The 1,153,433-nt window shown below is 37.1% G+C and overlaps 5 protein-coding genes, 2 non-coding genes and 1 pseudogene across 9 annotated transcripts; 3 read left to right on the top strand and 5 right to left on the bottom strand.

Annotated features, from left to right (window-relative positions):
- Positions 1-9,037: 9,037 nt before the first annotated feature.
- Positions 9,038-10,270, top strand: LOC113893004 (annotated as a pseudogene).
- A 44,885-nt stretch (positions 10,271-55,155) lies between these two features.
- On the bottom strand, positions 55,156-262,706 carry LRRK2 (leucine rich repeat kinase 2). 2 transcript variants are annotated; one of them, XM_027542585.1, is made up of 51 exons: positions 261,526-262,705; positions 261,156-261,241; positions 256,704-256,813; positions 253,223-253,311; positions 250,062-250,196; positions 247,154-247,288; positions 241,420-241,551; positions 238,807-238,926; positions 238,041-238,180; positions 237,868-237,947; positions 236,127-236,233; positions 221,814-221,943; positions 218,969-219,093; positions 212,966-213,078; positions 200,644-200,788; positions 200,372-200,511; positions 197,904-198,032; positions 197,659-197,829; positions 188,510-188,768; positions 182,445-182,633; positions 177,431-177,549; positions 176,417-176,486; positions 175,513-175,730; positions 171,319-171,569; positions 170,887-171,035; positions 166,360-166,453; positions 160,832-161,018; positions 159,559-159,740; positions 153,920-154,149; positions 153,376-153,503; positions 151,568-151,786; positions 148,050-148,251; positions 147,385-147,473; positions 130,140-130,327; positions 129,111-129,265; positions 127,853-127,999; positions 127,521-127,712; positions 124,619-124,765; positions 121,069-121,169; positions 118,121-118,311; positions 108,334-108,494; positions 82,961-83,131; positions 81,450-81,550; positions 75,214-75,408; positions 73,458-73,651; positions 71,916-71,988; positions 70,676-70,860; positions 60,236-60,388; positions 58,789-58,997; positions 56,875-56,946; positions 55,156-56,023 (listed from the first exon to the last, which is right to left on the bottom strand). In XM_027542585.1, the coding sequence occupies exons 1-51, from the start codon at positions 261,677-261,679 to the stop codon at positions 55,902-55,904; spliced, it is 7,584 nt and encodes a 2,527-aa protein (XP_027398386.1). In that variant the 5' UTR covers positions 261,680-262,705; the 3' UTR covers positions 55,156-55,901. The 2 variants fall into 2 exon arrangements, with proteins under 2 accessions (XP_027398386.1, XP_027398388.1); XM_027542587.1 differs by having other exon boundaries at positions 55,286-56,023; positions 218,969-219,090; positions 261,526-262,706.
- Positions 262,707-402,192: 139,486 nt separating this feature from the next.
- Positions 402,193-402,272, bottom strand: LOC113893868. Its single transcript, XR_003511388.1, has one exon. It is a non-coding gene; the product is annotated as a small nucleolar RNA SNORD19B (small nucleolar RNA).
- Positions 402,273-402,998: 726 nt separating this feature from the next.
- On the bottom strand, positions 402,999-403,075 carry LOC113893859. The gene has a single exon (XR_003511382.1). It is a non-coding gene; the product is annotated as a small nucleolar RNA SNORD19 (small nucleolar RNA).
- Positions 403,076-408,767: 5,692 nt separating this feature from the next.
- SLC2A13 (solute carrier family 2 member 13) lies at positions 408,768-932,761 on the top strand. Its single transcript, XM_027542584.1, has 10 exons — positions 408,768-409,587; positions 504,372-504,531; positions 533,939-534,147; positions 643,936-644,044; positions 759,818-759,981; positions 767,956-768,076; positions 817,612-817,737; positions 918,119-918,240; positions 918,367-918,519; positions 927,596-932,761. The coding sequence occupies exons 1-10, from the start codon at positions 409,032-409,034 to the stop codon at positions 927,820-927,822; spliced, it is 1,947 nt and encodes a 648-aa protein (XP_027398385.1). The 5' UTR covers positions 408,768-409,031; the 3' UTR covers positions 927,823-932,761.
- A 28,820-nt stretch (positions 932,762-961,581) lies between these two features.
- On the bottom strand, positions 961,582-969,498 carry LOC113893001 (uncharacterized protein C12orf40-like; the record flags this gene model as incomplete). Its single annotated transcript, XM_027542583.1, has 2 exons — positions 961,582-962,394; positions 969,391-969,498. Coding segments are annotated over 2 exons (564 nt in total), but the record flags the coding sequence as incomplete, so codon positions are not given.
- Positions 969,499-987,459: 17,961 nt separating this feature from the next.
- C5H12orf40 (chromosome 5 C12orf40 homolog) lies at positions 987,460-1,027,764 on the bottom strand. The gene is given in 11 exon segments (XM_027543474.1): positions 987,460-987,515; positions 988,475-988,530; positions 990,221-990,290; positions 990,495-991,018; positions 1,010,636-1,010,751; positions 1,013,484-1,013,672; positions 1,018,648-1,018,696; positions 1,019,173-1,019,305; positions 1,023,623-1,023,761; positions 1,026,479-1,026,518; positions 1,027,691-1,027,764. Coding segments are annotated over 11 exon segments (1,446 nt in total).
- Positions 1,027,765-1,048,898: 21,134 nt separating this feature from the next.
- Positions 1,048,899-1,145,301, top strand: ABCD2 (ATP binding cassette subfamily D member 2). Of its 2 annotated transcripts, XM_027542580.1 has the most exons (10): positions 1,048,899-1,050,157; positions 1,051,615-1,051,795; positions 1,061,498-1,061,619; positions 1,064,382-1,064,550; positions 1,065,262-1,065,356; positions 1,073,017-1,073,162; positions 1,109,926-1,110,071; positions 1,122,270-1,122,354; positions 1,131,380-1,131,505; positions 1,141,918-1,145,301. In XM_027542580.1, the coding sequence occupies exons 1-10, from the start codon at positions 1,049,222-1,049,224 to the stop codon at positions 1,142,135-1,142,137; spliced, it is 2,226 nt and encodes a 741-aa protein (XP_027398381.1). In that variant the 5' UTR covers positions 1,048,899-1,049,221; the 3' UTR covers positions 1,142,138-1,145,301. The 2 variants fall into 2 exon arrangements, with proteins under 2 accessions (XP_027398381.1, XP_027398382.1); XM_027542581.1 differs by lacking the exons at positions 1,061,498-1,061,619; positions 1,064,382-1,064,550.
- Positions 1,145,302-1,153,433: the final 8,132 nt, after the last annotated feature.

The raw sequence follows: 1,153,433 nt of genomic DNA, 5'->3' as shown, positions 1-1,153,433 counted from the left end.
GAGAGTGCCTTGGACTACAAGGATATCAAACCAGCCAGTCCTAAAGGAAATCAACCCTGAATATTCATTGGCAGGACTGATGCTGAAGCTCCAATACTTTGGCCACCTAATGTGAAGAGACGACTCATTAGAAAAGACCCTGATGCTGGGAAAGAATGAAGGTGGGAGAAGAAGGGCACCACAGAGGATAAGATGGTTGGATGGCATCACCAATTCAATGGACATGAGTTTGAGCAAGATCCAGGAGATTGTGAAGGACAGGGAAGACTGGCATGCTGCAGTCCATGAGGTCGGTTGCAAAGGGTCAGACACAACTGAGCAACTGAACAACAGCAACAAACTACACTAAACACACACACACACACACACACCTGTTGTAAAACTGAGAAGAAAGTAATCTAAAGCCTCTATTTTGCTTACCACATAGCCCAGCTCTCCATCCTACCATGGAAGTTTCCTTCTCAGCACATGCTTTCACATAGTTGCCTAAAATTGTACACAGGCAATCTTGGCTATTTTCACAAGTACAAGTGTATTTTTTGCATTCCTTTAAAATAAGAAACAAATTTATATTATGAAAATATTCGGAACAGGTAAACTGGTATAACAAATCAGTTTATAGCCACTCCTCTTCTGGAAAATATTTTGTCCTTGAAACTTTTGGAATTATTTTATGTCTCAAAATATGCAAATTAGCAAATCAAATATTAACTGAGTTTTCCAAGAACTTAGAGAAACTTATTCAATATTTTCCTCATGTGGGGTTATTTTCTAGTCCCTCTTTTTTGAGTTGGTATATCTAACAATTGAATAAAGTAATATAATCCAATTTAAACTTAAATGTATGTGTTAATCTACTGAAAATGGCCGTTATTTGAACATTTTTAATATCTGATGCTTCTTTTAGTATTATAAAAATATTTCTCAAAAAGGGCTGTTAATGTTAGACCTTCACATACCTCATGATATGGTTTAGGGTCCACAATTGAATGGCAAGAAGCAAAAGGACCACTCAAATCAAGAAGAATTCCACAGTGCCTTTCAGCAAATCGTTCTGGAAGAAAATTAATGCACCCAACACTAGATTAAATACCATAATTTTTTAATTAAAAGAGAAAGTGTAGATTTTTAAAACTATACTCTGCTTTGTGTCTTTATTAGAACAATTGGTTTTTAAAGTGTTATGCTATAATTTATCATGCAAAAAAAACATGATATAATAATAAGAAACAAATCTTCATTAGCTTTGGACTTTTATATTAAATCAGTTAACCTTTTTCTAAAGTGCAATTTCTATATAAAATATGAATGAGGGAACCAGATTATTTGGGTAACTTTAAAGTACATATTTATGTTAAATTATGAAAGGTTGGTGCTATCACCCCAGAAGGTCAAATCAGTGTTTACCATTATCAATAATTAAAATACAATAATTTCACTTAGCTGCTTAACTGATACTTGGCAGATTTATCAATAGTCTTCTGTTAAATTAATTGAAGATAGAATTCACAAAACAACCATTTAAGTTAAAAATGTTTTGCTCGGTGGTTTGCAAATTCTTAAGGATGATGATCATGACTAGCACAAACATTGCTAGAATTTTTTTTAACTATTTGCTGATTGACTTTTAAAAGTGACCATCACCAAGAAGCAATCAAGGACAATGACTGAACCTATTAAAAGGACATTGAGGCCAATTATTCTTAAAATTCTGATAAACTTGCAACCAGGTATCAATGCTTTTGTGTAAATATTACTAACATCTTATTATTGTTTAATTTTCTGCATTTTATTTTATTAAGTTATATTTAAAACACTGAAAATTGAAAGAGTTATTTACATATCTCTCAAAAGTGTTAACATATAGTCTGCTTAACATAAATTGGCTTGGTTTCTTGTGAGATGTATATCTTTTTTTTTACCTATTCTCATTTTATTTTCATTGCAACACCCACAAAATAAAATAATGACAAAACCTTGAAATGTGCATTACCATACTGATGTTAATGCATTTATCAACTCATCTTTTAAATCAAAACAAATAAATGAAACTTCAAAAGGAGTCACTTTAGTAGTTTATAAACTGATTAGATATTTGTTTCAAGTAAGCAGATTAATTAAGAAATAACAAAATAACATTTCATTATAATATATTTTAACTTACCTTCCATTGCATTCCATTATTTATGAAAGAAGCAACATAAAATGAAGCATATATTAAAATCAATGACACTAGAGGAACATTTAGAGAAAGACTCGGACTCAAAACACTTGGATTACACCTTATATAGAACACTCTATCTAAATCTCCATATCACCATCCACATGAATGGGAATAATAACCTCATCCACATCCTTCACCACTCTTTGTAGAAATAAATTGAATTATCAATAATATGTATGAAAGTCCTTGGTAAGCTAAAATGTCAGCAGAATCATATAAGGGTACAGCTTTTCCACTAAAATCTCTATTTGGGGGGTTGGTATAACTAATATACATGATGGCAGTGGTTAGGAGACTGGATGTAACTACAGCTGTACCGCGAAGTGTCTCAACAATTTGGGTGAGTGTTGCTATTCAAAGAAATGATCCCTTCTACAACTATATAAAATAGAAATAATAAAAAGAAGTGATGAGTGAAGTCTCCTCTAACCCTATCATTTTAAAACTATGGAGAAAACTGTATACAGAGGAAAAGAATGGGTAGAGAAGACAACAGTGTCTCTTCCTCCCTCCATTCCCGAATGAGAAGCTTGTTTTCTAAGAGTGCCATCAGCTAGTCAAATTGTTTCTCCACTGTTCCCTCTAAAGCTGAAAAAGTTCACAAACACTAGCTGAAAAAGTAGATTATCTAGTAGTTTCATATTATTACCAGAATAAGTTTATAATTCCAATAACAAATATCTAATTACAGAGTTTGAGGTTCAATAAACATTACCTTTTTCTATACTGATGCATGAAGCAGTGCTAGCTTTAGGACAAGGCATCATTTCCCAAGAACTAGCAAATGCCTGAGATGTCTTTTCTAATATGTTTTGACTTGACATGAAATCATCCTCTGCTCTGTTGTTGTGGGAACCACAGAGTCCTGTAGAAAGCACAGAACAAATTTTAGCATCTTCTCACCTTTGGATTCATATTCAGTTCTTTGCTCAAATCAAACCACGTATGAGCCACATGAGAGTATGTTTTGGTTAGTCTTTATACATTTAAGTAAAATTTCATGACACATCAGGTTAATACTGCCATTTATAATTCCAGGAGCACTGAAACACCATTTGACATGAATATTGTTTTCTTCCTGTTTGTTGCTGTAACTTAACCTCCTTTGACAAGGCTTTAGAAAACATGCCTAAAGTAGAAAGTTTATGACTACACATTTTTAGTTTCATTGTGAAGAGTTGAATCATGTTAAGAGCTACCCGCTTTTCTTCTCTGGACCATTCTGACCCTTGAATTACATTTTTTTTTTGCCTATGTATAAATAAGTAAAAAATGTTCACTTGTTAAGCAAAAGTATCTTGCAAAAACTTAGATGGTTTTAAATGAGTAAACGTGGAATTTGCCAAGGTTTCTTTGTTTTGTTTGATATTTGTGGCAGTATGTAAAAACTGATTTCTGTGATAGAAAACCTCAGAAAAACAGAAAACCTCAGTAAAAGAAAGATAATCTATGAACAGAAAGACAAGTTGTAATACAACTTGTTGGAATGGATTTTCAAAAGATGTATAATATTTTCATTTATTCTTCCACAAATCAGTTTTAGTAACATATTAGCAAATTTATATATAGCATATATTATCAAATCTCACAATAAATCCTTAATTTAAAAACCTTAAGATGTTTAAATTATTGAAAACCATTATGAAAATAGATTTTTTAATAAATAAAGCTATCTATACTGTATGTTAGGTTATTTTACTGAAATATGGAAGGAAAGATTAAGTAAAAATGTTTTACAGTCTACTATTAATGGAGACAACTGAAAATTACAACAGATGGTTACACTAGTGCTTTGGAAATAAAAACATATCTATGAGGTATCATCTCATGCCAGTCAGAATGGCTTCTATCAAAGAGTCTACAAACAATAAATACTGGAGAGGGTGTGGAGAAAAGGGAACCCTCTTATACTGTTGGTGGGAATGCAAACTAGTACAGCCAATATGGAGAACAGTGGAAATTCCTTAAAAAACTGGAGATAGAACTGCCATATGACCCAACAAGCCCACTGCTGGGCATATACACCAAGAAAACCAGAATTTAAAGAGACAGGTGTACCCCAATGTTCATTGCAGCACAGTTTACAATAGCCAGGACATGGAAGCAACCTAGATGTCCATCAGCAGATGAATGGGTAAGAAAGCTGTGGTACATATACACAATGGAATATTACTCAGCTATTAAAAATAACTCATTTTAGTCAGTTCTAATGAGGTGGATGAAACTGGAGCCTATTATACAGAGTGAAGTAAGTAAGAAAGGAAAACACCAATGCGGTATATTAACGGATATATATGGAATTTAGAAAGGTAATGATGACCCTATATGCAATACAGCAAAAGAGACACAGATGTAAAGAACAGACTTTTGGACTCTGTGAGAGAAGGCAACGGTGGGATGATTTGAGAGATTAACATTGAAACGTATATATTACCATATGTGAAATAGATGACCAGTCCAAGTTTGATGTATGAAATAGGGCACTCAAAACCAGTGCACTGGAACAACCCAGAGGGATGGGATAGGGAGGGAGGTGGGAGAGGGGTTCAGGATGGGGGAACACATGTACACCCATGGCTGATTCATGTCAATGTATGGCAAAAACCACCACAATATTGTAAAGTAATTAGCCTCCAATTAAAACAAATAAATTAATGTAAACAATATCTATAGGACTTACCTACAGTATCTGTGAATTGGTTAGGTGGCATAGAAACATACAATTGCATCACAGGAAAAATTTGAATTTGCATTTTTCCATGAAAGTATGTTTCTGCTTGAAGGTATGAGGAAGATGCATTGAAGATCTGTATTTTGTCTGTTAAAGTAATAATTTATATTAATAGCAATAATTAATATGTTAAACAGTTTTTATTTCTAAAAATGCCTGTATACTGAATATATCTTTTAAAACAGAAACATTTATAACATAGTTAAAAATGGAATAAAGTAATGCATTTTACATTTATAATATTTTAAGTGATATCATTAAACTTACCTGAATAATAATAACCAAGATTTCCAAACTTGTCATTTGTGACTGTTCCATCTCTGTTGAACACGTATTTGTCAACTTGAACAGACTAATATTTAAAGCATATTGTTAGTTCATATTAATTTTCAATATGAATACATCTAAGTATAATATTAATAAATGAACCTAAAATTTTTCCCATAAAGCTTCACTGTAATAGACTAACTTATAAATGTCTAAAATAGTAAACATTTTTAAAGCATTTCTTATATCAATTCTTAAAGGAGGATTATAAAGGACTTTTCAGCCCTGATTTGTAGACGAGGAAACTATGACCCAAGAAGATAACTTGGATTTCCAAAGGTCAACCCACTTATAAGTAGCAAAGATCAAGCTAGGTACTCTCCCTCCCTATGTAGGTCATCTCCAATTAAAATGGTAGTTTCAAATACATGAAATTCTAAGCAAATATAACTGTCTTCTTAAAAGGGCCATAGATTTTAATAATCTAGTAAGTGGAAAAGGTTGACCTGTAATTAGCACCTTAGTTATGTGCCTATGTTAATTTCAATATTCGTAAGGATCCTTAGAGGGCTTCCCTGGTGGTTCAGAGGTTAAAGTGTCTGCCTGCAAGGTGGGAAACCGGGGTTCAATCCCTGGGTCGGGTTCAATCCCCTGGAGAAGGAAATGGCAACCCACTCCAGTATTCTTGACTGGAGAATCCCATGGACAGAGGAGCCTGGTAGGTTACAGTCCATGAGGTCGCAAAGACTCGGACACGGACAGGACTGAGCGACTTCACTTTCACTTTCACTTTCTTTCAAGGATCCTTAGAACTATACAGGTCTTCCAGAGACTTTATCAATCTCATTTATGGTTTTAATTTCATAGTAAAGCCTCTCTTTTTCCACCTCCAAAATTCTGAATTTGTAGAGTAATTGACTCAAGTTTGCTTTAGGAAGCTGATAACTTACCGAATTCAAGAGGAGTGTAACACTATTTAAGCATGTTCCTGACTGACCACTTGGACATGGACGAAGCTCAACACTAATAGACCAATCTTTATCCTGTTAAAAAAATACATTTATTAAATGCTTATTAAAATGTAATTGAATATATGCTATTACTATGTGATTCATTCGTAAAGCATATTTTCATTTTTAATATGCAAAAGGCTTACATTCAACCACTCTGCTTTGAAACTAGAAACTTAGTTCAGTCCATGGGACAGTCTAGGATTGGCCAAGAGTTTTACAGATGGTCCAAGTATTTTGCATAAATATAGACTATCTAAATAGTCTATGATTGGTGGATTCTCTCATTAACCTTTTTTTTTTTCTTTAAGCTTTACTTTTCGTCTTGTCTCTATGGGAATTGTGCTGCATTATTGAGTGTAATAGGACTTCGAGATAACACAGCTTGTTTATTCTCTGGAAAGTCCATGATGTCAACTTAAATCCAAGGAGAGAAGCATTTAATTTATAAACCCATAATATAAGTCATGTCAAATATTGACTTCCAGTTCTTATTTCAAGATTTAGGAATCTCTAATCTATATAAAGCAAATATTCTATATATTTTTGTGTATTTCCCTCTCACTTTGCCCATCCCCTATCCTCATGGATTATATGAAGAGTATGCAAAAAAGGAAAGGAGATTCGGAAAACTAACTTTTAATAACAGTAACGACATTTTTCAGACACCAGTCCCCATCTCTCACTTCAGGAGTCACAAATTCTACTCATCTTTGTTCCTGACCAGGAAGATTAAGTAAAATTGCTTATTCTCATGCCAGTTAAAGGCACAACCTACAAAATGGAATCTGTCTTTTATTGAAATTTAGATTATTTAAAATTTTAATATTGAAAAGAGTTTAAATGTAAGGATAACCTCTATCATACTGTTATAAAACTAAATATCATTATGAAACTAAAAATAAATGTAAAGGAATAATGAAAAAAGAGGAAAATACTTTATGGAATGTAAAAGTTAGTTTCATTTGAAGCACTGGTGAACACATACAAAGAAAAGTAGAAAAGGAAATCTTTTCCTGATATATTTAGAAAATTAATAGTAATAAAGATTTTGATTGTTTTAGTTTTAGCAAAGAATTTCTAAGGAACATGGGTAATAACGATTGTCAATGTCAACATGTGACACAAAGCGGATACTGAAATACACAACCAATGATTGAATGGTTGTTTGTTTGTTTTAAATAGTAAATAGAGATGAAGACTGTGTTTTAAACTAGTAAGAAAAAGCTTGGTGTCTATATCAGTTTTCTCAAGTGTTGCAGACTATTACATACATGGATGGCCAAAAAGTGACAGTTTCCAGGATGGTTGTATTTAACGCCATCAAAGGTGGTAATCAAACTTCCTTCTATCTTACATCTTCCAGGGCATAATGTTTTAGTGCACGACCACTTTGCTTCTTGGCATGTGCTGTTAAAATGCAATGGTCATGAAAATGTCATCAATTACATTTTCTTTATGATAAATAGTACAACATAAAAAAAATTCACAACTTAAACTAAGACATCTAGTTAAGTTTCATTACACCATCTTCGTTCCCCTTCCAACATCTCAGCCTTGATAAAATGTCTTTCAGACAATGGTATCCTAGTAATTTCTTTTGTACTATTTTTTAGTCTCTCAGTCATGTTTGACTCTTTGTGACCCCATGGACTGTAGCCTGCCAGGCTCCTCTATCCATGGGATTTTTCCAGGCAAGATTATTGGAGTGGGTTGCTATTTCCTTCTTCAGGAGATCTTTGTAACCCAAGGATTGAATCCATGTCTCCACACCTCCTGCACTGCAGGAGGTTCTTTATCATTGAGTCACCAGGGAAGCTCTAATTCCATTGAACAAAATAATAACTTCCGCCTGCTCTGCCCAGTATAATGTGGTCTTCCACATTGCAGACAGATTCTCTACTATCTGAGATACCAGGGAAGTCATAAAGAGACATATAGCTATTGATTATGTGAAATGTGGCTTGTCAGGACAGAATGAGATCTTCTGTAAATGTAAAATACACGTAGACTTCTAAAAATTAACACTGAAAATGATGGTAAATTCTCTCAACATTTCATAATAATTTTATTCTGAAATGATAATATTAATATTTGCATACGTAAAGTTGTGTTGTTTAGTTGCTAAGTCATGTCTGACTGTTTTGCAGCCTCGTGGACTGTAGCCCGCCAGGCTTGTCTGTCCATGAGATTTCCCAGGAAAGTATACTAGGCTGGATTGTAGTTTCCTTCTCCAGGGACTCTTCCTGACCCAGGGATCAAACCTGCATCTCCTACATTGGCAGATGGGTTCTTTAAAACTGAGCCACAGGGGAAGCCCATATGTAAAGTACATGAATATAATTAATTCGATTTGTTTGTTTCTTTTTGCTTTTTAAAAATAATCAACTGAAAATGTTAAATTATATATGCAGATCATATTTGTGACTCACATTATATTTCTCTTGAACAGCAAAGCTATACACATTCAATAAATTATAGTTCTTGTTTTCCATAATTATTATTAATATATTATTATCAGACTAACAGTACATTGCCTATTTACTGAGAAAATATTACAGTAAAAATGATACATTAGTTTTCATTGAGTCAGATTATTCCCCCACAAGGACAAAGTACATTTCTAGAAAGTCTCTTGAATTCCTGCAGATATTTTGAGTTCCAGAGAAAAATCATAATGAAGGATAGGGAAAGTTCTCTGGTCAGCGTTTTGTTCCTGAACTTAAAAGTAAGAATCGCTTTCTTTCTGCCCGTGGATGCCGCCGAGAAAGCATCGGTGAAGTCTTTCCTGCCTCCACTGCCGTCATGTCTAAATCAGAGTCTCCCAAAGAGCCCAAACAGCTGCGGAAGCTCTTCATCTGAGGATTGAGCTTTGAAACAACCGATGAGAGTCTGAGGAGCCATTTTGAGCAATGGGGAACGCTCACAGACTGTGGTAATGAGGGATCCAAACACCAAGCACTCCAGAGGCTTCGGGTTTGTCACATACACCACGGTGGAGGAGGTGGATGTGGCCATGAATGCAAGGCCACACAAGGTGGACGGAAGAGTTGTGGAACCAAAGAGGGCCGTCTCAAGAGAAGATTCTCAAAGACCTGGTGCCCACTTAACTGTGATAAAGATTTTTGTTGGTGGCATTAAAGAAGACACTGAAGAACATCACCTGAGAGATTATTTTGAACAGTACGGGAAAATTGAAGTAATTGAAATCATGACTGACCGAGGCAGTGGCAAAAAGAGAGGCTTTGCTTTTGTAACCTTTGATGACCATGACTCTGTAGACAAGATTGTCATTCAGAAATACCACACTGTGAATGGCCACAACTGTGAAGTGAGAAAAGCCCTGTCTAAGCAAGAGATGGCTAGTGCTTCATCCAGCCAGAGAGGTTGAAGTGGTTCTGGAAACTTTGGTGGCGGTCGTGGAGGTGGTTTTGGTGGGAATGACAACTTTGGTCGTGGAGGAAACTTCAGTGGTCGAGGTGGCTTTGGTGGCAGCCGTGGTGGTGGCAGATATGGTGGCAGTGGGGATGGATATAATGGATTTGGTAATGACGGAAGCAATTTTGGAGGTGGCGGAAGCTACAATGATTTTGGCAATTACAACAATCAATCTTCAAATTTTGGACCCATGAAAGGAGGAAACTTTGGAGGCAGAAGTTCTGGCCCCTATGATGGTGGAGGCCAATACTTTGCCAAACCACGAAACCAAGGTGGCTATGGTGGCTCCAGCAGCAGCAGTAGTTATGGCAGTGGCAGAAGGTTTTAATTACTACCAGGAAACAAAGCTTAGCAGGAGAGGAGAGCCAGAAAAGTGACAGGGAAGCTACAGGTAACAACAGATGTGTGAACTCAGCCAAGCACAGTGGTGGCAGGGCCTAGCTGCTACAAAGAAGACATGTTTTAGACAATACTCATGTGTATGGGCAAAAAACTCGAGGACTATACTTGTGACTAATTGTATAACAGGTTATTTTAGTTTCTGTTCTGTGGAAAGTGTAAAGCATTCCAACAAAGGGTTTTAATGTAGATTTTTTTTTTTTTGCACCCATGCTGTTGATTGCTAAATGTAATAGTCTGATCATGATGCTGAATAAATGTCTTTTTTTTTAAAAAAAAAAGTAAGAATCAAGTTATTCAACTAAAAGAGAAATAATCTACACTATCTTTGACACATTAAAATCCACTCTCAATCAAATATAGCTTCACCAATGTAACCTCATATAAAAATTATTTGAAAAGGGTTGTTTGTAATTGTATATTTTAAAAATATTCTTGAAAATTAGCATAATTATTGTTTCATTATTATAACCATAATTTTGTATCATTCTTTCCTCTGTTTTGCAACCACCAATTGGTTTACTATTCAAAACATTATTTCAGTTCCTAAAAAACATTATCTTTTAAAGATACACAGAAATCTAATATATTTTACATGAAACACACAAAAATTCCTCAAAAAAATGCAAGAATATAAGCACAGAAAATGCCAAGAGGTTGAATTTTGTTTCTGAAAAGTTTAAGTGTGGATTTAGGGAATTATTTCAAGTTACGCTAATACGTTAAATTATTTCACTATCAATAAAATATAGACAAAAGACACACACATACCACAGAGAACCACAGGAACCTTCGCGGACTTCTCCTGACTGATATACCTTTCCATTAGACTCACAGGGACAGTCAGACTTCAACACACATCTCCCTTTCTCTCCAATATCATCCAATAGATAACCTAGAGTACATTATATAAGATTAATCTCAACACTATACTAACATCAGTAAATTCTCAAGCAATGTATTGAGAAATCATTTTTGAGGTTGTTCTTTCAAGTGTAAACATACACTTAAAATTATCATTTCTATTTAAAAAATTTGAAAACTGGCAAGGGTATAGATAACTTTCAGAGCCACAGAGTAGTCCTATTGAGCCCAGCATAGGACTAGGAGATCATCTGTGTAGTATTATAGAGATAGAAATGTACATTAACTTTAAAAATATCTCTACCCCTCCCTTCCTGTATGTTAGAAGGATCGATTATGAATAGGTGATAATTTATTCAATAAATATCTTGTTAGAAACAAGATCTCATTTTGACTGTGTAACTTCATTTTCAAATGTTTTACCTTCTGGGCAGGTGCAGCCACTCACACATTCAGTGTCTTGAAAAGGAGCCACATTAGAACAAGTTGCAGGATTTGAGGGACCACATTCTTTGTAGATATGTTTTTCTGGGCAAATAGGTTTTTCTGGAGAAATATAGAAATATGAATACATAGAAATCAGAGGAAAATAAATGTGATAAATATATAACATTCTAATGAGTATCTTTTAGAGTAGGAGTCTAAATTTCAAGATATAGGTCAATTTTTAAAGATACTCAGTAAGTTATGCCAATTTCCTATGCATTACTTTATGATACAATATTTAATTTGAAGAAAATATATATTACATAGTATCATTTTGCCTTACTTTGACATTGATATTGTATTTATATTTTAACTTATTAAGATTGAACTAAGTATAAAAGAAAAGTATATTCAGATTTAATGAAACTCATTTAGATTTTCTAATTTTCTGAAAGAAAATACTTAACCAGTCAACATACTTTTGATAACTTTCTAGTTATTTTTATGGAGATTTAACAGAGTTTCACAAAATTATTTATTTTTCCCAGTGACTTTTACTAATTATAAAGTCTCTAATTATATATTAACACAAAGCACTTATGACAAGTCACTCCACAAAAATGGACCTCAATTTCTTCACAAGTACATGTCAGAGACAAGACCTTTCTTTCACCCATGAGGTTCCTCCCAGGAGTTACAGATATTTGAGAAAATTACTTTGAGACACAGCTCAACTTTAAATGCTATAGAATCTTCTTGATTTGGAGTCTACAATACATTTAAAACCTACCACAAACCACATCAGGATCATCTCTCCAGGATTCAAAGGTGCCAGGACCATCTGAGGCACAGAGGCGGGACAATTCTGAGTAAGTGTCACACGTGGATGTTCTGTCTCTACTTTGGCAATACTCGTCAATACAGATCATTTTGTAGTCACTGGATAAAGTGCTAACCTTTCCACATTTCTCAAAATAGGTTCCAATAATTTTGTTACAGTACTGCAAAATAAAGCATGAAGTTTTATTACAGGAACAGGAAAATGAGGAATAAAAGGAGTACTTAGGGAAAGATAAGCTCAGAGAGGGGGTGTTTGTACAATATCCTGTAGCTTTGAAAGGGAAAGTTCTTGAACACTGATTTGAAATGGGGAGTTTTGAATTATTACAGTTCCTATAGTGACTGCTAAGTGAAAATTTCACCTCTGATAATATGTAGTGACTTAAAAAATTGTACCTAATTTCATCCAAAATTTCTCTAAAGGTGACATGAAGTTCAGAACTCAAGAAAATGGAAAATATGAGAAAAGAAAAGATTGTCCATGCCAGAGACAGGGATAATGGATGATTGAAACCACAACAGACAGAAGGGTATTAGCCCTTTAGCTGTCAGTCTGCTTATATAATATTTGATGAGCAAACAAATAAAATAGACTGATTCTGGGCTTTCTTGGTGGGGGTCATGTGAGCTGCTCTGGAAACAGCATATTTGTTCTCATGTTGGTTAAGGAAATAAAGACATTACTGTCAAACAAAAAATTTTTTCAAAAAATTTTTGCAAATTTTAACATGTTTTAATTAACACATAGCTGTTTTCTATTTTAATTATGTTTGTTTTCAGAAAAATACAAAAGCTGCTGCTGCTGCTGCTAAGTCACTTCAGTCATGTCCGACTCTGCGACCCCATAGACAGCAGCCCACCAGGCTCCCCCGTCGGAGTGGGTTGCCATTTCCTTCTCCAATGCATGAAAGTGAAAAGTGAATGTGAAGTCGCTCATTCGAGTCCGACTCTTCGCGACCCCATGGGCTACAGCCTACCTTCTAGCTAGCAAATACACAATTTCCACCAAGTAATCCCCAGGACAACTGATAACATTCTTCAAGTGAGGTATAAAATTAAGTGAAATGAAATCTCAAAGACTTTTTTTTTTTACGAACTTTGGTTGGCTAAAAAGTTTGTTCGAGATTTTCTGTAAGATGTTACAGAAAAACCCAAATGAACTTTTTGGCAAATTCAGTATTATTCTTTGTGTATCTTTCTCACTAGGTAACGGGCTCTGAAGAATTGATGCTTTTGAACTGTGGTGTTGGAGAAGACTCTTGAGAGTCCCTTGGACTGTAAGGAGATCCAACCAGTCAATCCTAAAGGAGATCAATCCTGGGTGTTCATTGGAAGGACTGATGTTGAAGCTGAAACTCCAATACTTTGGCCACCTGATGCGAAGAGCTGACTCATTGGAAAAGACCCTGATGCTGGGAAAGATTTAGCGCAGGAGGAGAAGGGGATGACCGAGCATGAGATGGTTAGATGGCATCACCAACTCAATGGACATGGGTTTGGGCAGACTCCGGCAGTTGGTGATGGACAGGGAGGCCTGGCGTGCTGCATGTCATGGGGTCCCAAAAAGTAAGACATGACTGAGCGACTGAACTGAAATGAACTGAACAGGCTCCTTTAGAGCAAAAACTAGAACTTTGTAATCTCTAGGCTTAACACAATGTCTCATACATAGTCTTTAATATAACTTTATATACTTATTCCAGAGAAGGCAATGGCACCCCACTCTAGTACTCTTGCCTGGAAAATCCCATGGACAGAGGAGCCTGGTAGGCTGCAGTCCATGGGGTCGCAAAGAGTCGGACACGACTGCACGACTTCACTTTCACTTTTCACTTTCATGCATTGGAGAAAGAAATGGCAACCCACTCCAGTGTTCTTGCCTGGAGAATCCCAGGGACAGGAGAGCCTGGTGGGCTGCTGTCTCTGGGGTCGCACAGAGTCAGACACGACTGAAGCAACTTAGCAGCAGCATATTCAGCTAAAACATTTGAGCAACCAGGAGTAAGTTCTCACACACTGTGCAACTACCACAACAGTAAAACGTAATAATACTACTACAGAGCTCATAATCTCATAGGAAGCATGTGAGAAAAGCATGAGGCATTTTTATAGATCATAAATTCTAATGATCAGCATTGGGTAAAAGAGAAAAGAGGAAGTAATTCTAACTGCAAAGATCAAGGAGCACTTCACAAGATAGCAGATGATCTTATACAACATTATGGCTTAATTTGCTTTGATAGAAGCTGACAAGGTGTTATAAATACAACATCCATTGTCAATAAAACATGTTTCTTCTACCTATACAGTGCATGCATATCTTGATCTTGAGAATTTTATTCTAGATTGAAATATGTATATGTGAAAATTCCTTCAGTCATCACATGAGTGCAATCTACCAAGTTCAACATTCAGAGAATCATGTTAAGTGCAGAAAATTAAAAGCAAATGATGAATATTTTCAACTGGTGTAGTCAAAAAATGATCTGCAACTTTTTCAGAAAGATGATAAAGTATACTGGAGATGACAATTCAGACTTGCTGTCTGGGGCAAAAGTAAGGGAGAAAGAGCAGAAAAGTAGTTCTTAGGAACACATTACAGAATTTCTAAACTGTGAAAGTCAAGCCAGTCCCCACTGAGATAATTATGGAGAGGTGAAGCATGTCAGTTTATAGGCCAACTAAAACACTGTTCAAAGGAAATTAGAATTATTATACTAATATATAGTAAGTATCATAATGTTACAGGGAAAAAATACTTATTTAAGCATCTACAGCTAGACTATAAGCTGAGAAACAGACCATATGGACATTGGTAAAGAAGCAGTTGCAGAATTCTAATAAGGTCTGTGTGTTAAGAAGAGAATTTTGGCTATTTAAACTGAAACCAAAGGAAATATTGCTGAAGTCTGCTATTAGATGAAATATAAATTTATTACCTGTACTCCATCTTCACAAACTTCATAGCTTTTACTAACAGCCTTCGAACAATCATCAGGAATTTTACTATCGGCAATGTGCTCATTGATATCATCTCCTTAAAAAGAAAGCAATGTTAACTTCAAGATATAATTATATATGTGCATTATTTTCAAGATAAATATAGACGACAATATAAACATTTATGTTAACAATTAATCATTCTTTATACAAAGGCAAATTATTAGCTTTAGATTTATCCAAAATCAAATAATTGTAATTTCCTTTTGGGAGGGAATTTTCTTAGACAAATGCATTGAGATCCTACCTGGAGTGCTGTTGAAGTTACCACAAAGACCGCAAGTTGGATATTGCTTGTGAAGAGTGAGCTTTAAAAAAATTACATGTATGTTTATAAAATATTGAAAATATCTCAAGACAAAATTTAAACAAATGGAAAGACAGAGCCTCTTCATGTTCATTTTTACCTAAGCTGGTTACTTAGTAATATACAACAGAGTCTTTTCTAAATCATCTGAATTTAGAATTTGCAAAGATCTGACTTCACCTCTTACTGACTGTGTCTTTGGTTAGATTATTTAACTTTTATTATCCTGAATTTCCTGAGTCCTATTAACTGTAAAATAAGATTATTAACATTATGTACTTCAAGGTATTTCAAATATTAGATTATGCTTAGTACTGTCCTTGATACATACAGATTTCTCAGTAAACCTTATCTCTTATTTTCCTTGTATTATATTATTTTTATAACTGTAAGTAAAGAACAAAATGAACAGGACTATAAGAAAATCATAGGTGGACTTACTGAGAGTTTGTTGTTTTTGTCCCACATTAAAGACAGGATTCCTCTACGACTATTCAGAACATTATGTTCTCCATATTTTTTAATATGAATCAACTTATTGTTATATGGTATCTGCACACTGAAAAGTATAAAATACAGTTACACATAAAAGATAATAACAGTATTATTACATCAAAATTTTTCTGATAATTCATGTTTCTATATTTAGTATCATAAATAATACTTCTGGTAAATATTAAAGGTTTTTCTAGTCATTTCAGAAGGGACACAATGACTATTTTTCTGAATTTGGTAAGACTTTTAAGAAACAATGAATAAATATTTGGGGCTCTGGAGAAATGAACAAGAAGAGACTGGTTCATTATAAGAATAAAATGATTAATTTGAAATGTTCATAAGTAGCCTATCATATCTCATTTTCTTATCCTGAAAAGCATTCAAATACGTCATCCCTTCCAAACATAAATTGCTACTTCTAAAAATAATGGCCTAAGTTTCAGTGTATTGTGAAACCTCAAATTTTTATTTGGCATTAAACATACAAATGAAAGTTGAAATATTCTATTAACAGTTTCGTTGAATATGCATGTTGCCCCAAATCTAGACTCAAAACAGTCAAACAACAGAATTACTCTTTTTTTTAACCACCTTATTATAGGAATAAATCCCATATACAGCGAAGTCTTACATATGTAACAAGATTTTTTTCTAAATGTCAATATGAGCACAAAAATAGGAAAAGAGTAGTGTATCTTCCCCAACCTTTTTCTCCCCTTTTTGATCAGGTTACTTCAAAATATTCTACATACTTTATTCAAAACACTATGACATTTACCTTTCACCATTAACTAAAAGTATATCACCAAAGATAGAGACATCATTGTTGTCAATTATAACTGTTATTTTTTCAATCTCACTATCATTGTTTCGTTTGATCTCAATATTGAAATCTCCTCCCGATTCAACACAGTGACGGCAGAAAGTATATGTGCATGAAGACTCAAAGGAAAAAACACGGCCGTTGAAAGCTTTATATGCTCCTTTGCCCCAAGTAGAAGCTTCACCTACAAAATATTTAGGGTCAAATATTCATTATTATTTAGAACAATTAATGTAGCTTCCATTTTTTATTTTTTAAGGGTTTATGTACCAAGAAAAAAATTCACTGAAAGGTACTAGTCTCACATCCATCTTAAATCTATAATTTTATTTCCTACATACTGCAAAATGTGTTAAAAGTAATACCTGAATTCTTGGAAATACCCAAAGTTGGCTATTCCTGCTAAAACAAAAGAAGAAAAGCATATTTTTTCCCCGTGGGAAAGGGAAATTGTCTCTATTGTGGGAGAGAATATATGGAGGGAGGCTGAGTTCTGTTTGTTTGTTTGTTTGGCTTTTTATAGAGATAATCTTTCTAATGTTGTCTGAGTGGGTTACCATTAATATTGGATGTATCACAATTTAAAAAATTTTTTAATTAATTAAAATGTGAAAAAATATTAAATAAGTGTAAATAAGTATATTCTTTCTATACATATATATGTGTATGTATATATATGTGTATATATATATGTTTATCTGTATGTATGGTGTGTCTGGGTATATAAAACAGATAGATGACTGGAAAATTTTTTAAACTAGTTTCAAATTTTCTTTACTTTGAAACCTCATTAGGTAGTGGCTGATGGACATATAAATACATATACAAATTAGAAATAAATCTATTACTTACCAATAATTGCATTTGTCTCAGAGTATTTTGGCGTTGCTTCTGGAATATGGGATCCTTTCTCTATTCAATATAATAAATAGATTACTTAAATTTCTAATATGTATTGGCTTTAAATATACAGAATATTTGGTCTTCTATGTGGGAATTTAAAAATTGGTATTGAAGACTATCCAATGGGTTTTTTATCCTAAATATATATTTTCATTTTGTGATGCTATGATTTGCCAAAGTCATATGCATGGTTATCTACAAAGCCCATATTTTTTCTTGTAGCAATCAGCTACAGTATGTTCAGACATCATTAACAGTTTATTCATTTTGGGTCATGGACAGTTAATAACGTATGCTGCATCCCTTACAGAATTATTTTTTAAACTTCAAAAGTAGAACTTGGTGGCCTATTTTTATTGGAAGATACTACCCAAACAGGTCCAAGATAGATTTATTAAACCAGTCTACTGTCTAATACTAGTAACTCAGTTATCCATATATTAAAAAATCAATTATCCTGATCAAAGGGAAAAATTCATAACCTTGAAACTTGGTTTCCCATAATCCTTTATTTCCAATGCACTGACTCTTTTATATGTGACCAAGTAAACACATGAAATCTTAGAGCAAGGTCTAAAAGCAAGCAACATAATATAGCAACAATTTTAAAAAGTGAACACTTTGGTAGAATTTTAAAATATTTTTCACAGTACCACTTATTGTATATCTTGAGGCCACTTCTCTTTATTACAGGCTGTCTAACCCAAGTTAGGTGAAAATAGATTAAATTCTGAGTTTATTTATAAAATAAACCTTTAAATACTGTATCTAAAATGATAAATGGGAGGTTGTGTTGTTTTATTTAGGATCTGTTAAGATACAATTGAATGTTTCTTATTCAAAACTTGTTTCAAAGATCCAATTGGTCATCTAAATTATGGTATTCAAAGAGAATAACCACTTAGAAGTTCAATATTGCATGAGAAACATTTAATAATATCAAGTTCCAGCAAATCAATAATCAAGAGAGCATCTTATAAATACATTTTAAAAACTGAACATTAAAAATCAAACTACCTGGAGTGCTGAGTGGTCCAGATGTACTGTAGTCAGATGAACTTGTGATACCTAATTAATACAAAATGATTAGGCCATTTCTGTTTGTAATTTTATTTGGTAAAATATGAAAAGTATATTTTAAGATCTGATATATATATATCAAAGATCTAAATTCATCAATGGTGATGATAGCAGACTTAGAGCCACATGATGCTATATAAGAAAAACATTTTTATCAGCTTAACAACCTACTGGAGTAACAAAATTATAAGCCTCACTAATAAATGAACTGATACCAAATTAATTTATTCCAGATCAGTTGCTTAAAGCTTGTTCAGGTAAAGAGAAAAGGGTTGTATAGACAGAGTTCCAAGTCTGCTTTTCCAGTTTCAACCAAACTTACTCTCACTGTGAATTCTTTCACACTTGGGAAATCTAGGTACCATTTCAAAATGTCAAGTGCATAAAGGATTCAGCATTCATAGAAACTGGAAGTATTAAAATTACTAATCTAGATGAGCTGAGATGTTCAATCTCAAGATGTCTAATGTCAAGAGACATTAATGTCAAGAGATCCAGAACCTGCCATTTCAAAAGCATTAGATTTACTAGCATTAGATATGCTACTTGGGAGACTATTAATTAATAAAAGTCTATCACCTAATTTGGAAAATTGAAAGCAGTTGAAAACTGACATCCAAATAGCAGAAAAATCTCAAATGGGCAACCACTCCACAATAGAATGATAAGAGATAATTACCTCTTAGTACATTGCTCAGGAACAAAACCTAATAAGTTTGAATACCTAGGCTAATGGCAGCAGGTCTGGGGTTCAGAATTTCAGTGTCTCTTTAACCATTTGTATCAACTGTACTTAAGCAAAATCAGTGACAATAAAGAATGAAAAATTCAAATATCTGAGTTTCACTGAAGTTTTGACCCCAAAATGTGTGTCCAAAGATTAAGAACAACCCAAAATAAAATTATTATTTCTGTATGACCAAATTCATTAATAGTTGGCTCTAACTGAGACCAACCATTACTACACCGCACTATATTTTTTGCTAATTATATTTTATTTTTTAAAAAGGTATTAACCTTAAATTTGAGTTCTAAGTATGAATTGTATTTTTCAGATACTCACTGCTAACTTCATCAAAATAGTTCCCATAGCATATTAAGTGTTACTTTAACAATATGCAACACAAATTTCAATACTATTTAATCTCATGTTTCCATTAAGTGGAAATAATAAATTTTATGAGATTTTCAAAAAGGATGGATCTTATTTACTCTTCTCAGGAATGGACCTGTTAAAAAATACTTTAGCCATCAAGGCCAGATGCAAAATACAAAGTTCAAGCCCAACAAATCAACTGCCACTCTTCCACTTATGCAACTCCAAATCAGTTTCACATAAAGGCAACAAAAACTATCTCACACCAATATATTCATAACCACAAAACTAGTTCCACCTTCTAGACCAACATATTAAATTACTTTCATCTGATATCATCTAAAGATATTTCATCATTTTAGGACTTTGCATTGCTTTTTATATTTTATTAAGAAAAGTTACGATTTTCACTATTTTTTTTTATAATTTACGTTAGAATCCTGCCTTTTTAATTAACAGAAATAAACCTCAATTCTCAAGTCAGGGGAACCAGATCCAATAACATCTTTTCCAGCATCACAGGTACCTGTACTACTAACGCCAGTTTCATCAGATACGTTTTGTCCAGAGGTACCAAGTCCAGCTTCACCCTTGTTTCCTTCACCACTTCCAGAATTAGAAGACCAAATGTTTCCTCCTAATGGAAAATCAAGATGTGATTAAAGAAATAAAGAAGGAAGCAATTAATCTGGATTTCTTGGGAGTAGAATCCAGGTTAAGATACCTGAGCCACTGACTTCAGATCTAGGACTCAAGTATTCAGCCCCAGCAGATCTACCACTACTCTTTCCATTCGCACCAATTTACTGACTCTAAATCCCTATTGGTCAGATGACTCCAAACTGAATCCTGAATCTTCAGAAATGCCACTAAAATATTCAGCCTCATTTCTTGCATTCTTTCCAAATACAAAATGATGGTCAAAAGAATTATTTCAAAGCATATCGTGATTTAGAATTATTCCATGCAAAGACATTAACCATCAACACCTATAGCACTGGAACTAGAGTCCAAAGAACCACCTACTCCATTTCTATCAGTCTATACCACTATGATCACTGTCACCGAATCAATGTGAACCAGAATCGCCAAAACCAAATTGAGTTCAGCCCTTCTTTTCTCCATTTCTAAAGCTAGAAATCCTTCCCTCTAGTGGAAAAATTAAAATGTTATTTTAAAAAATAATGAAATTTTGAAATGCATTTCAATTTTACTGAAAAAAATCCAGATTAGGAAAATGCCTGAGTCATGGGCATTGGTCCTGAGATTCATGGATCCAGGTCCAATGGACATTGCCACCCCATTCTATCAATCTGCTGCCTCCAAATTCCTTTTCACCAAAGGTCAAGCATCAATCCCAAATTTCCAAAATTATCACTACTTGTTCATCCCTACTTCTTACACTAGTACTCCTATCAGAATATCACAACTTTGTTACCAGAATATATTTAATAAATGTTATGATTCAGAAAATTTTTTTCCAAAACTCTTTACTTCAAGTCCAAAATAAAAAGATTCACACTTTTGAGCTAGCAGAAAAAATCAAAATATTATAAAACAATATAATAAACATTTGGAACTCAACTGGATTTCTCAGGAAGGAGACTGAGAGGATACCTGAACTACTGGCATCAGAGGCAAAGCCTTTGAGTTCGTCCTCAACAGATGCACTGCCACTCAAGCCATCCCCTCCAAGTTCATTGATTTCCAATCCCTGTTGACCAGAAGACCCTAAATTGGATTCCAAATTTTCAGACCTATCACCAACATCGGTACTAACACTTCTCAAACTGGTGTCACCTGCAGAATATAAAATGGTTGTCACAGAGTTTATTGAGAATATTTTATGATTCAGAAATTTATACGTGCAAAAATGAGATATCAATACCTAGATCACTGGAAATGGATCCTTCAGATCTAACCACTCGATTTCCTTCAACTGTTTTGCTACTAAAGTCACTGTCACCAAATGAACTTGAACCAGAAGCTCCAAAATCAAATGCAGCATTGACCCTTCCAGCTCCAACTTCCCAACCAAAAGACCCTGTTTCAACTGATGAAAAAACAAATCAAGATATTATTAAAATTTAATCTTTAATAATTAATTTATTGTGAGATATTATTTAAATGAAAGTGTTTCCACCACTTAATTTAATTAACTTAAAATTTTTCAGAATGAATCTTGATTGGAATACCTGAGCTACTAACATCAGACCCAAGATCTTTAAATCCAGCCCCAACAGATGCAGTGCCACTCAAGCTATCCCTTTCAAGTTCATCGATTTTCAATCCCTGTTGACCAGAAGACCCTAAGCCAGTTTCCAAATTTCCAGAGCTATCACCAACAAAGGTATCACCACTTCTCAAACCGGTGTCACCTGTAGAATACAAAATGATTGTCACAGAGCATACTGAAACATTCTATGATTCAGAAACTTGCACACACAATAATGATATATCAATACCTAGATCACTGGAAATGGATCTTCCAGACCTAGCCACTTGATCTCCTTCAACCGTTTTGCTACTAAAGCTGCTGTCACCAAATGAACTCGAACCAGATGCTCCAAAAGCAAATGCAGCATTGCCTCTTCCAGCTCCAACTTCCCAACCAAAAGACTCTGTTCCAACTGGTGAAAAAATAAAAATGTTATGAAAATTTAATCTTTGTTAATTAGGTTGTTGTGAAATTTAAAGAAAAGTGTTTCCACTACTTAATTCAATTAACCTAAAATTTTCCAGAATGAGTCTTTATTGGAATACTGATGACAGCAGACTAATGACAGCAGACTAATGACTAATACCATTGTCAGCTAATGACAACAGAACCAAAGCCTTTAAATCCAGCCCCAATAGACATACTGCCACTCAAACTACTCCCACCAAGTTCATTGATTCCAAAACCCTGTTGACCTAAATTGGAATCCAAATTCCCAGAGTTATCACCAACAGAGGTATTCAAATGTATTTTAACCAATTAATTAATTTAACCAATTAAACATTTTTCTGGAATGAGTCTCAGTTGGAATACCTAAGTCACAGGCATCCAAAATCTATGGATTTACCCCCAGCAGATCCCTTACTGCTAATTTCACTCCAGTCAGCTCTACTGATTTCCAATTCCTTTTGACCAGATGTCTCCAAACCAAATGCTAAATTTCCAGAGGCATGGCTACTAAATTTAGCCCCTCTTCCTATGCTAGTGCTGTCTGCTGAAGTTAAAAAAAGAGACTGTCACCAGGGAATATTTAAATACAACTTATGAATCAATACTTTTTATACACAAAACCTAAATAGTAATATTTAGATCACCAGAACTTGATTTTCCAATGTTCCTATTTTTTTAAGACCACTGACACCAACTCCACATGAACCAAAATCATCAAGACTAAATCCAATTTAACCCTCTTTTTTACCATCAAATCTAAAATCAAAAGGAAAATGGAAAACTAAATGGAATATTAAAATGTTACCAGGAGAAATAAACAAAGGATATAAATCATTTATGTTTTTTCTTAATAAAGTCTGAATCAGAATACATGTTATTAAAGAGAGAGCCAAAGCCCATGGATTTATGAACAAACTTCTTACCATTCATTCTATTTCCATCAGTGTCCACATCTTTTAAGATAATTTGCTCTGACACAAAAAATATCTATATTTACTGTACTTTAATTACCTCAGTTATGTCAATGACTTTAATTTCCAAATATAAATGGATATTTATCTACAACTTTTGATTATTGAAAATATAATAGAAAACAATATTGAACAGCATTTTGAAATAAAAATTACTGTAACAAAATTTAGCACTTTGTTTCGCTTATCACCTTCTAATTCTTGACCATAGATATACACATTTGACAGTTTCAAACATTCTGACATTCCTTTCAGGACAATCAGTTCAAATAAGAGTAATAGAACTTAAAAATTCAAAAAATCGTACAAAAACATGAGACCAAAAAGTTTTTGTTTCTTGTGACAAAACTTGGAAACAAGAGAGTTTAGGTGGCTTTCCCAAAGTCCACAAAAGGTTCATAGGAAAGACTATATAGAAACGGTATTTCTTCATTCCAGGTCCAAGCCACTTCATAAAAGCATTCATTCCACTTGCCTCTTCACTAAAATGTTTAAATTGATTTCTGTTGATGAAAGCACAGATCCTTTAAGAACCAAACGTAGTTTAAAAATCTAAGCACGGAAATTGAAACTGTAATCAGAAATCTTTGAGCAAACAAAAGCCCAGGTCCAGATGGCTTCACAGATGAATTCTACCAAAAATTTAGAGAAGAGCTAACACCTATCTTACTCAAACTCTTCCAGAAAACTGCAGAGGAAGGTAAACTCCCAAACTCATTCTATGAGGCCACCATCACCCTAATACCAAAACCTGACAAAGATGTGACAAAAAAAGGCCAATATCACTGATGAACATAGATGCAAAAATCCTTAACAAAATTCTAGCAATCAGAATCCAACAATACATCAAAAAGATTATACATCATGACCAAGTGGGCTTTATCCCAGGGATGCAAGGATTCTTCAATATCCACAAATCAATCAATATAATACACCACATTAACAAATTGAAAAATAAAAGACATGTGATTATCTCAATAGATGCAGAGAAAGCCTTTGACAAAATTCAACATCCATTTACGATAAAAACTCTCCAGAAAGCAGGAATGGAAGGAACATACCTCAATATAATAAAAGCTATATATGACAAACCCACAGCAAACATTATCCTCAATGGTGAAAAACTGAAAGCTTTTCCCTTAAAGTCAGGAACAAGGGTGCCCACTTTCACCACTACTATTCAACATAGTTTTGGAAGTTTGGGCCACAGCAATCAGAGCAGAAAAAGAAATAAAAGGAATCCAAATTGGAAAAGAAGAAGTAAAACTCTCACTGTTTGCAGATGACATGATCCTCTACATAGAAAACCCTAAGACTCCACCAGAAAATTACTAGAGCTAATCAATGAATATAGTAAAGTTGCAGGATATAAAATCAGTACACAGAAATCCTTTACATTCCTATACACTAATAATGAGAAAATAGAAAGAGAAATTAAGGAAACAATTCCATTCAGCATTGCAACAAAAAGAATAAAATACTTAGGAATATATCTACCTAAAAAAACAAAAGACCTATATATGCTGCTGCTGCTGCTAAGTTGCTTCAGTCGTGTCTGACTCTGTGTGACCCCAAGGACTGCAGCCCACCAGGCCCCTTCACCCATGGGATTTTCCAGGCAAGAGTATTGGAGTGGGTGCCATTGCCTTCTCCGAGACCTATATATAAAAAAAACACTGGTGAAAGAAATCAAAGAGGACACAAATAGATGAAGAAATATACCATGTTCTTGGATCGAAAGAATCATTATAGTGAAAATGAGTATACTACCCAAAGCAATCTATAGACTCAGGGCAATGCTTATCAAGCTACCAACAATATTTTTCAGAGAACTACAACAAATAATTTCACAATTTGTATGGAAATACAGAAAACCTTGAAAAGCCAAAGCAATCTTGAGAAAGAAGAATTGGAACTGGAGGAATCAATCTACCTGACCTCAGACTATACTACAAAGTTAGAGTCATCAAGACAGTATAGTACTGGCACAAAGACAGAAATATAGATCAATGGAACAAAATAGAAAGCCCAGAGATAAATCCACGCACATATGGACACCTTATCTTTGACAAAGGAGGCAAGAATATACAAAGGAGAAAAGACAATATCTTTAACAAGTGGTGCTGGGAAAACTGGTCAACCGCTTGTAAAAGAATGAAACTAGAACACTTTCTAACATCACACACAAAAATAAACTCAAAATAGATGAAAGGTCTAAATGTAAGACCAGAAAGTATAAAACTCCTAGAGGAGAACATAGGCAAAACACTCTCCAACATAAATCACAGCAGGATCCTCTATGACCCACCTCCCAGAGTAATGGAAATAAAAGCAAAAAATAAACAAATGGGACCTAATTAAACTTAAAAGCTTTTGCACAATGAAGGAAACTATAAGCAAGGTGAAAAGACAGCCTTCAGAATAATAGCAAGCAAAGCAACTGACAAAGAATTAATCTCAAAAATAGACAAGCAGCTCCTGCAGCTCAATTCCAGAAAAATAAATGACCCAATCAAAAAATGGGCCAAAGAACTAAACAGACATTTCTCCAAAGAAGACATACAGATGGCTAACAAACACATGAAAAGATGTTCAATATCACTCATTATCAGAGAAATGCAAATCAAAACCACAATGAGGTACCATTTCACGCCAGTCAGAATGGCTACTATCCAAAAGTCTACAAGCAATAAATGCTGGAGAGGGTGTGGAGAAAAGGGAACCCTCTTACAATGTTGGTGGGAATGCAAACTAGTACAGCCACTATGGAGAACAGTGTGGAAATTCCTTAAAGAACTGTTAATAGAACTGCCTTATGACCCAGCAATCCCACTTCTGGGCATACACACCCGAGGAAACCAGAATTGAAAGAGACACCTGTACCCCAATGTTCACTGCAGCACTGTTTACAATAGCCAGGACATGGAAGCAACCTATATGTCCATCAGCAGATGAATGGATAAGAAAGCTGTAGTACATATACACAATGGAGTATTACTCAGCCATTAAAAAGAATGCATTTGAATCAGTTCTAATGAGGTGGATGAAACTGGAGCCTATTATACAGAGTGAAGTAAGCCAGAAAGAAAAACACCAATACAGTATAGTAACACATATATATGAAATTTAGAAAGATGGTAACGATAACCCTGTATGCGAGACAGCAAAAGAGACACAGATGTATAGAACAAACTTTTGGACTCTGTGAGAGAGGGCGAGGGTGGGATGATTTGGGAGAATGGCATTGAAACATGTATATTATCATACGTGAAACAAATTGCCAGTCCAGTTTCAATGCGTGATACAGGATGCTCGGGCCTGCTGCACTGGGATGACCCAGAGAGATGGGATGGAGAGGGAGGTGGGAGGGGGTTCAGGATGGGGAACACATGTATACCCGTGGTGGATTCATGTCAATGTATAGCAAAACCAATACAATGTTGTAAAGTAATTAGCCTCCAATTAAAATAAAATAAATTTATATTAAAAGAAAAACCCAGACAAAACAAAAAAAAATAATAAAAATCTCTCCCATGAATTCCTCTAATGCTAAATCAGATTTGGTCAAAAATAACCATCAATTCCTGCTTTGCTAATTGATTGCTTTTTCTGTCAAAGAAGGAACTAAGAAACAACCTAGATTTCTGTTTCACTTGCAGCAAAATTAGAGCCAGCTAATCCATTTACTGAATTCACAAAAAATCCATTTTGGCCAGATGCACCCCAACAAATTCTATTTTTATCTGAAGCAGTGCCACTAAGTTCTGTACCACGAGAGACACTGTTCGCAAGACTATATGCTGAGCTGGTTTTCTTTACCATACAAAAATAATCATTATCAGAGAGAAGTTGCCTTCATTCATACTGTAAAAGAAATCAATCTACACTCACTGCTTGAACTAGGTCTTCATTATTATTTTGAATGTATCATCCCTTCCCCTCCACATATCTTTCCATATATAATTATACACAGTATAATCAGAGGTGGGCATAGCAGCCAATTTACCATGAGGTTTGAGAGAATTCCATAAGAAAAGTGATGCACTGGCTTCAGAGTTCATTTAAGATAAAGTTTCAATGTGATCTATAGAACATGAGCAAACAATTCACACCTCAGTGTTGTAAACAAGAGCAAATTTCTGTGTTGATTTATTATTCATATTGAGATTGTCAATCCTAAAATAGATGACTGGACAGACAGGAAATGTTTGTGTCTTTCCTGTGGCTATTTTAACCACAGCCCTACACCTAAAACTGCTATTCCCTTTTTAGTTATCACCACCTGGACTCAAATATTAAATTTTAATATAAAATATTGAAGTTATTTTCTTCACTGGATCTCCTTCTTCGTGACTTTTGCAGAGATACAAACTATAGAAACTTCAGGGAACAGGTAAGTAAAGTAAAAGTTTGAATCAGCCAGAAGGAAGAAGTGTATTGAATCAGAAAACACATGCCTAACTTAGAGAAATTTAAATTTGTTTCTGATCGAACCAAAATTGAAGGCCACAAACTGCCTAAGAACCCTACTTTATAACATTATTACTTGGCAAATTGAGTATGTAATTTCACGAGGAATCTTGGTATTGAAAATGGATTGTGGTTGCAGACAGAAACATGAGTATATGTGGGGGTGTGTGTGTGTGTGTGTGTGTGTGTATGCGCACGCACGCGCATGAGTATGCGCTCCGTCGTGTCCAACTTTGCGACTCCATGGACTATAACACACCACGCTTCTCTGTCTGTGGACTTTTCCAGGCAAGAATACTGGAGTGGGTTGCCATTTCCTCCTCCAGGGGATCTTCCTGACCCAGGAATGGAACCAGCAACTCCTGTGTCTTATGTGTTGCAGGCAGATTCTTCATCACTAAGCCATCAGGGAAGCCCAAAACATGAGAGTTTGCACTAAAAATGGGTCCAGGAAGCATTTTAAATTATTAGTTTACAATTATAAAAATGATTGATCATCACGATAATACTAAGAAAGATAGTTTAAGAAAATAAAAATCATTAGGAAGAATTTAATGTAAACTTTGCCAAGATTCTCTTAAAACAGAATTCATTACTTTCATTGGCACTGGAATTAGTGTCTTTAAGGCCATATGCTACAAATAAAACAAAGATTATTAGATTATCCCAACTGGGAAAAAGTACTTCTAGGTCAGTATTTTTCTCCAACAGTACCTGCTGGAATGTCTTTTGACTCTAAACTATTAACTTCCCAAAGTTCTCTGACCTGTCTGCAGCAGTTCCTTGAGTGCTAAATCCAGTGTTAAAGAGTGAACCAAACAAGAGATTTCTTTCTTCTGTTTAAAGTCACCAAAGGATGAACTACTGTGCAAAAAGGGACTTACTGTGAATAACAGACATTTTTATATGAAAACAGTATTGCTGGCACAATAAATGTGATTAGATTACAATACTATGAAAAGCCATATATTATTTTGTGTAAGCACCTTTATTCTGGTGGTGCTGGGAATGACATACACCCCTTATTAATTTAATTACCATGTCCATATCTTTTTGTCATAGTGGTAAGACCTCAAGAAATAGATGAATAAAGTTGTAAAGATTTAATTGATATGTACTAGAAATTCTTCCTCTCATGGACAGGGCAGAAACCTCCCCATCTGCTTCCTTCTCCAGTACTAAGCTCCGAGTTCCAGTGGTCAACCTTCTCCCATCATAATACTCTACCATGTTGAATTCACGCTGTCCTTGGTTTAGTAACAGCTTGTAAAATTAAAATAACATACCTGATTCTCTTTTCTGTATTTCTGCAAAGAAGAAAGATGAAACCATTTACTCATAAATTAACATTTGCTCGACTCCTTCAAGAGCTAGTTTAAATGTCATTTCAATGAGGCATACTCTGACAATGTAAAGTTGCACCCCCCCCATTTTAATCCTCCTAATTATCATTATATGACTCTAACTTATTCCATAGATTTTATCACCTTGTATATACCACGTTTACTACTTATAATGTTTATTGCTTATGAAGTGTCTTCTAGATTTAAGCTGTATAAACTTAATATTTTTTGCCTGTTTTATTCACTGAGGTATTCCAGATGTCTTGAAATGTGCTTGAACCATAGAGGATACTCAGTTAATATTTATTTAATAAATACATTAATCAACAAAGGCCTTTTGTTAAGGTAATATATACTGTATAATATAAGGTATTATTGAGGTATTAATATACTGTGCTTTCTATACCATTTCTGTTTTTTTCTAATCTCTGTAATAAAATTGAAGAACTTTAGAATTAGTAATGCCTTAATAACTACAATATTATTGTAAATTCATGGAAGACATGCATTTTGGTCACTGATTAGATAATAAAATGCATGATTTGTAAGCAGAACTTAAAGACTACGTAAGAGCAAATACAAATAATAGTAAGAAACTTAATTCTCTCTGTTGACAATAAGGGAAGAGAGACTCCCCTCTTTTTTAGATCATTTACTTTAGAAAACTTAAACTCCCTTCCTTTCTCTACCTCTTTAATATGTTTTTTCATCTTTTTAAAGGTTATGTAAGCAACTCAGTAATGTTTCCTTAAGGGATTGGTGACTATCTTTTTGAAACGCTATCATCAAGGGAGAGAGCTCCTCTGTGTCCTGGGTGATATGAACATAACTTCAGCTGGTGTCTGACTCCAAGTGCAAACTTCCCTCCTTTATGATTTTAAAGATACAAGAAAGTATTTTTTCTTATAAAGGCAACTAGCAAACACAGGTGGCTACCCTAACTACCAAGCAAACTTAGGACAAATCGTGTGTGATGATTGGTGATGTCAATTGCTCTTATTTGAGGACAAGTTATTGTTCATCTTAAGGACATGTATGTAGTGGGTTTTATCTTCCTGGCTGTATAAAAGGGAAATATTTCTTTCTGTTCTTGCAATCTCTCCAGCTGATTGTCTATGATGTGTATCATACTCAGGTTTAATCCTTATTCAATAATAAAACTGTTTTCTTTCTCTTCTGCTTTTGTGAAGAGGTTTTCTGGGGTGGCAGAAGATTTTGTTTTTAATTACATTTCCCCATCTCCGATTTTTGGACTTAACCATTTTGCATGTTTTTCGCAAATATATTTTTCTATAGCAAACAATATCCAGAAATAAAATATTAAATTTTTGAGAATAGCAATGATTTAGTCTACTATTTAGTTGGAGGAAGAGATCCTTAACATTTAAGACATAATTAAATTATAATAATCACTTAATAGTGTTTGGTTTGAGATGAAGTCAAGAGTGCTTAGATTACAGCCAATTTATATTATTATGTTATTAAGTAACCCTCAAAATACTATCACTTTTACAACACTTCTCCATATACAGCGTTTTTTTCTCAACTTGCCCTAAACCTGTCCCACTTCACTATACACTCTTCTCCCTTCCTCTTTTATCTTCTCTCTCTCTCATTGTCTTTCTTCACTTCCATGTACTTTTATAATTGCATCTTGAAATCTAAATATCTTAGTTTGATGGCAAAGCAGAAAGAAATAAAGCCATATTCAGTACAGTGGGAAATTTATGAACTTTTGAGTCAGACCCATCTGGACTCCCAGACTTGCAATCAGAATGCCCTTTGTCAATACCTCTCTTAGAGAGGGGGTTCCTACTCTCTCTAGCCACCAAGTTTTACTCTGGCCTTCCTTGAGCCATGGTCCTTCTTAGAGGTCAAAGAATACAGACACAGGGTCAAGGGTTTATGCTAACCCGGAGCCAGTTCCATCTTCCCTCCCCCATTGTAGATCATACTATGCCTCAAATAATCTTGAGAGAGATGCCCATGAAGATTCTGGTAGAGGGATTGGGACAGCAGGGCCCTGGGCACACATATAATAAGCGAGGATGAAAAATATCTGCTTTATAATGTGTGTGTGCATGCTCAGTCACTCAGTTGCGTCTGACCCTGCAACCCCATAGACTGTAGTGCACCAAGTTCCTCTGTCCATGGGATTTTCCCAGGCAAGAATACTGGAGTGGGTTGCCATTTCCTCTCATTATATTTCACATATTTAATTCATGGTAAGTGTGCACTGTATTCATTATATCTCTCCTGAGTTTAACGCCACAGATATATTAGATCCTTCATTTTGTTAGACAAATGTTTCTTCTGAATTTATTCATTCTGTTATTGAAATGAACAGCCTTATATCTTAGCCAGTGTGCCATATTTGTTTCTACTATTTTATCCTTCTCATATTTGATTATGTAAAACTTGCTCAGAAATACAATGCCACTCGGGTCACAAGTAGTAACGGCCAGTATGTTTGTCGTATGTATCACATCTTATATGTGGTATGTATACCTTAATCTACAGTCACATTTTTCTCATAGGTTTAAGAGATTTTTATAAATCTAGTAACCAGAGCAGTTTTATATTTTAAAGGTTACTACCTTCATCAGTACTGACTAGGTATTAAAACAGTTGTCCCAGATTATACTAGAACACACTATGGTATGTTTGTATTAATAAGAAATATTTCAAGTGTTTTAACAATTTTTCCATGGAAGACATGTCCTGTCTCCAAAGAAAAGCAGTTCCACTCTATTGTTATTTAGCACAAATAGCATAAGAAAAGAAAACAAAGTAATTTACCTGATTTTCTTTCAGCTATTTTGTCATCTGAAGAAAAAGAGAGAGAATTGCTGTCATTAGTAGCTTTTTTGATAGATTTGCCAATAGAAAGTGAATCTTGATTGCAACCAATGCTTGTGCTGTGAGACATTCCCACATCTGCTGACCATAGTATCTCAACACCCCTCTAGACCAGCTCCACAAAGGAAATGGCTATACCAGTCCTCCAACCAGCTAACAGAGTCAGTCTAGACGCATGAATTAGGACACAACAAAACATAATTCTTAGATGACTGAAAAGCTGTTTCAAAGCATTAATTATTATTCTATTGGCAAAATGTAGATGTTTTAAAGTTTTTCATGTAACAGAAATAATGTATAAACTAAAATTAATTAATGTGAATCAAATGAGTACAATTTTTATTTTACAGCTGTATACTGAAATTCAAATATATACAACTTACAGATAGTTCCAGCATTGCTATTATTATGAATCAAGATGAACTTTAAATAAATAGCAAGCTTGTCAAGCCATAGTAAGTATGGGTGCTGTGCTTAGTTGCTCAGCTGTGCCTGACTTTTTGCAACCCCATGGATTGTAGCCCGCCAGGCTCCTCTGTCCATGGGGATTCTCCAGGCAAGAAAACTGGGAGCAGTTGCCACATCCTCCCTCCTCCAGGGGATCTCCCAACCCAGGGATCAAACCTGCATCTCCTGCATTATCAGGCGGGCTTCCCTGGTGGTTCAGCTGATAAAGAATCCTCCTGCAAAATGGGAGATCAGGATTCGATCCCTGGGTTGGGAAGATCCCCTGGAGAAAGGAACAGCTACCCACTCCAGTACTCTGGCCTGGAGTGTATAGTCCTTGGGGTCACAATGAGTCAGACATGACCCAGTGACTTTCACACTCTTTACTACTGAGCCAAGGGCATGAACTAAAACAAACATCAAATAAAGCCAGTTAAAAGATAAAGGGCTTCCTATGTGTTCTGATAAATTGTTGCCAAAACTAAATTGTACATAGTTACACACACACACACACATTTAGCCAAAAGATAAGAAAAAAATGGTTTACAGATAGGTTTGGGGACTATTTGTCTCTAAAGAAAAATCATACAATAACATTCCCCATATAGGTTTAATATCTGGAAAATTCTATCTGAAATGTAGGTTGCAATTAAGAGTCATCCCCAAATCCGCTTGCAACAAATAAAGATGTCAAAAAACCATGCATGAACTTTTCCCTTCTCGAAAAAAAATTCTGGGGTTTCACACAGAATACACACTATTACAACATACACAAGGGTGATGAGCTGGGACCAAAGGTGCTCTCGTCACAGGAAACTGAAGGCAGTAAGTAGGAATTAAAACTGAGTGTTAAAAGCAGATACAATGATCCTATAAAACATAAAACTAGATATTCAACATAAGTCAGGAGAAAGAAAGGCAAATTAAGAACAAACATAGAAACTCGGAAACTATCTCCAGAGTAGAGCCCAACTGTCGCACACATATCAGTAAATCCCAAGGGCAACATTCCATGGTATTTAATATAATTCACATTCATTTTTATGTTCTCAAAATAAAGTTAATCTGTGTTCAGAAGTTCCATTTCTTCTTGGGTATGTAGATAGGCTATCTGTGGTTCATTTCAGTAAGTTTACCTTTCAGAGAATTTGGTTACCCTCACATAGAAAACTTTTATATGTAGAACATATAAGATCATATAAAAAATATAAAAACATATCAATGATCCTTAATTATTTTATTCATTCAAAACATATATACTGAGTGTCATTGCACCCATAGATCAAAATCCCACCCTTGAGTAGCTTACATTTGTGAGATAAACAGTGAGGAGTCCTCGTAATTCAATAACAAAATCAAGTATGTATGAAAATTAAATATATCAATTTTCTGTATTCCATGTTGATCAGAATTTAAATTGGTACAGCTATTATGAAGAACAGTATGGAGGTTCCTCAAAAAAATTAAAAATAGCACTACCATATGACCTATTAATTCCACTTGATTATGGATCCAAAGGAAATAAAATCACCATCTCAGAGAGATATCTTCACTCCCATATTCAGTGCATAACTATTCACAACAGCCAAGACATAGGAACAAAATAAGTGTCCATCAACAGATGGACAGCTAAAGAAAGTGATATATGTTACATACAATAGAATACCGTTCAGCCATAAAAAAAGAAAATCCTACCATTCATGGCTACATGGATGGACCTTGAAGGCATTATGTAATAGGAAAGAATCTTTTGTATCTAAGTTAATGACTTGTAAGTTTAAATTACACATAATGACCTATCTCTGGGAGCCATGCCTCCCAGGTAAATGTGCATTAAGCTAAAATACTTTTGCTTAGCTCACGGGAAACATCCTGATCAGGACCAGCTGTGAATGACTGCAGGAAGATTCCCTCCAGAGACTAATAGGAACCAGGAAATAATTTGATTTACTACCCCCCACCTCCCTCTACACACATACTTTTAGTATAAAAGAGGCCTGAATTCTAATTCAGGCAAGATGGTTCAAGATGGTTCTTTGGGGCATGAGTCTACCTTCTCAGTTTGCTAGCTTTCTGAATAAAGTTGCTGTTCCTTGCCCCAACAACTCATTTCTTGATTCATTAGCCTGTCATGAAGTGAGCGGTATGAGCTTGAACTCTGTAACAACTACGATAAGTGAAATAAGTCAGAAAAAGACAAATATTATACAATTTCCTTTTTATGTGGAATCTAAAAGTATCAAACTCATAGAAAAAGAGTAGAATGGTGATTTCCAGGAGATTGAGAATGGGAGAAATGGGAAGATCTTGATGAAAAGTACAAACTTCTAATTATGAGATAAATAAGTTCTGGGGATTCAATGTTTAGCATAGCGACCACAGTTAACCATATTGCATCATGTACTTTAAAGGTGCTAAGAGAATAGATCTTAAATTTTCAAGTCACACACACAGATACACATACAAAATAACTGTGTGAGGCAATAGAGGTGTCAAGTAACTTTATTGTGGTAGTCATTTTAAAAATATATGTACACCATCAACTCCAGAAAAATAAACGACCCAATCAAAAAATGGGCCAAAGAACTAAATAGACATTTCTCCAAAAAAGACATACAGATGGCTAACAAACACATGAAAAGATGCTCAACATCACTCATTATCAGAGAAATGCAAATCAAAACCACTATAAGGTACCATTTCACACCAGTCAGAATGGCTGCGATCCAAAAGTCTACAAATAATAAATGCTGGAGAGGGTGTGGAGAAAAGGGAACCCTCTTACACTGTTGGTGGGAATGCAAACTAGTACAGCCACTATGGAGAACAGTGTGGAGATTCCTTAAAAAACTGGAAATAGAACTGCCTTATGATCCAGCAATCCCACTGCTGGGCATACACACTGAGAAAACCAGAAGGGAAAGAGACACGTGTACCCCAATGTTCATCGCAGCACTGTTTATAATAGCCAAGACATGGAAGCAACCTAGATGTCCATCAGCAGATGAATGGATAAGAAAGCTGTGGTACATATACACAATGGAGTATTACTCAGCCATTAAAAAGAATACATTTGAATCAGTTCTAATGAGGTGGATGAAACTGGAGCCTATTATACAGAGTGATGTAAGCCAGAAGGAAAAACATAAATACAGTATACTAACGCATATATATGGAATTTAGAAAGATGGTAACAATAACCCGGTGTACGAGACAGCAAAAGAGACACTGATGTATAGAACAGTCTTATGGACTCTGTGGGAGAGGGAGAGGGTGGGAAGATTTGGGAGAATGGCAATGAAACATGTAAAATATCATGTAGGAAACGAGTTGCCAGTCCAGATTCGATGCATGATGCTGGATGCTTGGGGCTGGTGCACTGGGACGGCCCAGAGGGATGGTATGGGGAGGGAGGAGGGAGGAGGGTTCGGGATGGGGAACACATGTATACCTGTGGCGGATTCATTTTGATATTTGGCAAAACTAATACAATTATGTAAAGTTTAAAAATAAAATAAAATTAGAGGAAAAAAAAATAAATAAAAATATATGTACACCAAATCATCCATCACATTGTATACCTTAAACTTAGGTCAATTATATCTTAATATAGCTGGAAATTTTTTCTTTGTTCCAAAAGTGGGCTCAGAATACACCTTGTTATCTAAAAGTGAAGATCAATTTCTGAAAGATACTGACCTGAGTTTAGCCTATAAAATAGGGCTTCCCCATCTATAAAAAATTAAAAAAAAAAAGGTGACAACAGTTAGATCATTTTATACTTCTATATAGCATATATTTTAAAGCAATCAGGATAATTCTATCATTTCCATTCTTCTTTTAAATTCAATATAAGCAATCTGCTTTTCATATCTAATCACTGTTATTTCAATGTTAATTTATTACTTTGGATCTTTCCTATTTAACAAATCTCATCTATATAGATATATGTAGTATATTTACCTATCAATATACTTAAAAGTTTCATTGTCAGCACATTCTTGGGAACATATGTAGCCAAATAAATTAAATTCACACATTACTATTAACCAATGCTTTATACCTTTTCATACTAGCTAAATGTTTTACAGCTGCTAACATGAAGTTTATTTTCTGATCTATATTTCACTCGATTTTCCCTAAACATTTCCTGGTTAATGTGTTAATAAGCAATGAATTAGACCAAAAAGGGGAAGAAGATAATCAATTGTACAGATTTTACTCGAGAGGACAAAATAGTCTGGGAATAAGATAAGAATTGATTATCTTCTTCATGCCAAATCTACTGAAAATTTTTTCCCACTTAGCCAGGGAACTGTTTATTTCTTTCTATATATTTGTTGTTGTTCATTCACTCAGGCATGTCTGACTCTTTGCGACCCCATGGACTGCAGCACACCAGACTTCTCTGTCCTTCATCATCTCCCAGAGCTTGCTCAAACTCATGTTCATTGAGTTGGTGACACCATCCAACCATCTTATTCTCTCTTGTCCCCTTCTCCTCCTGCCTTCAATCTTTCTCAGTATTAGGATCTTTTCTAACAAGTCAGCTCTCCGCATCTATATATTTATGGTTGATTTAACAATAGAAATATTTCTTCTGCCTGATTCTATGGATGTCTTCTAAATATCTGCTTTCTCCAAATTGTGGTCATTAATTCCTTACCATCCTGTAACCTACTGAAAATGAAGGGAATCTGTTTGGATCCTGAAACTCATTGACTAAGAGCAACAAAAATTCATTTTCACTAAGGCACGTGGAATTTCTTTTTTCAGGTATACTCCTTACTTCTCACTGTGAACTTAAAAAATTCTTGAATTTTGTCAGTCAATAAGCAGCCTATGGAAATCCTCTTGAAACATTTGTAATCATTTACCAGAACTATCATGGAGATCTAGGAATTTACTTTAGAAATACTCTCCAGTTATCTGGTCAATTTAATATACTTTACCAAATACAAACACATTTTGTTGTGATATATCATTTATGTTTTGAAAATGAAAATAATGTTTCATGATCTATTACTTAAGATATAAGAAATACATTTATGCAAACATAGTCAAAGAATATTTATATTTATATAAAATAGAAACAAAGATTATAACAAAATGCTATGTTAGATTATGAAAGTCTCCATTACTTGAAATAACATTTTCTAATGGTCTATCTAAAATTTCCCAAGTAGCCAGATTAAGAATAAGAATGTTTTCTCTTAATCATAGTAAATAATTGTAGTTTTCTTCATTATAATTTCTCACAGAAAAGTAAAATGTGTCCTACTCCTAAATTTATAAAATTGATTTAAAATTTCAATATATAACTAATCTCTCTTTTGCACTTTTCTCCTTATGTTTAGATGTTACAGTTTTCCTATACTTTTCAGAAACAAACTAAAGGATGAGAAATACATTTGTTTCTAAATATTTTTATTTTGTTTTGCTCATTTTTTAAAAAAAGATTTATTAGCAATCTTATCTTTCAATAAACTCTAGAAATTAATTAATTGATTTTCTAAAATATCCATGAAAGTTTTAGTTTAAAAAACATTCTCCTTATAAAATTTTTCTTTGATGATGAGCTAGTCTTTTAACTGGGGATACTTTTATGATTTATGAAAACTGAAATTATTGGTGTGGGTCTTTAGTTTTGAGGTAGATTCAAGTTCAAAACAGAGTCATCAAAAATCTGTTCACTAATATCTCTAAGCATATGGCTAACAGATAAAGATATTCCCTTAAGTCAGGCTTGTTAAAGCTGAAACAATACATAACAAAATTAAAATCTAATTTTCTTACTTATTATCCTACTCATGGTGCAGGAAAGATTTCCCAGAAGAAAAATATTTGAAATATAGAACATGAAACATTTCAACAAATATATGCATGGATCTATCAAACATGGAAGGATTCTTTAAATTAGTCACTTACTTTTGCAAAAGATGCAAAGTGCCACAACCAAACACAAAAATATTAACTTCATGGTGGTGATTGGGACCTAGAAACGGAAAACAGTCATCGTGGAGAATCAGATCCATAGGGTTCCTTCTACCTGGAGTTTTTATACTCACTCATACCACTATATTTCATCATGGGCTAGGTGTGGTAAGCTTAGTGCTGACAGGGCAAAGGTAAATATCATAGCTCACCAGAGATGAAATCCACCTCAAGTCAGTTTAGTGTCTTATTTCTGTGACATCTTCTATCTTGAATTAAGTCCAGCTCACACCAAATGCAGACCATGCCTTCTTGCCACCCTAGGCAAACAGCTAAGGCAGGAACTAAAAGTCCCAGATTAAAAACCAAATATGCCAATGATGTACATTTATCTGTACTCTATTAATCATTGCAAAAGTCCTAATACCTCAAGAAACTCAAATACTATGATTAAATATTGTAATTGTCTCTCTGTTAACAACGAAATGTATTTTAAACATTAACCTACCTGGAGACAAAGAACTCTTTTCTTAATGATATATGAACAGGTATTTCCTTAGAGAAATATGTGACTATCACACAGGGTATACATATAGACATATGGGCGTATTTAAGTGCTCCATGGTTATAGTAATTATTACTCACAAGGATACATAATTCTCCAATAATACACATTTTACCATGAAATTTATAATCAGGCATATAAGTAAGTAGAAAATGTATGAAAGCAAGACCATCAGAAAAAATGTTTCTGGCCAAAACTTGAATACAAAATGCCAGCCATGAATTATATATGTAGATGTTCTGGGATAGAAAAATCAAGCTCAAATTAGGATTTAGGAAGAGAAGATCCAGTCTTGGCTGAGCAGGTAGAGAGGGTTGAATGCCTGATACTGGTTGATTGGACCTAAAAAACAGAAGGGTTGACCCCATGGCTTTGATGATGCTTTGATGTTTTTCATGGCTTTGATCTGCTTCTCATCTGCTCCCCATCACTACCAAAGAAAAACTTCAGAGGGAAAACAGTCTTCAGTTTATTCTCTACAGAAAAGCAGAAGAATCCCAAGAAAGGGAAAAGGTGTAAAAACCTTCCTTTCCTTCCCCTTTATTCACTCATGTCTCCTCTAATTTCAAAGAAAAAGTGATGCCTGCCTCTTTTGAGGGCCTCCTCATAACATACTGAGTGCTTGTGCTCCTGGGCCCCCTGCTCCTCAAGATCTTGCTGAATTCTTAGATCATTTCAACAGGGGGCAGAATTCCACAGATTTATATACTTAAAATTCACTTTCCTATTCAAGGTAACACATTTATTGAAGGCCAGGAATTGAAAGTACCAGATTTTTACCTGTAGAACAGAGACCCAGAGAGAGGAACACAGAAACCATGGGGAGAAGGCTTTCATGCCACAGAGAGGGAGGTAACAGAAGACCACTTCACCAAGCATAATTTTTTAAAACCCAGCTCTGATCCTTTCAATAACTCACAAATAAAGACTGTATGGTGAGAATTTTTCTCCAACACAGAAAACAAAAGTACAATTCAGAGAGAACATTGCCACCATTAAATACTGCCACTTGTGATGTTCTTTTCTTTAAACATACACTTTCTTGTGGAGATTTCCTCCCTTCACATTATCATTGTGATGTAATTATTCTTTCATGTGCTTGACTGTGGGCTTAGGCATGTAAGAGACCTGAATGAAACATAAAGTTACTTACAGGCTTTTGGGGAAAATAAGAATACATGAAAGACAGAAATTTTCTATAAGTAGAGTTTAGTACGCAACACTATCGAAGTAAGAAAGACAGAGATTTTCTTCACCTTGAGAAAATCAGGGAAATTTTCATGGTTTCATAGGCTAAGGGCTGGAAAAAGACTTGGACATGCAGAATCAGAGAGATTCCAAGTGGGAAATGCATTAAGAATAAAGACAAATGCAATTTCAAAATTTCAGTGTCCTCCGTCTTTCCAGATCACTACTTCTAGTAGTCTGATTATAACAATCCACTGATTCCCACTCAGAACTATAATTCATTGAGCCTATTTACCTTGCACTCATTTCATGGCAGGAGTGAACATCAACATTTTAGGAATAAGTGAAATAAAACGGACTAGGAAGTGTGAATTTAATTCAGATGACCACTATATCTACTTCTGCAGTCAAGAATTCCTTAGAAGAAATGGAGTAGCCCTCACAGTTAAAATGCAGTACTTGGGTGCAATCTTAAACACGACAGAATGATCTCAGTTCGTTTCCAAGGCAAACCACTCAACATCACAGTAAAACACCCTGGTGCTGGGAAAGACTGAGGGCATGAGAAGAAGGGGGCAACAGAGGATGAGATGGTTGGATGGCATCATTAACTCAGTGGACATGATTTTGAGCACACTTGGGGACATAGTGAAGGACAGGGAAGTCTGGCCTGCTGCAGTCCATTGGTTCACAAAGAGTCAGACATGACTGAGCAACTGAACGACAACAACAAGAGCCTTTCATTCACCTTCACTTCCCTCAACAATTAATGTACTTTCTTCCTTGGCTTGAAGTCTATGATCAACTATTATCAGTATTCCCTGGCATGAATCCCCAATTCCCTTGACCTTCTCTATACTTGCTGGGCAAAAATACAACCATGGCTTAAATTAAATTTTTCTCTATCTATACTAAGCAGATAATCATCACAGGGTAAAAATACATGGTCATGCTATCCTATCTCTCTTAAATTCACTACCCCAAGTGGATCCTTAAGACAGTCAGTCAATTATATTTTGTAGTCTATTTGCTTTTTTCTCTTTCTCATATTTTTTCTCTTTCCCAAAAGCCAATGTCTCCTTCCCAACCTCCCTGTCACATCAATGACCTTACTTCCAAATTTACTAAGAAAATAAAAAACATCAAAAGAGAACATCTACAGCCACGCATAAAGACATCTTTTACTATTTGTACCCTGAACTCTGCAACTTTCTTATTAATACAGATCAACACTGTGTGCTGCCACCTAAGCTTGGCCTCCCCATTTGTGTACTGGATGCCATCCAGGAACATCATGCCAGTAATTTGTTCATCTCTATCCATATCATCAAGTTTTCCCTCCTCTTCTGGATTATTCCCAACAGTATAAATACATGGTTTTATTTGTCTTTACTAAAAGAAATGAATAAATATAATAAAACAAACAAATTTATGTATCTGAACTATTTCTCAATGAACTTGTTCTTTTTTAACTGTTGAACTCACTTCCCTCCCAGGTCTCTTACCACACTTCTCCACTGCCCTTGCTGGTTAAACTTCACAAGGGAGTTTCTTATGCTCATTGACTCCAGCTCCTGACTTCTCGTTGTCTCCGGAACTTATTAGTTTCCATTGTTTTCTCTCTAGCACTTCACACAATGTGCTCTTGTCCAGGACATAGGTGATACTCTTTTGTCAATCCAATGGTCAGTTTTCAGTTCTTATTTTATTGACCTCTCAATAATATTTAACACACTTAATTCTTTCTTGACACACCTGACTTATGCAATTTCCAGTTTTTTCCTTCTTCATTTCTTACTCCCTCTTATCTTCTGCTGATTTCTTCTCATTTACAAGCCCTCTTAACAAACGGACTAGAAGCTTAAATTTGGATCTCTTTTTCTAAACCCTTTACTTCTGTGGTAACTACCCAAGCTCTATGGATCTGCAAGGCCCTATTCCATTAGTCCCAACTCCGATCTCACCTCCTACCAACTTGCTCTCTTCAAGCTCAGAGGCTTCTCTGACTTTGGTGAAGCTCATCAGATAGAATCAAAGTCTTTGCATTTGCTATTTCTCTAACTGAAATACTTTCTCTTTGGCTATCCACTGAATTTGCTCACTCACCTCATTAAAACTTGAGCTTTAATGACATATTTTGCAAAAAGCTAATGACCTGGTTTACATGTTATAATTATTTTCCTCCAAAATAACTCTTTTCAAAGCTATAATTAAACATTAGCTTTAATGAGTTAAAGCCTCTCTATATGTTAAAGATTAAAATTATATTAGATAATTTATATATATTTTAAATAAATGTCCAGGAGATAGTTAAATAGCATAAATATTTGTCACTATATCTCTATACCCTAATGTTTTATTAAAATTAATATTTTAATTTCAAAGCAAATTAAAAGAACTTTTAAGTTTCTTTTAAAGTCATTGTATACTTTTATGCAATTACTAATGCATCCCCTAAATAACAACCCCTCATCTCATATAAATCTTTGCTCAAATAATACCTTCTCAGAGACACTTTCTCTGAATATTTTAAATTGCAAACTTTACCCCAAGGCCCTTCTTCCCTCTCTCTGCTTGACTTTTTCCTCCATAGCTTTCACCACCATCGAATGTATGCATTTTTATTTAATCTGTTTAATACATGTAACTATTATCTGTTGTTAGTTCTACAATGCAAATTCAATTAGGACAGGTATCTTCAATGTGTTTTGTTCATTGCTGAGTCCCAATACCTAGAAAAGAGCTTGGCATATACTAGATGCTCAGTAAATATTGAATGGATGATTTAATGAATAATTTTTATTGGGCTCAAAAATAAGCATTACATTAAATAACATGGCAATAATAATAATAATAGGTGTTAGTACTGAAGCTATTCATGTTAACAGATTTAATTCAACATAATACAGTATCACTGAGTTAGACATATTGTACTAAAACAGAAAACATATTGATAGTAAGAAAAGTTTCCCACTATTTGAACTTTCTAGTCCAGATTTAGTCTCAATTAATAACACAGGGAAAATGCTCTACTAGCAGTATTAATAGTAAATTGTTAGCATTTATCAACTCCGATTTGCCTAGTAATAAAAAAAATTGTTACAAAGTTTTAATATGTTTCTTAGAATTTTTTCACTCTAAAGTTAATAACCATAGATCAAATGAGAGCAGGTGAATACACAAAATATGGAGATGCTAATAAATATATTTATTTAATTTAAAAAAAAGTTAATAACCACAGATCAAATTTGGTTTACAGTGGTGCTAAAAGCCAAGATGACAATAAAATGCCAGTAACTATATTTATATTTGTGATCTTTCTTTGAGGTTTTTTTTTTTCAATTTTCATTGTAAACCAGATAATTCACTGATTATGCAGGAAAGCATGTAAGCTACAAACCGCATTTGTTTGACCCAAGTGCCTCTCTCCTCAACCACTCGTTTCAGGATTACACTTCAGGTTATTCTTTTTGACCTTCTAAGATTTCAAAGTAACCATCATTGGTATTATAAAAGGAAAAGTATTTTTAAAGGAATTAAAACTATCAACTTAGCAAATGTTAAATAGTGTCCGTAAAAACAATTTTTCTAGGAGGTAGACTCACTTTTGTTCTGGAATTTCTCATTAGGTAGCTTGTGTTTACAAGGAAATTAAGCACTTTACCTCTTTTGTAATGGTATATTGTTTGGATAAAACCATCTAATAATACTAAAACATACACTGCATAACTACGGTACATTGCTTAAAACACATCCATCAAAAAGAACAATAGCTAGATGTTTCCTTCTTGATTTAAAAGGATGTGGCTTAAGTGTCTGTACACATAATGATATACTGGTGGAGGAAAAATCAACATTTGAAAGAACAGTGACATTAGAATGGGAAGATCGTTTGTTTTATCAATACTGTTTGCACCAGAAGCAAATACAGAAAATGTTAAACAGTGTCTGTTTGGATTGCAGAACCAAGTTCCCTACTTTCATATATTATGATCTGAAATTATGTTTGAAAGTTGAGTGTCTGGAAATCAGAACCTTTTTGCTGTATGGGAAGCTTCATATAAAAAAAAATACAATTGAATTTTTGAATCAATATTATTTAAATTTATATAAGTAATTAATCATATTTAACATTAGATATAGAAAATGAATAATTTTCTACAGTAAATTACCACCTCCAATTTAACTTTGCCAAATGTTCTTGAAATATTTAGTAAGCAGAAGAAATTGGTAATATAGGAACAGACTTTCAGAGAGTGATTTTATAAAAGAATAAACAAGAAACTTTCTCAGGGTTCTGATAAAGATATTATAGTGGCCTTGATACATACAGCTATTCAGTCAACTTCTTTGAATAAAATTTTAAGAGGAGTTAGAACATTGGCCTTCTCTTGATAAAGAGGTTTATAGTAGCTATATCCCTCACTAAACTTTGTCTTCTCTCTGCCCTGGTATCATTGAAATCGTTTCTTGTGCTCAACGTAAGACATATTTTTAAAGATCACTCTATTTGTCTTTTAATATTACCCTCTCACCCCATGTATTATATTGTTCCCTCTTTCCAGCTTTCTTCTGCTTCTGAGCATTCACTGCTGTCTTTTCATTCATCCTGCACTTTCTTAGTTAGGCATACTTCTCAAACCACTTCCATTGGCCTTCTACTCTATAAACTGAGTTCTCTAAATGGTCACCATGGACAGCTTAATCACCACATTTATTTGCATTGTTATTTAGTCCAGATAGATCCTTATCGAACATTCTGACACTTTTGATTCCATTGGGCATCTTTAAGCTGTCTACTCCTCAGCCTGTTCGCTTATATCTCTTCTGAAGCCAAATGTGCTCCAGCGCCTTCTCCAGTATGATCCTCTTCATTGGCCATCTCATATTCTCATATTTTAAAATGATGGTTTTATAGAATGAATTGTGATCCCTCAAAGTTTTATATGTTCAAGTCTTAAACTCTAGTGCCTCAGATTGTAACCATATTTGAAGGTAGGGTCTTTAAAGAATTAAATTAAAATGTCATTAAGGTGGGACTCAATCCAATATAATTGTGTTCTTATAAGAAGAGAAAATTTGAACAGACGTGTATACAAAGAAGACAATCTGGACACAGGGAGAAGATGGCTATCTATAAGCCAAGGAGAGAGACCTAGAGCAGTTTCTTCCCTCACAGCCCTCAAGAGTAAACAGGCTTGTCAGTGGCGCTAGTGGTAAAGAATTTGCCTGCTAATGCAGGAGACATAAGAGATGTGGGTTTGATCCCTGGGTTGGGAAAATCCCCTTAGAGGAGGGCATGGCAACCCACTCCAGTAGTGGGTTGGAATTTTGCCTGGAGAATCCCATGGGCTAAGGAGCTTGGTGGGCTACAGTCCACAAGGTCACAAAGAAACAGACACAAATGAAGTTTCTTAGCACACATACTGTTTAACCACCCAGTCTTCAATCCTTTGTGATGGCAGCACTAGAAAATCCCATGGATGGAGGAGCCTGGAAGGCTGCAGTCCATGGGGTCGCTGAGGGTCGGACACGACTCAGCAACTTCACTTTCACTTTTCACTTTCATGCCTTGGAGAAGGAAATGGCAACCCACTCCAGTGTTCTTGCCTGGAGAATCCCAGGGACAGGGGAGCCTGGTGGGCTGCTGTCTATGGGGTCACACAGAGTCGGACACGACTGAAGCGACTTAGCAGCAGCAGCAGCAGCAAACCAATACAGATGACCTCTCAAAGGTCACTTACAGATCTACCTTTGACACATTGTTTTTTCTGAGTCTTGGATCAGCACTCACAACTATCTACTGAACATGCCCATCTGCATGTTTTACAAAAAGCAAAAATAAATGTCAAAATGAAATAATCATCTGCCCCAAACCTGCTACTCTTTTCTACTTTTCCTGGAGGACCAACCCCACGCCCAAGGATCCATGGCTGTGCGGGCGCAGGAGGGCCTAGAGGAGCTATCCCACACCGAAGGTCAGGAAGGGCGGTAGTGAGGAGATACCCCTCGTCCAAGGTAGGGAGCAATGGCTGCGCTTTGCTGGAGCAGCCGTGAAGAGATACCCCACACCCAAGGTAAGAGAAAACCAAGTAAGACAGTAGGTGTTGCAAGAGGGCATCAGAGGGCAGACACACTGAAACCATACTCACAGAAAACTAGTCAATCTAATCACACTAAGACCACACTAACTCAATGAAACTAAGCCATGCCCATGCGACAACCCAAGATGGGTGGGTCATGGTGGAGAAATCTGACAGAATGTGGTCCACTGGAGAAGGGAATGGCAAACCACTTCCGTATTCTTGCCTTGAGAACCCCATGAACAGTATGAAAAGGCAAAATGATAGGATACTGAAAGAGAAACTCCCCAGGTCAGTAGGTGCCCAATATGCTACTGAGATCAGTGGAGAAATAACTCCAGAAAGAATGAAGGGATGGAGCCAAAGCAAAAATAATATCCAGCTGTGGATGTGACTGGTGATAGAAGTAAGGTCTGATGCTGTAAAAAGCAATATTGCATAGGAACCTGGAATGTCAGGTTCATGAATCAAGGCAAATTGGAAGTGGTCAAACAAGAGATGGCAAGAGTGAATGTCTACATTCTAGGAATCAGTGAACTGAAATGGACTAGAATGGGTGAATTTAACTCAGATGATCATTATATCTACTACTGCAGGCAGGAGTCCCTCAGAAGAAATGGAGTAGCCATCATGGTCAACAAAAGAGTCCGAATGCAGTACTTGGATACAATCTCAAAAATGACAGAATGATCTCTGTTCGTTTCCAAGGCAAACCATTCAATATCACAGTAATCCAAGTCTATGCCCCAACCAGTAATGCTGAAGAAGCTGAAGTTGAATGGTTCTATGAAGACCTACAAGACCTTTTAGAACTAACACCCCCAAAAGATATCCTTTTCATTATAGGGGACTGGAATGCAAAAGTAGGAAGTCAAGAAACACCTGGAGTAACAGGCAAATTTGGCCTTGGAATACGGAATGAAGCAGGGCAAAGACTAATAGAGTTTTGCCAAGAAAACGCACTGGTCATAACAAACACCCTCTTCCAACAACACAAGAGAAGACTCTATACATGGACATCACCAGATGGTCAACACTGAAATCAGATTGATTATATTCTTTGCAGCCAAAGATGGAGAAGCTCTATACAGTCAGCAAAAACAAGACCAGGAGCTGACTGTGGCTCAGACCATGAACTCCTTATTGCCAAATTCAGACTGAAATTGAAGAAAGTAGGGAAAACCACTAAAGCATTTGGGTATGACCTAAATCAAGTCCTTTATGATTATACAGTGGAAGTGAGAAATAGATTTAAGGGCCTAGATCTGATAGATAGAGTGCCTGATGAACTATGGAATGAGGTTCATGACATTGTACAGGAGACAGGGATCAAGACCATCCCCAAGAAAAAGAAATGCAAAAAAGCAAAATGGCTGTCTGGGGAAGCCTTACAAATAGCTGTGAAAAGAAGAAAAGCAAAAAGCAAAGGAGAAAAGGAAAGATATAAACATCTGAATGCAGAGTTCCAAAGAATAGCAAGAAGAGATAAGAAAGCCTTCTTCAGCAATCAATGCAAAGAAATAGAGGAAAACAATAGAATGGGAAAGACTAGAGATCTCTTTAAGAAAATCAGAGATACCAAAGGAACATTTCATGCAAAGATGGGCTCGATAAAAGACAGAAATGGTATGGACCTAACAGAAGCAGAAGATATTAAGAAGAGATGGCAAGAATACACAGAAGAACTGTACAAAAAAGACCTTCATGACCCAGATAATCACGATGGTGTGATCACTCACCTAGAGCCAGACATCCTGGAATGTGAAGTCAAGTGGGCCTTAGAAAGCATCACTACGAACAAAGCTAGTGGAGGTGACGGAATTCCATTGAGCTCTTTCAAATCCTGAAAGATGATGCTGTGAAAGTGCTGCACTCAATATGCCAGCAAATTTGGGAAACTCAGCAGTGGCCACAGGACTGGAAAAGGTCAGTTTTCATTCCAATCCCAAAGAAAGGCAATGCCAAAGAATGCTCAAACTACTGCACAATTGCACTCATCTCACACGCTAGTAAAGTAATGCTCAAAATTCTCCAAGCCAGGCTTCAGCAATACGTGAACCGTGAACTTCCTGATGTTCAAGCTGGTTTTAGAAAAGGCAGAGGAACCAGAGATCAAATTGCCAACATCCGCTGGATCATGGAAAAAGCAAGAGAGTTCCAGAAAAGCATCTATTTCTGCTTTATTGACTATGCCAAAGCCTTTGACTGTGTGGATCACAATAAACTGTGGACAATTCTGAAAGAGATGGGAATACCAGACCACCTGACCTGCCTCTTGAGAAATCTGTATGCAGGTCAGGAAGCAAGTTAGAACTGGACATGGGACAACAGACTGGTTCCAACTAGGAAAAGGAGTACATCAAGGCTGTATATTGTCACCCTGTTTATTTAACTTATATGCAGAGTACATCATGAGAAATGCTGGACTGGAAGAAACACAAGCCGGAATCAAGATTGCTGGGAGAAATATCAATAACCTCAGATATGCAGATGACACCACCCTTATGGCAGAAAGTGAAGAGGAACTAAAAAGCCTCTTAATGAAAGTGAAAGTGGAGAGTGAAAAAGTTGGCTTAAAGCTCAACATTCACAAAATGAAGATCATGGCATCTGGTCCCATCACTTCATGGGAAATAGATGGGGAAAGAGTGGAAACAGTGTCAGACTTTATTTTTCTGGGCTCCAAAATCACTGCAGATGGTGATTGCAGCCATGAAATTAAAAGATGCTTACTCCTTGGAAGGAAAGTTATGATCAACCTAGATAGCATATTCAAAAGCAGAGACATTACTTTGCCAACAAAGGTCCGTGTAGTCAAGGCTATGGTTTTTCCTGTGGTCATGTATGGATGTGAGAGGTGGACTGTGAAGAAGGCTGAGCACCGAAGAATTGATGCTTTTGAACTTTGGTGTTGGAGAAGACTCTTGAGAGTCCCTTGGACTGCAAGGAGATCCAACCAGTTCATTTTGAAGGAGATCAGCCCTGGGATTTCTTTGGAAGGACTGATGCTAAAGCTGAAACTCCAGTACTTTGGCCACCTCATGCGAAGAGTTGACTCATTGGAAAAGACCCTGATGCTGGGAAGGATTGGGGGCAGGAGGAGAAGGGGATGACAGAGGATGAGATGGCTGGATGGCATCACTGACTCGATGGACATGAGTCTCTGTGAACTCCGGGAGTTGGTGATGGACAGGGAGGCCTGGCCTGCTGGGATTCATGGGGTCGCAAAGAGTCGGACACAGCTGAGCGACTGATCTGATCTGATGTCTTAATACTCAACACTCTAAGCTTAGAAGTTCAGAATTATTTTGTGTGTATAATGTTAACTGTAATGTTAAAACTGAGTAACGCAGTGTGCAATGATGTTAGCTAGCAATAATAATTGATATTAGATCAATTATAATAATAATTGATAATAATTGCTAATAGCTAGCAATAAATGATACATTTCCTTATCTAGGGAATGTTTCAGAATGATTTGTTCCCTATCAAACCATATACCCTACTAAAAAACTAAATACAAAGAGATAAGAAGAACTACAGAAATTTGAAACATTTTTTAGCAAATGTCTTCAGGACAATTTACTTCATTCAGTGCAGGTAAATTAGTATGATCTCATTTTTAATTGAAAGATGATATGAGTAAGTATATAAAATGTAAATGTATAATTTAGAAATTTTTATACAACCAAACCCCACCTAATCATCAATGTTTTAGATATAAAACATTTTCCAGCATCCTAGAATCCCCTACCTGCCTGATTGAGAAGCAATAATTCCTTTCCTCTTTTATAAAGATGATCACTGTCTTGACATTTGTAATCACCATTTCTTTACTGCTTCTAGTTTTGCCATGTATCTATGCATACTTAAACAATAGAGCTCAATTTTTGTTTTAATTTTTATATGAACAGAAGCAAAATGTTTATTCTTTATGTTTGGCTTTAATTGCTCAATGCAATGTTTATGAGATTCACCCAGGTCTTTTATTTTATATTGTGTGTCTATGTGGAGCTATCTTTTAGTTCATCCTAATTTAAATTCTCAAGTCTTCTTGTATAAAGATTGCTATCTTTTATCAGTTCTAGCCATTTCTTAGCCATTGTCTCCTCAGAAACACTTCTCCCCTATCCTTCTTCTAATAGTCCAACCAGAAAATTGAAATTCTTACCCCATCCCACAGGATTCTTGACTACTCAGCATACATGATTAATCTATTTTGCTATACCTGCTGCACTATAAAAAATATCTTTTGACTTATCTTTAGGTTCACTAACTTTTTGTTCATCTAAAATGCTATTAAACTAATCTATGACATTTTGGGGCTACCCCACTGGCTCAGCAGTAAAGAATCTGCCCGCAGTGCAGGAGACCCAGGAGATGCAGGAGACACAGGTTTGATCCCTGGGTCATAAAGATCACCTGGAGGGAAAAAGGGCAATCCACTCCAGTATTCTTGCTGGGAAAATCCCATGGACAGAGGATCCTGGAGGTCAGTCCACGGGGTAGCAGAGTCAGACACGACTGAACATGGCTTGCCACATGCATATTTGCCCCCAAAAGTAAGTCAACAAAAGATTCAATTTCACTGCGCTCTCTGAATGCAAAGACAACAAAAAAGAAAAAGATGGCTTCTTTTAACTATAGCTATTGTATTTCTCCTTTTTAGAAGTTTCACTTGGTTCATTTTCAAATCTCCTTAGTCATGCAATACTTCCGGTTTCCTGATACCTGAAAAAATGTTCAAGCTTATCTTTTTTGCAGACTCTGTTTCACAGTTCTAATATTTGGACTCTTCAGTTCAGTTCAGTTGCTCAGTCGTGTCCGACTCTTTGTGACCCCATGAATTGCAGCACACCAGGCTTCCCTGTCCATCACAAACTCCCGGAGTTCACTCAGACTCACGTCCATCTAGTCAGTGATGCCATCCAGCCATCTCATCCTCTGTCATCCCCTTCTCCTCCTGCCCCAACCCCTCCCAGCATCAGGGTCTTTTCCAATGAGTCAACTCTTCGCATGAGGTGGCCAAAGTACTGGAGTTTCAGCTTTAGCATCATTCCTTCCAAAGAACACCCAGGACTGATCTCCTTTAGAATGGACTGGTTGGATCTCCTTGCAGTCCAAGGGACTCTCAAGAGTCTTCTCCAACACCACAGTTCAAAAGCATCAATTCTTCAGCACTCAGCTTTCTTCATCGTCCAACTCTCACATCCATACATGACTACTGGAAAAACCATAGCCTTGACTAGACGGACCTTTGTTGGCAAAGTAATGTCTCTGCTTTTTTAAATGCTATTTAGGTTGGTCATAACTTTCCTTCCAATGAATAACCATCTTTTATTTTTCTATTATTATTATTTTTATTTTAATATCACGGCTGCAATCACCATCTGCAGTGATTTTGGAGCCCCCAAAAATAAACTTTGACATCGTTTTCTTAGATGACCTCTTTTGCTCTGAGTTGACCGTGAAGCTTCTTTCTCATGTTGTCATCTTTACTAGTAGGTTTTGTATATTAAAATGTACACTTGTCTTTAAAAACTTATGTTACTTGAGAAAAAGGACAAATATCTATTCCTTCAGAGAAGATGTTAAGTTTTTTTTTTTTTTTTTTTTCTAGGCATCTAACCAAAACAACTTTCAATAGTCTCCTGATGTTTTTTGGAAACACATGTGATGTTAATTTGATCTGTAAATCAGTTGTGAATTAAGAGCTACAGTGTCTCAAATTTATTCAAGTCTCCCAGATTTATTCAAGTACACAATGGCAACCCACTCCAGTACTCTTGCCTGGAAAATCCCATGAACAGTGGAGCCTGGTAGGTTGCAGTCCATGGGGTCGCTAAGAGTCGGACACGACTGAGCGACTTCACTTTCACTTTTCACTTTCATGCTTTGGAGAAGGAAATGGCAACCCACTCCAGTGTTCTTGCCTGGAAAATCCCAGGGATCGGGGAGCCTGATGGGCTGCCGTCTATGGGGTCACACAGAGTCAGACACGATTGAAGTGACTTAGCAGCAGCAGCATTAGTCACATAAAACTGAAATTACCTCATTTATGTTATAATTTCCTCTTATAAGAAGGGACTGTCCAGAAATTTTTAAGAAATTAATAGATGGTTTAGAATGCCAAATTAAATTTCCCATATATGATTATGTTCCAGGGGTATTGTGCTAGTCTGTAATGTAGCTCAGACATGGTGGATATGAAGCAGATAAATTTTTAAAAAACCTATATTGTAGCAGGGGGAGCAAAAAGGGATTGATTGCAATACATGAAAGTTACCTACAAAAAAAGTAATTCTTTGCTAAGGCAGAAGAGTTTTTACTGGATGATCTTCAACCTCAACCCTGTTCTCTACTCCCAGTTACCCTCCCGCTAATAACAAAGAGTCTGAGCATTCTCACTCTACCCTGTAACACAAAATATTACCCAATTCAGAACAGGGATGTACCATCAGGAAACAGGCAGCTGCAGGCAATTCACTGGAGAAGAGAAAATCGTAAATCCTATCAGTCACACTGATTTTCATATTAAAAAATTATGTCCATAGTGAACACCACTGACAGAGTTGCACTTAATATGTTTATTTCAGTAAGTGCAGAAAAAAATCCTGTTAACTGTTTGCAGCTACCACTTTGTCACAAGGAAATCCCCTTGCTATAATAGTCTGACATGGAATTTAGACCAATGTAGGACATGGCAACCCACTCCAGTACTCTTGCCTGGAAAATCCCATGGACGGAGGAGCCTGGTAGGCTGCAGTCCATGGGGTCGCTAAGAGTCGGATATGACTGAAGTGATTTAGCAGCAGCAGCAGGACATAAAAAGCAAACCAGTAAGCAGCAATGAAACTGACAAGAAGGCCATCTCTTTTGCTACCTCTGCACTCTTTCATCAATATATATCTTACTGTCTTGATGAAAAATAGCTAAATAGTTCACACATAATCAATGCTTGCCAGAATTAGATTTATAGGGGCTCCTTTTTCTTTACATCTAAAATTCCCATGTAAAAGTATATTTTTAATTATGGTAAATACTTATGTTTTGATAATGGTAGTAGTGTTTTTAGTGTTCCAAATAGAAGAAAAAAAAATTAATGACTATTTTTTTAAATAAATCGGTCTTATTTTTTGTATAGTACTCAAGTGAAAAATTCTTAAAATTTCTACGAGAATTTGAAAATAGAATATATTATGCCCACTGGGTTATATCCTGAAATTATATCCTGGATTATATCCTGAGATTATATGAGATTATATCCTGGTTTATATCCTGACAACTGATTGTACTCCAGGAGAACACTTCAGTTAGCAACTCCTATAGTGGAATGTAACATACACAGATTAATACAAAGTTTAGATGGATTACAGACTTACATGTGAAAAACAAAACAAAGTTTTAAAATTCACAAATGTGCTTTTAAAATGTTTATTACTTCATTTAAATACAATGTTCATTTTTTATTTCTTCATAATTATCTTTTGGAAAAACTGGCATGTAAATACAAAGTAACAATGAGAAATATCACAGGAACAAATAGTTCCATTATTTCTGACTTTTTTTTTTTTTAACTACACAACAAATAAAACATAGATCCTTTTGAAAATGGAGAATCAGGGTTAAAAATACATAAATTACCATTAACATAAATTTAAAGGCTTCATATAATAAAATTCTCAGTTTTGAGTCTATTAAATAGACTAGTTATCTATTATAGGCTTCCCTGGTGGTTCAGATGGTAAAGAATCTGCCTGCAATGCAGGAGACCCAGGTTCGATCCCTGGGTTTGGAAAATCCCCTGGAGAAGGGAATGGCAACCCATTCCAGTATTCTTGCCTGGAGAATCCCATGTACAGAGGAGTTTGGTGGGCTTCAGTCCATGGAGTTGCAAAGAGTCAGACATGACTAAGCAACTAACAGTTTCACTTCACTTTCATCCTATCACAGGGAATAGTTTGAAATAAGAAATTTTGGCCAGGGCCAACAGATTTACCATTCCCCACCCTCCAAATTTCTTTTAAAGCAGAAATGACACTTAAATGGTTACCTAGGTACTTGACCCTGGCACTCCTATTATGAAGGGAAGTGAAGTGAAGTGAAAGTTGCTCAGTCGTGTCCAACTCTTTGCAACCCAATGGATTATAAGGTCCATGCAATTCTCCACGCCAGAATACCGGGGTGGGTAGCCTTTCCCTTCTCCAGAGGATTTTCCCAACCCAGGGATCGAACCCAGGACTCCTGCACTGCAGGCAGATTCTCTACTAGCTGAGCCACAAGGGAAGCCCAAGAATACTGGAGTGGGTAGTCTATCTCTTCTCCAGCAGATATTCCTGACCTAGGAATAGAACTGGGGTCCCCTGCATTGCTGGCAGATTCATTACCAACTGAGCTATCAAGGAAGCCCAACACTCCAACTATAGGAATTTATTTAAACAGTTCAGGTATAATTTAGAAGACTAGGTTAACAGGTACCCATCATAGCTAAAGCTCCTTTCTGTTTCAGCAAACTGGAATGTTACATTCTTACCCCATGGTCTTAGTGGGAGTTGTAGAATTCTATAATTCTGAAAATAGTTTCTATTTTGACTGATGTAGAATTTGCAGGTCACAAATTAAGGAAAAAGATGAGTACTAATATTTGGAGTGAAGAAGATTGGGAACAAGTAGTCAGTGGTGTGGTTTAGCACTTAAAATCAAAATTAAAATATAACAATATCACTTGAAAGACTGAACATTTTATTTACACCAATTATAAAACTTTATGATTTCATATTTGAAGACAGAGTTGCAATATAGGAAAGAGAATAGCTACATCTTTCTTGGATAGGAGGATTTTGACAACATGTTAGTTTCTTATCAGCACATTTTATGGCATTTTGTTTTAGATAAAGTTGTATGAGATGCATTGTTTACATCAGCAACAAAAATAACTCATGTTCCAGCAAAGGGCTTCATTAGTGCAAATTCAATGTCTATTTACAAGTATATATGATAACTGCATTTTAAAGCAATCTAAGAAGGAATGTATTAAACTTTTCTATTTTTATTCCACTTCACAGAATATATAGATGGTAATCTAGCAATAGACCTGTCTTAATCACAGAATGCAAAATAAACATAACCTTCATTATGAGTAACAAAACAAAAAATTATCCACTTTGTAAATTTCAGTATGAGTACTACAATCAAGTACTTTTTAGATTCCCTTTTATTACTTAATCCATAAACTTAATTAGGATATATAAGAAATATTACATTTAAAATAGTTCTTTAAAATATATTTTCACTGGTAACAATTTTGTACATTTTTACAAAATAAAATCTATAAACATTCCTTCATATACATATAGCAAACAGCAAGTAGTGGAAATTATTCTTTTATACATAAACATTTTTTAAAGATATTTATAAGAGAAGATAACCATTTTTCTATCCAAAGATAAAGATTTCCAATATCTCTCTTATTCAACAGATGTTCTTCTCATTTTTTCAGCTAATTCTTTTCTTACTTCAATATGTTTTTCTAAATTTTGCACTTCATGTGGAAGATTGATGTCCCAAACAGACAAGCAAGACTGTATCTCTAGAAAATCAAAAAACAAATCATGTTACAAAGATCTGCCATGAAACATTTTTATCTTTTGTTAATTTATATTTAGCTGTTGGACCAATGTGTATGTGTGTATATATTTATGTGTGTGTGTGTGTGTGTGTGCTCAGTCATGCCTGACTCTGTGGCCCCATGAACTGTAGCCTTCCAGGCTCCTCTGTCCATGGAATTTTCCAGGCAAGAATACTGGAGCAAGTTGCCATGCCCTCCTCCAGGTCATCTTCCTGACCCAGGGATGGAACCTGGATCTCTTAATTCTCCTGCACTGGCATCTAGGTTCTTTACCATTAGTGCCACCTGGGACTACACACACACACACACACACACACACAATATACACATATGCATATAAAAGTAACATACTAAATTATTACCATTTATAAGAAATTATATTTGGAAAGTGTTTTAAAATACATTATAGAACTAACTACTAAATTTTAACAATGGACCTTTAGTAACATAAAACTTCATTTTCTGAAAGAATAAAGCTTTTTCAAACACTTTTCAAAATCAGACTATGATTTGGATAATACGGAGTAGGTAAGATCTAAGGAAAAATACCCATGTTGGGTTTGAGCTAGTTCTCATTTAATAGTGGTTGCTAGCTCTACTTCACCAGAAAAATATATTACACTGCTAAATCACTAAAACTTAATTTTGAAGATTTATTTCTAGATTATTTGAACTATAAAGAAGCTATCAATTAAAAATGCCTAAAGTTGTATGCATATGTAATATTTACCTAAATGTATAAAAACATAATATGTTATAATCATTCATGTCATTGCAGTCTGCTTGGAACACAGTATCCTATTAAACATTACCTTTTTGGTGTTGTGTACCTTCAGCACTTTTCCGGTTATACCCCAAAACCAGCATGACATTTTTAAGGCTTCCTTTATTAAAAAATAAAAGAGTTCTGTTAAAACAATATAATAAGTTGGACTTTAAAGAGTACAACAGTTCATATTTTAAGACACAAAAACCTTGGAAATTAACTTACAATTCCACTACTTAAGAGATCCCTCAACTGAGTTTGAACAAAAAATACTCTGTAAGGTGATGAACGAAAAATACTCTGCAAGGTGACCAGTACGTTTTTAAAGTTAGAAAATTTGATCTACCTTCTTGTTATGATTCTTATTGTGTGAATCTGAGAAAACAGCTTAAATTCTCTGCAAAATGGGCTCAATATTTATATATTACTCCTCCAACAAAAGCTATATATCAAAGAGAGAGTGTAAGTTCCTTTTAAAGGAATGTATTAAAGAGAGACAAATGGAGTTTTATGGTCTAGTGATGAGATTAGTTACTAAACAGTAACTAAGTTAACTACGCAAAATGAAACAGCACACACAAAACTTTGAGGTAGGATGAAGCATGTATTTAAGAGGGGCTGAACTTTCTTCTGGAGCAGAAAGAGCAAAGAAGAATACGGCAAAAGACAAGGGTGAGAAAACTGAGGTGAAGCTAGATCATGCCATATATTGTATATTATGTTTAAATTATTTAAAAAATCAATTAAACCCATTGAAATTGCCCTTTAATGTCAGTAATGAACAACCATTTGGATACCAAGTACATACAAATTAAAGGATACAACAACCTTGGTGAGTAAGACTAGAGAGACAACCCCCCATACACCTACTACTTTGCTTGCATGAACAAGTGTCCTGGCAGTCGTTAGTCACTGCTGCTGCTGCTGCTAAGTCGCTTCAGTCGTGTCCGCCCCTAATTCTAACTTTCCTGCAACTCTGACACCTATTCATGGAAAATTTGTGAGACTGAAGAGAAACATTGGTCTGTCCTTAATACATTCCTGTAAAAGGAGTTTACTGTTGTCTTCATCCTGTTCCAACATTTTTATCATTCATTTGCTAAAGTTACATCCATTGATGTTGTTTAGTAGCTAGGTCATGTCCGACTCTTTTGTGACCCCACGGATGGTAGCCCACCAGGCTCCTCTGTCCATGGGATCTCCCAACAACAATACTGGAGTGGGTTGCCATGGTCTCCTCCAGGGAATCTTCCTGACCCAGAGATCAAATTCACGTCTGCATTACAGGTGGATTTTTTTTACTGTAGAGCCACCAGGGAAGCACCAAAGTTACATAAACTCTAGTTTTATAGAACTTAAGCCCATTTTTGTGATCAACTATGTATAAATACTAAGTCTATTCCCTAAAGCAAATAACTAGTCAAAATAAGAGTTAAGTGTGAGCATCATGTGCTATCATGATTTCTTCATAGTTGAGTAGAAAAGTAGGAACAACAGAAAACATAAAGTAAATAAAACATAATGATTTCCCAATATTTGTATATAGATTATGAAGTATATATTGCTATAAGAATATACACTGGTAGCAATATATACTGTACAAAAATATAAATTTATTTACAGAAAGAAAAACTAAATGGTATTCCTTAACAAGGGTAGAAAGTTTAAACTAAGATCAAAATAATCATCTGCTTATAACATTATATATTTTTTGCCTTAATTATAAAGAAAAAAGAGAAAGTAAGACCTAAATTTAGTGTTCATTTGAAATACCTGCTTCTCTTATGGGACTAAAAACATCTACTCACTTCATGCTTATAAGGCCCCTATTCAAAATATATCTTGCAAAATTTCACTATGAATTTCTGAGACACTTCATACAATGTTGGGAAGTGAAGAAAAAACATATTCTTATAGTCTTAAGAGAATATGAAAAAAGATTTAAAGGAAGTAAACTTGCCTAACTGTGCAGTCATCATGACTCTAACAGAATCACAAAAGTTGTGAATTATACGTATAATCCGACGAGTTGAAAGATCAAGGAGTAAGATATGGCCTCCTCCAGTTCCTATCCAGAGAGCAGTGTTCTTCTGGAGGCAGAGAGTCTTCACTCTCCCAGAATAAGACATTTTGTGTTTCAATTCCTTGCTTACTCTGACCAGTTCCTCCCTAAACCATAAAGAAAGCATGCATTAATCCTTTTTGTTCAAAAATAAAGAGATAAAATAAATGTGACTATATATACAGACACACACACATAATATATATATACAACATTTTGGATTATGAATACATGACAAGAATCATTACATATCATTAAAATTATATGAAATTTTGCTAAATATAGAATGTCAAATTTTGCTAAATATAGAATGTCAAAGAGCCACATTTTGCTACTTAAAGCATAAATTATCAAAGATAACACAACAATTGCCTCTCAACTTCAAGAAACTCTGAAATAAATAAGATGGATATAATTTTTATATATAACAAACCTATACAATGCAGCAAAAAATGAATAGTATCTGTTCAATATAAAGAAAAAAAGCATTACTTTCAACATTTTTTCATGAAGTTTAAAAGTTATAAAAGAAAATAAAAACTATAATCATCTACATGTAAAAGATATGAATCCAAATCACTGAATTTTTTCCTGAGCTAATGAATAATTCATGACAAAAATGAGGTATCCAGAAGTAAAAAATTCCAATAATTTTAGAACTCTAGGAAAGGACTAGGCAGAACTGTCAGGTCTTCCAAACAGAAATCTCCTCACCATCCAGAGAAAAACTAAAGTGTTAGTAAACTTTGAAATCTCAATTTACAGATATGGTATATAATCAAAATGTTCTCTAGAAGATAAAAAAAAAAAAATTCTATACAGTAAAACCAAAATAAAACTATATAGTAGCTAGCAAATAAAACTGGTGATGGTCCTGGACGCCAGCGGCAGCACACAAGGTGTGCGGGTGATGTGAAGTCTCCTACACACTTGAGCCTGGTCAGTCTAGCACATTTTCCACCCAGATTTTATATTGTTTTGTGACTTTTTCTTTGTAATACTTTGTAATAGACATGTAAGAAACCATGTCTATTATGATTCTATTTTTTTCCAAAGACGAAATTTGCTGGATACCAACAGATGGTGCCAAAAATTATTAACGATTTTGTTTCTAAATTTTTTTTAACATTTATCTATTTAGAAGTATAAAGGAAGAAAAATAAGCCATAATTTCTCCCTCTGTGAAATCTGAAGGGTAAGGACAGTTCTTACAGGCATGAAATAAAGAAGCAATGACACTGTACCTACATTCAACAACACAGTGCACACTTAAACATTTGTTAAGCAGACAGGTCCCATAGTACTCTTTCCACAATAAAAGAAATTAAAGAAAATATTAATTTACTTTAAAAAGTGCACACAATCTATTAGTTCACAGAGTTTTTCAGTCTTCTTATCCCACACTTCCACAAATGGGCTATTTTTCTTAGCAACATAAAGAGCCGTGTCTACCACCACTGCTATGATGTTGGAATCACAGAAAGATGCATAGGAAAATCTAGAGGGAAAGAAAAGAATGTCATTTAATTTTTTTTTTATTATTTTCAAATGTAATACAACTTCATATTAGCTCTTAATGCATATAAAGGATTAACACTATTTTGAAAAAGAAGCAATTATTTCATATTATCCCCTAACCATTCTGAACAGAATACTTTGATACTTCACCTACTTCTGGTTACTTCATATTTCTTCCTTGATAATAAAATTTAAATTTGCTTCCTATTTTATTTTCTATTTTATTAATTTCAGTTTTATCTGGTTATTTATAGAATATTATTTTATCTGAATATGTAAAGTATCTTGATGTCTAAGAAAATCATCATAATATCTGTAACTTTATAATACTGAAAAAAAAATCCACATTGTCAAGAATGACTGGGATATTAAGGGTCACCCATTTACACTTAAAATCATAAGACCTTTAAATCCACCTTAGTGGCAGTCTTCAAATATTAAAATATATCTGCCTCAACACAAGCTAGTCAAGGTATGGGGGAAAAAAATCCACACCATCATCCAAATATTAGAATGCAAATTGTCATTTTTCTTTCCCCTTTGAAAATAAAGGAAAATGACAGACATTTTTAAACATCTACCTTCCAACCTAGTATATTTGGCATTTCACAAACAGATTGGCAACCAAAGGCCCCATCTGCATGGCAAACTCCAAGTTGTACTTCAAGGCTTAATTTAAATGTCAGCTCCTCTCAAATTCTTCCCTGACTTACTGAAACAGACCAGTCATTCCTTTTTCCATAACTGATGCATTAAATATAAAATATTAATCTATAATGATATTACAGATATTATTAAATATAAAATCATATTCATTAGTATGTCCTGACACTACCCTGTCTGTTTGCCATGGTATCTTCCTAATTGGAGAGAGATATTAGACAATGGGTGACAACTTCTGAGAAGTGTCTGTGATATTTCCAAGTGTCTGTGAAACTGGGTCCTAATCTCTTTCTGAAAATGAATATCTTTGAGAGCCTGATATTTATGGCCATTCTATCTAGTAAAGCACCTATATTCCAAATCTTAAAGGGAATTTAGGGGGCTAATTGATACCATGACCTCATAACATTCTATGTAAAATACAAGAATGCGGGGAGGGGGATGCTTTTCTTCTTATATCTTCAGGCCTGTTTAAGTTGGTTAAAAGTGGAAATTACAGAATAAGAATGTGCGTGTATGCTAAATTGCTTCAGTCATATCTGACTCTTTGCAACCTTACGAACTATAGCCCGCCTGGCTCCTCTGTCCATGGGATTCTCCAGGCAAGAATACTGGAGTGGGTTGCCACTTCCTTCTCCAGGGGATCTTCCCAACCCAGCAATCAAACCCGTGTCTCTTACATCTCCTACACTGGGAGGCAGGTCCTTTGCCACTACCGCCACCTGGGAAGCCCAAGTGAGAATACGTTTAACCAAATATTTACCACATGCTAGGAAACAAATCTCCGGGAAAAAAAAAACAACAGAAAATCCTCATGCATGAGAACTTACCATATATAGCAGTGTATCTGAACTCTGACCACACTTTAGAATCACTTGAGAGTCAAACATAAATACAAACATGGGGGACCCACCCCAGTCTTAATTCATCTGCTTTAATTGCTTTGAGGCAGGTCTTGGGCATCAGATTATTTTTAGCTACCTAGTGGCTTCTAATGTGCAGCCAATTAAGCAGTATGTCTAGTGGTATTGAGAAAATTATTTTTAAAAGTACATTTATAAACTTTTGTGACAGCTATTATGAGGGGAAATAACAAATACAATGGAAGAAAAAAAATCTAAGGCACCTAATTGCCACAGTGGGATCACAGACAGCCACTCAGAAGTGACTCTTAGACTAAACAGACAAGAGGCATAGTAGTCATCCAGAAAAACAAAGAACCATATGTAAAGACTGGAGTGAAAGGGAGCATGCTGTCTTCAAAACTGAGACAAATTCATTTTGGCTAAGGCACAGAGGGTAAGGAGGTTGCAAAATATGAATCTACAGAGATGAGCAAGGACTAAATCATGAAAGTCTGGTAAGTCATCTCAAGGAACTTGGACTTCATGCAAAGGACATTGGAATATCACTGATCACTTCTCAGCAGGAGAGTGGCATCAGCTTGATTTGCATTTTAGAACAATCCCTCTGCCTGAATGTTGGGAATGGATTGAAGGGAAGACAATCAGAGGTTTGAGAACTCTCTGCTATTGTTAAAATGGCCAGGCCTTTGATGGTAGATGGCAGCTTGGCCCATGGTAGCAGCAAACAGTAAGAAGTATACATATTTGAGAGTCAAGAAGAGCATCAACTGGATAAAGAATTAGAAATAGAAGAATCAAGGATTTTTCCCAAGTTTCAGTCTTGGGCAATTAGATGGATGTTGAAAAACTAGGATATGCCCTGAGATAAAGATTTCTCACTTAAAGCTAATAATAACCATGATAATTATCTAACATTTATTGAGAGCTTACCAAGTGCTGGATCTCATATCAAGTTCCTTATATTACTTTTTATTCTTTAGTTTTTCAAGTATCTCTTTGAGACAGGGTACATTACCACCCTCAGGTTAGAGAGGACTGAAGATTTGAGAAGAGCTTGCCAAGTTCACATAACCAATACATGACAAAGCCAGATATGAACAATCTATGCTCTTATCCAAACCCTACACTGCTTCTCACTGAGGAATATGATGAATAAGAACCAACTGCAATGCTTTCATTAAAACACAATTTAAAAAACTGAAACAACAAATTGGAACAAGGTTTATATTTTATTTTATTCTGCTTGAAATTGGTATAACTTTTCTTTTGAGGAAATGTCTGCATAATTATCAACTCTAGAGAGGACTTAATTCCTAAGGTTCATTTCCTACAATCAATAGTTAAAATTATCCACAGGGAAAGTGTGCAAGATAAGTGGAGGAGAAGACCCTGAGCCGACCTCTTCTCACAGGCACACCATCACAACTATTTGAAAAACAATCATAGATTAAAAAAAGACTAGAACCTACCAGAAAAGATCTTCTACAACCAAAAATACAAAGAAGAAATCAAATTGAGAGAGGTAAAAGGGACTGGGCCATGATATAGTCCAATCCAATACCCCCAGGTAGGCGCTTCACAAATGGGAGAATATTTACAACTGCAGAAGCACTCCCAAAGGAGTGAGAAGTTCAAACCCCACTTTAAGCTCTCCAACCCAGAAGCCCTGCACCAGGAAGATGAGCCCCCAGGGCATTTCGTATTGAATGGCAGTGGGGCTTGCTTTCGGGAGTCCCAGAGGGCTGAGGAAAACAGAGAATTCACACTTAAAGGGCATACACCACATAGTCTGGACTAGAAGGCAGAAACTGGGTTAGGAGGCAACTGCAGCTCACCCAGGGGACACAGACACGGGCAGGCCAACACAAGCTTCAAGAAACCAGAGGCCACACAGCCAGATATTTCAGGAACCAGTCCCACCCACCAACAACATGCTCTGGGACTCCTTAGCCCTGAAACAAGAATCCAGGACTTGGTTCTGCTTTCCAGTAAGCCACACTAGCTCCATGACCTGGTTTTATCCATTGATGGGCAGGCAATAGCCCCTGGGTCTCCTGGACCCTGACTCCACCCACCAGTAACCCAGCAAAAGTCCAGGGCTCCCCAAAGTTCCACAATCAGATGCCTGATAACCCAGTACCACAAACCAGAGGTCATCTCAGCCTCCATACAAGGCAAGATTGAGCAACCAAATGGACCAGCCGACCAAGTTTAGCAGACTGCTCACATAGTCCGTCAGCTGCAACAGAAAGACCCTTGCAGCCCTCATGCGGGAAACTGTAGAGAATATGGCACTGGTGATGAGAGGGGAATACACTGCTGAGAACAAAAGGTGTCTCCTGCAAAAGGCCAGTTCTTCAAAGTCAGAAAACATAACCAACCTACCAGATAAGTTAATATAAAAAAGCAATTTAAGCAAAATTAAGTGACAGAGGAACATGTTTCAAATGAAGAAACAAGATAAAACTCTAGAAGAAGAGCTAAGTAAAGTTGAGTTAGGCAATCAACCTGATAAAGAGTTCAGAGTAGTGATCATAAAAATGATCAAAGAACTCAAGAGAATTGATGCACAGAGCAAGACATTAGAAGTTTTAACAAAGATTTATAAAATACAAACAACAACCAAACAGAGATAAAGAATATAAGTGAAATTTAAAATGTACTAGAAGAAATCAATAGTAGATTAAATGATACAGATGAATGAATCAATAACCTGGAAGAAACAGTCGTGGAAATCAATGATGCTTAACAGAAAAAAAAATAATAATGAAAGACATGAGGACAATTTAAGAGACTTCTGGGACAACATCAAGCCCAATAATATTCACTATAAAGTGAATAGGGGTCCAAGAAGAAGAAGAGAGACAGAAAGAAAGGAGCTGAGAGCATAATAGAAGTTATAACAGATGAAAAATTCCCTAACCTGGGAAAGGAAATATATAAATTCAGAAAGCAGAGTTCCATAGAGGATTAACTCAAAAACAAACATACCAAGACACAGTATTTATTTATTTAATTAAAATTATTTAACTAAAATAAAAAATAAAGATATAGAGATAATATTATAATAAAAGAGAAAAACAACAAATAATATACAAAGGAATTCCCATAATGTTATCAGCTTATTTTTCAGCAGAAACTCTGCAGGCCAGAAGGAAGTGGTATGGTATATTTAAAATGATGAAAGGGAAAAACTTAAAAACCAAGAATACTCTATCCAGCAAAGCTCTCATTCAGATTTGATGGAGAAATCAAAAACTTCACAGACAAGCAAAAGCTAAAAAAGTTCAGCACAACTAAACCAGCCTCACAAGAAATGTTAAAGTAACTCTTTAAGTGATAAAGGAAGGGCCACAAGAAAATTGAAAATTATAAATTGAAAAACTTCATCAGTAAGGGCAAACTGGTGCTAAAGATAGGAAAGCATCCACACACAGAGCTAGTAGTAAGGGTAAAAGACAAAAGTAGTAAATTCCTGTATATCCACAATAAGAAGGTAAGAGACATGCAAAGAAATTATATGTAAAATATGGTATCAAAAATCATAATTGTGAGGGGAGGAGAGTACAAATGCAAGGTTGATAAAATGTATTTGAAATTAAGAGATCAGCAACTTAAAACAGTTAAAGACTATGCCTGCTATGCAGGAGACCTGGGCTTGATCCCTGGGTCGGGAACATCCCGTGGAGAAGGGAATGGTTACCCACTCCAGTATTCTCGCCTGGAAAATTCAATGGTCAGAAGAGCCTAGCAGGCTACACCATGGGTTGAAAAGAGTCAGACACAACTGAGAGATTCTCACTTGTATTTTTTTCCATATATATTTCCACATGTAAAACTCACAGTAGTGACAAGCCAAAAGTCTATAATAGATACAAACAGAAAAAGGAATAAAGCACTAAAGATATTTATCAAAATACAAGAGAAAAGAACAAAAGAAGAAAGGAACAAAACGCACCTACAAAAACAAACTCAACACATTTAACAAAATGGCAAAAAGAACATACATATGAATAACTATTTTAAATGTAAATTGGACTAAATGCTTTAATCAAAGACAGAGTGGTAAAATGGATACAGAAACAAGATTTGTATATCTGCAGCCTACAAAGACTCAATTCAGATATAAAACTGACTGAAAGTTCAGGGACAGAAAAAGGTATTCCATGCAAATGGAAATTTAAGAAGAGCTGGGCAGCGATACTTATAACAGAAAAATAGATTTCAAAACAAAGACTTTTACAGGAAACAAAGAAGGACATTACATAATGATCAAGGGATCATTCAAAAAAGATATAACAATTGTTATATTCACCCAACATAGAAAAACCTAAATATATAAACCAAATATTAACAGAAATAAAGGGAGAAATCAACAGTAATACAGTAATAGTTGAGGACCTTAACACACTACTTACATCAATGGACAGATCATCCATACAGAAAATCAATAAGGAAATACTGGCCTTAAATAACAAATCATACCAGATGAATTTTACACATATATAAACTGAAGCACATTCTATTCAAAAGCATTTGAATGCACATTCTTTTCAAGTACACATGTAACATACTCTTGGATAGGTCACATGCTAGACCAAAAAATAAGCCTCAGTAAATTTAGAAAATTCAGTTCAGTCCAGTTCAGTTCAGTCACTCAGTCGTGTCTGACTCTTTGCAAACCCATGAACTTGAGCACACCAGGCTTTCCTGTTCATCACCAACTCCTGGAGCCTACCCAAACCCATGTCCACTGAGTCGATGATGCCATCCAGCCATCTCATCCTCTTCCATCCCCTTCTCCTCCTGCCCCCAATCCCTCCCAGCATCAGAGTCTTTTCCAATGAGTCAACTCTTCACATGAGGTGGCAAAATATTGGAGTTTCAGCTTCAATATCAGTCCTTCCAATGAACACCCAGGACTGATCTCCTTTAGAATGGACTGGTTGGAGCTCCTTGCAGTCCAAGGGACTCTCAAGAGTCTTCTCCAATACCACAGTTCAAAAGCATCAATTCTTCGGCACTCAGCTTTCTTTATAGTCCAACTCCCACATCCATACATGAGTACTGGAAAAACCATAGCCTTGACTAGACGGACCTTTGTTGGTAAAGTAATGTCACTGCTTTTTAATATGCTGGCTAGGTTGGTCATAACTTTCCTTCCAAGGAGTAAGCGTCTTTTAATTTCATGGCTGCAATCACCATCTGCAGTGATTTTGGAGACCCCAAAAATAAATTCTGACACCATTTCCACTGTTTCCCCATCTATTTCCCATGAAGTGATGGGACCAGATACCATGATCTTAGTTTTCTGAATGTTGAGCTTTAAGTCAATTTTTTCACTCTATATTTTCACTTTCATCAAGAGGCTTTTTAGTTCCTCTTCACTTTCTGCCATAAGGGTGGTGTCATCTGCATATCTGAGGTTATTGATATTTCTCCTGGCAATCTTGATTCTAGCTTGTTCTTCTTCCAGCCCAGAGTTTCTCATGATGTACTCTGCATATAAGTTAAATAAGATACTACACATAGAAAATCCTAAAGACACTGCCAGAAAACTAGTAGAGCTCATTAATGAATTCAATAAAATTGCAGGATACAGAAATCTGTTGCATTTCCATACACTAACAACAAACAATCAGAAAGAGAAATTAAGGAAACAATTCCATTAGCAACTGCATCAAAAAGAATAAAATAACAAGGAATAAACCTACCTGACCTGCCTCTTGAGAAAACTATATCAGGTCAGGAAGCAACAGTTAGAACTGGACATGGAACAACAGACTGGTTCCAAATAGGAAAAGGAGTACGTCAAGGCTGTATATTGTCACTCTGCTTATTTAACTTATATGCAGAGTACATCATGAGAAACGCTGGGCTGGAAGAAGCACAAGCTGGAATCAAGAATGCCAGGAGAAATATCAATAACCTCAGATATGCAGACGACACCACCCATATGGCAGAAAGTGAAGAAGAACTAAAGAGCCTCTTGATGACAGTGAAAGAGGAGAGTGAAAAAGTTGGCTTAAAGCTCAACATTCAGAAAACTAAGATCATGGCATCTGGTCCCATCACTTCATGGCAAATGGAAGGGGAAAAAATGGAAACAGTGACACATTTCACTTAGGCTCCAAAATCACTGCAGATGGTGATAGCAGCCATGAAATTAAAAGACGCTTACTCCTTGGAAGGAAAGTTATGACCAACCTAGTAGCATATTCAAAAGCAGAGACATTACTTTGCCAGCAAAGGTCCGGCTAGTCAAGGCTATGGTTTTTCCAGTGGTCATGTACAGATGTGAGAGTTGGACTGTGAAGAAAGCTGAGCACCAAAGAATTGATGCTTTTGAACTGTGGTATTGGAGAAGACTCTTGAGAGTCCCTTGGACTGCAAGGAGCTCCAACCAGTCCATTCTAAAGGAGATCAGTCCTGGGTGTTCATTGGAAGGACTGATGTTGAAGCTGAAACTCCAATACTTTGCCACCTTATGCGAAGAGTTGACTCATTGGAAAAGACTCTGATGCTGGGAGGGATTAGGGGCAGGAGGAGAAGGGGACGACATGGGGTGGCAAAGAGTCGGACATTTGGACATGACTGAGCGACTGAACTGAGGTGATAAAAGATCTGTACTCAGAAAACTCTAAGACTGATGAAAGAAACAAGAAGACAGAAACCAATGGAAAGATATACCATGTTCATGGACTGGAAGAATTAATAATGTCAAAATGACTATACTACCCAAAGGCAATCTATATATTCAGTGAAATCCCTACTAAAACACCAATGGAATTTTTCACAGAACATAAAATTTGTATGGAAACACAAAAGATTTAAATAGTCAAAAACAATCTTGAGAAAGAACGTAACTGGAGGAATCACAGGCTCTGACTTCAGATTAGATTACAAAGCTATGGTAATCAAAATAGTATGGAATTGGCACAAAAAAGACACACATATCAATGAAATACAAGAGACCAGAAATAAACCCACTCACTTATGTTCAATTAATCTACAACAAAGAAGGCAAGAATAAGAATGTACAATAGAGCAAGGACAGTCTCTTCAATAAATGGTACTGGGAGAAATAGACAGGTATATGGAAAAGAATGAAACATAGAAGAGTCTCTAACAACATATACAAAAATAAACTCAAAATAGATTAAAGACTCGAATGCAAGACTCGATATCATAAAACTCCCAGAAGGAAACATAGGTTGAACACTTAACATAAATTGTAGCAATAAATTTTGGGGGGTCTGTCTCCTAAAGCAAAGAAAATAATAGCAAAAATAAATGGGAGGAGCTAAGTACACTTAAAAACTTTTGCACAGTGAAGGAAACCATCAACAAAATGAAGACAACCTACTGAATAGAAGACAATATTTGCAAATTATGTGACTGATAAGGTGTTAATATCCAAAATATACAAATAGCTCCTATAAATCAACATTAAAAATACAAAACAAAATTAATAAAAGGACAGAGACCCATAGGCATTTTTCCAAAGAAGACATACAGATGATCTATAGGCACATGAAAAGATGCTTACCATCAGTATCATCAGAGAAGCTCAAATTAAAACCACAGTGAAGTATCACCTAACACCTGTCAGAATGGCTATCATCAAAAAGACCACAAATAACAAGCATTGGCAAGAGTGTGGAGAAAAGGGAAACCTCGTGCACTGGTTGTGAAAATGGTGCAGCCACCAGGGAAATAAATTTAGATTCCTCAAAAAACTAAAAATAGAACTACCATATGACCCAAAAATTCCACTCCTGGGAATTTATCCAAAATATATATATATATATATATATATATATTTGAAATGATATAAGCACTCTAATAATAAGCAAGATATGGAAGCAACCTAAGTGTCCACCATCAGATGAATGAAAAAAGAAGATATGGTATGTATAAATATACAAGAGAATAATACCCACCAATAAAATGATTGAAATTTTGCCATTTGCAACAACATGGATGAACTTAGAGGTTATTATGCTAAGTGAAATAAGTCAAAGAAAGACAAATACTATTTGATCTCACTTATATGTAGAATCTAAAAAATAAAACAAACTAGTGAATATAACAAAATTAAAACACACTCAAAGATACAGAGAACAAACTAGTGTTTACCAGTGCAGAGAGGAAAGAGGGGAGGGCCAAGATAATGTTAGAACATTAAGAAGTACAAATTACTATGTATAAAATAAGCTACAAGGATATACCATATAACACAGGGAATGTAGCCAATATTTTATAATAACTATAAATGGAATACAACCTTTGAAAATTTCAAATCCCTATGTTGTATAGCTTAAATTTATATAATAGTGTAAATCAACAATATCTCAATAAAAAAAGAAAGAACAAAGAAAATTATCCAAAATATATGTGTAAAATTCATATCTTTAGTAAAATAATGAGTTGATTGTCTTTCAAATTCCATGTTTAATTTGAAATGGAGATAATGAAAATGATAAAAATTTAAATTGATAAACACTACAAAATTACCATGGATTTTCATATTCTATCCCAAATGTGATTAGACTGGGTGATTTTTTTAACGTTCCTGTGCTTTCTAAGTTTCATAATGAATATTTACATTTACAACAGAAAAATAATGTATGCATTTTGAAAGATTTTTGTTGGAAATTACAGACAGTATTATTGACATGATTACAAAGAATATACAATAAAATGGTAAATTAGCTGCACAGAAAGGAATAACTCACCGCTGATTTGTCCTGGTCTCAATGAGTTTCTGAATGGTGAAATCATCAGAAAATGAGAAAACTTTTGTACCACATCCTCCCCACATAATGTTTTTTTCAGTTAAGTTCACAGATTCACTCAAACACATCAGTGGAGTGCTGACATTTCCTATGTTGAGTATCTTCAAAGGAGTGGCTCCTTTACACTTCGCCAAAAAGAGAAAACACATTCAGTAAATTGAGTATCTACAGAGTGAAACAGTGTAAAATTTGAGCTTCCTAAAAACTACTTTTCCTCTTAAATGGTTGCTGCTGCTAAGTCACTTCAGTCGTGTCCGACTCTGTGCAACCCTATAGACGGCAGCCCACCAGGCTCCCCTGTCCCTGGGATTCTCCAGGCAAGAACACTGGAGTGGGTTGCCATTTCCTTCTCCAATGCATGAAAGTGAAAAGTGAAAGTGAAGTCACTCAGCCGTGTCCAACTCTTAGCGACCCCATGGACTTCAGCCTACCAGGCTCCTCCGTCCATGGGATTTTCCAGGCAAGAGTACTGGAGTGGGGTGCCATTGCCTTCTCTGCTTAAATGGTTAGAGGTATAAAAATAAAAATCCAGGATAAATTTTTCAAATGGCTTATAAAAACAGGATTTAATTCAAATAGTATTCAATTATCTTTGTAACCAATCTCTTCGCTTCTCCATGCAAAATTTGTACAGCAGTAACCTAAAAATTCTACTATAATTATTTGTCTCTCATTAGATAATAAGCTTTTTTGCTAACAAAGAGTATGAATGGATAGGATGTTAAATGACTAGATGGAACCACAGATGAATGAAGGGTGGAGAAATCAATGCTTTAATGATAAATGTGAATCTTAAGAACAGAAAGTCAAATGATTTCTTCAAGATTAAAGAATAGGTTGATAGCAAGCCCAGACTTAAAACTTGTTTCCCTTATCTTTTCCACAATACAGTTATAAGAAATTATCTACTTCACTTATATAAAAATGGAATTATTTCCATCACTAAGACTATTATAAATCAGATCTCATTTATCAATTTTTCCTTGGTTCATTCATATACACAGTTAATCAGCAAGTACTTATAGAGAATCTATTGTGTACAAGACTTTCTGAAGCAATGAAAAGATAAAAAACAGAATACATGATCCTTGGTGTCAAGGAGTTTATAATCAGAAGGAGGGTGTTGATGAATAAACATGAAACAATTTAAATTTTGATGCAGAATGTGTTCAATATTTACCTTAACACTTTTATCTTCAAAAATCGCTAAGTTGCCATCAGCAGTTCCCACTAAAAGGAAAGTTTTTTGCTTGCTAAAAGAAAAAATGTCAAAATTGTTATAAAAAGAATGATTATATTGACCAAGATGGCTTCACATTCCCCCTAGCTTAACTAAACTTTAGACAGGTTTTTTTCCTGGTTGTTGGCCCTGACCTCCCTTTCCTTACAGCATTCACTTGAGAAAACATAAATTATAACTTCTTTCTTGGCCCATTTAAAATGCAGATCTTCTCCTAGACCCTTGCAAGTTTTATAATCTAAGAATGACTTTCTCAAAGATTTGGGAGCCGTCTCTGAAATGTCATCAGGAAGGATGATGTGCCTTCTCTTAGTCTTTGTAAGACAGTAGGAGCTCAATTTCAATAAGCAATGATCAGCAAACACAGATGGCCTAATCACATTGACCCTCCTCCTCCCCCAAAGTCCTTCAGCACTTTTCCACTAGCTCGTTAAAGGGTTTAAAAACTCCCCCATCTTTTATTTCAGCAGAGCTGAGTTCAATTCCTCTCCCCTATTGCAATTATCTTAAATATGAAATCTTCCTTGCCTATTTGACTTCCTCTGATGAAATTTTTGACAGTATCCAACAATAATTTTTGGATCATTGCCAATGGAGTTTATAATTCAGCTACCAAAACTTGGACTTCACATTTTTCTAATACTTATTTATTTTCTGGTACTGACTGAAGGATATGACATATAATCTAAATGCCTCATGGAAATCATACCGCCCCAAATATTACAGCAACTAATCTATCACTCATATCTGAAATTCTCTCATTTCAATAACGATAATGTTTAAGCCATTTTCACCTATTAACAACTTATGAATTCATTTACTGAAGTTTTTGTTTTTGTTATTTTTTTCAATCTGGTAGTTAAGTGCTATGCTTTAGAGGCATATAACAGATTATCGATATACATGCATTCAGACAAAGAATAAGAACTCTTTTTGGTAGAAGCCCTACGAAAGTAAATTGCTGTCATGAGTTGTAAAGCGTTAGAGCCATAGTTGAGGTCTTGTAGGGCCCCCCCCCCCCCGCCGCCACACACACACACACACACACACACACACACACACACGGAGAACTGACTCCGCCAGCCCTAGGGGCTCTGCGGGATCAGAGGCCATGCACCCACATCCGGGTGCTGGGCTGACAAGCACATCCTGGCCAGCAGGCACCCAGCCCTCCTCCCCAGCGTCTCCTGAGGCCGCAGCCCCGACTCTTCCCGCCTCCCTCAGGTACTTCCTCCAGCCTGCAGCCCTCTCCCCACTCTGCTGACAGGCGCCCTTGACTGACCTATTTTTAAACTGCTTCAGCCTGATCTGTATATGGGAAAACACCAATATCTTTGAGGCCTCCTATAATTGCCTTTAATACATGCAACCAATGGGAAAATGTTAAAAATTTGCATGTGCTGATACTGTAACAATTTTGCACATAATTAAGTCAACTAAAAGACAGGTAATGCTCCTTCAAGGTCAAATTCACTGTCTTACCTTTGCTTGGAAAAGGAATTGCAATACAAGCAAGTAACAGAATCAGTCATCTTTTCAAGGGTATGCCTCTTTCTCCCATCTTCAGTATTAATAACGAGGAGCGTGCCAGACTGTGTTCCAGACACAATCCAACTTTCCTTTTCAACAGGAAGATACACCAAGGCAAGGCACAGAATTCTACTATCAGTAACTTCCTAGTAAGAAAAGAAAACACACTCTAAAGGACTTTGGTCTACCGTAAGTGGCTAGAATTTGTACAGAATTATGTAATTCACATATTTAACTTTTTATCTTCTTGCTTTTAATTTTAAAAACAGTGACGATTTTATTTAACTTGCAACAATAAATGAGTTAACTGGCAAAGGAAAAAAAAAAAGGTCTGTCTAGAATGTACCTGAAACTAAAATTTAAAAACTGAAAATTATTTTCAGTATCATTTCTCACTCAAAATAACACAAGAACACTGTTCAACCTTAAGAATAATATTTAGGCATAACACATTTCAAAGCAACTATCAAAATATTAAATTTTTTAAGTCTAGAAATTTACCTTATATTTCCCAATACAATTAGTGACCCATCTTGTAAAAGCCAAGCCCAGATCTCCTCTATCAGCCACCCTCAGGTGCTCTGAGTGTTGGCTACTAAGAGCTCAAAGCTGCACCCTTCATTACCTTCAGCCCACAGGGAGCTGGCTTGTTCAGAAGTGGCTGGGAGATTACCCCACTCCTACCATTGGGCAAATTGTGGCTAATGACTGACTGATAAGTGGGACTGACATACCAGACCACTTGCCTGGTGAAAGAATTAATCTGTGCTGTTATCACATTCCAGAGTTTCTTGTGGGTGATGACTGAAAGTTGGAGGGCTACATACAGTACATGGTGTCGAAAGATTGAGCATGAATGCACATACACAAAGCTTGAAGCTAGACTTCCTCAGAAACTGCATTTTGCTGAGCTTCTTTCCTTGACCTATGTGGCTTCCCATATCTTCTTTAAAGTTTCTCTCTCCTTGTGCGCTCTGCTTAGTCATTCAGTCATGTCTGGCTGTTTGAAACCCCAGGCTCCTCTGTCCACGGGGATTCTCCAGGCAAGAATACTGGAGTGGGTTACCATGCCCTCCTCCAGGGGATCTTCCCAACCCAGGGATCAAGCCCAGGTCTCCTGCATTGCAGGCAGATTCTTTGCCAGCTGAGCTACCAGGGAAGCCCTCTCTTTCCTTAAATCACTCATATAAAATCCTGTTTCAGGCTCTGTTTCTAGGGATCCTGACCTAAGACATACATTGTGGGTTTTTTTTTTTTTTTTTTTTTTTTACATTGTGGTTTTAAAACAAAATACATACCACTTAATTTCTTGTGAATGCACTTGTTCTAACATGAAGCTAATTTAATACAAGTCTATATTAGCCCTTATTTAATTTCTTCCTAAGTAACTTTTTTTTAAAAGAACCAGTTGAGTTGCTGCAGTTCCACTTGAAAGTCATGGTTAGTGTCAAGAACCTCTCAGACCTCTTTCTTGGCTAGGCCCCAGACAATCACTTTCCACCCGGCAGTCGGACACAGATAGCTCTGTCACTGTGTCCCAAACCAAACACCGTGCCCACAAGCCCTTCCCTGGCCCTGGCCCCAGCCAGATACTTCACATCTATGCACTGAATGCTCCCAAGTAACTTTTTAATTGGCACAAGCTTTAAAATAGTTCACAAAGTGAGTTTTCTAGAATATCACTAATTTAAAGAGCATTTGGATTTACCTCAGAAGTGTATCTTTCTGTATTTAAGTCAAGAAACGAGAGCTGTCCTTTGTCAGTGTGTCCACAGCCCAGCCAAATCCTCACATTCTTGCTGTTATGATTCGTAGCAACCATGCATTCAACAGTAAAGCTTTTAGGTATTGATATACGTCTCATCAGACAGATTAACTCAGCTGAATTCAAAATGTCAAAGACCTGAGAAGTTTAAAAAACAACACACATCAAGTTAACACATGTCTGTTTGAAAGATTATGATGGTAGTTTAGTCGCTAAGTCATGTCAGAGTCTTTGAGACCTTATGGACTATAGCCCACTATGCTCCTCTGTCCGTGGGATTTCCCAGGCAACATTACTAGAATGGGTTGCCATTTCCTTCTCCAGGGGATCTTCCTGACCCAGGGATCAACCCTGCATTTCCAGCTTGGCAGGTGGATTCTTTACCACCAAGACATCTGGGAAACACCTTGAAAGATCATATCATTATGTATAATGTTACAGTTAAATGTTACAGTTTCATCAAGAAAAATCTAAATTTGTTATTTATACTGTGATCCACCCAGAGCAACAAGATTAACAAACTAGAGATAAAATTACATTAAAACAATACTTATTTTTAAACTGCATGGTATACACACTTTATTATGTAGGGTGTGTTTTGTAACTGAATTCTTTGAAAAGAAATCCCCAAAGTACCAAATTAACAGAAAGTTACCAGAATCAGGAGCTATTCTTCATTCAGTTTTATACCGCAGAAACACATCATGTTAAAGACAAATATTCGAACCAACAAGAGACTAGAGCTTCTACCAGTTGAAGGGAAATGAAATTTTGATCTTTGGGAACAAGCTTCCCTGGTAGCTCAACTGGTAATGAATTCACCTGCATTGCAAGAGACCCCCAGTTCAACTCCTCAGTTGAGAAGATCACCTGGAGAAGGGATAGGCTACCCACTCCAGTACTCTTGTCTGGAGAATTCCCGTGGACAGAGGAATCTGGCGGGCTACAGTCTATGGTGTCACAAAGAGTCAGACACAACTGAGTGACTAAGCACAGCATGGCAACAAACTCACAAATCACCTCCAGATTCTGTTTCTGTTTTTCCTTCAAGCACTAAAGAACTAGAGAGATGGCATAAAGCCAATGTAAGGAAACAACCAGGAGTCAGGAAAATGGAATTAGAGTCTCGTGTCACAGCCACCTGCCTGCCATGCAGGAGACTCCAAGAAAGCTCCTATTCACCCAGTGCCTCATCTGACAAAGGTATGAGTTCACCTATCTTGCCTAGCACACATGGTATTTTAAACAGGTATGAGAAAGTTTTTGAATACTGTCATATGCTACGAGAAAAAAACCCTCAAGGTGATAGGTAAGCTATAAAATACAAGTGAAATATAAGTAAAAATTTAAAAAAGAAAAAGTAAAACAATAATTAAGCTTTGGAGAATATCACCAAGATATTTTTTTTTAAGTCTGTGTGATTAATACTGGTAGCAACCAAAATTAAAAAGTAAGACAAGTAGTCAACATGATTATAGGTTGTCTGATAAAGGTAGTGTACATGTCCTCAGCTATTTCTCAGTAAGAAACTGAACAAAAATTTTTCAATTAATTGTTGTACAAAATTGAGAGTCCAAAATATAAAAACACCTCTTATTTTGATATATTAAATGTTTTATTTAAAACATAGTAAGAGGGCCTTCTCTGGCAGGCCAGTGGTCAAGACTTCCACTACAGGGGGCGAGGGTTTGATATGGTCAGGAAACTAATATCCTGCATGCCATGCAGTGTGACCAAGAAATAAAATCAAAATAAAATTTAAAAAACTATAAGAGTTCTATTTCCAATAATATGATAGAAAAGGTTATTTGGGCAAGAAATTCAGACTTAAATTGAAGAAAGTAGGGAAAACCACTAGACCATTCAGGTATGACCTAAATCAAATCCCTTATGATTATACAGTGGAAGTGAGAAATAGATTTAAGGGCCTAGATCTGATAGATAGAGTGCCTGATGAACTATGGAATGAGGTTCGCGACATTGTATGGGAGACAGAGATCAAGACCATCCCCATGGAAAAGAAATGCAAAAAAGCAAAATGGCTGTCTGGGGAGGCCTTACAAATAGCTGTGAAAAGAAGAGAAGCGAAAAGCAAAGGAGTAAAGGAAAGATATAAACATCTGAATGCAGAGTTCCAAAGAATAGCAAGAAGAGATAAGAAAGCCTTCTTCAGCAATCAATGCAAAGAAATAGAGGAAAACAACAGAATGGGAAAGACTAGGGATCTCTTCAAGAGATACCAAAGGAACATTAAATGCAAAGATGGGCTCAATAAAGGACAGAAATGGTATGGACCTAACAGAAGCAGAAGATATTAAGAAGAGATGGCAAGAATACACAGAAGAACTGTACAAAAAAGACCTTCACAACCCAGATAATCACGATGGTGTGATCACTGACCTAGAGTCAGACATCCTGGAATGTGAAGTCAAGTGGGCCTTAGAAAGCATCACTACGAACAAAGCTAGTGGAGGTGATAGAATTCCAGTTGAGTTATTCCAAATCCTGAAAGATGATGCTGTGAAAGTGCTGCACTCAATATGCCAACAAATTTGGAAAACTCAGCAGTGGCCACAGGACTGGAAAAGGCCAGTTTTCATTCCACTCCCAAAGAAAGGCAACGCCAAAGAATGCTCAAACTACTGCACAATTGCACTCATCTCACATGCTAGTAAAGTAATGCTCAAAATTCTCCAAGCCAGGCTTGAGCAATATGTGAACCGTGGACTTCCTGATGTTCAAGCGGTTTTAGAAAAGGCAGAGACACCAGAGATCAAATTGCCAACATCTGCTGGATCATGGAAAAAGCAAGAGAGTTCCAGAAAAGCATCTATTTCTGCTTTATTGACTATGCCAAAGCCTTTGACTGTGTGGATCACAATAAACTGTGGAAAATTCTGAAAGAGATGGGAATACCAGACCACCTGATCTGCCTCTTGAGAAATTTGTATGCAGGTCAGTAAGCAACAGTTAGAACTGGACATGGAACAACAGACTGGTTCCAAATAGGAAAAGGAGTACGTCAAGGCTGTATATTGTCACCCTGCTTAGTTAACTTATATGCAGAGTACATCATGAGAGACGCTGGTCTGGAAGAAACACAAGCTGGAATCAAGATTGCCGGGAGAAATATCAATAACCTCAGATATGCAGATGACACACCCTTATGGCAGAAAGTGAAGAGGAACTAAAAAGCCTCTTGATGAAAGTGAAAGTGGAGAGTGAAAAAGTTGGCTTAAAGCTCAACATTCAGAAAATGAAGACCATGGCATCCGGTCCCATCACTTCATGGGAAATAGATGGGGAAACAGTGGAAACAGTGTCAGACTTTATTTTTCTGGACTCCAAAATCACTATAGAAGGTGACTCTGGCCATGAAATTAAAAGACGCTTACTCCTTGGAAGGAAAGTTATGACCAACCTAGATAGCACATTCAAAAGCAGAGATATTACTTTGCCAACAAAGGTTTGTCTAGTCAAGGCTATGGTTTTTCCTGTGGTCATGTATGGATGTGAGAGTTGGACTGTGAAGAAGGCTGAGCGCCGAAGAATTGATGCTTTTGAACTGTGGTGTTGGAGAAGACTCTTGAGAGTCCCTTGGACTGCAAGGAGATCCAACCAGTCCATTCTGCAGGAGATCAGCCCTGGGATTTCTTTGGAAGGACTGATGCTAAAGCTGAAACTCCAGTACTTTGGCCACCTCATGCGAAGAGTTGACTCATTGGAAAAGACTCTGATGCTGGGAGGGATTGGGGGCAAGAGGAGAAGGGGACGACAGAGGATGGGATGGCTGGATGGCATCACTGACTCGATGGACGTGAGTCTCGGTGAACTTCGGGAGTTGGTGATGGACAGGGGGGCCTGGCGTGCTGCGATTCATGGGGTCGCAGAGTCGGACACGACTGAGTGACTGATCTGATCTGATCTGATCCATATAACTACAATTTAAAATGCTGAAGAAATTATTTTTTTAACCTCTTAAAAACATTAGGGATCTGACCACACTATACAGAATTATCAGGCCAAAATATTAATGAAAGGCAGAATCCAGAGAGATCAGATAAGCCCCAAAGCCTGATTTTCCCTTAAGGCACTGATCTAATGTAGTAAAACTGATTTGTGGTTTTGAATTCCTTGTGGGGCTGGTGGGAAAGAGTTAAATCTAGGGATGCCCAAAGTGGAGAATGTAGTAACAGGATAAAACTGGGATCCCAAAAGGCCACATATTCAGAATAAATGAAAATTAGAAATAAAGCCATGCTCCACTCCCGCTGGTCTATAAGGAAAGTAGCCTTGGGACTTTACAGACACAGGGTGAAAGAGCAAAAGAACCCCGAAAAACTGTTATTCATAAGCTTGCTCAAGATTTGCAAATAAGATTCCCATCACCTAGGTGGTTCAAAAACATCTCAAGCCAGGAACTGAGTTTAAAGCAATTTATAGCAAAAAATATCCAATAAAAGATGTGCAAGACCTGTATGCAGAATTGTAAAATTTTATTGAAAGACACTTAAGACCTAAACAGAGAGACAACCCACATTCAAGAATACAGTGAATTAATATATCATAAGGCTATTGCCTATAGATTCAGTGCAAGTCTAATCCAAAGCACAATAGAATTTTCCAAAAAAGTTAACAAAGTGATTTAAAAACTTTTTTGGAAAAACTAGACTAAAGAACAGCTAAGTCATTCCTAAAGGATAACAGTTGCGGGGTGGAGGGGAAGACTATTAAAGCTTCAGAATTAAGACAGGACTGTACTGGAGGAAAAACAGGTAAATTGACCAATGGAAGAGAGTATGTGTGTGTGTGTATCTTTGAGAGTATATCAAAGAGTGCAAAGGGGAAAAAAAAAATCAATGGAAGACAAAGAAAGAAACAATTTCATAGAAGAAACTGGAAAATAGGTTATCCAAATGGAAAAAAGAAAATTGGATATAGATAAAAATACAATTCCTGATGAATTAAGAACTTTATCAAAAGCAAAACTTTTAAACTTTATGAAGAAACCATAGGTAAATATTTTTGTGGCTCTGGGAGAGATAAGGGCCTTTTAAAACAAGATTCTAAAACTAATAGCTAAAAAAGTAAGTACTGTTAAGTTTATCTCTATTAAAATTAAGCAATTCTGTTAAGCAAAAGGCACTCAGTAGGAAATAAAAATGCGAACCATGAATTGGGAAAATAAATTTGCAACATACGTAACCAACTAAGTTTTAGTATACAATGTAGAAAAGAAAGAAGCTGTTTTTAAATTTCATTTTTATGCAAATAACCTAATAGAAAAATGGGCAAAACAATGAACAAGCATTTTCCAGAAGAGAAAACATATATATTACCAATGAATATATAAAGAAATGCTCATCCTTATTAGTAATTAAGAAAATGTAAGCCAATGTACAAAACTGAATCCATTTCAAAAATATTAAAAAGTCAGATAGTACAATATTTGAGGAGAATATATTTTAAAAAACAGCTACAATAATATACAGGTGATGGAACTGTTAAGCTGGTACAATTTCTTCAGAAAATGACTTAGACGTTCCCATATTCCATGATTCTGCAATTCAACTCCTAGATATATAACATAAAGCAATTCTTATGCAATTTGCACTAGGAGATGTACAACCATGTTCATAACAGTACTGATAATAGCATAAAACTAGAAAGAATACCCACTGATATGGTCATGGGTAAATACATCGTTGTGCATTCAAACAATGTAATGGAGTAGCCGGGAAAGGAATCAACAGCTATGTTCAACATGGATGAAGATCACAAAACAATGTTGGGATAAAAACTGAAAAATCTCAGAACAGCATGTGACTGATTCCATTTTAAATAAATTATGAATACAGGAATATTAAACTGGGTAGTGAAACCTTAAAGAGGAAATAAAAATGATTATCATGAAAGTTAGGAGAGTGGCTGCATTGATAGGGAAAGAGAGTGATGCAATCAGAAAGAGGCATCGGTGCGTTTCTGGGATGTCTGCCCTTGGTTTTGTGCCCAGGGTGGTGAGAGGATGTAAGAGTTTGTTTTAAAACTGCTTTAAACTGTGAGTGTATTTATATGTTTAAGTGTGTGTGTATATATATATATATATATATTTTTTTTATAAATAGGTAAATATTTTATGTTCTGCACAAAATACTGATAAATTTTAATGATATGAATACCTGGGCAGAAGTGGGTCTTTCTTGAGGATTTTCTTTCAAACATTTTTTAATTAACTTCTCAACCATAGGCCATGGGGCACAACCATATTCTTTAACTGGATCTAAAACATTAAAAAACATATCACACTAAAACACTGAACAAATCAGAAAGATTATATTTCTTCTCAATGTGTATGAGAGGTCCAGACACTGCAAAGGAAACATTGATCTCTATAATCCCACATTTATTATGAACTGCTTATCACTCTTCAAGCTAATTTTGTTAATTATCTCCACTAGAAACATCAAAAAAGAGTCCTTGATTTTTACAGTATAAAAAGAGACACAAATACCAATTGAATAAAAATAGATTTTCATTTCATACCTTCATTTCAAATAGATTTTGAAAACACTTTTGTTCGTATATTAGACTTTTTTGCAAATACTTTTATTTTAATATTCACAGTAGACAAGCATTCAGTCCTCATATGCCCACAGTCAGTTTTGGAACATTTGTTTTTAAGTATGCCATTTTTCTGGTCGGTGTAGAATAGAGACCTGAAAACTTTTCCTGGAAAGCTAATTGATAAAATGAGGGAGATGACCCAGATTGTGCATGAAGTATTTAGTCAAATAATAATTGATTTCCTTCTGTTGGGAATCTTTAAAGGTCCCCAAAAGGAGATAGTTATCTTCCCTGTAGCTGGAACACAGTGTACGCTCAGAATTTTAAGTGAAAAGCAGAAAATATGACAAACAACTAAATATATTTAAAAGAATATTTCAGAATGCAAACTGAAGTAACAGTTAAGGAATGAAAGAAAAAAGTCCTAGAATTTCTTTAAAGCATGAGTAAAAGTGAAGTCACTCAGTCGTGTCCGACTCTTTGCGACCCCATGGACTCTAGCCCACAAGGCTCCTCCATCCAAGGAATTTTCTAGGCAAGAGTACTGGAGTGGGTTGCCATTTCCTTCTCCAGGGGATCTTCCCAATTCGAGGATCGAACCTGTGTCTCCCGCATTGAGGGCAGACACTTTACCGTCTGAGCCACCAGGGAACCCCTTAAAGCATGAGGTGACCATTCAAAATAGATCTGATCTCATTAAGCACTCATTTACTAATTCTTGCTAATATTTACTACTAAAAATTATTATAGTAAATAATTTGTTTTCATTCCTGCATAGAAATTACTTCACTCAAGAAAATGAAAATACTCCAAGCTAATGGACACTTAGTAACTCTTTATGAGAAGAAAAGTCACTGTACCTGAACTTCTAATAGTATTTCCTTTCCTGAGTATTCTTCTAAATATAATACCTAATATATCAATATTTAGAATACTAAGAAGAAACCCTGTATCTTCTATGTTTCTCATATGATTTATATTAACATCACAGAATTTAAGACTATTCATGCATTAAACAAAAAAATTATCAGTTGTAAAATGAATTAGTATATAAATAAAATTAAATAACTTAGAAATGAAGCTGCTACATTAAAATATAATAATCTTTATTGTAGACAAAACTTACCGGGTAATTTCCCTTGTATTGCCAATTCATCAAACTCATTTGGAAACTTCAAACCCTCTGCTATTCTACCTCCAGTTGTCAAAATGTCATAAAGTAGCAAACCAAATGAATAAACATCAGCTTGTTGGTTATAAATAACATTTCCTCTAGCAACTTCAGGTGCACGAAAACCTGAAAGGAAACAGACATATTAATAAATATACTCAAACCCAGGGCTTATATACCCAAAGAAGTATATATTTAGGCCTGTATGCTGATGAACAGGAGATGAGTCTAAACAGGCCATATCATCTCTAAATGGAGATATCTTAAGTCAGTTAAGAGCCATGTCCCAAGACATTTCACCCATGCTCAATTTTGAAGAATAATAAGGATAAACATGCAATAATAAATTATTTAGTAATGTTTCACAATTAAATAAAGCCTAAAAGGGGGAAAAACTACATCCTTCTTAATAATAACTATTCTCAGGGTAGTATTTCAAACAGAAGAGGAGACAGGAGGCAGATTTGCAGATTTTTTTATACCAAGTCACTTTAACCTGGCTGAAATGTTAATGGACTTATTATTTCAAGAACGTGTGACTCTACTGCTTCAACTCAGTTGAAAACTAAAAAGAAAACCACAACTAAAATGAATAAAAGCCCTCTATCTCAAATGAAGGTTCATGCCTGAAATTCTTTTATAAGGAAATAAAACCTTTCATCTCACAATAAAGATAAATCATTTTAATCACTTGAGAAAAAGAGAGTAATTTCAACATTACCTATAACAATAAAAATATTAACAATCTAAAGAAATCCAACTATAATGAAAATAAGTTAAATACTGTACACAATGCAGTAGCTTAAAATAATTTTTAAGATGTTATAATGTAAATGAAAAAAATGTATAATATAATTCTGAATAGATAAAATTATCACCTGAATTAATTTGCTTAGCTGTGATAATGGTACGGCTATTATGCAAGCAAACACCCTTACACTAAGAAAATACTAAGAAAATACATGCAAATACATTTCAGGATGACACAGCATGATATCTTCAACTCAATTTCAAAGACTCAAACAGAAAAGAAAGAGAACAACAATGTGGCAAAAAGTTAATAATAAAATTATGTGAAGGGAATATAGGAATATATTATACTATTCTTTCAACTTTTTCATAGGCTGAAACATTTTCAAAATAAACAGTTAATGGGAATATGCAAAATTAAAACTACAAATAAATATATCCAAATGTAATAACAATTATTTCCAAGTACAGAAATTATGAGTAGCTTTTATTTTCCTTTATAAGTTCAAATTTTCCACAATGAACATATATGATTGCTATGGTAAATATATAGCCAGAAAAATATAACAAAGTATGAATTCATATCCTTCAAGAAGTAAACGACTGAATTGAGACACTGTTTTTAACAATACTTCTCAGCGAAAGACAAAGCTCATCAACGCTTCAACAAGCTAGGAGTCAAAAGGATGGAGACAACAAATTTGAGCATGATAACCTTTACTGAACTAACTGTAAACATTCTCTCATGAACATTTTGCCGCATTTATTCCTCTTCTCTTTCTCTGTTACCATTTCCACACATTTGTATCTGTGTGTGTGTCTTCTTCCTTCTCTGTCACTCCCTCTCACTCTTTTTCATTCTCTCCTTGTCTTTGTGGATGTACATAAAATATTTGACATTATATTAAGTTGAAGATAAAATATTTCAAACCTAAGTACAATATGTATCCTTAAGATAAGGATACATGGGGATCTTTAGGCAAGAATATTGGAGTAGGTTGCCATTTCTTTCTCCAGTGGACCACGTTTTGTTAGAACTCTTTTCTATGACCCATCCATTTTGGGTGGCCCTGCATGGCATGGCTCATGGCTTCACTGAACTCATGCAAGCCACTTTGTCATGACAAGGCTGTGATCCATGAAGGGGATCTTAAGAATCCTTTGGACTACAAAGAGATCAAATCAGTCAATCCTAAAGGAATCAACCCTGAATATTCATTGGAAGGACTGTTGCTGAAGTTGAAGCTCCAACACTTTGGCCACCTGATACAAAGAGCTACTCATTGGAAAAGACCCTTATGCTGGGAGAAATTGAAGGGAATAGGAGAAGGGCATGGCAGAGGATGAGATGGTAAAATAGCATAACTGACTCACTGAACATGAATTTGAGCAAACTCCAGGAGACAGTGGAGGACATAGGAGTTTGCTGCTGCATCACTTCAGTCGTGACTGACTCTGTGTGACCCCATAGATGGCAGCCCACCAGGCTCCCGCATCCCTGGGATTCTCCAGGCAAGAACACTGGAGTGGGTTGCCATTTCATTCTCCAGTGCATGAAAGTGAAAAGTGAAAGTGAAGTTGCTCAGTCGTGTCCAACTCTTAGCAACCCCATGGACTGCAGCCTACCAGGCTCCTCCACCCATGGGATTTTCCAGGCAAGAGTACTAGAGTGGGGTGCCGTAGGAGTTTGGCATGCTACAATTCACAGGATCACTAAGAGTCAGACATGACTTAACAACTGAACAACAGGATAAGGACATTTTCTAACATAGCTATAATATAATTCTCACACCTGAGTGAAAGAATTATATAAGTAGCTAAGATAGTTCTAAAATAGATCCCTAATAAACTGTACCTATGACATAATGTATATATATCACAACAGTTTCTAATTTGTATCACTATAGCATTTTACACACACCTTCCTGAATAGGCAGATGAGAACTTTCCATTTTACAAAGAACATAATCATCACGAAAGTGTTAGATGTTTTCCTAAGGACACACAGAAAATAAATGGTAAAGTTAAGACTACTTAAAAATTGTGGTTGGGTGTCACAGCAGGCTGGAGGTCAGCCCTACTCACCAGCATGCCTCAACACCAGCTGCAGTTCTACACAACTGGAGGGTGTATACAGCCCACACAGAGGATACTCTTTGAGCACCTGCCTCTGGGGGCCATGTGGGACTGTACTTCTGATTCACAGAGTAGATCTCCTTAATAAACCTACTCCTTCAATAATAGGAGAGATCACAGACTTACTCAATACATACAAACAAACGCAGAAAATGAGGCAAATGAGAAGACAGAGGAAACCGTTCCAGCTGAAACAACAAAACAAAACTTCAGAAAAATAAAAACAGTGATAAGAAATACTCTTCATGAAGCATTCAAAGTAATGGTCATAAAGATGCTCAATGAACTTGAGAGAATAATGAAGGAACACAGTGAGAAACTGAACAAGGAAAAAACATAAAAATTCTAAAACTGAGTTTATAACTGAACTGAAAAATCACTAACGGGGCTCAATAACAGATTAGATGAGGTAGAAGAATAAGTCGGTGATCATTCTAAGATGATGGAAGACAGAGCAATGGAACTCATCCAGATAGAGAAGTAAAATAAAAATACTGTTTTACATGGACATACATTAAAGTACGTTTGTGACAGCATCACCCAGAATAACATCTGCATTATAGAGTTTTCAGAGGGAGAGGAGAGAAAATGGCAGAAAAGTTATTTCAAGGAATAGTGGTAACAGTCTATAACAAATATAAACAAAGACATCACTTTGCCAACAAGTCAAATCTATGGTCTTTCCAGCAGTCACGTACAGATATGAGAGTTGGATCATAAACTAGGTGGGGTGCTGAAGAATGGATGCTTTTGAATTGTGGTGCTGGAGAAAACTCTACACACGGACATCACCAGATGGTTAATGTCGAAATCAGATTAATTCTATTCTTTGTAGCCAAAGATGGAGAAGCTCTACACATTCAGCAAAAACAAGACCTGGAGCTGACTGTGGCTCAGATCATCAGCTCCTTATTGCAAAATCCAGACTTAAATTGAAGAAATTAGGGAAAAACACAAGGCCATTCAGGTAGAATATAAATCAAATCCCTTATGATTATATAGGGGAGGTGATGAATAGATTCAAGGGACTAGATCTGATAGAAGAGTGCCTGAAGAACTATGGACAGAGATTCAGACCATTGTACAGGAGGTTGTGACTAAAACCATAGCCCAAAAAAACAGATGCAAGAAGGCAGCATGGTTGTCTGAGGAGGCCTTACAAGCAGCTGAGAAAAGAAGAGAAGTGAAAGGCAAATGAGAAAGATAAACTCATCTTAATGCAGAGTGCCAGAAAATAGCAAGGAGAGATACGAAAGACTTCTCAAGTAAACAATGCAAAGAAATAGAGGAAAACAACAGAATAGTAAAGATTAGAGATCTAGTAAAGAAAATTAGACACCAAGGGAACACACTTCATTAAAAGATGGGCACAATAACAGACAGAAACAGCAAAGACCTAACAGAAGCAGAGGAGATTAAGAGGTGGCAAGAATACACAGAAGAACTGTTGGGAAAAAAAAAGAAAAAAGATCTTAATGACCCAGATAACCACAATGGTGTGGTCACTCATCAGAGCCATACATCTTGGAGTGTGAAGTCAAATGGGTCTTAGGAAGCATTACTATGAACAAAGCAAGTGGAGGTAATAGAATTCCAGTTGAGCTATTTCAAACCCTAAAAGATGATGCTTTGTAAGTGCTGCCCTCAATATGCCAGCAAATTTGGAAACCTCAGCAGTGGCCACAGGACTGGAGAAGGTCAGATTTTATAAAAATCTCAAAGAATGGCAATGCGAAAGAATGTTCAAACTACTGAAGGTTGTGGCTGTGAGCCGTGTGCTACACTGGGATTCGCAACCTCCGGAAGAAAGGATTTCGAACCAGACCCAGAGATGAGGCTTGACCACTCAGAGCTTTTTGTGTAGCAAAGTTTTATTGAAGTATAACAGAGATAGGGAAAGCTTCTGACACAGACATCCAGAAGGGGACAGAAAGACTGCCCCATTGCTAGTTTTTAGCAAGACAATTTGCGTTTGTTAGTAAGCTTCTAATCAGAGGAGAGAAACGCCTCAAGGCTGAGGGAGTTTCACCAGGCTCTTCTCCCACAATATGCACTTTTGAGATCGTGGATATATTGACACAAGGTATGCCATCCCCAGCCATAAAACAATTAATATGAATACTGGTTTGCTGAGCCATTATCTGCACAAGGTTTGAGGAAAAAAAAAAAAGTCTGCCAACTGTAGTTTATTCTTTTGCCACTTGGGGAACCTCGGGCCTTCCTACCTGTTACCCTCTCACTACTGCACAATTGTGCTTATTTCATATGCTAGCAAGCCCAAAATCCTTCAAGGTATGCTTCAACAATACAGGAACTGAGAATTTCCAGATGTACCAGCTGGATTTAGAAAAGGTACAGGAGCCTTGTCGTTAACTTATTCAACATCTGCTGCATCATAGAAAAAGCAACGGGAATTCAAAACAAAACAAAACAATCTAATTCTGATTCACTGACTACACTAAAAGCTTGGACTGTGTGGATCACAACAAACTGAAAAATTCTGAAAGAGATGGGAAAACCAGACCACCTTACCTGCCTGCTGAGAAACCTGTATGCAGCCCCAGAAGCAACAGTTAGAACTGAACATGGAACAACAGACTGGTTCAAAATTGGGAAGGGAGTACAGCAAGGCTATATACTGTCACCATACTTATTTAAACTATATGCACAGAACATCATATGAAATGCCGAGCTTGATGAAGCACAAGCTGGAATCAAGATTGCTGGTGGAAATGTCAACAACTTCAGATATGCAGATGATACCATACTAATGGAAGAAAGAGAAGAAAAACTAAAGAGCCTTTTCATGAGTGTGAAGCAGGAGAGTGAAAAAGCTGGCTTGAAACTGAACATTCAAAAAACTAAAATTGTGGCATCTGGTCCCATCACTTCATGGCAAATGGAAGAGGAAAAAAATGGAAACAGTGACAGATTTCATTTGGGCTCCAAAATCACTGCAGATGGTGACCGCAGCCATGAAATTATTATACACTTTCTCCTTGGAAGGAAAGCTATAACAAACCTAGATAGTGTATTAAGAGCAGAGACATCAGTTTGCCAACAGAAGTTCATATAGGCATAGATACGGTTTTTCCAGTAGTCATGTATGGATGTGAGAGTTGAACCATAAAGAAGGCTGAGCACCAAAAATTTGATGCTTTCGAAATGTGGTGTTGGAAAGACTCTTGAGAGTCCCATGGACTGCAAGGAGATCCAACCAGTCCATCCTAAAGGAGATCAGTCCTGAATACTCACTGGGAGGACTGACGGTGAAGCTGAAACTCCAATACTTTGGCTACCTGATGCGAAGAACTGACTCATTGGAAAAGACCCTGATGCTGGGAAAGATTGAAGGTGGGAATAGAAGGGGACAACAGAGGATGAGATGGTTGGATGGCATCACCGACTTGATAGACATGAGTTTGAGCAAGCTCCAGAAGATAGTGAAGGACCAGGAAGCCTGGTGAACTACAGCTTATGGGGTCACAAAGAGTCACATATGACTTAGCAACTGAACAACAACGAAGACTCTTTAGAGTCCCTGGGATGACAAGGAGATAAAACCAGTCAATCCTAAAGGAAATCAACCCTGAATATTCATTGGAAGGACTGATGCTTAAGCTCCCATACTTTGGCCACCTGATGTGAAAAGCTGACTCACTGGGAAAGACCTTGATGCTGGGAAGGACTGAAAACAAAAGAAGAGGGAGGCAGAAGCTGAGATGGTTGGATAGCATCACTGATCAATGTTCATGAACTTGGGCAAACTCCAGGAGATAGTAAGGGACACAGAGGCCTGCCATGCTGCAATCCATGGGTTCACAAAGGGTCAGATATGACTTAGCAACTGAACAGCAACAACAAATGGTTGAAAATGTCCCTAATCTGAGGAAGATTTCCCTAATCCAGTCCCCAAACCTCTAAGATAAACAAAAAGAGACACACACCAAAACACATAATCATTAAAATGGTAAAAGTTAAGGATAAAAGTAGCAAGCAAAGCAACATATTACATATAAGCGAAATCCTATGAGACTATCAGCAGACTCTTCGGCAGAAACTTTACATGCCAGAATAGAGTGACACGGCATGTTCACAAAGTGCTCAAAAGGAAAAAAAAAAACAAAAAACCTTCTAACCAAGAATACTCTACCCAACAAAGTTATCAGTGAGAACTGTAGAAGAGATTGGGAATTTCCCAGATAAACAAAAGAAAAAGGAGTTTACCACTTTTTCACTGTCCTCTTTCACTTTCACCAAGAGACTCTTGAGTTCCTTTCTCTTTCTGCCATAAGGGTGGTGTCATCTAAATATCTGAAGTGATTGATATTTCTCTCAGCAATCTTGATTCCAGCTTGAGATTCATCCAGCCCAGCATTTCGCATGATGTACTCTGCATATAAGTTAAATGAGCAAGGTGACAATATACAACCTTGACGTACTCCTTTCCCAATTTGGAGCCAGTCCATTGTTTCATGTCTGCTTCTGTTGTTCCTTGACCTGCATACAGATTTTTCAGGAGGCAGGAAAAGTGGTCTGGTATTTCCATCTCTTGAAGAATTTTCCAGTTTGTTGTGATCCACACAGTCAAAGACTTTAGCATAGTCAATGAAGCAGAAGTAGATGCTTTTCTGGAAGTCTCTTGCTTTTTCTATGATCCAAGGGCTATTGTCAATTTGATCTCTGGTTCCTATGCCTTTTCTGAATCTAGCTTGAAGTTCTAAAGCCTAGCTTGAAGAATTTTGAGCATTACTTTGCTAGCATGTAAGATGAGTGCAATAGTGTGACAGTCGGAACATTCTTTGGCATTGCCTTTATTTGGGATTGGAATGAAAACTGACCTTTTCCAGTCCTGTGGGCACTGCTGAGTTTTCCAAATTTGCTGACATATTGAGTGCAGCAATTTCCAAGCATCATCTTTTAGGATTTGAAATAGCTCAGCTGGAATTCTATCACCTCCATTAGCTTTGTTCATAGTGATATTTCCTTTTTTTTTTTTTTTTGTGATGCTTCCTAAGGCCCATTTGACTTCACACTCCAGGATGTCTGCCTCTAGGTGAGTGATCACACCATCGTGGTTATTTGGCCATTAAGATCTTTTCTGTATAGTTCTTCTGTGTAGTCTTGCTACCTCTTCTTAATCTCTTTTGCTTCTGTTAGGTCCATACCATTCCTGTCCTTTATTGCATCCATCTTTGCATGAAATGTTCCCTTGGAAGCTCTAATTTTCCTGAAGAGATCTCTAGTCATTCCCATTCTATTGTTTCCATATCATGGCTACTTTAAATAATGCTGCAATGATCATTAAACCGCGTACGTCTTTTTGAATTAGTGTTTCTATTTTCTTCAGGTAAATGCCCAGAAGTAAAATTGAAGGATCACACAAAATTTATATCTTCAATTTTTTGAGTAAGCCCCACCCATATAGTTTTTGGAGGCTAAATTAAATCATCCAATTATTTATTATTCATTCAAAAGATTTATTGTGTATCTGTTACATCAAGGTACTATTAAAAAACTTAAAACCTTTGGCATTTTCCCACTTGACTGTTAGAAACATTAGGATTAGACTTGTAAGTTCTTAGAGTAGGGAGAGACTTGAGGGGTCACTTAGTTTAAATTTTAATCTATGGCACATAGCTTTTTACATTAGTTGTGTTTTTTTTTTTTTTTTATCCCTTTAGATAGCAATCCACAGATCTTATGGCTGCACAAAAGGTTACAATTTTTCTCAAAATTAGTCAGAGACAGTAAGGAAGATAATTTTGAGGATACAGAAAGGAATATTTACTTCAATAAGGAAATGGTTTCAACCTTCTTATCTCCCCCCTTTCAAAATATAAGTATCTTCACTGACATAATCCCCAGTAGGAGAATGTAATGCCTACTTATATAGCCAGGAATTACCTCAATTATTATAAAAAAAAAAAAAAAAAACATGCACTCTTAAGTGCTTCTTGAAGTTCAACCAATGTATTTCTAATGATTCTATTTCAACCAATGAACTTCTAATGATCTTATTTCTTGACCATGCTAACAGTTTCTTCTAAAGTCATCTATGGAAAACAGATGCCTTTAGGAAAAATCTCCCTCAAATAATAAACTCTAAATGATGACAGGACTTTAATCCTTCTGATGGACTGGTATAGATTAAACATATTGTCATAAATAGCAATAAAATGACATTAAATCAAAAAGGTATATGGAATAACGTGAAATATACTATCCACAACTATATCTTTAAATACAAAAATGCATAAAGCATTACTATAATTCGTTTCTCTGAAAATGATAAATCTACTTGAAAATCATTAATTTCAAGAACTCTGAGTAAATAACACTTTAAATCAGACTGTCCTACAAAATTACATACTTAAAACATTGATTCCTCTACCCAAGCAGAATGACACAGCACTGAAACTGAATGGCGGACTTAGACCCAAACATGCAGGAAAGATGTGACAAAGGTGACACTCAAAGTAGTGGAGAAAAAGACAGAGTTAAATAAATGATAACAGCATAAGTTGTTTGATAAAGAAAAAAGGAGTAGCTACATTATTCAATACAACTAATAAACTCTTGATGAACCAAAAGTTTTAACATAAAATGTATATCTACATTTATGTGGCTGATTCATGTCAATGTATGGCACAAACCACCACAATATTGTAAAGTAATTAGCCTACAATTAAAATAAATTAATTAATTTTTAAGTACTTAAAATATTCCAATTAAATGGATAATACTGGAATTTAAAAGGCCTCCCTAATCACTCTATCAGAGATGGGTGGAGTAAGCCAACAGGTTGAGAACTGGGGAATACATTGTCTATGGAGAATTTTAAATATGCAGCTACCTGCACAGGATAGTTACTACTGACCCTGCCTTTGATATATCACTGACTAAACATGTCAGGAAAAAGTAAAGATTATTTTGTCTAAAAGAATCAGACTCAGCAATAGCATAATACCATAAACAAGTAAAAGATAAACCCTAAACTGAAAAAACTCTGCAATACATGAGAGACAAAGAGTCAACATTAACTGAAATCAGCTTTACAAATAAGTAAGAAAAGTAGACAAATGAGTAAAGACAGAAAAATATACAAAACATGAAAGGAAAAATACATGTCCTATATATAAATAGATATTTGAAAAATAAAAACATTAAACTATCACTTTTTGACTATTAACTTCATGAAGACTAAAAATAATAACAAACCCAGAATGGAAAATAGGTATTATAATTCAAGTATTGATGGAATTTGAATTGATAAACCTTTCCAGAAGGCAAGTAGTATTTCAAAATTCAAAATATGCCTATCCAGCAATATGATCCTTAGAAACCTACTGTTTAAAAATTAGCTTCATAAATGAAAATTTTTTAATTTACAAATCTTTTAATTAAAGCTTTTTAATATTTCAAAAGGTTAGAAAAAATAAATAAACATCAAGATAAGATATAGTTAAGTGAATCACTAAAATATTATGTAAATGCTGAAACTGATATTTAACAAAGAAAGATTTCCCTGAAATAGTAAGTAGAAAAAGAAGATAAAGAAGTAGAATTTACAATATGTATATAAACCTCTTAAGCACATCTAAATCTAGATATATCTCTGTGTTACCAAAGTGTTATTATTTCACTAATTTATGAGAAATACATCTTTCGACCTGCTCAGTATCATTCACTGCTTTCACATCAAGACCTTACATTTTTAAAATAAAATCTTAACTTAAAATGACTTGCTTGAACTACTCATCATGGAGTCTTTCACTTCAAAAACAAAAATGGGGAGAGGAGGGGATGGATGGCATTAAAACCTAAGCTACCAACATACCATTTGATTATCAATCTAAACCATAAGATCCTCCAAGCTACTCTACATGTATCCTTATCACTGATGACTTCCCTGGAAGAGCAACTGCAATTTCTTCAAAATTTTTTGCCTTGTATTTAACTATGCTGGTGACCATAGTAGGAACAGGAAAAATAACATTTCAAGCTATTCAGTGTATCCTCACTAAATTTAATTTGGGATGAAAATGAATATTTTTAACATTGTTTGTCATTAGAAGGCTAGAAATAGAAACGCTTACTGCCTGTTTACAAAAGGACAACGTTGTCATCTGATCTAACACTGCGAATGATCTATGGTGGGTATAGACTGTACTACTGTACCACATGGACACTCTGTTTAGCATCAATGACCCTCAAAAACTAGAAAATTCAAGCACTTACTAAAATCCTAAATATACATTGTTGTATTAGGCTGTTCAAATAAGTCATTTGTTTAAATATGTGTCACTTCTACTTCTAGGTAAAATGGAACTAGGGACTAGACTTACTATCCTGCATAAAACAATGAAATAACTAGACAACAAAGACGAAATTCTGAATACTGGGAAAAGAAGACAGTGATCCCTGAGAGAGAGCGAGCAAACAAGGTGGGTTCTCCGAATGCCTTTCAGAGGACTGGAAAAAGGGAAGGCAAACAGAGCTGGGCCCCTGGTTAAGAAGACAAAGCAGAAGCTGGGAAAGCAAGGGCAGATAAGGAATGTGCCAAGTGTGGTGCTAAACCCTTTATATGAATTTCTCATTCCATTTTTACAACAATCCCTAAACAGATACTATTATTAGGTACTGCTGTTTAACCAAAGAAAGGAATTGGGTGATTTCTCCAGCCCCGGCTAGTAAGTGGTAGAGCAAGGATTTAAACTAAGACACTCTGACTTCATAGCCCAAGTTTAATAGAATCTATTTAAAGTAATTCACATTTGCTTCATTTTTGTTTGAACACAAGTCTAAATCCTATACTCACTCTCTTAACATTTTGTTTATATCACAGGCTCACACTCTCAAAATCTAGAGTAAATTCTAATCATCTTATAAAAAAATTTTTTACAAATAACATTTTCCCTAATGAGAAAGGTACCAAAATTTGACCTGCCTATCTTATAATTGATTAATATAGGCAATGACATTGTTTATATGATGCAAAGACGGGAATCACTTGGAGATCATTTAAATAGCCTTGATGTCTGGGCTCCGTGGTGACTCCATGGTAAAGAATTCACCTGCAATGCAGGAGACCGAGGTTCAATCCCTGGGTCAGGAAAGAGAAGGAAATGGCAACCCATTCTAGTATTCTTGCCTGGGAAATCTCATGGAGAGAGGAGCCTGGTGGGCTACAGCCCATGGGGTCACAACAAGAGTTGGACACCACTTCGCAACTAAACAACAAATGTCTGGGCTCCACCCAAACTAGTTAAATCAGAATCCTGGGACCCACACATTTGAAAGTCTTCCAGAAGCTCCAAACATGTGCCCACACGGAGGGCTCCTGCTCCACAACTGTAAATGACACAACCCCAGGGGAAACATTCTTAAGCCTACATGCTATCTAGTTACAGCCAGAATTAAAAACACAACCAAATAATCCTCCATCTATCACTTAGAACACAGGGCATTTCTTGCACAAATTATTTCTACAATAGTACGTTTTGCCTGAAATGTCTCCTCCTGCTTTTCTATCAATATTTGTTTATTATTTTCTTAAATCTCAAACTTCTCCTTTAAGATGTAATTTCAGAATCACCTTCCTCTATAGGAAGTCCTAAAGACCTATGGCTCAGTTATGGACTTGCTCCTCTGGACTATCACTGTGCCTTGAACTCTATCTCCTGTTGAAACTGACACAATGTTTTATAATTATTGTTTATAGCCCTATTTTTCCTGGCAAAATGTGTGCTTCTGGAGGAAAAATTTCACATTTATTCAGGCACATTCTCCAAGTTCACCACTAAAGCAACTGCTAACACACTTGGAGCAACTGCAATATGCCAGTCCTTCTCTATGTTACTTACATGGATTGTTTCATTTTATCCTTACAATAACTCTGTTGAAATAGGCATTATTTTTCTCATCACAATTTACAGAAATGAAAATTGAGTCCCAAAAAATGAATCTTGATGAACACCACACAGCTATGTTGCTGCTGCTACTGCTGCTAAGTCACTTCAGTCGTGTCCGACTCTGTGCGACCCCACAGACGGCAGCCCACTAGGCTCCTCTGTCCCTGGGATTCTCCAGGCAAGAGTACTGGAGTGGGGTGCCATTGCCTTCTCCGACATCTATGTTAAGTAGTGTTAATACTTAATCTGATGTTAAGTAGTAACACCAGATTGGTATTTGGTGTTTATAACATTCAATATATTATTGCCAAATGTATGAATAAATGAATAAAAAATAAGAATATTTTCCCCTAGAGAATTATTATAACAAGTACAATGTTAAAATAATTGGGAAAATATGATTCGTCTAGAAACTATATTTTTCAGATAAGGCTGCATTTTTACAAATGGAATGAATTAAGATCCATAAATCAAAGATACAAGAAATTTATAAATTAGGTCTGATTATATACGACAAACTACACGTAAACATATACTTTCTTTTTACTTTCAGAAAAGTCTGAGTAGAGCATGTTTCATAATTCCTATCAGACGATAGGTATAACCAGAGAATACCATTTTTGTTTACCCGAAGACTGTTGTATTTCTATGGATGTTGACTGAGTGAAAGCCATCGGTCAGTATCCATCTCAGTCAATAGCACATCTGTCATAAGGCCCAGAATTAACTGTTAATACCAGCCGGATATAATATAAACATAACCAACTGACTGAGTTAAAATTGAATTTCTTTAAATTATTTGAGGTTGAAATTTTCCATCCCATAGTTACCTTTCAAAATGTAGACAGACATGGTGCTGTGGTTCTTGCCAGTAACTGAATTGTTAACACCTTTACCCACAAGCTGTGATGGTTGCTGGTTGGCGCTGTGCTCTTAGGAGGCACAGGTTTGTATCCTGTGTAACCCTAGACAAATTTTAATAGTCCCTAAGCTTTAGTTTCCTTATCTCCAGACTAGGAGTAGTAATATAACTTATGTCAGAGGGTCATAAGGATTAAATAAGACAATCAAACCATGAAAAGGGCTAAGTGTGAGACAAGCACCTCTGTTAATGCCTTGAAAGGTTTGCTCCCATCACGTCCTTACCTGAGACAAGAGTAATGAACCCGCACTCACAGTCCACATGGGGTGAATACACCACAGTAAGAGTTAGTACAAAAATATACAAGAGTTTAACAAACACATGGTCTTCTGTTTCTCTAAAATTTCTAAGTTAAACGTTATATTGTTTCTCACGAAGTTTCAAGTATAACATTAACAAAGAAGATTCATCAAAAAGGAAAAGAGAAGGAGAGAACTAAAATCATATGAGTGGTAATGATCTTCCACTCAAACGTAATTGCTCTGGGGAAGGAATTATGATGGTGCTAGCAGTGGTAACAATTACTGTTATTTAAAAAGTTTAAATTTGAGTTTAGGGCTGATGTGATTAAAAGCGTTCTAACAACAATAAATACAGTAATGATAAAGAGAAGCTCTAAGATACAGCTAGGAAAAATGCTTACTATGCAGCCTGGGGAAAAAGGGGGCAGAACAGAAAGGATCAGGCTCTGGGTTTTCCTGTCATGATCTTTCTCCTTTACCTGTGTTACTGCACATTGATAAAACAGATTAAAAGGGATCAGGAACAAGTATCTGACTTGATATGAAAAATCAGTTGGATATTGAACTACAGGCAGGTTTTGACCCAAACCAGGAAGTAAGACACTTAAAATGAAGGGTCATGAGTTGGAAGAGAGTTGAAACAAGCTGGCTCCTGGTAGCCCAGGCCACCGAGGGAGCACAATCAACAAGGATCAGAGAGATCCACTGCCAAGTAGGGGGCTGAGGCTTCGACATCAGGATCTCCTCTCCATGAACAAAGTGACATGGCTCAGGGGAGGAGGAACAAATTGCAGGCCCCAGATGAGTGGCCTGGCCCACCTTCATGAGATATGACAGTAATGACAGATCTTCTAAGAGAAGTGCACTGTCAGGTGCCTACATCTCTAGGTGGGTTTCTGAGGCCTCTGGAATCCCATCTTCAGTACTTGAGATTTATGATCCTATCATTTTGCTTTGTTTGACTGGATTTTTAAACAACTAAGATTGATCATGTAAACCTCTGTTAGTACATGTTACAGTTGTATGTGATCCAGGGTAGCGACTATAGGTATACCTTGGAGATACTGTGGATTTGGGGCCAGATCACCTCGATATAGCAGTAAAAAGTGAATCACAGAAATGTTTTGTTTTTTCTAGTGCATATTAAAGTTGCTTACACCGTTGTTGCTTAGTCGCTAAGTTGTGTTTGACTGTGACTCCATGGACTATAGCCCACCAGGCTCTTCTGTCCATAGGATTTCCCAGACAAGAATACTGGAGTGGGTTGCTATTTCCTTTTCCAGGGGATGTCCCTGACTAAGACATCAAACCCATGTCCGCAGCTGAATTCTTTACCACTGAGCCACCTGGGAAGCAAAAAAAGGCAAATAGCTGTCCTTCCCCACCAACCAAAGCCTCTCTACCTTTTCTACATTACATAGAATATTTTACCATACAAAGAGCTTGCTTTGACTACAAAAAGGCAAGTCTCAGTAAAGATTTGAAAATATTCAATCGTTGGATTCTTTCAAGTAAGAAGTTTTATAAAGGGTTAGCACTTGAAAGAAGCAAGACACAGCACACCAGCAGCTGTTTTCCACATTAAATAAAAAAGGAAAATATAAATAAGATATTATATCAGGAAAACTTCTAATATTATAGGATGAAATACTTTAAATTTCCCAAGAAAACAATTTTAATTTCTCCAAGGCAGACACTGGGTAACAGCATAAGTCACACCATACTGCAGTTTATTAATAGCAACAGCATTATGTCTAAAATTAACATACATACCTTAAAGATAGCTTATTGCTAAAAACTGCTAACCATCATCTGAACCTTTAGCAAGTCATAATATTTTTGCAATAGTAACATCAAAGGTCACTGATCACAGACCACCATAACAAGTATAATAATAATGAAAAACCTTGAAATACTGTAAGAATTACCCATATGTGACACAGAAACCCAAAGTTAGCAAATGCTATTGAAAACTGGCTCTGAGAGCCTGGCTTGATGCACGGTTGCCACAAAAATGCAATTTGTTTAAAAAAAAAAAAAAAACTGCAAAGCACAATGAAATAGGTATACCTGCTGCTGCTGCTAAGTCGCTTCAGTTGTGTCCGACTCTGTGTGACCCCAGAGATGGAAGCCCATCAGGCTCCACCGTCCCTGGGATTCTCCAGGCAAGAACACTGGAGTGGGTTGCCATTTCCTTCTCCAATGCATGAAAGTGAAAGATGAAAGTGAAGTCGCTCAGTCATGTCCGACTCTTAGCGACCCCATGGACTGCAGCCTACCAGGCTTCTCCATCCATGGGATTTTCCAGGCAAGAGTACCGGAGTGGGGTGCCATTGCCTTCTCTGAAGGCATGCCTATATAGATTTAAAGCCCAAATAGCTCTAGATTCAATTGTCATTTAGATTGAGCTTTATCTTGGCCACTTACTGCATGACTTTGTGCAAGTTATACAATCTCACTGAGCCTCAGCTTTCTCATTTTACAGATGAGAAGATAAAAGCTAACTTTCAGCCCTGGCATGAGGATAGGATCACCATGTGTCTAATGTACCTGGACTTGAGCCTGGGATATAGCAGGTGCTGGAGAGATGACAATTATCTTATTATTATTTAACAATCCAGAGACACTTGCAGCCAGAAAATATACCTTGAAATATTTATGAGAATGCACACTCTACTTCCAACAGATAGCTATGTAAAATGAAAGAGAGGATATGTATATAAAAAATAATAAAACCAGCCATTGGAAGCTGGGACCATTTGCTTACCTAAGAACATAAATTGAGGAAAGGAGAGAGGGTAGGGAACAATTTTGACTACTCAGATAAAGTATTTTTTTCTGTCTTAGGAATATGTTTTAACTGAGCTGCAATCACCAAGATGATGTAAAGCCACTTGCAATTTTATTTACAAACAACCATGTAAGATTTCTCTAAGGATAGAGTTGGCCCCACTAAACAGATGTAAACCCTTCAATTTTCTATTCCCACTCAAACTAAAATCTGAAAGACAGGATGTCTATACAGATCACTTGTCCTGTGACAGTTTCATAATAATGAATCTGAGACAAGAAGAGGAATGAGATCTGAGAAAGGGAGAGAGGATTTCATGCAGAAAGAACATGTCTAAAATCATGAAAACATAAGAACACAGGAAACAGGATTTTTACTGGTATAAAGTCAGTTAACAATTAAAGTAACAAGAGTATTACAGTAGGTTTGGTAAAAAATGGCTAGAGATGACCCTTAAAAGCAACATTAACTGATGATCTTATGACCAAGTGTTTTAAAATTTTTCTTACAAACTTCCCAAATATCAAATTTTAATCAAAGTTCTTTTGACTATCAGCTAATTTTGAGATGCTTTAGAGGGCCCTTGAGGCATATCAGAGAAATATTAACTATATTATTCAGTATGATAAATTACATAGAGAGCATTATCACATGAGCAATAAATCTACCTTAAAATATACTGTATGAATGAATGCTGTTTATACAGACATTCTAACATTATATGATGTTTCAAAATTTGGATATGTCCTCAGTTCAGTACAGTTCAGCTGCTCAGTACTGTCCAATTCTTTGTGACCCCATGGACTGCATACGCCAGGCTTCCCTGTCCATCACCAACTCCCAGAGCTTGCTCAAACTCATGTCCATTGAGTCAGTGATGCCATCCAACCATCTCATCCTCTGTCATCCCCTTTTCCTCCTGTCTTCAATCTTTCCCAGCATCAGGGTCTTTTCCAGTGAGCCAGTTCTTCACATCAGGTAGCCAAAGTGTTGAAGCTTCAGCTTTAGCATCAGTCCTTTCAAAGAATATTCAGGACTAATTTCCTTTAGGATTGACTGGTTTGATCTCCTTGCTGTCCAAAGGACTCTCAAGAGTCTTCTCCAGAACCACAGTTCAAAAGCATCAATTCTTCAGTGCTCAGCTTTCTTCATGGTCTAACTCTCACCCATACATGACTACTAGAAAAACCATAGCTTTGACTAGGTGGACCTTTGTTGGCAAAGTAAAGTCTCTGCTTTTTAATATGCTGTCTAGGTTGCTCATAGCTTTTCTTCCAAGGAGCAAGTGTCTTTTAATTTCATGGCTACAGTCACCATCTGCAGTGATTTTGGAGCCTAAGAAAAGAAAGTCTGTCATTGTTTCCATTGTTTCCCCATCTGTTTGCCATGACATGATAGGACCAGTTGCCATGATCTTAGTTTTTTGAATGTTCAGTTTCAAGCCAGCTTTTTCATTCTCCTCTTTCATCAAGAGGCTCTTTAGTTCCTTCCTCTTTCTGCCATAAGGGTGGTGTCATCTGCACAACTGAGGTTATTGATATTTCTCCCAGAAATCTTGATTGAAGTTTGTGCTTCATCCAGCCCAGCATTTCACATGATGCACTCTGCATATAAGCTAAATAAGCAGGGTGACAATATACAGCCTTGACATACTCCTTTCCCAATTTGGAACCAGTCCATTGTTCCATGTCCACTTATAGCTGTTGCTTCTTGACCTGCATACAGATTTTTCAGGAGGTGGGTAAGGTGGTCTGGTATTCCCATTTCTTTAAGAATTTTGGGCAGTTTGTTGTGATCCACCCAGTCAAAGGTTTTGGCATAGTCAATAAAGCAGAAGTAGATGTTTTTCTGGAATTCTTTTGCTTTTTCTAGGATCCAACGGATGTTGCCAATTTGATCTCTGGTTCCTCTGCCTTTTCTAAATCCAGCTTGAACATATGGAAGTTCTCGGTTCATGTACTGTTGAAGCCTCACTTGGAGAATTTTGAGCATTACTTTGCTAGTCTGTGAGATGAGTGGATCTGTGCAGTAGTTTGAACATTCTTTGGCATTGCCCTTCTTCAGGATTGGAATGAAAACTGACCTTTTCCAGTCCTGTGGCTATATCCAAGTATAATGCTATAGTTCTATTTGTTATGTTAAAATGTTATATGTCATAACAGTAACCAAACTTCTTTATTAATTATACTGTAATAAAATATTTAAATATGATTTTAAGTCTTTTGTCACTTACAGACAGTTATTATACTCTGATGCTCTTACAAAAGTGCTTCATCTTCAAAAGGATTCATAGGAAGGCTACAGAGGCAGTAACAACAGTTCCATACCAAGATGATGGCTATGCAAAGACTCCAGCCCATATCCACACCAAACAAGAAGCCATCCTGTCCCTGAGGCCCCTAGATCAGGCATCCAGAGATCTTTACTCCCTAATAGACAGGGTTGACACCCCTACTCAGCCCTGAAGCATCTACAGAAGATAAACATCACCCATCCACTTCCCAGTATATAACAGGAGTAAAATCTCTGAGGGAGTGATTGAGACAGGGAGATGGCAAGGTACAATCGTTAAAAGAATAACATAGCCCAAGAACATGACATAAACTATTAGAACCAACTAGGTCCAAGATGGCCGATGAGTTGACTTTCACTAGACCTTGAGCCTCAGTATACACTCACTGTAACACATCAGCAAGCTAACTGACACACTCACAGGCAATATGATAGTTCCAAGGCAGACCAAAAAGGTAAAAAACTGGGCAGTAGCCCAATGCCTAGAAACCTCCTCCTCTTTCCCAAAATAGCTGGAATACTCCTCCCACTCATCAGCCAATGAAATTATTCACCCCTATAAAAACTTACCACCTTCATGGATCATAGCCTTGCTGTGGCAAAATGGCTTGAGTAACTCAATGAAGCTATGAGCCATGACCTGCAGGGCCACCCAACATGTACAGGTCATAGTGAAAAGCTCTGACAAAATGTGGCTCACTAGAGAAAGGAACGGCAAATCACTCCAGTATTCTTGCCTCAAGAACCCCATGAACAATATGAAAAGGCAAAAAGAAATGACACCAGAAGATGAGCCCTCCAGGTTGGTAGGTGTCCACTATGCTACTGGGGAGTGTGAAGAGGCTGGGCTAAAGCAGACATGACTCTCAGTTGTAGATGTGTCTGGTGATGTAAGTAAAGTCCGATGCTGTAAAGAACAATATTGTATACGAACCTGGAATGTTACGTCCATAAATCAAGGTAAATTGGACATGATTAAGCAGGAGATGGACAGAGTGAACATCAACATCTTAGAAATTATTGAACTAACATGGACAGAAATGGGAGAATTTAAATCAGATATCCATGATATCTACTACTGCGAGTAAGAACCTCTTACAAGAAATGGAGTACCCATCATGGTCAACAAAAGAGTCCAAAAAGTGGTACCTGGGTGCAGTCTCAAAAATGACAGAATGATCTCTGTTCATTTCCAAGGCAAACCATTCAACATCACAGTAACCCAAGTCTATGCCCAAACCACTAATGCCAAAGAAGTTAAAGCTAAACAGTTCTATGAAGACCTATGAGACCAACTAGAACTAACATCATCAAAGATATCCTTTTTTCTCATATGGAATTGGAATGCAAAAGTAGGAAGCTAAGATTTACCTGGAGTAACAGGCAAGTTTGTCTTTGGAGTACAAAATGAAGCAGAGCAAAGGTTAAGAGAGTTTTGTCAAGAGAATACACCGGCCACGGTAAACACCCTCTTTCAACAACACAAGAGACGACACAAGAGATGACTCTACACATGCACATCACCATAGGGTCAGTATCGAAATCAGATTGATTTTATTCTTTGAAGCCAAGTTGGAGAAGCTCTACATAGTCAGCAAAAACAAGATCTAAAGCTGACTGTGGCTCAGATCATCAGCTCCTTACAGCAAACTTCAGGCTTAAATTGAAGAAAGTAGGGAAAACCACTAGGCCTTTCAGGTATGAAATCCCTTATGATTATACAGTGGAGGTGACAAATAGATTCAAGGGATTAGATCTGGTAGACAGAGTATCTGAAGAACTATGGACAGGGATTCATAACATTGTACAGGAAGCAGTGACCAAAACCATCCTAAAGGAAAAGAAATGCAAGCAGGCAAAGCAGTTGTCTGAGAAGGCTTTACAAACACCTTAAAAAAAAAAAAAAAAGAGGAGTGAAAGGAAAGGAGAAATGGAAAGATATACCCATCTGAATGCAGAGTTTAAGAGAATAGCAGGGAGAGATAAGAAAGCCTTCTTAAATGAACAATGCAAAAGAAAAATAGAAGAAAACAATAGAATGGGAAATACTAGAAATTTCTTCAAGAAAATTGGAGATACCATGCAAAGATGAACACGATAAAGGACAAAAACAGTAAGGACCTAACAGAAGCAGAATAGATTAAGAAGAGGTGGTAAGAAAACATAGAAGAACTATACAAAGAGGTCTTAATAACCAGTGATAACTGGATGCAGATAACCAGGATGGTGTGGTCAGTCACCTAGAGCCAGATATCCTAGAGTGTAAATTCGGGTGGGCCTTAAACAGCTTTACTACAAAGCCAGTGGAGGTGATGGAATTCCATGTGAGCTATTTAAAATCCTAAAAAGATGATGCTGTTAAATACATGCACTCAATACATCAGCAAATTTGGAAAACTCAGCAGTAGCCATAGGACTGGAAAAGGTCAGTTTTCATTCTTATCCCAAAGCAGGGCAATGCCAAAGATGTTCAAACTACAGGGTTTGCTTGTACAGTAAGGTTTTCTTGTACTGCAAGGTTTGTTCAAAATCCATCTCGCTAGGCTTCAGCTAGACATGAACCAAGAACTTCCAGATGTACAAACTAGATTTAGAAAAAGCACAGGAACCAGAGATCAAATTGCCAACATTTGCTGGATCATAAGAGAAAGCAAGGGAATTCAAGAAAAACTTCTGCTTCATTGACTACACTAAAGTTTTTGACTATGCGGATACAACAAACTGTAGAAAAAGTCTTAAAAAGATGGGAATACTAGATCACCTCACCTGTTTCCTGAGAAACCTGTATGCAGGTCAAGAAGCAACAGTTAGAACCAGACATGGAACAATGGACTGGTTCAAAACTCATAAAGAAGTCAAGGCTGTATATTGTCACTATGCTTATTTAACTTCTATGCAGAGTAACATGCGAAATACCTGGCTGGATGAATCACAAGTTGGAATCAAGATTGCTGGGAGAAATATCAATAACCTCAGATATTCAGATGACACCACTCTAATGTCAGAAAGCAAAGAGGAACTCAAGAGCCTCCTGATGAGCATGAAAGAGGAGCGTAAGAAAGTTGGCTTGAAACTCAACATTCAAAAACTAAGATCATGGCATCTAGTGCCATCACTTCATGGCAAATAGATGGTAAAACAATGGAACAGTGACAGATTTTATTTTCTTGGCCTCCAAAATCACTGCACACCTTGACTGCAGCCATGAAATTAAAAGACACTTGCTCCTTGGAAGGAAAGCTGACAAACCTAGACAGCAATTTTAAAAGCAGAAATATCAGTTTTCTGACAAAGGTCTATATATTCAAAGCTATGATTTTTCCAACAGTCATGTACAGATGTGAGAATTGGACCATAACCAAGGCTGTTGTTGTTTAGTTGCTAATCGTGTCCAACTCTTTGCAACCACATGGACTACAGCCTGTCAGGCTTCTCCATCCATGAGGTTTTCCAGGCAAGAAACTGGAGTGGGTTGCCATTTTCTTCTCCAGGGGTTCTTAATGACCCAAGAACGGAACCCATGTCTCCTTCATTGGCAGGTGATTTCTTTTACCAATGAGTCATCAGGGAATGAAGGCTGAGCCCCAAAGAATTGAAGCTTTCAAATTGTGGTGCTAGAGAAGACTGTTGAAACTCTCTTGGACAGCTAGATATTTTTTCCAGGTGGTGAGCGTGGTAAAGAACCTCTTGCCAGAGGAGGAGACACAAGAGATGCAGGTTTAATCCCTGGGTCCAGAAGATGCCCTGGAGAAGGGCCTGGCAACTCACTCCAGTATGCTTGCCTAGAGAATCCCATGGACAGAGAAGCCTGGTGTTCTTCAGTCCATAGGGTCGCAAAGAGTTGGCCAGCAAGGAAATGAAACCAGTCAATCCTAAAGAAAATCAACCCTGAATATTCACTGGAAAGACTGATACTGAAGCTGAAGCTCCAATACTTTGGGCACCTGATGCGAAGAGCTGACTCACTAGAAAAGACCCTGATGTTGGTACAGATTGAGGGTAGGAGGAAAAGCAGGCAAGAGAGGATGATATGGTTGGATAGCATCATTCACTCAATGAATATGAGTTTGAGCAAAGTCTGGAACATAGTGAAGGATAGGGAAGCCTGGCATGCCGAGGTCCATGGGGTCGGAAAGAGTAGGACATGACAGCGACTGAATAGCAACAACAACATAAAAACTGACAATCCCGCACCCTGGTGCCTCTCTTGCCTTCCAAGATGATCCACACTCTGTCTGTGGAGTGTGTTTCTCTCTGAATAAACCTTCTTTCACTTTAAAGAATAAAAAAATGCTACATTGAAACATAAGGTAAGAAAATGATGCTTGTGATTTCTGGAGATCATAATATGCCAGTATATGCATAATATGATATAATACGCAGAATGGATATGTCTCATTTTACATAATAACCTTGACTCATATTGTTTTACAGGGTCAAAAAGAGACACTACAAAATTTTTTTAAGTATTTAAGTGTTAACAATCAATAAACTATGAAGAAAGAAAAATGAAGTTCAGTAGTTAAAGGTTTAAACTCACATACCAATCAGAACCCTCCTACAGTGTTGGTGGAAATGTAAATGGTACAACCACTAGGTAGAAGAGTGTGGAGATTCATTAAAAATACTAAAAATAGAGCTACCATATGATTTACCAATTCCATTCCTACGCTTATATCTGGAGAAAATCATAATTTGAAGAGATACATGTACCCCAACGTTCAGTGCAACACTATTTACAATAGCCAAGACATGGTATCAACCTAAATGTCCACTGATGGACAAATGGATAAAGAAGATGCAGTACATATATACAATGAAATATTACTCAGCAATAAAAACCAGAATGAAATACAGCCATTTGCAGCAACACCAGATGGACCCCAGAGATTACCATACTAAGTCAAAGACAAATGTCATATCACTTATATGCGGAATCTAACTAAAAAAAAAACCACAAATGAACTTATTTATTAAAAATAAGTCAACAGAACTTATTTACAGATATCAAAAACAAACTCATGATTACCAAAGGGAAAACGTGGCAGGGAGGGTTAAAGCAGGAGCTTGGGATGAACATACACACACTACTATATGTAAAATAGATAACCAACAGGAACCTACAGTTTAGCGCAGGGAACTCTACTCCAGTAAAATTAAAAATTTTTAAAACTTAAAAACATTTTAATTAAAATTTAATTAAAAATTTTTAATTAAAAAATTTATATATGCTATGCTATGCTATGCTATGCTATGCTAAGTCACTTCAGTCATGTCCGACTCTGTGTGATCCCATAGACGGCAGCCACCAGGCTCTGCCGTCCTTGGGATTCTCCAGGCAAGAACACTGGAGTGGGTTGCCATTTCCTTCTCCAACGCATGAAAGTGAAAAGTGAAAGTGAAGTCACTCAGTCGTGTCCGACTCTTTGCGACCCCATGGACTGCAGCCTACCAGGCTCCTCCATCCATGGGATTTTCCAGGCAAAAGTACTGGAGTGGGGTGCCATCACCTTCTCCGAATTTATATATATATATGTTAAAAAAGAGCAAGAAAATATGCTTGTATCAAGAAGAGTGCAACAAAGAACTCCAGCAGCACCAAAGTCCTTATCTGAAACTCTTGGAGCTACAATTATTTAGAGATTTTATACTTTTTAATATTTAAGAAAGTAATAATGATATAACAAATTATACCAACATTCAGTGGGATCAGAGCCAACACCCTATACTCAAACATGTTTCTATTTCTGCCATGAAACATACCCATTCACAGTGAGTATGAGAAATAAAGATCATAATGAGAGTCAATTCCATTAGGCCAAATTTCACCATGAATTCAGATATTTAAAAAAATCTTTGGATTTTCAAAGTTATTTGGATTTCCTAGTTACAAAAAAAAAAAAAAGGTTTGTGATCCTAAATCTAGTTTGCCTCATTTTATGTAAGTGTTAACAGTAGCTAGATTAAAACTTTGTGCTTCCCTTACCACCTCTGTAATAATTCAATGTTTTTAAGAAATCCAACTTTTAGAAACATAACTTGACATCAGACATACTCTATGTTTTATAATTTGACTTTTTCCCTAGAAAATTACATCAGTTGATTTTTTGCCCTACTGGATACAATGATCAAAATCACAAATATACTGGTCACGATTATAAATGAACATCTGTTCACAGCGTGATAGGCTACAGTGTTCTCTTGAGTCTCCTGAACTCACAACTGAGGGCAGTGGTTATCCATCCTGAAGAGGGAATTATCACACAAAGCTTGTCACCTACCTGGAGTGCCCTCTGATGTTTTTATCCCCATTCTACAGCAGTACTGAGCAATCCCATAGTCCGCAATCTTGGCGATGATGGCAGCATTGGGATACAAGGTGAAAAGCAACACATTATGGGGCTTCAAGTCACGGTATATAATCATGGCCGAATGGAGGTATCTGCCATAAAATGCACAGGAAATTGTATTAAAATGTGATTATATCATAATATATTTTGGCATTATTTTTTAAAATATACATATTCACTAGGAAAAGCATCAAAATTCTGTGCTGTTTTACCTTCAAAGTTAAAAGATACTATAGAAGGAAATCAAAATATGTAAGCCCTGTTTTACAAAATTTATGCATTTAAAACAAACTAAAAGACATGTTAAATTCTGATAAGTGATTTAAACTTTAAGGCACAACCACTTTAAGCAGAACATGTATTTTTTTGAGACTTCTTTTCTGTATACTTTAATAATCTCTACAAGGAATTCTCAATTCCCTCAATATCATGTAAATATTTTAATTGGTTTAAAATGAAAATACATTAAATAAGAATTGATAGTATTTTGTTATAACTCTCATTTATTTAACAATTTTATAAGTTCTTCATAGCCTTTAAAATTCTATCTCTCCTTTGATATTAATTTTTTTCTGAAAAAAATATTTCCTAATTTTTTGGAAAATGTTTTCTACTTTTTCAATAGTTAACAAATTAAAATAAAATACTTTTTGGCTATTTGTACTGTATCATTTGAAGATGCAATCTACTTTAAACCCAGATCTACTATGAATGATCAAAGAACAACTTGAACTGAGAGCTGGAATGAGTAAACCACTGGCTTAGGAAAGACGATGTGGGGAATTTTAAAGTCTTTCCTTTTAGAAATTGATCCATTCAACCACTGGCAACCAGAGTTTGACATTCACTGTAGGTGAAGAATAAAAACTAGCTAATACAAAAAAACAAAACTAAGTTTTCCTCTCAACCAGATCTTGTCCATTTTAGAAACATGGCCAAAGAGCTATCACTAGTCCTAAAACTCTATTAACTTTCCTTACCCATCTAAAAAATTCAGATTTTTCCCCAGCTCTTTTTACCCTACCCCATGACATCAAATTTGCCATAGTTCTGCACATGACCTCACAACTATATTATGTCCTACCTTGAAATTACAATTTTTCACAGAACTACAAGGCTGTATATTGTCACCTTGCTTATTTAACTTATATACAGAGTACATTATGTGAAATGCCAGGCTGGATGAAGCACAAGCTGGAATCAAGATTGCTGGGAGAAATATCAATAACCTCAGATACACAGATGACACCACCCTTATGGCAGAAAGCAAAGAAGACCTAAAGAGTCTCTTGATGAAAGTGAAAGAGCAGAGTGAAAAAGTTGGCTTAAAACTCAACATTCAGAAAACTAAGATCATGGCATCCAGTCCCATCATTTCATGGCAAATAGAAGGGGAAACAATGACAGACTATTTTCTTGGGCTCCAAAATAATTGCAGATGGTGACTGTAGCCATGAAATTAAAAGATGCTTGCTCCTTGGAAGAAAAGCTATGACTAACCTAGACAGCATATAAAAAGCAGAGACATTACTTTACCAACAAAGGTCCATCTAGTCAAAGCAATGGTTTTTCCAGTAGTCATGTATGGATGTGAGAGTTGGACTACAAAGAAAGCTAAGCACCAAAGAATTGATGCTTTTGAACTGTGGTGTTGGAGAAGACTCTTGAGAGTCCCTTGGACTGCAAGGAGATCCAACCAGTCCAGCCTAAAGGAAATCGGTCCTGAATTGGAAGGACTGATGCTGAAGCTGAAACTCCAATACTTTGGCCAACTGATGCGAAGACCAACGTATTGGAAAAGACCCTGATGCTGGGAAAGATTGAAGGCAGGAGGAGAAGGGGACGACAAAGGATGAGATAGTTGGATGGCATCATCGACTCAACGGACATGAGTTTGAGCAAGCTCTGGGAGTTGGTGATGGACAGGGAAGCCTGGCGTATGCAGTCCATGGGGTCACAAAGAGTAGGATATGACTGAGTGACTGAATTGAACTGAAATTACATTTTTTCACAGAACTTAAGAGAGGTAAATTTAAATCCTTTGTTTGTGTCTTTTGGTATAGGCTCACTTTATATTAATAAATATTTGCTCCATTACTGAGTACTAATCACTGCTAGAGGGATTAGGAGCAGAGAGGCAGAAATATCCTGAACTTCCCATTGATTGATGACCTAGAATGTATGTATCATTTAACTTCATCAATAGAAGATTCCTTCTCTTCCAGGATGTAGTTAGAACATTTGACATTAGGCCTATTCCTTTCAGTAGACATATTTTTGGCTGAAAGTAAGAGAGATATACTAATGAAGCTGACCTTAACAATAAGTAATAGGCTTAAAAGAAAAATTTACTGAGGGCTTACTGAAAGGCCATTAGCTACTCTTATCCTGTTGAAGAAAAAAGCTGGGAGATTAAGAAGAAAAAAGTTAAAGCCAAGTCATACATTATTGAATAGCATCCAAATCCTTCCTATTGCATGCCTCTTTCAGAATATTTAAAGACTACAGACTCTCTCAAAACACTTTCCAAAGGTTAAAAAAATTAAACTTAATTTTAAATAATGTCAGTGGGAAGGAAAGACTATCTGGATTAGTTAAAATGTTCAATTATAGAATTTAATCTTAAAAGCATAGTTTTAATAGCTTTAAATAGCAGAATAACTTTCAAAACATAATAAGTACAGATGTTGCCTTAGTAAGAATAATTCAGCCATAATTATGTATTATATGACAATGATCATTTTCAAATATTTTATTAAAACAAACTGGCTAAACTCAATTTAGTTATTTTTAAATTGTGACTGTTATTAATGTTGCAAAGAAACTTCTTTGTAACTTACAGTAAACCTTATCTCACCCTAAAGAGAATTATTCTAAGAACAGAATATCTTCATTCATTTAACAAATATATATTGGGCACCTATGAGAGGCAGTCCCTGGGGATATAAAGCCATCCTCGTCTCCCTGATCTTTAGGGCCACAATCGAGAGGGAGAGATGGGTATTCTAACAAGACTGCAAAAATGTGAAACTTCCCTAGCATTTGGTACTACTTCCCTCGTAGTTCCAAAGCAGACTCTCCCACTAGACTATAAGTTTTTAACCTTGATAAGAGCAATATAATCTCTATCTTTCTTTTCCCTCTTCAGCAGCCAGTGTAAAGTCCTGCGTGGAGCAGAGTCAAAAAACATGTGTTAGCCAGGGCAACTCTTCATGGTACAGTCAGTCATCACGGTGAAGACAGTATGTGAACAAATTCCAGAGGAATATGAGTTTTGTAGGCGGACGATTTTTTTGACAAGACAGGAATGACAAATGCAAGCACAGACATGGATGCCAATGAGAAGTCAAGCCCTTCAGCATGGTTGGAACGAGGGCAATGGAATGAAAGGAGTCTGGAAAGGCAGGCAAGAGGCACACATAAAGAGTTCTGAGGCTATGACAGGAATTTAGATGTATTTTCCAGATAACCTGAAATTCTAAGGAGTTTCAAGAATACTTAAATTTTTATTTTGGAATGATATATCAGAAATATTCTGATAATTACCTATAAATATCAGACCAAGACAGCAGTAGTGGCATAAAAATAAACTAATCAAGGACCTTCTGGACAAAGGAGTACTTACTTTTGGGGGAGAGGGAGTGGTCTGGATGTGACTATAAAAACCTTTGTTGCCAAATGGGATAAAAATAAAAAACAGATTTATGGTGAAACAAGAGAAAATAAATTCAAATTTTGAAAATATTGAAACACAAACTTATAGGAAATATAGGTTACTATACTTCAAAGGTTCAGTTCAATTCAGTTCAGTTGCTCAGTCATGTCCCACTCTTTGCGAGCCCATGGACTGCAGCATGCCAGGCCTCCCTGTGTATCACCAACTCCCAGAGCTTACTCAAACTCATGTGCATTGAGTCAGTGATGCTATCCAACCATCTATACTTTGTTGTTCCCTTCTCCTCCCACCTTCAATCTTTCCCAGCATCAGGGTCTTTTCCAATGAGTCAGCTCTTCGCATCAGGTGGCCAAAGAATTGGAGTTTCAGCTTCAACATCAGTCCTTCCAATGAATATTCAGGACCAATTTCTTTTAGGATGGACTGGTTGGATATCCTTGCAGTCCAAGGGACTTCCATGAGTCTTCTCCAACACCACAGTTCCAAAGCATCAATTCTTCAGTGCTCAGCTTTCTTTATAGTCCAGCTCTCACATTCATACATGACTACTGGAAAAACCATAGCCTTAACAAGACAGACGTTTGTTGGAAAAGTAATGTCTCTGCTTTTTAATATGCTGTCTAGGTTTGTCATAAGGCAAAAAGATAGGACACTGAAAGATGAACTCCCAGGTCAGTAGATGCCTAATATGCTACTGGAGATCAGTGGAGAAACAACACTAGAAAGAGTGAAGAGATGGAGCCAAAGCAAGAACAACACCTAATTGTGGATGTAACTGGTGATGGAAATAAAGTCTGATGCTGTAAGAGCAATATTGCATAGGAACCTGGAATGTTAGGTCCATGAATCAAGGCAAATTGGAAGTGGTCAAACAGAAGATGGCATGAGTGACCATCAACATTTTAGGAATCAGCAAACTGAAATGGAATGGAACGGGTGAATTTAACTCAGATGACCATTATATCTGCTACTGTGGGCAAGAATCCTTTAGAAGAAATGGAGCGGCTATCACAGTCAACAAAAGAGTCCAAAATGCAGTACTTGGATGCAGTCTCAAAAATGACAGAATGATCTCTGTTTGTTTCCAAGGCAAACCATTCAATATCATGGTAATCCAAGTCTATGCCCTGACCAGTAAGGCTGAAGAAGCTGAACGGTTCTATGAAGACCCACAAGATCTTCTAGAACTAACACCCAAAAAAGATGTCCTTTTCATTATAGGGGACTGGAATGCAAAAGTAAGAAGGCAAGAGATACCCGGAACAATAGGCAAATTTGGCCTTGGAGTACAAAATGAAGCAGGGCAAAGGCTAACACAATTTTGCCAAGAGAAAGCACTGGTCATAGCAAACACCATCTTCCAACAACACAAGAGAGGACTCTACACATCGACATCACCAGATGGTCAACACTGAAATCAGACTGATTATATTCTTTGCAAGCAAAGATGGAGAAGCTCTATACAGTCAGCAAAAACAAGACCAGGAGCTGACTGTGGCTCAGATCATGAACTCCTTATTGCCAAATTCAGACTTAAATTGAAGAAAGTGGGGAAAACCACTAGACCATTCAGGTATGACCTAAATCAAATCCCTTATGATTATACAGTAGAAGTGAGAAATAGATTTACAGGACTAGATCGCACAGAGTGCCTGATGAACTATGGATGGAGGTTCGTGACATTGAACAAGAGGCAGTGATCAAGACCATTCCCAAGAAAAAGAAATGCAAAAAAGCAAAATGGCTGTCTGGGGAGGCCTTACAAATAGCTGTGAAAAGAAGAGAAGCAAAAGGCAAAGGAGAAAAGGAAAGATATATCCATTTGAATGCAGAGTTCCAAAGAATAGAAAGGAGAGATAAGAAAGCCTTCCTCAGTGATCAGTGCAAAGAAATAGAGGAAAACAATAGAATGGGAAAGACTAGAGATCTCTTCAAGAAAACTAGAGATACCAAAGGAACATTTCATGCAAAGACAGGCTCAATAAAGAAAAGAAATTGTATGGACCTAACAGAAGCAGAAGATATTAAGAACAGGTGGCAAGAATACACAGAAAACTGTGTATTGTTGACTCAGAAAGATCTTCTTGACTCAGATAATCATGATGGCATGATCACTCACCTATAACCAGACGTCCTGGAATGTGAAGTCAAGTGGGCCTTAGGAAGCATCACTATGAACAAAGCTAGTGAAGGTGATGGAATTCCAGTTGAGCTATTTCAAATCCTAAAAGATGATGCTGTGAAAGTGCTGCACTCAATATCTTCAAAGGTAGTTGAGGATTATAATAAAAAGCTCAAAGCAGCAGACAATTTAGAGATACAAGTTAATAGCTGAATACAGAATATGTAAAAGATATGCACAGGATAGAATATGTAACATGAAGAAAGTTCTTAGATGTCACTCTAAACAGCTCCATCATTTAAGGGGCTGCAAAATCATGTGACTTTATTGCCTATTTCTATCTCTGTAGTTATGACTCTATGCTAAAAGATATTTGGGAAGACAAACCCTAATGCTGAGTTTTTTAAATACACTTAGTGCTGGTAGAAGATTGTTAGCTATTAAAATCTATTAGCCTTTTATGGCACAGAACCCAGAAGGTACATTGGCATTATGCTGAAAACAAATCAGACAAATTAGAGGAAAATATGCTGAGATCATTCACTTTATCAGAAACTGCTGGACTTGTTATTTTAAGTAAGATCTCTAAGAACCAAAGTTCTTAAAGCCAACATCCGCTGGCTCATCAAAAAAACAAGAGAGTTTCAGAAAATCATCTATTTTTGCTGCACTGACTACGCCAAAGCCTTTGACTGTGAGGATCACAACAAACTGGAAAATTCTTCAAGAGATGGGAATACCAGACCACCTGACCTGCCTCCTGAGAAATCTGTATGCAGGTCAATAAGCAACATTTAGAACTGGACATGGAACAACAGACTGGTTCCAAATCAGAAAAGAAGTACATCAAGCCTGTATATTGTTACCATGCTTATTTAACTTCTATGCAGAGTACATCATGAGAAATGAATCATGCTGGATGAAGCACAAGCTGGAATCAAGAATGCTGGAAGAAATATCAACAACCTCAGGTATGCAGATGACACCACACTTATAGCAAAAAGCAAAGAAGAACTAAAGAGCCTCTTAATGAAAGTGAAAGAGTAGAGTGAAAAAGTTGGCTTGAAACTCAACATTTAGAAAACTAAAATCATAGCATCCAGTCCCATCACTTCATGGCAAATAGAAGGGGAAACAATGGAAACGATGAGCAACTTTATTTCTTTTGGGCTCCAAAATCACTGCAGATGGTGACTGCAGCCATGAAATTAAAAGATGCTTGCTCCTTGAAAGAAAAGCTATGACCAACCTAATCAGCGTATAAAAAGCAGAGACGTTACTTTGCCAAAAAAGGTCCATCTCATCAAAGCTATGGTTTCTCCAGTAGTCATGTATGGATGTGTGAGTTGGACTATTTAACAAAGCTGAGCATTGAAGAATTGATGCTTTTGAACTGTGGTACTGGAGAAGACTCTTGAGAGCTCCTTGGACTGCAAGGAGATCCAACCAGTCAATAAATGAAATCGGTCCTGAATATTCATTGGAAGGACTGATGCTAAAGCTGAAACTCCAATACTTTGGCCAACTGATGTGAAGAACCAACTTATTGGAAAAGACCCCGATGCTGGGAAAGATTTAAGGCAGGAGGAGAAGGGGACGACAGAGGATGAGATGGTTGGATGGCATCACCAATGCGATGGGCATGAGTTTGAGGGCTCTGGGAGTTGGTGATGGACAGGGAAGCCTGGTGTGCTGCAGTCCATGAGGTGGCAAAGAGTCAGACATGACTGAGTGACTGAACTGAAGAACCAGATAAAGTTATATGAAAGATGAGATCTTTCAAACAGTGATGAATTTTTTTAAAAATCAATTATTCATTTTACAAATAAGTACTTTGGGAGAATCATGTAGATGATTTGGGAAAAAATCAGGACCTGGAGTAAGTTAAATTAAGGAAAATGACCAATACAGGTTTTGAAATAGATAAGACATAGTTACACTTTTCCTAGATTAATTTAGTACAAGGTTCCCCCTGGTGTTCAAAAGTAGATACAGCAACCCAGATCAAAATCTGCTTTTATGTTTGGAGGGCTTCCCTAGTGGCTCAAAGGGTAAAGAATCTGCCTGCAATGCGGGAGACCAGGGTTTAATCCTTGGGTTGGGAAAATCTCCTGGAGAAGGAAATGGCAAACCACTTCAGAATTTTTGCCTGGAGAACCCCAAGGACAGAGGAGCCTGTCGAGTTACAGTCCACGGGGTTGCAAGGAATCAGACACAACTGAGCCACAAACACATTTTTGGTAGCTCTGACAGTAAAGAATTTTCCTGCAGTGTGAGAGACCCAGGTTTGATCACTGGGTTGGGAAGATCCCCTGGATAAAGGAATGGCTAGCCACTCCAGTATTCTTGCCAGGAGAACTCCATGGACAGAGGAGTCTGGCGGGCTACAGTCCATGGGGTCACAAAGAGTAGGACACAACTGAGTGACTTTCACTTATCTTATAATAATCTGTTTTTCAATAGCTTCTGGACTTTTTCAGGAAAGGAAATCTACTTATTTTATTCTCCTATTATATTCCTTATACAGTGTTAATAGTTAAATCCCACATATCAGTAGTTTAGTTTTATTTATTTATGAGCAGTGTTTGTTTTCCTTACCATCCATTCCATTTAAGTTTTCTGGATACTGCTCAAAAGGAGCAGACACTATTTAAGAAGTGAAGGAAGAGAAGGAAATTTGCATCCACTCTGAGGCTACTACGCTCCAGGCAGTCTTTCCTTCCTCTTTCCCGGCTCTCTCCTCAACGCCAACACATATATTGAGGATGTGGTATTCTTGGCGCTACAGTACAACTGTGAACAACCTGAAAAGTCCTTATGTCATGGCACTTAGATTGCGGTGGCATAGACAGACAATAAAACTTTTTAAATGAAAATATAAAGAATACTAGGCAGTGATAATTGCTACAGGTGCCCGAGAGACATGAGGTAGTCAGGGACTTCCATTCTGAGGAATGTGAGTGAAATAAGTGAGTCAAGAGGCTATCTGCAGGTTAGACATTTCTGGCTGAGAGAAGAGGGGGTACACAGCCCCTGGTATATTCCAGAAACCTCAGGAGGGGTGTGGCTGAGCACGGTGACCAGACAGTGTGGTGGGAGAGGTTTGATAACAGAAGAAAGATGTGATCCAGCTTCCATATTAAAACAATCAGTCTGGCAGCCATGAGAAGGATGACTCCAAGCTGACTGGAGTTGGGAAGGGGTGGAGAAGGGGGGAATCAAGACTTTAATTTGGGATGTCTTCAATTATTACAGACAAACTCGGGACACTATAGATTAAGTATTAGACACAGTGTAGAGACTGCAAAAAACAGAATCAGAGATTTAAAATACAAAAAACAGAGAATTAGAGAAATAAAATCAAAGGAAAGTAAGTACATTAAGCAGTGATTTATTCCAGTCTCTATCTCCAAAGGCCATAGTCTTTTCTCTCTGCTGTGGTGCCTCTCCAAGGCTCTGTCTGGGTACCATCCAGCTGCAGGGCTGGTGTACCTCGGAGACACACCATGGTCTTTCAGGACAACCCAACTTAAATAATTCGTCCCTTTCAGAAATCTGACTTCATCTCTCCTCATCAGAATTATCCATGATAACTGAAACTTTCCTTGATACTTTGAAGCCTCACCTACATGTTTTTAGGGGAGGGAGGTCAATGCCTGGTTAAGATCATGGGCTCTGGAGCAGGACTTCCGGATTCAAACTCTACTTCTGTTAGCTATGAGGGGGGCATGCTTTTCTTACTCTTATTTTATGAAATTACAAAATCTGAACAGGGAAATGGTAGTTTTACACTCAAATAGTTTGTGAAATATTACCAGGACACATTGTTACAGGGAAGCGCTGTCCTCAAAGTCTGAGAGCAAGTTTGGGCTCATATGTATTATGCACTGAATAGAAAACAGCATGACCTAATCAATTACCTCAAGCCATCGGCCACATGTAGCACGATTCTGTGCTGCAGCGTTCTGGTAAGACTGGTTTTGTCTTGCTGAAGCAGGCGGTCCAGGGAACCCTTGGAGGCTAATTCCATCACCAACATTCGAGGACGAATCCCAGCTGCCAGCAAAGATATTAAGCTGGGATGGTGGAGGTGGCAGAGCACCACCAGCTCCTGCAAAGTCAAAAATCATTTAAGAGTAAATAGACCATCACTTCTTACCCAAATACCTCCTTCCATATGTCCATCAACACTTGGAGAACAGTTTTCCCTGAGTTACCGGATTACAGCAAACTATCCATTTCTTCTTTGAGCTTATTTATATTTTCCACGTTTTCAGAATTAAACCACTGGTTTTGCAACTACACTGTGAATTAAACATTTAAGTTCTCCTTTTCTGTTTGCTTTGCTTTATCAGAACATTTAATGCTGGGACAATACATACACTGTGGCAACATTAATAGTTCATGTCAGTCTTACCTACTGAATCTTCCTTAGCCACAGATTCCTGAGCAGCCACTACTGATCAACTGCACTTGGCGTCTGAGGAACCGCCTGCCTATTATCTCTGGTTTGATGACTAGAAAGTTTTACAGAGAAGAGTATCTATGTCTACAGAAATATCTGGCATTGCCCCCCATCTAAAAACTCTCTGTTGACTTCCTGTTACTTTTAGATTGAGATCCCATGCACTTACACAGCCTTCATGGCCTGACCTGATCTCTCAAACCTCATCTCCTTTCCCTTTCCTCCTTGTTCACACCTGTGTTATTAGATCCCCAAAGCCCAATCCCAGCATACACCCAGCTCCTTCCTTTCAGCCTCAGGGTATTTGCCCTTGCTGATCCCTCTGCCTAGAAATCTCTTCAATCTTCACATAGCTAAAGTTTTCTTGCCATTCAGACCTTAGCTTAAAACTCTTACTTCCTCAGAGTGATCAGCCCTGGTAATCTCTCTAATCCAAGAAGTTAGCTAGAACAGAGAGGTCTCTATCCTGATTCTAGGCCATATCACATGAGACTTTATAATCTCTTTCATGATATGGTTGTTTTTGAATTCTATACACATATTATTCTGTATATTTCACTCTACTCTGAAACTATATTTACTTGAAATTTATAGCTTCTGTGGTATTAAATTAATTCATGTTTTAAACTATGGTTCAGCAGCAGCTCTGCTTCTTAACAACTGGCTTCAAAGATGGGGAGTATCAGTGCCAACTGCATTTATCAGGAAACTGAAGTATGAAGAATTCTGCAAGCTGAAGAATAAAGGCTCAGTGCCCTAAGAGGAGATTTTTAAGAACACAGGCTTCAAACTGCAATCATACCTCCAGAGAGGATAAAAATCTTTTTTTTTTTTTTCCTTCTATGTCTGATTAGCTCAGTTGGCTAAAATTGATGAGAACAAGTCAATTTAGCTCTGTTTTCTTTCATAAGCACAGACAGAAGCCTAATCCAAATTTCCTATCCTAGAAAAACAGCTCACTGATTGCAGACAGCAAGGAGCAAAAGACTGTAACAGATCAGCCCTGATTCATAACCACAGGTAGAATGACCCTCAAAATGTAGCATTGAACACTGAAGTGTTTTTCTTTTTTTTTTTTAAAGAAACACATTACATATACCATTTTTCTATTTCTATTATTTCCTTGGTTCATCTAGCTGCCCATACACTAATCAGTCCAATATGCTTTTCTAGTGTTCTGATTTCCAACAAGGTTTCCTGAGCACGTTACTTAAAATTTGAAACATGTTGAAGACTAATGATCAAGACTGAAAAAGCAATTTATACAACAAACTGCCTACAGACAGAAAAGAGATTGTGCCCAGATTTGGTTCACTGACTTACAAAATATTATATACAGAATGTGTATTAATTTATTCCTAGAGCTACCATGTAACTTTTGGTACTAATAATTAAAATTACTCCAGGACATTTTACACAGACATGAAATGTTTTCATTATTCACAGTAATTAATATATTGCAACTGTACTTTTTGTTTACGTTAGTTATTTAGATTCAGATATAGGCACTTTTTTTTTAATAAATCAAGAAAAATAAGAATGAATAGACTCAAAAATACAGTTGGGTTCTGGTGTAAGATTGCAGAATCCACACTGGATTTTATCTATCTTCACTGTGTCTCTCTCACTCATCCCTACTGTTAGGAAAGACTCAGAAAAAAAGAAATAAATCCCCACCAGTATTCAAAACAAGAAAGGGCAATGGAGTGACTACTCTTGGTTATGCATTCAATCAAATTTCATTCTTCCTAAGAGTATCCTGGACTTTTGCTGTGGTACCCAACCCTCACCTAAACAGCTGATGAACTTTAAGAGGAACTGATTCCAATCAGTTTAAGGGGAACTGATTCCAATCAGTCCATCATGGACCCTATGTTGCAGTCCATAGGGTCGCAGAGTCGGATACGACTGACTGACTGAACTGAACTGACTCCAATCCCAGCTTCAGGGAAAAAGGGGAATTAAAAAAAAAATACCCTGCTCATTACCACAGTGATTGGTTCAACAACACAGGCCTATGCCAGTCAGCAACAGCACTGCCCTGAACATTGGTGCTTGCTGAAAAAAGAATATGTGACTTAACTGAGTCCAGGAGAAGTTTTCAAATAGACTACTGTCGTATGGATTTTGGTTCCTTTGAACTGCAAAAATGCAAAAGAGGTGCCCTCTTTTCTTTTGGACTTGTGAAGCCTAGAACAAGAATTCTCAGAATACTGTCTTTTGTTTGTTTTTCAACAAGAGAAACAAAACAAACCTATTTCACTCCATAAGGAAAGGACAAAAGTGGGATTTTATAACAAAACTCAACTTTGAAAACACGGTCAATACAAGCAAGTGCCAAACAAGGGTTCCAGAATATTAACAATGTATTATTTAATGTAATAATATTGTTGCATTTCTTACTTGTCTTAACAGCCTAAGTGATGTATGTTTATTAAAAATCTTCACAGCCACTTCTTCTCCTTCATAGGCTGCTCGATAAACAGACCCAAAACTGCCATCACCTTTCAAAAAGAAAGTACAAAGCACTTGGGTTAATCTGTGCAAGCAGAAAAACTCAATAAATTGTATCTTTTGTAATTATATTTGTTTTGAAGAGAAATCTGACCCATGAGTTTCACTACATCAAGTCTTCTTTAATGCTTGCTCTTCCTTCTTCTACTCCAGGAACCAAGATGCAACTAAAGATTTTGTCTCTAGCCTTTCTATCTTCCTTTTATACACTTCCTACTCAATTACCTCATACATTCCCTAACTTCATCTATCTCTGTATGCAGAGAATTTTCACATTTAAATCTGTAGTCATAGCTACACCTGAACTCTACCCTATATTTACAGCTCTGTGTTGGAGATAAGCACTGGCGTGCTCTTCTGAATCTCAACTGCATTCCATCAAAAGTCCCATTCATTATCTTTTCTCCAAAACAGTTTTTATCCTACCTTTCATATATCTGATAAAAACAAAATAAAACTCTCTTTGTGGTCATTCTGGAGTCAAAAACCAAAAAATTATCTCATGCCTCATAAGAGAATGTGCCTCATGACAGCCCCACAGCTGCCCAGCTCTACTGTGCTGCCTCTCTTATGCCCAAGCCTCCCTTCCCATTTCCACTACAATTGCACCCTCTTGGTACCTTCATGCTTTCTGCCTACACGTGGGGGCCTCATGACTTCATTACCCCTAACTCATTCTCTCTCTCCTGAAAAATTAGCTCTGTAATTACATTTTGATTATGTCATTCTCTTGCTCAAAAACAAATCATTCTACATTGTCTACCAAATGAAATCCAAAATCAAGTTCATATTCATATTGCAGCCCCAAGTTCCCTTTGTGGTTCTCCTCCTGGTTCTACTTCTTTCTACTCTCACTCTCTAGACTCTGGGCCAGTAGTTCTTCTCCTAGATTTGGCTTCACAGTACATCCAAAGAGCTTTTTGAACACAGGAAAGTCTGAATCTATCCTCAAAGATTCTTACCTAATCAATCCCAGGAGGTACCGTTCATCAGCTGGTAACAGCATAAACCACCAGGGTTGAGAACAACCGATCTAGCAAGCTGGAATAGTCAAAATTTCTTAAACATGCTTTCTATCTTCAGACCTCCATCTCCTTGTTATGCCATAATTTACAGAGCTCTTGTTTCTCCCTCAGCTCAACCCGTACTTCTCTGATTGTAAAATGTTTTTAGAATAATTTATCTGGTTTGTTTAGGTCAGTGGTTCTCAATCAGGGTGATGATGCGCCTGACCTCCAACCACCACCCTTGACAGTGTTTGCAAACATTTTTGGTTGTCACATCTGGGATGGGGTGAGATGATATTACTGACATCCAGTGGGTAGAGACCAAGGATACTCCTAAATACCATGCAATGCATAGGACACTCCCCCCAACAAAGAACTATCTAGTTCCGAATAGCAAAAGTTAAGAAACTCTGATCTAGACTGCTTTTTGTAAATAAACATAGAACTTATGAATTTATTGGAAATGGGGTCAGAGTATAAGGAGTACGCATAAACATTCTCCTATCTCCGTGAAGTGTGTGTGAAGTGAAAGTCACTCAGTCATGTCTGACTCTTTGCAACCCCATGGACTGTAGCCCACCAGGCTCCTCTGTCCATGGAATTCTCCAGGCAAGAATACTGGAGTGGGGAGCCATCCCTTTCTCCAAGGGATCTTCCCAACCCAGGGATCAAACCCAAGTCTCCTGCATTACAGGCGGATTCTTTACTGTCTGAGCCCCTGGGGCCCCACCTATCTGCTAAATAAAAGCGTATAAAACATAGGTGCTTTTGAAGGTAGTCAAAAGGTACAAACTTCCAGTTATAAGGTAAATAAATACTAGGTATGTAATGTATAATATGATTACTATAGTTAACAGTGCTATATAATATATATGGAAGTTGTTAAGAGAGTAAATCCTAAGAGTTCTCATCAGAACAAAATTTTTTTTTATTTTTATATTTTATATATTAATATATGCAAGGATAGATGTTAATAAAGTTACTGTGGTAATCATTTCACCATATATGCAAGTGAGTTATTACACTGTACATCTTAAACTTATACAGTGCTATATGTCAATTACACCTCAATAAAATTGGGAAAAAACACAGGTGTTTCAAAAAATGAACTTTTTGAACACTTCTACATAACATTGTTCAAAATGTGTCCATTAATACAACACACATCTTTTAGTGCAGTAAAGAGGTATATTTGGGAGAGCTGTATGTGATGGCTTGAGACTCTTTCAGAGAAAGAAAATAGTATGCCTCGTACTTGACTGTATCTTTCAAATCACAAGTCAAGTTTGGTGTTGGTTAAGATCTAAGATTCAGTGTTGATAATTCAGCATTTTGTGTTAACTTACTAGTACTAATTGGAGACGGTGATGGCACCCCACTCCAGTACTCTTGCTTGGAAAATCCCATGGATGGAGGAGCCTGGTAGGCTGCAGTCCATGGGGTCACAAAGAGTCGGACACAACTGAGCGACTTCCCTTTCACTTTTCACTTTCATGCATTGGAGAAGGAAATGGCAACCCACTCCAGTGTTCTTGCCTGGAGAATCCCAGGGACGGGGGAGCCTGGTGGGCTGCCATCTATGGGGTCGCGCAGAGTTGGACACGACTGAAGTGACTTAGCGGCAGCAGCAACTAGTACTAATATATTCACTTCCAGAATTCTAAGGTATTTAAAATCATCCTAAATTTCCCAATGTAAAAAATAAAGGTAAAAAGGAGTTTATTTACTCCTACATGTCATATCCCAAATTTTAGACTTGGTTTATTAATAATATTAATATTCTGGCATATATTTTAATCATCCTCTCTGCGAAAGTTTAATTAAAATTAAATGTAAATACTCATAACAGCAACAAATATTCCACAAAGTAAAGTCAGAATTGTCTTTAAATACTTTACATTAAATAAATTTAATACTCTTCTCAGTTCCCAAGGACTCTTGGGAATGTTTAGAACTTGAGTACATCAGCAATCTAATACTTTTGAATTTTTAAACCCAAATTGGTTTTTGTGACTATTTTAATGAAAATTTATGATTGTTATATAGAATAACATAACTGCCACTATCACTGCATAGAGGTGTTCCTCCTTTATTTCTTTTTGCAACTGGAAAATGGCTGAATTACTCCTCTGAAAATTTCCTAACTGCCTTCCCTATCACTGACAATCGAACAGTTAAAACAAATGCAAGGACGTGTTTCATAAAACCTGTGCTTCCACAGAGGTGGAAACCTAGAGTACAAATGTGTGTGAGCAAAGCAAATTCCAGATTTGTAACACATTACTTTAAAATATATTATCCCAAAGGAAAAACATTACAAAAATATATGAAGACACTAAAAACTATGACAATTAAATTATATGTGAATATTTGCTAGATTATAAATAAAAACCGTACCCTAATTTTTATTCTCAAACCAACAAAACAGTTACCTAAGAGAAACTCTGGAGCTTGTTCAAATTCCAGTTCATCATTATTCAACATAATATTTCTAGGCAGATCAGCCAAAATCAAATCAGGAGCAATCTGAGATATTGGAATTGTGAGCCTTGGTTGATCTGGATTTACTAGGAGGTCTCCTGAGAAGTACATAAAACATTTTTTTTAAAGATAAACCTTTCACCATTGCAACAGAAAGAATAAAATACTTAGGAATATATCTACCTAAAGAAACTAAAGACCTATATATAGAAAACTATAAAACACTGGTGAAAGAAATCAAAGAGGACACTAATAGATGGAGAAATATACCATGTTCATGGATTGGAAGAATCAATATAGTGAAAATGAGTATACTACCCAAAGCAATTTATAGATTCAACGCAATCCCTATCAAGCTACCAACAGTATTCTTCACAGAGCTAGAACAAATAATTTCACAATTTGTATGGAAATACAAAAAACCTCGAATAGCCAAAGCGATCTTGAGAAAGAAGAATGGAACTGGAGGAATCAACCTACCTGACTTCAGGCTCTACTACAAAGCCACAGTTATCAAGACAGTATGGTACTGGCACAAAGACAGAAATATTGATCAATGGAATAAAATAGAAAGCCCAGAGATAAATCCACGCACATATGGACACCTTATCTTCGACAAAGGAGGCAAGAATATACAATGGATTAAAGACAATCTCTTTAACAAGTGGTGCTGGGAAATCTGGTCAGCCACTTGTAAAAGAATGAAACTGGACCACTTTCTAACACCATACACAAAAATAAACTCAAAATGGATTAAAGATCTAAACGTAAGACCAGAAACTATAAAACTCCTAGAGGAGAACATAGGCAAAACACTCTCCGACATACATCACAGCAGGATCCTCTATGACCCACCTCCCAGAATATTGGAAATAAAAGCAAAAATAAACAAATGGGACCTAATTAACCTTAAAAGCTTCTGCACATCAAAGGAAACTATTAGCAAGGTGAAAAGACAGCCTTCAGAATGGGAGAAAATAATAGCAAATGAAGCAACCGACAAACAACTAATCTCAAAAATATACAAGCAACTCCTACAGCTCAACTTCAGAAAAATAAACGACCCAATCAAAAAATGGGCCAAAGAACTAAGTAGACATTTCTCCAAAAAAGACATACAGATGGCTAACAAACACATGAAAAGATGCTCAACATCACTCATTATCAGAGAAATGCAAATCAAAACCACTATGAGGTACCATTTCACACCAGTCAGAATGGCTGCGATCCAAAAGTCTACAAACAATAAATGCTGGAGAGGGTGTGGAGAAAAGGGAACCCTCTTACACTGTTGGTGGGAATGCAAACTAGTACAGCCACTATGGAGAACAGTGTGGAGATTCCTTAAAAAACTGGAAATAGAACTGCCTTATGACCCAGCAATCCCACTGCTGGGCATACACACTGAGGAAACCAGAAGGGAAAGAGACACGTGTACCCCAATGTTCATCGCAGCACTGTTTATAATAGCCAAGACATGGAAGCAACCTAGATGTCCATCAGCAGATGAATGGATAAGAAAGCTGTGGTACATATACACAATGGAGTATTACTCAGCCATTAAAAAGAATACATTTGAATCAGTTCTAATGAGGTGGATGAAACTGGAGCCTATTATACAGAGTGAAGTAAGCCAGAAGGAAAAACATAAATACAGTATTCTAACGCATATATATGGAATTTAGAAAGATGGTAACAATAACCCTGTGTACGAGACAGCAAAAGAGACACTGATGTATAGAACAGTCTTATGGACTCTGTGGGAGAGGGAGAGGGTGGGAAGATTTGGGAGAATGACATTGTAACATGTAAAATATCATGTAAGAAACGAGTTGCCAGTCCAGGTTCGATGCACGATACTGGATGCTTGGGGCTAGTGCACTGGGACGACCCAGAGGGAGGGTATGGGGAGGGAGGAGGGAGGAGGGGTCAGGATGGGGAACACATGTATACCTGTGGTGGATTCATTTTGATATTTGGCAAAACTAATACAATTATGTAAAGTTTAAAAATAAAATAAAATTTAAAAAAAATAAAAAATAAAACAAACAAAAAAAAAAAAAAAAAAGAAAATAAATTAACTTAGTTAAAAAATTCTTTTATGTAGAAGAAAGAATTTTAAAATGTAGAAATGTGCATTTGATATGAGATAGCAAAATGTTAATCATCTTTAAATGGTAAATAAAAGGAAACAAAAAATTAAAAAAAAAAAAAAAAAAAAAATAAAGATAAACCTTTAAGATTGTACATAAATTTGTCCTTTTGATTTACAGAAATAATCACATATTGTCTATGCTTTCCAATCACTCTTACGTTCACTTTCCAATCTTATTTTTCTCTAGAAAATTTGAGAATGTTTTAAAAGTTGAGTTACTCTCTATTTGGAAGTTTAAGAACTCATTCCTAGGTTCACTTACTAGAAAGTAGAACTCAGAACTGCCTAGGCTATTTATATATGCCTAGGAAATTATATATTCTTTACTTTCACAACATTCATGGAACACAGCATATGGCTGACATTACTAAGTTACTTCCATGTATCATCTATTTCAATCTTCATAACAATTGTATGGCATAGTTTTGGTTAGTAATCTCACTTCACAGATGACATAACATTGCCCAGGAGCCAGTATTCAAACTCTCACACCAACATTTTTTCTGAATCTAGAGTATAAGATCTTACTGGCAATAAATATATTTTTCTGAACTATTAACTATAATTGAATATAGTATCCTCTAACTTATCCCTTATAAATAAGAGCAATCAATTTTCACATTTATTTCAAAACTCACTTCACAAATATTGAAAGGATCATTTAAAAACATTTGTAAGTTGTGTCAACACATACATACCTTCTTCCGCTTTCTTCATCAAGTGGTCAAGCAATATTTTTTGATGCTCTTCACCATCATTAAAACTATATAATGCCCATTTCTTCAGCAGAGTTTCTCCTTCACCACAAATATCAATCTCCAATAATCCAGGAAACCACTCTTCCATGAGAGAATCAATGTGGTCCACAACTTGGCCCAAAAGAATACAGCCTATGTCATCCAAAGAGAACTTGATTAACATCCCAGCTGAACCTTATCCTGTCACAAACTGAAAAGAAGAACTATAGAGACTTTTTTAAAACTTTAGATTTCTTTAGTGGTACAGTTCAGTTTTGAATTAATTTCCTTACCTTTTCTACAAGAGGGAACTGTAATTTTTAAGAAACTCTCTGGGTGATGATCTAAAACTTCAGATCCTACCAAGCAGTAAGCTTCAGGAGACCAATTCAAGTAGATGCCTTGCCGCCAATACATCCTGTTTGGGCGAAGTGCTCGTTCTGAAAGAAATTTCGGTTCAGTTCAGTCGCTCAGTCGTGTCCGACTCTTTGCGACCCCATGAAAGAAATTTAAATGAACCCAAATATAGCTATTAGTTATTTGTTGTTGCATAAACTGTAGGGGAAAAAAAAATCACTGCACATATTACAAGTGACAGTAACAGAGATGTATTTGTTTTGAAGGAAAGTACTGGAATTGTTAATGATATATTATCTGTTAAATATAATATTACATATTTTATCCTCAATTTTGAAATGAAATAAACAAATGCCCAGTAGATTACCTACGACAGATTTCAGGTTCATGGTGTGAAGCAGTTTAACATATGTAATAGATGAAAAAGAGAATCATAAACAGATTCCCATAACTTTTAAAAAGAGGTTGGTGGTAATGCTAAAACCAACACTTTGATGTGAGGTAACTATCTATATGTTGATTAACTGCAAGCAAGATAAGGTTTATTTCAGAATACAGTACCATCTACATAAAGCTGATTTTAAGCACAAAACAGAAAAATTATATGTTCCCCCTCGGAGCATTAGGATCTCTCTTTCTTCCAGGAGGAAGAGCTGGCATTGTAACTTATAATTATAGCATGATAAAGTCTTTATTCTTTTTTGTAAACCCCCCAGGGACCATGCAGCAGAATAGAGCTATTGTAGTCCCCACAGAGAATGGTTAGGACCTGTTACTCTATTAAACAAAACTCCCTGACTGAAGGGGTGGTCATTTCTAGCTTTTATTTCTCCACGCACGCATGTGCATTTGTGTGTATGTGTAGGGAGATAGGTGTTTTTACGCCAATGACTCTGTAATTTCATCTTTTAAAATTGCTGCTTCTAGTCTGCTTTGGTTTGCAAAGCAAGATAGTCATACACATCGTAAATGTGTCTAAAATAAGTACACATGGACTTTGAGGAATTTTATTCTTAACAAATTTCATGAATTTATCCGTGTATATTTTTATATTGGCCATGCTGAGGTCTTTTGAGCTTATTTCCTGATTTTCAGCTGCATTATAAACCAGTAAACTCTAGGAAAATGACATATTAATTTTAATACGCTTTCTAACTATCTTCTCCAAATATTAATTCTTCATTAAATACATACCTCTTCCTGAAAGCATGTAAGGTGAAATTTCAAGCAACCGATTGATTAATCTCGACCAAAAGCCCATTGGAAAATAAGGCATTTCATACAGTCGAATGATAATTTCAGAGTTCTCACAATGGGGAAGCTCTATTACAGGCCTGTGGTCAGACAAACTAAAGATAAAAGCACAGTATCATTATATAGCTTCAGAAAATGCCCAACCATTTTGACCAGAGTGCTTTACTACTTGAAATCAATGAACTGATGATGATAAATATTCTAAGCAATTTTATCTTTTAGTAATGTTATTTTGCTACATACTCTTCCTACTTCAAAATTTAATGGTTAATCAATTCAAATCATGCTCAGATATAGTGATATATAAAAATTTTTCAGTAATCCTGTTTACATTATAAATAAATTATTATAGTTAGTTATGTATAAAAAGTAAAGGGATTATATAAAACTTCAAAAAATGCATGGCCTAGAATCAAGTGTATATCTGTGTTTAGAATTAGTTACCATCTATCAATCAGTGCAATTTTCACTTTTCAATGTCATTTACTTTATAACATTTCCCAGGTTTTATAAGGCAGTAAGAAAAATTTCTACAACACAGGGCTAGAATTTAGGCCTCCTTGTGTTGGCCATATCCTCTGAAAATTCAGTCATAAATTATTTAAAGACTGTTGAAAACTCACCATTTCTCCAGAATCTGCCTAATAATTCCTTCAATATCATATAAGGAACATACATACACACACAGCAACACACACACACACACACTCTAATCTCCACTATTAACCTTTCTTAAATAAACTGAGCATTGTCAAATCAAGTAATAATTATATAGATATAAAATCAGTCATTTACATCTTTAAAATGTCAAGTGTAGTTTTCATCAAAAGAAAATGTTATACTCCAGTACAAAGTTTACACAAGAAAAAAAAAATTAGTACATTCATCATAAACCAAAGTTACTTTCACAACTAAAAGAATATATGGTAAATTTCCATAGGGTAATTAAATTTTTAAGTTTTGGCTTACCTGCTTGGAACCAGTAAATACTCTTCTCCAATTGGCAAGGCAATCTGGAATTTTTCTAGGAGTTTAAAGTACTGTGCCATGTAGTTCTTTGGAAATCTCTTTTTCTTTGAAAGAAATTTTTCCACATCTCTACGTGAAATAATTCCCTTAGGATGTTTTGGAAAGCCTTCCACTTTCACTGTCAAAATCTGAAAGGTTTAAACTTATACATAATCATAGAATTCGTTTTCTGGGAAGTTCTGAATTTAAAGAATTTCCTTTGCTCAGTAAAAATGATCAAAACAATTCTAATGTTGTCAAGTACAACACAGGACCTAATTTCTCTACCTAGCAGCCACGTAAGCCTAGCATCTTTCACACACCTACTTACACACAGAAATTATTAAAATAAGTGAGTGAATCCAGATCAGAAACGATGGAGATCCTCTGATACCAATGAACCACAAGCCTTCCCCAGTTCAATTAATACATCAGTCTTTTGCCCCACATGCTTATTACAGTCTCATCAATAATATATTCTGGAGGAAATTATCTTCCAGGCTGTTATCACCACAGATTTGCAACAGAAATGCTGCTTTACATTTATACAACTGGAAGTGGGTTTCCATTAGTGGAAAGAGAGGCAGCTTAGTAAATTAAGTGATTCTCAAACAAGTAATCACTGAATTTCAGTGGACTCCATGCAGTCTGAGTCATAGGTCAGGGATAAAGCTTGAGAATCTACTTTTTTAACAAGAAACTCTGAAGATTCTAATGTGTAGACCATAATTTGAGCTTTGATCATCATCACAGCAATTAAAAATATGAGTTGAGAAGAATTCAGGTTCAAATCCAAACTCTACTGCCAGTTGTATGACCTTGAGAAAGGTATTTAATTTCTTTACCCACAGTTTCCTTCTTTGTAAAATGAGAAATAAAAGTAACTCTTAGACTGCCATGAGAACAAAATAAGATAACATACATAAAACACGTAAAATACATATCACTATTTTTAGCAAATAGGAAGCCCTCACATTTTACCAATCCTATTTACCTATTCCTATTTATTTTACTTGGATAAACTAATTTTAAAAAGAGATTTGTGCTTAATTTTCTTTAGTAGATCTATAATATTTAAGGGATTCTTAAATAGAAACACGGGGAAGGAAATGGCAACCCACTCCAGTACTCTTGCCTGGAAACTCCCATGGACGGAGGAGCCTGGTAGGCTGCAGTCCATGGGGTTGCTAAGGGTCAGACACAACTGAGCAACTTCACTTTGACTTTTCATTTTCATGCATTGGAGAAGGAAATGGCAAACCCACGCCAGTGTTCTTGCCTGGAGAATCCCAGGGACGGGGAAGCCTGGTGGGCTGCCGTTTATGGGGTCGCACAGAGTCGGATATGACTGAAGCGATTTAGCAGCAGCAGTAGCAAATAGAAACAAACACTGTTTGTATTATTATCATCATGTGGTTGGGTAAAATACTGGATTGTAAAATCCTCAGGTCTGAGGACATGTCTTACTCAACTCTGTTTCTAATTTGTATGTATAATGTTATTGAATCAGTGAATAAATCATTAAACATAAAGCAATGTATAATGGGTCATTAAATAATTAAAACTATAATTTGAGACTTCTCCTATATTCTGTTCTTTATAGCCCAAACTGCTCTTAAAGTTTAGGTAGTGAGGAAAACTGCTGTTTTATTGTTTCTAAAGTTGCTAAGTCCCTGCTGGCCTGAGTCCTTTTGAAAGAGGTTCCCTACCATAGTTTGGCCTCAGGCCAAACTACAGGGAGGGAACACAGCCCCACCCTTCAGCAGAAAATTGTTTTAAAGATTTACTGAGCTTGGCATTGCCAACAAAAGAAGACCCAGTTTTCCCCACAGCCAGTCCCTCCCATCAGGAAGGTTGCACAAGCCTCTTAATCCTCATCCATCAGGGAGCAGACAGAATGAAAACCACAATCACAGGAAACTAACCAAAGTGATCACATGGACCACAACCTTGCCCAACTCAGTGAAACAATGAGCCATGCCGTGCGGGGAGACCCAAGACGGAAGGGTCATGGTGGAGAGTTCTGACAAAACATTCACTGGAGAAGGGAATGGCAAACGACTTCACCATTCTTGCCTTGAGAATCCCATTAACAGTATGAAAAGGCAAAAAGATATGACACTGACTGTGAATATTCCAGGTAGGTAGGTGTCCAATATGCTACTGGAGAAGAGCAGAGAAACAGCTCCAGAAGGAATGAAGAGTCTGAGCCAAATCAGAAACAAAGCCCCATTATGAATGAGTCTGGTGGTAAAAGTAAAGCCCGATGCTATAAAGAACAATATTGCACAGGAACCTGGAATGTTAGGTCCATGAATCAATGTAAATTGGAAGTGGTCAAAAAAGAGATGGCAAGAGTGAACATCAACATCTTAGAATCAGTGAAGTGAAATGGACTGGAATGGGCGAATTTAATTCAGATGACCATTATATCTACTACTGTGGGTAAGAATCCTTTAGAAGAAATGGAGTAACCCTCATAGTAACAAAAGAGTCCAAAATGCAGTACTTTGGTACAATCTCAAAAACAACAGAATGATCTTTGTTTTGTTTCCAAGGCAAATCATTCAATATCACAGTAATCCAAGTCTATGCCCCAACCACTAATGCAAAAGAAGCTGAAATTGAATGGTTCTGTGAAGACATTCAAGACCTTCTAGAACTAACACCAAAAGAAGATGTCCTTTTCATTATAGGGGACTGGAATGCAAAAGTAGGAAGTCAAGAAACAGCTGGAGTAACAGGCAAAATTGGCCTTGGAGTACAAAATGAAGCAGGGCAAAGGCTAACAAGAGTTTTGCCAAGAGAACTCACTGATCAGAGCAAACACTCTCTTCCAACAATACAAGAGATGACTCTACACATGGACAACACCAGATGGTCAATACTAAAATCATTATATTGATTATAATATATTATAATATAATATATAAAAATGTTATATTATATATAATATAATATATATAATCTAATTTATATAAAAATATTATATATTATAATATATAAAAATCATATATATTGATTATATTCTTTGCAGCTGAAGATGGAGAAGTGCCATACAGTCAGCAAAAACAAGACCTCGAGCTAACTGTAGCTCAGATCATGAACTCCTAATGGCAAAATTCAGACTTAAATAGAAGAAAGTAGGAGAAACCACTAGGCCATTCAGGTATGACCTAAATCAAATCCCTTATGATTATACAGTGTAAGTGACAGGAAGATTCAAGGGATTAGATCTGACAGACAGAGTGCCTGAAGAACTATGAACTGAGGTTTGTAACATTGTAGAAGGCAGTGATGAAAACCATCCCCAAGAAAAAGCAATGCAAAAAGGCAAAATGGCTATCTGTGGAGGAATTACAAATAGCTGAGAAAAGAAAAGAAGCAAAAGGCAAAGGAGAAAAAGAAAGATATACCTATTTGAATGCAGAGTTCCAAAAGATAGCAAGGAGAGATAAGAAAGCCTTCCTAAGTGATCAATGCAAAGGAATAGAAGAAAACAATAGAACGGGAAAGACTAGATCTCTTCAAGAAAAATAGAGATACCAAGGGAACATTTCATACAAAGATGGGCACAATAAAGGACAGAAATGGTATGGACCAAACAGAAGCAGAAGTTAAGAAAAGGTCGAAAGAATACACAGAAGAACTAAACAAAAAGATCTTAATGACCCAGATAACCACAATGGTGTGATCACTCACCTAGAGCCAGACATCCTGGAGTGCAAAGTCAAGTGGGCCTTAGGAAGGACCACCATGAATAAAACTAGTGGAGGTGATGGAATTCCAGCTGAGCGATTTCAAATCCTAAAAGATGATGCTGTGAAAGTGCTGCACTCAGTATCCCAGCCAATTTGGAAAAATCAGCAGTAGCCACAGGACTAGAAAAGTTGTTTTCATTGCAATCCCAAAGAAAGGCAATGCCAAAGAATGTTCTACCTACCACACAATTACACTCATTTCACATATGAGCAAAGTAATGCTCAAAATTGTTCAAGCTAGGCTTCAACAGCATGTATACCAAGATCTTCCAGATGTTCCAGCTGAATTTAGAAAAGGTAGAGGAACCAGAGATCAAATGGCCAACATCCCTTGGATCATACAAAAGGCAAGAAAATTCCAGAAGAACATCTACTTTTGTTTTATTGACTATGCTAAAGTCTTTTAGACAAAAGACAAGACTGTGTGGATCACAACAAACTGTGAAAAATTCTTCAAGAGATGGGAATACTGGACCACCTTACCTGCCTCCTGAGAAACCTGTATGCAGGTAAGAAGCAACAGTTAGAACCAAACATGGAACAACCCACTGGTTCCAAATTGGGAAAGGAGTACATCAAGGCTGTATATTGTCACCCTGCTTATTTAACTTATATGCAGAGTACATCATGCAAAATGCCAGGCTGGATAAAGCACAAGCTGGAATCAAGATTGCCGGGAGAAATATCCATATCCTCAGATATGCAGAAGACAGCACCATTATGGCAGAAAGTGAAGAAGAATAAGAGCATCTTGATGAGGTTGAAAGAAGAGAGTGAAAAAGGTGGCTTAAAACTCAACATTCAAAAAACTAAGATCATGTCACCCATTCCCATTACATCATGGGAAATAGATGGGGAAACAATGGGAACAGTGACAGACTTTATATTCTTGGGCTCCAAAATCACTGCAGATGGTGACTGCAGCCATAAAATTAAGAGAGTTGCTCCTTTGAAGAAAGCTATGATAAACCTAGATAGCATATTAAAAAGCAGACATCACTTTGCCAACAGAGGTTCTAGACGTCTAGTCAAAGCTATGGTTTTTCCAGTAGTCATGTATGGATGTGAGAGTTGGACTATTTAAGAAAGCTGAGTGCCGAAGAACTGATGCTTTTGAACTGTGGTATTGGAGAAGACTCTTGAGAGTCCCTTGGACTGCAAAGAGATCAAACCAGTCAATCCTAAAGGAAATCAATCCTGAATGTTCGTTGGAAGGACTGATGCTGAAGTGAAGCTCAAACAGTTTGGCCACCTGATACAAAGAGACAACTCATTAGAAAAGACCCTGATGCTGGGAAAGACTGAAGGCGGAAGGACAAGGGGACAACAGAGGACAAAATGGTTGGTGGCATCACTGACTCAAAGGACACGAGTTTGAGCAAGCTCCAGAAGATGGTGAAAGAGAGGGAAGCCTGATGTACCACAGTCCATGGGGTCAGAAAGAGTTGGGCATGACTGAATGACTGAACAACTACAAAGTCACTAAGACCTTGTCTGACAACTCACTCTCCATCCCCAACCACACTTGAAGCTTTCTTTGTAGCAATCTGTACCACAAAACACATTAAGTATTCTTGCTTTGGTTGTTTCCTCCCATTTGAACATCAACTCCGTGAACGTAGAAACCTTATTTTCCCTACTGCTATATAGCCCCAGTACCAGAACAATATCTGGAACATCATTAGATTCATAATAAATATTGTTGAATGTGTGAATTTTGGGAAAATAAAGTTTGAGCATTTTATCATAGCATTAGGCTTTCAGGCACTAGAGTCAAACCACTTAGTTTAAAATCCCAACTCTAATTCTCCCTGAATATGAATAATATTACATTTGCTGCTGCTGCTGCTGCTGCTGAGTCGCTTCAATCGTGTCCGATTCTGTGTGACCCCATAGATGGCAGCCCACCAGGCTCCCCCGTCCCTGGGATTCTCCAGGCAAGAACACTGGAGTGGGTTGCCATTTTCTTCTCCAATGCATGAAAGTGAAAAGTGATTTATCAGTATGCAATTTGATAAATTATTTAACCTCTCTATCAAGTTCTTCATCTTCAAGATGGGCACTCAAATAGTACTGTTTAAAAGAGTTGTTCCAAGAATTAAATGAGATAATCTTTGAAAAGCATATAAGTAACCTCTCATATGTTAGCCACTATTACATATTTACTCTATTTTACTTAAGACAAACTGATTTTAAAATAGAAGTTTGTGCTTGATTTTTTAGATCTATAGTGCACTACCAGTATTTGGAAAAGATCCTGGTGCTGGGAAAGATTGAAGGCAAAAGGAGAAGTGGGTGGCAGAGGATGAGATGGTTAATAGCATCACCAACTCAATGGATATGAATTTGAGCAAACTCTGGGAGATAGTGGAAGACAGAGAGGCCTGGTATGCTTCTGTCCATGTGATCACAAAGGAGTCTGACACAACTTAGCAACTGAACAATAATCACTACTTGTAGCAGATAGTTTCCAAAGATGGACAAATTAATCTTTTTCTCTCCCTAAGTATGTAGGTTGTTTAATCCTTCAAGATATAAAATCCATACATTTTCCCTTAAATCCAAACAAGACCTGTGGTTGCTCTGGTTATCAGAACATGGCAGAGCTAACATTTTACCAGTTCTGTGCCTGGCCTATAAGAGGTCTACATATGTATGAGAGGTCACATGAAGTAGAAACAACAAACCAAACTGTGAATATAGCCTTCCTGGAATCTCCAGCCCATCTTAATGAGGAAGTCAAGTGAATGACCCCTGCCAATGCCATGTGGAGCAGACCCACTTGGCTGAAACCAGTAAACCCACAGAATAGTGAGAAACAATAAACTGTTGATGTTTTTCTCCAATGAACTGTTGATGCTTTTCTCCAAATTTACTTTTGTACTCTAGGTTTGTGGGTATTCTGTTACATACTCATAAAAAAACTTAAACCTTTTCATAAATTTATCATCTTTAAAATACCTCCTATTATTCCTTCAGCTTGGCTATTTCTAAGGCTAACTTAGGCTCATATGCAAGGAAAGAGACTCTTCCAAATTCCTCATACATTTTATCAAGACTAAATCACCATGCAAGCTTTATAATAGTCAACACAATTGATCCAGTGAGTCCCTTTCATATTTCTTTTATCATATAGTTAGTTGAGTTTTGCAAACTTCTTTGTGTGCTGATGGAAACTTCTTTAATAAGTTTAGTGACCTAAAAGCTCAGGGCACAGAGAGGGTGGATGGGCTCATCAGAGCTTCTGCACCATAAATTATTTCTGCCCTTGCCTTGAGGATTCATGGAGGTGAATACCTCTATTTATTTTTACTGATTTAGTGTCAGGCAAGTCATTCTTGTTTTCACTTGATTACTTATAGCCGTCATTCTCTTTAAACCTTAGTAAAATAACATATTTCAATATATCAGCATAAATAAAATGATTTACATTAATAAGAAATTTAAATCACTTTACTGACCCTTTAGATCCATCTTTCAAAATAACTTGAGCTGTTCAAATTCCTAACAATTTTCAATTAAATTAACATGCTTATAGTATAACTAATAGTATAAGTAATGAGAAGAACTTTCATGGAGTTTCCTCTTAATTACTCCATAGCATCTGCAGGGATTTTATTTAGTCATGGTGGAAATTTGATTTTGTTAAAAGATAGTGATTTTGATGCAAACCAATTCATTATTCTATTGAATATGATGTATCCACCCTAATATCCACATGTGTGCAACTTTAAATATTCCCAATTCATAAGGAAACACATGCACTTTTGAGTGCAACTTTAGCCTTTTCTTGACTGTACGGAGTTTAGTTATTTTCTGATAGAATGTGCCACCTAGGGTAACAACTCTTCAGGGTATAAGTAAAACCCCCTTTCCTACACAGAATGCATATACCTACAGTATATTTCTTTTTATTTATTCCATTCCTGGCACATTTTTTCAAAAATACATGAATACATCTTCATAGTTTTGATGATTTTTTTTTCTGACATAAGTATTTAATTACCAAATGGGTTAAATATAAAATTTCACTAAAATTTATTGCTCATTTTTACCAAACTACAAAAGCAATGTAGGAGATAATATTGTTATTATTGTTATTTTACAAGGGAAGAAACAAAGGCTGAAAACATTAAGCAATGTCAAAGTTGATAAGTATTTAGGAGAAATTTGAACACAGGTTGTAATGACTCTAGAGTTTACGCTTGACCACTGTATTTTCTGGCTTCATTCTCATTGAGTAGATAAGTAATATCACACTTTCCATGGCTTATTGCATTAGGGTGAAAATCTAATTTTAAAATATCTACCAGAATATTAGCAACTGTCCAATTACAATTAATTGCCAACTGTAATGTTTCAATATGTTCTCAGGTTCCATGGTATAGGGTTTAGCACTAAATGAGTTCCCTCTTTAAAATAACTTTTTTCCTTAGATGAAATTTAGGGGGGCGGTCCTAAGATAGCAGAGTAACAGGACGGGGAGACCACTTTCTCCCCCACAAATTCATTGAAAGAACATTTGAATGCTGAGCAAATTCCACAAAACAACTTCTGAATGCTGGCAGAGGACATCAGACACCCAGAAAGGCAGACCATTGTCTCCAAAAGGAGGTAGGAAAAAATATAAAACATAAAAAGAGAGACAAAACATAAAAAGAGATCCAACCCAGGAAGGGAGTCTTTAAAAAGAGAGAAGTTTCCAAACACCAGGAAACACTCTCACTGGCGAATCTGTGGAGAGCCTTGGAATTTCAAAGAGCAACATAACCGGGAGGAAAAACAAATAAATAATTAAAGCCCACAGATTACATGCCTAAATGCCCAGCGGAGAAGCAGTGCAGACACTTGCATCAGCCACTAGCAAGCTAGCAAGCCGGGACTGGACAGGGAGGCATGGGCTGCTTAGGGTAAGGACCGGGCCTGAATACCCTGAGGGCAATCTGAGGGAACTAACTAGAGATAGCAACCCAGACCCTGGGATAGCTATCCCACGAAAAGCCCTAACCTAAGACACCGTCAGGCCCAGTCACAGAACAAAGGACTGAGCAGAGCTAGCTGGCTGCAGACCGGCCCATCCCCCTCTGGAGACAGGCAGGCGAGGGCAGCCAGAGCCGGAAGGGGGCAATCGCGGCCCCAGAGAGGTATCATCTACCAAACTGCAAGCAGGCTTCGTTGCTAACCAAGACTCCTTGGAATTCTGGATGGTCGACATCCACCAGGAGGGTCGCAGCCAGAGATCAGCTCCCCAGAAGAGACACAAAGCACACCTGAGAAGGCACACCAGGTTACACCCAGAAAACCAAGCAGCAGGAAAAGGGAAGGTGATAAGACAGCAACTGCACTCGCCAAGCCCCTGGTCACCTGAGCTGCTCAGACCAGGGAAGGGCACAAAACGCAGGCCCACTCAAGTCTGCGCCTTTGTGGAGTACCGGAGAACCTGAACCTGAGTGGCTTAGACCTGGGAAGTGCACTCAACCCAGGGCCTGCCTCAGACATTTCCCGGCAGAGCAACCTAGAGCCTGAGCAGTGCAGACTGGGAAAGCACACACACTGTGAGCCGGGGCAAACCCAGTGTGGCCGAGACACTGGGAGCACTCCCCACAGACGCCAGTGATATTTGTCTGCAGTGTTCCTCCCCCCCCATAGCACGACTGAACAAGTGAGCCTAAAAGAGTGTCCACCACTGCCCCCTTGTGTCAGGGTGGAAATTAGACACTGAAGAGGCCAGCAAACAGAAGAAGCTAAAATAAACAGAGGGAACTGCTTTGGAAGTGACAGGTGCAGTAGATTAAAACCCTGCAGTTAGCACCGACTACATAGGAAGGGGCCTATAGATTTGAGAAGTGTAAGCCGGATCAAGGAACTATCTGAAAATGAACTGACCCCACACTGTCCACAACAACACCAGAGAAAGTCCTAGATATATTTTTACTATTATCATTTGTTTAATTTAAATTTTTTTTTATTTTAAGTCCTTTATTACTCCTTTAATTTTCATTTTTATAACCTACTACTACTTTGCAAAAAAAAGACCCAATTTTTAAAGCAAACTTCATATATATATATATATATATTTTATAATTTTTGTGACTGTTTTTTCCTTTAATATTGTATTTTTGAGACTATAACCTCTACTCTAGATTTTTAATCTTTGCTTTTTGGTATTTGTTATCAATTTTGTACCTTTAAGAACCCAATCTTCAGTACCCATTTTTACTTGAGAGCGAGAATACTGGCTTGACTGCTCTCTCCCTCTGTGGACTCTACTTTTTCTCCACCAGGTCGCCTCTATCTCCTACCTCCCCCTTCTCTTCTCTTCTCTACCCAACTCTGTGAATATCTTTGTGTGTTCCGGGTTGTGGAGAACACCTAGGGAACTGATTACTGGCTGGATCTGTCTCTCTCCTTTTGATTCCCACCTTTATCCTCCTGGCCACCTCTGTCTCCTTCCTCCCTCTTCTCTTCTCTGTGTAACTCTGTGAACATCTCTGAGGGATCCAGACTGTGGAGAGCACACAGGCAAATGATTACTGGCTAGCTTGCTCTCACCCCTTTTGATTCCTCCTCATTCTCCTCCTTTTTCTCACCTCTATCTCCCTCCTCCCTCTTCTCTTTCCCATGTAACTCTGTGTACCTCTCCAGGTGTCCCTCACTGTGGAGAAACTTTTCATCATTAACCTGGATGTTTTATCATCAGTGCTGTATAGATGGAGAAGTCTTGGGGCTACTGTAAGTTTAAGACTGAAAACCATAGGCAGGAGGCTTAAGTCAAAATCCTGAGAACACCAGAGAACTCTTGACTCCAGGGAACATTAATCGATAGAAGCTCATCAAACGCCTCCATACTTACACTGAAACCAAGCACCACTCAAGGGCCAACAAGTTCCAGAGCAAGACATACCACGCAAATTCTCCAAAAACACAGGAACATAGCCCTGAGCTTCAATATACAGGCTGCCCAAAGTCACACAAAACCCACTGACATCTCAAAACTCATTACTTGACACTACAGTGCACTCCAGAGAGAAGAAATCCAGCTCCACCCACAAGAACACAGATACAAGCTTCCCTAACCAGGAAACTTTGACAAGCCACAGGTCCAACCCCACCCACAGCTAGGAGCCTCCGCAATAAAGAGGAACCACAAACTGCCAGAATACGGAAAGGCCATCCCAAACACAGCAATATAAATAAGATGAAAAGGCAGAGAAATACCCAGCAGGTAAAGGAACAGGATAAATGCCCACCAAACCAAACAAAAGAGGAAGACATAGGGAATCTACCTGATAAAAAATTCCAAATAATGATAGTGAAAATGATCCAAAATCTTGAAAACAAAATGGAGTTACAGATAAATAGCTTGGAGACAAGGATAGAGAAGATGCAAGAAATGTTTAACAAGGACCTAGAAGAAATAAAAAAGAGTCAATATATAATGAATAATGCAATAGATGAGATAAAAAACACTCTGGAGGGAACCAACAGTAGAATAATAGAGGCAGAAGATAGGATTAGTGAGGTAGAAGACAGAATAGTAGAAATAAATGAAACAGAGAGGAAAAAAGAAAAAAGAATTAAAAGAAACAAGAACAACCTCAGAGACCTCTGGGACAATGTTAAATGACACAACATTCGAATCATAGGAGTCCCAGAAGAAGAAGACAAAAAGAAAGGCCATGAGAAAATACTTGAGGAGATAATAGTTGAAAACTTCCCTAAAATGGGAAAGGAAATAGTCACCCGAGTCCAAGAAACCCAGAGAGTCCCAAACAGGATAAACCCAAGGTGAAACACCCCAAGACCCATATTAATCAAATTAACAAAGATCAAACACAAAGAACAAACATTAAAAGCAGCAAGGGAAAAACAACAAATAACATACAAGGGGATTCGCATAAGGATAACAGCTGATCTTTCAATAGAAACTCTTCAGGCCAGGAGGGAATGGCAGGACATACTTAAAGTGATGAAAGAAAAGAACCTACAGCCCAGATTACTGTACCCAGCAAGGATCTCATCCAAATATGAAGGAGAAATCAAAAGCTTTACAGACAAGCAAAAGCTGAGAGAATTCAGCACCATCAAACCAGCTCTCCAACAAATGCTAAAGGATCTTCTCTTGACAGGAAACACAGAAAGGGTATATAAACTTGAACCCAAAACAATAAAGTAAACGGCAATGGGATCATACTTATCAATAATTACCTTAAATGTAAATGGGTTGAATGCCCCAACCAAAAGACAAAGCCTGGCTGTATGGATACAAAAACAAGACCCCTATATATGTTGCCTACAAGAGACCCACCTCAAAACAAGAGACACATACAGACTGAAAGTGAAGTGGAAAAAAATATTCCACGCAAATAGAGACCAAAAAGAAGGCAGTAGTAGAAATACTCATATCAGATAAAAAGACTTTAAAACAAAGGCTGTGAAAAGAGATAAAGAAGGACACTACATAATGATCAAAGGATCAATAAAGAAGATTTACATAAATATATATGCACCCAAGACAAATGCTAACAAGTATGAAAGGGGAAATTAATAATACCACAATAATAGTGAGAGACTTTAATACTCCACTCACACCTATCAATAGATCAACTAAACAGAAAATTAACAAGGAAACACAAACTTTAAATGATACAAGAGACGAGTTAGACTTAATTGATATCTATAGGACATTTCACCCCAAAACAATGAATTTCACCTTTTTCTCAAGTGCACATGGAACCTTCTCCATGATAGGGCCATAAATCTAGCCTTGGTAAATTCAAAAAAACTGAAATCATTCCAAGCATCTTTTCTGACCACAATGCAGTAAGATTAGATGTCAATTACATGAGGAAAACTACTAAAAATTCAAACATATGGAGGTTGAACAACACGCTGCTGAAAAACAAATCACAGAAGAAATCAAAAAAGAAATCAAAATATGCATAGAAACGAATGAAAATGAAAACACAACAACCCAAAACCTATGGGACACTGTAAAAGCAGTGCTAAGGGGAAGGTTCACAGCAATACAGACTTACCTCCAAAAACAAAAAAAAAAAGTCAAATAAATAGCCTAACTCTACACCTAAAGCAACTAGAAAAGGAAGAAATGAAGAACCCCAGGGTTAGTAGAAGGAAAGAAATCTTAAAAATTAGGGCAGAAATAAATGCAAAAGAAACAAGAGACCATAGCAAAAATCAACAAAGCCAAAAGCTGGTACTTTGAGAAGTTAAATAAAATTGACAAACCATTAGCCAGACTCATCAAGAAACAAAGAGAGAAAAATCAAATCAAAAAAATTAGAAATGAAAATGGAGAGATCACAACAGACAACACAGAAATACAAAGGATCATAAAAGACTGCTATCAGCAACTATATGCCAATAAAATGGACAACTTGGAAGAAATGGACAAACTCTTATTAGAAAGGTACAACTTTCCAAAACTGAACCAGGAAGAAATGGAAAATCTTAACAGACCCATCACAAGGACGGAAATGGAAACTGTAATCAGAAATCTTCCAGCAAACAAAAGCCCAAGACCAGACAGCTTCACAGCTGAATTCTCAACATAATAAAAGCTATATATGACAAACCCACAGCAAAATTATCCTCAGTTGAAAAATTGAAAGCATTTCCCCTAATGTCAGGAACAAGTCAAGGCTGCCCACTCTCACCACTACTATTCAATATAGTTTTGGAAGTTTTCGCCACAGCAATCAGAGCAGAAAAAGAAATAAAAGGAATCCAGATTGGAAAAGAAGTAAAATTCTCACTGTTTGCAGATGACATGATCCTATACATAGAAACCCTAAAGACTCCACCAGAAAATTACTAGAGCTAATTAATGAATATAGTAAAGTTGCAGGATATAAAATCAACACACAGAAATCCCTTGCATTCCTATACACTAACAATGAGAAAACAAAAAGAGAAATTATGGAAACAATTCCATTCACCATTGCAACAAAAAGAATAAAATACTAAGGGATATATCTACCTAAAGAAACAAAAGACCTATGCATAGAAAACTATAAAACACTGGTGAAAGAAATCAAAGAGGACACTAATAGAGAAATATACCATGGTCATGAATTGGAAGAATCAATATAGTGAAGATGAGTATATTACCCAAAGCAATCTCTAGATTCAATGCAATCCCAATCAAGCTACCAGCGGTATTTTTCATAGAACTGCTGCTGCTGCTGCTAAGTCGCTTCAGTCGTGTCCGACTCTGTGTGACCCCACAGACGGCAGCCCACCAGGCTCTCCCATCCCTGGGATTCTCCAGGCAAGAACACTGGACCAGAACAAATAATTTCACAATTTGTATGAAAATACAAAAAACCTCTACTACAGGCTCTACTACAAAGCCACAGTCATCAAGACAGTATGGTACTGGCACAAAAACAGAAATACAGATCAATGGAACAAAATAGGAAGCCCAGAGATAAATCCACACACCCATGGACACCTTATCTTCGACAAAGGAGGCAAGAATATACAATGGAGAAAAGACAATCTCTTTAACAAGTGGTGCTGGGAAAACTGGTCAACGACTTGTAAAAAAATGAAACTGGAACACTTTCTAACATCATATACAAAAACAAACTCAAAATGGATTAAAGATCTAAACGTAAAGCCAGAAACTATAAAACTACTAGAGGAAAACATAGGCAAAACACTCTCCGACATAAATCACAGCAGGATCCTCTATGACCCACCTCCCAGAGTAATGGAAATAAAAGCAAAAATAAACAAATGGGACCTAATTAAAATTAAAAGCTTTTGCACAACAAAGGAAACTGTAAGCAAGGTGAAAAGACAGCCTTCAGAATGGGAGAAAATAATAGCAGACGAAGCAACTGACAAAGAATTAATCTCAAAAATATACAAGCAACTCCTGCAGCTCAATTTCAGAAAAATAAACAACCCAATCAAAAAATGGGACAAAGAACTAAACAGACATTTCTCCAAAGAAGACATACAGATGGCTAACAAACACATGAAAAGATGCTCAACATCACTCATTATCAGAGAAATGCAAATCAAAACCACTATGAGGAACCATTTCACGCCAGTCAGAATGGCTGTGATCCAAAAGTCTACAAGCAATAAATGCTGGAGAGGGTGTGGAGAAAAGGGAACCCTCTTACACTGTTGGTGGGAATGCAAACTAGTACAGCCACTATGGAGAACAGTGTGGAGATTCCTTAAAAAACTGGAAATAGAACTGCCATATGACCCAGCAATCCCACTGCTGGACATACACACCTGAGGAAACCAGAATCGAAAGAGACACGTGTACCCCAATGTTCATCGCAGCACTGTTTATAATAGCCAGGACATGGAAGCAACCTAGATGTTCATCAGCAGATGAATGGATAAGAAAGCTATGGTACGTATATACAATGGAATGTTACTCAGCCATTAAAAGAATACATTTGAATCAGTTCTAATGAGGTGGATGAAACTGGAGCCTATTATACAGAGTGAAGTAAGCCAGAAAGAAAAACACCAATACAGTGTACTAACACATATATATGGAATTTAGAAAGACGGTATTGATAACCACGTATGCGAGATGGCAAAAGAGACATAGATGTATAGAACAGTCTTTTGGACTCTGTGGGAGGGGCGAGGGTGCGATGGTTTGGGAGAATGGCATTGAAACATGTATATTATCATATGTGAAACAGACTGCCAGCCCAGGTTCGATGAATGATACAAGGTGCTTGGGGCTGGTGCACTGGGATGACCCAGAGGGATGGGATGGGGAGGGTGGTGGGAGTGGGGGTTCAGGATGGGGAACATATGTACACTCATGGCAGATTCATGTCAATGTATGACAAAACCAATATAATATTGTAAAGTAATCAGCCTCCAAAAAAAAAATAAATAATTAAAAAAAAAAGAAATTTAGGAACTATCACTCAGATTATCTGAAGGGATTTAATTAACATTGTGGTTAATTAGAAAAGAGATTTCTAATGTAAAAAGATATATTTTAGTAACTATAAATTACACTTATAAGAAAAATAGCTTCCAGTGAGTACACATGCTGAAGACTCCCTCCCTAAGCTCATTTCAATTCATGATTAATCCAGACACAGTCGTCCTCCCCAAGGTGATTTTGTACTTCCTAAAATATTTGGAAATTTCTGGGTACATTTTTGCTTCTCATACTGGGAAAGTACTAGAGGGTAGAGGCCAAAGATGTAGACGCCATACTGGCGTCTAGAGGGTAGAGGCCAAAGGTGCTGCTATCCTCCTACAATGTACAACAAAGAATTACCTGCCCCCAAATGTCCATAGGGCTGACATTGAGGAACCCTGAGCTAGTGTGTTGTTTGAATGGTTTTCTGTGGCAAATCTACAGAGAGGATTATGGTAGCTAATTAATATAAACTCATTGGTAACTGATTATTATTGATAGAAGAAATTTTCCATATGAAATATAGACAGCCATAACTACCACTTTTCAAAATGCTAAGCATTTAGAGTTTTATATTATATTGAAAAGTCACAATTTCCTTCCTTATTGTCTACACAGAGGTTTCACAGCCTTATCAATCCAATTATGTCTGCCAGGCTCCTCTGTCCATGGAATTCTCCAGGCAAGAATACTGGAGTGGGCAGCCATTCCCTTCTCCAGGCCGATCTTCCTCACCCAGGGATCAAACCTGAGTCTCCTGCATTGCAGGCAGATTCTTTACCATCTGAGCTACCAGAGAAGCCCAGAGTTTTATATTCCACTGAAGAGTCAAAATTTCCCGACATGTTATAGACAGAGGTTTCACAAGCTCATCAACCCAATTTTCTTATACTTATTTACTCCACAGATTTTCACAAAGCTTTCATTCAACTAATTATATCAATAAACAAGCCAAAAAACTGTGAATATAGAAAATGGTAGAACAATTTGTGAGAAGACTGCATAAAGAAAAACTTCTTGGATCTAGAAAGGTACTATGGAACAGAGTGACACAAACACCTGTCTATGAATTGAAAACAAAGACATTAAATTCTAAGATATCTTCTCCTCTTCCACAAAGTTCTTATTTATGCAATCTTCTACAAAAATTGTTCTACCATTTTCTATGTTCACAGTACTTTCTACCTTCAGTCAGTTCACTCAGTTGTGTCCAACTCTTTGCAACCCCATGAACTGCAGCATACCAGGGCTCCCTGTCCATCAGCAACTCCCAGAGTTTACTCAAACTCATGCCCATTGAATTAGTGATGCCATCCAACCATCTCATCCTCTGTTGTCCCCTTCTCTTCCTGCCTTCAATCTTTCCCAGCATCAGGGTCTTTACCAATGAGTTAGTTCTTCACATCAGGTGGCCAAAGTATTTGGAGTTTCTACCTTAACTAAACACAAACTCTATAAACCTCAGTACTCTAGGTGTTACCCCCATGCCTCAGAAGTATAATATACCAACCTGTGCCATGACTTTACAAAGCCACTTGGGTTCTACAAAATATAAGTCGCTTAACTGCAATGCTGGGTCTTGAAAATGAAGAAGGACCCCTGTAGGAAAAATCAAAAGTGAAACATGGAATTTGGAATATGAAAATATCAAGGGGCTTCACAGAGAATCTAGCCCAGCCTCCTCATTTTACAGATTAGGAAACTTCAGCATCGTTGGGGTCAGAGCTGAGACCAGAACCAGTGCATCCTAGCTTTCATCTCAGTCAACCATTGATTCTCCAAGTGCCAAGTTAAACCATCACAATAATAATTCTCCTGCAAGTGTAAAAATAACTTCCACATACACTAAATTCACTTGATACTATGAAGGATATAGCTTGAACTTAGAGTCTCACAGTTCCTGAATACTACAGTCAAGCTCTAGAATCCACGTGTTTTAACTCTGGCTGAGAGACTTTTTCCACTACTGTCCTTAGATAATTTCTAAATTTTTCTCTTATGACATAATATATGATTCCACATCAGTACACATGATGATCTTTCAAAAAGAAAAAAACATCAGCTACCTATTAAAGAATTTTTCAATATTCTTTTAAATGTAAATTCTATACAAGGTTCAGATACATTTTCACCAACTCTACTGCAGAGCTTTGAAAAAATATGTAATAAACAAACCTGATTCATTTAGAAAGTGAACTGCATGAGGAAGCTCATTTTCATCTAACTGCAGCTGATGTTCTCTCACAAGTTGTAATAATCGTTTCCGGTCAATTACAGGAAATTCAATTGGCACATTTTTACGCTCTGATAAAATGATTTTCTCAAGTTCTACGTAGCAGTCTGGAATCAGCTGCCCAACAACAGGCTGATCTCGGATCTATGAAATTACAGATGACAAGCTGTAAAAATCCATTTTATACATCTATGTGTCAGGTGGTTGGTAAATTCTGTGCTAATCATTCAGAAAATGATTATTTTTAATAAAATCAAGATGCAATGTAAGACTAATTAAATCGTGAGAAATAAATAAGATTACCTTAAAAAAAGAAAAAAAAAATGAACACAGAAGCCAATTTGGAAAGAACTATCAAATAACATTGTATGGAAATAATTATCAAGGTATTCAGAAAATCCATGGCGAAATCCAGGACAAATCATTAACCTTAAATAAAGGACCTACTATTTTCTAAGACATTAAATCTACAGGCAATAGATATGCTAACATAAAGGTCAGGATTGTAAGAGCTTTTGGACTTTATTTTTTAGATGAAAATATCCACATCCGAAAGTAAAACTAAATTTTGTTCTTGCTATTTGCAAAATGTAATATTAGTGGGATGTACATATCAACAGTGAAGTCTGGAGACAGACATGAAATTTCCTCACCAAGCTATGCTTTTTCATGGAGACCTGAACTTGGAAAAATAAAAAAATCATCTAAACCCCAATGATTCTATACGAGAAGATGATTTGGGGTCTCTTACACTTAGAATCTAATTAAAATCAAAATTTTAATAGAATGACCTTATGAAGAGAGTTTCTGTAATAAAAATATTTCCAAACATTTTTTCTTAAAAATCTAATTTTAAATAGAAATACAACTTTAATAATAGTAAATGCCTTTGCAAACCACCAGGTGGCAAACTCTCCTCATTTCTCAACCCATGAATATATTCTTGACAATAAAGAATAAAATTTCTACTTGAATTCTTCAACTTATACAAATAGAAACTGGGTTTATTATACCTGCACACACGCACACACACACACACACACACACATAAACTTTATACTTGTTCTTTTTCTACTCTTGATCCTTCAGGAACCTGATTTATAGCAGCTGTAACTGCTATAAATATATAAATATGTAAATTACTTACATATTTACTTCCAAACAGTCAAGATTGTTTAGACATACCCCTTGAACCAGAAAATTAAATATAATTTCACTAATCTCCACTTTTCATATTCCCTCTCTTCATCATTTATAAATTAAGATAAAACAGAACTTCAGATTGAAGTTTCCGTTTAACCCAAGAAGGGAAACCTACATATAAAAGTAAACAAGAGTTCACATAGTAGTCAAGTAACAAAGGGATGGATTTTACAGGGCTGGATTACAGGGTGAGCAAAGGATCCCACTCTGCTAAGGGGCTGGACAAGACCGAGAGGGACATTGTTGGCACTGATTTCTATTTTGTCCTACTTCCTTTATCATCAGGTCACCAACAGTCAGAAGCAGAAAGCTTTTATTCTAAACTCTGCATGGACACATGTTAATAAGAGTGAGACACACAAAGATTAGAAAAGATCAAGATAAAAGGAAAAGATGAAAAACAAATGAAAGGCCAAACAAAAAAGATTTCTAAATAGATTAAAAGCTGCTGACTGAATACAGGTTGAGGCACCTCAGGGAGGAAAGAATATTCAAGTTGGCAGGCGTTTTGTTTTGGGGTCATCTGCATCACTATTCTGCAAAGCAGCCAATTGAATTTTCAAACCAACATAACAGAATGATGCATCCATTTGCAATATATACCCTCCTTCAAATAATACTGCCGTTTCTCAAAGCATTTGTTGTTAACCTCCTATCCGGTATTGCCTTCAGAGTTCATGTACAAGTGCAGAAAGCAGACTGGTCTTATTGCCAGTAAACTGGTCTAACTTGCTATTAGCCTAAAGTAGTACTAGTCCAGCTTGATGAATCAACTACTTTATTCATAGACTTCTCAACTAAACTCAGATTTTCTCAAAACAAACTCATACTTTAAGAATTCTTTTTTAAAATATGATAAATGGTCTGATATCAATGATAAAAGAGAAGCTATTAAAATATTATAAGTAACAGCAAAGTTCTGTAAGTACAGAGAGTCTCAAAAGGAAACTCCCTGGGTAAAGAGGATATTTAATTGAATATATTAATTTGATGCATTTGTTTCATAAAAGTCATGTCACTCTTTAATCATATGTCTCAGAAAAGAGTAGCAAAAACTAGAGATAAATGATATTTTATTCTTCTAACATAAAACTCCATTGACCCACATTTGTAAAAGCTTTTATTGATTGTGATAAATGTGTGGAAAGATATAAATGTGCAAATTCTCTATCTGGGCACCACAAATACGGGCACACTTACAAATGGCTCATTAAGTTTTGGACAGAGCATAATCTGTAGAAATGGAACAGAACTAAGCTAACTGGACAACGTGCTATAACCAAGGTGACCGTATAACTTATCATCCAAACTGGAATGCTTCTGAGAATGTAGTGAGACACAATAATTACACTGGGACTTTCCAGGCAAAACAAGACCCTTGTTAGGAGCCACCGCTTTGATCATTAGTACTAATGAGCTAAACCAATAGAGACTAACAGTGAGATCCACTATTGTGTTTGTCATATTGAACTATTCAAAGTGTTTTCCAGTACAGTTTACCCCTTGCTATCTGTAGAGCCCAGGTAAAATTTCTTTCTCTTTCCAGTATTAAAAACAAGCATTTGTTAACCAATTTATTTGTGTTTTATGAACTCTATGAACTATATTTGTCTTACCAGAAATAAAAACTTTGTAAATCAAAAACATAATTCTTAAAGTTTGTCTGAACTAGAATATGGCTTATACATTGTTGAAAACCAAATTAGAGACCATGGTGACCAGATGAAAGAGCCTTCTCTCAATATTGAAGGGGAAAAATATATATATTTCAAAGGGGGATCACAGTGACAAAGACATGAAGGAACAACAAAGACCAAGATGAACGTAAAACAGAAACTCCAAAAGAAAGGAGCAGATGGAGGAAAACCAGTCGAAGAAAAATACAAGAAAGATAACTCCAAGATCCCAACATCCATCTTTATCCTTTTGATTGAATCAATACTATAGGATGTTGGGAGAGAAAGGGCATCAGAAACATGTCCCAGATTCTCTCAGGAACATTCTCTCAGCCTCTCAGATACCCTTTTCTCTCAGGATTCTCAATTATTTTTAATTTCTAATTCTATGAGTTCAAAATTAAGTCTAACATAAATAATTTTAAAATTAAAAGTACTTGAATAATGCTAACAGATAAGAAAAAAACACACTTTTAAGATAGTTGTTCTCAAGACTGCTGATATTTCTTAGCAGTTGCAGAATGTAAGAGTTAATAAATTATATTTATCTACCACCTAGGGTAGGCAATGAACCATGTTACCTTGAAATTAAGGCTCTCATTGATGATGGTTTTCCGAAGTTTTGCCAAAGCATCGGATTCCTCAGTGGCATTCACAAAGTGGTAATCTCGTATAGCAGGAAACCCTCGTTTGTTCAAGAGTTCCTTGGTGATTTTACTGATACAGGCTTTGCGCTGCTTCTCATCAGTAACATCTAAATGTGTGCCAACTAGAATCACAGGGGAAGAAGAAGCACGGGCCTATGGGGGAAGATACAAAATACTCTTGTGTTTGTTTTAAAATCAACACTGCTTATATTTCCATTGATATTCACTTTCTACGAAATTCACTAGAGTCGAAATGAGAATTCAAAAGACTTCAAGAAGAAAATGACAACTGTCTTCCCTTCCTTAAACCTAAGGAAACAAATTAAACTTAAGAAATTTTTAAAAGTCATTTTTATGCTCCTTCTTAATCTAGTTATTGTCACTTTTCAGGCAGCCCATGTGACAGTAATAGCACATTTCTTTCTTCTGTGCCTAAAATGGGTTATTCTTTAAGTGTGCTTTAGGCTTCTAGATAAAATAGTATTTAATAACACCCAAATAATATCAGAGTAATAATTTGTTTTATATTTTCTCTTCCTTATCTTTGAATTAAACCTTATTAATTCAAATTATAGTAATTCAGTGTGGCTTCTACAAAGAAAAAACAAGTCACTAAAGTAATAAAAGCATTTGGACAGTAATTTGAAGTAGAGGATTTATTTGGCAAAAACAAAACTATGTTCAGCAAAGTGGAACTGAACATTATTTTTCATACAAAGTTAAAAGCACATTGTATTTCCTTCCTGACCACTTGCCCAGTCCCCGTCTCTTTGAGAGAGAAAAGCTTCATCTAAATTATTTCATCTGATTGATGACTGTCATTTATAACTTTATTGCTACTTCTGTCTTGGGTATTCCTTTGGAAAAGGTGTATGGATTCATTACATATTCTAATGTATTATCTATAGATTATAAGATAAAGTCAAGCATGTATCTGCTGATACTTTTTAAGTTGACCTGTCTTTATACTTAGAAATGTCTCTTAATAGTAGGCTTCCCTGGTGGCTCAGATTTGCCTCACAGAAGAGCCTACTAGAGCATTATTCAATAACCATTCATTTTTACTTTAGTCTCAATTCTAAAAAGGCACATATTTTTTAAACCATATATACATGAAGGAATATCTAACAGTAAGAGACAAAATGGAAAAGTTACAAAATTTCAAATATAATATTCATCTGGGACCATTTAAAACTGTAAGTCCTACAGGGCTTTACACTAAATTGCCTCTGAGGACACAGTTGGTAATGCATAGATTGCTTCTTTTTCTTACTACAGTTTATTTAAAATTAAGGAAATTCATGTTATACATAAGTAATAATACCAGGGAGCTCCCTGATAGCCTCATGGTTAGGATTTGGGGCTTTTACTGCCATGGTCCAAGTTCAATCCCTGGTCAGAGAACTGAGATCTTGCAAGCCACACAGTGCAGCCAATAAATAAATAAAATAAAATAAAAAAGAATATAAAAATATAGTCTAACATATATTCTCATTTTTAACAGATTAAAAGGGCTTCAAATTTCTATATCTTTCATTAACATAGAACATACTATTTTCATGTCACAACTTAATTACTCCTAAAAATTTCCTAACTCAAAGTTTAAGTTCTTCTAACTTTCTTGCAAAAAAAGTATTTGAAAAGTCTGTTTGATGGTACTATTTGCCCCAAATAAATCACCTTATATACAATAAGAAAACCCATGAACTATTTTCTATTTTCAAATTATTAGGTCATATCACCTTTATATTGAAAAGCCAAGGCTTCATGGCATCAACTTCTGCTTGCCCTTTGCTGAGGTCATAGACTGCAAGATACAAGGCTCGTTGGGTCATAAAGTGGGGATGAGTGCTGTAGAATTCCTCACGACCTAAATAAAGATTGGAGAACTTTTCAGTCTTCCAGAGAATAGACAAAAATCCTCTTCTTCAAAAATAAAGTTAGATGGCACTACCCACTCTTTACCATACAAAAAAAAAAAAAAGAGAGAGAGAGAGAAACAATCAATAGGTAACAGCTACAAGATTACACTGGGTTTTTACTAGGGATTGACAACTTCTTGCTTATGTGTCAGCTATGTAGCTTCAGCTGACACGTGCTGGTTCCTAACATTTCCTTCCATGGCTTCTCCATTCTGGTGGCAAGGGAAGAATTAGGAGAAATAAATGATTTTGGAATAATTCCATATGATCCATCAGGTCTCTGTAGTATTGAAACAGAAAATTCAGTTTTTAATTCCCTGTTTTAAAAAAGATATCTGAATAAAAAATTTAGCAAAATAAATACCTGCAAAATCCCATACATTCAGAATGAGGTCTTTCTTCCCTTTGCCTCTTATTTGGATGGGCCAGTCTTTCACATCAATGCCAACTGTGGCACCTTGCATCCCAAGATCTGATTTCTTGATTTTCATTAATTGCTGCAATAAGGTGGTCTTGCCACTCCCAGTATTTCCCACAATCATAAGTTTCATTCGGTTATAGGGCACAGCCTTTTTCAACCGCTGCTGAAGAAACCTGGTATTTGAAAAACAAAAATAAAATAATAACCTGCTTAACAGCGTACTTAGGCTATAGGTGAATTCTTATGCACTGAATTATTTTAAATATCAAAATGTCATAATGTACAGTATGCAAAAGAGCACATAACTCATACTAACTTAATAATGCATGTGTCTTTCAATGCATTGTTAATACATCTACTTTGTTAGTGATGTTGGTTGGTCTAGCTGATAATGATTAGAAGCCTCATCAAATATGATGACACTAGAAAGAATCTAAGTATCAAAATGTTTATAATACTCATTAAAATTTTACATAAAACACATACACAATTTCTTCAAATACCACAAATAAAACTCTAAAAATTATAAAGCATAAAATTTTACAAAGCCCATAGGATAAAGAATCAAGGTAGATCAATGTTTAGTTTTTTTTGTTTGTTTAACAAGTTTTATTTTATTTTTTTTTGCTATTGTTTTTTTTTTTTTAATTTTAACTTTACAATATTGTATTGGTTTTGCCATGTGTTAAAGAAGCTCCATAATGTTCTCCACAGTGGTTATACCAATTTGCATTCCCACTAACAGTGTAAGAGGGTTCCCTTTTATCCACACCCTCTCCAGCATTTATTGCTTATAGATTTTTTGATGATGGCCACTCTGGCTGATGCGAGGTGATACCTCATTGTAGTTTTGATTTGCATTCTCTAAGAATTAGTGATACTGAGCATCTTTTCATATGCCTTGTGGCCATCTGTATGTCTTCTTTGTAGAGATGTCCATTTAGGTCTTTCACCCATTTTTGATTGCACTGTTTGATTTTTTGATATTGAGCTCCATAGGCTGTTTGTATATTTTAAAGGTTAATCCTTTGTCTGTTGCTTCATTTGCAAATATTTTCTCCCATCCTGAGGGTAGTCTTCTCATCTTGTTTATGGTTTCCTTTGCTGTGCAAAAAGCTTTTATGCTTAATTAGGTGCCAATTATTTGTTTTTATTTTCATTATTTTATGGGATAAGTCAAAAAAAGATCTTGCTGTGATTTATGTCAAAGAGTATTTTTCCTATGTTTTCCTCTAAGGGTTTTACAGTTTATTTTTTTTTTATGATATTAGGTAGAATTCTAATTTCATTCTTTTACATGTAACTGTCCAGATTCCCCAGCACCACTTACTGAAGAGGCTGTCTTTTCTCTATTGGACTCTTGCCTCCTTTGTTATAGATCGAAGGGAAGTTGCTCAGTCGTGTCTGACTCTTTGCGACCCCACAGACTGTAGCCTACAAGTCCATGGGATTTTCTGTCCCATGGGATTTTCCAGGCAATAGTACTGGAGTGGATTGACATTTCCTTCTCCAGGGGATCTTCCCAACCCAGGGATCGAACCCAGGTCTCCCTCTTTGTAGACAGACGCTTTACCATCTGAGCCACCAAGGAAGTCTGTAGGTTTATCTCTGGGCTTTCTATCCTGTACTGCTGGTCTATATTTCTATTTTTTGTGCCAGTACTATACTATAGTGTTTTGATTACTATAGCTTTGTAGTATAGTTTAAAGACAGGGAACCTGATTCCTCCTGCCCCATTTATCTTTTTCAAGATTACTTTAGCTTTTCAGGGTCTTTTGTGTTTCCATACAAACTACAAAAATTTTTGTTCTAATGCTGTGATGAATGCCACTGGTAATTTGATAGGAATTTCTCTGAATCTGTAGATTGCTTTGTGTAGTATATTAATTTTCTATCAATTCTTTCTCTATCAATTCTTCCAATAGAAGAACATGGTATATTTTTCCATCAGTTTGTATCCTCTTTGATTTCTTTCATCAGTGTTTTTTAGTTTTCTGAGTATAGTTTTTTTGCTTCCTTAGGTAGATTTATTCCTAGGTAATTTATTCTTTTGTTGTGATGGTAAATGTAATTACTTTTTTAATTTCTCTTTTTACTCTTTTGTTGCTAGTGTATAGGAATGCAAGAGATTTCTGTGCATTAATTTTGTATCCTGAAACTTTACCAAATTCATTGATAACATCCCAGCAGTTTTCTGGCAGAATCTTTTGGATTCTGTGTATATAGTAACATGTCATCTGCAAACAGTTTTACTTCTTCCTTTTCAATTTATATTCCTTTTATTTCTTTTTCTTCTCTAATTGTCATGGTGAGGGCTTACAAAACTATGTTGACTAAGTGGTGAGACTGGACATCCTTGTCTTGTTCCTGATGTTAGGGGAAATGCTTTCAGTTTTTCACCACTGAGAATGATGCTTGCTGTTAGTCTGTCATATATGGCCTTTATTATGTTGAATAAGTTCCCTTTATGCCCATTTTCTGAAGAAGGAAATGGCAACACACTGCAGTATTCTTGCCTAGAGAATCCCAGGGACAGAGGAGCCTGGTGGGCTGCCGTCTAGGGGGTCGCACAGAGTCGGACGCAACTGAAGCGACTTAGCAGCAGCAGCAGCAGCAGCAGCAGCATGACCATGTCTGGAGAGTTTTGATCATAAACAGGTGCTAAATTTTGTCAAAAGCTTTTTCTGTATCTATTGAGATGATCATATGATTTTTTAAAATTTGTTAATATGGTATACCACATTGATTTATTTGCATGTATTAAAGAATCTTTGCATTCCTGTGATAAACTCCACTTGTTCATGGTATATGATCCTTTTAATTTGTTGCTGGATTCTGTTTGCTAGTATTTTGTTGAGGATTTTTGTGTCCATGTTCATCCGTGACATTGGTCTATAATTTTCTTTCTTTTTTTTTGTAGATCTCCCCTGGTGGCTCCGTCTGTAAAGACTCTGCCTGCAATACAAGGGACCCAGGTTTGATCCCTGAAACGGGGAGATTCCCTGGAGAAGGAACCTTTTTTTGCAATATCTTTGTCTGCTTTAATTATCAGGGTGATGGTGGCCTTGAAGAACGAATTTGGGAGTGCTTCTCCTTTTCCAATATTTTGGAAAAGTTTTAAAAGGATAAGAGTTAGCTCTTCATTAAGTGTTTAACAGAATTTGCCTGGAAAGTCATCTGGTGCTGGACTTTTGTGTGTTGGAAGATTTTTAATGACAGTTTTAATTTCATTACTTACGACTGGTCTTTTATATTTTCTAATTCCTCCTGGTTCAGCCTTGGACCAATCCCACTGCTGGGCATATACCCTGAGAAAATTATAACTCAAAAAGACACATATACCCCAATGTTCATTGCAGCAGTATTTACAATAGCCAGGACATAGAAGCCGCCTAGATGTCCATCGACAGATGATAGGTAAAGATGTGGTACATATATACAATGGAATGTTACTCATAAAAAGGAATGAGATTGAGTCAGTTGAAGTGATGTGGATGAACCTAGAGCTTGTCATAAAAAGTGAAGTAAGTCAGAAAGAGAAAAACAAACATCATATATTAACACATATATATGGAATCTAGAAAAATAGTACTGATGGACCTATTTGCAGGGCAAGAATAGAGACATAGACACAGAGAACAGACTTGTGGAAACAGGCAGGGAAGGAGAGGGAGGACGAATTGAGAGGCAGTATTAACATATATATATTACCGTGTTTACAACAGCGAGAAGCTGCCGTATAGCACAGGGAGCTCAGAGGACAACTCCGTGATCACCTAGATGGGTGGAATGGCAGGGGGAGGCTCCAGAGGGAGGGCATATATGTATACATAGAGCTGCTTCACAATGTTCTACAGTAGCAACTAATGCAACATTGTAAAGCAATTATATTCCAGCAAAAAAAAATCAAAACCATCAAGGTAGAGTATACAAGCATACTGTTATATTCATCCTTGATAGTAAAGTTCTATTTGGTACATGTATTCATACATGGTATACATAATGTATATATTCATATATATTGTACATGCATACATATAATGTACATGGAAAGGAAGAGCATATTGGTTAAACTACACTGATACACATAAATGATTTTACTATCGGCAGATAATATGTTGCTATTCCTAACAATATTAATGCAAAAGTAATTGAAACTTACTAGAAGTGCTACCAGTGGCTAACAATACCATCTTTAAATTAACAGAACATGTAAATGTTCTTAAAAATAAAATGGATACAGAAAAATACATTTAACTATGTTAAAATGCTGCCACAGTTCAAAATTAGAATAGTGAACTAAATCATAAGTGAATCTTAGGGAATATTAACTGATTCATTCTCACAATTAATAGGACTTTGAGGAACATTCTTGATAATCTGCATCACCAATAAACAAGAAAATCAAAGTTCCAAATATCTATTTATTAAGACTTCACTATTCTTTGTCATTCTTCAAAGAAGCAAGTGAGAACTACAATTTCTAAATTACTCCAGGTCTATGTACTCTCTAAAAATGTTTAAAAGGTTTAAAAATATTTAAGTTACATAGTAGCTTGATAGCTTAATACTCTGAAAACTTCTTACAACTAAATGTTTAGTAAGAATTGAACAAATTTTATATGAGCATCTTTTCCAGTTTCAGAAAGGAAAATCATGGGAAATACTTATGTAGGATGAGGGGTAGTCATGTTATTTAGCATAACTGCTCACAAACACTTTGATCATAAAATAGACAGAAAGTCAAATGTAAATTATGAAAATTTAAGGAAGAGAATTGGGTAACTAGATAAGTAGGTAGTTAGGAACTCCAAGTTCACTGATAATGCAACAATTATTAACTGTATGCCAGACTCTGTGTTTGGTGCCACGAATGAAACAGAGAGTAAACACAGCAGATATTATAGGCAAGTCAAGGATCCATTGAGAGGTGATAACTGAGTTGAAACCTATAAGATAAATATAGATAGGAGCAGTTTGTGGAAATAAAAACATGATTTTATGGGTAGGTAACAAGACTAACATGCTCAAATGGTAACAAAGAATAGAATAAAGTTCATTATTAACTTGAAGTTCATAAAGTATAAAATCAGAAACAAGCATACTTGAAAGTTTTGGTGGTTTCAAAAATGATAAGGTTGAGTAGGTTATCAGCTTCATAGGCAAAACAGAAGTAATTTTATATCCTTTAAGTAACTATAATGCTTTAAGATAGAATAGACATATGATAAATACTTCCTACATGAAACCCAGATTGAGAAGCCATTATATTCTGCTCTATTTCTTCAGATTGATAATTGGTAATAAGAGAACAAAGATTAATAATTTCCTTTTAGAGTCCATTTCTACTGAAAAGCATAATAAGGAGAAGTAATTTTCTCAACCTTAACTTGGCCAGGAAGAAATTAAAAGCTCTGCAGTGGCACCATTTACTAAGTAAAAGGCAAATGACATAGAGTACATCATGCTAGATGGTCCTATACATTCTTTTTTATGAATTGTAACTATATATCCACCAAAGTAACCAGAAAAGGACATCGGAAACAAATTCAGTTAAAAAAATAAAAATAAAAGTATCTAACCTTATGATGTCTTTGGCTTTACATCCTACATGTTTAAAATCAAAATTAAGATGCAGTTCATCCAAAGGAAGATCCCATATTTTGCTTAATTTCCCCATTTCATTGGGAAAGGATCTCAGTTCCAAGTTGTAACTAACATCAAGAGATGTCAGATTTTCAAGACAGCCAATCTCAGGAGGAATCTTAATGAAATAAAAAAGAGCAAACGCTGTTGGTGGGAAGGAAGAAAAGTGTGCTATCAAAAAACAAGATGCTACTAGAAAACAAGAGAGGCTCCGAGACTCTATGAGCAAACTGTACAGCCTTCCAACAGAGTTCTAAAACTTTCCAAAGGTTTGTCATAGTTCCCATCAAAAATGTTTGAAAACATAAATATAAAGGACTTACCCAAAACAATCTACGGCATTTGTTTATAATCTTTTAAAACCCATTTTCCCTTGGAAGCATATTTCATTGCTTCACAACATTGAAATAAAGAAGTTTTTTATATGTATCCAAATCCAATAGTCGGTGGCTTCAGGCTATTCCCTCTCACTATGCTCTTCAGCAAAACCAAAGATCTAATCATCACAAATTTACATATAACTTAACATTCTCAAAATACAACTAAATGTTTAAACCTTAGGTGGCATAATAATTGCAATATTCCAAATTTTTAAGTAATACTCATTATTTTTATAACAGCAAACAGTAATCTGATGCAAAAAAGCTAGGTACCAAAATTATGCAGAGTTATTCTGGAACCTCATGGTTTCAGACGCTTTACTCTCTTTGGCTTTTATAGACAATAGGCTTGAAGCTGGGATGAATGGACAGTTAATTTCAGATTTATAATAAAGACTGGTCCATTTGGGTGAGGGGGTGAGGGAGTATGATGGAAGAATACAGAAATTTAAGAATGTGGAAAACAATGTCAGCTGAAGAACAAAGGCTATACACGGCCTGGTGAAACTTGAGAAATGCAGCATGTCTGAGAGTCTGTTAACAGATCAGAGATTTCATGGTAAATTGACACAATTAAAGCATTACATGTATTTGCAATCAAACATATATAAATATATAGATATTCAAAATAAAAGAGAGTACAAAAGGCAATCTTTAAGGAAATTAAGCATGTTAGTATACCCATTTACCTCAGGGTAGGATTAGATCTTACTCAAAAAGTAAGCAGTATCAAATAACAGATTTTGAAATGATCATCTATGATAACAGACATTACAAAAGCACATTTTTTCAAATTGGCAATAATTTTAAACAAATATGATCTCCTTACCTCTTTCAGTTTATTATGAGAAAGATGTAGTTTCTCTATTCTAGACCATGCACATGCTTTTTCACTCAAGTCCAAGATACTGATCTGATTATGACTAAACAAGAGTTCCCTTAAATTCAAAGATCTCCAGTGCACAGGACCTGGTAGATATCGAATATCATTGCTGCTCATATCTAAGGACCGCAGGCTGAAACAATACAATGTCGAGAATAAAAATCAAGTGAGTATTTCCTAAATACATGAAATAACATCACAAATAACTTTCAGCAGAGAATAAGATATAATTTTAAAACTAATATTTATTTAAGTCAGTCCTAATGAGGCAGATGAAACTGGAGCCTATTATACAGAGAGAAGCAAGTCAGAAAGAGAAACAACAACACTATATATTAATGCATATATATGGAATTTAGAAAGACGGTAACAACAATCTTAAAAAAAAGGCAGCAAAAGAGATACAAATGTAAAGAACACGCTTTTAACTCTCTGGGAGAAGGCAAGGGCGGTATGATTTGAGAGAATAGCACTGAAACATATGCAATACCATATGTAAAAAGATGACCAGTGCAAGTTCGAAGCATGAAGCAGGGCACTCAAAGCTGGTGCTCTGGGACAACCCAGAGGGATGGGGTGGGGAGGGAAGTGGGAGAGGGATTCAGGATGGGGGGACATATGGGCACCCATGGCTGATTCATTTCAATGTACGGCTAAAACTATCACAGTATTGTAAGTAATCATGCTTCAATTAAAAGAAATTAAAGAAAAGAAAAGAAAATTAAAAAAAAAAACATATATGAGTACACAGGTGTGGTTTTTTGTATATGTAAAGGTATATGTGGTAGGAAAAAAAAGGCATGTCTTAATAGGAACATTTAAATAAGGCCCAATAAAAACTAAATTGAGGTCTAATTTCCCTACTTCAGAAATATAAAAATGTCAATCAGAATGAAAGATTGTATTTTACATTTACAATGCATGAGAAATCATAATTAACAAAATTAAAATTCCTGCCTTCTATACAAGATTCACAAATATGTAGCTTCCATTTCTCTCTTCAATCTCATTCAAATCTGGATGGATTTTTCAGAGGTCAGGTCCTCAAGTTTATTACCAGCTTGTCTCAGTGTGATATACACCATAACACTGATCATGATATCTTGTGTACAGTATGCCTTCAATGAAAATTTGTTGCTTTCATACAGGAATAGCTACCCAAAAAGAAAATGAAGTGCTCAGTCATGTCCGACACTTTGTGACCCCATGGACTATAGCCTACCAGGCTCCTCCATCTAAAGGATTTTCCAGGCAAGGGTACTGGAGTGGGGTGCCATTTCCTTCTCCAGGGGATCTTCCCAAGCCAGGAATTGAACGCCCAGGTCTCCTGCACTGCAGGCAGACGCTTTACCTCCTGAGTCACCAGGGAAACAAAGTTTGTAAGAAACAGCAGGAAAACACATGTCACGTGTAAGGTTACATGTGTAGAAAAACTAAAAGTAGCAACTGTGGTATATTTGACTATGTAAAAGGTTGCCTGGACTTTTACTACTGTTACTGATTCTTTTCACCCAGCATATTTGAAGCATGATAAATTAATTCTAAGATCTGCTAGACCAAGATTCAGATCTATAAAGCAACATTTTTGCTCTACTTTGTTAGATATTGCTCTATTAGATTTAGATTTTGCTCTAGTTACTTTATAAAAACAGTTGAAAGCAATAAAATTTATTTGACTATATGAAAGGCAAGACACGTATGTGTGACCAACAATGTGACTGAGACAAAATTGACAATTGTAAAGTTGTTCAAAGGCAATGCCTCTTGGCTTTAAGACTAAGCTTGGAGCCTAAAGGTGGCCAAGTACATGCTCATTTGTGAAACTAGAATAAATTTAAAGAAATACATATAAACACTGGAAATGTACACCTGAAAATGGTGTCTGAAGGTACAGTGTAATTCAGTTCAGTTCAGTAGCTCAGTCGTGTCTGACTCTGACCCCATGAGTTGCAGCACGCCATGCCTCCCTGTCCATCACCAACTCCTGGCGTTCACTCAAACTCACATCCATCGAGTCAGTGATGCCATCCAGCCATCTCATCCTCTGTCATCTCCTTCTCCTGCCCCCAATCCCCCTCAGCATCAGAGTTTTTTCCAATGAGTCAACTCTTCGCATGAGGTGGCCAAAGTATTGGAGTTTCAGCTTTAGCATCAGTACTTCCAAAGAACACCCAGGACTGATTTCCTTTAGAATGGACTGGTTGGATCTCCTTGCAGTCCAAGGGACTCTCAAGAGTCTTCTCCAACACCACAGTTCAAAAGCATCAATTCTTCAGTGCTCAGCTTTCTTCACAGTCCAACTCTCACATCCATACATGACTACTGGAAAAAACCATAGCCTTGACTAGATGAACCTTTGTTGGCAAAGTAATGTCTCTGCTTTTGAATATGCTATCTAGGTTGGTCATAACTTTCCTTCCAAGGAGTAAGTGTCTTTTAATTTCATGGCTGCAGTCACCATCTGCAGTGATTTTGGAGCCCCAAAAAGATAAAGTCTGACACTGTTTCCATTGTTTCCCCATCTATTTCCCCTGAAGTGATGAGACCAGATGCCATTATCTTCGTTTTCTGAATGTTGAGCTTTAAGCCAACTTTTTCACTTTCCACTTTCACTTTCATCAAGAGGCTTTTTAGTTCCTCTTCACTTTCTGCCATAAAGGTGTTGTCATCAGCATATCTGAGGTTATTGATATTTCTCCCACAGTCTTGATTCTAGCTTGTGCTTTTTCCAGCCCAGGGTTTCTAATGATGTATTCTACATATAAGTTAAATAAGCAGGGTGACAATATACAGCCTTGACGTACTCCTTTTCCTATTTGGAACCAGTCTGTTGTTCCATGTCCAGTTCTAACTGTTGCTTCCTGACCTGCATACAGTTTTCTCAAGAGGAAGGTCAGGTGGTCTGGTATTCCCATCTCTTTCAGAATTTTCCACAGTTTATTGTGATCCACACAGTCAAAGGCTTTGGCATAGTCAATAAAGAAGAAGTAGATGTTTTTCTGGAACTCTTGCTTTTTCGATGATCCAGTGGATGTTGGCAATTTGATCTCTGGTTCCTTTGCTTTTCTAATACCAGCTTGAACATCTGGAATTTCACAGTTCACGTATTGATGAAGCCTGGCTTAGAGAATTTTGAGCATTACTTTACTAGCGTGGGAGATGAGTGCAACTGTGCGGTAGTTAGCGCATTCTTTGGCATTGCCTTTCTTTGGGATTGGAATGAAAAATGGCCTTTTCCAGTCCTGTGGCCACTGCTGAGTTTTTCAAATTTGCTGGCATGTTGAGTGCAGCACTTTTACGGCATCATCTTTCAGGATTTGAAATAGCTCAACTGGAATTCCGTCACCTCCACTAGCTTTGTTCATAGTAATGCTTTCTATGGCCCACTTGACTTCACATTCCAGGATGTCTGGCTCTAGGTGAGTGATCACACCATCATGATTATCTTGGTCGTGAAGATAATTTTTTGTACAGTTCTTCTGTGTATTCTTGCCATCTCTTCTTAATATCTTCTGCTTCTGTTAGGTCCATACCATTTCTGTCCTTTATCGAGCCCACGTTTGCATGAAATGTTCCGTTGGTATCTCTGATTTTCTTGAAGAGATCTCTAGTCTTTCCCGTTCTGTTGGTTTCCTCTATTTCTTTGCATTGATCGCTGAGGAAGGCTTTCTTATCTCTCCTTGCTATTCTTTGGAACTCTGCATTCAGATGCTTATATCTCTCCTTTTCTCCTTTGCTTTTCGCTTCTCTTCTTTTCACAGCTATTTGTAAGGCCTCCCCAGACAGCTATTTTGCTTTTTTGCATTTTGTTTCCCAGGGGAATGTCTTGATCCCTGTCTCCTGGACAATGTCACGAACCTCAGCCCATAGTTCATCAGGCACTCTACCAGTTCTAGGCCCTTAAATCTATTTCTCACTTCCACTGTATAATCATAAAGGATTTGATTTAGGTCATACCCAAATGCTCTAGTGGTTTTCCCTACTTTCTTCAATTTAAGTCTGAATTTGGCAATAAAGAGTTCACGATCTGAGCCACAATCAGCTCCCGGTCTTGTTTTTGCTGACTGTATAGAGCTTCTCCATCTTTGGCTGCAAAGAATATAATCAATCTGATTTCGGTGTTGACCATCTGGGAATGTCCATATGTAGAATCTTCTCTTGTGTTGTTGGAAGAGGGTGTTTGCTATGACGAATGTGTTCTCTTGGCAAAACTCTATTAGCCTTTGCCCTGCTTCATTCTGTATTCCAAGGCCAAATTTGCCTGTTATCCCAGTTGTTTCTTGACTTCCTACTTTTGCATTCCAGTCCCCTATAATGAAAAGGACATCTTTTTTGGGTGTTAGTTCTAAAAGGTCTTGGAGGTCTTCATAGAACCTTTCAACTTCAGCTTCTTCAGCATTACTGGTTGGGGCATAGACTTGGATTACTATGATATTAAATGGTTTGCCTTGGGAACGCACAGAGGACTGTGTAAATTTCTAGCTCTCTAGGAAGAAACCTTCCTTATGACATTAATCTCCTAATCAATTTTTACAAATAAATGGTCTCCAAACACATTTTCAGCAAAGCATTATGTTTAAAATATAAGACCATCTATATTCTATAGGTGCTTGTATGTCAGAATTAAGAGTCTGAAATCAAACTACCAGTGTGGTGGTTTGAACTATGACTTTGGGCAAGTTACTTCCTCTTTTAATGAAACAGTGTTCTCATTTTAAAGTAGAGATGATAACAGGAAGTACTGATATTTCATAGGATTATTAGGAAGATTAAAGATATGACACACTGTTAGGCAGTTAGAACAGTGTTCCACACATTTTAATGCTAGTTTTAAATTGACTACTATATATCTGTCTCACACCTTCCATTGTTAAATCATAACTAAGGATTATTTGCCTGTATATGTGTATATATATATATATATATATGCACATGTACCTTTATGGATTTTGCTTATAATATTTAACACTAGTAGAATAGTTATTTAAGATGACAACACCTTTGAAAGCCATTTAATATCTGAATTTGCAGTTAACAGGAAACTTTATTTTTAATGAAATTAACTAAAAATATTCCCAAATACCTGAAACTACAGAAATTTTCACCAAAAATGTCATTCAAACATAACTGAAATATAATTTCAAAGTTAACAGTGTCTTAGCAACATAACCCCCAAAGCAAGTGAAATTTTAAAAGTTAAAGTGACAGCCAGTACAATCTCATTTGATTATAATAATGTAACCATTAATTACTCTTAAATTGTTTCTATGCAACAACACATTAAATTAAAAGTTTAAAAGTCCAAACAACAACTTAGGTCTTTTGTCTAATAAAAATCAAACATTCATAGATTTTTAAACATTAAGCTTAGTAGGTTTAGAAATCAGTTACATTTATATGTCTAAGTTAAAACCAAGTTTCTGAAAGTTCTGTTTCAGCTCATGTGGTTTTTAAAATTAAAATAATAAACTTACTGTGGGAGATGTAAAATTGCTTCTGGGACACACGTGAATCTGTTTTGAGATAATTTTAGGCTTGTGATAGAAGAAGGCAAAAAAGGCATAGTAGCTAAGAGAAAATAAAGGTGAGTTAATGGACATTTTAATCACTTTAACTAGATTTCTACCAGATTCCACACTAAGACAGCTATCAGTGATCTGACATGAAATTTAATTTCCATTCTTACCCTGACAATAAAAAGTTCTACTTCTAAAATTAGTTAATACTACCACAAAATATTAAAATAATACACCATAATTATAAGAATCTTCTAACTTGAAAGCTCTACAAGTGTCTAAATATAAACTCTTCTAACGTCTGCACAAAGGAAAAATCGTTAGAATATTCATTTCAAAGTATGTGTGATATTATGTGACATATACTATGCATGCGTGCAGCGTGCTAAGTAGCTTTCGTCCTATCCTACTCTTTGCAATCCTATGGAGTGTAGTCGGCTAGGCTCCTGTGTCCTTGGAATTCTTCAGGCAAAAATAATGGAGTGGGTTGCCATGCCCTCCTCCAGGGAATCTTCCCAACCCAGAGATCGAACCCATGTCTCTTATGTCTCCTGCATTGGCAGGTGGGTTCTTTACCACTAGCAACACCTGGGAAGCCCTATATATATTATATGTTAATTCAAATTACTGAAGTAAGTTTAAAAAACCATTTTGGAATAATTTACTAATCCACAGCATGATATAAAAATTCTCTTTAACACCATCTTATAAAGAATATTCTATGGAATAATTATGAAAATGAAATTGAAAGTGAGAGTTGCTCAGTCGTGTCTGACTCTGTGACGCCCATGAAATGTAGCCTGCCAGGCTCCTCTGTCCATGGCATTTTCCAGGCAAGAATACTGGAATGGGTTGCCATTCCTTTCTCCAGCATATCTTCCTGACCCAGGAATCGAACCCAGGTCTCCTGCACTGCAGGCAGATTCTTTACCATCTGAGCCACCAGGAAAGTCCATTGAATAATTATGGATGTTACTTAATAAAAGTATTCTTTGATCATATGATCTTCAGAGAATGGGGAAACATTAGGCAAAATAAAGTGAAATATCTCAAAGCTGTCAACACCCAGGTCTCCCACATTACAGGCAGATTATTGTCTGACCCACCAGGAAAGTCACACCAAAGCTGTCAACATTTTAACGTATTTTATGAATTTCCAAAGGGAAATACAGTATTAAAACAAGGTACCTCCAAGGAATAAAATTCTATGGAACATAATTTTGAAAACTAAGTAAATCACACTGCCTGTTTTGTCATCTGTAAAAGTACACCTAAATCAGATGAAGTCTGAAATTGTTTAGCGATCTGAAAATCTGTGGTTCTGTGAAAGTGGTTTGAGAAATTATTTCTTAGCATTTTCAAGGTTAATAATATGGGTTATCCTTTATCAAGAAAATCTTCAAGGGTCAAAATGTTCTAGGACATTACTAGAAGTTGTCTTCCTAAGAAGCAGAAACTTACATGCTATACCTTACCTATTTCCCAAACGTATTTGTAGCAAAATAAATTAGTATAATAGAAGTAATTCCCCACTTAGGAATTAAGAGTCTTTGGGTTCAGAGATTCTTGAGCTTTCTCATTCTATATGAGACAGACTCATAAAATCAAAGAACTGAAACTTCATTTCACAGAGGAATTTTTAATGGTTAGGGTTCTACTGAGGTTATCACCTCCATAGGGTGTTTTTCCAAATAGAAGGCCATTTCTACAACTATTAAATTTGTGTCGTGTAAAGAAAGCAGATTCCTGAAACAACTAATAAATTAATTCTATGTTCCTGAACATTTCACACAAAAATCTCAGTACTTCAATTTCCTCAATTAGTCAAACAGAGATCATACTTGTCCCACCCTATAGGATTTTTGTGAGATTCAGCTGAGTGACATATTGACCATATGCTAGCTTTAGGGACCCTCGGATGCTCTTTTTTCTAGATCTAATTAAATGCAACAAACACAGACACTTCCGTATTTCCACAATTTAGATCGGATCCCCTTGAGGTATCCTCGTAGCATCTCGAAACTTATCATCATAGCACTTAGCATAATACACAATTACATTCATTTGTTCCATCATTACTTACTGTCTGTCTTCTGAACTTAACTACATGTTCCTTAAGGACAGAGTCTGAATTGCTTTGCTCATTAGTGAGTGAATAATTCTATACCCAGTTACAGGCTCATGGTAAGAACATGGTCAATATTCAAGAGGGTGAAAGGAAGGGAAAGAGAAGGAAAGTAATTTTATGTAAATTAATATGGATTTCATTGTTAGTAGTTTCTCAAAAATGTATAAAAATAAAATATTTTAAAGTAAGTAGTCAAACTATATTCTTCTATTTAATAGAATTAAAAATTATTTTACCAAGTCAGGTATAGAATAGGCATGTGGGTGGCAAGGTATGTATGTATGGCCTCCATTAAGGAAGCTAAAATAGGGGGAAAGTTCCCATTTATTACCATAGAAGTATTTTGTTCCTCAATATTAGAATTTGCAGACAGGCTAAAGTGAACATAAATCTTGGCTGTCTCACATGCTAAGAGAACACAGAGTACTCCAGGATTTTTAACAAAAGTGGCAATCACATAGTCCGTGATTATAATACTTTGAACAGAGCAAGAGCTCAATGAATATACATTAAGCTAACTAATTTGAAAACTTCTAAATGATTAATTTGATTCCTGAAAAATAATAATAGCACATATACTCCAGAAAACTGCTGAACAAATTTCAGTAGGAAATCCAGTATTTCTGCTTCAACCATCTCAGGCAGCCATATTGAAATTTTAGTATAACCACAGAACCACAGATTAATGACTACTTGTACTCCAAGATACTGCAGTCTTCGGCTTCCCTGGTGGCTCAGTGGGAAAGAATCTGCTTGCAGTGCAGGAGACCCAGGTTCAATCCCTAGGTTGGGAAGATCCCCCTGGGTTGAGGAGGGAATGCCAACCCACTCCAGTATTTTTGCCTAGAGAATCCCTTGGACAGAGGAGCCCGGCAGGCTACAGTCCATGAGGTCACAAAGAGTTGGACACAACTGAGCGACTAACACTTTTCATTAGATATTGACATTTTAGCCTATGACAACAACAGCATGTTAAATAGCATAATATAATTTTTAATATTTTAGAATTTAAAAACTAGACTAATTTTTAGAGCAGCTTTAGGTTTACAGAAAAATTGAGAGGAAAATACAAAGTTCTCCCATATTTACCATTTCCCCTCACCACCAGCAGCCCACACACATACATCTTTTCCCCATTATGAACACCTAGAATAGAATGTGCTGTTCTTAGTTGCTCAGTCGTGTCCAACTCTTTGCAACCCCATGAACTGTAGCCCACCAGGATCCTCTGCCCATGGGGTTTCTCCAGGCAGGAATACTACAGTGGGTTGCCATGCCCTCCTCCAGGGAATCTTCCCAAACCCAGGGACTGAGCCCAGGTCTCCCACATTGCAGGCAGATTCTTTACCATCTGAGCCACCAGGGAAGCCCTAAAGTAGAATAGTTTGGTATATTTGTTATAACTGATGGGCCAATATTATTAAGTAAAGTCCACAGTTTACAACAGAGTTCACTCTTCGTTTCCAATAGAGTTTACTCTTTGACAGGGCTTCCCTGGTAGCTGAGCTGGTAAAGAATCCACCCGCAATGTAGGAGCTGCTGCTGCTACTGCTGCTAAGTTGCTTCAGTCATGTCCGACTCTGTGCGACCCCAGAGACGGCAGCCCACCAGGCTCCCCCGTCCCTGGGATTCTCCAGGCAAGAATACTGGAGTGGGTTGCCATTTCCTTCTCCAATGCATGAAAGTGAAAAGTGAAAGTGAAGTCACTCAGTCGTGTCTGACTCTTAGCGACCCCATGGACTGCAGCCTACCAGGCTCCTCCATCCATGGGATTTTTCCAGGCAAGGAGACTCTGGTTCAATTCCTGGGTTGGAAAGATTCCCCTGAAGAAGGGACAGCCCATCCACTCAAGTAACTTGGGTTTCCCTGGTGGCTCAGATGGTAAAGAATCTACCCACAAAGCAGGAGACCTGGGTTCAATCCCTGGGTTGGGAGGAGCCCCTGGAGAAGGGAACAGCTACCCACTCCAGTATTCTTGCCTGGAGAATTCTATGGACAGCCAACACTCTCTCCCTCACTCCAAGGTCCTGGAAATTTCTGGTTGCTAGCTTTGCCTTTCCCCAAATGTCATACAGTTAAAATTATACAGTGTGTCATCTTTTCAGATTGGCTTCCTTAACTTAGCAATATGCATTTAAGTTCCCTCCACATTTCACGGCTTGACAGCTCATTTCTTTTTATCACCAACCTGCAAACTTTATATTTCAAACTCTAGCATAATATTTAACTGAAACACCACCTTTAAATCCCCATCTAAAATGCTCATACGAGGCTCATGTGATTACTTTTATTTGTTCCATTTGACCCATATAACACTCAAAATAACTGAAAAGAGAAATCTCATAAAAAGCACTTACCAAGAAAATTCATTTTGGCACTTAAAATCTCCACTTTAGGACAAGTCTCAAGGAAGTCCTCTGATAAAGATGAAATGTGGTTTTTACTAAGGTTTAAAATCTTCAGTTCCTTCAGGCTCAAAGGGGAACATATTTCTGATATTTTATTTCTAGTCATAAGAGACAAAGTGAGGATTAAATTACATAAATTCACAGGCTTTGAAGAAAAACAGTCAACCAGCTTCAAAAAATAGCATCAAAGCACATTTATTAACTTTTAAATTAATTGTAAAAATTTAAGTCAACTGATAGAAGCTATATTATGAATTGTCTCAGTTGTTTATCACTTTACCATGTAAAACTCATTACTATGGAAACAATGTCACCGTGTGTCAACCTTATGAAACTTCAGTGTGAGGCAACCCTTTTGTCTTCAATGAACTCCATGCTTACCCTTCTAAAATGAGCTGTTCCAATTTCTCTACCACATCACCAAGGTTCGCAGGAAGAGAAGATATCTGATTATACGACAAGTTAAACTGTTTCAAGGTCGGGCACTTCACAGCAGGGTCCAAAACTACCGAGGGTCCAATGTCATTTCGAGAGACATCAAGGTTAGCAATACAATTCATTTTCAACAAGTAAGTGGGAAGCGATGTAAATTTATTACTATGCAGATCCAAATGTGTTAAACATTTCAGAGTCTGAAAAGACAACATTGTTAAATTTTTAAATGAACCATCTGAAAAACTTAAAATCTAGCTAATATTTCTGTCTTCCATACCTCTGGTAACTACAACCATTAAGACTTTTTCAAAAAAATTGAAAATACAATCGACAAGATAACTTCAGTATACTCACTAGTCCTATCTGCTCTGCTATAAGATGGGTAAAGACAGGAAAAATATTAATAGGTGGACAGTCAAAAGCAGGCTCACAAAATAAGGTTTAGAGTTTAATTCAGCTTTTGTGGTAAAGTATTCTTGCAATGAGTAAAATGGAAGAATAATAATAGGCTCCAACAAATACTTGAACAAATGACTTAATGAATAAGCAGTACAACATAATCCTGGGAATATATTTTTCTCTAGCTTTTACATATTGCTTAACATTTTAATATAAGTAAGATATAACCATAAAGTAGTCATGTATATAGTACATGTGTTATTTCACAAACCCCTCTTTCAAATGAAATATTTTGTTTTAAAAGTCTATTTTCTATTTTTAATATATTATATAGTTATTATATTACTAATAATTATATATTTGTTATATTTCTAATGTCTATACTCTATCATTTATTATATCCTTATATATTAATTATATATTTAGGCATCATAAATATATTATAAATTATATATAAATCTTATAAATTTGTGCTATAGACAATTATTTTACAAACTATGCATAATATATGAATTTTAAATATATAACAAGTTACATGTTATATACAATATATATTATATAACATATTTATAGTATATATAATGATATATATATTACATGCTGTATATACAATTATATAATACTATCTTATAATTATAAAATGATAATATATAATATAAAACATGTTATTTTATATATTATATATAATTAATGATTATAAATATATATTTTATAATTTATACAATACATATTATAATCATAAATTATATAGCATATAATATATAATGTGTGAAATGTTATATAAATATAAACATTATTTGATTATATATAAATGATGTTTATAATTATATATTTATATCATATATATTTATGTGATACAAATATTATATGTTTATATTATGTATTTCCTAGGTGGCACTAATGGTAAAGAACCTGCTGCCAATGCGGCAGACATAACAGACATGGGTTCAATCCCTGCGTTAGGAAGATTCCCCGGAGGAGGGCATGGCACCACCTCCAGTAATCTCACTTGGAGAATCCCAAGGACAGAAGAGGTCATAATATTATATATAAGTATGTAATTATATACTTATAAGTATATAATTTATATACATAAATATATAAATTTATATTATAAAAATACATTTTAATATAAATAAGAGTTAACCATAGAGTAGTCATGTAATAATACATGTTTTATTTTATAACCTCTTCTTTCAAGTTAATTTTCCAGTTTGCTCTGATTTACACAGTCAAAGGTTTTAGTGTAGCCAATGAAGCAGAAGTAGATGTTTTCCTGGAATTCTCTTGCTTTTCTATGATCCAACAGATGTTGGCAATTTGATCTCTGGTTCCTCTGCCTTTTCTAAATCCAGTTTGTATATCTGTAAAGTTCTTGGTTCATATTCTGTTGAAGCCTAGCTTGGAGAATTTTGAGTATGACCTTTCTAGCATGTGCAATGAGTGTAATTGTGTGGTAATTTGAACATTCTTTGGTATTGTCCTGCTTTGGGATTGGAATGAAAACACCTTTTCCAGTCCTGTGGCCACTGCTGAGTTTTCCAAATTTGAGGGCATATTGAGTGCAGCACTTTAACAGCATCATCTTTTAGGATTTGAAATAGCTTCAGCTGGAATTCTATCACCTTCAGTAGCTTTGTTTGTAGTGATTCTTCCTAAGGCCCATTTGACTTCACACTCCAGCATGTTTGGCTCTAGGTGAATGATCACACCATCATGCTTGTCCAGGTCATTAAGATCTTTTTTGTATAGTTCTTCTGTGTATTCCTGCCACCTCTTCTTAATATCTTCTGCTTCTGTTAGGTCCCTACCATTTCTGTCCTTTATTGAGCCCAGCTTTGCATGATTGTTCCCTTGGTATCTCTAATTTTCTTGAAGAGATCTCTAGTCTTTCCCATTCTATTGTTTTCCTCTATTTCTTTGCATTGTTCATTGAGGAAGGCTTTCTTATCTCTCCTTGCCATTCTTTGGAACTCTGCATTCAGATGGGTATATCTTTTGTTTTCTCCTTTGCTTTTTGCTTCTCTTCTTTTCTCAGTTATTTGTAAGGCCTCCTCAGACAACGCTTTTGCCTTTTTGCATTTCTTCTTGGGGATGGCTTTGGTTCATACAATGTTATGAACCTCCATCAATATTTCTTCAGGCATTCTGTCTATCAGATCTAATCCCTTGAATCTGTCTGTCACTTCCACTGTATAATCGTAAGGAATTTGATTTAGGTCATACCTGAATGGCCTAGTGGTTTTCCCTACTTTCTTCAATTTAAGTTTGAATTCTGCAATATGGAGTTCATGATCTGAGCTACAGTCAGCTCCAGGTCTTGTTTTGCTGACTACAGAATCTTTGAATGTCCTAATGTATAATATAAATATTATTTATAATATGTAAATAACATTTATAATTATTTATATGATATATTTATATATAAATATATAATGCCATGTTCTCTTCATATTTTCTTTGTTTTAGCTGGGCTAAACTCTAGATTCCTTTACTTACTCTTTAGTAAACATTTATTGACAGTCAGCTAAGTGACAGTCATTAGTGTCTTCACAAATTACTTTCAGTAATCATCTATACAGCCTCTACTATACTTACCAGGCACCAAGGGTAGACATGAACAGGCTGAAACATTTTCTGTTCTCAAGGAGTTTATAATTTAGTGAGGATAATATACTTTAGATTCAAATTTATAGTGTGAGCATTGGAGGAAAAAGACTGGGTGCCATGGAAATCCAACCTAGCCTGGAGATTGAATCTAACATGGGCCCCTGTAACTTGGAAGATTTAGTCAGGTAAAAGGAGGATAGAGAGGGACCATATTTTAGACATCATGGTAGGGGTAGGGATCACCTTTCTTTCTTCTCTCTCTTAAGATACACAAACTTTAAGGGAAAGATTTCACTTAAATATATTTAAAAATCATACAATTCTGCTTTTAAAGTGTCAAAATTATGGTAAATTTTATAAGTTAGAAAAAGGGAAAATGTATTTGCAACAAAATTAGTTTTTTTAAAACATATAATTCTTTATCAAACTTTGCAGTTCAACCTAAGAATTCATTTAATAATTTAAAAGGCAGTATGATCATTTTAATTTGTAAGCATATCTTTGAATTCTAATCTATAGTACATAAAAATGATGAACAAAGTAAGTAGTCAGAGGACTACCCTATCGGCAGATTACTTTAAAATTTAATTGCTATAAAATAGGAATTTTGAGCATAAAAATCAATTTTTAAGGAGCATATAATTTTAAGACTTGATTAATGCCTTGTGGGTAGTTTAGTTGAGCCTCTTTGTTTTGCAGACAAGAAAATGAGGGCCTAGAGCAGTCGAAGTGATATGTTCTTATTGTCATACAGTTGGTAGCTGAAGAAAGTCAGGACCATCATACCAGATCTAATTGAATTTAAACAGTTTAAGTTGTCTTACTAGAATTAAATAATTGAAGCATAATCAACATGCAACCTTGCCAGACTTTAATACATACCATGAATCATCAGGACAGAACCTAGAATTCCTTTTAAATCAGATTTCCATTTCCACTGTCTACCCCCAAAGATGCATCAGAAAGATCACATAAACTAAGATACTTGTGTGACAACCAGAACAATGGAGGAATTACCGTCCAATGACACAAAAGTAGAACCTTCTTTTTAAAGATTTAAGCATACAACTTAGATACAAAAGTAGATGCTCTTGAAATATCCTGAGAATGATAAGGATAAATTAAATTTACTTCACATAGTTGTTGTGGAAAACTTGTGAGTGCATTCTGGTGAAGCTCCAGCTTTTCAAGATGCTCCAAATGACCACTTATACAGGAGTTCTGGCTCAGGGCATCAACATCTTTTAGTTCATTTGCTGAAAGGTCTAATGATGTAATATATTCTCTCTCAGAAGGCAGGGAAGACATGCTCTCTGAATGCTTCATATGGGACTGGAATTTTGATGCTCCTTTTGTCAAAAACAAACAATGGAGATATAAACAAGTCATTTAACTTTACTCAGCAAATGCTTATTGATCATCTACCATTGTCACTGGTTCTCTATTCCAAAATGAAACTTTTATTCCAATGTCAGACATGAAAGTAAATAATAAATATTAAATCAGGTAGTTTAAGTAGTATAAAAACAACAGACCTAGAGAAGAACATTAAGAGTGGCACTGCTGGAGGGTATTATTTACACTTTAGGAAAACAGCAGCAAGGATAAAAAGTGTCTGACATAACATCATAAAAGCTTAAATTTTAAATTTATAGTTGTGTTCCCTGGTGGCTCAGATGGTGAAGCATCTGCCTACAATGCGGGAGACCCAGGTTCAATTCCTGGGTTGGGAAGATCTCCTGGAGAAGGAAATGGCAACCCACTCTAGTATTCTTGCCTGGAAAATCCCATAGACAGTGGAGCCTGGTAGGCTACAGTTCATGGGGTCACAAAGAGTCGGACACAACTGAGCGACTTCATTGTCACTTTCATTTTTCTGTAGAATGATTTCCAGAGAATCACCAGGTAAATAAAATTTGAAGGTTATGTATGATGAAATTGGTACCAAGAAAATTTGAATAATCAGAGGAAATTCACAAAGTGGTATATTCTGCTCAAAATATCTATTTACCTATGATTACTTTCAACTACTTACTGAGTGAATCATCTGATGAAAATATTTTTCTTTTTCTCCTTATTAAATCTTCATGATCAAAAATGGGTCCCTATTAAACAAATAAACATTTATAATAAAATTACCATCACTGTTTAGAGCAAAGAGAACATTTTCCTAGCTGATTTCTTTAGGAGTCACTAGAAGATTACTGGGCTTCCCTTGTGGCTCAGTTGGTAAAGAATCCTCCTGCAATGCAGGAGACCCTGGTTCAATCCCTGGGTCGGGAAGATCCCTTGGAGAAAGGAATGGAAACCCACTCTAATATTCTTGCCTGGGAAATCTCATGGACAGTGGAGCCAGGCAGGTTACAGTCCATAGGGGTGCAAGACTCGAACACAATTTAGCAACTAAGCCACTACCACTGTAAGATTATTATTAATAGCTAAAGTATTCATGCAACTAAGCCACACCATACGACACAGACCTAGCCTGTGCTCCACAGACATGGTGCTCTACAAAGAAAAAAGAATATAACTATTTCAAAGTGCACAGAGCACATATATGCCCCAGACATGCTCAAAAGTCTACAAACATAAATTCAAAATAGCATATGCACGCATGTACGCAGACACACACGCATGTGTGCATGTGTACGTGTGTGTGTGTGTGTGTGTGTGTGTGTATATATATATATACATATATATGTATATATATATATGTATGTATGTATGTAGTGGCTCAGCTGGTAAAGAATCTGCCTGCAATATGAGAGAGACCTGGGTTCAATACCTGGGTTGGGAAGATCCCCTGGAAAAGAGAAAGGCTACCCAATCCAGTATTCTGGCCTGGAGAATTCCATGGACTGTATAGTCCATGGGATCGCAAAGAATTGGACACGACTGAGCAACTTTCACTTTCATATACATACAGAGAGAGAGCACTTTCACACATTAGGGAATTTCTGTATCTAGCTTTGACACACAATTTCAGTTATTAAAAGAATGTCAAACAAGATATACAATATTTAACTACAGTTTGTACAATATAACTTACCAATGAACTGGAATGTCTTTGCAAATTTGGTGAGCAACGCTGCAAGGCAGGATCTTGGTAAAATTCTCCTACGCTAATTGAATTTGATTTTGTTTTCACAAGAAATGAGCCTTCACTTCCTATTTTTAAATAATAACATAAAGGCAAGTAAAAATGCTGACCTAATCATAAGATTTTAGCATTATAGTTCAACCACAAAACATTTTTAAGCACATTTTCATGAATGGAATTTACCCAATTCCTTTTGTAACATCTTTAAAGTAGAAAAAATGAACTATGCTGGCTTTTCATTTTCAAATTCAACATTTTTTTCATCCACAACTATTTTTTGAATGGCTGTCACAAGACTAGAAGCTGAGTAAGTGCAGGAAAAAGATAAACAGGAAAAGTAATCCACTTAATCCTTAAGTGAGCTCACAGTATGGCAGGAAAAAGCCAAGAAAAAAAAAGTAGTATAGTTACAAGTGCTAAAATTAATACCTGGAAGCAGAGAAAGTTTATACATAAATCTGATCAGTGTTATTCTTTTCTGTTTCTCTGAATTTTTCTTACAAAATTTTCAAATCTTGTTTTAAATATTGGAATCACACTTTAACACTCAGCAAGTTTATGTACATTTTTATTTAATTACATATTGTGTAGTTTAATTTATGAAATGGCATTAAATAAATACAATGAGTTTAGCTGGTAGTATTGTTTTGAGAGTGAGGTGAGAATTGCTTTTAAAATTATGGACTTTCAAGAAAATAAGGATCAATGCTAGCAAGTTATATTTTAAGGATAAATAATGTAGAGCCACTTTTGAGAACCACGCTATTTTAAATTCTATCACTCTTTATCTTTGAAGCATAAAAACTGTGTCAAAACAAATTGTAAAATTTACCTAACCAAAAATCAAGTCATTTTTGCAGTTGCATTTCCGATATTATCCTTTATTTAAAAACACTTAAAGAGAATTCTTCTTTCAGCCCTGATGATATAACAAACACTGAACTTAACTTCCCCACAACAAATAACTAGAAAGTTGGGCAATTTTTAAAAAATAATTGGTTTCAGACATGGGCTTCCCAGTAGCTCAGTGGTAAAGAATCTGCCTGCCAAAGCAGGAGACGTGGGTTTGATCCCTGGATTGGGAAGATCCCCTGAAGAAGGGAATGGCAACCTACTTCAGTATTATTGCCAAGGAAATCCCATGGACAAAGGAGCCTGGTGGGCTACAGTCCATGGGGTCACAAAAGAACGAGACACAACTTAGCTACTAAACAACAGGCTAACTTAGAAGTGTTCTAGAATCAGCTGGATGCCTATGGTTCCTTGACCAAACTTCCTCTGGGCTCCCCAGGTGGTGCCTGCCAATGCAGGAGATGCAAAAGACACGGGTTCAGTCCCCTGGAGTAGGAAATGGCAACCCATTCCAGTATTCTTGTCTGGAAAATTCCACAGACAGAGGAGCCTGGTGGGCTACAGTCCATAGGGTCACAGAGTCGGATACAACTGAGTGACTGACCACACACACACACACAGATACTGGGCTGCAGACAGTGGAGGACTGTGTAATCCCTGAAAGAATGAAAACAAATTATGTGAACCTTTCAGGCACCCTAGCTTCCTGCCTGTAGGCAATTTAAGGGCTATAGGAAGTGAAAAGGAATTTAAACAAAGCCCAGTAGCTTTCCTGAGATGAGAAAATGGAGATCAGTGTTCATGGAGATTAATTTAGATGAGAGTTCCAGGGCAGACTCATGGACAGAAAGGAAAATGAAGCAAAAACCTGATTCTTTGAAAAAGATCAATAAAATTGATAAATCTTAAGTGAGACTGAAAAAGGGAAAAAAAGAAAGACAAAAACTATCAATGTCAAGAATTAAAGATCAGATATCAGTAATGATCATATAAGCATTAACAGGATAAGAAGAGAATTATTATAAATATCATTAAACAAACTGATAACATATAAAGAGGACAGATTTCTTGAAAGTTTCAAATTATAAAAACTGACAAAAGAAATAATAGAAAATCAAAAGAACCATAAATTGATTACTTTTATAATTAAAAATATTCCCCCTCCGCACCAAAAATATATTCCTAACATACAAGGCTTTACTAATGAATTCTACTAAACATTCAAAAATTAGACCTCTCCTATAAAAAACCTTTCAGAAAACAGTGGAGTCAGGAGCAATTTTCAATTCATTTCAAGAAGCTAGCATTACTCTCATAGTTACAAGGAAACAAAACTACAGACCAATATCTTTCACAGACGCTATATCCTTAATGAAATTTTAGAAAATCAAATAATATTTTAAAAGAAAAATACACCATAACCAAGTGAGATGTATCCCAGAAAAACACATTTGTTTTAACATGAGAAAATCATGGTAATAAACTAAATAACAGAATACAGGGAGAAAATATGCCCATTGCAACAGATGTAGAAAAGCATTTTCCAGCACCCATTATGATAAAAAGTCTCAGCAAATTATTACTAGAAATTTTCCTCAACTTGATGAAGAGTATCTATTTAAAAAAAAAAAAAAAAAAACCAAAATGATAACATCATACTTAATAATGAGACACTGAATGCCTTCCCTCTAAGTTTGGAAACCAGGGAACAATGCCTACTCTTACCACTTCTATTCAACATAATACTAAAGATGCTAGCCAGTGCAAGAGGACATGGAAACATTTTAAAAGACAGATTAGAATGGAAGAAATAAATCTTTTTTAGCAAATGTCATTATTGTGAACATAGAAAAAAATCTATGCAGTCAACAAAAAGCTGTTAGAACTCATGAGTTTTGCAAGGCCATATAATACATTAATGTATGAAGAAATCAACCACATTTCTGTAAACCAGCAGTGAATGAATTATTGGAAATGAATTTAAAAACAATACTATTTACAATAGCATCAAAAAACATGTAATACAAAACACTGGAGGGAGAAATTTAAATACAAATAAACAGAAATAAATACTACATTTATATCTCAGAAGGCTCATTAAAATATCAGTTCTCTCGTTTATTTATAGATTTAATCTAAAGCAATTTTTATTGATGCTAATTCTGTATTATATAACAATAATATAGTATTTATACATTAATTTTATATTAAATGTAGATTTAATTCTAATAAAAATCCCAGCATAAAATTAATTGATTCAAAATGTAATATATGGAAATGCAAAAAAACTAGTATAATAAGAACAATTTTCAAAAAGAATACCACCAGAGAACTTATACTACCAGATTTCAAGACCTCCTATTAAGCTAAAGTAGTCAAGAGAGTATGGCTTTGAATAATGATCTAAATCAATTGCACAGCATAAAGAATGCAAAAATAGAACAACATCTATATGGTCAATTAAATTAGACAAACATGCCACTAACTCAACAAGGAAATAAAGTATATTCAACAAATTATGTTAAAACAACTGAATATCTATATGGAAAAAAGTAAACGTCAATTCTTCACTAATACTATATACCAAAATTAACTTAAAATGGATTATAGACCTAAAGGTAAAAGCTAAGATTTTCATACTTCTATAAGAAAACACAGGAGAAAATATTCACACATTTGAGATAGGAAAAGATATCTTAAATGATATAAAAACAACACAAATCAAAAAAGAAAAAACTGAAACACTACACTTTTTAAAATTTAACAATTTTGCTCTTTGAAAAATATCAATAAAATAAAAAAGACAAGCTATAACTGATAGAAAATATTCATATATCTGTCAAAGGACTTCTGTTAAGAATATATAAAGAACTCTTATAATAACATAATAAGACAATAACACAATAAAAAATTAACAATGATCTGAACAGACACTTTGCAAAGAAAATATATGAATGGTCAATAAGAACATGAAAATAATCTCAATATCAGTAGTTTCCAGGGAAATGAAAATTAAGCCCAAATGTGCTAGGACTACACCCTCAGTAAAATGGCTAAAGTTAAACTGACATACAATACTAAATGCTATAGTGTGATGAACATTTAGAGAAGCTAGAATTTTCATATATTGCTGATGGGAGTATAACATGGTATAACCACTTCAGAAAACAGCCAGAGATAAATAGATATCCCATTTATATGAAAGTTGAGAAAATACTAATTTAGTATACTGTGACAGATAGCAGACCAGCAGTAGGGGGCAGGTTTTTTGTGAAGAGGCATGTAAAGGGACTTATTCGGATGACAGAAATGTTGCATAACTTAACAGTGGTGATGAGTACATGGATATATAAATGAAAACATACACTTAAAATGTGCATATTTTACTGTATGCTAATTATGTCTCAATAAAGTTAGTTTCTAAAAATACTTGAGACATGAAATTTTTGGAATAATCCTTACTTATCACCTTCTCAGATACACTTATTCTATGACCCAAAGTTTTCAATCATACTAATCATAATATTTTTAAAAAATCACCTCACCCCAATTTTACCAAACTGCATTATGTTAAATGTCAGCATTAATCACTGCCATTAATAGCTCACCATGTCAATTTTTCATCTCATGAGTTATTAAAATATTATTTTTAATTCTAATAAACATAAAAATAGTTATAATATACTTCCTATTCGCAAGCACTCTCTCAGACACTTCACATACATTTTTCCAAATTCCTATAAATAATCCTGGAAGGTTAGCAACACTGCCTTTAATGAGGGTAACAGGTTTACACAAACCACAAAAGGTTCTAGGCAGTGATGGGATATGAAATCCAATTCAAGTCTGAGGCAGTGTTTTCACTGCAATAGCCACCATTCACTGATTTGGGGGAGTACAATAACACTTAAAAAGTGCAGAGATATATTTTCTTCATTGCCTCAACTAATGGTTAAGAAACAGTAAGCATTAAGTAGTGAATAGAGTTTTCCTCAACTTTTTCTAAATGAAGTAAATCAGGTTTTTGTCTCAGTTTCCATTGTTCCATGCCAGTGTGTGTGTGTATATATATATTAGAGCATAAAGGGAACAATTGTTTTGAAAGAGTCACCTTCACTATCCAGGTCATCACTTTGACCAAACACACTGTCAACGTAAGACTCAGGAACGAAGGTCCATTCATCAAATTTATCAACCATTTCTTCAGAAAAATTCCCATTGCTGCCTGAGCCAGCTTCTTCCTCCACAGAACTTTTCATCTGATATCTGAGCACCATCCTTGCCAGGGTGGATCCTATATCTAAAAATAAAGATATATCAACAACTACTTAGAAATCAGTAATTACACAAATATAAACATATCAAAGTTCCTTATATAGTTTCATACTTTTAAGAGAAATTTTTATTCTTACTTTCAAGTCACTTTACAACTATGCTGCTGCTACTAAGTCGCTTCAGTCGTGTCCGACTCTGTGCGACCCCATAGACAGCCCACCAGGCTCCCCCGTCCCTGGGATTCTCCAGGCAAGAACACTGGAGTGGGTTGCCATTTCCTTCTCCAATGCATGAAAGTGAAAAGTGAAAGTGAAGTCGCTCAGTCTTGTCCGACTCTTAGCGACCCCATGGACTGTAGCCTACCAGGCTCCTCCGTCCATGGGATTTTCCAGGCAAGAGTACTGGAGTGGGGTGCCATTGCCTTCTCCGACTTTACAACCATAACATTGTATAAAGTAGCAGGTAATAAACTTAAATTTTTTAAAAGTCATAAAAATTTACACAAAGCTTTCATGTAGGTGATGAAACTGAACCATTATAAAACTAACTTGACTCATGAAGGGGCCTGGACTTTGAAGCCTGACAGGCCTGTGTTCAAGTTACTTGCCAGTTGTACAAGCTGCCTGAGTGTCAGTGTCCTAATTGGGAAGTGAAGACAACAGTACACACAGCACAGGTTTACAGAAAAAGTTAAAGAAAATGATGCACATAAAGTTTTCAGAATAATACTTAGGACACTGCTGCTGCTACTAAGTCGCTTCAGTCGTGTCCGACTCTGTGCGATCCCATAGACGGCAGCTCACCAGGCTTCCCCGTCCCTGGGATTCTCTAGGCAAGAACACTGGAGTGGGTTGCCATTTCCTTCTCTTAGGACACAGAAGATAATAAATGATATTCTTATTTTTATAAACTATTTGAAAAGTGATTCATTCTACTAAGAAATCTGATAAAATTTCAAAATTAACTTGCTATTTTACTGAATTTTATATTAAGTGCTATAATGAATAAATAAGTTGACACAGTTCTCATTATCCTAAATATATCCTGGAAATTTTCTTCAAATATTACTCTTATGGCTCACATTACAACATGTGTACAAAATTCAGTCAAGTACTACCTGGAAAATACTTTAAAGCTTTGAATTCAAAATGTTTTTTACTCAGACCAGCTGTCAAAAAACTTAAGGCTATGCCCTGAAATATTAGGAAAGATTCGTCAGTACTTGCAAAAAATTTCATACAGAACCAAAAGAATACACTGAATGTAAATCTCCCTTCATATCTTCAAAGGGTCCTCAATTCCTTACCATTAGAAAACAAAGATTAAAGTTAAGCAGGTTGTTGGCATGAGACTGGCTGAAGTGACAAAACATGGAATCTAATCATCTCTCATTAGTTCCCAAGGTCCCCAAAGGCAATCAGAGAATCCATTTCTGGATTTTTTTTTCCGGACATACTATTCTCATATTCAAAATTTATGGCTACAATATCCCAACTGTGTTTTCACCACTACTATTAATTAAAAAAAAAAAACAAAAAAAAAACGCTATTCTCTGCTTGTTTTTCCCCTTAAGAATACATTCTATCTCTGGACATTTGGATTTGCAAGGTGCTTTTCTCTCAGTGATTGCAGAGCATTACACTGTATGAATATATCAATTTATTATTAATTTGAATAGTTTCTTTGGGAAATATTTTTTGTCATTATGAACAATATTTAATGTGCATCCTTGAACATTTTAAGAATGCTGTATCATGGATTTTTAGCACTACATTATTTGATTAAAAAAGTACATTTGTTGTTGTTCAGTCACTCAGCCATGTCCCTCTCTTTGCAACTCCATGGACCGCAGCAGGCCAGTCTTCCCTATCCTTCACCACCTCCCGGACCTTGTTCAAATTCCTGTCCATTGAGTCGGTGATGCCATTCAACCATCTCATCCTCTGTCGTCCCCTTCTCCTCCTGCCCAGTCTTTCACAGCAACAGGGGCTTTTCTAATGAGTCACCTTTTCGCTCCAGGTGGGCAAAGTATTTGACCTTCATAATCAGTCCTTCCAGTGAATATTCAAGACTGATTTCCTTTAGGATTGACTGGTTTGATCTCCTTGCACTCAAGAGTCTTCTCCAACAACACAGTTCAAGAGCATCGGTTCTTTGACACAGCCTTCTTTATGGTCCAAATCTCACATCCATGACTACTGGAAAAACCATAGCTTTGACTAACAGACTTCTGTTGGAAAGTAATGTCTCTGCTTCTTATTTAATATTCTGTCTAGCTTTATCACAGCTTTTCTTCCAAGGAACAAGCATCTTTTAATTTCATGGCTGCAGTCACCATCTGCAGTGATCTTGGAGCCCAAGAAAATAAAGTCTGTCACTATTTCCACTGTTTTGCCATTTTTTGCTGTGAAGTGATGGAACTGGATGCCATGATCTTTGTATTCTGAATGCTGAGTACTAAGCCAGCTTTTTCACTCTCCTTTTTCACCTTCATCAAGAGGCTCTTTAGTTTCTCTTTGCTTTCTGCCATAAAGGTGGTGTCATCTCTGTATCTGAGGGTATGGATATTTCTTCTGGTGATCTTGATTCCAGCATTGTGCTTCAACAAGCCTGGAATTTCACATGATGTACTCTGCATATAAGTTAAATAAGCAGGGTGACAATATACAGCCTTGACATACTCCTTTCCCAATTTGGAACTAGTCCATTGTTCCATTTCCAATTCTAACTGTTGATTCTTCACCTGAATACAGATTTCCAGGAGGCAGGTAAGGTGGTCTGGTATTCCCATCTCTTGAAGAATTTTCCACAGTTTGTTGTCATCCACACAGTCAAAGGCTTTCATGTATTCAATGATGCAGAAGTAGATGTTTTTCTGGAATTCTCTTGTGTTTTTATGATCCAATGGATGCTGGCAATTTGATCTCTGGTACTTCTGCCTTTTCTAAATCCAGCTTGAACATCTGGAAGTTCTCTGTTCATGTACTTTTGAAGTCTAGCTTGGAGAATTTCACCTGCTACATTGCTAGCAGGTGAAATGAGTGCAATTGCGCAGCAGCTGGAACATTCTTTGGCATTGCCCTTCTTTGGGATTGGAAAGAAAACTGACCTTTTTCAGTCCTGTGGCCACTGCTGAGTTTTCCAAACTTGATGGCATATTGAGTGAAGCACTTTCACATCATCTTTTAGGATTTGAAATAGTTCAGCGGGAATTCCATCACCTCCACTAGTTTTGTTCATAGTGATGCTTTTTAAGGCCCACTTGACTTTGCACTCCAAGATGTCTGGCTCTAGGTGAGTGATCACACCATTGTGGTTATCTGGGTCATTAAGATCTTTTTTTTTTTTTTTCCCCTAGCTCTTCTGTGTATTCTTGCCACCTCTTCTTAATATCTTCTGCTTCTGTAGGTCAATACCATTTCTGTCGTTTATTGTGCCCATTTTTGCATGAAATGTTCCCTTGGTATCTCTAATTTTCTTGAAGAGATCTCTTAGTCATTCCCATTCTGTTGTTTTCCTCATTTCTTTGCACTGATCATGGAGGAAGGCTTTCTTATCTCTTTTTGCTAGTCTTTGGAACTCTACATTCACATGGATATATCTTTGTCTCCTTTGCCTTTCACTTCTCTTCTTTTCACAGCTGTTTGTAAGGCCTTCTCAGACAATCATTGTTGTATTTCTTTTTCTTGAGGATAGTTTTGATCACTACCTCCTGTAAAATGTTACAAATCTGTGCGTACTTCTTCAGGCACTCTGTTTATCAGATCTTATCCTTTGAATCTATTTGTCACTTCCACTGTATAACTGTAAGGTATTTGATCTAGGTCATATCTGAATGGCCTAGTGGTTTCCCCTCTTTCTTCAATTTAGGTTCAAGTTTGGCAATAAGGAGTTCAACATATGAGCCACAGTCAGTTCTCAGTCTTGTTTTTCCTGATAATATAGAGCTTTTCCACCTTTAGCTGCAAAGAGTATTATCAGTCAGATTTCAGTATTGACCATCTGGTGATGTCCATGTGTAGAGTCATCTCTTGTGCTGTTGGAACAGGAGTCTGCTATGACCCGTATGTTCTCTTGGCAAGCCTCTGTTAGCCTTTGCCCTGCTTCATTTTGTACTACAACACTGAACTTGCCTGTTACTCCAGGTATCTCTTGACTTCCTACTTTTAAGCATTCCATTCCCCTATGATGAAAAAGATATCTTTTTTTGTCTTTTTTTGGTGTTAGTTCTAGAAGGTCTTGTAGGTTTTCATAGAACCATTCAACTTTAGCTTCTTCTGCATTGGTGTTTGGGACATAGACTTGGATTACTGTGATACTGAATGATTTGCTGTGATTACTGTGATTACCATGCTATTGAATGGTCTGGACAGCAAAGAGATCCAACCAGTCCATCCTCAAGGAAATCACTCCTGAATATTCATTGTAAGCTGAAGCTGAAGCTAAAGCTCCAATACTTTGAACACCTGATGTGTAAAACTGACTTGCTGGAAAGGACCCTGATTTGGGGAAAGATTGAAAGTGGGAGGAAAAGGGGACAGAGGATGAGATGGTTGATGGCATCGCTGACACATGGACATGAGTTTGAGTAAACTCCGGGAGTTGGTGATGGACAGGGAGGCCTGGCGTGCTGCAGTCCACAGGGTCGCAAAGAGTCAGGCACTACTGAGAAACTGGACTGAAACTGAATGATTTGCCTCGGAAATGAACAGAGATCATTCTGTCATTTTTGAAATTGCACCCAAGTACTGCATTTTGGACTTTCATTGACTTTGAGGGCTACTCTGTTTCTTCTAGGGATTCTTGCCCACAGTAGTAGGTATAATGGTTATCTGAATTAAATTCACCCATTCCGGTGCATTTTAGTTCACTGATTCCTAAAATGTCAATTAAAAAAAAAATTACTTGTACTTTATTAAAGTACTCGGACGTACATTTAAAACATTAATGTTGTTCAGTCACTAGGTCATGTCAGACTTTTTGTGACCCCTTGAACTGCAGCACGCCACACTTCCCTGTCCTTCACTATGTCCTATAGTTTGCTCAAACTCATGTCCATTAAGTCTGTGATGCCACCCCCTCCATCCATGGAATTCTCCAGGCAAGAATACTGGAGTAGGTAACCATTTTCTTCTCCAGGGACTCAATTCAGGACTCAAACTTGGGTCTTCTGCATTGCAGGTGGATTCTTTACGATCTGAGCCACTAGGGAAGCCCCATAACACTAACGGATATTGCCAAATTTTCCTTCCAAAAGGACAATTTGAATTTATATCAATAATATGTGACATGTCTGTTTCCATTTATGCTTATAACATAATTTATAACCAAATTTTTCTATTTGAAATGCACTAGTATAGATACTAATGATAATTAACATACTTACTACATACAAGACCTATATTAACTAGAAAACACATCCTTAAGTAAAATGCAAAGTATACTAACTTGAAAATGCAAAATACATATGTATATTTCTATACATATATTTTAATTCATATGCAAGTGTATAGCAAGTTCACAGAAAAAAATAATCTACATTGATTACCTATAGGTAAAACAGGTAAGTTACTGTTATTTTCTTCCTTATATTAAGTTTTTCTATTTTTAAAGGCACATAGATTATTTTATAATAAAAACTAAAATACTTAACAAAGAAAAGTAACCTCACAGAAAGATCTCAGTTATGATTTATCTTTATAAAATACGAATTTGCTGGGTCATAAGAAACTTAAATATAATGTCAATTTCAAGCATTTCATGATCAAAAAAAAAAAAGCCAAGCCTTCACAATATTTTTGACTTAAGTTGCACCAAATGGAATGAAAACTAAAAGAATAGTTATTTTTAAAAATACTACTAAATTTAAACCTTCTATAAAAGTTGCTTGGAAATCCTTACTTGTCTCTTTTCTTAAATAAGATGTCTTATCTGGAAATAAAGGACCAAGCCAGGAAGGGTCAATTTTTCCCATACAAAATCCTCCAAGACAGATGCTATTATTGGCCAGATCCAGGGCAAGCCTCCTCAAGAGTAAGCTGATTATTTGGCTGTTGCCTTTCCCAATGCTGATTGTCAGAGCTTTCCGAACATCCTGCTCACGAGATCCACTATTCAGTAACAATTCTACCAGTTTGGGACTGCTTGCTTTCTCACATACCTATTAAAGAAAAAGAGAAGGTAAGCATATATATTTTTTTTAATCATGTTTCCTTTATAATCCTGGTAATCAAACTTTGTGTGACTTTCCCCTACATCATTAAATTTTCAGTTCAGTTGCTCAGTTGTGTCTGACTCTGTGCGACCCCATTGACGCCAGGCTTCCCTGTCCATCACCAACTCCCGGAGCTTGCTCAAATTCATGTACATTGAGCTGGTGTTGCCATCCAACCATCTCATCCTCTGTCAACCCCTTCTTCACTGTCTACAATTTTTCCCAGCATCAGGGTCTTTTCCAATGAATCAGTTCTTCACTCAGGTAGCCAGAGTACTGCAGCTTTAGCATCAGTCCTTCCAATGAATATTCAGGACTGATTTCCTTTAGGATTGACTAGTTTGATCTCTGTGCTGTCCAAGGGTCTCTCAAGAACCTTCTCCAACACCACAGATCAAAAGCAGCAATTCTTCAGCACTGAGCTTTCTTTATGGTCCAATTCTCACATCCATACATGACTACTGGAAAGACCACAGCTTTGACTTTATGGACCTTTGTTGGTAAAGTAATGTCTCTGCTTTTTAATATGTTGTCTAGGTTGGTTATAGCTTTTCTTCCAAGGAGCAAGCATCTTTTAATTTCATGGCTGCAATCACCATCTGTGGTGATCTTGGAGCCCAAGAAAAGAAAGTCTGTCACTGTTTCCATTGTTTCCCCATCTATTTGCCATGAAGTGATGAGACTGGTTACCATGATCTTAGTTTTTTGAAAGTTGACTTTTAAGCCAGCTTTTTCACTCTCCTTTTTCACTTTCATCAAGAGGCTTTATAGTTCTTCTTCGATTTCTGGTCTTTAAATTTAGAATCAAACAAAATAAGGCAAAACTCATTCTTGAAGTAAATTAGGAAAATAAAGTAAGATTAGCATCATAAGTATCAGAGCAGCATAAATTAAATCTGCCATGTGAGAGCCCATTACCATGAAAAAGACAACATGATACGAAGTAAAACTCATAGGGTTGAAGTCAAAATACCTGAGGCTCCATCAATTTACACATTTCTCACACTTTCTGGACTTGTTTGCTTATTGGACCATATCTGGGAAACTGATACCTTAACATAGCAAATGCTACTTCATTTACTTGGCAAATGCCTTCCCTTCATTTGTGACGTAGAATAACTGTGTATATAAATATTATTAAATTCACCAATGTCACATGCAAAGGACAGTCATCATTCACTGGATTTCCGGGACAAGAATTTGAATTTCTACAAAGATATATGTTGTCTCTCAGTTTTCTACCTTACCCTGAAAGTTATGTTTTCAGAGCATGTCCTCAAGGTGGGTTAACATGGTAACTGCTACAAAAACTAGAGTGACCACGGTAAGCAGAGAGAAGCCTTAGCAACCTGCAGCACAGCACACTGGCTCAACCCCAGCTAAAGCTTCTGAAAGGCAATGGAATCTAACGTTATCAACTACAAGAATGAAATCATAAGTAACAAAATTAGGACGTCAGGTACTATGCTACCTTCTGTAAAAACATGATCTCCAACTATTTTTTAAAAACCCTATGCCATAAAAAGTATTACTCCCATTTTATAGATGAATATTTAGGAAAAATATGTGATTTGTCCAAAATCTTAGAGCTACTTAATAATACACTTGGATTTGAAATCACATCTGCAGATTCCAAAGCTTGGGTCCTTTCACAACCTAATATTAATGATTTAAAAAGAAATATATATCTATTTAGGTTTTCTGCCTATTTTTTAACTGAGTGGTTTGTTTTGATGATATTAAACTTCATGAGCTGCTTTTGTAAATTTTAGAAAAATGAGCAGAAGACCTAAATAGACATTTTTCCAATGAAAACATACAGACAGTCAAGAGATACATGAAAAGATGTTCAGTATGTTAAACTAATATAGAAATGCAAAGCAAAACTACAATGAGGTATCACCTCACAACAGCCAGAATGGCTATCATCAAAAAATCCACAGAAGATGACTTCCATGGTGGTTAAGGGTTCAGTGGTTAGGAATTCACCTGCCAAGGTAAGGGATGTGGGTTTGATCCCTGGTCCAGAAGATTCCACATGCCTTGCAACTAAGCCCATGCACCCCAACTACTAAAGCCTACATGCCCTAGAGCTCATGCTCTGCAACAAAAGAAGCCACCACTACAATAAGTCCACACACCACAACCAGAGAGTAGCCACCACTTGCTGCAACTAGAGAAAGCCTATGTGCAGCGAAAAAGGTGGCCAAAAATAAATACATAAGTAAATATATATGTATTTTTTTAATCCACAAACAATAAATGCTGGAGAGAGTATGGAGAGAAGGGAACCCTCTTACACTGTTGGTGGGAATGTAAATTGGTGCAGGCACTGTGGAAAATAGTATAGAGGTTCCTTAAAAAACTAAAAATAGAGCTACCATATGATCCTGCAATCCCACTCCTAGGCATAAACCCAGAGAAAAACATGGTCCAAAAGGATATATGCACCCCAAAGTTCATTGCAGCACTGTTTACAGTAGTCAAGACATGGAAGCAACGTAAATGTCAATCAACAGAAAAGTGGATAAAGAAGCTGTGGTACATATACACATTGGAATATTACTCAGCCATTAAAAAGAACAAAATAATGCCATTTGCAGTAACATAAATGGATCTAGAGACTGTCATAGAGACTGAAGGAAGTTGGACAGAGAAAGAGAAATATTGTCTAATATCATTATATGCAGAATCCCCAAAAAATAATACAAATGAACTTATTTACAAAACAGAAACAGACTCATAGACTTAGAGAATAAATTTACAGTTACCTAGGGAGGAGGAATAATTAGGGAGTTTGGTATTGACTGTACATATTGCTATAGTACTTAAATAACTAAAAAGAATCTACCATATTAAAAAAAAACATGGAGAAGGGACATGAGAATGATACAGACAAGATAAGATTAGACATGTATTGATAATTCTTGAAGATAACTGATAGATTCGTAGGGATTGATTACACTACTCCTTCCACTTTGGTGTATGTTTAAAATTTTCTATAATAAAGTTTAAAAAAATAAAAATTAGTTAAAAAAGTGATTTTTTTTTTTTTTTAAGGAAGGAGCAGAGATTAATCAGAGGTGATGGTTCCTGTGAGCCAAAACCTGTCTCTTCCCATCCCTCTAACTACAAGAGAAGCCAGTGGTGGGACCCAGAGACTGGCACCATCCAATGTGGTCTATGTGTGCCTAGTCACTCAGTTGTGTCAGACTCTTTGTGACCCCATAGACTGTAGCCCTCCAGGCTTCCCTGTCCATGCGAATTCTCCAGCAAGAATACTGGAGTGGATTGCCATGCTCTTCTCCAGAGGATCTTCCCAAACCAGGGATCGAACCCAGGTCTCCCACACTGCAGGCAGATTCTTTACAGTCTGAGCCACCAAGGAAGCCCAATGTGGTCTATTAAGCAACTTGAAATTTGCTGTAAGTGTCAAATGAGCTGTAAGAGTAAAATACTCACTGGAATATTTTACTCCAGTGAGTAAAATACTTCAAACACAGGTTTGAAGGCCTGGTATTTTAAAATATAAAATAGCTCATTAATAATCCTTATACTGATCACATGTTGAATATTTTGGATATATCACAAACTCATTTAATAATATTTTGAAAATATTGATTAAACAAAATATATCATTAAAAGTCTAAATAAATAAAAGGAAAGATCTTAATATTCAGGGTACCAGGTCGGGGGAAAAGTTGGTTGAGGGAAATTCCTGAATTCTTCAGAATTAACGTGTGTCCAAACACATTTGGGGGCTCCATAATTACTGTAGATGGTGACTGCAGCCATGAAATTTAAAAATGCTTGCTCCTTGGAAGAAAAGCTATGACCAACCTAGACAGCATACTAAAAAGCAGAGACATTACTTTACCAACAAAGGTCCATCTAGTCAAAGCTGTGGTTTTTCCAGCAGTCATGTATGGATATGAGAGTTGGACTACAAAGAAAGCTGAATGCCAAAGAATTGATGCTTTTGAACTGTGGTGTTGGAGAAGACTCTTGAAAGTCCCTTGTACTGCAAGGAGATCCAACGGGTCAATTCTAAAGGAAATCAGTCCTGAATACTCATTGGAAGGAGTGATGCTGAAGCTGAAACTCCAATACTTTGGCCACCTGATGCAAGGAACTGACTCATTTGAAAAGACCCTGATGCTGGGAACGATTTAAGGCGGGAAGAGATGGGGATGACAAAGGATGAGATACTTGGATGGCATAACCAACTCAATGTACATGAGTTTGAGCAAACTCCGGGAGTTAGTGATGGACAGGGAAGCCTTGCAAGCTGCAGTCCATGGGGTCACCAAGAGTCAGACACGACTGAGTGACTGAACTGAACTGAACATGTGTCCAAGAAGTTTGAGGGGACAGTGCTCTGGTTTGATGGAACCAGCTAAATGCCCACCAGCCTTTAAGGAACACCCCCATCTTCAGTCTGTTCTCCCGAGAACCACTATAGTACTTTTCTAGTCTAGATATAATCAAGTCATTGTACTATTTTAAAATCTTCTAAAACCTTTCTGCTCCAGGACACTCCCTCATAAAACAACATGCAATTTTTCAAACCTCATTTATGCTATTTCTATTGCCTCCAATGTCTAATTTTGTTCTTCTTCCAGAAAAAAAAAAAAAAAAAAAATCATTCTTGAAGGAATAGCTTTAAAGTCTCTTGCACTAAGTCCTTGCTATAACCTCCCAGGCTGCACACGCTTCCTCCTCGGGAGTCCATCCCATTTTGTTTAACACAGCACTTAGCACACTGAACCAGACATGTTTATCTGTTTGATTACTAGAATGAAAGGCATGGATGCTACTGCAATTCAATTTGTACCTCTGTAACCTAGCACAATGCCTACAGAATATATTTAATTTAGCAAACTACTAAAATCCGCAGGAGTCTGGCTGGCTACAGTCCATGGGGTCGCAGAGTCAGACACAACTTAGTGACTGAAAAATAACAAAAAATCCAGTAAGGGCCCACAGGAAATTTGAAAGGAAGGAAGGAAGGGAAGAACGGAGGGAAGGAGAGGCCCAAAAAACTCATCACAAATGCCTTCTCTTGGAGTCCCGCAAAGTTTTATCTCTAAATTATGGTATTTATTGCCTACCTTCTATTAAGGTGATTTATGTTTTACTCCCTTAACTCCCAAGAGACACTTTGAAACTACCTTGAAACAGTTTATATATATATATAATATATATATTATTATATATATAAAATACCTTTTATATTCTTTACTAATTATCTAGCACTGTGCTTTCCACAGAGAAGATGCTCAATACATTTTTATAGCAGAATTCTCCTTGGGGGACCCAAACTATCCAAGATGATTTCTGACATATGGTGACATGAAAAGTGAAAGTGAAAGTCACTTAGTTGTATCCAATTCTTTGCGACCCCATGGACTATACAGTCCATTGAATTCTCCAGGCCAGAATACTGGAGTGGGTAGGTCGCCTTTCCTTTCTCCAGGGGATCTTCCTAACCCAGGGATCGAACCCAGGTAACCTATGGTGACATGAAGAGAGAAATATTTGTCTTTTATACCAGATAGAAGAAATAAAATAAAACTAGGAAAATAATTCATGAGAGGGAAAAAAAAAAATACTGCTCAGATACCCTGGTGCTCAAACAGTAAAAGAATCTGCCTGCAATGTCAGAGACCAAGGTTCGAGCCCTAGATCAGGAAGATCCCCTGGAGAAGGAAATGGAAACCCACTCCAGTATTCTTGTCTGGAGAATTCCATGTAACCCTGGAGGGCTACAGTCCATGGGGTCTCAAAGAGTTGAACATGACTAAGAGGTCAACACTTTCATACACAGTTCTGTATTTTAAATGGGGACAATTCAAATATATATAATCAAAGTGCAACTTTCTATCTTTTCCCATATTTTCTCTCATACTCTAATTTGTAAATAATGCAGCTCACAATCAAAGCCAAGTACTTTAAGCTAGCATTCAAGAATGAATGTACAATCCTCTCCCCTACCACCACCACTATCATGAATCTGTTATGTAAACAAGAGATTAAAGTAGGCACAAGGGAGGCTATAGTTACTCCTCAGGCAAGTTACTTCCTCACATGCCTAATAAGATAAATACTAGGAGTACTCCTAAGGTTGTTGTCAGGATTAAGTAAAGGACTCAGAGCAGGGCCCAGGTGGCAATGAATACCACAGAAGAGCTTGCTATTATTTTTATTCAGAATTCATTATACTTGCTCTTCCCACCATGACCTGATAAATCTTATTTTCATGTCTCTATTCATGCATTTTCATACCCAATATTAATCCTCCCAAAGCCTAATAAGATTAACTCCACCCTTAATAATGCAACATTGGTACCTGGATAAGTCTTTACTATGCTACTTTGTACAAAATAAGGTGTGTTCAAACAGTCTACCCACAAAAATCAATGTTTACTATTTGTTAGATATAAATAATCTCTGACAACCAGGATAAATTCTTTACATTTAAAGATCTGATTTTGTTTTAAGAAGAAAATATATAAATAAGCACATTAAGTTCAAAAGAACTTGGGAAGAAGAAAATAAAAAGCCTTCTGTGCAGAAAGATTTGAATAAATTGAGAGAAAAGTAGAAAGCAGTCCCTGTGCAGAATGTAGAGTAACTGTACTTAAGGGCTTTTAGGTGTGTTGTTTCTCTAAGAAAGACCTGGAGGAAGCTCCCTTTCAGTTCTCTGGCATATCCAAGTAACATTAACACAATGATCTGAAGATCACACAAAAGAAATACAATAAAAACATTACATTATTGAAGGAAATGATTCAATTACTTTTAATAACAGAGAAGCAACTATTTTCAATGTTGCCTGCTAAGATGAAATTTGGCTAAATTTAAATAATTTGATTATGTATTTGGTTTTAATGAATAACTTAACTGTGCATGAAAATGAGTTATAGGTTCAATTTCTTTTTATGTAGATTGCTAAGTAGTACTACCTTAATCTTACAGTTGACAAATTGATTTGAACCCTTAGGTGAGCAGAAAATTAAATAAAGTGAGGCTTTAGAAGTAAGTTATTGAATAACACAGCACTCTGTTGGTTATTTAATAATGCATATTGAGTTCAGTTCAGTTCAGTCACTTAGTTGTGTCCAACTCTTGGCAACCCATGGACTGCAGCACACCAGGCTTCCCTATTACCAACTCCAAGAGCTTACTCAAACTTGTGTCCATTGAGTCAGTGATGCCATCCAACCATCTCATCCTCTGTTGTCCCCTTCCTCTCCCACCTTCAATCTTTCCCAGCATCAGGGTCTTTTCCAATGAGTCAGCTCTTCGCATCAGGTGGCCAAAGTTTTGGAGTTTCAGCTTCAGCATCAGTCCTTCCACTGAATATTCAGGACTGATATCCTTTAGGATGGACTGGTTGGACCTCCTTGCAGTCCAAGGGACTCTCAAGAGTCTTCTCCAACATCACAGTTCAAATGCATCAATTCTTTGGTGCTCAGCTTTCTTTATACTCCAACTCTCACATCTATACATGACTACTAGAAAAACCATGCCTTTGACTAGACAGACCTTTGTTGGCAAAGTAATGTCTCTGCTTTCTAATATGCTGTCTAGGTTGATCATAGCTTTCTTCCAAGGAGCAAGCATCTTTTAATTTCATGGCTGCAGTCACCATCTGCAGTGATTTTGGAGCCCTAAAAAATAAAGTCTCTCACTGTTTCCATTGTTTCCCCATCTATTTGCCATGAAGTGATGGGCTAGACACCATAATCTTAGTTTTCTTAATGTTGAGTTTTAAGCCAATTTTTTCACTCTCCTTTTTCACTTTCATCAAAAGGCTTTTTAGTTCTTCTTTGCTTTCTGCCATAAGGGTGGTGTCATCTGCATATCTGAGTTTATTGATATTTCTCCCGGCAATCTTGATTCCTGCTATGCTTCATCCAGTCAATAAGGGATATTAAATCACTACATAATTGCTTTGTTGGAAATATTATTATTTAGAAAATATACATAGGGCTACCTGAATACTACTGCAAACTAAAATTTATACAGTGAAGACAAACTGGAAATGACATGTAATATACTCTGATACTTAACTGAATTCCTACTGTATGTACAACAGTGAGTTAGATATTCTGAATGATACACAGATGAACACTGTACATCTCTACCTTTATACAACTCACAAACTATAAAAAAGTGTACAAAAATTGTCATGGATTTACACAGCAAGTAAATCTTTATTTTGTATGGAGGTCAGGAAGTGTGGGAAGAGCTTTATTGAGGACAAATAATTTGGTTTATATTTTGAAGGCAGAGCAGAAGCATTAGATAGATGTGTTTGCACAGTGCTTACGGGAAGGGAGAGAAGGAAGGCAAGACCACAGTGCCACTGTACTGCAGGATGGCCCATAGAAGGGCTGTCAATGTGAACAGGCCCCAAAGTGCACAGTGCACAGGCTACGAGGCCACCTGTGGTAGCCCTGAAGGCAGAACTTTCTAGACAGACAAGTTGAAAACAGAAAGAAAATACTTAAAAGATGAATCGAAAACAAAACATAACTGTGTGGTGTGTTCCTGGAGAGTGATTCACACAGAGATGCTCAGTAGGAGACACGTTTAAAAGTTATTTATCATCTCAACAAAGTAGGTAAACATGTAAAGGGAATGATTAAAAGATAATACCTACAGAAATACCCTATTTCTAAAACTCTATGAATCTAAACCCTACTACAAATTACAAGCAATTGGGCCATAAACTGATAAATTCTGTAATGAAGAATCATACGATATAGGTGAGAGCTATACAATAGCAGGGGCATACAAAAAAGACAAAAGTGAATCTTTGAATATTTACCTGACAAATCAAAGAAGTTGCTTCTTTTGCTCGATTGGCATCTGCTCCCAACAGAAGCAGGCATTCAACCATGATGCTGTTATTCTGATCACATGCTTTCTCCAGCATCACACTTTTTAACTCATTATCAATGGCCAACTTTGCAAAGCACTTGCAACAAAGGTTTAGAAACTAAAAAGAATGAAAATGAGGATTAAAGTCAGCGAAATGTGTAACAGTCATAATACAGGTAAAAAACATTGTACCTGTTGATCCTTTTGCTCCGTGATACTGGAGGACAACTGATGGAATATTACTGAATCAAAGGAGTAATGCACCAGTAGCTTGGAAAAAGACACTGACAATTCCAGCATCGTCAAGACTGTCTGAAATCCCTGAAAGTGTGACCAAAATTAATAACAACAAGGTAATTATGGACAAAAAAGAATAAACAAATGATATAAAAGAGAGACTGTATACAGTACTTAAAACTTGAGGTGTTCACTTAGCTAAGTAGATACATTTATTGGGCTTGTACTTTAAAGCTGTAAACTTTGAAACAATGTAATAAATACACCTTGCTCTCTCATTACTAAGAAATAAGAAGATGCACACAGAGAATAAGATGCTAAACTCTCCTCTAGCCAAACAGGAAAAAAACCTAAAACACCTAATTTACCAAAATTTGGCTTTTAAAGATTCCTTGCCTAAAGCCATACCTACAGATTGGAAGTCAGATATTAATCAGGATTAGACAGCAGAGTCAGCAGTGCCACAAACCCAAATAAATCAGTGACTTGAGTTCTTTAATACAAGACTGCGGATCAGGTTCTATAGAGAGCCTAGCAATTCTCCCAACAATGTTTTGTGCTATCTTCTGAAATTTTAATCTCAGACAAATGTGAGCTCCTAGACTGTGTTCATCTTGAGAACATTTTAGAAAAGCTCTAAAAACACTCTAAGGTTTACATCCTTTTAGCAAATCATTTATAAGGAACTGATCAGACACACCATTACTTTTTAGAACCACTGAAAATGTTGTCTACGCTCTATTTATGTGATGTTTTAAAGAAAGAATGAACTTCAGACTTGCCTATTCTATACCTTGGGTACATTCACCAAAGATCAGTTTTACTTTTAAAATGTTTATCTTTCCAAAATATATTAATGAGATCATCTAAATGTTAAAAATTATTATTTTGAGCTTTTAAGACGCTAAGTTTCTATAAATGCTTCCTAACATTTGACAAGAGAAGCAGTCTGAGGGGCATGTGGTCCACCCACCTCTAGAGCAGAAGTCCCTGCAAACGAATGCAGCGGCAAAGCAGACAATACACATACAGAGAAGGCATACAATTCAAACTCAAAAACTTACAAGCACCGAACTGGTCAAATAAAGTATGTTGGCAGGCAAAATTTAGCCCACTGGTTAACAGCTTACAATCTCTACATAAAAATCTTAAAATTTATACCTAGATGAATAAATACTGAGTGAGAGCTTCATACCTGCACAAAATAATTTACCTCAGATTACTTATAATCAATTCTGTCTTGGCTTTAGTCAACCTAGCTTCAGGCACATTACAGAAAGCAGATATATAAAGCCCATTGTTGGCTCTAATCTAAGAATGCTATATGTTCAGCACTTTATAATTTAAAATCTTACATGCATTTTCCCATTTACTAATAATATTTGTGCAAAGATCAGAGCTTAAGACATTTTCACTCCTGGCCAATGCTGTCATTTTTGAAAATATTTGCTGAGTGTGGTTTATGAAAGTTGTAAACTTCATTACCAAAAACACCACAACCAAGGTAGAAATTCTTAAAAAAAAAAAAAAAACTTGTTTTGTTAACACTAAAATAAAAGTACTCTGAAACAATTTACTTCATCTTCCCTGAATTAATCCTAAACCAATATCTTGGATTCCTCATAGACAGCTAATATAGATTGCATTTTAAATTTTGCTTAATGAAGAACATTTAAAATATTGTTTCACTGCAAGAACAAGATTAAGGGGAAAAATTACTAAGCAAGCAGCTCAAATAAAACAAAGGGAATGACAAACTTCATAATAATTGCAATTTTTATTTACCTAAAATCTAAGCAAATAAAAGTACCTTGGACAGGAAGGGGATCAAACCAGTCAATCCTAAAGGAAATCAACCCTGAATATTCATTGGAAGGACTGATGCTGAAGCTGAAGCTCCAATACTTTGACCACCTGATGCAAAGAGCTGACTCATTGGAAAAGACCCTGATGGTGGGAAAGATTGAGGGCAGGAGGAGAGGGGGTGACAGAAGATGAGATGGTTGGATGGCATCACTGACTCAATGGGCCTGAGTTTGGGCAAACTCCAACAAATAGTGAGGGACTGGGAAGCCTGGTGTGCTTCAGCCCAAGTCCATGGGGTCACAAAGATTTGGACATGACTGAGGAACTGAACGACAACAAAGAAAATAAAGCTCAGCTAGCTGAAATTTCTTTAGCATATGCTCTCCTTTTTCACAGAAAAGACAAACGTACTAATTTGAGAGATTTATTAATGAAACATACGATATTTTGAAATTCAACCCAGTTCTCTTCATCTACTATAATAAAAATACTATGAAATGATAAACGGCTTTCAATTAACTAGAAAATACCCATTAATGCTAAGCAGGAGTTACACCAGCTGCTCTGAAAGAGAAATCTGTACAAGATCTCGATTCCCTTCAAGATAATGCACATACTTTTATCTGTACTTCACCAATATCCTTAAATCGTTGTAGGGTGGAAATCAGAATTTTTGCCAGCAGATTCCCAGTTCCCATGCATAAATTCTTCTTTGTAATCAAACATCCTATAAGACTTAAACCCAGACACTGAATTTCTAGAAAAATAAAAGAAAAAAAAAAAGAAAATGTACTGTTTTAAATCTCAAAACAAAAGAAAAAATTTAAACATGTTCAACTAATAGCTAAAGGCCTATAAAAATCTAAATCCTGACTTCAGTTGTACCAACCTTGGTCATCTGGATACATCTGCAGTGTATGAAGCACTGAATCAATAGCACCTTCCAGGGATAATACCTCTAATGCATCAGGAAAATGTATTATAGACGATATTACTTTTAATCCACACTTCTGAATCCCAGGATTTCCAATGAACTAAAAGTCAAAAGGATAATTAAGAAACTTTGCTGTGTTAAAAAATGAATTCTAATACTTACCTTAGTTAAAGCCAGCTTATAGGCTGATGAAACATAAACTAAGGAGTCCAAATAAAATTACCATTCTTGATTCTGCCTTGTATCATGAATTACTTTTATGTATTATTAAGAATAAGAGCTAACATTTTTGCACTTATTAAGTACCTCTTCTTCACCAGGCACTGTACTAAATAATTTCACATGCTTTTCTTTTCAGAGCATCCTTATTAAATATATACTAATATGATTCCTATTAAAAGATGAGTTTATTAAATGTAGACTGTACACTGCTGAGAAGATACCAAGTCAAAGACATTTACTGTCATGACCTAAACTCTTAAACATAAAAATGCAATGCTATCCCAAATCATAGAAAATACTGAGAATTTACTCTTTATATGTTTACATGCTATACCTCATTTATTCCCCATCAAGTTTCATACAATAGGCTCACCAACTTTAATGATGCAGGAAAAGGAGCTCAAGTCACATAGCTAACAATTGTCAGGACTGGAACTTCCCTGGTCGCTCAAACAGTAAAGAATCTGCCTGCAATGCAGGAAACCTGGGTTCAATCCCTGGGTCAGGAAGATCCCCTGGAGGAGGGTATGGCAATCCACTCCAGTATTATTGCCTGGAGAATCCCCATGGACAGAGGAGCTTGATGGGCTACAGTCCATGGGGTCACAAAGAGTCGGACACGACTGAGCAACAAAGCGCAGCACAGTCAGGACTAGTACTTTAACATAAATGTTCCTGCCTTAAAAGTTAAGAATCTTAATCTCTTCCAACCTTTTAAATTCAATTCTTCCAGAATTTGATATTATTTGACAGGTATTCTAATAGAAGCCACTACTTTTCTGAGGCCATCCTTCTCATTGACTAAGAAGAAAACAATCAACAACACACTTTCCAATCATGTGACAATCACAATCACACCTCCCCTCTTTCAATGTCCGTGACGTTTACCTAACTCTTACACTTTTCCATGGTGCTCTTCATGATGTTCTAGGTAGTCACTCACCTAGAGCCAGACATCCTAGAGTGTAAAGTCAAGTGGGCCTTAGGAAGCATTACTACAAGCAAAGCTAGTGGAAGTAATGGAATTCCAGCTGAGAGATTCAAAATCCTAAAAGATGATGCTTTTAAAATGCTAAACTCAATATGTCAGCAAATTTGGAAAACTCATCAATGGCCAGGGGACTGGAAAAGTTCAGTTTTCATTCCAATCCCAATGAAGGGCAATGCCAAAGAATGTTTAAACTACTGTACAATTGCACTCATTTCATATGCTAGCAAGGTTATGCTCAAAATCCTTCAAGCTAGGTTTAGGCAGTATGTGAAACAAGAACTTCCAGATGTACAAGCTGGGCTTCAAAGAGACAGAGGAACCAGAGATCAAATTGCCAACATTTGCAGGATCCTGGTAAAAGCAAGAGAATTCCAGAAAAACACCTACTTCATCTTCACTGACTATGCTAAAGCCTTTGACTGTGTGGATCACAAAAAATTGTGGAAAATTCTTAAAGAGATGGAAATACCAGACCACCTTACATGTCTCCTGAGAAATCTATACATGGGTCAAGCAGTAAACAGCTGGAACTGGACATGGAACAACTGACTTGTTCAAAATTGGGAAAAGAGTAAGACAAGGCTGTATATTGTCATTCTGTTTATTTAACTGCTATGCACAGTACATTATGTGAAATGTCAGGCTGGATGAATCCCAAGCTGGAATCAAGATTGTCAGCAGAAATATCAGCAGCCTCAGATATGCAGATGATACCACTCTAATGGCAGAAAGTGAAGAGGAACTCAAGAGCCTCTTGATGAGGGTAAAATAGGAGAGTAAAAAAGGTGGCTTGAAACTCAACATTCAAAAAATTAAGATCATGGCATCTAGTCCCATTCAGTTCAGTTCAGTTCAGTCACTCAGTCGTGTCCAACTCTTTGCAACCCCATGAATCACAGCACGCCAGGCCTCCCTGTCCATCACCAACTCCCGGAGTTCACTCAAACTCATGTCCATCAAGTCGGTGATGCCATCCAGCCATCTCATCCTCTGCTGTCCCCTTCTCCTCCTGCCCCCAATCCCTCCCAGGATCAGGGTCTTTTCCAATGAGTCAACTCTTCGCATGAGGTGGCCAAAGTATTGGAGTTTCAGCTTTAGCATCAGTCCTTCCAATGAACACCTAGGACTGCTCTCCTTTAGGATGGACTGGTCGGACCTCCTTGCAGTCCAAGGGACTCTCAAGAATCTTCTCCAACACCACAGTTCAAAAGCACCAATTCTTTGGTGCTCAGCTTTCTTCACAGTCTGACTCTCATGGGAAATAGATGGGGAAACGGTGTCAGACTTTATTTTTGGGGGCTACAAAATCACTGCAGATGGTGATTGCAGCCATGAAATTAAAAGACACTTACTCCTTTGAAGGAAAGTTATGAAAGTTATAACCTAGATGGCATATTCAAAAGCAGAGACATCACTTTGCCAACAAAGGTCCATCTAGTCAAGGCTATGGTTTTTCCAGTGGTCATGTATGGATGTGAGAGTTGGACTGTGAAGAAAGCTGAGTGCCAAAAAATTGATGCTTTTGAACTGTGGTGTTGGAGAAGACTCTTGAGAGTCCTTTGGACTGCAAGGAGGTCCAACCAGTCCTGGGTGTTCATTGGAAGGACTGATGCTGGTCCTATTACTTCATGGCAAATAGAAAAGGAAAAAGTGGAAGCAGGGATAGATTTTATTTTCTTGGATCCAAAATCACTGTGGACCATGACTGCAGCCATGAAACTAAAAGACACTTGCTCCTTGGAAGGAAACCTATGACAAACCTCTTCAGTTTATTAAAAAGCAGAGACATCACATCCCTGACAAAGGTCCATATAGTCCAAGCTATAGTTTTGCCAGTAGTCTGGTATGGATGTGAGACTTGGAACATAAAGAAGGCTGAGTGCTGTAGAACTGAGTGCTTTCTAACTGTGGTGCTGGAGAAGATTCTTGAGAGTCCCTTGGACAGCAAGGAGACCAAACCAGTCAATTCCCAAAGGAAATCAACCCTGAATATTCATTAGAAGGACAGATGCTGAAGCTGAAGCTCCAATCCTTTGGCCACCTGATGTGAAGAACTAACTCACTGGAAAAGACCCTGATACTAGGAAAGATAGACAACAGGAGGAGAAGGGGGTGACAGGATGTGATGGTTGTATAGCATCACTGACTCAATGGACATGAGTTTGAGCAAACTTTGGGAGATAGTGAAGGACAGAGAACTCTTCTGTCCACTGGGTCAAAAAGAGTCAGAAACCACTTAGCCACTAAATAACACCTTCACTATAGAGCTGAAATAGCTTCTAGTCAGACCTCAAATTCTGACATAGCCTCTTCAACAAAAACCTACTGCCTTCCAACCTGTTTCACTTCCCCCTATTGTCACTGAACAGATTTTCATTCATTTCCCAATCTAGTCCCCCACTACCTCTCATGTGTTTTTTATTTGCATCTTTCTTGATATAGGTTATGGACAGAAGCATTATTTTCTCATCTTGTATTGTCCTCCTCCAACACTGAACTGCTCAGCTCAGATATCATTTCATCTATCATTTCAACAAGACACTCACATCCTTGTCTCCCTTGGCAATTTTCCCCACCATTATTTCCATCTTATCAATTCCTTGAGTAGTAAAAGTATATCAGCTTGGAGCCAATTAAATCTGGGTTTAAATTGTCTCATCACTTAAAGAGTTCCATGAATCTCTGGGCCATTAAAAATGAATGAAATAACATTTACTGAGAAGTGGTATTTAGTCAGAAGGTATTATTCAAGAACATAAAGAAATTCAAAGTGGTACAAAGTGAAGCTGGAGGGATGGCTCAGTGTTTGCCCAGGTTTCCTCACTGCAAAAATGATTCTAATAATGCAGTGTTGTTATGAGGGTGAAATGAGATAAATCATCACCCATGCAGTGAACACTGAGTGACGGCATAGTTCAGGCCTTGGAATGAACGAACACTCTTCTCAGAAGTGACAGACTTCTCACTGGGAGAGAACATCCCTAAATTGATCTTTCATTCTATCAAGCTACCACTCCTCTTTCATTTCTAAACTTATTAATAGACACGTCTACACCCACTTCCTCTACATTCTTCCCACCTCTTAATTTCACATAATCAGGCTTCTGTCCTAACCACTCCAAATTAAAACCATTCAAAGAAAAGAGTTCTTTAACAACCGAATTGCTGCTCTTTCCTCCCTTGATTTCCATGACACAGTAATCTCCCTAATTATTCTCAAACTTTAAAACTATCTATCTCATTTACAATCACTTCTTTCAACTCCAAACTTTGTCCAAAGAACTTTACTTAAAACTCTCCTATTCACGGATGGAATTCATATACCATCATGGCTTCAAGCCACCATAACAACAATAGCAACAACCACAAGGATAACCAAAACCTAAGGAGCATTTGCTATGTGCCAGACAATCTTTTAAGCACTTAAATGAGTTAAGTTAAGTATTAACTCATTTAAGTGCTTAAAAGTACTTAACTCATTTAAGTGCTTAAAAGAATGTCTGGCATATAAGCACTTAAATGAGTTAAGTATTAACTCATTTAATCCTCACACTCACCCTATGATGCAGACACACAATTATTATCCCTGTGTTATTGGTGAAAAAAAATTGAGACACAGAAACCTTTGAGCAGATAACTCAAAGGATTGGGGGCAGGAGGAGAAGGGGACGACAGAAGATGAGATGGCTGGATGGCATTACTGTCTCGATGGACATGAGTTTGAGTGAACTCAGGGAGCTGGTGATGGACAGGGAGGCCTGGCGTGCTGCGATTCATGGGCTTGCAAAGAGTCAGACACGACTGAGCGACTGAACTGAACTGAAACTCTCTTAAGTTCTAAGTCCATATTTCTCTTTGTTTGACACTAGTATCTTGAACTTAGATGTTCAAAGTTAAAAGTTTATTATCTTCTCTAAGAAAAAAAAAGACAACTCAAATTGCCATTTTGAACTTTCTGTTTTAATTAACAGTACCACCATTTCTGCGTCCTAGGGAGGCCAGCTTGAGGAGTACACACATGTGCAGTAGCACAGGTCCCTGTGTTCAGAAGGGCCCCAGACCTGGTTTAAAACTCTGCAGCCACCACCTTGAAATTCTTAATAATTTTAAACACAGGGTCCTGCATTTTCATCTTGTACCGGGTTATGTAGCTGACCCTGCTCTTAACCTCAAAATGCACCCATAGGCTTATTTTTATGCTAAAATTAAGTCAAATTGGTACCTGATGGCTCAGACAGTAAAGAATCAGCCTGTAGTGTGAGAGACCCAGGTTCCACCCCAGGGTTGGGAAGATCCCCTGGAGAAGGAAATGGCAACCTACTCTAGAATTCTTGTCTAGGAAATCCCATAGACAGAGGAGCTTGGTGGGCTACAGTCCATGAGGTTGCAAAGAGTCAGACACAACTGAGCGACTAACACTTTCACTTTCACTTATATTTATAAAGTAGCTGTTCTTGTCCTTAATACCATCACCTCTAACAAGTTTCTACTCAACTATTGGTTCTGCTATCTTGAGCTTCCCTAATCTCTATTTCAGGTGCAGTTTGATGATGCACCTGATTACTAGCAACAGGAAACCCATGATTTGTCTATGTAGAAAGAGAATGCAGAGTATCACATTATTATATGTGATGGAGTTCAAATAAACTATTTGATGATTTTAAATAGTGATATCTGATTTTGACAGTTTCATAAATTTGAAAAGTAAATATCATTATGTATATATGTATATATGATATTTACAAGCCTATAATGGGCTTTCACTTACTGAACGTTCTATCTTGAAAATAGTGATTCATAACACTGTTATTCAAATGGGGATTGAAATTAATTTACTAGCAAGTGTCCACATGAAATTTTTGAAAGTACCAATGTTGGATATCTACAAATATTAATTAGAAGCATCCTGTTAACTATGCTTCACAATTTCCCAAGTTTTTTCAAAGACTACAAAAACAATCAAAATATTTTCTCTAGTGAGTCAGCTAGCCAACTCAAGGAGAAAATGCCCACACCAGTCTCTTTCCTAACTGCCAGCCAAGTCAAACTGCAACTCAGAAAAACTTTCCAGAAAAAAAATTAATGTACGGCTAAAAAGAAGATACCATTATCCAGGACTAACACTGAGATATATCCTAATAAAGTAGATTCTAAGAAAATGAATCCTTTGGGCATCCAGATAAAAATACCAAACCATTTAAAAATGAGAAAAGAATTAAATTGGTCTCAGACTGTTCCACTAAAACATTCTGTACTACAAAACAGTGAAAAGCCTAAAAGGCTTTCAAAGAAAAGAAAACAAAACCCCAATACTTTGCAATCAACCAGTTTTTTCAAGAGTCCAAATATACAGACAACACAAAATGTTCAGGAAATTAATCTTTTTTTAAAAGAAACAGACAACTAAAAAATAAATGGAAGAACTGTAGCAAAAGAGCTTGCAGTGAACACTGTCCACATGACTGTAGGAAGAAGATGAAAACAACTTATTAAGTATGGTTATAGAATTGAATATAAATATTTTAAAACTTGTCAATGTAGAATTAATGTATTTAACAAAAGTTGGTTAGAAAATAGGTAAAAATAGGAAGATGGTGTGAATACTTCAATCTTCTCATCTTTTATAGCCACAAGTCAAAAGATAGTTTTGAATCTAATAGTAATAATATTAACTAACATTTACTGACTGTACACCATGTACCAGGCATTGCATAGAGTACATGGCATGAATTATATAATAAAATTCTTCATAATAACCCTAAGTGAAAAGCCATTTATTATCTCCATATTATAGATACTGTAACGGAGGCTTTAAAAAACTTGTTCAGAATACATTAGTCTGTAGATGGTGAAGCCAGATTCAAATACAGATATCCTGATTCCAGGGGCCATACCCATTAGAATACGTTATACACTTAAAGATATAAAACTAAAGACCATATAATCTGCTTTAACTGAGTGATACAGGGAAGAGAGAAGATATAAAGAAGTGAAAATATACTAGTTTCACCATACTTTTGGTATGTGCTAATGTACATGATGTGCTAATATATGTGAAGGAAAAAAATGACTACCTGGGCAATATGTTTGTCATATTCATGGAAAACTGTACATAATTCCTTGGCAACACATTAGGAATCTCACCAAGCTGTTTTTAGTTTCTACATAGAGCTACACAGTTTCAAAATACTATAATTTATTTTCTTAGGATCTATTGATAAGGATTGTATTGTCAGGACAGACTAAATTAACCTGTAGTAACAACTTCAAAATTACATAAACTGGAAAAAGAAAAGGTTCAATTTGTATTCATGTCTCATATGTGTTATAGATCAGGAGGGAGCCTCTACTCAGCACAGCCACTCTGGGAGTTGTGCTAACTGAGCAACCACCATCTCAAATATCGTAGGTCACAGTGCCTGAGAGAGTGTTCTATAAGATGCCTCACCAGCAATTAAATGCTTGGTCCAGAAATCACAAATGAAACCTCTACTTACAACTCTTTGGCCAAAACCACTACATGATTCAATCCAACTACAAAAGCACCAATAAATACAATCCCAGAATCACCAGACGAGGGCAAACAACACTAAAGATTACCATGTAAGCATTTAGTCTGCTGCCACATTCTTCTTACTACAAATAATGCCACAATAAATAGTCTTGTTAAAAAACTTTCTGCACATGTATACACATATCTATATTATAAATTCTTAGAGTGGAATAGCTGGTCAGAAAACATGTCCATTTTAATGTAGATGAGTATTATTAAATTTCCTCCAATAAGGTTTTTGTTTTGTTTTGTTTTGTTTTTACATTTCTTTAATAATGATTGTGGGCTTCCTTGGCAGCTCAGACAGTAAAGAACCTGCCGGCAATGTGGGAGACCCAGGTTTGAGCTCTGGGTCCGTAAAATTCCCTGGAGAAGGGAATGGCTACCCACTCCAGTATTCTTCCCTGATTGAGAATCTATGCTAGATTCATTTTTACTTTTAAATCTCATTCACGTGAGATTTGATTCTTTAAACGAGTAATGTAAATACGCAGCTTCCTTTGCTTTCTCCAGATGGCCAGAGAATTAGCTGATTCAGTACAAGTTACTGAGCCATCTATTTTTCCTTGCGGTGGTTGGGAAACCATACACTAATTGAACATTTGCATTTGAGTCTATCTCCTAAATCACCATTATGTGATACTGATCTATCGCTAGTGCCAATGTCACACCAGTATAATCACTAAAGTTTTATAATACATTTGATCATCTATTAATACTAGAGTTAGGCCATATTATCTTCTTTTTCCAAATTACCTTGATTATTCATGTAATTATCTAATTAATTTTCTCAAATTTTTACATTAACTTACCTAGTTCCAGAAAATATCATTGTTATTTTTATAAGGATTCATAAATGTAGATAAATTTTCATTTTTAAAAAATTAGTAATTTTATCAAAACAGAGGGTATACATTTTCCTATGCTTAACTCTTTCTTTGTACTCCCAGTTGAGTTTCAGAGTCTTCTTTGGAGTAGTTCTATAAATTTTTATTTACCTTAGAAGTGAAAGTGACGTCGCTCAGTTGTGTCTGACTCTTTGTGACCCCGTGGACTGTAGCCCACCAGGCTCCTCTGTCCATGGGATTTTCCAGGCAAGAGTATTGGAGTGGGTTGCCATTTCTTTCTCCAAGGGATCTTCCCAACCCAGGGATCAAACCTGGGTCTCCTGCATTGCAGGCAGACGCTTTACCCTCTGAGCCACCAGGGAAGCCCAAAGTGAAAATGAAAGTCGCTCAGTTGTGTCCGACTCTTTGTGACCCCACTGACTGTATAGTCCACGGAATTCTCCAGGCAAGAATACTGGAGTGGGTAGCCTTTCCCTTCTCCAGGGGATCTTCCCAACCCAGGGGTCGAACCCAGGTCTCCTACATTGCAGGCGGATTCTTTACCAGCTGAGCCACAAGGGAAGCCCAATATTTCTTTAAGCCCCCTTTTTTGGTGGGGGGGGGCGGAGCAAGAATACTGGAGTGGGTTGCCATTCCCTTCTCCAGGAGATCTTCCCGACCCAGGGATTGAACCCGGGTCTCCCGCATTGTAGGCAAATGCTTTACCATCTGAGCCACCAGGAAAGTGCTATGTAATTTCTCTTTGTTTTTGTTATTGCTGTTGCTTTCACAAATCAGCTCTTGCTTTCACTATATATTAATCACGACTGAAATAGTATCTTCAGTATTTAAACTGAGTACATTTTGCTTTAAGGTTTTTGAGAGGCACACAAGCTCTTTGATTTGTGTACGTTTAATGAGAAGATTGGTCTGACTTCGTAAGTTTCCTGACTTAAGACAGCAGCAGTACCACTGCACACAAAGCACAGATGTGAGCAAAATGCTGAGAGCTCTATTTTCTACTGTGTTCTCCAGAGACAATACTGGGTAAATAGATCTCTCTGGAACAGATGACTGAAAGTTTTCATGTGTAGAAAAAGCTAAAAGGATCAAGCATAAATGCAATGTTAATGTTTCAGACAGATTTAACTTCAGTCTGAATGTTACTGGATTTATGTACACCTCCAGACATTGATTCACTTTAATAAATACTTTTAATAATTTTTGCATTGTAAATCTTAGTTGAATCACAAATTCTACCTTATTTGGAAGTTTGCTATCCAAGAAAAGGCTTATTTTTAATGGCAATTCATTTTACTGCATCAACAGTATTTGGATCCAAAATCTCTGATGCCTTGTAACATTTACTCAGAGTGACACATGCAATTACGGGGTTTTAGAACTAAAAAAAAAAAAAAGGAAAAAATACATTCATCTTTTAGAGCATTTTTTTTTTCTCAACCATGGAAAAGAATTAGGGGAATTACACAGGGGAGATTTTTAAAAATAAAACAGTACCACTTCTGCTTCCCCATGACCTTAATCCCTTGCCCACAAATGGCAGTCACTATTTAGTGAGATGCTGTGTCATTACCCAGGTGTGGCATGGAAAATAAAGAAAGGGGGGGGAGGTTCTCGGGTTTCCCTGGTGACTCACAGCAGTAAAGAATCCACCTGCCATCCAGGAGACCCTGGTTTGATCCCTGGGTTAAGAAGATCCCCTGGAGGAGGAAGTGGCAACCCACTCCAGGATCTTTGCCTGGAGAATCCCAAGGAGAGAGTAGTCTAGTGGGCTATAATACATAGGGTCACAAAGAGTCAGACACAACTCAGTGACTAAACAACAACAGGGAGGTTCTCAACCACTTCTCCTGGGATTATATAGCAAAAGAAAGTAAGACTTAGGAACACGGTGATTTTCTTGGCATCACAGTACTGACGGCAGTAAGTACAATACTTCTCCCTTGACTGGCAACTCCTTCCACTCTATCACACCTGTATTCAATAATGTTAGGAAAGATGACATAACCAGAATCAAAGTTACCAAAAGGCTTTTCTGGTACCACTTGCTTTTCACCAACACACATCATGAATAAAATTAACTATTCTTTCCTCTAGTAGTGAGCTTCTCTGTTGGCTCAGTCGGTAGAGTCTGCCTGCAATGCAGGAGACCCGGGGTTCAATCCCTGGGTTGGGAAGATCCCCTGGAGAAGGAAATGGCAACCCACTCCTGTATTCCTACCTGGCAAATCCCATAGACCGAGGAGCCCGGTAGGCTACAGTCCACGGGGTCCCAATAGTCAGACATAATTTACCGTACCTTAAGTACTATTCACAAAACTAGTGCAGCTCATAAGTACTAACACCCAACAACTTCATGTTGTTTTCTGTTTTATGCATGGCTGTTACTTCCCCAGACAGATGATGAGATCCATTACAGAAGGATACAAAGCATAATCATTTCTGTCTTCCCAGCACCTAACACAGTTCCTTCCACATTCTTATTTTCACCAAGTATTTCTGGAATTAAATTCAACCCAAAGCTATATTCAAGGATCATATTAAAGTCTGAGTAAAAATGACTCAAATATATCAGATAATTACATTATAAAGTTCAGTTTAAAATGAATGTTTGAAGATCTCTCTGCAGGCTCTTCTATTTAATTTGTGAAATTTTTCAAAGTACACTAAATCAGAAGGAATTATGTCCATTAATTACTTTGACTACCTTTTCCTTTCATAAAAACATTAACCTAATCTTTACATCTTTACCTTTATATCTTTTATAAAGAACCAATTCATCTTATGTTAAACTTGCAAACCATCTTAATTCCATCAATACCTTTTGCACTGCACAATATAAACATAATTCTCCTCTTCTCTTTTTTCAGACTTAGTATGATTATTAATTTATTAATTATAGTACATCATTGCAAATGTACATAGTTATGTGCATGCTCAGTTGCTAAGTCGTGTCCAACTCTTTGCAACCCCACAGACTGTAGCCCGCCAGGCTCCTCTGTCCACTGGATTTTCACAGAAAGAACACTGAAGTGGGTTACCATTTCCTTCTCCAGGGAATCTTCCCAACCCAGGGATCAAACGCGTGTCTCCTCCATCTCCTGTATCACAGGCAGATTCTTTACTGCTGAGCCAGCAGGGAAACCCAGTGTTTGTAAATGCCTAATACTAGGAAGAAACAATGAAAACTGAGCTATTTCATAGGTTTTCTCTAAGTAGTACAATATAAAAAAGCACAGGGAATGGAAAAAAAAAAAAACTTCAATGTTGCTCCCTGTGTGTCTTCATGGACCGAATCTTTCAGCATGGGACCAGAAAAGAAAGACCAGGAGGACAGAAAGAGAAAACAGCAGCCATGGCTCCTGACATCACTATGCGGTTAAGGTGAACATCCAGAGTTCTCTCTCTGACTGAATTGACTCAAATGGATTTATCAAAAGAGCCTGTTAAAATCTGTAACTGACAGTGCACTTCTCTTAGCTGGAATGGTACATCTCTTCACCCTCTTACATCCCTACTATCATCTTATGTTTCTAAACAGATAACTTCTTACTATCATAGTAAACAGAACATGGGAAGCTTAAGCTAATAAAAGCCCCCATACATCCCCAAATTTCATATTCTACTTAAGAGTATAAAGGCAGAATCTTATATTATACATACCCTGTTCAAAGCTGCCAGGACCAATTTGTGAATATCATTCCTGAAACACTGCTTTTCAATCATATTTAGCTTATGCTGATATTCAGTATCTTCCCTGTATTCTTCCGGGATGCCTAAATGCAAAATAAATACACATCATTTTCTCATAAAAGATTTAGGCTGAATAGAATGTCATTTATTAGGAATGATTATAATTAACCCAACAATACATATGTTGTACATTTTTCTAATACATGGTTCTTTATCAAAGAAATAACTCTAAAGTTTAAGAAATTTCTAAAAATTGTTCATCACTGAATATAAAATAAATACACTGTATGTGGATGTTTACTGAACTTAAAGTAGCAAGAAGTTACTATGGTGGAGCAATTTTATGGAACCAACAATCTCTTTTTTGTGTATTAACAAATAGTCTGTACTTACTATAAGAAGCTAGATTTTTATGCAGTGGTGGACAATTTGAAAAAAAGTTCAAAGTTATTTGGACTCTAACATAAAAACGTCAGATATGAAAGGTAGACATAAGAGAGTAGCAAGAATAACAGTGGAAAATTCAGCATTATGATGGTAAAGAACATGTAGTTTTATCAAAAGTCCTCTAAGGCTGTATAAAAGTATTAAGTAACTTAAAACATACTTTATTAAGCTACATTGTAGCTGAACTATCCCAAAATGGTTGAAAAACAGGAAGTCAAAAAATATTGAACATATACAGAACATATAATAGAACATGTAAATAAAATAATTGTGAACAATGTTTCTAAAATCTATGACTATAAAAATAATTATTAATAAGCAATACCTTATAATCTTGCACTTCAGTAATTTGTAGTAATAAAAGTAATAAGTTGGCTGCATATAAGTTTTCATTTACTTAACAAAAATTTAAATGCCAACAATACATGCAAAGGATTTTGCCGCATGCTGAGAATACCACAATGAATTTGACAGGCATGATCTTCACCCTCCTGGAACATTCAGTGCTCATTTTAAAATTTATTCAAATAGGTCCTGACATTTACTACAGCTGTATGACCTTGGACAAGCCACTTAAACTCTTAGTGTCTCATTTTCAGTAACCAAGACCACATTAATTTCTAAAGCTGCCTATTATATCACAAGGAGATATAACCATTAAGAGCAGTCCTGTTGAAATGTAAAAGCTTCATGCTAAATGTAAGGAATCTTACTAACTGTCTTTCTTACATTAAGACCAAATGAACACTCCCAAAATTTCATCTCTGGTCTTTGCCATATCACTTGAGGTTCTACTATCCAGAATCGATATAATTTCCTTACTAAATAACAGTCCTTTAAACTGTTTGAACTGCAAACTTTTTGAAGAGGGGATCCATAACCTAATCATCTCCAGATTACCAAGAGTTCCAAGCACAGCTCTTTAGGTATAACACCTGTTCAATAGCCACTTGCACAAATGTGTCTTTAGAAAGCACCCATTCTGATTCAGGCTGGTGCCGGTGCTAAGTTGCTTCAGTTGTGTCTGACTCTCTGTGACCCCCAAGGACTGTAGTCTCCCAGGCTCCACTGTCCATGGGACTCTCGAGGCAAGAATAATGGAATGTGTTGCCATGCCCTCCTCAAGATCTTCCCGACCCAGGGATCGAACCCACGTCTCTTAAGTCTCCTGCATTGGCAGGCGGGTTCTTTACACTACCACCACCTGGAAAGCTCCTAACTCAGGCTGCCTCGGGTGAAAACCTTCCATTATATAAGCTGTGACCTTAAAAATCTTTGTATCTTATGTCTCAGTTTCGTCATTGGTAAAATGGGGGCGGGGTGGGGGGAGGAGCGGGTAGAATCTGACTGATGGGTTGCTATGAGAATTTTAAAATTTCATATGAAGTACTTTGAATAATGCCTTACACATTTGTTATTAACTAAATATAAATGAATGGGCTTTAATATTTTTATAACCTCTTGAATTATCTCCTCTGCAAAAGTAAACAAATTCAGTTTCTCCTACTGTTTGGCTTTATATTCATAATCACTTTCCTCTATACACTTCCCAATATGCATATGTCCTTTCCTAAAGAATTTTGCAAGACAAGAAGGAACAAGTCAAATGATATTTATTAAAGTAAGTAGGTCTTTAGTATTATTCTTTTAAAGCACAGGCTCAATCACTTCAATAAGTTATTGTTATAAAAAAGGAGGAAGTGAACAGTACCAGATTGAAAGCAATTTAAGTGACATAATACTAGATACAATATGTGCTCCTGAATTAGATACTAAATTACACAAATTTGCTATAATGCACATCTGTTACAATTAATAGTTTGAATATGGTTTAGTTAATAATTGTATACATGTACATCTAAACATCTTATAAGTACCTACTTCAACTTAACATGTCAAAACCATAATTATATTCAAACTTAAAACTACTGGGGTACTGATATTATAGTTACTCACTGACATACTGAATCATATGCTATAGGATGGTATATGCTCAGTTGTTTCAGTCACGTCCGACTCTGTGCGACCTCCTCTGTCCATGAGATTCTCCAGGCAAGAAGACTAAAGTGGATTGCCACGTCCTCCTCCAGGGGATATTCCCAATCCCTAACTACAGGATGGTATAGTATGGCATAATTACAGCATGATAGAATATGGTTATTTGTGTGGCATGCTATGGTAATACAGTATGTTATCACAGAGTGAAGTAGATGATTAAGCCTTTACCTAATAGAGAAATGTATTTATATATTGATATGCTTATAAGGTCAATAAAGCAGAAATAGACCTTATAAGCATAGTTGATTGACTATGCCAAAGCCTTTGACTGTGTGGATGACAATAAACTGTGGAAAATTCTGAAAGAGATGCGAATACCAGACGACCTGACCTGCCTCTTGAGAAACCTATATGCAGGTCAGGAAGCAACAGTTAGAACTAGACATGGAACAACAGACTGGTTCCAAATAGGAAAAGGAGTATGTCAAGGCTGTATATTGTCACCTGCTTATTTAACCTCTATACAGAGTACATCATGAGAAACGCTGGGCTGGAAGAAGCACAAGCTGGAATCAAGATTGCCGGGAGAAATATCAATAACCTCAGATGTGCAGATGACACCACCCTTATGGCAGAAAGTGAAGAGGAACTCAAAAGCCTCTTGATGAAAGTGAAAGAGGAGAGTGAAAATGTTGGCCTAAAGCTCAACATTCAGAAAACGAAGATAATGGCATCTGGTCCCATTACTTCATGGGAAATAGACGGGGAAACAGTGTCAGACTTCATTTTGGGGGACTCCAAAATCACTGCAGATGGTGATTGCAGCCATGAAATTAAAAGACGCACACTCCTTGGAAGGAAAGTTATGACCAACCTAGATACCATATTCAAAAGCAGAGACATTACTTTGCCAACAAAGATCCATCTAGTCAAGGCTATGGTTTTTCCAGTGGTCATGTATGGATGTGAGAGTTGGACTGTGAAGAAAGCTGAGCACCAAAGAATTGATGCTTTTGAACTGTGGTGTTGGAGAAGACTCTTAAGAGTCCCTTGGACTGCAAGGAGATCCAATCAATCCATCCTAAAGGAGATCAGTCCTGGGTGTTCCTTGGAAGGACTGATGCTAAAGCTGAAACTCCAATACTTTGGCCACCTTATGCGAAGAGTTGACTCATTGGAAAAGACCATGATGTGGGGAGGGATTGGGGGTGGGAGGAGAAGGGGACAACAGAGGCTGAGATGGCTGGATGGCATCACCGATTCGATGGACATGAGTTTCAGTAAACTCTGGGAGTTGGTGATGGACAGGGAGGCCTGGCGTGCTGCGATTCATGGGGTTGCAAAGAGTTGGACATGACTGAGTGACTGAACTGGAACTGGATGCTTATAAGGTATATCTATTAATATATATTTTCATATATAAAGTATCACCATGAATTTATAATATTATTTTCAAGGGCACCTGTTTAATATACCTAAAAACATTATAAAACTATGATTTATCATTTAAATAAATAATTTCATACATCTAAATTATTACTATCAATGTCACTTCAAAATCATCTCAGAACAATAAAAGAAATTCTATATTCAAAACTTACTTCTTAACTAAAAGAGTATTATTTTATTAACAGACAATTCTGAATGTCTTTTGGTTATCTTTAAAACTCAAATCCACTCTCAGAAGAATAAAGTTGACATCTTTAAGGACAATCAAAAGGATTTTGTTTGCTTTTTTACAATCTATAAAATTTTTTTAAATTCTCAATAATATCCAAGCAAAATTATGTCTGTTAAATTATATCTCAAAAGTTATTTGACAATTTGAATGGGACATGATTCAATTCAAAATTTACTGAATTTTTGTCCAAGTTTCCAGGGGATTTAAAAAAAAAAGACATGACTAAAGAAAGCCCTTTCCTTGAAAAATTCTATACTCTTATACTCAGAAATATAAATACCAATATGACTACAGAAAATGGTAGGTTTAGGAAGATTTCATTTAAAAGGACCAAAAAAATGAACTTCAAAAGTACTGAGACTCTCACAGAGCAAAATAATAATAACATCCCTGATATTCAGTAGTCAGAAAATCACATCAAAGGTGCCTCCTAATCACCTCCCACATGCATCCTCTCCTGCTTTCTTGGCTGGGCTCCCACTATGTCTCATCTGGCCATCACAGCCTCCAGCCTAGTCTCCTTGCAGGAGGCTCCCCCTGCAAATCATGCTCCACACCATACTACTGCTGTTATAAGTGGCAGCTTTAGTTATGACACTGCAACTTTCAAACACCTTTAATAAAATTTTTGAATTGACTTGCATTAAATAAAGCACAAACTGCTCAGCCTTCTGTTCAAGGCCCTTCCCTCTCAGCCTCTGCCCACCCTTCCACATTCACCCCCAGGCACTGCTCTCCTCAACACCATGCTCCACTCATCCCAGACCATGTGTTCTTTCTCTTTCTGCTTGAAATGTCCCTCCTGGCCTTTTTACCAGGTCAGCCTGACTCACCCGTCAACTGTAAACATCACAATTTCTCACATACTCTTTTGAATAAACTATTTGTGCTTCCATCAATATTTTCATAGACTTTTATAATGTGAAAGTTTCTCAGTCATGTCCAACTCTTTATGACCCCATGGACTGTAGCCTGCCAGACTCCTCTGCCCATGGGATTCTGCAGGCAAAAATACTGGCGTGGATTGCCATGCCCTTCTCCAGAGGATCTTCCCAAGCCAGGGATTGAACTCAGGTCTCCCTCATTGTAGGTGGATTCTTTACCATCTGAGCTACCAGGGAAGCCCCGTAACAGGCTCTCTCAGCTGTCTGGTAATTAACTATCTGTCTCTGTACCTCTAAGCTCCCATAAGTAGTACAATCCTATCTTTTTTCATCTTTTTTTCAGACCTGTGCAGTCATCACAATGTATAGAACATAAGAGGCAATTAATAAATACATGATAAAGGAAAGGAGGAGCAGGTGTTTTAAATGGGTTTGGAGGACAAATAAAGTCATAATAAATGTAAGCAGGATGTAAATGGGGTACAATGGACACTATTGTAGTTAATGAGTAAAAGCCACATGGTTATATTTGAGAAAGATGCATTCAACCACAGAGTAGAAGGAGGACTGGAAAGAGGCAAGAGAGGAAGTGTGAAAATTAGTTAGCTATTATTACAATTAAGACAGAAAACAAACAAAAAACTTGAACTCAGCAATGTCAACAGAAATACAAAAGAAATAGCAGAGATGACACTATCCTTGGAGTTGAAGCACCACACTATGTTGCAGTTATCTTTCTGTAAATAAACTATTGATGCTTCTTATTAAATTTTAATGTAAATCTGTCTGACTCTTCTATCTCATCATTTTCCCTCTAGTTTTATTTTTGGGCTAGTGCAAAGATTTGAATTTGGTTGGCAGAAACCAGTCCTTTAATTTTTGCCTAGAAAGTTGATATTTCATGAAAAGTCAAAATATTTATTTACAATGACAACTCTTCCCACAATCAACTATGTAACTTACCTGGAACTATAAAATGTAACATAGCTCGAAGTGCTTCCAGCTGCACTGATAATGATGTCTCATGACTTTTCATGACTGTTATTATTTTGGGAACCACTGCTGCCATTGTATCCAGGGAAGTGCTACTGGAGATATAATATTGAAATGCTTATTAAAAGTCCAACCTGATTCCAATACAAACACCAATTTGAAACAAGTACAAGAAAACAGAACTATTTTATCAGAAAAGGCTATGTGAACTCAGTGATATGAGCAAACACAATTTAAATTCTTATTCGATTAAACTTTGACCTCAAGAAGTTACATTCACAATAAATTGGGAAGTCTTTTACTTAGTTTCCCAGAACTAACAACCTCCTTTTGATCTGTACAGGGTCACTGGCAACAACTCCTGGAAAGAAGGTATTATTTGCATTTTCTAGGTAGAGAATTTAGGCTGATAGAGGTTAAACATCAAGGTCATTTCACTGGAACATGACAGAGCCAGGGCTGGAATGCAAACTCTGACCGCCAAGTCCAGAGAGCTGTTTACAGCATAACTACCGGCCCATTCCTGATTAACACCACTGGACTTCTTGTATGGTAGTCTTAATTAGTTTTATTTGCACCAAAGTCTTGGTTTCTCTAAGGCATTTTAGCTAGTATTTAACATACACACAAATGTATGTTAATCTAAACATAAATGTAGATGTCAGTAGGTCCTACCAAATTTAATAGAGGCAACCCTTGCTTTTACATAGTACCATACTCACTAAAACTTCTGCATATCAGATCTGGGTCCTCACTTTGCATGGGTCTATGGTTACTGACATATAGTCCCTCTTCACCATCTTAAAGTCCCAGTTTAAACACATCCCCTCTTTGTAGCCTCTCTCCTTTGGTCACCCTAGCTTGATTCACCAATACCCTATGATTTTACACATCTCTGTCATTGAATTATCACACTGTATTGTAAATATCTGCTTAAAAATGAGATTTTTAGGGGCAGGCACATTGTCATAGTCAATTCTGAATCCCCAGAACTAGAAATTCATGCATTTTACATATGAGGAAACAGCCAGAAAGATTAATTGCCCAGAATCTACAACATCTTAAACTGTCCATTATTCCACTGTATTCTTCCCTCCTTATAAACGTTTACACACTGACAGAACCATAAACAATCACAATTTAACATAAACTTTTAATTTAAATGTCAAGAATAACATTTTAAAAAGAGAGAGATTGTTTAAAGTTATGATATATAAACATAAATAGATAAGCTGGACTTATTAAATTATATTAAATTATTACATTTATATTACATTAAAAACAATGTTTTTTTACATTAAAAACAATGTAATGCCGTTCATTCTAAGTCTGTAAACACGTTACATACAGTTTATCATGCTACATGCATTTCACTTAGTCATATTTGAAAGTGAAAGTGTGAGTCATTCAGTCATTTCTGACTCTCCGAGACCGCAGGCTCCTCTGTCCATGGAACTCTCCAGGAAAGAATACTGGAGTAGGTAGCCATTCCCTTCTCCAGAGGATCTTCCCAGTCCAGGGATCAAACCCGGGTCTCCTGCCTAGGAGGCAGATTTTTTTACCATCTGAGCTAACAGGGAAGCCCTATTAATATTTAATACCTGTTAGTAAAAACAGTTATGTTTTACTGGGGGCTTAAAACACACCAGTCATTTTCCTAAGTCTTTTGTTCAAACTTATTTAATCCTTACATTATAAGCCAAAAATTTATGAATTTGTTATTATTATTCCTCATCACCAATGAGGATTCTGAAGTTTAGAGTTCAAATAGTTGACTCAAATTAGTGGGAAAACCAGGACTCAAAATCAGTTTTTACTGCAACATCTGTGCCATTTGACACAGGAGAGTTTTTTAATGCTCTTTTTCTGTTTGAAATGTATTTAGACTATGTCAAAGTTAGCTTGCATTCTTTGACCTAATAAAGTACAAAAATGTGCTGAGCACATCCTTCAGGAGGAGATAACCCTCTGTATTTTTTTTTAATTTAATTTAATTTTATTTTTTAACTTTACAATATTGTATTGGTTTTGCCATATATCAAAATAAATCCGCCACAGGTATACATGTGTTCCCCATCCTGATCCCTTCTCCCTCTTCCCTCCCCATACCATCCCTCTGGGTCGTTCCAGTGCACCAGGCCAAGCATCCAGTATCGTGCATCGAACCTGGACTGGCGACTCGTTTCATATATGATATTATACATGTTCCTCTGTATTAACTCAGTTTTAGCCTTTTAAACAAATTTTAGATAGATTTCACTCCCCTTTCCTCCCCACCCTGCCACTACTTGCCATTCTACCCCAAACCTGCATTATCCATTCCCAGATAAATGATACTGTCTCTCTGTGCCACAAACTAGACATATAATCTTAACATCTCTATGCTTGAACTAAAAGTGATAAAATGCTTCCCCACGTAAGGAATGAGAGCAGGAAGAAAAGACAAAGCTAATTCTAATGAATGAATTTTGATAAATATTAGTTGTGAGAAAGCAACAATTAGAAGCCATATCCTAATTTTACATGTTATTTCTTCCACATAACAAAATTTTAAAAACTGTTTAAGGTTATGTGCTATATAAGCACCATTTTTCAAAACACAGTCAATACCAATCATAAAGCACAAAAGCAAATTTTCAACATATTTCTATATATAAATAAAATAAGTCTATGTATTACTGACATGAGATTATGTTGCAAAATGTTTCCATCTTCAAATGCCTTTTCTTTTTATTCTTACAATTATGCTCAAAATATTGATATTATACCTGGTCCAATATTATATATTCTACATAAATTCATAAATATTTATTACCTTTCTTCGAAAAGATGATTTAGCATTTTACAGCCACTTTCAGCCACTTCAGGAGAATGCATATGCTTCTGCATTAACTCCAATACATTCAGATATATTCCTTTTGACAACAGGATCTTTCTAAAATTAACTACAAGATTTTTTAAATGTTACTTGAATAAATGAAAGGACATTTTCATAATCTTGCAATAAGACAAATACTATTAAAGATAATCAAAGTTCATCAGAATGTATATACAACTATATATTAATTTATATTTCAGTGACAACTTAAATCGGAGAAGGCGATGGCACCCCACTCCAGTACTCTTGCCTGGAAAATCCCATGGATGGAGGAGCCTGGTAGGCTGCAGTCCATGGGGTCGCTAAGAGTCGGACACGACTGAGCGACTTCATTTTCACTTTTCATTTTCATGCATTGGAGAAGGAAATGGCAACCCACTCCAGGGTTCTTGCCTGGAGAATCCCAGGGACAGCGGAGTCTGGTGGGCTGCTGTCCATGGGGTCACACAGAGTCGGACATGACTGAAGTGACTTAGCAGTAGCAGACAACTTAAATATCATTAATTTTTTTCTTTAAAATATATACTATTTCCAATGTTTTCATATTTATTAACCATTTGAGGTTTTAGTGTGAAAGTTTCATTCACAGAGAAAACTAGGGGAATGTGATTACAATTCTTGTGAAAAGAATATTTTTGAAGAAACACATTTTTACATAATGCCCTCCAACATAAGAATGAAAACTAAATTTCATTCTAATTATAAAGCAACTTCACAAAATAACTGAACTGATGTAGAGCAGAGGCTCACTGGTGACCTGGGAATAAGTTATAGATGAGTGAAGATCCTATCAGCTCTTAAGGGATGGAGGAAGTAAGACTGAAACCAGGTTGGGTTGCCCTCAGCCTTCTCCACTTACTCCAGTGGACCATGCAAACATTATCATTTCTATCTGTGCTATGATACACGAAGTTATGAAAAGCACTAATAAAAAACATATAAAACATAACTATATATTTTCACAAAATAATAACAAAGCTTAAGAAACAGACTGCTTTACAATTGACTTCACAGTATCTGTGGAAAATGATTATGAAATAATTTTCCTCTTCATAATAAACTTTCTTCAGTAAATGCAAATCCAGGGTCTTGAAAGTTTCCATAATACCTTAAAGTTTCCATATAAATACCATTTATCTTGAAGCCTCTATATAAATATCAATTCCAACATTATAAACTATATTTTAATATTGAAGGTGGGAGGAATGAAACTGAGAGAGCTTTAAATACTATTTTTTTTTAAATTTGTTATGCATCTGAAATTGAGAATAAAAGAAAAGATCAGACAAAACTTGTAAGTAGAAGTAATATATGTATTCTAAATTACTGACAAAATCTGAAAACTCATACTTTTTCAAAATCTAAAAAATCATCAAAATATGGTAAGAAGTTGGTTATTCAAGTGTTGATGAGGAAGTAGATAAAAGGTAATGAAAAATGGTACAGTTGCTATGGAAAACAGTATAGAGATTCCTTAAAAAACTATGAACAGAACTACCACATAATCCAGGTATCCCACTTCTGGATATTTATATTTTAAAAAACATGAAAATACCACTAATTTGAAAAGATATATGTACCCCTATGTTCTTCATAGTATTATTTATAATATCCAAGATACAGAAACAACCTAAGTGCCCATTAGCCAATGAATGCATAAAGAAGGTATGACATACATATATGGTGCAATACTACTCAATCACGAAAAAAGATGAAACCGTGTCATTTGCACCAACATGGATGGACCCTGATGGTATTATGCTAAATGAAATCAGTCAGATGATGAAAGATAAAGACTGTATGATTTAACTCACACGTAGAATATAAAAAACAAAATAAATGAACAAACCAACCAAAAACACTGTGGCAGTTACCAGAGGGGAAAGGGGTAGAGGTGGGTGAAGTGTGTAAAGGGGATGAACAGTATGGTGATAAATGGAAACTAAATTTTTGGTAGTGAGCACACTGCAGTGTATATATAAGTAGAAATAAAATGTTGTACACATAAAACTTAGTATAAACAAATGCTAGTCCAATAAAAAAACTTTACTGATTTTTAATTAATCAATTAAAAAAAGAATAATTTGATTATTTTTCTCAGTCAAATCAAAAGCTTTAACAGCTCCTCCTAAAATGGCTAAATTCTAACTAAGGAAATAATTTACATCATAGGAGTTATTCTAGATCAGCAGTTCCCACACTTCAGAGTACACAAGAATTCTCTCAGGGACTTGTTAAAACAGATTGCTGAGTTTCAACTACACAGTTTATGATGCACTGGGTCTGTATGGGGCCCTAGAACTTACATTTTTAAAAAGTCCCCAAATGATGCTGCTGGTCCAGAGACCACACTTTAACAATCACTGTCTTGGACATGAACTCAATTTGAGATTTGAAAATTAAGAACAGAAATTTCCTCATACAGTACACCTTGGATAAAAAATTACAGCATGGAGTCACTTTAGAGTTTATAGAGTTTACATCTCATTTACCAGCTCTCTACACAATACCCATGACCTCTTCTACACCATTTTAGCAATAAATTATCTGTTATAAAAGACCAATAACAAAAAGCAACTTCCTTCAGGCCTTCACTTCAACAGTTACCTTGCTTCCTCACTGCATAGTCACAATTTCATCACCTCTGAACACTAACATGTATACTTTTTCTTTGCTTCATATTTTTTTTTTTTGGCTTCACATTCTTTGTAATACAGTCAAGGTTCACATATCATATATATCAATTAGCCTTTTTACTTATCTTTCCCACTAGAGTAAAAGCTTCATGAACCTGGGATTTCTATTTATCTGATGTAGCTCAGGTGTCTAAGGCTCAATAAATACTAATTTTATTAACTAATCAATTAAATGAATAAAATGTCACACAAGATGTTTGAACCTTGACCTGGGAACCACCATGACAAAACCCAGTTTTGTTGACCACCAAACCAATTATTTCCCTATAAAACTATATCCAGCCCTTCCTATGCAATGTTCCCAAGTGTCTTTCAATGGAGACTGGTGAATGAGCTGCTTAAGTTCTTACTATTCTCATAAGGCAGAACTCCAAGGACTATGCAAAGGGATCCGAGGAAAGTTAACATGGCTGGGAACCAAGAACAAAGAAGTATGAAGTCAGAAAGACCAGATAATTGAGTCTGAACAAAGAAATCAAGGTTAATTTCAAATGTAACCAATCCTGAGGCACCATAGTAAGAATCAACCCTTGATCAGGGAGTGATCAAGATTGCACAGAAGATTCTTCTCAGGGAAAACCCTGAACTCACTTCCTCCCATGAGCACACCAAAATTATAACTACTTACAGTGCAACAATCTATGAAAATTATCTGAAAACTAGCAGAAAAGATATTCCACAAGTAAAGATATAAAGAAGGAACTACATGAGATGACAGGAAGGATGGGGAATGTGATACAGTGAACACCCACACTACCAAATAAGCAACCAATAAACAAGAGAATAATCAAAGAGGTTATTTACAGAAGTTCTCCCTATGAATCAAGGGGTCCAAGCACCTCATTAATCCCTCAAACCTGGAGGTACTGGGCTTGAGCCCCTAGAACATTTGGCTTTAAAATCCAGCAGGGCTTGCACAATGAGAGAGCAAGAGGGCTATAGGAATCAGAGACTTCACTCTTAAAGAGCCCATGAAAAGTCTCATACACTTGGAAACCTAGCATGCAATAGGTTTAGAAGAGTCTGGATCAGACCCACTTGCTATCTTGGAGAGTCTCTCAGGGAGACAGAAGGCAACTGGGACCCCCTTGGGAGAGTCACTCCAGAAGATGCCGCTGACAGCCATTTGATGTAGCATATTTTACCACGAGGACATTGGTACCGGCAAGTGCCATTTTTGGGTTCTGCATCTATCCAAGCATCAGCTGTGCTTACCAGCAGGTAGGCACCAGAACTGAAAATCCCCAGGGCCCATAGTCAGCTGCCCTGGGACTCCCAGGCTCACAGCCAGCTAACCAGGGACCTTACGCTACCAAGCAGCATGTTAACTCCAGCTCCAAAACCCTGTGTCTGCAGTTAACTGCTCCAAGACCTCCCAGACCTTAAGTCAGCCATGCCAAGACACAGCTCCACTTACCCGTGGGATGGAACCAGTTCCAGAAACCCCTAGTCTGTGCAGTCAGCCATACTACGACCCTGTCTTGAGCACCAACGACCAGCAGCCTCTACACAAGGAGGTCTCGGCAGCTAACCCACCAGAAATGGGCCCCACCTACACAGCACCACAACATTCAGTGGCCCACTCAGACCATGCAGAGGGCACCACTAGATCATACAGCTCTGTTAGCCAGAAAGGAGTGTACTATAAGGACACTCCTGTAAGATTAGGAAACATAATCAATCTAACTCAATATACAAACAAAAACAAAGAATTATGCAAAATGAGGCAACACAGGAATATGCTCCAAATGAAGGAACAAGATAAAATCTCAGAAGAAGAATTAGCCAAATGGAGATAAGCAATCTACTGACATCAGCTCAAGGTAATGATCATAAAGATCCTCAACAAACTCAGGAGAAGAATGATGAATATAGTGAGTTTATCAAAAAGCTAGAAAATATAAAGAAGAATGAAACAGAGTTGAAACAGGATACAAAAACCAAAATTAAAATTATATACAAAAATCAACAGTAGATTAAATGATATAGAGGAATAGATCAGTGAACTAGAAAACAGTGTGATGAAAATCACACAAGCTGAACAAACAGAGGAAAAGAAATTTTAAAATATGAGAACTCCCAGACAACATCAAGCATACTAACATTTTCATATAGAGATCCAAAAAGGAAAAGAGAGAGAGAGAATGGTAGACAAATTATTTGAAGTGATAATAGCTGAAAAATTCCCTAAACTTGGAAAGGAATAGATATCCAGGTCCAAGAAGTACAAAGTCTCAAACAAGATCAATAAAGAGAGGTCCATAAAAAGACACATTGTAATTAAAATGACAAAACTTGAAGACTAAGAGAGAATATTAAAGCAAAAAAGAAGCAATAGTTATATACAAAGGTATTCCCATAAGTCTGTCAGCTGACTTTTCCATATTAAATTTTGCAGAATACCAGGGAATAGTGGGATCCATTCAAAATGCTGAAAGGAAAAAATAGTCTATCCAGTAAGGTTATCATTCATCTGAAGGAGGGATAAGAGTTTTTACAGACAAGCAAAACCTAAAAAGAGTTCTGCACCATTAAACTAGCTATTAAAAAAATGTTGGAGAGACTTCTCTAAGTGGAAAAAAAGAAGCCCACAACTAGAAAACAAAATTTATGAAAGGAAAAGATCATTGGTAGAAGCAAATGAGAGTAGCAGATCACCCACTTAACAAACTAGTAGGAATAGTAAAATTATCAATGTCTACCGTAAGTATACATAGAGATAAAACAAAAAGATGCAAAATATGATGTAAAAAACATTAAATGAGACAGTAGCAAAATTTGACTCAGTTGTATTGAGGTGGATGAACCTAGAGCCTGTTTTACAGAGTGAAGTAAGTCAGAAAAGAATAAAACAAATATATACTATCACATATATATGGAATCTATAAAAACATTATTGATGAACCTATCTGCAGAGCAGGAATAGAGATGGAGCTGTAGAGAACAAATTTGTGGACATGGAGAGGAAGGTGAGGGAACAAACTGAAAAAGTAGCATTGACATATATACACTGCTGCTGCTGCTAAGTCGCTTCAGTCGTGTCCAACTCTGTGCGACCCCGTAGACAACAGCCCACTAGGCTCCTCTGTCCCTGGGATTCTCCAGGCAAGAATACTGGAGTGGGTTGCCATTTCCTTCTCCGATGCATTACTATGTGCAAAACAGATACCTAGTGGGAAGCTGCTATAAACACAGGGAGCTCAGCTTGGTGCTCTGTGACAACCTAGAGGGGTGGGATGGTGGGGGTGAGAGGAGGCTCAGGGAGGGGATATATGTATGCTTATAGCTGACTCATGCTATAGCACAGCAGAAACCAGCACAAAATTATAAAGAAATTATCCACCAATTAAAAATAAACAATAAATTACAATCAAAACCATAGAAATATAAAGAATCATAAGAGATTACTACAATTACATGACTATAAAATGGACAACCTAGAAGAAAAGGACAAATTCCTAGAAATATATAATCTCCCAAGACTGAAGCAGAAAGAAATAGAAAATACAAACAGACTGATTGCCAGTAATGAAACTGAATCAGTAAACAAAAAAAAAAGTAAACAAAAGAAAAAAAAACTCTCAGCAAACAAAAGTCCAGCACCAGTGAGCTTCATAGATGAATTGTACCAAACACTTAAAGAATAGTAAATGCCCCTACTTCTCAAACTATTCTAAAAACTGAAGGGAAAGGAATGCTTGCAAACCCATTCTGCAAGGTCAGCATCACCCTGACACAAAACCAAAGATATCACACAGAAAAAAGAAAATTACAGCCCAATATCACTGATGAGCATAGATGCAGAAATCCTCAACAAAACATTAGCAAACCAAATTCAACAATACATTAAGGGAATCATACAACATGATTCATCCCATGGGTGCAAAGATGGCTGAATATTTACAAATCTGTCAATGTGAAACACCACACTAACAAACTGAAGAAGAAAAACAGCATATGATAATACCAAGAGGCAAAAACAAGTTTTGATAAAATTTAATATCAATTTATGATAAAAACTCTGCACAAAATGAGTTTAGAGGGAGGATATCTCAACATAATAAAGGCCTTATATGAAAAACCTATAGCCAATATCATAGTCAATCAGGAAAGCTGAAAACATTTCCTCTAAGGTCAGGAAAAAGACAAGGATGCTCACTCACTTCATTTCTATTCAACACAGTATTAGAAGTACCAGCCACAAAAGACAGAAATACAGGGAATCAAAACGGGAGGGGACTGAAACTGTTTGCAGATGACACGATATATATAAAGAAAATTCTAAAGATGCCACCAAAAATACTAGAACTAATAAATGAACTCAGTAAAGCTGCAGATGCAAAATTAATATACAGAAATATGCTATGTTTCTGTATACTAAGAATGAACAGTCAGAAAGGGAAATTAAGACAACAATTCCATATACAACTGTATTAGATAGAATAAATCTAACTAAGGATGTAAAAGACCTATACTCAAAAAACTATAGACACTGGTGAAAGAAAATGAAGATGACACAAACAAATGAAAAGCTATACTGTGTTCATGAATTGGAAGATTTAATACTGCTAAACCAACCAAATTATCCTAGGCAATCTACAGATTCAGTGCAATCGCTATCAAAACATCAATGGCATTTTTCACAGAACTAGAACAAACCATTCTAAAATTTGTATGAAAACACAAAATACCACAAATAGCCAAAATCTTGAAAAAGAACAAAACTGAAGGCAGCATGCACCCTGATTTCAAACTATACTACAAAGCTACAGGAATCAATACAATACTGGCCAAAAAAAACACCAGATACATAAATCAATGGAACAGTTTAGAGAGCCCAGAAATGAAAACTTAGATGTTCATTTAATCGCCAACAAAGTATGCAAAAATATACAATGGGGAAGACAGCTTATTCCATAAATGGTGTTAGGAAAACTGCACAACTACATACAAAAGAATCAAACTAGATTTATTTTCACATGATATACAAAAATAAACTCAAAACAGATTAAAGAATTAAATGAAAACCTGAAATCATAAAACTCCAAAAATAAAAGAAGCAGTGTGCTCTTTGACAATGATCTTAGCAATATTTTTTTTTCAATCTATCTCCTCAGGCAAGGGAATGAAAAGTAAAAATGAATAAATTGGACTACATCAAACTCAAAACCTTTTTCCCAATAAAGGAAACCATCAACAAAATGAAATGACCACCTACTGAATGGAAGAAGATATGTGTAAATGATATATCTAATAAGGGGTTCATATTCAAAATATACAAAGAATTCATAAAATTCAAGATCAGAAAAACAACATAGTTAAATTGTGGGCAGAAGACCCTATAAACATTTTTCAAAGAAGACTTGGGGATGGCCAACACACACATGAAAAGATATTCAACATTACTAATCATCAAGGAAATACATATCTAATCCATAAAAATTTATCACCTCCCAATTGTCAGAATGGCTGTCATCAAAAAAAAGCACAAATAACAAATGTTGGCAAGGATGTACAGAAAAAGGAATCCTCATGAACGGTTGGTAGAAATCCAAATTGGTGCAAGCATTATGGAAAATAGTATGGACACAGTTCAAAAAACAGAACTACCGTATGATCCAATGATTCCACTCCTGGATATTTACCGAAGAAAACAAAAACACTAATTCAAAAAGATATATGGTCATACTAAGTGAAGTAAGCCAGACAAAGAAAGACAAATACGGTATTATTTATGTAAGGAATCTAAAAAAGTGAAACAAATGAACTTATTTTCAAAACAGAAACAGACTCACAGACATAGAAAACAAACTTATGGTTACCACAGGGTGGGGAAGGGATAAATTAGGAGTTGAGGTCTAAAATATACATACTACTATATATAAAATAGATAACCAACAAGGACCTACTATATAGCACAGGGAACTATGCTCAATATTGTATAATAACCTATAATGGAAGAGACCGTAAAAAAGAAAACATATATATATATATATGTGTGTGTATGTGTATGTGTATATATATATATATATAAAAAACATATATATGTAAGTATAATTGAATCACTTTGCTGTATACCTGAAACTAACACATTATAACTCAAATATATTTCAATAAAAATTGTTTTAAAAAAGAAATAAGGTATATAGACCTATATGTTCATTGTAGCATTATTCGCAGTAACCAAAATACATAAGCAACCTAAATGCTCATTGATAGATGCATAAATAAAGAAGATGTGAATATTACTGAGCCATGAAAAAAAATAAAATCTTGCCACTTGCTGCTGCCTGACAGACCTTATGCTAAGGTGAAAGGGAGTTATGCTAAGTGAAATAATTCAGACAGAGAAAAACACTGTATAATTTTACTCCTATGGGGAACCTAAAAAGCAAAAGAATTGAACAAACAAAACAGAAACATGCTCATAGTACAGTGAACAAACTGGTGGCTGCCAGAGCAGAGGACAGTGGGGGATAAGTGAAATAGGGGAAAGAACTTAAGAGGTACAGACTCCCCATTACAACATAAAGAAGTCATAGGGATGAAAGTGCAGCATGGAAATATAATCTTAATAATGTACTATTTTTTGTATGATGATAGATGATAACTAGACTTATCATGATGACCATTTTGTAATGTACAGAAATATCAAAGCACTGTATTGTGAACCTAGAAATTATAGGGTGCTACAGGTCTGATGTTGGGAGGGATTGGGGGCAGGAGGAAGAGGGGACAACAGAGGTTGAGATGGCTGGATGGCATCACCGACTCAATGGACGTGAGTCTGAGTGAACTCCGGGAGTTGGTGATGGACAGGGAGGCCTGGCGTGCTGCGATTCATGAGGTCGCAAAGAGTCAAACATGACTGAGCGACTGAACTGAACTGAACAGGTCAATTATATTTCAAGAACAGACTAATAGAAAAAGAGATCATATTTGTGGTTACCAAAAGAAGGGTGTACTGAATGAAGGTGGTAAGAAGGTACAAACTCCCATCTATAAGATAGATAACTAGGGCTGCAAAGTACAACATACTTCATATGTTATACTGTTGTATGTTATATATGAAAACTGTTAAGAGAGTAAATCCTAATCCTCATCACAAGTAAAACATTTTTTTGTTTTTCTTTCACTTTGCATCTATATGATATGACGGATCTTCACTAAACTTACTGGACTAATCATTTCCTGAGGTAATTCAAATCATTGTGCTGTACAGCTTAAACTTATTTTGTGATCCCATGAACTGTAGCCTACCAGGCTCCTCGGTCAATGGGATTTTCCAGGCATGAATACTCGAGTGGGTTGCCATTGCCTTCTCCAGTGTATCTTCCCAACCCAGGGATTGAACCAGGGTCTCCCGCATTGTAGGCAGATGCTTTACTTTCTGAGCTACCAGGGATGACCTCATACAACACTTTACATCAATTATACTACAATGAAAATTGAAGAAAAAAGAACAAAAAAATTTTTTAAGTAAAAACTGTACATCTTCTAAGTAAAATACCACTGTTTTGCATGAAGCACATGGAGCAGGACAAGCTTTCATCCGGGGACATATCAATGGTACCAGCTAATCAGAGCATGTGATGTCTACCTGGTCACTATAGGCTCCTTATGAATTGAACTACCAGTATAAAAAAAGGGATTAAGCTCACAGCTGATGCGATTGATCCATTTACCAAGAAGAGAGAGGTTGCTACTACACAGTGGCTACAGGAAGCCTGTCTGAGATCTAAAGTAATCTTGAGGAGCCTCTTGATACCTCCATCCGCAACAGTAAAAGTGAACTGAAAATTATAGCAACCGACACAGTACTATATATAAAATAGATAACCAACAAGAACCTTCTATACAGCACAGGGAACTATACTCAATAATTTGTATAATATGTTGCATTTCTATCTCACTATAATGGAAAATTATTTCAATTCCTAAAAGATGATGCTGTGAAAGTGCTGCACTCAATATGCCAGCAAATGTGGAAAACTCAGCAGTGGCCACAGGACTAGAAAAGGTCAGTTTTCATTCCAATCCCCAATTGCACTAATCTCACATGCTAGCAAAATAATGCTCAAAATTCTCCAAGCCAGACTTCAGCTGTACGTGACCTGTGAACTTCCAAACATTCAAGCTTGTTTTAGAAAAGGCAGAAGAACCAGAGATCAAAGTGCCAACATCTGTTCGATCATCGAAAAAGCAAGAGAGTTCCAGAAAAACATCTATTTCTACTTTATTGACTATGCCAAAGCCTTTGACTGTGTGGATCACCACAATCTGTGAAATATTCTTAAAGAGATGGGAATACCAGACTACCTGACCTGCCTCTTGAGAAACCTATATGCAGGTCAGGAAGCAACAGTTAGAACTGGACATGGAACAACAGACTGTTTCCAAATAGGAAAAGGAATACATCAAGGCTGTATATTGTCACCCTGCTTAGTTAACTTATATGCAGAATACATCATGAGAAACGCTGGGCTGGATGAAGCACAAGCTGGAATCAAGATTGCTGGGAGAAATATCAATAACTTCAGATATGCAAATGACAACACCTTTATGGCAGAAACCCAAGAAGAACTAAGCCTCTTGATGAAAGTGAAAGAGGAGAGCGAAAAAGTTGGCTTAAAATTCAACACTCAGAAAACGAAGATCATGGCATCTAGTCCCATCATTTTTAATGGCAAATCAATGGGGAAGCAGTGGAAACAGTGAGAGACTTTATTTTTTTGAGCTCCAAACTCATTGCAGATGGTGACTGCAGCCATAAAATTAAAAGACGCTTGCTCCTTGGAGGAAAAGATATGACCAACCTAGAGAGCATATTAAAAAGCAGAGACATTACTTTGCCAATAAACGTCCATCTAGTCAAGGTTATGGTTTTTCCAGTAGTCATGTATGGATTTGAGAGTTGGACTATAAAGAAAGGTGAGAAGAATTGATGTTTTGAACTGTGGTGTTGGAGAAGACTCTTGAGAGTCCCCTGGACTGCAAGGAGATCAAACCAGAGCATCCTTAAGGAAATCAGTCATGAATATGGAAGGACTGATGAAGCTGATTGAAGCTGAAGCTCCAATACTTTGGCCACCTGATGTGAAGAACTGACTCATTTGAAAACACCATGATGCTGGGAAAGATTGAAGGTGGGAGGAGAAGGGGACGACAGAGGATGAGATGGTTGGATGGCATCATTGACTCAATAGACCTTAGTTTGAATAAACTCCGGGAGCTGGTGATGGACAGGGAAGCCTGGCATGCTGTATTCCATGGGGTCGCAAACAGTCAGACACGACTGAGCAATTGAACTAACTGAACTGATGCATATATGTATGTATAAAAGGCTTTTCACGTGTCAGTAGTGGTAAAGAACCTGCCTGCCAACGCCGAATTCATGAGACATGGGTTCAATCCCCAGGTCAGGAAGATCCCCTGGATGAGGATATGGCAACCCACTCCAGTATTTTTGCCTAGAGAATCCCATGGACAGAGGAGTCTGGCAGGCTACAGTCCATAAGGTCACACAGAGTCAGACACAACTGATGCGACATAGCATACAGCATATGTATGTCCAACTGTGCTATATACCTGAAACTAACACAACATTGCAAATCACCTATACTTCAATAAAAACAAAAACAAAGAAAAAAAAGCACAGCAACCAGAAAAGGCAGTATGACTGAGGACTTTGATCTTTCATGGGTGAAGGTTTGGGTCACTCCAGAACCAGGAGCCACGCAAGTTCCAGTTGAGGACAAGGGAAACATGGAATGAGGAGATGAAGACAGAAACTATAGATACTAACTTTATATATATACACACACCAGCTGTCACCTGGTGACCAATTACAGAAATGAGTACTGTAGTAGCTTTGGCTAGTCTCTCCATGACTGTTACATGTATGTGTCTATTTGTATAAAATAGTCCTTCTTTAAAAAAAAAAAAAAAAAGCAGAAGTTTAAATCTCACAAAATCATGGTTGTTTTGTTGACATATCAAATGTTCCCATGGAGTTAAGAACCACAGCACCAGCACAATGTGTTTTGTACATGGTAAAGGTTTGTCTACTCTCCGCTGCTGCTAAGTCACTTCAGTCGTGTCCGACTCTCTGAGACCCCACAGATGGCAGCCCACCAGACTCTGCCGTCCCTGGGATTCTCCAGGCAAGAACACTGGAGTGGGTTGCTATTTCCTTCTTCAATGCATGAAAGTGAAAAGTGAAAGTGAAGTCGCTCAGTCATGTCCGACTCCTCTCGACCCCAGGGACTGCAGCCTACCGGGCTCTTACATCCGTGGGATTTTCCAGGCAAGAACACTGGAGTGGGGTGCCACTGCCTTCTCTGGCTGTCTCCTCTCTAAGGTGCCTCAACAAAAGCAGCAAAGTCCAGTGTTCATTTTCAAGAGTGAGACCCCTACACACAGCCCTACAACCCAGGCCTCTGCACAGCAGAGGAAGGGAGATTCAAGAAGAGCAGCTCCCCTTTCTGCCACTTCCACTGACTCATTATCCTTTGAGAGCAACCCCGATCAATCTCTCAGGGCTTGGCCAGCCCAAGCCTTTTATGATGGCCTTTTCAGTGCCATCAGAGATGAAGTGAGAAAGAATGAAAACAAAGAAGTGATTTTCCTCTTGATCTGACTTAAATAACCGTGTACGGAAACATGCATGAGGAGGCTTTTTTCACTCTACTCGGGTTCTCTACTAAAAGCTGATGCTAACACTGGTCTTTTTTTCCAAGCTTTCAGTGTTCTTCTGTATTTTTTCCCTTCAAGAATATCCTTCAAGAGCTGCCAAGTCCTAATGCTTTTATGATTAGTTTTCTCCCAAGATTTTCTGGCCGTATTTCCTATTTATTAGGGCTGAGCCCTAATAAGAGCAGCCTGAGCCTCAATTCTAAACCTCAAGAGTTCTTCCAAAGGTATAACAGCTATTTTTCTCTCCTAAATAATGGAAAGCTGTAAGATTTACATGTAAAGGACTATTTTTTTTAATTTTTATAATGGACAATTTTAGAATATTTTATAATGGTGACTCTCTCTCTATCCACTGCATTCCTAAGAAAAAAACACAGGAACAGTGTATAAAGACAACTGGGGTGGAAAAGTGACCATTTGGCTACTGTTACAAATATTCAAAACAAGACCACTGGACACAAGCTAAAAGTCCATGCATAAGAAACTGGAACATAAATGAGGACATAGGTGTGCATTGGGAAACTACACAACCATCAAAAATGGTAATGTGGGAATTTATATTAGCAACATAAAAAAAAGAAATGTAAAATTTGGTTATAAAAGATTATAATAGCATTCCATTTCTCCAAAAAACATAAAATGTATTGTATATGTCATGTGTAAGTACATACACAGAAATCCAGAAGAAAAGCATCAAAATCTTATTTTCTTCTTTCTCTTTTTTACCTATTTGTCAATATATCTATATGTCAGATATATATATTTACATATTTGAAGTTTTTACAATTATCACTTTTATAATTTTAAAAATACCACAAAACATGTTTCAGTATACTAAAAAATATGGTGTACCTCTTACCATTTTGTTCTAACAGAGTTGACAAAGCATTTGCAGATGCCTGGAAGACTTCTTTTGATGAAGAGTGCATCAGCATGGACAGCATCACTTCCCTGTGAGCTGGGAACCTTGCACAAATTCAATCACAACATTAATAGTAATCGCTTTAATAATTAACTCAAATATTCACTTACTGTTATCTAATCTAACAACCAATAAGGGCAGATAAACAGTGTTTTATGCCACCTCTACTCACAGGAGAGCAGTGTTCTATTTACATTATATTCAAATACATTAACTACTAATAAAGTAGCATTTCTGTTTCTTCAAAGTAGATAAGCAGTAGAAGGAGAAAGTAGAAGACTCAGTAAATATATAAATAGGTGCTAAGAGTAAAAAGATTAAGTGAGAAAAAGGAGATGATGTAAGCAAGAAAGGAAAAATTAAGAATCATAAAGAAGTAGAGTGAAAAATTTTAATTTAGAGCTTAAATATGTTTTAATGATGTATTTATTTTAACAATCTCCTGTGAGTTTTAAAGGATTAGTATCTATGAATTGAAATTTTTATAAATTGCAGCATGAACCAACCTTAACTTCTTTAAAAGATTGCTCAAAGCATATTAGAAGGCTGGTTTAACACATATTTTTCAAAATTTACAGTTTCCATTCAAACTAGAGACATTTAAATAAATAGAATCTGTCATTAACTGCCTTCTAATTGCCAGTTGATCACTATGGAAATGAGGGCATCCCTGATAGCTCAGTTGATAAAGAATCTGCCTGCAATGCAGGAGACCCTGGTTCAATTCCTGGGTCGGGAAGATGCCTGGAGAAAGGATAGGCTACCCACTCCAGTATTCTTGGGCTTCCCTTGTGGCTCAGCTGGTAAAGAATCTGCCTGCAGTGTGGGAGACCTGGGTTCAATCCCTGGGTTGGGAAGATTCCCTGGAGAAGGGAAAGGCTACCCACTCCAGTATTCTGGACTTGAGAATTCCACAGACTGTATAGTCCAGGGGGTTACAAAGAGTTGGACACGACTGAGAGATTTTCACTTCACGTCACTATGGAAACAGGCTGTCAGAATTTGAGGTGCAGAATAATACTATTCAAATTTCCAAGGTAAGGCATTCAAAATTTAAAATTGAGAGGCTATGCAGAGCCAACAGTACAAACATAAGCAGTTGCTCATGGACATGAAACAAATCAGACATACAGAACTCCTGTTTGCAATGTGCATCTTTGTCTGGTCTTATGATGTTTAAATGGAGCTCCCATAGAAAGCATCCTCAAGAGCTGACAGTTATACAAATAACCCTTTCAAGAGAAGACAGGTTAATACCACCACATAAAGTGGGGAGTCACTAAAGGAGGCTTCTAACCACATCTAATTACTGATACTGACAACATCCTGGCTAGTAACCACAATAGAAAAGGTCACAGACAGCTCTGCAATTTCTGTCAGTTGAGAATAATTAGTACTTATAAATTATTAGCCAGAAAACTGAAAGGTTCTTTCTTGATGATTCATAAGTTACTGAATGACTCTTGATTCTAAATCTCTCCATAATAACTCTCACACAAAGAGAGTTTTACTAACTATTGAAGACAATGGGCATCAAAATATTATATATTCACAAGTATTTTATGGCAACACTTAATATAAATACCTATATCAAAAATATTTCAAACAATAAAAATTTCAGTGAATTGATTAAAAATATGACTAAAATTTTCTATCATATAAAATCAAAACTACTCACTGGCCATCTTCATCTCCAATCTTCTCGTGTAAACTGTTTTGATACATAAGGAGATTATTCAGGGCCCAACAGGCAGCCTCCTGGATTCAGGAAGGAAAAAAAGAAACCTGTCAAAAAATAAACTATTGAACAAAAAATTTTGAAGGACTATAAAATTTATGACAGAGTCTAACCTGCACATGCTTGTTCTTTCTATGCCAAGTTAATGCTTTGTAACAGGCTTCCAGCCAAAACAATTTATCTTCTTCATCATCGTCATTCTCCTGATTCTCATTCTTTTCCTCTAAGTCTTGATTTAAGAAAATGGTCTCAGCTTTGGAAAAATGTAAACATATAACTTATGTATACTTTCAAGTGACCAACTCTTAAGACCATTATTTTCAAACATCAACAGAGCACTGGTTAATTAAAAGACCTCTTTAATATATTACACACTATTATTTTGCTATTCCATGTAGATAAGTCAGATGAGGGAGAGGGTACCAAACAAAACTAATAGACTAGAGGAAGATTAATTAAGAAAATGAACTGCTGATAATAAAGCTAAATCAAGGATGTATTCACTGATATCTGAATTGGGATATTTATCACAACTTTATTTATTTATTTTTTCTCAGTTTCTTTTTTTTTAATTTAATTTAATTTTATTTTATTTTTTAACTTTACAATATTGTATTGGTTTTGCCATATATCAAAATGAATCCGCCACAGGTATACATGTGTTCCCCATCCTGAACCCTCCTCCCTCCTCCCTCCCCATACCATCCCTCTTATCACAACTTTAATTCCCTTGAAAGTATCCTCCATGAGAAAATGTGTCACAGTAGGAAAAGAAAAAGCATTAAGGGTTCCTTCTCTATATAAAACTTTCTTGTTATAATGTTAACATTCAGGATCAAACGCGCCTGAAAGAATTTCCTTGTTAGTGAAGTTACTTACTGAGGAGTGCTAAGCAGCTGAGAGCTGCGATCTGTAATACTGCATTCTCTGAATACTGCTGCACAGCTTTCACCACAAACTCATGTACCTCATTTAATACCAGGATATTAAAAAAGTTACCTAAAAGTTAAGTGACATATTAGCAGAATTCTCATCCATGGGACTTATATTACCTTTAATTATGTAACAGTATTTAAATCAACATATTTGAGTAGTGATAACTATTCTTAATTACATTAAAACATATTTACTGTAATTAAAATCACTTAATGATTACATAAAGAACTAAAAACATTTCATGCATGCATTCAACTATCTTGCTTAGACAACAGAAATGACTGGGCCAAAAAAAAAACTGTTATATAACTTGCGTTGTTTGATTCTGTCTCATGTCTTGTTGCTGTTGTTTATTTGCAAAGTCTTGTCCGACTCTTTTGTGACCCCACGGACAGTAGCCCGCCAGACTCCTGTCCACAGGATTTCCTACATGATAATACTGGAGCGGGTTGCCATTTCCTTCTCCAGGGGACCTTTCCAACCCAGGGATAGAACCCATGTCTACTGCATTGGCAGGTGAATTCTTTACCATGGAGCCACCAGGGAAGTCCCCCTCTTGTCATCATATAAAAACCACGAGGTGGAGACTTCCCTGGTGGTCCAGTGGTTGAGAATCTGCCTTGCAGTGTGGGAAAGGGTTTGATTCCAGGTTAGGGAACTACAGTCGCATATGCCACAGAGCAACTGAACCGGAGCACCGCAACTACTGAGCCCATGTGCCCAACTAGAGTCTTTGCACCACAGTGAAAAACGCCTCGTGATTCAGTGAAAATCCCTCAGGACACAACTAAGACCCAACACAGTCAAATAACTAAATATTTTTATACATGGCACTACAATATTCAGTGTACAAAACAGCTTAATTTTCCTGTCTTCTAAAAGATAAGGAAAAAACCTCCTTGTCATTAAATGCTTTTACTATAACTCACTAACAATTACCACATTTCCTTGTAGGAATAAGAATGAAACTTCTAATTAGCTATATGTGTAATTAGATAATCCCTAAGATACACAGCCAGAATTGGAAAAGATCCTATACCATTAAAAGCCTAAAGCCCATACTAAATATTAATCAAAGTTTCAAAATCAAAAAGCAGATTAGTGTAACTCTTCTGTATCAGCATCTTTCTATGTTCATACCTCTTCCACATTCATCCATTAAGCTGACATAATCCCCAGTCCTTAGTCTCTAGTTTTGAAAAGTCATTTCAAAAAATATTCTCTTCTACTTTTACTGGCTTATCTCAACTTCAGCTGTCTCACCCCCTTTTCCCTACTATTATTTCTAAGTCACTGACAACAGCTGCTCTACCACTGACCAACTTTGTGACTCTAAACAAATACCAGTGGCCTTATCTTATTTTCAGACAATTTAGGTGAAAATACATTATGTTACAAAAGCCGCCATAAAAAGATAAAAAGACAGCTCAACATTTTCAATACATGTAACTGACCACCAAAACATTATTAGCCAGAACTATGAATCATTTTTTTAAAAAGACAGAATATACTATGGAAAAACAGAAAAAGGCAAATCAGGTATTCCACAAAAAAGAAAGCACCAAGAGCAAAGAAATATTTGAAAAGATATTCACCTTCCTTTACAATTTTCATGGCAATACAGATGGTAGTAACATAAAACAAGAAATAAACCAATGTCCATGGATAGGAGAATGGATAAATGGTATAAATGGATAAATAGTGGTATACCTACATAATAGAATACTACATCCAACAATGCCATGCTTCCCAGGTGTGTCAATGGTAAAGAATCTGCCTGCCAATTGAGGAGATGCAGGTTTCATCCCTGGGTCAGGAAGATCCCCTGGAGGAGGAAGTGGCAACCCACTCCAGTATTCTTTCCTGGATAATCCCATGGACAGAGGAGCCTGACAGGCTATGGTTCATGGGGTCACAAACACTCAGACACAACTGAGACTGAGCACACACACTGCACATACATACAGCTATATGCAAGATATTCATGAGTCTCAGAAACACAGTTTTTAAAAACTTGCAGAAGACAACGTTCAGCGTGATACCATTTTTACTAAGCAATAACAAGCAAACATTAACAATTTTATTTACAGAGATATATAAACACAGTAAAATTTAATTTAGAGCAAAAGATTTATTAACACAAAACTCTGGAGAGTGCTCACCTCTGTAAAGAAAGTGGTGGAAGGGCAGAGCCCAGAGTATCTTTACCAGCGCTGGTAACGTACTAATACTTAAATTTGATGAGGCGTTCTTTTGCATTGCACTTCACATTTTCTAAATGTTATGTTTATTCTTTTGTATGCAATAAATATTTACATAATAGTACTTCAAATATAGCATTAACAATAAGATGAGACTTCTCATATTGCGCACATTTATTTTTGCCACTCCTTTTAAAATTCTACCTAAGCATGGCATGACAGTTTGCTACTTTACAATATTTCCATCCAGGGTATGTTGATTGGCTACCTATCCACCAACATACAACATATGTATGCTATATACACTTACATCATATAGACTGTGATAAAAAATTAACCAAGAGTTGTAACTTACCTAACGTAAGCCTATGGAGCAAGCAGCAACTTACTTCTTGAATTTTTTCACTGATAGGGAATGCTTTCATGGCTTCTACCACAATATTATAACACCTGACATTGCCACTCATGAGGACTTCAACATTACTACCTAAATTTAAAGAAATCATAATTATCAATATGGCAATAATTTTCTCCATTGAAATATGCATACAAAAACATCTCATAGAGATTTTAAATACACAGAAGTATAATGGCTACAATACCAAATTTAAATGTCATTTTCTGTCAAATAGCTATAAAAATACTGTTGTTCATTGTTAATATAACAGAATTTAGAACTCATTTCTAGGACTAAGGGAAAGTTGCTTTATTCCTGTATCTTGGCTTAAAAATGTAAACAAATAGGGAAATCTGAAAAATGCTTTTATGTAAGTCAAAATATGTAAAGTCCTGGCCATTAGTTTTCAAATAAATGAATTTGGGGCCTGTTTCCTAATGAGGCAGTATTCCATTGGATAATAGATTTTAATTGTTCTTTTTTCTCAAACTAATAGAAAGAAAAGCAAGATTATATCACATAACAGAAGAGCTAGAATCAGCCATGATCTATTCCTATTCATTCCAGAAGGGCAGCAGAATAGCCAGTGTAAAAGCCACAAAACCAAGCTTCCTGAAGGCTCTGCCACAGACAGGGAAAAGAATGGATGAAGGTGAGAGAAGAGACAGAATATTAAAATATATGACTAAGAGATAAACATAAATGAACCACAAGGAAGGAAAGAATTCACTGGAAAAGGCAATTAATCAATAGAGAGAGTATGTGAAACCATGTGGAGAAAATTAATTTATATGTCTCAATGAAACATTTACTATTCTTAAAACAGACAGAAAAAGGTGTGCAAAACAATTTTCTTTTTTTGGGGGGGGCACAATCAAACTAACTTTTTTCCTAAAATTACATTTTTAATGTTCAAATTGTACTTTAAAAAATACTAAATATGAAAAAAGCTGTAGTAATTAAAGAAAATGGCCTCTTAAAACAATTACCTGCTTTTACTCAGAACCGTAGATATGATTTGCTCTAGATTCAAAGGTAGTCTAAAACGCTTGCTTTTGTATTTTTAGTTGCCACTTTCTTTGACCTTTTCATTATGAATCAGCCCATTTACAGTGAGGATACGTCAATGTGGGTGGAAAAAAATGAATTTCAAAAGAGCCAGTACAAAACAAATAAATATATAGCCAAGGAAAGGCAAAATGAAAAATATATTCAGTTTGTTGGTAGGAAATGACTCAGAGAAGTTTAAATTCTATTTTCCGGGCGCAGTCCAATGATGGCAGAGGAATAGGGTGGGGAGACCACTTTCTCCCCCACAAATTCATTGAAAGATCATTTGAACACTAAGCAAATTCCACAAAACAACTTCTGAATGCTGGTGGAGGACACCAGGCACCCGGAAAGGCAGCCCACTCTCTTCAAAAGGAGGTAGGACAAAATATAAAAGATAAAAAGAGAGACAAAAGAGTTAGGGACTGAGACCCATCCCAGTGAGGGAGTCGTGAAGGAGGCGAATTTTCCAAACACCAGGAAACCCTCTAACCGGCAGGTCTGTGGGGAGTTTTGGACTCTCAGAGAGCAACATAACCATGAGGAAAAAAAACAAAAAACTTTCCAAAACTGAACCAGGAAGAACTAGAAAATCTTAACAGACCCATCACAAGCACAGAAATTGAAACTGTAATCAGAAATCTTCCAGCAAACAAAAGCCCAGGACCAGACGGCTTCACAGATGACTTCTACCAAAAATTTAGAGAAGAGCTAACCCCTATTCTACTCAAACTCTTCCAGAAAGTTGCAGAGGAAGGTAAACTTCCTAACTTATTCTATGAGGCCACCATCATCCTAATACCAAAACCAGACAAAGACGCCACAAAAAAAGAAAACTACAGGCCAATATCACTGATGAACATAGACGCAAAAATCCTTAAGAAAATTCTAGCAAACAGAATCCAACAACATACTAAAAAGATCATATAGCATGACCAAGTGGGCTTTATCCCAGGGATGCAAGGGTTATTTAATATCTGCAAATCAATCAATGTGATGCACCACATTAACAAACTGGAAGATAAAACCATATGATTATCTCAATAGATGCAGAGAAAGCCTTTGACAAAAATTCAACATCCATTTATGATAAAAACCCTCAGAAAGCAGGCATAGAAGGAACATACCTCAACATAATAAAAGCCATTTATGATAAACCCACAGCAAATATTATCCTCAATGGTGAAAAATTGAAAGCATTTCCCCTAAAGCCAGGAAGAAGACAAGGGTGTCCACTCTCACCACTACTATTCAACATAGATTTGGAAGTTTTAGCCACAGCAATTAGAGAAGAAAAAGGAATAAAAGGAATCCAGATTGGAAAAGAAGAAGTAAAATTCTGTTTGCAGATGACATGATCCTATACACAGAAAACCCTAGAGACTCCACCAGAAAATTACTAGAGCTTATCAATGAATATAGTAAAGTTGCAGGATATAAAATTAACACACAGAAATCCCTTGCATTCTTATACACTAACAATGAGAAAACAAAGAGAAATTAAGGAAATAATTCCATTCACCATTGCAATGAAAAGAATAAAATTCTTAGGAATAAATCTACCTAAAGAAACAAAAGACCTATATATAGAAAACTATAAAACACTGATGAAAGAAATCAAAGATGACACAAATAGATGGAGAAATATACCATGTTCATAAATCGGAAGAATCAATATACTGAAAATGAGTATACTACCCAAAGCAATCTATAGATTCAATGCAATCCCTATCAAGCTACCAATGGTATTTGTTCAGAGAATTACAACAAATAATTCCACAATTTGTATTGAAATACAAAAAACCTTGAAAAGCCAAAGCAATCTTGAGAAAGAAGAATGGAACAGGAGGAATCAACCTGCCTGACCTCAGACTATACTACAAAGCTACAGTCATCAAGACAGTATGGTACTGGCACAAAGACAGAAATATAGATCAATGGAACAAAATAGGAAGCCCAGAGATAAATCCACACACCTATGGACACCTTATCTTTGACAAAGGAGGCAAGAATATACAATGGAGAAAAGACAATCTCTTTAACAAGTGGTGCTGGGAAAACTGGTCAACCACTTGTAAAAGAATGAAACTAGAACACTTTATAATATCATACACAAAAATAAACTCAAAATGGATGAAAGGTCTAAATGTAAGACCAGAAAGTATAAAACTCATAGAGGAAAACATAGGCAAAACACTCTGACATTAATCACAGCAGGATCCTCTATGACCCACCTCCCAGAGTAATGGAAATAAAAGCAAAAAATAAACAAATGGGACCTAATTAAACTTAAAAGCTTTTGCACAACAAAAGAAACTATAAGCAAGGTGAAAAGACAGCCTTCAGAATGGGAGAAAATAACAGCAAGCAAAGCAACTGACAAAGAATTAATCTCAAAAATATACAAGCAGCTCCTGCAGCTCAATTCCAGAAAAAGAAACAACCCAATCAAAAAATGGGCCAAAGAACTAAACAGACATTTCTCCAAAGAAGACATACAGATGGCTAACAAATACATGAAAAGATGCTCAACATCACTCATTATCAGAGAAATGCAAATCAAAACCACAATGAGGTACCATCTCACGCTGGTCAGAATGGCTACTATCAAAAAGTCTACAAACAAAAAATGCTGGAGAGGGTACAGAGAAAAGGAAACCCTCTTACACTGTTGGTGGGAATGCAAACTAGTACAGCCACTATGGAAAACAGCATGGAGATTCCTTAAAAAACTGGAAATAGAACTATACGACTCAGCGATCCCACTGCTGGGCATACACACTGAGGAACCAAAATTGAAAGAGACACATGTACCTCAGTGTTCATCGCAGCACTGTTTTCAATAGCCAGGACATGGAAGAAACCTAGATGTTCATCGGCAGACAAATAGATAAGCAAGTTTTGGTACACACACACAATGGAATATTACTCAGCTATTAAAAAGAATGCATTTGAATCAGTTCTAATGAGGTGGATGAAACTGGAGCCTATTATACAGAGTGAAGTAAGTCAGAAAGAAAAACACCAATACAATATATTAATGCATATATATGGAATTTAGAAAGATGGTAATGATGACCCTATATGCGAGACAGCAAAAGAGACACAATGTAAAGAACAGTCTTTTGGACTCTGTGGGAGAGGGAGAGGGTGGGATGATTTGAGAGAATAGCAATGACACATGTATATTATCATATGTGAAATAGATCGCCAGTCCAGATTCGATGCATGAGACAGGGTGCTCAGGGCTGGTCCAGTGGGACAACCCTGAGAGATGGGGTGTAGAGGGGGGTGGAAGAGGGGTTCAAGATGGGGAACACATGTACTCCTATGGCTGATTCATGTCGATGTATGGCAAAAACCACTAAAATACTGTAAATTAATTAGCCTCTAATTAAAATAAATTAATTTAAAAATAAATAAATAAATTCCATTTTCCATTCTTGTTCAGCCCCATCTACTTTAACAGTTTAACTTTCCATGAATAAGATTTTATAACCATTACTAAGAAAGAGCATTCTTTCACAAGAGTTTTTACTGAAGTCTCATATCTGTAAGATTCCATGTCTGAAATCATATGTTTATTATATATATTTACTATGTATATATGAGATACAAAGTATGTAGTAATACTGTCAAAGTTTTAACCACACTTATTATATTACATTATCAGGTACTACTCTACATTTTTAACATTATTTAACTGATTTAATCCTCACACATGTGAAGACAAAATTATTACCAGATAAATGCATGTGTAAATCCTGTACAAGCCCAAATATGTAATAAACGAAATGCAAAATGCTCAAGTGTACTTATAAAACAGAAGGAATTGAAATCTTTAGTAATAGAAGCATTCACTGGTGGCATACAGACCAAATTAATTTTTTTGTACTTTTTTATTATAAAAGTGGCTAGATTTCAAAGCATCACCAAAATGCGAACCAAGAATCACAAAATAAAGTTCAAACTCCTTCCTGTGACTTTTCAGACCTTTTAGCATCTGATTATGTCTCCAGCCTCATCCACTAATTCTTACCAAGCCCTTCCCTCAACTCCATTAATCAGCATACAAGCAGATGCTCAGGGCTCTGCATGTGCATTTCACACACACATGCATCCACACACTTACAAATATAGCTTACTGAGCTACTTTTATCCTCTTGATATTTCTACGCTTTCTTGCTCTAGGATCTTTACACTTTAAGATGTCCACCCTTGGGTTACTGCCTGCAGCTCTACTTCATCTCACATTTTTCTGCACACAAAGCTGTCCTCATCATTCAAGACTCTGCTGAGAGATCTTGCCTCGCTCCCTGTTTGTTCTCATAACTCTAAGTACTTCTGCCAACATTTGCCTTATAATACTCTGTAATCTCTTCTGTGCTTATCTGTATCTTGTGCAGTACTATGGGAATAGAAAAGGCAAGACATTTATATTTTTGCTACTATTTCCCCAGCACAAAGCCCAGAGCCAGCAGCAGTACTAAATCAATAAACAAAAATTAATCAGATGAATATACAAATGAATGGCTTTATCACCTACAGGTTTCCAATAAAAACATTTTTGAAACACACTCAGAAAGAACATATATTGTAATTTTCAGGTTCAAAAAAGAAACCATGTATGCAGGCTACTTACAAGGAATTGCTAAGGAATGTAAACAGTGCAGTACATGGAGCACAATTTCCTCTTCATCTTCAAAATTTTTTAATGCACTGAGCAATATCATATAATCTTTATTCTCAACAAATTCAGTCAGTTGCTCCTCTGAAACTAAAAAATGAAAGACAAAATACTGACAGAGCTGAAACATGATTTAAAAGTTTAATTACTCAAAAATATACTACTCATGATAATTCATGATAACATAGTATATACAACAGACATAAATTAAAGACTATACTTTAGCAAATATCCCTTCCTAGTAATTTTAAAATAGGAAAACAAGCGATTGAGGTAAAATAATTTTGTTTTGACCCATATCAGTTACTATTAGTTACTCCATGTTTTGAAATGTAGTGACTAGTTCTCAGAAAACCAAAATTATTTACAATTCCATTTGAAAGATTCTAGAGAAAACTAATCTATGACTAATAAAGATGGCCTATTGAAGTGAACATATCACAATACTTAAAACGGAGTGGTTAGTGGTACACTGTTGAAGGGCAGCTAAGCTAAATGCATCAGTTTAAGAGGGATGAACGTCAGCAAATGACAAGTAATGAGACTGAAATACTCTATCTTAATGGTCTTGATTTCATCAGAGAACAACAAAGTTCAGTTCAGTTCAGTTCAGCGGCTCAGTCGTGTGTGACTCTTTGCGACCCCATGAATCGCAGCACGCCAGGCCTCCCTGTTCATCACCAACTCCCGGAGTTCACTCAAACTCACGTCCATCAAGTCGGTGATGCCATCCAGCCATCTCATCCTCTGTTGTCCCCTTTTCCTCCTGTCCCCAACCCCTCCCAGCATCACAGTCTTTTCCAATGAGTCAACTCTTCGCATCAGGTGGCCAAAGTACTGGAGTTTCAGCTTTAGCATCATTCCTTCCAAAGAACACACAGGACTGATCTCCTTTAGAATGGACTGGTTGGATCTCCTTGCAGTTCAAGGGACTCTCAAGAGTCTTCTCCAACACCACAGTTCAAAAGCATCAATTCTTCTGCGCTCAGCTTTCTTCAACAAATGTCCTCATTAATTTTCATAATTAGTCTTTGGATCAAGCAGTGAGTTTCATTTAGAGTCATTTTATTGGATGGGAACCTCAAAAACATGTATAAAAATCTGGTTTATCTGGCCTGAGAATAACACTGACATAAATATTAGAAAATGCAGCACTCTTCATGATCAACATTAGTTTCTGTTGTTCAACTTTATACCAATAGTCCATGTAGTATAATGTGAAATTGATTGGGTTCTTTTAATAAAGGTGGAGTGTCACCAAATCTTCTCATTTTATGGAACAGTTTCCAGAACATAGTTTTAAATTTTGAAAATTCACTTTACAGGTGTCACTAAGTCCTGGGGAACCTGAAACTCTTCAAAACTTCAGAAGTGTTTCTAGTCTACATTTACAATCACATTGTTAGCGTTGATCTTTCTATCACAGTAAGATCTTCTTTTCAACATTCCTTGGTGCCTCTTTACAGGTCTTGGATCCCACAACACTGGAGAGAATTATGTTAACCCTTCTTTCATGAATAATGATGTGCCCTTAAACTGCAGCACAGACGATTACAAGCTCTCAAGACAATAACTCCTCAAATTCTATTCTGCCCAATTCTTATCAAAAGCTTAGTTGCCAGATGTAACATTTAGAGAAAATAGCCTGAGAGACATGCACCTCCTCCATTCCTCTCCTCCACCAAGCCCCTTCATGAGAGAGCTGAGGCCCAGGCCCAAACTGTGCTCTTTGATAGTCTTTCACTGAAATGACACTGCGTTCCTTACAGAATGTGCGCATTTTATCACCTCATCCAGGGAGACTCAAGGAGGATTTTCCCCAAGTCTCCCATGATTGCTTCTTCTGATTAATGGGTTTACTTTTATTTCAAGTAACTTTGTAATCAATGTTTCTGCCTCTTTCCTTTGCCTGATAGAAAGCAAAGTACCGAATTTCTGGTCCATCTCTCTGCAAAGATACAGGATCTGAAGCAATAAATTTAACCTAGCATCATGTTTTCCCTTCACCCATTTCCTCATTCATTTTTCCCTTCTAATGTATTATAAATATCTATAAACTATTTTAAGTCTTCTTAGAATAAGGCAGGAAATTAAACAGTATAAGGTGATCTATTCCATTCCTGGATCCGCCAGAAACTGGAATAGGCAAACCGGTATGGACACAGGCCCCAGGAGGTTCTTCTTATTCTAAACCCCGACCATTGTTGGCTCTCACAATGACATAAAAGGTGCTCTCAAAAAACTTAGTCAAATGAACTGTAATGGAGATAACTAGCTGTGTGCCTTCAGGCAGGTTACTCATTTCACTTCTCTGTTCCATTTCCTCATCAAGCCAGTGGAAGAACCAAAGGTTCCAACTAACTATAAAATTACATGGCTATCTCTGTCATCAATCTCAGTGTTATGTGATAAAATACATATTAGTCTTATTCCTAAGGGAAACTTTGTAAACTTTCTGTTCTTTAGCCAGAGCCTTGAGCAACGTCTAAAATCTCTGGTGATGACTTAACATCATAAACCCAAATTTAACCTGTGCTTGACTTCATAGTTTTACTTTTTTCTTTTTTAACTCCTACACATCCGGTTTACAAAGTGAACCTATGCCTTGTTAAGCAATGGAAAAAGTTTACTACAATTACATAATTTATAATCCATGAATGAAATTTATTCTGTAAAAAACAAGCAATATTTCTGAATTAACTCCATTATCTATCCTTCACTGACAACTCAAATTTTAATAAATAGTACAGTTTTAAATATCTTCTTATCATGATAATTAATCCTACTTTTCCTACTATAAATCCTTATAAACCCTTTTTTCTTATATAAATATCAATATAAAGAGTTTGACATTTTTAAATACCTCTCTCAAACAGCACATGTAAAACTTTACATCCAAGTTTCTGGACTTCATCACTGGCTGAAAATGTGCGCATGGCATCGAAGATTAACAAGAAAATATCATTTTCTTCATCCAATATCAGCAAAGTGATTTTACCTATTTTGAAGAGAATAATAAGCTCCAAGTAAATAGCTGCTTTAACATTTAATGTCTTAATTTTTACATGAGGGCTATGATGGTTTGTGAACTTCTCTTTTTGATGAACCACTTAATTGCCCCAGCTGTTAGCCCTATCAAGATCTATGGTCTTTCTAAATGAGATAAATCCCTAGTACACTTTCCTATAACTTTATGATTCCCAATCAATGACCATTACCAAGACCTCTTGCCCCAAACTCCTGAAATATTTCTGCCTCTTAAACAACATCATCTGAATGCTCCATGGCCACCCCAAACCTCACCTACTCCAATTGCATCTCTTCATCAATGATACCACCTTGGATCCAATAGTTACCAGGGAAATTTAAGTCATCTTCCTTCTTTCATTCTCCCTCTTCTCATTCTGCCCAACCAAAGAATCAACTCATACTAAGTCCTTCAAGTCTAACCTCTAAATATTTCAAAAAGTCCTTTTGAACTAGGCCCCTCCATTTCTATTTTGTTCTGGACCCCATCCCCTCTCACCTAGAATGCAAACACAATTGCTTAACTGCTCTGCTTGGTGCAAACTCCTACCTAACTAGTTGATCCCCTGCACTATATTTCTATAACATAAATGTGATCTATAATTCCCTTTGAAGTCTTCTAAGACATTCTCATACTCCTCAATCTGACAAACGAGACACTTCACAGATTACATGTATCTCATCAGCCTCACGTCCCTCCCTGAACTACTGACTCCAAACACGCTAAGCTCTCTGCTCATCACAAACACATTTCCTTTGATATAAATTTTTGCATTTGTACTAGCTGAGTGGAATGCCCTTGCCCTTTTCTACACCAAATATAATGCTACCTTAATTCAAGGCATAACATAAACAGCACCTATTCAGTCAATAAAAACTGTAGGAGGGGTAGTCATAGCATACACGTGTACAGCACATAACACATCAGACTTAGGTTGAAGCACTGACAGTTCACTCTAACATGTGTAAATCACCACAGCCCCACGAGACAGATGCAATCCTCATGTCAGAGATGAGAAAACAACCACAGAAGTGACCCAGTAACTCTGCCCAAAGTGAACAAACAAGAGTCAGAGCTGGATTAAAATTTAGACAGGTCACGGACATGCCCTTAAATCCCACAAATAAGCAGAGCTTCTCTCTGTGTTCCTATGGTAGTTTTCTTCCTATTTCTGTTATGGTACTTTTTTTATTAAACTGAAATTATCTCTTTAAATGCTTTTTATCTCTTTGTTGGGCTGTTCAATTCTGTAGCCACTAATCGCATGAGGCTACTTAAACTCAAATTTAAATTAAGTAAAATTAAATAAAATTAAAATTTAGCTCCTCACATTTCCCAAGTTCAACCACCACATATGGCTATGAGCCATGATTTTAAACATGTACAGTATTTCCTTCATTGCAAAAAGTTGTATTAGACAATGCTGCTAGACTGTGAACTTCTTCATTGCAGGAACTCTGCCTCAGCTGTCTGAGAGTTCTCTAGTAGCCAGCGTAGCAGTAAGTGCCCAATAACTAGCACATCAGTTAACAAATAAGCCAAACAAAAAGTGATTCATAAATTAGCCTCTAATAAAGTATCTGAAATGAACTCTAAAACACTTTACAAACTTCCCTAAAAACTCAAAATTCTCAATGGTATAGGGAAGAAATTAACTAGTCTTTTGCAAAACACATATCAAATTTCATAACTGTCTGCATGCTGCTAATCTCAACATATTCATATTGTGAGATTTTTCAAATTCATAAACCACCTGTCCATCGCCAAATGCAGAATAAATCTTCACATACTCCCAAAAAAGACTCCCAAGGATGAGTTTAAGATAAATCATGATTAAGACTAGTTTGGAGGAGGAAATGACAAACCACTCCACTATTCTTTCCTGGAGAATCCCATGGACATAGGTGCCTGGTGGGCTACAGTCCACGGGGTCACAAGAGTTGGACAAAACTTGGCAACTAAACCGCCAAGACTAGTTAGCAAATTCTATTACATATTGTAATAAAAGGCTCTGGTGAAGTGGTGAGGACCTTCAGACCTTTCCTATCCCTCTTCTTTTATTCTCTGATCTTCACCCTCTGTCTTCCTTTTTCTTTCTCCTAATGGGCCTTCATCACTTGGCAGGGATTATGAAAGCATTTAAAATCTTACCACCCACACTTCCAGCTCCTCTCATGCTCTCCTCCTAGACCTCTGCAATGTTGCAAATGCTGTTCTCTTGACCTCAAGCACCCTTCACACGTTGAAGGAAAGCCTCCCTATCCTTTCTGATTAGCTTCCCTGTAAGCAGTCTTTCTTCTTAGAATCTTACATCACAGCAAGTGTCCAGCACAGCAATGATCACAACGATTGCACCACAGCAACTCTTTGTTTCCAGGTCCATTATCCTTCAAGCAGAAGTTTACTCAGGGAAAGAACCTGACACGTGAAATAAGACCTGTTTCTACTGCTTTTTGCTGAGGCAATCTCTCTGGTTTCAGGGTTCACTCAAGGGATGTTTTGAGGATTATGTTTTTAAAAGCATATGAAGTATTTTACATGTTAAACCTAGCATTTAGCAAGCACAAAAGAAGAAAGGCTATATATTTTTATTATGACATATTACTATTGTCATACTCTACATGTTTTATAGAAAATACATTAGAGATATAACGGAGAACAAATACTCATGACAGGACACGTATGGCTAACAAACTAATGGGAATATGAGATGCGGGACCAGATCAGAGGAGCAAAGCTGAGGACAGAAATTAAATTTGGGAATAATATACAAGGTGATGTTTAAGGCCAATATGTTGGGTGGTATTTTTGAGAGAAAAAGTTTAGAGAAAAGAGATAAGGAGAGAAAAGGAAAATGGATACACAGAATTTTGGAAATCATCAATATTGAGGTTATAATATTATATTTTTTAAAAAAGTTAAAATATATTCAGTAAATGGTTTAAATTATTTTTTAACTTGTGTCAACATTAGAAATATGTGTGTATATATACTACCTGAAGTTAGGAGAAGATCTAAGGCCTTCAATCCAACTGTTGTCAGGTTGACACTGGCATTATGAACTGTTAGCGTTTTAAGAATCAATCTGTAATTAAAAACAAAAATCAAGATCATCCTAGATGTTTATTCTTTTAGATATTGTCTCTTACTCATCTACATTGTTATTTATCTCATTGCACTTCATTCCCTATATTGAAGCTAGTGTGTTTTTTTCCCTATAAACCTGAGCCAGGCTTACAATGATTAACAGGGAATTATGAGTCTCAACAGAAAAGTTATAACTTTTTCCTCAAAATATTTTCAATTATTAACTATTTCACTCAATTCTATATTCAAAATAATACAGAACTAAATGTACTAAGGGATTAGTCGTTTTATATGTGATACAAACTTGTGAATATTATGTGACACATATTTATGTATTAAATTATAGAGATGTAATTAAAATGTTAGCTTGTATACAAAAATTAAAAACCATTTGAATATTTATATTATTCACTTTTTATTATTTTTAAAAGAGAAATTGATATTATAGAAAGTGAACCTAGTATATCAGTAATATTGTCAGTTCAAATACATTTGATTTGAGCCCCTGAGTTATTAATTTTAAAATATACAGGCTGTAGTCTATTTCTACTCAGGGCTGATTAATTTTAAAAATACAATCTATAGTTTATTCCTACCCAGTGCTGCTTGGCTTTCTATTGTTAGAAAATAGAGCTTCCATGGCTTCACTTAGATTCAAGAAACTCGGCACATGGTCTCTAGCGATGAGGTAAGGAATTGAGAGACTCCTTCAACTCTGTTAATTCTCCTCCTACCTACACTGCCCCTACCTCTTCTTGAATCATTCCCACTATTCCTGACTTCATTACCACACAAGAGATTTCGCCTTTAGTACTGTAAGCCTTTAGGGAGGAAAAGTCCTTGAATACCAGGAGATATGTTTCACAATAACTATTGGCTGGAAATGATCTAATATACTCCACTATAGAGAAGAGTGTGTCTATATTGTTCACACTACTTCTGGCCTAAAGGAGGGGTGTAATAAATACCCGATGAACCGAAGATGAATAAATGATGAGTAAGCAAATAAATGAATGAAAAGAAACTTCCTGCAGAAACATTCACGTAAGTTAACTGGAACATTCAGTTTGTACTAAAATATGACTAAGTATGTTTTCCAAGTCTCCCTAAAGTTACAGATTACAAACCTTTGGGGATTTTGGAAATTCTCATCCAAACCAAGGGACACATAACATTATAACTATTAATTGCAGGCATATTTTGCCTAATTCTTCATTAAATGCTGTATTCCCTTGAGTTAATACTTTTCTTGTTATAGCCCATCACACTTTTGCCCTATAGGAATGCAACTTTATCTAATGCTTTTGGAGGGTGGCACCTGACTTTAGAACAATCACCTTTAGAGAAAAATAAGTTTTCTGAAGAAAGGGTCATAAAATGTTAACAGGCCTCCTGGCCAGAAGATGATGTAAATCACCTAAAACTTTTGCATATGATAAGTTTGCAGAAATAAAGCCTGGCTTCGATAAGGATCAAGGACTGCTGACCTTGCATGACTATACCCCTTCCCCCATTATCCTCTGCTGCTGCTGCTGCTGCTGCTGCTAAGTCGCTTCAGTCGTGTCCAACTCTGTGCGACCCCATAGACGGCAGCCCACCAGGCTCCCCCGTCCCTGGGATTCTCCAGGCAAGAACACTGGAGTGGGTTGCCATTTCCTTCTCCAATGCATGAAAGTGAAAAGTGAAAGTGAAGTCGCTCAGTCTTGTCCGACTCTTAGCGACCCCATGGACTGTAGCCCGCCAGGCTCCTCCATCCATGGGATTTTCCAGGCAAAAGTACTGGAGTGGGGTGCCCTCTATGCATAACTTAAGGTATAAAAACTACTTTGGAAAATAAAGTGCGGGCCTTGCTCACCAAAAAATAAATAAATAAATAAATGTTGTATTCTTTATTATTGACATAGAATTTCAGGGATTAGTTTGGAGATGAGAATATCTATTAATTGTAAACAGTCTCTTTGCAAAGCACACTCTTTAATGCTAGAATCTGAAAAACAGCAACTCATATTTATCAAAGATGGAAAAATACACAAGCATAGGTATACTCGCCTATGAACAAACAGCTCTTATTTGTCTAAACTTGCAGCCACGGTTAAAACTAATAGAGATGTAAAATTTAGTTTTGCATTAATTATGTTCTCCACAGCAATATATCTTTGGAAATTAAAGTATTCACTTTTCTGAGGTAAAGAAAAGTCACTAAAGAACACCTAAACTTGGTGACAGAAGATATTTTATTAAATGTCAAGAAACAAAAAAGTTATCCAGCAGTTATCCAAAGTTATCCAAAAAGGATTTTCCTGGAAACACAGAAAAAATTTTCTTAACTAATTATGGCTAAAGAAGTAGTTTCGAAGTCATTGTGTTGAAAACTGCAATAACATAGCTAATAAATAGCTATCAAGATTTGGCTGCAGATGTGCTGAAAGATAATTTCCTCTTTTTCCTTCATTTTGAAAGCTGCATTTAAGCTCATTAAATATATACATATGAATATACATAAATGTGCTTTTTAAAGACAGTAAAGCATACATTTCTAAATTGCGTGGAAAATCCCATGGACGGAGGAGCCTGGTGGGCTGCAGTCCATGGGGTCGCTAAGAGTCGGGTTCGACTGAGCAACTTCACTTTCACTTTTCACTTTCATACATTGGAGAAGGAAATGGCAACCCACTCCAGTGTTCTTGCCTGGAGAATCCCAGGGATGGGGGAGCCTGGTGGGCTGCCGTCTATGGGGTCGCACAGAGTTGGACACAACTGAAGAGACTTAGCAGCAGCAGCAGCAGCAGCAGAGAACATTTTAGTTTCCATATGTTTGTTTTGAAGAAGTAGTGGTTTGTGTCCTGTGTGTGTGCTAAGTCGCTTCAGCCATGTCCTGCTTGGTGCAACCCTATGGACTGTAGCCACCAGGCTCCTCTGTCCGTGGGACTCTCCAGGCAAGAATACTGGAGTGGGTTGCTGTGCCCTCCTCCAGGGGATCATCCCAACCCAAGGACTGAACCCAAGTCTCTTCAGTCTCTTGTATTGGTGGTAGGGTTCTTTACCACTAGTGCCACCTGGGAGGCCAGTGTTTTGTGTCAATTCTACTATTAAAAAGTAAAAAAAAAAAAAAAAAAAAAGAAAGAAAGAAATCTATTATTCGCTTGAATTCATAAGCATTCATCAACAATCTACGATTTAATCAATTGTATAACTATTATTATATTAAAATAATAACAATATCTAACATTTTACCTCAAATAAGCTCTCTATAAATGTAAATCATTGATTCAAGGAAAACTACATGTATTTTAAAGGATTTTTATCAGTTTGGCTTGAATTGCAAATACAATGTATCAAGAAAAGGGCTGTCATACAGATATTTAGTGCAGTATATTTTTACATACTTACTGGTGAACCCCAAGGACTTCCCAATCATGTCCAATATCATGGGGTCCCATTAAGCTTTGCATTGTATTTGGACAGATTTCTATTAATTTGCATAAAAGTGACCAACCCACCTAAAAATAAGAAACAAATATTCACATTTTAAAACAAACACACATATATTGAACATATTTAGTCAAAGAATCTCTTCATTCTTAATAGACTAGGTGACTATTATTTTAAAATAGTTATTTTAAAACAAACTTATATTCAAAATTATACTAAAAGGAGTATAACAAAATTATACTCAAAAAGCAAGTCATACAATTAGAAAACATCTTTCTCCAAAAATCTACTGAAAGGGCATACAAAAAGTAATATTTCTGAATGATGAAGGAAACAAATTGCTTATTGTCTAAATAAAAAGCAATAAAATAAAACTTAAAAATTAGTTTTAGAGGACATACCAAGACTATGACGTACAGGAAAGGCTGATCTCAGGGCTTTGTACTTTTTAAGGCACATCCACCTGACAGAATTTATTTTAGATATTTAGGATTTTAACTAAAAGAAGAAATGAAGTAGTTTGGAATGGAAGATTAGGAAAAGCCAGAGATTTTGACGGCCAAGTGTAAATTATCAGGAAAGACGGCTCCCCAGATAATAAAGCTAGGACAAATGGCAAGAGAAGCAGCACTGTCTGATGACAGTGTAACGTCTTTCACAGGAAGAAGAGAAAGGCACTATGAGATGGAGAGCAGGCAGAACTTTTCAATGGACTCCACTAGACTTCTTCAGTGTACCTAAATATGGGTTGATGAGGTCGAGACATCACAAATGTCCTTTAAGTCTTTCATATTTCCAAATGAATTATGATTTTACTGATGCATTTTAAATATACCTTCATTCACTTCACTTATACAAGTGATGCCAGATTGAGTAAGTTGCTCTTTACTTCTAAAAAATACATTTTTAAATATTAATGATACTTTAATTCCAAACTGGAGATTAACTCACTCTTCCTGCCATATATTTCTCTCCAAATATAAGGACTCTTCAATTCTTTTTACTTTATTACAAAACTACACTTGATATGGTCAAAAAAAGAATATGCATAGATATTCAGTTCTACAGATTCATGGAGAAGTGCCTAACCATGATGTGTGATAAATACCAATATAACATGAATTTTGAAAGCTGGATTCACTGTCAGCTAGAGTTGCTCAGGGAAGAATATAATACAGAAAAAGTGTGATTTGAGTCAGATTTCAAAAGAACTATAACTTTGTTCACTTAAAACAGTGCAAGGGAAACTTCTAAAACTGATGAGCTGTGAGGAAGAGAAGTAAGATTCTAAATAGTCCTCAGGCTGCCAGAGAGGGGTCCATTGCTAAATGTGACTGAATGTGTGAATTGGAGCTGAGTGGCACAGAGTTGGATGACCAGGGGAGAAATTTCTATGCATCTGAAGAGGAATAATGGCACACATTTCCTAATTGTTTACAGGAATAAACAAGGGGTATTTAATATGATAAAAGTGTTTATACAAGAGTTATTTACAAATACTATTTCCAGATCTTTTCTGGATTAAGCATGAATTGCTTTACTCTGTCATTACTTGCTCTTACACAATTTCAAATTCCTTGAAAAGGAAGCAATTTTTGACAGCTATTTTTACCTATATTTGAGTAGACATCCTCCTCCACGTAAGCCGAACAGATATTGACAATCCAGATGCCATAGAAACTGGCTATTTCTGTGCTTTCATAAAATATATCAAGATTTTTTCAACTAAGTATTTCAAAAGTAACATTTGGAACAGTTTCTGGAGGGAAATAAATCATAAATCACACAGAATGCTATACTCATCTCTGCACCTGCATGGCTGACTCAAGGAAAAACCCTGTTTTGCTTTGGTTGGTGAAATAGCAGCATCAGTAAAATTGCTTTGCAAAAAGACCGAAGTAACTGAGCTTCTATGATTAAATAGAATCGCTAGCTGCAAAGTGGAGGTAACAAATGATCCATTAATGTATTCAATTAAAAGCTTATCTTTCAAAAAGAGAAACCTCCCATCTTGGACAGTCATAATACAATTGGTAGTTTCACTTCATTATAATTATTCTGTAAACTCAAGTTATCTAATTAATGCACAATGGGAAACATCTAGGGTTTAAAGAAAATTTTAGTCACTTGCATATATTTCACTCACATCAAAGATGGAAACTGTGTGAATAAAGTAATGTAAAACTGAAGAACACAGAGAAATGTTCAGATGATTTGCAGGAAAAGAAATTTGTAAGACAAAGAGCCTAAGTATCAACTGTCTAAAGACTGTGATTATTAAGGAGAACTAATAAAGTATGAAAAGACATTGAAAATAAAAATTCAGAGTCAGGAATGTCATGTTAAATTCTAAAAACAAACCTTGATGTTTATTTTTGAAGGGTAATTTAATTCCCTAAATTCATCAAGTGCTTTTATTTCAGTACTTTCAGCTGATTCAAATGTATAAAGCTTTAAAGTATATCTATATTAATTTTACCAGTAATATGCATAAATTTGAAGAAGACAATATTTTCTTTTAAGTAGAGTATTAAAACATCCCTTTGATAAGATCAATGATAATTTAAATCAATAACGTCAGTAGGCATAGCATGGCCACAATATTTGTACCAAACCACTATACTCTTTAGTTATACAAAAAGCTTGTGAATTCAGCACCTATTGTATTATGAAAAAAGATTTTGAAGGTGTGTGAAACTTGAGTTCTGACTCTGTTACTTGCTCTTTGGTCCTAAATGAGCTATTTACTCTGAGAAAAAAATATTCAGTGAGATTTCTGAAAGGGAAGCAGATTTCATCAAGAATCAAATGATAACTACACAAACATAATGCCTTTTGCAGGTTAATATACTGCGCTGCAACTAGTAATTCTATTCCATTAAATCACCAAATCAAAAGACAATTCCTGATTTTCTTACATACTCTGTCTTTGGTACCTACTGGGCAAGGATATTGAATGACATTCATAACTACCCCAAACAAACATGTCTGGGCTCTGGCAGTTTCTAAAATGAAGAAAAATTAGGAGGTGGGTATGTTGCAGACTCCCTTGGATTCTCAAGTCTAGCACTACCTCCTCTGCAGACCAAGCCTACCCAGGGCCCAGCTGTTCAGAGTTGTACCTGGCAGAGGAGACTCTACCAAAAACAGAATCCAAGGAATGGAGTGTGACAAACAAGGCAATTTTGAACACCAAAGCAGAGGCAAGTAAGAAGGATGATGTGGGTGGAGAGCAGCAAGCACAAAAGGCCAGTGCGGGAGAGTGAATCATGTTTCATAGGCAAAATTTCAGACACTGGGTGTTAAAAGAATAGTGTCTTTATCATGCCTCCATTTTTTTCTTGATCTTATTTACTAACAGCCTGAAAATCAATAGTCAGATGGGATATACTTCAGTTGAAGAAAAAGAAAAGTACCCGTTTATCTCACATATATAGATCTTCATATAAAAGCTAGGTATATGGTTCACCCAAGCTAGACATAGCTGGACACAGAGATTAAGCATAAGATAATTGATACAGACAGAGATTCAGATAATTCTTACATAGGTCTAGCCTCTCAAGTAGATATTAAGAAACACTGCACCTAGATAGAGTTCAAAGTTCAATTCTCTTTCCGTTTAGAATCTAACATGCAAATGAGAAAACTTATGTCAGTTCCCTAAATCTCAAAATCTACAAAGGAAGTTAACCTTAAGCAGTAATTTTGTTTTGACGTAATTTTCATCTTAAGGCTCCTTTTCAAATATATCTGAGATATTTAACAAATTTCTGGGTTTCCTACGATACAGGTTCTAAAAGGTTCACTTTTACATTCATTTTATATGAAAACAGTTGAGAAGTACAGATTTAAACTTACAAGGGAATCCTAAAACATTACTCTCTTAAGATAATACAAGGTGTACTACAACTAAAGAAGGCTAGAAATCTGTCTTCAAGTTTAAAAAAGAAAACCTTAAACCTATGAGAGTTTGCCAGTAACTTCAATTAATTAATTATTAATTCTATTATTGTTCATTATTCCTCTTTCCCAAACTATTCACAATGATGTCATCTCTAGAACATGCTGTACATTGGGAAGAATCTTAGAATAATTTCATTTAAACACTTACGAACACATCTAGCCAATGAAAGAAACCAAACCTCAACCCATTATTATTCCCCTCCCATCACCATCCATATTCTGTCAGTTAAAGTTACATCTTAATGATAATTAAGGAGCACAGAGTAGGCCCTCTTACACCGTTAACATTTGATAATGATTTAACAATGCTTCCATCTTAAAACCACAGACAGTGGTTTGTCAGGACAAATCTCAGAAATAACCCAGAACTCTGGGTACAAAGTATCAGTAGAAAAACACCTATTTCCAAAGAAGGGGAAATGGGCGAAATGAAAGCAACTCTTTTACCTGCTGCACACTAGCGACTCTCATATAGGAGTCCAAGACGATCAACAGAGGCACGTGGACATTTTTGTCTTGAAATAACTTGGAGGCTGGAAAAGAAGGGGGTTAAGGGAAAGGAGCAAAGTCACGATTCATGGCACCCCTTTTAAGTCTGAAAAGGAGGGAGAAAGCAGAAGAAATGAGCGCAAGACTTTCCTAGAATTGTCGGCTCTTTTCTGCCCAAAGGAGTAGAGAGCTTTCGACTTCTCAAGAGTGCAGGTTTGTGTGGCCACAAAGTTGGGAGGAGAAAGTTTGTTAAAAAGGCCTGGGAAAGCGGCGGGGGGTGGAGTGGGGGCGGGGGGCGGTAAGCAACAGTTTCCCGACAAAAGATTACCGTGATCGGCGTAAGTAAACACCAGCATATCCTCCAGGATTTGAACCAGCGTCTCTATCTGTTTTCCTTCCTGGACATTGTTCAGCCTAACTATCAACTTCTTCAGAGATTCCTCGTCCTCCTCCTCGCACCCCTGGCAGCTGCCACTGGCCATGACCGACCCTGCTCCAAACTGGCCGCCCCTCCTGCACTAAGGCCGAGAGCTCCGGGAAGGAAGAAGACGAGCCCAGCTCACCGGCCGTAGCCAGCACTCACAGCCAGCCGCATCAGCACCCACGCCCGCCTATTTATGCAAAGGTGGCGGCTCCCCGCCCTCTCTCGGAGCCCTCCTCCTCAGCGTCCTCCTCCCCCACCCAAGGCCAAAACCCCGAGCAGGAGCCTGCAGGAGAGAAGGCCGAGGTGTGGCCCAGCGTAGAACCTTGCCGGGTGGGCAGGGCTAGCGAGAGCGGCCCGGCCCGAGTGAGGCCGCGCCCGTGTCCCCCGCGCGGCCGAGTCGAGACCCTGGGCGGGCGCAGCCTCCCGGGACCGGATCCCGCCCGCCCCGGTGGAGGGGCCGGGAATCGCGCAGGAAGAAACCGACTCAGTGGACTCCGCCTAATTGCCCAGGCCCCGGGCACTTCAGAGGCCGAGGAGGCGTGTGGTCCTCATCCCGGGCCACCCCCTGACCCGCCAGCCTGGTCTCCTGCAGCCCGCGGAACCTCTGGGAACTAGGAAGAAGAAAAAAGCCGCCGCAGATCTCCAGATCCAAGAATAGAAATCGGGGCCTTGGGAAAAGAGAACGCCGCCCAGTTGGCCCCTTTTAGGAAAACGTTCTCTTTGGAGTTCCCCCTATTGGGAGATGAGGAATTTTCCCCCCGAGGATGGACATAGTTAAGCAACCAAAATGTGCTTTTCTATGGTTGCTACGACTTGTTTGTAGGAAAGGAAATAAAGACATTTTCCTGTTAACTGAGGCTCTGTTGGCCAAAAGGCCACGAAAATTAGCTTTTGAAAATTTGAGTTTGCACTAGATAAGATTCTGAAAATTGGGGCACACCAAAAAGTAATGGATTCTCATTGCAATTAAAACTAGAGAGAAACAAACACGTGGTAAATGATATGAACAGGTGACAGATACAAACCTAAACATTGTTCTGTTGATATTCAAAATTACTACAGTGTTTGAAAAAAGTATTATAGTAATGTATTTTTCAAGAAGAGAAGCCTGAGCAAGAAAAAGAAAGACAAGGCTGGACAGAGATGACCTATTGCCTTCAGATCTGTCCTGGAATACGGGTGAAGTCATTCACAAAGAAGAAGATTGAACTGGAAGTTAGTACTTGACAATTTAAATCCTTCTATTTCACTTCGGTTACCCAGTTCTGACGACAATTTTGAAATGGTTAAGACAGCTACTTACCCTTCTTTTACTGATGAGGAAATGGAGATTTAGAGTGGGGTCGCTAAGGGAAGCATTGTTGGTATCACAGGGTTGGGAAGTTGAGTCAGGACTTAAATACAGGTAGATGTCTTAACCTCAAACTTAAGGTTCTTTATACTCTACCACTTTAATCAAGTCATGGCAGTGTTTACCTTAGGGCTTCCCTCATTTGGTAAAGAATCTACCTGCAGTGCAGGAGACTCCAGTTTGATTCCTGGGTCTAGTTAACAGAATGAAAAGGCAAACTTCAAGCACAAATTCATGATAGAAGTAGTGGTCAGTGGAAAATCAAATGGTGCTGGAAGAGTTCACTAGCTTCCTGGGAAGAAAAAAATAAAACAGACATTGCTAATTGCATCAAATTACCAAAACAAATTCCAGCTGGATTAAAAAGTTACTGAAAGTAACTAAAAATAAAATGTAAATTAACAGTTATTTAATCTTGGTATGAGGAAACATAAAAACTAAGAAACTACAGACTGATACATGTGACTCCATAAAAATTCAAATCTTCTGCAATCAGAGAAAACAACATAAAACTAAAAAGCAAATGGCAAACTGAACAAAAAATATTATAACACATATGACAAAAACAATCAGACTTAATCTTTCAAAAGTTGTTACAAATCAGTGGGGGGAAATCACACTCTACAGGTACCCCAGAAGAAAAATGGATTAAAGTTTTGAGCCAGAAATTCACTGTGAATGGGAAATAAGCATAAGAAAAGTATATTCATAATTATACAAAAATTGTAACATATTTGTAAAATGTAATTTTCTGTGTATATGAGTGTACAATAATAAAAATGAGGGAGAGAACCAGGAATACATTCCAAAGATATTTTTAAAACCTTTATGAAGAAATTATTAAACTATATTAAAAGGCGTTGCACCCCACTCCAGTACTCTTGCCTGGAAAATCCATGGACGGAGGAGCCTGGTAGGCTGCAGTCCATGGGGTCGCGAAGAGTTGGACACGACTGAGCGACTTCACTTTCACTTTTCACTTTCATGCATTGGAGAGGGAAATGGCAACCCACTCCAGTGTTCTTGCCTGGAGAATCCCAGGAACGGGGGAGCCTGGTGGGCTGCCGTCTGTGGGGTCACACAGAGTCGGACACGACTGACATGACTTAGCAGCAAAAGGCATTATTAACAAGGTATAAATAAGTGAATAGGCCATATCAATTAATGAGTTTAACTACCAAAAAGATGCAAATTACCCCCACAGAGTAATAAAAAACAGACTAATGAAAATCTAAGCAAGATAGCAAGTTTGTTTTTTTTTTTTTTCAATGAAACGGACGGGCCTAGAACAGAAGAGACACTTTTGGAAAAGGACAAAACAGAATTGCCCAATTAGACATTGATTCAGGGCGTCTTAACAGCCTTTATCAGTTTCCTAGTGTGGAAAAAGCGCCTGACAGTGTCTTCCTGTGAATTAGAAAAATGTACACCTCCTTCCAGGCAGACACAGTTCTGTATCAGGGTGCACAGAGGCATGATTTGGACTTCAGACTCCACTCATCCTGTCATCCTGGTGTCCTAATGCAAGGTATATGAAGCAATGTGTTGACTGTTATTATGTTGTAAGAGCTAATCTGTGCAAAAAGCCAATGAAAGAGTATCTGGAACCCAGAAACATACCTTTACATATTTGAAAATTATATGAGAGATGTTGCAGTGTGTAACAGTGAAAAGAGAATAGATTATTTATTTAATAAATGAATCTGAGACTATTGGTTGTCGGAAAAAATATTAAAACCTTTACCTCAGACACCATATTAAAAAATAAATTCCATTGAGCAATTTTATATGAAAAACATAACTAAATGTTTTGAAAGTTTTGAGGGGGAATGACATTTTATGACATTAAGCTACTGAAAGGTAAGACATAATCATAACAGTTCATAAAGGAAAAGATTAAATAACACAGGGAGCCCAGTCCAGGGCTCTGTGACAACCTAGAGAGGTAGCATGAGGGGTGGGGGGTGGAAGGGGGACTCAGGAGGGAGTGCACATATGTATACTTATGGCTGATTCATGTTGTTGAATGGCAGAAACAGCATAACATTGTAAAGCAATTATCCTCCAATTTAAAGTAGAAAATAAATAAAGGAAAAGACTGTTAAATTCAAATACATTAAAATTTTAAAATGTATACAAAGACCCAACCAACCAAGTTAAAAGATGACCCCAAGCTGGACGTTTTTTGCAATGCACATAACCAAGAAAATGTTAATAAGAATATGTAAAAAACTACCATAAATCATTAAGAAAAAGATAGTCTAGTTTATGTGTAAAAGACATAAAAGACATTTACAGAAGAGAAAATGCCATTTAAGTCTATCAAAGATGCTCAGCCCCACTAAAAACAGAAGCACAAATCAAAGTCATAATGAGATATGATTTCACACCCCTCAGATTAACCAAATATGTAAAGTTTGATAATGCCAATGATTTCCTAGAATATGGAGGAACTGTAAGAACTATAGAAGCTTCCCAGATGGCTCAGTGGCTAAAGAATCCTCCTTCAGTGCAGGAGATGCAAGAGACTTGGGTTCAATCCCTGGGTTGGAAAGACCCCCCTGGAAGAAGGGCATGACAATCCACTCCAGTATTCTTGCTGGAGAATACATGGACAGAGGAGCCTGGCAGGCTTCAGTCCATGGGATGGCAAAGAGTCAGACACAACTGAAGCGACTTATCATGGACATAAGAAATATAGAATACTTATATAATACCTGTGAGACTGTAAATCAAAAAAATCACTTTGGAAATCTATATGGAAGTATCTATAGTGTTGACAATGTGAGCATCTTATGACCCAGCAGTTTCTAAGGATATTCCTTGGAGACACTCTCACATATGCATAGGAAATTTGTATTAAAATGTTCAGTTTGGCATTCTTTGCTTATAATGAAAATGAAAACCACTTGAATATCCATCAACACTTACATTTCATTATGTAATAGACTTACGTAAATCTGTGAAAATTACTGAACAAGAGCTTCATGAATGCATGCATGCTAAGTTGCTTCAGTTGTATCCAATTCTTGGTGACACTATGGACTGTAAGCCCTCCAGGCTCCTCTGTCCATGGGATTCTCCAGGCAAGAATACTGGAGTGGGTAGCCATGCCCTTCTCCAGGAGATCTTCCTGACCCAGGATCAAACCTGCATCTCTTTTTTCCCTGCATTGGCAGGCGGGTTCTTCACCACTAGTGCCACCTGGGAAGCCCGGATCAACAGAACTTAACAGCAAAATATATATTTATATATATTACTGGGCTTTTTAAAAGTTGCAGTAGGACATATATCCTACTGGGATATCAATACTCTAATACTAAACATGCAAAGTTGCATAGTAAAGGTATAAAAATTATGCATGGGACTAATAAATTCTAGCCAGTGGTTACCTCTGGGGAGAGGAAAGTAGAAACGCATCCAGGGAGAATACATTGAAGGCTAGAATTGTATCTGTAACTTTTTTTCTTAAGCTTACTTTTGGATACATGAATGTTCATTATATTGTTATCTATGCTCTGTATTCCTAACTTATTTCATAATAAAAAAATTAAACGTATTTCAATTTCACTGGTGCTCAAAGTAATAAATTAAAAAATAGATTAATTCCTTTATTCACCAAATTGGCAAAGAAGTCCTTGAAATTTGTTTGGTAGTTTGTGTATGAGGAAATAATAAATTATTCATAATATATAAAAGTAAAACATAAAATAGCAGGATTTTGATCCAAATTTTGCAAAAATAACCAAAAAAGGACATGTCTAATGAACTACTGAAAGTAGATAAGATAAACACATGTGTAACAAAAATTCTCATGAGGTCATAGAAGTAAAAGCTGTTTTTATGTGGTATGCATTTTTCTATATTTTTCCAATTTTTCACAGCAAATAATGTATTATAATAAAAAATGGCTTCCCAGGTGGAACAGTGATAAAGAATCTGCCTACTAATGCAGGTGACACAGGAGACATAGTTTTGATCCCTACGTGGGGAAGCTCCCTTGGAGTAGAAAATGACAACCCACTCCAGTATTCTTGCCAGTAAAATCCCATGGACAGAGGAGCCTGGTGGGCTATAGTCCATAGAATCACAAAGAGTTGGACATGACTGAACGACTGAGCACACATCCACATTTATAAAATACAAACTTTATAAGTACAAAACTTATTTGGAGAATATAACTTACTACACTAATAAATATAAAATATTTTATATGGCACAAGCAAAATAGGAAAATTCAAATTGAATTCTAGGAGATTCACTGAATATATGCAATAATTAAGACTACATAGCCTACAAACAATAATCCAGTAATGTAAGCTTGTTTTCAGAAATATTTCACTGATGGCTATAAATTCCTTAAGAGCCTCTGGAGCCTTATTCTATACCCACACGCCAAAATGGTGCCTGGCACAGAGTAGCCATTCCATGAATATCTGTCACTTGGATGAATGAGGAGTGTAAATGGAAGACCAGAGGAGTAAAACAGTCTTTCCAAGTCATCACTAAAAGGCAAAACTGAACTGTGTGACAGGGAGTTCTCAAACTCTCAGCCCAAACGTTTCCCAACATTTTGTTGTTCTTATGTGAGTTTCATTAAACTAGATTAGGGCTGTCTAATTACTGAAACTGTACTCCCTTTTACCATCTACGCCTTATATATACAGATTCTGCAAGTATTGTTTTTTCTGGTTTCTGAACTAGAGATAAAAATTTCAACTATGCTTGTGATGTAATATTATCCCCTTATCAGTTGAAATAATCTCTCATCAAAATCAAATGCAAGTTACTCTGAGATTAGAACGACAGAGTATCCACAGTCTTCAAGCTTGGTTTGCTCAGGAAATTAGTCTCCAAATTTATATGCTAATATTATATTTTAGTTTAGAATTTTTAGACGTGCATACGTATATAAGAGTATTATGCAAAAATAAAAGCAATATCATAGAAAACCAATTCAACATCTATCCCACCCAAAATAGATCATTGCTTTTGTGTTATGGACATATTATAGGTGATCAAAAATATTTCTTGAATTGAAAAGAATAAATTACTATTCACAGTACCTCTGTTGATAAAATAATATTAAGAACAAGAAAACTAAATGATGCATCTTTTTATTACATTTCTTCATTAGAAAAAAGTAACTTGAAATTTCTTTTTAGGAAAAACATTATTTTTACAACTCAATAATTAAATGGTATGTTTAAAACATGGTTTCATATCCCTTCAAAGGGTAGTTATAAAATAACGATACATACACACTTAAGTGCCAAATGAAAGGATATATATCAATGATATCTTTCACCACTAGTACCAGAGTTTCTAGGAAATTTAGATGACTATCGTAGGTGAATGATTTTACTTAATTAAGTCTTTCATAAGCATACATCTTTCTAGACTATTTAAAATTTTAATTGTTTAATTAGTTTAGAGTGCTTTTTTGAGATTAATAAGAAGATAAATTTGAACTATAAAAATAAATATATTCTAGGATATTCAATTATTAAGTCAATAGCTATTGTGTATCTACTGTGTTTGAACTCTGCTTTGTATGTTAGGGACCCAGAAGATAAAGTCTCTACCTAAAGTAGTTCACAGTCTAGTGAGACAGATATTCAAACAGTTATGAAACAAAACAGCACAGTGAAAGTGGAAGAAGCCCAGGGGGTACAGGAAGCGGGTAAGAAGGAGGAAAGGGAAGAATGGAGGCAAGTGTGTAAAAGAGGAAGTGTTTACCAGTGAGGTAAGAGCAGGAAGCACTGAGAAGTGTGCTCTGGTTTGGGGCACTGAGAGACCCTACTGACCAGGGTTCTGAGCAGGACAAGCCCTGAGGCCTGAGTGCTCTGTAAATGGAAATGAGTGCTTTACAAGCACAATTAGTCTTCAGGTATTTTTCAGATCTTAATGAGGTGTTATTTTTCCCATTTCGAGCATTGTGAATCTACTTCTTGTTCCTTACGTCAGTTTTCTGCAGCGAACAGTTGGAAAATGTTGTTTGTTTTATTGCAAACCAGAAAAAGCCAAGAGAGAAAAATCTTAATACAATCCTTGTTGTTATTGGCAGCCAAATCATGGGAATTATAGGAGTGAGTTACCAACCTCCACAAGAACTTGGGGGAAAAAAATGAAGCATAAAATCAACAAAAGCAGATGAGGCCAAAAATAATATATTAAAATCACTTCAAAGAGACACAACTGCACCCATGCTGGCAACACTATGTTTAACTAATTAAATACATTAACATGTCTAAAGAATAAATATATTTATGTGAAGGGGATTGGTAGACAACCACGAAAAGACAGAAAAAGAACAAAAGAGGCAAACGAGTAATGCAAACCCAGGAGAGGTTCCTATTAAGATGAAATTTAGTAGAGTGGACCAAAAGCAGACTGCACTGTCGGAGAATGTGTCTTGGCCATTGGATTTTGGACCTTCTGATGAAGCTACCCTATTATGAATGAATGAATTTAACATTTGTTTGTTGAACCTCTGCCAAGCACTGGGGATATGAAAGTAAACATAAAGTTTATAGTCTGGGGATGTTATAGTGCTGAATGTTAAGTGCTATACTGAGGAATATGTAGGTTACTATGAGAATACATTGAAAAGGGAACTTTGGGGGATAAGGAAATAATGAGAGAAGCCTTTCTTCTACTCTGGAAAGCACCAGCCTGGAGGTAACAGGGAGCCAGACAAACATTTTAGAAATTAAACAATATTCAGTATAAACAGAGCCAGGAGTACAAAACAGAGTTGATGCACATTGGATTCCTCAGAAAGCAGATTCTGAGGCTGAGATTAGTGTGGGGGAGGGCTATTAGAGAGCATTCTTTGCTAGGGAGTATGGAAGGTTAGGAAGGAAACAGGACTGAGCAGAGAGAAAAGTTGGGCTGTGATGCAGTGTCAGCAGAGGTCTCAGCTAAAGCCACAAGGGCTCTGAAGCTGAGATGGCCCTCAGAGAGTTCCAAGTTGAGATAATGGGACCAGGTCTTCATTTCTCCATGTGGACCAGTCATTGAATGAAAGTATTTTGGGGAATGGAGAATGGCATGACTTTGTATGAGAGAATTCTCTTTAGCTAAGGCAGTTCTGAAAAGGGATGACAGCTGAGGGCTATCTGCCAACAATAGTCCCAGGAGCTAGCAAAATAAAGCTACAGTCTTCAAGGTAGATCTGATAGCTGACTTACAGTACAATTACATGACAGGTGGAAGATAAAACAAGGAAGGTGAGCCAAGATCACATCATGAAGGGCATTGTAAGTCATTTTAGGGACTTTGGATTTTACATAAGGAAAACAAGGTGGCCAGTGTGGAGTTTTGCTTAAAATAGTGACATATGAAGATTTGTGCTTTCACCATGGCAGGAGTATTGTTCAGGGTAGGAAAAGAAATTGAAAGGACAAAATTGGAGGAAAATAAGATTGCATTTGGCAACTCTTGAAAGAATCCAGAAGAGAGATGGCAGTGACTTGATTGAGGAGGCTATGGCAGTAAAGATGGAGAACAGCAATGGATTTGAAATAAAGTTCAATCACAGAATAAAATGAACTAGCTTACTGATTTGATTGAAGGTGCAAAGGAAGAAGTACAAAACTTACCAATTAAGTGATGGTGGTGTCATTCATCAAGCCAAGAACCACCAGAGATGTTACATATCTGTGGTACATACAAGTGGTAAGTGGTTACATCTATAGGTCAGGAGGAAAGGGTAAATGTGGACCTCCACATTTTTATTTTTGCCTCCAACTTAAAAATAATAAATCATCCAGAAGGAAAAGTGAAATCTCCCATAGGACAAAAAATACTTGAGACTATAAAGGAGGAATCCAAAAAAGGTGCCAAAGGAAGAGCAGCCAAAGATTCAGGAGAAAAACCGATGGAGAATGATGAGTAATACATAAGGGAGACAATGAGCTCAAGGGGAAAATTTGCCACCGTGTCTAAACATTCCTGGTGGAGAGATTGGGGGTTCCCTTGCCAAGAGCTATACCAGGAGAGTAACGTGGATTGAAGCCAGACCACAGCGGACAGGAGTCAGTGAGTTGAACTCGAAGTTCAACTCTAGTAAGAAAGCATATACCCTGGAGGTGGTATTGAAGTGGCATCAAGAATGGGGTATTCTGTATTGTTTAATGACAGAAACAGAAAAGGCCAGGAGGAGATAATTTATTGAAGGAGCTCCAAGTGGAAACCTTGTGCTCATAGGATCTGGAGTATAAATAACAGGATTGGAATTAACCTCAGGGAGGTTTTGGAGTACCTAAAGGAAGGAGGAAGAGTCATTACAGAGGCAGTTAAGTTTGTAGGTAGAATAACGAAATAAGAAGAGTTCCCATTGTAATGGTAGGACACCTGTGAGGTTGTCTGTGAGGGTGAAGGATGGGAACATGTTGGGGTTGGGGAATAGAAGAAAGAAAGTTTTGAATTTGTATTGAATGGGAAAAGACCTTAATTGAGTAGCTTGTTGCTTCTAAACATTTAAATAATCTAGTCACCTGATTTCATGCTCAGCAAACCACTAGTGTTTATAAGATGATTTCCCTGTAGTTTTCTCAAAAAGTTTTAGTTATTAATGTGATTGTTGTGATGATTACTGAGAAGAACTGTACTATGCAGGATGGTACATGAATTCTGGTCCTCATGGCAGTTATATTTCTTATTGAAATCAGTACATTAACATTTTGCATTGTACTACTTGGAAGGATAAGTTTGGTTTGTGTGAATGCCCTTGAATAAGTTCAGTGTGAATGTGTTGTCCATATAGGCCAAGTATCTGTACCATCAAATTCAGGAGCACAGGGCAACATGCCAGCTTTGCCATGCACTCTGGGAGAAGGCCCCCTTGGAGGAGAGCCAACCAGATGCTTCTGTCTTCCACTGTCTTGAATTTCATATATTCTTTTAAGCTCTCCAGTATCAATTATGGGACACATCCAAAAGCAGAGCTAAACTAGGAGAAGTAAATTTGAAAGCATTGCAAAAAGATAAAGAAAACAGTTTAAGTCAATTACAAAATAATAGAGTCAGGAAGGGAAAATTTTGACAAAAAGTAGAATAAAACTTCTAGTTTGTTGACAAAGTGACCATCTTCTTCTCTAAAGGCATACTAATTCATTCCTTCATTGACTCATTTAGTTTATAAGTATTGATTACCCACTGCCTACTGGGAAGATGGTTATAAGCAACTGAGATTAGCTCCTTTCCCTACAGTATCTACTGCCAAATACTGCCAAGATGAACAGTGTGCAGAGGGAATAACAGGATGGAATAGAATAGAAAGTGTACTTAGCTATGTGAATCTCTCGTGATAAATTTCTTTGTGATTCAATCCAATTATTCAAAAATTGACAAAGATTAACCAAAAAAGCTTGGTTAATTTCATATTTCATAGAAAATAATATTAAGGTACTAAAACATCTTTTAAAAAGGAAAGAGTGTTGCTTGAAAAGAAAATCAGATAAGACATTAAGGGATCATCACCTTTATTTTTCTAATTTGAAGAATAAACAGAAGAGAATGATAGACAGCATTTCTATTCAAGTTAGTACAAATGTTTCAACTGAATGGTAAGTCTCAATAATAATAAATAATAAGTTAATATAAACATCCAGAGTAGATTTTGTCATTAAAATATATTACGTCCTTTAGGAATATAGCAAAGTCTTTAGCACAAGGTCTTTAGAATACTTAAAAAGCAAATCACAGGGGTTCCATACAATATAAAATACATACTTCACCATATTCTGTAACATAGACCTGACAAGGATAAGAGAAATAGAGAAGGTAGAATATTATTCAACCATAAAAAAGAATGAAATAATGCCATTTGCAGTAACATGGGTGGACCTAGAGATTATCATACTTTACTAAGTAAAGGAAGACAGAAAAAGACATATGCTATGGTATGGCCCACAAAAAAAATATGATATAAAATAGAAATACACCCACAGACATAGAAAACAAAATTAGAGTTACCATAGGGGAAAGTTTGGGAGGGGGATAAATTAGGAGTTTGGAATTAATATATACATACTACTATACATTTAAAAAAAAAAAAAAAACAGAATGGGAAAGACTAGAGATCTCTTCAAGAAAATTAGAGATACCAAGGGAACATTTCATGCAAAGATGGGCTCAATAAAGGACAGGAATGGTATGGACCTAACAGAAGCAGAAGAGATTAAGAAGAGGTGGCAAGTATACACAGAAGAACTGTACAAAAAAGAGCTTCATGATCCAGATAATCACGATGGTGTGGTCACTCACCTAGAGCCAGACATCCTGGAGTGTGAAGTCAAGTGGGCCTTAGAAAGCATTACTATGAACAAAACTAGTGGAGGTGATGGAATTCCAGTTGAGCTATTCCAAATCCTGAAACATGATGCTGTGAAATGCTGCACTCAATATGCCAGCAAATTTGGAAAGCTCAGCAGTGGCCACAGTACTGGAAAATGTCAGTTTTCATTCCAATCCCAAAGAGAGGCAATGCCAAAGAATGCTCAAACTACCGCACAGTTGCACTCATCTCACATGCTAGTAAAGTAATGCTCAAAATTCTCCAAGCCAGGCTTCAGCAATACGTGAACCGTGAACTTCCAGATGTTCAAGCTGGTTTTAGAAAGGCAGAGGAACTAGAGATCAAATTGCCAACATCTGCTGGATCATTGAAAAAGCAAGAGAGTTCCAGAAAAACATCTATTTCTTCTTTATTGACTATGCCAAAGCCTTTGACTGTGTGGATCACAATAAACTGTGGAAAATTCTGAAAGAGAAGGGAGTACCAGACTACCCGACCTGCCTTTTGAGAACCAATATTCAGGTCAGGAAACAACAGTTAGAACTGGACATGGAACAACAGACTGGTTCCAAATAGGAAAAGGAGTACGTCAAGGCTATATATTGTCACCCTGCTTAGTTAACTTATATGCAGAATACATCATGAGAAATGCCGGGCTGGAAGAAGCACAAGCTGGAATCAAGATTGCTAGGAGAAATATCAGTAACCTTAGATATGCAGATGACACCACCCTTATGGCAGAAAGTGAAGAGGAATTAAAAAGCTTCTTGATGAAAGTGAAAGTGGACAGTGAAAACATTGGCTTAAAGCTCAACATTCAGAAAACAAAGACCATGGCATCCGGTCCCATCACTTCATGGGAAATAGATGGGGAAACAGTGGAAACAGTGCCAGACTTTATTTTGGGGGGCTCCAAAATCACTGCAGATGGTGACTGCAGCCATGAAATTAAAAGGCACTTACTCCTTGGAAGGAAAGTTATGACCAACCTAGATAGCATATTCAAAAGCAGAGACATTACTTTGCCAACAAAGTTCTGTCTAGTCAATGCTATGGTTTTCCAGTGATCATGTATGGATGTGAGAGTTGGACAGTGAAGAAGCCGAGTGCCAAAGAATTGAAGCTTTTGAACTGTGGTGTTGGAGAAGACTCTTGAGAGTCCCATGGACTGCAAGGAGATCCAACCAGACCATCCTAAAGGAGATCAGTCCTGGGTGTTCATTGGAAGGACTGATGCTAAAGCTGAAACTCCAATACTTTGGCCACCTGATGCGAAGAGTTGACTCATTGGAAAAGACCCTGATGCTGGGAGGGATTGGGGGCAGGAGGAGAAGGGGATGACAGAGGATGAGATGCCTGGATGGCATCACGGACTCAATGGACATGAGTTTGAGTGAACTCCGGGAGTTGGTGATGGACAAGGAGGCCTGTCGTGCTGTGATTCATGGGGTTGCAAAGAGTCGGACACACCTGAGTAACTGAACTGAACTGATACATAAAACAGATAAACAGCAAGGACCTACTGTATACATAGGGAACTATACTCAATGTTTTTTAATAATCTATAAGAAATAATCTGAAAAAAACATAGATATATATGTGTATATATAACTGAATCAATTTGCTGTATATCTGAAAGTAACACATTTCAAATCAACTGTATTTTATACTTGGAGAAGGCAATGGCACCCAACTCCAGTACTCTTGCCTGGAAAATCCCATGGACAGAGGAGCCTGGTGGGCTGCCATCTATGGGGTCGCAAAGAGTCGGACACGACTGAAGTGACTTAGCAGCAGCAGCAGCAGCATATTTTATACTTAAAAAAATAAACACATGAAATTGAGAAGATGAAAACAGTAACAGAAGTTCTGCTGGCAACATAAGCCAAGTAAGTTTTTTATTGTCATGCATTCACACACACATGCACACACGTTCTATCTATAAATGATCCCAAAGAGGACTAAAAAATCTTTAAAAAGCTAAGATCTTAATGCCCAGAACACTTGCTAGAGCAGAGAGAAGAAAGAGAAACAGAAATCACAGTTTGCTGATGTAGAACTAGCTATGAGACAGTGACTCTGCTCAAGTGTTGGTTATTTCTTCGTACTTCTGGTTCAAAGACATTATGAAAACATCCTGGGAAAAGCTTAAAAGTTATTTTCCTCCGTATTGAGCAAGGCTTATGTAGTGCATTGCTACATAAATTTCTTGTCACAGATGGGAATAAAAGAGTGGACGGGACACTGGAAATAAAGGGACACAAAATTTACTGAGTACCTACACATGTGCTTGCCAAATCACTTCAGTCATGTTTGACTCTTTGCGACCCTATAAACTTTAGCCCCCCAGCCTCCTCTGTCTATGGGATTCTCCAGGCAAGAATACTGGAGTGGGTTGCCATGCCGTCCTCCAGGGGATCTTCCAACCCAGGAATCAAACCTGCAGGAATCAAATCAAATCAATACAGGCTTTTCCTGCATTGACAGGGAGGTTCTTTATCACTAGTGCCACCTGGGAAGCCCAAGCACCAATAAATCCTACTTTATTCATGACATTTTACATATGTAACAGGTTTAAGTTCAGCAACCCTAAGAGGTAGCTATTACTCCTATTTTTCAAAAATAGTGTTAGAGAAGTAACACCATCAGTTCAGTTCAGTTCAGTCGCTCAGTCATGTCCGACTCTTTGCGACCCCATGAATCACAGCACGTCAGGCCTCCCTGTCCATCACCAACTCCCGGAGTTCACTCAGACTCACGTCCATCGAGTCAGTGATGCCATCCAGCCATCTCATCCTCTGTTGTCCCCTTCTCCTCCTGCCCCCAATCCCTCCCACACAAATGTAAACTCAAAATGGATTAAAGGCCTAAATTCAAGACCAGAAACTATAAAACTCTTAGAGGAAAACATAAGCAGAGCACTTGATGACTTAAATCAATTCAAGATCCTCTGACCCACCTCCTAGGGTAATGGAAATAAAAACAAAAGTAAACAAGTGGGAACTGATTAAACTTAAAAGCTTTTGCACAGAAAAGGAACCTATAAGCAAGGTGAAAAGACAATCCTCAGAATGGGAGAAAATAATAACAAATGAGACAACGGACAAAGGATTAATTTCAAAATATACAAGCAGCTCATACAACTCAGTACCAGAAAAACAAACAACCCAATCAAAAAGTGGGGAAAATACCTAAACAGACTTTACTCCAAAGATGACATACAGATGGCTAACAAACCATACACAAAGATGTAAAGATGCTCAACATTGCTCATTATTAGAGAAATGCAAATCAAAACTACAATGAGATATCACCTCACACCAGTCAGAATTGCCATCATCAAAAAGTCTACAAATGATAAATGCTGGAGAGAATATGGAGAAAAAGGAACGCTCTTGCACTGTTGGTGGGAATGTAAATTGATACAGCCACTATGGAATACAGTAGGGAGATCCCTTAAAAAAAACTAGGAATAAAACCATAATATGACCCAGCAATTCCACTCCTAGGCATATACCCTGGGGAAACCAAAACTGAAAAAGACAGATGTATCCCATTGTTCATTGCAGCACTATTTTCAATAGCTAGAACATGGAAGCAAGAATATAGATGTCCATTGATAGATGAATGGATAAATTGTGGTACACATCCACAATTTTCCAGTAAGTAATGGAATATTACTCAGCCATAAAAAGGAACACATTTGAGTTATTCCAAATGAGGTGGATGAACCTAGAACCTATTATACAGAGTGAAGTAAGTCAGAAATAGAAATATAAATGTCATATTCTAATACATATATTCAGAATCTAGAAAAGATGGTACTGAAGAATTTATTTACAGGGCAGCAATGGAGAAACAGACATAGAGGATAGACTTACAGTCATGGGGAGAGGAGAGGAGAGGGTAAGATGTATGGAAAGAGTAACATGGAAAATTACATTACCATATGTAAAATAGATAGCCAATGGGAATTTGCTATACGGCTCAGGAAACTCAAACAGGGGCTCTGTATCAATCTAGAGGGGTGGGATGTAGAGGGAGATGGGAGGGAGTTTCAAAAGGGAGGGGCTCTATGTATACCTATGGCTGATTCATGTTGAGTTTTGACAGAAAACAACAAAATTCTGTAAAGCAATTATCCTTCAATAAAATATAAACAAATTTAAAAAATAGTGTTAGAGAAGTTATAAATTCCTTAAGTAAGACATGGAGCTGGGGTTCAAATATATAACTGTGCAAAATGCTGGACTCAATGAAGCACAAGCTGGAATCAAAATTGAGGGTAGAAATATCAATAACATCAGATATGCAGATGACACGACCTTTATGGCAGAACTTGAGGAAGACGTAAAGAGCCTCTTGATGAAGGTGGAAGAAGAGAGTGAAAAAGCTGGCTTAAAACTCAAACCATTCAAAAAACTAAGGACATGGCATTCAGTCTCATTAGTTCAATTCAGTTCAGTAATTCAGTCTTGTCCAACTCTTTGCGACCCCATGGACTGCAGCACATCAGGCTTCCCTGTCCATCACCAACTCCCAGAGCTTGGCCAAACTCATGTGCATTGAGTCTGTGATGCCATCCAATCATCTCATCCTCTGTTGTCCCTTCTCCTCCCACCTTCAATCTTTCCCAGCATCAGGGTCTTTTCTAATGAGTCATTTCTTCACATCTGGTGGCCAAAGGATTGGAGCTTCAGCTTCAGATTCAGTCTTTCCAATTAATGTTCAGGATTGATTTCCTTTACGATTGATTGATTTGATCTCCTTGCAATCCAAGGGACTTTCAAGAGTCTTCTCCAATACCACAGTTCTAGAGCATCAGTTCTTTGGCACTCAGCTTTCTTTATGGTCCAACTCTCACATCCATACATGACTACTGGAAAAACCATAGCTTTAACTATATGGACCTTCAACAACAAACTGAGGTCTCTGTTTTTTAATATACTATCTAGGTTTGTCATAGCTTTTCTTCCAAGGGGAAAGTGTCTTTTAATTTTATGGCTGCAGTCACCATCTGCAGTGATTTTGGAGTCCAAGAAAATAAAGTCTGTCACTGTTTCCATTGTTCCCATCACTTCATGGCAAATAGATGGGGGGGGGGGGGGAATGGAAACAATGACAGTCTTTATTTTCTTGGGCTCCAAACCACAGTGGATGGGGACTGCAGCCATGAAATTAAGAGACGCTTGCTCCTTGGAAGAAAAGCTATGACAAACCTAGACAACATATATAAAGCAGAAACATCACTTTGCCAACAACGGTTCATCTAGCCAAACCAATGGTTTTTCCAGTAATCATATACAGATGTGAGAGTTGGACTATAAAGAAAGCTGAGCACTGAAGAACTGATGCTTTTGAAATGCGGTGTTGGAGAAGACTCTTATGAGTCCATTGGACTTCAAGGAGGTCAAACCAGTCAATCCTAAAGGAAATCAGTCCTGAATATTCATTGGAGGGACTGATGCTGAAGCTGAAGCTCCAGTCCTTTGGCCATCTGATGGGAAGAGCTGACTCATTAGAAAAGACAATGATGCTGGGAAAGATTGAGGGAAAAGGGTAAGGGGACAACATAGGATGAGGTGATTGGATGGCATCACTGACTCAATGGACATGAGTTTGGTCAAACTCTGGGAGATAGTGGAGGACTGGGAATCCTGGCATGCTGCAGTCCATGAGGTTCCAAAGAGTCAAACATGACTGAGTGACTGAACAACAGCAACAACTGGAAGCAATTTTCAGTAGGAAGGACTGGGCTGTATACAGTCATCACTCTGTATGGTCAAAAAGGGAGAAACCCTCAGTGATAAGACAGATCTGGGGCCCAGATCATCATTGCTATCATTGTTAGCATTTGCTTTGGCTGAAAGCATATCAGAGTCTAAGAGCCTCTGTGACTTTGACTTCTGATTTAGAGTCCACAAAAGGAGAAGATTAGTTTTAAAAATTGAGAGATAAATTTGGGTTTCTACACAGTTAATTTACACATCATAAAATATAACCTGTATTTTATTGGCCACACCAGACTAGGGATCAACAGAGTCAAGCATCAGTTCTCTGGAGCTGTCATCCCCTGATTTGGGCCAATGTCAGTTCCTTCATTCTCTTCCAAATATGCCTGGAGCGCCCAGGATGTATATCACATGTGTTCCCCAAAGTATTCTTTTGACTACCAAGTAGAAACTAACTTAATTTTTTTCTTTTCTTCCTTGGTTAGATTATATACTCCATGATACTCCATGAGTTGTTTTCACCCCTGTGCCCACAGAGTTTAGTCTTTTTTTTCCACAAGGGAAATTGTTTTCTTTATGGAAAAACATTTTATTTTATATTTTATTTTATTTTTCAGCATTTTATTTTAAATTTAGTGGTGTGCACATGTCAATTCCAAACTCCCAATCTAACCCTTTTAATGGCTGAGTAATATTCCATTGTATATACGTACCACATCTTCTCTATCAATTCATATTTATATTTATATTTAGGTTGTTTCCATGACTTGATTATTGTAAACAGTGCTGCAATGAACACTGGGATTCATGTCCTTTCAGACCAGGTTTTTCTCTGGATAAATGCCCAAGAGTGGGACTGCAGGATCATATGATAGCTCTATATTTAGTTTTTTAAGAAACATTCATGGGATTTCCTCCTAGGCGTCTCAGGTAAAGAATTTGCCTGCGATGGGCTATGCTTCCTGGGTCAGGAAGATTCCTGGAGAAGGAAATGGTAACCCACTTCAGTATTTTTGCTTGGGAAATCCCATGGACAGAGGAGCTTGGTAGGCTACAGTCCATGGGGTTGCAAAGAGATGGACATGACTGAGCAACTGAGCACAGAAGGAACCTCCATACTGTTCCCCACAGTGGGTGTACCAAGCTACACTGGCACCAGTAGAGTGTGTGTGGGGTGGGAGGAGGGTTCTCTTCTCCCCACACCCTCTCCAGCATTTATCATTTGCAGATTTTTCTGTGATGACCTTTCTGACCAGTGTGATGTGAGGTCGTTTTGATTTACAGTGTCACCTGGCCAATTCTACGTCTTCTTTAGAGAAATGTCTCATTAGATCTTCTGCCTATTTTTTGACTGGGTTGTTTTGTTTTTTTTTATATTGAGCTGCATGGGCTGTTTATAAATTTTGGTGACTAATCTTTGTCCATTTCATTGTTTGCAAATATTTCCTTCCAGTCTATGGGTTGTCTTTTCCTTTATTTTTATTATATTTATTTATTTATCAAATACTTATTTTTTAATTGAAGGATAATTGCTTTACAGAATTGTGTTGGTTTCTGCCAAAGATCAACATGAATCAGCCATAGGTATACATATGTCCCTTCTCTCTTGAACCTCCTGCCTACCTCCCTCCCTATCCCACCTCCTAGGATGTTACAGAGCCTATGGGTTGTCTTTTCATTTTGTTTATAGTTTCCCTTGCTGTGAAAAAGCTTTTAAGTTTTAATTAGGTCCCATTTGTTTATTTTTTGTTTTTATTTCAATTGCTCTGGGAGAGAGATCAAAAAAGATTTTGCTGTGATTTGTGTCAAAGGGTGTTCTGTCTATGTTTTCCAATGCTGTCTTGAGAAGGAGAGCTGGAAGAATCAGGCTCCCTGACTTCAGACTATAATTATGAAGCTACAGTCATCAAAAGAGCACGGTACTAGTGCAAAAATGAAACATAAATCAGTGGAACAGGATAAAAAGCCCAGAAATAAACGCATTTATGGCCAATTAATCCACAATAAAGGAGGCAAGCCTTTTGCAGGCTTGGACTAGGAGCAGGACCAGAAAACTGGAGCCCATTCAACCATTTCCTAGATCACATATAAAACTCTGTGAAAGTCGCTCAGTTGTGTCTGACTCTTTGCGATCCCATAGAGTATACAGCCCATGGAATTTTCTAGGCCAGAATACTGGAGTGGATAGCTGTTCCCTTCTCCAGGGGATCTTCCCAACCCAGGGATCAAACCCAAGTCTCCCGCATTGCTGGCGGATTCTTTACCAACTGAGCTACCAGGAAAGCCCTATAAAACTCTGATTCTGTGCAAAAAAAAAACTGCAAAGAAGGATCCAGACCCTAAATGACAGAAATTTAATGCCCTGCCATCCAGTGGAACAAACCACTTATAGTTAGAATTCAGCTATGTTAAAAAAAATAAATAAAGATAGTGAAAATATTTATATGATTAAGTGTGCCATCTGAGATTTGATCCTGCTATTACAACTTCTAAAATTTTAAATGTAAAAATTCTTTAATGTTTCTGCAATGAACTCATTCATTTAGCATATACTTACTGAAGGACTCCTAAGTAAGTGCCAGGCATTTGGGATAAAATGATGAAGAGGAGTTATATACCAAATCTTTCAGCCTAGCAGCAGGATAATCTAATAAGTGAAATTAAATACAGTATGCTAAGAATAATGATAAAGTAAGAGAAACAGAAAACATAGAGGAGACCACCTGACTCAGAGATTCACACAAGAGAATGTTCCCCCAGGAACAGCCCTGAGAGAAAGAATACACTGAATACTGGAGAAAGTGAGATAAACATGGTGTTTAAGGTGGGGAGTGGTGAGAACGAATGAGCCCATAGAGGCCACCCAAGTCCAAGTCACTGAAGGTCTTGAAAACAAAATTAAAGAATTTGGGCATTTAATTTGTTGCTCCAGCTTTTCCTATCTACAAATTTTTATCAAGTTTCTAAAGAAGTTTTCTTTCTCTAGTTGCCTTTCCATATATACCAGTTACAGCTATTTATTCAGAAGGAATAGCCTCTCCAATGTGTAAATTTTCTGGTTAGTATTTCCATTTGTGGAAGAGCTGTGCCATGCAGCAGGCAGTAAGAGAAATCTTGAGTCACAAATGTTTTTAACCAGAAAAGGGCCATTTCCAATCTGGCTATTATCTGAAGATGAGCCCTTGTTGCACAGGACTCATTTATCTCTGTTTCACTTCCTTTGTTGCAATATCAAACAGCCCCATGATTGCAGCAGCTCAGGTCCACTTCTGTTTAAAATAAGGAAGCGGAAATATACTTCTACTTTCATTTAGGTTTGTATCATCACCTTTTAATATTTCACTTCTGAAAATGAGGCTACCTTCCAAAACTAACCAGATTAACTGATTTACCAGGTTAGGCAGAAGTCTCACAAACCACCCAGAACTACACAGGGTCAGGCAATATGGAAATAGGCACTGGTGGGTGGTTTGCTCAAGGGTAGGTACACTGAGCCTTCCTAAAGTGAAAATTTTATATGATCATATTTTTAAAAAATATTTCAACTATGTCGTTAGTATTTGGAAAATTTAAAACAGTTTAAACATTAACTTTGTAGTTACTGGTTCAAATGCAAGAGGCATTAGCTTAATAATAACTAAAAATTTCCATTTTCCAAAGGCTGGAAAGATTCCAATGGATACCCTACCTGTTCAGGGCAGTTGAATGAACAAATCATTGTTATTTAGCTGAATTTATATGCACAGTTTATAATGGAGATGTAGGTTACAATGTAATGAAAGTTACAAACATTATTAGACAAACAATGGATCCAAAAACATCTCAAACCTTTTTGTATACTCCTGAATGGTATGAAGCAAATTGAACAAAAGTCACCTACACAATAACCTCATAGCCAACCAGAGACTGGGAGAATAATAGGCAGAAAGGCTAGGGGCCCCCAAATGGAGGAAATAGGCTGTGTGTCAGATGTTTTTTATCTCTCTCTTAAGTGGCAGGAGGAAACAAACTACAAGTGTCAGATTTTTTTCCCCTTCTCTATACAAAATTTAAAGGAGGTTTCTTTTAAAATTCTGTGTTGCCGTGATGACACCTGGTTCCACCTGAACTTAACTTTTCTCAAAACTTGAGCTAACCAATGCGTTTTTCTTATGGAAATGTTTTTCTTAAGCTACGTTAATGAACTATGTATTTACCCTAGACTCTATCTTTCTTAGAGTTGGTTCTGCCTAAGACTCAGAACCAATAATGGATCAACAAACTAGCATGTTTTACTCATACAAATGTTCTCTTAAGCTATATCAATGAGACTATGTATTTGCTTGGAAATCCGCCTTTCTTCAAGATTCATGCCAATCATTTTCTGGCCTGGGATGACTCACCTTGTGCCAATGTTATCTCAAAATGCATGTTGTAGGTGAGGGGCCTGCCACTCTTTGAGTTTTGAGACATTCCCTTTCTCTAATTAGCAGCCTGCTAGGAGGTCTATAACTTCCTGCTAAAGACTAGCAGGGGGGCAGTCTTTCTGCCCCCTTCTGATGTCTATGTCAGAAGCTTTCTCTATGCCTTTTATACTTTCATAAAACTTTATTACACAAAAGCTCTGAGGAATCAAGCCCCGGATTGAATTCCTCTCCTCCAGAGGCCAAGAATCCCATTGTTCATGGCTCAGCAACAACCTTTCAAGACTAAAATTAGTTTATAAAGTGATATGCTTTTGAGCTCACTTAGCTTGACAATTTACTACTTTGTTATATTGAATTTAGCTTGTGTGAATTCTACTTGGGATCCATGATATGGGATACTACAGAGTTTATGTAAATGCCATATTTTCCCTGCTCTGTAATGTACAATAGTGCTGTCCACCAGGTTCTCGTGACATAGGCTGATATTACACAGTGGTATCTAAAACTTAACCATGTAGTCTGGTCTTCTGTGAGTAACATAGACAGCCTTTGTCAAGGGGCCTGCATGGCCATAGATGTTTTTATCAGTTTTAGTCCCTAGTCCTTGAAAGCCAGTAAATATGCAGTTTGGTTGGAGTCACTGACATAATTTACCAACTCTTTAATTTCAATTGTGTCTGTGAAGTGGGAGCCATCATACACTCTGGTCATCTTCCAGGGTAAGAGATGAGACCAAACATTTAATGATTCAGCATTGCTGTGTGACACAGGAGAAGCAGAGCTTTAATCCACAGTTACTCGGGATTTTATTGTGATTCTTTTAATGTCAGACATATTTAAAGCCAGAGTTTGAGCAAATTGTGTCTTTGTGACCTCTTACATTAAATAAGCAAAGGGAAAAAAACCTTTCATTCCAACAAGCTTGTAAGCTTTAGAACCTCTAGGCAAAATAACTGGAAGTTAGGGGTTATAGAAAAGTAAGCAAGGGAATTCCCTGGTGGTTGCACTTCCACGTGTGCAGGTTCGATCTTTGATTTGGGAAACTAACATCCCTCAAGCCCTGAAGTGGAGCCAAAACAAAAGAAAACAGCAAGTACAGCACCAGGAACTCTACTCAATATTATTGGTAACCTATATGGGAAAAGCATGAATTATACATATATATGTATATTCACTTTGCTATGGACCCGAAACTAACACAACATCATACGTTAACTATGTGCTGTGTGTTGTGCTTAGTCGCTCAGTGGTGTCTGACTCTTTGCAATCCCATGGACCGTAGCCTGCCAGGCTCCTCTGTCCATGGGGGTTCTCCAGGCAAGAATACTGGAGTGGGTTGCCATGGCCTCCTCCAGGGAGTCTTCCCATCCCAGGAATTGAACCCAGGTCTCCTGCATTGCAGATGATTCTTTACACTCTGAGCCACCTATATGTCAATAAAAACTAAATAAAAATTAATTAATTATTTTAAAGTAATCAATTAAATTGCTAGACTTATAGTAGAGATTAATGCTATAAGAAAACAAATTATAGTGTTGGAATATTATATTCATTTGAGTTTTATTGGAAAGGAGCATTCTTTCTAAAGTTAAAATATAAAGCTTTTGATTAAACCAAGCTCAACAAATGTCCTGAAATAAGATTGTAACAAGGGAGATCAATATAATATACTAGTCACAATGTGTCTCTACCACAGCTGTCTAAAACATATACATTATTTTAGACTGAATACATCATAGCAAAGTATACTTGTGTGAATAAGCACCTAGTAGCTTTCTTTTTATTGGCATAAATTCCTACTGTAAAGTTTACCCTAAAAGGAACATGCAGATCATTCAAATTTTAGTGAAACTAATCCTATAGAAATATTTTACTATCATTGTTGACAATTTCTACTCTTGAAACTAGGGAAGATTTTAGTAAACATAACTTAAAAAACGAATATAAATTAATGAATAGAAAGATGCACTTTTAATGTGGTTTAGAATTAACGGGGAAAGCTTAGAGACATTCCAATTCACATAAATAAGTTTATTAATGAAATAAATATTTACAGTACACTTCTTTTATTCTAGGTATTGTGATAGGTGTTAAAGACTAAAATGAAAAAAAAGCTTTTGGAAATTTTGGGTAGAGCATAAAATAAACAGAAACAACAAAAAAGTAACTATTTGAAAGAGATTCCTTATTTGCAAGTGATATATACATGAGTTTATAAAATCTGAGTGAGTGATTGCAAATCTTGTAAAATTAAAGAGTTTACTACAATGACAAAACACAAGGCTTATGTTTAAAAAGTTCTTCTGTACATTCTTGTCACCTCTTCTTAATATCTTCTGCTTATGTTGGGTCCACACCATTTCTGTCCTTTATTGTGCAAATCTTGGTGTGAAATGTTCCCTTGGTATCTCTGATTTTCTTGAAGAGATCTCTAGTCTTTCCCATTCTGTTGTTTTCCTCTATTTCTTTGCATTGATCCCTGAGGAAGGCTTTCTTATCTCTCCTTGTTTATCTTTGGAACTCTGCATTCAGATGGGTGTATCTTTCCTTTCTCCCTTGCTTTTGGCTTCTTTTCTTTCCTTAACTATTTGTTAGGCCTCTTAGAACAACCATTTTGCCTTTTGGCATTTCTTTTTCTTGGGGATGGTTTTGATCACCACCTCCTGTACAATGTTACAAACCTCGGTCCATACTTCTTCTGGCACTTTATCAGATCTAATCTGTTGAATCTACTTGTCACTTCTACTATATAATCATAAGGGATTTGATTTAGGTCATACCTGAATGGTCTAGTGGTTTTCCCTCTTTCTGCAATATAAGTCTGAATTTGGCAATAAGAAGTTCATGATCTGAGCCACAGTCAACTCCAAGTCTGGTGTTTGCTGACTGTATAGAGCTTCTCTATCTTCAGGTTGCAAAGAATATAATAAATCTGATTTCTATGTTGACCATCTGGTGATGTTATGTGTATAGTCATCTCTTGTGTTGTTGGAAAAGGGACAATATTATATTCAATTGAATTTTTAAATGTTTAAATACTGTGCATACAAATACACTAAACTTTTACTTGGCAAAGAACAAACAGAGGGAATATATTTGCAAAATATATGGTGGATAAAAACTTAATATTCTTTCTTCTTTCCCATTCTTTCTTTCCTTCAACAAACATGTATTAAAATTCTGATTAGTCCTGTGTAAGAATTGAAGATGCAAAGGCAGAGAGCATAGATTCAGTCCCTGTGGCTGCTGCTACCCAAAAGTTACTGTGTATGGGAAGAACTGCAGAAAAATGTTCCCATGATTGTTGCAAACTGGGGAATGATCTCAGCTCCATGAATTCTCAGTTGATGCCTGTGGCAAGAAACATGTACAGCTCTGTTTGGGAACTCTCCAGTTCTCCTGCCAAAGCAGCAAAAATGTCAAGTGAACATTACTTGTAAGCAGACAAGGCAGAAGAGATTAGAGGGAACTTAAACCTGAGCTGAGGCTTTAGGGAAGATAGCTGGGAGATGTGGAAATTAAATTGTAGGAAAATGTGCATAATTTACACAGAGAGACACAACAGTGTAGGTGCAAAAATAAGATTCTCATTTTGTAAAGGGCTCTTCTAACCAATAAAGAAAAAAAAATGGCATCACAATATAAAATTAGGCAAAATACATTGTAATTCATAAAATATTACTCAAAGACCATGAAAAATTTCTTGTTCTCCCAAGTAATCAAGGATATGTAAGTTGAACCAGCAACTGAGATGTCAATTTTTCTATAAACTTGAGTTAAAAGCCCTGAAAGAACTTATACCCTTTATTAAAGTAATTCCACGTCTAAAATTGTTATATCAAATAAAACAAAAATGATAGAAACACAAAGACATGTGTAAGATTACTCATTGTTAAACTTTGTATATGCTATTAAAATCAACTGATAAAAAGATAAACAAAAGGTAGTGTATCGAATCCAGTCAAGTCTGACTCTTTGTAGAGTCATGTCAGACTGAACTGTAGCCGACCAGGCTCCTCTGTCCATGAAATTTTCCAGGCAAGAATACTGGATCAGGTTGCCACTCCCGACTCCAGAGGACCTTCAGGATTCAGGGATCAAACCTGCGTCTCTTGCATCTCCTGAATTTCCTGCATTGGCAGGCAGATTCTTTACCACTAGTGTCAGCCCTGTGTATCCAATAGAATAAAGTTCTAACACATGCTGTACCATGGATGATCCTTGAAAACATATGCAAAATGAAAGACGCTAGTCACAAAAGACCAAGTAAAGGAGTGATGGGTGCTTAGAGTTAGGCACTGGGGATGAGATGGGATGGGTGGACATGGGAGTGGTAACTAAAAAGCGTATGGTTTCTTTCAAGATAATTAAAATGTTCTAAAATTGACAGTGGTGATAGTTATACATATTTGTAAATATATTAAAAATCATTGAATTGTATGCTTTATATGGATGAATTGTATGGCATGTGAATTATATCTCAATAAAGTTTTTTAAAATGGTATGTATGATAGCAAATAAGAAAAAAGAAAGAAAAAAAATTCTAATGTCCAAAATATTTTAAAATAGTTAATCAGATCAGATCCAATCAGATTAGTCGCTCAGTCGTGTCTGACTCTTTGCGACCTCATGAATCGCAGCACGCCAGGCCTCCCTATCCATCACCAACTCCCGGAGTTCACTCAGACTCACGTCCATCGAGTCCGTGATGCCATCCAGCCATCTCATCCTCTGTCGTCCCCTTCTCCTCCTGCCCCCAATCCCTCCAAGCATCAGAGTCTTTTCCAATGAGTCAACTCTTCGCATGAGGTGGCCAAAGTACTGGAGTTTCAGCTTTAGCATCATTCCTTCCAAAGAAATCCCAGGGCTGATCTCCTTTAGAATGGACTGGTTGGATCTCCTTGCAATCCAAGGGACTCTCAAGAGTCTTCTCCAACACCACAGTTCAAAAGCATCAATTCTTCGGCACTCAGCCTTCTTCACAGTCCAACTCTCACATCCGTATATGACCACAGGAAAAACCATAGCCTTGATTAGCCGAACCTTTGTTGGCAAAGTAATGTCTCTGCTTTTGAATATGCTATCTAGGTTGGTCATAACTTTCCTTCCAAGGAGTAAGCGTCTTTTAATTTCATGGCTGCAGTCACCATCTGCAGTGATTTTGGAGCCCCGAAAAATAGAGTCTGACACTGTTTCCACTGTTTCCCCATCTATTTCCCCTGAAGTGATGGGACAGGATGCCATGATCTTTGTTTTCTGAATGTTGAGCTTTAAGCCAACTTTTTCACTCTCCACTTTCACTTTCATCAAGAGGCTTTTTTTAGTTCCTCTTCACTTTCTGCCATAAGGGTGGTGTCATCTGCATATCTGAGGTTATTGATATTTCTCCCTGTTCTATCTAAATCTATCCATCTAATATTAACATTGGTCATTCAGCTTTTTCTGAATGTTGGTATTTTAGGGTGATTTTTATCTCTTTTTGTCTCACGAAAACTCTTCTGTAGATGAGAGTGAAAGTGAAAGTCATTCAGTCGTGTCCGACTCTTTGCAACCCCATGGACTGTAGCCTGCCAGGCTCCTCTGTCCATGGAATTCTCCAGGCAGGAATACTGAAGTTGGTAGCGGTTCCTTCTCCAGTAGGCATCTGACTATTTTTTACAATTGAAGGAAATGACACATTAGAGAAAAAAGATTAAAATGAACTTGTAAAATTTAAGAAAATGCTCAAAACAAAACTTCCGAAAGAAAAATATAGGACCTAGAAGTTAGAAAATTAAAAGTAGTTCATTGGATTTCTTTTTCATTGGTTCTCTTTTTTTAAATTGTGGATAATATTTTACACAGTTAACTTTATGCCCTACACTTCCTGTGTGAGCCACAGCTATTTTAAACTTCATTTCTCTCATGTTAGTCATTCAGAAGAAAAAGCAAGCTGTTTGTAAACGATATACAGTTCTAAAAATTCTATGTTCTTCTTGAAATTTCAACATTTTAAAAGAGAATGATTCAGTAATAAGATTTCTAAGTTGATGATTGACTTAGAAATGAAAAAAACATAAATGACTACTAACAAAACATTTAAAACTATAACATACATTCCTCTTGAAGTATACAGTTTAAACCACTTAGAAGCAATCTTTTCTAAAATCATCTTCACCATTTCAAAATGGAAAGAACATATTGTGGTTATGCAAGGAAATATATATAAATTTTAGAAATTTTTATGTTGGGGTGAAATAATACAATGTCTATCATTTGCTTTGAAATATTTCAGCAACACAAAAGAAAGGGGAAAAGTGATGGATTAAATATACGTGGCAAAACTTTGAGGATTCTTAATTTTGACATATTTATATATTTAAGCTTATTTTTTGTTTTGAAACTTTTCATAACAAAATATTTTTGAGTGGAAAGGACTTTTTAAAGTTCTTTAAAAGAATATAAATAGAATTAAAAAAAACAGAATAATAAAATATACTGCACATAGAGGAAGTTTATAAATCTTAGTTAATATAAATATGCTAAAGACACAGAAATTCATTTTCTGATTCCAAACATCATTTTTCCAAATGGAAAAAAGTTTAATTCTCAGTTGAAATTAGAAGAGGTATGAGGCTTTCTGTATATTGTTTGTCCTAAGAGGTAAAATTCTGACCAAGGGATATAAAATAAAGGAGGAAAAATATTCCATAGATGGACTAGATGGCCTTGGGAAGTTGTAATTTACTACCCCTGAAAATGCAACGAGGCTTTCCTTCTCTCAGAAAGTCAACTAGAGAAAGACTTGAACCATCAGATATGGGGTTGGACTAAAAGTTCTTTAACTTTGTTATTCAACCAGAGAGTCAGTGAGGCATAATAATAAGCTGGTTACAAGGTTTATAATTATCAGGCCAATCATGCTCAACCTCTGGAGACCTACGACAGAGTATCCATCTCAGGGTTGTTGTGAGGATTGAATGATAAAATATTTGTAAATCTTTAGAACCCTGCCTGGTTTATGCACTATAAAATATTTTGCTTTTCTAACTCAAAAATATTAAACTTTATGACAATGATGATTAACATCATAAGCTTTGGAGTCAAATATCTGGTTTCTAACTACAGTTCCACCACTTACTATAATCTCCCTATCTCTCTTATTTAAACCTCAATTATTTTACTTTTCTTGGTTTACTGTTTTCCTTTCTTTAAATCTTTCCATGCTAACCTCTAAATAACAAGTGTTAAAATTCAATACTAACTATTGAATTTTCCACTTTATTGTGATCCACACAGTCAAAGGTTTTGGCATAGTCAATAAAGCAGAAATAGATGTTTTTTCTTGACATCTCTTGCTTTTTCTATGATCCAGCAGATTTTGGCAATTTGATCTCTGGTTCCTTTGCCTTTTCTAAAACCAGCTTGAACATCTGGAAGTTCATGGTTCACATATTGCTGAAGCCTGGCTTGGAGAATTTTTTTTTTTTTTTAATTATTTATTTGGCTGTGCCGGGTCTCAGTTGTGGCATGCAGGACCTTCCATCTTCATTGCACCATGTGTGATCTAGTTGTGGCCTACGAACTCTTAGTTGTGGCACATGGTATCTAGTTCCCTATCCAGGGATGGGACCCTGGCACCCTGCATTGGGAGTACAAGAGTCCCAGCCACTGGACTACCCGGGAAGTCCCCAAACTTATTCTTTTGAAGTTCTGTGTTTTAGAAGTCCAAAATGGGTCTCACCGGGCTAAAATTAGTTGGTCAAGCCTGTATTCCTTTTGGGAAGTTTCTAGGAGAGAATCTGTTTCCTTGCCTCTCCCAACCACATTCCTTCGTTTGTGACCCTCTTCATCTTCAAAACCAGCCGTGTTGCATCATTCTGTTACACAGTTGATCTGACCACAGCTGGGAAAGATTCTCCATTTTTAAGCATCTATGTGATTAGATCAGGTACATCTGGGTAATTCAGAGTAATTTCCCCCAACTCAAAGTCCTTAACTTAAGGATTCCTGCAAAGTCCCTTTTGCTATGTAAAACACCAGAAACACAGGTTCCAAAGATTAGGATGTGGACATCTTCGGGAATTGTTACTCTGCCTATCACAGTATGTTCGGGCATACTTTGTTAAGTGATTTTGTTTGCTGTTACAAATGCAGTGTACCATCTTTCACTTCGTAATATAATGGGGTTAGTGGCTTGGAGAATTTTGAGCATTACTTCACTAGCGTGTGAGATGAGTGCAACTGTGTGGTAGTTTAAGAAATCTTTGGCATTGCCTTTCTTTGGGATTGGAATGGAACTTTCCAATCCTGTGGCCACTGCTGAGTTTTCCAAATTTGCTGGCATATTGAGTGCAGCATTTCACAGCATCATGTTTCAGGATTTGAAATAGCTCAACTGGAATTCCATCACCTCCACTAGCTTTGTTCACAGTGATGCTTCCTAAGGCCCACTTGACTTCACATTCCAGGATGTCTGACTCTAGGTGCGTGATCACACCATTTTAATTAACTGGGTCATGAAGATCTTTTTTGTACAGTTCTTCTGTGTATTCTTGCCACCTCTTCTTAATGTCTTCTGCTTCTGTTAGGTCCATACCATTTCTGTCCTTTATTGAGCCCATCTTTGCACGAAATGTTTCCTTGGTATCTCTAATTTTCTTGAAGAGATCTCTAGTCCTTCCCATTCTATTGTTTTCCTCTATTTCTTTGCATTGATCACTGAGGAAGGCTTTCTTATCTCTCCTTGCTATTCTTTGGAATTCTGCATTCAAATGGATGTATCTTTCCTTTTCTTCTTTGCTTTTCACTTCTCATCTTTTCACAGCTATTTGTAAGGCCTCCTCAGACAGCCATTTTGCTTTTTCACATTTCTTTTCCTTGGGGATGGTCTTGATCCCTTTCTCCTATACAATGTCATGAACCTCTGTCCATAGTTCATCAGGCACTCTGTCTATCAGATCTAGTCCCTTAAATCTATTTCTCACTTCCCCTGTATAATCATAAGGGATTTGACTTAGGTCATACCTGAATGGTCTAGTGGTTTTGCTTACTTTCTTCAACTTAAGTCTGAATTTGGCAATAAGGAGTTCATGATCTGAGCCACAGTCAGCTCCCAGTCTTGTTTTTGCTGACTGTATAGAGCATCTCCATCTTTGGCTGCAAAGAATATAATCAATCTGATTTCAGTGTTGACCATCTGGTGATGTCCATGTGTAGAGTCTTCTCTTGTGTTGTTGGAAGAGAGTGTTTGCTATGACCCGTGTGTTCTCTTGGCAAAACTCTATTAGCCTTTGCCCTGCTTAATTCTGTACTTCAAGGCCAAATTTGCCTGTTACTCCAGGTGTTTCTTGACTTCCTACTTTTGCATTCCAGTCCCCTATAATGAAAAGGACATCTTTTTTGGGTGTTAGTTCTAAAAGGTCTTGTAGGTCTTCTTAGAACCATTCAACTTCAGCTTCTTCAGAGTTACTGGTTGGGGCATAGACTTGGATTACCGTGATATTGAATGGTTTGCCTTGGAAACAAACAGAGATCATTCTGTCATTTTTGAGATTGCATCCAAATACTGCATTTTGGACTCTTGTTGACTATGATGGCTGTTCCATTTCTTTTAAGGGATTTCTGCCCTCAGTAGTAGATATAATGGTCACTGAGTTAATTTCACCCATTCCAGTCCATCTTAATTCACTGATCCCTAGAATGTCAACATTCACTCTTGTCATTTCCTGTTTGGCCACTTCCAATTTGCCTTGGTTCATGGACCTAACATTCCAGGTTTCTATGCAATATTGCTCTTTACAGCATTGGACTTTACTTCCATCACCAGTTACATCCACAACTGGGTGTTGTTTTTGCTTTGGCTCCATCTCTTCATTCTTTCTGGAGTTATTTCTCCACTGATCTCCAGCAGCATATTGGGCACCTACCAACCTGGGGAGTTCATCTTTCAGTGTCTCATCTTTTTGTCTTTTTATACTTTTCATGGGGTTCTCAAGGCAAGAATACTGAAGTGGTTTGCCATTCCCTTCTCCAGTGGACCACATTCTGCAAGACCACTCCACCATGACCCATCTGTCTTGAGTGGCCCCACACAGCATGGCTTAGTTTCATTGAGTTAGACAAGGCTGTGGTCCATGTGATCAGATTGGCTAGTTGTCTGTGATTGTGGTTTCAGTCCGTCTGCCCTCTGATGCCCTCTCTCAGCACCTACCATCTTACTTCGGTTTCTCTTACCTTGGACATAGGGTATCTCCTCACAGCCAAGGCTCCTGACTTTGAACATGGGGTATCTCCTCTCGCCTGCAGCTCCAGACCTTGGACATACGGTTGCTCCTCTTGGGCACTGCTCCTGACCTTGGACGTGTGGTAGCTCCTCTTGGCCGCCACTCCTGACTTTCGACGTGGGGTATCTCCTCTCCGCTTCTCTTGGGCCATTCCCAAGAGATGGGGAGACCAAACCACCTGACCTGCCTCTTGAGAAACCTGTATGAAGGTCACGAAGCAACAGTTAGAACTGGACATGGGACAACAGACTGGTTCCAAATAAGAAAAGGAGTACGTCAAGGCTGTATATTGTCACCCTGCTTATTTAACTTATATGCAGAGTACATCTGAAGAAACGCTGGACTGGAAGAAGCAAGCTGGAGAGAAACAAGCTGGAAGAAAGATTGCCAGGAGAAATATCAATAACCTCAGATATGCAGATAACACCACACTTATGGCAGAAAGTGAAGAAGAACTAAAGAACCTCTTGATGAAAGTGAAAGAGGAGAGTGAAAAAGTTGGTTTAAAGCTCAACATTCAGAAAACGAAGATCATGGCATCCAGTCCCATCACTTCATGTCAAATTGACAGGGAAAGAGTGGAAACAGTGGCTGACTTTATTTTGGGGGGCTCCAAAATCACTGCAGATGGTGATTGCAGCCATGAAATTAAAAGACACTTACTCCTTGGAAGAAAAGTTATGACCAACCTAGATAGCATATTAAAAAGCAGAGACATTACTTTGTCAACAAAGGTCGTCTAGTCAAGGCTTTGATTTTTCCAGTAGTCATGTATGGATGTGAGAGTCAGACTATAAAGAAAGCTGAACACAGAAGAGTTGATGCTTTTGAACTGTGGTGTTGGAGAAGACTCTTGAGAGTCCCTTGGACTGCAAGGAGATCCAACCAGTCCATCCTAAAGGAGATCAGTCCTGGGTGTTCATTGGAAGGACTGATGCTTAAGCTGAAACTTCAGTACTTTGGCCACCTGATGTGAAGAGCTGACTCATTTGAAAAGACCATGATGCTGGGAAAGATTGAGGTCAGGAGAAGAAGGGGACGACAGAGGATGAGATGGTTGGATGGCATCACCAACTCAGTGAACATGAATTTGGGTAAACTCTGGGAGTTGGTGATGGACAGGGAGGCCTGGCATGCTGCAGTTCATGGATTTGCAAAGAGTCGGACACAACTGAGCGACTGAACTGAATTATTGAATGTATCCATGACACAGTATAGATACACAACAAATGATGTTCATCTTATTACAACAATGGTGACATTCTTCCTCTCAAAAATTGTATAATCCCAAGATAAAGTAGATGATACTAATTATTTTAATATTTGATTTCCTATATTTGTTAAAACTATTATATACTGTGCTTGAAATTTACTTTAAGAATACAAAACTTACTGCAGAGAAAATTTACTTAAAGACACATTGGTCATTAGCAAAGCTGAGGAACCCTTTGAATGTGCTGCCTCGAACTCCACCAGAGTTCATCCATTCACTGACTGGTACCAGTGTAATTACAGATAAATTATTCTCTCCAGAGTATCCATATCCTATCGGCGTATCCATATCCTATCGGCAGGAGACTCTTCCAAAAGTAAAATCTCTGTGGTGTTTATGACTTATTTCAAGATCTTTGGGATAAACGTTAAGAAACATAAAATATGAGCATTTAACATATTTAAATATGCTGTTACAATTTCATCAGTATCTAAGGGGAAAAAACTGTATTTATCATTCTGATTACTGACTGCCATTCAACAACAGTTTAAGATTTACTAATTTGTTGTTAAAGAGATATTTTTAAGTAAAATCTGTATAGTTCTCTCCATACCCCTGTAACTGAAGCAGAGTCCAAAACTGAGGGCACTTTGATTTAAAATAAGAAGCGTGCAATTGGGAATCAGCACCTAGCTTAATGTTCTTCCTATGGTTAGTGCAAAAAAAAAAAAAAAAAAATGTGAAATATAACTGAAAAATGTCCAAAATATATGGCCTTTGCAATTTAGCAATATTAAAGATTTGTGTGTGTTAGTGCACAGGCAATTGTGTCTGACTCTCTGCGACCCTATGGACTGTAGCCCACCAGGCTCTCATGTTCATGGAATTTTCCAGGTAAGAATACTGCAGCATGTTGCCGTTTCCATCTCCAGGGTATCTCCTGACCCAGAGATTGATCCCATGTCTCTTGCATCTCCTGTGTTGGCAGTCAAGTTCTTTACCAGCTGAGCCACCAAGAAAGCCCATATTAAAGATTTACTTTGGAAAAGTATGCATATAAGGCTGAACTCACTGTATCAAGTAGTTTTTTTTTTTTTTTTTTTTAACTCTGGTAGAATTTATATATGTATATATATATAGAAAGAGAAAAAGAAGATTTTAAACATCTTACCCATTATAATATCAATACATATTAACTCAGCATTAAAGTAAAAGAGAATTATGACTTCCATGTTTGAACTATATTATCCATCATGTTCTGTCTTTCTAGATTTTGTTCTTAGAGCAAACTATTTCAATTTTAGATGAACATTTTCTCTAAAAGTTTTTCTGACTGTAACAATTCTGGGTAAAAGAGATGAAAATTTATGGGCAATTTTCTTGAAGTAAAATAGAAAACCTACATCGAGATATTAAAATTAATTTTTTAGTGGGCACACTTTTAACTAATAGATTAAAATTTTCTGTTTAAACTGCAATCTATCATTACATATTGAAGTTTTAAGATTTAAATTCTCTGACACTCTGCAATATGTCAGCCTTTAGGTTACTAGTGAATGTCAAGAACCACTTAGAATTTGAATCCCATAATGGAAAGAGGCCAAATCCAAAAGTAATACCCAGTTAGGCCTTGGTGATGCCAAGAGCTGACCTCCTCTCACAACTAGGCTTTGCTGGTCTATGCAGCCTAAAATTGCATAGAACATTAACATCAGGCAAGGCCACTCTGTCACTGTGACAGATCAAGACAAAAACTAGGACACAATGCAATCATGTTTGAAAATACACAAAACCATGAACTTTGTCTATTCACAAAAATGACCAAATATTCCCTGTCCCAGCTGCTATAGACTGATTGAATTCATATATTGAAGCCAAATCCCCCATTGAATTAGAAGGTGTGGGCTTTGGAAGGTTTAGGTTATGAGGGTGGAGCCCTCATGAATGAGATTAATATCCTTACAAAAGAGACCCCAGAGATACCTCCCTTGCTCTCTCTGCCATGTGAAGATAAGCAAGAAGATCCTGTCTGAGAACCAGGTAACAGGCTTTCATTAGATACAGAATCTTGAACTTCCAAGCCTCCAGATCTCTAAGAAATAAATTTCTGTTGTTTAAGCCACTCAGAATAATGGTCTTCTACTAGAGTATCTTGAACAGACTGTTGGGGTCCAGCCCTGGTTGGATCCAGGGATTCCCTCGGGAGAACAGCATTGGCGAAAGACTAGATAAAGAGATAAGGAAAGAATTTTGCAGTTAAGAAAATAGAGGAGAGAAAAGAGGCTGATATTCCTTGGTTTACGCAGAAAGCCAATAAAGCCCCAGCACGGGATTTGCTCTGTTCACATAGGCCGCAGGCGCCCTCTCGAATAGCTGAAGGTGCCCCACCTTAGGCACCTTCTCTAGTGGGTCTTAGAAGCCCAGGCAGGAAAGTGAATGCAGAGGGTCCCTGCGCTCCAGGAAATCAGCCTGAAAGGGAAAAGGAAAGAGAAAGAACGACACGGGGAGACCAAGCCTGATGAGCAAGGCCCGCACTTTATTTTCCAAAGTAGTTTTTATACCTTAAGTTGTGCATAGAGGATAATGGGGGAAGGGGTAGAGTCATGCAAGGTCAGCAGTTCTTGATCCTTATCGAAGCCAGGCTTTCTTTCTGCAAACTTATTATATGCAAAAGTTTTAGGTGATTTACATCATCTTCTGGCCAGGAGGCCTGTTAACATTTTATGACCCTTTCTTCAGAAAACTTATTTTTCTGTAAAGGTGATTATTCTAAAGTCAGGCGCCACCCTCTGGAAGCATTAGATAAAGTTGCATTCCTATAGGGCAAAAGTGTGGTGGGCTATAACAAGAAAAGAATTAACTCAAGGGTCCAAGGTTACAAACATTAAAGCTACTACTTACATTTCTATACACCAACTATATTAATCAATACACTCCCAGGGACACAGTAGGTAAGGGATATGGAAACTTGGCAGCAAGCATTAGCTCAACAAAGAAATCCTCTACTAGTTCTATTTTAACAATTTTAACTCTCTGAGAAGCTCTGCATTGTTAGAATATCTTAAGCTTCCTGTGCCTCTCGTGGTTGGGAGGCTGTGAATCTGAACAAACCTGTCAGGCAAGCTAGAAAGTCATCAGAGGGGTTTGAATTGAAACACTCCTATTATGTCCAGGAGACTTTTTTTTTTTTTTTAATTAATTTTATTTTATTTTTAAACTTTACATAATTGTATTAGTTTTGCCAAATATCAAAATGAATCCACCACAGGTATACATGTGTTCCCCATCCTGAACCCTCCTCCCTCCTCCCTCCCCATACCATCCCTCTGGGTCATCCCAGTGCACCAGCCCCAAGCATCCAGTATCGTGCATTGAACCTGGACTGGCATCTCGTTTCATACATGATATTTTACATGTTTCTTATTAACTAGAGTTTTAAGTTGATTTTCTTACAGAGAAATGTGGTCGGGGATAGCACCCCATTAACGGCAGAAGAGTTGGTGAAAGTCGTAAAATAGTAAAACAGACAGATTTTGGTTTGGGGATAGATGCTCAGGCAGACTAGGGGGGTGCCCCTCGAGCTCTGACTCACCTTGCCCATCAGAGTTCTCCCGCATGACCTTGTCATGAGTGGGGACTCCCGTGCTGGCTCCCGGCAACAGACTAAGACACTGGTTAACAGGAGTGATTGCTAATTCTTTATCAATTCTATCTTTAGCTTGTGCTGTGCTAGGCTTAGTCACTCAGTCTTGTCTGACTCATTGCTACTCATTGCTACCATGGACTGTAGCCCGCCAAGCTCCTCTCTGTCCACGGGGATTCTCCAGGCAAGAATACTGGAATGGGTAGCCTATCCCTTCTCCAGGAGATCTTCTTGACCCAGAAATCGAACCAGGGTCTCATGCATTGCAAGCAGATTCCTTTACCAGTTGAGCTACCAGGGAAGCCCGTCTTTAGCTAAGATCTAGCCTTTTCTCCTAGAAGAAGCCAATGGCACCCCACTCCAGTACTCTTGCCTGGAAAATCCCATGGGCAGAGGAGCCTGGTAGGCTGCAGTTCATGGGGTCTTGAAGAGTCGGACGCGACTGAGCAACTTCACTTTCACTTTTCATTTTCATGCACTGGAGAAGGAAATGGCAACCCACTCCAGTGTTCTTGCTTGGAGAATCCCAGGGAAGGGGGAGCCTGGCGGGCTGCCGTCTATGGGGTCGTGCAGAGTCAGACACGACTGAAGCGACTTAGCAACAGCAGCAGCGGCCTTTTCTCCTAGGGCTTCCCTGGTGGCTCAGGAGTGAAGAATTTGCCTGCAATGAAGGAGACTCAGGTTTGATCCCTGGGTCAGGAAGATCTCCTGGAGGTGAGCAGGGCAACCCACTCCAGTATTCTTTACTGGAGAATCCCATAGATGGAGGAGCCTGTCAGGATTCATTTCAAAGGTCACAAAGTTGGACAGGACTGAAGTGATTGAGCATGCAACCTTTTCTCCTAGCTGAGATCTATTTCATACCATCCATGGGGTTCTCAAGGCAAGAATCCTGAAGTGGTTTGCCATTCCCTTCTCCAGTGGACTACATTCAGTCAGACCGCTCCACCATGACCCATCTGTCTTTGGTGGCCCTCCACAACATGGTTCATAGTTTCATTGAGATAAACAAGGCTGTGGTCCATGTGATTAGATTGGTTAGTTTTCTGTGATTGTGATTTTCAGTCTGTCTGCCCTCTGATGGAGAAGGATAAGAGACTTATGGAAGGTTTCTGATGGGAGAGACTGACTGAGGGGAAAACTGGGTCTTCTGATGGGTGGGGCCATGCTCAATAAATCTTTAATCCAATTTTCTCTTGAAGGCAGGGCTGTGTTCCCTCCCTGTTATTTGACCTGAGGCCAAACTATGGTAGAGGTAATGAAGATAATGGCGACCTCCTTTAAAAGGTCCCATGCAGGCACTGCTATGCTCAGTGCCCCCAACCCTGCAGCAGACCACCACTGACCCACACCTCCACTGGAGATTCCTGGGCACTCATGGGCAAGTCTGAGTCAGTCTCTTCTGGGGTCACTGCTCCTTTCTCCTGGGCCCTGGTGCATACAAGGTTCTGTTTGTGCCCTCTAAGCTTCTGTTCCCCAGTCTTGTGTAAGTTCTGGCAGCTCTATGGTAGAGTTAATAGTGACCTCCTCCAAGAGGGCTTATGCCATACCCAGGTCTGCTGCACCCAGAGCCCCTGCCCCTGCAGCAATCCACTGCTGACCAGTGCCTCCTCAGGAGACACTCAAACACAGTTCTGTCTCAGTCACTGCAGGCTCTCTGAGTCCTGGTGTGCACAAGGTATGTTTAAGCCCTCTGGGCATCTCTGGTGGGTATAGGGTTTGATGCTAAACATGATTTCACCCCTTCTACCATCTTTATGGGGCTTCTCCTTTGCCCTTGGAGGTGGGGTATCTCAAAGTAACTCCAGTGCCACACAGCCACTGCGCTAGCATTGTGCAGCCACTGCTCCATTCAATATCACAGTAATCAATATCACAGTAATACAAGTCCATGCCCCGACCAATAATGCTAAAGAAGCTGAAGTTGAAAGGTTCTATAAAGACCTACAAGACCTTCTAGAACTCATACACACAAAAAATATGTCTTTTTCATTATGGGGACTAGAATGCAAAAGTAGGAAGTCAAGAATCACCTGGAGTAACAAGAAAATTTGGCCTTGGAGTACAGAATGAAGCATTGCAAAGGCTAATACAGTTTTGCCAAGAGAATGCACTGGTCATAGCAAACATCCTCTTCCAACAACACAAGAGAAGACTCTTCACATGGACATCACCAGATGGTCAAAACTGAAATCAGATTGATTATATTCTTTGCAGCCAAAGATGGAGAATACCATCTATACCATCTATACCATCTATACCATCAACAAAAACAAGACCAGAAGCTGACTGTGGCTCAGATCATGGGCTCCTTATTGCCAAATTCAGACTTAAATTTTTTAGGTAGTTAGGTAGTTAAATTTGTTAGGTAGTTAGTTAGGCTCAGATCATGGGCTGCTTATTGCCAAATTCAGACTTAAATTTGTTAGGTAGAAATTTGTTAGGAAAAGGAGTCAAAAATGGCAGTGGCTAAAAGACAAGGAAGGGAAAAGACAGCGAAAATAGAACAAAGGAAGGTCAGAGAAAGGTCCGAGGACCAGAGTGAGGGCTTCAGGTAGAACAGCACTCCTGTCTGAGCCCAATTTGCATAAAGCAGGCCCAGGGGGAAGAAAACATAAAAGGAGGAGCCAAGCACTCTCTCTCTGTCTCTACCCCCCTCCCCCTCCCCACCCACCCCACCCCCCCTGCCCCGGATGCACTAGCATGCTGCTCCTCTCTCTTCTCTTCTTCGAGAATGGATTCTCCTGCTATCTTCTAAATAAAATAGAGTTGTAACACTGATTTGTCTAAGAGCTCTGACATGGTTTGTTCAAGACCTGAGAGTTGTGATGCACCAAGGGCTTTAATGTCCGTCACCCCAAATCATTGTTGTGATGAGATAAGAATCGAGAAACATACACTCAACTGACAAATTGAAGAAAGTAGGGAAACCCACTAGACCATTCAGGTATGAACTAAATAAAATCCCTTTCAATTATACATTAGAAGTGACAAATAGATTCAAGGGATTACATCTGATAGAGTGCCTGAGACACTATGGACAGAGGTTCGTGACACTGTACAAGGAGGCTGTGATCAAGACCATCCCCAAGAAAAAGAAATGGAAGAAGGCAAAATGGTTGTCTGAGTAGGCCTTACAAATAGCTGTGAAAAGAAGAGAAGTGAAAGGCAAAGGAGAAAAGGAAAGATATACCCATTTGAATGCAGAGTAAGAAAGCCTTCCTCAGCGATCACTGCAAAGAAATAAAGGAAAACAATAGAATGGGAAAGACTAGAGATCTCTTCAAGAAAATTAGAGATAGCAAGGGAACATTTCATGCAAAGATGGGCACAATAAAGGACAGGAATTGTATGGGCCTAACAGAAGCAGAAGATATTAAGAAGAGGTGTCAAGAATACACAGAAGAACTGTACAAAAAAGATCTTCATGACCCAGATAATCATGATGGTGTGATCACTGACCTAGAGCCAGACATCCTGGAATGTGAAGTCAAGTGGGCCTTAAGCATCACTATGAACAAAGCTAGTGGAGGTGATGGAATTCCAGTTGAGCTATTTCACATCCTAAAAGATGATGCTGTGAAATGCTGCACTCAATAAGTCAGCAAATTTGGAAAACTCAGAAGTGGCCACAGGACTGGAAAAGGTCAGTTTTCATTCCAATCCCAAAGAAAGGCAATGCCAAAGAATGCTCAAACTACCACACAGTTGCACCCATCTCACACACTAGCAAAATAATGCTCAAAATTCTCCAAGCAAGGCTTCAGCAATATGTGAACCATGATCTTCCAGATGTTCAAGCTGGATTTACAAAAGGCAGAGGAACCAGGGGTCAAATTGCCAATATCCGCTGGATCGTCAAAAAAGCAAGAAAAACATCTACTTCCGTTTTATTGATAATGCCAAAGCCCTTGACTTGTGGATCACCACGAACTGTAGAAAATTCTTCAAGAGATGGGAATACCAGACCACCTGACCTGCCTCCTGAGAAATCTATATGCAGGTCAAGAAGCATATAGAATAGCAGACTGGTTCCAAATCAGGAAAGGAGCATGCCAAACCTGTATATTGTCACCCTGCTTATTTAAATTATGTGCAGAGTACATCATGAGAAATGCTGGACTGGATGAAGCACAAGCTGGAATGAAGATTGCCGGGAGAAATATCAATAACCTCAGATATGCAGATGACACCACACTTATGACAGAAAGCGAAGAACTAAAGAGCCTCTAGATGAAAGTGAAAGAGCAGAGTGAAAAAGTTGGCTTGAAACTCAACATTCAGAAAACTAAGATCATGGTATCTGGTCCGATCACTTCATGGCAAACAGATGGAGAAACAATAGAAACTGACAGATTTTATTTTCTTGGGCTCCAAGATCGCTGCAGATGGTGACTTCAGCAATGAAATTAAAAGACACTCCTTGGAAGAAAAGTTATGACCAACTTAGACAGAATATTAGAAAGCAGAGATGTTACTTTGCCAACAAAGGTCCATCTGGTCAAAGTTATGGTTTTTCTTGCAGTCATGTATGGATGTGAGAGTTGGACTATAAAGAAAGCTAAGCACTGAAGAATTGATGCTTTTGAACTGTGGTGTTGGAGAAGCTCTTGAGAGTCCTTTGGGCTGCAAGGAGATCCAACAAGTCAATCCTAAAGGAAATCAGTCCTGAATATTCATTGAAAGGGCTGATGCTGAAGCTGAAATTCCAATACTTTGGCCACCTGATGTGAAGAACTGACTCATATGAAAAGACCCTGATGCTGGGAAAGTTTAAAGGCTGGAGGAGAAGGGGACGACAGAGGATGAGATGGTTGGATGACATCACTGACTCAAAGGACGGGAGTTTGAGTTAACTCCAGGAATTGATGATGGACAGGGAAGCCTGGCATGCTCAAGTCCATGGGGTCTCAAAGAGTCAGACACAACTGAGTGATGGAACTTAACTGAAGATCTATTTAGATATAGAATCACAGAATCTTTACCAATGCTATCCTCTTCATGTTCTCCTTTCTCTCAGCATATAAACTTTTGAAATAACACTTAGTAAGTACTTTCCACATATTAGCTTCCCTTTCGTCTTCACACATGTCGTCTGAGGTAAGCCCCCAGAGGCACTGTGAGATTGAGTAATACCTAGCTGATGAGCAGCCTAGAACTCCAATCACCCCAGTCTGGATGAAGAGCATGTGATCTTAATCACTACAGTAACTTGCATCTTATAAACAAAACAATGCATAAGCTGGACTCCATTTCTCCTTTCTGGTTCCATCTCTCATTCTTTGTCACAGTTGAGCTTTGGTGTCCTTGTTGCCTACCTTCTCTTATTCCCATAGGCAACATCATCAGAGTGCTGTCTCCCATGCCCCACATTTTACCAAAACCACCACCAACCTCAGAATGGCTTGAAGAGAGGACAGGCTTTGGAATCATACAGACTTGAATTTAAATCCAAGTAAGTTATTTAATGCCTCTAGTTTTCATTTTTACTTCATGCAGTCCTTGAGAGATCAAAAAGGATAACACATACAAAATACCTGGTGCATTATTAGCAATAAAAATAATAATATATTAGTGTTTCTGACTAATCAGCAGCATTTGATGTTGTTAACTACTCCTTCTACCTTGAAACAATCTATGCTTTTGGCTTCTTGGAGTCCATCCTCTCTTGGAATTCTCCCAATTTTCTAGAAGATCCTTGGTCTATTTCAAAAGATTAATTTTATTTGCTTAAGTCACAAAAATATTGGTATGCTCTAGAGACTCATTGCATTCTTCCCTTCTTGCTTGAAATCTTGCTAAGTTCTCAATTTTTGTGTAGAGGGAGAGGGATGGAAGAGAACCTAAAGGACTTTTCAGAATTACTAGAGGAGTTTTCAAACTATACACCTTCCATCCTTGACCTAAGGGAGGTTCTGATATATTCCTTCAGGGGGATAATACACTGTGTTTTAGTTTTTTTGTGTGATAATTAGTCTACCTGGGTTTATGAATTTTTAGTATTTCTTCGTTTTGTGGCATACATAAAAGCACATCTAAAAATGTTAATGACATTGTAGAGGCAACTTGTCTCTTCTTTTCCTTACATTCCTTTCTTGGATTAGTCATAGAATAGGTACTATCACTAATAGTTCTAACCTTTCAGGGGGTGATAGAGATTTTCATTCCATACTTAACTGCCCTTGAGGATGTTCTGGGGAAGAAGCTGCCATCATTCTCTTACTCTTTTACTAGCTCCTTCCCAAGAGAAGAGGAGAGAGTTACTTGATTGAGAAAACTGATGAGACTGGAATACACTAGCTGATGTTTGTTTACTGGTCAAGTTAATGCATTAAAAGTTATTGCCCATAAGTCATCTTATTTCTTGGAGCTAATTTTTTTTCTGACTTTGTTCTTGAACCTTGCATACCTTGTGAGAAGTGTGTGTGTGTGTGTGTGTGTGTGTGTGTGTGTGTGTACCCTTGCAAGACTACACGTGCTCTTTCCCGCTTTGAGGTAGTTAATGCCACTTACAATACCCTACATGAGAAACCTGTAATTATCCCAATTCTCTTCCGGTATCTAGAAGGTTTGTTGTTGTTGTTTAGTCACTCAGTTGCACCCTCTTTTCTATCCTGTGAACTGTAGCCCACCAGGCTCCTCTGTCCTTGGGATTTTCCCAGTAAGAATACTGGAAGTGAAAGTCATTCAGTTGTGTCCATCTCTTTGTGATCCCACAGAGTATACAGTCCATGGAATTCTCCAGGCCAGAATACTGGAGTGGGTAGCTGTTTCCTTCTTCAGAGGACCTTCCCAACCCAGGAATTGAACACAGGTCTCCCACATTGCACGTGGATTCTTTACCAGCTAAGCCACAAGGGAAGCCCAAGAATACTGGATTGGTTGCCATTTCCTCCTCCAGGGAATCCCCCTGACCCAGGGATCAAACCAGCATCTCCTGTGTCTCCTGCATTGTAGGTGAATTCTTTACCACTGAGCTACTGGGACAGCCTAGGAGGTTAAGTAAGTTCAAACCATGATGAGAGGTAGAGGACCCAGCAGCATTCACCCATGTAGGGACAGTGTCATGAGAAAACTGTTTGTTTTTTTCCAGGTATTTTTCCAGTAACTTGGCTCTTTATTCATTGTGCCTACTCTGTCAGGACACTAGAGGAGAGAACAGGTGAGCAATGGTCAGCAGAGCAAAAATAAAATTAATGCATCATATTCATTATTGCATGCATTTCTTTTCACTAAGGGAATGTGACTTCCTTCTTATGAGCTGTTTTTTAGGTAACTGAAGACTACAGAATCCCACAACTCTGAGCTAAGACCACTAATTGAGAAGATTTTCTACATTTGACCACAAAAGCTGCATGATGTACTGCTTTTCAAATGTGGCCCACAACTCATTAGTGTGTAAGAAAAAGTTTAACAAATTATTACCAGGATTTTTTGTTGTTACTGTTGTTAATGAAAAAGAAAATTTTAGAAATTATTGAGGTTTTCTTGGAGGGTGAGAGCAAAAGAGAGAAAAATAATTTCAGTGTAGTTAACAGTCTTAATATTACATATCTTGTAAGTAGCAAAGTAGAGATTTGAATTGAGACCCTCTGAATCCATGACATGTGCTTTTGGCTGCATGATACATCTCAATTTTACTGATTTCCAACAACTTACCTAATTTACTCAGCTGATTGTCTTCTTAAACATGAACATGGTAATTAAATTCAGAGTTCTTGAGGTTCAAACCCCAGCAAGTTACTTTACTTCTCTGAGTCTCACTGTAGAGATAACACAGGGAAAGGGTGTTAGGATTCCAACACAAGAATTTAGCCTGTAACAGAGTCTTTTCTAATGAGTCAGTTCTTCACATCAGGTGGCCAAAGTATTGGAGTGTCAGCTTCAGGATCAGTCCTTCCAATGAATATTCAGGACTCATTACCTTTAGGATTGACTGGTTGGATCTCCTTGCAGTCCAAGGGACTCTCAAGAGTCTCTCAAATGCAGTTCAAAAGCATCAATTCTTTGGCACTCGGCTTTCTTTATAGTCCAACTCTCACATCCATACATGACTTCTGGAAAAACCATAGCTTTGACTAGACAGATCTTTGTTGGCAAAGTAATGCCTCTGCTTTTTAACATGCTGTCTCATTAGGCCTTGAAAATACCAGTGTAGAGTACTCTTTGGTCAAAGGAATCCATAAAACACCAGTTACTTTTAGGAAGGAAGCAAATTGTGAAACAAGGAGCTTATCTTATTTAGTTACTTTAATACGTGTCTTGTCTCAAAGACATTGAAAAGAAGTTATGAGTCAAGAACCTTTAAAGATGACTTAACAAATCTGGAGAAGTTAGAGAAGTCTACATAATTAGAGTAATACAGGAAGTAAAGTGACTTCTGTATGAGAAAATACCTATGACGGTTTCTTCTGAAAAGATAAAATAAAGTGAATCAAAGTTCATAATATGATCATGGGTTTACACAGGGCACATGTAGATTCCCTCACCAATCACTGACTTTTAGAAAGGAAAGGACAGACTTGACAGAACATCAGGACTATATAGGAACTCAGAAGTCATTCTAATCCAACTCCCTTATTGAAAATCAGGAAACTGAGATCTTGAGAGTGCAGTGACACTCTGCTGGCAATAATAGAGCTAGAACTAGGCTTTTTTTCTCTCTCCAACCACCTCTCAACTCCATTCAGAGTCTTCTTACTGCACCCTGACTGGTAAATGATGCCTACAAAGGAATTCCTTTCAGGCCAGTTCAACTCATTCTTGCTTTGCAGTCCTGAAGTAGAAAACAGATAAATTTATTCTAAGATGAAAAGAACACAATCTGTATGCTCTACCTTCTCTATGGATTTATTTTTAACATATATATATATAAATAGAAGTAAAGTGTATTTACAAGTTATCTTAGTTTCAGGTGTGTGTATAGATGTAAAAATCTCTATATATACATATATATGTATATACATATAATATATACATAATGTATACATATGTATACATATATACATTTTTACATATATTTTTTTACACATATATATAAATTGAAGTAAAATTTATTTACAAGTTATCTTAGTTTCAGGTGTGTGTATATATGTAAAAGTCTATATATATGTATATATAATAATATTATATATATATATAGTTTTTCAGATTCTTATAGGTTATTACAAAATATTGAGTATGTTTCCTGTGCTACAGCAGGTCCTTCTTGGTTATCTGTCTTATCTATAGTAGTGTGTGTATGGGACTGGACATCCCTGGTGGCTCAGCTGATAACGAATCAACCTGCAATGCAGGAGACACAGTTTGACTGCTGGGTCAGGAAGATTCGCTGGAGAAGGGATAGGCTACCCACTCCAGTATTCCTGGGCTTCTCTGGTGGCTCAGATGGTAAATAATTCACCTGCAATGTGGGAGGGCTGGGTTAAATCCCTGGGTTAGGAAGATCCCCTGGAGAAGGGAATGGCTACCCACTGCGGTATTTTGACCTGGAGAATTCCATGCACAGAGGAGCCTGGTAGGCTACAGTCCATGGGGTCACAAATCTCAATATCCTAATTTATAATTCCCATAGCACTTTCCTCTTTGGTAAACCATCAATTTGTTTTCTATGTCTCAGGGTCTATTTCTGTTTAATAAATAAGTTCATTTGTATCATTTTTTTTTAGATTCCACATGTAAGCAATATCATATGATATTTGGCTTTCTCTGTTTGGCTTACTTCACTTAGTATAATAATCTCTAGGCCCATCAATGTTGTTTCAAATGTCATTATTTTATTCCTTTTATGGCTAAGTAATATTACATATGTATGTATACCACATCTTCTTCATCCATTCATCTACTGATGAACATTTAGGTTGCTTCCATGTCTTGGCTATTGCAGATAGTGCTGCAGTGAATACAGGGGTGCATGTGTCTTTTTGAATTATATTTTTGCCTGGATATATGTCCAGGAGTGGGATTGCAGAATCACATAGCAACCCTATTTTTAGATTTTTGAGGAACCTCATACTGTTTTACATAATGGCTGCATCAACTTACATTCCCACCAACAGTGTTGGTGGTGTTCCTTTTTCTCCACACCCTCTCACACATTTTTTATTTGTAGATTTTTAAAAACTTTATGGCCATTCTGACATCAGTGTATGGTGGCACTTCATTGTAGCTTTGATTTGCATTTCTGTAATAATAATTAGCAAGGTTGGGCATCTTTTCATGTGCCTATTGGTCATCTGTATGTTTTCTTTGGAGAAACATCTATTTTGGTCTTCTGCCCATTTTTTTTTTTTAATTGGATTGTTTGTTTTTTTTGTTTGTTTGTTTAAGAGTTGTATGAGCTGTTTATATATTTTTGAAACTTATCCCTTTAGAAATTATTCAGTCACAACATTTGCAAATATTTTCTGTCAGTGCAGAAGTTGTCTTTTTATTTCATTTATGGTTTCCTTTGCTATGCAAACACTTAGAAATTTGATTAGGTTTCATTTATTTTTGCTTTTATTTCTATTGCCTTAGTAGATTGACCTAAGAAAACATTTGTATGATTTATGTCAGAGAACGTTTTTGCCTGTGTTATCTTCTAGGAGTTTTACATCATCACTCTTTGATATATGAAATTACGTAACCTAGATACCAACCAGGTTCTGCTATAAACAAGACAGCAGGCTCAAAACAGAGTCAGATGGGAAAGCTCATGTCACCAAACTGAGACTGAACATAGTCACAGTTTTGCTTCTCCCAGAAACAGAATCTTAAGCTAATCAATCAGGAATCACCTAGTGAGTACTGGGTAAGTAATCTGCCAAATGCCAATGCCTATCAAAAGAGTAACCTTTGGATAACCAATCTTGCCTAGTAAAGCTTCCTTCTTCCTGCTCCAAATCTCTTGGCTTATATAACTCATCATATTCCTTTCAGTCTGCTAGACTGGATGCTGCCTGATTAATGAATTACTGAATCTTCAAAATCTATTCAGTTGAATTTTATTTTTTCAGTTTTGGTAGTAACAGTGGAATCCAAAGTTTCAGAGGCACTAAGAAATGCAGATGTTAGTACCCACTGAATACTTTGGGTTCTGTCTTTCTTGCTGTTTCAAACAGTCATGGATAAGTTTCTCTCAGATTCTAAACCAGGCTCTCACTATTTTTGACTTTCCAGTCCCAGGTTAACAGATCAGTCTAGACTGACAGAAGGCTCTATCAGAACACCAGTCTTTAGAATTTGGTTAGTCTACAATTGCTGTCCAGGGATTAACAGGTTAGCTTGACCTGGCAGATCAGTCCACCTGGATCTAGCCCTTGGCCATTCCACAGTACCGTTTCTTTGGTTATTGCTGATGTCCATACTCCTGCTTCCTCAGTTACTGTTATTACTTTTAATGTGAACATGAGGTAAATGAATAATAGATCCACTGCTGATGGGAGTCTCAGAAGCCAAAGTTGCAAAATTGGTGGGTATAAATCAGGCATTTAGAAGCTATCAGAGCATTTGCCACTTAAACCTAAGACTCTGGTGCTAGGATAAATTGGTACCCTGGAAAACACCACAAAACTCTCAACCCAGGGACACATTCCTCTTAGGTACTAATTTAATTCTGACAGACCCAAGGCTTATCTAGAGAAATAGGATACTCAAGTCGCAAATAATTGAGTCCTTCACCTTCTAGAACACCTACTTATTTTTAAGAACTATGATCCTGGAAACTGTAGATATCTATAATGACAGCAAAATCTTACTAATGAGTACACTGGAAAGCAGTGGTTCCCAAATCAAATAAACAAAATGGGATATCTATTTTAATTGGCTATAGAAGCCTCCCAAAACTTTGAGATTCTAAAATAGCTTCATTGCAGTTTTCATTGCAAAAAGCTATTAAAAAATTAAAGACACACCAGGTACTCCCTCCAAAAGGCTATAAGATTAACATGACTCCTACTGCTTCACTCTGTGTTATCTGAGTCTACTAATCCTCTGTCTGAATTGCCTTTCTACTCTATTGTTGTTGTTTAGTCACTCTGTCATGTCCGACTCTTTGCAACCCCATGGGCTGCAGCATGCCAGGCTTTCCTGTCCTTCACCATTTCCCGCAACTTGCTCTAATTCATGTCCATTGAGTCAGTGATGCCACCCAACCATCTCATCTTCCGTCTCCTCCTGCCTCCAATCTTTCCCAGCATGGGGATTTTCTAATGAGTCAGCTCCTCACATCTGGCAGCAAAGTATTGGAGTTTCAGCTTCAGCATCAGTCCTTCCAATGAATATTCAGGATTGATTTCCTTTAGAATTGACTGGTTTGACCTCCTTTCAGTCCAAGGCACTCTCAAGAGTCTTCTCCAATACCACAGTTCAAAAGCATCAATTCTTTGGTGCTCCGTTTTCTTTATGGTCCAACTCTCACATCCATACATGACTACTGGAAAAACCATAACTTTGACTATACAGACCTATGTTGACAAAATAATGTCTCTGCTTTTTAATATGCTATCTAGGTTTGTCATAGCTTTTCTTCCAAGAAGCAAACATCCTTTAATTTCATGACTACAGTCAAACCATCTGCAGTGATTTTGGAGCTCAAGAAAATAAAGTCTGTCACTGTTTTCCCATCTATTTGACATGAAGTGATGGGACTTAATGCCATGATCTTAGTTTTTTGAATGTTGAGCTTTAAGCCACTTTTCCACTCTCCTCGTTCACCTTCATCAACAGGCTCTTTAGTTTCTCTTCACTCTTTGCCATAAGGGTGATGTCATCTGCATATCAGAGGTTACTGATATTTCTCCCAGCTATCTTGATTCAGTATCCAGGTTGTTCTTCATCCAGCCTGGCATTTCTCATGATGCACTCTGAATATAAGTTAAATAAGCAGGGTGACAATATACAGCCTTGATGTACTCCTTTCCCAGTTTTGAACCAGTCCATTGTTCCATGTCCAGTTCTAACTGTCGTTTCTTGACCTGCATACAGGTTTCTCAAGAGGCAGGTAGGTGGTCTGGTATTCCCATCTCTTTAAGAATTTTCTGCTCTATAGAAAGTGTTAAATAATTATGTTTTAAAATAAGACTATCTCTTGAATAACCACCTTCAAATATCTTTTAATTTTGGGTTAAAAACCAAGCTAAGGGCCTCAGTTAAAGAATTTCCTAAACCTAGAAAGGATTCCCAAAAGTTTTCTAAAGAATGTAATTTTCCTCAGGGCCTATGACTCCAGACAGGCAAATCTTAACTACCTTCTACACATGCTGGTAAGACCTGGTGAAGCCCCACAATAGGTGCAGGAAGCAGAATGGCATAACCCCAAGACTGATATTGAGATCAATATCCAACAGGGTCACCTTATGAACAAGAAAATATCATGAAATAGCAGCCAATATTTTATAAGCTATTCCTAGAGTTCCCTGCCCACACTGATTGGCCTATTATTCAAACCTGCAAACAAAAGAAAGATGAATCTGTGCCAGACTTTAAAGATAATCTGAAAAGTTTTTTCCTACAGCATGAAGGTAGGACAGGTATGCAGGGACATGCCTCAAGAAAAATATCCTATGTCCCAATTTTTGCTGAGTCTCTGGGATTCTCCTTATTCTCAGCAAAACCATTGGAACCTTGGAAACAAAAGCTGTCATTGCTCTGCCTTTTCCTAGAGTGAATGTTTGCTTTTAAATTTCCCTTCACAAGTTTACCTTCAAGAATGTTACTGTTTGAAATGCTCCCAGGGTGTATAGAAAAGAAAGGAATAAAGCCAGACTATCACCACTTAAAAGTAGTTTACAATTCATGCCCCAAAGAGGGGAAAAAATGGATTACTGCAAAGACAGAATGAGTCATATTCAGTCATTGAGACTAACTGTATGCTTAAAGGGGTAAGGATCTGTAGCAAAATGACCTCAACTTCTGAGCCTATTGTTAAAAAGAATCTTGGGAGCATCCATTCCATCAAACAGAGTTTGAGGAAATTAACTATTATAGACAATTTACTTATTTTTTTTAAATATGTATTTATTTGGCTGCACTGGGTCTTAGTTGTGGCACATGGGATCTTTGACCTTCATTGCATCATGTGAGATCTTAGTTGAAGTGTGTGGGATCTAGTTCCCTGAACAGGCATGGAACCCAGGCTCTCTGCATTGGGAATGTCATCTTAGCTACTGGACAGCCAGGGAAGTTTCAAGTTTCTTTACTTAAATCATCATATACCTAAGCATTATTAGTAAAATTTCTAGCAAATACTCTTTTGTTCTAATACCCTTAAACAATTATCTTGTAGGGGAGCATAATTTGCCACCCCAAAATGTTTCTTTGGTATGTGAATCATTTTAAATTGAAACAATCAAGGGCCACAAAGGCTCAAGAAGAAGCTTGAACTTTCCTCTTTAATATCTAAAAAAATGTACAGGTAGAGGACCTTGTCCAGGAAGGGAGTTATTACTATGAATAACTATAGTATGAACCGAGTGCTTAGACAGGAAGGAACCAAGCAAAGTCTGTTTGTTGAAATTTCATGCTGTGTCTCATTGTCTCTGCACAACTAAGCACATAGCTGTTCACCAAACTTGTTTTTCCGTAGTCATGTAAATTGCCTTCCTCTCCTTGAGTTCCAAATCAATTCCCCCAATATCCCTTTTTTTTTCTTTAGCTGAGAATTGTGGTTAAGTAAGGGTTTTGGTCCTTTTGGTGAGTTACTCAGTTTTTTTCTGGAACTGTCCAGTGTGTACGTGTTATTAAAAGTTAGTTTGATTTTCTACTTAAATCGTCTATTATTAACCTGTCTCCACATCAATTTAATTCTTAGGCCAGCCAGAAGAACCTAGAAGGGTAGAAGAAAAACACTTCTTCCTCCCTGACAATCTCTATACTCACTTTTATTCATCTAAGTATACATGTTAGAGATAATCCCAACAGATGATCTCATTTGTCCTCTCATATTGAAATCTTCCCAAAGTCAAGAAGAGTTCTTATTTTTAAATATTCAACTGGCTTTATCAAGAAGTTTGTGAATTTTCTTAAACTTTACACATAAACATTCTTACTTGCTTCATTTGGAGTTTATAAGTAAATTGTTATGTTAAAAATAGTTCACCAAAGAAAATCAAGATGATAGAGAAGGAAGATGTTGGGCTCATCTCCTCTCACAAACACATCAGAACTACAACCGCATAGATCAGGTCTCACTGAAATCAACCTGGGGACTAGTAGAAGAGCTTTTCTATAACCAAGCCTATAAAGAAAGATCCACACAGAGTCTGGTAGGAAGGAGAAAGAGGCCTGCATCTACTCAAGACCAACACCCCTTATAGAGTACACAGAAAAGGAGGGGGAAATCACAGGCTTGGGGATCTTCTCTGCAGATCAAGGAATTCAAGTTACTTGTTAGGCACCCCAGCTCTGAGGTCTAACACTGGAATAATGAACACAATTGGCTAACTTAAAAACCAGTGGGGCCTACAGGAGGATTGTAGAAACGAGGACTCCGCTCTTAAGAAGCAAACACACAGACTTGCTTACTCCTAGTCACAATGTGTAGGCAGAAGATTGAAAACTACCTGAGGCTCTGGCCAGCTTGCCAGGATTACAACCCTTGTGCCCCCAGACCTACTCAGCCCATATGAAGATCCCACTCTAGATCCTCTTGCTTCAGTACTACTCCCTGCTAAGGCAGTGGCTACCATTGCCAATGAGAATGTGCATATGGAAGGAATAGAACCAGTTCTGACCTAAGTCCTGCTTCTGACCAAGGTAGAGGAAATCATTGCCAGCATGGAAGTTGAGGCACACACTCGGGGAGGGGGGAGGGGGACAAGACTAACTCCAGGGAAGAGACTGCCAACATGAGTGGCCATCAACATGCACCATCAAAAGGGAGCAAGACTAGCTCCAGGGTAGAGACTGCCATCGCCAGAGCACCTGTCGTTGCACACACTCAGAAGGGAACAAGCCTAAGTGTAGGGTGAAGAACGCTTAGTACATGAAGAATGAATAATGATGCTGCACATAAGGAACCACTTTCAAGAACAAAATACTAACCATTTCACCCAATTTTACAAAGACAAAGTTAAACAAATATGATTCAAATTAAAGAAAAAGGAAAAAAAAAAAAAAAAACCCATGAAAGACCATAATGATACAGATAAAAGTAATTTACCTGATAAAATCTTTCAAATAAAAAACATAAAAAGCTAACTAACCAGGGAAAAGAATAGATGAACACTGAGAATTTTAACAAAGAATCAGAAAGTATAAAAAAGAACCAGTCAGAGCTGAGGCGAATAACTGAATTTTTAAAAAATGACACTAGAGAAAATTAAAAGCAGTCTAGATAATACAAAAGAACATATAAATGATCTGGAAGATAGAACAATGGAAATCACCCATTTAAAACAGCAAAAAGAAAAAAGTAATTTTTTAAAGATAGGAATAGCTTAAGGCATCTCAGAAACAATATCAAGCAATTAACATTTATATTATAGGAGTCTCAGAAGGAGAAGAGAGAGAGAAAGGGGTAGAAAATGTATATGATGAAATTATGGCTGAAAACTTCCTGAACCTGGAGAAGGACAGATATCCAGTTATAGGAAGCACAGAGACTCCCAAACAAAATGAATCCAATGAGTTCCAGACCATAACGCGATTAAAATAGTGAAAGTTAAATATAACAGGAAAATTGTAAAGACACCAAGAGAAAAACAAAGAGTCACATGCAAAATAACCTCTATAAGGTTATCAGTTAATTTTTTAGCAGCAACTTTGCAGACCAGAAGGGAGTAGTATGATAACCTGACGCAAACAGTCAACTCATTGGAAAAGACCCTGATGCTGGGAAAGATTGAAGGCAGAAGGAAAAGAGGGTGACAGAGGATGGGATGGTTGGATGGTATCACTGAGCAATAGACATGAACTTGGAAAAACTCTGGGAGATGGTAAGGGACAAGGAAATCTGGCATCCTGCAGTCCATGGGGTCACAAAGAGTCAGACATGACTTGGTGACTGAACAACAATAATAATATCTCTCATGAGAACAATAATAATATCTCTCAAAGAGATATAAAAACTCTTCAAATATTAACAAGCAGAATCCCAAAATATATTAAAAGGATCATATATCATGATTAAGTGAGGTTTATTCCAAGGATGCAAGGATGGTTCACTGCTTATATATCAATGTTATACCACACTAAAAAATGAGGGATAAAAATTACATGATCACCACTGTAAGTTAGAAAAAGTGTTTGACCAAATTTGACCCTCATTCATGATGAAAACTCTCAACAAAGCTCATATAGTAGAAACATATCTCAACATAATAAAGGCCATTTGTGACAAACTCACATCTGATATTAGTCAGTGGTGAAAACTAAAAACTTTCCCTCTGAAATCAGAAGCAAGACAAGGATGCCTGCTCTCACCATTTCTACTTAACACAGTATTGGAAGTCCTATCCACAGCAATCAGACCAAAAAAAGAAAGAAAAGTCATCCAAATTGGAAGTGAAGAAATAAAACTCACTACTAACAGATAGCATAATACTATTGGGTTGGCCAAAAAGTTTGTTTGTTTTCTGTAAGATGGCTCTAGTAGTGCTTCAGATCAGGTCAGATCAGATCAGTCACTCAGTTGTGTCCAACTTTTTGTGACCCCACGAATCGCAGCACACCGGGCCTCCCTGTCCATCATCATCTCCCGGAGTTCACTTAAACTCACGTCCATCGAGTTGGTGATGCCATGCAGCCATCTCATCCTCTGTCATCCGCTTTTCCTCCTGCCCCTAATCCTTCCCAGCATCAGAGTCTTTTCCAATGAGTCAACTCTTCGCATAAGGTGGCCAAAGTACTGGAGTTTCAGCTTTAGCATCATTCCTTCCAAAGAAATCCCAGGGCTGATCTCCTTCAGAATGGACTGGTTGGATCTCCTTGCAGGCCAAGGGACTCTCAAGAGTCTTCTCCAACACCACAGTTCAAAAGCATCAAGTCTTCGGTGCTCAGCTTTCTTCACAGTCCAACTCTCACATCCATACATGACCACTGGAAAAACCATAACCTTGACTAGACGGACCTTTGCTTAGTTCTCTTTAATTTCATTCAAAACAGTTTTGTTAGATTGTTTTGTGACAGCTGCCATATCAGCATGCAGTTTTAAAAAAGCTTATCAAAATTGTTGAATTTTTGTGTAGCCAATTTAATAATTAAGACGGAAGGGGGAAAGCAACATTTTTTTCATATTATGATTTATTATTTAAAGAAAGGTAAAAATGCAACTGAAAAACAAGAAGATTTGTTCTGTGTATGAAAAGGGTGTTGTGACTGATTAAATGAGTCAAAAAAGTGGTTTGAAAATGGGCTAAAGAACTAAACAGACATTTCTCCAAAGAAGACAAACAGATGGCTAACAAACACATGAAAAGATGTTCAACATCACTAATTATCAGAGAAATGCAAATTAAAACCACAATGAGGTACCATCTCACGCTGGTCAGAATGGCTGCTATCAAAAAGTCTACAAACAATAAACGTTGGAGAGGGTGCGGACAAAAGGGAACCTTCTTACACTGTTGGTGGGAATGCAAACTAGTACAGCCACTATGAAGAACAGTGTGGAGATTCCTTAAAAACTGGTAATAGAACTGCCTTATGACCCAGAAATACCACTCCTGAGCATATAATCTGAGGAAACCAGAACTGAAAGAGATACATGTACCCCAATGTTCATCACAGCACTGCTTACAATAGCTAGGACATGGAAGCAACCTAGATGTCTATTGGCAGATAAATGGATAAGCAAGTTGTGGTACATATACACAATGGAATATTACTCAGCTATTAAAAAGAATGCATTTGAATCCATTCTAATGAGGTGGATAAAACTGGAGCCTATTATACAGAGTGAAGTAAGTCAGAAAGAAAAACAGCAATACAGTATATTAACATATACATATATATATATATATATATATATATATATAGAGAGAGAGAGAGAGAGAGAGAGAGAGAGAATTTAGAAAGATGGTAACAAAGACCCTATATGCAAGACAGCAAAAGAGACACAGATGTAAAGAACAAACTTTTGGACTCAGTGGGAGAAGGCCAGGGTGGGATGATTTGAGAGAATAGCATTGAAACATGTATATTACCATACTTGAAATAGATCGCCAGTCCAGGTTTGATGCATGAGACAGGGCACTCAGGGTCAGTGCACTGAGATGACCCTAAGGAATGGGATGGGGAGGGAGGTAGGAGGGGGGTTCAGGATGGGGGACACGTGTACACCTGTGGCTGATTCATGTAAATCTATGGCAAAAACCACTACAGTATTGTGAAATAATTAGCCTCCAGTTAAAATAATTTTTTTTAAAAGCGGTTTGGGAAGTTTTGCACTGGAGATTTCTCACTGGACAGTGCTCTGTGGTCAGGTAGACCAGTTGAAGTTGATAGCAATCAAATCAAGGCATTAACAAAGATCAACATTATGCCAAGTGGGAAATAGCTGACATACTCAAAATGATCAAATCAAGCATACAATGTCATTTGCACCACCTTGGTTATCTTAATCGCTTTGATGTTTGGGTTTCATAGACGTAAAAAAACCTTCTTGACCATATTTCTGCATGTGATTCTCTACTTAAGTGTAACAAAAAACATTCTAGATTTAAAACCAATTATGACAGTTATGAAAAGTGAACACTGCACAATAATGTGGAAAGGAAGATACCATGGGGCAAGTGAAATGAACCACAACCAACCACACCAAGTCTGGTCTTTATCCAAAGAAGGGATTCTTGCCCACAGTTGTAGATATAATGGTCATTTGAATTAAATTCATCCATTCCTGTCCATTTTACCTCACAGAGTCCTAAAATGTTGATGTTCACTCTGGCCATCTCCTGTTTGACCACCTCCAATTTACCTGGATTCATGGACCTAACATTCCAGGTTCCTATGCAATATTATTCTTTACAGCATTAGCATTTACTTTCACCATGAGACACATTCACAACTAGGCATTTTTTCCATTTTTACTCAGCCTCTTCATTCCTTCTGCAGCTATTTCTCTGTTGTTCTACAGTAGCATATTAAGTAGCATGACATTACAGTAGCATGACACCACCCTTATGGCAGAAAGTGAAGAGGAACTAAAAAGCCTCTTGATGAAAGTGAAAGTGGAGAGTGAAAAAGTTGGCTTCAAGCTAAACATTCAGAAAACTAAGATCATGGCATCCGGTCCCACCACTTCATGGGAAATAGATGGGGAAACAGTGGAAACAGTGTCGGACTCTATTTTTCGGGGCTCCAAAATCACTGCAGATGGTGACTGCAGCCATGAAATTAAAAGACGCTTACTCCTGGGAAGGAAAGTTATGACCAACCTAGATAGCATATTCAAAAGCAGAGACATTACTTTGCCAACAAAGGTCCGTCTAGTCAAGGCTATGGTTTTTCCTGTGGTCATGTATGGATGTGAGAGTTGGACTGTGAAGAAGGCTGAGCACCGAAGACTTGATGCTTTTGAACTGTGGTGTTGGAGAAGACTCTTGAGAGTCCCTTGGACTGCAAGGAGATCCAACCAGTCCATTCTGAAGGAGACCAGCCCTGGGATTTCTTTGGAAGGAATGATGCTAAAGCTGAAACTCCAGTACTTTGGCCACCTCATGCGAAGAGTTGACTCATTGGAAAAGACTCTGATGCTGGGAGGGATTGGGGGCAGGAGAAGAAGGGGACGACAGAGGATGACATGGCTGGATGGCATCACTGACTCAATGGGTGTGAGTCTGAGTGAACTCCAGGTGTTGGTTATGGACAGGGAGGCCTGGCGTGCTGCGATTCATGGGATCCTAAAGAGTTGGACACGACTGAGTGACTGATCTGATCTGATCTGACCTCAGGGAGTTAATCTTTAAGTGTCATATCTTTTTGCCTTTCATTCGGGAATAACATAGAATGTAATTTATAAAAATATTTAATCACTATGTTGTACATCTGAAACTAATATAATGTTATACATCAACTATAATTCAATTTTTGAAAGGGAAGATCTTTTCCATCAAATAACTATCCTATAATGTTTTTGATAATGTCAAAATCTTTTAAATTAAGAAGCAAAAAGTCATGTACTGTTACTATCTTCAGCAGAAACAAAATGTGGTTACGTTTGCAATAGGATTTCCAGTAAAATGCATACATGATATGCTAAGCACTCATGAAGTGCTCAATAAATATTTGCTGATGACTGATGCTTTGCCTTACAGGCAGAAAGTGCCACTTGTTAATAAGAATATGAGTACTTTAAAATGGAAAATTTTAGGAACTTGAAGAGCCAAATGCCACTATTTGAAATAGCACCATCAAATATGTAGTTGATCCATTAACTCTTGCTTTAGTTCAGTTCAGTTCAGTTCAGTTGCTCGTGTCCGACTCTTCACGACCCCATGAATTGCAGCACGCCAGGCCTTCCTGTCCATCACCAACTCCTGGAGTTCACTCAGACTCATGTCCATCGAGTCAGTGATGCCAGCCATCTCATTCTCTGCGGTCCCCTTCTTCTCCTGCCCCCAATCCCGCCCAGCATCAGAGTCTTTTCCAATGAGTCAACTCTTCGCATGAGGTGGCCAAAGTACTGGAGTTTCAGCTTTAGCATCATTCCTTCCAAAGAAATCCCGGGGCTGGTCTCCTTCAGAATGGACTGATTGGATCTCCTTGCAGTCCAAGGGACTCTCAAGAGTCTTCTCCAACACCACAGTTCAAAAGCATCAAGTCTTCGGTGCTCAGCCTTTTTCACAGTCCAACTCTCACATCCATACATGACCACAGGAAAAACTATAGCCTTGACTAGACGGACCTTTGTTGGCAAAGTAATGTCTCTGCTTTTGAATATGCTGTCTAGGTTGGTCATAACTTTCCTTCCCAGGAGTAAGCGTCTTTTAATTTCATGGCTGCAGTCACCATCTGCAGTGATTTTGGAGCCCCAAAAAGATAAAGTCTGACACTGTTTCCACTGTTTCCCCATCTATTTGCCTTGAGTGATGGGACCGGATGCCATAATCTTTGTTTTCTGAATGTTGAGATTTAAGCCAACTTTTTCACTCTCCACTTTCACTTTCATCAAGAGGCTTTTTAGTTCCTCTTCACTTTCTGCCATAAGGGTGGTGTCATCTGCATATCTGAGGTTATTGATATTTCTCCAAGAAATCTTGATTACAGCTTGTGTTTCTTCCAGTCCAGCGTTTCTCATGATGTACTCTGCATATAAGTTAACTAAGCAGGGTGACAATATACAGCCTTGACATACTCCTTTTCCTATTTGGAACCAGTCTGTTGTTCCATGTCCAGTTCTAACTGTTGCTTCCGGACCTGCATACAGATTTCTCAAGAGGCAGGTCAGGTACTCTGGTATTCCCGTCTCTTTCAGAATTTTCCACAGTTTATTGTGATCCACACAGTCAAAGGCTTTGGCATAGTCAATAAAGCAGAAATAGATGTTTTTCCGGAACTCTCTTGCTTTTTCCGTGATCCAGCGAACATCGGCAATTTGATCTCTGGTTCCCCTGCCTTTTCTAAAACCAGCTTGAACATCAGGAAGTTCATGGTTCACCTATTGCTGAAGCCTCAGCTTGGAGAATTTTGAGCATTACTTTACTAGCATGTGAGATGAGTGCAATTGTGCAGTAGTTTGAGCATTCTCTGGCATTGCCTTTCATTGGGATTGGGAAAAAAAACTGACCTTTTCCAGTCCTGTGGCCACTGCTGAGTTTTCCAAATTTGCTGGCATATTGAGTGCAGCATTTCACAGCATCATTTTCAGGATTTGAAACAGCTCAACTGGAATTCCATCACCTCCACTAGCTTTGTTTGTAGTGATGCTTTCTAAGGCCCACTTGACTTCACATTCCAGGATGTCTGGCTCTAGGTGAGTGATCACACCATCGTGATTATCTGGGTCGTGAAGATCTTTTTTTGTACAGTTCTTCTGTGTATTCTTGCCACCTCTTCTTAATATCTTCTGCTTCAGTTAGGTCCATACAATTCCTGTCCTTTATCGAGCCCATCTTTGCATGAAATGTTCCCTTGGTATCTCTAGTTTTCTTGAAGAGATCTCTAGTCTTTCCCATTCTGTTGTTTTCCTCTATTTCTTTGCATTGATCACTGAGGAAGGCTTTCTTATCTCTCCTTGCTATTCTTTGGAACTCTGCATTCAGATGCTTATATCTTTCTTTTTCTCCTTTGCTTTTCACTTCTCTTCTTTTCACAGCTATTTGTAAGGCCTCTCCAGACAGCCATTTTGCTTTTTTGCATTTCTTTTCCATGGGGATGGTCTTGATCCCTGTCTCCTGTACAATGTCACGAACCTCATTCCATAGTTCATCATGCTCTGTATCTATCAGATCTAGTCCCTTAAATCTATTTCTCACTTCCACTGTATACGGGATTTGATTTAGGTCATACCTGAATGGTCTAGTGGTTTTCCCTACTTTCTTCAATTTCAGTCTGAATTTGGTGATAAGGAGTTCATGATCTGAGCCACAGTCAGCTCCTGGTCTTGTTTTTGTTGACTGTATAGAGCTTTTCCATCTTTGGCTGCAAAGAATATAATCCATGTGATTACGGTGTTGACCATCTGGTGATGTCCATGTGTAGAGTCTTCTCTTGTGTTTTTGGAAGAGGGTGTTTGCTATGACCAGTGCATTTTCTTGGCAAAACTCTGTTAGTTGTTGCCCTGCTTCATTCCGTATTTCAAGGCCAAATTTGCCTATTACTCCAGGTGTTTCTTGACTTCCTACTTTTGCATTCCAGTCCCCTAAATGAAAAGGACATCTTTTTTGGGTGTTAGTTCTTATGATGAGTCAACTGAATAGGACAAAGAACCTGCATTTTGAAAGTTTTTGAAAAGGGGTTCATATTTTGTCAAGTTTGAGATTTCGATAAAGCAACAGAAGTCATGTTTCCCCTCATTTTGTGTAAGAATACCATTTTAATAGGTTTTGCTTTGTATAAATGGCTTTACCCAGAGGAAAGTTGCTCAGTCATCAACAAATGAATCTCTCCATTGGAAGCACATGATAGAACAAAAGAGCATAGTTTGAATTATGGTACAATTGGGCAGAAATCACAGTACCAACATTTATAGTTGCATGTGATCAATGGCAAATAACATGTTTGAGCCTTTATTCTCCTTACGTGAAAAATGGAAAAAACAGCATTTATCTTTCAGGATTGTTATAGGGATAGTGATAATAAATGCATAATAAAATATGCATTACATTTTAAAATAACTATTATCAAAATTACAAAGAATATTCCAACTTGAGAAAATGCTTTAAAATAAGACAAAATTATGGAATAATCATTGATCTAAAAATAATAACATTCAAGACTACATTTCTGGATATGGAGCATAATACAGAACCTAAAGTAGTATTTCCTCTTCAATATGTAGTACTCTTGCCTGGAGAATCCCATGGACGGAGGAGCCTGTTGGGCTGCAGTCCATGGGGTCGTAAAGAGTCGGACACGAAGTGAGCACCTTCACTTTCACTTTTCACTTTCATGCATTGGAGAAGGAAATGGCAACCCACTCCAGTGTTCTTGCCTGGGGAATCCCAGGGATGGCAGAGCCTGGTGAGCTGCCGTCTATGGGGTTTCACAGAGTCGGACACGACTGAAGCGACTTAGCAGCAGCAGCAGCAACAGCAGCATACTGTTTTTTATTTTTCTATTTGTATAAAAAAAGTCAAGCTTACAGAAAAGTTGAAAAGTAACATACTGAATCCTGCATACCCTTTACTTAGTTTCAACTGTTGCAGGGCAAGAAATTTTCCTCTACTCTTCTAGGTTCTTCTAACTGGTCTAAGAGTTAAATTGACTTGAAACAGATTAACAGGAAAATATCTAACAAAAATTTAACAACATGTATACAGAGATGGCATCACCCACTCAATGGACATGAGTTTGAGCAAACTCTGGGAGATGGTGAAGGACAGGGATGACTGGTGTGCTGCAGTCCATGGGGTCACAAAGAGCCAGATACCACTGAGCGACTGAACAACAATAATAACACAGGGGATGGACACAGGAAAACTGAAGAACTTGCTAAAATGGCTGCAAACCTCACCTTAAATACCATCTTCAGCTCAACACAAAAGAGGATATTGGGAGTAGAGGTTTGGAACTTAAAGGGGAGAAAAACAATTTACAGGAAGATAGAAAAGCAAATGATTGGTAAACAAATATTTGCTGAGTCATCTAGAGACAATGGAACTCAGAGGGCATGCACTATGTTCTCTAGTCCCTGTGAAGTTTCCCACCCACCATATTTAGCCCATATTAATCCCATATACCTCTGGTGATATTTCTATTCTGGCAACAGGACCTTACCTAAATTCTTTAGACAACTAAGGGAGAAGGAAAAAGACTTTTTTTTCTTTTTTAAATCTTCTCCTTTGCTCTGAGAGCTGTTCTGAAGAAGTAAGGGAGGAACCAGAATACACAGGAATTTTTGCAACAAGGATCGAGTAGTCAGAATATCAAAAAACTACTGTTAATTAAGGAAAACCAAGGATCTCAAGTTGAAAAATTTAACACTTTTCAATATATGGGAAGGTGCAAGAGTCTGGGCTCCCTGGAACCATTCCTTTGATAAGAACCTCAGCTATCTGTGGCCAGTATCGTGTGTTTTCCCATTCTGAGTCTCCTCAGGGTACATCTTTGGAGGTGGCTGCTGTGCCTGACCACTTGATGGTGGGCATCCTGTTTGCATCCTGTTTCCTCACCATGTTGGGGAGGGGAGGCTGTAATGTGATGGTTTGATGGCTACAATAACCTTTGTTTACTGATATGGCAAGCAACATTTTTTCATTGACGCTCGCTGCTGACTTTTGTCTAGTTTTTGTTCTGCAATTTCTCCAGACAGTAACTCCACTGTGCCGGGTTAAGTTTGTTACACAATATCCATCAACCTCAGAGAACTGTCTAAGAGAAAGGCACTTTTGCAATATTGCTTTTTCCCCTCATCATTATTATTGACTGAAACCACTCACCCTGGTCGGGTACCATAGTAACCATTTGCACGAATTGTTTTACCACAGGAGCTCCTGGTAAGGAACATGGAACTAACAAGCCACCACCAACTGGAAGAATTCAGAAAAGATCAAAAGGAGACACCACATGTCCTACCAACCTCCCAGAATCCTCCTCCCTGGTATCCATTTTGGCTGAGTAATGTATGCTCCACCAGGAGGGACCCAGAGTCAGACTGATTAGTCAAAGGCAATCGGAAAACTAACCCCATCACCATTAAACCCAAGACTGATGTCCTTTAGGATTGACTGGTTTGATCTCTTTGCAGTCCAAGGGACTCTCAAGGGACATCTCCAACACCACAGTTCAAAATCATCAATTCTATGGCACTCAGCCTTCTTTATGGTCCAACTCTCACATCCGTACATGACTACTGGAAAAACCACTGCTTTGACTAAACAGACCTTTGTTAGCAAAGTAATGTCTCTGCTTTTTAATATGCTGTCTAGGTTTGCAAAGAGTCAGACACTATTGAAAGACTAAGCACACACTAGGTTTATCATAGCTTTTCCTCCAAGGAGCAAGCATCTTTTAATTTCATGGCTGCAGTCATCATCCACAGTGATTTTGGAGCCCAAGAAAATAAGTCTTTCATTGTTTCCCTATCTACATGCCACAGTTATACAGTGGAAGTGACATAGAATGCTTACTATATGCTTAAATAAGTATAAGCATACTTATAAGTATAAGCATTAGACCACTAAGATCTTCATAAATTTTATCACACTTAATCCTTTCAATAGTCATATGAGATCTTATGACTCCTGTTTCACAGATCAGAAAACTAAGGCACAGAAACAAAAAGTGAGAACAGCTGAGGTTCAAACTCTAGTATTGTGGCTCCAGAGGCCACAGTCTTAAACATTACACAATATTGCCTATATAAACCTTAGTTACTTTGGGGAGACCCAGTCATACTTTTTGATCTAGGCACAAATAAATTTACCTCCTCCTTTGAGTTTCATCCATTTAACAACCTGATATGTGCATCTCATTTTCTTTTTCTTTTCCTCCAGCTTGCCATCTAAACTATCAGTATTTCTCCTAAGGAATCTTGTATTTCTTTGAGCTCTGTCAGTAAGCCTTCATTCATTTTTGCTTCAAATTCTACTGTTTATAGAATGATGACTTGTCACTCATATGATCAACCTAGACAGCATATTAAAAAGCAGAGACATTGCTTTGCCAACAAAGGTCCATCTAGTGAAGGTTATGGTTTTTCCAGGAGTCATGTATGGATGTGAGAGTTGGGTTATAAAGAAAGCTGAGACCAAAGAATTGATGCTTTTGAACTGTGGTGTTGAGAAGATTCTTGAGAGTCCCTTGGACTGCAAGGAGATCCAACCAGTCCATCCTAAAGGAAATCAGTCCTGAATATTCATTGGAAGAACTGATGCCGAAGCTGAAGCTCCAATACTTTGGCCACCTGATGAAAAGAACTGACTCACTGGAAAAGACCCTGAACCTGGAAAAGATAGAAGACGGGAGGAGAAGGGGATGAGAGAGGATGAGATGGTCGGATGGCATAACTAACTCAATGGACATGAGTTTGAGTAAGCTCCAGGAGTTGGTGATGGACAGGGAAGCCTGGCATGCTGCAGTCTGTGGGGTCAGAAAGAGTCAGATACGACTGAGCAACTGAACCATCTTTCATATCTGACTTATCTTTGACATTGTGCCCATGAAATATACATATGCATATTTACATAAAACCATTTAAATTATCTAAAGGAATATGATAAAAATAAAATTTTCACAGTTATTAAGCAACATGGCTTTTTAAAAAAAATGTAGGTATTTCAACTAATTGTTCCTTTTATTTCATACTTTTCTTACAAGGGCTTTAACAATGTATCTAAAATCTCATCAAAAAATTCTTTTTTAATCTCTGTGGAAATCTTAAGTAAACAAGTATATTTGCTGTGCAGTCAGTCTGTTGAAAATATAACAATCACACACATAGATATGTGCCATTTCTTAGATCAAAGAAATTCTTTCAGCCACTTTATTGTACAAATGTCACTTTAAAACAAAATTCTATATACTTTATTACAAAACTGAATCTGGTCTTTGTCCAAGTCCTTTAGAAAACCACCAAGTCCTGGCAATTGTCCATATTCTGATATTTCCGGTGCACTCATGTTGCAGTTTTTCTTAGTTGAGAAGAGGCGGGTTAGGAAGACTCTAATTTTGGAGTCAAACTTCTACTTCTACTTTTAAAGTTATTTGTAAGGAAACTTACACAAATTCTAATCATTCAAATAATTATATTTCATAGTTGGTGCATTGTACAAATGCAAATAAAGCTATCCACTGTGTGATAAATCAGAACTCTTTTATGGCAGTTGTTTTTTGAAGTACCTTTTAATTAGCACCTTAATAAACATATAAGAGGGTAAATTAATGTAAACTAACAATGAAGTTGTGGGAAGGTGCTCAGAATAAATTATATAGTCCAGTTTTACCTGAAACCTATAAGAGAACCATGCTTTTCAAATGAAAATTATATATCTTTTTCATTAACAGTTGAGTTTTTCCACAAGCAATATTGCACAAGAAAAAATAATGAAGGTATTAAATTATGATGTAAAAAGTAACAAATATCACAAGCTTTTAGAATTTTCTGCCTGGGTACTAGAATTTGATTTTTATTTCTCTTTCAATTTCCGATTTCACAAACAATTTATATAAAGTTATTTATTGTATCACAGTAAAAGAGCTCCCAATCTAAGTAACTTAAAACAATAAATATTATTATCTTCACAGTTTCGGTGGGTGAGGAAATTTGGGAATAGATTAGCTGGGCAGTCGTGTCTGGGCTCTCTTACAAGATTGCAATCAGAGCTGACAAGGGCCACAGTCATCTGAAGGCTTGACTGGACTAGACGTTACACTTCCAGTCATAGGGCTGCCAAGCTGTTGATGGTTTGGTGCAGGAGTCCTTGGTTTTTCTTCATGTGAGCCTCTCCACAGGCTGCCTGAGTGTCCCCATGAAACAGCAGGTGACTGGTTTCCTCCAGAACAAATTATGTAAGAGAGAGAACAAAGTGATACTCCTTTCATAACCTAGACTCAGAAGTCACACACTGTCACTTCCACCACTTTCTAGTTGTTAGAAGTCAGTCAGAGTCTAGCTCACGTTCAGAAGGATGGAAGTTAGGCTCCATCTTTTGAAGTGAGGTCTATCAAAATACAGTGTGGACATGTTTTTAAACCACAAAGAGTGTTTTCTACTTTATTTTTTACTTATTATAAAGAAAGTTTAACAAAAACCTAAAATTATAGTAATAGAGAATTTATCTAATTCTCAAATATTTCCCCAAATTTTTTTCAACAAACTTACTTGACAGCCCTGTATATCCTGAAAACTTTTTCTCACAATTCTATTGCTGTTAAGCATATAAGCTTGTTCCTACATTCACCATCAGTACAATGGTGGTTAAACATGAATACTTTGATGTACTAGACTGTGAGGTTCTTATCAGGCTTTGAGATTTGAAACTTTCTGTTTTTCATCTACCCTGAAGCCTCTGATTTTGCATTATGTATGTATCCTGGCTGGCATTCAAAAGTTTGGTAAATAAATAAATGAAACATCTATATTCCTTAATTGTTGGTTTAGGATTCTTGGATCTAGCATTTCCCATCATATTCATAAAGTAAAATCAGAGATTTTATAAAAATATTGCATTTTGGACCCTGAAAAGTTATGGCAAAATATGTGTCATGACTTATTTCATAAGAAAATGAAAAGTCATAGGGAGATAAAAGTATTGAGAAGAAACTGGTATATCCATCTGTTCCTCCCCCTACCCCACATGTGTGTGCACATATAACCTGAGAAGAAATGGAAGGGAAGTTTTCCAAAAAATAAAACCCAATTTTTAAAATACTAAAATCCATTAAAACCCTGAAAAATAGGAGGAAAGAGTCATCAGCATAGTCATCACCTGAAAGTGGGGCCAAAAATTTACAAAGGGAAACAAAGGAAAGAAAGAGTTATTTTGGAGAGTGGAAGTGTAGGGGGACATAACAGGGAAATTGTGGCTCAGATGGTAAAAAATATCTGCCTGAAATGCAGGAGGGCTGGGTTCCATCCCTGGGTTGGGAAAAACCCCCGGAGAAGGGAATGGCTCCCCATTTCAGTGTTCTTGGAGAATTCCATGGACAGAGGAGCCTGGTGGGCTACAATCCATGGGGTCACAAAGAGTCTGACAAGACTGACCCACTACCACTTTTCACTTTTGCAGGAGACGACAGTGCCACACAGAGGTCCTCTTAAAATTAGTAGTCATGAATTTAAAGTGATAATAATCAGAATGATGATGTGTTTTTTTCCAGCCACTTTCAGCAGCTTGGGTACAGGCAATGAACAGAAAGGGATTGCAGTTGACCTATAGTTGGAGTTTTGCCCTAACTGAAGGGAAAGCAAGACAAGAGATAAGTTATGGTACACCATGGAATCTAAAATGGGTAATAAGATGCAAGGACAAGACAGAAATGATGAACAGTAGAAAGATGGTAGAATCAATGGATTGGAGGTCCACTGGAATTTAGGAATTTGGGATACCGATTTTAGCTGGAAAGACAGGGAAAATGGGATATCTGAGACTACAGTGTCTAAGCCAAGACCTTAGAAGTGGGTGATTAGCATGATGTGAAGGACAGGATCACCAGAGAAGTAAAAGAATTAAGAAACCAGGAGATGTATACCTCAACAGAAAGGTTCTGAGAAAAACAACTGAAACTTAGAATGTTTCCAAAGTATCGATCCAATATGGGCAAAAATTGAAGAGTTTTTGCATGTAAAAACTTGTAGAAGATAACATCCGCATGCTATAAATGAAAACACTCTAGAGTGGAATACAGGTAAAATCTATAACCCCCCCAAAAAACAAAGTGGTGCCTAAGAAATGCTAGCTCCTATATATAAAAGTGAAGAAAGCTGGAAAATACTAAAAGGATCTGTTATATTCGGACACTTAGAGACTTTTCCTTCAAATGGAAAAATTTAAATGATATAAAAATATATTAAATGACACAATATTATATTTTCTCTTTTCTTTTACTCTGATCACACCACATATCAGTGTTATAGCAAGTTCATATCTCTCCAGTTTGCATATAGGTAAATTACATAAATAGAAATCTAATAGGCAATTCTTATAAAGTGAGTATATGAATAATAATTATAGTTATAATAAAATGTAATCACAATTTTTGACAGTGCAAAATAATAAAATGACTAAAAGATAATCAAAGAAGAGAACTGGAAGGAAAGGCAAGGTGGAGATTTAATTTCTTCATCTTTCATGTCAGAAAGTGGTAGATATTGCACAAATCAATATAAATAAGGCATTCAAGTGTGTTATTTCAAGCAGAACTAGTAGTGACACTATATATAACAATTTCAAAGTGAAACTGAAATAAATTTCTCATACTTCCTAACAGAGAGATAAATGATTACAATATATGGGTATAAATATAACCACAAAAGAACAAAAACAAAGTTTTGATTGCAGTTGCCTAAGGAAAATGAAACAGCTTAGTATTTGGGAAGAGGAATTACTCATTTTCATTTTCTGCAATCTCAAGAATGACAGAATGATCTCTGTTCATTTCCAAGGCAAATCATTCAATATCACAGTAATCCAAGTGTATGCCCCAACCAGTAACGCTGAAGAAGCTGAAGTTGAACGGTTCTATGAAGACCTACAAGACCTTTTAGAACTAATACCCAAAAAAGATGTCCTTCTCATTATAGGGGACTGGAATGCAAAAGTAGGAAGTCAAGAAACACCTGGAGTAACAGGCAAATTTGGCCTTGGAATACAGAATGAAGCAGGGCGAAGACTAATAGAGATTTGCCAAGAAAATGCACGGGTCATAGTAAACACCCTCTTCCAACAACACAAGAGAAGACTCTACACATGGACATCACCAGATGGTCAACACCAAAATCAGATTGATTATGTTCTTTAGCCAAAGATGGAGAAGCTCTATACAGTCAACAAAAGCAAGACCGGGAGCTGACTGTGGCTCAGATCATGAACTCCTTATTACCAAATTCAGACTTAAATTGAAGAAAGTAGGGAAAACCTCTAAACCATTCAGGTATGACCTAAATCAAATCCCTTATGATTATACAGTGGAAGTGAGAAATAGATTTAAGGGTCTAGATCTGATAGATAGAGTGCCTGATGAACTATGGAATGAGGTTCTTGACATTGTACAGGAGACAGGGATCAAGACCATCCCCATGGAAAAGAAATGCAAAAAAGCAAAATGGCTGTCTGGGGAGGCCTTACAAATAGCTGTGAAAAGAAGAGAAGTGAAAAGCAAAGGAGAAAAGGAAAGATATAAGCATCTGAATGCAGAGTTCCAAAGAATAGCAAGAAGAGATAAGAAAGCCTTCCTCAGCAATCAATGCAAAGAAATAGAGGAAAACAACAGAATGGGAAAGACTAGAGATCTCTTCAAGAAAATTAGAGATACCAAGGGAACATTTCCTGCAAAGATGGGCTCGATAAAGGACAGAAATGGTATGGACCTAACAGAAGCAGAAGACATTAAGAAGAGGTGGCAAGAATACACAGAAGAACTGTACAAAAAAGATCTTCACGACCCAGATAATCACGATGGTGTGATCACTGACCTAGAGCCAGACATTCTGGAGTGTGAAGTCAAGTGGGTCTTAGAAAGCATCACTACAAACAAAGCTAGTGGAGGTGATGGAATTCCAGTTGAGCTATTTCAAATCCTGAAAGATGATGCTGTGAAAATGCACTCAATATGCCAGCAAATTTGGAAAACTCAGCAGTGGCCACAGGACTGGAAAAGGTCAGTTTTCATTCCAATCCCAAAGAAAGGCAATGCCAAAGAATGCTCAAACTACAGTACAATTGCACTCATCTCACATGCTAGTAAAGTAATACTCAAAATTCTCCAAGCCAGGCTTCAGCAATACGTGAATCATGAACTTCCTGATGTTCAAGCTGGTTTTAGAAAAGGCAGAGGAACCAGAGATCAAATTGCCAACATCCGCTGGATCATCAAAAAAGCAAGAGAGTTCCGGAAAAACATCTATTTCTGCTTTATTGACTATGCCAAAGCCTTTGACTGTATGGATCACAGAAACTGTGGAAAATTCTGAAAGAGATGGGAATGCCAGACCACCTGACCTGCCTCTTGAGAAATCTGTATGCAGGTCAGGAAGCAACAGTTAGAACTGGACATGGAACAACAGACTGGTTCCAAATAGGAAAAGGAGTACGTCAAGGCTGTATATTGTTACCCTGCTTAGTTAACTTATATGCAGAGTACATCATGAGAAACGCTGGACTGGAAGAAGCAGAAGCTGAAATCAAGATTGCTGGGAGAAATATCAATAACCTCAGATATGCCCATGACACCACCCTTATGGTAGAAAGTGAAGAGGAACTAAAAAGCCTCTTGATGAAAGTGAAAGTGGAGAGTGAAAAAGTTGACTTCAAGCTAAACATTCAGAAAACTAAGATCATGGCATCCGGTCCCATCACTTCATGGGAAATAGATGGGGAAACAGTGGAAACAGTGTCAGACTTTATTTTTCTGGGCTCCAAAATCACTACAGATGGTGACTGCAGCCATGAAATTAAAAGATGCTTACTCCTGGGAAGGAAAGTTATGACCAATCTAGATAGCACATTCGAAAGCAGAGACATTACTTTGCCAACAAAGGTCCGTCTAGTCAAGGCTATGTTTTTTCCTGTGGTCATGTATGGATGTGAGAGTTGGACTGTGAAGAAGGCAGAGTGCCGAAGAATTGATGCTTTTGAACTGTGGTGTTGGAGAAGACTCTTGAGAGTCCATTGGACTGCAAGGAGATCCAACCAGTCCATTCTGAAGGAGATCAGCCCTGGAATTTCTTTGGAAGAAATGATGCTAAAGCTGAAACTCCAGTTCTTTAGCCACCTCATGCGAAGAGTTGACTCATTGGAAATGACTCTGATGCTGGGAGGGATTGGGGGCAGGAAGAGAAGGAGACGATAGGATGAGATGGCTGGATGGCATCACTAACTCGATGGACGTGAGTCTGAGTGAACTCCGGGAGTTGGTGATGGACAGGGAGGCCTGGCGTCCTGGGATTCATGGGGTCGCAAAGAGTCGGACTGAGCAACTGAAGTGAACTGAACTGAAGGCTCTATTAATAGATGAACAGATAAAAAAGATGTGGTGCATATATATGTGTGTGTGCATATATATATGGGCTTCCCAGGTGGCTCAGTGGTAAAGAATCTGCCTGCAATGCAAGAGACACTGGTTCAATCCCTAGGTGGGGAAGAACCCCTGGAGAAGGAAATGGCCGCCCATTCCAGTCTTCTTGCTTGGGAAGTCCCATGGACAGAGAAGCCTGGCATGCTCTAGTCCATGGGATCCCAAGACAGTTGGACATGACTGAGCAACTATATATATATATATATATGCATATATATGTTTGTGTGCATGTGTGTATATATATATATGTATATACACACAGTGTTACTCAGTCATAAAAGAAAGAATGAAATCTTGCCATTTGAGGTAGCATAAATGGACATAATGAAGTAAATCAGATAGCGATAGATAAATATCATATGATTTAATTTGTGTGTGGAATGTGAAAAACAAAACAAACATAAAAAGGAAACAGACTCATACATGGTGAGAATAAACTGGTGGTTGTCAGAGGAAAAGGGGCTGAAAGTTGAGTAAAATAGGTGAAGAATTATGAATCTCCCATTACAAATAATTAAGCCACAAGAATGTAATATACAGCATAAAGAATATATGCAATAATATTATAATAACTTTGTATTTTGTAATATATAAAAAGTTACACTATGTTGTAACCCTGAAACTAATATAATATTGCAAGTAATTATACTTCAATAAAAATGAATACACAAATAGAGAAAACCTCAGAAAGTTGAAGGATTGGGGATCTTATTTTATTTTACACTTATTTAAGTATATTATTGTGAAGTTTTTGAAACCTCAATGGAACAATAGACAGAATAAAGGCTAAAAAGCAAAAAATAGAGTGTTCTTTTTCCCCATAACTAATAAACCACTGACAATATTTTATTTATTTAATCTGCCACAGTACCTATTCTGTGATTTGCACACAAATTACCACTCAATATGTAGTTTTTGAGCTCATTTGGACAATTGTAAGAATAACCATCAATACTTTGTAATTCCTCTCAGAAAATTCTTATCCAAAATTTTCTGAAAGGTGCATTAAAATATTTGAAATGGACTTAGAAGGCTATGTGTATTTGTATATTTTTCATTTAAAAAACATACCTACTTCACTTAATTTCAGGTAACTATAAATTTAATATCACTGGTCCAGGTTCTGAAAAGTAAAAAGAATTTCTGGGAGAGGTAAGTACAAGGCAAGGAATGAGAATGAAGATGGTTCTAACACCAGTGATTCTAACAGGAAAAGGACAGGGAGAAGTCAGAAGACAAAGCCAATTATTGATTCATTCTCAGGTAAGCCACCTAATGTCTATAAGCCTTATTCCTTTTGGTTGCTTGAATTTTCTGTAAAATGGGGGAAAGTGGGAGACATGCTCTGCTTGCCTCATTGGATGATAATGAGAATGAACTCTGCTAGGGTATGTGAAAGCTGTACAGGCATCACACACTGTGATACACCATCATCCTCATTACCGTTGTGACACTAGACAAGAGCACACTGTGTTCTGTGTGCCCTTGTACTTACCTAGCTCTAACTCTGTGCAATTAAATAATCGCTTTCCTTCATTTTTTTCTAACTCCAGAGAACATAATACAACATATTCCAAAACAAATCTCACCTGCCCTCAGTCAGGCCATACACAGACACACCAAGAACTGCCTCAGTAGGGACCTTCAATCTTTGGGATCTTGGCCTTCAATCTTTGAATCAGGAATTGAACTGGCTAGAGTGTAAAGACTTTAAGTAACTTGTAATTGTCTTTTTCCTTGACTATGCATGTGCGAGTGCTCAGTTATTTCAGTCATGTCTGACTCTTTGCAACTCTATGGACTGTAGCTCATCAGGCTCCTTTGTCCATGGGATTCTCCAGGCAAGAATACTGGAGTGGGATTCCAACCCAGGATCAAACCCACATCTCCTGCATTCCGGGCACATTCTTTACCCAGTGAGCCACCTGAAAAGCCCCTGACTATGCACAATTTTCCTATTTAAACTAAAGTGATACTTTGAGGATATATTTATAAATGTGATATTCACAATCAAATCAGTACATACCCTGTTTTGGAATTTAGTAAGCTCATCAGAAAGGGTCAGAGTTAAATCCCCAATGTTTAGTAAAAAGCGCAAAGAAAATTCACAACAGAATAGTCTTCCTATGTGGAATTCATAAAAGAGAACACTATTAGTGTGCTATCTTTATATGAAAGAAACATAAGTGTGAATGATCACTTGCTAAGCATACTATAATGAGAAAAATGCTAAAGCTACTAAACATCTCTTAAGTCTCTGTTTTCTTACTTATGCAATGAAATTAGTACCACCTGCCTTATCAAATTGCTGTAAAAATCAAATTAGGAAAGGCTGATTAAATAAGAACATGGCTTCCCAGGTGGCACAGTGGTAAAGAATCCACCTGCTAATGCAGAAGATGCAAGAGATGCAGGTTCAATCCCTGGGTCAGGAAGTTTCCTGGAAGTAGGAAATGGCAACCTGCTCCAGTATTCTTGCCTGGAAAATTCCATGGACAGAGAAGCCTGGTGGGCTGTCCGTGAGGCTGCAGAGTTGGACATGACTGAGCACACATACAAAGTACATCATACTCTTAGTTTCCTTTTTTTTTCATCTTCGCTGAAATTTGGGTTAAAGCAAATCTTGCTTCAAAGGACCATGAGTGTGTTTCCCTCTCTTGAAGCTCATTTCTGGTGAGCTTCTGTTCATTCAACTGTGTAATTATACACCCCCATATTCTTGCTTTAAATAGAGGCCTCTGTAATTTGCAGCACTTCTTTCTTACCTATAGATTCTCTAATTCCAGATCTCAGACTCTGGCTCTTTCACATGAAAAATATCTTCCATGTGCTCGCTGCTTATGTATACTTTATCACCCTCTACATATCACCTGTATAGGCAGAAACAGTAAGACTGCACAGTGACTTTATTATCAAGGATCCTCATTCTACCCCTTCTATCTTAAACCTCCAACCAAAGCATAGTGCATTTTCAACTAACAATAGAAAGAGAAGAGATATTATTTATCCAGAAAGAGAAATGTTATAATTTCAGGTTGCTGATACAGTTTTTTAAAATTTACTTTTGTTATTCACCTGGCTTATGCATAAAGCAAAAACTGAAATGCAAACAGATGAGACAGTGATCAGTATGTAAACATAACATATGCCATAGTAGAACTGTTGCTGCAGCTATCCAAAGTTATCTGGATTATCACTGACAAATATTAGTAGCTTCCCGCAGAACAGAAGAAATTGACAGCCACTTGCTCCTTCTTGCCTGGTGGAGTGAAACAAACTTTATCTTCTACTGACTCTGCTTAAACTGTGCATTACAGGTGATCCAAAGCCACTCTGCCAACTATTCAAAAAGAATGACTTCACTCAGCAGGAGGACTCTACCTTGCTAAAAGAAAGGAAAAGAGACCGGACAAAATGTTTAATCTAAGACCATCGTTGTATCGTTTGATCAGAATGCAGGTCAAATACTTTGCCAAAGTCATAAAAGTTAGTTAGTTGTAAATACAGAGTGAGTAAAAACCTTTCTTTTTAAATTAAAGATTCTTTAAGGAAGGCAGCATAACATACCATGGTTTTATATAAATATATATAAAATATACACATATGTAATATACATTAATATATATTATATACAATATTATATATAATATACATTAATATATATAATATGTATTTTAAAAGCACAGTACAGTACTGAGGGCTTCCCAGGTAGCGCTAGTGGTGAAGAACTGCCTGCCAATCCAGGAAAGGTAAGAGACACTGGTTCTGTCCTTGGGTCTGGAAGATCCCCGGGAGGATGGAATAGCAACTTATTCCAGTATTCTTGCCTGGAGAATCCCTTGGACAGAAGAGCCTGGCAGGCTACCGTCCATAGGGTCGAAAAGAGTCAGACACAACTAAAGTGACTTAGCACCCACACATGTACCAGTACTGAGGGAGACTGTTTTGGCTTGTATTATAATTCTTCAATTATATACAAGCTACCAAGTTAACCTGTAGGGACTTCGGTTTTCTTGAAATTGTCTTACAGGGTCATTGTGACGAGTACATGAGACAATCCACATAATACGTAATTGTACAACATATAAATTAAACACATGATGGCAACTATTATTATTATTATTCAATGGGCCAGAAAATCTAAACCTGTTAGGGCCCAAAACAACTTAATATCTTCAAAAGAAGGGATCATCTTACATTCAATAGAAATGTAAAGTCACATAAACTTCAAAATTTTAAAGTTATGTCTACATCACCAGTAATTCAGTCCCTTTAAAATTCTCTTTTCTTTATATTTGGAATGACTATCCTACTAAGCTTTCAGTAAATTCACCTGGCCCAGAATCCACATATAATGTGGATTAAGAAATAAAGGTTTTTATTTTTGTCTAAAACTCATTTGAGATCTTAAACCAGATTCTAGCTATTTTATACAATAAAAGATAAAGAAACAGAATTTTTTAAATATATGAAGTATGAGGAACTCTGCCTAATTTGAGCCTTGAGCCATGGTTTAAATATTATTTTAAGGAAAAACCTCCTTACCCATTTATCTATTGATGGGCTTTACCTTGCTTCCATATCCTAGCTATTTTAAATAATACTGCAATAATATAGAGGTGCATATACCTTTTTGAATTAATGTTTTTTTCTTTGGGTAAATAGCCAGGAATGGAATTGCTGGATTAGTTAGTTCTATTTTTAATTTTTAAAAAAAATCTCCATATTGTTTTCCATAGTTGTTTAGTCACTAAGTCACGTCCAACTCTTTTATGACCCCGTGGACTGTAGCCCACCAGGGTCCTCTGTCCATGGGATTTCCCAGGCAAGAATACTGGAGAGGGTGGCCATTTCCTTCTCCAAGGGATTTTTCCAACCCAGGGACTGAATCCACATCGCCTGCATTGCTAGTGGATTCTTTACCACTGAGCCACCTGGAGAGTCCCTTTTCCATAGTGGCTGCATCAATTTATACTCCCACCAATGGTGCACAAGCATTCTATCTCACCATTCTTGCAAATACTTGTTATTTGTTTTCTTTTTGATGCCAGCCATTCTGAAGCATGAGAAGTGCTACCTCATTGTGGTTTTGACTTGCATTTCCCTGACGATTAGTGACACTGAACATCTTTTCATGTGCCTGTTGGTCATCTGTATGTCTTCTTTGGAAAATTGTTTATTTGAATTCTCTGCCTATTTTTCAATTTTGTTGCTTGTTTTTTGATGTTGAATTATACAAGTTCTCTGCATATTTTGGCTATTAACCTTTCTTTCTTTTTCTCTTTTTTTAGGGGGGTCATCACTCCACAGCTTGTGGGATCTTAGTTCCCCTACCAGAGATTGAATTTGCCCCTGGCTGTGAAAGCACCAAGTCCTAACCACTGGACCCCCAGGGAATTCCCTGGCCATTAATAGCTTATCAGGTGTATCATTTGCAAGTATCTTCTCCCATTCAGTAGGCAGTCTTTTCATTCTGTTGACAGTTTTCATCACTGTGCAAAAGCTGTATAGTTTAATGTGATCCAATTTGCTTATTTTTAGTTTTGTTTCCCATGCCTGAGGAGACATATCCAAAAAATATTACTAAGAACAATGCCAAATAATATATTTCCAAGAAAAGGATCTAGATGAAAGAGTAGTGGTATGGGGGCTCACCTCCCATCATGAACATATCAGAACTACAACTGTATATACACTCTTGCTGAAATCAACCTGGGGACTAGCAGAATGCCTCTTCAACAACCAAGACTGTAGTCAAAGATCCACACAGAATCTGGTAGGAAAGGATGAGAAGTGGGCTGGCTGGGATCGGTGTCTGTTAGGGAACACAAAAGAGGAGGGGGGTATATCACAGGCTCAGTGACCCTCCTTGGGGAGTGATGGGCTCAGTTCTCATAACAGACACCCCAGCCCTGAGGGTCGGACACCAGGAAGACAAAATATCTTAGCTTTCTTGAAAACCAGTGGGGCTTACTGGAGGACTGTAAGGGAAACAAGACTGTGCGTTAAAGAGTGCAAGCACAGATTTGCTTAATTCCAGTCACGGCACAGAGGTAGCAGATTGAAAACTTACCTGAGGTTCTGTCTGCCTTGCCAGAACTGACCTTGTATAAAAGTTGTCGCTATGTCCACCTGCAAATATGGGATGATAAGTCCTTTAGGTGAGAATTAAAGATCCAGGAAGGCATAGATTTCTATGAATTTAGTAAAGAAGGTTGTTCTGAATTTAACTCACCAAATAATAAGTCCGTTGGGAAGTTGAGAGATACAGACCAATGAAGAAAAAAAAAAAAAAAAGATAACAGATTGATAAGATCTGGCACAAACACAGAAGTACCAATAACAAACCTCATTTAATGTAGTTTTTGGTAAAGCTTTGGGTACTCGGCAAAGTTGGAGAAAGAGCTTTTAAGAATCGTCAAAAAACATGTATGAATGTCAAAGAAATACGTGAGTCAGAAAGGGACAGATATTATTGTCCCCTTGTATGTGGGATACCTAGTGTGTGCATGCGTGTGTGCTAAGTCACTTCAGTCATGTCCGACTCGGTGCGACCCTATGGACTGCAGCTTTCCAGGTTCCTCTGTGCATAAGATTCTCCAGGCAAGAATCCTGGGGTGGGTTGCCATGCCCTTCTGCAGGGGATCTTCCCTACCCAGGAGTAGTCAAATATGTAAACAGAAAGTCTGGTAGTTACCAGGAGTAGGAGAGAAGGGGAAGTAGGCTTGTCTAATACGTACACAGTTTTAGTTTGAAAAGATGAAGAAGACACGGATATGGATGGTGATGATGGTTACACAACAATGTAAATGTACTTAATGCTACTGAACTGTACACTTTAAAATGATTAAAATGGCAAATTTTAGTTATATGTATTTTACCACAGTTGAAAAAAAGAATCATCGGGAGAAAGATGGGGGAAACTGACTAGGATAATGCAATTGAAATGACCATGAGAAACTAAACGTGCATATCTACTTACTGATACCAAGTTTCCTTATCGTAAAATTTGTTTTTACCTTAAAATGTGTAGAAAATCTCAGCAAAAGAGTGCCCCCTTGTGGACCTCTGTGAGGAGGCAAAATGCGTAATGAATAAATTCTCTAAACACACATTTCTTCTCAATCATGCATTCCAGTTACTCCTACTGCTGCTGCTAAGTCACTTCAGTCGTGTCCGACTCTGTGTGACCCCATAGATGGAAGCCCACCAGGATCCGCCATCCCTGGGATTCTCCAGGCAAGAACACTAGAGTGGGTTGCCATTTCCTTCTCCAATGTATGTAAGACTTATTCTTGCATTCCTTGATTTCAGAGAACTCAAACATCTCTCACAAGTTAATTCAGAGTTATAAACTAAAAAAATCATGCTGATATGTTTTGGAGAGATTCTTTTTCTTAATTTCTTAGTTAACAGTCAAAAGAATATTCATTTCTTTTTTATTTTATTTTTTTTAATATAAATTTCTTGAAAGTTTTAAAGGTTCAAGTTTAGTGGCTCTAATGCTAATTGTAACATAGGATATTTAAATTGGATTTCTGGAAGAAGTTTCTCTAATGGTAAAAAAAATATATTTTGTAGTGGATTTTTTGTAGGAAGAGAAATTAGAGATTAAGAGGCAGAAGAGATTAAGAAGAGGTGGCAAGAATACACAGAAGAACTATACAAAAAAGATCTTAATGTCCAAGATAACCACAATGGTGTGGTCACTCACCTAGAGACAGATATCCTGGAGTGTGAAGTCAAGTGGGCCCTAGGAAGCTTTACTGCAAAGCTACTGGAGGTAATGGAATTCTAGATAAGCTATTTAAAATCCTAAAAGAGGATGCTCCTGAGGTGTTACACTCAATATGTCAGCAAATTTAGAAAACTCAGCAATAGTCACAGGACTGAAAAGGTCAATTTTTATTCCAATCCCAAAGAAGGGCAGTGCCAAAGAATGTTCAAACTATGAGATAATTGAGTTCATTTTGCATGCTAGTAAGGTTATGCTCAATATCCTTTAAGCTAAGCTTCAGCAGTACATGAACTGAGAAATTCCAGATGTGCAAGCTGAATTTAGAAAGGTTAGAAGAACCAGAGATCAAATTGCCAACATCCATTGGATCATAGAAAAAGCAAGGTAATTTCAGAAAAAACATTTACTTCTGCTTCAGTGACTACATGAACACTTTTGACTATGTGGATCACAACAAACTGTGGAAAATTCTCAAAAGATGGAAATACTAGACAACCTGTCTCCTGAGAAACTTGTATGCAGGTCAAGAAACAACAGTTAGAACCTTACATGGAACAAGTAACTGTTTCAAAATTGGGAAAAGAATACAACAAGGCTGTATACTATCACCCTGCTTATTTAACTTATATGCAAAGTACATCATGCAAAATGCTGGGCTGGGTGAAGCACAACCTGAAATCAAGATTGCAGGGAGAAATATCAATAACTTCAGATATGTAGATGACACCACCCTTATGGCACAAAGTGAAGAGGAATTAAAGAGCCTTTTGATGAAGGTGAAAGAAGAGAGTGAAAAAACTGGGTTAAAACTCAACATTAAAAAACTAAGATCATGGCATCCACTCCCATCACTTCATGGCAAATAGATGGGGAAACAATGGAAACAGTGACAGACTATTTTCTTTGGTTCCTAAATCACTGTGGACGGTGACTGCAGCCATGAAATTAAAAGATGCTTGCTCCTTGGAAGAAAGGCTATGACAAACCTAGAAAGCATATTACAAAGCAGCTACATCACTTTACTAACAAAGGTCCATACAGACAAAGCTATGGGTTTTCCAGTAGTCATGTATGAATGTGAGAGTTGGACCATAAAGAAAGCTGAACCCCGAAAAACTGATGCTTTCTGACTGTGGTGTGGGAGAAGATTCTGGAGAGTTTCTTGGACTGCAAGGAGATCAAACCAGTCAATCCTAAAGGAAATCAACCCTGAATATTCATTATTCTGAATTTCTAACACTGAAGTTCTAACGCTGAAGTTCTAACACTTTGTCTACCTCATACGAAGAGCAGTCTCATTGGAAAAGACCCTGATGTTGAGAAAGATTGAAGGCTTTTTTGTGTCCGACTCCAGCAGCCCCATGGACTGCAGCCTACCAGGCTCCTCCATCCATGGGATTTTCCAGGCAAAAGTACTGGGGTGGGATGCCATTGTGTATGTAGAACACTGAAAATGTGGCAGCATCCTTCTCATAACATCAAGTCAGAGATGCTTGATATCAACATGACTTGTCATAAGATAACCTTGATGACTAGGTTAAGGTGCATGTTTGCTAAGTTGTGGAGAAGGCGATGGCACCCCACTCCAGTACTCTTGCCTGGAAACTCCCATGGACAGAGGAGCCTGGTGGGCTGCAGTCCATGAGGTCACGAAGAATCAGACACGACTGAGCGACTTCACATTCACTTTTCACTTTCATGCACTGGAGAAGGAAATGGCAACCCACTCCAGTGTTCTTGCCTGGAGAATCCCAGGGATGGCGGAGCCTGGTGGGCTGCCGTCTATGGGGTCGCACAGTGTCTGACACGGCTGAAGCGACTTAGCAGAAGCAGCAGCAGCAGTGCTAAGTTGCTTCAGTCACATCCAACTATTTGAAATCCTATGGACTGTAGCCCACCAGGCTTCTTTGTCAATGGAATTCTCCAGGAAAGAATACTGAAGTGAGTAGCTATGCCCTCCTCCAGGGGATCTTCCCAAGCCAGGGATCAAACCTGCATCTTCTGTGGCTCCTGCTTTGCAGGCAGATTCTGTACCACTGAGCCACCCTGGAAACCCTAGGTTAAAGTAGTGCTTGCCAAATGTTTCCATTATAACATTGCTGTATTCTCAATTTTTTCTTGTTGCTATTCTTTGGGAGGGATCACTATGTCCAACCCACGCTGAAGGGGAAGATAATTAAGCTCTACCTCCTCAAGGTGGGTGGGGTGGGGACAGTGTTTGCATATGTTATTTGGAATTTTCTTTGAGGAAGATTTGTCTCTTCTCTTTCATTTATTCAATTATTTCTTTATATCAATATGGATTCATGTGTCTTTTATACTTTGGGTTATTATCTAGTACTATTTATTTTCTTGCCCACATTTTCCAGCTTTGGCCATTGAGATCTCTTTCAGACATGTTCTGTTGCCTTTTGATATGCCCCCATTGATTTTGACCCATGCGGCAGACCCTGCTGTTATCTACCTAATCCACTCTTCTTTATTCCTCAAACTTTAGGGGTAGAAGAGTGTCCAGTTTAAAAATTTTCCTCCTCAGACTTTCTTTAAGCTAGGGTCACCTTCATGCAATCTAGTTTACCACATGCACAAGGAAGCCTGCTGGGTACAGCTTATGCAAAGACTATTCTTTTCCCAATGAAATACATATTTTGTTCTTCATTCTGTTCTCATTCTATCATCTTAGACACATGATATATGGAGGTGGAGCAGCTATCTTATGAACAAATAGAAAATAGCCATAGACTAAAGGTGCAGAGCAGGAAGAAAGAAGGATCCTTGTTTAATGAGTTCTCTAAGCAACTACATCTAAAGACTACCTACCTCCAGACTCCTTGTTACATGAGGGAAGCTATGCAACTCATATTAAACTAAACTACTATAGCCTGTTATATGAAGTTGAACAGTCTTAACTGATACAACCCATTTGGAGTAAAGGAAGAATAACTTTTTTTTCTGTCTAACATGGATGATATGTTATTGCAATATGTGCCATGAAATACTAGCCAGAGCTGGTTTGTTGTATCACATTTACGTATTGAAAAGCATAGTCAAGTTTTAAGGGTTGATATGCAAAAAATTTAATGGTATTAGGCCAGCAAGTTTCAGGATAAGACAAAGGTTCCTCCATATATACTATGTAAGGGAAAAAAAACTCTGAAAAAAAGGAAATTGTATAGGACCATGAGGTCATAAATTAGCTTCATAAGAGACTGATTTACAGGATGTGTGTCAATATCTTAGGAATACAATCCAAAGATTTTTGGTATGGCAGGAGGGGAATATGGTGAAGGAAGAAGGGGAAGCAGGGAAGTGTCAGAGTTCATGGGAGAGTGTGCAATTTGAAAATAATCATATTTGCATTATAATGACTTTGATCAATATATTTAATTTTCTTTGAAAATTAATAATAATACTATTAATCAGATCAGATCAGATCAGTCAGTTGTGTCCGACTCTTTGCAACCCCATGAATTGCAGCACGCCAGGCCTCCCTGTCCATCACCAACTCCCGGAGTTCACTGAGACTCACGTCCATCGAGTCAGTGATGCCATCTAGCCATCTCATCCTCTGTTGTCCCCTTCTCCTCCTGCCCCCAATCCCTCCCAGCATCAGAGTCTTTTCCAATGAGTCAACTCTTCACATGAGGTGACCAAAGTACTGGAGTTTCAGCTTTAGCATCATTCCTTTGCCTCATAAAAGTATTATAACATTAACTTGTCACATTAATACTTCGCAGTTAGCTACTCTTAGTACATTTGCTTAAAAGATTAGGAAACAAGTGTAGAAGCGTAAACTCACATAACAAGTTCTGACATTTAAGACCAAATACGTCTGGTTCTAGGACCTATGTCCCTACTCACTCACTGAACTGTTTTCTTGTTTTTGTTATTGCTGTTTTTCAGTTGATCAGTCATGTCAGACTCTGTAATCTCATGGACTTCAGCATACCAGGTTTCCCTGTCCTTCACTATCTCTCAGAGTTTGCTCAAACTCATGTCCTTTGAGTTTATGGTGTTTCCTTGCTAAATAACATTAAAGGAAATTATAGGTCTCTTACTTTATCAAATAGTACTTTATAAAAAAGGTTTTTAAAAGTTGAGTAATGTTGTTTCACTCCTAGTGAAAAATGAAAAGGTGTTTTTCCTAGAAGTACTGATAGGAGTAAATCACATTGCCAAATTGACATAAGTGACATATTCCTAGATGAATATAACAATTTAAACTGGCGGTTGATTCACATGAATCTATGACCTTAGGTCATTACAGTGTCACTAAGAAATCTTTTCTCATTTAAAACATAAAAAATGAGGTATATGTGTTTCATATAAATTTGTTGTGAGAGGAATATGTATAGTTCTACTACATGCTCATAATTCAATTTTGTATGAGATATTTTGAATCATGCTAGAAATGACAGGCAGTTTTAATGTCATTCTGATTTAGGAAATGCTAGTTATTTGGGAACTTAACTGAAATGCATAAATTATGACTTATGAAAGATTTTAGAAGGAATTTTTATCATTTTTTTCTATACATAGTAAATGCATGTGATTGAATTCTTAAAAATTATTGCTTAAGAAATTAGGAATTAGAAATTTTTACTGAAATAAGAAGAAATACATCTTCCAACTTTCAAAGTATATATTTTTAGTAGGCACACTGCTTTTTTTGTAACACTACCTATAACAGATTTTCACACTACTTAGATTAGCTTGGCAACCACTGGATATTTCCTTATGAACATAAAAACATTTGTGAAGACCTTACGGCATTTTTAAAAAAATTTTTATTGAAGGATAATTGTTTTACAGAATTTTGCTCTTTTCTGTCAAACCTCAACATGAATCAGCCATAGGCATACATACATCCCTTCCCTTTTGAAATTCCCTCCCATTTCCCTCCACATCCCACCCCTCTAGTTTGATACAGAGCCCCTGTTTGAGTTTCCTGAGCCATACAATAAATTCCTGTTGCTTATCATCTATTTTATGTATGGTGATGTAAGTTTCCATGTTACTCTTTCCATACATCTCATCCCCTCCTCCTCTTTCCCCATGTCCATAAGTCTATTCTCTATGTCTGTTTCTCCATTGCTGCCTTGTAAATAAATTCTTCAGGACCATTTTTCTAGATTCTGTATATATGCATTAGACTATGATAATTACCTATCTCTTTCTGACTCACTTCACTCTGTATAATAGGTTCTAGGTTCATCCACCTCATTAGAACTGACTCAAAGGCGTCCCTTTTTATGGCTGAGTAATACTCTATTCTAGATATATACAACTTCTTCATCGATTCAATTGTCAGTGGACATCTAGGTTGTTTCCATGCCCTAGCTATTGCAAATAGTGCTGCAGTGAACAATGGGATACATGTGTCTCTTTCAGTTTTGGTTTGCTCAGGGTATATACCTAGGAGTGGGATTGCTGGGTCATGTGGTGGTTTTATTCCTAGTTTTTTAAGGAATCTCCATATCATCTTCCATAGTGGCTGTATCAATTCAAATTCCCACCAACAGTGCAAGAGCATTCTCCTCTCTCTACACCCTCTCCAGCATTTATTGTTTGTGGAGCTTTTGATGAGGGCCATTCTGACTGGTGTAAGGTGGTATCTCATTGTAGTTTTGATTTCCATTTCTCTAATAGTGAGGTGATAAGAACAATAAGAATTGATGCGTTTGAACTGCGATGTTGGAGAAAACTCCTGAGAGCCCCTTGGACTGCATGGAGATCCAACCAGTCCATCCTAAAGGAAATCAGTCATGAATATTCATTGGAAGGACTGATACTGAAGCTGAAACTCCAATGCTTTGGCCACCTGATGCAAAGAACTGACTCATTGGAAAAGACCCTGATGCTGGGAAAGATTGAAGGCAGGAAGAGACGGGGATGACAGAGGATGAGATGGTTGGATGGCATCACCGACTCAATGGACATGAGTTTGAGTAAACTCTGGGAGTTGGTGATGCACAGGGAGGCCTGGCATGCTGCGGTCCATGGGGTCGCAAAGAGTTGAACACGACTGAGCAACTTAACTGAACTGAACTGAATAATGAGTGATGTTGAGCATTTGTTCATGTGTTTGTTGGCCATCTGTATGTCATCTTTGGAGAAATGTCTGTTTAGATCTTTTTCGCACTCTTTGATTTGGTTGTTGGTTTTTCTGGTATTGAGTTGTATGAGCTGCTTGTATACTTTGGAAATTAATCCTTTGTCAGTTGTTTCATTTGCTATTATTTTTCTCCCATTCTGAGGGTTGTCTTTTCGCCTTGCTTAGTGTTTCCTTTACTGTTCAAAAGCTTTTAAGTTTAATCAGGTCCCACTTGTTTACTTTTGTTTTTATTTCCTTTACTCTAGGTGGTGGGTCATAGAGGATCTTGCTTTGATTTATGTCATTAAGTGCTCTGCCTATGTTTTCCTCTAAGAGTTTTATAGTTTCTGGTCTTACATTTAGGTCTTTAATCCACTTTCAGTTTATCTTTGGATATGGAATTAGGAGGTGTTCTAATTTCATTCTTTTACATGTAGCTGTCCAGTTTTCCCAGCACCATTTATTGAAGAGGCTGTCTTTGCCCCATTGTATATCCTTGCCTCCTTTGTCAAAAATAAGGTACCCATAGGTGCATGGGTTTATTTCTGGGCTTTCTATCTTGCTCCATTGGTCTTTATTTCTGTTTTTGTGCCAGTACCATACAGTCTTGGTGACAGTAGCTTTATAGTACAATCTGAAGTCAGGAAGGTTGATTCCTCCAGTTTCATTCTTCTTTCTCAAGACTGCTTTGGCTATTCAGAGGCTTTTGTGTTTCCATATGAATTGTGAATTCTTTTGTTCTAGTTCTGTGAAAAATGCCATTGGTAATTTGATAGGGATAGCATTGAATCTGTAGATTGTGTTTGGTAGTTAGTCATTTTCACAATATTGATTCTTCCTACCCAGGAACATGGAATATCTCTCCATCTGTTTATGTCATCTTTTATTTCTTTCATTAGTGTCTTATAGTTTTCTGTGTAAAAGTCTTTTGTCTCCTTAGGTAAGTTTATTCCTAGATATGTGATTCTTTTTGTTGCAATGGTGTATGGGATTAATTCCTTAATTTCTCTTTCTGATTTTTCATTGTTAGTATACAGAAATGCAAGTGATTTGTGTGTATTGATTTTGTATCCTGCAACTTTGCTAAATTCACTAATTAGCTCTAGTAATTTTCTGATACTATCTTTAGGATTTTCTATGTACAGTATCATCATCTGAAAACAGTGAAAACTTTACTTCTTTTCTGATCTGGATTCCTTTTATTTCTTTTACTTCTCTGATTGCCGTAGGTAGGACTTCCAGAACTATGTTGAATAATAGTGGTGAAAGTGGATGCCCTTGTCATGTTCCTTATCTTAGGGAAAATGTTTTCAGTTTTTCACCATTGAAAATAATGTTTGCTGTAGGCTTATAATATATGGCCTTTACTATATTGAGGTAGACTCCTCAACAATTATGATCCTGATTTGAAACTTTACACTTCTGCCAGCCATGTATAAGGATTTCCATAGCTCCATATCATCATAAGTTGATAAACTTATCATTTCTTAGTTTTTAAAAATCAAATAGGCATGTTTTTACATACCTATTTTATTTTTTACAAATAAAATTTTTTATAGTTTTTACAAATCAAATATCACTCTTTTCCTATAATTGTAGCTTCTTGATTACCAATGAAGCTGATTATATTCTTTTTCTGCAAGGAGTTTTTCAGATATTTTACTCATTTTGGGTTTTTTTTTTATCTTTTTAGTATTGGTTTGCAAGTTCTTTGTGTATTGTAGATATTAATACTTTAAATTAAATTTGTTTTAAATATCTTCTATTTTGATTTGTTTTTTGCTTTTTTATGAATGTCTTAGTTTTAATGTAAATGCATTTATCGACTTTTCCTTGATAACTTGTTTCTTGCTTGAGAATCTTTGTTCTGTAATATTAAAGATTCTCATAGATTGTCTTATAAAAGTATTATAAAATTTTCTAATTCACCTATAATGTATTTGTGTGTTTGTGGTTGCAGTTTTCCAAAATGGCCTCCAACAGTCCCTTCCTGCATTACTCTTACCCTTGTGTATTATCCCCTTACAATGAATAAAGCTAACCTGTGTAATAAATAGTATATGTGGAAATAATGATTTTTGATCTCTGAGTCTAGATGATAAAAGGCATTGCAGTTTTTGTTTTGCTCTCTCTTGTATCACTAGCTATGGGAGAAAACAGCTGCCATGTTGTGAGGATGCTAAGCAGCCCTATGGAATATTCCATGTAGATAGGGGCTGAACCCACTTAGCTAAGAGTCAGTAAGAAGCAGGTTAACAACAGCCATATATAAGTCACCTTTGAAGTCGATTCTCCTGTCTCAGTCTTGCCTTCAAAAGACTGAAACATCTACTCCAAGACAGAACAGTCAAATAAGCTGCACTTGTACTTCTGATTTGCAGAAATTATATGAAATGCATATATACTGTTAGCCCTAAGTTTGGGGCCAATATATAGCGCAGTATAGAAAATCAACACATTAGATACATAAGATAGCATTTAGATTTCATAATTTTTCACTTGCATAATCAGTTTTTTCCAGCATAATTTATTTTAAATGTTCTTTTAACTACAGCTATCTGCAAAAGTAGCTCTGCCATAAATGAAATTTCTACTTAAATGTGGATCTGACTCTGGATTTTACTGGTCAATTTGTTTATTCTTGAGTTAATTCTTCATTAGCTACTAAGCTATATAATTATTCATATTTTGATAGTGACTTCAATCACCATTCACCAATACGCATTAACTTTTTGTATATATTTTAAAATTTTTAATTGCAGGATAATTACTTTACAATGTTGTGTTGGTTTCTGCCATACAACAACATGAACCAGCAATAAATATACATATGTCCTCTCCCTCATACCCTAATTTTTTTATATTTGATAAAGTATGTTTCCAATATTCTACAAGAAAATCTTACCTATTTTCAACTCTTTGATCTTTTATGTGTACAGTGAGAATCATCTTATCATTCCTATAAGAAAACCTATTGAGTCTTTTAGTATTTTAGCATTTTGAATATTTTAGTCTGTGTGTATCCTTTGGAGTTCTTTCAAGCAAGTATAATGTCCTTAACAAACAGCATATAATTTTTTAATTTGATTTATATCTAGGCATTTCAATTTTATAAACCAGCACGGAGTATTATAAAATGGAACATTAAAGATGATACCATTTAAAGTAGCATAAAAAGCAACAAATTGCTCATACTATATGCCAGAAACTGGCATAGTATGCACTCCATAATATTTTAAAGAAGATTTATGAATGGATAAATGGTAAATAACTGAATGGATGACCATCTACCATTTATTTTTGAAGTGACAAGTGTGCCTACCTCTAGCTTATCTATTTCAAATGCCATTTTATTTAGGTACTCAGTATTATTAGGGGATTTTCACCCACAATGGAAAAACTCTGATGTTTCTGGTTCTCACCTCAGTATGGCACCAATTCAGTGATACAGGATCTAAAGGAATAGCTTCATATGGGCATAAGACAGCATATAACATCAACTTGTCTTTTCTTTTTCCATGATTTCCTTTTCTTCTTTATAACTTTTGACTTGTGTTACTGAGCTCTTCTGCTCAGTATATTCAGTTCAACTTTTGTACTTTATTGAGGCCTTTACAGAGTTTTTCATTTGTCAGGATAACAGTTATATATTTTTCTATACTTTACTTTGTTAAAGTAAATAAGTTAGTTTTTGTTGTTTTCTTTTGTTTACTATAAAAATTACTCTCTTATTCAATGGAACAGTTTTCAAAATTATATCATCATTATTATCTTTATTAGTTCCACCATATGTGAAATTTCTAAAAATTTCCAAATTTTCAACCCTGGACATCTTTCAGTGATATTTTTTAAGTCTCTTAGCTATTCAGCAATTTAATAACTCTTTTTTGTTATTTTTTTCAAAATCTGAAGAAAAAATTGCATATTGGACTTGAGCCAACAATATGTGTTTCTCTCTGTGGATAAGCAAAATTTCATAAGAACTAAGATGATTCAAGCAGATGTTCATGATGTAACTGCCAGAAAAAGCACTGGGAGTCACAAAGACAAATTCAAATTCAGTGCTTGGAAATTTCCCAACCGAATGCATTGAAACATGTATAATATCATGTATGAAACGAGTTGACAGTCCAGGTTCGATGCACAATACTGGATGCTTGGGGCTGGTGCACTGGGACGACCCAGAGGGATGGTATGGGGAGGGAGGAGGGAGGAGGGTTCAGGATGGGGAACACATGTATACCTGTGGTGGATTCATTTCAATATTTGGCAAAACTAATACAATATTGTAAAGTTTAAAAATAAAATAAAATTTTAAAAAATAGGTAAATAAAAATAGAAAAAAAAAAAACAACAACAAAGAAACATCCTCTGACTTCCATTCATCTCTTACAGCAAATTAACCACTTTATCTTTTGTACTCTCTCTCTCTCCACTTTAGGCCTTTCTATCATGGTACCTATATTATTGTTTTGGCTTATTTGAACTTGTGGCTGTCCCTGGGCAACCATAAATTATTTGGAGGTGAACATTTTATTGTCCACTTTTGAATTACGGTGGCTCAGGCAATAAAGTATCGGCCTGCAATACAGGAGACCCGGGTTCAGTCCCTGGGTTGGGAAGATCCCCTAGAAAAGCGAATGGCAACCCACTCCAGTATTCTTGCCTGGAGAATCCCATGGACAGAGGAGCCTGGCTGACTACAACCCATGGGGTTGCAAAGAGTCAGACACAACTGGGCAGCTATGCACGCAGGAGTATCTGATTTGAAGTATGAATTCAATAAATTCACCTTAAAGAAATGAATGAATGAATGTCTCTACTTCCATCAGTGATTTAATACTTAACTAGTAAAGATTTTAAATTTTATTCTCCCACATTTAAAAATTCTGACTTGTATTTAATAAAATCACAGGCATTCATTAGACATTACTTTGTCCTTTTCATTTGTCCCTAGCACATAGTAGATAAATAATCTCCACAAATGTTGAGAGAACATATTGTAATGTGTTGTAGCATAGAAAAGGCATATATAAAACATCACAGTGCAGGCACTTTATTCCAATGTTTGACGGAATGCTGGACTAAAACTTAAAAGAATCTTGAAAAGAAGGAATGCCTAAATAAGGATACCATTATAGTGTATATTTATATGCTTAGAACTGTAGCATATTCCTTTAATAAGTTGATTCATTTAATGTGTACAACTAATCTATAAGATTTATGACTGCTTTCCTCATAGCAGATAAGGAAACTGAGTCTCAGAGATTAATTAAATCCCCCAAGGTCACACAAACTGACTTTGACTCTGGTATTTCTAAACTGAAAGCCCATGAATTTAGTTGTCTTTTTTTTTTTTCCTTTTCTTTTTTATTGTGGTAAGAACACAACATGAGATCATCCCTCAATACATTTTTAAGTGTACAATACAGTATTATTACTAAAGACACAATGTTGTACAGCAAAACTTTGGAACTAAATCACCTTGAGTAAACTGGAACTTTACACCAGTTGATTAGCAACTCTCCATTGCCACCTAGCCTCTCACAACACCTTCACACTCTCTACTTCTAATCATCTATTTTATTTATTTTTAATTGAAGTATAGCTGCTGTACAGGTGTACACTATAGTGATTCACTATTTTTAAAAGTTATACTCCATTTTGGGCTTCCCAGGTAGCTCAGATGGTAAATAATCTTCCAACAGTGCAGGATACCTAGGTTTGATCCCTGGGTCAGAAAGACCTCCTGGAGAAGGGAATGGCAACCCACTCCCATTCTTGCCTGGAGAATTCCATGGACAGAGGAGCCCGACTGGCTACAGTCCGTGGGTCACAAAGAGTCAGACACGACTGAGCCACTAACACACACATGTACTCTGTTTATAGTTATAATATTTGCTACATTCTCCATGTTGTACAATATATCTTTGTAAGTTATTTTATGCCTAATAGTCTGTATCTCTTAATCTTCTACCTCTATAGCCTCTCCCCATTTCCTCCCCCCACTGGTAATGTCTAGTTTCCTCTCCGTATCTATGAGTATGTTTATTTTTTTGTTATGTTTGCTGATTTGTTGTATTTTTCAGATTTCACATATAAGTGATATCATACAGTATTTGTCTTTCTCTGACTTATTTCACTTAGCATAATGCCTTCCATGTTCATCCATGTTGCTACAAATGGCAAAATTTTATTATTTCTTATGACTGAGTAGTATTCCATTCTGGAATTAAATATATATATTATATCTTCCTTATCCATTCATCTGTTGATGGATGCCAAGGTTGCTTCTATATCTGGCAATTATAATAATGTTGCTTTGAACAGAGGGGCACATATATGTTTTGGTGAATTAGTGGTTTTGTTTTTTCTCTGAGGCATGTCTAGGAATGGAATTGCTGGGTCAAATAATAGTACTAATTTTAGGTTTTTGAGAAAACTCTATATGGTTTTCCACAGTGACTGTACCAACTTGCATTAATCCACCAACAGTGTACAAATGTTCCTTTTCCTCCATATACTCACCAATAATTTGTTGTTTGAGTTCTTTTAGTTGATAGCCATTCTGACAGGTGTGAGTTGATATTTCATTGTGGTTTTGACTTGCATTTCCCTGATGATTAGTGATATTGACCATCTTTTCATGTGCCTATTAGCCACCTGCATTTCATCTTTGGGAAAAAACTATACTGTTTCATGCCCATTTTTAAGTTAGGTTGTTTGTTTTCTTGATGTTCAGTTGTATGAGCTGTTTATATATGTTGCATGTTAAACTTTACCAGCCCTATCATTTGCAAATATCTTCTCTCTTTCAGTAGGTTGTCCTTTTGTTTTGTCCATGGTTTCCTTTGAGGTTAAACATCTTTTAATTTTAGTTATGTCCCATGTCTTTCTTTTGCTTTTGTTTCTTTTACTTAGAAGAGAGATCCAAAAAAATATTGCTGTGATTTATGTCAGCTTTCTGCCTATATTTTCCTCTATGAGTTATATAGTATCCAGGTCTTTAATCCATTTTGAATTTTTATATAGTGTTAGAGAATGTTCTAATTATTAGAGCTTATCAATGAATTCAGTAAATTTTCAGGATACAAAATTAATATACAGAAATCTGTTGCATTTATATACACTAAAAATGAAATATCAGGAAGAGAAATTAAGGAAACAACCCCATTTATCATTGCATCAAAAGGGACAAAATACCTGGAATAAATCTGCCTAAGGAGCGAAAAGATATGTACTCAGATATGTACTCAGATAACTATAAAACAGTGAGGAGAGAAATTGAAGATGACACAAACAGATGGAAAGAAACACTGAGTTCTTGGACTGAAAGAATTAATATTGTTAAAATAAACGTACTACTCAGGCCAATCTACATATTCAATGCAATCTCTATCAAAATACCAATTGCATTTTTTACAGAACTAAAACAAATAATTTTAAAATTTGTATACAAACAAAAAAGATCCCCAGTAGTTAAAATAATCATGAGAAAGAACAGAGCTTGAAGAATCATACTCCTTGACTTTAGATGATACAACAAAGCTACAGTAATTAAAAAAAGAAAAACTGGTATGATACTGGCACAAAAACAGACACATAGGTCAATGGAACAGTATGGAGAGCCCAGAAATAAACCTGTACAATTAGTCAATCAATTCAGAACAAGGGAAGCAAGAATATACAATGAGGAAAAGATAGTCTCTTCAAAACGTGATTCTGGGAAAACAGGACAACTACATGTAAAGAAATAAAAGTATTTTTCTACTTTAGAGTCATCATATAAGTTAAATCATGCAGTATTTGTCTTTCTGAAAGTCTGTGTTTTAATTTATTAGTTATCGTATGTAACATGTTAACATTTATGAACAATGACTATATTTGTTATTGAAGTGTAACTGACTTATAATATTGTGTTAGTTTCTGGTGTAGAGAAAAGTGATTCCAATATCTATTTTTACATATTTTATATATTTTTATGAATCTTTTCCATTATAGGAAAAAATATCACAAGATATTGAATCATGCAGTATTTGTCCTTCTGAAAGCCTATGTGCTATAAGTAGGACCTTGCTGTTAATTTTATATTTATTAGTGTACCTCTGTTAATCCAAAGCTCCTAACTGATTCCTCCTCTACCCTTTCCCCACTGGTAACTATAGGCTTCTTTTCTATGGGTATGAGTCTCTTTCTGTTTTGTAAATATTTAAGTATAGAGAAGGCTGAACAACAAAGAATTGTGGTATTGGAGAAGACTCTTGAGAGTCCCTTGGACTGCATGGAGATAAAATCAGTTAACCCTAAAGGAAATCAACCCTGAATATTCACTGGAAGGACTGATGCTGAAGCTGAAGCTCCAATACTTTAGCCACCTGATGTGAAGAGCTGACTCATTGGAAAAGACCCTGATGCTGGGAAAAACTGAGGGCAAGAGAAGAAAGGAGGCAACAGAGGTTGAGATGGTTGGATGGCATTACTGACTCAATGGACATGAGTTTGAGCAGATTCAAGGAGATAGTGATGAACAGAGAAGCCTGGCATGCTGAAGTTCATGGGGTCACAAAGAGTCAGACACAACTTAGTGACTGAACAACAAAAAAAGTTCGTGTTTTTCATATTTTAAGTTCCATATGTAAGAGATATCATATGATATTTGTCTTTCTCTGACTTACTTTACTTCATATGATAATTTCTAAGACCATCCATGTTGCTTCAAATGACATTATTTTATTCTTTTTTATGGCTGAGTAAGATTCCATTTTACATATTAATGTAATACCACATCTTCTCTATCCATTTATCTGTTAATGGACATTCATGCCATGTCTTGGCTATTGTAAATAGTGTTGCTATGAACATTAAAGTGAATATATCTTTTCAAATTACATTTTTTTCTGGATATATGTGCAGGTGTAGGATTGCTAGATCATAAGGTGATTCTATTTTCAGTCTTCTGAGGAACATATACACTGTTTTGCATAGTGGCTGCACCAACTTACATTTCCACCAACAGTGTAGGAAAGTTCCCTTTTCTCCACACCCTCTCCAGCATTTGCAGACTTCTAAATGATGGTCATTCTGACTCGTGTGAGGTGGTACCTCATTGTAGCATTGGTTTGCATTTCTCTAATATTTACTGATGTTGAGCATCTTTTCATGTGCCTGCTAGCCAATTGTATGTGTTTTTGAAGAAATGTTTATTAAAGTCTTCTGTCCATTTTTATATTGGGTTGTTTGGTTTCTTGTTGCTGAGTTGTATTAGTTGTTTGTATATTTTGAAGGTTAAGTCCTTGTCTGTCCCATCATTTGAAAATATTTTCTTCCTTTTTTTTTATGGTTTCCTTTCCTGTGCAAAAGTTTGTAAATTTGATTGGGTCCCATTTGTTTATTTTTGTTGTTATTTCTATTGCCTTCAGAGACTGACCTAAGAAAACACTTGTACAGTTTATGTCAGAGAATTCTTCACCTATGCTCTCTTCTGGGAGTTTTATGGTGTCATGTCTTATGTTTAAGACTTTAAGTCATTTTGAGTTTATTTTTGTGCATGGTGTGAGGATGTGTTCTAACTTCATTGATTCACATGCAAATGTCCAACTTTTCCAGCTCCATTTGCTGAAGAGACTGTCTTTTTCCCATTTTATATTCTTGCTTCTTTTGTCAAAGATTAATTGATCATAGGTATATGGGTTTATTTCTGGGCTGTCTGCTCTGTTCCACTGATCCATATATCTGCTTTTGTGCCAATACCACACTGTTTTGATTTCTATAGCTTTGTAGTCTTGTCTGAGGTCTGGGACAGTTATAACTCCTGTTTTGTTTGTTTTCCCTCAGGATTGCTTTGACAATTATGAAGCTTTTATCATTCTATATAAATTTTAGGATAATTTATTCCACTTCTATGAAAAATGTCTTGGGAATTTCGATAGGGATGACATTGAATCTATAGATTGCTTTGGGTAGTATTGCCACTTTAACAATATTAATTTTTCCAACCTAAGAGCCTAGGATATCTTTCCATTTCTTTGAAACCTCTTTAATTTCCTTTATTAATGGTTTATAGTTTTCAGTGTAAAAATATTTCATCTCCTTGGTCAGGACAATTCCCAAGAATTTTTTGGTGTTATTTTAAAAGATATTGCTTTTTTATATTTACTTTCTCATATTTCATTGTTAGCATAAAGAAATGCAACCAATTTTTGAATGTTAATCTTCTTTCCCATTATTTGCTGAATTTATTAGATCTAGTTAGTTTCATTTGGAGTCCTTAGGGTTTTCTATATATAGTATTGTGCCATCTGCATATAATGGCAACTTTACCTTTTTCCCTGACAAATCAAATTCTCTTTATTTCTTTTTTTTTTTTTTTTGATCTGATTGCTGTAACTAGGACTTCCAATATTATGTTGAGTAGAAGTTATGAGAGTGGGCATCCCTCTCTTGTTCAGATTTTAGCAAGAAGGCTTTTAGCTTTTTACCACAATTACATAGGCTGTGGATTTGTCACAAATGGCTTTTATTATGTTGAGATATGTCCCCTTTAATCCTACTTTGGCAAGACTTTTTATCATGAGTGAATGTTGAATTTTGTCAATGCCTTTTCTGTGTCTATTGAGATGATCATGTGGCTTTTGACTGTTCTTTCATTAAAGTGTTGTATTACACTGATTGATTTGCAAATGTTGAACCATCTTTGTGAACTTGGGATGAATCCCACTTGGTCATGGTATATAGGCTTTTATATGTATGTTATATTTGGTTTGCTATTAATAATATTTTGTTGAGAATTTTTGCATCTATATTTATCAGAGATATTGGCTTGTTATTTTCTTTCTTGGTGATGTCTTTGTCTAGTTTTGGTATCAGGGTGACTGTGGCTACATAGAATATCTTTGGAAGTGTTCTCTTCCATCTTTTGGAAGAGTTTGAGATGAATCAGTATAAGTTCTTTGTGTGTTTGGTAGAATTAATCTGTGAAGTCATCTGATCCTGGACTTTGTTTGCAGGGCGAGTTTTAAATTACAAATTTTATTCTACTTCTAGTGATTGGTCTGTTCAAATCATCTATTTCTTCTTGATTCAGTTTTGGTGGGCTGTGGAAATTTCTCCATTCCTTCTAGGTTGTCAAATTTGTTGGCATATAATTGCTCACAGTATTCTCTTATGATTTTTTGCATGTCTGTGGTATCAATTGAGATTTTCCCATTTTTATTTCTTATTTTGTTTATATGGGTTCTCTCTCTTTTCTCTTTGATGAGCCTGCCCAGATGCTTGTCAATTTTAGCCTTTCCAAAAAAACCTTATTGATATTTTATATTTGTTTTAATCTGTATTTTATTTATTTCCTCTCTGATCTTTATTATTTCCTTCCTTTTGTTGACTTTAGGTTTTGTTTGTTCTTATTCTAATTCTTTTAGATATTACACTAAATTGTTGGCTTGAAATTTTTCTTGTTTTTCGAGAAAGGCCTTTATGGTTATGAATTTCCCTCTAAGAACTGCTTTTGCTGCAATTCATGTATTTTTTTTTTCAACTGTTTCCTCATTGTCATTTATACCAAGGTACTTTTAATTTCCTTTTTGATTTCTTCATTGAGTTATTGATTTTTAGTAGCATGTTTTTTAGTCTCCACGTAGTCATGTTTTCCTCATTTCTTTCCCTGTGGTTCATTTCCAGTTTCATGCCACTGGAGTCAGAAAAGATACTTGAAATAATTTCTATCCTCTTAAATTTGTTAAAGTTTGTTTTGTGTCCTAGTGGGAAGAGTTGACTCATTGGAAAAGACTCTGATGCTGGGAGGGATTGGGGGCAGGAAGAGAAGGGGACGACAGAGGATGAGATGGCTGGATGGGATCACTGACTCAATGGATGTGAGTCTGAGTGAACTCCGGGAGTTGGTGATGGACAGGGAAGCCTGGCATGCTGCAATTCATAGGGTCGCAAAGAGTCGGACACGACTGAGTGACAACTGACTGAACTTACTGATGTGGTCTATTCTAGAAAATGCTCCCTATGACTTTGAAAAGAATCTGTATTCTGAATTTTTTTTGTCTGTAATGTCCTGAAAATATCAATTAAATCAAACTGTTCTATTGTTTCATTTAGGATCTCTGCTGCTTTACTAATTTTCTGTCTGGAAGATCTGTCCATTGATGTAAGTGAGGGATTAATGTCTCCTACTATTATATTCTCATCAATTTGTACATTTATGTCTGTTAGTATTTGTTTTATGTATTTAAGTGCTCCTGTATTGGGTGCACATACGTTAATGAGTATAATATTCTCTTCTTGTATTGATCCTTATGTCATTATACCAGGGCTTTCCTGGTGGTTCAGACAGTAAAGAATCCACCTGCAATGCAGGAGACCTGGATTTGATCCCTAGGTTGGGAAGATACCTTGGAGGAGGGCATGGCAACTCACTCCAGTATTCTTACCTGAAAAATCCCCCTGGACAGAAGAACCTGGTGGGCTACAGTCTATGGGGTCACAAAGAATCAGACATGACTGAGCGACTAAGCACAGCACAGTGTCCTTCTACATCTTTCTTTATGGCCTTTATTTTAAAGTCTATTTCATCTCATATGAGCATTGCTACCATCATGTTCCTGCCATTTCTGTTTGTATGAAATATCTCCTGATTTGTAATCTGCGTGTCCCTCATTGTAAAGTGGACCTCTGGTAGGCAGCATGTTGTAGGCTGTTGTTTTATTATCCAATCTGCCATTATATGTCTTTTGACCAGAGTATTAAGTCCATTGATATTTAAGGTAATTTTTTATAAGTATGCATTTATTGCCATTTTAAACATTTTTTCCAGTTGCTTTTATATTTCTTCTTTGTTCCTTTCTTTTTCTGCTTCTTTTCCCTTTCGTGGCTTATGGTTTTATTTTAAGTTATGCTTGAGTTCTCTTCTTTTTGGTTTTTCTGAATCTGTTGCATGTATTTTATTTGTGGTCACCCTGATTTTTAACCATGTTAATCCATTACTCTATCTACTTGCTTTAAACAGAGAGTCAAAAAAACTCAAACACATTCAAAAAAAAAAAAAAATTCTACATTTTCTTCCTCCCTTCCCAAACATTTTATGATTTTGATGTCCTATTCTACATCTTTATAGTTATTCTTTGGCTATTTATTGTAGTTCTAATTGCCTTCACAAATTTGGATTTTTTTTTCCTTATTCTGTGTACTGGCTTATTTAAGTGATCTACAATCCTTTCATATGTTTGCTTTTCCTATTGTGATTTTCTTTTCCCTATATATTCTTGCTTCTTTTCTATGTAAAGAAGACCTGTCAACATTTCTTTTATGATAGATTTAGTATTTCTATATTCTTTCAGTTTTTTCCTACCTGAAAATTTCTTTATTTCTCCTTCTATTCTAAATGATAATCTTTCTGGGTAGAGTATCCTAGTTGGCATTTTTTTTTTCCTTTCAGGATTTTGAATATATGTTGCAAAGTTTCTTTAGCAAAATCAGCTGATTGCCTTATGGGGGTTCCTTTATAACTAAGTCTTTGTTTTTCTCTTATTTCCTTTACAACCCTCTCTTTATTTTTAACAATTGCCACTGTAGTTATAATATGTCTTGGTATAAGTCAGTTTGCATTCTTCTTGTTTGGGACCTTCTGTGTTTCCTGTATCTAAATATAGATTTCCTTCTTTAGGTTTGGGCAGTTTTCAGCCATAATTTTTTCAAATACATATTTTATCCCCTTCTGTCTCTCTTCTCCTTATGGAACCCCTATTATGTGTAGATTGGCATTATTATATTATTTTATCCCACTGTTGTTAAGTCACCATCACATCCAACTCTTTGTGACCCTGTGGATTGCAGCACACCAGACTTCCCTATCCTTCATTATCTCCTTCATTTTTTTTTCATTTGTCTTTCTGCTTCTGTTCTGATCAAATAACTTCCATTATCCTATCTTCTAGATCACTTATTCACTCTTCTGCATTATTTAGTTTGTCATTTCCCACTTTTAGCTCAGTTTTCATCTCAACAATTGAGTTGTCTGATTTTGATTGGCTCTTCTTTATAGTTTCTAGTTCCTTGTTACAATGAATGATCTGCCTTTCTTAATTTCCCATCATTTTTATCATCCCCTTTTCAAACTAGGGGCCAAATAGCCTGGAGAAGTTTGTTCTATTATTTGTTCTTTGAGGAGACTTTTCTTGTTCTTTCAACTTGGAGTGATTCCTCTGCTTCTTCATTTTACTTCTTTTTCTCTGTTTCTATGAATTTATGAGAAACAGTTATCCAGTGTGGCCTTAAAGAGCTGGTTTTATGTGGGAGCATCCCTGTGTAGCCTGTATGAGTCCAACAGTTTTGGTGTGAGGGTTGCTTTTAGTATGAATACCTTCCACATCTTTCCTCTGGATGTGCTGGACATTATCCCCTTTATTGAAGTTGTGATTGGTGTTGTGGTGGCCAGAGCCTATCTTGGATGTTGGTCAGCACCTCTTCTTTGCTCTGTGGCTGTTAGCCTTCTCAGGAGCAGAGTCTGCTCCCCAGTTGTTGCAATAGAAACCCCTAGATCCAGTTATAAGCTGCAATGTGAAGTAGGCTGGACCAGACTGTTGTCTCAGGGAAAGAAGCCACCAAGTATTCTTCTGTAAGAACTGTCTGCTGGGAAGTGCACACTGTGATGTCACCTGTCACATGTTGTGTGAGCTCACAAAATACACTTGGTATTACCTTTGGCCCCATCTCATGGGAATGCTGGTAATTTTCTCAGATGTCCCTCAGGTACTGTTCTCACAGTGCTACTAGCAAAAATCTACTTAAGTCCAAGACTTGAACCTGCCATAGTTGTACCCCATACCCACTGTGTGGGTTCCAAGAATGAACCCAGAATCCAGCCCTACCTCCACATGTGCCCACCCACAAAGCCCACCTCTGCTGATGCTGGACCCTCCCCCATGAGAGTGCCAGTAATCCTCCTAGATGTCTGGATGTTCTGTAGGTGCTGCACTCACAAAGCCATCAGGGGGGATAAACCTGCCATTATCACTCGACTGGCAGGAGTTGACTCAGAATTTAGCTCCACCTCCACATGTTGGCAACCTGCCTGCTCTTATTTGCTCCCAGAGCTTGTAGCAGCAGATTCAGCTCCCTGCAAGCACACTGAGAATGAGAACCCAGGCTCCATTCTGAGGCCCCACTCTGAGTTGTGACCCAGAGCACACTGCGTGCCCTTTGGGCTGTCTCTGCACAGCCAAACTGAGTCCTCTCCTTGAGTCTGTCTGCCGAAGCCTGAGTTTCAGCACCCAGCTGCTGCACACAAGAGTAGGTGTGCATCTGGAGCTGGGAGTGCAGCAAGGTAGCCAAGACCTTCTGTGCTGGTCTCTCTCTATTTTGCTGCTGCAAGTTGGCTGCTGCACTCTCCTTTGAGCCACTGAAGTGCCTTATCTGTCCTGGTTGATATCCCAGCTAGTAAAGGGAGTTCCCAGGGTGACGGAACCTTTATTCTTTCACGACTCCCTCTCAGGATTGCAGGTTTCATCCAAATTGCTTTTGTTGTTGTTGTTTGGCCCTACCTGGTTATGTGGTGATCTTTCTTGCAGCTTTGGTTGTATGAGACCTGCCAGTGTTCAATAGGCATTTTGTGAAAATCTTTCCATGTATAGATGTATTTTTAGTGTTTTTGTAGGAAGAGGTAGGTGCCATGATTTTATGTTTCACCGTCTTGATCTCCACTGAGTTGCTATATTTTTTAAAAAAAATTAGGAGAGCAACATAGTTTTACACGTCACCACCAATCTCCTTAAAATGTTTGAACTATTGAGAAGCACTAACTTCATGTTGACAGCTACACATTTTCCAAAATTTAATACTTCCTTTAAAATTCAAAGTTTATCAGGCAACAAATACTGTCAGTTGTTTCCCCTGAAGTAGCAAACTTGCTTTGTGCATTTTCAAAAAAAATTTTTTTGCCCAATAGTCAAATCTGAATAGATATAGTTTGTCAGCATTCCTTTAATGATGTTCTGTTCAAATTTTTTTTAAAGCCTGTTTAACTTGCAACTCACTTGCACAAATGCTTTTCTTCAAGACAACTATTATACGTCACAAACAACAGAAGAGCTTTAGGTGTGCTTCTCATTTCATCACACAGAACTGTTTATTAACAAGACATGTTCTTAAAGGTTGAGATTTAATAACACTAATTTCTACTACTTCATCAGGGATACAAAACTTTTATTGATGGCAGAGTTGCAGTTGTAGAGAATACTATGACACTTAGTAGAGTTTGGTGCCACTATCTTGGTTCATGTTAAGTTGACAGCAGTGTTACTTAGCATTACTTTTGCACCATCAGTGCATATGTCAACAAGTGAAAAAGGCAAATAACATCTTACTTATCATGAAAATAGATTTGACTTTATGGATTTGTGAAAGGATCTCAGTATTTTCCTGGTGTTCCTTGGACCACACATTGAGAACTGTGCAACAAGACAATTGTCACAGCTTCATATTAGCCCTTCTTTATCTTTTCTCCCCCTAACATTTTAAATTAGATCATGTCACCCTTCTGTACAAAACTACATAAACTCATTTCATGTAGAGTAATGTGGTGTGCTCCAATTTTTCCAATTTCATTTCTTACTACTCTGTCAGTAACTCACCTTCTCAAAAGTAGCGGCCTCCTTATTCTTGAACATTTACCTAAGTTCCTTCTCAGTAGGTCTTTACATTCTCTATTCTTTCTGCACAGAGCATTTTTTTTCTTTTTTTAAAATTTAATTTTATTTTTATACTTTACAAAATTGTATTAGTTTTGCCAAATATCAAAATGAATCTGCCACAGGTATACATGTGTTCCCCATCCTGAACCCTCCTCCCTCCTCCTTCCCCATACCATCCCTCTGGGTCATCCCAGTGCACTAGCCCCAAGCATCCAGTATTGTGCATCGAACCTGGACTGGTAACTCGTTTCATACATGATATTTTACATGTTTCAATGCCATTCTCCCAAATCTTCCCACTCTGTGGGACTTCCCACAGAGTCCATAAGACTGTTAGAGACTTACATGAGTCATTTTCTCCTTTTATTCAGGTCTTTATTTCAATACCACCTGGTGGAAAGGATCTCCTTTGACCACAGTTTCAACTGTACCTCTGTCATTCTGTAGACCCTTGGCTTGCTTTACTTTCCTTTTTGCCACTTACATCTTACTGTCTAACTTCCTCCATGATAGAATGTCAGCTCCATAAAATCAGAAATTTGATTCTGTTCACTGCAATGCAAAGTTTTCTTAATGAATTAATAAAAATCACATTCCAATAGGCTCATCAAAGTGAATTCACAGGAATATATTTGCCTTATGGAAGCATAACATAGTGTTTCTTAAGTGCAAGTTCACAAGTAGGCTGCACCAAATTAACTCAGGATAGTTTTTAAAGTAAAGAATCTTTCCCCCAAATTCTGATTCAACCAGTAGAAAATAAAAAAGTCAACGTATATTAAAAAATTCCCCAGGTATTTCTGAAGAACTGTCAGTTTGGGAAACCCTTTTCCTAATTCAACATGCTACTTTCCAATGTAAAGCATTAGTAGATGTTGGATTTATATGAAAGTCAATTGGGCAGCTTGCTAAATCATCATTCAGATTTCTAAGGATCATGATTATAGACATGATCATAAATCATGTAACTTTATAAAACACCTCATAAAGTAAATTTTCTATATTTTCTTAGTTACAGTATCAATAAACCAAAATCAGTAGCATTTCTATAAGTTAGCAAAAGTCAATCTGAAAATTAAACTAAGGAGGCAATTCCATTTAAAATGGTCTCAAAAAGAATAAAATGCTTAGAAATAAATTTAATGAAAGAAATGTAGGACTTGTACATACTCGAGACTGCAAAGCATAAATAAATGGGAGGACATCCCAAGTTCATGGTTCAGAAGACTTAATATTGCTAAGATGAAAGTAGTTTTCAAACTAATGTACAAATTCAACCCAATTCCTCTCAAAAATCCTATGTGGCTTTTGTGCAGAAATTGACAAGCTGATCCCAAAAATCATATAGAAATTTAAAGAACTCAGAAGAGACAAAATAATATTGAAAAATAAGATCTATGCTTGAAAGAATAGTCTTTTCAATAAATGATACCAGGACAGTAGAGTATCTATATACAACAACAACTAAAAAAACATACACAAGAATAATTCAAAATAAAATATAGGCCTAGATTCATGAGCTAAAAGTATAAAACCCTTAGAAGAAAATATAAAAGCAAATTTTCACGACCTTGGGTTATGCAGAGTTTTCTGAAATGTGACAGAATTTATCTATCTATAAATAAAAAATTATTAAAATGCAATAATAAGACAACCCAGGGACTTACCTGGTTGTCCAGTGGTTAAGACTCCTTTCTCCCAATGTAGGGGGCCCAGATTTGACTCCTGGTCAGGAAACTAGATGGTGAAGGAGACGCTCTATACAGTCAGCAAAAACAAGACCTGGAGCTGACTGTGGCTCAGATCATGAAGTCCTCATTGCAAAATTCAAATTTAATTAAAAGAGGGAAAATCACTAGGCCATTCAGGTGTAACTTAAATCAAATCCCTTATGATTATACAGTGAAAGTGACAAATAGATTCAAGAGATTTGATCTGATAGACAGAGTGCCTGAAGAACTATGGATGGAGGTTCATAACATTGCACAGGAGGCAGTGATCAAAACCATCCCCAATGGAGAAAAAAATGCAAAAAGGCAAAATGTTGTCTGAGGAGGCCTTAGAAATAGCTTAGAAAAAAAGAGAAGTGAAAGGCAAAGGAGAAAAGGAAAGATAAAAGCATCTGAATGCAGAGTTCCAAAGGATAGCAAGGAGAGATAAGATAGCCTTCTTAAGTGAACAATGTGAAGAAATAGAGGAAAACAATAGAATAGGAAAGACCAGATCTCTCTTCAATAAAATTAGAGATACCAAGGAACATTTCATGCAAAGATGGGTGCATTCCAGTGTTCTTGCCTGGAGAACCCCAGGGACGGGGGAGCCTGGTGGGCTGCCGTCTATGGGGTCGCACAGAGTCGGACACGACTGAAGTGACTTAGCAGCAGCAGCAGCAAGAAGTTCAAGACCTCACTCTACAACCTCAGTGATTTCTGGATGTCTGCCCACAGGGAAGAATGTTGGTAGTTTGGGTTGACTCTAATGATCTGTTACAAAATTTCTAATATCATGCAGCTCCTCTCATTCTGCTGTAAGTCTCCCTCAAAAACATGACATAAAAGACATTTTTTGTGTCACTATCAAGGACCAGTCTCAGGTTCCTGGGACCTTTTTTTTTTTTCCAAGGCTGGTTTTCTCCCCAGAATCTCTGGTAGCCAAGTGTTATAATACAGTAAATGTTTTATTAATTGTTCAACTGAGCAGGAATTAGCCTTAGCAAAATGAAGATATTATGTATTTCCCATGCTTAGTTTATTATGCTTAATTAATTTCCTTTGCTTGTTTATTTCTTTCCTTTGACTTCCAGTGATTTCTGACTTTGATACTTTGCATCTTAAATTTTGTTGGTTCACCTGGTAATTACAATATTTACACCTTTCTTCTTTTAATATTTTACAGCTTAACAATGTAACTTCTCATTCCATATTTGTCACTTTTAACCAGCAGCTGAATAAGCAGAAAATCATTAATTTGGATGATTTTATTTTTTAAAAGTATAAAAGCTTCAATTAAAAAAAAAAGAACAGAAATATATGGACATAACAAAAGCAGAAGATATTAAGAAGAGATGGCAAGATATACAGAACAGAAGAACTATACAAAAAAGATCTTAATGACCAAGATAACCACGATGGTGTAATCACTCACTGAGAGCCAGACATCCTGGAGTGCAGTCAAGTGGGCCTTAGGAAGCATCACTACAAACATAACTAGTTGAGGTGATAGAATTCAAGCTGAGCTATTTTGAATCCTAAAAGATGATGCTGTGAAAGTGCTGCACTCAATATGCCAGCAAATTTGGAAAACTCAGCAGTGGCCACAGGACTGGAACATGTCAGTTTTCATTCCAATCCCAAAGAAGGGCAATGCCAAAGAATGTTCAAACTAGCATACAATTGCACTCATTTCACATGCTATCAAAGTAATGCTCAAAATTCTTTAAGCTAGGCTTCAACAGTGCATGAACCAAGAACTTCCAAATTTTCAAGCTGGATTTAGAAAAAACAGATGAACCAGAGATCAAGTTGCCAATATTTAGTGGATCATAAAAAAAGCAAGAGAATTCTAGAATTCTAGATGGGTTCAAAATTGGGAAAGGAGTATGTTAAGGCTGTATATTGTCACCCTGTTTATTTAACTTATATGCAGAGTATATCATGAGAAATGGCAGGCTTGATGAAACACAAGCTGGAATCAAGATTGCTGGGAGAAATATCAATAATCTCACATATGCAGATGACACCACCCTTATGGCAGAAAGCAAAGAGGAACTAAAGAACCTCTTGATGAAGGTGAAAGAGGAGAGTGAAAAAGTTGGCTTAAAACTCAACATTCAAAAAACGAAGATCATGGCTACCAGTCCCTCACTTCATGTTAAATAGATGGGGAAACAATGGAAACGGTGATAGACTTTATTTTCTTGGGCTTAAGAATCACTGAAGATGGTGACAGCATCCATGAAATTAAAAGTTTCTTGCTCCTTGGAAGAAAAGATATGACAAACATAGATAGTGTATGAAAAATCAGAGACATTTACTTTACCAACAAAGGTCAAAGCTATGGTTTTTCCAGTAGTCATATATAGACGTGAGACTTGGAATATGAAGAAGGCTGAGCAATGAAGAATTGATGCTTTTGAACTGTGGTATTGGAGAAGATTCTTGAGAGTCCCTTGGACTGTAGGGAGATCAAACCAGTCAATCCTAAGGGAAATCAATCCTGAATATTCATTGGAAGGACTGATGCTGATGATGAAGCTCCAATACTTTCGCCACCCAATTAGAATAGCAGACTCATTAGAAAAGACCCTGATGCTGGGAATGATTGAAGGCTGGAAGAGAATGGGATGACAGAGGGCGAGATGGTTGGATGGCATCACTGACTCAATGGACATGAGTTTGAGCAAGCTCCTGGAGATGGTGAAGGGCCAGAAAGCCTGTAGTGCTGCAGTCCATTGGGTCACAAAGATCATACACCACTGATCAACAACTGATCACCTGAACAGCAACAAATTGAAGCAACCACTATATAGATGAAACTTGAAAACATTATACAAAGTGTAAGAAGCCAGTCTGAACATACATTATATGGTAGCATTTGTACAAAATGTCCAGAAGAGATCTATAAAAACAGAAAGTAAATCAATGATTATCCCTGCTGAGAGATGGAGCTTGTAGGAAATACAGTGAATGCTAATGAGTCTGTAGTTATATAGTTTCTTAGGTTTGTTATATCAGCCATAATAAGACAAATCTCATAGCTCAAATATATGATTTTCAAATTCTAAGTATGTCAATGTGTATTCTTGCCACCCAGGTTACCTTCCAGGATGAACAAGGGCAGAAAATGTCCAAGAAAACTGATGGAGTGAGTCTCCTGTTAACTCCTGTGCTTCCTTTCATAACCTCCTTGATTAACTTATGAAAAACTACATTATTTTAAAGTTATAGTCTTTATTAGCTACAGGAGTTTTTAGCAAGATTTAAAAAATTATTTTCTAACAGTATGCCACCAGAGACTAATGGAAGTAGGTAGGGACATTTGGCTTCCCTGGTAGCTCAGAGGTTAAAGCGTCTGCCTGCAATGCAGGAGACCTGGGTTCGATCCCTGGGTCAGGAAGATCCCCCTGGAGAAGGAAATGGCAACCCACTCCAGTAGTCTTGCTTGGAGAATCCCCTGGACGGAGAAGCCTGGACCTTTCCTTTCTCTAATGCACTCAAATACTATTTAACGCTCAAATGCCCTTTCCTTTCAACATCAAAGTATCTAATTCACTGTTTATATTTTATTTTCACAATAAAAAAATTGTCCAACATAAAGAGTACTAAAATATATTTCACTTTTTTATTGTACTGAAATATACATAGCATAAGTTTATCATTTTAACCAATTTTAAGTGTACCACACGGTGGGCAGTAAGTGTATTCACATCATTGTGAAACTATCGTGTGTGTGTGTGTGTGTGTGTGTCTGTGTCTTTGGGGGGGTGTGTGCCTGCACGTGTGCTCAGTCACTCAGTGGTGTCTGACTCTGCAACTCCATGGATTATAGCCTTCCAGGCTCCTCTGTCATGGAATTTCCCAGGTAAGAATACTGGAGAGAGTTGCCATTTTCTCTGGGGAATCTTTCTGATGCAGGGATTGAATCCTCATTTCTTACATCTCCTGCATTAGCAGGGAGATTCTTTACAACTGTGCCACCTGGGAACACCCCCAACACCATCATAGCAAGTAACTTTTATATAAATAAATAACTCAATAGAAAATAAAATATATAATCAAACCTTCAAAGTACTATTTTGGAGTTGTTTTTATTAAAAAAATTTTTTTTTAATTTACAAATTGGAGGATAATTGCTTTACAATACTGCATTGGTTTCTGCTCTACATCAATGTACTAAATACTTTTCATTATTAAAGTAAAACCACAATTCTAATAAAGAATGCTATCATAAAACTTCAGATAAACAAGCAATTTTATTGATAAATTCATGATATTATTTATGGAATTATATTTAAAATACATTTACATTTGTAATCTTCTTTTTCAACCCAAAGATTTTCATCTAGATTTCATATTAAAAATAAACTCATTTATGTATCATGAGACAGATTGCATATTAAATATATTAAATGTCAAGCTTTTTATTCTAGCTTCACTTGAAAAATAAACTTCCATAAGGCATGGACAGATGTTGATAAGATAATAGCAGCTGTGGTGAGAATACATTTAAGGAAAGATGACAGGGTTTAATTGTTAAGATTATGAATAGCTCTTTCAAAGTATTAAACAGAACCTATTATAAGATATTTTAAAATAATCAATAACCCCTGCACTTGTTTTTCATTTTGGTACCAGCTGCTACTCTTTCTTCTCTCTTGACAAGACATCAAACTCCAAGGCCATGTCTCCCTTGCTGTATCAGACAGGCTCAAAGCATAGCTACCTACTTAACTAAGAGAATTATCCAATTAAGCTGAAATTTCCAGTTTTTCCTCTTTTTTCATGTTCTTCCTTCTTTATGCTTGAATCTTTTATCCATACCCTCTTCATTCTTAGGGACTTGCTATCATGCATTTTTTCTTCTTTGCCTTTATCTTCAAATTTTATAGGTTCTTTCCCCTATTCAGTTCAGTTCAGTTCAGTTCACTCCGCTCAGTCGTGTCCGTCTGTTTGGGACTTCATGAATCGCAGCACACCAGGCCTCCCTGTTCATCACCAACTCCCAGAGTTTACTCAAACTCATGTCCACTGAATCGGTGATGCCATCCAACCATCTCATCCTCTGTCGTCCCCTTCTCCTCTCGCCCTCAATCTATCCCAGCATCAGGGTCTTTTCAAATGAATCAATTCTTTGCATCAGGTGGCCAAAGTATTGGAGTTTCAGTTTCAACATCAGTCCTTCCAATGAACACCCAGGACTGATCTCCTTTAGGATGGACTGGTTTGATCTCCTTGAAGTCCAAGGGACTCTAAAGAGTCTTCTCCAACACCCAGTTCAAAAGCATCAATTCTTCTGCACTCAGCTTTCTTTATAGTCCAACTCTCACATCCATACATGACTACTGGTTCTTTCCCCTATAAAGAACTCCTATGGGTTATTTCTAGATTTCCCACACTTTGTAAAGAAAAAAATAAAAATCCTTTTTCTTATCCCTCTTATTCCCACTTACCTAGTATTTAAGATCTCCACTGCACTTTATAACCAAATTTCTTTATGAAGAAATTGACATCTCCTCTCTGATTTCTCACCATCATTCCCTCTTTAATCTACTGGAAACTTGCCTCTACTGAAATTGCCCATTCTAGGGCCACTAAGGCCATTGGATACATTTTTGTCTTCCTACTTGACCTCTCTGTGTATTTAACAGTTTCATGGATCTTTACTCTTGAAACTCTTTTACGTTGGCCTGTGTAACACTAACTCTCACAGTCAGACAGTTCAGTCACTCAGTCGTGTCCGACTCTGTGTGATCCCACGGACTGCAGCATGCCAGTGTCCATCACCAATTCCCAGAGCTTGCTCAAACTCATGTCCATCAAGTGGGTAATGCCATCAAACCATCTCATCTTCTGTCGTCCCCTTCTCCTCCTGCCTTCAATCTTTCCCAGCATCAAGGTCTTTTTCCAGTGAGTCAGTTCTTCACATCAGGTGGCCAAAGTATTGGAGCTGAATTCAGCTGCAGCATCAGTTCTTCCAATGAATATTCAGGACGTATTTCCTTTCAGATGGACTGGTTGGATCTCCTTGCAGTCCAAGGGATTCTCAAGAGTCTTCTCCAATACCACAGTTCAAAAGCATCTATCCTTCAGCATTTAGCTTACTTTATGGTCCAATCTTACATCCATATATGACTACTGGAAAAACCATAGCTTTGACTAGATGAACCTTTGTTAGCAAAGTAATATCTCTGCTTTTTAATATGCTTTCTAGGTTTGTCATAACTTTCCTTCCAAGAAGCAAACATCTTTTAATTTCATGGCTATAGTCACCATCTACAGTAATTTTGGAGCCCAAGAAAATAAAGTCTGTAACTAGCTCTCACAGTTCTCCATATTTCTCACTCCTTCACAGTTTCTTTTGTGGACTTTTCCTTCTCTGTCCTCTTAAGTATTTATGTTTTCCACATATCTAACATGTAAACATTTATGATAGGACAGCACATTTCAAACTCAATTACAAAATTAAGTTCTCAAAACAAGATGGCAGAGGAGTAGGTGGATGTGGAGTACACCTCTTTCCACAGATACATCAGGAATACACCTTCAGACACAGAAGTGCATGTAGAACACCAGCTGGGAATGGTCAGGAGTACCTGACCAGTGGAAAATAATATATAGAACCATGCAGAAGTTGGGATCAAGCCTTGAAAGTTTGGAGTGGGAGCACTGACCCCAAGACCCTAGACTACCAGAGAACTAACCCTAGGGAGTATCGAATACTGAGAACTCACACAAAGGAAACCACTTGAGTACAAGACCCTACATCACCCAACCACCAGTAGCACCCTGTGCAGAACATGTCATTTAAACACAAACAAACAAACAAACAAAAATACAAACCCAGTCATCAGCAGACAGGATTACCACCTCACTCAGCCTTGCCCATTAGAGGAAAAACAAAAAGTCAGCAGAAATCTCACCCTATATGAAGCTTACACAAACCACTGGACCAACCTTAGAAGGGCAGAAACCAAAAGGAAGAAAGAATTCAACCTTGAAGCCTGGGAAAAGGAGACCTCAAACACAATAACTAAAAAAAAAAAAAGAAAAGAAAAGGCAGAGAACTATTACACAAATGAAGGAACAAGCTAGAAACACAGAAGTCTGAACAAACGAAGAGGAAATAGGCAAACTACTTGAAAAAGAATTCAGAATAATGATAGTAAAGATGATCAAAAACCTTGAAATCAAAATGGAGAAAATGCAAGAATCAATTAACAAAGACCTAGAAAAATTACAGAATAAACATGCAAACAAAACAATTACTGAAATTAAAAATATTCTGGAAGGAATCAACAGCAGAATATCTGAAGCAGAAGAACGAATTAGTGAGCTAGAAGATAAAATGATGCAAATAACTTCTGAAGAGCAGAGTAAAGTAAAAAGAATGAAAAGATCTGAGGATAGTCTCAGAGATCTCTTGGACAGTATCAAATTCACCAAAATTTGAATTATAGGGGTTCTGTAAGCAGAAGAGAAAAAGAAAGGGCATGAGAAATTTTTTGAAGAGATTACAGTTGAAAATTTCCCCAACATGGAAAAGAAAATAGTCAGTTAAGTCCAAGAGGAACAAGAGTCCCATATAGGATAAACCCAAGGAGAAACACACCAAGACACTAATCAAACTAACTAATCAAACTAACAAAGAATAAACACAAAGAAAGAATATTAAAAGCAGTGAGGGAAAAGCAACAAGTAACAAGTAAACCCCATATGTTTAACAGCTGATCTTTCAGCAGAAACTCTGCAGGCCAGAAGGGAATGGCAGGATATATTTAAAGTACTGAAAGGGGGAAATCTACAACCAAGATTACTGTATCCAGCAAGGATCTCATTCAAAATTGATGGAGAAATAAAAAGCTTTTCAGAAAAGCAGAAGTTAAGAGAATTCAGTACCACCAAGTCAGCTTTACAACAAATGTTAAACAGACTTATACAGTCAAGAAATACAAGAGAAGGAAAAAGATCTACAAAATTAACCCCAAACAATTTAAAAAATGGCAATGGGAACATATATATCAATAATTACTTTAAATGTAAATGTATTAAATGCTCCAACCAAAAGACACAGACTGGCTGAATGGATACAAAAACAAGACGCATATATATGCTGTCTACAAGAAACTCACTTCAGACCTCAAGACACATATAGACTGAAAGTGAGAGGATGGAAAAATATATTCCATGCAAATGGGAAGCAAAAGAAAGCTGCACTAGCAATCCTCATATTAGACATAATAGACCTTAAAGTAAAAAAGATTACAAGAGGTAAGGAAGGGCACTACGTAATGATCAAGGGATCAGTCCAAGAGGAAGAAATAACAATTGTAAATATCTATGTCCCCAACATAGGAGCACATCAATACATAAGACAAACACTAACAGACATAAAAGGAGAAATTGACAGTAACACAATAATAGTAGCAGACTTTAACATCCCACTCACACCAATGGACAGATCATCAAAACAAAAAATTAATGAGAAAACATAAGCTTTAAATGATACTTTAGATGAGATGGATCTCATTGATATCTTCAGGACATTCCATCCAAAGCAGAAGAATACACCTTCTTCTCAAAGGCACATGGAATATACCATATCTTGGGTCACAAATCAAACCTCAGTAAATTTAAGAAAATTGAAATTGTAGCAGTTACCTTCTTCAGCCACAGTGCTATGAGACTAGATATCAATTACAAGAAAAAAAGTGTAAGAAACACAAACACATGGAGATTAAACAATACATTTCTAAATAACCAATAGGTTACTGAAGAAATCAAAAGGGAAATCAAAAAATTTCTAGAAACAAATGACAATGAAAACACGACAACTCAAAACCTATAGGATGCAGCAAAAGCAGTTCTAAGAGGGAAGTTTATAGCAATACAATCCGACCTCAAGAAACACGAAAAACATCAAATAGACTACCAAACTTTACACCTAAAACAACTGGAAAAAGAATAACAACAACAACAACAACAACAAATCCATAATTAGTAGAAGGAAAGAAATCATAAAGATCTGAGCAGAAATAAATGAAAAAGAAATGAAAGAAAAAATAGTAAAGATTAATAAAACTAAAAGCTGGTTTTTTGAGAAGATAAACAAAACTGACAAACCATTAGCCAGACTCATCATGAAAAAAAGAGAGAAGAATTAAATCAACAAAATTAGAAATGAAAAAGGAGAGGTTACAACAGACAGTGCAGAAATTCAAAGGATTATAAGAGACTATTATGAACAAATGCATGGCAATAAAATGGATAACCTGGAAGAAATGGACAGATTCTTAGAAAAGTTCAATCTTCCAAGACTGGACCAAGAAGAAATAGAAATTATGAACAATCCAATTACAAGCACTGAAATTGAACCTTTGATAAAAAAAAATCTCCCAAAAAACAAAAGCTCAGGACCAGATGGCTTCACAAGAGAATTCTATCAAACATTTAGAGAAGAGCTAATGACTATCTTTCTAAAAACTGTCTCAAAAAATTGCAGAGGAACAAACATTCCAACTCATTCTACAGGCCACCATCACCCTGACACCAAAACCAAAGATAACACAAAAAGAGAAAATCACAGGCCAATATCACTGATGAACATAGATACAAAAATCCTCAACAAAATTTTAACAAACAGAATTCAGCAACACATAAAAAGACTCATGCACCATGATAAAGTTGGGTTTATGCCAGGGATACAAGGATTCTTCAATATATGCAAATCAATCATTGTGATACACCATATTAACAAATTGAAAGATAAAACCATATGATAATCTCAATAGATGCAGAAAAAAAGGCTTTGACAAAATTCAGTACCCATTTATGAGTAAAACTCTTCAGAAAATGAGCATAGAAGGAACCTACTTCAACATAGTAAAGACCATATATTATAAACCAACAGCAAACATTATTCTCAATGATGAAAAACTGAAAGCATTTCCTCTAAGGTCAGGAACAAGACAAGGGTGTCTACTTTCACCACTATTATTCAACATAGTTCTGGAAGTCCTAGCTACAGCAAATGGGGGTGGGGGGTAGAAATAAAAGGAATTAGATTAGAAAAGAAGAACTAAGGCTCTCACTGCTTTCAGATGATGATACTGTACATAGAAAATCCTAAAGATAGTATCAGAAAATTACTAGAGCTAATCAGTGAATTTAGCAAAGTTGCAGGATACAAAATCAATACACACAAATCACTTGCATTTCTGTATACTAACAATGAAAAATCAGAAAGAGAAATTAAGGAATCAATCCCATACACCATTGCAACAAAAAGAATCACATATCTAGGAATAAACTTACCTAAGGAGATAAAAGACTTGTACACAGAAAACTATAAGACACTAATGAAAGAAATAAAAGATGACATAAACAGATGGAGAGATATTCCATGTTCCTGGGTAGGAAGAATCAATATTGTGAAAATGACTAACTACCAAACACAATCTACAGATTCAATGCGATCCCTATCAAATTACCAATGGCATTTTTTACAGAACTAGAACAAAGCAATTTACAATTCATATGGAAACACAAAAGCCTCTGAATAGCCAAAGCAGTCTTGAGAAAGAAGAATGGAACTGGAGGAATCAACCTTCCTGACTTCAGATTGTACTATAAAGCTACTGTCACCAAGACTGTATGGTACTGGCACAAAAACAGAAATAAAGACCAATGGAGCAAGATAGGAAGCCCAGAAATAAACCCATGCACCTATGGGTACCTTATTTTTGACAAAGGAGGCAAGGATATACAATGGGGCAAAGACAGCCTCTTCAATAAATGGTGCTGGGAAAACTGGACAGCTACATGTAAAATAATGAAATTAGAACGCCTCCTAATTCCATATCCAAAGATAAACTCAAAATGGATTAAAGACCTAAATGTAAGATCAGAAACTATAAAACTCTTAGAGGAAAACATAGGCAGAGCACTTAATGACATAAATGAGAGCAAGATCCTGTATGACCCACCTCCTAAAGGAAATAAAAATAAAAGTAAACAAGTGGGACCTGATTAAACTTAAAGCTTTTGAACAGCAAAGGAAACACTAAGCAAGGTGAAAAGATGACCCTCAGAATGGAAGAAAAATAATAGCAAATGAAACTGACAAAGGATTAATTTCCAAAGTATACAGGCAGCTCATACAACTCAATACCAGAAAAACCAACAACCCAATCAAAAAGTGGGAAAAAGACCTAAACAGACATTTCTCCAAAATGACATACAGATGGCCAACAAACACATGAACAGATGTTCAACATCTCTCATTATTAAAGAAATGCATATCAAAACTACAATGAGATATCACCTCACACCAGTCAGATTGGCCATTATCAAAAATTCTACAAACAATAATGCTGGAGAGGGTGTGGAGAAAAGGGAACTCTCTTGCACTTTTGGTGAGAATTTGAACTGATACAGCCACTATGGAAGATGGTATGGAGATTCTTTAAAAAACTAGGAATAAAACCACCATATAACCCAGCAATTCCACTCCTAGGCATATACGCTGAGAAAACCAAAATTGTAAAAAACGTATGTATCCCATTGTTCATTGCAGCACTATTTACAATAGCTAGAACACGGAAGCAACCTAGATGTCCATCTACAATTGAATGGATAAAGAAGTTGTGGTACATATCCACAATGGAATATTACTTAGCCTTAAAAAGGAATGCCTTTGAGTCAGTTTTAATGAGGTGGATGAACCTAGAACCTATTATACAGAGTGAAGCAAGTCAGAAAGAGAAAATAAGTATCATATTCTAATGCATATATATGAAATCTAGAAAAGTGGTACTGAAGAATTTACTTACAGGGCAGCAGTGGAGAAGTGGACATGGAGAGTAGACTTGGGGGACAGGGAAGAAGAGGGTGAGATGTATGAAAAGAGTAACATGGAAACTTATATTACCATGTGTAGAAAAGATGTCCAATGGTAATTTGCTGTATGGCTAAGGAAACTCATACAGGGGCTCTATGTCAACCTGGAGGGGAAGGATAGGGAGGGAGGTGAAAGGGAAGTTCAGGAGGGAGGGGATACATGTGTACTTATGGTTGATTCATGTTGAGGTTTGACAAAGAACAGCAAAATTCTGTAAAGAAATTATCTTTCAATAAAACATAAATAAATTTTTAAAAAATTCAGTTCTTTTTTTCCCAATTTTTCCCTCTTTAGATGCTTTCTCTCTCAGTGAAGGGTGCCACCATTCACCCAGTTATTCAAGTCTAAGCATCACTCTTGGCTTCTTCTCCCTCCTCTTCCCCCATGGTCCCAGTTACCAGTTTCCACCAAATTCTCTGCTACTCAGTTCATAACCATTCTCTCTCAGTATTCTGTACTTCACACTCAGATCTGGCTTCTGATCAGTTGCTTTATTATTCAGTTTGATTCTCCATGATGTTTCACAATTTGTTTCATGAAACAATACTGTTTCACATTTACAGTATTTAAATCTGATCATATCATTCCTTTGCCTAAATATCCTTCAGTGCTTCTACATGAGAAAATAAAGTTTAAACTTGCCTACAGTTTCTAACCACTACCTGCTTCCTCCCACTTTTCACTATATTCTCCCACTCCCATTGTCCCAAAGAATCAATCTTCACTTCAGCCAAAGGGAATTTATTAGATTTTTTCCAATGTATAATGTAGTTTTCCTTTTCTTAAAATAATTTTCTTACTTTTCCCTTGGTCTTCCCAAGTGGCACTGTGGTAAAGAATCTGCCTGCCAATGCAGGAGACACAAGAGATGTGAATTCAATCCCTGAGTCAGGAAGATCCCCTGGAGATGGGAATGGCTCCCCACTCCAGTATTCTTGCCTGGAAAATTCCATGCACACAGGAGCCTGGAGGGCTACAGTCTGTGAGGTCACAAAGAGTCAGATATGACTGAGTGCGTGCACACACACACACACACACACACACGCGCGCACTTTTCCCTTATCCATTAAAGATCATCTAGAGTAGCACTATGTCCATGAGGTCCTCACAAACCTCCTCAGGCACAACCTCAGTTTAGTTCAGTTTAGTTGCTTGGTCGTGTCTGACTCTTTGTGACCCATGGACTGCAGCATGCCAGGCCTCCCTGTCCATCATTAACTCCTAGAGTTTACTCAAACTCATGTCCATTGAGTCACTGATGCCATCCAACCATCTCATCCTCTGTCATCCCCTTCTCCTCCTGCCTTCAATCTTTCCCAGCATCAGGGTCTTTTCAAACAAGTCAGTTCTTTGCATTAGGTGGCCAAAGTTTTGGAGTTTCAGCTTCAGCATCAGTCCTTCCAATAAATATTCAGGATTGATTTTCTTAAGAATGGACTGGTGGATCTCCTTGCAGTCCAAGCGACTCTCAAGAGTCTTCTCCAACACCACAGTTCAAAAGCATCAATTCTTTGGCACTCAGCTTTCTTTATAGTCCAACTCTCAAATCCATATGTGACTGCTGGAAAAATCATAGCTTTGACTAGACAGACCTTTGTTGGCAAAGTAATGTCTCTGCTTTTTAATATGCTATGTAGGTTAGTCATAACTTTTCTTCCAAGGAGCAAGCGTCTTTTAATTTCATGGCTACAGTCACCATCTGCAGTGATTTTGAAGCCCAAAAAAATAGTCTGTCACTGCTTCCACTGTTTCCCCATCTATTTGCCATGAATTGATGGGACTGGATGCCATGATCTTAGTTTTCTGAATGTTGAGTTTTAACCCAACTTTTTCACTCTCCTCTTTCACTTTCATCAAGAGGCTCTTCAGTTCTTCTTCACTTTCTGCCATAAAGGTGGTGTCATCTGCATATCTGAGGTTATTGATGTTTCTCCTGGCAATCTTGATTCCAGCTTGTGCTTCATCCAGCACAGCATTTCTCATGATGTACTCTGCATATAAGTTAAATAAACAGAGTGACAATATACAGCCTTGACGTACTCATTTCCCAGTTTAAAACCAGTCTGTTGTTCCATGTCCAGTTCTGTTACTTCCTGACCTGCACACATATTTCTTAAGAGGCAGGTCAGGTGGTCTGGTGTTCACATCTCTTGAAGAATTTTCCAGAGTTTGTTGTGATCCATGCAGTCAAGGCTTTGGCATAGTCAATAAAGCAGAAGTAGATGTTTTTCTGGAACTCTCTTGCTTTTTTTTTGATGATCCAACGGATGCTGGCAATTTGATGTCTGGTTCCTCTGCCTTTTCTAAATCCAGCTTGAACATGTAGAAGTTCATGGTTCATGTACTGTTGAAGCCTAGCTTGGTGAATTTTGAGCATAACCTCAGGCTGACTGTAATACTACCACCACCACCACCACCACCATCAGCCTTGCTCACCTAAAGCTGCCTCTACAACTCTTTCTAACTTGGCTCATATTAGTTAAAATTGTAATCCTAGATTTCCTTTTATTTTCTCTACTAAACTGTTGTCTCTTGAGAGAAAGAATTTGCTTCACTTGCCTCTACAGTCCCAGAACTAAGTAAAGTGTTTGGCTATAGTAGTGAGCAATACAATTTTGTTGAATTAATAAATATCAGAATAAATTTAATCGACTAAAGTGGTTTTGACTTAAATGTATGACCAATCATACTGTAACACAAGAACACAGAATTATTATCCTGCTAGTCAAAATGCTTTTAATTGAATCTACAAATAAATGGGTTTCAGTTTGGTTGATTCTTATACAAGAAGACTTAGTATACTAAAGAAGTCATTTATTTAAATTTTATAGTTTATTTTTCTTCATTTTTGCAACTGTCACATATGTATACTCTAGAGGATAAAATATTTGAGCTTGACTTAACTTTCAGTTGGTAGACATTTGTGTGGATTTGAATATAAAAAATCTCTGACTACAGAATATTCTGATCCAAATAATGAAACAAAGGGACAGGAGACTTCCAAAAACATTGTTTACACTGTTATGATGACAGGAAGGTCCTGTCAGTGACTCTCAGGCAAGATCCGAAAGCTATGCTTCATTTATCTGTTTGCTTATTTTTATCTTGCCTGACAATGCTAAGGTGAAGGTGAAGTCACTCAGTCGTGTCCGACTCTTTGTGACCCCATGGACTGTAGTCTACCAGGATCCTCTGTCCATGGGATTTTCCAGGCAAGAATACTGGAGTGGGTTGCCATTTCCTTCTCCAGGAGATCTTCCTGACCCAGGGATTGAACCTAGGTCTCCCACATTGTAGGCAGACACTTTACCATCTGACAATGCTAAGTACACAGTAAAACTGAGTAATAATTTTAAATGGCACTTTACATTTTAAAGTAATTTCAAGTTAATTTTCTCCTGCGAAACATGTGTTGGGATGTCTATTTTATTCAATCCTCCTGAATTGTCAATGTTTCTAACAAGAAACAACTGTGTTTCTGCATTTTACTGTATCTAAAAATCAAAATGCTATTTTGTTTGAATATTTTAAAAATGTTTTAATTGTGTTTCAGTTTTGTTTTCAATTTTAAAAATGATCTGTCTTGGGCTTTATAATGCATCCAAATGAGTTTTAAGTTAATGTTTTTTAAAATATATAGGTACTATTCAGGGAAATATATAGCTGTAATGTTTCAGATTAGAATATTAGATATGAAGCATTCCAATCACTTCTATGGATGATCTTCAGCTCTAAACTGCTTCTATGAAGTATTTTTCCTAGTTGCTAAATGTCAAGTCACACTCTATTTTGAAGTTACTCCTTATCCTTATACCATTGCAATGCTCTTAATCTTGTCTTTAATGGAAAAAAGCAGTAATTGTTATTTCTAGGCTTTAGAAATAACTGTCTATCCTGTCTTACCCTTGAATCTAAATCTTTGAAACCTACTGTACTTATTCTTACATGCTATCTACTTTCAATGTCTTCATATTTAATTCCCAGAAAGTATACCAAGAATTCATACAGAATTTATGTTTAGAATTGTCTATATGGCTTAAATAGCTTCAGTTGGTCACATATGGAGACTGTGTGATAAGCATAAATCATTAGATAGTTAGAAACTAGTTTTTTATTCGTCCTGTGGGTCAGGTACTGTTACGTGTGTTTATGTGTGCTCAGTTGTGTCCGACTCTCTGCAACCCCATGGACTCCTCTGGATTCCCACCAGGCTCCTCTGTCCATGGAAATTTTCCAGGCAAGAGTACTGGAGTGGGTTGCCATTTCCTTCCCCACAAGTACTGTTATTAGCCTTGGTAAATAGGACTACCATCAATACATTACAATCATGCAGAATGACTAATTGTGTTTTACATGAAGCATCTTGGTTACCATCATTCTGTTCAGAGTGACACCTTAAATTTAATATATTTTCCTACCTTAGTATTCCTTTTACCCTAATTCTTTAATACATTATTTTTAAATTGTTGATCTCTATGTAGGTTTGTATAACACCTCAAATCATTATGGAATGAGGTATGATGTGAATAACCAAACAGAACTCCATGTAGAAACATATTTTCAGCATAGACACAATAAAGAAGTCACTCCTCCAAGTGATTGGGAAATGAACTTTCTTTTGCCACAGCAGATAGGAGAATGCAAAGCACTCAAGTCAGAAATCAGAAAAGCCAGAACAAGGAAACAGAGATAGAAACCATCCCCAGATAATCAGCAACACATATTTTGCAGAGAAATTTTTTAGAAATGATACTTATATTTTTAAATAAGGGATGATAGTTAAAGTGAACCTTGAGGAAACAATCAGTCAAAACCAGAATGTGGGAAATTCTACAGAACAAATGACCCAATTTTTCCATAAATAAATAAATGGAAGAGATAAAAGAGAGAAAGAAAGGCAGGAAGGAAAGAAAGAAAAAGAACTGCTATAGATTGAGAGTTGTATGACCTTGTTATAATCCTGACTACAATAAACTGATTGTAAAAAGACATTTATTAGACAATTAAGGAAAAGTAAACACATATTAGGCATTAGATAATATAAATGAAATATTGTCATTTTTAGAAATGTGATAATGGGATTCTAGTTACATTTTTAAAGACCTTATATATCAAAGATACGTGAAATATATTTATAGATGAAATAATGTCAGATATTTGATTTCAATAGTCTAAATTTATTCATTTTAATCTGCAATTTAAAAATTTATAGGTTTAAAAGTAACAAAAATAAAGCATACCTGATTCATAGTAAATCTCTAATAGGGTTTAAGTAAATACAAATTATTGGGATGGCCAAAATATACAAACTTTTTGGCCATTCCAAAATATTCTTGTCTCAGTCCAGGTTTTCTCAAAAGTAGCAACTGAGATAAAGCATATTTAAGAGTATAGTCTGCCCTCCATATCCACAGTTTTGCATCTGCAGATTTAGCCAACTGTGGATCAAAAATATTTTTTAGAATTCCAGGAAGTTCCAAAAAAGCAAAATTTGAACTTGCCATGCACTGGCAACTATTTACATAGCATTTACATTGTACTAAGCATTAAAAGTAATCTAGAAATGGTTTAAAGTATAGGTGAGGATATAAGTAGATTGTATGTAAGTAGTACATCATTTTATATAAAGGACTTATCATTCATGGATCTTGTTATCCTCAAGAGTCCTTGGACCAATCCACAATGGATAACAAGGGACAACTGTAGTGTTTGGGGAATGTGATTCTAGGGAACAGCATTGAGAGTCAGAAAGAGTGAAAATGGAGAAGAGAAAGGCAACAGAGGAATGTACACTGAGCTGGCTATCACATGGATGACAAGGAGCTTAATCCTGGACAAGCCAAATGCATCTCAGAACCATTCACTGGGTAAAGTAAAGAGAAAACATTTTTCAATGAGTTTCCCTGGTGGCTCAGTAGGTAAAGAATCTGCCTGCGATGTGAGAGACACAGGTTCAATCCTTGGGTCTGGAAGATCCCCTGGAGAAGGAAATGGCAACCCTCTCCTGCATTCTTGCCTGGAGGATTTCATGGAGAGAGGAGCCTGGCGGGCTACAGTCATTGGGATCACAAAGTTGGACACAACTGAGCGACACTTTCACCTTCCCTTCTCCATTGATGAAGGCTAAGCCATAGGGTATTACCTCTAGATTTCTTAATTATTCAAGCATGAATTTTGAGAGAATTCTGTGCTAGCTAATGACTTGCCCGATAGAAGCCTTCCAACAGAAAGTAAGAGGTGCTCAATGTTGGCCTGAGGCAATGTGCTTTCAGGTTACACTTGAAAGAATCTGGCTGAAGTCTTCAGGAGAACTAGCCTTCACAACTAAGATCAGAATAAAAGTATTAGAAGAGGCACATAACAGTTGTTAAAATAGTCTATTCTCTGTGCCCACAACTCCAGTTTCCTCCTATGAAGTCCAGTCAGTTACAGAATTCCTTTCAATATGGTGGCCAGCTGGCATCTCTGCCAAGACTGAATGTAAGACAGTAGGTGAAACAAGCTGCCATCCCCAATGTTGCACCTGATTCTAAGGCCATAACATACATTATTTATCTCCCCTCCTCCATTACCAAATGTAACATTTTCTCAGCTTAGACATGCAACAGGGCTGATTTATATTGTTTTCCTTCTGGAGTGAGCCTGACTTCTACCAACAAAGAGTCTGTGCCCTTGATATCCTTATGCTTGGCAGTCTGGTTGCTATAATCTTCTATCCACAATTATCACTGGGCATGGTAGCACCAAGAGACATTCAGTGGGCATCTCCCAGACACTCTGAAGGTCCCTATTATGTATCTCCCTGACTTCATTTTGTAGCCAGAACCCTAGCTTCTCATGGTAAAATCAGAATTAATTAACACTCCCCACACAAAGTGCTTTTCTTTGCCTTTTGTTATATTTCAGTACCACAAGTTTTCAAACATAACAATGTAAAAGTTACCAATAATACATTCGGAATATAACATTGAATATGGTAACAGAACATTTATCAAAGCAAAAAATAATATAATTAGCAGCAGTATGTGACATGATATACTTTGGTAAACCTGACGTCAAACCATCACCTTAAAATACAAAAAACAAAACAGGTGGCTAAACAGGCCTCAAAATACAAGGTTATGCTGAATAAAAATTTCTGCCCATGAACCATTTTAGAAAACTCTAATTTCTGTGATTGCTTTTCATTCTATTTTAAATACTTTATATTTTAAAATTCAATACAAATTTGAAGGAAATACATAGGATTAATAATTTTTACCAAGTGTGGACAGAAATGTAAGAAGTCTTATTTAACAGAAAAGTGGAGTCTTGTCTATCGTGTCAGTTATGCCTATTCTGGATACATTTACTTATTCAATAATAACATAAAATGCCTCCATTTATTTTGTACATGTGTTGCAAACAGCTCTTATATGAATTCACCTTAATCCCCACAATAATCCTGCAAGGTGGGAAACTGAAGGGTTATAGGAAGCATCTTACACGAAATCAGTTACTAAACATCTAAGCCAGAATTCCTGTGCTGTTACCTTCAAATCATCATCTGGAATAGCAAAAGAAATCATTCATTTTATAGATGTAGATATTGTTGGAAGTCTATTCAGATTTTAATCTATTGGATTGTCATTCTTTGATTCCAAGTCAAAAGCAGACATGTTATGAAGAACCGAGAGATAATTCACAAACTGTTGTTTTCAAACAGCTGGTTTTTGTATTATTCCATCATAGGCAGAAGCAGAAATCCACTTTGTGAGCTGCAAATCAAGGTGCCCTGATTTATTATAGTCAAGGAGTCATCATTTGACTTGTCACATTTTCTCTCCTGAGATTTTGACAAGTGAGTGAAGTGACACAACATGAAAAAGTAGATGAAGCATATTCACTCCAGGGACCACATTCTTACAACACAACCAAGCAATTCTGGCAGCTTAGTCTTTGGAATCTGTCATTTTGTGGGTAGTTCTTTAGTCTTTCTGTAGGTTTTATAATATCATGATATCTTTCCAATTTCTTTACGTTAGGCAGTCAGTTTCTATAGCTAGCCATCAAAGAATGCTAAATTATATACAACTACAACCAAAAGTGATCATTTCTTTCTCTAAAAATCTATTGAGTTGACAGTTCACACCACACAATTCAGCATAAGTGTTCTCTAATTCCACCAGGAATGTTGCCTTCCTAGTTCAAGTGTGAACTACTTGGTCATTTCTATCATTATTATTTGGCTTCTGTCTTACAACCTAGCACAAAGCTATGTACTAATTGATGGATAGACTTCAAAAATATGCTTTAAAAACATGCTAAGATGGATACAGGCCTTCCAAGGTGGCTCAGTGGTAAAGAATCCACGGGCAATACAGGAGACGTGGGTTCAGTCTCTGGGTTGGGAAGATCCCCCAAAGAAGGAAATGGCAACCTACTCCAGGATTCTTGTCTGGGAAATCCTGACAGTGGAGCCTGGTGGGCTACAGTCCATGGGGTTGCAAAGGAGATAGACATGAGTTAGCAACTGAACAATAACAACAACAAGATGTATACAGTGGTAAGGGATAAGAAGTCAGATAAGTCAGGGGTGGGAAATGAACATAAAAATCAGCGAATGGGAAAACAGAAAGTCAAAGCCTTCTCCTTAGATCCTGGCTCAACCCACTCATCACTAGGACAAAAACACAGTTCTCTGCTAAGTCACTTCAGTCGTGTCCGACTCTGTGTGACCCCATAGATGGCAGCCCACCAGGCTCCCCAGTCCCTGGGATTCTCCAGGCAAGAACACTGGGGTGGGTTGCCATTTCCTTCTCCAATGCATGAAAGTGAAAAGTGAAAATGAAGTCGTTCATCCGTGCCCGAGTCTTAGTGACCCCATGGACTGCAGCCTACCAGGCTCCTCCATCCATGGGATTTTCCAGGCAAGAGTACTGGACACAGTTTATCAGACAGCTATTCAGACTGATAACAAGTACATAAAAAACAATCATGCTGGTCATGTCAGCTTGTGTTAACTCAAATCCCCTCTTCTACATGAGGAAAAGATACAGGATTATTGGATTCCCATGACTCATGACTGAGTCATGAGCACAAATTTGCACAAATATTTTAAAAGTTACATACATCATTTTTACCAGCACTGATGATTATTGAAAATATTCAGAAAATTGACAGGAAGAAATTATAATCTCTTATTAGATACTGTAAATGTATTACTTTGAAGAGTTTAGTATAATGACCTATTTTCCTAGGTTTATGGAGTATAAACAATTTATTTAATACATACAAGAAAACCTCAATGGGAAAAGGTGATTACTTTTAGTATATTGAATTGTTGAGGGAGTACTTATCAACCCACTAAGTTATTCTGAAATATGCATTAAGAGTATTTTTCGGTGGTTTACAAGGCATAGTTGTTATCAGCCTGAATGTTGAGAAAACAAAAAGGAAGAAAATCCTTTCAGGAAAAATGTTTAGATTTTTAGAAAATAGTTAACACTTCTGGTTGAATACTGTAAAGTCTAATATTTACTACTAGCTTTTAGTCATATAAATACATGCCTTCTAACAATTGCAAAAGGTGATTTCACTTTAGATTGGTCTCATTTACCTTGAGGCAAATTAAATAAACATTACCTCTTTATGCCTACTGCTCACCTTCCTTCCCATAATTTTCTTTGAAATTCTTTTAAAAACATGTTATTATGATAAAGTATACACATAGAAAACTAAATTAAATATGTCCTTGAAACTTTTGCATAAAGAGTATTTTCTGCAGCTAGTAATAGTCTGTGAAGTCATTCAATTTTGAAGGACATTCACAAACTCTACCCCCTACAAAACTAGATAAAAAATTATTTGAGGAGTTAATCCAGGCAGTGTGTAAACAAACACAAAAAAATGGGAAGCAGGAATATAAGAAACAGGTCAGCTAAGTCTTATCCAGAAGTTAAGAAAAAATTTGAAAAAAAAAAAGAATATCATAAGTCAAGATGCTTGGAAGATTTCCCTTAGAGTAGGAAATTTTAAAAATACAAGGTTTCATGTATTTCTGTAGGCATCCAAACATATTACTTGATTCAACACAAAATATAATTTATATAGTAATATTGTATTACTGTTGATTGGGTTTTGGAATAAATCTACAAAAGATTAGAGACATAATTTTAGTGACTGTCATAAACCTTACCTATCAATAGGATAACAAAAAATACACTATAAAAACCAGAAGGTAAATGGGGGAAAGAAAAAGAAAAATTGATAGATAAGGTAAGTACACTAAATGTCCTTATGCTTCTGAGTAGGTAATTTAAACATATTGTATAATGCTCTTGGTAAATCTAAAAATGGCAACTGGGAACCTATTGGCCTTGAAACTAATGAAGCATGAGCTTAAGGAATGCTCACCTGCAAGGATTTTCTGAAACTCATTGAGGGAACCCTAGCAATTTTTCAGTTTTGTATATGTATGTTCAGTCACTGAATCGTGTCAACTCTTTGCGACCCCATGGACTGCAGCATGCCAGGCTTCCCTGTCCTTCACAGTCTCTCGGAGTTTGCTCAAATTCATGTCCATTGACTTGGTGATGCCATCCAACCATCTCGTCCTCTGTCGACCCCTTCTCCTTCTGCCCTTTCAGTCTCTCCTGGCATCAGGGTATCTTCCAGTGAGCCAGGCCTTCATTTCAGGTGGGCAAAGTATGGAGCTTCAGCTTCAGCATCAATCCTTCCAGCAAACATTCAGGGTTGATTGACTGGTTTGATCTCCTTGCCATTCAAGGGCCTCTCAAGTGTCTTCTCCAACATAGCAGTTTAAAAACATCAACTCTTAGATGTTCAGCCTTTTTATGGTCCAACTATCACATCTGTATACAACTACTGGAAAAACCATAGCTTTGACTACACAGATTTTTGTCAACAAAGTGATGTCTCAGCTTTTTAACACACTATCTATGCTTGTCATAGCTTTTCTTGCAAGGAGTAAGTGTCTTTGAATTTCATGACTGAAGCCACCATCCCAAGTGATTTTGGAATCCAAGAAAATAAAGTCTGTCACTGTTTCCATTTTTTCCCCATCTATTTGCCATGAAATGATGGGACTCGATGCCATGATCTTAGTTTTTTGAATGCTGGGTTTAAGCCAGCATTTTCACTGTACTCTTTCACCTTCACCAAGAGGGTCTTTAGTTCCTCTCCGCTTTCTGCCATTAGGGTGGTGTCATCTGCATATCTGAGGTTATTGATATTTCTCCTGGCAATCTTGATTCCAGCTTGAGCTTCATCTAGCCTGGCATTTTGCATGATGTACTCTGAATATAAGTTAAGTAAATAAACAGGGTGACAATAGAGAGGCTTGATGTATTCTTTTCCCAATTTTGAACCAGTCCATTGTTCCATGTCCACTAACTGTTGCTTCTTGACCTGCATACAGGTTTCTCAAGAGGCAGATAAGGTAGTCTGCTATCCAAATCTTTTAAAGAATTTCACAGTTGTTAAGATCCAAACAGTCAAAGGCTTTAAAGTAGTCAATGAGGCAGACATATACGGCTTTCTCAGAATTCTCTTGCTTTTCCTATGATCCAACAGATGTTGGTAATTTGACCTCTGGTTCCTCTGCCTTTTCTAAATCCAGATTGTACATCTGGGAGTTCTTGGTTCATGTACTGTTGAAGCCTAGCTTGAAGGATTGTGAGTATGACCTTACTAGCATGTGAAATGAGTGCAACTGTATGGTAGTTTGAACATCTTTGGCATTGCCTTGCTTTGAGATTAGAATGAAAGCTGAAATTTTCCAGTCCTGTAGCCACTGCTGAGTTTTCCAAATTGGCATATTGAGTGCAGCACTTTTGCAGCATCATCTTTTAGGATTTGAAATAGCTCAGCTGGAATTCCATCACTTTCATTAGCTTTGTTTATAGTAATTCTTCCTAAGGTCCACTTGACTTTACACTCCAGGATGTCTGGCTCTAGGTGACTGACCACACCACCATGATTATCCAGGTCATTCAAACCTTTTTTATATAGTTCTTTTGTGTATTCTTGGTACCTCTTCTTAATCTCTTTTGCTTCTGTTAGGTCTTTGCCATTTCTGTCCTTTATTGTGCTCATCTTTGCATGAAATGTTCCCTTGGTATCTCTAATTTTCTTGAAGAGATCTCTAATATTTCCCATTCTGTTGTTTTCCTCTATTTCTTTGCATTGTTCACTTAAGAAGGCTTTCTTATTTCTCCTTGCTATTCTTTGGAACTCTGCATTCAGATGGTTATATATTTCCTTTATTCTTTGCCTTCCATTTCTCTTCTTTTCTCAGCTATTTGTAAGGCCTCCCCAGATAACCAGTTTGCCTTTTTGCATTTGTTTTCCTTGGGGATGGTTTTGAACACTGCCTTCTTACAATGTTACAAACCTCTGTCCATATTTCTTCTAACGCTATCAGATCTAATCCCTTGAATCTATTTGTCACTTCCACTGTATAATCATAAGGGATTTGATTTAGGATGTACCTGAATGGCCTAGTTCTTTTTCCTACTTATTTTCATTTAAATCTGAATGGAAGTACTTTGGTAATAAGGGGTTCATAATATGAGCCACAGTTAGCTCTCTATCTTGTTTTTGCTGACTGTATAGATCTTCTCCATCCTTGGCTGCATAAATATAATCAATATGATTTTAGTATTGACCATTTGGTAATGTCCATGTGCAGAGTAATCTCTTGTGTTGTTGGGAAAGGGTGTTTGCTATGACCAGTGCATTCTCTTGGCAAAACTCTTTTAGTCTTTGTTGCTTCATTTTGTATTCCAAGACCAAACTTGCCTGTGGCTCCAGGTATCTCTTGACTACCTGCTTTTGCGTTCTAATCCCTTATGATGAAAAGAACATCTTTTTTGGTATTAGTTCTAGAAGGTCTTGTAGGTCCTCATAGAACTGTTCAACTTCAGCTTTCTTGGCATTAGTGGCTGGGGCATAAACCTGCATTAATGTGATATTGAATGGTTTGCCTTGGAAATGAACCGAGATCTTCCTGTCATTTTTGAGATTGCACCCAAGTACTTCATTTCTTCTGTTGACTCTTCTGTTGACTATAAGGGCCACTCCATTTCTTCTAAGGGATTCTTGCCCTCAGTAGTAGATACAATGGTCATAAATTCACCCATTCCAGTCCATTCTAGTTTGCTGCTGCTGCGAAGTCGCGTCATTCGTGTCCGACTCTGTGCGACCCCATAGACGGCAGCCCACCAGGCTCCCCCATCCCTGGGATTCTCCAGACAAGAACACTGGAGTGGGTTGCCATTTCCTTCTCCAATCATTCTAGTTTGCTGATTCCTAAAATGTCAACGGTCACTCATGCCATCTCCTGTTTGACCACTTCCAATTTGCCTTGTTTCATGGACCTACCATTCCAGGTTCCTATGAAATATTGTTCTTTACAGCATCAGACTTCACTTTCACCACCAGATATATCCACAACTGGGGTTGTTTCCACTTTGGCTCATTCTCTTTGTTCTTTCTGGAGCTATTTCTCTGCTCTTCTCCAGTAGCATACTGGACTCCTACTGATCCTGGCATTCATCTTTCAGTGTCATATCTTTTTGCCTTTCATACTGTTCATCAGTTTCTCAAGCAAGAATGCTGAAGTGGTTTGCCATTCCCTCCTCCAGTAGATCATGTTATGTCAGGACTCTCTACCATGATCCTTCCATCTTGAGTGGCTCTACATGGCTTGGCTCATAGTATGCATATGTAATTTTGTATGAACACCTTCTTAAAGATATATCTTCCCAAATGTATGCATTTTAGGCCCCACATAATCTGGATCCACTTCTGGGCCACTCCCAGAATGCTGGGAGAGACATGCACCCAGAGGACCCTGAAAGTTAAAATTTCTTTAGCTGCAAAGTAAATTCAACCCTGACAGCAACCACACAAATAACTAAAAATAGAAATCATTGACACTCTTTCCATCTACAGGATGGCCTTGGTATAACTAGGAGTGGTGGGGGAGAAAGAAGAGAGACATTTATACTTCTTATTTTATAGCCACTGGTATGGTTTTATTTATTTACTTACCTGTAGATATATTTCTAAATAGTAATTTATTAATCAACATGCACTTTCCTCTTTCACATGTACAAAAACTGTATTGTAGCCACAATGTATATATGTATATTTTATCGACAATTATAGTAACAATCTTTATTTTCCCCTTACACACAGATTTAACTTGGGTTTGGTGCTATCTTTCAAGTTAATAAATTCCATTTGTGAAAGCAGCAGTGCCTAAGATTGTAAGAAATAAAAATATTTGGCATTAAGTTCTTGTTCTTAGGAAAAACAGCTGCAGAAAATATCAGAGAGGGTATTTTCTTACCAGATACATAGTGCTATTGACAGAACACTTAAAATACAGTATTTTATTCTTACAAAGAGTTTTCTCATGAATGAATTTTGTTCTTTCCCTAGATAGTTTAAAATAGAAATTCATGATTTTCATCATAAAATCTTTGTAACATTACAACAAGAGTATTTTTCTGTTGTAAATAGTTTGTAATATTGTTTGAGGCAGAGATATTTAGAACTTGTGGTAGAGTAAGAAAAACCTGATTTATGGAGATATTTCAAAGTCTAATGAACTACTTCGCCAAGAAAAAGTGTTGCTTTTTTCCAGATAATTAGGCTGTTCTTTAACTGCCATGAAGGAAGGCAGAAACTAACTCCATGGTAACATGCAGATCAGCATTTTCCTTTTTGATACCTGGGAAACTTCATTTCTCTGAACATCTGCTCAGACATTTCTTTTCCTCGGTAACAGATGAGACAGCTTGTAGCAAAGAAAATGTTTAAACATTTTTAAACCTGAAAACATCATTTGGTCATTCAGCTACTTAAACAAATGAAAGGGAGCAAAAGAAAAAGATATATGTAGATTTCTTTCCAGCCTTGAGGTAAGGGAAATTTGCTTGGAGGATCCTCACTGCTTTCTTTTGCTTATCTCCTGGACAGCTTTGTGAAGAATGGCAGAGTATAAAACTAGAATCTAATTTAATTGTGCAGTGTAATTATTTGTCTTTTGATTTATTTTTCATATTGTTTACTTCCAGTTGAATGGTTAATTATATCTATAACATGTCTATTATTATATGAATATGAATGTAAAAACTGATATAAAAGATGTCCAAATGACAAATCTGTTTATCTGGGAATTTGGGGATAATTAATCCTGTGTGTTTAATGTTTTATAATGTGTGTTTAATATTTTGTTTTAACTTTTGCTAAGAAAGCCTACATGGACATTTCTGATACCAACTGACCTTTGTAAAGTATTGTGAAAAGTTAGGCTGTTTAAAACATAGAGATATTAAGGAATTAAAGATTTACATATGAAATTGTTAAGCATTGAATAATGAATGTTATACTTAAAAGAGATTATTGATAAAATAAAGATGGGAAACTAAAGAATCTCTGAAGTCTACTCAAGTCTGTATTTCTTTGAGTAACATGAAGAAAGTTAGAAGCAAAAATAAACCACTGAATTTTCAAAAATTCTTAAGTACTCTTGGAAAAAAACTTAACTGTGATGGAGTAGTTGGCTACTGTTGGCATGATAGATAATTGGTGAAAATAATGATCTGTTTGCAGGAGTGAGCAAAAAACATATGCCTTAGGGAAGTTGTGGAACAGAGAAAAAAATGTAAGAATGTGTAGGCAAAAATACCTATGTGTGAACTGTCATGAGAGGAATTATTTTAGAAGACATTTAAAAGCCCCAGAGAAGATGGTGACAGCAGAATTAACAATAAAAATTTAAGTTGCATGAGTTATTTTGGAGTAGAGAAAATGAATATTTGTGATTACTGTACAATAGCAAAGTACTATCAGGAGCAGAATACCATGCAAGAATATTAAGAATTACATAAATGATCTGGCATCTTATTCTACAATTCAAAAAATCAGAGGGAGAGAGTAAAACACTAACAAAGAAGAGCAGAAAATTGTTGAAAATTTATCAGTAGTGAATATTCATTCCACAAAACCCTATATTTCTTGTCCTTGTTATTTCTCCAAAATCATCTTATTCCCTATCACCTTCCCCCACCATTCCCTGTATTCTGGCTGTATGATCTTTATTTTATGTGAACATGACAAACTCTACTTAACCTCAGATCCCCTGTTCATACTATTTCTTTTGCTATAAATGGTCTTCCTTCTGTTCTTCTTGACCAGTTCTTTCTCATCCTTTAGTCTTAGTTTGGCCCTTTATGATCCCTAGTAAATATCCTTATTAAATAAAGATCAAAGCAGCTTATGACCACTGATTGCTACTATCTCCCATGTCAGCTATCCTTACATTTGTTTTCTGCAAAGTGCATTTCAAAAATTACTAATATTTTATTTTAACACTAGAAATTCATTTCAAAAATAGAAATTAATCTAAATGAAGGAAAGGACTGTGTCTTTTCTTTTTACTGTTGTAGGCCTAAGACCTCGGATGGTACTTGGTATACAGTAGGCACAAAATAAAGTATGATTGAATGAATGATTTGTTTAATAAATTAATAAGCAACACATGCAAGTAATATGATTGGATAAATAATAATTAAAAATTGTAATTAATTACAATTATAAATAATACAATGGGATAGGTAAATAAATATCTGTTCTAAGGTTACCTTTGGCAAACATGCTGTGTTTTCCCAAACTGTTTGGAAATCCTATTTTAGCATAGACCACACAAGCCCATGGTATAGGTGTCAGCAGTCTGGCCTTTTTGGTTACTATAGTTAGAGGCCTCCACCAAGACTAGTAGAGTAGCAGATTTTCCAAACATCAAAGGAAGACTCAGATTCTAAGCAGCCAAAAGACTTTCAAGAAATGTTAACAAGAGTCAAGGGTCCTCATACTGGGATTGACTGAGTGAGTGAAAGTGGCTCAGTCATGTCTGACTTTTTGTAACTCTTTGTAACTCTTTGTAACTGTAGCCTGCCAGGCTCCTCTGTCCATGGTATTCTCAGGCAAGAATACTCAAGTGGGTTGCCATTTACTTCTCCAGGGTATTATCCCATCCCAGGAATCAAACCCAGGTATCCTGCATTATAGGCAGATTCTTTACCATCTGAGCCACCAGGAAAGCCCCATGCTGGGATTAATTGTGTACAAATACTGAGAAAGAGCTTTCGTAAAGAAAAACAAAAGAGTTTGTTCAACAGTTATTCGGTTCAGTTCAGTTGCTCAATGGTGTCCAAGTCTTTGTGACCCCAGGGACTGTAGTATGCCAGGCTTCCCTGTCCATCATCAACTCCTGGAGCTTGCTCAAACTCATGTCCATTGCGTCAGTGATGCCATCCAACCATCTCATCCTCTGTCATCCCCTTCTCCTGCCTTCAATCTTTCCCAGCATCAGGGTCTTTTCCAATGAGTCAGTGCTTTGCATCAGGAGGCCAAAGTATCAGAGCTTCAGCTTCAGCACCAGTCCTTCCAACAGTTATTACTGAACTCCTATTGAGTACCTATTAAGAATCAATTGAGTGCCAACCTTACTACTAATTCCACAGAAGACAAAGAATAAGAAGCAATTCTTGTTTTCACAAAATTCAGAATCTAGTAGAAGAAACACATATATATAGGACGGTTTCCCACAATTTTGAGAATTATGTTCTTGAAAACTCTGCGACTAGATAATTTGTGAACTAAAAATCTAAGAATTTAAGAGGCAGTGGGAACATGGGACAAAATTTAGAAAAAAATACCAGGAATGTCTTATTAAATATGAAGTTTGATACCTTTAAAAACAATTTTTTAGTGCAAAAGAGGTCATCTAAGAATTCCTTATGATATTAAAATTTGAAATTCAATTTAGCAACATTAGTCTTTAAAGTTTTATTAATAAGTTGAAAATACAAATGTACTTTTAAGTTTAGTTTAGCAGTTTCTGAATAAGGTTTGATCTGTCCCATTTAATATTTTAAAATATTTTAAACTACATTTATAAAGCAAAATATTCAATTCCCTCCTTAAGACCTTTATGACTTAAAATCTTCTGAAGTATAAAATTAATTCTTATAAAGATATTAAGCTTCTGCATAGTTTGTTCTTAAGATCTTTTAAATGTTTCAATGTATGCATTTAATAGAGACTTAGTTTAAACCAAAAGTTTAAATCAATCAGTAAATTACTCATTTTAAGTTGAATTGAATGGTTGACACATGATGCTCTAAAAGTTCAACTCCTTTTTTTTCATTAGAAGGACATTCCCAATACTCTCAGATTCTGTAACATAAAGATGTTACTATGATGCTTTTGAGCATTACTTTACTAGCGTGTGAGATGAGTGCAATTTTGTGGTAGTTTGAGCATTCTTTGGCATTGCCTTGGAATGAAAACGGACCTTTTCCAGTCCTGTGGCCACTGCTGAGTTTTCCAAATTTGCTGGCATATTGAGTGCAGCACTTGCACAGCATCATCTTTCAGGATTTGAAATAGCTCTACTGGAATTCCATCACCTCCACTAGCTTTGTTCGTAGAGATGCTTTCTAACGCCCACTTGATTTCACATTCCAGGATGTCTGGCTCTAGGTGAGTGATCACATCATTGTGATTATCTGGGTCGTGAAGATCTTTTTTGTACAGTTCTTCTGTGTATGCTTGCCACCTCTTCTTAAGGTTTTCTGCTTCTGTTAGGTCCATACCATTTCTGTTCTTTATCAAGCCCATTTTGCATGAAATGTTCCCTTGGTATCTCTAATTTTCTTGAAGATCATGGCATCTGGTCCCATCACTTCATGGGAAATAGATGGGGAAACAGTGGAAACAGTGTCAGACTTTATCTTTTTGGGCTCTGAAATCACTGCAGATGGTGACTGCAACCATGAAATTAACAGACGGTTACTCCTTGGAAGAAAAGTTATGACCAATCTAGATAGCATATTCAAAAGCAGAGACATTACTTTGCCAAAAAAGGTCCGTTTAGTCAAGGCCATGGTTTTTCCAGTGGTCATGTATGGATGTGAGAGTTGTACTGTGAAGAAAGCTGAGCACTGAAGAATTGATGCCTTTGAACTGTGGTGCTGGAGAAGACTCTTGAGAGTCCCTTGGACTGCAAGGAGATCCAACCAGTCCATTCTAAAGAAGACCAGTCCTAGGTGTTCTTTGGAAGGAATGGTGCTAAGGCTGAAACTCCAGTACTTTGGCCACCTCATGTGAAATGTTGACTCATTGGAAAAGACTCTGATGCTGGGAGGGATTGGGGACAGGAGGAGAAGGGGACGACAGAGGATGAGATGGCTTGATGGCATCACCGACTCGATGGATGTGAGTTTGAGTGAACTCCGGGAGTTGGTGATGGACAAGGAGGCCTGGTGTGCTGTGATTCATGGGGTCGCAAAAAGTCAGACACGACTGAGTGACTGAACTGAACTGATGATGCTTTTGATTCTTTTTAACTTTTCTATGCTTAGTTCTAAACATTTTAACATTTGAGAGATGCTTACTTGATAAGGAAATAATGATGCCATCCCAGTTCAATGTCTGCGTAACTTCTGCTTGGTTCCACAATCAGAGCTTTTGACTTTGATGCTGACTGGATTGCTATTAGAGACTGATGGGACAGGTTTAGCACTACCTGTATCAATATGATTTATAGTAAATCATATCATTGGGTTCCATTTACAGATATCTGATTCTTTTGTCTACCAATTGAAGTGTCATAGCCCTACCTGGGTTATTTATATCACATGATTGGGCTTCATACTTTGTAAGCACTTAAAATCTACATGTGTTTTCTGGTGACCTTTGACCTGGAAGGAGTTCTACATTTAAAATATAGTCTTCTTAATTTTCAGGACGCACGACTCTAATTGATAATGATAAGCAATTCAATTTCTTAGAATTTGAATTAAACTGCCTATAACAATAAGAAAATTTTAAGATTGGTAGTTTTTAAAAATTTGTTGCTTTTAATTTTTTCATGTATGAGGAACACATGGCTAGAGAGAAAATAACTGATATGGCAGCTTTGTGATGGCATCTGACACCCAAGCCCTTTCCATCTTTCTCTTAATATATCCATTTTTAGATACAACATACTTAACATGCTTAAAAAATAATAATAAAGTTGGCATATAAAATAGAAAAATATTTTTAACAAGATATACATTTTAAAATATGTGTTTAAAAATAGATGTATTAAGATGTACAATAACTGCTCATATTTAAAGTGTAAAATTTGGTAAGTCTGACCTATGTATACACCTGAAAAACCATCACCACAGTCAAGGTAATGAACCATCCACTGCTTCTACCAGCTCCTGGGAAACCTCGACAGTTCTCCTATTCCCAATGCCATTCTCAGACAACCAATATTCACTTTCTTTTACTATAGATTAGTATGTATTTAATATAACTTTATACATATTTTACAGTGTATATTATTTTGTCTGGTGTGTTTCACTCAGCACAATTACTTTGAGATTCATCTATGCTGTTATATGTATCAATAGTTAATTACTTTTTATTTCTGATTACTTTTCCATGTATAGATATACCACAACTTGTCTAATCATCTATGATGGAGATTATTGCTGGCGTGCTGCAGTCCATGGGGTCACAAAGAATTGGGCATGGCTGAGCAACTGAAGTGAACTAAAGAAGACAATTTTAAAAAGAAAAAAATTAAAAGATGTAAGTTTTTATTTGTTTATTGGCTATGCTGGGTCTTTGTTGCTGCATTCGGACTTTCTAGTTTCAGAGAGTGAGGGCTACTGTTCATTGGGATGTGTAGTCTTAGTGTGGTGGCTTCTCTTGTTTTGGGGCACAAGCTCTAGGCACCGGGCTTCAGTAGTTGTTGCACACAAGTTTAGTTGCTTTGTGGCATGTAGCATCTTCCTGGACTAGGGATTGAACCTATGTCCCCTGCTTTGGCAGGCAGATTCTTAACCACTGGACCACCAGGGAAGTTCACAAGTTTTTAGAAATAAGAGACACAAAGCAATTTTTATTTATACTAAGCAATAACAGATATCTGAAGCAGTTTTTAATGTCAACAAGGGCTTTAAAATTATGAGTATGTATAGTTGGCTGCTTTTTCCCCTTATTATTCACACTGTGAGTTTCTCATCCATTGGGGTGATAATTTAAAGCTGTCTTCACTTAGCTTGTAGGTCTATGAAAAATAGCTATGAATACCTCAGGGTTCCTGCATGAAAATTTCATGGCAATTTCACAAAACAAAGATCATATGGAAGAAATTGACTTTGCTTTTCTTGTCAGTGCACTATTGCATTCTTATTTTCTTACCAAATCACTCCCTGGTGAATATCTGTCATCATTAGCCAGTGGCAATAACAAATTTACTGAATATTTCTATACTCAACTAAACATTTCTTACAACAATTCAATGATTTAGAGAAAATAATGAAATTATCTTAGCTCCTCAGATGACAATTTTTCTTTTGTATTGCAAACTAAGGAATGCTTTTTCATACTTGGAAGGCTTATTTTTCTTTTTGATATTGGGAAGGGCTGCTAAAGTAGTTCCATCTCTTTCTTGTTCTCCACAGAGTTCAGAATAATTTTTCAAGATGATGATTGATAAGTATATTCACTTAGCTTTCAACTTGAAAATTGTCAAAATTTTCTTTAAAAAAATTTTCAAAGTATGTATTCCTGTTCTGTGTTTTGGAACTTATGCTATTTTTCTTCTATTTGACAAATTTTCATTTAAATAATATGCAAAACTACATAGTGATAAGCAGGGTGATCCTGTCTGGTTAGTTGCTAGATAAGATGTCTATTAATTAAGAAGTAGAACACAGAGATTGCGCTTTGCCACTTGTAACCTAGGGTTCCCCAAATTAATGATGAAGCATACTATGATCACTCACAGGCCAGAAAAATGTAAAAACTGTGTAGATTGTAAAACCCAAGTAAATGGAGTTATTTACTGTGAAGTTTAATTCATCATTAAACTTTTCATCGACATTTCATCAACAATTTTGGTACCAATTAGGAATAAGAATTCCTAACAGTGAACTGAACTGTGGTGTTGGAGAAGACTCTTGAGAGTCTCTTGGACTGCAAGGAGATCAAACCAGTTGATCCTAAAGGAAATCAGTCCTGAATATTCACTGGAAGGACTGATGATGAAGCTGAAGCTCCAATATTTTGTCCACTTGATGCAAAGAATTGACTCATTGGAAAAGACCCTGATGCTGGGAAAGATTGAAGGAGGGAGGAGAAAGGGACGAAGAGGATTAAATGGTGGGATGGCATCACTAACTCGATGGACATGAGTTTGAGCAAGCTCCAGGAGTTGGTGATGGACAGAGAAGACTGGTGTGCTGCAGTCCATGCAGTTGCAAAGAGTTGGACATGACTGAGGGACTGAACTGACTGAGGAATAAGAATAATTTTATTGTAACAACTTTTTTGTTTTATGTTATGGCTTTGAACTGGAGAAAATAAATACCATTTTGTTTTTCAAAATTTTAATTTCAGTCCATTGATCTCTTTCCTCTTAACCTCTTCAGAAAGTTTTGACTCTTTCAATAATTTGGTACATAATAATTTATACAATCAGCTATTTTTGCATATAGGTCTGCAGTGTTTTCCTATTGGAAATGAGGGCAATTGAGAATGATGCAAAAAAAGTGCTTTTCATAAAGTTAAATGCCAAAGAAATAGTGCATTTATTTCTATTAACATCTATAGGCTATGTTATGTATTTCTTAAGAAAAAATATACTTGTTTGACCAGTTAAAATCTGACACTACTTGAGTTATATTTAGGATTGGGGTCAGGTGGCATCTTATACTTTGTATTATCTCAACTTGTTGTTAATTCACCACATTATGCACAGATATGGAAGGTGATGACTTATAGACCTGAGCCAAACAAATTCCATGTGCATTGATTTCCCTCATTAATTCATTCAATAAGTATTTATTGAGTCCCTATATGTGCCAACAATGTGTTAGACTCAGGGGATAGAGCGGTGAACAGAACAAATACAGGCCCTGCTCTCATTCACTAAGGACACTTTTCTTTAACTTTGGGCTTTTGTGCCTGTACACTGAGTCATTTCAGTCATGTCTGACTCTGCGACCCTCTGAACTGTAGCCCTCTGGCCTCCTCTGTCCATGGGATTCTCCAGGCAAGAATAATGGAGTGGATAGCCATTTCCTTCTCCAGGGGATCTTCCTGACCCAAGGATCGAACTTGCATTTCTTATGTCTCCTGCACTGGTAGGCGGGTTCTTTACCACTACCACCACCCAGGAAGCTAGTAGTAAAGCACAGTCACCCTATTACCATGCTTACAACATCAGATAGAATCACTGTTGCAAATGAGTTTAGAAGTTTGTTTACAAACTGCAAACAAGCATATTGAATTTTTAAAAACAAAATGATTAGTGAGGAGCTCATCATGTTACAAGAAACATTTGAAAAGTATTTTCCATTACTAGTCAAACCACTGATACTGGCTGAAGACCCAGTGTCAGACCAAATTAATAATTTCTCAGTAGCAACTTCTTACTAGTTTCATTAGTGATTCCATTTTGAAACAAATACTTTCCACTGCTCTCATTTCAGATTTCTGCATCCTATTAATTAAGGGACTTCTTGCAACTTCAAGTCTTTAAAAAAAATCTGTTTTTTAACTAGTTATTTGCAGCTACTTGTTTGTTTGAATAAAGACTATTTTGATACTCTTCTATCAAAGTTGAGCTCCACTAGAATTTTATTTCTAGCACCAATTTGGTACACTGTTTTGTATTATTGGGTGTATGCTCAGTTGCTCAGACATGTCTGACTTGTGGTGACCCTATGGACTGTAGCCTGTCAGGCTCCCCTGTCCATGGGATTTTCTAGACAAGAATACTGGAGCAGGTTGCCATTTCCCACTCGAGGGGATCTTTTCAATCTAGCAATCGAACCTGTGTCTCCAGTGTCCCCTGCATTGGCAGCAAATTCTTTGGCACTGAGCCACGTGGGAGGCTCTCTTTGTGTATGAAGTGTATGTAAACTGGTGGCTCAAATGGTAAAGAATCTGCCTGCAGTGCAGGAAACCCGGGTTTGATTCCTGGGTCAGGAAGATCCCCTGGAGGAAGGCAAGGCAACCTGTTTCAGTATTCTTGCCTGGAAAATTCCATGGATTTGAGGAGTCTGGTGGGCTACAATCCATAGGGTCACAAAGAGTCGGACACAACTAACAACTAACACTTTCACTTTCAAACACAGCCATGTTAGTCTTTTACTACTTGGGATATACTGCATTTGAGAATAGGAACTAGGTACTGTACTTTTCTGTATCAGTTAGAAAATTGATACCTGGAAATGTTAGAACTTCTTATACCACTTTGAAGAAGCCAGCAGAGGGCAAAACTAACACAATAAGAATAACAGAGTGGAGAATAGGATAGAATCTGGATCTCTGATACTGTTATTCCAAGACTAATCATACCATTTCTAATGCTGCCACCTCTGGACATTCAGACTTACGTAATAACACACTTCTGTAGTGTATAAGCAATTTGAGTATGGATTTCCTGTTACTCAGATTCAAGCCATCTAACTACCGATATACTATTATTATCCTCCTTTTACAGAAGAGAAATCTGAAGCTTAGAGAAAATAGGTAGGTGGTCACACAATCAAGTAAGAAGCAGATTGAAGATATGAACCCAGGTGATCCTGCTGGCAAAATCCAAGTTCACTCCACCTCCCCACTCCCTATTATCCACTTCATGGAAAGCTTTTTTTTTTTTAATTTTTAAAATGTTTGTTAGCAATTATACCATTGCTTGTGTAATTAATAAGTAATTAATAATAACTAAATTAATTAATGAATGAATTAATAAAAGTCCTCAGGCCAACAACAGTGCCCAGAATTGAATGCTATTAGTATAGACACTTGATATACTAATATCAAGAGAACTTGATAGTTCCTCAATAAAGAACTACAAAGGTTAATACTGTATTTTTGTTACTAATGCCATGTTCCTCTTTCCTGATACGTGTATACACACACACACATATATATCTATATCTCTCTCTATATATATTTTTTGCTTGCCTTTTCTCTTAGAGGAAGACGTGTTCCTCCTCTTCCCTACGGCTAGGTTAGCCTCTCCTTTAGCCATCTTGCTCCTTCCCTCCCTGCCTTCTTTGAGACTGTTCTATCACTCACACAGGATCTTGAATTATTTTTTTTTTTTTTTTTTATCTATGAAATCAGAGTTGGATCTTATAAGTTTTCATTTTTTAATCAAGATTTTGTACACTCATCATGTTTCACCCATCTGAAAGAACCACATTTCCCACCACTAAATTAAGGGTACCTTGATACGCTTCCTTTTGTCCTTTTGTTGTGTTGAGGCTTTGAACACCACTGTTGGCAATTCTTTGTTCAAATAACTTAGCCAGTTCTCCAAATTCTCCTTTGGTACCAAATCTGATAGGGATTAGGAATACAATCCTGCTCATTTTGTTGAGATGAATTTGCAAAGTCTAGCAAGCTATGTCTATCATTCAGGTTTGCCTTTCCCCAGGTTTTAAAAAGCATCTGAACTGTAAGACTGGGAGAATGTCTGCACCCCAACAAGCTTCTGTTTAGCACAATTCAGTACATATACCTCTGTATTTCTTCACTTCTCTGCATTGCTCACCTTTTCAGGATTAAGTCAACTTCTAAGTTACTGTACGAACTTTAGGGCCATGCTTCCGGAATTATACTATCAGGTAGCAACCAAGTTTATTGACCCCCTAGGAGTAATTTTAGTTCTATCCTTATTGTTTCACAGGTTTCTGTTTCTGGGTGTTCCTGTCCTTGCTGCTTAAACCCAGATACATAACCATGTATTTCATTTAAATGCTGCCACATACGGACACTGTGCAGGTGTGGGGAATACGGCACTCTGCCATCATTTCCTATGTGAAATATACTGCACAGTAGCTGAGTCTAGAAAGGTTACACTCTTATTATGAGCCCAGCACTGTCTTTGGCAACAAGAGCTCGTGCATATGCACTGGTCCCACTGAGGTCAGAGTTGGATCTTACGAGTCTTCACAGACAGTAAGACTGTGCAGATGTTTTCCTCATACCTCTTGAATTATTAATTTATTCTTTTCACATCAGTGTGTGTGTAGTCAGTCATGTCTGATTCTTTGTGACCCCCATGAACTGTAGCCCTCTAGGCTCCTCTGTCCATGGAATTTTCTAGGCAAGAGTACTGGAGTGGGTTGCCATTTCCTACTCCAAGGGATCTCCCTTACCCAGGGATGGAACCTGCATGCCCTGTGGCTCCTGCATTGGCAGGCAGATTCTTTATTACTAGTGCCACCTACTTCCGTATATGAATAAATTCAAATCATGCCTAACCCCTCTACCCTTTCTCTTGGTCCTGATATCTCTTTATTCTCTCCTTCATCATGTTTACCAAGAGACTTCTAGAAAATGCAGCCAAGTTTGTTATTTCCACTAATTTCCTGTTAATTGAAATTTCTCTTCTAAATGTCTCTGAGGAGTAAGAGGTGTTATAACCCTCCCCACCCAAAAGAGGAGGAAGTGATAATATGTTGTGTTAAAAGTTCTATTCCTGTTTGGGCATGTTTACTGGTGAGTGAAGTCAACATGTATCAAAATATCATCCATGCTTCATGCTTTCTTGTATTTCCTGTTTCACATCTCCATGTAGTGAGCAAATCTAGATTGGGCATTTTTTGTTGGGCATGATGAGAATCCTTTCTTTTTACCTTCCATTCCTGCCTCCCTTATTCCATCTCTTCTTTCTTAGAACAAGTCAAAGAATGCAAGATTTTGGGGAAAGTGCATCTATTATACCTCAAAATTAGCCTTGGGACCCACTTCTTTGTACCTATTAACAGTATATTTATTTTGATGCTACCGTTGTCTATTAGATATACAGGAAGGAAGAATGATCAGGATTCTAGGGCAGGATTCTGACATTACTACTGGGTTTCTGAACATATTACCAGCAAAATACTATCAAAACAATATTCTGATTCTCAGCAGTCACCATTGACTTTTTTCTCTCTTTCTCCCTACCCCCACAGCTTTGTTATAGTATGACTGACAAATAAAAAATGTGTATTGTTAGGGTACATTACACTATGTACATAGTGTAATGTTTTGATATATACATATACTGTGAAATGATTACCATAATCAAATCACATATTATTTTTTTCTGTGGTTAGAACATTTAAGATATATTCAACTAGCAAGTTTCAAGCATGTGTGTGGTAAGTTGCTTCAGTCGTGTCTGACTCTTTGTGATCCTAGGGACTATAGCCCACCAAGCTCCTCTTTCAATGGGATTCACCAGGCAAGAATACTGGAGTGGGTTGCCATGTCCTCCTCCAGGGGATCTTCCCAACCCAGGGGTTGAACCCATGTCTCTTAAATTTCCCTCATTGGCAGGCGAGTTCTTTACCACTAGTGCCACTAAGGAAACCCAAATTTCCAGTATATGATATATTACCTATAGTTATCATGGTGTATATTAGGTCTTCATCATTGACTTTCTAATAATTAACTTCAATGATTTCACAAGACCTTTTATTCTTTTTGATCTCTGTGCAATACATTTGATACTATTAGCCAGACCCTCCTTCTTGAAACACTTTATTTGGCTTTTATGTCATGTTACTTTACTAGTTGCTTACCAGATGGCTCAGCAGTAAAGAATCTGCCTACCAATACAGGAGCCACAGGAGCCACAGGAGATGTGGGTTTGATCCCTTGGTTGGGAAGATCCCTTGGTAAAGGAGATGGTACCCCACTTTACTGTTCTTGCCTAGAAAACTTCCATGGACAGAGGAGCCAGACAGGCCTACAGTCCATGGGGTCCCAAGAATCAGACACAACTGAGCGACTGAGCACTTTACTAGTTACTTTCACAACTCAAGTCTGTTGTTTTTATTGCCCAGGATTTGTCTGTCTTCTGGCAAAAAAAGACCCCAGATTTATTATGGGAGTATCATCCCCCCTCCAATCTAAGCCCATATGATTTATGATTTACTTCCATTAATAGCTCAAGCTGTGGGCACTAACTGGCCTTCAGATATGAGTAGAATAGGAGATAGATCTTGGAGCCTGCTGTAGCCACTTGGTTACCACATGAAATTTGAGAGTGGAGCCTACACAGAAGGAAGCAAAGTGATAAGATGGAGTTATTGGTGACATCGTGGTTTTTGAGTCCCATATTTAGTTATATTTGAAATCAGTCTATTATAAACTTTTCAGAGACAAGAGACTATAAATCCTCCCTCTCCATAATTTTGGCTTAAACCAGTTTGATGTGTGTTTTTCTTTGTGACATGAATAATATCAAAACTGTGTTTACCTTTGTATATAAAAATGCATACATATAAATGCATAGAGAATGTTCTGGAAAGATACATTTCAAACTGATAGGCATGGTTATCTCTGGGAAAAGGGGACTATTATGGTGGGAGAGATGAATGGAAAGGGATCTGTAGCAGTACAGCTAAAACCATTCTCTGACTTATTTCCCTTTTCTATCTGCTGCTGCTGCTGCTGCTAAGTCACTTAAGTCGTGTCCCACTCTGTGCAACCCCATAGATGGCAGCCCACCAGGCTCCCCCGTCCCTGGGATTCTCCAGGTAAGAACACTGGAGTGGGTTGCCATTTCCCTCTCCAATGCATGAAAGTGAAAAGTGAAAGTGAAGTCGTTCAGTTGTGTCCGACTCTAGTGACCCCATGGACTGCAGCCTACAAGGGTTCTCTGTCCATGGGATTTTCTAGGCAAAAGTACTGGAGTGGGGTGCCATTGCCTTCTCCCTTTTCTATCTGGTCCTTAGCATTTTTTGAAGTTGTAAAGCAAGTGTCCCTAAAATTTGGGTTTTTAAATTCACCTTGGAAACAATAATGATGCTTATAATTATTATTTACTCTGAAACAGAAATTAGGTATATTTTAAAATTCCTTTTCATTTCTAGTAAATAAGTCATTGCTGTACCATCATCTGTTCTGCAAATAAGAAAACAAGCACAGGCTAATTTAATTGCTTGTCAAAAGTGTACAGCAAAACAGTGATAGCGATGGGACCAATGTCTTTTGATTCTTGGCCAATGGGCTTTCCATTTCACCATAATCTGCAATTGTGGCAGGCTTCAGGAAACTATATTTTACTCATGCTGTGGTACTAAAATGAACTTGGCACTCTTCAAGGGCTGGGAAGAACTCTGTTTAAGTCTCTGATCCCTTTTTTCATGTCATATTTCATTTAGGATGTAACCTGTTTTTAGGTATTTAGGTGGCCTGATGATATTGAATGGAACCACTTTTAGTTTAGTGCTCTGTAACACAAAATGCATGGATGTGAGAGTTGGACTGTGAAGAAAGCTGAGCGCCGAAGAATTGATGCTTTTGAACTGTGGTGTTGGAGAAGACTCTTGAGAGTCCCTTGGACTGTAAGGAGATCCAACCAGTCCATTCTGAAGGAGATCAGCCCTGGGATTTCTTTGGAAGGAATGACGCTAAAGCTGAAACTCCAGTACTTTGGCCACCTCATGTGAAGAGTTGACTCATTGGAAAAGACTCTGATGTTGGGAGGGATTGGGGGCAGGAGGAGAAGAGGACGACAGAGGATGAGATGGCTGGATGGCATCACCGACTCAATGGACATGAGTCTGAGTGAACTCTGGGAGTTGGTGATGGACAGGGAGGCCTGGAGCGCTGTGATTCATGGGGTTGCAAAGAGTCGGACACGACTGAGAGACTGAACTGAACTGAACTGAACACAAAATTTGAATTCCCAGCAAGGGATTGTCAGGAGACAAGGTGTCCCTGCTAGGAGTAAATGAAAGTTTGTTTCATCTCAACAAGAGGGAACTGGCAACAGTATCAGTCGATTCTCCCCTGGTAGAGAAGCCCAGCTCTTCAAAAACGATGAAATGGCTCACCACCAGATGGCGCAGTTTTACACCAGCAGGCCTGGGAAAGGGCGTGCTGTTACCTGAATCTTTTACAGAAGCATGAGTATTATTAAAGAGTTATTGCTCTAGAGCTAAAAGCCCTCTCTGTTTAACTGATCCCTGGGAATTATGAGAGAACCTTACTTAAAAGTCACACAATAAGTTTAAGCCCTCTGAGTCCATTAAATCATTTTTCCTAGTTGCGGGAAAGGAAAGTGTTGTATTATGGAGATAATCATGGCTGATAATCCAAAGAAAAGCAACTTTGACAAATTCTAATGTAACTTTTTATTGAAACAAGACAACAAAATTCTTTTCTTTAAAAGGAAAAAGTTCTAGCCTGCAAGGAAAAATAGACCTCAAACTAAGAAGTCTTTTACTTAAATAAGGAAAATAAAGCTGGTGGCTCAGCAATAAAGATTGTAAAAGAAGCTGCTTACAATGCAGGAGGCCCAGGTTTGATCCCTTGGTTGGGAGGATCCCCTGGAGAAGGGAATGGGTACCCACTCTAGTATTCTTGCCTGGAGAATCCCATGGAGAGAGGAACCTGGCAGGCTACAGTCCATGGGGTCACAAAAGAGTCAGACACAACTTAGCAACTAACGCTAACACTGAAATCATAAAGAATAGAATTATATGATGCTTTCCCTCCTGCCCTGAGCCTGAAGAATGAAAGCAAATCAGAGGAACATAGTTTCTCTTCTAAAGTGAAGCTGTATAGAATGATTTACTAATGACAAGTCAAAGTGTGTGTGTGTGGGGGGGGGACCCCCACAAACTAATAACTCGCAGTTAACAGTTTAAAAACACTGGTGGCAAGTAATGTCATCTTTGCATTGTTTCAAGTAAATGAGGCAGGCTTACCCAGTGGCTCAGCAGTAAAGAATCCACCTGCAATGCAGGAGACACAGGAGACCAGAGTTGGATTCCTGGGGGAGGAAATGGCAACCCACTCCACTATTCTTGCCTGGAGAATCCCATGGACAAAGGAGTCTAGCGGGCTACATTCCATAGGGTTGCAAAGAGTCAGACACGACTGAAGGGACTGAGCACAACACATCACACAAACAAATGAGACAGTTAAAATTGCCCCCTGAGAATGGAGGACAACAGTGTAGATTTTTCCAGGGAGAAGACATCCTTCCTTTTAGTGAGTGGGTTGATGGAGGTTGTCTATTAAACCTCAAATCAGATGAAACCTTGGGTTTACTTTGTACCAGTGGGAGCTATTAATACTTGGTGACACGAGTGGAATGTATAAACGTGAATTTTCTTTTCAGGGATCCATGGAACAAGTTTTGTGATTCACCTGGGAAGATAGGTTAACTCTAACCTCAAAGAAATAAGATGTATCGTTCCTTTAAAAGAAGCATACATTGAGGAGGGACTGGCCATAAGAAGCTGAATTGCTCCGGAACAGATTCATTTATATCACAATATTATAAAAGGAAGGAGGGGTACTTGCGATATGCCATAACAGAATATTTTTTCCTAGGCCCTTCCAGCCTTGGCCATCCTCAGGCTTTTCTAAAGTGGCTCTCTCCTTGCCTTTCCAAACCGTGCGATCATCGTAAACCATTTCTCTGAGTCTCGAAGTCTAGTACCGGGCTGCAAACACTGGCTTGCTCCTCAACTGCAACCCTCAAACTATGGGACTTGGAGCAGTTAAGAAACAGAGAGCCACGTTAGAAGGACCCTAGGTCAGAGGTTGCGCTCGACCGGGAGGTGGGGTTTAGGGGTCCGGGGTGGGCTGAGGCTGGCACCGCCCGAGGAGGGGCGGGGCGTCTCGGGCCGGCCCCGCCGGCTGGGGCTGCACGTGACCTGCGGCCCCACCTCCCGCTTGCTCCGCAGCGCCAGCTCGGCAGGCGCGGGGCGTGAGTCTCGAGTGAGACCCGCCAGGCTCCAACTCCGCAGAGCCGGGGCCGGCGGGCAGCAACTTTCTCCCCGGAGTGGCTGCGGCGGCGGCTGCTACCGTGGCAGGCGGAGCAGGAGCCGGGAGGAGGAAGGCGGCGGTTCCTTGTGCCCGTTCGGGCTGTCCAGCCCTTCGAGACCGCCAGCCCGCGGAGCCTCGTTCCCCCGGGCAGCCCCGGGCCCCTGCCTTATGTCCCGCAAGGCGAGCGAGAATGTGGAGTACACGCTGCGGAGCTTGAGCAGCCTCATGGGCGAGCGCCGCAGGAAGCAGCAGGAGCCGGACGCGGCGAGCACGGCCGGGGAGCGCAGCCTTCTGGCGGCCGCGGAGTCGAGCGCCAGCCTGCAGGGCGCGGGCGCGGGCGGCGGCGGCGTCGGGGACCTGGAACGCGCGGCGCGGCGGCAGTTCCAGCAGGACGAGACCCCCGCCTTCGTGTACGTGGTGGCAGTCTTCTCCGCGCTGGGCGGCTTCCTGTTCGGCTATGACACCGGGGTGGTGTCGGGGGCCATGCTGCTGCTCAAGCGGCAGCTCAGCCTGGACGCGATGTGGCAGGAGCTGCTCGTGTCCAGCACGGTGGGGGCGGCCGCCGTCTCGGCGCTGGCCGGCGGGGCCCTCAACGGCGTCTTCGGCCGCCGCGCCGCCATCCTGCTGGCCAGTGCCCTCTTCACCGCCGGCTCCGCGGTGCTGGCCGCGGCGAACAACAAGGAGACGCTGCTCGCCGGCCGCCTGGTTGTGGGGCTCGGCATCGGTGAGTTCCGGCTTCGCGAAGAGCGCCTGCGGGGCCCCTGGCGACTCCGCCCTTGACCCTGGTCGCTGCGTTCTTTTCCCCCTTCAGGGTCCCCGTCGAGTGTGGCCAGCTCCCGAGGACACTTCGCATCTCTTGCTCCTGTTCTGAGAGCCCATCTGTTTGTTAGTCCGGCCTCTCAGTCTCCCTCCAGGGTGGGGGTGGGGGTGGGGGATCGCTGTGCTCTCCCCCGAGCCCACGTGGACTCTGTCGCCTACGGACAAGTGAATCCGCGTGATACTTGCCTCTCTAAGCCCTTCCTGGAACCCGGCTCCTCACCAGCGGTTTCCTTGATTCAGCCTTACCTGATGTCTAGCTAAGAGCTTAGGAGGGAAGATCTTTTTACTCTCCAACATTGTCTCACTTTTTCCTCCACTGCTAGACCTTTGCCTCTTCTAGGATTCCGAACTCCGAACCCAATAAGTCTTAAAAGATACAGTAAGAGAATTTTTAAAGTTCCTCAAGTCATCTGGACTCTACTCTTTGCTGCTCCTCATTTTCCTTCTCGAGTCATTTATCTTTAGGGTAGAGTAGTATTTTATTCTCTTCTTTTGAGTTTACTTTTTGTATTGCCTTTTGCTTTCCTTCCCCCCGCCCTCAAATAAATTCTTGACTTTTCTGTTTTCCTGACCTTTTCCTTTAAATCTGTATTCACCCATTCTCCTTTTTGTTTTGTCTCTCCTGTTTTCCCTTGGGTCTTGTTCACCTCCTAAATTCACTTTGAAACTATTCGCCCTGTGGGTAAATGCCCAGCAAGGTAGATGTTTGCAGTTTATTGCCAAAATGAAGGGATGAAGGTTCCCTTGGGATTGGTTTTTCACCCTGGTTGCTGAGCAGGGGAGGTGCAGTTGGTAAGTTCTTGGCAGATGGAAGCTGTTTGGAATGTGCGCAGTATTATTAGAAAGCACTTTTGAGACAAAGTGGGGGGTGAGACTTAAATCTCACTAGTAATTTTTGTAAGGCATGCCGCTGATGCTTTTTTATTGTTTCCTTTCATGATTCAGTTTCTTGTTTCCTTTAGGGTGCTGTTGAAGTATTTCTTCCCTATGGCTGGGGATTGATGAAAGAGCCCTTTAAACTAGGGCTCCTGATGATCTGTCCATTCACCACTTGTTTGACGTTTATGCTTTTCACCTTTTCTCTGTGGACTCTACGGGGGAGAGAGCCCTATTTATACAACTCCACATGTAGGAACCATAACCTGAAACCCAGCTCACTGCACTTTATATCCAGAATTAGTTATTACCGATTTCCTTTTTGTTTGTTTATTGCACTGTTACTTAGTGAAGCAGGGCAAGGCTCTCAGTTACATGTTAAGTTGACTATTATTAAAGTCTAAAATGACCAAAAAGTACAACTGAAATGAAACCTCTCTGTAAGAAGTACCTAGTGCCTTCAGGATTCTCCTGTCAGCATTCTCTGCATGGGACAACAGATTACCTCTTTTGTTTCTTCTGACATTGAAATAGTGTAATTTTAGGTAGCAAGATTTGTTCAGTAAGACTGAGTCTTTTTTGTAATTTTGGAAATCAATACTGTTTTTCAGAGATCTCTCAGTGAAGTTTCCTAGCATTTAGCTATGGCAAGTATTGGATATTTGGGTATTATATTTAGTCTTTTATCTGATAGGAAAAGCAAGCCCCTGTTGTGTGTTTAAGGGCCTTTTCCAGATGAGCAGAACAGTGACGAACATTTATGCTTCAGTAAGAGTGGCTGGGCAGGGTTAGAGCAAGGTAGAACTAGCTAAGCTCTGTAAGAAAGGCTCACAGACAGGGTTGTTAATTAAAAGAGGGTACAGTTACCCCAAGAGAGGAAAGCCTAGCTCTTGCAGATGGAAATGGTATGTTGATAAGTAGTATTTTGACAGTAGAGATAAGGAAAGGATTTTCTAGGCCAAACCTGGGAATGAGCAAAGAAAGGAAAGCATAGGCCATGCTTGAGGAACAAGGTGGATGCAGCAAAGAGGATGAAGCAAGAGGTAAGGTTGGAAAGGTTGGTGTGCAAGAGCAGCATTTGTGTCTCTGGCACCAGGGTTGCCTGCCTGATACTGCAGCTAGTTGATTTAGTCCTGGTATGGCCTGTCTTACTCATGGGGGAGTACCACTTAGACTGGAAGCCCTGATATAAAGTTGCATAAAAAGCTCTCCTCACTTACAAAATGAAGAATGTTTTAAGGTTTTAAACAGATTTTCAAAGAGGCCACATTACACATCACCACCTTTCAAATTAGGATCTATATGATGCGTATAATTGTAAAATTCTTAAAACTCAAAAGATTACTAACCATTCAAAAAAGAAATTACAAATACTTTTAGCTACAAGGAAATGAGTCATTAGGATGAGCATTTTTTTAGGGATACAAAATTAGTTTTGCTTGTTTACTACACTGACTCTGAATTTATATCATACTTTTTAAAGTAGATTTTGTGTGTGGTCAGGAGGTTTTTGTTTTTTATTATCCTTTTGATATTTAGTAAATATTGAAGAATAACTTTGTGTCTTCTGGTATATTTTTCTGGCAAATTTGTAATGGCAATTTCTTTCTTCCACAAATTTACCTGTGGTAAATGTAAAGCCCATAAGGACAGGGGTTTTTGTTCATTTTGTTCACCAAGATACAGTACTCTCAGCCTGTAGGAGGCACTCGTACTTGATGAGTAAATGAGTGTACGGTAAGCACAAGCATTAAAAAGTTACATTGCTGATAGGGTATCAAAGTATGTAAGGACTGTTATTTTTTTAGAGTATTGTGAAATGCTTGAAAGACTATATAAGGGTTTTAGTTTGCTCAATTCAGTTCAGCCACTCAGTCGTTTCCTACTCTTTGCAACCCCATGGTCTGCAGCACATCAGGCTCCCCTGTCCATCACCAGCTCCTGGAGCTTACTTAAACTCATGTCCATCGAGTCAGTGATGCCATCCAACCATCTCATCCTCTGTCATCCCCTTCTCCTCCCACCTTCAATCTTTTCCAGCATCAGGGTCTTTTCCAGTGAGTCAGTTCTTTACATCAGGTGGCCAAAGTATTGGAGCTTCAGCTTCAGCATCAGTCCTTACAGTGAATATTCAGGACTGATTTCCTTTATGACTGACTGGTTGGATCTCCTTGCAGTCCAAGGGGCTCTCAAGAATCTTCTCCACCACCACAGTTCAAAAACATCAATTCTTTGGCACTCAGCTTTCTTTATGGTCCAGCTCTCACATCCATACATGAATGACTATTGGAAAAACTATAGCTTTGACTAGACGGACCTTTGTTGGCAGAGCAATGTCTCTGGTTTTTAAATGTTGGTCATAGATTTTCTTCCAAGGAGCAAGCGTCCTTTAATTTCATGGCTGCAGTCACCATCTGCAGTGATTTTGGAGCCCAAGAAAATAACGTCTGTCATTGTTTCTCCATCTATTTGCCGTGGAGTAATGGCATATAGATGGAGAGCATCACTATGAACCAAGCTAGTGGAGGTGATGGAATTTAGTTTGTAATAGTGTAATTAAATCATTTACTTGTTTAATAAATGCTAATTAAGTTTCATTATTGATTCTTTAACTTTTGGAGTAGGCAGTAGTTAGATAAAAATCCCACCCTGAAGGTATTCATTCTCTAATGGAACACAAAGGCCATCAACAAGCATTTAAAGTACAGTAGAGGTTTCTGTAACTCCTATGGGAAACACAGAAGACTAAGCAATTGCATTTTTGGGGAGGAAGAAAATAGAACAAATAATTAAGGAGGTTTTATAGAAACAGATTTAAATTGGGGTTTGGAGGGTGAGTAGGAGTTCAACAGATTTACAGAGATCCATGAAAGAAGTTACTATTTTTTAGTGCTTTAGTATGGGATAGGTACCCTGCTGTTTTTACATATGTTATCTCATTTAACCCTTTTAGCTCTAGAAACAGGTTTCCTTTTTCTGGATGCCTACCTCATAGGTAGTGTGGGTTCTGGACCACTGAAATAAAGTGAATATTGCAATAAAATAATTGACACAAGCTTCCAGTGCATATGAAGTTATTTTATACTATACTGTAGTCTATTGTATACAAATAGTATTATTTCTAAAAAAACTATGTATCTTAATTAAAAAAAAAAACAACAACAAAAAACACCAGAAATAATGTGAGTCTTCAGCTAGTAATCTTTGCTGTTGGAGAGTCTTGCCTCCACATTGGAGGCTATTGACTGATCAAGGTGGTGGTTGCTGAAGGCTGGAGACTGGCAATTTCTTGAAATAAGATAACAGTGAAGTTTGCTGCATCAGTTGACTTCCTTTCACAAGTGATTTTTCTGTAACATTTGATGCTGTTAGATAGCATTTTACCCATAGTTATAACTTCTTTCAAAGTTGAAATCAGTCCCTCTCAAACACTGACACTGCTTTGTCAACTAACTTCATGTAATATTCTAAATCCATTGCTGCCATTTCAACAATGTTCATAGCATATTCACCAGCATATTCATTTCATCTTGAGAGACCGCTTTCTTTGTTCACCCATAAGAAGCAACTCCTTATCTGTGAAAGTTTTACGTGAGAGTGTAGCAATTCAGTCACATTTTCAGGCTCCTCTTCTAACTCTGGTTCTCTTGCTGTTTCTACCACAGCTGGCAATTACTTCCTCCACTCAAGTTCCATCCCCTCAAAGTCATCATGGGGAGTTAGAATCAACTTCTGCCAAACTCTTATTAATGTTGCTGTTTTGACTTCTTCCTATGAATCAGTTATGTTCTTAGCGGCATCTGGAATGGTGGATCGTTTCAGAAGGTTTTCAATTGACTTTGCCCAGATCCATCAGAGGAATCACTATGTATAGCAGCTATAAGCTTACACTGGTATTTCTTAAATAATAAGACTTGAAAGTCAAAATTGCTCCTTGGTCCATGGGCTGCAGAATGGATGTTATGTTCAGGTCAGGTCAGTTCAGTTCAGTCACTCAGTCATGTCCGACTCTTTGCGACCCCATGGACTGCAGTACACCAGGCTTTCCTGTCCATCACCAACTCCGGGAGTTCACTCAGACTCACATCCATCTAGTCAGTGATGCCATCTAGCCACCTCATCCTCTGTCATCCCCTTTTCCTCCTGCCCCCAATCCCTCCCAGCATCAGAGTCTTTTCCAATGAGTCAACTCTTCACATGAGGTGGCCAAAGTATGTAACAAAGGACGTTATGTTAGCAGGCATTAAAGCAACATCAATCTTGTACATCTTCAGAACTCTTGGGTAACTAGGTGCATTGTCAGTGAGCAGTAATATTTTGCAGGGAATCTTTTCTGAGCAGTAGGTCTCGATAGAGGGCTTGAAATATTCAGGAAACCATGTTGTAAACAGATGTGCTATCATCCAGGCTTTGTTGCATTTGTAGAGAATAGGCAGGGTAGATTTAGCCTAATTCTTAAGGGCCCTGGGAGTTTTAGAATAGTAAATGAGCATTGGCTTTGACTCAGAGTCACCAGCTGCATTAACCCCTGACAAGAGGGCCAGCCTGTCCTTGGAAACCCTGAAGCCAGGCATTGACTTCTCTTATAGAAGTCCTAGAAGGAATCTTCTTTTAATGTAAGGCAGTTTCCTGTATGCTGAAAATCTGTTGTTTAGTGTAGCCACCTTCCTTACTTATCCTAACTGTGTCTTCTGGGTTACTTGCTGCAGCTTCTCTATCAGTTCTTGCTGCTTCACCCTGTGCTTTTATGTTATGGAGAGGGTTTCTTTCCTTAAGCTTAATGAATCAACCTCTGCTAGCTTCACACTTCTGCATCTTTCTCACTTCTCTTAATCTTCATATAATTGAAGAGAGGCCCTTCTTGGTCTTCCTTAGTGGCTCAAATGGTAAAGAATCTGCCTTCAATGTAGGAGTCCTAGGTTGATTCCTGCTTTGTGAAGATCCCCTGGACCCACTCCAGTATTCTTGCCTGGAGGGTTCCATGGACAAAGGAGCCTGGTGGGCTACAGCCCATGGGGTCACAAAGAGTTGGACATGACTGAGCGATTGAACACACACACAGGCCCTTCTCTGGATTAAGCTTTGGCTTAAGGAAATATTTTAGCTGGTTTGCTCATCTGTCAGACCACTACAGCTTTCTCTGAATTAGCAATAGAGCTGTTTTGCTTTCTTGTTCTTGTATTCACCAGAGTTCAGTTCAGTTCAGCTGTTCAGTTGTGTCAGACTCTTTGTGACCCCATGGACTGCAGTACACCAGTCTTCCCTGTCTATCACCAACTCCCGGAGTTTACTCAAACTCATGTCCATCAAGTCAGTGATGCCATCCAACTGTCTCATCCTCTGTTATCCCCTTCTCCTCCCACCTTCAATCTTTCCCAGCATCAGTGTCTTTTCCAATGAGTCATTTCTTCACATCAGGTGGCCAAAGTATTGGAGCTTCAGCTTCAGCATCAGTCCTTACAGTGAATATTCAGGACTCATATCCTTTATGACTGACTGGTTGGATCTCCTTGCAGTCCAAGGGGCTCTCAAGAGTCTTTTCCACCACCACAGTTCAAAAACATCAATTCTTTGGCACTCAGCTTTCTTTATGGTCCAACTGTCACATCCATACATGACTACTGGCAAAACCATAGTTTTGACTAGATGGACCTATGTCAGCAGAGTAATGTCTCTGCTTTTTAAGATGCTGTCTAAGTTGGTCATAGCTTTTCTTCCAAGGAGCAAGCGTCTTTTAAAATTTCATGGCTGCAGTCACCATCTACAGTGATTTTGGAGCCCAAGAAAATAAAGTCTGTCACTGTTTTCATTATTTCTCCATCTGTTTGCCATGGAGTGATGGGACCAGATGCCATGATCTTAGTTTTTGGAATGTTGAGTTTTAAACCAGCTTTTTCACTCACCTCTTTCACTTTCATCAAGAGGCTCTTTAGTTCCTTTTCACTTTCTCTGTAAAGGTGGTGTCATTTGCATATCTGAGGTTATTGATATGTCTCCTGGCAGTCTTGATTCCAGCTTGTGTTTCATACAGCCTGGCATTTTGCATGATGTACTCTGCATATAAGTTAAATAAGCAGGGTAATAATATACAGCCTTGATGTACTCCTTTCCCAATTTGGAACCAGTCTGTTTTTCCATGTCCAGTTCTAACTGTTGCTTCTTGACCTGTACAGATTTCTCAGGAGGCAGGTCAAGTGGTCTGGTATTCCCATCTCTAAGAATTTTCCACAGTTTGTTGTGATCTACACAGTCAAAGTCTTTGGTGTAATCAATAATTCAGTAGTAGATTTTTTTCTGGAATTCTTTTTGCTTTTTCTATGATCCAGTGCATGTTGGCAATGTGATCTCTGGTTCCTCCGCCTTTTCTAAATCCAGCTTGAACATCTGGAAGTTCATGGTTCATGTACTGTTGAAGCCTGGCTTGGAGAATTTTATTCACTGGAGTAGTACTTGTAATATCCTTCTGCTTTGCCTTTGCAGTTTGGCTAATGGGTGCAAGAGGCCTAGTTTGTGGCCTGTCTTGGCTTGAGTCATGCCTTCCTCACTGAGCTTAGTCAATTCTAGCTTTCATTTAAAATAAGAGACCTGTGATTCTTCTTTTCACTCTGACACTTAGAAACTGTTAAACGCAGGGATGTTATTTTGACTAATTTAAATATTGTGTGTCTCTGGGAAACAGGGAGGACTGGGAGATGGGGAGAGAGGCTGGGGAGCCAATGGTTCCTGGAGCAATCAGAACAGACACAAAGTTCCCATCTTCTGTGGGTGTGACTTGTGGTGCCACAAAACAATTGCATTAATAACATCAAAGATAGCTGATTGTAGTTCATCATGACAATTATAATCATAATGAAAGAGTTGGAAATATTGTGAAAATTACCAGAATGTGACCCAGAGACTTGAAGTGAGCAAGTACTGCTGGAAAAATGGTGCCAATAGACTTGTTCCATCAAGGGTTGCCACAGACCTTCATTTTGTAAAACATTTACTGTCTTTAAAGCCCAATAAACCAAGGTATGCAATAAAAAAGGTATAGCAGTTAAATGATGAGGACACTAATGCAAAATCAGAATTAAAAACCAGAACCTTGGAGTCTTTTGCTCTTTTCAACTAATGAGCGTTTAAGTTAGAGTTAACAGTGAGTGTAAAGGCACCAAAAAGTCAAAGCAGTATATGAAGCAAAAAGTGACTGAAGGGTGATGATGGGTCAGTCATGAAACTAGAATGATTTTTGTGGGAGGATTAGGCTAAATAGGGTTTAGTTGGTCTTGACTATGCAGGGACTGTCTTTGGGGATTTTCAGTTGTAAATAATGCCAGATTAATATCCATTGAATCTTTTTTAAATTTTAAACCATTATGCTTTTAAACTTTTACTTTCTTCTTCAAACTTCTGTCAAACCCCCCAAATGCAGGAGGCTGCAAATAAGAAGAAAAGTTTATTTAGGGTCTTAAGAACTGTGATTCAGTATATACAGAGTCCTGTAACACTGAAAGACTATTACAAGGAAGAGAAAGAGTTAAGTAAAGGCAAAAGATCATGAGGTTGCTAAAAGTTGCCTGGTAAGATTTGTGATTGTCCCCATTCAAGGTGGAAAATATCGATCCTTAAGGAATCAGAGTAGAATTAGAGTGCCTGCCTGATCAGTGGCTAATTTGTGCCTGATTCTTTCTGACCCCATGGACTGTAGTCCGTCAGGCTTCTCTGTCCATGGGATTTCTCAGACAGGGAATACTGGAGTGGGTTGCCATTCCTTCTCCAGGGCATCTTTCTGATCCAGGGATTGAACCCACATTTCCTGCATTGACAGGTGGGTTCTTTACCACTGAGGCACCAGGGAAGCCCTTAGAATTAGAGTAGAGGTCCATTAAGTATCTTGAGTTTCTGGCTGGTGTTCTTTGTGACTTTACCAGATCAAAGGTCAGATTCCGTCCAGGCTGAGAAATGCATTTTCTTAATGGCTGCTAACTCTATTTAAGAGAGCTCTCTTAACAGTACTGACTCAATTTTGATTCTCCTTTGACACCTCTTGCTTCTTTGAATTTTGTAGTATTAGAAATCCTTTGCTGAGATAGTTACTACTGGGTGGCTAAAACATGTAGTCATGAATTACTGAAATAGGAAGAGTTGCAGGGTCCTTCAACAGAAATCTTTGAAAATCATAAAAGATACCAAGCTGTAGAGTATAATTGTTCAGTCTATAATTAGAATGTATAAATATATTGAGAATCAATGATTCATGTAAAAGAAGCATAAGAAATCAGAGGTTTCTGATTTATTTTATGGGTTCATTTTCCTTGACTAGTTACACCAAAATTAGCTTATTGCGTACCCATTATGAAAATGGCATTATTTATGTTTTGGTTTCACCAGAGGTTCTTTTGGTTCCTCTGGTCTCATCCTTGACTTAAGTCCTGGGACCAGGCTTTTGTCAGTGTTCCTGCTCTACTACTTCTGACACCAGACTTTTTAAACTTGAAGACTCAAATTTCAAATAGGACACAAATTTGAAAACTCAAGAATTTATTGTATTTCTCCATTGTAATCTTATTTTTATATCCTTGTACAGTTATTGGTTTCTGTCTTTGGGTTAGGAAGATGCCATGGAGTAGGGAAAGGCTACCCACTCCAGTATTCTGGCCTGGAGAATTCCATGGACTGTATAGCCCGTGGGGTTGGGCTATACAGTTGGGCATGACTGAGTGACTTTCACTTTCATTTATACAGTTATATTTTTTATGAGTTTATTTAGCAAAGTTGTACCTATAATCAAAGTTTTCAGATGTGGATAGGTACAAAAGGATTGAAAGAGTGTGAGTTTGTGCATTTTGCTTCGTTTGATTGTTGTGTGTGATCTTATATCTCTCATGCATAACACACAGGCAAGGTTGCTGTGAAGGAGCAGAGTATAAGAACATAGTACTCTTATCATTGTTAGCATGTCTATAGCCAAAAAGCACAGAATGTAATTTCGCCCTTTTCCCATTGGCATTGGCATTTACTGCTAATTATAGGTGATGATTTAGTAACTGTGTGGGGCATATCAAAGAGTGTCTCAATTCAGACATTGACTGGTGTTCAAAACCTTTACTGAGAATGGACATGTTAATCTATACAGCACTGAGTTTGCTGAATTAATCTTAAATTTACACCAGTTGCTTATCTGTCACCCTCTGTTCCAGTACTCCCTCTACTGGACCACAGTTTGTAGCTGCTTTGCAGCTTTTAATTAGTATGTTATGGCCTATTGAGAAATACTTTTCAAAAATATCAATCTTTCAAAGAGTACTTTGAACTTTTGTCTTTTAATGCAAAGCAAATTTAAAATCTTGTTTGATTAAAAAGTCATGCAATGCTAATATCAATGAAAAATTTATTTAAGGTAAATAAAGTTAGAATCAGACAGATTTTTAGATTATCAGCTAATGCTATTTTTTTTTTTTGCTAACCAACTTTGTTCCCTTCCCCAACTCTCACAATTTGTTTCAGTTTTATTTTCTTTTAAAGCAGAATTTCTGTGTTGGATTTATTCTCTCTACTGGTATGCAACTGACAGGTCAAGTAAAGCTTCATTTGACCTGTTTCCTTGTTGCATAAACATTAACAGTTTATGTGCAATGCCCCACCCCTCTTTAACTCCACACTTTTATATCTGCTGGAGTTGACATTATAGAGTTACAGTGAGAATTATGACCTAATTGTGTTTGCCTAGTAGTATTGCATGGCCCTCCTTGCATGAGCTGTCATTGAGATGACCTGAGTGTTAATCTGAGTTCTGTGATGTTGTTCATATGACTTCTGTCTTAAGCATTTTTCTTTTTCATCCATCCATACTTCTGTCTTCTGTATTTTAAGCTCAAAGTAAGAACATAGTCTGATTCACACTAATGTCTTTGGGTTTAACACCTTTGGTGATGTCGAATGCTGGTAGATCTCAAATAGCAAGCAGTCATGGCCATCATTACTCAAAAGCACATGATACTATTTTTCTTTTTTCTTCCTGATTGAACTTGGTTCCTTTATGCATCCTTCCTGTCTTCACCTCTTTTTATTTCCTTGCTTTTCTTTTTCTCTGACTTCATAGTGAAGATGAAGCAACACTTTTATAAAGGAAACTTTCATTGAAGGAAAACCCCAAAATAGTTTCCACATAGAAATTTAACTTCCCTGGATGTATAGAGAAACAAAATAGCCAAGTATTACAGATAAGTCTAAACTCAAGTTGGGACTACAGCATGATTCACACTTAGGTCTTTTATTAAATATTGGCGCCATTGTTTAGAATGGTGTGTTCTGGAATATGTGTCTAAATCCACACAGCAGAAGGCTCGTTTCACAACAGGCTGAGCAGTGTGCTGGGGTCCCGAGCACCACAGTGCACACTGGCATCATGGTGGCACCAGCATCCTTCTCTACTGATTTTAGTATCTCCCTAGTCACTTCAGGCAGAACATGACTTGGAAATTGATTTAGCTGCCAATACCCTGGAAGTGATACCTAAACTTTGATTTAATGCTTACTCTGTGCCAAATATTCTTCTAAATATTTTACTTATATTCATATAATTTTCATAATAACTCAGTGAGATAATACTATTACAAGCACACTTCATGTGCTTTACAGATCATTGTGCTTTTTACAAAATGAAGTTTTGTGACGATCCCGCATTGGATTCATCAGTGCCATTTCACCAACATCGTTTGCTCACTTTGTGTCCCTGTGTCACATTTTGGTGATTGTTGCAATATTTCAAGCTTTTTCATTTTTACTATATTTGTTATGATGACTTGCAATCAGTGATATTTTGTTACCATTGGGAAAGATTAGAACTTGGTGGAGGCTCAGATAATGATTAATGTTTTTCAGCAATAAAGTTTTTTTTTTTCTTTTAAATATATTGACTTACAGTGTTTCACGTGCCCAGCAAGGTGATTCAGTTATACAAATACAAAAAACCATATGTTATTTTTGAAATTATTTTCCATTGGTTATAACAAGATGTTGACTATAGTTCCCTATGCTATACACTAAATCTTTGTTGCTTATTGCATATATATTTTTAAATCAGAAATCTAGCATTCTGTTCATACAGAAGTGGACAAACAAGTGGAATCAAAATGTCATTTTTTTTAGGCAAAAAATCCTGTTTTCTAAAACATATGTATTATACATATTTATATTTATACACAAAAGCTTTTCTGCTACAGTTGATAAGGCTTGAGAAAGAACATCCAAAAAAAAAAGGAGAAATTGGAGAACATAAACTAAATGAAATGGGAGCATGGAATATGAAAGAGAAAAAGTGGAACAAACTAGATAAAAGTAAAAATTATCATAGAGTCCAGTTGTTTTTAAACACGACTACTCATTAGAAACATCTGGAGCTGTGGAGAAGAAAATTAATACCTGAGCATTTGTAGTTTTCAAAAAATTTCAAGATAATCTTGGTATGCGTCAGGATTTTATTTTAAATATAAATTTATTTATTTTAATTGGAGGTTAATTACTTTACAATATTGTATTGGTTTTACCATACATCAACATAAATCTGGCACAGGTATACACGTGTTCCCCATCCTGAACCCCACTCCCTCCACCCTTCCCGTATCATCCCTCTGGGTCGTTCCAGTGTACCAGCCCCAAGCATCCAGTATCATGCATCGAACCTGGACTGGCAATTTGTTTCATATATGATATTATACATGTTTCAATGGAATTCTCCCAAATGATCCCACCCTCTCCCTCTCCCACAGAGTCCGAAAGACTGTTCTATACATCTTGTCTCTTTTGCTGTCTCACGTACAGGGTTATCGTTACCATCTTTCTAAATTCCATATATATGCGTTAGTATACTGTATTGGTGATTTTCTTTCTGGCTTACTTCACTCTGTATAATAGGCTCCAGTTTCATCCACCTCATTAGAACTGATTCAAATGTATTCTTTTTAATGGCTGAGTAATACTCCATTGTGTATATATACCACTGCTTTCTTATCCATTCATCTGCTGATGGACATCTAGGTTGCTTCCATGTCCCGGCTATTATAAACAGTGCTGCGATGAACATCGGGGTACATGTGTCTCTTTCCATTCTGGTTTCCTCAGTGTGTATGCCCAGCAGTGGGATTGCTGGGTCCTAAGGCAATTCTATTTCCAGTTTTTTAAGGAATCTCCACACTGTTCTCCATAGTGGCTGTACTAGTTTGCATTCCCACCAACAGTGTAAGAGGCTTCCCTTTTCTCCACACCCTCTCCAGCATTTACTGCTTGTAGACTTTTGGATCGCAGCCATTCTGACTGGCGTGAAATGGTACCTCATTGTGGTTTTGATTTGCATTTCTCTGATAATGAGTGATGTTGAGCATCTTTTCATTCATTTGTTAGCCATCTGTATGTCTTCTTTGGAGAAATGTCTATTTAGTTCTTTGGCCCATTTTTTGATTGGTTCATTTATTTTTCTGGAATTGAGCTGTAGGAGTTGCTTGTATATTTTTGAGATTAGTTGTTTGTCAGTTGCTTCATTTGCTATTATTTTCTCCCATTCTGAAGGCTGTCTTTTCACCTTGTTTCCAGTTTCCTTTGTTGTGCAGAAGCTTTTAAGTTTAATTAGGTCCCATTTGTTTATTTTTGCTTTTATTTCCAATATTCTGGGAAGGGGTCATAGAGGATCCTGCTGTGATGTATGTCGGAGAGTGTTTTGCCAATGTTCTCCTCTAGGAGTTTTATAGTTTCTGGTCTTAACATTTAGATCTTTAATCCATTTTGAGTTTTTTTTTTTTTTTTTTTAGTTTATTTTTGTGTATGGTGTTAGAAAGTGTTCTAGTTTCATTCTTTTACAAGTGGTTGACCAGTTTTCCCAGCACTACTTGTTAAAGATATTGTCTTTAATCAATTGTATATTCTTGCCTCCTTTGTCAAAGATAAGGTGTCCATAGGTGCATGGATTTATCTCTGGACTTTGTATTTTGTTCCATTGATCTATATTTCTGTCTTTGTGCCAGTACCATACTGTCTTGATGACTGTGGCTTTGTAGTAGAGCCTGAAGTCAGGCAGGTTGATTCATCCAGTTCCATTCTTCTTTCTCAAGATTGCTTTGGCTATTCAAGGTTTTTTGTATTTCCATACAAATTGTGAAATTATTTGTTCTAGCTCTGTGAAAAATACCGTTGGTAGCTTGATAGGAATTGCATTGAATCTATAGATTGATTTGGGTAGTATACTCATTTTCACTATATTGATTCTTCTGACCCATGAACACAGTATATTTCTCCATCTATTTGTGTCCTCTTTGATTTCTTTCACCAGTGCTTTATAGTTTTCTATATATAGGTCTTTAGTTTCTTTAGGTAGATATATTCTTAAGTATTTTATTCTTTTCGTTGCAATGCTGAATGGAATTGTTTCCTTAATTTCTCTTGCTATTTTCTTATTATTAGTGTATAGGAATGCAAGGGATTTCTGTGTGTTGATTTTATATCCTGCAAATTTAGTATATTCATTGATTAGCTCTAGTAATTTTCTGGTGGAGTCTTTAGGGTTTTCTATATAGAGGATCATGTCATCTGCAAACAGTGAGAGTTTTACTTCTTTTCCAATTTGGATTCCATTTATTTCTTTTTCTGCTCTGAGTGCTGTGGCCAAAACTTCCAAAACTATGTTGAATAGTAGTGGTGAAAGTGGGCACCCTTGTCTTGTTCCTGACTTTAGGGGAAAGGCTTTCAATTTTTCACCATTGAGGATAATGTTTGCTGTGGGTTTGTCATATATAGCTTTTATTATGTTGAGGTATATTCCTTCTATTCCTGCATTCTGGAGAGTTTTTATCATAAATGGCTGTTGAATTTTGTCAAAGGCTTTCTCTGCATCTATTGAGATAATCATATGTCTTTTATCTTCAATTTGTTGATGTGGTGTATTACATTGATTGATTTGTGGATACTGAAGAATCCTTGCATCCCTGGGATAAAGCCCACTTGGTCATGGTGTATGATCTTTTTCATGTGTTGTTGGATTCTGATTGCTAGAATTTTGTTAAGGATTTTTGCATCTATGTTCATTTGTGATATTGGCTTTTAGTTTTCTTTTTTGTGGCATCTTTGTCAGGTTTTGGTATTAGGGTGATGGTGGCCTCATAGAATGAGTTTGGAAGTTTACCTTCCTCTGCAATATTCTGGAAGAGTTTGAGCAGGATAGGTGTTAGCTCTTCTCTAAATTTTTGGTAGAATTCAGCATGAAGCCATTTGGACCTGGGCTTTTGTTTGCTGGAAGATTTCTGGTTACAGTTTCAATTTCCGTGCTTGTGATGAGTCTGTTAAGATTTTCTAGTTCTTCCTGGTTCAGTTTTGGAAAGTTGTACTTTTCTAAGAACTTGTCCATTTCTTCCACGTTGTCCATTTTATTGGCATATAACTGCTGATAGTAGTCTCTTATGATCCTTTGTATTTGTGTGTTGTCTGTTGTGATCTCTCCATTTTCATTTCTAATTTTATTGATTTGATTTTTCTCCCTTTGTTTCTTGATGAGTCTGGCTAATGGTTTGTCAATTTTATTTATCTTTTCAAACAACCAGCTTTTGGCTTTGTTGATTTTTGCTATGGTCTCTTTTGTTTCTTTTGCATTTATTTCTGCCCTAATTTTTAAGATTTCTTTCCTTCTGCTAACCCTGGGGTTCTTCATTTCTTCCTTTTCTAGTTGCTTTAGGTGTACAGTTAGGTTATTTATTTGACTTTTTTCTTGTTTCTTGAGGTATGCCTGTATTGGTATGAACTTTCTCCTTAGCACTGCTTTTACAGTGTCCCACAGGTTTTGGGTTGTTGTGTTTTCATTTTCACTCATTTCTATGCATATTTTGATGTCTTTTTTGATTTCTTCTGTGATTTGTTGGTTATTCAGCAGCGTGTTGTTCAGCCTCCATATGTTGGAATTTTAAATATTTTTTCTCCTGTAATTGAGATCTAATCTTACTGCATTGTGGTCAGAAAAGATGCTTGGAATGATTTCAATTTTTTTTTGCATTTACCAAGGCTAGATTTATGGTCCAGGATGTGATCTATGTTGGAGAAGGTTCTGTGTGCGCTTGAGAAAAAGGTGAAATTCATTGTTTTGGGGTGAAATGTCCTATAGATATCAATTAGGTCTAACTGGTCTATTGTACCATTTAAAGTTTGTGTTTCCTTGTTAATTTTCTGTTTAGTTGATCTATCTATAGGTGTGAATGGGATATTAAAGTCTCCCACTATTATTGTGTTATTGTTAATTTTCCCTTTCATACTTGTTAGCATTTGTCTTACATATTGTGATGCTCCTATGTTGGGTGCATATATATTTATAATTGTTACATCTTCTTCTTCGATTGATCCTTTGATCATTATGTAGTGTCCTTCTTTGTCTCTTTTCACAGACTTTGTTTTAAAGTCTATTTTATCAGATGTGAGTATTGCTACTCCTGCTTTCTTTTGGTCCCTATTTGCATGGAAAATCTTTTTCCAGCCCTTCACTTTCAGTCTGTATGTGTCCCCTGTTTTGAGGTGGGTCTCTTGTAGACAACATATGTAGGGGTCTTGTTTTTGTATCCATTCAGCCAGTCTTTGTCTTTTGGTTGGGGCATTCAACCCATTTACGTTTAAGGTAATTACTGATAAGTATGATTCCGTTGCCATTTACTTTATTGTTTTGGGTTCGAGTTTATACACCCTTTTTGTGTTTCCTGTCTAGAGAATATCCTTAGCATTTGTTGGAGAGCTGGTTTGGTGGTGCTGAATTCTCTCAGCTTTTGCTTGTCTGTAAAGCTTTTGATTTCTCCTTCATATCTGAATGAGATCCTTTCTGGGTACAGTAATCTGGGTTTTAGGTTATTTTCTTTCATCACTTTAAGTATGTCTTGCCATTCCCTCCTGACCTGAAGAATTTCTGTTGAAAAATCAGCTGTTATCCTTATGGGAATTCCCTTGTGTGTTATTTGTTGCTTTTCCCTTGCTGCTTTTAATATTTGTTCTTTGTTAATTTGATTAATATGTGTCTTGGGGTGTTTCACCTTGGGTTTATCCTGTTGGGGACTCTCTGGATTTCTTGGACTTGGGTGATTATTTCCTTCCCCATTTTAAGGAAGTTTTCAACTATTATCTCCTCAAGTATTTTCTCATGGTCTTTCTTCTTGTCTTCTTCTTCTGGGACTCCTATGATTCAAATGTTGGGGCGTTTAACACTGTCCTGGAGGTCTCTGAGATTGTCCTCATTTCTTTTAATCCGTTTTTCTTTTTTCCTCTCGGAATCATTTATTTCTACCATTGTATCTTCTACTTCACTAATCCTGTCTTCTGCCTCTGTTATTCTTCTATTTGTTGCCTCCAGAATGTTTTTGATCTCTTTTATTGCATTATTCATTATATTGATTCTGTTTTATTTCTTCTAGGTCCTTGTTAAACCTTTCTTGCATCTTCTCAATCCTGTTTCCAGGCTGTTTATCTGTGATTCCATTTTGATTTTAAGATTTTGGATCATTTTCACTATCATTATTCAGAATTCTTTATCAGGTGGATTCCCTATGTTTTCCTCTTTTGTTTGGTTTGGTGGGCATTTATCCTGTTCCTTTACCTGCTAGGTATTCCTCTGTCTCTTCAGCTTGTTTATATTGCTGAGTTTGGGGAGGCCTTTCTGTATTCTGGCAGTTTGTGGAGTTCTCTTTATTGTGGAGTTTCCTCGCTGTTGGTGGGGTTGTACAGGTGGCTTGTCAAGGTTTCTTGGTTAGGGCAGCTTGTGTCGGTGTTCTGGTGGGTGGAGCTGGATTTCTTCTCTCTGGAGTGCAATGAAGTGTCCAGTAATCAGTTATGTCAATGGTTTTGGAGTAACTTTGGGCAGCCTGTATGTTGGAGCTCAGGGCTGTGTTCCTGTGTTGCTGGAGAATTTCCATGATATGTCTTGCTCTGGAACTTGTTGGCCCTTGGGTGGTGCTTGGTTTCAGTGTAGTTATGGAGGCATTTTATGAGCTCCTCTCAATTAATGTTCCCTGGAGTCAGGAGTTCTCTGGTGTTCTCAGGATTTGGACTTGAGCCTCCTGCTTCTGGTTTTCAGTCTTATTTTTACAGTAGTCTCAAGACTTCTCCTTCTATACAGCACCATTGATAAAACATCTAGGTTAAAAATGAAAAGTTTCTCCACAGTGAGGGACACCCAGAGAGGTTCACAGAGTTACATGGAGAAAAGAAGAGGGAGGAGGGAGTTAGAGGTGACCCGAATGAGATGAGGTGGAATCAATAGAGGAGAGAGCAAGCTAGCCAGTAATCACTTCCTTATGTGCACTCCACAACTGGACTGCTCAAAGATGTTCATGGTGTTATACAGAGAAGAGGAGAGGGAGGAAGACAGAGGTGGCCAGGAGGATAAAAGGGGAAATCAAAAGGAGAGGGACAGATCCAGCCAGTAATCAGTTCCCTAAGTGTTCTCCACTGTCTGGAACACACAGAGATTCACAAAGTTGGGTAGAGAAGAGATGGGGTGGGGAGGAGACAGAGGTGACCTGGTGGAGAAAAAGGAGAGTCCAAAGAGGGAGAGAGCAGTCAAGCCAGTAATCTTGCTCCCAAGTAAAAATGGGTACTGAAAATTGGGTTCTTAAAGATACAAAATTGATAACAAATACCAAAAAGCAAACATTAAAAATCTAGAGTAGAGTTTGGAATTTCAAAAATACAATATTAAAGAAAGGAAGAAAAAAAAAAGGAAAAAAAAACCAAAGTCACAAAAATTATAAAATATATATATATATATATATATATATATGAAGTTTGGTTTAAAAATAGGGTCTTTTTTTTTTTTTTTTTGCAAAGTAATAGTAGGTTATAAAAGTGAAAATTAAAAGAGTAATAGAGACTTAAAAATTAAAAAAAAAGAAAAGAAAATATATCTTTTCTGGTGTTGTTTTGGGTATTGTGGGGTTAGTTCATTTTCGGATAATTCCTTGGTCCGGCTTATATTTCTCAAGATCTATAGGCCCCTTCCTATGTAGTTGGTACTAATGACAGGGTTTTAATCTATTGTTCCTGTCACTTCCAAGGCAGTTCCCTCTGTTTTAGCTTCTATTTGCTGGTCTCTTCAATGTCTGATTTCCGCCCTGATACAAAGGGGGCAGTAGTGGACACTTTTTTAAGGCTCACTTGTTCAGTCGCACTGTGGGGAGGGAAGGATGCTGCAAACAAATAACACTGGCGTGTACTCACAGTGCCTCAGCCACACTGGGCCTGCCCCCACTCACTGCGCGTGTAGCCTCCCTGCCCACACTGCTCAGGCTCTAGGTTGCTCCACGGGGACCATCTGAGGCCGCCCTTGGGCTGCTTGCACCTGCCAGGTCTAAGCCACTCAGGTTCAGGCACTCTGGTGGTCCTCAGAGGCGCACTCAGTTGGGCCTACGTTTTGTGCCCTTCCCAGGTCCGAGCAGCTCAGGTGATGAGGTGTTTGGCGAGCACGGTTGCTGCGACTTATTGCCTCCCCCTTCCCTGCCGCTTGGTTTTCTGGGTATACAACCGGCGCATCTTCTCAGGTTGATGTTGACTGTCCAGAACCCCAAGAAGTCTTAGTAAGCAAAGAAGCCTGCTTGCAGTTTGGTAGATAATGTCTCTCTGGGGCTGCGATTGCCCCCTTCTGGCTTTGGCTGCTGTCACCGGAGGGGGATGGTCTGCAGCAGGCTGGCTCTGTTCAGTCCTTTGTACTGTGAGCGGGCCTGGCAGTGTCTTAGGGCTTTTCGAGTGGTAGCTATCCCACAGTCTGGTTTGCTAACCCAAGTTAGTTCCCTCAGATTGCCCTCGGGGCATTCAGGCATTCCTTACTCTAAGCAATGCAGCCCTCGCCTCCCTGCCCAGCCCCCGCTTGCTAGTGGAGGGTGCAGGAGTCTGTGCTGCTTCTGCGCTGGGGGAGTTACCGCTGGGCTCGTAATCTGTGGGGTTTAATTATTTATTTTTCCTCCCTGTTATGTTGCCCTCTGTGCTTCCAAGGCTCGCCACAGACTCGGCAGTGAGAGTGTTTCCTGGTGTTTGGAAACTTCTCTCTTTTTAAGACTCCCTTCCTGGGACGGAGCTCCATTCCCTACCTCTTGTATCTCTTTTTTTTTGTCTTTTATATTTTTTCCTATCTCCTTTCGAAGACAATGGGCTGCTTTTCTGGGTGCCTGATGTCCTCTGCCGACATTCAGAAGTTGTTTTGTGGAATTTACTCAGCGTTTAAATGTTCTTTTGATGAATTTGTGGCGGAGAAAGTGGTCTTCCCGTCCTGTTCGTCCGCCGTCTTCGAAAGTGACTGCATCTGGATTTTAAAAAGTCATTACAGGTTTTTCTGTTAGTCCTAGTTCTGGTGATAGAGAGTTCTATTATTTTTCTGTTGCCCAATCATCATGCAGTGGTATTAAGTGAGTAATAGTTACAGAATCACAGTAGTAAAGGATGTTCATCAGTTTTCAATAGCCAGACAAAAAATAAAAAATAATTATAATTGCAGGCCATAATGGGAACATGATTAACTTTAACAATATAAAATAAATACATACAATTTTTTTGGGGGGGTGGGTCAAGCAGAGTGATGTGGTAAATGGAAGTGCATACATGCACATGTTTTCATCAACCCAGCCAGAGTATGTCTTTTGATTGGTGCATTTAATCCATTTACATTTAGGATAATTATCAATATGTATGATCCTATTGTCGTTTTCTTAATTGTTTTGGGTTTATTTTCAGTAGGTCTTTTCCTTCTCTTGTGTTTGCTGCCTAGAGAAGTTCCTTTAGCATTTGTTGTAAAGCTGGTTTGGTGGTAGTGAATTCTCTTTAACTTTTGCTTGTCTGTAAAGCTTTTGATTTCTCCATCAAATCTGAATAAAGTCTTGCTGAGTAGATTATTCTTGGCTGTAGGCCCTTTGTTTTCATCACTTTGAATATATCATGCCATTCCCTTCTGGCTTGTAGAGTTTCTGTTGTGAAATCAGCTGATAGGCTGATGGGAGTTCCCTTGTATGCTATTTGTCATTTTTCCCTTGTTGCTTTTAATAGTTTATCTCTGTCTTTAATTTTTGTCGGTATGATTACTGTGTGTCTTGATGTGTTCCTCCTTGGGTTTATCCTGCCTGGGACTCTCTGTGCTTCCTGGACTTGGTTGACTATTTCCTTTCCCATGTTAGAAAAGTTTTCAGCTATTATCTTTTCAAATATTTTCTCAGGTCCTTTCTCTCTCTCTTCTTCTGGACCCCTAAAATGAGAATGTTGGTGTGCTTAATGTCATCCCAGGGATTTCTTAGGCTATCTTCATTTCTTTTCTTTTTTTCTTTATTCTGTTCTGTGGCAGTGATTTCCACCATTCTGTTCTCCAGGTTATTTATTTGTTCTTCTGCTTCCTTCTAGTGTATTATTCATTTCTGTTGTTTGTTCTTTAGTTATTTTCTAGGTCTTTGGTAAACATTTCTTAAATCTTCTCAATCTTTGCCTCCATTCTTTTCCCAATATCCTAAATCATCTTCACTATCATTATTCTATATTCTTTTTTTCTGGAAGATTGCCTCTGTCCACTTCATTTAGTTGTTTCTCTGAGGCTTTATCTTGTCCCTTCATCTGGGACAAAACTTTATGCGTTTTCATTGTGATTAAGTTTTGTACTATGGTTTTTGTTTTAGGTGCTGTGACTGCTGCTTCTAGTTTCTTCTGTCTGCCCTCTGATGGATGAGGCTAAGAGGCTTGTGTAAGCTTCCTGATGGGAGGGACTGGCATGAGATAAACAGGGTCTTGCTCTGCTGGGCAGGGCTTTGCTCAGTTCAGTTCAGTTCAGTTGCTCAGTAGTGTTGACTTTACGACCCCATGACTGCAGCACACCAGGGCTTCCTGTCGATCAACAACAACCAGGGTTTACTCAAACTTATGTCCATTGAGTCGTTGATGCCATCAAGCCATCTCATCCTTTGTGGTCCCCTTCTCCTCCCGCCTTCAATCTTTCCCAGCATCCGGGTCTTTTCAAATGAGTCAGTTTTTTGCATCAGGTAGTCAAAGTATTGGAGCTTCAGCTTCAACATGAGTCCTTCCAATGAATATTCAGGACTTATTTCCTTTATGACTGACTGGTTTGATCTCCTTGCAGTCCAAGGGACTCTCAAGAGTCTACTCCAACACCACAGTTCAAAAGCATCAATTCTTCGGTGCTCAGCTTTCTTTATAGTCCAACTCTCACATCCATACATGACTACTGGAAAAACCATAGCTTTGACTAGATGGACCTTTGTTGGCAGAGTAATGTCTCTGCTTTTTAATATCCTGTCTATGTTGGCCATAGCTTTTCTTCTAAGGAGCAAGCGTCTTTTAAACTTTCATGGCTGCAGTCACCATCTGCAGTGATTTTGGAGCACAGAAAAATAAAGTCTGTCATTGTTTCCACTGTTTCCCCATCTATTTGCCATGAAGCGATGGGACCAGATGACGTGATCTTAGTTTTCTGAAGGTTGAGCTTTAAGCCAACATTTCACTCTCCCCTTTCACTTTCATCAAGAGGCTCTTTAGTTCTTTGTTGTCTGCCATAAGGGTGGTGTCATCTGCATATCTGAGGCTATTGATGTTTCTCCTGGCAGTCTTGATTCCAGCTTGTGCTTTATCCAGCCCAGCATTTCTCATGATGTACTCCGCATATAAGTTAAATAAGCAGGGTGACAATATATAGCTTTGATGTACTCATTTCCTGATTTGGAATCAGTGTGTTGTTCCATGTCCAGTTCTAACTGTTGCTTCCTGACATACAGATTTCTCAAGAGGCAGGTCAGGTGGTCTGGTATTCCCATCTCTTTCAGAATTTTCCACAGTTTGTTGTGATCCACACCGTCAAAGGCTTTGGCATATTCAATAAAGCAGAAATGTTTTTCTGGAACTCTCTTGCTTTTCCAATGATCCAACAGATGTTGGCAATGTGATATCTGGTTCCTCTACCTTTTCTAAATCCAGCTTGAACATCTGGAAGTTCACAGTTCACATACTGTTGAACCCTAGCCTGCAGAATTTTGAGTATTACTTTACTAGCGTGTGAGATGAGTGCAATTGTGTGGTAGTTTGTGCATTCTTTGGCATTGCCTTTCTTTGGGATTGGAATGAAAACTGACCTTTTCCAGTCCTGTGGCCACTGCTGAGTTTTCCAAATTTGCTGGCATATTGAGTGCAGCACTTTCACAGCATCATCTTTCAGGATTTGAAATAGTTCAACTAGAATTCCATCACCTCCACTAGCTTTGTTTGTAGTGATGCTTTCTAAGGCCCACTTGACTTCACATTCCAGGATGTCTGGCTCTAGGTGAATGATCACACCACTGAGATTATCTGTGTTGTGAAAATCTCGTTTGTATAGTTCTTCTGTGTATTCTTGCTACCTCTTCTGAATATCTTCTGTTTGTGTTAGGTCCATACCATTTCTGTCCCTTATTGTGCCCATCTTTGCATGAAATGCTCCCTTGGTATCTCTAATTTTCTTGAAGAGATCTCTCGTCTTTTCCATTCTGTTGTTTTCCTCTATTTCTTTACACTGATCACTGAGGAAGGCTTTTGTTTCTCTCCTTTCTATTCTTTGGAACTCTGCATTCAGATTGGGTATGTTTTTCCTTTTCTTCTGTGCTTTCACTTCTCTTTTTTTCACAGCTATTTGTAAGGCCTCCTCAGACAACCATTTTGCTTTTTTTTGCATTTCTTTTTCTTGGGGATGATCTTGATCCCTGTCTCCTGTACAATGTCATGAACCTCTGTCCATAGTTCATCAGGCACTCGGTCTATCAGATCTAGTCCCTTAAATCTGTTTCTCACTTTAACTGTATAATCATAAAATCATGGACAGCTACATGTCAAAGAATGAAATTAGAGCATTTTTTCACACACTGTATGAAAATAAACTCAAAATGGATTAAAATCCTAAATATAAGACCAGAAACCATAAATCTAGAATAAAAATTAGACTACTCTTTGACATAAATTGTACTAGTATTTTTTTAGATCTGTCTCCAAAGACAAAAGAAATAAAGCAAAAATAAATGTATTGGACATAATTAAACTTAAAATATTTTGAACAGCAAAGGAAACCATCAACAAAGTCAAAAAAAAACACAACAACTGTGGAATGGGAGAAATTATTTGCAGTTGATATGACTGATACAAGGTTAATGTTTCAAAATATATAAATAGCTCCTACAAGTCAATATTGGAAAAAAAAAAATAGCCTAAAGACCTGAATAGACCTTTTCCAAAGAAGACAAAGATGAGCAACAGGAAGATGGAAAGATCTTCAGCACTGCTAATCATCAAGGAAATGCAAATCAAAACCACAATGAGATATCGCCCACATCTGTCAGAATAGCTATTGTTGAAAAGACCACAAATTACAAAATTTGATGAGAATATAGAAAAAAGGGAACCCTTGTATACTGTTGGTGTGAATATAAATCCATGTAGTCACTATGGAAAACAGTATGGAGATTCATTTGAAAATTAAAAATAGAACTTGCGTATGATCCAGCAGTTTCACTCATGGGTGGTTACCCCTTGGGGGAGAGAGGGAGGAGGGGCAAAATGGGATTAAGAGAGGTTCAAATTACTATGTGTATAAAGTAAACTACAAGGATATATTGTACATTACAGGGAATGTAGCCAGTATTTCATAATAACTTTAAATGGAGTATAACGTATAATAACTTTGAATCACTAAATTGTACCCCTGAAAATAATAAATCGCAACTAAACCTCAATAAAAATATAGTGTTAAATGTCATCAAAATAAAAAAAAAAAAGAAATGAAATGGAGTGATTTCTTTACATTATAATTTTTAAAATCTTCATTCGATTTTAAAAGCAAAGACAGATTGGAGGAATATTGTGATGCATTTATTTACCTAAAGCTAAATATATTTATGCTCAAAGCATATGAAATAGATTGGTCACAGCAGGAGAGAATGCAATTAGTGAATAAACTCTTGGGAAAGTGTTAAACCTTGTTAAAAATTAGAAGTGAAAATTAAGGTAACTTTGTACTAAGTAAATTAGCAAATTAGAGAAAACTCGGGGTTATACTTTAGGAAGAGGTTTTTTGATTTGGGATATATTATATCCCAAATATATTGGGATACCAGCAGTTCAGGATTGTAGAGTAGAAGGACATGTGCTCATCTCCTCCTGCAAGAGCACCAAAATTGCAACTAGCTGTTGGACAACCATTGTCAGGAGGAGGACATTAGAACCCACCAAAAAGAGATAGATACCCCATGTCCAAAGACAAGAAGCTTGCAATGAGATGGTAGGGGAGGTGCAAGCATGATAAAATCAAATCCAATACCCACCGAGTAGGTGACCCACAAACTGGAGAACAATAATACCAAAGAAATTCTCCCACTGTTGTGAAGGTTTTGAGACGCACATCAGGCTTCACAGCCTGTGTATCCAACAAAGGGACTAGGAATTCCGAGGGAATCTGACTTCAAAGACCAGCAGGATCTGATTACAAGACTTCCACAGGACTGGGGGAAACAGACGCCACTCTTGGAGGGCACAAACAAAATCTTGCACGCACCAGGACCCAGGGGAAAGGAGCAGTGGCCAGACTTACCTGCTGTTGGTGGAGGGTCTCCTCTGTATATGTCAGTCAGCAATGGCTTGCCACGGGATGGGGGCACTGGCAGCAGCAGTCTTGAAAGGGGCCCCTTGGCTTAAGTCTTCTTGCCACTTAAGTTGCCACTAACTCTACCATTGAGCCCACAGACCCCAGGGCTGTGTTGCCTCAGGCTAAACAACTAACAGGGAGGGAGCACAACCCCAGCCATCAGCAAGCTTACACAAGCCTTAGCCTCCTCCATCAGAGCACAGACAGAAGAAGCAAGAAGAACCACAACCCGACAGTAGCTAGAAGAAAAACCATATTACAGAAAGTTAATCCGGATGAAAATGCAGTTATGTCCCGCATGAAGGAACAAGATAAATCCCTAGAAAAACAACTAAATGAAGTGGAGAGAGGCAATTTCCAGAAAAAGAATAAACAGAATAATGATAGTGAAGATAAACTATGATTTTGGGAAAACAATGGAGAAGATGCAAAATGTTTACCAAAGACCTAGATGAACTGAAGAACAAATAAACAGAGATGAACACTACACCAGAAGGAATTAATGGCAGAATAACTGAGGCAGAAAAATGGGTAAATGGCCTGGAGGATAGAATGGTGGAAATCACTGCTGCAGAACAAAATATAGAAAAAGGAATGAAAAAAAAAATGAAGAAAGTGTGAGAGACCTCTGGACAACATTAAACACACCAACATTTGTATCATAGGGGTCCCAGAGGGAGGAGAGAGAGAGAAAGGACCTGAGAAAATATTTGAAAAGATAATAGCTGAAAACTTCTCTAACATGGGGAAAGGAAATAATCAACCAAGTCCAGGAAGCACAGAGACTCCCAGGCAGGATAAACCCAAGGAGGAACACACCGAGACAGACACACAGTAATAAACGTGACAAAAATTAAAGACAGAGATAAAACATTAAAAACAACAAGGGGAAAATGACAAATAGCATACAAGGGATAAGATTATCAGCTGATTTCTCAACAGAAACTCTACAAGCCAGAAGAGAATGGCATGATATATTCAAAGTGATAAAAGAGAAGAATCTATGACAAGAATTCTCTACTCAGCAAGATTCCCCTTCGGATTTGATGGAGAAATCAAGAGCTTTACATACAAGCAAAACTTACGAAAATTTAGCACCACCAAACTGGCTTTACAGCAAATGCTAAAGGAACTTCTCTAGGTAGGAAACACAAGACAAGGCAAAGATCTACACAGAATAAACCCAATCAGGAAAATAGTAATAGGATCATACATATTGATAAATAAATGTAAATGGATTAAATGCACCAACCAAAAAACAGACTGGCTGGGCAGATGAAAACATGTGCAAGTATGCACTTCCACTTTCCACATTCCTCTACTTAACCCCCTAAATAGTAAGTAATTACTTTATATTGTTAGATTAATCATATTCCCATTGTGGCTTGCAATTATAATGATGTTTTATTTTTTGTCTGGCTATTGATTGTGAATACTGATAAACATCTACTGTTGTGATTTTTGCTTAATACAATAATGGTATCATGATTGGTCAACAGAGAATAATAGACTTCTATATCACTAAAACTGCTATTTAATATAAAAACCAGTATCACATTTTAAAATCCTGATGCATATTAGGATTATCTCAGAATTTTTTGCAAAATGCAAATACCCAGGTGTTACTTTTTTTTTCTTCTACCAAACTTGGATATGTTTCTAATGAACAGCCGTGTTTAAAAATAACTGGACTATATGAGATGATCTTTTACTTCTATCTAGTTTGTTTCACTTTTTCTATTTCATATTCAGTACTCCTATTTCATTTAGTTTGTTCTCCAATTTCTCTCTCTTTTTTTTTTTTTTTTTTGATGTTCTTTCTCAAGCCTTTACCAAGCATAGTGGAAAATCTTTTGTATATGTATATATGTATAAATAGTGTGTATGATATATATTGGAGAAGGCAATGGTACCCCACTCCAGTACTCTTGCCTGGAAAATCCCGTGGACCAAGGAGCCTGGTTGGCTGCAGTCCATGGGGTCGCTAAGAGTCAGACACGACTGAGTGACTTCACTTTCACTTTTCACTTCCATGCATTGGAGAAGGAAATGGCAACCCTCTCCAGTATTCTTGCCTGGAAAATCCCAGGGATGGGAGAGCCTGGTGGGCTTCCGTCTATGGGGTCGCACAGAATCAGACACAACTGAAATGACTTAGCAGCAGCAGCAGCAGCATGATATATATATTTTAGAAAACATGAATTTTTACCCAGCTAAAAATTTTGTGACATTTTGATTCCACTTATTTGACTTAGTATGAATAGAATGCTAGATTTCTAATTTATATTCACTCAGAATTTTGATACAATTCCATGTGTTTTGGCATCTAGTATTACTGCTAAAAGTCTAGAAAATTTATTATCTTAGTGATTAAATAAAATTGTGAGACTTGAAACTTTGAATCCAATTCTGAGACTATAAAGAAATATTATGTTGTAAAAAAGAAATAGGAAATGAACATGATATGTGTTATTAACTAAAAGTACAGATTTTGTTCAAATCTCACAAAATTTTATGCTAGTGTCCATTATTTGTTTTCTTACCTTATTCAAGACTCCACATAGTATTTAATTGTATGGAGCAGCTCCAACTGCATGCCACAAATTCTGATAAATTCTTTTGTCATTTTTAGTCTAAATCTTTTCTAATTTTCTGTATTATGGTTTCTTATGTATACTCCTCAATTAAAAGTGGACACTTAATTTCCAAATACATGGGATTTTTAAAGTATCTTTGATGTTAATTTTCTTATCTGCAGTCACCCTCTGTGTTTTCAGTCTTCTATTCAGGCTTTCAATGGCTAAGTCAAAGATCTCTCTTGGTAAATGTCACACTGCACTTGAAAATATGTGGGTTATTTTCAAGTATCTTTTGATATTTATCTCAAACATAATTCCACAGTAATTAGAGAATAGACTGTGTATGATTTCAATACCTTTAGACCATGACATTTCTGCACCTGGTCTTATGTCTCTGGATATGTTTCAGTATCTCTTAGTTTGTAGTCTGTGGGAATTTGAATAAAATTTGAATCCTACTGTTTTGTGAAAGTTGTATAAATCTTAATTATGTCAATTTGGTTCATAATGCTTTTCAGGTGTACTATATTACTCTTCTCTGTATATTCATTCTATTAATTTCTGAGAGTTTAATATTGAAACTCCAACTAAAAATCTTAATTTATCTACTTAAATAATTGTAATAGATCGTTTAACTATATGTACCTTTGTTCTATATTTTCTAAGTCACCTGTAGATGTTTTATCATAGATTCATAGTTTTAAAAATAAAAATAAAATATATTGGAATAATTTTCTTTACAGAATATTCTAGACAATAGCCAGGCATATTTAACATGTTTCATGTATTAGTCCTTTGTTCATGAATTCAACAAACCTAGTTTGAATTACTCATATATTAGATACCAAAGTGAAGACTTGGAATGTGGAAGCTAATACAGTAAGGTCTATGTTCTTGGAATTCACTTTGATCTGAAATTCTTTGATCTAGAAATTTTGCTTGAGGGATTTTAAAATTGATATAAAGAAAATAAAAACTCATTTTGCAAAAATGTATTGATAGATACTGTGTAATTTTTTAGAAATCTTGGAAGAAACCTCCAAGTGCCTAGCAATTGAAAATTGATTATATGGAGGAACATTATATTGGTGTTACAATGAATACATGGACCTGAGATACATATAAATCCACAAATAGTAAATCCAAAGAATAGAACCTAGGTGTATGGATACACTGATTATAGTTATCTAAAAAGTTATGGCTGGACATAGAATTTGGAAGAAGGCATAAAGTTGTACATATATTTCAGTTCAGTTCAGTCACTCAGTCGTGTCCGACTCTTTGCGACCCCATGAATCGCAGAACACCAGGCCTCCCTGTCCATCACCAACTCCCGGAGTTCACTCAGACTCACGCCCATTGAGTCAGTGATGCCATCCAGCCATCTCATCCTCCGTCGTCCCCTTCTCCTCCTGCCCCAAATGCCTCCCAGCATCAGAGTCTTTTCCAGTAAGTCAACTCTTCGCATGAGGTGGCCAAAGTACTGGAGTTTCAGCTTTAGTATCATTCCTTCCAAAGAAATCCCAGGGCTGATCTCCTTCAGAATGGACTGGTTGGATCTCCTTGCAATCCAAGGGACTCTCAAGAGTCTTCTCCAACACCACAGTTCAAAAGCATCAATTCTTCGGCGCTCAGCTTTCTTCACAGTCCAACTCTCACATCCATACATGACCACTGGAAAAACCATAGCCTTGACTAGACAGACCTTTGTTGGCAAAGTAATGTCTCTGCTTTTGAATATGCTATCTAGGTTGGTCATAACTTTCCTTCCAAGGAGTAAGCGTCTTTTACTTTCATGGCTGCAGTCATCATCTGTAGTGATTTTGGAGCCCCAAAATATAAAATCTGACACTGTTCCCACTCTTTCCCCATCTATTTCCCATGAAGTGATGGGACCAGATGCCATGATCTTCGTTTTCTGAGTGTTGAGTTTTAAGCCAACTTTCTTCTTTCACCTTCATCAAGAGGCTTTTTAGTTCCTCTTCACTTTCTGCCATAAGGGTGGTGTCATCTGCATGTCTGAGGTTATTGATATTTCTCCTGGCAATCTGGATTCCAGCTTGTGCTTCTTCCAGTCTAGCGTTTCTCATGATGTACTCTGCATAGAAGTTAAATAAGCAGGGTGACAATATACAGCCTTGACGTACTCCTTTTCCTATTTGGAACCAGTCTGTTGTTCCATGTCCAGTTCTAACTGTTGCTTCCTGACCTGCATACAAATTTCTCAAGAGGCAGGTCAGGTGGTCTGGTATTCCCATCTCTTTCAGGATTTTCCACAGTTTATTGTGATCCACACAGTCAAAGGCTGTACATATATTTACACATCACAAAATGGACTTTATATTTCATTTTTTACTATTTCTTTTATATTTATCATTTTAACTTTACCTGGATTTCTGATTTTTTGTTTTCAAATACACAGAGATGAACCAGCAGAATTGTTTCACAAATAAAATTTTCCCTCATATTTTGTGGAATGACCTTTTTAAGAAGTGATGACCAAAAAAAAAAAAAAAAAAAAATGATGACCAAAATGTTATAAAGACTCTAATCATATGAGAGTTACATGGTTGTATTTCTTTCTCCCAAATTTTAAGTCATTGAATGTGTAGCAGCCCTTCATGATGTATCATAAACATTTTTTTGATCTTTTTTTTTTTTAATGAATCCCAGGCAAGAATCTTGCTTGCTTAATCATGGAGAAAGATAGAAATAATCAGACTGATGGTGTCCATCTGCAAATTCCCTTATCTCCTTCGTGTTTCCTCAGATGTTGCTTCCTGCTCTGCCCAGAAGTGTGTCTTCCACTATATGTGCTCCTGGACAAGGCCAGCCCCTTCTCTTGTGTCTGAGAGCTCATCCCTTCTCTCCTATTTAGAGCTGTAGTTCCCCCATTTCCCCCATTCTTTTATAAATTTCTCTTTCTTCTGGATCATTCCCATAAGCATGTACACATCCTGTGATTTTTGCCATAAGGAAAAATCGAAAAAAATTTTGACTTCACTTTATCTTTCAGTTATTACCCCAGTTATCTTCTTCTTCTTTTTTTATTAACAACACAGTTGCCAATAGCATTCCTTCTCTTCAGTTTCTCTGTTTTCATTTTTTTCTGAGCCCCTCCTTCCAGATGGATTTTGCCTTTACCATTCCACCGCATTGCTCTTGTCAAGATTTTATATCCTCTGTGTTGCTTCATCCAAGGACAGTTTTCAGATTTCATCCAGTTTGACCTGTCAAAGGCATTTGATACAGGAAATCATGACTTTTTGAAGTACTTTCCCTAGCTTCTCTGACACCACACTGTGCTAGGTTTTCCTTAGTCTCTTCTTTCTCAATGGCCTTTGCAGATTTTTCTCTTCTCTAACACCTCTCTAACTTTGGCAGGCCCCAGGGATCACTCCTTGGAGCTCTCCTCCTCTGTGTTTTGAATTCATATTGTGTGGATGATTTCAGTGCTTCTTACTCTGTTGCCTTTTGTGTGCTGACAGCTCCTAGATCTAGACCTCTCTCCAGGCCTCCAGGCTTCTGTCCATGGATTCTCACGTAGCTTCCTGCTTTGCCTGCCATCTTCCACATACCAGGTAAGGGCATCCTTCCTAGTGTTTGGGGCCAAATATTTGGAGTCGCCTTTGACTTTTTCTTATGCCACACATTCAATCTGCCAGGAAATCCTCTGAATCTATATTCCTATAGATTCAGTTCGGTTCAGTTCAGTCGCTCAGTCATGTCCGACCCTATAGATTATATAATGCTAATTAGCTTCTATTATATCTATTTTTCATCACTTCGACTGTTATTCACTAACATTTCTGCTAACAGTTCACTTTGTCTTTTTCTTGATACTTTTGCTGCCTTTTCTCCACATTACAGCCAGAATGATTCTTATGTAAATTAGATTATGCCAGTTACTACTATTCATAGTAGTGCCCTCATTGTAGAAGCCAGTTGCTTGCACTGCTGTAGAAGTTTTGCCCTTCCCCTCCTCTCTTGTGATCTTACTTCCTTCCACTTCTCCCTACTCCTGCTCCTGACCTCTAGGGACAAACAAGTAATCATTGCAGGTTTTTGCAAGGGCTGTTTCCTCTACTAAGAAACCACTCCTCAGAAATCCACTTCAGTGTTGGTGGTGGTTTAGTCTCTAAGTCGTATCCGACTCTTGTGACCCCATGGACTCTAACCTGCCAGGCTCCTTTGTCCATGGGATTCTTCAGGCAAGAATACTGGAGTGGGTTGCCATTTACTTCTCTAAAGGATCTTCCTGACCCAGGAATCGAACCCAGGTCTCCTGCATTGCAGGCAGATTCTTTATCAATTGAACTACCAGGACCCCCTAAGACTTCGGTCTTAATCTTTACATTTCCTCACATGTGTCTTAGTGATTTCTTCCTTAATCTCTGTTTAATGGTAACACTGGCATTCTCTGTTCTTATTTTTAAAATTTTATTTTATACTCTTATTTTTTCTCCCTGTTTTACTTTTCTCTTTGATACTTTTCACTGTCTGATATTTATATTTTTTCCCTCCAAAATCTCCATGGTTTTTATTTTTCTGTTTTGTTTACTCCTGTTCCACGAGTGGGTAGGATAGTGTCTGGCTAACAGCAGACATTCAGTGAATACTTAATGAGTAGATAAAAACTAGAACTGTGTAGCCCTGGTGAGTAATATTTTAGCTGAGATCGGATTATCTATGCATCAGGGATATTGTAGGAAGAGTTTGCAATGGGTGGATGTAATGTTCTCTAGGGTTGCTGCTGACTCCAGTCTCTGTTTTCAGGCTTTTTAAAGTAGTTGGGGAAAAAAACAGATTAAGTTCAACTAGAGATTTAAAAATTTCACATTGTTCTCAGTTCCTGGGACAAAAGCGGATCTCTTCCTCAGTCTTGCAAGTCCAACAAAATAGAAATTGATATGTGTGTGAGAAATGACATACTCTCTGGGATCTCTGGGATGAATTGGGCTTCCCAGGTGGTGATAGTGGTAAAGAACCCTCCTGCCAATGCAGAGACTTGGGTTTAATCCCTCAGTCAGGAAGATCCCCTGAAGGAGGAAATGGCAACTCACTCCAGTATTCTTGCCTGGAGAATCCCATGGGCATAGGAGCCTGGAAGGCTACAGTCCATAGGGTTGCAAAGGGTCAGACCTGACTGAAGTCACTTAGCACCTAGCAAGGATGAATTTACAGGAACTGCTTTGACATACTGGCTTCTCCCTGTGCTGCAGGAAATGAGAGTTAGATCCCTGGGTTAGGAAGATCCCCTGGAGAAGGTAATGGCAACCCACTTAAGTATTCTTGCCTGGAGAATCCCATGGTGGGCTACAGTGCATAGTCACAAGGAGTTGAACACAGCTGAAGCAACTTAGCATGCACACTTTGACATACAGTGATGGAATCAATAAGCGTGCAAACTTACTACATGGTGCATGTCCTTTTCAGATGCTATTGATGCTCTATTGGCTGTGCTCTTTCCTTGCAGGGAGATTTGTGTGAAGAAGGATTATGATTCAAATAGCTGCATCTTTGTAGTTGAACCTGAAGTAAAATAAGATGGGAGAGGGTGTTGGAGAGTAATATTTCATTAAGACTATAAAAGAGACTTGTTTTATATCTTCAGTCATCTTTGTGATGAGGTTCTACTTTTTAACCTTGTAAACCACTTAAACCCTTAATAACTGTGAAAATATCCTTGCATCCCAGACATACTTTCTAATGTCTTTCTCTATACCTCTTCTTTTAACATATTTGATACTCATATCTCATTGACCTCTATGGCCATAGTAGTGTAGTACACAGATAAAATCTACCTGGAGCAAACAAGTCAGGTTCACAAAGAATTTATTCCAGAAAGTTTCTGTGTTGGCCAGTTGATAAAGTACTTTCTGTTAAAAGCTTAGCATAGTTGCTAGCACTCAGTAAATTCTCAATAAAATTTAACTGATAATCTTGTTGTAATTGTGTTTTTACAAACCTATTTTTTTTCACCACATTTTAAATTTGAAAAGTGCAGAGACCATGTCTTTTGCTCACCTCCAAGCCATTTTTAAATCCCTGTGATCTAGCTGAGTGCTGGCATCTGTGCATAATTGATTGATCTGAATTTTTCCTGCCATTTTTTTTTTGGTTGCAGACAGGCATCAATAACTATTGGATCAGTGAGCAGAACTAGATTATGCTGATTAAGTTTTCCTGGCATATTACTAATGAAAACCTTTTGTAGAACTATAGTTTTCATATTAGTATGAGTACAAGTAGGCCATTTACCTAGTTTCACATCCATAATGTGTAGCAAAATGGGGAGAGAAAATTTGAAATTTTATTTGAATCAAACATTAGGGCTGGATGAAAAGAAATGGGATGTACTGTATTAATATATGAAATGTCATTACTCTTTGTTGTGAGTAGTTGGCTTTTGTTGAAGTGTAGGCTATTATGGTATACAAAAACAAAACAAAAGATTCTAATAATGTGGGGCTTTTTTTAGATCCAGTTTTCTTCTTATCCTGTGAAATAAATGGGAATATATAAATGACACTTTAGTAACAGATGAATGAATTTATTGTCAATATTTAACTCACGGTGCAAAGTATGATACATAAAGTAGAATTTATAGACCTTATTTTATATAACAAAGTGTCTACATGTGTACATCTTTATCAAGAATCTCTTACTAAAGATTCTGTGGCAGTAACTTCATTTTCTTTTTCATAAGACAATACATCAATAAAGTAGCCACAAATAAAAAGGACATTATTGCCTGTGAATGAGCAGATGTTGAGATCTAGGAAGTAATAACTCGTTTTTAAAAAATGAGTTTCTTGATTAAAAAAATATGAAAACATGGATGTTGGAAAAGATGCACATGATTTTGTGATACTCAATCATTTATTTAATCTTCATCTGTGCAAGAGATTTTGTTTCAGAGCATTTTCAAAATTCAGTTCAGTTCAGTTCAGGCACTCAGTTGTGTCTGACTCTTTGTGACCCCATGGACTGCAGCACACCAGGCTTCCCTGCCCATCACCAACTCCTGGAGCTTACTCAAACTCATGTTCATCGAGTCAGTGATGCCATCCAACCATCTCATCCTCTGTCATCTCCTTCTCCTCCTGCCTTCAGTCTTTCCTAGCATCAGGAAAGACTTTTCCATTGAGTCAGTTCTTCACATCAGGTGGCCAAAGTATTGGAGTTTCAGTTTCAGCGTCAGCATCAGTCCTTCCAATGAGTATTCAAGACTGATTTCCTTTAGGATTGACTGGTTGGATCTCCTTGCAGTTCAGGCGACTCTAAGTATCTTCTCCAACACCACAGTTCAAAAGCATATTTTGAAAATTATATGTTTTTAAAATTTAACACCATTTTCAAACATAATTTATATTTATTAAGTTCAGAATTCTAGTTATTGATACGCATTAAAGATTTGGATATAGATAGCCACTATTATGGTTAATAGTTTATCTTTTATTTCGTCTAGGTGAACAACTACTGGACTTAATCCAACTTGGATTAAAAGAATTTGTAGATGTGAACTCCAAGCCACTGACAGTAAATTTTTGTTTGTTTTTATTTCCAAGTAGTCATGAAGATGAGGTATCCAGAGATAAGACATAGAGAGAGGCACATAGTGCCTTACTGGTTCAAAAGGGAATGAGTTCTAGGAATTATAGATCAATAAACATGACATTAATTTCTAGAAAAATTATAAAATATTACAGTGAAGATTAGGAAGCATTTAGAAAACAGTCTGATGTATTGTTAAGCTAATGTTTTTTTCTTTGAAGCCATTGCTGGGTTGGTAGATTAGGGAAATTCTGTAGGTAAAGAATTTGACTTATTCCTTTCATTTAACAATTTTGTAGAACATTTACTTTGTACTGGGTCGTGAGCAAAATAAACTTTATTAAACCTGTGGATGATAATGATAGCAAGTAATCTCTGAAATTTAGTAGTTAAAAAAGATGAGGCTTAGTTGGATCCTCTGTTAGAGTTGAAGAGTAGGCTCAGATTGAGGTCACTAACAGGGTACCCTAGTGGCTCAGACGGTAAAAGCGTCTGTTTACAATGCAGGAGACCTGGGTTCAAGCCTTGGGTTGGGAAGATCCCCTGGAGAAGGAAATGGCAATCCACTCCAGTACTATTGCCTGGAAAATCCCATGGACAGAAGACCCTGGTAGGCTACAGTTTGTGGGGTCACAAAGAGTCGGACACAACTGAGCAACAACACTTCACTTTACTTTAACAGGGTACCACCCAAAGCTCCATCCTTCATGCTTCATGCGGATAAAATCTAAGAAGCCCAGAGCAAGCTAAATCAATGTCATGGTGGTTTAGTTGCTAAGTTGTATGTGACTCTTGAGACCCCACAGACTATAGCCTGCCAGGCTCCTTTGTCCGTGAGATATCCTAGGCAAGAATACTGGAGTGGTTTGCCATTTCCTTCTCCAGGGCATCTTCCCAATCCAGGGATCTTCTGCATTGCAAGTAGTTTCTTTAACAATAACAGAGTTAATATTCAAAATATTTTTAAGACAATGGATGCTCTGAAAAATTAAGAAAAATTAAAAGTCACAGGTAATATGTTTCTAATATCTTTATACTGCCTTTTACATTTCAAATAGCAGTCCTTTTGACCGACACTTAGACGTGGTCATCAGTGAGACAGACTCCTCCAGTGTATGTCCAGTAGGGAATTTATAGGAGCCCATACAAGTAGGCAGCCAGCTTTTGGGACAGAGAGACCTCTTTAAAAGATGAAGGAGAAATCTACATTGTATTCATAGCCTGACTGGAGGACCTTTGTATTCCAACCTGATTATACAATTCTAAGGACTTCTTTGACGATTACAGTGAAGTATGTGTGCTTAGTTGCTCAGTCGTGTCCACCTCTTTGTGACCCTATAGACCTAGCCTGCCAGGCTTCTCTGTTCATGGGGATTCTCCAGACAAGAATACTGGAGTGAGTTGCCGTGCCCTCCTCCACGGGATCTTCCCAACCCAGGGCTCAAACCCAGGTCTCTCACATTGCAGGCGGATTCCTTACAGTCTGAGCCACCAGAAGTGGTTTTTGTCAAATTTCCGAGGGAACTTGTTCTCTGAAATGGAATAAATCAGCTAAGTTTGCATACTGCCTACAAAAGGAAACACTATCCCTTTTTTGTAACTTCCTATTGAGTTCAGTTCAGTCACTCAGTCCTGTCTGACTCTTTGCAACCCCATGGACTGTAGCTAGCCAGACTTCTCTGTCCACGGGGTTCTCCAGGCAAGAATACTGGGGTGTGTTGCCATCTCCGAACGTCTCAACCCAGGGACTCAACCTAGGTCTCCTGCATTGCAGGCATATTCTTTACCTTTTGAGCCACCAAGGAACCCCTTTGTTAGTGTTGATTTAGGCTAAAGGAAAAGAAGAAGAGGGCAGCAGAGGATGAGATTGTTGGATGACATCACTGACTTAATGGACATGAACTTGAACAAACTCTGGGAGGTAGTGGAGGACAGAGAAGCCTGGCATGCTGCAGTCCATGGGATATTAAAGAGTCAGACACAACTTAGCGACTGAATAACAACAACAATTAGTGCTTAGTACAATAAATGTGATTTGACTCACTAACAACACCTGAGTCATTTAATTTCATCACTTTTGACTCTTGTCTTTTGACTTACCAAATTCCCTTTTCTTAAATATTGTTTGAGTCTGTTTTTATGAAACCAGGAACATTATTTCCTATTGTTCTTTTTATAAAGAGAGTTGGTAAAATATGAAGATGGCAACTCTGAAAGCCATATGTATGCCCTCTGTGGAACTCTCTTATTCTCTCTTGATTCTAAATGATTCATTCTACCACTTGATGATACCTGTCAAGAAAATCAATTGTTTAGTGTTTTGGAGGTGATTGGCTTGCAGATAATCTTGTGATTTTAAGTGCGTTTTTGGTAAATTTATCAGTTTCTGAAAACTGTAAATTATTTCAACACTTGCTGGAGTTGTAATTGAGTTACTTAGAATAGATATTCAAAGATCAATAGACTATCAAAATTAGTAGATGTGGGCTCCGTACTACACATTCATCTTCAGTTTTGTTGTTAAAAAATATTTCACCAAAGAAATTCTTATCTTGTAAAAATGAAAGCCAATTGTTTTCTTACATGCCTTTCCTGGAGCTGAGGTCCCCACTGTTCCCTATCTCCTTATTTTCTTCTTGCCTCCCCCATAAACATTATACTTTGGTGATTTAACTCTTTGATGAAAAGTTGGGTGTTTCCTAGTCTTAGGTAGAATGTGAATAAAAGCATGTAAAGAATTGCTTTGTTTATTGATCTGTAATATGCCACATACATAGTATACTTGCAATATTTCAAGACAAGGCCCCTGGCTCTTTACCCTGATTAACATCCCCGCAAATCCCATCCATATAGAACTTACAGATCTGTGATAGCTGTTCAGGTAATATTTGCCCGTCATTAAAAGGCAGCTACTGTTGATTACTGGGTTCAAAAGTATTTTGAAGAATCTATGATTTTACTCTATAAACAGTTTAATGGCTAGTCAGATACAGTTTCGTGTAACTTATAATTCCTTGTAATGTATGTTTGAGATCAGTTTGAAAGATAGCAGTTTTAAAATAAAGTGGTATAGTAAGTAAAATCAATGTTTAAATGTCCTCTTTTCCACTTTAGATATTGGTAAAATATTCAAGTTCTACCAAGAAGTTTTTTTTTTTTTTTTTTTGTAAGAGGTGCCTATACTATAGTACTTATTATCCTTAACTCTTCCTCTTTTGAGCTTCATGTCCTAAAAGAAATTTTATGCCACTGATTCCTTTTACTTAATTCCTAATACTTAATTACTTTTACTTTAAACACATTTTCATGCCATTAAAAAAATGAGGATCTCTCTTCCTCCCTCTCAACCTTCCTTCATAGAAAAATTTAGTAAAGTACAGTGGAAAGAAAAACATGGAAGATTCGGAAACTGTCTGTAGTTTTTAATTTTATTTTAAAAGATTTTATTCTGATAAAAGCAGTTAAGATATCTACTCTTAAATCTTTAAGTGTATGGTAAAAGTATTGATAACTATGGTACAATGTTGTACAGCCAAACTATAGAACTTATTCATTGTGCTTAACTGAAGCTTTATGCGCACTGGTTAGCAGCTCGTCGTTTCCCCCTCCCCACAGCCCCTGGAAAACACTGTTTTGCTCTGTACCTCTATGTGTTTGACTGTTTTAGCTATCTAATTTTAAGTGGAATCATGTAGTTTTCCAGTTCATTCAGCCTGAGCTGTTTCCTCTTCCTGAAATTTATTTTTTTCCCCCTAGGCATTGTTCAAAGTATTCTAATGTATTAACTCATTTACTATTTACCCACACAATAATGTTATTTCTCATTTTATACAAATAGGACCTCAAGAATGTGAGAATGAATAACTTTATGAAGTACATGCATTTAGTAAGTTGTGGAGGTGATATTTGAACCCAGTAGTTTTGACCCAAAATTTGATCTCTTAACCACTGCACCATGCTTCTTTAAGCCAATGATAAGAATACCTGTCTACAGAGTTGGCATGAGAAGGAAATGGGACAACTGTACAAAGGTCTTAGGACAGTGCCTGGCATATAGTTAAATATATAGTAAGTGTTAGCTATTAGTATTACATTTTGATTTTAATAAGTCTAGCATATATCTTTCTCAGTGGCATAGTACAAATAATATTTATAGATTGTAATGTAAGTTGTTCCATGAACTTGTATATTTTATCAACCCTTTCTGAGTTCTAGGTTTCTTAGCTTTAGTTATACTGTACCTATAGTACAGTATACATATACATAAAGTATACATATAGTATAGTATACATATACATAAAGTATATGTACTTTAGCTATAGTATGCACTTCATAGTGGTTTTGTGAGTATTAAATTAGGTAGCATTATATAAGAGTAACTTGGTACATATAAATGCCTAGTAGTGTTGGCATTTACTCTGCTATGTGAATTCCTTCAAGACAAGATCAGTGTTTTATTATTTTTGCATTCAACTAAGGGTATATCGCAGCTCCTGGTGCATAGTAGGTATTTTGTAAATGCTTGTAGAATAAATGAATGAATTCTTTGAAAGAAGAAAGAACAGAAGGAAGGATATATGTATGGACATTTTTCTCCTGGAGGTAATTTTCTTCTAGAGAAAAAAGATCATTTAAAGGCCACTTGGATTTGAAAACTTCATTTTTTATTTTAAAATTAAAGGTTAAACTGTTCTGATATTTAATTCTGAAGTACTAGGCAGCCAAACTTGGCCACTTAAGGACTGAAGAATGGAAGAGAAAGTGGAGAGGCAAAGAAAGAATAAGAAACTTAGTAAGTACTATAGCTTCTTACTGAAAAGTTCAGGCTTAAACTAAAGAAAGCAGGAAAATCCACTAGGCCAGCCAGATGTGACTTAAACCAAATCCCCTATGGATATGCAGTGGAGGTAATGAATAGATTCAAGGGATATTGAATCTGGTAAACACTGTGCCTGAAGAATTATGGATGGAGGTCCATAATATTGTATTGTACAGGAACCAGTGAAGAAAACCATCCCACAGAAAAAGAAAAGCAGGAAGGCAAAGTGGTTATCTGAGGAGGCTTTACAGATAGCTGAAGAAAGAAGAGAAGCAAAAAGCAAGGGAGAAAAGGAAAGGTATATCCAACTAAATGCAGAGTTCCAAAGAATAGCAAGGAGAGGCAAGAAGGCCTTCTTCAATGAACAATGCATAAAACTAGAAGAAAACAACAGAAGGGGAAATACTAGAAATCTCTTCTGGAAAATTGGAAATAATCAAGGGATTATTTTGCACAAAGATGGGCACAATAAAGGACAGAAATGGTAGAGACCTAGTAGATGCTGAAGAGATGAAGAAAAAGTACATGGAAGAACTGTACAGAAAAGATCTTAATAAACTGGATAACTAAAGTGGTGTGGTGAGCCACCCAGAGCCAGACATTCTAGAGTGTGAAGTTAAGTGGGCCTTAAGAAGCACTCCTTTTAATATAGCTAGTGGATGCAATGGAATTCCTACAAAGCTATTCAAAACCCTAAAGGATGATGCCGTCAAGGTGTTGCATTCAATATGTCAGCAGATCCGGAAGACCCAGCAGTGGCCACAGGGCTAGAAAATGTTGATCCTTATCCCAATTCCCAAGAAGGGTAGTACTAATGAATGTCCTAACCATTGGACAGTTGCACTCCTCTCCCATGCTAGTAAGGTCATGCTTAAAATCTTGCATGCTAGGCTTTAGCATTATGTGAACCAAGAACTTCCAGATGTCCAAGCTGGGTATAGAAAAGGCAGTGGAACCAGAGATCAAATTGCCAGCATTTGCTGGATCATAGGGGAAGCAAGGGAATTCCAGAAAAAACATCTACTTCTATTTCAACTATGCTGAAGCCTTTGACCATGTGGATCATAACAAACTGTGGAAAGCTCTTAAAGAGAATGGGATTACCAGACTATCTTACCTTCTCATAAGAAACCTGAATGTGAGTGGAACAACTGATTGGTTCAGGATGGAGAAAGAAGTATGACAGGGCTGTCTGCTGTCACTGTTTGTTTAACCTCTACTCTGAGCACATCATGAGAAATACTGGGCTTGGTTGAGTTACAAGCTGGAATCAAGATAGGCAGGAGAAGCATCAACAACCTCAGGTATGTGGATGATACCACTCTAATGGCAGAAAGTGAAGAGGAACTAAGGAGCCTCTTGATGAGTGTGAAGGAGGTGAGTGAAAGTGAATTATTAAAAAACTAAGATTATGGCATCTGGCCCCATTACTTCATGGCAAATAGAGGGTGGGGGAAAGGTGGAAATAGTGACAGATTTCGTCTTCTTGGCCTCTGAAGTCTCTGTGGATGGTGACTGCAGCCATGAAATCAGAAGATGATTGCTTCTTGGCAGGAAAGCCATGACAAACCTAGACAGTGTGTTGAAAAGCGAGACATTACTGTGCCGACAAAGGTCCGTATATGGTGTTCCCAGTGGTCATGTATAGTTTTGAGAGCTGGACCATAAAGAAAACAGAGTACCAAAGAATTTATGCCTTCAAACTGCGGTGCTGGAGAAGACTCCTGCGAGTCCCTTAGACAGCAAGATCAAACTAGTCAATCTTAAGGGAAATCAACCCCGAATACTCATTGGGAGGATTGATGCTGAAACTGAAGCTCCAATATTCATCTGTTCATCTGATGTGAACAGTCTTCTCATTGAAAAAGACCCTGATGCTAGGAAAGATTGAGGGCAGAAGGAGGATAGGGCATCTGAGGATGAGAGGTTTGGATGGCATTACTGATGTAATGGGCAGGAACTTGGGCAAACTTTGGGAGATGATGAGGGACAGGGGGCTGGCGTGCTGCAGTCCATGGGATCGCAAAGAGTAGGACATGACTGGGTGACTGTACAAAGTACTATAGGCATGTTACACTCTAAAATCCTAGATAACAGTCTTTAGTGGTAGCTTCAGAGACAGTACCAGTGATCAGGGGCTTTTGGAAATAGAATTAGATGATTAGCCTTTATTTTCAAAAAAATTACTTGCACTTTGTGTGTGTGTCTGTGATAAATCCTTTTTGAATGGAACTGTAGCCCAAGGTGGTAGCGAGGGGTGTGGAACATTGTTGATGGTGTGTGTGTGTGTGTGTGTGTGTGGTTGTATCACCAGTTGAGCAAACAACCTGGTATCTGATGAAATTAAACTGAGGACATATTCTCTGCATCCACCATCAGAGCTAAGGCAGCAGTTCGGAGGGAAGATAATGCATTTTTAGGGTTGTTGTGATGGTCTATCTCAAGGCCTCACAATATTTCCTGGGATGAGGTAGTGAAACTTATTTCCTGAGACTGACCTTTAGTAACTACATAAGAGAAGCCTAGCTTGACAGGCCAGTCCCTTAACTTGGAGATTTCTCCAGAAACATGGTGCAGTGTTAGGTCTACAGAACAAACGAGGATCTGTCCATGGCTTTAGAGGCACACCTAATCACACTGCCCATCACTTGTGTCTTGGCAGTTATGTGTTCCTTGATCTCCCTGCTTGTGGACAAAAGGCAGAAGTGCCTCCGTTGTTTTTTTCCCCTTAGTTTCTGACTGTTTGGCTTTTGAGACTGAATTGTCTGGGATACCTTCTGCTGTTGGAGTAAGGAAAAGCGAGTGGTATTTTTCACCAGTGGGAAAAATGAAGTATTTCTTACCCATAGGAATGACACATGAGACTAGACATGTAACTTATTTGTGAGCCTCTCTTATTTCTCAGTTTAGGTTGTTTCCGTCACGTTATTGATGAGCACAGGTTAAGAAAATATGTGGTATCAAAGGAGACCACACTTTCTTTTATCATGGAAACGTTACTTTTATTTATTTTTATGAATAGATAAAATCAGAAGTCTTCAAATTAAGCTGTTTTTCAGAAAGATGTTAGCAGTTAGGAACAGGGAGATTAAGGAAAATATCACCCTTCTAAGCCACTTGCCATCCCACTCCTGTGTTCTTGCCTGGAGAATCCCAGGGACGGGGGAGCCTGGTGGGCTGTCGTCCGTGGGGTCGCACAGAGTCGGACATGACTGAAGTGACTTAGCAGCAGCAGCAGCAGCAGCAGCAGCAGCAGCAGCAGCAGGCCACTTGCATTTTGACTGTCAATGTATCTGCTATTGGTGCCCAGATTAGCATCTTCTAGGTGCCATCAGTTCAGAAGTTTTCCAGTTTTTTGCCCTTGCTTGTAAGGCAGCGAAGGCAGTAAGGAGTGGTGGAGTGGAGGGAACTTGGCATGTGGAATTGGAAATCTTGTGCTATGTTCTGCTTTTGTCTTTTGTTCAAATGTGGGATTTTAACCACTTTGGGCTTTCTTTCTCCTTTGTAAAGTAAGAGTTTCATCAGGTTCTGGGTGGTTTCTTTGAACATAGGCACTTCATTGACGAGATGAAAGGAAGGAAAAAGGAGTACTGAGATGATCTGCCACCTATTCAGGCCCCTTTCTCAGTGTGAAATGGACACAAAAACAGAGTGGTCAGGCCTTAGCAGGAGAGAGAGCTCAATCCTACTCGCATAAACTTACAAGCTGCCACATAGATAAATTCATTATGAAAATGAGGCTTTAAGTCCAACCCTGTCCTATGATACCTTTTTTTTTATGCATTCATCCTAAATCATTTTAATTTTTAACAAACTGCTGTTTCCCTTCACTGAGAATTGGTACTTGGTTCTGGATAGCTCTTCAATTGAATGAGCTCATTTATCTTGAGTTTTGCTATTTGAGTGAGCATTGTGAGAAACTTGCTTTGCTGGCTATTTGTGTATTTCTTATTAAGGCATCTTGTTGAAGCTGAAGAGTATGCTCTTTGAAAGTGTTTTTTCATGATTAACTGTTGCATTGAAAAGTGGCTTTGTGTTTTCATAGACCATACAAATCTAAGTCAACAGACATGGTTTCAAAGTAGTTATTGGTGGATAGAATGCACAGGTAAGTACTTGAGAGCCCAGTGCTTGTAGTTTGAAGTATTTTTAAGGATTAAAGATGGAGAAGAAAGCATGACCCAGGTCTGGAGTTTCCCATTTGATTATTTTTTACAGTATCAGTATAAACTGAAGTTTTGCCGTTATCTTGCCAGATGTGAGCTTCTTCCTTAATTAGATACATTTATATATATCAGTTAAAAGCACTCGGTCTAATGTTCACTATTCTTTATACTTGTTACTGATATTGTTGGAATGCTTTTTACTGCCTTCCAAGTCCATATTTGTATATACTTTAAAAGAAAACAGCTGCATTTTAAAATATGATGAGTGATATCTAGTGCTGGTTAAAATGGAACAGTAAATCCTCTACATCCTGTCACTCCACTGATTATAGCTAAAAAGTCTGGAAATGATGCAAAACACAGTTGAGGACTGAAAAGTAAATGATAGCGGGCAAATGGAGGGGCCGAGGGTACGGTCAAACTTTGAAGCCTAGCTGGCATGGCAGTGAATTTACTGTTTGTTTTTATCCTCCTTAATCTTGTGGCTTTAATCTGTGGGTGGGCTTTTTTTCCCCTTTTTCCTCTCCTGACCCTGCCTTCAGGCCAGCCAGTCACAAAGCTGTGTTGCTGCTGTGGTAGTGGCGATGGTGCAGGCACCAGATGCTGAGACAGAGCCCATGTTCTGCCTGGAGGAATCGGGAAAGGGGTCTTTGGACTCCAGAGTCTGTGAGGAAATTGCTGTTATATTTCTTTCTAGTTTCTTTTGCTACTTTGCCCAAGGGCTGTTCTAAATACATGAAATGTTATGTTAGTATAAAAGATTAAACTTCTGAGAGAAATCTTGAACTTCTAGACTACAGATTGTGAAAAAGGGACCCTGGGAGCTAGAGAGTGTTAGGTAAATTTTGGAGAAGACAGAGCTGAAAAGGGGAGCTCGTACTTTGTGTGTAAATCAATATAAGTCCCAAGTTCACCTCTAAACTGCATATGCATGGATCAGTTATGCCTAAAGGGGCATGACAGAGGTTACTGAACTTTGGTGTAAACTACCATTCAAATCCCAGACTATTCACTAAATAATCCCAATAACATCAGCTGTTGAAAACTGATTTGACATTGAACCATTTCCTACAGAAGGCAGGGCAGAATTTGTATTGACTTCTCAAACAAACAAAGAAAGTAATCAGCATTTGCAAAAGGATTTTATCAGTATCCAGACTCACAACATACTATTCAGTATATCTGGAATATAATCCAAAATTACTGTCAAAGAACCTGGGAGCTCTGACCAATTCTCAAAGGAAAAATTAACAGATGCTGATTGCAAGATGATCCAGAAAATGGCTTTGATCAGGCAAAGAAATTAAAACAGCATTTATAACCATAATCCAAGAGATAAACATGAATACTATTAAATGGAAAGATAGACATTCTCAGCAAAAACAAATGAAAACCCTAAAATGAGTATTTTATAACTGAAAGTTAACAATATCTGAAATTTAAAAAAGCAGAAAAAAAAAAACAAAACCCTTTGCATAGGTGTTTTAGCAGAAGAGATAAAATAGATCAGTAGAAAGTATTCAAACAATAGAAATTATCCAAAAAAGAAAAAAAGTGGTTTAATTAACTAAATCCTAAGAGACATATGGGACAATATTAGAGGTTCTAAAATTTATGACATTAAAATCCCAGAAGGAGAGGAGAAAAAGTTGGGCTCAGTAAAAAAAAGGAAGAGGTAATAGCTGAAAGCTTCTCAGATTTGATGAAAGGTATAAACTTCTAGCTCTTCATGGATCATTACCTTGTCATGGCAAAGGAGCTTGCATAACTCAGTGAAGCAGGGCCACCCAAGACAGACAGGGCATAGTGGAAAGTTCTGACAAAATGTGGTCTGATGGAAGAGAGAATGGCAAACTGCTCCAGTATTCTGGCTGTGATAACCCCATGAACTGTATGAAAAGCAAAAAGATATGACACCAAAGATGAGCCCCCCCCCGCCGCCCCAGGCTCCCCCTCCCTGGGATTCTCCAGGCAAGAACACTGGATGGGTTGCCATTTCCTTCTCCAATGCAGGAAAGTGAAAAGTGAAAGTGAAGTGGCTCAGTCGTGTCCGACCCTTAGCGACCCCATGGACTGCAGCCTACCAGGCTCCTTCGTCCATGGGACTTTTCAGGCAAGAGTACTGGAGTGGGGTGCCATTACCTTCTCCGCCAGGTCAGAAAGTGTCCAATATACTACTGGGGAAGAGCAGAAGACAGTTACTAATAGCTCCAGAAAGAATGAGGTGTCTGAGCCAAAGCTGAAAGAATGTTCAGTTGTGGATATGTCTGCTGATGAAAGTAAAATCTGATGCTGTGAAGAACAGTATTGCATAGGAACCTGGAATGTTAGGTCCATGAATCAAGGTAAATTAGATGTGGTCAAGCAGGAGATGGCAAGAGTAAACATCGACATCTTAGGAATCAATGAACTAAAATGGACGGGAATGGGCAAATTCAATTCAGATGACCATTATATCTACTACTGTGGACAAGAATCCCTTAGAAGAAATGGAGTACCCTTCATAATCAATAAAAGAGTCTGAAATGCAGTACTTGGGTACAATCTCAAAAACGACAGAATGATCTCTGTTCATTTCCAAGGCAAACCATTCAGTATCACAGTAATCCAAGTCTATGCCCCGAACACTAATGCCTAAGAAACTGAAGTTGAATGGTTCTGTGAAGACCTACAAGACCTTCTAGAACTAACACCAAAAAAAGATGTCCTATTCATCATAGGGGATTGGGATGCAAAAGTAGGAAGTCAAGAGATACCTGGAGTAACAGGCAAGTTTGGCCTTGGAGTACAAAATGAAGCAGGGCAAAGAGCACAGAATTCTGCCAAGAAAATGCAGTGGTCATAGCAAACACCCTTTTCTAACAACACGAGGGATGACTTTACACATGGATATTGACCATTTCACCAAATGGTCAATATTGAAATCAGATTGAAGTACTCATATGCATGACCATAACATGTTTGAATCTCAAGTCTATTAAGGGGATAAATCAGACTCAAAGACTATATATTGGATAATAACATTTATATGACATTGTGGAGAAGGTAAAATTATAGGGATGTCAAACCCTAAGTCACTAGGTGTGCGGCTGCTGTTCAACTGCAAATAGACAGCACAAAGGAAAGCTTTATGATGGTGGAAATCCTCATCTTAATTGTGGTAGTGGTTACATTACTATATATTTATCAAAATTCAAAGAACTGTATACTAAATGGGGCAAATGTTATATAAATTTAAAAGCAGTTTTTATTCTATTTTATACAAATGAGGGAATTGAAACTTGGAGATGTTAAAGAAAGTTTTAAACTAATAATAAGTGGTAGAGAGTGCCCTTATTTCTTTTCTCCTAACTGTGGGTTTTTTAGTCTTGGCAGTATGATTTATTAGACCGGATAGTTCTTTGTTGTAGGGAGCTATCTTGGGCATTGTTTGATATTTATCACTATCTGTGACTTATATCTATATGTAGCTTGGAGGTGGTCTGTATTATAGTGAAAGTGAAGTGAAGTCGCTCAGTCGTGTCCGACTCTTAGCGACCCCATGGACTGCAGCCTACCAGGCTCCTCCCTCCATGGGATTCTCCAAGTAAGAGTACTGGAGTGGGTTGCCATTTCCTTCTCCAGGGGATCTTCCCAACCCAAGGATCAAACCTGGGTTTCCCACATTCCAGGCAGATGCTTTAACCTCTGAGCCACCAAGGAAACCACTAGTCTGTATTATAGTTGATGATATTTAAATATTCATTTTCCATTTATTTCCAGTCTGGAGGGAAATCTACCAAGTCAAGTACTCTTTCACTTGGATACTTGATTGAGAAGATTAACATTTAAGGATACAGAATGGCTGTTCAAATAGGACCTCATTGGATGGTTTAACTTTACTGGGGTGACTAATATCCAGGTAAATGGCTCTCAATTTTCAAGTCTATAAGTTTGATTTTTGTCCCGGTTCTTATTGGGAGTTTGAAAGCATCAATTCTTCATTGCTTGGCCTTCTTTATGGTCCAACCCTCATGTTTCTACATAACCACTGGAAAAACCATGGCTTGAAAGTGATGTCTTTGCTTTTTAATGTGCTATCTAGGTTTCTTATAGCTTTCCCTCCAAGGAGCAAGCATCTTAATTTCATGGCTGCAATCACTGTCTGCAGAGATTTCAGAGCCCAAGAAAATAAAATATGTTACTGCTTCCACTTTTCCCCCTACTATTTGCCATGAATTGATGGGACCAGATGCCATGATCTTAGTTTTTTGGATGTTGAATTTTAAGCCAACTTTTTCACTCTGCTTTCATCCTCATCAAGAGGCTTTTTAGTTCCTCCTCACTTTCTGCCATTAGAGTGGGATCATCTGCATATCTGAGGTTGTTGATATTTCTCCTGCAGTCTTGATTCCAACTTGTGATTGATCCAGACTGGCATTTTGCATGATGTACTCTGAATATAAGTTAAATAAGCAGGGTGACAGTATACAGCCTTGATGTACTCCTTTTCCAATTTGGAACCAGTCTGTTGTTCCATGTCCAGTTCTAACTGTTGCTTCTTGACCTGCATACAGGTTTTTTAGGAGAGAGGTAAGGTGGTCTGGTACTATAGTAGGTGATATTTAAATATTCATTTTCTGTTTACTTCCAATCTGGAGGGAGATCTACCAAATCAAGTACTCTTCCACTGCTTTTTTTTTTTTTTTCCCCCAGGGAATTCTTTAACCTTTCAATACCAGAAACATATGGACAAGTCTTCCACTTTGGCATCTTTTTCTCATCCTGTATTTCATGCAGACCAATTTGCATTCTGTTAACATTGTTGTTCAAACTAATAATAATATGACTGATTAGTTTACATCAGATTCCATTCATGCCTTTCTGAAGGCACCTTATCACCTTGATTTATAATAACTTTGGTGTTAGAGAACCTTCACTAAAGAATGTATTTATAAACCTTGTCTTAGAGAAGGAAGCCATAATAATCATAACTCTTATATAATGATTACAAATGGCTCTCTTAAACTGATTACACTTAAGTAATAATGAGCTTTATAAAATTAGCGGTACACAATAATGATTTAACGTGAAACTGTTGATGAAATTAAAATTTTAAAAAATTATAGCAAGAACATGTGAGTGATGCCTTCTTTGAAAAAAAAAAGTTTAAATGGAAAATGATTAGGAGATTTGAAAACATGAGCTGTTTGCTAAATGGTTAAGAAACTATTGAAAGAAACTACTTTCTGTGGAAGATGGGCACCATTCTTTCCTCTTCTCACCACAGTTCATATATAATTCATATATTCTACATTTCCATTGTAGCAAGATAGCATCTCTAGACACTGTTTTTTTTTTTTTAAATTGAAGTATTGTTGATATGCAAGTGTTGTGTTTTAGGTGTATAGCAAAGTGATTCAGTTATTCATATATATATGTATGTATGTGTATATATTTATGTATGTACATATATTCTTTTCCAGATTCTTTTCCCTTGTAGGTTATTACAAATATTGAGTATAGTTCTCTGTGCTGTATAGTAGCTCCTTGTTGGTTATTTATTTCGTATATAGTAGTGTGTATATGTTAATCTCTAAGTCCTAATTTATTCCTCCTCACCCCCTAACTTTCACCTTGGGTAAGCATAAGTTTGTGTTCTCTGTCTGTGGCTCTATTTCTGTTTTGTAAAGAAGCTCAATTGTATCATTTTTTAAAAAGATTCCACATATAAGTGCTATCATATGATATTTGTCTTTACCTGTCTGGCTTACTTCACTTAGTATGATAATCTCTAGATTAATCTGTATTGTGACAAATGGAATCATTTCATTGTTTTTATGGCCAAACAATATTCCATTGTTTATATATATACCATATCTTCTTTATCCATTCATCTGTAGATGACAATTTAGATTGCCTCCATGGCTTGGCTATTGAAAATAGTGCTACAGTGAACACTGGGGTGAATGTATCTTTTCAAATTGTAATTTTTTCCAGATGTATGCCCAGGAGTGGGATCCACAGATCATATGGTAACTCTATTTTTAGTTTTTTAAGGAGCCTCCATACTGTTCTCTAAAAGTGGCTTTACCAATTTACATTTCTACCAATAGTGTAGGAGGGTTCCTTTTTCTCCATACCCTCGCCAACATTCACTGTTTGTAGATTGTTTGGTGATAGCCATTCTGATCATATGAGATGATATCTTGTAGTTTTGGCCTTTCTCTAATGATCAGAAATGTTGAGAATTTTTTGTGTGTGCTTGTTGTCCATCTGTATATCATTTTGAATAAATTTCTATTTAGATCTTCTTTCCATTTTTTGTTTTAGTTTTTAAATATATTGAGCTGTATGACCTGTTTATATTTTAGAAATTAATTCATTGTTGATAGCATTTTTTGAAAATATTTTCTCCAAGTTTCTGGGTTGTCTTTTCGTTTTTTCTTTTTCTTTTTTTCTTTTTAATGGTTTCCTTTGCTGTGCAAAAGCTTTTGAATTTAATTTGGTCCCATTTGTTTATTTTTCTTTTTATCTTCATTACTCTGGGAGGTGGTGCCCAAAAGGTAGTGCTGCTGTTTAGGTCAGAGAATGTTCTTTAATCCATATTGAGTTTATTTTTGTATATGGTGTTAGAGAATATTCTACTTTCATTTTTTTATATGTAGCTCTCCTGTTTTCCCAGCATCACTTATTGAAGAGACTATCTTTTTTTTCCCGTTATTTACTCTTGCCTCTTTTGTCATAGATTAATCGGCCATAGGTTTGTGGGTTTATTTCTGGGCTTTCTATCCTGTTCCATTGAACTGTATTTCTGTTTTTATGCCAGGGCCATGATATTTTGATTTCTATAGCTTTGTAGTGTAGCCTGAAGTCAGGAAGCATGATTCCTCCAGCTTTATTTTTCTTCCTCGAGATTGCTTTTGCTATTTGGAGTCTTTTGTGTTTCCATACAGATTTTAAAATTATTTGTTCTAGTTCTGTGAAAAATGCTGTTGATAATTTAATAGAAATGGACATTGACTCTGTAGATTACCTTGGGTAGTATAGTCACTTTAACAGTATCGATTCTTAAAGCTCAAGACCATAATATATCTTTACATCTGTTTGTGTCTTCTTCAGTTCCCGTGATCAGTATCTTAAAGTTTTTGGAGTATAGGTTTTTTGCCTTCTTCCGTTCAGTTCAGTCACTCAGTCGTGTCTGACTCTTTGCGACCCCATGAACTGTAGCACGCCAGGCCTCCCTGTCCATCACCAACTCCCAGAGTTTACCCTAACTCATGTACATTGAGTCGGTAATGCCATCCAACCATCTTATCCTCTGTCATCTCCTTCTCCTCCTGCCCTCAATCTTTCCCAGCATCAGGGTCTTTTCAATTGAGTCAGTACTTCACATCAGGTGGCCAAAGTATTGGAATTTCAGCTTCAGCATCAGTCCTTTCAGTGAACACCCAGGACTGATCTCCTTTAGGATGGACTGGCTGGATCTCCTTGCAGTTCAAGGGACTCTCAAGAGTCTTCTCCAACACCACAGTTCAAAAGCATCAATTCTTCGGCACTCAGCTTTCTTTATAGTCCAACTTTGACATCCATACATGACTACTGGAAAAACCATAGCCTTGACTAGACAGTCCTTTGTTGACAAAATAATGTCTCTGCTTTTTAATATGTTGTTTAGGTTTGTCATAACTTTCCTTCCAAGGAGTAAGTGTCTTTTAATTTCATGGCTGCAATCACCATCTGCAGTGATTTTGGATCCCCAGAAATAAAGCAGCCACTGTTTCCACTGTTTCTCCATCTATTTGCCATGAAGTGATGGGACTGTATGCCATGATCTTAGTTTTCTGAATGTTGAGCTTTAAGCCAACTTTTTCACTCTCCTCTTTCACTTTCATCAAGAGGCTCTTTAATTCTCCTTTGCCTCTTTAGGTAGGCTTTATTTGTAGGGATTAAAAAAATTTTTTTTGATACAGTGGTCAGTGGGATTGTTTCCTTAATTTTTCTTTCTGATCTTTTCTTATTAATGTATAGAAAAATTTCTGCATACTAATTTTGTATCCTGCAACTTTACTGAATTCCCTGATGAGTTCACTTTCTGGTAGCGTCTTTAGGATTTTTTATGAATAGTATCATGTCACCTGCACACAGAATTTTGCATCTTCTTTTGCAATTTTGATTTCTTTTTTCTTTGACTTGTTTCTTCATCTTGCTTGACATATATATATATATATATATATATATGTGAAAAATCTATATCATTGACAAAATTAATAGTTCATCTTATTGCAGGTTTATAAAAGAATTAACTTTATTACTAAATATCATAAAAGTTATTCAGAAACGTTAATGAATAATATGTAATTTCTTTTATTAATTTGTATTCACTTTTCTGAGTATAATATTTCTGTTAGTGGATACCATAAAGACGTTGAGATCATAGATAAATCTATTTTTCTCCGTTTCCTCTCTCTTTCTTCCTTTCAGCAGATGTGCTGTGCTGTGCTGTGCTCAGTCCTTCAGTCTTTTCTGACTCTTTGCAACCCCATGGACAGTAGCCTGCCAGGTTCCTCTGTCCATGGGAATTCTCCAGGCCACAATACTGGAGTGGGGTGCTATTTCCTACTCCAGGGGATCTTCCCAACCCAATGATCAAACCTGCGTCTTTTGCATCTCCTGTATTGGCAAGTGAATTCTTTACCATTGTGCCACCTGGGAAGCCAGTGGTCACATGTGGATGAAGTTACCTCTTTTTTACTTCAAGCCTAGAACTTTGATGAAAGTGCCTGGCAAATCCAGTAATCTTCCCCTCCTATGAATTTAAGAGTGCTTCTTATTGTTAGTATTCATTTCACACATACTATTATGCATTATTATTAATTATATGTTTTGTGTCTCAAGCTATATTACAGATCCCTTTATTTAGGCATCTTATAGTATGTATTTGATATTTTCTGAATGAGTGATTATATTGCTCACTAATATCTTAGTTTTGTTTTGAAAACATGTTGGGTCATCTTCTCACAGCGAATGTTCATTAGGTAGAATTTGAAGGAGCTGAAAGCCTTTGCTATTTTGTCATTTCCTAAAAGAGTGCACATTATTTCCTTGACTAGATCTCATGTAATATTCACTTTTCCATTACAGTAGTTATATTGTAGTTAAGCAAGATTGGAAGAAATGTCAGTGGGTTTGTTTTATGGCTGACTTTGGAGCCATTTCCTGAATATTATACTCAGTACAGCTTGTTTTTCCAGTCACTGCTTTAAATATTATGAGATACAGGCCTAAAACTCTCTGGCCAGACCTCTTTACCTGGAGGCTTATTCAAAGGACTGAAAGTTATTTAATAAATAATCTTAAATGTCTGCATTTAGTTACATCCATTAGATGGCTCCTTTTAATTTGTGTGTATGTGTATGTGTGTGCTATCTTAAATTGTTTTCCATGTGTAAATTTCTTAAAACTTTTTGAAAAGTATAAATATTTTTAGAGAGACTGTTGGGCTACATGAGCATGAATATTCAGATCAGATGGTCTTGCCATTTACTGGCTGTGTGACCGTGGGTATTTTTACTTCATTCAGGCTTCTGATTCTTTAGTCAGTTCTATTATAGGGCTAACAATGCTTATTCCAGAGTACAGCTGCAAGAATTAAAATGAAAGCATGTATATAAAACCAGGCTTGTAGTAGATGTTCAAGAAATCATTATTAATCATCTCCTTATTTATGTCACCTTCACTGTGGTTAAATTTTGTAATATACTATCACAATTAAATATTCCTATCCTCTTAAAATAATTTGGCTGTTTAGGTCATTTCAGATTGCAATGGAAAAGTTAGAAGGTGTCTATGCCATATAGAATTTTTATAGAATCCTAGTAGATAGTTAGCAGTATTTTTTAAATAATCAGGTTTTGAGTGGTAGCAGAGAGATCTAACCGTGTTGATAAAATAGGCAGAAGAACCTATGATTACTGTATAACCTCAGCACTTTATTTTCATGATGATAATCCTGTTTATGTAGCCTACTATGGGCTGGAGTTTGTTTCATTTTTTCTTTCTGGTCTTACTTAAATATTACTCGTTTTTTTGGAGCTAGATTTTATACTTTTTAAGATTGAGTGTTATGACATCATGTTATCATCAGTGATGGTATACACAAAATAAACTGCTGAGGTTATACAATAATTATAGATTCTTCTGGGTATTTTATCAACATGGTTAGATCTCTCAGCTGCTACTCAAAACCTGACTATTTAAAAAATGCTGTTAGATATCTACTAGGATTCTATAAAAATTCTATATGGCATAGACATCTTCTAACTTCGCCATTGCAACCTGAAGTGGCCTAAACAGCCAAACTATTTTAAAAGGATAGGAATTATACTATAAATAAAATGGGCTTCCCTTATAGCTCAGTTGGTAAAGAATCCACCTGCAATGCAGGAGACCTGGGTTCGATTCCTGGGTCAGGAAGTTCCTCTGGAGAAGAGAAAGGTTATCTACTCCAGTATTCTGGCCTGGAGTCAAAAAGAGTCAGACATGACTGAGCGACTTTCACTCATAAATAAAATAATACTACATTGCACATAAAAAAGAGGGGATTGTTTTGTCATTTAATTGTAAAGCTATCAGTGTTAAAGTTTTTAGGGAAAAAGTATTTTTCCTTGAAATAATTTTTACATTCAAGTTTCATGAATTTTGATTTACTAAATTAACCATCAAAGTACAGAGTTTTGAAGGGTTTCTAATAATATGATAATGATTCATCATGATTTCTCCTATTGCTTCTCACTACTAACACTTTAGTATTTTACAGTAGCATCAAATAGCATCTTAATAGAATATTAATAGTCTCGATTAAATATTCTTTTGTATTTGTTGTGATGGAAACAGTATACTGAGATGCTTTTATGAGATACAACAAACTTGTAATGGATTGCATTTTGGTAGTTTTAGTAAGCAGAAAGCTGTAGGACACTAATTGGATTGAGATTCTCTTGATCATGAAAAGAAATTCTTTGTGCTGTGGGAGTCTGTTAGCTTTTTTAGAACCATTGTCATATTTATTCTTTCCTTCCTTCTTTCATCAATAAACAATTACTTCACCTTAGATATTTTCATTTAAGTTGAAATGGAAGAAAATAACATTTATTATTTGTTTTTGAAACTTGTTAAAAATTTAAGGCCACTCAATTGTAAGAAATAGACTTGATGCTGAAGTATATTTATAATTGATACTGAGGATTTTTTTTTTTAAACAAAGACTACAAGAGTAAAATAACCCAGTGTTTGACATGGGTTGCATAAATACTCAACGCTTGGTTTTATCAAAAGGAATAAAAATAGTTCATGAAATTAGAGTCATTATTTTTATGAAGTAAATTGAATAAAACAAGATGAAGTTAAATCAATAACATTTTTGGAGTTGCACACCTTATTTAATCTATCCTCTTTTACTTTCTGATTGGAATCATTTCTCCAGTTATAAATAGCCCAGGCTTAGTAGTCCAAATGAATGTGTGTGGCTATTGTCATTTCCTGGCTTTGGCATTTCTACAATTAGTGTGGAAGTTTCTGGCAAGCTCCTGGGTGAGTGTTTTGATGTACTGACTTAGAAGTGGAAGAATAAAACCCTTTTCACAGCTGGTGTGTGATTCTGAACAGAGACACAGAAGCTGGTTTTTTTTTTCAGTTTTATACTAATTTAGGTATATAGACATCATGCTTCAAATGAATTGTTGGCTGGGATAGCTCCTTTTTCTATTGTTTATCTAAGGGAGAACAAATTTGGATTTCAAGTAAATATTGGGACGGTTTGTTTGTGAAAGTTCCAGAGAGTAGTCCTGGAACTGAATTTTCTCTCTGTCTTTTGGCTTTCAAATTGAGATGTTACAACTTGTGGAAAAATCTGCAATCTACAAAATTAACTGAGATTTTTTTTTTTTTAGTGATTGAAGTGTATAGATTTATCTCATTCATTGGGATAAAATAAAAAGTAATCTAGAGAGATTGATGAAAGGAGGTCTATATAAAAATTGTTAAATAGATACTGGAAAATGGTAATTTTATCTGCATTTTACTAGCTGGCTATTGACTTTTTCAGTAAATATCATTTTAAAAATGAGAAACAGTGAGTTATTACTCTTGCATCAATCACCAAGTTCTCATAAAGATAGGTAAAGCAAGATATGTATATAATTCAGGTTTTCAAAAGGAAGATTTTTGTCTAAATTTAGTGTCTAGTGTAGTGTTGCACACAAAGATTTTAGAAAACTTTTCTTACTCAAAATGAATTTGAATGTTTATCTTAAACTCTTTAAATTTTTTTTCCTAAGCTTACTACTTTTTCAAAACATGGAACCCAAAGAAGATGTACAGATGGCTAACAAATACATGAAAAGATGCTCAACATCACTCATTATCAGAGAAATGCAAATCAAAACCACAATGAGGTACCATTTCACGCCGGTCAGAATGGCTGCGATCCAAAAGACTACAAACAATAAATGCTGGAGAGGGTGTGGAGAAAAGGGAACCCTCTTACACTGTTGGTGGGAATGCAAACTAATACAGCCACTATGGAGAACAGTATGGAGATTCCTTAAAAAACTGGAAATACAACTGCCATATGACCCAGAAATCCCACTGCTGGGCATACACACCAAGGAAACCAGAATTGAAAGAGACACGTGTACCCCAATGTTCATCACAGCACTCTTTATAATAGCCAGGACATGGAAGCAACCTAGATGTCCATCAGCAGATGAATGGATAAGAAAGCTGGGGTACATATACACAATGGAGTATTACTCAGCCATTAAAAAGAATACATTTGAATCAGTTCTAATGAGGTGGATGAAACTGGAGCCTATTATACAGAGTGAAGTAAGCCAGAAAGAAAAACACCAATATAGTATACTAACACATATATATGGAATTAAAAAGATAGTAATGATAACCCTATATGTGAGACAGAAAGAGAGACACATATATAGAACAGTCTTTTGGACTCTGTGGGAGAAGAAGAGGGTGGAATGATTTGAGAGAATAGCATTGAAACATGTATATTATCATATGTGAAACAGATTGCCAGTCCAGGTTTGATGCATGAGACAGGGTGCTCAGGGCTGGTGCACTGGGATGACCCAGAGGGATGAGATGGGGAGGGACCTGGAGGAGGGGGCTTAGGATGGGAAACACATGTACATCCGTGGCTGATTCATGTCAGTGTATGGTAACCAATACAATATTGTAAAGTAGTTAGCCTCCAAATAAAATAAAATATATATATATAAAAAAAGCATGGACACCCAGTGTAATTTTTTCCTAGGAATATGAAAGATTACAGTAAGCTTTAGGTTCAGTTTAGCCATTAGTTTTTATTCTGAACTTACTCACAAAGTAGTTTAGAGTTAACTTTTCAATTTTGTTTTTATTTACAAATACGTTTTTCTCATTTTTCCTGAAAATCTTCACATATGTAAAATAAAGTATGCTTTTTCCTTTCTACTTTTGTTACCAATATTCAGTATATTCTTCTTTATATCATCACTGTATTTATAAGCTGTGGATCTTTTGCTTTCTCTTTATGATGCTACAAAAGTAAGAAACCAAATTTAGTGTTTTGTTTGTGGATCTGGTGGATTTTTCATTTCATTTCAGTTCAGTTCAGTTGCTCAGTCGTGTCCGACTCTTTGCGACCCCACGAATCGCAGCATGCCAGGGCATCCTGTCCATCACCAACTCCTGGAGTTCACTCAAACTCATGTCCATCGAGTCGGTGATGCCATCACCGACTCATCCTCTGTTGTCCCCTTCTCCGCCTGCCCCCAATCCCTCCCAGCATCAGAGTATTTTCCAATGAGTCAACCCTTCGCATAAGGTGGTCAAAGTATTGGAGTTTCAGCTTCAGCATCAGTCCTTCCATGAACACCCAGGACTGATCTCCTTTAGGATGGACTGGCTGGATCTCCTTGCAGTTCAAGGGACTCTCAAGAGTCTTCTCCAACACCACAGTTCAAAAGCATCAATTCTTTGGTGCTTAGCCTTCTTCACAGTCCATTTCTCATATATGAGAAATATATATTCACAGTCCATACATGGCCACTGGAAAAACCATAGCCCTGACTAGACGGACCTTTGTTGGCAAAGTAATATCTCTGCTTTTTAGTATGCTATCTAGGTTGGTCATAACTTTCCTTCCAAGGAGTAATCATCTTTTAATTTCATGGCTGCAATCACCATCTGCAGTGATTCTGGAACCCAGAAAAACAAAGTCTGACACTGTTTCCACTGTGTCCCCATCTATTTCCCATGAAGTGATAGGACCAGATACCATGATCTTAGTTTTCTGAATGTTGAGCTTTAAGCCAAACTTTTTCACTCTCCTCTTTCACTTTCATCAAGAGGCTTTTTAGTTCTTCTTCACTTTCTGCCATAAGGGTGGTGTCATCTGCATATCTGAGGTTATTGAGATTTCTCCTGGCAATCTTGATTCCAGCTGGTGCTTCTTCCAGCCCACCGTTTCTCATGATGTACTCTGCATATAAGTTAACTAAGCAGGGTGACAATATACAGCCTTGACATACTCCTTTTCCTATTTGGAACCAGTTTATTGTCCCATGTCCAGTTCTAACTGTTGCTTTCTGACCTGCATACAGGTTTCTCAAGAGGCAGGTCAGGTGGTCTGGTATTCTCATCTCTTTCAGAATTTTCCACAGTTTGTTATGATCCACACAGTCAAAGGCTTTGGCACAGTCAATAAAGCAGAAATAGATGTTTTTCTGAAACTCTCTTCCTTTTTCCATGATCCAGCAGATGTTGGCAATTTGATCTCTGGTTCCTCTGCCTTTTCTAAAACCAGCTTAAACATCTGGAAGTTCACGGTTCACGTATTGCTGAAGCCTGGCTTGGAGAATTTTGAGCATTACTTTACTAGTGTGTGAGATGAGTGCAATTGTGCAGTAGTTTGATTTGCAATTGTGCAGTTCTTTGGCATTGCCTTTCTTTGGAATTGTAATGAAAACTGACCTTTGCCAGTCCTGTGGCCACTGCTGAGTTTTCCAAATTTGCTGAAATATTGAGTGCAGCACTTTCACAGCATGATCTTTCAGGATTTGAAATAGCTCAATTGGAATTCCATCACCTTCACTAGCTTTGTTTGTAGTGATGCTTTCTAAGGTCCACTTGACTTCGCATTCCAGGATGTCTGACTGTAGGTGAGTGATCACAGCATCGTAATTATGTGGGTCATGAAGCTCTTTTTTGTACAGTTCTTCTGTGTATTCTTGCCACCTTGTCTTAATATTCTCTGCTTGTGTTAGGTCGATATCATTTCTGTCCTTTATCGAGCCCATTTTTGCATGAAATGTTCCCTTGGCATCTCTAATTTTCTTGACAAGGTCTCTAGTCTTTCCCATTCTGTTGTTTTCCTCTATTTCTTTGCGTTGATCACTGAGGAAGACTTTCTTATCTCTCCTTGCTATTCTTTGGAACTCTGCATACAGATGCTTATATCTTTCCTTTTCTCCTTTGCTTTTCACTTCTCTTCTTTTCACAGTTATTTGTAAGGCCTTCTCAGGCAGCCATTTTGCTTTTTTTGCATTTCGTTTCCATGGGGATCATCTTGATCCCTGTCTCCTGTATAATGTCATGAACCTCTGTCCATAGTTCATCAGGCACTCTATCAGATCTATTCCCTTAAATCTATTTCTCACTTCCACTGTATAATCATAAGGAATTTGCTTTAGGTCGTATCTGAATGGTCTAGTGGTTTTCTCCACTTGCTTCAATTTAAGTCTGAATTTGGCAATAAGGAGTTCATGATCTAAGCCACAGTCAGCTCCTGGTCTTGTTTTTGTTGACTGTATAGAGCTTCTCCATCTTTGGCTGCAAAGAATATAATGAATCTGATTTCGGTGTTGACCATTTAGTGATGTCCATGTGTAGAGTCTTCTCTTTTGTTGTTGGAAGAGGGTGTTTGCTATGACCAGTGTGTTCTCTAGGCAAAACTCTATTAGCTTTTGCCCTGCTTCATTCCGTATTCCAAGGCCAAATTTTCCTGTTACTCCAGGTGTTTCTTGACTTCCTACTTTTGCATTCCAGTCCCCTATAATGAAAAGGACATCTTTTTGGGGTATTAGTCTAAAAAGTCTTGTACATCTTCATAGAACCATTCAACTTCAGCTTCCTCAGGGTTATTGGTTGGGACATAGGCTTGGACCTTTGTTGACACTGTGATGTCTCTGCTTTTTAATACTCTGTCCAGGTTTGCCATATCCTTTCAAGGGGCAAGTGTCTTTTAATTTCATGGCTGCAGTCACCTTCTGTAGTGATATTGAAGCCCAAGAAAATAAAATCTGTCACTGTTTCCATTTTTTCTGTTCTGTTTGCCATGAAGTGATGGGACCTGTTGCCATGATCTTCATTTCTTGAATGTTGAATTTTAAGCCAGCTTTTTCACTCTCCTCTTTTATCTTCATCGACAGGCTATTTAGTTCGTCTTTGCTTTCTGCTGTTAGGGTGGTGTCACCTGCATATCTGAGGTTATTACTATTTCTGTCAGCAATCTTAGTTCCAGCTTGAGTTTCATCCAGTCCAGCATTTCGCATGATGTACTCTGCATATAAGTTGAATAAACAGGATGATAGTATACAACCTTGACGTACTCCTTTCCCAGTTTTGAACATGTTTGTTGTTCTGTGTTCAGTTCTAACTGTTGGTTCTTGAGCTGCATACAAGTTTCTTAGGAGGCAAGTAAGCCGATTGGGTGTTCTGATCTTTTTAATAATTTCCCACAGTTTGTTGTGAGTTTGTTGTGGTCCACACAGTCAAAGGATTTAGTGTAGTCAGTGAAGCAGAAGTAGATGTTTTTCTGGAATCTCCCTTTTTTTTCCACGATCCAAATCTATGACTGTAGATTTGTCAATTCTCTATATATTTCTATCATCTTTTGTTGTCTGTATTTTGAAATCATATAAGATTATATACAGTTTAACAGGTGAAGCCTTTATCATTAGCAAGTGAGTGACCTGTGTGATCTTTAGTAATACTTTTTGCTTTAATGTTTTTTTGTCTGGATGAATATGGCTACTTCAGCTTTGTTTTGTTTTGTTTAGACTTTTCCTTGTTTATCTTCTGCTCTCAATCTTAATCTTAATCCTTTTAACGTTTTTTTTTTTAGCATAAAAATGAAGTATAAATTTTAAAATCAGACAGATTACTTTAAATCCAGGCTAATTGCTTTTCTTACCTGGTGCATTTGATAATTTTACACATATTATAATTATTGATATAATTGTATTTATATCTATGTTTGCACCCCCAACTTATTTGTGCTGTTTTCTCTCCTGTTTGAATTGCCCTGTATTTGTATTTTTTACTCATGCAACTATTTCTCAACTAGTTTGGAGGTCATATTTTATTTGCATATATTTTTAGTACTTGCCACTGAAATCCATATTTAACGTAATAACGTCTGAAGTTACACAATGTCTTTATCTTCCTCTTGCATAATATAAACAACTTAACCAGGTGGCACTAGTGGTAAACAACCTGCCTCCAATGCAGGAGACATAAGAGACCTGGGTTCCCTCCCTGGGTTGGGAAGAGGGCATGGCAACCTACTCCAGTATTCTTGTCTGGAGAATCCCACCAACAGAGGAACTTGGCAGGCTACAGTCCATAGAGTCGAGAAGAGTCAGACATGACTGAAGTGACCTAGCATGCAACAGCACATTAACTCCCTTTAACCTCCTCCTAACTTTAATTCTATGTTTTCATGTATTTTGATTTTCATCCTGAGATTGAATTTATACACCGCAAAATACTGTTAATGGGTTTTTGTTTGTTTGTTTAATTCTTTAGATGTTCATGTGTATTTACCACTTTCTTTGCTCTTCATTCATGATTTTTCTTGAATCATCTATTTGAGATCACTTTCTGTCTGAATACTGTGATATTATAATTCATAGGAAATATATATTTGGTTATTCAGGTGACCAAGATATATTTCTCATATATATTTAGTCTTCATCCACAGTTCTTAGATCACAACTTGAAAACTGTTGGAATTTCCTAAGTATTGAGGGTAATAAGTGTGTCATTTTTTATGTTAAGGAGGTGACTTTTGGAAAGCACTTAAGGATGGGGCTGGTTGTCAATGGACCCAACCTTGTGATTAGAAGGTTGGAACTTTCAGTTCTACACCCTGACCTTTGAGGAGGGGATAATTCAGTCACCAATCAGCCATGCCTGTAGAATGAATCTTCCATTAAAACCCCAAAAGGGTAAGGTTCAGAGAGCTTCCAGGTTAGAGAATATGTGGAGGTTCTGGGAGAGTGGCTCCTGGAGACCATGGAAGCTTTGCATCCTTACCCCGTTACTTGACCTGTGTATCTCCTTGATCTGGCTCTTCCTGTGTTATAACCTTTTATAATAAACTGGTTATATAATGACTAAAATTTTTCTCTGAGTTCTGTGTGCTGCTCCAGCAAATGAATCAAACCCAAGGAGAAAATCGTAGGAATCTCTGATTTATAGCTAGTTAGTCAGAGGTACAGTTGGCATTCTGAGTTGAAGGGAGTCACTGGAAATTCCAGTTTGTAGCCAGTTGATCAGAAACACAGCCTGGACTTACAACTGACATTTGAAACTGGGGGTGTGTGCAGGGGGCAGTCTTATAGGACTGAGCCCTCAACCTGTAGAAGCTGATGCTTGCTGTCTCTGAGCAGGTGGTTTTAGAATTGAGTTGAATTCTGAGACAATCTACTGATATACTGTTCAAGAATTGCTTTTTGTTGTGGAGAGCCCCCTCACTGAATTGGGTCCCCAAAGAAATACATTTCTAGAATTTTCTTACTCTGGAATTTTGCTTTTATTCTTTTAAAAGTTAACATAATAAACTTTTATTCTCAGTCAACATGTGTCAAACTGTTTCTCACAGTCTGTCATGGATCCAGGCTGATGGAGGCTACACCGTCTGTGGTCCTATCTGAGATGCATGGGCTTCCTAGTAGGTGTTGTAGGGGAAGAGAATGCTGGAGGGTCTGTACTGGTAGTTAAATGAATGCATATTCCTTCAGCTCACAGCTTTCCAGTCTGTCATGCACAGGGTAGGGGAATCTTCCCTCATTCTTGGTTGGAGAGAAGTAGATACGAGTAATCACTATGAGACTCTCGTTAGGTAGTTTTTTGTTGTTGTTGTTGCTATAAAGTCATTATCACTTTTTCTTCTTCTAGTTTTCTTGAGCTATAATTGACACACATCTCTGTATAAGTTTAAGGTGTACAGCATAATGATTTGACATACATCATGAAATGATTACCACAATAAGTTTAATGAACATCTTGTATAGATACAGAATTAAATAAATAGAAAAAATAATTTCCTTGTAATGAAAAATCTTAGGATTTATTTTCTTAACAACTTTCATTTATAACTGTTAATTATATTTATTATGTTGAATGCTCCATCCCTGGTACTTATAACTGGAAGTTTGAACCTTTTGACTACCTTCATCTAAGCCCCTCTCCCCTTTGTTTTTGAAAGTTAATTTTTGTCTGTTGGGGTAGAAACATAGATTAATTGTTGTATTCTCTCAGCACTCTGAAAATACCATTTTACTGTCTTTTAGCTTTCATTGTTGCTGGCAAGAAGTCAGCTGTCATTTAACAAAGAAGTTCTGATGTTAATTAGAAGATTGGAGATGGCCAAATACTGTCCTATTTTTTCTTTCAACTTTGCATTTCCAAAGAAACTAGTTATACATGAGAATTTCCCTTCTCATGTGTCTGATCCCCTCCCATAAGTATGAAGAAAAACACAGGCTTAAAGTTGAGACCTAACTGAAGAAAAGAAACTTCAGGACTTGGGGGATCTTTTCCAACTTTTCCAAGACAAATGTTAATAAAAGGAAGTTTTTAATTCTTTTGCATTTAAAGTTACTTATATAAAAGTTTTCATCAAATAGAAATTAGTCATTTGAAACTGGATTTAAATGATATTTAGCTATATGTCTCTTTTTTGGTCATCTGCTCAGTCATCCTTGTACATCTGTCCCCTGTATCTGTCTATCATATGTCTTTCTACCTACTCTGCCTTCTCTTGAAGGGGGTTGACTTTATATAAATATTAACCCATTGAAATATGGTATTGACATACTTATAGATTGACATACTATGGATAGGGATTTTGCAAAATGCAGTTCAAAAAGGCTAAGAATGAGCTAGGTATTTTTACTATTAAATTATTAAAGTAAAATGTGAGTAGCAGCAGGGGTAAAAGTCATCTTACCTTATCTTTTGATCTTTTGTCAAGGAATTGGAAATCACCACTTCTTTTCTGGCTGTGTCAGTGTCACACAGCTGCTGGAATAGAAATAAGACAATTTCAGAGTTAATGCCACATAACTTGTATCAAACTGTGTTTGCCTCCTGAGTCAGGGCTGCCATTAGTTGTACAAGTAGAGTGAAAAGATGTTTATAAGCCATGGAAAGTAATACGGGGTTAATTTAAATGAACCTCTTTCTAAAGCTAGCTCTTTTCATAGTCTTATAGCTTGTCATTATTTGTCATATCACTTGGAGTCTAACAGTGTAAGTCTGGTGTCTTGCTTATTGCTTTTTATAAATGTTAAGGATTCATCTACTCTCTTTAGACTCTACAAGAAAAAAAAGCATTGCAAAACATTGATATATATTTCACTGTGACTGGCTCCTACAATTTCAAAGAACCAGCCAAATGATACTAAAGTTATGTGTATATTCCTGATATACTAAAGAACAAAACATGATGTTGGTTATATTTATTAAAATAATCTTGACTCTATGCCAGACAGAACATAAGGATCTTCCCTCTCCTTCACTCCATTTTCATTTATTGTTAGTGAGATTTAGCTTCCTTATAAAATGATACAGAACTTGAGCTCCCAAAAGTAGACTCTTTGTTTAATGTTGCTGCTAAGCTGCTGAATCACTTCAGTCGTGTCCGACTCTGTTTGACACCATAGACAGCAGCCACCAGGCTCCCCCATTCCTGGGATTCTCCAGGCAAGAACACTGGAGTGGGTTGCCATTTCCTTCTCTGATGCATGAAAGTGAAAAGTGAAAGTGAAGTCACTCAGTCATGTCCGACTCTTAGTGACCCCATGGACTGCCGCCTACCAGGCTCCTCCATCCATGGGGTTTTCCAGGCAAAGTACTGGAGTGGAATGCCACTGCCTTCTCCTAGTGTGGCTCTAATTCTTACCATTGCTCTTTTACAAACTTCCATTTTATATTTCTTGGACAGTAACTGCAAAAAATGTACATGTAGTAGATAATTCCCTATTTTATAGTACTGAAATAACAGGGGGTGAAAGCAAAGTTCGCTATGCTACCCATCAAAATTTAGAAATTTATAATAGAAACTCCCAGGATTACCATGGATTATCAATGAAGAGTCTGGGGAAGTAAGTGTATGTCATTGGAGAGCTTAAAAAAATGTGCTCCTTTCCTCTGCACTTTTATTTGGTTAAGATTTTACCACTTACATTAATTTTTGAGTATAAACAGCATAGGGATATACATATGATCTAGATAGATAATATTAGAAGAGGTTGGGAAAGATAATATCTCTTGGTGGGTGGCTTATGTGATTTTTACTACTTTAAAAAACTCAAAAGTCAGGGTCATTCAGGCTACTTTTTAGAGACACAGGAAATCATTAATAGAGATCTTGGGTAATAAAGATGGACATTATGTTGCTCTATGAATCTATGCCTGGTCGAACATTTTTTTTTAAAGCAGAAATTTTAGTTTAATAATTATTCAAGCTTAGTGTTCTAACCAGATGACATGTTTAGCAATTGTTACCATGTGTTGGCACAGGGAAAGGGCAGTTAATGCTTTGAAGTGGTTATCAGACAAACTCCATAATTCTTTCTATGTAGCTGAATAAATGTGTTGCTTAGAACTGGTGACAGGATGAGCCATAGAAAGAATGGTTAAGTGGGCACTCAGTGGCATACTTATTCAGGCATATTTCTGTAGTCCAAACTTAGTGAGGGTCAGATCTCCTGATCTGCCATTATTGTTGTTGTTCAGTTGCTAAGTTATGTCCGACTCTTTATGACCCCATGGACTGTAGCATGCCAGGCTTCCCTGTTCTTCACTGTCTGCCAGGGTTTGCTCAAATTCATGTCCACTGAGTTGGTGATGCTATCTAACCATCTCATCCTCTGCCTCCCTCTTCTCATTTAACCTTCAGTCTTCCCAGCATAAGAGTCTTTCCCAATGAGTTGGCACTTTGCATCAGGTGGCCAAAGGATTGGAGCTTCAGCTTCAGTCCTTCCAAGAAAATTAAGGTTGATTTCCTTTATAATTGACTAGTTTGATCTCCTTTGCAGTCCAAGGGACTCTCAAGGGACTTCTCCAGTACCACAATTCAAAAGCATCAGTTCTTTGGTGCTCAGCCTTATTTATGGTCCAACTCTCACATCCGTTCATGACTACTGGAAAAACTGTAGCTTTGACTATATGGGCCTTTGTTGGAAAAGTTTTATCTCTGCTTTTTAATATGCTGTTTAGGTTTGTCATAGGTTTCCTTTCAGGGAGCAAGCATCTTTGAATTTCTTGGTTTCAGTCACCATCAGCAGTGCTTTGGAAACTCAAGAAAATAAAATATGTCACTGTTTCCACTTTTCCCTGCTATTTGCCATAAAGTGATGGGACCAGATCTTAGTTTTCTGAATGTTGAGTTTTAAGCCAGCTTTTTCACTCTCCTCTTTCACCCTCATTGACGCTCTTATAGTACCTCTTCATTTTCTACCGTTAGAGTGATATCATCTTCATTTCTGAGGTTGTTGATATTTCTCCCCACAGTCTTGATTCCAGCCTATGATTCATTCATTTTGCATAATGTACTCTGCATATGTTAAATGAACAGAGTGACAATATACAGCCTTGTCTTACTCCTTTCCCAATTTTGAACCAGTCAGTTGTTCCATATAAGGTTCCAGTTGTCACTCCTTGACCTGCATACAAGTGTCTCAGGAGACAGGTAAAGTGGTCTGGTATTTGCACCTCTAAAGGTTTTGTTGTTGTTAATTTTGGAGTTAGTTTAGAAATTGTTTCAAAATTAGTAAATTGGTGATTTATTTTCTGAAATATTTCTTGTTTGACAATGTCTTTCACATGCTTACTCCTGAAAGACTAGTCAAAATATAGTTGGATCACAACATTTTCTCCTTAAATTTTGCAGTTGTTTCCATATGGTATTTTATATTTTATCATTTTGTCTGTAAGCTTTTTTTTTCTTTCTGCTTCTCCATAAGAAAGGACTTCCCTGGTGGCTCAACGGTAAAAGAATCCACATGCACTGCGGGAGACACAGGTTCAACCTTTGGGTTGGGAAGATAGCCTGGTGAAAGCAATGTCAACCTACTCCATTATTCTTGCCTGGGAAATCCCATGGATGGAGGAATCTGGCTGGCTACAGTCTGTGGGGTCATGAAAGAGTCAGGCGAGACTTAGTGACTATACACCAACAATAGATCCATAAGAAAAGTCATCAATTTTTGTAAATCGTGCAAATCAGAACATAGGTAGCTGTTACTACCTACCCCTGGGCCGATTTAGTTTTTTTATAATTGTTTCTTTTCCAGAAATATCTTTTATCATTTTAAATGGAGTTATATAATTGACTGTATAACTCAGGTACAGTTAATATCAAGAGTACAACATAATTATTTTATGTTTATAGGTACTGTGACATGATCACCACAATAAATTTAATTAACATCCATTACCATACATAGACACAAAATTATTTTCCCTTGTGATAAGAACTTTTAATATTTAGTATGTAAGCAACTTTCAGTTATGTGATAAAATATTGTCTAGTCACCATGCTGTACATTATATTCCCCTGACTTATTTATTTTCTGTAAGTTCTAAAAGTTTCTACCTTTTGATTCCTTTTACCATTTCTCCCACTCCCAACAATTGACCCTGGTGATCACGAATCTATTCTCTGTATCTATGAGCTTGATTCTTTTTTTTAATTCCACGTATAAGTGAGATTATATGGTATTTGTTTTAATCTGTTTTAGTATAATGCCATCAAAGTCCATTCATCTTGTCCATTTCATTCTTTTTATAGTTGAATAATATTTCATTGTATAAACATACCACATTTTCTTTTTCCAACTGTCCTTGAATACTTAATGTTGTTTCTGTTTCTTGCCTACTGTAAATAATCCTGCAGTAAACATGTGAAAATGAAAATTGCTCAGTTGTATCTGACTCTTTGCAACCCCATGGACTGTTGCCCACCAGGCTCCTTTCTTGGTGGAATTCTTCAGGACAGAATACTGGAGTGGGTAGCCATTCCCTTCTCCAGAGGATCTTCTCAACCCAGGGATCTAACCCAAGTCCCTGGCATTGCAGGCAGATTCTTTATCTTCTGAGTCGCTAGTGAACATGGGGATGCATGTGTCTTTTCCAGTTAGTGTTTTTGGATAAATACCCAGAAGTGGAATTGCCAGATTATACCATAGTTTTATTTCAGTATTTTGAAGAACATTCATACTGTATTCCATAGTAACTGCACCAATTTACATTCTTACCAACAGTGCACAAGGGTTCCCTTTTGTCTATGTACTCACCTCCAGTTGTTTTCTCTTGTCTTTTTTATATTAATAATTTCACCATGCTAACTAGTTTGAGGTGATAGCTCACTGTAGTTTTGATTTGCATTTCCCTGATTCCTTTTCATATTCCTGTTGGCCTTTTGTATGTCTTATTTGGAAAATATTGCTATTCACGTCCTCTGCCCAGTTTTTAATTGGATTGTTTGCTTTTTTGCTATTGAGCTGTGTGAGTTCTTTATATATTTTGGATATTAAGCCGTCATATATATGATTTGCAAATTCCTTCTCCCATTCAGTAGGTTGCCTTTTCATTTTTGTGGATGGTTTCCTTTGCTATGCAAAGCTTTTTAGTTTGAAGAAGCTCCATTTATTAATTTTTGCTCTTGTTAATAATCTTTGCTTTTGGTGTCAAAATAAAAAAATTATTGCCAAGACCAGTGGCAAGGTGCATACCACCTATGATTTCTTCTAGTAGGTTTTTGGTTTCAGATCTTTCATTCAGGTGTCTAATCTGTTTTAAGTTTTGTGTATTGTAAGCTAGTGGTCTAGTTTCATTTTTTTTGCATGTTCCTGTCCAGTTTTCCAAACACCATTTATTGAGTGAATTTGTCTTTCCCCTATTGGATATTCTTGACTCCATTCTCATACATTAATTGACCATACATGAGTAGGTTTATTTCTGCATTTTATTCTAGTCAGTTGGTTTCCATGTGTTTCTTTTTTATGCCAATACCCTCTTTGATTATTGTAGCTCTGTAATAGAGTTTGAAATCAGGGAGCATGATTCTTCCAGCTTTGTTCTCCTTTCTTAAGATTTCTTTTGGTATTTGGAGTCTTTAGTGTTTTTATAGAAATTTAAAGAGTTATTTGTTTTAATTCTGTGAAAAATGGAGGAGCTGGGCGGGCTACAGTCCGTGGCGTCACCAAGTGTCAGACAGGACTGAGTGACTAACACACACACAAACCTAATTTAAAAGAAATATTTGAAAGGTCATCTTTAAATATAAAAAATGATTCTATAGGAAAGGGAAAATCACAATTGGAAAGGAAAATATATAAAAGGATTGAAGATCACTTAAATAAGCCAGTACATAGTTTGTATAGTACAAAAAACAAACTAAAAATTTTATAAAAGTGATTATAAATAAAATTAACAGCAAAAGGATAAACATGAAGATGTAAATAGGACATTGAAATCACAAAATGTGGGAGAGAGGAGTAAAAAATGTAAATTTTTTAGAATGTGTTTGAACTGTATGACTATAAGCCTAAAGCAAATAGATATAGTTTGGGTTAACAATTGAAAATCATGGTAACCACAAATCAGAAACAGAATAGTTATACAAAAAACAGAAAGGAACTCAACCATAATATAAAAGAAGACCTTCTAACCACAAAAGGAAAAACATAAAGAAGAAATGAATAAATAACTACAAAATCAACTGAAAACAAGGCTTAAGATGACAATAAATACATATCTATCAATAATTACTTTCAGTGTTAATATACTAAATGTTCCTATCAAATGTCATAGAGTTGCAGGTTGAATAAGAAAACAAGAATCTATAATGCAAGATACAAGAGACTCAAGGGGTAATGACACAACGTGACTGAAAGTGAGGGGATGGAAAAACATGCAAATAGAAGCGATAAGAAAATGAGGGGAGCAATACTCATATCACAGAAAATAGTCTTTCAAACCAAGTTTATAACAGAAGACAAGGGAATTATATAATGACAAAAGGATCAGTATTGAAAGAGGATATGATACTTGTTAAGATATATGCACCTAAATATATAAAACAAATAACTAAGAGACGCTAAGATAGGAATTGACTATTATTATAGATTAATAGTAGGAAACTTTTTACACCTCTCATTGATGGAAAGATCTTGCATACAGAAAATCAGAAAGCCAACCGCCATCCTAGATGACACAGTGGACCATTTGAACTTAATTGATATCTATAGGACAAATGAATAAAACAGAATACATTTTTCTTTCAAGCTCACATGGAAATTTTTCTAGGTTAGACTATATACTAGGTCACAAAAGAAGTCTCAACATATTTAAGAGGGTAGAACTTACATCAAGTATCTTTTCTAACCACAATATTATGAAACTAGAAATCAACCACAGAAAGAAAAATGAGAAATAAAGCTATCACATAGAAACTAAACAATCTGCTACTAAAAAAATACACAAAAGCCCAGTAGGTCAATGATGAAATCAAAGTGAAAATCAGAAAATGCCTTGAGACAAAAGGCAATAAAAGCATAACCTTACAAAAATCTGTGGGATGTAGCAAAAGTTAATCTAAAAGAGGGAAGTTTATAGCAATACAGGCCTTCCTTCAGAAAAAAAGAAAATTCTCAAATAAAAAACCTAACCTACCATCTAAAAGAATAGAAAAGAACAAAACCCCCAAAGTCAGTAGAAGGAAGGAAGAATAAAGATTAGAGAGGAAATAAGTAAAATAGAGATTAAAATAAATAGAAAAAGATCAATAAAACTGAGAACTGATTTTGAAAGGATAAACAAAATAGACAAACCTTTGGCCAGGCTCACCAAGAAGAAAAGAGAGAACACCAAAATAAGCAAAATAAGAAATGAAAGAGGAGAGATAACAACCAATACTGCAGAAATATAAAATACAAGAAGAAAATATTATGAACAGTTATGTCGACAAAATGGAAAACTTAGATGAAATGGGCAAGTTGTGGAAACATCTAGCCTGCCATAACTGAGTCAACAAGGAACAGATAATTTGAATAGGCCAATCACTAGAAGTGAAAGAGAGTCTGTAACAAAATCTCCCTGCCAACAAATTCCAGGACTGGAAAACTTCAGTGGGAAATCCTATAAAAGATACAAGGAACTTATTTGTATCCTATTCAAACAATTCAAAAAGATTGAAGAGGAGAGAACACTCTCAAATTCACCTGGTGAAGCCATTAACCTGATACATTACAAAAAAGAAAAGACTGATATCTTTGATGTATATATATGCAAAAATCCTGAACAAAATATTGGAAAACCAAATCTAACAATTATACAAAGCCTTAGGTACCACAATCAAGTTGGGTTCATTCCTGTGCCAAAAGGTTGGTTCAACAGATGGAAATAAATCCATGTGATACAGCACATGGATTGATTATATAATCATCTCAATAGACACATAAAGAGCATTTGATGAAATTCAACATCCATTCCTGATAATTTTCACCAAAGTAGGTATAGCATGAATGTATCTCAACATAAAAAAAGCTATTTATGACAATCCCATAGGCAACATTAATACTTAGTGGTGAAAAGCTGAAAGCCTCCTGATAAATTTAGGAAAAGACAAAGATGCATACTTTTGACTTCTATTTATAGTAGAATTGGAAGTCCTAGCCACAGCAATCAGGCAAAAAAAAAAAAAAAAAAAAAAAAGAAATATAAGATATTCAGTTTGGATAGGAAGAGGTGAAACTCTGACCATTTCCAGATGATATGATGGTCTGCATATAGAGAACCATAAAGACTCCATACAAAAACTGTTTGAAGTAACAAATTAATTAAGCAAGGTAGCAGGATACGATTCATACATAGAATTGTGTGCATTCTTTTATACTAGCAATACAATATCAGAATGACTGAGTAAATTAATCCTGTTTAAAATCCCAACAAAAAATATCTAGGAATATGCTTAACCAAGGAGCTGAAGATCTATATATGCTGAAAATTATAAAACATTCTTAAGGGAAATTGAAAATGATTCAAAGAAATAAAAAGATATTTTTGATTGGAAGAATTAATATTGTTAAAATGGCCATGCTGTCCAAAGCAATCTACAGTTTTAATGTGATCCCTCTGAAAATACACATAACATTTTTCTCAGAACTAAACAAATAATCCTAAAGTTTACATGTAACCACAAATATCCAGAATTGCCAAAACAGTCCTCAGGAAAAGCACAAAGCAGGAGGCACAACCAAAGCTACAGTAATCAAAACAGCATGGTATTGGCACAAAAACAGACATATAGATCAATGAAACAGTACAGATCACAGAAATAAACCCACACACATATGGTCAATCTACAACAAAGAAGGCAAGAATATACAATGGAGAGAAAACAGTGTTTTAGCAAGTGGTATTGGGAAAGCTGGACAGCTGAGTGAATTAATGAAATTAGAATACTCACACTATATTCAAAAGTAAACTCAAAATTGTTCAAAAACCTAAGTATAAGACATGCACGTATGCTAAATCTTTTCAATTGTATCTGACTCATTGTGACCACATGGACTATAGCCTGCCAGGCTCCTCTGTCCATGGGATTCCCCAGGCAAGAATACTAGAGTGGGCCATGCCCGCCTCCAGGGGATCTTCCTGACCCAGGGATTGAACTGTGTCTCTTAACATCTCCTGTATTGGCGGGTGGGTTCTTTGCCACTAGCACCACCAGAGAAGCCTGTAAATATCATAGATGGCACCATAGAACTCCGAGAAGAAAACAGAGACAAAATGTTCTGGCACGTAAATTGTAACAGTATTTTCTTGGGCCAATCTCTGAAAGCAAGAGAAATAAAAGCAAAATAAATGGCAACTAATTAAATGAAATGCTTTTTTTTTTTTTTTTTTGCACAGTGAAGGAAATTGGAGAAAATATTTGCAAATGATGTGACTGACAAGTGGTTAATATCCAAAATAAACAGCTTCTACAACTCTATCAAAAAAGAAACAATCCAATGAAAAAATGCACAGAGGATCTCAATAATTTTTTCCAAAGAAGACGTACAAATGGCCAACAGGCACATGAAAAGATTGTCAGCATTGCTAATTATTAGAGAAAATAAAATCAAAACCACAGTGAGATATCACCTCACACTGGTCAGAAAGGCTACCATCAAAATGTCTACAAATAATAAATGCTGGAGATGATGCTGAAAAAAAAAAAAGGAACCTTTCCACACAGTTGTTGGAGTGTAATTTGGTATAGCCTTTATGGAGAGCAGTATGAAGTTTCCTTAAAAAAGTAAAAATAGAGTTACTATATTATCCTGTAATCCCCCTCCAGGGCATATATTTAAAGAAATCTATAGTTCAAAAAGATAGATGCACCCCAGTGTTCAAAGCAGCATTATTTATAATAGTCGGTACAAGGAAACAACCCAAGTGGCAATCAACAGATGATTGATTTAAGGAGAAGTGATAAATGTCATTGTGTATATACCTGCACATACACACGTACACATATATGTAATGGAATACTACTCAGCCATGAAGAGTGTGATATTGCCATTTGCAGCAAGATGGATGGACCTAATGAATTTCATACTAATGAAGTAGTTAGAGAAAACAAACAGTATTATGATTATCACTTATGTGTACAATATGAACAAATATACAAATGAATTTATATAGAAAGCAAAAACTGTTATAGTTCAGTTGCTCAGTCATGTCTGATTCTTTGTGACCACATGGACTGCAGCAACCAGGCTTCCCTTTCCTTCCCCATCTCCTGGAGTTTGCTCAAACTCATGTCTATTGAGTCGGTGATGCCATCCAACCATCTCATCCTCTGTCGCCCCCTTCTCCTCCTGCCCTCAGTCTTTCCCACTATCAGGGTCTTTTCCAGTGAGTCGGCTTTTCTTATAAGGTGGCCAAAATTTTGGAGCTTCAGCTTCAGCATCAATCCTTCCAATGAATATTCAGGACTGATTTCCTTTATGATTGACTAGTTTGATCTCCTTGCTGTCCAAGGGACACTCAAGAGTCTTCTACAGCACCACAATTTGAAAGCATCAATTTTTCAGTGCTCAGCCTTCTTTATGGTCCAGCTTTTACATCTGTACATAACTACCCGAAAAACTGTAGCTTTGATTATATGGACCTTTGTTGGCAAAGTGATGTTTCTGCTTTTAAATATGCTGTCTATATTTGTCATAGCTTTTCTCCAAGGAGCAAGCTTCTTTTAATTTCATGGCTGCAGTCACTGTCCACAGTGACTTTTGGAGACCAAGAAAATGAAGTCTGTCACTGTTTCCATTTTTTTCCCATCTATTTGCCATGAAGTGATGGGATTGGATGTCATGATCTTAGTTTTCTGAATGTTGAGTTTTAAACCAGCTTTTTCACTCTCCTTTTTCACCTTCATCAAGGGGCTCTTTATTTCCTCTTTGCTTTCTGCCATTAGGGTGGTGTCATCTGCATATCTGAGGTAATTGATATTTCTCCTGGCAGTCTTGGTTCCAGAGGACTGGGGAAACAAAACTTCCACAGAACTGGGGAAACAAACTCTTGGAGGACACAAACAAAACATTGTGCACATCAGGACCCAGGAGAACGGAGCATTGACCCTACAAGAGACTGAGTCAGACTTGCCTGTGAGTGTCCAAGAGTCTCCAGCAGAGGCCTGGGTTGACAGTGGCCTGCCATGGGGTCAGGGCCGTTGGATACAACAGTCCTAGGAGCCGGGACATGTTGGCATAAGTCCTTTTGAAGGAGGTCACCATTACCAGCATTATCATTTGGCCTGAGGCAAACTACAGGGAGGGAACACAACCCCACCCATCAACAGAAAATTGGATTAAAGATTTACTGAGTATGGTCCTGTCTGTCAGAGCAAGACCCAGATTCCCCCACAGTCAGTCCCTCCCATTAGGAAGCTTTCACAAGACTCTTATCCTTATTCATCGGCAGGCAGACAGTATGAAAATCAAAATCACAGAAAACTAAGAAACCGATCACATGGATCACAGTCTTGTCTAATTCAAGGAAGCATGCTGTATAGGTTACCCAAGATGGACGGGTTATAGTGAAGCATTCTGACAAAATGTGGTCCAGTGGATAAGGGAATGGCAAACCACTTCAGTTTTCTTGCTTTGAGAACCCCATTAACAGTATGAAAAGGCAAAAAGATGACACTGAAAGATGACTGCATGTCGATAGGTGCCCAATATGCTACTGGAGAACAGTGGAGAAATAGCTCTAGAAAGAATGAAGAGGCTGAGCCAAGTGAAAACAAAGCCCAGTTGAGGATGTGACTGGTGATGGAAGTAATGTCCAATTCTGTAAAGAACATTATCGCATAGGAACCTGGAATGTTAGGTCCATGATTCAGGGTAAATTTGAAGTGGTCAAGCAGGAGATGGCAAGAGTGAATACTGATATCTTAGGAATCAGTGAACTAAAATGGACTGGAATGGGTGAATTCAGATGACCATTATATCTACTATTGTGAGAAAGAATCCCTTAGAAGAAATGGAGTAGCTCTCATAGTCAACAAAAGAGTCTGAAATACAGTACTTGGGTGCAGTCTCAAAAGTAACAGAATAATCTCTGTTCATTTCCAAGGCAAACCATCCAATATCACAGCAATCCAAGTCTGTGCCCCAACCACCAATGCCAAAGAAGCTGAAGTTGAATGGATCTATAAAGACCTACTTGACCTTCTAGAACTAAGAAGAAGAACAACAACAAAATGCCCTTTTCATCATAGGGACTGGAATGCAAATGTATGAAGTCAAGAGAAACCTGGAGTAATAGGCAAGTTTGGCTTGGAGTACAAAATGAAGTAGGGCAAAGGCTAACAGAGTTTTGCCAAGAGAATGCACTGGTCATAGCAAACACCCTCTTCCAACAACACAAGAGACGACTCTACACGTGGACATTATGAGATGGTCAATACCAAAATCAGATTTATTATATTCTTTGCAGCTGAAGTTGGAGAATTTCTGTACAGTTAGCAAGAACAAGACCTGGATCTGACTGTGGCTCAGATCATGAGCTCCTTATTGCAAAATTCAGACTTAGATAGAAGTAGGGGAAACTAGTAGACCATTCAGGTATGACCTAAATCAAATCCCTTATGATTATACAATGGAAATGACAAATAGTTTCAAGAGATTAGATCAGATAGAGTGCCCAAAGAACTTTGGATGGAGGTTGTAACATTATACAGGAGGCGATGATCAAAACCATTCTCAAGAAAAATAAAAAGGTAACATGGTTGCCTGAGGAAGCCTCACAAATAGCTGAGAAAAGAAGAGAGGCAAAAGGCAAAAGAGAAAAAGAAAGGTATATTCATGTGAATGCAGAGTTCCAAAGAATAGCAAGAAGAGATAAGAAAGCCTTCCTAGGTGATCCGTGCAAAGAAATAGAGGAAAATAATAGACTGAGAAAGACTAAAGATCTATTCAAGAAAATTACAGATACCAAGGGAACATTTCATGCAAAGATGGGCACAGTTAAAGACAGAAATGGTATGGAACTAACAGAAGCAGAAGATATTAAGAAGACGTTGCAAGAACACAGAGAAGAACTATACAAAAAAGATCTTAATGACCCAGATAACCACAGTGGTGTGATCACTCACCTAGAGCCAGACATCCTGGAGTGCACAGTCAAATGGGCCTTAGGAAGCACCACTACAAACAAGGCTAGTGGAGGTGATGGAATTCCAGCTGAGCTATTTCAAATCCTAAAAGGTGATGCTTTGAAAGTGCTATACTCAATATGACAGCAAATTTGGAAAACTCGGTAGTGGCCAGAGAACTGGTTCCTTTTTGGGAAAGAAATATGTAAAGGCTGTATATTGTCACCCTATTTAACTTATATGTAGAATAAATCATGCAAATAAATCATCCATCAGGCTGGATGAAGCACAGGCTGGAATTAAGATTGCCGGAATTAATATTAATAGCCTCAGATATGAAGATGACACCATCCTTATGGCAGAAAGTGAAGAAGAACTAAAGAGTCTCTTGATGAAAGTGAAAAATGAGAGTGAAAAGGCTGGCTTAAAGCTCAACATTCAGAAACCTAAGATCATGGCAACTGATCCCATCATTTCATGGCAAATAGATGGAGAAACAATGGAAACAGTGACAGATTTTATTTTCTTGGGCTTCAAATTCATGGCAGATGGTGACTCTAGTCATGAAATTAAAAGATACTTGCTCCTTGGAAGAAAAACTATGACCAACCTAGACAACATATTAAAAACCAGAGACATTACTTTGCCAACAAAGGTCCTTCTGGTTAAAACTATGGTTTTTCCAGTAGTCATGTATGGATGTGAAAGTTAGACCATAAAGAAGGCTGAGTGCTGAAGAATTGATGCTTTTGAACTGTGGTGTTGGAGAAGACTCTTGAGAGTCCCTTGGACTACAAGGAGATCCAAGCAGTCAATCCTAAAGGAAATCAGTCCTGAATATTCATTGGAAAGACTGATGCTGAAGCTGAAGCTCCAATACTTTGGCCAGCTGATGCAAAGACCTGAGTCATTAGAAAAGACCCTGATGCTGGGAAAGACTGATGGCAGGAGGAGAAGGGGACGACTGAGGATGAGATGGTTGGATGGCATCACGGACTTGATCGACATGAGTTTGAACAAGCTCTGACAGTTGTTGATGGACAGGGAAGCCTGGTGTGCTGCCATCCATGGGGTCTCAAAGAGTTGGGACCCCAACTCTAATAGTTGACTGAGGTACTGAACTGAGCTGAACTGAATCTTAGATCCAGCTGGTACTTCATCCAGAGTACAGTATGTACCTGCGCCTATGTTAAATAAGCAGGCTGACAATTTATTGCCTTGACATACTCTTTTCCCAGTTTTAAAACGGTCCCTTGTTTCATATCTATTTCTAACTCTTGCTTCTTGCCCTGTGTAGAGGTTCTCAGGGGGCAAGTATGGTGGGCTTGTATTCCTGTCTCTCAGAATTTTCCGCAATTTTTTGTGATGTTGTGATACACACAGTCAAAGGCTTTTGTGCACAAAATGAAGCAAAAATAGATGTTTTTCTGGAATACCCTTGCTTTTTCTGTGATTCAAGGGATATTGGCAATTTGATATCTGGTTCCTCTAACTTTTCTAAATCCAGCATGTACATCTGGAAGTTCTCGGTTCATGTGCTGTTGAAGTCTAGATTGAAGGATTTTGAGCATTGCCTTGCTAGCATGTGAAATAAGCGCAGTTGTGTGGTAGTTTGAGCATTGTTTGACATTGCCCTTCTTTGGGATTGAAGTAAAAACTGACCTTTTCCAGTCCTGTGGCCACTGCTGCTGAGGTTTCCTAATTTGCTGGCCTATTGAGTGCATCACTTTAACAGCATCATCTTTTAGGATTTTAAATAGCTCAGCTGGAATTGTGTCACCTCCACTAGCTTTTTTCCTAGTAATGTTTAATTTATGGTTACACAAGAACAAAGGGAGGTAGGCAGACAAATTAACAGCAAATTATCAGATATAAACTAATTTATGTAAAATCGATGAGCAGCACGTATTTAGTGCATAGCATAGGGAACTATGTTCAGTTTTTTGTAATAATGTATAATTGTAAGTAATTGAAAAAATACATATATATCTGAATCACTCTGTTGTACACCTGAAACTTACACATATTATAACACAACTATACTTCACTAAAAACATACTCATTCTTCACTAAAAAGATATTCATGAGCATAGAGTATCTTTCCATTTATGTCTTCTTCATTTATTTCATCAGTATTTTATTTTTATCACTGTAGAGCTTTTCATCTCCCTTATTCTTAAATGTTCTTTTTGATTTAATTTTAAATGAGATTGTTTTCTGATTCTCTTTGTAATAGTTTATTACTATGTGTAGAATTATTCTTAGATATTCTTTTTGATGCAATTTTAAATGAGATTGTTTTCTAAATTCTCTAATAGTTGATTACTATGTGTAGAAATGCAGCAGTTTTCTATATATTGATTTTGTATCCTCTAGTTTTACTGAATTCATTTATTAGTTCACAGTTTTTCTTTTTGGAGATTTTAAGGATTTTCTACGTGTAGCACTGTCATTTACAAATAGTGCCTGTTTTCCTTGTCTGTTTGCAATTTAAATGCTTTCTGTTTTTATTGTTTATTTATTTATTATGCCTGCCTAATTGCTGTGACTAGAAATCCCAATAATATTTTGAATGAAATTGGAGAGAGGAATCATGCTTGTGTTATTTGTGATCTTAGACTCCTTTACGTTCAACAAGTTGTCTTTCTCTTGCTGCTTCTAAGATTTTCTCTGTCTTTAACTTTCAACATTTAAGTTATATTAGTAATATGCACTGTTTTGTGCTTGTTTGGATTTATCTTATTTGGTAGTCCCTGAGCTTTCTGAATCTGGCTTTTTTTTTTTTTTTTTTTCCCACTGAAGTTAAGAAAGTTTTCAAGCATTATTTGCTCAAATAAGTTTTCTGCTTCTTTTTCTCTGTTTGGGACTTCTATAATGTGAATGTTAGTTCACTTGATGTTGTCTTTTACATCCTTCAATTTCATTTAAAATTTTCTTCTCATTTCTTGCTCTGTCTGGGTGAGTCCCGTTGCTTTATTTTCTGACTCACTGATCCATTCTTTTAACCTGTGCTGTTGAACCACTCTTATGTTTGTTACTTTTTTATGTTCTCTATCTTTGTTGAAGTTCTCACTGTGTTTATCCATTGTTCTCCCAAGTTAGGTGAGCAATTTTGTGATTATTGCGTTTTAAATTATTTTGTTGCTGTTGTTCAGTCACTCAGTCCTGTCCAACTCTTTGTGACCTCATGGACTGCAGTGCACAAGGCTTCCCTTCACTATCTCCCAGAGTTTTTAACTATTTATCAGGTCAGTTACTTTTCTCTATTTCATTAAGTGGTTATCTGAGGAGGCCTTACAAATAGTAAAGAAAGAAGAGAAACAGAAAGCAAGGGAGAAAGGGAAAGGCATATCCAACTAAACACAGATTTCTAAAGAACATCACAGAGAGACAAGAAGGCCTTCTTCAGTGAACAGTGTATAATACTAGAAGAAAACAACAGAAGGGGAAAGACTAAGAGATATCTTCAGGAAAATTGGAGATACCAAGGGAACATTTTGCCCAAAGATGGGCACAATAAAGGACAAACAATAGAGATGTATTTAGACACTGAGGAGATCAAAAAGAGATGGAAAGAATACATGGAAGAACTGTACAGAAAAGATCCAGATGAACCAGATTACTCTGATAGTGTGGTCAACCACCCAGAGCCAGACTTTCTGGAGAGCGAAGTTAAGTGGGCCTTAGGAAACACTGATATTAATAAAGCTAGTGGACGTGATGGAATTCCAGAAGAACTATTCAAAACCCTAAAGGATGATGCAATCAATATGTTGCATTCAATATGTCAGCAAATCTGGAAGACCCAGCAGTGGCCATAGGTCTAGAAAAGGTCAGTCCTCATCCCAGTTCCCAGAAAGGGTAGTACTAAAGAATATGCTAACCATCGGACAGTTGCACGTAAGGTTATGCTTAAAATCTTGCATACTAGGCTTCAGCATTATGCGAACGAAGAACTTGCAGATGTCCAAGATGGGTTTAGAAAAGGAAGAGGAACTAGAGATCAAATTACCAACATTTGCTGGATCATAGAGAAAGCTAGGGAATTTCAGAAAAAAATCTACCTCTGTTTCATTGACTACACCATTGACTAAAAGCCTTTGACTTTGCAGATCATAATAAACTGTGGAAAGCTCTTAAAGAGGTGGGAATACCAGACTGTCTTACCTGTCTCCTGAGAAACCTGTATGCAGGTCAGGAAGCAATATTTAGAGCCCTGTTCGGAACCACTGATTGGCTCAAGATTGAGAAAGGAATATGACAGGGCTGTCTGTTGTCACCCTGTTCATTTAATCTATGTGCTGCATGCATCATGAGAAATGCTGGGTTGGATGAATTACAAACTGGAATCAAGATAGGTGGGAGAAGCATCAACAACCTCAGATATGTGGATGATACCACTCTCATGGGAGAAAGCAAAGAGGAACTAAAGAGTCTCTGGAAGAGTGTGAATGAGGAGAGTGAAAGAGCTGGCTTAAAACTAAACATTAAAAAAAATGAAGATCATGGCATCTGGCCCCATTACTTCATGGAAAACAGAGAGGGGAAAAGTAGAAGTAGTGACAGATTTCCTTCTTGGGCTCTAAAATCACTGCAGATGGTGACTACAGCCATGAAATCAGAAGATGTTTGCTCCTTCGCAGGAAAGCTATGACAAACCTAGACAGTGTGTTGAAAAGCAGAGACATTACTCTGTCAACAAAGGTCAGTGTAGTCAAGGCTGTGGTGTTCCCAGTGGTCACATGTGGTTGTGAGAACTGAACCATAAAGAGCACCTAAGAATTGATGCCTTTGAACTATGGTGCTGGAGAAGACTCCTGAGAGTCCCTTGAACAGGACAGAGATCAAACCAGTCAATCTTTAGGGAAATCAACCCTGAATACTCATTGGAAGGACTGATGCTGAAGCTGTTGGTTCCTGCCATTCATCAACATAAATGCACCATATGTTTGTTCCTTCCCTCTTGAACCTCCCTTCCACTTCCCATGCCACCCATCCCTCTAGGTTGTCACAAAGCACCTGGTTTGAGCCCCCTGTATCATACAGCAAATTCCCACTGGCTCTCTATTCTTCATATGGTAATGTATGTTTTCATGCTATTTCCTCAATTCATCCCACCTTCTCCTACCACCCCCGCACCGCCTGTTCTCTATGTGTTACCAGTATCATGTTTCTAGATTCCATATATATGCATTAATATATGACATTTATTTTTCTCTTTCTGACTTCACTCTGTATATGCATGCATACTAAGTCACTTCAGTCATGTCTGACTCTTTGCAACCCCATGAACCATAGCCCACCAGGCTCCTCTGTCCATGAGATTCTCCAGGCAAGAATACTTCTGTGGGTTGCCATGCCCTCCTCCAGGGTATCTTCCTGAACCAGGGATCAAAGTGGCATTTCTTATGTCTTTTGCATTGGCAGGCAGGTTTTTTACCAATAGCACCACCTGGGAAACACTCACTCTGTGTAATAGGTTCTGAGTTCATTCACCTCATTAGAACTGACTCAAATGCATTCCTTTTTATTGCTGAGTAATATTCCATTGTATATATGTACCACAACTTCTTTATCTATTTATCTGTTGAAGGACATCTAGGTTGCTTCCATATAGTAGCTATTGTAAATAGTGCTGCAGTGAATATTGGGGTACATGTGTCTTTTTCAATTATGATTTCCTCAGGGTGCATGCCCAGTAGTGGGATTGTTGGGGCATATGGTTGTTTTATTCCTGGTTTTTTAAGGAGTCTCCATATTGTTCTCCTTAGTGGCTATATCACTTTACCCTTCCCACCAACAGGGCAAGAGGGTTTCTTTTCTTTTTTTTGATTCAATCACTGTTGTTTTCTGTGTATTAAGTGAAACAACCACGTCTCTCAGTCTTGCACACTGTCCTTGTGTAGGAGATGAACCTTACTAATCAACTCTGCCCTAGCTCTTGATTGGTTTTCAAACCATTGTGATTGTCCAGGCAGCATGTTTTATTTTAAATAGTGCCTGGTAATTGAGGGATGTGAAGACCAGTTCTTGTCCCAAAGGGGAAGATATTAATCAGCATCTGGATTCAGGTTGGTTGGGAGGCAAATGCTCAGGCAATGGATTTTAAAGAATGCAAATATATAGTCACATGGGTCTGCCGGTTTAAGCCCTGAGGACTCTCTGAGATAGGAGTCTGACAGTGTCACCCGGGTAGCAGTCACAAAAATCAGGGCTTCCGACAAGTGTACTAGCTCCTTTCTGGGAGATACTGATGAGCTTAGTGAGACAGAGATGGGATGCAAAACTTTTGTTCCCCATTCTAGTAACCCTGAGCACACCTCCATAGCCTCTAGTTGTGTGCCAAGGCTGAAGCCTGCCCCTATGGCTGAACCTCCAGAACTAGGAAGGAGTCTTCTTTCACAGAAAGATTTGGAGTGTATTTCAATCTGCTATCTCTGTTGTGCTCTGGAAGTGGTAACATGCTAAGCACTGTCTTTTTTGATTGTTTCAGTCCTGTTGGACCTAGGAATATAAGCTTCCTGGCCACTAGAGCCAGGTGCTCAAGGGATATCTCAGGCAACAGTCATAGAAACTAGGGCACCAGTCATAAAAACAGGGCAGATTCTGGTGCTCTAGAGTGCTGTAGAGGGAGAATGTGAAGTTAATAACCTTCCTCCAAGGTCTCAGGATAGGTTTATCATCAGACCTTAGATGTGTGTTTTTATTATCCTGCCTCTCGTGTTGCTGCTATGATGGCACAGTAATAGGCCTTTTTCACAGACAGATTGAACTCCTGAGTCTATTGCTCTTCCTGTGCCCTGGGGGTGGTAGCTGTCTAAGGATTCTTTCTCTGCTGATCACAGTCCTATGGGACCTGTGATCAAAACCACACTGGCCATCAGAGCCAGGTGTCAATAAATGTGTTTGTTCCATGGCTGAAGCCACAAATATCAAGGTATTGGGCAAGGGCATGAGCTCCTTTCTGTAAGGTACCAGTTAGCTAGAATGAGAGAGAGGGAGATTGAAAAGATTGCATCCACCTGCCTTTATTCACTGATAGCCCCTCTATAGGCCTTCCAAGTGCACCAAACCAGAATCCAGCCCCTCAGGCCAAAGCTCCTGGACAGGCAGATAGGCTAATTTCTAAGAAAGACTAGGATTTATTTTAGCCTGCTTTCTCTGCAGGGATCTGGAAGTGGTAGTCTGCCAAGAGCTGTCTTTCCAATTGTTCTCGTAACAAGGGCACTCAAGGACCAAGCCTACTGGCCTCCAGAGTCAGGGACTTCAGGAAATCAAATGCATCCCTTGGGTGGTAGCTGCAAAAATCAAATCATGGGTAAAAGCCAGACTCCGGGTATGTGTAGAAGATACCTAGAAGGTATGTGTAGAAGATACCTAGAAGGTATGTGTAGAAGTATCTCTGGAAGATATTGGAGCTCTGAAGCATGGCAGAGGGGGAGTACAAAGATGCTGAGAAAGGGTAAAAAGAAAATAAAAACAACTAACAAAAAAAAGAAAAATAGGTGAAGAAAAAGAGATGGTACCCACTGGCTTTTGCAAGGCAGATGAGAGTGTGCAAAATGGCACCCATTAGTTGGAGCATAAAGATGACACTAGTGGGAAAGGGAAAATAAAAGAGTTGTGGTTGGGAGATGGTGCAGGTTTAGCAAGGCAGAGAGAGAGCAGGACAATGGCACCCACCAGCCTGCCTACCCACAGAATATCCCAGAAGGCTCCTGCCCCTCAGACCAATATTTTACATAAAAGTAGAAAGCGAGTCTGTTTCATATAAAGTCTGGTCACTTTTCAAAGTGCTGTTTCTCCACTGGGCCCTGGGGCAGATGAGTCTGTGCACTGGCCCTTTAAGAGCCATTCCTCAGTTCATTCCAGCCCCATTGGTCTACATGGATATGAGTCCTATAGGTCTTCAAAGCTAGATGTTTTGGGGGCTCATCTCTCAGATACCCTTCTTAAATGTTGAGGTGCCTGATGTTGTTTGCCTCTCATTTGCCTGATATGAAGGGGTTGCTCTCTCAGTTTTTAGTCTTTTTCCAGAGGAAATTAGTAGATTTGGTGTGTCTTTGGGAAAAAGTGAGTTCAGAATCTTCTTAGGTCACCATCTTGAACTGAACTTTTCATTCTTGTAGATCATCTCAAATTGATGTTTCACACTATTAAAAATTTCATACATATTCATCTTTGTTATATACTGTCTCCAATATGGTATTTGCTTCTGTAATTACTTATATATCTTGCTATTAAATTTTTGGTATTCTTGTGATCCTTCTGTACCCTACCCATTTCTCTGTTTAATTCTGTTCTATTGTATTTTAATTTAAACCAATTCCCTCCTCCTGGCTTTCTGTTCCTGATTTTTAGGTAAGGTCCAACCGTATATTGATGAACAACCTAAACAGTTTTTGGAGGCTGTTCATTTGTTATTATGCTATTTTAATATTTTCTTTAATAGTTCTTTCTATTTTATTCTTCAAACCTTTTTATTGATTGCATGACTATTTCTATAGCAACTTCTACCCCTGAGCTTACCTTTTTCTGTATGTATTTCTTAAGTATTTTATCTATACCTGTTAAATTAAAATCTATATTCAGGTGATTCACAGACTTTTAGCTCATGTTTAGGTCCATATTGTTGTCCTTAAAACATTTACCTCTAGATGTCACATAGAGCTAAGGCAAAGCACTACTTTTGCTTCTGTCTGCTAAATTCACTGCCTTGAGGAAAATGTATTGATTTCTTATTAACCTTTGTGCATTCCATTTGTCAGATGTAAAAGCATACTGCTTCTGCTTTTGTAGCATTTGACACAGCTGTCTTTCTCTTATAAACTTGAAACTCTATTGTAAAAGTATTGGGCTGCTGCTACTGCTAAGTCGCTTCAGTCGTGTCCGACTCTGTGCGACCCCATAGACGGTAGCCCACCGGGCTACCCCATCCCTGGGATTCTCCAGGCAAGAATACTGGAGTGGGTTGGCATTTCCTTCTCCAATTATCCAAAATACTCCAAAAATATCTTACACATCTAATAATTTCTATATTTGCTGTCTCTCCCCATAAAGAATTTTTTTCATTCTCTGTTCTTTTCCTACCTTACTATATCTGTGTGTTCCAGCAACACTTCTTTTTTCTCCATATCTGAATGCTGAAATGTTATACTGTTACTTAAAATGATTTTTTGCTATAAGGGTGCTAAACTAGTATCAAGATTATTGTCTATGGCTACATAGCAGTGTATTTTGTTTGACTGTTTTCTTTGATGTAAAGAATTTTTTGTACCTTAGTTGAGTAAGCAGCTTTATACATTATGTCTTATGCTCAGTCAGCTTCTATATTTATGGTACCTGCCTAACTTATGTAAGAAGTGTGAGACCCCTTCATGAACAATAATAATATTTGCAATATAATGAGGTAAAGCTGCTTTTAAAGACTTGTGGAAAAAATACTGCAAGTTATAGCCAAATTTTAATAGTGGTTATCTATGGGTGGTATGATTAGAGAGGATTTTTAATTACCTTACTTCTTATATGTAGTTTTCAAAATTTCCCTAATGAATAGCATCTATTAACACAAGGTTAAAAGGATATGGTTTTGTGTATTCATCCCATAGTACTAAGGAACGACCATAAGCCCAGGTCTGTGCTTAACACATGGACAATGACAACATGAGATATGAACATTTCATTAAAGGGCTTGTAGTCCTGCTTTGAGAAGTAAAAATGTGATACAGGCTCTACTGAACTGTTACCAGTTTAAAAGGACATGAGCAGATCAATAGAATATTCTCAAGTAGTGTTAAGGAAGAGGCCATTTAGGCTGTGAGAGACTTAACTGAGTTGAAATAATGGTGATATGTTTGTAATGCTTTCTTAGGAGCTTTTTAATGCTGTACAATGTAAACTCTGCTAGTTATCCTTATAGATAGAATCTTTCTCATTACCTGACTCTTCCATTTTAAGCACAATGTGTTGTATATATTTTCATCACTTTGGGGCTTATTGCTTTTTGAAGCTGCTCAGCAGGTTTTTTTTTTTTTTTTTTTTACTTAATAGGAATTTATTATCTCACTGCTCTGGAGGTCAGAAGTCCAAAATCAAGGTATCACATGTCTTATTATTCAGGAAAGAAACAAAAACTAAATTCTAAGGTGTTAATAACCTGGTACATGTAGATACTTGATATTTAGAAGAATACAGACATACCAGTTCTGGGCAGGACAGCAAAACTGAGACAGTTACAATGAGAGATACCGTTTGTTTGGACAAATTCTTGCTATTAAAATTTCTTTAGAGATCATAGAGCAATAATTTACAAAATGAAATTAGGATGTCATAATCATTCTTGTTCAAGAAGCATTATTATTAAAAGCTAGCTTCATGTGCTTCTAAGAAGCTAATTAGTTGCTGCTTGGCTTATTGTGCTGAGAGGCTGTTGTGATTCATGGGTATTTACCCATCACAACAGGATTTTCTGATGCTATTTGGTTATGAAATTATTTATACTTCTGACTCAAGGCTTTAAAAGGACTTCCAGCAGTGTTTGAAAGCCAACTTTTGAGCTCAAGAGCATTTTGTGCCATTTATGGTGAATCAGCTTGGCAGTATTAGAATGTGTGAATTGGGTTGTATTGCAGTGGCTGAGGTGCAGTTTTCTGGTGAGACTCCTCAAGCTAAACATGATAATGAGTTTTCTTTGATGTAGACCTTTTTATTTTGTAAGGGATAAAACTTTGAAAAAATATTCGAAGATAATACCAACACAGGTTTTTGTGGTTGTATTTACTCTGGTAAGCTATTAATAACACTTTGTACTACTATACTCTGTATGTTAATTTTAATTCATGAGTTTCTGTGCTCAGTCACTTCAGTTGTCTCCGACTCTTTGCAAATCTAAGGACCATAACCCACCAGGCTCCTCTGTCCATGAGATTCTCCAGGCAAAAATACTGGAGTGGGTTGCCATTTCCTCCTCCAGGGGATCCTCCTGACCCAGGGATCAAACCAGGGTTTATTATGTCTTCTGCATTGGCAGGCTGGTTCTTTACCACTAGCAGCACCTGGGAAGTCTGTTTAATGTGTATAATAAATAGTTTTTTCTTTATGAGATATTTATTTTGAAATAGGGAAGAAATCAAAAGCTCTTTCTAGAATACTCCTAAACTTTAAATATCATTAATTACATCCGTTTATGAAGCACTTTGGAGAAGGGAACGGCAGTCCACTCCAGTATTCTTGCCTGGAGAATCCCATGGACAGAGAAGCCTGGCGGGCTACAGTCTATGGGGTCGCAAAGAGTTGGACACAACTCAGCGACTAACGCACGCATGAAGCACTTAGACTGTCCTTCATAAGAATAGTGAACTTTATTGTTTCCTCAAAGTGGAAAGGAGATTTTGAGGTGACATAGCCTTAATGTTAGAGGTTTTTCCAGAGTAGGCGTAATGTTTAAAAATCCACAAATATGGCTTCCCTGGGTGTGCTGCTGCTGCTGCTGCTAAGTCGCTTCAGTCATGTCCAACTCTGTGCGACCCCATAGACGGCAGCCCACCAGGCTTCCCCGTCCCTGGGATTCTCCAGGCAAGAACACTGGAGTGGGTTGCCATTTCCTTCTCCAATGCATGAAAGTGAAAAGTGAAAGTGAAGTCGCTCAGTCGTGTCCGACTCTTAGTGACCCCATGGACTGCAGCCCACCAGGCTCCTCCGTCCATGGGATTTTCCAGGCAAAAGTACTGGAGTGGGGTGCCATTGCCTTCTCCCTGGGTGTGGCACAGTGGTAAAGAATCTGCCTGCCAATGCAGGAGACACAAGAGACGTGGGTTTGCTCCCTCAGTCGGGAAGATCCCCTGGAGAAGAAAATGGCAACCCACTCCGGTATTCTTGCCTGGGAAATTCTGTGGACAGAGGAACCTAATGGGCTACAGTTCTTGGGATCACAGAGTTGGACATGACTGAGCACGCCTCCATGTGTATTGTGTTATTAACAGCAAAGTGAATTAACAGGGCCCGTGCTTAACATACGCATATTGGAGAGTTGTGAGTATAGTGAACCTGAAGTCTACTACTCTTCCTGATCATTGGCGTTGTTTTATAGTTCTCCATTTTCATAAAGCATTTTATAAAAGGAGACTTTAAACTTGTCTAGCTTGAAATTATATAGTTAATCACATTCAGTTCTTATTTTTGTTACTTAACACGACACCTGCTGGCAGTAGGTCACATAGCAGGTAATAGGAGCAGAGAAGAGATCAGGCCCTCCTGTCCCTTGAAGTTCATGTGTGCCTGCTAAGGTCAGTTCAGTTCAGTCGCTGATTCACGTCCGACTCTTTGTGACTCCATGGACCTCAGCACGCCAGGCCTCCCTGTCCATCACCAACTCCCAGAGTTTACCCAAAGTCACGTCCATTGAGTTGGTGATGCCATCCAACCATCTCATCCTGTGTTGTCCCCTTCTCCTCCTGCCTTCAATCTTTGCCAGCATCAGGGTCTTTTCAAATGAGTTAGCTCTTCGCATCAGGTGGCCAAAGTATTGGAGTTTCAGCTTCAACATCAGTCCTTCCAATGACTATTCAGGACTGATTTCTTTTAGGATGGACAGGTTGGATCTCCTTGCAGTTGAAGGGACTCTCAAGAGTTTTGTCCAACACCACAGTTCAAAAGCATCAATTCTTTGGCACTCAGCTTTCTTTATAGTCCAACTCTCACATCCATACATGACCACTGGAAAAACCATTGCCTTGACGAGACGGACCTTTGTTGGCAAAGTAATGCTAAAGTAGTAGGGCCAAAAATAAAATGTTCCTGACAAATTTCCAAAGGGCCATATTTGAAACAGAGACATAGCAGTCAGTCTTCCAGTGACACATTATAAAGACTAGGGGACCTGAATCTTTTGGATCCACTTTAGCATTAACTTGGCTATGCAACTTTCTGAAAACCTCTTATTATCTCTGAGGCTGGGGTTCTTTATCTTTCCTGAGGGAGTAGTGAATGATACCTGTCCCACCTACTTTTTAAAGGATGACCTTACATGGAATGCAAAATGATGACATAAAAAGATTGTAGAAAGTAACATAGTATTCAGTTCAGTTCAGTTCAGTTGCTCAGTCCTGTCTGACTCTGCGACCCCATGAATCGCAGCATGCCAGGCCTCTCTGTCCATCACCAACTCCCGGAGTTCACTCAGACTCACGTCCATCGAGTCAGTGATGCCATCCAGCCATCTCATCCTCTGTCATCCCCTTCTCCTCCTGCCCCCAATCCCTCCCAGCATCAGAGTCTTTTCCAATGAGTCAACTCTTTGCATGAGGTGGCCAAAGTACTGGAGTTTCAGCTTTAGCATCATTCCTTTCAAAGCAGTCCCAGGGCTGATCTCCTTCAGAATGGACTGGTTGGATCTCCTTGCAGTCCAAGGGACTCTCAAGAGTCTTCTCCAACACCACAGTTCAAAAGCACATAGTATTCAAGGGTAAGGTAATTGCTTGCTGATCACTTTCTTTATTTCTTCTTTCTTAAATATTGGAATTTTTCAGGACTCAGTTCTAGGCATTCTTCTTGTGTTCCACTTTTAGGAAATCTCATACATTCCCATGGTTTCAGTTATATGTACCTTTCACACAGAACCATCTTTTGAGTTCCAAGTATTTGTATAGCTCCCAAACTCTACTGGGCCCAGTCTCGGTTTGACATTGCATTTAAAGAAATACTGTCCAGCAACTAAAAGTAATTAAATAGTAATACTATTTTTTACTCAAGTCTCCAAGAACATAATAGCTTGGAGGGTATAATTCAACAATATTTCAAAAAATCTTTTATCCACCGCCACCCCTATCCCCAGTCAAACCTCAATTAGTCCCCGTGTTATGTGCTCCCAGTTTTCCAAACTGACCCTGAGACTCACAGCTCCCTGCAGACTTTTTCTCATTTGATCCTCTCAGAAACCATGTTTGGCCCATGTTTTCTTCTCTGTCCCTTTTTGCCTGTCATGATAACAGCCCAAGAACTAGGCTGGCAAAGACCAAATTCTCCCTTGAAGATGAGAGAGGAAGGAAAGGAGTAGGCAAAAAGATGAGGCTGGGAACATTTACATGTAAATAACCTGTATTTCCAGCACACTTATAGAATGTTTTACTTGTTCTTTACTTGTTTATTTCACAGAACACCTCTGATTCATCCTGTCTAAAACTTGACCTTATCATCCATACAAATTTGCTTCTCCTCTAATACCCTTATCTTCGTATTAAGTGTCCATCATGCTCTTAGTTGCTTATTTTGAACATCTGAACATCATTCTCAAATTCTTCCTCTCCTCATCTTTCACAGTTCCATTCACATTCCCTTCATCCTAGATACTGAATATATCCTTCTAGAATCTCTCCATTTTACCCAGTCTCTACTTCTGCCACTGAACTCCTTGTTTCCCTGGAATCCGTCTTCCATCCGTCTTTCCAACCAGAAAGATCATTTTAAAACATGCATCTAGTTATGCCTTTTCCTCCTTTACACTGTTCAAAGGCTTTTGAGTACCAAGCCTTTAATATGGTCTCTGCTTCCTAGATGGCTCAGTGGTAAAGAAGCCACCTGTAATGCAGGAGACTCCGGTTTGATTTCTGGGTTGGGAAGATCCCCTGGAGGAAGAGATGGCAGACCTCTCCAGTATTCTTGCCTGGGAACTCCCATTGACAGAGGAGCCTGGTGGACTACAGTCCATGGGGTTGCGAAAGACTTCACGACTAAACAACCATATGGCCTCTAAGATCCTGTGTACTCTGGCTGGTTTCTGCTTATGTCTCTAAAAGTAGTCCGCTTCTTAACAGGATGCATCTCTGCCTCAAGGCCTTTGTCTAAGCTGGGTCTTGATGTCTAAAGTATCTTTCACCCTCCTCACCCTCTACCCCACCCACCAACCTCCTCATCCAAGATTTCTCTGACTCCTCAGGCAGGGCCCAATCCCTTTGCTATAGATTCTTGTTCCACTCAGGTTTGATCTCTGGATCTGGAAGAGCTTCTGGAATAGAAAATGGCAACCTATTCCAGTATTCTTGCCTGGAAAATTCCATGGACAGAGGAGTCCAGCTTGCTATAGTCCATGGTTGCAAAGGTTTGGACATGACTGAGCACACATACACACACTTGTTCCCCATATTTTTCCTGTGATGAGACCCATTGCACTTGAAATCTATTTACTTGTTCTAACACATTTGCCCAGTAAGCCTTAGCATGAAGTCAGAAGGCATGTCTCTCTCCTGTAGCACTTCTTCCACTGTGCTTACCACAGTACGCAGCTCAGATCGAGTATTCATTGTACACTTGTTGATTAAAGGATACTTCTTCCATGATTTGGGCTTTGTCTGCCTCTCATCTCTGTACATATTGTGTTTCACACTCTGTTTATCCCTGAGAAAACCTCATGTGGTTTCACATTTTTTAGGCTTATGCTCTTCTCTCTCGAATGTTTCCTCTAAGTCAGATGAAAGCCAATTTAGAGTAGTCTGTGCGATTAAATTGATTAGCAGTCAGATGGAAACTTTCAGCAGTTTAGGTGATGATTTAATTATAATAGCTATTCTTACTTTGTCTGCTAATATATACTTATTATTTTGTGGAACTCATAAAATCATATGATTTTTTTTTTTTACTGTAGCTATATATTAACAAATACTCCAGAAGCAAATAACATTGGTTAAAACTACAGAGTATATAGTTCTGAGACTTAATGTTCTGACTTGTGTGCAAATTCAATAAATATTTACCAGTAGTTTTCAACAATACAGTGAATATATTCCAGAAGTAGATATATGTACTATTTAAGTCTTGTTAATATGTTTATTTATTCTACCTTTGAACAAAGCAAATAAATATATAGCAAAAAATATTTAAAATGGATAAGATTGGAGATGATTGTGGTGTCGGGAAGGGATTTAACTCACAAAATAAATAACCATGAAGTCCAAAACACTTGGTGAAGTGAGCCTCACTGACTTCCTACATGATAGGGGAGATAAAAGATGGCTATGTGATTTGTAATGCCCATAAGGAAACATAAATCACTTATTGAGAAGCATGACTGTTGCAACTACTGAAACTAGAGAGAAATTTCTCCTGTTGTCAGAATGTGGTAAACAGCACCTTTTCAGCCCTGGTACAGCAAGCATGTGTGTGTGTGCTCCGTCACTTAGTCGTGTCCAGCTCTTTACCACTCCATGGACTGTAGCCCGATAGTCTTCTTTGTCCCCAAAAAGCACAGCAACAGGCTTCTTAGTGCTGCTACTTTCAATTGCAGCAGGCTAGTTTTTGGCATTACAAAGGTCAATTCATTAAAAACAATTCTACATGGATCTATTATGCAACCCATTGATATTATGGTGTCATCTGGTTATTGATTTATATTGTCTACAGTATAAAGAGATTAAATTATGTTAGATAATCCTGCTTAATTGTTTTCACTATGCTTTTGGTGAGTATTGATTAGATGTTAGATTTTGGTTAAATAACCAGGCATATCTGGAAATTGGAAGTGCCCCTGGGAAGCAAACTAGATATGGCCAGCAGGGCCATGTTTTTTAAAAACTACAGTTCTATGGCATACAACTTTAAACCAATCCCAAATTATTTCTTAAAATAAAATCTTGGGGATAATTTTTTATTCTCGCCATTGCCTGATTACATTTCCATATGGACTAACAATATTTCAATGATTATATTCTACCTAGAGAGCATTTTCCTATTTTTAGTCTTCATAAAGTTTTAAAGGATACTTAAACATGCTTTCTAAAGTTATCTGAGATCTCTAGGATTACTTTCATTTGTGGACTTTCAAGTGATAATATGAAAATGATTTTTATAGATTGGTATTTAACATGTCTTTACTTATATTCAGTAGTTACTAGTTATAAACAAAATCTTTAAATATGTGGTAAACCTTTGTTTAAACTAGAAAACTAAGCCCCCATACATGTGTGTGTGTATGTCTTAGTCTATCTTAACATCTACGACAGCAGAAATCTTGAATGATGTCTGATGTTTACTTTTCATTCTTGAATGATGTCTGATGTTTACTTTTCATTCTTTCTTTACAGGCATTGCTTCTATGACGGTGCCAGTGTACATTGCTGAGGTCTCACCCCCCAATTTAAGAGGTCGATTAGTCACCATTAATACCCTTTTCATCACAGGAGGGCAGTTCTTTGCAAGTGTTGTTGATGGAGCCTTCAGTTATCTTCAGAAAGATGGATGGAGGTCTGTAATCGTTCTTACATTTAATTTTCAAATAAATTATGACTTTAGGGGATAGAAGAAAAATTGAGAAATGATGGAAAAGAAAAAATATAACTAGGTATTTTGAATCATTACAGCTAATTCATACATGATGATATTCAGCAAAATTAAGTGGACCAGAAGCTGATATTTATTTTAATAATAGACAAGGAACCTATCATTAAGAATTGATATTTACAGGATTTTTTGGCATTTAGGTGACATTTCTCACACTGTGTATGGTATTTTGCAATATTTGTTTAAAATGAATGTAACAATAAATATGCATGGAGTTTTTGAATTTTATCAGTGATTGACAAGCTATTTATGAACTGCAGATATAACTAATGTCCTTTTTGGATTTAGTAAGCTACATTCTGATCTGAAAGAGAATTCAGTCTTTTTTTGTAAAACAAACAATCTCATGTTAAAACTTAAGATATTATGGGCTTGAGATTTTTATATACTTCATGGTATTCAAAAAAACAGATTCATGTAACTCTTCCAGGGGTTTAATTTTTAATAAAATTTCCCTATACTCTGTATAGGTGCTGGAGATAAAATATTCCACAAAACAGAATCTGGTACATATTTTCATCATGCTTAAAGTATTGAAATTAATTCTTAACAGCTGAAGAAAAAGAGTTTACTGCTATGTGGATATAGGGAATTAAACTTACGTATATAAGTGGCACAATAAATTGGAGTCGTTAAAGACTTAGACTGATAAAGTTTTATTAAAAGTTATGTGAAGAAACTCACAGAAGTCAGTAAGGGCCTATGCTTGTCAGAAACAATTAAAGAGAGGACACATTTCTTTAAAGCATTAACTCTGTCTGCCAATGCTGAGAAACCACTTTCTACCTCTGAAGGAATGAATCTCTGACAAAGTAAAAGATTACTGAAAATTGAAGAAGCAAGAAATTCCTCTTTTTTTTCTACCCTGTAGAAGAACAGAAAGAGGGAGATGATAAGTTGTTACCAGCATCAGTTCAATTCATTTCAGTTGCTCAGTCATGTCCAACTCTTTGCGACCCCATGAACTACAGCACTCCAGGCTTCCCTGTCCTTCACCAATTCCCGGAGCTTGCTCAAACTTATGTCCATAGAATTGGTGATGCCATCCAATCATCTCATACTCTGTCATCCCCTTCTCCTCCTGCCTTCAATCTTTCCCAGTATCTGGGTCTTTTCTAATCAATTGACTTTTGCATCAGGTGGCCAAAGTATTGGAGCTTCAGCTTTAGCATTAGTCCTTCCAGTGAATATTCAGGACTGATTTCCTTTTGGATTGACTGGTTTGGTTTCCTTGCAGTCCAAGGGACTCTCAAGAATCTTCTCCAGCACCACAGTCTGAAAGCATCAATTCCTCAGCACTCAGCCTTCTTTATGGTCCAACTCGCACATCCATGTAGGACTACTGGAAAAACCATAGCTATGACTACCTGGACTTTTCTTGGTAGAGTGATTTATCTGCTTTTTAATACCTGTCTAGGTTTGTCATAACTTGCCTTCCAAGGAGCAAGTGACTTAATTTCTAGCTTGTAGTCAATGTCCTCTGTGGTTTTGGAGCCCAAGAAAAGAAAATCTGCCACTGCTTACACTTTTTTCTCTTTCTGTTTGTCACGAAGTGGTGGTACTGGATGCCATGATGTGAAATTTTTTTAATGTTGATTTCAAGCCAGCATTTTCACTCTCCTTTTTCACCTTCATCAAGAGGCTCTTGAGTTCCTCTTCACTTTCTCCTATTAGAGTGGTATCATCTATATACCTGAGGCTGTTGATATTTCTCCCAGCAATCTTGATTCTAGCTCATATTTCATCCAGCCAAATCCAGTGAAATCCAGTGCATTGCACATGATGCGCTCTGCATAAAACTTAAATAAGCAGGGTGACTATACAGCCTTGTCATACTCCTTTTCCAATTTCAGACCAGTCTCTTGTTCCATGTCTGGTTCTGTTACTTCTTGATCTTCATCCAGGTTTCTCGGGAGACAGGTCAGGTGGTCTGGTACTTCTGTCTCTTTAAGAATTTTCCAGTTTGTTGTGATGCATACAGTGAAAGATTTTAGTTTACTCAATGAAGCAGAAGTAGATGTTTTTCTGGAACTCCCTTGCATTCTCCATCATCCAGCTAATGTTGCCAATTTCATCTCTGGTTCCTCTGCTTCTTTGAAACCCAGCTTGTACATCTGGAAGTTCTCCTGTCACATACTGTTGAAGTCTAGCTTAAAGGATTTTGAGCATAACCTTGCTAGCATGTGAAATGAGCACAGTTTTTCAGTAGTTTGAACATTCTTTGGCATTGCCCTTCTTTGGGATTGGAATGAAAATTGACCTTTTTCAGTCCTGTGGCCATTGCTGAGTTTTCCCAAATTTGTTGGCCTGTTGAGTGCAGCCCTTTAAGAGCATCATCTTTTAGGATTTGAAATAGCTCAACTGAAATTCTATCACCTCCATTAGCTTTGTTTTTAATAATGCTTCCTAAGATCTCTTGAATTTATACTCCAAGATGTCTGACTCTAGATGAGTGACCACACCATTGTGGTTATCCAGCTCATTAAGACCTTTTTTTGTATAGTTCTTCTGTGAATTCTTGCTTCCTCTTCTTAATCTCTTCTGCTTCTGTTAGGTCGTTACCATTTCTGTCCTTTTTCATGCCCATCCTGCATGAAACGTTTCCTTGATAGCTTCAGTTTTCTTGAAAAAATCTCTAGTCTTAACAATTTTTTGTTTTCCTGTTTTTTTTTTTTTGCATTGTTCAATTAAAAAGGCCTTCTTATCTCTCTTTGCTATTCTCTAGACCTCTAGCTTCAGTTGGGTGTATCTTTCCTTTCTCCCTTGCCTTTTGCTTATATTCTTTCTTCAACTTATATGTATAACCTCCTTAGACATCCTCTTTGCCTTCTTGCATTTCTTTGTCTTTATTTGGGATGGTTCTGTTCACTGCCTCCTTGTGCAGTGTTTTGAACCTCTGCTCCTAGTTCTGCAAAATTTATCTCCCAGATCTAATCCCTTGAATCTATTTGTCACCTCTACTGTATAATCATAAGAAATTTGATTTAGGTCATGCCTGAATGGCCTAGTGGTTTTCCCTACTTTCTTTAACTTGAGCCTGAATTTTGCAGCAAGGAGCTGATGATTTGAAGCACAGTCAGCTCCAGGTCTTGTTTTTGCAGATTGCATAGAGCTTTTCCATCTTGGGCTTGCAAAGAACATCATCAATCTGATTTTGGTATTGACCATCCAAAATCAAAGTCCATGTGTAGAGTCCCATTTGGTGTTGACTCTACACATGGACATACATGGTGATGTCCATGTATAGAGTCATCTCTTGGTTTGTTGAAAAAGACTGTTTATTGTGACCAACGTGTTCTCTTGACAAAGCTCGCTTGTCCTTTTCACTGCTTCATTTTGTAGTCCATGGCAAAAATTGCGTGTTATTTTGGGTATCTCTTGACTTCATACTTTTGCATTCCAATCCCCTATGATGGAAAGGACATCTTTTTCTTAGTTCTAGAAGGTGTTTTAGGTCATCATACAACTTGTCAGCTTCAGCTTCATCAGCATCAGTGCTTGGGGTATAGACTTGAATTACTGTAATGTTGCATGGTTTGCCTTGGAAATGACCCTTAATTATTCTGTCGTTTTTGAGATTGCAGTCTTTTAATGGCCAAGAGGCTTGTGTAACTCAGTAAAATTGTGATCCATGCCGTGCATGGCCACCTAAGACAGATGGATCATAGGGAAGAGTTCTGACAAAACATGGTCCGCTGAAGAAGGAAATGGCAACTGATTTCAGTGTTTTTGCCTGAAGAACTCCATCGACAGTATGAAAAGCCAAAAAGATAAGATACTAGAAGATGAGCCCTCCAGGTTGGAAGGTGTCCAATGTGTAATTGGAGAAGGATCATTATTAATAGTAACAGATCCATAAAAAATGAAGTGTTTGGGCCAACATGGAAACGATGCTCAGCTGTGGATGTTTCTGGTGGTGAAGGTAAAGTCTGATGCTGTAAAGAACAATATTCCATAGGAACCTGGAATGTTAAGTCTGTGGATCAAGGTAAATTGAACGTGTCAAGCAGGAGATGGTAGAAGTGGATACCAACATCTCATGAGTCAGTGAACTAAAATGGATGGGAATGAGCAAGTTTAATTCAGATGACCATTATATCTACTACTGTAGGCAGGTATCCCTTAGAAGAAATGGAGTAGCCCTCATAGTCAACAAAAGTGTCTGAAGTGCTGTACTTGGGTGTGGTCTTGAAAATGACAGAATGATCTCGGTTTGTTTCCAAGCAAACCATTCAACATGGTTATTAGATGTCATAAATTAAAGCCTGTTCTTTTCACTTGATATCCACCCACCTTTTCCCTCATTCAGCTTCTGAGAGTTTATTAGCTAAAATGTGATTACTGATCATTGTTACGATAACAATAGCATTAAGATATACAGAAGTTGAGACTGACTGAGAAGCTTCTCAGATGTTTTTGTTGAAAAGCTAAATCACCTTATTTTGCCTGATGGGTCAGTGCTTCTATTCTCTTATTGTTTAGATGTAAATTGTTTTCTGCTGAACTGCTGGAAGATGAACTTGTCTAGAATTGCCAGCAGAAGATTGACCAGTAGAAGACTGATATTTTTCTAGCCAGTAGAATATTTGGCAGTAGAAGACTGATATTTTTCTAACACTTTAGTGTCATCATACATTCTATACTGGGAAGAATATCATTGGGTCCCATGAGGAAAGGGGAAATAGGTTTTTGAAAGTATCAATAAAGATTCAGTCTTTTAAAATAGATTTATTGAAATATAATTGATAAACCATTCACTTCACCTGGAAAATCCCATGGACAGAGGAGTCTGGCGGGCTGCAGTCCATGGGTCTCAAAAGGTTGGACAGGACTTTGTGACTAAACAACAATAACAATGGGATAGATCACATATTAGGTAGCCATTCATTTGTTGATGGATATTTGAGTGATTGCTACTTTTTGGCTATTAAAAATAATGCTGCTATGAATATCTGTGTACAGGTTTCATGATGGAGATATATTTTCAATTCTCTCAAGTGTATACCTAGGAGTAGACTTGCTAGGTCATATGGTAACTATGTTTACCTTTGGAGGAACTGTAAGACTATCCTCCACAGTGTCTACTCCATTTCACATTCCCATTTAGCAGCGTGTGAGAGTTCCAGTTTTTCCATATCCTAATAAATGTTTATTATCTCTCTCTTCCCATGGTACTCGTCTCAGTGTGTATGAGTGGCATCTTGTGATTTTGATTTGCATTTCCCTGAAGACTAGTAATTTTGTGAAAGATTTTATTTTTATCTGATATAGTACTTATAAAGATGACAGAGTTATTTTGGTAGTTAACGCCCATGATAGGAAGTTTTATCACTGTTTGCCCTTTCTGTGCTAATACTTTTAAATTGTGCTTATTGAGTATGGTGAGATTTAGTCACTACCCTCAGACAAAGAAAGGTTTTCTATTTTAATTGTTGAGTTAAAGTTTGGCACTCTATAAACATATAGTAAAGTGAACTTTACCACCACCAAAATTGGTCTAAAATACTTATCTGGATGTGCCACTGCTTCAAAGATTCCCCATTTCCTACAGAAAGAAATCAGTCTGTTCATCACAGCTTGCAGTGTTTTTTGTTATCCAGTCAATATCTGTTTACCTAGATTTTTTAGGTTATTGTTATCTCCTTCCCTCCTTCTTTATACAATGTAGGTTTATGCCTATAAACTCTACACACCAGTCACATCTTGTTTTTCATGTGTGTTTTTTCCTTCTGCTCACTTTGCCTTGATTAGTCTTTCTACCCTGTCCTGCTCTACCGGTTCAATTCTTATTCCTCCTTTAAATCTTTGTTCGTATATCATGTGAATCTATTTTTGTCCCTTTGTCCTTTCATAATGCTTTGTATGTGGCTTTACTTTTATACCGATTGTACTATTTTGAACCATTTGCTTATTCTGTTTATTTCACTTTGAAGCTTTTTAATATCATTGACCTTGTACTCATTTTTAGGTCTAGAAAAGGGCCTGGAACATAGTAACTGCTCAGTAAATGTTTATTGAACTAAGTTAAAATTGACTGGGCTCCAGGGAAGAGACTCTTAACCAAACTAAAGAAATATTGATTATAAAGCCAGTGCCAATTCATTAATTTCTGCTGGGGAATAGATACCCTTTGCAGATAGCCAGAAAGCAAGATTATTAATCGTAAGCATTTCTTATTGAGCATAAAAATAAGAGAAAGAAAAGTGGCTTATGAGCCTCTGAGACTTTACCTCCCTCAAAATAATATACCTGTCTGCATCCAGAACATTGTTTGTTCTTCTCTCTTGGACAGAGCTGATTTTCAAATTAGTGTTCCTCTATTTACAAATACATAAATCATCATGTGATTTATATTAAAAATAATGGTATATCTAAAGAAGGGCTATATTCTTCTCCTTTATATTGGCTTTTACTAATTCTCCAATTTATTTATTTTTATATTACAGTTATCTTATTTCACCTCAGTAGACCATATACAACTGTTTGCAAAGTATCCAGGTGTGCTGGGTATTTTTGTATGTTTCATCATTCATAGGATGTTCTTTTATTTTCCTTTTCTTTTTTCAGCTGTAGAAGGAAAATTTGAGGTAATAAAGGTGATGAATGAAAGCACAAGGTATTAGTGCTGCTGCTGCTAAGTCGGTTCAGTCGTGTCCGACTGTGTGTGACCCCATAGACGGCAGCCCACCAGGCTCCCGTCCCTGGGATTCTCCAGGCAAGAACACTGGAGTGGGTTGCCATTTCCTTCTCCAATGCATGAAAGTGAAAAGTGAAAGTGAAGTTGCTCAGTCATGTCCGACTCTTAGCGACCCCATGGACAGCAGCCTACCAGGCTCCTCCGTCCATGGGACTAGTTACATCTATATTAAATTTTTTCCTGGAGAATGACAAGGCTGATTCATGGACGACGTGAGACTTATGCTGAGCTTTGAGCTTTGAAGAACTGGTAGGATTCATGGGGACTGAAGAAAAGGAAATGGCAACCCACTTCAGTACTCTTGCCTGGAAAATCCTGTGGATGGAGGAGCCTGGTAGGCTACAGTTCATGGGGTCACAAAGAGTCAGACACGACTGAGTGACTTCACTTTATGGGGACTGAGGTGAAAATGGTGGCAGAATTTAGGATGGATGAAGGCAGGATCAGGAGGCTTTAAATTAAAGTGATAATGTACACAGTAGATTGGTGCCAGATTGTAGAGGTCTGTGAATTCTGGGCTGGAGGTTTTGTGTTTGTGCGTGTGCTGTCATGTCTGACTCTTTGTGACCCCATGGACTGCTGCCCACCAGCTCCTCTGTCCATGGAATTTTCCAAGCAAGAATCCTGGAGGAAGTTGCCTCCCCTTACAAGCAAAGAGAAGCTAATACTTTTTAAGCAAATCATGACATAATGTGAGTCAGTGACTAAGATAACAGTGATGTCCAGAATTTATGGAACTCTTGGCTCTTGGATGGGTTTAGGGAACCTGGTGAATACTGCCAGAATATTGATGTGAGGTATTGACATGGTACTCTTGGAGACATTGGTTAGTATGGAAATCATTCAGTCTTTCAAAAAAATTTTGGTTTTTTATATACCTATTATATACTTCTGTTGTACTTGGCACTAGAGATAGAAAGATCAATAAGAAATGTACCTGTCCTAGTTAGGGAGTTTGGGATGGTCATGAACACAATCCTATATTTAAAATGAACAACCAACAAGGACCTATTTTATAGCACATGGAATTCTGCTCAGTGTTATGTGGCAGCCTGGATGGGATGGAGTTTTGGGAGAGAATGAATATGTGTGTATGTATTTCTGAGTCCATTTGCTATTCCCCTGAAACTATCACAACATTGTTACCCAATACAAAATAAAAAGTTAAAAAAAAAAACCAAAACAAAACAGAACTGTACTTGCTCTTATTCAATCAAGCACCTCACATGCTAGTGAAGGAGAGACTTTTCATTGACATGTTAAGTAAATCATAGTGTTATGGGAACTCTCAAGGGGAAAGAATAACTTACCTTAACAGTAGAATGATATGTGAGCTGAGTCTTTTATGAATAGAAGAGTTCCAGACAGAATGAGGGAGAAGGAAACTCTGGGTAAAATCTAATTTCTAAAAGCCCTGTAGTATGAAAGAGCCAATCATGTTTGGGCATTTCAGAGTGGCTAGTGGGAGGGCCATGAGTACTATTTGGGTGTTTGAAAGTGAAGTGGGAAGGCTAGTTTTCCCACTTCTAAGTATGAATAGAACTTTGAATCCATTGTGCTCTCTTTAACAGTAGTGTTGTTTGAGTTCACTTTGATTATTGACAGTCTTAGAAAATAATTTTTTAAAAACCAACATTACTTTAGATGAAAAAAATTTATGAGGTTCTCTCCCTCATAATATTTTATAATTTAAAAACTATGTCCATAAGATGATTTTAAGAATCATATTTAAAAGAGGGTGATATTTTTCACCACATATATTTGGAGAGAGAACCCTTATAATTTATGGCATTGGCCATTTTAAGATAGATGAATTTGGTTAACAGCCTGTTTACAAGTGAATATCTTAATATTAAAGATATTTGTAATTATATTATTGACAGAATTCAGACCAAAGATGTATGACTGTTTATCATAAAAGTAGCGTAGTATAGACTTGAGACTTACTTTAACAGTAAATGGATTGCTTTATCTAAGCATTAACATCCTCATTTAGTAAATGCTTCAGCAATTGTTCAGTGTTATTATGAGAGTCAAATGAGTTAATAGCTAAGAACATACTAACTCTTAAATGTTCTTAAGATTTGTTTCCTGTTGTCTCCCCCAAAAATCTTAGACTGAGTCTCTATCTTGCATAAAGCTAGCAGTAAAAATCACCTCACATTCAACTATCTGAAATTTCCAGGTAAAAAGTTAATATAGTTTGCTAATGAGACTAATTTGCATAACAAAGTTATGACCAACCTAGATAGCATATTAAAAAGCAGAGACATTACTTTGCCAATAAAGGTCCGTCTAGTCAAGGCTATGGTTTTTCCAGTGATCATGTATGGATGTGAGAGTTGGACTATAAAGAAAGGTGAGCACTGAAGAATTGATGCTTTTGAACTGTGGTGTTAGAGAAGACTCTTTAAAGTCCTTTGGACTGCAAGGAGATCCAGCCAGTCCATCCTAGGGGAGATCAGTCCTAGGTGTTCATTGGAAGGACTGATTTTGAAGCTGAAACTCCAATACTTTGGCCACCTGATGTGAAGAGCTGACTCATTTGAAAAGGCCCTGATGCCAGGAAAGATTGAGGGCAGGAGTAGAAGGGGACGACAGAAGATGAGATGGTTGGATGACATCACTGACTCAATGGACATGGGTTTGGGTGGACTTCGGGAGTTGGTGATGGACAGGGAGGCCTGGTGTACTGCGGTTCACGGGGTCTTAAGGAGTCGGATACGACTGAGCGACTGACTGAACTAAACTGAACTGAACTTCCACTGAAGATAACCATTATAAGTCAGAGACAGAATTAAAAAAAAATATAGACAACTATTTAAAACACTGGAGCGCTCTGAAGGGACATTTGATCCTTATAGGGAACAGTTCATGGTGAGGCATACACCTATGACTTTTTCTCTGAGTGAAAATTTTAGTTGCTAAGTCCTGTCCGACTGTTTGCGAGGCCATGGACTGTAGCCTACCAGGCTTCTCTGTCAATGGGATTCTCCAGGCAAGAATACTGGAGTTGGTTGCCATTTCTTTCTCCATGGGATCTTCCCAGCCCAGGGATGCAACCTGGGTCTTCCTCATTGCAGGTGGATTCTTTACCGTTTGAGCTACCAACCCTCAATTCATGATACTGGGTAGTGAGAACTTAACTAGAAAGCAGCAGTTTTATTGTCCTGTCTTATCAGTGGCTAGAGTTGGGGGTGGCCAGAGCACGTGAAATTTGAGGGGAAAATCCAGGGAAAAAATGACCCATATAGGAGGAAGCCTCTATATATGAATATTAATTTGCTACAAATATTTTATAGATCCCTGAACTATGAATATTACAAGGGAGATTCCATGGAGCCTGCAGAAAACAATAGTTAAAAGATGGTGAAAGATGAGAGAGGTCTTATTTCCTGCACATAGGAGGGAAGACATATTTGGAATTTGAAACCTACCAGGTTAGAGGGGCCAACGCCTTGAGTTTTCCATTGGAATCCTAGAAGAACCATACCTTAGGCATAAAGCCTTGTTGTTTGCTTAAGGAATTCTCCTAAGAACAAGCCAAAACTGAAAGCAGATTTACACTAACCAAGTGTAAAACCAAGCTTCCACAGATACAAGGTGCCTGATAAAAAAAAAGTCAGTATTCTTCAGAGAGAACAAGATCTAGAGTCTTCAGAGTTTATCCACAATTTTCAAAACACATTAAAAATTGTTAGGCATGCAGATCAACAGAAAGTGTGACCCATAATTGAAAAAAAAATTGGTCAGGGTAGACAAACACCAAGATTATGCTTATAAAACATTTTCAGATAATCTAAAATTAGGAAGGTCTTTTCACACTAGACTTCCTGCATTATAAGAAATGCTAAGGAAATTTTTCTGAGAAGGGAAATGACATTAGGTGAAACTCCCCTATAGGAGGGAGATAGAATAGTGGCTATCATAAGAGGCCAAAAACCTTGTTGTTTGCATCTCTCAAATTCTTTGAAAGATATGATTGTCTATATGTATTGTACAATTTGTAATATATATTAATTATAAAGTATATGGTGACAATAGCAAAATAATTGGGCCCAGTGAACAGAATTATGCACATTTGTGAAGAGTTACAATATTATCTCCAGGTAGAATGATAAGATGCATGTTTCATCCTGAAAAGAACCACTGGAATAGATTACAAAAAGTTACAGCTAAGGAGTCATTCTAAGCATTAAAATAAAATTATTTAAAATGTTTGTATAATCTGAACAAAGGCAAGAAAAGAATACATAGCTGATAGGACAAATAGAAAGCAGATAGCAAAATGGTGGACTTAAAATCCAGTTACAGCAACAGTTACATTAAGTGTAAAAAAATTATCATTTTGTATAAAAAGCATCACACAGGTTTATGTTGTCCAAAAGAGATACACTTTAAATAAAATGGCATAGAGAGGTTAAAAGTGAAAGGAGGACAAAAGACAGACTGTGCAAACTGTAAGTATAAGAAAGCTCGTGTGGCTATACTAATAAGCACACAAAGTAGACTTTGAGATGTGGTATTACCAGAGATGATTTAGATTTCATAATGCTAAAAGAGTCAATTCATCAGAATTAAAAATGATAAAGAATGTATAATTTGCTTCAAAATCCATAAACAAAAATTAGCAGATGATCGTACAACATTGTGAATGTACTCAATGCTATAGATCTATACACTTAAATGTGATTAAAATGGGAAATTTTATTTTGTATATTGTATCACAGTTTAAGGGCTTCCCTAGTGACTCAGTGGTAAAGAATCTGCCTGCCAATGCAGGAGACACGGGTTTGATCCCTGGATCTGGAAGATCCCCTGGAGAAGGAAATGGCAACCCACTCCAGTGTTCTTGCCTGGGAAATCCCATGGACAAAGGAGTCTAGCGGGCTATGGCCCGTGGGGTCACAAAAGAGTCGGACACAACTGAGTGACAACAACAACAACAAACACAATTTTAAAATTACAGAACTAAAGGAAGAAGTAGACGAATTCAGGCTCATATTTGGAGAATTTTTAACTCTTTTAGCAACTGATAGGGCAACTAGACAAAAATTAAGTTTATAAAAACACTAGAAAACACTCTTAACTGCCTAACCATAGTTGACATTTGTAGGTGGCCATATCTGACAGCTGCAATGTACACATTCTTTTTCAAATTTATATCAGACATTCTCTGAAACTGACCGTATGTTGAATCATAAACTAAAAGTTCAGTTCAGTTCAGTCGCTCAGTCCTGTCCGATTCTTTGCGACCCCATGAATCGCAGCACGCCAGGCCTCCCTGTCCATCACCAACTCCCGGAGTTCACTCAGACTCATGTCCATCGAGTCAGTGATGCCATCCAGCCATCTCATCCTCTGTTGTCCCCTTCTCCTCCTGCCCCCAATCCCTCCCACCATCAGAGTCTTTTCCAATGAGTCAACTCTTCACATGAGGTGGCCAAAGTACTGGAGTTTCAGCTTCAAAATCAGTCCTTCCAATGAACACCCAGGACTGATCTCCTTTAGAATGGACTGGTTGGACCTTCTTGCAGTCCAAGAGACTCTCAAGAATCTTCTCCAACACCACAGTTCAAAAGTATCAATTCTTCGGCGCTCAGCTTTCTTCACAGTCCAACTCTCACATCCATACATGACCACAGGAAGAACCATAGCCTTGACTAGATGAACCTTTGTTGGCAAAGTAATGTCTCTGGTTTTCAATATGCTATCTAGGTTGGTCATAACTTTCCTTCCAAGGAGTAAGCGTCTTTTAATTTCATGGTTGCAGTCACCATCTGCAGTGATTTTGGAACCCCCAAAAATAAAGTCTGACACTGTTTCCCCATCTATTTCCCATGAAGTAATGGGGCCAGATGCCATGATCTTAGTTTGCTTAAAGCTCAACATTCAGAAAATAAAAGTTAATAAATTTTAAAAGTGACTCTTAGAGTGTGTTCTCTAACTGTAGCAGAATTAAATTAGACATCAATAAAATAGCCAGAAAAGCTTCAAATATTTGGAAATTAAAGCAACATTCTAAATAACTCAGAAGACATAAGAAGAAAAATGAGAAAATAATTTTGAGTTCAAAGGAAATAAAATATATCAAAATTTGTTGAATACAGGTTCAACTGTGCTTACAGCATAATATATATAGCTAGAGTGATTTTATTAGAGAAGTGGAGAAGTCAAATGATCTAAGTTTCATATTAAGCTAGAAAAATATGAGCACATTAAAACTGAATAAAACAGAAAGGATTAAATAATAAATAATAGAAGCCAAGGTACAGAGCAGGTGAACAATAGAAAAAATAAATGGTGTTGGTTCTTTGAAATTATTAATAAAATTGGTAAACTGATTATGACTGATTTAAAAAGATAAAGTACAAGTTACCATTTTCAGGAGTAAAAGCACATCATTTCTACTGATATAAAGATAGTTGAGGGAACACTTTGAACAATTTTGTGCCAGTAAGGATGGGATGGGCTTATTGCTTGAAAATCACAACTCTACTAAAAACCAACACAGGGTAAAATGGAAAATCTGAGTATTACTATGTTTATTAAGTTGAATCAGTAGTAGTAACCTACCTGAAAAGCTAACTCCAGGCCCATATGGTTTCACTGGCGAATTCTATAAAACATTTAAGAAAGAAATATTCCAAGCTTAAACAAAAGTTTTAAGAAAACAGAAGTAGAAGGAATACTCTCCAGCTGGGTTTTGAGGCCAACATGACTAATATTGTGGACTTTTTAAATGAAATTAGTCATGCCTCAGCTGTCCAGTTTTTTATTTTTAGTACATTCAACAGTGATTGGATACTCAATAGTTATACATACATGTTAAATATTAAAGTATATCATAGTAGGTGCCAATAAATTTTATGTTAAGAGATTATACATAAGGGCTGCCTATTACTGTAACATTGAACTTCTGGATGGGCTGCACTTTTGGTAGTAATGAAGATTCCAGTTCATTTGGAAAAACAGTGGTTCAAATTCATAACTTGTTAGTTCTGGAAGTGGCTTAAGTTACTACAAGGAGAGTAAATTCTAGTCACTGATTGAAAGTATACTTAAAATATTAGTAAAATAAAACATAATCATATATGAAAGAATAATAAATCCTTTATGTAAACTGACCGAGACGGTTTTCCCAGGAAAGTCAGGTTGTTTACCATATGAAAAGTAATTTGTAGAAGTCACCATGTTGAATTGTTTAAAAGAGGAAAACCTAAGTGATCCATCTCAGTATATGCAGTAAAACATTTGACAGAATAACATTTATTTATGATAAAACCTTTTCTGCAAACTATAAAGGAAGAGACTTCTTGAATTCAATAAAGGACATCTATGAAGAAATGTGTGGAGAAGGCAATGGCACACGACTCCAGTACTCTTGCTTGGAAAACGCCATGGACAGAGAAGCCTGGTAGGCTGCAGTCCATGGGGTCGCTAAGAGTCGGACACGACTGAGCGACTTCACTTTCACTTTTCACTTTCATACATTGGAGAAGGAAATGGCAACCCACTCCGGTGTTCTTGCCTGGAGAATTCCAGGGACGGGGGAGCCTGGTGGGCTGCCGTCTATGGGGTCGCACAGAGTCGGACATGACTGAAGCAACTTAGCAGCAGCAGCAGCAGCAGCAGCAGCAGCATGAAGAAATGTGCAGCCAACTTTATATTCAATGGGGAAAGCTTAAATGCTTTCCCTTATGATATAATTCAAGATTAAGATGTCTACCATCACCACTTACATTCATTTGAATTCATTGAAATGGATAATTGATTTTAAAATTTTTACAGAAAAGTAAAGGACCTAAAATTGCCAAAACTATCTTGAAGAACAAGGTGGAGAATTCAGTCTGATTTCAAGACTTAGTATAAAGTGAAAATAATCAATGAGAGACTGGTAAGAATTGATAAATCAGTAGATTAGAAAGGATGAATGTATCTCAAAAACATGATTGAAAGAAGCTAGACACAAAAGAGTATGGTTTCTATGATTCCATATAAATTTCATTAACATTCAAAATTAAATGTTGCCATACTCTCCTCCAGGGGATCTTCCCAACCTAGGGATTGAACCCAGGTCTCCCACACTGCAGGCAGATTCTTTACTGACTGAACCACCAGCGAAGCCCCAAAATTAACTATGGGGACAGAAATTCGACCAGTGATGATCTAAGGCAATGGGGATTGACTGGAAGTGGGTAGGGTTTGAGGGAACCTACTTGGATGATGTAAATGTTGTGCTTCTTGACTAAGATGGTCAAGGAGACGTATGGATATAGATACATTAACTCATAGAATGGTATATCTTGGATCATCTCATTATATGCAAATTTTATCAAAAGTTAATTTGAATATTTTAATTTTACCTATTTATTTATTTATTTATTTTGGCTGCGCTGGGTCTTTGTTGTTTTGCAAGCTTTCCTTAGTTGTGGCGAGCTATGGATACTTTTGGTTGTGCTGAGTAGGCTTCTCCTTACAGTGGCCTCTCTTGTTACAGAGCATAGGCTCTAGGTACGGCGGCTTCAGTAGTTGCTGCAAGTGGGCTTGGTAGTTGTAGCTTGTAGGCTCTTAGAGCACAGGCTCAGTGGTTGTGGATCGTGGGCTTAGTTGCTCCGTGACATTTGGAATCTTCCTGGACCAGGGATCGAACCCATATTCCTTGCTTTGCAGGCGGATTCTGATCCACTGGACTCTGCATTCAGATGTTTATATCTTTCCTTTTCTCCTTTGCTTTTCACTTCTCTTCTTTTCACAGCTATTTGTAAGGCCTCTCCAGACAGCCATTTTGCTTTTTTGCACTTCTTTTCCATGGGAATGGTCTTGATCCCTGTCTCCTGTACAATGTCATGAACCTCATTCCATAGTTCATCAGGCACTCTATCTATCAGATCTAGGCCCTTAAATCTATTTCTCACTTCCACTGTATAATCATAAAGGATTTGATTTAGGTCATACCTGAATGGTCTAGTGGTTTTCCCTACTTTCTTCAATTTAAGTCTGAATTTGGCAATAAGGAGTTCATGATCTGAGCCACAGTCAGCTCCTGGTCTTGTTTTTGCTGACTGTATAGAGCTTCTCCATCTTTGGCTACAAAGAATATAATCAGTCTGATTTGGGTGTTGACCATCTGGTGATGTGCATGTGTAGAGTCTTCTCTTTTGTTGTTGGAAGAGGGTGTTTGCTATGACCAGTGTGTTCTCTTGGCAAAACTCTATTAGCCTTTGCCCTGCTTCATTCTGTATTCCAAGGCCAAATTTGCCTGTTACTCCAGGTGTTTCTTGACTTCCTACTTTTGCATTCCAGTTCCCTATAATGAAAAGGACATCTTTTTTGGGTGTTAGTTCTAAAAGGTCTTGTAGGTCTTCATAGAACCATTCAACTTCAGCTTCTTCAGCATTACTCGTTGGGGCATAGACTTGGATTACTGTGATATTGAATGGTTTGCCTTGGAAATGAACAGAGATCATTCTGTCGTTTTGAGATTGCATCCAAGTACTGCATTTCGGACTCCTTTGTTGATCATGATGGCCACTCCATTTCTTCTGAGGGATTCCTGCCCACAGTAGTAGATATAATGGTCATCTGAGTTAAATTCACCAATTCCAGTCCATTTCAGTTCGCTGATTCCTAGAATGTAGACATTCACTCTTGCCATCTCTTGTTTGACCACTTCCAATTTGCCTTGATTCATGGACCTGACATTCCAGGTTCCTATGCAATATTGCTCTTTACAGCATTGGACCTTGCTTCTATCACCAGTCACATCCACAGCTGGGTATTGTTTTTGCTCTGGCTCCATTCCTTCATTCTTTCTGGAGTTATTTCTCCACTGATCTCCAGTAGCATATTGGGCACCTACTGACCTGGGGAGTTTCTCTTTCAGTATCCTATCATTTTGCCTTTTCATACTGTTCATGGGTTTCTCAAGGCAAGAATACTGAAGTGGTTTGCCATTCCCTTCTCCAGTGGACCACATTCTGTCAGATCTCTCCACCATGACCCGCCCGTCTTGGGTGGCCCCATGGGCATGGCTTAGTTTCACTGAGTTAGACAAGGCTGTGGTCCTAGTGTGATTAGATTGACTAGTTTTCTGTGAGTATGGTTTCAGTGTGTCTGCCCTCTGATGCCCTGTTGCAACACCTACCATCTCACTTGGGTTTCTCTTACCTTGGGTGTGGGGTATCTCTTCACGGCTGCTCCAGCAAAGCGCAGCCATTGCTCCTTACCTTGGACGAGGGGTATCTCCTCACCGCCGCCCTTCCTGACCTTCAACGTGGGATAGCTCCTCTAGGCCCTCTTGCGCCAGCAGAACATCAGGTTGGTCCTCCCGGCCACCGCCCCTGGCCTCAGGCATTGGGTAGCTCCTCCCGCCTTCTGCCCCTGGCCTCGGGCTTAGGGGCGTGGAGTATCTCCTCCCAGCCGGAATAGGAGAAAAGGGAAAAAGGAGAAAAGGAAAGAAATAAACATTTGAATGCAGAGTTCCAAAGAATAGCAAGAAGAGATAAGAAAGCCTTCTTGGGTGATCAATGCAAAGAAATAGAGGAAAACAACAGAATGGGAAAGACTAGGGATCTCTTCAAGAAAATCAGAGATACCAAAGGAACATTTCATGCAAAGATGGGCTCGATAAAGGACATAAATGGTATGGACGTAACAGAAGCAGAAGATATTAAGAAGAGATGGCAAGAATACACAGAAGAACTGTACAAAAAAGATCTTCACGACCCAGATAATCACGATGGTGTGATCACTGACCTAGAACCAGACATCCTGGAGTGTGAAGTCAAGTGGGCCTTAGAAAGCATCACTACAAACAAAGCTAGTGGAGGTGATGGAATTCCAATTGAGCTATTCCAAATCCTGAAAGATGATGCTGTGAAAGTGCTGCACTCAATATGCCAGCAAGTTTGGAAAACTCAGCAGTGGCCACAGGACTGGAAAAGGTCCATTTTCATTCCAATCCCAAAGAAAGGCAATGCCAAAGAATGCTCAAACTACTGCACAATTACACTCATCTCACATGCTAGTAAAGTAATGCTCAAAATTCTCCAAGCCAGGCTTCAGCAATATGTGAACCGTGAACTTCCTGATGTTCAAGTTGGTTTTAGAAAAGGCAGAGGAACCAGAGATCAAATTGCCAACATCCGCTGGATCATGGAAAAAGCAAGAGAGTTCCAGAAAGACATCTATTTCTGCTTTATTGACTATGCCAAAGCCTTTGACTGTGTGGATCACAATAAACTGTGGAAAATTCTGAAAGAGATGGGAATACCAGACCACCTGATCTGCCTCTTGAGAAATTTGTATGCAGGTCAGGAAGCAACAGTTAGAACTGGACATGGAACAACAGACTCGTTCCAAATAGGAAAAGGAGTACATCAAGGCTGTATATTGTCACCCTGCTTATTTAACTTCTATGCAGAGTACATCATGAGAAACGCTGGACTGGAAGAAACACAAGCTGGAATCAAGATTGCCGAGAGAAATGTCAATAACCTCAGATATGCAGATGACACCACCTTTATGGCAGAAAGTGAAGAGGAACTCAAAAGCCTCTTGATGAAAGTGATAGTGGAGAGTAAAAAAGTTGGCTTAAAGCTCAACATTCAGAAAACGAAGATCATGGCATCCGGTCCCATCACTTCATGGGAAATAGATGGGGAAACAGTGGAAACAGTGTCAGACTTTATTTTTTGGGGCTCCAAAATCACTGCAGATGTTGACTGCAGCCATGAAATTAAAAGACGCTTACTCCTTGGAAGGAAAGTTATGAACAACCTAGATAGAATATTCAAAAGCAGAGACATTACTTTGCCAACAAAGGTTCGTCTAATCAAGGCTATGGTTTTTCCAGTGGTCATGTATGGATGTGAGAGTTGGACTGTGAAGAAGGCTGAGCACTGAAGAATTGATGCTTTTGAACTGTGGTGTTGGAGAAGACTCTTGAGAGTCCCTTGGATTGCAAGGAGATCCAACCAGTCCATTCTGAAGGAGATCAGCCCTGGGATTTCTTTGGAAGGAATGATGCTAAAGCTGAAACTCCAGTACTTTGGCCACCTCATGCAAAGAGTTGACTCATTGGAAAAGACTCTGATGCTGGGAAGGATTAGGGGCAAGAGGAGAAGGGGACGACAGAGGATGAGATGGCTGGATGGCATCACTGACTCGATGGGCGTGAGTCTGAGTGAACTCCGGGAGTTGGTGATAGACAGGGAGGCCTGGCGTGCTGCGATTCATGGGGTCACAAAGAGTCGGACATGACTGAGCGACTGAACTGATCTGATCCACTGAGCCACCAGGGAAGTCTCAATTTGAATCTTATATTGGCTCCTTGCTTTATATTCCTTTTCTGCAATGGTCAGTCGTAATTTAAATGTTGTTTTTACCATGACACTTTTTCTAATATCCTCCGTTGAAATAATTTTTCTCCTTACTGTTACACTGTGACTAAATCTCAATCATAGCAATTATATAATACTATTCCATTCCACAATTACTAGGTATAAATTCCTTGAAGCAAGGACATGTCTCTTGATCATTTGTGTATCTCCATAATCTCAAATGTAGAGCTTTGCATATAGAAGATATTCAGAGTTTGAAAAAAGAGGGTGTATATATATATATATATATATATATATATATAGGTATGGCTGTGTGCACATTATTTTCTGCACTCGTACTGTGAATTTTGTACAAGTCTTGATGCATATTGCCATGTTGTTTAAAACTATCTAATATCTCTGCCGAATACCACATTCATTTATTTAAATAGCATCTGATCTCATTCTATCAAAGCTAGTGTATCTTGCTGATCCTACTGTGACTACAACACTAAATATCCTCAGCCAAGCTAAGTGCCTTGAAAAATGCTGGGCTGGATGAAGGACAAGCTGGAATCAAGATTGCCAGGAGAAATGTTAGTAACCTCAGATATGCAGATGACACCACCCATATGGCAGAAAGTGAAGAGGAACTGAAGAGCCTCTTGATGAAAGTGAAAGAGGAGAGTAAAAAAGCTGGCTTAAAATTCAACATTCAAAGAACTAAGATCATGGCATCTGGTCCCATCACTTCATGCAAATAGATGGGGAAACAATGGAAACAGTGACAGAAAATAAAAGACTTTATTTTCTTGGGCTCCAAAATCACTGCAGATGGTGATTGCAGCCATGAAATTTTCTTCCTTGGAAGAAAAGCTATGACTGACCTAGACAGCATATTAAAAAGCAGAAATATTACTTTGCTGACAAAGGTCCATCTAGGTAAAGCTATGGTTTTTCCAGTAGTCATGTATGGATGTGAGAGTTGGACCATAAGGAAAGCTGAGTGCTGAAGAATTGATGCTTTTGAACTGTGGTTTTGGAGAAGACTCTTGAGAGTCCCTTGGACAGCAAAGAGATCAAACCAGTCAATCCTAAAGGAAATCAGTCCTGAATATTCATTGGAAGGACTGATGCTGAAGCTCTAGTACTTTGGCCACCTAATGAGAAGAACTGACTCATTGGAAAAGACCCAGATGCTGGAAAAGATTGAAGGCAGGAGGAGAAGGGAACAACAGACCATGAGATGGTTGGGTGGTATCACTGACTCAATAGACATGAGTTTGAGAAAGCTCCAGGAGTTGGTGATGGACAGCGAGGCCTGGAGTGGTGCAGTCCATGGGGTCTCAACGAGTTGTACACGACTGAGCAACTGCACTGAATTGAAGCCACTTGCCTTGTGTATTGACCTCAGATTTCTTTCAGAGTAGTTTTCCCTAAATTCTAGATAAAATTAATATTTGCTTTGGCTTATGTCTATGTTTATACCTATGGCTGATTTTTTTTAACATAGACTCATTTACTAAGTAACACAAAAATTGCTCATTTGCTGCTGATGTATCATTTTTTTTTTTTACTAGAGAGAATACAACTTGACACATTAATTTTTTTGTATTATTTACCCCCAGCTGTGTGTCTCTTGTTGTTCTGTCTCTCATCAGATTTTCAAGTGTATTAGTCATTGATAATATGAATCATCATTGATGAATACAGAATATAGCCCTTAATGGCAGAAGAAAATTAACTTCTTAGCCTGAGGTCTTAATTAGGCAGTGTTTTATTTCTTTAAATAATTTTTTATTGAGATATAGTAGATTTACAATGTTGTATTAGTTTCAGATAAACTTGAAAGTTAATCTTTTATACAAGTGCATGTATCTATTCTTTTGTAGATTCTTTTCCCATATAGACTGTTATAGAATATTGAATAGAGATCCCTGTCCTAGGTCCTTATTAGTTATCTATTTTATGTATGGTAGTGTATATGTGTCAATTTCAGTCTCCCAATTTATTCCTCCCCCCCTTACCTGCTGGAAGCCATAAATTTATTACCTATGTCTGTTACTCTATTTTAGTTTTGTAGATAAGTTCATTTGCAGCCTTTTTAAGGCAGTATAATTCTTATTTTAAGTTCTTCTGAGTGATGAACAAAACTTTAAAAATATATTATGAAGTAAGTTGTTATAACTGTAGCAGATAGTAAAATTCAGTACTGTGTTCTTGCATTTAAAACTTTTCATTAAGTAAGACATATATAAATCATAACTTATGTTTGATGACTATTGAGTAAATATTTTATTATTAATATTTAAATGTGGCTGTTTCTTTTGTAAATCCAAGAATAGAGATTTTGGAGTAAATGTATTACTCATGTATTATTACTTAAAGAATATGAGAAATATATGAAAAAACTCAAAATCCATAGGACTCTTGAACATCAAGAGTAGCTCTAGATATAGGGCTGAAGGACTGTGTTTTTGGATGTGGTTTGAATGGATTGGCTTATGCCTTTTTAAGGGGAAATTCTTACCAGTCTGTATAGAGTATAACGATCAATATATTGGAAAGTTGCTGCTTGGGGAGATTTTTGGATTTACATAATACTGCCACTCTAATTATGGAGAAGGCAATGGCATCCCACTCCAGTACTCTTGCCTGGAAAATGCCATGGACAGAGGAGCCTGGTGGGCTGCAGTCCATGGGGTCACTAAGAGTTGGACACGACTGAGCGACTTCACTTTCACTTTTCACTTTCATGTATTGGAGAAGGAAATGGCAACCCACTCCAGTGTTCTTGCCTGGAGAATCCCAGGGACAGGGGAGCCTGGTGGGCTGCCGTCTATGGGGTCGCACAGAGTCGGACACGACTGAAGTGACTTAGCAGCAGCAGCAGCAGCAGCACTCTAATTAAGTTTGTTCATGATGCTCAACTTCTTAGAGTTTGGCACTTAACTTACATTCAAATGTTTGAAGTTCAGCCTTAGCATTCTAAGTAAGCATAAAGTAACATAAACCTTCATAAAGTAACATTTTCAAAGAATTTACTGATTCTAACTGCTGACTCGTTTACTGATTCTAACTGCTGACTCGTTCTACGATATTCAGTGAAACGTTTCAGGAAAAAAAAAGATTTAAAGTTTAAATCATAATTACATGTGAAAGGATGCCAGTTTGAAATTGTAAAGTTTTAAAGAATAATGCACAGCATCTTAGTATTTATGATACAGTATTCCTCTAATATATTTGTGTTCTTAGAAATGGGTTAACATAATATTCTTATTTCTAAATGAATAGAAAATAGATATAAATGCAAACTAGAAGATAAAGAATGGAGATAAAACTGTTACAATAACAAATACATTTTTTCCCATTTATTATAAGACAGTATTCTATATTATTAGAGGATATTGCTAAAAACCCTCCCTGTACCCAAGACAGTTTCAGAGATTGTGTTTTGAAAAATATCAAGATTCTCTATGACTAGAAAAATGTGATGATTTGGCTTAAAAAATGTAAATTTTTAACAACCTGAGGTCTAGAGACAGGTAAGGAAGTTAAGTATTGAGCTGCACCTTAATGCTCTCATGGCTCATTAGGAGGATAATTGGTTAAATGACTGCAGTGTCCAAAAAAATCTTTACTGTGCTTTTCCACATGAAAATGTCTTCTGTTAGTAGAATCCAGCACCTCAAGAGCAAATAAAAATAATTTTATACAGTTTGTTTTATTTTTTAATTTTTTAATTTTATTTTTAAACTTAACAATATTGTATTAGTTTTGCCAAATATCGAAATGAATCCGCCACAGGTATACCTGTGTTCCCCATCCTGAACCCTCCTCCCTCCTCCCTCCCCATACCCTCCCTCTGGGTCATCCCATTTAAATGTAACACTTTATAATACAATTCCCCTAGCTGTGATAGTCTTTCTGTTATAGCTTGACTTACAATTAAAGCCATAAATCGTATGTCATATAAAGGGACTTCCCAGGTGGCGCTAGTGGTAAAGAACTTGTGTGCCCATGCAGGCAATGTAAGAGACGCAGGTTCAATTCCTGGGTCAGGAAGATCCCCTGGAGGAGAAAATGGCAATCCACTCCAGTATTCTTGCCTGGAAAATTCCATGAACATAGGAGCTTGGCAGGCTACAGTCCATGGGGTCACAAAGAGTCAGACACAACTGAAACGACTTAGCACAGCCCAGCCCAGTTTGTCATATAAAACATTTTAAAAGGATCAACTCTCGAGTCAAAATTTTGTTGCTCCAATCATCTTTTAAATTATCTGTTGTCTTACTGTCTAGTTTTTCCTGTATGAAAAGTTTACCTGTATAGATTAAAGAAAAATGAAATCAAAATTCAGTTTGGCATAGTCAACAGTAGAAGTTTACCCTTACAAATTATATTTTAATAGTCAGCCGTTCTCATAGAAAGACTCTGGTGTTGAGAAGATAAAAGGATATTTGGTTTGCCACTAGTGGGTCAGTGTTGTTAAGTCCAGTTTGCAGATCCCTAGCCCACTGGGTGCCGAGCCCAATGCTGTGCTACATTTGGCAAGACGGGGAGGACAGCACTTAGAGGCTCTTTCTGCTTTTGTTGCTGCAGGGCTTTACTGAGATGTGTTAACAACACTGAGAGATGTGTAAACAACAAACTTCTGAAGCGATCCTTCAAAGTATTTAAATATGAGACTAATATGAATGTATGCCCCCTTTTATGAATTTTATCAAGTAATTGTTAAACATTTATTGTAGCTTAACTTAAAAGAAACATTTATTATAGGGAGCCTAGGTTTTAATCCTAATTCTAGTGCATGCTAGTTCTATATCTTCTTTGTGCCTTGTTTCCGTGTCTTTAAAATGGTAATAATAATGATGCCTATGTCCTACGGTTGTTTTGAGATAAATAAGTTAAGATATGTTAATTCCTTTGAGCAGTGGTTGGCACACAGTAACTGGTGCTAGTGCTATGTGTCAGCTATTACTTTTGCTGTTACTGTGAAATGATCATATGTCCAAGCTGAGTTTATACCTTCAAGTAGATTTTCATGAATTTGGAACATAATTAACATCACTGTGGAACTACTAGAGATAAATAATAGGTTCATCTGTTAACTGTGTTATCAGATAACCATTTTGTCATCAGTTCAGAGAAGGGCAGTTATGAACTGCAAAATACTGTGTCTTAAATGTTCGTCTGTTCGAGGATGCTTGTCTTTCATTTCATAGGTGAGAGCAATGTGATTCCTTTAAGACAAGATTGATTGTAAATGTTCAGTTCAGTGAAGGACTTGTTTGGTTCTGTGTGAGGAACAGGCCATCTGATAGCAGCAGCTTAGCAGGTCTGCTCAGCCTTAGTGTAGAAGGTTGACACCTAGGAATGAATGATGTTTGGTTTACAGTTTCAGTTCCTGACACTGGGAAGGCTTAATCTGAGATGAAACCAGGCTTGTCTCCCTTGTTGATAGTTGGTCCAAACACACAATTTGAAAGTATTGCTTAGTATTGGAGGTTCCTGTCTTAGTTGTCTAGTGTGCAGGTCCTGGTACTGGTAGTTGTACCAGAAAATAGCTCATTTGTTAACTTCAGTTTAGAAAGTTTTAAAAGGTATCTTTCTATGAGTGATCTTGTTACTAAAGAGAATGCTAAAGATTTTAGGATTCATGAAGGCTTGGCACATTTTCTTGAGTCAACCTCCTTTCCCATTCTTTCAGCTTGATGTGCTGTCTGGCCTCTAGAATGTAAATGGCATTTGCTTAAAATGTGGACCTTCAGTGCTTATTGTTCACTTTCACGCTCTGGGTTTTTAAAACACTTAGATCGGTGGTTTTCGGCCATGAAGGCACATTAGTACCACCTTGGGAACTTTTAAGAAAATAGAATTCCCTGGTCTTAAAGCCCAGACCAATTAGTCTGAATCTCTGGGGTGGTTGGGACCTGGATGCTGGTACGTTTTAAAAGCCTCTTGGGTGATTCTAATGTGTAGCCAGGGTTTAGAACTCTTGATTTGACTTATAATAAGGAAATATCCCATGTCAGGGGGCTACTTGTTTGTTTGGGAATTGCCTGCCTGGTTTATCAGTGTACTCTTGTCATTCATCTGGTTTCCTTGGATTTAGAGGACTCTTGGTGAATCTATAGCAGTGCTTTAACTAGCCTAGATTGTATGCAGGTCAAGAAGCAACAGTTAGAACTGGGCATGGAACAATAGACTGGTTCCAAATTGGGAAAGGAATATGTCAAGGCTGTATATTGTCACCCTGTTTATTTAACTTATATGCAGAGTACATCGTGCGAAATGCTGGGCTGGATGAATCACAAGCTGGAATCAGATTGCTGGGAGAGATATCAATAACCTCAGATATGCAGATGATGCCACTCTTACGGTAGAACGTGAAGAACTAAAGAGCCTCTTGATGAAAGTGAAAGAAAAGAGTGAAAAAGCTGGCTTAAAACTCAACATTTAAAAAATGAAGATCATGGCATCTGGTCCCATCATGGATGCAAAGATGAGGAAATAGATGCAAATAGATGGGTAAACAATGGAAACAGTGACCGATTTTATGTTCTTGGGCTCCAAAATCACTGCAGATGGTGACTGCAGCCATGAAATTAAAAGACGCTTGCTCCTTGAAAGAAAAGCTATGACCAACCTGGACAGCATATTGAAAAGCAGAGACATTACTTTGCTGACAAAGGTCCAAAGTAATGGTTTTTCTAGTAGTCATGTATGGATGTGGGAGTTGGACCATAAAGAAAGCTGAGTGCTGAAGAATTAATGCTTTTGAAATGTGGTGTTGAAGAAGACTCTTGAGAGTTTCTTGGACTGCAAGGAGATAAAACCATTCAATGCTAAAGGAAATCAGTCCTGAATATTCATTGGAAAGACTGATGCTGAAGCTGAAGCTCCAATACTTTGGCCACCTGATGTGAAGAACTGAGTCGTTGGGAAAGACCCTGAGGCTGCGAAAGAGTCAAGGCAGGAGGAGAAGGGGATGACAGAGGATGAGATGGGTTTTATGTCATCACCAACTTGATGGACATGAGTTTGAGCAAGCTCTGGGTGTTGGTGATGGACAGGGGAGCTCACTGTGCTGCATTCCATGGGATCACAAAGAGTCGGACATGACTGAGCAACTGAACTGAAAATAAGCTTCTTTGTTTTACTTTTAAAAGAGAAATCTTAGGATGTAAATGTATAAAACGTGTTTATCTTGACCAGTCTCTGAAAATAGGCTTTAATTTCCTTAAAATTTGGCAGTAGAATGTGAGTTTCTTTTTCTTATCCTGGTATTAAGTCATTGAATTGTAAATGTCAGATCTAGACTCTTTGTATTTGGAAATTTCAGAAGACTGGAGGGCTAAAGTATTGTCTCCTACAGCTGGCTTAGAAAACAAGCTAATATGTATGTTTGTGTTTTTCTTTTCCCTTTTCTCCTCTTCTTTTTTCTTTTAATTTTTAAAAAAGTTTATGTTCTGGGATTAAATAGTGCGTAATGAAGTGTACCAGGGAAGCCTACAATAGTGCCAAGTATTACGTGAGCATCTTTGGGTCTAAAAATGTTCAGTTTCTTTATTCATTTCAGTGCTTCTTTGAAATATTTAGTGTATCCCTTTAATCTTCATTCATCACTAAAGGGGGTTTGGAGAACAGAATAAAAGATTGAGAAAGGTATAAAGAAAAGGATATAAAGGGTTTCACCTTTAGTACTTTTCTTATTTATTTCCTAATTCAATATATTTGGTTTCTACTTTATTTGTTGTTGTTCAGTTGCCAACTTGTGTCTGATTCTTTGTGACCCCATTAGCTGCAGCATGCCAGGCTTCCCTGTCCTTCACTCTCTCCTTGAGTTTGCTCAAACTCGTGTCCATTGAGTCAGTGATGCCATCTGACCATCTCATCCTTTGTTGCCCTCTTCTGGTCTTGCCTTCAATCTTTCCCAGCATCAGGGTCTTCCAATCAGTAAGCTCTTGAAGTCATCTTTTTATTGCTTTTCTTTTAAGTAATTGGGAGTGTAGGATAATCTTTTCTCTTAAATTTTTAAAGAGAGACCACAACTGAATAGAAATTTCATTCATTTACAGCATTAAAACATACATTTAAGTAACAGATTGGGTTATACAAATTAACATCGTAAAGGAAAGAGGCCAGAAATATGCATTTGTGTGAGCTAATCTTTTAAGTTCTCATCAAATGAGTCTTCTTCAGAAGAAAAGGTTTGGTTATATCTTGAATTACAAAAATTTAGTTTCTTGGAAAGAATTACTCTGTAAGTAACCTTGCAGACCTAAATGACCCAGTAGGGTTTTGCATAAAATGTTATTATAGAAATGTGAAACAGTTATTTTCTGTTTAGTTTTTATAGACAGTTTATATTGTATAGCTGCTTTGTATCATTTCACAAAACATTTACTAAATGCCCACTGTGCAAGATAGTTTATAAGGCCCTTTGCTGAATACATGGTTAAATATGCAATCAAGTGAAATAGGTAAATGATTTATTATAATATAAGGTATAATCACATAAATTGAGGTTAAAAATGTTTTGTAGGTGAGCTGAGGAAGGAATGATTCAGTATTGGTGTAATTTTCAAAATTAATGGATTAAAGTATGAAACATGTCTAATAAGATCTTTATTAAGTGATTTATTTAGTCAGTCTTTCATAAACACTTTACTTTCTATATCTTAGTTAATTTTTCTGAGTGTATTTGTTGCTACAATTTGTCATAAGAGATACTCTGAACACTCATGTAGCAGTTGTATTTTGCTTTTCTACTCTTTTTGGAATTAAAATGAAATTGCCTGGAAAATAGTAGACTTGTTCACAAGATATGTGTTTGGAGTCTTCAGGATTGCTGTACTTTTGGTTTAGTATAGCTTAACACCCAGTGTGAAGAACTGACTCATTGGAAAAGACCCTGATGCTGGGAAAGACTGAAGGCAGGAGAAGGGGATGACCGAGGTTGAGATGGTTGGATGGTATCACCAACTTGATGGACATGAGTTTGAGCAAGCTCCAGGAGTTAATGATGGACAGGGAAGCCTGGCGTGCTGCAGTCCATGGGGTCACAAAGATTCAGACACGACTGAGCGATTGAACTGAACTGAAAAGTTAGAGTAGCTTTGTAAAGTGTATTGAGTCAGGTGGATTCTCATTAATTTATGGGTTATTATGTAATCAGGACTGGCCTTCTGAGCTCTGCCACCATATATCTACCATGGAAAATATTCTGGAAACCTGGATCAGTAGGAAACATCCAAGTGTCCTAGATTGTTTTTTTTTTTTTTTTTTTAAGTTGCTCAGTCGTGTCCAACTCTTTTAGATTCATAGAAGCCATCAGTTTAAAGAGGCCTTGAAGTTTATGTAGCATAACTCAGTTTAAAAGGATTGAGGCCTGGAGATGTTAGGACATTAGTCCAGTGGTCAGAACAATTTGAAGAGATCTTGATATTGATATATTCATATTTATATTTTTGTTATTTCTCTGGTGGATTTAAAGTGGTGTGCTTATTTGCTATTTAGAGTTTTGCCAGTCATTAAGAATAGACACTTATGTTGATGTATGGCAAAAACCATCACAATATTGTAATTATCCTACAATTAAAATAAGAACAGATGTCTGAAAAAAAGGACACATGAAACAACATAAGTAGCTTTTTCACATTCCTAAACATTTTAATAATCATTATTTGCATCTGACTATATTTTTTCTGCTATCAGCTGCTATATGCTTTCCTAACTCTCTGTCCTTTCCCATCTCCTTGTCTTTTTTAAAAAACGAAGTGCTTTTTGCCTGAAAATATATGTTGCTTGATGGCAAAATGAAATCATAACTGGTTATTTACAGAAAAGAAATAACTGTAAAGAAATCTGAGCATATATTTTAATGAACAGTATATCTTTTAACCAGATATTAGAGAACTTTGTCTTAACCCCATGTTTATATTGTAAATTGCAAAATTATAGTAGTATTAGATAGGAATGGTGATTATGGTATTTTGCATGTTGTGTTTGGTTCAGAATGCATAGCCTTAATGAATATGACTTTTGTCCATTCCTTTTCATTGTAATTTGTGGGAGAGAGAAAGAATCAGATTTTCTCATTTTTCAATTTCCTGCTACAGTATAAGAATGTCATTATTTCTGATGACATATATATATATGATGAAAAGAAAATCTTTCTAATTTTTACCATTATATGTTATTCCAATGTGGTAAATGCAAACCTTTTATTCATACTCAGCATTTATAAGACCACATTTTACAGCAATATATTGATTTCTTATTGCAGGTACATGCTGGGACTTGCAGCAATTCCAGCAGTTATACAGTTTTTTGGCTTTCTCTTTTTACCTGAAAGCCCTCGATGGCTTATTCAGAAAGGACAGACTCAAAAGGCCCGTAGAATTTTATCTCAGATGCGTGGTAACCAAACCATTGATGAGGAGTATGATAGTATCAAAAACAACATTGAAGAAGAGGAAAAAGAGGTTGGCTCAGGTATGTGGATTATATATATATATATTAATTTTAAGACTACATAATAATTTTACTTATAAATCATATTCTTTTAATTTTATTTATATATCTAAATGATGAAGTGGTTCTATATGTATAACTAAGCCAAAATAAATGTATTTGAATTTCAAAAGCAAATAATTGTGTTATAAAAGAATGAAAAAAATTCCCAGAATGCCACTGTCCTCACATAATTTTTATTTTTGTGATTTCTTTTAAATCAGATATACTTGATATAGGTGTCATTTTGTATGGGGGGACATTTTTTGAGTATATTTTACATGTAAATATAAAGATAAACCTGCATTATTGACGTGTCATAAATAAAAAGTCAGTATGAACTATTGTCAAAATAAAACACTTAAGTAAAATTAAATACCTTGTTTACATATGCTACATTAATTTCCATACTAATGTTTTCCATACTAATTAATTTCCACACTAAGACTAAGCATATAGCTTCTTATACTAGTTATGGAATAGTTTTGCATTTCCCTGTTTTCATTAAAATGTTTGTGTAATCACAATTTCACTATGTCAGAAACCAAAAAAAAAAGCAAGTTTCTGGTTAATTTATGTTGATGAATATAATTTCAGAGAAGAAATCATATAGGGATTTAAAAATTCTCAGACAGGATCTATAATCTTGACAGCTTGATTTGGGTCAGCAATTTGCCAGAATTTTATGATGGGAATAAAACAGATATTTTACAATGCCTGTTGGATTCACATTCCCCAAAATTGTCTCATTTTCTCTCAACTTTCCTTCTGCCTCTACAGTAATTGGTTGTTCAATGGAGATGCTTAACTTATATTAGTAAAATGGTTATTCATACATGAAAAAATACCAAACACAAACACACCCCTTTATTGATATGTCTTACACAAGTCTTGGGAGGTCTTGGGAGGTCACTGACCTCTCTTACTATTCTTTGGATACTGAAGAAACAGTAGAATGAACGCTCTTCAGAAACTGGTCCCTCTGGTAGCCGTACATGTGTGCATGTGTGCTTAGTTGCTCAGTCGTGTCCGACTCTTTGCGACCCCGTGGACTATAGCCTGTCAGGCTCCTCTGTTCGTGGGATTTCCCAGGCAAGAATACTGGAGTGGGTTGCCATGCCCTCCTCCAGGGGATCTTCCCAACCCAGAGACTGAACCCACATCTCTAATGACTCTTGTATTGGCAAGCAGGTTCTTCACTCTAGTGCCAACCTGGGAAGCCCAAGTACTCTGCACATTAGTACATATATTAGAATTTTGCATCAACAAAATAATTCATTTTTATGGGTTCAGGATTGTATTAGGTTTTAAAATATAATTTCAAATGTTAATTTAAATTACAAATAACTTATTTTATGCTTCTGACTAAATTCCTTTCATCAGTTACTTGAATTAAATATGAGGTTGCTTTTGTAGTAATCAGTACACTTGAAACCCATGTGCTAAAAATGTGTGAGTGGAAATATTTGTTGAGTATTAGGTTATATTAAATACTACTTAGAACATAAGTTTTTATTAGTCTATGTGAGGGGTAGGACAACAATTCAATTAAAAAAAACCAAACATGTTCTTGTTTTGGAGTGGGTATACCACAGAGTCTACTACACAGCTTTGAATATGCAGCTTCATTTTAACTACTTAAAAATTTGTCTGACTGGTCTAACCATGCAGTTGTTGACACTGCACATTGCCTCTCATGACTATTTGGAATGTATAGTCAGATGGGTTTTTATAGATACTTGAGGTACACAGGATTGCAATTATCTGCATCTGCTTTGGTGGTGGTTGTGGTGGTTTAGTTGCTAAGTCATATCCAGCTCTTGGGACCCCAAGAGTTGGGGCCTGCCAGACTCCTCTGTCCATGGGATTCTCCAGGCAAGAATACTGGAGTGGGTTGCCATTTCCTTCTCCAGAGATTGAACCCAGGTCTCCTGCATTGCAGGCAGATTCTTTACTAACTGAGCTATGAGAGAAGCCCCACTTTAATTTTTATCAGAAGTCTTTGGGAACTACTTACTGTGTTTAAGCTATTTAAATATTAGCTATTTAATCATTTCCATTTAGCTATTTAATCATTTCCTCATTAAACATTGCTTTATATGTACATTTGGCACAAATTTTCTTTTTAAATTATATACATAAATGTATTTGTTATACATTACACATTCATTGAAAATTTAAAGAAAAGGCAGCCATCATTTCAAAGACAAAGTTGCAGAAATCTTAATACTGTGTTATTCACTGAAACTCAATATGTCTTATGCTTGATTAAATATTATAAACTTTATAACTAATAGGATTAATAATTTATCCATTTCTGATTTGTATTATTTGAGTACTATCATCTTGCTTACTTTTAAAACTAATCCATTGTTCTTTTATAAAGGTAAAGAATTAATAGCATTATGGCATGAATGCACACAGTTTTGCCCATGTTACATGACACCAGAAACTTGGGGCTTTATTTTTGTTATTGAGGAATCTGACCACAATAAAACATGTTTTGCACAGTATCAATTTTATTGCATCATTTTCATGTCCATGAGCAAAACTGTGTCAGTTCAGTTGGAAAATAGAGAGCAGTGCTAGAATTTGCCTTAACAACCAGGATGTCTTGCCCTCAGTCACTTTACATTTGAAGATAGGCTACATGGACTATTACACATGAAGAAACAGCTAACTTTGAAATAAAAATGTTCTGGCTCAGAGAAGATTCAGCCATTGTGTCGGAGGATTAGAGAGTGATGTATGTCAGTCAGTCCATGGATTCTGTTGAGATGAATTTCAAGCCATGACTTGGAGCCCAGAAACTCTGGGTGGTGGAAGACAGTTGTTTGGAGGGAAGAACCTTGACCTAGGCACTGTGTATACCCTGATATTCCAGGAGGGTAGAAAGTAGTTGTTTAATAATAAATAATAAAACTTTTTCTTTTAGGCAGAAATATTTTATCATCAGACATGGTGGCTTAGTTTCCTGCTACCTGTGAGCGTGCTAAATCTGATTCCAGATCAGTAAACCACATCCTTCTCTCAGAGTTCCCGGTGGATTTGTGACTTGTGACTGTTGTACTACTTAGTGAAGTGAAAGTCGCTCAGTCGTGTCCGACACTTTGTGACCCTGTGGAATTCTCCAGGTCAAAATACTGTAGTGGGTAGCCCTTCCCTTCTCTAGAGGATCTTCCCAACCCAGGGATTGAACCCAGGTCTCCCTCATTGCAGGTGTACCTTCTCTTTTTGTGAATTTTTTTTTCCCTTGATCACTTGAATTTAAATTTGCCCTCTTTGAGGAAAATAGGGATAGTGGATGAATTATGTATTAATTTTTTTTGATGTATGAAATGTCAGTGTATATGGGGCTTAATTACTACTGGGTTCAAAACACAGTTTATGACTTTAAGCAGTGAATATTGTGGCTTCTCTGACCAGGTCAGCAGCAGAGATGAGGCTCATAGGCCGTGCTTGGAATAGGATGGGGTTTATAAAATAAAATGGGGTTTCATCTCTTCTGCATGTGGCATGCAGGTCGACCTCAAATTAGGTCCTATTTGCCTTAGGCAACAGATACAAAAATATTGCTTTGATTTATGTCAAAGATTATTCTCTGTTTTCTTTTGGAAGTTTTATGGTTTCCAATTGTACATCCAGGTCTTTAATCCATTCTGAGTTTATTTTTAAATATGATGTGAGAAAACGTTCTAATTTTATTCTTTTATATGTAGTTATCCAGTTTTTCCAGCACCACTTATTAAAAAGACTGTATTTTCCTCATTGTGTATTCTTGCCTCCTTGTCATAGATTGACCAACCATAAATGTGTGAGTTTATTTCTGGGCTCTCTATTCTCTATTCATTGTTCTGCCTGTCTATTTTGTGGTCAATACCATACTGTTTTGATGATTTTGTAGGAAGTCAGGAAGAAAGATTCCTCCAACTGTTATTTTTTTCAATATTGTTTTGGCTTTTCAATGTCTTTTGTGTTTCCATAAAAATCTTAAAATTACTTATTTCTGTGAAGTGTACCACTGGTAGTTTGATAGGGATTGCATTGAATCTGTAGATTGTCTTGGGTAGTGTGGTCATTTTAACAATACTAATTCTTCCCATCCATCAACATGGTATATCTTTGCATCAGTTTGTATCATCTTCCATTTCTTTCACAGTGTTTTATAGTTTTCTGAGTACAGGTATTTTATCTCCATAGTTAAGTTTATTCCCTAGGTATTTTTTTTTAATGTGATGGCAAGTGGGATTTAAAAAAAGTCTCATTTTTGATTTTATTGTTATGTGTTTCTATATATTAAATTTGTATCCTGTAACTTTATGAATTGATAAACTCTAGTGCTTTTTCCAGAGAAGGCAATGGCACCCCACTCCAGTACTCTTGCCTGGAAAATCTCACGGACAGAGGAGCCTGGTAGGCTGCAGTCCATGGGGTCACTAAGAGTCGGATAGACTGAGTGTCTTCACTTTCACTTTTCACTTTCATGTATTGGAGAAGGAAATGGCAACCCACTCCAGTGTTCTTGCCTGGAGAATCCCAGGGACGGGGGAGCCTCGTGGGCTGCCGTCTATGGGGTCGCACAGAGTTGGACACGACTGAAGCGACTTAGCAGCAGCAGCAGTGCTTTTTCAGGGGCATCTTTAGGATTTTCAGTGTGTAGTACCATATCATCTGCAAACGGTGACCATTTTACTTCTTTCTTTCAGATTTGGATTCCTTTTATTTTTTCTTCTTCTTGACTGTGGCTGGGACATCTGAAAAAAGTGACGAGAGAAGGCTTTCTTACCTTCTTCCTGATCTTATAGAAAGTCCTTTCAATTTTCACTGTTGAGTATGCCATTAGCTGTGGGTTTGTCATAAATGGTTTTATTATGTTGAAGTATGTCCCCTGTATACCCACTTTGTGGAGAGTTTTTAATCACAAATGGATGCTGAATTATGTCAAAAGGTTTTTCTGCATCTGTTGAGATTATATGACTTTTATTCTTCACTTTGTTAATGTGGTATATCACATTAATTGATTTGTGGATATTTAGCCATCTCTGGAATAAATTCCACTTGATCATGGTGTGTGATTCTTCTAATGTATTGTTATATTTGGTTTGCTATTATTTTGTTGAGGATTTTTGCGTGTGTGTTCATCAGTGATAATGGCCTGTAATTTTTTTTAATATATATATTTCTGTTTGGTTTTGGTATCAGAGTTATTCTTGTCTTGTAGAATGAGTTTGGAAGCATTCATTCCTCTGTAATTTTTGGCAATAGTTTGAGAATGACAGGTGCTAACTCTTTTATAAATGTTTGGTAGAATTCACCTGTGAAGCCATCTGGTCTAGATGTTTGTTAGTTGAGAGTTTTTGATTATTGATTCAATTTCATTTCTGGTAATCAGTCTGTTTCTATTTTCTATTTCATTCTGGTCAGTCTTGAGAGCTTGTACATTTCTAGGAACTTGTCCATTTGTTCTAGATTATTCATTTTATTGGCATATAATCATTCATACTGTCCTTTGTATTTCTGTGTTGTTGGTTGTAAGTATTCCTTTTTCATATCTGATATAATTTGATTGGGTCCTCTCTCCTTTTTTGTTGATCAGTCTGACTTAAACTTATCAATTTTGTTTGTCTTTTTAAAGAGCTGGCTCTTCGTCTCATTGATCTCTTCTATTATTTTTTTAGTCTCTATTTTATTTATGTCTGTAATTCTCTGGTCTTTGATTTCTTCCCTTTGGCTAACTTTGGGTATTCTTTGTCTTTCTTTTTCCAGTTCCTTAGGTATAAGGTTAGGTTGTTTATTTGAGATTTTTTTCATTTCCTGAGCTTTGTTTGTATCACCATAAATTTCCCTCATAGAACTGCTTTTGCTACATCCCATAGATTTTGAATCATTGTGTTTTGTTTTCACTTGTCTGAAGGTGTGGGTGTGTGTGTGTCTTTAGATCTGAAATTAGGCCATTCTAGATAGCATATATGGGCTTTCTTGGTAGCTCAGCTGGTAAAGAATCTGCCTGCAACTCAGGAGACCACATTTTGATTCCTGGGTCTGGAAGATACCCCTGGAGAAAGAATAGGCTGCCCACTCCAGTATTCTTGGGCTTCCCTGGTGGCTCAGGCAGTAAAGAATATGTCTGCAATTCAGAAGACCTGGGTTCGATCCCTGGGTTGGGAGAATCACCTGGAGGAGGGCATGGCAACCCTCTCTAGTATTTTTGCCTGGAGAATGTCCATGGACGGAAGAGCCTGGTGGGCTACAGTCCAAGGGGTCTCAAAGAGTCAGACAGGACTGAGCAAGTTAAGCACAGCACAGATAGCATATATATGGGTATGTTTTGTATCTGTGTCCTTTCATGGGAGCATGTAGTCTGTTTAAATTGAAAATAATTATTGGTAATTAGGTACCTACTGCCTTTTTATTTTATTTTTTAACTTTACAATATTGTATTGGTTTTGCCATATATCAAAATGAATCCGCCACAGGTATACATGTGTTCCCCATCCTAAACCCTCCTCCCTCCTTCCTCCCCATACCATCCCTCTGGGTCGTCCCAGTGTACCAGCCCCAAGCATCCAGTATCGTGCATCAAACCTGGACTGGCGACTTGTTTCATATATGATATTATACATGTTTCAATGCCATTCTCCCAAATCATCCCACCCTCTCCCTCTCCCACAAGTCCAAAAGACCGTTCTATACATCAGTGTCTCTTTTGCTGTCTCGTATACAGGGTTATTGTTACCATCTTTCTAAATTCCACATATATGTGTTAGTATAGAGATACCAAAGGAATATTTCCTACAAAGATGAACTCGATAAAGGACAGAAATGGAATGGACCTAACAGAAGCAGAAAATATTAAGAAGAGATGGCAAGAATACACGAAAGAACTGTACAAAAAACATCTTCACGACCCAGATAATCACAATGGTGTGATCACTGACCTAGAGCCAGACATCCTGGAATGTGAAGTCAAGTGGGCCTTAGAAAGCATCACTACAAACAAAGCTGGTGGAGGTGATGGAATTCCAGTTGAGCTCTTTCAAATCCTGAAAGACAATGCTGTGAAAGTGCTGCACTCAATATGCCAGCAAGTTTGGAAAACTCAGCAGTGGCCACAGGACTGGAAAAGGTCAGTTTTCATTCCAATCCCAAAGAAAGGCAATGTCAAAGAATGCTCAAACTACCACACAATTGCACTCATCTCACACGCTAGTAAAGTAATGCTCAAAATTCTCCAAGCCAGGCTTCAGCAATATGTGAACCGTGAACTTCCTGATGTTCAAGCTGGTTTTAGCAAAGGCAGAGGAACCAGAGATCAAATTGCCAACATCTGCTGGATCATGGAAAAAGCAAGAGAGTTCCAGAAAGACATCTATTTCTGCTTTATTGACTATGCCAAAGCCTTTGACTGTGTGGATCACAATAAACTGTGGAAAATTCTGAAAGAGATGGGAATACCAGACCACCTGATCTGCCTCTTGAGAAATTTGTATGCAGGTCAGGAAGCAACAGTTAGAACTGGACATGGAACAACAGACTGGTTCCAAATAGGAAAAGGAGTACGTCAAGGCTGTATATTGTCACCCTGTTTATTTAACTTATATGCAGAGTACATCATGAGAAACGCTAGACTGGAAGAAGCACAAGCTGGAATCCAGATTGCCGGGAGAAATATCAATAACCTCAGATATGCAGATGACACCACCCTTATGGCAGAAAGTGAAGAGGAACTCAAAAGCCTCTTGATGAAAGTGAAAGTGGAGAGTGAAAAAGTTGGCTTAAATCTCAGCATTCAGAAAACGAAGATCATGGCATCCAGTGCCACCACTTCATGGGAAATAGATGGGGAAACAGTGGAAACAGTGTCAGACTTTATTTTTATGGGATCCAAAATCACTACAGATGGTGATTGCAGCCATGAAGTTAAAAGACGCTTACTCCTTGGAAGGAAAGTTATGACCAACCTAGATAGCATATTCAAAAGCAGAGACATTACTTTGCCAACAAAGGTTCGTCTAGTTAAGGCTATGGTTTTTCCTGTGGTCATGTATGGATGTGAGAGTTGGACTGTGAAGAAGGCTGAGCGCTGAAGAATTGATGCTTTTGAACTGTGGTGTTGGAGAAGACTCTTGAGAGTCCCTTAGACTGCAAGGAGATCCAACCAGTCCATTCTGAAGGAGATCAGCCCTGGTATTTCTTTGGAAGGAATGATGCTAAAGCTGAAACTCCAGTACTTTGGCCACCTTATGCGAAGAGTTGACTCATTGGAAATGACTCTGATGCTGGGAGGGATTGGGGGCAGGAGGAGAAGGGGATGACAGAGGATGAGATGGCTGGATGGCATCACTGACTCGATGGACATGAGTCTGAGTGAACTCCGGGAGTTGGTGATGGACAGGGAGGCCTGGCGTGCTGCAGTTCATGGGGTCACAAAGAGTCGGACACGACTGAGCGACTGATCTGATCTGATCTGATACTGTATTGGTGTTTTTCTTTCTGGCTTACTTCACTCTGTATAATAGGCTCTAATTTCATCCACCTCATTAGAACTGATTCAAATGTATTCTTTTTAATGGCTGAGTAATACTCCATTGTGTATATGTACCATAGCTTTCTTATCCATTCATCTGCTGATGGACATCTAGGTTGCTTCCATGTCGAATAGCCAAAGCAATCTTGAGAAGGAAAAATGGAACTGGAGGAATCAACCTGCCTGACTTCAGGCTCTACTACAAAGCCACAGTCATCAAGAGAGTGTGGTACTGGCACAAAGACAGAAATATTTGATCAGTGGAACAAATTAGAAAGCCCAGATATAAATCCACACACATATGGACACCTTATCTTTGACAAAGGAGGCAAGAATATACAATGGATTAAAGACAATCTTTATTTTATTTTTTTTAATATTTTATTTTATTTTTAAACTTTACACTATTGTATTGTTTTTGCCAAATATCGAAATGAATCCGCCACAGGTATACATGTGTTCCCCATCCTGAACCCTCCTCCCTCCCCATACCATCCCTCTGGGTTGTCCCAGTGCACAATCTCTTTAACAAGTGGTGCTGGGAAAACTGGTCAACCACTTGTAAAAGAATGAAACTAGAACACTTTCTAACACCATACACAAAAATAAACTCAAAATGGATTAAAGATCTAAACGTAAGACCAGAAACTATAAAACTCCTAGAAGAGAACATAGGCAAAACACTCTCTGACATACATCACAGCAGGATCCTCTATGATCCACCTGCCAGAATATTGGAAATAAAAACAAAAATAAACAAATGGGACCTAATTAAACTTAAAAGCTTCTGCACAACAAAGGAAACTATAAGCAAGGTGAAAAGACAGCCTTCAGAATGGGAGAAGATAATAGCAAATGATGCAACTGACAAACAACTAATCTCAAAAATATACAAGCAACTCCTACAGCTCAATTCCAGAAAAATAAATGACCCAATCAAAAAATGGGCCAAAGAACTAAATAGACATTTCTCCAAAGAAGACATACAGATGGCTAACAAACACATGAAAAGATGCTCAACCTCACTCATTATCAGAGAAATGCAAATCAAAACCACTATGAGGTACCATTTCACGCCAGTCAGAATGGCTGTGATCCAAAAGTCTACAAGCAATAAATGCTGGAGAGGGTGTGGAGAAAAGGGAAGCCTCTTACACTGTTGGTGGGAATGCAAAGTAGTACAGCCACTATGGAGAACAGTGTGGAGATTCCTTAGAAAACTAGAAATAGAACTGCCTTATGATCCAGCAATCCAACTGCTGGGCCCACTGCCTTTTAAAAAAATGTTTTGGGGTAGTTTTGTAGTTAGTTTTTGCTCTTCTTTTGATTTATGCTCTTGTGATTTGATCTTTAGTGTTATGCTTTGATTCCTTTTTCTTTTTTGTACACATCTATTACAGGTTTCTGGTTTGTGGTTACCATGAGGTTTTTTTTTTTTTAATAACTCTTACTCCTTGGAAGAAAAGTTATGACCAACCTAGACAACATATTAAAAAGCAGTGACATTACTTTGTCAACAAGGGTCCATCTAGTCAAGGCTATGGTTTTTCCAGTCATGTATCGATGTGAGAGTTGGACTATACAGAAAGCTGAGCACCGAAGAATTGATGCTTTTGAACTGTGGTGTTGGAAAAAACTCTTTAGAGTCCCTTGGACTTCAAGGAGATCCAACCAGTCCATCCTAAAGGAGATCAGTTCTGGATGTTCATTGAAAGGACTGATGTTGAAGCTGAAACTCCAATACTTTGGCCACCTGATGTGGAGAGCTAACTATTTTGAAAAGACCCTGATGCTGGGAAAGATTGAAGGCAGCAGGAAAAGGGGACGACAGAGGATGAGATGTTGGATGGCATCATGGACTCAATGGACATGAGTGTGAGTAAACTCTGGGAGTTGGTGATGGACAGGGAGGCCTGGTGTGCTGTGGTTAATGGGGTCACAAAGAGTCAGACATGACTGAGCAACTGAATTGAACTGAGTATGTGTATGTGTGTATGTGTATATATATATATATATATATATATATATCTTAAAGTATATATATATGATTATTTTAAGTTGCTAATCTCTTCATTTCAAATGCAATTTAATAATCCTATATTTTCTTCAACCTTCCCCAGGATTACTTTTCTTGACATCATATTTTACATATCTTTTTTTTGTGTATTCCTCAACTACTTATAGCAGATACAGATGACTTTATAGTGCTTTTGTCTTGTAACCTTTTACTAACTTTGTCCATGCTTGATTACTACCTTTACTATGTTTTTACCTTTATTGTATTTTTGACTTAACCAGTGAGCTTTTTTCCTTTAGTACTTTTTATGTTTCTAGTTGTGGCTTCTTTTGTTGTTGTTGTTCACCTTTCACATTTATTGTAAAGGAGTTATTGTGGTGCTGAACTGAAAGAGTTCTTATCTATAAGCAAGAGTTCTTTTGCTTATCTATAAACTTTTTGATCTCATCATCAAATCTGAATGAATGCCTAGCTGGGTAGGTAATTTTTGAGGTAGGTTTTTTGCTTTCACCACTTTAAGTATATCGTGACACTCTTCTGACCTCAGGGTTTGTGATGAAAAGTCAGCTGATAGACCTGGGAGTCCCAAGTCTAGTGCTTCTGCACTCGTGTGTGGTCCTGAGTCCTAGGCCCTCAGTGGATGTAGCCATCTCCAAGGATGGCTGTATGCTCAAGAGTTTTACAGCAGCCCTCCTACTTTTGGGGGGCTGTGTCCTCTGCAGGTTAGTTACTTGGCTTGAGACATCCCAGTACAGGTGCTTATAGCCTACTAGGCAAGGCCAGGTCCCTAGACTGATAAACTAGAGGGGGAGCTTGTTAGTACCACTGTCCACATGGTAGAACAAGTTCCCAAAAATGGATAACGCCAGTATCTGTGTTTCCAGGGTAAGCTCCAATTGCTTCTGGCTTCTGGAGATTCTTTAAGGTTGGCCTGCATCTGACCCAGGATCCTTTAAAATTACTGCTTCTGCCCTGGGTCCCTGAGCGTGTGACATTTTGATTGCACTCTAAGAGTGGAGTCTCTATCTTCCACAGCTCGCCTGAATGTAAACACTACTGACCTTCAAAACCAGATATTCTAGGGGCTGGTCTTCCCAGTGCAGGACTCCCTGCATTTCTAATTTTCCTCTCACTGTGGGTCATCCACCTAGAGGCATGGGTCTTGACTACGCCTTTGCTTCTCCTACCCATATCATTGTGGTTTCTTCTTTATGTCTTTAGTTATATAATAATTTTTTCTGGTAGATTCTGGTCTTTCTCATCAGTATTGCTCTGTAAATGGTTGTAATTGTTGTATGCCCATGAGAGGAGGGGAGCTGAGGGTCTTTCTACTCTACCATTATGGCCAAGCTTTCTTCATTTTCATATTTTTTAAATTAAGATATAATAATTGACATAACTTTGTATTGGTTCCAGGTGTACAACATAATGATTTATGTTCATACTGTGAAGTGATTACCACACACAGTAAAAAACATTTTTTTCTTAACTTTTTCAATTTTTTGTCTTACACCAGAGAACAACAAACATATTCATCAGGTGGTGTCATAGGGAGAGTTGAAGGCTGTTACTGACATGCTTCTCAGAAGAAGCTTGTTAGACAGGACTCAAGGAAAGTGTGACATTAGGCACGCTTTCTGCCACTCCCTTCTAGGCTCTGCACTGAAGGATTAAAGCAGGATCATTGGAGGGAAAATGTGAACAAAGAAAGTTCTCTCTCCCTGGAGAAATAAACAGATGTTGATGCGTGAATCCTTATAAAAAGACCAGGGAAAGTCTTTTGGGATCATCAAGGCAACTTCGGTGTTCCAGCAGGTTGATAACGGGAGCCAGGCAAAGGAGAGACTGAATACAGACCTGAGGTGGCAGGGGCAGCCTCCTGCAAATATTTTCATCTGTTTATAGCACATGGGCAATCTGAGGAATTTGAAAACCTAAACAGACTTTTTTTTTTAACGAAGAACTTCTTTGTATGTCCTATCTTGTATATATATAAATATATATATATGAAAGTGAAGTCTCTCAGTCATGTACGACTCTTTGCAACCCCATGGACTGTAGCCTACCAGGCTTCTCTGTCCATGGGATTTTCCAGGCAAGAGTACTGGAATGGGTTGCCATTTCCTTCTCCAGAGGATCTTCCCAACTCAGGGATTGAACCTAGGTCTCCCTCATTGTAGGCAGATGCTTTGCCGTCTGAGCCACCAGGGAATATATGTAAATCTTTTTACAGTTAATATTGCCTCAGTACAGTTCATTTCAGTCGCTCAGTCGTGTCCAACTCTTTGTGACCCCATGGACTGCAGCACTCCAAGCCTCCCTGTCCATCACCAGCTTCCGGAGTTTACTTAAACTCATGTCCATTGAGTCGGTGATGCCATCCAATCATTTCATCCTCGGTCTTCCCCTTCCCCTCCCGCCTTCAATCTTTCCCAGCATCAGGATCTTTTCAAATGAGTCAGCTCTTTGCATCAGGTGGCCAAACTACTGGAGTTTCAGCTTCAGCATCCGTCCTTCCAATGAATATTCAGGATTGATTTCCTTTAGGATGGACTGGCTGGATCTCCTTGCAGTCCAAGGGACTCTAAAGAGTTTTCTCCAACACCACAGTTTAAAAGCATCAATTCTTTGGTGCTCAGCTTTCTTTATAGTTCAACTCTCACATTCATACATGACTGCTGGAAAAACCATAGCCTTGACTAGATGGACCTTTGTTGGCAAAGTAATGTCTCTTCTTTTTAATATTCTGTCAAGGTTGGTCATAACTTCCTCCAAGGAGTAAGCGTCTTTTAATTTCATGGCTGCAGTCACCATCTGCAGTGATTTTGTAGCCCCCAAAAGTAAAATCTGCTGCTGTTTCCACTTTTCCCCCATCTGTTTACCATGAAGTGATGGGACCAGATACCATGATCTTCGTTTTCTGAATGTTGAGTTTTAAGCCAACTTTTTCACTCTCCTCTTTGACTTTTGTCAAGAGGTTCTTTAGTTTTTCTTCACTTTCTGCCATAAAGGTGGTGTCATCTGCATATCTGAGGTTATTGATATTGCCTAGGTTTACCTAAAACACATACTTCCAAAATTGATTTATTTCATGTAAGAATGTCACCGAGAAATTGCCCTACCCTTTGGGCACAAAAATCTTAATATTGGACGTATGTGAGAATAGCAGCCCAGAGGTACTAGTTAATGCTTTAAACTGAAATTAGATTCAGGCCTACTGGTTGTTAGTCACTGTTGTGGTCAGGTTATCTATGCAGTGTATAATCTTTGCAGAAACATTTATGTCAAGAAGATTTGCATTGTTTAATTGTATCAACAAATCAGCTCAGTAATCTGCAAGCATGTTGACTCTGTTTTGCCTTCATTGGGTAGTTTAATCTCCAGCCTGGAAAAAAAGAATGTTGTAGAATGGAACATTTATTCAAGACCTTCCTGTGAGTTCACTTTTTAAAGCCTGGTATGATTTACCTTAGCTGTTTGGAGGTCATACCTATGGTGTACAGGAAAGAATAGCTGCATCTCTCTCTCTTTTTTTTCTTCCAGTAATTTTACAGTTAGGTCATCAAGATTCATATCCTTGTAAGTCAGTTTCCTTTTTTATATGAGTTGATATTGTCTCTGACCATTTCAACAAATCATATTCTGCAGAGAGGTCAAAAAGGGTAGATACATATCATCTGTTTTAATAGAAGTCCTTCCAAAAGTTCTGTAGATATCTAATTCCAGCCTAATGACATTTCAGTGGAATGCTCGTTGCAGTTGACATCTATTGCCCTTAGCTCAAAGTGTCATTTTTCCAAATATTTCTGGTAGTTTTGCTTATATTTTCTTTGTGTGATAGTAGTGTTTCCTGACTGAAAGTAATGCATATGTGCTATTTACTGGATAATTTTGAAATAGATATTAACAAATTGTTTCTCAGCAAGATGGACAACCAATTTTCCATATGTAGGAAAAGAAAATGTTTCTATAGCTAATATTCTTGAAATTGTTGCAAAATTACCCAGATTTTCAACTGTGAGGCTGTTATATATCTATCTCCTATGGTAAACGATAGATTAAAATAAAAGGTTAAGTGAAAAGCTACTTTAATTCTCTATCTTTGTGTTAACAAGCTGTAAGCTGAAGGATTGTTAAAAGAATATATAATTCTATTCAGTTTTTAGTTAAACTTATTTTCTTAGGCATCATGACTTATTCAAAAGAACTGCTATTTAGTTCAACATGTCTTTAAGTAAAAGTTGCTTTGACCCCAGAGAACCTTTAAAATCATAAGCAAAATTGGAATAGTTCTTAGGTTTCACATTAAAATGTCACTGACTCTCCTCTTACAAAGAGATAAACAACAACATTGAGAATTTTTTCTACTCTGTAAATCACTGAAAAAGGAAGTACTTTTCAGATTACTTATAGCCTTTCAAGCCATTTTTACTGGTTAATATTGAAAATTCAGATTGTTTCAGAAAGTTGATAGTTGATGGTTCATCCTTCTGCTTTCTTGCTAGTTCAGTTTAGTTCAGTCGCTCAGTCGTGTCCAACTCTCTGCGACCCCATGAATTGCAGCACGCCAGGCCTCCCTGTCCATCACCACTCTCGCAGTTCACCCAGACTCTTGTCTATCGAGTCGGTGATGCCATCCAGCCATCTTATCCTCTGTCATCCCCTTCTCCTCCTGCCCCCAATCCTTCCCAGTATCAAAGTCTTTTCCAATGAGTCAACTCTTCGCATGAGGTGGCCAAAGTACTGGAGTTTCAGCTTTAGTACCATTCCTTCCAAAGAACACCCAGGACTGATCTCCTTTAGGATGGACTGGCTGGATCTCCTTGCAGTCCAAGGGACTCTCAAGAGTCTTCTTCAACACCGCAGTTCAAAAGCATCAATTCTTCGGCACTCAGCTTTCTTCACAGTTCAACTTTCACATCCATACATGACCACTGGAAAAACCATAGCCTTGACTAGATGAACCTTTGTTGGCAAAGTAATGTCTCTGCTTTTGAATATTGCCATCCAGGTTGGTCGTAACTTTCCTTCCAAGGAGTAAGCGTCTTTTAATTTCATGGCTGCAGTCACCATCTGCAGTGATTTTGGAGACCCCCAAAATAAAGTCTGACACTGTTTCCACTGTTTCCCCATCTATTTCCCATGAAGTGATGGGACCAGATGCCATGATCTTAGTTTTCTGAATCCATCTCATAGAAAAATCCAGGCTTAGGATGTTTTGCTTGTGTCAAATTTTTTTTTTTTATTCTAACACATTATAAAGTTTTTCTGTATTTAATACAGATAGGAGGAGAAAACCCAGCAAAGTACATTTCAAAAGGAATGTAGTTCTTGAGTTGCTGCTTCAGGGAAGTTCATTTCCGACTTAACACTAAATCCATCATTCAGCACAAATGATAATCTGCTTTGTAAATAAAACCATGGTCTGGAGATTTCTTTCCTTGAGAAAAGACAAACTGTTGTGCCCTTTAAAGGTTACCTAGTGTTTGGAGAAGGTTAGAGGAATATCCTGAAGAAAATGCAATTTTCTTCATCTGAAAAAGAAAGGCACTTGAGCTACTCTTGAATGTTGGGACTTTTTAGTGATAACAGGACAGTTCCACTGATGGGCTGTCAGATCCATCACAGTATTAATAATCATGTTGTGTACTATCTGAAGAAACTTGCCTATTTACAAATGTCAGAAGAGATCATCTCAAATGTTTCTCAAAGATCCAAGGAATTACTCTTAAATTTTTCTAATGTTTTAAATTTAGTTTGAAATGGCAGATAGAGTGGTCACACAATGTTAATTTTCTCCTTCTTTTACCACTTTACATCAAGCCTTATAAACACTCATGAGGGTGATTTTTAATCTGCTAAATTTAACTAATTTAAAATTTTTAATTTAACAAATTGTTTAATTTTTAGTCTTAGTGAACACTTACCATAGATACATAAATTTCAGTTAACTTACCATCTGCATTTAAATTACTTGAAATGTATTCGATATGGAGATATGTGTTTGGCAGGATAGACTGAGGAGAAAAATACTACATTTATGAAGCTATGCCAATAAAAAATTGTTGTAGAATTGTCTTCACACTTTGAGTATAGTGTTTTCCTCCCCGATTTTTTTCAAGATAGTTCCTTGAAAATGATTCCACTGGATGTCTTAGAATAAAATAAATCTTCAAAATACCTTTTTAAAAAGGTAGAATCTAATAAGTGCTCTTTCTAGGGGATGAAGGAGACCTAGAGACTTTTAAAACCAGGTTTATATAAAAGCAAAGATGATTTTTAGTGCTATCTTACTCATTATTCATATTTAAACAATAGTAATGTGAAAATGACAGTAGCGATAACTGTTTACTGAATGCTGGGTTCTGTAAATGTTTCATGCATGTGTGCGTGCACACACACACCATTCTCTGATTTTAAAACAGTCCTACAGTTTAGACATTATCATCCATATTGTATTGAGGAAATGGACCGCTGTCACAGTCAAACAGCTGGGAAGTGAACGAGGCAGGATCTGAGCCCTACCTCACCACCTCTCAAGCCTCTCCTTAGTCCAGTGGGCTAATTGTTCATCTCATGCCGCCTCTGCACTATGCGGTTTGGATGTATATGCTGAAAAAAGAGATGAGGCCTTGTCCTTGCTCTTAAGAAGCTAAGTTTTATAACTTCCTTAAGTTTGTCTTCCTTTTCTGAAGGAAAAAAACAGAAACCAACCTCAAAAATATGAATGAGACAGCTCTCAGAATCAGTTGGCAAATAATTTACTTGAGTTGCTTTCACTTTGAGAGCATGTTTTTCTTCAGTTCCCTCATTTCCACTCTCGATGTCATTGCCTGAGTGGGTTTCTGCTGTTCATCTCTGGGTGTCAGGTACCAGTGGCTTCTGCTGGTCTTCTTGCTTCTGGCATTCACTTTCATTTACTTTCTCATTCACCCTCTTCATTCACTTTCTCAGAGGCCTCCAAGGGTTATCATCCCAACACATACACAACATCACATCCCTCTCCTCAGAAGCAAATTCCACGATATGTTAATAAACTTTCATTAAAATCTGGGTTTAGTTTATCTTTCCAGCCTATTTCACTAGAGCCAAGACTTTGTCATCATTAAAAGGAAGATGGCACCTTGGAAGATGCCACCTTCATTGACTGAGTGGAGCCTCCTGACTCTCAGGGTGGAGAGTGATGACTAGAGGTGGGGAGACTGTCTGGGTGGAGTTCCTGAGCTTCACTATTTGATCCAACCAGTGCTTCCTGCAAAGAAATTGTAAATATTGCCCCACACTAAAAAGTATATTACATTTGAAAACTAGTAACATGGTGAAGATTTTCTACGCTAAGAAGGCCTTAACCTGATCCATCATCACTGACATTTGGAAAGTTGTTGAGAAAGACTGAAATAGAAGTACTTAGGTATTTCTTTCTGCGTAGTCTAGTAGATGCTGATATTGTTTTTATTGGGTTGTACAAGTGTAGGAAGTCTACAAATTTGATAAAATCATGTTTCATCTGAAAGAAATAAATTTAAAAGGTAGTATAGGGATATCCCCTGGAGAAGGAAATGACAACCCACTCCAGTATTATTGCCTGGAAAATCCCATGGACAGAGGAGCAGTCCATGAGGCTGCAAAGTTGGACATGACTGAGTGACTTCACTTTCACTTATAGGGATATTTTAATGTGTTTAATATGATAGGTTTGGCACTGTTCTCACTGGTGGTAGAATAACTTTTATTTTGATGCCTTATTACAGAAGTCCTGAACTTTCTCTGTAAGGGCCAGATAGTAAATACTTGGCTTTGTGGCCACATCATTTCTGTCGAAACTACTCAACCTGCTATTGCAACATGAATGCAACCAGAGACAAACTGTGAAGGAATGAGTGTGGCTTGTGCAACAAAACACAAAAGCTTATTATTTTGTACCTCTTTTTTATTTTACTATTTATAAAAATAGGGAGCTGCCCAAATTTTGCCTATGGGTTATAGTTTATTGACACCTTCTTAATCAGTCATTAAAATTTTTTTATGATGATAAGAAAAGTGCTGTTTTCATGCTTTGAGATTTGCTTTTAAAAGTATTTGTTGTATTATAATTTTATATACAGAGTGTATTTGTTTATAAAGAAACACAGGCTATTCAATTTCATTGACAGTTTTTCTTGAACTGTAACATATTATCACACCATTTTAGTAGTTGGAACTGAACAAAATGAAACTCTTTTCTCTTAAAAGGAGTTCCCAAAGATAATTGTTCAAACTTTTTCTGATCATTTTTTTAAGGAAACAGTTGATTAACCTTTATTTATTGACTGTCAATTATAATAGAAGTGTTAGTTGCTCATTTCTATATGACTCTTTGCAATCCCATGGACTGTAGTCCACCAGGCTCTTCTGTCCATGAAATTCTCCAGGCAAGAATACTGGAGTGGGTTGTCATTTCCTTCAGAAATAATAGAAGAGAGATAGTTAAAAAGTCGAGTTTGGGGCTTCCCTGGTGACTCAGTGGTTAAGAATCTGCCTTGCAGTGCAAGGGACACAGGTTTGATCCCTGGTCTGGGAACATCCCACCTGCCTCAGAGCACCTAAGCCCATGCACCACAACTACTGAGCCCACACTTTAGAGGCCTTAAGCCACAACTGCTGATGTTCTTACGTCTGAAGCCTGTGCTCCACAACCAGAGACGACACCACAGTGAGAAGCCCCGGAACTGCAATGAAGAGTGGACCCTGTTTGCCACAACTAGAGAAAGCTTGCGTGCAGTAGTGAAGGCCCACCACAACCAAAGGAAAAAGAAAGAAAAGAAGAACTGAGAGTTTTATAAGGCTAGAATAATTTGTTTATCCACAGGTATCCTTTGACTACTTATCATGTGTCAGGCTGTGCTAGGTGCCAGTTTACAGGCTTTTGTAATAATGATGGCTAATATTTCTTGAGCACTTTGTATGAGCCAATCATTATAAGTCCATTATGTATCTAACCAGTATAATTATCACAGCAACAGAGGTAAATGCCAGTGGGATCTGCATTTCACAGATGAAGAAACAGACTCAGTGGGGTTAAGTAATTTGCTGAAGATCACAGGAAAGCCAAGAATGTTCTAAGTAATTGTCTCTCTTAACAGCCATACTCTATAGCTTGTCATGCTGAATAAAATAGACAAGGTCCCTATTGTGATGGACCTTATTTAGAACTAAAAGAAACAGCCACTTACAAAATAAGTAAACAAGAAACTGCCACCTATTGTCAATAATATTGAAATGTTCTGTAGAGGTAAGGGGGACTATTCCAAAGAGAGATCACAAAAATACTAATAGAGATGGGGGTGATGACTGTGGAATTGCTGTGAACACAGTAATACACAGGAGAATCAGGTAAAATTCTTTTAAATCATATAAAGCTTTCAGTAATCTCATCTGTTAATATTACACTTATGTAGCCCTTTGAAGAACACAAATGCATCAATTCAGAATGCAGTTTGCATGGTTTCAGTTATACCAGTGAGGGTAGTCTCTTTTGTGATATATTTTTGTTTCTTTTAATGATCCTTTAAACAATGGAGAATGTTTAGTCAACAAATCAAAAGGCTTTAAGTAAGTAAGAAAGGATGGTTTCTTTATTACATTTCATTATCCCTTGAAAACTTGAGAGAGGGGAGTTTAGGACATACATTGATTTTCCAAAAGGAAGTAGTGGTCCACAAATAGACAACAATTATCTCACACAATCCAGTTTACTAAAATATATATGATGTTAAATTTCTGATGAATTTCTATAAAGAAGTGGTGAATCTTTCATACTTACTTTGCTTGTTGTTGTTATTTAGTCACTAAGTTGTGTCCAACTCTTGTGACCCCATGGACTTTGGCCCGCCAGGCTCATCTGTCCATGGGGATCTGACCATGCTCTTTCCTTCTCTAGGGGATCTTCCTAACCCAGGGATTGTACTGTGTCTCCTGCATTGGCAGGCAGATTATTTACTGTTGAGCCACCAGGGAAGCACACTTAACTTTGCTATTTCCTGTGTATTTTAAAGTTTGAAGATATGGTAAAATTAGAACAGGACCTATAGTAAGGGGCAAACTTGCATATCCATTGGCAGAAGAAGTTCATTACACTCATTAATGTGTACATTTAACAAGAATTGGGCACCTGCCAAATACCATACTCTGTTCTGACTGCTAAGATTATGGCAGTGACCACAGCACAGACTCTGCCTTCATGGATCAACATTCTGGTGAAGGAATGCAGACAATAAAGAAGTATATAGTACAGAGTTAGTAGAAGGAAAGAAATCTTAAAAATTAGGGCAGAAATAAATGCAAAAGAAACAAAAGAGACCATAGCGAAAATCGACAAAGCCAAAAGCTGGTTCTTTGAAAGGGTAAATAAAATTGACAAACCATTAGCCAGACTCATCAAGAAACAAAGGGAAAAAATCAAATCAATAAAATTAGAAATGAAAATGGAGAGATCACAACAGACAACACACAAATACAAAGGATCATAAGAGACTACTATCAACAATTATATGCCAATAAAATGGACAACGTGGAAGAAATGGACAAATTCTTAGAAAAGTACAACTTTCCAAAACTGGACCAGGAAGAAATAGAAAATCTTAACAGACCCATCACAAACACGGAAATTGAAACTGTAATCAAAAATCTTCCAGCAAACAAAAGCCCAGATCCAGACGGCTTCACAGCTGAATTCTACCAAAAATTTAGAGAAGAGCTAACACCTATCCTGCTCAAACTCTTCCAGAACATTGCAGAGGAAGGTAAACTTCCAAACTCATTCTATGAGGCCACCATCACCCTAATACCAAAACCTGACAAAGATCCCACAAAAAAAGAAAACTACAGGCCAATATCACTGATGAACATAGATGCAAAAATCCTTAACAAAATTCTAGCAACCAGAATCCAACAACACATTAAAAAGATCATACACCATGACCAAGTGGGCTTTATCCCAGGGATGCAAGGATTATTTAATATCCGCAAATCAATCAATGTTATACACCACATTAACAAATTGAAAAACAAAAACCATATGATTATCTCAATAGATGCAGAGAAAGCCTTTGACAAAATTCAACATCCATTTATGATAAGAACTCTCCAGAAAGCAGGAATAGAAGGAACATACCTCAACATAATAAAAGCTATATATGACAAACCCACAGCAAACATTATCCTCAATGGTGAAAAACTGAAAGCATTTCCTCTAAAGTCAGGAACAAGACAAGGGTGCCCACTTTCACCATTACTATTCAACATAGTTTTGGAAGTTTTGGCCACAGCAATCAGAGCAGAAAAAGAAATAAAAGGAATCCAAATTGGAAAAGAAGAAGTAAAACTCTCACTGTTTGCAGATGACATGATCCTGTACATAGAAAACCCTAAAGACTCCACCAGAAAATTACTAGAACTAATCAATGATTATAATAAAGTTGCAGGATATAAAATCAACACACAGAAATCCCTTGCATTCCTATACACTATTCATGAGAAAACAGAAAGAGAAATTAAGGAAACAATTCCATTCACCATTGCAATGGAAAGAATAAAATACTTAGGAATATATCTACCTAAAGACACTAAAGACCTATATATAGAAAACTATAAAACACTGGTGAAAGAAATCAAAGAGGACACTAATAGATGGAGAAATATACCATGTTCATGGATTGGAAGAATCAATATAGTGAAAATGAGTATACTACCCAAAGCAATTTATAGGTTCAATGCAATCCCTATCAAGTTACCAATGGTATTCTTTGCAGAGCTAGAACAAATAATTTCACAATTCGTATAGAAATACAAAAAACCTCGAATAGCCAAAGCAATCTTGAGAAAGAAGAATGGAACTGGAGGAATCAACCTACCTGACTTCAGGCTCTACTACAAAGCCACAGTTATCAAGACAGTATGGTACTGGCACAAAGACAGAAATATTGATCAATGGAACAAAATAGAAAGCCCAGGGATAAATCCACACACATATGGACACCTTATCTTTGACAAAGGAGGCAAGAATATACAATAGATTAAAGACAATGTGTTTAACAAGTGGTGCTGGGAAAACTGGTCAACCATTTGTAAAAGAATGAAACTAGAACACTTTCTAACACCATACACAAAAATAAACTCAAAATGGATTAAAGATCTCAACGTAAGACCAGAAACTATAAAACTCCTAGAGGAGAACATTGGCAAAACACTCTCCGACATACATCACAGCAGGATCCTCTATGACCCACCTCCCAGAATATTGGAAATAAAAACAAAAATAAACAAATGGGACCTAATTAAACTTAAAAGCTTCTGCACAACAAAGGAAACTATTAGCAAGTGAAAAGGCAGTCTTCAGAATGGGAGAAAATGATAGCAAATGAAGCAGTGGACAAACAACTAATCTCAAAAATATACAAGCAACTCCTTACAGCTCAATTTCTGAAAAATAAATGACCCAATCAAAAAATGGGCCAAAGAACTAAATAGACATTTCTCCAAAGAAGACATACAGATGGCTAACAAACACATGAAAAGATGCTCAACATCACTTATTATCAGAGAAATGCAAATCAAAACCACTATGAGGTACCATTTCACGCCAGTCAGAATGGCTGCAATCCATAAGTCTACAAGCAATAAATGCTGGAGAGTGTGTGGAGAAAAGGGAAGCCTCTTACACTGTTGGTGGGAATGCAAACTAGTACAGCCACTATGGAGAACAGTGTGGAGATTCCTTAAAAAACTGAAAATAGAACTGCCTTATGATCCAGCAATCCCACTGCTGGGCATACACACTGAGAAACCAGAAGGGAAAGAGACACGTGTACCCCAATGTTCATCGCAGCAGTGTTTATAATAGCCAGGACATGGAAGCAACCTAGATAGATGTCCATCAGCAGATGAATGGATAAGAAAGCAGTGGTACATATACACAATGGAGTATTACTCAGCCATTAAAAATAATACATTTGAATCATTTCTAATGAGATGGATGAAACTGGAGCCTATTATACAGAGTGAAGTAAGCCAGAAAGAAAAACACCAATACAGTATACTAACGCATATATATGGAATTTAGAAAGATGCTAACAATAACCCTGTGTACGAGACAGCAAAAGAGACACCAATGTATAGATCAGTCTTATGGACTCTGGGAGAGGGAGAGGGTGGGTTGAAACATGTATAATATCATGTATGAAACGAGTCGCCAGTCCAGGTTTGATGCACGGTACTGGATGCTTGGGGCTGGTGCACTGGGATGACCCAGAGGGAGGGTAGGGGAGGGAGGAGGGTGGAGGGTTCAGGATGGGGAACCCGGGTATACCTGTGGCGGATTCATTTCGATATTTGGCAAAACTAATACAATATTGTAAAGTTAAAAAGAAAAAAAAGAAGTATATAGTATACTATGGAGGGGTGACTGTGTTATGGAAATGTAAATTCTATGGAGGAGACAGTGTTAGCAGCCTGTGGGTTAGAAAGGGGAAGAGTGGTCTTTTTGACAAGGTGACCTCTGAACAGTCCTGAAGAAGTGAGAGAGCCAGCCATACACTTGTCTCCAGGAAGAGTGGTCTGGGAGAGAGACCTACTGGTCATTGATCATTAAGAACATCCCTGGGGAGGGATCGAATTTGCTAAGTTTAAGGAAGTCAGTGCTTATGGTGTGGAGTGGGAGAATAGTAGGAAATGAGTTTTGAAGGTGGTTGAGGGACAGATCATAGAAATGGTCTTAAATCATTATTCACCATATTATTTATAGAACTTAGGGAAAGTGCCTTCAGGTCAGTAATTATTTGAATGAGGCATTTAATTTTAGGAGGATACATTAATCAGGACACTTTTGGATTATGTTTTGGAAACACAGCTCAAAGTAGCTTAAAGTTATAAAGGAGGAGTAATATAACTTAATGTAGCTTAGGTTTAAACTTCCCTCTTGTGTGTGTACATTAATAATACATTGGCTCTATTCCCAGCTGTGCTTTCCCCATATGCTGGCAAAAATGGCTATTACAGATTTTAGTTTTGACCTTAAATGTTACTACTTAGCAACACTAATATTCTCCCCAGTGCCTCCCACAAAAATTTCAGAGATGGCTCTTATTGCCCTGTCCTCTTCACGTGTCCACCCCTGAACTAGTCACTGTGATTAGGATTTGTGGTGACTCATTAGACATACTCATTCCAAACAACATGGAATGAGAACCAGGGAGGAGTGATTCTCCAACTAGGCATTGAAAGGCAAAAATATGTGCCTGTAAAAGAATAAGAAATAGAATGCTAAATTATATGGAAACCAGAAATATGATTGCCATTAGTTTATTCTAAGGACAAAAGGTAATGAACAGCTCTGCCTGTCAAGTGAAATAGTAAGCTGCCTAGGAACACTAGCCAGAGATCTCACTCAATATTAAGATCTTGGTGTTAATGACTTGCTCTGAGAAGGGACTCCATTAGATAGGAGGATCTATGCAATCTTAGCAGTGAAAATAGAGTTTGACATTTGGTAGGTACCCAATTTTGTTACATGAATGAGGATATAATTTTACAACAGAGCTAGAAACAACTTTTAGGAAGATGCAGTTTTAAACATCAGCATCACCTCTGTTACTGAGAAAAAAGAAAGCAAAGAATGTAGGCCACATGAGGACAGCTTTCTATCTTTCATTTTCTTCTAATAGCTTAGTGCTATAAACGAGGGTTCCAAGATTATTCAAGGGGGAAGGAACAGTCTTTTCAACAAATGGTACTGTTACAGTTGTGTATCTACAGACAGAAGAATGAAGTTGGACAGTTACTTTATACCATGTACAAAAATGAGCTAAAAAAAAAGATCAAAGACCTTTACTTAGGAGCGAAATGTAATATTTTTAGAAGAAAACACAGAGGAAAATCTAATCTTCAAGATACTGTGTGGAGCAATGATGTCTTAAATATGATACCACAAATACAGGTGGCAAAAAAAATAGATGAATTAAACATCACCAAAATTTAAAACATTTATGGGTCAGAGGACACTATTTAAAAGATTAAAAAAGACAATCTACAGAATAGAGAAAACATTTGCAAATCATGTATCTGGTAAGGCTCTGGTATCTAGAATGCCTAATGAATTGTTATTCAGTTGCTAAGTCATGTCTGACTCTTTGCAACCACATACACTGTAGCATGCCAGGTCCCTCTTCCTCCAGTCATTCCCAGAGTTTGCTCAAATTCATGTCCATTGAGTCATTGATGGTATCTATCTATCTTATCCTCTGCCACCCCTTTCTCCTTTTGCCTTCAATCTTTTCCAGCATCAAGGCTTTTTCCAGTGAGTCGACTCTCTGCATCAAGGAGCTAAAGTACTGGAGCTTCAGCTTCAGCATCTGTAGTCCCAATGAATATTCAAGGTTGATTTCCTTTAGAATTGACTGGTTTGATCTCCTTGCAGTCCAAGGGACTCTCAAGAGTTTTCTCCAGCAGCACAATTTGAAAGGATCAGTTCTTCAGTGCTCAGCCTTCTTTATGGACCAACTCTTACATCTGTATGTGACTATTGGAAAAATTATAACTGACTATATGCACCTTTGTAGGCAAAGTGATACCTCTGCTTTTTAATAGGATGTCTAGGTTTGTCATAACTTTTTTTTTCTTTTTAAGGAGCAAGTGTCTTTTAATTTCATGGCTACAGTCATGGTCCACAGTGATTTTGGAGCCCAAGAAAATAAAATCTGTCACTCTTCCCACATTTCCACTTCTATTTGACATGAAGTGATGGGACTGGATGCCATGATCTTAGTTTTTTAATGTTGAGTTTCAAGCTAGCTTTTTCACTCTCTTCTTTCACCCTAATCAAGAGATTCTTGAGTTGTTTTTCACTTTCTGCTATTAGAATGGTATCATCTGCATATCTGAGGTTGTAGATATTTCTCCTAGCAATCTTGATTCCAGCTTGTGATTGATCCAACCTGGCATTTCCCATGATGTACTCTGCATAGAAGTTAAATAAGGAGGGTGACACTATACAGCTTGTTGTACTCCTTTCCCAGTTTTCAACCAGTCAGTTGTTCCATGTCCAGTTCTAACTGTTGCTTCTTGACCCTTTATAGGTTTCTTAGGAGACAGATAAGATGATCTGGTACTCACATCTCTAAGAATTTCCCAGTTTGTTGTCATCCACACAGACAAAGGCTTTAGCATAGTCAATGAAACAGATGTTTTTCTGAAACTCCCTTGCTTTTTCCACTATCCAGCTAATGTTGGTAATTTGATCTCTGGTTCTTCTGCCTCTTTGAAACCCAGATTGTGTATCTGGAAGTTCTTGGTTCGCATACTGCTGAAGCCTAGCTTGAAGGATTTTGAGCATAACCTTGCTGTCATGTAAAATGAACACAATTGTGCATAGTTTGAACATTCTTTGGCATTGCTTTTCTTTGGGATTGGAATGGAAACTTACTTTTTACAATCCTGTGGCCGCTGCTGAGTTTTCCAAATTTGCTGACATATTGAGTTCAGGACTTTAACAGTATCATCTTTTAGGGTATGAAATAGCTCAGCTGGAATTCCATTACCTCCACTAGCTTTGTTTGTAATAATGCTTCCTAAGGCTCACTTTACTTCACATTCCAGATGTCTGGCTTTAGGTGAGTAACCATACCATCATGGTTATCTGGGTCATTAAGACCTTTTTTGTATAGTTCTTCTGTGTATTCTTGCCACCTCTTCTTAATCTCTTCTGCTTCGCTTAGGTCCTTACCTTTTCTGTACTTTATTGTACGCATCCTTACATAAAATGTTCCCTTGATATCTCCAGTTTTCTTGAAGGAATCTGTAGTCTTTCCCATTCTATGATTTCCTCTACTTCTTTGCATTGTTTATTTAAGAAGGCTTTCTTATCTCTTCTTGCTATTCTCTGGAACTCTGCATTCAGTTGGGTATATCTTTCCCTTTGTCCCTTGGCTTTCACTTCTCTTCTTTCCTCAGCTATTTGTAAAGCCTCCTCAGACAACCACTTTGCCTTCTTGCATCTCTTTTTCTTGAGGATGGTTTTGTTCACCGCCTCCTGTACAATGTTATCAACCTCTGTCCATACTTCTTCAGACACTCTGCCTACCAGACCTAATCCCTTGAACCTCTGTCCATAGTTCTTCTACCATACCAGGCACTCTATCTACCATATCTACAGCTCTACAATAAAATCAAAAGGGATTTGATTTAGGTCATACCTGAATGGCATAGTGGTTTTCCCTACTTTCTTCAGTTTAAGCCTGACTTTTGTAATAAGGAGCTGATAATCTGAGGTACAGTCAGCTCCATGTCTTGTTTTTGCTGATTATATAGAACTTTTCCATCTTTGCAAAGAACATAATCAGTCTGATTTCAGTATTGACCATCTGGTGATGTCCATGTGTAGAATCACCTCTTGTGTTGTTGAAAAAGGATATTTACTATGGCCAGCGTGTTGTCTTGACAAAACTTGGCCCTGTACTCTCCTTCTTTTTGAACTCCCAAGGCCAAACTTGCCCGTTTTCCCCAGTATCTCCAGTCCCCTGCGATGAAAAGGACATCTTTTTTGGTGTTAATTCTAGAAGGTGGTGTATGTCTTCATAGAACCAGTCAGTTTCAACTTCAGTCACTGGGACATAGAGTTGGATTACTGTGAAGTTGAATGATGTGCCTTGGAAATGAACGACAATCATTCTGGCATTTTTGAGACTCCACCTAAGTACTGCATTTCTAACTCTTTTGTTGACTATGGAAGCTACTCCATTTCTTCTAAGGGATTCTTGCCTACAGTAGTAGATACAGTGGTCATCCAAGTTAAATACACCCATTTCTGTCCATTTTAGTTTACTGATTCTTAAGATGTCAATATTCAATCAAAACCAGTGAGACATACTACTCTACACCACCAGGATAGCCATAATTTAAAAGATGAAAAATAGGAGTGTTGATGGGATGTGGGGAAAATGGAACCCCATATACTCCTGTGCTATGCTTAGTTGCTCAGTCATGTCCAACTCTTTGCAATCCCATGAACTGTAGCCTGCAAAACTCATCTGTCCATGGGGATTCTTCAGGCAAGAATACTGGAGTGGGTTGCCATGCCCTACTCCAGGGCATCTTCCCAACCCAGGGATCAAACCCAGGTCTCCCGCATTGTAGGCGGATTCTTTACCCTCCTTCCAAACTCCAGATATATACCCAAGAGAATTAAGAGCATGTGTTCATACAAAAACTTGTACACAAAATGTTCATAGCAGCATAGTACAAAAAATGAAAATAAACCAAATGCCCATCAGCTGATGATTGGATAAATTAACTGTGGTATATCAATGCAGTAGACTATTTTTCAGTCCTGAAAAAGTTATGTGGTATGTGGTTCAACAGATCACATATGAACTGTGAAAAGGTTATATTTAGTGGAAAAAAGGCATATAACATCCGCATGTTGTATGATACCATTTAGATAAGAGTCCAGAATAAGTGAATCAGTAGATTTGTGATTGACCAGGGCTTTAATGGGGAGTGATAACTGTTGGGTATGGTATTTCTTTTATGGATAATGAAAATATTCTAGAATTAGTGCTGATTTTGCTGAATAGACTAAATCCACTGAACTGGATACTTTTTAATGGCAAAAATTATGATAATGTGAACTATATCTTAGTAATTTTACAAAGTATTCTAATTCACTTGGGTGGTCTAAGAGATAAAAAGATAAGCATATTGAGGTCTAAGAGACAAAATTTGACTAGGTCAATATAGCTTATGTTTTGTATAGGAAGGTGATAATTTAAGAATGTCTTTGTAAACTGAATGAGTGTAATTAACTTTATCTCTGAGCCAGACATACATACTCATTCATTATTTGACACATGTTTATCAGTTTACTACCTGGAGCTTTTATAATCTACTAGATAAAATTAAACATCTAAACAAGGACACAGGAGTTATATAATATTTGAGTATAGATATCTTCTAGATATATATCAACATTTATGTCTCAATAGACTGTACTTTTTTATTTCTTCTGAAATTTTATGATTTTGTTTAAATATAAACTTGACCAATTGCTGTTTGTGTAAACATGTGCAAGATACTTAATTTCCTTTCTAAGTATTGAATCTCTTTGGGTTTAAAATCAGGTGACGTCTGTACTACACCATTTTTGTGAGGCGTAACTAGACAGAGTATGTACAGTGCCTTCTGTTGCAGGGTTGCAGACAGAAGAGCTCGTTGGAAGCAGATTCCTCATTCTGTGTTTTATACATTAGTAAATGAATGTGAAAATCTCTCAGTCGTGTCCAACTCTTTGCAACCACATGGACTATATAGTGCATGGAATTCTCCAGGCCAGAATACTGGAATGGGCAGCCTTTCCCTTCTCCAGAGGATTTTCCCAACCCAGGGATTGAACCCAGGTCTCTAGCATTGCAGGCGGATTCTTTACCAGCTGAGCCACAGGGAGCCCAGTACATTAGTAAAATAAACCCCAAAATAACATGCCCACAGTAAAATTATAATGTACTTATTCTCATCATACAAAATATATATGTAAAATGTATGAGTGGCTTATCTAGTATAATGAATTCTTATATAGTGGGATCAACTTTGTTAAAAGGCAGATTTGAGTACCTTCAAGGTCTAGATGTGATGTTTCTAACTTGGGTAGGTTACTTTACATCTCCAAACTTGATTTTCTTAATTTTAAAATGGAGATAATGCTACCAAAGGAGTAGCAAGATATAAAGATTTCAGACAGCTTTTTGAAATTATTCATTGTGGGATGAGCAGTTTTATCTATTGTAATCTTCTGGTCAGTCAGATCTGTACTTCGCCATAGTTTCATGAATCTATAAGTTTTCTAACATTGATATGTGTCATACATTCAGTGTTTTATGTATGGAGAGCTGCTTTCTTTACAATCTCTGGTAATCAATAGTGGCTCTACAGGTAGCAGTTATAAAGAGATAAATGTGTGGAAGACATAGCTACTCACCAGTTTTCTTAATTTTATAAGGGTTAAGCATAAAAATGAAGACATTTCCTTTAATCATTTTCCCATATAGTATTCTCTTTTGTTCTGCATCCTGAACTTTTCAGCCTAGTTGGGCTGAGAGGGAGCACACACCAACTCGGAGGCCCTGCTGATCTCATCTGATGTACATCTTGGACAGTACCAGAGGCTTCTGGAGTTGCCTCAGTATTTGTTTAGTGGTTCCTTTCAGAGAGTAAACGGCAATTCACAAGGGCCTCTGGATTAGAACTGAGAATAAAATGTACATATTTGTGCTATACTTCATTTCGGAGAGTTTGGGAAAGTCTGTTTAAAAGATAGATTAAAAGAAGCAAAAGAAGTCATGCTGCTGCTGCTGCTAAGTCGCTTCAGTTGTGTCCGACTCTGTGCGACCCCATAGATGGCAGCCCATCAGGCTCCCCCATCCCTGGGATTCTCCAGGCAAGAATACTGGAGTGGGTTGCCATTTCCTTCTCCAATGCATGAAAGTGAAAAGTGAAAGTGAAGTCTCTCAGTCGTGTCCGACTCCCAGGGACCCCATGGACTGCAGCCCATCAGGCTCCTCCATCCATGGGATTTTCCAGGCAAGAGTACTGGAGTGGGGTGCCCATAGACCATAGTAAAAACAAAAACAAAAACAAAAACTTCAGCTCCACACCTACACTGAAAAAAAAAATTTGGCAACTTTTTATATTTGATTAGCAATATAAATGTTAATTTTCCCCTAACTTTGTAAAATAATGATATAGTTACTCTGAGTAAGATAGGAAAGTGATGCTTTTCATCAGACCGTTTTGTACTGTAGAATTCTCTATACTTCTGTAGTAAAAAGGTTAAGAATATGGACTCTAGAAGTAGAACACCTGGGTCTTAATTGCAACTATGCAACATTAGGCAATTTAGTTGACCTCTTTGTGCTTCAGTTTCTTGTTTTGTATTGTGTAGACAGTTATAATTATTTTGAATATTGATTGTTTAATATATAAGGCTATAATGATAGTGCTTGATATATTATAAATTCTGTAAAAGAATTATTATTATTGACGTTAGCATACCAACAAAGTAACCAGGGGTGTGCTAAAAAATAATTATGTTTGTACACCTCTTGCATTTCTAAAAGTAGGTTTCATATAGGGAATGAAAGTCAGAATCTAATCCAGTAAATGCCAATTTATTCTATTGTCGTTCTTGAAAAGCACCTGTCTTATTTCTGTCATCATTGGAGGGGACAACTGATTGATTTGGTAATTTTGTTTATTTTTTTGAGTGCCTACAGCATTCTAGGCATGGAGAGGAGGGTGATAAACAAGATTCTCTTCTCTTAACATTAATCTTTCCCTTTGTCACTCTGTTATTAATTTTAGAGCTCATTCAGCCTTTGTAGAAAATAGTTCATTTCTGCTCATTTTTTTCTCTCATAATTTAGAACTTAGTGATTTGTTCTACCCTCTGATGAAATAAAACTTCATATTTTGAGAAAAGACAAGAAAAACTTAAACATACATTTTTTTCTCTGTCCATTTTTGCCTCCTCCCTGCCTGTTAGAGTACATTGTGCATCTGCAGTATGCCTTAACCAGACATCCCCAACAGCAAAAATACTTGCTGAAACATAAAGGTCAGTATTTCTTCTTCTGGAGGCAGCTGTGTAACTCCCCAGAAGATAGCATTCCTTTCTCAATCATATAAAAGGTCATGATGACCCACCACTCACCTTGTACATGCAAAATCTTTGGTGAACTTTATGTCCAATGCCAATATGTAATTCCCTTAAAGATAGTGGTTAATGCAGAACAGATTGGTGAGATGGCTTGGAGAGATACTGTGCTGGACCTAATGGAAGTTCTTAGTTTTAATACTTGCTTATGACCTACTATTGTTCCTAGCTATATTATTTATATTCTGCTTATTTTGTAAGATTGTTGTTTCTTGTATTACTAAATGTATGACTGAGTCTCAGATAAAATTAGTGATGGTTGTGTATGCTAAGTCACTAAAGTTATGTCCAACTCTTTGTGACCCCATGGACTGTAGCCCTCCAGGCCCCTCTGTTCATGGAATTTTCCAGGCAAGAATACTGAAATGGGTTGCCATGCCCTCCTCCAGGGGATCTTCCCAATCCAGAGATCAAACCTGTGTGTCTTACATCTCCTTCATTGATGGGCAGGTTCTTTATCACCAGCGCCACCTGGGAAGCTCTTAATGATGCTTAGGTGATTTGAAATGATTGATCAAATAAATAGTTCTATAAGATCAATAAATGTAATTGTGTAACTCTTGGAAAGGGAAGAAGAAATGAAAGGAAACCATTCCCTGGACCATAACAGATTAGTAAAGCAGGTGCTCCAGAGGCTTTTGGTTACAGTTAACAGAGGCTCTTCCACTAATAGCATGGTGAGTGGCCTGTCAGTGTAACCCTGATCTAGGGATGAGAATTCCTAGCTGTGAGACAAGTTGGTCATAAAATGCCTCCCGAACCTTGGTCAAAATTAAGACCAAAAAAAAAAAAAAATTAGGACAGTAAGGGAAGGGATTGTTGACTACCAACTGGATTGTTGACTGCCATCCAGTTCTACAAGAATCAAGTTATTCATCACTACGGTTGCTGACCTACAGTATAACCTGCAAGGAATTCCAGGCAAAGATCAGGATGAGGCAAAAGTGATAGAACTGCCCCTCAGATGTTTTCAGGAGCATTGTCATTCAGACTACGTCTGGTTTCGGAGGTGCACTGTCTCTGGCTGAAGTGTGACTTCCTATGTCACTTTCTGTTCCGGAATGGTAAAATTTGATTTCATTCACTTGTTTGAAAGACTATGATTTTTTGTTTTGAATGTTAGTGGACCAATGTACTAACGAGTTTCAGAAGCCACCTTATCTGTGGCAAAAGTACCTATGCCTTGTTTGCTTACATTAGGAAGAACATTTGATTGAACCCGATTCTTGTGTCACCCATACCTATAAAAGCACCCAAACCATTAACTTAGATGTCTGTTCCTAGTGACTAGCAACGACCTTCTGCAGAGATGTGTGCTTGGTTGTAGCTCCTTCACCAAAATCACATGTACACTGCCCTCCCCCTTGCCTCTTCAAAACGGTTCTCAGAGTTCTTTGAGAGACTGTCTTTCAGGTTATAATTCTTAGTTTGGCTCAAATAAAAATTTCCATTTCTTGATTAGATTGTTGATTAATTTTTTCATTGACACATTTTTGAGAATAATTTCTTAATGTCATATGTATATGTATCTTTTGATTATACAAATTTTAAAAACTTTTTTTTCTGTATCTACCACTAAATATATAATTTTAGTGTCTCCTTATGCCTGAAGGATCATAGAAATATCTTTAGAGAACATTTTTTTCCTAACATCCTTGAACTTAGAAACTGGAAAGCACAGATTTAGAAGTGATATGTTCTGTCAAACGTTCCCTAGCACTTGATTTTAACAGCATTGTCATTCAGTCCTGGTTTCAGAAGTGCACTATCTCTGGCAGCTGAAACGTGACTTTCTATGTCACTTTCTATTCAGGAATGGTAATATTTGATTTCATTCACATGTTCAAGAGATTATGATTTGTTGTTTTGAACATTAGGGAACCAATGTACTAACCTGTGTTTCAAAAGCCACCTTATCCGTGGCAGAAATACCTTTGCCTTGTTTGTTTACATTTGGAAGAATATTTAGAAAAAGACAAAGGAAAGAAAAAGGTAATGTCAAGTATGTCCTAAAGTAAGGCCAAACTGATGATATTAAAGCTAGATTTTTAGGTTCATTGTGGTCATGCGTATGCAATAGAAAAACATAAGCATCACATCTTTCATTAACACGTATTCAGACATTTTATAGTAAGTGGTTATATCTCCCTTGATTATACTGGAAACAACCTTATTTCCACACTTGGAGTCAAAACACTAATCACTTAATTTAAAGAATGAATCTATTGCCAAAGATAAATTCTGAAGAAAGAGTGTCTGTTCCCAAATGGCAAAAGAACATCATTAATATTTTCTCTAGCTTTCAAAGACAGGAGACAGATGCTACTGATAAAATATTGTGAGCTCCTCATGGTTGTTTCCAATAAAACACAAATGGTTTCATGGTCCTATAATTTGAACTGTCAATCTCATTTAGTATGTTTGTGTTAAAACATCTGATTCCTAAAAAAATTGAGACAAGAAGTGAATTTGCTATTATATTCAACGTATTTGTGAAATAATGGACATATTAATCACAAATGTGATAAAGGGAAATTAGAGACCTGCAATATCAAAACTCATTGAGATATAATAGATCTTAAAAGACTCTGATGCTGGGAGGGATCGGGGGCAGGAGGAGAAGGGGACGACAGAGGATGAGATGGCTGGATGGCATCACTGACTCGATGGATGTGAGTCTGAGTAAACTCTGGGAGTTGGTGATGGACAGGGAGGCCTGGCGTGCTGCAATTCATGGGGTCTCAAAGAGTCGGACACAACTGAGCAACTGAACTGAACTGAACTGAACATGACTCTGTTTAGTAAACAGAGCACCAGGAATCCCAGGTCATTATTCCTACCCTGCCTAGGACTAAGTGCCATCAGCAGGGCTAGTTTCCTGGATATGCTCCTTCTGCAGTTGCCTGGGGCCCTGCACTCAGATGGGCCCCGTGCTTCGATTAATGGTCTGCTTATTCATTCCTGCCTTGAAATTCTTAATCATTTGAATGAGGGACTCAGGTTTTCATTTTTCCTTTGACCGTACGAACGGCTGATCCTGGCCATTGACAAGTTACTTCTCTGAATTTCAGAAAAGGCAACAAAGATCCTCAGTGTGGAGACAGAGTCCCAACAAAGTTGACTAGAAACTGAAAGCTCCACATTCACCCTGACCTCAGTGATTCTCAACCAGGGCAAGTTTGCCCCCTAGTGGAGTTTAGCAATGTCTGAAGACAGTGTCATTTGTCTCAGCTGGGGAAGATGCTACTGGCATTACTCATAGTAGGATGTTTAGTCTTCCAAATGCATAGGACAGTCCCACAACAAAAAAATTGGGGACCCCAAAATGAGGTTGAAAAAGCCTGTGTAATTCATTATTTGTATCTCTAACAGTTGGTACTGCCCCAGGGAGGTTACTCAGTGGTTGCTGTCCAGTCACTAAGTTAGATCCGACTCTGCAACCCCTTGGACTGCAACACACTAGGCTTCCCAGTCTTTCACCATCTCCCAGAGTTTGTTCAAACTCATGTCGTTTGAGCCAGTGATGCCATCCAACCATCTCATCCTCTGCTGCTCCCTTCTCCTTCTGCCCTCAATCTTTCTCAGCATCAGGTTCTTCTCTGAGTCTGTTGTTCATGTCAGGTGGCCAAAGTATTGGACCTTCAGCATCAGTCCTTCCAATAAATATTCAGGGTTGATTTCCTTTAGAATTGACTGGTTTAATCTCCTTGTAGTCCATGGGACTCTTAAGATTCTCCTCCAGCACTCTTGATCAAGTGAGAATAGCCTGGGTCATAGGGCTTCCCTAGTGACTCACATGGTAAAGAATCCATCTGCAATACAGAAGACACAGGTTCAGTCCCTGGGTTGAGAAGATCCCTTGGAGAAGGGAATGGTTACCCACTCCAGTATTCTTGCCTAGAGAATTCCTTGGACAGAAGAACCTGGCAGGCTAAATAGTCCATGGGGTCACAAAGAGATGGACATGACTGAGTGACTAACACACAACAGGTAGGTTATTGTATTCCTTCCCATTACAGACTGAAGAGTGAATCTGGTGATTATTAAATGTAATCTAACATTTCCACAAGGTGTAGTAGGAGATTATCTCCTAAACCAGTTCTACTTCTCACACTTACCCAGTTAACTGGCAGGCTCCTGACCACTTTAGACCTCTGAATCACACTACACTGACAGTGAATGACTTTCTGGGATGCCTTTTATTTCTGCTGCCACCTGTTGGGCTGTCAGTTTACCAAGTCCTTGGGTTTGTTCCCAAACCGATTTATGCCATTGTGCTGATTGCTGTCATTATGCAATGTAATCAACTATTACATAAATTTCAGGAAAGAAAAATATTAAAAAAGGAGAGAGATTTCAGTGAGAATCTAAGTTGATGCTTTCCAACTGTGGTGCTGGATAAGCCTCTTGAGAGTTCCTTGGACTATATGGAAATCAAACTAGTCAATCCTAAAGGTAATCAACACTGAATATTCATTATAACTATTGATGTTGAAGCTGACACTGCAATACTTTGGCCACTTAATATGAAGAACCGACTTGTTGGAAAAGCACCTGATGCTGGGAAAGACTTAAGACAAAAGGAGAAGAGGGTAGCAAAGGATGAGATGGTTAGATAGCATCACCAGAGTTGCTATCTATGGATTGCAATGGACATGAATTGGAGCAAACTCTGGGAGACAGTAGAGGACAGAGGAGCCTGGCATGCTGCAGTCCATGGGATTGCAAAGAGTCAGACAAGACTTAGCCACTGAACAACAAGATGGATCTAAAAGATTTGGGAGAGAATCATTAAAATCAGATTCTATAACCAATTTAAGTTCCCACTGTTCTTTATGGAAACTGTAGACAACTACATCTGTGGTTTTGCAAGACTAGCTAACTGACACATGCTCAGAAAAAGGCTTGACCCACATCACAAGATTGCAGAATGACATTTATGTTTTGAGATGATGTTTTATTTAAGAATGTAATTTATGATGATTTTCCTAATAATCAGTGTATCAGACAGCATGGTTTCTACTATATTTCCTGGTAGAAATAAAGAATATAGTTAGGTACTCTACTTTTGTCACTTATAGTCACAAACTTCCCAGGTGACTCAGTGATAAAGAATCTGCCTGCAAAGTAGGAGACGCGGATTTGATCCCTGGGTCAGGAAGACCCCTGGAGAAGGAAATGGCAACCCACTCCAGTATTCTTGCCTTGAGAAATTCCATGGACAGAGGAGCCGGGTGGGCTACATCCATGGAGTGTCAAAGAACTGGACATGACTTAGTGACTAAAAAGCAGCAGCAGCAGTAGACCCAAACAACTCTCAGCTCAGTGAAGTCTATGAATTATTTTCCTTACTTCTTGTTGTTCAGTCGCCCAGTCATGTGTGACCCCATGGACTGCAGCATGCCAGGCCTTGCTGTCCCTCACCATCTCCTGGAATTTGCCCAAGTTCATATTCATTGCATTGGTGATGCCATCCAGTCATCTCATCCTCTTATGCCCTCTTCCCCTTCTGCCCTCAATCTTTCCCAGCCTCATTTCCTTACTTTACCACCACCTTATATCTTAAGAAGATATTCCTTTAGTTTTTAATTCCATAAACACCAACGTAAGGTCTGTCTCTGGCCAGATTCAATATTGATGTGTTCAAGAACTTCTTCCTTCCTTTTTTAGTTCATGTATTCTATTTCTTGAACTTTCCACATGCCTGGATAGAGTGGAGGAAATGTATCACATTCTTTTAGTATTGAACAAGTAGAAATAATATGAACAAAAGTGTAGTCAAATCAGTTAATTTCAAAATACTGTTTGAGGTAAGAGACCATTTATTTGTCAATGTGATTTTTCAGGATGCCTTTTAACTTGGTTTTATCTTGTTAGTACTCATGTCCCTAACTTGGAACAGAGTTCTGAGTTTCCTAATTCTAAACTTGTTGAAAGAAAATAGTGAACAACCTCTTAATAAGTCAATCCTTGGTACATTTTGTTATACCCCCTATGACACATTCTTGTTATACAACATAACATTTTATCTACCATCAGTTGTCACAATTTTGCAGATATTGTTCAACAGTTGAGTCGTAAACATCTTATTTGGCTAGTGAAACAAAGGACTTAACAGTTATGCTCAAAGACACCACAAACTACTTTTTAAAAAAGGAGTTTAATTTAAGAAGTAATATACAAATATTGCCTCCTTTTAAAAGTTTAGAATTTTAGATACAAAGCTAAATTCCTCTTTGCCCATCTAATACATACTTGAAATGTATCCTTCCAGACAAGGACACAACTCCATGCTGTCATCTCCCCACAGCCATACAGATTTCTTTTTTTTACAGTTGTGGTATCATACTGTATGTATTGATTAGTTACTTGACTGCTTTCTCGAGTCAAACTCAATTTGGTCAGATCTGATATAAATCTTGTTCATTCTTTTTGGGTGCTATATGATATCCCAAGTATGATTATACCTCATTTTATTTTTGTTTCTTTGTTACTGGACATTATATGTGTGATAATGAACCTCCTTTATATATTTTCTTTAGCACATGTATGTATATTTCCCTAAGGTAAATCCCAGAAAGTAGATCTGTGGACCATCTATATCAGAGCATATACAGTGTTGTCTTGATTCATTTGTTTCAGGGAAAGATTCTTTCTTAGCTTTATAGTATATAGGACTAAAGTCATAGAATGTAGTCTTTTAGAAATCGAACACATTTTGGGTATCACCATATGATGTAATGAATTAGTCAGTTATTTATCCCTACTCTTTATATTGTTTTTACCCTGGAGCTTCCTTCTATTCCCCCTGCTTTTGGTGCATTAGTAAAATCCTTTTGGCTCTTCTGTCCTTTCTACTTTTACTAACACAAGCTTCCATTGACAAAATATATCACTGTAAGGAATCATTTTAGCAGACGTTTGATTATATTCAGTCTAAAATTTTAAAAAACAGTGAAATACCTTCTTGAGATGTTTTGAGTGATTGATCCTTTCGGAATCATACCTACATTGGTTGAATGCTTGGGATCTTCAGATATTGTTGAGTCACCTCAGAAGTGGAAAATGCTTAGATTTAAAATCTAGTTTTTCCTTTAAAACACATTGTATGTTACAAATGTGCCATAAATAAGACACACAGGTATGAAAACTTGGGGCTGCTTGCCTCCTATCTTATTTGAATAATGTTTCTTTACCTGAATGATTATACCACTACTCCGTGTTTCATGTCTTCTACATGTGAGGTGTTGTGCCTGTGTTTTTCCCTTTATTCTTACAGCAAGCCTAGAAACATGACATATTATTCTCATTTTATAGTTGTAAAAATTGAGAAAGAAGTTAAGTAACATTCCCAGATCAGATCAGATCAGTCGCTCAGTCATGTCTGACTCTTTGCGACCCCATGAATTGCAGCACACCAGGCCTCCCTGTCCATCACCAACTCCTGGAGTTCACTGAGACTCACGTCCATCAAGTCAGTGATGCCATCCAGCCATCTCATCCTCTGTCATCCCCTTCTCCTCCTGCCCCCAATCCCTCCCAGCATCAGAGTCTTTTCCAATGAGTCAACTCTTTGCATGAGTTTCCCTATTAATAAATAGTGAACCTAAGAATTCAAAACAAAGCTCGTTTCACGAGAGCCATATTCACTTTTCGCTGTCTGTATGGGACTACTCCTTGTCCACCATCATTTAAAGTCATGAGAGTCTAGTTTTAGAGTTATGCTTAATTTTAAAATACTAATGATTAAAAATAAAAGCCTTTCAATTGCTTTCAAGGATAATTGTTGATAAAACAATCACAGTTAATTTTGTCTGCTTTTATTTTTTTTCAAGTTAAAAAAAAAAAACAACTTACCAAGGTTTAGAACATTTATATTGTTACTTTCATTTATTTATAAACTATTTATTGACTTTCTGTTATAGATTAGGCCCTATGCTTAAATTTTTCATATGTTGAAAATAAGGCAGGCATATGGAAAATTTGAAAAAATTCTAAACCGTTAAAAAATTAAAATTTTGATATTTGGCAAAACTAATACAATTATGTAAAGTTTAAAAATAAAATAAAATTAGAAGAAAAAAAAAGAACCTTTAGGTAAACTCTACTGGAGTAATTATGTTTGGGGAACTAGATTTTGGTAACTTGAAAGTAAACTAAGTTAAATAAAAAAAAAAAAAAAATTAAAATTATTGGCCATTCCATCAGCTCTAACAGCAAAAAGAACAAATGACTGTTACTTGCTGCAGCATGTGCCTGTGTGCTTACACATTAATTGCTTCTCAGGCACAGGGTGGGATGGGTGTGGTTCACTAGTTTCAAGAAATTCTTATACTTGGTCAACTTTAGTGAATAAGAAAGAAAGTAAATGGATAATTGTACACATGTGTTTGCCGATTAGAATATATGACCCATTTTTCTAATAAGGAAGAACTAATTAACGACTCACTTCTGCAAGCTGGAAAAATCAGCAGTAAATGTTCATTTTCTGGCATTATAGATACTCAAATGGGATTTCCTTTTCATTATTAGTGGTTAACTTAATAAAGAAATTAAGGGTATCATCTTAGCATTCATGAGAATAAGAACTCGTTATCCACATTTGAACACTGTCTAGCACAACTGCCGGCATACATTTTATAAGTCTTGTGAAGCGCTTTTATCCTAGAGAGATCTGAGTAAAGAGCTGGTTGATTCCATTGACAGGAGGTAAGGAAGTTGAGTAAAATGTCCACAGCTGTGCTTGCTGCCTCCACATAAGATAGGGAGAACTCCCCTATAGATTTAGTATTGTTGTTGTTCTAGTACTTTTTTCTTAGCTTAGAATATCACAGAGGTGTTTTACCAGAGTCTTAGAATTTACTCATGTTTTGTTGCTATAGTTTCACTTTAGTATGATTTTCTTCTTACTTGTAAGCCTGCACTTAGGGTAAATATGTTTATCATACTAAGTGCTTTACATGCTTTGTTTGTTCCTCACAACCTTGCTTTGATATATTGACTATTGTACAGTGGAAGAGAAATGGAATCATAGGAAAGAAAAATAAAATTAATCAAAATGTTACAAATGGATGACAGAGCCAAAAACTTTTGCCTGGCACTTAAAATAGTAGTCTTTAATGGTACCAAAACACAGTGTAGTTTAGAACAGTGGCTCTTAACTGTTGTACATCTGAATCACATGCAGATTGCCCAGCAATCTGAGTCAGTAGGTCTGCCCTGAGTTTTCAGGTGATGCTAATCACACCTTCTGGCTACATACCACACTGCCTTTGCAAGCTATCATTCAGAATTACAAGGTACTCCCATATGCCCTCTACCACCAGTAAAGTGCAATCATATAGCTACATGAGGGATTTAGTATCCACCTCAAATGGATTTAGTTTTTCCTTCCCCTTATTCTGTGACTTGTAAAGTTGTCAGGTTGCTTCAATTTAGAGATCTCTTCATATCATAGCTATAGCCTTTCTTTTTTTCTCTTTACTTCTTCAATGATTTTAAAAATCCCAAAAGGTGAACATTTTCCACCTTGATTTCCTTTTGCTAATTTGTTGAAAAATGCACATTTTTCCAGAAATGATGGTAAATGATTATGGATAAATTAGGGTGAATCAGTATTTACCAAGGGCTTCTCAAGTGGTGCAGTGGTAAAGAATCTGCCTGCAATGTGGGAGATGCAGGAGACCACAGGTTTGATCCCTGGATTGGGAAGATGCCCTGGAGTAGGAAATGGAAACTCACTCCAGTATTCTTACCTGGAAAATTCTATGTATAGAGAAGCCTGGAAAATTTCAACCCATGGGGTCACAAAGAGTCAGACATGATTGATAATTAAGCACACACACACACACACACACACTATTAACTAAAGAATCATTTAACTTAGAAAGCTGGAATAAAATTTTTTTGTGGTTAAATGCACACAATATAGTATTTACCTTCTTATTAATTTTTAAGTTACATTTTAGTAGTTTTAGGTACATTCCTAGTACTGTGCTACTATCACCGTTGTTCATCTCCATAACTTTTCATGTTGTATGTCTGGGGGGAAAAAAGAGCAGTGACAGATTTTGCAAGGAAAGCTGTGACAAACCTAGACAAAATATTAAAAAGCAAAGACATCACTTTGCCAACAAAGGTCTGTATAGTCAAAGCTATTGTTCTCCAATAGTCAGGTACTGATGTGAGAGCTGAACCATAAAGAAGGCTGAGCACCGGAGAATTGATGCTTTTGAATTGTGGTATTGAAGAAGACTTTGAGAGTCCCTTGGACAGCAAGGAAATCAAATCAGTCAATTCTAAAGGAAATCAATCCTGAATATTGATTGGAAGGATTGATGCTGAAGCTGAAGCTCTAATACTTTGGCCACCTGATGCAAAGAGCCAACTCATTGAAAAAGACCCTGATGCTGGGAAAGATTGAAGGTCAAAGGAGAAGAGCCTGGCAGAGAATGAGATGGTTAGATAGCATTGCCAACTCAATGGACATGAATTTGAGCAAACTGGAAGAAAATAAAGGACAGGGAAGCCTGGTGTGCTGCAGCCCATGGGCTCACAAAGAGTTGGACACAACTTAGGAGCTAAACAACAAATGTCTTAAATCCTGTACCCATTAACTTCTCATTCCTTCCTTCCCACTCCTTGTCTCTGAATTTGACTACCTTGGGTACTTCATTTAAGTGGAATCAGGCAGTATTTATTGTTTTTGTATGGCTTATTTCACTTAGCAAATGTTCTTTAGGTTCATGCATGTGTAGCATGTGTTATGATTTACTTCCTTTTTAAGGTTGAATATTATTCCATTATATATATTTGGTAACATAATTATATATAATGTAACTAATGATATACTATTGTATATACATGTACACATAGACATACATAGACGCATACACCACATTTTGCTTATCCTTTCATCTGTTGATGGACACTTGGGTTGCTTCCACCTTTTGGCTATTGTGGATAATGCTACTTTGAACATGAGGGTACAAATATCTGTTTCAGTCCCTACTTTCAGTTCTATTGAATGTATACTCAGAAATGGAATTCTGGGTTACGTGATAAGTCTGTACTTAGTTTTTTGATGAATTGCTGGACTGTTTTCCATAGTAACTATCATTTTACATTGTGATGGACAGTGCATGACTGTTTCAAATTTTCCATTTTCTCACTAAACTGTGGGGTCTTTCTATCTTTATGATAATAGCCATCCTAATGGGTGTGACGTAGAAAAAAATGTGCATTTGCATAAAAATGGAGGAGAAAAGAAAAGATAAAACCTTGCTATTCATCTGTAAAGTTGCCAGTTATAAATTTGGGTGGAGAGAATTTACATTTGAAATTGAAATTATTAATTCCAAACTCAGTCTCTTGTTTAATAAAATTAGCTATTTAATATTTTCTTTGAGAGAAGGTAATTTAGAATACTCAAACTACTGCACAATTGCACTCATCTCACGCACTAGCAAAGTAATGCTCAAAATTCTCCAAGCCAGGCTTCAACAGTACACGAACCATGAACTTCCAGATGTTCAAGCTGGATTTAGAAAAGACAGAGGAACCAGAGATCAAATTGCAAACATCCGTGGATCATCGAAAAAGCAACAGAGTTCCAGAAAAACATCTACTTCTGCTTTATTGACTATGCCAAAGCCTTTGACTGTGTGGACCACAACAGACTCTGGAAAATTCTTAAAGAGATGGCTATCTTACCTGACTCTTGAGAAATCTGTATGCAGGTCAGGACTGGACATGGAACAATAGACAGGTTCCAAATCAAGAAAGGAGTACGTCAAAGCTGTATATTGTCACTCTGCTTATTTAACTTATATGCAGAGTACATCATGAGAAACACTGGGCTGGATGAAGCACAAGCTGGAAATCAAGATTGCCGGGAGAAGTATCAATAACCTCAGACATGCAGATGACACCACCCTTATCATAGAAAGTGAAGAACTAAAGAGCCTCTTGATGAAAGTGAAAGAGGAGAGTGAAAAAGTTGGCTTAAAGCTCAACAGTCAGAATACGAACATCATGGCATCTGGTCCCATCAATTCATGGCAGATAGATGGGGAAATAATGGAAACAGTGAGAGACTTTATTTTTTGGGGCTCCAAAATCACTGCAAATGGTGATTGCAGTCATGAAATTAAAAGACATTTGCTCCTTGGAAGAAAAGTTATGACCAACCTAGACAGCATGTTAAAAAGCAAAGACATTACTTTACCGACAAAGGTCCATGTAGTCAAAGCTACGGTTTCTCCAGTAGTCATGTACTGATATGAGAGTTGTACCATAAAGAAGGCTGAGCACTGGAGAATTGATGCTTTTGAACTGCGGTGTTGGAGAAGACTCTTGAGAGTCCCTTGGACTGCAAGGATATCCAACCAGTCCATCCTAAAGGAAATCAGTCCTGAATATTCATTGGAAGAACTGATGCTGAAGCTGAAACTGCAATACTTTGGTCACCAGATATGAGGAACCGACTCATTGGAAAAGACCCTGATGCTGGGAAAGATTGAACACGGAAGAAGAAGGGGACGAGAGAGGATGAGATGGTTGGATGGCATCACCAACTCAATGTACATGAGTTTGAGTACTCTCCAGGAGTTGGGTTTGGACAGGGAGGCCTGGTGTGCTGCAGTCCTTGGGGTCACAAATAGTCGGACACGACTGAGTGACTGAACTGAATTTAGAAACACACTATTTGATTACACATATTTCTGGAAGAATTGAAATGCAGCTACAAAGGATGTCAAAAATATCACATTTGTGCCTTTTTGGATGGTCCTAGATATCAGTTCGGAGAAGGCAATGGCAACCCACTCTAATACTCTTGCCTGGAAAATGCCATGGATGGAGGAGCCTGGTAGGCTGCAATCCACGGGGTTGCTGAGAGTCAGACATGACTGAGCGACTTCACTTTCACTTTTCACTTTCATGCATTGGAGAAGGAAATGGCAACCCACTCCAGTGTTCTTGCCTGGAGAATCCCAAGGATGGCGGAGCCTGGTGGGCTGCCGTCTATGGGGTCGCAGAGAGTTGAACACGACTGAAGTGACGCAGCAGCAGCAGCAGCAGCAGATATGTTACTTTATCAGTAAATTCTGTATGTTGAAGAAGGGAAAGTATGGGGGAAGTTATGTTAAAAGTAACAGAGCTGTTTTGTAACAGATGTTTTCAGCAAGAAAATCTTTGATTTAAAAATTTTACAGTGGTATATAGTTAAACAGTACCTCTTTTCTATATCACAGTGATTCTATTCTATTTTAACCATATAGAAACATAAAGCATAAAGTGAAGCACATGGATTAAACTCATGCAGCCTAATTTCCAATTCTGATTCTCTACTTAAAAGCTAATAATTTGATCTCTTTGTATGGTATATCAATTGTCTTAATCCATTATTTTAAAAGTTTATTCTTACTTTAAAAATATTGAAGCAATAGATACCCAAAGAGTTTTAGAAATCAAATTATCCTGAAGATTTATAATGCACAAAAAGCCCACAGTTTTCAGCCTGTGTTACCTCTCATCATCCTTCTCCACAGAATAAACTCTTTACTCTCTTAGAAGATGTTCACCTTCAAATGTAAATAAATATATTTATACTTTTATCTAACTCATCATTTGGGTAGTGTGGCCATTTTGACAGTGTCACTTCTTCCAGTCCAAGGATATCTTTTTATTTTTTGTATCATCTTCAGTTTTATTCATAAGTGTTTTAAAGTTTTCAGAGTATAGGTGTTTTGCCTCCTTGGTTTAATTGATTCCTAGGTGTATTACTCTTTTAGGTGCAATTTTGAATGGGATTTTTTTTTTAACTTTCTCTTTTTGCTTGTTCATTATTATTGTATAGAATGACAACTGATGTCTGAATATTAATCTTGTATCCTGTTGCCTTGATGAATTCATTTATTGGTTCTAATTTTTGAGTGGAGAATTCAGGGTTTTCTTTATATAAATATCATCTGCAATAGTAACAGTCTTGTCTGTTTCCTTTCAATTTGATATCTTTTACATCTTTTTCTTGTCTGATTGCTGTGGCTAGGACTTCCAATACTGTGTTAAATAAAAGTGGAGAGAGTTGGTAATCTTGATTTGTTCCTAAATTTAGCAGGAAGACTTTCAGCTTTTCACCATTGAGTATTATATTGACTGTGCATTTGTCATAAATTACCTAAATTATGTTGAGATATGTTTTCTCTGTACTCATTTTGATGAGTTTTTTTTTTTAATATATCATGAGATGATGTTGAAATTTGTCAGATGCTTTTCCTGTGTCTGTTGAGGTGATCATGTGATTTTTTTATCCTTTGTTTTGTTAATTTGGTGTGTATCACATTGATTGATTTGCATATGATGAACCATCCTTGTGACCCTTGATCACAACTAAATCCAACTTGATCATGGTATGTGATCCTTTTAATATATTGTTGAATTCAGTTTGCTAATATTTTGTTGAGGAATTTTGCATCTATATTCATTAAAGATATTGGCCTATAATTTTGTTTTCTTGTAGTGTCTTTGGTTTTGATATCAGGTTAATCATGGCCTTGAAGAATGAATTTGGGAGTCTTTTATTTTCTTCAAGTTTTTGGAATAGTTTGAGAAGGATAAGTATTCGTTTGGTAGACTTCCCCTGTGAAGCTGTCTGGTCTTGGATTTCGTTTGCTGGGTGCTTTTATAGTTATTATTATTATGAATTAGTTTCACTTCTAGTGATCAGCCTGTTCAAATTATGTTTCTTCTTGACTCAGTCTTGGAAGGCTGTATGTTTCTAGAAATTTGTCCCTTCTGTGTTGTCCAATTTGTGTATAACAGTTCATAGTATTTTCTTAATGATTTTTTGTATATGTCCGGTATTTGTTGTTATTGCCCCTTTTTTATTTCTTATTTTGTTTATTAGGTCCTCTCTTTTTATACTTTCCATGTTTGGCTACCAGGTTTATCAATTTTCATTATCTTTTAAAAAATCAGATCTCGGTTTCATTGATCTTATTTTTTTTATCTCTCTTTTATTTATTCGTCTCTGATCTTTATTATTTTCTTCTTTCTGCTGACTTTTAGTTTGTTTTTCTTCTTTGTGATTCTTTTAGTTGGTAGATTAAATTGTTTATTTGAGATATTTCCTGTTTCTTGAGGAAGGCCTGTATCACTATGAACTTTCCTATTAGAACTGTTCTTGCTGAATCCCATAGATTTTAGAAAGTTATGTTTTCATTTTCATTTATATCAGAGTATTTTCTGATTTCCCCTGTAATTTCATCATCAGTAACATACTGTTTAGTGTACATGTATTTTTTTCCTTTCCCTGTAGTTCTTTCTGTAATTGATTTATAGTTTCATACTGCTGTGGTAGGAAAAAAAATGAATGATGTAATTTCTCTCTGCATAAATATGTTGAGGCTTGTTTTATGGCCTCAATACAAGTACTTGATCTAATATAAGTATTGCTACCCCTGTTTTCTTGTTTCTACTTGCATGAAATGTCTTTTTCTGTCCCCTTCACTTTCACTCTGTTTGTCTTTACCCTGAAGTGAGTCTCCTGTAGGCAGCATTTTGAAGGGTTTTTTTTTTTTTTTTTCATTTTTAAATCAAATCACCTGCCTTATGTCCTTTGATCAGACCATTTAGTCCATTGACAATTTAAAGTGATTGTTGATAGGTATGCGCTTTTTGCTGGGCTTTCCTGGTGGCTCAGATGGTAAAGAATCCTCCTGCATTTCAGGAGACCTGGGTTTGATCCCTGGGTTAAGAAGATGCCCTGGGGAAGGGAATGGCTATGCACTCCAGTATTCTCACCTGGAGAATGCCATGAACAGAGGAGCCTGCTGCTGCTAAGTCGCTTCAGTCGTGTCTGACTCTGTGCGACCCTACAGACGGCAGCCTACAGGCTCCTCTGTCCCTGGGATTCTACAGGCAAGAACACTGGAGTGGGTTGCCATTTCCTTCTCCAAAGCATGAGAGTGAAAAGTGAAAGTGAAGTCACTCAGTTCAGTTCAGTCAGTTCAGTCCCTCAGTCGTGTCTGACTCTTTGCGACCTCATGAATCGCAGCACACCAGGCTTCCCTGTTCATCACCAACTCCCGGAGTTCACTCAGACTCACGTCCATCGAGTCAGTGATGCCATCCAGCCATCTCATCCTCTATCGTCCCCTTCTCCTCCTGCCCCCAATCCCTCCCAGCATCAGAGTCTTTTCCAATGAGTCAACTCTTCAAATGAGGTGGTCAAAGTACTGGAGTTTCAGCTTTAGCATCATTCCTTCCAAAGAAATCCCAGGACTGATCTCCTTCAGAATGGACTGGTTGGATCTCTTTTCAGTCCAAGGGACTCTCAAGAGTCTTCTCCAACACCACAGTTCAAAGGCGTCAATTCTTCGGCACTCAGCCTTCTTCACAGTCCAACTCTCACATCCATACATGACCACAGGAAAAACCATAGCCTTGACTAGATGAACCTTTGTTGGCAAAGTAATGTCTCTGCTTTTGAATATGCTATCTAGGTTGGTCATAACTTTCCTTCCAAGGAGTAAGCGTCTTTTAATTTCATGGCTGCAGTCAACATCTGCAGTGATTTTGGAGCCCCAAAAAAGAAAGTCTGACACTGTTTCCACTGTTTCCCCATCTATTTCCCATGAAGTGATGCGACCAGATGCCATGATCTTCGTTTTCTGAATGTTGAGCTTTAAGCCAACTTTTTCACTCTCCTCTTTCACTTTCATCAAGAGGCTTTTGAGTTCCTCTTCACTTTCTGCCATAAGGGTGGTGTCATCTGCATATCTGAGGTTATTGCTATTTCTCCCGGCAATCTTGATTCCAGCTTGTGCTTTTTCCAGTCCAACGTTTCTCATGATGTACTCTGCATATAAGTTAAATAAGCAGGGTGACAATATACAGCCTTGACGTACTCCTTTTCCTATTTGGAACCAGTCTGTTGTTCCATGTCCAGTTCTAACTGTTGCTTCCTGACCTGCATACAAATTTCTCAAGAGGCAGATCGGGTGGTCTGGTATTCCCATCTCTTTCAGAATTTTCCGCAGTTTATTGTGATCCACACAGTCAAAGGCTTTGGCATAGTCAATAAAGCATATATAGATGTTTTTCTGGAACTTTCTTGCTTTTTCCATGATCCAGCTGATGTTGGCAATTTGATCTCTGGTTCCTCTGCCTTTTCTAAAACCAGCTTGAACATCAGGACGTTCACGGTTCATGTATTGCTGAAGCCTGGCTTGGAGAATTTTGAGCATTACTAGTGTGTGAGATGAGTGCAATTGTGCGGTAGTTTGAGCATTCTTTGGAATTGCCTTACTTTGCGATTGGAATGAAAATGGACTTTTTCCAGTCCTGTGGCCACTGCTGAGCTTTCCAAATTTGCTGGTGTATTGAGTGCAGCACTTTCACAGCATCATCTTTCAGGATTTGAAATAGCTCAACCAGAATTCCATTACCTCCACTAGTGATGATTTCTAAGGCCCACTTGACTTCATATTCCAGGATGTCTGGCTCTAGGTGAGTGATCATACCATCGTGATTATCTGGGTCGTGAAGATCTTTTTTGTACAATTCTTCTGTGTATTCTTGCCACCTCTTCTTAATATTTTCTGCTTCTGTTAGGTCCATACCATTTCTGTCCTTTATCAAGCCCATCTTTGCATGAAATGTTCCCTTGGTATCTCTCATTTTCTTGAAGAGATCTCTAGTCTTTCCCATTCTGTTGTTTTCCTGTATTTCTTTGCATTGATCACTGAGGAAGGCTTTCTTATCTCTTCTTGCTATTCTCTGGAGCTCTGCATTCAGATGCTTATATCTTTCCTTTGCTCCTTTGCTTTTCACTTCTCTTCTTTTCACAGCTATTTGTAAGGCCTCCCCAGACAGCCATTTTGCTTTTTTGCATTTCTTTTCCACGGGGATCGTCTTGATACCTGTCTCCCGTACAATGCCACGAACCTCATTCCATAGTTCATCAGGCACTCTATCTATCAGATCTAGGCCCTTAAATCTATTTCTCACTTCCACTGTATAATCATAAAGGATTTGATTTAGGTCATACCTGAATGGTGTAGTGGTTTTCCCTACTTTCTTCAATTTAAGTCTGAATTTGGCAATAAGGAGTTCATGATCTGAGCCATAGTCAGCTCCTGGTCTTGTTTTTGCTGACTGTATGGAGCTTCTCCATCTTTGGCTGCCAAGAACATGATCAATCTGATTTCGGTGTTGACCATCTGGTGATGTCTATGTGTAGAGTCTTCTCTTGTGTTGTTGGAAGAGGGTGTTTGTTATGACCAGTGCATTTTTTGGCAAAACTCTATTAGTCTTTGCCCTGCTTCATTCCATATTCCAAGGCCAAAGTTGCCTGTTACTCCAGGTGTTTCTTGACTTCCTACTTTTGCATTCCAGTCCCCTGTACATGTCCAATTCTTTTCGACCCCATGGACTACAGCCCACCAGGCTCCTCCATCCATGGGATTTTCCAGGCAAGAGTACTGGAGTGGCCTAGTGGACTACATACAGTCCATGGGGCCATAAAAAGTAGGACATGACTGAGTGACTGAGCAACTGAACAAAAATAACAATAATCCTTACTATATATTGACTTTCTTATTGCAATTACCCCTTTCCTATAGGTTCTTACCACTTTTCCATTTAGAGAAGACCCTTCAACATTTGTTTTATGGTTGTTTAGCTAAATGCTTTCAGTTTTTCATCATTGGATTGGCTCTTTATCTCCTTCTATTCTAAATGATAATCTTACTGTGTAGAATAGCCTAGGTTGCAGCTTTTTTCCTGTCATTACTTTGAATATATTATGCCACGCCCTTATGGTCTGAAAAGTATTTGCAGAGGAATCAGCTGATAACCTTTTGTGGATTCCATTATGTATGACTCTTTGTTTTTTTCTTGCTTTCAGAGTTCTGCCTTTAACTTTCGACATTTTAATTATTTTATGTCTGTGTGTGTGTTTGTTTGGGTTCACCTTGTTTTGGACCCTCTGTGTTTCCGTTATGTGGGTAATTTTCGTCTTTAGGTTTGGAACGTTTCCAGCCATAATTTCTTCAAATACATTCTTGATACCCTTCTTTCTTCTCCTTCTGGAACTCCTATCATGAGACTGTTCGCACATTAGCTGTTATCCACCAGATCTCATACGTTGCACCTGTTTTTTTCCTTTGTCTTTCGGTCTGCTTTTCTGATTGGGTGATTTCCATTATTCTGTCTTCCACATCAGTTGTGTATTCCTCTGTGTCATTTAGTCTGCTGTTGTTTGCTTTTTAGAGTTTTCCTATTTCAGATATTGAATTATCTATTTTTGATTGGATCTTTTTATATTTTTTAGTCATTTGTTGAAATGATCTGTGTTTAAAACAATTCAGTTCCCTAATTCATTTAGCATTTTTTATTACCAGTGTTTTTGAATTCTTCATGTGGTAACTTGTTTCTGTTTCATAACTTATGTTCTTAGGAATTTTCTCTTACCTTTTATTTGAGAGCAGTTTCTTTGTTAGTTTTTTTTTTTAATTTAAGTTTCTCTGTCTCTATGATTTTATTTGAAACAGTTACCTATTGTGGCCTTGAAGGGGTGTTCATTTGTGGGGGCATCCCTATCAGACTGTATGTACTCACTGACTTTGGTGAGGGACTGTATTTGATGTGGGCACAGTCATGCCTTTCCTCAGGGTATGCTGGCGGCTTTCACCTTGGTAGGTAGTGAGGCTGGAGATAGGGGAGCTAGATCTGCTCAAGCATGAGGCAGGACTTCCTATCTGCTCAATGGCCATCACAGCCCTATCAGGGGTGAGATTTGTCCCTAAATTGCTGGAGCAGAAGCCCTGAATGTCAGACTCAAGCGGCTGTTTTCCCTGTAACTGTGTTTTTCTCCTTCTCCCTACCCTGGGACTTTTGCCTCAAAGAGAGGGAGTGCTGAAGCCAGTGGCACTTGTGTGCTTACAGAGGTCCGATTTCTGCCAGTGTAGAAGTCTGTGGTTTCATTCAGATGCAGCCCATGATTGTGTCTTTCCCCCCTGTTGTGGCTGCCCCATATCTAGTGCTAGGCTACGGCCTGGAGTGGGTGGAGTTGCAGCATTCACTAGGCTCAGATGGGAGAGCATAGTGGGATGGCAGCAATTTGGACAGATGGGGGCTAGCCAGTACTCCTCACAAGTGGATTGTAGGCTTCCCCAGCTATCTGTAGACAGATAGCTTTTCTATCTGTCCTAGTAGTTTTCCAGGCTGTCAAGGGAGTTTTGAAAGCATGTCCCTAACTTCACCACTCTGGGAGCTGAGGAATTATAGGCTTGGTGAATTTCTTAATGTAAAATCCCAATATATATTGAAGATTTCTTCTCTTTTGGGAAGATTCACTTTTTTATATCAAGTGTTAAGGCATATCAAGGGTTTAGAATGTTGTTTAACCCCTTCAAAATTCATTTTAGTGGGAGTCTTAGAATTAGCTACCCTGCTGTGCAGTGTGCATAAGGCTTAGACTAATGATTCAATAACCCTTGTAAATATTTGCTTATAGGACAACTCTGACTTGCAAGTTTGGTTCTTGCTGCCAGCTCCCATTCATTATTTGGTTAAATGTTTTTATTTAAATTTTTTATCTCTTCCCTTCTTTGGTCCTAGAAGTTATCCATTACTTTCTTAGGAAGTTAGCACTGCACTGAAAATCATGTGTTAAAATTCATCTAATATTCTAGTTGTTAGAGTAATTCGTATACAAGTCTGCTTGAAGCAGAAATTAATTTATAAGCTCCCTCTTTAGTAGGTATTGCTTTTTAGAAACTCATTTTATTCCTAATTATATAACTTCTAATTTACAAATTTTTTATGATGAACTGTATGTAAGTTTCCATTTCTAGGTTAGTGGTTTTCACACATTTCTCTCTATTGCACACCCATTTTGAGTCCACCATTTTTTACTGGAGAAAAGGATGAAGGTGGGGCACGGAGCAGGGCACTGAGCCTGTGACTGATGTGCCTATTTAGCAAGTGTCCCTTTCTCACCTACAAATCTCAGATATAAATTATTGACCCATGGTTTGTATAATGAATAATCATATTTTACACTGAAGATTGGAATCTCATATGTTATATTTTTTGCTCTGCTGAATTCCAGTTCAGAGGAATGACTTTTTTCCTCTGTTAAATCTTTGTATGGGTTTATAAATGTTCAAATGGTATGTTACTGCAGTTCTAGTTGATCTGATTTATGTTGAGGCTTGCAGTTTCTGGAAAAAGAGTCTTTTTAAGGTTCTTTTTTATTTTATCCTTGATGACTACAGCCTTCAGAGTCTTAAGAATTGGACAAATATTGATATGAGAAATTGAAGAATGAATGAAAATTGATTCTAACTTGTATCAAGTCAGTGACCATCCTTGAAGATCAATTTCCAAATGTCTGTAATATGAGATGTACAAGACAGAAATATCTATAACCACAATATCCACCTTACAGAAAGCCATTTCATCTGATGATGTAACTGATTTTTGTTTTGATAGCCTGAAATTGTTCATTATAAAGCAGTCTTCTGAGATGATTTTTAGGTACAGTTAATTGTGTTTTCACCAAGAGAAGAGTCTAAAAGATTGTCCTCTGGGAATTGTAATTCATTAGTAATGGCTTATTTTATGTTACTAATGGGTTGCTATTAGTAAATAATAACATGGCATTTTAATAAAATCTTATTAGAATTGTCTGTTAGACTGATAGGAAAAGATATTATTAATAGTATTCAAAATTTAGAGTTCTTTGAACTAGTATCAGTGATTCACTCATTAAAAAAAGCAGTAGGATTACAGTTGACTTTTGAACAACATGAATTTAAACTAAGGAGGTGGACTTATATGAGGATATTTTTCAATGGTAAATATTATAGTACTGCATGATTCATGGTTCATTGAATCCATGTTTACAAAGGAACTGAGGGTACATTGAGTTTGCTATTAGTTTTATGCAGATTAACTCCAGTGTTGTTCAAGGATCAATTGTATTTATTTTTAAAATATAATGCCTCCTTTGGGCAATTTTCAGATAAAATACTCTGATATATAAAATGGTAAAAGAGCAAATACTTAATGTTATTTGTAAGTCACAAATAAGTCCACTGAGTCAGTGATGCCATCCAAGCATTTCATCCTCTGTCTCTCCCTTCTTCTCTTGCCCTTAGTCTTTCCCAGCATCAGGGTCTTGTCCAGTGAATCAACTGTGCACACCAGGTGGCTCAAGTATTGGAGCTTCAGCTTCAATAACAGTCCTTCTGATGAATATTCAGGGTTGATTTCTTTTAGGATTGACTGGTTTGATCTCCTTGCTGTCCAAGGGACTCTCAAGAGTCTTCTCCAACACCACAGTTCAAAATCATCAGTTCTTCAGCACTCAGTCTTCTTTATGGTCCAGCACTCACATGCATACATGACTACTGGAAAAACCATAGCTTTGACTATGTAGACCTTTGTTGGCAAAGGATGTCTCTGCTTTTTATTTGGCATAGTGAAATAAATTCTCAACAAAAATGCTGCTTCTAAAATCTAAGATGATTGATATCTTTAAATTTTTTATTTGTTGAAGAAGTACTCAAAATCATTTTTATCTCAGACTGAATTCGTTTTGTGATTATGTGCAAAATCTCAGCAAATCTAATTTTATTTATAGACTTTTACAGCCTGGTGATGCTAAATAAAGTGAAATTTGCAAGACTGTAATTTCACTGCCCTGAATGTCATTAAGTCCCAAGAATAAAGGGTGCTAACTTAGAAGTCAGAAGACCAGCATTTTTCTTCTGATTCCTTTGGCTATTAGTTTGTGACCTTGGGCAAGTCATTTAATGTCACTCAGTTTCATTATCCTCATCTTTTTCTGTCTTCTTTCCTCACAGAGTCTTTATGAGAGTGAAATGATAAAACATTAGGGGATGGTAAAAACTATAGAAAGATGGGGTATTTATTGTATAAGGCCATCTTCTGTGATGTTAATTTTTAGACAAGATTAGCGCATAGGCTAAAACAGTGAAAATGTGTTTGTTATCTGACTTGTTATTCCAAAGAAATTTTCAAAATATTCATGAATTATTTTTAATGATTTTTTATGGCTCCCTTTGAAAGAAAAGTTGCAGAGTCATCACATAATGGCTTGTCATTTGTGTTCCTGCCCCAGTGTTGACTGCCAGTTTGCATTTTAGCAGTGCTGTACTTTTGGATACTTTCAGTAGAAGGCCCAGCCTAAGTAAACGTGAAAGTCAGCAAATAGGGTTTAGGAAACTTTCTGCAAACAGTTGAACATACCAGTATTTATCCATACAGTTTGTGAGCCTGAGAGACTTGTATTTCCTCAGCCTTGCTGACATTTATGTATGTTAACATACTTTCTCCTGAATGGCCATGCCCTCCTTGTTGTTTTCCTTCTTGATAAGGACCTGGAGCTTTAGGACAACAGGAAATGTTTTACAGCCTCTGTCTGGAGTTGGTCATCTGTTTAGTGTTTCTTAGTGCTTAGTGTTCCACTGAGATCAAGTAGAAAGTAGAAGTGGAATGTTACGGATTAAATTTGTGCCTCTCCAAAATTTATGACATCCTAACCCGTAGTACCTTAGAAAGTGACTGTATTTTGGCAAAGGGCCTTTACAGAGATAAATAAGATTAAATGAGGTCACATTAATGGGTCTTAATTCATTGTGGTGTCCTTATAAGAAGAGGAAGAGACACATAAGGGAGGAAAGACCACATAAGGACACAGTGAAAAGGCAGCATCTACAGGCCAAGAAGAGAAGACTTCCAGAGAAACCAAACATGCTCAGGCCTTTATCTTGGATTTCCAGCCTCCAGAACTGTGAGGAAATACATTTCTCTTTTTAAAATTACTCAATCTCTGCTATTTTGTTGTGGCTGACTTGGCAAACTAATACAGAGTCCTGCAGATCCCAGGTGCTGAAATTCCCCATGTATCTGTTGACCATGGGATTATAAAAAACACCCTGAAAAAGAGTGCATAACCCACAAGTAAATTCAGTTTCAATTTGAATTTAGTAGAGGGTCACAAATTCTACAGCTTGTATGGTCATTCCCTTGAAGTTAGAAATGATGGCAAAGTTACTTTTAGCATGGAAAAGGCAAAGAGGATATTATTTTAGATAGTTAATTCATTTTAATGAAAGTTTACTTTTATATCTTTCATAGTTTGATATACTTTTCTACTTTGAAATTATGGAGCAATTAATGCAAATGACGTAAAACCTTTTTAGAGACATGCATAAGGTAAATTCTTGTGTTTTATTTTGTTTTGTTTTAAGTCATTGCTTTCCCATATTAGTGAAGTGAAGTGAAGTGAAGTCGCTCAGTCGTGTCCGACTCTATGCAGCCCCGTGGACCGTAGCCTCCCTGGCTTCTCTGTCCATGGGATTTTCCAGGGAAGAATACTGGAGTGGGTTGCCATTTCCTTGTAAATCACACCAGTTGTTTTGATGTTAATATTCATGAAACAGTCTAATTTATGTGTGAAGTTTTGGAACATCAGCCATACTTCATCCATTCAGGTCAGGTCAGTTCAGTCACTCAGTCGTGTCCGACTCTTTGCAACCCCATGAACCACAGCACACCAGGCCTCCCTGTCCATCACCAACCCCCAGAGTCCACCCAAACTCATGGCCATTGATTCCGTGATGCCATCCAACCATCTCATCCTCTGTCGTCCGCTTCTCCTCCTGCCCTCAATCTTTCCCAGCATCAGAGTCCTTTCAAATGAGTCGGCTCTTCTCATCAGGTGGCCAAAGTATTGGAGTTTCAGCTTCAACCTCAGTCCCTCCAATGAACACCCAGGACTGATCTCCTTAAGGATGGACTTGTTGGATCTCCTCACAGTCCAAGGGATCTCAAGTCTTCTCCAACACCACATAGTGATTTTTAATTGGCTTAATTTTGATTTTCAAATACTGAGTCCCATTCACATGCCTATTTACTGAATTGGCTGTTTTATAAATAATAATACTGCCTTTTCATGTATGGTCCTGTACAATTTTAAAGTGCTTGCCAGTGCATCATTTCATCTCATCCTCCCTGAAACCTACTGAGACTGGCATTACTCTCTTAATTTTCTGGGAAATGATTCCCAGAGAAGTTAAGACACTTTTTCAGAGTTACATACTGAATTAATGGATCTCATTTCCCAACTCACCATTCAAAGCTCTTTTATTTTTCCTTAGACCCAGGTAAACCAAGGACTGAGAAATGCTTTTGATGTCTATATGTGAGCATGTATGTGAGGTATACACATGTGTTTTTCCTTTTAAGTTGTTTCTCCCTTTTCTCCTTGGTTATTTTGGACCAGGTATTTTATTGTGGGAGTGGTGATATATGTGCCTTTTTCCTTTTTCTTTTTCTTGTGTATTGTGTGTGCACACACAGTTGAATGTACATACACATATATACAGTGTATATATGTGTCAGTTTAACAGTACCAAAATACAGTGAAGCAGTGATTAGTTTTTATCATCTGTAAGTTTGGATAGCAGGATGGGGGCAACTTCTGGCTGAAGAAAGTATTTTAAGATATCTACAGCTGTTACTTCTTTTTTCAGTAGATACTAGAATCTGTTTAAAATAGTTAAAGGGTAGGCCTCAAAGTCTGTTTCTCTCTAAAAACATCACTTGTAATCTTTAGTTTCCTAAGGTTATGCCATAGTTAATGAAGGTTATATGTTAGTGTATGGATAACTGTTAAGCTAGGTCATTGTTCCCCAGACCTAATACCGAATCCCTCCTTGACGTTTCCTAGCAACTGACTCATGTGGAGGATGCAGAAGGAAAGACATCAGGGACTTGCTCTGCATTTCTCAAACAGCAACTGAGAAATGGTACCCAGATTATATTGTTTCTCTTATGCCTTTCACACTGATTAGCTTCTAAAATGGATAGTCATAGAAGATGAGCATGAAAAATTAAGTAGTGATGATATTTGGCAAAACTAATACAATTATGTAAAGTTTAAAAAAAAAAAATCAGAGTCAAGTCATTGAAAAGTTTCATCAGTAGTAATATGTTTTAATAGTCATTGCTATTTATATAATCTTGAATTGATAGTTACTGGGATAAGGAGATAAAATCAATCCTGTTTTATACTTGAAAATTAGAATCTTTATTGTTATAAGGATATTCCTCTTAGATGCCTAATTAATTGTTTATATTTATAAAATAACATGTATTCATCAGTTTGTTTTCTTGAAAGAACAATGTACTGTAAATATACTTACATGTATATATATATATGTAACTGTTATATACACATCTGTGGATTTTAAACCTTTAAGGTGGCAGTTTGAAAACTGCTTTTGTTTTCAAAAGCAGCTTGTTGTTATATCAGCTAAATGTTGTTGTATTACTCTTAAGCAAAGAAAAATAACACCTAGAAAATAGGCCCAGTTTCTATTTTTGAGAAACTGATAGAAATTTGATATTGTCAGCTTTCACACATGTTTAGAATAGAAACTATGAATTTGAACTTTTATATATTTTATTGTCTTTTAATCTTATTTAATTTTGGTGGTCTAAAATATGTTAATAATAAGACATTCTATTAGAAAAGAATAGCTTTAAGATGAAAACAACTTGAATTAATGTGTCTTTTTAAACTGTCACTCTGCCGTTTGCTGTGGCTTCCCTGCTGGATCAGCAGTAAAGAATTCTTCAATGCAGGAGACACAGGTTTGATTCCTGGGTCGGCAAAATCCCTTGGATTAAGAAACAGCAACCTACTCTAGTATTTCTGCCTGGGAAATCCCATGGACAGAGGAGCCTGATGGGCTACGGACCGTGGGCTTACAAAAGAGTCGGATGTGACTTAGTGACTAAATGCCAACTGCCATTTGCTATAATTGACACTAACTAGAAAAGGAGATGAAAAGTGTGATGCTGAAGATGGGAAAAGACAGCAAGAGGAAAATGGAAGTAAAACTAAAGCATGAGAAAAAAAAAAAAAAATGACTGCAGCCAACGAGAGATGATGAGGTGGAATTCACATCTTTTCCCCTACTGTCTGTAATAAAACAATATCCTATTATTATGGCACCCCACTCCAATACTCTCTCCTGGAAAATCCCATGGATGGAGGAGCCTGGTAGGCTGCAGTCCATGGGGTCGCTAAGAGTCGGACACGACTGAGTGACTTCACTTTCACTTTCATGCATTGGAGAAGGAAATGGCAACCGACTCCAGTGTTCTTGTCTGGAGAATCCCAGGGACGGGGGAGCCTGGTGGGCTGCCGTCTATGGGGTCGAACAGAGTTGGACACAACTGAAGTGACTTGGCGGCAGCAGCAGCATTCCCCTGCCCAGTGTTGAGTATGCTAAAACCAGCTAGCCCCTACCAGGGAGAACTGGTGTTATCCACAACATATTCAGAGTGAAGAAAGGTTAAATGTAGAAAGCATAGTCACCTGGGTCCTTAAATGTGAGCTGAGTGCCATTTTTCCTCATTCTTAGATTAGAGCAAGTCTTGGTCAAACGTTACACTGTGGGTCTTGTTGATCCATAGATTTTCCTTGCTTTGCGGCTAACTTACAAAGCTAAGTATTTTGCATCAGGTTCATTATATAGTCTTAACTTCAGAGATTTCTAACATAAAAATATTTCATTTTTCTTTACTCACTGAGCCCAGCTGTGTTTTTCTAAAACTGCCTTTTCTCATAGGTAAGCAGAATTCTCAAATTCTTTTCACCATTTTTATGTCTATTTGATTTAAAAGTTCAATTTCATGTCTAAGTTAAAGCCTTGCTCTTTGTCTCAGATGGGCTCTAAATATCACTGTTGTTCTGTCAGATGATAGTTGCTCAGGCTGCTCCATTGTACTCTCCTCCTCCCTTTGCCCACTTACTACTCCTGTTGCCATTAATCTGCACATCTCCCTCCTTCTTCTCAAATAGACACAGGAGGCAGATCAGCAAAGATACGTCATAAACATATGTCCAGCTAGGCAGTGAGATACTCTCTCCCCCATCCATGCAGGTACTTCCTATCTTTATGGATGATTTTCTTGATCCCTTATCTGTTGGATTGGGAGACAAAGACAACCCATCTCTTCTCATATGGGAGTCCTTTTTAGAATATGGGTTACTTAATTGCTCTTGGTTTACCACAACTTTCGACACTATTCACACATCAGTTCAGGGCAATTAAAATATATCCCACTTACCATGCTATAATTTTTTCATGTGTCTTGGCATGGGGTTGCCTAAGGGTTCTTTCTTTGGAAGTATTTCAGTTCAGTTCAGTCACTCAGTTGTGTCCAATTCTTTGTGACCCCATGGACTGCAACACTCCAGGCTTCCCTGTCCATCACCAACTCCCGGAGCTTGCTCAAACACAGGTCCATCAAGTCGATGATACCATCCAACCATCTCATTCTCTGTTTTCCCATTCTCCTCCCACCTTCAATCTTTCTCAACATCAGAGTCTTTTCAAATGAATCAGGAGGCCAAAGTATTGGAGTTTCAGCTTCAACATCAGTCCTTCCAATGAAATAGTCAGGACTTATCTCCTTTAGGATTGACTGGTTGGATCTCCTTGCAGTCCAAGGGAGTCTTCTCCAATACCACAGTTCAAAAGCATCAATTCTTTGGCGCTCAGTCCAACTGTCACATCCATACATGACTACTGGAAAAACCATATCTTTCAGTAGACAGACATTTGTTGGCAAACTCTTGTCTCTGCTTTTTAATATACTGTCTAGGTTGGTCATAGCTTTTCTTCCAAGGAACAAGTGTCTCTTAATTTCACCATCTGCAGTGATTTTGGAGCCCAGAAGAATAAAGTCTCTCACTGTTTCCATGGTTTCCCCATCTATCTGCCATGAAGTGATGAGACCAGATGCCATAATCTTAGTTTTCTGAATGTTGAGTTTTAAGCCAACTTTTTCACTCTCTTCTTTCACTGTCATCAAGAGGCTCTTTACTTCCTCTTTGCTTTCTGCCATAGGGTGGTATCATCTGCATATCTGAGATTACTGATATTTCTCCCAGCAATCTTGATTCCAGCTTGTGCTTCTTCCAGCCCAACATTTCACATTATGTACACTGCATATAAGTTGAATAAGCAGGGTGAAAATATACAGCCTTGACATCTCCTTTCTTGATTTGGAACCAGTCTGTTGTTTCATGTCCAGTTCTAATTGTTGCTTCTTTACTTGCATACAGATTTCTCAGGAGGCAGGTCATGTGGTCTGGTATTCCCATCTCTTTAAGAAATTTCCACAGTTTTTTGTGATCTACACTGTCAAAGGCTTTGGCATATTCAATAAAGCAGAAGTAGATGTTTTTCTGGAACTCTCTTGCTTTTCAATGATCCAACAGATATTGGCAATTTGATCTCTGGTTTCTCTGCCTTTTCTAAATCCTTGTTGAACTTCTGGAAGTTTGGGGTTCACATATTATTGAATCCTGGCTTGGCGAATTTTGAGCAATCCTTTGCTAGTGTGTGAGATGAGTGCAATTGTGCAGTAGTTTGAGCATTCTTTGGCATTGCCTTTCTTAGGGATTGGAATGAAAACTGACCTTTTCCAGTCCTGTGGCCACTCTGAATTTTCCAAATTTGCAGGCATATTGAGTGCAGCACTTTCACAGCATCATCATTTAGGATTTGAAATAGCTCAACTTGAATACCATCACCTCCACTAGCTTTGTTCATAGTGATTGGAATGTATGCATAGCAATATATTGAAATGTCTCAAGCACAGCTTCCTCAAGAGGGCAACAGAAAACCTCAAGTGTCGCTTTTGTGAAACAGAGACACCTAGTTGCAACCCCGAAACCAGAGTTGCAAGAATCCCTTTTCCTTCTTTGGTCCTGTTTGTCTAAGCCGTGTATCATCAGAGCAAACATTTCCTAGACTACTCTTCTCTGATAGGTGCTGAGATAATATTCCCAGAGTTGGTTAAGCCAGAAATGCAAGTGTGGACACAATTCTACTTGTACTTTTGATAATGTCATTAGGGTTAGAACTCTTACTCAGGAGAAAATGTACTGCTAAAATACGTGGTGGCACTTTAAGTCTTAACTCCCTGTGTGAAATGTTGTTTATTTATTATTTGAATTTTATTTACTAATTCATTGGACATTTACTGATTGCTCTGTGTGCTCAGCTCTTATCAGACCCTAGGGTACTGGGGGAAAGATAAGACAAGTCCTTGCTCTGTTAGAAGGTGTTTACTTTCTAATGAGAAGGTAGGAAATAACTAAGAAAATAAATAAAAATGTGTAAGACAATTTCAGATAGTAAAGTGAGGTCATATTTGAGGTAATATTTGAGAAATATGATTCCAGAGGGCATGACCATAGGTGTCACTAGAATAGATTTTCCACAGAACCCTGAAGTTCTACATATTGGATATTTTTTTTCTTCTCCTTTGGTTTCCTTTTTTAAAATCAAAGCTGTAGTACAATTATGTAGGGAAAATTCTCAGAGAATAAAATTGAAATTTTACAGCAAAAAAAAAAAAAAAAAGGGGTGATTCAATAATAAACAGATTGCTGGGAGTATGTTTATATTATTCAGGAGCTTAATTTATTTTATAGTGATTTCTTATCTGTAAAATTTCATGAGAACTGTGGTAATTTTCTTATTGTTAATCTGTACCCTGATTCTTTTCTGGATCATGGGGATTAATTTCTTTCCTGGGAGTTTTCTTAGCTAGAAAGTCAATAGTCTTTCCTACAATATATTCTTAAGCTTCAAGATTTTGTAGAAAATGTTGTGCATATGATAATGATATTTTTAGCCCTCTCTGAATCAGGGAAGCTTGACTCTTTCAGGACTTAGTTTCAGGGTGATCTAGTTTGAATAAATGTGTCCTTGATATTTCCCATAAACAACTGGAGCAGGATATGCAACCTTGATGATTTAATGATTCAGAAAATATTTTTGGAATGACTGTTACATACCAGGTATAGTCATGGACACTGAAGATTTAGCAATGAACAAAAGAAAGCTTTCTTAAAGTTTTCTTTCTAGTGGGGAGAGGTGACCAGTGAACATGTAGACATATGTATGACAGATGTTGAGCAATGGTGATAAAATTTAATGAGCAGATAAGGGCTGGTAAAGTGCTCAGTCATGTCCAACTCTTTTGTAACCTCGTGGACTATACCCTGCCAGCATCCTCTGTCCATGGTATTTTCCAAGCAAGAATATTGGAGTGGGTTGTCATCCTTTCTCCAGGGGATCTTCCTGACCCAGGGATTGAACCTGGGTCTCCTGCATTGCAGGCAGACTCTACCATCTGAGCCACCAGGGAAGCCTAGTAAAGGCTGGTAGATATTGGGGCAGTGTGGTTGCACCTTTTTAACAGGTTGTTCCAGGAAGGTCGGAAAGGGCACATGTGTTCAAAAGACTAAAATAAGTGATCAGAGTGAGCCATTTAGATATCTGGGCCAGCGTGGCTAAGGCAGAATGATCTGGAAAGTTTTAGGAGGTAAGGTCAGAAAGAAAAGCAGATTATGTAGGGAGTAAAGGGCTTTATGCTTTTTCCCCAATGAGAAGGGAACCCGCTGTAAGGTTATGAGCAGAGAATTAATGAAAATGACTTGGGTTTAGAAAGGTTCATCTGGCTCATGTGCTCAAAATAGACAGTGGTGAGACAATGGTTGAATCAGATGCCTTAAATTGGAGGCTACTGGAATAACCTGGATAAGCTGGACTCAAGATTGGGGGGAGAAATTAAAATAACTTCAGATATGCAGATGACACCACCCTTATGAAAGAAAGCAAAGAGAAACTAAAGAGCCTCTTTGAAGGTGAAAGAGGAGAGTGAAAAAGCTCAAAGTTAAAGCTCAACATTCAAAAAACAAAGATCATGATATCTGGTCCCATCACTTCATGGCAAATATATGGGGAAAGAATGGAAACAATGACAGACTTCATTTTTTTGGGCTCCAAAATCACCGCAGTTGGTGACTGCAGCCATGAAATTAAAAGATGCTTGCTCCTTGGAAGAAAAGCTATGGCCAACCTAGACAGCATATTAAAAAAGCAGACATTACTTTGCCAACAAAGGTCCATCTAGTCAACTATGGTTTTTCCAATAGTCATGGATGTGAGAGTTGGACCATAAAGAAGGCTGAGCACTGAAGAATTGATGCTTTTGAACTGTCATGTTGGAGAACATTCTTGAGAGTCCCTTGGGCTTCAGGAAGATCAAACCAATAAGTCCTGAATATTCATTGGAAGGACTGATGCTAAAGCTGAAGCTCCAATACTTTGGCCTCCTGATGCGAAGAGCCAACTCATTGGAAAAGACTCTGATGCTGGGAAAAATTGAAGGCAGGAGGAGAAGGGGATGACAGAGGATGACATGGTTGGGTGGCATCAGCGTCTCAATGGACGTAAGTTTGAGAAAGCTCTAGGAGATGGTGAAGGACAAGGAAGCCTGGCATGCTGCAGTCCATGGGGTTGAAAAAAGTCGGACGGACTGAGTGAACGACAACAAAATTATCTAGAAACATGAGGCCTGGGTGATTGCTATGAGGGGTGAGAAGTGGTGGAGTGTAGAATTGACAGTATTTGCTGATGCACTGGAAATGGGTTATAAGAGAAACAGAAATTAAGATGACCTGAATTTTTTTGGCTTGAGCATTTTAAAAGATTGGGTACCCATTAATTAAGAGAGATGTGGAAGAAGCAGGTTATTATTATTATTATTATTTGGGAGAGGGGAATTAGGAATTTGTGTTGAACACACTTAGTTTGATATGCCTTTAGACATCCAAAGAAGAAATTTAGCAGACAGCTAGATGAGCAAATTTTTGGTTAAGGATATTGAGTAACTTTGGGGATATAAATTTGGGAATCATTGGTGTCTAGCTAGTATTGAGACCATGATCTTTATAATGTCTCAGTTATAGCACTTATTTCATTATTTTGTCATTGTTTTTGACATATCTGTCTGTCTAGGTTAATATCCTTGTCTATGGAGGCTGCATGCTTTTGACATTCAAGTATTTTTTTCATGGATGTCTGATGTGGTATGAAGCTGTAGGTTTCTGTAAGTGGCAGCTTTAACCAAGACCAGGGCCTTAGAAGCCCTGAAGGAAATAAACTTACTGTAAATCTAGCCCTGTAACATTTTGGCAAGCACCGTATATTTGCCTAAGGTTTATGCTCTTTGAAGTTGGTCAGATTGATGAGTGTAGCCTAAATTGAGCCCCATAAACTGTTGCCTGTCTTTAATTCCCCACCCTCTTTTTTAATCTATTATTGGTTACATATAGAAATTGAGAATAAGCATTTAGAAACTTTTATAGCATTAGAGTAATTTTATGTCTATTGAATCTAATAAAATTGTTTATATTTTGTGTGTCTTTTTAAAATTTCATTTTCCTAGTAATTCATTTTTTAATTTATTTAACAAATGTCAGTCTGCAGCAAATGGAAAAATTTTTAAAATTTGGTCCATCACAGATTGAGAAGGAATATTCATTATGTAGAAGGCACTTCATTAACTGTAGACTCAGCTAAATCAGTAGTTCTCACTGGAAAAAAGGTAGATGGAAATGTAACCAACAAGCATGGTCAGTATCTCTAGAGAATACATGTACATTGAAGAATTCTTTATATTTCATGCAGTGACACTGATGCGGGGAGGTATGATACGGTAGCATGAAAAGTGGTAAAAGGACTACTCATCTGCAAGGAAAGTAGAAGACTGAGGGATTTGTTTAATTTTTTTGTTAGTCAAGTTGCTTATAATCTTAAGTCTGACATTTTGGTGAGTGGATTATAGAACCACCGCTCGGTTTCTAAGCATTTCCTTTTAGCACCCAAACTTTGATATTTCTTCACATATCAGTGGGTTGTTTTGTGGTTTCCTAACAGTAATCTTCTGGTCTACAATGCATTGTGCATCAACCTTGTTTCTTAGCTGCTGGAACATTTTAACCTTTTTCATTCATCTTTTTGACATTTTAAAGGGAAGTTATCAAAAGACACACGGTGAATTAATAATTTTGGTCAGATCTTTAATATCTTCCTTAATTAATATTCACCATTATTACTTCCCATTAATAATTTTATTTCATTTTTATTAATAAGCAATGTTACTATGCCTTGCAGAATGCAATTAACAACTAACTTGGTAATTTCAGAAAAAAGAAATAAGCAGATGTGATTTCAGGTGAGGCAGCAGTAAGTGGCAGCTTATGGCAAGCAGAAGTGAGCAGTAGCTGGAAGCAAGATCTTAGTTCCCAGACTGGGAGTCCTAGACACTGTACAACAGGGGCCAGCAGTTAGGGCTTGAGTCCCTAGTTCTTGCCTACCATTTCAAGAAAGAATTCAGGCAAGGAGGCAGAAGGTAAACAGAGTAAAAAATTCATTGCAAAATAAAAGAACATGTGGAAAGACACACAGGCAAACTCAGAGAGAGAATCACATCTTTGGGAAGTTTAAATCCTTTATAAGGGAACAGTCTTACAGGTGTTTGTCTTCTTTTTGGCCAGTTCTATTGTTTTGACCTCGTGGCTAATTTACACTCCACTGGGTGTGCACGCACCCCTCAATTAATATGGATCCCACTGCAAAGGCCTCTGGAAGGGGAGAGCCGGACTTACTGTTGTCTGCAATTTCTTGTCTTTTTGACCCCATGAAGGCTTTCATAGTGTGTCCCTTGCCCGAAGTATGGGAAGTGTGTGACTCTTGATCTTTTAACAGGGCTTAGTCCAACTCTGTCTCTATTGTTAAAATGCTAGTTCAGTTCAGTTCAGTTGCCCAGTCGTGTCCGACTCTTTGCAGTCCCATGGACTGCAGCACGCCAGGCCTCCCTGTCCATCACCAACTCCCAGAGTTTACTGAAACACATGTTCATTGAGTCGGTGATGCCATCCAACCATCTCATCCTCTGTCATCCCCTTCTCTTCCTGCCTTCAATCTTTCCCAGCATCAGGGTCTTTTCAAATGAGTCAGCTCTTCGCATCAAGTGTCCAAAGTATTGCAGTTTTACCTTCAACATCAGTCTTTCCAATGAATATTCAGGACTGATCTCCTTTAGGATGGACTGGCTGGATCTCCTTGCTGTCCAAGGGATTCTCAAGAGTCTTCTCCAACACCACAGTTCAAAAGCATCAATTCTTCGGCACTCAGCTTTCTTTATAGTCCAGATTTCACATCCATACATGACTACTGGAAAAACCATAGCCTTAACTAGACAGATCTTTGTTGGCAAAGTAATGTCTCTGCTTTTTAATAAGCTGTCTAGGTTGGTCATAGCTTTTCTCACAAGGAGTAAGCGTCTTTTAATTTCATGGCTGCAGTCAACATCTGCAGTGATTTTGGAGCCCCCAAAATAAAGTCTATCACTGTTTCTACTGTCTCCCCATCTATTTGCACTGATTTTAGAGCCCAAAACAATAAAGTCTGCCACTGTTTCCACTCTAGTGATGGAACCAGATGACATGATCTTAGTTTTCTGAATGTTGAGCTTTAAACCAACTTTTTCACTCTCCTCTTTCACTTTCATCAAGAGGCTCTTTAGTTTTTCTTCACTTTCTGCTGTAAGTGTGGTGTCATCTACACATCTGAGGTTATTGATATTTCTCCTGGCAGTCTTGATTCCAGCTTGTGCTTCATCCAGCCCAGCATTTCTCATGATGTACTCTGCATACAAGTTAAATAAGCAGGGTGACAATATACAGCCTTGACGTACTCTTTTTCCTATTTGGAACCAGTCTGTTGTTCCATGTCCAGTTCTAACTGTTGCTTCCTGACCTGCATACAGATTTCTTGGGGCAGGTCAGGTGGTCTGGTATCCCTATCTCTTTTGGAATTTTCCAGAGTTTATTGTGATCTACACAGTCAAAGGCTTTGATATAGTCAATAAAGCAGAAATATATGTTTTTCTGGAACTCTCTTGCTTTTTCGATGATCCAACGGATGTTGGCAATTTGATCTCTGGTTCCTCTGCCTTTTCTGAACCCAGCTTGAACATATGGAAGTTCACAGTTCACGTATTCTTGAAGCTTGACTTGGAGAATTTTGAGCATTACATTACTAGCATGTGACAAAACAGTAGAAATGAGCACTATCCACAATACAGCAGAAGAGAAGCAAGACTATATAAGAGTGGTTTCTTCTAGATTATAATTCTAGAGATTGCCTCCCCAAATTTTGGGAATTTTCCATGTTATCGACCATAATTATATTATTATTATTATAAAATTATTTCCATACAGTCCTCTTCAAAACATATAAGTAACCTACCTTATATGTAGGTAGGTAACTTACATCTATATAGGTAGGTAGGTAAGTTACCTACACATGTAACCTACTTATATGTAGGTAGGCAACCTACCTTACCTGCCTCCTGAGAAACTCATATGCAGATCAAGAAGCAACAGAACCGACATGGAACAACAAACTGGTTCAAAATTGGGAAAGAAATACATCAAGGCTGTATCTTGTCACCCTGCTTATTTAACTTCTATGCAGAGTACATCATGAGAAATGCTGGGCTGGAAGAAGCACAAGCTGGAATCAAGATTGCTAGCAGAAATATCAGTAACCTCATATGTGCAGATGACATCACCCTTGTGGCAGAAAACAAAGAACTAAAGAGTCTCTTGATGAGGGTGAAAAAGGAGTGTGAAAAAGCTGGCTTAAAACTCAACATTCAAAAAACAAAGATCACGGCATCTGGTCCCATTACTTCATGACAAATTGATGGGGAAACAATGGAAACAGTGACAGGCTTTATTTTTGGGGGTTCCAAAAATCACTGCAGATGGTGATTGCAGCCATAAAATTAAAAGATGCTTGCTCCTTTGAAGAAAAGCTATGACACACCTAGACAGCGTATTAAAAAGCAGAGACATCATTTTGTCGACAAAGGTCCATATAGTCAAAGCTATGGTTTTTCCAGTAGTCATGTATGAATGTGAGGATTGGACCGTAAAGAAGGTGGATGATCGAAGAATTGATGCTTTTGAACTGTGTTGCTGGAGAAGACTCTTGAGAGTTCTTTGGACATCAAGGAGATCCAACCAGTTCATCCTAAAGGAAATAAGTCCTGAATATTCATTGGAAGAAGTTCCAATACTTTGGTCACCTGGTGTGAAGATCCAACTCACCGGAAAAGACCCTGATGGTGGGAAAGATTGAGGGCAGGAGGAGAAGGGGATGACAGAGGATGGCATGGTTGGATGGCATCAAGGACTCAATGACATGAGTTTGATCAATCTCCCTGAGATAGTGAAGGACAGGGAAGCCTGGCGTGCTGCAGTCCATGAGGTCTCAAATAGTCAGATGCAACTGAATGACTGAACAACAACTACTGTAAGCTTAAGAAGCAATTTGATGGATTTGGCATTCTTATTTTGATGTTCTTGTTTTGAAGATTTTAAAAATTATGTTACTATTTGTTATTTCCCGAGTTATTTTCTATAGATTACTTCTTCCATCTTTGTAAAGTTATATGACACCAAATTTCTGGCAGTTAATGAGCAGCTTGTGAAAAGCTATTTGTCTATGAGCTGTTTGTTTTGCAACTTTCAAAGCCATAAAGATGTTAAACATCATTAATCCATATAGAATACTCTTTAGTCAACAAGGACATTGTACACTTGAAAAATGATCTCAAAGAAACTATGGCTACCTTTTTCTTTTAATTTATTTTTGGAGGCTAATTACTGTACAATATTGTATTGGTTTTGTCATACATTGACATGAGTCCACCATGGGTGTACATGTGTTCCCCATCCTGAATCCCACTCCCACCTCCCTCCCTATCCCATCCCTCTGGGTCATCCCAGTGCACCAGCCCTGAGCACCATGTATCATGCATTGAACCTGGACTGGCGATCTGTTTCACATATGATAATACACATGTTTCAATGCCATTCTCCCAAACCATCCCACCCTCGCCCTCTCCCACAGAGTCCAAAGGAGTGTTCTATACATCTGTGTCTCTTTTGCTGTCTTGCATACAGAGTTATCATTACCATCTTTCTAAATTCCATATATATGCATTAGTATACTGTATTGATGTTTTTCTTTCTGGTTTACTTCACTGTATAATAGGCTCCATTTGCATCCACCTCATTAGAACTGATTCAAATGTATTCTTTTTAATGACTGAGTAATATTCCATTGTGTATAGGTACCACAGCTTTCTTATCCATTCATCTGCTGATCGACATCTAGGTTGCTTCCATATACTGGCTATTATAAACAGTGCTGCAATGAACATTGGGGTACCCGTGTCTCTTTCAATTTTGGTTTCTTCAGTGTGTGTGCCCAGCAGTGGGATTGTGGGGTCGTATGGCAGTTCTATTTCCAGTTTTTTAAGGAATCTCCAAACTGTTCTCCATAGTGGCTGTACTAGTTTACATTCCCACCAACAGTGTAAGAGGGTTCCCTTTTCTCCACACCCTCTCCAGCATTTATTGTTTGTAGACTTTTGGACACCAGCCATTCTGACTGGCATGAGATGGTACCTCATTGTGGTTTTGATTTGTGTTTTTCTTAGAATGAGTGATTTTGAACATCTTTTCATGTGTTTGTTAGCCATCTGTATGTCTTCCTTGGAGAAATGTCTGTTTAGTTCTTTAGCCCATTTTTTGATTGGGTCATTTATTTTTCTGGAATTGAGCTGCAGGAGTTGCTTGTATATTTTTGAGATTAATTCCTTGTCCGTTGATTCATTTGCTATTATTTTCTCCATTCTGAAGTCTGTCTTTTCACCTTGCATATAGTTTCCTTTGTTGTGCAAAATCTTTTAAGTTTAATTGGGTCCCATTTGTTTATTTTTACTTTTATTTCCATTACTCTGGGAACTGGGTCATTGAGAATGTTGCTGTGATTTATGTCAGAGTGTTTTGCCTATGTTTTCCTCTAGGAGTTTTATAGTTTCTGGCCTTTCGTTTAGATCTTTAATCCATTTTGAGTTTATTTTTATGTATGGTGTTAGAAAGTGTTCTAGTTACATTTTTTTTACAAGTCGTTGACCAGTTTTCCCAGCACCACTTGTTAAAAGATGGTCTTTTCTCCGTTATATATTCTTGCCTCCTTTGTCGAAGATAAGGTGTCCATAGGTGTGTGGATTTATCTCTGGGCTTTCTATTTTGTTCCATTGATCTATATTTCTGTCTTTGTACCATTACCATACTGTCTTGATGACTGTAGCTTTGTAGTATAGTCTGAAGTCAGGCATATTGATTCCTCTAGTTCCATTCTTCTTTCTCAAGATTGCTTTGGCTATTCGAGGTTTTCTGTATTTCCATACAAATTGTGAAATTATTTGTTCTAGTTCTGTGAAAAATACCGTTGGTAGCTTGATAGGGATTGCATTGAATCTATAGATTGCTTTGAGTAGTATACTCGTTTTCACTATATTGATTCTTCTGATCCATGAACACTGTATATTTCTCCATCTGTTAGTGTCCTCTTTGATTTCTTTCACCAGTGTTTTATAGTTTTCTATATATAGGTCTTTAGTTTCTTTAGGTAGATATATTCCTATGTATTTTATTATTTTTGTTGCAATGGTGAGTGGAATTGTTTCCTTAATTTCTCTTTCTGTTTTCTCATTGTTAGGGTATAAGAATGCAAGGGATTTCTGTGTGTTGATTTTATATCCTGCAACTTTACTGTACTCATAATTAGCTCTAGTAATTTTCTGGTGGAGTCTTTAGTGTTTTCTATGTATAGGATCATGTCATCTGCAAACAGTGAGAGTTTTACTTCTTTTCCAATTTGGATTCCTTTTATTTCTTTTTCTGCTCTGATTACTGTGGCCAAAACTTCCAAAACGATGTTGAATAGTGGTGAGAGTGGGCACCCTTGTCTTGTTCCTGGCTTTAGGGGACATGCTTTCAATTTTTCACCATTGAGGATTTTTTTGCTGTGGGTTTGTCATATATAGCTTTTATTATATTGAGTTATGTTCCTTCTATTCTTGCTTTCTGGAGGGTTTTTTTTTGTCATGAATGGATGTTGAATTTTGTCAAAGGCTTTCTCTTCATCTATTGAGATAATCATATGCTTTTTCTTTTTCAATTTTTTAATGTGGTGTATACATTGATTGATTTATGGATATTGAAGAATCCTTGCATCCCTGGAATAAAGCCCACTTGGTCATGATATATGATCTTTTTAATATGTTGTTAGATTCTGTTTGCTAGAATTTTCTTAAGTATTTTTGCATCTATGTTCATCAGTGATATTGGACTGTAGTTTTCTTTTTATGTAGCATCTTTGTCAGGTATTGGTATTACGATGATGGTGGCCTCATAGAATGAGTTTGGAAGTTTACCTTCCTCTGCAACTTTCTGGAAGAATTTAGGATAGGTGTTAGCTCTTCTCTAAATTTTTGGTAGAATTCAGCTGTGAAGCCATCTGGACCTGGCTTTTGTTTGCTGGAAGATTTCTGATTACAGTTTCAATTTCCATGCTTGTGATGGGTCTGTTAAGATTTTCCATTTCTTCCTGGTTCAGTTTTGGAAAGTTGTTCTTTTCTAAGATTTTGTCTATTTCTTCCAAGTTGTCCATTTTATTGGCATATAGTTGCTGATAGTAGTCTCTTATGATCCTTTGTATTTCTGTGTTGTCTGTTGTGATCTCTCCATTTTCATTTCTAATTTTATTGATTTGATTTTTCTCCCTTTGTTTCTTGATGAGTCTGGCTAATGGTTTGTCAATTTTATTTTACTTCTCAAAGAACCAGCTTTTGGCTTTGTTGATTTTTGCTGTGGTCTCTTTTGTTTGTTTTGCATTTATTTCTGCCCTAAATTTTAAGATTTCTTTCCTTCTACTAACCCTGGGGTTCTTCATTTCTTCCTTTTCTAGTTGCTTTAGGTGTTCAGTTCAGTTCAGTCGCTCAGTCGTGTCCGACTCTTTGCGACCCCATGAATTGCAACACGCCAGGCCCCCCTGTCCATCACCCACTCCCGGAGTTCACCCAGACTCATGTCCATAGAATCGGTGATTCCATCCGGCCATCTCATCCTCTGTCGTCCCCTTCTCCTCCTCGCCCCAATCCCTCCCAGCATCAGAATCTTTTTGAATGAGTCAACTCTTCACATGAGGTGGCCAAAGTACTGGAGTTTCAGTTTTATCATCAGTCCTTCCAAAGAATGCCCAGGACTAATCTCCTTTAGAATGGACTGGTTGGATCTCCTTGCAGTCCAAGGGACTCTCAAATCTTCTCCAACACCACAGTTCAAAAGCATCAATTCTTTGGTGCTCAGCTTTCTTCACAGTCCAACTCACATCCATACATGCCTACTGGAAAAACCATAGCCTTGACTAGATGGACCTTTGTTGGCAAAGTAATGTCTCTGCTTTCGAAGATGCTATCTAGGTTGGTCATAACTTTCCTTCCAAGGAGTAAGCGTATTTTAATTTCATAGCTGCAGTCACCATCTGTAGTGATTTTGGAGCCCAAAAAAATAAAGTATGACACTGTTTCCACTATTTCCCCATCTAGAGTTAGGTTATTTATTTTACTTTTTTATTGTTTCTTGAGGTAAGCCTGTATTGCTGTGAACCTTTCCCTTAGCACTGCTTTTACAGTGTCCCATAGCTGTAGGCAGTGGCACCCCACTCCATTACTCTTGCCTGGAAAATCCCATGGACGGAGGAGCCTGGTGGGCTGCAGTCCATGGGGTCGCTGAGGGTCGGACACGACTCAGCGAATTCACTTTGACTTTTCACTTTCATGCATTGGAGAAGGAAATGGCAACCCACTCCAGTGTTCTTGCCTGGAGAATCCCAGGGATGGGGGAGCCTGGTGGGCTGCCTTCTCTGGGGTTGCACAGAGTTGGACACGACTCAACTGACTTAGCAGCAGCATAGCTGTGGGGTTGTTGTGTTTTCATTTTCATTCATTTCTATGCATATTTTCATTTCTTCTTTTGATTTCTTCTGTGATATGTTCATTATTCAGCAGCGTGTTGTTCAGCCTCCATATGTTGGCATTTTTAATAGTTTTTCTCCTGTAATTGGCATCTAATCTTACTGCATTGTAGTCAGAAAAGATGCTTAGAATGATTTCAGTTTTTTTGAATTTACCAAGGTTAGATTTATGGCACAGGATGTGATCTGTCCTGGAGAAGATTCCGTGTGCACTTGAGAAAAAGTTGAAATTCATTATTTTTGGGTGAAATGTCCTATAGTTATCAATTAGGTCTAACTGGTCTATTGTACCATTTAAAGTTTGTGTTTCCTTGTTATTTTTCTGTTTAGTTGATCTGTCCATAGGTGTGAGTGGGGTATTAAAGTCTCCCACTATTATTGTGTTATTGTTAATTTCCCCTTTCATACTTGTTAGCATTTGTCTTACATATTGCGGTGCTCCTATGTTGGGTGCATATATATTTATAATTGTTATATCTTCTTCTGGGATTTATCCTTTGATCATTATGTAGTGTCCTTCTTTGTCTGTTTTCACAGCCTTTGTTTTAAAGTCTATTTTATCTGATATGAGTATTGCTACTCCTGCTTTCTTTTGGTCTCTATTGGCGTGGAATATCTTTTTCCAGCCCTTCACTTTCAGTCTGTATGTGTCGTTTGTTTTGGGGTGGGTCTCTTGTAGGCCACATATATAGGGGTTTTGTTTTTGTATTCATTCAGCCAGTCTTTGTCTTTTGGTTGGGGCATTCAACCCATTTACATTTAAGGTAATTATTAATAAGTATGATCCCATTGCCATTTACTTTATTGTTTTGGGTTCGAGTTTATACACCCTTTCTGTGTTTCCTGTTTAGAGAAGATCCTTTAGCATTTGCTGGAGAGCTTGTTTGGTGTGCTGAATTCTCTCAGCTTTTGCTTGTCTGTAAAGCTTTTGATTGGTCCTTCATATTTGAATGAGATTCTTGCTGGGTACAGTAATCTGGGCTGTAGGTTATTTTCTTTCATCACTTTAAGTATGTCTTGTCATTCCCTTCTGGCCTGAAGAGTTTCTACTGAAAGATCAGCTGTTATCCTTATGGGAATCCCCTTGTGTGTTATTTGTTATTTTCCCCTTGCTGCTTTTAATATTTGTTCTTTGTGTTTGATCTTTGTTAATTTGATTAATATGTGTCTTGGGGTGTTTCTCCTTGGGTTTATCCTGTTTGGGACTCTCTGGGATTCTTGGACTCGGGTGACTATTTCCTTACCCATTATAGGGAAGTTTTCAACTATTATCTTCTCAAGTATTTTTTCATGGCCTTTCTTTTTGTCTTCTTCTTCTGGGACTCCTATGATTCAAGTGTTGGGGCTTTTAACATTGTCCCAGAGGTCTTTAAGGTTGTCCTCATTTCTTTTGATTCTTTTTTCTTTTTTTCTCTCTGTTTCATTTATTTCTGCCACTCTATCTTCTCCCTCACTAATCCTATCTTCTGCCTCCATTATTCTACTGTTGGTTGCCTTCAGAGTGTTTTTGATCTCATTTATTGCATTATTCATTATATATTGACTTTTTTTATTTCTTCTAGGTCATTGTTAAACATTTCTTGCATCTTCTCAATCCTTGTCTCCAGGCTATTTATCTGTAACTCCATTTTGTTTTCAAGATTTTGGATCATTTTCACTATCACTATTCTTTATCAGGTAGATTCCCTCTCTCCTCTTTTGTTTGGTTTGGTGTGCATTTATCCTGTTCCTTTACCTGCTGGGTATTTCTCTGTCTTTTCATCTTGTTTAATTGCTGTGTTTGGGATGGCCTTTCTGTATTCTGGCAGTTTGTGGTTCCTCTTTATTGTGGAGGTTCCTGGCTGTGGGTGGGGTTGGACATGTGGCTTGTCAAGGTTTCCTGTTTAGGGAAGCTTGTGTTGGTGTTCTAGTGGGTGGAGCTGGATTTTTTCTCTCTGGAGTGTACTGAAGTGTCCAGTAATGAGTTTTGAAATGTCTATGGGTTTGGGCCAACCTAGATAGCATATTCAAAAGCAGAGACATTACTTTGCCAACAAAGGTTCTTCTAGTCAAGGCTATGGTTTTTCCTGTGGTCATGTATGGATGTGAGAGTTGGACTGTGAAGAAGGCTGAGCACCGAAGAATTGATGATTTTGAACTGAGGTGTTGGAGAAGACTCTTGAGAGTCCCTCAGACTGCAAGGAGATCCAACCAGTCCATTCTGAAGGAGATCAGCCCTGGGATTTCTTTGGAAGGACTGATGCTAAAGCTGAAACTCCAGTATTTTGGCCACCTCATGCGAAGAGTTGACTCATTAGAAAAGACTCTGATGCTTGGAGGGATTGGATGTAGGAGGAGAAGGGGACGACAGAGGATGAGATGGCTGGATGGCATCACTGACTCGATGGACGTGAGTCTGGGTGAACTCCAGGAGTTGGTGATGGACAGGGAGGCCTGGCGTGCTGCGATTCATGGGGTCACAAAGAGTCGGACATGACTGAGCGACTGAACTGAACTGAACTGAATGGGTTTGGTGTGACTTTTGGCAACCTGTGTATTGAAGCTCAGCTATGTTCCTGTGTTGTTGGTGAATTTGCATGGTATGTCTTTCTCTGGAACTTGTTGGCCCTTGGCTGGTACTTGGTTTCAGTGTAGATATGGAGGCGTTTGATGAGCTGTTATCGATTAATGTTCCTTGGAGTCAGGAGTTCTCTGATGTTCTCAGGATTTGGACTTGGCCTCCTGCCTCTGATTTTCAGTCTTATTCTTACAGTAGCCTCAAGACTTCTCCATCTATACAGCACCAATGATAAAACATCTAGGTTAAAGATGAAAAGTTTCTCCACACTGAGGGACACCCAGAGAGGTACACAGTGTTACATGGGGAAGAGAAGAGGGAGGAGGGAGATAGCATTGACCAGGAGGAGAGGAAGGGGAATCAAAAGGGGAGAGAGCAAGCTAGCCAGTAATCACTTCCCTATGTGCTCTCCAGAGTCTAGATCCCTTAGAGATGTTCACAGAGTTACACAGAGAAGAGAAGAGGGAGGAAGGAGACAGAGGTTGCCAAGAGGATAAAAGGGTGAATCAAAAGGAGAGAGACAGATACAGCCAGTAATCAGTTCCCTAGGTGTTCGTGGAACACACAAAGAGATTCACAGAGTTGGGTAGTGAACAGAAGGGGGAGGGAGGAGATAGAGGCGACCTGGTAGAGAAAAAGGAGAGTCCAAAGGGGGAGAGAGCAATCCAGCCAGTAATCTCGCTCCCAAGTAAAAATGGGTACTGAAGATTGGGTTCTTAAAGGTACAAAATTGATAACAAATACCAAAAAGCAAAGAGTAAAAATCTGGAGTAGAGGTTAGATTCTCAAAAGTACAATATTAAAGGAAAAAACAAAGTCACAATATATATGAAGTTTGTTTTTAAAATTGGGTCTTTTTTTTTTTTTGCAATGTAATAGTAGGTTATAAAAATGAAAATCAAAGGAGTAATAGAGGACTTAAAAATAAAAAAAATTTTTTAATTAAAAAAGTAATAGTAAAAATATATCTAGGACTTTCTCTCGTGTTGTTGTGGACAGTGTGGGGTCAGTTCATTTTCAGATAGTACCTTGATCCGGCTTACACTTCTCAAGATCTATAGGCCCCTTCTTATGTAGTCGATGCTAACTTCAGGGTTTTAATCTATTGTACCTGTCACTTCCAAAGCCGTTCCCTCTGTTTATTTTAGCTTCTTCTGTTTGCTGGCCTCTTCAGTGTCTAATTTCCACCCTGACACAAGGGGACAGTGGTGGTCACTTTTCAAAAACAGAGACATTACTTTGCCAACAAAGGTCCGTCTAGTCAAGGCTATGGTTTTTCCAGTGGTCATGTATGGATGTTAGAGTTGGACTGTGAAGAAGGCTGAGCGTGGAAGAATTGATGATTTTGAACTGTGGTGTTGGAGAAGACTCTTGAGAGTCTCTTGGACTGCAAGAAGGTCCAACCAGTCCATACTAAAGAAGATCAGTCCTGGGTGTTCTTTGGAAGGACTGATGCTAAAGCTGAAACTCCAGTACTTTGGCCACCTCATGTGAAGAGTTGACTCATTGGAAAAGATTCTGATGCTGGGAGGGATTGGGGGCAGGAGAAGAGGATGACAGAGGATGAGATGGCTGGATGGCATCACCGACTTGATGGACATAAGTTTGAGTAAACTCCAGGAGTTGGTGATGGACAGGGAGGCCTGGCGTGCTGCAATTCATGGGGTCGCAAAGAGTCGGACACAACTGAGCAACTGAACTGAACTGAACTGTTCAGACATGCTGTGGGGAGGGAGGAACACTGCAGCCAGTAATCAGTTCCCTAGGTGTTCTCCACAACCTGGAACACGCAAAGAGATTCACAGAGTTGGGTAGTGAAGAGAAGGGGGAGGGAGGAGATAGAGGCGACCTGGTAGAGAAAAAGGAGAGTCCAAAGGGAGAGAGAGCCAAATATCACTGGCGTCTGTGGGGAGTGCTCCCAGTGTCTCGGCCACACTGGGTTTGCCCTGGCTCACGATGTGTGTGCTTTCACAGTCTACACTGCTCAGGCTCTAGGTTGCTCTGCCAGGAACTGTTTGAGGCGGGCCCTGGGTTGAGTGCACTTCGCAGATCTAAGCCATTCAGGTTCAGGTTCTTGGGTATTCCACAAAGGCACAGACTTGAATGGGCCTGTGATTTGTGCCCTTCCCCATTCCGAGCAGCTTAGGTGACCAGGTGCTTGGCAAGCGGGGTCAGTGCGACTCATCGCCTTCCCCGTCCCTGCAGCTTGGTTTTCTGGGTGTACAAGCGGCACACGTTTTCAGGTGTGCTGTGTGTCTCTTCTGGGGAGCTGATCTCTGGCTGCGACCCTCCAAGCGGATGTTGACTGTCCAGAATCCCAAGGAATCTTGGTTAGCAAGGAAGTCTGCTTGCAGTTTGGTATATGATGCCTCTCTGTGGCCGCGATTGCCCCCTTCTGGCTCTGGCTGCCTTCGCCTGCTTGTCTCCGGCGGGGGATGGGCTGGTCTGCAGCTGGCTAGCTCTGCTCAGTCCTTTGTTCTGTGAGTGGGCCTGGAGGTGTCTTAGGTTAAGGCTTTTCGGGGGATTGTTATCCCACAGTCTGGATTGCTATCTCAAGTTAGTTCCCTCAGATTGCCCTCAGGGCATTCGGGCCCAGTCCTTACCCTAAGCAATGCAACCCACGCCTCCCTGTCCAGTCCCTGCTTGCTAGTGGCTGATGCAAGCGTCTGCACTGCTTCTCCACTGAGAGTTGTCTTTAGGCACATAATGTGTGGGTTTTAATTATTTATTTATTTTTCCTTCAGGTTATGTTGCCCTCTGAGGTTCCAAGGCTTGCCACAGACCCACCAGAGAGAGTGTTTCCTGGTGTTTGGAAACTTCTCTCTTTTTAAAGACTCCCTTCCCAGGACACATCTCCATCCCTACCTCTTTTGTCTTTCTTTTTATCTTTCATATTTTTTCCTACCTCCTTTTGAAGACAGTGGGCTGCTTTTCTGGGTGCCTGGTGTCCTCTGCCAGCATTCAGAAGTTGTTTTGTGAAATTTGCTCAGCGTTCAAATGTTCTTTTGATGAACTTGTGGGGGAGAAAGTGACTCCCTGTCCTATTCCTCTGCCATCTTAGAACCTATCTATGGCTACTTTTTATTAAACATTATTAAAGAAATAAATGGTTTTGATTTTAAAATAAACACTTTAAAAATAGTAAGTGGGATTATTTACTGGATGTTAATTATCTAGAATTTCTGCCTTAAACCTTTATAATCAGTGGTAATAATGACTTTCTAATAATTTACTTTATGCATACATATATATATTATAACATATTGATTCACATTTTCTGTACCAGAAATTTATATTTATATTGAATATAAACAAAAATTAATAAAAAAACTATTCCTGTATCCTTTTTCTTCATTGAACCCCTTGTTTATCAAATATTACATTTATTATTGCTTTATTATGCAACTTTGTGAAGTTTATTCAAGACAGCTTGTGACTCTGTTTCTTAATCAAGAAGAATTTACCTGCTCTCTCATTTTGAGGGAGAACTGTATTTTAGTGATACTTCCATTTGTTGCTCAGAAGACTTTACTTTCATTAGAATTGTCTTGAAAGCCAGTTCTTGAATCACAAAACAGCATGTTCCATTCACTCACTCATCAAACATTTACTGTATTCTTACTTTATCAGTTCTCTTTAGGTTCCAGATATGGTGACAAAATCACATGGTTACTGAGCTCAAAAGCTTATAAGAGAGTAGGGGAGACAGCATTAATAAAAAATACACACATTAAATGCTTTTAAAAGTAGTACTGAGAACTATTAATATAAAGAAAAGAAACATGCCCATAAAGATAATTTAGATAGAAGGGACATGGGTATTTAAAGCAGGCAAAGATTATGGAATAACTTGGCATAGCTCGTTAATTTATTGGCACTTCTTTTCCATCTCAAATGCTTTTTACTCAACTAAACAAGCCATCTTATCAATAAGGCCTGCCTTTAGATGACTCCACTCAAAAGCAAAATCCTTTTGCAAAGGATGAAACCTTGTGACCCTGAAGATATCCAAAGTGTACCACTGGTGCTGAAGATGATTCTAAAAGATTTTCAGAAATACTTTGAGCTGTGTCATCATCAGTGAAATAACTGTGTATCTTCCTTCCCAAGGTGACTTTGAAGGAAAAAAATTTGAAGTTCTAATATGTTTCTTGAAAAATTATGCACATTACTTCATAATCATTTTTAATGTAATACAAATAGAAAAAGGCTGTACTTCTTTTTGAGAGCCTAGTCCACTGCTTTTTCTTTTAAGGAAAATGAAGATTGAGGGGAAAAAAATCTCTCTAATCATAAATGGAAAATAAATATCTGTAATAATAAATGTTCTGTTTGGCTCAGTTGCTTCTTCAATGTCTGAAAGAAATTAGAGAAACAGTTTGACGTGGAAAGATTATGGATTTTTTTTTGGACTGAAGTCAGATAGGCATTTGCTTTTGCATTTACTAGCTGTTTAATATTGAAAAAATTGTTTTGTCTCTCTAAGCCTTTATTTTCTAATCTGCCAAATGAGGTAATATCACAACTATCTTAGGTAGCAGTGCAGATTAATTTGCATGGAGCTTGAATCTAGTAGAAATCGAACAAATATTAGCCCACACCAACCTTCATCTCTCTTATCCCTTCAGCCCCCTCTTTTACTGTAGATATCAGAACTAACAAAATCAAGTCATTAGCTTAAAATACAGGTGTTCCTTTTGTTTTTTCCTTTCTGTTTTTTTTTTTTTTTAATTTAATTTTTAGTAAAACATGTTAGTGTATTACGTAGATACCAATGATAGGATTAGGGAAAGAGAAAGACAACAGACTTCAGTTTTTCTAGAAGTAGATTTTATTCTTCATCTAATGATAACCCCAAAAAGCTTCAACAGATGTTAAATGTCTAGAAACATGGGAGTTTGGGCTTTGGTAGATGAAAAATATATAATGAAAAGTTCTTATCTATAGTATTTGATAAGGTAAGTCAGTTTGGTCCTCTATACTCAAATGGTGTATTTCTGACTTAAAACACTGCTGTAAGTTGGAAACACCATAAATAACGTTTATGAAAGTTACTGATTGTAACTTGAATCATGAAACTAATAAATAATCACTAGAAAATAATCAATGGGTTATACACATGTTCATTTATAGTCAACTTCAGTTAGAATAGCTCTCTTCTGTTCTCAACTCTCAGGCCATTCATTCACCTTCTGTGGCTCTTATCGCATCCCACTGTAATCAGTGCCACCTCAAGTGTAAGTTTCTTGAGGGCAAGGAACATATTTAATTTATCTTTGAGCCTAGCAGTTATTACAGTCCTGATGATGGTGATAAATTGCATTTGATGGTGACTAGAAAGAACTTACTTTGGTGTGGTTATAATAGGTACCTGAAACTGTATTTTCAAGGGAGTGATTATTTCAATATCTGTTTTCTGTCCTGTTAGAAGACAGGAAGATGAACTCCTGAGCAAGTGACACCTGTGACAATTGTGTCTCCTGTGTGATTCACATTTCTGAATGGTGTCATTGTTCCAATGATGCGTGAGTTGTTATATTTGGACACTTAACCTAGAAGGGAGGATTCCTAGTCTGCTGTTAGTACATATAATTATTTAGAATGTTCAAATTTAAGAACATGGTTTGGTGTTTGCCTGGAAAATCCCATGGACGGAGGAGCCTGGTGCGCTGCAGTCCATGGGGTCGCTGAGGGTTGGACACGACTTCACTTTCACTTTCACTTTTCACTTTCATGCATTGGAGAAGGAAATGGCAACCCACTCCAGTGTTCTTGCCTGGAGAATCCCAGGGACAGGGGAGCCTGGTGGGCTGCCGTCTATGGGGTGGCACAGAGTTAGACACGACTGAAGCGACTTAGCAGCAGGAGCAGCAGGATTTCTAAGAAATATACATTGTTGAAAATTTGTATACTTTGCCTCTTTTGTGTTGCTATATCCATTTGTGATGCTTGTTCATAGAAAATGAAATAAAAACAGTTGTGCTTAAACAGTTACATCTGTTCTGTGCATAGGTTGTTTGAAGTTTGGAAAGCTTCTCTGATCATATAAGTAAATCTTGAGACATGTGGCTTACTTGAATACTTATAACTTATTTTCACATTCCTCCTGGGAAATCTTACATTTTGCTACAATCTCCAAATTGTTTTATCTGCCAAGGATAAGCAGGGAATGGGAAGCTTCAATTAAAATTAATGGAATCTTAAATGGAGAAATTTAGAAAAGATTTCACTACCTTTTAGTGGCACAGATACAGTAAAAATATAGGCACTCTCCAAGTAGTTACTTAAAGCTTATAACATGGACTTATTTTAGCATGGTAATTCAAAATGCAGACAGGATGTGTGTAGTTAAAATTAGTCTGTTGGTTTAATACTGTTGTGTTAAGTCATGTCCGCCTCTTTGCAACCCCATGGACTGTAGCCCACCAGGCTTCTCTGTCCATGGAATTTTCCAGGCAGGAATACTGGAGTAGGTTGCCATTTCCTTCTCAAGGGTATCTTCCTGACCCAGGAATCAAACCCAGGTCTCCTATATCACAGGCAGATTCTTTATCATCTGAGCCACCAAGGAAGGGAGTATAAAGATTTTTGGTCTGCTCCTTGGGGCATTATTTTCTTCCTATTCCATAGCAAATTAACAAAGTGTAAGCCAGGGCTTTCCCAGTGGCTCAGCAGTAAAGAATCCATCTGCAGTGCAGGGACTGCAGGAGATATGGGTTTGATCCCTGTGTCAGGAATATCCCCTGAAGTAGGGCGTGGCAGCCCACTCCAGTATTCTCACCTAGAGAATCCCATGGACAGAGGAGCCTGGTGGGCTACAATCTGTAGGGTCAGAAAGAGTCAGGCACGACTGAAGCAACTTAGTGCACACACACACACAAGCCAGGTGGAGGGAGTAATTGTATTTCTCCTCTAACTTAATTTTTAAACATTACTATTTAACAGAAAGTAAACAGTGTGCCTGGGGCTTTTCTGGTGGCTCAGATGGTAAAGAATCTGCCTGCAAAACAGGAGACCTGGGTTCGATCTCTGGGTCAGGAAGATCCCCTGGAGAGGGAGAATCCCCTAGAGAATTCTATGGACAGAGGAGCCTGGCCAGCTACACTCCATGGGTCACAAACAGTCAGACATGACTGAGCAACAAATACACACACATGCAGTGTGCCTAAGTGAAATTTACTCTCCAAATCTGTCTGTTAAATGTGTGCCTAAACTGGAGATAATTGTAAAAAGGATCACCATGGTGAGTGGCAATATAGCCCTTTTCAGGCATAGCAAAAGTATTTGGTCATGTGATATAGGAGAAAAATCTTGGAGAGAAAGGATGCATGCTTTTTGATGTTACTATGAACTTTATAATTAATAAATTTGTTTTCCAAACTTTTTATTTTGTATTGGGATATAGCTGATAAACAATGTTGTGATAGTTTCAGGTGAACAGCAAAGGAACTCAGCCATACATATACACATATCCATTCTCCCCCAAAGCCCCTGCCCATCCAAGTTGCCACATAACATTGAGCAGAGTTCCACTTGCTATACAGTAAGGCCTTGTTGGTTATCCATTTTAAATGTAGCAGTATGTGCATGACCTCCCTTAAGTCCTTAACTATCCATTCACTCAGGCAACCATGTTTGTTTTCTAAGTCTGTGAGTCTCTGAACTTTACAATTTTTTAATATCAGAATAAAATTGAGCTATAATTTGGTTATAACACATAAAACACTTGATCACTATAACATTTGAACACAAAACATTTGATTAATTTGAGATTTAGGAAATGTCAGCAACAGTAATGAATTTTGCCTTTAGGTTTTCTTTGAAAAATTATTTTAAAGTTCACAAATTTTCTAGTATAATTTATCAAAATTCATAATATGAAACTTCTCAGATGGTTTAAAGGAAATGATTTTCAGTGACAATTCATCCTTCTTCCATGCCATTTTTCTAAAATTGTACAAATTGCTTTATAAATATGGTGCTTTAATAAATTTGAACATATCTCATAAAATAATTCTGTAGCATTAACATTTAGATTCTCATTGAAGAAGTGTTTCAAAAATAATGGAAGTTTATACAGAGACTAAAGAAAACTTTTGAAAAATAATGTGAAGCTTTTGAAAATGCAGTCTGGAACTGCAGAACTCAGGACAGATGGCTAGTGACTGTTTAGTGCTTACTTTGTCCAGGCAATGTGAGTACATCATCTTGGTTTGTGTCATCATCACTCTGGTCTATAGATGAGGACACTGATTATAGCAGCATGGTTAGTGTTCAGGTCAGATATGGCCTGAGTCCTCTCCGTGTCATTCATAACTGTGTGGGAAGCCTTGGGCAATTTGTTATACTGGGGTTGTAGGAGAATATATTGATTAAGAGAAGGAGCTTTGGAATCAGATCCTCAACTACATTCTGGGTATACCAGTTAGGATTTCTGTGATTCGGGAAGCAGAAATGAAAACACTTAACTCATATATTTGTTGTTAGAATTAAATGATGTGTATAAAGAAGTTAACATAGTTTGTGGAATATAGTAAGTGTTGAGTAAATGATGCCAGTAACAAAGGATAGTGATCCTAGTGGGGGTGGGGTAGTAGAGCAGAGCTCATAGAAACTCAGGCATATCTATAATTCCAGAACACATTCTTTTTTCTCACTGACTCTGATACTAGAAAGATCAGGCAGGATGGTACAGAAATGTGCCTTGAATAAAAAACAGTTTCAGTTTTTGCAAAAGAATTCTCTCAACAAATATGCAAGGCATGAACTGTTTGGGGGATAGGCATTAGAGTTGAGGGCTTTACCCATGTAGAAACTTGTCTGGTGAGAGAGATAAACAGTGCACTAGAAAACAAATATGCTGTGATATGGAGCACACTGCCAGCTGTGAGAGATAGATGCCTCTAATTGTTTAAGAGGTTTTCTTTTGTGGAAAGGGGGATGCTGAAGAAGTGAATTGCTCGGAAATGAAGAGTACTGTTTTGGCTAGTATCATTTGAGGTTATGATTATATATTCCAATGCAGATATGGAGTAAAAAGTTGTATGTGTGAGTCTGAAACAATGAAGTGAGGTTGGCGTGGCACTGTTAATTTGAGAGTTATCAGAGTGGAGGAGATCCATGGAGAATGCATACCCAGAGAGAAAATAAGGGATCTGGGCCAAAGTGTGGATCTAGTGATGGGGACTGAGTAGAGGCATCCAGGTGATGGAGGAATAAATTCAGAAGAAAGTGGTTTCTGGAAATTAGTGATGAAAGTGTTTCAGGAAGGAAGGAAAAACAACTGTTTTCTGTGTTCATAGTTTTAGGTTGGATCACTGAATTTACAAAGTGGAGGTAATAGGAGACCTTTATGAGAACAATTTCAGTGGATTGGTGAGCATGAAAGCCTATTGATAATGGGGTTGAGAAGAGAACAGGAGGTAAGGAAGTAGAAATATGACTCTTGAGATTTGCTGTAAGCTTGGACAGAAAAATTAGGTATGAAGTGAAGGATGATGTGGATTTTCTGAAAGTTGAATTTTCAGTTTTGTTTCACTATGGATGTTACTATATCAAGGTTATATTTAAGTGGAAAGGATCCAGTAGACAAGGAAAATTGATGTTTGGATAGAGGGAAGATAATTATTAAAGGAACAGCATTCTCTGTGGGCTCAGAGAGATAGGATTCAGATCTAAAGTGGTGAGGTTAGCCTTGTACTGAGGAGATGGCCCAATATACATATGGGTAAAGATACAGGAAGATTGCCTTTGTGGTGGTGAGAAGATGAATTAGTTCTCCTTTAATTGTTCCTCTTTTCTCAGTAAAATAACAGTCAAGGTCATTAGCAAGTGCAATAATTATAATGGATGAATCATGTTCATTAACCAATATCTGCGTAAACTGCATTCTTGGGTAGCAGGATCCTGGGAGACATGTTTCCCAACAGAAGGGATTTGGGCTTTATGGACTGTGTTCTCTGTCCTACTTTATCCATAAATGCTGTTTCTGTGTTTCTACCATGTGATTCTTACAGCTTTCAGTTGACCAGTGAAGTGTGAATGAAAGGTCATAATGAACAATATATTTTATACCTTAAGTTTTTCACTGTGTTTTTATGAGATGATTTCCTAAGAAGTACGACATCACAAGAGAAGTCTCTATACATGGACATCACCGGATGGTCAACACCAAAATCAGATTAGTTATATTATTTGCAGCCAAAGATGGAGAAGCTCTATACAGTCAACAAAAACAAGACTGGGTGCTGACTGTGGCTCAGATCTTTATTGCCAAATTCAGACGTAAATTGAAGAAAGTAAGGAAGACCACTGGGCCATTCAGGTATGACCTAAATCAAATCCCTTATGAATCTACAGTGGAAGTGGCAAATAGATTCAAGGGATTAGATCTGATAGAGTGCCTGAAGAACTATGGACAGAGGTTCGTAACATTGTACAAGAGGCAGAGAGCAAGACCATCCCCAAGAAAAAGAAATGCAAAAAGTCAAAATGGTTGTCTGAGGAGGCCCCACAAATAGCTGAGAAAAGAAGAGAAGCTAAAGGCAAAGGAGAAAAGGAAAGATTTACCCATGTGAACGCAGAGTTCCAAAGAATAGCAAGGAGAGATAAGAACACCTTCCTCAGTGATCAATGCAAGGAAATAGAGGGAAATAATAGAATAGGAAAGATTATAGATCTCTTCAAGAAAATTAGAGATACCAAGGGAACATTTCATGCAAAGATTGGCACAATAAAGGACAGAACTAGTATTGACCTAACAGAAGCAGAAGATATTGAGACGAGGTGGCATTAATTTGCAGAAGAACTATACAAAAACGATATTCATGACCCAGATAACCACAATGGTGTGATCACTCACATAGAGCCAGACATTCTGGAATGCAAAGTTAAGTGGGCCTTAGGAAGCATCACAATGAACAAAGCTAATGGAGGTGGTGGAATTCCAGTTGAGCTCTTTCAAATCCTAAAAGATGGTGCTGTGAAAGTGCTGCAACTGAATATGCCAGCAAATTTGGAAAACTCAGCAGTGGCCACAAGACTGGAAAAGGTCAGTTTTCATTCCAATCCCAAGGAAAGGCAATGCCAAAGAATACTCAAACTACCGCACAGTTGCACTCATCTCACATGTTAGCAAAGTAATGCTCAAAATTCTCCAAGCCAGGCTTCAACAGTACTTGAACTGTGAACTTCCAAATCTTCAAGCTGGATTTAGAAAAGGCAGAGGAACCAGAGATCAAATTGCTAACATCCATTGGTTCATCGAAAAAGCAAGAGAGTTCCAGAGAAAACATCTATCTCTGCTTTATTGACTATGCCAACGTATTTGACTGTGTGGATCACAACAAACTGGAAAATTCTAAAAGAGATGGGAATACCAGACCACCTGATCTGCCTCCTGAGAAATCTGTATACAGGTCAAGAAGCAACAGTTAGATCTGGACATGGAACAACAGACTGGTTCCAAATAGGAAAAGGAGTACGTCAAGGCTATATATTGCCACCCTGGTTATTTAACTTATATGCAGAGTACATCATGAGAAATGCTGGGCTGGATGAAGCACAAGCTGGAATCAAGATTGCAGGGAAAAATATCAGTAATATCAGATATGCAGATGACACCACCCTATGGCAGAAAGCGAGGAAGAACTAAAGTACCTCTTGATGAAAATGGAAGTTGCTGCTGCTGTTCCTAAGTCACTTCAGTCGTGTCCGACTCTGTGCGACCCCATAGACGGCAGCCCACCAGGCTCCCCTCTCCCTGGGATTCTCCAAGCAAGAACACTGGAGTGGGCTGCCATTTCCTTCTCTGAAAACATGGAGAACTTGGAATAAGGCATAGAGACAATTAGAATATCATTAATGACCTTTTGAGAGAGTTGTTTCACTAGAATGGTGGAGGATGGGTTTGGGGGAGTTACAGTGGCAAGAACTGAGAAATTATGTGTAGATATTCTTTCAGAAATGATAAGATCATAGTTTGGCATAATTGGGATAGAGGAATTGATAGTACGGGAAGAAAGGGGAATAATGAATGTCCAAGATCCAGAGAAGGAAGGAGACAGGACCGTATGCATGGAGGCTCGGGGAGGAGAGGATTACTTTCACTGAGCTGGAAGGGGAAGAGAAACAGGTAATGATATTGAGGAACTTTGTTTTGAAAGGGAGCTAAGTAAGTTACAGGAATTTCCATCACAGGGCTCCTGTATTGCTTGAAGATTTGAGGTAATTTGCAACGTGAGTTGAAAGTATGTGTGGCTGGGTATTCTATTTAAGTCATGACTCGCTTAAGTCAAAATATCATTTTAGAAGATATTTTTGAGGTTATGAAAATGCCATTTCCTCATTAAATATGTCATTAAAAAAATCAGGAATAATTTAGTTTGCTTTGTCCCTTTACAACCATTCAATTCCCACACAGATGTATTACTTTTTCCTTAAAAGACCAAATGGCTTTATAACAGTAAAGTGAAAGCTTTATAATAATAGGCTAAATAGAATATTTATGAGGAGTACTTTTTAGGAAAGTGCTGGAAAAATGATTTTCACTGTTTCCCTAAAACATTTATAGTAACTTGATGAATAATGAATGGGAATAATTTATAATAGCTACAGACCTCACTCAAATGCAACATTTGTTTATACTCCTACACAACAATTACATCATGGCTATGTTTCACGTAAGAAGTCATGTATTTTTAACATTAATGTTGGCTAAAATAGTTTCATTTAACAGTCTTAGAATCTTTTTGTTTTAAGGGACCTGGGAGGACAGGATGTTCTAGAACATCCCTGAAAAGCATTCAACCATACATTGCTTCACTTCTATTTAAATTTTGTATTCAAAGGATCATGAGCCATATCAGGACGTGGTCTAAGTAAGCCATGAACAAGTTGAGTAGCAAGATTAGAAACATTTCCACATAGCTGACAATGAAATAATGCTATGCTTTTTATATATGCATAGCTGAGAAATATATAGAAACTAGTTTTATTTTGTAATTGAGTTTTGTGGTACAGTGAGCAGGTTGCATTTTTAAAACACTAAGTTTCAACATTCAGAAGAAGAAAGATCAAAGCATTCTAAGTAGAAAATCAAATTTCAGTCAGCATTTTAAATAAACACATCCTGACTCCCTTTACAGACTTCTATTGACCATATGGTAACTACAGACATGCCTCAAAATAAAATGGCCATATGTAGACTTTCAAATACTGACCTCATCCCTCGAGGGCCGTATTTATTTAGAAGAGCATCTTAAACCATATCAAGAAAAATTATGGTGTGTCATGTTAAAAGATTAGAAGAATCTGTCTAATGAAAAATAATCACAAGTTAAAAATACCAAGGAAATAAGGATAGAGACCCACAGACATCTAAAAGCAAGGGCACATGAAGAAATGTCTTTTGAATTATCTTTGCCCAATCGTTATACACAGTAGCTTAACTATAAAAGCAGAATTAAAGGCTGTCTTATGCTATGGTCATCAAAATGGATTTAGTGAAAATGCTGAAGGGTTGATCAGCAGAAATGTCCAGCATATGTGTCTGTTTTCTGGTTAGCGGGCACTAACTCAGGTTAGCAGGTTGTTCTCTGCTAGCTATGCTAATTAGACACACACACACACACACACACACACACACACACACACACATATATTTTGTCTGATTCTTACCATACCATTTCTAGAGTAGGATATGTGGAACTCATTTCTCCCATTTCCTGCTGCAAATTGTTCTCTGTAGAAATGCTGCTGTAGTTTTTCAGAACTTGTAGTCTTATGGGCATGTGCCTATGAATTAAACAAAAGCATGGAAGAAGGAACAGAATTGTAGCAATTTGAAAAAAAAATTATTTCTATCTTTAATGAAATTTCATTTTCCTCATCTAAGTTTAAGAGTGAAGAAGTGGTCAGAAAGGGGGATGAGGAACTAAATTTCTGCAAAGATTCTGTAATGGTGATCATTGTAACTACAAAACCTCTCTCTCTGTGCATGTGTGTGTTTGTATGTGTGTGTAAATAAATAATACACACACATATATATATATACATACACACATATATTTATTTATATACAAATGTACATATGTGTGTATGTGTATGTATGAGGAAAAAAAGAAGAGTTGAACTATTTTAACACCCTTGGTAGTGTACGGGAAAGCCCTATTTCCCATAGGTGCTGTATTGTCTAGCATACCTCTCATGTCCAAGATGTGATTTAAACAAACTCCTGGTGATCATCCCTTCAGCATTTTCACTAAATCCATTTTGATAACCATAGCACAGGATAGCTTTTCATCTTGTTTTTATGCATTATACTGCTGTGTATAACAACTGGGCGAAGAAAATTTTAAAGACATTTTTCCAGATGCCTAAGCAGCCCTTAGTACTCAGGGATTTGCTATGTGCCTAAAGTTAATAAACTAAATTTTATTTGAGAGCTTTAGTTTTCCTTTGCTTTCCTTTGGATGTATAACTATTTTATTGGATTTCATTGAGTGGTGAGCTGTATTTCGGCTAGTATATATCATAGATTTACCTTAAAATTATGATCTTGAAGGAAATCACCCTTATAGACCATGAATTCTGAAAATTTCATGCTGCTAAAAAGGTGACTGAGATTTCTGAATCTAATACATGAAGAAACCTAAACCATGCCTTTACAAAGCTGAGCCCCTTCATTTAGATAGATAGACGAATGGATGGATGGATAGATAGGTAGGGATATATATCACTATATTTATAAATAGAAGTTTGTGAAAATTTATTTTTGAATTTTTTTTGTTTTTTGTTCATTTATATTACTTCATTCTAACCCAGATTTATAAGTGGTTTTTAAAAGTATTTTGAACTCACTCAGATTTATTAATCTTTCCCACCTTTTGTAGTTATCTCAATTTGTTCTTTCAGCTTTGTTTAAAGTAGCAAGATGAGTCATTAGCACAGAAGCAATAAACAGATATGCAATTTAAAGAACAATTCCTCACACAAATCCAATAGGTTTTTAAAAGTAAAACTAAAATACCAGCTTGTTAATGTGCATAAACTTCCTTTTCAATATTCATTTGCCTTAAGTATTGATCGCATGAACAGGGGATGTTTAGTCAATTGCTCTAAGTCACAAAATATTTTGTGGAAAAGAAAGTTAAAGTGATTATTGTACTGTATTGTTCTTAGAGTATCTTTCTAGAATAAATGAAGCTGTATTTATGCCAGTTAGCTGGTTTTATTGTTGTTTAAGTTGTGTCAGACCTGGGAAATACAATTTGTTCATTTGTATGGAACATTTTATTGGTGATTGTTTTCTTCTGAAATTTTGTAAACTGAGATGACTAAATATATCCTCTGCCCCTTTCTCTCACTTTCTCCTTCTGAGACCCCTGTAATGTGAATATTAGTACACTTGATGCTATCTCTGAGGTCTGTTAAACCGTCTTCATTTTCTGTTTTTTGCTTTTTTCTTTTATCTTTTTTTCTGTTTAGCTTCAGTAGATTTCCACAGCTCTGTCTTCTAGCTCACTGGTCTTTTCCTCTGTATCATCTAATCCACTGTTAATTCCTTCTATTATATTCTTAATTTCAGTTATTGTAGTCTCCATCAGTTTTTAGTTCTTAGTATTTTCTAAATCTGTTAAAAACTTCTAACCTCTTACTCTGTTCATCTATTTTTCTCCTAAGTTCTTGGAACATCTTTATCATCATGACTGTAAACTCTTTATTGTGTAAAATTTCGTATTTTCACTTGGTTTTTCTTTTGGGTTTTATTTTGTTCGTTAGTTTGGAACATATTTTGCTGTCACTTCATTTTGCCTAATTTCCTATTTTTATTTCTATGTATTTAGTGAGTTGATTATGTTTCACAGCCTTGGAGAAATGCCCTTTTGTAGGAGACATCCTCTGTGTCCCAGCAGCCTACTCCACTCTGATTGCTAGAACTACGTACTCTGTGGGTGCCCCCTTGTGGGCTGTGTGGGTTGTTCTGTTATGACAAGCTTACTACTGTAGGTATTCTGTTAAGTATTTATTGCCGGGGTCTTGCCCCGGCTGATCCAGGGTATTCGAAGGAGAGACGGCATAGGCGAGGATCAGGATACAATAGCTTCAATTAGATATTAATTAAAGATATAAAGAGTAATAGAATAAGGATAGCTCAGTAGGAAAATTCAGTGGAGAAAAGAGGCTGAGTAGCTTGGTTTATGCGGGAGACCAATAAAACTTTGAGACAAGAAGTTTGCACCACTTATGTAGGCCACAGGCGTCCTTCCGTTCTCCCGAAGGAGAGGAGACACTGAGGCCTCCCCAGTCGGATCTTAGAAGCCCAGGCATAATTAGTAAGCATGGTGGGTTCTGCGCTCCAGGTGGAGACTCAGCCAGAGTGAGAGAGAGAGCGACATGGGGAGACCAGTATTTCGAGAAACTGATCCCAATTCTTTATTTTCCAGAGTCTGTTTTTATACACTGAGATGTTATACAAAAGTCACGTGGGGACAGCAGTCCTGACTTTTATTAAAGTCAGGTGCTTCACACAAATGTATACAGAGGTCTTAGGGGTGTTACATCATCTTCTGGCCAGGGGGGCCTGCTGACAATTTACGACCCTCTCCTTGTGACAGCGGTCAGTCAATCAGGACACTTATTTCTCCAGGGCTGATTATTCTCAAAACAGACGCCACCCAAATAAAGTTACATTCCTACAGGGTGAGGGTGTAGTGGGTTTTAGTTAAGGAAAGAATTTACTTAGCCTAAGGTCTAACGTGATTAATATCAAAGGTTAATACTTATTTCTTCTATATATTCATTAATGTGTGTAAGGGCAGGGGATGTGGAGACTTAGCAACAAACATTGGCTCAACAAATGAAAAACCCTTCACCAGTACAATTTCTAATCAGCCCATTATACTTATACTAATAGTTTTCTAACTTTTCTAAGGAACCTGTTTTTAGAAGGTTTAAAGCATCTCGTGCCTCTCACGGTTGGGAGGCTGTGAGCAATCACATGTGGCCGGACAAGCCTGTCAGGCAGGCTAGAGAACCTTCAGAGGAGTTTGTAGGTTAAAACACTCTTATCATGCCCAGGAATTATTATTAACTGGAGCTCTAGGTTAACTCCTTCTCCGAAAGAGGTCGTGGGGGACAGCCCCCCGTAAAGTCAGAGGTGTAGGTAAGAGCACAAAGTAGTAAAGTAGGCAGGCTCTGGTTATGGGGGTAGACGCTCGAGGATTTCCAGGGGGACTCCTGAGGCTCGATCCCGCCTTTGCGTATGTCGAGCCTCCTTCCTCATGACCTTTGCCATGGGCGGAGTACCTCACTCTGGCCCCCAACAATTTATGGCTTCTGGCTTGGTTAGTTGCCATGCCCAGCCTTGTGTGGAAACTGGCCCAAGGGGTCTCAAAGTTGTTGTTGGCATGTGGTGGGTGGGGTAGGGCTTGAGTTCCCTGCACTAGTGCCAGCCTGCTGGTTTGTGGGTTGGGTACTGACACAGCCTGTGGGCCTCTGGTGGTCCTGAGGCTCTTGTTCATCCCCTGGTGGGTGGGATCAGAGCACAGGGGATTCTACAGCTGGTGCATACCCATTGGCTGGTGAGACCTTGGCCCGGAACTTGTGCCAAAGCTCAAAGCTCATCCTGGGGTCTCTGGTGCTAGGGCCATGGAGGGGGTCCCAGAATTTATGGGACTGGTGGTGGGTGGGTCCTAGGTCTCTAGTATCCTGGGGCTAGTGCCTGCCTACCAGTGGGTAAAGCTGATCCTATGTCTGGTACAGGCCCACGGGCTGAACTGCATTCTGGGATCTCTGACCACAGGACCCTGTGGTTCCCAGGCCTAGTGTGTTGCCTGTTGTGTAGGGGTGTGTCCTGGACCCTGTGGTGGACAAGGCCGTGTCCCAGGAAATCTGTGGGCTCAAGGGGTCTTAAGGCAGCAGGCCCGTTGGTGGTTGGGGCTGTGTCCTTGTCTGGGTAGATGCTTTGCCTGGATCCCAGTTCAGGTAATAACAGACTGGTAGGCAGCACCAGGTCCTGGATCTAATACTGAGGGAGGATTCCTTTTGTCTGCAATATCATCCTCATGTTAGAACAAGCTCCAGAAATGGCTGCTACCAGGGTCTGTGTCCCCAGAGTGAGCTCCAGTAGCCTCCTGCCTCTCTGGAATGCTCTCCAGCATTAGCAAATGGGTCTGGCTCAGGCTTCTATCAAATTATTGTTTCCTTCCTGGGTACCCAGAGCATGTGAGATTTTATATGTGCCCTTCAAGATTGGAGTCTCAATTTCCCACAACCCTCTGGCTCTCCCCAAATTAAACCCTGCTGGCCTTCAAAGTCAAATGCTTTAGAGCTTCATCTTCTGAGTGTAGGACCCCCTGGCTGCAGAGCCCAATGAGGACCTCAGACCCCATCACTCCTTGGGGAGAACCTCTGTAATTGTAGTGATTCTACCATTCGTGGGACATTCACCTTGGGGTATGGATCTTAACTACACCATGTCTCTGCCCCTCTTACCACCTTACTATGGTTTCTTCTTCATATCTTTAATTGTAAATGTACTTTCTTTTTTTTTTTTCTTCTTCTGTTTTTCCAGACTTTCTCATCAGTAGTTGCTCTGTATGTAGTTGTAATTTTGGTGTTCCCAGGGGAGGAGGGATTTCAGGGTTTACTTTCTTTGCAATCTTGGCCACACCTCAGATATCTTTATTTCTTACTCTATCACATATTTTTTAACTATCACATATTTTTTAACACAGGAAGTATACAATTATTTTTCTTTATCTTTTTTCTTTTATAAGAGGTAATTGAAAGTAGGAAAAGAGAGTTGTGGCAGGAAAACTGCTTTGGAATTAGAAAATAAGTACATTTACAACCTTATAAATATGGCTCTTTTTTGTTTCTTGTTACTGGATATTTTTGGAATAAATATGATTTTCTGAAACTCATACTGACAGAAAACAGTCTCTTTACTTTAAAATGTTGTATTTCGAGGTACCACATATGTTTGCAGCAGTCATGCTTCCAGAATCTGGTAGAACAGTCATGATTTTAGATATTCTGCACTACTGTAAGATCATGGGCCCTTTAATTTGGCCTGATTTTTATTTTTTTTGGTATCTTTATTCATGGTAACTCTCACATGTAAGGCTAAATATAGCAAGAAAGAACAGTATGAAATTATGTGAATCATGTTTTAGATTTTCATCTTTCTTCTCAATAGTACTTATTTGTTGAATGCTTGAATCTAAAAAAAGATGTTAATAGAAATCTTTAAATATATAGAGAATTCAAATATCCATATGAACACATACTTTTTTAATCAAGCAAGTAATTAATGTTTAGAACCATAGTTCATCTATCTTAAAATGTTTAATAGTAATGTAGAAATACGTAGATTCTAGAAAGGCTACCTGTGATTTAAAATGAAAGCAGGGAAATAGGATCATTCCACTTTATCTGTGTTTGAACAGATAAATTCAGTAGTTTGGCAGTATATATAATTGAGAAAAATGTCATTTATTACAGGAGCCTGTGATATAATTTCTATTGATTTATCACTTTGTGTTTATCAGTAATCTGTGTAGATGTGTACTGTTAATTATAGAAGATATAGAAATTATAAGTATAGAATTCACATATTTTTTATGTTAATGAAACTCTGAATTATTTTACGGAATCTTAAAAATGAAATCTCTTTGTGCAATTTACTCACAATATTTTATTTAAAACGTTCTAATTGTATTCAACTACAGATAAATTCTATAGAGCTGATGGATGAAATCATAGCATCATTATTTGAGTTTTGGTGCAATATACTCCACATGTATTATCACTTTTAATTATCGGAGCACTGTTGTGAAGTAGATGTTATCTCGTATAAGGAATGTGAGACTCAGAAAGGGTAAAGAACCTGCCCAAGGTCACACAGTTTCTATAGAGCTGAGCTGGATTTGAATCTGGGTTTCTCTATATTTGGAGACTTACTCTTGATACTGTTTGAGAATTGCTTGTTTAGGGAATCTATTTTTTGATCACCTTTGTTTATATAGATACCTCTGATGAAGGAAATACTTTTAGAACTTAAAAAAAAAATTCTTGGTAGTAACAAGAATAGATTTTTGAAAAACAGTATTTTAGAACCATTAAGTCCTATCATAGAAAACAGCATTTACTTTAGCAACTCAGAATAATAATAACTAGATTATTCAGTCTATGCATATAGGCCATAATGTATCATGATCAGCTCATGAACATATATCTAAAGACAATTAGCATAACGCAGCATATTGGCAAATTGATTCTTTGGAAGAATTTCAGGATGCATTGGCATAATTGCCAGACTGTGAAGCAATGATTGAACCACATGGGATTGAATTTATTGATAGCAGCAATCCATTCTTCCAAATAGAATATATGCCAAGCACCACCTTGTAATCACAAACATCATCTGCTGCATATAGAAGGAAAAAACAGCATGGCTGTACTTAGGATCTTAGTTGGTGGTGTTCAGTCGCTTAGTTGTGTCCAACTCTTTGCGACCCAATGGACTGCAGCACACCAGGCTTCCCTGTCCTTCACCATCTCCTGGAGCTTGTTCAGACTCATGTCCATTGAGTCAGTGATGCCATGCAACCATCTCATCCTCTGTCGTCCCCTTCTCCTGCCTTCAATCTTTCCCAGCATCAGGGTCTTTTCTAATCAGTCGGCTCTTTGCATCAGGTGGCCAAAGTATTGGAGTTTCAGCTTTCAATTAGATTCTTGCCTGGAGAATCCCATGCACAGAGTAGCCTGGTGGGCTGCAGTTCATGGGGTCACAAAGAGTTGGACATGACTGAAGTGACTTAGCATGCATGCACGTACCCATATTGAAGAGGGCAATCTGCTTTACCCAGTCTACCAATTCAAATGTTAATCCTATCTAGACACACCTTCATAGGCATATCCAGAAATAATATTGAATCAAATATCTGGGTACCCTGTAACCCAGTCAAGGTGACATGTAAATTAACCATAACACATAGTGTATGCCATGAAGCTAACTATCTCTGTCTTCATAATTGTAAGCTCTACTTCTATGTCCACTTAACTAAGGAGGAGATAAAGGCTTAGCAAAATTGAATAACATGTGAAAGACCTCTCCAGAGGCTGAGCAGTGGAGCTGGAATGTCCATGGTGACCTGTGCAAGTACTGTCCACTGCCATGCGGTCTCACAAAGGACACAGATAAGCGCCAAGCAGGACAGTAGAGAGCTGGGGAGGCAAAGAGGGCACAGAAGCAAAAGCAAGAATTTTCCTGATATTTTGTGGAAATGAGTCAGGTGTATATTCATTAATTTTCATTAGAATTTGGCAGCTCACTGGGTATGGGAAGTAGGAAGAGGGAATGATAGCCAAATGACACTTCTTTTTTTTTTGTCCTGTATTAAAATGAAATTAGGTAACATAGGGTCTGGGGAGAGAAATGACGACTTCTCTTTACATGTCCTTGAGCTTGCACACTCTTTCTGGGTTCTTCCCTATTTCTCAGTTTCATAATACTTTACATGAACCTCTGTTAGAGCCCTTAAACTGGTGTGCAGTAGCTTGTTTCATTTCTGTGCATGACTTCCTCCCCACCCCAATATTTTGAAGTCTTCCAAGGCAGAGCCTGTTTCTGTTTCTGTACCTAGCAAAGAGTAAACTCATGGTTGGTGCTTCAGGTGTGATAAGTGGACTAGAGAATATTTGGTCTGAGAGGCTGCAGAGAATGACAGAATTCCAAGGAGATGGAGTGTTGAAATAGATGTTATGGGAATCTAATTGAAAGCCAACTCGAGATGAATGGAGATCCTCTGGCCAGCATGGAGGGCCTGGCTCATAGAAATGCTTAATTTGGCATGAAACCAGAATGGCCTGTTTTCCTATTTGTAAATGATGCTCAACTCCTTAGATATAGGAATGGAGAAAGGAACAGATTGAAATCAATGATTTGCAATAGATAACTTGGGAATTAAGGCTGGGGATAATGGCAGTTCAGTTCAGTACAGTTCAGTTGCTCAGTCGTGTCCAGCTCTTTGCGACCCCATGAGATGCAGCAACGCCAGGCCTCCCTGTCCATCACCAATTCCTGGAGCCTACCCAAACTCATTTCGATTGAGTCGGTGATGCCATCCAACCATCTCATCCTCTGTCGTCCCCTTTTCCTCCTGCCCTCAATCTTTCCCAGCATCAGGGTATTTTCACATCAGTCAGCTCTTCGCATCAGGTAGGCAAAATATTGGAGTTTCAACATCAGTCCTTCCAATGAACACCCAGGACTGATCTCCTTTAGGACGGACTGGTTGGATCTCCTTGCAGCCCAAGGGACTCTCAAGAGTCTTCTCCAGCACCATAGTTCAAAAGCATCAATTCTTTGGTGCTCAGCTTTCTTCACAGTCCAACTCTCACATCCATACATGACCACTGGAAAAACCATAGCCTTGACTAGACGGACCTTTGTTGGCAAAGTAATATCTCTGCTTTTTTAATATGCTATCTAGGTTGGTCATAACTTTCCTTCCAAAGAGTAAGCCTCTTTTAATTTCATGGCTGCATTCATCATCTGCAGTGATTTTGGATCCCCAAAAAATAAAGTCTGACACTGTTTCCTCTGTTTCCCCATCCATTTCCCATGAAGTGATGGGACCAGATGCCATGATCTTCGTTTTCTGAATGTTGAGCTTTAAGCCAACTTTTTCACTGTCCTCTTTCACTTTCATCAAGAGGCTTTTTAGTTCCTCTTCACTTTCTGCCATAAGGGTGGTGTCATCTGCATATCTGAGGTTATTGATATTTTTCCTGGCAATCTTGATTCCAGCTTGTGCTTCTTCCAGCCCAGCATTTCTCATGATATCTGTAGATATCTATATTGATTTTAGTTCCTTCATTTATGATGTTGGTGATTTGTGTCTTCTCTCTTTTTTTCCCTTGTCTTTCCCTACGGCTGTCATAACAAATTACCACAAAGTTGGTAATGTAAAACAATAGAAATTTATTCTCACAGTCTGGTTCAAAATAACTTTTACTAGGTTGAAATAAAAGTGTCTGCAGGGCCATGCACCCACTAGACTCCAGAGGGAAATCTGTTTCTTGCTTTAAAAAAAAAATATTAACCAGCATTCCTTGGCTTATGGCTACATCAACTCAACATATGCACTCATGGTCACATTGCCTTCTCCTATTCTGTCTGAATCTCTTTTTGCCTCCCTCTTATTGGGTTACATGTGATAGCTTTTAGGCCCAACTGGAATAATCCAGGATAATCTTCCCATATGACAAATCCTTACTCACATCCACAAACACTATATTTTGACATCTGAGGTAACATTAACAAGCTCTAGGGATTAGGAGATATATATCTTTTGAGGGGCCATTATTCAGCCTTCCACAATCTGGCTCAAAGTTTATCAATTTTATTGATATTTTCAATAAGCCAGATTTTGGTTTCATTTGATTGATTTTTTTTCTCAGTTGTCTCCTTATCTATTTGATGGATTTCCATTCTGATCTTTATTATTATTTTATCTTGTGTTTTGAGGGGTTTCTTTTGTCCCTCTTCTGATTTTGTAAGGTGGAAGCCAAGGTTGTTGCTATAAATTTTCCTCTATTCTACTTTAGCTCCATTCCACAAGTTTTTGTATGATGCATTTTCATATTATTTTAGTTCAGAATACTTTCTAATTTCCCATTATTTCTTTGATCCATGGAAATTTGTTATTCAGGTTCTGATCTGGGGGGTATTTTCCAATTATCTTTCCATTTATTGATTTGTATGTTAATGTTATTATAATCAGAGAACACTCTCTGATTGAACACTCTCTGTATGACTTGAATCCTATTAAATTAATTGAGACCAGTTTTAGAGCTCAGAATATAATCTATCTCAATAAATGTTCTAAGACATTTAACATGCATTTACTGTTGAAAAGAACATTTGGTCTATAGGATGTTGTCTGAATACTAGGTCAAGTTTGTTTATCGTGTTGTTGATGTCTTCTGTATCTTTGCTGATTATCTTTGCTTAGCCTATTTTGACTATTACTCAGAAAGAGGCAATGAAATATCCAAGCCTAACTTTGGGTTTTTCTGTTTTCCCTTGCAGTTGTGTTTTATGCTTCATATAATTTGAAGCTTTTTTTAGGTGCAAAGACGTTTACGGTTGTTATGTCCTCTTGCTAAATTAAACTCTTTATCATTACAAGTTGTACTTTCCCACCTTTTTGCATGCCTGGTAATTTTTTATGGTATGCCAGAACTATTAAATTTTATCTTACTGTTGAACTTGGTTCTGGGATGCTACTCACTTTCTTGGAAGCATTTGAGTCTTTAATTTAACTGTTTTAGATGGTGTCCAAGCAATGTTTAACCTTGGACTAAATATATATATTACTGAGGTAAAACTCTTCTGAGTATTCTTCCTTATGCTAGTCCTGTGTAAATTCCTGGAGTTCATTACTTTAGTTCTTTCCTGCAACTCTTTCTCCTACCTGGGGTAGTTTCTTCACAAAACGTTTACTGATCAGTCCTCAACTGAAAATTCAAAGAGTCCTGCATATCTCCAGTGTCCTCTCTGTGACATTCTCTTCTCTCCAGCACTCTGCACTGTGAATAGTCACCTGAGTCCTGAGCTGCACTGTTTCAACTTAAGGTGGCCATCAGTTTGCCTGGTTTCCCCTCCCCATACTGCAGCTTTCTGTATTACTGCCTGAATACTTTATTCCAGATTTTAGCTGGGGCATTTGTAGGGTTCATCTCATTTACTTCCTGAATCTCAGGAGTCGTATTCTTTGTCTCCTTATCATGTGAAGTATTGTTTCATGCATTGTTGCCTGACTTTTTAATTGTTGCATATTGGAGGGAAATCTGATAACTGTTACTTCATCTTGTCTGAAAGTGGAAGTCAGGACCTGGAATTTTATAAAAGTGTGGTCTAGTGCATATTTTAATCATACCTGGAGAAAATTATGTGGGCTCAGCTTCTTCACAGTCAGCCTGTCCACAGGAATGGCTGCACTTGTCAGACTGTCCTTTACACCAGAGCCCCTGCCACAACTGGATGATCATTGTGAAAGTTGTTGATACTTAGTATGAAGTGTTCAGAATGATGAAAAAGATAAACCCATTTGGAATTTTTGCCTGTATTGTTTTATTATGTATTATATTTTGTATTCTGCATTTCCATTTTGCTTTAATTATCTAGAGGCTTTAGTTTTTATTGTGTGGGAATTTCTGTTTTTCAAAGACAAATATTTTGTTAACAATAAACTGTGAAATGTTTGTGTACTTAAAATGTTTTTAATTATAAAACTCAAAAGACATTTTATAAGTAGAGCATGACATTTTAAATTTTCACACTCTACCTATTAATATATTTGAATATTTCTTGCCTCATAGCTTGCATAAAATGAAGATTAATGGTTTGCATTCATGAAGTTAGTTTTACTGCCTAATAAAGCTTAGTTTATGATTTTAATGAAAGAAAACTATTTAAATCTGTTTATGCATAATCAGATGTACAGCTGCTATGACCAAAATTTATCTTTAAAAAACATTTCAGTACAATAAAGGAACTACCATTGTTTATAATTATCAGGAATTCCAAACCAAAAGAAAGTCTAAAACCCAGATGTAACCATATTTTTTATCTGTAACATTGTTTTTCATTTTATTGTAGTATAGTTGATTTAAAGTATTGTGTTAGTTTCAGCTCTTCAGCAAAGTGAATCGAGTATACATATACATATGTCTACTCTTTATTAGATTCTTTTCCCATATAGGTCATTATAGAGTTTTGAGAACCTATATACAGTAGGTCCTTATTAGTTATCTGTCTTATATATGGTAGTGTACATATGTTAATTCCAATCTCCCAATTTATCCCTCCCCCTGTTTCCCCCTGGCAACCATAAGTTTGTTTTCTACATCTGTGACTCTGTTTTATAAATAAGTTCATTTTGTAACATTTTTTTAAGGTTCTACATGTAAACAAAGTGATATGATTTTTTTATTTCTCTGACTTAGTTCATTGTGACACTCTCTAGGCCCATCCGTGTTGCTGTAGATGACATTATTTCATTCTGCTTCATGGCTTAGTGATATTCCATTGTACATATATACACCAGATCTTTTCTATGCATTCCTATGTTGATGAACATTTAGGTTGCTTCCATGTCCTGGCTACTGTAAATAGTGCTGTAATAAACATTGGATGCATGTATCTTTTCAAATTATGATTTTCTCCAGATGACAGGATCACATGGTAGCTCTACCTCTAGTTTTTTTAAGGATCCTTCATATTTTTCTCCATGTGTACCAATCTACATTCCCACCAACAGTGTAGGAGGGTTCACTTTTCTCCACATCCTCTCCAGCATTGATTGTTCATAGATTTTTTTGATGGTGGCCATTCTGACCTGTGTGAGGTTGATACCTCATGTAGTTTTTATTTGCATTTCTCTAATAATTAGTGATCTTTTCGCATGTCCTTTGGCCATCTATATGTCTTCTTTGGAGAAATATGATCTTTCATCCATTTCTTGATTGGATTGTTTGTTGTTTTTAACTTTTTTTATATTGAGCTGCATGAGCTATTTGTATATTAGAGAGATTAATCCCTTGTCAGCCTCTTTGTTTGCAAATATTTTCTCCCATTATGTGGTTGTCTATTCATTTTATTTACAGTTTCTTTGCTGTGCAAAAGCTTTTAAGTTTAATTAGGCCCCATTTATCTTTTTTTTATTTTCAAAATAAAATAAAGGGGATATATCAAAAAAGATCATGATGCAATTTATGTCAGAAAGTGTTCTGCCTATGTTTTATTCTAGGATTTCTGTAGTATCTAGCCTTCACTTAGGTCTTTAATCAATTTTGAGTTTATTTTTGTGTGCGGTACTAGGAAGTGTTCTAACTTTATTATTTTTTTTTTTAAATAATTTTACATTTATTTCTTTTTTTTCTTTTTTTTTTCACTTAAATATAAACTTTTTTGATTTCACAGTCATAAGTCAATTATATCACACCACTGGCACAATTAATATACTATAGGAAATAGTTATACAGAAATATATACGTTGTCAATGCTCTTTGGAAAACTACATAGTACAATATATATGGTCTTTTTTTTTTTTCCTCCCAAATCTTCCCACCCTCTCCCTCTCCCACAGAGTCCATAAGCCTGTTCTATACATTGGTGTCTCTTTTGCTGCCTCGTATACAGGGTTATCGTTACCATCTTTCTAAATTCCATATATATGCGTTAGTATACTGTATTGGTGTTTTTCCTTCTGGCTTACTTCACTCTGGATAATAGGCTCAAGTTTCATCCACCTCATTAGAACTGATTCAAATGTATTCTTTTTAATGGCTGAGTAATACTCCATTGTGTATATGTACCACAGCTTCCTTATCCATTCATCTGCTGATGGACATCTAGGTTGCTTCCATGTCCTGGCTATTATAAACAGTGCTGCGATGAACATTGGGGTACACGTGTCTCTTTCCCTTCTGGTTTCCTCAGTGTGTATGCCCAGCAGTGGGATTGCTGGATCATAAGGCAGTTCTATTTCCAGTTTTTATTATTTTGCATGCAGCTGTCTAATTCTCCTAGCACCTCTTAGTGAAGAAAGTGTCTTTCAGTTCAGTTCAGTTCAGTCACTCAGCCATGTCTGACTCTTTGTGACCCCATTCACTGCAGCCCGCCAGGCTTCCCTGTCCATCACCAACTCCTGGAGATTGCTCAAACTCATGTCCATCAAATTGATGATGCCGTCCAACCATCTCACTCTCTGTCATCCCCTTCTCCTGCCTTCAATCTTTCCTAGTATCAGGGTCTTCTCCAGTGAGTCAGTTCTTCACATCAGGTGGCCAAAGTATTGGAGTTTCAGCTTCAGCATCAGTCCTTCTAATGAATATACAGGACTGATTTCCTTTAGGACTAATTGGTTTGATCATGCAGTCCAAAAAGTCTCTGCTTTTTAATAAGCTGTCTAGGTTGGTCCTAGCTTTTCTTCCAAGGACCAAATGTCTTTTTTTTTCATGGCTGCAGTCACCATCTGCAGTGATTTTGGAGCCCAAGAAAATAAAGCCTGTCACTGTTTGCATTGTTTCTCATTTATTTGCCATGAAGTAATGGAACCAGATGGAATGGGAAAGACTAGAGATCACTTTAAGAAAATTAGAGATATCAAGGGAACTCATCATGCAAAAATGGGCATAATAAAGGAAAGAAAATATATGGACCTAACAGAAGCAGAAGATATTAAGAAGAGGTGGCAAAAATACACAGAATAACTATACAAAAAAGATCTTCATGACCCATATATTCAAGATGGTGTGATCAGTCACCTAGAACCAGACATCATGGATGGGAATTCAAGTGGTCCTTAGGAAGCATCACTACGAACAAAGCTAGTGGAGGTGATGGAATTCCAGTTGAGCTATTTCAAATCCTAAAAGATGATACTGTGAAAGCGCTGCACTCAATATGCCAGCAAATTTGGAAAACTCAGCAGTGGCCACAGGACTGGAAAAGGTCTGTTTTCATTCCAATCCCAAAGAAAGGTAATGTCAAAGAATGCTCAAACTACTGTACAATTGCACTCCTCTCACATGCTAGCAAAGCAATGCTCAAAATTCTCCAGGCCAGGCTTCAACAATACATGAACCATGAACTTCCAGATGTTCAAGTTGGATTTAGAAAAGGCAGAGGAACCAGAGACCAAATTGCCAACATCTGCTGGATCATCAAAAACCAAGAGAGTTCCAGAAAAACATCTATCTCTGCTCTATTGACTATGCCAAAGCCTTTGACTGTGTGGATCACAATAAAATCTGGAAAATTCTTAAAGAGATGGGGATACCAGACCACCTGACCTTTCTCTTGAGAAATCTCTATGCAGGTCAGGAAGCAACAGTTAGAACTGTACATGGAACAACAAACTGGTTCCAAATAGGAAAAGGAGTACGTCAAGGCTATATATTGTCACTCTTCTTATTTAACTTATATACAGAGTACATCGTGAGAAACCCTGGGCTGGATGAAGCCCAAGCTGGAATCAAGGTTGTGGGGAGAAAGATCAATAACCTCAGATGTGCAGATGACACCACCCTTATCGCAGAAAGCAAAGAAGAACTAAAGAGCCTCTTGATGAAAGTGAAAGTGGAGAGTGAAAAAGTTGGCTTAAAACTCAACATTTAGAAAACGAAGATCATGGCATTTGGTCCCATCACTTCATGGGAAATAGGTGGGGAAATAGTGGAAACAGTGTCAGACTTTTTTTTTTTTTTTTGAGCTCCAAAATCACTGCAGTTGGTGACTGCAGCCATGAAATTAAAAGGCGTTTGCTCCTTGGAAGAAAAGTTATGACCAACCTTGACAGCTTATTAAAAAGGAGAGACATTACTTTGCCAACAAAAGACTCTCTATTCAAAGCTATTGTTTTTCCAGTAGTCGTGTATGGATGTGAGAGTTGGACTATAAAGAAAGCTGAGTGCTAAAGAATTAATGTTTTTAAACTGTGGTGTTGGAGAAGACTGTTGAGAGTCCCTTGGACTGCAAGGAGATCCAGTTAGCTTATCCTAAAGGAGTTCAGTCCTGGTTGTTCATTGGAAGGACTGAAACTAGAGGTTGAAGCTGAAACTCCAATACTTTGGCCACCTAATGCAAGGAGCTGACTCATTTGAAAAGACCATGATGTTGGGAAAGATTGAAGGCAGGGGGAGAAGGGGACAACAGAGGATGAGATGGTTGGATGGCATCACCGACTCAATGGACATGAGTTTGAGTACTCATGAGTACTCTGAGTTTGAGAACTTTAAAGTTTGTTTTTAAAGTTCTGGGAATTGGTGATGGACAGGGAGACCTGACGTGCTGCAGTCCTTTGGGTCGCAAAGAGTTGGAGACGAATAAGTGCCTGAAATGAAATAATTAATGAATGAATGATGGAACCGGATACTGTGATCTTTGTTTTTTGAATGTTGAATTTTAAGCCAGCATTTCATTGTCCTCTTTCACTTTCATCAAGAGGCTCTTCAGTTCCTCTTCATTTTTCTGCTGTAAGGGTGGTGTCATCTGCATATCTGAGGTTATTGATATTTTTCCCAGCAATCTTCATTCCAACTTGTGTTTCATCCAGCCCAGCATTTGCAATGATGTACTCTGCATATAAGTTAGATAAGCAGGGTGACAATATACAACCTTGACATACTCCTTTCCCAATTTGGAACCAGTCTGTTGTTCCATGTCTAGTTCTTGCCTCCTTTATCATAGATCAATGGCCATAGGTGCGTGTGTTTATCTCTGGACTTTCTATTATGTTCCATTGATCTATATTTTTGATTTTGTGCCAGTACATGCTGTTTTGATTCCTGCAGCCTTCGAGTATAGTTAAAAGTCACAGAACCTGATTACTCTAGCTCTGTTTTTCAAAACCCAGATTAAAAAAAAAACAAAAACTGGAAATAAATATGTGATGTTGTGTGATAATTTATCTCTTGTTATTTTGGCTAATAAAACTTTAATCCTAATTTGTCATCATTTTCTCTTTATTTTTCTGCCGTCCTATATCAGTATTGCTTAAACTATCAAGTCATGAAACAGGTTAATAGAGCAAATAGATACATCTATCCAAAGATTATGATAGATTTCTTGCAGAAGACTAGTTTCTCATCTATAGAGTTTCCTAAAAGCTGAAAAATGTATTTGGGTGTTGTTTGTTTTGTTCTGTTTTGTCACAACATCATAATTGTTGTCTTTAAATTTTTTTCATGGTATATAAAGTAAATTATAATATATTCCCCTTCATGGATCACTTTCTTGTCATGGTGAAAGGGCTTGCATAACTCAGTGAAGCTTTGAGCCATGCTGTACAAGGCCACCCAAGACAGATGTGTCATAATGAAGTGTTCTGACAAAACATGGTCCACTGGAGGAGGAAATGGCAACCCACTCTGTTATTCTTGCCGCAAGAAACCCTATTAACAGTACGAAAAGTCACAAATATATGACACTGGAAGATGCGCTCCCCAGGTGGGAAGGTGTCCAGTATGCTACTGGGGAAGGATGGAAGGCAATCACTAAATACTCCCGAAAGAATTAAGTAATGGGCCAAAGTGTAAACAGTGCTCTACTGTGGACATGTCTGGTGGTGAAAGTAAAGTCTGATTCTGTAAAGACATAGGAGCCTGAGTGCTACAGTCCATGGGATAACAAACAATCAGCTACAACTTAGCCACTGAATAATCTTTTATATGAATTTTTTGATTTATGGAAATAGGTAGATATTTATGTGATGGTGTGCACAGTCCTTATTTTGTGGCTCATTCATAGATTTCTAAGTTTGCAGATGAGTCTGCTTTTCAGAGAACTGATCCAGATATATTTCTATATTGTCATAAAAGCTACCTATTTGAAACAACCTTCTTAAAACTTTACTTAAATATAAAACAACTTGACATTTATAATACTCTTAGCCTGCTTTCTAAATGAGTGTGTCCAGTCTTACCATCTAGAGACAAAATTGTTGGAAGTCAATCAAGTCTTCATGTGATTATAATCATTCCTTTGTAGAGATGAATATCTTCACCCAGTAATGTTCAATACTAATTAATGCGCTGTCTTGCAATCCTGTATGAACTTTTATTGCTGAGACAATAGCACATTCTATTCCATTTCTGTGAACTGGAGTATTAGATTTCCAGAAGATTCCAAAATAGTGAAATTTTCTCAGATTTCTACCAGACTTGGTTTTCAGTATCAGTATCAGTTCAGTCGCTCAGTCATATCTGACTCTTTGTGACCCCATGAACTGCAGCACGCCAGGCCTCCCTGTCCATCACAAATTGCTGGAGTCTACCCAACCCATATCCATTGAGTCAGTGATGCCATCCAATCATCTCATCCTCTGTCGTCCCCTTCTCCTGCCCTTAATCTTTCCCAGAATCAGGGTCTTTTCAAATGAGTCAGCTCTTCGCATCAGGTGGTGAAAGTATTGGAGTTTCAGCTTCAACATCAGTCCTTCCAATGACTTGGTTTAGGGTTTACTTAAAAAAAAAAAAAAAATAGCCTCCAGGAAAAATTCCTCTAATGAAGCAATTAACATCCTAGTGATCACAGGCTATTTCTTATACAGCGGAATAACCAAAGATCCTTTTAGTCAACTCTGGCACCACAATGACACTATACAGCATGCCTCTGTGACGTTGTAACAAGCACTTCTGGGAAGAGAAGGGGCACTTTTGGTAGTTATGTCCGAACGATAGGCCTCAATTGGTTAGTTACCTTACTTAAGGCCTGGGGGTTCAGATCTAGAGCTTTTCAGAATTGGTCTAGATTCTGATATAGAGACACCATTTTGAAAGCCCATTGATATTTTTAAAGTATCATTTAAAACCACTAGGAAACTATTTAAAAAAAACCTATAAATATCATACATATACCTATATAAAATAGATTTAAAATTTTATCTCTTTATTATCTTTTGGGTATTTTTATTAATAATATTCATTTCAGTCATAACTGAGTCTGATATCACAGTCAGATTCCTTAACTTTAGTTAAATACATTGGAATGAATCTTGTTACTTTAGTCAAATAAATTGTAATAAATTCTGTTCCTTGTTTAATTGTTTTTTAATGAATGCCATTCTTTCAGTTGATTAAAGCAATTTTTACAGTGACTTTGTAAGTTGTCCCACATTGAGTGGATTTTAAATAGTAATTAATTGCCTGGGAAGCAGAAGAACAGAGTGGTTATTACAGCTCATAGGAATTTAAGGAAAAAGAATTTCTAACCGTTACAGTTATGTAGATCTTCCCCTAGTATCCATAAAATGTTTTAACTTGAATTCTCTCTAGTTGATTTTATAGTTTCAACTCATATATTTACTGTTTTCAAAAATATATTATGCCCCTATTTCTATAAAAGTACACATGTTCTGTTTTTAAATGCCAAGTTGTGTTGATTCCATAGAGATTTGGGGAAATTTATCCTAATGGGCATAATTACTGTGGAAGCTAAAAATAATAGCTGTGTCCTTCTTTTTCCTTCTTTTTTTTAAAAAGCTGGACCTGTGATCTGCAGAATGCTGAGTTATCCCCCAACTCGCCGAGCGTTAATTGTGGGTTGTGGTCTACAAATGTTCCAACAGCTCTCAGGCATTAACACCATCATGTATGTATTTCTTTCTAACTTTTTACTGAAAAGATTGTGAGGAATTATTTTATATGAAAAAAATAGTAGGAACCTTGATGATTTGTTTTTATTAAATGTGTAGAAGTCTCCTTTGGGGAGATACTTAACCGTACAGTATTAAAAAAAAAAAAACTGTATAATTTAAAAATCTTACCAAATTTTAACTAGAAGGAAGTGACTTATTTTGTTCATTGTAATTCTTGGCTTTATTTGATTTCTTACAATTTCTTTTTTATGCCATCAATTAATTTATTTTATTCTGAGCTACTAAATGTTTCATTTTTCATAAGCTATTTCTTGATTCTCATTAAAAAGTAAACCAAAGGGTAACCCTGGCATTTATTAGAGATCAGTGGACACACAACTAGTTCATTTCCTTTCAGGGCAGTCAGTTACAATGCAGTGTGATAAGAATATTCATAGAAGTACATTTTTTACAACTAGAGTACAGTGGACCAGGGATGGACTGGGAGCAAAGTAGGGAATATACAAAAGTTCCGCGTTTTCTAATTTTCAAAGTAACTCTCAAAGTTGTATGTGTGTTGTGGGTGAAGCAGAGTGAATAGTGGGGGTTCTGCCGTATTTCATTCATTCGATGTTAAACCCATTTTTGATGGTTGATTTTGTGCTAGATACATAGCAGTGAATACAGGAGACATGGTCCTTGGCCTTATAGAATACACAGGCTGGTGCAGGAAACAACACATTAAATAAATTCACAATTTAATACAGAATTTCAAATTGTCATAAAGAGAGCTACGTAAGATTGTTCCAAGAGAAGACTTTTAAGATCCTAGGTGATAGAATATGGGTTATAGAAAAGCTGATTTTTGCTGAGAATCTGGTTATTGATGAAAAGCTATGTTCTCAGAAGCTTTCCCCTATACATACTGGTTAAAATTATTCATTAGAAAAATACAAATTATGTAAAATTAGATTTTACCTAGTAAACATTTGTTTTGGGGACTTTTGATTATTTTTTTAATTACTTGGGTTATAATGAATTATTCTGTGGTAGTTTCAGAAGAGTGAATTAGTTAAAATAACTAGGGCCCAAGGACCCATTAGATTAAGTTGGAATTTACTAAGAAACTCCAACTTGAATATATCTATACCCTTTGTGAATTTGACTTTAATGGTAATCCTTGTTAGATTTCTGAACTACATTTTAATATTGGTTCTCTCCTCCCCTCTAACATTTACTTTCATTTTTTCCTCACCATTATCATATCTATTAGCACCTAACATTTTTGTGTCTGGACGTGGCATACCATGACTTTTCTGAGGCACATCCACTGTCCTTAGTGTGGTAATAGTATGGAATTGTAACAAGGCTAGCATCAATCTTTCAAACAACGCAATTCAGTAATAATCCTATGTATAAATCTAGTTCATCAACGTAATTTAACATATGTCCTATTTCTGAAAAACTTTTGTTTGTTCTACCCTTTTCTAGGCATTTAAATTTGACAAGTTTAAAGCATAGAAAGTGAATTTTTGTTGTGCTTTTTTGTATTCCTATAAAACAAGGATCACAGACAGGGCCAATCTAATTGGTGGGTGAGGTGAAGCCAGTGTGTTCCTAGTTGAAATGATTGTTATATAGTCCACTTGTGATATCTAATGTAAAGTGTGCTGATTCAGGTTTTCAAATTTTAATAAACTGTTTATTTCTCCAAATTCTCAGTCTTTTCACAGTAAGATCAAGTGATATGACTATAAGGATCTTGATATTCCTTAAGATGTATGATAGTCATTAATGTACTATGCTTATCACAAACTCAGAGAAGGCAATGGCACCTCACTCCAGTACTCTTGCCTGGAAAATCCCATGGACAGAGGGGTCGCTGAGGGTCGGACATGACTGAGCGACTAATCTGATCTGATCTGATCTGATGCTAAGTAACTGTTGGTTTTTCATAGTATATAACTTCGGACATTCATATTTTAAGCCCATAAAACTGTAAATCAATTTCTTTAAAATAGACTGTGCTATTTTTATTATTTGGATAGAAAATGACTAATTTAGGATCCTCATATAATGTGTTTTCTTCTACTTTATCTAGTCTGTATTCATGTGTGTGCATGTATATGTTTTTCTTTTTTCATTTTTTCCCCCACTATCCTTCAGTTCAGTTCAGTTCAGTTTGGTCGCTCTGTTGTGTCCAACTCTTTGCAATCCCATGAATCGCAGCACACCAGGCCTCCCTGTCCATCACCAACTCCTGGAGTTCACTCAGACTCACGTCCATCGAGTCAGTGATGCCATCCAGCCATCTCATCCTCTGTCGTCCCCTTCTCCTTCTGCCCCCAATCCCTCCCAGCATCAGAGTCTTTTCCAATGAATCAGATCTTCATATGAGGTGGCCAAAGTACTGGAGTTTCAGCTTCAGCATCATTCCTTCCAAAGAAATCCCAGGGCTGATCTTCAGAATGGACTGGTTGGATCTCCTTGAAGTCCAAGGGACTTCAGCTTAATAGCTGCAGCTTAATAGCTTTTTATTGCCTTTACTAGAAAATATCTATTACATTTTTTCATTTTAAAATGTTATTTAATTCAGAATTCTATTTTTATGAATATTTTTATGTATATTGCTCTTTATTCTTTTTCACTTCTTCTCTTTCAAGTGGAAAATGAAGTAGGCAGTGCTCCTTTATATTTCCAACCCAAACTTAATAATCTGTAGAAGTTGAAATATTTTTTATAAAATCCATTTTCTACCCCAAGTTTGAATTCTGACTTTTACCAAGAACAGTTCATAAAAGATCATATGAAAAAACATTGAAACATAAATCATCCTTACAATTGTATTATGTAATCTTACCATGTTTAGTTTTCTCTGGTCTCCTTCATTAGGATCTTTATTTCTATATCCATGAATTAGTGTTCTATATCAGATAAAGAAATAGATTTATTTCTTAAAATATTTATTCTCTGCTATGAAAATAATATGTTGTGAGTGTATTCAGGTATCTTATATTTGTATAAGTCGTGTTTATATCCTAACCCATACCTTATGGTCCTCCTGTCATATAGAGCATAGGACTCCTAAGGTCTTAAAACTGTTACATACTTCAGACACTACATTTAACTTTTAGAAGAGGCAATTTTCTATTTTGACTCTAATCAGTAATTTCAAACATGCTGCTGAATAGGTTATTCTCTATTCACAAGAGAGAAGAACAGAGCAAATAGTGTTCTGTTTTCCTGATATATTCCTGCTATATTATTGCACTACCTCACAGACCAATAAAATAATTTCCCATGTCAAAATAAATGGAAGAGTAGTGATCTATGAAGATTATGATGATTAATGTGAAAACAACTCAGGTAATTCTCATGTGATCTATTCTAAACTCCAGTTATAGTGTCAATAATTTTCCAATCTCTAGCTAAGAGTTTTTAATTTATTAATAAAAGGGTCATTCCCACATTATTATTACCACAACCAAAATGTGGATGCGTGAGTAATTAGGTGGTAGGAAGGGAGAAAGAGGAAAAAAAGAAAAAGAGAGAAAATAAAAGAAAGGAAACACTTGGCTACATTTGAGTTTGTTAGCATCTTCTTTTGAGGAACTTAAAATAAGCTATATTTTGATATGTCTTGATAATCATAAAATTAGTCCATCTTGGACAGGTGGAAGGTAGCAGAGTTTTACCTGGGAAAAGCAAGTGTTTAAATGGATCATTTTAAGGTTACACAGAAAATCTGCAATAAAGAGGAGAAGGAAATCCAGAATTTTAAGCTTTTATGTCAGCTTCAGGTAAAAGGGATTATGGGTGTATAAATTTCTTTTGGACACTCTAAATAGTCTGCTATTTTTAAGCTGTTCTTCTTTTAGATTAATGCTTCCAGATTTATCTCTTCTTTCTCTTTTCTACTAACAAAGTAGGGGTGGGAAATAGGCAATTACATAGGATGGGCAGATCATTCCCACTTGCATGACTGCTTTGCTTTAATCCCCGGTGGATCACTACTTCTTTGTGTTTACTAGAGATAATAGATGGCTTTGGAAAAAATGGCCTTGCAATACTAATCTTAATAATATCATTTACTAAGCATTAATATTGGGTTGGTGCAAAACTAATTGCAGTTTTGCATTGTTGAACTTTGTTATTTTATATTGAAATATATTTGTAAATAAATGTGGTTATGTTATACACCATTTTCATGTGCATTTCTTGCTTCTTTTTTTTTTTTTGGTTATGCCTTATTACTTGCTGTTTATTTTATATTTATTTTAGACTAGGGAAATGCTGTTAGGCAAAAAAGCATGTTTGAGCAATTTTCTTATTTGAGTTCAAAATGGGCCATAAAGCAGCAGAGATAACGCACAATATCAGCAACACATTTGGCTCAGGGACTGCTTACAACTTTACAGTGCAGTGGTGGTTAACAAACAGCTAACAAATTCACAGTACAGAGGATCATTGAAGCTGATCCTCTTACAACTGCACGAGAAGTTGCTGAAGAACTCAACATCAGCCATTCTATGGTCATTTGGCATTTGAAGCAAATTGGAAAGGTGAAAAAGCTCCATAAGTCAGTGGCTCATGAGCTGACCACATATCAAAAGCATCATCATTAGAGTGTTGTCTTCCCTTATTCTTTGCAATAGCAATGAACCATTTCTCAATTGGATTGTGATGAGCGATTAAAAGTGAGTTTTATATGACAACTAGCAACAACTAGCTCAGTGATTGGACTGAGAAGAAGCTCCAAAGCACTTCCCAAAGCCAAACTTGCACAAAAAAAGGTCATAGTCACTGTTTGATGGTCTGCTACAAGTATGATCCACTACAGCTTTCTGAATCCTAACGAAACCATTACATCTGAGAAAGTATGCTGAGCAAATTGATGAGATGCCCCGAAAACTGCAACATCTGGAGCCGGCATTGGTCAACAGAACGGGCCCAATTCTTCTCCATGACAATGCCTGACTGCATATCATACAACCAATGCTTCAAAAATTGAGTGAATTAGGCCACAAAGTTTTGCCTCATCTGCCATATTCTCCTGACCTCTTGCCAACTGACTATGACTTCTTCAAGCATCTTGACAATTTTTGCAGGGAAATCACTTCCACATCCAGCAGTAGGCAGAAAATGCTTTCCAAGAGTTTGTCAAATCCCAAAGCATGAGTTTTTATGCTACAGAAGTAGACAGATTTATTTCTCATTTGCAAAAATTCGTTGATTGTAATGGTTAATACTTTGTTTAATAAAAATGTTTTTGAGTCTAGTTATAATGATTTAAAGTTCACTGTCCAAAACCAGAATTATGTTTACACCAACCTAATACCTGGTACTACTAGCATGTAAAATAAGTATTATCAGAAAAGGAAAAATAGGACAACACTTTTAGCCTCTTCAGTAATATAATTATTTATTGTCATGGTAAAAACAAACATGTTTACTATTTTTTACATATAACACTATAAAAATTTTCATAGACGTGACCTCTCTTGTTCTTTATAAATATCCTAGTGAGTCAGCAAGGCAGTTCTTCTGTTTATTCTCAAACTAAGGAAGCAAAAGCTTAATGAGTTAAAGTGACTTGTCCACTGTAACACAAGTTTTAGAGCTGAGGGTTGTTGTTGTTCAATTGCTAAGTTGTGTCTGACTCTTTCTGACCCCATGGACTGCAGCAAGCCAGGCCACCCTATTCCTCACTATCTCTCAGAGTATGCCAAAGTTCATGTTCATTGAATTGGTGATGCTATCCAACCATCTAATCCTCTGCAACCCTCTTCTCCTTTTGCCTTCAATCTTTCCCAGCATCAGGGTCTTTTCCAGTGAGTCAGCTGTTCACATCAGGTGGCCAAAGTACTGAAGCTTCAGCATCACTCCTTCCAGTGAGTATTCAGAGTTGATTTTCTTTAGAATTGACTGGTTTGATCTCCTTGCTGACGAAGGGACTCTCAAGACTCTCCAGCACCACCATTTGAAAACATCAATTCTTTGGTGCTCAGCTTTCTTTATGATCCAAATCTCACATCTCTACATGACTACTGGAAAAACCATGGATTTTAACAATACAGACCTTTGTGATGTCTCTGCTTTTTAAAATGCTGTCTAGGTTTGTCATAGCCTTCCTTCCAGGGAGGAAGCGTCTTCTAATTTCATGCTTGCAGTCACCATCTGCAGTGATTTTGGGGACCAAGAAGAGAAAATCTGTCACTACTTCCACTTTTTCCCCTTGATGTGAAGTGATGGGATAGCATGCCATGATCTTCACTTTTTGAATGTTGAGTTTTAAGCCAGCTTTTTCACTCTTCTCTTTCACCCTCATCAAAGGGCTATTCAGTTCCTATTCACTTTTTGCCATTATGGTGGTATCATCTGCATATCTGACATTGATATTTCTACTGGCAGTCTTGATTCCAGCTTGTAACTCATCCAGCCCAGCATTTTGCATGATGAACTCTGTTGCTGCTGCTGCTGCTACTGCTAAGTCGCTTCAGTCGTGTCCGACTCTGTGCGATCCCATAAACGGCAGCCCACCAGGCTTCCCCATCCCTGGGATTCTCCAGGCAAGAACACTGGAGTGGCTTGCCATTTCCTTCTCCAGTGCATGAAAATGAAAAGTGGAAGTGAAGTTGCTCAGTCGTGTCCGAGTCTAGCGACTCCATGGACTGCAGCCTACCAGGCTCCTTCATTCATGGGATTTTCCAGGCAAAAGTACTGGAGTGGGGTGCCATTGCCTTCTCCAGATGAACTCTGCATATAAGTTAAATAAACAGAGTGACAGTATACAACCTCATCGTACTCCTTTCCCAATTTTGAACCAGTCAGTTGTTCCATGTAAGGTCCTAACTGTTGCTTCTTGACCCACATACATCTTTCTCAGGAGACAGATAAAATAGTCTGATATTACCATCTCTAAGAATTTTCCACTGTCGGTTGTGATCTACATAGTCAAAGACTTTAGCATAGTCAATGAAGCAGAAGTAAACGTATTCCTGAAATTCCCTTGCTTTCTCTGTGATCAAGTGAACGTCAGCAATTTGATCCCTGGTTTCTCTGCCTTTTCTAAACTCAGCTTGTACATCTGAAAGTTCTCAATTCAAGACGCTGAATTGAGCTTCTACTGAATAGGCTTCTACTGCTGAAGCCTAGCTGGAAGGGTGTTGAACATAACTTTACTAGCATGGGGAATGAGCACAGTTGTGTGGTAGTTTGAACATTCTTGAACACTGCCCTTCTTTGGGATTGGGGTGAAAACTGACTGAGGGTAGAACCTGATTTTCTGACTCTGGGTCATCTGGGCTACCCTTTACTGATAGAACACCTTAAGTGCCTGGGGCTGTCATTTTAAAACTTGTCTGGGAGTGATATGTAAACAAACCAAAGTTAGTGAAATTCAGTATCACCCAAGGATAAAAGTCCAAAATGACTATGAGCTAATAAAGTTGCATCCATCTCAAGAGTTATAAAATGCATCAGACTAAACTGCTAGTACCCAGTTGAGGCCTTTGCTTTATATGCTGATCTAGAGTTCCTGGACAGGCCAGCCTAATGGTATTATACTTCTTAATCATATTTAATAATTTAATTCTATAAGTGCAATAGTTTTGAATTTGTTCCATTATCATATTTTATCCCCAACAAAGTCTCCTAGTGTGAAAAATGACCATGCAATCAGGAAACATAGTACAAAAAGCAAGCCAGCTGGTGGTAAATATAGAGAAAAATAAAGTTGACAGGAAATAAGAAAAGAATAAGGATTTGCTCTCTCACATTGTAAGTCTGAACCAAATGGGTTGTTTTACTCTCTCTGAAGTTCTCAGCAGGTAGTATGAATGGAACAAAATGCTAACATTAATGTGAGCCTTCTCTTCTCTTGCCTCCTCAGTAGGGCTCATAATATAATCCAAAAAGCCTTTGAAAGGTAATATGCATGTCTCATTGGAATGTCTCAAGATGAGTATATTGTAGTCATTTGTGTTCATTGGATGAAAGCTATTGAATGGTTGAGAAAAAAGTTTCATGTTTCACTCTTGATTAATGACTTTAGTGTTCTGGGAAGAATATTGATCCAGGAATCAGGATAATTTGCTTCAAGATCTATCTCTACCAAATTTGGGTGTGCCTGTTAATTCCCTTCCTTCTGATTACCAATAAAGTGAAGTGCCATGCTGTGCTAAATCTTTTCAGTCTTGTGTGACTCTTTGCCACCTCATAGACTATAGCCCACCAGGCTCCTCTGTCCATGGGATTCTCCAAGCAAGAATAGTGAAGTCTCCTGCATTGGCAGGCAGGTTCTTTACCACTACCTAGGAAGTCCATAAAGTGAAGTAGATGGACTTTAATGTACATTTGAATGAGGAAAAATGGAGTTTCAAGTGAAAGTAGAAGGTCAAAATTTGTGTTTGAAATACTTTAAACCTTTCTTGGATGAAAAGTTGTCAGGAGATTTTAGTCTCAAAAATGTAAGCAATAAAATGTGAGCTTCATAAGAAATTTTATGAGAATATATTTTCTTGAATATGATAATCTTTTGTTTGCTTTGTGTATTCACAGATAATTTTGTCCTGTAACAAGAATCTTAAAACTATATCTGCTCAAGTATTCATTCATTTATTTTTCAACCATCATTTACTGTATTGTTAATAGAGTTTCAGATACAAGTCTATATTCTTCCTAAGCAGATAGACCAAATAATTATAATGCATTATTATAAAAGGACAAATTAATATGCTATATGACCAATGAAAAATGAGTGACTTAATTCTATCTGGAAAATGAGGGCACATATAAACAGTTCTTGTTATTTAAATGTTTTTCCTTATCTGGAGTCATTTTAGGGGCAGAAACATGGTACTTCAAATATTAACACCACCTACTGTGTTAGATCTGAATTTAAATTGAAACTCACTACTCGGATGTAAACTCTACAAGCTTCTTAACTTCTCAGAGCCTCAGTGACCTGAAAATCAAGAATAATACCTCCTGTGGTTCTTGTGGTGTTTAAATGAGATATCCTATATGGCTCAGGCCCAAGGGAGGGACTGAGATCATGTTAATTTCCCTTCTGCTCCCTGTGTATAGCAGCTTAGAAATGCAAGATCATTTGTGAAAAGCAGAGGCATTGCATAGTTAACTTGTCCTCTTTGGCCCAAACCCATCCATCAGTCCAACATTTGAAGCATCCTCTGTAAATACAAAATTGTTATCATACCCCCCCTTTTTTTGATAATTGTTTCTAATTTTCAAAATATAGGAAAAGTGAAAAATAGTATTTTTTTTTTCTAACTAATAAATGTGACAGGATTGTTATCTGCTTCAGTGTTAGATACATTCTTTTCCTCTTATGGTTTAGTCAGGGAGAAAAGACCTCAGTGATGTTTTTAAAGTTAACTTTCATTGGAGTATAGTTGCTTTACAATGTTGTGTTAGTTTCTACCATACAGCAAAATAAATCAGCTATATGTATACATATATCCACTCGTTTTTGGATTCCCGTCTGATTTAGGTCACCACAGAGCACTGAGTAGAGTTTCCAGTGCTATACAGTAGATCTAGTTTTCTTCTTTATACATAGTAGTGTATATATGTCAATCCCAATTCATCCAACCTCCCCCTTACGTCTTTGGTAACCATAAGTTTGTTCTCTACATCTGTTATTCTATTTCTGCTTTGCAAATAAGTTCATTTCAACCATTTTTCTAGATTCCACGTATAAGCGAACCAGAAAAGACCTCAGTTAAGTTCAGTCGCTCAATCGTGTCCGACTCTTTGCGACCCCATGAATCACAGCACGCCAGGCCTCCCTGTCCATCACCAACTTCCGGAGTTCACTCAGAGTCACATCCATCGAGTCAGTGATGCCATCCAGCCATCTCATCCTCTGTCGTCTCCTTCTCCTCCTGCCCCCAATCCCTCCCAGCATCAGGGTCTTTTCCAATGAGTCAACTCTTCCTCAGTGACCTTTAAACAATAAGAACAAACAATGCCTCCCTAGGAAGTGTAGGAGCTGTGACTAAGTATACCCTGAGTGGCACGATTTGTGGTTTACATCAAAAGATAGTCAAATCCTTTCTGCATGTTTCCTAAGTCAGGTATGAATTTAAAATTTTGTAATAATTAATGGAAATTTATTACCCCCCCCCCCCGACCAGTTTGTAAAATACCCTAAGATTTGGGTTCCCTAGGACGTCTTTGGTGATATATGATATAGTTTCCTTGACTGACCTTTCTGTCACTCATATGTCATGCTGAAAGGTAAGCAGAAGAAATAGAGATGCTGTCAATGAATTGAAATACTAGCACGAAATCCAGGGGTATGCTCTAGGAAATAGGCCTGCTCTGTCCCTAAAGTAGAACCTTGCTCCCCAAATCATATGTGAGTTTGAGAGTAACCAGTCCAGTTAGTTCCAGGTGCGTGTGTGCTAAGTCATTTCAACTGTATCCGACTCTGTAAGACCCTGTGGACTGCAGCCTGGCATTCTCCTCTGTCCATGGATTCTCCAGGCAAGAATACTGGAGTGGGTTGCCATGTCCTCCTCCAGGGATCCTCCCGAACCAGGGAGCAAACCTGTGCCTTTTACATCTACCTGCATTGTCAGGCAGGTTCTCTACCATGAGCACCACCTACAAAATTGTAGAAATGTTCATTCTTTAAACAAATAAGGGGAAGGCACTCCTCCAGGGACTAGACATGCAGAACATAATGTAGCCCACCCCCAGGGAACCTTAGTCTTTTCCTCTCATCTTTAAAAAGATGTAGTGCCACCTGTCTTGAAAGGTTGTTTTGAGGATGAAATGAGGTAAGGAAATGTCTGCCTCACAGAAGGTCCTCAGATGTTGGGGAGTTTGGTTCTCCTCTTCCCATACTTGGATTTGTTATCCTCTCAATAATTCAGCTATCTGGGCTGTCCTCACTTGGTCAGCATTCTTCTTAAGAAATTTCCCTTATTGGCACAGCACAGCATTTCACCTTGAGTCTCCTTCATGACTTTTTCTACTCAGTTTACACTTTAATGCTAGTGCTCCCCATGCCTTGGCTTATAACTCTGCTGGGAGATTTTGTTACCTTCCATAGTTTCAGTGACCATCTACCTGTTAGAGATGGCCTAGCATACATTTCCAGATCAGAACTGCTCTGAGATGCATAGTCATATCCAACTGCTGGGCATTTCTATTTAGATATCCTATTCTCACCAACCTCTACATGCACAAGACTGACTCCCAATTGTTTCTCACCAATTCTGCCCTTCTTCCTCTTGTGAAGGATTTGACCAGTGGGAACCCAGGACTGTGGCTGGGGAACCAAGACGTCCAAATTCAACTAGTTGCAATTCCCTTCACTTTTACTCCCTTATCATCTGTTACTGAGCTTCCCAGGTGGCTCAGTGGTAAAGAATCTGCCTGCCAAAGGAGGAGCCACAGGAGATGCAGTTTTGATATTTGGGTCAGGAAGATCCCCTGGAGGAGGAAATGGCAACCCACTCCAGTGTTTCCACCTAGAGAATCCCATGGACAAAAGACCCTGGAGGGCTACAGTCCATGGAATTGCAAAGAGTCACATACGGCTGAGTGAACACAAACACAACATCTCTTATATTCTTCCTATTATCTTCATTTTCATTATCTGTCCAAGTTTAGGCCATGCTTTAGTTAGAGTTCATTGTATTTGCAAGTAACAATTTACTCAAACCTAACTTTACAAAAACAAGAGTGATTTGCAATAAGGGCACAGGGTTGAAGTCTAGAAATAAAGCTGAACCTGCCAAGGGGCTTGTGAAAAAAATTAATCAATGTCAATCTAAGAAAGAAGTGGAAAATTTTATTTGAGCAAACCTGAAAATAACCGAAAGACAGTCTCAGAATGTTGAGAACTGTTTTTAAGAGGCAAAGAGGGAGGGCAGTGTACATATGATTTTCCCTTAAAGAAAATATGAAGAGGGTCACACATATGAAGAGGGTATGTGTGACCAAGCACACATCTCTTGTAGAAGGTTGTTGTTAGTCACTAGAAATAGACATCTAAGGTAATGGTTTTAGTGTTTTCATAGGTATGAGAAGACGAAAGAATCAGGTTCATAAAAATTTCTCTTGAAAATATCTGTCTGTCTGAGGAGCAGTGCTGTCAGTTTTGCCTTATCTTGATCTTTACCCGGAATTCCTTTCAGGCTATATTGTTGATAAGCAACTGCAGCGATTAATGACTTGGTTCTTATAGAACTGGATGGTTGGCAGCGTTCTTTATTGTACAATCCCGTCCCTTTCTATCTTAATTTTTTTTTTTTTTTGGTCTTAATTTTGTCCAGGGTGTGGGAGACATTTCATGACCAACTTGTTTCATAGCATTAGGTATGCTCATGCCCAGATCAGGCAGGGATTTACTTCATAGGCCACTCAATGTGCTATTACTGGACTAGGCTCTGTTAACAGTAACCAGAAGCCTCTGGACCACCATAACACCTAATCTGTTATGGTCCAGGAAATGGTTCCCTCTCATTGCTTCTTCCCATACCTACAGTTACACTATTATAGCCATTGATCTTATAGAACTATTTATTTGATCAGTGGTTTCAAATCACCTAATCATGAATAATTTTATCTGAGGTTCCATCATACATTTGGTAATAAAGGAACCAACAACCTTATAAAATAGAAAGAATATAAGTAATATAGGTGGTAGGTTATAAGTAGGTAGTTAATCTAAGAATTTCTATTAGGTTTGACTCAGTATATTCCCAGGTTGTTTGATCAGTCTATTTTGCATCAATTACTATCTTTAAGGGAAATGATAAATAAGCACTGGATATACATAAAGTTCACCAAAGATGTCTACACCTACAAGGCAAATAGTGGGTCATTAAGACCACTTACAGGGTTGAGAAAGCAATATTATCTTCTAAGGAGCTACACTGCTGATGCCAGAAGGAGAAAAATTGATGTATATGGTTCAGTAGGTATTTTTCCTGTTGGGGAGATCTGGTTAAGGCATAATGCAGTTGCACACTAGAAGGAACAATGGAGGCCAAAATGGGCAGAGGAAAATATTACATTTTTTTATGTCTTGCCTTAAAATATGAGTTTTTATTTCTTCAGAGCTAAGAGCAGAAACTGGAGAGTCATGTGCTCAGCCTCTGTGATCATGTGACATTGTGGTTTTGTTTTTTCTGGCTGTATGCATTCTCTTCCTTCTTTCTCTTTGAGATCTTTCTGTGGTTTTTCTCATCTGTGATCACACTCTGCCCCCATAACCTTGGATGTACTTCTAAATTCAAGCATCTACAAAAGATTAACTAGAATTGTACCAATTCCTAATTTCTTCTTACAGCCTTTGTTTTAAAGTCTGTTTTGTCTGATATGAGTATTGTTAGCTTCCCTGGTGGCTCAGAGAGTAAAGCATCTGCCTGCAATGTGGGAGACCTGGGTTTGATCCCTGAGTCAGGAAGATCCCCTGGAGAAGGAAATGGCAACCCACTCCAGTACTCTTGCCTGGAAAATCCCATGGACGGAGAAACCTGGTGTAGGCTAAGGTCCATGGGGTCGCAAAGAGTTGAACATGACTCCACTTTCACTTTCATTCCATCTTTCTCATGATTTACATTTGTGTGAAGTACGTGCTCCGGTCCTCTTACTTTCAGTCTGTAAATGTCCATAGGTCTGTGGTGGGTCTCTTGTAGACAGCATATATATATATATGTCTTGTCTTGTACCCATCCAGCCAGTCTACATCTTTTGGTTGGTGCATTTAATCCATTTACATTTAAGGTAATTATTGATATGTATGATCCTATTACCATTTTGTTAATTGTTTAGGGTTTATTTTTTGTAGATCTTTTTCCTTCTCTTGTGTTTCCTGCCCAGACAAGTTCCTTTAGCATTTGTTGTAAAGCTGGTTTAGTGATGCTAAATTCTCTGAATTTTGCATATGTGGAAAGCTTTTGATTTCTCCATTAAAATCTGAATGAGAGTTTTGTTGTGTAGAGTATTCTTGGTTGTAGTTTCTTGCCTTTCATCACTTGGAATATATCATGACATTCCCTTCTGGCTTATAGAGTTTCTGTTGAGAAATCAACAGATAATCTTCCAGGATTTCCCTTGTATGTTATTTTTCTTTTTTCCCTTGTTGCTTTTAATATTTTATGGTTGTCTTTAATTTTTCTCATTTTGGTTACTATGTGTCTTGGTGTGTTCCTCCTTGGGTTTATCCTGCCTGGGACTCTTTATGCTTTCTGGACTTTGCTGACTTTCTCCTTTCCCATGATGGGGAAGTTTTCAGCTTTTGTCTCTTCAAATATTTTCTCAGGTCCTTTCTCTCTTCTCCTTCTGGCACCCCTTTAAGGCAAATGTCAGAGTTTTGATGTTGTCCCAGAGGTCTCTTAGGCAGTCTTCATTTCCTTTCATTCTTTTTTCTGTTTTCTGTTCTGCAACAATGATTTCTACCATTCTGTCTTTCAGATCACTCATCTATTCTTCTGCCTCAGTTATTCTGTTATTGATTCCTTCTAATGTATTGTTCATCTCTGTTTGTTTGTTCTTTAGTTCTTCTAGATCTTTGGTAAGCATTTCTTTCATCTTCTCCATTCTTTTTCCAAGATCCTGGATCATTTTCACTACCATTATTCTGAATTCTTTTTCTGGAAGATTGCCTATCTCTTCTTCATTTAGTTGTTTTTCTGGGGATTTGTCTTGTTCATTCATCTGAGACATAACTCTATTTCTTTTCATTTTGATTATTTTTCTGTGGTTGTTTTATTAGTTCTGGAGGCTGCTTGGATTGTAATTCTAGTTTCTTCTGTCTACCCTTTGGTGGATGAGGAGAAGAGGCTTGTGCAGGCTTCCTGATGGGAGGAACTGGCTGTGGGGAAAACTGGGTCTTGCTCTGGTGGGCAGGGCTGTGCTCAGTAAAACTTTAATCCAGTTGTCTACTGATGGTTTTGCCTGTGCTCCCTTCTGTTTAGTTGTTTGGCCTGAGATGACTCAGTCCTGAAGTCTGTAGGCTCTATGCTAGGGCCAGTGGCAAACTCCAAGAGGACTTAGGCCGAGATGCATCTCCCAAGACTGCTGCTGCCAGGGCCCCGTCCCTGCAGTGGGCCACTGTCAACCCATGCCTCTGCAAGAGACCCTCAGACTCTCATGTGTAGGTCTGGCTCGTTCTCCTGTGGGGCCACTGTTCCTTTCCCCTGGGTTTTGGTATGCACACAGTTTTTTTTGTGCCCTTCAGTAGTGGAATCTCTGTTTCTCCCAGTCCTGTGGAAGTCCTGTAATCAAGCCCTACTAACCTTCAATGTCAAATTCCCTGGAGATTCCCAGTCTCTTTGCCAGATCCCCAGGCTACAGAGCCTGATGTGGAGTCTAGAACCTTCACAACAGTGGGAGAACTTCTTTGATATTATTGTTCTTCAGTTTGTGGGTCCCCCACCCAGTAGGTATAGGATTTGATTTTATCATTATTCAGTCCCTCCTACTGTCTTGTTGCACCTTCTCCTTTGTCCTTGGATGAGGGATATCTTTTTTATGGTGGGTTCCAGTGTTCTCCTGTTGGTGGTTGTATAACAACTAGTTGCAAATTTTGGTGCTCTCACAGGGGAAGATAAGCACAGGTCCTTCTATTCCACTATCTTGAACCAGTCCCCTGAAAAATTTTAGTCCTTTAATCACATAGGTGGCTCCCAAATTCCTAATTCCTAAGAGAGAAAATCAAAGTGAACCTCCTTTTGTGAGGGAGGGTGTGAGGCCAAGATGACAGGGCAACACCAGGAGATGTGCAGAGAATTTTTCAGCCTTAAATTTCACCTCCAACAGTTTATCCTTCTTATCTCTGTGAAGTTTCTGAAATAAAGTCAAGTCTTATCCATCTTGACTTAAAATTATTTAATGACAACCACAGCATTCAGCAGATCGGAAAGTCTAGAACCATTTGTGGCATTACTTTTGTCCATCTCTTTCCTGCCCTGTTTCAGACCAATTCTCCCATGCTCTGCCTCCTGCTCTGTGGAACATTCTCTGCTTCTGATGAGTAACCAAAGCCTCAGGGCTTTTAGGTCTTTTTATACAGTTCATGAGGTTCGTGGCAAATATACTGGGTTAGTTTGCCATTCCCTCCTCCAGTGGATCACATTTTGTCATACCTCTTCACTATGACCTGTCCGTCTTGGGTGGCCCTACACGGCATGATTCATAACTTCATCGAGTTACTCAGCCCCTTCACCACAACAAGGCAGTGATCCATGAAGGGGATCAGAAGGGATGAGGCGTCAGAGGATGAGATGGCTGGATGGCATCACCGATGGAGTAGTTATGAACTTGGGCAAACTCTGGGAGATGGTGAAGGATGGGGGACCTGGCATGCTGCAGTCCATGGGGTCACGAAAAGTTGGACACAACGGGGCAATTGAACAACAGCAGGGCCTATGCATATCATTCTCCCACTCTGACTAGGTATCTGTCATAATAGTATTGTGCTTTGTTTGTGCTTCATTTAACATTTCTGCTTTTTAAAACTTCAGACTTATTTTTTTCCCTAGAAAGATTATACAAATAATAAAATTACCCCCCTCAAAGTACTTACCCAGAGTAAGCCAGCTATATTTTCGTTTCTACTGACTTTTGTTTTCTGTTCATCACCAGGGTCATAGTACGGTGTTATACTGGATTTGGCTTTGTCTGTGTGAGTGTCTTCCTTAACTAGTTTGCAGTTATGACCTCAGGAAAACAAAAACCATGGCATTCAAGATTTGAAAATAGGATTTTTCGAAACCACTGCCAAGTGAATTCTTTTCTTTAGAATTAGTGACAAGCTACAATGACATTTTTAATAACTTTTAATATTAGCTGTATACTCAGTTTGGGTTTAGTTTAGTTTAGTTTGGGTTTCAACATTGAAGGTCCATGACAAAAATTCTAAAGACAGATCTCTTGGTTCCTTCTTTCTCAGGCAACTGGAGAGCTAAGGTAGTGACTTCTGTCCACGTTTGTGATAGTACTTCCTGTGACTGATAGAATTGCAGAATTTCAAATGTTATTAAGCTGCTAGATGCAGAGACAAATAGTCTAATGACATGTTATTCTTGGCAGGAAGAAAAATGAACAGTGTTCCCTGCTGGAACATCTTCATTTATTTTGATAAGATTATTTTTATTGGGTAGATTAAAATATACAAAACTAAATATAAGGTGCTCCTGTTTCCATTTCAATAAAAACACATAGTACCAGAAAATAGAAAATGTATAAAGTATATGATTTTAACTTTAGTTTACTGCATTGAATTAACAGTCTTCTCTTCAATTCTTCTGATGATCTTCAGCTTCCTTAAGGTTCTCCCCTCAGTGTCTTATCATAATTTTGTTTGAGAAATTTAATCTGTATTTTAGCTTATTTGCAAGGACTAAGTTTAGCCCTGAGACATATTTTCTTTGAAAAATGCAAAATCTTTGCCATTGTCAAATTTCACACTGAAGTCTTGATTTCAAGGGATTGCATTGTCTCTTGGAGCCTTTGCATTGCATCTGGTCTCCCATAATCCCTGCTACTTTCCTTGGCTGGGCACAGTCAAGATGGTTGAGGTTGTGTCACCTGCCCTAAGGAATCCACATTCAATTAAAATTCTGCTTAGAACTTTCCCCATGTATGTCCTGTATGACATACAGATTGCAGATTATCAGATATCTCATATTTTAGGAATAGAGATAGAGTCAAATCATTACAGAAAAGCTGTGGACATTTTTAAGATGTTCAGTTTCATATTTTACTTTTAAGACTTTTATTCACTTAAAAAAATTTTTTTTGAGGCTAAGTGGATGAGACTACCGTTTGTCAACACTTTGAAAGTGAAAGTCACAGTCGTGTCCAACTCTTTGTGATCCCATGGACTATAGCCTGCCAGGCTCCTGTGTCCATGGAATTCTCCAGGCAAAAGTACTGGAATGGGTTGCCATGTCCTTACAATCACTTTTATCAACTGGAAGAGAGGGTGTGCTGTAACTGACTTTGGAATCAGACAGATCTGTCTAATAATGTTGTTAGAATTAAATGAGGTGGCATATTAAATGTACTCTAACTAACATAGTCACTCATTATGTACTGCACTATTATTTTATTTGGTATCAGACAGACTTGGAGTCAAATTTTACTATGTTTCCTAATCAGTTATACTACTTTGAATGACTTACATAGCCACTCTAAGTCTCAGCTTTCTTACTTGCAAATGAGATATAATCTGCCTCCCAGGGTGGTTGTGTTTTCTCTCATCCTAACCCATCTCAGTGACTGGTGCTCCCACATATCTGGTTGCTCAGGCCCCAAACCCAGGAGTCATTGTTGATACGATTTTCTTTTCCTTTTACTCCCCAATCCAGTTCTCCAGTAAGTCTTAGCCCCAAAACCATGATTTTCAAGCTGTGCAGAGGACATAAGAAACTCTTTATGAGCGAGCTGAGGGATATTTAAGTATGTGAGGGAAACACAACATGCTCAGACTACCCCTATTAAGTAGTTTAACTTTAATAAACAGAGCTATTAGGTATTTGTTTTGGCTTCGAGGTGCTGAAAAAAATTACTCATATACAAAGGGCTCCTTGAAGCCAAGAAGTTAGGGACATTTAGCTCTGTGGTGTAGTGCATATCCTTTTCCTGTCTTCATCTCCATTACTACCAGCCACACTAGCCTCTATCATCTGGTTTGTTGTAATCATCAGTCTCCTCACTGGTCTTCCTGTTTCCAGGTTTACCTTCCATAAACCATTCTTTTTTCTTTTTTTCCTCAAACTCTCTTAAGTTTGTTCCCACCATAGAGACTTTGCAGTTGCTTTTCTTTCTGCCTAGGAAGATCTTCCTCTAGATCTTCACTGTGGCTGATTCCTTGTCACTTGGGTCTAAATTTAAATGTCAACACCTCAGATAGGCCTTGACCCTGTTCCATTTCCTCCTTTCACTCTTACATCTCTCCATTTATTTTCTTCATGGTATTTATCACTGAATAAGTTATCCTCTTTGGTTGAATGAGTGCTAAGTGACTTCAGTTGTGTCCGACTCTTTGCAACCCTATGGACTGTAGCCCACCAGGCTCCCCTGTCCATGAGTTTCTCCAGGCAAGAATACTGGAGTAGGTTGTCATGCCCTCCCACAGATCTAACCTATGTCTCTTAGGTCTCCTGCATTGGTAGGCAAGTTCTTTACAAAGGCACCCCCTGGGAGGCCCATCCTCTTTGTTTACTTGTTTGTTAATAAGCTCATGAGAGTAGAGCCCTCATCTATATTGTTTACCTTTAAATTTTGCTCAGCATACAGTAGACACTCGGAGAATATTGGTGGCATTGGAAATGTGGACAAATGCTTGCTCTATTTCCTTTCTTCAGAACTCAATGATGTCATTGATGATCATGTGCCCTTTGCTGTTTCTTTATAGTAAAGTCATGCTGAAATTATGAAAGATGGGAAAGTAAGTGTCTTGGGGAGGGGGATGTCAGACATTAGATTTTTTATTTATTCTGTTTTAATAGCACTCTACCTTTATTTGAAGTGCCTGATTTTTCCAAATCTTTAGTAAATTAATTAAACAATTAATTAAACAACTGAGAAATGATTCCTTTTTCTATTTTTCTCATTACCCAAATATCCCTGAATTGGCAAATCTCAGTTGGAGAAGTACTGGAGTAATATATTGTAAAATCAAAAACACTCTTGTATATTCCTTATTTCATTGAAACATAGAACCATAAACAGCATGAAGGAAAGGTATCCATGTAGCCTTTGAGTTTATCCCAAAGGAATGAAATGGATTGCCAGATTGTATTGCACAGCGTCAGTTTGCAGTTCAACGAGATGAATATTTGCAATGATCATTAAAGAATAACTTCATGAGTAACAAAATGAAGATTCCATGATTGACCTCAATAAAGCTATAATACAGAATTATATATAATAAATTAAATTTATAATAATATTTTTATCATTAGTGCAAAATGTAAACAAGTAAATTTGGATAAGTACATATAGTTATAGGTATTTATATTCTGGCTATTTGTTTTCTTTACAGAGTGTACCTCGAACTTGCTTTTCAGTCACTAAGTCGTGTCCAGCACTTTGAGACACCATGGACTGTAGCCTGCCAAGGTCTTTTGTCCATAAAATTCTCTAGGCAAGAATACTGGAGTAGGTTGCCATTTCCTCCTCCAGGGGATCTTCCTGACCCAAGGATCGAACCCATTTCTCCTCCACTGAGAGAGGTGATTCTTTACCACTGAGCCACTAGGGAAACTTATGATTTTTTTCTAAGGATTTAAAATTCAGTTGGAAATTCCTGATGGTAACAATTTGGCTATGTTTAACTGGTACACAAAATCTCCTGTGCCTTCTCATATCTGAAGTACTGAAACAATCAAGTCAGTGCTGTTTAGGATAGCTTATAATTTACAGCTCAAGATTCCAAGTGTATTTTTCTTCAGCCCTAGAATTCCTATAGTACCATTTGCAGATGGAAGTAGAATGAGAGAAAACAGATGTTCAGGAGGCCCAGGTATAGGTGTGGGTATAAGTAGGTGGCAGATTCTGTCAGCAGGAGAATGGGTGTGCAGGAAAGGGAGTGGCAATAGCAAAGGCACTGGTAGGATCAGCTTGTTGTAATAATTACTCCGGTTAGCGCAGGGTGTTTGTCTTGCCCCTGGTAGGGGAGGAAGGAAGTACATGATGCTTATAGTTGTTCTGACAGTGTTAAAAGTGAAAAGGGCACAAGATCATTCCTATATATCAATTGTTTTAGTAAGTTTTATGTTTGTACATAAATGGTTATCTCTAATATGGTTATGTTCGTTGATAATTCAAATGACTTCTAAAACCAAAAAAGCAGAAATGACTATGGCTTCCCAGCATGAATTGTATAGTCATATAATGTTTGCTTCTACATGTTCATTAGAAAGCCAGTTCATGAATTAATTTTGTTGTTAAAATTATACTAGTAACTTAGGTTGCATGCATACAATGCATTTTTCATCAACTAGGTGAAAAATATTGGTTAGCTAGTTATTTTGATAGTGGAATATGAATCAGATAATGATCTATTAAAGTACATTAAAACAAGTTTTCCTGTTTTGCTGATTTTAAAGTTTTTTCAGTAAACAGTATCATTGGGTCATTTATGTAGTGGATTTAAAAAGTCACAGGCTTGTTTTACCATTATTGATATTTTACATTTTCAGTTTAATTTTTATTATAGTATTACATATATAAGTCAAAGTAGTGTGAGATTTACTATGAAAAGTGATTTTCCCTGTCCTTCATCCTCCACCTCAAGTTCTACTCTTCCAGGACAATTACTTTCACTTCTTTTAAATATTTTTTCCATATTAACACCCTATATATTTCTAAGTAAATAATATTTATATAATTTTTATTGATTTCAGTGTTTGAAATTCTGTATTTATTTTGTATTACATAAGATACTTCTTCCAACCATCACCACTCACATTCACACAATTCCTCCCACCCTTATAATTGTATCTCAAGTTTTGGGGTTAACTAATGTTCACTGTTTTCATCCTTGTGACTACAAAAACATTGTTTCCAACTGAGCAACTCAGTGCACCATGATTATGTGGACTTCTCTTGTGCTGTACATCTTCTGTTTGCTACTAGGGTGACACCTCTGTCCTTCTCTGCCTTACTCTGTGTGAAGCCTGGCCGGATGAACTGACCGATACATGTGTACCAGCATTTTTTCCTCCCCTATTGTAAATAACTGCCTCCTCCTTTAATTTGGGCTTCTCTTGTGGCTCAGCTGATAAAGAATCAGCCTGCAATGCAGGAGACCTGGGTTCCATCCTTGGGTTGGGAAGATGCCTTGGAGAAGGGAAAGGCTACCCACCCAGTACTCTGGCCTGGATAATTCCATAGACTGTATAGTCCGTGGGGTCACAGAATCAGACAGGACTGAGCGTCTTTCACTTTCACTTCCTTTAATTTGCTCAGTGTTCCTTGTATCTCTTATTAATCCTTTCTGCATACTCCTCAGTAACCTAATGACAAACATCAGGAAACCCATCCTTGTATTTCTGCTTCCCCACCTCTTGCCTTCCTTGCTCACCCTCCTCCTACAGCCTCCATCATTCTGCTCACTCCCTCCCCTCATCAGGATGCTGTCCAGGTACAGCTGTAGAAATTTTCTTTAGTTCTCTTCTGGTTGGCTTCCCTGCTTCCTGGATCCCATTTCCTCTCTTTAGGCTTATGCCTTCCTTTTGGTGGTTCTTATTCTGCAGTAGTTGCCTGTGAAAAGCTCGGTGGAAGATTTAAAAAAAAAGAGAGAGAGAGACCATGAAAATCTTTATTCTGCCCCCAGACTTAATTATTGTTCTGCCTCAGAATCTTGAAGAGATAGACTTTCATTTTCAGACCATGCCTTCCAGCTGCACTTCATTGTGCTTGCTTTTCTCCAGTCTGAAAGTTTGGTTGCTCACTGTCTCTACCAGGAAACCTGTTTCTCCTTCAGAGTATGGGTAGGGTGAGAGATCTGGCAGGGAGACCAGGGGCAAAAACTGATAGTTATAATTGTTATAACTGATGTTATAAAGATTCTCAATTAGTCCTCTTGTTTTCAGTCTGAAATATCTGGCACCTCCAATCCTTGGACTTTTCCCGACTTCTGTTATGTAACACATCCCTTGCTCCCCCACCCTTATATATTCTGATATTTTAAGCAAGTCACCACACATATAATCTCTTATCAGTCTAATGTTCTTTATCATCACATAGTTTTTAAAAACTTAACTTCTTTTATAGTAATTTTAGTAGAGAAGGTAAGAAAATAAAGGTGCTGAGTTTTACTGAACGAAAGTATTTTACAATACTAAGGCAAATTACAATCAAATTCATAAGTGAAATGCTTCTGTGAAGTAAGATACATGTTATTTTAAAATATTACTTCTCTCATAGATTAGGTGACCATAGTTACATAGATTTATCTCTGAACTTTCTATCCTGTCCATTGATCTATATTTTTGCTTTTGTGCCAGTACCATACTATTTTGATTACTGTAGCTTTGTAGTATAGTCTGAAGTCAAGGCGTCTGATTCCCCCAGCTCTGTTTTTCTTTCTCAGGATTGCTTTGCCTATTCGAGGTCTTTTATGTTTCTAAACAAATTTTTTAAATTTTCATTCTAGTTCTGTGAAAAATGCCATTGGTAATTTGATAGGAATTATATTGGATGATATGGTCATTTTGACAGTCTTGATTCTTTGAATCCAAGAACATGCTATATCTTTTCATCTGTTTGTCAGGTTCTATTTCATTCATCAATATTTTACAGTTTTTAGAGTACAGATCTTTTGCCTCCTTAGATAGGCTTATTCCTACATTTTAAAAATTCCTTTTTATGCAATGGTAAATGAGATTGTTCCCAAATTTCTCCTTCTGATCTTTCATTGTTAGTGTACAGAAATGCAACAAATTTCGATGTATTAATTTTGTATCCTGCAACTTTACCAGACTTATTAATGAGCTCTGATAGTTTTCTGGTGGCATCTTTAGGATTTTCTGTGTATAGTATTGTGTCACCTACAAACAGTGAGATTTTTGCTTCTTCTTTTTCAATATATATCCCTTTTATTTCCTTTTTGTCTCCAATTATCACTCCGATTATCACTTCCAAAATTATGTTGAATAAAAGTGGCAATAGTAGACATCCTTGTCTTGTTCCTAATCTCAATTAATATGTGCCAAAAGAGGCAAAAATACACAATGGAGAAAGGACAGTCTCTTCAAGAAGTGGTGCTAGAAAAACTGGACAGCTACATGTGAAAGAATGAAATTAGAATATTCTCTAACACCATACACAAAAATAAACTCCGAATGGATTAAAGACCTAAATATAAGACCAGAGACTATAAAACTCCTGGAAGAAAATATACACAGGATACTCTTTCATATAAACTGCAGCAATATCTTTTTGGATCCATCTCCTGAAGTAATGGAAATTAAATAAATAAGCAAATCAGACCTAATTAAACTTAAAACCTTTTGGTGCAAAGCAAAGGAAACAATGAAAATACACAAAATGGGAGAAAATATTTGCAAACAGTGCAACCAACAAGGGATTAATCTCCAAAATATAGCAACAGCTTATATGGCTCAAGTCAAAAAACAAACAACCCAATCAAAAAAATGGAAGGAAGATCTAAATAGATGTTTCTCCAAAGAAGACATACAGATGGCTAAAAGGCACTTAAAAATATGATCAGCATTGCTAATTATCAAAGAAATGCAAATCAAAACTACAATAAGGTATGTCTTCACACTGGTCAGAATAGCTACCATCAAAATATTTACAGACAATAAATGCTGGAGAAAGTGTGGGAAAAAAGAGAGCCATCCTACATTGTTGATGGGGATGTAAATTGATACAGCCACTATGGGGAACAGTAGGGAAGTTCCTTAAAAGACTAAAAATAGAGCTACCATATACTGTAATCATACTCCTTGGCATTTATCTGGAGAAAACCATAATTCAAAAACATGTGCATACCAGTGTTCAATTCAGTTCAGTTGCTCGGTTGTGTCTGACTCTTTGCGACCTCATGAACCCCAGTGTTCACTGTGTCACTATTTACAGTAGCCAAGACATGGAGGTAAGCTACTAATAAATGTCCATTTATAAAATGAATTGATAAAGAAGATGTGCTGTATATACACAGTGGAATACTACTCAGCCATAAAAAAGAGTGAAGTAATGACATTTGCAGCATCATGGATGGATCTAGAGATTATCATACTAAGTGAAGTAACTTAAATAATTTATATTGTACAGTTTGGAATTTAAAAAGAGAGGACTTTCACATAGGTCCAGTGGTTGAGAATCTGCCTTCCAGTGAAGGGAATATAGGTTTGATCCATGGTCAGGGATGTAAAGTCCCACATACTATGGAGCAACTAAGGCTGCATGCTACAAGTAGAGAGACCCATGCATCACAACTACTGAGTCCACATGCTCTATAGCCTGTGCTCCACAACAGGGGAAGCCTGCATGGCACACCAAACAACTATCATAGCCAAAATAAAAGTAAAAATAAAAATTAAAACATTAAAAAGATACAAAGAAACTTATTTCCAAAACAGAAAGAGACTCACCAAGGTAAAGCAGATTTATGATTACCAAAGCGGGAAGGAGGATAGGAGAAGGAATAATTGGGAGGTTAGGATTAAAATATAGACACTCCTATTTATAACATAGACCTACTGTATAACACAGGAAACTACACTTAAAATTTTGTAATAACTTGGAAGAGAATATGAAGAAAAAATATATATGGCTTCCCAAATGGCTCAGTGGTAAAGAATCTGCCTGCCAAGGCAGGAAACACGGGTTTGATCCCTAAGTCAGGAAGATCCACAGGAGAAAGAAATGGCAACCCACTCCAGTTTTCTTGCCTGGGAAATCCCATGGACAAAGGATCCTGGCAGGCTGTAGTTCATGGGGTTGAAAAAGGGTCAGGCACAATTTAGTGACTAAACAACAACAAATATAAGTATGCAGATATGAGTATGTATGTACTTATATACATATATAAGTATGTATGTATAACTGAATCACTGTGCTGTATTCTGAAACTAAGGCAGTATTGTAAATCAACTATACTTCAATTTAAAAAGGAAAGTTCTGTAAAACAAAAAAGTAGTGACTACTTCACTGTAAAAATTAGTTCTGTACGTAATCTTCAAAATTTTTAAGATTTAAAACTTGTAATTCTCATTTTCTGTATAGTAGAAAATCTAGCATTTTAGCTCTATTTTATGTATTGCTCATTTATTAGAAGAAGTAATCTTGTTCCCACCACTCACACAGAAAGTGCAGTCAGAGCCTTAATGATGAGTTGGCAGGCTCTAAAATTAAATCAGTAAACTTACGTATTAGAAACAGTAGGCATTGTCAATCAGCTATACTTCAATATAAAAGAAAGAAATAGCATAGATTTATGTTATAGGCCTTTTCAGTCTGAGTAAGATTTTTCACTAGAATTAGTAAGCAAAAACTGAGCAAAAGCATATAAAAAATTAGTGCTCTTTGAAATTCATTTCTAATCTATGAAATATGATCTTTGAAATAAATGTTATTGTGATACAATATTTTTTACCTTTTAGAAATAATATTTCTATAGGTAAATATTAAAATGATATAGAAATAAATTCTTAAATATATACTAGTCTCTTGCTACTGGAAAATTAATTCATTTTCCACCAATTTATGCATTTGATACTAAGGTTACAATTATGCATGTTTTAAATTTATACTTTAATGTTTTTGTGTCCAATTAACTTAAGTTACTTATTTATTTATTTCAGTGACTTCAAGGGCATATATTTTGTATCCCACACTTCCATAGAAACTCAAATGTTGAAACAAAACAGTCATGTTTTGTGTCAGCAAGGAAATGGCTACCCATTCCTATTCTGGAGATTTCCACAGACAGAGGAGCCTGGCAGGCTGCAGTCCATGGGGTCACAAAGAGTCGGACATGACTGAGCGAGTAACACACACACACACACACACACACACACACACACACACACACACAGCTTAGAACATACTGAAGCTGAATAAATTACTCAAAGCATAACCTTTAGCTTTCCTGAATACTTCTTAAAATAGAAGTTTCTGAATATGAAACAAAATTTAGCCAACTTTTTATAGCATTGCATAGGGATTTTGAAAAGCAGCTTTGAGGTTAACAATAGAAAATACAATATTCTTTTCTTTTTGATGTTTTATTCTTTTAGAAAAGACACATTCTAAGTAGATGTGGCCACATGTAATGGATATGCTTTTTTGAAATGTAAAATATTGATTAACTTTAATAGACCCTGGGATCTTGAACTAGCTTGTTATATTTTTAAGGTTTTATGTTTTAAATGACATTTATGGGAGAAAAAGACAAAGATATGCTTTGACTAGTATGTTTATGGTCTTTCCAGGAAGCATTATAATTCATATGACTCACCAATTTTTAGTTGGTTTACTGTGTACATTGATCATTATTCTATACCTAGTAGAAAATATTAAACTCTCCAAGTGTTTTGGTATCAGGTATAAACTTGTGAAGTTCAAGATTGTTAAAAATTGTATAAAATGCACAAAATATAATGGAGTTTTCATAAAGAGAAAGAGAGAGAAACCTTATTACTGGACTCAGAAGGACCAGGGCATTTGATTTTGGTACATGAACTATAGGTTTTTGGCTGACAAGAATCTTATTTTTAAAATGCTTAGTGCACAATCTACTACTGTTTCATTTGTAAGTGAATAAACAATGTGTTGGTTCTAAGTTACCATTAATTATGTATTGACACCTTGATAGATTGCTCTATCCATTCTGCAGCTTTTCCCAATAAAATGGCATCAGGAAAAGATTGTTCTCTATCAATGAAACTTACAAAAATCTTCACATTTAAAGTTAGAACTATATTCAGTTTATAAAATTATAAACGTTCATTATCTATTGAAATGATGATATGACTGTTAAAATACCAGAAAAAGATATGTCAGAATACTAAAAAGCAGTTTACAAAACACTGTTACATGTTTCACCCATTTCAGAATACTGCCTATGCAATTCATCTCTCTGCGCCTACTCATAAATATCAGAATCATATAAATATGAAATTTTTGAAATTCCTCATAAGAAAAGTATAATGTTTCGTGAGAGCATTCATTATAACATATGTATTTGAAACTTCCCAGGCCTCTAAACCTAAGATTTACATATTCTTGATATTCTTGAAAACTGGGATATTCTTGAAAACTGACTAAAGGGATATTGTTTCCTCAAAATGATTATCAGTCACTATTTAATAAAATATTCCTTGTCTTTGAGTGTAAGAATTACTTACACCAAAAGGACTGCTACTCTTCACATATTTTAATGATTGAGGATGAATGTATTATGTTTTGAGGGACATTTTCTTTCTCACTGCTTTAATGTTCTGAACTTTATTTGAATTTTTTTTCAATAAGTTCCAAACAGCCTTTATTTCAGTATTATAATTATTTATCCAACCAAATAAAGAAGTGCATCAGATCCATGCACAGAGGAAGCAATAGGCTTTGTATTTTGGAATCTGTCCCTTTCTGGAAGGATTATATAGGATATTGTAACAACTAGGTGAGAAAAAGAAATTAGTATGGTTAGCTTAGATAAATTAGGAAAATTATTTTTTAATAGAATTATACTGCTGTGAAAGGTTGGTAAATATTGATAAGTGACTTAAATGTGCTGTCATTTGACTTGATTTTAAATAGTTTAGACATCTTTCACATTCTATTTGGTTTATCATGCGTCCTCCCACATAAAACTAAAGCATCTGATGAAGGAAAGGAATATGCATTTTATTTTATTAAATTATTGAATCCTCTATGATAAGGATATAATTAAAATTCAGCCTTTCTAAAGCAATGGTTGTTTTAGTTTTATTCTCATTCATTAACATTTCATAGGCAACCCTAGAATTACCCAGATGCTGGAGTCATTAGATAACAATTTTAAAGCGTTTTTATAGCTGTGGTCAAAGAGATGTAGAATGAGATGTCTGTAATGAAAGAAAAGATAGGAGATCTCGGGGAACTATGAAGAATAACCAAATGCAAATTTTACAGCTGAAAAATAAAGTATCAAAAGTAAAAAGTTTACTTTGTGTGCATGTGCTCAGTCACTCTGTTGTGTCTGACTCTTCACAACCTCCTGAACTACATGTAGCCTGCCAGGCTCCTCTGTCCATGGCGTTTTCCAGGCAAGAATACTAGAGTGGGTTACCTTCCTACTCTAGAGGATGTTCCCGACCTGTATCTTCTTCACTGGCAGGTGAATTCTTTACCACTGCTCTACCTGGGAAGCTGAGTTTACTAGATGACCTTAATATCAGAATGAAGATGATAAAAATCTGAAGAGAGAAAGAAAACATTTTTTTTGATAGCCTCAGATTATATGAGGCAATTTCAGAAGATAAATGGGGTCTTGGAAGGAGAAGAGTGAGGTAATGGTGAAGGAAAAAAAAACTGAAAAATACTGGGGACTTCCCTAGTGGTCCAGAGGTTAAAAATCCGCCTGCCAGTGCAGGGGACATGGGTTCAGTCTTTGGTCTGTGAAGCTTCCACATGCCTTGGAGCAACTAAGCCACAACTACTGAGCTCATGCTCTAGAGCCCACAAACCACAGTACTGTGCTACTTAACAAGAGGAGCCACCACCATAAGAAGCCCGTGCGCCACAATGAAGAGTAGCCCCTGCTCACCAAAACTGGAGAAAACCCCCACACAATGAAGACCCAGTGCAGCCAAAAATTAAGTAAATAAATAAATAAAAGTTTAAAAAATAATACTTGCAGAAATCCTCTGGAATTTGGTAGGAGATATAAATTTACATATTTATGGACTCAGCAATCTGTTTTTCACTTTTTAGTTTTAAGAGTATTCTATATATTGTGGATATTTTCATAGCCTCAGATTATGTGAGGCAATTTCAGGAGTAAATGGGGTCTTAGAAGGAAAGAGTGAGATAATCGAACAGAAAAAAAATTCAGAAATACTGGGGACTCTCTTATAGGAGATGTTCTCAGATGCTCAGTCATGTCCAACTCTTTGCAAATCTCATGGACTATAGTCTGCTAGGCTCTTTTGTCCATTGGATTCTCCCAGCAAGATACTGGAGTGGGGTGCCATTTTCTCCTTCAGGAGATCTTCCTGACTCAGGGATTGAACCAGCACCTCTTATGTCTCCTGCTTTGGCACATGAGCTCTTTACCACTAGTACCACCTGGGAAGCCCTTGTGTGGTATATGATTTGCAAATTTTTCTTCCATTATGTGGGCTACAGTTTTACTCTATTGATACTGTCTTTCAGTGCATATAAATATTGTCTTCTAAGAGTTTTATTATAATTTTAGGACTTACATTTAGGTATTTGATTATATTAAGTTAATTTTTTAATGTGCGGTAAGGATCCAATTCCATTCTTTTGCATTTAGATACCCAGTTTTCCCAGCACCATTTGTTAAAAAGACTCTCAAGATTCCATGTGAATTTTCTATATCTATTTCTGAAAAAAAAATCACTGAGACTTTTGTAGAAACTGCATTGAATCTGTAGGTCACTTTGGATAGTATTGACATCTTAACAATATCGTCTTCCAATCCAAGAACATGGGATGTATTTCCATGTAGTTGTCTTTCTTAATTTCTTTTAGAGAAAATTGTACTTTTCATTGTACAAGTCAGTCATACCCTTGTGTAAGTTAATTTCCAAGTATTTTCTTATTTTTGATGCTATTGTTCATGAAATTATTTTCTTAATTTCCTTTATAAATTGCTCATTGTCATTGTATAGAATTGCAACTGATTTTTGTGTGTTGGCTTTATATCCTGCTATTTTGCTGAATTTGTTTATCACTTCTGGCAGAATTTTTTAGGAAAGTTTGGGGGGGTTTGGCATAAAAGATGATATCATCTGCAAAGAGATAATTTTACTTCTCCTTTTCCAATTTGGGTATCTTTTATTTATTTTTCTTGCCTAATTGCTCTGGCTAGAACTTCAGGAACTATGCTGAATCAAAATGGAAAGTGAGTATCCTTGTTTTGTTCCTGATCTTATAGGAAAAGCTTTCAGTCTTTCACCACTGAGTATAATGTTTACGGATTTTTCTTCTATTGCTTTTATTATATTGAGATAGTTTTCTTCTGTTCATGGTTTGTTAAGTGTCTTCATTACAAAAGGGTGTTGAATTTTGTCTCATGCTTTTTGTGCATCAATTAAGACATGATTATGTATTTATCTTGTTGATATAATATATTGCATTAATTAATCTTATATATTGAACCATCCTTACATTCCCATAGTAAATCCCACTTGTTTATGCTATATAAGCCTTTTAATATACTCCTAAATTCAGTTTGCTAGTTTGTTCATAAAGAATGTTGGTCTTTAATTTTATAGTGTCTGTCTGGTTTTGGTATCTGGGTAATACTGGCCTCACTGAATAAGTTAGAGTATATGTCTGTTAGGTCTAGTTGTGTTAAGTTCTTATTTTCCTTACTTATCTTCTCTCTGGCTGTTCAGTTATTAAAAGGAAGCTATTGAAGTCTTCTGATTGGAATGTAGCATAGTTTCTGAAGGTTCTTCTTGAGGAAGATGAAAATCAGTATCATGTTGATTGTTGAGGTATTGCAGTGCTTGCATTCATGCAACACTTATTTTGCTTGATAAAAGCTCCATGACACAAGAGAAGTGATGCCAGCAATTTGGGTAGACCAAAAAATAATCACAAATCACTTCTTTTAAATGGAAAGGTGAAAGTCCTTGACTTAATAAGAAAGGAAAGGAATCATTTGCTGAGGTTGCTAAGATTTATGGTAAGAATGTATCTTCTATCAATGAAATCATGAGGAGAGAAAAGTAAATTTATGCTACTTTTGCTTTCACACCTTGTTGGTTTTTGGTTGCTAAGTAGTGTCTGACTCTTTGTGACCCCATGGATTGCAGCATGCCACGCCTCCCTGTCCTTCACTGGCTCCCAGAGTTTGCTCAAATTCATGTCCACTAAGTCAATGATGCTATCTAAACTGCAGAAATTATGGCTGCTATGTGTTGTGATTTAAGATGAAATGGTCTTAAATTTGTACAGTGAGATATTCTGACAGAAAGAGACTATATTCACATAACTTTTATTATAGTATATATTATAATTGTGAAAGTGTTGGTCATTCAGTAATGTCCAACTCTTTGCCACCCCATGTACTGTGGCCCACCAGGCTTATCTGTCCATGGAATTCTCCAGGCAAGAATTCTCTAGTGGGTAGCATTCCCTTCTCCAGGGGATCTTCCTGACCCAGGGATTGAACCTGGATCTCTTATACTGCAGGCAGATGCTTTACCGTTTGAGCATCAGGCTACTTTATTAGTAGTTACTGTTGCTAATCTCTTACTGTGACAACTTGAAAATTAAACTTTACCATAGGTATGTTTGTATAGGAAAAAAACATAGTGTACGTAGCAGCTGGTACCATCTGTGGTTTCAGGCATCTAGTGAGGATCTTGGAGCATATCCCCCATAGATAAGGGGGAACTATTCTAACAGTATTGGGAGAATAGGAGTCTGAGCACAGTATTTGTGTGGCTGGTAGTAGGAACAGTAACTGGCACTAAGTCCTGCGACAGGGGATAAGTAATAGATAGGAACTGAGAAAACTGTTCATGAAAAAATACCAACTTACAGACTAATATAGAAGTAAATACCAACTGAAAGTAATGTGGCAATGCCCTCAGAAATGAGTTAGGAGTAATGTAAGGAACTAGTATTATTAGATACCTGTGTGACTTTTTAGTAAAAATCAGAATAATTTATCTAACAGTAAATACGTTGTGAAAAATTTTAAAATTTATGAGCCATAACTTGTAGCCTTTTGACTATTTCATTACCCTCAATTCAAAAATGCTTCTCTTCTTTAATTTTCTTAAAATATGCATATATTAAGTATTAATATACTGTCACTCTATTTGCTTAGCTGGTATAAGGAAATGCAGTCATTGACATGTGTTTCTATGGCTAGTTTTTCTTTAAAGATTGACATTCAATAGTAAAAGATAAATGACAGGAGTTGATAGCTTGATTTAAAATACATTTATTCAGCTCATCTTTTTTCTGACTTGTTTTAGGTTGATACTGCAAATGCAAATCATATATCTGTATATATGGGAAAGCTGACATTTTCATTCATGGGGTATATTACATATCATATTTCCTAATATGGGTAATGATATTAATAAATGTTGAAGAGTGGTTTTAAAGGAACAGTTCTTGGCAGTTTATCTGCAGTGTATTAACATAGGTGAACAAAGAAACTTGTTCTTCATAATTAGTATCTGTGTGGAGTCAGTGAAAGGTGAAGGCCTTCAACTTGCTAAATGACTAATTCAGTTTCCTGCATAACTTACTGAAATCAAAATGAAAACTTGCATATCTCGTATGCTTGAATATTTGGTAAAGGTCTTTGTTTTAACAAGTTTAAAAATTGTGTTTTAAAGAATGTTTTAGGTTTTCAGATAGTCAAAAACTGTAGGATGTTTTATGAAACACCAATTATTATTTGCTTAAGAGTTTCCATTATTAATGTGTTTAGAAGAGAAAGGCATTTTAACATAATACTCTTTCATTCTATTTTGTTTTTGTTATTTACCTTTTATACACTATATTCAATACATGTAATTTTGGAGGCTTAAGTATAAAAATACTTCACAAAAAATAGAATCATTATAATGTTAGTGAGGAAATGAAAATAATAGCATGTTTTTGGTTTTAATTATTTTCACAGTTTGTATACTTTACATACACTTACTTCTAAGGATTCGCTCAGTCGTATCCAACTCTCTGCCCACTAGGCAGAGACTATAGCCCACCAGGCTCCTCCGTCAATGGGATTCTCCAGGCAAGAGTACTGGAGTGGGTTGCCATTTCCTTCTCATGTCTTTACAAAAAAGATGTGGATATGATAATTTTGCCTCATAAACAGGTAAAATTTGCTTTGAGGGAAACAATAGATATTGAGGTGCTAAGAGATTTGTATTTTTGAAGTGTTTCTATTTTTGCTTCTGTCTTTAGTATATCTTTATTATGGTAAAATATAACAAAATTTGCCATTTTTATCCTTTTAAAATATACAATTCAGTGGCATTAATTACATTCACAAGTTGTACAACCACTATTACCACTATCTACTACCAGAAGTTTTCATAACCCCAAACAGAAAATATATACTTGTTAAGCAGTAATTCCCCATTCCTATTTTCCCTCAGCCTTTGATAATGTCTAATTTATTTATTCATTTATTTTTAAAAAATGGTATAAATATATTTATAAAGAATACGATATTTTGTAAATAATGTTTATTGTTATGTATAGGTTAAGTCACTTTAACTTATTGAAAAGTTGATTTTAATAATACTTTTATCTGTTATTTGAATTAGTCTATGGCACATCAAATGCATTCTAATTATGATGCAATAATTTAATTTTCCTTTCCCTTAGCTAGAATATTTAAGACCATACAAGGATTATTATTATATTCAATGTGCTCAGTCTGGGTTTCTTCAATGCAGGGTTTTTTATTCTTAAATGTTGCCTCATGGCCAAATCAGAATTATGAATTGCCAAATTAAAATAGAATACAAAAATATAATACTATGCTCTTCACTGATCCCTTTGCAGAATGATTGTTAATCATCAATCATGGACTCCTAAGCAGTGATGTGTATCATGTGAAAACTCTTGACTCAGTATAAGCAAGTAGAGGTGCTAGAAGCTCCCATGACTTTTCTGTGCAGGGATAGCTGGGATATATTCCTGCATGCTTAAACACACTGATATGTGACAGCAGGGCAGGAGAGAGCTCTCTTCCTTTGCCAGTGGCTTCTTTCAAATTACAAAAACCTCCCAGTTCAGAAAGACTCGCCAAAATGTTATTAATATCTGAAGGTCATAATTTTCCAGGAACAGAAAAGAAAGAGGGAAATTCATGTACCTGAAAACAAGCTAATCTTCCAAAGCAAAACAGCAGAGATTGTACATACAACATACAACTCAATTCTTCGACTTGAAAACTACCGCTTTTGCAGTTCTTGTATAGGCAATCCTGTTATCACTAATCACTGCCCTATATACAGTGAAGCCAAACAAAAGGAAACTTTGAAATTTAGAGCAGAGAAAAGTTTAATGTAAGATCATGCAAGGTGTCCTGTTACGTATGCCTCCTAAACCCTGAACTCCCCAATGGTTTTCTGGGAAAAATTTTTATAGGCAAAATTTGGGATGAGAGCTACAGGGTTTGTGACTTCCTTTGATTGTGATGATTTAACAGGACAGAGTTCTAGGAATCTTGTGCTGGCTTGTAGTTACCATCCTTCACCTGGGTGGGGCCCTTAGTTTCTGCAGAACTCAAAGGTTAAATATTTTCCAGCAGGTCGATCTAGGACCCTGTCCTGTGGCTGTAGTGGTGTTTCTTGCCCACCTCTCCTTGTTTTCTTGCATTACCTCCCACCTTCCTTAATTAGCAGCTTGTTTGAATCTTGCACTTTGGAATTCAGGGAGGTTCAAGGAGTGTGAGCATACTCTCAGTTCGGTTCAGTAGCTCATCCTGTCTGACCCCATGGACTGCAGCACACCAGGCCTCCCTGTCTATCACCAACTCTGGAGTTTACTCAAACTCATGTCCATTGAATCAGTGATGCCATCCAACCATCTCATCCTCTGTCGTCCCCTTCTCCTCCTGCCCTCAATCTTTCTCAGCATCAGGGTCTTTTCAAATGAGTCAGCTCTTCACATCAGGTAGCCAAAGTATTGGAGTTTCAGCTTCAACATCAGTCCTTCCAATGAATATTCAGGACTAATCTCCTTTAGGATGGACTGGTTGGATCTCTTTGCTGTCCCAGGGACTCTCAAGAGTCTTCTCCAACACCACAGTTCAGAAGCATGAGTTCTTTGGCACTCACCTTTCTTTATAGTCCAACTCTCACATCCATACGTGACTACTGGGCAAACCAAAACTTTAACTAGATGGACCTTTGTCAGCAAAGTAATGTATCTGCTTTTAATAAGCTGTCTAGGTTTGTCATAGCTTTTCTTCCAAAGAGCAAGCATCTTTTAATTTCATGGCTGCAATCACCATCTGCAGTGATTTTGGAGCCCAAGAAAGTAAAGTCTCTCACTGTTTCAATTGTTTCCCCATCTATTTGCCATGAAGTGATTGGACAAGATGCTATGATCTTCGTTTTCTGAATGTTGAGCTTTAAGCCAACTTTTTCAGTCTCCTCTTTCACTTTCATCAAGAGGCTCTTTAGTTCTTCTTTGCTTTCCGCCTTAAGTGTGGTGTCATCTGCATATAGCTATTGTAAATAGTGCTGCAAGAAACATCGGGATACATGTGTCTTTTTCAATTATGATTTTCTCAGAACATGAGCCCAGTAGTGGGATTGCTGTGTCATATGGTGACCATGTTTCTTAATCCTAAGGGCTTTGCATAATAGGTGCTCAATGAGTATTTAATTAATATTTTTATGCACATTTTTTATTGTCAGTTAAGGGATTTTTTGTGCTTAAGCTACTTTTTTCAACTTCAAAATAATTGAAATGGGAAACAGAGTAGGGAAGAAAGAGAATTAAGATAAGCTGAATAACAGAAAAGAAGGGAAAGGAAGAGGAAAAGCCTGCTTTGCTTTCTAGCCTTATGGGCATTTGTGTTGTCAGAACCTTCGTCCATGCTGTGTCTTCTGAATAAATAGTCTTCCTTTACCATTTTTTTTTTTTTTTTTAATGAGCTCACTCTTAATAACTACTTAATCATCCCTTCATCAGAAAAGGCTTTTGACCACTTGGTTTAGGTCATATTCTCAAAGGTCCATATGCTTCTCTGGAGTCATTACTGCATTCTAGCTTTAGATTTATTTGTACAAATTTGATTGATATGTGTATCCTACCCTAAGCTGGAACCTCTGGGAAGAGAGGGAACATGTTTAGTTTTTGCTACCAGCATAGTGGATGATCTTTAGCAGATGTTTGATAATTATTTGTTGATGAGTATGTGAAATGTGACATACTTTGATCGTGTAATTAAGAAAGAGGATTCTTGAAATCTCATGAGATCATCGAGGGTGGAGAATGAATAAAGCTGTGTTTTCTCTGTCCCGTATGTTAGGGAAGAAGATGGAATTACTAGTACCTGTGTATGGAGAAGGCAATGGCACCCCACTCCAGTACTGTTGCCTGGAAAATCCCATGGATGGAGGATCCTGGTAGGCTGTAGTCCATGGGGTCGCTAAGAGTCGGATATGACTGAGGGACTTCACTTTCACTTTTCACTGTCATGCATTGGAGAAGGAAATGGCAACCCACTCCAGTGTTCTTGCCTGGAGAATCCCAGGGGTGGTGGAGACTGGTGGGCTGCCGTCTATGGGGTCGCACTGAGTTGGGCACGACTGAAGCGACGCAGCAGCAGCAGCAGCAGCAGCACACTCCCTGAAAAGGACTGTCTCTATTTTCCACCTTGATTGTTTAAATCATACTCCTTCCCCAGAACATGTTTACAGAATTAGGAGACAAGAGATACTACTTTCATTAGTAATGATACTGTTGCTACTGCTGCTGCTAAGTCGCATCAGTTGTGTCCAACTCTGTGCAACCCCATAGACAGCAGCCCACCGGGCTCCTCTGTCCCTGGGATTCTCCAGGCAAGAACACTGGAGTGGGTTGCCATTTCCTTCTCCAATGCATGAAAGTGAAAAGTGAAAGTGAAGTCGCTCAGTCGTGTCTGACTCTTTGCGACCCCGTAGACTGCAGCCTACCAGGCTCCTACATCCATGGGATTTCCCAGGCCAGAGTACTGGAGTGGAGTGCCATTGCCTTCTTCGAATAATGATACTACATTCATTAATTATGTAAACACATGAACTTAAAATTCTTGCAGAAGTCAAGTTAATGCTGTGCTCTTGATAAATGGTTTTAATATATAATGAATGTAACGATGGTGTGAGCCAAAGCTGACCCAGCTGCCTCATGAGGTCTGTGTTCCAAGGGAAGATTTGTGGAAAACATGATTAATTTTAAAAGTGTTTTTCTCCTCACATGAAAAGAAAATAATTAACCTTTGTGGTTATTACCATTTAGTTTTAGAATGTCAATGTGTGTGATATTGGGATACAAATAGTATATACAATTAAACTAGCAGCCGAGATTTCCATTTTTTGAATTAAGATTTTAGCAGTAGCAGGAAGAAATTAGTTTTGACACTTTCACTTTCCTTAGCAGCAAACAGGGAGATCTGTGTTTTTTTTGTGTGTGTTTTTTAATTTTTGTAAAGGGAAACACTGCTGGCCTGAATTTCTCAGAAAATTTCCTCCCGACAACTGACAGCATAAGAAAACTTCTGTATATTTTGACACCTGAGTATGTACAGTTACGTTCCCTATTATGTACTGCCCTATCTTAGATGTATCTGTGCCATGTGCTCTGTGTGCTAAACATCACTCAGTCATGTTTGACTCTTTGCGACCCTTTGGACTGTAACCCACCAGGCTCCTCTGTCCATGGGGGTTCTCCAGGCAAGAATACTGGAGTGGGTTGCCATGCCCTCCTCCAGGGGATCTTCCAACCCCAGGATTAAACTCAAGTCTACCGAATTGCAGGCAGATTCTTTACTGTCTGAGCCACCAGGGAAGCCCATCTGTGCCATAATGGAATTTAAAAATCATACATAATTTATACTTCTTACATTAATTCTCAGTGACAGTAGATCTTGTCCTTTGAGGATGGTTAGATTGTTGGAAATAGGCAATAATAAAAAGGCATTTAGAAGATATTGTATGTCTTTTGAATTAAGATATGTGATTGAGCCTTCTTGATTATTTTTTTTAAGTTTTCTTTAGAAAACGTTCTGTGAATCACAGTTGTCATGATGGATTCAATCTTTGAGCTCTTTATGTCACATATACTCTTAAGCTTCAAAATTTCTTCATGATGACTGTGATTAATGTTTGGACATTTTGCATTCTGCAGTTATTTTTAAGTGTGCAATGTCCTCGGTTGTCAGGTTGTCATTTTGATGAACCAACTTGATCTTGATAATTTTAACCCTAGAATTTTGTGGTTTCTTTATACGTGTTACTCAAAAGCTCTGTTTCATCCCTGGCTATTTTTAAGTTCCCTGTGAAAAATGACAATAAATGTTAAATCTTTTACTCACTGAAAATTGATGGGCTGTTTTTTTTTCAAAACTTCTTCTATGTTCAACTTTTCTTTCAGAAGGGATCCATATGCTTTTGACTCCTCAGCCATAATTTGTCTTTCTGACTGAATCAGATATATGACCTTCCCCTATGAGTATTTTACTTCCTCTTGGGAGTGTTTGTACAACCACCTTATGCATCACTGTTGTTGTCCTCCAGTTACAACATTGCTCTTGACTTTTCTTTGGTCATTGTTAATTCATTTGTCAATATGATTATCTTTACTGAAAGCTTTATATTATATCTTACTGGCTTTTATGCCAATATAAAACATAACCAAGGCCCTGTCGTAGGTTCGTCTTTGTTTTTTTAATAATTATTCATTTGTATTTGGCTGAGCTGGCTCTTCGTTGCTGCTCACACATTTTCTCTAGTTGCAGCAAGTGAGGGACACTGTTATTGGGGTGCACAGGCTTCTTTGTGTTGGTTCTCTTGTTTCTGAACACAGGCTCTTCATGTGCAGGCTTCAGTAGTTGTTGCGTACAGGCTCAGTGGTTGTGCCTCATGGGTTCTAGAGCGCAGCCTCAGTAGTTATGGTGCACGGACTCAGATGCTTCACAGCGTCTGGAATCCACCCTGACCAGAGACTGAACCTGTGTCCCCTGCACTGGCAGGTGGATTCTTAAACACTAGGCTACCAGGGTAGTTTGCTGACCTACTTTGTTAGTTTTTGTAGGTTATCATTGCCATTCTTCTTTTATTATTATTATTATTTCCTCCCCATCTTTCCTTCTCCATAGGAATTCAATGTACATATTTAATACTCAGTGAATTTATATATATATATATTGCTAGAAATCTTGTTCTCCTAATTTCCTCCCATACTGTTAGGTTGCTATATGCAGTTTTAATACTTCAACTTCTATATTTTATCCTAACCAAGAAAACTTGTGTTTTCTATTTCTTTTTCTTTTCTTTTTTTTTTAGTGTTTCAGAATAGATCTATTTCATTTAGATATTCAAGTCATTGGCTTATAGTTGTTCATAATATTCTTCATCTATTTTGTGCTTAATCTATTTAACAGTTCATGATAGTAGTTAGCTATATTTCATTGTATGGTTAATTTATATTTTCTCTCTAGTCTTTTTGATCTCACTCTAGTGAGATATGTTTCATGTAAAAAAAATTATCATTTTAAGTGAATAAGTATATGAGTTTTGACAAATATATACCATCATAATAGAGAATAGTTATGTTCCCCCAAAAGCTGTCTCATGATACTTTCGAGTCCATTTGTCCCCCTGTCCCTGACCATTGACAGTTACTCCATTGATTTTATAACTGTAGGCTTGCCTTTTCTAAAGTTTCATATAAATAGAATCATACAATATGGGGTCTTTTGTGTCTGGTTCATTCAGTTAGTGTAAGACTTTGAGACTGACTTATGTTGTATATACTGGTCATTCTTTCCTTATTATTGCTAGATAATATTCCATCATAGATTAGCTTTTAAGATTATTCTTTTGTTAATGAATATATGAATTGATTCTAGTTTATGCCATTACAACATTATTAAGATTATTAGTGTATATATACAAATCATTGAGTAGACATGTATTTTTACTTTTCTTGGGTAAATAGTTAGAAATGCAACTGTTGGGCCATACATGTAATTTTAACATTTTAAGAAATTGCCAAATTGTTTTCCAAAGTGACTGCAAAATTTTACATTTCCATGAGAATTCTAGTTCTTCCATATCCTGCCAATATTTGATATAGTCAGTCTTGATAATTTTAGCCATACTAGTGGAGGTGAACTGAAATCTCACTGTGGTTTTCATTTGCATTTTCATAATGGCTAAATGTTGGGTACTCCTTTTTTTGTTTATTTGCTATCCATATATCTTTTTTCAACTTTATACAAGTATAATTGGGAAATTTGTAATATATTTCAAGTATCTGACTTTAGGATTTGATATATGTATGCACTGTGAAAGAGCTTTTCCCCCATCAAGTAACACATCGATCTCATCACATATTTATTCTTTTCTAAGAACACTTAAGTTCTGCTCTTTTAGTAAATTTCAATTATACAATACAATATTATCATCTGTAGTCACCATATCCTCAGGCCCTCTTTATCTTAAACCTGAATATTTGTGTGCTTTCACCAACCTTTATTTCTCACACCTCCAACTCCTGGTAACCACATCTTACTCTATTTCTATGACTGACTTTTTTTTTAATTCTACATGTAAACTATACTGTGTAGTATTTGTCTTTCTCTAACTAATTTCATTTAGCCTAATGCCTTCCAGGTTTCAGGTGGCAAGGTTTTCTGCCTTTTTAAGGCTGGATAATATTATATTTTCTTTATCTTTATATCCATAACTAGATACTCAAATTGTTTTCATGTATTGGCTATTCCAAATAATTCTTCAGTGAACTTGGGAATACAGATATCTCTTTGAGATAGAGATTTGTTTCCTTCATTTGTATATCCAGAAATAGAATCACTTTATCACATGGTAGTTCTGTTTTTTATTCTTGATACATGGCCTCAATACCCAGATAGGAATACTGTTTTCCATAGTGTCTGTACAAGTTTACATTCCTAAAACTGTACAGGGATCCTCCCTGAATTTGTTCTTATATTTTTGATAATAGCCATCCTAACAGGTGTAAAGTAACATCTCATTGTGATTTTGATCTGCATTTCCCTGAGAATTATTGATGTTGAGCATTTTTCATGTCCTGGTTGGTCAATTGTAAGTCTTAGAAAAACTTTCTATTCAGTTCCTTTGTCCATTTTTTAATTGGGTTGCTTTTTGCTACAGCATTTTATCTTGCATATTTAGGAAATTACAAGTAGGATGTGTGGTTTTCAAAGATCTCTTCCTGTTCCATAGGTTGCCATTTCATATTGTTGATTCGTTCTTTTGCTGTGAAGAAACTTTTTAGTTTATTGTAGTTCCACTTGTCTATTTTCGCTTTTGTTGCCTTGGTTTTAGTTTCAAATCCAAAAAATCACTGCCAAGATCAAGGTCAGGAAGCTTCTTCCCTATATTTTCTTCTAGGAGTATAGCATTTAACAATATTTTATCCATTTTGAGTTGATTTTTGTGTGTATTATGAGATAGAGATCTAATTTTATCACTTTGTGTGGATATCTAGTTTCCCCAATGTTATTTATCCTTTCCTCATTGCATAATTTCGGTGCCTTTGTTAAAAAATAATTGACCATATATTCATTGATTTATTTCTGGACTCTGTTCTGTTCCATTGACCTATGTATTTGTTTTTAATGCCAATGCCCTATTTTTTTGATTATTGCAACTTTGTAATATGGTTTGTAATTTGATAGCATGATGCCTCCAGCTTTTGTTTTTGTTTTTCAAGGTTGATTTGACTATTTGAGGTCTTTGTTGTTCCATATAAACATTTTAGAATTTTTTGTGTTTACTTCAGTGAAAAATATCATTGGAATTTTGATTGTCATTGCATTCAATCTCTAGGTTGTTTTTGGTATATGGACATTTTAGCAATATTAGTTCTTCCAGTCCATGAGAATGGAACATCTTTCCATTTATTTGTGTCTTATCTTAATTAATCCATTATAATAATAGGTGTACAGACCTTTCACCTTTTTGGCTGAATTTATTGCTAAGCATTTTCTTTCTTTTTGCTTCTATTTTAAATGTAATTGTTTTCTTAATTTTCCTTTCCAATAGTTCAGTGCTAGTAAATAGAAACTCAACTGATTCTTGTGTATCAATTTTATATCCCACAACTTTACTAAATTTCTTCATTAGTTCCAGCATTTTTTAACCGGAACCTTAGTTATTTTTTAAATATGTTCTGAAAATAGAAACAGTTTTATTTCTTTCCAATTTGGATGCCTTGAAAAATATATTTTTTTTCTTGTTTGGTATTCTCTCTATGATCTTCAGTGCTGTTTTCAATAAAGGTGGCTAGAATGGGCATTCTTGTCTTTCTCCTGATCTTAGAGGACAACCTTTCAGCTTTCCACTCTTTAGTGTGATGTTAGCTGTGGGTTTGTCATACATAGTATTATTCTGTTGTGGTACAGTCTGTAAAATTTTTCAAGAATTTTTATTGTGAAAAAATATTGAATCTTGTCAATGATTTTCTTCATTTTTTGAGATTTTCTGTTACTTTTATCCTTCATTTTATGAATGTGGTGTTTAAATTGATTTGGGTACATTTCTGAAATAAATCTCCTTGATTAATTTCAAATGATCCTTATAATGCTCTTCAACTAGATTTGCTAATATTTTGTTAAACATTTCTGCATCACACTCATCTAGGATATTGGGCTGTAACTTTCTTTACTTGTAATGCTTTTATTTTTGGTGTCAGAGTAACACTGGCATCAAAAGTAGTCTCCTTTTTATTTTTTGGAAGAGTATGTAAAAGATTGGCATTAATTCTTTAAGTGTTTGGTACAATCTGCCATTCAACTGGACTTTTCTTTGTTGAGAGATTTTTGATTACTGATTTAATCTCCTTACTAGTAATTGGTCTGCTAGTATTTTCTGTTTCTTCATTATCCAGTAGGTGTTGTTTCTGGGGTTTGTCCATTCTCCCAAGTTATCTAATTTCTTGGTCTATAATTGTTTATAGTAGTCGTTATATGTAATTGATTATAGTAGTCTATTATAATCCTTAGAATGCCTGTGTTATCATTGTGGTGTCTCCTCTTTTATTTCTGATTTTATCTGTCTTTTTTTCTTAGTGAATCTAACTAAAAATTTGTCAATTACCTTATCTTTTCAAAGGACAGGCTCTTAATTTTATTGACCTTTTCTACTTTTTTGTTTGTTTGTTTCTCTTCCATTTTTTTGTTTCTGTCTCTATTTCTACTTTGATCTTTATTTTCTGCCTTCTTCCTGACAGTAGTGTTCATTTGTTGGTTGTTCAGAAACATGTTGTTTGATCTCTATATATTTGTGATTTTTTAGTTTTCCTCTTATAATTGATTTCAAGTTTCATACAGTTCTGGTCAGAAAAGATGCTTGATATGCTTTCAGTTCAGTTCAGTTCAGTTCAGTCTCTCAGTCGTGTCCAACTCTTTGCGACTCCATGGACTGCCAGGCTTCCCTGTCCATCACCAATCCCAGAGTTTACTCAAACTCATGTCCGTCGAGTTGGTGATGCCATCCAACCATCTTGTACTCTACTATCCCCTTCTCCTCCCACCTTCAGTCTTTCCCAGGGTCAGGGTCTTTTCAAATGAGTCAGTTATTCACATCAGGTGGCCAAAGTATTGGAGTTTCAGCTTCAGCAGCAATTCCAATGAATAGTCAATACTGATTTCCTTTAGGATGGACTGGTTGGATCTCCTTCATATGCATTCACTCTTCCTAAATTATTGACTTGTTTTCTGGCCTAACATATAATCTGTCATGTGAAATGTGCACTTGAGAAGAATGTGTATTCTGCAGCTGTTGGATGGAACATTCCATGTATATCTGTTCAGTCAGTGTGATATAACATGTAGTGTATATCTGTTGCAGGAAGGGGACCCCTTCTAGGGCCCAAAACTGGGCTCTTGTCTAACACTCAAAAATGAATTGTCTGAGGAGACACATGTGCTGACAGAGCAAGAGATTTTATTGGGAAAGCACACCCGGGTGGAGAGTAATAAGGTGAGGGAACCCAGGAGAACAGCTCTGTCACATGGCTTGCAGTCTCCGGTTTTATGGTGATGGGATTAGTTTCTGGGTTGTCTTTAGCCAATCATTCTTACTCAGAGTCCTTCCTGGTGGTACACGCCTTGTTCAGCCAAGATGGATGACAGAGAGAAGGATTCTGGGAGATTGTCAGTCATGTGGTGTCTCCTTTTGACCTTTCCTGAAATCTTCCAGTTGGTGGAGGCTTATTAGTTCAGTGTTCCTTAGCAGGACCTTCTGTCATAAAACTATTCATACAAATGGTTACTATGGTGCCTGGCCAGGGTGGGTGGTTTCAATCAATGTGCTTCCCCTAACATATCAAGTGTTTCTATATTGATTTTCTGTCTGGATTATCTATCCATTTTTGAAAATGAGGTCCTCTACTATTATTGTATTGCTGTCTATTTTTTTCTTCAGATGCTTGCTTTATGTGTTTGGTGCTCCTATGTTGGATATATAGATATTTGCAAAAGTTATATCCTCTTGATGAGCTGACTCCTTTATGATTATATAATAACCTTTGTCCCTTGTTACAATTTTGGCTTAAAATCTCTTTTGTCTGATATAGGGGTAGTCTACCCAGTTTACTTTTGGCTTCCATTTTCATAGAAAATCTTTTTTTCAATCCCTTCACCTTCAGTCTATGTGGGTCTTTAAGCTGAAGTAAGTCTTTTATAGGTAAAATTATAGTCACTTTTTTATTCATTCAGTCATATTCTGTCTTTTAACTTGAAAACTTAGTTCGTTTACATTTAAAGTAATAATTAGGAGTTAATGAGTTACTGTTGCCATTTTGTTCATTTTTTTATGGCTTTTTTGTAGTTTGTTTCTTCATTCTTACTCTGTTTCTTTGTTTTAATGATTTTCTGCAGTGATTCCTTTCTCTTGATCTTACTGTATCTACTGTGGTTTTTTGTTTTGTGGTTACCAAGAGGCTTACATAAAGCATCTTATAAAAGTGTATTCTAAGGTGGTAACAACTTAACTTCAAATGCATAATAAAGCTCTACATTTTTACCTTTCTTCCTGCCAAATTTTATGTTTTTGATGTCACACTTTACATTTTTATATAGTGTATCTATCAACAAATTGTTATAGTTATATTTAATACTTTTGTCTTTTATTCTTTTATACTAGTTATAAGTGATATCCTCACCACCGTTAAAAATCTCATTATATGAAATTTGACTATATGTTTAGTTTTAACATTGAGTTTTATACTTTAACATGTTATCTTATTACTAATTAGTATCCTTTCATTTCAGCTTGAAGAACTTCCTTTAACATTTCCTGTAAGACTGATCTAGTGCAGTGAAGTCTTTTATCTTTTGTTTGTATAAAAATTCTTTATTTCTCTTTTATTTCTGAAGGACATCTTCGCTGGGTAGGGTATTCTTGGTTAGAGGTTTTTTGTTTGGGGTTTTTTTTTTTTCTTTTAGTGTTTTGATTGTATCATTCCGTTCCTTTCTGTCCTGCAAAGTGTCTGCTGGAAAGTTCACTGAAACTCTTGTGGGATTTCCCTTGTATGTAACAAATTGCTTTTCTCTTGCCACTTTTGAGATTTGCTGGTTGTCTCTAACTTTTGAGAAACTAATTATAGTGTGTTTGTTTCCGAATGTGTGATTCATATAACTTAGAACGCGTGGGGCTTCCTGAAGCTTTGTGTCTGTTTCTTTTCCAAGTTCAGGGATGTGTTCAACAAACTTATTTTACTTCTTTTCATAATATTTCTGCTTCTTTCTCTTCTGGGATCTCTATCATGTATGTATTGGTATACATGATGATCTATAAATCTCTTAACCTCTCTTCACTCTTTTTTATTCATTTTTTCTTTTTCCTCCTCTGATTGAATAAAATCCACTGCCCAGGCCTCAAGTTCTTGTTCTTTTTTTGCTTGCCTTAGTTTGTTGTTGAAACCCTGTACTGACTTTTTCAGTTTAGGTATTGTGTTCTTACAAAGTGGGGTTCCCTCATAGTTCACTGGATAAAGAATCTACCTACAATGCAGGAGACCTGGGTTTCATCCCTGGGTTGGGAAGATCCCCTGGAGAAGAAAATGGCAATCCACTCCGGTATTCTTGCCTGGAGAATTCCATGGACAGAGGAGGCTGGCGGGCCATAGTCCATGGTGGCACAAGAGTTGGACACGACTTAGCTACTAAACTACTACTACTACTGATACTATAGTGTTCTTAGGCTCTTTGATTCCTGTTTGGTATTTATATTTTCTGTTACTTAGTTTACATTCTGACTTTGTTTATGCATTTTTCCTCTGACCTCAGTTAGCATCTTTATTACTATTATTTTTAATTCTCTATTCAACAATTCAAGGATTCCCAACCCCCAGTCCATGTACCAGCCTTTGCTTGCTAGGAATTGTGCTGCATAGCAGGTGGTGAGCAATGGGCAAGCAAGTGAAGCTTCATCTGTGTTTACAGCTGCTCCTCAACACTCATATTATCACCTGAGCTCCACCTCCTATCAGATTAGTGGCTGTGTTAGATTTTTATAGGAGTGCAAAACCTACTCTGAACTGAAAACTATGCATGAGAAGGATTGAGATTGCATGTCCAAGCCGCTGTCATTGTTCTTAGTGTCTCCCAGTACTAGAGGGTGTGCCAAGACCCATCAGTGGCCCAAAGTGAACCTAGATGCAGGCTCCTTGGGAAGCAGCTAGTAAAGTATATAGTCAAACCTCTTCCAGGGAAAGTCTTCTCAGTTTAGTTCAGTCGCTCAATCGTGTCCGACTCTTTGCGACCCCATGAATCACAGCACGCCAGGCCTCCCTGTCCATCACCAACTCCTGGAGTTCACTCAAACTCATGTCCATCGAGTCAGTGATGCCATCCAGCCATCTCATCCTTTATCATCCCCTTCTCCTCCTGCCCACAATCCCTCCCAGCATCAGGGTCTTTTCCAATGAGTCAACTCTTCACATGAGGTGGCCAAAGTATTGGAGTTTCAGCTTCAGTCCTTCCAATGAACACCCAGGGCTGATCTCTTTAGGATGGACAGGTTGGATCTCCTTGCAATCCAAGGGACTCTGAAGAGTCTTCTCCAACACCACAGTTCAAAAGCATCAATTCTTTGGTGCTCAGCTTTCTTCACAGTCTGACTTTCACATCCATACATGACCACTGGAAACACCATAGCCTTGACAAGACAGACCTTTGTTGGCAAAGTAATATCTTGGCTTTTCAATATGCTATCTAGGTTGGTCATAACTTTCCTTCCAAGGAGTAAGCGTCTTTTAATTTCATGGCTGCAGTCACCATCTGCAGTGATTTTGGAGCCCCCTAAAATAAAGTCTGACACTGTTTCCACTGTTTCCCCATCTACTACCCATGAAGTGATGGGGCCAGATGCCATGATCTTAGTTATCTGAATGTTCAGCTTTAAGCCAACTTTTTCACTCTCCACTTTCACTTTCATCAAGAGGCTTTTGAGTTCCTCTTCACTTTCTGCCATAAGGGTGGTGTCATCTGCATATCGGAGGTGATTGATATTTCTCCTGGCAATCTTGATTCCAGCTTGTGCTTCTTCCAGCCCAGTGTTTCTCATGATGTATTCTGCATATAAGTTAAATAAGCAGGGTGACAATATACAGCCTTGATGTACTCCTTTTCCTATTTGGAACCAGTCTGTTGTTCCATGTCCAGGTCTAACTGTTGCTTCCTGGCCTGCATATAGATTTCTCAGGAGGCAAGTCAGGTGGTCTGGTATTCCCATCTCTTTCAGAATTTTCCACAGTTTATTGGGATCCACACAGTTAAAGGCTTTGTCATAGTCAATAAAACAAAAATAGATGTTTTTCTGGAACTCTCGCTTTTTCAATGATCCAGTGGATGTTGGCAATTTGATCTCTGGTTCCTCTGCCTTTTCTAAAACCAGCTTGAATATCTGGAAGTTCATGATTCATGTATTGCTAATGCCTGGCTTGGAGAATTTTGAGCATTACTTTACTACCATGTGAGATGAGTGCAATTATGCGGTAGTTTGAGCATTCTTTGGCATTGTCTTTCTTTGGGATTGGAATGAAAATGGACCTTTTCCTGTCCTGTGGCCACTGCTGAGTTTTACAAACTTGCTGGCATATTGAGTGCAGCACTTTCACAGCATCATCTTTCAGGATTTGAAAGAGCTCAACTGGAATTCCATCACTTCCACTAGCTTTGTTCGTAGTGGTGCTTTCTAAGGCCCACTTGACTTCACATTCCAGGATGTCTGGCTCTAGGTCAGTGATCTTTCTGTCTTTTATCAAGCCCATCTTTGCATGAAAGTCTTCTCAGTTGGGATGTTTTGGCTGTTCCCTCTTTGCTAAGCTCCAAGGGGATAGCCACAGTGGTGTTCATGCACCCAGTAACAACTGATTCTTTGTTTGCTATAGTCCTGTGGGACTTGTGATTGCACACCCCATTAACTTTCAGAGCTTCTTCATTTGGGGGTCAGTCCCTTTGGTGATAACCTTAAAAGTTCAGGCACTGGATATGTAGTCTATACCCTTCACTTACCAGGGAGAAGCTGGGATTTCAGGGTTCCATCTTGATTATGGTATGATGCCAAGGGTGGGTTGTATCTCAGCCTTTCCTATCAATTTTGATATGGGTATTTTCTGTCACCTGATGTTTAGGGGTCACTCAGTTAGTTTCTGGATTTCTCTTGGAGGGAGTAGCTCCATTTGTTAGCTGTACATTTCATGTTTTCGTGGGAGGAGGAGAATTCCGAAGACTCTTGTCTCACTATCTTGGTCTAGCTCCTGGACTATGATATTCTTTCCCCAGAGTGTTGGTTCTGCCATCTATATATCTTTTTAGTTGAAACATTTGGTCAAATTGCACACCCTTATTTTACTGAGTTGTTCGTCTTGTTATAAATGAGTTCTAAGAGTTTTTATGTATTCTTAATCAGCTGTAAGGCCATTTCTCTGGGTGGCATTTGCAGTAAACAGTCTAGAGAAAAAGATATCTCTCATCAGAGAAACACCAAACTTACTCTCACTTGCTTTAAAAATGGCACGTTTCCCCAAGGTCTGTGATTATGGCCTATAATTTAAACTATATATGTTGTGTTTACTACCAAGGGACTTCCCAGGCAAGGAAGAACCACTGAAAGTATATGATACTCATGCTGCTTACTCTTCCGTGTGTGATGAAATCCTTTGCCTTTGATCTAATAGTCTGTGTCTTCTAGCATCTGTGAAACAAGCACATTTACTTTTAGCTTACAAATAGGGTAAAATAGACCCTTTACTGTTTCCGACAGGATATAGTTCAGTTACTTGTAAATCACATGGTCCTTTCAAATCTTGCTTTTAAGCGTTATTGGGAAATTTCCAGAATTAATTTCAGTGTGCACACTGCTGATAAATGCCATGGTAAAGACTTTACTCAAAGCCCTGTATGAGTATTGGGCTAGTATCCATTCTGGCTGGTGTGTACACAAATTATTCCTGACCCACGTGAGCTCTGGAGGACTTTTCTCCCAACTGTTCAGTTGGTAGTTCTTTGCATGTTGTTTCTCCACACACATGCACCAAGCATTGCTTACCAGAGGCTTTGGAGAGCTGATGGCAGACCTCTGGAGTACTCTTTTTCTCTATGCAACCCTCCTGGCCACTACTGAGTTCCTGTGTGCTACAAGCTGGAAGCTAGCTGTGCCATTTGTAGAGTTCACCTCATCTTCCCTTCTCTCAGTGTTCTCTGTCCTGTGCTGACTACTTTTCAAAGTCTCAAAACTCTAGTTTCTTATATTTCACTTGATTTTCTGATTGCTTTGTATAGTATGGTAAATTCAGGACCTGTTATTCCACCATTGTTGTAAGCAGACATTCCATTTCTTAAGTTCTCAATTTCTCAAATAGAATGCATAGCTTCAGTGTTTCCACTCTTTTACTTTATGTGAAAAACTATTTAATTTCATCCTAGTGCTTCAGATGCATCTCACACAGCCTTTGACATGGTGAACTTCCTCACTTATTTAGCTCTTATGGGTTGTATAATTTGTCATGTTACTTGCACATCATTTAACTATGAGTTGATTTAACTATTTGGTTTCTTGACCTTTTTATATTAGCTTCCTTTTGTTATTTAAAGTTTAGTTGAATTTTATTTAGAAATCAAGATGCTGAGAGATCCTTTTGGTCTCAGTGAAACATCAGGGGAGTCCATTTTGAAGTGACCAGAATCTCTGCATCACCATTACTTTTTCTGGGAAGCCGCTGTATCCTTTAGAAAACAAAAACACAGAAGAAGTAGGTTACAATTGGTAGTAACTTTGATCCTGGTTTGTATAGAGTCAACACTTGGGTTGCCCTGTTTATAAAAATGGAACACACCTAATTAGAAGTTGTTGAAAGAGTGACAGTACATAAAACATTCATATATTCTTAAAAAAATAAGCATTTAGCTTGTTGGGTAAAGTTTATATCTATATTTTAAGATCAGGCTTGTTAATGATGTAATTCACGTGAACTCTGCATTTGCTTCTTTTTTTCTACATAATCTATGCATTTCTAAGCAAGTTGTATTAAAATGTCCAGTGAAAAATTATACCTCTTCCATCTTAGTGGTTAAATTTCAATTGGATATATATATATATATATATATATATATATATATATATATTTATATTATGTTTTATTAATATACTACATTTATGAGTTTTATGTCTTATTAATACACTATATTTATGACCAAAGTATGTTTATTTTCTTCTTAAATTGTTTGCTCTAATATTTAATTTGCTATTTAATCTTTCATTTGGTTAATATTTACCTTATATATTTCTTTCCTTCTTTAATTTGGTTAATATTTATCCTATGTATTTCTTTCCTTCTTCTTCATCAATGCTTTTTTGTCTTTTGTGGACAGTTTATTACTAGATTTTTTATAAATCTGATCTGAGTCTTTTGATCACTGAATTTGAAGAACGTGGTCTTGTCTTTTTATTGTATGGAGATTTTATTTCTTTCATCTAATTTTGTGTTTTTATTGTGTTTTCTTTTTCCTCCTTTTCTACCTTCTATTATGTTGACAGCTCAGACTTAATTTTTTTGTTTGAAAGTTAAAAATTATATATATTTTGTTATCTCTCATTATTATTATTCATCATACATTTTTTCCCTCCTAATGTGTAAAATTTGTATCTCTGTCTTCTACCTCAACAAGAATCCTAGCAATCCTCCAACAGACTTCACTACTATGACCTTCATTCCTTTCATGTTGGAACAATTTGGAGTTTTTGTTCTATATTTTTTATATTTATTCTGTTAGCAATAAATCTACTGTTATTCCTTGCCATTGATTCCCTTATCTCTTTGCTTTGTCTGAAATTCATTTTTCTTCTTGTTATAGCACATCCTCTAAGATACTTCTCAGAGGATCTGTAACTATGTGTTACATTTTATGAGGTTAGTACCTCTTCCTAGACTATGTATCTGTGATCACATCTCAGACCACTCTTGTTTTTTCCCCTACTCATTCAGCAGCTATTTAATGGTTATTTGTTTTGTAACACGTATTATCCTAGGTCTGAGGAAGGAAACAAAGCTATTAAAAATATCTGCCCTGTGGAGTTTATACAAGGTACAGAAGAGAAGGAGAGAGAACACTAGGGGCCTGGTCAGCAGTCAGTCCCAGGTTAAAGCTCTTACTTTAGCAGAGCTCCAGAGCTGCCTTGATGTTAACCTGCTGTTTCTGGGTGATACTGAGCTGGAGGTGCCCCTTCCTTGTCACATCGACATGACTGGGCATGTGATACTTTAACCAGGGTATTCCAGCAAGTGAAAAGGGGCCAGTTAGAGAGCTGTTCCCAGTCCAAGTCTATGGCTTTTGACTCTTCATCTTTAGATTATATCTTTCCCTACCTGGGTTGGGAAGATCTGGTGGAAGGCATGACAACCCATTCCAGTATTTTTGCCTGAAGAATCCCCATGGATAGAGGAGCCTAGTGGGTCCATGAGGTCACAAAGAGTCAGACATGATTGAGCGACTGAGCACAGCAGAGCACCATGTTAGAACAACTTCTTGTTTCCTAGGGTTTCTTGTTTGTAGTTTTTTATTGTTATAGTTGGTGTTTTATTTTCTAAGTAAGGTTCTGGAAACCACAAAGACTCGGTATTATCTGTGATAGCTCTGGGATTTGCTTGGGAAAGAAATTCATCAGCCTGATCGCTTACGGTGAACAATGTTGGATTTGTGATCTCCGAAGACAAAGATGTAGTTCTGGGGCCAGGGACCAGGCTTGATCACTCAGAGCGTTTGTGTGGCAGAAGTTTTATTACAGTGAAAAAGTACAGAGAAAGCTTCTGACATAGACAACAGAAGTGGGGGTGGAAAGTGCCCAGTCTTATCAAGGCCTTATATACTTTTTCCAGACCCACTTCCACAATATACATCTTAAAATAACAAGATTAGAACTAACAATAGAAAGATCTTACCAGACCCACTCCCACAACATTAAATTAGTCAGAAGGTTCTTGTTAAGAAGGAGAAACATGTCTTTAAGCAGGATATATTGTTGTTATATAATTATCAATACAGAGCTTAAGAAAAAACACACCCTTGAGCAAGATGAGGTGTTTTTATTGTGTAATCCATTAGCTCTGGGCTTAAAGAAAGTTAGTCTTAAAGATTGTTGTCATAACAACTCAGAGTTAAAAAAAAAAAAACTTATTCGACTGAAACAAAGGAATGTAGAAAAAAAAGCTTGTCCTTTTTTTGTCCTTGAGGGCCCTAGACCCCTTTCTCCTCCTTGGGGGCCCTGGACACCTTATCAACCTATCTAAGAATTAACTCTCTCAAGCCTATGGTAGTTCATCTTGTCCAGAATTGGTAGTCCTGGTAGAATTTCTTATCACTTTTTCTTAGTATTACTATTTCAGATCCAAAAAGATGATGCTATTAAAGGGCTGCACTCAATATGCCAGCAAATTTGGATACTCAACAGTGGCCAAAGGACTGGAAAAGTTTTCATTCCAATCGCAAAGAAAGGCAATGTCAAAGAATGTTCAAACTGTCATACACTTGGATTCATTTCACATGCTAACAAAGTAATGCTCAAAATTGTCCAAGCTAGGCTTCAACAGTATGTGAACTGAGAAATTCCAGATACAGAAGCTGGATTTTAAAAAGGTAAAGGAACCAGAGGTCAAATTGCCAACATCTGTTGGATCACAGAAAAAGCAAGAGAATTCCAGAAACATATCTGCTTCTTCATTGATTACACTAAAGCCTTTGACTGTGTGGATCACAACAAATTGTGGAAAATTCTTAAAGAGATGGGAATACCAGACCACCTTACCTGCCTCCTGAGAACCCTGTATGCAGGAAGCGCTCTTAAAGAGCAGCAATATTGCCAATCTTCCATTATCCTGCCTGGCAGTGTGTCTTGCATACCTTTGATGCTACATCATTCCCTACTCCTGTCTATATAGTCCTGATTTTTGGATACATCCCCCACTGTCCTTGACTCTTTTAAATTTCCAGGTAAAGGACTTTGATATTAGATTTTGTCTTAGTTTACAACTCAGTAATTTCCTTGGTACTCAGAAGCTTCTCAGACCCTATCTCAAGGAAGGGAGCCAACACTGCAGAAGGCAGTGGAAATGAAATTTATCTAGTAGTAACAGGGGGAAAAAAAGGGAAGGGGGAGACTGTGAATTTGGGGCGCTGTTCTTACATTGAAACATAATATAAATTGGAGGCTGAAAAAAATGCCAAGAAAGAGTAAGGGCTGTATTAAATGCCCTATTTAATAAGTCCTCTTGTTCTTTTTTCCTTTTATTCCCTAATTTCTATTAAACCTAATTATCACAAGGGAAGCAACAGATGTTGAGGTAACAAGATCTTAAAACAACAACAAAACAGGTTATATATCTAAAGAGATATTTATATTAAATGACCAAGCAGCAAAATAGGTATTTTTAAAATAGTGTCAGTAAATGAAAGAATCAGTACAACAGTGATGTTCTTAAGACAGGTCAGTAAATAAAAAGCAGACTAATAAAAATCCAAATTCTATTGTTGTTTTATGCTAAATTTAATCATATTTTTTCCAAGGCCAAAGTTTGAACATATTCAGCCTGCCATGTGCTCTGAGTATCTAGTAAGAACACATGATAGAGAATATTGTTCCCTTAAATACGTGAAAGATCAATGAAATACAGATTTGTATTAAAATGAATAAGATTGGACATGTGGTTTTTCTTTAGCCAAACCTGCTAATCAAACCACTCATACCCAACCATGCTCATACACCCACAGCCCCACCAGGCTGTAGTACTATTTTTTAGGTCAGGAAGTCTTAGAGAATGACAATTTGTTAAACAAAAGTTTTGAGCCCTGCAGCTGCTAGACGTGTTCTTTGGGTTCCCAAGGTTATTGATTTCCTCCGCTGTAACAGATGGAGTGCAAAAGAACAAAAGAGAGTATCCATCTTACAGGAGGCAAGCTGTTAGTATTAATATTCCAAATGTATTTTTGTATTAATGTCAGTCAGTAATTATATCTGAAAGGAGTATCTCAGACTTAAAAAAATATCACCTATAACACATTGGTGTCTTGACAATGGTTATATCCTTTTTAAAAAATCACTTGACATTTCTTCAGGTATTAACTATGCTATATGGGTGGTTAGAGCATAAATACATACTTTCTATTCACCTCAAAGAAATGGTTAAATTTTTAAAATATAGATGCAACTGCTGCTTAGTCGCTCAGCCGTGTCCAACTCTGTGCGACCCCATGGACTGTAGCCCACCAGGCGCCTCTGCCCATGGGATTCGCCAGACAAGAATACTTGAGGGGATTGCCATTTCCTTCTCCAGGGGATCTTTCCAACCCAGGGATTGAACCTGAGTCTCCTGCATTGCAGGCAGATTCTTTACACAGCCACCAGGGAAGACCCTGAATATAGATATATTTATTTAAATATAGCAATTATTAAAATTGAATTACCCATGTAATAAATATCAGTTTCCAGAATTGCTAATGTGTTTGTGCATTAATTATTCAAGAAGGAAATGTATTTTTATGTGACACAGTAGACAGTACCACACAGGGAGGCGGGTCTAGTTTTTCCTTTTTCTAAGAGCTCTTGAGAAAGCCATTTAACTTTCGTGGATCTAAGGACCATTCTTAGAAGAGGGGAAATTGTTGTCTCCTAATCACCCCAGACAGAATAGTAGGCCAGAGCTCTTCCCTTACTCTCTCATTTTGTGTATGTGTAGTAAAATACCAGAGCTCCTTTTAATTTGCTTTTTATTACAAATATCCATGGGCTTCCCTCATAGCTTAGTTGGTAGAGAATCCACCTGCAATGCAGGAGACCCAGGTTTGATTCCTTGGTTGCGAAAATCTGCTGGAGAAGGGATAGGCTACCCACTCCAGTGATTTATTTTTTACTGTAACTTGAAGTTGTGGCAATGAATGATGGAGACAGCTAAAGATTTATGAATTCCCTATGTGTCTAGGGAGACATTCTCTATGTTAATTAACATAAAAAAATATCTGAAAGAAATGAGAACTGGTCTTCATTGATTACCCACACCATACAAATTACCTACATTTTCTTATTTAAATTTAAATGAAATTTGATAAAGATTTTTATTAGCACCATTTGAACAACTTGAATTCAGAAAGAAAAAAACATGGAATAAATTTATTCATAGTCAACATTAATTTTTTTTTTATTTTTGTAGCTTTGGACATATTATATCAAGCTTGTATATATGTAATGAGTATTCAGCAATATTATAGCAATAAATTGAAAGTTAAACATTCTTTTGAAATATTCATGGTAGGCAAAACAAAGAGCACCAAATGGAAAAAAATTGTTTGGCAAATTTTTCTTTGCCACGTTATTGACAGATACAAGCTGTTTGTATTTTGTTATTGGGTAAATTTGTCAGTCCTATTGTAAATGCCATTCCTCTCATTCTGTAAAGCTAATTTCAGAAAAGAAAAGCATATTTAAAGTAGAATTTAGAAATAAGAAGAAATGACATATAAAGATTGAGAAATATTATACATTTAGACCTCACAGCAATGTTTGATAGAAAAATCTTATTATAATCCTTTGAAAATTGGGTAGTCAAAATATTAATTTTCTTCCTGTTATTAATCTCTATCCTAGAGGTTTCCAAACATGGAAAATGTATGTATGTCAGTAGATGTAATCATTACTTGTCATACCCTCATGAATTACTCCCTTTTCAATATAATAATTTTAAGAAAACCTCTTAATACTTATTAATTTTCATGTCTTATTTTAATATAATCCATCTCTGACTTGTCTGTATTCTTTACTTATAAATAACTGTTCAGGCCCTGTTATCAGCTACATACCTGTTCTGAATTGCCCCATACAATTTCATTCCATCTTCTTCATACATACAAAGTCTGTTTTTCTGGTCCTCCCCAATAGCAAACCCTGTTTGCTTTTTGCCTTACCCCTGCAGTCAAGGCCTCTCAGCAGTTGTGGTCCAAGGAGACGTTCTTATCTAGATATTAGGATGAAAGTGAAGTCAAAGAAGGTGGCGCTTCCCAGGTGGCGCTAGCGGTAAAGAACCCATCTGCCAGACAGAAAAGATGTGGCTTCCTTCCCTGTGTGGAGAAGATCCCCTGGAGAAGGAAATAGCAACCCTCTCCAGTATTCTTGCCTGGAGAATCACATGGACAGAGCAGCCTGGCGAGTTTCAGTCCTTGGAGTTGCAAAGAGTCGAACACGACTGAAGTGACTTAACACGCATGTATGAAGTCAAGGAAACACCTCTTCACTCTCCTAAAACTCACCTCTAGCACCACCATCCCAATATGTTTACATCCCCAGCATCTCCCCCTTAACCTTCATCCTGTTCTCCTCAGCAACACCCTGGTTTTCTTTCTCTTCCCTCCCTCTTTTCTTCTTTCTCCATTTCTCTGTTTTCCTCCATAAACACAGTCTGTTATGTCAAATCTAGGTTTCTCTTCCTCTTTGAGTTTTGAGGAAAGGAATGTAGCCACATGGTTCTCCCTTTACCTATAATCCCAAAGCAAGGACGTAAGTCTTTGGTTGTCTGTGGGAGATGAGGGCAGAAGGGAGATTTACTATTAGGGCATCCAACAACGGGTAGGAATAACAAGAGAACATTTCATGTTTCACCATTAGAATCTATTTCACCTTCACCTTCATGCAACTTTATTCTGTTTTCCTTAATGTTGTTGAAATAAACTGAGAAAAGAAATGTAAGAAAAAAGATACCCCTCAGTCTCCTTCTTCAGAGAAGGCAAGGGCAACCCACTCTGGTACTCTTGCCTGGAAAATCCCATGGACGAAGGAGCCTGGTAGGCTGCAGTCCATGGGGTTGCTAAGAGTCAGACAGGACTGAATGACTTCACCTTCACTTTTCACTTTCATGCATTGGAGAAGGAAATGGCAACCCACTCCAGTGTTCTTGCCTGGAGAATCCCAGGGATGGGGGAGTCTCATGGGCTTCCGTCTATGGGGTCACACAGAGTCGGACACGACTGAAGTGACTTAGCAGCAGCAGTCTCCTTCTTACGATTCATAAATTTTGAAGTTCCCCCTTGCTTCTTTTGTGGTTCTCATGTAGCTCTCACCATGGTTCCAAAACACTAGAACTTTTGAAGGTGTGGTTGTAAAGGTAGAATGATCAGGGAAAGAGAATGGGTAGATTAGGAGTATAGAGTCTAAAGTTGCATTTTCTATTACTTAGGGAAGGAGAGAGAGCACTTGAGTTAAAGTAGAGTTAGAATCAGTGGATAAATAATCAAGTAGGCAAATACATGTAAAAGAGAAAGTACTCCCAGAATAAGAATCTAGTGGACCTTTAGAACTTTCTGTTTCATAAGCAGAGAGTTTTCTACACAAGAGTAGTAAGATTATATTTCCAAGATAACATGTAGGAGATAGGTAATTTTAGCACTCAAAACTAGATCATGAAACACACCTTCCTACTAAAATATCACTCCTATATTATGGATTGGTCCTATATTCTATCAGTATTATATATCAGGTAGATAATGGATTTAATAGGGTTTTGTGAGAGGGCCTCTAACTTCCTTTTATGAGAAAACTCATCCTAAGAGCCACACAAATAGATTTTTGAAATTTTGTAAGCTAGGGATTGGCTTGTAAACTCATTGAACAAATGACTTGTTTCTTAATTTAGAAAATTAAATAAGGAATCAGCATAGTCAATTTAAATTTTTTCACTAGATTTATAAGTAATACAAATATGTTCTTTCATTTTATATCTTGATGAATTTTTATGAATATGTAGACATTTTAATGACTAAATACATACCCCTACTTGTTACAGCCAATAAAATAGAATGACTTTCCTGTTTATATGGTTCATACATTATGTTAATTATGAAGAAAATTGTAAAGGGTTACTAAAATGGAATAACAACAACTAAATTAAGCATCAGTATGATAGCATATAAATATTGTAAGACTTCTATTTGTTTACTTTGACTTGTGTGTTATTAATAATTTACTTAGTTTCTGCTTATAAATAGTTCAATATATACAATGGAAGAAATCAAAGAGACAAAAAGCAAACCACTTGATTTTTTTATTTATAAAAATAACCAAGTAAATATACATTTTCTTTTCCTAACAGACACTGCAAAACGAATTTTATCTTACCTACTTTGTCTTCCCTCACAATGATTTTACCTACTTTCATGCTTCAAGGAAAGAGGGGAAAGAAACATTAATGCAATCATCTCTATTTTATCAACTTTTAATTCAACATAGTCATAGAAGACATATGAGCCCTCTGTATTTAAGTAGCTCTCACTTTAATGTAAATTTTAGTAATTGATTTAATGTTTATTTGGCCTGAATAATGCAACTGACATCTTCTCTTCTACCACTTCATCCTCATCCTCTCGGTTGCCCAGCAACATAGAACAGAGCAGAGACCAAGTAGAACAAAAACAGGTTTAACAGTCATAGAAATTGATGAAATTAACTGTTTCTTCCAGATTAGATAAAACACTGGGGAAAGTTATCTAACGATTTATATATCTAATATGTATGAATATGCATGTGTGCACATATAAATTTAATCCTCATAAATAGTAGGATTTAACAGTTACCCCTGTAGAAATTTAGTTAACAAGCTTGCTTTTGTTGTTTAAATAGAGTTTCAGGTAATAATTTACCCACAGCCTCAATTTCTTTCCTTAAGATAAAAAAGGAGAATTGGAGTTATTGCCTTCAGAGACTGAGAGCTAGGGGTATATAAAAGCCGATAAGAAGCTGTGCCTTCTAAAATGGTCTCCATTGAAAGCAAACCACAGTTCTTTATATGCAAGAATTAGAGCTTATCTAACTAACATGAATTTTTATCACAAACAGGTTGGTCTATAGCAGAAAAGTTGAGGTGTTTTTAGGATTTTGGATATTTTTCTGGTTATAAAAATCTTTTAAATCAGCTGTTTTATTTTACTTGAGAAGTAAAATTATAAATATGTTAAAGTCAAGTCAAATATAATTTACCTAACAACAATTATTATTCACCACCACACCCAGAGACATTTTGATAAAAAATTTCAGTGAAGATCTCATCTGTGAGAGATAATAGAATGGGTTAACCATGGAGGTGCAGAAATTTTAGGGGGAGTATTTTCGTATAATAGAAGACTTGTGCCATATCAGCATTTGTTTGAATTTGGAACAGGACTTTCCTCTTTAGGTTAGATCTGTAATTCTGCAGTATACTTTAGAATGTTAATATTTACAGACATTAGCTGTCTTAAAGATACCATTCTAAACTAAAATCAGCAACATTTGTAACACTTAAACTGGGGAAAATTCACTCTTATGTGTTTACTGTACTTTGATTCAAAATGCCTTATTTATCTAGAGATAGTATTCTAAGTAAGAAAGGGGTAGAAATGCCACAAATTGAAGCAAGTCTTCCATAAGCTTAATTAAAATCATGATGATACATTCAGCCTGGAATTTAGTTTATTTTCAGCTAGTCATCTGCAGCCATGATTCCCACAGAGGGAGGCTGCCAGTCTCACAGCACACTGTGCAGCTTGGATGAACAGTATTACAGGCTGCTTATGAGCATATTACATCTGGGATCTGTGGAGAGCAGCCAGAGCAGCAAGACAGCAATACTGAATGCAGGGCATTTATTTTCTAGGTAGATTTCCTAGCCACCAAATGCTCACCACTTTTCTTCAGTACAGTGTTCAGAATATTGTAGAAAAATAAAATATATTTCCAATTCAGTTGTTGTGCCTGATGAGACCAGCAAGTTATTCTGATTTTAAAATTGTCATTTTAAAATTGTTCATATGAACATAAGTCCTTTTCTATAGGCGTATTTGTGTTCTTCAAGTTAATTTAATGACTTCTTAGCTGAAGTGGTAAACTAGTTTTAGCTCCAGCAACTGAAGCAGCCATTCTATTGCTGACACTTGGTTAATTTGCCTATACCCAAGTCTATGTCAGAAGGTGCATGCCTTTTATATGTATGAACATGTGTACATACATTTAAAGGACAACTTCACAACAAAAAGGCAGTATGCAGGGTTCTTTAGGTCAGGGGCTTGGCAGGTTTACATCTTGGGATATAGATATTCATCTAAAAATGTGTATTAAAGAAGTATGAGGTATTAAGAAGTCTGGATACAAAAATAAAGAGCATTGCCCTGAACCCCAGTGGTTTGTAGTCTGGTTTACTTGGCTGCCATAGAGCAGGTCTTATAAAGAAAGGAGCTTGAAATGAGGTCATTCCTTCTATCAGAAGAGGGCAAATGGTAGGACTTTGAATTCTTCTGCAATACCTATAATGTCCAGTCTGGCAAACAAGAATAAGTCTCCACAGCAGTAATTAAAGGAGAGATTTTCCAACTTAAAGTCTTGAGGAATCCCAAAAGAAAGATAGCATGGGACTTTATGGTCCAGTGGTTAAGAGTCCACCTGCCCGTTGCAGGAGACACAGATTCCATCCCTGATTCAGGAAGACTCAACATGCCATGGGGCAACTAACCCCTGTGCTCTAGAACCCGCAAGTTCCAGCTGCTGAGCCCATGTGCCACAAGTGCTGAAGCCCACATTCCCTAGAGCCTGTGCTCACGATAAAAGAAACCACCGCAGTGAGAAGCCCTTGCACCACAACTAGAGAGAAGGCCCCACTTGCTGCAACTAGAGAAAGCGCTTGCAGCAACAAAGACTCAGCACAGCCAAATAAATAAATAACTTTTAAAAAGAAGTGTTCAGGAAAGAGTTAACATAGCAGGTCTAAGACTACTATCCTTAGGAACACTGGATTTTGTGGTTGGCCTCTGGCTGGTGTTTGGGAACGTGAATGATAAACGATTTCCTATAGTGATTTAAAACTTTCTCAAAATGGCAAGATTGGCTCACTGTGTATATGCCTAAAACATTTTTATAAACAGTGTGTATTATACTGAATATCTGTTTTGCTTCAGACAGGCTACAAAAACATTTTTAAGCAAATAACTATTTCTATCATTCATTTTTAAAGAACCAAGGAAATACAGAAAATATAAAAGCACAAATAGCTGCAATTCAGGGAGTAAATGAAGAATTGACACAGCCCTTAAATCCAGAGCTATATTTACTCCATCAGTGAGAGGACTCTCTTACTGGATCTTCTAGGATCCTCTGGCCTATAAGACTAGCCCCCATTATATACCATAGGCACTGATTTCATTAATGAAATTCCTGGGGTAGACATTTCACAGGTGCTGTGACAATTCCTTACTGAAGAAATTAAGCATGTCATGTGTAACTAAGCTGGTAGACTCTTGGAAGCTTGCACCTGTTTCCTAAAGACTTCACTGTAATAGGCTTTTTCCCTTGTTGATTTTTACTTTGAATCTTTTTGCTGTAATACATCATAATCATCATCAAGACTGAGAATGGTTGTAGGGACCCTCAACAAAGGCAGAATCTGAATTTCAAACTAATATCTAGCAGCAGGAGATCTGGTGGACAGCAGTATTTTATTTATTGTTTGTAAATCCAAATACGAAACTTCAAAAGATACTGGTCCAGTTTGAAATGCTTTTCTTCACTTCTTCTGACAATATAAGAGGCATTTGGTTTAACCTGTTTTTCCTACCTCCATAGTTTTGAGTGATGGAAAACTTAAATTGGAATTTATTGATTCTCATAACTGAACAATTCTGAGATAGAACTTGTTTCAGTTTGATAGTCAAATTTCAATGAAGCCTCCATTTCTGGGTTCTGCTGTGTCCCTTCTCCAACAAGGTCTTCCCTTATTGTCACAAGGTGGTTGTTGTAGCCCCAAGATTCATCCCTCCATCAATGAAAAGCCAAAATTGAATATTAGAGCTCATGAGTTTGGTTTTTCATATGCCCACATGAACCACATTGTGAATACCTTTCCCCTGTCCCTAGGAAAAGTATGAGCCTACCATTCCCCTAAAAACATCAAGACTAAGAATGGTATTTTCCAAAAGTGTAGTGAAGAAATATTAGGAGGCTAAAATCACACCCAGTTTTTACTATCCTCACTAACCCCACCACTTAAGAATCACTGATACCTCAATATATGCAAAAAAAATCTTGACAAAACTCAACATTGATGATAAAAAAAAATAACTTGCAAGAAGAAGATGTACAAGGAATGTACTCCAAAATAATATAGGCCATATATGACAAGCCCACAGCTAACAAAATATTCAGTGGTAAGAGGATGAAAGCTTTCCTCTAAGATCAAGGACAAGACAAATATGCCCATTTTCATCACTCTTATTTGACATTACTGGAAATCTTAGCCAGCACAATCAGGCAAGAAAAAGAAATAAAAGCTATTCAAATTGAAAAGGAAAAACGAAAACTATTTCTGTTTGCAGATGACATAACATTAAATGTATTGTAAAAAACTCAAAAAGTCCAACAGAAGTGCTAGAACTATAGATAAATTCAATAAAATTGCAGAACACAGAGTAAACATACAAAAATCAGTTGTATTTCTATACACTAGCAATTTATTCTCTGAAAAATAAAGTAGAAAAGAAAGAAAACATTTCTATTTACAATAACATCAAAAAGAATTAAATATTTAGAAATAAATTTAATCAGCGAGGTGAAAGAAATACTGAAATCTCTGAGTATACTGAAAAGTCTTTAAGATACAGGTGAAAGATATTGAAAAGACATAAATAGAAAGAGCCTGTGTTCATGAATTGGAAGAATTAATATTATTAAAATATTCATCCTACTCATAGGCCTTTAAGGACTCAATTTATTCCCTATCAAAATTCCAGTGGCAATTTTTTGCATAATTAGATAACCATAAAATTTGTATGGAACAACAAATGACCCTGAATAGTCAAAGCAAACTTGAGAAAAAACAACAAAGCTGAAGGCATCATACTTCCTGATCTCAAATTATATTGCAAGCTGTAGTAATCAAAACAGTGTGGTACTGGCAGAAAAACAAAATGCCTAGCACAATGGAGCAGTGTAGAGATTCCAGGAAAAAACCCATACAAATACAATCAACTAATTCTCCACAAGGGAACCAGGAATACTTACTGAAGAAGAGATAATCTCTTCAATACATACTGCTGGAAAAACTTGGTATTTATATGCCAAATAATGAAAGGATGCCTAACTTACACCACTCAAATTAGCTCAAAGTGTGTTAAAAACTTAAATGTAAGACCTGAAACCATAAAAATCCTAGACTAAAACATGAGAAAAAGTCTCTTGACATTGGTGTTGGCAATAATTTTATGGATGTGACCTAAAAGCACAAGCAACAAAAGCAAAATAAACAAGAGTGATTACATAAAATTGAAAGCCTTCTGCAAAGTAAAAAAAAATGACCCTCAAAATGAAAAGGCAATCTGTGGAATAGGAGAAGAAAATATTTGCAAATTCTGCATCTGATAAGGCATGAATATCCAAAATGTGTAAGGAACTCATACAACTCAATAGCAAAAATACAATAATAATAATCTGATTAAAAAGTAGACAGAGGGGTTGGATAGACATTTTCCAAAGGAGATATGCAAATGGCCTACAGGTACATGAAAAGACACTCAATATCACTTGTCATCAAGGGAATCCAAATCAAAACCACCATGAGATAACACATTACATTGTTAGGATGGCTATTATTAAAAACACAAGAGGTAACAATAGTTGGCAAGGATGTGGAAAAAAAGGGAACCCTTGTACAATGTTGATGGGAATGTAAGTTTGTACAGCCACTGTGGAAAACAGTATGGCATTACCTCAAGAAATTAAAAATAGAGCCAGCATATAATCTAGCGATTTCACTTTGAACTGTATTTCCAAGGGAAATGAAATATCGACAAGAGACACACTCTCATATTCATTCCAGCATTATTTGCAATAGCCAAGACATGGAACAACCTACATGTTAGTAAACAGATGAGATGGTTCAAGAAAATTACATATATATGTGTGTATGTGTGTATATATACATGTATTTACACACACATATACAGTAGGATGTTTTTCAGCCTTAAAATAGAAGTCCTGTCATTTGCAACAGTGTGGCTGAACTTTGAAGGCATTATGCTAAGTGAAATAAACCAGACAGAGAAAGACAAATACTACATGATCTCACATATATATGGAATCTAAAAGAAAATCTCATAGAAACAGAGAGCAGATTGATGGTTACCAGAGGTGAAAGGTGTGGGAATGGTGAAAATGGTTAAAGATGGCAAACTTCCAGTTTTACGTATGTTCTGGGGATGTAATGTACAACAGGTGACCATAGTTAACCATACTGAAAATTGCTAAGAGAATAGGTCTTCAAATTTCTCACCACACACACACACAACTGTAACCATTTAAGGTGATGGATATGTTAAATAACCTTATTTAACTATATATTCATATATTAAATTTTAAAAATTACTGATATACATGATAAATTTTACTGGTGTGTCTTCAGTATTTTTGTGACTTTTGGAAAAAATTTGCCCAAAATAGCTAATGTATCTAATAGAGTATTTTGATTAAAGGACTGATCACATAGATTAGTGCCTGCTTCTGAAACACTTTTTGTATTCCAATTAAGTCCTATACCTAAATTAATGGGATGAATGTCATATTTAAGTTCAGAATATTATTCAGACTTTCTGTAATTGAGCCTAGACCTATCACATCAATTTAGATTTTTAGCCTTATTTTTCCATCTATATTGGCTAATTGGATTCAAATTAAGTTAATTACTGGATTCCTATGGCCTTTTAATTTTGTCTCTTCCCCTTATTACTTGTCTCCTAAGCACAGTAATTTAACTTTCCATCGCCTTGAAGAAAGGAAATGAGCTTTTTATGAATAAATGTTTCCCAGAATGTGGTCAGTGCAGCTCAATAGGGGAAAACATGCAGAATAAAACATTGAATTCTTAAAGGAATTCATTGTCCAATTGCTTATTTCCTTTAAGTTTTAACATGGAATTGCTGTGCCAGTCATCTCATTCCCAGGAGATAACTAAAATTATATCAATTATGTAATTGTAAAATTATACAAACCCCACTATATCCTATTCTTTCTATTAGCCTATAAAAGACTAGGTCTTGAAATTTCTCTTATAAATTAGCCTATAAGGTAAATGAAGATGACTCTATGGGATACATGAATTACAAGGCAAAGCAAGAAAATGCTAACATCTGCCTCTGAAATGCTAAGACTTCTTTAGTCACATCTTCTTCTAAGGTTCATTTTGATAAGAAAAAAAAATTGCTCTTATTTGTGATTTTAATTTAAGTACATCCTGGAAAATCCCATGGGTGGAGGAGCCTGGTAGGCTGCAGTCCATGGGGTTGCTAAGAGTCAAACATGACTGAGCGACTTCACTTTCACTTTTCACTTTCACGCATTGGAGAAGGAAATGGCAACCCACTGCAGTGTTCTTGCCTGGAGAATCCCAGGGACAAGGGAGCCTGGTGGGCTGCCGTCTATGGGGTTGCACAGAGTCGGACACGACTGAAGCGACTTAGCAGCAGCAGCAGCAGCAGCAGATCTTAAAAACAACATGAGATCGTCTGTGGTGTGTAGCAGGGATGTACCACTGTTTAATTCATTACAAGCAAGATGAACAGAGCATTGAAATAATACTGCCCATCTGAAGGAGAAAAGGACACATTTCAAGTTTTAAAATAGTTCTCTCTCATGTGTATACACACTTTTTTCCCCACTCATTTCTTTTATCTTCCTTATCATCTTCCTTTTCCTGCCATCTTTCACTTTATATACAAAGATGAATAATGTGTTAACTCGCCTATGCAGCAAAGTTACATCATTTATAAATTTAACTTATTCATGCTAGAAGAGAATAATCCAGGAGATATAAACTGTGTGGGTGACTGGGGTACCAGTCCATAAACATATGCTCCAGATTTACCAATAAAATGGGGAAGTACAATTTACTATTTTATCATGATGTCTCAATTCCCAGTATGTCTTGTAACATGAATATAATGCTGAGTTAAGTATAAATTCTTAAAGATAGGTATGCTTCATATAAAATATACCTAAAGATAAATCTGCTACTTTGCTGGGGGCCTAGTTAAGGACACAGTAGTCTGTTCAGTGATAGAAAAAACTTGAATACAACATGGAATTCTTGAATGGAAGAATATGGTCTGTCAATCTTCAAAAAGACATACAAATACTGTTTACTGTAATTTAAGGGTAAAGTAAAGGATTTTCAAAGACAATTATGAGAACTTAAGAGCCTCATCATCTCCACTGTATCGTTTTCACTGTCACCTCTTGATCCTAATGATACAGGTATAGGGGTTTGTAAGCCTTATCTAAGGTATTCAAAAGATTTTTGTCTTTTCATTGGATCTTTTCTGTGAAATAAGTTAATAATAGTTATCACAGTCTGAAAAAGACATTTGACCAATCAAATTCAGTTCTAGAACTTTTTCCTAAGGAAAGATCTATTAATTTCCTAAGGGAAATCTATTAATATCCTAAGGGAAAATCTATTAATTTCCTAAGGGAAAAATCTATTAATAGAAATCCCTAAGGGAAAATCTATTAATACAAATAGAAAAAATACAAATACAAATATGCTCATTACAGGACTTTTTATAAGAACAAAAGTAGGAAAAAAACATAAACTTTCAATAATGATGGACTATTTAATAATTCCACCTCAATATAATGATGCACTTTTAGTCAATAATAATGGATGATGTCTAGAAATTGTTTACTGTGTGCCAGGCACATAATAAAATTACATATGTTAATGTAGTATAATTCTTAACAGCCATTGGATTTCATCTAAAATATTTATATATATTTAGTTTAACTATAGATGGATATATTTTGTGATTTATGACTATATCCAGTAGAAGAAAATTTTAGAAGACTATAACAAAAATGTATATAACAATATAAGTGAAATGTTATAATGATTTATTTTAAATTTTTAATTTAGAAAATTATATTAATTTTAGGTATACACCACAGTGACTCAGTATTTTTACAGATTATACTCCATTAAAAGTTATTACAGTATAATGTGTATAATCCCCTGTGTTATACAATATATCCATGTTGCTTATCTGTATATAAAATTCCATACACACCACACACACACACACACACACACACTGCTTACTGAAGGGACTGTCTATTCTTCATTGTATATTCTTGCCTTTGTCATACATTAATTGGCAATAAGTATGTCGGTTTATTTCTGGGCTCTCTATTCTGTTCCATTGGTTCATGTATCTGTTTCTGTGCCAGTATATTTTGATTACCAAGCTTTGCAGTATAGTCTAAAGTCTGGAAGGATGATACCTCCAGCTTTATTCTTTCAAGATTCTTTTGACAGTTCAGGATCTTTTGTGGTTTTATATCAATATTAGAATTACTTTTTCTAGTTCTGTGAAAAATGTCATGGGTGTTTTGATAAGCAGTCCTTTAAACCTGCATAATGTTTTAAGTAGTATGGCCATTTTAAAATGTTAATTCTTACAGTCCAATAGCACAGGATATCTTTCCATTTCTTTGCATCATCTTCACCTCCTTTATCAGTGTCTTATAGTTTTCAGTGTATTAAGTATTTCACCTCCTAGCCTAAGTTTTTTCTTTGGTATTGATAAACTTTTAAACTGGATGTTTTTTTGGTTGTTTTTTTCACTCTCATATTTCATTATTAGAGTCTCGAAAAGTAACATATTTGGGGGTGTATCCCTTTAAGTTCAGTTCAGTTCAGTCATATCCGACTCTTTATGACCCCATGGACTGCAGCACACCAGGCTTGCCTGTCCATCACCAACTCCCAGGGCTTGCCCTAACTCATGTCCAGTGAGTTAGTGATGCCATCCAGCCATCTCATGCTCCATCGTCCCTTTTTCCTCCCACCTTCAACCTTTCCCAGAATCAGGGTTTTTTCCAATGAATGAGTCAGTTCTTTGTATCAGGTGGCTAAGGTATTGGAGTTTCAGCTTCAGCATCAGTCCTTCCAATGAATATTCAGGACTGATTTCCTTTAGGATTGACTGGTTAGATCTCCTTGCAGTCTAAGAGACCCTTGGGAGTCTTCTCCAATACCAAAGTTCAGAAGCATCAATTCTTTGGCTCTCAGCTTTCTTTAGGGTCCAACTCTCACATCCGTACCTCACTACTGGAAAAACCATAGCTTTGACTAGATGTCCCTTTGTTGGCAAAGTGATGTCTCTGGTTTTTAGTATGCTGTCTAGGTTTGTCATAGCTTTTTTCCCAAGGAGCAAATATCTTTTAATTTCATGGCTGTAGTCACCATCTGCATCTGATTTTGGAGCCCAAGAAAATAAATTCTGTCACTGTTTCTATTGTTTCTCCATCTGTGCCTTGAAGTGATGGGACTGGATGCCATGATCTTGGTTTTTTGAATGTTGGATTTTAGGTGTATTCCTCTAGCATCATTAAACTTTGCTGAATTCATTTATTAATTCTAATAGTTTTGCAATCAAGACTTTATATTTTCTTTATAAAATCATCCCATCATCAAATATTGATTGTTTTACTTCTCTTCCAGTTTGGATGCCTTTTATTTCTTTTTCTTGTCTGATTTCTGTGGCTAGGACTTCCAATACTATCTTAAAGTGATTAGCCTAGGCATTCTTATCTTATTCCTGAATTTAAAGGAAAGACTTTCAGCTTCTCAACAGTTGAGCATGATGTTAGCTGTAACTTTGACATAAATGGCCTTAATTATGTTGTAGTATGTCCCCTCTGTACTCACTTTGATGAGAATTTTTGGCATGAATGAATGCTGAATTTGGTTAAATACTTTTTGTCCATGTATTGAGATGGTCATGTCAATATTATTCTTCCTGTTGTAAATATGGTATATTACACGTTGATTTACTTAAAAATATTGAACCATCTTCATGACCCTGGAATAAACTGACTTGGGCATAGCATATGATTCTTTTTATGTGTTGTCTGTTCATTCTGCTTATATTTTGTTGAGTATTTTTACATCTATATTCATTAAAGATATTGACCTGTAGTTTTCTTTTTCTTTTTTCCTATTTTTTCTTGTTGTTGTCTTTGTCTGGTTTTGTTATCAGGGTAATGGTGGCCTCATGGGATGAACTTGAAAGTGTTCCCTATTCTTCAGGTTTTTGGAAAAGATTGAGAAGGATAGGTATTAGTTCTTTATATGTTTGATAGAATTTCCCTGTAAAGCCACTTGGTCCTGGACTTCTGTTTGCTGGGAGGTTTTCTCACTTTTTTTTTTTCTTCTTCTTTTTAATCAAAGTACAGTATTATTACAGTGTTACATTATTTTCAGGTGTACAACAAAATGATTCAGTTTTCAGATATGTTCAATATATTTTCAGATAATTTTCCAGTATAAGTTATGACAAGATGTTGAATATAGTTACCTATGCTATATAGTAGGTCCTTGTTATTTATTTCTTATAAAGTAGTGTATATCTGTTGATCCCAAACTCCTAATTTATGCTTCCTCCACCGCTTGCTTTCCTCTTTGGCAACTGTTCATTTTTTTCTTTGCTACTTCTATGAGTCTATTTCTGTTTTGTAAATGAGTTTATTTCTCTCATTTTTTTGGATTACGCATATAAGTAATTATATGATTTTTCTCTTTCTGACTTAATTCACTTTGTATGATAATCTCTAGGTCCATCCATGTTGCTGCAAATGACATTACTTTATTCTTTTTTATGACATACCCCATTTTTTGACGTATATATACATACATACATATACTGGGAGTTTTTTTTTTTTTTTTTTTTTTACAAACATAATTTTACTGCTAGTGATGTTTTTAATTATATTATGTATTTCTCTTGATTCAGTCTTGACCGGTTGTATTTTTCTAGATATTCATCCATTTCTTCTAGGTTGTCCAACTTGTAAGCATTTATTCATATATTCTTAGGATTTTTAAATCTCTGTGGTATTGATTTTTATTCCTCCTTTTTCATTACTTATTTAGTTTGTTTGGGTCCTCTCTATTTTCTTCTTTGTGAATCCGGGTAAGTGTTTATCAAAAACCAACTCTTGGTTTCATTGATCTTTTTCTATTTTTTAAATCTCTATCCTATTCTGATCGTTCTTGTTTCCTTTGTTCTGCAGACTTTGGACTTTATTTCTTCTTCATTTTCTGATTCCTTTAGATGCTCATTTACGTAGTTTGAGATTTTTCTTATTTCTTGAGGAAGGACTGTGTTGCTATAAACTTCCTTCTTAGAACTGCTTTTGCTGCATATGGCGGATTTGAAAGTATGTGTTTCATTTTATTGAGGTATTTTCTGATTTCCTCTTTGATTATGTCATTGGCCTGTTGGTTTTTTAATAGCATATTTTCCAATTTCCTCATGTGTTTTCTTCTCCCACTTTGTTTTTTTAATTGACTTTTAGCTTCATACTGGGTGTTAGTTACTCAGTTGTGTCCAGCTCTTTGCAAGCCCACAGACTATAGTCCACCAGTCTCCTCCGTCCATGGAATTTTCTAGGGAAGAATACTAGAGTTTGTTGCCATTTCCTTCTCCTGGATATCTTCCAAAGCCAGGGATCGAACCCAGGTCTCCCACATTGCAGGCAGACGCATTACTGCCTGAGTCACTAGGGAAGCTAGTTTCATGCTATTTTGGTTAGAAAAAATACTTAATATAATTTCTATTCCCTTATATTTGTTGAAAGCTTTTTGTGGCCTAGCATGTGATTTATCCTGGAGAATGATTCATGTGCACTTGAAAAGAATGTGTATTCTGCTGTTTGTAAGTTTAAGCCCAACTGGTCTCTTGTGTTATTTATAAACACTGTTGCATTATTTATTTTTGTCGGGATGATTTGTCCATTGATGTCAGTGTGCTTTTTAAGTCCCCTACTATTATAGTGTTAGTATTATTGTCAGCTTCTCCCCTTCTATCAGTTAGTATTGTTTATAATATTTAGGTGCTCTTATAGGGGTAAAAATATATTAGCAAATGTAATATTCTCTTCTTGTCTTGATTCCTTTATCATTATATAAAGCCCTTCTTTGTCTTATGCCTTTGTCTTAGCCTTTGTATTAGTTTATTTTTACTTAAATGAGTTTTTCTACCCCTACTCTTTCTTCCTTCAATTTGCATGAATTGTCATTTTTACATCCTCTCACTTTCAGTCTGAATGTATTTTTAGTCCTGAATTGAGTCTTTTATAGGCAGCATATTGAGGTCTTGTTATTTTATCCAATCAGCCATCCAGTGTCTTTTGATCAGAGTATTTAGTCCATTGACATATAGAGTAATTATTGGTAGGTATATACTTATCATTATCAATGGCTTCCCAAGTTGCTCAGTGGAAAAGAGTCCACCTGCCAAGCAGATACAGGTTTAATCCCTGGATTGGGAAGGAAATGGCAACCCACCTAGTCCCCTTACCTGAGAAATTCCATGGACAGAGGAGCCTGGTAAGCTACAGTCCATGGTGTCACAAAGAGTCAGACCCAACTTAGTGGCTACAACAACAACAATGATGTATTCATCATCATTAGTTTATTTTCCAGTTGCTTTTATTGTTCTCTGTTCATTTCTGTTTCTTTTTCCTTCTTCCCTTGTGATTTGAATGATGATTTTCTCTAGTGATATGCTTCTGTTAATTTGTTTTTGTGTTTGGTGTATCTATTTCAGATTTTTTAACTTGGGTTACCATGGGATTCATATACATTGACCTATAATTATATCTACTCGTTTTAAACTCAGCCATTTATCAAAGACATTCTAAAACATCTACATTTTTTACTTCCTTCCCCACCTTTAGTGTTTTTTATGTCATATTTTACATCTTCATGCTTATCCCTTAACTGTTTATTCTAGTTATTTTTTGTATTTCAACCTATGCCTTGGATTGTTTAATTGGTTGACCTTGAATTCTTACTACATACTTGCCTTTCTCTGTGGAATTTTCCTTTTCTGACAGATTCTTACAATTTTTCTATTTAGATAAGACTCTTCTGCATTTGTTTTAGGGTAGGTTTAATACTGATGTATTCCTTTAGATTTTCCTTGTCTGAGAAGTTCTTTATTTCCCTCTTGTTCTAAATGATAACCTTGCTTTGTAGTGTATCCTAGGTTGCAGAATTTTTGGTTTTCAGCATGTTGAAAAGTTTGGCTTAAAAACTCAGCATTCAAAAAACAAAGATCATGGGATCCACTCCCATCACTTAGATGGGGAAATAGTGTAAACAGTGATAGACTTTATTTTTTGGGCTCCCAAATCACTGCAGATGATGACTGCAGCCATGAAATTAAAAGACGCTTACTCCTTGGAAGAAAAGCTGTGACAAACCTAGACAGCATATTAAAAAGTAGAGACATTACTTTGCCAACAAAGGTCCATCTAGTAAAAGCTATGGATTTTCCAGTAGTCATGTATGGATGTGAGAGTTGAACTATAAAGAAAGCTGAGCACCGAAGAACTGATGCTTTTGAACTGTGGTGTTGGAGACACCTCTTGGGAGTCCTTTGGATGGCATGGAGCTCCAACCAGTCCATCCTAAAGGAAATCAGTCCTGAATATTCATTGGACGAACTGATACTGAATCTGAAACTCCATTACTTTGACCACCTGATGTGAAGAACTGACTCATTTGAAAAGACCCTGATGCTAGGAGATTGAAAACAGGAGGAGAAGGGGTCAACAGAGATGAGATGATTGGGTGGCATCACCGACTCGATGGAGGTGAGTTTGAGCAAGCTCTGGGAGTTGGTGATGGACAAGGAAACCTGGCATGCTGCAGTCCATGGAGTTGCAAGAGTTGGACACGACTAAGTGACTAAACTGAGCTGAACTGAGCTTTGAATATACTATGCCATTACTTTATTGCCTTAAAAGTTTCTGCAAAGAAATTAACTGATGGCCTCATAGGTATCCCTGTGTATGAGTCTTTTTTTTTTCCTCCTGCTACCTTTAGAATTCTCTCTTTATATTTAACTTTTGCTATTTTAATTCTGATATGTCTTGGAGTGAGTCTGAGTGCATTAGTTTGGTACACTCTGTGCTTCCTGTACCTGGACATCTGTTTCCTTCTTCAGGGTTAGGAAGTTACCAGGCATGATTTCCTCAAATGCATTTTCTATCCCCTACTCTTTCTCCTCTCCTTCTGGAACTCCTAAAATATGAATATTGGAATGCTTAATGTTATTTGAGTGATCTGTTAAATTTCTTTTATTTTTATAAGTTTCTTTTTCTTTCTGCTTTCTGATTGGGAGATTTCCATTGTTCTATCTTCTAGGTCATTATTCATTCTTCTATATTGTTTAGTCTGCTATTCATTCCTTTTACTGTGTTCTTTAGCTATTGAATTACCCATTTCTGATTTTTTTTTTAATTTATTGATTCCTTATTAACATAATCAGTGTTTAGATCAATTCTTTTCCTTAATTCAGTTAACATTTATATTACCAATTTTTTACTTTTTCATCTGGTAAATTGTTTATTTCTGTTTTTTTTTTTTTTTTTTTTTTTTTTCTCTTGCTCTTTCAGTGGAGAGTAGTTTCTCTACATGTTCATGTTACTTTGACTTTATCTGCCTCTATGAATTTAGGTGAAACAGTTACCTATTACAACCTTTAAGGGTATTTTTGTGTGGTAGTGTTCCTATACAGACTGCATGTGCCCCGTGCCTTTGATGGGAGGGCTGGGTTTAACATGGATGCACTCACATCTCATGGTGTGAGTGATGGATGCACTAGAGCAGGCTGCAAATATGAGGTGAGACTTCTCTGTTCATCACTCAGTCAGGATTGGGGTCTGATTCCAAGTTGCTGGAACAGAAGTCCTCAGGTTCAGACTTTAGTTAGTTCTGTTCCCTTTAAGTGTATGTTTTCAGTCTCTCTGCACTGGGATCTTTCCCCCAGAGAAGGGGAGTGCTGAAATAAGTGGGGCCTGTTTACCAACAGAGATCCATTGAGCTGCCAGTGTAGGCAACTGTGCTCTGCTTAAGTGCAACCTTGCATGTCTCTCACAGTTCATCACTGACCCCAGCCCTCACTGCTTACTCCCTGTTGTGGAACCATTCTTCAAGTAGAGACCAATGTGGATTCTCAACGTGTGTCTGGAATTCTTAATGGTGGTAAAGCAGCTGCTATCAGAAATCTGGGCTGCTTCTGAGGCTATGCCTAAGTAAGAACCAACAATGGCCACCATTGTGCCCCCTCCAGGCTCTGCCCTGGGATCAGGTTCAGTCTTTTTCCTGGTCCTGACAGCCCCAAATCCAGTGCACTCTGTGGTGTGGAGTGAGCAGGGCTGGAGTGTTCGCTCAGGCTGGAGTGCACAGTGAATCTGTCGTGAGAAAGCTGGCATCTTCTAGGGCAGACCTCTCTGCATCCTGCCTTGAGCTCATCAGTGCGCTGCTCATGAGCACAGTCCAAGCTTCTCCAGCCTTTCCGTCTGACTCAGTAGTCCTCCAACCAGCCAAGGGGTCTTATCTCCTCCTTGTAGGACTCCAGGACTGGAACACACAGTCTGGATCTCAACCTGCTCACTCCCATGGCAGGTGTCTACTCCTGTGTTCTCCCTTTTCCTCTCAGTCCCCTCCCAGGAACAGAGTTCCTAACCTAATCACTGTTCTTCACTTCTTACCCAAGTACATGTATATTTTTCTTATAGCCTTGGTTGCATAGGAGTCCTTCTGCCAGTTTCCAGTTAGTTTTCAGTGAGGATTGTTTCATATGTATTTGTATTTTTCTTGTGTTTGTGGGGGATGATGAGTTCCATATCCTCTTACTTGCTGTCTTGATTGCCCTTTGTGGAATGATTTTTTTTTTAATTTTCTAATTTTTATAAATTGGAGGTATTCCTTCATTTGGGCCTTTAGCTAATAGATTCTCTAACTGTGTGCTGTCATTAGAATGGCCGCTGGCCACGTGCATTTTACTTAAAATTAATTGAAATTAAGTAAAATTTAAAATTCACTTCCTTAATAGCACTTGTCACATTTCCAGTAGTCAGTAATCACAGATTGTTGGTGTCTCTTTCATATTGAACTGAACAAATATGGAACATCTTCATCATCACACAGTGTTCTGTTGGACCATTGCTGTCTAACTCTTGTATTAAAGGTTGTAGTCCAATAGCAGTTCCCTGTAGAAATAGTAAAACATCTCCATTCTGCTAGTCATAGCAGTGGAATTGTTATATCTCTTCCTGCATACTTGGGGTAGGCAGTTAAGATTCTGAAATGGGGACCCTTCTAGGCATAGCACAGTCTTCTGTGAAGACTGACTGAAGTTTAACCATGTTCTTTCCAAGTACTTGATTACCTCACACCTGTCAGAATGGCTATTGTCAAAAAGACCACAAATAGCAAATGTTTACAAGGATGCAAAGAGAAGGGAACCCTTGTATACTGTTGGTAGGGATGTAAACTGGAGAAAACAGTATGGAGGTTCCTCAAAAAACTAAAAATACAACTACCATATGAACCATATGAATCAGCAGCTCTACTCCTGGATGTATATCCAGAAAAACCCAAAAACACTAATTTGAAAATATACATGCACCCCAATGTTCATAGCAACACTATTTACAATAGCCAACATATGGGAGCAACCTAAATGTCCATCAACAGAAAATTATATTAAGAAGATGTGGTATATATATACAGTGAAATACTCAGTTCAGTTGCTCAGTTGTGTCCGACTCTTTGCGACCCCATGGACTGCGGCATGCTAGGCCTCCCTGTCCATCACTAACTCCCGGAGTTTACTCAAACTCACGTCCATTGAGTTGGTGATGCTATCCAACCATCTCATCCTCTGTCATCCCCTTCTCCTCCCACCTTCAATCATTCCCAGCATCAGGGTCTTTTCAAATGAGTCAGTTCTTCGCATCAGGTGACCAAAGTATGAACAGTATGAAAAGTGAAACATTACTCAGCCTTTAAACAAGAATGAAATGCTGCTGTTTGCTGCAACATGGATGGACCTAGAGGATATTATCCTTTAGTGAAATTACTTAGAGAAAAACAAATCCTATATAATATCACTTATATATGGAATCTGAGAAGTAGTTTTTAAAATTGAATGTGTATTCCAAACAGACAAACTCATAGGTATAGACAACAATATTGTGGTTAGCAAAGGAAAGCGGGAAGGGTAGGGGTCGGACAGTTAAGAATATGGTATTAATAGATACAAACTACTATATTTAAAATAGATAGGCAACAAGAATAGATTGTATCACATGGAATTATGTTCAGTATCTTATATTAACCTGATCTGCCTCTTGAGACACCTGTATGCAGGTCAGGAAGCAACAGCTAGAATTGGACATGGAACAACAGACTGGTTCCAAATAGGAAAAGGAATACGTCAAGGCTGTATATTGGCACCCTGCTTATTTAACTTATATGCAGAGTACATCATGAGAAACACTGGGCTGGATGAAGCACAAGCTGGAATCAAGATTGCCGGGAGAAATATCAATAAACTCAGATATGTAGATGACACCACCCTTATGGCAGAAAGTGAAGAACTAAAAGGCCTCTTGATGAAAGTGAAAAAAGAGAGTGAGAAAGTTGGCTTAAAGCTCAACATTCAGAAAACTAAGATCATGGCATCCGGTCCCATCACTTTGTGGCAAATAGGTGGGGAAACAGTGGAAACAATGGCTGACTATTTTTGGGGGCTCCAAAATCACTGCAGATGGTGATTGCAGCCATGAAATTAAAAGATGCTTACTCCTTGGAAGGAAAGTTATGACCAAATTAGAGAAGATATTAAAAAGCAAAGGTATTACTTTGCCAACAAAGGTCTGTCTAGTCAAGGCTATGGTTTTTCCAGTTGTCATGTATGGATGTGAGAGTTGGACTGTGAAGAAAGCTGAACACCGAAAAATTGATGCTTTTGAACTGTGGTGTTGGAGAAGACTCTTGAGAGTCCCTTGGACTGCAAGGAGATCCAACCAATCCATCCTAAAGAACATTAGTCCTGGGTGTTCATTGGAAGGACTGATGTTGAAGCTGAAACTCCAATACTTTGGCCACTTGATGGGAAGAACTGACTCATTGAAAAAGTCCCTGATGCTGGGAAAGATTGAGGCAGGAGGAGAAGAGGGCAACAGAGGATGTGGTGGTTGGAATGGCATCACCAACTCAGTGGATGTGAGTTTAGGTGAACTCTAGGAGTTGGTGATGGACAGGGAGGCCTAGTGTGCTGTGGTTCATGGGGTCACAAAGAGCTGGACACGACTGAGCGACTGAACTGAACTGAATTAACCTGTGGAATTTAATCTGCATGAGAGTACTGAATCACTATGCTGTACACCTGAAACTAACACAGTTTTACACATCAACTCTACTTCTGTTCTATTAAAATAAAAATAATAACGTATTTGAGATAGTCTCTTTGTTTTAAAAATTTGTGTAGTTCGTGGTGTCATAAAGAGTCATATACAACTTAGGGACTGAACAACAACAACATTATACAGATACAACTGTCACCATCCTCTTTTTTTAATGGATGGAAAGATTGGGTTGCAGAAAGACTACCCAAAAGGCATGGTGTCTTATTCCAGAGGGCTTTTTATTCCCAGGAATATTGGTACAGAAATAGCAGTATCAATTGCTTGCTCTCATGAAAAAAAGCATTGAACTAAGGGTTGGAAATTGTTGTATCTTCTTCAGTTTTTTTTTTTTTTCTTTTACTACCCCACTTTTTTGATTAAGACAAATGAAGACGTACATTACATATCCACTTCACCATATAGCAAGCTGAAATTCCAGTAAAAAAAAACAAGAAAAATATAAGTATTTTTCCTGCATATGACTTGATTATAACAATTATAAAAGCTGTAAATATTTTTAACTTATTGGCAAGATAATTTGTTTCTCAATAAAAGTATATGTAACTTTACAAGCTTTTGATTATGTGAAAATCTAGTAAATATGAAGTGCAAGCTGTTTCCCTGGGATATACTGAGTAATAACTGGAATCTTTTCTCCAGTTTTCTAAGAAAACTTTGAACATACTTAAATCTGCTGAGCACTATTATTTTCTTCTGGAAGTCACATTTTCTTTGAAAAATACATGTAATTTTAGCAGTTTAGTCACATCCTGAGGTATATCCAAGAGGGGCATATCCACCACTACCTATTACTTAGTGTTCTGCTGATGATGATTGTGGCTCCCTCTGTTTCCTGCAGGATTTAGTGGTTTTTAAGCACAGGTATAGTAGGGTTTGCTCACCAGTTTTCCTTGTAGCAGTAGTTTGGATAATTCTTATTAGAAGTCTATGGTTTCATCTCTTTTTTTTTTTTTTTTTCATGCTTCCCTTTCCCTCTCTTTCCCTTTTGCTTGCTTTTGTCTATCTTTATCTTTCTTATATATCCCTGCCTTCTTCCCTAATCTTTACATATATTTTACTTGTTTTTTTTTTTTTTTTTATTGCCAGCTAAGGCCAGTATTTTCCCATAAGCCTAGCTAGTCCTTTGAACTGACCTTGAACTTGATGATCATTGATGTCTGCTTTAGTTGTTTGCCCTGACTCTAAAATTATACCTTTAAAGTAGAAAAAGAAAAAAAAAAAGTCTATTTAATTTTATTTTGTTATTAGTGCTAGAATTTTTAATCTGTCTCAAATATGGTTTTGCTTTATGGTTCCAATATCTGAGCTAAATCAATTCAGCAGGACAAATTATTTTTGTAGACCTGAAAGCTAATTTTATCTCTTCTGATATTCTTTTCTTATATCAAGCAAATCTTTTCCTTAAGTTTTAGTAGCTTATGTGTCTGGATGTTGATTATGGCTTGGATAATCTTGAATATTCTACAAAAAATATTTTTGTTATCTACTTTTATTCATCATGTTCTGAATGTTCTGTTAATCAAAGTGAAAATGTGTATAACTAGTATTCAGTAAATTAGAATAAACAAAGTAAAGCAAAATAAAATTTTAACTCAAAAGCTGTGATGGTCATGTTTTTACTGATAACAAATTGAAGACATTTCAAGTCTTTCAGAGTCCTTCATTTTCAGATTAGTTAATATTGCTGCTACTGTGTGCAAAGACTTAGTGAAATGGTAGTGCAGCTTATACAATGCTGTTATGATCATGCTTACTGAATGTTTACAAAAGCATTTATTAAAATGTCCTACACATTTACCATAATGTACCAAGTGCTTGCCAAGTTATGTTCTTGTTATTGTTGTTCAGTCGCTCAGTAATGTCTGAATCTTTGCAACCCCAGGGAATGCAGAACACCAGGCTTTTTTGTCCTTCACCATCTCCCAGAGCTTGTTCAAACTCATGTCTATTGAGTCAGTTATGCCATTCAACCATCTCGTCCTCTGTCATTCACTTCTCCTTCTCCCTTCAATCTTTCCCAGAATCAGAGTCTTTTCTAATGAGTTGGCTCTTTCCATCAAGTGGCCAAAGTACTGGAGCTTCAGTTTAAGCATCAGACATTCTAATGAAAATTTAGGATTGATTTCCTTTAGGATTGACTGGTTTGACCTCCCAGCTGTCAAAGGGACTCTCAAGAGTCTTCTCTATCACCACAGTTCAAAAGTATCAATTCTTCGGCACTCAGTTTTCTTTATGGTCCAGCTCTCACATGCATACGTGACTACTGGAAAAGCCGTAGCTTTGACTATACAGACCTTTGTTGGCAAAGTGATGGCTCTTGCATTTTAATATGCTCTCTAGCTTTGTAGTAGCTTTTCTTCCAAGGAATAAGCGTCTTTTAATTTCATGGCTGCAGTCACCATCTGCAGTGATTTTGGAGCCCATGAAAATAAAGTCTGTCACTGTTTCCATTGTTTCCCCATCTATTTGCCATAAAGTGATAGAACCAGATGCCATGATCTCTGTTTTATGAGTGTTGAGTTTTAAGCCCACTTTTTCACTCTCCTCACTTTCATTGAGAGGCTCTTTAGTTCCTCTTCACTTTCTGCTATAAGAGTGGTGTCATCTATGTATCTGAGATTATTGATATTTCTCCCAGAAGACTTGATTCCAGCTTGTGCTTCATCCAGCCCAGCATTTCGCATGATGTACTCTGCATAATGAAAGTGATAGTCACTCAGTCATGTCTGACTCTTAGCAACCCCATGGACTAAATGTAGTCCATGGAATTCTCCAGGCTGGAATACTGGACTGGGGAATTGTTCCCTTCTCCAGGGGATCTTCCCAACCCAAGGATTGAACCTAGGTCTCCCACATTGCAGGCGGAGTCTTTACCAGCTGAGCTAGAAGTAAATTCAGCCGGGTGACAATATACAGTCTTGACATACTCCTTTCTGGATTTGGATTCATTGTTCCATGTCCATTCCATTGTCCACGTGTTCCATATCCAGTTCTAACAGTTGCTTCTTGACCTGCATACAGGTTTCTCAGGAGGCAGGTAAAGTGGGCCAGTGTTCCCATCTCTTTAAGAATTTTCTACAGTTTGTTGTGATTGTTTTCCCTACTTTCTTCAATTTAAGTATGAGTTTTATGATAGGAGTATCACCATTTTTTCAATACTTATGTTATTCCCTATAATATTAGCATCTGTATGTGTCAGTTGTAAAAATTAACTTGCCTTTTTCCAAAAAGAATGGGTTGACTCTGTTTTCAGTTATTAGCATTCTGAAGATATTATTTTGTGGGCTTAAAGTAAATTGCAGAAAATATGTTTCCTTTAAATTTAGTTAAATAACATGAAGACTTTAAAACCAGGCCCAGCACTCCTTCCTAAATAAAATCTTTCACCATCCCCCCAAAAGCACATATTATTTATTATTCAAAAGGATAGTTTTTCTAGAGTATGACTTCTTACTTTTATTTTTTTATTTTTATTTTTTTGTAATTTTTATTTTATTTTATTTTTTTTAATTTTTAATTTAATTTTATTTTTTAACTTTACAATATTGTATTGGTTTTGCCATATATCAAAATGAGTCTGCCACAAGTATACTTAAATTTTATTTTTATTAGAAAAGAACTCTATATTTTCAAATAAATAATTTATTTTTATAAAATAGATATAGATAAAATATATTACTAGAAAAAAAATTCTACTTAAAATGCCATGAAGCATTTTCTTAGAAAAATGGCCAGCCTAACTTAAATGACTTAATATGGTTTTGCTTTCTTACCCTATTTAACTCTCATTGGTTTCTCTTATTTAATATCATGGACTGTCTTTCTCAGTAGAGATATGCAAAGTGTACATTAATGTGGTTTTAATTTTGATGATATGGAAATTGAATTCAATTAATTAAATTTAGAGTAACTTAGCTCAGATTGTAATATCAAAACTAGAATCTAGTAAAAAATTTTAATTATATTTTTTAATTATAAAGTTTGGCAAAGTATCAGTATAATGTCAGAATTTGCATTCTTTTTCTTTGTAAACTTGATGATGCCCTACATCTTTCAATTCCGTTCAGTCCCTCAGTCATGTCTGACTCTTTGTAACCCCATGGATTGCAGCTCAGCAGGCTTCCCTGTCCATCACCAACTCCCAGAGCTTGGTTAAACTCATGTGCACCAAGTCGGAGATGCCATCCAACCACCTCATCCTATGTCGTCCCCGTCTCCTCCTGCTCTGTCTTTCCCAGCATCAGAGTCTTTTCCAGTGAGTCAGTTCTTTGCATCAGGTGGCCAAAGTATTGGAGTTTCAGCATCAGCATCAGTCCTTCCAATGAATGTTCAGCACTGATTTCCTTTAGGATTAACTGGTTTAATTTCCTTGCAGTCCAAGGGACTCTCAAGAGTCTTCTCCAACATCACAGTTCAAAAGGATCAGTTCGACAGTGCTCAGCTTTCTTTATGGTCCAACACTCACATTCATACATCCATATATGACCACTGGAAAAACCATTGCTTTGACTAGATGAACCTTCCTCAGAAAAGTAATGTCTAATCTTTATTATGCTGTCTAGGCTGGTCATAACTTTTCTTCCAAGGAGCAAGTATCTTTTAATTTCATGGCTGCACTCACCATCTGCAGTGATTTTGGAACCCAAAAAAATAAAGTCTGTCCCTGTTTTCATTGTTTCCCCATCTATTTGCCATGAATTGATGGGACCAGGGGCCATGGTCTTCATTTTCTGACTGTTGAGCTTTAAGCCAACTTTTTCACTCTCCTCTTTCACTTTCATCAAGAGGCTCTTTAGTTCTTCTTTGATTTCTGCCATAAGGGTAGTATCATCTGTGTATCTGACATTATTGATATTTCTCCTGGCAACCTGGATTCCAACTTATGGTTCCTCCAGCCCAGCATTTCACATGATGTACTCTGCATATACGTTAAATAAGCAGGGTGACAACGTACAGCCTTGACATACTCCTTCCCCAATTTCCAACCAGTCTGTTGCTCCATGTCAGGTTCTAACTGTTTCTTCTTGACCTGCAGACAGATTTATCAGGAAGCTGATAAGGTGGGCTGGTATTCCCATCTCTTGAAAAATTTTACACAGTTTGTAGTGATCCACACAGTCAAAGGCTTTGGCATAGTCAATATAGCAAAAGTAAATGTTTTTCTGGAACTCTCCTGCTTTTTCGATGATCCAACGGATGTTGGCAGTTGGATCTTCTGTTCCTCTGCCTGTCTAAATCCACTTTGAACATCTGGAAGTTCACAGTTCACATACTGTTGAAGCCTGGCTTGGAGAATTTTGAGCATATCTTTGCTAGCATGTGAGACAGGTGCAATTGTGCAGTAATTTGAACATTCTTTGGCATTGACTTTCTTTGGGTTTGGATTGAAAACTGACCTTTTGGAGTCCTGTGGCCACTGCTGAATTTTCCAAATTTGCTGGCATATTGAGTGCAGCACTTTCACAGAATCATCTTTTAGGATTTGAAATAATTGAGCTGGAATTCCATCACCTCCACAACTTTGTTCATGATGATGCTTCCTAAGGTCCACATGACTTCTCATTCCAGGATTTCTGGCTCTAGGTGAGTGATCACACCATCATGGTTATCAGGGTTATTAAGGTCTGTTTTGTATAGTTTTTCTGTGTATTCTTGCCACCTCTTCTTAATATCTTCTGCCTCTGTTAGGTCTGTACCATTTCTGTCCTTTATTGTGCCCATGTTTGCATGAAAAGATGCATGCCAATACTTGTATCTTTCCCTTGGTATCTCTCATTTTCTTGAAGAGATGTCTAGTCTTTCCCATTCTATTGTTTTCCTCTATTTCTTTGCATTGGTCAATGAGTAAGACTTTCTTATCTGTCCGTGCTATTCTTTGGATCTCTATGTACAAATGGGTATATCTTTCCTTCTCTACTTTGTCTTTAGCTTCTCTTACTTTCTCAGCTGTTTGTAAGGCCTCCTCAGACAGCCATTTTGCCTTTATGCATTTGTTTTTATTGAGGATGGTCTTGATCACTGCTTCCTGTACAATTTCACAAACTTCCTTCCATAGGTCTTTAGCCACTCTATCAGATCTAATCCCTTGAATCTATTTGTCACTTCTACTGTATAATCATAAGGGATTTGATTTATGTAATAACTTAATTGCATAGTAGTTTTTGCTACTTTCTTCAGTTTATGAAATTGGTAATAAGTATTGCATGATGTGAGTCACAGTGAGCTCCCAGTCTTGTTTCTGCTAACTGTATAGAGCTTCTCCATCTTTAGCTACAAAGAATATAATCAATCTGATTTCAGTATTGACCATCTGGTGATGTTCATGTGTAGAGTCTTCTCTTCTGTTGATGGAAAAGGATGTTTGCTATGACCAGTGTGTTCTCTTGGCAAAACTCTGTTAGCCTTTGCCCTGCTTTATTTTGTACTCCAAGGCCAAATTTACCTGTTACTCCAGGTATTTCTTGACTTTCTACTTTTGCATTCCAGTCCCCTATGATGAAAAGGACATCTTTTTGGTTGTTAGTTCTAGAAGGTCTTGTAGGTCTTCATATAACTGTTCAACTTCAGCTTCTTCAGAATTACTGGTCAGGGCATAGACTTGGATTACTGTGATATTGAATGGTTTGCCTTGGAAATGAACAGAGATCATTCTGTCTTTTTTGAGATTGTACCCAACTACTGCATTTGGACTCTTGTTGACTATGAGGGTTATTCCATTTCTTCTAAGGGATTCTTGCCCACAATAGTCGATACAATGCTCATCTGAACTAAATTCACCCATTCCAGTACATTTTATTTCACTGATTTCTAAAATGTCAGTGTTCACTCTTGCCATCTCCTGTTTGACCACTTCCAATTTGCTATGATTCATGGACCTAACATTCCAGGTTCCTATACAATATTATTCTTTGCAGCATCGAACTTTACTTCCATCACCAGTCACATCCACAACTGGATTTCTACACTTCCACAACCAGTCACTTCCACTTCAGTCACTTCCACAACCAGTCACATCTACAACTTTAGTTTATATAAAAGGCAGAAAATCTAGTACACCTCTGGCTGATTTGGCCTCTCTGCTTTTAATCTTACGTTTGTACTCATTTTAGGGACAAATTTTTATCCCATCTGTTACAAAGAGCTTTTCTATCACCAGTTTGGAACAAATGTGATACTTCTTGTTTGTTTTTACAGAAAATCTAAATTTATTGGCCAGGCTACCATTGATTTTCTTTAATCACTGTCTTCTATGATTGAGATGAAAGCCAGATTCATGAGAATCTGTTGAAAGAAATAGGTTTATTATTTAATGCACTCAGTTTATCAGTAAAGAAGAAAACAATGAAAACTAACATGAGAATAGCAATATTCTTTTTAAGTGTGTTCCTCTTGACTAAAGTTTAAGCCTCAAGACGGTTCCACAGACCAAGGCACAATGATAGAATCATAAGCAATCTAGAGCTCATCTAGTGAAATCTGTTATAGTATAGCACCAGTAGTAGGTCCTGTGGCTGGGCCAAACAGTATCATGAATCTCCTCAGGGAGATGTAAAGACAGGCACTAGGCAGCATATCTGTCCTTGTGACCTAGTGAGTGAGAGGGCAAGAAATTGTGCCCCTACCAACCTGTTCCTTCCAAACTATTCTTGGACTTCCCTTGTGGCTCAGCTTGTAAAGAATCTGCCTGCAATGTAGAAGACCTGGGTTTGATCCCTGGTTTGAGAAGATCCCCTGAAAAAGGGAAAGGCTACCCAACCAAGTAAGTATTCTGGCCTAGAGAATTCCAGGGACTGAATAGTCCGTGGAGTCGCAAAGAATCATACACGACTGAGTGACTTTCCCTGACTCACCAACCTGTAACTATGTTTAAAATGGATAATGAACAAGGACCTACCCTATAGCACTGGGAACTTTTCTCAATATTATGTGGCAGCCTGGATGGGAGAGGAATTCGGGCTACAATGGATACTTATATATGTATGACAGAGTTCCTTTTCTGTCCACCTTAAACCATCATAACATTGTTAATCAGCTATACTCCAATATAAAATTTTAAAAGTTAAACAAAAAGGAATAGGATCAGAATATAGGGAGAATCAACAAAGTAGGAAAAAAAGACATGCAGATTAATGAAATAGATGGAAGGAGAAACAGCCTTGATAATTACAGAAATATAATGGCTTTCTCTCAGCTCAGGCTCCTTTTATTACTGACAATATAAATAGTATACTATGTGGAGCAGAAGTAGAAGTGTAAAGTACTAGAAATGCATGCTTTTTGGTGGTTTACAAACTTTTGAGAACAGAAGTTAGGTTGCCTCTTCTCCACAGGAGACAATTAATTGAGGCTTGATTAAACCTACTAACAAAACCATATCCATATTGAGATAAACATATTTCCCAAGATAAGGATTATTTATGCCTATGATATCTTTACAAACCTATTTTAAAAAAAAGCAGAATTATAGACACCTAATTATGATGATCAGACCACTTATAAAAATAGTGGTTTCACAGTGAAGGAGACAGATTGTCTCAGCTGAGTGTCTAGGAAAGGCTGTAGATAAATGTTGAGCCCATATAGATTTAAGCAGTAGTGTGATTTAGGGGAATGAGTCCTTATCTGAGCCCATCCCTGCCACAGACCAGGCAAGTTCTTAACCTCTCTAAGCTTCCAGGTTTCTAATATGCAGAATTGCAAACTTTAAGGGATGTTGGCAGTAAAATAGGCCTGCAGGAAATGATATCCATTATTTTCAAATTCCTTTCTTAGTCTTCACTATAGAACTCATGATAAACATACTTTCATTGCTCCTGTAATTCATTAATTGAAGAAGCAGTAGGGTTGTATAAATATATAAGAGACTTTCTTAAATAAGTTATAAACCTCCTGTCTTCTCTGGCCTAAACGGTTAATGATGTTACTCACGAGCCAAGCTCTGTTAATGGATAGGAATATGTAGTCATGAGCAAAATAGAGTGCCTTCCTTAAGATTTCTGAGAGTTTAGTGGAGGAGTCACAAAAATAAAGAAGCAGTTATCTTACAAGGCAGAGATGATATGTTAATAGCAATCACAGCACATAGGTGGGAGCTCACTGCTCAATAGAAAGGGTGAAAGGGATTGGGGATGGTTGGCAGTGGTTTCCCAGAGGAGAAACTTCTTATATGCTGTGCTGTGCTTAGTCATTCACGCAAGTCCGAGTCTTTGTGACCCTGTAGACTGTAGCTCACCACTCTCCTCTGGTCATGGGGATTCTCTAGGCAAGAATACTGGAGTGGGTTGCCATACCTTCCTCTAGGGGGTCTTCACAACCCAGGGAGAAAACCCAGGTGTCCTGCATTGCAGGTGGATTCTTTACTATCTGAGCCACAAGGGAAGCCCAAGAATACTGCAGTGGGTAGACTATCCCTTCTCCACGGGAACTTCCCAACCCAGGAATCAAACAAGAGTTTTCTTCATTGCAGGTGGATTCTTTGCCAGATGAGCTACCCAGGAAGCCCCAAAGCTTCTCATTTATTGCTGTTAGTTGCTCAGTCGTATCCGGACATGACTGCAGTATGCCAGGCTTCTCTGTCTTTCAACATCTCCTGGAGGTTGCTCAAACTCATGTCCATTGAATCGGTGGTGCCATCCAACCATTTCATCCTCTGTCGTCCCCTTATCCTCCTGCCTTCAGTCTTTTCCGGCTTCAGTGTCTTTTCTAATGAGTCGGCTCTTCCCATCAGGTGGCCAAAGTATTGGAGCTTCAGCTTCAACATCAGTCCTTCTAATGAATATTCAGGATTAATTTCCGTAAGGATTGACTGGTTTGATCTCTGTGCTGTCTGAGACTCTCAAGAGTCATCTCTAACACCACAGTCCAAAAGTATCAATCTTTGGTGCTCAGCCTTCTTTATGGTCCAACTCTCACGTCCATACATGGCTACTGGAAAAACCATAGCTTTGATTAGATGAAACTTTATTGGCAAAATAATATCTCTTTTTTAATACACTGTCTAAGTTTGTCATAGCTTTTCTTCCATGGAGCAGGTATCTTTTAATTTCATGGCTGCAATTACCATCTGAAGTGATTTTGGAGCCCAAGAAAATAGTCTGTCACTGTTTCCATTGTTTCCCCATCTATTTGCCATGAAGTGATGGGACTAGTACTTGGACAGTACTTGGATGCAAGCTCAAAAAAGACAGAATGATCTCTGTTCGTTTCCAAGGCAAACCATTCAACATCACAGTAATCCAAGTCTATGCCCCAACCAGTAACGCTGAAGAACCTGAGTTGAACGGTTCTATGAAGACCTACAAGACCTTTTAGAACACCCCAAAAAAATATCCTTTTCATTATAGGGGACGGGAATGCAAAAGTAGGAAGTCAAGAAACACCTGGAGCAACAGGCAAATTTGGCCTTGGAATATGGAATGAAACAGGGCAAAGACTAATAGAGTTTTGCCAAGAAAATGCACTGGTCATAGCAAACACCCTCTTCCAACAACACAAGAGAAGACTATACACATGGACATCACCAGATGGTCAACACCGAAATCAGATTGATTCTGTTCTTTGCAGCCAAAGATGGAGAAGCTCTATATAGTCAGCAAAAACAAGACCGGGAGCTGACTGTGGCTCAGATCATGAACTCCTTATTACCAAATTCAGATTTAAATTGAAGAAAGTAGGGAAAACCACTAGACCATTTAGGTATGACCTAAATCAAATCCCTTATGATTATACAGTGGAAGTGAGAAATAGATTTAAGGGCCTAGATCTGATAGAGTACCTGATGAACTATGGAATGAGGTTCGTGACATTGTACAGGAGACAGGGTTCAAGACCATCCCCATGGAAAAGAAATGCAAAAAGCAATATGGCTGTCTGAGGAGGCCTTACAAATAGCTGTGAAAAGAAGAGAAGTCAAAAGCAAAGGAGAAAAGGAAAGATATAAACATCTGAATGCAGAGTTCCAAAGAATAGCAAGAAGAGATAAGAAAGCCTTCCTCAGTGATCAATGCAAAGAAATAGAAGAAAACAACAGAATGGGAAAGACTAGAGATCTCTTCAAGAAAATTAGAGATCCCAAGGGAAAATTTCATGCAAAGATGGGCTTGATAAAGGACAGAAACGGTATGGAACTAACAGAAGCAGAAGATGTTAAGAAGAGGTAGCAAGAATACACAGAAGAACTGTACAAAAAAGATCTTCATGACCCAGATAATCACGATGGTATGATCACTGACCTAGAGCCAGACATCCTGGAATGTGAAGTCAAGTGGGCCTTAGAAAGCAACACTATGAACAAAGCTAGTGGAGGTGATGGAATTCCAGTTGACCTATTCCAAATCCTGAAAGATGATGCTGTAAAAGTGCTGCACTCAATATGCCAGCAAGTTTGGAAAACTCAGCAGTGGCCACAGGACTGGAAAAGGTCAGTTTTCATTCCAATCTCAAAGAAAGGCAATGCCAAAGAATGCTCAAACTACCACACAATTGCACTCATCTCCCATGCTGGTAAAGTAATGCTCAAAATTCTCCAAGCCAGGCTTCAGCAATACGTGAATCATGAACTTCCTGATGTTCAACCTGGTTTTAAAAAAGGCAGAGGAACCAGAGATTGAATTGCCAACATCCGCTGAATCATGGAAAAAGCAAGAGAGTTCCAGAAAAACATCTATTTCTGCTTTATTGACTAGGCCAAAGCCTTTGACTGTGTGGATCACAATAAACTGTGGAAAATTCTGAAAGAGATGGGGTACCAAGACTTCCTGACCTGCCTCTTGAGAAATCTATATGCAGGTCAGAAAGAAACAGTTAGAACTGGACACGGAACAACAGACTGGTTCCAAATAGGAAAAGGAGTACATCAGGGCTGTATATTGTCACCCTGCTTATTTAACTTCTATGCAGAGTACATCATGAGAAACACTGGACTGGAAGAAGCACAAGCTGGAAGCAAGATTGCCGGGAGAAATATCAATAACCTCAGATATGCAGATGACACCACCCTTATGGCAGAAAGTGAAGAGGAACTCAAAAGCCTCTTGATGAAGGTGAAAGTGGAGAGTGAAAAAGTAGGCTTAAAGCTCAACATTCAGAAAATGAAGATCATGGCATCTCGTCCCATCACTTCATGGGAAATAGACGGGGAAACAGTGGAAAGAGTGTCAGACTTTATTTTTGGGGGCTCCAAAATCACTGCAGATGGTGACTGCAGCCATGAAATTAAAAGACACTTACTCCTTGGAAGGAAAGTTATGACCAACCTAGATAGCATATTCTAAAGCAGAGACATTACTTTGCCAACAAAGGTCCGTCTAGTCAAGGCTATGGTTTTTCCTGTGGTCATGTATGGATGTGAGAGTTGGACTGTCAAGGAGGCTGAGCACTGAAGAATTGATGCTTTTGGACTGTGGTGTTGGAGAAGACTCTTGAGAGTCCCTTGGACTGCAAGGAGATCCAACCAGTCCATTCTGAAGGAGATCAGCCCTGGGATTTCTTTGGAAGGAATGATGCTAAAGCTGAAGCTCCAGTACTTTGGCCACCTCATGCGAAGAGTTGACTTACTGGAAAAGACTCTGATGCTGGGAGGTATTGGGGGCAGGAGGAGAAGGGGACGACAGAGGATGAGATGGCTGGATGGCATCACTGACTCGATGGAGTCTGTGTGAACTCCGGGAGTTGGTGATGGACAGGGAGGCCTGGCGTGCTGTGATTCATGGGGTCGCAGAGTCGGACACGACTGAGCAACTGAACTGAACTGAACTGATGGGACTAGAGACCATGATCTTTGTTTTTTGAATGTTGAGCTTTCAGCCAACTTTTTCACTCTCCTCTTCCACCTTCATCAAGAGGCTCTTTAGTTCTTCACTTTCTGCCATAAGGTTGATATCATGTGCATATCTGAGGTTGTTGATATTTCTTCTGCCAGTCTTGATTCAAGCTTGTTCTTTATCAAGCCCAGCATTTCTCATGATGTCCTCTGCATGTAAATTAAATAAGCAGAAAGACAATATATAGCCTTGATGTACTTTCCCACTTTGTAACCAGTCCTTTGTTCCATGTCTGGTTCTGACTCTTGCTTCTTGACTTGTATACAGATTTCTCAGAAGGGAGGTAAGGTGGACTGGTATTCCTATCTCTTTAAGAATTTTCTACAGTTTGTTGTGATCCACACAGTAAAAGGCTTTAGCATAGTCACTGAAGCAGAAGTAAATATTTTTCTGGAATTCTCTTGCTTTTTCTATGATCCAAGAGATCTTGCCAATTTGATCTCTGGTTCCTCTGCCTTCCTAAAATCAATTTGAACATCTGGAAGTTCTCAGTTTATGCTGTTGAAGCCTAGCTTGAGAATTTTCAGCATTATTTTGCTCGCGTGTGAGATAAGTGCAATTGTGTGGTAGTTTGAACATCCTTTGACATTCTCTTCTTTGGGATTGGATTGAACACTGATATTTTCCAGTCCTGTGACCCCTGCTGAGTTTTCCGAATTTGCTGGCATGTTGAGTGCAGCACTTTCGCAACATCATCTTTTAGGATTTGGAATAGCTTAACTGGAATTCCACCACCTCCACTAGCTTTGTTTGTAGTGATGTTTCCTAAGGCCCACTTGACTTCTCACTCCAAGATGTCTGGCTCTAGGTCACTGATCACACCATTGTGGTTATCTGGGTCATTATGATCTTTTTTGTATAGTTTTTCTGTGTATTTATGTTACCTCTTCTTAATATCTGCTTCTGTTAGGTCCATACCATTTCTGTCCTTAATTGTGCCCATCTTTGCATGAAATATTCCCTTGGTTTCTCTAATTTTCTTGAAGAGATGTCTAGTTTCTTCCATTCTCTTGTTTTCCTTTATTTCTTTGCATTCACTTAAGAAGGCTTTCCTTAAGGTATCTCTCCTTGCTATTCTTTGGAACTTTGCATTCAGGTGGGTATATCTTTGCTTTTCTCCTTTGCCTTTCACTTTTCTTCTTTTCTCAGCTATTTGTAAGGCTTACTCAGATAGCCATTTTGCCTTTCTTTTTCTTGCAGATGGTTTTGATCACCACCTCATATACATTGTAATGAACCTTGGTCCTTAGTTCTTCAGGCACTCAGTCTATCAGTTCTAATCCTTTGGTTATTTGTCACTTCCACTGTATAATCGTAAGGGATTTAAGTCATAACTTAATGGCCTGGTAGTTTTCCCTACTTTCTTCAGTTTATGATGAAAGCATAAGGATTTGGCAATAAGTAGTTCATGATCTGAGTCACAGTCAACTACTGGTCTTGTTTTTGCTCACTCCATCTTTGACTGCAAAGAATATAATCAGTCTGATTTCGGTATTGACCAAAACTAGTCATGGGTAGTCACCTCTTCTATTGTTGGAATCATCCCTTGTTTTGTTGAAGTTTGTTTTATGCATCTTCAAAATTAGATCTGAAAAAGTACTTTTGAAATTTTGAGTCTCTCAGTAATTTAGTTGACCAATATTTTTCTGTTACCATTTGTTTTTAAGAACATGTATGTAAGAAAATATATCATTTACATGAAAAAAATTTTTAATTAATTTAGATTATTAATAATCCCATTTTTCAGAGATGACATTTCACTTTTTATGTTTTGTGTATATACTTTAACTTATAGACTTAACATCATGCCATATATATGCATTTGTAAGTTTTTTACTTAGTAGTAGAAGTGTTACTATTTTCCATTTTATTACTTATCATTTTAATGTTTTTAATAGTTTTATAGAATTATTTTATGTGACTAGGCTATAGTTTGTTTAACCAGTCTCATAATGTAGAGTATCAATGTTACAGTCTTCTGGTGCTGCTGTAGAAACACCATAGATTTACTAACAGGAAAATACCACAAATGTATTATCTTAAATCCTCTGTGTCAGAAATCTGACAGAGGTCTCATTGGGCTGAGATCAAGATGTCAACAACTCTGCATTCCATTCTTGAATGTGTAGGGAAGAATTCATTTAATTGCCTGTTCAGCTTCAGAAGGCAATCCTTGATTCACGCACCCTCCCATCTAACACCCAGAAATCCATCTTCAAAGCCAACAGTGGAGAGTTGGGTCCTCACATGGCATCACTTGACCTCCTTTTTAGTCACAACTCTCTCTGACTCTTTTCTGCCTCCCTGTTTCACTTTAAAATGCTTGTAATTATGTTGGACCCACCTGAATAATCCACTAGCATTTCCCGGCCTCAAGGTCAATTGATTAGTAACCTTAATTACATCTGCAACCTTAATATTCCTTTACCATGTAAAGTAACATTTTCACAGATTCTGGTCATTAGGAGGTAGACATCTTTGAAAGGCCATTACTCTGCTAGCTACAATGTGGTTTTAATTTTTTTTCAGTTTTATAAATAAGGTATTATATTTATTGTTTTTTAGTCGCTAAGTTATAATACTTCGTTGTTGTTTAGTAACCAAGTCACGTCTGACTCTTTTGCAACCCCATGGACTATAGCCTGCCAAGTTCCTCTGTCCATAGGATTTTCCAGGCAAGAAGACTGGAGTGGGTTGCCGTTTCCTTCTCCCAGAGATCTTCTCTACCCAGGGATCGAACCCATGCCTCCTACACTAGCAGGCAGATTCTTTAATGACTGAGCCACTTAGAAATAATAATGATGCTTTAATGAACTTCATGAATTTTCAATTATATCTTTTTTTTTAAAGTAAACAGATGGCCAACATTTTCCTATAAATTGAATCAGATTCTCCTTACTTGACTCAATATTTTATATACTATTAATTGCTTTATTTAGTACTAAAAAAATGATACAAACATATATTACTTAATACTGGTTTCTGGGATTATTTTATAGAGTGTAGAGTTTCTATTCACATGTAGCAATTTTAATTAACTTAATAATGAAGTATAAAATATTATTGGCCAGAGACAAGTTGGAAGTGTAAGCAAATAAAGATATGAATAATTATTTATTTTTAATTGAAATAATTATATGGGATAATAAAAACAATAATGGCTTAGAACTTAAAGTAATATATATTTACCACTAAAGCATAAACTCTGCCTAAACTCACTTCAAGTGTATAATTCACACTAATAATTATAGAATCACCTGTTAGAGGGGAAGCATATAATTCTATTAATGCATGTTAAAATATCTCATTTGATATAAAAATGTATAAAAATTATCAGTACTTTAAATCTTTAGAGAAATATATAGCAATCTGAGAAAATATGATAATAATTTAGAAATACATAATGAAAATTTAGCAAGAAAATGAGACTGAAGGTAAATTTGGGGATTTGAATTGGTGATAAATAAGCAGTCAGATGTGTATGATCTGCAAAATTATAGCCTAATAAACTTTAAAATGAATAGGATGATATGACAACATAAACCAACTCTAGTTTGCTTGTATCAATTTTAAAAATGAGAGCAATCCCTTCATCTAATTTGAATTATTTCTAAAATCACAGTATGACAGGTAACATTTTAAGTTACATTGTTCAATATTGGGAAAGTTTTCATTTGTGCTTTTGAAAAGTAAACACTTTGAACTATTCAGAGAGAAATAGTTAAGTGTTTATGGTTATTTGAAATCCTGAAATAATTTTAGTTGTTTTTATTATTTTATATAAGCAGGTCATAACTGAATGAATCAGATTAGAGCTATATGAGTCAGAATATAAAGCTAAGTCCCACCACTAGTAGTATAAAACTTTGATTACTTTTTAAGTATTACATATAGAAGAAATACTGTCTATATTCATAGGGTTCTCTATATTGAATTTCTTTGTCTGTTATGCCACTGTGGACATCACATTAAAAAAATGATCATGAGAAGTTAGTTCAGTGCTAAGTCACTTCAGTCGTGTCCGACTCTTTGTGACCCCTTAGACGGCAGCCCACCAGGCTCCCCCGTCCCTGGGATTCTCCAGGCAAGAACACTGGAGTGGGTTGCCATTTCCTTCTCCAATGCATGAAAGTGAAAAGAGAAAGTGAAGTCACTCAGTTGTGTCTGACTCTTAGCGACCCCATGGATTGCAGCCTACCAGGCTCCTCCGTCCATGGGATTTTCCAGGCAAGAGTACTGGAGTGGGGGTGCCATTGCCTTCTCTGAGCTAGTTCAGTACCCTCTTGCAATTCTGTTTTGTGTGATAAAGGAAAAGTGAAAGTGAACTTGCTTAGTCGTGTCCCACTCTTTGTGAGCCCATGGACTGTAGCCTACCAAGTTCCTCCGTCCATGGGAGTTTCCAGGCAAGAATACTGGAGTGGGTTGCCATTTCCTTCTCCAGGAGATCTTCCCAACCCAGGGATTGAACCCAGGTCTCCCGCATTGTAGGTAAGCGCTTTACCATCTGAGCCACCAGGGAAGTCTGTGTGATAAAGGGGAAATATTAAAAAATATGGTAAATTTTACTAACTTACTGTCAATAATTGTAAGGCTGTCACAAAGTTGTATGTTTTAAGTGAAAAACCTATTATATAATTCTTCAATACATTAGCCTTTTCCCCATAAACTAGATAAGCCACAGAACTTGGGAGATTTGAGGTAGCCAACTACTTTTCCAGCACCACATGAATTCTCCAGGAGTTGCCCAATTCAGTCCAAATCAATTCATTATTTGATGTCTGCCAGATCATTTGCATAGAATTTCTGAACAATCCGTTTTGTAAACAAAGCTGAGAATGCACCTGTGATTTTGGGTACAGAGTAAGGGCAAAATCATTTGCTGGAGTGTGCTGAAATTAGAAGGAAGAGAGATCACTGCTCTGTTCACACCACGCCTCTCTGGCTATTGCCGTATTTTAATCTATAAGGGGAAGGAGAAACAGAGAGGGGCCTCTTGGAGTGACAAGAATAAGCACATATTTCTTGGCTCCAGGTTCATGCAGTTCATACTGTCACTTTTCTCCTTCCTTGCCAAGAAGAAAAAACTTATAGAGATTAAAAGAAAAAAAGATGCGGGCGGTCCTAATATGGTGGAGGAATAGGACGGGGAGATCACTTTCTCCCCCACAAATTCATCAAAAGAACAACTGAACGCTGAGGAAATTCTACAAAACAACTTCTGAACACTGGCAGAGGACACCAGGCACCCAGAAAGGCAGCTCATTCTCTTTGAAAAGAATGCTGTATGAATGGGGAAGTCTTGAGGCTATTGTAAAAATAAGACTGAAACCAGAGGCTGGAGGCTTAAATCCAAAACTTGAGAACATCAGAAAACTGTCTCCAGGGAATATTAATCAACAAAAGCTCATCCAAAAGCCTCCATACCTACAGTGAAACCAAGCTCCACCCAAGAGCAAACAAGTTTCAGAGCAAGACATACCAAGCTAATTCTCTAAAAACAGAGGAACATAACCGTGAGCATTAAAATATAGACAGCCAAAAGTCACACCAAGCCCTTCAGTTCAGTTCAGTTGCTGAGTCGTGTCCGACTCTTTGCGACCCCATGAATTTCAGCACACCAGGCCTCCCTGTCCATCATCAACTCCCGGAGTTCACTCAGACTCACATCTATCGAATCAGTGATGCCATCCAGCCATCTCATCCTCTATCGTCCCCTTCTCCTCCTTCCCCCAATCCCTCCCAGCATCAGAGTCTTTTCCAATGAGTCAACTCTTCACATGAGGTGGCCAAAGTACTGGAGTTTCAGCTTCGGCATCATTCCCTCCAAAGAAACCCCAGGGCTGCTCTCCTTCAGAATGGACGGGTTGGATCTCTTTGCAGTCCAAGGGACTCTCAAGAGTCTTCTCCAACACCACAGTTCAAAAGCATCAATTCTTCGGCACTCAGACACCTCAAAACTCACTACTGGACACTTCATTGCACTCCAGAGAGAAGAGATCTAGCTTCACCCACCAGAACACTGACACAAACTTCCCTAACAAGGAAACCTTGACAAAGCATTCATCCAAGCCCACCCACATGGAAGAACTTCCACAATAAAGAGGAACCCAAACCTTCCAAAATACAGAAAGGCCACCCAAAACACAGCAATCTAAAGAAAATGAAAAGGCAGATAAATATTCAGCAGGTAAAGGAACAATATAAATGCCCACCAAACAAAGAGGAGGAGATAGAGAGTCTACCTGAAAAAGAATTCAGAATAATGACAGTAAAAATGATCCAAAATCTTGAAAACAAAATGGAGTTACAGATAAATAGCCTGGAGACAAGGACTGAGAAGATGCAAGAAATGTTTAACAAGGACCTGCTGCCGCTGTCCCTTCAGTCGTGTCCAACTCTCTGTGACCCCATAGACGGCAGCCCACCAGGCTCCTTCATCTCTGGAATTCTCCAGGCAAGAACACAGGAGTGGGTTGCCATTTCCATCTCCAATGCATGGAAGTGAAAAGTGAAAGTGAAGTCACTCAATCATGTCCGACTCTTCCTGACCCCATGGACTGCAGCCTACCAGGCTCCTCCATACATGGGATTTTCCAGTCAAGAATACTGGAGTGGGTTGCCATTGCCTTCTCCATAACAAGGACCTAGAAGAAATAAAAAAGTCAATCAATAATGAATAATGCAATAACTGAGATCAAAAACACTCTGGAGGGAACCAACAGTAGAATACCTGAGGTAGAAGATAGGATAAGTGAAGTGGAAGATAGAATGGTGTAAATAAATGAAACAGAGAGGAAAAAAAAATTAAAAGAAATGAGGACAACATCAGAGACCTCTGGGACAATGTCAAACTCCCCAACATTCGAATCATAGGAGCCCCAGAAGAAGAAGACAAAAAGAAAAGCCATGAGAAAATACTTGAGGAGATGATGGTTGAAAACTTCCCCAAAATGGGGAAGGAAATAGCCACCCAAGTCCAAGAAACCCAGAGAGTCCCAAACAGGATAAACCCAAGACAAAACACCCCAAGACCCATATTAATCAAATTAATGAAGATCAAAGACAAAGAACAAATATTAAAAGCAGCAAGGGAAAAACAGCAAATAACACACAAGGGGATTCCCATAAGGATAACAGCTGATCTTTCAATAGAAACTCTTCAGACTAGGAGGGAATGGCAGGAGAGGTGATGAAAGAGAAAAACCTACAATCCAGATCACTCTACCCAGCAAGGATCTCATTCAAATATGAAGGAGAAATCAAAAGCTTTACAGACAAGCAAATGCTGAGAGAACTTAGCACCACCAAACCAGCTCTCCAACAAAAGCTAAAGGATCTTCTCTAGACAGGAAACATGAAAAGGGTGTATAAACTTGAACCCAAAACAACAAAGCAAATGGCAGTGGGATCATACTTATCAATAATTACCTTAAATGTAAATGGATTGAATGCCCCAACCAAAAGACAAAGACTGGCTGAATGGATACAAAAACAAGACGCCTATGTATACTGTCTACAAGAGACCCACCTCAAAACAAGGGACACATACAGACTGAAAGTGAAGGGCTGGAAAAAGATATTTCACGCAAACAGAGACCAAAAGAAAGCAGGAGTAGCAATACTCAGATAAAATAGACTTTGAAATAAAGGCCATGAAAAGAGACAAAGAAGGACACTACATAATGAACAAAGGGTCAATCCAAGAAGATGATATAACAATTATAAATATATATGCACCCAACATAGGAGTACTGCAATATATAAGGCAAATGCTAACAAGTATGAAAGGGGAAATTAACAGTAACATAATAATAGTGGGAGACTTTTAATACTCCACTCACACCTATGGATAGATCAACTAAACAGAAAATTAGCAAGGAAACACAAACTTTAAATGATACAATGGACCAGTTAGACCTAATTGATATCTATAGGACATTTCATCCCAAAACAATGAATTTCACCTTTTCCTCAAGTGCACATGGAACCTTCTCCAGGCTAGATCACATCCTGGGCCATAAATCTAGCCTTGGTAAATTCAAAAAAATTGAACTCATTCCAAGTATCTTTTCTGATTAGAATGCAGTAAGATTAGATGTCAACTACAGAAAAAAAAAAAAATCTATTAAAAATTCCAACATATGGAGGCTGTACAACATGCTTCCAAATAACCAACAAATCACAGAAGAAATAAAAAAAGAAATCAAAATATACATAAAAATGAATGAAAATGAAAACACAACCCGAAACCTATGGGACTCAGTAAAAGCAGTGCTAAGGGGAAGGTTCATAGCAATACAAGCTTACCTCAAGAAACAAGAGAAAAGTCAAATAAATAACCTAACTCTACACCTAAAGCAATGAGCAAAGGAAGAAATGAAGAACCCCAAGGTTAGTAGAAGGAAAGAAATCATAAAAATTAGGGCAGAAATAAATGAAAAAGAAACAAAGGATACCATAGCAAAAATCAACAAAGCGGAAAGCTGGTTCTTTGAGAAGATAAATAGACAAACCATTAGCCAGACTCATCAAGAAAAAAAGGGAGAAGAATCAAATCAACAAAATTAGAAATGAAAATGGAGAAATCACAGCAGACAGCACAGAAATACAAAGGATCATGAGACTGCTGCTGCTGCTACTGCTACTGCTAAGTCGCTTCAGTCGTGCCCAACTCAGTGCGACCCCATAGACGGCAGCCCACCAGTCTCCACCAACCCTGGGATTCTCCAGGCAAGAACACTGGAGTGGGTTGCCATTTCCTTCTCTAATTCATGAAAGTGAAAAGTGAAAGTGAAGTCGTGTCCAACTCTTCACGACCCCATAGACTGCAGCCTACCAGGCTCCTCCGTCCATGGGATTTTCCAGGCAAGAGTACTGGAGTGGGTTGCCATTGCCTTCTCCGAACTATCAGCAACTACATACCAATAAAATGGACAACTTGGAAGAAATGCACCAATTCTTAGAAAAGTATAACTTCGCAAAAGTGAACCAGGAAGAAATAGAAAATCTTAAGACCCAGCACAAGCATGGAAATCAAAACTGTAATCAGAAATCTTCCAGCAAACAAAGGCCCAGAACCAGATGGCTTCACAGCTGAATTCTACCAAAAATTTAGAGAAGAGCTAACACCTATCCTACTCAAATGCTTCCAGAAAGTTGCAGAGGAAGGTAAACTTCCTAACTTATTCTATGAGGCCACCATCACCCTAATACCAAAACCAGACAAAGATGCCACAAAAAAAGAAAACTACAGGCCAATATCACTGATGAACATAGATGCAAAAATCCTTAACACAATATTCTAGCAAACAGAATCCAACAGCATATTAAAAAGATCATATACCATGACCAAGTGGGCTTTATCCAAGGGATGCAAGGATTCTTTAATATCTGCAAATCAATCAATGTGATACACCACATTAACAAATTACAAGATAAAATCCATGTGATTATCTCAATAGATGCAGAGAAAGCCTTTGACAAAATTCAACATCCATTTATGATAAAAAACCCTCCAGAAAGCAGGCATAGAAGGAACATACCTCAAAATAATAAAAGCCATATATGATAAACCCACAGCAAACATTATCCTCAATGGTGAAAAATTGAAAGCATTTCCCCTAAAGTCAGGAACAAGACAAGGGTGCCCACTCTCACCACTACTATTCAACATAGTTTTGGAAATTTTAGCTGCAGCAATCAGAGAAGGAAAAAAAAAAAGAAAGAATCCAAATTGGAAAAGAAGAAGTAAAACTCTCACTGTTTGCAGATGACATGATCCTCTATATAGAAAACCCAAAGACTCCACCAGATAATTGCTAGAGCTAATCAATGAATATAGTAAAGATGCAGGATATAAAATTAACATGCAGAAATCCCTTGCATTCCTATACACTAACAATGAGAAAACATTCTCACTGAAAGAGAAATTAAGGAAACAATTCCATTCACTATTGCAACAAAAAATAATAAAATACTTAGGAATAAATCTACCTAAAGAAACAAAAGACCTATATATAGAAAACTATAAAACACTGATGAATGAAATCAAAAATGACACAGATAGATGGAGAAATATACCATGTTCATGGATTGGAAGAATTTTCACTATATTGATAGTGAAAATGAGAATGCCATGGCTCTCATTTAGGAGCCCTACATGGACATAGATAGACAGGGACTTCACAGAGGAGTGATCTTAGGCCTTGGGAGGCTGCTGGGCCAGTGCGGATGAGTGGGGTGTGCATGCCTTACACTCTGCCTGCTCCCACCCTTCCCCTGCCTCCCTGCTGCTCCACCTGCCCTGGGTCTTCAGGTACAGGCTAGGTGGGAGGAGAATCTAGAAGCTCTTGGCCCCTGAGTTCTGAGGCCCCAGATCATTGGGTTGCCTCAGTTCCCTCAAGATCACCATGATGAGGATAGGGGTGCTGTGTCCAGCCTTTGTTCAGAACCCTGGGGCCGTGGCCCACCTAGAACTAAAGGGACTTTTAAAAACATCTCTGTCTGAGCTCCCACCTGGTCTCTTGACTGTCAGTCCTGGCATGCGGAGGGAGATGTGGGCCCCCTCCCCCAATCTGTGAGCCGAGCTTGCCCTGGCCTTTGGACCCAGGCAAAGGCTTCTGAGCCCCTGGGCAGGGGTGGGGGATACCACAGAATGCTTCTTTCCCCCAGGCCTGCCCATCTGTCACTCCCTTCCTCCCTCCCTTGTTTTCCTTTAGCTCCTCTGGTTCTGTTTGCTCATTGGCCGCTGTGTTCATTCCAGGGGTGTCCCCCAGAAGTGGTGGTGGGGGGGGGAGAGCTCTCTCCTTCAACCCCTGGAGCACAGGGTGAAAATGAGTATACTACCCAAAGCAATCCAATCTATAGACTCAATGCAATCCCCATCAAGCTACCAACGGTATTTTCAGAGAACTAGAACAAATAATTTCACAATTTGTATGGAAATACAAAAAACCTTAAATAGCCAAAGCAATCTTGAGAAAGAAGAATGGAACTGGAGGAATCAATCTGCCTGACTTCAGACTATACTACAAAGCTACAGTCATCAAGACAGTATGGTACAGGCACAAAGACAGAAATATAGATCAGTGGAACAAAATAGAAAGCCCAGAGATAAATCCATGCACCTATGGATACCTTATCTTTGACAAAGTGAAAAGTGAAGTCGCTCAGTCGTGTCCGACTCATTGCAACCCCATGGACTGTAGTCCACCAGGCTCTTCTGTCCATGGGATTCTCCAGGCAAGATTACTGGAGTGGGTTGCCATTTCCTTCTCCAGGGTATCTTCCCAACCCAGGGATTGAACCCAGGTCTCCTGCATTGCAGGCAGATCCTTTAACCTCTGAGCCATCAGGGAAGCCACAATCTCTTTAACAAGTGATGCTGGGAAATCTGGCCATCCACATGTAAAAGAATGAAATTAGAACACTTCCTAACACCATACACAAGAATAAACTCAAAATGGATTAAAGATCTAAATGTAAGATCAGAAACTATAAAACTCCTAGAGGAAAACATAGGCAAAACACTCTGACATAAATCACAGCAACATGCTCTATGACCCACCTCCCAGAGTAATGGAAATAAAAGCAAAAATAAACAAATGGGACCTAATTAAACTTAAAAGATTTTGTACAACGAAGAAAACTATAAGCAAGGTGAAAAGACAGCCTTCAAAGTGGGAGAAAATAATAGCAAATGAAGCAACTAACAAATAATTAATCTCAAAAATATACAAACAGCTCCTGCAACTCAATTCCAGAAAAATTAAAAACTCAATCAAAAAATGGGCCAAAGAACTAAACAGACATTTCTCCAAAGAAAACATATAGATGACTAACAAACACATGAAAAGATGTTCAACATCACTCATTACCAGAGAAATGCAAATCAAAACCACAATGAGGTACCATCTCACACCAGTCAGAATGGCTGTTATCCAAAAGTCTACAAACAATAAATGCTGGAGAGGGTGCAGAGAAAAGGAAACCCTCTTACACTGTTAGTGGGAATGCAAACTGGTACAGCCACTATGGAGAACAGTTTGGAGCTTCCTTAAAAAACTGGAAATTTGCCATCAGACCCAGAAATCCCATTGCTGGGCATACACACCGAGGAAACCAGAATTGAAAGAGACACATGTACCCCAATGTTCATCGCAGCACTGTTTACAATAGCCAGGACATGGAAGCAACATAGATGTCTATCGTCAGATGAATGGGTAAGAAAGATGTGGTGCATATACACAATGGAATATTACTCAGCTATTTAAAAGAATGCATTTGAATCAGTTCTAATGAGGTGGATGGAACTGGAGCCTATTATACAGAGTGAAGTAAATCAGAAAGAAAAACACCAATACAGTATATTAACACATATATATTAACATTCAACAAAGGTCATGGCATCTGGTCCCATCACTTCCTGGAAGTGATTTGGAGTCCAAGAATATAAAATCTGTCATTCTTGGACTCCAAATCACTGCAGATGGTGACTGCAGCCATGAAATTAAAAGACGCTTGCTCCTTGGAAGAAAAGCTATGACCAACCTAGATAGCGTGTTAAAAAGCAGAGACATCACTTTGCCCACAAAGGTCCATGTAGTCAAGGCTATGGTTTTTCTAGTAGTCATGTATGAAAGTGAGACTTGGACCATAAAAAAAGCTGAGCACCATAGAGAGGACTCTTGAGAGTCCCTTGGACTGCAAGAAGATCAAACGAGTCACTCCTAAAGGAAATCAATCTTGAATATTCATTGGAAAGACTGATGCTGAAGCTGAAGCTCCAATACTTTGGCCACCTGATGTGAAGAGCCCACTCATTGGAAAAGACCCTGATGCTGGGAACGATTGAAGGCAGGAGGAGAAGGGGAGGACAGAGAATGAGATGGTTAGTTGGCATCAGTAACTCAATAGATGTGAGTTTGAGCAAGCTCTGGGAGATGGTAAAGGATAAGGAAGCCTGGTGTGCTGCAATCCATGGTGTCGTAAAGAGTCAGACACGACTTAGCAACTGAACCATAACAACAAAGAAAAAATTGATTATAATAATGGTTTGGGGAGTAAGTTTTCAAAGCAGTGTCAGTGTCACCTGGAAACTTCTTAGAAATTCAAATTCTTGGTCTTAGACCTACTGCATCAGAAATTCAGAGTAGGATCCAGCAATTTGTGTTTTAATGGGTCTTCCAGGTCATTCTGTAGTACACCAATAAATAAGAATTAATCATTTAGGAAATATGCACTACTTAAAACTGTAAGTACAGTTATAAGAAAGGAGGAAAAATGGGTGATGATGGATAACTTAAAAGAGATAGAGTATATGATTTAAAGTCTCCACTGCTGCTGCTGCTGCTAAGTCGCTTCAGTCATGTCCAACTCTGTGCCACCCCAGAGACAGCAGCCCATCAGGCTCTGCCGTCCCTGGGATTCTCCAGGCAAGAACACTGGAGTGGGTTGCCATTTCCTTCTCCAATGCATGAAAGTGAAAAGTGAAAGGGAAGTCTCTCAGTCGTGTCCGACTCTTAACGACCCCATGGACTGCAGCCCACCAGACTTCTCCATCCATGGGATTTTCCAGGCAAGAGTACTGGAGTGGGGTGCCATTGCCTTCTCCGAAAGTCTCCACAAGAGTGAATAATTTTGTGAGCGGAGGAATTAAAGTAATCGAGTTGTGACCAGGAAGTACACATCAGCAACTAGGTTAACTGAAGGATTTTGGAAGTGAATCAGCAGAGACCAGGTATTTTATGGGTGGACCATGTTGATGCCGAAAATGGGGAAGATCTATACAGTCAGGAAAAATAAGACCTGGAGCTGAATGTGGCTCAGATCATCAGCCCCTTATTGCAGAATTCATGTTTCAGTTGAAAAAAGTAGGGAAAATCACTAGGCCATTGACTGAGACCTAAATCAAATCCCTTATGATTATACAGTGGAGGTGACTAATAGATTCAAGGAATTAGATCTGGTAGACAGAGTGCCTGAAGAACTAGGGACAGAGGTTTGTAACATTGTACAGGAGGCCATGATCTAAACCATCTCCAAGAAAAAGAAATGCAAGGATGCAAAATGGGTGTCTGAGGAGGCTTTACAAATAGCTGAGGAAAGAAGAGAAGCAAAAGGCAAGGTTGAAAGGGAGAGTGATCACAAACTGAATGCAGAGTGTCAGAGAATGGCAAGGAGAGAAAAGAAGGCCTTCTTAAATGAAAAATGCAATAAAGTAGAAGAAAACAATAGAATGGGAAAGACTAGAGATCTCTTCAAGAAAATTGGAAATACCAAAGGAACATTTCATGCAAGGATGGGCACAATAAAGGACAGAAACAGTATGGAACTAACAGAAGAAGAAGAAATGAAGAAGAGGTAGCAATAATGCACAGAAGAACTATACAAACAATATCTTAATGACCCGGATAACCACAATGGTGTGGTCACTCACCTAGAGCCAGACATCCTGGAGTGTGAAGTCAAGTGGCCTTCACAGGTCTTAGGAGGCATTACTGCAAACAAACCTATTGCAGGTAATGGAATTCCAGCTGAGCTATTTCAAATTCTACAAGATGATGCTGTTAAAGTGCTGCACTCATTATGTCAGCAAATTCAGAAAACTCAGCAGTGGCCACAGGACTGGAAGAAATCAGTTTTCTTTCCAATCCCAAAGAAGGGCAGTGCCACAGAATGTTCAAACTGCCATACAGTTGCCCTCATTTCACATGCTAGTGAGATTATGCTCAAAAATCCTTCAAGCTAGGCTTCAGCAGTATGAGAACTCTGGATATACAGGCTGGTTTTAAAAGTGTCAGAGGACTAGAGATCAAATTGGCTACGTTTATTGGATCATAGAGAAAGCAATGGGGTTCCAGAAAAACACCTGCTTCATTGACTATGACTGTCAAGACTAAGCCTTTGACTATGTAGATCACAACACTGGAAAATTCTTAAAAGAGATGGGAATTCCAAACCACCTTACCTGTCTCCTGAGGTAAGGTGTATGTCGGTCAAGAAGCAACAGTTAGCAACAAACATGAAACAACAGACTGGTTCAAAATTGGGAAAGGAGTATATGCAGAGTATATCATGCAAAATGCCAGGATGGATGAATCACAAGCTGGAGTCAAGATAGTTGGGAGAAATAGCAACAATCTCAAATATGCAGATTATACCACTTTAATGGGAGAAACTGAAGGAAACTAAAGAGCCTCTTGATGAAGATGAAAGAGGAGAGTGAAAAAGCTGGCTTAAAACTTAACTGTCATAAAACTAAGATCGTGGCAATTGGCCCCATCCCTTCATGGCAAATAGAAGGAGAAAAATTGGAAGCAAGGACAGATTTTATTTTCTTGGTCTCTAAAATCACTGCGGACAGTGACTGCAGCCATGAAATTAAAAGACACTTTCTTCTTGGAAGGAAAGCTATGACAAACCTAGACAGTGTATTAAAAAGCCAAGACATCACTTTTCTGACAATGGCCCATTAAGTCAAAGCTATGATTTTTCCAGTAGTCATGGCAGATGTGAGAGCTGGACCATAGAGCAGGCTAAGTGCCAAGGAATTGAGGCTTTTAAATTGTAGTGTTGGAGAAGACTCATGACAGTCCCTTAGACAGCAAGGATATCAAACCAGTCAATCCTAAAAGAAATCAATCCTGAATATTCATTGGAAAGTCTGGTACTGAAGCTGAGGCTTCTATACTATGGCCAGGAGATGCAAAGAGCCAACTCATTGGAAAAGACCCTGATGCTGGGAATAACTGAAGGCAAAAAGAGAAGAGGGCAGCAGAGGATGAGATTGTTGAATAGCATCACCATCTGAAAGGACATGAATTTGATGAATATGACCAAGCTCTGAGAGATAATGAAGGACAGAGAAGTCAGGTGTGCTGTAGTCTTTGGAGTAACTAAAGTTGGAGATGACTTAGTGACCAAAGGACAACAACATGTTGACAATTCTCTTACCAAGAATCATGACACAGATGTAAGAGTAGAGAAGATATTTTGAGGAAAACACTAAAACTGCCATTGAAAGAGAAGTGAGCAGAAAGTAGACCAAGAATTTAAAAAGGAGAGTTAAGGATGCTTTAGTTCATTTATTTCCCTCACCATCCTCTGCCCATCCTCAGGTCTGAGGAAAAGATAGCCTAGACTCTAGATCCAAGGTATTAGAAGGTGGTACTCTTGTGACTGAAACTCCAATACTTTGGCCACCTCATGCAAAAAGTTGACTTATTGGAAAAGACCCTGATGCTGGGAGGGATCGGGGGCAGGAGAAGAAAGGGATAACAGAGGATGAGATGGCTGGATGGCATCACTGACTCGATGCACATGAGTTTGAGTGAACTCCAGGAGTTGGTGATGGACAGGGAGGCCTGGCGTGCTGTGATTCATGGCATCTCAAAGACTCGGACACGACTGAGCTACTGAACTGAACTGAACTGAACTCTTTTAAGTAGATTAGTTAACAAGGCACAGGGAAAGAGTGTGAGAGGGCTGGGATGACAGGAAAATTGAGGCAAATTATTAATCTACAGTTTAATATGAAAGTAAATAAGCAAGTATATAGGTGACCTAGAAGTCTTGGATTCCTGCTTGTTATGAAATAAGTAAGGTTGTGAGATATGGTGAGGAAAGGTGGAAGCCGTCTTAACTGACATGATGAAGATTGGCTCTATTTCAGTTCAGTTCAGTTCAGTCCCTCAGTCATGTCCGACTATTTGCGACCTCATGAATTGCAGCACACCAGGCCTCCCTGTCCATCACCAACTCCCGGAGTTCACTCAAACTCACGTCCATCGAGTCGGTTATGCCATCCAGCCATCTCATCCTCTGTCGTCCCTTTCTCCTCCTGCCCCCAATCCCTCCCAGCATCAGAATCTTTTCCAATGAGTCAACTCTTCACATGAGGTGGCCAAAGTACTGGAGTTTCAGCTTTAGCATCAGTCCTTCCAATGAACACCCAGGACTGATCTCCTTTAGGATGGACTGGTTGGATCTCCTTGCTGTCCAAGGGACTCTCAAGAGTCTTCTCCAGCACCACGGTTCAAAAGCATCAATTCTTCGGTGCTCAGCTTTCTTCATAGTCCAACTCTCACATCGATACATGACCACTGGAAAAACATAGCCTTGACTAGACGGACCTTTGTTGGCAAGTAATGTCTCTGCTTTTGAATATGGCTCTTGTTTCGTTAACTGAAAAAGACAGTTATGAGGAAATATGTATATATATCTTCAACATTTTTTAGTTGTACATTAATTCATCACATCTACTGCTTGTACTTCCACATTGTTTTTCTTGCATAAACCACTCAATACTGTCATCTCTGAATTCTAAACTTAGTTTCTCAAATAGAACAAGAACTGAAAGACACTTGAGAAGAGCCCTAAGGGCAGAATCTTTTTAAAATTTTACACTGTATCCCCCAGTTTTTTAATGGTAGTGTTGCCCACAATTTTTTTAAAGTACTTTGCCTTTATTGACTTTTTAAAATTATAAATGTTAATATAATGCATCTTCTATTTTATTGATTTAGGTATTATTTGATTAAATTGGATAAACAGGTTGGAACAAACACATCTGATTTGATTCAACAGTTGAATTGTATGGGCTTACCTGGTAGCTCAGATGGTAAAGAATCCACCTGCAATGCAGGAGACCTGGGCTTGATCCCTGGGTTGTGAAGATCCCCTGGAGAAGAAAATGGCAACCCACTCCAGTATTCTTGCCTGAAGAATCCCATGAACAGACCATGGGGTCATCTAGAGTCGAACACAACTGAGCAAATAACACTTATTTACAATTCAACAAATGGGAAATATGAACCTGCATGAAGTCCTGAATGTTCAGTCTCGTGTGGGCATATATTATGTAGAGAGAATTTATAGGTTAATCTGGCAAATTGAGAACCTACTTCTTGCTGTTAAATTAACTATACTAGCAATAGTGAAAGTGACAGGTTATGGCTTTCAGAAGCTGAAAAAAAAATAACTTTTTCAGAAATTCCTAGGAAAGGCTTTGTTCAATAAAATCATAATATGCATGTTTTTTTCAGCATATGAGGTGCTCATGTTTATACTTTTAGTGCTAGTTAAAAGTCATTATTAGGCTGGATTGCCATTACCAAAGCCTACATGTTTTCTAGAGCTATTTTTTTTTTTCAAATTTAAAATTCAAGACTGAAAGCTACCTTTCACATAATCTCTAAGATAATGATATACATATAATCTGGCTGTTACTGTTCTTCGACATCTAAGAGATTTGTGAAACTCATTTGTGTTCTCTATGAGAACACACTGTTTTCAATCCTTTCATTTTCACCCTAGGGAAGAGATGGTGCATGTGAGAAAACCAAAGGTTAACCAGGAAATCTTTGAAGAAGGTGATAATTTGTTGGGTAGATATTATAAAATGATTTTGAAAAGAGAAGGCATCCCTTCTTTGAATCTAAAAAGGAAATAAAACCTTTTTCAGCTCATATTCTCTTATAAAGAAAACTGTTATGCTTTGTGCAAATTTAAACTACTACATAAAGGCTCAGAGTAAGTTATCAGTTCAGCTCAGTTGCTCAGTCGTGTCTGACTGTAACCCCATGGACTACACCATGCCAGGCTTCCCTGTCCATCAGCAACTCCCAGAGCCTACTCAAACTCATATCCATCACATCGGTGGTGCCATCCAACCATCTCATCCTCTGTTGTCCCCTTATCCTCCCGCCTTTGATCTTTCCCAGCATCAGGGTCTTTTCCAATGAGTCACTTCTTTGCATCAGGTGGCCAAAGTATTGGAGTTTCTGCTTCAGCATCAGCCCTTCCAATGAATATTCAGGACTGATTTCCTTTGGTTCTGAATGACAGGTTGGGTCTCCTTGCAGTCCAAGGGACTCTCAAGAGTCTTCTCCAACACCACAGTTCAAAAGCATCCATTCTTCAGCATTCAGCTTTCTTTATAGTCCAACTCTCACACCCATACTTAGTGGTAGGCTATTACATAAATGGTTGGCTGATAGCATCATTTATAAAACATTGGAATTCACACATTTTAAAATGTAAATTAAGTGTGTCATTTCATCAATACATGATCTGACTTTTGAAAACTAGGTTCCTGAATTGTTCTGACCTAGGTATGTCATCTCCTGCCCTTGAAAGAGTCCTGTAAAAAGAAATATAGCTATTGTATGAATTCTTCTGAAACTGATTATCCTTTAAGTAAATATTCTTACCTTCATTCCTCACCTTCTCATTCCAAGTGTTGGCCTTTTCCTTATTTTACTGTTGGTTAGCTCCTTTATGTAATAGAGTGAAAGTGAAAGTGAAGTCACTCAGTTGTGTCTGACTCTTTGTGACCCCATGGACTGTAGCCTACCAGGCTCCTCTGTCCATGAAATTTTCCAGGCAATAGTACTGGAGTGGATTGCCATTTCCCTCTCCAGGGGATCTTCCCAACCCAGGGATCAAACCCAGGTCTCCCGCATTGTAGACAGACGCTTTACTGTCTGAGCCACCAAGAAGTCCACTCCCAACATGTACATGTCATAAACAACCTGTGAATATTTCTCATTAATTGGCAAAGGGAAATTAAGGTTGTAGATCAAATTAAATCTGTTAATCGATTTCTCTTAAGATAAGGAGATTACCCTATTTATCTGGGTTGACCTAGTGTAATCACAGAGGTCTTTATATGCAGGGGAAGCAGAAAGGAGTCTCAGAGTAAAGGGACCTGAAAGGCACTGCATGCACCCACCTTTATGGGCTTTGAATCATGAGGAAGTGGAGTCCTCAAGCCACAGCATGTGGAAGATGTTAAACCAGCAAAGAAGTCTATTTCCCCTGGAGATTCTAGAAAGGATTACCCAGCTGACACCTTTGATTCTTTACACCCAATAAAATCTGTGTCAGATTTCTGACCTATAAACCTGTTAGGAAATAAATTTATGTTGATTTAAGCCAGTGTGATTGTAGTAATTTTTTATGGCAGCAATAAAATCTAATACATCTACCAGTGTTTGAGAATGGAAAATGAGGATGAAAACTCAAGACAGTCCATCCAAAGAAAGATTTAGTGTGGGTTAAAGTTGCAAGGCTTGCTGACAGGAAGATAAAAGACCCTCACGGAATTTCAGCCTTTGCTCTCAGTGTTTCACATTAATATAGAAAGTCTACAGGGTACTATATCTAATAAAAGGACCTGAAAAATACTTCAAACAATTTGCCCTTGTTCAGGTCCGCGTCTAGTCTATACACTTGACTGTAGTTAGAGTGATCTTTTCATAAAACAAACTTAATTGTTTGTTGTTTCTCCTCACAGTCCATGTCATGGTTCTCCATTCCCTACAACCTGTGGCGGATTCATCTTGATATTTGGCAAAACTAATACAATTATGTAAAGTTTAAAAAAAAAAAAAAAAAAAAGAATAAAGGCCAAACATGGAGTGTAGCTCTCAAGGCCCCTCTATAACAAAAGGTTCTATTGAAGCCTTCTATCATACTTCTCTTTCCTTTGAACCTTATTATGTTCAGCCATGGTAACGTACTTTTGGTGTATGAATCCAGCATAGTATTTTGTACATTTTTCCTTCCTACATGTCATTTCTTTTACCACCAATGTCCTTCTAGATCATTGTATGTGCTGGCAAACCCCTGTGAATTCTTCAAAACTTAACTCAAACATTAAATTTTCTGGAAAATCAAGGAACTTTATAAAGGGAAATTATTTGGTCCATCCTTTAATGCCACATTGTGATTTATATACCTTGCAATATCAAAATTATTTCTTTCCATGTCATTCTTTTATGGCAGCTTCTTTAGGGCAGCAACTGGATCTAATAATACATCTGTGAGAATTCAGTAACTCACATACATTAATAGTATGTCTTCAATATGTAAATACTAGCTGAACAGTATGTTATCTGATCTGGCCAGCACACCACAGAGATGTCTTTTTTTTTAATGTGTTTATTTGAAGATAATTGCTTTACAGTATTGTGTTGGTTTCTACCAAACATCAACATGAATCAGCCATACAGAGATGTCTTTAAAAATGATGGTTTCTGATACCCAGGCCAGGTTTAAGTAACAGAAAAAATCATTTAACACACCTAGGACACATTTTGCATTTTAAATAAAATACTGATACTCACTAACTTACTTTGTTTGATACAACTCCTATTTCTAGCCATTAATTTAATGCATGCAATTTCATGATTTTATTGTGTCAAAAATGAAAACAATGAAATACAGTTGTCCCTCTCTCAGTTATCCATAGGAGATTGGTTCAAGGACCCCCACAGATACTCAAATCAGCTGATCTTCATGTCCCTCACATCCCATGAGTATACATATCAATAATTACCTTAAATGTACATGGATTAAATGCACCAAACAAAAGACATAGATTGGCTGAATGAATACAAAATCAAGACCCATATATACACTATCTATAAGAGAACCACTTCAGATCTAGGGACACATAAAGACTGAAAGTTCAGTTCAGTTCAGTTCAGTCGCTCAGTTGTGTCCAACTCTTTGCGACCCCATGAATCACAGCATGCCAGGCTTCCTTGTCCATCACCAACTCCCGGAGTTCACTCAGACTCACGTCCATCGAGTCGGTGATGCCATCCAGCCATCTCATCCTCTATCGTCCCCTTCTCCTCCTGCCCCCAATCCCTCCCAGCATCAGAGTCTTTTCCAATGAGTCAGCTCTTCGCATGAGGTGGCCAAAGTACTGGAGTTTCAGCTTTAGCATCATTCCTTCCAAAGAAATCCCAGGGCTGATCTCCTTCAGAATGGACTGGTTGGATCTCCTTGCAGTCCAAGGGACTCTCAAGAGTCTTCTCCAACACCACAGTTCAAAAGCATCAATTCTTCGGCACTCAGCCTTCTTCACAGTCCAACTCTCACATCCATACATGACCACAGGAAAAACGATAGCCTTGACTAGACAAACCTTTGTTGGCAAAGTAATGTCTCTGCTTTTGAATATGCTATCTAGGTTGGTCATAACTTTCCTTCCAAGGAGTAAGCGTCTTTTAATTTCATGGCTGCAGTCAACATCTGCAGTGATTTTGGAGCCCAAAAAAATAAAAAGTCTGACACTGTTTCCACTGTTTCCCCATCTATTTCCCATGAAGTGGTGGGACTGGATGCCATGATCTTCATTTTCTGAATGTTGAGCTTTAAGCCAACTTTTTCACTCTCCACTTTCACTTTCATCAAGAGGCTTTAGGGGAGTGTAAAAAAGTATTCCATGCAAATGGAAGCCAAAAGAAAACTGGAATGGTACTACTCATATCAGACAAAATAGACTTTAAAATACAGAGTATTCTAAGAGATAAGAAGGGATAATGCATAACGACCAAAGGATGGATCCAAAAAGGACATATAACAATTGTAAATATATTGTTTCTTCTTGATGTTTAGTCATTAAGCCATGTCCCATTCTTGGCTATCCCATGGAGTGCAGCTTGCCAGGCTCCCCTGTCCTCCACTATCTCCCAGAGTTTGCTCAAATCCATGTCCATTGAGTCGATGATACTGTCTAACCAGCTCATCCTCTGCCACCTGCTTCTCCTTTTAGCCTTCAATTGTTCCTAGCATCAGGATCTTTTCCAAGAGTCAGCTCTTCGCATCAGATGACCAAAGGATTGGAGCTTCAGCTTTAGCAACAGTCCTTCTGATGAATATTCAGGATTGATTGCTTTGATCTCCTTGCAGTCCACAGGACTCTCAAGAGTCTTCACTATCACCAGTATTTGAAAGCATCAGTTCTTCAGTGCTCAACCTTCTTTATAGTCCAACTCTCACATCCATACATGACTACTGGAAAAACCATACCTTTGACTATATGAACCTTTGTTGGTAAAGTGATATCTGCTTTTTAATACTCTGTCTAGGTTTGTCATAGCTTTCCTTCCAAGGAGCAAAATGTCTTTTGATTTCTTGGTTCATTCACCATCTACAGTGATTTTTGGAGCCCAGGAAAAGAAAGTCTGTCAGTGCTTCCAATTTTTCCCTTCTATTTAGGGACCAGATGCCATAGTCTTCATTTTTTGAATTTGAATTTCAGACTAGCTCTTTGACTCACCTCATTCACTTTCATAAAGAGGCTCTTTAGTTCCTCTTCTCTTTCTGCCATTAGAGTGATATCATGTGCATGTCTCAGGTTGTTGCTATTTTCCCCAGCTATCTTGATTCCAGCTTGTGTTCTTCCAGCCTAAAGTCCATAAGGTTGCAAAGAGTCAGACACAATCGAGCGACTAAGCACAGCACAGCACATGAAAACATTGACTACCATCCAGAAACTTTAGACTGTAACTATGGAAATATTTCTGTTTATTGAATACATTGCTTAGATGCCCACTGTTGTATTTGGGTAAAGCTAACTTGTTTTGGAATGGCTTGAAAGCCAGTAAAAGGTGTATTTCAGAATGTATCTTCAGAATTTGAATTCTGTCACATTTCATAGATTATTTGCCAGGAATATTTTGCTTCTTTTGTTTTAAGGGCCAATTCAAAGTAATCTGATATAGCTACTGATATTTTCGCCAGAAAAGAAATGTCCTGTGAGAAATCTGTCATCTTAAACATACCAGATATATCTCCCATTGTGCATCAACAAGTTGGCATTATGATTTTTAGAGCCAGTCTCCAGTGTATGGGCTTCCTTGGTGGCTCAGATGGTAAAGCATCTGCCTGCAGTGCAGAAGACCTGGGTTCGATCCCTGGGTCAGGAAGATCTCCTGGAGAAGGAAATGGCAATCCACTCCAGTCCTCTTGCCTGGAAAATTCCATGGACAGAGCAGCCTGGTAAGCTACAGTCCATGGGGTTGCAAAGAGTCAGACACCACTGAGCAACTTCACTTTCTTTCTGTTTCTTCAGTGTATTCATTTAGAACAAAATGAGTCTATAGGATCTAATCATGCAGATTGTGCTAGAGACTTACCAAAGAGCATCCCTTTTTAGGAACCACAAAGGCATTCTTTTTGTATATATCATGTAAGTTTCTCATCTCCTTAGTATACCAATCAGCCCATGTGCTCAATCATGTCTCACTCTTGGCAGACCCATGGACTGCAGCCTGCTGGGCTCCTCTGTCCATGGGATTTCCCAGGCAAGAATACTGGAGTGCGTTGCCATTTCCTGCTTCAGGGGCTCTTCCCAACCCAGGGATCAAGCCTGCATGTCTCCTGTCTCCTGCCTTGCAGGCAGATTCTTTACCACTTACTGGATGCCAGATAACTTGATATATTCTTTCTTCTTGTGTCTTTCAAGAAATTCTAGTACTAGATTTTTACTTTCTTTAAGATTAAGATATGTAGCAGTTCTCTTTGTTCTTTTAAGTACATACATTTACAGTGTACAGTAACTTCTGATTGATTCCATGTATTTGGAGCTTCTCCTTGATAGTTTTAGTGAAACTACAGCTGTCACTGTCCCTAGGTGTGGAGTGCATGTAACTTTTAAAGTTTTTAGCCCTCTATTCACTTGCTTGAGTATCTCTTCTTAATGATACAAAGTTATAAATTTCATCTGGACATAGTCATTGAGTCACTGTATTGTGATCCTTTAACTGGTTTGCATGATTTCCATGTTAACTTGATATTATTTTTCAGTTCTTCCAGGTATGATTTAGTCAGATACTTTTCTATATGAATAACTGTGTTTCTTTGAATGACTAACAGCAACAACTGTTTTATTATTGCCTCACAGGTACTACAGTGCAACCATTCTGCAGATGTCTGGTGTCGAAGATGATAGACTTGCAATATGGCTGGCTTCCATTACAGCCTTCACAAATTTCATTTTCACACTTGTGGGTGTCTGGCTTGTTGAGAAAGTGGGCCGCAGGAAACTTACATTTGGTAGTTTAGCAGGTAAGTGTTGAAGAATTCAGTTATAAACTTCTCTAATGATAACAAATTAATCTTTTAAAATACAATACCATTACCACTTCTGATACAATTTTTGTAGCCATATAATAGAGTTTTTCTGTTCATATAATAGAGTTATAATAGAGGTCAAGAAGCAATAGTTAGAACTGGACATGAAACAACAGACTGGTTCCAAATCAGGAAAGGAGTATGTCAAGGCTGTATATGGTCACCCTGCTGATTTAACTTGTATGCAGAGTACATCATGCGAAATGCTAGGCTGGATAAAGCACAAGCTGGAATCAAGATTGCCAGGAGAAATATCAATAACCTCAGATATGCAGATGACACGACACTTACTGCAGAAAGCGAAGAACTTACAGAGCCTCTTGGTGAGAGTGAAAGAGGAGAGTGAAAAAGTTGGCTTAAAACTCAACGTTCAGAAAACTAAAATCATGGCCTCTGGTCTCATCACTTTGTGGCAAATAGATGGGGAAACAATGGAAACAGTGACAGACTTTATTTTGGGGGGCTCCAAAATCACTGCAGATGGTGACTGCAGCCATGACATTAAAAGATGCTTGCTCCTTAGAAGAAAAGTTACAACCAACCTAGACAGCATATTAAAAAGCAGAGACATTACTTTGCCAACAAAGGTCCTTCTAGTCAAAGATAGATGTGTGGTAGTAGTCACATGTGGATGTGAGAGTTAGACTATAAAGAAAGCTGAGCACCAAAGAATTGATGCTTTTGAACTGTGGTGTTAGAGAAGACTCTTGAGAGTCCCTTGTACAGCAAGGAGATCCTGTCCATCCTAAAGGAAATCAGTCCTGAATATTCATTGGAAGGACTGATGCTGAAGCTGAAATTCCAGTACTTTGGCCACCTGATGCAAAGAACTAACTCATTTGAAAAGAGCCTGATGCTGGGAAAGATTGAGGGTGGGAGAAGGGGATGACAGAGGATGAGATGGTTGTATGGCATCACTGACTCAATGGATGTGAGTTTGAGTAGGCTGCAGGAGTTGGTGATAGACAGGAAAGCCTGGCATGCTGCAGTCCATGCAGTCACAAAGAGTCGGACACAACTGAGCGACTGAACTGAACTGAATAGAGTTTTTCTGAAAAAAATTTTTAAATAAAAACTTTATTATGATATGTAACTAGAAATTAGAATTGTAGTCACAATTAGAGCCTACTGTGGGTAGCATTTTGCTGTTATTTTAAGTTTTACTCAAAGGTACAAAATGAAAAGCAAAGTTCTAACATATATTTTATTTTTAAGTTTGGGGTAATATGGAAATAAATTTGGAGCATTTTTTTTTTTCAAAGTTCTTTCAACAGTGAAACATTGGAATCATATAATTTCTTCACAAAGTTGGGACAGACTCTTTTAGTGTTTGAACAAGGCCTAAATCCTAGGGTAAATTCTGATTGATTTGGTATGTTTTCTGTGATAACTTAATAAGGAAAACACTTCTCACTTTAAAGTATCTTTTGTCTTTAAATCTTACCCGTTTTATTCATTATTTCTCTGATGCAAGGGCTTTTTCACTTGCCAAAATGATACCCTTCTCTGACACTGTCTTCACATGTTTGTATCAAAGAATTTTCTAATCTTTTTCAAATATACAAGCAGATTTCTACTTATCAATTAGCTATCTTTTAATTATTTCTTTGTAAGTTTACTTAGAGTAAGAATACATTTTTCAGTTAAAATATAAAGTTTCCAGGCCAGCATTAATTAAATTTTATTTTAACTAAATATAAGTAAAGCATTCATCCAATAGAACTGCTTCAAGTCACTTGTCCCAAATTTTGATGAGAAAATGCATTTAGGGTTTCATACTCAGTTATCAAGAATACATACTCCCTCTCACCCTTAACTCCAGAAGAAAGAGTAGAATGCATCCACCCTCTGTTTTTGCCTTGAGTGAAAGCTTTGAGCTGAATAATGTAAGTTGAAGTACAGTGTCAGAACTGAGAGGAAGGCAGGGGGAAGATTGATTAAAAGGCAAGGGGAAGAAAGGTAATTGCAACAGCCAATGTATACAGGGAAGCAGGAGGTAAGTGAGGAAAGGTGAGGGACAAGGGAAGGTTAAAAGCCATACATTTACAACCTAGTCAAGGAACCAGAATTGTTCAGGCCTGGAGAAAAAGACCACAGAGACACCAAATAGATCTCTTATTCTTGTAGATGGTAGATGTTATGAGGACATAGATTTTTTACTTAATATAAGAAAAATTTCATAATAATCAGACCTATGCAACAATAAATTGGGCTACCTCCTTAGGGTAGTAAGCTCTCAACAAAAGGATAGATGGCCATCAGGCAGTGATGTGCTAAAGACATTCCTGCAGTGGGTTGAAAATTGGATTTGCTGACTCCTGAAGTTCAGGTAAACTCTAAGAAGTGGTAATAGCTGCTTTGAAAATTTTTTAGTGGGCACACTTTCTTTTTGACAGGGCCTTAGTATACTGCTGCCTCAAGAGGCCTATTTTTTAAATAGAATTGTGGGTCTTAAATTTGGGATTTGGCTTTTGAGATTTTGAGAAAAATGGTGGTTTTGAGATGGGGAAAGTAGTTTTTCTAGCTGCCTCTATCCCTTTGTTTGTTGTATTCGAGGATTTTGAGTCATTATAGATACAAAGCCAGACTGGGTTTGAATTTTGTGACATTGAACAAGGCTCTATTTTCTCATCTATGAACAGGGATTAATTATAGTCCTTCATAGGTTTATAGTAAAGACTGAAGACATTAACACATGTATAGCATTTCAAACAGAACCTGACACAGACAGTAAAATGTTCAAAGAATTTTGCTATCACAGTATTGTTGCTGCCAAAGAGTGATTATTTATTGTTTTAACCATAATCCAGGAGCATTCCTGAACTCTTCTTCTGGATGTCATGTTTCACGCCTCCGTGTAAGTCCTCTTCCCCAGGGATTTTCAGAACCTATTGCTGACTAGTCAGAGAAAGTGAACTGAAGTGAAAGTCGCTCAGTCATGTCCAACTCTTTGCGATCCCAGGGACGATACAGTCTATTGAATTCTCCAGGCCAGAATATTGGAGTGGGTAGCTTTTCCCTTCTCCAGGGGATCTTCCCAACCCAGGAATCGAACTGCAGTTTCCTGCATTGCAGGCAGATTCTTAACCGATTGAGCTATCAGGGAATTTGAAAAAAAAAAAAAAAAGACTTGGGGGAAAAGACTAAGTTTCCAGGCACTCCCTTTATGAGTCAAAGGCAGTGGCAACCCACTCCAGTACTCTTGCCTGGAAAATCCCATGGACGGAGAAGCCTGGTAGGCTGCAGTCCATGGGATCGCTAGGAGCTGGACAAGACTGAACGACTTCACTTTCACTTTTCACTTTCATGCATTGGAAAAGGAAATGGCAACCCACTCCACTGTTCTTGCCTGGAGAATCCCAGGGACGGGGGAGCCTGGTGGGCTGCCGTCTACGGGGTTGCACAGAGTCGGACACGACTGAAGCGACTTAACAGCAGCAGCAGCAGCCTTTATGAGCAACCTGGACGCAGTTTTCTTTCCTGCTGAATGAAGGGATTGTCATTAAATTTGTAGTATTACAAGAAAGATCAGTTCTCTTAGCAAGCTTTGAAAATATTAAGTCAGGATACCACAGAATGTGCTACCTTTAAATTATTCATAGGTTATATATTTTGGATTTCTTTGTATAAAGAGTTTCTTTGGGCCTAAATACAGTTTATTTGTAGTACTTTTTAAAGACTGAGGACCTAAAATATTTTTAAGAATTTATTTATTTAGTTTTTTTTTTGTTTGTTTGTTTTTTAATGTAGCACAGGGAATTCCACTCAGCACTCTGTGGTTACCTAAATGGGAAGGAAATCCAAAACAGAGGGGACATATGTATACATATGGCTGATTCACTTTGTTATACAGCAGAAACTAATGTTACAGTATTTTAAAGCAACTATTGTTGTTGTTTAGTTACTAAGTTGTGTCCAACTCTTTGTGACCCTATGGATTATAGCCCACCAGGTCCCTCTGTGCATGGGATTTCCCAGTCAAGAATACTGGAATTGTTTGCCATTTCCTTCTCCAGGGGATCTTGCCAACCCAGAGATGGAACCCATGTCTCCTGCATCAGCAGGCAGATTCTTTCCATCTGAGCCACCAGGGAAGCTGCAAAGCAACTACACTCCAATCAAAATTTATGAGTAAATAAAGAAATAATAACATTTTTAAAGAAATTATTTTTACTTTTTTCACCATTTTTCACCTAATAAAATAAATCATAATATATTTAATATTCTACCAGTGCTAGTATTAGAACACTGTTCTATTTAAAATTTCTTAAATTAGCCTTGAATTTTTAAATCATTCCCTATTTTGTATTTTATTGATTTTTTTTTATATTGGGTGAAATTTAGTAAAAAAAAAAAATCAAAATAACTTTTTGAATAGGTACTTGTTCTTTAAAAATTACTATAAACAAACTGTATTTAGCTAGACCAGGACAAAGAAACTCTTTATACAAAGAAATATAAAATATATAGTCCATAAATAATGTTAAATTTAGGACATTTTGTGGTATTCTGACTTAATATTTTCAAAGCTTGCTAAGAGAACTGGTCTTTCTGGTAAGTATTACCAACTTAATGACAGCCTCTTGATCCTTTTAATAGAGGAAGGCTTATATCTATGTAATTTTGTTGCTTATAAATCAGAAAGCCAGAAACACTGTGTTATTTTCTGCCAGATATTTTGGTAGTGGAGTATTCCCTAAAATATCACTCACAGCTTGTCTTTATCAGAATTACCAAGAATACTTTAAATTGTGAATTCTTGGGGGCCCAACCCCCAATCTGCTAAATTGAAATCTCTGAAGATGAAGTCTGGAGCATGTGTAAGTGATACTTAAGCACAAAAAGTGTGTTCTGTTTGAGTCTTGGGTAAGGAAATTTTTAAAAAAAAATATCTACTAATAATACAGGCCCTTGTATCAGATCGTTAAGGTAACTTACTTCATCAGGTATTTTTGAGGATTCTATTTATCCAGCACACTACCTCCTATGGAGAACATTCTTATTAGGAAAATGATATCAGAATTCCAAAATGCAACAGTATAGTTGGCTAGGGAGGGACTCCTTTCTTATAATATAAAGAATGTGCCCAAACTTGCCATTACACTGGAAGAGATCCTTTCATACAAGGCCTTCCTGCACTGGACTCAATGAACCATTGAGTCCATTGACAACCATAGAACTGTTGAAAACTATAACAACTTTAAATGCCATTGAGTCACTGATAAAGCAGCTGTGATTTGTTAAGGGAGAGGAAATAGGTAGTTCAGGTAGTTTTAAGCCTTAAAGAGACATGTGCATATGATAGGACGAGGTGACCATTTTAAAATTTACTCCATAAATTAGGTCATTTAAGACACCATTCCCTTCCCTTAAGAAATTTATCATCTCATAAGATAAGAGTTTTTACTCTGTCACGGCTATCACAATCACCTATGAAATCATATTATCTGATCTCCATTTTATAGAAACTGATTCAGAGGTTGAGGCACATTCTAAACAGTTGCACTTTCAATAGGAAGCCAGGATTGAGAAATAAGACTATGATAAAAGTATGATACTGACTTTTAAAATATTTCCATCCATAGTAGGTCAAAATAGATTTGTGTTTAGGAAATGTAAACCTTCAACTAGGAACTTTATATATCCAAATGGTCTTTTCCCCAAATTTTGCAAGTTGGTTGGACTTTTTTGAGATGAATCCAAGAGATATAATATCTATACTGCAGAACTCTCATCTGGGATATTTCTCCCATACTAACTCACAACCTCAATTGAATAGTCTTAATGTGTTTTGTTATTTTCTTAGAAAATAGCCAACATTGCAAAAATCTGTAGTACTGTGAGATCTGCTCTATGCCAGGCACTAGAATTGAATATATGTTAATATGTGTTAGGTATACTATCTTAGTGGAGAAGGAAATGGCAACCCACTCCAGTGTTCTTGCCTGGAGAATCCCATGGATGGAGAAGCCTGGTAGGCTGCAGTCCATGGGGTTGCACAGAGTCGGACATGACTGAAGCGACTTGGCAGCAGAATACTATCTTAGAGTTTACAGTTTATCACAGAGACCAGTTATTTTAAGTAGTGCTATGAAAGAAGAGTTTCCTTTGCATCCTAAAATATCAATGTTTCCTTGTAGTACAATAATTAACATTTTTAGCTTTATAAAAATCTTTCAGATGTATTGTGATATTTAAAATTCACTGCAATTCTGCAGGATGAATATCACTAAGCCCCATTTTACAGCAGAAAAAATTGAATGTTGGAAAGGTTATGTGCATTGTCCAAGATCATGGAGTCAAGAAACAGCAGGATGAGAACTTAACCACCGTATCTAACTTGACATATCACCTCTGTATTAAACACAAACACTTCAACAATTATGTAATCTAGTTTCACTTTAACAGTGCTTCCCAAAGTTGTTCTTTTATCCATTTGAAAAATACCTTTCATCATTCTTAAATAACTTCTTCATTTATCTAATAGAAACTTTACTGCTACATAAATGACCACCCTGAGTTCCATATTTTAAACATATTGCCTCATTCAAGTAAATTATACAAACAAATGCATCCATATTTTCTTCTTTCTTCCCATGACCTTTTTTTTATCCTCACAATGGCTGGAACAATAGTCAGAAATTTGAAAACTTTCTTGTTTCCTGTCAGTTTTCTATAAAGGACTCAAAAATGAGTTTTTTAAGTGATATATATGTGTGTGTGTGTGTGTGTATTTTTAAGTGATTATATATATATATATAATGTTATATCTTTTTAAGTGATTTTATATATATATAATGTTATATCTTTTTAAGAGATTTTATATAAAATCACATTCTGTACCCTAAAATCAAAGACAAATATTCCACTTCCAAATGCCAACAGGAAAAAGAATTGAATGTATGTGTTATGTCATTTCTGGGATTTTTAAGTCTTTACAAAATGTTGCTCCTTTTTATGAAAAATTCTCTTTCACCTGTTTTTGAAATATTTAGTTACTTTTTAGTTTATTATTTGGATTGTACTTTGCCGACATTACTTTGCCAACAAAATTCTGTCTAGTCAAAGATATGATTTTTCCAGTTGTTATGTATGGATGTAAGAGTTAGACCACAAAGAAAGCAAAGCACCAAAGAACTGACGCTTTTTAACTGTGGTGTTGGAGTAGACTCTTAAGAGAGATCCAAGGAGATCCAACCAATCAATCCTAAAGGAAATCATCCCTGAATATTCATTGGAAGGACTGATGCTGAAGCTCCAATACTTTGGCCACCTGATGCAAAGAACTGACTCGCTGGAAAAGACCCTGATGCTGAGAAAGATTGAAGGCAGGAGGAGAAGTGGACGACAGAGGATGAGATGGTTGAATGGCATCACTGAGACGATGGACATGAGTTTGAGCAAGCTCAGGGAATTGGTGATGGACAGGGAGGCCTGGCTTGTTGCAGTCCATGGGGTCTTAGAGTCGGACACGACAGAATGACTGAACTATTACTACCATTTGGATTCTAGATGATCAAATAACATTAGAACAGTTTTGTTGGTAATGAAAGGAGCACTTGATATATATCTGTTGCCTTTTGTACTTCCTGGCATGTTAGGCACTCAATAATGTCAGTTATATTAATTCTTTTTGAGACTGTCAGCAGTCCAAAATTGTGTTTATTTAGAAAGTTATTACCAGTGCTTGGCTAACAGATGTATTTGATTTGAATTTCACTCTTCTCATTTCTCACAGTGAACATGCTAGTGAGTTTTTATGGCAATACTTGTGTATGAGGATCTTTTTTTTAATCCAATAAAGATATATCAAGCTATTTTTTTCAGAGAGATATCTTGTTAAACCCAGTCTGCTTTGAAAGAATGTTGTCAGCTCTTCTCTGATATAAAACTTCTTTTTTTTTTTAGGTACCACTGTAGCCCTCATTATTCTTGCTTTGGGATTTCTGCTGTCAGCCCAAGTTTCTCCACCCATCACTTTTAAGCCAATACCTCCTTTAGGTCAGAACACTACTTGCACAAGATACAGGTGAGATTTTATAATGGTCCCCTTCCTTAACCTAATTTTGATAACTTCTTTGTTTACTTATAACTTTCCTAAAATATGAGAGATGAGTAGGAGCTTCCTAGGCATCCAGACTTAATGGTGGAAACACATGCTTCAGGAAAAGTGGGTTATTAGACACAATCTTGGTGATATTTCTCTGGAAATTGGAAGCATATATTGATACAGAATCTAAGCAGGAATACTGAAAAGCTATTTTATATCATATATGACTCAGTGACATCTACATTCTAAGTGAAATAAACTTTCATCAGAATTAAGCTTTTCCATGATGTACATATCTGATACACTTATCTGGATATTCTATCAGTTTCCATGATGTACATGTCTGATACAGTTTATTATCATTTGGATATTCTATCAGTTAATCTTTACCATGTTCCACAAGTATCCCTTCATTCATTTAAGCAGAAAAGAATTTTTCCTCTCATTAGTAGGGTTCTTGAAGAGCAATAGAAAGTGGGAAAAGGTGCTGGAAGAGTGTTTTAATCATCAGTTTCAGGTTTAATAACTTGTTAAGCAGTATACACCCCATGTGATAGATTAATAGATAGATAAATGGATGAATGGATACATCGGCTGACAGATGGACTGAAGAATGCACAATTGAATTAATTAAAAATTGAATGACTGAACAGGTCAATTAATAAATTTATCAGTAGAGTTCCACATTCCTTCGTGGTTGTGATTCCCTTTTAGGGCTTCTCAGGTAGCTCAGTAAGAATATGCCAGCTAATGCAGGAGACGTGGGTTCAGTCCCTGGGTTGGAAAGATCCCCTGAAGAAGGAAATAGCAACCATATCCAGTATTCTTGTCTGGGATATCCCATGGGTAGGGGAGCCTGGCGTGCTATAGGCCATGGGGTCACAAAAGAGTCGGGCATGACTTAGTGACTAAACAACAACAAACAACAAAGAGTTTCAACGTTTTTTACTTCATTTTAGTGGCTGGAAAGGCTAGCAACCCCTTTAAAATGTATGGATCGAATAGCTTTAAAAACAAAAAATGATATTTCTTCAGCCTCAACTAAACAGATGTAAGTCTTAAATCAAAGGGTAAATCATTTATTAAGTCAGGTACTCCTATATGAAATTAAAACATTACATTGATACACTAAATTCCACTTGGGATCACTTGGAGCTTCTCATTTAACAGAATTTATGGTGCCTTCTTACTACAACAGTGAGGAAGACATATGTAATTATGTCTTTCTGGTTGCAAATTGTGATATCCACTTGCCTTTGGAAATGAATGTTGTATATGTTTATCACTTTACTGTTTTTTGACAGTCTTTATGTTCTAAGGAAGATTTAAAGGTGTCTTAAAAGAAGTTAACCTTAACATAGACTATTTCTGTATATAGAGATTTTTATTCTTTGGATATCTGACCTCAACTGCTAGAAAGGTGGTAGACCATTGCTAGAATTCTGCATGCTCTACTTTTGTTTTTCTTGAAAGATATTTTTTTAAGTACAGTGTTTTTAGCTCAGTTACCTCTAACAAATTATTAAAAAACTACTATTGTTTGAGAAACATAGAATACTTTTTAGATTTGATGTCTGATTTAGATGCAGCAATTTAGATTGAGAAGATTGATACACTGTCAGGTCAACTAAAGGCAGAAATTCAGCCAGAGAATATGAATTAAAAAATTTTATGAAGTTCGATACAGAAAAGAAATAACTAAGTTTTTAATGATTTACATAATGAAATAGCTTTCCTGATATCAACTTTTAAAATTTCAATAAAAATATTTATTGCTGTAGTATAGTTCATTGCATGGCAATTTGTGATCATCAATCTATTAATCCCACCAATCCATCTAAATTGTTATCATCTACCTATCAATATAGGTAGGTGACAATAAAATATTTTCTTTCACCTACCAATTTAAGATAAAATTGTAGTGGAGTGAGAGAAGTGTACAATCTAATATTGTTCATATCACAAACCGATAAGTTTTTAAAAACAGAACCAAATTTTATATGTCTTCTAGGAGTCACTGAATATGCAAAGCAATTATTTCTCATATAGTTTCTTTAAGAGAAACATAGGTTTTGTGAGCAGTTGACAGTACTTATAGTATGTATGTATAGTCTGAATGATTTTATAAAATACATCTTCAGTCCCCTTACTGATTTTGTTATTGTTAAAAGTATCTATATACATTTCCCATTTCTTTACAATAAATATGAAAAATACAGTATACAGCATACATGAAAGTTATTAAGAGAGTAAATCCTGAGTTCTCATCACAAAAATGATTTGTTTCTTTAATTTTATGTATATAAGAGATGATGGATGTTTACTAAACATTGTGGTAATCATTTCATGATGTATATAAGTCAAATAATACTGTAAACCTTAAACTATGCAAATCTTTATACCAATTGCCTCTCAATAAGACTGGAAAAAAATTAAAATTAAAAAGAAGATAAAAATGAAACAGTCATGTTTGCATGACTTTAGGATGAGTGATTCTCATGCAGTAAATAAATACAGGTGGTATACTTTCCTCTTGGAATGATCTGTATAGGAAAACTGAGCAAAGAAAAAAGATTTAAAGGGAGAGATGGTTTAATCTTAAGAACACTGTGTATTATTGGTGGGAACGTAAATTTTTCTTCACTTTGGAAATTGATATACTTTTGCCTAGTAAAGGTTAAATGCATAGACCACTCGACTCAGCACTTCCACTTGAAGAAATCTATTGACATGGGTATGTAATGCCCTCTGACTCTATACTCTACTAGACTAGAGAAGATTTATGGAATTGAATGGTTCAAGAACAATGGTTGTTCTTTATTTTAATTCAAAAAGTGTTGATTGCATGGTGTCACTAGGTAGGTTAGAACCACAAACATTGTAGATTGGGGTGCACTAATGACTTCAAACCCAAGACATTGACTACCTTAAATAATTTCTAATAAGAATTTATGCTTTTAGAATTTTTAATTGATGATATTCTTTCCAAATCCTGGTTAGATTTTCTGAACCAAATGTATTAAATAACATCTTTCAGATCTACTTTCTGCAGTTAAAATTGTGTACAGTCACAGAGTGCCAACTAAGGCTTAGGAGAAATAACTCCAGTTGGGTTTATCATCTTAATCATTTATCTGTATAAGAATACACATGCATACACCAAATATGGCTTTTAGTTCCATGCTCTCAAATTACTAATAAACGTATTTTCTTATAAGAGCTATCCAAATTTGAGAATTCAAACCTTTCCTGAATAACATTTGCCTGAAATCTTTGACTTTTTATTATTTATAAGTATGATCTCAGTAGTGACTTCCCTAGTGGCTCAGAGATAAAGAACCTGGCTGCCAATCCAGGAGACCCGGTTTTGATCCCAGGATCGGGAAGATCCCCTGCAGGAGGGCATGGCAACCCTCCAGTATTCTTGCCTGGGGAATCCCATGGACAGAGGAACCTGGAAGGCTACAGTCCATCTGGTTGCAAAGTTAGACACAACTGAAGCAACTGAGCACAGCACACAGCACGTGATCTCGGTATATTCAAATCACTGTCAAAAACCCTCAAAGTAAACAGATGTTTCTTAAAGTATACAGCTATAGAATTGCAGATACTCTCACCCTAGGGCTTTCATTCACATTGCCACTCATTCATTCATGCATGCATGCGTGCATTTAAAAAATATTTTGGAGCACATACTCATAGGATTGTATAAGGATGAGTTAATATATAGAAAGCACCTAAAGCAGTTCTTAGCACATAAAAAGCACCCAATAAATATAACCATTGTTAACATTAATAAAACCTATAATAAAATATGACATTATGATAATGAGTAGAAGTCTTTCCCATCTTTTGAAGAAGAAGAGTTTTAAGCAGGGTAGTGACTTGACCAAATTTTCTATTCTCAACTTTCTCTCTGGGGCACAGAGGGCACATGTTGATATGAGGAGACTAATTATTAAAATTACCTATGAGAGAAATTAGTAGTTGCCTGGACTATGGTGGTGATGCTCAAGATAAGCAGGTAAACAGATTCTAGATAAATCTAAGAGAAAAATCAACAGGAATCAAAAATAGGAAATTGATTAACTATCAGCAACCAGATAGAACAGATCATAGAAGTCAGTTGGGGTAATTAAAGGAGAAAGTTACAAGAAGGACTGTGCTTCTAATTTATGGCTCGTTTTCCTATTAGTATTTTTCAACTGAGAATCTTACCTAGAACCATCTGATGTTGTTGTTCAGTCACTCAGTCGTGACCAACTCTTTGTGACTCCATGGACTGCAGCGTACCATGCTTCCTTGTCCTTCATCATCTCCCAGAGCATGCTCAAACTCATATCCATTGTGTCAGTGATGCCATCTAACCGTCTCATCCTCTGTCCTCCCCTCTCCTCCTGCCTTCAATCTTTCCTAGCGTCGGGGTCTTTTTTTAATGAGTCAGCTTTTATCAGATTGCCAAAGTGTTGGAGCTTCAGCTTCAGCATTAGTTCTTCCAATGAATATTCAGGATTGATTTCCTTTAGGATTGACTGGTTTGATCTCCTTGCAATCCAAGGAGCTCACAAGAGTCTTCTCCAACACAATAGCCTAAAAGCATCAATTATTCAGTACTCAGCCTTCTTTATAGTCCAGCTCTCACATCTATACGTGACTACTGGAAAAACCATAGCTTTGATTAGATGGACCTTTGTAGGCAAAGTAATGTCTCTGTTTTTTAATATGCTGTCTAGGTTGGTCATAGCTTTTATTCCAAGGAGCAAGTGTCTTTTAATTACATGGCTAAGGTCACCATCTGCAGTGATTTGGGAGCCCCCAAAAATAAAGTCTCTCACTGTTTCCATTGTTTCCCCATCTATTTGCCATGAAGTGATGGGATTGGATTCCATGATCTTTGTCTTTTGAATGTTGAGTTTTAAGACAGCTTTTTCACTCTCCTCTTTCACCTTCATCAAGAAGCTCTTTGCCGTAAGGGTGGTGTCATCTGCATATCTGAGGTTATTGATATTTCTCCTGGCAATCTTGATTCCAGCTTGTGCTTCATCCAGCCCAGCATTTCACATGATGTACTCTGTATATAGGTTAAATAAGCAGGGTAACAATATACTGCCTTGACATACTCCTTTCCCAATTTTGAACCAGTCCGTTGTTTCATGTCCGGTTCTATCTGAGAAAGTACATTCCTCACCCCCATAGATCTGCCTCACCAGGACAGTGGAGAGTAAGTGCTTCAAGTACATCTTCCATTAAGAACCACTTCAGTTTCTTTTTTTTTTTTTTTAACTGCTTAACTGCCAGCTTTCTTTCATCCCTTTTTTTTCCTTCATGAACATTATTAAATGAAGAGTACAAAAATAATGTGGCTGTTTTTCTGTAGAGTAACATTTTCATGTTTCTGTCTCTAAATGAGGTTTCCAGACATCCAAGTTGACATAGTATTCTTTCATTTATAGACCTCCCTATGTTTGTGACACTAGTTTTCATAAACTGTATTATGCCTAACTAACTATAATTAGTTTGGCATAATAATACTAATTATAATTAATGTCTTCAAAGTTCACTTATAATAAAAATAATTTTGCATTCATTTCATTTTTTTTCTCCATTAGCCAACCTTGAGTGATTGAGCACATGTTATTGGCATTAGCACTGAGGCTGTTAGATTCAATCATAAAACTTTCATATGACCTAGAAATGTATAGCAACCTTATTAGCCCCTATTTTTTTTTAGCATTTGGCATATTCCTGAGTGATAATGTGTTTGTTTCCAGTAATTTTTAGCAACTTGACAATGAATATAGTGTTATACTATGAGTGAGACTTATTGTTTGTTGACTTTTATTTTCTAAAACTTACTGATTTCCTTTAAAATTTGCATATTTTATTTTTTTGGTCTGATGATACAGCTTAATAGGCCTTGAGGTTAATATTAAGTAAAACTACAGTAGAAAATATGCTGTATCTGTTGAATAATATCCACACTTATTTCAGATAATGATAATTGTAATTAAATTGGTAGAAAAGAAAAATGAGATTTGAAACAAAAAGCCTGTATAACCTTATCATATATCTGTATCTCCAAGTAATCGCATATGTCTTATGCTAGCACTTAAATAACCCAATACGAAATTTGACATCTGGATAGAAGGATGATAGAATAGATTCTTGGAGGAAGTTAACCACTTATGGGACATAATTATTGAGTTCTTCATGACCTTTTTACCTTGAAGCCTGTATTTTCAGTCAAGGACCTGCAAAGCCACCACAATGGCAATATCCCATACTTAAATCCTATTTGTTTTCCACAATCATGAAGTGCTTCTTGGGAAGCCTTAAAGACAAAAACAAGGCTATTTTATTTTAGGATTGCAAAGACTGGGAGAAGAGCATTCCAGGAAGAGGGAACATATGTGTACAGGCCCTAAGCATGGAGTATGGATTCTTCAAGGAACTTACCCATGAGCAAGAGAACAGTACAAAAATAGACTTGATGGCAGGTCATGACAGACCATACTGGGACCCTCAAAAGCCATGAGAATTTTAGACATCATTTTAGAATACTGAGAAGCCTTTAAAGATTGATAAGAATGACTTAATCAGACTTGTGTTTCTAAAAGATCACTCTTGCTGCTTAGGAGAATTGATTAGGGAAGGACAAAGGGTGATGAGTGGAGATCAGATGAAAGAAATTGGAAGCCTAGGCAAGAAATAATGCAGCCTTGACAGTGGTAGTGGAGACTCAAGAGATTTGGGGGCTGTGGGCCCCAAACAGTGTAACAGTGTAACAGGCTGGATAATCAGATGGATGATAGACAAGAACAAAGACTCTGCACATGGTTAAGATAGTAACCAGGGAACAGGAGTCTGGAGCTGTAAAATCTCCCTGTAGCTCACTTCTTAGAATACAGTTTCAAGGATGCAAATCAGAAGAGCCTTTCCCTTGCTTTCCAGTTAAGTTCAGCAGTCCTGTAAAAAGAACAGTATTTGATGTCACTTACACTTTTATTTGAAATGTCATTTTTCCTCCCTGTTGAACTCAAAAGACTTTTGAGAAAAGCTCTTTTGCATTTATCCATTTAGGTCTGAAGTAAAGGGGGAAGAAGTAAAGGGAAAGAAGTAAAGGGGAAAAGTTGTGTGTCTCTGAAATTTAGAAGGATTTTTATTCTTATTCTAGAGCTCTGATCATTACAATGAATAAATAAAATCAACCTGGAATTCTGTTCACATTTCAAGTCAGTCCACTCTAGAATATTATCCCGATTTTGTCCTATATTTCAAAAGGGAATACATTATCCAGTACTGTGACAGTAATAGACCATAGTCATAACCTCTGGCATATTTCCTTATAATAAAAACCAAGAAAACTACAAATAAAATAAGTACTAGATAAGATTTATAAAAAACTTAACTGTTCTCTAAATAAATAAGCTCAAGATCACCTTCTTGTAAATCATGATACTGAACAAATGATGAAAACCGTTTAGGTATTAACTTTAAATATTAAATGTTATATTTAATATTTGTTGAATGGAGGTATTTTTCCATCATGCTGTGAAAGCATGTTACATAGCTCCTAATGTTTTCCCTGAGGTTGAAAAATGCCTATTGGCATTTTTCTGGACCAACCTTTTAATTTAATTTAATTTTTTTAAACCAAGTATAGCAACCTGATTAAAAGAATATCATCAGTGAGTGTAACTTTGGAAACTATTATTGTAGGTGGCTGGGTGGCTAGGTGAGTGAATGGGTGGATAGATGGTTTCAAAAGAAGGTAGATGATGCTGACTAAAGGAAGATTTTTAGTATAATTTTTATTATAGAATTTAGATATATGTGCTAGAAATTTTGGCTACATTTTGTTGCTACTAGAGCGTTGATAGTTTAGGAAATTTTCTTCCAAATGCATCACCTTTACTTCTGCAGTGTGATCAGTAGTACCTCTTGCAGCTATGCTAGCAGACACAGCAGCATAGACATGAAGATCTCTGGGCATACAGCAAGACTTTGTTTAGGTAATGTGTCCATGAAGTTTTTAGATTGTTACATGGTTGTAGTACCAAGAGAAGGTTTTCCTAATATAAGTAACTCAGTTACAAAATAAGATAGTATGACACATGCCTCTAGGACTATTAACATCTGGGTTATATGGTGAATAGGGCTACCCACTCCAGTATTCTTGCCTGGAAAATTCCATGGACAGAGAGAAGCCAGGTGGGCTACAGTCCAGGGAGTCACAAAGAGTCGGACCCGGGTGGGGTCGCAAAGAGCAGCTAACACTATATGGTGAATAAATTAGAAGACTAGAAAAAATGATATCATGTGTTTGAAACAATCTGGTTTTAGAAGCAGAGAAGCAGAAATTTATTCTTGTATAATTCTATACGGTTTAGCAAATCAAAGAATACAGCACTTTAGGACAATATGTGTACACATTTGTAATAAGTTTATTCATTTAAGAAACATTTTTGAGATCAGTAAGTCAGGGAATATTAAGATTAAAGGAGAAAAAAGAACCCTTTCTCCACATACAGCTTACAGCTAGGAGGGAGAAAGATACCAATAAATAATGGCAAAGCAGTATGATAAAAGTTGATATATGTATCAGCATGCCTGATTGTGACATCACCTCTCCCAGGGCTATCACACAAGGCTTCACACATGAGAGCTCTTAACCACACATTATTCTGGATCCCTTCTTAGAGTCATGCTTTTAAACTGCATAAAATAAATTACATAGCAGTTCAAAGAAAATCAATAATATTGAAATATGGGTGCCAAATTATTTTCCAAATAAGCTTATTATATAGTAATCCATGTCCTTCTTTATTAATATATTAAATAACAGATCTAATGCAGAGCTAATGCCATTGTTTCAAAACCATGGAGAATGTATGAATTTTGGAGAATTTGAAAATGGTATTTTGAAATTTCTGCAACTACTATAGTAGGATGTAAAATGCATGTGATTTCTATTGTTCTCAGTGGTTTACTGCCTAATTTCATAATTGAAGGAAATGCTAAATTTCAGTTAAAGGTTAATGAATTACAGATATAGTTTTTTGGTTTTTTTTTTCCCATCTGCACTTAAAAGCTCTATGTTAAGAACCCCTCATGTAGGAGTGAGCTTGATTTAATTTTTCAAGCATGAGTAGGACTGAGTAGGATTGTCTCAGACCAATAAAAGTGGAAAAGCCTCCAAGGGCATGAGAGCAACCTGTGCAAAGACATAGATGTGAAACAGATTTGCTTTTCAGGAATTCTTATAAAGTTTGCTGCCACTGGGGAAAGGAGTACCAGTCACAAGATGAGGCAGAAGTAAAGGCAGGGCCTTATATACTAGGTGAAAACAGGTGGTAGAGGGAAACCATTCAGCAGCACCAGATAGGGGAGTAACATCATCAAATTCAAGTTTACGAAGAGTTTTCTGCACGGATTTTAAAGCACAGTAAATATGAACAAGTTCCATTCGAAAAACACATTCACAAGTCTAATTTGTATGTGTAAGTCCTACAAAGTTAGCCTAGGTACCAAACTACACAATCAGCTATATAGTATTGTACTATAATATGTTTATAGACTTTTCACACAAATGATACATAAAAACAAACACACAAAAAGCATTTTTAATCTTACAGACAGTACCTTGAAAAGTACAGTAGTACAGTTCAGTACAGTAGCTGGTATACAGGAACTGGCATAAAGTAAAGAGGCAAGAAGAGTTACTGACTGTAGGAGGGAAAGGATGTGGGAGATGGTGGAGCTGAAGGATCATCAGCAACAGCAGAAGGAGAGCAAGCTGCAGTTTCACTCATGCCTGATGTTGATGGGAATGGATGTTTGTGTCTTTGAAATTTCCCAACTCGAAGGTTTGTATATAGGGGACTTGCTGAATGTATTGGAAGGAGGAGACTCTGGCAGCCCCAGAGAGAGATAACAGAGTCTGAAGTTACTGCATGATGGTTATCTTGAAGACAAAACTATCTGTGGAGATAGGATTAGGAGTAGACTGGTTTAATATTAAAGAGAAAGGATTGCAAAAAGGTGTTTGGACAGTTCAGCTTTATAGATATCAGTGTAGCTTAAGTGACCCCAGGTGATATACCAAGGGAGATAGATGGAGCATAATTCCAACAATAATAGCTATTATTATTTTAAAATTATAATAGTTTCCATTAATTCTTTACTATATATATAGACATCTTTGCTCATCCTTTTTGAATATTATCCCATGTTATCATCAAACTTCCCTAAGAGAAAGATACTAGTGTCTAATTTTGCAGATAAGAAAATAAGGCTCAGAGAGTTTACATAACCAGCCTTGAGTGATGTAACTAGTAGACTGCAGAGCCACCTTGTTCCCTACATACTCTCTCTGCTTAGTCCACTCATGGCCTCATGGCATTTTTCTCCATGTGCATCTGAATTGCATAGTTAACAGTGAGTATGTTTGTGAAAACCTATTACTCCTTGACAGTTAGCATTGATCATTATGTGAATTCTATGGTAATTTCATCGTGGAATAAAATCTTTGGAAATGATGTACATTACGACCAACTTGCAGGTAGATAATAAAGTACCCTTCACAGAGGTTAAAAATGCACTGCTCATTTTTATCATTATCAGTAAATCATAAAGACATTGCCAGTAGCCCAGATGAGAGTTAGAATTTAATTTTTTAAGTTTCTTTTTCTTTCTTTTGTTTGATTTTGAGTTTTATATGGTAAGGCTATGCTGATGAGTCTTATTAAATCAGGAATAAAAATTATTTCATGACAGAACCTATTAACATTTCTAGTTCATTTTGAAAGCAAAGGAAACCTTTATCTAAATTAGTATTTATATAAATGTTAAATTTTGTGGAACCTAAATGTTTATTTCTTTCTGATTTTTTGTTTTTACCATTGTGAGATTGATTTGTGACTGTGTTGGTTAAGTATCTTCACAGAAGTTTAGTTAAATAATAAACTTATGAAATTTAAGGTAGTAGTTTATCCCTCAAAACAGCAGATCCTTTAATTCTTGGCCTGTGTAATCAAATTCAGCAAGAATGTATATTATTCTTATTCATATATATATACAATTATGTATTGTATTTTTATAAAAACCACAATTAAATGAACATATAAATTCTTGGCAGTTAGCATGTATTATTTACACAGATACAATCCTTTACCTTTATTTTCATCTTTCATATCACATAAGTGTGTGTGTGCTTATGTGATGGCTTGCTATAAATTATAAAAATAAACAAGAAATCTAAACAGGCTAAATTAATATTGCTGCTTTTTGTCTTGCAAATATGTGTACCCAAATGGTCTTCCATTTTTATGCAAATAGAGAGTGCCATTTTCAGTTCAGCTACAGAAGAATTTCAAGAGGGGTTAAGAGTGTTGTACTTCTTAAAATATCTATTCTACTAATATCTATAGGCCACCTTATTTTACTTAATACCTAGATTGTTGAAAAATATGTCCTTGCAGTAGAACTCAGAATTTTAAAGAGCCATTTATATAACTCCTTATTATAGAAGGTAATAAGTAATAACTTCTTATTATAGAAGGCTTCCCAAAGCTGGGCAGTAAGGAACTGGTTGGAATTAGATGGGATAAGGGGAAGAAGATAGCATCCAGGACAGAGAGAATAATATGTGTGCAGAAACAGGAGGAAGCTTACTGTTGTCTACCAACTACAAGGATAGTTATCTTCTAGTTTCAGATACTCAGTTTCACAGAATTCATATTTTCCACTTTGATGAACTATGTGCCTCATACAACTAGTGTTTTGGAGATGCTCTGAGGAATGATAGTGTTAATTTCTGGTGTGAGGGTTCTAGCAATAAGAGAAATGGCTTAACCCAGGAAGAGGGGTGTTTCCTGAGGGTTCTTAAAACTGTTTATGTTAGGCTTAGCAGAGCTGCATCAGTTCTCCAATTCAGACAGTATACAACTCTCTTCTGTCCCTTTCCCTTTCTTTTCAAAGCAGAGGGACTCACTTGCCCGTCAAGATCAGCATCACCAGTGAGTGTCAGTTCCCAGGGCCTGGCCCAATCCCCCTCCCATCCCCTGCTGTTGTTAGGTAGGCATGTGGAGAGCTTTACCAGGACTCACCTGAGTTTGCAGAAAAGAACAGCCAAGACCCTGCCCATGGTAATCTCTGTTGTGGAGGCTGAGGAGCATAGAGACTTCCCAGCCCCCACCAGCCTTGACAGTGGCTGCTCCAGGTGTCTGTCAGAGACTAATCCAGAAGTTCAAAGAACTGGGGCTTTCCAACCATCTGTGGCAGAGGGCATTCCCTAGGGAAGGCTCTGTCACAGATACCTCTCATGCTTTCAGCTATTGAATTTCAGAGAAATTTTCAGAAATGGGGTGCTGCCTATAATTTCTCTCAGAATTTAAATTATAAGAAGTCATATGTAGAGGTAAAAAGGATATTGGATTCTCTCATTAAAAAATAATATGTGATATATTAAGAATATTATTATCAGATTTGGATGCTACAGAGATCACCCTGGGCAGTAAGGTGGAGATGTACAAGAGCAAACTTTGGGGTCTAAATTGAGACCTGAAATGAAGGGAAAGGCTCTTGTCAGGTACTAGTGACTGGAACAACTTGTGATGTTATTTACAAGTTAGTGTTGCTTAACTGCCCAGCTTCTGTGGCTTGTATTCCCAAATGGAAATTTGTAACTTGAAAGGAGGAATTATATTTTATGTTTTTTTTTTCTTTCAGTTTTTTTGCTTTGCTCTGTTTTTTTTTCAATTTCCTCTCTACTTTCTTCCCTATATATCTAGCAACCATCATGTCTTATACAGTGTATTTGTTTAGTGATTTAACAAAACCCTGAAACATATGTTTGCATGACTGTAGTGTTAATTTACATTTTTCCTATGTAACTGCAATAATTACATAAACTGATTTGAAATTCAGTAAGAAATTTCTCTGTCAATGTTATGCCTAACTCAGTTAATTCAAGGTTTTCAAAAGAATCCCTTGTAGTACTCTGTAAACCTCTCTTCAGGCCTGGTGACTTCAGTCAGTCCAGTTCGGTTCTGTCACGTCCGACTCTTTGTGACCCTATGGACTGCAGCACTCCAGGCCTCCCTGTCCATCGCTAACTCCCGGAGTTTACTCAAACTCATTTCTATTGAGTCGGTGATGCCATCCAGTCATCTCATTCTCTGTCCCCTTCTCCTGCTGCCTTCAATCTTTCCCAGCATCAGGGTCTTTTCCAAGGAGTCAGTTCTTCCCATCAGGTGGCCAAAGTATTGGAGTTTCACCATCAGCCCTTCCAATGAATACTCAGGACTGATTTCCTTTAGAATGGACCAGTTGGATCTCCTTGCAGTCCAAGGGACACTCAAGAGTCTTCTTCAACACCAAAGTTCAAAAGCATCTATTCTTCAGCACTCAGCTTTCTTTATAGTCCAACTCTCACATCCATACATGACTACTGGAAAAACCATAGCTGTGACTAGACAGACTTTTGTTGGCAAATAAATGTCTCTGCTTTTTGATATGCTGTCTAGGTTGGTCATAACTTTTCTTCCAAGGAGCAAGTGTCTTTTAATTTTATTGCTGCAGTCACCATCTGCAGTGATTTTGGAGCCCCCAAAATAAAGTCTATCACTGTTTCCACTGTCTCCCCATCTATTTGCCTTGAAGTGATGGGACCAGATGCCATGATCTTAGTTTTCTGAATGTTGAGCTTTAAGCCAACGTTGTCACTCTCCTGTTTCACTTTCATCAAGAGGCTCTTTAGTTCTTCTTAGTTTTCTGTCGTAAGTGTGGTGTCATCTGCATATCTGAGGTTATTGATATTTCTCCCGGCAATCTTGATTCCAGCTTGTGCTTCTTCCATCCCAGCGTTTCTCATGATGTACTCTGCACATAAGTTAAATAAGCAGGGTGACAATATACAGCCTTGACGTACTCCTTTCCCTATTTGGAATCAGTCTGTTGTTCTATGTCCAGTTCTAACTGTTGCTTCCTGACCTGCATACAGATTTCTCAAGAGGCAGGTAAGGTGGTCTGGTATTCTCATTTCTTTAAGAAGTTTCCACAGTTTGTTGTGATCCACACAGTCAAAGGCTTTGGCCTTTAGTCAAAGGCTTTAGTCAATAAAGCAGAAATAGATGTCTTTCTGGAATTCTCTTGCTTTTTCAATGACCCAATGGGTGTTGGCAATTTGATCTCTGGTTCCTCTGCCTTTTCTAAATCCAGCTTGAACATCTGGAAATTCATGGTTCACGTACTGTTGAAGCCTGGCTTGGAGAATACTGAGCATTACTTTACTAGTGTGTGAGATGAGTGCAATTGTGTGGTTGTTTGAGCATTCTTTGGGATTGCCTTTCTTTGGGGTTGGAATGAAAACTGACCTTTTTCCGTCCTGTGGCCACTGCTGAGTTTTCCAAATTTGCTGAAATATTGAGTGCAGTGCTTTCACAGCATCATCTTTTAGGATTTGCAATAGCTCACCTGAAATTCCATCACCTCAACTAGCTTTTTTTGTAGTGATGCTTCCTAAGGCCTACTTGACTTCGCATTCCAGGATGTCTGGCTCTAGGTTGGTGATCACACCATCATGATTACCTGAGTCATGAAGATCTTTTTTGTATAGTTCTTCTGTGTATTCTTCCCACCTCTTCTTAATATCTTCTGCTTCTGTTAGGTCACACCATTTCTGTCCTTTATTGTGCCCATCTTTGCATGAAATGTTCCCTATGTATGTCTAATTTTCTTGAAGAGATCTGTAGACTTTCCCATTCTATGGTTTTCCTCTATTTCTTTGCATTGATCTCCGAGGAAGGCTTTCTTATCTCTCCTTGCTATTCTTTGGAACTCTGCATTCAAATGGGTAACACAGATATTCAGATATAACACAGATATTCCAATGGATAACACAGATAATGCTTCATTTCCATTTGATTAGATTCTTCCACTGAGATTTTAGCACTTATTTGTTTAGTCAGGATAAAATCAGTTTGAACTGAGTTATTAAGGAAAATGAAAAGACAGGAATCTAACCAGTTTAAATGAAAGAGACTAAAGTGAATTTATATATCAACTATCATATTTGAATGAATTATATATATGAATAACAAAACAGGAGAAAAATGCCCTTCTGAGAGAATATTTTTTAAAGTAATTAGAACTTTGAAATCTAACCAGGAAAGAGAAAAGTGTCATAGCCATATAATTCTGGAAGTAATTTAGGATCTACAAGATCTTTGAAGACTAAAGTAGTAAAAGATAAAGACAACAAATTGAACATACCCTGGAAAAAAGTAAGAAATTTACCTGTAAGTGAAACTCAAATAAATGAATCTTTGAGACTTCAAGAGAGACACACATGGTAATTATTCTGTCAGAGAAACTGGAGCAACAGAAATTTTAACACTAAAAAAAGAAGCTTAATTGCTCTATTACCCTATAAGGAAGAGTCATAGAAGAACAATTAGCCATGTCTATCAGAGAAGTGCTGAGGTAAAATATATGTGCTCATGAACACCTCAAAAAATGGGATCACAAAGCAAAATAACCAGGATAACCTGGAGCCCTCAAAGTCATCGAACCCTAGTCTTACAGATAAGAGGCCAGCCATGGAGGCTTAGTCATTCTGGGGTGAATGTTATTAACTGGGTGAAGCACTAACTCTTTGAGAGTTTTAGGTCACCTCTCATGTTATTTTCAAGTTACTTTCAAGTTATTTAAATGACTTGAGGGAACCAGCAGGCTTGGTAAATGCCCCATTCACCACTGGACATTGACTGCATCGCCAAGGAGATCCAGAATTACAAATTTGCAATCACAGGTACACAGAGACACTACGAGGGGTTTTTTCCCCCCACTTTTTATTGTTCCATCTGGTCTCTATTACTGCCATGTACCAAGTGTTATGCCAGCTGTTAAGGGGGAAAAAAAGCACAAGATATAGGCCCTTGTCAGGAATTGGCAGTATCTTGAAATGACTTTTATTTTATTTACATTTTGAATCCATTTTACAGTTTCATATCTTCAGAGAGACTTGGGTAGAAACTGATATTTCAGAATATGTATGGAACTTAGCAAATATATGTTTTAAGCATTTGAATAAATTTCTATCAGTTAAGAACTGTGTTTGGCTGTGGATAACAGAAGAACCCGAAATAACTGTCTTAAACAAGAAAAGAGTTTTTCTCTTGCTCAAGTAAGATAAATTCAAAAGTAGGGAGTTGTCATCAGGGATCCAGGCCCTGTAAGTATTTTTCACAAGTTTTTGAGCAAGGTCCACTGCAGTCATGTCTGTGACACAGGCCAGAAGAAGAAAATGTAGCAGCAGCAATGCTTCATGGCTGAATCAGCTTGCTTTGAATTGAAGTCTTCCTGGAATTCATGCAGTACTTCTCACAGATCAGAATCAGTCCCATGAAACTATTATAGCTAGTTTTAGTAAAGATTGGGAAATTCCATTCAGTCGTTTGGGAGAAGAAGGAGTAGGAGGCACAGTGTTCCAGTTAAAAATCAGTATTCTCTTACAAAGGAGAAAGCAAACAAGGAATCTAGGGGTAGAACACTAGCAATCTTTGACACAACAGTACTAGAGTTAACTTTATGGGACATGTATAAGTGGTGTTGCTTGACAACAGGGAGGATGAATTAATTGATTACATAGGGCTCTACCTACTTACTTTTCTTTATTTAGTTCTCTTTATACTGACTAGAAGTGTAAGGTCAGCTTTGAAGGTAGCAAGAAATATGGCCATCTTAGATAATGTTTTTGCAAAGGAGAAAGAATCAGTACAGTTTCTTCGTTAATTATCATTCTTTTGGCCTTGTAAACCAGTAAAATAGCTTCTCTTTGTTATGTTTATTGAAAGTAAGTGATTTGAATAAATGAGTAGTTTGCTTATTTATTAAAAGGAATATCATGGCAGCTACCATTTATCATATAGTCACTATGCCAGCTGCTGCGCCAAAAGGCTTACATGGATTCTCTTTTATCCTTCAGCAAAACTGGGGTAGATGCTGTTGGCAGCTTCAAAAGTACACGATGTGAGAGTCGTGAGTCAAGATTTATTTGGGGCAAAATGAGGACTATAGGCCAGGAGGCAGCATTTCAGATAGCTCTGAGAAACTGCTCCAGAGAAGTAGGTATACATATGATTTGATGAAGGTGGAGTACATGTACATCACACACATATGTTTTTGCAGAGGTTTCTGCTAGTCACGAGGAGCAGTCGTCACCATGAAGGATTTTGGTGCCTTTCTAAATATGAGAAGGTACAAGAATTGGGCTCATAAAATTGACTCCTGAAAATGTCTAACTATCTGAAGACCTATTCTGCCAGTTTTTCCTCTGAGCACAGAGTGCCCTATTTCTGCTCTCAACCCTGAGCTCCTTTCAGGGGACTGTTGAAAGTCAGCAGCTGTAGCAGCACATGACTTCATCCTTGTAGAAGAAGATGCCAGTGGCATGGGAAATGCCAATTTATAGTTGACATTATTATTTCCCCCATTATACCAGTGACACCGAGGATTAAATAAGTTAAGTGAAGAAGTTTTTGGCTTAGCAGACAGTAAAACTAGCTTTAACTAAGAACTCAGCTCTTAATCACTGCACTCTTCATTCTGAAGTTCACTAGTTAAACAGCGGTATGGTCCTACTACCCAGACAGGTGTTACACACTCTGGAAAGTGGACAATAATTCCTGATGATCAAAAGCCAGTAAGTCTAAAAATACCTATGTTGGTGTATTTTTACTCATATAGTGTAATTAAGATACTTACTGTAAGAAACCAGTTATGTGAGTGGTAGTCTATTTGGGACTTAACAGAAGATTTATTTTTCTCTTGTTCATCTATTTTCATTTACATGTATTTGCCCAACTCAGAGAATTCTTTTTCTGCTTTTTTGAAGGATCATTATAGACTATCTTTGATATAAAAGCAAGTGCTTAAGATAAAGCAAAATCATTCTAAAGTGTTTTAAATGATTCACCACCTTTGATTTCCTTACAGCAGAGTGGTTTTAACCACATGGTTTTTAATGTGAGTATCTGATGCACGTTTAATTGTACTTTTTACTTTGTTTTGTTGGTTTGGGGTATAAGTTGTTTTTTTTAGACCTCTGTTACACAGATAAATGAATGAAAAAAAAAAAAAAAAGTGAAGGGATGAGATGCACTCAAAGCGAAATGCCAAATTGGGCAAATTGGACTATACCTGTACATTTAGATGAGAGGGGAAAAAAGGACCATGAGAGCTATTCTCTTTTTATTTTCCTTCTTTAGTTACAGAAATGTATGATATGTGTGAATCTGGATATTTTCCTTAGAGAAGAAGAATCACTGTGTGTTGATATTAGTATTTTGACTCACCCCTGACATCACTTTACTGGTTCCTACTGGTTTTATCCACTTTGAATTCTTTGTATTTTGTAAAATGCTGTCAGTGAGGCATGGTCTAGTTTGGAGAGCATATGATCACAGAAGAGTTGCAGGCTTCAAAAGACATAATGATGCCCAGGGAGGTGACTTCCAGGCCACCTCATTTCATCTTCATCAAGCAATGCAGCTTCCAAATCAAGCATTATTCGGGGGCTCCAGGGTTGATTGTTTCTCTCACTCTCCAAGTAAAACTCACTTTGTCCCTCACTTTCAAACATACCTATTTCCTATGAAAATCAAGAAGTCTTCCAAACCACCATAACAGAGCTAGTGATAGTTCAGTTGCTCAGTCGTGTCCGACTTGTGACCCCATGGAATGCAGCACGCCAGGCTTCCCTGTCCATCACCAACTCCTGGAGCTTACTCAAACTCATGTCCATCGGGTCGGTGATGCCATCCAACCATCTCATCCTCTGTCGTCCCTTTCTCCCGCCTTCAATCTTTTTCAGCGTCAGGGTCTTTTCCAAGGAGTCAGTTCTTCGTATCAGGGGACCAAAGTATAAGCAAAGCCATATAAGCCAAAATGTATTTGGCCTCTTAGTTTTATTTTTTCTGTGTGAGGCACTTCCAGTGTGATAAGCTTAGTGCCAGGTGTTGTAGGGTTTGATGAAAAATGTAACACAGACTTGGTCACCAAGTTTTTTTCTTGCTTCTTAAGGAAACACTTGGGTAATATGTAAAATAGAATTGTCAATTATCAAAGCAAATGAACAGACAAAAATGAGTCCCCCAAACAGAAGTTTTAAGAAGTGTTTGCACAGATGGGTAAAAAAAAATATGATCATTTTAAAACAACGTATTTTGTTGTGTTAACCTAAGGAAAATGTGCGGCTTCCCTGGTGGCCCAGCAGTAAAGAATCTGCCTGCAATCCAGGAGACGTGGGTTTGATCCCTGGGTTGGGAACATCCCCTGGAGAAGGAAATGACAACTAAATCCAGTTTTCTTGCCTGGGAAATCCCATGGACAGAGGAGCCTGGAGTCAAAAGAGCTGGGGTTATAAGAGTTTGACACGACTTAGAGACTAAACCACCACCACCAAAGAAAATATATGAAAATCAATAAAATTGTTCATTCACAAAGAATTCAGGTACTATATACTCAAATTTCAAATTTTATACTGCAAATAATAAAAGTTAATTAGCTCAGAAAAAGAATTGATTCCCATTTCCAAATTTTTAATCTAGAAATTATTCATAACCATTTTTAGGTGTGTTGATTTAATTTTTATTTTTGTTTTTAAAAATTATGAATTTATGTAAGTGTATATTAATACCCAACATATTCTTTTCAATTCAGTTATTCTGAGGAGGAGTATTTCTAAAATATATTTTGTGGAGATAGACTTACAGCAATTCAAGAAAGAATTAACTAATTTATAAAATAAGTAAAAATTTCCCTGTTATTTTCTTACCTTCATTTTATCCTGTAAAATGAGGAAAGGATGTAATTTCCCGAGTCCATGAAAGACTCAGACCCAGAACTGACTTTACACTTTACTTGCCTCTCTCAGTACACTTGACAAGTATTGAAAGCTGGGTGTATGACTGAGAGTCCAGATGTGTTTACAAGTGCTTGGTCTTCACATAGACTGAATGCAAGGTGCTTCAGTAACAGATACCTTGCTCTTTTGATTACTTGATTATATGATTACTTAATTATGTACATTTTATATGTTAAACAGATGAATGTTATCTCTTCTAAACAGGATATGCTGTACTGCTTTTCAGCTTTTATTTTCTAATTATGAAAATCTTCAGAATGGGATGTTTGTGGCTGTAGTTTCTATATCTTGAAATATACTTATGAGCTGCTCACTATGAAGAATTTTACTGTTACATTTAAAAATAGTACAACACTAATCAAACAAATTGTCCTTCAGTGAACTGCTTAAACTCTGATTCTGTAGTTATCACCATGATCCAAACTGTGACGTTAACAAGGGACTCTACCTACCCTCAACTATAGAACATTGGAAGCTTCTCAATAAGTAGAAGAGCTAGTGTTAGGAACTCTATGCAGAAATCAGCAACTTATATGTGGTGGTGTGATCAGTTAAATGCATACTGCATACACACATGCTAAGTCCCCTCAGTCATGTCCGACTCGTTTTGAGCCTATGAACTGTAACCCGCCAGTCTCCTCTGTCCATAGGATTCGCCAGGCAAGAATACTGGAATGTTTTGACATATTCTCCTCCAGAGGATCTTCTTGATACAAGGATTGAACCCACGTCTCTTATGTCTCCTACATGGCAGGCGGGTTCTTTACCACTAGCACCAGGGGCGTGTATACAGCTTTTTAGGGATGTGTTTATACAAACACAATCATAATAACATAAAATAAGACTTATGCAAAAGGGTCTTCAAATGGTGATGATGAAACTCAAACAAAACTTGTTCTTATATTTTTATTTATTATTATTTTGGTAAAACTTTGTGACCTACATATAAAGTTTGTGACCTACATATAAAGTATCTGTCAACGAGATAGTGATCAATTTGTAATTCTTCAATAAAAACGTGTCAGTAATCTGTAGCTAGTAACCAGAATGATACATAAATAAGTTAAGTTGGTATGTAAGTCAGACTAGGAAAGACATTACTAATATGACAAGAACACACACACAAAAACAAAAAACTCCAGCAAATATAAGTGCTTTAAAGCAACAAAGACTTTGCTTAGGTCTCAGAAACCTAGACAGGAAATTCCAACATCTTTGAGGCCACCTCTTACCTCAAGGCTTCAAGATTCATCACAGAGGTGAATAGTGACCTACACTATTACTTCCACTCATATTGTATGACCACAGCTATTCACTTGGCTGCTCCTAACTTCAACAGGGTATGGAATTATCAGATCAGATCAGTTGCTCAGTCGTGTCCGACTCTTTGCGACCCCATGAATAGCAGCACACCAGGCCTCCTTGTCCATCACCAACTCCCGGAGTTCACTGAGACTCACGTCCATCGAGTCAGTGATACCATCCAGCCATCTCATCCTCTGTCGTCCCCTTCTCCTGGTGCCCCCAATCCCTCCCAGCATCAGAGTCTTTTCCAATGAGTCAAATCTTCGCATGAGGAGGCCAAAGTACTGGAGCTTCAGCTTTAGCATTATTCCTTCCAAAGAAATCCCAGGGCTGATCTCCTTCAGAATGGACTGGTTGGATCTCCTTGCAGTCCAAGGGACTCTCAAGAGTCTTCTCCAACACCACAGTTCAAAAGCATCAATTCTTCTGCACTCAGCCTTCTTCACAGTCCAACTCTCACATCCATACATGACTACTGGAAAAACCATAGCCTTGACTAGATGGACCTTTGTTGGCAAAGTAATATCTCTGCTTTAGAATATGCTATCTACGTTGGTCATAACTTTCCTTCCAAAGAGTAAGCATCTTTTAATTTCATGGCTGCAGTCACCATCCGCAGTAATTTTGGAGCCCAGAAAAATGAAGTCTGACACTGTTTCCACTGTTTCCCCATCTATTTCCCATGAAGTGATGAGACCAGATGCCATGATCTTCGTTTTCTGAATGTTGAGCTTTAAGCCAACTTTTTCAGTCTCCACTTTCACTTTCATCAAGAGGCTTTTGAGTTCCTCTTCACTTTCTGCCATAAGGGTGGTGTCATCTGCATATCTGAGGTGATTGATATTTCTCCCGGCAATCTTGATTCCAGCTTGTGTTTCTTCCAGTCCAGCGTTTCTCATAATGTACTCTGCATATAAGTTAAATAAACAGGGTGACAATATATAATCCTCCATAAACCTTGAAATGGAGGGCAACTAGACATTAGTGATCACTACCTTCCTACTGACTCAGTGGACATGGATTTGAGCAAATTCCAGAAGACAGTGGAGGACAAAGGAGCCTAGCATGGTGCAGTCTGTGGGGTCACAAAGAGTCAGACACAACTTGCAAAGAACCAACGACAATTTATTTGCTGTTTTTTATTGGACCAAGTTTTCTTTCTGCAAAAGGAAATACAGAATTTTCATTCTGTGGCATCATAGCATTGTTGTCTTGAAAACATATTCTTTTTTAGTGATACCCATTAAAAGTGATGAAATTCTTCAGTTCACCACTGTTTTAGAAAAATTGAAAACTATACCTGTACCAATACAGTTAGTTGAAGATCAAATGTGGAAACATGAAACATATTTGACATGCATGAAATGGTTTGTCACTTCTTTTTTAATATAAACTTATTTATTTTAACTGGAGACTCATTACAATATTGTATTGATTTTGCCATACGTCAACATGAATCCACCACGGCTGTACACGTGTTCCCCATCCTGAACCCCCCTCCCACCTCCCTCTCCGTACCATCCCTCTGGGTCATCCCAGTGCACCAACCCCAAGCACCCTGTATCCTGCATCGAACCTGGACTGGCAGTTTGTTTCATATATGATATTATACAGGTTTCAATGCCATTCTCCCAAATCATCCCACCCTCTCCCTCTCCCACAGATTCAAAAAGACAGCTCTATACATCTGTGTCTCTTTTGCTGCCTTGCATACAGGGTTATCGTTACCATCTTTCTAAATTTTATATATATATATATATGTTAGTATATTGTATTGGTGTTTTTCTTTCTGGCTTACTTCACTCTGAATAATAGACTCCAGTTTCATCTACCTCATTAGAACTGAATCAAATATATTCTTTTTAATGACTGAGTCATACTCCATTGTGTATATGTACCACAGCTTTCTTATCCATTCACCTGCTGATGGACATAGAGGTTGCTTCCATGTCCTGGCTATTATAAACAATGCTGTGATGAACATTGGGGTACACGTGTCTCTTTCAGTTCTGGTTTCCTCAGGTGTGTATGCCCAGCAGTGGGATTGCTGGGTCATAAGGCAGTTCTATTTCCAGTTTTTTACGGAATCTCTACACTGTTCTCCATAGTGGCTGTACTAGTTTGCATTCCCATCAACAGTGTAAGAGGGTTCCTATTTCTCCACACCCTCTCAGCATTTATTGCTTGTAGACTTCTGGATATCAGCCATTCTGACTGGCGTGAAATGGTACCTCATTGTGGTTTTGATTTGCGTTTGTCTGATAATGACTGATGTTGAGCATGTTTTCATGTGTTTGTTAGCCATCTGTATGTCTTCTTTGGAGAAATGTCTATTTAGTTCTTTGGCCCATTTTTTCATTTGGTCTTTTATTTTTCTGGAATTGAGCTGCAGGGCTTGATTGCGTATTTTTGAGATTAGTTCTTTGTCAGTTGCATCATTTGCTATTATTTTCTCCCATTCTGAAGACTGTCTTTTCACCTTGCTTATAGTTTCCTTTGTTGTGCAGAAGCTTTCAATTTTAATTAGGTCCCATCTGTTTATTTTTGCTTTTATTTCCAATATTCTGGGAGGTGCGTCATAGAGGATCCTGCTGTGATTTATGTCAGAGAGTGTCTTGCCTATGTTCTCCTCTAGGAATTTTATAGTTTCTGATCTTACGTTTAGATCTTTAATCCATTTTGAGTTTATTTTTGTGTATGGTGTTAGAAAGTGTTATAGCTTCATTCCTTTACAAGTGGTTGACCAGTTTTCCCAGCACCACTTGTTAAAGAGATTGTCTTTAATCCATTGTATATTCTTGCCTCCTTTGTCAAAGATAAGGTGTTCATAGGTGCATGAATTTATCTCTGGGCATTCTATTTTGTTCCATTGATCTATATTTCTGTCTTTGTGCCAGTACCATACTGTCTTGATGACTGTGGCTTTGTAGTAGAGCCTGAAGTCAGGCAGGTTGATTCCTCCAGTTCCATTCTTCTTTGTCAAGATTGCTTTGGCTATTCGGTTTTTTGTATTTCCATACAAATTGTGAAATTATTTGTTCTAGCTCTGTGAAGAATTCCGTTGGTAGCTTGATAGGGATTGCACTGAATCTATAGATTGCTTTGGGTAGTATACTCATTTTCACTATATTGATTCCTCCGACCCATGAACATGATATATTTCTCCATTAGTGTCCTCTTTGATTTCTTTCACCAGTGTTTTATAGTTTTCTATATGTAGGTCTTTAGTTTCTTTAGGTAGATATATTCCTAAGTATTTTATTCTTTCCGTTGCAATGGTGAATGGAATTGTTTCCTTAATTTCTCTTTCTGTTTTCTCATTATTAGTGTATAGGAATGCAAGGGATTTCTGTGTGTTGATTTTATATCTTGCAACTTTATGATATTCATCGATTAGCTCTAGTAATTTTCTGGTGGAGTCGTTAGGGTTTTCTATGTAGAGGATCATGTCATCTGCAAACAGTGAGAGTTTTACTTCTTCTTTTCCAATTTGGATTCATTTCGTTTTTTGCTCTGATTGCTGGGGCTAAAACTTCCAAAACTATGTTGAATAGTAGGGGTGAAAGTGGGCACCCTTGTCTTGTTCCTGACTTTAGGGGAAATGCTTTCAATTTTTCACCATTGAGGATAATGTTTGCTGTGGGTTTGTCATATATAGCTTTATTATGTTGAGGTATGTTCCTTCTATTCCTGCTTTCTGGAGAGTTTTTATCATAAATGGATGTTGGATTTTGTCAAAGGCTTTCTCTGCATCTATTGATATGATCATATGTCTTTTATTTTTCAATTTGTTAATGTGGTGTATTATGTTGATTGATTTGCAGATACTGAAGAATCCTTGCATCCTTGCGATAAAGCCCACTTGGTCATGGGGTATGATCTTTTTAATGTGTTGTTGGATTCTGATTGCTAGAATTTTGTTAAGGATTTTTGCATCTATGTTCATCAGTGATATTGGCCTGTAGTTTTCTTTTTTTGTGGCATCTTTGTCAGGTTTTGGTATTAGGGTGATGGTGGCCTCATAGAATGAGTAGGGAAGTTTACCTTCCTCTGCAATTTTCTGGAAGAGTTTCAGTAGGGTAGGTGTTAGCTATTCTCTAAATTTGTGGTAGAATTCAGCTGTGAAGCCGCCTGGACTTGGGCTTTTGTTTGCTGGAAGATTTCTGATTACAGTTTCAATTTCCGTGCTTGTGATGGATCTGTTAAGATTTTCTATTTCTTCCTGGTCGAGTTTTGGAAAGTTGTACTTTTCTAAGAATTTGTCCATTTCTTCCACATTGTCAATTTTATTGGCATATAATTGCTGATAGTAATCTCTTATGATCCTTTGTACTTCTGTGTTATCTGTTGTGATCTCTCCATTTTCATTTCTAATTTTATTGATTTGATTTTTCTCCCTTTGTTTCTTCATGAGTCTGGCTAATGGATTGTCAATTTTATTTATCCTTTCAAAGAACCAGGTTTTGTTTTGTTGATTTTTGCTATGGTCTCTTTTGTTTCTTTTGCATTTATTTCTGCCCTAATTTTTAAGATTTCTTTCCTTCTACTAACCCTGGGGTTCTTCATTACTTCCTTTTCTAGTTGCTTTAGGTGTAGAGTTAGGTTATTTATTTGACTTTTTTCTTTTTTCTTGAAGTATGCCTGTATTGCTATGAACTTTCCCCTTAGCACTGCTTTTACAGTGCCCCACAGGTTTTGGGTTGTTGTGTTTTCATTTTCATCTGTTTCTATGCATATTTTGATTTCTTTTTTGATTCCTTCTGTAATTTGCTGGTTATTCAGCAGCGTGTTGTTCAGCCTCCATATGTTGGAATTTTTAATCATTTTTCTCCTGTAATTGAGATCTAATCTTACTGCATTGTGGTCAGAAAAGATGCTTGGAGTGATTTCAATTTTTTTGAATTTACCGAAGCTAGATTTATGGCCCAGGATGTGATCTATCCTGGAGAGGGTTCCATGTGCGCTTTAGAAAAAGGTGACATTCATTTTTTTAGGGTGAAATGTCCTATAGATATTGATTAGGTCTAACTGATCTATTGTATCATTTAAAGTTTGTGTTTCCTTGTTAGTTTTCTGTTTAATTGATCTATCCATAGGTGTGAGTGGGGTATTAAAGTCTCCCACTATTATTGTGTTATTGTTAATTTCCCCTTTCATACTTGTTAGCATTTGTCTTATATATTGTGGTGCTCCTATGTTGGGTGCATATATATTTATGATTGTTATATCTTCTTCTTGGATTGATCATTTGATCATTATGTAGTGTCCTTCTTTGTCTCTTTTCACAGCCTTTGTTTTAAAGTCTATTTTATCTGATATGAGTATTGCTACTCCTGCTTTCTTTTGGTCTCTATTTGCATGGAATATCTATTTCCAGCCCTTCACTTTCAGTCTGTATGTGTCCCCTGTTTTGAGGTGGGTCTCTTGTAGACAACATATATAGGGGTCTTGTTTTTGTATCCATTCGGCCAGTCTTTGTCCTTTGGTTGGGGCATTGAACCCATTTACGTTTAAGGTAATTATTGATAAGTATGATCCTGTTGTCATTTACTTTATTGTTTTGGGTTCAAGTTTATATACTTTTTTTGTGTTTCCTGTCTAGAGAAGATCCTTTAGCATTTTTTGGAGAGCTGGTTTGGTGGTGCTGAATTCTCTCAGCTTTTGCTTGTATGTAAAGCTTTTGATTAGTCCATCATATTTGAATGAGATCCTTGCTGGGTACAGTAATCTGGGCTGTAGGTTATTTTCTTTCATCACTTAAATATGTCCTGCCATTCCCTCCTGGCCTGAAGAGTTTCTATTGAAAGATCAGCTGTTATCCTTATGGGAATCCCCTTGTGTGTTATTTGTTGTTTTTCCCTTGATGCTTTTAATATTTTTTTCTTTGTGTTTGATCTTTGTTAATTTGATTAATATGTGTCTTGGGGTGTTTCACCTTGGGTTTATCCTGTTTGGGACTCTCTGGGTTTCTTGGACTTGGGTGATTATTTCCTTCCCCATTTTAGGGAAGTTTTCAACTATTATCTCCTAAAGTATTTTCTCATGGTCTTTCTTTTTGTCTTTTTCTTCTGGGACTCCTATGATTCGAATGTTGTGGCATTTAAGATTGTCCTGGAGGTCTCTGAGATTGTCCTCATTTCTTTTAATTGTTTTTTTTTTTTTTTTTCTCTCTGATTCATTTATTTATACCATTCTATCTTCTACTTCACTAATTCTATCTTCTGCCTCTGTTATTCTACTACTTGTTCCCTCCAGAGTGTTTTTGATCTCATTTATTGCATTCATTATATATTGACTCTTTTTTATTTCTTCTAGGTCCTTGTTAAACCTTTCTTGCATCTTCTCAATCCTTGTTTCCAGGATATTTATCTGTGAGTCCATTTTGATTTCAAGATTTTTGATCATTTTCAGTATCATTATTTGGAATTCTTTATCAGGTAGATTCCCTATCTCTTCCTCTTTTGTTTGGTTTGGTGGCCATTTATCCTGTTCCTTTACCTGCTGGGTATTCCTCTTTCTCTTCATCCTGTTTATATTGCTGTGTTTGGGGTGTCCTTTCTGTATTCTGGCAGTCTGTGGAGTTCTCTTTATTGTGGAGTTTCCTCGCTGTGGGTGGGGTTGTACGGGTCGCTTGTCAAGGTTTTCTGGTTAGGGAAGCTTGTGTCAGTGTTCTAGTGGGTGGAGCTGGATTTCTTCTCTCTGAAATGCAATGAAGTGTCCAGTAATGAGTTGTGAGATGTCAGTGGGTTTGGAGTGACTTTGGGCAGCCTGTATATTGAAGCTCAGGGCTGGTGTCCCTGTTTTGCTGGAGAATTTACTTGGTATGTCTTGCTCTGGAACTTGTTGGCCCTTGGGTGGTGCTTGGTTTCAGTGTAAAAATGGAGGCGTTTGATGAGCTCCTATCGATTAATGTTCCCTGGAGTCAGGAGTTCTCTGGTGTTCTCAAGATTTGGACTTAAGCCTCCTGTTTCTGGTTTTCAGTCTTATTTTTACAGTAGCCTCAAGACTTCTGCATCTATACAGCACTGATGATAAAACATCTAGGTTAAAGATGAAGAGCTTCTCCACAGTGAGGGACACCCAGAGAGGTTCAGAATTACAAGGAGAAGAGAAGAGGGAGGAGGGAGTTAGAGGTGACCTGAATGAGATGAGGTGGAATCAAAAAAGGAGAGAGCAAGGTAGCCAGTAATCACTTCCTTATGTGCGCTCCACAGTCTGGACCACTCAGAGATGTTCATGGAGTTATACAGAGAAGAGAAGAGGGAGGAAGGAGACAGAGGTGGCCAGGAGGATAAAGGGGGGAATCAAAAAGAGAGAGACAGATCCAGCCAGTAATCAGTTCCCTAAGTGTTCTCCACCATCTGGAACACACAAAGAAATTCATAGAGTTGGGTAGAGAAGAGAAGGGGGAGGGAGGAGATAGAGGCAACCTGGTGGAGAAAAAGGAGAGTCCCAAGGGGGAGAGAGCAGTCAAGCCAGTAGTCTTGCTACCAAGTAAAAATGGGTACTGACGATTGGGTTCTTAAAGGTACAAAATTGATAACAAATACCAAAAAGCAAAGATTACAAATCTAGAGTAGAGGTTGGATTTTCAAAAATACAATATTAAAGAAAAGAAAGAAAAAAAAAAAGGTCACAAAAATTATAAAATATATATATATGAAGTTTGCTTTAAAAAATAGGGTCTCTCTCTCTCTCTCTCTTTTTTTTTCTTTTGCAAAGTAATAATAGGGCAACCCACTCCAGTACTCTTGCCTGGAAAATCCCATGGATGGAGGAAAATCCCATGCCTGGTAGGCTACAGTCCATGGGGTCGCTAAGAGTCAGATACAACTGAGCAACTTCACTTTCACTTTTCACTTTCATGCATTGGAGAAGGAAATGGCAAGCCACTCCAGTATTCTTGCCTGGAGAATCCCAGGGACGGGGGAGCCTGGTGGGCTGCCGTCTATGGGGTCGAACAGAGTCGGACATGACTGAAGTGACTTAGCAGCAGCAGCAGTAGGTTATAAAAGTGAAAATTAAAGGAGTAATAGAGGACCTAAAAATTAAGGCAAAAAAAAAAAAAGAATAATCGTAAAAATACATCTAGGACTTTCTCAGGTGTTGTTGTGGGCAGTGTGGGGTCAATTCATTTTCAGATAGGTCCTTGGCCTGGCTTATATTTCTCAAGATCTATAGGCCCCTTCCTTTGTAGTCAGTACTAACTACAGGGTTTTAATCTATTGCAGCTGTCACTTCCATGGCAGTTCCCTCTGTTTTAGCTTCTGTTTGCTGGTCTCTTCAGTGTCTGATTCCCGCCCTGACACAAAGGGGCGGTGGTGGACATTTTTTTAGGCTCACTTGTTCAATCGCTCTGTGGGGAGGGAGGGACGCTGCAAACAAATAACACTGGCATGTGTTTGCAGTGTCTCAGCCACACTGGGCCTGTCCCTGCTCATGGCGCGTGTGCCCTCCCTGCCCACATTGCTCAGGTTCTAGGTTGCTCCAGGAACCATCTGAGGCCAGCCCTGGGCTGCATGCACCTCCCAGGTCTAAGCCGCTCAGGTTCTGGCACTCAGGTAGTCCTCAGAGGTGCAGACTCAGTAGGGCCTGCATTTTGTGCCCTTCCCAAGTGTAAGCAGCTCAGGTGATGAGGTGTTTGGCGAGCACGGTCGCTGTGACTTATCGCCTCCCCCATCCCTGCAACTCGGTTTTCTGGGTGTACATTATAAACAGTGCTGCGATGAACATTGGGGTACACGTGTCTCTTTCCCTTCTGGTTTCCTCAGTGTGTATGCCCAGCAGTGGGGTTGCTGGATCATAAGGCAGTTCTATTTCCAGTTTTTTAAGGAATCTCCACACTGTTCTCCATAGTGGCTGTACTAGTTTGCATTCCCACCAACAGTGTAAGAGGGTTCCCTTTTCTCCACACCCTCTCCAGCATTTATTATTTGTAGACTTTTGGATCGCAGCCATTCTGACTGGCGTGAAATGGTACCTCATAGTGGTTTTGATTTGCATTTCTCTGATAATGAGTGATGTTGAGCATCTTTTCATGTGTTTGTTAGCCATCTGTATGTCTTCTTTGGAGAAATGTCTATTTAGTTCTTTGGCCCATTTTTTGATTGGGTTGTTTATTTTTCTGGAGTTGAGCTGTAGGAGTTGCTTGTATATTTTTGAGATTAGTTGTTTGTCGGTTGCTGTACACAAGTGTTCTTACCAGCATTATTCATAATAGACAAAAAGTAGAAATAATCCAATTGTTCCATAAACTAATAAATGAATAAATAAAATATTAATATGATGTATACACATAAAGGAATATCACACACTTATAGAAAAGAATGAAGTACTAAAACTTGAATGAACATTGAAAAAATCAAATGAAAGAAGGCAGAAAGAGAAAACCACATATTATATGATTCCATTTATATACAGAAACCTGTTGAGACAAGCAGTAGATTAGTACTTGCCAAGAGATGGTGAAAGGTGAAATTGGGAGATATGGGGTTTATTTGGAGGTGTTGGAAATTTTCTATAATTGGATAGTGGTGATGGTTGCACAACTCTGAATATATTAAAAATTACTTATAAGCTCTGAAATGATTAAAATAGTAAATTTTATAGTATGTGATTTTATTGAGATATAGTTGTCTCAATAAAAATTTTAATTAAAAGTTTGTGCTATAATGATCACCACTTTCCCAACTTTTGTTGACCTCTTTGCCTTCATTTTCCTGGGAGTATAGCCACGACTTCATATGCTGTCTACACAAGAAAACAGAAGATTCCAAATCACTTGTGCTCAATAAATATTTATTTTATCTATCAGAATGTCAGTATCTTCAATATGCTAATTAATTTTCCACAAGCATAACTTTAAATTTCAACAAACCAAAGGCTAAGGAGAATAAAAATTGTGCTTGGAGTCAGAAAACTTGCCATAAAGACATGAGCAAGCCTTGTTTATCTGAGCTTTGGTTTTCTCATCTCTAAAACAGGAATTCTAATGCATGCCGCACCAACTTGTTGAAAAACCCAGATGGCACAGTGTATGTGAAAGTGCTTTGTAAATTTTACATGGCTATAGAAGCTGTAGTTATTCTTTTCTTTCCAATTTTAATTTTAACATATTTCCTTTAAAACTTTTTAGGCTATTTGCCTTTAAATAAACTGAAAATCTGGGCATTTGGAGTGAATACGTTTAGGTCTGAATGCCAGCTCTGCCACATTTTAGCTATGTGACCTAGATAGTTCTATCTCTCTAACTCAAGTTTCTCATCTAGAAAAAGGAAAGTAAAGCCTCTCTCATAAAGCCACTGTAGGATTAAATAAGCAAATGTAATTGTCTAGTACAGCTCTCTGCATGTGGTGAGCTCTCTGAAGTGTCACAGAAGAAAAAAGTAAAACGTTCACCTGCCACAGTTCTCTTCAAATCTGCAAATGCTAATCAACTTTGTTGCTTGGCAAACCTAAAATACCAATCTCTTAATGTTTCTTCTAATATATTTCTGTCCATTCAAAAATGAATAATGTATAATGTCAACAGAGAAGTTTAATGAAATGTTTTTTCCCTTTGAAGATGGCATGTTGCACACTAATTAGATTGTATTTGGATGCCTATACATTCATTACCAAATTATTTTGTAAAACCTAATTTTACTCTCAATTTTTAAACTGAAAAGTTTTGTATTTAAATGTGTGTTCATATATGTACATGCATATTTACTTACATAAATACACATATGTACATATATAAGTTCAGTTCAATCTCTCAGTCATGTCCAACTCTTTGCGACCCCACACACTGCAGCATGCCAGGCTTCCCTGTCCATCATAAACTCCCAGAGCTTACTCAAACGATGCCCATAGATCAGTGATGCCATCTAAGCATCTCATCCTCTGTCATGCCCAGATCCTTCTGCCTTCAATCTTTACCTGCATCAAGCTATGTCCAATGAGTCAGTGCTTTGCCTCAGGTGGCCAAAGTATATTGGAGCTTCAGCTTCAGCATCAGTACTTCGAATGAATATTCAGGATTAATTTCCTTATAGAATTGACTGGTTTGATCTCCTTGCTGTCCAAGGGGCTCTCAGGAGTCTTCTCCAGCACCGCAGTTCAAAAGCATCAGTTCTTCAGCACTCAGCTTTCTTTATGGTCCAACTCTCACGACCATACTTGACTACTGGAAAAACCATACCTTTACCTAGACGAATCTTTGTTGGCAAAGTAATGTCTCTTCTTTTTTCATATGCTGTCTAGTTTGGTCATCACTTTTCTTCCAAGGAGCAAACATCTTTTAATTTCATGGCTTCAGTCGCCATCTGCAGTGATTCTGGAGCCCAAGAAAATAAAGTCTGTCACTGTTTCCATTGTTTCCCCATCTATTTGCCATGAAGTGCTGGGACAGGATGCCATGCTCTTTGTTTTTTGTATATTGAGTTTTAAGTCAGCTTTTTCATTCTCCTCTTTCACTTTCATTGAGAGGGTACAATCTCAAAAACAACAGAATGATCTCTGTTCATTTCCAAGGCAAACCATTCAATAGCACAGTAATCCAAGTCTATGCCCCAACCACTAATGCTTAAGAAGCTGAAGTTTAACAGTTCTGTGATCACCTGCAAGACCTTCTAGAACTAACACCAAAAAAAAATGTCCTTTTCATCATAGGGAACTGGAAGTCAACAGTAGGAAGTCAAGAGATACCTGGAGTAACAGGCAGGTTTGGCCTTGGAGTACAAAATGAAGCAGGGCAAAGGCTAACAGTTTTGCCAAGAGAATGCACAGGTCATAACAAGCAACCTCTTCCAACAACACAAAAGACAACTCTACACATGGACATCACCAGATGGTCCATACTGAAATCAGACTGATTATATTTTGCAGCTGAAATAGAGAGATTCTATACAGTTAGCAATGGAGAAGGCAGTGGCACCCCACTCCAGTTCTCTTGCCTGAAAAATCCCATGGACAGAGGAGCCTGGTAGGCTGCAGTCCATGGGGTCACTAAGAGTCAGGCACGACTGAGAGACTTCACTTTCACTTTTCAGTTTCATGAATTGGAGAAGGAAATGGCAACCCATTCCAGTGTTCTTGCCTGGAGAATCCCAGGGACTGTGGAGCCTGGTGGGCTGCCGTCTATGGGGTCGAACAGAGTCAGACACGACTGAAGCGACTTAGCAGCAGCAGCAGCAGCAGCATACAGTTAGCAAAAACAAGACCTTTAGCTGACTGTGCCTCCGATCATGAACTCCTTATTGCCAAAATTCAAACTTAAATTGAAGAAAGTAGGGAAAACTATTATACCATTCAGGTATGACCTAAATCAAATCCCTTACAGTTATACAGTGAAAGTGATAGATAGATCCAAGGGATTAGATCTGATGTACGTATATAAATATGTAATATATGTACATATATTAGATCTGATGTACATATACATGTCATTTTATATTTGCAAAGTTGGAATTGAGGTTTTTGTTTTTAAGAACACAGACCAAAGGTTCATATAGTATTAATAGGAAAACACTTAGCCCTATTGAAGGTGATGAGCTTGGCAGATAGAACTCTCTTCTTCTACTTCCTTCCCCTTTAAAGAGTTTCTTAGTGTATCTTTCTGAGATAAAATGGGAGAACCATTCCAAAAATTCATAAGAGGTTAGACAATCAGTGACTCAGAATTAAAACCTAAAGTATTAGTAAATGTTTAAACACACACACACACACACTGACAAATAAATTAAAATTTCTTTATTTAATAGCACCAAAGAACAAGAACCTATACTTGCTTTTCATCAGCAAGCCTCACTGCTGTGAATAATTTTTTGCCTGTAGTTCTGGAATCCAGTACATTCTCAGCCTCAGTTTCTAAAGGGAAGCAATGAGAAATGTGTTCCAGAAGGTTGCCACCAATTATTTGTGGATTTAATCTGAGCGCCATGAATTTTAAGGAACAATTCACTGGTTGATTTCAGGCTTCAGTCATGATCTCATGGACCAAGTGTGATGAATGAGATGTAACTTCTCTGATGCAACTGCAGGGAGAACTATCAAATCTGCTGTCAATATAAATGGCATTCATTTATCTATTTATACAACAGGTTTTTATTGAACAGGCTTCCCTGGTGACTCAGTGATAAAGAATCCTCCTGCAGTGCAAGAGACACAGGTTTGATCCCTGGGTCAGGAAGATTCCCTGGAGAAGGAAATGGCAACCCACTCCAGTATTGTTGCCTGAGAAATCCCATGGGACAGAGGAGCCTGGTGGGCTTCAGTTCACGGGGTCACAAAAGAGTTAGCTACTACTAGGCAACTAAACAACAACAATTTATTGAACACTTATCTGTCAGGTAACATGGAAATCACTAGGAATAAAAGGTGTACAAGACAATAATCTCTACCTTGAGAAGGTCCCAGTGCAGTAAGGGAAGGCAAACATATCACAAACCCTTAGAGAAATGGTGGGATGGGCAGTAATAATAGTAGATGTTTTTGATCTACTGATAGCATAGTGATACATCTAGTTTTGCTGGCAACTGAGTTTCAAAAGGAGATGATGCCAAATTTGAGTTTTTAGGCAACTGTGTAGGAAAGTAAAGGTGGAAAGTAATAGTCCAGACAGGAAAAAAAATGCGGAAAATCATAAGAACATATTATATTCTGAATCCTGCAGTTTGTATGGACAACCATGGCATCTGTGGAGAAATAGCACAAATGATTGACAAGAAGAAGCTAAATCATGCCATAATAGAATGATATTCATCCTACAGGCAATAGAAAGCTTTTATAGGATTTAAACAGGAGAGAGTTCTGATCAGGTTAGATTTATGACAGTGGAGGAAATGGAGTGGAAAGAGTCTAGAAGCAGAAAGGCTCAATGTAAGACTATTAGAAGGGTTCAGGTAAGAGGTGGCAAATTAAAATCGAAGTCCAAATGAGGGGTTGTAAGAATGGAGAGCAGAGGAATTACATTTGCCTTGGAGATAGATATGATGAATGTAGCTATTGAAACATGTGTGGTCTCAAATCATGCTCAGGTTATTAAATTGTGAGACACAAAAACAAGAGAAACAGGTCGTGGAGTCTCTGTGTATCACTGATAATAATGGTTGTGTACTGCCGATGTTTCCCATCAAAATTTATGCAGAGTAATGAAAGAAGATTGCCAAGAACAGAACCAGTGAGACAGAAAAGATGCATCAGTGTGAGAGGTGGAGAAACAAACAGCATAGTGTCAAGAAATGAGAAAATTTTAGGAAAGAGGGAAGTTATTTTGGAAATTTTACCATAATGTGATAAGTTTAGAAAGAAAAGCATACAAAGTTAGCAATAAGAAGATCATCAGCGATCTCAGAGCAGAAGGAAAGTTTTGACCAACCTAGATAGCATATTAAAAAGCAGAGACATTACTTTGCCAACAAAGGTCCTTCTAGTCAAGGCTATGGTTTTTCCACTGGATATGTATGGATGTGAGAGTTGGACTGTGAAGAAGGCTGAGCGCCAAAGAATTGATGTTTTTGAACTGTGGTGTTGGAGAAGACTCCTGAGAGTCCCATAGACTACAAGGAGATCCAACCAGTCCATTCTAAAGGAGATCAGTCCTGGGTGTTCTTTGGAAGGACTAATGCTAAAGCTGAAACTCCACTACTTTGGCCACTTCATGTAAAGAGTTGACTCATTGGAAAAGACTCTGATGCTGGGAGGGATTGGGGGCAGGAGGAAAAGGGGACGACAGAGGATGAGATGGCTGGATGGCATCACGGACTTGATGGACGTGAGTTTCAGTGAACTTCAGGAGTTGGTGATGGACAGGGAGGTCTGGCGTGCTGCGGTTCATGGGGTCGCAAAGAGTCAGACACAACTGAGCGACTGAACTGAACTGAACTGAGGCATGACTTGCTCTATAAAATAAGCACCAGTAGGCCCTATCCATTTAATTAAATTTCCAAGCATTTAAAGTCCCCCATAATTTTTTATTTTTTGAAAAAATTCTCACAAGTTCCCTACTTTCACAGTCAAAATTGAGAGAGGGAGTTCCCTGACATCCACACTTAGGCTGAGGAAGAAGGCAGATGTCCTGGAGTTCTTTTCACAATACTCATGTAGAAATCTGGTCCTACAGAGGACTACAAACAAGGCAAGCTGTTGGGTTCCAAGTTGCCTACCTGAAGGCAGTAGGACCAGTTAGGAATGAGGAGGGCATAGTAAAGAGTAGAGAAAGTTTAGTATAGCTGTTTGGGAAAGAGTGATATAATTATACAATATGAAGTAATAAATTCATGCATGAGGAGTGAATGACTAAGCAGTTACCCACAGAGAATGAAAGTTGACCTGTGATAAACAGACTATCCTAGCATTTGCATTTACCAAAACTGATTTTTTTTTAATGTAAGCCGTGCCAAGACAGGCATTTTAAGACCACTGTTCTAAATGTTTTATCTCATTGGATTTAATGAGATACTCAGCTCAGTTGCTCAGTCGTGTCCTAATCTTTGTGACCCCATGGACTGTAGCATTCCAGGCCTCCCTGTCCATCACCAACTCCTGGAGTTTACCCAAACTCATGTCCATTGAGTTGGTAATGCCATCCAATCATCTCATCTGTCATCCCTTTCTCCTCTTGCACTCAATCTTTCACACCATCAGGGTCTTTTCAAATGACTCAGCTCTTCATATCAGGTGGCCAAAGTATTGGAGTTTCAGCTTCAACATCAGTCCTTCCAAGGAACACCCAGGACTGATCTCCTTTAGGATGGACTGGCTGGATCTCCTAACAGTCCGAGAGACTCTCATGAGTCTTCTCCAACCCCACAGTTCAAAAGCATCAATTCTTCAGTGCTCAGCTTTCTTTATAGTCCAACTCTCACATCCATACATGACTACTGGAAAAACCATAGCCTTGATTAGATGGACCTTTGTTGACAAAGTAATGTCTCTACTTCTTAATATGCTATCTAGGTTGGTTATAACTTTCCTTCCAAAGAGTAAGTGTCTTTTAATTTCATGGCTTCAGTCACCATCTGCAGTGATTTTGGAGCCCCCCAAATTAAAGTCAGCCACTGTTTCCACTGTTTCTCCATCTATTTGCCATGAAATGATGAGACAGGATGCCATGATCTTAGTTTTCTGAATGTTGAGCTTTAAGCCAACTTTTTCACTCTCCTGTTTCACTTTCATCAAGAGGCTCTTTAGTTCTTCTTCACTTTCTGCCATAAGGGTTGTGTCATCTGCATATCTGAGGTTATTGATATTTCTCCCGGCAATCTTGATTCCAGCTTGTACTTCTTCCAGGCCAGCGTTTCTCATGATGTACTCTGCAAATGTGTTAAATAAGCAGGGTGACTATATACAGCCTTAACATACTCCTTTTCCTATTTGGAACCAGTCTGTTGTTCCATGTCCAGTTCTAACTGTTGCTTCCTGACCTGCATACAGGTTTCTCAAGAGGCAGGTCAGGCAGTCTGGGATTCCTATCTCTTGAAGAGTTTTCCACAGTTTATTGTGATCCACACAGTCAAAGGCTTTGGCATAGTCAATAAAGCAGAAGTAGATGTTTTTCTGGAACTCTCTTGCTTTTTCCATGATCCAGCAGATGTTGGCAATTTGATCCCTGGTTCCTCTGCCTTTTCTAAAAGCAGCTTGAACATCTGGAAGTTAATGGTTCATGTATTGCTAAAGCCTGGCTTGGAGAATTTTGAGCATTACTTTGCTAGCATGTGAGATAAGTGCAAGTGTGTGGTAGTTTGAGCATTCTTTGGCATTGCCTTTCTTTGGGATTGGAGTGAAAACTGACCTTTTCCAGTCCTGTGGCCACTGCTGAGTTTTCCAAATTTGCTGAAATATTGAGTGCAGCACTTTCACAGCATCATCTTTTAGGATCTGCAATAGCTCAACTGGAATTCCATCACCTCCACTAGCTTTGTTCGTAGTGATGCTTTCTAAGGCCCACTTAACTTCACATTCCAGGATGTCTGGCTCTAGGTGAATGATTACACCATCATGATTATCTGGGTCATGAATATCTTTTTTGTACAGTTCTTCTGTGTATTCTTGCCACCTCTTAGTATCTTCTGCTTCTGTTAGGTCCATACCATCTGTCCTTTATTGAGCCCATCTTTGCCTGAAATCTTCCCTGGTATGTCTAATTTTCTTGAAGAGATCTCTAGTCTTTCCCATTCTATTGTTTTCCTCTATTTCTTTTCATTGATAGCTGAGGAAGGCTTTCTTATCTCTCCTTGCTATTCTTTGGAACTCTGCATTCAAATGGGTATATCTTTCCTTTTCTCCTTTGCTTTTCACTTCTCCTGTTTTCACAGCTATTTGTAAGACCTTCTCAGACAGCCATTTTGCTTTTTTGCATTTCTTTTTCTTGGGGATGATCTTGCTCCCTGTCTTCTGTACAATGTCACGAACCTCTGTCAATAGTTCATCAGGACTCTGTCTATCAGATATAGTCCCGTAAATATATTTCTCACTTCCACTATATAATCATAAGGGATTTAATTTAGGTCATACCTGAATGGTCTAGTGGTTTCCGCACTTTATTCAATTAAAGTCTGAACTTGGCAATAAGGAGTTCATGATCTGAATCACAGTCAGCTCCTGGTCTTAAAAACAAATGAACTGTTTTCTCTAGAGCCAGGTTCATACTTGACTTCACAGAGTATAAACTTAAAATAATCTAAATTAACCCGAATCAATCATTAAAAGATTGTCTCAGTCAAGAGAAAAAGGCACATTTGGTTAAGAGCCTGAGTGCCATGTGAAACATGTAAATGACTGGTTAAATCAAAATAGGACATCATTTCTCTTGCTTAGACACTAAGCTGCCTTTTATTCTGCCGGTTTTTTTTACTTTAGTTGAAAGTATTTAAAATTTTTAGAACCAGTTTTTTTTTTCTAAATATGTGCATACTTATTTTTCTCCCTTCAAAAAAAAAAAAAAAAAAGGTCAGATTAACAAGTTAAACCCTTCCTTGAAACTAACAAGACAAGAACTTTTTGGTTCTAATTGTAGTTATTGCCTGGATTATATATTTACCAATCTCCTAGTAGAGTTTCTAGTACACTGTGCTAGGTTCCTCGGCAGTTTCATCCTGTAGTGTAACACTGTCTATTGTATAATTTCCCCAACTGTAATTGTCCACAGTCAAAAACAATAGCATGCATTCTGAGCACAATTATCTACTACTATTTCTCTTTAAATATCATTTATGATGTCCTTTTACTATGAAATTTTGCAGGCTATGATGTAAAAGAGAGCTCTCTTTTTGTATGGCTCTCTTCTTGGAACTTCAAGGCAATTGGCCCTTGTAGCTTCTATTTCTGCAAGTGAATTATCAAAATTGCTAACCAGTTCCATTTGGGTTGTGGGTTAAATGTTTGCAAATGGCAGCTTTATCCTCTGGCAATTTGAAAGCAGGGCTTAGCTTGAAGTACCGTTTGACAATTGGTTTACAGTTCAGTTCAGTTGCTCAGTCGTGTCCGACTCTTTGCGACCCCATGAATCGCAGCACACCAGGCCTCCCTGTCCATCACCAACTCCCGGAGTTCACTCAGACTCACGTCCATCAAGTCAGTGATGCCATCCAGCCATCTCATCCTCTGTCATCCCCTTCTCCTCCTGCCCCCAATCCCTCCCAGCATCAGAGTCTTTTCCAATGAGTCAACTCTTCGATGAGGTGGCCAAAGTACTGGAGTTTCAGCTTCAGCATCATTCCTTCCAAAGAAATCCCAGGGCTGATCTCCTTCAGAATGGACTGGTTGGATTTTCTTGCAGTCCAAGGGACTCTCAAGAGTCTTCTCCAACACCACAGTTCGAAAGCATCAATTCTTCGGCGCACACCTTTCTTCACAGTCCAACTCTCACATCCATACATGACCACTGGAAAAACCATAGCCTTGACTAGACGAACCTTTGTTGGCAAAGTGATGTCTCTGCTTTTCAGTATGCTATCTAGGTTGGTCATAACTTTCCTTCCAAGGAGTAAGCATCTTTTAATTTCATGGCTGCAGTCACCATCTGTAAGGATTTTGGAACCCAGAAAAATAAAGTCTGACACTGTTTCCACTGTTTCCCCATCTATTTCCCATGAAGTGATGGGACCAGATGCCATGATCTTCGTTTTTTGAATGTTGAGTTTTAAGCCAGTTTTTTCACTCTCCTCTTTCACCTTCATCAAGAAGCTTTTTAGTTCCTCTTCACTTTCTGCCATAAGGGTGGTGTCATCTGCATATCTGAGGTTATTGATTTTTTTGGTTATTGATTTATTGATTATTTATTGGTTATTGATTTATTGACAATTGGTTTTACTTTGTTTTAATTTCTTTACCAAAATATCTCAGATATTCATTCCTAATTACCCACCCTCAAAAAATTTTTCATTAATGAGAAGAAACAGATTAATGAAACTACAGTGTGCCTTAATTTAAAGAGCTATCATCATTTGATTCTTTCTATAAACATGCACGGGTATCTAGGCTACAATGAGATTCTGCAGTTGCAGAGTTGGTAAGCATGACTTTTTCCCTTGGGTCCTTGCAAACCAGTCAGTAAAGAACTTTGTAAATTCTATAGTAGAGGTATGCACAGAGAAAAAATGAAAGTCATCACCATCATCTGTACTACATATTTACTTGGAGGAGATTTAAAATATTTTGTATTAAAAGAGAGGAATCTCTATTTTATGTAATTTACCAATTCTTTTTAAAAAACACTTTCTTAAAGTAAGGCACACTTACAATCTCTGCCCTTGAAATAAATATGTAAGAGTAAATATTTGTGAGATGGCATCCTAATATGTTTTACACTGTTAAAGTTTGTGTGAGTTTAGAATGAGAGTATATACATTTCTGTCTTTTCCTTTCATGTAGAGTCATGCAGCCAGGTGGGTTCTTAGAGATCATGTGCTCTTGGGATGGAAAACTTGAAGTCCAGAATTTAGGACTCACTCCAGGTCATACTGTGAAAGGGGACAAATAGGGCCTAAGATATAAGTCTGTTTTTTACCAAAAAAAAAAAAAAAAATTTAATCTATTATTGGAATATTTTTATGAGCACTGATTTTGTAACAATATATTTAAATTCTAAGCTTTTATATTTAGGAAATTTCATGTAAATTTATCAGGTCATATTCAAGAAAGCATTAAAGAGCAAATCATGAATAAAAAATAGCCACTTCTAGAAATTGCCCCTTTTTTTCAATCCTATTTGTTAAACTCACAGTTATGATATATGCTTTCTGTAAAAGGTCAATTAGCAGATTCCCCAGGATATTTAAAGTTTTGAGTTATCTTCCAAATGTCAAGTCCAAGTTAAAAATGTTACATTTGGGAGAATTTTGCCATAAGATAGTCCATATGATGAAAAATATGTATTCCAGGTCAAGGATAAGGGAATGGTAGGAAATCATACTCTGCCTCCAGGAGTCTGAGAGACTCTACAGTCCAGATGAGTCAGCAAACCTCAGTTCCCAAACAGTGGCCCACACCCTGAGATGGTGATGAAATTGAACACTGATTGATGAAATTGACTGACCTCTATAAACTGATGTGAAGCAGTACAAAAAGATAATTTCCATGCTTTTTTTTAATATAGAAAAGCCTCATATTAACTATGGGATAAGTTCTAGGAGAGGACTGAATGTATAAAGGGAAGAAAATATCCAATGGGATAAAGTGTTGGTCCAGTAAAGGCCAAGGGGAGTAAGATTAAAAGTTCTAATAGAATGCTGACCTTCGAACGAACAATTCTTTTTCAGAGCCTGGGGGAAAAGAGGTGAGGATAGCTGTGACTATAGATATCTTGGTTCAGTCTGAATTTAAAGTTGAAAATGTTCATTCCTAATCCCTTCAGTTTTTACTGGGAAGCAAGAAAGACCTAAATCTAAAAGATTTGTAAGAGGGAATAAGGATTAGGATTGGAGGAAAGTTGTGGGCATTTGGGATATCAGTTGTGAGATTGAGAGCAGGTGGCACCCCACTCCATTACTCTTGCCTGGAAAATCCCATGGACGGAGGAGCCTGGTAGGCTGCAGTCCATGGGGTCGCTAAAAGTCGGACACGACTGAGCGACTTCACTTTCTCTTTTCCCTTTCATGCGTTGGAGAAGGAAATGACAACCCACTCCAGTGTTCTGCCTGGAGAATCCCAGGGACGGGGGAGCCTGGTGGGCTGCCGTCTATGGAGTCGCACAGAGTCGGACACGACTGAAGTGACTTAGCATAGTATAGCATAGACGTTTCCCTGCAGCAGTGAAGATCCAGCTTCAGCTGTACACTGTGCATGTATAGCGTTACCAGTATTCATGGTTATGTTAATTCTCCACCAGTGCAGAGCAATTTAGATATAGAAAGTAAGAACAAAGATGGTTAGAAAGAACCAGACATAAAAGTTTATAGGCAATAGAATCTAAATACAAAAACGTTCAGGGTCTGGTGGTTAACGTGGTTTAACATGAAAGTCTGACAGAGAGGGACTCAAACCTGTGAAGTCAGTCAAGTGTCAGGAAGAAAGGAGTGTGGGAGATCTCTGGGGAAAAGAACAGTTATTGTAGAAATAAGAAAGAAATCTTGAGGAAAGGAATGAAAAATCTATATGTGTGGTTTAGGTCAGGGATCAGCAAACTTCCTGTAAAGGGTAAGATAGTAAATATCTGTGGCTTTGCAGGCCATATAGATTCTGTTATACTTCTCAGCTCTGCCCTTTAAGTTGTAGGCATTCATAGATAAGTAAACAAATGGGCATTGCTATGTTTCAGTAAAACTTTATTTTTAAAATGGGCTGATTTATATTTGTCTCAAGGGCCATAGTTTACTGATTCCTGTTCCAGATTACTATTTCCAGGATGTGGGCGAAGTTAAGTGGTTAGAAACCATCAGGTTATGATGTTATAAGATTAGTATATTAACTATAAACCATCTAAATCTAACAAACACTGAGCGAATACTTCACCCAAGAACAGAATAACACATTCTTCATAAGTGTACAAGAAGCATTCTCTAAGATAGGTCATATGCTAGGCTGCAAAATGAGCCTAGGTAAATTTTAAAAGGATTAAAATCATACAGAATATGTTCTCTGATCACAATTGGGAGAAAAGAGAGATCACAAATAAAGAAATCTAGGAAATTCACAAGCATGTGAAAATTAAATAACACACTCTTCAGTTGCCAGTGGATCAAAGAAGAAATTACAAGGAAAATTACTAAATAATTTGAGATGGGTGAAAATGAAGATATACTCCACCAAATATGGGATGCAGCTAAAGCAGTGCTTAGGGAGAAATTTATAGCTATAAATGCCTACATTTAAAAGGAGAAAGATATCAAAATCAAAAATCTAATGCTCTATCGTAAGAGAAAGAAGGGACAATAATCAGGTCTGAGATGCCCTGAGGAGATTGAATGGATGAAAGTCCAGATGACCTTAGCTGAGAAGAACGGCTTCTCCTTGTAACTGGAGTGTGTGCGTGCCTTCTAAGTTGCTTCAGTTGTGTCTGACTCTTTGGACAGACAACCCTATGGACTATAACCCACCAGGCTCCTCTGTCCTGGGGGTTCTCTAGACAGGAATACTGGGGTGGGTTGCCATGCTCTCCTCCAGGGGATCTTCTGACCCAGCAATCAAACCTGAGTCTCTTGCTCCTCCTGCATTGGCAGACGGGTTCTTTACAAATAGGAAAGTATTAATAGAATGGTTTGCTATAAAGTTATAAATTTCTCATTTTTGCCACTTTCATCTGTTTTCTCTGTTAAACTTGAGGTGAGTTCCTTTGCAGAGAGTAAAGAGAAATGAAGCTTTGGAGATCTGAGGAATAGTTTTTGTGCCAAATGGTTGAAACAGTCCTCCAATGGAGTTGACTAGGGAAAACTATTAAGAATTTTAGGCTATTGAGGATCCTGTTGAGGCTGGTAGTAGTATGGTATAGAGGAACTACTGATCTGCTCTGCTGTGTAATTCCTTCAGTTGCGTTGGGTATGTGTGTAAAGGCACAGAAAAGGCAAATGTTGACATTCATATAATGGTTAGATGGGTGAGATAAGAAGATAAATAGGCAGGGAATTTTAGGATATTGAAATGATGAGTCATGGGCAATAAGCTAGTTAATGACAGAACTAAAGGAAAAAAAGCTTGCTTCCAGTTCAAGATGGTGGAGTAGAAAGATGTAGATTTATCTCCTCCTGTGAGAGTACCAAAATTGCAACTAGCTATTGAATAACCATTGACAGGAAGACTCTGGAACCCACCAAAAGAAGATACCTCATATCCAAAGACAAAGAAGAAGCCACAGCAGGATGGTAGGAAGGGCACAATCACGATAAAATCAAATCTCATATCTGCAGTGTGGGTAACCCACAAACTGGAGAACAATAACACCAAAGAAGTTCTCCCACTCTTAGAAGTTCTGAACCCCACATCAGGGTTCCAAGCCTAGGGATCTAACAATGGGACTGGGAGTCCCCAGCAAATCTGACCTTGAAGACCAGTGGGATTTGACTATAGGACTTCCACAGAACTGGGGGAAACAGACTCCTGTCTTGGAGGGTACAAACAAAATCTTGTGTGCACCAAGACCCAGAGGAAAGGAGCAGTGATCCCACAGGTGACTGAACCAAAACTACCTGCAAGTGTTGGAGGGTCTCCTGTGGAGGCATGGATTGGCAAGGCCTCACCACAAGGACAGGGCCACTGGCAGCAACAGGCCAGGAATGTCTCCCTTGGTGTAAACCCTCTTGGAGTTCACTGTTAACCCTACCATAGAACCCATAGACTACAGAACTGGGTCCCCTCAAGCCAAACAAGTACCAGAAGGGAATGAAACACCAGCCATCAACATATTATTGGATTAAAGTTTTACTGAGTAATGCCCCACTTGCTAGAGCAAGACCTAGTTTTTTCCTTTGCCAGTCCATCCCATCAGGAAGCTTACACAAGCCTCTCAGCCTCCTCCACCAGAGAAGAGACAGAAGAAGCAAGAAGAACCACAGTCCCACAGCAGCTGAAACAAAAAAGACATTACAGAAAGTAAATCAGGATGAAAAAGCAGAAAATTATGTCCCAGATGAAGGGAAAAGATAAAACCCTAGAAAAACAGCTAAATGAAATGGAGATAGGCAACCTTCTAGATAAAGAATTCAGAATAATGATAGTGAAGATGATCCGGGATCTTGGGAAACAATGGAGAAGGTGCAAGAAATGTTTACCAAAGACCTACAAGAACTAAAGAACAAACAAAGAGAAGTGAATAATACATGAGATGGAATTGATAGCAGAGTAACTGAGGCAGAAGTACAGATAAATGACCTGGAGGTCAGAATGGTGGAAATCACTGCCACAGAACAGAATATAGATAAAGGACACAAAGTAATCAAAGACAAAAATTAAAGACAAGGATAAAATATTAAAAGTAACAAGGGAAAAATGACAAATAACATAAAAGGTAATTTTCATCAGGCTACCAGCTGATTTCTCAACAAAAACTGTATAAGCCAGAAGGGAATTGGCACAAAATATTTAAAGTAATGAAAGGGAGGAACCTACAATCAAGAATACTCTACCCAGCAAGACTCTTATTCAGATTTGATGGAGCAATCAAAAGCTTTCCAAACAAGCAAAAGTTAAGAGAAGTCAGCACCACCAAACCAGCTTTACAACAAATGCTAAAGGAATTTCTCTAGGCAGGAAACACAAGAGAAGGAAAATACCAACAGAAAATAAACCCAAAACAATTAGGAAAATGGTAATAAGATCATAACTATTGATAATTTCCTGAAATTTAAATGGATTAAATGTACCAACCAAAGACATAGACTGCCTGGGCAGATGAAAACATGTGTGTATGTATTTCCACTCACCACATCACTCTGCTTGACCCCCCAAACTATATGTAATTATTTTATATTGTTAGGTTAATCATGTTCCCATATGGCTTTCAATTATAATTATCTTTTATTTTTAGTCTAGCGATTGATATGAAAACTGATGAACATATTTTACTATTTAAAAAAATGGTGTACATGTAAAAAAAAATTTTTAATAAAAATCACCCCTCTCATAAGGGGAAAAGGGATAAATTGGGAGATTCGGGTTGACATATGCATACTACTGTATATAAAATAGATAATTAATAAAGTCCTACTTACAGCACAACAAACTCTATTCAATATTCTGTAATGGCCTATAGAATATATGTGTATGTATAACTGAGTCATTTTGCTGTACACCAGAAACCCACACAAATTATAAATGAACTATACACCAATAAAGTTTTTTTAAAAATCAAAAAGAGAAAAAAAGGAAAGAGCTAATGAATAGGGAGCAAATCAATTAACTGGAGGTTGTCACAAGGTCTAGTATACAAGTCAACATCATTTTTATTCACTAACAAGTCCCAGCTCCTAGAATAGTGCCTGGCACAGAGTAAGTGTAATATATTGTATTTGTTAAATAAATGATCATGGCAGAGCAGATGATCTGCTAGTAAGGAAGATAGAATAATTGGAGGTCGTGGTCAGAGTTGATGTTTGAAAAGGTGATGGAGGAGGTGAAGCATTATGGATAATGCCTCGTATGTCTGACATGCACATGCAATAGGAAACTGGTTTGGGGCCTTTTATGGGAAATAAGTATTTTTCAAAAAATTTAAATAGTTATTTCTCTACAAATGGGTGAATTGACATTTCCCAAATAATTATCATTTAAAGCCACTGAAACCATCAGGGGTTTTAATTCTACTTCATATGGGCAGAATAAACGAACAAAATACTAGTAGGAATGATCTTCCCTTCCAAATTAGCCTAGTCTAGTTCTTAAAGCCAGAAGCTCAGAGTACCTCTCATGATTTCTATTTTATTCTGTTTATCATAGGTGTGGACAATTTTAGGTTCACAATACTGTATCACCTTTCTAAAGTATATTGATCTTTTGGTAGGCTTTGAAAGACCTCTTTTTTTTTTTTTTTTGCTTTTAGTATACAACTGAAACAGTGTCAGACTTTATTTTCTGGGGGGGCTCCAAAATCACTGCAGATGGTGATTGCAGCCATGAAATTAAAAGACGCTTACTCCTTGGAAGGAAAGTTATGACCAACCTAGATAGCATATTAAAAAGCAGAGATATTACTTTGCCAACAAAGGTCCATTTAGTCAAGGCTATGGTTTTTCCAGTGGTCATGTATGGATGTGAGAGTTGGACTGTGAAGAAAGCTGAGCACCGAAGAATTGATGCTTTTGAACATGGAGAAGACTCTTGAAAGTCCCTTGGACTGGAGGAGATCCAACCAGTCCATCCTAAAGGAGATCAGTCCTGGGTGTTCATTGGAAGGACTGATGCTGAAGCTGAAACTCCAGTACTTTGGCCACCTCATGAGAAGAGTTGACTCATTGGAAAAGACCCTGATGATGGGAGGGATTGGGGGCAGGAGGAAAAGGGGACGACAGAGGATGAGATGGCTGGATGGCATCACTGACTCGATGGACATGAGTTTGAGTGAACTCCGGGAGTTGGTGATGGACAGGGAGGCCTGGCGCGCTGTGATTCATGGGGTTGCAAAGAGTCGGACACCTGAGCGACTGAACTGAACTGAACTGAAAGTCTCATTAAAAATAGACTATTTGTAAAGATTTACAGACAGAATGGCAGTGGTCTAAGTTTTAAACAATGCCAGTCTTTTCCATTTAGCTAAATGCATCAAAGAAGTATTTTGATTTTGATGATTCATGTCTTTTTCAGATAGCTTGCATTAGTTCTTACCCTATTTCTTTCCCACATCCCACTGTGTAATTACTTGTACAAAGCAGATATTTAATAAATCTGTACTGACTTATCTTTAATTATGTAATAAGTTGTTCCCTGAAATACTCTTCTCTCTACTTCTTTCCCTGGTAAATTTCTCTTATGATCCAGCTCAAATATCATCTCTGAAATTATCCCCCATTCTTACAGGCAAATAATCAGGTCTCTGCCTTTAGAGTATTTCTTTTTTCTATCATATCATCATTATTAGAAGGTATAGCTATTTCTAATCCTTGCCTTTTATCTACCAAGGAGCAGAGCAGGAACTTTAATTTATTCATCTTAGGGTCTCCATACCTTATAGGTGCCTACTGTGTATAAAGTGTTCCAGGTTTGTCTGGCAAATAGTATGACAGTGAGGAGACTTATTCTACAAGCACACTGTTGGCTTATGTTGGAAAATCCTGCCCTCTAAAGGGTTTTGCCTCTTTAAAATTTTCCTGAAGTTAGGATATTGCTGTTAGGTGAGTGATAATTAGTTGGTAATGGCTCTGTAATCCAAACAATGGATGGGAAAAGTTAGCCTTTTCGCCTATACCAACCTTTTTTCTTTTCTCTTTTTCAGAAAAATTTATGCAGTTTTTAAAGGTTACAACTTCTTTTAATTAAGCATACAACATAGTTGATTTTCAATATATATTTATTAAAAGTACAAGTATCCCCCAGGATGTTAACTCTGACCATTCTTAAGGTGGTGGCATTTTTATTTTTTAACTTTTTGCTCTAGATGTAATTTTTTTTCATTCTTTGAATTTTCTATTTCATTATCTATTTTAGGAAGAAATTCCATTTTTTAAAAGATATAGTACATGATGGAAACATTTAAGAGAAGTAAATGCTTTGGTACAGTTTGGAACCAGGTAGCTGGTTCAAACGGAGAAGGCAATGCCACCCCACTCCAGTACTCTTGCCTGGAAAATCCCATGGATGGAGGAGTCTGGTGGGCTGCAGTCCATGGGGTCGCTAAAAGTCGGACACAACTGAGTGACTTCACTTTCTCTTTTCACTTTCATGCATTGGAGAAGGAAATGGCAACCCACTCCAGTGTTCTTGCCTGGAGAATCCCAGGGACGGGGGAGCCTGGTGGGCTGCCATCTATGGGGTCGCACAGAGTCGGACACGACTGAAGTGACTTAGTAGCAGCAGCAGCAGCTGTTTCAAAATGGACCAGTCCGTACTCTGGTAAAAAATCTCAGTGGCTTAGGAAAGCAAAAGTATATTTGCTGCTGGCAGACTGGAGTTCTTCTACATACAATATTGCACATCCAGTCCACCTACATTTCAAAGTGGTTTCCAAAGTTGCTACATCCAGAGTAGGGGGAGATGGAAGAAATCAGCCAGTTCTCACCTGCCTTATCACAAGTTGTTTGCCAGAGCCAAACAGAGTCACATGGCCCCAAGCTTACTGCAGAGTAGAGTGGAAAATGCAGGGGAGCGCATAGAATACAGTGTGTGCTGAGCATCAGTTGTCTCTGTTAACATGACTACAACTCGTTTCATTTTACAGTTACTGTAATGAATGTATGTTGGATCCAGACTGCGGTTTCTGTTATCAGATGAATAAATCAACCGTCATCGACTCTTCCTGTGTTCCAGTTAATAAAGCATCCACAAATGAGGCAGCCTGGGGCAGGTATGTTGCTCACTACATACCATAAGAATATACAATAAAATTTCAGCTTGAGACTTATTTTTAAACTTACAGAATGACTGCACTTACACACTCTACTTCTTTTAAATTGGTCTTCTTTTAAAGAATCTTTGTTCTTTACAATACTTTGCAACATATTCTGATGAGAGTGGGTAGAAATATTCCAACTGTATGCTTCACAAACTTAGCAAATAAACTCAAGCCTAGACTTCAGGAAATCCAAATTCCAGACCCAACTCTGTTCTAATAAATTACAGGAGTCTGGACCTTGAGGCAAGTATCGCTAAATATTGCCACGGTAGTTTCTCCCACTGGGTATTTTTTAATTATACCAATAATTTCCAAACTCTAAAACTTAAGTGAAAGACATAAAATTGTGAAGTCACAGTGAATTACTATCATTTTAAATTCTTTAATTCATATTGTACGTTTCTGGAAGTCAGAGAAATTAAACAAAATAAGGATAAAGCTGGTAATTATGGACATGTATGAGAAACTGTGAATCTTTCTCTTTATGACAGATCCCATTGGTTTAGAGTAGGCACATAAATGAAACATTTGTGTAGAACAAATATCCCATATTTATGAGCTAACATTCATATTCATGGATACAGAAACATGTAAATATTATTTGACATGGCTTTTGCATTTTAAATTCTCAAAAAAAGATTACCATGCTCTCATGCTGTCTGCCTCCTAATACTGGGGAAGGCAATGAAATCTGTAATAAAGTGCTTATATCTCCTAGGAGCCAGAAAGCATAATGTATCAGTATTAATAATTATGTTGTTCTCATTAATAATTTTATTATGGAATTATTCCAAAGTAATAGTAGTAAATTATATGATATTGAGTGAAAATCCAGATCATATTTTAAATACACTGATTAAAAAGAAATATGTAAAAGAAATACAATTATTACTTAAAATGAAAACTTGAAAGAGCTTCTTTTAAAAACATCTAGTGTATGCCTTTCATTAGTCAAGATTTATTAGGAAGTTAATTGATTAATTATTTCTGAATGTAATACTTTATAGTTTTAATCCTTTTGATTTTTTTCAATAGAAGAAGCCTAAAAGTTTCTAGTCAAGAATTATGAACAGTTTGAATTATGAACAGTTTCAAACTGTTTGTAGTTTCCTGTACTTCATAGAATTCATTTAAAAACTTATGGGGACACTAAAATTATGTTTATCTCTTTCTCACAAGAAGGTCTATAGGTTGGTGGTCTCAAAATAAGAGTTTTATTCTTTTTGCAACTAACAAACTTTACAACTTTTTAATAGAAAAATGTATTATTTCTTTTATTTATACGTATTTTAGATTTTATTTATATTTTTGTACCATTATTCCTGGGCTACACCCACTACTAGAGAAAAGTGAAAATAGATAATACCCAAGTAGGAAAAATACAAAGAACTAAACAAAATATACAGGAAACTTTTATGCTTGTGCAATATTATTAATAGAATAATAACCTAAAAATCTTTACCTCCCACCTTAGAAAGAAAACAGATTTTCTCACTCTTCTCTTTGCTGAGTAGCAGTCTTCCTCTTAGCTTGGTCACCATGCTGGGTTACCTCAATCTATCCTACAAAGAAAACAAAAAATGCAGGATGTGTTTATCATGAAAAATTCCTACAACAGATTCTCCAATTGTAGATAAAATAGCATTCATTATAATTTTGTTTATTTTGTTGATAGGTTTTATGCAATTACCTAGAATGGAATTTTCAGGGAAAAATCTACCTTTAGCTTGGATTCCTATTCAAGATATACTATTTATAGATGTTTTGGGAACAAGTATTGAGGCAATGCAATGACATAATCACGGATCTCTGTTGTTGGAGTTGCCAAGTCATGTCTGATGCTTTGCGATCCCATGGACTGCAGCACGCCAGGCTTCCCTGTCCTTCACTATCTTTCAGAGTTTGCTCAGACTCATGTCCATTGTGTCAATGATGCCATCAAACCATCTTATCCTCTGCTTCCCCCTTCTCCTGTTGTCTTCAATCTTTCCCAGCATCAGGGTCTTTTCCAGTGAGTCAGCTCTTCACATCAGGTGGCCAAAGTATTGGAATTCTCAGTTCACGTACTTCAAGACTTCACATACTTCAAGACTAGCTTGAAGGATTTTGAGCATTACCTTGCTAGCATGTGAAATGAGCACAACTTTACAGTAATTTGAACATTCTTTGGCATTACCCTTCTTTGGGGATGGAATGAAAACGCTTTTTCCAGTCCTATGGCCACTGCTGAGTTTTCCAAATTTGCTGGCATACTGAGTGCAGCACTTTAATAGCAACATCTTTTAGGATTTGAAATAGCTCAGTTGGAATCCCATCACCTCCACCAGCTTTGTTGTGGTAATCCTTATAAGGCCCATTTGATTTCACACTCCAGGTTGTCTGGCTAAGTGAGTAACCAAACCATCATGGTTATCCGAGTCATTAAGACCTTTTTTGAATAGTTCTTTTGTGTATTCTTGCCACCTCTTCTTAATCCTTTCTGCTGCTGTTAGATCCTTGCCTTTTCTGTCCTTTATTGTACCCATCCTTGCAAGAAATATTCCCTTGTTATCTTCAATTTTCTTGAAGGGATCTCTTTTCTTTCCCATTCTGTTGTTTTCCTCTGTTTCTTTGCATTATTCACATAAGAAGGCTTCTTGCATATTTTTTTCTTGGGGATGGTTTTGGTCACTGCCTTCTGTACAATGTTACAAACCTCCATCCATAGTTGTTCTGTTTTTTCATAGTTTTTCTGGTAGGCATTCTGTCTACCAGATCTAATCCCTGGAATCTATTCATCATCTCCGCTGTATAATCATAAGGGATTTGATTTAGGTCATACCTGAATTGCCAAATGGTTTTCCCTACTTTCTTCAGTTTAAGCCTGAATTTTGCAATAAGGAGCCGATCATCTGAGCCACAGTCAGCTCCAGGTCTTGTTTTTGCTGACTGTATAGAGCTTCTCCATCTTCAGCTGCAAAGAATCTCTAGTTGTAGCTGTTTCCTGAAAAACACCAGATAGAAGGGTAATACCATTCGTGATAAAGAGTATGCTGATTTTTATCTCAACATAATGAAAAGCATTTGTCCTTATAATTAACTACAATTAATTTGAAATAAAACTTTGTCAATCAGTATGCTTTTCCATGTGAGTGTATGTGCTCAGTTGCTTCAGTCTTGTCCAAGTCTTTGCCACCCTATGAACTGTATGTAGCCTGACAGGTTCCTCTTTGCATGAGATTCTCTAAGAAAGAATACTGGCGTGAGTTGCCAGGCCCTCCTCTAGGGGATCTTCCCAACTCAGGGATTGAACCCACATCTCCTGCATCTCCTCATTGCAGATGGATTCTTTACCACTGAGCCACCGGGAAAGCCTGTTATATTTTAATCAAAAAGTTTTTTGTTTATCCCTGTTCTCCAAAAAAGATATACAAATGACAAAGCTCATGAAAAACTGTTCAGCAGCACTAATTATTAGGGAAATGCAAGTCAAAACTACAATGAAGTATTATCTCAGATGCCTTAGGATAAAAAAAATAACAAAGAAAAATAAAACAATAATTGTTGCGGAAGATGTGGAAAAATTGGAAACTGTATGCACTGTAGATAGGAATATAACATGGTGCAGCCACTACAGAAAACAGTGTGGCGGTTTTTACATAATTTTAAGATAGAATTATGTCATCTAATAATTCCATTTTGGGTATGCATCCAAAAGCATTGAAAATAAGGTCTTGAAGTTTTATTTGAATAACATAAAAAACAGCAGCATTGTTCACAATAGCCAGAAGTTGGAAGCGACTCAAATGCTACTTGACAGACAAATGGATAAGCAAACTGTATATACATACAATTATACATATTTAAAGAAAAGAAATTCTGGCTACTACAACATGAATGAGCCTTGAATACAAGATGATGAGTGCAATGAGCAAATATCGTATGATTCCATTAACATGAGGTACCTAGAGTACTCAGGTTTATAGAGGAAGAATGAAGAATAGTAGTTGCCACAAGCAGAGGGAAGAAGGAAATAGGGAGTTGTTGTTTAATGGTTATGGGGTTTCAGTTTTGGAAAATGGAATGAGTTTTGGAGATTGCTTACACAATAAGGTGAATATACTTACTGCTGAACTATGCAGTTTAAAATGATTAAAAATTTAAATGGTTAATTAAGATAGTAAATTTTGTGTATTGTGTATTTTATAATTAAAAACTTTTAAAAAGGAAAACCCATGTTAAAATCATTTAACATACTCCTAGAAAATTCAGTACACTGAACTAATAGAAAATCTTTCCTCCTGCCCATCATCCTCTGCATCTCCCACATGCATCCCACACAGAGGCAAATATAGGTTTAATTCACAGCTGAACTTGAGAGAAATGCCCAAATGCTACCAGTGAGAGTGAGAGCAGCAAAAGCCCATGTGGAAACCCAACAGCATACAAGAATATCAGAACAGAAGGCAGTCTAAAAGGTGAGAGGCTAGTGTTTTAGGTGCTAAGAAGGCAAAACTCCAAGTCTTACCTCTAGAACTATGATGGGCCACCTAGGCTCTGAAACAGAGACAAGAAAATTTGTTGGACTGTGCTGGGCAAAACTCTCTGTGACCCACTTGGGACCCTGAGTTGAAACAGTGTCACACATGAGAAAGCAAACCAGAAGCCTTTACCATAGGGAAATGTGGCTTCTAATTACATACTGCCCTTGTGAAGGGGAGCCATCAGTTGAGAAACATGAATAGTAAAAAATCAAAATGTGGGTCCCAAACTGGAGACATCCATAAAGCTATCTTAGCAAACATGCAGTTATCAGAACCCAGGACATATGAGACTTCCATCGAAAGCAAATATGAGATAGCAGTAAAAAATTTTAAACTATATCAATTTATGAAAAAAAGCTACCACGTGTGACAGACAGAAGAATGAACACAAAAAGAACCTTATGTTACCAAAAAAATTTAAGAGACTTTAAAATAATGTTTAAAAGAAAAAAAAAACAGGATATAGTATAATTTTTTCAATTATACTGAAAGTTGCACACTTATAATTTACACCACATATATGTATTTGTGTATGTATGTGTCTGTAGGAGAGGGGAATGGCAACCCACTCCAGTACTCTTGCCTGGAAAATCCCATGGACGGAGGAGCCTGGTAGGCTGCAGTCCATGGGGTTGCTCAGAGTCAGACATGACTGAGCGACTTCAGTTTCCCTTTTCACTTTAATGCATTGGAGAAGGAAATGGCAACCCACTCCAGTATTCTTGCCTGGAGAATCTCATGGACAGAGGAGCCTGACAGGTTACAGTCCATGGGATCGCAAGAATCGGACACGACTTAGCGACTAAACCACCTAAACCACCTAAACCACCACCAACAGATAAGTACATTAGAATACTTTCTATTTATTTGTCTATGTCTATTCATCCACCTCCTTTTCTCCTGGCTTTCTATACACAAAAATATAAATAATATATTCTGGAACTTCAAACATCCTGATTCTTTAAAAGTATTGCTAATTAGGGGTACTTTCTTAATGTGCTGATTCAGTGTTTGTTTCCTATAATATAACATGTCCGCTCTGTAATTAGATACATCAAAATAGCTAGCTAGATCCTTATTTGGCAATTCATTGTTCTAACTTGGACTGATTCCTGGTTTATTGTATCCATTCAGCAGATATTTTTCTCAAAGCTGCACTCTGATACAACACCCAGCCTGTTTTCCCAGCCACCCACCTCTCTTCCATATAGAATTCTAGCCAGTCAAAACCCCCTGCTATCACCCTAATATCCATTATGATTTCGCATCTCTTTGCCTTTCCTCATTCTGTGTGTTCTGCCTCGGATTTATCCTCCTCTCTCTTTTGAATCTCTGCCTCTGACTTCTACGGATTATTTTTTGCCCAGATCAGATATCACCTTTTTTCTTTGCAGTCTCTTTGATTAGCCCCTGAGAACAATGCTTATTATATCCCCTGTTTTCCTCTAGCACTTAACTGTCTAACATATGATAATTATATTGTGTTATATGATAGTGATTTGAGTTTGGATGTATCTTTTCTCTTAGATGATAAATTCCAGTGTTCATATCCTGCACTATTTTAAATCCCTCAGTGCCTTACCAGACAATTCAGTCAATAATTATTTTTTAAAAAATGGAAAAAGCTGCCATCACCAGAAATTATATAAGGGTTTGAAAGTACCAAAGTTCCAAATGAGAGGATACAATGTTCCCATCATTTTATTTTAGTGATATTGTCTACATTCTTACTTATTTCCAAGAAAGGAAACCTCTAAAGGAAAATGGGAATGATATGGTTTTAATAAACAATGTTAAATGTTTACATGGTACTCATGAAAACACTCAGAAAGTTGTAAAAAATAAAAATCATGTACTCCTGATATGCATACTATGCATTACTTGTAGTCATACTATGTGAAAAAATACCTTTTTTTGAATTGGAGGGTAATTGCTTTACAATGTTGTATTTGTTTCTGCCATGCAGCAGCACAAATCAGCTGTACATAATCAGCTATACATAAATCCCCTCCATCTTCTGCCTTCCTCCCACCCACACAACTCACCCTCTAAGTCATCACAGAGCACCAGGCTGAACTCCCTGCATTATATAGCAACTTCCCATAAGCTATTTTACACATGGTAAAGTATGTATTTGATAATTATTGGAAGAAATATTTAGCACATTTCCTTAAAACATTCATTGGTATACTGCTGCTGCTAAGTCACGTCAGTCATGTCCGACTCTGTGCGACCCCATACGTCAGCCCACCAGGCTCCTCTGTCCCTGGGATTCTCCAGGCAAGAACACTGGAGTAGGTTGCCATTTCCTTCTCCAATGCCTCATTGGTATACTAGGGAAGCAATATTTCTACGGTGACAATATATAATATTGACAGTATGGAAGTAGACCAAATAGCAAAAGGAAGTTTCCTCTTTATCACCTTTGTGTTTTAATCTGTAAAGACATTTATAAGTTTTGCCTTTAGAAACAGGAATTTATTTTATCATTAACAAAATATGTTGTTGTTGTTTAGTCACTAAGTCATGACCAACTCTTTGTGACCCCGTGGACACACTAGGCTCTCCTGTCCTCCACTATTTCCTGGAGTTCGCCCAAATTCATGTCCATTAAGTCAGTGATGTTATCTGACCAACTGCTGCCCCCTTCTCATTTTGCATCCAGTCTTTCCTAGCCTCAGGGTCTCTTCCAATGAGTTGGCTCTTCGCATCAGTTGGCCAAAGGTTTGGAACTTCACCTTCAGCATCAGTCCTTCCATTGAATATTCAGGGTTGATTTCCTTTGTATTCACTGGTTTGATCTCCTTGCTGTCCAAGGTACTCTCAAGAGTCTTCTCCAGCACCACAGTTCAAAGGCATCAATTCTTTTTCACTCAGCCTTCTTTACGGTCCAGCTCTCACAATCATACATGACTACTAGGAAAATCATAGCTTTGGCTATTCATACCTTTGCGAGCACAGTGATATCTGTGCTTTTTAATATGGTGTCTAGGTTTATCATAGTTTTCCTTCCAAGGAGCAAGTATCTTTTAATTTCACGGCTGCAGGCACTGTCTGCAGTGTTTTTGGAACCCAAGAAAAGAAAATCTGTCACTGCTTCTGCTTTTTTCCCTTCTGTTTGCCATAAAGTGATGGGACTGGATACCTTGATCTTAGTTTTTTAATGTTGAGTTTCAAGCCATTCTTTTCACTCTTCTCTTTTACTCTCATCAAGAGGCTCTTCAGTTGCTCTTCACTTTCTGCCATTAGAGTGATATCACCTGCATTTCTGACATTGTTGATATTTCTAGATTCCAGCTTGTGATTCATCCAACCTGGCATTTCAGATGATGTCCTCTGCAAAGAAGTTAAACAAGTAGGGTGGCAATATGCAGATTTGATGTACTCCCTTCCCAATTTGGAACCAGTCCATTGTTCCATGTCCAGTACTAACTGTTGCTTCTTGACCTACATACAGGTTTCTCAGGAAACTAGTAAGGTGGTCTGGTACTCCCATCTCTTAAAGAGTTTTCCACAATTTGTTGTGATCCACACAGTCAAAGACTTCTGTGTAGTCAATGAAGCAGAAGTAGATGTTTTTCCTGGAACTCGCTTTATGTATCTGATCCAACAGATGGTGGCAGCTTGATCTCTCTCTCTGTCTTTTCTAAACTCAACTATACATCTGGAAGTTCTCAGTTCACATACTGCTAAAGCCTAGTTTGAAGGATTTTGAGTTTTACCAAACTGGCATATGAAATGAGCGCAATTGTGTGGTAGTTCGAACATTCTTTGGCATTGCCCTTTTTTGGGATTGGAATGAAAACTGACTTTTCTAGTCCTATGGCCACTACTGAATTTTCCAAATATGCTGGCATATTGAGTGCAGCACTTTTAACAGCTTCATATTATAGGATTTTAAATAGCTCAGCTGGAATGCCACCACTTCCAATACCTTTGTTCACAGCAATGCTTCTCACCACCCACTTTACTTCACACTTCAGAATGTCCAGTCTGTGGTAAGTGACCACATCATCATGGTTATCTGGGTCATTAAAACCTTTTGGAATAGTCTTCTATATCTTCTTGCCACTTCTTAATTTCTTCTGCTTCTGTTAGATCCTTACTCTTTTTGTCCTTTATAGGAAAAAACAATAGATTGGGAAGGACTAGAGATCTCTTCAAGAAAATTGGAGATATCAGGGGAATATTTCATGCAAGGATGGGCCCAATAAAGGATAGAAACAAGCTATATCAGTATCTTATGTACAAGATTGGTATTTGTATTAGTTATTTATATTTAAAAGGATTTAAAATATTCACACTGTGCTCCTAAACTAATAACAATATAGTTCAATATTAATCTTTCCTAGCATTTATTTTGCATCAAGAGAAGTAACAAAAAATCTAATATAGAATTCTTTAGTCAATTTTGGTTTTTATAATTTTTAATTTTTTTATTGATTTATAATCTTTAAGGTGTATAGCAAAGTGATTCAATTATATATATATATATATATACACATACATATATTATTTTTCAGATTCTTTTCTATTTTAAGTTATTGCAAGATACGTAATATGTTCCCTGTGCTGTACAATAGGTCTTATTGTTTATAGTAGTCTGTATCTGTTAATCTCAGATTCCATAGTTATCCCTCCAACTCCTTTCCCTTTTGGTACCCATAGTTTGTTTTCTACATATGCATGTCTCTTTCTGTTTTTTATTTAAACTTTTTATTCTGTATTGAGGTATAGCTGATTAACAAAGTGATATTTTCAGGTGAACAACAAAGGGACTCAGCCATATATGTACATGTATCCATTCTCCCCCAAACTCTCCTATACAACTCTGCCACATTGAGCCACTATCTCTTTTCCCCGTCCTTCTCACAGCAACTATAAGTTCATTCTCTAAGTCTGTGAGTCTGTTTCTGTTTTGAAAATAAGTTCATTTGTATCACTCTTTTAGATTTCACATAAAAGTGATATTGTATGATATTTGTCTTTGTCTGACATAGCTCACTTAGTATGGTAGTCTCTGTGGCCACCCATATTGCTGCAAATGGAATTATTTCATTCTGTTTTCATGGCTGAGTAACATTCCATTGTGTATATACACCATATCTTCTTTATCCATTCATCTGTTAGTGGCCATTTAGGTTGCTTCCAGTATTGGCTATTGTGACTAGTGCTGCTATGAACATTGAGGTGCACTTATCTTCTTGAATTTGCATTTTCTGCAGATGTATGCCCAGGAGTGGGAGTATTATATTATATGGTAACTCTATTTTTAATTTTTTAAACAACCTCCATACTGTTCTTCATAGTGTTTGCACCAATTTGTATTCCCACCAACAGTGTAGGAAGGTTACCTTTTCTCCACACCCTCACCAACATTTATTATTTGTAGATTTTTAATGATGGCTATTTTGACTAGTGTGAAGTGATACGTCATTGTGGTTTGGTTTGCATTTCTCAAATAATTAGAAATGTTGAGCATATTTTCATGTGCCTGTTACCCATCTGTATGTTTTCTTTGCAGAAATGTCTGTTTAAGTCTTCTGCTCATTTTTTGTTTGGGTTGCTTGTTTTTGTGTTATAGAGCTATGTGAGCTGTTTGTATATTTTTTAAATTAATCCTTCATCAGTTGCATCATTTGCAAATATTTTCTCCCAGTACATAGATTATCTTTTAGTTTTATTTGTGGTTTCCTTTACTGTGCAAAAGCTTTTAGGTTTAATTAGATCCCATTTGTTTATTTTTGTTTATTGTTTTTCCTTTACTCTAGGAGACGGAGCCAAAGAAAATATTCCTGCAATTTATGTCAAACAGTGTCCTGCCTTTGTTTTCCTCTAGGAATTTAAAAGTATCTGGTCTTACATTTAGGTCTTTAATCTATTTTGAGTTTATTTTGGTGTACAGTGTTAGAGAATGTTCTAATTTCATTCTTTAAATGTAGCTGTGCATTTTTCCCAGCACCACTTATTGAAGAGACTTTCTTTTCTCCAGTGTGTATCCTTGCCTCATTTGTTGGACATTAATTGACCTTAAGTGCATGGATTTATATCTGTGCTTTCTATACTGTTCCATTGATCTTTGTGTCTGTTTTTGTGTCAGTGCCATGCTATTTTGAGGACTGTAGCTTTGTAGTATAGTCTGAAGTCAGAGAGCTTGGTTCATCCAGCCCCATTCTTCTTTCTGAAGATTGCTTTAACTTTGATATCTTTTGTGTTTCCATACAAATTTAAAATTTTTTTCTCCTTTTCTGTGAATAATTCCATTGATAATTTAGTTTGGATTGCAGTGGATCTCTAGATTGCCTTGGGCAGTATGGCTATTTTAACAATATTCATTCATCCAATCCAAGAATAGAAATATGCCTACTCAGTTGCTCCAGTCATGTCTGACTCTTTACAACCCTGTGGACTACAGCCCACCAAGCTCCTCTGTGCACAGGATTCTTCAGGCAAGAATACTAAAAGAGCTTGCCATGCTATCCTCCAGGGGTTCTTCCCAACCCAGGGATTGAATATAAATCTCCTGTATCTCCTGCATTGGCAGGAGCATTCTTTACCTACTGGGCCACCTGGGAAGCCCCATAAATAAGTATAGACATATACATATAGAAATACATAGTATATAGAAATGTGCCATATTGTATATTAATTTTGTACCCTAAAACTTTATCTAATTCATTGATGAGCTCCGGTAGTTTTCTGCTGCCACCTTTAGAATTTTCTATGTATAATATGTATAATATCATGTATAATCTATCTATTATATCATGCCATCTGCAGATAGTGACAGTTTTACATCTCCCTTTTCAATTTGAATTCCTTTATTTACTTTTTTCTTCTCTGATTGCTGTGCCTAAGAGTTCTAAAACTATGTGAGAGTTGATATCTTTGTCTTGTTCCTGTCCTTAGAGTGAATGCTTTCACCTCTTCACCACTGACTGTGATGTTAACTGTGGGTTTATCATACATGGCCTTTATTATGTTGAGATATATTCCCTATATTTTATGCCCAATTCCTAGAGAGTTTTTGCCATCAAGGGATGTTGAATTTTATGAAAATCTTTTTCTGCATATAGTAAAATGATCATATGGTTTTTATTGATTTTATTACTGTGGTTTATCACATTGACTAATTTGTGAGTATTGTAAAAGTACTTTAATCCCTGTGATAAATCCCACTTGATCATGGTATATGATCCTTTTAATATGTTGCTACCTTAGGGCTTCCCTGGTATCTCAGCTGGTAAAGAATCTGCTTGCAATGCAGAAGACCTAAGTTCAATTCCTGGGTAAGGGAGATCCACTAGAGAAGGGATAGGTTACCCACTCCAGTATTCTTGAGCTTCCCTTGTGGCTCAGCTGGTAAAGAATCCTGCTGCAAAGAGGGGGACCTGGGTTCGATTCCTGGGTTGGGAAGATCCCCTGGAGAAGGGAATGGCTACCCACACCAGCATTCTGGCCTGAAGAATTCCATGTACTATATAGACCATGGGGTTGCAAAGAGTCAGATACAACTGAGTGACTTTCACTTTCATGTTAGGTTTGTTAGCATTTTATTGAGGATTTTTGCATCTGGGTTCATGTGTGATATTGGCCTATAATTTTCTTGTGTGTGTGATATCTTTGTCTGGTTTTGTTATCAGAGTGATGACAGCCTCACAATTTTCCTCTTTAAGCTACATTTTTTTTAATGCTTTTGCTTGAATAATAGTCATTATGCTATATTAATCCCTTTAAGATCTGTAGCTGTGTACTATATGTTCTAAGTTTTATCTATCCATAAATAATTTCAGAGATTGTATGCCTCCTGGTTCTTCTCATGTCCAGAAGCTAAGACTCTCCTGGTTTTAGTGACTATCTATATTACAGATTCTGATGCTATTTATGTTGCAAAGTATGCAAATCAGAAAAGAACAAACATTTGTGAATAACTCATCTCCCTCCTCGATGTTAGTCTGTCCAATTTCTTGGTTGACATTTAATTATAATAAACACAATTTAACAGTTTTATATAAGAAAGTAGTAATGTTCAGAATGTTTTGACTATCCTTCATCTGAGGCCAAAACCTTCCATTTCTAGTCACTTCCTTTACCTTCTTCATTTTTAGAAATTATTCTTCAGTTTGTATCATCTGAAAAGTAGTCTGTGAGTTTTTTTCTGACTGAAGAAAACTGTAGGACTTTTTATATGAGGATAAGGGTAGAGACATGAATTGCATGTACTTCGATCACAGTTTCAGAGAGCCTTATTTAGATTTGACTTTTGTAGATGTATTTTCATAGATGTGTTAATCATATTGGTAATGACACTGATGCTGGGAAAGATTAAAGACAGGAAGAGAAGGGAACAACAAAGGATGATTGGTTGGATGGCATCACTGACTCAACAGACAAGAGTTTGAACAAACTCCAGGAGATGATGAAGGACAGGGAAGCCTGGCATGCTGCAGTCCAGGGGGTCAACAAAAAATCAGACACAACTGGGCAACTAAACAGAATGATTTTAGGCAAATAATTTTATATAATACTTAGGGCATGATATTATACCATATATAGAGATACAATTCTCCTTAAAATATATTAAGAAGAAAATCAGTTAGCATTATTTTTTAATATTTATCTATTTATTTGGCTGTAGCAGCTTTAGTCATGTCACAGAATCTTCGCTCTTCATTGCAGCATGCAAAATCTTTAGTTGTGGCATGCAAACACTTAGTTGTGACAGGGATCTAGTTTCCTGATTAGGGGTCAAACCCAGGCCCCTGCATTGGGAGCACAGACTCTGGACCACGAGGGAAGTTCCAGTTGACATAATTTACCATGCCTTGATTTTAACACTTGGAAGGAAACATTATCCAACTGGAAATTAATACCATTGTCTTTTTTATTCAATTTTTATTTTAATTATCTTCTGTTCATGACAAGTGTGTTTGAATGTATTATTGTTCAAAATATCTGCTATACTGTCTCAGGAAGGATTAGATGTCCATGGCACATTCAGTCTTATCCACATGACTTGCTCTGGCCAAGGAAATGGAAGTGTAACCAATCTGTGTCACTTCTAAACTAAAACTTTAAGAGAAAGGATTGGCCATATCCTCTTTTCCCTCTGCAGTAAAGTTGGCAGTGTCCCAGAATAGAAGGTGTTCCATTAGCTTTGGTCCCAGAGTAGAGACAAGGTGGAGCAGAATCACAACTGACCTCAGATGGACCAGTAGCATGAGCAGCAAATTAGCCTAGTTTATGGCACTTAATTTTGGGGTTCTTTTCTTATCTCCATATAACCTACTCACTTCTGACTGATAAAGCAAGGTGAACTATTCTCCCCTGTGCATGTGGCATGAAATTTACTTACATTATAAAAGGAGGCTCATTTTTTAAAACTATTAAATAATATTACAGGGAAAAGTTGGCTTAAAATTCAACATTTGAGAAACTAAGTTCATGGCATCCGGTCCCATCACTTCATGGCAAATAGATGGGGAAACAATGGAAACAGTGACAGACTTTATTTTCTTGGGCTCCAGAATCACTGCAGATGGTGACTGCAGTGATGAAATTAAAAGACTCTTGCTCCTTGGAAGAAAAGCTATGAGCAACCTAGACAGCATATTAAAAAGCAGAGATATTACTTTGCCAACAAAAGGTCCATCTAGTCAAAGCAATGAGTGTGAGAATTGGACTATAAAGAAAGCTGAACACCAAAGAATTGCTGCTTTTGAACTGTGGTGTTGGAGAAGACTCTTGAGAGTCCCTTGGACTGCAAGGAGATCAAACCAGTCAACCTTAAAGGAAATCAGTCCTGCATATTCATTGGAAGAAATGATGCTGAAGCTGAAACTCCAATACCTTGGCCACCTGATGGGAAGAACTGACTCATTAGAAAAGACCCTGATGCTGGGAAAGATTGAAGGCAGGAGGAGAAGGGGATGACAGAGGATAAGATGGTTGGATGGCATCACCAACTCAATGGACAAGAGTTTGAGCAGGCTCTGGGTGTTGGTGATGAACAGGGAAGCCTGGCGTGCTGCAGTCCATGGGATCACAAAGAATCCGACATGATTGAGTGACAGAACTTAATAGGAAAAAGAAAGATGTGGTGGTTAACAAATGCCTTAACTTTGAAGAATATTGCCATATGTGGTAGGAACTGCTAGGTTTACAAAATGTGAACGGCTTTCACTTTAGAAGGCAAAATTCTGATAGAAAAAGGAGGGAATTTTTTTTTAAATGAACAGGTAGAAGGTAAGGCAAGGCATTTGGAAATTTATTAGTATAAGGGATACATGGAAGGATAGCATCTGTGCTTTAAAATGTTGTTATATATTTTAATAAAGACATTTAAAGGGAAGACTACATACCTTACTATGATATAGAAAGAATAATAGCATTAGAAATCCAAATACTCTCAGGAAGTTTCTTGCTAGACAGCAGGTGTGAACTGAAATCCAGATATTGAAATTAAAGAGCTGCTGCCTCTATACACATCATTTAGTATTCAAGTCCTGCCTACTTTCATGATTTCAGTGCTAGGTTCAGAAAAACAAAAGGAAAAACAAAATTGCTTTTCCATTAGATATTTTCTGTGTTTGCAACTTCTACAGTTGTACAGTAACAACTGCATGTTTTATCTCTTGGATTTTGCACAGACATTCATGAATTAGTACCAATCAGAATTTTGTTTCAAAATAAGCCCACCATGGCAACCTGGAAACTGAGAGCAAAATGCTCTGTCCCTGTGGTTTCTGGGAAGAATTACTTATAACCCTGTCCACTGTATCATCACTTGTCATTTCTTATGATAAGTGCTGCCCTATTTCATTTAATAATTTAGTTTTAAAATAAATAGTTGCAAAGTATTAACCAACTTTATTTTCCTTTCAAAGGCAAAATGTGCCCTAGAACCCTCTAAGAAATAATTTTTTCCTTTTTGTTGTTATTTATTTATTTGATGTATGAGTTATGCTGGAACAATTGGAAAGTTATGAGTGTGAAAACTCATATATGTTAGCATTTTTATGTCTAATTATTGGTAGGTTGGATTTTCATAACAATTTAAATTCTATTCATGTTCATATGGCATTTGTAGCTGGAAATACAAAGTAGTTTATTTGTTCTGAAGGTATTTTATAACATTGGAAATTGATATTGTGCTATATGATTTTAAAAATGTACTTCAAAAGACACAGACATTAATTACCTCAAGATTTATAATCTAGAACAGCAACATTTATGCAAGCAGATTTCAAAGATACTGTAAATAAATGAATGTTTATTTTCAAAGATATGAAAAAAAATTTTTTTATCATGTACACTCCTTAGTATCAAAACCATTTGGGAGAGCAAGTGTGTGAGTATATGTTGTAGAATGAACAAATATAGAATGAGTTTAATAAAAAAAATAATAACTCTGGCTTTCAAAAATTCAAATAATGGAAGGCTTGATGTTTATGGTGAACTATGAGGTAGATACAAAATACTGACTGTAAAATTTATAAAATTCTGTGTTCCTACCTTAAAATGTTTTAAAAAATGTTGAATTCCCCCATCATGGTGACTTACTTGAACTTTCTGTGACTCTTGTTGTTCAGACACTAAGTCACGTCTGACTTTTCACAACTGGACTGCAGCACACCAGGTTTCCCTGTCCTTCACTGTCTACTGGAGTTTGCTCAAACTCATGTCCATTGACTTGGTGATGCCATCTAACCATCCCATCCTCTGTTAACCGCTTCTCCACCTGCCTTCAATATTTTCCAGCATCATGGTCTTTTCTAGTGTGTGGGCTCTTCGCTCAGGTGGCCAGAGTATTGGAGTTTCAGCTTCAGCATCAGTCCTTCCAATGAATATGCAGGGTTGATTTACTTTAGGATTGACTATTTTTTTTTCTTCCAAGGAACAAGTATTTTTTAATTTCATGGCTGCAGTCAACATCTGCAGTGATTTTGGAGCTGAAGAAAAGAAAATCTGCCACTGTTCCCATTTTTTCCCCCATCTGTTTGCCATGAAGTGATGGGACTGGATGCCATGATCTAATTAAGATCATGTTTTTCTATGACATAGTTGAGGAAAATGTCTCTGAGCTATAAACCCAGTAATCATTAATTTGTTTTATGAGTTTTAAGCCTCATGAAAATATGCCATATATTATTCTCTTTCCCAACTTTATTGAGGTATGATTGACAAATGAAATGTTTTTATATTTAGGTTGTATTATGCAATATAATTTTCTTAAGGTATATAACATAGTGATGTATATATTGTGAAATGCCTACCAGCATCAAGTTAATTTTGACATCCAGCACTTCACATAATTACCATTTATATCTTTGTATGTGGTGAGAACATTTAAGATTTACTCTCTAAGCAAATTTCAAATATAAAATTCAGTATTATTACTGTAATCGCCATGGTATACATTAGATCCTCAGAACTTACTACTTGTTTAATTGAAAGTTTATGCCCTTTGACCAACATCTGCCTATTTCTTCCATCCTCCAGACTCTGACAACAACTAGTCTACTCTGGTTCTATGAGCTTGACTTTTTTAGATTCTATATATAAGTGAGATCATACATATTTGTCTTTCTGTGTCTGATTTATGTTACTTAGCATAAAACTCTCCTCATTCATCCATATAGTCACAAATAACAGGATAATTCTCTTTTATACTTGAATAATATTCCAGTGTGTCGTGTGTTTGTGTAAACATATACATATATAAGACCATGTTTTCTTTGTCTGTACATCCATGGTGGGACAGTTAAGTTGTTTCCGTGTCTTGGCTCTTGTGATAAACACTGCGATGAATGCTCTTTTGATGAACAATCTTATTAAAGAATATTTCATTGAAAACTTAAAAATATGATGGGTGATATGCAGAAACCTATTTGTTAAAACACTTGAATATCCAAACTTTTGAAGCATCAGAGCAGAAAACTATAGTTCAGATAACTATACTGATTTTGGTTTTGTGGGTGCATGCTGATTCACTGAAAACTGCTGAGTACTTGAAAAATCATCTCATTTGTTTTAGCATTGAGCTCTTAGGAAGTAGTTGAATACACAGAACTATTGTTTGTTTTTCAGTCACCAAATCATGTCTGACTCTTTGAGATTCCATGAATTGCACTATGCCAGGCTTCCCAGTCCCTCAACATCTCCTAGAGTATGCTCTGACCCATGTCCATTGAGTGGGTGATGCCATCCAGCCATCCCATCCTTTATACCCTCTTCTCCTTATGCCTTCAGTCTTTCCCAGCATCAGGGTCTTTTCAGTGAGTCAGTTCTTTGCATCAGGTGGCCAAACTATAGGAACTTCAGCTTCAGCATTAATCTTTTCAATGAATATTAAGGACTGATTTCCTTTAGGTTTGACTGGTTTGATCTCCTTGCAGTCCAAGGGACTCTCAAGAGTTTTTCCAGCACATTTCAAAAGCATCAATTCTTCAGCATTCAGATTTCTTTATGGTTCAATGCTCACATTCATACATGATTACTAGAAAAATCATAGCTTTGAATATACAGACCTTTGTCAGCAAAGTCATGTCTCTGCTTTTTAATATGCTATGTTTGCCATAGCTTTGCTTCCAAGGACCAAGCATCTTTTAATTTCATGACTGAACTCACCATCTGCAGTGATTTTTGGAGCCCAAGAGTAAACTATTCACTGTTTCTAAGTTTCCCCATCTATTTGCAATGAAGTGATGAGACCAGATACCATAATTTTGGTTTTATAATGTTAATTGTTTTAACCAAGCTTTTTCAATCTCCTCTCTCAATTTCACCAAGAGGTTCTTTAGTTTCTCTTTGCTTTCTGCCATAAAGGTGGTGTCATCTGCATATCTGAGGTTTTCATATTGATATTTCTCCTGGCAGTCTTGATTCCAGCTTGTACTTCATCCAGCCCAGCATTTTGCATGATGTACTTTACATATAAGTTAAATAAGCAGGGTGACAATATACAGCCTTGACATACTCCGTTCCCAAGTTGGAACCAGTCCATTATTACATGTCCAGTTCTAACTGTTGTTTCTTGACCTGCATACAGATTTCTCAGGAGGCATGTAAGGTGCCTCTTGTTATTCCTGTCACTTTAAGAATTTTCCAGTTTGTTGTGATCCACAGAGTCAAAGGCTTTGGCAAAGTCAATAAAGCAGAAGTAGATGTTTTTCTGCATTTCTCTTACTTTTTCTGTGATCCAGCACCACGTTGGCAATCTGATCTCTGGTTCCTCTGCCTTTTCTAAATCCAGATTGAACATCTAGAAGTTTACGGTTCATGTACTATTGAAGTCTCACTTGGAAAATTTTATTAATGTATGTTCAGTTCAGTTCAGTACAGTTGCTCAGTCGTGTCCGACTCTTTGTGACCCCATGGACTGCAGCACGCCAGGCCTTCCTGTCCATCACCAACTGCCAGAGTTTACTCAGACTCACGTCCATTGAGTCGGTGATGCCATCCAACCATCTCATCCCCTGTCGTCCCCTTCTCCTGCCTTCAATCTTTCCCAGCATCGGGATCTTTTCAAATGAGTCACTTGTTCACATCAAGTGGCCAAAGTATTGGAGTTTCAGCTTCAGCATCATTCCTTCCAATGAATATTCAGGACTGATTTGCTTTAGAATGGACTGGTTGGATCTCCTTGCAGTCCAAGGGACTCTCAAGAGTCTTCTCCAACACCACAGTTCAAAAGCATCAATTCTTCTGCACTCAGCTTTCTTTATAGTCCAACTCTCATATCCGTACATGACTACTGGAAAAACCATAGCTTTGACTAGACATACATTTGTTGGCAAAGTAATGTCTCTGCTTTTTAATATGCTGTCTGGGTTGGTCATAACTTTTCTTCTAAGGACCAAGCATCTTTTAATTTCATAGCTGCGGTCACCATCTGCAGTGATTTTGGAGCCCCCCAAAATAAAGTCTCTCACTGTTTCAATTGTTTCTCCATCTATTTGCCATGATCTTAATTTTCTGAATGTTGAATTTTAAGCTAACTTTTTCACTTTCCTCTTTCAATTTCATCAAGAGGCTTTATGATATTCTTCTTCACTTAGTTCTTCTTCACTTTCTGCCATAAGGGTGATGTCATCTACATATTTGACGTAATTGATATTTCTCCCAGCAGTGTTGATTCCAGCTTGTGCTTCATCCAGCCCAGCATTTCACATGATGTACTCTGCATATAAGTTAAATAAGCAGGGTGACAATATACAGCCTTGACATACTCTTTCCCTATTTAGAACCAGTCTGTTGTTCTATGTCCAGTTCTAACTATTGCTTCCTGACCTGCATACAGATTTCCTAGGAGGCAGGTCAGGTGGTCTGGTATTCCCATCTCAGAATTTTCCAGTTTGTTGTGATTGCTGTATATTGAACATTCTTTGGGATTAGAATGAAACTGAACTTTTCCAGTCTTGTGGCCACTGCTGAGTTTTCCCAATGAGCTGCCATATTGACTGCAGCTGTTTAACAGCATCATATTTTAGGATTTAAAATAGCTCATCTGGAATTCCATCACCTCCACTAGCTTTTTCATAGTGATGCTTCCTAAGTCCCACTTTACTTCTCATTCCAGGATGTCTGGCTCTAGGTGATTGATTACTCCTTCATGGTTATCTGGTTCACAACCTTTTTGTATAGTTCTTCTGTGTATTCTTGCCACCTCTTCCTAATATCTTCTGCTTCTGTTAGGTCCATACCACTTCTGTCCTTTATTGTGCCTATCTTTGCATGAAATGTTCTCTTGGTATCTCTCATTTTCTTAAAGAGATGTGTAGTCATTCCCCATTCTATTGTTTCCTTTATTTTTTTTGCACAGATTACTTTGGAGGGCTTTCTTATCTCTCCTTGCTATTCTTTAGAAATATGCATTCAGATGGATATATCTTTCCTATTCTTCTTTGCCTATTGCTTCTCTTCTTTTCTGAGCTATTTATAAGGCCTCCTCAGACAACCATTTCTCTTTCTTGGGGTTGATTTTGATTACCACCTACTGTACAGTGTCATGAACCTCCATCCATAGTTCTTCAGGCACTCTTGTCTATCAAATCTAATCCCTTGAATCTATCAGATCTAATCCCTATTTGTCACTTCCACTCTATAATTGTTAGGGTTTGTTTTAGGTCATACCTGAATGGTCTAGTGGTTTTCCTTACTTTCTTAATTTAAGTCTGAACTTGACCATATGGAGTGCATGGTCTGAGCCACAGTAAGCTCCTAGTCTTATTTTGGCTGACTGTATAGAACTCCATCTTTGGCTGCAAAGAATATAATCAATCTGATATGGGTATTGACCATCTGGTGATGCCCATGTGTAGAGTCATCTCTTGTGTTGTTGGAAGAGGTTGCTTGCTATGACCCATGTGTTCTCTTGGCAAAACTCTGTTAGCCTTTGCCTTGCTTTATTTTGTACTCCAAGGCCAAACTTGCCTGTTACTCCAGGTATCTCTTGACTTCCTACTTTTGTATTCCAGTCCGCTATGATGAAAAAGACATCTTTCTTTGGTGTTAGTTCTAGAAGGTCTGTAGGTCTTCATAGAACCTTCCAGCTTCAGCTTCTTCAGCATTAGTGGTTGGGGCACAGACTTGGACTACTGTGGTATCAAATGATTTCCTTGGAAATGAACATAGACCATTCTGTCATTTTTGAGATTGCACCCAAGGACTGAATTTTGGACTCTTCCATTGACTATGAAGGCTACTCCATTTTTTCTAAAGGATTCTTGCCCACAGTAGTAGATATCATGGTTATCTGAATTAAATTCACTGATTCTGATCCATTTTAGTTCACTGTTCTCTAAAATTTCAATGTTCACTCTTGCCATCTCCTGTTTGACCACTTCCAATTTACCTGATTCAATTACCTAACATTCCAGGTTTGTATGCTATGTTGTTCTTTGCAGCATCGGACTTTACTTCCATCACCACTCATATCCACAACTGGGCGTTGTTTTCACTTTGTCTCCATCACTTCATTCTTTCTGGAGTTATTTCTCTACTCTTCTCCAATAGCATATTGGTCACCTACCGACCTGGGAAGTTCATCTTTCATTGTCACATCTTTTTGCCTTGCATACTGTTCATGGGTTTCTCAAGCCAAGAATACTGAAGTGGTTTGCCATTGCCTTCTCCAGTGGACCACATTTTGTCAGAACTCTCCACCATGACCCGTCCATCTTGGTTGGCCCTACACGGCATGGCTCATAGTTGCATTGACTTAGACAAGGCTGAGATCCATGTGATCAGTTTGGTTAGTTTTCTGTGATTGTGGTTTTCATTCTTACTGCCCTCTAAGGATAAGGATAAGAGGCTTGTGGAAGCCTCCTGATGGGAAGAACTGGCTTTGGGGGAATCTGGGTCTTGTTCTGATGGACAGGGCCATGCTCAGCATAATTTTCTGTTGATGGGTGAGTCTGTGATCACTACCTGTTGTTTGGCCTAAGGCCAAGCAATGGGAGGGGTATGGTAATGGCAACCTCCTTCAAAAGGGCTTATGCCAGCACTGTTGTATTCAGTGCCCCTACCGTGTGGCAGGCCACTGTCACCCAGGCCTCCACTGAAGATTCTTGGACACTCAAAGGCAAGTCTTGATCAGTCTCATGTCAGGTCACTACTTCTTTCTCCTGGGTCCTGGTGCCCACAGGTTTGTTTGTGCCCTCCAAGAGTCTATTTCCCCAGTCCTGTGGAAGTTCTATAATCAAATCCCATTGGCCTCCAAAATCAAATTCCCAGGGGGTTCTTAGTCCCTTTACTGTATCCCCAGGTTAGGAAATCTGGTGTGGGTCCTAGAACTTTCATAACAGTGTGAGAACTTTTTTGTTATAATTATTCTTGAGTTTGTGGGTCATTTACCTGGTTCACTGTATGGTGGGACTAGTAGCAACCTCCTCCAAGAGAACTTACGTCACACTCCCTGCCTCCCGGGTCTGCTGCAGCCAGAACCCCTGTCCCCACAGAAAGCCACCGCTGACCCGTCTGTCTGCAAGAGACACTCAGACACTCAAAGGCAGATTTGGCTCAGTCTCTGTGTGGTACCTGGTGACTAAGATGGTAACGAATCTGCCTAGGTTCCACCCCTAGGTTGGGAAGATCTCCTGGAGAAGGAAATGGCTATCCACTCCAGTATTCTTGCCTGAAGAATTCCATGGACAGAGATGTCTGATATCTTGGAAGCAGTGAACATTTAGCAAATAATTCTTGATAATAGTGTTACAATTTTGCTCCTTTAGATAAAAATTAAGAAGGAAATAGTCTATGTCTTTTACAGTTAAACCAAGAAATATATTTAGTGCTGCTGCTTATTTAAGCTTGAGAATTTCTATGTGTTTATTTCTGGAACTCAGGGAACAGTCTGTGTCTGTTACCGAGACAGTCTGTTAAGGCAGCCCAGGAAACAGTCTATCTGTTACAGAGCTTACCCAAGAATCTAAAATGTGTAGAGAAAACAAACAGAAGTTTATCAACATCTGTATATAGATAGATAGATAGATGTTAATGTAAGAAGCTCAGGAATGAGTAGCTCAAAGAGGTGGCTTAGAATTCAGGCTTATGTAGCATTTTCAACAAAGGACAATAAATTTTAAAAAAGTCACAAGACAAAAGCAAATACCTTGAGTCTCTAGAGGTGGCAAACTATAGGAAGGCAAATAAATGGGAAGCGAATGGGAGATCAAGGCTTGTTGGTAAAGTTTGTCACATAGGTTCCTCTAGTGCCAACTCCAGGCTGATAAGGGTCTACTATTGTCCACATAATTAATGTTTGTCCTTCTTGGTAGAGAGAGAAGGAGGGATATATTTCTAAATTTATGTCCTGTTTTTAGGAAAATAAGGGAAAGGCAGAATGCTTTTCCTGGAGAAGGAAAATGGCAACCCACTTCAGTATTTTTACCTGGGAAATCCCATGGACAGAGGAGCCTGGAAGGCTCCCTGACTGCAACCCATGAAGTCACAAGAGTCTAACACGACTTAGTGACTAAACCACCACCACAGCTTTTGCTGTTTCTTAATTGCCTTTAGATCAAAACAATTTTTATATTAAAAAGGCTATTTTGGCATGACATATTTTTGTTTCCTTGATTTGGTATAATAAAGGGAGATCACACACCTTAGGGATATCATTTGGGTCAGAGGAGCAGCCCAGGGAAGCTCAGTGGCAGAATACGAATGCAGGAAGTAAATTAGAAAGCATGAGGTGAAGATAAAGAGCTGGAAACTGTTATCATAAAGATATCCAAATTGGAAGGGCAAAGTAGATAAGTATCTGGAGAAATAGAATGAAGATAAAACAGTGCAAACATAGACAAGTTCCAGGAAGGCATCTCAGGAAACACAGTGAACATACTCAGCCTTTCCTGTGGTTAAGTTTTTTCTCATCTGCAAATCTCTCTTATCTGGGCAAGGAACTGCCTTTGAAGTAAGCAGAATTGCTCTGGTGTTGGAAAAGTCTCATAAAATTAACAGCTTTGAATTTTTCTTACAGGTTTAATGTTTTGCAGCTATATATTAGGGCTTCCTTGGTGGCTCAGTCTGTAAACAATCTGCCTGCAATGAAGGAGACCCGGTTTGATTCCTGAGTCAGAAATATTACCTTGAGGAGGGCATGGCAACCCACTCCAGTATTTTTGCCTGGAGAAACTCCATGGACAGAGGAACCTGGCGGGCTACAGTCCATAGGGTCACAAAGAGTTGGACACGACTGAGCCAGTAAGCACCGCACAGCACAGCACAGTAGTATATATTAATATATTGTGTGTGTTGTGTGTGTTAGTTGCTCAGTCATGTCCAACTCTGAAACCCCGTGGATTGTAGCCCACCGGGCTCCTGTGCCCATGGGATTTTCCAGGCAAGAATACTAGAGTGGGTTGCCATTTCCTTCTCCAGGGGATTTTCCCAACCCAGGTATTGAATCTAGGTTCTCCTGCATTGCAGGCAGATTCTTTACTGTCTGAGCCACCAGGGAAGTCATTAATACATTGGGTATAGATATTTCTTAAATATATATTTAACATATAAAAAAACTAAAGATAAAATACTATGTATAAAATCAGATATTATTATCTACTTTGTACAAATAACTTTATGAATGTAGATGAAGAGTAGTATACCTTTGTTTCATTGAACTGCTTTGCAATCATCAGTTTTTTTTCTCAACTGGTTTCTATCAATTCTTCATGTCTTATAGTGCAACCATTTCATTTCAGGCAAGGAACTGTTTTCTGCTTTAGATGAGGAGGTGATATAAATTACTGAGAGCCTAAATTTGTAGAATATGTAATCCACAACTGGGAGCTGTCAGAGCCCTTCTAAAATTGAAATAGGAGTGGAGCTTATCACACTGTGAATTTACTTGTGATTTGTAACAGCAGTGTTACCTTGACTGATGATCTTCTTCATCCCACCCCACATATACACACCACTCCTAAAATGAGTGACATAAAACTGGTTGTGAATTAATCTGAATCTTTGGAAAGACACTTTCTAGCCCTTGTGAATTGGAGTACTCCTGAGTGAGATGTTCAAAGAAGTTAGTATTTTCCCAGTACCATTCATTCTTCTTTATCTCTCAGCTCAAAGAATTGAATGAGGTATTCTGTGCGTGCTGTTTTATAAAGAAAAGTCACTCACTACCTACATATTCTTTTCCCCTCATTCAAGAAGTTTGTGACTTTTGGCATTCTAAAATTTTGAATGACCCAAACCACAGTGGAATAATAATATACTTGCCCAAGAGAAATGATCAGGCACACCTCATGTATTTGATATAAAACAAGTTCAGACCATCTGACCCTCTATACCTTATGTTTTTATTAAATTCTTTCAAACTCTTAAAAGTAATAATATTCAGAGTTCTGAATTCAATAAAGCATTGCTTATCACCAACTTACCCCTAAGAGTTAAGTAGAATAAAAATGAATGGATAGAGGTTCTGACAGCATAGCCCATAGAGACGTAGGGAAGGACAGGTTTGTTTGTTTTCTTTTTAACCTAGTGTTTTTTTTAATTTATATGAATTTTCCTTTATATTCTAAAATATAGCATGTTCAGCTTAGTATTATAACTGTTATTACTTATCCATTAATTTTTCTAAACAACCCGGCCTACCATCTCATACTTTATCCCATCATTTAAAAAAGGAAAATCTTTGTTCTTTGGAAATATGCTTTTATTCTGTAGAACATGTGGTAATTTCAGAAGCATACAATAAAAAACATAGACCCATCCTGGAAACAAACACTCAGTTCACTAAAATTTTAAGAGGAATAGGCAAACTCTAGTGAAACTATTTCAGGCTTTTTCATTAGAATACCTGTGCCTCATTGATTTAAATGCTATAGTTAGAATTTTGTCAACACTGGATCTACAGTATAGCTAACTGAATAATACTTGAACATCTAATTGAATTTCTTGAACAAAAATATTGCTCTGAACAAAAAAGAAAATATTTTGTAAGCCTCTGGATTTATAATATTACCAATTGATTTGAAATGTAAACACTGAAAGTTTATTTTACGTCTCCAGTTTTTTTGGCTACATTTATTTTATATGTGGCTGTCTTACAGAGTGATATAATTTATCAACTAGTTCATTATTTTTTCCAGACTGGAAATATGGGAAGTTATTTCATTATAGCTAGCATATAATAAGATACTTTCCCCCTATTATTTCAAAGCACCCTATTCTCAGCCACTTAAATATTGCTGCTCTCCAATACTTTATCTATAACCTACAATTATTTGTTTATGTTGCATTATGGTTATTTATATACCTGTTTTCCTCTAACTATCATCAAACTGGAAATTTCTCAAGGGCAGAGTTGAGATAATATTGTTCTATCTGCCAGACATTTTGCGTGGCACATAAGAATCTCTCAGTATGTGTGACTATTGTTGAAAGTATAGTAATAAAATGAGAGTGCTCCAGCCACCAGTCCTCTAGGTGTTTTGACAAAGAATCTGCCAATTTCATTCTTCTGCATGATTTTGTGTCATATGGACAAGGCCAGACTTTTTTGAGAAACTTAGAGTAGAAACGTCAGTAGTTAGCAATAAAGGTCATGATATCATCATATCCACTATAGCTCACAGGATTCTACACCTTATTCTATTTCCTCTTTTTCTATTTCTGACTCATAGTTGAGTATATGGGATTTTGGATTTTTTTTCAAAGATCTAAAATCAGTTTCTCTCTGGTATAACAGAAAGAAAGAACAATATGGAGTCAGAAGACTGATTTTTGTCTGTACTCAGTAACTAACCACAGTATGCCCTTGGGTCATTTTACTGTCTTTCATCAATTTGCTTATTGTTAAAAGGAAAGGAATGATTTTACTCACCATGCAGAATCATTGAAAAATCAAATGAAAATATGTGTAAAAAGAATATATACACTTAAAAAGACCTAATTATAAATCTCATTTCCACAATCTATAGATAACTTCTATAATCTGAGCTAACTTCCTGATTTTACTGTGTAAACTGGAATTGCATACCTATTTGGCAAATATAAAATTTAAAATTTTCTTTCTTAAGCATGAAAGTATTTTGAGGTAAAAAGAGTCATTTTCCCTGTAAATGCATTTTTAAGTTTATGAGAACTTTTGTCAATTCATTTTCACTAAATCTTACACAATTATGCTTAGTATTATCAGAATTTTTATTAAATTCCTTTGGTGAGTATGTTATTTGATGACATAATAATATCAGTTCAAGCCTTCTTGTATTTTTCTCAAAGTAATAGATGTTCCACTTTACCCTCTATTTGTAAAAAGTTTAAGCTGGTAAAACAAAAAAAAAGTACACTGAAGAAATTATAAATAATTCATTAAATGCTATTGATAAGTGTATTCCTCATAAACAGTCAACTGCTGTCTCTATGTGTAGCTCATTTTCTTGAGTGGTAAAGTAATGACACTCAAACTCCAGTAGTACAATCTACCCCAGAATGACTGGTTAATTTTTTGAAGTCTTGTCCCTACTCTTCACATTTTACATTAATTTAGCCCCTACTTGTCATAAAGAAATAAACAATATTGTGTGGGCAAAATTTAAGAGAATATTCATGAGCAGTTTTCCTCCTCTTGAAAGAAGTGATTATGTCCTTACACCATTTGGCAATATAATATTGGTGAAGCAATAGGAAATCACTCATACTGGAATTTGTCCAAAGTTGAAATTTTAAAATATGGAGTTACCTAAGATTTGTCAGGTAGGTATAAAGAATTTCCAAGATTGACATTCTTCAGTATAAAATGGAAACCCCAGTTCAAAAATGTATACAGTGTAAGAGCTCTGTTTAATTAAAATTTCAAATTAAATCTTTTAAATTATTATTTTTAATTTTAAATCAAATGGAAGTAGTGGTGGAATTCAGAGATGGTGGTAGTAGCAGCAATGTTTTTAAATCTCCCTGAACTCTTTCATTCCTACTATCTGAATAAAAGCAAACAATTGAAAGGAGTGACCTTATTTGAATCTTGATTCAAACAAACTGAAAAAAAAAAAAATCTTTTAACAATTCAACCAGAGAAATCTGAACAGTGATTGGCTATTTAATGATATTAAGAAATTCTTAATTTTTTAGATGCAATAATTAAGATACATATTGAAATAGTTACAGTTGAAATATAGATACTGCAGATTTGGTTCCAGATCATTGCAGTAAAGCAAATATCACAATAAAGAGAGTCGCACAATTTTTTTTTCTCAGTGCATATATACATTATGTTTGCACTATACTGCAGTCTATTAAATATGCAGTAGCATTATGTCTAGAAAACAATGTAATTATCTTAATTTTAAAAGCACTTTATTGCTGGAAAATGTTAACCATCATTTGATAAGACAGAGTTGCTACAATCCTTCAATTTCTAAAAAATTAAGTATCTGTGAAGCACAATAAAAGGAGATGTGCCAGTAATATTATCTGGAATTTGCCTATAAATAATCTGAGAGAGACGAGAATTAATGAGTGTGTAGATTTGGGGGGATTTAGGAGGAAAGGCTGCACCACACTGCTTATGGGATCTTAGTTCCCCACATAAGGATTGAACCTTGGCCTTTGGCAATAAGGCTATGGAGTCCTAACCACTGGACCTCCAGGGTAATTTCCCAATGGGTGTTTAGATGAAACAGAATTGTCTTTGCATTTATAGTTGTTGAAAATCTTTATTATGGATATATCAGGTTAATAATACTCGTCTTTTGAGTACATATGAGCATATTTGTAGTAAAAGAAAAAGTTAATGTTATATCAAAATAACTTGATTTTAGTTTAGATCAATGACTAAAAATTAAAATACAAAATGATAGTTAAGCAAATAGAAGTGATGAAGTGGAATATGAAAATATATGTAGTTAAGGCAACAGAAATCATTAAAAAAGAGAAAAATAACAAAGTTCAGATAAGAGAAACACAAGACAAACAAATGGTAGATTTAAACCAATTGTATTAATAAACTACTTTAACTGTAAATGATCTAGAAACTCCAAATGAAAATGAGAAACTGTCCAAGTAGATTTGGCTAACAAACACATGAAAAGATGCTCAACAACACTCATTATCAGAGAAATGCAAATCAAAACCACAATGAGGTACCATCTCATGCCTGTCAGAACAGCTGCCATCAAAAAGTCTACAAACAATAAATACTGGAGAGGGTGTGGAGAAAAGGGAACTTTCTTACACTGTTGGTGGGAATGCAAACTAGTACAACCGCTATAGAGAACAGTGTGGAGATTCCTTAAAAAACTGGAAATAGAACTGCCTTATGATCCAGCAATACGTACCAAGAAAACCGGACATACACACCAAGAAAGCCGAAATTGAAAGAGACACGTATACCCCAGTGTTCATTGCAGCATTGTTTACAATAGCTAGGACATGGAAGCAACCTAGATGTCCATCAGCAGATGAATGGATAAGAAAGTTGTAGTACATATACACAATGGAGCTATTAAAAAAAAAAAAAAAAACACGCATATGAGTCAGTTCTAATGAGGTCAATGAAACTGTAGCCTATTTCACAGAATGAAGTAAGGCAGAAAGAAAAGCACCAGTACAGTATATTAATGCATATATATATAGAATTTAGAAAGATGGTAATGACGAACATATATGCAAGACAGCAAAAGGACACAGATGTAAATGATATCATTGGACTTTGTGGGAGAAGGCAAGGGTGGGGTGATTTGAGAGAATAGCATTGAAACATGTATATTACCATATGTGAAATAGATGACCAGTCCAAGTTCGATGCATGAAACAGGGTACTGAAAGCCGATGCACTGGGACAACCCAGAGGGATGGGATGGGGAGGGAGATAGAAGGAGTTTCAGGATGAGGAGATACATGTACACCCATGGCTGATTCATCTCAATGTATGTCAAAAACCACCACAATATTGTAAAGTAACTAACTAGCCTCCAGTTAAAATAAATAATTTTTTTAAAGCAGTATTTAACTATTTTCTGTCTAGGGGAGAAAAAGCAATTTAAATATAGAGACATTTATGAACTTAGAAGGGAAGGGATGGGAATAGCATTAGATACAAAGAGACACTTCATAATAATAAAAGGACCAATTCATCAAGAAGACATAAAAATCTTAAATGTATATTTCTCTAATAGCAGAGTTCAAAACTGCATAAAGCAAAAACTAGATCCACAATTATAATTGGAGTTTTTCACCACTCTCTCAGTAGTTTAGAATACAGACAAAAATAATAAAGATGTGGAAGACTTGAACAGTACTGTCCGCCAATGGGACCTAGCCAACTTTATATATAGCACAATACATACTCTTTTCAATGGAACATTACTAAGGTGTAGTATTCTGAGTTATAAAACAAGTTTCAACAAGTGTTAAATAATTAAGTTCATATAAAGTGCATTCTCAGACCACAAGAAATTTAACTTCAAAATCAATTTTAAAAAAAGTTTTCACAAAAATTTTCTGCATATAGGAAATTAAACAACACACTGCCAAGTAGCCCATGGTGTAAAGAAGTCATAGGGTAAATTAGAAAATATTTTCAACCCACTAAAAATGGAAAGACATCAAAAATCTTGGGATGCAGCTTAACGCAATGCTTGGGGCAAAAGTATGGTTTAAAGTAATTATATTAGAAATTAAGAAAGATCTAAGATCAATGATCTAAAAATTTCCAATTATGAAGCTAGAAAATGAAGAGCAGATAAAATCCATAGTAAGTAGAAGAAAAGAAAGGATACATAAAAATCAATAAAATAGAAAACAGGAACAATAGATAATATAAATATAATCAAAAGCTATTTTTAAAGAGAGCAATACATTTGATTAAGTTATACCTCAACTCATCAAGGAGTAAAAAAAAGAGTGAACATATACCTCATTAGAATTAAAAGAGAAGACTTAGATGAAGTGGACAAAATCTTAGAAGACACAAATTACCAAAACTGACACACACAAAAATTGAAAACTTAAATCACCTTTTATCTATTTTATTGATTTATCCTCTGAAATCAATCAATATAATTCATCTTACAATAGACTAAAGGTAAAAGTACTTATAATCATCTCAGCATATACAGAAAAAGTTTTTGATAAAATTCAATACCCATTTGTGATTAAAAATATTCTCAAAGGATAGTATTAGAAGAAAGCCTCCTAAAACTGAAAAGATATTTGTGGGAAAACCGTACCACTAACATAATACTTTATGGTGAAAACAGTATTTTTCCTCTAACATTGAGAACAAGGTAAGAATATCTATTCCTACTACTTCTATGAAGAATTTTATTGGAAATCTTAGCTGGTATAATAAGGAAAGAAAAAGCATGCAAGCTGAAAAGGTGTATTCTATTTTCAGATTATACTATTTTTACACAAGAGCTATTAAAACAAATAAATGAAGTCCAGGTCGGTTCAGTTCAGTCACTCAGTCATGTCCCTTGGAGTGGGAAATGGCAAACCTCTCCAGTATTCTTGCCTGGAAAATTCCGTGGGTTTGCAAAGAGTCAAACATGACTGAGCCACTGAGCATACACACACGTCAGCATCATACAGTGTGAGATGGTTCCTTTGTCTCTCCCCTTCAGTCTACATAACTCAACAAAGGATCACAAAACACCAAGATGCTGGAGAGACCTGTGCATCTGAACATGGGTAGATTGGAACACATAGAGGAGGCAGAACCAGGGAAACAGTGGTGCCCCAATCCTGGTCCTTGGCTGCAATGGAGACACCCATGATCCCAACTCTCCCCACCACTTTCTCCCTCCCATAGTGGTGGTGCCCATGACCCAGGTGACCCCAGACATGGCAGAGGAGCCCCCCATCACCATGCCCTCAGGGGTGACAACAATACCATTAATAGCAGCAGCAGCACCCAAGGTACCAGGAACCCTGGAGGAACTAGCAACAAAGACAAGGGCACAAGGGACACCTCTGGCAGAAGCAGTAGAGGGTGGAAAGTGCTGGTTCTCCAGTGCATCCAGAAGCAGCCCAGATGAGGGATACCAAAAACGTGTGTTAATGCCACCTACTGAAAAACAAAGGCCTCTAATTATCAGTCTGTTCAATTGTTAAAACCAAAACTTTACAATTCCATTTACCATTGTATCAAAAAGAATAAACTACCTAGGGATAAGCCTGCCTAAGGAGACACATGATCTGTACTTTGAAAACCATAAGATGCTGATGAAAGAAATTGAAAAAGACACAAACAGATGGAAAGATATATCATGTTTGTGGATTGGAATAATCAATATTGTCAAAATGACTATACTACCCAAGGCAATCTACAGATTCAATGCAATCCCTATCAAAAGAATTTTAGAATTTGCATAGAGACACAAAAGGCCCCAAATAGCCAAAGCAATCTTGAGAAAGAAACATGGAGCTGGAAAAATCAGGCTCCCTGACTTCAGACTATACGACAAAGTTACAATCATCAGAACAGTACAGTACTGGACCAAAAATATAAATATAGATCAATGGAACAGGATAGAAAACCTGGAAATAAACCCATGCACCTATCGTCAGTTAATCGATGACAAAGGAGGAAAGACTACACAACATTGGAAAGACATTCTCTTCAACAAATAGTTCTGGAAAAACTGCACAGCTACATGTAAAAAAAAAAAAAATGAAGTTAGATTATTCTTTAGCATCATACACAAAAATAAGCTCAAAATTGGTTGAAGACCTAAATGTGAGACCAGACACTGTAAAACTCCTAGAGGAAAACGTAGGCAGAACACTTTCTGACATAAACCACAGCAATATCTTTTTCAACCCATCTCCTAGAATAATGGAAATAAAAACAAAAATAAACAAATGGGGCCTACCTAAACTCAAAAGCATTTGCATAGCAAAGGAAACAACAAACAAAACAAAGACAACCCACAGACTGGGGAAAAATATTTGCTCAAATGATATGACCAACAAGGGACTAGTTCTCAAATTTACAAACAGCTCATGATGCTTAACAGCATTAGAACAACCCAGTCAATAAATGGGCTGAAGACCTAAACAGATATTTCTCCAAAGAAGAAATATAGATGGCCAATAGGCACATGAAAAGATGTTCAACACTGCTCATTATTAGAGAAATGCAAGTCAGAACTACAATGATATATCACATCACACCAGTCAGAATGACTATCATCAAAAAATCCACAAACAAGAAATGCTGGAGAGGGTGTGGAAAGAAGGGAACCCTCCTACACTATTGGTGGCGATGTAAATTGGCATAGTCATTATGGAGAACAGTATAGAGGTTCCTTAAAAACCTAAAAATAGAGCTACCATCTGGTCAGATCAGTCGCTCAGTCGTGTCCGACTCTTTGCGACCCCATGAATCGCAGCACGCCAGGCCTCCCTGTCCATCATCAGCTCCCGGAGTTCACTCAGACTCATGTCCATCGAGTCAGTGATGCCATCCAGCCATCTCATCCTCTGCCATCCCCTTCTCCTCTTGCCCCCAATCCCTCCCAGCACCAGAATCTTTTCCAATGAGTCAACTCTTCGCATGAGGTGGCCAAAGTACTGGAGTTTCAGCTTTAGCATCATTCCTTCCAAAGAAATCCCAGGGCTGATCTCCTTCAGAATGGACTGGTTGGATCTCCTTGCAGTCCAAGGGACTCTCAAGAGTCTTCTCCAACACCACATTCAAAAGCATCAATTCTTTGGCGCTCAGCCTTCTTCACAGTCCAACTCTCACATCCATACATGACTACAGGAAAAATCTTAGCCTTGACTAGATGAACCTTTGTTGGCAAAGCAATGTCTCTGCTTTTGAATATACTATCTAGGTTGGTCATAACTTTCCTTCCAAGGGGTAAGCGTCTTTTAATTTCATGGCTGCAGTCACCATCTGCAGTGCTTTTGGAGCCCAGAAAAATGAAGTCTGACACTGTTTCCACTGTTTCCCCATCTATTTCCCATGAAGTGATGGGACCAGATGCCATGATCTTCGTTTTCTGAATGTTGAGATTTAAGCCAACTTTTTCACTCTCGACTTTGACCTTCATCAAGAGGCTTTTGAGTTCCTCTTCACTTTCTGCCATAAGGGTGGTATCATCTGCATATATGAGGTTATTGATATTTCTCCCGGCAACCTTGATTCCAGTTGTGCTTCTTCCAGCCCAGCGTTTCTCATAATGTACTCTGCATATAAGTTAAATAAACAGGGTGACAATATACAGCCTTGACGTACTCCTTTTCCTATTTGGAACCAATCTGTTGTTCCATGTCCAGTTCTAACTGTTGCTTTCTGACCTGCATACAAATTTCTCAAGAGGCAGATCAGGTGGTCTGGTATTCCCATCTTTTTCAGAATTTTCCACAGTTTATTGTGATCCACACAGTCAAAGGCTTTGGCATAGTCAATAAAGCAGAAATAGATGTTTTTCTGGAACTCTCTTGCTTTTTCCATGATCCAGCGGATGTTGGCAATTTGATCTCTGGTTCCTCTGCCTTTTCTAAAACCAGCCTGAACATCAGGAAGTTCATGGTTCACATATTGCTGAAGCCTGGCTTGGAGAATTTTAAGCATTACTTTACTAGCATGTGAGATGAGTGCAATTGTGCGGTAGCTACCATATGACCCTGCAATCCCACTCCTGGGCATATATCCAGAGAAAAACATGATCTGAAAGGATATATGCACCCCATTATTCATTACAGCACTGTTTACTATAGCTAAGACATGAAAGCAACCTAAATGTCCATTGATAGAGGAATGGATATAGAAGATGTAGTATATATACAATGGACTATTATTAAGCCATTAAAAAGAATGAAATAATGCCATTTGTAGCAACATGGATGGGCCTAGAGATTGTTAGACTGAGTGATGTAAGTCAGACAGAGAAGGAGAAATTTCATATGACATCCCTTGTATGTGGAATTGAAAAAGAAATTATGCAAATGAACTTACTTACAAAACAGAAAGAGACTCACAGACTTAGAAAACAAACTTATGGGTTCCAGGGGGAAGAATGAGGAGAAAGGATAGTTAGAGCGTTTGGGATGGACATGGACACAGTGCTATATTTAAAGTGAATAACCAACAAGGACTTACTGTACAGTGCATGGAACTCTGCTCCATGTTATTGTGGCAACCTGGAAGGGAGGAGAGTTTGGAGAAGAATGGATATGTGTATATGTATGGCTGAGTCCCTTCACTGTTCACCTGAAATAATCATGATATTGTTAATAAGCTATACCCCAATAGAAAATAAAAAGTTTAAAATAAAAAAATCAAGTTCAATTCAGTTCAGTAGCTCAGTCATGTCCGACTCTTTGCAACTCCATGAACCACAGCATGCCAGGCCTCCCTGTCCATCACCAACTCCCGGAGTTTACTCAAACTCATGTCCATTGAGTTGGTGATGCCATCCAACCATCTTATCCTCTGTCATCCCCTTCTCCTCCTGCCCAAAGCTTTGCCTAAAAAGAAAGTTGCTTGCTATTCAATTTGCTATTCAAATATACCAACAGAAGAATGATTCATCTAGCACCATGAAAAACCACAATAACACAGTATCACACACACACACACAGAGAAATAATAATAATAATAAACTTCTGAAACCAAGCTTAAATACTGGTAAGGTTGGTATCTTAACTAATAAAGAACTCAAAATAGCTATCATGAAGAAACTCAACAAGCTAAAAGAAAATTCATAAAGGCAATTCAGAGTGTTCAGGAATAAAATTAATTATCAAAATGGATATTTTGCTAGAGATTGAAACTATAATAAAGAACCAAATAGAAATTGTAGAGCTGAAAATTTCACTAACTGAGCTGAAAAATTCTTGCAAAGCATTGGAAATAGTACTGACCATATTGAAGAGAGAATTAGCAACCTTGAAGATAAAAATCTAGAAGTGATTTAAATAGAGAGAGAACTGACTTAAAAAAAAAAAAAAAAGAGAGAGAGACCCTATAATAACTATTGGACACCATTAGAAAAGACAACATAAGGATAATGAGTATCCCAGAAGAAGAAAAAGAAGGTAACAGAATTTATTTGAAAAAGTAATAACTGAGAACTTTCCAAACCCAAGTATAGAACTATGTATTCAAATCAACAAAGCTAACATAACACCTAATTATCTAAATACAAAGAGATGTTCTCCAAAATACATTGTCAGTCATAAGGAAAGAATTTTAAAGGCAGCTTTGGCAAAAATGGGCACCAGTTAGGCTGATGTCCCAGTAGAGTATCAGTGCATTTCTCAGAAGAAACTCTATAGGCCAAGAGAGAATGAAATGAAGAATGAAAACTGAAAATATTGAAAGATTTAAAAACTTATCAGCCAAGAATATTCCAGTGAGGTTATCATTCAGATATAAAAGAGAAATAAAGGCTTCCCCAAGACAGGCAAAAGTTGAGGGAGCTCATCACTATTAGACCTTCCTTATAAGAAGTGTTGAAATGAACCTTTCTACCTGAAATGAAATTGCAAAGATACATAAAACTTGAGTAAGTTGATAAATAGAGTCAGAAAATTACATTTCTATGTCAGAATAGGTTATTAAGCAATTATAGCATAAATGTTGAAAGAAAGCTTTAAAAATGACCTCAATTTGGCAACAAATTTGCAACATAAAAGGGGGTAATTTGTGACAATAAAAGGGGAAGAAGAAAAGGATGAAACCTGAAGATAAAATTCTATCTTAAGGGGAAAAAAAAAAAAAAAGACTATTTATATAAACCTCCTGGTAACCACAAAGCAAAAATGTAGAACAGACATAAAAACATTTAAAAATTTAAAAACATAAAAAATTATGGAGAACCACCAAAGTAAAATAGCAAACAGAAATTCAAGGAAAAATAATCAATGGAGATATTGAGCAACCAGTAAACAAAAGATAAAATGGCAGTTCTAAGTCTGTATCTGTTGGTAATCACCCTAAATGTAAACAGACTGAATTCACCAATCACAGTACACATTATGGCTGGATGGATTAAAAGCAATATCCAACTATACACTTCCCCCAGGAGACTCAGCTCAGCTCTAAGGACAAACATAGGTTAGAAATGAAGTGATACTTCGAGCAGCCAAAAGAAAGCAGGTGTAACCATACTCATATCAGAAAGGAACGACTTTATGCTAAAGAAGGTATTAAGAGACATGGCCCCATTAAAAATTATTTTTTGCTCAGTTCCCTAACCTGAACCAAGATTTTGATCTAGAACCTGCTGGCTGAAAATACACAATTAGGTCCCTAGGAGGAAGAACACTTCAACAACACCTCTTCTAGGTTTCTCCTGAGGAAGAAACGTCCATAGAAGTATGGAGAACCTGCTGCCTGAACTCCAATGGAGAAGGAGCTGCAGGTTTCCCTGGTAACTGATGAGCCACGCTGACGTCATTGGCCCCGTAAGTGATGCATCCTCCTCTGCTCCGGGTTGTGAAGGTTCCTGCCGTCCTTAGTCCGCCACCGCCAGCCACGGTGGGGTGTAGTTCCATGACCTTTCACTTCAGAGAGCGCGACTGAACAAAGAGAAGAAATACAGCTCCACCCATCAGAACACCGACACAAGCTTCCCTAACCAGGAAACCTTGATAAGCCACCTGTACAAACCCACACACAGCGAGGAAAAGCCAAAATAAAGAGAACTCCACAAACTGCCAGAATACAGAAAGGACACCCCAAACTCAGCAATTTAAACAAGATGAAGAGACAGAGGAATAGCCAGCAGATAAAGGAGCAGGATAAATGCCCACCAAACCAAACAAAAGAGGAAGAGATAGGGAATCTACCTGATAAAGAATTCCGAATAATGATAGTGAAATTCATCCAAAATCTTGAAATTAAAATGGAATCACAGATAAATAGCTTGGAGACAAGGATTGAGAAGATGCAAGAAAGGTTTAACAAGGACCTAGAAGAAATAAAAAAGAGTCAATATATAATGAATAATGCAATAAATGAAATTAAAAACACTCTGGAGGCAACAAATAGTAGAAGAACAGAGGCAGAAGATAGGATTAGTGAATTAGAAGATAGAATGGTAGAAATAAATGAATCAGAGAGAATAAAAGAAAAACTAATTAAAAGAAATGAGGACAATCTCAGAGACCTCCAGGACAATATTAAACGCTACAACATTCAAATCATAGGGGTTCCAGAAGAAGAAGACAAAAAGAAAGACCATGAGAAAATACTTGAGGAGATAATAGTTGAAAACTTCCCTAAACTGGGGAAGGAAATAATCACCCAAGTCCAAGAAACCCAGAGAATCCCAAACAGGATAAACCCAAGGCGAAACACCCCAAGACACATATTAATCAAATTAACAAAGATCAAACACAAAGAACAAATATTAAAAGCAGCAAGGGAAAAACAACAAATAACACACAAGGGAATTCCCATAAGGATAACAGCTGATCTTTCAATAGAAACTCTTCAAGCCAGGAGGGAAAGGCAAGACATACTTAAAATGATGAAACAAAATAACCTACAGCCCAGATTATTGTACCCAGCAAGGATTTCATTCAAGTATGAAGGAGAAATCAAAAGCTTCTCAGACAAGCAAAAGCTGAGAGAATTCTGCACCACCAAAACAGCTCTCCAACAAATACTAAAGGATATTCTCTAGACAGGAAACACAAAAATGGTGTATAAATTCGAACCCCAAACAATAAAGTAAATGGCAACAGGATCATACTTATCAGTAATTACCTTAAACGTAAATGGGTTGAATGCCCCAACCAAAAGACAAAGACTAGCTGAATGGATACAAAAACAAGACCCCTACATATGTTGTCTACAGGAGACCCACCTCAAAACAGGGGACACATACAGACTGAAAGTGAAGGGCTGGAAAAAGATTTTCCACGCAAATAGGGACCAAAAGAAAGCAGGAGTAGCAATACTCATATCAGATAAAATAGACTTTAAAACAAAGGCTGTGAAAAGAGACAAAGAAGGTCACTACATAATGATCAAAGGATCAATCCAAGAAGAAGATATAACAATTATAAATATATATGCACCCAACACGGGAGCACCGCAGTATGTAAGACAAATGCTAACAAGTATGAAAGGAGAAATTAACAATAACACAATAATAGTGGGAGACTTTAATACCCCACTCACACCTATGGATAGATCAACTAAACAGAAAATTAACAAGGAAACACAAACTTTAAACGATACAATAGACCAGTTAGACCTAATTGATATCTATAGGACATTTCATCCCAAAACAATTTCACCTTTTTCTCAAGCGCGCATGGAACCTTCTCCAGGATAGATCACATCCTGGGCCATAAAGCTAGCCTTGGTAAATTCAAAAAAATAGAAATCATTCCAAGCATCTTTTCTGACCACAATGCAGTAAGATTAGATCTCAATTACAGGAGAAAAACTATTAAAAACTCCAACATATGGAGGATGAACAACACCCTGCTGAATAACCAAAAAATCATAGAAGAAATCAAAAAAGAAATCAAAATTTGCATAGAAACGAATGAAAATGAAAACACAACAACCCAAAACCTGTGGGACACAGTAAAAGCAGTCCTAAGGGGAAAGTTCATACCAATACAGGCACACCTCAAGAAACAAGAAGAAAGTCACATAAATAACCTAACTCTACACCTAAAGCAACTAGAAAAGGAAGAAATGAAGAACCCCAGGGTTAGTAGAAGGAAAGAAATCTTAAAAATTAGAGCAGAAATAAATGTAAAAGAAACAAAAGAGACCATAGCAAAAATCAACAAAGCCAAAAGCTGGTTCTTTGAAAGGATAAATAAAATTGATAAACCATTAGCCAGACTCATCAAGAAACAAAGGGAGAAAAATCAAATCAATAAAATTAGAAATGAAAATGGAGAGATCACAACAGACAACACAGAAATACAAAGGATCATAACAGACTATTATCAACAATTATATGCCAATAAAATAGACAACGAGGAAGAAATGGACAAATTCTTAGAAAAGTACAACTTTCCAAAACTCGACCAGGAAGAAATAGAAAACCTTAACAGACCCATCACAAGCACAGAAATTGAAACTGTAATCAAAAATCTTCCAGCAAACAAAAGCCCAGGTCCAGACGGCTTCACAGCTGAATTCTACCAAAAATTTAGAGAAGAGCTAACACCTATCCTGCTCAAACTCTTCCAGAAAATTGCAGAGGAAGGTAGACTTCCAAACTCATTCTATGAGGCCACCATCACCCTAATACCAAAACCTGACAAAGATCCCACAAAAAAAGAAAACTACAGGCCAATATCACTGATGAATATAGATGCAAATATCCTAAACAAAATTCTAGCAATCAGAATCCAACAACACATTAAAAAGATCATACACCATGACCAAGTGGGCTTTATCCCAGGGATGCAAGGATTCTTCAATATCCGCAAATCAATCAATGTAATACACCACATTAACAAATTGAAAAACAAAAACCATATGATTATCTCAATAGATGCAGAGAAAGCCTTTGACAAAATTCAACACCCATTTATGATAAAAACTCTCCAGAAAGCAGGAATAGAAGGAACATACCTCAACATAATAAAAGCTATATATGACAAACCCACAGCAAACATTATCCTCAATGGTGAAAAATTGAAAGCATTTCCTCTAAAGTCAGGAACAAGACAAGGGTGCCCACTTTCACCATTACTATTCAACATAGTTTTGGAAGTTTTGGCCACAGCAATCAGAGCAGAAAAAGAAATAAAAGGAATCCAAATTGGAAAAGAAGAAGTAAAACTCTCACTATTTGCAGATGACATGATCCTCTACATAGAAAACCCTAAAGACTCCACCAGAAAATTACTAGAACTAATCAATGATTATAGTAAAGTTGCAGGATATAAAATCAACACACAGAAATCCCTTGCATACCTATACACTAATAATGAGAAAACAGAAAGAGAAATTAAGGAAACAATTCCATTCACCATTGCAACGAAAAGAATAAAATACTTAGGAATATATCTACCTAAAGAAACTAAAGACCTATATGTAGAAAACTATAAAACACTGGTGAAAGAAATCAAAGAGGACACTAATAGATAGAGAAATATACCATGTTCATGGATTGGAAGAATCAATACAGTGAAAATGGGTATACTACCCAAAGCAATTTATAGATTCAATGCAATCCCTATCAAGCTACCAACAGTATTCTTCACAGAGCTAGAACAAATAATTTCACAATTTGTATGGAAATACAAAAAACCTCGAATAGCCAAAGCGATCTTGAGAAAGAAAAATGGAACCGGAGGAATCAACCTACCTGACTTCAGGCTCTACTACAAAGCCACAGTCATCAAGACAGTATGGTACTGGCACAAAGACAGAAATATAGATCAATGGAACAAAATAGAAAGCCCAGAGATAAATCCACGCACCTATGGACACCTTATCTTTGACAAAGGAGGCAAGAATATACAATGGATTAAAGACAATCTCTTTAACAAGTGGTGCTGGGAAATCTGGTCAACCACTTGTAAAGGAATGAAACTAGAACACTTTCTAACACCATATACAAAAATAAACTCAAAATGGATTAAAGATCTCAACGTAAGACCAGAAACTATAAAACTCCTAGAGGAGAACATAGGCAAAACACTCTCTGACATACATCACAGCAGGATCCTCTATGACCCACCTCCCAGAATATTGGAAATAAAAGCAAAAATAAACAAATGGGACCTAATTAAACTTAAAAGCTTATGCACATCAAAGGAAACTATTAGCAAGGTGAAAAGACAGCCTTCAGAATGGGAGAAAATAATAGCAAATGAAGCAACCGACAAACAACTAATCTCAAAAATATACAACAACTCCTACAGCTCAACTCCAGAAAAATAAACGACCCAATCAAAAAATGGGCCAAAGATCTAAATAGACATTTCTCCAAAGACGACATACAGATGGCTAACAAACACATGAAAAGATGCTCAACATCACTCATTATCAGAGAAATGCAAATCAAAACCACTATGAGGTACCATTTCACGCCAGTCAGAATGGCTGTGATCCAAAAGTCTACAAATAATAAATGCTGGAGAGGGTGTGGAGAAAAGGGAAGCCTCTTACACTGTTGGTGGGAATGCAAAGTAGTACAGCCACTATGGAGAACAGTGTGGAGATTCCTTAAAAAACTGGAAATAGAACTGCCTTATGATCCAGCAATCCCACTGCTGGGCATACACACTGAGGAAACCAGAAGGGAAAGAGACACGTGTACCCCAATGTTCATCACAGCACTGTTTATAATAGCCAGGACATGGAAGCAACCTAGATGTCCATCAGCAGATGAATGGATAAGAAAGCAGTGGTACATATACACAATGGAGTATTACTCAGCCATTAAAAAGAATACATTTGAATCAGTTCTAATGAGGTGGATGAAACTGGAGCCTATTATACAGAGTGAAGTAAGCCAGAAGGACAAACACCAATACAGTATACTAACGCATATATATGGAATTTAGAAAGATGGTAACGATAACCCTGTATACGAGACAGCAAAAGAGACACTGATGTATAGAACAGGCTTATGGACTCTCTGGGAGAGGGAGAGGGTGGGAAGATTTGGGAGAAAAAAAAAAAAAAGAAGGTATTAAGAGACAAGGATGGATATTAAGTCACGATATTTATTAACATATATGTACTTAATATAGGAATGTCAAAATAAATAAAACAGTTATTAACACATCTAGGGTAAAAGCTGGCAGCAGTACAATAATCATGGGGACATTTAACACCCCATTACATCAGTGGAAGAGATTCCTTGGTGGCTCAGATGGTAAAGAGTCTGCCTGTAATGTGGAAGACCTGGGTTCTATCCCTGGGATGGGACAATCTCCTGAAGAAGGAAATGGCAACCCGCTCCAGTATTCTTGCCTGGAAAATCTCATGGACAGAGGAACCTGGCAGGCTACAGTCCATGAGGTTACAAAGAGTCAGACATGACTGAACAACTTCACTTTCACTTTCTTTTCACTTACATCAATGGATAGATAATCCAGAGAGAATGTCAGCAAAGAATATCAGCCTTAAACATTATTAGGTCAGGTGGACTTAATACATGTATACAGTACATTCCATCCAAGAGCAGCAGAATATACATTCACAAGTACACATGGAACAGTCTCCAAAATAGATCACATGTTAGGGCACAAAACAAGTCTAAGTAAATTTAAGAAGTTTGAAATGATATTAAATGTCTTTTCTGACCACAACAGTAAAAATCTAGAAGTCAGCAATAAGAAGAAATGAAGATTTCTCAACACAAATGAAAATATGACATACCAAAATCTGTGGAAGGCAGCAAAAGTGCTGCTTAAAAAAAACTTTTATAGCAATATAGGCCTACCACAATCAATGAGCTAAATATCAAATACACAATCTTAGCTTACGCCTAATGGAACTAGAAAAAGAAGGAAAAAGACCCTGAATAGCCAAACAATCCTGAGAACAAATCTGGAGGTATCATGCTCCCTGATTTTAAGGTATACTACATAGCTGTAGTTTTCAGAACAGCATGATAATGTCAGAAAAACAGAAATACAGATCAATGGAAGAAAAGTCAGAGCCCAGAAATAAACCCACAAATATACAGACAACTAATTTACAATTTAATTTTTGGGGGCTGTCTGAGGAGGCCTTACAAATAGCTATGAAAAGAAGGGAAGTGAAAAGCAAAGGAGAAAAGGAAAGATATACCCATTTGAATGCAGAGTTCCAAAGAATAGCAAGGAGAGATAATAAAGCCTTCCTGAGTGATCAACGGAAAAAAAATAGAGGGAAACAATAGAATGGGAAAGACTAGAGATCTCTTCAAGAAAATTAGAGGTTCAAAGCACGATAGTGGATGCTTGGGGCTGGTGCACTGGGATGACTCAGAGGGATGGTATGGGGAGGGAGGAGAGAGGAGGGTTCAGGATGGGGAACACATGTATACCTGTGGCAGATCCATTTCAGTATTTGGCAAAACTAATATAATATTGTAAAGTTTCCAAAAATAAAATAAAATTTAAAAAAAGAAAGAAAGAAAATTAGAGATACAAAGGGAAGATTTCATGCAAAGATGGGCTCGATAAAGGACAGAAATGGTATGGACCTAACAGAAGCAGAAGATATTAAGAAGAGGTGGCAAGAATACACAGAAGAACTGTACAAAAAAGGTCTTCACAACCCAGATAATCACGATGGTGTGATCACTCACCTAGAGCCAGATATCCTGGAATGTGAAGTCAAGTGGTCCTTAGAAAGCATCACTACGAACAAAGCTAGTGGAGGTGATGGAATTCCAGTTGAGCTCTTTCAAATCCTGAAAGATGATGCTGTGAAAGTGCTGCACTCAATATGCCAGCAAATTTGGAAAACTCAGCAGTGGCCACAGGACTGGAAAAGGTCCGTTTTCATTCCAATCCCAAAGAAAGGCAATGCCAAAGAATGCTCAAACTACCGCACAATTGCACTCATCTCACACGCTAGTAAAATAATGTTTGAAATTCTCCAAGCCAGGCTTCAGCAATACGTGAACCATGAACTTCCAGATGTTCAAGCTGGTTTTAGAAAAGGCAGAAGAACCAGAGATCAAATTGCTAACATCTGCTGGATCATGGAAAAAACAAGAGAGTTCCAGAAAAACATCTATTTCTGCTTTATTGACTATGCCTAAGCCTTTGACTGTGTGGATCACAATCAACTGTGGAAAATTCTGAAAGAGATGGGAATCCCAGACCACCTGACCTGCCTCTTGAGAAACCTGTATGCAGGTCAGGAAGCAACAGTTACAACTGGACATGAAACAACAGACTGGTTCCAAACAGGAAAAGGAGTACGTCAAGGCTGTATATTGCCACCCTGCTTATTTAACTTCTGTGCAGAGTACATCATGAAAAACGCTGGGCTGGAAGAAGCACAAGCTGGAATCAAGATTGCCAGGAGAAATATCAATAACCTCAGATATGCAGATGTACCACCCTTATGGCAGAAAGTGAAGAGGAACTAAAGAGCCTCTTGATCAAAGTGAAAGAGGAGAGTGAAAAAGTTGGCTTAAAGCCCAACATTCAGAAAACGAAGATCATGGCATCTGGTCCCATTACTTAATGGCAAATAGATGGGGAAACAGTGAAAACAGTGATTGACCTTATTTTTCTGGGCTCCAAAATCACTGCAGATAGTGACTGCAGCCATGAAATTAAAAGACGCTTACTCCTTGGAAGGAAAGTTATGACCAACCTAGACGGCATATTAAAAAGCAGAGACATTACTTTGTCAGCAAAGGTCCATCTAGTCAAGGCTATGGTTTTTCCAGTGGTCATGTATGATGTGAGAGTTGGACTATAAAGAAAGCTGAGGGCCAAAGAATTGATGCTTTTGAACTGTGGTGTTGGAGAAGACTCTTGAGAGTCCCTTGGACTGCAAGGAGATCCAACCAGTCCATCCTAAAGGAGATCAGTCCTGGGTGTTCATTGGTAGGACTGATGCTAAAGCTGAAACTCCAATACTTTGGCCATCTGATGTGAAGAGCTGACTAATTTGAAAAGACCCTCATGCTGGAAATGATTGAGGGCAGGAGAAGAAGGGGACGACAGAGGATGAGATGGCTGGATGGCGTCACCGACTCAATGGACATGCGTTGGGTGGACTCCGGGAGTTGGTGATGGACAGGGAGGCCTGGCATGCTGTGGTTCATGGGGTCGCAAAGAGTCGGACATGACTGAGTGACTGAACTCAACTGAACTGAATTTACAAAAGTAATGACCCATACCATACACTGGAGACAGAAAAGTCTCTTTAATAAATGATGTCAGGGAAGCTGGACAGTCACAAATAATAATGAAAGTAGATGCTGTCATACATGAATGGATAAAACTGGATCAAATGGATTGAATGCATGCATGCTATTTCGCTTCAGTCATGTCTGATTCTTTGTGACCCTATGGACTGTAGCCCACCAGGGTCCTCTGTCCATGGGGATTCTCCAGGCAAGAATACTGGAGTGGGCTACGATGCTCTTCTCCAGGGGATCTTCCCGACCCAGGGATTGAACCCATGTCTCCTATAGCTCCTGCATTGCAGGTGGATCCTTTATCACTGAGCCACCACAGAATGGATTGAATTCTTGAATGTATGACCTGAAACCATAAAACTCCTAAAAGAAAACATAAGTAGTACACTTTACATTGATCTTAATAGTATCTTTTGGATACTGGCAAGAGAAAAATTGGAAAAAGTGAAAATAAATTAATGGGACTGCCATCAAACTAAAAAGCTTCTGTACAGCAAAGGACACCATCTCCAAAATTAGTGGAATGGGATATAATCATCAGCCCTTTAGTACTGAGCACACTGTAGTGTATACAGAATTCAATTATAATGTTCATATAAATATTAGATAATGTTGTAAGCCAATTTTACCTTAATTAAGAAAAAAAATCAAAAAGGATCCCATGTCTTCCTTACCCAGTTTCTCTCTGTAATAACATTTTGCATACCTGTACTGCAATATCACTGTCAATAGCTTGCCTATTGACATTATTGCAATCCACCAGTCTTATTCAAGTTTCCCCAGTTTTATTGTATATGTCTGTGTCTTTTATGTCACAGTTGTACACCTGTGTATCCACTAGCACAGATAAGATACAGTTCCATCACAAGGATCCCTGACATTGCTGTTGTAATCACAACCACTTTCCTCCACTCTCCCCCACTCAGACCTCTCCATCCCTTCCATTAACTGCTGACAAACATTATGTTTTCCATTTCAATAATTTTATCATTTAAGAATGTGACCTTTTTTACAACCTATTTTAAAGGTTACATACTTAAAGGTCTTAAATAACCTTTAAGTATGTAACCTTCAAAGACAAGCTTTTTTAATCAGCATAATTCTCTGGAGATTTGTATTGATATATCAATAGTTTGCTCCTTTTTATTGCTGGCTAGTATTGCATAATACTGGCTGTTACACTTTTTAGCCATTCACCGATTGAAGGATATCTACGCTATTTCCAGTTTTAAATTCTGAAAAGTTATTTTGAAATATTTTAATTTAATTATTACATGACAAAACTTAAAACAACTAAATTGTTTTCCGTATGTAATTAAACACAAGAGAATTTTCAAATATTACAATGTTAACCATTTGTATACTGTCTAAAGTACCTTTAAGATCTTTTTCCTGAGTTGAACTATAAGGAAATTTACTTGAATTTTATAATATGCAGATAAATGATAAATGTAGTAATCATCCTGTGTCACTTCTAATTGGAGCCTAGGAGAAATATATCTAGTAGTATTTAGGGAAAAGGGATTTTGTTCTAGAAAAAGGTAATTCGTAAGACATCTAGGGTCAGTTAGATATTTCCCATCTAATGAGGTGGATGAAACTGGAGCCTATTATACAGAGTGAAGTAAGCCAGAAGGAAAAACACCAATACAGTATAATAACGCATATATATGGAATTTAGAAAGATGGTAACAATAACTCTGTGTACGAGACAGCAAAAGAGACACTGATATATAGAACAATCTTATGGACTCTAGGGGAGAGGGAGAAGGTGGGAAGATTTGGGAGAATGGCATTGAAACATGTAAAATATCATGTATGAAACGAGATGCCAGTCCAGGTTCGATGCACGATACTGGATGCTTGGGGCTAGTGCACTGGGACGACCCAGAGGAATGGTATGGGGAGGGAGGAGGGAGGAGGGTTCAGGATGGGGAACATATGTATACCTGTGGCGGATTCATTTTGATATTTGGCAAAACTAAAACAATTATGTAAAGTTTAAAAGTAAAATAAAATTTAAAAAAAAAAGATTAACTTACAATCTGTTGGGCAATGAAATGGTTATGACATATCCTTCATTTCATTTTCAAAATGATTGAGAACTTTTGGCCTGATATTTCAACTTCAGAGGTTTCAGGAAAGATCAGGAAAATCAACTCTAAAATACAAATTTCTCAACAATTTTAAATTTGTTTTTGTTTTGAAATTACATTCTTCAGAGTCCTTGTAAAATTGATTTGCATATTCAAATACAAATGGTCTTGTGGTTTTAAATAATCTGTTCTGCTTTAGCTAAGAGTTTGTTATTTTAAGCTTTCTCAGACAGCAGTCAGTATCAGAAAAAAGGCTGTAAAAATTTCAGGGAACTTGCTGTAGCTAAGAAAGTGTTTAATGAATAACTAGCCGTTAATTGTCTCTTGCTGGTTTATTTAATTACCCATCAGTCCCCAACCTTTTTGACACCAGTGACTGGTTTCATGGAAGACAATTTTTTCACAGACAGAGGGGTGGAGTGGTTCAGGTGATAATTGAGCAATGAGGGAGATAAATGCAGGCCATAATGAGATTGATAGGGAGCAGCATATGAAGCTTCACTCACATGCCTGCCACTTACCTCCTGCTGTGTAGCCCAATTCCTAGCAGGGGTTCGGGGACCCCTACAATTACCCATGAAACTAGATGAATTCTCCCCACAGCTTTCTGCTCTCTGCCTGTGTTTCTAAAATGTCCATTCAGCTATCTTTTCTTTTTTCCATTCAACACACAAAAGTGAAGAAAAGGCCAGGTAACTCTCCTTTCTCTGTCATGTGTCAAAGATCTTGACTGAACTTCCCACTCAGATCCAGTTTCCAAGGTACCTGACTTACTGAGGACGTGTCACCCCCAACTCCTTTCACATCCCTTTGCCTTTTAATGAACAGGTTGTTTATACAGAATAGATTTTTATTCAGGTATAGGTGATTTACAATATTATATAATTTTTAGGTGTGCAACATAGTGATTCACAATTTTTAAAAATTGTACTCCATTTATAGTCATTATAAAATATTGGCTGTATTCCCTATGCTGTACAGTATATCATTGTAGTTCATTTATTTTATATACAGTTGTTTGCACCTCTTAATTCCCTACTTCATTTTGCCTCTCCCCCTTCTCTCTTCCTACTTGTAATGACTAGTTTCTTCTCTATTATATTTGTCAGTATGTTTCTTTTTTGTTGTGTTCACTGGCTTGTATTATTTTTCAGATTTCACACATAAGTCATGTCATACAGTATTTGACTTTCTCTACCTGACTTATTTCTATGCATAAAGCCATCCCTATTCATCCATGTTATAGCAAACAGCAAATTTTCATTCTTTTTTATGGCTGACTAGTATCCAGTTGTGCATGTATATACCACATCTTCTTTATCCATTTATCTATTGATGGACACTCAGATTGCTTCCATATGTTGGCTATTGTAAATAATGCTGCTAATAACATTGGGGTTCAGGTATCTTTTCAAGTTAGTGTTTCTGTTTTCTTCAGATTAAGTACCCAGGAGTAGAATTGCTGGATCAAATAGTAGTTCTATTTTTAGGTTTTTGAGGAACTTCCACAGCGCCAAGTTACATTCACACCAGCTGTGTAGAAGGGTTCCCTTTTCTCCACATCATTCCCAACATTTGTTGTTTGTGGTCTTTTTGATGATAGCATTCTGACCGGTATGCGGTGATATCTCACTGGGTTTTTTATTGTGTTTCCCTGATTATTAGTGATGTATATGTATCCCCTCCCTCTAGAGCCTCTCCCCACCCCCAACCCACCCCTCTAGGCCGTCACAGAGCACCAGGCTGGGCTCCCTATGTTATATGGCAGCTTCCTGCTAGCTACCTATTTTACACATAGGAGTGTATATTTGTCAATGCTACTTGCTCAGTTTGTCCTAACCTCTCTTTCTCCCACTGTGTCCTCAAATGCAAAAGCTTTTAAGTTTAACTAGGTCTCATTTGGGCTTCTCTGGTAGCTCAGTGGTAAAGAATCTGCCTGCCAATGTGGGATATGCAGGCTCAATCCCTAGGTCAGGAAGATCCCCTGAAGAAGGAAGTGGCAATCCATTCCAGGGCTCTTGCCTGGGAAGGCCCATGGATAGAGGAGCCTGGAGGGCTAAAATCCATGGGGTCACAAGAGTCAGACACGACTGCAACTAAACAACGGCAAAGTCTCATTTGTCTATTTTTGCTTTTGCTTCCTTTGCCTTAGGAGACAAATCAAAAAAAATACTACTGTGATTTATGTCAAGGTGTTTTACTTTTGTCTTCTTCTCCAAGTTTTATGGTTTCTGGTCTTACATTTATTTAGGTTTTTAACTCATTTTGAGTTTGCTTTTGTATGTGGTGTGAGGAAGTGTTCTAATCTCATTCTTGTGTGTGGCTTTCCTGTTTTCCCAGCATCACTTATTGAAGAGACTGTCTTTTGTCCATTGTATTTTCTTGCCTCTTTGTCACAGATTAACTGGTTATAAAAGTGGGATTTTTTCTGGGTTCTCTGTTGTGTTCCATTGATCCGTGTGTCTGTTTTTCTGCCAGTATCATACTATTTAGATTACTATATCTCTGTAGTATAGATTGAAGTCAGGGAGGGTGATGCCTCTAGTCCTACTCTTTTTTTCTCAAGGTGTTTTTGCTATTCAGAGTGTTTTGTGTTTCCATACCAATGGAATACTACAAACAACTGTATGCCAATAAAATGGATAATCTATAAGAAACAAATTCCTAGAAATGTACAATCTTCCAGGACTGAACCAAAGAGAAACAGAAAATATGAATAGACCCATTACAGTACTAAAATTGAACCAGTAATAAAAACTCCAAACTTTGCTTCACAGGTGAATTCTACCAAATATTTAGAGAATTAACACCTATCCTCAAACTATTAGGAAAAAATAGCAGAGGAAGGAATACTTCTGAATGAATTCTAAGGGGGCAGAACCTCTCTGCTACCAAAACCAGAGAAAGATACCACACAAAAAAATTATAGGTCAATATCACTGATGAACATAGATATAGAAATCTTCAATAAAATATTAGCAAACTGAATCCAACAATACAGTAAAAATATCATACACCATGATCAAGTGAGATTTATCTCATGGATGCAAGGATGGTTCAGTATCCACAAATCAGTCAATGTGATATATCACATTAACAATTTAAAGCCTAAAAGCCATGTGATCGTGCCAGTGGATCCAAAAAAAGCTTTTGACAAAATTCAACACCCCTCACTGACTCAATGGACATGAGTTACAGCAAACTCCGAGAGATGGTGAAGGACAGGGAAGCCTGGCATGCTGCATCCATGGGGTCGCAGAGTCAGACAAAACTTAGCAACTGAACAATAATAATAACATCCATTTATGATAAAAACTCTTCAGAAGGTGGGTATATAGGAAGCATGTGTGAATACTCAGTCACTTAGTCATGTCCAAGTCTTTGCGACCCTGTGAACTGTAGCCTGCCAGGTTCCTTTGTCCATGGGATTGTCCTGGCAAGTATACTGGAATAGGTTGCCATTCCTCCTCCAGGGAATGTTCCCGACTCAGGGATCAAACCAGTGCTCCTGCATTAAAGGCAGATTCTTTACCACTAAGCCACCAGGAAAGCCGTAGAGGGAACATAATTCAGTATAATAAAGGCCATATATGATAAACCTATGGCTAACATGACACTCAGTGGTGAAAAGTTAAAACATTTTCTCTAAAAAAGACAAGCATGCCCACTCTTATTCATTGTGTGTGTGTGTGTGTGTGTGTGTGTATGTGTGTGTGTGCTCAGTCACTCAATTGTGTCCAGCTCTTTGTGACCCCCAAGGATTATATAGCCTGCCAGATTTCTGTCCATGGAATTTCCCAAGCAAGAATACTCGAGTGGCTTGCCATTTCCTTCTCCAGGGGATCTTCCCTACCCAGGGATCCAACCCAGTCTTCTGCATTGGCAGGCAGATTCTTTACCACTGAGCCACCTGGGAAGCCCTTTATACAACATGATATTAGCCATTTTAGGTAATCAGACAAGAACAATAAAAGGAATCCAGGTTGCCAAAGGAGAAGTAAAACTGTCACTGTTTGCAGGTTGCATGATTATACTATATACAGAAAATTCTAAAGATGATACCAAAAAACTACTAGAGCTCATCAGTGGATTTGGTAAAGTTTCAAGATACAAGAGCAGTATACAGAAATTTGTTGCATTGCTATATAGTAATGATGAGTTATCAGAAAGGGAATTTGAGGGAATACCATTGCATCAAAAAGAATAAACTATCTAGGAATAGACTTACCTAAGGAGGTAAAAGACCTGTACTCAGAAAACTACAAGTACACTGATGAAATAAATTGAAGACAACAGAAATGGGGAGATTAGAAGAATTAATATTGTTAAAAAGACCATACTACCAGAGGCAATATCAGAGTCACTACAATCCCTATCAAAATACCAGAAGCATTTTTTAAAGAATAGATCTTTCAGTGAGAGCTGTCAGCAGTATTTACAACTTCTTCAAAGCTTTTTTTTTTTTTTTTAATACATGTTTCAATAGATCAGTTTTAAGTATGGTTTTTACATGCCAATAGCCTATGGGAGTAAGGACTGTGAAAAGAAAAAAAAAAAAATCAGAGGCACTAAGAACCTGAAAGAAAGAGTATAATGTGGGTGGCTGCTGCTGCCTGGAAAAACTCATCATTTATCCTGTGGCCCTCTTCACAACAGATGCAGAATCCTTCTTCCCTCCCCTTCTACTACCCTTGTTTTCAGCTACTGGCCTCTCTTCCCTGGATTACTTCAGAAACCTTTTAAACTCATCTCCCTGCTTTAGCCCTGGCCCCTCCACAACCACTCTATTTTGTTCTCCACAAAACTCCCACAGTAACCCTTTACAAATGGAAGCCAGATCACACTGCTATTGTGGACTCTCATGGCTTCCCATGAATAAAAACCCATAAATAGAAACCACCCCTACAAAGTCCTATACACTCTGCTCATGTGAAACACACTTCTCTGACCTCGCCTTCCAATACTGTCTTCCTTGCTCACTTTGCTGCAGCTTCTGTTCTTTCAGATACTGAGCAGGCTTCCATCTTGGGCTTTCACACTTGCCTGGAAAGCTTTCTCCTCAGATACCTACTGGGAGTGCTCCCTTCCATCTCTGCTCAATCATCGCTTTACATTAGAGTCCTTACCTGAGATCCCTATTAAAAAAAAAAAAAAAAAACTATCCCTGCTGGACTCTGTACTTTTAACTCTTTTGTTTCTCTTTTTAGTAATAATGATACTATGTTAATATTTATAAATATAAACATATTTGTATGTTTATCTGTTTTTTCCTGTGCGGCCACTTAAAATGTAAGCTCCATGAGAGCAGAGATCTTTTCTGTTTAGTGCTGTGACACCATAGACTGGAAAAATACCTTGAGCCTAGGAATCATGTGGTAAATATTGTTGCATAAAGTAACCAATCTGTGTCCCCTTTGTGGTATACTGCAGTTAGCAAAGGTGGCAGAACAACCTAAGAGCAGAGGAACCGGGGAATACTAAAGGAAGCATAAGTATATAGCATGAGAATAGTATGAATTGGTTTTGACACGTAATAATAATTATTAACTTAGCAGTTTTGAGAATGAATGTTAAATTCTATCCTCATGATTGTGAAGTTGTCAGTTTTATTTGAAAACTGTGTTGCTCTACATAATGTTGCTCTAGTGTTGCTCTGCATATCTTGATGTATATTTAATCAGATGTTTACAAGATTAGAACTATAATATTTTTCCAATGAAATGAACCTTTTATTATTATGAATCATTTATGCTTGATGACTAATTTTGCCTTAAAATCCGTTATGTCTTTTATTGTGTGGTTTCACCAGTTTTCTTTTCATTAATTTTGTTTGTCACATCTTTTCATTATTATTGCAGCTATCTGCATTCATATACTTAGGCATGTCTTCTGAATAGCATGTGTAGTAATTTCCCCTCCATTCTAACCAGTGCCTGTTCATCAAATTACATCTTGTTTACATTTATCCACATGCAAAACAGTTTTCTGTTCATAATTTCTTTCTCTTTTCTTGAAAAATAGTTGATATACATTTTTATGTTAGTTTCAGGTGTGCTACATGATCTGACATTTGCATACACTATGAAAGGATCACCGTAGTCATGTGCACCATACACATTTATTAATAGTATTTGCCATATTCTTTATGCTATATATTACATCCTCATGGCTTATTTATTTTATAACTGGAGGTTTGTACCTCTTAGTTCCCTTCATCTGCTTCTCCCAACAATTCCTACCTGCCTTTCTTCCGACAACCACCTGTTTGTTTTCTGTACCTGAGTCTGTTTTGTTGTTTTCTTTGTTTTAGATCTCACATATAAGTGAGTTCACATCGTATTTGTCTTTGTCTGACTCATTTCAATTAGCATAGTACCTACCCTCCAAGTCCATCTGTGTTGTGGCAGAAAGCAAGATTTCAACTTTTTATGGATGAGTAACATTCCAGTGTGTGTGTGTCTGTGTGTGTGTGTGTAACATGTTTTATCCATTCATCTATCCATGGGCATTCATCTATCCAAGGTTGTTTCCGTATCTAGGCTGTTGTACATAACATTACAGTGGGCATAGAGTACATTTATCTTTTTGAATTAATGTTTTTTTACTTTGGGTAAATACCCAGAAGTGGAATTGATGGATAATATGGTAGGTCTATTCTATTATGAATTTTTTGAAGAATCTCCATACAGTTTTCCACAGTGGCAGCAACAGGTTGTATTCCCACCAACAGTGCACAGGTTTCCTATTTCTTTACATCCTTGCCAATACTTGTTATTTATGGTCTTTTTAATAATAGTCTTTCTGACAGGTGTGAAGTGATATCTCATTGCAGCTTTGCATTTCCTTGATGGTTAGTGATGCCAAACATCTTTTGTGTGCCTACTGCCCATCTCTTCTTTGGGAAAATATCTGTGAGGATCATCTGGTCATATTTAGTTGTGTGGGTTTTTTATATTGGGTTGTAAAAATTCTTTATATGTTTTTGGTATTAATCCATTATTGGTTATATCATTTGCATAAATCTCCTCCCTTTCTGTATATGACTTTTTCATTTGGTTGATAGTTTTCTTCACTGTGCAAAAGCCTTTTAGTAGGATATAATCCCAACCATGTATTTTTGCTTTTGTTTCCATGCCTTGAGGAGACAGGTCCAAAAAAATATTCCTAAGACAGGTCAAAGAACCTACTGCCTATGTTTTCTTCTAGGAGTTTAATGGTTTCAGTTCCTAATTTCAATTATTTTATCTATTTTGAGTTTATTTTTGTACATTGTCTGATAAAGTAATTTAGTTTGATTCTTTTTTTTAATTTAAATTTATTTATTTTAATTAGAGGCTAATTACTTTACAATATTGTATTGGTTTTGCCAAACATTAACATGAATCTGCCACAGGTGTACACATGTTCCCAATCCTGAACCCCCCTCCCACCTCCCTCTCTGTACCATCCCTCTGGGTCATCCCAGTGCACCAGCCCCAAGCATCCTGTATCATGCATCGAACCTGGACTGGCGATTCATTTCTTATATGGTATTATACATGTTTCAATCCCATTCTCCCAAGTCATCCCCCCCCCTCCACCCTCCCACAGAGTCCAAAAGACTGTTCTATACATCTGTGTCTCTTTTGCTGTCTCGCATACAGGGTTATCATTACCATGTTTCTAAACTCCATATATATGCATTAGTATACTGTATTGGTGTTTTTCTTTCTGGCTTACTTCACTCTGTATAATAGGCTCCAGTTTCATCCACCTCATTAGAACTGATTCAAATGTATTCTTTTTAATGGCTGAGTAATACTCTGTTGTGTATATGTACCACAGCTTTCTTATCCATTCATCTGCTGATGGACATCTAGGTTGCTTCCATGTCCTGGCTATTATAAACAGTGCTGTGATGAACACTGGGGTACACATGTCTCTTTCAATTCTGGTTTCCTCGGTGTATGTAGATGTCCAGTTTTCTCAACACTGTTTATTGAAGAGTGTCTTTTCCCATTGTATATAATCTTATATTCTTTGTTGTTGATTAATTGACCATACACATGTGAATTTATTTCTGTGCTCTCTGTTCTGTTCTTTTGATGTATATGTTTATCCCTGTGCTAGTATCACAGTGTATTGATTATTATAGCTTTTTAGTATAATTAGAAATCAGGGAGCATGATACCTCTAACTCTCTTCTTTCTCAAGATTTGTTTGGATATTGAGTCTTTGAGTTTCCATAAAAACTTTGTAATTATTTGTTCTAGGTCTGTGAAAAAAAATGTACTTGGTATTTTAGTCAGCACTGCATTGAATCTGTAGATTTACAAAGATAGTATGGACATTTTAACAATTTTATTCTTCTAGTTCATAAACATGATTTATATATAGCCATTTGTATCTTTTAATTTCTTTCATTAATGTAATATAGTTTTCAGAGTACAAGAATTTAATATTGTATCCTGTAACATTACTAAATTTACTTATTAGTTCTAATAGTTTTTGATAGTATCTTTTGAATTTTCTATGTAGTGTATCATGTCACTAGCAAACAACAACAGTTTTTTTTTTTCTCCCTTTCTGATTTGGATTCCTTTTATTTTGTTTTTGTATTCTTTTCTGATTGCTGTGGCTAGGAATCCCAATACTATGATGAATAACAGTGGCCAGAATGGACATGCTTATCATCACTTTGACCTTAGAGGAAATGCTTTCAGCTTTTCACTGTTGAATATGAAGTTGACTGTGGGTTTGTCATATATATCCTTTATTATATTTTGAGGTATGTTCCCTCTATACCGCCTTTATTAAGAGTTTGTATTATAAACAAATTTTGAATTTTTCAAAAAACCTTTTTTGCATCTATTGAAATGATCATATTTTTTTTGCTAAGGTGGGGTTTCATATTGATATATTTGCAGCTATTGAACCATCCTTGCTTCCCTAGGATTAATCCCACTTAATCACAGTGCATAATCCTGTCAACATATTGTTGAATCAAGTTTCTTAATATTTTGTTTGAGAATTTTGACATCTATTTTCATCAATGATGTTGGCCTATAATTTTATTTTTTTGTAGTGCCTTGGTCTGGTATTATCAAGATGATGCTGGTCTTGTATAATGAGTTCAGAACTGTTCCATCCTCTCATTGTTTTGGAATAGTTTAAGAAGGATGGATGTTAGCTCTCTAAGTTTTTGCAGAATTCACCTCTGAAGTCATGTGGCTTGGACTTTTGTTTGTTGTGCATAGTTTTGATTACTGATTCAATGTCTTTGCTGCTAATTAGTCTGTTCATATTTTTTATTTCTTCCTAAATCAGTCTTGGGGGATTATAGATTTCTAGACATTTAGCCATTTCCTCTGGATTGTCCATTACATTGGCATATAATTGTTCATATTAACTTTTTATGATCCTTTGTAATTTTGTTCTGTTGGCTATAACTTCTCTTCTTTCATTCATGATTTTATTGATTTGAGCCCTTGTTTTCCTTGATGTATCTAGCTGAAGTTTTATCAATCTTGTTTATCTTTCCCAAAGACCAGCTCTTAGTTTCATTGGTCTCTTCTATTACATTTTTTAGTCTCTATTTTATTTCTGCTCTGATCTTTCTTATTTCTTTCTTTCCATTAATATTAATATTGGATTTTTTTGTTTTTCTTTTTCTTCTAGTCCTTTTGGACTAGAAAGATTAGATCATTTATTTATGATTTTTCTCATTTCCTATGGTAGGCTTTTATCACTATAAACTTAGAACTGCTTTTGCTGCATATTATATATTTCAGTGTGTTTTTATCCACTTTTACTTGTTTCTAATCTTTTTTTTTTTTAATTTTTTCTTTGATTTTGTCAGTGACCCATTGGTTGTTTAGTATTGTTTACAGTCCACATTTGTGCATTTCATAGGGTTTTTTTTTTTCTTTTAGTTGATTCATAATCTAATACATTTGTGGTCAGAAAACATAATTAATGTATTTTAATATTCTTAAATTTTGACTGTTTTCTATCTGGGGAAATTTCCTTATGCTTTCTTTTTTTTTTTTTTTTTAATGTGTGTTTTGCCTGTTTTTCATGGAATGTTTTCTGTATATCTACTAAACCATCTGATCTAATGTGCTGTTTATTGCCAGTGTTTCTTTACTGATTTTCTGTCTGTATCGTCTTTCCATTGATTTATGTGGTATGTTAGTCCCCCCACTAGTATTGTCTTACTGTCAATTTTTTTCCCTTTATGTTTGTTTCTATTCAATTTATGCATTTAGGTGTTCCAGCATTGAGGGAATATATATTTGTAATTGTTGTATCTTATTCTCGATTAATACTTTTGTCATCATGCAATGTTCTTCTTTGTCTCTTGTTACAGTCTTTGTTTTAAAGTCTATTTTGTCTAATAGAAATGTTTGTACTTCAGCTTTCTTTGATTTACATTTCATGCAGTATCTTTTTCCATCTTTTCAATTTCAGTCTGTGTGTATCTTTAGATCTGAAGTCATTTTGTAAGCAGCATATATGCAGATTTTGTTTTCGTATCTGTTCAACCAGACTATACATTTACATTAGAGCATATTTTTGATTTAAAGTTAATTATTAATTGGCATGTATTTATTGCCCTTTTGTTCATTTTTTTTCTGGTTATTTTGTGGTTTGGGATTTTTTGTTTGTTTTGGGGGGCTCCTTTTGCTTGGTCTCTCTTCCTTTGTAATTTGACTAGTTTTGTGTTATGCTTGAACTGCATTCTTTTTTGTGTGTTTATCTGTTATAAGTTTTTGGTTTGTTATTACTGTGAAGTTCATATTTAACTATATATATATGTAATACACATATATAAATATATGATCATTTTAAATAATCATATAATCTCTTAAATATATCTCTTAAATTCAAACACATTCTAACCACCTTAAATTTTAATACTCCAATGTTTAATGGTTTTGACATCATATTTTACATCTTTTTGTTTTGTGTATCTCTTAAACTTTTATTGTGAATATAGATGATATTGATACTTTTGTCTTTTAACATTCCTTCTAGCTTAATGAGGTTTTGTTTTGCTACCTTTAGTGTATATTTTCTTTTACCAATGAGATTGTCCCTTTTATGATTTTTATATTTGTAGTTATGCCCTTCTTTTCCACTTAGAGAAGTCTCTTCAACATTTCTTGTAAAGCTGGTTTAGTGGTACTGAATTCTTTGAGCTTTTGCTAGTCTGCAAAACTCTTTATCTCTTCTTCAAATCTAGTGATAACCTAGCCAGATAAAATATTGTTTTTGGAGTTTTTTCCTTTAATTTCTTTGAATATAGCATGCCACTCTCCTCTAGTTTCTGCTGTAAAGTCAGATAGTAGTCTTTTTAGAGTTTCCTTCTATATAGTTGCTTTTCTCTGGCTGTTTTCTTAATATTCTCTCTTTATCTTTAATTTTTTCCTTTTTATTTATTGTGTCTTTGTATAGACCTCTTTGGATTAAGTTTGTTTGGGACTGTCTTTGCTTCCAGGACCTAGATGTCTGTTTCCTTGCCAGGTTAGGGAAAATTTAAATACTTCTTTCTTCAAATAATTTCTCTACTTCTTTTTCCCACTGTTCTCCTGTGGGATCCTTATAATATAAGTTTAGGTATAACACTTATTGTCTCTGAGTCTCTTTAACTTACCTTCATTTTTTGATTTTTTTTTTTTTTTTCTGTTCGACTTAGATGATTTCCATTAATCTGTCTTCTCTAGATCATATATGTGTTTCTCTGTAATATCTAATCTACAATGATTCTTTCTAGTGCACTTCTTAATTTCAGGTATTGTATTTTTTAGCTATTTGGTTCTTCATATCTTGTAACTGTTGAAATTCTCACTGTGATCATCCATTCTTCTCCTTAGTTCACTGAGCATCTTTATGATGATTTCCTTGAATACTTTATCAGATAGATCACTTATCTCCATTTTGTGTAGTTCATTGTCTGAGTTTATTTCTTGCTCCTTCATTTGCAATATATTTCTTGGTCTGCTCATTTTGCTCAGTTCTCTGTGTTTATTTCTTTGTTAGGCAGTTCGTTACATTGCCCAGTCTTGAAGAACTGACCTTATATAGAAGATCTCCTATGTGTCTGGGCAACACAGTCCCCCCTGTTCACTAGAACTATATGCTCTAGGGGTACTTTTAAATGAGATGTATATGCTCTTCTGATGTGGGGAGACTGACTGCTTTGGGCATGTGGTAGGCTGGACTGGTTCCCAGCCCAGGTGGCTCATGTGGTGACTGCAGGTCTGCTGTTATATGGGGCCAAGTCCCTCCTAGACTTTCTGCACTAGCACCTCAGCGTTGGTGCTAACACTGGGGCAGGTTCCCAGCACTACTAGGCTATAGGAAAGATTCCAAAATAGTACTTGCCAGTACTTGTTCAGTTCAGTTCTGTCGCTCAGTCATGTCCAACTCTTTGCGACCCCATGGACTGTAGCACACCAGGCCTCTCTGTCCATCACCAAGTCCCCAAGTTTACTCAGACTCGTGTCCATTGAGTCAGTGATGCCATCCAATCATCTCATCCTCTCTCGTCCCCTTCTTCTCCTGCCTTCATTCTTTCCCAGCATCAGAGTCTTTACAAACGAGTCAGCTCTTCACATCAGGTGGCCAAAGTATTGGAGCCAGTGTTATCACAGTATAATTAGCTCTCCAAACTTGCTGTCGCCAGTATCTCCTTCCCATAGGAAGTCCCAATTGCCTCGTACTTCTCCAGGTAGCTCTCCAAGATCAGCAAGTGGGCCTGACACAAACCCCTCTGTGCTGGGAAGTCAGAGCATGTAAGATTTTGCATATGCCCTTAACAATGGAGTCTCTGTCTTGAAGTCCTTCAAGCTCTTCTGAATGTAAGCCTCACTGGTTTTTAGAGCCAGACCTTCTGGGAGTTCATCTTCCTGGTACAGAATCCCCAGGCTGGGGAGCCCAATGTGGGACTCAGACCTATCACTCTCTGAGGAGGATCTCTATGATTGTGATATTCCTCCCACTTGTGGGTCACCAACCTGGTAGTCCTGATTATAGCCCATCTTTGGCTCTACTACCCATCTCATTGTGGTTCCTTATTTATGTTTTTAGTTATGTAAAATCTTCCCTGGTAGTCTTCAGGTTGTTCTTACAGATAATTGCTCTATAAGTAGTTATAATTTTGGTGTGTCCATGAGAGGAGATCCAACCAGTCCATCCTAAAGGAAGTCAGTACTGAATATTCATTGGAAGGACTGATGGATGAAGCTGAAACTCCAATACTTTGGCCATCTGATGTGAAGAACTGACTCAGTAGAAAAGACCTTGATGCTGGGAATGATTGAAGGTGGGAGAAGACGAGGATAACAAAGTATGAAATGATTGGAGAGCATCACCTACTCAATGGACATGAGTTTAGTAAGCTCTGGGAGTTGGTGATGGACAGGGAAGCCTGGTATGCTGCAGTGCATGGAGTCGCAAGGAATCGGACACAACTGAGCAACTGAACTGAACTCATGGGAGGAGATTATTTCAGGGTTTTCCTCCTCTACTATTTTGGCCATCCCATCATAATTTCTTGTTCCATATTTTTTCTTCTGTTTTTTTCTAAACTTACATTCATAAATATATGACTATAAGAAGAAATATGTGTGTGCTTAGTTGCTCAGTCATGTCCGACTTTTTGTGACCTGATGGACTGTAGCCCACCAGGCTCCTCTGTCCATGGGGATTCTCCAGGCAAGAATACTGGAGTGGGCTGCCATGCCCTCCTCCAGGGGATCTTCCTGACCCAGGAATAGAACTGGGGTCTTCTGCATTGCAGGAGGATTCTTTACTAGCTGAGCTACCAGGAAAGTCCAAGAATAAATATATATGTTTATATTTATTTATATATTAAGAATATATACATATATAAATAAATATAAATATATATGTATATATTTCTTCTTAATACTGTATCCTTCAGAAGCCTTTTTTACAAGAGTATTGATATACAGCTCTCCCAAGAGTTGTCTGAAATTTTGCTTATTTTTGCATCACTGTTCATTGATAATAATCTGTTCACAAAAATCTAGATTTACAGTTTTTTTTCATAATACTTTGAAAATGTCATTTCATAGTCTTCTGAATAGGCAGATGCCAGGCTAGTTATCATTTATTTTAAAGTATTCTTTGCTTTCTTTAGATGCTTTAATCCCTGTTCTTTGTCTTCAGTATTCTGTAGTTCCCGTAATGTACATCGATATGAATTTAATTTTACTTATTCTGCTAGTGATCATTGTTCTTCATAAATATGAAGTCTTGTTTCTTATCAATCACCAAAAATTCTCAGTATCCTGTATCTCAAAATATTGTCCCTTTTCCCAAATTCTCTCCTCTGTCCTTCTGGAATTTCAGTGAGATGCATGTTGGCCATCACATTCTGCCCTCTCTGTCTTTATTTCGTGTCTTTTTTAGTGCCATGTTCTGGGAACATGTCAGATCATTCTCCAGTCTTTGATTTTCTTCACTGGGGTCTAATCTGATGGTTAGCACATCTGTTGAAGGGTTTCTTTCCTATGGCTATTTAAGTCATATTTGATTCTTTTTCAAATCTGATTATTTTATAGTCTTTTATTCATATCTTCAGATCAGTTCAGTTCAGTCTCTCAGTCATGTCCGACTCTTTGCGACCCCATGAGCTGCAGCACGCCAGGCCTCCCTGTCCATCACCAATTCCTGGAGTTTACCCAAACTCATGTCCATCGAGTCGGTGATGCCATCCAGCCATCTCATCCTCTGTCATCCCCTTTGCCTCCTGCCCCCAATCCCTCCCAGCATCACTTAGCTATCTTCTTTAAATCATTTAACTATTATTATTTTTTTTTTTTTTTTTTTTGCTTCTAAGTTTTGTTGCTATTCCTTTTCATAGAATGTCCTTCTACTATTGTCACAAGATCTAGCTCCTACTTGCCATTCAGATCTCACTTCTCTGCAAGACCAGGGACATTAAAAACTTCAAGACAGTGACAACAGAGCATTAAACCAGCTCTTCTAAGCATGGGCCTGTGCAGTAGCACATGCCACACATTCATGAAGCTGGCCTCATTTTTCCTGACTGGTCAACTGAATGCCCATGTCCACTTAGTTTTTCTCTATGTTTTTCACTCTTGTATTTCTTTCTTCATGACAGTTACCATTATCTGAAGTTATTTATTTGCTAGCCCATCTCCAGCAGCTAGAATATAAAATCTGTGCAAAAAGAAACTTCTCTATTGTTCACTGCTGCAGCACCTGGAATGGTGCATGGCTCAATAAATATTTTGTTTTATGAGTGGATAACTTAGTTCATTATTTTTAGGGTTACAAAAGCAATTTACTTTAAGGTCAAAGATATTCTAGAATGACTTACCCTATCTCTAAAGCCAGAAAATCTCAAATATCATATGTATGCATTTAATAGATATAAAAGTAAACCCAAAATCAGAATTTTAAAGGATTAGCTTAGAAGCAATAAAAATATTCTTCCCATTCAGATGCTCAAAGATGGCTTCTGGGACCAAAAGCCCTTAAATGACTTATGTTTTTGTTTAAATAATACAAAATGATGTTTGATCATGTTGTTTATTATAGAAAAAAAAGATTGATATTGTCAAGGCTGCCAAGAACATATGAAGGCAGATTTTACCTATTTTTTTTAGTAACAATTTTATTTTATTCTTTTCAGAGTTCCAGTAAAGTTCAAAACTATCACATGGACTAACTAGGTTTTATTATCTGGAAAATTTCAGTGATATTGAAATTTATTATTAGTATATTATCTTGCTGCTAGATTTTACTGTAACCTTGATCCAAGAACAGTTAATCCACTATGGTCAGATAACTGAGTACCAAGCATCACAAGAGGAAATGAATTTGAATTTGTTAATTTCTGTAATTTCCCTATACTTATATGATTTTACAACTTTATCAGAATGCACTTTAAAATATTTTTATGAATGTATAAATTATTCTAGTCTAAAAATCACTCTAAAAATTTCTAGTTGGTTGTTTAATTAATGTACATTTTAACTAAGTTTTTGTTAATGCACAATAATTGAGAAATAGGTTATAGATCTCCCCAATAACAGCAGCAAAACCATGGATTAAAAATGTGACAGTCAATTGCCAGAGCTCTTTCTTACTGCACTTTCTTTTAATTTAGGTGGTAAAGCCTACAGTGGTTTTTTAAATGGTGCTTTAGCTATTTAGAATTTTACAATGGTATGACAGGTAAGGTAAAAGGCATTTTAATGAAGTGCTGGACATTATACCTGATAGGCATAATATTGCCTGAGGTCTAGGAAATGAATGACCATGTTCTGATCATGATCTTAGGTTTTTATCTATGCAACCTAGTCCCTACCATTGAGTTTACTTTTCATTTTTAACGATTGCTTTAAAATAATCATGATCTCTTCAAATAAGTCTTTAACAATAAAGAATGTTCCATCTGTTCATTACTTAGCTCTTTATATTTCCTAAATGTGTATTTTTGTTGTAATGATCTATACGGGGCTTTCTGGTTAGTTATATTCAATGAATAGTGATAGAATCTTATAGTTGTAAGTGCTCTTAAAAGTGATTGAGTCTGAGGGTAGTGATGTGCCCTTCTCCAGCCATTTCTTCATCATGTCTTACCCTGGCACACATTACTATTTGGTTACAGTCTGCTTTCCTAATGAGGTCCAAGCAGCCTGGGAATCTTCCTCAACACAATATTGACTGTCCTCCAACTAATAATTCCTAGATCCTAGTTCTTCATTTTATAGATGAGGAAACTGAATTTCAGTCATTTTAAATAATTTGTTAAGACTGACAAAGCCAACTAATTAATGGCCAAGCTAGAACAAGAAGGTAAGTCAGCTGACTCCCAATTAAATCCTGTTTCTCTCAGCACTAGTACCTTTAGTGAATATTCCTACTCTAATAATCTTTTTATTCAACTACCGGGCTTGGAAAAAAAAAATACAGAAATATAATAATATGTATACCCACTTGCTACATAGAAGACACCCAGGAAAACTGAGTAACTCCTTAAAATGGTCCAACCCCTCACTTAAATAACATCTTCAGCTTCAGCTAAAGACAAAAGAAGATATTGGGTAGGGAGGGGAGTCAATTATGGAATCAACTATCTGACTTTTAAAATAATCTCATAGTGGAATACTACCAATTTTAAATCTTATCTTTGTGCCAAAGAAAATTAGGCTATGCCAAAAGATCAGCCTCTCAAGTAGATTGTCATCATCTCTAAGGGAATTTCTCTGTTTATGACTCTGCTACCCATACAGCCTCCTTTGGGAATGGGCCTGCCAAATCTTACTGAGAATAAGTTGCTTTTCTGTGTTTATTATTTTCAGACAAGACTTTACCCACAAATTTTTCTTAGTTTACAATTCTCATTCAGAACATGTCAGTATCAATTACCTCTCTGCACAAATGCCAAGGATCTGCCGTTGTATAGCTGGTGCGGGACGCTCAGAGGCAGTTTTAGAATTTCCCTGATTTCTCTGTGTACTAAGAAGATTGGAATACTTCCAACTAAATATCTTGATAAGTATTGTGTATAAGTTTTCTTCACAACGATCTGTTTTTTATGGAATCGAAGAAAAAACTGGCATCTATCTTCATTATATATTTTGTATATAACAGCTTCTTTAGTTCAGATCAGGAACAAATTCTTACTCTAATGATTCAGAAAGGTTGCAAATTATGCTGTTATAAATTTGATTCTCTATGGATCAGTGAACTGAAAGGTCTACCAATTTTCTTTCTGGGTAATGTGAACTCATGGCTCAACAAATGCTCCTCAATAGTCAGACTTTAGTTGTGGGAAGATATTATATTCCTCTTTGTACTTTATTTTTATGATAGGCCTTTAAATGCGCTTAGTTACTGCATGTCACTGACATCCATCTCCATCTTTCAATTTGCCATTAGTTGTACAGACCAATTTGTATCCTTGATTTGTTCAATCTTTTTGACCCACGAACTCGCTGTATCTCAAGATTTTTTTTTTTTTTGAGTTATCATACTTGTTTCCTTTATTTGCCTTGCTCAGCCAGTGGCAGTGAAAATGAAACTTATTTTTACTCTAATCTTGGAAGTTACTCTGCATAGTTCCCTGAAAAAGTATACATTGGGGGTGCTAATGTTCAAAATTAAGATAATTCTCCAGATGGTTGTACATTTCCTGAGGTGGGAATGGTGGGTAAGGGTGATGGGGTTGCATATAGTTTAAAGACAGTTTCATAACCTCAATTTATTTTGGGGGCCATTTATAGAGTATTTGAACTTCATTTACTATAAAGGAGTGTGAGAGATTTTTATGTTTGTACAAAGGTACCATGGGAAATGTTCTAAAAGCTTAGGAAAACCTTGAGTAGAGGTGATGTGTCCCATAAGTCTATGGGACACATAGCTAGTGCTACCTTAGCACTAGCCTGGGGTATTCCTTGGAAGTACATGCAGGTACCTTGTAAAGAGGCTGAACTCAGAAGGCAAGGCTAGAGGACCTACGTAGGAGTGAAGTACTGGCTCTACAGTGTGAAAAAATTAACAGGCTCTTATACATAAGAGTATGTTGTAAATTTTTTATGAATTAAAAGTTACATGGGAATATAGATTTTAATGGCACCCCACTCCAGTACTTTGTCTGGAAAATCCCATGGATGGAGGAGCCTGATGGGCTGCAGTCCATGGGGTCGCGAAGAGTCAGACATGACTGAGTGACTTCGCTTTCACTTTTCACTTTCATGCATTGGAGAAGGAAATGGCAACCCACTCCAGTGTTCTTGCCTGGAGAATCCCAGGGATGGGGGAGCCTGGTGGCTGCCGTCTATGGGGTCACACAGAGTCGGACACGACTGAAGTGACTTAGCAGCAGCAGCAAAGGTTTCTTTTGCCTTTCAATTTCTTATTCAGATTAATTGATCTTCATTTCATATTCAAAAGCCCCTTGGAAATATAGATTTTAATTTACTGTAAAAGTTTCTTCTTTTGCCTTTCAATTTCTTATTAAGATTAATTGATCTTCATTTTATATTCAAAAGCCCCTATATTAGTAATCTATTCCTATATTATAAAACCCCCAAATTTAGCAGCTTCACACAATAAACATTTAATGGTGCCATATAGTTTATATGCGTCAGAATCCAGAAATAGCTTGAGAGATTCTAGCTCAGTGTTGTTCATAGACTGCTGTCATTTGAAGTCCTAACTGGAGCTGAAGAATTCACTTCCAAGGTGATTCACTCATATGCCTGGCAAGTTAATGCTGGTTGTTGTCAGTGATGCCTGAGTTTCTTTGTGTATAGCTCCCCTTCAGGCTGCTTGAGTGTTCCCATGACATGGCATCTGGCTTCCCCAGAACAAGTGATCCAAAAGACAGACAGGCAGGAGTCAGAATATCTTTCATGAACTAGCTTCAGAAGTCATACTCTATTATTCCACAATATTGTGAGTGAAAGTCACTCAGTTGTGTCCTCTCTGCAACTCCATGGACTACAGCCTGCCAGCCTCCTCTGTCCATGGAATTCTCCAGGCAAGAAACTGGAGTGGGTAGCCTATCCCTTCTAGAGGGAATCTTCCCAACCCAGGAATCGAACCAGGGTCTCCTGCATTGCAGGTGGATTCTCTACCATATGAGCTACCAGGGAAGCCCATTAGTTACCCATGTTAACCCTATTCAGTGGAAACTACACTGGGGCATGAGTACCAGGAAGTGGAATCACTGGGGGACATCTTGCAGGCTGCTTCCCACAACTCCAGATAAAAATCATGTGTGAAGTAGATTTTAATCAAAAACAATAGCTTTCATATTTGTTCAGACAGAGTGTATACTTTTGAGTATGTGTCTATAGACACATACTCAAAATTATACACTGTCTGTATATCTACATAGACACATACTCAAAAGTGTACACCATGGGTGGAGGAGCCTGATAGGCTGCAGTCCATGGGGTCATGAAGAGTCGGACATGACTGAGTGACTTCACTTTCATTTTTCACTTTCATGCACTGGAGGAGGAAATGGCAACCCCCTCCAGTGTTCTTGCCTGGAGAATCCCAGGGACGGAGAAGCCTGGTGGGCTGCTGTCTATGGGGTCGCACAGAGTCGGACATGACTGAAGCGACTTAGCAGCAGCAGCAGCAGCCTATATCTACCATAATTAGCATATAACATATATCCATTAACTGTTTTATTTTAGAGCACACTTGTATTGGGAATATGATTAAATTATCTTTTTTGTGTTTATCATTCTCACAGAATAAAAGCTACCAATATGAGACAACAAAAATTAGGCAATTGTCCTCATCATCTATGTAAAACAAACTGAAGTATTTAGCTATAAGAGGAGCTGGGTTATTAGACTAGCTCCTCATTTGTGTCAAATCACCGCTTATATATATTTTACATATTACTGTTGTTTATGAAAACAGAAAATCATTTTCTGCTACAGAACCATAATATAAATGAGAAAATATTGAGCTGAAATGGGAAAATAACATTATAATTATAGCTCAGGAAATGCAAGTCAGAAATCCAAAATAAGTTCAGTGTATGCTGAAAATGTTGTCATTTTTTAATGTACTTAAAAATAATTATATTGCAAACATAATACAATTTTACCATTGTTTCCCAGTTGAAAGGCTTAGGGATGCTTACATGCCTACTTTAAATTCCTTGAAGAGATATATGTTGTTTTCTTAGCACCAGAACTTATACAAATAATAAAAATGAATAGTTTTCACTATTCATTAGTTAGTTATATTTACCCTAAGCAATGTATCAAATAAAATTTTTAGGTAATTGTTTAAGTTTTAAAGAATGATCAAAAAGCAATCTACTGCTGCAAGCAATCTTGCACTGTCAAGAGTAAAACAAACCATCTTTCTAAATGGAAATTTGTCAATACTTATCAAGAGATTTAATAATGTTCTCAACCTATGACTAGCAACCCCACTTCTAGAAATGTGTAACAAGGAAATAATTGGAGAGAAAGTCAAGATTCATGGCAGCATTATTATTATTTAAAATATTGTAATAATATCCAGTAAACAAATGATAAAATAAAAGATGCTACATACTAATTATGGTATTTAGTGTACAGATTACATGTTGTAACCAAATGATTTATCTAAATAAAGTTTATTTCAGTCAATTTCAATGTTCCAGAGGTACTAAGTCTTGTAACTCTGCACCACAGCATGGTCAAGGGACAGAGGTCTCTACTCTCTTTCTCTGTTAATTTGAAGAATAATACCTTCTACATAGTTTCAGCCAACTCACCATTACCATCACTTTGTGCCAGCCCATGGGAATGGGGAAAAAGGAACGGAGAGCAAGCAGCTGTCTTTTAAGAAAATGACCTGGAAGTCATATACCTTATTTCTGCTCACATTCCAATGGCTAAAACTTAACAACTTTGTCACATTCAGATAAAGTTAGAATGTTAAGGTCTAAACCCTGCATTGTGAGAGTGGATGAAATGTGAGAGCTACCATGCATAACCTTGAAAACATTATTTTAACTGAAAGAAGCCAGTTATAAAAGGTCACATACTATACGATTCCATGCAGTGCCCATAATGGGCAAATCTCTAGAGACAGAAAGTAGATTTATGGTTGTCAGTGGCTAGAAGGAGGCAGGATTGAGGAGACTGCTAACGAGAGTGGGTGATAAAAATTCTTCTGGAGGTATTCCAAACTTAGCGATGATAGTGGCACAACTCTGAATATACTTTAAAAACAAACAAACAAACAAAAAACACTGAATTATATACTTGAAAATGATGAATTTTATGGCATGTGAATTATATTTCAATAAGGCTGTTGTAAAAGAAAAAACTGCTCCTGTGCAGAAAAATACAAGGCAACTTTCCTTTCTCAACTCTTAGGTGGATAAAAGAGAAACCACTCCACCCCAAAAAGCAGAAGTCAGCCCTTCATGTGCCTTCAGCCTGAATTCATGCTCCCTATGTCTGTAAAGCCTCCAGCTAAGGTCTTAATCTAAAGTGGGTCCCGGTTTTACAGCAGCCCCCTTGGGTCTAGCAGAAGCAAGTGTGAATTCTCTTTGGAAATATCAACTTCAATCAAAACTTCAAATCATTCACATAGGTAAAATTCCAAGGATAAAAAACTGTTCACAGACCAAATCATTAAACATCTAAGGATACTAGCCACCTGAATGGGAATCAAATAAAAACAGGACAGCAGCAATTACCTGCAGAGGTTTCAGGTATTAGGTTTGTTATTTTTTTTCTAGATATATATATACATATATATAATCACAATTAATATGTTTTAAAATTAAAAGAAAATTGAAAATATGAGCAAGGAATAGACAGATTTTTAAAATAATTATATCATTCTAGAAATATGATACATTAAGTTAAAATTTTGGTTATAAATTTATTAACAGATTTGACTTAGTAGAATTGGTGAACTGGAAGACAGATATTAAAATGTATCCTTAACAAAGTCTAAAGAAACAAAAAGATGAAAAAATATGAGAAAGAGATCAGAATATAAAATGGATTAGGATAAGAAGTCTAATAAATTTCAAAGTGGAGTTCTAGAAGGAGAAAATAGAGGGAATGGGGAAGAGACAGTATTTGAAAATATAACTGAGAATATTCCAGAATATTTGAATCCACAGATTTAAGAAAGTATCCCTAACAGTATAAGTAAGATGCTATCCACAATAAAACGTCTTAGTGTGAAACTGCTAAACAACAGAGGGAAAAAAATCTTAAAAACAGCTAATGAAAGTAGAAAAAGAAATCATTTTTCAAGGCAAGAACAATTAGATTAACAGCTTATTTTTCAACAGAATCCAGAAGAGAATTGACTTATATTGTCAATATGCTGAGAGGAAATAGACATCAACTTATAATTCTTTGTTCATTGAAAATATCTTTCAAGAGTCATATTAAAGGGCTGTCAGTTTCTCAGAAATTCTTTGAATCTCAAAACGTGACAGAAAAGGTACTTTATTCAAGCAGTTGCCGCAGGGAGAGTAGCCAATGGAAGTTTCTCTCTGAAAATGAAGGTGAAGATTTTATACAGGAAAGAGATAAAAGCAGCCATGTGCCAGCTGCAAGGTTGATGGGTGTTGGTCAGGCAGGTGTCTTATAGAAAGGAGATGTCTTCCTTGCAATTTGACCATCAAAGGCCATTATGTCCTCTTCTAGGAATTGTTGGCTCAAAAGAGGGATTTAGAGGGAGAGGGTTAGTTTCTCAGTACCAGAGAACAAGGAGGTGGTGTAAATCAGAGCAGAAAATGTTGACAGTTTCCCAAAGCCTGTCCCCTTAAATACAAGGAGGACAGAGTCTAGCATCTGCCAGCCTTAATGGGGCCTGTCGAGATAAAAGTAATTAGAATGGGAGTCAATTTAAGGGTTAAAGTTTCCTTTTGCTTCTGTTCTGAGATAATGTTCTAGGATCATTTGTTTTGAAAGGATGTTGCTGCTTAGCTAAATGACCCTAGAAATTATACATTTAATGAGAAGAGCAGATGAATGAACAGCATTTGGAGGAATGTTCAAAGCTGAATTTCTGACAGAAATGTATGAGATGCCCAGGCCCATTTACTCAAGGCAGAGTCCATCCCAGAAGTCAGAACAAAGTTGCTTATACAGAGAACACTTTGTGTGGCTTCATATCAAAAAGGTTCTGAGGGATGTACAAATACACATCATCTCCAAAGATTGTACCAGAACCCCACTCTGGAGACTAAGATAGAGGCAAAGATGACTTGGCAATTCCATATGAATGTTAGAATCAGTTTATTTATTACAAGAAGCCTGCTAAGATTGTAATTGGGTTTTGTGTTGACTCTTACAGATCAATTTGGGGAAAACTGCTATCTTTAATAATGGACAGAGTATATCTCTGAATTTATTTAGTCTTTAATTTTTCTGCAGTGTTTTGTAGTTGTTAGTATATACACCTTGCACATTTCTGTCAAATTTATTCCTAAATATTTCATATTTTGGATGCGGTCGTTAATGGAATTGCTCTTAATTTCCAATGGTTTGCTTTTGTATATAGAAATATAATAGAATTGTATATGTTAATCTTAAAAAGATAACATTGCTAAATACACATATTCTAGTAACTTTTTTTTTTGTTAATTCCATTGGATCTTCTATATATATAGCCGGGTTCTTTGCAAACTTTACAACTTTCAATAGCAAATATAGTTACATATCTTTATGACACAGGAAACATGAAGGAATTTTTTAAACCAGTTCTAGAAAATACAGACCATAATGGAGATTATAGATGTATTGCTGAACTTTGATTCATGAAAGAATACCTTAAAGAAAGTGAAAAAAGAAGCCCTATGGTGATTGAAAATATGTACAATATATATACTTGGCAAAGTCTTAGTATTTAGAGTTGTGCTACCTAATAGGGTAGCCACAAGCCATTGTGGCTTTGGCACTTGAAATGTGTCTCGTCTTAACTGAGATGTGCTATAAATGTAAAATGCAAACCAAATTTCAAAGACTTAGTCAAAAAAAAAGAAGTATAATATCTTCTTAAAAATTTTATATTGAATACACGTTGAAGTGAAAATATTTTCAGTTCAGTTCAGTCATTCAGTCATGTCCAAATCTTTGCGACCCCATGGACTGCAACATGCCAGGCTTCCCTATCCATCACCAACTCCCAGAGCTTGCTCAAACTCATGTCCATGGAGTCAGTGATGCTATCCAACTATCTAATCCTCTGATAAGATGAAAATATTTTAGATATATTCAGTTAAGTAAAATATATTACTAAAATTTATTTCATGTGTTTGCTTTTGCTTTTTAAATGTGGCTACTAGAAAATTTTTGATTATATATGTGGCTCACATTATATTTCCATTGAGTAGCCCTAATCTACAATATACCTAGATGTTTCTGTGAACCAATTGGAAAGATAAAATAAGAAAAATGGGGAAGAACAGACACTTTAAAAAGTAGATACTTGAATGGCCAATAAAAGTTTGGGAAAAGTGCTCTAGATTTTAAATAAATGCAAATTAAAACTATAACAGATTACCACTTTCGTCTACCACAGAAGCAGATAATTAAAAAAAAAAAAAAACTGATTAGGTTCAGTGCAGAGCTATCCCTTGTCTGCAGCTGGGGAGAATCTAAATTTGGTGCAACTCCTTAGGAGTTATCCATGAAGTTGACTGTGCATGTATCTATCATCCAACAGTTTTACTTCCTCTAGTAGAGAAATTCTTAGACACATGCACCAGGGAACATGTTAAAAATATGTCCATAGAAGCATTATATGCAGTTTTTTAAAACTGGGGGTGGGGAAATGGTTGAATGGATACATCGGTATATTCATACAAGTATATACTATTGACCACTGAAAATGAACTATAAGCAAAGAATCAACATGGATGACTCTCAAAAACTTAATATTAAAGAATGAAGCAAGTCATAAAAGAAAACATGTGGTATCCCATTATATAAAATTCAAAATCAGGTACAACCAAGCTATTTATTTTTTAAGAATATAGATACTATTATTATACAGAGAGACATCATGATTATCACAGAATTAATGATAGTCACTATCTGTGGGCCAAGGGAGGGGATACAATCAGAAAGTAGTCAAGAGACATCTTCTAAAATCTACTACTGAAGTAGTTCTTAACCTGGTTGATGAGTATATCAGTTATTATCTTATTATTGTTTTTTAAAGCATACATACATATTTTATAAGTTCTTTGTATGTATGATAGATTTTAATAAATTATGACAGGCTTTAAAACAGTTATAGCACTGAAACTAACTTTCTTTGTATGCATGCACACACACACAGAAACTAGATTTTTAAATATGTATGGGCAAAGAAGGGCTTCCCAGGTGGGGCTAGTGGTAAAGAATCTGCCTGCCAGTGTAGGAGACCTAACAGATGTGAGTTCAATCCCTAGGACTGGAAGACCCCCTGGAGAAGGAAATGGCAACCACTCCAGTATTCTTGCCTGGAGAATCCTGTGGACAGAGGAACCTTGGAGGGCTATAGCCCATGGGGTCACATGGGGTCATGCACAATAACATGTGGTCATGCACAATGGGAAAAGAACTCTAAGGAAGTAAACCAAAATATTTATTTAATGATGAGGATGCATGTAGATGAGTAATTCAAGGAAAAGTTTGAATATTTAGTCTGTAGGGCAGCTTTGATTGTTGAGCTGCTTTCTGATAGATGTCAGCATTCCACTAATTGTGCTTACTAAAAACATAATCAGCATTATATCACTACAGACCCTAAACAGGCAAGCTTGAGTATTTTTAGGAAAGTTCTAGATGCTTCCTAATTCTTTTGCACATATAGAAATTTATGACTAGTTCATTTGAATGTACATAAGTCTCCAAAAAAGTGGAATACTTTTTATATGTTCCAGCAAGAATGTGTAATAGAATATTATTTTGATTACTATGTAATTGTTCTTACTATATATACTCATATTTTGGTCAAATGTTTATGATGAATGAACCCTATTACATGTAACAGTATCACATATTATCTTACCAGTAAAACTTGTATTTAGTAAATAGTAATACTTCTCACTTGGTGGACTCATGGCTAGCAAATGTCAGTTTTGCATCAATAAACTTGATGAATTTGTCCTTTTTTATTTTTAGATGAAGGAAATATGAGCTAAGTTTCTCAACTATTTCCATTTACTCTGCAGCATGATTCATTTATTTATTCACAGGCCACCTTCTCTTATCTCTTACCCTTGCTATTTTTTCATTTTCATCCTAAAACTTATGATAATGGTCTCAAAGACAATGCTTACATTACTGTACAGAAATACCAATAAGTTCATTCATGATTGCATGAAGGGGAAGCTTGTTTCAATAAAGACTAAAGAGAAAGCTAAGGAAGTTTAACAATTTACTAACAGATTAACAAAAAGATTGTGACTGGGATAAATAAATAAAATGAGCTGAAGGAAAAAATAATGCCCTAGGACTCCAGATGATGTTACTTCCTTCTCCTTTAGAAAGCCTATCATATTCACAAGGAAATATTGCAATGTATAGCATTTTCTAGAAGAAAAAAAAATATTCTTTTTTGTCTTTGGACCGCAGCCTGCCAAATACATGCATTTTATTGTAGCAAGAATGATTACTGTTATTTTTATAAAAATAATTTTATTGCCTGATTTTAAAGGAAGGTAGTCTAGTCAAGGCTATGGTTTTTCCTCTGAGAGTATCCATACATACTCTCACATGTATGGATATGAGAGTTGGACTGTGAAGAAGGCTGAGCACTGAAGAATTGATGCTTTTGAACTGTGGTTTTGGAGAAGACTCTTGAAAGTCCCTTGGACTGCAAGGAGATCCAACCAGTCCACTCTGAAGGAGATCAGCCCTGGGATTTCTTTGGAAGGAATGATGCTAAAGCTGAAACTCCAGTACTTTGGCCATCTCATGCGAAGAGCTGACTCATTGGAAAAGACTCTGATGCTGGGAGGGATTGGGGGAAGGAGGAGAAGGGGACGACAAAGGATGAGATGGCTGGATGGCATCACTGACTCAATGGACGTGAGTCTGAGTGAACTCCGGGAGTTGGTGATGGACAGGGAGGCCTGGCGTGCTATGATTCATGGGGTCGCAAAGAGTCGGACACAACTGAGCGACTGAACTGAACTGAACTGAGCAAGCCCCAGGTTAAAGAACTTGCTAAATGTCATTGGTAATGGCAACCCACTCCAGTACTCTTGCCTGGAAAATCCCATGGACGGAGGAGCCTGGTAGGCTTCAGTCCATGGGGTCTCTAAGAGTCAGACACGACTGAGCAACTTTCACTTTTCACTTTCATGCATTGGAGAAGGAAATGGCAACCCACTCCAGTGTTCTTGCCTGGAGAATCCCAGGGACGGTGGAGCCTGGTGGGCTGCCGTCTATGGGGTCCCACAGAGTCGGACACGACTGAAGTGACTTAGCAGAAGCCAGTAAGTAGTTAAGCTGGAATTCAAGCTTAGGTCTGTCCTGTTGCACAGTTTGTTCTGTCAGCCTCTGTACAAAACAGGCCATACTCCCAAATCCATCTTCATTTCCTTTGTAGCTTTTAACCAGATCAAGTCATTCCTGATATATAGATCAGGGATTTATCTTAACATCTAGGTTGATAATACTGTTTTAGTACAAGACCCTAATTTTAACTTTTTTAGAAGAAAAAATTTACAGAATAATTGTGACTGATCTGACTCCTATAAAAATTCCTGCTATTAGAAGTACCAAGGCAAGAGCAAAGCCAGATGGGGCCAAAAAGAAGCCCAGAGTAGCCTATTTACTTCAATCTCAAATTTAAGTAACACTCAGCTTTCCAAAGAGAATAATCTTTTACCTTTTATAGGAGAGAAGGGATTTAGATACTATGTTTAACCTCTTCAGCTACCTCCCACACTCCACATAGGGTATGTGAGGATAGTACAAAATGATTCACTCAACAAAGCTGAGCCTATATTCTCTGTCTGAAGTTTCTCCAACTGCTAAAACTTTGTGACATTTGGTTTTCTATGTTATTATCAGGCAGCCACACTAATCTAACCATCCCTGAGGACACACCTCTGAATTTTGTGTTCTCTCTGTATATACCAATGTATGCTTAGAATGTATTTCAGATGGTTTCGGACCTCCTTTATTTTAAGGGATAGAATTTTGAGACCTATTATCAACCACAAGGGTCCTTTTGGAAAAACTTCTACCTAAGGTAAACTCAAGCTTTTCTCAATAGGAGACTACCTTTTACTTTTTAATAAAAGCATAGCAAGACTTCCTTTTTTAAGTATGTGCTTCTCACCCTAAAATTTGTCTTTATCTAATAGACAAGAGTTTGAGTAAACTCTGGGAGTTGGTAATGGACAGGAAGGCCTGGCGTGCTGCAGTCCATGGGGTCACAAAGAGTCGGACACAACTGAGTGACTGAACTGAACTAAGACTTTGGCCTTATTTCTAGGCATACTTCCATGACCATGGTTATCCTAACTCCACAGAGTACAAGTTTACCTAGGATCCAAGCTAGAACCCAGACATTGAGGAATTCCCAGGTCACATGTTCATGCGACACCCGTAATCTCAGACTGTCCATTGCTTCTTCATTTGCCCAGAATAGTCCCCATCACCTGGAGAAGGCAATGGCACCCTACTCCAGTGTTCTTGCCTGGAGAATCTCAGGGATGGGGGAGCCTGGTGGGCTGCCGTCTATGGGGTTGCACAGAGTCGGACACGACTGAAGCGACTTAGCAGCAGCAGCAGCAGCAGTCCCCATCACCGGGCACTAGAGATGACCTCCTAAACAACTCTGCTAATACAGGCAGATGTGCCAAGTCCCCTCCTTCAGAATATGTCAAAGTCCTACTCAAACCCACCCTCCACTTTTGTCCATTGCTGCCAGACCCTTTTCTCTGTAAAAAAAAATACCACAGATTTCCACAAATATCTCTTCTGTGGTGGCAGTGGGTGGGGGGGTGGGGGGGTGGGTGTGTGGGCAGGGAGCAATGTAAAATCTCCCATCTCACTTCACCTGTCAATTTTTTTTTTTTTGGCTCTGTTTCTAATGATTTCAGTTGGCACCTACCTTGTAGTAAATGTTTGTTGAATGAGGAAATGATTTAACATTTAATTTTATCTATTCTAATGCTTATTCTCATGCCTAGAACCCACGAGCATTTATTTATTGAAATATTAAATTAATCACATGAGTAATTACTTGGAGTTAAAATATATGTGGCTTTAAATATATGAAAATTCATATGAAGATTAAAAGGTATATTACATTGCTAATTCATTCTATCCTTAACATAAAATTGCTTGGGACATAAAGTAATTTCAAAAGTATAAGATGGTTTTATTGTTAAATTGTCAAATGGTGAAAGTAATTTATTCATTTGAAGATATTTTGTGAGCCCTAACTGTGTGCATGCCTCTAGAGTGGGCCTGGAGGCACAAGGGTGATGGGAGTGAGTGAAGTGGAAGAGGTGCCAGGTCAGGCTGTACAGGGGCCTCCCCCTGGTGTGAAGCCACATCGTATTTTTAGGAAAATGAATGTGATGGTGAGTATGACACAGTTTTCTTTGCTCCAGTGCCAAGAACAGATCAGAAGGAAGAATTTGGTGGATTTCAGTGGATCTCTTTAGCTTAATATTCACCCATATGGTAGAAAAACCATCTTTTACTAAGAGGAATTAAGATACATCTTTTCTGTTTTATTATAACTCTGTCTCATCACTAATAAAAAGGTGTTTCAGAAGTTTCTGTACAAATCAGGATGTGAGAAAACAGGAAATTGTGGTTATAATGCTTAATTTGTGAAGCTATTACATTTTCACTTTAGCAGTAATATGAGGTAAAGTAATGTGAAACTGCCTTACAGTTTATAATTTTATGATAATGATTTCCATCTCATTGTTTATAAAATTTTTATATCAATAACAAATGGCACTATTTCCTTTTAAGTAATTGCTGAGATATTACATGTGTATTTTCATCATACTCCAAGCAACTTCTAGGAATACTTTTAATTCCTTATAACTGCATCAGATAAAGTCATTAGGTAATTTCATGTTTTAAAATATGTATTATTTAAAGATTGCTACACTGCCATCTTGGGGCTTCCCAGGTGGCTCTAGTGGTAAAGAACACGCCTGCCAGAGAGATAAGAGATATGGGTTCGATCCCTGGATTGGGAAGATCCCCTGGAGAAGGAAATGGCAACCCACTCCAGTATTCTCGCATAGAGAATCCCATGGACAGAGGACCCTGGTGGGCTACAGTCCATAGAGTGGCAGAGTCGGACACAACTAAAGCAACAGCACCGCATGGCACAGTCCCATCTATTATATTAAAACAACTGTTCTCCTTGTCATACATTTGTACTGTTAACATCACTGTCCTCAAATAAATCAGTTATTGAGTTTTTTATGTGATATTTTAGTGTCCAGTACATATAAGCATTCTTTTTGTTCTACTTATTGTTTTGTGGTTTAGAGAAAAATGGATACTGAATCAAAAAAGAATGTTCAAGACATAGAGGCCCAAGTCAGCCACGATGCTGCTTATTTTAATTCCTAATGCTCTTTAGGAAGCATTTTGTTCTACTCACTTTAGAAAGAGATTTAAATGACTGGCTTTACTACCAGCATTAAGAAAGAACACTGACTTAGGAAACATTTCAAGCACTTTTTAATCTCAATTCATTTTCCATTTAAATTCCATAAAAAGTAAGTACCCCAAGAAAGAGGTTTTCGTATATATGTTAACTGGTGGGATGATTATGTTGAATGTGAAAGAAACAGAGAACACTGAACTTTAAGTGTAATTTCAATTACACAGCAGAGGAAATCTTGGGAAAATCTCTTAAAAGACTTATAGGCAAAATGGGAAGAATGATGCTATTGCTTTGGCTTATTAGGAGAATTAAATGAGTTAATGAGATCCAACCAGTCCATCCTAAAGGAGATCAGTCCTGGGTGTTCATTGGAAGGATTGATGTTGAAGCTGAAACTCCAATACCTTGGTCACCTGATGCGAAGAGCTGACTCATTGGAAAATATCCTGATGCTGGGAAAGATTGAGGGCAGAAGGAGAAGGGGACAGAAGAGGATGAGATGGTTGGATGGCATCACCGATTCAATGGACATGGGTTTGGGTGGACTCCAGGAGTTGGTGATGGACAGGGAGGCCTGGCATGCTGCGGTTCATGGTGTCGCAAAGAGTCGAACACGACTGAGCCACTGTACTGAATGTATTAAGGTGTTTTGTATATTGTGAAACTTTATACAAATATTAGCTAATTTCATTAAATGATCATTTACAGTTATTCAAAGATATTTCTGTTGGGAGCACAGTTTTCATAATGAAGCTATAGAACTCACATTTGATGGAAGGCAGCTGTAGAATGGATTGAAAAGAACTCAGGAACAAATTATGCCATTGTTTGTATTAAGATAGCCTACAGCAGTAAATCAGCTACATTCATTCCCATGCACCTGCAAATAAAAACAAGAGAGGGATCCTGGGAGGCACTCTTGCAGTGGAAAGAAAATCAGATCAGTCTTGGTGTGGTTTGAAATTCTTTAAGTTTGAAATGACACAGATAGGTTTTGCAATGCCTGTGGTATGGAAACGTACTACCACAGGCAATAACTTTTTCTTCTTAGAATTAAAATATTTTTAATGATAAATACATCTGTCTTCTGTAATGTTTACAATATAATGGAGAAATTGGTGTCAGATGACCAATGACCAGTTTAATGGAAACTGATTGAAGTATTTTATTTTTTTGTTTAACAAACATTTATTGAGCATTGCTTATGTGTAAAGTGTTGTGCTAAGTACTAGCCTATGAAGCCCAGGAAAGGAAGAAGGAAGATAGAAGTACTGTGTGCTCACTGGAGAATTGTCCCCAAGTAAAACAGAGGCTGTAAAAGAAATCAAGTAGGTTGGAGTAGGAAATAGCAATCTACTGCAGTATTCCTGCCCAGAAAATTCCATGGCCAGAGGAGCCTGGTGGGCTACAGTCCATAGGATTGCAAAGAGTTGGACACAACTGAGCACATACACACAGGGAACTAAGATCCTATACACCTTGGAGCAACTAAGCCCACACACCACAACTGCTGAACACACACACCACAATTCAGCGCAGTGAAGGACACTACACGACACAAAGGAAAAATCCTGCATGCTGCAACTGAGACCTGACACAGGAAAATAAATGAATGAATAGATATTTTTTTAAAAAGTCAGGTAGGAGAAAGAATCTTTCAGTGTGGAAAAACCTCAAGTCTCTGGATTGAAACTTGAGAGGGACGGTATAACTCCCCATCATGGAATCCTTGTCACAGCATAGTCACATGAAGGCCAATCCTAACCCTTTATATAATTGTATTACCGATTTTTGACTCATTGGAAAAGACTCTGATGCTGGAAGGGATTGGGGGCAAGAGGAGAAGGGGATGACAGAGGATGAGATGGCTGGATGGCATCGCTGACTCGATGGACGTGAGTCTCAGTGAGCTCCGGGAGTTGGTGATGGACAGGGAGGCCTGGCGTGCTGCTATTCATGGGGTCGCAAAGAGTCGGACACGACTGAGTGACTGATCTGATCTGATTACTGATTTTACTTGATTAAGTATTTTTTTTTGAAAATTTGTTTTTCATTATAATATTAAATTATTAAGTAGTAACTAGCAGAATAACTCTACTGAATACATTAAGCCTTTTCATTCATTCATTTTACAAATAAATGTCTACATTGTGCCACATATCAGACATAATTTAAGATAACCCAACAAGTGGCTATCGGCTTATATCCCAATGGTTGGAGCAGTGTGCCTGCAGCAAACCCCATTTAGTGTCATCCCTCTCATCTCTTGTCTTCCCCAATGGCTCAGTGGTAAAAACCTGCCTGCCAATGCAGGAGACGTGGCTTCAAACCATGGATCAGGAAGATCCCTTGGAGAAGGAAATGGCAACCTATTCCAGTATTCTTGCCTGGGAAATGCCATGAACAGAGGAGCCTGGCAGGCTACAATCCATAGGGTCACAAAAGAGTCAGAAATGACTTAGCCATGAAACAACAACCTCATTACTCACTGTCCTAGAGCCCATAACAAACAAATGAGCTTTTTCTCTGTGTTTGCTGCTACTGTTTCCATTACACTGTTTCCCTGACTCCATTCCATTTGATTCAGTCTCTCCTTTCCACCAGTACTTCAGAATTCCTCATATGACTGCCTCATAATGGCAAAAAATAAAAGAAAGAAGGGAAGGAAAGGAAGAAAGCCTGAAATCAAAATTAAAAAAATAACAATAACATTGATTTCCTTGACAAAGAAAGTGTTTGTCACTCAGTCATGTCCAACTCTGTGCAACCCCATGGACTGTAGCTGCTCAGGCTGCTCTGTCCAGAGAATTCTCCGGACAAGAATACTGGAGTGGGTTGTCATTCCCTTCTCCAGGGGGTCATCCCAACCCAGAGATAGAACCCAGGTCTCCCACATTGTAGGCTGATTCTTTACACCTGAGCTACCAGGGAAGCGGGAAATTCTTAATATGATTCCTAAAGGAATCCTAGAAAATATTTAGTAGAGAATAATTGGAATAAGTATGGCATTTCCCACAATGACTACATAGGGAATATTTATCTTTTTATACCATATTTCAAATTTGAAAAAACTTTTTTTCAGGAATGGATCTGTGTGTCTATTCTGATACACTCTGTGCAACTCTTCTGTGGACCTATAAAATTTGAATTAGAATCACAATCAGTACTCTATCATAGAATTTAGCCTTTATCTTGTTAGAACTTCTCATGTTGAGAAGAACAGAGACACACTTTGTTTCCTCAGTTACTGGGAGCTTTATGGTAAAGGTGCATAGAAAAGTAAATGGGGAAATGAGAAAAAGATTCACTTCTATGTAGCCCTGCTTCATGGAGATCTAGAATACTAATCATCAGACTGGTAGCTGACTGTTCTTGGTCTGTCTCTTCTGCACTTCCGCCATCACTATCAACTACATCACTCTTCTTCTGACCTCTGTTTATTCTTGTCTCTCTGAGTCTTTCCACTTATGTATTGATCTATCCTCTTCAGATATTTCATATTCTGCTTTCCTGAGAGAGGAAGACTATAGATTGTTTCTCAACATTCTCTGGTATAAAGCATCCACCCTATACCAAAGCTGTTGACGCATTGGTGTCAAACATAGTTATATCCAGGCAGGCAGTTTATGGGACACAGTATTACTATTTGCATATGGGAGACCTCTCCCCCACTCCCCCAAGCTGTGTGTAGAGACGGGCCTTGTGAGATTCCTGAGAAGGGAAACAGTGTTAGCGATGACTATGGTATATAGATATGCCAACCAAAGCTTTTGAAGCATTTTGCACAATATGAAGGAACAGCATGATGGAGAACATATGTAATTCAAAGGCAAGATTTCCCTTCCTTTCAGTGCCAGTCAAAGCAGAATGGCTAATAACTTTAATGTCTGCCTTTAGTATGGGAAAAATTTTAGAGTGAAAAAAAAAATGGAAAAAAAATCCCAAGATTAGTTGTCCTCAGTTCAGTTCAGTTCAGTTTCTCAGTCGTGTCCAACTATTTGCGACCCCATGAATTGCAGCAGGCCAGGCCTCCCTATCCATCACCAACTTCCAGAGTCTACCCAAACTCATGCCCATTGAGTCGGTGATGCCATCCAGTTATCTCATCCTCTGTCGTCCCCTTCTCCTCCTGCTCTCAACTTTCCCAGCATCAGGGTCTTTTCCAATGAGTCAGCTCTTTGCATCAGGTGAAGTATTGGAACTTCAGCTTCAACATCAGTCCTTCCAGTGAACACCCAAGATTGATTTCCTTTAGGGTGGACTGGTTGGATCTCCTTGCAGTCCAAGGGACCATCAAGAGTCTTCTCCAACACAACAATTCAAAAGCATCAGTTCTTCAGCACTCAGCTTTCTTTATAGTCCAACTCTCACATCCATACACAACAACTGGAAAAACCATAGCCTTGGCTAGAGGGACCTTTATTCGCAAAGTAATGTCTCTGGTTTTCAATATGCTGTTTAGGTTGGTCATAACTTTCCTTCCAAGGAGTAAGCGTGTTTTTTTTTTTTTAAACTTCATGGCTGCAGTCACCATCTGCAGTGACTTTGGAGCCCAAAAGAGTAAAGTCAGCTACTGTTTCCACTGTTTACCCATCTATTTCCCATGAAGTGATGGGACCAGATGCCATGATCTTAGTTTTCTGAATGTTGAGCTTTAAGCCAACATTTTTACTCTCCTCTTCACTTTCATCAAGAGGCTCTTTAGTTCTTCTTCACTTTCTACCATAAGGGTGGTTTCATCTGCATATATGAGGTTGTTGATATTTCTCCCAGCAATCATGATTCCAGCTTGTGCTTCCTCCTGCCCAGCGTTTCTCATGATGTACTCTGCATATAAGTTAAATAAGCAGGGTGACAATATACCACCTTGACGTACTCCTTTTCCTATTTGGAACCAGTCTGTTGTTCCATGTCCAGTTCTAACTGTTGCTTCCTGACCTGCATAAAGGTTTCTTAAGAGGCAGGTCAGGTGGTCTGGTATCCCCATCTCCTTCAGAATTTTCCAGTTTACTGTGATCCACACAAAGACTTTGGCATATTCAATAAAGCAGAAATATATGTTTTTCTTAAACTCTCTTGCTATTTTGATGATCCAGCAGATGTTGGCAATTTGATCTCTGGTTCCTCTGCCTTTTCTAAAACCAGCTTGAACATCCAGAAGTTCACGGTTCACATGTTGCTGAAGCCTGGCTTGGAGAATTTTGAGCATTACTTTACTAGCATGTGAGTTGAGTGCAATTGTGTGGTAGTTAATATCTTCTGCTTCTGTTAGGTCCATACTACTTCTGTCCTTTATTGAGCCCATCTTTTCATGAAATGTTCCCTTGGTATCTCTAATTTTCTTAAAGAGATCTCTAGTCTTTTCCATTCTATTGTTTTCCCCTATTTCTTTGCATTGGTTGCTGAGGAAGGTTTTATTATCTCTCTTTGCTCTTCTTTGGAACTCTGCATTCAAATGGGTATATCTTTCCTTTTCTCCTTTGCTTTTTGCTTCTCTTCTTTTCACAGCTATTCTCTTGGCAGAACTGTATTAGCCTTTGCCCTGCTTCATTCTGTACTCCAAGGCAAAATTTGTCTATTACTCCAGGTGTTTCTTGACTTCCTACTTTTGCATTACAGTCCCCTATAATGAAAAGGACATCTTTCTGGGGTGTTAGTTCTAGAAGGTCTTGTAGGTCTTCATAGAACCGTTCAACTTCAGCTTCAGTCTGACCAGCATTACTGGTCAGGGCATAGACTTGAATTACTGTGATATTGAATGGTTTGCCTTGGAAACAAATGAGGTCATTCTGTCGTTTTTGAGATCGCATCCAAGTACTGCATTTCTGACTCTCTTATTGACCATGATGGCTACTCCATTTCTTCTAAGGGATTCCTGCCCACAGTAGTAGATATAATGGTTATCTGAGTTAAATTCACCCATTGCAGTCCATCTTAGTTCGCTGATTACTAGAATGTCGATGTTCACTCTTGACATCTCCTGTTTGACCACTTCCAATTTGCCTTGATTCATGAACCCAACATTCCAGGTTCCTATGCAATATTGCTCTTTACAGCTTTGGACCTTGCTTCTATCCCCAGTCCCATCCACAGCTGGGTGTTGTTTTTGTTTGGCTCCATCCCTTCATTCTTTCTGGAGTTACTTCTCCACTGATCTCCAGTAGCGTATTGGGCACCTACCGACCTGGGGAGTTCATCTTTCAGTGTCCTATCTTTTTGCCTTTTCATACTGTTCATAGGGTTTTCAAGGCAAGAATACTGAAGTGGTTTGCCATTCACTTCTCCAGTTTACCACAGTCTGTCGTTCCTCTCCACCATGACCCGTCCATCTTGAGTGGCCCTATACGGCGTGGCTTAGTTTCCTTGAGTTAGACAAAGCTGTGGTCTGTGTGATCAGATTGGCTAGTTGTCTGTGGTTGTGGTTTCAGTCTGTGTGCCCTCTGACACCCTCTCTCAGCGCCTACCGTCTTACTTGGGTTTCTCTTACTTTGGACGTGCAAAGCATAGCCGCTGCTTCTTACCTTGGAAGCAGAGTAGGTCCTCTCGGCCGCTGCCCCCGACCCCTGACGTGGGGCAGCTCCTCTCAGCTGCTCTGTGCCTGTTGCAGCCTCTGATCTTTTGTCCTATGAGTCACTAAAGTTTTGAACTATGAATTCAAAAGTGAAAACAATCATCATCTTAGTAGACGTACTTTCCCCTCAGTTATCCATTCTTCCATTTAGTCCTACCCACATAACCTTATATTCTAGATAATATTTTGAGTTTGATATCCCCACACTGCCAATTTCATGGCATTTTCCATGTTTCCAGGTAATCTTTACAAAGTAGACCACAACAGGGCTGGCTGTAGGTGTGATGATGCAGTAAGAAAAGGAATGGTGAAGTATTTTCTTATTAAGTAATACAGTGAAGAAATGTTCTTACATGAAATGGGGTTGAACCTTGAAGCTGATGAGAACTCTCTACAAGGCAGAGTTGAGGGCTCCTCTGACTTGGTGATTCTTTACAGTCACTGCAGAACATCAGAGACATGGCTGGGAGGAACAGAGAGGCAACCAGGGACCATGTCCTCTTATTTGGGTCCATAATTGTACTATCCATTGTACTGTTTGCCAATTTGATACCAAAATGAAAGTAACTGAAGTCAAATCTAAGACATTTTGACCAGTCTTCAAACCCAGACCATCCTCTGTGTCTTGCCCTAACTTATAACTATTATTTTAATGGCTCCTTTATTCTATTCAGCTGTGGTACCCTAATTGACTTAACTATCCTCCATTGTAGTGAAAAAATATGAAGAAAGAATGAAGAATAATGAATGTAGTGAAGAATAATGAAGAAATATCTTCATTATTTCTAATTATTTAACTACGTTATGCCTGTGATAAATAAAAGTACAGTGACAGTGTATCTTCCAGCATACAATATTTTTCCATTTAGATGATTTCCTAAGGATACATTTCAGGAATGACACTTTGGGTGAGGAATAATTGGGTATGAATTCAGATCAGATCAGTCGCTCAGTCGTGTCCGACTCTTTGCGACCCCATGAACCATAGCACGCCAGGCCTCCCTGTCCATCACCAACTCCCGGAGTTCACTCAGACTCACGTCCATCGAGTCAGTGATGCCATCCAGCCATCTCATCCTATGTTGTCCCCTTCTCCTCCTGCCCCCAGTCCCTCCCACCATCAGAGTCTTTTCCAATGAGTCAACTCTTCACATGAGGTGGCCAAAGTACCACCTTTTAGTTTCAGCTTTAGCATCATTCCTTCCAAAGAAATCCCAGGGCTGATCTCCTTCAGAATGGACTGGTTGGATCTCCTTGCAGTCCAAGGGACTTTCAAGAGCCTTCTCCAATACCACAGTTCAAAAGCATCAATTCTTCGGCGCTCAGCCTTCTTCACAGTCCAACTTTCACATCCATACATGACCACTGCAAAAACCATAGCCTTGACTAGATGGACCATTGTTGGCAAAGTAATGTCTCTGCTTTTGAATATGCTATCTAGGTTGGTCATAACTTTCCTTCCAAAGAGTAAGCGTCTTTTAATTTCATGGCTGCAGTCACCATCTGCAGTGATTTTGGATCCCCAAAAAATAATGTCTGACACTGTTTCCACTGTTTCCCCATCTATTTCCCATGAAGTGATGGGACCGGATGCCATGATCTTCGTTTTCTGAATGTTGAGCTTTAAGCCAACTTTTTCACTCTCCACTTTCACTTTCATCAAGAGGCTTTTGAGTTCCTCTTCACTTTCTGCCATAAGGGTGGTGTCATCTGCATATCTGAGGTGATTGATATTTCTCCTGGCAATCTTGATTCCAGCTTGTGTTTCTTCCAGTCCAGCGTTTCTCATGATGTACTCTGCATATAAGTTAAATAAACAGGGTGACAATATACAGCCTTGAATATTCTTATGTAAAACTGCCAGATTCATTCCAAGAGGAAGTTGAAGTGAAGTGAAGTCGCTCTGTTGTGTCAAACTCTTTGTGACCCCATGGACAGTAGCCTACCAGGCTCCTCCGTCCATGGGATTTTCCAGGCAAGAACACTGGAGTGGGGTGCCATTTCCTTCTCCAGGAGATCTTCCTGACCCAGGGATTGAACCCAGGTCTCCCACATTGTAGGCAGATGCTTTACCATCTGAACCACCAGGGAAACCAAAAGGAAGTTACACCAAGTTAAACTCTTAGCAGAATTAAAGACTATACCAATATCACTGAATCTTCATCAGCTTTAAGTATTGCTATTATTTTCATTTGTTTGCCCACTCATATTCTGTCCATCTTTTCCCCATAGTAGGGCATATAAGCTAGCCAACATACTGGTATATGGCTTAGATTCAGTGTTGTTGTTTTTATTCAGTCACACAGTCATGTCCAACTCCCTGCAACCCCATGGGCTGCAGCACACAGGCCTCCCTGTCCTTCAGCATCTCCCAGAGTTTGCCCAAGTTCATGTTCATTCCATCAGTGATGCTGTCCAGCCATCTCATCTCATCCTCTGACACCCTCTTCTCCTTCTGCCCTCAATCTTTCCTAGCATTAGGGACTTTTCCAGTGAGTTGTCTGTTTGCATCAGATGATCTAAATACTGGAGCTTCAGCTTTAGCTTCAGTCCTTCCAGTGAATATTCAGGATTGATCTCCCTTAAGATCGCCTGCTTTGATCTCCTAGCAGTCCAAGGGAATTTCAGGAGTCTTTTCCAGCACCACATTTCAAAGGCATCAATTCTTTGATGTTCTTCATTCTTTATAGTCCAGCTCTCACAACTGTACAGTGATTTATATATAAATAAAACTTTATTGATTCATTTTTAGAAATGGCTTTAGCTCTAAATTTCTAGTGCTTTTGAAATTTACCCATGTCTGTGTTTAATCATCTCAATACTTCTAAAGGTTTTATTTTTAAAAGAAAACAACAGTAATTAACAAAAGATAATAGATGATTTTTTTTTCAACTTACCTTTATGTAAGAAAAATATGAAACATGAAAATAGGGGGAAAGACTTGACTATAGAGAATAATCCAAGACCAAGATGTTCACCATGGTCTGCATACTACATGCCAGGAGCTATACTTTTCTAAAATTGTTGAACTCGACACATTTTACAGTTTAAATGCTGTATTGCCAGACTTGGCAAAAGTTTGTTTCATGTTAGTCTATTATGTAGGAATTATACTAGTAAACAGAAGTTACACTGTCTGAGGAGTAATGATTCAAGTTTGTTAAAGTAATTTTTTCTGATTGGATGCCCCAAAATCAAAATTTCTCATGGCTAAGGGTACTTGTAGATTTATATCATCCTAGTCCTCTGATTGATTGACACTGTGTTTATTTCTTCCCAGACAAAAGTGAAAATGCCCTTTCCTGGGGAGGTACTCTGTCCTTTTCTAGGTACCTCTCTACCACCACCATTAGACTATAACCATGTGTAATCAGACCATAAATTCCTATAAAGAACTATGAGATTTAACCCTTAGCAGTATCCATTTGGTTTTGAGGTGATAGCTTAATGATCTTCTTTAAAGAAATCACAGTTCTGCGTCAGGAATTGGAGATGAAATCTTGCTTCCCTGACACTTCACAGTAATGAATTGACAAGTGAAGCCTGTGCAGTAAGCCAGTAGAAGAATGGTAGCTGTGTCACAAAATTGTAGTAAACTATTCCTTCCTTTCTCCAAAACCCCATCTTTAAAAAAAAATTTATTTCCTTTTTAATTAAAGGATAATTGCTTTACAGAATTTTGTTACTCTCTGTCAAACCTCAACATGAATCAGCCATAGGTATACAAATATCCCCTCCCTTTTGAACCTCCCTCCCATCTCCCTCTCCATCCCACTCCTCTAGGTTGATACAGAGCCCCTGTTTGAATTTCCTGAGCCATACAGAAAATCCAAAACCCTAAGTCTTTCATAAACTCTTCTGGGAAGGTGGCAAAATTCTGTAGATTTCTCAGTGATTAAGATTGGAAAGATAAAATTTGAAGTTTTGTGCTATAAAAACAAGTCATATTTTCTTCCATCCCCCATGCATGAACATGAAGCACATAAATAATTTCATCATACTGAATAAAGGAACAATACAAAAAGCATGTACTGTGTAGGAAGCAAGGAATAAGTTATGTATGGCTAATTGTGGCAAGAGCAAATTGCACCACTTAGTTCCTTTGGTTATTTCTTTGGTTTAAAACTGTTTAGAGATGTGATGGAGAAATAACACCAAAAAATAGGCAGAAATAGCTCTACGTATGAACTGATTTTGGAGTAGGTGTTGAGTAGGCAAGCGAGAATTGTTCTACCTTCAAAGAAAGCTGTTAATTTCTAGATGCATTATTAAGGAAAGCACTGTGGACGTCACTGCTGGAACAGGAAACTAATCTTTTTTGTTCTTATCTACATATCAAGTCTTAGTCTAGTCTGCTAGCAAAGAGTAGTTCTCTCACTCCACCAAAATGAGACCATTTTGCTTGCTTGCATATGATTGTTCTTTGTTCACTGCAGCACTCTCTTCTCAGCTACTATTATTGCAATTATTTTCTGGTTTTGCTCTAGGATGTGATGAGAAGGTGCCTCATCAGAGAGCATGACTCTTTCTAATCCCAACCCACACACTTATGGCAAAGTACTTTTGTTCTTTCCCCAGAGCATTGTGTTCTTCCACTAGCAGTCACTAAGCCAGGAAAGCGTGAGGGTATTTTGCAATAACACTTGGAATATACACTTTTATTTTTTAGTTGGAATTTCTAGTGTTTATATTTTGAAGGTCATGTATGATGTCACATTCTTAGTCATTAGCTGTCTGCGTATTGCTGGGTAAGTAACTCTGCCAGGTCCATGCTGCAGCGCAGCGCTTTCCTAAAATCAGCATGAGAATGAAGAGGAGTTAGCCTTTTATGTGTATAAATGTATGTGTCCAGATGGTTGAAAGCCACATCACAGCAAGCAAGAGTCTGCCTGAAAAGATCCTGCTTTCCATTGTTCAGCAAGCAATCATACAAGGAACTTTGATAATAATGAGTTGTAAATAGTGAATAGAGTTTTTCAGTGAATTTTAGTGATCTGATTATTTGTATTTCTGTCCTCAGCAATCTGTCTTTTCCCTTTCCTTCTCCTCCTTCCCTTTCTCCCATCATTCCCCTCCCCCTCCCACTTTCTATCCTATTCTCTCATTTTAAGATCTTCATAAGCCAAAATATTATTTGACTGGTGGTAAGTGAAAGTGGAGGATTACTGAACAGGGGATTGCTAATGCTGTTTACTACTCATCATTAAACAAATGTGAAGGCTTCATCATTTAATGACCATTGTTCTCTATACAGAGTTCCAGTATAGACTAGTGGTTGAGATTTTTTAAAGGGAGGGGAATACAAAAATGACTATTCTTTGGCAAACAGATAAATTGCTTTCTTTGTCAATTAATTTGAGCAATCAATCTTTGTAACAAGTCTATTGTTAAGGACTCTTACTTTACAAATGGGCTTCCCAGATGATGCTAGTTGTAAAGAACCTGCCTGCCAATGCAGGAGACATAAGACTCAGATTAGATCCCTGGGTTGGGAAGATCCCCTGGAGGAGGGCATGTCAACCCTCTCCAATATTTTTTGCCTGGAGAATCCCATGGACAGAAGAGCCTGGTGGGCTGTAGCCCATAGAGTCACAAAGAGTCAGACATGACTGAGTGACTTAGCACACATATATACATTTTACAGATTATAAAACCAAGGTAACTTTCCCAAAGGTAAACAGTGGGTAAGTGGCAGAACTGAGATACTGAACTGTGCAGCCGGATGCTAGACCCTGTGTACTTAACTTTTGTGCTGTGCTGCCTGGGATGAGAGCTCAGGACGGTAGAAGAGGGAGTACATTCAGATAGCATAATACAAAGCACTGTGTGATAACAGTATGCTGTTGCTAAGTCGCTTCAGTCATATCTGACTCTGTGCGACCCCATAGACGGCAGCCCACCAGGCTCCTCCACCCCTGGGATTCTCCAGGCAAGAACACTGCAGTGGGTATAGATGAGGAAAATGAAAAGGCACTGAGAGGAGGAAGAATATTTCAGACAGGTGAATGGGTGGCATCTGTACTAGCCTTGAAGGCTAGGTAGATTCTGATAGTAGAAATCAGGAGTGAGAATTTGCCTTTCGTTAGAAGAAATGGCATGAGTACAAGATGCTGAGTCTGGAAGGTAGGTTCGGAAAATAAGTAGTCTAGTTTAGCTGGAGAAAAGGATTGTGTACACAGTACAGAATACATGAAGGGAAGGGAGTCACCAGCTTCCCTGAGGTCATACTCTCCTCTTCTAATCATTCATCCCTCAAGGTTTGGTGGTGGTGGTGGTGGTTTAGTTGCTAGATCATGTCTGACTCTTGCTACCCAAGGGACTGTAGCCTACCAGACTCCTCTGCCCATGGGATTTCCCAGGCAAGAATACTGGAGTAGGTAGCCATTCCCTTCTTCAGGGAATCTTCCTGATCCAGCAATCAACCCCTAGTCTGCATCACAGGCAGATTCTTTACCAATGAGCCACCAAGGAAGCCCTCACAAGATAAGGTAAGCTACAGCCAAATTTTGCAGGCTGCATTTCATGGGCATTTGGAATAAGGAGGATGATGCGTTTTAAGCTGTGAGGTGGCATGAACAATACTCTAAAGAGCTCAGCTTGGTGGATTAGTACTTTGAAGAAAGTAATGTGAGAAGCGGGAAAAATAATTGAGACTCTATTTGTTTTCTATTGCTGAAAAACAGTCTTACCACAATATTAGGTTAGCAGCTTTAAGCAACCCACATGTATGATAATCAGTTTCTATGGATCAGGAGTCTAGGCATAGCTTAGCTAGGTCTTCTGCTTAGGGTCTCACAAGGTTACAGTCAATGTTGGCTGGGTCTGTAGTTTCATCTGCAGCTCAGTTAGGAAAGGATTAGCTCTTGCTAGCAGAATTCTGTAGCTTTTGTACTAATGACTCTTGTTTCTTGCCAGCTGTTAACCAAAGGCTATCCTCAGCTCCTAAAGATTTCTCTCAGCTCCTGCCGTGAGCATTTCAATACTGGCATTGAAATGTTGCTTTTTCAGAGCCAACAAGGAAATGAGAGACTTCAGCTAAATAGCACTATAATCTTAATCACATATGTCCTGTCACTTTTACCACATTCTGTTGGGTTTTAGCCAACAAATCAAAGGTCACCCCCACACTTAAGGAGAGAGGATGACCCACAAGCATGAACATCAGGAAATACACAGGTAGAGACTCATAAAGGCCCTATACTAAGGTCTGCCACAGCCAGATACAGTTGGTGAAACAAACTCCAGAGTCTGAATTAAGTTGGTATGAATGAAAATAGAAAGGAAGAGTCAAATTCAAAAAATTATGTCTAGGAAAGATAATTATGATTTCTTGCAAAATTCATTGCATATATTAACTCACACATGCCTCAAAATATCTCTGACACAGCTACCAGGAAAATCCTTATTTCACGGGTGAGGATGCAGACTTTTAGAAGTTAAGTGCCTAGATCACATACATATGAGCTTCAAATCTGAGTGTCCTCATATAGATTTTGAAAGTAGGATGTCAATCCCAGAGTTCATTCTCTTAGCCACCCTTCTTTACTTTTGCTTCCCTGGTGGCTCAGCTAGTAAAAAAAAATCTGCCTGCAATGCGGGAGACCTGGGTTTGATCCCTCAGTTGGGAAGATACTCTGGAGAAAGGAAAGGCTACCACTCCAGTATCTGGCCTGGAGAAGTCCATGGACTATATAGTCCATTGGGTTGCAAAGAGTCAGACACAACTGAGCAACTTTCACTTTCAAAAGTATAGAGAATTTAAAGAGATGGATAAGAAAAACATGATTTTAACTAATTTCAACTCTGTTTCAACTCAGAGAAATGTCATGAGAGGCACTATTAAAATAATATGTATTGTGCATTTACTACATGCCAGGTAGTGTGGTTGGCACTCAATACGCATCATCACATTTAATGTTGCCAACAGCCTATGATAATAGTCTTTTCTCCTGTTTTAAAGATCAGAAAACACGACTGTGCCTGTACTCACTAAACTCTAGTTTCCACAAATACAAAGGGTTGTTATTTTGTTTATAACTATATCTCTAATCGGAGAAGGCAATGGCACCCCACTCCAGTACTCTTGCTTGGAAAATCCCATGGATGGAGGAGCCTGTTGGCTGCAATCCATGGGGTCGCTAAGAGTCGGACACGACTGTGCGACTTCACTTTCACTTTTCACTTTCACGCATTGGAGAAGGAAATGGCAACCCACTCCAGTGTTCTTGCCTGGAGAATCCCAGGGACGGGGGAGCCTGGTGGGCTGCCATCTATGGGGTCACACAGAGTCGGACACGACTGAAGTGACTTAGCATAGCATAGCATAGCATATCTCCAATATCTGACACATAAAAAAGTGTTCACTATATAAATGTTTGAATGAATGAGCATAGCTTATAAGTGGTAGAGTTATGATATGAACTCATAATAGCTTCACTCTACCTCCTGTAGAAGATAATGCATTCCACTGTAGTCTTGGCAGGAAATCTAGATATGGATGTTCAGCACATATGTAAATTCAATTAATGGAGCTTGAGGAAAAGGTCAAGGCTAGGTTCCCTGTAAGTGAGCATTTAAGTGGATATCAAAATCCCTAAAATTAGATGAAATGATTAAGGGAGAAGGTATAAACCCCAAACCAGAACCTGCGAGAACATCTGTATTTAGAGGCTGAGGGGAGGAAGAGGCATTTTAAAAGGCAATGAAGACAAATACATCAGAGAGTTGAGATGGATATATTGATATAAAAGTAAAGGGGAAAGAGAAGGCAGGAGGGTTTTCAGCAATATCAACTGCCACAGGGTAATCGAAGAGCCTCAGAATTAAGGCAAGGTAATTATAGTTGAGGATTAAGAGGCCATCAGTTTGGGGTGAACAATTCAGAGAAAATAGGGCATGAGTAAAAATCAGGGGAGTGTCTGTGGATGAGGACCTCACTACTGTAAACTACTTTGTAATTTCAGATGAGCTAGTAGTAGTAATATGAAAGGGACGAAAGATTTTAATAGGAGTAATTTTTGTGTGTTGTAAATAGAAGGGTAGGCTCAAGTAGGAAGAAACTAAAGATGGCATAAAGAGAACTGACTACTGACGGAACATACTGTAGAGGAAACAGAAGCAAATGTAGAACCACTAATAGGAAGGTCTGTCCTTAGAACAGGCAAGAGACATGTTACCATTCAAAGTAGGAGAAGAATCTGAAATAAGATAAAAGAAAAGGTCCAACAGAGAAAAATTGAGGGAATTCACGTGGAAAGTCTTCAATTTTTATGAAAATGGAGGCAAGTTCTTCAAACCCAGGAAAGGTGGGAAAGATTTCAAGACTAGAGGATAGTAAGAAGTATTTTAATTAATTGAGGCAACAGTTGACCAAAAGTTTATTCAATGTTTACTCTAAAATAAGCAGAAAATTCAACAGAGAAGACAGTAAATAATCATCATCATCATTATTAGGAACCCATCTGAAGAGAAATAGCATGAACTTTTAATAGATGTCAGCAGGATGGTTTCATAATTTTATGCAACTTCTGAAAAGTGGTTATTAAAGGAAGTTAATGGTCCTGCACAGAGTTGGGAACTGAAACTATGAGAATGACAGGCAAGCATGGAAGAATGAAAGATGGATTCTAGACGTCAGTAAAGACGATATTGGCATGGTCTGAGTTGAACAATGATGTAACTGAATACTGAGAGGAATCGAGAGTCTAAAGATGTGATTTGGGTACTAGAAATAAATAACATGCTTATCATCAAAAGGAATGAGGTACGTTTGAGACCCTGAAGTAAAATAGTCAAGCTACTTATAATGCCCTTTCCACAGTTTCAAAGGTTAAGTAAGGAACTCTGAAGCTAAGGTATCAGATGGGCCAGAAATAAACGTAAATGAATATGGCAGAGGATGAGAGGGGTGGAGAAGATAACTGACCAGGCATCAAGACAAGGTGTTATGATGGAGGTCATAAACACAGCAATAAGGACAGAGCTTAGATGTCAAGGTTCAAAAATAGAGATTGATGGAGATAGAACAATAGCATAAGAAATAACAGTAGAAGAATGTTTTTCAGGTTGCTCAGGTCGTCAGATGCAAAGTCAGCAGAGAGTGCCTGCTAGAGAAGCAAGTACGTGTAGCAGGAAGGGAATTATTTTAAATAAGATATAAGCATTGCTCCCTTCCCATACTACCTTATCACCCCTTTACAGGTGATCCTTCTAATCCTTAAAATTACCAGTAAGGCATTTCCCCCCATTTTACAAATGAAATATTCTGGTTCTGGAATTTGAATTTTTGCCCTTACTTCAAAATCTAAAGCTTTACAACATACTGACTTTCAGTGCTTTTTAAAATGTTACTGCAGCCCTCAAAGACTAACTAGAAATTATGTCTGATATTTGAAATGGATATGAAACACAATGGTCTTTTTTAAGGTATAATTTACATATATAACATTATATTAGTTTCAGGAGTACAATATAATGATTCAACATTAAGGTATACTGGGAAGTGATCACCACAATAAGTCTAGATAACATCCATCTCTACCCATATTCATAATTTTTTTCTTAAGAACTTTTAAGATCTACTCTATGCAATACAGTATTATTAACTATGGCTACCATGCCACACTTTGGCCACCTGATACAAAGAACCAAATCATTGGAAAAGACCTTAATGCTGGGAAAGATTGAGGGCAAGAGGAGAAGGGGACAACAGAGGATGAGATGGTTGGATGGCATCGCTGACTGAATAGACATGAGTTTGAGGAAACTCAGGGAGATAGTGAAGGATGGGGAAGACGGGCATGCTGCCATCCGTGGAGTTACAGAGTCAGACACGACTTAATGACTGAACAACAACTACAGCCATGCCACACACTACCTCCTCATGACTTTTTATTTTATAACCAGAAGTCCGTGTCTTTTGGCCCATTTCACTCCACACTATTTCCCACTCCTGACGACCACCGATCTGTTCTCTGTATCCATGAGCTCCTCATTTTTTTTTTAAGATTACATATACAAATGAGATCATATGGTATTTGTCTTTTTCTGGTTTATTTCACTAAGCATAATGTTCTCAAGGTCCATCCATGTTGTCTTGAATGTAATGGAAAGACTGAGTATCACTTCATGGCAGATAATGGAAACAATAACAGACTTTATTTTCTTGGGGTCCAAAATCGCTGCAGATGGTGACTGCAGCCATGAAATTAAAAGATGCTCCCTCTTTGGAAGAAAAGCTATGACCAACCTAGACAGCATATTAAAAAGCAGAGACATTACTTTGCTCACAAAGGTCCATATAGTCAAAGCTATGATTTTTCCAGTAGTCATGTATGGATGTGTGAGTTAGACAATAAAGAAAGATTCTCCAAAAAATTCTTTGGAGGACCAAAGAATTGATGCTTTTGAACTGTGGTGTTGGAGAAAACTCTTGAAAGTCCCTTGGACAGCAAGGAGATCAAATTAGTCAATCCTAAAGGAAATCAACACTGAATATTCACTGGAAGGACTGATGCTGAAGCTGAAACTCCAATACTTTGGCCACCTGATACGAAGAACTGATTCATTAAAAAGCCCCTGATGCTGGGAAAGATTGAAGGCAGGAGAATAAAGGGAAGACAGAGGATGAGATGGATGGATGGCATCACCGACTTGATTGAAATGAGTTTGAACAAGCTCTTGGAGTTGGTGATGGACAGCAAAGCCTGGCATACTGCAGCCCACGGGAATGCAAAGAGTTGGACATAACTGAGCAACTGAACTGACTATATTATGTATATACTATATGTATGTGTGTGTGTCTATGTGCATGTGTGTGTACACACACACCACATTTTTCTTTATCCATTCATCTATTGACAAACACTTAGGTTGTTTCCACAATCTTGGCTACTGAAGATAATGCTGAGGTGAACAGGATGGAGCAGATATTTTTTTCAAGTTAGCGTTTTTGTTTACTCTGGATAAATACCCAGAAGTAGAATTGCTGGATTGTATGGTAGTTTCATTTTTAAGTTTTTAAAGAATCTTGATACTGTTACCATACTGCTGCACCAATTTATATACACACCAACAATGCACAAGCGTTCTCTCTTGCCAACACTTTTTATTTCTTGTCTTATTGATGATAGTTATTCTGCCAAATATGAGGCAGTATCTCGTTGTGGTTTTGATTCGCATATCTCAGATAAATAGTGATGCTGGGCATCTTTTCATGAACTTGTTGCCCATGTGTACCATCCATACTGAAATCAGATTGATTATATTCTTTGTAACCAAAGATGGAGAAGTTCTATACAGTCAGCAAAAACAAGACCAGGAGCTGATTGCCGCTCAGATCATAAACACCTTATTGCAAAATTTAGATTTAAATTGAAGAAAGTAGGGGAAACCACTAGAATATTCAGGTATGACCTAAATCAAATCCCTTAGGATTATACAGTGGGAGTAACAAATAGATTCAAGGGATTATATCTGATACAGTACCTGAAGAACTATGGATGGAGGTTCATATCACTGTACAGGAGGTGATAATCAAAATTATCCCCAAGAAGGAGAAATTCAAAAAGGGAAAATGGTTGTCTGAGGAGGCCTTACAAATAGCTGAGAAAAGAAGAGAAGTGAAGACAAAGGAAAAAGGAAAGATATACCCATCTGAATACAGAGTTCCAAAGAATAGCAAGGAGAGATAAGAAAGCCTTCCTCAGTGATCAATCAAAGAAATAGAGGAAAACAATAGAATGGGAAAGACTAGAGATCTCTTCAAGAAGATTAGAGATACCAAGGGAACATTTCATGCAAAGATGGGCACATAAAGGACAGAAACAGTAGACATAATAGAAACAGAAGATATTAAGGAGAGGTGACAAGAATGCACAGAAGAACTATACAAAAATGATTTTATTGATCCAGATAACCATGGTGGTGTGATCACATAGAGTCAGACATCCTGGAATGTGAAGTCAAGTGGGCCTTAGGAAGCATCACTATGAACAAAGCTAGTAGATGTGATGGAATTCCAGCTGAGCTATTTCAAATCCTGAGAGATGATGCTGTGAATGTGCTGCACTCAGTATGCCAGCAAATTTGAAAAACTCATCAGTGGCCACAGGACTGGAAAAGGTCAGTTTTCATTCTAATCCCAAAGAAAGGCAATGCCAAAGACTATTCAAACTACTGCACAATTGTGCTCAACTCACACGTTAGTAAAGTAATGCTCAAAATTCTCCAAGCCAGGCTTCAGCAACATGTGAACTGTGAACTTCCAGATGTTCAAGCTGAATTTAGGAAAGGCAGAAGAACCAGAGATCAGATTGCCAACATCTGTTGAATCATAGGAAAAGCAAGAGAATTCCAGAAAAAACATTGACTTCACTAAAGTCTTTGTGTGAATCACAACAAACTGTGGAAAATTGGTAAAGAGATGGGAATACTAGACCACCTTACTTGCCTCCTGAGAAATCTGTATGCAGGTCAAGAAGCAACAGTTGAACCAGACATGGAACAATGGGCTGGTTCCAAATTGGGAAAGGAGTACGTCAAGGCTGCATAGTGTCACCTTGCTTATTTAACTTATATTCAGAGTATATCATGTGAAATTCTGGGCTGGATGAAGCACAAGCTGGAATCCATATTGCAGAGAGAAATGTCAATAATCTCAGATATGCAGATGACACCACCCTTATGGCTGAAAGTGAAGAGGAACTGAAGAGCCTCTTGATGAAGGTGAAAGAGGAGAGTGAAAAAGCTGGCTTAAAACTCAAATATTCAAAAAACAAAGATCATGGCATTCAGTCCCATCACTTCATGTCAAATAGATGGAGAAACAATGGAAACAGTGACAGAATTTATTTTCTTGGGCTCCAAAATCACTGCAGATTGTGACTGCAGCCATGAAATTAAAAGACATGTACTCCTTTGAAGAAAAGTTATGACCAACCTAGACAGTATATTAAAAAGCAGAGACATTACTTTGCTCACAAAGGTCCATATAGTCAAAGCTATGATTTTTCCAGTAGTCATGTATGGATGTGTGAGTTGGACAATAAAGAAAGCTGAGGACCAAAGAATTGATGCTTTTGAACTGTGGTGTTGGAGAAGACTCTTGAGAGTCCCTTGGACAGCAAGGAGATCCAACCAGTCCATCCTAAAGGTAACCAGTCCTGAATATTCATTGGAAGGACTGATGCTGAAGCTTAAACTCCAATACTTTGGCCACCTGATGCAAAGAACTGACTCATTAAAAAGACCCTGATACTGGGAAAGATTGAAGGCAGGAGGAGAAGGGGAAGACAGGATGAGATGGATGAATGGCATCACCGACTCAGACATGAGTTTGAACAAGCTCCGGGAGTTGGTGATGGACAGGGAAGCCTGGCATGCTGCAGGCCATGGGATTGCAAAAAGTCGGACACACCTGAGCGGCTAAACTAACAAACTGACTGACCATCTGTTTATCTTCTTTTGAAAAATGTCTCTTATGATCCTCTGCCCATTTTTCATTCAGATTATTTTTTTGTTACTCAGTTGTATGTACAATGTGTTGTTCTTGAATTACATTCAGCTCTAAAAAGTTTCATGTCAGCTTACATATATAATCCTCCTTTAAAAATTTTTTTTAGAGAAACATCTTGGTTTCTTTTCCTTAATGAAATTAAGGAACTATAAATGCATTCTAGATAATACATTGAATTTCTGCAACTATAACCTAACACCCTAAGTTAATATTTATCTTGCCTTACTTTTCAGGTGTGAAAATGAAACCAAATTCAAAACAGAAGAAATATTTTGGGCTTACAATTTCTGCCCTACTCCGTACTCCTGGACTGCACTTCTGGGCCTTATTTTATATCTTATTTTCTTCGCACCTGGTAAACAAAGACTCTGTTGTTGTAATTGTTATTTTAATTAAATTGTCTCTATTTAGACAAGACAAGCTACTCTTTTAAATTCCTTACATGCTACTTTACTGAAATTCTTCATTTTATACTTCTCAGGAATGGGACCAATGCCTTGGACTGTGAATTCTGAAATATATCCCCTTTGGGCAAGAAGCACAGGAAATGCATGTTCATCTGGAATAAATTGGATTTTCAATGTTCTGGTGTCATTGACATTTTTACACACAGCAGAGTATCTTACATACTATGGTAAGAGAATATAGTTTCATTTTTATTTTCTACTCTTGTTTTTAGATTTGCTGTCATTCGTGATTGAAAAACTAAATGGTTATATTTTTGCTATTATAAATATCTCTGCAAGGCTGTCTTATTCCCCAGAAGCCTTAGAAATGTTTCTGGGAAAAGATAAGAGGAACTGTCCTTTCCTAAGCAGTATTGCTGCTTGTCCCTCAGTGCTTTATAGCTTTCACCCACCTACACTTCAGACCCAAACATCTCCCAGCTATCCTCAGTGGGAAGTCTTCACAACAAGGCCTTTAGTTTACTGGAAAAAACATAAACAACAGAGAATTATAGAAAGATCCTGGAGTCTAGGGGTCATGCTTGAAAATGTCTCTTAACATGGATGGGTTGTATCCAAGAGTAGAATCAAAGTAGGGTCAAAGTTGCTCCCCCAAATGTTGTGCTCGCACTGTGCCTTCCACTCTATCATATCTGCTGTTCAGACCAAAGTATTTCAGGATCCACTGAGACCAGCACTTATGACTGCTGAAACTATAAATGTGGCAGAGGTGTTCATGTAAAATGTAGAGAGACCATAACTCGAAGAAAACAATCTTGAGAAGTGACTGAGTTAGGAAAAAACTTTGGGAAGCTACTTCAGGTTTATCTTTACTAAAATGAAAAGGTGTCTTTTTAGCAAGAGAATTTCTTTATTGTCTGTATGAGTTTATAGGTTATGATTGGATTCTAAGTGATGAAATAGGGGTTTTCATGCTAATCTGAGCCTCCGTGATTATATACTGAAAGTCTATTGTTTAGAACCCACCCCCACCCCCGTTCACCCACCCCTCCCTTCATGGATCACATATCCTGGGGAAGGGACTTGCATGATTCAGTGAAGGTATGAGCCATAATGTACAGGGCCACCCAAGTTGGATGGTTCATGGTGAACAGTTCTTAGAAAATGTGGTCCACTAGAGGAGGAGATGGCAAACCACTCCAGTAACCTTGCCTGGAGTACCCCATGTACAGTAAGAAAAGGCAAAAAGATATGACACCAGAAGATGAGCCCACCAGGTCAGAAGGTGTCCAATATTCTACTGGGGAAGAGCAGAGGACAATTACAACTAGCTCCAGAAAGAATGAAGAGGATGGGCCAAAGTGGAAACACTCAGTTGTAAATGTGTCTAGGGTGAAAATAAAGTTTGATGCTATAAAGAACAATACTGCATAGGAACTTGGAATGTTAGGTCCATGAATCAAGGTGAATTGGACATGGTCCAGAAGGAGATGGCAAGATTGAACATCAAAATCTTAGGAATCAGGGAACTAAAAGGGAAGAGAATGGGTGAATTTAACTCAGATGAGCATTATATCTATTACTGTGGGCAAGAATCCTGTAGAAGAAATGGAGTCGCCCTCGTAGTCAACAAAAGAGTCTGAAATGCAGTACTTGGGTGCAGGCTTAAAAAACAACAGAATGATCGTGGTTTCTTTCCAAGGCAAACCATTGAACCTCAGAGTAATCCAAGTCTGTGTCCCAACCACTGATGCCAAAGAAGCTGAAGTTGATGCTAGTGGTAAAAAACCTGCCTGCCAATGCAAGAGACATAAGAGACTTGGATTTGATCCCTGGATCAAAAAGATCCCCTGGAGGAGAAAATGGCAACCCACTCCAGTATTCTTGCCTGGAAAATCCCATGGACAGTGGAGCCTGGCAGGCTATAGTCCATGAGGTTGTAAAGAGTTGGACATGACTGAAGTAACATAGCATGCACACATGCTTGTCCCAACCACTGTTGCCGAAGAAGCTGATGTTGATGGGTTCTATTAAGACCTACAAGACCTTCTAGAACTAACACCAAAAATATATGTCCTTTTCATCTTAGGGGATTGTAATTTAAAAGTAGGAAATCAAGAGATACCTGGAATAACAGGCAAATTTTGCCTTGGAGTACAAAATGAAGCAGGACAAAGACTAATAGAGATTTGTTAAGAGAACACACTGATTATATATAGTGAATACCCTTTTCCAACACAAGAGACAACTCTACAAATGGACATCGCCACATGGCCAGTAAATAAATCAGATTGATTATGGTCTTCGCAGCCAAAAATGGAGAGAAGCTCTATACAGTCAGCAAAAACAAGGCTGGGAGCTGACTGTGGCTCAGATCATGAACTCCTTGTTGCCAAATTCATACTCAAATTGAAGAAAGTAGGGAAAAACAATAGGCCATTCTGGTTTGACCTAAATCAAATCCCTTATGATTTATACACTGGAAGTGATGAATATTTTTAGCGGATTAGATCTGGTAGAAGAACTATGGACAGAGGTCCGTAACATTGTATAGGAGGTGTTGACCAAAACCATCTGAAAGATAAAGGAATACAAGAAGGCAAAGTGGCTAAGGAGGCTTTACAAATAGATAAGTAAAGAAGAGAAGTGAAAGGCAAAGGAGAAAAGGAAAGATATATTCAACTGAATGCAGAGTTCCAGAGAATAGCAAGGAGAGATAAGAAGGCCTTAAATGAACAATGCAAGGAGATAGAGCAAAACAAAAGAATGGGAAAGACTAGAGATTCTCATCAAGAAAATTGGAGATATCAAGGGAACATTTCATGAAAGAATGGGCATGATAAAGGACAGGAACATTAAGGACTTAAAAGAAGCAGAGGATACTAAGAAGAGGTGGCAGAAGTACAAAGAACTATACAAAAATGTCTTAATGACCAAGATAAACTCTATGACTGGTCACTCACCTAGAGTGAGACAAACTGGAGTGTGAAGGCAAGAGGGCCTTAGGAAACATTACTAGGAACAAAGCTAGTGGAGGTGATGGAATTCCATCAGAGCAATTTAAAATCATAAAGATGATGCTGTTAAAGTGCTGCACTCAGTATGTCAGCAAATTTGGAAAACTTAACAGTAGCCACAGGACCAGAAAATGTCAGTTTTCACTCCAGTCCCAAAGAAGGGCAGTGGAAAAGAATGTTCAAACTACCATACAATTGTGCTCCTTTTACGTGCTAACAAGGCAATGCTCAAAATCCTTTGAGCTAGGCTTTAGCAAATCATTAATTGAGAACTTCCAGATGTACAAGCTGGGTTTCAAAGAGGCAGAGGAACCAGACATCAAATTGCCAGCATTTGTTGGATCATGGAGAAAGCAAAGAAGTTCCAGAAAAACATCTACTTCTGCTTCATTGACTATGCTAAAGTCTTTGACTATGTGGATGACAACAAACTGCAGAAAATTCCTAGAGATGGGAATACCAGACCACCTTACCTGTCTCTGAGAAAGAGGTCAAGAAGCAACAATTAGAATTGGACATAGAACAACAAACTGGTTCAAATTTTTTGAAAAGAGTATTACAAGGCTGAATACTGTCACCCTGCTTATTTAACTTCTATGCAGAGTACACCATGCAAAATGCACATGAATGAACATTGGGCTGGATGAAGCACAAGTTGGGGTCAAGATTGCTGGGAGAAATATCAACAACCTCAGATACACAGATGCCACCACCCTTATGGCAGAAAGCAAAGAGGAACTAAAGAGCCTCTTGATGAAGGTGAAAGAGGAGAGTGAAAAGACTGACTTGAAACTCAACATTCAAAAATCTAAGATCATAGCATCCAGTCCCATCACTTCATGGCAAATAGAAGGGGGAAAAGTGGAAGCAGTGACAGATTTTATTTTCTTGGGCTCCAAAATCACTGGGGACGGTGACTGCAGCCATGAAATTCAAAGACACTTGACCCTGGAAGGAAAGCTATGATGAACCTAGACAGCATATTTAAGAAGAGAGACCTCACTTTGCCAACAAAGGTCCATATAGTCAAAGCCATGATTTTTCCAGTAGTCATGTATGGATATGAGAGTTGGACCATAAAGAAGACTGAGTGCTGAAAAATTGATGCTTTCCAGTTGTGATGGTGGAGAAGAGTCTTGAGAGTCCCTTGGACTTCAAGAGATCAAACCAGTCAATGCTAAAGGAAATCAACCCTGAATATTCATTGGAAGAACTGATGCTAAAGCTGAAGCTCCAGTACGTTGGCCACCTGATGCAAAGAGCCAACTCATTGAAGAAGATGGTGATGTGGGGAAAGATTGAAGGCAAATGAAGAAGGGCACAGCAGGGCATGAGATGGTTAGATAGCATCACTGACTCAGTGGACATGAATTCACACAAACTGTGGGGGATATTGGAAAACCGAGGAGCCTGATGTGTTATAGTCCCTGAGGTCCCTAGTCGGACAGGAGTTAGCAACTGAAAAACAAGTGCTTCCACCATTCTCAGATCCTCTCCTCCATTCCTCAGTGCACCTCACCTCATCTCACCTCATCCCATATTCTGGCTACTTATAATTTCTTTTAGTAAGAACAAATCTATTTGTCAGTTCCTCTATCTACCCTCTCACTTCTGGACCTTGAGCTTAGGCCAGGATTATACTTTGTTCACCAATATATTCCCCACGCCTTCCTGGGCATCCCCTATTAAGCACTCAGAAGTGTTTGTCAAATGAATAAATACATAGCTGAACTTTTAAATGAATGATGAATATGTGGAAACATCATATGTCTCTTCCTCCTCTCTTATGAACATTATGATTTGGTGTTTAGTTTTATTTAGAACTATTTATCTAATGCTTTTTTTTTTTTTCTAATCTTTATGAAACTCCTCTCTCTCCCAAACATTATTTGAAACATTTAGAAATATTTATTTTCTTGGAAAGGAAAGGCACTGGCATTTTAAACTGGATGTATATTTAGTATGTTCAGCTTTATCCCATTTGGCAATTAGAATGTTTACATAAATTTGCAAGCTTATCTTCCTAATAGCAAAAATATAAACACAATAAATATTTACCCATATTTTCTGATCCTTGAGAATACTTAAATATTTAAATATGGACTTATTTCTTGAGAAAGCATTTTTTAATGGAAAGTCAGAGACAGAATAATAAAAGTCTACATGGTAAGACTTTTGATAGCAAAGCTCCTCTTCTTGAATCAGTTCTGTCAGGAAAACATGAGGCCACAGAAGTAAAATTTAAATAGGGCATAGCCAGGCTTCTTTCAAAAATATCTCAGTAGAAGCAGCTTTTTGTTTTGCATTAAGCCAGACTCCTTCCTTGTCAGCACACTGTCCATTAGGTTTTCACTAGTGGAACAATATCTCAGCTCAGGTTAGAGTTTTTCTGTTTATTTCTCTATATTTTAACCTAGAGGTTACTGATTGATGTAAGCTGTATGTTTATATTCCTGACAACAGATAGGCACCCTAATGATGTATTTCTTTGGAAATATTCATGTCTTCTTTTACTTCCTTTTTTATTGTTTCATAAGCCCTCAAGTCTTGATTACTTACTTCCTAAACTATACTGCCTAGAAGAGTCTGGGTCCCATTCAATAATGTTTATTACTAAAAATTATCATAAAATGTCACCAGTATATCACTTTATTTATAGCACATGTGACTAAATAGATCCCTTGTTGAGCATTATTAAAGTGTCTGTGTTGAATCTTTAATTTTTCATTTTGTATAATTCAATTAAATATGTTTTAATCTGAAACTTAATATAAGGACTCTAATAAGATTTATTTCCTTTAGAATAAAATTGCACTGTTTAACAATCCTAACAGATTTGCTACAGACTTTTTTTTCATTTTCATCCTAAAGGGGCATAATTAAGAAAATGAATTACATAACTGACTTGCCTGGTACATGAAGCAGGTCACAGCCTCCCAGGCCTGCCTGCACTTCTGTTGGCTTAACCACAGGTCACACCAGTGAAGCCTATATACACAGTTGTAGCATTTGCTGTCTTTAGGTTATTCAGATTTTTATAGAAGTATCTTGCTTTTTAATAGAATTTTCTTTATGTTCTTTGGTTTTGGGAATCTTGTTCACACACACAAGAAATTGTATGGCCTTTAAAAATGTCAGTAACCCATCTAATTGCTTTTAACTGTACGAGTTTAGTATGAAAAGATTTGATTTGTTACTTCCAATCATGCCATTGTACTTAAATTGTGAAAGATGATGAATATTTTCTAAATATTATATTTTATAAAGGCAGACCGTATTTACTCCATTAGATATTTTAGAGTTTAGCATCCCAGTTTAGTCTAAAATGTTTTATCATCTGCACCTATTGTTTTCTTACCTCCACAATCTTGCTTATCTGTATTCAGAATGCAAGACTTCACCTCTGTCATTTTTTTTCCCTCAAAATTCCACATCCTCCAAGAACCAGCTTGTCATAGCACCCCTTAGATGAAAACATTCTTGATTTATTAGTCATGCTGATCTTACTAGTCACTATTCTTCCCTAGTCATTTTAGTGTAATTTGATAATGTCTATCACTTTTTTGGGCAACTAACATCCAAAATTCTTTCTATTCTTTGCAGTTTGTAGCAAAGAAGGATTTATTTTCCCTGTCAGATCAGGAAACTAAAATCAAGACAATTCAAGAAACTGCACAAGGATTCAGCCTGTGTAACTTTTTGACTTTCAGACCCACAGTGTCTACAGAGCCTTCCTCTCACTGTAACACTGATATGAATGCCAGATGATGTATTATTTTTTTTTTATCAAGTATGACATAAAAATATATAACTTGTAGTATAATGTAGACCAAACTGAAATGAAGTAAAGGAGCCTTGTATTTGTAAATGGAATTTTATTTTTATTAAAGAAAAAATTTGATTTATAAGGGTCCAGCTCCTTATCAGAAGAATTATATAGCTTCTGATGATTTAAGCTAACAAACTATGTCTTGATTTAGTCAATCCTTTTATATATATGTTTTAATATCTCATAGTTTACCTCTGTTTCCTTTTATTTTCTCATGGCTGCTCATTCAATGGAGCAGATTCTTTGGGGTAGCCAGTTCAGCAGCATTTTCCTCTGTAGTTTTACTTGAGTCTTCCCAAGAAGTGTTTCTATGGATAGTACTGAAATGGTTACTTCTAGGCCTGTCTGGAAGTAACTACTTAAAGAAAGTAGTCTTAATAATGTCTTTCCACATTCTGTAGTGACAACAAACTGAGAAATATTTTTCAGTTCTTTAACTGCTGTACTTTTCAGCTTCAAGCTTGAGTTTCAAATATATAGTCATGTTGTCTGGTTTAGGCCTTCATTTCAAATCTCCTACCCAATGTATTCCATCTGGTAGTCAACAAGAGAATATTCATTCTCTAAACTCTCCAATGAATCAGCACTGTACTGGGAACCCAGAGACAAGCCATAGACTCTGGGCTTGAAGAGACCACTTTTGCTGGTCTCCTCCTCAAGTATACCTCTCCTATACCTGGTCCTACTGGGCTGTAAAACTTACAGAATTACAATGTAAATCATAAATTTAAATAGGAACTGATAAATCATCTTACTTAATGAGGAAACTGAGGTCCAAGGAGGAGGTTAAATGACTGTCCAGAAGTCACATATTGTTTTTGTTGCTCAGTTGCTCAGTCATGTCTGACTCTTTGTGACCTCATGGACTGCAGCATGCCAGGCTTCATTGTCCTTCACCATGTCCCAGAACATGTTCAAACTCACGTCCATTGAGTAGGTGATGCCATCCAACCATCTCATCCTCTGTCATCCCCTTCTCCTCCTGCCTTCAATCTTTCCCAACATGAGGGTCTTTTCTAATGAGTCATCTCTTTGCATCAAGTGGTCAAACCATTGGAGTTACAGCTTCAGCATTAGTCCTTCCAATAAATATTTAATCCTTTAGGATTGACTTATTTGATCTCAAGAGTCTTATCCAACACCACAGTTCAAAAGCATCATTTCTTTGGCACTCAGCCTTCTTTATGGTCCAACTCTCTTTATTTCTTCTGGAGCTATCTCTCAACTTTCTCCAGTAGCATACTGGACACCTACTGAGCTGGGAGGTTCATCTTTCATTGTCATACCTTTGGCCTTTTCATACTGTTCATGGGGTTCTCTAAGGCAAGAATGCTGAAGTGGTTTGCGATTCCCTTCTTCAGTGGACCACGTTTTGTCAGAACTCTCCACCATGACCCATTCATCTTGGGTGGCCCTATACAGCATGGCACAGTTTCATTGAGTTAGAATGTAGCCCACCAGGTTCCTCTGTCCATGGAGTTTTCCTGACAAGAATACTGGAGCGAAGTGCCGTTTCCTCCTCCAGAGGATCTTCCTGACCCAGGGATTGAACCCACGTCTTGCTTCTCCTCCATTGGCAGGAGGATTCTTTACCGCTGAGAAGCCCCAAGTGCTATGGACACACACACAAAAATGGACTGTAGGAGCCTCAGAGAAGGAATGGGGCACTAGTTAGGAGACTCTTACAGTACTGCAGGTAAAGAGGAAGGCTTTTAAATCAGAGATGTCCAGAAATGGTAAAAAGTGGTCATCTTTGGATTGTATGTGAAGGTAGATCCAACAGGATTTTCTAAGAGTGGATATTGGGTGGGAGAATAAGAGAAAACTCTGTTGACTCTTAAACTTTGAGCTTTGATTCAAGAAATCAGCAGTGTCATCACTGAATGCGGTTCTGGAAACACTACACTCAAGATAAATGAGAAGAAAATTTCTTCCTGAAAGTGCCTCCAGTCTAGTGGCTAACACAAATATATTCACATAATTATAATGCTACTTTGTTGTTATATACCACTTTGCCTCAGCAAAGTGTTGTCAAAGCACAACCCTAACCAGGAAAGTGAGGAAAGATTTCAAAGCAGAAGTTATTCTGAGCCTGGGCTATCATTCTTTTTGAGTTTGGTATTACATGAGAAGGAAATGGCAACCCACTCCAGTATTCTTGCTTGGAGAATCCCAGGGACAGAGGAGCCTGGTGGGCTGCCATCTATGGGGTTGCACAGAGTCGGACACGACTGAAGCGACTTAGCAGCAGCAGCAGCAGCAACTTGAGTTTAGAAAGACAAACTGTATTATATTCACAGAATTAAAATAATTAGAGTAAACCAAATAAACCAAGCTGTAAGCAAATTTTTGGTTCCATTTCAGACCACAGCCATGCATTATTGACCAGAAACAGAAGTTAAAATCAAGTCCCCTTTCCAATGTAAGCCTTTACATATATGGTATTTTCCATTGCAGGAGCCTTCTTCCTTTATGCTGGATTCGCTTCGATGGGTCTCCTTTTCATCTATGGCTGTCTTCCTGAGACCAAAGGGAAAAAATTAGAGGAAATTGAATCACTCTTTGACAACAGGCTATGTACATGTGGTGCTTCAGATTCTGATGAAGGGAGATACATTGAATATATTCGGGTAAAGGGAAGTAACTACCATCTTTCTGACAACGATGCTTCTGATGTGGAATAATTATCAGCTGCTTAATATTTAGTCATTTAAACAAACTTGGGAGAGAAGAACAGCAATTGGTGACCTCACTGCCCTGCTTTTAATCTGGTCCTTTCCACAGTCTGGTTTTGAACGACTTCATATCCTAGAATATTTGATTCCAAGGAAGATACCATCACAATGACATTTTTTTTTCACACACAGAGATGTAAAACATTTACAGAGATTTTAAACTAATAATTATTGAACAAATATGTGTAATTCCTTCCTGAGATAGTTTAAAATGAATATTGTACCCAGTGATTTCAGTGATATCCTTTTTTCCTAAGACTATATATAATTATTAGTGGCAATTGAGTCAGTGCTAATCCAGCCAAATCATATATGTATGATATACTTACAACAAAGGATGCTAAAATATGGTCCAAAGGTATTTTCTGTCAAAGCATAGTCTGTTGGCCCTAATTTTTCCTAAGGATGAGGCGCTTATCTGTGATCAGCTATTAGAAAAAAATTCCATTTAAGCTTTTATCAACAAATTCAAGAGTGTCCCCTACAAGGCCACAGCTGTCCTTATATCCTTTGTATTCTACATTTTCATTTCTCTCTCCAATTCAAATATTGAAAATTCTTCAGCAGCTGACTCTGTACAGAATCTTTTGAACATTATAAAAAGCAGGTCTTTTTAGGTTTATTTTCCTACATATTTTTTGCATCAGTTAAGAAGTATACATTTGCACAGATTAGCTAGCAAGTTTTGATAAGTATATTTTATTGCTAGAAAGAAAGAAAAGATTTTTATGGACCTTAAAGATTTTTAACCCTGAGTTAGTCACTTAAGTGTGCAGCTGTAAACACAAAATAGCACTAGATCTTCAACTGTATTTCAGGGTCAGTTTTTGTTCAAGCCAAAATCCCCTGTATTCACAACTTCACTCATCAAGTCTGGATTCCTACTATTTGTGCCTTCATTTGTGTTACATAAATAGCTTCTAGCAGACTATTTTTCCCCTCTTTTAATAAATAATTTCTGAAACAAAGGAAGGAAGAAAATCAGCAACAGAAATAACCTTGCTGTTATTTATGTTTGTTTAATTAAGTAATGAGACTTCTATTTTTCTTTTTATTAACTTTCCTAAGGGAATTGTCACATTTTATTACATAATGGTACTTGTCTTTTTTTCCTTTTTAATTCTAAGAGTATAAACTGGTTTTTATGTTGTACACTTTCTCATTTTCTCTGACATTCTCTTAAAAATAGATACATAGATTTGTCTGTGGGTGTATCCTTTTTCTCATGCTTGACTTGGATTTTTTTTCTTCTTGTCTAAAAACTGGGATTTTCCATTGGAACAGATTAATGGTTCTCATATGTGTCTTTAAGAAATGTTGACTTACTATATTTCTGCAGTATTTTTTCAAAGTATTCATTAGTTTCTATGCTCATTCATCAGTGAATTCCAATTTTTGCTCATATATTAAGAACTACATAGTATGTACAAAGTCACTCACAAAATTACTTAATTCCAGTGAAAATATGAATGAGTCTTCTGAGGTCAGTTAAGAGTGCAAACATTTGATGCATTTTAACGTGTCTCTAAACATCTAATAATGTATTCTTCGGAGTGAAAGAGTGACTCTAAATTCAGTATATTTCTGCCAGTCTCCAAGATGGTTTGGTCTCTCTCAAAGTCTAGCTTTAAGAATGTCATAAGAACATTATGACAATTATGACAGCTGAGAATGTAGCCAAGGAGGTTCATTCTCTAAAGTTAAAAATCCTTCCACCAACAAAGAGTTTTCTCCCTTTGATCATTTCACGTAATTAAACAAATATATATTTTTGAGAGCTTTTTTCCTTGACTTAGGTGCTCTGACAATTGATTTCTAAGGGGATATTAATTTTGATTTTCCCCAGAAAAGCAGATGTGCTTTAACAGAGAAAGTTATTATTCTATTGATATTTCTTATCCCATAAGAAATTTCTTGTTTGTATAATATTTCACACAGGTAAAATGAAATGGAAAATGAACTACTGTATGATAAAATCAGAATATAATGTGGAGAAAAAGTATTTAAACCCATAAAGTGATCTCTTTAGAAATTTGTTTTTCTGATTTATCTAAATAATTCCCACAATTATTCTGTTTATTGAATACATGGCCTTAACTATATGCTTATACTCAGCTGAGCTGAATGCACAGTAACTTTATCAAAGGAGCAACTGAGCTCATTATTTCCTATAGCAGAACATGGCCTGTTCTCCCTGACATAAGTAGTGTTTTCAACTTTATATCCATAAATGCACATAATAGGGAAAAATAGCCACAGTTCTTGTCTTCTATTCTCAATTCCTTCTATAAAGGACTACTAGTTATTTATATAATGATAAAGATAATATTCCATATCTTTGAAGTACAAGACAGAGAGGCACAGTATAAGAATTATTTATAATTTTTTAATGACAACTACTTGAAAAGGAACCTTATAAAATTAGGGTATTATTTTTAGATTCAGTGAACATTTATAGTATATTAAAAATTAAGTATTTGAATTTTGCAGGTTTTTTAATAATATGCACCTTCTAAGTTATCAGCATCTTTGGCTACCACTGTCAACTTGAAAACATTCCATTTGAAATATCATCAAATATATATTTTATAGGAAAATTTATATATGGTATGATTTGATCTATCTAAGCATCACACTTTTAGCTGAAATATGTTTCCTTCTAAACATGTTACAAATTTAATAGAAGTATATTGTGATTTAGGAAAATATAGGGAAGATGGTCATAACCTCTATTGAGGCCTAGCTGGATGGCTGGTAAGATATGCACTAGACTTAAGAGAGTATAACATTTCATTGCATCTGAACACATAGGGCCGAATGTTAAAATCAGATAGGTTTTAAAGATTAGGTATTAATATTTTTCTTAAATATAAAATTCCTAATAATTTTGATTGTTGCACCTTAGTCAATAATTATCCAAAACATGATTTTAATGTATATATAAAAGATAGAAACTAAAATTAGATTTAAAAGGTATTATTTCCATTTGAAATTTTATCACCAGTAATATACAGTAGTTAGTTCCCAGATGGAAAATGCTGAGAGTAATGTTATCAAGTAGTTTTCATATTTGTATTTTACCACTGAACCATTTTAGTGTGTAAGAATCTTAATATTATTTTTTAAGTTATTCACTCTAAAATGGGAAATCTGTTAAATTAGAGAATTTAGAAACTGTTTACTATAATTTCAAAATCAGTTATCCAGAGGAAGAATTAACAGGGAAAAATATAAGTTGACAACTTATCCTTTTGCCTTTATATCAGAAAGTAGAATTGAAATGCATTATAATACTCCATAGATCTTGGGGGAAGGGTATTCTATAAAATACTCTTCATGGCATCTAAGAAAATCTCACTAGTTTCATTAACTTAATGACACTAATATATTTTATAAATGCTATAATACAGTAAGAGGGGTGGGAAGATTCTTTTGACTTTCTTTCATCAGTAATTAAGAACAATAAAATTAATAAGGTGTTTTGTTATAATTAATTTATTTTACTCTTCTCCTAGTTATGAAATCACATATTACACTAAGCACCTAACAACTAACATTTATATAGTTGTTGTGTCAGTTTTAAACTGCCACATTCAGACATTTTCAGTAACTACAAATAAAAGAATGACATACCATGCCAGAAGCAGAGAATTCATAATATGTACATTATGCCAAAATGTATTGAGTTTTGGATAAATTTTACAACTTATGTGTAGCTTCTGCCTATTAAGAGACTCAGAATTGTTCTCTGGATTAATTTTAGCATCCTGTTTTCTGTCGCTTTCTGTTTTCTTAGCCTTATGTACAATAATGTAAACCTAATTTGATGAAGTGATCCAGGTTGTAGCAGCATATCAATTTCAGTATCTTCAGTCCTTCTGGGTGAGCAATATTGCTGCTATTTTCTAGAAATAGAAATCATTTAAAAATTCCAACAGCTAACTGCTCCCAACTCTCTTAAAGATCATCTCTTAGAGAAGGAGATTTTTGTGTGCCAGTAATCATCAGAGAGAGATTTTGTAAGTGTTAATGATGTTCAGAAATACATGAAAGAATTTTATCTCATAATTTGCTTGTGAGTGTAAAACAATACAATTCTCATAAGTCTTTACTTTATATGTATAAAACAGAGTCTGTTACACTTAAGTGATTTGGTCTGTGGAATGTTAAATATCTATTTTCATTTAGCAGCAATATTCAGCTTTTGATTTTAGACAGTTAAGCCCATGCATTTGATTTTATCCTATCAATATAATAAGAAAAAGAAACATAGCTTACAAGTACTAAAAATTAAAAACCACAAATATTTTGTAAAATTTTAGCAAATTTACCATTATTCCATCTCATTTGAAGGTTAAAAAATGAGACTCAACTCTCGCCAAAGTAGAAATTTATGTTCTACATGTCCAAACTGGTTCCTAACAGCTTTTGGATTATATTTCACTTGATGTTATAGTATCTTTTATTTGTATTAACTGTTCAAATTTCTATTTAAAAGCTCTGATATACATCTAGATTAAATGGAAACACAGTTTTGTGCTTTTAAAATATGTTTTCAAAATGTATATTTTAATTTCCAAGAGTGCATGTCATATAGTGTTTAATTCATGTCTTAACAAGTCCAATATAAATATTTATTCCTACATGTGACATGAGATATCTCTTAAAAATTTGAATATGTATCATTTCCTTCAAAGTCATTCTAGCTATAGTTGTATCAAAGTATTGTATATTTTATGGAGATTTAATGATGTATATGTAAATGTTTTTTAAGTTATTTTATTGAAGTTCAATCTTTACATAAAATTAAATCTTTTTTTTAAAGTGTCAGTGCCAGAACTGTAAATGAAAATAATCAAATAAAAGTTAAGACAATTCACTACTCATTTATCTTCCTTGTAGGTTTATATTTTAACCAATTATCTTCTTTGGATTTTAGAATCTAGGTTACATAGTAAAGGCATCTACAAAGATTACCTATATCTGTATATTTATGCAATGCTATTCATTTTAATATTGTAACTTTAAAAAATATTTTAATACCTAAAAAATATTGCAAGGAATTATTCTGAATAGTAAATATAAAGCTCTGAAATGCTCAGAAATCCTTGAAGAAATTTCTTACTGTTGTCAGAACCAGACGTTGACATGAACCATTGTATCAGACTGACAAAAATTATTTGATGTTGTTGCTTTGTAAATGAAAAAATACCTACTGGATGACCAGTTGACAGTTCTTTTTGGAATTATGTATGGCATTCTCCATTACCATTCTCCCCCTCTGTAGCTTTTATTGGTAAGCATTATATTATTGTTTGATCTGTGTAGCCATTAGACTCACCTCTCCGTAGTTAGGGTGTGCCATCTTGAGTCCAACTGTAGAACAGGTTTGAGGAGATCCTCTGAAGACCCTAGATCCACTGTCACTCAATGGCTTACAGTGGAGTTGCATCTTAAGCAAGGATTCTGATGTCAACAGGTAAGAAAAAATCCCTACAGTTAAAATGACCCTCGAAAAGCCCCTAAGTTATGCATAAAGTGTCCACATATCTTAACACCTGAATAGTGCATTTCATATCTGTATCAGTGATCATCAAAGTCTTCATTTAATTACCCAGTCTTATTGGAATGCTGTCATCCTTTTCTGGGTACTAAAACAAGTTCAGACCATTTTGGTGACTTGTCCAAGATCACACGCTAGGAAGTATGTACAAAATTTTTCTGTGCAGTGATTACTCTACAGTCTTTCTCTCTTGGTCCTCATTTGGAATGTCTCCTTGTCAGATCAAGGCAGAAAGACTGAAAAATAGACATTGTGTTTTTCCTGTATTAGAATTGAAAGGATGTGAAGGAAAAGAATCAGATACCTCATTTTAACCTGGACTATAGACACAAATCTTAAAAACTTTTGATCTCAAGATTCTTTTCCAAATATGAAGCAGTATACAAATGGTCCCCAAGTTAAAGAGGTTCAAGTTAATCTTTCAACTATAAAAAGATGTGAAAATGATTCATATTAAGTAAAAATTGTACTTTGAATTTTTAATTTTGATATTTTCCTGGGCTAGCCAGATCTGGTACGATAGTCTCTCCTGTGATGCTAGACAGGACAGCAGCCAGAGCTCCCAATCAGCCATGAAATCACCAGGCTAGAAAACTGATACACTTATAACCATCACATAACCACAGAGCCATTCTGTTTCACTTTCAAAATAGTATTCAATAAATTACATGAGATAATACTTTATTATAATATAGGCTTTGTGTTAAATGATTGTGCCCAACTATAGGCTAATGAGCCTAATTCTGAACACATTTCAGGTAGGCTGGGCTAAGCTACAATTTCACTAGGTTAGTATTAAGTACATTTTCAACTTAGAATTGGTTTGTCAGGGTGTAACCCCATCAGAAGTTGAGGAATATCTATATAGTACATTGTTTAAGAGATCAGGCTGATGCAAATTGCCTAGGTTTGGATCCCAGCTTTTCCAGTTACTGCCTGGTATCCTAAATTACTGAGTTACTCTATGTTTCACTTTCCTATACATATATAAGTGAAGATGTTACTAACTCCCTCATATATGTGGCAGGGAGGGGTCACATCAGTTAATCATGTAAAGCACTTAGAGGACTGGGACATTCCTTAGGGATTGGCTGTTCTTAGTATCATCATCCATATGCTATCCCTAATTCTGCTAAGACCATGATATGCATATAAATTCCCTTCCTTGGGAACAACTATTAGGGGCAGGAGCACATGGGCTTCTTTGACATGTACCATGCAGGTTGTGTGAGTGCAGCAACCAGAATTCTGCTGACCAGAATGGTTGAAGCTGACTTTGCTGACTAGCCTGATACCCCTCTTCCTTTCTCTATCTCTTCCATGAGCATCCATGTGAATGGCACAGTGGATGAGTACAGCCTTCTCATATTCTCCAGATTAACAGGATGTAACATGCAATTGCTATTTATGTGATCTCCCAGCCATGAAAAAAATTTTAAATCTCTCGGTTAACTATCATTTAAATTCCTTTCAGCTTTTAAAATATAATTTTGAAATCTTCTCCAGTTGACAACAGACACTAACCCTTCACCAATAGGCTATATTGAAATTAAGCTCATATTATTACTGATGCTATTAATTTAATATGGAACATTGAAGGTATTTTTACCTCTAATATTTTATGTACTTTTTCACTAAAGTTACAAAAATTAATTCCAGATGGTCACCATGCAGAGGAAGTAATTTTTTTACATGAAAGAAAATATAGGCATTTAAATGTTAAACTCAAAAGATAGATTTTATAGAGCAGCATCTCTCAAAGTGTTGTCCCCAGGCTAGTAGTGCTGGCATCACCAGTGAATTCATTAAAAATGCAAATCTGTGGGCCTCACCCAACCTACTGAACCAGAATCTCTGGAGATGTAGCCCAGGAAACTTTTTAAAAATATAATTGACATATATAACACTGTGTAAGCTTAAGGTATACAAGGTATTGATTTGATACATTTATACATTGCAATAGAATTACCACCATAGCCTTATCTAGTACATCCATTATATCACATAACTATCATTTCTTTTTTTGTTGTGAAACAAGATCCAGTCTCTTAGCAACTTTGAATTTATAATACAACACTGTTGTCTGGAAAGCTCACCCAGACTTATTTGTTTGTACCAAACTTGTACCCTTAATCATCTCCCCAGTTCCTCCAACCCCCAGCCTGCTAGCCGCTATCCTACTCTCTATTTTTACAAGTTCAGCTCTTTTAGACAAGGAAACTATATTTTAACAAACTCTCCAGGCAGTTCTTAAGAATGTGATGTGGGAACCATTGAATTAGAATTTTGAAATTGTCACTTTAAAAAGGAGTCAATAGTATGTTCTTTCAAATAGTAAGCTCATCTACTGAAAAGTGAACTTATTGAGTGGATTTATCTTCAAGTTACTTAGGAATTCATAAAGCTAAGTCACTTCCACCTCAGGGGTGTTGCACACGGTGTTACCTTTTCCTAGTCACCCTATTTGTGCACCTCTTTCTTTTTTATTTTTCAAATATCAGCTCAAAGTCATCTCTGTGGCCCGCCTTGATTATGCAACTTAATTACTCCCTTCCTCCCCCAGTATATTACCAGGTAACCTTGTTTTATTTTCTTTCTTGTACTATCACTACTTGAAAATTATTTTTATTTCTTGTCTGTTTCTCCCACTAGAATATATACAACATGAGAGCAGAGAATTTTTATTATTTACCACTGACTCTCCAGCACCTCATATAATGCCAACCATATAGTATGTGCTCAGTAAATATTTGAAAATTAAATGGATGCATGCATCACAGGTGCTTCTGTGGTCCATGAAGGAAGAGAAGAAACTTTGTATAGGCTAAAAAATGATTAAAATGACACCATGACACCAGACCAATATCAAAAAGCATGCTTTGAAGACAAAACTTGTATAAGAAAGTTATTTTAACCAAACAGCAAATTCCATGTGGTATATGAATGTATGTGTGTTCACATAAACACATTTGGATGATAAATTTTGTTATAATTCCTATTAAAAAGGGATAAATATTAGGATTGTAAGCTTAGAGTGGAATTTTCATGATTTGTAATAAATTAATCTACTTATACATTTTGTTTATAGATAACAACTCACTATATGCCAGATACTTTATAAATACATTATTTTATTCTATCTTCACAGAAGTCCTATACAAAAAGGACTGTTATTACCACTACTTTGTAGATGAGGAAATAGTTGAGTTACAGGAAGTATAGTAACATATTCAGTAGCATAACTTGTAGAGTCTGAACTTAGACCCAGGTCAATTTCTGTCACTATTGTGTTTTGTTTTGTTTTTTACAATGAGCTTTATCATGGAAAAATTGAAACCTGCCACTAAATGAAAATTTTTGTACTATTTTCTTCCTACAGAGTCACTAGTTATGGATTTAGAAACTAAAACATAACCAAAGGGTAAAGCATAACAGTATAATTTAGAGTCAGATGTGAAAGGATTCCCCAGTGGTACAGTGGTAAAGAATCCACCTGCAACACAGGGAAAGGCTACCCACTCCAGTATCCTTGCCTGGATAATTCCATGGACAGAGGAGCCTGGCAGGCTAAGTCCATGGGGTCGCAAAGAGTTGGAAATGACTGAGCAACTTGCACTTTCACTTAAGTAAAAAAATAGTAATTTCTGAAAACATGCCTGAATTTACATTTATGAATTAACCCTGAGAAACCTAGTAAGTTTCCTTGCTCTAAAGTCTTCTCTGTCTGAACTGAATATAGCTACTCCAGCCTTTTAAGAGATCAAATTGCCAACATCTGCTGGATCATGAAAAAAGCAAGAGAGTTCCAGAAAAACATCTATTTCTGCTTTACTGACTATGCCTAAGCCTTTGACTGTGTGGATCACAATAAACTGTGGAAAATTCTGAAAGACATAGGAATACCAGACCACCTAATCTGCCTCTTGAGAAACCTGTATGCAGGTCAGGAAGCAACAGTTAGAACTGGAAATGGAACAACAGACTGGTTCCAAATAGGAAAAGGAGTACGTCAAGGCTGTATATTGTCACCCTGCTTATTTAACTTATATGCAGAGTACATTATGAGAAACGCTGGGCTGGAAGAAGCACAAGCTGGAATCAAGATTGCCAGGAGAAATATCAATAACCTAAGATATGCAGATGATACCACCCTTATGGCAGAAAGTGAAGAGGAACTAAAAAGCCTCTTGATGAAATTGAAAGTGGAGACTGAAAAAGTTGGCTTAAAGCTCAACATTCAGAAAACGAAGATCATGGCATCCGGTCCCATCACTTCATGGGAAACAGATGGGGAAACAGTGGAAACAGTGTCAGACTTTCTTTTTCTGGGCTCCAAAATCACTGCAGATGGTGATTGCAGCCATGAAATTAAAAGACGCTTACTCCTTGAAAGTTATGACCAACCTAGATATCATATTCAAAAGAGACATTCCTTTGCCAACAAAAGTTTGTCTAGTCAAGGCTATGGTTTTCCAGTGGTCATGTATGGATGTGAGAGTTGGACTGTGAAGAAGGCTGAATTGATGCTTTTGAACTGTGGTGTTGGAGAAGACTCTTGAAAGTCCCTTGGACTGCAAGGAGATCCAACCAGTCCATTCTGAAGGAGATCAGCCTTGGGATTTCTTTGGAAGGAATGATGCTAAAGCTGAAGCTCTAGTACTTTGGCCACCTCATGCGAAGAGTTGACTCATTGGAAAAGACTCTGATGCTGGGAGGGATTGGGGGCAGGAGGAGAAGGGGATGACAAAGGATGAGATGGCTGGATGGCATCACTGACTCAATGTACGTGAGTCTGAGTGAACTCTGGGAGTTGGTGATGGACAGGGAGCCCTGGCATGCTGCGATTCATGGGGTCGCAAAGAGTTGGATACGACTGAGCGACTGAACTGAACTGAGGGTTCACCCTAATAGTCAAGAGCTAAACACACAAATTTCACCATAATAATACTTTTGCTATCCTTGGCTGCTTTAAGGAAAATCTTTAGTATTCTTAAAAGCCCTATTGTTGAACAGAAACAATTTGCAATACATGCTTTTTAAATTCCTTAGAGATATTCATCTGTTTGAGATACCACCTTAAATTTTTCTTAAGTATTTGCAAGGAGGTGTAGTGTAACACTTTTGATATCATCTTCATTATATATTCTCCTGAGAGTGTCCTGGAATGATTTTTGTCCAAAAGCCTTTTCATAATTTCTGCATCATTTGCCATCTGAAAAACTGAGATGAAAAACAGCTTTACTTTTTATTTCAGTAAGTCCTGGATCCATTATATATAAAGACATTTCTTTCACTTAATATTCTCATCGCATTTTACTACCAGTAGCTAGAAGAAGCCAGGTGGCATCTTCAACACTCTACTTTGAAATCTCAGTTAATTTTCTACTTCTCAGATCAGATCAGATCAGTCGCTCAGTCGTGTCCGACTCTTCGCAACCCCATGAATTGCAGCAGGCCAGGCCTCCCTGTCCATCACCAACTCCCGGAGTTCACTCAGACTCATGTCCATCGAGTCAGTGATACCATCCAGCCATCTCATCCTCTGTCGTCCCCTTCTCCTCCTGCCCCCAAGCCCTCCCAGCATCACAGTCTTTTCCAATGAGTCAGCTCTTCGCATGAGGTGGCCAAAGTACTGGAGTTTCAGCTTTAGCATCATTCCTTCCAAAGAAATCCCAGGGCTGATCTCCTTCAGAATGGACTGGTTGGATCTCCTTGCAGTCCAAGGGACTCTCAAGAGTCTTGTCCAACACCACAGTTCAAAAGAATCAATTCTTCAGTGCTCAGCCTTCTTCACAGTCCAACTCTCACATCCATACATGACCACAGGAAAAACCATAGCCTTGACTAGACGAACCTTTGTTGGCAAAGTAATGTCTCTGCTTTTGAATATACTATCTAGGTTGGTCATAACTTTCCTTCCAAGGAGTAAGCGTCTTTTAATTGCATGGCTGCAGTCACCATCTGTACTACTTTGTTCTATTTTCCACATTACTTCAGTTCATAGTGTTGCTTAATTTTCTGCCACCACATAATTAATGTACCTGTCCTTCCAACTTTCAGTAACACTATCCTCAATTTCTTTTCAACTCACCAATAAACCACCAAAAGTTTCTTCAAGGGCCATTAGACTTTAATAATATTCTCAAGATCCTTCCAGCTTCAGCCTGCCACTCAATCTCAGAGCCACATTTTCAGGTTCTGTTATGGCAGTACCTCACTTCCAGGTAGTAAAGTGTGTTTCAATTATCAATTACTAGAAACAAACCTCACAAATGTACTGGCCAAAAACATTTATTTTGTTCATGAAGCTGCAGTCTAGGCAAAACCTTGGTATAAGAAATTAAGAAAACCTAATTAAGTGGACAGATATATTCATTGATTATAAAACTCACTATTATGAAGACATCAGTTCCCCCAAATTACTATTGAGATTCAGCACAATGCGTATCAAAATTGAATTAAATTTTTTCTCATAGAAATTGACAAGCTGAGGCCAAAATTCAAATGGAAATATACACAAAATCATTGTTTAAAAACAGGTAGTAACACTACATGAATTTTTCAAAACTTGCTATCACACTGCATTAATCAAGACAGTGTGTTATTTCTATAAAAAGATATGAATATATAGATCAATGGAATGTAATAAAGAATTCAAATCCACACTTCATGATCAACTAATTTTTGACAGGGGTACAAAGTTAATTCAACAAGGGAAATCTGTCTTTCAAAAAAGGCTACTGGATCAATTGAATATCTATCTACATAAAAACAACAACAAACTCTTACAACATTTTTGTTGTTGTTCAGTCGCTCGGTCATGTCTGACTCTTTGTGACCCCATGGACTGTAGCATGCTAGGCTTCTCTGTCCACCATCTCCCGGAGTTTGCTCAAACTCATGTCCATTGAGTCAGTGATGCCATCCAACCATCTCATCCTCTGTCACCCCCTTCTCCCCCTGCCTTCAATCTTCCCTAGAATCAGAGTCTTTTCCAATGAGTTGCATCAGGTTGCCAAAGTATTGGAGTTCCAGTTTCAACATCAGCCCTGCCAATAATGGTAAAGAATCTGCCTGTAATGCTGGATACCTGGGTCGAAAAGATCCCCTGGAGAAGGGAATGGCAACCCACTCCAGTATTCTTGCCTGGAGAATTCCATGGACAGAGAAGCCTGGCAGGCTACAGTTTGTGGGGTGGCAAAGAGTCAGACACAACAGAGACTTAAACTTTAAATTATACCAAAAAGTTTAGCTGGAAATGAATTATAAATCTAAATGTATAAAGAACTTAAAATATAAAAGTTCTAGAAAGAAACAGAAAATTTTAGTGACCATGATTTTTCAAAAAGGGTAAATTAGATTTTATTAAAATTTAAAAGTTTTGCTCTCCAAAAGACAGCATCAAGAAAATAAAAGACAATATGGTCTGGGGAAAATAGAGTCAGTTTTGCTAAAACAATTATTTTGAGAAGGTTGCCACATGATATATTAAGGAACATTTTGAGAATGACATACATTTCTTTTTTTTTTTTCATTCCAGTTTTATTGAGATGTAACTGACATGAAAGTGGAAGTGTAAGTGAAGTTGCTCAGTCCTGTCCAACTCTTTGTGACCCCATGGACGGTAGCTTACCAGGCTCCACAGTCCATGGGATTTTCCAGGCAAGAATACTGGAGTGGGCTGCCATTTCCTTCTCCAGGGGATCTTCCCAACCCAGTGATCCAACCTGGGTGTCCTGCATTGCAGACAGACGCTTTACAGTCTGAGCCACTAGAGCACTGCATATGATATGACTTACAGGCTTCATGAAACAATTATCACAATAAGTTTGGTGAACATCCATCATCTTATATAGATACAAAATTATAGAAAGAAAAAATTTTCCTTGTGATGAAACCTCTTAGAATTTACTCTGTTAACTTTCATATATAACATACAGCAGTGATAACTATGTTTATCATGTTGTATATTAGATCCCTAGTAGTTTTTAATCTTATAATAGCAAGTTTGTACCATTAAACTGTCTTCATCCAAGTCCTCCTCACCCAACCCCAGCCTCTGATAACCATTAAGCTAATCTCTTTTTTATGAACTTGTTTTTGACACTATGTTAGTTCTTATTATACAACATGCTGCTGCCGCTGCTGCTAAGTCCCTTCAGTCATGTCTGACTCTGTGCGACCCCATAGACGGACGCCCACCAGGCTCCCCCATCCCTGGGATTCTCCAGGAAAGAACACTGGAGTGATTTAATATTTCTATATATTTCAAGATGATCATAATAAATCAAATTACGTTAGGTCATCATATAAAGATACTATATACTTATTGACTATATTCTCCATCTTCACATTTTATACATATGACTCATATTTTGCACCTGGAAATTTGTATCTCTTGATCTCCAACACCTGTTTCTCTCCTCTTTGCACCCACTGCCCCTCTGACAGTCACAAGTTCTTTGCTGTTTTGTTACACTTGTTCATTTGTTTTTTAGATGCCACACATAAGTGAAATAATACAGCATTTGTCTTTCTCTATTTTCATTTAGCATAATACTGTCTAGGTCCATTTATGCTGTTGCAAAGGGTGAGATTACATTATTTTCTATGGCTGATAATATTCCATAGTACATACTATGTCTTCTATGTTGATCCATCTATTGATGCATACCAAGTTTGCTTGTATATCCTGACTAGTGTAAGTAATATCATAAAGGAAAAAGGCCTACATACATCTTTTATAATTATTATTCTCATTTTCTTCAGCTAAATACCCAGGAGTGGAGTGGTTGGATTACATGATAGTTCTATTTTTAATTTTTTAAAGAATCCTCATACCATTTTCTAAAGTGGCTGCACAATTTACATTCCCTTTAACAATGCACTAGTGTTCCCTTTTTGACACATTTTTGCCAACTCTTGCTATTTTTCTTTAATAATCATTTTGACATAATTGAGGCGATAACTCATTGTGGTTTTGATTTGCACTTCCAGGATGATTAGTGATATCAAGCATCTTTTTAAAAAATTATTTTGTTGAAGTATATGTGTTAATTTCGACTGAACATCAAAGGGATTGGGTTATACATACATATATATATATTCTTTTTTGTATTCTTTCCTATTACAGTTTATCATAGAATATTGAACTAGTTCCCTGTGATATATAGTAGGACTTTGTTTTTTATCCATTATCTACATGATAGTTTACATCTGCTAAACCCAAATTCCCAGTCCACCCATTCTGTACCCCACCATCCACTTAGCAACCACAAATCTGTTCTCTATGTCTGCAAATCTGTTTCTGCTTCATAAGGAAGTTAATTTGTGTCATAATTTAGATGCATGTAGCATCTAAGTGATATTACCTGGTAGCTGTCTTCCTTTTTTTGACTTACTTCACTTAGTATGATCATCTCTAGGCCCATTCATGTCACAGCAAATGGCATTATTTCATTCTTTTTATGGCTGAGTAATATCCCATTATACATATGTATATATATACATATATATAATTTCTTCTTTATCCATTCATCTGTCTATGGATACTTAGATGGTTTTAATATTTTGGCTATTGTAAATAGTGTTGCAATGAGCATTGGGGGTGCATGAATATTTTTAAACTATAATTTTCTTGAGATATATGCCCAGGAATGGGATTGCTGGGTCATATGGGAACTCTATTTTTACTTTTTTGAAGAATCTCCGTACTGTTTTCTATAGTAGCTGCACCAATTTACATTCCCACCAATTTACATTCCTTCCAGTGTAGAAGGGTTCCCTTTTCTCCACATCCTCCCCAATATTTGCATTTGTGAACTTTTTAATGATGGCCATTCTGGTTGTCAAGTATCTTTTAATGTGCATGTTGGCCATCCTTATGTCTTCCTTGAAAAAAATTTCTAACAGACCCTTTGTCCAATTTTAAATTATTTTTTCAAATAACTGGTAGGCAAATGCCAGTTTAAATTTTATTTTCTTATTGAGGTATAAATGACTTACAGTATTATATTAGTTTCAAGTGTACAACATAGCTTATACTGCACTCATAGTTATTACAAAGTATTGGCTATATTCCATGTTCTATACAATATATCCTCCCTTGTAGCTATTTTATACATGATAGTTTGTACCTCTCAATCCCCTCTCTCTTCTTGCCTCTCCCTTCTTTCCTCTCCTACTAGCAACCACTAATTTGTTCTCCATATCTAAGAGCCTGTTCCTTTTTTGTTATATTCACTAGTTTTACTTTTTATATTTTACATATAAAATATGTATAGTAATTGTCTTTTTTCTGACTTATTTCACTAAACATAATACCCTCCAGGCCCATCCATGTTGCAAATGGCAAATTTTCATTCTTTCTTACGGCTGAATAGTATTCCATTGTATTAGGATATATATATATACACACACACACACATACACACACATACAGGATGTCAAACACACACACACACACACACACACACACACACACACACATGTGTATGTTCAGTTGCTAAGTTGTGTCTGACTCTTTGCAACCCCATGAACAGCAGCACTCCAGGCTTCCCTGTCCTTCACTACCTCCTGGAGTTTGCTCAGATTCATGTCTATTGAGTCAGTGATGCTGTCTACTCATCTCATCTTCTGCCACCCCCTTCTCCTTTTGCCTTCAATCTTTCCCACCATCAGAGTCTTTTCTAATGAGCTGGCTTTTCATGACACGTGGCCAAATATTGGAACTTCAGCTTCAGCATCAGTCCTTCCAATGAATATTCAGGACTGATTTCCTTTAGGATTGACTGGTTTGATTTCCTACCTGTCCAAGGGACTCTCAAGAGTCTTCTCCAGCACCAGAGTTCAAAAGCATCAATTCTTCAGCACTCAGACTTCTTTGTGGTCCAACTCTCACATCCATACATGACTACTGGAAAAACCATAGCTTTGAGTATATGGACCTCTGTTGGCAAAGTGATGCTTTTTAACACACTGTCTAGGTTTGCCATAGCTTTCCTTTCAAGAAGCGAGTGTCTTTTAATTTTGTAGCTGCAATCACCGTCTGCACCGCTTGGAACATGAGAAAATAAAATCTGTCACTTCTTCCACTTTTTCTACTTCTATTTGCCATGAAAGTGATGGGACCAGATGCCATGATCTTAAGTTTTTGAATGCTGAGATATGTATGTATCTCACATCCTCTGTATCCAGTCATCTGTTGATGGATACTTAAGTTGCTTTCCTATCTTTGTTGGTATAAATAATGATTCTATGAACATTGTGGTGCGTGTACTTTTTCAAATTAGTGTTTTCGTTTTCTTCACATATATACCCAGGAATGATCGTATAGATCACATGGTAGTTCTGTTTTTAGTTTTTGAGGAACCTCCCTACTATTTTTCCACAGTGACTGCACCAAATTTACTGTCCCACCTATAGTATATAAGGGTTCCCCTTTTTCTGCATTCTCTCCAACATTTGTTATTTGTAGACTCTATGATGATAGCCTTTCTGACAGATGTGAGGTGATACTTAATTGTGGCTTTGGTTTGCATTTCTCAGATGATCAGCAATGTTAAGCATGTTTTCACTTGCCTATTGAGTATCTGTATGTCTTCTTTGCAAAAATGTCTGTTTAGGTCTTCTTCCCATTTTTTTGATATTGTTGTTTTTTGATATTGAATTGTATAAACTATTTTTATCTTTTGGATATTAATGACTTGTCATCACATCATCTGCAAATATTACTCTCCATTCCATAGACTGTCCTTTTGTTTTGTTGATGGTCTCCTTTGCTGTTTAAAAACATTTATGTTTGATTAGGTGTCATTTATGTATGTTTGCTTTTATTTCTTTTGCCATGGAAGACTGATATAAGAAAATATTGTTTCAATTTATGTCAGAGAATATTTTGCCTGTGTTCTCTTCTAGAAGTTTTATGATGTCATGTCTCAGCTTTAGGTCTTTAAGCCACATTGAGCTTACTTATACATAATGGTATGAGGGAGTTTTCTAATTTCATTGATTGACATGTAGCTTTCCAACTTTATGAGCACCACTTGCTAAAGAAACTGTTTTTTCCCATTTTATATTCTTGCCTAGTTGATCTAGATTAATTGACTATAGGTGTATGGATTTATTTCTTATGCTCTCTATTCTGCTCCATTGATCCATACATCTGTTTTCATGCCAATACCATGCTACAGTGATTATGGTAGCTTTGTAGTGTTGTCTGAAGACTGTGAGGGTTATGCCTCCAGCTTTGATCTTTTTCTCAGGATTGCTTTGGCAATTCTGGGTCTTTTGTGATTCCATATAAATTTTATTTATCCTAGTTCTTTGAAAAATGTCATGGGTACTTTCACAGGGAGAACATCAAATGTGTAGATTGTTTGGGTAGTATGTTCATTTTAACAGTATTAATGCTTCCAATTAAAAAAAAATAGGATATCTTTCCATTTATTTGAATCACCTTCAGTTTTCTTTATCAGTGTTAAATAGTGTTCAGTGTAGAGGTCTTTCACCTCTTTGGTTAAGTTACTCCTAGGTTTTTTTGTGTTTTTTTTTTTTTTTTTTGAGTGGGATTTTAAATTGAATTATTTTTTACTTTTGTTTGATATTTCATTGTTAGTGAAAAGAAATGGAAGAGATTTCTTTATGTTAATATCTTGAATTGATCTATCACTTTTTATGTGGAGACTTTAAGGTTCTCTATATAGAGAATACAGAGAAGGAAATGGCAACCCACTCCAGTGTTCTTGCCTGGAGAATCCCAGGGACAGAGGAGCCTGGTGGGCTGTCATCTATGGGGTCACATAGAGTCGGACACGACTGAAGCAACTTAGCAGCAGCAGCAGTATCATATAGAGAATAATGCCAGCTGCAAATAGTGACAGACTTACCTCTTCTCTTCCAATTTGGATACATTTGTTTATCTTAAATGGTAGAAGTGGGCATTCTAATCTTATTCCTGAATTTAGCAATAAGGCTATCATCTTTCCACCACTGAGTATAAATTAACTGTGGTTTGCTGTAAATAGCTTTTCTGAAGTTGAACTACGTCATCTCCATACTTTTTTACTGAGAGTTTTTATCATAAATGGATGTTGAATTTTATCAAATGTGTTTTCTGCGTCCATTGAGATGAGCATGTTTTTGTTAATGTAGTATGTATCACATTGATTGATTTGTTTATGTGAAACCATTCTTGTGACCCTGGAATGAATTCAACTTGGTGACGGTATATGATCTTTTTCCAAGTATTGCTAGATCTGGCTTGCTAATATTTTGTTGAGGACTTTTGCATCTATATTCATCAAAGATATTGGGATGTAATTTTTTTGTAGGGTCTTTTTCTGGTTTTGTTATCAGGGTGATGGTGGCTTCATAAAATGAGTTTCAGACTGTTTTCTCCTCTTCATTTTTTTTTTTTTTGGAACTGTTTGAGCAAAACAGGTATAAATTATTTGAATGCTTGGTATAACTCCCTAGCTTCATTCACTTCTATTAGCTTCATTGATCTTTTCCAATTTTAGTCTGTATTTTATTTCTGCTCTGATATTTATGATTTCTTTCCCTCTACTAATTTTAGGTTCCCTTTGTTCTTTTTCTAGTCCCTCTGGGTATATGGTTAGGTTTTCTATTTGAGATTTTTCTGTTTCTTGAGGTAGTCTTATATTGTTTATAAACTTCCCTCTTAAAACCACTTTGCTCATGTCCCATAGACTTTGGACCACTGTGTTTTCATTTCCATATGTCTCCAATACATTTTTATTTCTTCCTTCATTTCTTCAGTGATCCATTGGTATAGCATAGCTTTCATGTGTTTATGTTTTTGCAGACTTTTTCTTGTAGTTGATTTCTAGTCTTACAGTTTTGTGGGTAGAAAAGTTGCTTGATATTGTCTCAATTTTCTTAAATTTAGTGAGACTTGTTCTGTGGCCTATCATGTAATATATCCCGGGGAATTCTCAATGGCCACATGAAAAGAATGTGTAATCTGCTGATTTTGGATGAAATGTTCTATATATAAATATACAAAATTCACCTGGTCTTAATGTGCCATTTAAGGCCAATGTTTCCTTGTTGATTTTCTTTCTGATGATCTGTCCATTGATGTAAGTGAGGCTTAAAGCCCCCTATTATTATCAAGAAACACCTGGAGTAACAAGCAAATTTGGCCTTGGAGTAGAGAATGTGGCTAGGGAAAAGCTAATAGAGTTTTGCCAAGAGAATGCACTGGTCATAGCAAACACCCTCTTCCAACAACACAAGAGATGACTCCACACATGGATATCACCAGATGGCCAACACCAAAATCAGACTGATTATATTATTTGCAGCCAAAGATGGAGAAGCTCTATACAGTCAGCAAAAACAAGACCAGGAGCTGACTGTTGCTCAGTTCATGAATTCCTTATTGCCAAATTCAGACTTAAATTGAAGAAGGTGGGGAAAACCACTAGACCATACAAATATGACCTAAATCAAATTCCTTATGATTGTACAGTGGAAGTGAGAAATATATTTAAGGGACTAGGTCTGATAGAAAGCCTGATGAACTATGGATGGAGGTTTGTGACATTGTACAGGAGACAGGGTAAAGACCATCCCCAAGAAAAAGAAATGCAAAAAAGCAAAATGGCTGTCTGAGGAGGCCTAACAAATAGCTGTGAAAAAAGGAGAAGTGAAAAGCAAAAGAAAAAAGGAAAGATATACCCATTTGAATGCAGAGTTCCAAAGAATAGCAAGGAGAGATAAGAAAGCCTTCCTCCGTGATCAAGGGAAAAAAATAGAGGAAAACAATAAAATGGAAAAACTAGAGATCTCTTCAAGAAAATTAGAGATACTAAAGGAACATTTCATGCAAATATGGGCACAATAAAGGACAAAAATGGTATGGACCTAACAGAAGCAGAAAATATTAAGAAAAGGTGCCAAGAATACACAGAAGAACTGTACAAAAAAGATCTTCAAGATGCAGATAATCATGATGGTGTGATCACTCACCTACAACCAGACATCCTGGAATTTGAAGTCAAGTGGGCCTTAGGAAGCATGACTATGAACAAAGCTAGTGGACGTGATGGAATTCCAGTGGAGCTATTTCAAATCTTAAAAGATGATGCTGTGAAAGTGCAGCACTCAATATGTCAGCAAAGTTGGAAAACTAAGCAGTGGCCATAGGACTGGAAAAGGTCAGCTTTCATCCCAATCCCAAAGAAAGGCAATGCCAAAGAATGCTTAAACTACCACACAATTGCACTCATCTCACATGTTAGAAAAGTAATGCTCAAAATGCTCCAAGCCAGGCTTCAGCAATATGTGAACTGTGAACTTCCAGATGTTCAAGCTGGTTTTAGAAAAGGCAGAGGAACCAGAGACCAAATTGCCAACATCTGTTGGATCATCGAAAAAGCAAGACAGTCCCAGAGAAACGTCTGTTTCTGCTTTACTGACTATGCCAAGTCCTTTGACTGTGTGTATCACAATAAACCATGGAAAATTCTGAAAGAGATGGGAATACCAGACTACCTGACCTGCCTCTTGAGAAACCTCTATGCAGGTCAGGAAGCAACAGTTAGAACTGGACATGGAACAACAGACTGGTTCCAAATAGGAAATGGAGTGCATCAAGACTGTATATTGTCACCCTGCTTATTTAACTTCTATGCAGAGTACATCATGAGAAACGATGGGCTGGAAGAAGCACAAGCTGGAATCAAGATTGCCAAGAGAAATATCAATAACCTCAGATATGCAGATGACACCACCCTTATGGCAGAAAGTGAAGAAGAACTAAAGAGCCTCTTTATGAAAGAGGAGAGTGAAAAAGTTGGCTTAAAGCTCAACTTTCAGAAAACTAAGATCATAGCATCTGGTCCCTCACTTCATGGCAAATAGATGGGGAAACAGTGACTGACTTTATTTTGGGGGGCTCCAAAATCAGTGCAGTTGGTGGCTGCAGCCCTGATATTAAAAGACGCTTACTCCTTGGAAGGAAAATTATGACCAACCTGCTGCTGCTAAGTCACTTCAGTCGTGTCCGACTCCGTGTGACTCCCTGGACAGCAGCCCATCAGGCTCCCCCGTCCCTGGGATTCTCCAGGCGAGAACACTGGAGTGGGTTGCCATTTCCTTCTCCAATGCATGAAAGTGAAAGTGAAGTCGTTCAGTCGTGTCCCATTCTCCGCGACCACATGGACTGCAGCCAACTAGGCTCCTCCATCTATGGGGTTTTCCAGGCAAGAGTAGTGGAGTGGGGTGCCATTGCCTTCTCCGATGACCAACCTAGACAACATATTAAAAAGCAGAGACATTACTTTGTCAACAAAGCTCCGTCTAGTCAAGGCTATGGTTTTGCCAGTAGTCATGTATGGATGTGAGAGTTGGACTATAAAAACAGCTGAATGCCGAAGAATTGATGCTTTTGAACTGTGGTGTTGGAGAAGAGTCTTGAGAGTCCCTTGGACTGCAAGGAGATCCAAACAGTCCATCCTAAAGGAGATCAGTCCTGGGTGTTCATTGGAAGGACTGATGAAGCTGAAACTCCAATACTTTGGCCACCTGATGAGAAAAGCTGACTCATTGGAAAAGACCCTGATTTTATTAAAGATTGAGGGCAGGAAGAGAATGGGACGAGAGAGGATGAGATGGTTGAATGGCATCACTGACTCAATGGACATGAGTTTGGGTGAACTCTGGAAGTTGGTGAAGGACAGGGAGGCCTAGCATGCTGCAGTTCATGGGGTCGCAAAGAGTCAGACATGACTGAGCGACTGAACTGAAGTGTTTGTCTTATATATTGAGGTGGTCCTATGTTGGGTACATATATATTTGCTATAGTTATATCTTCTTATTGGATTGATTCCGTTATCATTATGCAATGTCCTTCTTTGTTGCTTTCTATAGTCTTTGTTTCAAAGTCTATTTTATCTGATATAAGTATTGATACACCAGCTTTCTTTTGAATTCCATTTACATGAAATATCTTTTCCCATTCTTTCAACTTCAGTCTGTGTGTAGCTTTAGATCTAAAGTCAGTCTCTTATAAGCAGATATATATGAGTATTATTTTTGTATCCAGTCAGTCTATATCTTTGGATTATAGCATGCTGTCCATGTAAATTTATAATAATTATTGATATGTATGTACCTATGGCCATCTTATTAATTGTTTTGGGGATGTTTTTGTAGTTCTTTTTTGTTCTTTTGCCACTTCTTCAATGATTAGATTATTATCTTAGTGTTGTAACTGGATTCCTTTATTCTTTGTGTGTGTTTATATATTACAGATTTTTTTGTGTGATGTCACATATAATTAAATTGATTATCTCTCAAGTTCAAATGTTTAACAAACTTGTATTCTATCCTCCCACAAAGTTTATTGTTTTTAACATCAAATTTAAGATCTTTTTTATGTATGTGTGTTAGTCACTCAGTCGTGTCTGACTCTTTGTGACCCCACAGACTGTATCCCGCCAGGCTTCTCTGTCCATAGAATTCACTAGGCAATAATACTGGAGTGGATTGCCATTTCCTTCTCCAGAGGAACTTCCCAACCCAGGGATTGAACCCTGGTCTCCTGCCTCACAGGCAGATTCTTTACCATTTGAGCTACAGGGATGTCTTTTTTATGTATACCTTAACTAAATATTGTGGATATATATTTGATTGACTGCTTTCATCTTTTAACCTTATTACTAACTTATATGGGCTTCCCCAGTGGCTCAATGGTAAAGAATCCACCTGTAATGCTGGAGCCACAGGATACGTGGATTTGTTCCTTGGGTTGGGAAGATGATACTCTGGAGGAGGGCATGGGAACCCACTTCCAGTATTCTTGCCTGGAGAATCCCATGGACAGAGGAGCCTAGTGAGCTAAAGTCCATATAGTTGGACACGATTGAAGCAACTTAGCACACATGCACACACTAGCTAATATGTGGTTGATTTATACCTTTTATACCTATTACCTTTACCAATGAGATTTTGTTCTTTTGTAATTTTCCTGTTTCTAGTTATGGCATTTTCCTTTTCCTATATATATATATATATATATATATATATATATATATATATATATATATATAATTGACTTACAATATTTCAGGTTCACAGCAGGTGATTCAGTTATACATATACACATATATTATTTTTCAGACTATTTTCCATTATAGGTTATTACAAAATATTGACTTTAGTTCCGTGTGTTAAACAGTAAATCTTTGATGCTTGTTGTCTATTTTTTTAAATTATAAATCTAGCATTCTTTTCATACTAATACAAAGAAGTGAAATAAAAATTTCATATATTTTTTAGTTTTGCAAAAATTCATAAGCTTTCTAAAATATATATAGTATGCATATTTATATATATGTATATAAAAGCTTTCCAAATGATTGATAAAGGCTTGAGAAAGAACATAAAAAAAAGAAGAGATGGAGAAATTGGAAAACATAAACTGAATGAAATGAAAGAACTGAGTATGAAATAGAAAAAGTGAAACAAACTAGATAAAAGATCATCATAGAGTCCATATTTAAAAACAAATATGACTGCTCACTAGAAACCTATCAGGGGCTCTGGAGGGAAAAAAAGCAATACCTGAGCATTTTTATTTTTTAAAAGCTTCAAATATAATTCTGATATGCATCTGGATTTTAGAAAACGATTACAGGATTTTCTCTTAAACCCTAGTTTCGGTGATACAGAGTTGTTTTATTTTTCTGTTAACCAATCATTATACAATGGTATTAAGTGAGTAATAGCTACATAATCAGGGCTTCCCTGGTGGCTCAGAGGGTAAAGCATCTGCCTGCAATGCAGGAGACCAAGGTTCGATGCCTGGGTCGGGAAGATCCCCTGGAGAAGTAAATGGCAACCCACTCCAGTATTCTTGCCTGGAGAATCCCATGGGCAGTGGAGCCTGATGGGCTACAGTCCACGGGGTCGCAGAGTCAGACACAACTGAGCGACTTCACTTTCTTTCTTTCACTAGCTACATAATCACAAGAGTAAAAGATGTTCATCAGTTTTCACAATCAATATCCAGACAAAAAGTAAAAGATAATTACAATTAAAGCCATAATGGGAGCATGATTAATAATATGAAATAATTACATACAATTTAGGGGGTCAAGTACCCACTCCAGCGTTCTTGCCTGGAGAATCCCAGGGTCGGCGGTGCCTGGTGGGTGGCCGTCTATGGGGTCTCACAGAGTCAGACACGACTGAAGTGACTTAGCAGCAGCAGCAGCAGAGGGTCAAGTAGAGTGATGTGGTAAGTGGGTTCTCATCCACCCAGCCAGTTTATGTCTTTTGGTTGGTGCAGTTAATCCTTTTACATTTAAGGTAATTATTATGTATGATCCTATTACCGTTTTCTTAATTGTTCTGGGTTTATTTCTGTAGGTCTTTTTTTCTCTTGTGTTTCCTGCCTAGAGGAATTCCTTTAGCATTCATTGGTGGTGCTGCATTGTCTTAGCTTAGCTTGTCTGGCAAGTTTTTGATTTCTCCATCAAATCTGAATGAGAGTCTTGCTGAGTAATGTACTCTTCGTAGTAGGCTCTTCCCTTTCATCACTTTAAATATATCACTTTTGATATAGCCATTTATAAAGCCATTCTCTTCTGGCTTGTAGAGTTTCTGTTGAGAAATCAGCTGATACCCTGATGGGAGTTCCCTTTTATGTTATTTGTCATTTTTCCCTTGTCACTTTCAATATTTTTGTCTTTTAGCTTTGTCAGTTTGACAGCATTCATTGTAAAGCTGTTCTTCCTAGACTTTGTTGATTATTGCCTTCCCCATGTTAAGGAAGTTTTCAGCTATTGTCTCTTCAAATATTTTCTCAGATCCTTTCTCTCTCTCTTCTTGTTCTGGGAACCCTATAATGCAAATGTTGGTGCATTTAACGTTGTCCCAGAGAATCCCAGGGAAGGGGAGCCTGGTGGGCTGCCGTCTATGGGGTCGCACAGAGTCAGACATGACTGAAGCGACTTAGCAGCAGTAGTAGTAGCAGCAGCAGCAGCAGCAGCAGCAGAGGTCTCACAGGCTGTCTTCATTTCTTTTCATTCTTTTTTCTATATTCTGTTCTTAGGCAGTGATTTCAATGATTCTGTCCTCCAGATCATTTATCTTTCTTCTGCCTCAGTTATTCTGCTATTGACTCCTTCTATTCAGGCTTCCCTGGTAGCTCAGCTGGTAAAGAATCTACCTCCAATGCAGGAGACCCTGGTTCAATTCCTGAGTTGGGAAGATCCCCTGGAGAAGGGATCAGCTACACATTCCAGTATTCTTGGGCTTCCCTGGTGGCTCAAATGGTGAAGAATCTGCCTGAAATGTGGGCAGACCTGGGTTCAATCCCTGGGTTGGGAAGATAAGATCTCCTGGAGGAGGACATGGCAACCCATTCCAGTATTTTGCCTGGAGATCCCAGTAACAGAAAAGCCTGCCTGGCTACAGTCCCTGGGGTCACAAAGAGTCCAACATGACTGAGCAACTAAGCACAGCTCAGCACAGTGTATTATTCATCTTTGTTTTTTTTTCTTCTAGGTCTTTAGTAGGAATATCTTATATCTTCTCCAATGCTTTTCTGAGATCCTAGATTATCTTTACTATCATTACTCTGAATTCTTTTTTCTGGAAGGTTGCCAATCTCCACTTCATTTAGTTATTTTTCTGAGATTTTATCTTGTACCTTCATCTGAGACATAACTTTCTGCTTTTTCATTCTGATTAACTTTCTGTAATGTGGTTTTTGTTTTAGCTGCTGTGGGACTGTTGGTCTTCTTGCTTCTTCTGTCTGCTCTCTGGTGAATAAGGCTAAGAGGCTGTGTAAGCTTCCTGATGGGAGGGCCTGGCAGTGGGAAAAACTGGTTCTTGTTCTGGTGGTCAGGGCCTTGCTCAGTAAAGCTTTAATCCAATTCTCTACTGATGGGAGGAGTTGGGCTCTCTCCCTGGTAGTTGTTTGGTCTGAGGCATCCCAGCCCTGGGGTCTACAGTATCTCTGGTAGGGTTAATGGCAACCTCCAAGAGGGCCAAGGGGTACCTTCCCAGATGTGCTGCCAGGGCCCTTATCCCTGGTGAACCCCTGCCAACCCACACCTCCACAAGAAACCCTCCAACACTAACAGGTAGTTTTGGTTCAGTCCCCTGTGGAGTTACTACTCCTTTCCTCTGGATGTTGGTGTGCAAAGATTTTGTGTGTGCCCTCTAAGACTGGAGTCTATGTTTCCCCTACTCATTTGAAAGTGCTATAATCAAATCCATTGGACTTCATTGTCAGATTCCCTGGGGATTCCAAGTCTCTTTGTCGGATCCCCAGGCTAGGAAGCCTGACTTGGGGTTCAGAACCTTCACAGCAGTTGGAGAACTTCTTTGGTATTATTTTTCTACAGTTTGTGGGTTGCCCACCTGGTGGGTATGCAATTTTATTTTATCATGATTGCAGCCCCTACCATCTCACTGTGGCTTCTTCTTTGTCTTTGGACATAGGATTTTTTTTTTTTTTTTTTTTTGGTGGGTTCTACTGTTCTCCTGTTAATGGTTGTTCAACAGCTAGTTGAGATTTTAACACTCTCGCAGGAGGAGATGAGTGCACATCCTTCTACTCTGCCATCTCAAACCAGAAGCTATGGCTTTTTCTTTTTCACTTAGAGAAGTCCCTTTAACATTTGTTGTTAAACTGGTTTGGTGGTGCTGAACTCTTTTAGCTTTTACATGTCTATAAAACTTATTTTGGTGGACAATGAGTTTGAATGAAATCTGAATGAAAGCCTTGGTGAGTGTGTGTTGTAGGTTGGTTGTAGCTTTCTGCCTTCCACGTCATTAAATATATAGTGACACTCCCTTCTCACCTGCACAACCTCTGCTTAAAAGCCAGCAGATAACCTTATGGGAATTTCCTTTCATGCAACTTATTGCTTTTCCCTTGCTGTTTTTTAGTACTCCCTCTTTTGTGTAATATTTATTTGGCTGAGTCAAGTCCCAGTTGTGGCACTCTGGATCTTCATTGCATCATGTGGGGTCTCTAGTTGTGGCATGTGGGTGGATTTAGTTGCCCTGTGGCATATGGGATCCTAGCTCCCCAATCAGGGATCAAACCCATATCCTCTGAACTGCAAAGCAGACTCTCAACCATTTGACCACCAGGGAAGTCCCACTCCCTCTTTAATTTTTGACATTTTAACTACAATGTGTCTTGGTCTGTTACTCTTTTGGTTGATCTTTTTTGGGACACAGTTCTTCCTTAATCTGGATGTTTGCTTCCTTTTCCATTTTAGAGACATTTCCTTCTTTTATGTCTTCAAATATATTCTCTGCCTCTATTTTGTGTCTTCTTCTGGGACCCTTCCCCTATAATGTGAATGATAGTAAACTATTCTCATTTCTTTTTATTCATTCTTTTTTTGGGTCAGCTTCAGTCATTTCTACTATTCTGTCTTCCAGCTCACTGATCTGTTTCTCTGTATCATTTAATCCAATATTGATTCCTTCTAGTGTATTTTAAAATTGCAGTTATTGTTTTCTTCATCTCTAGTTCTTCTCTGCATTTTCTCTTGTTGAAGACTTCCAACTATTCTTCCAATATTCTCCTGAGTTTTTGTACATCTTTACAGTCATTACTTTGAACTGTTTATTGGGTAGATTGCTTATCTCCAATATACTTAGTTTCTCCTCTGGGGTTTCATCTTGTTACTTTTTTTGGTGGTTGGTGGGGTGCGGGGGAGGCTGGGGACTTATTCCTCTGTCACCTTATTTGTTTGTTTTTCAATGTATTTTGTAGGTTGGTTGCATTTGCCAATGTTGAAGTGACATTTTGTAGGAGATATCCTATGCTTCCCAGCAGTGCACTCCCATCTGGTATCCAGAGCTATATGCTCTAGGGGTGTCCCCTATGTGGGCTGTATGTGTCCTATTGTTGTGGGCTGACTACTATCAACCATCTATTTGCTGGTAGGCAGGCCAGGGCCCAGGAGGTCCTAAAGGTTGTACTGGCCTATTGGCTGGTGGACCCAAGACCCAGATCCAGGGGAGCATCATGTGACTTTCTCACTGACTGATGTTCAATTGCATCAAGAAACACTAGGTGAATGTACAAAACTACCCATTTCAACTGAGTGACATATGTATACACAAAATGAACATACATCCATCAAAAACCCAGCAGTTGCCTCAATTCACTGTATTATATTTTAAGTTGTCACATTTGTGGATATCTATATAGATATATAGATATCAACATTCAAAACCTAAGTATCTTGATTCAAGAAAGTCAAGCAGTACATGTCAAAGCTGTCATTGTTCAGTCGCTCAGTCACATCTGACTCTTTGCAACCCCAAGGACTGTAGCATGCCAGGCTTTCCTGTCTTTCACCATCTTCCAGAGCTTGCTCAAACTCATATCCATTGAGTTGGTGATGCCATCCAACCATCTCATCCTCTTTAGTCCCCTTCTCCTCCTGCCTTCAATCTTTCCCAGCATTGGGGGTTTTCTAATAAGTCAGTTCTTTGCATCAGGTGCCAAAGTACTGGAGCTTCAGCATCAGTCCTTCCAATGAATACTCAGGATTGATTTCCTTTAGGACTGACTGGTTTGATCTCCATGCAGTTCAAGGGACTCTCAAGAGTCTTCTCCAACACCACAGTTCAAAAGCATCAGTTCTTTGGCACTCGGCCTTCTTTACGGTTCAACTTTCACATCCATATATGACTACTGGAAAAACCACAGCTTTGACAATATGGACCTTTGTCGGCAAAGTGATGTCTCTGCTTTTTAATATGCTGTCTAGTAGGATGGTCATAGCTTTTCTTCCAAGGAGCAAGTGTCTTTTAATTTCATGGCTGCAGTCACTGCAGTGATTTTGAAAATGAAAAGCCCAAGAATATGAAGTCTCTCACTGTTTCCATTTTTCCCATCTATTTGGCACGAAGTGATGGGAATGGATGCTATGAACTTAGTTTTTTGAATGTTAAATTTTAAGCCAGCTTTTTTCACTCTCCTTTCACCTTCATCAAGAAGCTCTTTAGTTCTTCTTCACTTTCTGCCATAATGGTGATGTTATCTGCATATCTGAGGTTATTGTTATCTCTCCCGGCAATCTTGATTCCAGCTGTGCTTCAGATAGCCCCGCAGGCATTTCACATGATGTATTCTGCATATAGGTTAGATTTATATTAAAGAGAATTTTAATACTACTAATAAGGTAATTTTAAAGAAATGAGAGAAAGTGATATCTCCTTAGCAACAAGCATAAGGGAATATACATCATAGACCATCAGAGACAGCACTGAAAAAAAAAAAAAGTGCTTCACTGGGACAACTTCAAGTGCTACAAAGTTAATAAAAAGAGGGCCTAAAAGAATAGAAGCAGTGGGAAAACTGAGCATATATGTTAAAGACCACACGGTGAAAAAAATTAGAAACTTTCCCCACCAAAAGAAAGCACTACTCTTTATATTCAAAAAGCTTAAATAAAAATTGCCACAGCCTGTAAGTTTGGGTCCTTCATGCTAGTATTGGCTAGTTTGCTGTTGTTTTGTCACTATGATGTGTCAAAGTCTTTTGTGACCCAATGGACTGTAAGCCACCAGGTTCTCTGTCCACGGGATTTCCCAGGCAAGAGTATTGGAGTGGGGTTGCCATTTCCTTCTCCAGGGGATCTTCCCGACAAGTGATTCAACCCATGTCTCCTGCATTTCAGGCAAATTTTTTACCACTGAGCCCTGGTATCAAATAGTGCTAGTTCTGTAGGGCTAGAAACACAATTCTAGAGTGACTGTTTTTTTCCTATCAGGATTTGGATGGTATTTTTACACTGTCTTTTGGCATTCATTATTGCTTTTAAAAATAACAGTATTGTCTTCCTTCTAAGAAGCCCGTCTTTTTCTCTCCAATTGCTTTCAAGATCATCTGTGTCTTTGAGACTTCACCATTTCACTATGTTGAGTCTAGGCATGGGTTTCATATTATTTATACTACTTGGAAATTGTTGGCATTCTTAAATTTGTGGATTAGTATCATTGATGAATTTTGAAAAATTCTCAGTCATTATCTCTTCAGATTGTGCCTCTATCCCATTTCTCTCCTCTACTACTGATACTTCAATTAAACAGATGTTGGAGTGTCTCATTATATCCTTGTTATTGTTTAACTTTCTTTTACGTTTTCTATTTTTCTCTTCTGCATTTGGATAACTTATGAATATTTCATTTCACTAATTCTCTCTTCACTTGTCTATATGTTTCTAGTCCCATTTACTGAGTTTTCAGTAGGTGGCAGAAATTAAAAACTAGTACAAGAAAACTGTAAAACCAGAACACTAGCAATGTTAACATTTGAGTGACACCAACAAAGACAATTCATTTAGTCATTTGTTACGGTCCCTTTATATAACTTGTCAGTGTGGATTATCTCCTCTTCCCTGGTGGCTCAAACAGTAAAGAATCCTCCGGCAAAGCAGGGGATCTGGGTTTGACCCCTGGGTTGGGAAGATCCCCTGCAGAAGGGAACAGCTACTGACTCCAGTATTCTGGCATGGAGAATTCCATGAACAGAGGAGCCTGGCATGCTACAGTCAGTCCATGGGGTTGCAAAAGTTGGACATGACTGAGTGCCTTTCACTTTTCTTTTTCACAGATTACCTCAGAAGCAAAGCATAAGCCAAGAATTTAAGTGTATGTAGTATGCTTGGGGTGTGATCTCAAAAAACACTGTTATAGAATTGAAGATGTGAGAAAGGAAAGGAAGCATGCTAATAAAGGGCTTACTATTAATACCAAGTAAGTTACAATTAAAAGCAACTGAAGCTTAATACTTCTGAGGAGCTCTGGAAGAACATTATTTCTACAACTTCAGAATGTATAAACATCACCTATTTTTTTCATTAAATTATTTCACCCAGAGAAAATCTAAACTAGTATTGTCTTTTGAGAAGTATGTTAAAATGTATTGTTATATATGTCTTTTTAATTATATAAATCTGTACTTACTTTCCTATCCAAATATATTTATCTCCCTAAAGAGTTAGTAACTGCAATGTTAGGGAACAGATCATAAAACTTCAGGGGTTCCAAGAGCACCCTCATATTTGCTAGTTTGCTGGTAGGACTCAGAACTCACTGAAAGCTGTTATATTCACAGTTACAGTTTATTATAGGGAAAGGAGATATTAAAACCAGCCCAGGTAAAAAGCACATAGGACAGAGTCTAAGAAAGTAATACAGAGCTTCCAGTCTTCTACAAGTCATGCTGCTGCTGCTAAGTCACTTCAGTGTTAATTTCCTGGTATCAATATGTGACAATACAAAGTACTGCCAACTGCGGATGCTCACATGAGCCTTGGTGTCCAGAGTCTTTCTCTGGCTCCATCACAGCAGCATGATTGATTGCCCACAGGGCTGACTTCAGCGTGATCTTAAATCATACTATCTGGCTTGGCTCAAGGTCCCCAGGCAAACAAAGTTACTTCTATCAGGCATAACACTCCATGAGCTTAGAGATTACCTTACAAACCCAAAGGTAAAAAATCCAGATCTCTTATGAGGCAAGTTTAAATCCTTTACTATACTGCATCTTACTTCCCTTTTACTGTGTGTAGTCATTACCCTATATTCTTATTTACTTCACTAAGCTTAACTGCCACATTATGATACTGATTAAAATGTAACTAAGCATGGACTTTTGTAATGAATCTGCTTTTAATAACTGGTAGACTTTCAACTGTATTGGAAAAAATCAATTTGTTTGATATTTGAAACCAATCTGATTCAAAGCTCAATCTTACTCTAATATCACAAGCATAGTCTTCTTTTCCATATATAGGTCTTCTTTACTATAATGTATCATATTTTGCAAAATAATGCTCAGGATAATCAATCCACTATGGAATACCTTTTATTGAATATCAGGATAATCAATATCCTGACCTTTTGAAAACTATCAATGTACATCAGATAATTATATTCCCCTTGCATGAGAGGATTACTATCCTTAAAATTACTTAGGAGTTTATTGTGTTCTCTGAGGCCAGAAAGAGAACTTCCTAAAACTAGCTAAAACCCTGAAGATTGCTACTCTTTAAATATTAGTGTTTCTAAATTATAATGTTTCAGATCACCTCTGCAAAACAAACTGTGGAGTGATATGTATAGGTATACATATATACCTATTCACTTTAACAGAATTCACTTTAACAGAAATCCCTATTTTATTTTTGCTAGTTAGATATCAGAATGCCCCTTGTTGGTCACTTTGTAACTTACAGATATCCATTTTCTAAAGTGACTAGTGTCAACATTTAAAACCTTGACAACAAAAATAAGTGTTATGTTGGAAACAAAGCCAATAGTTTACAAATGAGAGATTCTAATGTAGTATTTATGAAAATCTTATGTAATATTAAAATTAGTAAACATAAATAACTTTCCAATGTTGAATAAATCTTTTACAAAAGCATTAAAACATTTTTTTTTACTCTTGAAGAGAAAAAACATTCCTTTGAATTAATATAAGCACCAACAAAAAATTTTTCTCCAAATTAGAAAAATATTTTATCTAAAAATTAATGCCAGAATTTTTAACAAGAGTATAATGTTTAAGATAAGTAGCTAAGGAAATCTTATAATTAGGCTATAAAACATTTATTATTACTTAGTATTATTTTCTGTCTTAAATTCTTGGAAGAGAATATTTTTGCAAAAGATACAACTGCACTAAATTTTAAAATAAATGTAACAAAGTATTGTCAACTAAAAAAATACAGTCACAACCTGAAAGTAGACACTTATTTTATTTGGTGGGAATGTTTAAGACTCTGGCCTTGGAGACAGCATCTCAGTAGCTCTGAGAAAAGTGGTCCAAGAGGGCAAGAGGGGAAGTCAGGCTATATACAAGTGCAACAGAGGGAGCAGGCAGTTTGAACATCAAAGATCAGTATCAAGTTAAGGAACTTAGCATTCTATGTATGGGAAGATGCAAGTCTCTGGAATCACTGAATTCACTCCTTTCATATACACCTCAGCTACCTGGGGCCAATCCTGTTTCCTTGTTCATTTTGCTTCTTGCATTCCCCCAGCTCCTCAGCAATCACCATAGGGAGTGGCAGCATCCACTGGATCCCAGTTCTGGGAGCCTTCATTCACATTTGGAGGTCAGAAAATGCTGATGACTGTGACATTTCTTGTTTATTAACATGGCAGGAGATATTTTCATTTCACAGAAGTAATAGCTAAACATTTTTAATCCATAAACAGCAGCATTTCATAATAAATAATCAGCTTAAGAATAATAGTAAATTTACATATATATTATTTTCTAAAAAATTTTAAGACATACTAAACTATTAAAAATACCTATGGGAAACTAAAGCATAAATTAGTAATACTAAAAAATAAATACATCTTCTGAATACTTTCATCTAGTTGCTTAGCTACAAAAATATTCTCATTCTTTTTTATGTTAGTGAAATTCTAAACATTAAAACAAATGCAAAATCTCAGGTTAAGGTTTTAGAATATTAGTTGTTTCTAAGTATTTCCTGCCCTCCAGTGGTATCTGCCTTAACATTTTCATTGTACCTTTCAACATTACAAAAAGAAGACACATCATTTCTACATTTACATTTTGAAATTATATCACATTGTATGGCAGCATCTAATTTTTCCTCCATTATAAGTTCACTCTCCGTTTGTACCCATGCATTACACTTTGCAACCTGTAGAATGCAATTATTACTGGTTTTGCTTTGCAATATGTGTGCTGAATTACACTGAGACTCTGGAAACTGATGTATATTATTATTCACTGAGAACTGGTTAAAATTCTCATTTTGTTTATGAAATTTGGCATTGTTATTAATAACCTTATCACATGGAAATTTTTCCATGTTTTCTAAATAAAAATTATTAGCTGTTTCTTTGGTTTTGATGGATCTCCTATTTGAATCTTCAGTTTGATCTTCATCTTCAGATAGCTAAAATAAATTAGTAATTTTGCTGTAAATGATGCTTACATTAAAAAAAACAAATTATTCAATCACTTCAAAGCAGACATTCTTAAAATTCACATTATAGAAACTTTTCAAAAAGAAAAGACTTTGATAGGTGGCAAATCAACCTAGATTTTTTTTTAATCAAGGATATAGATTTCAAAATAGCATGACATAATATTAAGAATCCTTATATTAAAGGGCTTCCCTGGTAGCTCAGCTGGTAAAGAATCTGACTGCAATGTAGGAGACCTGGGTTCGATTCTTGGGTTGGGAAGATCCCCTGGAGAAGGGATAGGCTACCCACTCTAGTATTCTTGGGCTTCCCTGGAGTCTCAGATGGTAAAGAATCTGCCTGCAATGTGGGAGACCTGGGTTCAGTCAGGTGGGAAAATCAGGTGGCAGAATCAAGACCTGGGTTCAATCAATGTGGGAAAAGGGATAGACTACCCACTCTAGTATTCTTGGGCTTCTGTGATAGCTCAGCTGGTAAAGAATCCACCTGCAATGTGGGAGACCTGGGTTCAATCCCTGGCTTGGGAAGATTCCCTGGAGAAGGGAACACTATCCACTCAAGTATACTGGCCTGGAGTCCATGGGGTTGCAAAGAGTCGGGCACAACTTTCACTTTTTCACTGAACAACTTTCACTTTTTCACTTATATTAAAGGTGCAAAGGATTAAAAAGAGAAGACTTTTTTTTGTCTCTTATTAGTCCCCATAATCATAGGTGACATTATCCTACCTTTTCACAGAGATGAAATGATATAGAACATATACTCTTCAACTACTTTAAGAGTAGAGTAGAAGTATAACTTTGAATTAAAAAGCTAACATATACAATTTAGTATTCACTCCTTGACTTTTTAAGTAAAAAAATATCTATATTGTATCTTTCATGGACTCAGTCTCAAGAAGACTTATAAAGAATAGCATCAGCTAACAGAAAATCAAATATACAAAAGAAAAGTTAAATAGTAATAAATATAACAATCACTATATAAAAAGTCAAATGTTAAGAATTTTTAATAGGCCTAGATTTCAATTTAGTAACTTTAATTTTTCAACTTCAAGAAAAATTTATCTTAATTACTAAATAAAATACTCTTTTTAATAAAAAAATCCTATATAAAATATTATTTTAGCTAAAAATAAAAAGCAAAGTTAACATTAAAAAACCTAAAATGAAATATAAGCCCTAGCTGATTGGCACTAAAATAGGAAAAGTAAGCACAATATATAGTATTAAAACTGACAGGGCACAAATTAGAGAAAATAAAGGTCAATACACTTATTCAAGAAATAAATACTGAGTTAGCATCTGCAATGTGAGTGAAGCAGACATGATTGCTGCCCTCTACATCACACACATCAACAGAAGAATGTTAGATACCATCAAAAAAAGATACCCCACATCAGGGGCAAAGGAGAAGTCACAGCAAGATGGTAGGAGGGGCAAAATCACATTTAGAATCACACCCCATACCCACCAGAGATGTCAGAGGGCTCAAACAAACTTTGTGCACACCAGGACCCAGAGACACCACAGAGACTGAGCCAAAACTGTGTTTGAGTGTCTCCTGCAGAGGTCAGCAGTAGACTGTTGGAAGTGCAGGGGCTCTGGGTGCAGCAGACCTGGGTATGGCATAAGCCCTCTTGGAGGAGGTCGCCATTAACCCCACCATAGATCCACCAGAACTTACAGAGGACTGGGAAACACAGTCTTGGAGGGCACAAACAAAAGTTTGTGCACACCAGGACCCAGGAGAAAGGAACAGTGACCCCACAAGAGACTGACCCAGACTTGGCCGTGAGTGTCCAAGAGCCTCCAGCAGAGGCAGGGGTCAGCAGTGGCCTAGCTGCAGGGTTGGAGGCACTGAGTGCAGCAGTCCCTGCATGGGACCTTTTGAAGGAGGTCTCCATTATCTTCATTACCTCCACCATAGTTTGGCCTCAGGTCAAGCAATAGGGAACACAGCCCCACCCATCAACAGAAAATTGGATTAAAGATTTACTGAGCATAGTCCAACCCTTCAGAACAAGAAAGAGTTTCCCTCTCAGTCAGTCTCTCCCATCAGGAAGCTTCCATAAGCCTCTTATCTTTCTCCATCAGAGGCAGGCAGACTGAAAACCACAATCACAGAAAACTAATCAATCTGATCACATGGACTGCAGCCTTGTCTAGCTCAGTGAAACCATGAGCCATGCCCTGTAGGGTCACCCAAGACAGACAGGGCATGGTGGAGAGTTCTGACATAACTTGGTCCACTGGAGAACGGAATGCCAAACCACTTCAGTATTCTTGCCTTGAGAACCCCATGAAAAGTACGAAAAGTCAAAAAGATAGGAAACTGAAAGATGACCTCCACAGGTCAATAGGTGCTGAGTATGTTACTGGAGATCAGTGGACAAATAACTTTAGAAAGAATGAAGAGATGAAGCCAAAACAAAACCACCACCAGTTGTGGATGTGACTGGTGATGGAAATAAGTCTGATGCTGTAAAGAGCAATACGGCATAGGAACCTTGAGTGTTAGGTCAATGAATCAGGCAAATTGGGAGTGGTCGAACAAGAGACTGCAAGAGTGAACATCAAGATTTTAGTAATCAGTGATCTAAAATGGACTGGAATGGGTGAATCTAACTCAGATGACCATTATATCTACTACTGTGGGCAAGAATCTTTTAGAATAAATTAATTAGCAATCACAGTCAACAAAAGAGTCCAAAATGCAGTACTTGAATGTAGTCTCAAAAACAACAGAATGATTTCTGTTCATTTTCAAGGCAAAACATTCAAAATCACATTAATCCAAGTCTATGCCCTTGAAATTAAAACACGTTTACGCCTTGGAAGGAAAGTTATGACCAACTTAGATAGCATATTAAAAAGCAGAGATATTACTCTGCCAACAAGGTTCATCTAGTCAAGGCTATGGTTTTTCCAGTGGTCATGTATGGATGTGAGAGTTGGACTGTGAAGAAAGCTGAGCACCAAAGAATTGATGCTTTTGAACTGTGGTGTTGGAGAAGATTCTTGAGAGTCCCTTGGAATGCAGGGAGATCCTACCAGTCCATTCTAAAGGAGACCAGTTCTGGGTGTTCATTGGAAGGACTGATGCTGAGGCTGAAACTCCAATACTTTGGCAACCTCATGTGAAGAGTTGACTCACTGGAAAAGACCCTGACGCTGGGAGGGATTGGGGGCAGGAGAAGGGGACAACAGAGGATGAGATGGCTGGATGGCATCACTGACTCGATGGACATGAGTTTGGGTGAACTCCGGGAGTTGGTGATGCACAGGGAGGCCTGGCATGCTGCAATTCATGGGGTCACAAAGACTCGGACATGACTGAGCTACTGAACTGAACTGAACTGAACTGATGCCCTAACAAGTAATGCTGAAGAAGTTGAAGTGGAACAGTTCTATGAAGACCTACAAGACCTTCTAGAACTAACACCCAAAAGGATGTCCTTTTCATTATATGGGACTGGAATGCAAAAGTATGAAGGCAAGAGATACCTGGAGTATGAGGCACTAGAATGAGAAAAATTAGAGATCTCTTCAAGAAAATTAGAGATATCAAAGGAACATTTCATGCAAAGATGGGCACAATAAAGGACAGAAATGGTATGGACCTAACATAAACAGAAGCTGTTAAGAAGAGGTGGCAAGAATACACAGAAGAACTATACAAAAATGATCTGAATGACCCAGCTAACCATGATGGTTTGATCACTCACCTAGAGCTCCACACCCTGGAATGTGAAGTCAAGTGGGCCTTAGGAAGCATCACTATGAACAAAGCTAGTGGACGTGATGGAATTCCATTTGAGCTATTTAAAATCCTAACAGATGATGGTGTAAAAGTGCTGCACTCAATATGTCAGCAAATTTGGAAAACTCAGCAGTGGCCATAGGACTGGAAAAGGTCAGCTTTCATTCCAATGCTAAAGAAAGGCAATGCCAAAGAATGCTCAAACTAGCACACAACTGCACTCATATCACATGCTAGAAAAGTAATGCTCAAAATTCTCCAAGCCAGGCTTCAGCAATACATGAACTGTGAACTTCCAGATGTTCAAGCTGGTTTTAGAAAAGTCAGAGGAACCAGAGACCAAATTGCCAACATCCGCTGGATCATCGAAAAAGCAAGAGAGTTCCAGAAAAACATCTACTTCTGCTTTATTGACTATGCCAAGTCCTTTGACTGTGTGGATCACAATAAACTGTGGAAAATTCTTCAAGAAATGGCAATACCAGACCACCTTACCTGCCTCCTGAGAAATCTGTATGCAGGTCAAGAGGCAACAGTTAGAACTGGACATGGAACAACAGACTGGCTCCAAATCAGGAAAGGAGTATGTCAAGGCTGTATACTGTCACACTGCTTATTTAACTTATACGCAGAGAACATCATGTGAAATGCTGGGCTGGATGAAGTACAAGCTGGAATCAAGACTATTGGGAGAAATATCAATAACCTCAGATATGCAGATGACACCACCCATACGGCAGAAAGCTAAGAAAAGCTAAAGAGCCTCTTGATGAAAGTGAAAGAGGTGAGTGGAAAAAGTTGGCTTAAAACTCAACATTCAGAGAACTAAGATCATGCATCCAGTTCCATCACTTCATGGCAAATAGTTGGGGAAACAATGGAAACACTGAGAGACTTTTCTTGGGCTCCATAATCACTGCAGATGGTGACCGCCGCCATGAAATTAAAAGATGTTTGCTCCTTTGAAGAAAAGCTATGACCAACCTAGATAGCATATTAAAAAGCAGAGACATTATTTTTCCAGCAGAAGTCCATCTAGTCAAAGCTAAGGTTTTTCCACTAGTCTTGTATGGATGTGAGAGTTGGACTATAAAGAAAGCTGAACACTGAAGAACTGATGCATTTGAACTGTGGTGTTGGAGAAGACTCTTGAGAGTCCCTTGGACTGCAAAGAGATCTAACCAATCCATCGTAAAGGAAATCAGTCTTTAATCCCACTGGAAGGATTGATGCTGAAGCTGAAACTCCAATCCTTTGGCCACTTAAAGAACTGACTTACTGGAAAAGACCCTGATGCTTGGAAAGAATGAAGGCAGAGGAGAATGGGATGACAGAAGATGAAATGGTTGGTTGGCATCACCAAACTGATGGACATGAGTCTGAGTAAGCTCTGGGAGTTGGTGATGGACAGGGAACCTGGTATGCTGTAGTCCATGGGGTTACAAAGTGTTGGACACTACTGAGCGACTGAACTGATGGATAGCACACACTCTTATATGTGGAAAGGATGTTCATCACATAATTACAAGTTGAAAAAAGCATTATGAAGAGCACGTATGAAGTATTATAAGAGCATATCTAAGGGGCCTGATTTAGATTGAAAGTCAAGGAGGGGCTTCAAAAGCACTGACATGTTTAAGCTGACGACTAACAGAATATATTAATATAAATGTCCTGAAGCAGAAAAGAGACCAGTCAGCTAAGGAAGTCGCATGTCAATGTTTGGTGAGAGAGGAACACTAGAAGTTGGAAATGTAGTCAGAAGCTATAGCACACAGGGCCTGAGGCCACTATAAGCAGTTTAGATTCTAAAGCAAAAGAGGAATCCACTGAATAATCAAACACAGGAATAACATCATTCAATTTAAGCTTTCAAAAGATCATCATTATTGCTAACTGGAAAAAAAGTGGGGCAAAGTGGAAGTAGATATCCTGGGCAACAACCATAATAATTTAAGAACAAGATGATGATACCTTAGACTAGTGTACTGACACTTAGTAGGTGAGAGAAGTAGATAAATATGGAATTTATTTTGGAGGTAGAATTGATTGGATGAAGTGATGAAACGAATATGGTTAGGAAGGCAGGCGAGACTGAAATGCCAAACTAGTTTCTGGCAACAACTGCATGGGTAGAAAACTACCCACTCAGTTTAGTTCAGTTGCTCAGTCATGTCCCACTACTAATCTACTAATATGAGAACTATCAGGAAAACTGATATAAGGAGATTAGGGGGTGTTCAGCTTTTTGTGAAATACCTAAGAAGATATCCAAGAAGAAACTGGATATTTAATTAAGGATCTCAGCTGAATTCATAAAGTTGAGAATTATCATCAACCAGGCAATAGTATAAAAAGTCACTGGAATATATAACATCATCTAGAGTTTGGAGTATAGGTTAAGAGAAGGGTCCTGAAGCAAACCCTACATTACAATTTATATACAGGGAAAGGTGAAAGAGAAGTGAGCAAAGGCATAATGTAGCACACAAAGAGGTATGAAGGAAACTAAGATAGCATGCATCACAAAAGCAAAGAGAAGAAAATGTTTCAAGAAAAGAAAATAATTATTTCTATTAATATGGCTAGAAATTCTTGTAAAAAAAACCCTGAAAACTGCCCAATGAATTTGGCACCATTAGAGGTCACTAGTGTCCTTCCTTGGCAAGAGCAGCTTGGATAGCAAGCTAGAGACAAAAGGTAGATGAAAAGAAGAACGAAAAATTAATGGAGAACTCCATTTAAACATGTGATTTGTGAGAAATCCACTCAGAATATGAAGCAACTCCAATTATTCAATTATAGTTCCCACTCAGCACTAAACATGTCACTCCCATGTATGTATTATTGGTTGTTTGAGGTTTTCAATTATTGTGAGTGGGTTATTCTAAAAACTTTTTAAAATAAACACATATTTACTATATATATATACACACACACACACACACACACATCTTAATATGAGTGTGTTTTGTAAATAACAATGAACACGTTACAAACATGAATGAATGATGCTTCATAAATATGAATGAATGATGCTCACATTTTAATTTACATTCTTAATATTTTCACATTTTTATTTACATTTATTTTCACTATTATCTCAACTTTTTTTTCAAAATGAAAAGGTAAACTATGAGAAATATAACTTATTCTAAATTAGTACAGCATATATTAACAAGCAAAAAAAGAACATAACTTACCATCTCTGAACTAGAATTGAAACAACTACTATCTGTTGGCCTTGGAGAGTAACTGGAAGACTGACTACTCCGTGAAGAATGAAGATCTGAAAATAAAGATTTAATTTGCCAAGTTTATTAAGGTACCATATATTTGCTAATTTCTAAAGACTAGTATGTATTAATTACATACACAGGCAAAAAATAGCTGCTGGTAAATAAGTTCAGTTAACATGCTATGGAACATTTTAAAAGTTAAAATTTTGGATATGTGGCAGCTTGCACTTTTGACAGGGTATTTTGGATTTATTCTCCATGTATCTGCCTTCCAATGCAAGACATGTGGGCTCTATCATTGAGTCAGGAAGATACTCTAGAGAAGGAAATGACAACCTATTCCAGTATTCTTGTTTGGGACATCCTATGGATAAAGGAACCTGGCGGGCTATAGTCCACGGGGTCACAAGAGAGTTGGACACGACTTAGTGACTAAAACAACAACAATAACAACAAAACGTGTATTTACAAGTAAAACAAGGGGAGGAAACATACGGGAAGAAACGAGAACAGAGAAATTGAACTAATTTTTTCCAATATAATGAATCTTTATGAACAAACAAAATGTCTGTTCACAGGAAGAAGGATAAGCCAAGGTACCAGACATTTGCTAATTTAGTAAATGAAGCTTCATCATACAATTGAAACGATACTTAACCTATGATTTCATAATTGCAGAATTTTAAAGCTATTTGTGAATTCAAAATTAATATAAAAATATATCTTTTCACATTTGATGACTGTAACACTGTTAGATTTATTTTTTTTAACTGTATTTCACGCCAGTCAGAATGGCTGCAATCCAAAAGTCTACAAGCAATAAATGCTGGAGAGGGTGTGGAGAAAAGGGAACCCTCTTACGCTGCTGGTGGGAATGCAAACTAGTACAGCCACTCTGGAGAACAGTGTGGAGATTCCTTAAAAAACTGGAAATAAAACTACCTTATGATCCAGCAATCCCACTGCTGGGCATACACACTGAAGAAACCAGAAGGGAAAGAGACACGTGTACCCCAATGTTCATCACAGCACTGTTTATAATAGCCAGGACATGGAAGCAACCTACATGTCCATCAGCAGATGAATGGATAAGAAGGCTGTGGTACATATACACAATGGAGTATTACTCAGCCATTAAAGAGAATACATTTGAATCAGTTCTAATGAGCTTATTATACAGAGTGAAGTAAGCCAGAAAGAAAAACACCAGTACAGTATACTAACACATATATATAGAATTTAGAAAGATGGTAACAATAACCCTGTGTACGAGACAGCAAAAGAGACACTGATGTATAGAACAGTCTTATGGACTCTGTGGGAGAGGGAGAGGGTGGGAAGATTTGGGAGAATGGCATTGAAACATGTGAAACGTCATGTATGAAACGAGATGCCAGTCCAGGTTCAATGCACGATGCTGGATGCTTGGGGCTGGTGCACTGGGACGACCCAGAGGGATGGTGTGGAGAGGGAGGAGGGAGGAGGGTTCAGGATGGGGAACACATGTATACCTGTGGCAGATTCATTTTGATATCTGGCAAAACTAACACAATATTGTAAAGTTTAAAAATAAAATAAAATTTAAAAAAAATTAACTTAAAGCACCTGGCATGTTATTCATTATCTGCTTAATATGTTCTCTCATGATTCCAAGAAAAGTTTAAAAGTGGGCCTGATAAGTAGGTCACGACTCCCTAGAACGCATAAATACAATACTATACATAGATGAGCAGTAGGTTCAACCATTCCTCTTCTTGCTTGTAAAAGTGATTTTGCTATTAAAAAAAAGCAAAAGGTAATGGAATGTGGTGCAACAACATAAATAAATCACATGCCCTCCTATATACAGCAGACCATGACTACTATTCATACCTCAGATTGGATTTGGCGCCTTCTGTAACAGAACCTGTCAGTCAGCTGAGAGGTAGAGAGAACTTAGGTAAATTCAGTTACCCTCAGTTCATCATTTTAGAAGGAATGTATATCCTCACAAAGGTTCTTCTTAACAGTGGAAAGCAGAGAGCAGAATGAAGAGCAGGATTTTACTAACAACATGAACTAAGGGTATTCTCATAAGTACAGTAAACTCACAGTTATTAGTAGAGAAGATAAATGTGTATTAAATGAATGTAGATTAAAATGTAAATTCAAGACTTGAGTTATTACCTTACGTAAGGCACTGTAATCGTTTTTAGGAATACATGGCCATAATGCTCAAAGGACTCAGCATTTTGAGATGAGGAAAAACACAGTTTTTAAAACTAGTCACAAAGTTAGGTGCAACAATAAAAGTGATAGAAGATACAAAAGCAGTAGAGACCTAAGTGTGATGAGTTCTAGGGAAAGAGATTTGGTGAATAGTAATAAAGAAAGCACATGATAAAGAATAGGCTTTATAAGATGAATAAGCAAGTGCCCAAAAGACAAGATGAAAAACAGTGTATGTGATGGGGGAAAAGAAAGTGTGGAGGTGCACTTTAATACTAAGGAAATTTTAGACTGTCTACCAAGGCATCTAATTGGGGATTAATTAAACAAGGGTAAATTGTATGCAAACATATATCATTGGGAGATCAACTCAACAACCAAGTTATGAGGTGATGAAGATCTGCAATGAAACAGTGAGATTTGGTTGAAGAGGCAAGTGATTCAAATTTCAAGACAGTTTTTAAATACCCTCAATTTTTATTATAAACTTAAAAAAATTCTGGCAATCTGACAGAACATTAATTCCAAAATGTGAGAAAGATTACACATGCACACACACACACATATATTATATAAGCCAATCTCACCAACAGCATCAATGCAAAAATTGTATATGAGTTAAAAATTTAACATATAAAATTAAAAATAATAAGAGTAAACAATCATAAATCATCATGATTTGGTGGGATTTATTTTAGGAATGCTAGAATGGTCCATATCACAAAATCCTTTGGCAAAATTCACTATCTTAAAAGACCTACACCACAATTATATATCACCTCACACCCATTAAAATGGCCACTTATTGAAAAAAATGAAAATAATAAGTGTTGGTACAGATTTCAAAAAATTGGAACCCTGGTGCATTATTGCTGGGAATGCACAATGGTATAGCTGATATAGAAAACAGTATGAACATTCTTCAAAAATTTTAAAATAGGGACTTTCGTGGTGGCCTAGTGGTGAAGAATCCATCTGCCAATCTAGGATTGAACTCCTGTCTGGGAAGATTCCACATGCTGTGGAGCGACTAAGCCTGTGTACACATGCTGTGGAGCGACTAAGCCTGTGTACACAAGAACTTAAGCTCCCATGCCTAGAGACTGTACTCTACAGCAAGAGAAGCCGTCATAATGAGAAGCCCGCACACTGCAACTACAGAAGCTCCCGCTGGCCACAACTAGAGAAAGCCCACACACAGCAGTGAAGACCAAGTGCAGCCAAATAAATAAATAAAATTTTAAAGCAGAACTTCCATCTGATCCAGCAATTCCATTTCTTGGGATACATTCAAAAGAATTGAAAATGGAATCTTGAAGAAATATTTGCACACCTATGTTCATTGCAATATTATAATAACCAAGAGGTCAAAGCAACCTATATGTCTATTAACAAATGAATGGATACACAAAATGTGGTTTATACATACAACGGAATATTTTTCAGCATTATAAAAGAAGGAAATCCTGTTGTATGCTACAACATGGATGAACCTTTAAAGACATTATACTAAGTGAAATAAATCACAAAAAGATAAATATTATATGATCACACTTATATATCAGAGAAGGCAGTGGCACCCCACTCCAGTATGCTTGCCTGGAAAATCCCATGGACGGAGGAGCCTGGTAGGCTGCAGTCCATGGGGTCACTAAGAGTCGGACACGACTGAGCGACTTCACTTTCACTTTTCACTTTCATGCATTGGAGAAGGAAATGGCAACCCACTCCAGTGTTCTTGCCTGGAGAATCCCAGGGATGGCGGGGCCTGGTGGGCTGCTGTCTATGGGGTCGCACAGAGTCTGACACGACTTTTTAGATAGTACTACTCAACATCATTAGGATGACAATTCACCCTTAATTAATGTATATGTTTAGCTGTCAGCAAATTTGGAAAACCCAGCAGGGCCCATAGGACTGGAAAAGGTCAATCCTCATTTCAATCCCAAAGTAGCAGCAGCACACTTATATACGATATATAAAATATTAAAACTCACAGAAACAGAATTGTAGCTACCAAAGGCTGAAGGGAAGAGAGGTATACCTTACTCTTAGAAACTGTTGAAAGGGTGAATTTTATGGTATGTGTTTTGGGGTATTAAAAAAGAGATAGGAGGGAAAAATAATAATCATTTTCATAGATGCCAATACTCTTTCCCAAGTTACTGACTCAAAATCACCTCCTAAAAAGACCTTTCAGTAAAATAACATATATGTGCTTGTGTCCAAAATCCAGATTCAATGCAGAAACATGGGGTGTGCATTCACACTAAAGTAGCAACAAAAAGAACAAAAGTACCTACAGCTGAATCTAAGAGACATTCAGAATCTACTTGAGAAAAACCTTAAAGTGCATAAAGGAATTTTAAACAGCTATTATAGATACAAAATTAGACTGAATTAATAAAAAAATCCTTTTTAGATAGTACTACTCAACATCATTAGGATGACAATTCACCCTTAATTAATGTATACACTTAGCTGTCAGCAAATTTGGAAAACCCAGCAGGGCCCATAGGACTGGAAAAGGTCAATCCTCATCTCAATCCCAAAGAACAGCAGTACTAAAGAATGTTCAAACTACTGGACAATTGTACTCATCTCCCATGCTGGGAAGGTTATGCTCAAAATCCTCCAAGCTAGGCTGTGTGGATCATAACAAACTATGGAAAACTCTTAAAGAGATGGGGAGACCAGACCACCTTACCTGTCTCCTGAGAAAACTGAATGTGGGTCAAAAAGCAACAGTTACAAGCCTGTATGGAAAAACTGACTGGTTCAGGACTGAGAAAGGAGCACGACAAGGCTCTTTATTGTCATCCTGTTTAACTTATATAAATTAAACATATCAAAGCATATCATGCAAAATGCTGGGCTGGATGAGTTATAAGCTGGAATCAAGATTGCTGGGAGAAATACCAACAACCTCAGATATGCAGATGATACCACTCTAATGGCAGAAAATTAGAGGAACTAAAGAGCCTCTTGATGAGGGTGAAGGAGAAAAGTGAAAAAGCTGGCATAAAACTCAATATTAAAAAAAAAAAAAAACAACTAAGATCACGGCATATGGAAAAGGTAGAAGCAGTGACAGAGTTCCTCTTCTTGGGCTCTAAAATCACTGCAGATGGTGACAGCAGCCATGAAATTAGAAGACAATTGCTTGTTGGCAGGAAAGCTATGACAAACCTAGACAAGTATGTTAAGCAAAGACATCACTTTGCCAACAAAGGTCCGTATATTCAAAGCTATGGTTTTTCCGGTAGTCATGTATGAATGTGAGAGTTGAATCATAAAGAAAGCTGAGCGATGAAGAATTGATGCTTTTGAAGTGTGGTGCTGGAGAAGGCTCTTGAAAGTCCTTTGGAAAACAAAGAGATCAAACCAGTCAATCTTAAAGGAGATCAAGCCTGAATACTTTTTGGAAGCACTGATATTGAAGCTGAAGCTCCAACACTTTCCAACACTCATTGGAAAAGACTCTGAGGCTGGGAAAGATTGAAGGCAGAAAGAGAAGAGGGTGACAGAGATGAGATGGTTGGATGGCATCACCAATTCAACAGACATGAACTTGGGCAAACTCCAGGAGTTGATGAGGGACAAGGGAAGTTTGGTGTGCTGTAGTCCATGGGGTCACAGAGAGTCAGACACAGTGATTGAACAAATAAAAATGAATATATTTCCTTGGCAGGATTTCCTTGGTGGTCCATCAGATAAGACTCTGTGCTTCCACTATAGAGGGTGCAGGTTCAGTCCCTGTTTGGGGAATTAAGATCCCACTTGCCATGTGGTCTCTTTTCCTCCAAGAAAACCCTTTTCCTTGGAGTTACACAGTTGATTTTAAAGTTATATATAAAAATAATAAAAAACTAACCAGAAAAATCTTTAAAAAGCACAAAGGAGGTGTAACTCTTGGAAATTAAACATTGTTGTGGCTGTTTAATTGCTAAGTTGTGTCTGATTCTTTTGCAACCCCATGGACTATAGCCCGCTAGGCTCCTCTGTCCATGGGATTTCCCAGCAAGAATACTGGAGTGGGTTGCCATTTCCTTCATAGTATAAAGGAATTATAATAAAAATAATGTGATATCAGCACATGTGAAATAGGAAAGCTCAATGGAATCATAAAGAAAGCCCTAGAACAGACTAAAGTACATATGGAAAATTGACACAAGAAGATAGTATTATAAATACCTAGGGGAAAGAAGCATTTTTAAAAACTTGAATCAGGATAAACTCCTAAATCAGGATAAATTCTCAATGTAAAAAAATACAATATCATACCAATACTAGAAGAAAATATAAGTGAATTCATTTGTAACCAGGTAGTGTGATGAGTCTTTCTAATTAAATCCAAAAGTATAAAAGATAAGACTGACAATATTAACTACATAAAAAATGTTCAGCCTTTTGCAAAGCAGGAGATACCATAAACAAAGTAAAAACAAACAAATCAAAAAATTAATAATAAACTAGGTGAAAATATTTGTGACACATCACAAAGACCTAAATCTCTTTAAAATATAAAGAATTCTTAAATATCAAGAAAAACATGTAAAAACTCAATGCTCCTAAGGACACAAATGATGTTCACAGAAAAAAATCACAAATAACCATTACACATTTTTAAAAGATGCTCAACTTCACTCAAGAAAAGGAAGTACAAACTGAAACTTCCATCTCTCTATTTTTATAAGATTCACAAAAATTCCTAAGTTGGACTACAATCACTATTAGTGAGGCTGTGGAATAAAAATCATATTTATGATAGGACTGCAAAATGATGCAATGGGGAATTTAGCAATCTCTATCAAAAACAGATTTTGGCAATAACTATCAAAAAAAAAAAGAGCCACAAAAACTCCACAATGTATCTCCTCTTTCATTCAGCAATCCCATTTCTAGAAATTATCCTGAAAATGCACCTCTACAATTAAGAAATATGTGCTCAAAGTTGTTCACTGAACATTGTAAAAATGAGATACCAAAATCAATTCAAATGCCCACCAACAGGGCACTGTCTGAGTAAACTATAGATCAAATCCACATAATGGATTACTGAATGGGCATAAATAAAGGATTAATAAATGCCTAATACTAATATACGGAAACCTACAGAAAATTTATTAAATAAATCCATTTAATTTATGTATAAAACACACTGTATTAAGATATCCTACATTACATTTAGAGTGAGAAGGGCAGGGAAACAAGACACATATTTATGCGCATTTATACACTTTAAGGCTTTATTTTGGGCTTTCCTGGTAGCTTAGCTGGTAAAGAATCCACCTGCAAAGCAGGAGACCCTGGTTCAATTCCTGGGTCGGAAGATCCCATTGAGAAGGGATAGGTTACCCACTCCAGTATTCCTGGGCTTCCCTGGTGGCTCAGACAGTAAAGAATCCCCCTGCAATGTGGGAGACCTGGGTTCAATCCCTGGGTTGGGAAGATCCCCAGGAGGAGGCATGACAACCCACTCCAGTATTCTTGCCTGGAGAATCCCCATGGACATAAGAGCCTGGCAGGCTACAGTCCATAGGATTGCAGACAGCTGGACATGACTGAGAGACTAAGCACAGCAGAGTGCATATCATATGAAGTAGCCAATTCTACTTCTAGAAATAAATCCTAGAAGAATTTTTTATATATGTGTGCCAGAAGAAGTGTCAAGATTTGCTAAAGTAGCATTGTTTATCATAGCAAAATATTCAAAACAACTTAAATAATCATTGCCAAAAGATGTATAAATTGTGTTACATTCATACAATAGAAGGCTGTATAGCAGAAAATGATGAAATGTATTAAAGTCACAAGTCAGTGTGATTGAATCTCAAAACATATTTCTAGGTGAATACACAAGTGTCATTGTGATTGAATCTCAAAACATATTTCAAGGTGAACACACACACACAAAAGTAAGTTACAGAAAAATATAGAGATCTTGTCTCAATTTGTCATAGAAAGCTCCAAACCAAGCAATCGGAAAAGTCTACATGTGCTATCACAAAAACCAAATGCAGGGTAATAGTTACCTCTAGAGGGCAGGATAGGAAACACAACGGAAAAGGTATTCAAAAGTATTATGTAGTACTTCTTAAACAATAAACAAGGGAATAAAAAGGTATCTTTTTTTAAAATCATTCACTAAGCAGTATATATATATTATACATACTCATCTTGTATAACATTTTATAAGAGATGAAGTTAATTTTAAGGGGCCAATTATGCAATATATTCCAAGATACTTATAAAATACATTTGCTGGCAAAACTCTAAGAAAAAAACAAAACTTAAAGTTTAACTGATTTCTGGGGATTTCTCCTTGGTGGTCCAGTGACTGAGTCCAGACTCAGTGCAGGGGGTCTGGGTTTGGTCAGGGAACTAGATACCACATGCCACACTAAAAGAGACTGTGTGCTACAACTAATTCTGGAACATGCAAGTAAAAAAAAAAAAAAGATTTAAAATTTAACTGATTTCTGTTAAAATGTTATTTTTAAAAGAATAAAATTCACTTATAGTTATACTGACAGGTTTTCTTAGTAGATGTTGTCCCATCTTTCAAGGAACACATTCCTCCTTCTATCAGAATCTAGAAGAAAAACAAAATTTTAACAGCTCCCAAGTATATATCATAATATCTACTTATAGCTACCTTTTAACCACACCAATTCAACTTATAGCACTTGTCTTTCATACTACTTTAATTGAACAAAGATGATTATAAAACTGCAAAGAAAAATTTACCTGTGATGAACAGTAATTGAAACAAAATTTAAATTGGTTTAGAAACAGAAAGCAACAGAACAGACATTTGCCAGGAAATAAATTACTGACAAAAAGGAGAGACTTTGGCTAATCTTAGTAAATGCAGTTGAAAAAAGACAAAGATGTTAAAGCAATTTGGATATCTATTCCATTATTCTCTTTTTAATTTCTTAAGTTGGATATCAGTTCATTTAATTTCAGATTTTTTTTTAAATAATAAAAGCTCTTAAAGGTATAAATTTTCTGTAGAATACACCACTGGTTTCGATTTTCATCAGTTTCTATGTAATTTGCATTTGCATTTTTTTTTCTTTTTCTTTGTTAAACCCCCAGTATTTCCAACAAGGTAAGTGAGGTTAGGGCTTCACTGATGGCTCAGTGGTAAAAAAAAATCACCTTCAAGGCAAGAGACAAGGGTTCAATCCCTAGGTCAGGAAGATCCTCTGGAGAAGAAAATGGCAACCGACTTCAGTATTCTTGCCTGGGAAATCCCATGGACAGAGGAGCCAGGCAGGCTACAGTCCATGGGGTCGCTAAAGAGTTGGACATGACTTAGTAACTGAATAGCAACAACAAGAAGGGAAGTTAAGCACCTTTTGTTGTTGCTATTCATCTCTACTTAAATGAATTTTTAATTAGAGAATGTGGCTATGAATCTTTTCAAAGATGAGGATCTTATAGTTTTTTATGGCTTACTATATGAATTATGTTTGTAAATGTACCATGGACTTATAGAAAATAAACATTCTCTGTTGGTAGGATATAGTTTTTTAGATAGATAGGTAGTATAAAAGAGAAACTGTCTAGCTGCTCACTGAACCTGTTTGTCTTAGGCATACAGCTAAATTTCATTTCTTAGCCTTCCTGGAGTTGAGTAGAATGAGCTATTTAAGTTCTGGTCATGGGCAAAAGTGATGCACACCACTACCAGTCTCGGCTATAAAATTTTTCTCCATAATCCTCCATTTTCTTTCCCCTCTGATATCAACATACAGTGCAAACATGGACGCTTACTAGTTAAAGACAGCAGACTCCCTACCAGCTCAGGGTCCTGAATAACTTTAGAGAGCACAGCCTCTTCTCTAACCCTATTATTCAACCATTTTAAAAAGTCTTGTATATTCAGTTCGTAACACATTCAAGCTGCAAATGTGCACCAGAAACCTACAAGCTGAAAAAGCTACAGAGACCCAAGAGTGGGCATATACTCCTATACAAACTTCAGATATTTTGATAGAGAATAACAGAAAAAGAAGATCAGACCAAATAGAAAAACAAAACAAAACACAATTATTCAAGGAATTTCCCCCATCCTCCAGTTTAGCAAGTGTTCACAATGTCTACCCAGAAGGATTTCATAATTGGTACGGATCAATAAGTTTCTGTCTCCTCTTCTCTTTTCCAAATGGGCATTTTAGTGCATTTATACTGTCCTTGCCTTACTACAATTTCCTTCGTGTATATATATATATATATATATATATATATATCTTTTCCTGTCTTTTTATTTTTAACCTGTATTATTATGTTCTACATGTTTCCTGAAAAATATGTAGATTTTTTTCTTCTCAATTTGATATTCCTTGAATCTTGGTAAGAAATATCAGCCTTTTAATAAAATTTAATATATTAATTGCTAAGCAGGATTCATTCTTTAGATTTTATGTTTACTGTTTATGTAGAAGTGTTATTTCACTTTTTTCCCATCTTGTTCTACTGTGACATTCCCACTCTTTTACATTCTGACATTCTTCCATCTGTCTCCATTTCTCTAGTGATTAACTTCCCATTTTAAACAAACATATTTAAACTGTATTCCTCCACTATTTCAAAATTTCATAGGCTGCAGTTAAAGATGGCAATGTAGGAGGATCCTGAACTTCCTTCCATGGACACACTGAATCTAAGCTACATACAGAACAATTTCTTCCACCCCCTCATTCCCCTACCCCCCACCAAAGAAACAACTACTTCAGTTCAGTTGCTTAGTTCTATTTGACTCTTTGCGACCCCATGGACTGCAGCACGCCTGTCTTCCCTGTCTATCACCTACTCCCAGAGCTTACTCAAACTCATGTCCATCAAGTTGGTGATGCCATCCAACCATCTCATCTTCTGTTATCCCCTTCCCCTCCTGCCTTCAATCTTTCCCAGCATCAGGGTCTTTTCCAATGAGTTAGTTCTTCACATAAGGTGGCCATGGTATTGGAGTTTCCGCTTCAGCATCCATCATTCCAATGAATATTCAGGACTGATTTCCTTTAGGATTGATTGGTTTGATCTCCATATAGTCCAAGGGACTCTCAAGAGTCTTCTCCAACACGACAGTTCAAAAGCATAAATTCTTTGGCGCTCAGCTTTCTTTATAGTCCAACTCTCACATACATACATGACTACTGGAAAATCCATAGCTTTGAATATACGGACCTTTGTCGGCAAAGTGAGTGAATGTGTGAAAGTCGTTCAGTCGTGTCTGACTCTTTGCAGCCCCATGGACTATACAGTCCATGGAATTCTCCAGGCCAGATCACTGGAGTGGGTAGCCTTTCCCTTCTCCAGGGGATCTTTCTAATCTAGGGATTGAACCCAGGTATCCCACATTGCAGAGAGATTCTTTACTAGCTGAGCCACAAGAGAAGCCCAAGAATACTAGAGTGGGTAGCCTATCCCTTCTCCAGCGGATCTTCCCAACCCAGGAATCGAATCAGGGTCTCCTGCACTGCAGGCGGATTCTTTACCAACTGAGCTATCAGGCATGCCCTGGCAAAGTGATGCCTCTGAATTTTATTTTCTTGGGCTCCAAAATCACTGCAGATGGTGACTGTAGCCATGAAATTAAAAGATGCTTGCTCCTTGGATGTATAGCAATGACCAATCTAGACAGCATATTTTCATCCAAAGAGCAAACATCTTTTAATTTCACAGCTGCAGTCATCATCTGCAGTGATTTTGGAGCCCAAGAAAATAAAATCTCACACTATTTCCATTGTTACCCCATCTTTTGGCTATGAAGTGACAGGACTGGATGCAATGATCTTTGTTTTTTGAATGTTGTGTTTTAACCAACATTTTCATTTTCCTCTTTAACTTTCATCAAGAGGCTCTTTAGCTTTTCTTCGCTGTCTGCCATAAGAGTGGTGTCATCTGCATACCTGAGGTTACTGATATTCCTCCCGGAAACCTTGATTTCATCTGGTGCTTTATTCAGCCCAGCATTTCACATGATGTTCTCTGCATATAAGTTAAATAATCAAGAGTGACAATATTCAACCTGATGTACTCCTTTCCCAATTTGGAAACAGTTGGTTGTTCCATGTCCGGTTCTAACTGTTGCCTCTTGACCTGCATACAGATTTCTCAGGAAGCAGGTCAGGCGGTCTGGTATTCCCATCTCTTGAAGAATTTTCCACAGTTTGTTGTAATCCACAGAGTCAAAGGATTTGGCATAGTCAATAAAGCAGAAGAAGATGTTTTTCTGGAACTCTCTTGCTTTTTCGATGATCCAGTGGATGTTGGCAATTTGATCTCTGGTTCCTCTGCCTTTTCTAAAACCAGCTTGAACATCTGGAAGTTCCCAGTTCACATACTGTTGAAACCTGGCTTGGAAAAATTTGAGCATTACTTTGCTAGTGTGTGAGAAGAGTGCAGTTGTGTGGTAGTTTGAGCATTCTTTGGCATTGCCTTTCTTTGGGACTGGAATGAAAACTGACCTTTTCCAGTCTTATGGCCGCTGCTGAGTTTTCCAAATTTGTTGGCTTACTGAGTGCTGCACTTTCACAGCATCATCTTTTAGGATTTGAAATAGCTCAAGTGGAATTTCATCGCCTTCACTAGCTTTGTTCATAGTGATGCTTCCTAAGGCCCACTTGACTTCGCATTCCAGGATGTGGAGCTCTAGGTGAGTGATCAAACCATCGTGGTTATCTGGGTCATTCAGATCATTTTTGTATAGTTCTTCTGTGTATTCTTGCCACCTCTTCTTAACAGCTTCTGTTTATGTTAGGTCCATACCATTTCTGTCCTTTATTGTGCCTATCTTTGCATGAAATATTCCCTTGATATCTCTAATTTTCTTGACGAGATCTCTAATTTTTCCCATTCTACTGTTTTCCTCTATTTATTTGCACTGATCACTTAGGAAGGTTTTCTTTTCTCTCCTTGCTCTTCTTCTAGAACTAACACCAAAAGAAAGACGTCCTTTTCATCATAGGGACTAGAATAAAAAAGTAGGAAGTCAAGAGCTACCTGGAGGTACAGGCAAGTTTGGCCTTGGTGTACAAAATGAAGCACGTCAAAGGCTAACAGAGTTTTGCCAAAACAATGTATGGGTCATAGCAAACACCCTCTTTCAACAACACAAGAGATGACTCTACACATGGACTTCACCAGATGGTGAAAACCAAAATCCAACTGATTATATTCTTTGCTGCTAAAGATGGAGAAGCTCTGTACAGTCAGCAAAAACAAGACCAAGAGCTGACTGTGGCTCAGATCATGGCTCCTTTATTGCAAAATTCAGACTTAAATGAAGGAAGTAGGGAAAAATCACTATATCATTAATGTATGAACTTAATCAAATCCCTTATGATTATACATTGGAAGTGACAGATTCAAGAGATTAGATCTGGTAGACTGAGTGCCTGAAGAAATATGGATGGAGGTTCGTGACTTTGTACAGGAGGCAGTGATCAAGTCCGTCCCCAAGAAAAAGAAGTGCAAAAATGCAAAATGGTTGTCTGAGTATGCCTTACAAATAGCTGAGGAAGGAAGAGAAGCAAAAAGCAAAGGAGAAAAGGAAAGATATACCCATCTGAAAGAAACAACTAACTAAGAGCCAAATTGAGGAAATGTAAACGTATTGGCTAGATGAGAAAAAAAAAACAAAACCCTCACATTGAGGCAGGTAGAACAGGCTGAGATCAATCTTAGATTACTCTGAGACACCATAAACCTCACCCCAGGTGCAGCAACCCACAATCAGGAAGGAACCTACAACTGAAAGTGTCTTCATTAAGAGCTAATGGTTTGAACCTTATATTTGATTACTGAGATGACCCTCCTAAATATCGAGCTTTGGAAGCCAGTAAAGTCTGTGTCCATGAGATCCAGTTCTCAAAGGGTTTACACAAGCTCCATGTGACTACTCTCTAGGGCTTAGAGTATAGGCAGCCCACTGACACACTCAATCTTTCTGTGAAAGAAGCCTATTAGTTTATCTTCATAGATGTGGCCTTAACAGAAGGCTTCTGATTAAACACATCTAAGGGCAGGCTGTAATTCTCTCCAGGGACCTGAGAGTCTAGGCATTATCTTCATGCTCCTTCTGCTTTGATCTAGGTCACCAGTATCTCCCAGAGATGAGATTATACACACAGCTGGTACCCTAGCTTTTATGGTTTCCATCCTTTGTCTGCCTGGATCTGGTAGCCAATGAATCTTATACTCAGAGGTCCTGTAGCACTGTAACAAATGGAGAAATAGTTCTCAGATAGTCATTCCCCTCAGATCACAGCACAGAGGCAGCAGACTGAAACATACCCTCAAATCTTTCTGTGAAAGAGGCCTACTTGTGTATCTTAAATCTTCAGCCTCAGGGACAGGATTCTTATTTGACACACTTTTAAGGCATACTGAAATACTTTTCGAAGACTACAGAACTCAGCAGGTGCCATCTTTGCCCTTTCCTTCTGCCAGATTCTAAGCTGTCACAATGAATGTTACCTGCCATATCAGTAAACAAAGGATGTTTACAGCCTTTGTTCAAGACATCAGCTAGTACAGCCTCCTCTGCCCCCTCCACCTATGGGTGCACCCTGATGGGATTCAGGATGAGAAAACAGGATACTGGACTTAGAGAGTTAAGGTATATATCAAAGAAATTATTTTAAGAAGCCCAGCACTTGCTTCTTCTCACACATAGAGAAGTGCTATATTCAATAACTTGAGATATCTGGTTTTTCTTTAATGATCCTTTAGTGCTGACTGTTTGCTGCTTTTGTAAAAACACCTGTATATTCTGGCTCCTCCCTTAGCCTGAAGGAACAGTTCCTTGGAGCTATCTGAGAGACTGTCCCCTGGGCAAAAGACCCTAGTATGCCTGCTCAAAAAAAAATCCAAAAAAACACAAAAAACATAATTCAACTTTCAGGATGTGATTTTTTTTTTCAGTTGACACTGGTAGCACACATCTGGTACCCTGACTTTTGAGGCTGCTGCCCAAAGGACACGTCTCTTGATATCTGGCTCCAGTGGCCTGTGTGGCTTAGTGTTCACAGGTTTAACAGGTTGTTGGTTGTTGGTGTAGTCACTACGTCATGTCCAACTCTTGCGAACCCATGGACTATAGCCTGCTAGCCTCCTCTGTCCATGAGATTTTCCAGGCAAGAATACTGCAGTGGGTTGCCATTTCTTCTCCAGGGTTCGACAGGGTGTTTGAAAATTGTTTCTTTGTTCAATAGGGTGGTAGCAAACAAATAAAAACTCTCAACTGGTTATCACACCAGGTCTCAGTATAGACGGGGCAGACAGAAATCCACATCTCAAAGTCTTCTCATGAAAGAAGTATATTTACATACCTTATAAGCTATTGGCTGAGGGTCCCGCTTCAAATCAGACTAAACCTATATTTTGACTGGCAGGTTCTGGCATACCCACAACTAGGAGCCGGTTAAAGTAAACTAAGATGCTTAGACAATCACAAAAATTTGAGAGACAACCAAGACCTAGGGCAAGGTTGAAACACAGTGATCATCACTTACATGAAGCCACTCCTTCAAGACTATGAGAGGCAACCTTCTTATCTAATGCATGAAAACCAACAGAGTGTTAGGAAAATGAAGAAACAGAAGAATATTTTCCAGATGAAAGAAAAAGATAAAACCTTAGAAAAACACCTTATTGAAATGGAGGTAACTGATTTACCTTATACCTTACAAAATTACGGTCAAAATAATTGATCACTGAGGTCAGGACATCAACATGTGAACAAAGTGAGAATTTCAACAAAGAAACATAAAATAAAGGAAAATCCCAAACAGAAATCAGAGCCTAAGAATACAATAACTGGGCCTAAAAATACAATAGAAAGCTTCAACAGAAGACCAGATTAAGATGAAGAAATGATCAGAAGACTGAAAATAGGGAAAGGAACCTAGCCAATCAGAGTATCAAAAAAAGATAAAGGAATGAAAAAGAGTGAAAATACAAAAATGCAGTAAAGGACTTATGGGACACTATCAAGTGGACCAATATTCACATTACAGGAGTCCAAAAAAGAACAGAAGAATTAAAAACGGCAGAAAAATGATTTGGAAAAAAATAGCCAATAACTTCCCTAACATGGGAAAGGAAACATCCTTCCAAATACTAGAAGACAATACAGTTCCAAGAAAGATGAATCCAAAGAGACTCATAAAGACATTAACTTATCAAAAGTTAAAAACAAGGAGAGAATCTTAAAAGCAGCAAGAGAAAAACAACTTGTTATGTACAAGGGAAGCCTCATAAGACCAGCACCAGGTTTTTCACCACAAACTTTTCAGTCCAGTTCAGTGCCATGATCTTAGTTTTCTGAATGCTGAGTTTTAAGCCAGCTTTTTCACTCTCCTCTTTCACTTTCATCAAGAGGCTCTTTAGTTCTTCACTTTCTGCCATAAGGGTGGTGTCATCTGCATATCTGAGGTTATTGGTATTTCCCCGGTAATTTTCATTCCAGCTTGTGCTTCATCCAGCCCGGCATTTCGCATGATGTACTCTGCATATAGTTAAATAAGCAGGGTGACAATATACAGCCTTGATGTACTCCTTTCCAATTTGGAACCAGTCCGTTGTTCCATGTCTGGCTCTAATTGTTGCTTCTTGACCTGCATACAGGTTTCCCAGGAGGCAGATTAAATGGTCTGATATTCCCATCCCTTTAAGAATTTTCCACAGTTGATTGTGAACTACAGTCAAAGGCTTTAGTGTACTCACTGAAGCAGATGTTTTTCTGGAATTCCCTTGACTTCTCTGTGATCTAGCGAATGCTGGCAATTTGATCCCTGGTTCCTTTGCCTTTTCTAAATGCAGCTTGTACAACTGGAAGTTCTAAGTTCACCTACTGCTGAAGCCTAGCTTGAAGGATTTTGAGCATTACTTTGCTAGTATGTGACATGAATGCAACTGTATGGTAGTTTGAACATTGTTTTAGGTGGTAGGTTTTGGTTTCTTTTTGAAATTTTTCTTGCTTCTTGATGAAGTCCTGTATTGCTGTAAATTTCCCTCTTAGAACTGACATTTTAATTATATGTCTTACTATGGGTCTGTTTGAGTTCATCTTATTTGGAACCCTCTTTGCTTCCTGTCCCTGAACATCTATTTCCTTCTTTAGTTTTGGGGATTTTTCAGCCATAGTATCTTCATATACATTTTTATTAACCTACTCTCTCTCCTCTCCTGGCAGCCCTATGATGTGAATGTTGACACCCTTAACGTTATACTAGAGATCTCATAGATTACATTCATTTTTCTTCATTTGTCTTTCTGTTGTTCTGATTTAGTGATTTCCATTATACTAAATTCCAGATCATTTATGCATTCTCCATCATTTAGTCTGCTATTCATTCCTTCTAGTCTGTTTTTTCTAATCTCAGATACTGAATTATCTTTTTGTATTGCATTTTTTAATATTTTCTAGATCCTTGTTAAAGTGACCAATGTTTAGGTGGATTATTTTCCCTAATTCAGTTAACAGTTTTATTACTGGTGTTTTGAATTATTTATCTGGTAAACTGTTTGTTTCATTAGTTTTTCAGAGGCTTTCTCTTGCTCTTCCAATTGAGAATAGTTTCTCTGCCTTTGTATTTAACTTTCTATGCCTCTATGAATTTAGGTGAAATATTTGCCTAGTGTGGTCTTGAAGGGGTATTTCTTATGTGGGAGCATCCGTATGCAGACTGCGTGTGCCCAATGTCTTTGGTGGGATGACTGGATTTGATGTGGATTCTAGGCATGTCTTTCTTCAGGTTGTGCTGGTAGTGATCACCTTGGAAGGGGGTGGTGCTAAAGACAGAAGCACTAGAGCCTGCTCAGGGTTCTAGTGCCTGGACTTCCTCTCTGAAGCAGGACTTCCTCTCAGCTCAGTGGCCATCACTGCCATGTCAGGGGCAGGGTCTGGTCCCAAGCTGCTACAGTAGAAGCTCTGGAGGTTATTTTTTCATTGTCATTTATGTCAAGCTAATTTCTTATTTTCTTTTTGATTTCACCATCAGCTCATTGGTTCTTTAGTAGCACATTTAAAAAAAATTTTAATTGAAGGATAGTTGCTTTACAATTTTATGTTAATTTCTTTAGTGCAATCATGTAAATCAGCCATGCCACCCGCCCCCCACAAGAGTTTTCCTCCCACTCACTCCCTCATCCCATCCCTCTAGGTCATCACAGAGCACCAGGCTGGACTCCCTGTATTATATAAAGCACATGTTTCAGTCTAAATGTAATCATGTTTTCTCATCATTCTTTCTGTGATTTCTCTATTTGTAATGTTGTGTCATGAAAAGATGTTTGGAATATTAATAATTACTATCCTGTTACATTTATTGAGGCTGGTTTCATGTCTTAGTATATGGTCTATCCTAGAGAATGTTCCATGCACTCTTGAATAGAACGTGTATTCTTTCGTGAATGAATGATTCATACACCCTTTTAATGAGCAGGTATTATGACTTAAGTAACCAATGTTTATATAAGTTTCAGTATTCTTAAATATATAACTATATTCACCTGTAGCACATTTAAACCTGTAAAGAAATTTCATCCTGGAATAAATTTTATAGGACTTACAGAAAGAACTTCAAATTCATCTATATTGGTTTGAAATAAGGCACATTACAGTTTCTAAAATGTTGTTAATTTTATTTCTAGATCCAAGCAATAATTTTCCCAAAGTAAAAAAAAAAAAATGCATAAAGGTTACCCTAAACAGAAATTTTTCAGAAAGAGCTAACCAAAATTAATTTCAAATACTAAGATATGACATGATAATACAACTCACGTAACTGGAAAGAAAATGTAAGACTGTACTTTACCTCACCAACTCCAAAGTCCCATGATTGCCCAGAATGCAATTCTTCCAAAGGGATATTATCTCTAAGGGTTATAAATAAGACAGTATTAGAATGTGCTTTAATCCCTCTGAAATTACTGTTCTAAATTATGACACCCAAAGTTGATTAAAGGTCAGAATTATAAGGGAAAGTGAAGTCACTCAGTCGTGTCCAACTCTTTGCGACCCCATGGACTGTAGCCTGCTAGGCTGTTCTGTCAATGGGATTCTCCAGGCAAGAATAGTGGAGTGGGTTGCCATTTCCTTCTCTAGATTATAAGGGAAGTTTTTAAAAATAAGGATTCACAAGCTCTATCTTAAGGAGTCTATATGTAGGCCAAACTTGATATTTTCTATTTTAAAAACACCCTCAAGTGATAAGTATCTGCATATAGGGTTGGGAGCCATATTCTAAATCATCTTCATAAAGTATATTTTAAAATTCAAGTTTTAACATTCTATTTCTCATTCATGAGATTGAATATTTGGAAGTTTTTACAATGAAGAACCTAAGCTGATTTTGTTAAATAAATGGTGAATCTCTTTTTTAATTAATTTAGTGCCAGTCCCATAAAAATGGCATCTAATATTCTTTGTACTAATAGATATTTTACATATTTCTTAAGAAAGTATTCTCAAAATAAAAATCTATTCTAATTCATGATTTTCAATTACCAAGACTGAAAATAAATAATAAATAAATAAATCATAACTATTTCCAAGAAAGTTGTTTATTCTGAACCGTTTTCTTTAATTATGTATAATATCAGTCCTATAAATTGTTGATATGCTTGTTTATGCTATTAACCTTTGACTTCTATAACTCCCTCAATTCTGAGTCTATATTAACCAAGCAAATTTCCCATGGAGAGCTGCCAAAATGTAGAAAATATGCTTCTCACGCCAGTCAGCATTCCTATATATGTCATCCTTCTATTTCTTATTATAAATTAATAAATTGACATTATGGAGGGTAAATAAACTTGCTGAACACATCAATCAGTTTTTTCAAATCAACTAACGCTACGAGGAGTTAACCAACACAACTAACACCAGGAGGAGATCCAACCAGTCTATCCTAAAGGAAATCAGTCCTGAATATTCATTGGTAGGACTGATGCTGAAACTCCAATTCTTTGGCCACATGATGTGAAGAACTGACTCACTAGACAAGACCCTGATGCTGGTAAAGATTGAAGGCAGGAGGAGAAGGGGATGACAGAGAATGAGATGGTTGGATGGCACCACTGACTCGATGGACAGGAGTCTGAGTAAGCTCTGGGAGTTGGTGACGGACAGGGAAGCCTGGAGGGCTGCAGTCCATGGGGTCACAAAGAGTTGAGACACGAATGAGCGACTGAACACTACAACTTAGATATTTTTGCACTGGTTAATATGAGGACCAAATTATCAACTAGGGTGATATTATCAAGGTTCTGACAACTGATTTTTTAAAAAATATTTATTTGGCTGCACCAGGTCTTTAGTTGCAGCAAGCAAACTCTTAGTTGTTGTATGTGGGATCTAGTTCCCTGAGGAGGAATTGAATCCGGACCTCCTGCATTGGGAGCATTGAATCTTAGCCACTGGACCACCAGGGAAGTCCCTGACAATTGATTTCTGAGTCCAGTCTGCCCACCCTAAGACAGCAATATGTCTACTTCACTTTGTATCCTTCAAAGTGCGTTATTTTAGACAACAACTGGCATTCTTCAGATTCTTCTAAAAACTTACATATGATTCATTTGGTATTTCTGTGTTTTTTCCTGGTATATCTTCTCTTGGTAATCATTTTCAAATTTTCCTTTAAAATAAAAGTATGCATTGAAATAAAACTTTAGTATGACACATATGAAGGGATGGCACTGGTTCACAATGTCATATAATGTCATCCTATTTTTAATTTCAGATTCCTCCAAACACACACACATACACACACATATATTCATTAAAACTAAAAACAAAAAAAAATCCAACAGATAATTACATTTTCATATATAACACCAACCTTTTTCATTAGAGCTGGCTGAATAAAAATCTTTCTCAAAAGATGTACTAAAATTATTTCTTTCATTATTCTTGTACTCTTTCTGGCAAATCTTGTTTGGCTGACACTTTTCTGAATGACTTGATATTTTAAAAGTAGAATTACTAAAACCCAACTCTAGATCTGTAAAAATACTTTTAATGTGGCTATCCGTGAAATGGTTTTTATCAGAATCAATGACCGCATACGTATCTCGTGTATTATCATAACCATACTTGTCAAAGGTTTCCTTTATCTTCTGTTGGTCTATGTTTAATAAATTGATCATATTTTCACTAATAAAAGAGTCACAGTTATCTGATAGAAGGCTGGAGGTTTGCTGGTTCATATCTTCATTTGAAAACTTTTTTCTATTTTCTTTCCAAATATGTTGTAATGAGTTATTTTCAGTAATAAAGTGTGACTGTCTTCTCTCATCCATGCTTCCACAATCTTCACCTACAACTACAGTAGGTGTCCTTGTAAGGAATTTTCTATTTCCTGGACTTTAGGATAAACAAAAACATATTTAGCAAGAAAAGAGCAGGGCATTCTCATTCAGAAACACCTGAAGCTAAATTCTAACGGAACATATTGAGTAGTTATTAACATTTAAGCAGGCCATGTTTACATTTTTTTAATTTAAATAAATGATATTGCCTTGAGTGGAGATTTGTTTAATATGCTATCCTAGTATCTTAGTGAGTATAAAAATAATCTACACTTAATTTTGTACTTCAACATGAAATACTAGTATTTAGTTCAACTTGCATTATATTAACAAAAGATGACTAATCCCATAATAATGTCTATGGAATAACCTAGACAAACTCTGAACATAAATGCTGCTTCATTTAAATAAAGATATTTTGAAGACTATGCAAGGAAGAAAATTATCCCTAGTGTTAAAATGTCAAATAAAATTGTTATTAGAACATTCTATAAGATATTTCTCAGTCTAACAAGGACCTCAACCTATCAAAATCTCTCTCAAGTTTCCAAGGAAGAGCAATATACATACAAATGTATACATAAGTATTGATAATAAATCCAAGAGAAAAGATGAATTAGAAAAAAAGGTCTAAGTACCTTGCAAATTCCCTTCTAATGCAGAAATCATAATTCTAAACTATGTCCAATTTATATAAAAGGATCAAAACTATCATGGAAAGTAACTGGAAATCAAGATATTCTGAATTTTGTTGCCTTTAGTAGCTACAAATTTACATAGTATTGGTTTTTTCCCCAGAGTTTAGAGATACCAACTAAAACTATGATTGAGTTCCAATTTTATTTTTAATTAATGCACTACTCTGTTCTAGGCAGTGAGTATGTCATGTATTGTGGACAGAGAGATAAAATATTTCAGTATTAAGGTACTAAGGAGAGAGAGATGTTTTGTCCATGAATGCTCACAGGTCATGATCCTGCATTACTTCTCAATATGGGTCTTACTGGTATTTGGGGTAGAATAATGAAATCACTGCAGCCATGAAATTAAAAGACGCTTACTCCTTGGAAGGAAAGTTATGATCAATCTAGATAGCATATTCAAAAGCAGAGACATGACTTTGCCAACAAAGGTTCATCTAGTCAAGGCTATGGTTTTTCCTGTGGTCATGCATGGATGTGAGAGTTGGACTGTGATGAAAGCTGAGCGCTGAAGAATTGATGCTTTTGAACTGTGGTATTGGAGAAGACTCTTGAGAGTCCCTTGGACTGCAAGGAGATCCAACCAGTCCATTCTGAAGGAGATCAGCCCTGGGATTTCTTTGGAAGGAATGATGCTAAAGCTGAAACTCCAGTACTTTGGCCACCTCATGAGAAGAGTTGACTCATTGGAAAAGACGTGATGCTGGGAGGGATTGGGGGCAGGAGGAGAAGGGGATGACAGAGGATGAGATGGTTGGATGGCATCACTGACTCGATGGACATGAGTCTGAGTGAACTCCGGGAGTTGGTGATGGACAGGGAAGCCTGGCGTGCTGCGATTCATGGGGTTGCAAAGAGTCGGACACGACTGAGCAAACTGAACTGAACTGAACTGAATGTTATTCTGTTATACCAAAAGACATAACCTATAGTATGCAATAATATACACTATCAACACCAGAGAAAATTCTGTTACTCTAAACGAGAAAATAAATTTAAAAGCACTGCATAAGTTAGAAAGCATACTACAAATGTAAATAATCATTCTAAACATTTGCAAAAATGTGCCAGAATTGAAAGAGACATGTGTAGCCAATGTTCATCACAACACTGTTTATAATAGCCAGGACACGGGCGCAACCTAGATGTGCATCAGCAGACGAATGGATAAGAAAGTTGTGGTACATATACACAATGGAATATTACTCAGCCATTAAAAAGAACACATTTGAATCAATTCTAATGAGGTAGATGAAACTGGAGCCTATTATACAGAGTGAAGTAAGTCAGAAAGAAAAACACCGATACAGTAACATATACAGTAACATATACAATATACTAATACATATATATGAAATTTAGAAAGATGGTACTGATAACCCTATATGCGAGACAGCAAAAGAGACACAGATGTATGGAACAGTCTTTTGGATTCTGTGGGAGAAGGCGAAAGTGGGATGATCTGAGAGAATAGCATTAAAACATGTATATTAGCATATGTGAAACAGATCCCCAGTCCAGGTTCAATGCATGAGACAGGGTGCTCAGGGCTGGTGCACTGGGATGACCCAGAGGGATGGGATGGGGAGGGAGCAGGGAGGGGGGTTCAGCATGGGGAACACATGTAAATCCATGGCTGATTCATGTCAATGTATGGCAAAACCCACTACAATATTGTAAAGTAATTAGACTCCAATTAAAATAAATTAAAAAAATAAGGTATTTACAGTAGTAATCTATAGGGAGTGAAATTGTGATTTTTAAAAAATTTATTTTTGGTTGTCTGTATTTATTTTTCTTAAAAGGTACATGTACTGTTTCTATGATATAATAATATTTTAAATCAACTAAATAAAAAATTAAACACAAAAAAAATTTGCAAAAATGCAGGCAATAGAAAAGTGTATAGTAAACAGTTGTTGTTCACATGAAATAGACTAGAAGATGCAAAAAAAAAAAATTTAGAAAGTGAAAAGGGCTATCCTATAGCCAATTATTACCACAGTACATAGAGAGAAGAAATTATTTTGATTGAGATAAATCAGGCAGGTGGCATTTGAATTGGGGACCGAATGTTGGGAAGAATTGTTACTTATGCAAATGGAAGAGAGAAATGATGGTAAACATATAAAAGACATATTAAGACAAATCAATACAGTTTCCTTAACAATTTATTTTTCCTAGAGATAAATATAAAATTTATCAAAATTATATACCAAAATAGGGATAAAGTTATTATCTGAATAAACAGTATTCAACAGGTATTTAATATAAGCCTGCTGTTTCTAAGTTGCTTCAGTTGTGTCCAACTCTTTGTGACCTGATGGACCATAGCCCACCAGACTTTTCCATCCCTGGGATTCTCCAGGGTTGCCATGCCCTCTTCCAGGGGATCTTCCTGACTCAGGGATCGAAGTCACATCTCTTGTCTCCTGCATTGGCAGGGACTTCTTTACCACTAGTGCCCAATGTATGCCTACTATGTAGTAAGGAGACAGTAGAGTTTACATTCTAGTGAAAAAATATATTAAACAAATAAATAATTAACAATTATTAAGTACAATGAATGGAAAAATTAAACAAATAAAAAGATACTAACAGCTCCTTTAGACATGCTACAGGATCACATGATGGAATAACATGTTGGAGGTCCTATTTCAGATAGTTTTATCAGGAAAGTCCCTAATAAGGAAATGATAAGTAAGCTAAAGGTACAGAATGGTTACACATGTGAAGAAAGGAGTAAATACACCTCTGGGGGATGGACTAATAAGCACAAATGCAAAATCTACAGCATGTTTGAGAAATGAAAAGAGGAGGAATAAGACCAGATTATAATCAGTAAAAGAAAATTTATGAGTTAAGGTTTAAGCACAAAAGGGCCAAAAATCATGCAGAGCTTTATTTCTGAAAAGAGTAATAAGAAATACTTTAAGATTCTAAGTACAAAAACAAAATCGACTACTTTCTGCCTTGGAAAATATCAGTCTGATTGCTGGGAAGATATGAATTTCAGGACTTTTGACTGACCACATGAAGTAAAAGAGACCAGATTAACCCTCCCAACTGACACAATTCAAAAACTAGACAAAATACATGAGACAATGATTTTCAGACATTGGCCATTAGGTATAACAGGATAATGATTCCTGAGAGAGAGAATGCAAATTAAATGAACCCCATAACTGCCCCTAGTTTACTGCCTTGAGACTGTCTGTATCCATGCCACAGAATACTTGGAGAAACCTAGTCAGAGTCCTAAGAATTCCCTTCTTGAGGAAACAGAGCTGAGGGTTCAGGGAGACCACAGAAAACAGAATTCACAAGGCAGAGTACCATGAAGGAGGATGTTTCCAAAAAGCAAACTCTGGAGATCTACAGAGAGTTATCAAATTTTTAACCAAGTACTCACCAGCAAATGCATATGAAGCAATTACTCAAGACTGGGAAAAGAAATCCAACATGAGAAGATGGAACAATTTCAGGAACTCAAAGATGGGAACATTTTGTGTTTCCATCAACCAGAGTGGAAAATTTTGTAATCCAAAGAAAACTAGAGAAGACTCAGAAGAGTATTGCCTCAGCAGAGGGCAAAATAGCCACAGACTGAATGAAGGTGTACCTGGTGCTGCTTAACAAATTCTAATGCAAGTTTCAAAATAATCGTGTTACTTCCAAGTAACTAAACTGTATCCCAAAACAAAGCTTAGGATGATCTATAGGAATATGAGACTTCCAGAAACCAAAAAGATGATTTACAAGGTGTAGAATCTAAACAAAATTATCAGGACTGCAAAGAAGCAGAAAGTTGCTGTCTCTAATAAGGAGGGAAATCAGTTGTTAGAAACAGACTAAGAAATGACACAAAATGATATACTTTAACTTTATACACAAGGACACTAAAAGATTTATTCTAACTATATTCCTTATTTCAAGAAGCTAGACAAAAGATTAAGCATGTTGAATAGACATCTGGAAAATAAACAGAGCAGTTAAATCAAACTTCTAGAGATGAAAAATGCACTGAATAGATTTACTGGTATTGGATACCAAAGAAGATACAATTAGTAAATTTGAAGTTCTAATAAAATCTATATAAAATGAAAGGAAAGGAAAAAAATTTTAAATAAATAGAGCATCAGTAAACTGTTTAACAACTTCAGTTGGACAACTTTATATATTATTTAGATTCCCAAAGAAGAGGGGAGAAGTATCAGAAAAAATATTTGAAAAATTAATGACTGAATTTTTTTCAAATTTGGTTAAAACAATAAGTCCACAAATCCAAGAAACTTAACACATCCCAAACACAAGAAATAGAAAACAAACATTCTAATCCTAATGGAGAGAAATCTATAGTAGAAAATTTGTAGTAGAGAATCTGTAATAAAAAAAAAACTTAAAAACAGAGAAAAATACATATTATATACACAGATATTTAGATATTTAGCAAACTTCTAGTTGGAAACAATGCCACTCAAATGTCTTTGAAAAATGGCACTCATCCCTGACCGAACGTGAGGTCTTATACTCAAGGTGTTTAAAAACAACCTCCAACTCATCATTGACTGACCTCTGAGCATGGCTTTTCAGCTGTAAATATCTATGTTAAAAGAAAGATACCAAATTACTAAGTTAAACTTACATCTTAAGAAAATAGAAAAAAAGAAGAGCAAACTAAATCCAAAGTAAGTAGAAAAAGGAAATCATAAACATCGTTGGAAGCATGGAGTCTTGAACACTGGACTACAAAGGTAAGTCCCCCTTTATATTTTAAACATGTAAGTTGTTTCATTTTCTTGAAGTGATATTCTTGCTTTTTAAAATCTATCTGTGAATAATTTTGGAAGCCTTCCATAAAAATTTTAAATAATTATTAGCAGCTGATTTAGTGCATTTATGGAACATGGGCGATTTCAATATATCATCACATTGATTTTTCCATATAACCCTGAAGGAAAGATGCTATCGCTAGTCTAGATGAGGTAGACGAAATGACAAAAGATATAAATAAGTTAGCTACAGTCTCATGACTAATAAATAAGAGATCTACTTTTCAAAATAAGTTTGACACAAGGTATAATATCTGTATTTTTTAAAATTTCTTTTAAAATCTATATTTGCAAACAAAATACATCCCTGCTAAACTGTCTCTAGTTGAGTAAGCCAGATGAAGGGGAGTCATCACCTTGTCAGTTCTGTCTCCTTTGATTTTCACAATTTCTCTTAAATATTGACCAGGAATGTACTTTTTAACATTTCTCTAATTTCTGCAGAGTTATCTATAGAAGAACCCCGGACAAAATTGATCTTATGCCTCTTTTGCATCCCGTATTTAGAGATGATTTAGACTAAACTTCAGTCATTATCATTTAGACTCAAATTTAAAATACCCAGTTCTGGATAATTTCTTCTTCCATGAGAAGGTTTCTAGGCCCTTTCAGTTCTCTAGCCACTGTCAGTTCAGTTCAGTTGCTGAGTTGCGTCCAACTCTTTGCGACCCCATGGACTGCAGGACACCAGGCTTCCCTGTCCATCGCCAAATCCCAGAGCTTATTCAAACTCATGTCCATCGAGTCGGTGATGCCATCCAACAATTTCATCCTCTGTGATCCTCTTCTCCTCCTGCCTTCAATCTTTACCAGCATCAGGGTCTTTCCAAATGAGTCCATTCTTCACATCAGGTGGCCAAAGTATTGGGAGTTTCAGCTTCAGCATCAGCCCTTCCAATGAATATTCAGGATCGATTTCCTTTAGGATTGACTGGTTTCATCTCCTTGCAGTCCAAGGGACTCTCAAGAGTCTTCTCCAACACCACAGTTCAAAAGCATCAATTCTTTGGCGCTCAGCTTTCTTCACAGTCCAACTCTCATATCCATACATGACTACTAGAAAAACCACAGCTTTAACTAGATGGGCCTTTGTTGGCAAAGTAATGCCTCTGCTTTTTAGGTCCATGAATCAAGGTAAACTGAAAGTGATCAAACAGGAAAAGGAAAGAGTGAACATCAACATTTTAGGAATCAGTGAACTAAAATGGACTGGAATGGGCAAATTTAACTCGGATGACCATTATATCTACTACTGTAAGCAAGAAGAAATGGAGTAGCCCTCATAGCCAACAAGAGAGTCCAAAATGCAATACATAGGTGCAATCTCAAAAATGGCAGAATGATCTCTCTTTGTTTCCAAGGCAAACCATTCAATATTATAGTAATCCAAATCTATGCCCCAACCAGTAATGCTGAAGAAGCTGAAGTTGAACTGGTCTATGAAGACTTATAAGACCTTCTGGAACTTACACCCAAAAGATGTCCTTTTCATTATAGGGGACTGGAATGCAAAAGTAGGAAGGCAAGAGATACCTGGAACAATAGGCAAATTTGGCCTTGGAGTACAAAATGAAGCAGGGCAAAGGCTAACAGTTTTGCCAAGAAAACGCACTGTTTGCCAACAAAGAGCAAGCACCCTTTTCCAACAACACAAGATGACTCCACACATGGACATCACGAGATGGTCAACACCAAAATCATATTGATTATATTCTTTGCAGCCAAAGATGGAGAAACTCTATAAACAGTCAGCAAAAACAAGACCGGGAGCTGACTGTGGCTCAGATCATGAACTCCTTATTGTAAAATTTAGGCTGAAATGGAAGAAACTATGGAAAACCACTAGACCATTCAGATATGACCTAAATCAAATCCCTTACGATTATACAGTGGAAGTGACAAATAGATTAAGGGAATAGATCTGATAGAGTGCCTGAAAAACTATGGATAGAAGTTTATGACAGTGTACAGTAGGCAGTGATCAAAACCAACCCCAAGAAAAAGATATACAAAAAGGCAAAATGGTTGTCTGAGGAGGCCTTACAAATAGCTGAAAAAAGCAGAGAACCAAAAGGCAAAAAGAAAAAAGGAAAGATATACCCATGTGAATGCAGAGTTCCAAACAATAGCAAGGAGATATAAGAAAGCCTTCCTCAGTGATCAATGCAAAGAAATAGAGGAAAACAATAGAATGGGAAAGATTAGGGATCTCTTCAAGAAAATTAGAGACACCTAGGGAACATTTCCGGAGAAGGCAATGGCACCCCACTCCAGTACTCTTGCCTGGAAAATCCCATGGACCGAGGAGCCTGGTTGGCTGCAGTCCATGGGGTCGCCTAGAGTCAGACACGACTGAACGACTTCGTTTTCACTTTTCACTTTCATGCACTGGAGAAGGAAATGGCAACACACTCCACAGTTCTTGCCTGGAGAATCCCAGGGATGGGGGAGCCTGGTGGGCTGCCGTCTACGGGGTCGCACAGAGTCGGACATGACTGAAGCGACTTAGAAGCAGCAGCAGCAGGGAACATTTCATGCAAAGACGGGCACAATAAAGGACAGAAATGGTATGGACCTAATAGAAGCAGAGGATATTAAGAAGAGGTGGCAAGAATACAAAGAAAGTAAAGTGAAGTCGCTCAGTCGTGTCTGACTCTTTCCGACCCCATGGACTGTAGACTATCAGGCTCCTTCGTCCATGGGATTTTCCAGGCAAGAGTGATGGAGTGGATTGCTATTTCCTTCTCCAGGGGATCTTCCCGACCCAGGAATCGAGCCCGGGTCTCCCGCATTGCAGGCAGACACTTGACGGTCTGAGCCACCAGGGAAGCCCACACAGAAGAACCATACAAAAAAGATCTTCATGACCCAGATAATCACGATGGTGTGAGATCACTCACCTACAACCAGACATTCTAGAATGCAAAGTCAACTGGACCTTAGGAAGAAGCATCACTATGAACAAAGCTAGTGGAGGTGATGGAATTCCAGTTGATCAATTTCAAATCCTAAAAGGTGATGGTGTGAAAGCACTGCACTCAATATGCCAGCAAATTTGGAAAACTCAGCAGTGGCCATAGGACTGGAAAAGGTCAGTTTTCATTCCAATCCCAAAGAAAGACCTTGCCAAAGAATGCTCAAACTAGTCACTGTAACGCAACAATAATAGAAGCTCTATTTACACATTTTTGAGGCTTCCCAGGTGGCACTGGAAAAAAAAAGGATCTGCTTTACTGACTGCAGTAAAGCCTTTGACTGTGTGGATCACAACAAAATGTGGAAAATTAATAAAGTGATAGGGATACCAGACACCATCTTACCTGACTCCTGAGAAACCTGTATGCAGGACAGAAAGCAACAATGGACATGGAAAACTGCACATGGAAAAACGAACCGGTTCAAAATTGGGAAGGAGTATGTCAAGGCTGTATATTATCATCCTGCTTATTTAACTTACATGCATAGTAGTACATCACATGACATGCTGGGCTGGGGGACTCATAGGCTGGAATCAAGATTACCTGGAGAAGTATCAACAATCTCAGATATGCAGATTAAACCACTTTAATGGCAGATAATAAAGAGGAACTAAAGAGCCTCTTGATGAAGGTGAAAGTGGAAATGCTGGCTCAAAAGTCAACATTCAAACATGAAGATCATGGCATCCAGTCCTATCACTTCATGGCAAATAGATACAGAAAAAGTAGAAACAGCGTCAGATTTCATTTTCCTGGTCTCCAAAATCAACGCAGATAGTGACTGCAACCACAGAATTAAAAGATGCTTGCTCCTTGGAAAAAAATCTATGACAAATCTAGACAGTATATTAAAAGCCAGAGACATCACTTTGCCAAGAAAAGTCAGTTTAGTGAAAGTTATGGTTTTTCCAGTAGTCATGTATGAATGTGAGAAGTGAACCATAAACAAAGCTGAGTGCCAAAGAATTGATGCTTTCGAACTGTGGTGCTAGAGAGGACTCTTGAGAGTCCTTTGGTCTGTAAGGAGATTAAACCAGTCAGTTCTAAAGAAAATAAACCCTGAATATTTATTGGAAAGACTGATATCCTTTAGGATAGACTGGTTGGATCTTCTTGCAGTCCAAGGGTCTCTCAAGAGTCTTCTCCAGCACCACAGTTCAAAAGCATCAATTCTTCAGTGCTCAGCTTTATAGTCCAACTCTCACATCCATACATGACAACTGGATAAACCATAGTTTCAATAGATGGACCTTTGTTGGCAAAATAGTATCTCTGCTTTTTAATATGTATCTAGCTTGGTCATAGCTTTTCTTCCAAGGAGCAAGTATCTTTTAATTTCAAGGCTGCAGTCACCATCTGCAGTGATTTTGGAGCCCAAGAAAATAAAGTCTGTCACTGTTTCCACTGTTTCCCCATCCATTTGCCATGAAGTGACAGGACCAGATGCCATGATCTTTGTTTTCAGGATGTTGAGTTTTAAGCCAGTTTTTTCACTCTTCTGTTTCACTTTCATCAAGAGGCTCTTTAGTTCTTCTTCACTTTCTGCCATATGGGTGGTGTCATCTGCATATCTGAGGTTATTGATATTTCTCCTGGCAATCTTGACTCCAGCTTGTGCTTCATTCAGTCTGACATTTCGCATGATGTACTCTGAATAGAATAATAAGCAGGGTGACAATATATAGCCTTGACATACTCCTTTCCAGATTTGGAACCAGTCTCTTGCTCCAAGTTCAGTTCTAACTGTTGCCTCTTGACCTGCATACAGATTTCTCAGGAGGAAGGTCAGGTGGTCTGGTATTCCCAACTCTTTAGGAGTTTTCTGCAGTTTGTTGTGATCCACACAGTCAAAGGGTTTGGCATAGTCAATAAAGCAGAAGTAGATGTTTTTCAGGAATTCTCTTGCTTTTTTGATGATCCAGTAGATGTTGGCAGTTTGATCTCTGGTTCCTCTGTCTTTCCTAAATCCAGCTTGAACATCTGGAAGTTCCCGGTTCACATATTGTTGAAGCCTGGCGTGGAGAATTTTGAGCATTACTTTGATAGTGTGTAATGTGCTATTAGTGTAATGAGTGCAATTGTGCGGTAGTTTGAGCATTCTTTGGCATTGCCTTTCTTTGGGATTGGAATGAAAACTGACCTTTTCCAGTCTCAAATTTTAAGATTTGTAAAGAAACAGTTCAGATTTTATTTTTTTCATAAACATGTCTCAATCAGGATCCTTTTCAATAAAACAAAACAATTTTAAGAAAATAGAATAATTGCAAGGATGTTAGCCTGTAATTTTCTTTCTTGGTGGTATCTTTGTCTGGTTTTAGTATCAGACTGATGGTGGCTTCATAGAATGTCTTTGGGAGTATTCCTTCTTCTTCAATTTTTTGGAAGAGTTTGAAAACAATTGGTATAATTTTTTCTCTGTATGTTTCGTAGAATTCACCTGTGGAGCCATCTGGTCCTGGACTTATGTTTGTAGGGGTGTTTATTATTATTATTACAGATTCTATTTTATTTCTAGCAATTGGCCAGTTAAATTTATCTATTTCTTCTTTACTCAGTTTTGGCAAGCTGTATGTTTCTAGAAAATTGTCCATTTCTTTTAGGTTATCAAATTTGTTGGCAAATAATTATTCACAGTAATTTCTTAATTTTTTTTGTACTTCTGCAGTATCAATTATGATTTATCCTTTCATTTCTTACTTTCCTTTTTTTGGGTCTTCTCTCTTTTCTTCCTTGTGAGCCTGGCCGAAGGTTTGTTAACTTTGTTTACCTTTTCAATGAAGTAACTCGGTTATATTGTTTTTCTACTGTTTTTAATCTCTATTTTATTTCCTCTGATCTTCATTATCTGCTTCCTTTGGCTGACTTTAGGTTTTGTTTGTTCTTTGTCTAATTCTTTTTTTTTTTCTTTTTTTTAAATTTTATTTTATTTTTAAATTTTACATAATTGTATTAGTTTTGCCAAATATCAAAATGAATCCGCCACAGGTATACATGTGTTCCCCATCCTGAACCCTTCTCCCTCCTCCCTCCCCATACCATCCCTCTGGGTCATCCCAGTGCACTAGCCCCAAGCATCCAGCATCGTGCATCGAACCTGGACTGGCAACTCGTTTCCTACATGATATTTTACATGTTTCAATGTCATTCTCCCAAATCTTCCCACCCTCTCCCTCTCCCACAGAGTCCATAAGACTGTTCTATACATCAGTGTCTCTTTTGCTGTCTCGTACACAGGGTTATTGTTACCATCTTTCTAAATTCCATATATATGCATTAGTATACTGTATTTATGTTTTTCCTTCTGGCTTACTTCACTCTGTATAATAGGCTCCAGTTTCATCCACCTCATTAGAACTGATTCAAATGTATTCTTTTTAATGGCTGAGTAATACTCCATTGTGTATATGTACCACTGCTTTCTTATCCATTCATCTGCTGATGGACATCTAGGTTGCTTCCATGTCCTGGCTATTATAAACAGTGCTGCGATGAACACTGGGGTATACGTGTCTCTTTCCCTTCTGGTTTCCTCAGTGTGTATGCCCAGCAGTGGGATTGCTGGATCATAAGGCAGTTCTATTTCCAGTTTTTTAAGGAATCTCCACACTGTTCTCCATAGTGGCTGTACTACTTTGCATTCCCACCAACAGTGTAAGAGGGTTCCCTTTTCTCCACACCCTCTCCAGCATTTATTATTTGTAGACTTTTGGATCGCAGCCATTCTGACTGGTGTGAAATGGTACCTCATAGTGGTTTTGATTTGCATTTCTCTGATAATGAGTGATGTTGAGCATCTTTTCATGTGTTTGTTAGCCATCTGTATGTCTTCTTTGGAGAAATGTCTATTTAGTTCTTTGGCCCATTTTTTGATTGGGTCGTTTATTTTTCTGGAGTTGAGCTGTAGGAGTTGCTTGTATATTTTTGAGATTAGTTGTTTGTCGGTTGCTTCATTTGCTATTATTTTCTCCCATTCTGAAGGCTGTCTTTTCACCTTGCTAATAGTTTCCTTTGATGTGCAGAAGCTTTTAAGGTTAATTAGGTCTCATTTGTTTATTTTTGATTTTATTTCCAATATTCTGGGAGGTGGGTCATAGAGGATCTTGCTGTGATGTATGTCAGAGAGTGTTTTGCCTATGTTCTCCTCTAGGAGTTTTATAGTTTCTGGTCTTACGTTTAGATCTTTAATCCATTTTGAGTTTATTTTTGTGTATGGTGTTAGAAAGTGGTCTAGTTTCATTCTTTTACAAGTGGTTGACCAGATTTCCCAGCACCACTTGTTAAAGAGATTGTCTTTAATCCATTGTATATTCTTGCCTCCTTTGTCAAAGGTAAGGTGTCCATATGTGCGTGGATTTATCTCTGGGCTTTCTATTTTATTCCATTGATCAATATTTCTGTCTTTGTGCCAGTACCATACTGTCTCGATAACTGTGGCTTTGTAGTAGAGCCTGAAGTCAGGTAGGTTGATTCCTCCGGTTCTATTCTTCTTTCTCAAGATCGCTTTGGCTATTCGAGGTTTTTTGTATTTCCATACAAATTGTGAAATTATTTGTTCTAGCTCTGTGAAGAATACTGTTGGTAGCTTGATAGGGATTGCGTTGAATCTATAAATTGCTTTGGGTAGTATACTCATTTTTACTATATTGATTCTTCCAATCCATGAACATGGTATTGTTCTTTGTCTAATTCTTTGTAGGTGGTGGGTTGTGTTGTTTAAGATTTTTATTGTTTCTTAAAGAAGGCCTGTATTGCTATGAACTGCCCTCTAAGAACACCTTTTGCTGTATTCCATAAATTTTGTAAGGTTGTGTTTTGTCATTTGCCTCAAGGTATTTTTTAATTAATTAATTAATGTTTGGCTTTGCTGGGTCTTCATTGCTGTGCAGGCTTTTCCCTAGTTGCAGCGAGCCAGAGCTACTCTTCATTGTGGGCATGGGCTTCTCATTGTGGTGGCTTCTCTTGTTGTGGAGCACAGGCTCTAGGGCATGCAGGCTTCAGTACTGAGTCCATATTGAAGCATATAGGCTCAGTAGTTGCAGTTCCTGGCCTCTAGACTACTGGTTCAGTAGTTGTGGCACATGGGCTTAGCTGCTCCATGACATGTGGGATCTTCCTGGACCAGGGATCAAACCTGTGTCTCCTGCATTAACAAGCAGACTCTTTAACACTGAGCCACCAGAGAACCCAACCTCAAGGTATTTTCTAAGTTTCTTCTTTGATTTCACTGCTGACCCACTGTTTTTTCAGTAACAAGAAAATTACAGGCCAGTATCTTTGATGAACATAGATGTAGAAATTCTCAACAAAACCTTAGAAAATCAAATCCAACAACACATAAAAAAGACCATACACGATTACCAAGTTGGAGTCATCCCACAATTACAAGAATGGTTCAACATACACAAATCAATGTGATACATCAACAAAAGAAAAGATAAAAACCACATGATACAGAAAAAAAAATTGATAAAATTCAACATCAATTCATGACCGAAACCCTTATGAAAGGGTAGAGAGGGAATATATTTCAACATAATACAAAATATTTATGTCTGACTCATAGTTATATAATACTCAATGGTGAAAGGCTAAAATCCTTTATGCTAAAATCTGGAACCAAAAAAGGATACCCACTCTCATCACTTCACTTCAACATAGTATTGGGAGTCCCAGCCACAGCAATCAGAAAAGAAAAAGAAATACAAGGTATTTGAACTGGTAGGGAAGTAGCAAAATTGTCAATTTACCACTTGATGGTAAGATGACATAATATTATATATAGAAATCACTAAAGACTCCATACAAAAATTATTATAACTAATAAATTCAGCAAAGTAGCAGGATACAAGATTAATATACAGAAATTGGTTCCATTTCTTTACATTAACAATAAAATAAGAGAAAGGGAACATGAAAAAAATCATTATCTTGCAAAACTGCATCAAAAAATGCTTGGGAATAAACCTCACTAAGGAGGTGAAAGACATATCTGAAAACTACAACACATTAACAGTAGAAATTGAAGATAATTCAAAGAAATGGAAAGATATCCCATGTTCTTGGGTTGGAAGAATCCATACTGTTACAATGGCCATACTATCCAAAGCAATCTACAGATTTAATGCGATCCTTATTAAATTACCCATGATGTTTTTTCACAGAACTAGAATGAATAATCCTAAAACTTATATGGAACTATAGAATACCCAGAATTGCCAAAGTATCCTGAGGAAAAGAACAGAGCAGGAGTCGTAATTCTCCTAGACTTCAGATAATACTACACAGCTGTAGAAATCAAAGCAGCATGTGACTGTCACAAAAACAGACATGTGGATCAATACAACAGAGTAGACAGCCCAGAAATAAACCCATGCAACTACAGACAGTTAATCTGTGACAAAGGAGGTAAGAATACACAATGGGGAAAGGGCAGTTTCTTCAGCAAGTAGTACTGGGAAAGTTAGCTACACAGAAATCAATGAAGTTAAGATTAAGAGCACACCCTTCCAAATTACACAAAAATAAACTCAAAAGGGCCTAAAGACTTAAATATAAGACAAGACATTGTAAAATGTCTAGCAGAGAACACAGGCAAAACATTCTTTGACATAAATTCTACCCAGTATTTTCTTAGGTCAGTCTCCCAAGGCAACAGAAATAAAAGAAAAGATAAACAAATGGGATCTAATCAAACTTGCAAGCTTTTGCACAGCAAAAGAAACCATAAGCAAAATGAAAAGATAACCTATAGACTGGGAGGAAATATTTGCAAATGATACAACTGACAAGGGATTAATTTCCCAAATAGAGAAACAGCTCTTATAATTCAGTAACAAAGAAATAAATAACCCAATTCAAAAATGGGCAGAAGACCTAAATAGACAATTCTCCAAAGAAGACATATGTATAGCCAATAGGTGCATGAAAAGTTTCTCTAACTATTCGAGAAATGCAAATCAAAACTTCTGACCTCACACCAGTCAGAATGGCCACCATTAAAATGTCTACAAATAAATGCTAGAGAGGGTGTGGAGTAAAAGGAATCCTCCTTTGCTACTGGAAGGAATGTAATTTGGTACAGCACTGTGGACAACAGTATGGAGGGGCTCCTTAAAAAGCTAAAAATAGAATTACCATATTATCCAACAATATCATTTCTGGGCATATACCCAGATAAAACTATAATTCAAAAGATACATGCACCTCTATATTTGTAGCAGTACTATTTACACTATCCAAGACATGGACATAACCTAAATGTCCACTGACAGAGGAATGGATAAAAAGATATATATTAAATATATATGATGGAATATTACTCAGCCATAAAAAAGAATGAAATAACGCTATCTGCAGCAACATGGATGGACATAGATGTTATCACACTAAGCAAAGTCAGTCAGAAAGAGGAAGACAAATACCATATGATATCATTTATATGTAGAATCTAAAATAGGACACAAACATACCTATCTATGAAACAGACTCATGGACATAGAGAACAGACTTGTGGTTGCCAAGTGGGGTTTGGGGGAGAGGAGGATTAGGAGTTTTGGATTAGTAGATGCAAGCTATTACATATAGGATGGATAAACAACAAGGTCCTACTGTATAGCACAGGAAACTACATTCAATAACCTGTAATAAACTATAGCAGAAAAGAATATGAAAAAGAAATATATATGTTTAACTGTGTCATTTTGCTATACAGCAGAAATTAACAAGTGTAAATCAACTATACCTCAAAAAAATTTTTTTAATGAAAATAATTCCATTCATAACAGCATAAAAAGAATAAAATACTTATTTAACAATATAAACATGAGGCTTATCGAAAGCTACTGTAATTAATTTCATTACATAGAAAACTATTGTAATTACTGAGAAAAAAAAGGATGTAAGTTAAGTAAGATGGAATATTATTCATCCCTAAAAATAAAAATTCTCCTATTTATGACAACATGAATGAACAGGGAGAATATTACGCTAAGTGAAATAACCAGACACAGATACTGTAAGATCTCACTTAAATGTAGAATCCCAAATTAAAAAAGGCAGAGGGTACTATCATGGTTGCTAGGGGCTGAGAGAGTGGGGGAAATGGAGAGATATTGGTCCAAGTGTACAAATTTCCAGTCACAAGATGAATAAGCTCTGGGGATCTGTACAACACGGTGACTATAGTCTTAATGCTACATTTACTCTTGAAATTTGTTAACAGAATAGATCTTAAATGGTCTCACCATACATATAATAATGGTAACTATGTGAGGTGATCGATGTGTCAATTAGCTTGATTGTGGTAATCATTTGAATATGTGTATGCCTATTAAATCATCAGAGCAGACAACTTAAATACATACAATTTTTATTCATCAGATTATAGGTCAATAAAGCTGAGGAGAAAGAAAAGCTCACTTCAAGTACACTGGAAAGTTCTCTCGTGCCCTCTAAGTTCACACCTCCAAAAAGTAACCACTATTCTGCTTGCTGTCTGAATGTCATATAAATTAAATTATACAATGATTCTCTTTTTGTGTTGAGATTTATGCATATTCTTGCTTGCTATGACATATATTAGTAGCTCACTTTTTTCATTTCTGTGTACTATTCCATTATATGAATATCATGTAATATTCTATTCTTAATGGACATCTCGGTTAGTTCAAGTTTGGGGCTATTAAGAATAAAGCTCTTATGACATACATATGACAAAAATTGACTAGAAACATTTCATGTTCATGGATTAGAAGAGCCACTATTGTTAAAATGTTAAAATTTTCCCAAAATTGGTCTAAAGATTCAAAACAATCCCTATAAAAATCAAATTAAACTTCCTTTTCCCCAGAAATGGACAGGCTGATCCTAAAATTCATATGACAATGCAAAGGACTAAGACAAGCTAAAACATTTTTGAAAAAGAAGAATAAATTGGAGGACTAATACAATTCCCAATTTCAAAACTTACGGTAAAGCTTTAGTAGTTGAGACAGTGTGACAAACATAAAAACAGACATGACTTTTCAATAGAACGGAACTGAGATTACAGGGGAAAATAATTTATACTTTTGTCAATTAATTTTTAACAAACGTCTCAAAGCACTCAATGGGGTAAAGATATTCTTTTCTTTCCATAAATGCAAATGATGAAATTAGTTCCTTATTTCATCACACCATATCCTAATGTTCCTCACACCATACATAAAAAATTAACTCAAAGTGGAAAATGTTATATTGAAAACCACAAGACAGAAGTAAACAGAACAGAAAATCTTCATAACCTTGCCTCAGGCAAAGATTCACTAGCTTTGACACCATATGCATGATTCATAAATAAAAAATTAACCAATTGCATTTCATCAAAATTAAAACCTTTGTTAAAAAAAAAAAAAGGTTGGTGTCAAGAAGACACCATTAAGAAAATGAAAAAGCTAAGCATTTCACCAAAGATACATAAATGATTAGTAAGCACATGAAAAGATGCCAACATCATTAAAATCTCAATAAGATACCAGTACATGTTGACTAAAATAGCATAAATTTTAAAAGACTAACCATACCAAGTGTTGTCAAGAATGTACTGCAAATGGAGCTCTCATTCTTTGCTGATGGGAATGTAGAAATGACACAAATCACTTGGGAAACAAGTCTGCCAGTTTCTTAAAATGTTAAACATACACTAGCCATTCCATATGTAGATATCTGGTGGTGGTTTAGTTGCTAAGTCATGTTTGACTCTTGGGCGACCCCATGGACTGTAGCCTGCCAGGCTCTTTGGTCCATGGGATTCTCCAGGCAAGAATATGGAGTTGGTTGTCATTTCCTTCTCCACAGAATCTTCCCAACCCAGGACTCAAACCTGGGTCTCCTGCATTGCAGGCAGATTCTTCACCAACTGAGCTATGAGGGAAGCCCTGTAGATATTTACCCAACAGAAATGAAAACATATATTCAAATAAGATTTCAACATCAATGTTCATAGTAGCTTCATTTTGGAATAGCCAAAACTGGAAGGAAAAAAACCAACTGTCTATCAACAGATGAATAAATTTTGCTATATTCATACAATGGAAAACTACTCAGCAATAAAAAGAAATGGATTTACTGAACACACAATAAACAACAAAGATGAATCTCAAAGTAATTATGCTGAGTGAAAAAAAAAAAAAAACCAAAAATGGGAAAACATACTGTATAATGCCACTTACAGACTAATCGATAGTAACAGAAATCACATCAACGTTTGCCTTGGGATGGGAGTAAGTGATGTGAAATGACCAGAAGAATGGATTTACAAAGGTGCCCAAGAAACTACAGGAGACGATGAGTAAGTTCATTATTTTTAAAATACGCCAAAACTTACCAAAGTGCACATTTTAGGTAAGTTCAGTTTGTTATATGTTGATTATACATTAATAAAGTTGTTTTTGAGAAATCTCAGAACAAAGAGAAAAAAGTAGTGTTTTGTGGCTTTTACAATTCTCCAGGCAAGAAGCAGTGTTTGCTTAGACTGGGATGGAACCATTAGAGATGAAAACATAAGTAAATAATATTAAGGTTTCTTAGAATGCAGAAATGACAATACTTTGTTGGTGAAATGTATATTGAGAGATAAAGAAAAGGAAGAAATCAAGGACAACTTTTATTTTGGCTTAAGCAACTGAGTGAATAGTGGTGCTATCTATTAATATGAAGACTTGGATAGGATTGCATAGTCAAGGTTTCTCATCACAATTAACAAGAAATAATTCAAACTGGTTTGACAATTTCAATGGATTAAAAAAAAAAAAAACTAGGGTTTATATACAGACATCTAGAAAATAAAAATAGGGCACTGATCAACTACCAGATATGAAAAAGAAGTTAATACGATATGACACAGTAAAGGAAACTAGTAATTCATGGAAATTATAAAACAGGTGCAAAACACCTTGGCCCCAAATATTTTTTTAAATAAATTAGTTAAAGGTCAATTTGACAATAATTATTTAAAAGTGATTTAATGAAATACTATATTTTATTGATAGTGTTTTTATTCTGGCAGTAATATTTAGGTCTGTTTATATCTCTAACTAAAAATAGTTGTGTCTGTTAAAAGCAAATTAATAATTTAAGAAACAAATGCTACAGGTTCTTTATTACCTTCAACATCTTTGCTTACCTGTTTAATCTTTTAAATAATGGTCCAGATTGTGCTGTTTCATATGATGGATTGAAAGTATCTTGATTTTCATTTAATTTAGAAACCAAGGAATGAGAATAATTAACATTACTGGGCTGAAAAAGAAAGGAAGAGCTGCCAAAATGGTAATGTACAGATACACAATTTAAATTATTTATTATAAAATGCCATTTAAGTGAATACACATATATTCAAAAAATGTATTATTTTAATCTAAAAGAAAATAATTGCACCCTATTGAAAATAAAAGTTTCTAACAATGAAAGCATATCAGTATTTGAGTGATTATTAAAATAATACAGTTGATACTATGGTGAGCTACATATTTTACACTGGTTAAAAAATACCCAGAACACCAGGATCTGAGTAAATAAAAGTTAAATTTCTCTCATAGAAATCACGTAATCTTTTCAAGAAAACAGCTATACCTAACTCAGTTTTTCCATCTACTGAGTAAAATTTTAGACTGCTACTTTAATATTTCTGAATATCAATATCATTGAGTGCAAAATGCAGAAAGGATTGGAAGACTATTGAGAAAAATAATTGAAATAATCCATTTATTAATGTGGAAAGATATTTTATTGGCTCAACATTAATCTATCCAGCAATAATAATTTACATCTGCAGTACATATTTATCTGTAAGCCATGAAACATAGAGATAAGTTCAAAGAAAATCAATGACAGAAATAGAAAAAAAGAGAGAGGGAGACAAAAAGAGATACTGAAAGGCTTCAAAAAAATATAAAGGTTTAAAGTAAGGGAAAATTGAAAATAAAGTCTTATAATACATCTCAGTGTCAGAGAAACAGTGGCAGAAGCACAGAGACAAATTCATTCCTCAGAGTGAGTAACACACAAACAAATCAAAAGAGAGGGGAATATTATATATTGGCTCAAATATTAACTTCTCCAGGGCAGTGAGAAGTGAGTCCCAGACCAAATTTTTTTCTTTTTTTTTTCAATCAATTTTCCTTTGTATCTTATAATTTCATTTCAGTTCTTCTCACTTTTCTTCAAATCCCTCCAAATCAACTATTAAATACTTCACTAAAACTTCACAACGTGACAATATGCCTTCAGTTCAGTTCAGTTCAGTCGCTCAGTCGTGTCCAACTCTTTGCGACCCCATGAATCGCAGCACGCCAGGCCTTCCTGTCCATCACCAACTCCCGGAGTTCACTCAAACTCACATCCATCGAGTCGGTGATGCCATCCAGCCATTTCATCCTCTGCCATCCCCTTCTCCTCCTGCCCTCAATCCCTCCCAGCATCAGAGTCTTTTCCAATGAATCAACTCTTCGCCTAAGGGGGCCAAAGTACTGAAGTTTCAGCTTTAGCATCATTCTTTCCAAAGAACACCCAGGACTGATCAATATGCCTTGGACAGGTATAAAAGACTCTTGTTGCTGTCTTCTGCTCTATTAAGTATTGCATTATTTACCCTTCTGCAGATAATCACTAATCTATAATCTATTAGTAGGAGATTATTTAAATAGATTATAGAGCATTTCATTCTCTAGCCTATAAATTATTTAAAAGAATAAGCATGAGTTTTAAGCAGATCTAGGATGCAAGTTTTAGTCTTATAAATACAAAATGAAAGATAATGGAATATTTTTCACTGCATCCTTCAAAAATTATTGGGTTGTTAGATTAATAAGGCTAACACATATCACTGAAACATAATATCAGTACTTCAATTTTTCTTTTCTGAAAAACAGAAAACATACTTTAATAAAAGTGAATCATGGTGTATATTATATAGCTATAAAATACCATAACTATAACTAATAAATTTATAATTGTAAATTAATTTATAAATAATAAATATGGCATAAACCACTGCATGCTAAAATTGAGAGGAATTCAAAATAAATATTCCTGCTAATAAGACACAGCATTTATATAACCATTTTCCTCACTATCATTATATATTATTACAATAATCCCTGATGGCTCAGCAGGTAAAGAATCTGCCAGGAATGCAGGAGACACAAGAGACACAGGTTCAGTCTCTGGTCAGGAAGATCCCCTAGAGGATGAAATGGCAACCCACTCCAGTATTCTTGCCTGGAAAATACTATGGGCAGAGAAGGCTGGTGGGCTACAGTCCATGGGGTCACAAAAAGTCAGACACAAATGAGTGACTAAGCACAAGCACACACACAGTAATCTTTAATAATTTCATTTTTTAAATCTATGTAAATTTAATAAAAAATCACTTCTTGGCATTTTCTATGAAAGATACATTTCAGAACTTTCAATTTTGAATTTTTAGTATTAACCTTAGTGCATAAATAATTAAACATTTTAGCATTACACATCTCTACATATTTGTGTAATTATAACTGAAATGCATATACCCAGTTGGCATCTGTCAAATCATGAAAAGAATCAAGTCATCATAATTCATACTTAATATAGGCTACTATGATATCACTGAAGTTATATATTGCTATTCACAGGACCCTTTCTATAACACATCTACTGGGCCACCATGACATCACCAACTATTCATTTACTGTGATTACAGTCGTCATACTATTATGTAACACACTAAACGATTTTCAGTTTCACTATCAATTTTACTAAAAAATGATTTTTTCAAATATTTTTAAACAACATTTCAGTTTTTGAATTCATAATTTCCTACAGTGCAGAAAATTAATGTTTTTGCCCTAAGAGGAACTTTATACCTAATTTATATCCTATTGTGACTATATCTACAGCAAGTTACAACTAATATTTTAAAATCTATAAATAAGAACATATCATAAAATATAATGGTATCAAAATGCTAAGAACCTTTGATTCAAAGACACTTATTCATCCTGCCTTTTTTTATATGCAACTTTCTGAAGACTAGCTACTATTCTGGGAATGAAATTTTGTTTTATAGTATTTCCAATGGAAGATACTTCTGCTGAAAAAGATAGTGGAGCGAAAATGCAGTTTTCTGTTCTGTTGAACTGAGGTTAAAACATTCTATGTGAACCCATGACTTGTGATAACTACAGGAAAGACACAATCATTTCATTTGCCAAAATGTATAAACGAGAGATGAGAAAAGTGAAAAATAGAAGCAAAAAAGGTCATGAGCTGCAGAAAAAGTTCCAAGGAAAGAAAGGCAAGTCAATCAGCAATTGACAAGACTTATTAGGACCAGAGAGTTTATCAGCTAAGATTATACTGAAGAGCTCCTTTTCACTGGACTTTATCATTCTTGGTCCTCTACACCCTCAGGTCCCATTCTACTACATGACATCTCCTAAAAATGGAAAGCCTCAGTTTCATTAATACACAGGACAGCTGATGAGATTTTCAAGAGATTTTAGTATCACTGTTTTTATCTTTCTGTAGTTTAACGTTCAGGATGGGGAACACAGGTATACCTGTGGAGGATTCATTTCGATATTTGGCAAAACTAATACAATATTGTAAAGTTTAAAAATAAAATAAAATTTAAAAAAAGAAAAAAAAACTTTAGCAATTTAAAGACAAGAAAGGATAAACATTACCATAGCCTTAGATCTTAATATTTCAAACTTCAATCACAATCTGTTCATTTTCTAATTGAACAGAATTTTATTTGCTAAAAGTAGCTCTAAGAGGGAAGTTTACAGTGATATAAGTTTATATCATGAAACAAGGAAAATCTCAAATGAACAATCTAATCTTATACCTAAAGCAACTAGAGAGAGAAGAATAAACAAAACCCAAAATTAGTAGAAGGAAAGAATTCATAAGTCTCATGAAGTAGACACTAAAAAACAACAGAAAATCAAAAAATTAAAAGTTAGTTCTTTGAAAAGATAAACAAAATTGATAAACTTTTACTCAGAATCAACAAGGAAAAAAGGGAAAGGGTCCAAATCAATAAAGTGAAAGTGTTAGTCACTCAGCTGTGTTTGACTCTTTGTGACCTCATGGACTGTAGCTCATCAGACTACTCTGCCCATAGAATTCTCCAGGCAAGTATACTGGAGTGGGTAGCCACTCCCTTCTCCAGGGGATCTTCCTGATCCAGGAATCAAACCAGGGTCTGCAGGCAGATTCTTTACTGTTTGAGCCACCAGGGAAGCCCCAAATCAATAAAATTAGCAATGAAAAAGAAGTTACAACCAACACCACAGAAATACAAAGGACCACAAGAGACTGCTGGGTTTTACTGGTGGCTCAGACGGTAAAGAATTTGCCTACAAAGCAGGAGACCCAGGTCCCAGGTTTATAAATCCTTAAAAAGGTACAATCTCTCAAGAATGAACAAGGAAGAAATAGAAAATATGACAGACCAATTGTAAGTACTGAAATTAAACCTGTAACTTTGAAACTTTCAATAAACAAAAGTCCAGGACCAGAAGACTTAACACATGAATTTTACCAAACATTTGGAGAAAAGTTAACAACTATCCTTCTGAAACTATTTCTAAAACTGCAGAGAAAGGTACACTTCCAAACTCATGGTATGAAGCCACCATCACCCTAATACAGAAAACAGACAAAGGTACTCCCCAAAAGAAAATCACAGGCCAATATCACTGATGAAAAATCCTCAACAGAATATTAGCAAACTGAATCCAAGAATTCATTAAAAGGATCATATACCAGTAGTCATGTATGGATGTGAGAGCTGGACCATAAAGAAGGTTTAGTGTTGAAGAACTGCTGCTTTTGAATTGTGGTCCTGGAGAAGACTCTTGAGAGTCCCTTGGACTGCAAGATCAATAGTCAGGAAATGAACCCTGACTATTCATTGGAAGGACTGATGCTAAAGCCAAAAATTCAATACTTCAGCCACCTGATACAAAGAACTGACTGAAAGCCCCTGATGCTGGGGAAGATTGAAGGCAGGAGAAGAAGGGGGAGACAGAGGATGTGATGGTTGGATGGCATCACAGTCTCAGTGGACATGAGTTTGAGCAAACTCTGGGAGATAGTGAAGGACAGGGAAGCGTGGCATGCTGCAATTCATGGGATGCAGAGTAAAATCGACTTAGCGACTGAAAAACAAATGCCATGATCAAGTGGTATTTATCCCAGGGATACAAAGATTTTTCAATATCTACAATCAGTGTAATATATACCACATTCACAAACTGAAGAATAAAAGTCATATGACCATATCAATAAATGCAGAAAAGCTTTTGATAAAATTTAACATCCATTTATGATAAAAACTCTCCAGAAAGTGGGAATAGAGGGAACATATCTCAACATAATACAGGCCATTTAGGACAAACCCACAGTAAACATCATACTCAACACATTTCCTCCAAGATCAGGTACAAGACAGGGATGTCCACACTTGCCACTTTTACTCAGTGCAGTTTTGGAAGTCCTGGCCGTGGCAGTCAAAAAAGAAAGAGAAATTAAAAAAAAAATTCAAATTGGAAAAGAGGTAAAACTGTCACTATTTGCAGATGACATAACACTATATTTGCTTCCCTGGTGGCTCAGCTGGTAAAAAACTTGCCCACAATGTGGGAGACCTGGGTTTGATCCCTGGGTTGGGAAAATCCCCTGGAGAAAGGAACAGCTACCCACTCCAGTATTCTGCCAGGAGAATTCCATGGACTGTATAGTCTATGGGGTCACAAAGAGTCAGACATGACTGAGAGACTTTCATACATAGAAAACCCTAAAGATGCTACCAGAAAACTTCTAGAGCACATCAGTGAATGTGGTAAAGTTGCAGGATACAAAATTAACATACAGAAATCTATTGCATTTCCATACATTCACAATGGAAGATCAGAAAGAGAAATTAAGGAAACAATTTCACTTACCATCACATCACAAAGATGAAAATACCTAGAAAGAGACCTGTCTAAGGAGGCAAAAGACCTATACTCTGAAAATGGTAAGACACTGATGAAAGAAACTGAAGATGACACAAACAGGTGGAAAGATATACCATGTTCCTGAACTGGAAGAATTAATGTTGTTAAAATGACTCCCTACCCAAGGCAATTTACAGATTCACTTTGGAGTATGGTATGAAGGTTCCTTAAAAACTAAAAATAGAGCTATCATATGCTCCTGCAATCCCACTCCTGGGGATATATCTGAAAAAAACCATAATTTGAAAAGATACAACCTAAATGTCCATGAACAGATGAATGGATAAAGAATATGTGGTATATATATATTTACTCAGTTATAAAAAAGAACAAAATAATGCCATTTGCAGCAACATGGATAGACCTAGAGATAACCATACTAAGAAAAGTAACACAGACAGAGAAAGACAAATATCATAGGATATCACTTATAAGTGGAATCTAAAAAAATAGATACAAATGAACTTATCTACAAAACAGAAATAGACCCATAGACATAGAAAACAAACTTACAGTTACCAACGTTGAAAGTGGGGAGGGATAAACTAGGAAGTTGGGATTAACATATACACATATGCTTCCCAAGTGGCTCAGTGGTAAAGAATCTAGCTGCTAATGCAGGAGCCACAGGAAACGTGGGTTCAATCCCTGGGTCAGAAAGATCCCCTGGAGGAGGAAATGGCAACTCACTCCAGTATTCTTGCCTGGAAAATTCCATGGACAGAGGAGCCTGGTGGGCTACAGTCCATGTGGGTCACAAAGAATCAGATGGACATGACTGCATGACTGAGCACCCATGCACTACTATATACAAAGTGAATAACCAATAAGAACCTACTGGATAGCCCAGAGGACTATACTCAATACTTTGTAATAACTTGAACTTCCTTGGTGGTCCAGGGGTTAAGAATCCACCTTGCAATGCAGAAGATACGGGTCTGATCCCTGGTCTGGGAACTAAGGTCACATAAGCTGTAGAGCAACTAACCCTGCATGCTGCTACTACTGAGTGCATGTGCTCCAGAGCCCATAGGAAGAACACACATGCCACAACTAGAGAGTCCATGGCCTCAGCAAAAGTTCCCACATGACTTGTGTGCTGCAAGTTAAGAGCTGATGCTTCCAAATAAATATATAAACAAATACTTTAAAATATATATTTTGTAACAACCTATAAAAACATTGGAGAAGGCAATGGCAACCCACTCCAGTGTTCTTGCCTGGAGAATCCCAGGGACAGGAGCCTGGTCAGGGCTGCCATCTATGGGGTCGCACAGAGTCAGACACGACTGACGCGACTTAGCAGAAGCAGCAGCAGCATAAAGAAAAACATTAAAAAAACTAATGCCATCACTTCATAACAAATAGATGGGAAAAAATAAGAAACAGTGACAGACTTCCTTTTCTTGAGCTCTAAAATCACCGCAGACAGTGACTGCAGCCATGAAATTAAAAGATGCTTGGTTGGATGGCACTACTGACACAATGGACAAGAGTCTGAGCAAACTCTGGGAGACAGTGAAGGACAGGGAAGCCTGGTGTGCTGCGGTCCCCGGGATCACCAAGAGTTGGAGATGACTGAGCTACTGAACAACAATAATAAAGGAAACAAATTTAAATATATATATAATTAAGCCACTATGCTGTATACCTGAAACTAACACAACATTGTAAATCAACTATACTTCAATTTAAAAATAAGTAAATAAAATTTTTAAAAATTAAAATTTGCTAAAAAATAATCATTTGCAATACTTTGAAAAATAATCCTAGGATCAACAAGACTATCGAAAATCACAGTTTCATATGAAATCAAATAATCTGATCACTGTGTGAAGAGATTAATTACTCAATGATCACATGAACCAAAAACAGGAATCTCCGAATGAACCATCCTTTACAGCTTGTCAGTAACAAGCAGAAGCAAATATTATGTACACATAGGCCTCATCTACATTATCAGAACTCCAAAATGTTTCTCATAAGCAACTGGTTAAAATATTCTTAAGGTGTAGGTTCCTTATATTAAAAACTTTTAAAAGAATAATTATAAATATGAAGTTTTTCCAGTATTTGAAAAATTTATATCATTTGTTGGCATATCACAACTATCAAAATTATAAAATTTAATTTAAATAAACCTCACCTGAACTGGATCAAGTTCTTCCTTGGTGTCTAGTCTTTGATAGTATACACTAACAAAAATAAAATTTTAAGGTTAAAAATATAGATGGCAATAAAATTGACCATCTTTATATATCTATTTAAAATTCATACTGTTATATACAAATACGAAAACATATGGAAACATATGGAACTCTATAAGTAACTCTATTCATTCCAGATCATATTATTGAGTTTTCTAAAAATTATATTGTTATAAGAGAGATATTTTACGATAAAGTCAAACTATGTGTACAAAATCTTAGTAGGGACATTTGGTGATTTGATAAATGTCTTAATAGTCTAATGATATTATAGTAGCTGAACAAACAAAAACTGGAGCTATTATAGAAGAATAATTCCTCTGTATATCTTCCAGTGAGTAAAACATAAAAACAATAATGACCATTTAAATACTATATAGTAATGTATGATGTTATAATATATATCATATATTAATGTAATATGCATCAGATAGACACATTAATATAACCTAGCTAAAACCTACTTGTTTTCTGTATCATCAATGCAGAGTTTAGATGGTACACAGTTAGGTGACATTGGAAGTTCTATATCATGCTTTCTTAGGGGCATTTTTATGTCTTTATTCATATTCACATGCATTGGTTTTCTCACAGTTTCTAGAATGAAAAAAATATAATTTATAAAAAATTATAAGAAAAATAAAATCTTTTTAAAGCATCATTTGATATACTATGTTCATTAAATAAACGCACATTTTAGAAATTTACTGAAACCATCTGTATTCTATATATGCTAGAAGTCATTACAATACTATCTCAGATATTTTGAATCATTCTTTTTACTTTATCATCTTACATACTCCTCTTGAAAGGGGTTCTATTAAATCCCTTCTACTTTTTTCTTCCTCTAATACTTCCTTGAAACCCAGACCATATCAGATATTGTCTTACACATTCTCATAGCACTATATAGGTTCTCGGTTATAACACTTACCATCCTTTCTTGTTCGTGATTAACTCTATTTCCCTCACTATATTTTTTAAATTTATAGAAGCAGAATCTTTGTGTCTCTTTATAGAAAAAGTCTCTGTTTCGTCTGTTCAGTACTTATAACAACTTTTCTTTTCTGGGAAATGTTTCTTACACATGCATCAACTATACAGTTCTAGTGGAGACTTTCCACCATCTTATAAAACCCTGCCTTTCAGTAAAAATAATTCATGAAGGGGTAGACATCTAACCCAAAAAGAATTAAGAACTGTTCCCTCTATTTAGGAGTAACTGTTCCAGTGCTAAGACCTGGGGCAAGGCAACGCTCCTTCAGTGGAATTTTCAAAAGTTCAGGACCAGGTGAAATATCTCTCAGTATTTCTCTAATGGCAAAACTAGGAGAGATGAGCAAGGCTGGTTTTTTAAGGTAATGTTTTAAACCCCAATGATGAAGGCAGTCCGAGAGAATGAAGCTAATATCTGAAGTGAGAAAGAATCTTGATTGAATTCAAAGCCTCTGATTCAAGCAGTTTCTGAAGCCCAGCTGCACCACTGCCCTTCCTTTTAGTTAAGTACCTTGGTCCTTTCAAGGCTGCTGTAACTGGATGCCATAGACTGGGTGGATTATGAAAAACAGAAATTTATTTCTCAGTCTGGAGGCTGGGATGTCCAAGATCAAGGTGCTGGCAAATTTGGTGTCTGGTGAGGGCCTGCTTCCTGTTTCTCAGACAACCATCTTCTCTCCCTGTGCTCTCAGATGGCAGAAAGGGAGAAAGAGCTCTCTGGGGTTTCGTTGTTGTTGTTGTTCAGTCACTAAGTTGTGTTCAACTCTTTGCAACCCCATGGATTGCAGCATGCCAAGCTTCTCTGTCCTTCACTATCTCAGACTTTGCTCAGATTCATGTCCATTGAGTCGGTGATGCTATCTAACCATCTCATCCTCTGCTGCCTTTTTCTCCTTTTGCCCTCAATCTTTCCCAGCATCAGTGTCTTTTCCAATGACTTGGTTCTTCACAAAGTATTGGAGCTTCAGCTTCAACATCAGTCCTTCCAATGAATATTCAGGGTTGATTTCCTTTAGGGCTGACTTATTTGAACGTATCAATTCTCTCGCACGCCGCACTCTTTACATCCAGCTCTCACATCAGCACATGACTACTGAAAAAACCATAGCTTTGACCATATACATACCTTTGTCAGTAAAGTGACACCTCTGCTTTTTAATATGCTGTCTAGGCTTCTCATAGTTTTCCTTCCAAGGAGCAAGTGTCTTTTAATTTCATGGCTGCAGTCACTGTCCACAATGATTTCGGAGCCCAAGAAAAGAAAATCTGTCGCTGCATCTACTTTCTGCCCTTCTATTTGCCATGAAGTGACGGAACTGGATGCCATGATCTTCATTTTTTGAATGTTGAGGTTTAAGCCAGCTTTTACACTCTCCTCTTTCACCCTCATCAAAAGAATCTTCAGTTCCTCTTCACTTTCTACCATTAGAGTGGTATCATCTGCATATCTGAGGTTGTTGATATTTCTTTAATAAGGGTACAATTGTATTCATGAGAGTTCCACCCTTATGACCTAATTGCCTCCTAAAAGTCCCTCCTGAACCATTACATTACAAGTTGGAATTTCAATACATCAATTTGGATGGGGGAACACAAACATTCAGTTCATAACATTATCTGAATGTCAGTTGAGCCTTACTTATAAAGTCTTGTTTTAAAGGACAGTAAAAATACCTCTATCTTCTACCCTTCTAAACTCCCACCTGGGGCTCCTGTGACAAAAGATGGGTTAACAAGAGGAAAATATACAAACTTATTTAATATAAGTTTTACATAGAAAACTTCATAAGAAAATTAAGACCCAAAGAAGTGTTTAAACCTGAGTATTTTTACGTGAGGTTTGATGAAGAATGGAAAAGTTATGGAGAATGTGATAGGACAAAAAAGGAGTATAAGCACATTGTGTAGTAAATTGGGGAAAACAGCAGTCCTGTTCATTTAGATTCCTCTCAGTGTCCCTCTGTTTGAGATAAAGATGTTCCCTGGTTGAGGAACTAAGATCCTATATGCTGCACATGGTCCAATAAAAAAAAAAAAGTAAAAACTGTTTGACTCAAAATTATAGAACTCTTAAAAGAAAATATAGCAAACATAAAGGGTAAGCTCTTTGTTCTCCATTTTGGTAATTTTTTGCATTTGACATCAAAACAAAGGCAACTGAAGCAAAAATAAACAACTGAGACTACATTAAACTAAAAGGCTACTGCATAACAGAAGAAACCATTAACAAAATGAAAAGACAACCTAAGGAATGGGAGAAAGTATTTGTAAATTACATATTTGATAAGGGGTTAATATCAACAATATATAAAGAATTCACATAACTCATTAGCAAAAAAAAAACTAATTTAAATATGGGCAGAGGACTTGAATAGATATTTTTCTAAAAACGACATACAAATGGCAAGGGGCACTCAATATTAGTAATCATCAGGAAAATGCAAAGCAAAACTACAGTAACACATCTTCTCAAACCTGTAAGAAGGAATTATCAAAAAGACAAGAGATAACAAGTGCCGACAAGAATGTGGAGAAAAGGAAACACTTGTGCACTGCTGGTGGAAATGTAAATTGGTTCAGCCACTATGGAGAACAGAATGGAGGTTCCTCAAAAAATTAAAAGACTAACACAAGATTCAGCAATACCCCTTCTGGGTATATATATCCAAAAGAAATGAAAAAGGATCCTGAAGACAAATCTGCACTCTCATGTTCACTGAAGTATTATTCACAATAACCAAGATATGGAAACAACCTAAGTGTCTGTCAACGGATGAACAGATGTGGTGTATACATAAAATAGTCTTCAGCCTTGAGAAAGAAGAAAATCCTGCCAATTATGACAACATGGATGGACCCTGAAAATATTAAGCCAGACAGAAAAAGACAAATACGGCATGGTATCACTTACATGTGGAACCTTGGAAAAACAAAAAAGTCGAACTCATAGAAACACAGAGTAGAAGGCGGTTTCCAGGGGCTGAGGATGAGAGAGAAGGGGAAATAGGCAGAGGCTGACAAAAGGGCACAAACTTTGAGCTGTATGATGATTAAGATCTGAAGATCTAATGTAAAATGTGAGTATAGTTGATAACAATATTATATAAGTAAAGAAAGTAAAATCAGATTTACAACAAAAAATTTTATTCCTGAAGTCCATGAATTATGTATTTACTTTTACTACAGTAAAAGTTTTTACTTTTGTAAACTGCTCTGTGGAGGGAGAAACAAAAAATGACAGAGAAAAGAAAAGAGGGGATACTAAGAATACTATAATCAATTTCTATCTATCATTTATGAACTCTTTTAAGCTCTCATTTTAGCACTTGTTTTAAAAATTAAGTATCAGACAAAGGTCCCTTGAGATAGAAAAAAAAGTAGTCTGATTAAACTTTTTTATTTACTTAAAGAATCAAAGTGCAAGCCAAAATGAACTTTATTTTGAAGTATTAAGACTACTACAATTAACATCTCAAGAATGCCTGAGAAATTATTTATGTTGTGAGATAGGAAACTAATCATTGAGACAAAAATCTTTTCAGCTCTTCCTTTTTAAATAGATTTTCTAAATAGTATAAGATAATAAACACATTTATTTCCTGCTCTTTAGCTGAACTTTGGTAACTAACTGCCAAGACAGAATAATGTAATAACTGAAACAGCTGCACTGTAATAAGTCTAACCATGCCTTATAAAATTAATTTTATATAACATTTATATAAACTAAAAATAAAAATAAATGGATTAAGGAATAAGAGATTTTAAGCAAAAATTAACAAATCTTCTTATTTAAGCAGGCAACTAAGTTTTAAAAGTTTCCTTTCCACATCCTTTGAGTTCTAAAATTACACTTATTAGAAAATTAAATCTTATAATCACATTGAAATTTAAAAAATGGTATTAGAAAAATTTACTTACCAGATATTTTCTTCTGGCAAGATATCTGATTTACCATATACAGGTTAAGGAGGTCTAAACTGACAGTAGAATTTTTGACAGGGGATAAAACTCCCAGTAATTTCATTTTTGATTTTAACCTTTTCTTTTCAAAATATTCCTAAAATAATTAGAAATAGAAAGTTATTGCAGCAACTATATGGTTTCAGGCAGAATCATAAATAATAAAAAGCAATAATGCAATCAAATAAATGACAATATTTTTATATTCTTGTGGCACACTATATGTTTACAAACGAATTAAAGTCAACCATGAAACTAGCAGTTTGCCCAAAGAGTCTAAATTTCACAGCCTCCTATACTACTGGTGGTAGAAATGTGAGATAATTCTCATCTGATAGCTTCTATTTCCATTGAAATATGAGACAAGGTCATCTAATTAGTATCAAGGAAAAAAGAACAGGGTTGGGGAAGAGAGGCTTGAGGAGACAAAGGACGGTATGAAATTTTCAAAGAGTAAGAAAGTGACATGACTAGAGGTCAATCCTTTAGGAAAGTGCCATGAGTCTTTTCTTATAAAGGTTCAAAAGAATGATCCAATACTTTTAAGATTATTTTTTAAAAAAATAGTCTGGGGACAGACTACATTCATAGATTATTTAGTATCAAGTGCCTATGTTACACACAATTCTAGGCATAGGAGATACAGAATGATTAAAAGTGTTTAAGATCCCTTTTTTACGAATATATATTAATGGAGTGGGAGAAGAGAACAGAATCAATAAATTTATAAGAAAATACCAGACTTTGAAAAGAGTGATAAATAGAAGGGAATACTGAAGAAAGAGTAACTGGAGGGTGGGAAGCTATTTAGATGTAGTGATCAGAGAAAGTCAATCTAACAGATACTTTAGCTGAGACCCAAATATTGACAAGCCAGACACAAAATATCTCAAGGGAGACTATTCCAGAGACAGGGAAGAAGAATGGCAGAAAGAAGGTCATTATGGTTGAAATACAATGAAAAAAAGGGTGAGCAGTGAAACATAAGGTCAGAGAAGCAGGCAGGATGCAGATCCTTTAAGTCCTTTTAGGCTATGGTCGCATGCGTGCTCCTCAGCCATGTCTGACTCTTGTGACCCCATGTATGGCCCACCTGGCTCCTCTGTCCATGGAAGGACAAGAAAAGATTTCTCAGGTAAGAATAATGGAGTGAGTTGCCATTTCCTACTCCAGGGGATCTTCCCATCCCAGGGATTGAATCCACATCTTCTGCATTGGCAGGTGGATTCTTTACCACTACACCACCTGGGATTGTCAAGCTATGGTTAAATCAGATTTATTCTAAAAGCAATGAAAAGCAATTGAGGTTTTTAAGGAAATGATAAATTTTGGCTTGTGTTTTTCTAAAAAAAAAGAATCATGCTAGCAATTGTGTGAAGAACAGAATAAAAAAGAATAAAAGAGCAAAAAAATTTTTGATAAATTCAACAGCATTAAAAGTGAGAACTTTCCTTCAAAGATATCAGTAAGAAAGTAAAAATAAAAGCTACTGAGTACACATATAACTGAAAAAGAATTCCTAGATATATAAAAACACAGTAAGAAAAAGACAAAAAACCCAAATAAAAAATGAAAGAAATACTTGGAAATGTATCTCATGAAGCAGAAAATCTGAATGAAAAGACAGTCAGCCTCAGCAGTAATCAAGAAAAAAAACAGGTTAAATTTACAATAAGGCATCATTTCACTGAGGTAACAAATACCCTACTTTCATCACAATCACTCCCTTAACTTTTCTTTAAGTTTTACTACCTCTGAGGCTTCCCTGGTAGCTCAGTTGGTAAAGAATCCACCTGCAATGCAGGAGACCCCAGTTCAATTCCTGGGTCAGGAAGATCCGCTGGAGAAGGGATAGGCTTCCCACTCCAGTATTCTTGGGTTTACCTGGTGGCTCAGCTGGTAAAGAATCCATCTGCAATGCCGGAGACCTAGGTTCAATCCCTGGGTTGGGAGGATCCCCTGGAGAAGGGAAAGGCTACCCACTCCAGCATCCTGGCCTGGAGAATTCCATGGACTACATAGCCATGGGCTTGCAAAGAATCGGACACTACTGAGCGACTTTCACTTTCACCTCTATTTTTACTGTTTTAGGACATTTTGTAAATGAAATCTCACTACTTGTATTTTTCTGTGAGTTTCTTCATTTGCTCAACATTCTGTTTTTGAGATTTATCTACAATAATTGCATGCAGATGATACATTTTCACTGCTATACCTTGGGTATACCACAAGTTGCTTAACCATTCTACTGCTCCTGGACATTTATTTGGTGCTCCCTTTTCTCTCCCCTGTACCCTGTCCTTCTTCTTCCTCTCTTTCTTCTTCTCTCTCTCTATTTTGTCTGCTATTTAACAACAACAAAGAACCAAAGAAGCATGTACATATCTCAAGCTGTACATATGGAAGTTTCCTTGGGATATATATCACTTTTTTGCAAGATACACGCCCAACTTTAGTATGTAATACAATCAATGTAATTATTTTTAAAAAACACTAAAAAAAGTAGGAGATAGGTTATAAGGTTATAGTACCCTGGGCAACCAATGATAATCATGTGGATACGGGGGCTAATAGTACTAACTGTGAGAAGTGATCGGACTTGGGATATATTGGAACTAGATGACAAGAATCAACAATGCTCCATAATTCTGTGCCTGAGAAAAAAGGGTAGCTAATTAAGCTATCTATAAGAATGAAGAAACTAAGATGGTCTTCCAGTTTCACTCAGGTGAATTTATTAACCTTGGAAAAATGCTCCAAAATATCACTGTTCTTGTAACACTATGAGACACAATAAAAATATTTTTTCTTTACCTTCTGCTTTCTCCTTTCCTGCTTGATCAGAACCCTGGTCCTGAAAAGGGAAGCAGCATTATTTTACAATGATTAAATAAATGGTCTCTAAAACAACTGCCATTTTATCTGAATTGAAGTCTTGGAATTAGAATCTAAAAGTAGCAATAATTATTTTCTGAGAAGAAACTATAAAAATGCTCTCAAATTATTTATAAAATATATACTGTTTCACAAAATTTTCCTGGATAAAAAACCCAAGAACTAATAAAACAGACTCTAGACCTATGGTGAATAATTAAGCATAAAATAAATCAGTTATAAAAATCAAGATAAGCAGAGAAATCAGTGCATTGGAAAGAATATATCACTGAAACACTCTTATCTGATAGCAATATTCTAGGTCAACACTGCTATTTTCTTTGCCTTTCCTTGTAATTCAATATTCTACTAAAATTAACACAGAATAGAGAGAAGATAAAAATCTATATAGGATCTAACGAAATGTTAAATTTATTATTAGAGCAACTTCAGTTACATTAGCTACGTGTATCTGAAACCTCAGAACTTCTTTAAAACACTGCTAGTCATTATGGATGTGCTTCAGACCACATAACCTTCATGCCAAAAACTGCACTGAATCCCAATGATAATGCAGCATTTAAGAGTTATAAAATATTTGCTCTATTAATAATAGTGAAATGCTATAAAACATTTATTGATAATGTAAGCAAATACACACAATGTATCTTTTGGACATACATGAATTATGGTCTCAAATTCAATAGTTAAGAATTATAAATAAAATAACATAATGTATTCTAGTTATATGATATTATACAATAACATGACAATAAAATTGTTAATAATGAGTACCATGTATCTTGCATCATTCTAGATACTCCAGAGTCTTTACATGTAAAAACTCATTTAATCTTCATAGCAACTCTATAAGGTAAGTTCTATTTTTACTCCCACTTTACTGATGAAGAAACTAGACACAGAGAGGTTAATTAATTTGTCCAAGGTCACACTGCTAATAAGTGATAGAGCCAGGATTCAAATTCAAGAATTCTAGCTTGGAAATTTTAAATCAGTGCCTTCTACTTCCTTCTAAGCATGCTAACTGTGAATAAACAGAGTTGTTCATTTTTCCAAATGATTTTCATAAACTACATGAAGGACAGTTCTGAATACCCCTAGACTCTGCTGCTTACTGAACTTATTATTTACATATTTCCCAACAGATGTCTTAAATTGATCACTTTGAGGTCACTGAAAAATAAATCCAATCTATCATGCTCCATGCTGCACCATAAGTATACTGCTGGCATTCAAACTTTAGGAAAAAAAGGAAATAAATTACATTTCATTAACTCATCAAATGCTAAGGCTAGAATGGACCTTTCAGATTAGTTTATTCTCCATCACTTCAAAACTTAAAACACTATGGCACAGAAAACGAAGTGACTTTTCAAAGTTCAGAAATATAAGAAGATGCTGTAATAAAACTTAACAATCCAGATTATAAAGAGAAAATATAAACATCAATTTTATAAGTAGTTCCACATTGTAAAGATCAATATAATTAGGGATAAGTCAAAAACTAAATATAGTCTTCTTATGTACAAAACAATTGAACTTATTCCAGCCTGATTTTCCATTATCCAGGACATTATCTTATGGCTTTTACTAAATTCTATGTACTAGATCATCCCCATTTCTATTTGCCTAAGAAAAAATTAATTAGGAATTCAAGACCAATTGCTAGATCAGCCTGCTATCACTAAACTACTATGAAAGTAAAAATGGATCCTGATGTATAAGTCAAAGGTAATTTTTTAAACATTTTAGACTATTATTAAGGCAACAATGTTACTCTAAGCAGTACTCTATGTCTAAATGTTTTACTGAATACAGTCACTTTCAACTACCTACATTAAAAAAAGAATATCAGTTAGGATTCATAGTTACAAGAAAGGAAAGCATCTTTGGTTAATTTAAATAGAAAATAAATTAAAAGGAAGTTGGATAACCAGTAGATCTGCCAAAGGGCTGAGGAAGCATGTTTGGCAATTGGCAGGAACAAGGAAGACTAAGCAGCTGTGGTGTCACAGTCAAAATTCCACCATGATTAGTATCAAAAGGATACCACTGCTAGCATTTGTGAACACTGGACACCACTGACTGAAGCATTTCTACTCCTAAACAATGAGCAGCCACCTCATCTGGCATATTCTAGCGTTACTAACCCTGAAAATTCAATCCTGTTGCAGCTCCTGCAGCTGCCTACTAGAATAGGCACCCTGCAGGCCTTATTTCTTTGGGTTACTAACTTGATTCATCTTTGCATGAAATGTTCCTTTGGTATCTCTGATTTCATGCAAAGATGAGCTCGATAAAGGACAGAAATGGTATGGACCTAACAGAAGCAGAAGATATTAAGAAGAGGTGGCAAGAATACACAGAAGAACTGTACAAAAAAGAGCTTCACGACCCAGATAACAACGATGGTGTAATCACTGACCTAGAGCCAGACATCCTGGAATGTGAAGTCAAGTGGGCCTTAGAAAGCATCACTACGAACAAAGCTAGTGGAGGTGATGGAATTCCAGTTGAGCTATTCCAAATCCTGAAAGATGATGCTGTGAAAGTGCTGCACTCAATATGCCAGCAAATTTGGAAAACTCAGCAGTGGCCACAGGACTGGAAAAGGTCAGTTTTCATTCCAATCCCAAAGAAAGGCATTGCCAAAGAATGCTCAAACTACCGCACAATTGCACTCATCTCACACACTAGTAAAGTAATGCTCAAAATTCTCCAAGCCAGGCTTCAACAATATGTGAACCGTGAACTTCCTGATGTTCAAGCTGGTTTTAGAAAAGGCAGAGGAACCAGAGATCAAATTGCCAACATCTGCTGGATCATATAAAAAGCAAGAGAGTTCCAGAAAAACATCTATTTCTGCTTTATTGACTATGCCAAAGCCTTTGACTGTGTGGATCACAATAAACTGTGGAAAATTCTGAAAGAGATGGGAATACCAGACCACCTGATCTGCCTCGAGAAATTTGTATGCAGGTCAGGAAGCAACAGTTAGAACTGGACATGGAACAACAGACTGGTTCCAAATAGGAAAAGGAGTACGTCAAGGCTGTATATTGTCACCCTGCTTATTTAACTTATATGCAGAGTACATCATGAGAAACACTGGACTGGAAGAAACACAAGCTGGAATCAAGATTGCCAGGAGAAATATCAATAACCTCATATATGCAGATGATACCACCCTTATGGCAGAAAATGAAGAGGAACTAAAAAGCCTCTCAATGAAAGTGAAAGTGGAGAGTGAAAAAGTTGGCTTAAAGCTCAATATTCAGAAAACGAAGATCATGGCATCCAGTCCCACCACTTCATGGGAAATAGATGGGGAAACAGTGCAAACAGTGTCAGACTTTATTTTTCTGGGCTCCAAAATCACTGCAGATGGTGACTGCAGCCATGAAATTAAAAGACGCTTACTCCTTGAAAGGAAAGTTATGACCAACCTAGATGGCATATTCAAAAGCAGAGACATTACTTTGCCAACAAAAGTCCGTCTAGTCAAGGCTATGGTTTTTCCTGTGGTCATGTATGGATGTGAGAGTTGGACCGTGAAGAAGGCTGAGCACCAAAGAATTGATGCTTTTGAGCTGTGGTGTTGGAGAAGACTCTTGAAAATCCCTTGGACTGCAAGGAGACCCAACCAGTCCATTCTGAAGGAGATCAGCCCTGGGATTTCTTTGGAAGGAATGACGCTAAAGCTGAATTCCAGTACTTTGGCCACCTCATGCAAAGAGTTGACTCATTGGAAAAGACTCTGATGCTGGGAGGGATTGGGGGCAGGAGGAGAAGGGGACAACAGAGGATGAGATGGCTGGATGGCATCACTGACTCGATGGACGTGAGTCTCGGTGAACTCCAGGAGTTGGCGATGGACAGGGAGGCCTGGCGTGCTGTGATTCATGGGGTCGCAAAGAGTCGGACATGTCTGAGCGACTGATCTGATCTGATCTGATCTGAACTTGATTCAAGGTAAAAGATAAGTGCATTAGTCTGAGCTTAGATCATATGCCAATTTACTAGTAGCAAAACAGGCTGAAAGAGGTATGAGTTGTTTTTTTTTTTTTCTTCTAGATTGTACAGAGCTAAGTAGGCTGTGCTGTGTGTGCATGCTAAGTCACTTCAGTTGTGTCTGACTCTTTGCGACCCTATGGACTGTAGCCTGTCAGACTACTCTGTTCTTGGGATTCCCCAGGCAAGAATACTGAGGTAGGCTGTGCCTATTATCAAAATTCATAAGGTGAGAAACACCTCAGAAGTAGACAAGCTCAGATACTGGGCTGTCAAAGAGTGTGAACAAACATTTGTTCACCAAAGAGGAAAAAAAAGTGAAAGTGAGACTGGCTCAGTTGTGTTCGACTCTTTGTGACCCCATGGACTATGCAGTCCATGGAATTCTCCAGGCCAGAATACTGGAGTGGGTGGAGCCATCTTTCTCCAGGGGATATTCCCAACCCAGGGGTTGAACCCAGGTCTTCCACATTGCAGGTGGATTCTTTACCAGCTGAGCCACCAAGGAAGCCCAAGAATATTGAAGTGGGAAGCCTATCCCTTTTCCAGCGGATCTTCTCGATCCAGGAATTGAACCAGGGTCTCCTGCATTGCAGGCAGACTCTTTACCAGCTAAGCTACCAGAGAAGCCCCATTAAAGAGATGTACAGTTAAAATAGTTAACAATCCAAAAGTGATTTTTTAATTTGGCTACATCAGGTATGTATTTGTATGTATGTACAATGTATGTACTTTGTATGTATGTATGTATGTGTGCATGTTGGGAAGGCTTTCCTTCTCTCTCTCTATATATATACATATTCCTAACAGTTGCTTCTAATGGTTTCACTTAGATTAACATTAAAATAAGACAACAAAGTTGTTTCTATCTCCCAAGGGTTAACCAAGATTGTCTCAGACAGAAAAAAAATTTTCATCTGCCCTTCTAGGTTCTTCTGACTGGTCTAAGAATTAAGTTGACATGAGACACATTAACAGGAGAAAGCCAAACAAAAGTTTAATAACATGTATGCACGAAAGTGGTGGTTTAGTCACTCAGTCATGTCTGACGCTTTGCAACCCTGTGGACTGTAGCCTGCCAGGCTACTCTGTCCATGGGGATTTTCCAGGCAAGAATACTGGAGTGGGTTGCCATTTCCTTCTCCATACATGAAAGAGACCAAGGAAAACTGAGTAATTAACCAAAATGGCTAAGGTCCTCACCTTAAATACCATCTTCACCTAAAGACAAAAAAGGATATTGGGAATAGTGGTTTGGGACTTCACAGGGGAGAAAGGCAATTCATATGGAAATGGAAAAGCAAATGTTTGGTACATAAATGTTTGATGGGCCACACAGACAATGGGACACAGATTGGAATCTGATCTGCAGGCCCTGCCAGGTTTCCCACACCACACCCAGTCCATATTTGCAGATACCTCTGATGACAGCTCTGTTCTGAGAACAGACCTCTTATATGAAATATTTGCCTATCTTATATCTGACAAGGAATCAATATCTAAAATATGTAAGGAGCTAGGAATTCATATTACTCCATAACAAAAATGCAAATTACCAAATTTAAAAATTGGCAAAGGACCTAAATAGACATTTTTCCAAAAAAAGACATACAAATGGCCAACAGGTACATAAAAACGTGCTCAACATAACTATCAGGAAAATGCAGATTAAAACCATAATGATTTATCATCACATACCAGTTAGGATTACTTTTATCAGAAAGAAAAAAGATAAATGCTAGGAGTACTTCCCTGGTGGTCTGCTGGCTAAGACTCCTATTCCCAATGCAGGGACCCTGGGTTCAATCTCTGGTCAGGTAAACAGATCCCACATGTATCAACTAAGAGTTTGCATGCTGCAACTCAAGATGCTGAATGCTGCAGTGAAGATCAAAGATCCTGAGTGCTGCAACTAAGGCAGGGTACAGCCAAATAAATAAATATATAAATAAATGTCTTTTTAAAAAGAAAGAAATGCTTGGAAGTGGAAAAGAGGGAACCCCTGTATACTGTTGCTAGCAATGTAAATGGAAAACTGGAGAAGGCAACGGCAACCCACTCCAGTACTCTTGCCTGGAAAATCCCATGGACAGAGGCGCCTGGTAGGCTGCAGTCCATGCGGCTGCGAAGAGTCGGACACGACTGAGCAACTTCACTTTCACTTTTCACTTTCATACATTGGAGAAGCAAATGGCAACCCACTCCAGTGTTCTTGCCTGGAGAATCCCAGGGTCGGGGGAGCCTGGTAGGCTGCCGTCTATGGGGTCTCACAGAGTCGGACACGACTGAAGCAACTTGCAGCAGCAGCAGCTATGGAACACAGAATGGAATTTCCTCAAGAAATTAAAAACACAGCTACCACATACATGATTCAGCAATCCCACTTCTGGGTATGTATGCAAGAGAAATCAATATCTCAAAGACACAGTTCTAGTCACATGTTCATAGCAGCATTATTCCATAGCCAAGATATAAAAACAATCTAAGCATTCATCAACCATAGTTAGAGATGAATAGATCAAGAAAATGCAGTACATTTCCATATACACAATGGAATGTCAATGAGGTTTTAAAATGAATGAAATCGGGGACTTTCTTGGCAGTCCAGTGGTTAAGATTACGTGCTTCCAATGTAAATGGTGGAGAACTAAGATCCCACATGTGGTATGATGTGGCCAAAAAAATTTGAAAAAAAAAGGTGTTTAACAAAATGAAATTATGTCATTTGCAATAATATGGATGAACTTGGAGGGCATTATCATAAGCAAAATAATCCAGGCAGAGAACAACAAATATCACATGGTAACAATCATATACAGAATCTAAAAAGAAAAAAAAAATCAAACTCAGATTCGGAGAATAGAAAAATGTTTCCTGAACTGTGGGGAAATAGGGAGGGAAAGCTCTGTAAAAAAGGATACAAATTTTCAGTTACAAGATGACTAAGTTCTGAGGATCAAATGTATACCATGGTAACTACAGTAGATTATGTTGTATTGTATAATTGATATTTGCTAGGAGAGGAGAACTTAAATGTTCTCACCAAAACATAAATCTGTGAGGTGATGACAGTAATTAATTTGATGAGAGGAATACTTTCACAATATACACATATATCAAATCATCATGTTGTACACTTTAAATGCCTTGTATTTTTACTTGTTAATTATACCTCAATAAAGCTTGAGAGAAATAAAGTAAGATAGCAATCTTACTGTGTTTTCCAATACCCCTAAATAATAGCGGAAATGATGGATTTCATATCTGACAAAGAAGATGTCCACATAATTAAAACTGCTTGCCATTTAAAAAATATGAATCCTCAGAAGTCATCTGCTTAGTTTTGCTGTTGTCCAGTCGGTAAACCATGTCTGACTCTGCGACCCCATGGACGTCAGTGCACCAGGCTTCTCTGTCCTTCACTATCTCCTGGAGTTCGTGCAAATGCATGTCAATTCAGCTGATGATGCCATCCAACCATTTCATTCTCTGCTGCCCTCTTCTCCTGCTGCCCTCAATCTTTCCCAGCATCAGCATCATTTCCAGTAAGTTGGCTCTTCGCATCAGGTGGCCAAAGTATTGGAGCTTCAGCTTCAGGATCAATCCTTCCAGTGAATATTCAGGGTTGATTTCCTTTAGGATTGACTGGTTTGATCTCCTTGCAGTCCAAGGGACTCTCAAGAGTCTTCTCCAGTACCACATATCGAAAGCATAGATTCTTCAGCACTCAACCTTCTTTATGGTCCAACTCTGACATCTGCATGACTTCTGGAAAGACCATAGCTTTGCCTATATGGACCTTTGCTGGCAAAGTGATAGAACTGCTTTTTAATACGCCGTCTACGATTGTCATAGTTTTCCTTCCAAGGAGCAAGTGTCTGCTAATTTCATGGCTGCAGTCACCATCCACAATGATTTTGGAGCCCAAAGGAATAAAAATGTGTCATTGTTTCCACTTTTTTCATTTCTATTTGCCATGAAGTGATGGGACCAGATGCCATGATATTAATTTTTTGAATGTTGAGTTTTAAGTGAGTTTTTACACTCTCCTCTTTCACCCTAACCAAGAAGCTCCTTAGTTCCTCTTTGCTTTCTGCCATTAGGGTGGTATCATTTGCATATCCAAGATTGTGGATACTGCTCCCAGAAATCTTGATTCCAGCTTGAAATTCATCCAGCCCAGCATTTGGCATGATGTACTCTGTATAGAAGTTAAATAAGTAGGGTAACAATATACAGCCTTGACTTACTCCTTTCCAAATTCTGAACCAGTCCATTAATCAACGTCTGGTTCTAACTGTTGTTTCTTGACCTGCATACTAGTTTCACAGGAAACAGGTAAGGGAATTCTGGTATTCCCATCTCTTTTATTGTAAAGTAATTAGCCTCCAATTAAAGTAAATAAATTTAAATTTAAAAAAAAAGAATTTTTCATAGTTTGCTGTGATCCATACAAAGGTTTTTTCATAGTCAATGAAGCAAAAGTAGATGTCCTGGAACTTCTTTGCTATCGCTATAATTCAACGAATATTGGCAATTTGATCTCTGGCTCCTCGGTGTTTTCTAAACCCAAATTGTACATCTGAAATTTCTCAGTTCACATACTGCCTAGTTTGACTACAGTGATATTAAATATGTAACTAAAAACCGTGATTATATTTTAAAGTCTCATCAAGTTTATGTAAATATTCTCCAGTATATTTTACTACAAAGTACACTAAAACACAGTACTGATTCTTAGGAATACTTAGGAGCATGACTTCCATAGCCTGTCCATCATTCAGATTTCCATCTTGTTTTCCATCCCTTCACTTCATATATTTTAACACCCAACTAAATGAAAATATACGTTTCTCTTTTTCATATATAGATACTTCTCTCACCATATTTTTGTATTCAAAACTTTTAATACTTTATGGCTTCATTCAAATGACAGTTTTGTCATGAAATTTATATGTACTTTACATAAAATAACTTTAAGAGTATTTCTAATATTGTCTTGAAATTTTAACTGCCAGAGAACTGGGAGTGGTAAAGTGGAAATGAGGCTCATTCTTTTAACAATTATTATGCTATTTAGTAAAATGGATTTTTAAAAACACATACTGCAACTATATCTTTCAATAAAAGTTTTAATGAACACTATTAGTTGCCATTATAGCACATAATAAAAAGAAAATCAGTAGGTCATAACGTCTTCATAAAACACTACAAGTTATTAATTCTAAGAAGCAGGAATATAGATATGTTACATTATTTTTGTTAAGAAAAAAACTAGAACAGGTATAAAGAGGTTAATGGAGGGAAAGTGGGGAAAGAAGGGAATAAAAGTAAAGGAGCAAGTGAGGGAGGGGCAGAGAGAGACAGAAAGAACTATGCTGAGTAGAGAAATATATCAGGGCATTCTGCCCCTTGCTAGTCTTTCTAATAAGAAAATATTTAAAGCAAAATGTTAAAGAAATATTTTCTTTGGGGAAAAAAGATACAAAGGCAATAAAGTTGTCAAAGAAATATAAAACATAATACTAATGTACATTTTACATAGATATGTAGGAGATATTGAAACAATTGGTTTGGCCAAAATGTTCCTTCTTTGTTAACCCAATTGAACTTTTTGGCCAACCCAATATATTAGGGGTTTAAAATTATAGGTGTCATATGCCTTAATTATGTTAGTCTTGAATTGTTCTTTTTTGTTTCTTTTGTTTGTTAATTTGCTTGTTTTTTTAGTGCCATGTGCCATGCAAAAGAAATTGTTTCCAGTTTGTTAAAATCATATAATAATACCTTTAAGTGTGATTAAAAGTGAAAAATATCAATAAAATTCATAGAGTAATAACTAACAAATGAAAGATAATATTTTATGGCTCATGTTATACCGAAATTAATATTAACTTAAAACATCAAAATCTAGCACTGTTAGCTCGCAGACTTATTAAGATTCAGGGCAGTAACTAGCCTAGAAAAACTACTTACATTGGCTTTCCTTAAAACTAAAGCCAGTCTACCTGATGTGTTAGGAATACTAATGATATATTTTAGAATATTATAATTTTAAATAAATTCTTCTCTTATAATACCAGAAAAAGAGTTTTTAGATATGTAAATACTACAAAAGGCAAAGATTTATAAAAAATTTGGCAAATCAATATGGCAGAAACATATCTATTAATAATATTCAGAATACAAAGCCTCATTAAAATAAGTTCTTAGATACTTAATTCTTAAGAGTAGTTTCACACAGAAAACAATTTTTATAGGTACAGGCTGTAATGATAAACATGAGCAGCTATCTCTTGAATCACACAGTGGAAGAGATTTTAGAATGTGAATGATTCACAACGAATTTTTAAAAACATTATTTTCAAAAATTATAATTCACTAAAACATTCAACAGCTGACATTATTTCATTCCATTCAGGGAATATTTTGAGTAAAGATTTCCAACTGTTTTTGAAAAAATGTCATCAAAATTTAGAGGACATGCTTAGAAAAATGTTCAATAACAATGCAGGACAAACAGACTGATTTATAAAGCAATTCTTTTTGACTGTTCAGTCACTCACATGTGTCTGACTCTTTGCGACCCCATGGACTGCAGCATGCCTGGCTTCCCTGTCCCTCACCATCTCCTGGAGCTTGCTCAGACTCATGTCCACTGAGTCAGTGATGCCATCCAACCACATCATAAGGACTTAAATGCTTGTAAAATTCAATTAATGAAAGGCAGCAAAGACAGAAAGCTTATAATGACATGCGGAAGTATTTCTTTGTATTCAACATTAGTATTGTCTCAAGAACTTTGTAATTCAGATACATTAACTGTGCATCTATAAAATTATTTGAAATTTTGATAACTTCAGTTTTTCTGTTGGATAAAATATCAAGCCTCTTTGGATGACCTATGAAATATCTGTAAACTACAACCAATTCCATGTATATCTTGGTTATATAGGATACATAATTTAGTAAGAATCCTGTTTTACCCATAATGCCATGATCCACCAAATCTGTGTTCATATTATCTTTGTAGATATAATTTTATCTTTAATGTTCTGCAGTTCCATGTATCAAATTACTGTCTGAAACTATAATCTCCTTAAAATAACTAACTACTAAATCTGAAAGTAAATCCTAAGTTTTTTCAGTAGACTTGTGTCTTCCGATTGTTCTGTGGTCAATGATAAAGCCATGAGAGGTGATAAATGCTGGCACACACCATGTACACAAGTTACAGGTTCATATCAACTTTAATGAAAAACAAAATGTTAGAACTTAATTTATCATTAAGCATTAGTTTTTCCTTATTTAAGCTCCATGCTGCCAAAAAGTTCACAAAAGTTTTACCAAAAAATATAACAAAAGAAAGTAATTGTTGACAGAAGCACTATAGCAATGACATTTCAACTACCCTTTGTATGTTCTCTGACAGGTCTGACGAGCCTCTGTTCCTTGTAGATATTTCACTGACACCTAATCTAAAATCTTCCACATTTCTTATTGGTCCCAACCCCAGGCATGGTGGCTGTACAAATCTCTCCAACCTTAGCATCAATGGTACAACTAGCTATTAAAACAGCGGCCAGCTGGGATTGTTGTTGTATTAGTCACTAAGTTGTGTCCAACTCCTTTGCAACCCATGGACTGTAGCCCACCAAGTTCCTCTATTCATGGGATTTCCCAGGTAAGAATACTGAAGTGGGTTGCCATTTCCTTCTCCAAGGGAACTTCCTGAGCCGGGAATAAAACCCACGTCTCCTGCATTGGCAAGTAGATTCTTTGCCATTGAGCCGCCTTGCCCGCCAGCACACATAGCAGCACTTAATACTTCGCCTACTCCAACAAGTTAGGTGTTGTGAACCACTCATATCCCAGCACACTTTATTTAACAGCACATGCTGATAAATATCAACAAAGTCCTACTGTACAGCACAGGGAATTATATTCAATATTCTTGTAATAAACCACAAAGAATATGAAAAATAGTATGTGTATATATATGTGTAACTGAATCACTTTGCTCATACCAGAATCTAATACAACATTGTAAAGCATCTATACTTCATTTGAAAGTAAAAATAAAGGACTTCCCTTGTGGTCCACTGGTGGTCCAGTGGTTAAGTATCCACCTGCAGGGGACATGGGTTCGATCCCTGATCCTAGAAGATTCCACTTGCCATGGGGCAACTAAGCCTGTGTGCCACCACTATTGAGACTGCCCCTTAGAGCCTGTGAGCTACAACTATTGAAGCCTTCATGCCTAGAGCCCATGCTCCACAAGAGAAGCCACTGCAATGAGAAACCTATGCACCACTAGAGAACAGCTTCTGCTTTCTACAACTAGAGATTGAAAACTCAGTGCAACCAAAAATAAAATAAATAAAATTTAAAAATTTTACAAAAAGAATAAAAATAACCCCCCTACATACCCCCAAACCCCTCCAAGACAAAAGCTGAACTGGACATGCTACTAGGGCTACAAGCATAAACCATGACTGTCCCAAGCAACTGAGATGACCTTCACTGCATGGTGGTGGTGTAGTCGCTAAGTCATGTCTGACTCTTATGACCCCATGGACTGCAGCCCACCAGGAACCTCTGTCCATGGGATTTTTCAGGCAAGAATACTGAAGTGGGTTGCCATTTCCTTCTCCAGAGGATCTTTCTGATCCAAGGATCAAACCCTGGTCTCCTGAATTGCAAGTGGATTCTTTACCAACTGAGATACCAGGGAAGCCCTGTTCACTGTATATTTAAGTATTATCCCATTTAACAGATGAATAAAGAGATGTAGAGACACGGAGAAGGCAATGGCAACCCATTCCAGTACTCTTGCCTGGAAAATCCCATGGACAGAGGAACCTGGTAGGCTACAGTCCATGGGGTCGCTAAGAGTTGGGCACAACTGAGCAACTTCACTTTCACTTTTCAGTTTCATGTATTGGAGAAGGAAATGGCACCCACTCCAGTATTCTTGCCTGGAGAATCCCAGGGACAGAGGAGCCTAGTGGGCTGCCGTCTATGGGGTCGCACAGAGTCGGACACGGCTGAAGTGACTTAGCAGCAGCAGCAGCAGCAGAGACACAGAGGCTAATTTCCTGTAAAGAGAATTTACCATAAAGCTTAAGTTTCAGGGCACTTCACTTGAATATCCACGCGCCTTCCAAGTCCTATATATAATTTTGTAATCACAATTTTGAATTTTTTTACATAAAGTGGGCTCCTTACAACCTAGATCTGCCCTTGTACAGACAGGTTTAATAAAGAGCCCAAATTCACATAGCCTGCAATACCCAAAAGGAGTTAGCACTAGTACCAATTTCATTTAGAGAATATATAGTCATATCAGAAAATGAAAAAATAGTATTCGTTGTTTTTAGTTCCCCAAGCACAATTCTAACTGGTATATCTTGGGAGTCTCGCTGTATTCCAACCGACACACTACTAACACCACAAGTCATCATAAAACGCCACTTTCATTATATTACTTCTGAATTTGAATGAGTCGTCAATAACTAACAGATCAAATTTCAACTTTTCACTCTGTCTTTCATCAAGCAGACACCACACACATTTTTAAATATTTAAATGTATAATCTTATCTCAAATTACTTATGTAGTATTTATTTTCTTATTGTCTTTTTCCATATGAAGTTTCACTTTTGTTTCTAATTTGCCAAATCCTATCTAAAACTATCCTATGTTTTACTATTATTCACAGTATCTATTTTTTAAATTACTTATTTTAGCCTCTGATCTTAAACATTTTCAAGCTTAATGGCATGTCATATTTCCCCCTCCCAATAAACTATCAACTATAGTATAAACTATTAAATCTATCATTGACTAAATTTCAATTATTTTGTACGCCCACCTGGCACAACACCTGATGCATAGTATTAAGCAAATGTTTTGTACAATTGAACCTTTTAGGCCTACATTTAGAACAGCAAACATCTCCATCATCTAAATATAAATAAGATTTTATATGTGTCTTTCTTATAACACTGGTTACATTCTTTAATCTAAGTTATAAAAAGTTGATCTCAGTCTGAATTGCATATTGTGGCCCAAACTGGTTACATCTTTATATTCTACCTCCTTCTCTTCTGTCCTACCACCTTGATTTCTGAGGTAGCTATGAATTTGGTGAAAGAAGTCACCGGTCAATAAACAAGGAAAATAAAAGAGAATATTTTCTAAATTTAAAGAATCAGCACTTATACCTGACTTATCTCAAATTTACACATTAACCTGAATAGAAAAATACAGGGTCTCAGTGGTGACTTATAAAAAAATACAAAACAAAAATTAGAGTTCTAGGTCAAAAATTCCCAAATAACTAAAAAAAATTTCAATTGGTAACAGTGACAAATTACTAATACTTTTATTTCGTCTGGAGAAGACTGGAAAGGGCACTTTATAATAAAAAAAAGTAAGAGAAATATAATTTTAGGACAGTCTATTAAATTGAAAAATCTGACATTATCACTGATTACCAAGTTTCAGGGACAGTAGATTGGGAACTGCTATCAGAGATATATAAATTAGTTTCAACTTAGATAAAATATCTTCACCCTAAATGAGACTTTGCTTGAAATGAAATGTTATGACATTTTACAAAGATGTCCAAGCCATAACACTAAAGAAAACACAAGTAGTTTAAAAAGGAATATAAGGGAACCTTACTTCTTTCATAGCCCTTTCCCTAACAACAAAAGACATGTTATGTATAACTAACTGGTAGAGCACTAAAGTGAAAAGCAGCAAAAAGTCAAATGCCAAGTTTATTTTATGCCAAGGAAAACTGTAAAGACCTTTGCAACTGTAAAGATCCTCCTATTTAGATGATTCTGCAATTAAACTTAATATATATCAGGTTCCTATAATATACAAGATACTCTGCTTCAATTTAATGCATGCAATCAAGTTGCTATGACCAAAACAAACTTGCTATAGCCTGCTTCATTCACTCCCTTGACAAAAAGGTATAGGTCCCTTAAGTGTTTTTCTGTCTTTATACAGACCCCCTTACTATCTGTTAAATAATTCTTCCAAGTTCTTTAATACCTCCCTCCTCAACCCAACTCTTCCAGGAACTACTACTAAAGATTAGGTCTCCAATTTGATTATTTATCTTACATTCTTTTCAACTTTTAAGAACCTGTATCTCATTGCTTCTTCGTGGTGTTTGTTCTGTGCAGTACTGCTGTCCGTCAAGGCTTAATATAATTTCCTGCTTCTCAGTTCTCTAAATATCCACAGCCCTTTATTTATCCACAGGCCACTTTTACAAGACTCATCTTTAAAACCTGCCTGCCAATGCAGGAGACCTAAGAAATTCTGGTTTGATCCCTGGGTTGGGAAGATTCCCTGGAGGAGGAAATGGCAACCCACTTCAGTAGTCTTGCATGGAGAATCCCAGGGAGAGAGGAGCCTGGTGGGCTACAGTTCACAGGGTCACAAAGAGTTAGACATGACTGAAGAAACTTAGCACACACAGTGGTTAAGCACAGTGTTCTCAAGACCTAACTCTGCCACTGACTAGCTAGGTGATCTTGGGCAAGTCACTTAACATTAGTGGTTTCCCCATCATTAAAATGAGGATACATTTGCTCATAGGGTTCTTGTTAAGAAAAAAATGAGCTAATATACAAAAAGAACAGTGCTTGTTAGATATTAAGTGCTATTTATCCACTATTATAGTCATTTACCTAATTCTAATCTCACCATTTTACTACATATTCTTTTTGTGGGCCAAAATTATATCCTTTTATATCTGAATCCCCCTATAAAGATTAACAGTGCCTTAAATAGGACATATTTGTTGAATACTTATGTTGAATATTATGACAAAGCAGTTGTTCTGAGGGAACATGGTAAATGTTCTCCAGTTAATTCCTTTGTCTATATTTTAAGTTCCTAATAGTTCTCAAAATTTTCAACTGCAGAACAATCCTAACATCAGAGGAGAATAAATAAGTAGTCCAGGATGGTCTAGTAAAATAATTAAAATTTGTATTCTATAGTAGCACCAATAAGCTGTTAGTGATTACTAAGCCTTTTCTGGGACTCCGAGGCCCTTTAGGGTCTCAAGATCAGACACCATGATCAACTAATCTTGTCGACAGTATTAATAGAAAGTGGAAATACTCATTGTTTCATTATCAATCTGGGTTTGACCCTAAGGAGTCCATTCACCCCTTCCACACTCACCATGCATGAGAAAATTTATTTTTAAATTGCATATTTTATCTTAAAATTTCACAAGAGTTTTGCAATTTACTCTATAATGTATCCAAGATAGTTTAAATTTTAAAATATTATTTTCCTCTTATCTCTGAGTAAAACTGATGCTCCAAAGAGATGTGTCTGTCATGTTTTTTCTGTGGTTTCTTAAGTGCCCTGGTAACTAACAATTCTAGGTACAGTACTATCTCACTTTAAGAAACACAGTCTTTGACTACAAATTTCTTGTGGTATGCTCTAGTTAAATCCTCCCAATAGCAACTCCCCAAATACTGCTGCTGCTGCTGCTGCTAAGTTGCTTCAGTCGTGTCCGACTCTGTGTGACCCCATGGATGGCAGCCCACCAGGCTCCCCCGTCCCTGGGATTCCCCAGGCAAGAACACCGGAGTGGGTTGCCATTTCCTTCTCCCCCAAATACTACTCCCTGAATAATCAAAAATTTGAGATATATGACAGAGTAAGAATAGCACCAACATTTTCAGGCTTAAAATGTAATACATTTTAAAATGCTTCAGCATTTGTGAAACAACTTATTTAACAGTCACATTTTAAAGAATATTATAATCAAGTTGTATGAAATTATAATCATATATCAAGTAAATCTTGCAAAGCCTGTATGAGAATTTTCACTTTTCTCAAAGTGTAAGTTTGATGTTACAACTTACTTTCTAGCCAGAAATAATGATGATAAATTTCTAAAACAAAATGCTAACATATTCTTCAAAAGGATAAATGCATCTGCTAAAATTATTGGGCACAGTTACAATATTTGGTGAATGCAAAAGATGTCTTTCCTCTTATAAAATTCATTAGAATGTAAATGTGTTATATTACATCCATATACTACTGTCCTGGGTCTACTTGTTTAAAAAAATGTATTTAATGGCTCACTTTCAATCACAACAAATTTTTTTTCATCAAGGAATTTGATCAAATTAAATTCTGGGGCTACATAATTTCCATCCTGTGGACTTCATGGTCAACAGCAATGAATAGGTTATATAAAACTAAATTTCCAACCTATTGTTTTACTTCTAAATACAAAATACATTGTAAATTCTCTGTAAATTAGTAAAGTAAAAATTGTTTATTCTACCTTCCTTGGAAACAAACTATACTGGATTTTTATGGTTGATGCTGATCCCGCCTCCCATTAAAGGATTTAAGGGCAGCAACTTCCTCCATAATACTTAGCAAGTTCATGCAAAGATTACATATTGACCCCAAGAAAGCCCTCCCAAGAAGGGCAGGACAGAATGAAGGCAGAAAAAGGATCAGGTGCTGAGAGGCCTCATTAGAGCAGGACGCAGGACAGAGAGCAGGTACACCTCATGGAAAGTGGCTCCACGTGTGAAGCCTTGGGAAACAGCGGGAAGAAACTGGATTGCTTCTGGTTTAGGAATAGAGACTTCGCGCTATGCCGTCCCATGTTGGATAACGATTAAAAAACCCACTCCTGGCAAGTTCTTTCCAGTTAAGTCTGTGCACTGCCCTCCAGGGCCTAGGAAAGAGGCGCCATTATGGGAATGAATATCCAGGGACTCAAGGGCTAAAATCAAGCGCCGGCAACAACCTACCGGGAACCCCCGACCCAATTCATCTCCTCAAAACTTCGGAGCGAGGAGACACTGGGGTCCTGACTGCCGGCGCTCCGGCGTCTTCGTTTTGCGCTAAGCGACAAGTTCCTTGGCCTTCGATGGCTCCTTCTCGCCTCCGGGCAGTATGGCCCAGACTCCCGAAAGCCTCTGCGGCCTGGGGTAGGCGGCTTCCAGCCTCCGGGCAGCCTCTGTTGTTTCTGCAGGGAACCTATCCTGACAGAGCCGGAAGCGAAGCTGTGGGAAAGCAATTAGTCCACGTCAAGGAGGAAGAACACAACAGTTTTAACCGCTCAGACAGGGGAAACCTAAGTAAATGAAATACCGGACTGTGGCCACAGGGTTAGTGTTTCAAACCACCTACACTGTAATTTTATTTAGTTCTCTATTGGTCTCACTCAGCCTTTCTTCAGGTCAAAGACCAGCCTTGATGAAGAAAAAGAAAGCGAGGACAAAGTTATAGATCCAACCATTCCCACATACCGATTCTCCAAGTCTTTTAAAATCTTTCATTTTTAGTTTTAATATTCAGTAAACAGTTATTAGAAATATTGCACTATAGTAATTGAAAAGTCTGTATATTTTGTAATTTTTTGAGAACACCACATCAAAACTTGATTTAGCTATAAAAGCCCAAAGACTTTAAACTCTTTACTGGAAAAAACTCAAAACAAAATTGAGTTTTACTGTTCATTTATGTGTTATACTTGAATATATTAACCTGGAGAATATCTCATAATTTCAAATATAATACATTTTCTGTTCAGTCATTAGGAAATAGTACCTAAAATAGGATTATGTCCCAGGGCAGGCATCTTGTATAATCATGGGCTAAGTTGCTTTAGTTATGTCCAACTCTGTGCAGCCCCATGGACTGTAGCCTACCAGGCTCACCTGTTCATGGGATTCTCCAGGCAAGAACAATGGAGTGGGTTGCCATTCCATTCTTCATATATAATCATATAAGTACTGATTTTTATAACAAAAATTCAGTGAAGTACGTCTATCATTGGTTTGAATTAGACTAGATATTAAGTATTATTTGTAACAAATGAAATGTTGACCTAAGGTTTCATTGGCAATGTTATGCCTCACATGAAAAAGGTTAGCACAACTGATAGATAATGAGTCAAATACTGAGTTATTTTGGGCCAGAGGGCAATTAAGTAATTCTTGGGTCAGGAAATAGTTCAAGAAAGAAATAGAGCATGGCTAAAATATTATTTAGCATTTGTTGAAAAAATCCATCCAAAATTCTTAAATCTTAATTTATCATTATTATTAAAAATCATTTACTTTCTGGAGACTTACTATCTAAAAACATAAACATGCATTATCTGCATGATATATTTTTATTTATATACTAGTACATGTATATCAGTTATTATAAAAATTATTTCTGATGTTTTACAGTTTATAAATCATACTTTTTCTAATATATGTATATATTCTGTATCATTTATAAAGTGTATTTAATTCTGCTTAAATGAACATTGGTAGTGTCCACTTTGACGTGGACATTGAGAGTATCACACTTGAGAACAGACTAATTTAATCTTATTGCTTATTTTTAATTTTTACTTACTTTCAATATCTTTTTCTAAGATTATTCCTCCCCTGTTAAGAAAATTTTACTTTTCCACATAAAAACATGTAAACTCGACAAGCTATGTTTGCTATAGTAAAAAGTGATTTTTTTTCCACCTCCCTTTTCTCTAGTTTCAAACACAAACTAAATTAAAATTATTGATGCTTAAATTGCACTATGAAAGAAGGACCTTGACATTCTTAGTTTCTTATTTAAATAGCATGTGTTTCCAACTGGAATTACCTATCTGGTTTTCTACCATCTCTGCCTTTCCTGAAGGCTTGAGTCTAGTCTCAGGAGCTCCAATCAATCCTAGCCTTTGGGAGCAGAGTGGGGTTATAGGGGGGTTGTGGAATTTAAGTGGTGATAGTTAGGTCTGTACTTTAGTGGTTTACAATAGGTTAAATCTTATATTAACCTTTTCCCAGTTCTAGTAACTGAACTTCAACTTTCCTTGTACCACATTTATGGTAACCAAATTTCTATCTTGATTATTTTCTTTATACCCATTTCCTCATTCTAATAAGTCTTTCACTCTAGGCTTTAAAAGCTTTTCCTGTACCTGAGTTTCACTTTCAGTTGGTAAACTGACCTGCCTATGTATTTAGGTCTCTAATTTTCTTAGCTTGTAGATTTCCCACTGCCCTGCTTCTTCCCTGATCTTGCCCTACGCCAGTGATGCAAGCCACTTCCCTTGACTGCCAACTGCTTTCTGATCCATGCATCCCTCTGTATATCATGTTTTGCCAACTGAACATCCTCCTATACCCCAAGTTCCATTTATCCTGACCCTAACATGTCCTGTCACGGTCAGGAGATGTGACATAAAGAATTCAATTTTATAAATGTAAGGCAGCCTTATTGTGACACTGGAAAAGCATGGGATTAGGAACAAAAATTTTTTTGAAAATAAAAATGGCACTATGATCTCTATGTACAGACTTAGAAAGTCTTAATGGAATGATAGATTATGCTGCTAATATGGCCAGCTATCAGAGTCTTGCATGAATTTGCCACTTGTATATTAGTAAATCTGCTGAATTGAATGGAAACAAATGCAGAGACCTATGATGATTCTTGGAAGTCATATAAGTATTTGGAAAAGGAGGAATGTTTATGGTTACTTATAAAAGTGACAATAGTTCTTTAGTCACAGTCAACTGAATAGTGAAGATCATTCGACAATGAGACAGGTTTAATATTCTAGCACAGGGACTGACAAACTTCCTTAGAGGATCAGGTAATAATTATTTTGAGCTCTATTTCATCTACCTAATTAAGTGACTTAGCACCAGCAGCAGCAGCAATTCTGTCTCTGAGCTTTATTTCATCTACCTAATTGTCTCTATTGCCACAGACAATAAATAAATATATGGGTGTGGCTATGTTCCAATAAATCTTTATTTATGGACAAAATATTATTCTTCTTTTGGTGTATTTTCAGCCAGAGTTTACATGTAAAAACTATTCCCAGGTGGCGCTAGTGATAAAGAACCTGCCTGCTAGTGCAGGAGACGCGGATTCAATCCCTGGGTCGGGAATATCCCCTGGAGGAGGGCATGGCAACCCACTCCAGTATTCTTGCTTGGAGAATCCCAAGGACAGAGGAGCCTGGCCGGCTGCAGTCCATAGGGTCACACAGAGTTGGACACAACTGAAGCTACTAAGCATTCATTCTTAGCTCATAGGCTACATAAAAATTGGTGGGACAAATGTGGCCCAGTGGTTGGTTTGTAATTTGCCAACTTCTGTTCTCATTCAATGGACATCTTCCCAGGATTCCAGTTGACTAGAAATGTGTGTGTGTGTTGTGTGTGGGGCAGGGAGGTCAATGAGGGGTGGAGAAGAAAAAATGTTTTTGCATTTTTGAGAATAATTCATCTTTGCCTAAAAAATATGTCTGTTACATTTTTTAAAATATGCACAATTTTGCTTGATTGTTTACAGTTTAGTCCTCCATTAGAGATGCTGAGAATATTTTTGAACACTTGATTTTTATCAAATAATCAAAATGGAGATGGGAAGTAGATTACCTCTAAACCTAAACAAAACAAACAAAACAAGCTTACAAAAGACAAGGAACTCTTGCAAAATGAAGCAAGATGGTAGAGAAGCTATTTCTATCATCTAATTCCCCTTTGACTCCCAAATGGTTAACTTTTGAATATAAAGGCACATTCCTCCAAGCACTAACTCTAAAAACACAGGGGTGGTAGAAGTGAAACACTGCTCTCATTTATTTAATAGTCACTTTCTAAATAATCACCAGTGTATCAGATCTCCATTGTTAAGAATAGCAGTTATGGGGCTTGAAGATTTTTATTATAAGGACAAGTAAACTTTGGAATGAAGTCATAGCAAAGAATTATTTTGTATTAGACTGAAGACTTATCTCCCATTTATTTACAAAACAATAGCCTCATACAACTTGTTTGATAGGTTCTGGGATTTCATGTGAAATCACAGACACTAAAAAAAAAAAAAAAATGGGCGAGGGGAGAGTGCTGAAAAACAGATCCGAATATTTGATACTTTGTTTTTTTCCAGTGCCCCTCCCATATGCTACTTTCTTCTCCCTTTCAGATTCATTCCATACCCTTTATCTGTTGATCCTCTCCTCTGTCATCTCCCCGGTTCCTTCTCCGTCATTGGAAATCTCCCTTTTTAGCTCTTGGAAATCTCCCTTTCTTTTTGCTCTTCCTCTGTGGTATCTACTAAAACCTTAGCGAAGTGATGTATTTTCTGAAACTTCTATGGGTTTCTAAGTGACGCTGAGCATGCTCAGTCGCCTAGGCAGGTTTTGTCGCCAGCAGCTGCCCTGATTCGACCTCTCCAAAAATAGACATTTAACTCTGAACTGTTTAAGGATATAATTCGTTTTGCTCTCTCTTCATTTTCAAGGTTCAGAGGAAAGCAGCGAGGATTCCAAGGGTCCCTTCGTCCTTATAGCCAATGAGGGGCCTGAGAGGGAGGAGCTTGGGGCTGCTCCGTGCAGCTTGAGCTTCTGAGGGAATCATCCCCAGTAGACGCGGTGGAGCCTGAGCTCTGAAGCATCTGTCACAGAACAAAATTTTTAAAAATAAAAACAATAACAGAAGAGGAGAAACGCTGCAAACTATGGAACGCTGTAAAACTTTCTGAAACATTTGCTGGGGATTCCTGTGGAGTATGATATTTTAAAACCAATTCTTTTTGAAGCTGGCTTGGGTAACTGGGAAAATGATACATATGCTAAATGCAGCAGCTGATCGAGTGAAATGGACCAGATCAAGGGCTGCTAAAAGGGCTGCCTGTGTGGTAGCTGCAGCATATGCTCTGAAAACCCTCTATCCCATCATTGGCAAGCATTTAAAGCAATCTGGCCACAGGAAGAAAAAAGGCGCTTACCCGGCTGCGGAGAACAGAGAAATACTGCATTGCACCGAGGCCACTTGTAAAAAACCTTCACCTGGAGTGAATGCAGAGTTTTTCAAACAGCTACTAGAACTTCGGAAAATTCTCTTTCCAAAACTTGTGACCACTGAAACAGGATGGCTCTGCCTCCACTCGGTAGCTCTAATTTCAAGAACCTTTCTGTCTATTTATGTAGCAGGTTTGGATGGAAAAATTGTGAAAAGCATTGTGGAAAAGAAGCCTCGGACTTTCATCATCAAGTTAATCAAGTGGCTTATGATTGCCATCCCTGCCACCTTTGTCAACAGTGCAATAAGGTACTTGGAGGGCAAACTGGCCTTGGCCTTCAGAACTCGCCTAGTAGACCATGCCTATGAGACCTATTTTGCGAATCAGACTTATTATAAGGTGATCAATATGGATGGGAGGCTGGCAAACCCTGACCAGTCTCTCACTGAGGATATTATGATGTTTGCTCAGTCGGTGGCTCACTTGTACTCCAATCTGACCAAACCTATTTTAGATGTAATCCTAACCTCCTATACACTTATCCAAACTGCTACATCCAGAGGAGCAAGCCCAATTGGGCCCACTGTTTTAGCAGGGCTTGTGGTATATGCCACTGCTAAAGTGTTAAAAGCCTGCTCTCCCAAATTTGGTAAATTGGTGGCTGAAGAAGCTCATAGAAAAGGCTATTTGCGGTACGTGCACTCCAGAATCATAGCCAATGTTGAAGAAATTGCCTTTTACAGAGGACATAAGGTAAGAAAGAAATTAATATGATGGGTGAAATGTGAGATTGTTCAAACTGCCACTGCAGTGCCGGATACCATCTGTTGTATTGTTTTTGTGCTCATTTCTTTAGCATTTTGGATTCTTATGACGTTTAAAGCTGTATTAAAATATATGCTTTGTTACCCTTTTTAATCATAAGCTGTTAAAGAATTATGTGTTAAGTGAAAACTTTTCTAAAGTTTCATGAGAATAACATTTTCACCACTCTAAAAAGCTCTACTTATCTAAACATGCTCAGAATTATCTCCAAAGAATTTTCTTAAAACTAAAATCCTAACTAAGTAGATGGTCCTAGAACACTGAAGAAAAATATATGTTTTAAAGCTAAGTAAACATGCTTCCACTGAGATGGGAAATTTAGGATGCTATTGTTTGTTTGTTTATTTTTCAAGAGAAAAAAAAAGTGCTTTCATATGAGAAGACAAGTGTGACAATTTTGCATGACTGGTCAATGATGGAGTTCCTTAGTTCTAATAAGTATAGGAGAGTGACTTACAAATGGCATTTTCATTACTTATCATATTTTGAGACAAATAAAAAAAGATAGTGAAATGAAATTTTGCCTAGTTTTGAGGGAAAAGTAAAGATCAGAGACAAAGAAGGAAAAAGGAGTTCCAGAATATTTTTATATATTAAAGATTTTCAACATTTAGCAGGTCCCTAGAATAACCTAATTACATAAACTTGCAGTCCATTTAAGAATATTAAATATGACAGGAATCTTTAAATCTTAATACAAATGACCTGGCAAATTAAACAGTAAATTATTCTAAAGTTGAAATGGCATTATGATTATGAAGCAGAATTAATTTTCAAAACCATCAATTATTTTTAAAAATTTAGTAGTACCATTCTGAAGAAGAAAATTTAAAGCAGATTTAGGACTTATATTCCCACTTGAAAATTGGCCTCATACATTGTATAAATCATATTTATTTTGAATCATTGAACTCAGTGATATAAATTATAACATGCTGTAGGCTTCTTGCATTTAGACATAACATAGTAAATTGAGTGCTCAAAAGTAGGGTTAATTACACGTATACATGTCATGTGTTTATTTTCACTTATTTTTTGTGTGATCAAGGACAAGGTTCTAGCTATTCATGTTTTATGGATTATCATTTAGTGTTAACATCTTATACAGATAAGTTTGAAACCATAAGTATAAATCACTTGTCTGTATTTATATTTAAAATTATATATACTGAATATCAGATATTTAAAAAATAATTTAGATGTGATTACAACTGAAATAATGGCTAATTCTGACATAATCTGTATTTATTGGTTGTTAGAATCACAGATAAGAGTATACTAAGAAAGAGAAATATGAAATTATCTTTAAAGAAAGTCCTCAAACATACATTATTTATTTTTATAGTTCATACTAGGTTAATTCTTATCTCTTTTTCTCTCCATAGGTAGAAATGAACCAACTCCAGAAAAGTTACAAAGCTTTAGCAAATCAGATGAACCTCATTTTATCCAAACGTTTATGGTACATCATGATAGAGCAGTTCTTGATGAAGTATGTTTGGAGCAGCAGTGGACTAATTATGGTGGCTGTACCTATTATCACTGCAACTGGCTTTGCAGATGGTGGTAATGACATTTACACTCAATATTAAATATATGCTTCAGATTAATTCTTTTTAAAGTGTCACTGCTGGAGTTGTGTGAGTAAATTGTGTAGCCATCATTCTATAGTCCTTAATGGTCAGAAACAATGGGAAACTTTGAAACATCCAATAATAAGATCAACTGTTTACAAGAAGTGACTCAAAAGATCTTTCCAGCTCTGCAGTATTTCAGAAACCTCTGATGTAGTGTTTTGGGGGGTTAATCTTGAGCAATTTCAGTTATACTGCCTAGTAAAGAATATTTCTCTAGTTTACATTTAAACTCTACACAAATTAATACCTTCAAAAAGAGTATAATAGTTCTCACCATATATTATAAATTTCAGTTCTGCACATAACATGCTTTTAGTCTATAAGTATTCTATAACTGGATCTGCCTTGATTGTAATTTGAAGAGTCGGTTGACTACCTTAAACAATCAATAATACTGTTTCAGGGAGTGCTTCATTCCATGGAACAGGGCTTCCTCTACTTGTAGGCAGTATATTACATAACTTCCTATTTGGTGATATTGAGGGGATAAGGGTTGTAAAGTTGCATGTGTCTAATTCTGTCTTATCACTGTTTCAGTGGTTTTTTTTTTTTTCTTCAACATTTTTCATCCTTTGGGACAACTAAGAAATGTAAGGACAAGGAGGACAATATTAAAATGTTATGTAATATTTGAGATGGGAGTTTGGGTCTTAATTGGCAGGACAGATGTTATGAATTAAAAAAGAAGAATTTTCCTCTGTCTCTCCAAAGTAAAACATTCACCTTCCTCTTTAAAAATCATTTGACCAAACTTGGTGTTAGTATTGAAGGAACTAGACAAAAACATTGGCTTTGTGGTGAGACAGAGCTTTGCTCAACTCTGCTTTTCCTCTTTTTGCGTGTGTCCTGTTAGTCAAGTTAATTAAACTGTCTAAACCTCAGTTTCCTCATCTGTATCAGATGTATTCCTTTCTGTATCAGAAAGACTACTTCAGAGTGCTGTTGTGAGAATTTAGGAGAAAAAAGTATCAAGAACATCAGTGTTCTTAATACATGGTGATAATTATTGCCTAGAAAACAAATGGCAACACTAAGAAAAATGTAACAGAATTCACACTATTTACAGTTATTTTTGGTACAGAATTAAGTATTAACAGTTTGTTTGAAGTCATCCAATAAAAAACAAAAAAATTACCATGTGCTTTAATATTTTAAAACAGTACTTCAATGCTTTACCAATTCTTACAAAAACACTTGTCAAATTTGAGTCATTCTCAACTAAACTTATTCATTTTGGTAAAGTAGAATTTGTCAGTCCCTTGTGATAAGTGATATATATACCAAATGTACTCTACAGCTCAACTGTCTAATAGACAATGTATTTAGACCACGAGGAAAACTGAATTCTACCTGTTCATTTAATGCTTTCAAAATTTGTTTTAATCATTTAAAAAGTTTATATTGAAAAGGGCATTGTTAGTATTTTAAATTTAATCTTTTCATAATGAAATAAAATAAATTGCTTTTCCAAAAGAGTATTAGAGAAAAAAAGACACAAACCTATATGGTCTTAAGATTAGTTCTACTAAGAAATTTAGCAAAATTGTCAAATATTTATAGTGAATATGTACAAGTTTATGGACATTTTAAAGGTTTGTGTATAATGTATATTAGAAACTACCCTAATAACAAAATTATGATGTTGTTCTTAGCCTTTAGAAGAACTGATCTTATTAGAAAACCTTGGAGTATTCAACATAGAGCAGAGAAAATGTAGCTATTAATGGTGACAAATTAACACCACAGAGACCAGTAAGAAGTAAACAATGTATGCAAAAATCTAATAGTCTTACTTCGTAGATGATGTAATAAGATGTTTAAAAATAAATACTATGAATCTAGAAAGTACCATAGTAACTTAAAAAACAGCATTAAAATTTTAGATTGAAAATGTGATAATAGTCCGTTTGATGCAAGTGAAACAAAATAATTCTTAAAACTTCTTTTCAAAAGAAAGCTTTATGAAAAGAAAAGCAATATAATAATTTCATAGAAGAATAAAATGAATTCATATGATGATATTTTTATGAAACTATGCTTCAATATTGTAATTTCTAAGATTACTGTATATATCCTTGTAATATTTGTGTGTATATAATTACTAAATATATTTGACTTATAATGATATAATACATGAAAATATTAAGTTATCATTTTACTCTGACAAAATAATTAATTTTTTAAGATAATGACATTATTTTTGAGGCTTTGGGTGTTGGAATTAAATACTATCTATTCTAATCTTGGAGAAGGAAATGGCAGCCCACTTCAGTATTCTTGCCTGGAAAATCCCATGGACGGAGGAGCCTGGTAGGTTACTGTCCGTGGGGTCGCAAAGAGTCGGACATGACTAAGCGACTTCACTTACACTTTCACTTTCATTCTAATCTAGTCTTCAATCTTAATTTATGCTTAGGCCCTGAGTTGTCTCTTACATTAGAGATAAATGAAGTGCATGATACTATATATTTTAATGCAAAATAGATCGGGAAAATGGGTGAATAAGAGAACAATAGCAAAGAGAAAAAGGGTAAAAGGTAGAAAAGAGGAAAGAAAGAGAATAAAGGAAGAAACAGGCTACTGTTCAAATCTTGATTGCTATTTTATTCATCCTTGAGAAAGTTGCAGAAACTGTATATGCGTAAATTTTCCTTTCTTAACTGTAGGAATAATAATGTATTTTAAGAATTGTTAAGAAATTATATATAATATATTTAATGTGCCTTGAAACAGTCCATGGCAAATAGTAAGAATTTAGGTGGAAGCAATGGTTAATGTTTATTATATTCTTATGCTGTGGGCTCTGGTATCAGATTGTCTGGGTTCAAATCTGACTTTTTCATTTATTAGGTTGTGACATAGGACAATTCATTAAACCTTTTTGTACTTGAGTTTCCCCATTCGAAACTGGGAGAAATTATAGCAGAGTTGTTATGAAGATTAAAGAAGATCACATGTGTAAAATTTAGAACAATGCCTGCATCATAAGAATTGTTCAATAGATGTTTGCTGGTCTGATTATTATTGTTAAAGGGGCAAGACATTTGAAAGTGATTAGAAAGTTGGTGGTAAAGATGAAGATAGGAGGAATAGCCTCCTATCTTATCCTATCATATCCTATCTTATCCTATCATTAGGATAATCCTAAATTATCCTATCATAATTTTGGCAAGAGGAGAAAAGAAAAATAGTTGTGTAGTAGATTTATTATACTATATAGCTACAACTTTTAAAATCTTGTGATAAGAACAAGATTACACTTATTAATATATTGAGGTTCACATTGCAAAATTGCATATGTTGTCATGTCATTTTCACATCAAAAGAGGAATTTAGAGGAGTGATCTAGTCAGGAGCCCCAAATCTGCCTAAGGTCACACAAATGGTTAGTGAAAGCACTAAGGATAGAAGACTTTATATAATTCCTTGTGTAATGCCTTTTTCTCCTTCACTGTGCTGTCTTTATATTAACTATATTGGAACTTACTCTATAAGGGACTTACTTGAGACCAAGTAATCATGGGAGCAAATCATTGAAAAAGAGGGATTGATTATTAATTATATATAATCTGTTATTTTTACAGAAGACAGTACTCCTTTATTTGCTTCTCATTAAGATAAAGACTGAAATTATGTGAAGGAAATAGTTACCTGGGGGCTATAATCTCAATTGTTTTAATTTTATTGACCACTTCTATTCATATCAAGAGCAATTCTGAAAAAGGTTAGGAAAAGCTACTTATAAGTCTCTCCTGCCAGATCTTATTACGGGCACCTAACAAGCAAGGAAGAGAGCAGCTTAGTCACTGGTGCTGCCAATATTGGTAATCTGATAGTGTAAGGTGCACATCAGAAGTAGCAACTGAGAGGTACTGCTCTTACGAATAGAACTAAATTTTCCCCAACACCCTAGTAACATGGGTGATGTTTTTATTCTCAAAAGTGTACCTGCAACAAGACTATATCTAGGCTCCTGCTACATTAGTATGTCTCATATTCTAATGTAAAATTATTGAAATAAAATGTTATATTGTAGGTCAATTTAGATATGATAGGTGGCAAGAATACAAAGAGGAGCTATACAAAAAAGATCTTCATGACACAGGTAACCACGATGGAGTGATCACTTAGCTAGAGCCAGACATCCTCGAATGCGAAGTCAAGTGGGCCTTAGGAAGCATCACTACAAACAAACCCAGCTGAGCTATTTAAATCCTGAAAGATGATGCTGTGAAAGTGCTGTACTCAATGTGCCAGTGCATTTGGAAAACTCAGCAGTGGCCACAGGACTGGAAAAGGTCAGTTTTCATCCCAATCCCAAAGAAAGACAATGCCAAAGAATGCTCAAACTACCACATAATTGCACTCATCTCACATGCTAACAAAGTAATGCTCAAAATTCCCCAAGTGAGGCTTCAATAGTATGTGAACCAAGAACTTCCAGATGTTCAAGCTGGATTTAGAAAAGGCAGAGGAACCAGAGATCAAATTGCCAACATCCGTTGGATCATAGAAAAAGCAAGAGAGTTCCAGAAAAAGCATCTACTTCTGCTTTATTGACTATGCCAAAGCCTTAAACTCTGTGGATACAAACAAGCTATGGAAAATGCTTCAAGAGATGGGAACACCAGACCTCCTTACCTGCCTCCTGAGAAATCTGTATGCAGGTCAAGAAGCAACAGTTAGAATGGAGGTGGAACAACAGACTGGTTCCAAATTGGAAAAGGATTACATCAAGGCTGTGTACTGTCACCCTGCTTATTTAACTTATACGCAGAGTACATCATGCAAAATGCCAGGCTGGATGAAGTATAAGCTGGAATCAAGATTGCCAGGAGAAATATCAGTAACCTCAGATATGCAGATGACACTACCTGTATGGCAGAAAGTGAAAAGGAACTGAAAAGCCTCATGATGAAAGTGAAAGAGGAGAGTGAAAAGGCTGGCTTAAAACTGAACATTCAAAACTAAGAACATAGTATCTGGTCCCATCACTTCATGGCAAATAGATAGGGAAACATGGAAACAGTGACAGATTTTATTTTCTTGGGCTCCAAATTCACTGCAGATAGTGATTGCAGCCGTGAAATTAAGATGCTTGCTCCTTGGAAGAAGAGCTATGACCAACCCAGACAGCATATAAAAAGCAGAGACATTACTTTGCCAACAAAGGTCCGTCTAGTCAAAGCTATGGTTTTTCCAGTCGTCATGTATGGATGTGAGAGTTGGACCATAAAGCAAGCTGAGTGCCAAAGAACTGATGCTTTTGAACTGTGGTGTTGGAGAAGACTCTTGAGAATCCCTTGCACTGCCAGGAGATCAAACCAGTCAATCTTAAAGGAAATCAGTTCTGAATATTCATTGGAAGAACTGATGTTGAAGGTGAAACTCCAAGACTTTGGCCACCTGGTGTAAAGAACCACCTCATTGGAAAAGACCCTGAAGCTCGAAAGCTTAAATATGGGAGGAGAAGGGGATGACAGAGGATGAGATTGATGGATGGCATCACCAACTCGATGCACATGAGTTTGAGCAAGCTCCAAGAGTTGGTGATAGACAAGAAAGCCTGGCGTGCTGCAGCCCATGGGCTCACAAAGAGTCAGACACGACTTAATGACTGAACTGAACTGAATTGTCCTGTTGACCAATTATCATAACAGCGATTATCAATATATATCAGACATACTTTTAGCTGTAAGTAGCTATGCATCTAAGTAGTTACATTTGTAAAGTATAATACGTATGTCAACAGGACATAGTCATTAGTGTACCACTCAATGACTTGTCATAAAGTTAACACATATACGTAATCACCACTCAGAAGAAATAGAAGCTTACCTTCATCCCAGAAGTCCTCATACCCTTTCCCAGACCTATCCTCATCCTAAGGCTACCACCCCCATCCCTACTTATTTCTACCCCTGCCACGCCTCATCAAAGGTAATTATTTTACTGACCATTTATTAGTAGTAGACCATTTATTTGCTGGTTTTGGAATCTTCCATAAGTAACCTTGTATAGTATGTATAAGCATTCTAGTTGTTCCATTCTATGCCAGTGTTTGATGTCAGTCTTTTTCACTCAGGTATTTTTCATTTTAGGTATATGGTAAGTTTTTAGTGATACCTCATTGTAGTCTTACCATTTCTTTGTTGACAAATGAGATTAAGCACTTTTTTTCATTTGTTGGCCATTTGGATAGCCATTCTTATGAAATACTGATAATTTTTTTGATTAATTTTAAATTGTTTTTAAATATGTTTTTTCTTACTGATTTGTAAAAGCTGTTATGTATTCTGTAGTAAGTCTTTTGTCAGACACATGCACAAAATGTCCAATATTTTTCCCAGTTGATTCTTCCTTTTTCAATCTCTTAACAGCTTGTCTAAGTGAAGTAATCATTTTAATATAATTCAGTCTGTCAATTAATTCTTTGTGGTTAATGGCTTTGTGTCCTGTTTAAGAAATATTTGTCTAACCCAAGGTCATAAGATATTGTCCAATTTTATCTCTTAGAAATTAATTATTTTTCATTTCACATCAGTCTACTCAAAGTTGATATGTGGTATGAGGTTGGATAAGGCTGTAAGTTTTTGCTGAGATTTTTCAAGATGTCAAAGGTAAAATATAAATAAAAAGAAAGAAATTCAAATATAAATCAAAGGGTAAAAGTACAAAAGAAGAACCTACTTTTTCAACTTTTATGAAATTAACAGACAATTTTCTTAGAACAGTGTTAGGTTTATGGGAGAATTTATCAGAAAGTACAGTGTACCTACCAGAGTTTCCCCTCTTATTTACATCTTGTGTTAGTGTTGTACGTTCATTACAACTAATAAACCATAATTTATACATTGTTAACTGAAGTCCATAGTTTACATTAGGGTTCACTCTTTGCATCATACGGTTCTACAGGATTTGAGAAATTATGACATAATTTTAAAATCCTTCATTTTAAAATCCTTTTTCATCTTTTCAGTGAAATAGTAACTGATATGACCATGTTTCAATATATACCTATTATTATCAGGCCTGGAAAATACTAATAAGATGAGAATATAATGCTAACTATTAAATCCTTCAATGTAGAACGTTTGAAAAAATATTGAAAATATTTGGTAAGGAAAATGAAATGTGTCTACCTAGCATACAAAATAGTTGAGGGCTTTAGGTTGTGAGTTTATATGTCTAACAGACACTAAGAAATCTGACCTTATCATAGAAGTCACATAGTTCCCTACTGTGTGTATGATAAAATACTCCTGCACTGCTCTTAAACCACCTGCTAAAGAACAATTAGTAGAATAAAAATATCAAATGAAATCTTTCCGGAGCTATTTGTGATTTTGTTACAAATTTGCAAGTTTAAAAGCTTGGATAAAACCCAGTAGGTGTTAGTCTGCCAAAGTAGTATAGAAAGTAGCATCCTATACCAGACAGCAGTCTGTCTGTGCTAGTGTTCTCTTTTTAATACAGACTGTCAGTGAAAGCTGTTACTCAAACCCCTAATTGATAAAATCCCATAATTAGTTTAGCCAGATTCTCTGCGTCAAAACTATTTTAGCACTTTAACTGATATAGCAATCACTATTTTGGTAGCTTGCTGAGAGTCCTTTGTTAATTTTTTGTGGCTGTCTAAATTTTGCCACACATTTAAATGTTCTTTAGTATATGAAGATTCTGTTCCCAGTTTATCCAATCACGTCTTTCTTTTCTTACTTACACTAACTCTTACAGCCTTTCTTTGTACAACTAACTTCCAGGGAAACAAAAATAATTCTCTAAAGCAGTGCTCAATAGCCAAACCAGGAGGTTCCCATGAACTCATGGTTGTTCTGATTCTCAAAATAAAATCAGTGCTTGCCACCAACCAATACTGTAACTTGACCAAGTTATTTATTCAATTGGCATTGCTTGAAATTTCTCTTCCCCGAGATATTGCTTATGCTGTACTTGTGATCTTTTAAAATTTTATGCTGTCTTCAAGCCCTCACTCACAGTCTGTTTCTCCATGAAGCATTTTCTGTCTCTTTCATCAAGAAATTATTTTCGTCTCTTTCAAATGCATCACACTAACTCTCCTCATAGGTTGCCCTGCATTGTTATTTGGAAACTTGTCTTCTGTCCTACCAAACTGTAAGCTCCCTAAGGAAAGAGTTTGAAAAGCACATTTAATCCTTGCATGTCCTATAGCACCTTGCCTAATTTCTTGTAAATCTTGCTGTTCAGTGAATATCTGCTGAATGAATTTACCTTCTATTATGCATGGATCCCTTTCAGACTCAGCTGAGCTGTCTATGAGCAAGTAAAGGTGAAAGTATCTGATAATTATATCTGGGCACATGTTAAATACTTGCATTGTCAGGGAGAAAAAAAAGCCATTTTTTGCTGAGATAAATCCAGATGAAATAAATATCACAGTGGCTATGATATATGGCTATATTATTCTAATTTCCTTCATTAATTTATAGCTTTCAATTTTGAACTTTGGTGATAGTCTGTAGAAAGACTGGATGGAGAATCAAATTGATGGCAAGATAAAAGTAATGACCTCGAGAGAATAATTTTGAAGAGCAAGACTAAACTTGCTTGATATAAAATAACAACACTTACAAAAAATAAAAAATAATGGAGAAGGCATTGGCAACCCACTCCAGTACTCTTGCCTGGAAAATCCATGGACGGAGGAGCCTGATAGGCTGCAGTCCATGGGGTCGCTAAGAGTCGGACACGACTGAGCGACTTCACTTTCACTTTTCATTTTCATGCATTGGAGAAGGAAATGGCAACCCACTCCAGTGTTCTTGCCTGGAGAATCCCAGGGACAGGGGTGCCTGGTGAGCTGCCGTCTATGGGGTTGCAGAGTTGGAAACAACTGAAGCGACTTAGCAGCAGCAGCAGCAACATTTAAGAGCGATTATTATAAGCTACGGATTAGGCTAGCATCGAATAGTAGGTTCTAAACACTCTGGTGAGTTAAGAAGAGTGAATAAAATACAGTTTTGCCCCTTAAATAACTTATAGTCCACTGGCAAAGCCAGACAAGGATTTCCAGGGAAACTTGTATTAAATAGTTAACTGTTTAAGAAAGAGCTCGGCACAAAGGAAAGTATATTAAAATCAGAAGAAATTGTATATGCAAATACTAGACAGTAAACAGAATTTTACCTGTTTGGGTGTTGCTGAACTGTAGGGTGAAAGTTGAAACGAGTAGACAGAGGTAGATTATAATGGTCAGCTACTTTGCATTTCTTTTAAAAGAAATCACACTAGAAATGTTTGCTTAGATTCCAGTTAGTGGTTTTTTTATTGACTGAATCAGTAGCATTTTTTTACCTGGCTGTAATAGAGCAGGGAGTTGAATTTGGTAAGGGTTAAAAGAATGCTTAATGAAAATTGTCTTAATACCTATAGATTTAATTCTTCTAACTCTCCTAGAAAAATAAGACAAAGGAAGATTTGAATAAAATCTGATACAAATACTATATTTGTAATAATTCATTAATTTCTAGGAAATCCTGATACTAATGAAAAGTTCACATATGATTGAGTCACAGCTTGAATCAAAACTCAGTATAAAATAAAACATTTAGTTACTTAAAAAATTCAATAGTTTTTAATTTGCTTTTAGATCTAGAGGATGGTCAGAAACAAGCTATGGTTAGTGAACGGACAGAAGCCTTTACCACTGCTCGAAATTTATTGGCTTCTGGAGCTGATGCTATTGAAAGGATTATGTCTTCATACAAAGAGGTACTTGTATTTCTTGTCAGTTTGATTTAAATAAGATGTATGAAAATCAAGCAAAAATGTAAATTACTACATATGTTTATTGTTTTGGAAACATCTATTCTCTAGCAAAAACTGCTAAGAGTAAAATCAAGATAAAGGACAAGTCCCAAGTGTATTTATTATCTTTCAGTTTTTATACTCTAAATTGTCAACTCCTCTTTTTCTGTCTGTAGTATAACATATTTGTTTTTTAAATTTTACCAAGAGGCCTTTTGGTATGCATTCTGGAGTGAGAATGTCTCAATTTAAATTCCTGCTCCAGTGTTTGCAAATTATTTGAATTCAACCTGTTTGTGTCTATTTCTTCATCTGTAAAATAGGGATAATGAAGGCGATGACTTTGTAGAGTTATGATAGTAAGCACTTTTATAAATGTTAGCCAATAATATTACTTATACACCTTACAAACTTTTACTTATCCCTCAAGTCGACCACATATAAGAAACCCTTTTGTGATTCCACTTTCTTTTTGAAGCCTGGGTCTTCCTTCTTTGTGCTCATAGTACACCTGGTGCTTTACCACATTGTAATTGTTTATTTCCTGCTTGAGACCCTGAGTGGAAAGCAGGAATTATCTTATTCATCTTTACATTTTTAACATCTATTTTAATGTTTAGATTGTATATGGTCAGTAAATGTTTCCTGAAAGAATGGTAGTACGATCTACAAACAGACCTACAGATATCACAGGGTTAAGATTAAAAGTCACTCTTCAATTCAGATATTAAATAATATTCCCATGGATAGTCATTCTTGCTATTAATGACTCCTGTGGCTTTTGTATCTATATAGATTGCCAGAGCATCATTATAAATTTATCTGCCTATTAAATTATCCTTGAATAAATTATATAAGATAGTTGCAAAGTTTGTGATTTGCTGACAGAACTTTTCAGTTTCTTTCAACAACTGATTTATTGAATTTTTTTTTAAAAGATAAAACCAGTTGTTTAGGGCCATAAAGCAAAACAGCTCAAAAAATTTTTTTCAAATAGTAATTTTGATAATCTGGAGACATAGCTTTGAGGGTAGGTTTTTTGATCTAATAAATTTCTTATTAAAATTAAATGACAAATCAAAATTGTATACAATTCACATTCAAATACTTTGCTAAGTCACAGAGAGAATATCAATTTGTTTTTCTAGATTGTCTCCAACATAAGAAATGATTGCATTTTGTTTTATTTTGACTGTATGTGCATTGAATCATAGAATTTTCACTTCTAAAGAATCTTATTATTGCTGTGAAAGCACATGAAAGCATCATGGTTTTCCACTAGCTCTGAAGGGAACCAGATTTCTTTTTAGAGAAACCCCCTTTTCATATATCTTGAAGTAATTTGTCGGCAATCGCATTCTCATTTTTTTTTTTTTTTACACTCTTGGCCCATTCACCTCTGCATCCTGTTATACTAACTCAGTGCCTTCTGCCTTTTTCAATTGACCTCCAAATATGTTTAGATTTGTTTTACACAAATATATTTTCCTGTATTTCTTTTGGATCCATATTTTGTTAATCCTTAGCGCTGTTTACCTCTACTTGGAAACTCAAAAAATTCTTCTAGGAAATGTTTTAGAAACTATCCTATATAATAAGTATAACATTAATATACAGAAATGAAATACTCATCTGATTATAGACCTCTCACATGGTAGAAACAAGTGGCAGAAGGCTTTTAATGATAATACCTGTTCATTCCCTGCTTTAGTTTTGTACTCACAAAAATCTTACACAAATATTGGTATTATATTAGTCCACAGTTTACTGTTTACATGATATTTATTAGTGACATGCCTTTCTTATTGATACCAATATCCTACTAAACAATTCTATAAGGGAATGTTTTTTATTGCGTCCTTTATGTTGAGAAAGATGGTCTTAACAGGACATGAATCACCTTTCACATGAGTCACCTTGATAACGAAGTGTTCTTTTAATAGAAAAGTAGCAGAGATTCAACCTAAATTGGACAACTGGCAGAATAGGAGCAAGACACCATTTTATTGAGTCTTTTAACTAAAACAAAGATTTACCTCATAATCTCATCTAGAAAAAAGTCATATTTAATATTTCTCTTTGGGCATATACATCATGTTTGGCTTGAAAAGAAACTGAATCTTGGGATTTGGCCTGAAAAGAATTTAAAGTTTTTCACTGAGCTGACTCAATGTTGGTATCTTCTAGCAGGGGTAAATTTAGGAATTTTGCGCCTAATTTAGGAATTTTGATAACCACTTTGACTTAGATTATTTCTTAACAAGAAAAAAATGCATTTTTCTTCTTAAAATCTTCTATTTTAAATTGAAAAAACATATCAAAATAATTTCATTGAATGAATTTAAGCTTTACACAAAACTTCTAATTTCTGGAAATCAAGTGTCCATGTAAATGGAGCCAAATCAAAAAATCGATTGAAAGACTTTGGAAGATTTTTAAGTCTCATTAATATTCTGAAATCTTTACATGTCACTCTGAATCCTGACTTGAATAAATAATTTTGATGAGTTTTATAATTCCAGTCAAGCTTAAACTGTCAACTTGCTATGCTTTTTCTTGGTAAGCTTTTTAGTGCTGCTAGTTTTAGTTATCAGATATGCTTACCTATTTTTCACATAATAAAATAAGACCTTTAACATTAAATCAAGAATCCTATGTGATTGCATATTTGTTTAAAAGTCTGTCTTGAGTATATTAACTATTTTATATCACTGCGTTGGTTTTAGATAACTGAATTAGCAGGCTATACTGCTCGAGTATACAACATGTTTTGGGTTTTTGATGAAGTAAAAAGAGGCATTTATAAGAGAACTGCTGTCTTGCAAGAGTGTGAAAACCATAGCAAGGGTGGAGCTAACATAGAAATACCCCTCAGTGAGACATTGGAAATCAAAGGTATTAAACTCAAATGTTTTTGTACATCTATATTTTAAGTGTTTATCAACAGAACCAAGGTATTTTAGAAGATAGCTAAGGAACCAACATTTAGTTATTTAAACAATTATTCCTAAAGTTAGTGCTGTATTTTGAGGAGTAGTGACTAAAATTATCATAAAAAATACTATACTACTTTTATTTCAGATAAAATGTCTAGAATAATTCCTGGAAACTGTACATATGGCAGAGTGATTTTTTTTTTGCTTTTAAAATTCAAATAATAGAATTAATGTTATATTATTCTCTTTTATTCTATCATTTGATTTTGTTATTATAGTTTTAAAGATTGTTTTCTATGTCTTTGTTTCCTTTCTGCAGCATTGTTTTTTTTTTCTGTAGGAAAGTTTAATTTAGAGAAATAAGTAGTTATAAACAATGTAGCTAATACCAGATAGAGTTTATCTTTGCTCTCATTTTGATGTTAACATCATATTATTGTAGAATAATATTTCTGGGAAAGATAGTCCAAAGAGATACATCAAAATGTGCAAGTTTACATTAGACTTTGTTTTAGATATAGATATCCATATTTGCATTCATTTCTATAACTTATTACTGTGAATTATCTTTATAGTAAATTTATCTGTTATGCTGCATTATACTTTAAGTTATTTAATTAGCAATAACACATGATACCTTTTGAAATGTAAACTGTTCCTTAACTTATAGGAAAAGTTATTGATGTGGAGCATGGAATTATTTGTGAAAATGTTCCCATAATTACACCAACGGGAGAAGTGGTGGCTTCCAGACTAAACTTCAAAGTAAGATGATATTCAAGAATCTTCTGATTTTTGCCAACACACTAATATAAAAGAACTCAGAATTCTTGTACCTTATATTAAATACTTGGAGGAAGCATATGGAAAGGAGGGGAAATCAAGAAAGGTAGGCATAGTGACTCAATTACAGAATCAGTTACTTCCTCAGAAAGCAGAAAGAAACAGAAATTTAATTTCTACTGCTCTATTGCCTGGTTGAAAATCAAAATTACAGTACCCTGAGAGCCTAAACGAGGTAACTTTGGGGAGCAATAGGAAATTTCCTCAGAAATTAATATCCAGAAATAAATTCTAATTTTTTTTCCTTATAGGAATTACTCAAGTAATATAAGCCTATATTGTTACATATTTACTAAAATATGAGAGAAGAGGTAATCAGCAAGTTTACATTAAATTTATAAGTTTAACTTATATTTTCAATAACTACATCTTCTATTAGGAAAAAATAATCAGAAGATTCACAAATTTGAATTTAGTTCTTAATTCTGTTGATAATAGTTATTTATTGTTTAATACTCTGTCTTGATTATAAAAACTAAGGTGTAAAAATAGCTAATAAATCTGAGACCCTGATTTAAAGCATTATAAAATTCAAATGTGCATTTTGGAATTCAAATGCAAAATAATTGGCTGATAAGTAGAATGAAGTTATCTGCGCTTAGTTCAAACAATGACATGATTAGACCTAATAACAGAATTAGAAATATGACCATATATGTACATTTAATGATTTTAATGTGAACCTTAGTCTAGGTTTAATTATTTAAAGATGTATTTGCAAATTCATTAGGCTGCTGGAAGAGCATGAGAAGTACTAAACAGAGGGAAATTTTATGTTAATAAAAGTGAGAGAAATTGTGTTTTAACTACAATTTGATTGGGCTCTGTTTTTCAATTTATAGACCTTTAGAGCAGCAATAAGGGGCCTCCCTGTGCCTCAGTGGTAAAGAAACCTCCTGCATTGCAGGAGATGCAGGAGATGGGGGTTCAATCCCTGGGTTGGGAAGATCCCCTGCAGTAAGGCAGGGCAACCTACTGCAGTATTCTTGCCTGGAGAATCCTATGGACAAGAGGAGCCTGGTGGGCTACAGTCCATAGGGTTGCAAAGAGTCGGACATGACCGAAGCGACTGAGTCACAGAGCAGTGATGAGTGCTAATGATACAGCATAGTCTTAAATAGACTTAAAATAAAGCCTTTAAAGAGTCCTACACTGCATATTTATCAATACTTTAGCAATTTATATTTTATGAGTTTTGCATGAGGTTTTCATCAGGTTGGGTTTCATAATATCAATTCTGGTTGCTCCCTTTATTAAATAAAGGAAGAGTCTTGAATTCTGCCACCTACTAACTACATTATTGTGGACACATCACACTCTTTCTGTGAAAAAATTCAAAACTCAGTATATTTTTATATAAAATGAAGTTTTAAATAATCTAGTATAAGTGTCATGAATTTGGAGGCCTTGCAAAGGTATATATTAATATAGTATACTTTTATGATAATTGTTTATTTCGAAGTCAGGCAGTTTTATTTAAAGTCTCAGGTTGCTAAAGTATAATAGAAAATTCTGTTCCCTCTACATGGATTAATAAGTAAACAGGTTTCTAGAGGAAAATGTACTCTTTCTTATGTTTGCCTTTTGGAATTGAAAAACCATTTGGAGAAGAAAATTTTGGTAAATGTAGGAATTCTTTTGCCTAACATTCACTGTTTACTAAACATCAAAAAACTTATGCTAAAAATAATATGAATGTAGAAAAGTCTTCTATTAAACTCAAAATGTGTTAAATTTATGAGAATTCCCAGTAGAGAATGATTCTATTAAATATTTTGCTTACATACCTTTTGTCATGGCACATACCTTTAAAAATCATTTAAAAAGTATATATGCTTCTACAAAGTTAAACTTTCTTAATCCTCTTTCTATTGAAAGAGCAGTGCAAATTACAAAAATAATTTTTTCTGGGTTCTTTCCCAAATATTTTTTAAACTTTATTCTATCAAAATAGCATTTCAGTTTGGCTAAAATTCAGTTCAGTTAAGTTCAGTCATTCAGTCGTGTCTGACTCTTTGTGACCCCATGAATCGCAAAATGCCAGGCCTCCTTGTCCATCACCAACTCCCAGAGTTTACCCAAACTCATGTCCATCGAGTCGGTGATGCCATCCAGCCATCTCATCCTCTGTCATCCCCTTCTCCTCCTGGCCCCAATCCCTCCCAGCATCAGGGTATTTTCCAGTGAGTCAACTCTTTGCATGAGGTGGCCAAAGTATTGGAGTTTCAGCTTCAGCATCAGTCCTTCCAGTGAACACCCAGGACTGGTCTCCTTTAGGATGGACTGGTTGGATCTCCTTGCAGTCCAAGGGACTCTCAAGAGTCTTCTCCAGCACCACAGTTCAAAAGCATCAATTCTTCTGCACTCAGCTTTCTTCATAGTTCTACTCTCACATCCATACATGATCACTGATAAAACCATAGCCTTGACTAGCCATTACTTTGTTGGCAAAGTAATGTCTCTGCTTTTGAATATGCTATCTAGGTTGGTCAGAACTTTGCTTCCAAGGCTACAATTAAGGAGAAAAAATATCTGCAGTCAGATTTTATAGACTCAAGCTTGCTCCTGTCGTATGTCCTTGTGTTGCTGCTGCTGCTACTGCTAAGTCGCTTCAGTTATGTCCAACTCTGTGCAACCCCCATAGACGGCAGCACACCAGGCTCCCCCGTCCCTGGGATTCTCAAGGCAAGAACACTGGAGTGGGTTGCCATTTCCTTCTCCAATGCATGAAAATGAAAAGTGAAAGTGAAGTCACTCAGTTGTGTCTGACTCTTTGCAACCCCATGGACTGCAGCCTACCAGGCTACTCCATCCATGGGATTTTCCAGGCAAGAGTACTGGAGTGGGTTGCCATTGCCTTAGCTATCTTTATTGCCTGGAATGCTCTTCTGCCAGATCTGACTGGTTGCTTGTTGTCACAGGCTAAACCAAAATGTTGCCTCCTCAAAGAGGACTTCCCTGAAGCACCTAATCAAAAGAAGCCCCACCCCACCCCACCCCACCAGCTTCACAATGCCACTATGTTTCCGTAATACATCATCCTTTTTTGCTATCACAATAGCATTTATAACTAGTTAATTTTTTGTTCTTGTGTATATTGTAATCTTTGCCATTGAAATGCAAGCTACACAAGAACAGAAACTTTGTCTTGGGCAGCACTATATCCTCTGTGCCTAGAAGAGTGTCAAACACATGTCAATATCTGCTAGGGAAATTTCTAATTACTTAGAATATGAATTTGAACCATTTTTTGCTTTACATGTACTTATTACATACATTCTTAGTTATTTTATCTAATCTAACCTTCATATCAGCCCTTTTTCCTTCCCATCTTCCCTTTCTCTCCCCACTACCTTCTTTCAACAAAAAGATTTTAGCTTATGTTATACACAGCAAATATTTAATGGATATATATGGAACTGGTTCCTTACACTGACATTATACAAGTAATATGATGCTCTTTTATCTTTGAGTATTAAACATGATATATTCTATATCATGGACACTTAGATATTTGTATCTATACTGTGTGAAGCCACATCTACAGACATACTGTAAATTGCTGCCTCTTGTATATTCATTTTTAATTTATTTTTCTTAAAATGTATATTTTATTGAAGTATAGTTGACTTTCAATGTTTCAGGCGCACAGCAAAGTGATTCAGTTATACATATACACATATATTAATTTTGAAATTATTTTCTATTATAGGTTATTACAAGATATTAACTATAGTTCCCTCTGAAAAGAAAGTGAAAGTTGCTCAGTTTCATCTGACTCTTTGTGACCCCATGCACTATACAGTCCATGGAATTCTCCAGGCCAGAATACTGGAGTGGGTAGACTTTCCCTTCTCCAGGGGATCTTCCCAACCCAGGGATTGAATCCAGGTCTCCTGCATTGCAGTTGGATTCTTTACCAACTGAGCTATGAGGGTAGCCCATACTATATAGCATAGTTCCCTCTGCTATATGGTAAACCTTTGTTGCTTATTACATATCTATTTTTCTAATTAGAAATCTAGCATTCTACTAGATTTTAACATTCTATCCATACTAAGTCAAAGAAGTGGAATCAAAATGTTATAAATTTTTTAGTTAGGCAAAAATTTGTAAGTTTTTAAAAATATGTATATTATATGTATTTTATATATATATATACATACACACAAAAGCTTTTCTACTATGCTTAATAAAGGCTTGAGAAAAAACATTAAGAACAAAAGTAGACATAGAAAAGTGATAAACATAAGCTAAATGAAATGGGAGCACTGAATATGAAATAGAAAAAAATGAAACAAACTAGATAAAAGTAAAATATCATCATATAGTCCAGTTGGTTTTAAACATGACTGCTTATTAGAAACATATCTGGAGATCTGGATTAAAAAAGCAGTGCAATACCTGGGCATTTGTAATTTTCAAAAGATTTTAAGATAATTCTGATATGCATCTGGATTTTAAAAAGTGATTTCAGGTTTTTCTATTAAATCCTAACTTTGGAGATATAGAATTCCATTATTTTTCTGTTGACCAATCATGATACAATGGTATTAAGTGAGTAATGGTTACATAGTCACAATAATAAAAGATAATTATCAGTTTTCATGATCAATATCCAGACAAAAAATAAAAGATAATTACAATTGCAAGTCATAAATGGAAACATGAATAACTTAACAATATAAAAAAATTTTTGTTCAAATTGGGGGAGGGGTGGTCAGGCAGAGTGAGTGATAACTGGAAGTCCATACATGCACATGTTTTCATCTGCCCAACCAGTCTATGTCTTTTGGTTGGTGCATTTAATCCATTTACAGAAGTAATTATTGATATGTATGATCCTATTACCATTTTCTTAATTGTTTTGGTATTTTTTTTTCCTATAGGTCTTTTCCTTCTCTTGTTTCCTGCCTAGAGAAGTTCCTTTAGCATTCATTTTAAAGCTGGTTTCGTGGTGCTGAATTCTCTTAAATTTGCTTGTCTGGAAAGCTTTTGATTTCTCCCTCAGATCTGAATGAGAGTCTTGCTGGGTAGAGTATTCTGGTCTGTAGGCTCTTCCCTTTCATCACTTTAAATATATCATGCCATTCCCTTCTGGCTTATAGGGTTTTCATTGAGAAATCAGCTGATAGTGTGATGGGAGTTCCCTTGTATGTTATTTGTCATTTTTCCCTTGCTGATTTGAATATTTTTTCTTTGTCTTTAATAAGTTTTTGACAGCTTGATTACTGTATGCCTCAGTGTGTTCCTCCTTGGATTTATTCTACCTGGGATTTTCTGTGCTTCCTAGACTTGGTTGACTATTTCCTTTCCCATATTAAGGAAATTTTCAGCTATTATCTCTTCAAATATTTTCTCAGATCCTATTTCTCTCTCTTCTTCTGGGACCCCTATAATGTGAATCTTGGTTTGTTTAATGTTGTCCCAGAGTCTCTTAGGCTGCCTTCATTTCTTTTCATTCTTTTATCTATATTCTGTTCTGCGGCAGTGATTTCTACAATTCTGTCCTCCAGGTTGTTTATCTGTTCTTCTGCCTATAATTCTGCTATTAATTCCTTCTAGTATATTATTAATCTCTGTTTGTTTATCCTTTAGTTCTTGTAGGTCTTTGGTAAATATTTCTTGCATCTTCGCCATTGTTTTTCTGAGATCTTGCATCATCTTCTCTATCATTATTCTGAATTATTTTTCTGAAAGTTTGCCTATCCCAACATAATTTAGTTGGTTTTCTGGGGCTTTTATCTTGTCCCTTCATCTGGGACATAACTTTCTGCTTTTTCATCCTGATTAACTTTCTGTAAGATGGTTTTTGTTTAGCTGCTGTGGGACTGCTGCTTCTTGCTTCTTCTGTCTGCCCTCTGATAGATGAGGCTTCCTGATGGGAGGGATTGGCAGTGGGAAAAACTGGGTCTTGCTCTGGTGGACAGGGCCTTGCTCAGTAAAGCTTTAATCTAATTATCTGCTGATAGGAGGGGTTGGTTCCCCTCCCTGATAGTTGTTTGGCTGTAAGTGATCTAGCCCTGGGGTCTGTGGTCTCTCTGATAGGGTTAAACCCCAAGAGGGCTTACACCAAGGGAGACCTTCCTAGCCTGCTGCTGCCAGTGCCCTCGTTCTTGTAGTGAGTCCCTGCTGACCCAGGCCTCCACAGGAGGCCCTCCAACTCTAGCAAGTAGTTTTGGTTCAGTCTCCTGTGGGGTCACTACTCCTTTTCTCTGGGTATTGGTGTGCACAAGACTTTGTTTATGCCCTCCATTACTGGAGTCTTTGTTTCCCTCAGTCATGTAGAAGTCCTATAATCAAATTCTACTGGCCTTCAAGGCCAGATTCCCTGGGGATTCCCAGTCCCTTTGTCAGATTCCCCAGGCTGGGAAGCCTGATGTAGTATTCAGAACCTTCTTAACAGTTGGAGAACTTCCTTGGTATTATTGTTCTCCAGTTTCTGGGTCACCCACTTGGCAGGTATGGGATTTGATTTTATCACGATTGAGCCCCCCTCTCCTACTGTCTTGCTGTGGCTTCTTCTTTGTCTTTGGAAGTGGGGTATCTTTTTTTGGTGAGTTCCAGCATCCTCCTCTCGATGGTTGTTCAACAGCTAGTTGCAATTTTGGTGCTCTCATAGAAGGAAATGAGCACATGCCTTCTACTCTGCCATTTTGAACCAGAAGCCTATAATCATTTTTTAATCACTGATTATAAAATATCATTTATTCTAAAAAGTAAATCAAATTTTTGAATGATGTTTCTTTTTCTTGATCTTCACAATACCTTTTAAATACCAGATTGATAACTTCTTGATTCTATTGGGTGGAATGGGAGCTCATGAAATTCAGCTGTTTAAATTTAAATGATAAATAAGATGAAAGATTCTAAGAAAAGTATCCAATCAACATGGATATGTTGTTTTTTTATGTGTGTGTGTGTGTATATATATATGTGTATATATATATATTTTTTGTTGTTTGTTTTAATTCATCCATAGGCATTAGACTATATTACAGTCCTCATGCTTATTTCTGTCTTAATTTGGTAAACCTATTTTCTCTCTCTGTGAATAAAGGAAAATTAGGTTCATTTTATATCTCTCATTATGTTCTTTTATAATTTCTATAACATTTCAGACTACTGAATTAAACAACCTAGCTAGCTCTTAGAAAAACTAGTTTGTAGCTAGTTAACCTCAACTTACAAATACAGCAAAGTTGTATTTTAATTAAGTTTCATCAAATATTAATATTAAATAAATTTAATCTATTCTAATTTAAATTAAATTTTTACAGTTTCTTATTCCCACATGATAATGTTCCTTAATATCTGTGTAGTATGTGATGACAAAACCACAATGAAAATTTGGGGAAGTGAGTGCTCATTTCAAGGAGATCCATTATCTTTGGAACTGGACTGTTTTGTGATGCTTTTAGCTTCAGAGCCAAATTTGATATTCTCAATCCTGGATATATTTATCTTTTATTTCTTTTCCTAGGTTATCATGTGTTTAAAAGTTTTTAAAAATCACTTTTAAATGCTGACAGATGAAATAATTTTTAAATATTGTAATTCCTAATTTTATCTCTTATTGTAGGTAGAAGAAGGAATGCATCTTTTGATAACTGGTCCCAATGGTTGCGGGAAAAGTTCTCTCTTCAGAATTTTAAGTGGGCTCTGGCCTGTCTATGAAGGAGTCCTATATAAACCACCTCCACAACATATGTTCTATATTCCACAAAGGTGGGTAAAGTTTTTTATATCACAAGGAAAAATTTTCTTTTGCTTTTGAATTAATTATCTTGATTCTTTAAGCTCTTCTGCAAGTAATCTTTCAAGCATTTTTTTGAGATAAACTATTAAGGAAATAAATATTATCCTAAAAATTTTTGTTACTGCTTTGACTACAGTAGTGTCCAGGAAAATACCAATGCTTTTCATTTTCACTTCTTATTGTAATGAACACTCAAAAGACTATAGACGTTAGCCTCAAGAAATAATAGGCTAGTCCAAAGAATAATTATATTGCTTTAGACATAATCTCTATTATCTCTTCTCACAAAAATAAATAGTACTTGAATAATATGCTAGTCTTTTCATAAAGCTGCATATACTTATATGTTCTGAAATTATTCACTTATGTTTTCAGAGCCTCTGTATAGTAATCTTTATCACAGTTCTATGTAATCAATTAATGATTTAGAACTACCTTAATTAAAAATATTTTACTTTAAGAGTGAATGTAAAAGTAAGCATAGAAATATTTAAAAGTAAAATTTTTCATCTGAAATTTTTAGCTATCTTCCTTCATAACAATGTACAGATGTCTAAACAGAAACTTATACCTGAAAATTTAGAATATTCATTGTGGATGAGACAGTTAAATTTAAAGAAGAAACAGATCTCATGTTCATCTAACCCAGTAATTTTTCCCACCTTAGGTTAGGCTGACATCATAAAAGTACTTCTACTGTGCTAGAGGACTATTCTGTGGGGCCTAATCAAGCACCTATGCTGGAATTGTAGTATAAGAGCAAACATAAAAGTTCCATTAAATGTGTGCTATCACGTCTCTTTTGTTCCTTTTCCTTTGTCAGAAAGTGTTCGCACCATCCTGCCCACTGGACTAATTTTTAGATCTTATATTACAGCTATGCAGATGAGTTTTTGTGGCACTTTTTCCCTAAAGTAAAACCTATCATAGTAGTATTAAGCTATCTGAAGTGTGGAATGATGAACTGTATTAGCAATAAGAAAATATTGAATGTGAGCAGTGCTGTGAATACTTGTCTTTAACACAAAATAGATAACATCTGTGATTCCAGAATTATTGAATCTTTCTGTATTTCTTTTGGGAAACCTTCTGGATCTGAAAACTAAATAGTAGTGCCAAAGTTTAAGTTTCAGGTATTAATACATTAAGTAGACGGATTTTGATTTTCTATTTATGTTATGAAGCATAAAATTGTGAGGAAAATATTCTGTTATAGCATAGAATCAACTCCTTTAATGCAAATAGAATTATATACATAAATTTTATATTTTGAGCTATTTAAGATTTCATTTGTAATATAAAAACAGTTCTCAAATATAGCTATAACCTGAGCAATAAAAGACATTTCCAAGACTTAAAAAGTGCCTAATTAGCAAAGTCATCCTTCAGAAATGAAGGAAAAAGACTTTCCCAGACAAACAAAAGAGGAGGGAATTCATCTCCATTAGATCTGCCTTACAGGAAATGATAACAACAGTTTTTCAAATTGAAATGAAATGATGCTAATTAGTAGCATGAAAACACATAAAAATATACAATATTAGTAAATGTAAATATATACTCAAATTCATAATACTCTAATACTGCATTATGGTGGTGTGTTAACTATCTCTTAGTATGAATGTTAAAAGATAAGAGTATTAAAATTACTATAGCTAGTATAATTTATTAATGAACACACAATATAAAAACAGGCAAATTGTGATGTTATAAACATAAAGGGGGGAGAGTAAAAGGGTAGAGGTTTTATATGCAATTGAAGTAGTTAATATAAAACTTGTAAGATGTTTTAGATATGCTTCATAGGAACCACCAAGGTTTCCCCAGTGGCTCAGCAGGTAAAGAAACATTCTGCAGTGTAGGAGACACAGGGACTGAGTTCAGTCCCTGGGTCGGAAAGACCCTCTTCAGGAAGAAATGGCAACCCGCTCCAATATTCTTACCTGGAGAATCCCATGGACAGAGGAGCCTGGCAGGCTGCAATCCATGGGGTCACAGAGTCGGACACGAATGAGCATGCACAAATTCATAGGAACCACAAAGTAAAAACCTAAAGTAGATTTACAATAGATAAAGATAAGGGAATTAGAGCATACCACTATAGAAATCACCAATTCACAAGGAAAGGCTACATGAGAGGAAGAAAGGAACAAAGGACAAAGCAACCAGAAAGCAATAACATGGCATTAGTAAGTCCTTATCTGTCAATGATTAGTTTAAATGTAAATATACTGACTTATACTGACATAAATGGCTAGAAGATATACTTTACACTGGTTACAAGACAACCACCTCAGCTTTAAAGACACACATAGACTGAAAATGAAGGGATGGAAACAAGGTATTCCATCTAAATGGAAACCAAAGGAGAACAAGGGTGGCTACACTTATATTAGAAAAATCAGATTTTAAGCCAAAAATGCTAAAAAGAGACAAAGAAGGTCATTATATAATGACAGTGGGATTAATTCATCAAGAAGATATAACAGTTGTAATATATATGCACTCTATATCAGAACGCCTTAACATATTAAGCAAATACTGACAGATCTGAAAGGAGATAGACAAAAATACATTAATAGTTGGAAACATCAGTACCCCACTTTTGATGGTGGGTAAATCATCCAGACAGAAAATCAACAGGGAAATATTAGACTTGAACCATATTTTAGACCAAATGTACTTAGCAGACAAATACAGACATTCTATTCAACAGCAGTAGAATACACTTCTTAATCACATATGGGACATTCTCTAGCATATTTTATGATATGGTACAAAATAAATCTTAGCCAATTTAAGACTATTGAAGTCATACCAAGTATTTTTCCCTTCATAATGCTATGAAACAAAGCCTATAAGAGGAGGAGGGCTGAAATTTTTACAAATATGTGGAAATTAAAACACTCCTGAGCAACCAGTGAGTCAAAGAAGGAATCAAAAAAGAAATTAAGAAATACATTGAAAAAAACGAAAATGGAAACACAATATATGAAAATCTATGGAATGTGGCAATAGCAGTTCTAAGAAGGATGCTTATAGAAATAAATGTCTAAGTTAAGAAAACAAGAGATCTCAAGTAAACCTAACTTAACAGTTCAAGGATCTAGAAAAAGGGTAATAAAGTCCAAAGTTTGAAAGAGGAAGGAAATAACAAAAAGGGAAGAAATAAATGAAATAGAGACCAGAAAACAAAAGGAAAAGATCAACTAAAAAAATCAATAAATAAATGAAATAGAGACCAAAAAAGCAACAGAAAAGATCAATAAAAACTAAGAAATAATTATTTGTAAAAACAATATGAGTGAACCTTTAGCTGGACTAACAAAGAGGCAAAAAGAATAAAAAAATCAGAAAGAAGAGAGTATTACCACAGAAATACACAGGATCATTAGACTACTATAATAATAAGAACAATAATATGCCACAAACTAGAAACCTAGAAGAAATGGTTAAATGTTTACAAACATAAAATTTACCAAAACTGAATCATGAAGAAGTAAAAAAACATCAGTAACAAGTATGGAAATTGAATCAGTAATCTAAAATGCCCCTGAAACAAAAACCAGTTGGTTTCTAACAGTTGTTGTTCAGTTGTTAAGTCGTGTCCGACTCTTTGTGACCCCATTGACTGTAGCATGCCAGGCTTCCCTGCCCTTCACTATCTCCCAGAGTTTGCTCAGACTCATGTCCATTCAGTCAATGGTGCCATCCAACCATCTCATTCTCTGTCGCCCCCTTCTCCTCTTGCCCTCAATCATTCCCAGTGTGAGGGTCTCTTCCAGTGAGTGAGCTCTTGGCATTAGGTGGCTAAAATATTGAAGCTTCAGCTTCAGCATCATTTCTTCCAATAAATATTCAGAGTTGATTTCCTTTAGGATTGACTGGTTTGATCTCCTTGCAGTCCAAGGGACTCTCAAGAGTCATCTCCAGCACCACAGATAAAAAACCTCAATATTTCTGCACTCATCATTCTTTATGTTCCAACTCCCACATTGGTACACGACTACTGGAAAAACCATGGTTTTGACTGTATGGATCTTTGTCAGCAAAGTGATGCCTCTGCTTTTTGATATGCCATCTAGGTTTGTCATAGCTTTTCTTCCAAGGAGCAAGCATCTTTTAATTTCATGGCTGCAGTCACCATCAGCAGTGATTTTGGAGCCCAAGAAAATGAAATCTGCCACTGTTTCTATTTTTCTCCATTTATTTGCCATGAAGTATGGGAATAGATGCTGTATTCTTAGTTTTTTGAATGTTGAGTTTTAAGTCAGCTTTTTCACTCTCCTCTTTGATCTCTATCAAGAGACTCTGGTTCCTCTTCACTTTCTGCCATTAGGATGGTTTCATCTGCATATCTCAGGTTGTTATTTCTCCCAGCAATCTTGATTCCAGCTTGTGCTTCATCTATCCTGGCATTTTGCATGATGTATTCTGCATATAAGTTAAATAAACAGGGTGACAATATACAGTCTTGACTTACTCCTCTCCAAATTTTGAACCAGTCCTTTGTTCCATGTCTGGTTCTAACTGTTGCTTCTTGGCCTATATGACATGCTACAGTCAATGGGGTCGCAAAGAGTCGGACACGACTTAACAACTGAACAAGTATGGTGGTCTGGTATTTCCATCTCTTTATGATTTTTCCACAGTTTGTTGTGATCCACACAGTGAAAGGCTTTAGCAAGGTCAGTTAGGTAGCAATATATATATTTCTGGAATTCTCTTGCTTTTGCTATGATACAGTGGGCATTGGCAATTTGAGATCTGATTTATCTGCCTTTCCTAAATCCAGCTTGTACATCTCGAAGTTCTTGGTTCAAATACTGTTGAAGTCTAGTTTGTAGGATTTTGAGTATTACCTTACTAGCATGTGAAATGAGTGCAATTGGATGGTAGTTTGAACTCTGGCTTTGTCCTTTGGGATTGGAATGAAAACTGATTCTTTTCCAGTCCTGAAGCCACTGATGAGTTTTCCAAATTTGCTGGCATATTGAGTGCAGCACTTTCACAGCATCATCTTTTTGGATTTGAAATAGCTCCACTGGAATTCCATCACCTCAACTAGTTTTGTTCATAGTAATGCTTCCTAAGGCCCACTTGACTTCATACTCCAGAATGTCTGGCTCTAGGTGAATGACCACACATGGTTATCTGGGTTATTAAGACCTTTTTTGTATAGTTCTGTGTATTCTTGCCACCTCTTCTCAATCTCTTCTGCTTCTGTTATGTCCTTGCTTTATCTCTCCTTTATTGTATCCATATATGCATGAAATGTTCCCTGGGTATCTCTAATTTTCTTGCAGAGCTCTCTTGTCTTTCCCATTTTATTTTTTTCCTCTATTTCTTTAAATTGTTCATTTAAGAAGGCTGTCTTATGTTTCCTTGCTATTCTTTGGAACGCTGCATTCAGTTGTGTATATCTTTCCTCTTCTCCTTTGCGTTTCACTTCTCTTCTTTTCTCAGCTATTTGTAAGGCCTCCTCAGACAACCATTTTGCCTTCTTGCATTTCTTCTTTGGGATAGTTGTGGTCGCTGCCTCCTGTACAATGTTATGAATATCATCCATAGTTCTTCAGGCACTCTATGAAATCTAATCCCTTGAATCTATTTGTCACTTCCACTGTGCAATTATAAGGGATTTGATTTAGATCATACCTGAATGGCCTAGTGGTTTTCCCTTCTTTCTTCAATTTAAGCCTGAATTTTGCAATAAGGAGGTATGTTCTGAACCACTCTTAGCTCCCAGTCTTGTTTTTGCTGACTGTATATAGCTTCTCCATCTTCGGCTGCAAAGAATATAATCAATCTGATTTTGATATTGAGTATCTGGTGATGTTCATGTGTAGAGTCATCTCTTTTGTCATTGGAAGAGGATGGTTACTATGACCAGTGTGTTCTATTGGCAAAACTCTGGTAGCCTTTGCCCTACTTCATGTTGTACTCCACATCCAAACTTGCCTGTTACTCCAGGTATTTCTTGACTTCCTACTTTTCATTCTAATCCTCTATGATGGTTTCACTGGTGAATTCTAACAAACATTTAAAGAGGAATTAATAATAATCTCCTCAAATTCTTCAAAAAATTGAAGAGGGAATATTCCCAAACCCATTTTGTGAGGCCAGCATTACCTTGTTACCAAAGCCAGTTAAGGACATTGCAAGAAAAGAAAGCCACAGATCAATATCCATGATGAATACAGATGCAAAACTTCTCAGCAAAATATTAGAAAACTGAATTTAACAACGATTAAAAGGGACATACCCTGTTCAACTGGGATTTATCCCTGGGGTGCACAGGTAGTTTAACATTGCAAATAAAGAAATATGGTACTAGAATGAAAGACAAATATCATATGTGGCAGAAAAAGCATTTGACAAAATGTACATTCTTTCATAATAAAAATTCTCAACAAGCTGAATATAGAAGGAACATACTTCAACATAATAAAGGCTGCATATGACAGACTCAGAGATTATATCACATTCAATGGTGAAAGATTGAAAGCTTTCCCTCTAAGATGAGGAACAACACTAGGGTGCCTACTCTGACCATTCTCATTCAATAAAGTACTGGAAGCTTATAGTAATCAGGCAAGACAAAGAAAAGGCATTCAAATTAGAAAGCAAAGGTGAAATTATCTGTGTTTTCAAATAATATGATCTTACATAGAGAAAGTCCTAAAGATTTCACCAGAAACATTTAGTACAAGTCAATGAATTCAGTAAAAATTGAAGGATACAAAATCAGCATACAGAAATCGATTGTCCATGTCCCATGTTCATGAATTGAAATAATGTTATTAAAATATCCATACTGCACTAGATCATCTATAGATTCAACACGATTCCTATGGAAATTCCAATGGCATTTTCCACAGAAATAGGAAAAACTATCCTAAAATTTTTGTGGGTACATAAAAGACCCCAAATAGCCAAAGCAATCATGAGAAAGAAAAAAATGGCTGGAAACCTAACACTTCTTGTTTTCAAATGCTGTTAGAAAGCTATAGTCATGAAAACAGTGTGGTGAGTGAAGTCGCTTAGTCGTGTCCAACTCTTTGCGACCCCATGGACTGTAGCCTATCAGTCAGGCTCCTATGTCCATGGGATTTTCCAGGCAAGAGTGCTGGAGTAGATTGCCATTTCCTTCTCCAGGGGATCTTCCTGACCCAGGCATTGAACCCGGGTCTCCTGCATTGCAGGCAGATGCTTTACCATCTGAGCCACCAGGGAAGCTAGTCATGAAAACAGTATGGTACTAGTATAAAAACAGACATAGACCAATGAAACAGAATGAAGGACCCAGAGATAAATGCCTACATATGGTCAATTATTACTTGCCAAGAGAGTAAAGACTATTCAAGGATAGTCTCTTCAATAAATGGTATTGGCAAAACTGGATAACTATATGCAGAAAATGAAATTGTACTTCTTCCTTACACTGCTAACAAAAATGAACTTGAAATGGATTAAATACCTAAATGTAAGGCCAGAATTCATAAAACTCTTAGAGGAAAACATTGAAAAAACTCTTTGACATTGATCTGGCAATGATTTTTGAATATGACACCAAAAGTACAAGCAATAAAAGCATAAGTCAATAGGTAGAACTACATCAAATTAAAAGTCTACACAGTGAAGGAAACCATCAACAAAATTAAACCCAACCTATGGAATAGGAGGAAATATTTGCAAATCATATCTGGTAAGCTGTCAATATCCACAATATATAAGGAGCTCATACAACACAAAAGGGAAAAAACTTGTAGTTTAAAAATGGACAGAGGTTTTGAATAGACATTTTCCCAAAGATGTACAGTTTATCCAACAGATACATGAAAATGTACTCAGTCTTACTAATCATCAGAGAAATGCAAGTCAAAACCATAATGAGATATAACCTCACACCTGTCAGAATGGCTCATCTCAAAAGATAAGAAATAACAAGTGTTGGCAAGGATGTGGAGAAAAGGAAACCTCTATCGACTCCTAGTAAGAATGTAAGTTGGTGGAACCACTATGGAGAACAGTATGGAGATTCTTCAGAAAATTAAAAATAGAGCTACTATGTGATTTGCAATCCCATGTTCACTGAGGCATTATTCACAATAGCCAAAACATGAAAACAAAGTAAGTGTCTATTAACAGATGAATGGAAAGATGTGGTATGTATTTATGTACAATGGAATATCCTTAGGCCATGAAAAAGGAAATCCTGCCATTTGTGACAATGTAATGGCATAAGTCTTACAGAGAAAGATAAATACTATATTGATATCATCTATATATGGAATCTAAAACAGCTAAACTTGTATAAACAGAGTAGAATTGTGGTTACCAGGGGATGGAGAGTTTGAGGGATGGGGAGATATTGGTTCAAAACACAGACTTACAGTTAGAAGTTGAATAAGTTCCAGAAATTTGACTCACATCATTGTGATTAGAGTTAATAGTAACAAATTATATACTGGAAGTTGTTAAACAGTAGGCCTTTCATATTCTCACCACAAAAAGAAGTGGCAATTATGTGAGTAATAGATGTGTCAGGTATTGCTACAGTGATAATTATTTTGCTATATGTAAGTGTATGAAATCAACAGGTTTATAACTTGAACTTGCATAAAGTTGTATGTCAATTTTGTCTCAGTAAACGTGGAAAAAATGCCACTGAGCTGTATAATTAAAAATGGTTAATATGGTAAATTTTATTTTATGTGTATTTTATTGCAGTTTTTAGAAGTGGAAAAAAAAAGAGAAAATAGTACTTAAATTCCAGTCTTTGCTCTCAGGATAACTAACTATGTTATTCTGCAACAAACATAAATCACTAGGAAACTTTTTCTTAGTTATGAAATTTACTGTTCCCTAGGCAAAAGCAATGGCAACCCATTCCAGTACTCTTGCCTGGGAAATCCCATGGATGGAGGAGCCTGGTAGGCTATAGGCCATGGGGTGGGAAGGAGTTGAACACGACTAAGCAATCACTTTCACTTTTCACTTTCATGCATTGGAGAAGGAAATGGCAACCCACTCCAGTGTTCTTGCCTGGAGAATCCCAGGGATGGGGGAGCCTGGTGGGCTGCCGTCTATGAGGTTGCACAGAGTCAGACACAACTGACGTGACTTAGCAGCAGCAGCAGCAGGCAAAAAATCAACTACAACTTAGTTAAGAACAAATGAGAATGAAAGTCTATTTCTTAAGGTTAAAATTTTCAAATGATTAATGTTAAAATTAATTTTATCTTGATTACAGAGTTTCTAGAAACTTGAGAATTTGTATTTATATTTAGAATTCTATAGGACCAATATCTTGCAAAAGAGCATAGAATTTATTTAAATGTATATGTAAACTAAGAGGTCCTAAACGTAGTATTTACGTCTAATATTCTAAAAGCTACTGATTTTTCAAAAAGGTTTTGAAATAATCTTATGAGTCTTTATGATTTAAAAGAAAGCTGCTACAACCTATTTCAAAATAATTGTCAATAGATAATCTTTTCTTGTTAGGATATTCTCATTAATGAATATTATCTAGTATCTTATTGCATAGACCCTATATAATTTATAGCAATAGAATGTAGCTTAAGTACTAATTTGGCAGAAAAAAAACTGTAAATTGAACATAAAATTAAGTCTTATGTACCTACAGAACAAATTTCATAAGTCACAAACAGACCTTTGTAATCCCCTGTTTTCACTTTTTGTGATTTAGACTTCTTGGTAGAGGATCGGTCTCCTTATACAAGGATCAAACATAAATTCATTGTTATTTTCATGCAGAAAAAGAGTGGGTTTAGTTAAAGTGGATTTCTAATAATGCCATGTAATGTACAGAAAAAAAAAAGTAAACAGGGTAAAAATGTTCTGAGTAAGTATATTAGGACTACTTATTTTTGTAATGAAAATTTCAGAGAATTTGAAGAGCTTCTGTGGGTCAGTTTACAAGCTGGGAGACCTGAATTCCTAAGAAACTGTGAAATCAGCTCAAATATTTTCCCAATTAATGTCTTCTGATACTTCAGCAATGTTAATAATGAAAGCCAGATAAAAGAAAATCAGGGCTTTGGGTTCAAGAATAAAAAAAAAAATTATACTAGGTAAATTCGTTTCAAAGCAGTTTCCTCTCATCCCATAATCATCAATGATTGGATATGAAAACTGTTTGAGCATTTGACACATTTTAGCAAAGAACATTTCCTCTATAATGTAGATTTAGCCACTTTAAATCTGTGGAATGGTGGATAATAAAATGCTTAGTTTTGCTCAGATAGTACTTAAACTGTTTTGGCAATTTTAGGCTCTTTGAGGGGCTTTCTGGGTAGCTCAGCTGATAAAGAATCCACCTGCAATGCAGGAGACCCTAGTTCGACTCCTGGGTTGGGAAATTCCCCTGAAGAAGGGATAGTCTACCCACTCCAGTATTATTGGGCTTCCTGGTGTCTCAGATGGTAAAAAAATCTGCCTGCAATTCAGGAGACTGGGGTTTCATCCCTGGGTTGGGAAGATTACCTGAAGGAAGGCATGGCAACCCACTCTAGTATTCTTGCCTGGAGAATCCCCATGGACAGAGGAGCCTGGCAGGCTACAGTCCATTGGTTGCAAAGAGTTGTACATGACTGAGCCACTAAGCACAGCACAGGCTGTTGAGATTGAATTTCCTGAGCAGTGTGGTTGTCCTCTTTAAATTGTTAATTGAAACTCATTGTTCCCCACTGTGTTAGCCATCTGACCCTCAGGAAAATTCTTACACTTGAATACAGATCCTGAATTTCTTTTGTCAATTCTTGAGGCACTTTTACTGTCTTCTCACCACGTAAAGGCTGATTTATCATCTCTTTACCAGCTGAGTTATCAGAGAAATTATCAGGGCTTCCCTAGTGGCTCAGTTGGTAAAGAATCTGGCTGCAATGAGGAGACCCAAGTTCGATCCCTGGGTCGGGAAGATCCCTTGGAGAAGGAAATGGCAACCCACTCCGGTGCTCTTGCCTGGAGAATTCCATGGACAGAGGAGCGGGACAGGCTGCAGTCCATGGAATCCCCAAAAGTTGGACACAACTGTGCAACTAACTTTCACTTTTATGATCTCTTGCTTTCACTAATCTACGATTTTATGGCTTATTAGTTACTTAGTAATTCCCTAGTGTATCTCTGTCTTCAGCCATTAAAGACTCTGAAGCCCAACCTTCATTTGTTTAGTTCACTTGCTAACAAAATACTATTATACGCTAACACTTCCCAAAATGGAAAATTGAAACATTTGATGGGGGTTAGAGAAACACTGGGTGTAGGAGGGAAGAAGGAATGTAGGAAGACAGAGATGGAGGATGGAAGGAAGTGCAGGAAGCAAGACAAAAAATAATTGGTGTTTACTAACGAAAGGCAGGAAAGCCTTGGGTTCCTTTGTATTACTTCCCCCCCCCCCCCATTTCCCAGGGTATCAGTTGTATACATCACATATTTCTCCCCAGCAACAGTCTCCAGTTTGGCAACAACCCACCATGTAATTGTGTTCCCAAAGCTCCTGCTGTCACTACCCTCTCTTGTTAGAAGTATCCAGGGAGAGAAATGTTGACCATGATCTTCCTACTATTGTAAACTTTATGCCGAAATACACACTAAGGCCAACAGATTTAAAATAGATTCAGACTTCCCACAATTTTGCATGAAATTTGTGAAAATTTGTACAAATTTCTGCCCATACTTCACTTTGGAGTCTAAAAAGTAACAGGTTAAGAAAATGAAAGGATTATAAGGATTGAATTAAATTTGACTAAACATTTTTTAAAAGAAAAGAGAAAAAGAAAAAATGAGGGTGGAATAGTAGGAATATCGTACTTCATATCTTGGGAAAATTATTGTGCTATATTCTTTGTCAATGCTATATACATTTTTTTTAATCAGCATTTATTAAAGCCTTGCTTTAGATGTTAGTGTTAACTAACTTTAGATGATAGTAAGATGCTTTAGAGGTTAGTGAATAAAGAAAGACACAGTCATTCTCAACATATGCTTGTGCCTAATTTGGTTATAAGGTAAAACATGCAACTAATTCCTATCAAAGCCAGAATAAATGCCTCAAGAAAGGCAAGAAATGCTATAGCAATATTCAAAATGAGAAAAAAATATTGTAGAACAGTGTGTATTTTGACCTGGGTCTTCAAAGTTAGAATTTTGTCAATTGTCATAAATTGGATGTTTTGCAAATGTCTAAGTAGATCAGGAATGCCACAGATTCAAATAAGCATGAGTTTTTTTGTTTCTTTAGTTTTTGGATATTTTCTAAACAGAGCTGTCCTATCCACTGTCCTAATACATGAATCTGAAGAAAGTAAATGTTTATTAGACTCATCTCTATTAATATTATGTTATTGGTACATACTGAAAATAATAGCATTCATCCCCTAGGTCCTTAACTATTGCTAAGATGTTCTTTTCATTAAAGTTCTTTGAATTACTTTTTAAAATTCTCTAGTGCTTTGGGTCTGCCATTTCCTTAATTTCCACCTAAGAAGATCATCTCCTCTTTTTGAATAAATACATAGTACTAACATTAGGTTAAATTTCAGTCTTTTAGTGCTTCCTGAAAACAGAAAAAGAAGTACCTTGTTTCTATACAACTCTCATTTCTTTTTGTCAGAGATATTCTGAAATTATAAATAACATTATATATCCACTCAGTGTTTGTTTACTACTTCAATCACAATATAGTCTATTCAAGTATCATGTTACTTAATCCTTTAAATGTAAATGTGGCTTAATAAAGTAGTTATGAATCATAGTTTTAAATGAAATATGCATTAAAATGCTAAATTTGGTTGTTCACAGGAACAATAGCATGACTAATTAGATTAATTAGATTGTGCAGAGAATTAAATATAGATACTGTTGCATCTATCTTTTAAGTATGAACAGTACCTATTGATCATGCTTTGCATAAATCATATTAAATAGAATATTTTAAATGATTAAAGTTCAAAGGGATTATAAACTTTAGTACTTACAGCTGCACAGCAGTTTAAAGCCAGGGTCAGAATTCACCAAATCTTTGGATACAAATCCTCTGTATTCACTGCCTCTTATTTAGGATTAGTAAAATAGTCACATTAAAAACATCTACCTCTGATTGAAAAAGAAAAAAGCTACTATTTTATCTTAAATATTTTCTCAGAGAAAATGAATATATTTTTCTCTTAATAAAATAAAAAGCTTCTCTAGCACAGTCCCAAATTTATAGGGAATAACAAACTATTATTCTTTTATAGTTTGCATTCACTTTAAAAAATTTTTGTATTCTTCAACTGTTTTTCTTAGAAGAGATTGAGACACGAAATCTCATCTTTTAGAAGTGCCAACATTTAATTCATGTTTTCTTTGATGGCATTTCCATTAATCCCTTTAATGATATAGTTTTTGTATTTTAAAAATAATATTGATTTTGGATCATCTAATGATCTCCTGAGATAATTGGTGGATTCCAAGGCATTTTGAGCAAGGGCTGATCATCTCTAGGCTATTACTATTAACACAATGTAATGCCATGTATTAGTCACTGTTCTACACATATTACATGTTTCTAATTTTTGTATATGACAACCCATAAAGTTGTTGTTAGTATACCTATTTTATAGATGATAAAACTCGAAGAGGTTACAATCATTCCATTGATAAATTTTGGAGCCAGCATTTGAACTTAGTCATGTCTGACTCTAAAGTCACTTTGTCCTGCTTATTACCAGCAGCAGGAGACACGTTTCTGAAAAATTACTACTCTCCTGCCTGCCCTTGAAAGTGAGTATTGCCAGTTAAGGTTGTTTGCTCGGTATGCTGAAACTGTACTAATATCAAGCTACTGTTTGGAAGCAGAAGTCCTTATAATGCTTGGAATACAGGCAATCCAAGTCAATTTTAGCATAAAGGTTAGCACAGATACTTGGCTATCATTTATGTTAATGTGAAAGAAGTTATATTCTTGTATAAAAGTGAAATTCATTTAAACTGTGTTCATATCACTTTCAAAATAGAATATGTTCTCTATTCTTTCCTATTCTTCTAAAATCCATTTCTTTATAAAATATAAATTAATCTCTCAAAAATATGCTGTTAGTTTTAAATTGGACTTCTTGCAAAAGTATAAAATAAACAAATCTTAATTTTCATGATGCATTATGGTATAAAAATTATTATTTACCCTTTAGGTTGTCAAAAGAGGAGATTATCTTATGCATCAGAGCAGACTGTGTTATGTTTTAGGAAGCTCAGCAGAATGGACAAAATACTTAAATAATACCAGTAATCTAATATAATGATAAATAAAACAAAGTTGACTTTTAAGAAGTTTGCATTCTTCTTAGTTTGGGAGTACTTTGATTATTACACTAACAGTATTCTTATTACTGCTTGGAAATAAACACTATCCCTCCTCTTAAAGGGTGTGCACATGTCTCCTGTAGTACCTAGAAGCATCTTTTCTTAGAAACGTAATTTCAGTTAAGTATATATTTTCAGTTGAATATTTCTTCTTTTTTGCTGCATATTTATTTTAAGAATATTGTGAAAGACATGTATTGAGGACTCAAACCTGGTTCTTGCTGTTCAAGAAAAAAGTCTGATGATATGATTGGTCCTCAAATGTACATTTATATGAATTATTAATAGCTAGATTTTATGGCTTTCAGATTGCGAACTTATTACTATGGCAACACAGCAGTATTTAGCTGTACCTTATTCTTAAACTTATCATACTTTAAATACATGAGTATTGCTATAAAATTTTGATCAGTATTGTTCACTATTAAATTCTAGATGGCTATTCCTGGTGGCTGACATGGTAAAGAATCTACCTCCAATGCAGGAGACCCAGGTTCGATCCCTGGGTCAGGAAGATTCCTTGGTGAAGGGAATGATAACCCACTCCAGTAATCTTACCTGGAGAATTCCATAGACAGAGGAGCCTGGAGGGCTACATTCCATGGGGTTGCAAAGAGTAGGACATTGACTGAGCAACTAACACATGTGAAATATTTAACATTTTTGGTGATCATTCCAGAGACTTCAAGCTCAGACCTAACATTTCTCAATGTTTCTTTTTTCATTCTACTTTGTCTTCTTTAAAGAGAAAAATAAGAAATGGTATAAAAATGAGTATAAACCTTAATAAATGTCAATCAGTTCAGTTCAGTCATTCAGTCGTGTCCGACTCTTTGTGACTCCATGGACTGTGGCATGCCAAGCTTCCCTGTCCATCACCAACTCCCAGAGCTTGCTCAAACTCATGTCCATTGAGTCAGTGATGCCTACCAACTATCTCATCCTCTGTCATCCCCTTCTCTTTCTGCCTTCAGTCTTTCCCACATCAGGGTCTTTTCCAATGAGTCAGTGTCCAAACAACTACAGCTTCAGAATCAGTCCTTCCAATGACTATTCAGGACTGATTTCTTCAGTGCAAGGGATACTCAAGAGTCTTCTCCAACATCACAGTTCAAAAGCATCACTTCTTCAGCCCTCAGCTTTCTTTATGGTCCAACTCTCACGTCCATTCATGACTACTGGAAAAACCATAGCTTTGACTAGATGGATCCTTGTCGGCAAAGTAATGTCTCTGCCTTTTAATATGCTGTCTAGGTTGGTCATAGCTTTTCTTCCAAGGAGCAAATATCTTCTAATTTCATGGCTGCAGTCACCATCTGCACTGATTTTGGAGCCCAAGAAAATAAAGTCTCTTACTGTTTCCGTTGTTTCCCTATCTATTTGCCATGAAGTGATGGAACTGGATGCATGATCTTAGTTCTCTGAATGTTGAGTTTTAAGCCAACTTTTTCACTCTCCTCTTTGACTTTCATCAAGAGGCTCTTTAGTTCCTCTTCACTTTATGCCGTAAGGGTGATGTCATCTGCATATATGAAGTTTTTGGTATTTCTCCCAGCAATCTTGATTCCAGCTTGTGCTTTACCCAGCCCAGCATTTTGCGTGATATACTCTGCATATAAGTTAAATAAGCAGGGTGACAATATACAGTCTTGATGTACTCCTTTCCCAATTTGGAATCAGTCTGTTTTTCCATGTCCAGTTCTAACTGTTGCTTCTTGACCTGCATACAGATTTCTCAGGAGGCAGGTGAGGTGGTCTGGTATTCCCATCTCTTGAAGAATTTCCCACAGTTTGTTGTGATCCACACAGTCAAAGGCTTTGGCCAGTCAATAAAGCAGAAGTAGATGCTTTTCTGGAATTCTCTTGCTTTTTCTATGATCCAACTGATGTTGGCAATTTGATCTCTGATTCCTCTACCATTTCTAAATCCAACTTGAACATCTGGAAGTTCATGGTTCAGGTACTGTTGAAGCCTGGCTAGGAGAATTTTGAGCATTACTTTGCTAGCGTGTGAATAAATGTCAATACATTTTCCCAAAAGTCATGTATTGTCAAATATTTAATATAGGAAAGTAGAGAGTATAATACAAATTTTAAAAGTACCCTGAAACATTTGTAATATAACTATAAAAAGCCATAATCCCTGGATTTTATCTCTAATAATTCTACTTTTAATTTACTATTATAATTAGCAGTTTTAAATATAGATGTATTCCAAGTAATTTCATATAACAAAGGAAATTTTGATAATTGCTTAATTCATGATAATAATTTAAATTATATTGGTAGTAGCACTCCTACATGGTGCTAGTGGTAAAGAACCCGCCTGCCAATGCAGGAGAGATAAGGGACGCGAGTTCAATTCCTTGGTTGGGAAGATCCCCTGGAAGAGGACATGGCAATCCACTCCAGTGTTCTTGCCTGGAGAATCCCATGCACAAAGCAGCCTAGCAGGCTATAGTCCGTGGGGTCGCACAAAGTGGAACACGACTGTAGCAACTTAGCACAGCACAGAACATGATACCTATAGATTTATTCCAAAATCTTTCCCACAAGAAGTAGAGTTAATTCTTGATTTTACTTAGGGAAAGTAAATTGAAACTAGATAGTGTTTCCTTTTTGATATCTACTAATTATATCTATTTCTTTTGTTGTTTGTACAATGTATATTGCCTGATATACTTTTGTTGGCCCAGAGCATGCAAGCTAATAACTTTCTGATACGGTAATTGACCTACCTGAAATATTTAGAAGTTAGTCTGAATAAGTCTATATATCTAGAAAAAAAAGTTTAGTAAAGAGGATTTTAAGTGCTTATCAATTATGTATAATTGTCATAGAACTAGAGAAACTTGAGCTAGATTTAAAATCTTAAATTCCAAGCCTTTGAAAAGGAAAAAGGATCATATACAAACTAATCATATAGATAGTTGGATATACACTCAACATCATCCCAGATGTCCTTGATATGCCTTTCCAGAGAATTCAGTTGTAACTTTATAACAGTATTTTTAAATAATTATATTTATATAATCTATTAGAGTATTCTTAGGTGCTGGGTACCTCAATAAAAGCATATAGAATATGTTATTTTTATCATTTCATATGAGTATAAAACAATTGAGAGAAAATGGAACTTTAATATTTGTCGGGTCCTTAATGAATATATCAGAGAAGGCAATGGCACCCCACTCCAGCACCCTTGCCTGGAAAATCCCATGGACAGAAGAGCCTGGTAGGCTGCAGTCCATGGGGTTGTGAAGGGTCGGACACTACTGAGTGACTTCACTTTCACTTTTCACTTTCATGCATTGGAGAAGGAAATGGCAACCCACTCCAGTGTTCTTGCCTGGAGAATCCCAGGGACAGGGGAGCCTGGTGGGCTGCCGTCTATGGGGTTGCACAGAGTCGGACACGACTGAAGCGACTTAGTAGTAGTAGTAGTAGTAGTAATGAATATACACTTTTATGAAATATTTTGTATAATTTCATCAATATTTCCTTCATATAAACTTGCAAAATAGAAATTTTGATATTTTAGTAAAAATAAATCAAATAACAAATTATTTATTTAAATTTCATCCTGATTGAATTTTTTAAATTTAGTAAAAGAATGTTTTCTTTCTTGTTTTGTTTTTACTTTTTAAAAATTTTGAGAATGCATGTTCATCATATTGTTAGGCTTATAAATGCAATAAGAAATTAAACATTGCGAAAATAGAACTTAATTCTAATTAGAAGTTCTTATGAGATATATTTCCATATCTGTACATCAAAGAGAACTGACAGATTTCTGAAGTCATAAAGAAATCACAAATAATATTAAATTAACCTTTTAAAGAAGTTAAAAAGTTTTACTTCTCCAAATTTCTCCTACAAAGAAAATATTTGACAGCCTTATGAAACCTTTGTGTGTTTAGTCTCTCAGTTATGTCTGGCTGTTTTGCAACCTCATAGACTGTTGCCCACCAGGCCCCTTTGTCCATGGGATTTCCCAGGCAAGAATATGGGAGTGGGTTTCCTTCTCCATACACAACCTTTGAGGTTCCATCTATTGCTACAATGAACTAAGTGATTCTCCAGTTACTAAAAGAAATATTTCTAGGTAAATTTGAGATACTTTCTTATATGTTTAATAGGATATACTCTCTAAAAATCTAGAGGATTAGATATTTATTATTTTTTAATGATGTTGAAAATTTTAAAAATTACCTTTGGAATAACCATATAACTTTTAACTGGCTATATAGAAATTCTTTTGTATCTGTTTTCTTCTTCTTTTTTAAATTGAAGTATAGTTGATTTACGGTGTTATGTTAGTTTCTGATTCAGTTACACATATGTATATTTGACACATATATATATTTGATTCAGTTACATTTGTATAAAGTGATTCAGTTACATATATATTTTCATATTCTTTTATAAGTTGACATATAGCTAGTTTACAATGTTTTGTTAATACTGCTGAACAATGAAGTATTTCAGATATGTATATATATATTCTTTTTAGTATTCTTTTCCATTATGGTTTAGCATAGAATATTGAATATAGTTCCCTGTGCTATACAGTCTTGTTTGTTCAGTCGCTAAGTCATGTCTGACTCTTTGTGACCCAATGAACTGCATCACTCTAAGCTTCACTGTCCTTTGCTATCTCTTGGAGTTTGCTCAAACTCATGTCCATTGAATCAGTGATGCAATCCAACCATCTCATTTTCTGTCGTCCCTTTCTCCTCCTGTCCTCAGTCTTTCCCAGCATCAGGGTCTTTTCCAATGAGTTGGCTCTTCATATCAGGTGGCCACAGTGTTGGAGCTTCAGCTTCAATGTCAGTCCTTCCAACAAATGTTCAGGATTGATTTCCTTTAGGATTGACTGGTCTGACCTCCTTACAGACCAAGTGAATCTCAAGAGTTTTCTCCAGCACCACAATTCAAAAGCATCAGTTCTTTGGTGCTCAGCCTTCTTTATGGTCCAACTCTCACATCTATACATTATTACTGGAAAAAACATAGCTTTGACTAGATGGACTTTTGTTGGCAAAGTGATGTCTCTGCTTTTTAATATGCTGTCTATACTTGTCATGACTTCTTTTCCAAGAGCAAGCATCTTTTAATTTCATGGCTGCTGTCACCGTCTGCAGTAATTTTGGAGCCCAAGAAAATAAAATCTGTCACTGTTTTCACTTTTTCCCTATCTATTTGCCATGAAGTGATAGGACTATATGCCATGATTTTCATTTTTTGAATGTTGAGTTTTAAGCCAGTTCTTTTCACACTCTTCTTTCCCTCTCAGCAAGAGGCTCTTTAGTTCCTCTCACTTTCAGCCATTAGAGTGGTGTCATCTGCATATCTGAGGCTGTTCTCCTAGCAATCTTGATTCCAGCTGTGAGTCATCCAGCCCAGCATTTCACATGATGTACTATGCATGTAAATTAAATAAGCAGGGTGACAATATACAGGTTTGATGTACTCCTTTCCCAATATTGACTCAGTTCATTATTCCAACAGTCCAGTTCTCACTGTTGCTTCTTGGCCTGCATACAGGTTTCTCAGGAGACCAGGTAAGTTGATTTGGTATTCCCATATCTTTAAGAATTTTCCATAGTTTGTTATGATTCACACAGTCAAAGGCTATTTATCCATTCTGTATATAAAAGCTTACATCTGCTAGCCCCAGCCTCGCAATCAATCCCTCCCCAAAACTCCTCTCTTGGCAACCTTAAATCTCTTCTCCATTTCCCTGAATCTGTTTCTGTTTCATAGAGGGGTTCATTTGTGTCATATTTTAGATTCCACATATAAATGACATCATATGGTATCTGTCTTTCTATTTCTGCTTTACTTCACTTAGTGTGATAATCTCTAGTTGCATCTATGTTGCTGCAATAGGCATTATTTCATTCTTTTTTATGGTTGAGTAGTACTCCATTGTATTGATATATATGTACCATATCTTCATTATCCATTCATTGGTAGATGGACATTTATGTTGTCTCCATGTCTCGGCTATTGTAAATAGTGCTACTATGAACATAGGGTGTATGTTTCTTTTGTAATTGTAGTTTTGTCCAGATATATGCCCAGGAATGGGATTGCTGGATCATATGGTAATTCTATTTTTAGTTTTCTGAGGAACCTCCATACTGTTTTCCACAGTGACCATACCAATTTACATTCCTACAATCAGTGTAAGAGCGTTCCCTTTTCTCCATATCCTTTCCAGTATTTATTTGTAGACTTTTTAATGACTGGTATAAGGTGGTACCTCATCATAATTTTGATTGTGCCCTTCTAATAATTACTGATTTTGAGCATCTTTTCTTGTGCCTATTGGCCATCTATATATCTTCATTGGAGAAATGTCTGTTTAGGTCCTCTGGCCATTTTTGGATGGATTTTATTTTGTTTTGTTTTTGAGTTGAATGAGCACTAGGCCATTTGTGTATGACCTAAATCAAATTCCTTATGATTATACAGTGGAAGTGACAAGCAGATTCAAGTGACTAGATCTGATAGACAGAGTGCCTGAAGAACTATGGATTGAGGTTCATGACATTGTACAAAGGACAGTGATCAAGACCATCCCCAAGAAAAAGAAATGCAAAAAGGCAAAATGGTTGTCAGAGGAGGCCTTACAAATAGCTATGAAAAGAAGAGAAGCTAAAGGCAAAGGAGAAAAGGAAAGATACACCCATTTGAATTCAGAGTATCAAGGAGAGATAAGAAAGTCTTCCTCAGTGATCAGTACAAAGAAATAGAGGAAAATAATAGAATGGGAGAGACTAGAGGTCTCTTCAAGAAAATTAGAGATACCAAGGGAACATTTCATGAAAGATCTTCATGACCAAGATAACCATGATGGTGTGATCACTCAAGTAGAACCAGACATCCTGGAATGTGAAGTCAAGTGGGCCTTAGGAAGCATCACTACAAACAAATCTGGTGAGGTGTTGGAATTCCAGCTGAGCTATTTCAAACCCTAAAAGATGATGCCATGAAAGTGCTGCACTCAATATGCCAGCAAATTTGGAAAACTCAGCAGTGGCCACAGGACTGGAAAAGGTCAGTTTTCATTCCAATCCCAAAGAAAGGCAATGCCAAAGAATGTTCAAACTACCACACAATTGTACTCATCTCACATGCTAGCAAAGTAATGCTCAAAATTCTCCAAGCCATGCTTCAACAGTACCTGAACCGTGAACTTCCAGATGTTCAAGCTGGATTTAGAAAAGGCAGAGGGACCAGAGATCAAATTTCCAACACCCATTGGGTCATCAAAAAAGCAAGAGTTCAAAAAAAAAATCTGCTTTATTGACTACACCAAAGACTTTGACTTTGTGGATCACAACAAAATGTGGAAAATTCTTTGAAAGATGGGAATACCAGACCACCTGACCTGCCTTCTGAGAAATCTGTATGCTTGTCAAGGAGCAACAGTTAGAACCAGATATGGAACAACAGACTGGCTCCAAACTGAAAAAAAAGTACATCGAGATTGTATATTGTCACCCTGCTTATTTAACTTATATGCAGAGTACATCATGCGAAGTGCTGGGCTGGATAAATCACAAGCTGGAATGAAGATTGCGGGGGAAATATCAATAACCTCAGATATGCAGATGACACCACCCTTATTGCAGAAAGTGAAGAAGAACTAAGAGCCTCTTAAATAAACAAATGGGACCTAATTAACCTTAAAAGCTTCTGCACATCAAAGGAAACTATTAGCAAGGTGAAAAGACAGCCTTCAGAATGGGAGAAAATAATAGCAAATGAAGCAACCGACAAACAACTAATCTCAAAAATATACAAGCAACTCCTACAGCTCAACTCCAGAAAAATAAACGACCCAATCAAAAAATGGGCCAAAGAACTAAATAGACACTTCTCCAAAGAAGACATACAGATGGCTAACAAACACATGAAAAGATGCTCAACATCACTCATTATCAGAGAAATGCAAATCAAAACCACTATGAGGTACCATTTCACACCAGTCAGAATGGCTGCAATCCAAAAGTCTACAAATAATAAATGCTGGAGAGGGTGTGGAGAAAAGGGAACCCTCTTACACTGTTGGTGGGAATGCAAACTAGTACAGCCACTATGGAGAACAGTGTGGAGATTCCTTAAAAAACTGGAAATAGAACTGCCTTATGATCCAGCAATCCCACTGCTGGGCATACACACTGAGGAAACCAGAAGGGAAAGAGACACGTGTACCCCAATGTTCATCGCAGCACTGTTTATAATAGCCAAGACATGGAAGCAACCTAGATGTCCATCAGCAGATGAATGGATAAGAAAGCTGTGGTACATATACACAAAGAGACACGTGTACCCCAATGTTCATTGCAGCACTGTTTATAATAGCCAAGACATGGAAGCAACCTAGATGTCCATCAGCAGATGAATGGATAAGAAAGCTGTGGTACAGGGGAGGAGCCAAGATGGCGGAGGAGTAGGACAGGGAGAACACTTTCTCCCCCACAAATATATCAAAAGAGCATTTAAACGTCGAGTAAATTCCACAAAACAACTTCTGAATGCCGGCAGAGGACATCAGGCACCCAGAAAAGCAATCCAACTCTTCGAAAGGAGGTAGGAAAAAATATAAAAGACAAAAAAAGAGACAAAAGAGGGAGGGACGGAGTTCCGTCCCGGGAAGGGAGTCTTAAAAAGAGAGAAGTTTCCAAACACCAGGAAACCTTCTCACTGCCGAATCTGTGCCAAGCTTTGGAAGCACAGAGGGCAACATAACAGGAAGAAAAAATAAATAAACAATTAAAACTCGAAGACTGCGAGTCCTACGGTAACTCCCCCAGCGGAGAAGCAGCGCAGATGCCTGCACGCGCCATTAACAAGCGGGGGCTGGGCAGGGAGGCGCAGCGCGGGCTGCATCGCTTAGAGTAAGAATCTGGCCTGAATACCCTGAGCACTATCTGAGCGAAATAATTTGGGCTAGCAAACCAGACTGTGGGATATCTACCACGCGAAAAGCCAGCCCCAACCTAAGACACCGCCAGGCCCGCGCACGGAACAAAGAATTGAACAGAGATAGCCGGCTGCAGACCTTCCCCGTCCGGTGACAGGCAGCCAGAGCTGGAATGGGGCAATCGCAGCCCCAGAGAGACATTATCTATAAAACTGTAAGCAGGCTTCTTTGCTAACTAAAACTTCTTGGGGGTCCGGACGGTTAACATCTGCCTAAGAAGGTGTGCCGGTTTTATGCCCAGATAACCGAGTGGCGGGGAGGCGATAAGTCGCAGCATTGGCGCTCGCCAAACACCTCATCACTTGAGCTGCTTGGACCTGGGAAGAGCACAATACTCAGGCCCAACTGAGTCTGCGCCTCTGAGGACTACCCGAGTGCCTGAACCTGAGCAGCTTGGACCTGGGAGGTACATGCAACCCAGGGCCAGCCTCGGATTGTTCCCGGCGGAACAACCTAGAGCCCGAGCAGTGTGGGCAGGGAGGCTACACGCGCCGTGAGCGGGGGCAGACCCAGTGTGGCTAAGGCACTGCGAGCGCACGCCAGTGTTATTTGTTTGCAGCATCCCTCCCTCCCTCCCCACAGCAGTACTGAACAAAGAGAAGAAATACAGTTCCACCCATCAGAACACTGACACAAGCTTCCCTAACCAGGAAACCTTGACAAGCCACCTGTACAAACCCACACACAGCGAGGAAAAGCCACAATAAAGAGAACTCCACAAACTGCCAGAATACAGAAAGGACACCCCAAACTCAGCAATTTAAACAAGATGAAGATACAGAGGAATAGCCAGCAGATAAAGGAACAGGATAAATGCCCACCAAACCAAACAAAAGAGGAAGAGATAGGGAATCTACCTGATAAAGAATTCCGAATAATGATAGTGAAATTGATCCAAAATCTTGAAATTAAAATGGAATCACAGATAAATAGCTTGGAGACAAGGATTGAGAAGATGCAAGAAAGGTTTAACAAGGACCTAGAAGAAATAAAAAAGAGTCAATATATAATGAATAATGCAATAAATGAAATTAAAAACACTCTGGAGGCAACAAATAGTAGAATAACAGAGGCAGAAGATAGGATTAGTGAATTAGAAGATAGAATGGTAGAAATAAATGAATCAGAGAGGATAAAAGAAAAACGAATTAAAAGAAATGAGGACAATCTCAGAGACCTCCAGGACAATATTAAACGCTACAACATTCGAATCATAGGGGTTCCAGAAGAAGAAGACAAAAAGAAAGACCATGAGAAAATACTTGAGGAGATAATAGTTGAAAACTTCCCTAAACTGGGGAAGGAAATAATCACCCAAGTCCAAGAAACCCAGAGAATCCCAAACAGAATAAACCCAAGGCGAAACACCCCAAGACACATATTAATCAAATTAACAAAGATCAAACACAAAGAACAAATATTAAAAGCAGCAAGGGAAAAACAACAAATAACACACAAGGGAATTCCCATAAGGATAACAGCTGATCTTTCAATAGAAACTCTTCAAGCCAGGAGGGAATGGCAAGACATACTTAAAATGATGAAAGAAAATAACCTACAGCCCAGATTATTGTACCCAGCAAGGATTTCATTCAAGTATGAAGGAGAAATCAAAAGCTTCTCAGACAAGCAAAAGCTGAGAGAATTCTGCACCACCAAACCAGCTCTCCAACAAATACTAAAGGATATTCTCTAGACAGGAAACACAAAAATGGTGTATAAATTTGAACCCCAAACAATAAAGTAAATGGCAACGGGATCATACTTATCAGTAATTACCTTAAACGTAAATGGGTTGAATGCCCCAACCAACAGACAAACACTGGCTGAATGGATACAAAAACAAGACCCCTACATATGTTGTCTACAGGAGACCCACCTCAAAACAGGGGACACATACAGACTGAAAGTGAAGGGCTGGAAAAAGATTTTCCATGCAAATAGGGACCAAAAGAAAGCAGGAGTAGCAATACTCATATCAGATAAAATAGACTTTAAAACAAAGGCTGTGAAAAGAGACAAAGAAGGTCACTACATAATGATCAAAGGATCAATCCAAGAAGAAGATATAACAATTATAAATATATATGCACCCAACACGGGAGCACCGCAGTATGTAAGACAAATGCTAACAAGTATGAAAGGAGAAATTAACAATAACACAATAATAGTGGGAGACTTTAATACCCCACTCACACCTATGGATAGATCAACTAAACAGAAAATTAACAAGGAAACACAAACTTTAAATGATACAATAGACCAGTTAGACCTAATTGATATCTATAGGACATTTCATCCCAAAACAATGAATTTCACCTTTTTCTCAAGCGCACATGGAACCTTCTCCAGGATAGACCACATCCTGGGCCATAAAGCTAGCCTTGGTAAATTCAAAAAAATAGAAATCATTCCAAGCATCTTTTCTGACCACAATGCAGTAAGATTAGATCTCAATTACAGGAGAAAAACTATTAAAAATTCCAACATATGGAGGCTGAACAACACGCTGCTGAATAACCCACAAATCACAGAAGAAATCAAAAAAGAAATCAAAATTTGCATAGAAACGAATGAAAATGAAAACACAACAACCCAAAACCTGTGGGACACAGTAAAAGCAGTCCTAAGGGGAAAGTTCATAGCAATACAGGCACACCTCAAGAAACAAGAAAAAAGTCAAATAAATAACCTAACTCTACACCTAAAGCAACTAGAAAAGGAAGAAATGAAGAACCCCAGGGTTAGTAGAAGGAAAGAAATCTTAAAAATTAGAGCAGAAATAAATGCAAAAGAAACAAAAGAGACCATAGCAAAAATCAACAAAGCCAAAAGCTGGTTCTTTGAAAGGATAAATAAAATTGACAAACCATTAGCCAGACTCATCAGGAAACAAAGGGAGAAAAATCAAATCAATAAAATTAGAAATGACAGTGGAGAGATCACAACAGACAACATAGAAATGCAAAGGATCATAAGAGACTATTATCAACAATTATATGCCAATAAAATGGACAACGAGGAAGAAATGGACAAATTCTTAGAAAAGTACAACTTTCCAAAACTCCACCAGGAAGAAATAGAAAACCTTAACAGACCCATCACAAGCACGGAAATTGAAACTGTAATCAAAAATCTTCCAGCAAACAAAAGCCCAGGTCCAGACGGCTTCACAGCTGAATTCTACCAAAAATTTAGAGAAGAGCTAACACCTATCCTGCTCAAACTCTTCCAGAAAATTGCAGAGGAAGGTAAACTTCCAAACTCATTCTATGAGGCCACCATCACCCTAATACCAAAACCTGACAAAGATGCCACAAAAAAAGAAAACTACAGGCCAATATCACTGATGAACATAGATGCAAAAATCCTAAACAAAATTCTAGCAATCAGAATCCAACAACACATTAAAAAGATCATACACCATGACCAAGTGGGCTTTATCCCAGGGATGCAAGGATTCTTCAATATCCGCAAATCAATCAATGTAATACACCACATTAACAAATTGAAAAATAAAAACCATATGATTATCTCAATAGATGCAGAGAAAGCCTTTGACAAAATTCAACACCCATTTATGATAAAAACTCTCCAGAAAGCAGGAATAGAAGGAACATACCTCAACATAATAAAAGCTATATATGACAAACCCACAGCAAACATTATCCTCAATGGTGAAAAACTGAAAGCATTCCCTCTAAAGTCAGGAACAAGACAAGGGTGCCCACTTTCACCATTACTATTCAACATAGTTTTGGAAGTTTTGGCCACAGCAATCAGAGCAGAAAAAGAAATAAAAGGAATCCAAATTGGAAAAGAAAAAGTAAAACTCTGACTATTTGCAGATGACATGATCCTCTACATAGAAAACCCTAAAGACTCCACCAGAAAATTACTAGAACTAATCAATGATTATAGTAAAGTTGCAGGATATAAAATCAACACACAGAAATCCCTTGCATTCCTATACACTAATAATGAGAAAACAGAAAGAGAAATTAAGGAAACAATTCCATTCACCATTGCAACGAAAAGAATAAAATACTTAGGAATATATCTTCCTAAAGAAACTAAAGACCTATATATAGAAAACTATAAAACACTGGTGAAAGAAATCAAAGAGGACACTAATAGATGGAGAAATATACCATGTTCATGGATTGGAAGAATCAATATAGTGAAAATGAGTATACTACCCAAAGCAATTTATAGATTCAATGCAATCCCTATCAAGCTACCAACGGTATTCTTCACAGAGCTAGAACAAATAATTTCACAATTTGTATGGAAATACAAAAAACCTCGAATAGCTAAAGCGATCTTGAGAAAGAAAAATGGAACTGGAGGAATCAACCTACCTGACTTCAGGCTCTACTACAAAGCCACAGTTATCAAGACAGTATGGTACTGGCACAAAGACAGAAATATAGATCAATGGAACAAAATAGAAAGCCCAGAGATAAATCCACGCACATATGGACACCTTATCTTTGACAAAGGAGGCAAGAATATACAGTGGATTAAAGACAATCTCTTTAACAAGTGGTGCTGGGAAATCTGGTCAACCACTTGTAAAAGAATGAAACTAGAACACTTTCTAACACCATATACAAAAATAAACTCAAAATGGATTAAAGATCTCAACGTAAGACCAGAAACTATAAAACTCCTAGAGGAGAACATAGGCAAAACACTCTCTGACATACATCACAGCAGGATCCTCTATGACCCACCTCCCAGAATATTGGAAATAAAAGCAAAAATAAACAAATGGGACCTAATTAAACTTAAAAGCTTCTGCACATCAAAGGAAACTATTAGCAAGGTGAAAAGACAGCCTTCAGAATGGGAGAAAATAATAGCAAATGAAGCAACTGACAAACAACTAATCTCAAAAATATACAAGCAACTCCTACAGCTCAACTCCAGAAAAATAAACGACCCAATCAAAAAATGGGCCAAAGAACTAAATAGACATTTCTCCAAAGAAGACATACAGATGGCTAACAAACACATGAAAAGATGCTCAACATCACTCATTATCAGAGAAATGCAAATCAAAACCACTATGAGGTACCATTTCACACCAGTCAGAATGGCTGCGATCCAAAAGTCTACAAATAATAAATGCTGGAGAGGGTGTGGAGAAAAGGGAACCCTCTTACACTGTTGGTGGGAATGCAAACTAGTACAGCCACTATGGAGAACAGTGTGGAGATTCCTTAAAAAACTGGAAATAGAACTGCCTTATGATCCAGCAATCCCACTGCTGGGCATACACACTGAGGAAACCAGAAGGGAAAGAGACACGTGTACCCCAATGTTCATCGCAGCACTGTTTATAATAGCCAAGACATGGAAGCAACCTAGATGTCCATCAGCAGATGAATGGATAAGAAAGCTGTGGTACACATACACAATGGAGTATTACTCAGCCATTAAAAAGAATACATTTGAATCAGTTCTAATGAGGTGGATGAAACTGGAGCCTATTATACAGAGTGAAGTAAGCCAGAAGGAAAAACATCAATACAGTATACTAACGCATATATATGGAATTTAGAAAGATGGTAACGATAACCCTGTATACGAGACAGCAAAAGAGACACTGATGTATAGAACAGTCTTATGGACTCTGTGGGAGAGGGAGAGGGTGGGAAGATTTGGGAGAATGGCATTGAAACATGTGAAATGTCATGTATGAAACGAGATGCCAGTCCAGGTTCAGTGCACGATGCTGGATGCTTGGGGCTTGAGCGCTGGGACGGCCCAGGGGGATGGTATGGGGAGGGGGGAGGGAGGAGGGTTCAGGATGGGGAGCACGTGTATACCTGAAATTTAAAAAAAAAAAAAATAAAATAAAATAAAAAAAGAAAAAGAAAGCTGTGGTACCTATACACAATGGAGTATTACTCAGCCATTAAAAAGAATACATTTGAATCAGTTCTAATGAGGTGGATGAAACTGGAGCCTATTATACAGAGTGAAGTAAGCCAGAAGGAAAAACATAAATACAGTATACTAACGCGTATATATGGTATTTAGAAAGATGGTAACAATAACCCGGTGTACGAGACAGCAAAAGAGACACTGATGTATAGAACAGTCTTATGGACTCTGTGGGAGAGGGAGAGGGTGGGAAGATTTGGGAGAATGGCAATGAAACATGTAAAATATCATGTAGGAAACGAGTTGCCAGTCCAGGTTCGATGCACGATGCTGGATGCTTGGGGCTGGTGCACTGGGACGGCCCAGAGGGATGGTATGGGGAGGGAGGAGGGAGGAGGTTTCGGGATGGGGAACACATGTATACCTGTGGCAGATTCATTTTGATATTTGGCAAAACTAATACAATTATGTAAAGTTTAAAAATAAAATTAGAAAAAAAAAAGTGAAAGAGGAGAGTGAAAAAGTTGGCTTACAACTTGACATTCAGAAAACTAAGATAATGGCATCTGGTCCCATCACTTCACAGCAAATAGATAGGGAAACAATGGAAGCAATGAGAGACTATTTTTGTAGGCTCCAAAGTCACTACAGATAGTGACTGCAGCCATGAAATTAAAAGATACTTGCTCCTTGGAAGAAAAGCCATGATCAAACTAGACAGAATATTAAAAAGCAGCTTTACTTTGCCAACAAAAGCCTTTCTAGTCAAAGCTGTGGCCTTTCCTGTAGTCATATATGTATGTGAGTGTTGGACTATAAAGAAAGCTGCGTGCTGAAGAATTGGTGCTTTGAATTGTGGTGTTGGAGAAGACTCTTAAGAGTCCCTTGAACTGCAAGGAGATCCAACCAGTCAATCCTAAAGAAAATCAATCCTGGATAGTCATTAAAGGACAGATGTTGAAGCTGAAACTCTAATACTTTGGCCACCTGATGTGAAAAACTTACTTGTTGGAAAAGACCATGATGCTGGGAAAGTTTGAAGGCAGGAAGAGAAGGGGACGACAGAGGATGAGGTGGTTGGATGGCATCACTGACTCTATGGACATGAGTTTGAGTAAACTCCAGGTGTTGATGATGGACAGGGATGCCTGGTGTGCTGCAGTCTATGGGGTCACAAAGTATTGGACATGACTGAGGTACTGAACTGTTTTATTTTGTTTTTGAGTTGAATGAGTAGTTTGTATATTTTGGAAATTAAGCCCTTGTCAGTTGCATCATTTGGAAATATTTTCTCCCATTTCTTCTGCTGTGCAAAAGCTTATAAGTTTGACTAAGTGCAGTTTGTTTATTTTTGTTTTTATTTCTATTACCTCGGGAAATTGACCTAAGAAAACATTAGTACAATTTATGTCAAAGGGTGTTTTACCTATGTTATCTTTTAGGAGTTTTATGGTGTAATGTCTTATGTTTAAGCCTTTAAGCCATTTTGAGAGTTTTTTTCATGTGTATAGTGAGAAGTTATATCTTCATTGATTTACCTGTGACTGTCCAATTTTCACAACACTGCTTGCTAAAAAGACAGTCTCTTTTTCAGTATTTGTTCTTGCCTCCTTTGTTGAAGATAAATTGACCATAAGTGTGTGGTGTATTCTTTTCCAGTAAAGGTTGTGACAAGATATTTAATATAGTTCCCTGTGCTATCCTGCTTAATAGTTAAATAGTATATAACCTTACTGTTTTTCAATTTTATATACATTAGATTTTATGTTCTAATTTCAAACTCCTAATGCATCCCTCCCCTTCCTCTTCCACCTTTGGTAACCATCAGTTTGTTTTCAAATGAACTTTCAACTTTCAATTGAACTTTTCTGTTACAAACCAGAAAGAGACTCAGACACAGAAAACAAACTTAAGTTCTTTTTAAAAATATTGCCTTTTTAATGAACATTTTTGTCTCCATAATGGTTTATTGAATGCCTACTATGTGTCTGTCATACTGTACTAAGTTGCTTCATGTGAGAGTGTTAATCACCCAATCCTGTCCAACTCTTTGTAGCATTGACCCAATATACTGTAGCCTGCTAGGTTCCTCTGTCCATAGAATTCTCCAGATAAAAATACTGGAGTAAGTAGCCATTCCTTTCTCCAGGGGGTCTTCTTGACCTAAGGATAAAACCCGGGTCTCCTGCATTGCAGGCAGATTCTTCACTGTCTGTCCTCTGGCTACATTGCTTTATAAAAACCCACTCCTTCATTTTATCCTCATAACAAATTCAATAAGTAAGTTACTTTACAAATGAGGTAAGTGTAGCTCAGGATTTGGGTCACATTGCTAGTAAATGGCCAAATCGGGATTCTAGTCTAGAACTCTCTCTCCAAAACCCATTATCACATCCATGTCTCTATACTGTCTTCCCTGAAATGTAGATAGAAAATGGTACTTCATCAAATATTGCTGGTTAATCAGATCTTATAGTGGAATCCCGTAGAAAAACCTTTGAAATGAATGTTCAGATGTATTTTAATCATTGTAGTCTCAGTTATGTATGTTCATGGCTGTTCTATGGATTGAATTTATTTGGGTTTTATACTGAGAATATCTGTGCCTCTGATTTACATTAAATTGGAACAGACATTGCTTTGTAAGTTAGCAAAAGTACCGACTCTTAATATTTCCTTGTATTTCTTCTTAGACTCAGGGTACCAACTGAAAAATTGTTCCTTGGCCCTGAGGGCCACTGTATATTTTATGCTACTGTTGTTATTATGAAAAAATATCACATTATATAAATGCTTAAAATGATGGAAATAAGTAACATTGTGTTCTAATTCTGTTTTTTTTTTTTTTTTTTTAATATGGCTAAACTGAAGAGGGAAGATAAAGCAGAGACCAGAAAGAGAAGACATAGGGAATACAAGAAGTGAAAATGTTAGTCACTCAGTTGTGTCTAAATCTTTGCAACCCCATGGACTGTAGCCTGCCAGTCTCCGCTGTCCATGGAATCCCCCAGACCAGAATACTGGAGTGGTTAACCCAAGGTAGAAGAAAAGTGACTAGAAATGATGCAGCCCTTGGGAAAAACATTTGATCAGTTCCTCAAAAAATTAAACACAGTTAACATATGCACCACTCCAAGATGTATGCCCACTGTTCATAATAGCCAAAGAGTGAAAACAACACTCTTTACAACACTCTTTAACAACCTGAGTGTTGTTAACATTCAGGTTAACAACATGTGGCGTATCTATACAGTGGAATTTAATTCAGACATAGAAAAGAATGAAATACAGCAACCTTCTACAACAAGGAATAACCTGAAGACTTTAGGCTGAGAGAGAGAAGACTACGTATTGTGTGATTCCATGCATGTGAAATCTCTAGAATACACAAATCCACAGAGACAGAAAGTAGATTATTGATTGCCAGGGAGGAAGGAAGAACCAGGAGTATCTGCTGAGTTTCTTTTTGGGATAAAGGAAATGTTTTAGAATTAGATAGTGGTAATATTTACATGAGCTTGTAAATATACTAAAAATCATTGAATTTTACACTTTAACAGTGCAAATTTTATAATGTGAATATATCTCAATTTAAAAGATATTACTAGAGATTCCTTATCAGAGAAGGTAATGGCAACCCACTCCAGTACTCTTGCCTGGAAAATCCCATGGACGGAGGAGCCTGGTAGGCTGCAGTCCATGGGGTCGCTAAGAGTCGGACATGACTAAGCGACTACACTTTCACTTTTCACTTTCATGCATTGGAGAAGGAAATGGCAACCCACTCCAGGACTCTTGCCTGGAGAATCCTAGGGACAGAGGAACCTAGTGGGCTGCCATCTATGGGGTCACACAGAGTTGAACATGACTGAAGTGACTTAGCAGCAGCAGCAGCAGCAGCAGAGATTCCTTATATTGCAAAGACTCCATTGAGAATCTTATTATATAAATGCATACATGTATAATTGAAATATAAATTCTTTTTATTTTCAAGTATTAGTTAAATCTTTTATAACCTCATGGTATCTATCCTTAAACTCAATCATTTTAATGGTATAGGAATGTGGGTAGATAATTGGTCTACAAAACACATTTTGTATTTCAAACCTTTTATTCTGTCTCTTTGTACACTAAAATCTTTGATTCTTTCTCTCTTTCTTTGTACACGTACACACCTTATTATTAAGTAAGTTGCAGTAAATAAATCTTCATGCATAACTTCTTTAGTGTATGCAGTTGACCCTTGAGCAATACAGAAGTTAGAGGAGCTGACCCCCAGAGCATTTGAAAATCCATGTATAATTTATAATTAGTTAACAAGGCAATGGCAAGCCACTCCAGTACTCTTGCCTAGAAAATCCCGTGGATGGAGAAGCCTGGTGGGCTGCATTCCATGGGGTCGCTAGGAGTCAGTCACGACCGAGCGACTTCACTTTCACTTTTCACTTTCACGCAGTGGAGAAGGAAATGGCAACCCACTCTAGTGTTCTTGCCTGGAGAATCCCAGGGATGGCAGAGCCTGGTGGGCTGCTGTCTATGGGGTCACGCAGAGTCAGACACGACTGAAGCGACTTAGCAGCAGCAGCACAGATAATGAAGTACTGTAATATTTCCTATAAAAAATTTATGTATTTTTAAAAGCTGATATAATATTATCTGGACATACTTTTATTGGTTTTTGTACTGTCCCTCATACATAGAGGGCAAGAAGAGACCAGGAAAAGGCAGACCACTCTAGACTGGTGGGTGGCAGATTTAATAAGCAAGGGAAGTTACATCTGAGGCTTGTGATGGGCAGCTTCAAGATGAGTAGATCTCTAATTCCATTTATCAGAATCATAAAAATTTGTACGGACTTTAATGTAGTTCAGTCATGTATACCATCCAGATGTTCTCAACACCACATTGCTCTCTCAGGCGGTCCCTTTTAAAATTCTTGGTGGCTGTGGGAACTGTGGGTTGAACATAGGCCAGGGGAGAGGGTCAGGAGCATCAGACTGCCTGAGTCCAACTCACTGGACAACTGACAGTGAAGTCCTCTTGATAATGTCCAACAACTTTCTACACTGAAATGTTACCAATTGATACAATATTATTCTTTATGATAACTTATTTTTCTCAGTCCAGCATCATACATTGCATTTTAGTTGCTATGTTGCCCTAGTTTCTTTAAACCTGAATAAATTCCTCAGCATTTTTTTTATGACATTGATATTTGTAATGAGTGCAGAACTATTGTTGGTTATTCTTAAAGTCCCTCAGTTTGGGTTAATCAGATAGTTTCTTCATGATGTTTTTGTTTGAAAAAATATGAATTCATGGTGATACTCTAAATCAAATTAAACACTATCGTGTTTTTGTTTTTTTTTTTTTTTTTTTGCTTTTCCTCCCTCATTTCATATTTATATCTTCCTTCTTCCACAATGAGAACCCTACCTTGTGACATTATTAAAATTTACTTACTTGGTCTTTCCTACAACATAGTTTCAGAATTTCTACACCTGCAGCAATAAGAAATATGAACAGTTAGTTTCAAAGTTGCTTTGTGGTTCTTTTGGTTTTCAACTGAAATTATGTAGCCAAATTTGAAAGTTACTTGGATCAGTCTCTCTTCCCCTTTCAATGTGGTTATGTTGTTCATTTGATATACTTACAGTTTATTTGTTTCTGTTTCTATTCAATTTTAGGGTTTCTTCCTTCATCTTTATTAGTTAATTAAAATAATAACATTTAACATGAGTCTAAGAGTTAAAATACATAGGGAAGATATTTAGAGAGGTCTCCCCCTTCCCTATCTATTCTGCTTTGTTCCTCCCATCTTCTATAGATAAGTGATTTCATTAGTTTCTGGTTTACTGTATTTCCTTTTGTAAATATCAGCAGATAAACTTACGTTTTCTTACTTTGCTTTCATTTTACATGAAAGTAGTACATTGCACATTGGTGGGTCTATCAAATGGAGATGGTTTTGTCCCCTGGAGGATAATATTTGAAAACTTTTTTTGTCTCTGCCACAGTGGATGCTACTAACATCTAGTCATCTAGTGGGTAGAGACCAAATGTGCTGTTAAACATCCTATAATACACAAGACCTCAGTAACAAAGAATTATCTGGTTTAACATAGCCATGATACCACTGTTGAGAAATTCTGCTATACATCTAATTTGTACTTTGCTTTTCAACTTAATATATTATGGAAATCACTCTATATCAATTAATAGAGACCGTCCACATCCAGTTTTATAGCTGCATGGTACAGGTACCATTGTTTATTTAATCAGTCTCCTTTGTATGTGCATTTAGGTTTTCTCAATATTTTGCAATTTCAAATAATGCTGTAATGGATAACTTTATATACTTTTTTGTTCTTGGTGGTACACTTTTGAAAGTATATTTTTAGAATAAAGTCCTAGAAGTGGATCAAACACCAGATGATATATTGGTTTGCCAAATCCTCTCCAAAGGGTTGTACCATTTTGTATTTTCATGATTGTAAGAAAGTATCTGTCTCTCCATAGACTTGCCCATTGAGTGAATTGTCAAGTTTTTGGACTTCTACCAATCTGATAAATAAGAAACTAAGTATATTGTTAATTTGCATTTCTCTTATTTTGAATATCTTTTAAAAGTTTTGTTTGTTCATATTGTCAAAGCCTCAAATTTTATAATTTTTAACCCAAATAGTTTTAGATGAAATACAGAAGCAACATTTATGAAATATAACAGAACACATGGAAACTTACAATACCGTGTGTAAAATAGATAGCCAATGGGAATTTGCTGTATGACCCAGGGAGCTCAAACAGGGGCTCTGTGACAATCTAGAAGGCTGGGATGGGAGGGAGATGGGAGGGAGGTTAGGGAGGGAGGAGATATGGGTGTACCTATGGCTGATTCTTGTTGATGTTTGACAGAAAATAACAAAACTCTGTAAAGCAATTATCCTTCAATTAAAAAGTAAATAAAGTGGCAAATAATAATAATATATCTTATAGTACTATCCTACAGGTATGTCTTTATATGATATAGACATAAATCTTTTTTGGATGGAATAATCAAAATGTTCTGGGCAACTGTTACCCACGTTTTTCACTAATTGAATCAGATCCCCTAAACAGAATCCTTGTCCTCTTGGAAAGGACTTGCCTTTTCAAAGTATTTTGAAAAATTAAATTCAGAGTATAAAACTTAAAAAAATATATATATATAACAGAACAAGTATGTATTTCTGTGCTGAAAATATCCAAGTATTTCTTATAGAAACTTTTCTTGTGGCATGTCTCAATATGTTTTTTTACATGAATAAAACAACATATTGTCCTGACACATCTGAGAGAGAATACTTATCACCAGATAATAAATATAATCCTAGAAATAGAGTATTTAAAGACTCCTCTAGAGTTTTCAGGCTACTAGGATATCACAATAAGTAAGCTAAACTGATTTTGTCTCGGATTCTTGTGTTTTACAGGCCATACATGTCTCTTGGAAGTCTTCGAGATCAAGTAATTTATCCAGATTCAGTGGATGACATGCATGACAAAGGCTATACAGACCATGATCTAGATTGTATTCTACACAGTGTTCATCTCTATCATATAGTTCAAAGAGAAGGAGGTAAAGTCTATAATTCATGGCTTTTTTTCATGTATTTAACATAACTTAAAAAAATTAAGTTGGGTTTAATTTTGATGTATGCTGTTGTTGGAACATAAGCACATAAGCAAAGATGGAATTTATAGCTTTTGATGCTTTTCCATTGTTAACTTGCTCTTTTCTGTTTGTGCTATATTTCATTCAGCAAACTAAGCTTTTTCCTGAGTCCACAGCTAGCATTTGAAGATTTTTTTTCATATTTGGATGAACATGTGTTCCTGAAGCCATAGTCAATCTAAATGTATGTAAGGTTCATGACAGAAATATTCTCCTGTTAATCCCTCAGCTTACATTAAATATAATAATTTGAGAAGTAGGTATCACAGAACTTTTTTATTTTCAGACCAACAGTCTTACCAATACATTATTTTTTTCTCTACAGCAACACATAGAGAATTAGATAATACACAGAAACTTCTGTTTGGTAGTTTTTCAGCATAAAACATACTTTGAAAAAGTAAGAATAAGAGTTATACATATCAGCTCAAGAAAGAATCACTTTCAGAACACAGAAATAACTTGATAACATATAATTTGATAGCCTAGAAAAACTACTGAAATAGCAAGCTAGAATTCTATGTTTAATTTTGCATGTGTTTTATTTTTCTAGCCCACTTACATGATCAAAAGGAGCAGAGTAGTACCGTAATTAAGAATGTAGGCTTTGAAATCAGAATTCTGGAATCAAATCTTTAACTCTGTTCTCTGTACCTTTGTATCTTCACCTGTAAAATGGAGATAAATACCTTATAAAGATGCTGTGAAGATTTAATAAGACTTTATTTAAAGTATTTAGAACAGTGATACATAGTAAATTCACAATAGTTGCTAAAGGTAATAGAGCTAGATGTAATATTGATACAAAGATATTTTGTCTTTGTGTGATGGTGCTCAATATTTTACATATTTCACATCTATTATTTCATTTGATACATTAAGAAACCAATGTAGGCAAAAGAGATAATATTATATTATTGTATTTATATATGATATCTATAGATATCATTTTAGAATATAATACATATTCATAAATATCATGTATAATATTTATACATATCATCTTATAATATCATAGTTCATAAGTGCTATAAATATGGAAAGCAGGTTGTCTTTTTGTGTCATATGGTCAACTTCTTCCCAGTTTTAAAACAGTGTGGCAAAATAGCAACTACCTATTAATTGGGGGTAAGTTATTTGGATAAGTTTGAAATCTAATAATCTGAATAGAAATTTATAATAATTTGTCACATACTCTATTCTTTTAGAAGTTATCAAGAAATTCTAGAACTAGTTTTAAGAATTTTTCAACCTTAAAAATATATGATAGTAATTGTTATGGTTTATCGAGTGCTCACTCTGCAGAATATAACATGTTACTCAGTTTACACTGTCATCTTATTTAATATTTGTAGCTGCCCAATGATGTGGGTTTTACTAACCCCCCTTTAACAGATGAAATTCAGAAGTTTAGCAGTTTCCCCAAGGGCCCTCAGCAAGCGGTGGAACAGGGATTCCAACACAGATGAGACTTGAATGTCAATGTTCTATATAAGATATGCCACTGTGTTATGCTATCTCAACATCTTAGATACTAATAAGGCTTGTTATATCCTTATACATAAAAAATGATAAGGAAATTCACTGTACTTGCCTAGTCCTTAAAACATGAAACATATTTTTAAGCAAAGCAAGAAAACAAATTTGCAAGGACATCACTTACTCTGGAAGAAGCCTGCTGAAGTTCTAGTAAGACTATTAATGATTTGAAGCAACACTAGTTCCAACACTTAAAGAAATTTGCTTAGAGAAATTCTTTACTTTAGTATAAGATAGATTTTAAAACTATGTTTTATTCCATCAAACAAATTACAAAATAGAAAGATGTAGAATTGTTAACAAATAGATGTGAGCTAAAACAGTTTGTACATCTTCAGGAAGCAAGAAAACTTCACTTCTTAGCTGACTTAGTATCACTGTTTCAGCATCAGAAGAAGTATCGTGACTCAGAGTTTTGATTTGTATGTTCTGTGTTCAAGAAAGATTGCCTGTTAAAGCTTTTGGGTTTAGTGAAACAATGAACATAATTTATTTAAATACATAAAATTTAAGGATGCTTTGACCCAAATACTTTCGTCTTTGTGCGTTCTTATTTCAAGGGGGGAGCTATTTTTTTAAGCCCAGAATATTTCTCCACTGTGTAGCAATCTAAACCTATTTTTTCAAATCCTCACTTATGTTTCATAAATGCTATAAAAGTCATAGAGGAAATTTTATTTCAACAGTTTTCACTAGAAGCAAGAACTTTGAATCACATGGCATTTAGAGTTTTTCCCTAATATAAAATTATGTTTTTAAATAGATGGAAAATTCCTGGAAGTTTGCCCAGGAATGAACACTGGTCCCTTTTGGGGAGTATCATTGGGAAATAGGGAAAGTCTTTTCAATCCAGTGCACAAGAAACAATGAAACTCTAGTTCTCATTTCCTTTCCCTTTGACCGAGTTTATTTAGAAATTTTAGTAAAGATGAAAATTCAGTTGAGAAATAATAAAGAAAGCAGAGGGCCTGGGTTTTTTCCAAATGGGAAAATTAAACCTAGACTACTTGGGATTTGGTAATGTCCTAAGTTTGCATGTGTATGTTTGTGCATGTGTATATTTGTGTTTGTGAGTATGTGTGTGAGAGTTTTGATAGTCATTTTCCTCTTTGAAAATCAGGATTTGCTTAGTCCACTCTGTTTTATGATATTCTCACTTCAGAAAAATATCTGATATGGCTGCCTTCCTAAGAGACCCAATGATTTTGTTTCTAAGTGACTTTTTTTTCTTATTACAAAATTAAGACAGGCCATAAAAATAATATAAAGATAGTAATTTTAATTTTTCAAATATTGTAAAAATGTACATCTTAGAAAGTAAAAGCCTCATAATTCCATTCCCAGAGATGATGCAATTATAATTTATAGGGCTTCCCAGGTGGCGCTAGTGGTAAAGAATCCACCTACCAATCCTGGAGACATAAGAGACACAAGTTTGATCCCTGGGTTGGGAAGATCCCCTGGAGTAGAAAATGGCAACCCACTACAGTGCTCTTGCCTGGAAAATTCCATGGACCGAGGAGCCTGGTGGGCTACAGTCCAGGGGGTCACAAAGAATCAGACACAACTGACAACTGAGTACAATTATAATTTATATACCTTATGTGTTCTTACTTCTAATAAAAACTGTTGCAAAAAATTTTTCTCTGTAACTTAATTTTATAATATTTGTGAAACATAAATGATGTTTTGAAAAATAGATTCAGATTGCTACACAGTGGAGAAATGTTCTGGACTTAAAAAAATTTCGCCTTACTAACTGAGAAGGCAAAAGAGAAAAGTATTCGGGTCAAAGGCAGCTTTAATTTTATGTATTTAAATAAACCATGTCCTTTTGTTCCACGGAACTCAAAGGTTTTAGCAAGCAATTGAAAATCTGCATATAACTTACAGAAGGCCCTCATATCCATGGTTCTTTCATATCTGCTGTTCTGCTGTTGTGGGTTAAACCAACCACAAACTATATAGTACCACAGTATTTACTATTGAAAAAAACAGGTGTGTAAGTATTTCTCAGTTCAAATTTATGTTGTTTAAGGGTGATCTGTATACAAACACAATTTTGCAATTTGGTTTTTCATATAAAAAATATTCTAGGTACATTTTTATATCAGTATGTATTTTTTTAAAAAAACTTTTATTGAAGTATAGTTGTTTTGGACATCCCAAGTCGTGTGAATTGTAAAGAACATTCCTGCCAATTCAGGAGACATAAGAGACACGGGTTCGCTCCCTGGGTTGGGAAGATCCCCTGGAGGAGGGCATGGCAATCCACTCCAGTATTCTTGCCTAGAGAATCCCCTGGGCAGAGGAGCCTGGTGGGCTACAGTCCATAGGGTTGCAAAGAGTTGGATACAACTGAAGTAACTTAGCATGCATGCAGGCATAGTTGCTTTACAATATTGTGTTTCTACAAAGTGAATCATCTATGCTATGCTATGCTAAGTCACTTAAGTCGTGTCCGACTCTGTGTGACCCCATAGACGGCAGCCCACCAGGCTCCCCCGTCCCTGGGATTCTTCAGGCAAGAACACTGGAGTGGGCTGCCATTTCCTTCTCCAATGCATGAAAGTGAAAAGTGAAAGTGAAGTCGCTCAGTCCTGTCCGACTCTTAGTGACCCCATGGACTGCAGCCTAACAGGCTCCTCCATCCATGGGATTTTCCAAGCAAGAGTACTGGAGTGGGGTGCCATTGCCTTATGTATACATGTATCCCCCGCTTTTTTAGATTTCCTTCCCATACAGATCATCACAGAACATTGACTTCCCTGTGCAACACAGTAGGTTCTCATTTTATACATAATAATGTGCATATGTCAATCCCAACCCCAATCTCCCAATTCATCCTCCTTTCCCCCACTGATATCCGTAAGGTTGTTCTCTACATCTGTGTCCCAATTTCTGCTTTGCAAATAAGTTCTTCTGTACCATTTTTCTAGATTCCACATACAAGTGATATTACATGATATGTATTTTTCTCTTTCCAACTTACTTCATTCTATATGACAGTCTCTAGGTCTCTTCACATCTTTGCAAATGGCACTGCTTTGTTCCTTTTTATGACTAATATCCCATTGTAAGTATGTACCAGGTCTTTATCCATTCCTCTGTTGATGGACATTTAGGTTCCTTCCATGTCTTGGCTATTGTAAATAGTGCTGCAATAAATACTGGGGTGTGTGTATCTATTTGAATTTTGGTTTTCTCCACATAGATGACTGGAGTGAGATTTCTTGGTCATATGGTAGTTCTATTTTTAATTTTTTGAAAAACTTCCATATTGTTCTCCATAGTAGTTGTACCAATTTACTTGCCCACCAACAGTGTAGGAGGGTTTCTCTTTTCTTCACACCCTCTCCAGCATTTATTGTTTATAAATGTTTTCATGATGGTTTTTCTGACAAGTAATTTTAATTTTCATTTCTCTAATAATTAGTGATGTTGAGCATCTTTTTTATGTGCTTTTTGGCCATCTGTATGTCTTCTTTGAAAAAAAGTCTATTAGGTCTTCCACCCATTTTTTCATTGGATTGTTTCTTTTATTATTGAGCTATATAAGCTGTTTGTATATTTTGGAGATGAATCCCTTGTTGGTTGTTTTGTTTGCAAATATTTTCTTCTATTCTGAAGGTTGTCTTTTTGTTTTATTTATTGTTTCATTTACTATGCAAAAGGTTATAAGTTTAATTAGATCTCATTTTGCTTATTTTTGTTTTTAGTTTCACTATTCTGGGAGATGGATCCAAAAAGATCTTTCTATAACTTATGTTAGAGGGTGTTCTGCTTATGATTTTCTCTAAGAGTTGTAAGTGCCCAGCCTTACATCTAGGTCTTTAATCTATTTTGAGTTTGTTTTTCTGTATGGTATTAGGAAGTGTTCTAATTTTATTCTTTTACAGATAGCTGCCCAGTTTTCCCAGCACCACTTATTGAAGAGACTGTCGTTTTTCTCTTGTATATTCTTGCCTCCTTTGTCATAAAGTAGGTGAACAGAGGTGTCTAGATTTATCTTTGGGCTTTCTATCTTGTTCCATTGATCCATATGTCTTTTTTTGCCCCAGTACCATACTGTCTTGATTACTGTAGCTTTGGAGTATAGTCTGAAGTCAGAGAGCCTGATTCCTCCAGCTCTGTTTTTATTTTTCAAGATTGCTTTGGCTATTTGGGGTATTTTGTGTTTCCATACAAATTAAAAAATATTTTAATCTGATTCTGTGGAATAATGTCATTGGTAATTTGATGGGGATTCCATTGAATCTGTGGATTGCTTTGGGTAGTACAATTATTTTTACAGTATTGATTCTTCAAATCCAAGAACATGGTATATCTCTCCATCCATTCGTATCATCTTTGTTTTCTTTCATCAGTATCCTATAGTTTTCTGAATCAAGGTATTTTTCCTTCTTCGATAGTTTTATCCCTAGATAGTTTCATCTTCATGATGAAATCATAAATGGAATTGTTTTCTTAATTTCTCTTTCTGATCTTCTGTTAGTGCATTGGAATGAAAGAGATTCCTGAGTATTAATTTTGTCTGGTTTTGGTATCAGGGTGATAGTGGCCTTATAAAATTAGCTTGGGAGTGTCCCTCCCTCTGCAATTTTTGGAAGAATTTGAGAAGGACATGTTAGCTGGTCTCTAAAATAGAATTCACCTGTGACGCCATCTAGTCCTGTACTTTTGTTTCTTGGAAGATTTTAATCACAGTTTTATTTCAATTTCATTATTCATGACTGGCCTGTTCATAATTTTGTTCAGTTAAATTTTTTTTAATATATTTATTTACTTATAAGGCTGCATTGAGTTTTATCTGTGGCATGTAGGTTCTTTACTGTGGCACATGGGCTTCTCTCTAGTTGTAGCATGTGGGTTTAGTTCCTCTCTGGCTTGTGGGATCATAGTTCTCCAAGGATCAATCCTGTATCCTGCGCTCTGGGAGACAGATTTTTAACCACTGGACCACCAGGGAAATCCCTGTTCATATTTTCTATTTCTTCCTAGTTAAGTCTTAGAAAGTTATACCTTTCTAAGAATTTGTCCATTTCTTCCAGGTTGTCCATTTTATTGGCATATACTGAGTTGGTCAAAAAGTTCACACATATTTTTTCAGAAGATGTTACAGAAAAACCCAAACATTTTGGTTAACCTAGTAATTGCTTGTAGTAGTCTCTTATGATCTTTTGTGTTTCTGTGGTGTCAGCTATAATGTCTCCTTTTCCATTTCTAATTTTATTGATTTGAGTCCTCTCCCTTTTTTTTTCTTAAGGAGTCTGGCTAATGGTTTTATCAATTTTGCTTATCTTCTCAAAGAACCAATTTTTAGTTTCATTGGCTTTTACTATTCTCTGTTTTATAATATTTCATTTATTTTTGCTCTGTTTTTTATTATTTCTTTCCTTCTTCTAACTTTTGGTTTTGTTTTTTCTTATTTCTCTAGTTGCATTTGGTACAAGGTTGTGTTGTTTATTTGATATTTTTCTTGAGATGGATTGTATTGTTATAAACTTCCCTCTTAGAACTGTGCTGCTTTCCATAGGCTTTGGGTCACCTGTTTTAGTTTTCAATTGTTTCTAGATATTTTTTATTTCCTTTTTGATTTCTCCAGTTATCCATAGGTTGTTTAGTAGCACATTGTTTAGCCTCCACGTTTGTGTTTTTAATAGTTTTTTTTCCCCCCTTATTTGCTTTCTAATCTCATAGCATTGTTTCAGAAAAGATACCTGATACAATATCAGTTTTCTTAACTTTACTGAAGCTTGATTTGTGACCCAAGATGTAATCTATCCTGGAGAATGTTTCATGTGCTCTTGAAAAGAAAATATATTCTCCTGTTTTCTGATGGAATGTCCTGTATATATCAATTAAGTCTATCTGGTCTAATGTTTCATTTAAGACTTGTGTTTTCTTGTTAATTTTTTCTCCTAGGTTGAGTGCATAAATATTTACAATTGCTTTATCTTCTTCTTGGATTGATCCCTTGATTATTAGGTAGCATCTTTCCTTATCTTGTTAACAGTCTTTATTTTAAAGTCTATTTTGTCTGATGTGAGTATTGCTACTCCAGCTTTTCTTTGCTTTCCATTTTTATGGATTATCTTTTTCCATCTCCTCAATTTCAGTCTGTGTGTATCCCTAGGTCTGAAGTGGGTCTCTTGTAGACAGCCTATATATAGGTCTTGTTTTATCCATTCAGCCAATCTGTTTCTTCTGGTTGGAACATTATTCCATTTACATTTCAGATAATTATCAATAGATATGTTCCTATTGCCATTTTCTTAATTGTTTGGGGTGTGGTTTTCTTTGTATGTCTTTTTCCTCTTTCCCTTCCTTTTTTGTTCTCCTTTCTAGTGTTTTTTTGCCTATAGAAGTTCCTTTAGCAGTTGTAAAGCTGGTTTGGAGGTGCTGAATGCTCTTAGCTTTTGTTTATCTGTAAAACTTTTGATGCTCTGTCAAATCAGAATGAGAGCCTCGCTGGTTAGAGTATTTTTGGTTATAGGCTTTTCCTTTTCATCATTTTAAATATATCCTCCCACTCCCTCTGACCTGCAGAGTTTCTGCTGAAAAATCAGCTGATAACTTTTTGGGGTTTCCTTGTATGTTATTTGTTGCTTTCCCCTTGTTGCTTTCAATATTGTTTGTACTTAATTTTTGTTAGTTTAATAATATGTGTCTCAGTGTGTTCCTCCTTGGGTTTATCCTTTATGCAACTCTCTTTGCTTTCTAGGCTTGGGTGACTATCTCATTTCCCATGTTAGAAAAGTTTTTTACTGTGATTTCTGGAAATATTTTCTCAGACCCTTTTTGTTCTTCTTCTGGGACCTCTATAATTCAAATGTTCATGCATTTAATGTTGTTCCAGATGTCTCTGAGTTTATTCACATTTCTTTTCATTTTATTATTATTATTATTCTGTTCTACAGCAGAGATTTATACCACTCTGTCTTCCAGGTTACTTATGCATTCTTCTGCCTCAGTTATTCTGTTATTGATTTCTTCTAATGTGTTTTTCATTTTCAGTTCCTGTCTTGTTCATTTCTTTTTATATGTGTTTTAGTTCTTCTAGGTCTTTGCTAAACTTTTATTATATCTTTTCAATCCATGCCTCCAGTCTGTTTCTAAGATCTTGGATCATCTTTACTATCATACTCTGAATTCTCTTTCAGATAGATTGCTTATCTCCTCTTTATTTAATTGTTCTTGTAGGTTTTAACATTGCTCCTTCATCTGCAACATATCTCTTTGTTACCTTTTTTTTCTTCCTCAAAGTTTTGTGTTTGTGATCTGCTTTCCAGGCTGCAGGGTTGCAGTTCCTCTTGCTTCTGTTATCTGTCCCCTGGTAGGTGAGGTTGATCCAGAGACTTGTGCTGTTATCCTCTTAATGAGGGTTAGACTATTGTTGTGGTGACCAGAGCCTGCCTTGGATATTGAGTGAGGGCTCCCCTTTGCTCTTTGGTTGTCACTGCCCTGTCATGGGTGGAGTCGGCTTCCAAGTTGTTGTAGTAGAAGCCCCCAGATTTGCTTCTTAGCTGTGTCTCTGATCTGTGGTGCAAAGTAGGCACGGTAGGAGCACTGCTGCTGGGAGGGAAGCTACTGAGTATCCCTTCTTTGGAGCTACTCTCCTGTGGTGTACTCTGTTGTATGATCTTTCACCCATTGTGCAGACCCTCAGACTACACTGATATTAGCATTGCCATGCTAGCATTTGACTCTGGTGTCTCCTAGAGATTTCTTTCACCAGGTCATCAGAGTAGATCCACTGAAGTCCAGCCCCAGGATTGCAGTAATCATGGATCTGGACCAGTTGTGGGTATTAGGTGCTGAGTCATGCTCAGTTGCTCAGTCATGTCTGCTCTTTGTGACCCCATGGACTGTAGCCCACCAGGTTCTGCTGTCCATGGAATTTTTATGCAAGAATATGGGAGTAGGTTGCTATTTCCCACTCCAGGGATCTTCCTGAGCAAGGGACTGAACCCTCGTCTCTTGCATTTCCTGCACTGGTAGGTAGTTTCTTTACCAATGCACCATCTAGGAAGCTACCAGGTGTTATAGGGGTAGCTCAGACTTTAGCCTGGCACAAGCCACCAAGTGTACATGCATGTTAAGTCACTTCAGTTGTGCCTGAGTCTTGCAACCCTATGGACTATAGCCTGCTAGGCTGCTTTGTCCATGGGATTCTGCAGACAACACTACTGGAGTGGATTGCCCTGCTTCCAGGGGATCTTCTCAACCCAGGGATTGAACCCATATCTTTTATATCTCCTGTATTGGCAGGTGGGTTCTTTACCCCTAGTGCTACACCTACTAAAACTAGGTCTGTCTTGGCTGTGGGAGCACTTATCTGTTCAGATGTTTTGTAGGTGCTGAGTTTTTACCAAGCTGTTTGTGAGGGTTTCAATTTGTGCATCTGCAAGGAAAAATTTCAGCTTTTCTTCTTAAATTCAGTGGCTCCTGGGACTTAGCAGTGGTTTTAGCTCCACCTCTGAATGTAAGTCGCACACAGGGATCTACTCCCAAGGCTGCCCTGGAGCACTTTGGTCTGCCCCAGTGAGGACAGGGCCCGGAGGTGGCACAGCTGCCAGCGTCATGGGAGGCAACAGGTGCACAAAGGGGTTGGAAGTTGTAAGAGATCTGGCCCAGTCACAGGTTCACGGGGAAACTGATGGCCATGATGTGGGAGATCATGCCCTGGTGGGAGCATTTCCTATCACCTGGTGGCAGGCACATGAGGTTAGCCCTGGGTGATCTTTCCAAGCAATCAGAGCCAGCCCTGTCGGGGGCCTTTCCTAGTTCCTAGCAGCAGGTGAGCTGGGGCCAGCCCTGGGAGGGGCTTTTCCTAGTGTTTGGCCACAGGTACAAAAGGATTAGCCCCAGCAGGAGCCTTTTCTAGTGCCTAGTGGCAGGCATGAGACAGCTCACCCTGGCGGAAACCATTTTTACCACCTGGCGAGGTGTAAGTAGGGGCTGACAGTGTAGGGAGAGAGGCTGCAAAGACAGCTCCACCCACTACATGTCACTCAATAATGGCTCCTTGCTTCTATGGTAGTCCAGGTTTCCTCCACAAGTATTTCCAGTTGTGGATTTTCTCATTCCCATCCCTTCAGTCTGTCCTGTCTACTTGCATCCAGCAGCAGTCCTTTCCTCAGCTTTTCTGTCATTGCCTATATTCCAGCACCCAGTGCCCATGCACACTGACAGACACAAGTCTCAGGCTTGGAGGCACAGGGCTGTGGCACAGATCATCTATGTAGGTCTCACTTTGTCCTGCCTGCCATAGACCAGCTGTTTCATTCCCCTCCAACAGGCCCAGATGATTTCCTTCTGTCCCATCCAATCTGCCCCTCTACAAGGGGGTTTCCCTGGATGCAGGAACTTCTGAGCTTCTTCAGATCCCCCACCTAGAAGCAGATACTATTCCACTTCCTGTCCTCTTCTTTTTCCCTTCTTTCTTTTGTCTTACATGGTTCCGCATGGATCTTTCTTGTCCTTTCCAGTGTCTAAGGTCTTCTCCTAGTGTTCAGCCAGTGCTCTGTGAGCCCTGTTCCATATCTAGATGTATTCTTGATGCATCTGTGGGGAGAGATGAACTCCTAGTCCTCCTACTTCTCTGCCATCTTGCTTTTCCCTATACTAGTATGTATTGATCTAACTTTTTTTAAAATCTAACCTATTTTTTAGAAAATAGAAGACTTGCTTTTGAATAAATAACCAACAGAAAGTATTTACAATGTTGTGAGAGATGGAATAGGTAAATTGTAAAACATGAAGATACACCTACATATAAATCCTAGCTCTAATACATAGCTGTATAAATTTTGATATATCAATGTCTTCATGAATTTCAGCTTATCTACTTATAAAATAACACTAATAATAGACACCTCATAAGGTTGTGAAATATACAATGAAAATTGTGAAAAATACAACTCATATAAAGTGCCAGGCAGATGGAAGCCATTTAAATAAGCTCCTTTCATATCTTTTGTAGACTTTGTAATGTGCGTGTGTGCTCAGTCACTTCAGTTATATCCTACTCTTTGCGACCCTGTGGACTGTATCCTGCTAAGCTCTTCTGTCCATGGGATTCTCAGGCAAGAACACTGGAATAGGTTGCCATCCCCTCCAGACCCAGGGATCAAACCTTTGTCTCTTGCACTGCAGGCAGATTCTTTACCCACTGAGTCACCTGGGAAGCCCAGACTTTGTAATAGGCCTGTGCAAATTTGGTGGTCTTTTCTCCTACCCCCCTGCAAAATAAGTCTAAGTATACCAACTCTTTGGAGACATTAAAAAATAAACACCTTTTCAAAGTATCAGTATTTAGAATTCTTAGAATATGTTCTGTCAATATAAGTAATTATTACCATTAAAAAATATCAAATCTAAGACCAAGTGTTTAAACGTAAGGCACTCTGGTCTATCCAGGCATATGTTTTGTGAAATATCAGGTTCTTTGTGTAATAGCTTAAACTTGCTAGGAATCACTTGTCTAGGTAAAAACTGTAAAAGATGCTCTCTTTGATTAAAAGATGCTTTATACAATATGTATTTTTATATATTTTAAAGGATGGGATGCTATTATGGACTGGAAAGATGTCTTATCAGGAGGGGAAAAGCAAAGAATGGGCATGGCTCGCATGTTTTATCATAGGTAAGTGTATTATATTCAAGTTACTATTGATACTATTCTATTGTTGTAATAAAAAAATGTTCGGATAGGATCCCTTGTCCTCATTCGGTTTGAAAATATATTTCTGAAAAGCTAGTGCTTAGAATTTATAGTATTTAAATTTCTTAGGTTGTTTTTTAATGTGACAGAAATCTCCAAGTGTTTGTTCTATTTATTTTATGTTGAGTAATGTTAGATGACAAAATTTAATTTTTGTGTCCTAAGTTTGAAAGTGGGATAATTACTAATTTTAAAATGTGAAGACTAGATAACCACTATTATGCTATTGTGAACACAGTAGGTAGACATTCAGTGAAAGTCAAAGTCGCTCAGTTGTGTCTAACTCTTTGCAACCCCATAGAGTGTAGCCTTCCAGGCTCCTCGGTCCGTGGAATTCTCCAGCCCATAATACTGAGGTAGGTAACTGTTCCCTTCTCCAGGGGATCTTCCCAACCCAGGGATCGGACCCAGATCTTCCGCATTGCAGGCAGATTCTTTACCATTTGAGCCACCAGGGAAGCCCAGATATTCAGTAATACTTCTCAGTTACATTATTAAATTAAAACTAAATTAAATTTCTAGTCAGTCAGTGGCCTATAAAGTTAGTAGTGTTCTCCTTGAGAGGAGGCATATCTAATGGTAAAAGGAACCAACCAGCCTAAGTCTTAATGGACTCAGAAATAAAGAGATGCAGGAAATAATTTATCTTGATAAAACTTTTCTGTTTCTAACCAGCTTAATAGCCTTTTGGTTCAGAGTATCAAGCACAAGACACTAGAAATAAATATTGAAGCTATTATGATTTGTTCCTTTTTTTTAATCCTATTTTCTGTGAAAAATAAATTCCCATTTTAATGTTAGGCCTCTGGCAATGAGAACCTAAGTTGTTACTTTCAGTACTTACATCTTGGGCATTAAAGTTATGTACATGGATAGCTGAGTGGACCATAAGCTGGGGCACATGCAATACTCTTGATGAAGTTGCAGTGGAAGCAATAAAACTTCTGTAGGGAACCTTTAAAAGCTGATAGAAAAATGCAAAAAAAAAAAATCAAGTAAGCTTCATTAAACACTTAGCAACAAGTTGACTATCAATTTTTTAGAAATCTTTTATTATGGAAAATCCATTAAAAGTTCATCAAAAAAGAGAATATTGTAAGATGAACCCTATATTCCCATCACACTGATTCAACAAGTCTAATATTTTACAGCACTTGATTTATTTATTTTTTTATATAAAGCATTGTGAAGCAAATCCAAAGTCATGGAATTTTTCATGAAATATTTTGACATTAATCTCTGAAATATTAGGATATTTTTCTTACATTATATACCATAATCATTATTAATACAATTGACAATAATCATTTAAAATTATTTCATACCTGGTTCATATCCAATTTCCCTGATGGTCTCAAAAATATCTTTTTATACTTGGTTTGTTCAAACCAAGATCCAAACAAATTTTATGTATTGAATTTTGTTGTTATATATCTCTTAATTATTTTTAATTTAAAGAGTTGTTTCTTCTCCCTGCCTCTGTGCCCCTCCCATCTTTTATGCTATTGACTTGTTGAAGAAGCTAGGTCAGTTGTCCTTTAAGAATGTTGTCCTTTCAAGATTGATCTGATTGCTTCCTCTTGAGATCCCTTTACCTCTTTCCTCAATCTACTATTTTTCTTATAAACTGGAAATTAGAGCTAAAAACTTGATTATATTTAGGTTCAGCCTTTCTGGTAAGAATATAACGTGTAATATTTATCACTGAAAAAATAATGTATAGTTTAAATGACTTTATTAAATATAATTATGTGTTTATATTATAGAAGTGGAAATTTTAGATGAGTAAAAAGAAGAAAAAATTCTGTTTTACTACTTGTAGCACATAAAATTTTAGTATAGTATTTTCTCTATTTTAGTATACAAAAGTTGGTTGTTATTTTTAACTTTTTAATATGTAACTATTTTCATAAAGTATTTACAGTTTATATTCCTCTTTTTTTTTGGGGGGGGGGCATACCACATGGCTTGTGGAATCTTAGTTCCCTGACCAGGGATTGAAATCAGGCCCCAGCAGTGAAAGCACTGAGTCCTAACAACTGGACCACAAGGGAACTCCTTGTATCCCTCTTTTTATTTTGTATCCTATTATGTGTATTACTATGTAATAGCTAGCCAAGGTTTGTTTATTATTATTATAACATTTATGTACCAAATACATAAATGTATTTCAGTATTCAATTCAATGAATTCTGATAAATGTATATACAATATATAATCAATATCCCAATTAAGATAAAGAATGATTCTATCACTTAGAAAGTCCCTCATGCCCCTTTCCAGTCAAATCTTTCCATAGACAATTTCTGTTTCCATTTCTAATGCATAAATTAGTTCTCCTGTTCTACAACTTCATATAAATTAATCATGTTGTGTGTGTGTTTGTCGCTCAATTATGTCCAACTCTTTGCAACCCCATGGACTGGAGCTCACTAGGCTCCTCTCTCCATGGAATTCTCCAGGCAAGAATACTGGAGTGGGTTGCCATTCCATCCTTCAGGGGATCTTCCCGACCCAGGGATCAAACCCAGGTCTCCCACATTGTGGGCAGATTCTTTACTGTCTGAGCCACCAGAGAAGCCCCAAAATTAAATCATACAATATGTATTATTTTGTGTTATAGCTGGAGTTTATACATGAGAAAAATGTTGTGTAATAACATGGTATTTTAATAACATACATGGTTAGTTCAAGGATAAGGCAAACTAAAAAATATAAACTAAAATATGCAAACTCTGAATTTTTAGTGAAGTATATTTTACAATGACTTTTTTGAGATAATGTGGTGAGATTCGAGAGTAAACTTTGTAGTATGAAATTTATGACTATCTGTTAACCACTATTACCTTGAATCTGTCTGTGCCTTGTCCATAAATATTCAGTAATATGATCCCCCATATAGTTGGTGAAATGTGACATGCTGATGGTTTTCTTGCTCAGTCATGTCCGACTCTTGCAATCCCATGGACTGTAACCTGCCAGGCTCCTCTGTCCATGGGATTCTCCAGGCAAGAATACTGGAGTGGGTTGCCATTTGCTTCTCCAGTTAAATCTTCCCAACCCAAGAATCAAACCCAGGGCTCCTGCATTGCAGGCAGTTTCTTTACCAACTGAACTACAACTGAAGCCTGAAATGTAAAATGATGGAACGTGATATGTGGCTGTAAATTTCTCATTATGTCAGTGTGTTAATAAGATAAAAAGCAAGTGGCATTAATAAAAGATGCTAACCTAAAGAGATTTTTAAGTGCCTATCACTTAAATACTTGATACTCATGTATCTAAAATATTTTTGGTATAAAATGATACTGAATAAAAAATACTAAAGCTAGTGAAGGACCTCACTGTTTGTGGAAATGTAAGTTGGTAAAGCTACTGTGGAAACCAGTGTGCAGGTTCCTTAGAAAACTAAAACTAAAATTACCATATGACCCAGCAATCCCACTCCTGGGCATATATCTGTACAAAACTATAATTCATAAAGATACATGCACCCCAGTATTCATAGCAGCACTATTCACAATAGCCCAGACATGGAAACCACCTAAATGTCCATCTACAGATGAAAGATAAACATGTGGTACATCTATATAATGGAATACTTCTTAGCTTAAAAAAAAAAAAAAAGAAAGAATGCCATTTGCAGCAACACAGATGCAACTAGAGGTTATCATACTAAATGAAGTAAGTCAGAAAGAGAAAGCAAATACCATATGAGGTCATTCATATGTGGAATCTAAAATATGACACAAATAAACCTATCTATGAAGCAGAAACATATTCATTAACAGAGAGAACAGATTAGTGCTTGCTAGGAGAGAGGATTTGTGGGAACGGACTGAGTAGGTGGGGGTTAGCAAATGTGAGCTTTTATATGTATAATGGATAAACAACAGGGTCCTGCTGTATAGCAAAAGGAACTATGTTCGCTATCCTATGATAAGCCATAATGGAGAAGAATATAAAAAAGAATATATGTATTATATTTTATTATAGTTGATTTACAATATTATATTAATTACTCCTGTACAACAAAGTGATTCAGACATATATGTATATACATATATATACAACAAAGTGATTCAGATATATATGTATACATGTATATATACATATATATCTGAATATATATAGGAAATGGCAACCCACTCCAGTATTCTTGCCTGGGAAATCCCATGGACAGAGGACCCTTGTGGGCTACAGTCCATGGGGTCACAAAGAGTCAGATATGACTAAGCAACTAAACACACACACATACATGTATATATATATATATCTTAATCACCTTGCTGTATAGGAGTAATTAATGTAACATTATAAATCAACTTAAAAAAATTTTAAAAACCCAGTGAAGGAAAAGTATAATAATGAAAAATTGCCTCCCTTCTTTCTCAAAGAATTATTAAGAAGATTTGAATTATAATGAGAAAGACTTGAGCTAACAACTAAAGTGGAGTACTTTAGCAAGGAGAATTATGTGTCAAAATCTTAGTCTTTTTGAGAGGATTTTAATTTTAATGTTTAAAAATGATTAGAAAAGTCCCACCTTATAGGAAATAGATTAGATCCTTCTTAAGCCTCACTCTTCTGATGATGCACCAAAAGAAAAATCTGAGAAACAGTGTTATCTAATGTTTAACTTAGTTATATCAGTTTCAGCTTACAGTCCCTGCTTAATATATTTGCATGCGTGTACGCATGCGTACACACACACACACACACACACACACACACCCCACAAAACCAGTTCTACCAAGGAAACAAAATATCTTACATCTGCTAGGCTAGGAGTTGCTATGACAACAGAGTGTAAGAAATATACGTTTTTTCTAATTCTAAAATGGCATCTCTTCTGTTTACCTCAAAGCACTCTAAAAAATAAGACAATACAGTACCATTACTAAAAATAGAGTTATACAAAAAAATAAAATTTTACCCCAAGCCTCTCTGTTTTATACTTCCTTTTCTCCTCTCTCATTTTTACTTAAGAAAATCATCCACAAACAGAAATAAACTCTGAGACAAATAATTCTTTATACTTTAACCTGAACAATAACCAAAAGCTAACCAGTTAAACCACTTCTGTTGTCAAGGGGAAACTGCAGTGATCTTTATTTCTTTGTGTGGAGAGCTAATATTAAAATCAAGTGTAGTGTTAAAGTTGGGTTTGTCTCCTGTATCTTTATACTTACATTTAGTTATTTTTGGCTATGCTAAGTCATTGGTACTGCATGAGGGCTTTCCCTAGTTGTGGTGAGCAGAAGCTACCCTTTGTTGCGGGGCATGGACTTCTCATTGTGATGGCTTCTCTTGTTGCAGAGCACAGGCTCTAGGCACATGGGCTTCTGGAGTGCAGGCTCAGCAGTTGTGGCTTATGGGCTTGCTGCTCCATGGCATGTGGGAGCCTCCTGGACCATGGATCAAACCAGTGTCCCTTGCATTGCAAGGTGGACTATTAACCACTGGACCACCAGAGAAGCCCTCTATTATCCTTGACAGGGTACCCCCCAATATTAAACAGGATCCTATTAATAAACAATCCATCAAATTACTAGGAAAAGAGTTTGAAGTGCCAAATATTTTTGCTGAATGAGAAATTACTACTGGTTTCAATTTTATCTTTTCTTTGTCATTTTATTTTATTCTTTTACAGTGTATTTTTTCCTGAAGCATAGTTGATTTACAGTGTTGTATTAATTACTCCTGTACAGCAAAATGATTCAGTTATATATATATGTGTGTGTGTGTATATGTATATATTCTATTTAAAAAAATGAATCTCCATTTTATGGTTTGTCATATGATACTGAATATAGTTCTCTTACTATACAGTAGAAAATCTTCTGTTTACCCTTTCCATGTATAACAGTTTACATCTGCTTACCCCAACCTCTCACGCCTTCCTCCCCCATCCCTCCCCCTTGGCAACCATAAACAAGTTCTCTATGTCCATGAGTCTGTATTTCACAGATAGGTTCATGTTCATATAAAATATAATAGCATATGATATTTGTCTTTCTCTGGCTGTCTTTACTTAGTATGATAATCTCTGGTTGCATCCATGTTGCTGAAAATAGCATTATTTCATTATTTTTTTATGGCTAAGTACTATTTCATTTTGTGGAACACACCAAATCTTCTTTATGCATTCATCTGTCCATATTCATTTAGGTTGCTTCCATGTCTTCAGTTCAGTTCAGTTCAGTTCAGTCGCTCAGTCATGTCCAACTCTTTACGACCCCATGAATCACAGCATGCCAGGCCTCCCTGTCTATCACCAACTCCCAGAGTTCACTCAAACTCATGTCTATTGAGGCGGTGATGCCATCCAGCCATCTCATCCTCTGTCGTCCCCTTCTCCTCCTTGCCCCAATCCCTCCCAGCATCAGGGTCTTTTCCAGTGAGTCAACTCTTCGCATGAGGTGGCCAAAGTATTGGAGTTTTAGCCTCAGCATCAGTCCTTCTGATGAACACCCAGGACTGATCTCCTTTAGGATGGACTGGTTGGATCTCCTTGCAGTCCAAGGGACTCTCAAGAGTCTTCTCCAACACCACAGTTCAAAAGCATCAGTTCTTCGGTGCTCAGTTTTCTTCACAGTCCAACTCTCACATCCATACATGACCACTGGAAAAACTATAGCCTTGACTAGACAGACCTTTGTTGGCAAAGTAATGTCTCTGCTTTTCAATATGGTATCTAGGTTGCTCATAAGTTTCCTTCCAAGGGAGTAAGTGTCTTTTAATTTCATGGCTGCAATCACCATCTGCAGTGATTTGGAGCCCAAAAAACTAAAGTCTGACACTGTTTCCACTGTTTCCTCATCTATCTGCCATGAAGTGATGGAACAAGATGCCATGATCTTAGTTTTCTGAATGTTGAGCTTTAAGCCAGCTTTTTCACTCTCCTCTTTCACTTTCATCAAGAGGCTTTTTAGTTCCTCTTCACTTTCTGCCATAAGGGTGGTATCATCTGCATGTCTGAGGTTATTGATATTTCTCCCGGCAATCTTGATTCCAGCTTGTGCTTCTTCCAGCCCAGCGTTTCTCATGATATACTCTGCATATAAGTTGGCTATTTTAAATAGTGCTGCTTTGATCATAGGAGTGCATGTATCTTTTCAAATTATAGCTTTATCTAGGTATATGCCCAGGAATGGGATTGCTGGATCATATGCACTTCCCTGGTTGCTCAGACCGTAAAAAATCTGCCTGCAGTACGGGAGACCTGAGTTTGATCCCTGGGTCAGGAATATCCCCTGGAGAAGGGAATGGCAACCCATACCAGTATTCTTGCCTGGAGAATTCCATGGACAGAAGAACCTGGCAGACTGCAGTCCATGAAATCGCAAATAATCAAAAATGACTGAGTGACTAACACACAGACACAGAAACTTTAATTTTAGCTTTTTGAGTAATCTTAATACTGTTTTCCATAGTCACTGTACCAACTTACATTCCTACCAACAGTATAAATAAGATGTTTGCATTTTTCTTCAAACCCTCTCCAGCATTTATTATTTGAAGATTTTTTCATGATAGCTGTTCTGACTGATGTGAGTTGGTACCTCATTGGAGTTTTGACTTGCATTTCTCTAATAATTAGAAATAATGAGTCTCTCTCTATGTACCTGTTGGCCATGGATATGTCTTCTTTGGAGAATTATCTATTTATGTCTTCTGCCCATTTTTTGGTTGGGTTAATTTTTGTTGTTGTTATTGAATCATAGAAGTTGTTTGTGTGTTTTAGAAATTAAACCCTTGTCAGTTGTATCATTTAAAAAGACTTTTCTCCCAGTCCATAGATTGTCTTTTAATTTTGTTTATGTTTTCCTTTGCCGTGCAAAAGCTTACAAGTTTGATTAGGTCTCATTTGTTTATTTTTGCTTTTATTTCTATTGTTTTGGGAGACTGACTTAAGAAAACATTGATTTATGTCAGAGAATGTTTTGTCTGTGTTCTCTACTAGAAGTTTCATGGTGTCTTGTCTTGTATTTAACTCTTTAAGCCATTTTGAGTCTGTTTTTGCATGTGGTATGAGGGTGTGTTCCAATTTCATTAATTTACATATTGCTGTCCAACTCTCCCAATACCACTTGCTGAAGAGACTATATTTTCCCCATTGTGTATTCTTGCCTCCTTTGTCAAAGATTATCCATAGATATGTGAGTTTATTTCTGGGCTCTATTCTGTTCCATTGACAGAAAGAAAACAGAGAAAGGAAAAAATTATAAAGAGCTAGAGGGTGAAAATGAAAGGAAGAGAGTAAACAGAAGTATATGGTGGCAAATGTCAGGTGCCTCTGATAGTAGTAGATTGTCATTTCCAGAGAAAAAAACTGAGCTAGTGAAAAAAAAGTGTTGAGTGCAATCAGAAAAATATATATAGATTTTTTTCTCAAAGAAAATAGTGGCAATATTACCAGGTTAAATGCCGGCTTTAAATTTGTCAGATTAGCCATACTTACTTTTGTAGAGTCTTAGATCAACAAAATTCTATCAATAGTGATTAGGTATTTACATTATTGATAAAATTATCTCTTAATAAATGTTTGCAAACAGAATTGTGACATGATCGATAATTCGCTACTAAAATGTATTTTTAGTGTAATTAGAACCTTGTCACCAAGAATGAACTGTCTTTTGCAGCAAGGTTCTTTCAGTGACCTGTCATCTTTCTTCTGCCTCACAGTCATGATTCACCAATCTGCAATAAAGCTTATTGTATTATGAGCAGGTATTAAAAAAATCTATTTAAAATCTAAGAAGAATATGAAATTCTATTCCAAAGAAGGGGGAATGACTGCTTTTTTTGCTTTATCATTTGTCACCTTAAACATGTCATTATTCTCTTTTCTCCTTTAAAATTGTTAACATTGCAGTTCATATTGCTAAATAAAGGTTTATAATTCAAAATGAAAATTATTAATTTATTTGTGCTTATGTTTAAGACCAAAATATGCATTGCTAGATGAATGCACCAGTGCTGTCAGCATTGATGTTGAAGGAAAGATATTTCAGGCTGCAAAAGGAGCTGGAATTTCCTTACTTTCTATAACACACAGGCCTTCACTTTGGTAAGTGTTTCCAGTGCTCATTTATGATAAATGATTTTTCTTTTTGTTTCTTAAAGAATGACTTTGCTAAACTTTTTACCATAGAGCATAAGACATTTCAGTTATTTTCCACCTGCATTTCAGTTAAGGTTAAACTATGCCTAAGAGAGTGACATCACTCTTAAGCTAAAAGTTGAAGTTCCTGTACTTGATAACATATGACAGAAATTAGTGATCTTTTCCATACGCTTTTCAAAATTGTATTTATTTATTTTATTTCTGTCTGCACAAGGTCTTTGTTGTCGCACACAGGCTTTCCTCAGTTGCGGCAGGAAGTAAGCAGGGGCTGCTCTCTAGTTTTGGCGTGTGGACTTCTCATTACAGTGGCTTCTGTTATTGCAGAGCATGGGCTCCAGAGTGTGCGGCCTTCAGTAGCTGCTGCTCCCAAACTCAGTAATTGTGTGCGTGGGCTGTAGAGTACAGCCTTAGTAGTTTTAGCACACAGGTTTAATTGTTCCACAGCCTGTGAAATCTCTCTGGATCAGGAATTGAACCAGTGTGCCCTGCATTAGCAGGTGGATTCTTAACCACTAGACAACCAAACAAGTCCTTTCATATACTTTTGAGTAACTCTCTTTAGGTTTTAAGTTTTCCAAAACTTTGACTTCCCAATGGGTGTGGGACCTTACCAACATTAAATTGAAAACTATGTCAAGGGAAAAATTAGAGTGTGTAAACAGAGCTTTTTTTTTTTTTCCTTTGTTTTAACAAAAAAAATGAGAAGACATTTTTTGTAAATAATATTTCATAAAACCTAATGGAATTTTCTCTTTTTTAAAAAAAGATCACCATTTTTATCATCACCTTATGTTTTTATTGATTCATCATCATCATAAGAGTCACTAATGCAGATTCAACACCTATTCTATTCCAAGCTTATTTTATTTAAGCCTAATAGCAACCTTATAGAGTATGCTGCTGCTACTGCTGCTAAGTCGCTTCAGTCGTGTCTGACTCTGTGCGACCCCATAGATGGCAGCCCACCAGGCTCCCCCACCTCTGGGATTCTCTAAACAAGAATACTGGAGTGGGTTGCCATTTCCTCCTCCAATGCATGAAAGTGAAAAGTCAAAGTGAACTTGCTCAGTCATGTCCGACTCCCAGCGACCCCATGGACTGCAGCCTACCAGGCTCCTCCATCTGTGGGATTTTCCAGGCAAGAGTACTGGAGTGGGGTGCCATTATAGGTATCCTAATTTTTCCTATTATACAGATGAAGAAACTGAGAGCTAGAAAATGAGGAACATAATTTTCTATGATCATATTCTCTATACCCTCCTCTATTGCACTACTTATTATAAGGAACTCAAAAGATATCTCATGCATGATTCATAAAAAAATTTTAATTCTCACTACATTCTACTGTCTACATTTGCATTTCTGTTTCATCAATCAACACCTTTTCCTTTGACATGTTAGTAGGTATATAGTGGACTCTACGTGCTATGGCTTCCTATTTCCCAGGGATAGGCAGGATTCCTCCTCTGTGACTGGAGCATTCTGTAGCATGTAGCTGATCACATTTGTGCCAAAGCTATCATTATGTACATGACTTCAAACCTAGACTAAATAGCAAGCTTTAAGTTAATGCTTAAAGCATTTCTATCCCTTTACCTTATAGAGAATGCTTACTTTAAGACTGTGAGTAAGTTGAGTATTCAGTTCAGATAAGATTTTATTTGTTCAAAGTTCTTTGACTCTGAATTCTACTTTTGAGAGGATAATCTATTTCACACTTCATTTAAACATTTGGATTTTTTTATATTTTTCTTTCCCAAAGTTTACCTGAAAATAGAGAATTTCATGAAGTGGTCTTTTCTATAGAATTTTGTAGTTTGTCTTTCTGTTGTTAATCAGCATCTGGAGTGATAGGACCCTGATTTGCCAGTCTCCCCAGAGGCAGTCTGGATCTGGTCCAGGATGAGTTACAGTCCATGTCGATGAGTGATATCTATGACCTTCTCTTGGAGAGAACCAACAGGAACTGGTTTAATACAATTATGACATATGCCTGTGGAGCCAGACTTGTAGAACTTTTGAGTCCTTTATAACGCAGTCCTGGTATTTTTATAACCTCTATCAATGAGTTTATTATGCATTCTTGTCATTTAGTTCCTTTTCAAGTAGCCTAAAGTGGTGTTGGAAGCAACAGAACAGTTGGCGTTGTTTTTTTTTTTTTTTTTCATTTTAGAACAAAGAGGTTTTTATTGTTGTTGTTTTTAAGACTTTTCTTTAAAAAAAAGTTTTAGGTTCATAGCAAAATTGAACTTACAGAAATATGCCCATACTCTCTGTCCCTATACATGTATAGCCTCCTCCATGATCAACATCCCCCTCCAGAGTGGTATAATTGTTATAATTGATGAACCTATATTGATACATTCTTAGCATCCAAAGTCCATAATTTTCCTTAGGATTCACTTACTGTTGTACATTGTATAGGTTTGGACAGATTTATAATTACATGTGTCTACCATTATAGTCATACACAACTGGGCCTGCACACTTTCAGGCTCAGTTCAGTTCAGTTCAGTTCAGTCACTCAGTCATGTCTGACTCTTCGCAACCCCATGGATGCAGCTGCATGCCAGAATTCCCTGTCGATCACCAACTTCCAGAACTTACTCAAACTCATGTCCATTAGGTCAGTGGTGTGATCCAACCATCTCATCCTCTGTCATCCCCTTTTCCTCCTTCCTTCATTCTTTTCCAGCATCAGGGTCTTTTCCAATGAGTCAGTTGTTTGCATCAGGTAGTCAAAGTATTGGAGTTTCAGCTTCAGCATCAGTTCAGTTCAGTTCAGTTCAGTTTAACCACTCAGTCATGTCTGACTCTGTGACTCCATGGACTACAGCACACCAGGCCTCCCTGTCCATCACCAACTCCCAGAGTTTACTCAAACTTGTGTCCAATGAGTTGGTGATGCCATCCAACCATCTCATCCTCTGTCATCACGTTCTCCCGCCTTCAATCTTTCCCAGCATCAGGGTCTTATCAAATGTGTCAGTTCTTTGCATCAGGTGGCCAAAGTATTGGAGTTTAAGCTTCAACATCAGTCCTTCCAATGAATATTCACGATTGATTTCCTTTAGAATGGACTGGTTGGATCTCCTTGCAGTCCGAGGGACTCGCAAGAGTCTTCTTCAACCCCACAGTGCAAAAGCATCAATTTTTCAGTGTTCACCTTTCTTTATAACCCAACTCACATCCATACATGACTACTGGAAAAACCATAGCTTTGACCAGATGGACCTTTGTTGGCAAAGTAATGTCTCTGCTTTTTAATACGCTCTCTGGGTTGGTCATAGCTTTTCTTCCAGGAAGCAAGCATCTTATAATTTCATGACTACAGTCACCATCTGCAGTGATTTTGGAGCCTAAAAAAATAGTCTCTCATTGTTTTCATTGTTTCCCCATCAATTTGCCATGAATGGATGGCACCAGATGCCATGATATCTGTTTTCTGAATGTTGAATTTTAAGCCAGCTTTTTCACTCTCCTCGTTTACTTTCATCAAGAGGCTTTTTAGTTCTTCTTTGCTTTCTGCCATAAGGGTGGTATCATCTGCATATCTAAGGCTATTGATAATTCTCCTGGCAATCTTGATTCCAGCTTGTGCTTCCTCCAGCCCAGCATTTTGCTTGATCATTCTGCATATAAGTTAAATAAGCAGGATGACAATATATAGTCTTGATGTACTCCTTTCCCAATTTGTAACCAGTCTGTTGTTCGATGTCCAGTTCTATCTGTTGCTTCTTGACCTGCATACAGATTTCTCAGGAGGCAGGTCAGGTGGTCTGGTATTCCCATCTCTCGAAGAATTTTCCACAATTTGTTGTGATCCACACAGTCAAAGACTTTGGCATAGTCAATAAAGAGAAGTAGAGTTTTTCTGGAATTCTCTTGCTTTTTCTATGATCCAACTGATGTTGGCAATTTGAACTCTGGTTCCTCTGCCTTTTCTAAACCCAGCTTGAACATCTAGAAGTCACAGTTCATGTACTGTTGAAGCCTGGCTTGGAGAATTTTGAACATTATTTTGCTAGCATGTGAGATGAATTCAATTGTACAGTAGTTTGAGAATTCTTTGGCATTGTCTTTCTTTGGATTGGGATGAAAACTGACCTTTTCCTATCCTGCGGCAATTGCTGAGTTTTCAGAATTTGCTATCATATTGAGTGCAGCACTTTCACAGCATCATCTTTTAGGATTTGAAATAGCTCATAGGGGACTGACTGAAATGAGAAAGTAGGAAGTCAAGAGATACTTGAGGTAGCAGTCCATTTTGGTCTTGGTGTACAAAATGAAGCAGGGCAAAGGCTAACATACCAAGAGAATGCACTGGTCATAGCAAACACCCTCTTCCAACAACACAAGAGAAGACTCTACACATGGACATCACCAGATGGTCAACACCGAAATCAGATTGATTATATTCTTTGCAGCCAAAGATAGAGAAGCTCTATACAGTCAGCAAAAACAAGACCGGGAGCTGACTGTGGCTCATATCATGAACTCCTTATTGCCAAATTCAGACTTAAATTGAAGAAAGTAGGGGAAACCACTAGACCATAGATGTATGACCTAAATCAAATCCCTTATGATTATACAGTGGAAGTGAGAAATAGATTTAAGGGACTAGATCTGATACAGTGCCTGATGAACTATGGATGGAGGTTCGTGACATTGTACAAGAGACAAGGATCAAGACAATCCCCAAGAAAAAGTAATGCAAAAAGGCAAAATGGTTGTCAGAGGGGACCTTCCAAATAGCAGAGAAAATAAGAGAAGCTAAAGGCAAAAGAGAAAAGGAAAGATATACCCATTTAATTGCAGAGTTCCAAAGAATAGAAAGGAGAGATAAGAAAGCCATCTTCAGTGATCAATGCAAAGAAAGAGAGGAAAACAATAGAATGGGAAAGACTAGAGGTCTCCAGGAAAATTAGAGATACCAAGGGAACATTTCATGCAAAGAAGGGCACAATAAAGGACAGAAATGGTATGGACCTAACAGAAACAGAAGATATTAAGAAGACATGGCAAGAATACACAGAAGAACTACACAGAAAAGATCTTAATGACCCAGATAATCATGATGGTGTGACCACTCACCTAGATCCAAACATCCTGGAATGTGAAGTCAAGTGGGCCTTAGGAAGCATTACAAAGAACAAAGCTAGTGGAGCTGATGGCATTCCAGTTGACTGTTTTAAGTCCTAAAAGATGATGCTGTGTAAGTGCTGCACTCAATATGTCCTCAAATTTGAAAAATGCATCCTTATAGTGTTATACAGAGTATTTTGATTGCTCTAAAAATCCTCTGTGCTCTGCCATTTTATCCCTCTTCTCAACCCATGGATCATAAATTCCAATCCCAGAACTTCATGACAAATAGAAAAGGAAAAAGTGGAAGCAAAACAGATTTTATTTTCTTGGGCTCCAAATCACTGCAGTCAGTGACTGCAATCATGAAATTAAAAGACCTCTGTTCCTTGGAAGCAAAGCTATTACAAACCTAGACAGTGTATTAAAAAGTAGAGACATCATTTTGCCAACAAAGGCCCATCTAATCAAAGCTCTGGTTTTTCCAGTAGTCATGTATGGATGTGAGAGTTTGACTATAAAGAAGCCTGAGCACTGAAGAATTGATGCTTTGAATTGTGGTGCTGGAGAATATTCTTGAGATTCTCTTAGGCTGCAAAGTGATCAAACCAGTCAATCCTGAAGGAAATCAACCCTGAATATTCATTGGAAGGACTGAGGCTGAAACTGAAATTCTAATATTTTGTTCACCTGATGCAAAGAACCAACTCATTAGAAAAGACCCTGATGCTAGGAAAGATTGAGGGCAGGAAGAGAAGGGGACCACAAAGGATGAGATGGTTGGATAGCATCACTGGCTCAATAGTCATGGGTTTGAGCAAACTCTGGAGATAGTGAAGGACAGTGAAGCCTGGTGCACTGCAGTCCATGGGGTTGCAAAAAGTTGGACACAACTTAGAGACTAAACAACAACGTCAACCCCAGAAACCACTCATCTTTAATGTGTCCACAGTTTTTCCTTTCCTGTAATATCATGTACCTGGAACCATTCAGTATGTAGCCTTTTCAGACTGTTTTCTTTAACTTAGTGATAATCATTTGTTTCCTCCATGTCTTTTCACAGCTTGATACCTCATTTCTTTTTAGCGTTAAATAATATTTCATTGTTTCAACGTACACAGTGTGTTTATCCATTCACCTACTGAAGATAGGCTTGGTTGCCTCCAAGTGTTAGCCATTATGAATAAAGGTGTTATAAACATTCATATGCAGGTTTTTGTGTTGACATGCATTTTCTCAAGTCCCTTTAAGTAAATATCAAGAAGTGAAGTTACTGGATCGTACTGGTAAGAGTGTGTTTAGTTGTGTTAGAAACTACAAAACTGTATTCCAAAATAGCTATTCCACTTTTCATTTCCACTAGCAATGAAAGCCCCTGGAGAAGGAAATGGCAACCCACTCCAGTATTCCTGCCTGGAGAATCCCATGGACAAAGGAGCCTAGCAGGCTACAGTCCATAGGTTTGCAAGAGTGGGACACAACTTAGCGACTAAACCACCAAAAAACAATGAAAGAGAGTTCCTGTTGGTCCACAGCTTTATCAGCTTTTGAAGATGTCAGTGTTCTGGATTCTTGCCATTTCAAACAGGTGTGTAGTAGACAAATTTTTAAATAAATAATAAAATATAATTTCATACTTTTGAACCAAAAACCAAACGAACAAACATGTTTTTAATTGTAGCTACCCATGGTGTATTTCCCTGTAAACTAATAATCATGTTAATTCTGATTTATGAACTAGTTTAGTCATTTTAGGTTATAGAAATCTATCATTTCTGATTATCCTCTCTTCCTACATGAAATTCTTATTTTCCCTGAAAAGATTTCAGAAGAGGAAAAATATGTATTATATTTTCCTCCATACAACAAATGGGTAATTGTTGATCATAAAGAGTAAAATCAATACTATATCTGAAGACATCAAAAATTATAGAAGCTTATTAAATTATGTGATTCCTGAATAGAATTGCAATTTTATAATTACCACATCCAATGCTTTATCTTACTTGTACAGAAAGTCTGCAGATTATTTCCAATAAGCCTCTGTTAAAATAGTTTTCTTTTAAATTCCTCTGACTAAAATAAACCCTTAGATAGTATTTTAGCACATAATATAGAACATAGGTCATGAAACACTGATATGGTTTCTTCCCCTGTGTAGAAACCAAATAATGTTGTAGAACTGGAATGATGAGCCAAACCTTTAATATACACTGAAAATGGAAGTTGCTCAAGATCTGAACTACTGCATTCTAAAATTGCTCCTGGTTGAAGATTCACGATTAGGAAAGTCCAAGAGAAGTTGACAATGAAATAAACAAAATGATATTTTTTCCCTATTAATTCTCTTTCCTGTATCACTATCCTTCTTTTGTTTTTTCATTACTTTTGTTTTAGCTCTCGTATTTTAATAGCAATGTTGTCATTAAAAAAAAAATTTCCCTTAATGTAAGAACACATTGTTTTAAATTTAATTTTAGCGAGGTCCCACCTGTTGGGAGGTCAAATTTATGGAAAAGTTGAAACCTTAAAGATAGTTACTCAAAAGTATATGGAAAAGATTAGTATCTGTCATATGATATCAAACATATGAACATCAGCCTTCAGCTTAAGAGTGATATTTACCCTTTTAGGCATAGTTTAATTTAATTAGTTTAATTTCCACATCTTAATGGTAAAACCATCCAATCAAAATGTAATGAAACCCAAATTTCTATCAATTGATAAATAGACAAAATGTATAATACCATAAATGGAATATTATTAAGCCATAAAAATGAAGTACTAATACTACAACTTTTAGATCATTTGTTGGGTGGAAGATCAGATCAGATCACATCAGTCGCTCAGTCGTGTCCAACTCTTTGCAACCCCATGAATCGCAGCACACCAGGCCTCCCTGTCCATCACCAACTCCCGGAGTTCACTGAGACTCACGTCCATTGAGTCAGCGATGCCATCCAGCCATCTCATCCTCTGTCATCCCCTTCTCCTCCTGCTCCCAATCCCTCCCAGCATCAGAGTCTTTTCCAATGAGTCAACTCCACATGAGGTGGCCAAAGTACTGGAGTTTCAGCTTTAGCATCATTCCTTCCAAAGAAATCCCAGGGCTGATCTCCTTCAGAATGGACTGGCTGGATCTCCTTGCAGTCCAAGGGACTCTCAAGAGTCTTCTCTAACACCACAGTTCAAAAGCATCAATTCTTCAGCGCTCAGCCTTCTTCACAGTCCAACTCTCACATCCATACATGACCACAGGAAAAACCATAGCCTTGACTAGACGAACCTTTGTTGGCAAAGTAATGTCTCTGCTTTTGAATATGCTATCTAGGTTGGTCATAACTTTCCTTCCAAGGAGTGGAAGAAGTCAGTAACAAAAAGCTGTTTCATATGAGTCTATATGTATGAAATATCCAGAATAGACAAATCTGCAGAGAGGAGCTTGGTAGTAGGCAGGGACTGAGCAGCAGAAGAAATGGAGATGGACTGCTAATGGGTATGAGGATTCTTTGGGGAATGAAGAAATATTCTGGAATTGGATAGTGCTGGTGGTTACATGAGGGTGTGACTATACCAAAAATCACTGAATTTTACATTCTAAAGGAATAAATTTATAATATATAAATCATATTTCAATTTTAGAAAGGAGGGTAAAGTGACCTGATATATCCACACTGAACATAGTAACTAATAACAATGAGAACTTAAAAGAAATCAAGAAGTGAGAAAACCTGTAAGGTAAAAGCATAAAAACTGAAGACACATAAGAACATGTGCCACTTCAGCATAGTGTCAAGATGCAGTAGCTCAGCCATATGAGGCCAGATCTGCCAGGACTACCTACTTTAAACATACACCCTACAATTCCCAAAGATTGGTAACCTTAACTTTCACTTAGGAAAAGGTTGTTTACCTCCTGTCTCATCAGTAAAAATCATCTCTATACCTCTCTGAAATTCCTAGTTATGAACTTGAACCATAAGAAAAAGAGAGCAAATTATATGAAAGCATGAAACTGGCTTTAGAGGATTTCTATAAGTTTATTTTTAAAAAAACATTTTAAAACTGTGATTTTTGAGAAATTTTTCTTATGTTGACTAACTCATTCCCAAAGGATAGTGTATTTCCTTTATTCTTCTTAGTTATTTTCTTAATAACCTTTAAAATTTTTACTTTCTTGCCTCTGCTTCCTGTTCTTATTCCCATTCTAGTTCAGTTCAGTCACTCAGTCATGTCCAACTCTTTGCGACCCCATGGACTGCAGCACGTCAGGCTTCCCTGTCCATCACCAAGTACCAGAGTTTACTCAAACTCATGTCCATCAAGTTGGTGATGCCATCCAATCATCTCATCCTCTGTCGTTCCCTCCTTCTCCCACTTCAATCTTTCCCAGCATCAGGGTCTTTTCCAATGAGTCCGTTCTCATCAGGTGGCCAAAAGATTGGAGTTTCAGCTTCAGTATCAGTCCTTCCAATGAATATTCAGGACTGATTTCCTTTAGGATGGACTGGTTGGATCTCCTTGCAGTCCAAGGGACTCTCAAGAGTCTTCTCCAACACCACAATTCAAAAGCATCAATTCTTTGGCGCTCAGCTTTCTTTATAGTCCAACTCTCTTTGTAGTCCAACTCTCATATCCATACATGACTACGGGAAAAACCATAGCTTTGCCTTTGTTGGCAAAGTAGTGTCTCTGCTTTTTAATACACTGTCTAGGTTGGTGATAACTTTTCTTCCAAGGGGCAAGCATCTTTTAATATCATGGCTGCAGTCACCATCTGCAGTGATTTTGGAGCCCCCCAAAATAAAGTCTCACTGTTTCCACTGTTTCCCCATCTATTTCCCATGAAGTGGTGGGACTGGATGCCATGATCTTAGTTTTCTGAATGTTGAGTTTTTAAGCCAACCTTTTCACTCTCCTCTTCCACTTTCATCTTTAGTTCTTCACTTTTTAAGTATTTTATATTTATTCAGGAGCTATACTAGGTTATGAATATAAATAAATGTAATAGTATGTCTTCCTTTGCAATTCACATATATTCAGAATATAAAATAAATTTAATACAAACAATAGAATTTTCTAGAAATTAATGATTTTGTGAGTGAAAACAATCACAATATTTTACCACTTGAGGGATTCTTGAAAATCAAATGTAAAATAGATACCTTACTTAAAATTTGCCTTTGAATATCAATTAGAATGATAAATCTGTAAGTAAAATGGCCTTGTGTAATTATTGCTAATAATATGATTTCATTTTGATTATGCAGGAAATACCACACTCATTTGTTACAGTTTGATGGTGAAGGAGGTTGGCGCTTTGAACAACTGGATAGTGCTATTCGTTTAACACTAAGTGAAGAAAAACAAAAGCTAGAATCTCAGCTAGCCGGAATTCCCAAAATGCAGCAGAGACTCAATGAACTATGTAAAATTTTGGGAGAAGACTCAGTGCTGAAAACAATAAAAAATGAAGATGAAACATCCTAATTTATTCTGATATGTTTTAAATGTTAATTTTTAATTAAAGGCTGAGAGACATGGTTACAGTTCATGCATTGTGTTAAGCTAAGGACAGAGGGAAAAAAGGTAGCAAGAAATGTTTTATAAGATTTTAGCATAAAGGAAATGTATGAGCTGACTTTTCAGAAGAAAATAAACAAATGCGTTATGTAAGATTAGTCATTATGGCTTATACTAATTCCTAATGAAAGACTAATTCACATGTAAAGCAGGATTTTCTAGGTAAGTTAGCAAATTTGCTATGTGTATGTGATGTGTCTGAAAGTCTTGACAAACATGAGACCCATCTTGAGGACAGACAAGAACAATGTTTGCGTTGAAACCATGTGCATAAAAATAAAAGTTTGAGTGACATTTTTGTCCATTTATGATTGTTAGATTTAACAGCTAGAATCTATGTTCCTTTATTGATAGTGGTCAGTTAAACCTGTGTACACAATAGTTTGATCGATAATTTCAACATGAAAAAATTCTTTTAATGACAGTGGTTGAAAGAAAGAAGCATGGCTATGCTTCTTTTATATGTAAAAAATATCCTATTTTTAATTTTAAATTTTGAGCATCTCAATGTGGGCACATAACAAGTTCACTTTAATGAGAATCTTATGTATTTGTTAGTAAACTTTTTCATTCTAAAAAGAGAATTGCCAATATGGAAAAGGAGTATCCAAACAATGTTTGTCTCAGCCTGTTACTTTACTTGAAAGGATTATTTATTGCAAATTCTGTCCAGAAATACTTAGCTTGTTTTTATGTTCAAAGGAGTCCACCACATTTTAAAAATAGCAGTGCTATAAGAATAGAGAGATTTTCAAAATCAGAGTTATAATATACATTGAAATAGTACTTTATAATTTGCAATTTATAGTAATATAATTTACAGTTCTCATTTACATCACTTCATTTTAATCCTTATGGCAAACTTTTGAGGCAGATATTTTTCCTAGTTTGCTTTTGAGAAAATTGACACTCATATTTGCCTTAATCAGGCAAATTTATTTAAGGGAAAATCCCAGGCTCAAATAAAGTTTTCCTGTTTCCCTGGTTCAGTGCTATTTTCACTATTATCCTTGAAATTCAACTGGGCTGTAGTAGCAATAAAAGATGAGATGTTGTAAAGAGAATTTGTAATGCTTGTATTGTAATTATTTGATTATTGTCTATAAGATATGGAAATTAAGTATAAAATGGAAACGTCATTGGTTTGTAGCTTAAAATGGGGCAGGAATGTTAGAAAAATCTTTCAACAATATGCACTCTTACTCAATATTAATGTACCCCTACACCCAGCAATCAAAAGGGGAACTGTTATGTCACTTTAATATTTATTGAACATAATGAGAAATAATCTATATGGAATAGTCTTATGAGATAAATCTTACATATTCGATTGCTCTGGAGTTAGTAGGAAAGCCAGGACTACCATTTTAATCTCCTACTGCCTGTGTGGCCATTGATAGGCCAGAAAAAGTAGAAATACTCAGTTATTAGTGGTTTAGGATTTTATTTGCGTACTTAGACACAGCCATAATAGATGCTAAGTCAGTGACTCTCAGAGTTTTTCAATTGGTAGAAGACCTGGATGTCATTCATGGTGCCTATAATAGAACACCATAACATTTCACATTTTCAATTCTTTGATGCTGACATTTTTAATTATCAATAAATGTAACCACCTTACTTGAAAGAATATAATATAAAAATCAAAACCAGTACATCTAAGTTTTTCTGTTAGTATAATTAACTGCTCATTTATTCATTTGTCAGTTACTACTACTTACTATTAGGTGAGGCAGGCATCAAAGGTTTTATAAAAAATGCATAGAACTAAAACTTGAGAAATATTATTCATTTATCTAAATTATGTATTAGTAGTTATCCAGTTTATACCACTGTAGGGAAAAGTCTGGGGTGGTTATCTGAAGTTAATTTTTAAAGGTAGAAGAAGAAAATTAAAAGTTCTCACTTGAAACATGTGCATAATTTTTATGCCTTAGTTTTCTTAATTTGAAATAAAGCATTTAGGAAAAAATACATTGTGTTTGAAACTTTGAAAAGAATGCCAAAGCAAATATTAGATTTTTAATTAGCCCTTATTTAATATATCCTACCAACTGGCTGAAGTAAAGAACTCATAATTTATAATGAGGATTCAAGGATTTTTAAAATTCTGTATTAAAAGCTGTACACATTGCAGTTTAAATGTTAAGAGTTCTAAAAGAAACATATTTTGCATGCACATTTTGTGTCCATTTATTTTCTGAATTTTCTTCCAGGACCAATATCCCCTAACTTGGAGGGGAAAAAACTGTAATTTGAATTTGTATTTATGTTTCATTTAAGTTTTTACAAAATGATCCAATGAGTATACCATGTTTTACTATTCTTATAGTTAAATTTTGAGAAAAATGTGAGTAAGATTGATAAATAAAATAGCCATCTTTGAATATAGCATCCTTGTATATAGCCATCTTTGAATTATAGGTGAAGAATGGAAAAAGAAGGATATTTCAATTTTCAAATGAATCTATTTGCCCAAATTATTTTGACATCTGTTTTATTTTGTTTGGGTAAAAAAAAAAAAAAAACCTATGAATTTATAGATACTGATTTTTGAATGTGTTGTTTTTGGTTAACTTATAAACTTGGAAAGTAAGTTGCATTCTATGAAAATGTTGCATTATATTTCTACAGCATGTAATGTTATGCCAAGCATGAGTCTAAAATAGTGTGTGTTCTTGTAAACAAGATCATGTGTGAAAATCTCTCTCCATTAATCTCAAGGAGAATAATATATCTTGAAATTCAACTGGAGTTTACATTTGTTTCTGATAGGAATGGTTTTCCCCTGATAATAGTTTAGTTTTTGTGTCAAATTTTGTTCTTCCAGTAAAGGTATAAATGACCATGTTAATTTTGTTTTGAGACTTTGATTCCAAGTATAATTTCATGTTTGGCAATAGTCTTAGCCTATTTTAATAGCTTTTAATCTGTTTGGAATAGTTTTTTTGACTCAATAAGCCTAGAAAAGTTTGTTACATATTGGAACCCATATCCAGAGAATGTTACATATTTCTGAGATATGCATAAAGTGGTAATCACTTTTATTAAAAGAGATGTCTTTGATATAACTACTTTATGCCAAATTATATTCATTTAGAAATGTAAAATACTTTCACATAGCTCAGAGTATTTACCAGTCTGATGATGTAGGTATGATTGAGAGGTAGGATTTAGATATAATTAAGAGTTATACTTGCAGCATTTGCCACATGAGAGCTTTCAGATGGATGTAGAGAATATTTTCGTTAAAAGCAAATTCCTTCTTCAGAATTGCTGATGCCTTTCCTAATTACCAAGTACAAAAGGCTTTACAGTTTTTGTTGTGAAATTTTCAAAACCAATTATCTACACTTATAAGCAAGCATTGTATAGTAGGGGTTGTACTAATGAAAGCAAATGAGAAAAATTCCTTAATGGTAAAAATCACCATGTGGTTACTTAAAGCTACAATATGGCTATGATGTGAATACACTGTAGTATAGTCTCCATCTGATATACAGTTATTTGAGCTCAACATTACTTGTGAGTTCCTAAATTATCATAGAAAATCTTGACTAATCAAAGGAATTACAGATCATTCCAGTAATAGAAAACATTCCTATTTCTATATTGTAAATGACTCTGTTGAGTGTTTTCATATACTTCAGTTACAAGTTATATGATGTACCATGCACAATAGTCACCAAATAGTTGTTTAAATATTTATTTTCCTTATTAATTCAACACATATTTATTTATTAAGTACCAACCTATGCCAGATGCTGTGCTAGGCTCTAGGAATAAATAAAATATGGTCCCTGTCCCAAGAAGCTTGCAGTCCACTGAAAATTAGGAAAATGAGTACCATCATTTGGAGAAAAATTCAATAGATATTATTTATTATTTATCAGGTAGACACAAGGGCTTCCCAGATGGCTCAGTGGTGAAGAATCTGTCTGCAAATGCACAAGATGCAGGAGATGAAGCTTCGACTCTTGGGTCAGGAAGATCCCATGGAGAAGGAAATAGCAACCCACTCCAGTTTTCTTGCCTGGGATAATCCCATGGACAGAAGAGCCTGGCGGGCTACAGTCTATGGGGTCGCGGAGAGTCAGACACGACTGGGAACAAAGGCACTACATGTAGGCACAAAACACTGTGTATACATTGACTCATTAAATCTCTACAAAACTCTTAATTTAATAAAAGAAGAAAGTGAGAACAGAAGTTAAGCAATTCATCCAACCAGATGCAGCTGTTAAACTGTAGAGCTGAAATTTGAGCCTAGCAAATTTGATTACCAAGCCTTTGCAACTCAGCATTACCTTCCTTTTAATTAGTTCAGGTCACTTTTCATTATTACAGTTTTTAATTCCAAAGTTATAGTATATTTTTTAGCTGGCTCAGGGTTTCTGGTTAAGCAAAGAAGCATTTGTTTTCCTCTAAAAAGGAAATTTGTCACACAAATTATATATTTCCTTGTTTTTATTGTAAATGATAGATATATGGTCCTATGGAAGAAGGAGGACAAAAGGCTAGTTTTCAAATATTTTGAGGAAGAAATTCCAAACTGGTGAACATTTGTTAATTCAGTAAACAATGACACATTCAAGTCAGTTACCATGCTAAGGATTCAGAAGTAAAGGAGGCAAACCTCATCTCAGCCCTCATGAAACCTTTTAGTACATCAACACTAAACAACTTATCCTTCTTAGATGTGTTTCCATCTAAATAGAATGTTTTATAGAGTTTCTTAGTTCTTGTATTTCTTGCCTAAGTCCACTCTCTTGCAAAATTTAAGCAATAAGCATTTTTTTTGGCAGCAGGATTCCCTTGACTATACACGTAAGGGCTTCCTCATACTAAATTACAAGGTCCAATAAAACCGGTCTGTAGGACTGTATCAGCTTTCACTAGTAGGTGCTCCCATACATTTAACTTGTCTTGAAACCTGAGAAATAGCTTCTCAAGTTCAGATCACATAAAGTGAGCCAGTTTTGCACAATGAAAAGCATCTCTCCTGTGTTAACACAAAACGCAGGTAACTATAGGAAAAAAGTTCTAAAAAGCAAAAAACAAAATAAAAACAACCAAAAAATTTCCAGTAATTATAAAAGTAAATAGACAAGGACTCCAGAATTAAACACATCTAAAATTATATATGCTTTATCTCAGTACTCATGTCCTAATGCAGGTGATATAGTGATTCAGTATTTACTTTATATATTTTTATGTAATTTAATATGTGTAAAATAGAAAATGCATCAAGAAACAATGAAATATTAAACACTCAATAAATTCACTTGGCTCTGTCATTTAATTGTAGTTTAATCTGTATAAAAGAGACAATCATATATCCAAAATATTATTTAATTTTACATATTAAATATATTAAACTTAACAATGAAAATATATTGGGTCTAGAGATTATGCAAATATGTAAAGCTAGAAAAGTGTCCAAGAGCTTACACAGGGATGGGACAAATGAGGTCCTATAATCATATGGCATCTTATTGGGGAAGTAATGCGACCTTTTGCAACACACAGATATTGATAAAACAAGAGGAATAAAGACTCATGAAACAATAATCAACATCCCCTTGTTTAGGATAGCTTATTGATCAATATGGGAAAATTTTCCAAGATATATACAAGTGGGATTTAGATGAATGAGGTTAATGTGGATCCAAGCAGATATGTATATTTTCCTGCCATGTAATATACACACACACACATGCACACACCCCTTAGAAGTTTAATACAAAAGCAGCCTAACAATTTTGAAAACTGAAGAACTTTTTTTTTATTGTGATAAAAACATTTACTATCTTAGCCATTTTTAAATGTACTTCTCAGTAGTGTTAACTACATTCACATTGCTGGATTTTTTTTCATGTTATAAGTATGACATTTTGTATCCTTGAAACAATAGCTCCTCTTTCTCCCTCCCCCTAGCTAACCCCTGGTAACTATCTTTCTACTTTCAGGAATTTGCCAATGTTAACTATATCATTTAAGTAGAATCACACAGAATTTGTCTTTTTTAAACGGCTTATTTCGTTTAGTATGACATCCTCAAGTTTCATCCACATTGTGGCACATGAAAGGATTTCCTTCCTTTTGAAGGCTGAATAATATTCCATTGTATGTATATACCACATTTCATTCATCTTTTCATCTAATGAAGGAGTAGATTGCTTACTTCTCTTGGTTATTGTGGATAGTACTTCTATGAACATGGGTGTGAAATATCTCAAGATCCTACTTTCAAGTCTTTTGGATATATAGCCAGGAGTGAGATTGTTGTTTCATATGGTAGTCCTGTTTTTAATTTTTGAGAAACCTCCATCATATATTCCATAGTGGCTGTACCCACTTACATTCCTGCCAATAATACACTGGGGTTTCCTTTTCTCCACATCCTAAGCAACCCTTGCTATCGCTTGTCTTTTTGGTAACAGTTATTCTAAGAGATGTAAAGTTGGGTGTCATTTGAGATTTTGATTTGCATCTCTCTGATTATTAGTGACGCTGAGCATTTTTCCACATGCTTCTTGGTCATTTGTATATCTTCTTTGGAGAAATGTCTATTCAAATACTTTGCCTGAAGAATTTTTTAATTAAAACTTGCTTCAAGATGTTGAAGACCACAGTCTGTTTCTTCTACTTCCAAAAAGCTGTCTCCCCTACCCTTCCTACATTCTTCTGTACCTAATTCCCTTGGCTGAACATGGCAGGTGTTCCCTTTTATTTCTTCTCTTATTCATTTTCTTTTCTCAAACCCAAAATGTCTTTATTTCACCATCTTCAACTACCAAAACTCTAAGGATGCCTTAAATTCTGTCCAGTTATATGTAATTCTTTCTTTTTTTAATACTTACAGAGCTCTTTACCCACTCCAGTATTCTTGCCTGAAGAATCCTAGGGACTGCCTGGAGAATCCTGTTGGGCTGCCGTCTGTGGGGTCGCACAGAGTCGGACACGACTGAGGCGACTTAGCAGCAGCAGCAGCAGGGAAACATGAGAGAAGGCAATGGCATCCGACTCCAGTACTCTTGCCTGAAAAATCCCATGGATGGAGAAGCCTAGAAGGCTGCAGTCCGTGGGGTCGCTGAGGGTCGGACACGACTGAGCTACTTCACTTTCACTTTTCACTTTCATGCATTGGAGAAGGAAATGGCAACCCACTCCAGTGTTCTTGCCTGGAGAATCCCAGGGATGGGGGAGCCTGGTGGGCTGCCGTTTATGGGGTTGCACAGAGTCGGACACGACTGAAGTGACTTAGCAGTAGCACAGAGCTCTTTATTTAAAATTCTGTCATCACATTTATCACATGCTAACTTTTATTATTTATGTGTGTACCTTTCTTCTTTATTCATTCAATCATTTATTCATTTGTCACATAATCTAAAATAACTCCCCAACCAGTTCCTCTGTATCACATCAGTCAGTTTTATTCATATAATTTATTTCTCCATTTATTTGTTAGTTGTTTCACTCTATCTACTACATTTGCCCTCTTTAGACCTAAACTCTGTGGACCAGGAATCTTTGCTTGTATTATTTATTGCAATATTCATAGTACCACAACTCAATGAACATGAGTTAGAGCAGACTCCAGGAGACAGTGAAAGACAGGGAAACCTGGTGCACTGCAGTCCTTGGGGTCACAAATACTTGGACACAACTGAGTGACTGAACAACATAGCACCTATAACAATACTCAGCAGGTGGGAGACATTTAAAAAGTATTTGTTCAGTAGGTTCATAAATGGATGAGTAAACAAATGAATAAAAAATGATGCAAAAGAACCATATATGAATGAAAGAATGAAAATGAATTAATGAGAATGAGTGAAATCACTGAGAAAGATACGAAAAGAAGGGCACTGTCTCCTTCATACCCTTGTAAATTAAACCCACACTATTAGGTAAAAATATAATGCTTATTCTTTTTTCCTCTGTTGAAAATAATTGAGCATCTTGAGACGTCACAATATTTACTTCACCCACTTTGTTTCCTTTTCTCTAGAATAAGTTAAGAAGTAATAAACTGGTCTCAATCTTCCCAACAGGATGCTGAATATAAAAGTTCTACAAACATTTCTTCTAATTCACTGATTCAGTAAAAATTAGATATCACATTAACTGTCTAATTGGATCACCTATCTCCATGTTTTCTTTCTTTCTGAGCTACCAGAAATGTATATCCTTCCTCTTTCTACTTCTCTGGGTAGGTCGCAATATCCCTCAAACAGGTAGAGGAGACCCAGAAATTTGTAGATCCTATAGCCTTACTATTATCAATCCCAATGACCATGAGGTCTTTCCTCAAATTAGAGACATGAACAGACTTTTGCTTTCTTCAATGTTTACATAAAATTCAGTGGAAACTGAACATTTTAATGACCACTAGACTCCTAATGGTAAGAACAAAAGGGTGAATTTATAGCAGAAAGCAGTTCAATTCTAATCCATAACAAGTCTATTAGAATGTAGCACTTCTTCTTGCCTCACCACAATCCTAAGGCATAGACTGTCTTGGGCAATGATGAGCAAACAGAGCAAGACTCTGTGGGGCCCAGTTCAATTCAGTCAGTTGTGTCCAACTCTTTGCGACCCCATGGACTGCATCACACCAGGCCTCCCTCTCCATCACAAACTCCCAAAGCTTGTTCAAACTCATGTCCAATGAGTTGGTGATATCATTCAATCATCTCATCCTCTGCCGTCCCCTTTTCCTCCTGCTTTCAATATTTCCAGCATCAGGGTCTTTTCCAATGAGTCAGTTCTTTGCACGAGGTGCCCAAAGTATTGGAGTTTCAGCTTCAGCATCAGTCCTTCCAATGAATATTCAGGACTGATTTCCTTTAGAATGGACTGGTTGGATCTCCCCACAGTCCAAGGGACTTGCAAGAGTCTTCTCCAACACCACAGTTCAAAAGCATCAATTCTTCAGTGTTCACCTTTCTTTATACCCAACTTATACATCCATACATGACCACTGGAAAAACTATAGCTTTGACTAGACAGACCTTTGTTGGCAAATTCATGTCTCTGCTTTTTAATATGCTGTCTAGGTTGGTCATAACTTTTCTTCCAAGTAGCAAGTGACTTGAATTACATGGCTGCAGTCACCATCTGCAGTGATTTTGGAGCCCAAGAAAATAAAGTCTCTCACTGTTTCCATTGTTTCTCCATTTATCATGAAGTGATGGGACCAGATGCCATGATCTCCATTTTCTGAATGTTGAGTTTTAAGACAACTTTCTCCACTCTCCTCTTTCACTTTCATCAAGAGGCTGTTTACTCTTCTTCACTTTCTGCAATAAGGGTGGTGTCATCAGCATATCTGAGGTTATTGATATTTCTCCTGGCAATCTTGATTCCAGCTTGTGCTTCATCCAGCCTAGTGTTTCTCATGATGTACTCTGCACATAGGTAAATAATCAGGGTGACAATATATAGCCTTGCTATAACCCAACCCAATTTGTAACCAGTCTGTTTTTCCATGTCCAGTTCTAACTGTTGCTTCCTGACCTGCATACTGATTTCTCAGCAGGTCAAGTGTTCTGGTATTCCCATCTCTTTCAGAATTTCCCAAAGTTTGCTGTGATCCACACAGTCAAAGGCTTTGGCATAGTCAATAAAGCAGAAGTAGATGTTTTTCTGGAACTCTTTTGCTTTTTTGATGATCCAACGGACGTTGGCAATTTGATCTCGGGTTCCTCTGCCTTTTTAAAATCCAGATTGAACATCTGGAAGTTCCCAGTTCACATACTGTTGAAGCCTGGCTTGGAGAATTTTGAGCATTACTTTGCTAGCATGCGAGATGAGTGCAGTTGTGTGGTAGTTTGAGCATTCTTTGGCATTGCCTTTCTTTGGGTTTGGGATGAAAACTGACCTTTTCCAGTCCTGTGGCCACTGCTGAGTGTTCTAAATTTGCTGGCATATTGAGTGCAGCTCTTTCATGGCATCATCCTTTAGCATTTGAAATAGCTCAACTGGAATTCCTTCACCTCCACTAGCTTTGTTCAGAGTGATACTTCCTAAGGCTCACTTGACTTTGGATTCCAGGATGTATGGCTCTAGGTGAGTGATCAAACCATCATGATTATCTGGGTTCTGAAGATCTTTTTTGTATAGTTCTTCTGTGTATTCTTGCCACCTCTTCTTAGTATCTTCTGCTTCTGTTAGGTCCATACTCTTTCTGTCCTTTATTGTGCCCATCTTTGCATGAAATATTCCCTTGGTATCTCTAATTTTTTTTTGAAGCAATCTCTAGTCCTTCCCATTCTATTGTTTTCCTTTATTTCTTTGCATTGATCAGTGAGGAAGGCCTTCTTATCGCTCTTTGCTATTCTTTGGAACTCTGCTTTCAAATGGGTATATCTTTCCTTTTCTCCTTTGCCTTGTAGCTTCTCTTCTTTTCTCTGCTATTTGTAAGGCCTCCTCAGACAGACCTTTTGCCTTTTTTCATTGCTTTTCCTTGGGTATAGTCTTGATCCCTGCATCCTGTACAATGTCTCAAACCTCCATCCATAGTTCTTCAGGCACTTTGTCTATCAGATCTAATTCCTTAAATCTATTTCTCACTTCCACTGTATAATCAGAAGGGGTTTGATTTAAGTCATATCTGAATGGTCTAGTGGTTTTCCATACTTTCTTCTATTTCAGTCTGAATTTGGCAATAAGGAGTTCATGATCTGAGCCACAGTCAGCTCCTGGTCTTGTTTTTGCTGACTGTATAGAGCTTCTCCGTCTTTGGCTGCAAAGAATATAATCAAACTGATTTCGGTGTTGACCATCTGGTGATGTACACGTGTAGAGTCTTCTCTTGTGTTTTTGGAAGAGCGTGTTTGCTATGACCAGTGCGTTCTCCTGGAAAAACTGTATTAGCCTTTGCCCTGCTTCATTCTGTACTCCAAGGCCAAATTTGCCTGTTACTCCAGGTGTTTCTTGACTTCCTACTTTTGTATTCCAGTCCCCTATAATGAAAAGGACATCTTTTGTGTGTGTTAATTCTAGAAGGTCTTATAGGTATTCATAGAACCATTCAACTTCAGCTTCTTTAGCATTACTGGTTGGGGCATAGACTTGGATTACTGTGATTTTGAGTGGTTTACCTTGGAAACAAACAGAGATCATTTTGTCATTTTTTGAGATCTCATCCTAGTACCGCATTTTGGACTCTTGTTGACTCTGATGTCTAATTGATTTC

The sequence above is a fragment of the Bos indicus x Bos taurus genome, chromosome 5, assembly GCF_003369695.1.
Source record: "Bos indicus x Bos taurus breed Angus x Brahman F1 hybrid chromosome 5, Bos_hybrid_MaternalHap_v2.0, whole genome shotgun sequence".
Classification (NCBI taxonomy): Eukaryota; Metazoa; Chordata; class Mammalia; order Artiodactyla; family Bovidae; genus Bos; species Bos indicus x Bos taurus.
The sequence above is the reverse complement of the archived record's forward strand: the minus strand, read 5'-3'. Positions and strand labels throughout refer to the sequence as shown.

Bases quoted from the DNA above. Each gene is read 5' to 3' on its own strand.
- LRRK2 (XM_027542585.1), bottom strand. From the start codon at position 261,679: ATGGCCAGTGGCAGCTGCCAGGGGTGCGAGGAGGAGGACGAGGAATCT. The intron at 238,181-238,806 runs GTAAGTAACTTC...ATTTTTCCAAAG, and splicing joins CAGCTGCTTAGCACTCCTCA to CTGAGACCATTTTCTTAAAT. The intron at 236,234-237,867 runs GTGAGTAGTTTT...AATTTGTGCAAG, and splicing joins ATTGGAGATGAAGATGGCCA to GTTCCCAGCTCACAGGGAAG.
- SLC2A13 (XM_027542584.1), top strand. From the start codon at position 409,032: ATGTCCCGCAAGGCGAGCGAGAATGTGGAGTACACGCTGCGGAGCTTG. The intron at 817,738-918,118 runs GTATGTTGCTCA...CTTACTTTTCAG, and splicing joins AATGAGGCAGCCTGGGGCAG to GTGTGAAAATGAAACCAAAT. The intron at 918,520-927,595 runs GTAAGAGAATAT...TTTCCATTGCAG, and splicing joins AGAGTATCTTACATACTATG to GAGCCTTCTTCCTTTATGCT.
- ABCD2 (XM_027542580.1), top strand. From the start codon at position 1,049,222: ATGATACATATGCTAAATGCAGCAGCTGATCGAGTGAAATGGACCAGA. The intron at 1,050,158-1,051,614 runs GTAAGAAAGAAA...TTCTCTCCATAG, and splicing joins CCTTTTACAGAGGACATAAG to GTAGAAATGAACCAACTCCA. The intron at 1,073,163-1,109,925 runs GTGGGTAAAGTT...TGTGTTTTACAG, and splicing joins ATGTTCTATATTCCACAAAG to GCCATACATGTCTCTTGGAA.